This window comes from Peromyscus maniculatus, chromosome 1, assembly GCF_049852395.1.
Source record: "Peromyscus maniculatus bairdii isolate BWxNUB_F1_BW_parent chromosome 1, HU_Pman_BW_mat_3.1, whole genome shotgun sequence".
In the NCBI taxonomy this organism is placed as follows: domain Eukaryota; kingdom Metazoa; phylum Chordata; class Mammalia; order Rodentia; family Cricetidae; genus Peromyscus; species Peromyscus maniculatus.
Genome location: NC_134852.1, coordinates 200,783,958 through 201,937,390, shown reverse-complemented (window position 1 = coordinate 201,937,390; position 1,153,433 = coordinate 200,783,958). Strand labels below are relative to the sequence as shown.

The 1,153,433-nt window shown below is 40.1% G+C and overlaps 1 protein-coding gene, 3 long non-coding RNA genes, 1 other non-coding gene and 2 pseudogenes across 8 annotated transcripts; 2 read left to right on the top strand and 5 right to left on the bottom strand.

The window, feature by feature from the left end:
• Positions 1-45,968: 45,968 nt before the first annotated feature.
• LOC143272508 (uncharacterized) lies at positions 45,969-48,181 on the bottom strand. Its single transcript, XR_013050146.1, has 2 exons — positions 47,977-48,181; positions 45,969-46,099 (listed from the first exon to the last, which is right to left on the bottom strand). It is a non-coding gene; the product is annotated as an uncharacterized LOC143272508 (long non-coding RNA).
• A 64,302-nt stretch (positions 48,182-112,483) lies between these two features.
• Positions 112,484-112,865, bottom strand: LOC102919405 (large ribosomal subunit protein eL22 pseudogene; annotated as a pseudogene).
• Positions 112,866-131,218: 18,353 nt separating this feature from the next.
• LOC121826975 (U7 small nuclear RNA) lies at positions 131,219-131,281 on the bottom strand. The gene has a single exon (XR_006069126.1). It is a non-coding gene; the product is annotated as a U7 small nuclear RNA (small nuclear RNA).
• A 52,462-nt stretch (positions 131,282-183,743) lies between these two features.
• On the top strand, positions 183,744-185,633 carry LOC102919709 (asparagine--tRNA ligase, cytoplasmic-like; annotated as a pseudogene).
• Positions 185,634-326,874: 141,241 nt separating this feature from the next.
• LOC143272503 (uncharacterized) lies at positions 326,875-327,672 on the bottom strand. Of its 2 annotated transcripts, XR_013050139.1 has the most exons (3): positions 327,610-327,672; positions 327,397-327,458; positions 326,875-327,123 (listed from the first exon to the last, which is right to left on the bottom strand). It is a non-coding gene; the product is annotated as an uncharacterized LOC143272503 (long non-coding RNA). The 2 variants fall into 2 exon arrangements; XR_013050138.1 differs by lacking the exon at positions 327,610-327,672 and having other exon boundaries at positions 327,397-327,603.
• A 137,404-nt stretch (positions 327,673-465,076) lies between these two features.
• Sorcs3 (sortilin related VPS10 domain containing receptor 3) lies at positions 465,077-1,092,400 on the bottom strand. Its single transcript, XM_006983301.4, has 27 exons — positions 1,091,676-1,092,400; positions 907,339-907,406; positions 815,104-815,203; positions 751,835-751,993; positions 680,896-680,969; positions 639,545-639,609; positions 629,654-629,772; positions 591,644-591,733; positions 579,630-579,809; positions 567,647-567,793; positions 565,998-566,100; positions 560,742-560,818; positions 557,975-558,066; positions 547,524-547,631; positions 519,803-519,920; positions 518,766-518,899; positions 508,067-508,180; positions 504,107-504,278; positions 500,954-501,140; positions 494,429-494,562; positions 483,222-483,345; positions 481,070-481,182; positions 476,947-477,078; positions 475,229-475,328; positions 473,861-473,966; positions 467,782-467,942; positions 465,077-467,011 (listed from the first exon to the last, which is right to left on the bottom strand). The coding sequence occupies exons 1-27, from the start codon at positions 1,092,294-1,092,296 to the stop codon at positions 466,947-466,949; spliced, it is 3,663 nt and encodes a 1,220-aa protein (XP_006983363.1). The 5' UTR covers positions 1,092,297-1,092,400; the 3' UTR covers positions 465,077-466,946.
• Positions 1,045,082-1,058,445, top strand: LOC121824394 (uncharacterized). Of its 3 annotated transcripts, XR_013048387.1 has the most exons (5): positions 1,045,082-1,045,221; positions 1,045,747-1,045,825; positions 1,046,951-1,047,031; positions 1,047,700-1,047,848; positions 1,057,482-1,058,445. It is a non-coding gene; the product is annotated as an uncharacterized LOC121824394 (long non-coding RNA). The 3 variants fall into 3 exon arrangements; XR_006066282.1 differs by lacking the exons at positions 1,047,700-1,047,848; positions 1,057,482-1,058,445 and having other exon boundaries at positions 1,046,951-1,047,118; XR_006066281.1 differs by lacking the exons at positions 1,047,700-1,047,848; positions 1,057,482-1,058,445 and having other exon boundaries at positions 1,045,747-1,045,833; positions 1,046,951-1,047,118.
• Positions 1,092,401-1,153,433: the final 61,033 nt, after the last annotated feature.

Here is a 1,153,433-nt window from a genome sequence, read left to right as displayed (position 1 = left end):
TCAGAAGCTTCTCCAAAAATTCTTTCCACAGCCAAAGTTCTTACCACAGCCCACAGGATCGTACACAGTCATTCCTGCCTACTCACCCACCTTTCCCATGATTCATTTTTTTCCCTCCCACTGACTATGCTTCAGCACGTATGGTCATACTTTTGGGGGGGGTTGTTTTTGTTTTTGTTGTTGTTTTAACTTTGCCAATGTTTCCTTCCTATGAATTAATACACTGTCTTTGTGCATGAAGGTTTCTTCATCAGTTTTGCTAAGTGTTATCTCTTCAGAGATTCTTCTCATCCTGATCTTATCCAATATTGATCTGCCAATTTGAACATAGATTTCACATCTTCCAATGGTACCAACCTTGTGGAAAATATGACTAATCTTTCAGAATAAATTTCGAAGTCCTATATAAATGATTAATACAATCTAGTATGTATTTCTCTTGCCTTACATTTCATGTAAAGTTTCTGCCCCAACCACACAGTTCACTCTCTTTCCCTGACCATTCCACGTGCCTGTGTTTTCAGACATCCTTTGCTCTTACATTATCTCCAGTTTAGTTTTTCAGTTGCCCATTTGCTGGTTTCTTCTCATACCCAGAGTTCTAGCTCCTGCCTGAAATTCTGAGACATCTTGCTGCCTTTCTCTCTTCCATTTCACCCCAAGCTTCTCTAGGTGTTTTACTAAGAGGTTGAGAAAGTCTGGGGCCAGACATTCTTGATTTCCGTCCCACCTCTGCCACTCAAAAGTCCCACCTCTGCCACTCAAAAGTCCCACCTCTGCCCTGTTTGGCTTCCTGTGGTTTTTGTTTCCAGCTATCGTACCATGGATGAGAGGATGATACTTCAGTGCTGGGAAGAACAAATAAACCATTACGAGTTCCTGAATCAAGGCAAAACATGCACAATTGTTTTTGTTTTCTTTCTCATACTTAGCACTCAGAACAAGCTACCATGTGTCCTGAGTAGGAAATAGAAGTTGATCTGTGTTGACAAGGACATACTCTCAGTGGTCATCAAGCCCTAGAGTGGCAATTCACTTTGATCCCTTCAGGCAATTCCAGAAATGCAGTTACCATCTTCTTAAGTGATCTTGAGAAGATAATGGTTTAGATTCAGTTCCAAGAGACTACCACAGGAATTTGAACCTGGATTTTCTCTAACTGTGGTGATCACCAAGACACAGATACCTTTCTGTCTTTGCTACTATGATGTCTTATATTTCAGTCTCAAATGTTGAAATTTAAGAAAACAAATATTTTTATTCCAATTGTTTACTCTTTAAGACAAATATCTTGAAAATAATGGAAATGATATCTTTAGCCATTCACATTAATATGGAAATAACAACTTCAACTCAAGAATATTTCACTTTCCATGTCTAAAAACTTATTTTGAACATATTTTCCATGAAATAAATTGCAACATGTTTTGAGTCACAGAAAGAAAAGATTCTCAATGAAAGGGAAGAGCAGATTATTGTTTCATGTCTAGAAGTATCCATATTCTGCAAATGAAAAAGAGCATTGAGTTTTAATTTTGAAGGTGGAGAAAACCAGTGTGGAGTAGCTATAAGATTCTTAGATGTGCAATAACTAGAAAATGTCACCCTACAGTTAAATTGGCATGAAGTATCCATTTCTCACCATTGTCTTAGGTAATCACCAAGTGAAATCTGGTATGATAATTTGTAGCTCTACCTTAGTGCATCCTTTCATCTCATTGAATGTCTCTGGAACCCAAGTGTCTTTTCCTTCCAATCTCCCTAATGGTCCCTGCCTGGATGATATACAAGATAGAGAGCCTCCTCTATGCAAATCAGATTCTTCCTGATGCCAATTTTAAGATGGATGGGCTGGCCCCTACAACAGTGTTTTTCTTCTCATTTCCCTTCCTTCCAAGTCTCTTCTTGGGCTGGAAAGAAGCAGAATTGGAATTATGCCTTAAGTTCTATTTGGAGGGAGCCATAGCTCTGAATTGCGCCAGATTAGGAAACCGGAAAGAAAAAACTCAGTTTTCCAAGGGGATTTGGATATAATCAGTTTGTTTCTGCAGAGAAATGTCTGAGTGGAGAGAAAAAGGGACAGCTTGCTCAGCTGGGCTGGGGCACTCCAGGGGCCTCTCGTAGAGTTTAATTTATTTGTACTTATTTTATATTTGTGCTCAGCAGGAGAACTTCTTAAGGAAAATACACTTTACATACAAACTAAGTATCAGTTACATCTAGTTTCCATGTTCACACTCTTCATAAAACATGATAGGAGCACAATAAATATGGAAATAAGAATTGCACTAAATTAAAATGTTGTTAGTTAAAGCAGTTGCAGGGATTTCTTATAAATAATCATAAAGCCCTATCTCCCACAGGAGTAGCAAGCAGGGTGTTCTAGGCAATTTCGTCTTTGCAAACCCAGGAGGCAGTAGCATTATAAAAATCCCTATTCATTTAAAATAGATTCATCTCAGCCAAGTGAAAAGATCTAAATTATCATCACCTCATATGTCATATGTGATAGGCTTTGTTAGGGGTGAAAAAGCAACAAAAGCCAGCAGAGAGCTCAAGCCCTCATTTGAGATTGGAATTCACCAGCACAACTGCTGCCCAAATGCTAGAAAGACTGATTTTTCTGGGTTTTGCTAACTATATGCAACTTAAAAGGATGATTAATTTAATATACTTTAAAAATTATCTCTTCAATGGGAAGTTTGCAATGTGACCTTGGGATTCTAACGATCTAATCCACAACCAGGGTGGAGTTGGTAAGGAGGAACACATGATGAAGTGAGGTGGACCCATGTTACTGTACTCTGCACCAGCTGTAGGTCAGCCTACTTAAGGCCATGTACCTTGCATCTCTGAACCTTTCCTATAAGGCAAGTATGTGGATAACTAGGGAGGCTCTGCTGTGGCTTGCTATTAGCTCTGACCCCCAGGCAACTTTATTTACTAACATACAAATAAAATCACATTTCAGTACAAATAAAATATCACCATATTTCCCCTTTTCTATTTTAATAAAAAGGAAAAAGGAAAAAGGTTATAACTAACATAAAAAACTATATACAAAAGTACAGTAACTATATATAATATATACAAGTAATAAATAATTAAACAATGTCTAGTCCATTTGTATTTGACAAATTCAGAGAAAATAATTCCATTATCTATCCTATTTTGGTAAGTCCAAAATGTACCTAATTTACTTTCTATCCTAACCTTCAACTATAACTAACTAATCTTCAACTCCCTCAGAGACCCAAGAAGGAAATAATATTACCTAATAAAAAATAAAAACAGGAAGGGCATACAAGCAGCTTCCAAAAAAAATGTGAGTTGACAGAAACAGCCAGCTGCCTGGACAGTCACCTGAGGTTTCTCCACAGCATTGGGACATCATCTTCAGCCTATAGGCTTAGCATATCTGACAGACTCATTTGTGAAATAGGATGTACACAAGGTCAATAGTTCGACCTCATATTGGGTGAGAGCAGCCCATGTACCAGACACACCCAAATTCCACTAGTGTCATGTCATGATTCAGGATTTTAAATTCTGGAAATTGTTGATGTTTTTTTAATTCAGCTGTCCATTCTTCTTGGCTATGTGTGTGTGTGGCTTAACCTCAGCATCCCGTTCTTCTCCAGATACTGCCAGCCTTTCATCTAAAACATCCAGTAAATAACACACTCTTACCCTAAGCAGGAGCCATAACTTCACAGACAACATGAAGAGAGAGAAGAAGAGAAATCAAATGTGAGCAAGGATTCCCTATAAAGCATTTCAGACAGAATGAAGAACACAGACTAAAATAATACAGCAAGATCCATAGAACGGTACACATGGGGTTCGAGGAATATGTCAGTGTGGTGGCGTGAATTAGAATGACTCCCACAGGCTCATATGTGTAGATGCTTGGTCTCCAGTTGGTGGAACTGTTTGGGAAGGATTAGAAAGTAGGGTGTGGTTGGAGGAGGTGCACTGAGGTTTCAAAAGTCTCCTGCCATTCCCAGCTACCCCCTCTACCTCATGGTTGGTATGTGAAGGGTTCACAACACACCCCCACGGTTGGGCGTGTTTGCATATGCCCCACGGACACTTCCACCTAGCCAGTTCAAGGTCAGGATAGCCATTTCCGAGGCAAGGCATCTCGTGTGACCAGGATCCATGACATTTCATGGGACGTAAGCGCACAATGTGGCCATGTGATCTATGCACATGCGTGGAGTAGTGACGTGACCTGGACAACCTGGACACGCCCAGCCTTTAAAAAACAAGCACCATGTTCCCGGTTCCTTCTTCTTATCCACACACGTGTCTCTCCCACAGGCCTGTGCATTCTCTGTCCCTTTATCTTTAATAAAACTCTTATTAGCAGATTCTGTCGTGTTTCGTGACATTTCCTTGCAGGGTAAGAACACAATGCGGCCAAATAACTAACAGTATGTCTCAAGATTTGAGCACTAGGCCACTGCTCCAGCCATGCCTGCCTGCCTGTCTCTTGCCTTGGTCACAGTGTCTTAGCACACCAATAGAAAATTCAGATGGTCAGCTAGGGTATTAAAGTCTTTATCTCAGTATGAGCAGGAAGAGAGTCAGGCAGCTGGAATTGAGCTTGCAGCCCCGTATGTTTGGGGCTCCAGAGGTCACTCTACCAGGGTAGTTAGGAAAGTATTATCTAGAGTAATCACAAAGTGGAGTTATAAAATTCTACTTTCAAAAAAGAGACAAAAAAAAATTCATAGGCTTAGAGAAAAGGTCTAGAAGCATACAGGGGGAAGTGAGATGGGTAGGATGCCAGGATCCAGGCCTGCATCTCACTTCTCTTATTATTCTGTTTCTCTTCCAAAGGGGAGCATTCCCAAAACACTCACTGGCAAGTTATATGTCACAACACTTCATTGGTTCAATGATGAGTTTAAATTGTTTAAGAGGCTAAGTAGATCTCTCTTTCTGTTCCTAACATGAAACTTTGTTCCTGACTTCTTTAGTTTTCTATCTACAATGATTTAGCCTGCCTTTTGTCCAGTGTCATTAAACTTACCCTCTTCCCAGAGAACTTGAGGAAATCTGCTTCACCAAAGCCTGAAAGGGCAGCTTGGTGAAATTGCCCTGAGACTGAATGTGTTACGCAACTAATAAGCCCTGATACTCCTCATCCCCTCAGGCAGGAAGGTCGGAGCATAGAGCCTCCCACAGGAGTCCAAACTGAGGGGTCTGAATAAGCTGTGTGAAGCACCAGAGTTTAAAAAAAAAAAAAAAAAAAGCAAGTAAGAAAAAGGAAAACAAAGAAAGAAAGAGCTTTGGGATTGCATCATGCTGAGTCTTTGTTTGCAGAGGTCTGACAGTTTACTGTGAGCACTGATGCTTAACTGGAGCCTACTGAACAACTAAGAGAGTCTTGGGTCACTCCAGAGACCTGAAGTTCCATTAGAAGAGTGGTAGAAAAAAGTGCTACCCACTAAGGACTTCTGCAGTGAACGAGCCATGAGAGAGAGCCCAGCTGCGCATGGGCAGTGCAAAATAGCAGATCCAGTAGGCAACGAAACTGTAGACAGAAGTCCCCAGTTGGCCTTTGGCTCTGAGGCAGAGATTCTCATCTCAGTACTCTTATTAGCATCACCTAGGAACTCATTAGAAATGCAAATTTTCACCTTCCCTTCAGACTGAATCAGGAACTCTGGGGGTGGAGCCCAGCAATCAACTTTAACAACTCCTCCAAGGGGTTCCAAAGTGCCCTGAAGATAGATCTGCTGCCCCAGGGATCCTCTACTAGGCAGCTTGGCCTCACAGTACTAGGAACCCAGACAGCAGAATCCAGACCCTCAGAATAGTCAATTAGGCACAAAACTAAAACCAGAATTTCAGGTTCTAATCCCAGATTAATTGTGACAATGATTCAATGTGACTAATCCAGAACTAACACAAATCAGTATGGAAATGATGCTCTTCACCCTAAAACTTCCCCATTGGGGTATGGAATTGCTCCTGAAATCCAATAGTATTTTGAAGTACAATTAGATTACATTTCATTTTAGGCATACTCTTTTATAAAGATAGGCACTTAAGAACTTAGACTTTTATGTAAATTTAGAGACATGATTTCTCATCTAATTGATTGTTTGCATCTCAGCAAAGCAAAGGATATAGGTTTTTAGAATGGATAATTAGCTGTTTAGAATAAACCTGATCACATATATTAACTAGCCCACTATCAAATGACGATTTCCCTGATCATATATTTTGGCCTACTGTCAATTGATCATTTCCAGCATGACCCTGTTGTAGATTAGAAATTATCCAATAAGTATTCATTTACTAATAGTGTCCTGTCTGCTAGGGAATGTTCCTAGACTTCCCAGCACAATTCTTACCTACATAGAATTTTTTTTTTTTTTTGCTTACTTTGGGGAAAAAATGTCTAGAGGTACAGCAAACTATATTCCAGAGTAACTAATGTGGAACATAATGGAAATACAACAAGTCAGTCTCAAGATTCCTTTTCCATTTGATTCTAATTGGAGGGCTAACAATCTTAATTTTCCTTCGTTTTCTCCTCCATGATGTAAATGCTGTTTTTAGAAACTATTTTTTTCTGGTGACGTTTTATTGTGTTATCCATCCTTCCTCTTATGTCTTTATATCAAAATCCTTGATTCTAGTATACCATTTATTGAAATTACATTTGAGAAACCCAGAGAGCAGCTATGGAGAGAAAAAATGCTGAAGGTGGAGGTCTGGGTATGGTGCTGACAGGTGGTGTTTGCAGGTAATTCCACAAAAATCAATTGATGATTCTCCTCAGAAATAAATGGAACTAGACGAGCTCTCACCCAGTTCTCTAGGGAAATCATTCAAATATACACTCTTATCAAACTCTAATAATGTTCTTGCTTCTGCCTGTTTGTTTTGATGAAGCTGATAATAACAGAAATCTACATTTATTTGCATTTATTCTACTAGAAGTCACCGGAGCATCCCAGAACATCATTTTAAACTGTGTATGCCTGTAGTTGGCAAAAACTAGAAATGTCTGTATAAATGCAGGCAAGGGAGTTCAGAAATGGAATATGTTTCAAGAATGAGTTATGAGTTTGCATCTATCTTCTTTGTGTCCTTGAACAAGGAAGAGGTTAGGAAGCATCTTTCCTGCATGTACTTCTTGAGGCCGAGAACACCAAGACACTTCTTTCTAACAGTGCAACTAATACTTCATCTAGTTCTTTTCGGTGGCCAACAGCATCACATACCTTGGTTTTGAGCAAGTGCTCTACCACAAAGCCATATCTCCAGTCTTTTTACTTTTTATCTAATTATTTCTATTTTGAGGCTGGCTCTTACTAAGTTGCCCAGGCTGGTCTTGAACTTTCAATTATCTTCATGCCTTGGCTTCCCAAGTGGCTAGGAAGATAGGTAAGTCTTTATTCCTACCTGAAAACCATCTATTCAGGCTCTATTTCCATCCCCATCCCCAATACAAAATGACACCAGTGACACTAATTCATGCAGGAATATTTATAAAAAAACATGAACAGGATCAGTAGGGAAAAACAACCTCAGAAAAGGGCTTATAAAGCACCTTTTCTTCCAATTTTAATTTTACAGACTTGGAAGTGTAACTTGGAGAATGTAAATGACTTTTCCAAGGCCATAAAGGCAGAGAAGTAAGGAGTGCCACTGCTTTAGTGGCATCTCCATCCACTCTGCAATAGCATCTCCATCCACTCTGCAATAACATCTCCACCCACTCTGCAATGGCATCTCCATTCACTCTGCAATGGCATCTCCATCCACTCTGCAATAACATCTCCATCCACTCTGCAATGGCATCTCCATCCGCTCTGCAATAGCATCTCCATCCGCTCTGCAATAGCATCTCCATCCACTCTGCAATAACATCTCCACCCACTCTGCAATGGCATCTCCGTCCACTCTGCAATGGCATCTCCGTCCACTCTGCAATAGCATCTCCGTCCACTCTGCAATAGCATCTCCATCCACTCTGCAATGGCATCTCCATCCACTCTACAATGGCATCTCCATTCACTCTGCAATAGCATCTCCATCCACTCTACAATGGCATCTCTGTCCACTCTGGTATTCCATTGTCGCCACAGCACTGCCTTCAGCCTGAAACTTATGTTAGAGAATCTTACTTGCTGAAACAAAAACCTCAAAGTTCACATTTAATATTATGCTCTTCTCTATGCCAATCTCCCATTTTTTCACTTTGATTGAATAGTTGTGAAAGCACCCTGGTCTCTTCCAGACCCGAAATGCTGCTATTCTGTGCATCAGGTTAATTTCTTACGTGAGTTAATTCCGAAGCCATCTGCTGGAGCTGAAGCAGAACAAAAATAGATGTTGGCAGCTTCTGAGTCAGTTACTCTCATCTTATACATTTGTAACTTTGTGATTTATTCTCTGTAGATTGTATGGTGCACCAGTGGTGATGGGCAGAAGTAATTTTAAAGAGTAGAAACTTGAGAAAACTTGCAAAGAATAAAAAGGCAACACTTGAGTGAACAATTTCAAAAACAGAACAAAGAAAGCTTTCTGCTTTGACAAAGGACAGAAAATCCACATTAGTTCCCAGCAAGTCCGTGACTGTTTCTGAAGCTTCATTAGAGGTGAGCTCCTGCCGACAGATAGGAGGCACAGCAGACTATGGTGCACATCCAGCACCACCATTAATAGTGGACGACTTGAGCTACTTCCTTAACCTGCCTGGTTCTCAGCATCTTCTTCTGGAAATTGGAGTACAAGAGAGTACACATTTGGATTTTGTAGTTGTGAGTCCTGGGTCATACTCCCTGGCCCCTAAGGGCGGGGAGAGTCAGTGTTCAGAGATAGCAGCAAGTTTTCAGTTTCTGTCATTGTCAATCTTAACATATGTCATGCAGGAAAAGTCAGTTTCTGAAAGGTGATGAAACACTATTTGATTCTTCTCAGTACACAAAGCCCTTTCCTCTACTTGATCTTATTTCTTCATCACAGAAAACTGTGAGGTCAGAGGAATGACCGTCGTTATCCCCACTTCATCGATTACTTAACCAAAGTTTAAATATGCCCAGCTTTTACACAGAAGAGCAGAAGTAGAATCCCTGACCCAAAGTCTATGCTATTTGTTCTCACTGTGTTGGTTTCTTAAACACCTAAAGTCCTACTGTAAAATTTGCAGATTTGACTTATGGTGAATATTATAATAAGATATGGATTGCTGATAAATTAGATTAATGCAGCATATTGGTTGTAAGCTGTTATTGTTTTAAACTTACAAATTTTACATTACATAAATTGAACACAGTATAAACATTCAGAATATTGAAAATCAAATCTAATACTTCCACCCCAAGATTCTGGGCTCAGAGTTTGTGTTGAAAAACAATCACCATGAAGCCTTCAGAACAGGATCGTGTGGGGATGGATGCATTGTACATTCATTCTCTGATTTTTTTCTGTTCTTTCTAAATTTTTTAGCTTAGCCACATATGTTGGCGTTCATTCCAGAAACACCCTTATATCTCTTTTATTATTTCCAATGCTATAGATTATAGCACTGGGTGGTTACATAGTATTTTAACTAGTCATTTCCCTTCAGTCTTTTATTATAGCACAAAATGTCACAAACATAATCCTAAAGGGATTGTGGAAACAAGAATATCTTTCTGTTTAAAGTTTGCCTATCAGACTTAATGTGCTCAATTTCACATTGCAGCAACTTCCGTTTAATGGGCTGAACCTTCCAGAGAAAATTATTTGACTATTGTTCATGTTTCAGAAGCCTGCATTTTAGTCCCTTAAGAACAAAACAGCCATTAACCAAGAGGACAATGAAATGGTAGAAAATGAAGAAAAGTGCATTATTTCTTGGTTCCACTCTCATCATGTTGATGAGGGTCAACTGTGGGAAGAACAGAACATTGGAGTCACACATTTGAGCATTTTCATTAATATAGATGCCATATAACATAGGACCATTTGAACCTAATCCAGCAGACCAATATGATAACAGCAAGACAGAAGATACATGTCTAAAAAAAAAAAAAAAAAAAAAAAAAAAAAAAAAAAAAAAAAAAACTAATGAACTAGTAAATCTTATTCTGCAATCAACTTTTTCCTTGTTAGCATTATAAGAATTCTGGTTAATGAAACAAAACTATTCCTAGCATTGAACTTCTTTAATGTGGTTTAATGTGGGTTTTTAATCTTAAAATGATATTTATCATGCAAAGCATGGAGATGCATACCTTTAATTCCAGCACTTGGGATACATGGGTAGATCTCTGAGTTCAAGGTCATTGTAGTCTGTAGAGTGAATGCCTGAACAGGCAGGAATACACAGTCAGACTATCTCAAAATGAAGAAAGAAACAAAAAATTCATTTATCTATCTAGAGTAAAAAACTACCACCTTTGACTGTTTATTCTGCTACATTATTTCATGTTCATAAATAATATCTACTGTGTTCATAAATAATATCTATGTGATCATTTTCATATTTTAGTTTTCTGCGTTTGTTTACTTCTGGCTAAGTTTCACAAATAACTCAGTGACTCAGTTTTTATGAGTTGTCAACCACATGACAGTAGGTCTATTGGTGATGCAACTGCCTTTTGTCACCAATGTTCCTCTAAGTCCCAAAAAACTCATTAGGTCACCAAGCTGGGACCAATGGAATTGTTTCTTTGTTGTGTCCTGGCCCTTCCTCTCTGGAGTGAATAAAAGTAGGCTCTCTAGGAAAAGACCTAAAACAGTGGAGCAAAGAGGTCAAGTCTGTAAGTCAAGGGAAACGCAATGCCACCATTGTTCCTGCTACCACTGATGTGGATTGCTGGTTTCCTTAATGATCTCTTTCAGTATTGAGGATGCATATCCTGCTGTCCTGAGAAATGTTCATGACAATTGATTTGATGATTCACTATGGTCCATTTATGTCTGCTCTTTCTTTCTCGGATATTCCTCTGATTTTATCTTAGTACACCATCATTATTTCTTCTTTTTTGTATTATGTTTTTTAATTTTTAATGGTTCACTTTTACTTTTATTTTTTTCCATTTAACCACTCCTTCCCCTGAACTGTACAGCATTCTATTTTTATTTCCTGGTGAGAACATTTTATCTTAATTCTCTGAATTAGCAGTAGCTTCTCCTTTTGAAATTACATTCTTCTCCCTGTGTTGAATCAGTACCTCTGAACTTTCTTTTTGATCTCCTGCTAAAGCTTAGACTCTCTGAAAGCATGACTATAGTGAATAAGGGTAAGGTAACAGAAAGTTTGTTGAATCACTACATTTTCTCCCTGTCTGAGGTCCTCGGAATATATTAAGTGGATGCCAGCTCTTATTGTCATGATAGGCACTTCAAATGCGTATATATATTTTCCTTGGGATTATTCTATTTCTATCTTAAAATTACTTTGTCACATGGGCATATCTTGTGACCTGGGTACAGGGAAGAAAAGGATCTCTCAGGCCATATTCTGAAAACCAGGCAGGATATGAAGGGCAGGTGACTTAGAGTTTACTCTTCATTCTTTTCCCAGTGGTTTCATTTTTCTCTGACACTGCCAAACCACTCACCATCCACAAACACTAAGAAAGCTACAAAGTTTACAGGTGCACAGCTGAAATCTGGAGCTCCTCTTTAAAGTTGTTGAGAACTGTGACAACAGAGCACTAAACATAAATACATACAGGCCCTTCTGACTATGGAGTAACACAGATTCTATATCCACTTCATACTCCTGAGGCTCTGCTCTCCACTCTTTTTAATTCTTCCTAAAAAGAATGAACATCTTACATTCTAGCTGAAAGACAAAACAAAAATGAAGGTCTGGGAAATACAATTTAAGACAACATGTGTTTCATATTCTCTTTTCTAAGTTTTAGGTCCTCTATGACCCCTCTTATCCTGCCTGGTTTCCAGAATATAGTTCCTGAGAGCTTTTTCTTCCCTTTACCCAAGTCACAAGACATGCCCATGTGACAAAGTAGAGTAATTTTATAATATAAATAGAATAACCTCAAAGAAAATGTATATAAGCATTTGAAGGGCCTATAATGATAGTAAGAAGCTGACATTCACTTAATATACTCTGATGACCTCTAGTCTTTCAGAATACTCAGAGACAACTCAATTCAGTCTTATGAGTTCATAATTATCACCCTCTGTGGCCCTTTTCTATTCTTTGAATAACTTGATTCTTCTCATTTCATTTTTTAAAACTCCATCCATACTATTTGGTATTGTCTCCTTTCATATATATTTGCATTTTCATATTGTTATTTCATTTTTAAGTGTGTGTGTGTGTGTGTGTGTGTATGTGTGTGTGTGTGTGTGTGTGTGTGTGTGTGTGTGTGTGTGATTGTGTGTGTGTATGAATGAGTACATATTCCCATGGAGTACAGAAGTGGGTATCAAAGCCTGGATAATGTTACAGTGGGTTGTGGTCAGCTTGATGTGGGTTCTGGGAACCAAAGTCCTCCTCTGCAAATGAAGAAGTGGTCTTACCCACTGAGCCATCTCCCCAATGACCTCTTTTGAAACTATAATTTTGGAAGCACATAAAATTTGTTTTCCCAAAACCACCATACTTAACCAGAAATATAGCATAGCATTTATACATTTTATTTTATTTTACAATTATACAATTATTTTATTTTAATTATGTGAGAAATTGCATTTTACCCTCAAACTATTTGGCATCTTCACTTGAGGCCTATATGATACCTAGTAAAGCATTGAGTAATGTGTATTTTAAGGTCTAACATTTTATTTTCAACTATCACCTATTTCCAAATCCCCTTATCAATTGTTTTTCTAAAAAATTATTTTTCTTAAAAATAAAGAAGACTATATGATAGTTATCTTTACTCAAATGTTTTGGGCAATGACCATCTTGCTCTAGCAAGTTCTGGTTGAAGAAGATTAAGAATATTGAATTTTTCATTTCAAGGCATTATGAAACTAGCTATTTTGTATTAACTAAAATATAATCAGTAGCTAACTATTCTCCATTGGTTTCAAGACCCAAATCTCAATTTAATTAGAACTCTGAGGCACAGCCAAAAACTTACTGACTGACAATTGTTCTGACAGAGGTAATACTTGGGAAGGCTGGATAGCAATAGGAATTGTGAGTTTTAATGAAGGGATGGGTTACATTGACCTTAGATGTGTATGTACTTGCAGTTTATATGTATGCCAATTCAATTACCTTCTAAACAGAAGTCTTGGTTCAGGCAACAAACTGCTTGGTTCAGGCTGCAAACTGCCTCTGCTCTTTCAACTCTGCCTTGACTCATTTAAAATTAATATCATTTGCTTTGTCTAATACAACTGAAGAGATAGTAACTAGCAAGAGAATTAATTGGACCACGTTCAACTTCCCAATGATTTTGGACATCTCAGATGCCAAGTATAACCCAGATCTCCCAATTGGTAGTGTATTGACTGTCTAATTAAGAAGCAAAACTGTCTGAGGCGATTTAAGATCTAGCCTCATCCTACAGCAAGACGGATACCTTGTCAAAAATCTGATAAAATATTCACTACCACAACCTCTTCAACCTACATGCCACTCTGTCAAATTGTGAAAAGGAGAGTAAAGAAAGAACTATGTGTGTGTAGTTTTTCTTGAGGACATTTTTGATGTTTTTGTTATCAGTACTGTGGCCTATTTTACTCCCCAAGAATGTATGGATGTGACCAGTGCGTTTCTCAGAGCTGCGAAAGTGAATTAGTATCTTTGGGTAAATATAAGTCATTTTGTCAGATAACTACTTTGCAGGAAGGTGATTAAGATTTTTACTTCAAGGCTGACCTGCCCTTCTCTGGTCTTTGTCTCTCTCTCTCCCTCGAGAGAGATGGAAGCTGAAGTTGGAGCCCAGGGCTAAGTGTCTTATTAGTGCTGATGACAGAAAACTGCCAACTCCAAGAGCCTTTTTTCTCATCTCCCTGCCTAAGGATCTTCCAAAGGTTACTGTGTTAACATGATTCTCATAGCTGTGATAAGTACATGAGTGAAAACATTTAAAGGAGGGAAGATTTGTTGTGGTTCTTGGTTTCTTCGATTTAAGTCCATAGCCAGCTGGTTTCTCTGTTTGGGCACTGTAGCAATTCAGGCAGCCATGACTGAAAGCAGAGTAGACCATATGCTCTTAGCTAGTGGCAGCCAAGAGGGAAGAAGCGAGAGAGCTGAGCAGGAAGAGGGAGAAGGGAAGAGGAGAAAGGGAAGGAATATGGGAAGAGAGAAGAGAAAGAGAGAATACACAACAAAGTTCAAGAACAGGGCCCAGAGCCTATTCCTTTCAATTGGGTCTCACTTCATAAATGCCTACTCATGACATCAGTGACCCAAGGGTTCCAATCCCCTTTCTTAGTTTAACCAGTTAGAGGGCAAGCCTTGAGCATCTGGGCCTTTGGGGGAAGATATTTGAAACTACAGCAGTAACTATCCCTGAAATCACAGCTGCTACCTTTCTAGCTGTGTGATGGCAAAGTATCTACCTTCTATTTCACTAATAACTCAAAATAATTCTAAAAAATGTTGATTCCCGAAACAAAGCTGAATATAATTAAGAAGAGTAATTTCTCTCTATTTAATATTTTTATAAAGTAAGATTTCCACTGACAACACGGGTCTCAATATTCCATCAACTAGTGTATACTGTGGTCTTGTAAAAAGAACCCAAGACATCTGGGAACTTCAGTGGTTAGTTTTGTCATCTTCTGTGTGTCTTTGAATAAATCTTTTTATCTGCTGTGGATCTCAGTTCATTGTTCTGCAAGCTGAAATTCATTAAATGTTTCCTCTGTCTCAAACCTTCTGCTATATTTCACTCACCCAAAATTAGAGCTAGAATTTTATTTCTCACAATGTTCCTATTAGTAGAATCAATATCAATGCAAGGCTCAGAGATAGTTCTTTGAGGAAGGGCCACACAGTTTATAAGCTTGAGAATCAGGATTCACAGTTAAATCAACATGTTATCTCAGTTTACTGTCTAGTTAAAATATAGTGCTCTGCATAACTACAAAAATGCTACCCTGTCTCTTTTTAACAGGATTTCTAACTCATGAAGTGAGGCACATATTGATACCACTTTACAGAGAAAAGATGGAATAAGGTAATATAAGTGCAATGGTGAGATCTGTGCATACATAGAATGGTGCTATAATTGATGATGACGGTGATGATGATGATGATGATAAAAATACACTTGGTATCTCTCCATATTTATCATTTATGCTCCACTTTTGCAAAGAATTGGCAGGGAAGTTTCTGAATTGGGATATGGAGTACCCTGAAACTGGAGACTACCATTCTCATTGAAGGGACCTGAAGATTCACCATGCCCAATTGTCCTAGGTAATTTTGTCCACAATTGCTGGATGAAGACTTTGTGGTGTATATTTTTACAATTTGTATCTGAAATAATAACCCTTCTCTGTTAACCAAAATTTCCATGCTTACATGAGAAAATTACAGGCCTCAGTAACTGATAGTTTTCATGACCAGCTTCATACAAATCTTATAAGGCTCCTGTGACAACTCCTCCCTCTCCCAAAAAGAAGAAATGGTCTAGACAGGAAGCTATTAAAGAGAGTTCTTAAACACTGGGATAAAGATGCTGAAATGTAGCTCTTCATAGCTGTTGGCTTCAGATGAAGGGGTGAGAAAGAACTTGGTTATCATTAAGTAGCTGGTCAATAGAGTTTGACCATGCTCCAATGGGTATATGGATAACATAAATTGGACTTGGTGTGTATTGTAGTGGGTAGCCATTCCAACTTGGATCTGGAAGTTCCAACCCCCATTGAGACTCTGGCAACTGTCACGCCTACGAGGAAGGGCCAGGGGAGGCACCTGGAGATCCTAGAGCTGGATGGGCGAGCGCGCTATCTGTGCCGGGACCCTGAATAGTGGAGGAGGACTGAGCAGAGCTCCAGAGAACACCACTGGACTGAGATACACCTTCCCCAGACCCTGCCACCTACCTGTCCCTTAATTTGTGAGTTACACCATTAAATAAATATCCTTTTAACTACATGGAATGGCCTTAATAATTTCACCAATGGTGTATTTTTTTTTCTCTTTTTGTGGAAGGCCACAAGGGTGGGAGGGTGTACCTGGGAGGAATGAGAATTGAATGTGATTGGGGTACATTGTATGAAATTCCCAAATAATCAATAATAATATTATGTTGGGGGAAAAAATAGAAAAATCTTATAAGACCAGAAAAGAGTATACAGACTGAGGTCTTAGATGGAAGTGAGATTTAAGATGCTTTAAAACCTGAGCTAGTGAGATGATCATGTGGTTTTTTTTCTTTGAGTTTGTTTATATGGTATACCAATGGCTGAAGGGCCTCCACCTGGATCAGGCCCTCTGAATAGTTGAGACAGTTGATTGGCTTGATCTGTTTGATGGGCATCCAGGTAGTGGGACCGGGTCCTGTGCTCAGTGCATGAGTTGGCTGTTTGAAACTTGGGGCTTATGCAGGGAAGCTTGGCTCAGCCTGGGAGGAGGGGACTGGACCTGCCTGGACTGAGTCTACCAGGTTGATCTCAATCCTCAAGGGAGTCTTTGCCCTGAAGGAAATGGGAATAGGGGGTGGGCTGAGGGGAGGGGGAGGGGGGAGAACAAGGGAATCCTTGGCTGATATGTAGAATTAAATTATATTGTAAAATAAAATAAAATAAATAAAAAAGAGATATACATATTGTTGTTTTTTTTAAAAAAAAAAAACATGAGCTAGTAGTTATTTTCTTCATGGGAGTACTACTTGTCCCACTTGGGTGCCTGGAGGAAAGACCCCCTGTGTTGCCTCTCAGAAAACCAAGTACTCTGAGTCAATTGCAGGTAGTACTGTGGGAACCAGAGTCCCTTCTAACATTCTGCAAGCCTGCTGGCTGATTCCTGTGAGTGATGATGATCTTATAAGCTGTGTCTGGGCTGTTTCAGGTTAAGATTTGTGCATTCTCTAAAACTGGAACTCTCAGAGCATCCTGAAATCACTTTAGGGTTTAGGTTGTTTTCAGCCTCCCTGCTGTCATCCTGCCTCCCTCTCACACACTCCTCATCATTATCTGAAACTCCAATCTCATCTCACTTAGGCAGCAGCCACACAGGCCCCTGGCAAAACAGCAGAAATGTTGACATTTGGTTTCTTCAGCACAGCCCTCCAGGCATCTGCACAGCTGTCAAGAGTGATGTGCTTTCATGGTTTTCTTGGGGAAGCTGTCTTATGTGAAACAGTTGCCTCTTGAACTGGACAAACACTTGGTCCTGGTCTCCTCTTCTGTGTGAAGTGGCATGACCTCCAACAGGTACATACCAGCCTGAGTTAAAAGACAACTTCCTAAAATAAAGGCAAATCATTTTACCTTCCTATGTTAAAAAAAAAAAAATGTGCTGTGCAAGGGGGCTCTTGACTCACCGTGATTCTTTGCTGTGTTCCCCGTAATGAGGTCTGCATGCATTATGAGGATATGTATAGACAGATAGAGCAGGAAGGCCTTGCCCTATTCTGGACAGCAGAGTGACAGACAGGCATGCTTGTTTATTACTGAAAGGCATAGAAAATGCAACGGGGGCATAGAAGCCATGGAAGAATTATTGGTAAAACATTTCAAGTCCCCAGAATGAATCACTTTTACAGAAGATGTTGATGGATGTTCAGAGTGTTCCTTAGAAGATACAATCATCTGAGCAGGCTTGCCCTTACTGTAATAGCTCGTGTGTGTGTGTGTGTGTGTGTGTGTGTGTGTGTGTGTGTGTGTGTGTGTGTTTACATCTGTGTTTCTCACCAAAATCAGTGTTTTTGTGATTGTTTCTCAATGGATTCTATAATAGAACTTCAGCAAGTCCTGAAGAGGGAAACATTATGAAGTGGAGGGGGGTGAGGACACAGGTGATAATATGATAAAGCAATGGCATTTGGAAGAACAGACATGAAGAGAGTTAGGAGTTGCACAAGGATAGACAATGTGGGTCCAGGTTTGTTTCTGGGCATCTCTACACACAGGTGAAGTTTTGCTTTAAAGAAGTTTCCCCATGTAGTGCCCTGGCTGGGCATGTGCACAATTTAGCAATTTTACTTTCTGAATCTTTTGGAAGAGAAGACACATTTGGTCTGGAGATTGAAAAAAAGTAAAGAATAGGAGAAAATGGTCAATTAAAATAGGCAAGCTAAGAACCAGCAACAGCAAAAGGCTCCAAACCTGACTTTGAGTAGTAAATACCTTTCAAATAACACTATAAATGACATGGCAGACAAGACTGACAGTGGTCTAAGCAACAGCCATGGAAAGAGGTCGAGGTCATTTGTCCCTTAATTAGCAGAATATTTCACACCTTTTTAAAATGCAACGGTAGAATTTTGTGAGATTCTTGAAATGTTGAGGGGAATATCTTTAACTGGAGTGGGTTCTTCTGGGCAGCAGTGAAGTGTGTTAGAAACTTAAGATGAATTTTCAATTTGATATCCAGGGAGAAAATGGTTTCTTTCCACACCCTCTTCTCTTCAGCAGGTTGTAATATACTGGAAGCCAATTTTTAATATTGTAGATGTAAATCAGTTTACCTTTTTAAAGTGTAACTTTCCATTGTGTGGAGGAGATTATTTGGAGAGGAGAAACTTGTCTGCAGGTTACAGCACTTGGACTCAGCAGATTTTACAAACTAAAATAAATTGAGTTCATTTCATCAAATAGCTATTTAGTTCTTATTAGCTGTCTTTATTTATTTGGAAATGATAGCATCTTCTAATCTATAACGCATAAGGGCTCTTGATAATCAAAACAGCAAAACACTTCTAGAAGTATTGCTAAAAGATGACTTTTAAATGAGTTTAAGATTTAGAACTCACTTTCACTTCCTGTTGTCTAGTTTAGACCTGATGAAGGGCTTTCTATTTAGAAATATCATGTCTAGGGGCCATCTCCAAGGGCTTTATACCATGAGAGTCTAACAATAAAATATGCACACCCAAGGATTCAATTTTCCCATCTATGGACAAAAGTCTGGGGCCATTTGAGTTATATTGCCTTACAGAGTAAGGTTAAAGACTTTTGAATGGGATCAGATGTAAGCTGATGAATCTGGGATTGCAGATATTTTCATTACAAGAAGCTCTACCATTCTGCAGCTGGGAAAATTGTTTTTAATTAATCTGAATAAACAGCAGGGCTTTGACAAACAAATAATAACCATGAAATTAAACAGCTCTTTGGGTGGGTGGGTGGGGGGTGATAAAAACCTTCCAAAGAGGCAGTATTGCCTTTGAGCTTTAGAGGGATTATATTTAATAAGTAGTTCACTGCATTCATGAGAGAAGAATAGGGAATAGGGTTCATGCTCTGAGATATGAAGAAACATTTGACTTAGTTGGAATTGCAGGAAAGTGAGACTCATAGAATTTGGGAGCTGAATGGGCTTCAGTAATCATATACATCATCTATTCTTCATTATTTCCAGAAAAGGCAAAAAAGATTGAACAGCACAGAGGAAGAATGAAACTTGTCAGTCTCTTTCATTTCATATTCATAAGAATAATCATGGTTACAGACATGGGGGAAACACTGCTTATTCTCTTCAGTGAGAAAAGCTTGCAGGTAAGATTTTATTAATCTCAATAACGGATTTGAATTTTCTGATAACTGGCAATTTCATTAATGTATAGCAACCCTATTTCCAGAGATTTGCTACAATGAGGAACCACTGGATTTGTGCCCTGCACTGAATAAGTTTCTTATCATGGACATTATTCTAAGACACTGATGGTTCTGGAGTGAACAGAGATTGTCATATTTCAGAACCTACTGGTCTAAACAGGAGAATGTCATATATATATATAAAACTGTGCTCATCTTCAGAGTCTAAAGAGTTTGATTATACTGGACTTCTAAGAACAATATATGTAGCTCATCTATCATGATCCCATCTGCCATTGCTGTTCTTTCCAAATGTCCCACCTACTCTGCCCAACACAAGGTACAGCACTGAAAGGCCTCAGTGCTGCTTTTTCTCAGGTGGGGCCTTCAGTCCTGTGAGCACCATGAGATGGCACCAATTAAAGTTTGAATTAGCCATGCCTCACCTTCTGTAACCTCCTTAAACTCCATGTATACTTTACTCTTTTGAGTGACATTCATTGGCAATTTTGTCGAGCTACGAAGAAGTGGAAGGATAATAACAAAGTTTCTGAAAAGCCAGACAATGCTAAAAAGGTGCCAAAATCTCTACTTATATCTAACTTTAGATTTCTTTCTGCCTTTTAGTTGTGCTGTCATTTCAAGTATTTATTTCTTGAAGATACTAGAGTCTTAGTATATCCTGAGCCTGTAAGTTGGTTTTAGTGGAAGATGTACTTTATACAAGGACACAGAGGCACTGTGGGGTGGAGAGCAAATACCTTGACAGAGAAGCAAAGACAATAATGTCTCCCCCTTATAAATTAATCATTCAGAGGCTTACTATTATTTACAAACTGTATGGCCTATGGTAGGCTTCTTGCTAGCTAGCTCTTACAGTTTAACTCAACCCACAACTATTGATCTATGTATCACCAAGTGTTCCATGGCTTTATCTGCATCCCATTACATGTTGTTCCTAGAATGGTAGTCTGGCAACTCCCTCACTCTGCCTTTCTCTTTCCTGTCTCTTTTCTTGGATTTACTGCCTGCCTCTAAGCTGTCTTACCATAGGCCAAAGCAGCTTATTTATTAACTAATGGAAGCAACATATATTCACAGCGTACAGAAAGACATCCCCCAGCAGGTTGTCATGTGACCAGTCTTAATTTCAGCTTTTAAGATACACATATACTCTCCCTCCAGTTCCTCCATCTCTCTGTTTCTCCACTTGTATAGCCTCATTGTCCTTCTCCTCCTCCCATCGCAGGAAGACAGACACAAGCATTTCTTAAGGAAGAGGAATGAGATGGATAATTGCTGCAATTTTGTTAAGATGCTAGTGTTTTATCAGGTAAAGAGGCAAATCATCGTTGGTTGCCTCTCTCTGTAGCAGGCTTTCTTTTGGGTCACCAACCAGTTCCTAGATCATAACACGGAGACTTATTTTTAGTTTTGAATGCTCAGCCTTAGCTTAGTTCTTATTTTGAGCTGTTTTAATTATGTTTTGACTCAGGGCTTTTTGCCTGCCTGCATGCCTGCCCACCCTCTCTCCCTCCCTCCCTCTCTTCTTTTTCTTTCTTTCTTTCTTTCTTTCTTTCTTTCTTTCTTTCTTTCTTTCTTTCTTTCTTTCTTTCTTTCTTTCTTTCTTTCTTTCTTTCCTTCCTTCCTCCTTCCTTCCTTCCTTCCTTCCTTCCTTCCTTCCTTCCTTCCTTCCTTCCTTCCTTCCTTCCTTTCCTCCCTCCCTCCCTCCCTCCCTCCCTCCCTCTTTCTTTCTTTCTTCTCTCTCTCTCTCTCTCTCTCTCTCTCTCTTTCTTTCTTTCTTTCTTTCTTTCTTTCTTTCTTTCTTTCTTTCTTTCTTTCTTGCTTTCTTTCTTTCTTTCTTTGTGTCTGTCTTACTTTCCTGCTTCTCTTGTCTAGCTGGCAGCTGCCTGGCTTCCGGTCCCAGGTGTGTCCCTCTCTTTCTCTCTTGTTTTCTCCTCCTCCTCCTCCTTCTGTCTTGAGCCCAGATTTTTCCTCATACTTATTCTGTCTGCCTGCCAGCCCTGTCTATCCCTCTTCTGCCTAGCTATTGGTCTTTCAGCTTTTTATTAGATCAATCAAGTGCCTTAGACAAGTAAGGTGAAACAAATGCAACACATCTTTACACAATTAAACAAATGCAGCACAAACAAATGTAACAAGTCTTTATATCATTAACAAAGACATCAGAAACAAATGTAACACACCTTCGCATAGTAAAAGTCATATTCCACAGCATTAACAAATGTAGCACCTCTTTGCCTAGTTAAAGAAGTATTCCACAATATTTACACATTTTTGTCTAAATAAAAAGGAAATTTTTAACTTAACACAGTAAAACTATATACAATAAGAATAGTTATCAAGTAAGAATTACATTTATAATATTCAGTCCCTTTGCATTTGGCAAATTTGAAGAAATCACTCTACTATCTATTCTGCCTTGATGAGTCCAAATCTCTGTACCTAATTTACCTTCTATGATAACTAAGGAAAAATATAACTATCTAGTCTTCAACTTCATCAAAGACCCTGGAAGGATATAATATTACCTGAATAAACAGAAAGGGTAGTACAAGCCACTTCCAAAATGACAAGGGCATCTGGCTGTCTGGACAGTCACTCAAGGTTCCTCTGCAACCTTGGAGAATGCACCATCAACCTAAAGGCCTAGACTGTCTGGAAGACTTTTCTGTGAAGCAGGAATTCTGAAGGACTGTCCCACCTTGTCTTGCCAAAGGTCAGTGGTCTTTTTTCCTTTGGGTCTGGTTTGTCCAGTTTGTCCAGCATAATATCAGCAATCAAACAAGGAACAGTTTCTTGCCCAAATGGCTAGCTTGGCGAAATGAAAGCAAACTCCATATGGAGGTTCTTTGATGTCCACCATCCTTTTTTGAAGCAAATTGGTGCTGCCAGGATTAGACATGTATTACTGTCGTGAAAAGTCTTATTAAATATCTTAAATACCATACTCTGTGGGTCTTTGAAGTGTTTGAAGATCATTTATCTATCTAAAATATATCTGTTTAACCTTTAAAACATACTTAATATGACGACAAGTTTATTATAGATGACCTAACTATGAAATTGCATTTCTTAATTATACATTACATTTTTAAACAAGCTGCATGGGTTTAATACCCAGGATAAGAGCACAAACATACGTACAGTATAACAAAAATAACTTTAAATTTGTGTCAATATACCAAAATCCATACCAATGTGAAATATTTGAGGTTAATAGTTGTCTTTTTATTCTATATTCCTATATTCTCCCTAAATGATGACAAACAACCATAACTCATTGAATAACCAAAAATCACCCACCCCACGTCTTGGAATATGACCATTATGATCTCTAGACTGCTTCCTGCTGTCTGAAAATGAAGGCATCCTTAGGGCACCTGAGAAAATTGAGATAATGATCAAATCCTGGAAAAACCTAGCCATAACATGTGTTGTCCAGTCTCTGTGAAATGGGAAAGTGCAAGGTTTATCTCTATCTCTAGCTAGAATAGTCTGTGAGGCTAGACCATCTCAGGCAGCAGCCTTGAAGTTGTTCTGGATGAAGAACTCTGAGAAAACTGCAACAGAGGCACTCTGAGAGGCTGGATCATCTGGTACATTTTCATTGGTGTCTGATCCCCTTGCTCTGAAAACACAAACTTTCAAAGGTAACGTACATATTTGCATTAACACAAGTATGGACTGTGCATTGTATACAAGCCAACAAAAGATAATTTTTTGTTTGATGTTTGAGCAGATAAAATATACATTACCTGTTTTGTAGTTTTTCTAGTTTGTTTCTTTTTATCTATAGATTTTCAGGAAGTCTCCCCCAATTAAACCTGATCTCTATTAACCTTGAATGAATCCACAGCCTTTGCAATTCAATGATTTTTCTGACTTCCATTTTTAAAGTCAAGGCATGCCTAAAGTATCTAGGCTTGTTTAAGTCAGCAGTCCCTTTTCCAACTCAATGACTCTCAGCAGCTGTCATTCACTCATGAGCATTCAAAATATTCAAAGGCAACATAATATCATACAAGATATGGACTCCCTGAGTATTTTTTCACCTTTATGTGGATTTTTTATATTATTTTCCTCTTTCTTTAAACACTTTACTATTTTTCTATGACTATATTGATTTTCTTCTCTTTCTTAAGCCTATGTACATTTTTTTAACACACTGTAACCTGTTTAGAGGTTTTGTTTTTTTGTTTTTTTCCTCTCAGAACCTGCTTTCCTGCATGCCTGCTCCTGCATTCTCTGATGCATGAATCAAACTTTAAACTGGTAAGCAGCTATTGCACTGGTTCCAACCCACAGGAGTCTGTGAAAGCTGAGCTTTATGCCCCGAGCCTGGTAAGAGCTGCATTCAACTGAGAACTGTGTCTAACTGCCCTAGCTCTAGGAAGCTAGTGCCCTGCACTGTCAGGTGTTTTTACTTAGCATATGGGCCTCCCCGCCACCCCCAGTTTTCTCAGGCCCCATGTGGAAAGTCAGGCCCCACATTGGAACTCCAAATGTAACAGTTTTTTTGCGGGGCCACCAACCATCTCCCAAATTATGACAGGTGGACTTACTATTAGTTTTGAATGCTTGGTCTTAGCTTAGCTCTTGGTTTAATCTGTTTCTCTTTATCTACATTTTGCCCTAGGGCTTTTTACCTTTCTTTCTGTATGTTTGTTATACTTTCCTGCTTCTTGGACCTAGCTGGTGGCTACCTGGCTTCTGTCCCCTGACATGTTCCTCTCTTTCTTCTTTTCCTCCTCCTCCCCACCCTCCTCCTCCTCCTCCTCCTCCACTTCTTCCTCTTTCTCCTCCCACTTTTTCTTCTTTTCTCTGGAGTCTAGATTTCTTTTCCTACTTATTCTTTCTACCTGTCAGCCCACCTATCCCTCTTCTGCCTAGCTATTGGATTTTCACCTTTTTATTAGATCAATCAGGAGCCTTAGGCAGGCAAGGTGAAACAAATTTAAAACATCTTTACATAATTAAACAAATGCATCACAAACAAATGTAACACATTTTTACATCATTAACAAAGGCATCAGCAAAAAAGTAGCACACCTTCAAATAATTAAAGTAATATTCCAGGGCATAAACAAAGGTAACACATCTTTGCCTAGTTGAGGAAATATTCCATAGCATCTCTCTTTTCATTAATATCCTCATCTCGATCTCCCTTTCAACCAAGATGTCATTGTTGGTAGTTTATGCTATTCTGCATGTATTATTTTTTCCTGCTTATACCACATATATACATACAAATACATGTATACGTGTGCCCACATCATACCTTTACCAAAAGTCCTGTGTATCTTCCATAGTCACATTTGTTCTTTTTCTCAAAGTCAATACTTATGTTCCCCAACTCCTGTTCTTTTGTGACAAATACAATAAATACATATAAGTACTATTTTGTAGGTACTGATGACTTATCTAATATTGCCACAATTATCCAAATTATGTACTTTTGCACTTCCTGTGACATTTTCATGAATCATTTTATGTTTACTAAGAAAAAAGGGGCACGTAGAAAGGAAATATTTGGTTAAAATCTGTATTCAGAAACCAGTCCTCCCATTTTAAAGTTCTCAATCATTCCTGATTCACTCCTCCCTCCCCCATAAATCAAAATCTTGAGAAAGATCTTAAGTTATTTGCTGAAAGCATTAAAAATAAACTTTTGACATTCAGGCCCGGTGGCAGCTGGCAGAGACATTCAGGCCCAGCGGCGGCCCACAGAGGTAGACAGGCCCGGCGTCATAGACAAGCAGACGCAGGTAGGCCTGTGACAGCGGCCCGCGGAGGTAGACCGGCCCAGCGGCGGCCGACAGGGACATTCAGGCCTGGCGGCAACCAGCAGAGACATACAGGGCCAGCAGCCGCCCACAGAGGTAGACAGGCCACGCAGTGGAGACAAGCAGACGCAGGTAGGTCCGCAGCGGCAGCCCACAGAGGTAGACGGGCCTGGCAGCAGTGACAAGCAGAGGTAGGTAGGCCCGGGCGGCAGCCGGCAGAGACATACAGGCCCAGTGGCGGCCCGCAGAGGCAGACAGACCCAGCGGCAGCTGACAGGGACATACAGGCCCGGCGGCGGACCGCAGAGGTAGACAGGCCCAGGGACAGAGACAAGCAGACGTAGCTAGGAACAGGGATGCCTCTAACCCCAACACCTGGGGAAGAAGCTATCTCCGTGGGACGGAACCAGAACAAATCTGAACACTCTGAGGACAACCCAGGGCCCAGCTGCTGATCCTGTGAAACCCAACAACTTGGAGGTGTTGGTGAGACTACCCTGCTCAGCTGAAACCCATCTGGGAGAGGATTCAGATGCCTACAGTCTGAAGAAACAAGATCAGCTGAGGAGTTGACAAATGAACAAAACGTGACCTGGGAACACAGAAGAAGGTGCTACCCAGCCACCAAACCAGATCACCAGAATCATAAGTATATACTTCACCGACTGAAATCAGCTGCCCCTGAAGAAATAGCCCAATAGCACCAATTTAAACAAGAACCCCTACTAAACCAAGACTAAAAATTAGAACAAGAGAGGCACTCTCAGACACAGACACCGCCTGCACCGAGCAGAGGAAGAGATGAGTAGACGCCAGTGCAAAAATACAGGCAACAACATAAAGACCTATATGGCAACATCAGAACCTAGTGATTCTACACCTGCAAGACCTGAACATACCAAGACAGAAGAAACAGAAGAAATCAACCCTAAAAATGACTTTAAGAAGATGATAGAGGCCCTTAAAGAGGAAATAAAACATTCCCTCAAAGAGGAAATAAAAACTTTCCTTAAAGAGGAAATGAAAAACTCCCTCAAAGAGGAAATAAAAACTTCCCTTAAAGAGGAAATGAAAAACTCCATTAAAGAGGAAATAAAAAACTCCCTTAAAGAAATGGAAGAAAAAATGAACAGAAAATGGGAAGAAATCAAATCAAGCCAAGAAAAAGCAATTAAACAGATGAAAGAAACATTCCAAGATCTGAAAAATGAATTTGAGACAATAAAGAAAACACATGCTGAGGGAATGCTGGAAATAGAATCCTGACTAAATGAACAGGAACTACAGAAACAAGCATAACCAACCGATTGCAAGAGATGGAACAGAGAATCTCTGACACTGAAGACACGATAGAGAAAATAGATTTGTCAGTCAAAGAAAACACTAAAGACAAAAAAGTCATAACACAAAACGTCCAGGAAATTTGGGACACCATGAAAAGACCAAACCTAAGAATAATAGGGATAGAAGAAAGAGAAGAATACCAACTCAAAGGCTCAGAAAATATATTCAACAAAATCATAGAAGAAAACTTTCCTAACCTAAAGAAAGAAATACCTATGAAGATACAAGAAGCTTACAGAACACCAAATAGGCTAGATCCAAGAAAAAAGGTCCCCTCGCCACATAATAATCAAACCACTAAACATACAGAACAAAGAAAAAATATTAAGAGCCACAAAGGAAAAAGACCAAGTAACATATAAAGGCAAACCCATCAGAATAACACCAGACTACTCAATAGACACTATGAAAGCTAGAAGATCATGGACAAATCTCATGCAGACACTAAGAGACCACGGATGCCAACCCAGACTATTATACCCAGCAAAACTCTCAATCACCATAGGCGGTATAAACAAAATATTCCAGGATAAAACCAGATTTAATCAATACCTGTCCACAAACTCAGCCCTACAGAAAGCACTAGAAGGGAAAATCCAACCAAAAGAAGCTAAACACACCCATGAAAAATCAAGCAATAGATAATCCCACACCAACATACACCACAGAAGGACAACACAACACAACCATAAAAAAAATAACAGGAATTAACAATCACTGGTCATTAATATCCATCAATATCAATGGTCTCAACTCACCTATAAAAAGACACAGGCTAACAGAATGGATAAGAAAATAGGACCCATCCATCTGCTGCATACAAGAAACACACCTTAACTTCAAAGACAGACACTACCTCCGAGTAAAGGGCTGGGAAAAGGCTTTCCAAGCAAATGGACCTAAGAAACAAGCTGGTGTAGCTATCCTAATATCTAATAAAATAGACTTCAAACTAAAATCAATCAAAAGAGATCAGGATGGACATTACATATTTATCACGGGAAAAATCCACCAAGATGAAGTCTCGATTCTAAACATTTATGCTCCAAATACAAAAGCACCCACATTCATAAAAGAAACACTACTAAAGTTTCAAACGCACATCAAACCCCACACATTAGTAGTGGGAGATTTTAACACACCACTCTCACCAAAAGACAGATCTACCAGACTGAAACTTAACAAAGAAATAAAGGACCTAACAGATGTTATGACTCAAATGGACCTAATAGATATCTACAGAACATTCCATCCTAACACAAAAGAATATACCTTCTTCTCAGCACCCCATGGAACCTTCTCAAAAATTGACCACATGCTTGGACACAAAACAAATCTCAACAGATACAAAAAAATTGGAATAACCTCCTGTATCTTTATCAGACCACCATGCCTTAAAGTTAGACCTCAACAACAACCAAAATTATAGAAAACCCACAAACTCATGGAAACTGAATAATGCCCACCTGAAACATCAATGGGTCAAGGAAGAAATAAAGAAAGAAATTAAAGAGTTCCTAGAATTCAATGAAAATGAAAGTACAACATACCCAAACTTATGGGACACTATGAAAGCAGTGCTAAGAGGAAAATTCATAGCTCTAAATGCACACATAAAGAAGATGGAGCAATCCCATACCAATAAATTAACAGCACAACTGAAAGCTCTAAAACAAAAAGAAACAAACTCACCCAGGAGAAATAGATGCCAGGAAATAATCAAATTGAGGGCTGAAATCAACAAAATAGAGAACAATACAAAAAATCAATGAAACAAAGAGTTGGTTCTTTGAAAAAAATCAACAAGATAGACAAACCCCTAGCCAAATTAACCAAAAGGCAAAGAGAGAGCACCCAAATTAACAAAATCAGAAATGAAAAGGGAGACATAACAACAGACAACAAGGAAATCCAGAGAATCATCAGATCATACTTCAAAAACCTGTATTCCACAAAAATGGAAAACCAGGAAGAAATGGACAATTTTCTGGATAAATACCACATACCAAAATTAAATCAAGACCAGATAAAACATTTAAATAGACCAATAACCCCTAAAAAAATAGAAACAGTCATCAAAAGTCTCCCAACCAAAAAAAGCTCAGGACCAGATGATTTCAGTGCAGAATTCTACCAGACTTTCAAAGAAGAACTAATACCAATACTTTTCAAAGTGTTCCACACAAATGAAACAGAAGGAACACTACCAAACTCTTTTTATGAGGCTACAATTACCCTGATACCCAAACCACACAAAGATGCAACAAAGAAAGAGAACTACAGACCAATCTCCCTCATGAACATTGATGCAAAAATACTCAACAAAATATTGGCAAACCGAATCCAAGAATACATCAAAACAATCATCCATCACGACCAAGTAGGATTCATCCCAGGGATGCAAGGATGGTTCAACATACAAAAATCAGTCAATGTAATACACCATATAAACAAACTGAAAGAAAAAAAACCCACATGATCATCTCCTTAGATGCTGAAAAAGCCTTTGACACAATCCAACACCCCTTCATGATAAAGGTCTTAGAAAGATCAGGAACACAAGGAACATTTCTAAACATAATAAAAGCAATTTATAGCAAGCCAACAGCAAACATCAAATTAAATGGAGAGAAACTCAAAGCGATACCACTAAATTCAGGAACAAGACAAGGCTGTCCACTCTCCCCATATTTATTCAATATAGTACTAGAAGTTCTAGCTAGAGCAATAAGACAACAAACAGAGATCAAAGGGATACAAATTGGCAAGGAAGAAGTCAAACTTTCACTATTTGCAGATGATATGATAGTATACATAAGTGACCCCAAAAACTCTACCAGGGAACTCCTACAGCTGATAAACTCCTTCAGTAAAGTGGCAGGATACAAGATCAACTCAAAAAAATCAGTAGCCCTCCTATACACAAATGATAAAAGGGCTGAGAAAGAAGTCAGAGAAACATCACCCTTTACAATAGCCACAAATAATATAAAATACCTTGGGATAACACTAACTAAACAAGTGAAGGACCTTTTTGATAAGAACTTTAAATCTCTAAAGAAAGAAATTGAAGAAGATATCAGAAAATGGAAGGATCTCCCATGCTCATGGATAGGTAGGATTAACATAGTAAAAATGGCAATCTTACCAAAAGCAATCTACAGATTCAATGCAATGCCCATCAAAATCCCAACACAATTCTTCACAGACTTGGAAAGAAAAATACTCAACTTTATATGGAAAAACAAAAGACCCAGGATAGCTAAAAGAATCCTATACGATAAAGCAACCCTTGGAGGCATCACCATCCCTGACCTCAAACTCTACTATAGAGCTATAGTAATAAAAACAGCTTGGTACTGGTAAAAAAACCGACATACGGACCAATGGAATCGAATTGAAGACCCTGACATTAATCCATGCACATATGAACACCTGATTTTTGACAAAGGAGCCAAAACTATACAATGGAAAAAAGAAAGTATCTTCAACAAATGGTGCTGGCATAACTGGATGTCAATATGTAAAAGATTACAAATAGATCCATATCTGTCACCATGCACAAAACTCAAGTCCAAGTGGATCAAAGACCTGAACATAAATCCAGTTACACTAAACTTAATAGAAAAGAAAATAGGAAGCACTTTTGAACGCATTGGCACCGGAGACCATTTCCTAAATAAAACACCAACAGCACAGACCCTGAGCACAACAATTAATAAATGGGACGTCTCGAAACTGAGAAGCTTTTGCAGGGCAAAAGACACAGTCAATAAGACAAAAAGATAGCCACCAGAATGGGAAAAGATCTTCACCAACCCCACATCTGACAGAGAATTGATCTCCACAATATATAAAGAACTCAAGAAACTAGACATCAAAGTACTGAACAGTCCAATTAAAAAATGGGCTAAAGAGCTAAACAGAGAATTCACAAAACAAGAACTACAAATGGCTGAAAGACATTTAAAGAAATGCTCAACATCCTTAATCATCAGAGAAATGCAAATCAAAACGACTCTGAGATACCACCTTACACCTGTTAGAATGGCTACGATCAAAAACACCAATGACAACCAATGTTGGAGAGGATGTGGAGCAAAGCCAACACTCCTCCAGTGTTGGTGGGAATGTAAACTTGTACAACTACTGTGGAAATCAGTATGGCAGTTTCTCAGAAAATTAGGAATCAAACTACCTCAAGACCTAGCCATCCCACTCTTGGGCATATACCCAAAGAATGCTGATTCATACCATAAAGATACATGCTCAGCTATGTTCATTGCAGCACTATTTGTAATAGCCAGAACCTGGAAACAACCTAGATGCCCATCAACAGAAAAATGGTTGAAAAAAATGTGGTACATATACACAATGGAGTACTACTCAGCAGAGAAAAACAATGAAAGCATGAAATTTGCAGGCAAATGGATGGAACTAGAGAAAATCATCCTGAGTGAGGTAACCCAAACCCAGAAAGACAGTCACGGTATGTACTCACTCATAGGAGGATTCTAGATATAAAATAAAGAACAATCAGAACACAACCCATAGAACCATAGAGGCTATATATATATAGCATGGAGGTCCCTAGGACGACTGTGGCTTATAATAAATTTCAGTTTTACTCAATTATTGAAAAAAAATAGCCAAATGAATGGAAACACATGAACTATGAACCAAAGGCTGAGGGGCTCCCAGCTGGATCAGGTCCTCTGAATGGGTGAGACATTTGATTGGCTTGATCAGTTTGGGAGGCAACTAGGCAGTGGGACCAAGTCCTGTGCTCATTGCATGAGCTGGCTGTTTGAAACCTGGAGCTTATGCAGGGACACTTGGCTCAGTCTGGGAGGAAGGGACTGGACCTGCCTGGACTGAGTCTACCAGGTTGATCGCAGTCCTTGGGGGAGGACTTGTCCTGGAGGAGGTGGAAATGGGGGGTAGGCTTGGGGTAAGGGGAGGGGGTGGGAGGGGGGAGAATAGGGGAACCCATGGCTGAGATGTAGAACTGAATGGTATTGTAAAATAAAATATATATATAAACTTTCATTGAATCTCAGACCCATGTAGGTAACATTTATTATTGTATGTGTTGGTTGTGTAACTACATGTGGTATCAAACTTTTCTCCACTGTAGAAAAGCAGAGTTTTCTACCTGGTAAGTCTCCATCCAGGCTTAAGTAAGGGAAGTGTGATGAATAGTATTTTTCCCCTCTCAAAGACAGTTAGATGATAGCTCTCTACTGCACAGAACTTCTAATTTATTTCAAAAATGAGATGAGAAAATGCATGCTATAGTTTTTCCTCCCCCAAAATAAAAAAAAATGTAGGACAGTGACTAAATAGTTTGACTCAAAAAGTAGGATGATGGAGAGAAGACTATAAATAACTCTAGTTTGCATTTTTAATATCTGCTATGTGTTAGGTGCTCTGCTAAGTGTTCTATAAACTTCATATCCACTTGCCACATTAACTCTGAAAAATGGGTCAAGGTTACACCAAGCCAAGTCAGCGGGTTCTGTGCCCATGCTATTCCTATTTTACCTTTAAGTGCTTTTCTGGAAATTCCCCGGGAAAACACCCCACAAAGTCATGTTAGAGAAATTGAAGATTTTAATATAACAGCATTCATACCTGCTGAATAGAACTGTATTTTCTTTACAGCAAGATGTGATGGGATAAATACGAGGATTTATAGGATAAATAAATAAATAAATAAATAAATAAATAAATAAATAAATAAATAAATAAATAAAAGATCAAGAATGAACTTTCCAAACTTTGAGTTGTTCAGCTATGGAATGGAATGAGCCTCAGAAAAAGATGACTCTCTGATCAGGTTTCTATAGAAGGGGATTTGGCATCTGTATCTGAAGAAGTCAATGATGTTAGCAAACTTCTAAACTGTAAAGCTGCATGATTCTGCTAAATGGAAATTACAATTTCCAACCCCTCTTCATTATATCTACTTGTACTACATCTGCCAAGGCTGCTGTTACATTTACCCTGACTTTATTATATAATTCTTGTCTTGGAAATTCCATGCTTGCTGCCGGAAACAGCTATGAGCCTACCGTTCCATTTGTGAGTGCTTTTGTAAGATCACTGAAGAAGCCTTTAGGAAAAGTCTGGCATGTGTTTTGTTAGTCACAGTGATTGCATTAGCAGTTTCTTCATAATCAGGACTTTGGTAAATAAAATAGGTATTTAGGTATTGTTGAGAAGTCTTAAACAAAATATGCATAAAATATCAGAATCTTCAACTATTTGGCATATTATTTTCCATATGGTCTCTAACAAATTGTTAAAAGTAGTAAGAAGAATATGCAGTATATTGGAAGTGGAATCTTGAGTTCAGTACTTTAGTTTACATGTCACAAAACCAATGAGAAATTTGAACAAAACCATGTCTTTAATTTAGGAATCATGAATTAATCTTGAAAGATGATTTGGGATTCTCTTTTCTCTTCTTTTCTTTTCTTTTTTTTTTTTGCTTTTTCTTTATTCTTCTCTCATACAATACATCTCAACTAGAGCCTCTCCTCTCTTTCCCTCCTTTCCATTTCCCTCCCTCCTCCTTTCCTCCATTTTCCTTCAGAAAAGAACAGGTGTCCCAGTGATATCAACTGAACATGTGATAACAAGATGCAATCAGACTAGGCCAAACCTTATATCAAGGCTTGAGGAGGCAAGCCAATTGGAGGAAAAGGGTCTCACAGTCAGGAAGTAGAGTCAGGAACAACCATACTCCTACTGTTAGGAGTCCAACAAAAACCCCAAGCTAAACAACCACAGCATGTATGCAGGGAACCTAGTGCAGACCCATGTAGGCTCCATGATTACTGCTTCAGTCTCTGTGAGCTCCCATAAGGACCATAGCACTAATTACTTCTTATTGTCCTTTTATAGCATTTATGTATACAGATGAGAGCAGGTTATTTATTGCATCTAATATTATACTGATCTCTATTTTTCACTATTATGTTTCCACAAAATTATATTATGTGAACTGCTGTCCTGCCTTTCCACTTAAATACCATTACACTTATTTTCATTTTAATGAGAAATAAACAGAAACAAAAACTGATACAGTTTAAGAATAAATGAGAGTACAATGGACCCAAGGTGGGCCCTCAAGAATGAGGTTGAAGCAGGAACCTCACAGTTGACAAGGATCTCCTTTGCCAATGGTTTGTTTCTCTGTTGTGGCTGTCTGGATACTTTGTGTTTGGCACTGTTGCGATGTTAACGTCATTTTTCTCACACTCCAGATTACTTTCACATCTCCCTCAACATACTTGGAAACAAGAGACAGTTCAGTTAAAAAAAATACTCAAATAGACCTCAAATATTCCCATACAATCTCATATACTCATAAAGTCTAACCATTCTCAATCTGAATGGCAAATTCTATAGAAAGAAAATATGATGGTTCCAATCATTTCATGCGACCTCTTGAGGATCTGGTGTCCTCGATGAGGACGATTCATATTTAGTAGAGGTATCTTCTAGGAGCCACCATGAGAATGTGTGGATTAGACAAAGAGAAAACTCAACAAAACCCAGGGATCTCTGCCAAGACAGTTCAGTGAACTCCAATCATGACTGACCAGTAGCATAGTGTGTTAGACACAAGCGTTGTTCTGCCAGAAGACTTGAGTTCGTGCCCTAGAGCTGCTGCTGAGTAGCTGTACTGTCTTAAGAAAATTAGAAACCTCCCTTTCATGAGCTTTTGCAACCCTCCAGATACAAGTGTAATAATACCTATCTCATGAAGTTACTATAAAGGTTAAGTCAGGGGAATTTTAGCTATTTATCCATCAAGAGAACTCATTGGTAGAAAAAAAGTTAAAGCATGGTAATAAGCAGTACACACATGCACACATGTACACATGTATACACCTGTACACACACACACACACACACACACACACACACACACACACACACACATGCACACACCAGGAAAGAATAAATGAAAAAGAAAAAGTAATTCTTTCTTAAAACTTGTACTAAAATGCATACACCTCAATTATTCTTCACCCTCCTCTTTGTGTTTTATTTGGATAAAAAAAGAGGCAAATCAGCAAAAGAATACTTCATAAGTCAAGTCTCAAATTTTCCAGATATGATCATTTTCAGCATTCCTGCAGAGATCTTAGAAGCAGATAGACATAGTTTATGTGGATTTAATTATTGATAGGTATAATCCAGCTTCTTTTCCACTTATGTCAAGCATCCTTTCATGCTAAAACTTAGTTCTAACCTTCATTCCAATGATTTAATAATATTCCAAAATTTGAGCTTATAATAGTTTTATTCTATTCTCCATTCCCTTATTAAAACACAGCTGGATTTGTTTCATTTCATTTTGCTTTCTACAAATAATGATGTAGTGGTAAATTTTCTTAGGAGACACAGTAGGAACTGTAATTATAAATACTGTTCCCCATAAATCAATCAGTTTGGGGTAATTAAAATGTGTCTTTCACAAGCAGATTAAAGAATTGATGATGAGGGCTGAGGGGACAGTTCAGTCAATAAAGTACTTGACTTGCAAGCATGAGGATCAGACTTAATCCCCAGAACCCATCTAAGAAACCTGGGCATGATGGTGCACATTTCCAATCTGAATACTGGAGAGAAAGGTAAATACTTACCCTACTTGGCAGGTTTCAGGGCAGTAAGAGATCTGATCTTTAACAAATTTCCTCAGGTAGACAGCTCCTACAAACAACACCTGAAGTTGTTCTCTGATCACGACCCACACCATACCACACCACACACACACACACACACACACACACACACACACACACACACACACGCTATGGATATTGCTCTGTATGAATGAAATGCTGATTGGCCAGTAGCTAGGCAGGAAGTATAGGTGGGACCAGCAGAGAAGAGAATTCTGGGAAATAGGAAAGCTGAGTCAGGAGACGCTGCAGCCAGCTGCCATGAGTACTAACATGTAAGATACTGGTAAGCCACTAGCCATGTGGCAAGGTATTTATAGAAATGGGCTAATTTAAGATGTAAGAACTAGATAGCTAGAAGCCTGAGCCATTAGGCCAAACAGTTTAAATAATATGAGTCTATGTGTTTATTTTATAAGTGGGCTGTGGGACTGCCAGGGCTTGGTGGGAGCTGGAGAGAAGCTCTCCAGCTATACACACACACACACACACACACACACACACACACACATATTCATACAGACACAAAAAGAATTAGTAATGACCATAAAACTTGAGAAATAACACAAATAATAACAATAATAATAATAATAAAATCATTTTAGAGAATTCATATCTGTTTTGATATAAATAAGAAATTTCATTAGATGTTATGAATGTTTGCTCAGGTTCAAAAATGAATCACTAATGAACCTATTACACTAGTTTCACTGATAGAGCTCTTTGTGAGCCTGAATAATGTCTGACAGATATTACTTATTTATTTTCCTTCTTACATGAGTTCATATGGATCCTTTGTTGTAGTCGATTGGACAGTCATCAAAGATAATGCATCCTGTAATGCTTGACATCAGAGAAAAGCCAAACTTGCATTATTGAATTCTAAAGCATCAGCTCCTCTTCCTTTCTCCATCACATGATCTCTGAGAAAAGACACAGTAAAATCTCAATGTGTTTATACTGTGGAGTAGACTTGTAAGCAGATTTGAGAAGACAGAAAGGCAAAATAATGAGAAGTGTCATCTGCTTACACTTCTCATTATTTTGCCTTTCTGTCTTCTCAAAATTTCTTAAATTTACATGTTTTACCTTTTAATATTTGTTTTACTTTGAGCTTATAATACCATTACATAATTTCTCCCTTCCATTTGCTCTCTCCAAACTCTGTCATATACTTCTCTTTGCTCCCTTTATAAGTCATAGCTTCTTTTTTCATTAATTGTTTTATATGACTATATGCATGCATATATACATACGTGTTCCTCAATATGATCCTCTCAGTCTGATAATGTTACTTACATGTATGTTTTTTCAAGGCTATTTTAGTATTGGATAATCAATTGTGGAGACTATTTCTCCTTAGTTGTCTGTAGCTCTTTGGGTAGGGTTGAGAACTCATGGTCTTTTCCTCGTTGACTTTAGCATATCTTTTGTTGTTGTCTTTGTTCAGTTGCATTTAAGCAGCTATGTTAGTGAGACTTTGTGGGTTTGTTTTCTGATGTTTGTAGGAGACACAGTCTTAGAGCAAATGCCATGATACTGATTCTTACAAATCCCATGCCTTTCTTCTGAACTGTTTCCTGAATCTTAAGTGCAGGGCTGTTTTGTAAATGGATCCATTGTGACTTGGGCCCACAACTCTGCATTTTGATTGGCTGTGGTTTTCTACAATAATCTCTCAGTTGTAAAAAGAAACTTCCTTCATGAGCCAAAGGTGGCGGGGGTGGGGGGGGGGATATTGCACTTCTCTGTGGGTATAAGGACAAATATTTAGAATGCTGTTAGTTGGTGGAGTGGTGGTTGTAGGTTCTTCTTCAAGACCCATGAGTTTACCAGCCCTGGGGAGTTTACTAGTTTTCCAGTACCATGAATGATTTCCTGCTTGTTGAGCAGATCTTAACCATCTTTACTTTTATTCATGTGTATGTATGTATGCTTGATTATCTCTGCATGTGTACCACATATATGTGGTGGTATTCTAATTGTACTGAAATGTGATTTTGATTGTATGTTAATAAATAAAGTTGCCTGGGGGTCAGAGTTATTAGAGCCATAGACAGAGTGTGGCGGTGGTGGCACACGCCTTTAATCCCATAGATCTCTGTGTGTTCAGGGATACAGGCAGCGTTGGAGACATATGCCTTTAAGACCTAGGGTGCTGTACATTCAGACAGTGATGAGGCAGTCACGTGTTTGGGTTTACAACCAATGAGAAGGCAGAATTACTAGAAAAAATGACTTACAGACAGGAAATAGCTCTCTTTCAGGAAGCTGGGACACCGCAGGCGGAAGGGTGAGATTTTAGCTCTGAGCTCTGACCTCTTGGCTTTCTCTTTTACATTGTTTCTGTGTTTCTTATTTAATAAGACTGTTGGATACATCTACACATATATGAAGGTATCCCTAGAGGCTAGAAGAGGGCATCAGTTCTCCTAGCATGGGTGCTACAGGTATTTGTGAGATACTTGATGAGTATTTAGAAATGAAGCCAGATATTTATTTACTTTTTGTACTGTGCACATGTATACACTTGTTATGGTACATGGAGAGAGGTCAGAGGACAACTTTGTGAGGTCAATTCTCAACTCCTACATTTTTATAAATTCAGGGAATTTAACACAGGCTATCAGGCTTTCACAGAAAGTACCTTTACTCACTAACCTATCTTACTTGGCCCTGAAAAGGAAGTTTTAACTTAATTTCTTAACTTTGAAAACATATATCAACTCACTATAAGCAAGGGATTCATAGCAAACCAGAGTGGGCCATGATTACTTGGTAGTTAATTTTAAATTCCAGACTTCTGCATGCAACCAACTTATTAATGAGCCTGAGTTCTTAAAATAGAGATCTTTTTAAATAGATGACCCATATTTCAAAACAATATCATTCATAATAGCCTATCCAAATTTTTTTCTTCCTATAGAGTGTCCAAGGTAAGTATGAGGTCAAGATAAGTCATAATAACTCCCCTAAAGAGTTGAATATGAATTAATGCAATTTTTTTGATGGGAAGTGAGAGAGGGGTTGTGAGCAGTAGCTTAAGTGACTTCTTAGGAGTATTTAAGAAGTATAGGGTCTTCAGCATATACTGTCCTTCCTCATCATCTGGGTGAGCCCTTGGGTTTGATGTTGACTCATAATTTCACCATCTAAAAGTTAGACTCATTATGTTCTTTTTATATAATTGTCAACCTACAAATAATGTGAATATTTACTGCTATAAACCAATACAAGGTGAAGATTATTGGGGAAAACATAGCAGAAAATACAGAGCTTACAAGATCTTTTAATAAACCTACAGATCATCTTTATTTCTTTGTTAACATTAAACAGTGACAAAGTAGTTTTTTGGTTTTTGGTTTTTTTTTTTTTTTTTTTTTTTTTTTTTTTTTTTTTTTTTTTTTTTTTTTTTGGGTGTTTTGAGATAGGGTTTCTTTGTGTAGCTTTGCACCTTTCCTGGAATTTACTCTTTAGACCAGGCTGGCCTTGAACTCACAGAGATTCACCTGCCTCTGCCTCCCAGGTGCTGGGATTAAAGGCATGTGACAAAGTAATTCTTATATGAGCTTACTAAACATTTTCAGCATGATCTTCTTGGGCAGTGAGAGTAACATGCTGAGAAATTTTGCTTGTTTTTACCACAGGTATTTAATATTAATCCTGGTAAAAATAAAGCCAGTAATGAAATTCTCCTAAAAAATATCTTGCATATATTTACTTTTAAAGAAGGTACTTTTGCCAAAACTGCTGCTGATTCTGCATGAGATGACACTAATGATGATGGCAATGATCATGATAGTGATGATGATGATGGTGACGATGATGATGACAGTGACCACATCTGTCCTCATGCCACTCACTGGAATGCCTTGTATGCTCTTCATTCTTTAATCCTCACAAATACATGAAATTAATGTTATTTTATTGTTTCTTTTAGGAATGAGGCAACAAACTTAGCCACATAACTAAACAAATATTGTGTGGTGGAGTTTATATTGTTTTCCAGGTTACCTGATTCTGGAATCTGTTATACTCTTCTACTTTGTGTGTAAATTAAGTATAAAACTATTAATATTTAATACTTAAAAAGCCATTTCCCTTGAAAACTATTAAGCACTTATAATTTCAAGCATTATGTATTTTTAGAAGTATTATTGAAGGACAAATCAAACCATGTCACTTAGTTTTGTTTAGGAAACTATATCATTCTATTCAAGAGGCCATAACAAAGTAACAGACTGTTGTCTTAAACACTGAGAAAAATATTTCACAGTTGTGGAGGCTGTAAAGTTCAAGTTTAGGGTGCTGCCATTGAAGTTTTAGTGAGGACTCTTCTTTTGCCTTGAAAATAGTTAAGCTACCTCTTTGTGTCAATTCTGCTATTCCTTATTGCAGAAGTGTATGGTATCTCTTACTATAGAACACTAATCAGAAAGAAGGCCCAACACTCATGAAATCATCTAAATCAGGTTATTTCCCAAAGTTATCAGCTCCATATTTATTCATGTACTTATTTACTTGTAATGCTAAAAATAAGAGCCAGGATCTTATGAACAAAATCCCCACCACTGGAATTTATCCCTGTTCCAAGGGTCATACTATTAGAATTTAAGACTTCAACATATAATGGGAGAAGAAATAATCTAGTCCATAGAATATATGTGTTGTACATTCATGTGTACATATGCTTGTGCTTATGCATGTGTGTATCTTGGCAGATGACAACTTGTAGGAGTGTGTTTTATCCTTCAATCACATGGATTCTGTGGGTTGGATTCAGGTCATTAAACTTTGCAGAAAATATCCTTATGAGCCATCTCACCAGCCCCAAACTATTTTAAAATATATACCTCTACTTAGCTCATTCTCCTCCTTCAAGTTAACTATTTTATGGAAAAAAAAATGTTAAGGAAGAGTCCTAATTTGGAAAGATTTGGCTATGCATTCTTCAAGGTCTCTTTTAATTCTATGTTATGATCTCATCAAGTCGCTCTAATTTCAGCATATATAGAAGTTTAGCCTTTTTTGTGGCACGTGAATAATATTCTAAACTCTTTTCTTCATGAGCCTGAAGTAATATAATGTATCTTTGAAACCTCTTGCAATCTCTGAGATCAGAACTATACGTAATTATATGCCTTGCTCTGTGCAATATCACTGGCTGATTGATCAAGAATACTTAAATTTTAGTTCTGTGTGGTGATTCCCATCTGTAATCTCAGCAATTGGAAGCTGAGATAAAAGAGTTGCCACATACTCAAGGTCAGTGTAGGCTACATAGAGAGCTTGACTTACAGCATGGCATTCTCATCTCAAACAAACAAATCACTCAATTTGTAAGTCAATAAATCTAATAGTAGATAGAAATGGAAGACTTGGGATATTGATATGATCCTTGGATTCTCACTTTATTAGTCAAATTTCAAAGGGCTTGTAGAAAGTCTTTCATGGCTTAGTTGAAATTAGGGTTGAGAGGTATCCATTCTTTATGAGAGTGATTTAATACAGACCATAGAAATGCAGCAGATGTTAAGGTATCTTTTGAGAACATTGTATGAAGATATAATTATCAATATGCTAATGCAAGTCAGAGACAAAAATCATGTATGGTTTACTTAAATTATATATATATATATATATATATATATATATATATATATATATATATATATATATATCCAGGAACATAGCTACCGCTAATAGTGAAATATGCCAATACCAATAAGGTAAACATTCTAGAAGAATTTAGTAATGTCAAAGCCTGTTGCACTCATCAAAATCTTCATGATGGTTACATACTAATTTCTCAATGGAAAGCTGACTAAGGACTCAGACTCAAGAGAAAGATGGTCATGATCTTGGGCACATGACCTTAGGCCAACTTTTTCTAAATTTATGCATGTTGAGTAAAATATACAAATATCCAGCTATTTCTGTTGTATCATTTACATTCCTTAGGTCACTCTTGTTAGATAAAGCTTGAGATAGGAACAAATTAAGATTTCAGCCCTCTAATACAGTACCTTTGTGTAAATTAGAGGAAAGCAACCCCCCCCCCCTCAGTAGACACAATAGACATGGGTACTGTGATGGTTAATCTTCATTGTCAACTTGACTGGGTTTAGATTCACCATGGAAACCCAGCTCTGGATTTGTCTATTAGACCATTTTCAGAAAAGATTCAACTTAATGCCCTCCATGTGGCAGCAGCATTCTGTTGTCTAGGGTTTCAGACTGAATAAAAAGCAGACATGAAGCTGAGACCTGCCTTCATGTCTTTCAGCTTCCTGACTACTGAGGTATTGTGACCAGCTTCCTTGGGTTCCTGTTATGCTTTCCCTGCTGTGGTAGGCTTTGATCCCTGAACAGTAAGTTAAAGTGAACTCTTCTTACTTAGTTGTTTCTGGACAGGTATTTGATCACAGTAATGAGAAATGGAACTAATTCAGGAAGTTCCTTGGAGTTTCTAGAAGCCCTGACTGGCCCAAAACTTTTAGGGAAAGAGGCTGTATTCAGGCTCCATATTCTCCATTGTTCCAAAGTCCTTAAATAATATGAAAACTATATGAGCAAAATCAGACACATATACAGATTAACAACCTCACTGCTGAGTCATAAAGCCAGTTCAGAGGAAATTCTTCAGTACATAGTGGCACGGACTAAATATTCCATAGAAAGCACTTATCTGGGGCCAGAGACAGAACAGCCACAATATTAAACATAGAGGATAGGCAGTGGTAGCACACGCCTTTAATTCTAGCATTCCAGAGGCAGAAATCCATGTGTTCAAGGATACAGCCAAGCATGGTGACTCACGCCTTTAATCCCAGAAAGCAAGCCTTTAATCCCAGGGAGTGGTGGTAGAAAGCAGAAAGGTATATAAGGCGTGAGGACCAGAAACTCGAAGCATCTGGCCTGGTTAAGCATTCAGGCTTTTGAGCAGCAATTCAGCTGAGACCCATTCTAGATGAGGACTCAGAAGCCTCTAGTCTAAGGAAACAAGACCAGCTGAGGATCTGGCAAGGTGAGGTGGCTGTGGCTTGTTCTGGCTCTCTGATCTTCCAGTGTTCACCCCAATAACTGGCCTCAGTTTGATTTTATTAATAAGAACTTTTAAGATTCATGCTACAACCTAAGAATGGTCATTCTTTCCTTATGATTAACATTCAACCAGACAGTAAGATAGCCACCTCACCAGACAGACAGCCACCTCACTAGACAGTTAGATAGCGACCTCACCAGACAGACAGCCACCTCACAGACAGACAACAACCTCACCAGACAATTAATTAGATAGCCACCTCACCAGACAGCAACACAGAAGGGACCTCCTATGTTCTGCTCAGTAAGAGAAGGGAGAATGTCTATACTATATTTATTGAGATTTTGTGTTATTAATAAGATCCCACTCCTAACATTTGTTGTTCTTTTTAATGAGCTTATAATCCCATCAATAAAGGCTATTTCTGAAATTGCTAATTAGAGAAGCATGTATTCTCTATTATATGGTAAATAATAAAAATGCTTAGAGTCATTACCTGTAGAGTTGAAAGATTCCTGATTAAATTATAAGTTCTCTCCTTTGAAAACATAAGAATTCCTGTTTAAACCACCTGGATCTGAACAAACAACAATACATGTAACATTGAAAGCACGCATAAACATATGATGCATTGTCACATTCAAGGACAAACTATACATAAACTAAATATTACCACTTACACTGTTCTGAGGGAAATGTGATGATATAATGTACATGCAGTGTTGGCACAGTAGCTTGTGGAAATAATCATTTGTGCTCAACAGGTTTTAGATTTCACTAAGGAGTTGATGACTATGGTAACTGCACCACTGTTCTACATATTTCAAGTAGAAAACAAAAGCTGACCAATATGGGAAAGTTATACTTAAATCTATGATATTTAAGCTACTTTGAAAAAAAAAAGAGCTCAAGAAAACATGTACATCAAGCAGAGAGAAGGGTAACAAAAATCTCACCTAACTAATTGCACGTGCGCGCGCGCGCGCGCACACACACACACACACACACACACACATCCATCAGGTAGTCTATCAGTGAAATTAAACTTAAAGTGATCTCAGGTGGGTAATACCCCCAAATGACTAACAGCAACAATTTCCATCCTCTCTAGGAAAAAAATCAATCAATCAAAGCATACAGCAATTTTAAGACACTACTAATTTTTATTAGTGTCTTGATTCCAGAAAAACTAACATATAAAATTATGTGCCCTTTACAGTCAATGAACATATAGTTTTTTTTTTCCTTTTTTCCTAGAATTAAAGTCCGAAAGCATGGATTTTTTTACAATAAGCACTGAACTCTTCCTATGCAGTAGAGTACATTCGGAATATGGTTAATAGTGACTGATTGTATCTATCTATGGTGCCAAAGAAACTGTGATGAGTATAGTGGAAGGAGTAATCTCAAAGCTGTATCTGAATCTCCCTGGCATTGAACTTACCTGGCTCCAAGAGAAAGGCTTTCTTTTTGCTCATTTGTCATCAGTCTTCCCTAATAGAAAAGAAACTCTTTGGAGAGAAGGCCTCTAGGAAGCCTCTTTTATAATATCAAGCTCTTTCAGGTTCATCCTTTGATTCTCAGTAGATCCCCAGCAGATGTTTTTATGCCTCTGAACTACAGTTGTTGGAGTTTTAACTTGATTAAGCTGTCACTCAAAATCATTGTTTATATCATCGATCCAACATCAAAAAGCAACCATGCCATGGATCTGATGTCAAAAAGTTTCAGAGTGACAGCAGGAGCAGATGGAGTATTACATCTTGGATGCTCATTTCTAGAGAATGCTGAGGTTTCCACCTCTGGAAATGAATCAGAGCTAGCCGTGGGAAACTCAAATCCTTGGATTAAGCCCAGAATAGGCACAGAGAAAACAATCATTTGTTTGGGTTGGGAGATAGAATGGGTAAGTTTCTTTGCACTTAAGAAAATGGTGGCTATTAAAACAAATTTTGTGAAAGTCTTCCTATTTTCTAATAGTTTTAGACTCAGAGAAATAAAATGCAAAAATAGTATACTTACAACCTGTCACCCAATTTCCCCCTATTTTAATGTGCTCCCTTATCATAGTACATTTGTCAAAGCTAGAAAAACAACATCAAACATTCAAAATCTTTTGAAGTTATAAGTATACACCTTGAAGCCTCAGCCACCATCCAATAACTGCAAGCAAGATCACATAGAAAATACTCAATCTTCATAAGAAAGCTAAGCTGTACTTATTTCTCAGTTTGTTTATGCTAGGCTCTACTCCACCCTCTGCCTCCTACCTAATTGTAGATAAAAAGCTTTCATAATCCTGTCACAGTCTTAGTTAACATATAGTTTTTCTGTCTTTTGCTATCACTATAATGGAATTGCTATTCCACAAGCTCCTATTCCATGTACTAGATGCTGTGTGAAACCATTTTCCATTAATATTTACATTCAAATGAATATGCTTTCCTTTATAAATATAAAGTTAGACTTTGGAATATAAGTGACTTAGTTTCCTGGTTCTTTCATTTTCCATAGTATGTAATCTTGATCAAGTAAGAGTGGCAATACTAGTCTAATCTAAAAAAGAAAATGAATATTGAACTCTGTTAAGCACTATAGCACTTAGTACTTAGAAAACAGTCAAGGGCCAATAAATATTCATTATACCTACCAATACTACTATTACTATATTGAGCAGGTCTCAACAAACTGCAGTTCATGGATTAAAGCTGTCTCAATAAATGTTGGGTATATAGTTCATGAGCTAAGATGATTTTTTGCATTTTAAATTGATGAAAAGAAAACAAAGAATATTTTGTGACATGAGAAATTTGTATTAAATTCAAAACTGTTGTCCACAAGTAACGTTATGCCAATATAGGTGCATTCATTGATTTTAAAATTATTTGTAGCAACTTATGAACAACAAGAGTTAAGATCTGAAAAAGATAACAGGACCAAATCTTTTCAGAAAATACTTGCTGTTCTTTTTTCATATGATACATCTCTTACATTGATTTCTATAGATATTAAATATAAATATAAAATTAAAAATGTCATACTGGCTAATTTATAGGCTAAGGGTATGTTCTTCTTATTCTATCAGGGTTTCTTCTATAACATCTATCATAACTAGGTAGAGTATAGTCAACAAAAGTACATTTCTCACTGTTCTGGAGGCAGGAAAGTCTAAAAAGATGAAGTTCAGATATGGCATCTCATGAGAATGCTTTTTTGTTGTTGTTTGTAGATGACCCATTCTGGGTACTCATGTGGTAGACAGTACAAAAAAAACTCCATGAGAAATTAAGTGCTTTGTGAGTACACTTTATTAAGGAAGGAATTCCATTTCTGGGGATAGTTGACTAGGGAATCTGTCCTCATGAAGTAGTCCCTTCCCCAAGTCCCCTGTTCATACACAGATTACCACTTTCACAGTGGTGATAAAATTTTTTCTCTTTTTTATTTAACATTTTTCTGTGCATTATATTTTGATTATGTTTTCCCTCCTCTCCAAGGTCCTCCCCACATTTCTACTTTCATATCTTCATGTTATTTCTTTCTCTCTCTCTCTAAAAAAAATGAAAATGAAAATGAAAAAAAAAATCAGTAAGACAAAAAAAAAAAAAACAACAACAACCAAAAATAAACCCAAAACAAAACAAAAAGCATGCACTCACACAGAAAACAAACGTGGAGATAGTTTTATGTTAGCCACCTACTCCTGGGTGTAGGGCCTGCCTTAGAATGTGCGTGATATACCCAGTGACTCTTCCAATAGGCATCAATTGTAAATAGCTTCTTTATTAGGGGTGGAACTTTGTCTCCACTTCCCTTTCTCTGTGCTGGGATTGTGTTTGATTTGAACCTATCTGAGTCTTGTGCATGCTGTCAGTCTCTGTCAGTTCATGTGTTATCAGTCCTGCTGTGTCTGAAAACACGGTTTCCATTGAGTCAGAGACCACCACTGCCTCCTCTTCCACTTAGATCTGTGAGCCTTATTGGGAGGAGTTTGATGAAACCATACATCCCTTTTAGGACTGACTGCTCCAAAGTCTCCCATTCTCTGCACATTGTAAAACTGTGCACCTCTGTGTTATCCCCATCCACTGTAAGAAGATTATCTGATGAGAGTTGTGGGTTTAACAGTATGCCATTAGAAGTCAACTTATTGCTATAGTATTTAGCAGAATAATAGTAGTAAGTTTTCCTTTAGTTCCATTACCTATCTAATCTCAGGTTCTTAGTCATTTTAGCAGAGTCATGTATGTATTCTATCTCATGGAGTGGAACTTAAATCTAATCAAAAATGGCTAACTACTCCCATAACATTAATGCCACCACTGTACCAGTATATCTTGTAGGCAGGTCACTGTTGTAGGTCAGGGGATCAACTTTCAATATAAAACTTTGGGAAGGGAACCCAATTAGTCAGACCAAGACACTACCTAAAGAGACATCCTCTTGAAACACAAAGAATAACTAGGCCACAATGCATCTCTAAACCAAAGCTTCTTCAAAATTATAGTGGAGAGAAACATAATATTATCTTTCTAACAGAATTAATTATGATTAAATAATAAGGCATGCTTGAGCCTTAGATAATATGTCTCATCTTGAATATCTCCAGAGGTCAGGAAATTATTAAGGGACCACAAGGATTGAAACTTTCAATGGAGGAAAACTAGAACACAGTTATATAAAGGAGTATGGGGAGTGATAGAGCAGGAAGGTTTAAATGGGATATGATTAAGTGGTTAATATGCTAGAAAAGGCAATATGGGGATAAACAACTAACACTATGATCTTCTGAAAAATCATATTGAAAACAACTATCACAGATGCTTCCTAAAATATCAATATAGATACAAATAAAAATAGATTAAATAAAGATACTCTGTAATGGAGTCCTTACTAGATACCACAGGCTAACAAATAAAAAGCCCAGTGTCAAGAATGGGTTATCTCTATTAGTGTTGTTGGTCAATGAAGTCCAATAGATCCAAAAAATATTACAGGGTATTTAATTGCTCTTGATTATCCTCCAGAACCTTGCTGAAAACATCATATACTTGACTACTCAGAAAATAGAAAAATCAAGCTGGTATTGCCATGGAAGCTTCATCCCTACTGGAGAGCTTTCATAGTTCTTTTAGATACTTTTCATGTTACCAGAGAAGAAAGGTAATCATCAATATTATCCAGCTATGAACTCGAATGGCAAGATATGCCACCAGTACATTAGTGGTGTGTCATGAGACCGACCAACCAACCACTTCATGATTGGATTTGAAGCAAACGCCACAAGATTTAGTGCATGCTTGGCATAGTTATTTGGGTCAATAATCTGTGGCTAGATAGGACATAGCCCCTATGGGAGAACTTACTACTTTTTGCACTGTTAATGAGATACAGTGTTAAACCAACCCTTAACAACTTTTTGTTATACTATAAATTAGTGCATCTCTCAAGCCTCATCAGAGCTTCTTCTTCTTCTTCTTCTTCTTCTTCTTCTTCTTCTTCTTCTTCTTCTTCTTCTTCTTCTTCTTCTTCTTCTTCTTCTTCTTCTCCTTCTCCTTCTCCTTCTCCTTCTCCTTCTCCTTCTCCTTCTCCTCCTTCTCCTTCTCCTTCTCCTTCTCCTTCTCCTTCTCCTTCTCCTTCTCCTTCTCCTCCTCCTCCTCCTCCTCCTCCTTCTCCTTCTTCTCCTTTTTCTTCTTCTTCTTCTTTTCTTCTTCTTCTTCTTCTTCTTCTTCTTCTTCTTCTTCCTCTTCCTCTTCCTCTTCCTCTTCTTTTTCCTTGGTAAATGACAATTAGCAGAGATTCATTAACTAGTCAAGGTACATAGAATAAGGGACTGCATTATCACAGCATGAAATCATTTTGCTCCCAAGGTTCAGGGACCATTGCTGAACAAGGGATATAAAGATGGTAAGAACCAGAGGCAGTGGATTGCTACAAGTAAACAGTGCCATTGATAAAATAGGGCAGTTTTACATAAGAATTCACAGTAGCTAACTCAAGGAACAGATGCAAGAGCATCTTTTGAGAGTTTGAGGCTAGCCTGGTCTATAGAGTAAGTTCAGGTAAGCCATTGCTATACAGTCTAACACTGTTCAACAAACAAGTGTATTTTGCTCTAACCTTCCACATGTAACTTTTCTAGGAAAACACATCCCTCTTTCCAGAAAAGTTAATCTTAAAGAGGCCTTTCTTTCATTGAATTGCTCACTAGAGCAACTGCCAAGTGATCAGATTGCATTTTAAAGTCTAGAGCTACTAAAATGCTGATTAAATATAAGTCCTATAATGCTGGGCACAGGGTAATTTCTCAATTACTACTCATTGATTAATGCATTCTCATTTCCAAGTGGCTCATCAGGGACTAATTGGTAGAAAAGAACTGCTTTTTGGTTTAGCTGAAATTAGTATGGTTCCTGTTTTTTTCCCATTAGCACACCTGCAACATTTACATCCACTGAATCCTGGAAGTTTTCAGAAATACATGTTTTTGCTACTCAGATATTTTTACTGACTACAGTATTAAGCACAGTGCTGTTTATAAAAGATAAGATATTGAGCCAAACAGACTGGATGGAGAATACTGTCTGGCAGAAAAACAGACATTATTGTTGTAATAAATGAGCCTCCCTATGTTTACTGTAATGAGAAATATTACAATATGGAATCCTGTAATCATTCAGGAATACAAGTGAAAGATGAGTTTCAGTTGACTAGGATATAGTAGAAGTTTGAAAGAATATTATTTACAAAGACCTGGCTACAGAAGCAAGTGAGCTGGCAAAATAAGTGTCCTAAAAGCCACATAAGAAAGTTGTTGGTCTCACTCAGGATGACTTTTTCTAGATCAATCCATTTGCCTGCAAACCTCATGATGTCATTGTTTTTCTCTGCTGAGTAGTATTCCATTGTGTATATGTACCACATTTTGTTTATCCATTCTTCAGTTGAAGGGCATCTAGGTTGTTTCCACGTTCTGGCTATTACAAACAATGCTGATATGAACATAGCTGAGCAAGTGCCCTTGTGGTATGATTGAGCATTCCTTGGGTATATGCCCAAGAGTGGTATAGCTGGATCTTGGGGAAGACTGATTCCCAGTTTTCTAAGAAAGTGCTATGAATTGGCTCTTTGAAACCTGGTGCTTATGCAGGGATGCTTGGCTCAGCCTGGGAGGAGGGGACTGGAACTGCCTGGACTGAGTCTACCAGGTTGATCTCAATCCTCAGGGGACTCTTTGCTCTGGGGGAGATGGGAATGGGGGTGGGCTGGGGGGAAGGGGAGGAGGGCAGGAGGGGGGAGAACAAGGGAATCCTTGGCTGATATGTAGAATTAAATTATATTGTAAAATAAAATAAAATAATAATAAAATCAAATAAATAAATATTACATTAAAAAAAGTTGTTGGTATGAAATGAGTCTGGAGATGAACATAAGAACCAGATCACAGAGGACTTTGACAAAGTGTGAGAGTGATCAGTTTCTTGGATCTTACAAATAATGGCTAGGATCCAGCATGACCATCACCCAGGTTGTTTTAATTGCAAAGGAAAAGGGTTTTCTTAATTAATAAGTAACCAATAAGATCCCCCTATTTTGGTTCTATACATAGAAAACATACCAGTGATGGAAAACAAAAACAGAAAAAAATACTTATGCTTAAGGAATTTAAAATTATAGTGGACACTTCCATAAGACTCAGGAGAATATGACATACGAATATACTTGCTAACATTTTACTCTAATTCCTTCAAATATACCCACACCAGAAGCCCTTTATATAATATTTGTATGCAAATTTCTAAACCGTCTTATTAATAGAAAACACAGAGCCAGATATAGGGGTGAAAACCTGAGAGAGATCAGAGTAATAGGAACAGCCACATGCTAACCTCACCTAACCAACTCTGCAGCTTCCAAAAAGTGAGATACTTCCTGTCTACCCATGCCTATATGCCTTCCTGTTCTGCCATCTGATTTGGTCTCTCTGTTCAGCTACATCATTTCCTCTTCCTGCCCAGCTGTCACTTCCTGTTTGTCTGTACAGACCTCCAGACAGCCATGGTTAACTAGTGTTGGAATTTAATGCATGTGCTACCATGCCTGGCTCTGTTCCCAGTGTGGCCTTGAACTCACAGAGATCCAGACAGATCCCTGCCTCCCAAGTGATAGGATTAAAGGCATGTGGTACCATTGTCTGACCTCCATATCTAATATACTGGCTGACTTTTTCCTGTGATCTCCAGGCAAACTTTATTTATTAGAGCACAAATAAAATATCACCACAAATATTTTATACAATAAACCCACCCATGAAATTCTAATGTCTCAGATCTACTGTGTACCTGCTTAGGGTATATATAGTTACTATATGGTGTATCTATGTTTATATTAAGACAAGTAAGACAAACATGTGCCCTAAGAATCAATTTTCACTCCACTAAGAGCAATATTATCTGCATTATAAGAACATGGTATAAAAGTATGATTAGTTGACTAGTATTCATCTATAAAGTAACTTGGTGAATATTAATTCTCCACATTCATCTATATTCATCTTTGTCTTATTTAACATTGATAAACTAATGGTGTTTATGTTAGCTCCCTAACTTTGCCCAGTTTTGTTTTTTTAACCTAATCTGATTCCCTGTTATACACATACTTCTCAGCCTCAGCTTCTACTTATATCTGCAGAACACTCTTGCTTCAAACTCTTTCATTTTAGCTCTATCTACTCAGAGATCCACTTTCAAATTATTCTTCATTAGAATAAATTTATAAAGATTAGTGATTCCACCTGCAATTTGTATTATTAGCCAACTCTATGACTAAAAATGTTCATTCATTTAATTTTGTTTACCAGTTCACAAAAAGAATTATATTATTGCTAAAGAAAATGACATGTGCACACCATGAACATGGTAGAGTAAGTGATAAAGAAAAGTTCCTGAATTGTGGATAATTCATTTGTATGCAAATATGCTACTCACTGTGCATATTTCAATGGAGAATTAGTAAACGACTCCATTAAATGCAAGATAATTGGGAAACACCAAAATGGATGAATTCTAAATTGTTTTGCAAACTCTATCTAGACAAGTTGAACAAATCATATTTTAGGCTGCCAGTTTTTAGTGCTGTAAAATGCATTACAAACTACTGGTCATATATCTTCGATTTTGCTTTCTCTGTGTAGAATTAAATTCCAGATTTGCTTTGATCTCACTCTTGTATTTACATCTTGTTCCTTTGTTTAAACTGTCTTTTTTTATTTACAGTATGCAGAGAGGAAAGCGGGTTTAAGTCCAATTACCATAATTTCTGCTTGACTTATGTGCACTTAAGCAGTTTAAATCTCATTTTGGTGACAGGACATTTTTCCTTCAGGATTCCTCAATAAATCCTTCCAAACCTGATGAATAATTTGATTCACAATCAGTCCCTTCAGTACACAAAATTCTTGGATTCCCAGGCATTACTAAGTTTGAGAAGTAAGGCTTGCGTCTGGAGCACAAGTCAACTGCAGAAACACCTCGACGGAGCCAAGACTGTGGCGTGTTGAACTTCTGTCAGCAGTTCTTTACAAAGAAATACCATAAATTCTCAATTCCCGAATTAAATGAAAATTCTTTAGCTTGAAATTACTTAATGTTCTTCATGAGGAGGCCCTCTCCGTTCATTGACTTCTGTCCTATTGCCCTCAAATCAAATGTTCAGCCTCAAGGGACACTTCCTCTGATCCGTTTCTCCATGCCTTGGTTTGTGCTGTACACTCTACTTGATTTAACACTTTGCATCTCCATATCAAATCCTCCTAAATTTTTTTAATCCTTGCTCCAATTTAAGTCTCCATTGCTCACTCTAGTTGGCATACATTTAATCTTCTAAACACGAAAATTTTTGATAATTATTTTTAAAAATTGTCATTTTAAAAAATATTCTTAGAATATTGAAATCTATACATGCTGGCAATGTCACTATGTACAGTTGTATGTTAACAACAGTTGCAGTACTTGAAAATGCATGCAAAGTTGTTTTTTTTTTATTTTTTTTATAGTTTTCCTCTTCAAAACCTAACTCCCAATCTCTTGGGTATGAGCCAGACTTTGTGAATCATTTTCAACATGTGGAACATAGCAAAAGCAACAACATGGTTTCTGCATCACTTTATTGAAGGCACCATGACATCTACATTTCTCTTTCCCTTGGGTCAGTTGTTCCAGGAAAAGCCAGTTATGATGTGGCCAGAATGCTAATGCCTCTATGAAGCAGTCTGGGTATAGAGAACAGATGCTTCCTAGAGTAGCCATGTGAGTATATCATCTTAAATATAGCAATCTAGCTAAACCCTTACCCAAATTTTTAATCCATAAAATCTGAGAGGCAATACATGTTTATCATTATACATAATAGTATGTATCAATAATAAATAGTATTAATTTTGGATGGTATTTTCTAAATAGTCATTGAAAAAAAATGGTATCCTTTACTCTTCATCATGAGGATTCTACCCATTGCCAAGGTCTACCTATTTTTTTCTTCTACAACATATCCAGAAACTACTATATTTTTTTGCCTCAATTGAAACGATTAGCTTTTTCTATGTTAGTATTGTTTCAACTAGAGTTCCTACTTTCAACACTTACTTCTCCATCAGTCCCCACTAAGTCCTTCATGCTGCTTCCAGAGCGATATTCAAACAACATAAAGTTATGGTTCCATGAAAGAGTAAAATTATCCCTAATAGGCAGAATTCTAACGCAGAGAAAAGACTTTGTCCTTTAGTATGCTTGCTTTGTATATCTGCCCTATGTAGTTGAGTAGGACAGTACATATTATGGCTCTCAATTCTGTGATTAAGTTAGAGTACAGCTGGTCTTAATGCACATACCTGCAATATCATCAGTGAAAAGGCTGAGGTGGAGAACCATGAATTCAAAGACAGCCTTGGCAGTTGTGGACGATTCCTTTACACTGTGTGAAGATGTGTCACTGTGATTTGCTGTGGATATTGCTCTATATAAATAAAACACTGATGGCCAGTGACCAGGCAGGAAGTAGGTTGCCAGGCAGGAAGTAGGTGGGCCAAGGAGAGAGAAGAATTCTGGGAAGCAGAAGTCTGAGGAGAGAGACACTGCAGCCACCACCAGGACAAGCAACATGTAAAGACTCTGGTAAGCCACCAGCCACGTGGCAAGGTATAGATTTATAGAAATGGGTTAATTTAAGATAAAAGAACAGTTAGCAAGAAGCCTGCCACGGCCATACAGTTTATAAGTGATATAAGCATCTGAGTGATTATTTTATATGTGGATTGTGGGACTGCAGGGCTTGGGGAACCTGGAGAGAAGCCCTCCAGCAACAGTGATTGGTTTAACAAAAAGTTAAACAGTCAATAGCTAGGCAGGACATATTGCAGGTACTTCTGGATAGAGAGAGAGCTGAGGGAAGAAGAAAGGCAGACACTAACCAGATGGAGAGAAAGCAGGATAGGGAGTACAGAGTGAAGGTAGCTGAGTCACATAAAATAATGTAGATTAAAAAATATGGGCTGATTTAAGCTATAAAATCTCATTAGGAGGAAGCCTAAGCTAAGGCTAAACTTTTATAATTTATATAAGTCTCTATGTCTTTTTTTATGAGCTAGTGGCCCAAAGAAAATTCCATTAAATATGGTCTCACATTGGGCACCATATGTAGATGGAGTTTTTCAACTATTTAGGATAATAAAGAAATACAGGTTAGTAGTTAGTCATCTATAACAATCAAACTTCTAGTCATGTTATGTATATTTTCAAGGTCAAATGGATATATTTTAAATAGGCAGGTGGTCTTCAAACACTTCAAAAACTTAAAGAATATAGCATTTAAAATGTTTTAATAACATAAGGCTTTTTTCATGATAGACATGTCTGCTCCAAACAGCACCAATTTACTTCAAAAAAGGATGATGGGACTCAAAGAACCTCCATATGAATTTTGCTTTCTTTGTAGCAAAAGGTAGTCATATAGGCAAGACATCATCCTTGCCTCAGCTGCTGACAGTGTGCTGTCCAAACTGAACAAGCAAGATATAAAAGAAAGTGACTGCTAAACTTTACTTAGACAAGGCAGGACAGTCCTTCAAAATTCTTGCTTTACAGAAAAAATCTTTTAGATATTCTATGCCTGGAGACCAAAGATGGATGTCCCAACATTGCAGAGGAAACTTGGGGTGACTATCCAGGCAGCCAGATGTCTCTGTCTTTTTTATAGTTTTGGAAGATGTGTAGCCAGGAGTTTCTCTAGGCCTGCCTGGCCCCACAGTCAGGATGAACTCTCCCACCTATGTCCCACAGCTGCTTGGTCTGAAGTAAACACATGGAGGCTTACACTGTTTACAAACTGTGTGGCCAGTGGCTTAAGTTTCTTGCTAACTAGCTCTATTACCTTAAATTACCCCATTTCTATTAGTCTGTATTTTGCCACATGGCTGTAGCATTATCAGTCTGCTGGCATGTGGCTCCTTAGGTGGTGGCCTGGAATCTTTTCAGACTTTGCCTTTCTCTTTCCTGTTTCTCTCCTCAGGTTTCCAGCCTGCATGTAGACAAATTTCTAAATGGTCTTATTAAATAAAAAGCATGGAGCCAAATATAGGGGTGAAAGCCTTAGACAGATCAGGGAAATAGGAAAAGCCACCAGCCAACCTTACCTCACCAACTGTGCAGCTTCTAAATGCTAGCTACTTCCTATCTTACCCACACCCTTATTGCCTTGCTGTCCTGCCCTCTCATTGGTTATCTTAGCCTAGCTACCTCACTTCCTTGTCACTGCCTGTCTGTACAGAGATCTGGGTCTCTATAGTTGTTAATGGGATTGAAGGTGTGTGTCACCACACTTGGCTCTGTTCCCTAGTATGGCCTTGAACACACAGGTCATGTGCTGCTCGACTTCTTGTTTACTTAAAATGGCTGGCCTTTCCCCCCTGATCTCCAGGCAAGCTTTATTAAAGCATAAATAAAATATCTCCACATTTCAGCACAAATAAAATATCACCACACCTGCCTCTGAGCTGCCTTGACATAGGCCAAAGCAGCTTATTTATTTAACAATGGAAACAACCTAAATTCACAGCACACAGGAAGATATCCCCAGGACTTTCCCTTTACTATCTAATATAAAAAGAAGGTTTTTAGCTTCAATACAGTAAAATTATATATAGCAAACAGTTATCAAGCAAGAAATATAGTTACAATACCTAGTCTATTTTATCATGTATCCTATATCTGTGAGTCTAAAGTTTCATATCTAATTTATCTTTTATCATAACTAAGGAAATTTATTACTATCTAGTCTTCAACTACATTAAAGACCCCAGAAGGAATAATATTACCTAAGTAAACAGGAAGTACTTTGTAAGCAACTTACAAGATTCTGGAAATGACAGAGATGGCTGGCTGCCTGGACAGTCACCTAATGTTCCTCTGTAACATTGGGGCATCCATCTTCAGCCTTTAGGCCCAAAGTCTCTCAATTGCTTCTCCCTGTGTCCTGCAGAATGTCTGGCAGTTTCTTCTTTCAAGCAGGAAACTGAAGGACCATCTTGCCTTGTTTTGGCAAAGTTTAGTGGTCATTTTTCCATGGGTCCTGCACGTTCAGTCATTACAACATTTTGTGAAGAAGTCCAAGCAAGAACAGTTTCTTGCCCAAATGTCTAGCTTTTGCCATCAGGAAAGCAAACTCCACATGCAGTTTCTTCAATGCCCATTATCTTCTTTGAAGTAAATTGGTACTGCCAGGAGCAGACATGTCTCGTTGTCCAGAAAGTCTAAGTTTTTAAAACATTTTAAATGCCATATTCTGTAGGTCTTTGAAGTTTTTGAAGATTACCTACTTAATTGAAATATATATATATATATATATATATATATATATATATATATATAAAACTTAACTAACATGACTATAAGTGTGATCATCATAGATGACCAATCATTAATCTGTATTTCTTAATTATGCATTAAAATTTTAAATGATCTGCATAAACATAATACCTTAAACAAGAGTAGTAATATATATAGTATAACAAAATTAACTTTAAATTTATATCAAAAACTAAAATCCATAGCAATGTAAAACATTTTAAACAAGTTATTGCTCTTTAAAAATAGATTAAATAATCTACCCTTTATCCTATCATATCTATACCATATCTCCTTTTTGTTTTAGAAGGAGAGTGACTATGACCAATAACAATTTGTAACTAACCCTAAACAAAGACAAACATCTGTAATCCATTTTTGGGGGAATGTGGGCTTAGTTTTCTGGGCTACTTCCTGCTGATTGGGAGCACTGGTAGTCTTATGGAGATATAAAGAAAATTTTAGGATTATGGTCAAGTCCTAACTGGAGCAGTCTGTGAGGCTGTATTCTTTGAGCCAGTTTTCTTGAAGCTGTTCTGGATGTTGGAACCCTCTCAGGGGGTCTTCCTTGATGGAGCCATATTAATCTGGAAGGATTCCACAGGATCTTATCCTCTGTGGAAACAAAAGCAAAACCTCTTTTCCAAAGCAACATATACTTAGACATGAATTTTGAAGTCAAGATACCTTTAAAATACATAAATTGGTTCAATTCCCCGGCCTTTACAATCAATTGTCTTTCTGCAGTTAAAAATCCTAAAGACAATATGATCCAGACTCTCTGTGTGGTGTCCATCTTTATGTGGCTTATTTTTTTATATTACTTTTACTCTCTCTTTACAGACTTTATTTTCTAAAATCATCTATTTCTTCATATAACTGTCCATCTTCCTTTTCTTCTCTTTTCCAAGCCTACATACATTTTTACGTACAATGTAAACCATTTAGAAACTTATTCCATCTGAATCTGTCTTTTGTGTATCTATAATCCTTTTCTGATCATTGCAAACTGTAGCATGACTAAGATTGAAGTGGCAGCCCTGGCTGCTAACTCCACACACTTCAGCTACCCGACATAGCGGAAATACCCAAGAGAGTCATGCTTACCCCATCAACTCTGGGGTCCATGCTGCCATCAGGTAGTGTGCAGCTGGCCCATAAACCCTTTTTGTCTGTATGAATAAAAGCTAAATCCATCGTGCATCATGCGGTGTAGCTTGGAGACACCTTTGTGTACATGATGCTGTAGGTCAGGCGCACATGCAGCAAACCCACCATACTGTAGATCAAGCCGCTACATTGTGGCATCTCTGTGTCATGACTTGCCTGAGGTACACAACTAGGAAGATTCTCTTGGCTCTGTTTTAGAACCCCTTTTTTAAAGCTTTCTCAGGATTTGGGTAGAAATTCTTGCTACCATGTTGAGTGCCAAATGTAGTCAGAAGTTTCTCCAGTCCTGTTTGGCTCTGCTTTCTCTGCACTTCCTATTTACTGAAGTAATATTTTATCATTCTTGGGTCGCTGATGGGGATTGAAAACTATATAGTTGTAATTTTACAGTTTTCCTTGTTACCAAATTAAAAAAAAACTTACATAAGAGATATAAAGTTTATAAGGTTGAAAAACATAAAAGCTTAAGTTGTTTATCTTAAAAGATGTTTTAAGGTCTAAAAAGATATTTTTAGGATGGTAATACAAGTAATGACAAAAATCGTTTAGGTATAAAACCTTGGTATAGGGTAAATAATGGAGTATTTTCTCTAATGGAGTATTTTTTTCTAAATTTGCCAAATAGAAGTGGACTGAACATTGTGAGTGTAACTCTTTCCTATTATTTATTCTTATTGTGTATAGTTTTACTGCAATTAAAACATTTTTTTAAAAATTTAGATGAAATGGGGGAAATGTTATGGAATATTCTTTTACATTGTGTGAAGATGTGTCACTCTGACTGGTTTGATAAAGAAACTAAACTACCAATTGCTAGGCAGGATGTATAGGTGGGACTTCTAGACAGAGAGAGCCCTGGGAAGAGGAAAGTTGGAGATGCCAGCCAGATGTGGAATAACCAGGATGGGCATAATGAAGATGAGGTAAAGAGCATATGGAAGAACATAGATTTAAAAATGGGTTAATTTAAGTTATAAGAGCTAGTTAGAAACAAGCCTAAGCTAAGGCCAACCTTTCATAATTAATAATAATTTTCTGTGTCATTTTTTTGTAAGCTTGCAGCCCCAAAAGAAAAATCAGCCTACACTTGTCTATATAGCAGACCCTGTCTCACAACCCCAAGAGGAAAAAAATATATATATTGCATGATAAAAGTACAGATGCTTGACAGATGTCACTGTGGTCCCAAGCTAGCTGATGGCTAGTTGATTAGAAGTGACTACACTGAGTGGGCCTGATGTATTCAGATGAGTCCTTAAATGAAGTGTATTTTATAAATTAAAAGGCCTGAAACATGAGAGAAATTTTCCTTTTCTGTTTAAAGAAGTAAAGTAATATTGTATTTTCAGAAGGTTGTGTGGCAGGGAATCATGGGTGGTTTCTAGTTGCTGATGTCCTCTGTTCCTAAAACTGCAAGAATCTTAGCTCTCCCAACAAGTAGTGGCTGGACCAGGGACCTGTGCTTCAGATGAGGTCACAGCTCTGTGTGATCCTCTAATTTCAGCCTCTGAGACTGAAGTAGACAATCTCATTTTGTGTACTTACTCTGACTCCTGGAACCTGAGGCAACTAATTTGTCTTCTTAAGTGTATTCATTTGTTAGGAAAAAATAGCAAACTGTGTCTCCTAAGTTGTTCTGATTCATATGATTGACCCAGTCATTTCTTTTTTGCTGTGTCATGCTTGAACCCAAGGTGTTTGTCCTATAATGTTCACATTATTCAAAATAAACTCTATTTGAGAAACAACTGTATAGCTTGTGTTACACTCTAAACACAACCCCATGTTTAATACTGCTATATTATAGGTGAGAACTCTGTAGTATAGTTATGCCCCTACCCACAAAGTACTCAGCTGAAAAGACATTCTTGCTCATCAGGATCCATCAGTTAAAATTCATTTAAGAAAAAAGACATTGCATTCAAGTATTAAAAATATACTTCAAAAAGTAAAATGGGAAAACGTGAATATAATCATGTTCTCACTTGAAATCTCCATTTTTGTTTGTTTCGTTGGTTTTTTTTCCATTTCTCAATATTTTTAGTATATAAACTAAAACTTTTACTTCTGCCTCAGAGCCAATACATAGTCTGGTCTTTTCCTCTTTTTCTACTTCCATTCCATGGTACACAACTGATAGATTTTAGCTTCCTAATTATATAGGCAACACATGCATAGTAATGTCCATCATGTGTAAACATACTGACAAACTTCTGTACATAGAGTGGGTGTAAAGGAACCAACTACTAAGACAAGACATTCAAGAGCTATGACAAGACCCCTCTCTGAAACTTTCACACTTGAGATGAATGTATAAACACTCAAAATCTAGAAAGATAAGCACAAATCAGAGGAACACTAATCCTGCAAACCCAATTCTATCATTTTACATGCTTATTTTCCCTTTAAAAAAAGCAAAAAACCTGTGACAACTTTTTAATGAGTCTTTTCAACCATTTTTCAAAAAAAATTTTGATTGTAGTAAGAAATAGAATGAGTCTGTTTTGTAATGAAAGGGAATGAAGAAGTATTACCCAGGAAGTAGATCCTTTTAGACCAAATCAGCACAGTCTTGGAAAAAGTGGCAAATGTTTTTCTCACATCCTGGTGCTCACACATAGGACTCAAATAACAAATCCTCTGAATGTTTACTAAATGTGTATGATTAAAATAAATTCCACAAACCATCATTGTTTTATGAGGGTATTAAATTTCAACATTTTCTTTTTCTAAAAACACGTTTATATACATTGCCACTTATTAAAAATTACTTTTATTAGATGCATGTTGAGGGATTTATATATGCACATAAATATGGGAGGTCTGAGGATGTTGGGAGCTCTGAATTCTCTGGAGCAGAGTTGCAGGTGGTTGTAAGTGATCTGATGTAGGTGCCAGGAACTGACCACAAGTCCTTTTCAAGAGTGCACTCTTAAGGAGAGTCCCATTATCTCTCTCTCTCTCTCTCTCTCTCTCTCTCTCTCTCTCTCTCTCTCTCTGTCTTAAATAAAATTATTTTCACATTCTCTTACTTATTTTCAAATGCTTCAGGTGATTTGCAATTTGATTTTAGAAGTAATTCAAAATTTCTTATTTATTCATTAATTTATGAGTTGCATAGAACAGATCAATCATTTCTTTCTCTCCCCCTCCCTCTTTTTTGGATGAGGGAAGATCAAAGGTAAGGTCAGCTTTACTGAGATAGTTTATATAGAACAAATCCCTCCTTTTTAGTTAGGGTATAAGCTTCAACAGATGGATAGTCATATAACAACCCACATAATCAATATATAGACTAACTTGAGAACACTTTTATAGCCAATTCTATTTATATTTTATCTTTCAAATGTCACTTTATTTTGTTTTTATTAACTGTTTTTTAAAGTGTATATACACACACATAAGTTAACTTTAGTCTTTGTTACTCAGTCCTTATTATTAATTTTATTACTAATTAAACTTTGCTCTTATATTTGACAAAAGAAAGGGACTAGTGGACAGAATAATTCATAGCAATCATACACATGCTCTTGGAAGTATATAGACATTAGCTGTATAAACTCAGTTTTCAGCAGACTAGGAGGCAAGAGTCCTGAAATTTCTGCCAGATCTTTACTGCTTTGGTCCTGTAGGGCATTTGTCTTCTCGAAGCATTGGTAAGTGACACTTACAGAGAATAGGATCTTTGCTAAGAAAAGACTTGAGTTTACTGAAAGTAGAATCAACTCCCAAGTATTTCCTGAGGGTTACTATGGACCAGAACTCTTGCTAGGTTCTCAAGAGGCACAATAAAACCACATTATAAATGGTACATTGTCCTCAAGGAGTTTAGAGGGAGGCTCAGAATACAAAAGCAGAAAAGAGCAGACATGTTATTTAGGGTTGATTGTGTTCTGAAAGAGAAGTGCAGAGAGTGAACAGGAAGAACTGCTGGCATAGTGTCTGAGGTTGAAATTTACTCTGCACCAGACAGGATGCTCTGTGCTCGACAATATCCCCGTTAATCTTGGTCTCAGTCAAGGGTCCTTCAACAGTACACAGCAGAAGGCTTTCAGCTATTTATACCAAAATGCTTTTTTATGTCTCTGTGTAGGCAGATATAGGAACTGCAAGGTGTTATGAAGATCTCACCATTATGCTTCTTGCTCTATTTAACATTTTTCGTGTTGTTGTAGTAGTTTGTTGTTGTTTGTTTGTTTGTTGTTATTCACAAATTCTCAAGATATATGCAGCTTCTACTGCTAGATCTACTGAAGAGCAGGGAAAATGTATAAGCATATTAATGTCCACAACAACATATTTCTTATAGCCCCAAGAGAGAAACAAACCAACTATATATTACATAATTAATGGATAAATAAAATGTGGTTAGTCTACCCAGTGAAATATTATTCAGTCATAAAATGGAATTAAGTCCCTATATCCACTATAACATAGATGAACTTAGAAGTATGCTGAAGGAAAGAAGCTATATGTAAAAAGTTACAAGTTGTTTGATTTCATTTTCCTGAAATGACCAGAATAGGCAAATTTGTACAGGAAGAGAATGTATCATTGATTGTCTAGGACAGCAGTGGTGGGAGAGCTAGGGGAACAAGAAGTGACTGCTAATGGCTACAGGATTATCCCGGGCAATAAAGATATTCTAAATTTAATTGTTTGGGTGGTTATACAGCTCTGGACATACTAATAACAACTGAATTTTATAGTTTTAAAAGACCAGCAGTGAATCAGAGAACTGTGACTGCTCTTGGAGAATATCAAAGCTTAATTACAAATACCAATGTCAGAGAGTTCACAATCCCTGGGATTTCAACTCTGGGATTCAATATCCTTTTCTGAATTGCATGGACACCTGCACTGAAATGTTTATACCCAAACACAGGCACACATATACATAATTTAAAATAACAAAATATTAATTTTTATAAAAAAGTTCAGTAATGTGATATGTGAATCATTGCTCAATAAAGTTGTAACCAAAATATGCTAATATAAACAAATGTTTATGTCTATATGAATTACAAACACAGTAGAGCTTATAATTAAAAAAATGTTTAATGCATCTCAGCATTGTTTTCTTTCCCAGAGCTCAGATCATATATTCTAAAAAATCAAAAAAGACACAATCCTGCCATGTTTTATTTTTTAAAGACTTTTGCACCACACTGTCACACTGCCAGAGCTTTGTGTTTGTATTACATTGGCCACTAAGAAACCATATGAACACTCCTAGCTACAAGGTTTTCTAGCAACTGAGAAGGTTGGTTGAGCAAATTGTCACTGTGTTCCTCTTAAAAGGGAGAAGCGAAGGGAGACTGGGGCAGTAACTGAAACTATCACAAACATCAAAACAGAAATAAACCTCGGAAATGCCATGCCAAGAAGAGCCAAGGAGACACCAGATGAATTTACTGTTGTGCTCTGTATGACACTTTGTAATTAAAATAAAATAGTATTATCCAAAGATTGAGAAATTTTTTTTAAACTTTAGTTTTGAGACTATAATATAATAACATTTCTTCCTTCTACTTTATCCCTCTAAATTCTCCCATATACAGCTCCTCACTCTCCTTCAAATTCTGGTCTTTTTTCCACTAATTGTATGTATATACATATATAAGTTATGCTCCTAAGTATCACCTGCTTAGTCCAGATAGTATTACTTGTATATGTTTGTTGGGCTGATCATTTGGCACCGGAAAGCCAGTTGGAAATATTTTAAAATGTATAGACTTTAGATAATGATGTAGTTAGCTATATGGACATATGTTTAGATAATCTGTAACTGTGTATAATGCAGCTTAATAAGAATCAATATTATGAATTTATTGTCAAATTTCATCACAATCATGATAGGGAAACACTATAGCATGCAAGCATGTCACTAGAGCTGGAAGCTGAGAGTGACTGCTTGCATCTTGAACCATGAACAGAAAGGAGGGAGAGAGAGAGAGAACTGGAAATGGCACAAGTTTTTTAAACTCCAAAATCCAGGCTCCAGTAACATAGCAACTCCAACAAGGCCACACCTCCTAAGCCTCTCCAAACAGTACCACTAACTGGAGACCAATCATTCAGATGCCAGAGCCTATGGAGAACATTCTCATACAAACCTCTGAAAATTTGATTCTGACTTATACGCTTGATAATACTCATGATACTTATTATACATTGATGGCACTTAAATGTGTTCATTGATTGGCTGCATCCATCCTAAGCACTCTGATTAGCCAATCAAATCCTGGTAAATAAGGTGGGAGAAAACAAAAGTTCGGAGATTCATGTGTTTTCACATATCTCATGTTTAGAAATCTTTGGCTTTCTCTTTTAGACTAATTGTTATCACAATGTAAGTCAACTTTTCAGAATACAGTGCTTTAATAGTCTTTTTTCCCCCCTTTGGTCAATTTCATTTTACACCCTCACAGCATTGACAGGTCCTTTCCAGGTATTCTTTGTCTGAAGAAGCAGTCCTCTTGAGGTCTCTTTGATCCTTCCTGCAAAATAAGTAACTATTCCACATAGTCTGTCAACAATCATGCTCTGACTGCCTCATGTTCAAGACACAGTGACTGGAAAGATACTGCAGCATCTGCTATGCAGATAAGGAAGGTACCTCACCAGTACAACTCACAAGGTGAGATTAAGCATCATTAGAAGAAATGGGATGGTGGCAAGGGTCTATGCAAACCTTTGGGAGTTCAAACCATGAAAGACTAACTCAACTAAAGTGGTATGAATTTAGAGACAGGGAAGATGCAAAATGAGAATTGTTCTCTTCTGTACTTAAAATGAAATGTGCTGTGGATATTGCTCTGTATAAATAAAATGCTGATTGGCCAGTAGCCATGCAGGAAGTATAGGCGGGACAAGCAGAAAAGAGAATTCTGGGAACAGAAAGGCTGTCAGGAGATGCTGCCAGCCACTGTGATGACAAACAACATGTAAAAATACCGGTAAGCCACAAGCCATGTGGCAACTTATAGATTTATAGAAATGGGTTAATTTAAGATAGAACAGTTAGCAAGAAGCCTGCCACAGCCATACAGTTTGTAAGCAATATAAGTTTCTATGTGTTTATTTGATTGGTTCTGAGCAGCTGTGGGACTGGTGAGTGAGAGAGATGTGTCCTGACCGTGGGCCAGGCAGTACTGGAGAAAAATTCAGCTACAGAAATGTAACTAGGAAAAGAGGCCAAAAGGTGAAGATGGTTTCAAAATAATATTTACCATTGCTACTACTATAATTAATAATATTATTAACAATATTAATATTATGTTAGGTTGAGGAAGCCTTTTGGCTAGAAGGCTTTCTCAGGCAAAAGAGTTCTAGTTCCTGTTTCTTCATGCCTTATATATCTTTCTCCACCCTGTCATATTGCTTTCTAGGATTAAAGACATGTATGCTTCCCAAGCAAAGGCATGAGATCTCAAGTGCTGGGATTAAAGGTGTGTGCCACCACTGCCTGGCTCTGTTTGTTTTCTAGACTGAGTCAATCTCATGTAGTCCAGGGTGGCTTTGAACTCACAGAGATCCAGACAGATATCTGCCTCCTGAGTGCTAGGATTAAAGGTGTGTGCCACGACTATGTGGCCTCTGTGTTTAATATAGGGGCTTGTTCTATTCTCTGAACTTCAAGTAAATTTTATTAGAGTCACAATATATCACCACAATAACAATAATAATGATGATAAAATTAGCTAAGAGTTTCAGTGGAGTAGCAGAGTAGTTGGGTAACTTTCAAGAGTGGCAAAACCCAGAAAGACAGCAGGAAAAATATTGGTTGAACTATACTGGCTATCTGTACTAATTAATTTCTAGTTGTTGTGATAAAATATTCTGGCCACACCAACTTAGGAAGGAAGGAAGGAAGGGAGGGAGGGAGGGAGGAAGGAAGAGATTCCTTTGGCTCATAGTTCTAGGGTACAGTTTATCATACTGGGGCACAGGAGCTTAAGGCAACTGGTTATGCTGTATCTACAGTCAGGAAGAAGAGAGCCATGAATGCAGATGCTCATCTGGGTTTTTCTTCTTTTACTTAAGTTCAGCACCCTTGGCTATTTGAATGGTTCAGCTCTCAGTTAAGGTGTGTCTTCCTACCTCCATTTACCTATTCTAGTAACTCTGACTTAATGTAGATAATCCCCCACATGCATGAATAGAGGCTTGTTTCCTGGGTATTTATGGATCCTGTCAAGTTGGCAGTCAACTATCACATTGCCTCTCCAAAGTGCACCAATCATAGAAGTAAATCCCCATGTCCTCAGACAGTGTGAGTGTTAAGATCAACCAACATGAGTCTATTTAATGGGTAATAGGGATTTACTAAGATATAAATTGAGGAAATACACAGAACTGAGTAAACAGCTGAAGTCATCCTCTCTTCTGTTCTTCTGTCCAGGAGTGAATGCACCTGGCCATTCAATCATGCCAGGAAGAACAAAAAAGGAAATATGTAACTCCTCTCTCTTTCCCTTGAAGAGGTCACATACAAAGGCAAAAAGCACTGCCACCTTCAGGGCTGTATAGCTTAAGGTCATGGGCAGAGCAGATACCACTTCACATGAGTGAGGCTACAGAGAGGGTAGAATCAGCACTTGAGAATGAAAGATGAGGGCATGGAAGTAGAGAAGAGTTCCATCTGAGAAAGTCAATTATGCTATGTTATGAAGAATAAACCAAATTTGAAATGTCAGTGAGGAACAAGACATGACCATGAATGACTTATAAGTTCTATTAGAATTTGTTCACCTTGTAGCCTATATTAAACAAAATTGATTGTTGGATAACAGGTGAACATACTTTAGATTCACACTTTAGATGTAGTACATGGGCATATGAATAGAAAAGCCTTTCTTTTCCTACTGCACAGTAAAAAAATGGTGCTGGTTTATACCAGGGCTGTGACTATAAAGATTCAGAAGAGATAATTTAGAATGAGAATATATTTTACTAGATAAGATTTGAAATGAGATCAAGAAAAGCACCAATCACATGTGAGATTCTAGTGAGAGAAAGGTTCCATTTACCAACATGAAGACCTGCAGATAAGGACAGGGAGAAAATGTTAGAGTCTTTGTAATCAATTATTTGCTTTTATTTACCTTATGTGTGAAGAGAAGGTGGGGGTGGGTAATGACTTAAGCCCACAAGGATGTTGAGCAAATGATAGCTGATTCCTGTTATTAGAAATTTCTGTGTTGCCTTGATTGCCTCTATATGGCTCCTTTATTCTTTTAATCACCTGTGTAACCCAATAAATGTTTAAGGTTTCATTTGTTCAAAGTATTTATTGTGGTTTCTGCTCTTATGGCTGAACTCTGGCTAAAGTTGAGCTGTGAGCAGAACTGTGCATACAAAGCATTACATAGACTAGGAAAAGCCAGCGAGACACAAAATAAAGGCAAAGGAGAAAGAAAACCACAAGTTTTTGAGTTCAATGTTATAATTTTTGATGGACGAAATACCTTGGCAATGATTTTGAATCATGTCTGGGGGGAAGGAGGATTAGTCGTGTGATAAAATGCCCTGACCAAAATAACTTAGGGAGAAAAGGTTTATATGTTGCTGGAGGGCTTCTCTCTAGGTTCCCCAAGCCCCGCAGTCCCGCAATCCACTTATAAAATAATCACTCAGACGCTTATATCACTTATAAACTGTATGGCCATGGCAGGCTTCTTGCTAACTGTTCTTTTATCTTAAATTAACCTATTTTTATAAATCTATAACTTGCCACGTGGCTGGTGGCTTACCAGTGTCTTTACATGCTGCTTGTCCTGGCGGTGGCTGCAGTGTCGCTTCCCAGAATTCTCTTCTCTCCTTGTCCCACCTACTTCCTGCCTGGCAACCTACTTCCTGCCTGGTCACTGGCCATCAGTGTTTTATTTATATAGAGAGATATCCACAGCACTTCCCCTTTTTTTCTTTTTTCAAAAAGGAAGGTTTTAACTTTAACATGGTAAAATTACATATAAGAAAACAATCACCGAGCAAGAATTATAGTTACAATATTAAAGAAGATGTCCTATCTATCTTATATTTGTAAGTTTAAGGTTTTATATCTAACTTATCTTTTATCATAACTGAGGAAATTACAACTATCTAGTTTTCAACCACATCAAAGACCTGAGAAGGAACATAATGGTACCTGAGAAATGGTAGATGGATGCAAGCAACTTTCGGGAATCTTGCAAAAGTAGACCAACACAGCTGGCAGCCTGGACAGTCACCTAATGTTTCTCAGCATTGTTGGTGCATTTAAATTGGCTACAGGCCTAGAGTATCTGACAGACCATTTTTAGAAGCAGGAATTCTGAGAGACCATCTTACCCTGTCTTGGCAGAGTACAGTGGTCACTTTCCTTGTGTCCCGCTTGTCCAGAAAGGACAGCATTGCATTTGTACTGTCAGCCGTCAAGGCAAGGGCAGTTCTTTGCCCAGTAGGCCATTTTGTGGCAAAAAGACAAACTTCCAAATGGAAATGTCTTAGAAGCCCAACATTCTCTCGGGATCAATTGGTGCAGCCAGGAGCAATTGTGTCTCATGTCAACAGAATTTTAAGTTATTTAAATGCCATATTCTCTAGGTCTATGAAGTGTTTGAAGATTACCTATCTATCTGAAATATATCTATGTATAACTAGAAGACTTAACTAACATGGCTACAGATATGATTATCATAGATGACTAATTATTAATCTATTTTTTAATTATCCATTACAATTTTAAATGAGTTACATAAACATAATACCTCAAACAAGAATAGAAATATATATATACAGTATAACAAAATTAACTTCAAGTTTGTATCAATAAACTAAAATTTATACCAATGTAAAATATTTTAAACATAAACTAAAATCTATACCAATGTAAAACATTTTAAACAAGTTGTTCTCTAAAAGTAGGTTCATTAATCTACCCTTTTTTTTTTTTTTCCGAGACAGGGTTTCTCTGTGTAGCTTTGCGCCTTTCCTGGAGCTCACTTGGTAGCCCAGGCTGGCCTCGAACTCACAAAGATCCGCCTGGCTCTGCCTCCCGAGTGCTGGGATTAAAGGCGTGCGCCATATCCTCCTATATATCTATATCATATCCCCTTTTCTTTTTTAGAAAGAGATCACATTTATAATCAACCTGTTTTAAATAAAAATATTGGTTTTTCTCTGTCCCACACCAGAGGGCTCTTCTAATTTGGGACACAAGAATCTCTTAACCATTTTTTTTAAAGCAATATGTCTGGGTTTAGAGGGGGAGTGAGCCAATTCCACCTCTAAAGCCAGCTTGGTATATTTGGGAATTTGGGCGTAGCATCTCTTACTACTTCCTGCTGGAGGGGGGTGCTGTATCTTATGGGGATGCAAAGAAAATTTTAGGCCTATGGGGTAATCTGTGAGGCTGTATTGTGTGAACCAGTTGCCTTGAAACCGCTCTGGATGTTGGATCATCTGGGCCATGGTGTCATCGGAGACCTTTCAGGGGGTCTTGGCTGGTGAAAACTGATGTATCTTAATCTGGAACAAATCCACAGCCTCTGGCTTTCTGTGGAAACAAAAGCAGAACCTCTTTTCCAAAGCAACATATCCTTAAATCCAAATTTTGAAGTCAAGGTACCTTTAAAATATACATTTTGGCATAACTCAACAGCTTTTGCAATCAAATGTTTTTCTTCAGTTACGAATATCAAAGAGAACATAATCCAGATTTTCTGTGTGGTAGCCATCTTTATGTGGCTTATTTTTTATATTACCTCGAGCCTATTGCTTTAAACTGCACCATTCTAAGACTGAAACGGCGCTGTAGCTGCTGGCTCCACCCACTTCAGCTTCCCAACATGGCAGTGGTATGTTTTCCGCCAGCTCTGGGACTCATCAAGTCTCAGAAATAGTGGGTCTAAGCTTTTATCAAAGCAGCGTGTGGCCCAGAAACCTTTATTTTATTTTATTTTTAAATAATAGTAAAGACTAAATCTACCACACAGCGTAATGTGCCACTGGGAGACGCCTCATTTCTGCCATACTGCTGGTCAAACGCACACGCCAGGAACCCGCCAGTGTTCAAACCTGCATTTTGTGGCGTCTAGCTGCCCGTATGAGACAAGAAGCAGGAACCTGTTTTTGGCTCTGTTTAGAATTGGTTATTAAATATTTTCAGGTTTAAGGTGGAAACTCGAGCCATTGGGCGCCATTTGTTGCTGGAGGGCTTCTCTCCAGGTTCCCCAAGCCCCGCAGTCCCACAATCCACTTATAAAATAATCACTCAGATGCTTATATCACTTATAAACTGTATGGCCTTGGCAGGCTTCTTGCTAACTGTTCTTTTATCTTAAATTAACCTATTTTTATAAATCTATACCTTGCCACGTGGCTGGTGGCTTACCGGTGTCTTTACATGCTGCTTGTCCTGCAGTGTCTTGCCCCCCAGCCTTGTGCTTCCCAGAATTCTCTTCTCTCCTTGTCCCACCTACTTCCTGCCTGGCAACCTACTTCCTGCCTGGTCACTGGCCATCAGTGTTTTATTTATATAGAGAGATATCCACAGCAGGTTTACTTGGGCTGACAGTTCCAGAGAGCTAGAGTCCATCACGCTGATGAAGACATGACCACAAGCAGGGAAGAAGCTGCCATGTTAGCAAGAAGCTGGATGATCACATTGCATCTACATTAAGGAAACAGAAATATCAGAAAACGAGCTATAAAACCCCAGAGCCTGTCTTCCAGTGTGATTCCATCTCCAAAAGGTTCAATAAATTTTTCTAAAAGTGCCACCAGCTGGGACCAAGTATTCAAACACAAGGGCCTATAGTGACAACTTATATTCAAACCACAAGAGAGAGAAAGATTGAGGAAGAGGGAGGGGAACACTGATCATTGATGAGGCTACATGAAGAGCAAGCAGTAGAATTGTGATGAACAGGGATTTTTATTTTATTTTATTTTATTTTTACTGTGTTTTTGACTCGTTTCAATTAAATTTGTCCTTATCTTCGTTTGATGGTTGCTTAGCTTTCGGCTTTCTGTCATGATAAATTGCCACAAATTTAAACTAATAAATTACTGCAAGTGTAAGCATCTCAATTTTATTATGCTACAGTTCTGTAGGTCACACATTAGACACAGATCTCTCAGGGAAAATTGAGGTGTCCTCAGGGAGGCATCGTTTCTCCGAAGATTTGTATGATTTGTTTCTCTGTCTTTCTCACTTGCTATGTCCCTGAGCTCATGGCTCCCTTCCTCCATCTCCAAAGCCAGTGAATATGAGTTGAATCCTTATAACATATCACCTTCTGTCTGTCTTTCACTTTGTATGTGTGTGTGTGTGTGTGTGTGTGTGTGTGTGTGTGTGTGTGTGTGTGTATTCATAATAGGATGCATATGTGTGCAGATATATTTGTACATGTGTAGAATCCAAAGATTTCTGTACAAAGATTTCTTCCTCAATTGCTCTCCACCTATTTTTTGAGAAAGGATCTCTTGATGAACTTAGCACTTGCTGATTTGTCTGGATCAATGGCTCTCAATCTGTGGTTTATGACTCTTTTGGGGTTGGACAACCATTGCACAGGGTTTATGTATCAGATATCCTGCATATTAGATATTTACATTACAATTCATAACAGTAGCAAAATTACAATTATGAAGCAGCAATGAAAATATTTTTGTTTGCGGGGGGGGGGGGGGGTCACCACAACATGAGGAACTGTATTAAAGGGTCACAGCATTAGGAAGGTTGAGAACCACTGGTTTAGACTAATAGACTAGAAAGCCTCAGGGTACTCCTATTTCTGCTTCCCTTGTGTTGAGATGATAAGCTTGTACACTATGCCCAGCTTTTTATATGGGCAGTGGGGCTCAAACTCAATTCCTCATGCTTGCGCACAAAGCACTTTATAGACTGTGCGGTTTATCCAGTTTCTCTTAGCCCATGTTAGCATTGTCTTAGCTGAATAACTCAGAATAATCTCCCTACTTTAGGGTGAGGTGATTTGCATTGCAATTCCATTATTAACTTCAAATCCCTTTTGCTATACATCCTACTGTATTTGGTTTCCAGAGATCAGGAGGTGGCCATTTGGCAGGGCAGTAAATGAAATTAAAATATCTACCACCAAAAAAAAAATCATCAGTATGTTCTAGATATAAGAATAGGAAAGCTTATCAAGTGATACAAAGTAATTGGTGAACATTTAAAGAAAGGGGATGCTTCAGATAATTGAAGCTCCTTTTTTCAAAATGTGATCAGGAGATTCCAGAACATAACAAAAGGAGAGAAAGCTCTCACCTGATGCTTTCTCTTCTTCATGAAGAAGGAGGTCAAAAATAGATGGAGTGTGGGAGGGCTTTGTTGCTCAAAGTGAGTGAGGTCATGAGATCAACACTGATGAGGAGGAGGAGAGAAAGAGAGAAGGAAGGGGGAAGATTTTGCAATGATTTGACTCTTCAAATCATTTGTTACAACTAAAAATCACAACTGAAATAATTTGATGAATTCCCATTTCAAATCTGTCTTATATATACTTTTAGCACATACCAAGCTCATACTTATACAAAGTTTATTTTAATTATATGATCTGTTTGTAAAACTACTAATTGTAGATTCCCAGAAATACACACTTAAAAAAAATAGGGAGGGAAGAAGGACAAAGGAACAGAGAGTGATATAGGAAAGAGAGGGTGTAGATGTAACCAATCGTATTATTAAAATAAGAAACACAGAGCCAAGGTAAAAGAGAAAAGCCGAGAGGTCAGAGCTCAGAGATAAAATCTTACCTCCTGCAGTGCTCCTAGCTTCCCCGAGAGAGGGAGGTACTTCCTGTGTCCCTGTTTAAATAATCTTTCTGTTCTGCCTTCTCATTGGTTGTAAACCCAACCATGTGACTGCCTCATCACTGCCTGTAAGTACCGCCCTCCAGGTCTTAAAGGCGTATGTCTCCAATACTGGCTGTATCCCTGAACACACAGAAATCTACCTAGCTCTTCTAACCACCACGCTCTCACTATGGCTCTAATAGCTCTGACCCCAGGGCAACTTTATTTATTAACATAAAATTAAAATAACATTTCAGTACAAATAAAATATCACCACATTTCCCCTTTTCTATTTTAATAAAAAGAAAAAAGGCAAAAGGTTATAACTAACAAAAGAAAAACTATATACAAAAGTACAATAACTATATACAATATATACAAGTAACAAATACCTAAACGATGTCTAGTCCATTTGTATTTGACAAATCAGAGAAAATAATTCCCTTATCTATCCTATTTTAGTAAGTCCAAAATGTATCTAATTCACTTTCTATCCTAATTAATCTTCAACTATAACTAACTAATCTTCAACTCCCTCAGAGACCCAAGAAGGAAATAATATTAGCTAACAAAAATAAAAACAGGAAGTGCACAAAAGCAAATTCCAAAAATTTTGTGAGTTGACAGAAACAGCCAGCTGCCTGGACAGTCACCTGAGGTTTCTCCACAGTGTTGGGGCATCATCTTCAGCCTATAGGCTTAGCGTATCTGACAGACTCATTTGTGAAGTAGGTTGTACACAAGGTCAACAGTTCAACCTCACACTGGGTGAGAGCAGTCCATGTACCAGAAACACCTGAATTCCACTAGTGTCATGTCATGATTCAGGATTTTAAATTCTGGAAATTGTTGATGGTTTTTGAATTCAGCTGTCCATTCTTCTTGGCTGTGTATATATGGCTTCATCCAAGCATGCCCTTCTCCACATCCCTCTATTAAATGCCAGTCTACTATTGAGAGGCGTGAGCTTTCAGTTGCTGTTCCATTGCACAACAGAAGCCATCGGCCCACTGCCTGTTCAGCTGCCTTCAAAGAAAAGGGCACTGTACCTTTTCCAGATTGTGAAGGCCACTTCAGGGATGGTGCCATATTGTCCTGGCCTCAGAAGATGCCATCTGATAAAGCCATAACCACACTTGTTTTGGCAAGAATCAGTAGTCCTTTGTTTCGTGTTCTGTCTGTCCATTTTTTCTGTTGATTTGAGGATACTTTGTTGTCCAGTGGCTAACTTTTGCCACAATGAAAGTTAACTCCATATGCAGTTTCTTCAATGCCCATATTTTCTCTGAAGTAGATTAGTACTGCCAGGAGCCGACATGTCTCAAAAAAGAAAAATTTCTAAGTTATTAAAACATTTTAAATGCCATATTCTGTAGATCTCTGAAGGGTTTGAAGATGACCTGTCTAAAATACATCTGCTCAATTTTTAAAACATATCTAATATGACTACAATTTCTATTGTAATATCTAACTACTAACTTTCATTTCTTTATATCCTAATAGTTGGTAATAATGTAAAGTATTTAAAACTAGTAATTGTCTTTTTCTTTTCTCTTTTTTTTTTTTTAAACAAAAACCTTAAATCTAATCTCCTTTGCTTAGCCTTTTTCCTAACCCTTGACAACAACTTGTAACCTACCCCCCTAAATAATGAAAATTATCCCAGACCCAAAACCCGTTAAAAAGAACCAAAAAAACTACCCGCCCCACACCACCTCTTTGGGAATGTGGGCGTCGTATTCTTAAAATTGCTTGCTGCTGGGTATGGGCGAAGTTATCTTTATCCTGAAAGAAAAATTTTAGGTTAATTGTCAAATTCTAGGAAAGGTAACTATATCCTTCATTATTATCCAGTCTGTGTATAAAGCCAAAGTTCAGGGTTTATCTCAAGTCCTTATTCAAGTAGTCTTTGAGACTGGATCATCTCAGCTAGTCATCTCAAAATTGTTCTGAGCACCTTGTAGTTCAAAGCTGATCTGTAGATGATGTTTGTCAGCTTAGTGATATTATTATTGTCCACGTGGAATTGTTGTTGTTGTTGTTGTTGTGGGGCCCCATCTTCTTTCCGGAGACTTCAGTTGATGTTAGGCCTGGCCGTGATTTCCTGCAGAAAACTGATAAGAGACTCGAACACAAAGACATATATATGCAGCTAACTGAAGCCTTTTTTCTAGAATTAGTTAGTACTCTATATGACCATTCCTATCTTAACAAAGTTTAAAATGTATATATATATTAATCTTGTAAATTTTGATATAAAATTTATACTTTAAGAAAAGTTTAAAGAATCAGAATAGAATCAAAGAGTTGAGATTAGTAATAGAATAGTCCCTTAATTAATTTGGCTTTTGTCCTGTCCCATAGCAGAAAATGGCTCTTTTATTCTGTCATGATACAGGGAGTTTGTATTTTCATTTTAACAACATGCTTGAGTTTAAAGAAGGAGAGAGCCATTCTCCAACTCCAAAGTCAGCTTTAAATTTTAATTGAACTGGGACTATTAGAAAACCAATAGTGTTAAATCTTTAGAGAAAAGCAGAAACAAACATTTAAGAAGACATAAAATTTTTTAGATAATATATACCCATATGCCATATACTCCAATATACTCTGTTTCCTGGGATAGATGATTTGTCCCTTTTCTTCAGTTGTCTCATTTGTCTTGTGTCCTTCAGATTCCTTAACCTTCATTCTCCTAAAAGACAAAAACAAAAACCTTCCCCCAAGACTAATTTTGGGGATGTTCCTTTTTGGCAAGTTATTATCTGATTAAATGAAAAGACATGTGTTACAGGTACAAGTTAGTTTAAATTGGATGTTCATGCTGGTTGATGAACTATCATCTCCTCTAATTAAGAGGTTTCTCTTGTTCAAATCGAACCTTTATCAATTTTGATGGTACCCACAGCTTATCTTCTCCTGTAGAAACAAAAGCAAAACCTCGTCCCCAACGTAATACATACCCTGGCTTCCATTCTGAGGTCAGCACATCCTTAAAGTATATAGGCTGATTTAATTCTGTAGTTTTTTCTATTACCCAATGTCTCTCTGCAGCTGTTGTTCCTTTCTCATTGGCATTCAGAAAATTCAAAGTTAATAGAGCATTATGCAGTCTATTTCTGGGGGTTTTTGTTACTCCTTTCTGTTTATTTAGCATATCCTTTAGAGTTCTGTTTGACCTTTCTATAACTGCTTGACCTGTAGGATTATGTGGTATGCCTGTAATATGCTTTATATTGTAATAAGCAAAAAACTGTTTCATTTTAACAGAGACATATGATGGAGCATTGTCAGTTTTAATTTGTGCAGGTATACCCATGATGGCCATAACTTCTAGCAAATGAGTGATTACAGAATCAGCTTTTTCAGAACTCAAAGCAGTTGCCCATTGAAATCCTGAATAAGTATCGATAGTGTGGTGTACATATTTCAGTTTTCCAAATTCTGCAAAGTGAAACACGTCCATCTGCCAGATTTCATTCCTCTGAGTACCCTTTGGGTTACATCCTGCTGGTAATGGTGTTTGATTATAGAAGGAACAAGTAGGACATTTCTTTACTATTTCTTTGGCTTGTTGCCAGGTTATGGGAAAATCCTTTTTTAAACCTTTACTATTGACATGATGTTTTTTATGAAATTCTGAGGCCTCCAGCACATTTCCTATCAATAATTTATCAATCTCATCATTGCCTTGTGCTAGAGGGCCTGGCAGACCAGTATGAGATCGGATGTGAGTTATATATAAAGGATGACTCCTTTTCCTGATTGTATCTTGTAATTGAATAAATAGTGAAGTTAATTCTGAAGCATCAGGGATAAATTCTGCAGTCTCAATATGTAATACCACTCTTTCAGCATACTGAGAGTCAGTTACTATGTTGAGAGGTTCTGAAAAATCCATTAATACCAACAGAATAGCATACAATTCTGATTTTTGCACTGAATTATAAGGACTTTGTACCACTTTACTTAAATTTTCTGATTTGTAACCTGCCTTTCCTTGTTTGTTGGCATCTGTATAAAATGTACGAACTCCAGATATGGGTTTTTGCCGTACAATTCGAGGCAAGATCCAATCAGCTCTCTTTATAAAATCAATTCTGTTGCTTTTGGGATATTTGCTGTTAATTTCTCCCAAAAAATTACTGCAAGCTCTTTGCCAAGGTTCACTTTCTGTCCATAATTTTTCAATGTCCTCCTTAGTTAAAGGTACGACAATTTCTGCTGGGTCTATTCCTGCTAATTGACGAAGTCTCAATTTTCCTTTCCAAATCAAGTCAGAGATTTTTTCCCCATAAGTTTTTAATTTTTTATTTGGTTTATTTGGTAAAAATATCCATTCCAATATAATATCTTCCCTCTGCATTAATATTCCAGTAGGGGAATGCCTAGAAGGTAAAATAACCAAAATGCAATCCAGCTTTGGATCAATACGATCCACGTGCCCTTCATGTACTTTCTTTTCTACCAAGGCCAATTCTTTCTCAGCTTCAGGTGATAATTCTCTTGGACTATTTAAGTCCTTGTCACCTTCTAAGGTTTTGAACAAATTAGTCAGTTCATCATTTTTTACCCCAACAATAGTTCGTAGATGAGAAATATCTCCAAATAATCTTTGAAAGTCATTAAGAGTCTGTAGTCTATCTCTCCTAATTTGCACCTTTTGGGGTCTAATTTTTTGTAGCTCTATTTTATATCCTAAATAATTAATAGAATCTCCTCTTTGTATTTTTTCAGGAGCAATTTGTAATCCCCAGCAAGGCAAAATTTTCTTTACTTCTTCAAACATTCTTTCTAAAGTATCTGCATTTGAGTCAGCTAGTAAAATATCATCCATATAATGATAAATTATAGATTTAGGAAATTTTTTACGTATCACTTCCAATGGCTGTTGTACAAAATATTGGCACAGAGTTGGGCTATTTAACATTCCCTGTGGGAGGACCCTCCATTGAAATCTTTTAACCGGTTGAGAATTATTATAAGTAGGCACTGTGAAAGCAAATCTTTCTTTGTCTTTTTCTTGTAAGGGTATTGAAAAGAAACAGTCTTTTAAATCAATAACTATGAGAGGCCATCCTTTTGGTAACAGAGTAGGCAAAGGAATTCCAGATTGTAGAGAGCCCATTGGCTGAATTACTTTGTTAATTGCTCTAAGGTCTGTTACCATTCTCCATTTACCAGATTTCTTTTTAATAACAAATACAGGAGAATTCCAAGGGCTGGTTGACTGTTCAATATGCTGAGCATTTAACTGTTCTTCTACCAGCTCTTCTAAAGCCTGGAGTTTTTCTGTTGTTAAAGGCCATTGCTGAACCCATACAGGCTTGTCTGTTAACCATTTTAAAGGTAGAGCTGTTGGTATTTTTGGAGGATTATCAGTTGTTGTGCCCTGTTCCTGTATAATATGGATGGCTGGTGACCACTCAAAATAATGCCTTCTAATATTTCTCTCAGAAACATGTGCTAGTTTATGATTTGTTTCTGAGATTGGAGGGATTTTAATCTGAGTATTCCATTGTTGCAACAAGTCTCGACCCCACAGGTTCATAGCTATGTTAGCGACATATGGTTTTAATTTTCCTCTCTGTCCTTCTGGACCTATACATTCCAGCCATCTTGCACTCTGTTTCACTCCAGATAATGTCCCAATTCCTAACAGTTGAACGTTTACCTCCTGAAGAGGCCAAGCTGGATACCAAAATTCTGGTGCAATTATGGTAATGTCCGCACCTGTGTCTACCAGACCAGACAACAAAACACCATTTATTTTTATGGTTAATTTTGGTCTCTGTTCATTAATAGAAGTTTGCCAAAAAATTTTCTTTATGTTTTCTCCTGAATTTTCTATTCTCTCTTTTTCATCATCCTGACCAGCCTGATTTATTCCAATAGTCATTTGGTTATTTAATCGCTCAGAGCAGGGATTTCCTCTACAGCTGCAGGAAAGGTTTGAACTGGTTTTGCTATGGGGGCCTGCGCGAGGCCCCTCCGGGAGTTTCCCGAAAACTGAGGCAAAGGATTACCCTGTCTGTCCTTTGTTGATCTACATTCGTTGGTCCAGTGTTTTCCCTTACCACACCTTCTGCATACTCCAGAAGGAAGGGGCATTCTGTTGCCATTGTTCCTTGAAGAAACATTGCTTCTAGGATTGACCTGTTTACAGTCCCTTTTAAAATGTCCTTGCTTTCCACACCCAAAACATCTAACACTCCTCAAACCTTTTGAAATTACTTCTCCTACCCACGTATCATGCTCATCAACCTCAACATTAATTGTTTCTCTAATCCAATCTTCCAAAGGTGCAGATCTTGCCCTTAACGGCCTGATTATTCTTTTGCATGCTGCATTCGCATTCTCAAATGCCAAAGCTTCAATTATTGCCTTACTAGCTTCTGATCCTGAGACCATTCTGTTTACTGCTGAAGCCAGTCTTTCTAAAAAATCTGTGAAAGATTCTTTAGGGCCTTGCATAACCTTTGTGAATGACTCATGTTTTTTTCCTGGTTCATCAACTCTGTCCCATGCATTCAAGGCTGCCATTCGACATAAAATTACGGTTTGAACATCATATAAACATTGTGTTTGTATTGAAGCATATTGGCCTTCTCCAATAAGCTGATCCTGACAAACTTGTATTCCTTTATCCCTCCATTGTGTTTCTACGTTTCTAGCTTCCTCCTTAAACCAAGTCAGAAATTGAATTCTCTGGCTGGGTTCCAGAACAGCTTGTGCAAGGTCCCGCCAGTCCTGTGGTATAATCCTATTATATGTTGACCAAGAGTTTAACATTTGCTTTACATATGGGGAATGCATGCCATAAGATACTATTGCCTCCTTAAACCTTTTAAAATCCATCAGTTCAATTGGAGCCCAGATATTTTGTGTAGCCATTTGATCAGGCATCTGCTGTACGGTTACAGGATAAATTAAGGATGACTGTGTGAAAACAGGCTTTCTTTCTGTAACCTTATGATCCAAACTTGAACCAACTTCACTGTTAAAATTAACAGGTTTTTCTAAAGCTGTTATCCTGGCACTTAAATCGACTATCTTTTTAAATAGTAAAATGAGAATAAGCATGGTGATTAACTGCATAATTCCCATAATACTAATCTTTTCATATAGTTGTTCCATTGTCAGACTGCCTAAAATTTCAAACAAAACCCAATTTTCTTCCAATGTACACAGGAAACCCATTTTTTTAAATGTGGAAAAAATTTGTCTTTTAAATAGTTTCCTTTATGACTTACCAAATCTGCGTAGAACAGTAGAAATCTGAGCGAATTTCAAAACAGCCACCTAGAGTCCTAGGTGTAAATCCAGAGAGAGAGAGAGAGAGAGAGAGAGAGAGAGAGAGAGAGAGAGAGAGAGAACAGAGAGACAGAGAGAAAGCAAGAGAGAAAGCAAAAGCGAAAGTGAAAGTGAAAGTGAAAGTGAAAGCGAAGGGGTAGCCGGCTAAAGCTTAAAGCCAGCCACTTGTTCCCTCTGAGCCGAGTCAAGGCTTGGCTTTACAGCCAGGGGCCCTGTTTAGCAGGGCAGGCCTGAGCTGTTTGTAGCACTGGCTTTAAGCAAGCAGCTCACAGTCCGGCCTGAGCCCAAGCAGACCTGGGCTGGGGCTAGGGAGCCGGCTGCTCCGGCTAGGGAGCCGGCCCCAAGCAGTTTTTAATGGATTCTCCCCACGTTGGGCGCCAGATGTAGATGTAACCAATCGTATTATTAAAATAAGAAACACAGAGCCAAGGTAAAAGAGAAAAGCCGAGAGGTCAGAGCTCAGAGATAAAATCTTACCTCCTGCAGTGCTCCTAGCTTCCCCGAGAGAGGGAGGTACTTCCTGTGTCCCTGTTTAAATAATCTTTCTGTTCTGCCTTCTCATTGGTTGTAAACCCAACCATGTGACTGCCTCATCACTGCCTGTAAGTACCGCCCTCCAGGTCTTAAAGGCGTATGTCTCCAATACTGGCTGTATCCCTGAACACACAGAAATCTACCTAGCTCTTCTAACCACCACGCTCTCACTATGGCTCTAATAGCTCTGACCCCAGGGCAACTTTATTTATTAACATAAAATTAAAATAACATTTCAGTACAAATAAAATATCACCACCACAAGAGGGAGGGAGATAGAGACAGAAAGAGAGAGAGAGAGAGAGAGAGAGAGAGAGAGAGAGCACATTAATTGAAAAAAGAATATTAACAAATAACCTACATCATTACTATTCTAGAGAAAGAGAATAAAGAGAAATTTCATTCATATTTGAGGGACCAAAATGATGTTATATAAGTATAAAAATAAAAGAAATAAAAGATACATATAGGCAAGATAAGAAGGGGTAAAAGGGGGATTTTGGCATCAATTTCAGGTCTTTATTCTGAGTGGTTTATGGTTTAGAGATTTGAATACCCTGAAATAATACAGAAACTCCTTCTGCAGGAGCCTAATGACAGGTCTCAGAATGGAAGCTGCCTGATGATTCTACTTAACTGCTCTCTCGAGCTTCCTCTGGCTTCTGCTACTAAAATTCCCCACTCTGCTCTTTCCACTTTCTGTGGTGACTGTGACCAATCAGCTGTGTTCCCTTTAGAGGCATGGCTGAAGGTTTGGCTCACTGAAATAGGCATGACCCCAAGCTTCATGTCTGGAAAACAAGCTCAGATTCTCATAAACAGCAGTTAGCAGCATGTGCTTCAAACCTCTGGGTCTTTTATCCTAGGGAATGAATTATTTTAATATCAGGAACTCAAAAAAGGGAGAGGAGCCACAGGTCTTGAACAGAAGGCTAACAAAGCTTCTTTTGATGCCATACCTACTGACACTCTGGGCAAGATGTTCATTATGTGAGTGAAATCACAAGACACATTATGATATTATGTTGTACATGCCAATCAGCATCACCGGTATCCCTTTGCTAGCTCACTGTCCAAAAATTTAATTTTATTGCTTCCAAAACTTTGAACAAACTCATATAACCCTTCAAGCAGATGTATGAGGCATTAAAAACCACAGTTACATTACTTCAAAGCCATAATTAAAAAGTTTGGTCGCAGTTCCAAGTTCACCATTGATTTCTAAGGGAAACACATTTCAGATCTTATGTAAGTCCTAATAAATTACCAGCTTTGAGCAAAATAATTTTAGCTTCCCATAAAGAATAAAACAGGGTTTTATTGTGAGAAAAAGGGAAGACTAAATGATTGTAAATTTGTATTGCATTTTTATAACCACTTGGGTTTGAAGTCAAATATAATTTGACATTTTATTGATATTTCCAGTGTTTAAAGCTGACAAGAAGTACATTAAATTTTACCATGTAAATCTGATATGGCGATAAAAAGCTTCTTATACTTCTCACTGGAATGTTTCCGTAAAATGAAATAAGGAGTACCATCAAGGAAATGACTTTTTTCTTCCTATTCTGATCATTTCCTTAAGAAGTTCTGAGGGGTTGAAAGTTAGGGTGTTCCTTAGGATTGGGTTCTCTCTCAAGAAGTGATGTTCTTTCCAACTATTGTAAGTAGACCCAAAGAAAACTATATATCAGTTTATCTAAAAATTGAAATGTAAACAGCACCTTTCCTTCACTTTCTTGGTAAGCCCAACATCCCTGATGCAGTGATTGCCTATGAAACCGTGGTGGCTCTACTGTCGTCTCTATGAGAGTGAAAGTAAGTGAGGAGAGCAATCCCTATTAATTTCCTAGGGAGGCCTGCAACTATGAAGAACTACAACTTGCAAAGCTTGACATAACTGAAACTAATTGTTTTCTGCTTCTAAAAGTTAGACATCACCCCCAAAATATGTCAGCATGTAGTCTCTGAAGGAAAATTGAGCCTTCCTGTGTCCTTTCTTCTTAAGTAGTCTTTGGCATTTTTTTTTCTTTTGATCATGACTACCTAAGTTGCAGTCATTTCTTCTGCTCCTGTGTGGCTTCTTCTTATATCTGTCTTCACATTACTGTCTTCTTAACACAGATACCAGTTACTTTAGATTAGGGATCCACTCCATTTTAGTATGACCTCATTTCAGAATAACTCAATCACATCTATAAAGATCTGTTTCAAAACCAGACTACACTCTGAGGTAGCAAGGTCTAGCATTTTATATACATATATAAACATGTGTGTATGTATATATGTATATATATGCTTATATACATTCAACACATGTATATATGCATATATATGTGTGTATGTATATATAATACCATTCAGTTATACCACAATCAATACTAAAGCTTAACAACGGAAGGATATCAGCTGCCATTGCCCACATAGCTACAGCATGAGGTCACATCACTGAGCATATGCAGTGGCTATGAGTTTCCATAAAGTGGTTCTTATTAAAAGCAGAGCATATGTCTTGTCTCACAGGGTGTTCATATCCTGTCATACAGCCATCTATCTGAAGCCATTCCAAAACATCACTTTACATGAGTAAAAATAAACATGAAATGAGAATGTAATACTTTGTAATCAGCGACAGACTAAACTGGAATCAGACAGGGCATAGAACAGGAGTTTTATGTAAGACAAAAATCATGCTTACCAAAAGCTAATGTAAAAAAACAAACAAACAAACAAATAAAGAAAAAAAACCCATGATTAGGCTTGCCATTTGTAGGACTCTATTATATATGAATATCAGATAAATAATCTGTTAGTATTATCCTCTGAAATTATTATTTTTATTTAAAATTAAGATTTAAATGTGATCTTTTTCTTTTCCTTGCTGTATCAAGAATCTCTGTCTATAATAACTTTGCCTATGAAGAGCTTTTGAATTATTTTCTAGTGTGATTGTGGAGTGGAGGTGGGGTAGACAAAAGGAACAAAAGGAAGAATATGTGTTCCCAGATTCCTTCACTTTTTGTAGCATTTCATTTAAAGGTCACACAATTACTGAGGGTTGAACATGGAAATAAAAACACACACGTAGGTACATTTGCATGTATGAACTGAATGGCACCCAAAAACTTTAAGTGTTGAGAATCTAACTCCCAATGTGACTCTATTTAGAGATAGAGCCTTTACTGATTTCATGGGGGCAAAATGAGTTCATATGGATGAGGCCCTATCAAAGGCAGTAGTGTCTTTTAAAGAATGGAAACAAATGCCAGAAATTGTTCTTCTCACTGTACAAAGAAAAGTCCATGTGAGGAGGCAGGAAACCAGCTGCCTGCCACATATTTCCACAGGAAAAAACAACCAGCCAACCTATAATACTTTCATCTTAGAATTATGGTCTTCAGAATTATGACAAGATATGTTTTCACTACATGGACAATTTGTAGTACTCCTGTTAAGGTAATCAGCTCAGACTACACACATGTACACACACATATGCACACACACATGCACACACGTGTACATACATACACAGGGGGGTAGTTGGAGAGAAGGAGGGAGGGAGGGGGAAGAGAGAGAGAGGAGAGAGAAAATTCATGCTTTGCATAATGACATAGTGGTCATTGTTGTACTGTAGATATGACAATGTTTCCATAAGATGCATAATAAATTTGAAAAATCTTATTTCTTGTAACATTCTAACTGTTATAATGTCATAGCTAACTGTTATAATGTCATAGCAACATAATACTTGTGTGCATAGTATTAATAGTGTAAAATATAAGTCTTTAAAATGATGTGATGTGTTAACGTTTCAATAGCCATTCACAACTGATTTTTATGTCAGCTGATTACACTATTTCTTTCATGCTTGACTTACTCTTTGTTTACTTCATCATGCCCCAGAAACAGTAAAGTATTTACACACATTCACATGTAAATGCACAAGCATGCACATACACACACAGAAACACAGACATAAACACATTCACAGAAACATAGACACTGACCCCCTATAAACAAAGAAACACAGACACACGCATAAATGCACACACATGTATATACATATATTCTACAAACACACACTATATATAATATTATATACATTTATGTTATACATACAAATGCTACATATAATATTAAAGCTAATTCATATAATACATATCAGGTCTTATATTTCTTCCATTAGTGATCTGTTCTGTGGTCTGTTCTTTTATGTAACCCCAAGTATATAAATACATCTTTAAGAAATGGCAAAATTTTGCCGGGCGGTGGTGGCGCACGCCTTTAATCCCAGCACTCGGGAGGCAGAGGCAGGCGGATCTCTGTGAGTTCGAGGCCAGCCTGGGCTACCAAGTGAGTTCCAGGAAAGGCACAAAGCTATACAGAGAAACCCTGTCTCGAAAAACCAAAAAAAAAAAAAAAAAAAAAAAAAAAAAGAAATGGCAAAATTTTGTATAATATATATGTACATATATATGAATGGCACATATATATGAATACATATATATTATACAAAATTTTGCCATTTCTTAAAGATGTAATACATTTTCATACTAGTGACTTTGATGTGATTAAATACTTAAAATACTTTAGGTTCTTTAGAATTGATCTGTTGATTTTTTTCAGCATCCAGGCTGAGAATACTTCTCTGTATAACTATGCAGTACAAAATGGCAGAAGTATGTTTGGGGCTGTTTCAGAAGTTGTTAGAAATCCTTGATTTGCTTATTATTGACTTTTTTAAAACTCAAGTAATCAACTAAAACAGCAATTTTTAAAATAAGACATTCTAACATAACACAATCCAAAGACATATTAATTTGTTACTTACATGCTGAGGAATGACAGTAAGAACACATTAAAATGATCATTTTCTGTAAGAGAACAAGAGCATGGGAACACACGGCAGACATTCATCTACAGTCAGAAATGAGGCAGGGTGGACGGGCATTGTGTAGCAGGACAGCATGCATTTACACATGTGAATTCTGTGTTCAGAATCAGGGCTGGAGGGAAGCTATGCCATGCAACATGGTTGAGTGCTGCCGTAATCACCTGTTTCATGACACATTTGATTTAGAATTGTTAGGCACTGGCCATGCAGAAGACTTCTGCTGGGGCCAAATATTTTGCAAACCCCACATCCAGTTATAAAACCCATTGTAAGATTGTGATCAACAGGTTAAAAAGCTGTTACATGGGGTCAGTAAGATAATGACACTCTCAATGCATGCCTGGCAACCTGAGTTCATTCAATCTCTGGAACTTATGTAAAGGCAAAAGGGAGAATCAACATGACAGTCTTGGCTGCCAATCTCCAGACATGCTGTAGCATCTCAAAGCCTGCCCTGACACAACTAAACATTTTTTTATGAAACAATAACAAATTGTTTTATGCATGGAAGGCCAAATCACAGGATTTTAGATTCATGTGAATATATTCCCATCAGGTTCTCACAATGATAAAATTGCCTAACCACTAATTAATTAATAGTAAGATCATATTTTACATACAAGTATATGCATGTAAATATGTGAACATGGAAATGTGGTCTTTTAAGCCAGGAGGAGGTTCTGTAGTCTACTGAAATAGTCATTACCAATTTTGATTTCAGTATTATTGTTGGCTGTTGCTGTGGGATGGTCTGTATGTCAAATTGCTCTGATTGGTCAATAAATAAAATACTGATTGGCCAGTGGCCAGGCAGGAAGTAGGTGGGACAAGGAGAGAGGAGAATTCTGGGAAGCGGAAGGCTGAGGAGAGAGACACTGCCAGCCGCTGCCATGACCAGCAGCATGTGAAGACGCCGGTAAGCCACCAGCCACGTGGCAAGGCATAGATTTATGGAAATGGATTAATTTAAGCTATAAGAACAGTTAGCAAGAAGCCTGCCACGGCCATACAGTTTGTAAGCAATATAAGTCTCTGTGTTTACTTGGTTGGGTCTGAGCGGCTGTGGGACTGGCAGGTGACAAAGATTTGTCCTGACTGTGGGCAAGGCAGGAAAACTCTAGCTACAGGCTGTGTAAAGGATAGTTCTAGATAATTTTTCAATTGGACTTCACACAGTGCTTCAAGTTTAAAAAGTGCTTTTTGGACAATCAACAGCAGTCTCTTTTTCTTTTTTTTTTTCTTCATTTCTGTGTGTGTGTATGCGTATGCGTGTGCGTGTGCGTGTGCGTGTGTGTGTGTGTGTGTGTGTGTGTGTGTGTATGCATACATATTTTACATTCCAGGGTGCATATGTGGAAGCCAGAAGACAACTTGCAGGAATGGGTTCTTATACCACGTGGGTTCCAGGGATTGAACACAGATCATTGAATTTCATGGCAAATACCTTGCTCCACTATTCCAGCTTGACACCCTAACATTATTAATTTCTTATAATTACTGATTGTTCAGTTTCTGTGGGGCTATTTATTAAAATTGAGGTTTTGCTGCTCTTTTAACTAGTTTAGAATACAAATGCAGTGATGTGTTTTTTTGTAAATTCCCAATATCATTATTCATTATCTATTTTCTCTGAACATTATACTATATTCCATATATTCAATGAAATGCACACTTAAATTACTGAGGAAATTATTTGTTTAATAGGAAAGTTATGGTGTGGTGAAAACTTGATTCAGCAATTCTATATTGTTGGCTATAACAATGTCCTGACAAGTTCCAACTTTGAATTGTAAAATTGAACTAAAAAAAACTAGAGAGAGGTCTGATGTTTGAAGAAGAAACTCATTCAAAATAATGGAATGATTTCTTCTCCAGAAGTTGTCAATGATTTTACCCCTATCTTATCAGTCTATTTTTATTTAGGCCAAAAATTAAGGACAAAGATTGACTTCTGTGATTGGCTTAGACCTGAGTCAAGAGCCTTAACTTACTGCCCCATAAATGCAAGAGCTGCATGGTTAAACTACTTGTCCTGCTGCTTCATAGTCTTCCTGAGAAGAAGAATGAAAAGTTCATCACCAAACTACACGTTTTCACTGAAAGGTAAGAATTTTAAACTTCTAGGGTAGAGAAAAAGATTTTATAACCATGTGGATGCACTGATGGTGATGTTTACATAATTTTCCTAAAAAGAAAAATGTTCTTTATAGGAAAACATGCCAGACCTCGCCAGTAACAGTGAAAAAATGTTATAAACAAAATAAAACATATTTTATAAAAGTAACTGTCTAAACCTGTTAAAACTTTGGATTTTTCAAATTTCTATTTCAATACTTGGTGATCTTTGGTGATTCCAATGGTCTTCATATATTTATTCTTTGAAATTCCAATTCAGTTATTACCTCTAGCAGACTGTCCCCAGACTCACATAGTTAGCCTTAGGCTAATCTGCCAGCCTGGTACTATGTTACTGTAGATATTTTTATGACAACATTTATCATGTCATAATTACAGTTATTTGTTTATGAGCCTATGTCCTTGTCTAGAGTAATTTTATTATCCAGATCAGACATTATGGTTTCTAGCATGTGATAGGCAACCTATAAAGGTTTGTAGAAGTCAATTTAAATCAACAAAGCAATGCTAGGTGGGGCAGTCTTCAACACTTTGGGCTAAGGAAAACATTCATTAAAAATCTCCATTAGATGCTTCAGAAATTCAAACCAGTTTGGAACATGAAAATACTTGGTTTTAAGTAGGGCTCTCAGGATAAGAGCAGTCAGCATGCGGGAGCAAAGGCCATGGTACAAGAGGTAGATTCTAAGCTCTTCCCTCACTAACTGCAAAGCTTCATGGATTACCTAATCATTCTCTTCCCTCATCTGTAAAATCAGAGTCCCAGGAGTGGCTGCTTCAGGGCTGGTAGGCAGCTTCAGTAAGTGAGCATAGGTGAAGTTTATAGTACGTGATGCATGGGAAGCTCCCACTGTTTTTGTTTTTCAAAGACATGTGGTAGACATTTCTAGCTGTTTACACGATTAAAATCTTCCATTTCTATCCCACCACACTTTTTTCCTAATCAAGTCCATACTTACTCTGTTGGCACAGTGCTGTGGGATGTTCTGTATGTCCTGTGGGAGCCCGTTCTCGGGTTCCTCGTGGCTTTACCCAGCAGGTCTGCATAGAGAATGATTAGGACCACAGGTCTGAGTGCAGGTGTCTGAGATGGTCTGCACTTGGCTGTGCTGGAGGATGGTCTGTATGTCAAATTGCTCTGATTGGTCAATAAATAAAACCTGACTGGCCCGTGGCTAGGCAGGAAGTATAGGTGGGACTAACAGAGAGGAGAAATAAAAGAACAGGAAGGCAAAAGGAGTCACTGCCTGCAGCAGCTGTCAGGACAAGAAGCATGTAAAGTATCGGTAAGCCACGAGCTACGTGGCAAGGTATAGATTTATAGAAATGCACTAATTTAAGATATAAGAACAGTTAGCAAGAAGCCTGCCACGGCCATACAGTTTGTAAACAAAATAAGTCTCTTTGTTTACTTGGTTGGGTCTGAGCGGCTGTGAGACTGGTGGGTGAGAGAGATTTGTCCTGACTGTGGGCAAGGCAGGAAAACTCTAGCTACAGCACAGTTTTCTGACTCAGGTGATAGGATTCCTACATAGCCTAAGGCAATAAACATCAATGTCCCTTTATGTTAGTCCCCTAGCACTTGGACTAGTGGCTGAGGAGTGGTCAGTACAAGTTAATAGGAAACCCAAAGCCCGTGACTCTGAATGCAGATAATGTTTGTCTTTGTTATTCAAAAAAAAAAAAAAGAATATATGATTGGCTCAAGTGTTTTCTTTTTCCCTCTCCCTCGTTCATGTAGGTGGAGTTTTCCTGTCTTCACCACTTGCTCCCAAATAACTGATACAGAAGGTCAATATTATTTATAAATGCTCTGTAGCAGGAATCTTAAAAGTTCTTATTAATAAAATCAAACCTGGAGCCAGGTATTGAGGTGAATGCTGGAAGATCAGAGAAGCAGAACAAGCCACAGCTTCCTCACCTTGCCAATTCCTCAGGTGATCCTGTTTCCTCAGACTGGATGCCTCTGAGTCCTCATCCAGAATGAATCTCAGCTGAACCGTTGCTCAAAGCCTAAAAGCTTAACCAGCTAAAAGCTTCTAGTTTCTGGTTTTCACACCTTATATATCTTTCTGCTTTCTGCCATCACTCCTTGGGAATTAAAGGCTCACTTCTTGGGATTAATGGCATGTGTCACCATATCTGGCTGTTTCCAATGTGGCCTTGAACTCACAGAGATCCAGAGGGATTTCTGCCTCTGGAATGCTATGATTAAAGGTGTGAGTGCCACCATTTTCTAGCCTCTGTATCTAGTGGCTGTTCTGTTCTTTGATCTCAGATAAGTTTATTAGAGTACACAATATTTTGGGGAACACAGTACCACCACAATGCTCAGCTGATAGCTCAGGCCTGTTACTAGCTAACTCTTACACTTAAATTAACCACATTTCTTATCTATGCTTCACCACATGGCTCATGGCTTGTCACTTCATTTTCTACACATCCTGCTTCCTTGGTGGCTGGCTGGCATCATCCCTGACTCTACCCTTCTTCCTCCCAACATTCTCTTATTCTGTTTTTTCTCCAGACTCTGTCCTTCCTCATCTCATCATTCTCAGTTTGGCTTTCCCACCTAACTTTATCATGGTAGATGATAGATAAATAGATAGATAGGGATTCATTCCATAAGTTATGTGATTCTAGAGAATCCTGACTTATACATACTGACAAGATCTCCACCCTCCACTAAAAATATAAATGAAGCAATTAGCCTCTTGTTTGCATAAATAACAGATAATTTGAACACCACAAAAATTATGTTTCTGAAGTCATAAAACAAACAAGATAACATCTATGTTTGAAATTCATTCATTTATTCAACAAATATTTGTTGGGTATGTATATCATATATAAAGCACACAAAAAATAGATCCTGCCATTTTGCTCATTTGATTTGTTATAAAAGAGAATGTTTTTAATGGTTGTGAATGCAAATGAGAGGCAGATTTAAGCTGGACCCTAAGTTATAGGAGAAGCCAAAATGGGGACTGGAATCTTGCTTCTTTCTACATGAATGGAAGATGGGACCAGAAGGCAGTCTGTTAACATAGATGCCAACAGCAGAGAAGAAGTTAGACTTTATTGTAAGAATCAACTTCTGAATCTGGTTTCATTTATAGAAACAAAAGGCCTTCATGGTGATATTTTATTTGTACTGAAATGTGATTTTATTTGTATGTTAATAAAGAAAGTTGCCTGGGGGTCAGAGCTAATTGTAGTGGGTAGCCATTCCAGCTTGGATCTGGAAGTTCCAACCCCCATTGAGACTCTGGCAACTGTCATGCCTACAAGGCGGGCGAGGGGAGGCGCCTGGGAACCCGAGAGCTGGATGGGCCAGCGCTCTCTCTGTGCGCTCTCTCGGTGCCGGGATGCTGAACGGTGAAGGTGGACTGTGCAGAGCTCCGGAGAACACCGCTGGACTGCGTTACACCTTCCCCAGACCCTGCGACCTACCCATTACTTAATTTGTGAGTTACGCCATTAAATAAATATCCTTTTAACTACGTGGGGTGGCCAAAATAATTTCTCCAATAGCTAATAACAAGTCATAGCAGAAGCTGGCCAGTGGTGGTGCACGCCTTTAATCCCAGCACTCGGGAGGCAGAGCTAGGCGGATCTCTGTGTGTTCAAGGGTACAGCCAGCATGGAGACACATGCCTTTAATCTCAATACCCACCATAGAAGACCTGGAAGTCTGTATAGATGGGCAGTGATGAGCAGGTCATGTGGTTGGGTTTACAACCAATGAGAAGGCAGAATAGAAAGTCTATAGAAAGTACAAACGCACAGGAAGTAAGTCTCTTGGCTGAAGAGGATAGCAGCAGCAGTGAAGGGTAAGGTTTCTAGCTCTTAGCTCTGACCTCTTGGGCTTTCATCTTTGCATTGGCTCTGTGTTTCTTATTTAACAAGATGGTTAAATCTACAGGCCTTCACAGCAGTGGCTTCCATTTTCCCCCAACCATCCACATTTCCCATTGTTCTGTTAGTTCATTTTCTTTTAAGGTCAGAAGGCTCAATTCCAGACAGATTCCTGGATAAAACTATAGGGAATTCTCTCCCCGAAGCTATAGGAGTTGTTAAATATTGAATTGCTATTGCCCTGAGGGGGGGGAGACCCACTCCAATAACAGCATAAACTGCACCTGCATAATTCATAGACTCTCTGTTTCTTCAAATGCACTCAAACTAAAAGAAACATTTTAAAAGATTTTCCAAAAGAAAAAAAAATTATACCAGACCACATCAAAAGGCAATGAAAACATTACTCAGAACTAAGGTAATAAAGGGCAGAATCTGACCTCAACACCAACAAAACAAAAGACTAGTGACAAAGTACTGAGAGACATTATGGGGAAGGCAGCCCCTGTCATTAGGCCTTACGTGTTGACTGGTTAATACTAATCAGTGCCAGGCTTATACCAGCCCAGAGAGTCTAGAGGGTGTATCTTTGCTTTTCTTGACTATTGCAGTTTACATGAATGACTCCTAGTTGCCCTTATAGTATGAATTTTTGCATACACAAATGGTAGAGAGCTTTCAAACAAAAAGGTTTCTAAGGTAAATACTAAGATAAGAAGGAGTTGGGGATTATAGTCAGAAAGAAATTTGCTCAAAGTTTAGTCAACATTAAGGGGTCAGTATACCTAGAGAACCATTGAGGCTATCTGGTCAGTTTCTCACTCATCAGCAGGGCTGTCAGGATTCAGCATTACCTAGGGTAGGAATGTTTATTGGCTATTGACCCGAAATTAATTTTTATATAAATGTTTAAACATCAACAGTGAAAAGCCCTCTGTTTCTTTTAATCCTTTCAATACAAGTTTAAAGTTAGGTTAAGAGATAATGGAAGAAGAGACATTGCCACCTAAATATTTTTAAAATTTTATGTGTATGAGTGTTCTGCCTGTGGCTGGCAGAAGCCAGAGGAGGGCACTGAATCCCCCAGAACTGGAGTTGCAGATGGTTATGAGCCACTATGTGGCTACTGACTTTGAACTTGCATCAAGTGCTCTTAACTGAGCCATCTTTCCAGTTCCAATATTGCTACTTATTTAAATATCTCAAAGTAAATAAAGCTAAGTGGAAAAATCTAACAACTCTTCATTAGAAGCCATCCTGTGAAGCCAGGATTTTCTCTCTATCCATTTCATTTCCCCCATGCCTCATCAAGAGAGTTGATTTCTGTCTTCTATCTCAATCCCCAGCATATAAAACAAACAAATTTAATGCTCAACACTGTCACTCATTAGCATATGATGGGATCCAAGGCATATTGCACACAGCTTTCCTCCTATCAGTTTTGTGCAAGATTAAATACTAAGTACTATACAGATTTTCTCAATGGTTATCCATTGTATTCAAGCTTAGTTTTCTTCCTTGCTAAAGAGAAAAGATTATCATAGATTAATCATAACCCTTTCTTTGCTATTATCACACATCAAACTGTTGATTCCAAGTAAACTTCTGTCATCTGTTGCTTTGTCTCACTTTTCTTCCTTCCTTCTTTTAGATACTTATTTGTTCTTTTTGTACTCTGTCCTGAAAAGAATATGGAAATTTATACTAAACTAGACTGTAGCATGAATGAAGGCTATGTATGTAGCCATGCTGAATCACCCCCAAAACTCAAGTGATTGAAGAATGTGAAAAGAGTGCCTTTACTAGTCCAAGGAGATTTTCTGTCACCTATCCCTCAGAAAAGAGAATATCACAACCATGACCTCTGGCAGAGTGTCATGTTGCATACCACAGGTTCTTTTTTTTTTTTTTTTTTCTTATGACATCTGCCTTCTGGTAATACAATTCTCATTTGCATTTCTAAAGCAGCTCCATTGGCTTTGACTATATTTCTAAAAATACATAAGCCCTGACTCCATTTACATATGAACTCAGATGATCGCTTACTCTGTCTAGGGCTTCTTTTACAAAGATAATGAAAGGCACATGCTTTTGAAAGATGGTCATCAAAACCTGTATTCCATTTCTCTATACGCAGAAAAGCGTATATAAGTCTATAAGCAATGCACCTCCAAAGCGATCAGTATCTCAAGAAATGTTTGATATGCTTATGGAAGGTATGTGCGTGGGGATGGCATTTACACAAAGGGTGTCTAAGAACTAAACTTATTAGAAGAAATAAATGCATTTTCTTTTGGTTTCATTGAAGTGGATTTCACTAAATCTAGCCATAGTTGCCCAGAACTATGCGACTGTTAAAAGAAATATAAAAATAACACAGAAGCAAAAAACTTACAAAAGAGAACATATGATAATGAAGATGTAACATTGGCATGTCCTAGCCATTTCTTCAGAGTGTTCACATCACATTACAGACCCAGGCACTGAAATCATCTATAACTTCCAACACAATTGCTTAGAAGTACAATTAAAGGATGCAACACTCACTTTCTGTAAAGTCACAAATATATTCTGAAGGAATATAAAATCAATGTTCCTATTAGGTCTTAAATGGCTTGTGCTTATACTATTGCAATAGATCCTGTGTTACAAGAGCACATACTTATAGCATAACAGTAAATCATAAGTATATAACTCAATGGAATTTCACAAAGAACGACCATCACTCTGATGGAAATATAGAGCCTTCCATACATTGAAACATGGTACCTGATATCTCTGGTCAGTCACCATACACACCATTTTCTCCTAAGTTAACTTAAGTCCAGTGCCATAAGATTCTGACTTTACACAAATGGAGCCATATAAATTGAAGTTTTGTTTTGCTTTGTGCATGTATGCGTGTGTGCCTGCATGCGTGCATGCCTACATGTGTGTGTATGCGCACGCATTTGTGTGTACATGAATTTGGGTTCCCAGAAACAAAAACATGAAGTTAGATACCCTGGCTCTCTTAACTACTGAGCCATCTCTCCAGCACTCTCAAGTCTTTTTTGATATTTCTCTTCCACTGTGATACTTCTGCATTTCATCCATGCATCTTCATTCTTTCTTGTTTCTGTTCTGTTATGACATCATTGATGTGTGCTTTTGAATTTGTAGTTATTATACCTAAGAGTGCTCTGAATATCATTGCATGTGTCCTTAATACCCATTTCTTGCTTCTTTGTTATTTTTACACTTATAAATAAGTTCATTGGGTTAGAGTAAGCACAAGTTTTTAGGACTTCATCCATGACCATACACTAGTCAGTGTTTCTGTTCTTGCATAAAGCCTTGACTGACCATGGAGCAGAAGGCTCAATAACTCATTCTCTAAACACTCATACAAAGAGACATCTAGTCTCTCTCTATATATATAAACAAGATGAAAACTAGAGAATTAACACATTTTTGGCAATGTTTATACAATGCGTGGCTTCCATCCCAGCATTTCTTCTTTATTCTCTCAGTAGTTACCTAGCAAACTCCAATAGCTGCTTGAGTCATTTTCTTCATAAATTCACATTCTTTTGGATTTCCTTCCCATCCCTATTTCACTTCTCAAAGTAAGCTTCTTGCAATATAATTTCCTTACAGCATCTTTGGAGGAGATTCTAACCTCAAAGAAAAAGTATGGCTGTTTGTTTGGGGCTGGTAGTATTGGATTTTCCAATTGTGAGTGCATCAATCCCTAGCTGTAATTTTCTGCCTCTCATCAGAACAGTCTGCCTATAGAAATATATCCTTGAAAATCTGGGGACTCTTGGAATCAATGAAAACACATAATCTTAACTATTTCCCCAGTGCTGTTAACACTCCTTAGCTTAACTAACTAGTCCTTTTATCTAATTTGTCTCTTAGATGCTGATATTTCCTCTGGTTTATTGCTGGTCTGCTCAGCTTCTCACATCATATTCAATCTTTGAAACTATTCATCAAACACCAGGGCATTCTTTTTTTTTTTTTTTTTAAAGATTTATTTATTTATTATTTATATGGAAGAGGGTGCTATATCTCATTTTAGATGGTTGTCAGCCACCATGTGGGTGCTGGGAATTGAACTCAGGACCTCTGGAAGAGCAGCCAGTGCTCTTAACCTCTGAGCCATCTCTCCAGCCCACCAGGGCATTCTTTTATTTCTTATTATGAATAACAGATAGTTATTAGAGAAAATGAGAAATTAATACAAGTTAAATGAACCAACTTAATCTTGTGCCCCACCATCAATAAATAATTGTAATTATTATTTCATTACCAATGTTTCCATTATTTGTATGTTCTTTAGGTGTTTGAGGCAGAGGGAAAGTTGAGCTGCTGTACAATCTTAGGAGCTACCCCAAGGACACCGATAATGACTCGTAAAATTGACCTTTTGAGGTCATTCTGGGTAGAACAAGAGGAACAGGCTTGTATTCTCCAATTTATTTGGTCACTGGATATGGGCCAACCACAGAGCATGATCTTTAGAGGGGCCACTTTATTTAGTAGACATTTGGTAAGTATCTAAACATGGAGGCTCCTTGGTCTACAAAGTAAAAGCTAGGTGGTATACTACAATACCATCCATAAAAGAATATTGAAATCACATTTTTTTCTTGCAAGCCACTACCACCATGGTTTGAAATTTCCAAGTTTCAAAGGTAAATATTTTGAGGACATACATCAAAGATAATAAAGTATCCATTATTAGTTTTAGAAAGTTGTGGATGTTTCCATAGCAATTGACTTGTACTTTAACAATTAAGCTATTTCTATTTTAATAGATAATTTGCATTACTCAGCATGTTCAACTCATTTGAAAAATAATTCAATTGTCTTATTTATGAATAGAAAACCACTCTATTTTCATCTATGAGATGGTATCTATTTATACTGAGTGAAAATGAACAGCTCTCCTTGTAAAATCTTTTAATAACATTTTTCAATAGTTCCAATGAGATTTCTGTATGTTGTTTGCCTACCTTTATGGATGTTTTAGAAACTGTGGTAAAAATATATTTCTTTATCTGGAGGAACATAGGATTTTGTTTTGATTTTTTATTATGTTCAAATATTGCAAAATCTTGATTTGACAACTGCTTTGCCTAATGAAGTTACTTACATGTAATCCCTATGGTATGCACACATTCATTTATGTTTTTGCTGGAGTAAAAAAAAAAATGGAAGAAGAAAAAGCCAAGTGAATATGGGAATGTAATTAGTGTTGGCACAGCCTGAGGGGCCACAGTCCTTGCTCACTATGCACGCACTGGGAGATGTATAAATAAATCTGATGTCTTTACACCAATGATCTTGCTATAAAAACAAACCTTCACATAAACTTGTCAAGACTGCTTCACATGAAAGCTATAAGCCTTGGCTTTCGGCCAACTAAGTCACAGAAAAATGTTTATTTTGGTCACTAATTGTTATATGGAAAGGTCAGATTCATGTAACATAAGGAAAACATTAGTTTCTCACTCCCCTGACCCAAGATTGCAAACATCAAACATAGCACCGATAATTTACATGCCTGTTTTCTCTGCACTTGCATTCAACAAAGCAAGGAGGGTCCCACTGAGGCATGCAAAAATCTCCCTCTAACAAATGCAGACCAGTGCACTAATAAATCATGCCAATTATTAGAATTCTTAAACAATATTTGCAACCAGATAAGTTTCTTATTATCAGTTCTACAGTCAGATGGAAATATTACATACATAGAACATTAATTAATGAAATCTTTATTGTCGAGTAGTTGCCAAAGATTACTAGCAACACAATCATGGTTTGAAAACAGATGAGAAATTTGACTTGCAAAATGTCCATGGAGATGTGTGGCTGCTAATACATTTGTGCTGTGCATGACCATGCATGCCACCCTTAGGCAAAACCAGGGAGGCTTTAATTGTTTTTGTGTTTGTGCATATGTTCTCTGTGCACCCAAGCCTTCTTCCACTGTGTCATGAATTCATATGCTTACATTTGTAGACTGTGTACAACAAAGCCACTTATGTATAAACTGGTATGTAAGAAACAACCTGATAATGTAAGCTTTGCAGTTTATAGCAGGTGCTAGAAACTAAATTTGTTCCCAAATATTGTCAGAAAATTAGTAATAGCCATAAATGTAGCATCAATTATGGCAGCAAGATCTATAATTCTAATCACGAGTTTTGCGCATGAGGTAGTAAAGGGCTGTCATTAAATTAACATTTAAAACCATTTAAATTCTTTACTTCACCAATTCCTCTTTAATTTTAATTGAATTGGACCTTTTTTTTCTTTTCTTTTTGGTCATTTAGCTTCATAGGAGACCATATACTTGACAAAATATTGAACGGAGATTTTTATTAGGAAATTTAATATTTAAAATAAAACAACTTAAAAAATGAGTTATAAGCCAATGACCTCCTCCCACCCATTCTACAAACACTCAAATCAAATTCAAACTTTATTCAACTTAAACATTTTTCTTGTCTTAATGCATTTTCTGTGCCTTAAAATATTTATGGTAAGCACTTACAATATGAAAGGTTATTTGTCTGGATGCTTTTGTCCTTGGAAGGATATTATCTTCAGGGGCTTTTTACAATGCTTTGTTTTCCTACCCCTTGATGCCATCTCATTGTTTGTGAAGTGAATGCTTAGTTAAAGCATGGTAAAGTGGGCATTATTTACTCAGTAAACCTTAACAGCTTCACGGAAAAGCTCTAGAGTTAGCCGTTATGAGAAAAGAGGTGCTTACAGAACAAATGCTTAGAGAAATTTGCCTCTGATGGACTTTATTCTAACGGAATTTGAGTATCTGCTGTAGCAAAGGACCATTTCTGGGACAATTTGGCCATAAGCATAAATTGTCATTCATTTTCACACTGCTTAGGGAAGTAAGGAAGAGATTGGAATTTCTGGTCTAATTTCAAAGCAAATTCTTTGTCATAACATACTGAATTTTGGCACTTCTTTGAGTGAGACATTCTGGCTGTTTTAGTCCATCCCTTTCATATGAAAAGTGTTCCATTATTCTGGGAACAAATAGAATAATGAGAACATTAGTGCACAATGAAGTGGAACTTCTTTTATCTTCAGCTAGCAGATGCTCAATACAGAAATGATCTTCTCAATCTTAGTAAATACAGACAATAGTGGCACAGCCAACTGCAACTTTGCCTTAGCTGTAGTAAGACTAGTACATATCATTCAGCTACTCAAGATAGAGTTAGCTTTGAAGATTGGAATCCAAAATGATTTTTACCTGTCCTGGCTCTTAAAACATATTTTAGCCTCTATCTCAGGAGTGTTAAATCTAGAATCACCGGCTACATCTCTATCCTGGGTCACTTTGCCCTTGCTCTGTAATCTTTGTCTAATTCTTATTCTATTCATTGTATAAAGAAAGGGGTCCAGTCATCAAGTAAAAGTGTTGAGGTGTCCTAGCCTTGCCAACAAATTCTATCTTCTTCCTCTAATTAGCATCACCTTAAAAAGAATCCGGGGCAAAAGTCAGTTGTAAGTCCCCGGTGAGTGTCAATAGAGAAAACTGCACTGAAATCTGAAGAAAGGGGCACAGGTATGAAAAACTGAGTAATCTCTCACATAAAGCCAAGCGAAATGGAGACAATAACATTCTATGCTTTGATGTTGAGAAACAATCCAAAAGATACATTTCTGAAGATAAATACAACATTAATCATCTACTAGAAATATCTTGACTCCAATGATTAATGCTATAGTTAGATAGCTAATAGAAGAACCTCTAGTGTTATTAGTGATGCAGAAAATCTAGTTTAATCTCCAGCTAAATGAGATTTTCTTATTGTTCTTCTTTTGTGATTCATTCATTATTCATCCATTCAAATACATGTAATATAATATTTATTATTATTAATTCTTTGAAAAAATCTCACATAAAGTATTTTGATCATATTTGCTCCCTATACCACTCTTCCCAATAATTCCTCACAGATATACCCCTGATCTTCCCACCCCTCATTTCTTTCTTTTAAATTATTTTGTTATATGGATTCATATATAATTATATAAATATAACAGAGTGAAAACATTTAGTATTGCTCACATCTTTCTATATATGCATGACCACTTGATTTGGACAATTGATTAGGGTGCTCATCCCTGGGAGGGACTGATCTTCCCTCTTTCAGGAGTCATTAATTTCCTATGGCTTTTCTTTTAGGAAGGAGCCTTGTAAGATCTCTTTCATCCACATTGACTGTCAACTTAGGTGTCATGTGTGTTATTGAGATTTCTTAAGTGTAGTTTCTATTTCTATAAAAAAGAAAATGACACAATCACATAGCAGATGTCCTGGGCCTCTGGTTCCTACAACCTTTCTGCCCCTCTTCTTGGATTCCCTGAGCCTTAGGTGTAGAGGTTGTAGTTTAGCTATATTAATTCAGGCTGAGTACTCTACTATCAGTTATATTCTCTGCATTTCTCAAGCATTAACCTTGCAGCAAGCATTATCCAGGAGCATGGAGGTGATAATAGGGAATAAGAAATTCTATTCTCCTAATGAGTTATTTTGTAGAATATTTTGTAAAAGAGAGCAGGAGAAGATTGTGTACAGATAAATAATTATGATTTTCTGATATTGCAGATGCTGTAAAGAATATCAAGTAGGATTTTACTTTCTAGTGTAGTGGAAGTGAAGCAAAGAACATAGGATTGAGGATGGGAAGTGATGTTAACAGCAGTAGGACTAACACAATAACAACCTCATCATTTTCACATGTTAGGAAATGTGTAGTTTGCCAAAACAGGGAAATGCTGTGGCTAATACAGAGAGGTGGGTAGAAACCAATAATGTAGATTTTATTCAAATGGTGTTTGGGATTCACTGAAGAGTTTCATTCATTATTTTAAAACAATGCATTAGCTGCTATATAGACAAAGTATGGAGGAAATAAGATTGAAGCAAGAAGACCATTTATCACATCATTTTTGAATCCAGGAAGGAAATGACCATGGTTTGGAAAAGGGTGACGCAGGTGGAGATGGGAAGTAGGCACAGTAATGACACATCTTGGAATTGCTTTTGATAGGATATCCAAGGATAAATGTGAGAAATCTCCATATAATGCATAGACATTAGATTTGTGTGGTGATATTTGGTTGTACTCTAATAAAATTTGTTTGAATATCAAAGGACAGAACCAGCCACTAGATTAAACATAGAGGTCAGGCAGTGGTGGCACACAGCTCGATTCCTAGCACTAGGGAGGCAAAGATCCATCTGGATCTCTGTGAGTTCAAGGCCACACTGGGCTACATGAGATTGATCCAGTCTAGGAGAGAAACAGAGCCAGGCAATAGTGGCACACACCTTTAATCCCAGTATTTGGGAAGCACATCCACCATTAATCGCAACACTAGGAAGGCTGAGATAAGAAGTGAAATGACTGGGCAGAAAAAGGCATATAAGGCAAGAGGAGCGGGAACTAGAGAGCCCTTTTGTCTGAGGACTCAGAGGCATTCAGTCTGAGGATTCTTGGAGACAGGACCTGCTGAGGAGTTGAGGAGGTGAGAAGTGGCTATGGCTTGCTCCTTTGTCTCTATGATCTTTCAGCATTTACCTTGATATCTGGCTCCATGTTTTTATTATAAGACCATTTAGGATTCATGCAACAGATCTGTACAAAATTCTGGAGTGCAAAGCAATTGGAAGTTGAGAGCTACTTACTAAAGATATTTACTAATAATCTCACAGAGTTAATGTTAGAGCTGTGACTACCAGAACCTAAGAGAACCTACTTCAATTTATTCATCTTATTTAAGGCAGTTGTACTGTGTCTCTTTCTTGTACAGTTTCTATTATATTCTTTTTGTCTAACTGAAAGAAGAAAATAAATCCAGTAATTGGAAAACATTGCCTATACTCAGTCATTATTGTTTTTGCTCCCATCTCTCTTACAGTATTCATATTCTGTTCAATTTTCTCTATTAATATTAACCATTTTACCAAATTGAAAGTATTGATGGAAAAAGATACATTTATTTTATTAAACTGATACTACGCATGGGCTTGGAGAAAATGAGTCATGTGACTGCTAGTTCAGAAACATTCATTACATGCCTTTTTTATGAAATGCATTTTTCTTTCTGTTTTGTGACTTTTGAACTTTATCTGTCCTACTTTTTCATTTTATCAAATTATTAGAAATTTGAATATAATCAACAAAAATGGAAAATATGTTGTAACATTTCCTGGATCTTGTTTTATCCCAAGATCTGAGGAGAATATAAGTGGACAAATGAGTACAATTTACTACTAGGGAAGACAACAATCCACCAAAAATTCATCCTTGCTTAAAACGAAGGCAAATATGCATTTCTGTTTAAGAAACATAGATGCTAATGCAGAAAGAGGACTAGATGTGCATCTGTTTAGTACTTTTGGCCTGTGTTTCCGATAAATCAGAACATAGAAACGGGGTATTTAACACGTGTTTTGAGTCCTCCTTTAATGATTTTAAGTATTTAAATCAAGACATTGATACAATTTAAGAACTCAGGATACATATTTCTTTGATTTATTAATTTTATTTTTACACAATGTATTTTGATTATGTTTTCCCCTCCCCTACTCCATGAAGACCCTCCCTATCTACCCAGCTTCATGTTCTTTCTTCTCTCTCTATCAAAAATAAAACTAAAAACAATAAACCAAAATAAAGCTAAAATCAAACCTCAGAAAAAACACAAAAATGCTAATCAAAATTAACAGGCAAAAGACCAATAAGACAAAAAAAAAGTGATGCTAAAATAAAGCAAAATGAAACAAAAAGCCTAAAAAATACCACTGAGTTCATTTTCATTGGCTAACTATTCCTGGGCATGGGGCCTGTCCTGGAGTGTAGTTGATACACCTTTGAAATACTTCCTCACCCTCTACTAAGCCTAGAAGTGGAACAGTGATATGAAAGGGCCGGCTCTCATGCTATTTGTACTTTAGTGCATGGAGAGGCAACTACAAACATATTTTAAAAAGACGTTTAGGGAGGGAGAAAATTCTCAGTAAAACACAAAACAGTGTCTAAGGGGGAGCTGCTTTCCTTCAGAATAGGGAAGGACTATCACATGAGACAGTGCTGCTGAAAAAGGAATTGGGAAATGTAGCTAGAGTTTTTTTTTTTTTTTTTCCTGGCCCAGAGTCAGGAAAAATCTCTGTCACCTGCCAGTCCCACAGCTGCTCAGACCCAACCAAGTAAACATAGAGACTTATATTGCTTACAAACTGTATGGCTGTGGCAGGCTTCTTGCTAACTGTTCTTATATCTTAAATTAATCCATTTCTATAAATCTATATCTTGCCACATGGCTGGTGGCTTACTGGTATCTTCACATGCTGCTTGTCCTGGCAGCAGCTGGCAGTGACTCCTTCTGCCTTCCTGTTCTTTCTTTTCTCTTCTCTGTTAGTCCCGCCTATACTTCCTGCCTGGCCACTAGCCAATCAGTGTTTTATTTATTGACCAATCAGAGCACATACAGACCATCCCACAGCAGGGAAATGTAAGCAGAGTCTTTAATGAGGCAGGAGGCAGCATAATGAAGTTCATCGCTGACTCTCTCCTAGTTTTTCTTTGGTACTCCTCTCTCCTTATCACTACTCATTATTCAAGCTGAGTCCACTCATAGTTCATTTAAAACAGGTGCTTTATTCTCACTGTCTCCTCATCCTCACCAAATTGCCTGTTGCCTACAGAGACAATCTCCAAATTCAGGAAAAGGCATTTATGCATTGCTTATCATGAAGTTCTAAAGTAGTGAAAATGGAAGTTTTTTTTATTTATTTCTCCATCATATTTTTAAATGTCTGTTGAATTTTAGGAGAGAATATCCATTGGTAGGATATAACAGTATTTTGGAGAAGAGACAGTGGACAGAAAATAAGAGATGATGAATTTTACATGTATGCTTTATATTCTAGTCTGTATGCTAGCAGCCCCTCTATCATGTCTGGCTGCACTGGTGTCTGCTTTCCTGAAGCATCCTCTTTAAAATTCTTTCAGATATCACCCAGCTTTTATCAATAACAATGATAATTGCAATACAATCAATAATAGAGGTAAACAGAAGGTCTGAAAAGCTCAAGCAGATGCTGAAAGGGTTGTTTTTAACAGGTTGCTATATGTGCTTTGTGTATAGAGTTATTTTGTTTTCCTATATGGAGTAAAGGAGCCTCTTTTTTTTTTAAGTATGACTATTTTAATTCAGAGTATATTTAAAAGTGGAAGGAGTTTGGTTTCAAAAATGTGTTCCATTTGCTTCTGATTCCTGGGAGACATTGAAAACCCTGCAATTATCTTAGTCTCCATGGATGCATTGTTAATCAATAAGGTATTTAGTTGCTTTATACTTAATTTTGTTTTGATTTAATGAATTATGTTAATATCACTATGTCTAGTAAGTGTATGAGGGGTGAGAATGCTGAAGGAATTCATAAGTAAAGTCTAAAATTGCATGAAATTCAAATGTTAAGATGGTGCAAGATACAAGCTCCTAAGATAAAGCATTGTTACGAGTACTGAGACTGATCCAGGTCTCAGTGAGCTCAGGGAAACTTTCATGAGAAGTTCCCCGGTGTCTAGCCATGTGGTTGACACTCTGCCTCTGTGTACATGTGTGAGCTTCTCAGTTCATCTGCCAAGGACTATGACTATAAGCAATTTGAGAATTTCTCCTTCCAAGTCTGAATATAAAAGTGTACCACCACATATTATAAAAAGGCGTCATAATGAGAATAAAACTATATTGTTAAGCTTCTATTGTTATTGATGGATTAGAAAAGGTGTTTTCAGATGCAGAAGTCATCCTTGATCATTCTGTGCTTATTTTAGAATCTCTACCAATTTTTTTACCTATGTGACCTGTAAGATTATGTGGCATGGTCAGCAAGATGGTTGAGTGAACAAAGACATGTGTCCTTAAACAAGGCATCCTTAGTCTGATTCCTGTGACCAACATGGTAAAAGGAGAGAATTTACTCTTGAGCACTGTCCTCTGATCTCCGCATGCACTCCATCACATACATGCTTGCATTTGAAAACACACACACACACACACACACACACACACGTATAAATGCAATAAAAAATTAAAGGATACAGAGTACCTAGCAGACTCTTATGAGTGACTAACACTAAATAGTTTTTAAAGCATCATGTTCAGTTGTCAGTTGATCTTGTTCAGATACTCTCTGAGCCTGTTCTCCTTATTTACATGAACAATTTGTTTCAAATGAGCAAAAATTTAACCTTTTGTAATGTATTTATATGACCACCTCTCTCTATTAACAAGATTATTAAACAGCTCAAGTGCCTTATCGATTTAGTTATTTTTAAAAATTAATTAAAATCTGTAAATAGTTTAAACAAGAACCAAATGAATGGAAGACATCACCTCATAGGACTGAGCCACATGATTATGTAATCTGGTCATTTTCACAGTACATCAATCAACTTAGTGCTGATGAGCATGTTTGGAAGCTTTGTGCACAACACATCTTTTTTTAAAACATGCTTTTCTCTTCTGTTTCAACAACATCATTTGGCCTTTGGCTGGATGGCTGAATTCCCTCAGAATAAGAAATGTCAAAAATTTTTAAGCAAAGTCTCAAATATTGGGACATGTAACACCTACTGCTACACAAAAGCAAACACTATTAACTTTTGTAACATTTATGTAGTCCTATGCCTTAGAAATATATATTTTTATTTTAATCATTTCAACAAAAAGCAAAACATTAAAATTTGTTTGAATCTTGTTCTGTGTACACTGCTGATCATCTTTCTCACAATTGTGAAATGATTTTTGAGTATCAACAAAAGCTGGATCCATCACTTAAGCTTTTGCCTTTCAGAACACCAAGTGCTATTCCACAGACGAGTTTCTGGCCTTTATATTCCAGATCATCTTTCTTCTCCATTATGCATGTGATAGTGGGATGTGGAATAAAAAATATCACCACTGTAACACCACTGTATAACTTCTGGGTCCTTCATTGTACTGTCACAACACCAGAGACAGTGATATATTGGATGATATAGCACTATGGCCAGAAGTCTTCTCTCTATCAAGATAAGTAACAAGTGAGTAGTTAAACTTGGATACCTGTGAGCCTCATAAATACAATCCTTGAAACAGAAATGTAAATGTAATGGCATTTCAACTTTTCTTGCTTAATTTGCAAAACACCCAGAACACTCGAAATTAACCAATAAATGGGAAAATTAAAAAAAGGAGGAAATCATAATGGGAAAGATTGTGGTCTTAATACGCTGTAATTTGAATCTCTTCTTTTTCTGTCTTTATAAGGAGTAGAGGATCAGGTTAACATATAACAAGGTGCCCTCTCAAGGTCTCAGAAGGAACCCAAACTTAAACTGCATCAGTTTCATAAAGAATTTGCCTTACCTTGCCTGTCTCATATCAGCATATGATGCCATATCCGCAGCAAAGACCCAATGTTATCAGTTCTGCAAGCATACTTCCCTGACAGTGCCCTGCCACAAACCTTGCCAGATTTGGCTCCAATACAATATCCCCCTTGGCCTAAATTTACCCTGAGTTTCATTTCCAACCCTGAGACACAATATCCAAAGTCCTCAATTTGGCATTGTCCCAAAAAAGCTACCTGGGATGGCATTTTCCACTTAGCTTCTATTTTCATCCTCCATGTCTCTAAGAATACCAGGCACTGAGGAGTTTCCTATGACACTTGAAAATAATGTCACCAAAGATATGAACTCATTGGACTCACTTTTAGGACATCTTTTACTTGTTATTTTGAAAAAAGTCCTGTTCAAATATTTTTTTTTAGTAGCTAAGTGTTCCTGGTTTTAAATTGCAGATATACCCCTCTTTTCTTACAAACCCATCTTTACTAAAAGACATTTTGAAAAGAATTAAAAGACAAGCTATAAAGTGGTCATACACATTCCAAATGCATATATCTTCTAAAAATATTTTTCAAAATATATAAAAAAGAGAACTATAATTTGATAAGCAGATAGCCACAGGTTTCAAAGTTGAAAATAAAATTAAACATCCATTTAACAGAAGCTCATCTGTATGGCCAGTAGCAAAGAACAGTACACACATAAAATATACTCAACTTCCATAGTCATCAGGAAAACTCAAATAAAAATCTCCATGAGTGATAACTGCTGTGTACCATAGTAGCCAAGATGAAAATGACTAGCAGTGACTGAAGTAGGAAGGGAGATGGATGGGGCAACTAGAACTCTCAGATATTGTTCATGAAATGTATAAAATACCTAGTTTAAAAGCAGCAATCTCATACAAAGAAATGTGTTTATTACTCAGCCCTTTTACCCCTAGGTATTTATCCAAGAACAATAAAATATATCTGTAAAAGGGTTATCCCAACACTTCATTAAAACAGCCAAATGCTGTTAAAATGCCCACCAACCAAAGAAGATATAAACAAATTGTAATATATTCACATAATTGGCTACAGCTCAGCAATAAACATGAATAAACTAATGATCACTACAACAACATGCATAATTCTACAAAACAGTTTGTTGAGAAGATTAAACCAGTCACAAAAGATCAAACATTCCAAGATCCATCTAAATGAAGTTTGTAAACAAAACAAAACCTTCAATCACAAGAAATATGCCAATGGTAAGCAGTTTCTATGAGAGTGGTTATGTAGGGATACCCAAAACCTCTATCCTTTTTTTAGCTCTGTGCTTTCTGTTTTAATCTTTGTGCAAATGCATGCAAGTGTGTTTGAGGGGGCACTCCATTATGACCTCATACATGTGAAGGTCAGAGGACAACCTCAGATTTCTTCCTTTACCTTCCATCTCATTTGAGACAGGGTCTGATCTCTTATTTACTGCTGTGTACATTAGACTGGCTGGCCCACAAGCTTCAAGGGGAGTCTCATGTTACTGTGTCTTATCTACTAATAGATGTGCAACTGGATTACAGCTGTGCTACTAAGTCTAGCCTTACTTTGGTTCTGAGAATCTGACTTAAGTCCTCACACTCATGCAACAAATACTTTACCCACTGAACCATCCTCCCACCCAAGCCCTGTGATTCGCATTGTTACCATCTTATCCATCAATAATGAAGAAAAAAACACACTAGTTAATGGTGATCTTAAACAGTTCTGTGTCTCCTTGAGCTGCCTAACAAGGGCTTTGATCCTTTTGATTGCTTACAAAAGAGAACTAAAACCTCAATATGCAATTTCAGAGTCATGAAAGTCAAAATAGAAGTATCATTTTTGCTTAGTTTCATTTATGATTTTCTGTGTAAACTATGACACCTAAAGTGGCATCTAATAGTGACATGACAGTTTTATTTTTCTACTAGGTTTCTTCCCATGGGGGCAGAAGGGACACAGACAAAAAGCACTAGAAAACAACTCTGTAAGCCAGTATGTTGTCTTCTATATGAGACTGTGATAAAGAACCAATAGGGAAAGAGAGAGAGAAAAAGTGGTAAAGATGTAATCACAACTCTAAAAATGTCATCAAACACTGAAACGCTCACAGGGTTCAAGATAATGTGTTGTTTCAGTAGTCTGAGGAGATAATTTTGTCAAATAAGTCTTGGTTACCATTCTGAAGACTGTATTAGTAGATAATTTACTGTATTCCTGATGACATTCCCATTTATGGTGAGATTTTTAGGCCATTTAAATTTGGACGGGTCTGAAACTTATAATGTATTTTAAAATTCTGCTTTGAATAGAAAAATATCATTGATATTATATATTTAACCCTGGTCTTAGAAGTTACTAATGAAGTTGTGAAACAATAGGAGATTGGTGTCACAAATACTTAACCCTGAACTGCTATCATCATTTTTCTTAAGAGATAAATGAAAAAAAGAAAGCTAAATATTTCTATATTTGTTCACAGAATTTCAGACAATTTTGTATTACACACACACACACATACACACACATGTGTATGTGTGTATATATACATATATGTGTATATATATACACAAAATGAGCATGTTATAATTTTCTCTGATGAATAAAATTCCAGAGATATTTGGAAAATATATGGACATTCAAACTTACATGTATTGACAATATGAAGCAGGGTCCTAAAATGTTTGTATATCTCATGTCACACTGAACCCTTTTCATCTACCTTCAGGCATCTGTGTGTCTTTTGAGGATATTATTTAGGTTAATTGTCCATTTTTAAATTGGGCTTTAATTGGATTATCTTTCTTTTACTATTAACTTTTTTGAGTTCCTTATATATTCTTTATATCAACCCTTTAGAAAATGTATCCTTTGAAAGCATTTTCTCTCACTCTGTACATTGCCCCTTCATTCTAAGGAATGTTTCATTTTCTTCTATAGAAAATTTTAAGGTTGCTGGAATTTTATCTATTTTTTATTTCATTTCTTATGCTTGCAATGTGATAACCTCAAAACCCAAATCTTTGCCCTTTTTTAATATCTTAATGTATTTTCCTCTATTTTCTTCCAGTATTTGTGTTAGATTTAAATATTTGAATCCATGTTAGTTCATTTAGTGATTAGGAAAAGATAGGGGTCAGGTTTCATTTTTCTACACGAGGATTCATATTTTCCCCAGCACTATGTGTTGAAAACATTTCTCCTTTCTCAATGTTACTCCAGTGTTTTTAGCACCTTTGCCCCAAATCAGTGGGTTACACTGCTAGAGATACAGCTCAGTGGTAGAATTTAATTAATTTGCTCAAGACCATTGGGTAGTTTGACAATAATATGGACGATATGTCTCTATAATCCAGAGCAAAAGACTTCTGAATGTCATGTATAAGAACATTTGGTAGGTAGAAATATTTAACCTGACTTGAAGACTATATAGTATATACATTATATCAAAATGTGACATGGTACCCGTTGACATGTACAAGTTTTATACTTTGGTGTAACAGCTTTTGATGTCATGAAAGAAAGCATTCATTAAGTTAATCTAAGCACTTGATAGTCACTTGACTTTCCTGAACAAAAATATAGTAGTACTTAAATTTCCACATCGTTAACTACCAGTTGTTAAATGCATATGAAAAAGACTACCTGATGTTTGTAAACTGGCAATATAGCCATAAGCATTTTCCTCTTCTGTAAGTGTAGAACAGCTTGGGTACAGAATTTCCTATTTGTTCTTGAGACATTTTAGTTCAGATATAGGAGCCACTCAGGGTGAGATTTGCTTACCTGGTTTCCAAACAAAGGTAATATTCACCCATTCAGATGCACACTCAAAAAATGGCAAACTATACTTTGCCTTTCCAGCCAGACAAACCTCTACAATCAGCACCATTGTTATCACAGAAAAGATGAATATTTAGTCAGGGAGAGTGATTATACTTCATGTTTCCATCAGGACAACATGGAGGGGGTGGATCTCTGAGGCCTTCTCTATATCTTGCTCAACATCCAAGTCTTGTCTCTTTGACAGAAGGAGTCATTGAGAAGGACAAAAACAAGAATTTAATGTTTCCTAGATGACATGGTTCTCATTTAATAGAACTTGGCAGAATAATGAAGAAAAGGAACAAATGTTTCCTTACAATTTTTCTAACTTTGCTTGCTTCAGAAATACCTCTTCCAATTATAATATAGACAGTCATGCAAAATAGATTTACCAGACATGTGTATTTGTATTTATTCACATTTATTTTGAAATTTAATTTTTATTAAGCTTATTCATTTTTGTTTTCTTCAGAAAATTGAAAGTGGTTAGTAAATAAAAATTTCTAAGGCTATGCTAATTGATATAAACATTTTGTGAGTCATACACTTACAAACAAAAAAGATATAGATAATAAAGGTGGAAATCCATTATTTTAAAATTTTGCAGTATGTCTTCCTATGTTCTCTCAACTTCTTACAGACCAGCTTGCATCAAATTGTGGGACTCTAGGAAAAGATCACTCATTGCTCAAACAAATACAATTTCCTCCATGGTGCTTAAGTAACTGAGTACAAAATCTCTACATACTTGTCACCAATCAGCTAGCCAATGATTCCTTTGCTTTCTCCCAATATATAAATCATGGGCAAGTCTCTAAGAACTTTAACATCCCTTTGTGTTTGGAAGCAGTGAACAGTCACAATCAGTAGGTACAAGCAGCAGCAAGTGGCACCATGTAGGCAAATCATTGACCTGGGGAAAAGTTAGTTCTTCCTCTTCACCTCTGTCTCATAATGAAGCAGCAAAATTATTAAAATGGTAACCTATGATGGCATGTAGTGAAGTAACAGTGAAATCCAAAACAAATAGTTTGTATAGTAATTTATAAAAGCCAGTAGTGAGAGTTTAGCAATAATTATAAGGATTTTGGAAAGTATTGACTTTATTCCAAAGCAATTTCTTTCAAAATCACCTTTTTAAAATGCCAGAAAAGAAAAAAAAAGAAATACACTGTGATGCTTAAAAGCATTTTATTTCCTACAGCAAGAAAGTGAATAAATAAAACTGAAATTCATCCCCACGATTTAGTTGTAAAGTTAGCAGGGTTGTGAAGGAAACTGAATATCTATCCTGAATAAAGATCTTGCATCAAAACTCTTAAGGAAGGGCATGGTAACTGTGGTCTAAACTGAAGCATTTGACTGAGGAGCATGAGTTAGCTTTAATCCCTAAATTACCCTAAACAAAATGGCTGGCAGAAACATTCCTCATCTCTTTGCCATAGCAAACCTTTCTTCCTTTGCCTGGAGGACTAACATAAGACCACACCTGATATTTGCTTTTTATGCTTATTCAATCTGGTCTTTGCTTAGGGCCTTCTGATCAATAATTGAGGATGGATTTCAACATTACCAGGAAAAGAAAATATTTCATATTGCTTATAGAAAGAATACTTGGCTCACCAAAATAATCAAAGGGCCTGTCTAATGTACTCAGGAAAGCTCCAAAAGGATAGGTGTGGGAGTGCATCATGAGAGTAATGAGGGAAGAGCATCACATGGAAACATACTTTCATGATGTGGGATTTCATGGGACAGACATACAGTAGAAGCTGTCAGGGTAATGGCTTTCCCTGTAGACAAGGTTAGACACTGGAGTATCCTAGAGCACCTTAAGCAATATGAAAGAACTCAGAAGATTCATGGTGGTATGAATGCTTTGATGAATTGTTCAGGAGCAATGAAAGCAGCACCTCCCTAACTAAATCCCTAAGAACACCCCTCTCTATCCAGGTTTAAAGAAGACCTCAATGGGGGTATGAATAGCATTCACTATGACAGACTATGCTCTATAGACCTAGAATGGGCATAATTTCAGTAAATAGTGACGGATGTAGGCCAATCTAGTTGTTCTATCTTGCTTAGAGACACAGTGGAATAAATCACATACATAATATCAACACAGCTGCCATAGGCTATGCAGTTGATTCATTCTTGAACTGGAAACTTAAATTATGACCAGATTAGGTGTGATGATAGTGGTGAGGACTTAGAGATTTATTCCCAAGCTGAAAGAAGCCTCTCAAAGATTTTGAACCATGGAATAATATTACCAGGATGTTTGGGAAAGATCAGTTGGCAATGAAATGTACTCAATGAGTAGGCCTTATGAAAAGGAAATGTGTTGTTTTAACTTGGGTACAATGGCAGTGCCTTAATCTACTGCTATTTCAGTCAGCAATTGCAATTCCACAGTTACAGGCCTGCTTCTCTAGCAGTGGCTGGCTGCTCAGATGGCAGCCTGGTGGGAATCCTGTTCTGGCTCTGTTGCTGCTGCTAAAGGTAGCTTTAACTAAATCTCTATCATTTTATTTATATATAAGACCCAAGAATCAAAGGCTGGGGTAAAAACCTGCTAGTTTAGAGAAGTTGGTTTGCAAATAGCTAACCTTCTCTACTTGCTGGAGTCTCCGAAAGACTTTTGCTTCTGCTTCAGGCAAACCAGAAAAAGCTGTTCAATCCAAACCCCACCCTACTACTTCCTGTGTCTCTCTATCTCTCCCAGATGCCCCATGATGCTCTATGATTATCTTCTGTCAACTAGTTGCTAATGCAGCCTCCTAAGCCAAGGTTAACTTTATTTAATTAATGCAAATACAAACTCAAGGTTCACAGTGTGATCAAATATCCCCCAACAAAAACATATTATGTTGATTTTTGAATAACTCAACCTTGAGCCATTCAGATTCTTTTTTTTTGTTCCTAAATTTTATTTATGAATTAATACAAAACATTCCAGACCAATGTGTCTTAATCCTCCTCCTCCTCCTCCTCCTCCTCCTCCTCCTCCTCCTCCTCCTCCTCCTCCTCCTCGTCCTCCTCCTCCTCGTCCTCGTCCTAGTTGATCTGGAAGTAACGCAGCTCGTAGCTCTCTTTGCTGTTGGCGACCACATGCAGCCAATCTCGGAGATTGTTCTTCTTCAAATATTTTTTGGTGAGATATTTCAAATACCTTTTGGAGAAAGGCACCTCGGAAGTGACAGTGATCTTGCTCTTGCTCCGTTCGATGGTCACAACCCCTCCGCCAAGATTCCCAGCTTTCCCATTCACCTTGATTCTCTCCTGGAGGAACTGCTCGAAATTGGCAGCATCCATGATTCCATCTTCTACAGGATGGGTGCAATCAAGGGTGAACTTCAGAACCTGCTTCTTTTTTTTGCCCCGCTTCGCCACAAGCTTTTTCACGGGCGCCATGGCAGCAGAGGAGGGCCATTCAGATTCTTAAACAGATTTGGACGTACAAATTTTTTCTTTTAAAAAGTTCATGCATTCATTTTAAATAAGTCACTTTTCAAGGAATTATAACTAGGGGCAAGACACGATTCAAGGGCTTTGGGAGATAGGTCAGTTGGTAAAGGATTTCCCTTGCAAGCATGAAAACTTAGTGGAATTCCAAAAGCCATGTTAAAAAAAAAAAAAAAAAAAAACTAGGCATGGTAGTACACACTGGTAATCACAGATCTATAGCAGAGCTAGACAGGTTTCTGAGCTGGCAGGCTTAGCCTACTTGCTGAATAACAAATCATCGAGTGACCCTTTTTCAGATAAAGGTGGTTAATGTCTGAGAAATGACAATTAAGATTGTCCTCTGGCCTCCACACTCACTTACACACACATGAACACACACAAACCATGGTGCAAGCTATTGAAGCTCTACAAGTTGACCTCTTGGTTCCAGTCAGATAAATGCATTTATTGAATGTATTGAAGGCCAATTATCTTAACAAGATTTGTAAACCTTTATTATGTCAGCATGCAGAGCTAATATTCTAATCATACTTGGAAGTTAATGCATTACTATCTTATTCATCAACCCACTGGCATTCCAGTCTTGAAATAAATCCAATGTTGTATTTCAATACTGGGATCTGGAGACTTATGATACATTTAAAAACTGAAAATTTAGGAAACATTTGTGTGCCTGTGTTTATGGTAGTAGTTTATCAAGAATTTTAAAAGGTTACCTTTCACAGAAAGTATATTTGTTCTAACAAAAAAAAAAGCTATAAAATAAGTGAACAAATATTAGGGCTGGATTTCCGAAGTTCCTAAATTTTTCTCATTTGGAGTTCAATTAATATCAAGGTTCAGGCTACACGTAAGTGATGATGCAAAGTGGGTGAAGTAACTGATAAAGGGAAAGTAAAGAACACCAAGTTTTATAGAAATGGATGATACATGTTTATCTTTACCTTAAAGCAAGTGGAATGATTTGTTCTCTTATATACTGTTCAGTAACTTATTTCCCATAGTGTGGTATATAGAGCAATGGACAGCAGTTTCAGTTACAACTGAGGGGCCCTCTAATCCCCAAATCTCAATAGCTTAATTTTTATCAACCCTTACAGAGAAAAGAATTGACATAGGAACTTAGAGAATGTAAGCCCTAGAAAGAGCTGCTTGGAAGGTTGAACTGAGAAGGAAGAATCACCATGCTGGACTGTTTGTGCAGACAGTATTGTTTATGTTGAACACCCACTTTATTTATTGGAGTAAAAAATATTGGTCTATTGAGAGAGCACCTTTGAGGCTAATCCCCAATAGAACCTGGAGGTACTGACTTTCTAATAGACGTTCCTGGATAGAAGCACTATATGTGTGTTCCTTCCTTCTCATTGCTGCACTAAAAACATGCTCTGTGAAGCCCTCCCAGGGAGGAAGAATGCATAAGGAATCCTGCTCCAGGAATCTACCTACAGATTCTCTCTGTGGTATCCCCCTTCAAATACAGCAGCGTATCATTAGTGTTATGCTGTGTATCGTAAGTCTTAGCAGCAAATACATTAATCTGCTTTGTCCCAAGAGCTCTTTGCATCCAATCTTGAAACATGAGAGTGACCTGCTTGTGGAGACCACCTCATTCTTTTCATACATTTAATGGTTCTTGGTAAGAGTGGCTCCATCAATAGTTGAATGTAAGCAGGGCTTTATGTATTTAGTTGAAGACTGGATTTTTTTTTCAAGTAGGAAGACAGATACCTGTTAAAGAAAAAGAAGCCAACCTTGACCAAAATTGTCGAATTTATTCTTCTACTTACTTGGATTGTAATATGCTATCATTATGTGCTCACAAATGTTTAATTGCTTCAGTAATCTCCCTTGACAATCTGTAGCCAGGGTCTTTAGTTCATTACAGGCTGTGAAGTTTCCTATCATTTGTTTTGAATGTGCTGCTGTTCGATTCCCCCAATTGAGTGAGTGCCCTCGTGTTGTTCTGTTATGGGAAAGGGTAAATAAAAATGCCAACTGGCCTTCCCCAAGCCATCTATCATGCTTTACTACCTGGGTCATAATTCTTTCTTATTTTCAGTACCACAGAATGGTACTCAAATTCTTGCCCAAGAAATAAAACAGTCTACATACATTTCTCTTCTTCCCTGAATAGTATGACTATAGATGTCACAAGCTTTGCCCAGGTCACCCTTTGGGCAGGCTCAGAGGAAGAATTTAGAATATATATATATATATATATATATATATATATATATATATATATATATATATATTACAAGGAGGCAGTTAGTAAAGCATCATATCAAGATAGTCTACTAAAGTTACAACAGATTCTGTCTTCATTTCTTCACTCCCCCAATACATTGCAATCAATCAATTTACCAAGAAATTAAAAACACAGAATTTATTTGAAATCTCTAAGCATCTGTAACAAAGCAAAGAAATATTTATTTCATTTACAGTCTATATACTGCTATTACTGATGACCCAAAATCCATTCATAGAAGTGTGGAACATTTTCTAAATGAGGGACAACTTTACAATGAGCAGTTGTCACATATCTATGTGCATCAGTTCTTCTATATCTTAAAATATGCCTCTCCAGGCTATACTTGTCTAGGAATCTGCTATTTCAAGGTCTAAAGGAGTATCCAGAAGTTTTTATTTTAATATACTCTCTGTAAAATGTAATGGAAATGTAAAAAATAAATCTAAACTATAATTTTGGCATGTCGGAACATTTCAGCATATTTTTTCAGTGTTGCATATGTATCTTAAAGAAAGTAAAGGGAGAATAAGCGAGCAAGCTAACTAGCCACTGGTTTGAAGTCCAGAACTTGTTCACAGTACATACACAACAGGGAGCAGAAAAATGAAATGTCCTCTTTGAGGATCGTCTATTCAATATAGTAAGCTTTCTTGTCAGACTTTCTTGGACTGCCAGCCCACAAATAATGACATGGAGGCTTAGCTTACACTTTTTCTCAGTTAGCTCTTATAACACAAATTAACCCACTTCTATTCATCTATGTTCTGTCACATGGCTTGTGTACCTCTCTGTACTGTATGCCTGGCTGGTTTCCTGCCTTACCAGTGTCTCCTACTTCTCTTCTTCTCAGGGTTTCTCTCTCTCCCTAGAAATTCGACCTTTTTTTTCCTGCATACATATTGACCATTCAACTTTTTATTAAACCAATCAGAAGGCACTTTTGGCAGAGACACATCTTTACAGTGTTCAAAGAGATTATCCCACAATTTTCCTCCCTTTTTGTCTAAATAAAAAGGAAAAGATATAACTCTAACCACGGTAAAACTATACACAATTAAAACAGTTATCAGGCATTGTCTAAATAAGAAGGAAAGATTTTTGACTCTAACATAGTATAAACAATATGGATAATTACCAGGTAAGAATTACATTCACAATGTCTAGTACATTTGAATTTGGCAAATTTTGAGAAATTATTCAATTATCTATCCTGTCTTGAGGAGTCCAAAGTTTTATACCTAAACTAATTTCTATCATAACTTGTATTATAAGTCCAAAAACGTCTTTTTAGACCTTAGAACATTTTCTTAGATAAACAAGTCAACCTTATAAACTTTACATTTTTATGTAAGTTTTTTTTAAATTTGGTAATAAGGAAAACTGTAAAATTATAACTATATATTCTTTAACCCCATCAGAGACACAATAAGGATATAATATTACCTTAGTAATCAGAAAGTGCAGAGCAAGCAAAACCAAAGCTATAGAAATGACAGAAACAGCTGGCTGCCTGCAACATTGGGGTATCCATCTTTGGCCTACAGGCCTAGAATATCTGACAGACTTTTCTGTGAAGCAGGGATTTCCTACTGTCCTACTTTGTCTTTGCAAAGTTTAGTAGCTGCCTTCTTTTATGTCCTGCTTGTCTTATTTGGACAGCATACTGTCAGCAGTCAAAGCAAGGGCAGTTTCTTGCCCAGTGGCTAACTTTGCCACAATAAAAGCAATCTCTATATGGATGGTCTTTGATGCTCATCATCTTCTCTGAAGTAGATTAATGCTGCCATAAGAAGACATGTCATGTCATTATGATATATCAAACTAACATAAAAATTTAGAACAAATTACAATATCTTAAATGCCATATTCTGTAGGTCTCTGAAGTGTTTGAAGAGCATGTACCTATCTAAACTATCTCTGTTTACCTTTGAATACGTACTTAATATGACTACAAGTTCGATTGTTATAGATGATTAACTACTAACCTGCATTTTTTAATTATCCTAAATAGTTTCCAATAATAGCTTTCAAGGACTAGAATTTTACATTACATTTTTAAGTGAACTCCATAGGTACAATACCTTAAATAAGAGCAGAAACATATATATAGTCTAAAACTAGATTCAGTAATCTAGACTTTTATCCTATCCTTCTCATATCCCACCACTTTTTTTTAGAATGAGATCTCTGTATCTAACCTCCTTTGCTTACTTTTTCCCTTGACCATGATCCACAACAACTTATATCAAGTCTCTCTAAATGATGACAAACATCCAAAATCCACTAAATGACCAAAAACCACATAACCCCCCTCTAGGGAATGTGGGCAGCATGTACTCTAGACTGCTTCCTGTTGTCTAGGGGTGATAGTATCTTTAGGGGACCCTGAGAAAATTTAGGTAATGGTTAAGTCCTGGCAGAGCTAGTTGTATCATTTATTGTCCAGTCTCTGTGTAATGGGAAAGTGTAGGGCTTATGTGAAGTCTTGGCTAGAGTAGTCTGTGAGGCTGGATTCTCTTAACTCATGGCTTTGAAGTTGTTATGAACACAGATTATTGAGGAAACTGCAACAGAGGTATTCTGAGAGGCTGGATCACCTGGACTACTTATTTTCATTGATGTCTGGTCCTTTTTTTTACTGAAAACACACAAACATTTAAAGGTAATTTATATAAAATATTCATTAACAAGTATGGAATGTGTAGTATGTACAAGTCAGCTATAGTGAATCTCTGCTTTGTGTTTGAATAGTAAAAGGTATCTATCAACTTTATGTCTATTTGGACTGTATAACCAAACTGTCATGAGGACTCGGTAGGCAACAAGATTTATCATGTCTCATCCAATCTCATAGCTGTCCCCAAGTCAATGGCTTCTATGCCATCTGTCTTATAGTTTGTTTTTTCCCTCTCATCTGTAGTTAAGATTTTCAGGGTTCTTCCTTGATCAAACCTGGTCTATATTTTTTAAGAAATTCATGCCTATTTTTGTTTCCCATGGAAACAAAAGCATAACCTCTCCCTCAACGCAACACATTTTCTGACTTCCATTCTGAAATTAAGACATCCTTAAAACATATATTATGATTTAATTTAGCAGTTTTCATAATCCAATGTCTCTCAGAAGCCATTGCTTGTAGTTCTTTATTATTTAAAAAATTTGAAATTAATAAAGCCCAATATAGAATCCAGACATGCTGTGTCATAATATTTCCCATCCTTATGTGGCTTTTATATTACTTTACTCTTTCTTTAAAGATTTTATTATTTTTAAACTATATTTTCTGTAACTATCTTTACCCATTTTCTTTTCTTCAGCATCTAAGCACATTTTCATACATATTGTAAACTGTTCAGAGGTTTCCTTGGTCCAGACCTGACTTTATGAACATCTGCAGCCTTCTCTTACAATATGAGCCAAACCTTAAATGTCCAGATTATCTGCCGCATGGGTCAGCTTAGTACATGAGGTGCTGGCAGCTGGCTCCACCCCCTTTTGGTTGGGTTAAAGCCTAGCTTTATGCTTTACTGGTACCAGCCCTGGAGCCACATTTACCTGCCCCAGCTCTGGGAATTTGTTGTGTCTGCCTGTGGCAGGCAGTTTGTATGCAGTACCAGCTGCTCAAGTGCTCAGCTGCACAGTAGGGGTTCACTGCAGCTTCCAGGAAGCTTTCTCAGGCCTTATGTGGATTTTGGCATCAAATGTAGTAAACTTTTTTTGTCAGACCTTCTCAGACTGACAGCCTTCAAATAATGACATGAAGACTGTATTAATGAAAGCTTGGCCTTAGCTTAGGCTTTTTCCAACTAACCTGTACAGTACAAATTAGCCTGCTTCTTTTTTTTTTTAATTTAAGAAATTTTCTTCTTCATTTTACATACCAACCATAGATTCCCCTCTCATCCCTCCTCCCACTCCCCTCCCAGCCTTCCCCACCCCGGACCAACCCACATCCCCTCCTCCAAAAGGGTAAGACCTCCCATGAGGAGTTAGCAAAGCCTGGTACATACAGCTGAAGCAGGACCAAGCCCTTCCACCCTGCATCAAGGCTGAGCAAGGCTTCCCACCATAAATAATGGGATCCAAAAAGCTGGTTCATACACCAGGGACAGATCCTGATCCCACTGCTAGGGGCCCCTCAAATAGACCAAGATACACAACTGTCTCCCATATGCTATATTGGAATAATCTCACAACCTCTAAACAGAGCTGTTGCTTTCTTTCCTTTTTCTAAGTATAAGATATGAATAATATTTGGTGAGGATTGAAAGTAAGGCTCTAGAACAGAAGAAATCTCAACTGACTAAATCTAAGGAGTAAAGACGGGACCACAGTAAAATTGAATCTATTTGCCTGAATGTTTGGTTGCTTTTATGATTAAAGAGACTACACAATCCACAAAACAGTTCGATAACTATAATGATTAAGAACAGATCAGCCTTAGCCTATTCTGGGTCACAAAAGATTTGACAATCATGTTTTATAAATAACCACCACTAGATAGATTTGAGACCCTTGAGATGTCACCCTTTCAGGAGCTGATATTGGTGCATTACATGGAAAGGAACTGTACTTTCATTTTTCCAGGTGGCCATCTAATGTATCAAGACAGCTGCCCAGGTTACACCTCATTTAATTGCAATTGTTACAGATAAGTTTATGACTGTCTCAGAAATGGAGAGCTATCATTTAGAGTCTCATTTGCTCCCACTGTCTCCTGGACACTCCTAGCAATTCTAACTTACTATGTTTACCTTTCTTTTTCTGTCCTGATGGCTTATAAAGACTCTTGGCAAACTCTTCTCTCAAGAATTGTTTAAACAATTTTCTCTCTACTACCTGTCTTCCTAATGTTGAGTATTAGGAGTGAATATAAAAAGGGGCTGTCACCGAGCAGTGGTGGCTCATGACTTTAATCCCAGTACTCGGGAGGCAGAGACAGGTGGATCTCTGTGAATTCGAGGCCAGTCTGGTCTACAGAGTGAGATCCAGGAAAGGCACAAAGCTACACAGAAAAACCCTGTCTCAAAAAAATCAAAAAAGGGGGGGCTGTCTTGAGCATTTGGACAAACTACTAACCCAGCCCATGAAACCATTGTACATGTGTGAATGTCTCTCAGATGTTCCTTAGTATTTTCAGTGTAAGAGAACTTGCTTATTCTTAAAGCATCTAAATCTCCTGTTGAGAAAATCTTTTTTTTCCTGTATGTTAAACAGAACTATGGCTCACTAAATGGTATGTTTCACCTTGGTTCGGCTATATAGATAATAGATGTTAGGAAGATAATTAACTATATAAACGATTTGGTTAGGTATTAGGGAAATGCAAAGATCTTGTTCTAAGATAATTACAGTGATCCCAGGCTTTAACTACTGCCCTTTGTCATAAACATGTTACCTTATTTGACCCAACAGTTGCAAACATTTGTAAAGGCAAGTCATGGACTCCAGCTTCTATCTCCATACTAAATTTCTGTCTGTGTATTCAGGTTATGCACATGTTATCTCATTTCCATAAACTTTTATATTAATTACTTTTTTTTGCTATTATCAAACACCATAGCCAAAAGCGATTTAAAGAAGAAGAACTTGTTTTGACTTAAGATGCCAGAGAGGAGAGTCAATATTGGTGGAGAAGGCACGTGGCCAGAGCAGGGAGCTGACAAATTTCATAAGAAAGTAGAGAGAGCAAACAAGAATGATGTGAGGCTATATACTGTTGAAATCTAACTCTAGCAACATACTGCTTTCATCAAGATTCTACAACCTCTCCAAACAGCTCTGTGAGCCATGGACCAAGTGTTCGAATATTTGAGCTATGGGGGGACATTGCGCATTCATTCTACCACATATTTATTTTCACCATGTTTTGCTTTAGTCCTTCCTGTTAGCCAAAGCATCTCAAAATAATGTAGGAAAGGCTGTGTACTACTGACGGATCTGGCTTATGATGTACTAATGGGAAACATTTGACCTTCATCTTGAGAGATGTATGTTTCTCCTAATAAGAAAATTAAAGGTTCTGTGGTTTTTGTTTGTTTAATCTTTGATTTGTTTTGTTTGGTTTGAGACAGGGTCCAACTGTGTAGCATTGGCTGGTTTGGAATTCTCTATATAGACAAGGTAGGGTTCAAACTCACAAAGATTCTCTTGTTTCTGCTGTCCAAGTACTACATTAAAAGCATAACCACCCAGGAACATTTGTATCTTAATAAGTGTAAAGAACAAATTCAGGAACAAAAATCCCTTAGAGTCCATGGCGTTGAAGATAAGCAGAAACTTTTCATATTCAAAGTATTTTAAATGTACTTGTCTTTATATACCATAAAATGTGAGGGTTTAAGATGCAACTCCACAAGAACAATACGTGCTCTTAACCACTGAACAAGGGGCATCAAGATCATGATGGGGAAACCTACAGAGACAACCAAACCAAACTAGTAGGAACTCATGAGCTTTAGACCAACAACTGTAGAGCCTCCATGGGACTGGATTAGGCCCTCTACATAAGTAAGACAGCTGTGTAGTTTGAGCTGCTTAAAGGGCCCCCTGGCAGTAGAATCAGGATCCATACCTGGTGCATTAGCTGGCTTTTTTGAGCCCATTACCTATGGCAGAACACCTTGCACAGCCTTGATGCAGGGCGAGGGGCTTGGACCTGCCTCAACTGAAGTACCAAACTCTGCTGGCTTGCCATAAGAGTCCTTACCTTTTCAGAGGAGGAAATTGGGATTAGTTGGGAGGGAGAAGGCTGGGGGAGAGGCCGGAGGAGGGAAGAGGGAGGACCTATGGTTGGTATGTAAAATGAATAAAAAATTTCTCAATTAAAAAAAAGAAAAAAAAGATGTAACCCCATAGGAGACCTTCCTTCATGCATGTATTCTCAAGTTATCCATTCAACTGATAACTGAAAACTCATTTTGTGCCTGATACCATTCTATGAGGTCGGGAGACTCCCTATTCTCTTGTTGTTTAATCATTAGTATAGAAACAACACACACACACACACACACACACACACAGGAATACATGCACATTCACATGTATACATGTGCTTAAACTCAATATAAAACTTTATGGTTTTCACCTTTACAGTTTTACAGTGTTTGTGAATATAATATCTAATTTCAGCCCATTTAATTGATATATAATTTGTTTCTTTCTGTCACTATTCGTATTTAGTCATATGCTATCCACAAGTTGCATAACATATTGTATGTCTTTATTCAAGAGACTGGTGAAAGTTGACTATACTATGGATAATGATAGAGTCCAGAGGCATGATATTAATGATTGACTTACTTGGTATTATGAAACTATTTGGCTCTTTCAGAATTAGCAGTGAAGCTGCTTAAACCTGACCTGACTTCTATAACTCCTCTTTGAGCTACCATGCTGAAATCAGATTATTCATTATTTTCCTATTATTCTGACCACAAATCTGCATCTTAAAAAATTCAACAGCTTTCATGATCTATCTTTCTTCTATATGTGGTCCTATGGAGTCCCATTTCACCATGGAAAGGCTCCCAAATACTAATTTCTAGACTCTTTATTTTGGGGTCACATGTTTTTTATTACTACTTCAAGTAAAAAATATGGTGCTTTAAAGTTGTTTCAATGGGATATTTTTGATAAGGAAGTTTCCAGAAACTTCTTCATATTAGCCTCTCTTTTCCAGGAACATATCAAGCACCTTGCTTGCAACACATTTGTACTTGATCTTTCCTTTGACTTCCATGGGTTGCTTTTTAGCCTGCCCTTAGTTCAAGTGTTACCTCTTCAAAATACTGTTCCTACCAACCCATCTCAACCTCTTATAAACTGTAGGACCTCAGAAAGCTACCTACCCTCTCTGGATTTCTGTTTCCTCTTCTATAAAAGACAGTTTTAAGTGCAACCTCACTCAATGAGCTTTTGTGATAAGAAGGTTTAATATGTAATTATCTTAGAACAGCATCTTCACATAATAAACCATTATTTCTATTGCTGATACTATTATCTGAACATCTCATTCTCTCCTCACAATCTTTCTCACGTGTTTTAAATTATTCTTTATAACATCATTACTATCTCAAATCACAGCTCACTGTTTTATTTGCTGATTTTTGGTAACCCTTTAATTAATAGTAAATGCCAGGAGGACATGTTTGTCTTTATGGCTGCATATCTCTGGGCAAGACTATCACTTGACACTAGGTAGACTCTCCACAGCATCGAGCAAAGGAAAGAGTAATGAAAGTGCATATACAAATGCCAGTTAATCTCTTGAAGAGTTGCAGCCTATATCTAATATTTCTGTGCCTGTGGACACCAAAGTGTGGTTTCAAGCTTTGAATTTTGAAAGCTAGCTGGTTTGAACTTCATAGATGAAAAAACTCTTCATGCTCCTAAATCTGAACCAAAATATTATATTCATGACAGATTAGAAATAGAGTCAACTCTGTGTTCACACCTAGGACCATCATCACATGAATAATGAAAAACTGAGCATAAAGATTAGCAAACATATTGCAAAGTAACTCCACAGTTGCTTAAGAAGGTAGAGATACCATCATACAACATTGAACACTGGGCTACTTGAGGATTTTGTGTGAAGAAAATCGTCTAATTGCCAGTTCATTTTCAAAGAGAAGAAATGTGCTTCAAGGTATTCCAGCTACACAAATGGTGTTATTTTATGCAATGGACTATCCTGCATATCTCAGCAAAAGAACTTTGATCTTTATGATCACCTCAAATATGTGTGTTTTTAAAGAATGGAATAGTTCAATATATGTAAGTTATATTTTGTGAATATATTTTGAATATTAGCATTTATCTCCTCTGCTACTCAGTATGCATGTGTTAATAAACAGAAAAAAATAAGGAAAAAAAATCACTGCATTGGTTATTTTTAAGGAAGAACAGAGAAGAACGGAACTAGTCCAGGTAAAGGGAAGTCTGGACTTATTGAAATGTTAATTATTTATAAAAGTGTTTTTATTGATATTTTATTTTTTGTTAAAAATAAAAGCCAAGCATATTCTCCACATGTGTGAATATTGCCCTGCTGTGGGATATCACTATGTATGCTGTGAATATGTGTTGCTCTGAGTGGTTGATAAATAAAATGCTGATTGGCCAGTAACCAGGCCTGAAGTATAGGCAGGGTAAGCAGACAAGGGGAATTATGGAAGAGTCAGGAGTCACCAACTAGACACAGAGGAAGCAAGATGATAAGGCAGAACTGAGAAAAGGTACCAAGCCACGTGGCTAAATATAAATAAGAATTATGGGTTAATTTAAGTGTAAGAGCTAGTCAGTAATAAACCTGAGCAAATGACCATACAGTTTGTAATTAATATAAGCCTTTGTGTGTTTACTTGGGGAATGCAAATGGGAGAGATTTGTCCTGACCACTGGCAGGCTGGGACACAAGAAAACTTCCAACTCTTCCAACAACATTTGGTGTACCAACATGGGGCTCTCGAATTTCCATAAGGCCTAAAAGAGTTTAAAAGGGGCTTCTCAACACACAACAACAAAGCCAAAAACAGCCAGTAAATGTAGTTCTACCATGTTAGAAAGCTAAAGTGGGTGGAGTCAGCAGCCAAGACTTCTGCTTCAGTACAAGCCACTGCAATTTAAAGCAATAGATTCACAATAAGGCAGATGGAATAAACCCTAAACAGTTTACAATGTGTGTAAAAATGTACATAGGCTTGGAAGAGAGAGGAAAAGGAATATAGACAGTTATATAAAGAAATAGAAAGTTTTAAAAAATAAAGTCTTTAAAGAGAAAGTAAAAGTAATATAAAAAATAAGTCACGTAAAGATGGAAACCACACAGAGAATCTGGATTATATTGTCTTTGGGACTTTTTACTGAAGAAAGAAACTATAAAGGTTGTTCAAATAAGCCAATATGTATATTTTGAAGGTATCTTGACTTCAAAATTTGGATCTAAGGATATATTGCTTTGGAAAGGGGACTCTGCTTTTGTTTCCACAGGAAGCAAGAGGCTATGAATTTGTTCCAGGTTAAGATGGATCAGATTTGATCAAGCCAGACCTCCTGAACCTTAACAGATGGTACCTATCAACAAAGGTTATTTATAGACAGTATTTCCAGGACTTGACCATTATCTCGAATTTTCTCAGGATCCCCATAAGACTACCAGTGCCCCTGACCAGCAGGAAGTAGCTTAGAAAACTATGCCCACATTCCCCAAAAATGATTTATGGATATTTGTGTTTGTTTATAAATTGATTACAAATTGTTATTGGTCATAGTCAATATCTTTCTAAAGAAAAAAGAGGGATTGGATATAGATATGACACAATGAAAAGGCAGATTATTGAATCTCCTTTTAAAGAGCAACAACTTGTTTGAAGCATTTTACATTGCTATGGATTTTAGTTTATTGATACAAATTTAATGATAATTTTGGTATACTGTATGTATATTTCTACTCTTGTTCAAGTTATTATGTTTGTGTAGCTCATTTAAAATTGTAATATATAATTAAGAAATGCAGATTATTAGTAATCTATTATAATCAAACTTATAGTCATGTTACTTAAGTCTTCTAGGTATACATAGATATATTTCAATTAGGTAGGTAATCTTCAAACACTTCAAAGACCTACAGAATATGGAATTTATAATATTTTAAAAACTTAGACTTTTCTGGATAATTAGACATGTCCACTCCCAGCAGCACCAATTACTTCAAGGAGAATGATGGACATTGAACAAACTCATTATAGTGTTTGCTTTCCTTGTGGCAAAAGTTAGCCACTGGGCAAAAAGTGCCCTTGAGTTGGCTGATTGACAGTATGCTGTATAAACTGGACTTGCAGCACTCATAGGAAGGTGACCACTGAACTTTGCAAGGAGAGATGGTCCTTCAGATTCCTGCTTCACATAAAAACCGCCAGACAGTCTACAGGACACAGAGAGAAGCAACTGAGAGACTCTAGGCTTGTGGGCTGAAGAAGGATGCCCCAGTGTTGCACAGGAACTTTAGACGACTGTCCAGGCAGCCAGCTGTCTCTGTCATCCTAGATTTTTGGAAGTTGCTTACAATACTCTTCTTATTTACTTAGGTAATATTATTTCTTCTGGGGTCTTTGATGTAGTTGAAGACTAGATAGTTATAATTTTTCTTGGTTATGATAAAAGAAAAATTAGATTTGAAACTTTAGACTCATAAATACACATAAATGATATAATATTTTCTTTAATTTTGCAAAATAAAAATAGACTAGATATTTGTAACTGTAATTCTTGCTTGATAACTGTTCTATTATATGTAATTTTACTATGTTAAAGTTAAAACCTTCCTTTTTGATTAGACAGAAAAGGGGAGGTGCTGTGGGATATCATTCTATATGCTGTGAATATGTGTTGCTCTGGTTGGTTGATAAATAAAATGCTGATTGGTAAGTAACCAGGCAGGAAGTATAGGTGAGGTAAGTAGACAAAGAGAACTCTGGGAAGAGGAAGGCTGGGTCACAAGCTGCCAGCCAGACACAGAGGAAGCAAGATGATAAGGTAGAACTGAGAAAAGTTACCATGCCACATGGCTAAATATAAATAAGAATTATGGGTTAATTAAAGTGTAAGAGCTAGTCAGTAATAAACCTAAGCAAATGGTCATACAGTTTGTAATTAATATAAGCCTCTGTGTGTTTACTTGGGGGACACAAGTGGGAGACATTTGTCCCGACCACCAGCAGGCCAGGACACAGGAAAACTTCCAACTACATTGCCCCTTCTACACTATTGTTTTTCAACTGTAATAATTATGAATAGGATCTGGACTACAATGGAGATAGTTTGGCTCATACTATCCTTCATAGACTTCTGCTGCATTGAAATGACTACAGCAAACTTCTCCAAATGAACACAGACATCTGTTTCTACATTCTGAAATTTGGCAGTAGACTGTTAGCAAACTGACTGATGAATATTTCTTCTCAACCATGTTTTTTTCCCTTTAGAAATGAACACCTTAAGTTGCAGAATGGCTCTTAAAGACTTATTAGGCAAGCATGACCACGTGCATTGAGTCCTCCAGAACCCACCTAAAGCTGAGTAGCAAGTACCTGTAATCTCAATGGGCCCACAGTGAGAAAGGAGGAGGAGGAGGAGGAGGAGGAGGAGGAGGAGGAGGAGGAGGAGGAGGAGGAGGAGGAGAAGGAGAAAGACACTGGAGAAACTTGTATGCCAGCTAGCTTGCATGTGCAACAGTCAACAAGAAAAATAAAATAAAGATCCTAGCTCAAACACAGCAGGAAGCAAGAATAAACACCCGTTTGTTCCCTCACTGCCACATGTATAACTATGGAACTTACACGCCTGTGCATAAACATATACATACAAATCACACACACACACACACACACACACACACACACACACACACACACACACACACCATGAGAAAGACAGAGAGAGACATGCCATGCCACTCCATGACATGCAATACAAGAAAAGAAAATCTGAATATTTCCAGTTTGGGGATGTTTCTTCTAACTACAAATTCCCTCAAAGAACATTTGATAGGATCAGCATTTGAAATTTCTACGATCTTTTTTTCTGGGGCCTTGATTTCATAACATCTGTCTTTGTAGAACTAAGTTCATAAACTATGGTTGAAATTTAAATGCATTCCCCCTTCTACATCTGCATTGTTTCTTTCTGAAAATGCTTGGTCTAGATTTTCCAATTTGGAATAGAGATATCTGTAGAGCACTAATAAATGGGTCTTTGTAGGCTTCTCTGTTCTTCCCTACATGTAAAAGTATTACTATCCAACCAACTCTCTCTCTCTCTCTCTCTCTCTCTCTCTCTCTCTCTCTCTCTCTCTCTCTCTCTGTCTCTCTCTTGCTCTCTCTCTCTTGCTCTCTGTCTGCTGTAAACAACTGGTTGTCTTATCTTTGGCAAAGGTACCAGGTAATGCAGCTTTTTCCATAGCAGTTCTCTGTCAGATCCATGTCTCTCTTAAGTTCAGTACATTCTGCAGTGTTATGTAACATACTTCCTTTTTATTGGAACTTGTTGCTTGTCTAGGAAGACCCAAGATGTGGCATGTGTTTCCATTTCTGAATTTCTCAGACTGCCCCACCTGGAATCCCTGTGATAGATTCTGTGGTCAGATTTTTGGAATTTTAAAATTTGTTAATAGTATTGGTTGGGAGAAGGCAGGATACATAGATCAGAGGACATCTTTGTGAAGTCAGTTTTTTTTCTTCTACCTTACATATATTCTAGGATCTAATTAAGTCTCTACACTTCCAGACAAGTGGCTATACCCACTGAGCAATCTTTCAGGACCTAGATTTAAAATGTTGAATCCTCTATCCCATAGAAGTTGTATCCAATTATAGTTATTATTTACAAAATCCTTCTTTCCCACAACTTTTTAAAAATCTGATCTTCATTTCCCATTGCCTATTTGCTCATTGTAGAATATTTACTGCCACCACTGTATTCTCCCAGTGCTAAGTTCCAAGCACATTCAGATTTGTTAGCCATAATCATACATAGTGGAGCAGTTACACTGCTACATTCTCCACCACTGATGGTTTCAGATGCCTGGCTTATGCTCAGACAAAATCTCCAGCCTGTGTCTGAGTCTGAGTAACTTCTGTCAAGAGTCCACAGCTTTAGGTAATACTCACATCTTTCTGGACAGAAAGTGCCTTAATAATCATCATTTGTGGCTTTGTACTTTACTTCTCTCTGCCTCTAATTTCCTCAAACCCCATGTCATCTGTGTGGCTTCAGAATCTAACAACTACTGTGAAAATTTCCCCTCAAAGAAGAGGGCAGATAGGATTAAAGCCTTTTTTGTTGTTTCTTGGTTGTCTCTAATAAGATATTTTATATTACACCTGTCAGAATGGCTAAGATCAACAAAACAAGTGACAGCTTATTCTGGCAAGGATATGGAGTATGGGGAGCACTCATCCATTGGGGGTGGGAGTGCAAACTAGTACAGCCACTATGGAAATCAGTGTGGCAGTTCCTCTGGAAGATGGGAATTGACCGAGATCCAGCTACACCACTCTTGGGAATATACCAAACAGATGTTTCGTCCTATCACAGACACACTCACTCAGCCATTCATTTCTCTCTATTCATAATAAACAGAAATTGGAAACCTAGAAGTCCCCTAACAGAAGAATGGATGAAGAAAATGTGGTACTTTAATACAACGGATTACTACTCAGCCATTAAAAAAAAAAAAAAAAAAAAAAAAAAAAAAAAAAAAAAACTAAAATCATGAAGTTTGCAGACAAATGAACTGGACTAGAAAAAAAATCATGCCAAGTGAGGTATCACAGACCCAGAAAGACAAATGTGGTCTATATTTGCTTATATGTGATTATTAACATTTAAGCCAAGGATAACCAAGCTACAATCAAGACAATCACAGAGATTAGGTCTAGAATAAGGGACTAGAGGGAACAGATCTCATTAAAAAAGGAAAATAGAATAGATATGGATGGATGGATGGATGGATGGATGGATGGATGGATGGGAGGCTGGAATGGGGGCATTAAGTATAGAAGGGTAGAGAAGAGAGAAGAAGTAGGGAATATGGTTGAAAGTAGCTAAAAATCACAACTATTTGAGAGGTGGCATGGAAACCTAATACAGTAAACATTGCATAAAATATATACATATATGAAGTCAATCTAAATGAAATTGCCAAATAATGGGGGAGACAGAGGCCCAGTTGGATATCTCTTGTCACCAAATGAAGCTTCCAGGTTCATGACTGGATTGCATACCTAATTGATTTGTGGCCAAAGGAGTCCAGTGGGAATCTCTAAACAACTCAGGCTGTTGATGAGACTATAGATTTCTCTCCACAAACTGATAGCAAAGTCTCATTGCTGAAGACAACAGCTATACAACTCATTGAACATGGGAAAGTCAAGCTGGTGCCTTCAACCCTACATGCTAGCAGTTTGGGTAAAGGAAGTTACTCTACACCCTACCAAAAGGGACACATAACCACCAACCGAGTCATGAGCCCTCCAAAATAAACAAAACAATGTGGCAATAAAATGAATCCTAATGACATTCTGCTATACTTATAGACCAGTGCCTTGCTCAGCCATCATCAGAGAAACTTCCTCCTGAAGCAGACAGGAGCAAATACAGAGACCCATAGCCACACAATGTGCAGAATTAAGAGACATTAGAACACTCAGCCCTAAATAGAATGCCTCCATCAGATCCCTCCCCTCAGGGAACAACAAACCCTGCAGAAGAGGAGCGAGAAAGAGTGTAAGGAGATGGAGGATACCACGGAAACAATGCCCTCGAAATCAACATTATCAAAGCTCATATGAACTTACAGAAACTGTGACAGCATGCATAGGGCCTGCATAAATCTTCATCAGGTTCTGGGTGTATATATTATAGTTTCCAGTTTAGTATTTTTATGGGACTTCTGAGTGTGTGAACAAGTGGGTCTCTGATTCTTGTGCCTACTCTTGGCCTCTTTTCCTTTCTCTTTGTTTTGTCCAATTCTTATGGAAGAGCTTTTGTTCTGTCTTATTATATTTAATTGATTAGTTGTCTCTTATAAGCCTGTTTATTTTCTAATGAGAGATAGAAAGAGACTAAATCTGGATGGAAGGAGAGGTGAAGAAGAACTGGGATGAGTAGAGCAAGGGGGAGATGTAATTAGAGTGTATCATGTGAAAAAAATCTATTTCCAATATAAGAAATGGGGAGTTTATAAATAGAATTACATGAAGAAAAAAGAAAGAGAGAGGAAGAAAGAGAAAGAAAGAAGGAAAGAAAGAAAGAAGGAAAGAAAGAAAGAAAGAAAGAAAGAAAGGAAGGAAGGAAGGAAGGAAGGAAGGAAGGAAGGAAGGAAGGAAGGAAGGAAGGAAGGAAGGAAGAAAGAAAGAGAGATTTGTGCGTCCTTTCTAATAGATAAACTACAAATAGGAAATCAGAGCACGCAAGAGCTGAAAAATCCTGCTAAATGTCTCCTTTACTTCAAAATCATTCACTATGTTTTCTTTTTTTTTTTTTTTTTTTTTGGGTTTTCCGACGGAAGTCAGAAAACCTGCTAGACAAATTCTAAAAGAGCTGTAACCATTCACTATGTTTTCTAATTCCAGAAGATAGAGAAACATCCACGGAGAATCCTGCTTTGTGTTCAGGGTTTCTGTGTCTATTCTCCCTGTGGTATTCAACCAGGTGACAAAGGAACCCATGAAACTGGGATCTGGCTGGTAGAATATCCATGGTGAGATGTGTATGATTTCAGTTTCCCTCCTGAGAAAGCTCCTGGCCAGTCCTCCACACACTGGCTTTTCCCACAGACAGTGAAGAATTCACAGCACTATAGCACTAGACAGCAAAGATAGTGACAGAACCATAAGGTGAAGCAACTTTATGTCCTTGCGTGACTGGGGAGCTGAGACATTCTGCTGGTTAACCCACCTCACTCTGCTGTTTGCCTTCACAGCCCACCAAAGCACAATTACTGATCTTAAGCTATCAAACCAGATGGTATATTTTTTTTAAAAAAAACTCAATACTGCTCATTCATTCTTTCTGTTGCATTTGTTCTCCTCGACCACACCTTGCTCCCTCAAGTTCCTTCCATCCTTGAGCCTTGCAGCTTAGCTTTGCCTTTCGTAGCCACATCCTTCCTAGAGATCCTAATTCTACTCCCACCAGCCATTCCTCCTGTATGGACATTCACTAAGCTGTCAGCATAGAGTCTCTAGCTCCCAATTCTATTTTGATAAATTTTTAGCAAACATTACTTTAATGTTTTAATTACCTTAAATTTAGCATTGCTTAAATGTGAAACCACATTAATCTCTGGCCCTGGATTCTTCCATCATGTTTTATATAGTGTACCATTTACCTCCATCAATATGCTATGTGACTGCCTTGCGTTTGCTGTCATACTCTTCCCTTGTTGCACTTTTTTGTCCCCTGAATAATTTTACATCTACTTTCATGTCACGTGTACGTACATGATTTAACGTATCTATAAAACATAGGAACACCAAATGGTAGAAAACACACGATTGTGTTTCTTAGCTTAGGTGTTTACCAAAAGAGCGCCCAGTCAATATAGCAAAGAGATAGTGGAATGTTTATTGCATCATTCTTCATAGCAGCTGGCTTGTGGATAGAACCCAGGTGTCCAGCAACAATAAGCTGGCTAAAGAAACTAGGAAATACATACAATGCAATTCCTTTCAGTTATGAAAAAGAACATGGCATTCATATACACATGTACACATGCATACAGGCACATACATGCAAAATTATGTAATTAACAGGAAAATGGATGCAACTGAAGATAAATCACATCAAGCCAAATTTAACTAGTCTAATGACTTTTCTGTATTTTGTTAAGAAGGGCATCTTCCGTGCAACATGCACCTAGTACAGATGATTTTGTAAATTATGAGATGAGACTATAGTTTACTAAAGCTCCCTTTTGGTATATACTGACATTTATAGAGACTTACTTTCCTGGTGAGAGCCAATTGATCTATAGACAATCAACTCTGCTTTTAGCCAAATATATCAATCAAGAATTTGTTATACACATGTATTGCAGCCCAGTAGTTGTGGCACATTCAATATAAATAGCTTCTGGTCTCTATGTTAGACTTTGTAGCTAGAGTTGGGTGAAAAACAAGAATATATGTAGAAGAATATATTTAATCAATTTGTTTTCTTTCCTAGGGACAGAAATTATTGTTGAATCATAGCTATATTTTATTCTCTTAATTCTCTTTTATCACTTGAGACTCTGAGGCTGGAATATCACTTGCATAAAGCAAACCACAGAAAACAAAACAAAAACTACCACCCCAACAGTGCTTCATTCAACAGAAGAAAATACATTTGTCCTTTCCCCAGTAAAGAAGGAACAAGTCTAAAGATTGCTCTATTTATAGCCCTAAGGACAGAAAAGTTGAGAGAGACAGCTGCAATTGAATGAAGAAATGTAAAGGCAAAGAAATTTTATTTTATTCCCTCCACTAAAAGCCTCATTGGTTTTAAGATAGGTATAACTTCAGCCTTTCTGCCAAGGCATTCTTTGTAAACAGAAGGGACATGGCAAGAATGCACAGTTGAGACAAAATTCAATGCAAAATAAGAAAGTAAAAGTATCCACATCACAAAGGAAAGGTGAGCTGAGGACAGAATGAGGTACCACAGGTTATGAAGTAAAAATAATGGTATTGGCTATACACCATGAGAGGAGTACCAGTTATAGATTACCTTTTCTGTGAAGCTCCTCATCATTACTCCCAATTCAAGGCAAACTTTCAGACTTCTGACCCAAATTCATTTTAATTCTATTTCTCAAATGGTATCACCACAAATATCATCCCAGTGATTCTTCTATGCCACTCCATAACATCTTTGAGTTCAGTAAATATTTAATCCTACATCTTGATATTATCAATAATATTTAGATGGGTGTCTAGTATATTTTGGTGGTCAATAGCCATTTATTGAATTCACATTAATAATCAGTTTTTTTATAGGACAGAAGGAATCATATCGAGAAAATTATTCTCATTTTTTCCTCTACATACAAATTTCCTACTAACAACAATTTAGAATATGCATTATGGGCACCTTTTGTGGGGAATAAAACATCTAGCAAACATCTGTTGGAATTCAATCAACATATAGCAGATGCATAATGAAAATGAAGAATTCAGACACTGATGTTCAAAGTCAGGCTTATGAGGTTTCAGAGTTGCCTCAGAGAAAAATAACATTCCTCTAGGAAGTAACTTGAATCACTCAACAATGATAAGAATTTTGGTGGTCAAGTGTGTCTATTTGGGTACCAGGGAAATTCAGAGAGAAACCGTTGTTTCTCAGAGGATCAGATGCATTGGTCAAAATTCAATGGCTACAATTCCCTGTAGAGACAACTGCTGTGTTTTGCCTTCTTATACTCTTCTAGTAATTCAAACAAATGTTGAGTAGAAACAAAAAGCTGGTTTGTTATCACTGAACATGGGTGATAATGACTTTGAGATCAATACTGGCAGAATCTCTCTCCTTCTTCTCCCTAAACATACAGATGCTGCTCAATCAAGAGCGACTGTTACAAAGGATTGATTTTCCATTTTCCAACATGTGTGGCTTAACTTGCAGCCAATTGTTCACTCTACTATTTCAAAGGGGTAGAAGGTTGTAAATAAATAAATAAGGAGCTATATTTTCTTGCCTTCATGGGAATGAATTCCCCCCCCCGCCCCCCGCTTTGTTCTGTAAAATAGATGCAGTGTGCTGTGTTTCTAGCCCCACATTGTAAATAATGTTTTGACTTTGGGCATCTTGCTGAAATACACTTTAAAATAAATCAGATGAGGCTCTAGGCAAAGATAAATTTGGAACTGGTACCTGCAATGGTTTTGCACTGTTGCCATAGGGCTGTGCAGCCCAAGCTGAATTCCTCTTTTGACCATAAAAGCACATAGAAATGTGTGTTTGCAAATTAGTGTGGAGATTTCTCCCCCCTTGCTACCTTATGCATGGCTTTCTTGGGGAAGTCAGTGTAGTAGTTTAGCAAAATAAAGACAGATGGCCAGGAAATAATTCTGAAGCTTTCTTATTATTATTGCAATGCACTCTTGTAGATATCCAGCTAGACTCATCCTTAATGAGAAATGTCACCATTAATATTTTATTCTTTATATTGTCGGTTACAATCCTTTGACTTGGCTGGGACAACTAGGTAAGCACTTTGCTATTATTTCTTTCAAATTTTGAAAGAAATGAACACAGGCAAGCACTCAGATCACAGGGGGCAAACAAAGGTGTCAAATGGCTGGTATGGAAAACTGATTGCAAAGACATTCTCTCACACACACACTTGTCCCAGACTTACAGCTCTGTACTTGCAATTTGACTTCATTGTTTCAGTTATGGATTTTTTTACTCTTGGAAGGTATGTCCTGCTTTGGTCAAAAGAATTTAGAGGACAGTTATGTACAGAGAACCCATCAGGCATCATGGGCTTCACTAGTCTTTCAGGTTTATCAAGTCATTGTGTGAGCATATCAGGTCTACACTTAGGGCCGAATGAGAAGTGATGCTGTCAGTAGCCCAGTTCTTTCAGTTAATACCATCACAAATAGCCAACTGAGTAACAAAAGAGAAAGCCCAGCTAAAACCTGTACCCTCTCCCACCACATAGCTGACAGTAGATGCCACAGTGAATGTAGTGCAGTCTGGAATCATCCAACTCAACAGCAATGTCAAATGCCATTGAATACAGGAGTCAGTTTTGTTGTTTTTATTTTGTTTTTCTGTTTTCTTTAATGTGTGTATGGGGGGAGGTGTGTGCCCCAGCATGCCTGTGGAAGTCAGGGGACAATCAGAAGAAATGGGTTCTCTCCTTATACCATGAGAGTCCCAGGGATTACAAGTGCCTTTATTTGCTTAATCATCTTGACAGCATAGATGATTTACAATTTTTGCACTACATAAATAGCTAATTAAAAATCTATGATGTCTTGTCAGTTTATCCAGGTTCCAGTTTAGGTGTGCTAATGTTCAAGTTCTGTCTGTAGCATGTGAATGGCCAGCCTTAAGAAAGGTTTGATCTAATTTTTCATTTGAAAATTGGTAATAACTTTAACACTTATATTTAGTTCTATTTAGTGTAGAAATTCTATACATAAAATATTAAATTCTAATAAGGTGTTATGCATTACCTTTAAACTGAAATGGTCAGGTGTGAGGAAGTAAAGAGAAAAAAGAGAAACAAAAGAGAAAGGACAGACTAGGCTAGATTGAAGGATGTTACAGAAAGAGGAGGAGGAAACACAGAGTCGAGTGCTGAAGTGTGAAATTAAAGGCACACAACCAAGGTTGGGGGCTTTCATCCAGCTGTCTTAAAGAAGCCTATGATTGTTATTTGAATCCATACACTCCTCTATTAATAATGGCAAAAACACAGCTAGTATTTATGGAGCTCTCAATACGTCTCAGTAACTCTGCTAAGGACTTTAGAATCAATGTTCCACCTAATTGTGACAGAATGCCAATTAGGTAGTTATTATTGTTATCCACATATTACAAATGAAAAAAAACAAGGCTTACAGGGCTTAAGGGATTCCTGAGACACACAGCTGGTAAAGGAAAAAACAAAGACATGTTGTGCTGGGCCCTTGAGCTCTAGGCAGTAACCTTTTTAACTAGAAAGGCTGCCTTTAGTGCGTAATCTGAGTTTTACAAACCAATCATAATAGACCAAGAAAAAACTCCCCTCTAATCAAGAAAGCTTTGTAAATCAGATATGTCTTAAGTGCACATTAAGCTCCATAAATCAGACACATTCTCGAGTATGCATTAAGCAGAATGTTAGGTTCATCTTTTAAACATCAGGGAACCTGGGGGCTTAGATAGTTCTCAGTGACAATCCCTTTGTCTTCATCCTCCTGGAGTCAAACAAAAAAAAAAAACCTCTGCGTTAGAGCCTGACCTAGAGGGTGTGTATTTTGCAGCCATTAATGCAAGAACCAGAATTTTACATGAACTTGGCATAGTTACTTGAATGAGAATGGTCCCTATAGGCTCATATATTTGAGTACTTGGTCCCCAGATAGTGGAACTCTTTTGGAAAGGAAGTATGGCCTTGTTGGAGTAGGTATGTTGCTGATGGCCAGCACTGAGACCTCAAAAGCTCATGTGTTCCCATTTAGCTCTGTCTGCCTAGTGTTTATAGGTCAGATGTGTAAGCTACCACTCCAGTGCCACGCTTGCCTCCCTGTTGTCACGCTCCCTGTCAGGACTGTTATGCACTCACCCTACGAATGATAAGGCCCAAATTAAACACTATTTTATAAGATGTCTTGGTCATGGTGTTTTGTCTCAGCAACTGAAGAGTAACTAAGGCACCCGGTTAGTGCTATCACCTTTGAATCAGAACTCAAACCACCTGCATGATGTACTGGTTCATTTTCACTGAAATGTTGGATCAGAGAGTCCTGAAAGTGTGTTTGTGAGAGAGCTTCCAAAGATTAAATAAAGGAAAAGACTCATCTTGATAGGGGGTTGGGGCCTGGACTGAATACAGAGAAAAGACAGAAAGTCAAGAGTAGCAGAATCACCTTGCTTTACTCCCTGGCTTCTCATGCCGTAAGCTGTACCACTCCACAAAGCCCACCCTATCAGGATGTGGCGAGCCCCCCCCCCCAAGCTCTGAGCCCAAATAATCTTTCCTTCACATCTGTCTCACTATTGTGTCATTGTAATGAGGAAAATAACCAATAGACACAATATTTTAACTAACCACCTCATTTTTATAAAAATCTTTCCAATATAGAAAGATAAACAACCCCAAAGCAGTCCCAGGAAGCATGGGGCTTCCTTGTGTTACATCTTGTATGTCGAGGTAAAGTTTGATTATATTTTATTTAGTTTGCATTTTTTGTTGCTTTTTTTCAGACTTGATTGAGACTTACAGTCCTAATCTATCATTTTTCTTTATTCCATTCAACATATGATTCTCCTTATCATTAAATCCTTTAGTGAAGAGACTTCTGATCATAAACATGTATTTCAAAAAAGATTACATTATACCTTATTAGAACAGTAGAATGTGAGTTTTGAAAGTAGCTTGAAGAGTATATGTTTTTATATACACACACACAACCACACGTCTGTAGATAATATAAAGGTACTTATTACATAGGTGATTTACATTTGGAAACTTTACCCTCATTACCTTCACACAACCAATAATTTAAGATTTCCATGAAGCAGCTAATTTTCAGCAGCTAAGAAAATCTGGTGCTGGCTACAGTTTCAAGTGGCCCAGGCAAAATCAAATGTGATTACACAACTATCCGTTCAAGTTTTACACATATTCTAGAGTGTTGTCCTCTCCTAGAAAAAGTCCTTCTCGGGGCAGTAGGCTCTGAACCGACAGTGCGGCTATTGTGCTATCAGTTGTCGCTGAACAAAAAAAGAAAAGTAAGCGTGACAAAGGGTACCCTCCATGTTCCTCAGAACTCAGAAATTCACATGTAAAAGTTAGGACTTTTTCAGTCTCTTTTCTTATTTTTCTCTGAGGATAGTCTCCCTGTGACTTTACTCAAATATAATAATAAAAAAAAAAGTCTATATTCAAAGTACTACAACTATACAAATTTGCCTCCCAGAAAGATGTGTCTAAAAGCTTCCTTCTTATGAATTATTTATTTTTTAAACTGAACTTTTCAATTTATAAAAAAATAAAATAAAGTAAAAAGTAAAAACCCTATTTAAGTGGAGAATGGCTTGAAAAGCCTCTAGTAGATTTCTACTTCTTTTGTGGACATAATGATGGTAATGGTTTATAAAACCAAGAATGCTTTGAAATGAGCTAGCTGGGCTCAAATTTCTTGTCATTTAGAACCGGGGCTTCTTGGGTCACTGGAGTTGCCCATGTTCTTTCATTTCACATTTATCCAATGCTCAATTATAATCGAAGTCCACAGTAACGGTTATCCTCACTTGTGTAAGGGAAACAGAGAAATGGCTGAGTCAGGGTGAGTGTGCTAAATGAAGTGGCAGCATGCTGGTGCGGTGGGGGGTAAGGGGAGTGGGGGATGCATCTTCCAGCATGAGTGCCCTAATTGCCTCTTCCATCCCCAGGGTCTTGTTGCCCCTCTGAGTATAGTCATTATGCCTTCTCTGGGGTTTTGCTTTCCATGATTTTACTTACCCACATGCCATTTGTGGTTTGAAAATATTAATTGGGTAATTCCAGAAGTAAACAGTTTATATTTTAAAATATATTCCACTCTGAATATCATGATGGAAACTCCCTGTCTCGATCTTCCTAGCAGGAAACGTGCATGTGCATCATCTTAGTCCTGCGTGCCCCCCACCGTTTATACTACTGGCCCATTGGCTGTGGGAGCCCGTTCTGGGGTTCCTCGTGGCTTTACCCAGCAGGTCCGAATAGAGGATGATCAGGACCACGGGCCTGAGTGCAGGTGTCTGAGATGGCCTGCACTTGGCTGTGCTGGGGGAGGAGGTCTTTTGCTCCACCCCTTGGCATCTCTATAAAAACCCTGGACCAGAGACAGTCCGGGCCCGTTGGAATAGGTTCCAGGCCCTCTCGAGGCTATCCTTTATTTTCTATCTGTTTATCTCCGCAAGATTCTCCGCTATAAATCCTTCTATCTAATATTTCCTGCTGCTCGCACTCAAGAAAACTCTGGGAAGCTGTGGGGGTGGTGGGTAAACGCCCCACAATTGGCCACCTATTGTCTCAGCTATCAGACCTGACTGTGGAGGTGTTATAACGCTGTGCTTAGGTGTCCCATACAGTCTTTTAAAATAGCCCCACACTACAAGGGTAATAACAGAAACTGGGATAGTGTCAATGAGAAGATATGAAGTATTTCCTTTGAGTGAAAAGGTAAAACCATTCATTGTAAAACTGACATTTTAAAGACATATGAGTCTCTTGCCATGCTTAATTGACAAATTAATCTTTATCCTAAGGACAAATACAATATAGTGTACTATAATGTGGAGTACTAGCCAAGATTCCAGTCATCCCTGATGGGCTTCAAACACATCCTATATGCAGCAGGGAGGCTGCTGGGTATGCGTTACTAAATATGCAGCTGGCACTATCAGAATTTAAGAGGCTTCAATGAAATAATCTCACACTTGTTTGTTTCTCACAGTTGTACCTGAGGGGAAAAAGCAAATGTTTTTGCTTCTCTATCTCCTACTTTTTTATCCTTTTGTCCTTGTTGCTTCTTAACGTTGTTTTTATACTGGCTAGATAGCTGTTTTCCAAAAACAATCCCTTCTACGCAAGCCATTTCCCCACTGCTCCCAGAAGCTCCGGATTTGTGCCTGTCACTTCAGAAGGCAGATAATAATCCAGCACATATGTAAATAGCATGGTAAACAAAACAGGCCCAGGAAGCGCTGAACCGTGAGTAAAACAAGCACAACAATGGGACTCAAAAGATACACAGTTATTAATTCACACAGCGAGGATTACTGCTTTGTGTAAAGATATTTTTAATGAGGGGAGATAAACGCTTTTAAAAATATATGTCACTGTAACTCTGGGTCATTGCGTTTTAATGATTTCCCTGGGGTGTGTGTTTACTTACAGCACTCTTGTTTGGGTTGAGGCAGGATGTTTGCGTTGCATAAGCTGGTGGAGCCAGATAGCTCTTCTGCTTTTAATAAACAAAAGACATTAATAATGTTACACATTTTTATTTACACCAGGAGCATGCATGTATGTATATATCATTTAACCATTCTAATTTCCCAAAAATGCAAATAAGACAATCCTAAAATCTATAATCGAAGGCTGAGAATCTTGATATCTGCCTCTGAGTGTCATCCCCATGTCCTGTGTTCGTGTGTGTGTCCGAGTGTGTGTGTGTGGGGGGAGGTGAGTGTGTGAGTGTATATGTATGTGTGTGTGTATGGGTGTGTGTGTGTGTGTGTGAATGAATGTGTGAGTGTGTGTGGGGGGGGTGGCTGTTTAAAGGCTTCAGTTTTGATTTGTACAACATATAATGTGCTTGTAAGACTCAGAGTGTTCTTTCTAACAGTTCATAAAAACAGATACTTCAGGGACATTTGTCTTTAATCATTATTGCAAAATGTTTCCTTGTAGCATTTGTTTTAACTTAATAATGAACATGGTTCCTTGGATTTTACAAATGCTATCACAAAAATATGTGCATCTTTAAGCTTAGATACCCTACCCCAACTCCTGTAATGTCTAAGAATTCTGATAAAATCTGACCATGAGCTCCGCTATACTGAAACCCATGCAAAGACAACTGTGCAATTAATGGAGAAAGCAGCACTCATATATTTGGTCAGGATTTCTTTCCTTGGTATGCAAAAGTTCTAGATCCAGTCTATAAACTAAGGCAGAATTGGAGCCATATCTTATTTATTCTAAATAAAAATCCACCAGTATTTAGGAAAATGGCATATGTCGATTGTTTTAAAAGTTAGTTTTATTATTATTCATATATGGCAAAGCAAATAAAATCGAGAGACAATTGTCATTGAAAATATGATGTTAGTCGCAGTTTTCAAAAAAAGGACACATTATAACACACACACACACACACACACACACACACACACACAAGTATCAGAGTGGGAGAGTTGGGTAGAAGGTGGAAATGGGAACCTGGGAAAATACAAGGAAATATATTTGTTGTTCATAGACTTCATAGACAGACAGACAGATAGATAGACAAATGGAAAGATAGATTTGTTATGTAGAGAGGAAAGGAAGGAGGAAAAAATGAGCAGTCTCAGCTTTGCATAGCTTGAATGATTGTAGGAAGCTCTAGGGTTCAGTGACTTCCCTGAGGTCTCTGCAAATGCTAGGTCTGCACTGACTGAGGCAGGGGAATATTGGCCTTGTAGGTGAATGTTTAAGAAGGGAGGTACCTGAAGCACATTGGGGGGAGCAATTTGTTCCATCTATAAATATAAATACACCAAATTAATACTTGACTAGATACACAGCTGGTTGTTACAATTTTAAGTTGCAATATTGGTTCATATCTGACCTCTCTGGAAGGTCAAATGCTTTTACTCATAGCTGAATAAATATAAGCTTCAAACCTCACCAAATGTTTCCTGACTCCTTCAAGGAAAAGATTCCATCTGTGTGAGAGCACACATACATTGCAGAGGTTTATCTGCATCCAAACAACAGACTCTCTAGACTCTGTTAATGTGTAGTTGCCGTGACATGGACAATTCATATTCCTTCTTCAGTTCCCAGCTTTCCATCTATTGAAAAACTGGGCCCTTACACAAGTAGCTGTTGATGATGCTGGGACAGAGCCATGCATGGAAGCCCACATTGTCTGTAATAAGAGAACTAATTTGAAGCAAATATTTTATGAAATGAATGAAAGGCAAAGTACTTTAAGTCCTGGTGGCTTTTAATAACTGTCTGATGTGCACTATAACAACCCAATACTACCACTATTAGGGAAATTTTACTTACATAAATACATTTGCAAGGGCAGTTTAATAACATTTGCAATTAAAATTATTCCCTGGCACTGGAAGGATGGCTTTCAATTACATGTAGATCATTGGATTCATTTAATTCATATGACTTGTAAATTTGAGAGTTTGTGCTTCTAAAAATAAAGTCATGATATCCTTCCTGAATACACAACTCTATTAACAACTTCCTTAATCAAAATTATCAACAGTAAGTACATTTGATTACAGTTGCAATATATCATGCCTTTTTAACACAGCACCTATTTTATATACTACCATTTGAAACTTCTAACTACTACCCTTGCCTTCTCATATTCAGCTGTAATGCAACTTAGAGTTTCACTTCCTTTCTTAACCCATGGATTACCTTTCACTGACAAGGCTCCATGGTGAGCCCAACAAAGAAGATAATACCAGCAATTATTCACAAAACAAAATTAGCCATTTTGTTTGTCCACCTGATTATAACCAAGTCTGGAAAGATTTAGAAAGCCAGATGCCCAGAGAGGCAGGTTCAGATTTTGAGAGAAGGATTCAGAAAAGCAAGTGATGGAATTGAATATGAGGGCTCAGCAGAATGGAATGACTTGGATTTTCTGTAAGCAGAAAAATAAGGATCTATGGTAGGCATTGTTTCTGACAGAGGGGGGAAAACGTTTAATCCCACAGAGAAACTTACTGCCAGTTTTCAATATTGCCAAATATGCAAACTCCCATGCATCCAAGTTAAAACAGCAAGTTTTGAACAAACAGTAAGTGTTTGTTCATTATGATTCACTTGTATTCCATTAGTCTGTGTTTGGTAAGTGCTCATGACTCACTGGTAGAAACAGGACACATGACAGACTGGCAAACATGATCTGCATCTCAAGGTGATTGAAGTTCATGAAGTTATTCTCTAATAAAAGAAAAAAAACAGTTATTAGGAATTCCCTATATTTCTTTCACTTAAATAAAGTAATTAATAAGAATTCTTAGCCGGACGGTGGTGGCGCACGCCTTTAATCCCAGCACTCGGGAGGCAGAGCCAGGCGGATCTCTGTGAGTTTGAGGCCAGCCTGGGCTACCAAGTGAGTTCCAGGAAAGGCGCAAAGCTACACAGAGAAGCCCTGTCTCGAAAAATCAAAAAAAAAAAAAAAAAAAAAAAAAAAAAAAAAAAAAAAAAAAAAAAAGAATTCTTCTTGAGGGACTGGAGAAATGGCTCAGTGGATAAGAGCATCGTTTGCTCATTCAGAGGAGCCAGGTTTGATTCCTAGCACCCACATGAGGTCTCAAAACTATCTGTAACTCCAGTCCTAGAGCATCCAACATCCTTTTGTGGACTCTTCAGGCATTGAATGTATGTGGTACAAAGACACATATAAAAAACTATGCATACACATAAAATAAAAATGTAGGTTAAAACATTTTAAAATCATTTTTGAGATTAATAAAGTCCTTTTAGGATTCCTGCATACCAGATATTTGTGAAGCATGGTATACATACAGGAGGGTGAATAAGCTTTTTGAAGGGACACTTCCTAAGATAATGACCTATAGTCACTATGTGGTACCAAGGATGCAGATGACTCTGGGTTTAATGAGTTGCTTTTCATATAGATGGTGTAATTGATCTGCCACTAGTGACATTTTCCCAAGGTAAAGTGGAAGGAAGAAGAAAAGGAAGGGAAGAAAAGGGAGGGGAGGGAACAGAAGGGAAGGATAGGAAGAGAAGGGGGGAGGGCAGGGACAGGGAAGGGAAGAAAGAAGGTACAAAGGAAGGTGCTTAAAGTATTTGTCTACGATACCTATGGATCTTTTAGCTTGGTCAATAATTGACAATATTATCACTGTAACCTTGGTCACAGATGAAAGATCTGTATTGGATCAGAATATTTTGCACGTTAATATTAGGAAGAATGTATAATCACTAGAGGAAGAGGCTGAGGAGCAGGGCATTATGGAAGCCAATTGAAAGCTGTTTTTTCAAGGAAGAGCAGGGTTGTTGTTGTTTTTTACTACATTAATTATGTTGGGCTGGAGAGATGGCTCAGATGTTAAGAGCATTGACTGCTCTTCCAGAGGTCCTGAGTTCAATTCCCAGCAACCACATGGTGGCTCACAACCATCTGTAATGGGATCTGGTGCCCTCTTCTGGCCTGCAGGCAGAGCACTCTATACGTAATAAATAAATCTTTAAAAAAAAAATTATGTTATACATTCATATTTAATTTATTAATTCACACATACTTATGAGAGGTCAAATGAGTATGCATTATTAGCAAGTTAGGGAAGGACACTTCTTCTGCCACAACAGAAAGGAAAGGTACTGATTTATCCAGTGCCTGGAAATGTGCATGTGCGGTGGAAACATTCAGGTTTAATCAAATGTCAGATTATATAATGCAGCTTTGAGACTATAGAGATCCTTAATTTAGAGAAGGTTATTTTGAACTGGATATAATATTTACTTTAGTGAAAGAAGATAAAAAAATAAATGTGCTTTATTAGGGAAATTTGTATCTTTCCCATGATCCTGTTTTCAGAGAAGCCTATATCTGATACTAATGACCTCATGCACAAAACACAGGCAACATTACCCATTTCATCATGTCTTGTCATGAATGATTTAATTCTGAAAGATCATTTAAGGGCTTTCCAGCCCCTGCTACTAAAGAAAATCAAGTTGTATTAAGTCTATGATTTAGGAACAAATACAACACCTCTTCTGAATCTTGAATTTGTTAAAAGAGAATTTCCTATGTGCTAAAGAAGGCTCAACCTGACTATTTGTAAAACAAAGAGCTTTTGGCCCAATTATCCAAAATGATATAAAATATACCTTCCTTTTGAAATATATTAATATGAAGATTATTAAGAGCAGACAATGTAAGATCATGTGCAAATTACTCTTTATATTTTATTATTGAATTTTGTATGTAGCTGCCAAAACCCATTTCTCAAAGATTTTGTTCATAGGACATAGAATTAAAAGTTAGTCATTCCGAGTAGTAAATTCACATAAAGCCCCTTCCAAAAGACTTATTTACATAAATGAGATAAGCTAATTAGTTAGATAGATGCATGGATGGATAGATATTTAAAAATAGAAAGTGACATTATCAGTTTTATGGTCTTTGAGAATTAGTACCTCGGGAATTAGGAAGTTACATTTGTCAGGGTTTGTTAGAGAACAAACAGGAAAAAGATGGAGGTAAAAAGAGAGACATGAAATTTTATTGTGAGAAATTGGTTCACACCTTTACAGAAACGGAGACACTTCTATCTGCTTTAAGGGAGGTGAGAAAGAGGAGAGCCAATGGCATAATTCCTGTAGGAGCTCAGTTCCAGATCATGTGACTTCTGCCATGCACAGTCTTTTGTTCATGCCAGACTTCAGGTGGGATGAGACCCACCCACTTTGTGAAAAGGAATTTGCTTTGCTGAGTCTACTAACTCAAACATTAATCTCATCTAGACACACCTTCTCCGGTGCACCCAAAATAATGTTTAGTAAAACACCCGGAGAACCTGTCATCCAGTTGACACATAAAAAGAACTATGTCAGTGGTAGACAGTCATTGAGAAATCAGATGATCAAGGAAGGCTTTCCTGAAAGGTGATGGTGAACTCTAACAACATTCTAGATCTGGTAACATTCACAGGGCACAGCAATAAAGTTCTGTGATTGTTTACAATTCTACTCCAATGACACAAAATTCACAGAGACTTCTCAGGTTAAGTTCTCTCTAAGACCTTTATCATCTCAAGCCACCCACACTTCTGACCAATCCAGTACAGATTTGAGGATTCTAATTACTTTCTCAACTTGACCACTTCTCTGGCTAGCTTTTAGAATCAGGAAAATGTCATGATTTTAGCTAACTCTAAACCCCAACGTGACTGTATTTGAAGACAGAAATACTAAAGGGATATTTAACATTAATGATGTCATAAAGAGGGTGCTTTACCTAATCAGGACCAGTGGTCCTTAAAATAAGAGGAAGAAATAGCAAGTCTGTCCTGCACCAACCCTTCATATGAACAAACAACAAAGGATAGATCATTTAAGGACACAGTGAGCAAGGGACTACTTACAGGCCAGGTAAAAGGAACTTACCAGAAAGCAATCTGGACAGCAATTGCTTTTATAAATCTGACCTCCAAAGTTCTGAGGAAACAAATTTCTGTTGTTTGAGCTACCCAGTCTATGGTATTGTGTTACTGGAATTCACATTTCAACATATTTAATGCAATTAAATTTATTTATTTAATGCATTAATAATATTTAATGCAACATATTTAATATTACAAACCCAACAGCATACTCATTTAATTATTATTTCACCATTTTTTTTTTTGTCATTTCCTTAGCCTAACACAGGTTTACTTCACCTACTTTTTCTGGGTTGTCATTGGTACAGTGCTTTTCTCTGGGCACATTAAATGTGCTGTCTTGTTGCCTTCTGGCTCCATGGTTTATGCTGAGAAGGAAGGTTTTTAGTACTGTTAGGGATCTCTGGTAAGTGATGCGTCATATTTCACTTGCTTCTTTCAAGATTTTCTTCTTATCACTGACTCCAAGCTTTTCCTCTGTGTCTGTGGGCAATATCTTTGTATTTGTCCGTTCGGAGTTCATTGAATTCCTTATATGTGTTGTTGAGGTTGTTTTTTCTGTCCTTTTTTTTTTTTTTTTTTTTTTTTTTTAGTAAATTTTGGAAGTTTCTTACAACCACAAACTCAATATCTAGCAAAGTTATCATTCAAAAACAAAGGCAAAAGGCAATATATAGACTTTTTTAAATAAGCTGAGAATTTGGTGCTAAATTGTGGTGGTCAATATGGTGTTTCAGCTCGGTCCTGTAGTATAAAGACATGATACGTGTATATGTATCAGCTAGGTCCTATAGTATAGAGGTGTAATGTGTGCATGTGCACCTCTCATTATAACTTTTGCTTTGGAGAGGACTTCCTGGATTGAACTTCCCCACAATACAGAACTTAGTTTTTGGGGGGGAAGATTTAAGAACTATCTTTTCAAGCAGCTGCTTCTCGTTGATGAAAAATATCTGAAGTGTACTCTGGAACTGAAGTTGGCTACACTGGTGCTAATTCTGAGAGGCATGGCAGGACCAAGAACTGAGAAGACAGGAAGAGGTAGAAGCCTGAGGTTCTCTTGGTTTGTCTCTCCAAGGATGGGACAGTCATCTCACAAGCAGAGACATGGACAACACAGCCCCTGGACTTTCAATATGGTAAACACCAGAGAGAATCTCCATGAGCCAGGAAGGGAACTCAGCATGTTAGCAGCACTCACCCATAATTTGGTTTTGGCAATAGGGCGTTTGCATCAGAATTAGAAATGCTGAAGTCCTGCTATTCTTAATAAGTTAGCCATACTTCTGGAGCCAGGGGAGCAGGGAGACTGGGGGTAGAGGGACATGCATTGAGAAATCTCTAGATTTCAGCAGTGTGGGAGGGGGAAAGGGAGAGGCCATTCAGATTCAAACACCACATACTTGCAGATATTCTTGAATCTGTACTTCTTCCCTCTTTTGACAGTTCCCTTAGAAACATTTCCAGAACTCTGCCCCTGTGGGTGTGCGTGTGGGAGGTGTATGTATATTGATGAATCACTGTCCTGCCAAAAGTGCAGCTTCTGACTTAATTCTCTTTTTTAAAAAGATTTATTATTTATTTATTTATTTATTTATTTATTTATTTATTTATTTATTTGTATATGAGTGTTTTGCCTGTATGTATGTGTGTCCACCATGTGTATGACTAGTAATCCTCAGAGGTCAGAAGACGGCGTTAGATCCCCTGGAACTGGATTTACAGGTAGTTATGAGCTGTGATATGGGTGCTGGGAATTGCACCTGCGTCCTCTGGAAAAACAGATAGTGCTGTTAGCTATGGAACCATCTCTCCCACCGAAGTCTCTTAAATAAAATAAAAATGTTACATTATTAGGACATTTCCTTGATATAATAAATATTCAGTAAATAATGGGGTATTATTATCACACTCTTCCTGCTAGTTTTCTGTTGACATTTTGTTTTGTTCTTCAGTTGTGAACTTTTAGCCTTTTAACAATGAATCTTGTTATCAACCTCAGTGTTTCTGTTTGAACTGTAGTAAAGCCTCTTGCAATTTTGCCTTTATATAAATAGCATCAGAGGTCAGCTCTTCTGTCAGATTTTTGTTGTTGTTGTTTTTGTTTTTCGAGACAGGGTTTCTCTGTGTAGCTTTGGAGCCTGTCCTGGAACTCATTCTGCACACCAGGCTGGCCTCGAACTCACAGAGATCCCCCTGCCTCTGCCTCCTGAGTGCTGGGATAAAGGCGTGCACACCACCACCCGGCTCTGTCAGATTTTTATCCTCATATCCATAAAGAAACAGAAAGGAGGGAGGGGTAGGTACCCTCCCATCCTGACAGCTAGAGCTATGAGGAAATAGGGAAATATGTGGCATCATCATGGGATCTGAGTACCTTTTTATAGTTGTGTATTATTGTAGAGTATGACAGAGGTAAGGGAAGATGTTGAGGGCCTCAAATGGTAATGTGAAGGGCTGGAACAATATTTGGGAAGAAACAAAGGTGTCATAGCCCAAGAGAATAATTATAAAGGAATTTCCCCTCTATTTTCAAAATTCTGCCAGGAGAACATTAGGGCCTGGTGCATAACTTCAAACTTTCTATCTCACTCCTTTAGTAATTAGCACAGAAATAGTAAGAAACCAAAAGGAAGTTCATCTTTCCCCAAGAGCTTTCGTGCATGGGCCAAATAGCCATGTTGTATGTTCCCATATGATAATATATCTCTCGTTTATTCCAAAGATTGCAACTATAAGTCCACATTTCTTGCATGTTTTTTTTATTTATGCCATTTCAGCACACGTCTGGGCTCCATAAATTAAGAACTATTTCTTCTTGTTCAACATTTATATCTTTAAAGTTAAAATGAATGGGACAGAGCACATTCTCCATGTACACTACATGAATAAAACAGCAAATAGATGGAGAAAATGGATGAGTGGATTTAGTAAATTTTGTTGTTGTCAATTATTTTTGTTTGTGCATATTAAATACAAGATGCGTTGGGCTTTGTTTTTTCTGTTGTAAAAATATTGGTTGTGGGTGGAATCTCCGTCCTTTAGGTCATGAATTACTACAAACCTTCTGTGTCTCCATTGGTAGTTGATGGTAAAGCACATCTGGTTAGAAATCTCACGGGAGACAGGTTAAATTATCAACTGAACAAATGATTCCAGTGAGGGCCCAGCAAAATAATTGTAAGAATTTTCACTTGTAAATAACCACTTCATTTTCAATAAAATACAGATAAGTTTTCCTGTGTAAAACTCCTGAACTCTGATTTTCCAATTCATCAGATGTTAAGCCTATCTATACACAAATCAATTCAAGGTGTTAGCAGAGGGGAAGAAGTGGAGAATTCCAAGAGAGAGCATGTCCATTGAAAATGCAGAGGGCAGCAATGATCATGAGCTGTGCAAACTCAGCCTTCAGAAATGGCAGCAGCCAAATTCCTCAGTAAGCCTCCCTGGAGCAGGCCTAGGCAGGAAGGATTCATCAAGGTGAATGAACAATGATGTGCTCTGATCAATTGCCCTCACTATGCTTCAGACCCCCAAGTGTCAACACGGCTTTACCTGATTGGCTGAGTAGAAGGCTATCTTGGCAGAAATTCGATTCACATCCTGGCAAAACCAAACAAGCTTATGCTTCTCAAGGGCAAGACTTGCTTGGAACCAGAAAGCAGATGCCATTGAGATTTCAAACCATGCATCTGAGATATATCCTCTAATAGTACGTTTCAAGCCCTTCCTCTATAATTTAATACAGTTATTGACAGTTTCATCTTATTTAACATTGACATTCAAGGTTTCTTTTCAGACATTTTACCTGATTTTTAAATTTACTATATGAGTTAATGTGTTTTCATCATAGCATCTTCACACATATGTGTCATTATACATGATTCGAATTTGTATCTCTCCCCTACTGTCTTCCATGATGCTTCCTCCCCCACTCCCGCTGGTTTGTTTCTTCTCCTACTTATCCTCTCTTCTATCCTATTATATACATTTCATTACTACGGTAGTTTGAATGAGAAATCACCTCCATAGACTCAGACGTTTGAACATGCCATTCCCAGCTGCTGGCACTGTTTGGAGAGGTTGTGAGAAGATGCTCCCTGCTGGAAAAGTACATCACTTAGGGAGGACTCTGATAGTATATAGCCTCACACCACTTCAGGGTCATTCTATCTGCTTCATGTTTGTGTTTAATATATTGCAGTTCAAGGAGTCCAGTCGAAGACAGAGAAGAGGGATTCTGTGAGCAAGGGGCATCAAGATCATGATGGAGAAACATACAGACACAACCAAACCAAACTAGCGGGAACTCATGAACTGTGGACCAATAGCTGTAGAGCCTCCATGGACCTGGACTAGACCTTCTGCATAGGCTCAACAGTTGTTTAGCTTGACCTGCTTAAAGGGCCCATGGCAGTGGGTTCAGGATCTGTCCATGCTGCATGAGGAGGCTTTTTGGAGCCCAGTGCCTATGGTGGGACACCTTACACAGCCTTGGTTCAGGGGGAGGGGCTTGGACTGCCACAACTGAATGTACCAGGCTCTGCTGACTCCCCATGGGAGACATTGCCTTGGAGGAGGTGGGAATGGGGGTGGGTTGTGGGGGAAGGATCAGGGGTGGGAGGAGGGAGGAGAGGGAAAACTGTGGTTGGTATATAAAATGAACAGAAAATTTCTTAATCATTAAAAAAAAAAAAACTCTCAGATTCTTGTCCCAGCTGCCACGTTTGCCTGCTGCTATGCCTCCTTGCCATGATACATTCTTATCCTCTGGGACCATAAGCCCAAATACAGTCCCAGTTCTTCCTTTTATAAGTTGTTTTTAGTTATGATGTTTTATCACAGCAAAAGAAAAATATGATCCTACAAGGCCGGTGGCACATGCCTTTAATCCCAGCACTCGGGAGGCAGAGGCAGGCAGAGTTCTGTGAGTTCGAGGCCAGCCTGGGCTACAGAGTGAGTTCCAGGAAAGGCTCCCAAGCTACACAGAGAAACCATGTCTCAAAAAAACAAAAACAAAAAAAAAAAAAGAAAAGAAAGAAAGACAGAAAAGTAAGATCCCTTCCTTTACTCCCATTTCTAGTTTTATAAACAACAAAGGCATGTATACAAATATACAGATGTGTGTCTATAATTTAAAATATAAGTTCCATATATGTATTGCATGTCTCTTATTTGATAATTCTAAGAAGCAGATATTTACAGGGCTCTGAGCACAAAAGCAAGTGGTACTGAAGAAATCTGATGGATATAGTGAAGACTCATTTTCCTAAGGAAGATGCCTGTGAACTGAGATTTACAGAGTCACCAAGGAAATGGAAAAGAAATTCTTAAAAAAAAAAAAAAAAAACACAAAAACCCTGATGTCTCAGACAGGAGATGGTTATATGTCAGAGGAATGGGAAGGCTAAGGCAGATGGATCACAGAAAGTGTGAGGGAAATTGACAAAGAAGCCAAAGAGGAAGTAGAAGCTAGATTGTACAAGGTGTGGTGAATCACAGTAAAGATGTGGGTCTTTACACTGAAATCAGTAGAAAGATATTGGATGTTTAAAAATGAAATGATGACAAAATTGGGTCTGATTTTAAATGATTACTTCGACTGAAATCAGGAGAAAGGTCAGAGGAGGATGGAGGAGGGATGGGAACAAAACGGAAAGACTACTTGCAAAGCTGTTTCTGTTTGCATTATGGGTGAGAAATGATGCTAGCTGGGATTAGTGTGCTATAATAAGACATGACAGAAAGACATGAGTCAAGAGCGGGAATGGACTGACCGAGTTGTGTGAGTGCTTGGTAGGGACAGGAGTGAGGGAGCAACTGCCTCTGCTTCTCATTGAAGAACTCCTTGAGTAATGGTTCAATTAACTAAAATAAGCCCTGGAAGAATAGTTTGGAATTGGATAGAAGGTGGGCTTCAGTTCAGTTTGACAGTTTGTATCTGAGCTCCTTTGAGATAACTGAGCAGAGATCCAGAAAAAAATAGTTGTGTGCATACAGCTGCAGCTCAGACGAGATATCTGGGCTCCTTACATAAATCTGGAGTTCACTTGCATGTAGGTGACATTGCATGGTGCACACATTTGGGATGTCAGCTACTTAGGGAGAGAAATAGCATAGGGTAAAGTGTTTAGAGGTTAGGAAAAAGAAGCTAGGAGCCACAGTGGTAGCTATGAAAAATGAGCTTTTTAGTGCGTGTGCTTGTGTGCGCGTGCACATGCTCACAGTGAGCATAACCATGTCCATAATCAACAATACTGAGTGCTTGTGAGAAATCAAGTACGGTTGGTATTGAAAATGTTCATTTAATAGTGACAAAGAGGTCATAGGTAACCACATACAGCTTTTCTACCAGAATTTTTATGTTTGTTAATATTGTTTTATCGTTAGATCAATAAATCTCTATCTCTCACAATCTATCAACCTAGTGCATTGATGACTAACATAATAAACTTTTTTTTTTTTTTTTTTTTTAGCATGAAGCAAGTTTTAAAGGGAAAAAGTCAGAAGCAGGGGAAGGTTAGTCAGTTAGGCAGAAGCTAACTAGCTAGTGATGCTAGGAAATGTTAAATGTGGAGATAACCTATATCCAGGTTCTGAATATTTTCACACAATAAGCCTAGAGGTAGTAAAAGAGTCTGATTCGGTGGGTGGTAGATGGTCCTCAGGAATCACATCTCCCCATATCTGTGCCCTTGTTAAAGTTCCCTCAGGCTGACTTCTAGGCTTATCTACTGGATTGGCTTAGAATAATTGGGCATTGATGTGAAAAGAAGTCTTTAGACATAATGAACTATCATGACTTGTCATCTAAAAATGTTCCTGATTGGAAGGCAGCACTCAATTATGAGGAGACCCTAGTAGCTATTGTAGAGGTGCCTATGGGGAGAACAGCAGTTGGAGCTGATAGCCACAGCAACAAATTTCCATTTGAGAGACCACTGGGGATGTTCTTAAACTCCGGGTACCTTTAACAACATCTCTTGAGTCAGAACCACCCCGTCAGATCTTAGATATTTGAAAAATAACAGCCTGTTTCCATTTTAGGAATTAAGTTTTGAATTGGCATGCTATAAACCATAGAGACTGACACAGGACATGCTACAGCAAAGTCCCTGGAATTCTGAAGACATCTCAGGGAACAAAGCTTAGTAGCTCATTCTACGCCCTCCATTCCTTACCATCTTCCTCCAGTTCTTTCCTTCTCACGTGCAGCTCTTTTCACGTCCATATTTGGATGCAGCAGATAGGAAAGGATTGAGCAGGAATCTGAAGACTTCCCTCAATGAATGCGTTAAATCTATGAGCCTTGAGTCCTTCATCTGGAAGACAGTGGGCAGCTCTACTACTGGGAGAGGTGAAGTGATGTGTATGCACATGGGATCGCTCATTTGGGGACATTAGCTCTCTTTTTCATTGTCTACATTGTCTTTTCTCCTTTAAAATACTCCTTAGTGTGTGTGCACACTTGTGTGCATGTGTGCACATACACACATGTTATTTCACTCATTGTTGGTAAGTTTCACCTTTATTGTCTTCATAGTAGTCAATATTTATAAACAATACGGTTTCTTACTGATTTATATATAAAGTAGTAATAGAATTTCAAGAGAAGTTAGGTTTCTCCTTGGAAAATCATCTATTCTGAACACTGGTTTGTAGCGAAAGTTATTCCAGGTGAAGCAAGGTACAGTAGTGGATGCTATAAGACTGAGTCCTCCTTCTCCCCTCTACTGCCTAATGCAGGTTTCAAGCTCTGTAGATTTTACATAATAGGAACACTGAGGGGAATCTCAAGTCCTCATTGTATTTCTAAGTACTTCTTTTCTGTCTGAACAAACAACAGCTTCCCTTACCTATACATGCATTCAGTAGAAAATTTTGATACTCGGTCCCTTGGGACACACCTAAAATAAACTGTCAGGGACCTGTGATGGCACCAGGCTCTCAAAGAAGTGGATTCCCCGGCCATGATGGATGGGTAAGGAATGTGTGAGACTCCTTGCATTCCCTACTCTGAGTGCTCAGTGACTTGCTATTGGCCCTGCTTGCTCCACTTGAGAGTTGCTCATGCAGGTGATTGGAGGGAGAGCAGAGGCTGTGACATAACAGGCAAGGCATCCAGCTGGGAATTCATATGTGTGGCTGGGCTTTGTAATACGAGCCATGTGTACACTGAATGGCTTGGGAACTTTGGGGACAGAATTTAGATTATTGGGGAAGTAGGGAAAGTTTTAGTTTTCTAAAAATCACTAAAAAGACCTTTGTCAATTCTACTACCAGCTTACTTGTTCAGCATTTGACATCTTTTTTTGGATACCCAATACTTTCACAGCAGGAAGTCAACATGGCAGGTACCAGTCTTAGAGAAATAGAGTAGAAAAGAACTCTGCAATTTGAAGCACTTTGTAAAGATTTTTTTTTTTTCCTGAAAATCATTCCAGAATTCAGGCAATTTTTTAATCACCACCTGTTTCCAAATAGACCAAGAAGTATATTGACAGTAGAACTGCTAGAAAATGCAGGCTCTCCATCCTTCTATCCACAATTTTAGTTCAAATGACCATGATGGGATACAAGGATCCCTGTCTTACAGCTTGTTTATGGTAGTTCTTTCAAGATACCATGTCTTACTCATCTTTCTCTAGGCTACAGAAGGAAGGTACTATGGGCATATGATCATTATCTTCAATGTTCTAATCTCCTAACCCTTCAGTGGCCAGTAACTGAATGAGTCATTTGTTCATTCATTCATGCAAGATACATTATGTGTAGACTCATTAGATATTGGGGATACAAAAATTAATCTGACATGGTCCTTATAAAATAAACCTACTAGGGGCTAAGAGAAGCACATCAAGGGAACTGTCCATAGAAAAGTGACAGCCCCAGGAAAGGAATAATTGTAAAATGTGACAAGTGTCTTTAAGCTCTCCAGAGAAGCTATGGGACTGATCTGTGTTCCATGAAAGGTGTGGGAGTTCTTTGGAAGCTGGAGCTGGGATTGACCCCTGGGAAAACATACTTTATTTTCACAAAAATTCATACACATGGTGTTGCATGCTGGGAGGATCTGCTAAGGTCTACCCTAGGCTGCTGGTAAAGAGCCATGGACTGTGAGTCTCTGTGTGGATCAGCATGGTTGAAGACTAGGGACTCACGTTTTTGTGGCAGGCATGTCATGCCCGTGTTCGGGGGAATATGAGGGCCAGCACTTTCACTTTTTAGTGTAGTACAGCTCCAAAGGGCCATCCCTGTTCATCCCTGTGAGTGGCTGTGGAGTCCAGTCAGCATTCTTCACTGATCACCTTTCTCTATCCTTTCTCTTTCTTTTTGGGTGACCCTCACAGGTCCTTCCTTAACATACCTCTCCTTAATCCATCTTGTTCCTGTTTGCTACAACTGGCTCCTTTCCATAGAACTCTGAGGGTAGTAGGTTTAAGGGGGTAGGCAAATCCTGATGCTTCTATTTGCAAAGCCATTAACAGGTCATTTCAAAATGAGATCTTAAGACCTCTTGGAACAGAAATTCCTTAATTGGGCCTTTTCACTTAAGAACCCTAGCATGCTTTGCAGGCCTTTTCAATTTCAATCACAATATGAGGATTGGGAATATGCTTTTTAGCAAGTTTCTCCCAGTCTTTACATTATAAAATATTGTCTTAAAACACTGTAATGAACCTCAGGCTCTCATGAATGCGTTTATTCTTCCAAAGGGCAAGCAGATAAGGGATCCTGACCTTTCATGATGACTGTAGATGATCTTCTGTCTGCACCACATGCAGCTGTGGGTAGCATGATTTGAAAGAGAGAGTGTGTTTACCCACTCATGCTTCATATCTGGACTCTGTTCCCTGACCTCTACCTATGTAGCCAAATGGAACAATAAGATTTTCAAGAAGATTCTTTGGCATTTGAATATTTTTGTTTAGTGTCTTCAGTGGACACCAGGTCTCTAATTTTCATCTTTATGCCCTTTCTTCTGGCAAGCCATCAATGGCAGAGATGGAGAGACATCTCAGTGTATCCTAGCCCCTAGCAATGGACCATTCCAGAAATAATCAGATATGACTCTTGGCAGCTCCTACAGCCCTTTCCATGTCTTTCCTTTAATGTGCTTGGATAATCTGTTTTAAAATTATTTCCAGCAATGTTGCCTTAGTAACCTTTTCTTGGTAGGCATTCCATCGTCTAAATGGGCTTCTGAAGTATTTTTCTTCCTCATGTCTCTGCTTGTTCTTTCCTCTCTTTAAAATAACAAAAAAAATTAAGAAGCGGCCCCTGACTTCCCTTCTGGTCCAGAGGTGAGTACCCGGGTCCAACCCGGACCCCATCCCTGGGCACCAGCCACTCCGGGAAGACCTGCCCAACTTGGCACCAGGTTCTGGCCACCGGGCAGCTCCCCTTCTAGCCCCACCTGGGAGGGATCCCCTTTTCCAAGCCCCCCGGCAGCCCCTGCAATCTCTGCGCCCTGCCCCCACGCCCATCTGTCTGAGACCACAGCCACTTCCTGAGACTTAGAGACCGGCCCCCAGCTCCCAGCCTGTCCCCGACTGCCATTCTGGACCAGAGCCTGCCCCGGACTTCCCTTCTGGACCAGAGAGTTGGACAAGAGAACTCCCTTTTGGACAAGAGAGAGAGTCTTCCTGAATCTGTCAGTTCTTTGTGAAACAAGTACACTGATAAGTCCAAGAAGGAACCACAAGGAGATGGGCAGACGTCAAGGCAGAAGTACATACAACAAAATGAAGAACAATACAGCATCAACAGAATCTAGCCCGCCTCCAACATCTAGACCTGAACACCAAAAATTGGAAGAAGCAGAAGAAAGTAGCCTTATGAGTAACTTCATGAAGAAGGTAGAGGCTTGTGTAGAGGAAAAGACAAGAAAATTGGAAGAACGCTGCAAACAACTAGAGGAAAGGGCAAACAAATTAGAAGAAAACAATAAAGCCCTCCAAGAAAATAATAAATTCCTGGAAGAAAAAAATAAAGTCCTGCAAGAAAACAATAAAGCACTGAAAGAAAATCATGAAAAAGTAATGAAACAAACAAAGGAAACAGTCCAAGAACTGAAAAGGGAAATTGAAAAAATAAAGAAGACACAAACAGAGGGAATGCTGGAAATAGAAAACCTGAGTAAAAGATCGGGAACTTCAGATGCAAGTATAACCAACAGAATGCAAGAGATGGAAGAGAGGATTTCTGGCATTGAAGACACAGTAGAAGAAATAGTTTCATCAGTCGAAGGAAACACTAAAGCCAACAAAGTCATGAACCAAAATGTCCAAGAAATTTGGGATACCATGAAAAGACCAAACCTACAAATTATAGGGATAGAAGAAGGTGAAGAATACCAACTCAAAGGCACAGAAAATATATTCAACAAAATTATAGAAGAAAACTTTCCCAACTTAAAGAAGGAAATGCCTATGAAGATACAAGAAGCCTATAGAACACCAAACAGACTAGACCCCCCAAAAAAGTCCCCTCGACACATAATAATTAAACAACTAAATGTACAGAATAAAGAAAGAATATTAAGAGCAGCCAAGGAAAAATGCCAAGTGACCTATAAAGGTAAACCCATCAGAATAACACCCGACTTCTCAATGGAGACTTTGAAAGCCAGAAGGACCTGGACAGATGTAATGCAGACACTAAGAGACCATGGATGTCAGCCCAGACTAATATACCCAGCAAAATTTTCAATCATCATAGACGGAAGGAACAAGACATTCGAAGACAAAGCCAGATTTAAACAATACCTATCCACAAACCCAGCCCTACAGAAAGCACTAGAAGGAAAATTCCAACTGAGGGAAGTCAGATACACACTTGAAAACACAGGCAATAGATAAAGCCACAACAGTAAACCCCAAAGAAGAGAAGTACACACACACTACCACCAAAAATAACAGGGATGAAGAATCACTGGTCATTAATATCCCTTAATATCAACGGACTTAATTCACCTATAAAAAGACAGACTTACAGAATGGATACGAAAGCAGGATCCATCTTTCTGCTGCATACAAGAAACACATCTCAAATTCAAAGACAGACACTACCTAAGAATAAAAGGCTGGGAAAAGACTTTTCAATCAAATGGTCTTAAGAAACAAGCAGGGGTAGCCATCCTGATATCCAACAAAATAGACTTCAAACTAAAATCAATCAAAAGAGATCAAGAAGGACATTACATCCTCGTCACAGGAAAGATCGACCAAGATGAAGTTTCAATTCTGAACATATATGCCCCAAACACAAGGGCACCCACATATGTAAAAGAAACATTACTAAAGCTTAAACCACATATAAAACCCCACACATTAATAGTGGGAGATCTCAACACCCCACTTTCACCACTGGACAGATCTCCCAAATCGAAACTTAACAGAGAAATAAAGGACTTAACTGATGTCATGACCCAATTGGACCTAATAGATATCTACAGAACATTCCATCCTAACAAGAAAGAATATACTTTCTTCTCAGCACCCCATGGAACTTTCTCTAAAATCGACCACATACTTGGCCACAAAGCAAATCTCAACAGATACAAAACAATCAGAATAACCTCCTGTGTTCTATCAGACCACCATGGTTTAAAGCTAGATTTCAACAACAACAAAAACTACAGAAAACCTACAATCTCATGGAAACTGAATAATGCTCAACTGAATCACCAATGGGTTAAGGAAGAAATAAAGAAAGAAATTAAAGACTTCCTAGAGATCAATGAAAATGAAGACACCACATACCCAAACTTATGGGACACTATGAAAGCAGTGTTAAGAGGGAAATTCATAGCACTAAATGCCCACATAAAGAAGTTGGAGAAATCCCACACTAGTGAATTAACAGCACATCTGAAAGCTCTAGAACAAGAAGAAGCAAAGTCTCCCAGGAAGAATAGACGCCAGGAAATTATCAAAGTGAGAGGTGAAATTAATAAATTAGAAACTAAGAGAATAATACAAAAAAATTAATGAAACAAAGAGTTGGTTCTTTGAGAAAATCAACAAGATAGACAAGCCCTTATCCAAACTAACCAAAAGACAGAGAGAGAGAATCCAAATCAACAAAATCAGAAATGAAAAGGGGGACATAACAACAGACATTGAGGAAATCCAGAGAATTATAAGGTCATATTTCAAAAACCTCTACTCCACAAAACTGGAAAACCTAAAAGAAATGGACATTTTTCTGGATAGATACCACATACCTAAGTTTAATCAAGACCAGATAAACTATTTAAATAGTCCAATAACCCCTAAGGAAATAGAAACAGTCATTAAACCAAACCAAAAAAAGCCCAGGACCAGATGGTTTCAGTGCAGAATTCTACCAGATCTTCAAAGAAGAGTTAATACCAATACTCTCTAAATTGTTCCACATAATAGAAACAGAAGGAACATTACCAAACTCCTTCTATGAGGCTACAATTACCCTGATTCCTAAACCAAACAAGGATGCAACAAAAAAAGAGAACTACAGACCAATCTCCCTCATGAACATTGATGCAAAAATACTCAATAAAATACTGGCAAACAGACTCCAAGAACACATCAGAACAATTATCCACCATGATCAAGTAGGCTTCATCCCAGGGATGCAAGGGTGGTTCAACATACGAAAGTCCATCAATGTAATACACCATATAAACAAACTCAAAGAAAAAAACCACATGATCATCTCACTAGATGCAGAAAAGGCATTTGACAAAATCCAACACCCCTTCATGATAAAAGTCTTGGAGCGATCAGGAATACAGGGAACATACCTAAACATAATAAAGGCAATATATAGCAAACCAACAGCCAACATCAAATTAAATGGAGAGAAACTCAAAGCAATTCCACTAAAATCAGGAACGAGACAAGGCTGTCCACTCTCCCAATACTTATTCAATATAGTACTTGAAGTTCTAGCCAGAGCAATAAGACAACATAAGGAGATTAAGGGGATTCAAATTGGAAAGGAAGTCAAGCTTTCCCTATTTGCAGACGACATGATAGTATACTTGAGTGACCCTAAAGATTCCACCCAGGAATTGATAAAGCTTATAAACACCTTCAGCAACATAGCAGGATACAAGATCAACTCAAAAAAATCAGTAGCCCTCCTATATACAATGGACAAAGAAGCTGAGAAGGCAATTAGAGATACATCACCCTTTACAATAGCCAAAAATGACATAAAATACCTTGGGGTAACACTAACCAAGCAAGTGAAGGACCTATATGACAAGAACTTTAAGTCCCTGAAAAAAGAAATTGAAGAAGATCTCAGAAAATGGAAAGATCTCCCATGCTCATGGATAGGCAGGGTTAACATAGTAAAAATGGCAATCTTACCAAAAGCAATTTACAGATTCAATGCAATCCCCATCAAAATACCAACACAATTCTTCACAGACCTGGAAAGAACAATACTCAACTTCATATGGAAAAACAAAAAACCCAGGATAGCTAAAAGAAACCTGTACAATAAAACAACTTCTGGAGGCATCACAATCCCTGACTTCAAGCTCTACTATAGAGCTACAGTAATAAAAACAGCCTGGTATTGGCATAAAAACCGACATGTGGACCAATGGAATCGAATTGAAGACCCTGACATTAACCCACACACCTATGGACATATAATTTTTGACAAAGAAGCCAAAAGTGTACAATGGAAAAAAGAAAGCATCTTCAACAAATGGTGCTGGCATAACTGGATATCAGCGTGTAGAAGGCTGCAAATAGATCCGTATCTGTCACCGTGCACAAAACTTAAGTCCAAGTGGATCAAAGACCTCAACATAAATCCAGCTACTCTGAACCTGCTAGAAGAGAAAGTAGGAAATAGTCTTGAACGCCTTGGCATAGGAGATCACTTCCTAAATATAACACCAGTAGCGCAGACACTGAGACAAACAATCAATCAATGGGACCTCTTGAAACTGAGAAGCTTTTGTAGAGCAAAGGATACAGTCAACAAGGCAAAGCGACAGCCTACAGAATGGGAAAAGATCTTCACCAACCCCACATCTGACAGAGGACTGATATCCAGAATATATAAGGAACTCAAGAAATTAGACATCAAAAGGACCAACAGTCCAATTGAGAAATGGGCTTTAGAACTAAACAGAGAATTCTCAACAGAGGAATCCCAAATGGCTGAAAGACATTTAAGGAATTGCTCAACTTCCCTAATCATCAGGGAAATGCAAATCAAGACAACTCTGAGATACCACCTTATGCCTGTCAGAGTGACTAAGATCAAAAACACTGAAGACACTTTATGCTGGAGAGGATGTGGAACTAGGGGAACTCTCCTCCACTGCTGGTAGGAATGCAAGCTTATACAACCACTTTGGAAATCAATATGGCGCTTTCTTAGAAAATTGGGAATCAATCTCCCCCAAGATCCAGCTATACCACTCCTGGGCATATACCCAAGAAATGCTCAATCATACCACAAGAGCACTTGCTCAGCTATGTTCATATCAGCATTGTTTGTAATAGCCAAAACCTGGAAACAACCTAGATGCCCTTCAACTGAAGAATGGATAAATAAATTGTGGCACATATACACAATGGAATACTACTCAGCAGAGAAAAACAATGACATCATACGATTTGCAGGCAAATGGATGGATCTAGAAAAAATCATCCTGAGTGAGGTAACCCAGACTCAGAAAGACAAATATGGTATGTACTCACTCATAGGAAGATGATAGATGTGGAACAAGGATGACTGGACTGCAACTCACATCACCAGTGAGGCTACCTGGAAAACGGGACCCCAAAAAAAGACACGGAGAAATGGACGAGATCTACATGAACAGCCTGGTCATGAGTGGGAACAATGAAGGGCGACAGTTGAGGGAAAGAGAGTGGGAGATCCTAGCTGGATCAAGAAAAGAGAGGGAGAACAAGGAATGGGAGACCATGGTAAATGAAGACCACATGAGAAGGTGAGAAGGGGAGGAAGCAGAGAGCTAGGGAGGCCCACGGAGATCCACAAAGATACCCCCGCAAAAGACTGCTGGCAATGGTCGTGAGACGGCAGGAACTGACCTACTCTGGTGATGGGATGGCCAGACACCCAGATAGTGGTGCCATTAACCCCATCCAAGGACTGAGGAATCTGAAGGCAGACATCCATGGCTGGGCCCCTGGTTGAGCACTGGGAGTCTAATTAGTGAGAAAGAAGAGGGTTTATATGAGCGAGAATTGTTGAAGCCAAGGTTGGATAAAGCACCGGGACAAATAACCAAATGAATGGAAGCACAGGATCTATGAACCAAAGGCTGAGGGGCCCCCAACTGGATCAGGCCCCCTGAACGGGTGAGACAGTCATTTGGCTTGATCTGTTTGGGAGGCAGCTGTGCATTGGTGCCAGGTCCTGGGCTCGTTGCATGAGTTGGCTGTTTGAATCCTGGGACTTATGCAGGGACACTTGGCTCCGTCTGGGAGGGGGGAATGGACCTGCCTGGACTGAGTCTACCAGGTCAACCCCGGTCCTCGGGGGAGACCTTGATCTGGAGGAGGTGGGAATGGGGCGTGGGCTGGGGGGAGGGGTGGGCGAGAGGGGGAGAACAGGGGAATCTGTGGCTATTATGTTGAACTGAATGGTGTTGTAAAATAATAATAATAAAAAAATTAAGAAACAATAGGGATACACAAAAGAGGGAGCTATTAATTCTTTAAGTTCCTTCCTCCTGATATTATATGAAGAGAATGTAGAAACTGGGCCAGTGTGGTGCAGCTCTTGGACAATCCCCCAGACTCAAACTCTCCGGGCTCATGCTTCCCTTGTTTGTCAGCAGAATTCTCTTCATCTGAGAAGTCACTTCATCTCCCTGCTCATTTTTTATTAAATCTTTAACTATGAGATAATGATACCTAACTCCTATAGCGGTCATGAGGATTCAATGAATACTTTTTTTAAAAGTAAATGTATTTGTTTTACATCCCAGCAGCAGTTTCCCCTCCCTCCTCTCCTTCCAGTCCCTCCAGTCCACCCACACCACTATTCCCACCTACCAATCCACTCCTCCTCCATTTCTCTTTAAGAAAGCATAGGTCTCCCATGAGTATCAACAAAACATGGCATATCAAGTTACAGTAAGAATAAGCACCTCTCCATGTATTAAGGCTGGACAAGGTAACCCAGTATGAAGATTAGGGTCTCAAAAGCCAGTAAAAGAGTTAGAGACAATGGCTGCCCAACAGTTAGGAGTCCCATAAGTGGACCAAGCTACACAACAGTGACATATATGCAGAATGCCTAGGTCAGTCCCATGCAGGCTCCCTGGTTGTCTGTTCAGTGTCTGTGAGTCCATATGAGCCCTGGTTAGTTGATTCTGTGAGTTTTCTTGTGTATCACCATCCCTGATTTCAAGCTCTGCTACAGAGCTATAATAATAAAAAACAGCATGGTATTGGCATAAAAACAGACAGCTGGATCAATGAAATCAAATCAAAGACCCAGACATAAATCCACATACCTCTGGATATGTGATGTTATACAAAGAAGCCAATATTATACAATAGGGGGAAAAAGCATCTTCAACAAATAGTGCAAGCCAAACTGGACATTGTTATATGGAAGAATGCAAATATATCCATATATATCACCTTGCACAAATGCAAGTCCAAGTGGATTAAAGACTTCAACATAAATCCTGATACACTGAGTCTGGTAGAAGAGAAAGTGGGAAATACTCTCAAACACATTGGCACAGGAGATAACTTCCTGAACAAAACACCAATAGCATAGGGACTAAGATCGACAAATAGTAAATAGGACCTTATGAAATTAAAAAGTTTCTGTAAGGCATAGGATACTGTCAATAGGACAAAACAGCAGCCTACAGATAGGGAAAAGATCTTCACCAACCCCACATCTGACCGAGGTCTAATTTCCAAAGTATATAAAGAATTCAAAAAACTAAATATCAATAAACCAAATAATCCAATTTAAAAAATGAGGTACAGATCTAAACAGAGAATTCTCAACAGAAGAACCTCAAATATCTGAGAAACACTTGAGGAGATGTTAACATCCTTCACTATCAGGAAAATGCAAATCAAAACACCTCTGAGATTCCATCTTACACCTGTCAGAATGGCTAAGATCAAAAACATAAGCAACAGCTCATTGAATTCTTATACATAAAGAAATCTTAGTGGTATCAAGTAGGGAAGAGGTGATGAAAAATCACCTCATATCATTATCCAATAGATGGGCAAAGAGGAACCACATTATTTTTCTCCTTTGTCACCTCATAGAATCTTTCAAAGTTAAGTCAAAATAAAAGTCATCAAATTAATGAAAAGTAGACAGAAAAGATTTGATCATGGAAGTATTTTGCAGAGACCAATAGACTGCTAAGAGTGGATATCATTAACATCAAGATGGGGTGCTAAACACAGTAAGAGTCAGAGCTCTTAAACCATAGCATTCTCTCCAAAGTACTATATGTCAGCGTGGGCTTAAATCCTGGTTTGCAAAGTTGTAGGTGATTGCACAAGTTATTCAACTTCTGAGAACCCGAGTATTATCTTTAAATTCAAATTATTCATATATTCCTCATTAAATAATTTTATGGCCAAATGACAGAGCATGTACCAGCACTGGCTACAGAGTAGTCATTTAAACATTAGATAACTGTAGTGGATATTAGGGCAGAGTCTGTGGAGGATGGAGCCTGGATTACAGGATATCACCTGAGCTGTCCAGGGAGGAGAGGATTCCCACTGTGCCTGTGTGAGCCAGCCATGGAGCTAAGAAGCTAGCATGGTCTGTTTAACTCCTCTCTGTTTTGATACTCCTAACATTAAGTCCCTCTGGAGTAAATACTGATGGCTAAGCAATGTATTCAACAAGAAATTCAGTGACATCCACTCTCCCCTACAGAAGGAAGTCCTGAAACAAGGAATGTATTCCCAAGGCCAAGGTCCCTAGGGGGAAAATCAGAGCATACTTTATTTTTTAAAAAGTTTGATTTATGGAGGTTAAACCTTACTTTAGATTCTACATGCCATTGAGTATTAATGAACAAAGATGCAAGTTTCAAGTTTCCCTGTGTAGAACTCACTAAATGGTCTCAGAGGCCAAAGGGTGCTTTTGTGTACCCAAACATTTGCCCTAGTGGGTTATAGAAATACTCAAGGTGTTAGTTTATACTCATTCCCTCATGATCAACTTTCACCTTTAACTTCAGAGATCCAGGGGAAAGGGAAATAGTATATAGAAAAGTAAAATCACCAAATAGAAACATCATTTCGATGTCAATGACTTTGTTTCATCTTTAATTTTTACTATTGCAATAATAATATAGCTTGACCATTTTACAGAGTTGGATAGTGTAAACAGATTCAGAGACATGCAGTCATTTATCTGTGCTACACAGTTAGGAAGTAGTAGGTTGGGATTCAAATTTTTTTTTCAAGTCTGTGTTCTTTCCATCAGAGCTGCCCTTTCCTGAAAATCATCCAGGCTGATGAGAACAATAGAAAGGAAAGGAGAGGAGCTGAGCCTCCTGCACTTGCAAGTGGCCCAAAGTCTTTCTGCATATTAGAAATCTAGGTTGACTGTTTTCTAGTGTAGACTCCCTAAAAATAAAACAGTAAATAAAAGCAATGCTCAAGGACCACACTTGTGATGGGCTTGCGGTACTTTTGTGCTTATGTAGTGATTCTAAGAAGCCCAGTAATGAAGAACTTGTCTTAGTTGTACTACTGGACAAAAAGGGATTATAAGCACTGTATTTCCTGATAGTTGATGGCTATCTGGAGTCACATATTTTCATCTTTGTAATCAGGACAAAAGTGACATATACATACAAATTTTGAGAATTTATCTATTGTATTCTTATTGTCACATTAGCACTTGAAATAGGCCACTAAGTAAAATAGATGTCTACCTTAAATAATATTTTGTCAAATGTTCGTGACTCCTAAGAAACTAGGAGTCATTCAGGAAACTCTAAAGCAACAAGTACTCCATAGTGAGTTCCAGTTTCCAACATAAAGGAACAGCAAATCTGTCCTGTGCTTCCAAATTGACGGATTCCTACAACAGAGTCAACACCTTAAAGAGCTTTGTGAATGACAGTTACCATGTCAAAAGAAATGTTTTTGACTATTGCAATATATATTCAGCAAAAGGCATAAAGTGTGTTCAGAAGAAACTCCTAATGACAAAGAAAACCTCACTGGTGTTCAATGATTTCGTCTCTGAGATTGATTGAAGCAGGAGCATCTGCCTATGGAAAACTATGTTTTAAAGTGGAGCTGATGCAAGTTCAACTTTGCTACTTCATGCTAAAGCACTGCATAAGTCAATTTCTCTCTGGGAGCTTTCCTCAGAGTCCAAACAGCCAATGAATTGGGTCTGCATCATTTTATTTTATTCTGGTTGCTGTAACTGTATGTTTTGTTCTTTAAAACAAAATATAAGTATGTGGATAGTGTCATATATTTGCATAATGTTTTCTAGTTCACAAAGCAATTTTTATCACTTATGTTATGAAGGTAAGGTTCCTGCCATCCTGTCATCTCCTTTTCTCACAACAATAAATCATTTCTTTTATATTCAGCTTCACAAGATCTCTTTTTGTTCCTGTTACAATAGCTAAGGGCTCCTGCTGCCTTACCCCCAGTATTACTGTATGTGTTGCAGACTTTCTTGCTTTGCCCCTGACTCTTCCAATCCCGCAAGGTTTGACATATAAAATAAATGAAACTAGCTAATTCATTAGAACCCTATTTTTATATCATGACAGAGAGTTCTTTATTATACATAAAATAAAATCCAAAATTCATATTGAGTCCAAGATTTGTTTCTATGGACTAATGTACCTTTATGTATCAAGCAATTATATGCTTATTCCTGATTATGTCTCACATTTTATTATATTAGGATAACTGTTCAGATGATAACCATTGAACAGTGTTCTACCTTCTCTTGTCAGTGTGAGTTATTCTTGACTATATTTTCCTGACAGCTCTGATACCTAAAAGAATGGCCATTCGAGCTTCTCATTGGTGCTAACATCTAGTATTAATAGGAACTCACTGGATGTCAAACTGAAGAGAAAATAAAATACTTATACTTAGTTGGTTGATTAACTAATTGGTTCCTCTTCTCGGTGTAATTTCTTTCTATTCTATGAATTTCTGAATTTGGGGAATTTACAATTCATTCTTTGACAACACAAAAACCTACGTTTCTGTGACATTATGAATATCTGACAAATTCTTCAATGCCAATGCAGTGGCCACCAAGATGAATTCAATCTTATGATTTGTGGGTCTATGAGTCATTACACTTTTCCATCATTGAGTTCCTAATGTTTTGAGAACCATTCTAAGGGAACTAGAGAACTGGTTCAGCAATTAATAATGACTGCTTCTCTCACAGTGGGTGTTAAGTTCATTTTCTAAAACCCACATCAAATGATTCGCTACCACTTGTAACTTTAGCTCCAAGGCACCTGATGTCTTCTAGCTTCCATGAGCATCTGCACTCATGTGCACATACACACAAAATTTAAGTAAAATAGTTATCGTTAAAAAAACCAGCCTTAATACTCACTGTTTCATGACCATCTTGTCCATAATTAACAATGTAGAATAAATACTTTTTAATGTACTTTATCTTATTTTTCCTCTCATTCAAATACTGGAAAGGAAGTACTATTTTAGTTTTATTTTTAAAGCAAGATAACGAGAACAGTGAGTATAAAACCTTGTTGTTTGAACATACAGTCTGTCGGAAGCAGAGTGTATCTTGAACCCAAGTTGCGTAGAGCAGTCTCTATAGTTACTCAATAAACAAAAGTGAAAGAATCCACTTCCATGAGTGATATCCAAGCAGTATATTACACATATTTTCCTGAAATCAACACTGCAAAGTTGTTCAGTAAAAATTTTCCAATATTCAGTGGTTTCTCTCTGTCAAAAAGCCATAGGATGTCCCCATGGCCTATTAGACGACAATGGTCCAGCTCCTTAGAACAACCCATACAGCATTTTCTTGATTTAAAGCATGCCTGTCCATACACTCAGATGCCTGTACAGCTTCGTGCTATTAAATATGCCTCATAAGATTCTATTTTCTCTACATTCTCCTGCCTTGGGGGCTTGCCCCAGGCTCTGTGGCTGGACAGTTAGTTCAGCATCATGGTTCAGAAGAATGTCCCCTTTGACTCTTCTGTCTAGTGTATCGGCCTTGGGGAGACTACAGTGGCAGTGATGTTCATTTGGAGTGTGGAGTCCAGTTACTATTATTTGAAAAACCATCACCGTTGAACAGAACCCACCCTGACAATTCCTTCCTGCATGTATAAACATTTTAGCCCCTGGGGGGAAAAGTCTTGAGTTGCTTGACAGACATGCAGCACCTATCATGAAAGAGAAACAGAAGTTTGACAGGCTGTGAAATGGAAGGCAATGCTGCCTCATTAGAGTTAATTTTAAGTTACTTTTAAATGATGCTTTGTCATGCATCTAAATAACTTAAGTGGGTACCAGGAATGTGTTTATCATACTGCTTCAAATATTTTTTTTTCTCACTCCCCTAAATATAACCCTCTCAGAATTGCAAAAGGAGAAAAAAAAATAGTCTCCTTCCCTCCAGGAGGTTGTGAGTGTAATCAGGGATTTAATGACCTTTTCCCCTTCGGAGCCTGCCTGCCCTTGTCTGTTACCAGGAGCAACTCTGAGCAGAGAGAGTGAAGAAAGTCACCAGTGTGACTGTTTTTCTCTTCTGTGGAGCTTGCTCTGCCTCAGTGTTCTTATGCAGATTTAGAGAAGATACATTATATAGAGTAGCCAAGGGCATGAACTAGAGAGTCAGGGTGCTTTAGTTCCAGTTCTGGCTCTGGAACTAAATTAATAGCCATGTGACCTAGGACAAGGTACATGTTCTATCTGAGGCACATGTGAAAACAAAACCAAAAACACTTATTGATACATAAATCACATACCCCACAGTTTGCATGTTTGAAGTGTACACTTGTACAGCCTTCAGTGTAACTAACCAGTTTAGAATACTTTTTGTTACCTCCCCAAAGACTGTACCCGTTAACATCCACTCTCCAGTTCTATTTCTCCTCTCCCACAATAGACAACAATTATTTGATTTTCTTTCTTATGGAGTTGCTTCTTCTGGACATTTCATACGAATGCAATCATACACTAATACCTGGCCGCTGTGACTGTGTTCTCACAACCCTTCTAATTAGAGCATTAAGTACACTTGTTGACAATGATAAATACTACACTACTTAATGAGTATATTGTATCATTTTAACCATTAATAGATTGATGGACATTTGGGTTGTTTCCACTATTTTGGCTATTATAAATAATTCTTCAATACATTTGTGAGATTTTGTATAAATATATTTACATTTTTCTTGGACACAGAAGAAGGAAGGGAAAGGTTACATCATATGATATATTTAGGTTCAGATTCCAGATTGTTTTCCAAAGCGAATGCATCATCATCTTACATTCACACCAGTACTATATTAAACTTCCAGTGTCTCTACATTCTCAGTTACACTCATGATCACTTTTTACTTTTTTATTATAAATATATTTGCTAATAATGTGGTATTTTACAGTCCCCTTTCCTTTGTTTGTTTGCTTTGGTTTTACTTGCTGAACTTCATATTTTAGACAAGTCAGACTGACAGAAGAAATAGTATATAGTATAGAAAGCAGCCATCTGCCACCTTTCACCAGTGCACACTTGCTGCTTCCACCGCTATTAACATCTTACATTACTACAGTGCATACTCTTTCCTAGGGTGGCCATAAAACTACTACAAATTAGGTGGGTTTGCATAACAGAAATTCACCCTCCTGCAGTTCTGAGGGCTTTGTAAACAATGTACTCTCACAGTCAGGAGCCTTCAGATGGATGACTCTGGAGAGATCTTCCTTTGCCCATCTCTAGCTCCTGGTAGCTGGTTCTTAGCGTCTCTTAGGCTGTGACAGTATCACTCCAGTTTCTGCTTTTGTACATACCTTGCCATCTTCCTACTGTGTGATTGTTTCTCTAGAGCTTTCTCATAATGATGTCAGTTCTTGTATTCAGGCACACCCTCATCCAACATAACTTTATCTTAATTCCATCTGCTAAGACTTTTTTTTTCCACTACGGAAGTCACATTTATTATCTCTTAAATTAGAATTTCATCATATCTTCCTGAAAGAAAATTCAACCCACACTTTCAATTAATCAATGAATATTGCTGCATTAATAATAATAGTAATGATTATTGACTTAGGTCCAACGTTTAGTCAGATGTCATTATATTTTCCTTGATGTGCTTGTTCTTCTCCAGGATCCTATTCAGATACTACCTCACATTTCCTCTTGTTAACTTAAGCTGCTTTTGACTTAGCAGTGTACTTGTAACATTCTTTACTTTTAACGACCTTGACAGTTTTGATCAACACTGATCAGTTATACTGCAGAATGATCGTCTTTCTTGGAATTTATCTGATTTTGTTTTTTCATGCTTTGTGATGCTGTGGATTTGGGGGATGGCAGCTACAGAATAGGTGAGGAAGACAACACTGTCATTATTATGCATTAGTTAAGGGCACACACTCACATTAGTCATCTTTCCATTACTGTGGCAAAATACCTGAGAAAAGTCACATATGAGAAGGAGTGGCTTCCCCTGGGGAATGTTTCCAAGGTCCCACCCATTGTTGTTTCCCTGTTTCCCTACAGAGGGTGGTCCCATAGTTGCAAGAAATCGGTAAAAGAATTTGGCTCACTGCATAGGTCCCATGGAAGCAAAAAGAAAAAGACAGAAGGCCAAGACTGGAATATGTTCTTCAAGCTCAGGCCCTGAAAAACCTAAATTCCTTCTATTGTTCCCTCTCTAAAGTTTCTGCCATGTCCCAGTGGCTCCACAGGCCAGCGACCAAAGTTTAGATATATGAACCTTGGGGACAATTTATATTCCAACACACACAATGCTATTAGCATAACTTATCACCTGGCCTAGGGATCATTTGTCGGATTTACCACTGAGAAGCTACCCGTTCTCTCCCTCTCAAACTTAATTCTTTGTAGAAAAGTACTAACTTACAGATTACAAGTCAATCAACATTTTCCTCACCTGTCCTGTCACTATGTTTTACTCATCAATCAGGCCTAGTGACACTACCTACCAATTGAGGTAGAAGTGTTTCAATGTAACAAGTTCATTTATATAAAGTTCTAAGCATGATATCTGTACAGAGCCATAATTTAATAATTATTAACAGTTATTAGCCCTAAGAAAATCACTGTGAAAGTCATTAACACTCTTTGCTTTCTATAATAATAGGTTGACATATGTCTGTCCTTGATTTGGCCTAGCAATTTCCTTGAGAATATATATAATTTTAATAACAATTTCCTTGAGAGTATATATATATATAAATATTATATATATAATTTTAATAGGTATATAATATCAAACCATTGCATTATCTTCAGGATAAAGTGACTTCTCAGTTTTTTTTTTTAAATACACACACACAAATACATAAATAATATGTAAATTTACTATAACTATACAGGCACAATTACATACAATTCCTTTTCTTGATACTGTTCTTTTTAATTTCATGTGACTTTGCTAAATAGAAAAAATTATATAGCTAACCTTGCATAGGTTACCAGAAAAATCAAGGTAACTCTCATTGAGGACCACAACTCCAAAATATATTTTAAATGCTCATGTGTCTGCATTATAATTTATGTTTTTAGCAACCTAAGTCCCATCTTCAACTTCCAAGTTCACTTTAAAGGCATTTATGGCTTAAGTAATCAGTCATAGGCACTCTGGGACCATGAAGATGCATAAGAAATGGTCCTTGGTCTCTACCTTCATTAACCTTATGATCTAATTTTTGAGAGTGAAATAAATAATCATAATACTAGCTAAAACCAAAACATAATTGAGCTTTTTGATAATGAAAAGGGAACAATTAATTCTGACCATGATTATCACAGAAGACTGTACTGATTTGTAGCATTTTATCTGACCTTTGAAAGATGAGAAAAATCTCAATATATATAGAGAGAAATCAAATTGCACATTCTAGGAAATATGTAAGCAAAGACATGTATATAAATGATGAGAGCAGCAATTATGGGAAAATACAAATTAAGAAGTCCTTTCCAAGTGTTCCCAAAATTGTCAAGGCCCATTCATACATGTTTAAATTGTTTAATTAATCATTGCAAAAATTTAGAAATTAATGTCTCTCATATGACTAAGAAAGTGATAAAATTGACTAATCCTAACTAATAGCTACAGGATTAGGGAAAGCAGAAGACTGAAAGGCAAAAAGGACATAAGAGTATTTCCAGTTACCTTTTTTTCCCCCTTCTTTTTGGAATGTTTTGTCATTTTGTCTTTTTTTCTTTTCTTTTTTTTTTTCCAGAGCTGAGGACCAAACACAGGGCCTTGCACTTGCTAGGCAAGCTCTCTACCACTGAGCTAAATCCTCAACCCTGATATTTCCTACTACATCCAGCTGAGAACTAATTTGGAACAAGGTTGCAAAGGATTTTAACTACTAAAGTCTGAGGGTACTGGGAGATTATTGATCAATGATGGACAACTTTGTACATCCAAACTGGACTATCATAAGAACAGAAACCCATGGTTGTAGATGTAACCAACAGTCTTATTAAATAAGAAACACAGAACCAATGTAAAAGAGAAAGCCAAGAGGTCAGAGCTCAGAGCTAAAATCTCACCCTTCCTCCTGCGGTGTCCCAGCTTCCCGAAAGAGAGCTATATCCTGTCTGTCCGTCTTTTTATAGTATTTTGTTCTGCCTTCTCATTGGTTGTAAACCCAAACACATGACTGCCTCGTCACTGTCTGTATGTACATATATATACAGGTCTTAAAGGCATATGCCCCCAGGTCTTAAAGGCATATGTCTCCAATGCTGGCTGTATCCCTGAACACACAGAGATCTATGGGATTAAATACGTGTGCCACCACCGCCACACTCTTGCTATGGCTCTAATAGCTCTGACCCCCGGGTAACTTTATTTATTAACATACAATCAAAATCACATTTCAGTACAATTAGAATACCACCACACATGGTGCTGTTGGGAAGAAAAGTATTAGACTTGGGTACTATAAATAAGTTAAGAGGAATATCAATAGAGAAAGTCCTTGTTGAAATGAAGATGAGACAAGGAAATGGAAACTTCAAAATTCTTATGACATCATCATATGAGTCAAACACACAAAATTCGCACATATGGAAAAAGTGCATCAGTATGCCTAACCATTTCAGTCTTTATGTGCTTGCACAGTCCAGTGGACTTTACCTTAGGGAATTAGTGAAATGTGGAAGGAGTTGGTGCACCAGAAGTGAGTAATAGATATTCTTTAAATTTGATCAACAGTAAAAAATAATGGGCATAGGGGATGAGAACATAAGGGAATGGGATGGTTAAGCTGGAACAGGGATGGAATGGGAAAGCAATGAGAAAGATACCATGATGGAGGGAAATATCATGGAAATAGAGAGAAACCCAGTACTAGGGAAGTTGCCAAGAATCCCCAACGATGACCCCAGCTTGGACTACTAGAAATATTGGAGAGGGTGCCTGAACTGAACTGGCTTGCCCCAGTGATCAGATCGGTGAATACCCTAACTGTCATCACAGAGTTTTTCTCCTGTGACTTATGGAGGCAGATGCAAAGATCCACAGCCAAACACCAGGCAGAGATCCAGGAGTCCAGTTGGAGAGAAGAGGAATTCTATGAGCAAGTGCATCAGAATCATGATGGGAAAACCTGCAGAGATTACCAAAGGAAACTAGTGGGAACTCACTAAAGTTGGATCCCCTGAGAGGCCCTGCCTTCTTGTGGGGGATAATGGGGGATTGGTTTGGGGGGAAGGCTGGGGGCTGGGAAGAAGGAAGAGAGGGATCTCTAATTGGTGTGTAAAATGAAAATAATAATAATAATAAAGAAAAAATAGTACATTGAAATTATCAACAAATTCATAGATAGCGTCATAAACAAGTCATACTTACAATTGTCTTGGTCACTCACAGTGAGTATATAAGCTGTAATACTGGGCTCTGTGTTGTTTCACTTGGCTTTACATTATCCTGAGTTAAGTAGATGGTTACCATGGGAGAACCTGTGTAGGAAGCAGGGTAGGGGAGTCAGTAGACTATGTAGAATAAAATGATGAAGAGGGCTACTAATGTAAGGAAAATCTGAAGTGTTTCACTCAATTACAGGATATAAGGATGTAACACAGAGGAATTGTGAAGTCTTTTCATTATACTTGTGGATGGCCCTGGCAAGAGCATTAACTTAGGAAAATTTCTAATTACATATTGTAGCAGTAGAGACACAAATTTAGATTCTGGAAATATCCATACTCTCTTTAAGCTGTCTAGTTCATCCCTATACATTAAAAAGTGACAAAAAAGGTTGCGAGAAAAAGATGTAATATTCATTTCTTTATCACAGTTAACAGAAATGAGCCCCAAACCGAAGTCTCATGACTTCCTGGCCAGCGTGCTATCAAACAAATGTACCAGTTCACCAGTTATAAATCTCTGTGAGTGCCAGCCAACTGAAGGAGAGAGGGAGGCAGGACAGTGACCACATGCAACAGGAACGTGCAGTCAGAACAGGAGAGAAAAGCAAAAGAAGATATAAGAAGGTAAGATAGACTTTTACCTTTACAAGTCTTTTAACCACAGGGAGTTCCCTGAGCTTGCCTCAATGCCAAGTCCAGCTCTGTGGGAAGAATAAATTCATATAGAATCATCTTTTTAGTAAAAAGCTTTTTTTTTTTTAGTTTGTCTATCCCCTTCTAACCACTAAACATTATCAAACAATTTTTCTCTTCACTGAACACCATTCACTTACAACCAATATCTTGAGGAAGAACAAAATTGTCAGTTAATATGGTCTTCTCAATATACCACACTTTATATTCATTATGGAGCAAAGAAGTTCTGGAAAGTATGACACTACTGGTGAGAATAAGCATGACTGAGAGAGATATATAAAATATCTGTATCCAAGGTGATGACTCCTTCCTGCATGAAGTTGAGGCAGTCACAATGACCCACTCCCTTATCTATAAAAATGCAAACGATGGTATAAGCCTACTTTACTAGGCATTTATGAAGGCTTATGGCAACATACTTTTAAAATTGAAAGCTCAATGTAAATAACATTTCACTGTAAGTTGTTAATGTGCCCCCAAGTTCTTTCAGTCAGACATTAAAAAAATCCTTAATTTAGACTGAACAAATTCAAACTTTATAAGAATTCTAGCAGAAGCTGGTTTGAATATTGGAGTACATGCATTCCTTTGCATATAAATTATACGAACATATGAGAAAAACTGTAAAAATGAATGGAAGCCTATGAGAACCAGTAAAGCATAGAGGTCAAGTGACACCAGGGATTCACAGTAGTAAATGGATTAGCCATGTGGTTGGGAGGACATATCTGAGAATGGGCTGGCTTTTGATCTTTAAACGGAGAAGGAACAATGCTTCCTCCCAGAGTTGTGATGAGAATGTAAGTCTTGCTGTCAGCTGTAGAAGTTCTAGAGATAATCTTGTCTCAAAAATATACATAATTTTATTTATTAGTGTAGAAAAAATGTTTAAAGGTAAACTTTCCTCCCTTTCCCTTTCTCTCCCTCCCTCCCTCCCTTTCCCTCTCCCTCCCTTCCTTCCTTCCATCTTTTGTTTCTCCTGTTGTTGTCCTTTCATGGGATTGACACTTTTCAGGATTTAGCAATCAAAGATGTAAAAGGGGGTGGGGATATAGTTCAGTGTCAGAGTGTTTACCCAGCATGTGCAAAACCCTAGGTTCAATCTATACTGTCAAAAATTAAAACAGAACCCAAAAAAGAAAATGCAAAGAGAATAAAAACAAGACTGGAAACAACATTGCAGACATAGTGATTGATCTTCCAATTAAAAGAAATATGTGGTGGTTTTAGGATAATTTTATCCCAAACTTAGAAAATCAGCTGATTACTGGGAAACAACAACAACAACAAAAACCATCTTATTAACTTAAACAAAGCTGGGTCAAAAGCAAACAAAATTAAGAACATCTCTCAGGTGGGTGTATAATTTACAATAGTTAGTTTTGCACTGTCTAGAAGGAGCCAATCGACCACAGCTTCCTTATTTATTAATTATGCATATTTTTATTTGGAATTTCTATTATCATTGCTACTTGTTTTCTTTCAGTACTTCCCCCCCCCCCTTACTCCTAGATTTGGTGCTTAGGCTTGTGATTTGCAAATTAACTTCCTTTTCTTAATAAAAACAAGTATTTCAGCCTACAGATTTTCTTTTAAACATTGCTTTCATTTCATGCTATAATATTTTGAGAATAAATCATTTTTACTATTAATTAGTTCTAAATTTTCCAATTTGTATTTTTTTTTTTTTTTTTTTTTTTTTCTTTTTTTTTTCTTTTTGGTTTTTTTATTATTATTATTATTATTATTATTATTTTATAACACCATTCAGTTCAACATAATAGCCACAGAATCCCCTGTTCTCCCCCTCTCGCCCACCCCTCCCCCCGGCCCACCCCCCATTCCCACCTCCTCCAGATCAAGGTCTCCCCCGAGGACCGGGGTTGACCTGGTAGACTCAGTCCAGGCAGGTCCATTCCCCCCTCCCAGACCGAGCCAAGTGTCCCTGCATAAGTCCCAGGATTCAAACAGCCAACTCATGCAACGAGCCCAGGACCTGGCACCAATGCACAGCTGCCTCCCAAACAGATCAAGCCAAATGACTGTCTCACCCGTTCAAGAATGGATAAATAAATTGTGGCACATATACACAATGGAATACTACTCAGCAGAGAAAAACAACGACATCACACGGTTTGCAGGCAAATGGATGGATCTAGAAAAAATCATCCTGAGTGAGGTAACCCAGACTCAGAAAGACAAATATGGTATGTACTCACTCATAGGAAGATGCTAGATGTGGAACAAGGATGACTAAACTGCTACTCACATCACCAGTGAGGCTACCTGGAAAACGGGACCCCAAAAAAAGACACGGAGAAATGGACAAGATCTACATGAATAGCCTGGTCATGAGTGGGAACAATGAAGGGTGACAGTCGAGCGAAAGAGTGGGAGATCCTAGCTGGATCAAGAAAAGAGAGGGAGAACAAGGAATAGGAGACCATTGTATTTTTTTTATTTACTGACATGAACTATTTAGAAAACATTATTTTAAATTTCAAATTTGATAGTATTTACTATTTTTATTACTTCTTCCCCACTGATGAATTACTGTAATTACCTTTACAAAATACATTTTCATGAGTAAGCAATTGGCAAGTGACTCAGGGTTCAGTTTGTGTACTAAAGGCTTCTGCTGGCATTATGTGATGGCTGGGCTAGAGTGGAGTGTGGTGATATTTTATTTGTGCTCTAACAAATAAAACTTATCTGGTGATCAGAGGACAGAGCCAGCCACTAGATTAGACATAGAGGCCAGACAGTGGTGGCACACACTCTTAATCCTATTACTCGGGAGGCAAAGATCCATCTGGATCTCTGTGAGTTCAAGGCCACACTGGCCCACACCTTTAATCCCAGAACTTGAGATCTATGTCTTTGCTCAGGAAGGACACACGCCTTTAATTCAAGGAAGTAATGGCAGGAAGCAGAAAGGTATATAAGGCGTGAGAACCAGGAACTAGAAATTTTTTAGCAGCAATTCAGCAGAGATCCCGTCTGGATGTGGACTCAGAGGCTTTCAGTATGTGGAAACAGGATCAGCTGAGGAGTTGGCAAGGTGAGGTTGGCTATGACTTGTTCTCTCTCAATGATCTTTCAGCTTTAACCTCAATATCTGGCTCCAGGTGTTTTTTATCTAAAAGACCATATAGCAATTTGTGTTATGGTGGAGGATATAAGAAACCTTGTATCCTGTGGCATATCTAGAAGTCTGTGTTTGACAGGATGCTCCTCTGTTTCCTTATAGTCACAGACTCCATGACATTCCCCTGGGAGGCTGTGGCTTCTATAAGTATGGTAGTTTTAAAGTGGTTAGAATTGTTATACATCTACCACCTCTATGGTTTGAGTGTTCTAACAAACATCAGAAGAGGATCTAAGCTTCAAAGAGTGTGACTTCAGAGGTTCAAATATAATACTCCCTACCATGTTCTACTAGTCAAGAATGGCTTTCAGGTCAGTTCAAAGTCAGGAGCAGGACACTTAATTCTACCTTTCAATAAGAGGGAAAAACAAAGACAAAGATGCTATGAAGATTCTAACTATTCAGCTCTAACTTTTCCTATTGCTGCATTCACCCAGTTCATATCCTGCCAGAGATGTACTCTCCTTCCCATCATGTTCAATCACTACTTTCCATTTCCTGTAGATTAATATACTGGAAATACACATAGGTTGCCTCTTCTACACTCGACGTGTAGTGTGGAACAGAGTCAATATGTTTGATGGTACATAGTCAATATGTGCAAAATGCACTTTGGATGGTATAGGGTGGTATATGCTGAAAATATAGGTTGGTGCAGAGTCAAAATATAAGATGTTACAGTGTCAATATGTGTGATAATGCAGAGTTAATATCTAGGGTAGTGCAGCATAGGTATATAGAGTAGTGTAGATTCAAAAGATTGGGTGACACAGAGTCAATTTGTAGGGTGGTGCAAAGTCCAAGTAAACCACAAATCCTTCTCTTTGGAAAGCAAAGTATATGAAGGAGTTGTGTACTAAGACTTAAAGCCTACCTAAAAGGAGGGAAATCATGCTTGGTACTAGAATGTAGTCAGTGCCCTGGGCCTAGAGAAGCCATAGACAGTTAGAAACAATTGATACTTTGTTAGACAAGGATAATTCCTTACTACCTTCTTAATCTTATCCTTACACCCACAGAGAAGTGTAGCTGATGCCACTCATGAAAGAAGCTTCTTTATAGTAAATGGACATCACAAATAACCACAACTGGACACAAGCAGAGATTAATGGACTGTAAGAATTAAAAAAACATCAGTGGCTATATCTACATCACAGTTCCTGAATGTATGGCTCAGAGACAATTATGAAAAAGAAGGCAGTTAATGGATTTATAAGATATTTTCAAAATTACCCAAGTATTGAGTTATTTTTCTATATTCTTTTATTAATTACTACCTTTATATCATTATGAAAAAAGGAAATGGCCTATACCATTAAGGTTATTTGGAACTCAATGAGGCCCACATTTGGACTAATATGTAGTCATTAAAAATAAACGTTACATGAACAATTGAAAATAAGATGAGAAAATGGGAAAACCAAAACCTTCCAATTATCCCCATTTAACTTAAATAAAAGCCACTCTCTCGTGAAGCTCTGAATGACCTGTTTCTGCTTGCTTACTGCACTTAGCTCGCTGTCTCTCCATTTATCTGTAAAGCACTAGCAACCTCAGCCTCAGATCCTTGCACCTGCTGCCCTGCTGCAGAGCCAGCCCTTGCTTGTATATGCAGCTTCAACTGCAGCTCTCAGAGAACATTTCCCATGCTGCCCCAGTCACATGACTGCATTCTTCTTTTCGTAGCAATTATTGTCATCTGAAATAAAGTCAGCTTATTTCTACACAATCTGTCTTCATCATTTAAAATACAATTCCATAAATAAGGGATCATTGCCTTTCTCACTGTTTTACTCTAGTGTTTATTAGACTTCTAGGGACATAATAAAGAGTATATAAATACACTGAGTGGATGATTATATATGATTATATGTTATATATATATAATATGTATAGTGTTATATTATACATGTGTATGTATGTATATCTTACCTCATTTTCTTATCCACATCAAACTCCAAGGTTAGGATCCAGAATAACTGAAAGTTTTCTGCTGTTGATTTTCTCTCCTATCTTCCCCTCTTCTCTCATCGTTTTTCTTTCCCTTTTCCCTTTCCTTCCTCCTGTATTTGGGGTTTTCTTGCTAACTTGATACATACATTCAAAATATGTCAACACAAAACTTCTTGCTGTAATTCAGTAAATAACTTTTATGACTTGTGTGTGTATCTACATGATTATATACCACATGTGTAGAAGTTCCAAGAGAAAACATTGGACCCCCTGCATCTGGAGTTACAGGCAATTGTGAGCTGTCCATCATGAGTGATGGAAACAGAACTCAGGTCATCTGGAAGAACAACAAACACTCTTAACTGTTGAGTCATATCCCTAGCACCAATACCTTTAGTCTTTATTGCTGGTGCTATGTCCATTATTCTATCTCCTCATAGATTTATCTTTGATTAATGTTAGTAAAAAATACTAATGAGTGAGTGACTTGTTTATGTAGACTTATTTGCCATATTTCCCACAATTTTATCCGATTCTATTCTTTAAAATGTTTTATAAACATAGCACTCTATGAAGATTCCAGTGGCAAAGCTTTTTATTTCATTGTACTTTTCCAGGGTTTTACCACCATTGATGTACATAGTTTACACACAGGACAAATTAGGCTTCGTTGCATAATGGATGTTTAAAGTTCAGGACTCCTCCTGCTTGGTGACATCATCTTACATTTATCTGTGGTTAAAAAAAAAAATTCAATTCATCCTGAATTTCACTGTAGAGTTTCAACTTCTGAGTCCTTTGTGATCTAGTTAAGTTTACACTAGCAACATTTCATTTTTTAATTTATGTTTGAGATCATAGTATATTGTCATCATGTCTCCATTCCTTTTCCTCCCTCCAAATCTTCCCATAAACCTCTCCTTCTCTTGTTCAAACTCATGACATTTTAAAAAATTGTTATTACATGCATATACGCATATGTACATACATATATTCCTAAATATAACCACTTTAATCTGTATAATGTTAATCATATGTATGTTTTCAATGATGACCATTAAGTACTAGACAACCAATTGGTGTGTTCTTCCCTAAGGAAGGCTATTTCTCCTACTCTCAGCATTTCTTAGTTGTCTGTTGTTAGGTCCAACTTACTTTGCAGAATTTATCTTAGAGAACAGGGCCAGCTATGGCATGTGTCTGTCTGTCACACAAGAAAGGATGAGTGCAGAGGAGGAGTTTTCAAGTGAAGAAAATGAAAACTGATCCAAACTGTAAGCATGTTTCATGAACATGTTTATAGTGAGGGCTGGTCCAGAGAATTGTCTGTTATTCAAGTCTCTTGGGAAAGCATGGTTATTTTCAGGGCAGTCTGTGTGAGAAGGAGCAGGTAGTATCTTCAGACTGATGTTTATTTGGAATGAAATGTGCCAAAGCAGTTTAGATACAACCTATGTTCTGCTTGGTCCTGATTGTTGTGTCTAAGGTGGGGTATCTTAGATTCTGAACTTTGTTCAGAAAGTAAGCCTAAAAGTTCTCAAAAAAACACATTCTAGCCGAAGGAAGAGTTGGCAAGTTACAGATACATACAGGAACCATAGAGAGCTGCTCATTTCCATAGAGATAAAAATTATTAATAATGAGATTGCTTCCTCTGGTATCTATAGTATCTATAGTAGTTAATGAAGGAAGCATATCAGCAGAATATTGGACACAGTTTTGAATTTCAATGTTAACAGGTACATAATTATATTGAAATAACCATTATATCTAACGCTAAATGAATGACTAATACATTTCAAACACAATATTAAGCATTTAAAATTCTTTACCTTCCTAAGTCACCATAGTAACTCTACAGGGGTAAATAAATATCATTAGTACTATTGTATACTTTAGAAAGTGCTGACTTAGGTAGAATTAACAATTTTCCAAAGGTTATATGTTTACTACACTAAGTTACACTATTCAGATATAAGAAAGGTGTGGTAGTTTGAATGTAATTGGTCCCATAACCTCATAGAGAGCGACACTATTAGAAGTTGTTGGAGGAAGTGTGTTACTGTGGGGGTGGGCTTCGGGGTCTCCTATGCTCAAGCTACCCCCAGTGACATAGACCACTTCCTGTTGCCTGCCTATCAAGATGTAGGACTCTCAGCTCCTTCTCTAGCACCATGTCTGCCTGTACACCACCATGTTACACCATGATGTTAATGGACGAAATCTCCGAAAATGTAAGCCACCCAAATTATATGTTTTTTTTTTTCTTTTTAAGTGTTGCAATGGTCATGGAGTCTCTTCACAGCAATGGAAACTATAACTAAGACAAATAAATGGTCATGCTAAAAATATCCATGTCAATGGATGGATGGATGGATAAGTAGTTTTATAAGAAAGACCAATAGTCTGGGTTGATAAATATATAAATTAATTCTTCAATTGTATCAGACTAACACAATCAACTAGTAAAAAACTTGGTTATATGTTTATTTTAATGGCAGTATTTTTAAAGTTGCCAAATTTCCTCAAAAAGTCATTTGCAAACATGACTTCTACGAGTGTCTGAATTTCATGGGCACTGTTGTACAGCCTAATCTCTCATCAGAATGGAAGGACAGCTTGCTACACATGGTGTCACCTGTCCCACAGAGAAGAGCTGGCAGTTGGTTCCGCTCATTCATTAACACAATCCGCATACCAAATTGATGTTTTCCATTATTTACTTGCCTCTCATTAAAAACAAGGACAGAGCACCATTCAATTTTCGGAGCAAAACACCCGAGAGCTTCATACAATTATACATCACATAAAGCTAAGCTTTGTTAAAATACCACATGTTTGCAAAATTTATCAATAATTGGTACAAAGTTTCACCAGAGGGGGGACATGTTTATTCATTTGCTTAATTCCTAATAATGTTTTCACTATGGTAATATTGTATTCCTTTCTCTTACATTTAGCTTGGCATCTGACCAACTGAATTCATGCTTTTTAGCAAACTGTACAGGATTTAAATGTTTAGTATGTCATTCAAGTTATTTGTTCTTAGATTTAGTATCCTTGCTGCCTTGTGGCCATGCTGCTTTCTAATGAGAATTTTATAAGATGCCTCAGAGGCTCATTACAATTTGAGCCTTTCCAGTCACATGGGTCCCATTTTAAAATATAGCAATTTTGCGACTGAATTAGTGTTGGCTCTGGAGAACACAGGCTTTTCTCCATAGAACCTCAAATTGCTTTTGTATCCAAGAATACCTGCCATGTGCATCATGGTAAAGCTCACTTTTTGAAATTAAGAAGTCCTTCTCTTCTTCTTTATATATACTCATACCTCTCAAACTAATATGTTTACTACTCCTGGAGAGTCATAAGCAACCATTTATCAAAATTTGTAATTCTTACTTTAACCCTGAGAGTATCAACACTATTCTATTGAAGAGATCAAAAAATCAGGATATTTGAAGGAAGTGTTCTTTGCATGTTGAGATGACCAGGTGACAGTGGTGCAAATCAGTGTCCTCAGAGGTGATCAGGGCAACTGCAGAGATGAGACTAACAGAGATGTATGTCTCTGATTGAAAAGGAAATGATACAACAGGAGGTGGAACCAAGGAGAAACCATTTAAAACAGGCTTAAAGGCTTTGATGACAGTTGGAAAAGAGCTGTTTCCCACCATTTATGTGGATTCACAAAAGGAAGATGAGAGGTGGGCTGTCATTTCCAAGTCACAAATGAAGAACATTAAAAAGATAAGGCACAGAGAACAGTTGAACAATTATTCTTGGGAGAAGAAAGAGGCAGAATATTCCTTACAAAGAGAAAAGAACCAGGAAGAAGCAAAGAAAATTATCATAAAAAATGACCTGAGCCTGCCAGACCCAGCATCTTTAAATATTTGTGCATTAGGAGGATATAGAGGCCAAAGAGTGAAGGTGTCTGGCTGGGTCCACAGATTTTGTAGGCAAAGACAGAATTTGATGTTTCTGGTATTGCATGATGGTGTAGGCTATCTTCAGTGTGTCTTGTCAGCCGACTTGTGTCAGTGTTACAATGGAGTAGTCTTTGTCTACTGAGAGTAGTGAGGCAGTATGTGAAATATATACTAACTACATAACCTGATAAATGAATCTGAGGTAGATGTCCAGCTCAGCAACTGGCACATGATTATCCAAGGAGTGAACATGTCCAAAATCTTGAAAGCACAGTCCATGATCACCAGGTGCCTTAGGAATCACTTCTTCGACAGGGGTACAGTGAAGTTACTACTCTAACACTGGTGCAGACATAGGTAGAAGGTGGGGCCATACTCTTCAAGCTTGACTATTTTGGAGAAGAAGCGTTTTTGACCCAGTCCACACAGTTATACCTGGAGACCTACCTTCTAGCCCTGGGGTATATTTTCGTGTTTCCAAGTCATACAGGGTAAAACAGTCCAGAACATGAAGGCACGTGGTTGAATTCACTCATGTGGAAGTCAAGTGTCCCTTGTTGACCACTGAGGACTTCCTGAACCATTTAGAGGACCTAGTGTGTGAAATGGTGGACAGAGTCTGGAAGTCACCAATGGCAAGCATAGTGCCTCAGCTTGAACTTTAAAACCCTAAACAGTTTTTCAGATAGATGAACTATTCAGATGCCATCAGGTGGCTGAGGGAGCATGATGTAAAGAAAGAAGATGGGATGCTCTATGAATCTGGAGAGGATATTCCTGAAGCTCCTGAGAGATTGATGATAGACACCATTAATGAACCAATCCTGCTATGTCAATTTCCTGTGGAAATCAAGTTCTATACCCAGGGATGTCCTGAGGATCCTCAAATTAACTCAGTCTGTTGACATGTTGTTGCCCAATGTTGGTGGGATTGTGGGCAGCTTTATAAGCTCTTGGGACAGTGAAGAAATTCTAGAAGGCTATAAAAGGGAAGGAATTGACCCCGCTCCTTATTACTTGTATACAGATGAGAGAAAATATGATACATGTCCTCATGAGGCTATGGCTTGTGCTTGTGCGAGGTGTTAACCCACGAACCCCTCAGTTCCCCAGAGTTTTCTTGAGTGCCAACAGCAGGAAATATTAGACAGAAGGATTTAGATTGTGGAGGTAAGCAGATAGAAAATAAAGGACAGCCCCAAGAGGGCCTGGAACCTATCCCTTTGGGCCCTGACTGTCTCTGCCCTAAGGCATTTATAGAAATGCCAAGGGGTTGGAGCAAAAGACCTCCCCCCAGCACAGCCAAGTGCAGACCATCTCAGACACCTGCACTCAGGCCCATGGTCCTAATCATCCTCTCTATGAGGACCTGCTGGGTAAAGGCACAAGGAACCTGAAAACAGGCTCCCACAGGCTTGGAAAGATTCCTGAGTTGGATTCTAACAGGTAGCACATCCAAGATGTATGCTCATACCTTCAATTAGTCCAGCACTGCAGGCCATAACCAAGTACCGCTGACGAATGAAGGAAGGGAAAATGTTCATGAAAAGATAAGATTGCCTCAACAAAATAACAAAAATCTAAAACCATCCCTTGATTTCCCATTGGGTATAGTAGCTTTTTTCTGTCGTTATGTTTTTTCTTCCCATATTACCATGAAAAGAAGTAAGTTTGACTTGAAAGTCAAGTGACATTGATGAATATTACATTTCCATTGTTCTACAAATAAAATTTTACTAATTCCTTTATCTATGACTGTGCTTTGATTACAAAGGCTACCTTTAAAAACATTCTTTGCTCTATTGGTAACATGACTAGCACAGGGTAGACAAGCACATAGTATCCACATCTTCACTGGTTTAAGTTGATTGTTCTTGTCAGTACTACTTGATATAAGCCTGTTTCCTTATGTGCTGTTTTGTCTGGCAGCCACATGACATAGTTAGCTCTTATAACTTTTCCTGCTGACTAAGTCCTCTAAGTCCTACTCACATGTGTAGCTAATGAAGCACTTTCCCACTTCCCACTTCCCACTTCTGTCCTGGATATGTAGGGGAAAGTGCCTGATCTCCCCAGAGACCACTTCAGATATTTCTTCAAGTCATAGCTGTAGAAGCCACCTCTGAGTGGTTTTGTCCACCAAAAACCAAGTTTTCAAATAACTTGAATTTCCTACTTTGTTTTATATCACTTAAGAATCCACCCATACATTAATATATCCACTCAACTGCCATTGATATAGAAGAACACATACTCTCTAGCCTCTCTTCTGTTGACATCTATTTCTTGTTTTCTCCTACAGGCTCTACTGACTGGGGCAATGAAAGATTCCCCAACCTCTATTTGCAAACCAAGAATATGGGAGTTAACTCAGGTCAATAGCAGGTTAGTACTGATGAGTAAGCCTCCAAACTACAAAGACTGCTTGAAATGCAGAGATCACAGCTCCCTAAGAAGGTTTTCAACATTAAACATCCACTCAGTACAACAAATACCCCTGCATCAGCATTCCATTACATGCTGCATCTTTCTCTTCTTGTTTGTCCCACTTATCTCTTAGTTTCTATATTGACAAAATGGTAATGTGCAAACATGGGGTCAGGCATTGGTTTCTTGGGCTCCAAGCTACAACCAATTATTGTGAATATCTATCTATATGTTTATTTAAGATGTGAAGTATCCAAATAGTGAAAGATTCTAATTTTTCATTGTTTGACAATTCCATACATATAAACAGTGAATTTTAGTCATTTTTACCCATATTCCCTCCTCTCATCTCCTGTTCATCCCCCTGCAGCCCTTCTGTCCATCAAGCCTCCTACTTTCAGGCCTTATTCTTATCTCTGACCTGTTGAATTTTAAATTAGCCTTTCTTGCTAGAGCATTGGTGGGAATATATTAGGAGGAGCAAGGGCAACTTATCAGTGGCTACGCCCCTGAAGAGAACGATACCTCAGGGAGGATGAAACATCATGAGCACCTCTCCATCCTTTATGAAATGTAGGCTGCCCCACATTCAGATGACCACAGCCTTAGTGTGTTCGTGAGTATAAAGTATATGCCATGTCCAAAATATGTCTTCTTTCGCCTACAGTATTTGAATTCTTCATCTCTGTATTGTTAATTGCATATGATTTTTCAGTGAAAAAACATTGATCATAATGATACTATTCAGTAACTGTATCATTTGACAGTTACATCTAGTGTCAAAAGGTGTTTCTAACCAAATAATTAATTCTTTTGAGGAAAGATGAGCATGCAGAAAACCGGTTTAATAATTGTAGTCACATACTCACAAACTGGGTAAAGAGGTCATTGAAATATTTCCCCTATGAAGATTCCATACTTACTAGACACCACCCAAGGAGAGTCAAGGATAGGTATTCTTGCCTTCCATCTGAAATTGTAGCTACCTAACTATATCAGCTTCTATAATTATCTGTGTGAAAATAATTGTTTGGTGATCATTTTAAACAGAAAGCATAGGTGATGATAGACTACCTACTTACATTTAAATCAAATTTTACAGCATATCAAACATAACCACTCACTTATAGAATATAGCTGCAAGGAGGGTTAGATACTCCCTAGTTCTTGCTTTCCACTCACACTTTTCAAAGAGGAGACTGAGGTTCAAAGAGGCTAAACAGCCTGTTGTAGGTAACAAGAAAAGGGAGCCACCATAATCCAAGACCTAAGCACTTTCCTTTGGGTTTGTTTGTTTGTTTTGTTTGTTTTATTGTTTTACAGCATTCATATAAGAGTTTTAAAGGAATAAGAGCCTTGTGTTCTCTCGACTTAGAAATTCCCACAGAACTTAGTCTTTTAAATCACGAAAACAGAGTAATGAAAGACAGTCTTTAAAGTCTGGTTTACTCTCCCAGTCCTTCAATATAAGATTTGTCTTATCCTCATGTATGAAAATATTTTCAGTCTTCTACTGTACTGTGGAAGCTATAAATCATAGTTATAACTGAACCCGATCTCTCATCTTCTCCATCCTTAAACTCTTTCCCTAAACTTGTCATGTCCTTAGACAGGTATTCATCAAATTCCCTCCCTGCAGGCTGGCATACCAGTAGAGTGATTCCTTCACTGCAGGCAGTGTGCTCTCTGAGACAGCTCTGACCAGGACACTTCTGTGCTCCAAGATCTCCCTACAACTCCACAGGTTCTCTAAGATTCCATGGGGCTTGGTTCCCAACTCTCCCATGTTTTTGTCTGAGGATCTCATCTTTAGATCCCAATATGACTTACTCATTAAAACTGATCTCTTTCCTACTTTGGTGTATTTTGCTTAATAGTGCCTCTACTTAGAGTATCTTGTCTCAGATATTTATTAGATGTACCTTGACATTCTGGTTTTCACTTACATTATCTAAATAGAGACCTCCATTAATCATTCACCACTTCCTTCTTCCATTCTGTATACTTTTTATTCACCCTTTTTAATAGAAATTAACACTATCTGAAATGACTGTATCAAAATTAAACACAAAGATGTTGTGTCTTGCTTACAAGAATGTAAGGTCCACAAGACTAGAAAACTTCTGCTTCTCATCTCAGTCTCCATAGCAGCAAAAATGTGTCTAGTACTCAGATAATGGTGAATCAGTATTTGTTTAATAAATGAATGTGCTCAATTATAAATCTTCATGATTAAAAAAGTCATTTTCTGCAAACATGTGCCATTATGATTTTTACTTCCCTTTCCCCAGCAGTTATCCTGTTAACTAACTAAGCAATTCACCATTAATAGAGTCAATCAAGAAAGTAAGTCTACAGTTCAGGCTATTACAGTACATTGAATTACCCCATATATTAAAATGCCTGGAACTTGAATGTCATAGCTATTTGGCTGCAAGTTATTTACTGCTTTTGGACCAAGAGATGGCTATGCTCAAATGATCTCATAATAGCAGAAAAGCTCATGGATAGTCTATTGTTAATTATATTATTACTTTATACATTGCAGGCAATGCCTAATTAGTCCCCATAGCATTTGTGCTTAGGAATAAAGGCACCAAATTGCCTTAGAGACAGACATCATCATGAGTGCCTTTGGTACATGAATGAATCTCTGTATGTTTAAAGAGAAAGTTTACACTTTTTTTGAGATATGTACTGTCCAGCATATTGTACTCACTAGCCAAACACTAAAACACCACCTGAGTGTATGTTTATTCAATTCAAGGTATTAGGATTATCCACAAAGTACCATGTAATGAAAAAAATGCTTTTTAAAAAATAAACATAACTGGTATCAGCCAGAGTGTGATTTAAGTTCATGTCCCATCTCCTACGATGGACTTAAAAAAATTAGTGAGCTTATTTAATATTTAAAATTTTATTTGTAAAAATCTCAAAAATAATAGTATCCACATTATGAACTATTTAGAACAAGTAAAAGAAGACAATTGATTAAAGTTAATAGTGTAATGACTATTACATTAAACTCACTGTTTATATATTATTTATACTATTGAATATATGAAGGATCAATAAATAAGTCTTCATGAAACTACAATGTTATAACATAATTGAGACAATGGAAGATAAAACAATGTCTGCACTATATGACATTATGATTATTTACATGAAATGGGGTATAAAAACTGCAAGTATTAAATAAAAATAAGGTAACATATTTGAGGTTTAAAAGAATGTTGCTAGGCTAGAACTATCTAAATTGTTAATAAAGGCGTATGAAAGTAAGTGGCATAGCTATAAAGTTAAAGTTTAGAAAGTTAGAATTAAAAGTGAAAGGAGTCTTAGATGTGAAACATTATATTAACTCCGAGTTCCTGTTATCTAGGTCCACTGATGTTTATCTTGCATTTCTTCTACTGAATACAGCTTCTTTAGAGACTCACTCTTCAGAAAGATTTTATTATTCTCACTCTGGTGTCACCTGTGTCTGAGGATAAAAGAATTGCATTTTTTCAAGTATTTTACCATTGTCTTATACTTCACTTCTACGTATTTGCAAAGGCTTAAGTGTCTCTTAGATTTAGCTTTTGTTTCCTTTGCTATAACAGTTAACTGAAAGGATATAGGATATAATGAATCAAAAGTAAGAAGTAGAGATATGAACAAATACAACGATTTTTAAAGGAGGAAAATACATCTACTTCTAGAGCACACAGAAGTGAAAAGATGTGTGGGTTATTTGTTTCCCTCACATATTTTTTTGGTATGTAGTTTGGTTTTCTTTCTTTCTCTCTTTCTTTTTTCTTTTTTGGAAGTTAATACAAATTATATTCCATTATACTTGTTAAATATTTCAATAAAAGATAGACACTAGTGCAAAATAACTGCTTTGTATAGAGAACGGAACATTTTGCAGAGCTTTCATGGGGTGTGACCTCATTCCATTATTAATAATGCACTTTGTGAGTTCTTTCAGCCATAGATATTGCAGGATCCCGGTGAACATTAACTAATTAATCCTCCTGTCATCTCCACGAGAAAGGTAAGGCATTTATTTGATGGCACACTCTGCCGTGATGAAGCTTGGGTGAAAACTACTTGACAGTGTTTGATGACTGTATGGTGACCGGGTGACAGTGAAGGTAGACTTTTAAAAGAAAGAGCAGTGTCAACACTCCCGGAACAGACGCCTCTCCATCTTAGAGGCAATCTATTCACTTTCTCCATATATCCGTACTGACTCAAATCTACGCCCATCTGCTCAGAAGGCACAGTGCCCAGCAAGCTTTGGTCAGATCCTTGGCACAAATCTTGGCAGATGAGCACTCTCTGGGCAGTCTGTACCCCACTGCCATGTGGCATCTGTTTTGCCAGATGCTGCACCTCTGGGTCTTTTGGTGTGTCATCCCTATTATTGCATATCTATTTACAGAACACCTGCACATCTGCTGCTGTATAAATACCAAGCAACAAAGTAAATGATAAAGGATAGAGCCCTCTCTGTCTTTCTGTCTTTGTCTCTCTGTCTGTCTCTGTGTCTCTGTCTGTCTGTCTCTCTCTTTCTCTCTAATCTGTGTAGTTGACGAAAACAAAGATACAAAGATGACAAGAATCGCAATGCATTTACTGTTGTCCTCAAGGGCTTTCTTATGGTGATGATTTCTATGGGCTATAGCTGGGGAACATTAAGGCACCTATAGTTCATGTTCAAAATGAATACCTCAAAAGATATTGCTTCCAGAATCAAATAATGTAAGAGTCTTCAGGCTCAGAATTCTGAATTACAAAGTCAGAAAGGATGCAATATCTCTCCCACATAGAAGCAGTACCAGGAATATTGAAGCTGCCCTTAATGGTTCCTTTAGGTCATTGTATATTTATTTATTCAGCAGATATTTATTGAGTACCTCCAATGTATGAGAGCCTGTGGTGGATGAACTCAGGCTAGAGAGAGACAACACTTGGCATCTAACAGGGAATATGAGATATAAACCTATGAAAGAATGGGGTGACTCCTAAAGTATGTCAGTAGTCGGTGTCTACCACATACATGTGGTTTGGGAGCAAAAGAAAGGATAGTCTAGTGGTAAAATATGCCAATTTCCTTTCCATTTCTTCTATCGGGAAACAGAAAGAAATTTGTACACAGAGGAACAGATATAGAAATGGCATGAAGGAAGACACAGGTCAAAGCTATAGGCTTCATGGTAACTTACCTTAAAATAAGTATATAAAAATAATAAAATGTATGCTTTTGCATTGCTAAATCTGATCCACATCCTTGGGTCAGTTTTATTTTTAAATGTGAACTATTTTTATTAGAAATATATGTTTGAAGGTATCTCAAGAGCATTTACCTGGCACACAAACTACTCAAAACAGAAATATGTGTTGACATGTGCCAATACAGTCAAACGTGTTTATGTAGCCATTTATACATCTTTATCAAAATTCATAGAGGAAAATAATTAATTATCCAGGTGATATTGGAAATCAACATGTGGTTATAATAATTGCTTGCATCCCATAAGCCTTTAAGAAGTTTAATAAAAGAGAAAACTAATTACAGTAAGATCAGACCAACAACCGAGTTCCAGAGTTTTGTTGGTTTCATAAGTCACTATAACCGGACTATTTAGCTGAATTTCAATGTAAATTGAGGCTCAAAACAGACTTTCTGATATCCATCTTGGAAGCACTCATTATGCAAACTATTTATCAGAATACCTGAAAACTAAGAGTAATTGTAAATGGCCTGATAATTCATAATTTTGTGCCAGTTTACCAGAACTCTACTATCTCCCTCAGAATTTGTTCTATATCTTATTTTCATTGTAGTGTGCAAACTGATGTGAGACAGTTAGCCCTTACAACCCCATCCCTAACACTAGAGTTTAGCCATAATTGCTAAGAGAACTTGGTATTGGTTTTATTGCAAACTGGCTTAAGTAGGTTTTCTAGTGTGAAGTATGGTTAATGGTTAATTTGACACCCAACAGGCAGAGAATAGGTTCATGAAGCATAGGATTTAAAACTCCACAAAGCACTAAGGGTCATGGTACGTAACTGCTGAAACTCACTCAGGATAATTACACAGCTGTGGCTAACTTGACAAGGCTTGCATCTAATCTTTTACCGCCTCTGCTGTATCTTGTATAACTACCTAGCATTACCCTTTAGAAAATTCAGGGTCCTAAATCTCCTTTTTCCCCCTGATGACAGGTTATATGTTAGTTATTGTGGATTATATCCTGACATTTAGGAAAAGAACTGACATATTTTTGAAATAGTAATGATGCCCTCTTTCTTTTGAACTGCAGTTTACCATGCAGTCTTTGCATTTAAGTTGTAACAACATTTGATTCTTTGGAGACAGGATCATTCTGTTGTAGGTTTCCGTGTGTCCATCAGGCCATCTGGCTTATGAGCATAAGATTTTCCTGTCTCAACCTCTCATCTTATCAGAGCACTGGGGATTATATGGGTTTTGAGGTTTTGAACTCAGAACCTCATACTTGCACGGAGGCATTTTTACCTGGTAAGACAGCTCCACAGTAAATCTTTTATTCCATAAGACTTACAATGAGGTTAAAATCTATGGTATTGGTTCACAGCTGGATAGGACTATTATTTTTGTCCCTTGGTGACTTACATGGCTTTTTCTGGTACTGTGGAAACTGGAACACAATAAGGAGCCTTTCAGGTCAGATCCAGCTCAAATGATCCAGGTTCTGTGTCTCGTGTTTGCAGTGTCTTCAGCAATAGGGTATCACCTTCAGCCTCAGAGAGGCATCCAAGGGCAACAGCAGTGATCTATGAACCACAACAATGGGCATCATAGTAAGATATCCTTGACGGTACAATAGCAGCACTTGCTGACGATAACCAACAGTTGTCTGAGTGGACTTAAGCTCCACTCAATATGATGGAAATCATGCATAGTACTAAAGAAATACAGCCAATTTCCTGGGGCTAATAGGGTCTTGGATTTTAGTAGAAAGTCCTCCACTTTGCTAGACCACTTTGCTTAACTACATCCTAAATCTTATCCTTATGACCACAGATAAGTTTATCTCTACAACTTCATCAAAGAAACTTCTCTTTACAGAAAATGGGGACAATCACAGGAGGTCACAACTGGACACAATGCAGATATCAACAGATCACGGGGAACCCAGCCCAATCAATACATCTACATCACAGCTCCCACATCTATGGCTTAGGGATCATCCTAGAAGAAGGAGTGTAAAGACTGAAAGAGCCAGAATGTCAGGAAGTCTGTGATAAGACCACCTCCCTTAGAAATAAATGGCTGCAGGTAGCCTCACTGGTGATGTGAGTAGCAGTCCAGTCATCCTTGTTCCACATCTAGTATCCTCCTATGAGCGAGTACATACCATATTTGTCTTTCTGAGTCTGGGTTACCTCACCCAGGATGATTTTTTCTAGATCCATCCATTTGCCTGCAAACCTCATGATGTCATTGTTTTTCTCTGCTAAGTAGTATTCCATTGTGTATATATGCCACAAATTATTTATCCATTCTTCAGTTGAAGGGCATCTAGGCTGTTTCCAGGTTTTGGCTATTACAAACAATGCTGATATGAACATAGCTGAGCAAGTACTCTTGTGGTATGATTGAGCATTTCTTGGGTATATGCCCAAGAGTGGTATAGCTGGATCTTGGGGGAGATTGATTCCCAATTTTCTATGTAGAACTGAATGGTATTGTAAAATAAAATAAAAGTGAAAAAAGTTTAAAACAAAAAAAGAAAGAAATGGCTGCATAAAAAAGACCTAAATCATGACAGTATCAGTAGACATATTAACATGGAAGGGGAAAAATCTCACAGGGTCCTTCCAACAGACAAAGAACAACAGGCAAATTAAGACTGCTGAGAGAGAGTTATCCTCTCTCAGGGATGAAGTCCCTGATTGGTTATTTAATACAGCATGGTTAGCTTTAAAACTGTACACAGAAAAACAGCAAAAAAAGGACTTAGCAAGTTTATTCAAATTTGTCTATCTGTCTCTCACCTCTGTCTGTCTCTCTGTCCTTGTCTCTCTGTCTGTTTCTCCCTGTCTCTCTCTTTCTCTCTCGAGTGTGTGTATAATAATAATGAAGGAAAGAGAGGCAATCAATTTGAGAACAGGTGGACATGGAATAGGCTGCAGAGAGGAAAATGAAGGGAGGTAGTTATATCATTATATTAAACAAATAACAACAACAAAAAGTCCTCTTATTTTGGCCATATTGATCCCAGCTCATCAATCTGAGAACTTTTGTTTATGTGGTGTTTGTTTTACCATTTTCTTTCCCATATTCCATGGGAAAATTTCAACTGCAATGTGATGGATGCAAGATCTAAAACCGGCTGAAGTATTTCTGTATATCAGTTTGTCCACAGGGGGTCAGATACCCTGAAACTGGAGTTACAGTTATAAGTTGCTATGTGGCTACTAGGAATTGAACCTGGTTCCTGTGGAACAGCAACCAGTTCTTTTAACTACTGAGCCATCTTCAGTCTCTTCAGTTTTTGTTTTTGTTTTGCATCATGTGAGTGATTTCATAGGTGTCCAGGATATTTAAATTAGTATAAGCATGAAAATCTAGTTTTTATTGATGGCAATAACCTGTTTTCTGTTTTTGCTTTTTTATTTTCTATGCCTTCCACTTTTAAAGAACGTGACTTTATTTCCTACACCACACATAGTACGCCTTTATAAGACATTTTAAAAATGTACTTATTTAGCTGGGAGGTGGTGGTGCATGCATTTAATCCCAGCACTCGGGAGGCAGAGGCAGGCAGATCTCTGTGAGTTCAAGGCCAGCCTGGGCTACCAAGTGAGTTCCAGGAAAGGCACAAAGCTACACAGAGAAACCCTGTCTCGAAAAACAAAAAAAAAAAAAGTACTTATTTTAATTTTTTTGAGATTATACTTTCATATCCTCCCATATATTTCTCCTTACTCTCTTTCAAGTGCATGGCCGCTTTTTATTCTAAAGAAGGACAATTGATGTGCTAATGTGGACAAGGGAAAGCCCAAGAGTCTTCCACCTTCTATGACATTCTAAGGAAACTAACTCTATGCTCACGATCATTGCATTCTTGAATTTCTAACTATTTTAACAGTTTTGACAGTAGACCTATTGGTGCAGTCAGTGGATAGCCAGTATGAATTGTGTGTGTGTGTGTGTGTGTGTGTGTGTGTGTGTGTGTGTGTGTGTGTGTGTTGCTCAGATCTCAAAACATGTGACTTAAGAAAATTCCCCAAATCACAGAACAGAAAGGCGTCCAAGCCAGCTGCTGGTTCCATTCTTGAAGTGTTACTCTCTGAACAGTTACTAATGTAGGTGATGTCTTTTAAATGTAACAAATTTGACAGCTGTTCTGTTCTGCATCAAAATAACAGAAGGGGTGAAATATTAATGAAGTTTAACCTTAATGTCCAGAAATGATAGAAAAAAAGTTGCAGTTAAGAGTCGAAAGAAGCATGAAATGTGGATCAGGAGTCTAATCAATGCCAGAGCCCAGTTGTCTCATCTTTAGAATGAGAAGCATTATACTACCCTAGAAAGCTGAGATGCAACAATTCAGATGAAATATGCAGGGGACAATGTAGATCAGAGTACCAACTCATATTACAGATTATTTATTGCTAGTGTTCCTGGGCACATGACGGCAACATGCAAAAGCTTTATTTCAAAGACATTGCAAATAAGCCTCTGGCTTCCCTCTGTATTCTGCTATAAGGTATCAGGACACTTCTGTGGGTATAAGATGAAGGCAGACATCAGGATGGCTCCATCCATTTCACATAAGGTCTCCTATCGCTAAAGTGATGGGAATTGGCATTTGGTTCTAATGTTACTTGTGGAGAAAGTCTGATCATATGGCCCAGAGCATTCCAGCCTGCAGCCCAAGTCATCAGCTTTTCCCCCACACCCCCTATTTTTCCTGCTTGTTCGCTTCATCAGTGTATCATTCATGAATAATCCCCTAATCCTCCTGGAAATTGCTATAAGCTACTTAATACCTTCTAACAAATCCTTTCCTGTTTCAATTTATGGGAATTAATTATGAAGACTGCAAATGCTATCTCCAATCAAGACTTTATCTGAAAAGCATGTTGGAAGCAATAATGCTATGCCAGTTATTATCAAAGGAAGAATTATATTCATTTACTTCAAAACACAATAAAATAACTTAGGACACGAACCTCAAGGATCAGATTGCTTGGCATGTATGTAACACACATTGGTATCCACAGTTTATTTTCTAGATAAAGTTCAGACTAAAATTCTCACCAGAAAAGTGAATATAAAATGCATGATACCATTTTATACAAACTTTCTGGTCAAGAATCCTCATACTCACTTACTTCCCATCACCAGTGAAGACTGATGTTTAAAGTCAAACTAAATATTCTTGTGCATGGTATTGAGGAGCATCAATATAAAAGGACATTATCAGTATATAATATAGAAATAAAACACACATATCAGAAGTTAATTATTTAGTATTTGTGGTTGTAAGATAATTCAGAAGATAAAACTGAATTCATAGCTGTTTTGAAGCTGAGAAATAGAATAAGCTCTATTTCCTGGCATAACTGAATGTGGGAAACTACATCTGGCTTTCATTCTCCTCACTGTGTCTTTGTTTCATTCCTCTATAGGCAAGTAACTTCTACAAGCCAGATATGTATACACGCCCAGTGGCATAACCTCACACCCATGCACCTTCTTGTAAGTTCAAGTTGTAAAGTATTGCTCATTAACTTGAACCCCATGATCACTTCTGTGCCAGCTGTCATGGTCTGGATAGAGCCTGTGCTAGGCCTGAGCTGGTTCTCATGAGCAGCAGGGTGTTTGGAACTAGGCTTGGTACAGTGGCATCAGAAGAGGAGAGAGGAGAAGACATTACCCCCAATCTACCTGAAGGTCTAGACATCAGATAAACAAAGTTCCATTGTGAGACTTCCCTTGATTTAATAGAATAAAAGGCATTTTTAGAGCTCATTTCTATGAACTGTAAACCACATCTCTATATGTTCCTTTATGATGTACTTTCCACCTGTCCTTTCTATTCATCTCAGCATGTAAATTCTTTCCTCTCTATGAGATAGTGTACACATAAAAGAATATGCTAATATAAACATTTCACAAGGTCCAAGTAAACAAATACCTACAGACACAAGTCTAGCACCTTCCAAAAGAAAACAATATAGAAACAATTTTAGTACCTGATAGTATAGTCTATTACATCTGACAACGGAAACCAGTGATTAAATTATCTCATTGAGTGTTTTTAGTCACTTACATAAATAATGACTACAGATATTATAGTAAATTTCATTCATTTCATTATGGATATTTCTGTTGTATAGAAGAAAAAAAAATTCTGCAAAATACAAATTTTAACTCATAGAGTCATTAAGATGCAAGAAAAAGTAGATGTTTAGCTAGTTAATGGGATACTTAGTTTGCTTGCTTCATTCTTGTGGAAGTCACTCTTGGGAGATAAGCTGATGAGGTCATTTTGATGAATTGTGAAATGTCATAAGTTGTTTGGATCTGTGGTATGACTAAGTCACTCAAGCTAAAGATAACACATTAAGCAGAAAACCATAGGGAGTGCATCCATCTGTTCTAAGACATAAGACTGAAGTGTTCAGATTCCTAACAGCCAATCAACTTTTTTTTTTTGTTTTGTTTTTGTTTTTCGAGACAGGGTTTCTCTATGTAGCTTTGTGCCTTTCCTGGAACTCACTTGGTAGCCCAGGCTGGCCTCGAACTCACAGAGATCTGCCTGCCTCTGCCTCCCAAGTGCTGGGATTAAAAGCTTGCGCCACCACCGCCCAGCCCAATCAACTTTTAATAGTATAATCAGTTGGCATGAAGCTTGCAAAACATGGGCCTGTGGTGACATTTTATATACAAACCATAACAGAGGACCAAGGGTCCATGCTACAGTGATATCTCCCATGTCTTTTTGAAAGGCCTATCAAAGAATATCATCTGAGAATCACAGAACTAGCATGGGTACTACCTCATCTTCCCCTCACCCAAGAGTGCAGAGCACTGCAAAACAGTGTGCTAAAATGTTGATCCCTTCTGCCTCAGGAGTACCCAGGAAATCTCTTATTTCTGCAGTCAGTCTCCTCTACCCAGTAATAGCCTTTTGTTTTTATTTAAATGTGTGAGACAACTATAAATTGAATACAAATAGTTTTCACTTCAGAAAGTTAGAAAGAACTCAAAACACAAAATTACTGTTTCCTCCACAGATTCAAATTAACCTCATTTATATTTCTATAGTTAACTCTCTGACCTGGATATTAAGACCATTCTGTATTTATTCATTACTGGTTATACAAATTTTTAGTTTCTCCAAAACTGCTATCCCAGACAAAGAGTGGATTTCCAAAGTCTTCCTATTTCCTATTTGGACTTCCATCTGGTGTCTGCTTAACATCTTAGATGATATTTATTGAGGATGACTTTAGTTGCCACTTCCTTTTCCAGTGCAATACTTAATAAAATCTTCCCCTGACTTTGTTGGTATGCTGGTATTCAATTTGTTTCTTTAGTTTCAGTTTTAGCTGTCATCTTCACACCAAGGAACCATCAGTTCACTATTTCTTTTTACCCCAGCTCCTTTGCACACAATACTGCTTACACCTGGTATCTTAGTTTGCTTTCTATTATTGTGAGAAAACAGTGACCCAAAGCAACTCTGAGAAGAAAGGGTTTATTTGCCTTTCACACCCTAATTGCTCACAATCCATCATTGAAGGGGACTATGGCAGAAACTCAAGGAAGTCAGGGAACTAAGTCCAGCAACTGAAGCAGAGGCATTAGAAGTACATTTCTTACTAGCTTGCTTCTCATGGCTCACTCAGCCTGCTTTCTAATATAAGCCAGAATTGACCACCAGGCTTTGGACCACCTATAGCAACCTGGTCCCTTCCATATTAATCATCCAATAAGAAAAAATAAAAGCCCCAGAAAACTTGCATATAGAAAAATCTAATAGGAGAATTTCCTCAATTAAGATTTCTTCTTCCAAGATGTCACTCAGATGTGTTAAGTTGACAAAATAATAATAATAATAATAATAATAATAATCAGCGCATCTGGGTTCCAAGAACTTCCTCTCTCCTCACTTAACTTCATTATTCAGCCTTTCTCCCAGATTCCTTATGGAGCCACTCTTGGTGCCACAATGAGACTGGCCTTTCCAACTTTGTATCATGTGCCTTTGCCTCATGACATGTGTTACTCTTGTAATTCACATGTATTTGTATGTTAATTATTGCTGGTCACTCCAATCAAATTTTCAGGCATATTATAGGAAAAATCATGTCATGATTTCCCTCCACTAATTCTTATTCATGGCACATAGTAGACCATTAAAAACTTGATAAATACATGAATAAAACATTGAAGATGATGATGATGATGATGATGATGATGATGATGATGATTATGATGCTATCTTAAGCTTGGAAGAGATTAAGCAAATTCTGGGCATCTTCTTTTGCACCCAGGAAGGCCATACTGAAAATAGGTAACAGCTCTCCCGCTTCCCATCACCCTGTCCTCTGTTCTACCTTTGACTCTGATATCTCTTTGAATGTCTCTGTTGTCTTTCCTGAAGTACATGAACAAAAACAAACCAGCTGGATCAAGAACAGAGAGGGAGAACAAGGAATAGGAGACCATGGTAAATGAAGACCACATGAGAAAAGGAAGAAACAAAGTGCTAGAGAGGCCCACAGAAATCCACAAAGATACCCCCACAATGGACTGCTGGTAATGGTCGAGAAACAGCCAGGACTAACCTACTCTGGTGATGGGATGGCCAAACACCCTAATAATCATGCTAGAAACCCCATCCAACGACTGAGGGATTTGGATGCAGAGATCCATGGCTAGGCCAAGGGTGGAGCTCCGGGAGTCTAATTAGCGAGAAAGAGGAGGGTTTACATGAGCGAGAATTGTTAAAACCAAGGTTGGATAAAGCACAGGAACAAATAGCCAAACGAGTGGAAACACAGGAACTATGAACCAAAGGCTGAGGGGCCCCCAACTGGATCAGGCCCTCTGAATAGGTGAGACAGTTGTTTGGCTTGATCTGTTTGGGAGGCATCTAGGCAGTGGTACCAGGTCCTGTGCTCATTGCATGAGTTGGCTGTTTGAAACCTGGAGCTTATGCAGGGACTCTTGGCTCAGTCTGGGAGGAGGGGACTGGACCTTCCTGGACTGAGTCTACCAGATTGATTTCAGTCCTCGGGGGAGGCTGTGCCCTTGAGGAGGTGGGAATGAGGGGTGGGCTGAGGGGAAGGGGAGGGGGCCAGGATGGGGAAGAACAAGGGAATCTGTGGCTGATATGTAGAACTGAATAGTACTGTAAAATAAAATAAAAGGAAAAAAAACAAAAAAACAAAAAACCAACAAACAAAAAACAAAATAAAGAATAAGACACAATAAAACAAATAAATACCCACAGCAATGATTATGATCATGATTAAAAAAACCCTTCAAATCATTGATTCAACTTATTATTACCCACTTTCCCCAAGCATGTCTATGTTATTTAATTTATAAATGTCTCATTTTGAAGAGAACTCTTTTTCATTCAAAGTGAGAAAGTATATTTTTAATTATTGTGCATCTGTCAGTGTTTTTGTTTAAAAGCCCCTTTGTCTCTTTGCAATTTATCTATCTATCTATCTATCTATCTATCTATCTATCTATCTATCTATCTATACATACTTTCCAAAAGAGAAAACAAGTATGCCTTGGACCAACCCAAGATTTGCAGTTCTGGGGTAGTTCTGTTCTTGTGCTGAACAGAGTTCAAGAACAAAGTTCTAAAGCAGAGACAGGTTTTAAATTGACCCATTCACTGTATAGAACATCCTTGAGAAGCAAATCACCAAGCTTTCCAGATTAAGGTCATGGGGGAGTGGTGAGGGGGGGAATTTCTAAAAGTGTGAGAGCCCCCAATACCAAAGTAATAAAGTAAACACAGAGCAGGAGATACAATGGTCTGCTTCTGAGTTATTGTTGTTCTTTGTTTGTATTTTGTTTTTGTTTTGTTCTTTAATACATCTCATTCAGTTTATAGAGCTGATATCCAGAAGTTAGTTTATTTGGAAGTCAGAGGGAAACTCCATAAAGGTAATGCTGAGCTACTAACATCTACAGATGGTCAGACCTAACATTATGAAAAGGAGAAGGCCAAGACATTGTTTTTGTAGATATAATGCTCCAGGTCTGGAGCAACTTGGTCTATAGCACACTCTCACAAATAAATAAATCAGAGCTTAATCAAGGCACTATGACAATTTCACAACTTAGAAAATATATGAGCTCTCTGGTAACACTATAGGAGTGGAATCAGCAAGGTCTAGATGATAGGAAATTCAATAAGACATTTTGGAGAAAATTATTTAGAACTTGCGATCTCCCTCAACAGTTTGTAAAATAAGGAATAAAGTACACAATATGGAAAAGAAAAGAGTATGATTGTCAACTATAATACATGAAAATTAACCAAATATAATGTTTAAACTCTTATTCAAACTAGCCAAACATAAGAATAATTATAGGATAATTAGTGAAATCTGAACATAGTTTGGGAAATAGTTAAAATTATTCTGGCCAAATCAGTAATAAATAATACTAAGCCAATATTAGTTTTAATTGACTTGATGAAATAGTTGATTTCATTATCACTAAGGTATTAGGTTAATCAGAGTCACTATCTCTTAAAAATACAAATAGAATTATCTAATGCATGAGGAATACAACTGTATAATCTAAGAATCAAAACAGGATTAGCCACATGCTATTAAAACTGGATGCCAGACATACAGAGATTTATGGTATCAGTCTCTCTACCTTTGTGTGGTTTTGAACACTTTCATGATAAAACATTAAACAATGACAAATAAGCATGACTGCCAGGCTTTAAAAAAAGGCCCAAATGATCCAAACAGCAATAAATCAATGAATTCATGAAAAATGTGCAAAAAAAATTGCACATAGCAAGGAGAACTAGGCTTGAGCTCAGCAAGATGAAAGCAAAAGCCAAAATATCAAACCAAGTTATAAATTACCTCTGTAGCCTAAGCCAGAAGTTGTAATGGCTGGGAAGTAAAGAGTTCTATAATGAAAGTCAATCAGAAGAAAAAAAAATGCTTTGAAAAATTAAAACTTCACATAACCATAAGTACAATCTTAGAGAATTAACAATGCAAAGTCAAATTAGAATTTAAACATAAGTTTTTATATTCTTTTTAAAAAGCAATTTATCTTTCATGCCTCATTAAAATTATATTCTTCATAGTTTTTTGTCCTATTCTTTTCAGTGATGACTTTGTTAGACAAGGCTTGAATTTTGCCCATTGTACTAAGAAATGAGAGCCAGGATGGGGAACTGAAACTGGCATGTGTAGCAGGATTCTTAAAAGTTCTTATTAATAAAATCAAACCCGAGGCGAGTTATTGGGGTCCATGCTGGTAGATCAGAGAGACAGAACAAGCCACAGCTATCTCACCTCGCCGGATCCTCAGCTGGTCTTGTCTCCTCAGACTGGAAGCCTCTGAGTCCTCATCCAGAATGAATCTCAGCTGAACTGTGTTGCTCCAAAGCCTGAAAGCTTACCCAGCCAAAATCTTCTAGTTTCTGGTTCTCACGCCTTATATATCTTTCTACTTTCTACCACCACTCCCTGGGATTAAAGGCTGGCTTTCTGGGATTAAAGGCGTGTCACCATGCTTGGCTATTTCCAATGTGGCCTTGAACTCACAGAGATCCAGAGGGATTTCTATCTCTGGAATGCTAGGATTAAAGGTGTGAGTGCCACCATTTTCTAGCCTTTGTATATAGTGGCTGTCTGTTCTCTGACCACAGATAAATTTATTAAGGTACACAATATTTTGGGGAACACAATACCACCACAGGCATGGGCAGTGTGAGTCCAGGTGTAAAGAAAGCTTAGTGCTTGGACAAAAATTTACCACTCTGCTCATGCCACTCTATGCATTTCAGCTCAGAGCCAGGAAGAAATCTATCAAAGAAAAGTAATAAGATATGTATAAATAGCAGGCAACAGTTTTAAAAGCCTTTAGGAACCAGAGTATATCTTGAAACTTTAGGCTTCATCTCTGAAAATTGGACTTCTAGGTACAATTAATTACATGTTAACATTTGGCATCTTGTGTAAATAGGAAAAATGAGATTGAGATAATATGGCTCTAAGCAAGCTAAGAAAGTCTGTAAGGTTCCTGCATGCAAATATGTGAAAGGTAAATAGATGCCATCACTGGAATTAAATGGGCGTTGTCTCAATGAGGAACCAATGTGAATCAGTGATGGAGACTGGGACAAATCTGAGTCTTGTGGCCTTCAAACAGGGTGTTGCCATGGCTTCATTCCAGCCAATAGTTCCAAAACTTAAGCACAAGCTTTTTTTTTTTTTTCCCATAGTTTTAGAGACAGCCAGAAATCTAGACATGATAAGAATGTCAAATATTACAGGTTCATATCATTGGCAAGACTTCCTCTCAGTAGTCTTTGTGGGCCAACATCATGTCTGTAAAGTCCAACTGTTATCCATATTCTGCCTGGGAATCACATATTTCTAAATCATTGTTTCATATCACCTTCCTCCCATGAATTTGATACTTAATTTGAAATAGTTTACTTTACTCAATTTATTATTTTATGACCCTGCTATCATCATGTTTTAATCTTTCACTGGTAATCTTTTAAAATATGTACTATTTTCAAATGTTCCATTTCTGTCAAATATTTTGCCAAGGAGAATATAAAAGTGAAAATTAACCTCTGAGAATGTAGCTGGAGAGGAAAGCTTGTGGACTGAAGCATGAACTGTGAATAAAATGTTTCCTTTTCTTGGACCAGTTAGAATACCATAATAGTGAAATCCAAGCTAAAACTTTCATTCTACATGAACTTCCAAAGAGTAAATGGCAAACAAGATACTTCTCTCACTGGAACAGAAGATACTGTAGATCACTATGCTTAACTTATACTCAAGGGATAAAAAAAAAATCTAATATTATCCCTACTAGTTGGTGAGTAATGCTATAATCATGTAAGATGCTAAGACCAATGTCTCTAATACCGAGCCTTGACCTCAGGAGGCACATAAGTGAATGAAACACCTGAGAGTAAATCTGGCACTGCATTGGTGGTTATTCATTGAGTCTTCAATGCCACCATGATAAAAAGTAGAAGACCCACAAGTTCATGGGGGAGACAGGTTATTATATACAGAGAGGATTGGGACAGAAATTGGAAATTGGCTTCCAGTCTCAGCGGCTCTGCTGCCAACAAGCTATAAAAATTCTTTCTTCCCTAGTTCATTATTTATTTACTGTTTATACCTTGCCTATTTCCAAAACAGATTGGAAGTGGCTTTCAATAAAAACCACTAATGTATCAGAACTCTTTTACAAGGTAATAACACAGATAAAAAAGCAAGGAAGACAAAGAAAGTTACAGCAGCAAATCTAAGCTGTGGGAATACACTGAAATAGGGAAAGTGCTGATGTGAGCTTCACAGCCAGATGGAGCCGGAAGTGAGACACATGGCTGTCACAATCCAAGGCTGTCAATTCCTCACTCACACAAAAGGGGCAGTGGGATTGAGACTGCCCTGCAAACACAAGGTCATTCCTAAATTCAGGTGTTTCTGTTACAAATAAAGTGATTTGTATGTTTCTGAAAACGTGCCCTTACTTTCTGTACAGTAAAGCACTTTCACAGAAATTAAAGGAAAATGTAATATTGGTCCTTTGACTAATAGCAATGCAATTCTGAAGCCAGAGAAGTATAAGAATAAGGAGAAATGCTAATGAAAATCCTTATAAATAATTTAATTTAAATTGCAAATAATTAAAATTTCAAAAAAGAAGAATGGTATTTTGAAGACTACTCAAAAAGGGCAGGGAACTTCTATGTAAACCTATGAAAACAAGTACACAGAAAGTTTGAAATTTGCAAATTAATAATAAAATGCACACAGATCAGGCAAAATGAGTAATTAGAACCTGAGGCCAGAGCATGAAATCAAATTGAAACAAGACAAAGAACATGGACTGCAGAACTGTGTTCCTCAACAGACTGCAGTCCTCAGCTGCATTCATATACTTTCAGTTGCTGTTGCTTAATGAGGCCAGCTACGAAAGTGCTCAGGGGAAAAATATGAACCAACATGACATTCATCTTGTGTTGACATGATACCCCTATTTTCCAGGCGATATGAACTATTTCATATCAGAGAAAATCACTGTAGCACAACGAGCTGTATATTCTTATGAACTCCTGTTAGAAATGTACAGGTAAGGTTCACAGTGGGAGTAGACTGTGATGCCTTGTGAACTACCAGAACAACCTCTCAGGTAAAATGTATCTTTTGCACAATTGTGGCACAGCTTTTATGGGTAAAACCAGGTTTTTTTTTTTTGTTTGTTTGTTTGTTTTTGTATTTATTTTTTCTGATTGGATTTTAGGTCCTAGCTAAAATCAAAACAAAACAAACAGACAAACAAATGATAGGAGAGGTCATAAACTTTAGGAGACAACAGTGCTGCAGTTTCGCTAACCTCAAACAGCACTAAACAGCCTTCCAAACATATGTTTATATCTGCAGATAATTCACTCTCAGCTTCAGTCAGGGAAGCTTCTCTTTCCAGTGAACGTTAGTGAACACAGAGATTGGTGACTGCACAGGGTGCTGGCGAGAAGCGACAGTTGAGCGCTCAGCCCTAAACAAGACATTTATACAATCACCTTTAAGATTCAGGTAACATTGCCAAAACGATAGAAATCATGTAAGAGCTGTAAAACAGAAAGAAGAAATGCCAAGTGCCATGTTCTGGGCTGTGCACAGCTGTGGCAATCACTAACTTTCAATAACTACGAATGTTTGCCACTTGTCTGCCCAAGAATGGGCTCATAAACAGGCAATCACACTCCTTGTGACAGGAAAGAAAAAAAGAAAGGAAGGAAGGAAGGAAGGAAGGGAGGGAGGGAGGGAGGGAGGGAGGGAGGGAGGGAGGGAGGGAGGGAGGGAGGGAGGGAGGGAGGAAGGAAGGAAGGAAGGAAGGAAGGAAGGAAGGAAGGGAAGACAAAGGTGAATACAAAGCAGCCATCTGTGACTAGGACACAATGGGTCTCAGTTGACCTGATGACTCATGTCTCTGTCATGATATCTTTGCAGCTTTGAAACTGGACAGGACAAAGCAGAAATGTTAAATCATACATGATACTGTTGTAGAGAGCTGCGTGTAGCCGCGCCTCAAAGATTGCTCTGGCTTCCGCCTTCCACCCTCCCCATGGTGAGTGCTCTCTGTGATAAACAACTCCTTATTTGGCTAAGACTAAGGATTTGGCTTGCTTCCGCGTACCTGGACCTATCCGCAGTACCTACGTGGCAGATTGGGGTTGGCTGCCCAGAAGCTATTTAGGTTGTGGGTTGGCTTTCCCCAGGGTCAGAAGAGCTTGGAGAAGAGCCTAGTGTTGCGTCTTCCTTGCTGGTCGAGGCAGACGCGGCATACTGTTATTGCTTTTACTATATAGAGAAGTACTAAAAGGCTAGGGAAATATAACAAAACAAGTGGTCTGGGACAGTCGTGGACTCAAGAAGTTATTCATCGAAAATGAACAGGAAAATGAAGGTGTCAAAATTGAGAAAAAAACAAACAACACAGCAAAAATTCCCATGATATACCCAGGAAACAGGCAGGAAAGCCACTGAAAAGTTCCCAGAGGTTTCAGAAGAAAATCAAAGAACACTTGTTTAGCTGAAAGAGGATACATGGTATTGTATATATGTGCAGCTTTTTAAAAATTGAAGGGGTGGATATGCATAGTCATCCTCCCATTTAAAGATGGACTTATTTTATTAATTTTTAAGTTTATTTTGTATACCAACCACAGTTCTCCTTCTTCCTCTCCTCCTGTTCCCTCTCCCTACCTCCTTTCTATCCACCCCACCCCTCATCCACTCCTCAGAAAGGGTAAGGCCTCCCATGGGAGTCAACAAAGCATGGCATACCAAGTTGAGGCAGGACTAAGTTCCTCCCCGCTACATCAAGGCTGAGCAAGGCATCCTAGCATAGGAAATAGGTTCCAGAAAGCATGTGTCAGGGACAGATCTTGGTCCTCCTGCTCCTGTTAGGAGTTCCACAAACAGACCAAGATCCACAATTATCACCAACATGCAAAGGGTATGTTGACCCCCACTCCTTGCTCATTTAATCCCCCTCCCTCTCTTCAACTAGATTCCCAGAGTTCAGTCCAGTGCTTGGCTGTGGATCTCTGAATCTGCTTCCATCAGTTACTTTATGAAGGTTCTATGATGACAATTAGGGTAGTCACCAATCTGATTTCAGGAGGCCAGTTCAGGCACACTATCCATTATTCCTAGAAGTCTTAGCTGGGGTCATCCTTGTAGATTCCTAGGAATTTCCCTGGCACCAGGTTTCTCCCTAACCCCATAACGGCCTCCTGTATCAAGTGATCTTTTTCATTACCCTCCCTCTCCATCTCTCCCCAAACTCAGCCATCCCCATCCCTCATGTCCCTATCTCTCATCCCGTTCCCTCTAGCCCCCTCACCCCTAGTTTACCCAGGAAATCTCATCTCTTTCCCCTTCCTAGGGGGATCCATGTGTCCCTCTTAGGGTCCTCCTTGTTACCTAGCTTCTCTGGGACTGTGGAATGTAGCCTGCTTATACTTTGTTTTATATCTAATATCAACATATGAGTGAGTACATACCATGTTTGTTTTTCTGGATCTGGTTACCTCATTCAGGATAAATTTTTTTCTGGTTCCATCTATTTGCCTGCAAATTTCATGATGTCTTTGTTTTTTGGGTTTGTGTGTGTGTGTGTGTGTGTGTGTGTGTGTGTGTGTGTGTGTGTGTTTTTAACCACTGAGGAATGTTCCATTGCATAAATGTACCACGTATTCTTTATCCATTCTTTGGTTGAGAGACATCTAGGTTGTTTCCAGGTTCTGGCTGTTATGAATAATATGCTGATATGAACATATTTGAGCAAATGTCCTTGCAAATAGATCCATATCTATCATCCTGCACAAAACTCAAGTCCAAGTTAATCAAAGACCTCAACATATGCCGAGGACAATTTCAAGAGCCATGCCATATTGCCTGCCTGAGTTAAGTTTCTATTGTCCAGTATTGAGCCACTAACCAGAAACTTTTGACATGCCTGGACAAGTCCTTAGTTATTAGGAAATAACTTAACATTTCCTTATCTTTCTGCTACAGTGACCGTTAGTAACAATGTTTTGTGGTTAGGTTGCTTGGTTGGGTTGCTTGGCAACTCAACGGTCCCCTGATCTTTTCCCAAAGAAAGTTTCCTGGTCTGCTTACTATAAAACCCACCTGAGAAAAATAAAATTTTGCAGCTTGATCAGAATACTGTCTTGCTGTCAATTCTTTGTGTCTCTTGTCCCTTCATTCGCAATTCCCCCTTCTAGGGTCTCTGCTGAAGATCCCACTGGCCAGGACAAACATAAATCCAATTATACTGAACCTGATAGAAGAGAAAGTGAGAAGTAGCCTTGAAATCACTGGCACAGGAGACTACTTCCTGAATATAACACCGGTAGCACAGACACTGAGATCGACAATTAATAAATTGGACCTCCTGAAACTGAAAAGCTTCTGTAAGGCAAAGGACATAGTCAATAAGACAAAATTGCATCCTACAGAATGGGAAAAGATCTTCACCAACCCATGTGACAGAGGGCTGATCTCCAAAATATATAAAGAACTCAAGAAATTAGACATCAAAGTATTAAGTAATCCAATTAAAAAATGGGGTCAGATCTAAACAGAGAATTCTCAAATGAAGAATTTCAAACAGCCAAAAGATATTTAAGGAATTACTCAGTGTCCATAGTCATCATGGAAAAGCAAATCAAAATGAGTCTGAGATACCATCTTATACCTGTCAAAATAGTTAAGATAACAATACTGTTGACAGCTTATGTTGAAGAGGATGTGAAGTAAGGAAATCTGCTGTGGAACAATCTTTTTGTACACTATGAATATGTATTGATCTCATTGGTTAATACAAAGTTGACTGACTGAGCTGGATGGTGGTGGCACATGCCTTTAATCCCAGCCTTTGGGAGGCAGAGCCAGGAGGATCTCTCTGAGTTCAAAGCCAGCCTGGTCTACAGAGAGAGATCTAGGATAGGCACCAAAACTACACAGAGAAACCATGTCTTGAACCCCCCCCCCCAAAAAAAAAAAGTTGACTGGCTGATAGCTGGGCACGAAGAAATTGAGAATGAAAGCCAAACTAGGAGACTTCTGGGAAGAGGAAGGGCAGAGTCAGAGAATCATCAGCCAGAAGCAGAATGTACCATACTAATAAAGGTAGCACCACATGGTAGAATGTAAATAAGGAATATGGATTAATTTAAGTGTAAGAGTTAGCTAGTAATAAGCCTGAGCTCTCAGCTGAGCATTTACATTTCATGTTCATCCTCTGAGGTAGTTATTTGGGAAAAGGCAGTTGGGATAGGAAATATCGGTTTATAGGGAACAGTCCTCCACTGCTGGTGGGAGTGTAAACTTGTACAGCCATTTTGGAAATCAGTATGGAGGTTTCTCAGAAAATTGGTAATCAATGTATCTCAAGACCCAGTGATACCACTCTTGGGCATATACCCAAAGGATAATCAATTGTACCACAAGATGGACTTTTTAAAAATATGTATTTCTGCACAAGAGGATATTTGTCTCCAGAGGAAATTTATCCCTGTCAGTAGATGTCTTTGTAGTTATCAATATGGTGGTGTTTATAGCTTATAATGGATACTAGCTAGGAATGATGCTAAGTATACTGTGTAGGGATCAGTCTCTATAACAAATGATTGTCAGCTCAAAATGTTGTGCTGCCATGGTTTAGTATCCCAAGTATATAGAGGACCAGTTTTTCATCTTGGGATAAATACTTTAAAAGTCTTTCATTGAAGAAATTTTCCACAACCACCTTTGGTCCTCAATGTGTTAGTGAAAGATGGACAGATCTTCATGTAAAATCATCTGTGATGTTCTTGAAATCTGTTTCCTTCCACATGATCTTTAAAAGCTTTAGATGATGTTCAGATGACCTTCAGTTTCCACCTGTTATCTTATTCATCCTTTCATTATGATGTTATTTTGTCCATTATATTCTTTGCTCTGGGTTTCCTTGATTTCTTTCATAGATACCTATTTTGGCTTAGGTTGTTAGATGACTTTCTGAATTGGGCCATAACTATGTCTGTTCCTGTAACTTTAGCCCTTTTTGATATCTTAAAGTTTATTGCTCTGAAATGGCATCCAGGAAAGATAAATAAATGTGAGATCACTAATATGAGCTTTTTTGAGTGTGAAGTCTTTCAATATTTGATGCCACCTTTTTGCTTTTCAAGGTCCTATCTTTATGCTAAACATATACCTAGCTAGGTTGAAATTGCAGAAATTGTCCCTAGATTTAATAATGCTCTGGCTTGAAGGAGATAAAGGACATTAGAGGGAAACTAAATAATTAGAGTCAAAACAATTGTCTTTAAGAAAGAAGTATGCTTTCATAATTTAATGGAGGAACGTACTAGCACAAACAACATACTTAAGCATCTCATTTCTTTGAGATGTAGATCAAATTGCTGTATGCTTAAGATATTCTTAAACCAGAATCTTTAGTTTGCAAACCTTTAGAAAACTCAGTTAAACCTTTCGAGAGTCCCCATGTGCCCATAGTAAATCTGATTCGAATGGGATGTTATTGTAGAAAATTTGCCCTTTGCTAGCTGTTTCAAATGCCATTTCTATCTGAGGCTTCTTCTGCATGGAGACATTAATATATTTTTCTGACATTTTTCCTCATGATTGACATTCTCCAGAAACTACTCCCAAGCCATTACTTTCATTAACATTATTATTACTTTTGGCTGTCATAAAGATCAAAAGACATTTGTTCCAAAGGCAAAATTCTCTTCAAACTCACACACACACACACACACACACACACACACACACACACACACACACACACACAAGAAGTCCATAGAATCAAATGTGTGCCCAAAGAGTGAATATCAAGGACTTGTGTCCTCTCAGACTCTAGGCAGAAGATGATGTTTTCAGTGATAGCTTGCATTTCATACTTAGATTATAGAACAGGGGAGGAGATATCCTTTCCCTCCAAACAATGAAAGTCCCTCATTTTCAGGACAATGTAGAGGCATTTCATGTATTATATTTACATTTTCTCTGAAGTTAATGGAAAGCCACATTACACAGTTACCTGAAGATGTGCTGAGAAGTGTTCTTTTAACCCATGTTGAAAGAAATTTCAGTAATTTCTTAGCTGGATTTTTGAGATATGCATCCTTATGCTCAACTGCATACAAGTCTATGTACATGCAAAACTGAATGCAACCCACTTTTTCCTTCTTGCAGAGTATACTGTACTTTGGGATATATGCAATGTCAGAGTTTCAATAATTGAAAATGTCACCCTCTTTTTAGTGATATATTTGATTAAATCATGTGGAAAAGCAGTAGAAATTCTTCAGTATTTTATTAAGACCAGTCAGTACATAAAATGCTTTCTCTACCAGTACCACGTATTTATTGAATACCTCCTATGTGTCAGGCACTCTGCCAGGGGTTCTACACATGTTATTTTATTTGGCTCTCCTGTGTCTTAGAATTATGTGCATACCAAATCATTCCTTTCAAGAGATATAAATATACTTTTAGCCCATTTCAAGTCATTTTGGACCATGTGAGCAAGTTGTAGTTAACAGAATGTTGCCGAAGTATACTGTATTTTATTTCATTTTCAGACTTTTCATGTTCTCTAGGCCTCTGTCTTGTCTCTGTCTCTCTCTCTCTCTCTGTCTCTCTGTCTCTCTGTCTGTCTGTCTGTCTGTCTCTCTCTCTCTCTCTCTCTCTCTCTCTCTCTCTCTCTCTCTCACACACACACACACACACACACACACACACACACACACTGATCATTGATTAGCAAGATCTGGCTGAGGGATTAGGTGATTTTTCAGGCTCCAGGACCTGGATTCCATAGAGGAGCCACTCAAGAAAGCAAATGATGGTTATGTCAACCAATGACATTTCATGAGCAATAAATAAAGCTGAACAATGTTGAGCCACTAAGATTTTATTGTCACTTTGCAATGGACGTATTATTTAATCCATTCAATACAGCAACTGGTAACTAGAAAAGGAGGCACTGTTATAATACAGAACTGAAAATGGACATATGCTTCAGAGAGTCAGAAAGAGTCAAAAAGGAAATTTAAATTGACAGCTGAAAAATAGGACTCATGTTATTCAGAGCAAATATTTGGTATAACTATCACCTATAATAGTGTTAACAGCAGTCCATATCTCCTCTAAGGCAGCAGTCGCAGAAGAAACAGCTAGAAGCATCAAAACACTACTGTGTGGTAGATACTATCAGCTGTTTTGACAAGGCATTGCAAGGAAGAGACAACTTGAGAACAACTGGCTTGTTTACAAGTAGAAATGAAAAGGAATGGGGAGTCAGAAAGCTGGGTGTATATTTCTAGAAAAGCCAGCTGCATCTAGACAAAAAACAATGGCAGATATAAGTTTTTAAAATGTTGATTGCTACTAATTTAGGAAAACTCAAGTAAATAAAATATCTGGAAACAAATATCAAATTAAGAAGACAGCATTTAATTGCAGTCTGAAAGCCATGATTACCTTCAGAGAGAAAGGCAAAGGGTTAAAAAAAATTAAAGAAGGTTTGAAATTAAGTTTTGGAAAGAAATACGGGTGTGTATTTTGGCATATGAGAGTAACTGTAAGAAAACTTCACATGTAACAGTGAAGGTCGAACTTCCCTTCCCCATAAATCTGCATCTCAGCACTGTAGAATATGCCCTACTTTGAGATAGTTTAAGTTAGGGATATTTGGTCATCCTAATCCCATATGCCAAGTTGGTAGTCCCCAAAAGAGAAGGATGTTTGTACAAAGTCAGGTACAGAGGAAAGGCTGTATCAAGGCACAGGAGAAGCACACAGAGCAATCCAGCACATCTGTGCTCTTGTCCTCAGTTTCCCAGGGCTAGCACCACTGAATTATCCTGCTGCTGTTCTACCAAGGCATGTTGTTTGGGGAGGGGAAACCCGCCGTTTATCTTGTTAAGTCACAGGCAAACATACTTAGCAAAGGAGATTGAGAAAGGCCATTTCCACTCAGAAATCCTACTGGATTCAGGGCCTAGATAAGATGTGAAGCTGTCTCCCTTTGCACGTTGTTGGAAGGATGTCATTTATGCAGAAAGAGCGCAGCCAGGATACATTTTCTGCTCTTTCCCCTTTTCTTTGTCTGTTGGAAACATGACCAAACTATCTTTGCAAGTGGCTGAAAAGGTGGTGTGCTACTGTAGATTGGGTGTGGGCTAAGGAATGTTAGGGTAAGTGACATGTCTCTTCCAACAACGGCCTCTGAAAGACCTCGTGTAAACCTCTGTCTTTCAAATAAAGTATTTCTTTTCCTCTCTCTTTTTGCTTTCCTTCTTTCCACTTAAGTCAGACAGTAAAGAACTCCAAGGACTTAAGAGAGCCCAGAATTTTCAAAGCAAATGAAAGGAACCCAAAACTCAGAGTCACAGCTTCCAAGGATAGTTTACAGGGAGAATACCATAATCCAGGGTACTTCTACAGAAGTGAAAATAATAAGCATTTATTTGGCTAAACCATCAAATTTCAGGGTTAATTTGTTCTTGAAGTTACCAGCAATACTTACACTAACTCAAATACTCCCCAATAACTCAAGCAACCCAGCACAATATGACAGACAGGCTTTTAGGGCCATCTCTTCAAAAGAACTGAACTGACAAAGGTTTCCCAATAAACTCAACAGTATGTAAGCTACTAAGAATTTCATAGTGGTTTAGTTTTACATCACAGTATAAACAAATAGACAGGGGGTCTTTTGGAAGCTAGAACAGAAATATATATTCTATCTACCAATAAAATACCTACATCAAAACTTTGCATTCATTTTTATCAACTATGTGTGTAGTAAAGCACAGTGAATGCGTTTTAAAAGGGCTGGCAAGATGATTCAACAGGTATAGTCACTTGAAGAATAAACCTGATAACCAGAGTTTGATTGATTCTGTAGATCCTACATTGGAAGAAAAGAATTGACTTCTGAAAGTTGTCCCCTGACCCCACCCCCCCCACACACATACAGCATATACACACAGAGACACAAACTAATAATACATAAATTTTAAGAAGAGTAAATATAAGAGGACATTATCAAAGTCAGAGAAACATCAGTTGACCCTTCTTCCTTCTAACATGTAGGAAGTATAATGGATTATGAACATATCCAAAGCAAAAGAGTCATTGAAATGCTAAATGGCAGTTGCTACAGAATATGTTTGAATAGAAAAATTGCTAACGAGTCGGTCTAGGTCTCATACCAGCCATTCAAATGCCAAGTGTAACTGAAATAGTGCTCAGATCAGGGAGCTGGCAAATTCTCAGATGCCTGTGAGCAGTCTTGCAAGACTATAAAGGGAGCTGAAGAAGCTGAGTGGGTTACCTGGAGATGGAGGCATTAGGCTACCATAGTGCACTAATGTCTAATGAGAAATCTAACCCCAAGCTACTTGCCAAATGATTATTTCTCAGGATGACTAATCATAGATGGAATTAAGAAATGAAATATATTAGAATTAGTGTCATTATAGAAATCAAATTGTACTTATTTAACAGGAAAAATAACCACCATAAGGTATTTTTTTAACCAGGAGTTTGCACAGATTTATTGACTTCTTTGAATGTTGGAGTTATATTCAATTTTACTGACAATATATTATGATCCAACAGAATTGAATTTTTCCTTTCTGCTCAGACATGATTAGGTGCTGACTGTAGACATGAACAATAGGCAATTGGTAACAAATGGTCTATTGTCACAGGAGAGAAGAAGCAGAGATCAACAATCCTCCTCCCTATGGGTGTTTCACAAAGACTGATTTAGTCATTGTAGAAGGACTAGTGAGTGAGTCTATGTCTGGTCTGAATGGGTTTGCACAAGATATTTTATACTATTCTGACATAGAAAATATTTTGAGGACTGTATTTGTGACTTGTCTTATTGCCTTGATAAAATACTTGACACAAGCAGCTTATTGTGTCTCCCAGTTGCAAGAGATACAGTGTATTGTTGCAGGAAAGGTGAGAAGTATGGGGGTAGCTAGTCATTCTGAGTCTACAGCCAGAAAGTGATGATCCATGAAAACTCATGTTCAGCCCACTTTTTCTGGTTTATTCAGTCCAAAACACCAGGGCAGGAAGTGGTGCTACCAAAGTCAAAGGGGAGGGACTTCTCATCTCAACTAACCTAATTTATGTAACACGAATCTTAAAGGGACTTATTAATAAAAACAATGGGAGCCAGATATTGGAGTGAATGCTGAAAGATCAGAAAAACAGAACAAGTCATAGCCAACCTCACCTCACCAATTCCTTAGCTAATCTTGTTTCCTCAAACTGGAAACCTTTGAGTACTCATTTGAATGGATCTCAGCTGAACCAGTGCTAAATGTCTAAAATCTTAACAAACATAGTACCTGGTCCTTGTGCCTTGTATATTTTTCTGCTTCCTGCCATCACTTCCTGGGATTAAAGGTGTGAGTCACCATGCCTGGCTGTTTCCAGTGTGGCCTTGAACTCACAGAGATCAGATGGATCTCTACCTCCCAAATAATAGGATTAAAGGTGTGTGTGCCACCATTTTCTGGCCTCTATGTCTGTCTAGAGGCTGTTCTGTTCTCTAACCCCAGATAAGTTTATTAGGGTATACAATATATTGGGGGACATAATATCAACCACAAATTAGGCAATACTTCACAGTTGAGCCTAAAGGCTTGTCTTCTTTGCAACTTTTAGATCCCGCCAGTTGACCAATCAATATTAACCACAAGTCCACTGCTTTTCAAGTTGACACTCAAACATACCACTTTTGAGCCATAACCTTCGATTTTTTGTCCTTTTATTCGTTAGCAACTCCAATCTGGCTTAAAAGTTCAAGTCTCATCTTAATTTTGAAACTCTGTAACATCAGAAAACAAAGTATAGAATTCTAATGCACAGTAGCATAAAGTAAATGTTCCAATTCCAAAAGTGAAATAGCAAGGAAAATTGGACCAAAACAAGATCAAATTCCAGCAGCACAAACACCAAAATCCTGCAGAACCATGTTACTCATGACAGAACCATCTAAGCTTCTAGGGGCTTAGACAGCAATATCCCTCAAGATCTGCTGCCTGCAGCACACACAGCCTCTCTCTTTAGCTGGCTCCATTCAATGCATCTGGTTTTCCTTAGCAACTATCTCATGGCTCTGGCCTCTCCAACATCCTGAGATTTCCACTGTAACTTAAGTTTCACCTTCACACTTTACATAGTGTTTTCCCAGCCTTCATTGTAGAGATTGCAAAGCTGCCACCACATATTGCCTGGTCTCAACAACTCTATGAACTGTGACACTATACTCCATGACTTCCACAGTATTGCATCTGTAATGTTTTCAAAACCAGTACCATGTGGATGATGCTGTCAGGTTTTGCTACTGACACTAGGTGAGGCTTACCAATAGGGCACCTTTTTTATTGTACCAGTGCAGAACACAAGGCTTCTCCTTAATAACTACAACCACTGAATGCCCTGTGCATGCTGCCACTGTTTCCATGAGTTCATATGTGCTTCAGTCCTGTTGTGTCTGGAAGGCAGTTTCCTTGAAGTCATCTACTGCCTCTGGCTCTTACAATCTGTCTACAATCTGGATTGGATTTTTGTATATCATATACAATTTTGTGTATTGATACAAATTTGAGATTGATTTTGTTGGAAAATAATGTACATATATTTTTAATCTTGTTCAAAGTTCCTATACAGTTCATTTAACAATGTAGCACAGTTTTCTAGTCCTTGAAAGTTATTACCAACTATTTAAGATAATAGAGAAATTCAGGGCATGGTGGCACATGCCTTTAATCCCAGCACTCGGGAGGCAGAGGCAGGAGGATCTCTGCATTCAAGACCAGCCTGGTCTATAGTGTGAGTTCCAGGATAGGCTCCAAAGCCACACAGAGAAACCCTGTCTCAAAAAAAAAAAAAAAAAGAAGAAGAAGAAGAAGAAGAAGAAAGAAAGACAGAAAAAGAAAAAAGAAAAGAAATGTAAGTTACTAATTAGTCATTACAGTCGAACTTGTAGTCATATTAGGTATGTTTTCAAGGTCAAACAGATATATTTTAAATAGATCATCTTCAAACATTTCAGAGATCTGCAGAATATTGCATTTAAGATGTTTTAATAACATAACTTTTTTCTTTTTAATGATGATGAGTCATGTTAGCTCTTGGCAGCACCAATTTACTTCAGAGAAGATGATGGGCCTTGAAGAAACTCCATATAGAATTTACTTTCATTGTGGCAATAGTAAGCCACTGGGCAAAAAAATGTCTTTGCATCGACTACTGGCAGTATGCTGCCCAAAATGGACAAACAGGTTACACAAGAAAGGACTCCCAATCCTTGCCAAGGCAAGGATATAGTGATATTTTATTTGTATTAAAATGTTATTTGTATGTTAATAAATAAAGTTGTCCGGGGGTCAGAGCTATTAGCAAGCCATAGGAAAGCAGGGCAGTGGTGGCATACGCTTGTAATCCCAGCACTTGATAGACAGAGCTAGGTAAGTCTCTGTGTGTTCAGGGATACAGCTAGTATTGGATACACATGCCTTTAATCTCAATATCAATCATAGAAAACCTGGAGATCTATACAGACAGGCCGTGACAAGGCAGTCATGTGGTTGGGTTTATAACCAATGAGAAGGCAGAACAGAAACACTATAAAAAGACAGACACACGGGAAGTAGCTCTGGTTTGGAGAGGTAGGACCACCACAGGAGGAAGGGTAAGGTTTTAGCTCTTAGCTCTGACCTCTTGGCTTTCTTCTTTGCATTGGCTCTGTGTTTCTTATTTAAAAAGACGGTTGGTTACATCTACACAAGGAAAGAAGGCTCTTTAGAAAATCCTGCTTCATAGATGAGTCTGTCAGATATGCTAAGCCTGTAGGCTAAAGAATGGATGCCCCAGTGTTGCAGAGAAACCTCAGGTGACTGTCCAGGCAGTTAGTTGTTTCTGTAATAACTCACAATTTTTGGAAGTCCCTTGTTTACACTTCCTGTTTTACCAGGTAATATTATTTTCTTCTCCAGTCTCTGAGGGAGTTGAAGATTAGATTGTTATAATTATAGTTTTCCTTGTTAACAAATTTAGATAAGAAACTCACCAAGAGGTGTAAAGTGTGTAAATTTGAAAGACATCAAAAGGTAGTTTTCAATTGGTAATCTAAGTTAGGATAGAAAATGAATTAGGTACATTTTGGACTCACCAAAATTAGATAGATAATAGAGTATTTTTGCTGAATTTGTCAAATGCAAATGGACTAGACATTGTTGATATATTTATTGCCTCTATATATTATATATAGCTATTGTACTTATTGTATATAGTCTTTCTTATATTAGTTATAATTGTTTTATATTAGACAAAAAGGGGGAAATGTGGTGATATTTTATTTGTGCACACCAATAAAACTTATTTGAGGATCAGAGGAAAAAGCCAGCCTCTATATTAAACATAGAAGTCAGGCAATGGTAGCACATACCTTTAATCCTAGCATTCAGGAGGCAGATTCATCTGGATCTCTGTGAGTTCAAAGCCACACTGGGAACAGAGCCAGGTGTGGTGGCACAGGCCTTTAATTCCCAGCACTATTTAACCATAGAGGTGTGGAGGTCTGTACAGACAGATAGGAAGTGATGTAGCTGGGCAGAGAGAGGAAGTGAGTTGGCAGGGCACAGAAAGGCATATAGGCATGGGTATATAGGGTAAATATTCTCATCTTATACAATACATCCCAACCACAATTTTCCCTCCCTCAGCTTCTTCCAGCTTTTTAATACCTCCCCTCTCCCCAGATCTATCTCTCCATTCCATTTCCCTTCAGAAAAGGAAGTAGGTTTCTCTGGAGGCTGAGGTAAGGTGAGGTTGGCTGTGACTTGTGTATTCCTCTGATCTTTCAGTTTTCACCCCAATATCTGGCTCCAGGTTTTTTATTAGTAAGACTGTTTAGCAACTCATCTTACACTTAATGGGTTTTGTTTGTTGGTTGGTTGGGTTTTTGTTTGTTTGTTTTGTTTTTAAGGAAGATGGTCGTGGATTGGGTGGAGAGGGAGGTTGGAAAGAACCATGGGGAGTTGGGAGATGGAAAGCATGATAATACATTGTATGAAAACTTTTAAATAAAATATATTAAAAATTATAATTACAGCGTATTTTTCAGTCTATCTTGACTGTAAATTAAAAAAATGCTCATTCATTTTTAATTAACTATACATATTTTTATGTCTTTCTGTCCAGTGTTTTGTTCTTTTGGCACTGTGGACATGGATAAGTGCAATAGGTAGCAGCCACACCACAGCCTGAATGTTTCATATCTTGAAATTTATTCTGTTGAACAAATTAGTCTGTTACCATCAAAGTCAACTTCATTTAGGTTCTTGGGACTCTAAATTGTTTACCAGAATATCACACAAATAGTCCTTACCTCTTGCTCGTGATAGAATTTCTGTTTCTTATTTAAACCTCATGGGTCTGGTCTCTGACATCCATGTTTTTCTTAGCATTTTTGTGTTCCTAGTTTCTACCAGAGTAGTCCATTAAACTCTGCTTATAGCAGTCTAGAGGTTTTTCTAGCCCAAAGTTGTAAGCTCTTCCACATTCCTCTTGACAAACAGTTCCAACAGCCTAAGAGTCACATGGATCATTTATCACAGCAAAGAATCAACATTTAGGTACTAATTTTCTATTGTTAATTACTTTCCTTGTTACTGTGTTAAAGAAAACTTTTTAAACTGAAAACATTCTCCTCTCATATAATACATCCTAAACACAATTTCCCCTCCCTCAGCTTCTTCCAGCTTTTCAATACCTCCCCTCTCCCCCAGATCCACCTCTCCATTCCATTTCCCTTCAGAAAAGAACCGACTTACAAGATATGATGACCAAAGACCAAACACTACAAAACAATATACAGTAAGATAAGGCAAAAGCCCTCATATAAAGGCTGGACAAAGTAACTCACTAGGAAGAAAAATGTCCCAAGAGGAGGCAAAAGTCAGAGACGTACATGCTCCCACTGATAGGAGTCCCAAACAAAACCACCAAACTAACAACCATAATATACATGCAGAGGATCTTTGCAGGCCATATGAGCTCTGCTTAATTGATTTAGTTGGCCATGTTATTCTCATTGACATAAATACTGAAGGAAGGAAGGAAGGAAGGAAGGAAGGAAGGAAGGAAGGAAGGAAGAAAGGAAGGAAGGAAGGAAGGAAGGAAGGAAGGAAGGAGGGAGGGAGGGAGGGAGGGAGGGAGGGAAGGAAGAAGGGAGGGAGGGAGGGAGGGAGGGAGGGAAGGAAGGGAGGGAGGGAGGGAGGGAGGGAGGGAGGGAGGGAAGGAAGGAAGGAAGGAAGGAAGGAAGGAAGGAAGGAAGGAAGGAAGGAAGGAAGGTTGGTTTAGTTTGGATTGCAGTTCCAGGAGATTCAATCAAATATAACAGGAAAGGCATGAATGTAAGAGTAGGTGACTGGACAAAGTATGTGCATGTGCAGGAGGCAGTGGTCCATGAAAGCAGGTGCCCAGCTCACACTCTGCTTTTTGAGCAGTTCAGGCCCCTGGGCAAGAACTGCTGCTGCTGCTGCTGCAGTTAGTATATGTCTCAAGGATTATCTCTTAGGTGATTCAAGATACTGCCAAGTTGACAACATTGAAACTATCACTGATGAGATTTTTCTTTCTCTTCTTTTTTCCTTCTCCACTCCCATTCTCCCATTTTAATCTCATTCTTTTCTCCCTTTTTCCCATTCTTTCTTGTCCCTCCATCCCTTAACTCTCATCTTCCCTCATTTCTTTCTTCCCTTCCTTCTCTCCTTCTAAATATATGTGGCCCACATCATAGTTGATGTTATAGGTATTTTAATTGCTTAGGAGTCTTAAAAAGGTGAAAATCACCAACATCACTTTAAAACAAGACTTAGCAATATGGGCCACACAGAAGCACTGGAGTGGGACTAGAGGAGTCTTTTCTTCTTGTCCCCATGCATGACTTCTTTTCTCAGTCTCCATGCCATTCTCCCTCTCTATCACCATGTATTCTCTCCTGATATGTTGTTTCTAGCCTTAGTCCATGCTCTTGTCTTGCTCCCCAGCACTGCATGTTGGCAGTTTCCACATCTCCACCTAAACTTCCAGTGAGTAAAGAATCAGTGCCTCCTGCTGTGGGATGGTCTGTATGTCAAATTGCTCTGATTGGTCAATAAATAAAACACTGGTTGGCCAGTGGCCAGGCAGGAAGTAGGTGGGACAAGGAGAGAGGAGAATTCTGAGAAGCGGAAGGCTGAGGCGGAGAGACACTGCAGCCGCCGCCATGACCAGCAGCATGTGAAGATGCCGGTAAGCCACCAGCCACGTGGTAAGGTATAGATTTATGGAAATGGATTAATTTAAGATAAAAGAACAGTTAGCAAGAAGCCTGCCATGGCCATACAGTTTGTAAGCAATATAAGTCTCTGTGTTTACTTGGTTGTGTCTGAGCGGCTGTGGGACTGGCGGGTGACAAAGATTTGTCCTGACTGTGGGCAAGGCGGAAAACTCTAGCTACAGCCTCCCTTTTGGTTTATAGTTTTCCTTTTATAAAACTTTCTAATAGCCGGGCGGTGGTGGCGCACGCCTTTAATCCCAGCACTTGGGAGGCAGAGCCAGGTGGATCTCTGTGAGTTTGAGGCCAGCCTGGGCTACCAAGTGAGTTCCAGGAGAGGCGCAAAGCTACACAGACAAACCCTGTGTCGAAAAACCAAAAAAAAAAAAAACTTTCTAATAGTCCCAGACATAGCTTTATGGCCTCCCATAGACCCGATACTGCACCTATATATAGGCACAGAGATGCTTTCATTTACTAATGCCCAATGTTATTCTTTCTACCTGCTGATGCTTCAAGTAGAGCTGGGTCAATGAGACAAGTTGTCTTTTATTCCATTCCAAAGTTGCAGCTGCCACACATAGTCATTGTAGTTAAGCAAAGTCTTAGTCTGCCAGCCTGTATCCTAATATACAAAATAGGCATACTAACACCCACCCCTCAGATCTGTATTACAGAATACACCATGTAAGGGTTATCTATTTCAGAGCCTGGCATATTGCAGACACTTTCAATGAGTTCTCTGGCACTTTATAGCTTTCTTTTCCAACTTTTCAATGGCCAGCATGCATATTTAAAATTATTACTTTTCCTTTCCGTAACACCCTAGGTAAGCTAGTGCAGACTCCTCTCTCTGTATTACCTTAGACTTAAATAAAGGTTGCTAAGGCCCAGGATAGTGCTAAGAACAACTTCCCTCTATTTGCCTGCCTAACAAGGATAAATGGCTCTATCTCTGTGGTTTATGTTGAATGCCTGATAATGCATCTTCAAGAAAAGCACTTAGCAAGAATACACATAAATATGGCTATAATGTGTATTCAAACTACTCTATTCGCAAGGCCAAGTATACAAATGAAGGATGAAAACAGGCAAAATAGGTCACTAAAATTAGCCTGCACTGTTTGTGAGGCAGATAATAATAATATTGTGTGTTGTCTCTTAGCGCCTGGCTTTCAAGGAGCTCTGGTTACATAAGAAAGATTTATTGCATGAATAAGACACTCATTTTCTTCTATCTTAATGTGATGTCTGCTAGTCTGGAAATGTAAGTCATAGAGATGTATTGCCCAAAGTGCACTTTCTGGAATGTCCTTTGCCTTCCGAACCTTGATATTTGAATATTATATAAAGTCAATTTATATTTCTTAATCCTACACAAACACTGAATCTCTGGCCCCGATCTCCCTGCAATCAAGTCTTGCAGGAACAGAGCAGAGCCCAGAGGTTATTTATCCTTAAAGAGATACACAAGAAAAGAAAAGATCTGATCATGGAAGAGGAAGTAACTGAATCTATATCAATCCCCAAGCCACGTGGAAGATAAATTCTGTGTACAAAGGCCTATTTTTCTTCAATGGAATGAAGGAAATGAAAAGAAAAAAATATTAAGTCCTTGTTATAAGGGAATATTCTTACATAAAAGTTTCAAATTGTGTACCATTCATTAGTCATTTTAAAAGTGTCATTTTGTATTTGAAAGTAGACATAGTTAGACCCAAGACATTTCTTACTCATTATGGTCACTCATCTAGCAAATGGCACCAATGATTTCCACCCCAGTTGATGAGTGGATTTAAAACTTCCCCCACTTCCCCACCTCCCATTGTTTATCTCTGTAACTTAGAGAATATCTTGATACCAAAATCAATGGAAAATTTTAAGGTGTGGTTGAATGGGTAATAATCTTTCTGTGCTTAGAAACAGTAGCTTGAGGCCTGCAGGAGCAAAGTAGTACAGAGAAAGCCCTGTGTAGAGAGGGTGTGATTCCATTATAGATCTCATTATCATGTGGGCATCCCTTCCTTAGCAGTAGTCAGATCTAATCCTCTTTAATTGTGGAATACTGCAGCAGTCAAGAAGTCAAGTTGGTCCTGAAGGATGTTAAGCTAATCTGAGATTTCTGTAAGATGTTGGTCAGTTGGTGGGACAGAGAGGTCAATTGATGTAAAGAATGTTGTCTGCCTTGGCTACCACTATTTGTAGTCAGGTTGTTGGAAACTGCATATGAATAGAATAGTATTTGTTGAAAAGAGGAACATGTTGAGGCTTGAACCCAAGTTCTCATATGTACTAGGGAGTACCCTACCACTGAGACATAGCCAATCCTCCAACAATATTTTGAACTGAAGCAGCTGTGCCTGTGTCCCAAATGATAGGTCCATAGATGAGCCCTTTATAAAGATTACCAATTTAGACAATAGCATTTACCTGAAAGGTGATTTTACTGTCCTATGTTTGAAGCAAGAGAAACTAATTTCAAAGAGGAAATAAAACATGTAGGATATTTTAAAACTGGCATTCCAATCTATCCAACTCAAAGGTAAGTCCATATTTTCATCTGTATGCAATGAATTTGAAGGCTGCTGAGAAAAATATTCACAATATCCCATTTAAGCCAAAGGAAAAATCAACCCTACACATGAGGAAATGTGTCACCTGGAAAACATCTTGAGGGAGGTAGAGTATTATTGAGGCATCTAGAAGACCTTGCTGCTTTTCCTATGCAATTAGCCTTAGACATTTTCCTGTAGCTTAGCTCTCTGTAGTGGTTCTCCTCTATCATTCTTAGGCTCCTCATGGTTTCTCTTGCTCCTGGAAGATATGACATGGGGCTATCATCTTACAGGTGTCCACCAAGCTAAACAAGTTAGTTGGTCAGAACTGTTGTAGGAAAGCAAGGGACATGTCACTCTCTACAAGTGTCTGTTACCTTCAGGGAACACAAAATAAAAGTGAGATCAAATCTATGAAAGCTATGTAACTGCAACTTCTTGATGACATCACCCAGGTGATTTTCATACCTTATTTGTCTTTAACTTAACAGTAAGTGAACTAGCACCTTAAATAAAACAATGAAATATGGAAAACTAACTGCATCTTCGAGGTTATTCTTACTCTTTCATATGTCTGTCTTACCTCAGTCTGTGTCTTGGTCAATAACCCAGAAAGGATGTGATGATATTCTCAAACTACAATAATTCAAGAAAAAATTAGCAAAGAAATTAAATATGTGGGCAGCATTTGGAGAAATCAGAGATGATTGTAACACACTGTCAGAGTCATCTGGCCATCTCTACTTGAGACCAGCAGAGAAACTGCAGTAGGAGAGAGGAAAGCAGTCAAGGCAAGACATATGTGTAGCTAGAGAGTTTCTCTCCAGCTCCTGCCAAGCCTCGCCAGTTCCAGAGCCCACTTATAAAATAAACACACTGACTCTTATATTATTTAAACTGATTGGCCAGTAGCCAGGCAAGAAGTATTGGTGAAATTATTAAGGCCACTCCACGTAGTTAAAAGGGAGGTTCATTTTGTGGGGTAACTTACAAGTGAATGGATAGTTTAGAGTCTGGGAAAGGTGTGGCACAGTCCAGCGGTGTTCTCTGGAGAACTGTGCTCAGTCTACTTCCAGCATTCAGGGTCCAGGAACTAAGAGAGCCTGTGCATCTGGAACCAGGGTCTTCAGCATCCTCTCTCAGCCCTGCCTTGTAGGTGTGGCCATTACTGAAGCCTCAATGGGGGTTAGAGCTTCCAGGTCAAAGTGGAATGACTACCCACTACACATATAAAGAAAGGAAGTCAGGAATCCCCTACACATGCTGTTTTCTCCTATTTCCTCCTAAGCTCTTCAATGGACAAAAGACTACAAAAGTTTAGAAAGCAACAAAGCCCACCAGCATCATCCAAGCAGGTCATCTTCCTGGGGAAGAGAGGCAAGAGGGGAAGGGCAGACAGCGAGTATGGAAGAGCAACTTATCATACCATGCCTTCAAATTATACCCCATAATTCCACATGAAACACTTGCTGCCATACTAGTCCCTCCTTTTCTCAATTTCCATGACGATTAAAAAAAAATCTGTATCTAATGCAGAATGATAGCACAGTCTCATCCTTTGCTCTTACTTCATATGTGATTTTCAATTTGTAAATTTGTATTATATATGCTGGAAGATCGAGATCAATTCTTATTTCTCAAAAAGTGCATTGCTTTGGAGAATTGAGAACCAAACTGTAGAAGCCAGCCTAATGCTATGTGAGATAATTAAACTATGTGTACTTCTTTACCGTGATATGAAATTTGGTGGATTTAAGCACATTGCCCAATGTTTCACATCAAACAAAGTTGAAGAAACACTCAGACTTATCCCAAACTTTACACATTTATATTTTGTGGCTTCGTTCTGCAATAAAGACTAATCGACTTATTAACTTCCTGCTTCTTTTATCTGTCTATCATCTATCATCTATCTATCTATATCTATCTATCTATCTATCTATCTATCTATCTATCTATCTATCTATCTATCTATCTATGTATTTCTGTCTCTCAGGATAAAAAATATTTTTAGAAATACGGTCCTCAATGTCTACAAGAATTCACATAGGAGAAAGTTGCTTTCTCCATGAATGAAGCAGGAAATAATAATATTCTGCCTGTTATTTTGAGTTTCCCTACCATCTAATTCCCTCTAAATCACTAGTAATCAATCTGAAGAAGCAACATTCAACAGCATTAAAATTAGGGGTGTTTGAAGAGGGAATTAGTACACTCACTCATTATTCTTGATTAATAGAAAATTATCCTGCTAACATTTACTGTGCTATTCATTTGTTATTTGGAAGTGATTAGCTACAAATATCATTCAGAACAAGCCAGTTGTGTAGTTACAGTCAGAGTTATAATTACAACCACAGTGCCTTTCGTTCAGATGCGCCTTCTTCACTTGAGAGCAGTTCTCACCCTTTCTTTTTCTTTTTTTTTTCTTTTGTTTTTCAAGACAGGGTTTCTCTGTGTAGCTTTGCGCCTTTCTGGAGCTCACTTGGTAGCCCAGGCTGGCCTCAAACTCACAGAGATCCTCCTGGCTCTGCCTCCCGAGTGCTGGGATTAAAGGCGTGCGCCACCAACGCCCGGCCTCACCCTTTCTTGAACACCACCTCTTCTCATATAACATCAGCTGTTCTCTCCCAACCAGAGGGAAATCAGGGCCCTGTTTAGGTTTGCCTGGTACACAAAGATCTAAGAAGCATGAGATCGGGAACTTAGTTTTCTACCCAAAGCTGATAAATATCAAGGCACAAATAATTATATTTCTCAAATTCTCCATTAGTTTGTTTCCATCTTCAATTGACAACCTATCCATCACCCATTCAATTTCTTCTAAGGACTCTAAGGGCTTCAGGCAAAATACTGATGGAACTTCATTGTCTGCCTGTGAAACCCCAAGTCTTTCCTTTTCTGTTTAAATATTCCATCCTGGAAATATTTTGTACCCCTGGGGTAGTCCCAGAATGCAAATATTTTCAAGACAGTGTCTGAGTTCACCTTGATTTTCCTCACCTGAATCCATTTTTTTCTTATAGGCAATTAATACAATTGACTATCTTAAGAAATAGCTACTAACATAATTTACCTTTAGGTATTAACACAGATTGAACATTGGCTCACTAAGGTATAGATCGTTCAGACATGTTTGGATTTTGTCAATTTGAAGACCCCACACCGTGATTTTCAGCTAAAAGTCTCACTATCATCATCTTGCATACTTTATTCTTCCCAGCCCATGACAAAATTACTGGCTTAGGGCTTATGTAAAAGACAAACTCAAGCTATTTATGAAATAGCTTCTTTGGGGGATTTTGGAATCTGTCACAAAATAATCAGACTTTTTTGTTTGTTCAGATGGCCAGTATTAGTACAATTGAATTAATCAATGCTTTAGTGCTGCTTCCTGTTCCGATAATGTCCCAAAGTCCTACCTTCTTCCACCAGGAAGGCTTGACTTTTTTTACCTTGTCCTAGTATCATACAAAACAAGCATCCCTAGTCCTGCATTCCAGAGCCCTGCATGGAATCTACAGAATTTGTACTTCAATACGTTGAAGCAAAATGTATGCTTGAGTTTGAGACACACACACACACACACACACACACACACACACACACACACACACACCGCCCTTGGAATACTTAAGAGCAGATCCACTGGGATTACTAACTAATTTGAACCAGATTTTCTTTTGGTTGATCATGGATGCCAGCTATAAAAGTCTGTATTTTTTTTAACTTATCTTGGAGTACACCTTAAAAAATGTCAGAGGATACAATGAGTGACTTGTTTTATATAATTTGTTTAAGCCTATCTGGTATCTGTTACTGCAGGGCAATGCATGCAAATAGCTATACTTCCCTTTGGAAGCTTAGACTCAAGTCAGGCAGAATGATGTGAATTCAGTGCACACTGACAAAAGGAAGGGCTAACATCAAGATCTGGAACAAGACTAAGCACATGTCTATCCTAAAAGACCCATTCTAAAGGAGGTAGCAGATGAATTCAGCATTAAAGTTAGCAAGCAAGGCCCAGAGTCAGAGAGAATACTGGATATAGATGGATCTTGATTCAGGCCATTCCCCCTCTGTGATATCCATTTATACACAGGCTTTCTGATAAATTCATAGCTATCCCTGCAGGACTTGTTCTGGCCTCCTCTATAGAGTGCCATGTACCTCTCATTACCTTCCCTTCTTTTTGTTATTGGTATGTTTTTGAGGAAGGGAGGGAGAGAGGGAGAGAGGGAGAGAGGGAGAGAGGGAGAGAGGGAGAGAGGGAGAGAGGGAGAGAGGGAGAGAGGGAGAGAGGGAGAGGGAGAGAGAGAGAGAGAGAGAGAGAGAGAGAGAGAGAGAGAGAGAGAGAGAGGCTCCTGTGTTGAATAATTGGTCCATAGCTTGTACACACAATCACAGAGAGGAGATGGGATCATGAGGGCTATTTCATTAATGGATCACTCCATCTATCTGTTCATAACCTGATAGCCTTTTGAGAAAGTGATAGAGGGGGTTGAGCTTTGTTGAAGGAAGCAAGTCACAGGACACCATGATTTAAAAACTATGCAGGTCCCAATCCCCAATTCCCTTTCTCCTCTTGCTTCCTGGTTGTAGTAAAGTCAGTATCTCCTTCTTTCACCATGATTTTCTTTGTTGTCACAGGCCTGAGAGTAAAGGAACTAGCCAGCCATGGATGGAAACCTTTGAAATCATGAGCCAAGTTACACCTTTCCTCTCTTAGATTGTTTTCTCAGATATTCCCTACAGCATCACAGCATCTGACCAAAACAAGGACTTCACTTTCAACTACTGCTGTGTCATGCTACTCTCAGTTACATAGAATGGCTTTCACACAATTAGCTCCACAATAGATTCCAGTCATTCTGGTAGAAAAAAAACCCATACATTCTTCATCTTTGATTGACCAACACTTACCTGATCTCCTAATATATATTACAATGCTTAGGAACCACAGATCAGTGTGTACACCTCAAGTTGACAACCCAATAGCTACATTAAATTGGTAAGCCCATTTAATCTATGTCTGAACTTCCTCATCAGTGAGAAAGTGAAAATAGCAATCTTGAAATCTTAATTGAAAATAGAAAATGCAACGCCTGTTGAAATAGTCATGAAATGACTCAGTATATGCAAAGAACAAAGCAGTGTTGCTGTACTATTACTATTAAGACAAAGTTGCCTAGATCTTTCTTCTTAGTACAAATGAACAGATGTTTCCTTCTTCAATCTCCATAGAATGCATTTCACTCTGATGCTGACAGGTTCAAGTGCTAAGCCAAGTAGCTAACCATGAATGCATTTGTGACATCTTATTTTGATATAGGACTCTCATTCCAAGGACTCAAAGCCTTTTATGAATATCATTTTGAATCACTGCATAGCATCAGGCATCGTATAGCCATTGACACAAAAAATTCCCAGGAATTATTGCAAGTCACCCAATGAACCAGTGAAACAGAGCATAGCCTTTTCAAGTGTGTGCTACCTACCCTTCTAATGAGGACTGCAGGCTATGCACAACAGCTCTTACCTGCCAAACTGCATGTTTCTCAAGTAAGAACAATCATAATTTCATTTCAGTGTTCAAGAAAAGTGAATAATGTTGTTCCCTGGTTATGTTATTGTTCAATTTTTGTGATTTTTTTCCATTCCACATTAAAAGGAAATGTCTGAAGCAATGACTACCATGAACTATCTTACAAAGGGCACTAGTCAGTTCACCAGTTTCAACTACTAATGCAGTGTTCTTAACTTGGGGTAATATTTTCCTGCAAGGGAGGACTTGGCAATGTCAGGAGGCAACTTTGATTGTCAGAGCTAGATACCCTACTGGCACCTGGTGGATGGAAGCTTGGGACACTGCACAATGTCATACAGATACAGAACCACCCTTGACAACAAACACTTATGCTGCCGCAAATTTCAGTAGTGCCAAGTTGAAGAAACTGTATGCTAGAGTCAAATTTCCGGCCGAGCATGGGTTTAATGGGACAGTACATATTTAAGCCACCCTTCGTTCTGGCTCAGCTTGTGTAGTAAAACTTGGGGGAGGGAAAGATCATAAAAAGTTGAAGAAGATGGTAAAGGCTGAGAGGCTTGTATTTAACCATAGTACCAAACCTATTTGCATATGTACAGCTCCTTGCATTCCAGCAACACAATTTACAGCATTTCTTTGGCAACAGATCCACTGCACAGTCATTTAACTGATGTTCTTGATGATAATGATACTGGGCAAAACACTAAGCCTTGAGAGCATCCTTGTGGATTCTGTGGTCTGACCAGCTGCCCTTTAATAAGACTAAGTTCCCTCAGTGACTCTCACTTGGCAAGGATTGGAGTACCGGGAACAAAAGCCTAGTCTGATTCATTTTACCCTCTGGTTTTCTTCAAAATTGCACACGTCATTGTAGAGGGCCCCAGGTGAGAGGAAAAGAAGCAGGCATCAAATTGGATAAAATAATAAAGCAACTGGAGTCACAACCTCTTTTTCCCCCAGCTGCCTTCCTGCAATATTCACTTAGTTTTCTGTTTATAAAGCAAAATCATCTGACAGTCCCCAAGCCATTCCAGCTTACCACACATGCCACATTTTGGGAATCATGAGTCATAAGTGGATACAAAATATCATATATTTTGGTGCTTTCCAAGGTCTGAAAGTGATGTCAGAGGTGATTTTAGATGTCTGACCCCAACATCAATGACATATCATCATTATTATACAATTTGTGGCCATGCATTGGCAGGTGCTTTGAGAAGGTTGGTTAGAAAGTTGTATGGTTTGCTTCATACCTGAGCCCTTCAGAGTCCCTAATTTGTAATATTTGACACTTACCCAGTTTAACAATTTATCCTGCCTCCATTAAATTACTGCATCTCAGAGGAATTCAGAATTGCTTTGAAATTATTTGTTTAATTTTTAAATTTAATGTGTATGAGTGTTTTATCTGCATGTATGCATTCAGCTGATAGTGGTCAGAAGAGGACCTCGGATCTCCTGGAATTGGAATGGCATTCAGTTGCCATGTGATTGCTGGGAACTGAATCCAGATGTTCTGTATGAGAGCAGCAAGTGATCTTAAACACTATCCCACCTCCTCAGTCCCTGCCCCGGGAATTTAATCAATAAGTAAAAGTACACATTTCTATAAATTTCTGGGCTTGGTGTACCAAGATATGTATTTTTCATTGTGATTCATCTACACTTCTGTAATGCAACTCCACAGCTATATGTTTCAAAAATTGGATCTACAGAAAAGTTTGCTGATGTTTAAGTGCATTTGTTTCCTACATTATCTTTCTGCTTCCAAATTAGAGGGAACCTTCAGTGGAGAGGAATATGAGGTCAAGGAACTCTAGAGGTCATTGTAAGTACAGTGTCTCTCACTGTTAATAAATGTATGGAAGTTAGCTCTTCGGTCTTTTAAGGTGACCAATGAGAGGTCTGTACTGAGGTACATTTCAGAGACACAAGACAACTCAATGCACTGTGCAAAGTGGAAAGAAGGAAAACGTTTTATGATGTGAAGATAAGACTTCTTTACCCACAATCTTTCTTTAGTTCCAAAGTCTGGTAGGGCCTGGAGCCATGGCTCAGCAGCCAATAGCACTTGCTGCTCTTCCAGAGGACCTGGGTTGGGTGTGAGCCACATCAGGTGGCTCACGAACACCTCTAGCTTCAGTTCCAGGTGAGCCGACACACAGGTACTACATGCATGTGGTGTACTTACAAATAATCGGGCACAAACATATTCATTAAAAATAATTCAATAATATATAGAGAAATAACTACTTAAAAAGAAAATGTTTGATGTGTTTTAAATACAAAAGACCAACTCTTGTTGCCCTCAGTTTTTAAAAAGTGACTGTAAAATTTTAAATAGAACATTTTTATGACATTCCTTTATCTTTCTCAATAATTAAGTAGCTCCCTAATGCTTTCACGCTGGAAACACTGGAGAGTTCTTTGTGTTTGCATAACCATAATCCATTTGGGCAGCCATCTCTTTCTGACTCTTACCAACTGTTACCATCACCACTTCGTTGCTTAGCCCTACCTGGATTCTCAGACGAATCTCTCTTTATGACTGTTGTTTTCTCTATGTGGAAATCCCTTTTCCACCACCTGAGAGTCATCTCTCATTGTCTCAAAAGCCATCATTTCATACTCAAATATCTTCTCCCTGAGGCCTTAACTGCTTGTCTTGTCAAAACCGAATCTCTATCCACATACTTCTCAGTGCTTAATCCTATGTATGATCTGTACATTTTAATGATTTATCTCATTTAGCATATATTTTCAACACTTTAATATAAGATTCATGAAGAAAAGAATCTTGTTAAATTTATGTTTTCTTTGATGATCATATAATAGATGTTCTGTCAATAATTACTGAGTTAAAAATTGAGGTGAAAACATGTCTTATACAGTGTGAGGTATATAACTTTTGGACTTACAAAGGATGAGTGAACTGATAAGAACCTTTCAGGCTTCCCTTCATTGGAACTCATTCATGATGAGTTTTTGTTTCTGTCATTTATCTGTAACCTCTTCCCATTAAATCAGCTTTTGACAAGGAAGTTCTTTCTACCATATTTCTAGGCAATTGCTGAACTCCCTAGTACTGGCCCTCCCTGTGACAAATCAACAATAGTAAAGTGAAACAGGTCATATGTTGCTGGAGAGCTTCTCTCCAGGTCCCACCAAGCCCCGCAGTCCCACAACCCACATATAAAATAATCACTCAGATGCTTATATTACTTATAAACTGTATGGCCGTGGCAGGCTTCTTGTTAACTGTTCTTTCATCTTAAATTAACCCATTTCTATAAATCTATACCTTGCCACATGGCTCGTGGCTTACAGGCATCTTTACATGTAGCTTGTCCTGGTGGTGGCTGGCAGTGTCTCTCCCCCTCCTTCTTCCTGTTCCCCCAATTCTCCTCTCTCGTTGTCCCGCCTATACTTCCTGCCTGGTCCCTGGCCAATCAGTGTTTTATTTATATAGAGCGATATCCACAGCAGTCATACAAAGCCTATAAGCTCCAAGAGGGCACCCACGGTTCCAGGAGCACAGTTATTTCTTAGAATGTGAAAGTTTTCAAACTCTTGTCTATGCCTTTCATTAGTATGCATCGTTATCTTTAGCAAATAATGTGTTGATTGATACTATTCCTAGAGAGATGGAAACAAGTGTCTATTCACCTCAGATAAGAAACTGATAACAGGCAAAAGTAACAGTGCTATCAAAACTAGCAATGTCCTACTTGGTAAACCAACAAGTTTATTGGGGCAAATTTCATGAATATAGGTGAAGGATCACCTACTAAAACATGATCAACACAAAAGCAGCTAAATCAATGAAAGCCCACCCTATAATAGATGACAACCCATGAATGTTGGGAACCTGGAATTCTCTGCAGGATTTTCAGGCAGCTTAATAAGTCAGAAAATAATTCTCTCCTCAGAAGTCTGTTCTGCTTATATAACTGGGGATGGAAAGTCTGGGCCTATCTGTTAGGTGTCAGGTACTTTCTGAAACTTTTAAGTTGTCTATACCATAAGTCTTAATGAGCTTAATTTCCCTTTAGACCTTTATGAATCCTAATGAGCCTTCTTCCAAAATGGACTGTTTCAACTTAGAGAAAATTGCTATACAGTGTACATTCAAAAGGAATTAAAGTTGGAGTTATACAATTTTTGCCTATTTAAATGGGCATAACTTCTGATCTTCATTACAAAAAGAGTGGATTCTTTGTAGTCACAGCTGAAGCAGTTATAGTCTAAAGGAACTATTTACTATTTGTGGCAGCCAATATTCAATAACTCAGATAATATCTTACAAATATATATATATATATATATATATATATATATATATATATACTTTTTTTCATAATGTCCAAAGACTTCATAGGTAACATCAACACATTAACAATTGCATTAACTATTAATAGGGAAACAAATGACAGGGAGCCACTAAAATTTAAGCAATACTTTTAAACGATTTTGTATTTCAGAAATAACAAGTATACGTGCATTGCAAAATAATAACTATATATTTGTGTGTGAGAATGGAGAAAGAGAGAGAGAGAGAAGTGTTTTCTTTAATACATATTGTTTTACAAATACTTTATGCCATCATGACCCATGGCCAGTGAATTTGCACTGCCACAGACAAACGCACTACATGAACACTTTGAATTTTGTCTGTGTTCCTTCACTAATGATTTATGTGATCTTCAGCAATGGCAATTTTCAACCTCTGAACTTTGCACTACTTTATCAGGAAAATGGAAATAGCACATGCTTGTTTTCACATTTTGCTTTCTTTGACAACTACTTACTTGATTAATTATAACCATTAAATATATACCAGGCCTGAGACTCACAGAGCGATATGTCTGGAAAGTATGTTGCAAAGTATATACTCAGTAATTATTCTTTCTTCCCTCCTTTTGTCAAGGTTAGAACGGTAGAAAAGATTTGCCATCTCTATCAGGAGCGTTCATTGCACAGTTGTGTTTTCAGAATGAAGAGTAGTTCTGACTCATCTCTGTGCCATGGCTGACTTTAGTTCGCTGATCTGGAGTAGTCATAAATATCTCTTTGGCCTGGTGCCCTAGCATCATAAGAAGTGAAGGGGTAATTTTAGGTCTTGACTGCTCTGTTGGCAACAAAAGTCTTAATCGGCAATCAGTATGCATAAGGCTATTTAAGAAAGGATGAATGGGCCGAACACTCACAGGTGTGTCATACAGCAGGAGCATAAAGAATTGCTCTAAGACTCTAGTATTGATTCATTTTTGACAGTTTCTTTTTACCCTGATGAGAGGAGAGCTTCATTTTTGCTTAACAAGTAGCTATGGCAGTTCTAGAATCCTGAATTACAGAGTTTCTTATTATAGAAATTATGAGAGTCAGTTGCTGAGCCCTGGCATGTACTAGAAGAGGTCTGACTTCTTAGCTCAGTCTGTATAATGGATGGTTTAACTACCATCTCTTAACTTTACTGCCTTCCTTCCCAAACAGAAGTAGTGAGTATTGGAGGATATTTGGTCTATATTAGTTAAAAGATCTTAGGTTCTATGGTAAGAGTGAACCAGGATAATCACATATACGAAACTTCCTACATGTAGAAGAAAGGCAGAATCTTGGTATATATTTACACTTGAATTTTTTTGGTAATTAATTTCTACCTTTTCCTTATTTTGTGGGAGAAATCATTTTAGAAAAGATGAAGAGAAATGTTTTTTTTTTTTAAAGATTTATTTGTTTATTATGTATACAGTGTTCTGTCTGCACATATCCCTGCAGGCCAGAAGAGGGCACCAGATCTCATTACAGATGGTTGTGAGCCACTATGTAGTTGCTGGGAATCGAACTCAAGACCTTTGGAAGAGCAACAAGTGTTCTTAACCTCTGAGCCATCTCCCCAGCCCGAGAAATGTTTATAAATAAAAGCAAAGCGGTCTAGATGGTATGAAAACCTTTAAAGTTTCAGAAAAATAATTAGAAGAAAACTGGGGAATTTGGTGATTGTGCTGCTCTCTCGCTCTCTCTCTCTCTCTCTCTCTCTCTCTCTCTCTCTCTCTGTGTGTGTGTGTGTGTGTGTGTGTGTGTGTGTGTGTGTGTGTGTGGTGTATGTGCACATACATACAGATGCAAAGGTCAAAGGATAATGCTAATTGTCTTTCCCTATCATATCCACCTTATACTTTTGAGACAAGTTCTCTCATTGAACTTGCACCTTCATTTTGACCAGGATCATTGGCCAGCAAGCTCCCAGGATCTGTCTGTCTCCATCCACCAACACTGGGTTTATAGGCATATGTAGTCACAATCTGCTTTTATGTAGATGCTGGGGATTTGAACTCAGATCCTCTTGCTTTCAGTGCAAGCCCTCTTATTACCTAAGCCACCCTCCATCCACATTTTTATGCCAGATGTAATAATTTAGTTGTAAAATCTTCAAGGGTAGCTTCAAGGGTCTGGCCTAGGTGCTGTAAATGGAAAAACAAAACAAAAAAATATGATCTCAAAGGACATATAGTCAAGTTTAAGGAATGAAAAGAAGGGACAGAACTGCCAAAGTAAATAAAATATTGCTTTCTCCACCAGATGTCATGCTCTTAAACCTGAGAAGTGGCATGAACATTGAGTTCAGAGGTAAGAAATACAAAGTGACAAACAAGGAAATGTGCCTGAGTAAAGTGGGACCACGGAGGAAAATAAATGTAATTCTGCTTGTGAATAAGAGAGTAGAAATACATATCCAAGTAAAAAGAAACCTGAGCCAAGGGTAGAGTCACTGGACAACATCTACAAGGCTTATATTAGGAATTACAAGAAAATTACATGAAAAGTAGCATGAATCAACTTGGAAATCTTGTTCAGCATGGAATGGAAATGGAGGGTTACTTAGGGTGGCCATTGTGAGAGGCTCCTAACACTTCTATCTTCTTGGGCCCCCACTGATAAAGCCAATAAAGATAACTAAAACTCACTCAAGAGGATTTGGAAGCAGGTTGTCTTCATTACTTTGTTGTTGATCATGTTGTTGCTATGCAAAATTTCCTTACCAAAGCATCTTAAGGGAGAGTGGGTTAATTTTGGCCCCCAGGTTCACAGAAAGGTTCCTTACAAAGGACATAATGGCAGCAGGAGCTTGAGTCAGCTGGTTGCATTAAAGCTACAGCCAGGAAGCAGAAAGCAATGAATGTTAACACTCAGCTGGCTACCTTTTCCACTGCCTAGGACCCTAGCCCAGGAAATGGTGCTGCCCAGAATTGAGGTGGATCTTTTTACCTCAGTTAGCCTAGTCAAAGAAGTTTCTCTCAAAAAACTCCAGTGAGTAATGTTAGGGTCCTGGAGAAGTCCCACAAAAAACCATCATCCATGTATGCAATCAACAGAAGCATTTATTATCTCAAGAAAGTTTTCAGCATGCTGGGGCCAGCCATTCCAGACAAAGGCAAAATGGTAATGACCCTGAAAGGAGCTCACGGGCTACTTTTAAATATAGCCAAGGAGAGGTCCTAAGGCAGTTAGGTCATTTTATCTACAATTGGCTTAAGAAAGTGGCAATCTCATTACTATGTTCTAATTGTCGAGAGCTAGTCTGGATCTGGTCAGGGCTATAGTTTTCCATTTGGGGGCAGGCCTGGACAAGTCCCAGGCTTTGTCCTTATTTGGTTATTACCTTGTGCTTGCTGACTGTAGTTCAGGCCTGGCCTGGCCTTATATTGCACGTACCAGGCCTCCTTGTTTTTGTTGTCAGGTGTGTTAGAGATTAATTGTCCTTTATTTGTGGCTCCCTCAGAAACAGATTGTTCAATCTCAGAAAACTGCAATTGAGACCTGATCTTTGGGAGAAGACTGAGTAGCTTGTTATGGTGTCTGCTTGGTCCTCTCAAGTAAGCTAGTCTAGATAACCTCTCACCAGCCATGTCTATAGGTTCCTTTCCTGGGATACTCTGGGTTCTATCAAGTTAACAATCAGCTTTCCCTTCTGGCATTCCTACCAGTTTGTATGGGCATTACACTGACTGGACACCCAATCCTCAGTGGACACTGACTCACATTCCCATTCCTTCTCAACTGATGAACTCTAGCTACACTTGTCTGCCACAGAGTATAGTGGTTTTGATGAGAAATGTCCTTTTGAACCTCAGACATTTGCCACAAGTAGTCTCTGGTTGTTGGCACTGTTGTGCACATTTATGAGATGCTACTTTCCTGGAGGAAGTCTATCACTGGGAGCAGGATCTGAGAGTTTAAAGCCAACCTCACACAACTTCTGGTTCACTCTTTCTGCTTGTATTTAAAGACACAGGTTCTCAGCTTCCTACACTGGCAGCCATGACTGCTTTCTGCTATGCATGCCTGCCTTGATGGACTCTTATCTCTATAAACCAAAATAAACTCTTCAATGAGCTGTTTTTTGTGGTTTACCACAACAACAGAAAGGCAATTAATGTGTAGAATTTTTACTTCCACCCTGTTCTGTTTCCAATAGCTCTTTTGGGAACATGAACAAACTGATCAAGTTAATGACTGATAAATAATTCAAAATGAAGAATTACACTCTTTTTAGACATTAGATGTCATTTTACTGTGGTCATTAGAAGTTGTCATTTGACACAGAATTGGAGGAGTGATCCTAATCCTAGCAGAGCCTGGGCTAGAGAGAGCACGCTGCCTTTCAGCTTCCTACACAGTAGCTGGGCATATAGAATGAAATGCTAGTGCTGTACATTCCCCTTGGGAATCTTGTTCGCACCTGTGTCCAGATCAAAAACATTAGTTTTTTTTTTTTCTTTTACCTTTCTTCAAAGGTCAAACAAACAAACTTTCTGAGTTTGTACTCCAAGAAAAGCTTCTCAAATATCCTAATATTAATTAGCATTATGTTTTTATGTTATCATCAGTGAAATGGTTTGTTTTATTGTCTTCATTTACAAGTTAGAAAATTAAAAATTAAAGCAGTTAAGAAGTTGTTCAAGGTTAAAGAACTAGCAAATGGGAAGAAGCATAGGGTCAAAACTCTTAACAACCTACTAATCCATTAAAATTTTATCACGTCATCCTCTGAGCTACCTACATATTTTACTTGTGCCTTTATTAGAATAACAACTGGCATACTCTGCTCTGGGTTGTGAAAAGTATACACTCTACCTCGATAAATTATAAACTCCTTGAGTTTAAGGACCATATCTTATTCATTGTTTTATCACCCATAACATCTACTGAGTGGATGATCAGAATAATGTGCTCCATAAATTTCATTTGAATTACAGAAAACAAATCAAGAGAAAGTGTGGCAAAAATGCCTCAGTGTTGTTCTTGATGCCTTTATTTTCCTATTTTCAGGAGTGTGTGTGTGTGTGTGTGTGTGTGTGTGTGTGTGTGTGTGTACACATTGCACAGGCCTTTATATAAAGTTCAAGAAGAGTTTAGCAAAGATTCTTAATGGATGCCCATTATTTTGACTCTTGTGCACAGTATAGGAGAGGAGAATAGCAAAATGGGCATACAAAGTCATTGTTATTATTTTGTAGAGAAAAATATACCATGAGTAATCTTTGAACTGTTTCCACAGAACTCCCCAGCACCCAAGTCAACGGTATTTCTAATAAGCATCCTTGACAGAATCCCCTCCACATTTATTATTTAGTATAAATTGTATGATAATGATTTTTAAGGCTTTTTTCTTCCAGCTTCAGCCTTTAGATAAGAAGCATCACAACCCTTGCATAGCTGCTCACAGTAAGTGGTAGAAAGTCAGAAGAATTTTAGCTTCATTTTCTCTTTCCTTAGCAGTAAGGACTATGCAGATTAGTTCTTTATGATCAAAACACTCGTAAAGGAGAATCAACAGTTACACAATTTTTAGTCAATTCAGTGACAAAAAAAAATCTTTAAAAGGTTGGCCCAAACCATTCTTTCACCCAAATTACCCATCAAGATGATCATTTTCTAGACTCAAAGGTAGAACTGAACATTATTTAGCAGTCTACTATGTAAATTACAAGCTTACCCCAAAAGTACTTTCAACTAGAAAAGTGATTCTGAATCTATTGCTAGGAATAGGATTTCCTCACCTTCCCTGGAGGCTTTATGACTCTGTCCCTTAAAGTCTAACACTGGCCACAGCATACAGTTAGTGCTCAGATCCCAAAGCACATAGTTGGTGCTCAGATCCCACATGAACACATTTCATTTCCCTTATGCACATAAAGAAAGACCAGAGCTCCAGGTCAACTTTAAGAGACAGCAAAACCTTTTGAAGGCCCCCACAAAATGTTTCATTCCAACTGTGACACAGCACCTGCCTCTGCAATTCAGGACCCATGAATTCTTCACTCAAAGGCAGCAAAGGCTAACAGGCAATAAGCAGAGAAGTGATGAGATCTAGAGTTAGAAAATCTAGATAAAATATCAACTGTACAGTGCATGATCTACCACATTATACAGTTATCAAAGCTTACTGTGCTTAACTTTATACCACAGTGTTTGCCTCATGTGACCATTATCACTAAATAGAATGGTGACTATAAGCCATTTAGAACAATTCCTGCTCTATCAATTTGAGTTGGCTCACTGTATTTTTATTAGAATAATCAAGGTCTGCCCATCGCATGTCACAATGGAGTACAAGAGTGCATGTGTCACAAATTGCAGAACAGAATGTAGTAATAGGAATGAAAAATTGTTTGGGGGCCTTCATTGGCTGTCCCTTAGAGTTAACCCAGAGTTTATATCTTTTTTTTATGTGCTTCTGGATTAAGCTAGATTATTCTTTCATTCTAGCATGAGCCAGTTCTGCAGGCTCAGGCAAGTTTTCTAGTATCTTAGAACCTCAATCTTATCTTCTGATCTGTAAAATTAGGCTAATGATAGTAATTACACCTTTGGGAAATTTTGAACATTGGGTACACATGCGTATAAAATCTTTTCCATGGTAGAACTATAGTAATGCATGTAATAAATATGATTAAAATTGATTAGTAGGGCTATGAGTATCATTATCATCATTACCATTACCATCAGCCAATTGCAAACTTTTTGGGAAAATAGCAGATTTCTCTAGAGCATTTATCTCCAGGTTTCCTTAACTATCCCAAGTGTTTCAGCCAACCAAGATGCTGAACTCCTAAAGTAGCAGGCCAAGCGGTATAATTTTTTCCTGGAAATGTAATGCCAGTGACTGAACATTTGACTATTAGTATTTACATCAAATTCACAATTCTGCCTCTTAGTACAGATTAATGCCCACTCTGCTTTATTCTTTCTTGCTCCCCTCCTCCCTTCCCACCTTCCTCCCTCTCTCTCTCTCTCTCTCTCTCTCTCTCTCTCTCTCTCTCTCTCTCTCTTCTCTCTCTCTCTCTCATCATATATCCAAGTATTTATTAGTGTGAATAATAGAAATTTTGATCCTAGTTTTGAACACTCTCCACTCATTCCTCTCCAAGGAGTTTTGCTTTCCTAATTTGGCCCCTCATTGAGTTTCTCTGGGAAGACACACACTTCCTTCTGACTCAATGCTATGGTAGGCATCTCATCTCACACCATGCCACAATAGAGGAAAAGGTCAACCTGTAACATGAATCTTAAAAGGTCTTATTAATAATAAAAAAAACCAGAGCCAGATATTAGGGTGAAATCTGAAAGATCAGAAAAACAGAACAAGCCAGACATTTTCTTACCTCTATGAAATCCTCAGCCTCACAAAAGAGACTTCCTGTTTACTCATGCCTTATACACCTTTCTGTGCCCTGCCATCTTCCTGCCTTCCTAGTGCTGGGATTAAAGGCATGTGCCACCAAGCCTGGCTCTGTTACCAGTGTGGCCTTGAACTCACAGAGGTCTGGATGGATCTCTGTCTCCCAAATGTTAGGATTAAAGGTGTGTGCTATCACTGCCTGACCTCTATGTTTAGTATAGTGACTGGCTTTGTCCTCTGATCCTCAGGTAAGCTTTATTGTGGTACACATATATCACCACATTTCCACTTTTTTGTCTAAAATAATAAGTTATAACTAATGTAAGAAAAAACTATATGTAGTAAGAACAATAACTATATACAATATGTACAGGCAATAAATACATCAACAATGTCTAATCCATTTGCATTTGACATATTCAGTAAAAATACTCCATTATCTATCCTATTTTGGTGAGTCCAAAATGTACCTAATTCACTTTCTATCCTAACTTGTATTACCAACAAAAAACTATCTTTTGATGTCTTTCAAACATATACTTTATACCTCTTTAGGGAGTTTCTGTTCTGAATTTGTTAACAAGGAAAACTATAACTATAACTATCTTATCTTCAACTCCCACAGAGACCCAAGAAGGAAATAATATTAACCGAGTAGGGAGGAAGTGCAAATAAGGGACTTCTAAAAAATGTGAGAAACAACAGAAACAACTGGTTGCCTGGAGAGTCACCCAAGGTTTCTCTGTAATATTAGGGTATCCATCTTTGGCCTACAGGCCTAGCATATCTGACAGAATTATCTGTGAACCAGGATTTTCTAAAGAGCCTTCCTACCTTGTCTTGGCAATGATTGGCATTCCTTTCTTGTGTGTCATGCTTGTGCATTTTGACAGCATACTGTCAGCAGTTGAGGCAAGAGCACTTTCTTGCCCAGTGGCTAACTTTTGCCACAATGAAAGTAAATTCATTTCTTTGATGCCCATCATCTTCTCTGAAGTAGATTGGTGCTGCCAGAAACAGACATGCCTCATTGTCACAAAAAAAGAAAACATTCTACATTATTAAAATATCTTAAATTCCATATTCTGTAGCTCTCTGAAGTGTTTGAAGATGACCTGTATATCTAAGATATATCTCTGTTTGATCTTGAAAATATACCTAACATAACTACAAGTTTGATTGTAATGACTAACTACTAACTTTCATTTCTTTATATCCTAATTAGTTGATAATAATAAATTTCAAGGACTAGTGATTTGCATTACATTGTTAAATATACTGTATAGGTACAATACCTTGAACAAGATTAGAAATATATGTACAGTATTTTCTAACAAAATCAATCTCAAATTTGTATCAATATACATAATTTGCACACAATATATAAAAATCAAATCCAATGTAAAAATATTTAAAACTAGTAGTTGCCTTTTAAAAGTATATTAAATAATCTACCTTTTACTTTTATCATATCTATATCCTCCCCTATTTACTTTTCAGAGTAGATTCAATAATCTACCTCTTATCTGTATCAGCTTTTTTGCTTTTATTTTTTTCAAAATAAGAACCCTGAATATAATCTCCTTTATAATCAAACTCCCTAAACAATGACAATTATCCATAACCCATTGAAAGACCAAAAATTGACCCACTCCACCTCTTGTGAATGTCAGTATTATGTTCTTAAAATTACTTCCTGCTGATTGTGGGTGAAAGCCTCTTTAGGTTATTCTGAAAAGAAAAATTTTGGGTTAGTTGTCAAGTCCTGGAAGAGGTAGCTGGAACATTTGTTTTCCAGTCTCTGCATAATGGGTAAGTGCAGGGCTTGTCTCAAGTCCTTGTTTAAGTAGTCTGTGAGGCTGGATCATCTCAGCTAGCCATCTCCAAATTGTCCTGATCAGTTTGTAGTCCAAAGCCAGTCTTTGGGTGGTATTTGTCAGCTTAGTGGTATTATCATTGTCCTGATAGGATCATCATTGTGGGGCCCCATCATCTTTCTGGAGATTTCAAAGTCACTATTAGGCATAGTCATGGTTCGCTGCAGAAAACTGATAAAGACTCAAACACAAAATCGTGTACAGGAAGCTAGATGAAGCCTTTTTGTAGAATTAATTAGTATTATATATGACCATTAACATCATGACAAAGGTTTAAAATTTATTCATATATTAATCTTATAAATATTGATATAAAATTCATACTTTAAGAAAAGTTTTAAGGAGTCAATTACAAGATTAGTGTCAATAGAATAGTCCCTTAATTTGGGGCTTTTTTTCTCTCCTATATCAGGTGCCTCTTCTGAAATGAAACCGAGATTTTGCATTTTCTATTAACAAGCATGTTTGGGTTTAGAGAAGGAGAGAGCCACGCTCCAACTCCAAAGGCAGCTTTAATTTTTATTTGTACTGGGACAACATAAAGACCATTTGTTGTATGTCTGTAGAGAAGAGTAGAAACAAACATTTATGAAGACTTATGAAATTTTATCCTATTAGATATGTGAATATACCAATAGGCCAATTTACTTTTTAAGGGGATATTTTTTTCTGGATGATTTGTCCTTTTTCATCAAAAGTCTCATTTGTCCAGTGTTCTTCAGATTCCTTAGCCTTCATTTTCCTGAAAGACAAAAACAAAAACCCTTTCCCAACCCTAACTCTTCTAATTAAGAGGTCTCTCTTGTTCAAATTGAACATTTACCAATTTTGATGCTATCCATAGCATTTCTTAGCCTATAAAAACAGAAGCAAAACTTCATCCCCAATGTAATGCATATCCTGGTTTCCATTCTGAGGTCAGTGCATCTTTAAAGTATACAGGCTAATATAATTCTGTAGCTTTTTCTACTATCCAATATCTCTCAGCAGCTGTTGTTCCTTTCTTATTAGCACTGAGAAAATTCAAAGTTAATAGAGCATTATGTAATCTATTTCTGGGATGGGGTTGTTATTCCTTTCTGTTTATATAGCATATCCTTTAGAGTTCAATTTGATCTTTCTATGAATGTTTTGCTTGCAGGATTGCATGGTATACTTGTAATATGCTTTATATTGTGACAAGCAAGAAAAAAATGTTTCCTTTTACTAGAGACATGCTAGATCATTGTCAGTTTTAATTTGTGCAGGTATACCCATGATGACTATAACTTCTAGCAAATGCATGATTACAGAATCAGCCTTTTCAGAACTCAGAGTAGTTGCCCATTGAAATCCTGAATAGGTATCAATGGTGTAGTGTACATATTTCAATTTTCCAAATTCTACAAAATAATTCTACAAAATGAAACCCATACATCTGCCAGATTTCATTCCTCTGAGTACCCTGTGGGTCAAATTCTGTTAGTAGTGGAGTTTGATTGTAAAAAAAAAAAAAAAAAAAAAAAAAACAAGTAAGATATTTCCTTATAATTTCCCTGGCTTGTTGCCAGGTTATGGAAAAATCTTTTTTAAAACCCTTACTACTGACATGATGTTTTATATGAAACTCTGAGGCCTCCAGCACATTTCTTGTCAATAGTTGATTGATTTTATCATCTCCTTGTGATAGAGGTCCTGACAGATCCATGTGGGCAAATCTTTCTCTGTCTTTTTTTTTTGTAAGGGCATCGAAAAGAAACAGTTTTTTAGCTGGGTGGTGGTGGCGCATGCCTTTAATCCCAGCACTTGGGAGGCAGAGGCAGGCGGATCCCTGTGAGTTTGAGACCAGCCTGGGCTACCAAGTGAGTTCCAGGAAAGGCACAAAGCTACACAGAGAAACCCTGTCTCGAAAAACCAAAAAAAAAAAAAAAAAGTTTTTTAAAGCGATAACTATAAGAGGCCATCCTTTAGGTAACAGAGTAGGCAAAGGAATTCCAGATTGTAGAGAGCCCATTGGCTGAATTATGTTGTTAATTGTTCTTAGGCCATTGCTGAACCCATACAGGTTTGTCTGTTAATCATTTTAAAGGTAGGGCTATTGATGTCTTTGAAAGATCAGCAGCTATTGTGCCCTGTTCTTGTACAATCTGGATGGTCAGTGACCATTCTTTATAATACTTTCCAATAATTTTCTCAGACACATATGCTAGTTTATAGGTTGTTTCTGAGATTGGATGAATGTTAATTTGATTATTCCATTGTGGCAAATCATGGCCCCCTAAGATTCATAGCTATATTAGCCATATATGGCTTTAATTCCTCCCCCCTGTCCTTCTGGCCCTATACATTCAACTTATCTGCTCTGTTTTACTTGAAATGTTCCAGTCCCTAACAGCTGAATATTTACCTCCTCAAGAGGCCAATTTGGATGCCAAGATTCTGATACGATTATTGTTATGTCTGCATCTCTGTCTACAAGACCTTCAATGAAAACATCACTTATTCATATTTTAAATTGGTCTTTGTTCATTTATAGTAGTTTGACAAAAAATTCACTTTATGGTTTCTCTCAGATTTTTTGTTCTTCTATATCTGTTCTATCACTCCAAGCAGTATGGTTTTTTTTATAACAGTTATTATATTATTTAATTGCTCTGGGAAGGGGTTCCTTTTATGATGGCATGAAAGGACTGAACTGAATTTGTCATGGGGGCCTCTAAGAGGCCCCTCAGGGAGTTTCCCAATGGCAATGACAAAGTATTATCTTGTCTGTCCTTTGTTGATCTATGTTCCTTAGTCCAATATTTGCCTTTACCACACCTTCTGCATATTCTAGAATGGAGGAGCATTTTGTTGGGATTATTCCTTGAAAAAACATTGTTTCTAGGAATGCCCTGTTTACAGTCCATTTTTAGGTGACCTTGTTTACCACAATTGAAACATCAGACATTATAATTTTTGCTTCAAACCTCTGGAAATCACCTCTCCCATCTCAGTATCATCATGGTCATGAGATTCAATATTCTTTGTATCTCAGATCTATTCCTCCAAGGGTGTTGATCTTGCCTTTAATGCCCTAATTATCCTTTTGCATTGTGTATTAGCATTTTTTGAACTCAGATATTCAATTATTATCTGTCTAGCTTCTGAATTTGATATCATTCTATTTATTGCTGAAGAGAGTCTTTGTAAGAAATTCATAAAGGTTTTTTGGGGGCCCTGTATAACTTTTGTAAATGACTCAATTTTCTTTCCTACTTCTTCAATTCTGTCTCAAACATTCAAGGCTGCCATTCAGCATAAAATTAGGGTGTGGTCATCATATAAATATTGTCTTTGTATATTGGCATAATTGCCTTATCCAAGAAGTTGATCTTGGGAAATTTCCATACCTCTAACTCAACATCCTCATTCAGTTGTCTTTGTCTCATCTTTCCACCAGGTGTAATTATGGACCATTTTCTAGGGCACCTGTAACCAAATGTTTCCAGTCTTGAGGGATAATTCTATTACAAGTTGACCACGAGTTTAACATCTGCTTTACAAACAGAGAATGCATACCATATGAGACTATAGGTTCATTGAATCTCCTCAAATCTAGCATTTACACAGGAGTCCAATTAGCACGTACACAGCCTTGAGCATTTGGCAGTTCCTGTAAGGTTACTGGATTGATCAAGGTTGGCTGTTTGAAAGCCTTAGGCTGTTTCTCTGTAACTATATAATGCAATTCTGAAATAAGTTCACCTTTAAATTTTGCTGCCTGGCTCTGAAATTTCTCTATGATCTGTTTTAACAAGTTTTTCTAAAACTTTTATCTTGGCACTCATATTATTCAACTCTTTAATGATAAAACAAAAATGATCAAACAAATAATATTTATAATTGATGTTATATAAATCCCATCAATGTCAATTAACCCCTCATTTAATTGTTCCATTTTCAAACTTCTAATATGTTATGAAACAGAAACCAAATTCTCCTCATTGTAAAAATGTTTTCCATTTTTTTAATGTGGGAAAAATTTTCTCTTTTAACTAATTCCACCCTTTAAGAAATCTTAATTGACTCACCAAATTTGCCAACAATGATGATCCAGATATGAGGCTGACTGCTACAGCGTAGAGCAGTAGAAGCCTGATTGAGTTTCATGGCAGCTACCTAGGATGGTAGTAGTCCCAGATGGGATTCCAGAGAGAGCACACCACCCACCAGGAGAGAAGAAGCCAAAGATACTCTGGACCACATTGGGTGGATACTCTGGCTGCGTGGAGCTTGGACCTGAGAGGCTTTTTAGTGAATTTGTGCCACAAACATTGGGTCACCAGATGTAACATGAATCTTTAAAGGTCTTATTAATAAAAGAAACCCAGAGCCAGATATTGGGGTGAAGGCTGAAAGATCAGAGAAACAAAACAAGCCAGCCATGTTCTTACCTCTATGAAATCCTCAAGAGAGAGACTTCTTGTTTGCTCACACCTTATATACCTTTCCATGCCCTGACATCTTATTGCCTTCTTAGTTCTGGGATTAAAGGCATGTGCCACCAAGCCTGACTCTGTTCTGGGGGTGGCCTTGAACTCACAGAGGTTTGGATGGATATCTGCCTCCTGAATGCTGGAATTAAAGGTGTGTGTTACCATTGGCTGACCTCTATGTTTAATATAGTGGCTAGCTTTGTCCTCTGATCCCCAGGCAAGTTTTATTGGGGTATACTGTAGCAGGAATCTTAAAGAGTCTTATTAATAAAATCAAACCTGTGGCCAGTTATTGGGGTGAACACTGGAAGATCAGAGAGACAGAACAAGCCACAGCTAACCTCACCTGGCCAACTTCTCAGCTGATCCGATTTCCTCAGACTGGAAGCTTCTGAGTCCTCATCCAAATGGATCTCAGCTGAACTGTGCTGCTCAAAAGCCTGAAAGCTTAACCAGCCAAATGCTTAACCAGCCAAATGCTTCTAGTTTCTGGTCCTCACACCTTATATGCCTTTCTGCTTTCTACCACCACTCCCTGGGATTAAAGGCTCACTTTCTGGGATTAAAGGCGAGAGTCACCATGCTTGGCTGCATCCTTGAACAGATGGATTTCTGCCTCTGGAATGCTAGGATTAAAGGTGTGTGCAACCACTGCCTATCCTAAGTATCTAGTGGCTTTTCTGTTCCCTGACCCCAGATAAGTTTATTAGGGTACACAATATTTTGGGGAACACACTACCACCACAGTATACAATATATCATCACTCATTGGTAGCTACTCTTTCTGCTTCCACTTATTATTCTGACCCTTCAACAGGTGCTTACACTATGATATTTACTCCTGCATAATCTACTGACATAGAATTAGTTCCCATCTGAAAGTCCTCTTCACCAGATGCTGTAGCAGTATGGTCTTCTGTTTCATCTCCTGCCGTGAATGTTTATTCTGAGTCACATAGCAAGTGTCCAACCTCATACTTTTGTGAAATGTCCTCTTTGTTATATGTTCTTCACAAATGCATCCTTTTGTGTGACCCTAGTCTTCGCAAGGAGACCTGTCTATTTTCTTTTTTCTTTCCTTTTATTTTATTTTATAATACCATTCAGTTCTACATATCAGCCACGGATTCCCTTGTTCTCCCCCCTCCTGTCCCCCTCCCCTTTGCCCCAGCCAACGCCCCATTCCCACCTCCTCCAGGGCGCAGCCTCCCCCGAGGACTAAGATCAACCTGGTAGACTCAGTCCAGGCAGGTCCAGTCCCCTCCTCCCAGACTGAGCCAAGTGTCCCTGCATAAGTCCCAGATTTCAAACAGCCAACTCATGCAATGAGCACAGGACCTGGTACCACTGCCTAGATGTCTCCCAAACAGATCAAGCCAATCAACTGTCTCACCTATTCAGAGAGCCTGATCCAGTTGGGGCCCCTTAGCCTTTGGTTCATAGTTCATGTGTTTCCATTCGTTTGGCTATTTGTCCCTGTGCTTTATCCAACCTTGGTTTCAACAATTCTCGCTCATATAAACCCTCCTCTTTCTCGCTAATTAGACTCCTGGAGCTCCACCGGGGGCCTAGCCATGGATCTCTGCATCCAGATTCCCCAGTCCTTAGATGGGGTTTCTGGCACGACTATTAGGGTGTTTGGCCATCCTATCACCAGAGTAGGTCAAATAATCAGGAGAGTCCTTGAATTCTTATTAGTCAAACACTAACTTCTGTAAATTTTACTGTATTATTTCTTATAGTCATGTTTCTCTACTTTGTTTCCCCTCATTTAGGCCACCATATTTATTAATTGAATTCCTATACAGTTTCTTCCTTTGTTCTTCTGTTATTAGTCTTGTTTCATCTCCTTCAAATTCATTTTCCATATTATAGCTAAAATTATCTTTCTAGAATGTGCAACCTTAAGAAAGGTATGACCTTTCAAAATTCCACTTACCTCTCTAGTGGTCATCTATTATTACCTCCAAACCCCAACTCCAACTGTAAGGGTGTGGCATGATCTCTCTTTTCCATCTGTGATGGATATTTTCTTTTTTATATATTCTCCTTTTGTCAAATGACATTTTACACACAATACAACTTTCTTAATAAATTGATTTCAATGAAATTTCCAAAAAAAAAAATTCTTCATGCACCCAGGTCATAAATATGCTTACTAGCATACCCCATGGCAACACTCATCTGCACTACAATTGTCTGTTTACTCTGACACTGTTCAATGTGTAATTGTTTAACAAACAACAGGAAAACACAATTTTCTAGCACTGTGATGATCCCTGCTCTTGAAAGGAGAGAAAGAAGGGAGGAAGAGAAAGATAAAGATATGATTGAAGAACTTGAATCTCAACTCCCTAATAGGAAAAAGAGCTAGACACTATAATATCACAGCAAAGAATACCTCCAAGGAAATAATTTATGAATTGCTGAGTATGATTTATTCTTGGGGTTTTACTGTTGCTTAGTTCACAGTATCACTGATATGTCTTGATTTTTTTCTTTTTAGTTTAATTGCCTAGCTTCTCATTCTTAGCAAATAAGTAAGCTTGTGTTTGAATAAAGCTAAAAATTTCAAGCTATCTATAAACAATATTAAATGCCATTTTGTTTATGGCAAATGCCATGAGGTGGTTTCCCCTCATTATTTATGTTCTTTGATGCTTTACCCCAAAACATAACAGCACTGTCCAAAATCTGAACTAAATGTTCTAATTATCCTGTGCTTATGCCTCAAAAGGCTTGAGCTCTTACCTGCTAAATTGAAATTATGGTCTATTAGCATAAGTGTCTAACTTTGAATCACTGTTTTTTTCCTATCTTAATTACAAAATTAGAGGAGAGGAAACCTAACAAAAAGTTGATGACAAAATAATTAGAATTCAGCCATACTACAGAAATTAAACCATATCTTCAGATATTGGCCCCAGTTAGTCAGTGGCTTCAATGAAAAATGCTTACAATCAACTATGACAATTTTGATAATGATAGTGCTAATGATAATGGTGATGATAAGCAGCACTGTGTACATCCTTATAATATGCTAGGCAGTCTGGTAAGCCATTCCATTGACCATCTTATTTAATAATCATGATATACCTACAGGATAAACACAATTATCATTACCATTGTTTCCATTTATAGGTAAGAGAAACCCAACATTCAAAATGTTAATAAATTTGCCAAATGTCCTGCAGCTGGTAGAATAGTTATGCAAGAATTCATGATGCTATGGAATAATCTTCTTGTACACTGTAAAGATTTGTCATCTGAATTAGTTTAATAAAATACTGATTGGCCAGTAGCCAGGCAGAAAGTATAGACAAGGGCAACCAAACTAAGAATGCTGGGAAGAGGAAGAGTTGAGTCAGAAGTTGTCAGCCAGATGCAGAGGAAGCAAGATGAGAATGCCATACTGAGAAAAAGGACCAAGCCATGTGGCTAAGCATAGGTAAGAATTATGGGTTAATTTAAGTGTAAGAGCTAGTTAGTAAGAAGCCTGAGCTATCAGCCAACCATTTATATTTCTATAAGTCTTTGTGTGGCAATTTGGGAAGCAACTGTTGGTTATTTGGGAGTTGCTGGTGAGAAAGAAATTTATATTTATATATGTTGTTCCAATTTGTGGCCAAAATCTAAACATCAAACCTGACAAAGCTTAAAAAAGGATTCTACACACACAAGAACATAGCCAAGCACAGCATCTTGGTAATAGCATTTTCTTCAGTGGACTCTGTTTACTGGTGGTGAGCAGAGGCACAGATCCTTTAAGAGACAGATTTCTGACCCAGTGCTAACAGCAAAAATGGACAGTTCTTTTGAGAAGCCCTGATACAGAACACTTGGATGGGGTTTGTGAGCAGCAGGGCTCCAGAAGGTCCCCAGAGTTGGGACAGTGAACATGGCTCTCACCAATGCCTTCACCATGAAGCTCGGCAGATAGGGAACCAGGCAGGGTAGAGCTAGTCACCAGGGCAGGTGCAGAGGTCCTAGCTATGCCACTTAGCAGTTTAAAGACTCATGTGATCAGCAAAAGATGGAGATAGGCAGTAAAGACAGTTTCAGATAAAACAAAACAACACATTCTAAATGGGCTACAGTGTTTTTTTTAAATATACATAGGCTAGGGAGAAAAAAGAAAGAGGGTAGAGAAAGTTGTTAAGCAAGAAATAGAGTAATAAAAATATAACAAGCCACATAAAGATGGAAAAAAACACAGAAAGTCTAGATACTATATGTTATTGTGTTGTTTTTAAATTTTTAATGCCTAATGAACAAACAATAACTACTGAGAGGCATTTGATTATGAAGGCTGCTAGATTAAACCAACCTATATATTGAAAAAATATCCTGGCTTTAAAATTTAAGTTGAAAGATATGTTACTTTGGGAAAGAGGTTCTGTTTTCATTTCCAAAGGAAATGGGATGCTCTGGATTCATTCTGTGTTAAGAAAAATCAGGTTTGATCAAGGAAGACGCCCTGAAAAGTCTCTGATGAGAGCAGATGACCCAGGTGATCCAACATCTCAGAGCAAGCACCTCTGTTGTAGTTTATTCTCAGTTCTGCATCCACAACAGCTTCAAGGTGACTGACTGAGATGATCCAACCTTAGAGACTACTCCAGTCAGGACTTGGCCATAATCCTAAATTTTCTCATTGTTCCCCAAAGATTGCCAGTGTCTCCAATCAGCATGAAGTAGTCTACATAATTATACTCACATTCCCCCTAAAATAGATTATAGATGTTTGTCTTTGTTTAGGGGGTTTGTTGTAAATTGTTATTGGTCATATTCAATCTCTTTCTAAGGAAGAAAGGGGGATATGATATAGAAATGATGGGGAAAAGGGTAGATTATTATAAAAAGAGTAGGTTTTGAATCTACTTTAACAAAAAACTACTATTAATTTTACATATTTTATATTGGTATAGATTTTGGCTTATTGATAAAAATTTAAAGTTAACTTTGTTAAACTATATGTATATTTCTACTCTTGTTTAAGTTATTATGTTTATGCAGTTCATTTAATAATGTAGTATATAATTGATGAATACATACTTATAGTCATGTTAGGTATGTTATAGTCATATTAGGTATGTTTTCAAGGTCATATAGAGACACATTTCAGATAGATAGGCAATCTTCAAATACTTCAAAGACATACAGAATATGGCATTTAAAATGTTTTAAGAACTTGGGCTTTTCTTGACAGTGAGACATGTCTGCTCCTGGCAGCACCAATTAGTTCAAAGAGGATGATGACCATTGAAGAAACTCCATATGGATTTTGTTTTCCTTATGGCAAAAGCTAGGCATGTGGGCAAAACAAACTGCCCTTGCCTCAATTGCTGACAGTTACTATCAAAACTGGACCAGCAGGACACAAGAAAGGAGACTGCTAAACTTTGCCAAGACAAGGTAGAACAATCCTTCATAATTCCCTGCCTCACAGGAAAGTCTGGCAGACATTCTAGACCTGTAGGCCAGAGTTGGATGCCCCAACATTTCAGAAGAACTTTGGGTGAGACTGCCCAGGCAGCTTGAGGTCCCTGTCATTAGGTAACATTTCACCTATCTGGGGTCTTTGATGGGGCTGAAGACTAAGTAGTTATAATTACAGATTTTCTTAGCAATAATAGAAAGTAAATTAGATACAAAACTTTAGACTCAACAAGAAAAGATAGATAATGACCAGCATTGTTTTACCAGCAATATAGACAAAAGACATGTCCTGATCTTGTAGCTCTTTAGCAGAATGTTTAATCACAATGGACCCATTATCATCACTTGGAGAATTGTCTAGAATCAACATAGAAAAATCAATAGTCTTGCTATATGCCAACAATAAATCATCTGAAATAAGAATCAAGAAACAAATCCCATTTCCAATATCAAAATAAACAGAAACAAACCTAGGAACTTAATTTAATGAATTCCAGGTTTCTCTACAATGAAAACCAAAAAGACATTGGTGATAGAAATTGAGAAGGAAAGAAAAGTTGGATATATATTTTGGGTTCATAGATTAGAAAAATCAATATTATCAACATATCTATACTAGCCAAAGTAATATATAAGTTCAATGCAATTTGCATACAAGTACCAATGACATTCTTCATAATATCAGAAAAACATATCTAAAACACAGTCACACACACACACACACACACACACACACACACACACACACACACACCAAAGAAATCTTGATCAAAGAGAACAAATCAAGAGGCATTACACTAACTGAATTCTAAATACTCTGCAAAGCTTTAAGGAAGACAAGGCAGTCTTTTCACTGAGAAACTAGAACATTGGAACAGAATAGAGAGAGGTGAATTCACACTTTCACAGTCAACCAACTTTGATGAGACTACTCACTGGAGAAACGATACTCATTTTAATAAGTAGTGCTGGAAAAAAATGAATATCAAAATACAGAATGAAATCCAGTCATCAGCTGGTCAGTTACAAAATTCTCAACTCAATGTTGAATAAAGGCATAAATATAAAACATGAAACTACCGGAAGAAAAACAAACAGGAAATGTATCAGGATACTCAAATTGGCAACAATTTCTCTTAAGACCCAAAGAGCATAGAAAGAAAGTAGTTAGCAGTTTAGCAAGATTTTATGCTATACTAAAAATATATAAATCAAAGGCAATACAATTTAAAGAGGTCATTTGAGCTAAGTTAGTATTGCTCAAAATCAGATATACTAGTGACCAGTGAACATATGAAAAATATTCGATATTACAGTTCAAAATAAAATGACATATCATTTCCATCTACTGAGATACTGCCACAAATAATAAAGAATGTGGATGTTGGCAAGAATGTCAAGAGTGGTGAACATTTATACATTTTGGAGGGGGTGTAAATTAGTACAATCAGTATGGAAACAATGTTGAGGATTCTTCAAACATTAATACAGCTAGCATAAGACCCAGCAAACCCACCACTGAGCCAAGACCCAAAATAAAGGAAATCAACATGCAGAGGAGACACTTATACTCCCATGTTTATTGCAGTGCTATTCACAGTTGCCCAGAATTAGAAACAACTTACTATCCATCAACTCAAGATGGCTAAAGAAAATAGGAACATATGAACATAGAATACAATCCCATGCTAAAAATCTTTTTTTTTTATTTATACATGCTTGGAGCAGCATTACTTTAAATAAAGCAATCTAGGCAAAGAAAAACAGGAGCTCTCTGTTCTTATTCATACGTAATCGAGCATATGGAAACTGAGAATAGAAGGGTTGCTACCAATGGCTGGTCAGAAAACTGTAGAGTGAAAGATACAGACAGCTTGATCAATAGCTACTATTAGTTATAGTTAGGTAGGAGTAAAACACTCTCATGTGCTCTTCAACAGTAGAGAAAAAATGATAATAAGCTATATATTTAAAAATGTTATGCAATTTCCTGTACCCTGTTAATATATATGATTTCATGCATTATTTACAAATAAAATAAATTTGAATTAAAAAAGAAATGGCTGCCATATGTGAATCTAATGACTTGAAGTTCTGTTATGACAATATAATCTATTTTAACAACTAAAATGAAAAATATCAGCTCAGTACTTCACAAATCCTCAGTTTTACAATGCTTTTTTAAAATAGATTCAGCTGCATCTTAGATAGAGTGCTTATAGACTTGTTTAAGTACTCTGATAATTCTTGAACAGCTACAGTTGAGTAATCTGTCTGTCTAGTTCTGTCAATATTCATATCCTAGAAGGTTATAAAAGAAAAGCCTGGCCCAAGAGTCACAATGGACTGTGAGGGAGAGTATTGCAGTGAGAGAAATAGTTATCCAGAGAGCACACTGTGTTTATTCAGTGAGCACTGAGGGTTTGTGGAATGTACCATTTTCTTATATAGAATGATATTGCTTTTTAAAAAGTTTGGTAATTTTTATTTTCATTTTTAATTAGCACACAGGGAATTAGGCATTGGGGTAGCACATTTTTGAGCATTGTCTCCCCACTCGTCTGCTTTGCTCCCTTACTTCTGTGCTTCCCCTTACAACCTTTTCAGCAGTTTCCTTTCTGCTTTCCTGTCATGTGATCTTTTGCTTAGCTCTGCCCACTCACTTAACACCTACCCTTAACGTTTTAGTCTTTTTTCTAATCTTTATAGGCTTTATTCACATTTTATACTCTTTTGTATATATACACATGTACAAATAACCTTTTTAACAATATCATTGAAAGGAGTGATACATTTGTTCTTCCTAAAGTGTTTACTTGCCAGGCTACTTGGCTTTTTAACATTTGTTGTTGTCAACTACATGACTGAAAAAGAACCTACATATGGTGTTATGAAAATTATCAAATTTTAAGAGCTATAGACCTTGTCTTCTATATCATTCTTCCAGCTATACATAATCCTTATCTTCTATTCAATGAGTACAAATAGAAAGCTGAAAGGGAAAGAAAGTAGCCACTGGGATGAGTATTAAGTTCTTGAGGAGACTAATAGACTCAGAGAATGAGGGGCAGGGCATTCCAATCTCAATGAACAACATAAGAAAAGAAGTGTGTTTATTTGTGTTGAGTGATAAGTAACCAGGACCAGAGTGCTAAGTGTGAGTCTTAGCAGGAGACAAATTATAGACTGGAAGAGTGAAGATGAGAGTTTACAGGTATCTGAAAGGATCCTGAAGACCCTGGGTCCTGAAGAGGTTTGAGGAGGGCATGTCCCATGACTAGCAATACCGGACATGAAGATGTAAGCAGCAGAAAGTATCATCAAACCCAGTGAGATAGGCCATCTGATGGAAGTTTGGATACTGAAAGAAACATGAGTCCTTGACAATGCATTGACCAACAAGGAGAATGCTGGGGAACCTTCACTCCAGCATCTGGTCTCTTTGCTCTCTGACATGTTTTCTTCCATCTTTCACTAGCTAAACTGAGGTAGCTGGCTGGTGTCCATGGAGATCAGCCATTAAGATAAATAAGATGAAGATGTGCAAAGACAGAAGACATGCACTAAACTATACCACAGATGTGTGGGAGGAGGTAGTAGATAGGAAGTCTTTGGCAAGAATAGGAAAAGCCTGTCATGTAAAAAAAGGGGCTTGTTGAGTGCTTTCAGCAAAGGGCATCTTGAAAAAGAATGTGTGATATTCCTACACCGTTCCCCAAAGGTGAACTATGATCAAATGCTGCACAATCAGAGGACCACATAGGTAATCTAGAGAGCCATGCTTGTCTTTCAATGGAGTAAACTGGTGTTTTCAAGACAGATTTTTCTCACATCTTTTCTATACCTCTCCCAAAACCAAGTAAAGGAATTCTGCATGTTTAAAGTGCAGTTTGTCATAAAACTTTTTAAATCAGAGGTTCTCAACATGTGGGCCAAGACTCCCTTACCAAACCTCTACCTCGAAAAATGTTACATTATGATTCATAACAGTAGCAAAATTACAGTTATGAAGTAGGAACAAAAATAATTTTATGATAGGCTGTCATCACAACATGAGGAACTTTATTAAAGGGTTGTGGCATTAGGAAGGTTGAGAACCACTGCCTTAAATGGAGTGTCTCTTGTTAGCGTTCATAGTACTGAGCTGCTTACTCAGGCTATTAGTGCAAACTCATTGGTTCTGCTGGGTTTTATTTTGTACCTTATTATATTCTAACTACATTCTAAGATGCTGTAGGCATATCAGCGCCTTATGTACACTGTCCCATCTGCAGTACCTGAACTACCACTAGAGTTCTGGAGATGGTAATGAACCAGCTAAGACTCCTAGCAATAGTGAATGAGTAGCCTAAATGAGGTTGGACTTCCAGTGGAGGGATTGGTAAGCCAGCCCAGTCACACAACCTCTGACCTATGCATTCCCCCTTGTATTTAGGCTTGGCAAGGCAATATTGTTGTAGAATATTAGTTGAGGATGTGTTACATTTGTTAATGCTGTTGAACATTTGTTTAATGATGTAAAAGTGCGTTGCATTCTTTTATGTTGCATTTTATTTAACTCTGTGAAGCTGTGTTACTTTGCCTGTCTAAAACACCTGATTGGACTAATAAAGAGCTAAATTTCCAACAGCTAGGCAAGAGAAAGGATAGACAGGGCTGGTAGGCAGAGAGAATAAATAGGAGGAGAAATTTGGGAAGAGAAAATCAAGGAGCAAGAAAAAGAGAAGGAGAGGAGGACACCAGGGGCCAGTTACCCAGCTACACAGCAAGCCACAGAGTAAGAAGTAAAGATATACAGAAATAGATAAAGGTAAAATCCCAGAGGCAAAAGGTAGACAGGTCAATTTTAGCTAAGAAAAGCTGGTTATAAACAAGCTAACCTAAGGCCAGGAATTCATAAGAAGGAATAAGTTTCTGTGTATTTATTTGGGATCTAGGTGGTGGGTCCCCAAAGACCAAAGAATAATAATAGTTAAAAAAAAAAAAACAACCAACAACACAATCCAGTGTAGGTAATAGGTTCTTAAGAACCAACCAAACATTGGGGACAGCTCTTCTCCTATTGTTAGGAGTCCTACAAACAGACCAAGCTACATAACTGTCACATATGTTTCAGAAGGCTAGGTTGGCCCCATGCAAGTTCCCTGGTTGTTGGTTCAAACTCTGTGATTTCCTATGAGTCAGGTTAGTTGTTTCTGTGAGTTTTCTTGTAATGTCTTTGACCCCTCTGGCTCCTACAATCCTTCTTAAATATCTTCAGCAGAATTCCTTGAGCTCATCCTAATGTTTGGCTGTGGATCTCTGCATTTGTTTCCATCAGCTACTAGATGAAGGCTCTCTGATGACAAATCATTTGTGAATGGCTGGAGTATAGTAGAATAGATCATCAGGACATCACTTAGTGATACATTAAGTAAAATATTTACAGAATACTTGTTATTCACACAAGATGTTCTCAGCACCTCCCTTTTTCCAGGTTTTATAAATTAAGATATATTCCTGAGAATATAAGGAAAGTGTTTGCATTAATAAGGAGGAAGGCAGAGAGGGGAGGTACATTTTAATAATGTATATGCTTAGACTAAACACATATCTTGTCTGACCAATGCCCAGGGCACAGTGCTCTGTCCTCTGAATATTTCCAGTCGTTGCTCTGGGAACACACTGGGGAAAAATTAACCATTTACCAAAAGTAGCCAAAGAATCCAAAAGCTTTCTTGTCAATTACAAATAGACATTGCATTTGCATTATACCAGAGTCAAATCTAAGGTTTGTAAAGGCTTCATGTATTACTTTATAGGAACTTCGAACTGTGGAGTAGGTTACTACCTAATAAGCCTGCCAGCAAAAATAATCATGTCAGTTTTACTGGTCTTGCAACCTGGTGAGTTCCAAAAAAAAAAGAACAGTGCTTTAAACTGCACTGTTTATAATACTGGGTGCTTCCTTGGAAACCACACTGACCCTGAGATGACGGAAAATTTGGAGTAAAAGCTTGGATGTAGCTCATAAATTGGATTTAAATGAGATGTCTAATGCGGAGCCACTTGAATATAACACAAAGAGCTTTTCCCTGAATTCAAAAGCAAAAGCAGGGAAACATGTTAGGCTCTACGAGAGCCAACTGTATGTGAGAAAGTGAAAAGGAAATGTTTTGTTTTTACTGAGAGTGCTTTTACATTACTAAAGAATAGAAGGTGATGACCTGATGCCCGAGATGCTTCATCAATAAGAAAGTCATCAGTTGTTTACAAGAAACTTCAAAAATCATGAGGAAAAGTTATATATATATATTTTTTCAAGACAGGGTTTTTCCATGTAGTTTTGGTGCCTATCCTGGATCTTGCTCTGTAGACCAGGCTGGCCTTGAACTCATGAGTTCCAGAGATATCTCAGAAAGTCATGGTTGCCTTTGCCTGTGTTATCAGGCAATAGTTGGGTCTGGGCTAGGTATTTTCAATTCCTTGGCCTCTTATTCAAAAAACTGAAATAGAGGCTCACAAAGATTAAGAAAATTCCAAAGAAATTTATCCAAAACAAAGTGAATGCATGGAATAAAAAACCATGCTCAAGTGTATAAGTGGGCAACTGAGTAAGGAGCTCTCAAGAACCCTCAAAAATGTTCGTGGTTCCTTTTAGGAGAGTTTAGGGGTAGGAGTTGTTTCTGCAGAACATATCACAGAAGGTTCTATGTTTTGATTAAAAAGCTTGGATTACATAAACCTTTGTTCATTACACATGTTCTTTGCTACTAGACACCTGGTTTTAGTCACTGATAGACTTTCTATAAAAGTTCCACATTAAGAGATCAGTCTATGTCACACTCTAAGTCATGTCATATTGCATAGAACAGTGTTTTTTGATGATGTGCATTACCATAGGAGACGTCATTTTACAGCAGCTTTTGATTGTGTTAGTTAATGCTGAACGGTGGCTGCAGTCCCTGCATGGACACACAAACTGCATCATGTCAGGCACTGCTCATCCAGAACAGACCTAAGTAATTTATTCCAGGGAGTAGGAAGTGAACCACTCTATAAATTTATTGGGGTGAATTGAGACATCAGGAGATCATGAGTGTATTAAAATCATGTTAGGGAAATCAGGCCTAAGAATCTACCAGACACAGAAAACCTAGGAAAGGATAGAAACCCTTTATTTAGACCACATAGAGTGATGGGCAACTAATGTTGGTATGGCCTGGCCCCATACCAGCCTACCATATGGCACCTGGTGTGTGTGTGTCAAGGACTGACAAGTAGAGTATTCCTCAACTATCCCTGGAGCTGTAGGTGGGTTCAGTCCATACTTATCATGGCCTTCTCAATTGCCTGTAAATCCACTTGTTTGTCCACCTGAACCTGAACCTCTTGTTTCCTGTGTGTGGAGACTAGCCTTTCACCTTGCAGCAAAAACAACAGCTTCATTCTGAAACCTTGACTTCAGCAGCTCCAGCAGTGCTTCCTTTCAGTACTGGCCTCGTTCATAATCAGTACAAATTTCCTCTATGTGTATTTATGAAACCTTTTGAACTCTGCTGCAGCCTCTTTAACTTGTATTTATTCCACAAATCTAATACATCCATGCAGATATCTAGACATAGCTACTGTATTCAGTATGACATCAGAGTTAATATTAAGAACCTGCCTTATGTTGGCCAGTATGCTAAGGTAGGAAAATGATATGACAAGTTTCTGTTATTGGAGCCACTGAACCTTGTAAATTTATTGTTATTTACTAAATTCTGGTGTTATAGAAAGACAAAAATATGCTGTCTATATTTCTGATATTTCATACATAGAACATTCCCTAAACCAGTCTAGTCCAGATGGACCCATCATTCTTGGTTTCAGGGTGAGTTTTGTGGCATGTTTAAATAGATATGGGTCATTATTAAGAGTGCAGAGAAGGGTATCTGCCTATAGTACATGAAGGTGTGTGGACTAGGCTGCTAAGGTGTCCTCTTGGAAGAAGAGTGTTGTATAATCCAAACAAATGAAGTCACAGGATGTGAAGCTATTCCCTATACTTTCTGTCTTGCCTAGGCATGCACAAACTTGTTTGCAATGCCTGGTGTCATGACTGGAAAAATTATACTTTAGTCTATAGACCTTATACTTGAGTCTATGGAACACTTAATATGACTTGAAGGAGAAACATTGTTGCTGATTTTCTTCTAATAGTTCAGACTATTGTCGTTTTCTGGTCATGGCCCAGAATCATGTATTTCTGGGCTGAATTAGTGGTATATAAGAAATCAGGGCAATGGCAGCAGAGCCTTGATAACAATGAACATCATTACTGGATACGGTCACATGAATCTGTAATCCCAGCACTCTGACAGCTGATTCAGGAAGATTATAAGCTCAGGGCCACCTGGTTGGATAGGCCTATCTAAAAAAAAATCAAACAAATAAATAAATAGAAGAGGAAATAAATAACAGAGTTGAAAGAAGAGGAGGAAGAGGAAAAAGAAAAGAAATGTGAACTCTTTTTATCCACCACCAACAATACTGACATGTTGATGCATCCTAACGGCTCCCTCCAGGGAAGAGGTGAGAAGGCACAGTGTCAAAAACATGAATATTAGGAGTCAGTTGATAGAAAACAGCAGATTTGTTTATTCAATTACAGGGAAGGCCTTATACACCCTCCTCCCAGCACCCAAGCTGTGTCCCAATCTGGTGGCATTGTGTGGTCAGCCCTAATTGGCTGGGCATGATCAGGAATTCTGATAGCACCTGTTGCTAGGCTCTCAGGCAGACTCCAGGTTGGCTCATAAGGAAGTATGTTATGTGCATGCCCTGGCAACTCGTTTGAGTCAATTTCATCAACCTTGTGGGCCTGTCCTACTATACTGACACAATATCACACAACATTGATAATAGAACAAAATATGGACAAAAATGATACATGATATAAATCGATATCTAAAGAATGTATAAATATTTGGAAAGATTTGTTTATAACTGTAAATCAACTAGATGAGAATAATAGATTGTTTCAAAGTTCCATTGCCATCATTTCTTCTCAGTTGAATATATTCTTTAATGACTTACATGGTAATTATTTCATACTCTGTAGAAAGCCACAAAAAGTAGATTCCTTTCTCCTCAGTTCTTTTTTTTTTTTTTTCAGACAAGGAAACTGTGTTTAGAGTAGAAGCCACACAGTCTATCCTCCTATGCAAAGATCCTATCAGGACATTTTGTCCTTGAGCTGTGAACATTTTGGCCTCAGAAAGGTCAGCACCGCCTCCATCACCATTGCAGATGATCTCTTATTCAGCTTTCAGTGATGCTAATCACAAAGGATAGCCACAGGTACAACTAGCAGCTTCACTGATCATTTTGAAATTGGCAGTTGCAAGCAGGTGACACATATTCCTTCTTTTATCCTGCTAAAGATCAAGTGTTCTTACTTACATATCATTCTCATAGGATGTCACTAAATTGTTTTTCTGGCAGAAGAATAATGTGAACAACATCTATACCTTCTACCCAAAGTCCCAATAATAAATAGGGTATGATTCCACCAAGGTTCTCTCTGGGGAACCAATGGGTTTATTGGGCTTACTACTTACTGAGCATAGATAAGCAGTTACTGACAGGACCATGGATGACTCCAAAGCAGGATCAGTACAAATTCATTCCCCACATTCATGATGACTCCACATAGCTATGTAGATGGAGGTCCCTCACTTTAATACAAATAGTTATAATCTGCACACAAATTGCTAGAAGTGGTTGGAAACTTAAATGAGGATGCAATAGCCTCTCCCTACTGAAATAGTATTTTCTCATTGTGATTTCCAGCCTGCAAATAGCAACATGGAGACAGTATTAATTTAAAAACTTGGCCTTAGTTTAGGCTTTTTTTTTCTAACTAGCTCTTATAACTTAATTAACCTGTTTCAATTAATCTGTGTTCTATAATGTGGCTTGGTTACCTTTCCACTGTCCTGTATGTCTGACTTGTTCTATGTTCCATTGTGGTCTCCTGGGCACCTAGATTCATCCCTCTGACTTCCTCTCTGCCCAGAAGTCCCACCTATCCTCTCCTGCCCAGCTATTGGCCATTAAGCTTTTTATTATACCAATCAGAAGATGCCTTAGGCAGAGACACATCTTTGCACTGTAAACAAAATTCTGCAGCCACATTCTACCATAGCCTATGAGGTAATGTCAACAGGCTACAGTATCAAAGATTATGAACTCATAAAGTAGGTAGAGCTGACATCATTGATGATGGTGGCTGATTGGATCCCTTACAACATAGAGTGATCACAGTATTCAATAGGAAGCAACCTACTAAATGAACCACACCTCTCTACTCCAACTGCTAATAAACAATAGGAGTCAAATTGCACAAGATTATAAAACAACAATAACACAACCACACACAGAAGGGAGAGAGAGAGCACTCACTTTCTATTCTCCTACATTTTATCTTAGGTGTTATAGACTTCTATCACTGCATTTTCTCTTTCCTTTCTGATTAAAAGAGTAGCAATACTATTGCTTAAAAAACAAAGCTAGATTGGCCTCTAAAGAGTATGTTTTTCCTCTTTGCATTGTTTCTTCTGCCTTTTCAGCAAATTAAGTGTTGACCTTCAACTTCTGCCATGGTCATCCCTTGCCTGCTATCTCACCTGGTTTCATTGATTGTTCCTGCCATCTTGGTGAGGAAAGATGACCTCAGAGTAAGAATTATTAGGCAGAACAGAAACCTTCTGTAAGGATCCCACACATCATATTGTAAAGCCCTTTCTAAGGGAGATACTCAGCGAATTATTCCAGTCTCACTCTCACATTTAACACTCTCTAGAGACTGAGGCAAAGCTGAAAAGAATGCAGAGAATTGCACGATGAGCTAATTCTACCATTGTTATCTGAAGGGTATCAGGGCACAGGTAGATATTTAAAGAGAAAGAAAAGTGCCTGTAGTTTGTTGTATTTCAGAAGTTTTGCCAAAATGAGAAACTCGGCTTTTCAAGCTCTTAGATGAGCTGTAGACCCATTATGATAAAGAAAACAAATGCACACACACACCCACACACATGGATATTCACTTATTTTCGCTTTAATAAGGCCAGAAAAGTAATAGTCATCCCTTATATCTTAAGATAGTAGGAATAATTTAAATTTTGTATAATAAATAATAAAAGTATTTAAATCTATATCTTATCAGTGGAAGAAAAAAATGTAAGATATATCATTATGTTCTTGCCTTAGTGAAAATGTAAATGAATCATAATTTGAATTTTTTTGAGAATACCATTATTATGAACATGATTTTTTTTATATCTTTTGGGGAAGTGCTATTTTTCTCTGATTCCCCATCTCATTTATGAGATAATGATAAGGTTAACTGAAACAAGTTCAAGGTCATGCTATGCTTTTAATATTTTTGCTTAATTATGTTGAAAATGCTAAAAATGTTAGGCTGGGGTATAGCCCTTGGGCTCTTGCATGTAAAAAACTCCAATCTAGAATGCATTTATAGGTTAATGGAAGTAACAGGATAGCTAGGTCTGCTCTAAGTGACCTTAGACAGTATCCTATTCTGGGCCACCATTTCTATAGCTATCAGAAAAGCAACCACACAGAGAGTCAATGAAATTCAGTAATGATCATTTTATTAAGAATTTGTTTGGATTACTTAGCATATAATAATTGTGCTCTTTTGGAGGTACAGTGTGATATTTTGATACATTGTTTAACAATCCAATGAGGATAAGCTCATCATCATTGCATGTATAGTTTCTTCTGGTGACAGCATTCACTTAGAAGGACAGAAGTGCAAGCACACAGACAGAGAGGAAACCTGGACTCAGAGTCGCATGATTTTGGCTGACTCTGGGAAACAATTCTAAAATATCTCCAAAGTGCTTTTATAGGCAAACTTCCTCTCCATCACCCAAAACAAGAGTAACACTTCTGTCGTTTTTCTCTTGCTCTCTCCATAGCAGCCCTACTAATAGGACTCACATCTCCCTCACTGTCTGAGCCAATAAACCAGACTGCTTGTAAATGCACATCAAGTGCCCCTTTTATGCAAGGCACACTTTTAGGAGTTGACTTTTCAAGCATAGAGGGACAAAAGTATAGTTATTCCAACTGAACTTACAGGCCCCTAAGAATGTTTGCAGGTTACTCTCCATAGACAAACAATTAGAAACACAGATGACCCTCCTAGCCATATTGAACCCTGCTCCCTCTGTGATTAACAGCCCAATTAACAAGGCTGGTTTAGCACTTGTACTAGAATTACTTACAGGTGCAAATATTCTGAAGATAATTATAAGCTGGCTCCAATTTTGCTTTGTCAGGAACAATCATAAAAATGTATTTTAAAGTTCCACTTATGGGACCATCTGGGGCACAATGTTGTTACCTCAGCTCCCGTGGTATTCAGAACTAAAAACAAAGGTTTTAAAAACATACAACCCAAACATTTTTCTTGTTTTTTATTTAAAGCATATTCAGAAATTTCCTACCAATTATAGTATTTGATAGTTTGAGGTTTCTGTTCCAACTCTGCCTGCAAAAAGATGTATTTCAAATTGTATAACACCTCAGATACAGACTTCGTTTCCTAATCAAACTTTTGAGTTTTATTATTTAGTATTCACTTGGCACATAGGACTTGTAAATCACTTTACAATAATTAGTTAAGGAAAAACACAGATGGTTATTTTGGTATTCAGATTATGTCATACACTGATATTTACTTCAAATATGTATAAATATATGTGTGTTGCCAAACTTGTTTCATAAGTATGAAACTGATTTTTTTCAAACATATTCTTTGTGTACAGTTCTATCATTACTCTTCTAATTGCATCCAATAGTGATCAATAACTTCTACTTATCAATTTCCTGGTTAGTAGACATAGACCTAAATTAGTTTATGACCCTCCATTAAGAGATTTACGTTTAGCAACACTTAATAATATTTAAGTCAACTAAATACATGAAAGATTCATTGATTTTTCTCATGCAAGTTTGTAGGCTCTTCTTTCACACCTGTGAAACAGCATTCTTGATCAGTAATAATGTTCCATATCTACATGTTTCTACCTCCTTCCTTTCTCTTGGAAACACACATAAACTTTAATTCAATTGCACTGCAGACCTAAGTAATAAGGTAACAGCTTAGGGCAGGAGAAAATAACTGCTAGTTATGTTAGTTGGGTACTAATATATTGTGCATATGAATAATTGAATATATATATTCACATGTTTGTCAAGAGACATGTTTCAAAAATTAAAGTACATAACACTGGTATTCACAATATCTTTAAAATAAAAACAAACAATTGGTCAACTCCCCCTAAAAGAGAAGAAAAGACTATTGAGAATCATCTATTCTCTTTAGCACTAGAGAAAGGAAGAGAAACCTGGACACCAACCCAGCCACAAAACCCTGGACCTACCATCTGTCTTGCCTGCAAGGTGTACTGAGGCAAGATGATGCAAAACTTGTGGGAGTGGCCAACCAATGTTTGGTTTAACTTGGGACCCATGCCAAGAGTGGGAGCCCATGTCCTACACTTCCTGGATGGCCAGGAACCAGAGACTGGATAGCCCAGAGACCTAGGATAGAACTAAACATGACTGGGAAAGCAAATCAATGAAATGATTCCTGATGATATTCTGCAAAACTCATATCAGTGCCTTGTCCAGTCATCATCAGAGAGGCTTCCTCCAGCAGCAGCTGGGAGCATGAACAGAGACCCACAGACAAACACTATGCAGAGAAGGTCTATATTGGAAGACTTCATCGGATCTCTCCCCTGGGAGACTGGAGAACCCTGAGGAAGAGTCAGAGAAAAGGCTGTAGGTGTCAGAGGGGATGGAGGACACCAGGAGAACACCGGCCCACTAAATCAACTAAGGAGCTAATAGGGCCTGGAACAGATTGAAGCGGCAAGCATGGGTCTTACATATGTCAGCACCAAGGTCCTCTGTTTACTGATTATGATTGCTAGTTTGGTGGTTTTGTGGGGACTCCTAAAAGTGGGAGTGGGTGTGTCTCTCACGCTTTTGCTTGTTCTTGGGACTCTTTTTCTCCCATTGGGTTGCCTGTCCAACCCTGAATGCTTTGACCCTGACTTCTTACATCATGTTTTGTCTTGTTTGGTTGTTTTCTCCTGGAAGTCTGCTATTCTGGAGCGGAAACTAAGCAAGAGTAGATCTGGGGGAGAGGGGAGGTGGGGGTAGCTAGGAGGAGTGGAGGGGGGGAGAAAAATGTGGTTGGGATCAATTTTATGAGAGAAGAATCTATTTTCAATAATTAAAAAATATGTAATAACATCAGAAATAAAAAATCAAATATGCATAAACTATCTAGAAAATTCTAAAAACTGAATGGTACTTTTAAACAATCAAATGGAACATTTAGAGAAGATATCCAAAGTACATGAGAATCCTGGGTGAATGAATTAAAGGGCAGCATTGAGATATTTGATCTCTAAGCTTTGTGTGCTTTCTTCTACCTAAGGGCCAGGTTGCTTTAGGACAGACTTGAAACATGTCACCAAGGATGAGATCATTTTTGTCTCACTTAATTTATAAGAACTAAATAAAATTCAGAAAGTGTATTAGTTACTTTTCTGTTGCTGTAACAAAACATCATGACCAAGACAGTTTATACAAGAAACAGTTTACTTTGGCGTCCTGTTCCAGAGGGTTAGAGTCACAATGATAGAACAGCATGGCAGCAGGCACAGGAAGCTAAGAGCTCACATTTTGACCCATAAGCACAAAGCAGAGCAAGGGTATGAACTGGGAATGGGGCAAGGCTTTTAATCTCAAAGCTCACTTTCAGTAATTTATCTTATCAGCAAGAAAGTTACACTTGAATCTCCCCAAACAATGACACCAATTGGAAACTAAGTGTTCAAATGCCTGAGGCTTTGAGGGACATTTTTTATTCAAAGCATTACAAAAAGAATTTAAGTTTAAAATAAGCCTACAATCCATAGGTACCAAAAATGTATAGAAAAAAGTACTGAGATTTTAGTAATATATGAATTCTCTTTTAGAAAAATGAGCCCTTAATTAATTTACACACTTAATATATTATCAACATTGTGAAACCAAAAGTAAATTAAAAATCATATTTAGAAGCAGCAAAATTAAACACATTTACTACTGACAACCTGAGTTCTGTTCGTGAGACTCATGTCTGGAAGAAGGGAACAGATGCCCAAAAACTGTCCTCAGACTTTTATATGCACTCTATGGAATTCAGGCAAGCACACACAATAAACAAATAAATTAATTAATGGAAATTTAAAACAAAATTTAAAAATACTTATTAGGAAAAAATTCACACAATTCAACAATGAACTTTTAATAATATAAAAGTAATGTATGGTATTTTTATAACACATTTTCTACTATAACATTAATTTAGGCATGCACTGTAGTATTTCATAGAAAAGGGCCTACTTTTTTTCTGTTTTAAAGTTTAAAATATCTGATAAATATACCCATTCAGATGAATTCATTTGAAAAGTATTATTAATATTTTAAAATTCGGTTTACTAATTACTCCTCATCAGAATTCATAGTTTTATAAAACCTTTGCTAATGAAGAATTGCACACTCTTCAAACACCAATTTTAATCAAGTGCCACATAATTATGTAAATATACCCAGTTCACTTAAAAATAAATTAGCATTGTGACAGGATGAAAGCATATTATTAAATGGCTACTCTGCCTTTTATTGCTGGAATAGGTACACACAGAATCTCCAATGCTTATTCATAATTATATTCACATATGAAAATTACTCTATACTGTTAAGTCTATTTTTCATCTACCCAGTCTTTGATATCATTACAATTTTTGTAAAGATTTTCATATTTTAATACTGATCTTCAAGCATCAGTCCTAGGATTCTGGTTCATTAAATCAAATGTGAGGCCAAGATGTGCAAGAAGGGACAAGAACTTCTGATCCAGAAGTGACTTTTCTACATTAACTACCATTTAACCCTGACAAATGTCACAGTTAATAATAAAATATTAGAATAAATTGGAATTGAAATCATAGACAATTTTAATAACTACTCTTATTTAACATAATAAAGAAATAAAGGGGAAATTAGATATGAGATGAGACTTTTGCAAATTAGTAACAGTGTGTGTTCTGCAGGTGTTATTAACTAACACCCTAGGGGATCCCAGAGCATCACCTAAGAAGTCTGTGTAATAATAGGAGAACTTAATTTCCTTAGCACATGCTTGGTTGGCTTGCATTTATGTGCTCCTTTTATTTATTTTTTTGTAATTATAATAAAATTACATCACTTTATCTTCCCCATCCTCCCTCCAAATTCATCAATTTACCATTCTTTGCTCTCTTTTAAATTCATAGCCTTTTTTGTTAATTGTTATTACATGCATATATGAATATGTATATACGTATATACTCCTAAATATAACCTGCTCTGTCTACATAATGTTTCTTGTATGTGTGTTTTCAGGGCCAATCACTTGTTACCGGATAACCAATTGGTGTGCTCAGAAGATTGTTTCTCCTGTTCTCAGCATTCCTTAGTTGCCTGTAGTGCTTTGTATAAGGTTGAGGCCTCTTAGGCTTTTTCTCATCAACTTTGGCACATCCATTGTTGTTGTACTTGTTCAGCTCACGGTTAAGCAGTCATGATGGTGAGACTTTATGGGTGTAGTTTCTGATATTACTAAGAGACCAAATCCCATGAGCTCTCTGATCCTCTGGGTCTTATGATCTTTCTGCCCCTCTTCTGCAATCTTTCCCAATGTGGGAGTATTTTGTAGATACATCCATTGAGACTGGGCTCCAAGACTCTGCATTTTGATAGGTTGTCATTTCTGTAATAGTTGCCATCTTCTTCAAAGAGAAGGTTCTTGATGAGCAATGAAGACTACATTTTTCTGTGGGTATAAGGAAAACTGTTTAGATGGTTGTTAGGGATGATGAGGCTAGAATCCTGTACTGTCTTCCAAAGAAGCAGTTGTTAGTTTCCAGCATCCATATGATGAGTCTCACAATCACCTGTAACTCTAGTTCCAGGGGACCCTGTGCCTTCTTTTGGCCACTAGAGACATTTCATTCACATTTCACCCCAAAGAGACCATACATATATAAATAATTTAAATATAATAAATAAATAAATCTTTAAACAAAATGGTGACTTGATTTTTCCCTCTTTGAATACCCCATCCTCTGTGTACATTGTCATTTTTGTTGTTGTTGTTTGTACTTGGTAGGTATTCCATCTTTTTTTTTTTTGTGGCTGGTTTACTTCTTAAAGTTTATTTAATTAAGGTATTTTTTTCATTTATTTTACATACCAACTACAGTTTCTCTTTCCTCTGCTGTGGGATATTCTATATGTCCTGTAGGAGCCCTTTCTTGGGTTCCTCATGGCTTTACCCAGCAGGTCCGCATAGAGGATGATTAGGACCACGGGCCTGAGTGCAGGTGTCTGAGATGGTCTGCACTTGGCTGTGCTGGGGGATGGTCTGTATGGCAAATGCGTTGCTCTGATTGGTCAATAAATAAAACCTAATTGGCCTTGGCTAGGCAGGAAGTATAAGCAGGACTAACAGAGAAGAGAAATAAAAGAACAGGAAGGCAGAAGGACTCACTGCCTGCCAGCCGCCTGCCAGGACAAGCAGCATGTGAAAATGCCGGTAAGCCATGAGCCGTGTGGCAGGGTATAGATGTGTGGAAATGGACTAATTTAAGCTATAAAAACAGTTAGCAAGAACCCTGCCACAGCCATACAGTTTGAAGCAATATAAATCTCTGTGTTTACTTGGTTGGGTCTGAGTGGCTATGGAACTGGCGGGTGACAAGGATTTTTCCTGACTGTGGACAAGGCAGGGAAACTCCAGCTACATTCCTCTATTCCCGTTCCCTCCCCTCATTGGGCAGGCTGGGAATTCCACCTTAACCACAAAGAAAAATAGAATGATGGACTCAGAAGCAAGTTTTCCGTTCTATTGTAGGTACCCAGAGCTACAAGATTATACTTAAATGTACATAATTGTAGATTATCATCAAAATACAACACCAAATGAAAGTGTTTTGCTTTGAAAGAAAAATCCACAAATTATCTGGGTACACAGAGTGTGAGACATACAGTTAGAGACCAATATAACAAATGTTGATTATTATGAAAATATTCCAATATAAAATTGAATCCAACAACACTTTTTAGTAATTATTTATTATAAGAAGGATTTTATCAGGAATATGGTTCACCCTATGCAAACTACTATTATGATTCCAACACAATGATTAGAGAAAAGCAAATGACAACCCAAATAGTTACAAGTATCCTGGTGAAATTCACCCATTCTTAGTAAAGATGGAGTAGAAAACCTACATTTTTTTAAAAAGGAGTTTCTTCATTAACCCAAAGAAAATATTATGTTTGATCATATAAAATAGGAGTTTAGGAAATAAGTAAGATATTCAGGATCTGTAAATGATACATTTACCTTAGGTAGTCTACAAACTTTAATATTCAGTGTAACAATACAAAGTTTAGTTTAATAAGTAGGCCACTTACAAAGATAACACATGAGCACTAATAGTCTTCCTTATGCTCCTGACAAGAACGCAAAGGAAATAGTGAGGGGAAAAAAGTCCTTGTTGATACTAAAACAAGAGCTTTGAAACAACTAGACAACAGGACATTTCAGAACAAATTCAAGGACTTGGGGCCGAAGTAGTTACTCAGTGGTTATAGCAGAGGTCCCAAATTAAGTTCCCAGCACCCAAGTCCACTGGCTCATAATCTACTTACTGTAACTCCACCTCCAGGGATATCTGACACCTCTGGCTTCTGGAATCAACATGCACATGTAAACACAAAGACACAGGCGTGCACAAGCGCGCGCGCACACACACACACACACACAATAATTATAATAAATCTTAAAAGTTCAAGGATATAAATATTCAATAAAATATAATCATTAATCATGTCCTCCAACAAATAGAAAATCATTGGGTTTAGTTTTAGTCAATTGCCCTAGCTAAATATAAAACCTGGAAAATTCATTAAAAAATTATTTTCAAAAATTGGAGAGCATAGAACAGAGCAGAAATGTCCAAAGAAAAAACATTCAATAAAGTAAAATTAATAATTGCCTCCAGCTTAAGCCAGGAAGGGGAAACAGGTGAAAGCAATTGATCCGGAGTTCAGTATAGATAGTGGATTTCCTAGGACATCAGTAGATATATATTCATAAGGAAGAATTCCAGGCAAGTGATGATGAACATCTGCCTCCAATAGTGTAGCCAGTCATCTCTGCACTTCTTCCCATCATGATCTCAACATCCTTCGCCTGCAGAATCCCTCCTCTTTTTCATCAATTGGATTCCCAGAGCTCAACTTGTCGCCTGGCCATAGATCTCTGCATCTGCCTCCATCAGTCACTGGACAAAGGCTCTATGATGATAGTTAGGGTATTTGCTAGACCAGTCACCAGAATAGACCAGTCCAGGCACCCTCTGGACCACTGCCGGCAGCCCAAGGTGGTGTTAACCTTGTTGGTTCCTGAAAGCCTCCCCAGCACCCTGCCTCTTTCTTTTCCCATGATGTGCTCATCTATCATGGTATCTCCCCTGCTGCTCTCCCACTCTACCCTGTTCCAGGTTGACCCTCCCATTTCCCTATGTTCTCATTCCCCACTCCTAGCCCTCTGCCACCACCCCCCACACACCCAGTCTACTCATGTAGATCTCGTCCACTTCTCCTTTGCTGGGTCATCCATGTGTCCCTCCTAGGGTCTTTCCCTGTTAGCTAGCCTCTCTGGAGCTGTGGGTTGCAGTCTGGCCATCCCTTCCCTCATATCTGGTATCACTTATGAATGAGTACATACTATATTTGTCCTTCTGAGTCTAGGTTACCTCACTCAGGATATTTTCTATTTCCATCCATTTGACTGCAAATTTCATGATATCATTGTCTTTTTACTGCCGAGTAGTAGTATTCCATTGTGTATATGTGCCACATTTTCATTATCCATTCTTCAGTTGAGGGGCATCTAGGTTATTTCCAGGTTCTTGCTATTACAAATAGTGCTGATATGAACATAGTTGAACATGTGTCCTTGTGGTAAGATTGAGCATTCCTTGAGTATATGCCTAAGAGTGGTATAGCTGGGTCTTGAGGAAGACTTATTCCCAATTTTCTGAAAAATTGCCATACTGATTTCCAGAATGGCTGTACAAGTTTGCATTCCCACCAACAGTGGAGAAGTGTTCCCCTTGCTCCACATCCTCTCCAACATACGTTGTCTTCAGTGTTTTTGATCTTAGCCATTCTGACAGGTATAAGATGGTATCTCAGAGTTGTTTTGATTTGCATTTCCCTGATGACTAAGGATGTTGAACAATTCTTTAAATGTCTTTCAGCCATTTGAGCTTCTGTTGAGAGTTCTCTGTTAAGCTCTGTAGCCCATTTTTTAATTGGATTGTTCAGTATTTTGAAGTCTAGCTTTTTGAGTTCTTTATATATTTTGAATATCAGCCCTCTGTCAGATGTGGGGTTGGTGAAGATCTTTGTGGCAATGAAGCCCCCAGGGAGCTGTACTAGGCCCTCTGGATACAGAAGACGGTTGTTTGTCTCAAACTGTTTGGGGAACACCCAGGCAGGGGGATCAGGATCCATCCCTGGTGTATGGGCAGGCTTTCGGGAATCCTGTAGTGTGGCACCTTGTGCATGCAGCCTTGGTACAGTGGGGAAGGGGCTTGGACCTGCCTAGGCTCACTGTACCAGGCCCTGCTGATGCCCCACGGGAGACCTTGATTTGGGGGATGTGGGGATGTGGGGTGCCTTGGGAGGGAGGGCTGGGAGATGGGAGGAGGGAAGAGGTGGGATCTGTGGGTGGTATGTAGAGTAAGTAGAAAGTTTCTTAATAAAGAAAAAAATAAAAATTAAAAAAAGATGATGAATGGAAGACAGTGTCCAAAGTTTCAGCACTTCAGAACATACCTATAAGGCAACCACTCAATGCTGAATAACAATCACCAAAGAGAAGTCAGAGAAGTCCCTCAGTTCATAGAGGACAAGAGATAATTGACATCAGAGACATGCAGAGCAGGAGACCTCTAATAGTGTATGAAGGATGAAGTTTGAGAATACTTAGAACAGTAGCCACATGAAGGATTAAAACAGCTCTTGATTAGTCTCTTCATCCTGAGTAAAACAGCTAACCCAAAAGCAGCAAACATTCTATAAATTACTCAGCTGTTTTCTCATTCTCACTGGAAACATTGTAAGACATGGAAGAGTAAAGACAACATATTAATTCATAGGACAGAAAACAAAAAGCACAAAGAAATGACCCTCAACCTGGAATTCTATGCACAGTGAAAATAAGTTGCAAAAGTAAAGCTAGATATATATTTATTATATTCAAAAACTTTGAGAATTCCTTAGTAGATCTATACCTCAGAAATACAAGACTCTTAAGGCAAAAGGGAATGCTCTAAATAGAAACTGGGTCTACATCAAAGGAAAAGCTCAACCAAATCAGATTTTAAAAACTATTAACCATTTTAAGCAAAACATATCTTACTGGTTCTTTGTCTAGCAACACCAAGTGGCCCATTGTATCCATATTATGAGATCTGGAACATGCTAGAATGGGAATTTGATTGCTCATTTGATAAACAAAGTCCCCTACACTAGTAGTGGATGCATGCTCAGTCAATTGATGTCTCTAGCTCTATACTCAGCAATAGATGAGCAAGGTTTTCTGACATGCCCTTCCATCTCAACCAAGCAGCCAAAGGAACATTGGAAGACCTGTTATTGTGTAGATTATGGCAATAGTCACCGAATGTAAGCTAAAGAAGGCAACCTGATGGAATGTCTCCAGGAAGAGACCTCTTTGCTATAAGTCAAACATCTCCCAACGTCCCTCTGGTGTTTATGGGCCCACAGAAATATGTTTCACCAATATAGCACCATGAGCAGGAACTGGGAAGAAGCCTAGTGGAATTAGGTAAATAAGACAAAAAATGCAATATTCTGTAAACATATTGCTATTTAAACTATAAATCATACAGGTAGGCCATGAAGTACCTGCTATAAAGCCAATTTAATAGAGTTTCTACAAAATTAAAAGAATCCAATATGATCCCAAATCTTCTAAAACAAAATCCAAATTGTCCAACATATATTTGAAAGTCACTCATCATAACTGCAATGTGACTAAGAAAAGCATGATTTATATCCACAGTAGAAATATTTTAAATGTCTGTATAGAATACTTTGAAATTTCTCAAATATGAAGCATAACTATATCATTATATATTTAGTGAATCAAAAGTAAATAAGTAACTATGTTTTAAACAGAATAAAACTGAAAATACTACACACCCAAGATGATGGCATGCCTTTAAACAGTATTCACAACAGCATTTTTAGCCCTCAGTGCCTACAGCATACAAGAAGAGCCAAGCACAGAAACAAGCTGAGGAATATCCACTTTGTAGAGGTAGTAAAGAAGGGAAAATAAATCCCAGTGCAAGAGAAGAAAGATTTCTGGAGATCAAAGTAATAATAAGTGAAATAGAATACATAAAAATAGAAAAATTATAAACACTAAAAGCTAGTTTTTAGAGAAAAATTCAATACAATTGATAAATATTTAATCCAGAAGGGTGTGAAGGACAGTCCAGAATTATGAGTATTAGACACATGGACTTATGGATGTATAGTCTGAATTATAAGTAATATGTTTTGTTGTATCATATTTCAAAACATGGTCTACAGCAACAGAGCTTTATCACCAAATGTTGAGTTATACTTGCCTCTACAGCTCATTTATCTCAGAAACTATATAATATCCCAGTGTATACATATTTAAAATGTGAACATCCACTCTCTTGTGGTTATTTTCAATTAAAAAAATAATTACAAGTAGCAATGCTCCAAGTATTTCTATATAAGTTTTCGTTAGCCTAAGTGTTAGATTTCTCACTGGAGAATACAGCCCAGATTGGAACTGATAGCTCCTTGGTTAAGCATATCTTTAACTTTATGAAAGATTCCCTTAAATGCTTTAAAATCACTTCACTATGAGATACCATCATGAGCTGTGTGTACGAGGCTACACTGGCCTCATCGATATTTACATATTATATTATCAGATTTAAAACTTTGGTAGTTTGACAGGTGAGAAAATCTTTGTCTCTAAGGATTTAATTTGTATTTATTTTGATAAGGAGAGAAGATATTTTCATATATTTATTGGTTGTGCTAACACTTCTGTGAAATACATATTAATATTTGTTATTAATATGTTAATATAAACACCTTTGCCTAATCAGTGAAATCTTAAAAACTAATTTGTAATTTTTGTCACAAATACGATTTTAATGTGCAAACAACATCAATCCTTTCCTTGTGGTTCATTTTGTGTGTGTGTTATCAAAACAATTTCTCATATATAATGTAAATATGCAAATGCACAATATTGATAATAACTCACATCAGCTAAAATAATACTAGGGAAAAATAACAAAAGCTACAAGAATCATAGTTCAAGCCTGAAACCCCAACACTGTAGGATGAAATAATGTTGTAAATTAGAGGGCAGTCTAGGCAACATAGTGAGTGTGAAGCTATCTTGAGTTATATATCCTGATCTTGTCTTTAATATGCAAATATAAATAAATAAGTACAATATAATTCAAAGAAGACCTATTATATAAAAGTAAGAATAAAAGAACATGGAATTTTTGGAAAATTAAAACACATTTATTATTGGTCAAAATAGAGAACTAAAAAATATTGCCACAAAGTATGATTCTCTAATATCTGACATGGATATGACATAATTCAATAGTGATTAAGCTTTATGAAAATGTTTTCAGAATAATTTATATCCATAGGCTAAGATAGTAATAACCATAATGGTTACTTATCCTAAACTTCATGCTTTATAGAAAACTTAACTCAAATGCATTATAGAAATAAATGCAAATTTGTTGTTTTCAACAGAAAATAGGAGAAAATCTTCAAGACGCAGATTTTATTGAGGGAACCTTAGATATGACACTAAAATTCAATCCATAAAATGAAAACTAGATAACTTGAACTAAAAGCAAATAGTAAAACTATTACTTTGTAAAAAGTCACATTAATAAGATCAAAGTGGGTCTAAGGAGATGGCTCAGTGGATAAATCAGTTAATTAACAAGTGTGAGGACTAAGTTAAGATCTCTATATTCATGGAAATACATGTGGCCATGATGGCCTTGCTTGTAATACCAGCATGTGGTAGGTAGTCATGTGATCCATGGAACAAGCTAGCCCAGTTGAAGGCTCTAGGCTCAAGTAAAAAAGGTTGTCTTAATATGTAAAGTAAACAGTGATCAAGGAAGACATTCAGTGTCAACCATTGGTCTCCACATACATAAGTTCACATAAATAAACTACAGTCCATTTAACCTGCAATAATGTATGATTAAGCGTTAACATCTAGCACTACTCATCAATAAAAAGAAATGGACATTTCAAACACATTTGTGCATATTTTAATGTATTTGGTAAAAAATGGTATTTTCAAGAGAACACATACTGCTTAATTCCATTTAAATACAATCTGAAAACTGAAAAAAATAAATACAGTCATTGGAAAAAAAGGATGCTGATTGCCAGGGCATAAAATACGATTATGAAGAAGTACATGAGAAGGATCTTTATGATCATAAAATATATCTTGATTGCACAGTGATTATACAAATAACCACATGTGACAAAATAGCATGCACATTTCCAATGTCAAATTCACCGTTTTGATGTCATACTATAATTATGGAAGGGATAATCATTAGGGGAAATTGGGTGAAATATAACTGGTCTTCTCTAAACTATCTTTCAACTTCTTGTGAGTCCATAATTATTTCAAGGCAAGCCTTAAAAACTCAAACAATGCTACTCTTTCCACACAGTATTAAGTTAGGAACTTTAGAATAAGTCCAGTTATTAGTTATTTTTAAGCCAGTAAGTCCATTTATCTTTAAGTGGTGGTATAATAAATAGTGAAGAAAGATATTCATAGTGTCAAAAGCCTCGGGGAAGGGACACTGGGCCATCCACTCCTGTTGAATCAAAGCTAGAATTTGTTGTGCAAAGTAAATAAAACAAGAGGTTTCACTGCACACTCTGGATTATCTCTTAGCACTTGCTGCTTCCGTCTCAGACAGAAACATACACAGTTGAATCTATATATGCCTCATGCATACTGTTTATGACCGCATATTACAACATTAGTCAATCATTGCCTCTTGTCTAAATACCGATCCCTTACCATTTCCTATGTGACTTTAGAGAACAGTGTGTAGCAACTCTGATGTTCATCCCGAGAGCCATTACTCTTGATTTTGATAGTGGAGTTATAGAAAGTGTCCAAATTATGACAAAATAATAAAATCAATACTTATGTCTAGTCTTTGTAATTAGGAAAAGTAACTGATACTTAAGGCATCTTTATACTGAACTATTTTGCATTCTTGCCTCCAGTAGAAAAGGGTTTAAGTTTCTCTATGTCCTAACATCCTGGGGAATGTCTTTAATATACAGTATCTGCTCTAGCAGAAATAAGTTAATGTCATATTGTAGTTTTAATTTTATTTCTCCATTGATTAATAATATTTGTAGAAATGCTTATAATGAAAATACCTCTTACATTCTAAGAGACTGGGACATTTTCTGGGCCTCACAGCCAATATTAATAATACACATTGAGCTCACCTTAAACTTAAGATTGCTAGCCTGCTATGTATTCAGCCTATTCATTTGAACTACCTTTAAGAGACTAATGTAACAACCAACATTTCTTGCCTTGGGTCTTCCATGTAGTTAACTTTTACAACCTTAGCTAATGCATAGCTTTAATCTTAAATTATCAACTTTTTTCATATCTTTGACAAATGAGTAATGCATGTGTTTTCATATGTGTGTTATGGTTTTCTAAAAACCACTAAATATAGGTTGAAAATGTGCAATAAAATTATATATAATTTATATATAATACAAAAATTGTAGTATATAATATATAAATAATAATAAATATTTTATATATAATAAAAGCATACAAATGTTGAATACAACATATGGCTATTTCTTGTAAACAATGATGTTTATAATATTGTTTATTATCTGGACCAGTGTAGGGAGCCGCTATTCAAAGATGGCGCTGGCTTTCTGGTAGCCTAGCTATAAACAATTCCATATTTGGCTATGATGCACGAGTATGGTAATTGACCTTATGTCCTCAGCCTATCCCGTGGCTCCCCGTGCTAGCATTCTGACGGGACCCAATCACAGTACGGCACGTTTGCCTGATTCCCTTTATAAGCAGCTGCAGTTTAGTCCTCGGGGCCCCCTCACCTCCCGCTCTCCCTTAACCAAGAGGCGCTCCAATAAAGTGTGATCTGAGAAGAATCCTCGCGTGGTGGTCGTTCTTCCTCGCTGGTCGAGGAGCGTGCTGCAACTGGTGCCGAAACCCGGGAAGGTAACTTCGGACAGCAACTGGTGCCGAAACCCGGGAAGGAAACTTCGGACACCAGGTGAGGGGTCGAAGAGGATTCAGAACTCAACACATGGAGCGGTGATGTCGGTAAGTTCTTCAGGAACAGTGATGTCGGTAGTAAGTTCTCCAGGTATGCTGATTACTGGGATTAATCCGCAGCCCTTCGCTCAGACATGGTAAACGGGTATCGGTAATGCGGGCGTTACCGCGACAGACCAGTTGGACTCAGTCACAGAATTCCTTGAAAAACTGTTAAAAGGTTTCTTTAAGTTATCCCTTCCCCTTGTGATGTTCTCTATGATGCTCAATAAAAGAAAGAGCAAAGCCCTCTGTCAAAGACACCAACACACAGAAACTCACACATATGGCAAATTCACAGGACAGCATTCTTGCAGGCACAGATTTAGACTCGTACAACAGATAGACAGGAACAATGAAGAAAACAGTGAGAAAGAGAGAATTCAAATCAGGGCTTACTCTTAGTTAAATGACAACAAGGGGAAGTGCTTTGATTTCTGTCTTTAGTGAGACACCAACACATTATTGGTGACTCCAAGCTTATTTTCAATTTATTCAAACTGACCACAGGTGTTCACCATATTTTTATATATCTGGTGGTCATTTACAAGTATGTTTTTTGGAGAAAGTTCATTCAATTCCTGTATTATTTTAAATAGGATCATATGGATTTGTTACTATTGAGGTGTGGAATTTCCTAATATACTTTGGAAGTTAACTTCATATCAGATATATGATTTCAATTGTTTCCCTCATTCCACAGTCTATTCCTTTTTCTGAATATTGCCTTGTCTTGAAGAAGCTTCTTAGTTTGACGTCACTTTCCTGTATTTGCTCTTGTTTCTCGTGCTTTGGGTGACATAAAGAAAACTCATCGCCAAGACCAATGTCAATAAATTTTTCATAAAAGTTTCCCTTTGGAGATTTTACCATTTCAGGCCTTATGTTTAAATCTTTATTCAACTCTAAAGTTATCTTTGTACAATATAAGAGAAGGGTCCAGTATTTCCCTATTTTTTAACCTTGACATACAATTTTCCAATTCCATACATTGTATATTCCTAGGACTTTTGTAGTTTATGTGTGTGAGAATTTAACTTGTGTTCTCCATTACTTTGAACATTTTAAAATGTTGCGGAATCTCTTTTGTTAATTCATTATATATATTATATATGTGTAGTTCATACACATATATTTCATCAAATGATCTATTTTTGTTTACCAAGATATTTACCATTTAAATTTTTCCATACAACATATTTCATTGTATCCTCTGAACTCCTTCCAGAACCTGACTGACCCCTTCCTAACCATCCAACTTCATATTCTTTAAAAAAAAAAAAAACTCACCAAAACAAATATAAAAGTGTATAAGAAATATGAAGTCTTTTTTCTATTAGCCAACTACTCTAAGCATGAGGCCTACCTTTACCTATGGTTGATATATCCAGTGTATCTTATTGGAGAAAACTGATTTTTTCCTCTCCTGTATCACAAATCTTAATTAATCCTAATAAAAACCCAGAGTCGGGGTAAAAGCTGAAAGATCAGAGAAGCAGAACAGCAAGCCCTTAGAAAGACTTCTTACCTCTAGCAATCCTCAGACTGAAAGGGCCAAGCTCCTGTTTCTACCCTGCCTTATCACTTCTTCTCTCTGCCCACCCATATCACTTCCTGTTTCCTTCTTCCAAGTGCTGGGATCAAAGGCATAAGATCCCAAGTGCTGGGATTAAAGGTGTGCCACCACTGCCTGGCCTCTAGTGGCTAGCTCTGACTCTGATCTCCAGGCAAGCTTTATTTGTTAGAGTACACACAAAGTATTTCCTCTTTTTTGTCTATAACAAAAAAGAATATTATGACTAATATAAGGAAAAATATATACAATAGGTACAATAATTGTATATAGTATATACAGGCAATAAATACATCAACAATATCTAGACCATTAACAATTGACAAATTCAGAGAAAATACTCCATATCTATCCTATCTTGGCAATTCCAAAAGCTTGTACCTAATTCACTTTCTATACTAACTTGCATTACCAAAACTATCTTTTAATGTCTTTCAACCTTATACATTTTACATCTCTTTAGTGCATTTCTTTTCTGAATCTGGTAGCAAGGAGAACTACAACTACAAACTCTTCAACTCTATCAGAGACCAGAGAAGGAAATAATATTACCTGAGTAAGTAGGAAGTGTAAGCAAGCAACTTCCAAAATATGTGAGAAATGACAGAAACAGCTGGCTCCCTGGACAGTCACCCGAGGTTCCTCTGTAGTGTTGGGGCATCTATCTTCAGCCTACAGGCCTAGCATATCTGCCAGACTTATCTGTGAAGCAGGATTTTCTGAAGGGATGTCCTACCTTGTCTTAGCAAAGTTTGGCAGTCCTTTCTTTGGTGTCTGGTTGTCCCATTTGGACAGCATAGTGTTAGTGGTCAAGGCAAGTTGCCCAATGGCTAATGTTTGCCAAAAAGAAAGTAAACTACATAAGGAGATTCTTTGAAGCCCATCATCTTCTCTGAAGTAGATTGGTACTGCCAGAAGCACACATGTCTCATTGTCATATAAAAAGAACTTGTATTACTAAAACATCTTAAATGCCATATTCTATAGACCTCTGATGTGTCTGAAGACAACCTGTCTATCTAAAATATATCTCTGTTTGACCTTGAAAACATAACTAATATGACTACAAGTTCAATTGTAATAGGTGATTAACTACTAACATGCATTTCTTTATTATGCTAAATAGTTGGTAATAATGACTTTCAAGGACTAGAAATTTGCATTACATTGTTAAATGAGCTGTATAGGTACAGTACCTTGAAAAAGTTAAAAATGTATGCATAGTATGTTCTAACAAAAATATCTTAATTTTGTATCAATATGCAAAAATATTTAAAATAAATAGATGCTTTTTTGGTTTAAAAGATTTAATAATCTATCTCTTTATCCTATTTCTATATCCCCTTGTTTCTTTTCAGAGTAGATTCAATAATCTACCTTTATATCCTATCATATGTATATCCCTTTTTTTCTTTTCAGAGTAGATTTAATAATCTACTCTTTTATCCTATCATTTCTATATCCTCCTTTTTTCTTTCTTTTTTTCAAAGCAAGAACCCTGAATATAATCTCTTTTGTTCAGCTTTTTTTAACCATTACCAATAACAACTTGTAACCAACCACCCTAAACAATGACAAATATCCATATCCTATTGAATAATCAAAAGCTATCCACTCTACCTTTTGGAAATGTAAGTGTCATATTCTTAAATTTACTTCCTGCTGTCTGGGGGCAATGGCATCTTTAGTGGATCCTGAAAAGAAAAATTTGGGTTACTTGTCAAGTCCTGGGGGATGTAGTTGTATCATTTATTGTCCAGTCTCTGCATAATGGAAAAGTGTAGTATCTCAAGTCCTGGCTAGAGTAGTCTGTGAGGCAGAATCATCTCAGCTAGCCACCTTGAATTTGTCCTTAGCAGTTTGTAGTCCAAAGCTGATCTTTAGTGGTGTTTTACAGCTTAGTAGTGTTATCATACTCCAGGTTGAATGGTCATTGTGGGGCCCCATCATCCTTTTGGAGATTTCAGAGTTAGCTGTTAGGCTGCTTGGCATGTTCATGGTTCATTGCAGAAAACTTAAACATATGCAGCAGATCTCAAAGAAGTTAAAGGATCAATATTTGTTATGTGCATCCAGAGTATAAAAACTTAGTTCCTAGTTACCTGATAGAGACTCAAACCTGAAATCATTTACAGGAAGCTATATAAAGCCTTTTTCTGGAATTAGTTAGTATTCTGTATCACCACTAATATGACAAAAAGTTTAAATATATGTATATACATATATATATATTGATATATATATAAATTTTGAGATAATATTTATACCTTATGAAAAAATTTTAAAGAGTCAAAATAAAGCCAAAAGGTTATGAAATTAGTGGCAATACACACTACTCTCCAAAAAGGTATCAAATTCAAAGAACAAATTTTGTTTCTGATTTTTTTTAAGGATAGCCATATAGAGCTGTTCTGTGAAGACAGCAAGCCAGTGTGTTAAAAGCAAAAATGGGTGAGTGAAGGGCACTTTGAATCTGCACTGACCACTTGCCCAAGGGGTTGTGTTTCACTTCTGGGAAATGAAGTTTGTGGTGTCTCCTCTTCCTAATACCCACCGATGTAATAAATCTTAGATAAGATCATGTAAGTATTGTATGGTGCTGGAGAACACCAGCCTGGGAGAGGTACTGAGAGAGAGGAAATTTATCTCCAAACACTTCTGTAGCTGTCTCTATTCAGTCATTGGCCAAAATAAAAGGACATCTCAGTAGCTGCTTCAAGGTACCATGCCCACTTTCTGGATACTGTTCATGGATACTTCTTTGTTCACTTACACAAAACAAGTAGTTACTTCCTTGCGTAACAAACATTTAGGTATACTTTGGCTAGGTGAGTTATATGGTTCTTGGGTCCTTGAAAGAAGATCTTGAATCCAACTCCATCTTCTATTTCTGGACATAGTTTTTGTTGTTGTTGTTTTTATTTACATAATTTAAAACTTTAAATCAAGTTTCACAAAATCCATTTTTTTTACATGTGGCCCTTTCTATAAAAACAGGAATCCTTTCATGACCAGTTTTTGCTTCCTATGTCTTCCTTGAGGAAACTTATCAAGTTCCTCATTGTTCACCTACTTTATCTTTTGAAAAGTCAGAGAATCTTGGGGCAAGGCTAACAAATTACCTTACATTGGATTATGCACACATGAGCTTGTGGGTGAAGAATAGAAATAGGATCTGTTTATCCATAAACTATTACACACCAGCTACTTCTGTACATGTCAACTAACTAGTTTCATTTCAATAAAAGTATTTTGAAGAAGTTGAGGGTGAAGGCCAATGAAGTTCAAGAATGCTTATGATCATTCTTTGCCCTAAATCAGGCTGACTAGAGGGCCATGTTTAAATAAACATGGTAGTTGAAGAATGTGGCATTGTGTTGAGGCTAAGAGAGGCTTTATCATTCTTCCTCATAGTCAAAAACAACCAGACCTGCAGTACAATGCCAACCCTGCTTAACCTCTCACTCTCAGAGTGGCTGAAAGGAAACAGCTATAACTCTCTAGCCTTAACCTTCCCTGGGATTTAAGCATACACTTAGAGACCTCAGTGAGATAATGTAGAGCCTTCCTAATATGAAGCATTCACTGACAGCATGGTTCCATTAAGCAAACACTCATGTTCTCCAATGGAGAAAAAGGTGAAGAGTGCCTGGAAGTGACAGCTTCAATTCTTTCCCTACCTTGGTGAGGAAAAAGGGCTGAGAGACACTACTCCCTCCATCTGTGAACATATGAGGACTGAAGGGATATGAAAGGAAGAACAGTGTGTTGTTTATTGAAAATGTGACCAATTTCTGCAAGGCAGGGGGTGGAGAAAGTGCCCAATTGCGTTCCCATCATTTAATCTTTCAAATAACCTCCAAAAAGGATAGTTGAGCTACCATTGAAGAAATTGTTCTTTACAGACATGAAGTATTGCTACCTGTTGGATGTTTAATTTTGTTCAGGATCAGAATGAGTCCAAACCACAGGCTCCATTTACCACATAGCATGAACTCTAAGAATTCATGCATCCTACCCAAGCATACTCAGCTCTGATGTATAGCGTCATGCATGTGTTTCTTATTCACGGGACTTAGGTATGGTTGTCATGGGCTGATCACAAGGCTCTGAGCCTACATTAAGAGGATTGCCACCACAGAAGTCAAAGAAAAATGAATGTCTTTAAAATAGAATGCACTGACTCATTTATTTGTATTATTTAGAGTGGTGTGTATGTGTGTACATGTGTGCACATGCAAAGGTGAGAGCATACCTGAATGTGGCTGTGGAAGAAGCCAGATTATAACTTCTCAGTACTGGTATTGTTCTGCAGGATGATGCTTACCTTGTTTTTGAGACAGGGTCTCTCACTAGCATGGAGCTCACTTATTAGGCTAGACAGACATCTGTCTGCATTTTCCTCCACAGTGCCAGGACGCTAAGTGCATATCGCCATGCCTGACTTCTGAAGCTCAAACTCAGGTCCTTGTCCTTGTAAGGCAAGCACTTTACCCACTGAATTACACCCTCTCAGGACCCTCTTTAGGGATTTCCTAAGAGACATTTTGCATGTAGCATGTGCACATACAGTGTTCAAATCTTGGCTTTTATAATTATCTAAAAGAAGGAAGATCCCAGACTAATTTGTATGTATTGTTCTGTTCCATTTGTGCAACATTTGTTCATGTCCTCGGACTTGGATTTTGGGGTTGGTAGGTATTCAGCTTTCTAGCAGATTGACTGTTTTTGATGCACATACCATTAAATGCAAGGTTCTGCCTAAAAGGAAATAAAGAGAAGAGAGGGGGAATTGCTGTCTCATTAAGCATATGATAATTGCAATTATTCACCAAGAATTATGAATCACAAATGAGTATTGCAGAGTCAATTGGGAAACAATTTGGCTATAAATACTCATATTAAGCAGCCTAATGAAATCCTCTTTGCTTTAGAAACTTCCACTCTTGTTTTCATCGAGTGTTTTGTAGAAGTGCAAATCTTGATGAATTATTCCTGTCACTTGCAATGCATGGAAAAAGAATGTATTATAATAAATATGCTGATGGCTTCAAGATCTTCTGATAGTAGTAATATTACCTCTAATTTAAGTGCAGAGTTTTCAAAGGTTTTTGTCTTAACTCAAAATTATTATTTTATGTGATGCTCACAACATTGTGTAATATAAAGCAAAACAGACATCCTATCATTAAATTTAAAGCTGAGAATAATGTAGTATAGAATAGTATAATGACAACCCTAAGGTGTAGTCAGTTGCCAAGTTGAATCTATGTCTGCTTTTTCACAATGATGGAACTTTTTTCCCTTGAAATCACATCCCTTCTACTAGCCATTCAAATGCTTTTATTTTCACATACTAAACCTTGAACTCAAATTGACTCAGGCAATAACAGAATTTTGGTTTATGTAAGTGGGCTTTATGTAAAGACCAAAGTGGGTAAGTACTATTATTTTGTTTCATTTAGCAGCTCAGAAATAGTAACAAATGCTTTGTTTCTGTCTCTACTTTCTATAGTGCCTTCCCTGGGGAAAAGAGGAGGTGAGAGGGAACTGGGAGGAGTAGAGAGAGGGCAATCTGTGGTTGGGATGTATTGTGCAATAGAAGAGTAAAAAAAAAAAAAATGATTCACTCTGTGCCACAAAATGTCAACCAACAGCTCAAGAACAGAATGAGAATGACAGTCTACAATGACAGAATCAAAGCTACATTCAGTTCCCTCGGCATGAGCTACTGAGGTTTGCCTGACCTGAACGCCCTTCCCTGCAATCTAGCCTCCATGCTACTGGAAAATGCTGTGCAAGCTGCCAAGATAAAGAAGAAGCTAGCACCCCTACTGAGCTACAACACATATGAAACACAACAATGACTACCATGTCAAGGTATCTATAAAGGTATGACAAGTGGCACTCATGTGCCAGTGGTAACAACAGAGTTCTTGTATTGACTTCACTCAGTGATGGGTTGTCACATCAAAGTGGAAGCTAAAATGACCCTTTTCTTCTCCCATGTTACTTTTGGTCATGGGCGTTTATCACAGCAATGAAAAGCAGAGGACAAGAGTGGAAATGGGTGTTGAAGGGTCTCAAATAAATGTGCATTCTAGACCCTACTCTGCCACTTGTTACAAACAGGAACAGTTTCTAGAGGCATATATGCATATCTATGCAAGATAGAAGATATATCTATGATTGTGAGTGGACAGGGTTGTAAGTATACCTGGGTTGTCAAATAAGCTAGAGACCGGAAAGAGCATAGAGACTGGGGGCCAGATAAGCCACGTGAATTAAATCCCCAAGGTCAGTGGGCATCTCCAATGATTTTTGACACTATACTTACACTCACTCCTGTTATTTTTCCTTCTATTTTTGTAGCTTGTAGTTTCTCCTAATATTAGGCCACACTATAGCAACCATGCTTACTGATTCTTGATATTATTTGTATCCATCTAGCCTCAGCCATAACTACAAGCTCTTTTAAAACTAGTATTTCACTTTCTTGTTCAGGATTCAGTTTTTACAGTAGCAATCCACCCAAACAGTGGATATTATTTTATTTGAACATTGCTTCAAAAATGATGCCCACTGCTCATTTTCAAAACTTCTGGAATAATGAACTTAATCATCATTTTCAAGTTCCCAACCAAACATTTGCTATTACTAATAATCCTGGGAGTAATACTATTCATGTTTTCCCACATAACTTCAAAGTAGATTCCAAGAAATGGAGTCACCACAAGAAAAGGGGAAACAGGTATGTGCTTTTGTATTGGTGAAATTATTAAGGCCACTCTATGTAGTTAAAAGGATATTTATTTAATGGTGTAACTCACAAATTAAGGGATAGGTAGGTCGCAGGGTCTGGGGAAGGTGTATCTCAGTCCAGCTGTGTTCTCTGGAGCTCTGCTCTGTCCTCCTCCACCGTTCAGGGTCCCAGAACAGAGAGAGCACTGGCCCCTCCAGATCTCGGTTCTCCAGGCGCCTCCCCTGGCCCAGCCTAGTAGGGAAGACAGTTGCCAGAGTCTCAATGGGGGTTGGAACTTCCAGATCCAAGTTGGAATGGCTACCCACTACACTTTTGCTTAGATATCATCTAAATCCTGACCATAAGCAATGTACTGTTTTACAACCCTGCCAACAAAGTGTGAGAGTCCTATCTCCTCACAGTCTCAAAACTAGAGGAAGCTATAGAAGCTTAGGATGCAGGCCAATTGGTAAGAACTGAGCTGTATTGAATTATAAATTTGCGTTTCTCTTATGTAAATGTGGATAAGCGTGCTTTCATGTGATTAAGAATCATTTGCAGTTTGTTTCCTATGATCCCTATTCCTGTAGCTCATCATTTCTATGAGGTAATCAGTGATACTCTTCTGTCTTTATAGGTCCTCAATTATTACATTTTGGCTGTGACAGAACATGCAGATGTTTGACTCGATATCACTCATCTTTTTCTTTATCATGGCATATTTTTCATGGATATTATTTTCATAATAATATAGTTCAATGTGTATCCCTTTATTCAGAGCCTGATTTAAGTAAGATTCTGAAAGAATGTCTCTCCCAGGATTTGGCATTCAATCTGAGACCCTTGACAGACTCCTCACCCAGGTTTGCCAGTCATAATGGATGGATGGCTCATGAGTAAGGTTTCCAATGATAAACTCAGGGAAGTCTCAGGCAAACTAGAATGACTTAGTCACTCTCTGTGAGGGTTGGGATTGATGTGCTCTCTTAGGAGACCAGATAGTACTGATAGGGAACAGGATGAACCTCTGCACAAGCTCTAACATAGTGTATACACTGCAGTAAAGCAGTTCTTCAGCACATACTGTAGAAGTGTAGCAGAGAGGAAAGCATCCTACTGAACTAACCATATCACAGAGCCAGACTGTGGGAGCTCACCACTCCTGGGTGGGCTTGGGGTTGGGTGCATCCTTCTGAAAGCCCTCAGATGCTATTGACAGACTTTGCTACAATAGCAGTGTAATCCATTCACATCTTCTGGAACGTGTTTATCTGGCATCAGTTGAAGGTTGGCTTCTGGTTCAATATCTTTACGAAAGAAACTTTATCTTTTCCACCAAATCTATGCAACAAACAAGATGTCTCTTTCCAGGTCCTGCAAAAATTGTGATGAAAAATTCTGATTGGATAAAGAAATGTCAGGAGGTTTGAAAAGTGGTCTTTCTCCTCTCACGTCAATTCTCCTCTCCAGAGAAATACATGATCAGACACTTTGAAAAGCAGGAAAAAGACCTCTAACATAAAACACTGGCTACAACACTAACTTATTTTTCCAAGCATTTCTTATTGCTCCTGAGGAAGTATTTACAGGCTTATATGAAAAAACAAACAAACAAACAAAACAAACAAACAAAAAACAGTGAAACAGTGCTCCTATTCCTGGACTTTAAGAGTGAAAATAAAATGGTTTAATTTTTTTTCTTTTTTTTCCTTTTATTTTATTTTATAATACCATTCAGTTCTACATATCAGCCACAGATTCCCTTGTTCTCCCCCCTCCTGCCCCCTCCCCTTCCCCTCAGCCCACCCCCATTCCCACCTCCTCCAGGGCAAAGCCTCCCCCGAGGGACTGCAGGTCCAGTTCCCTCCTCCCAGACTGAGCCAAGTGTCCCTGCATAAGGCCCAAGTTTCAAACAGCCAACTCATGCAATGAGCACAGGACCAGGTACCACTGCCTAGATGCCTCCCAAACAGATCAAGCCAATCTCGCCTATTCAGAGGGCCTGATCCAGTTGGGGGCCCCTCAGTCCTTGGTTCATAGTTCATGTGTTTCCATTCATTTGTCTATTTGTCCCTGTGCTTTATCCAACCTTGGTTTCAACAATTCTTGCTCATATAAACCCTTCTCTTTCTCACTAATTAGACTCCTGAAGCTCCACCTGGGGCCTAGCCATGGATCTCTGCATCCAGATTCCTTGGATGGGGTTTCTGGCATGACTATTAGGGTGTTTGGCCATCCTATTACCAGAGTAGGTCAGTTCCGGTTGTCTCTCGACCATTGCCAGCAGTCTATTTTGGGGGTATCTTTGTGGATTTCTGTGGGCCTCTCTAGCACTTTGTTTCTTCCTTTTCTCATGTGGTCTTCATTTACCATGGACTCCTATTCCTTGTTCTCCCTCTCTGTTCTTGATCCAGCTGGGATCTCCCGCTCCCACAGGCTCTCTTGACCCTCGCCCTTCCTTACTCCCACTCATGTCCAGGTTGTTCATGTAGATCTCAGCCATTTCTCCATCATTGGGCGATCCTCGTGTCTTTCTTGGGGTCCTGTTTTCCAGGTAGCCTCCCTGGTGATGTGAGTAGCAGTCCAGTCATCCTTGTTCCACCTCTAGTATCCTCCTATGAGTGAGTAAATACCATATTTGTCTTTCTGAGTCACAAGGCAAAGCGACAGCTTATAGAATGGGAAAAGGTCTTCAACAACCCCACATCTGACAGAGGACTGATATCCAGAATATATAAGGAACATTAAATGATATCAGAATATATAAGACATCAAAACGACCAACAGCCCAATTAAGAAATGGAATATAGAACTAAACAGAGAATTCTCAACAGAGGAAACTCAAATGACTGAAAGACATTTAAGGAATTGCTCAACATCCCTAATCATCAGGGAAATGCAAATCAAAACAACTCTGAGATACCACCTTAGCTCGTCAGAATGGCTAAGATCAAAAACACTGAAGACACTTTATGCTGGAGAGGATGTGGAACTAGGGGAACTCTCCTCCACTGCTGGTGGGAATGCAAGCTTGTACAACCATTTTGGAAATCAATATGGTGCTTTCTTAGAAAATTGGGAATCAATCTCCCCCAAGATCCAGCTATACCACTCTTGGGCATATACCCAAGGAATGCTCAATCATACCACAAGAGCACTTACTCAACTATGTTCATATCAGCATTGTTTGTAATAGCCAAAACCTGGAAACAACCTAGATGCCCTTCAACTGAAGAATGGATAAATAAATTGTGGCACATATACACAATGGAATACTACTCAGCAGAGAAAAACAATGACATCATGAGGTTTGCAGGCAAATGGATGGATCTAGAAAAAATCATCCTGAGTAAGGTAAATTTTATTTTCTAATACCTGTATCTGACCATATTCTGTCAAACTTCCTCTTGTAGACCAGGCTCGCCTTGAACTCACAAAGATCCGCCTGCCTCTGCCTCCCGAGTGCTGGGATTAAAGGCGTGCGCCACCACCGCCCAGCTTGTGCCACCACCGCCCGGCTGAACTTCCTCTTTGATTCCTTGACTGTCTTTTGTAGAATGAACTTGCAATCACCTTAGGTTGTTAGAGTGTTCACTCAGCTCAGAGGATTTAAAGCTCCAGTCTCAAGTGCAATACAGAGATCCTACCCTACCCAGTGGGCCTCATGCAAGGGGACTTGGTAGGAAAAGGAGGAATAAGCTCACACTACAGCTTGCAGAAGTGGAATTTCCCTGGCTGGGTTCTCAAGTACCTCCCCTCCTTTTCACTTTCATGTCTCAGTCTTCTGCATAGCTTTGGGCCACAAGACAGCAGGAAAGAAGGAAGGGTATGAGAGACAGGCCTGGCATCCATGTCTTTATCTGACTGAAGCTAATTCCATATCCTGATGCCTCTCATCCCTTAAATGTGCAGGAAATGTATGACTAGTTTTGTAGAAGTAGAATTAAGTGTCTTAGTTTTCCTCATCATTAAATCGAGGTAGATTTGCATAACTGCAGTAACCCATTTAGGAACTAAGATGTCCATGTACTTGTTTCTTTCTAACTGAGATTTCTGTCTTCTCTAAACATCAAGTGAACCATCTCATGTGACTGTCCCTCCTTTCTTCTAAATTTTTCATTTCACTTAAAAGCACTGGGGGACTCCTGGGATGCTATTCTACACTTATGAAGTACAGCTACCTCACTTTCTCACAGATACTCATTCCTACTCTTGTCCATTTGTGAACATCATCCACACTACTGTCTAGTCCCTAAGTGACTTGGGTATGCTTGATTTTACTGTTTCTTGCCTCTTGATCCTTACTGTCCACATCACTGCTCCCTGATCTAACTCTTTTATCATGAAAATTAGGTTTTGTGTGAGCTTCTGTCCTTCCTTTCTTGGCATAGGACCTAATAATTCCAAAGTGCTATTGATCTTTGAAGTTCTGCCTTCAAACATATCCAGGTGAGAAGCAATCTTTAGTTTCCCTGGAAACTCTGAATTCCAGTGCACAATTATTCTCTGCCAAGAGCTCCAGATTCCACAGATGAATAGCACAGCAGAAACGATGGGAGATGGCAGTGTGTCCATCATTCAGACACCAAAGATCCACTTATAATTAGTGGGCTGCACTCACCAGGCTTTGGATGAAGAGAAGTTAGGAACATACTTTAGACTCCCCCTGTGTGGTGTGGGGTCAGGTGTGGAAAAAGAAGAGATGAGAAGGAACAGAGAGATGTGGTAATTTGAGGCATTTTTAGAGATACTGCTAGCTCACACTCAAACAGGCCTCTTTGAAAAACAACAACATGGTATTTCCAGCCTGGTAAGATGAAGCCCATACATATGTGGACAACAGAACATAGGCTACATTTAGTCTTCATTCCTATTCACTGTGCACATTTGTGCAATAGGCAGCCTGAGAGAAACAATCACAGTTGTGTTCCAGACACCGCAATGGTAATCAGGGGCATTGGGACTGGTTTGGCTGTGCTTGATAAATACTTAGGAATAGGGTCTAGCCTCAGTTGGCAGTTCTCATATGCCAGCTGTGTCATAAAAGCAAGAAGCCAAAGGAAAATGTCCACCCAAATTCCTTCTGAATAAATATATTGGACATTGTGCTCATTGACTTGTATGGTTTGAGGGAAAATTGTTTGAAAATAATATCCAAGGGCAGTGTGAAAGAGAAGTTATTGCTTACAATAACTGAAGGGAACTAAGCATTTCAAGACCAATCTATACTTTAAGCTAAAGTCCTATTATCTTTATCTAACAAATTCAAAATAGCAAGAGCATATTTTAATTAAGAGAACCAAACTCTGGAACCAATATGAAATGCACAGAGAAATCATGGGAAATAACTTCCTCCACTTGTTAAAATTATGGTACAGTCAAATCTTAATTATTTAATTTGTTCTTTCCTTTTCCTTTGTTTGTCCATTTAAATTCTTTTAGAATTTAATACATGTACACAACATATTTTTATTATTACTTCTTTTATTTTTGAGATTATAATATAGTTACATTGTTTCTCCCTTCCCTTTCCCCCTTTCAAATTGTCTCACATATCCCACCTTTTGGATTCATGGCCTCTTTTTAACATTAATTTTTGTCATGTACATTTTATGCATATATATGCATACACACACATATATATGATATATATATATATCCCTTAATAAATAAAGACAAACTGCTCAGTCTATATAATGTTACCTGTATATGTATGTTTTCAGAACTGACTTTTTAGTATTAGATAAACATTTGATGTGCTCTCCCTAGGGAAGACTATTTGTCCCATTCTCACCATTCTGTAGCTACCTATAGTTCTTCGTGTATTTTGATCACATCTACTTCCACTCCTCCCTTCAACTCTTCCTGGCCACTCCCTTCGTTCCTCTTCCCTACTGCAACCTACAAGGAGCCACACCCTTGGCAAAAACTCAAAAACCATCTACTAGCAGCCAACAATTGCCAACAGCTCTTCAGTTAAAGGTCAAGCCTCCTGAGCCCCTCTCCAACTGGTTTGTCTACAAGACAATTTCATTTCTTTATTTTCTTTTTAAGCAGCCACTCATATTTCTTGTTTCAGAATAAAATCATTATTTGTTTTGTAATTAGTTCACTCATTTGTTTTTTATATCCAACCACAAGACCTCATTGTAATTGAGAGATCTAAAATACATTTGTGAATTTCTAAATATCCATATGTCTAAGTCTTTTGTTTTAAGGGCCAATAAAACATTTAAATAGATAATGTCTCTTGTTCCAAACCCCAGTGGCCTGAATATGAACAGCATGGTAGGAGAGAACTCACCATCACAAGTTGTCTTCTGACCTCCACAAGTATGTCATGGCATGCACACATACATTCCCCTTTTTCCCACAATAAATACATTTGAAGATATAAAATTAATTTAAAAATTCAGTTGTCTTTAGCTTAAAAATAATTTATTTCTGTTACAGATATAATCATTAATTTTAATATTTGCATATTTGGGGGCAGTAATGAGGACATATTCTAGAGCCTCATAAATGCTGGCAAATGTTCTACCACTGAACTGTATCCTTAGCATAATGTTGAATTACTTTTAAAATATTTTTTAAAAAAATTATATATGATACAGAATTTCCTATTTGTCAGTCTTTTGTTCTCAGTCCTGGTTTTAAGATACGAAATATATATTGTTGAGCAATTCCTTAAATGTCTTTCAGCTGTTTGAGTTTCCTCTGTTGATAATTCTTTCTTTAGTTCTATAGCCCATTTCTTTTTTTTTTTTTTTTTTTTTTTTTTTTTTTGGTTTTTTCGAGACAGGGTTTCTCTGTGTAGCTTTGCGCCTTTCCTGGAACTAGCTTTGGAGACCAGGCTGGCCTCGAACTCACAGAGATCCTCCTGCCTCTGCCTCCCGAGTGCTGGGATTAAAGGCATGGCCACCACCGGCGGCTATAGCCCATTTCTTAATTGGACTGTTGGGCATTTTGATGTCTAATTTCTTGAGTTCCTTATATATTCTGGATATCAGTCCTCTGTCAGATGTGGGGTTGGTGAAGATCTTTTCCCATTCTGTAGGCTGTCGCTTTGCCTTGTTGACCGTATCCTTTGCTCTACAAAAGCTTCTCAGTTTCAAGAGGTCCCATTGATTGATTGTTTCTCTCAGTGTCTGTGCTACTGGGAAACACATGAACTGTGAACCAATAGCTGAGGAGCCCCAACTGGATCAGGCCCTCTGGATAAATAAGACAGTTGATTAGCTTGATCTGCTTGGGAGGCATCCAGACAACGGGACCGGGTCCTGTCCTCAGTGCATGAACTGGCAGTTTGGAACCTGGGGCTTATACAGGGACACTTGGCTCAGCCTGGGAGGAGGGGACTGGACCTGCCTGGACTGAATCTACCAGGTTGAACTCAATCCTCGGGGGAGTCTTTGGCCTGGAGGAGATGGGATTGGGGGGAAGGCTGGGGGGAAGGCGGGGGCAGGGGAGAAGGGGGAGAACAAGGGAATCCGTGGCTGATATGTAAAATTAAATTTAATAAATAAATTTAAAAAATGAAAAAAAAGAAATACATATTGTGTGTACATGACTTACATACATTTATGTTAGGTGGTTTTGCTTCTAGCAACATCTTACAATTCTATATTTTACATATGCCACCTATGATTACCCTTTCTCCTAATCACTGCTCTGTCCAACTCTAAGATACTGACCCACATCTCCAAATGAACCTAGCTGAAGCATAGGCTACTGTGCTGGTGGGCAGATGCACTTCATCTGACTGAGAATTGCCTTGCTACTCTCCAGAATAGCCATAATTTTCTGCATTCAGCACCCAAATGAATTAAGCACCTACTACTTTTGCCAGCAAACATCACCTTTATAATTAGTGTTCTGTGACTGTCTCTTGGGGACACTTAGAAAACTGAATATAATTAACACAAATAGACAAATATATTCTCAGAGATGAGTAAAAAAAGCTGAAAGGAACATAGCTATATGATATATTTATGGTAAAAAGGGGTATTAGCATTGCTAATAATGCTAACTAGATGGTACGTTAATGTCATGAAGGGTACTGAGCACCTACATCTTTTTAATTAAAGTAGTATTTGATTGTATATGTTTAAAGTATATAGCATAATGTATAAGTGCATAAGGATCTCTTAGACTTCTTCAAGACTACTTAGTTTATTACATTATATGAATACTCTCATTTCTTAATCTCAATTTCATTTTTGCTTTTATCATTTGAAGATGGGGTAATGACAAATCCCTGCACAATTGTAATTTATCATTACAAGTGTTTTTTAAATCCATGTTAGGTATCATCTTCAACCCAGGAGCAGAGAATTGGGATACAAATCTTTCTGTGTTCTTAGTAGCTCATCTTGAAGGGTATGTGATGCTAGGTCGAAGTTTTCATTCACTTTTCTAAAGGAAATGTGAGTAGAAATGAAAGACCTCAAAAAACATGAAATTATGATCAACTTTGGAAATTGGTCCATACATTTCTCCCTAGAGACTGATTAATAGAAATGTGTGGGGGCTCTGAAAGCCATCAGGATGGATGACATTTCTCTCTGACATAGAAATGATGTGACAGACACCAGCTTATTTTGACCTAACTTTATTACTGAGAAAAAGTGAAAGACTTCAACAAAAACATTTTGAACATCTTTGGAAGTCATTAAAACTACTTAGTGAGAATTTTGAGGGACAAATCCTAGAAAGAAGGAATTCAAAATGATAATGCCAACATTTGGTGTTACCTTTCTTTCCAAGATATTCCTGATATTAAAATAGCGACTGATGGGCTCTCCACCTGAGTATATATACAGGTAAAATTTTTAAAATTTTCTCTCCTTTTACATACCAACCCCTGTTACCCCTGTTACCCCTTCGTCCCCTTCTCCTGCTTCTTCATGCTACTCCCATCCCACCCCCATCACCTCCTCATAGAGGGTAAGGCCTCCCTTGGATAGTCAACACAGGCTGGCATACCAGACCTAGGCCCTCTCCCATGCATCAAGGCTAAGTAAGGCATTGCACCAAAGGGAATGGGCTCTAAAAAGCCAGTTTACGTACCTGGAATAAGTCCTGGTCCCATTGCCAGGGGACCCATAAACAAATCAAGCCATGCAACTTTCACTCACATTCAGGGGGCCTAGTGTGGTCCCATGCAGGCTCCCCACTTGTCAGTATAGAGTCCATGAGCTCCCACTAGCCTGGGCCAGCTATCTCTGTGGCTTTTCCCATCATGATCCTGATCCCCCTTGCTGTTATAATCCTTCCTCCCTCTTTTCCACTGAACTCCAGGACATTGGCCAAGGGCTGTAGGTCTCTGCATCTGCTTCCATCAGACACTGGATATAGGTTCTATGATGACAATTAGGGTAGACATCAATCTGTACAGGGGAAGGCTAGTTCAAGCATCTTCTCCACCATTGCTATGAGTATTAGCTGGGGACAATCTTGTGAGTTCCTGGCGTTTGCCCTAGCTGCAGATTTCTTCCCATACCTTGGTACACTCTGTCAAGATATCTCTTTCATTGCTCTCCCCTGCCCCCCATCTCTCCCTCAATTTGGCCATTTGGAACCCTCATGTTCCCACCTCCCATCCCTTCCTGTCACCTTCCCCTCTATTCTCCCCCCCCCCCAGTTTACTCAGGATATCTTAACCCTTTCCCCTTCCTGGGGTGATCCATGTGTGTCCCCCTTAGTGTCCTCCTCTTTACCTAGCTTCTCTGGGGTTATGGATTTTAGCCTGGTTATCCTTTGCTTTGCATCTAACATTCACTTATGAGTAAGTACATACCGGTTTTGTGTTTCTGGGTTACTTCACTCAGGATGATTCCTTTTCTAGTTCTATCCATTTGCCTACAGATTTCATGATGACATTTTTTTACCACTTCATAATACTCCACTGTATAATGTACCACATGTTCTTTATCCATTCTTTGGTTGAGAGGCATCTAAGTTGTTTCCAGGTTTGGGCTATTATGAATGATGCTGCTATGAACATAGTTGAGCAAATGTCCTTATGGTGTGGTTGAGTATCTTTTGTGTATATGCCCAGTAGTGGTATTGCTGGGTCTTGAGGTAGATTGATTCCCAATTTTCTGAGATACTACCATACTAATTTCCAGAGTGGCTGTATAAGATTACATTCCCACCAGCAGTGAAGGAGTGTTCCCCTTTCTCCACATCCTCTCCAAAATAAACTGTCATCAATGTTTTTGATCTTAGCCATTCTGACAGGCATAAGATGATATCTCAGAATCATTTTGATTTGAATTTCCCTGATGGCTAAGGATGTTGAACATTTCCTTAAATGTATTCAGCCATTTGAGATTCTTCTGCTGAGAATTCTGTGTTTAGTTCTGTGTTGCTGGATTCTAATGGCTCCCTCAGTTGAGGGAGTGAGAAGGCACAGAGTCAACGGCACAGAAACAGGGAGTCAGTTGAAGGCAAAGAACAAAATTGTTTATTGAATAGCAAGGAAGGCCTTATATGCCCTCCTTCCACACCCAATCTGTGTCTCAATCTGGGGGCATTGTGTGGTTGTTCCTCATTGGCTGGGCATGATCAGGAACTCTGACTGTAGTCAGAAGATTTCTCCAGTCCCACCAGGCCCCCACAGTCCTGTGGCCTGCTTATAAAATAATCACTTAGAAGCTGATATTAGTTATAACTGCTTGGCCATTGGCTCAGGCTTATTACTGACTAGCTCTTACACTTAAATTAACCCATAATTCTTATCTATGTTTAGTCACGTAGCTTTTCTCAGTTCTGCCTTGACATCTTGCTTCCTCTGTGTCTGGCTGGTGATTCCTCACTCTGCTCTTCCTCTTCTTGTCTCTCTGCTGGATTTCCTGCCTGGCTATAATATGACTTGCCATAGGTCAGAGCAGCTTCTTTATTAACCAATCATAGTAAAACATATTTACAGCACACAGAAAGACATCCCAAAGCACTGACAGTGACTAGGAACTCTGACAGCACTTGTTGCTAGGCCTTCAGACAGATTCCAGGTTGGCTCATAAAGAAGCACGTTATGTGCATGCATTGGCAACTGGTTTGAGCCAATTTCCTCAGCCCTATGGGCCTGTCCTACTACATATACACACTTTTATTTTATTACATGAGCACTCAGCATGAGCTGGAGTTCTTTCCTCCGGCCTTGTTGACCCCACACAGAGGAGATCAGCAACTGGATTGTGCCTGTTTTAGATTGGCTTGCCAAACAAGCTCTTACCCATCATTGACTATCAATCAGCCCTTGAAGAGCATAAATCCCTAAGGAGTCAACCTGGGTATGGAGGGTCAGGCAGCAGCCTTTTGAATTCCAGAAAGCCAGGCATGCATGACCTCCTGTGAAGGACTATGAATTGGATGTCTAAGAGCCATTAACACCTGTAGAGTCCCCTTAGTGGCTGCCTGTCATTGCCATATGTGTTGTAGAAGACACTTAAAGAGGAGAAAGATTAAAAACACTGCCCCAACACTCAAAATGTAAGTGAAAATTCAGGAGAGATCAAAAAGCCTCTTTATATCATGCCAAATCTTTTCAAAAATAAAAAGTCCAAGGCCATTAACTCTGCCCTTGTCTGATTTAATTGGAACATTTCATTGTTAGCTGTAATGGTTAATATAAAAACTTAGCTGACCATGGGCCTTTAATATATTTAGCTAGCTCTCGGCCTGCTAAACTAATATTCCTCTGTTGTGGATATCGCTCTATATAAATAAAGCACTGATGGCCAGTGATCAGACAGGAAGTATAGGCAGGACAAGGAGAGAGGAGAATTGGGGAAACAGGAGGAAGGAGGGGGAGACACTGCAGCCATGGCCAGGACAAGCAGCATGTAAAGACGCCAGTAAGCCACCAGCCACGTGGCAAGTTATAGATTTATAGAAATGGGTTAATTTAAGATAAAAAAAAAAAAAAAAAAAAAAAAAAAAAAAAAAAAACAGTTAACAAGAAGCCTGCCACGGCCATACAGTTTACAAGTAATATAAACATCTGAGTGATTATGTTATATGAAGATTGTGGGACTGTGGGGCTTGGTGGAACCTGGAGAGAAGCCCTCCAGCAACAAATGGCGCCCAATGGCTCGAGTTTCCACCTTAAACCTGACAATATTTAATAACCAATTCTAAACAGAGCCAAATCCAGATTCCTGCTTCAAGTCTCATAAGGGCAGCTAGACACCACAAAACGCGGGTTTTAACTACTGGTGGGTTCCTGGCATGTGCGTTTGACGGACAGTATAGCGAAAATGAGGCATCTGCCAGCGACACATTACGCTGTGTGGTAGATTTAGTCTTTACTAGTATAAAAAAAGGGGGGGGGGACTGGAGAGATGGCTCATAGGTTAAGAACATTGGCTGTTCTTCCAGAGGTCCTGAGTTCAATTCCCAGCACCCATATGGTGGCTCACAACCACCTGTAATGAGATCTGGTGCCTTCTTCTGGCCTTCAGGGATACATGCAAACAGAACACTGTATACATAATAAATAAATAAATTTTTAAAAAAAAAGAGGTTTCTGGGCTACACACTGCTTTAATAAAGGCATAGACCTACTATTTCTGAGACTTGATGACTCCCAGAGCTGGAGAAAACGGACCACCGCCGTGTTAAAAAGCTGAAGGGGGCAGAGCCAGCAGCCACAGCACCATTTCAGGCTTAGAAGGCTACAATTTAAAGCAATAGGTTCACAATAAGACTGATTCAGATGAAATAGTTTATAATACATGTAAAAATGTACGTAGGCTTAAAAGATAAAAAAAATATATACCGTTATATAAATAAATAGTATCTAAAAATAAACTGTTTTAAAAAAAAACAGTAAAGGTAATAAGCCACGTAAAGATGGCTATCACACAAAAAAATCTGAATTATGTTGTCTTTGATATTCATAACTAAAGCAAAACATTTGATTATAAAAGCTGTTCAGTTATGCCAAAATGTAAATTTTAAAGGTACCTTGACTTCAAAATTTGGAAATAAGGATATGTTACTTTGGAGAAGAGGTTCTGCTTTTGTTTCCACAGAAAGCCAGAGGCTATGGGTTTGTTCCAGATTAAGATACATCAGGTTTGACCAGCCAAGACCCCCTGAAAGATCTCCCATGACACCATGGCCCAGATGATCCAACATCCAGAACGGTTTCAAGGCAACTGGCTCCCACAATACAGCCTCAAGGACTACCCCATAGGCCTAAAATTTTCTTTGCATCCCCATAAGATACAGCGCCCCCCTCCAGCAGGAAGTAGTAAGAGATGCTACGCCCAAATTCCCAAATATACCAAGCTGGCTTTAGAGGTGGAATTGGCTCACTCCTCTTCCAAAGTCAGACATATTTTAAAAAAATGTTTAAGAGATTCTTGTGTCCCAAATCAGAAGAGGCCTCTGGTGTGGGACAGAGAAAAACCAATATTTTTATTTAAAACAGGTTGATTATAAATATAATCTCTTTCTAAAGAAAAAAAGGGGATAGTTTAGATATGATAGGATAAAAATTTAGATTAATGAACCTACTTTTAAAGAGTAACAACTTGTTTAAAATGTTTTACATTGCTATAGATTTTAGTTTATTGATACAAATTTAAACTTAATTTTGTTATAATGTATATATATTTCTATTCTTGTTTGAGGTATTATGTTTATGTAACTCATTTAAAATTGTAATGGATAATTAAGAAATAGATTAATAATTAGTCATCTATGATAATCATATTTGTAGCCATGTTTGTTAAGTCTTCTAGGTATACATAGATATATTTCAGATAGATAGGTAATAATCTTCAAACACTTCATAGACCTAGAGAATATGACATTTAAATAACTTAGAATTCTGTTGACGTGAGACACAATTGCTCCTGGCTGCACCAATTTGATCCAGAGAGAATGTTGGGCTTCTAAGACATTTCCATTTGGAAGTTTGTCTTCTTGGCACAAAATGGACTACTGGGCAAAGAACTGCCCTTGTCTTGACGGTATGAATACAATGCTGTCCTTTCTGGACAAGCGGGACACAAAGAAAGCAACCACTGTACTCTGCCAAGACAGGGTAAGATGGTCTTTCAGAATTCCTACTTATAAAAATGGTCTGTCATATACTCTAGGCCTGTAGCCAATTTAAATGCACCAACAATACTGAGAAACATTAGGTGACTGTCTAGGCTGCCAGCTGTCTTGGTCTACTCTTACAAGATTCCCGAAAGTTGCTTACATCCATCTACCATTTCTCAGGTACCATTATGTTCCTTCTCAGGTCTTTGATGTGGTTAAAGACAAAATAGTTGTAATTTCCTCAGTTATGATCAAAGATAAGTTAGATATAAAACTTTAAACTCACAAATATAAAATAGATAGGACATTTTCTTTAATATTGTAACTGTAATTCTTGCTCGATAATTGTTTTGTTATATATAATTTTACCATGTTAAAATAAAGAAAAGGGGAAGTGCTGTGGATATCACTCTATATAAATAAAACACTGATGGTCAGTGACCAGACAGAAAGTATAGGCGGGACAAGGAGAGAGGAGAATTGGGGAAATAGGAAGAGAGAGAGGGAGACACTGCAGCCATGGCCATGACAAGCAGCATTTAAAGACGCCGGTAAGCCACCAGCCACGTGGCAAGGTATATATTTATAAAAATGGGTTAATTTAAGATAAAAGAACAGTTAGCAAGAAGCCTGCCATGGCCATACAGTTTATAAGTTATATAAGCGTCTGAGTGATTATTTTATACGTGGATTGTGAGACTGTGGGGCTTGGTGGAACCTGGAGAGAAGCCCTCCAGCAACATTCCTCATCTCAAAAGGTGTCATACAAAATGAGGAAGAGTGAGGATCCACAAGTCCTCAGTCTTTAGAGGGGCAATGAGAGCAAGAAATGGGAGTTTATGCATTACCCATCCTGGGTTATTTCCTCCTTGGTGGAAGCAAGATGATCTGTGGCCAAGTTCACATCTCTTGCTGGGACCCATATTGACTTAGTGGCACTCTGAGGAAAAACACAAGAATATCCTCTCCCACGGGTTACCAGGGGTGCTGGTAGCTGCCATTGGAGGGAGATAGGATCTCTCCATTTCACCAGGGGCAGGGGTGTGTCCTTTGGAAGAGATGCCCAATGCTTGTAGACTGGGCTGAGCCCCTTGTAGGTCCTTGATGGCCAAATCCAAGACCTGTTGAAAGTAGACATTCAAGCCAATCTGTGCCTGGTGCACAGAATGGACATATTCTCCATATTTCACTGGGATGTTAAGTAAGACATTCATCCAGACCGGGGATTCTGCCTGATCATCATAGACTGTAGGCTCTAACACAGCTTTAAGCAAATGGTATCAAACAAAATAAGTTGGTAACTGCATGGACCACTGAGCAAGGACCTGTTCATAGTAGGGGGAATCTGGGCCTGACTCATTGACTGCCTTCTGGATGTGGGAAAGATCAGCTATGGGGGTGGGAAAAAAAGGCTGGGCATCAGCATTTGGGTTCATATTAACTGGGAAGACTTCGATGGGCCTATGAACTGACAGTGGCACAGGATGTGAAGGTTGTAAGACATCTGGTGCTGCGGGAGAGTAGACACCTCCTGAGGTAGGCTGGTACTGGGGTAGATTGCCCCAAGCATACCACAGAGGAGGTGCAGCCACCCCAGTGGTGGTGGAGTAGAGGGGGGAGCAGTAGATGACTTAATGACAGCCGCATTCTACTTTACACATATCTCAGGGTCCAAACTGTCTGTCACCTTATCATCAGATATCATAGAGATATCTGATATGGGAGTTATAGGGGTGATGAAAAGATTACCTGTCTTTTAGAGGAAAATAGTCAGAGAAAAATTGACAGTCAACAGGGGTTGAAATTTGTATCTGACCCTTATGTCTTGTGCTTATGGGGGACTTCCATGATTTTTTTTAGGCCACGGCTATGTGCCCACATGGTATCTGTGGACAAGAGATTGTGTTTGGGATCTGAACCTTGGTTCCACCTCCTGGGTGGTCAATCCTTATGTGGAGGTACCAGGCAAACCAAAAGAGAAAAAAAAAATGTGCCTTCCTAATGGGACAGGCAGACAAACATGACAGACAACATGAAAGAAGGAAAGAAATGGGAGTACCAATGCTTACCTGCCAAAGAGATCAAAAGGACACAACACTGAGGGGCCTTCTTACCAAAACACACCATCTTGGGGGCACTGTCAAGCACCATGAGTAAAAGGAGGGAGATGATCAGAACCTGCGCTAGGAGAGAGAAAGTAATGGAAGCCCCACATTGGGCACCAGATGTTGATAGATTCTAACTGCTCTCTGGGGGAGGGGGTGAGAAGGTGTGGCACTAATGGCACAGACACTAGGAGTCAGTTGAAGGCAAACAAAAAACTCATTTATTTAATAACAAGAAAGGCCTTCTATACCCTTCTCCAAGCACCCAATCTGTATCACAATCTAGGGGCATTGTGTGGTCATCCCTCATTGGCTGCACATGATCAAGAACTGTGGCACTGACCAGGAACTCTCACAGGACCTGTTGCTAGGCCCTCAAGCAGACTTCAGGTTGACTCATAAGGAAGTAAGTACGTTATATGTATGCCTTGGCAACTGGTTTGAGTCAATTTTCTCGACCCTATGTGCCTGTCCTACTACAGCTCTGTAGCCCTTTTTTTTTTTTTTTTTTTTGGTTTTTCGAGACAGGGTTTCTCTGTGTAGCTTTGTGCCTTCTCCTGGAACTCACTTGGTAGTCCAGGCTGGCCTTAAACTCACAGAGATCCGCCTGGCTCTGCCTCCCAAGTGCTGGGATTAAAGGCGTGCGCCACCACCGCCTGGCTTATAGCCCATTTTTAACTGGATTATTTGATATATATTTTGCTGTCTAGTTTCTTGAGTTCTTTATATATTCTGGAAATCATCCCTCTATCAGATGTGGGGTTGGTAAAGATCTTTTCCCATTCTGTAGGCTGCCTTTTTGTCTTATTGTCCTTCACCTTACAGAAGCTTCTCAGTTTCAGGTGGTCCCAATTATTAATAGTTGCTCTCAGTATCTGTGCTATTGGTGTTGTATTTAGGTTGGTCTCCTGTGCCAATACATTCAAGGCTACTTTCCACTTTCTCTTCTATGAGGTTCAGTGTAACTGGATTTGTGTTGAGGTTTTTGATCTATTTGGACTTGAGTTTTATGCATGGAAATAGATATGGATCCATTTGCATTCTTCTACATGTAGAAATCCAGTTATGCCAGCACCATTTGTTGAATGCTTTCTCTTTCCATTTTATAATTTTGGCTTCTTTTTTTTAAAAAAAAAAAATATCAGGTTTTCATAGGTGTGTTGATTAATGTCAGGGTCTTTGATTTGATTCCATTGATCAATGAGTCTGTTTTTATGCCAATACCAAGCTGTTTTCATTATTATAGCTCTGTAGTAGAGCTTGAAGTTGGGGATGGTGATATCTCCAGAAGTTCCTTTATTTTATAGGATTGTTTTGGCTATGCTGAGTTTTTTGTTTTTCATATGAAACTGAGTAGTGTTCTTTCAAAGTCTATGAAGAATTGCATTGGGATTTTGATGGGGATTGCATTGAATCTGCAGATTGCTTTTGGTAAGATGGCCAGTTTTACTATGTTGATCCTACCTATCTAAGAATATGGAAGATCTTTCCATTTTCTGATAGCTTCTTCAATGTCTTTCTTCAAAACTTAAAGTTCTTGTCATACAAGTCTTTCACTTACTTGGTTAGAGTTACTCCAAGGTATTTTATATTATTTGTGGCTATTGTAAAGGGTGATGTTTCTCTAATTTTTTTCTCAGCCTGTTTATCACTTGTATATAGGGGTGTTACTGACTTTTTTGAATTAATCTATTAATTAATCTATTAATAATCTAAAATGTAAAATTAATTTGTATTCTGCTACATTACTGAAGGTGTTCATCAGCTGTAGGCATTCCTTGGTAGAATTTTTTGAGTCATTTATGTATATTATCATATCATCTTTAAATAGTGAAAATTTGACTTCTTCCTTTCCAATTTCTATCCTTTTGATGTCCTTTTGTTGTTTTATTGCTCTAGCTAGAACTTCAAATTCTATTTTGAATAGATATGGAGAGAGTGGATATCCTTGTCTTGTTCCTGATTTTAGTGAAATCACTTTGAGTTTCTTGCCATTTAGTTTGATGCTGGCTGTTAGCTTGCTGTATATTGCCTTTATTATGTTTAGGTACATATCCTTGTATCCCTGATCTCTCCAAGACCTTTATCATGAAGGGATGTTGGATTTTGTCAAAGGCTTTTTCAGCAGCTAATGAGATGATCATGTAGGTTTTTTTCTTCTTTCAGTTTGTTTATATGGATGATTACATTGACAGATTTTTGTAAGTTAAACCATCCCTGCATCTCTAGGATGAAGCCTACTTGATCATGATAGATGATTTTTTTGATGTGTTCTTGGATTCAATTTGCTAGTATTTAATTGAGAATTTTTGTGCCACTATTGATGAGGGAGATTGGTCTGTAATTCTCTTCCCTAGTTGCATCGTTATGTGGTTTGGGTATCAGGGTAACTGTAGCCTCGTAAAAAGAGTTTGGCAATGTTCCTTCTGTTTCTATTGTTCAAAACAATTTCAGGAGTATTGGTATTAGCTCTTCTTTGAAATTCTGGTAGAATCCTGTATTTAGTACCTATCCAAAAAATTTGTCCATTTCTTTTACATTTTCCAATTTTGTGGAGTACAAGTTTTCAAATTATTACCTAATAATTCTCTGGATTTCCTCAATGTCTGTTATTATGTCCTTTTAATTTCTTATTTTGTTAATTTGGATATTCTCTCTCTGCTTTTTGGTTAGTTTGGATAAGGGTTTGTCTATCTTGTTGATTTTCTCAAAGAACCAACTCTTTGTTTTATTGATTCTTTGAATTATTCTCTTTATTTCTACTTTATTGACTTCAGCCCTCAGTTTGATTATTTCCTATCATGTACTCCTCCTGGATGAGTTTGCTTCTTTTTGTTCCAGAGCTTTTGGGTATGCTATTAAGTCACTAGTGTGAAATTTCTCCAACTTCTTTATGTAGACACTTAGTGCCATGAACTTTCCTCTTAGCACTGTTTTCATAGTATCCCATAAACTTGGGTATGTTGTTCATTCATTTTTGTTGAATTCTAAGAAGTCTTTAATTTTTTTCTTTATTTCTTCCTTGACACAGTGCTGATCCAGTTGAGTGTTGTTCAGTTTCCATGAGTTTGTGGGCTTTATGCATTTTGTGTTGTTGTTGAATTCTAGCTTTAAGCCATGGTGGTCTGATAAGATATAAAAGGTTATTCCAATTTTTTGTATCTGTTGAGACTTGTTTTGTTACTGAGTATGTGGTCAACTTTGGAGAAGGTTCCATGGTGTGCTGAGAAGAATATATATTCTTTTGTGTTTGGGTGAAATGTTCTATAGATATCTGTTAGGTCCATTTGAGTCATAATATCTGTTAGTTCCTTTATTTCTCTGTTAAGTTTCTGTCTGGCAGACCTGTCCAGTGGTGAGAGAGAGGTGTTGAAGTATTCCACTATTAGAGTGTGGGGTTTAGTGTGTGATTTGAGCTTTAGTAATGTTTCTTTTACAAATGCAGGTGCTCATGTAATTGGGGGCATAAATGTTCAGAAATGAGACTTCATCTTGATGTTTCCTTCCTGTGATTAAATATGAAATGCTCTTCTTCATCTCTTTTGATTGATTTTAGTTTGAAATCTATTTCTTAGATATTGGTATAGCTACAACAGCCTGGTTCTTAGGTCCATTGGATTGGAAAGTTTTCCCTCAACCCTTTTACTCTGAGGTAATGTCTGTTTTTGAGGTTGAGGTGTGTTTCTTGAATGCAGCAGAAGGATGGATTCTATTTTCATATCCATTCCAACAGCTAAATTTTATGTAGTTTAGAAGCCAGCCAAAAGGAGCTGCTCTTGCTCACAAATTCAATTCAACTACCACACTGAAAAATAATTTTGTTAATGTAGATATTAAACAGATGTACACCAGTACCTACCAGAACTTAAGTTCAGCTTTGAAGCAGCTCAAATTTTTATTCCCCATGCTGGATTATTTACCCCAGACTTGTTGCAGGGTGAGGAGCTTGGTCCTACCTCAACTTACTGTGTCATGTTTTGTTCAAGCCCATGGGAGGCCTACCCCTTTCTGAATGGAGACAGAAGAGGAGTGGATAGAGAAGGGAGTAGATTGGAGTCTGGGGGAGGGAACAGGAGGAAAGCAGGGAGGGGAAACTGTGGTTGGTATTTAAAATAAATGAAAAAAATGTTAAGTAAAATAAAATAAAAAAATCAAATCATGATCAGATAGAAGAACTTCACCCAAGCAAAAGTCCTCTAGGAACCATTTTGCCTCATTGTGCCACTGTGTTTCAAAATTAAAGAATGCAAAATGTCAAACAATCAATCATATCATCACAAAATGTAAGTAAGAATAAAGTTACAAAAAACAAAGCATGCAATGTCCATCATTATCAATAATTGAATGTGAAGAACTTTTCAATGGAAGTCAAACTAAAGAGGGGCAGACAGAGCCACAAGCACTAAGATAAGACAAAAGTAGCAAACGAAGAGCTTGCACTCACCGCTGGAGGAGAAAGGCAACGGCGGGAAACCCTTGGACAGTGATGGGAAGAGAACACACCAGAAACCACGAAGGGCTTGCTGCTTGCTTGGTGGCGCCTCTGTTCTCGGGAGACAACTGCAGGGCAGATGAAATCCAGGCTTCTCAGAAAACGGTGCTGCCTGCTTCGTGCTGGGTGTTCTGGGCAGGCCCATTAAATCATTTCTGTGTCTGTCTGAAATGCTAAAAATGGAACCAGTTGCTGCTACTTCAGCAAGGGCTCCTCAAGAGTGAAGAATCACTGCTAAGTTGATAGTGATGAAGCAAGTAGATGACAGTAAGGTACGGGCTTCTCCTCCAACGCTCTAGTCTCCTTTTACTGCTTTTTATTGGTAGAGCTGAAAATTAACAGAAAGCCAGCAAGAAGGTGAAATGACTTTGCAGGTTCCCACTACCAGGGCAGGGTGCAGAATCATATTTTTACAGATGAGGAGTTATACCCCACTAAGTGTCCTTTTTGACCAAGACCAAGTAAAAATCCAGATGACAGAGGAGAATCAGAGGGTACCTATAAATCAGAGTTGTCAAACAGTTAATTTTAAATAAGTCTGATTAATATTTTCAAAAATTAAATCACAAGATGGAAAGAATTTTGGCAAAGAACTAGCAACTATGAATTCCTACACCTAACCGAAGAGCTGAGGACAGTTGATGGCTTCTGGGGGAGGGATAATCAGTTTTCTTTAAGGGTGTTGCCCCTGGTAGGTCAACCATAATAAAGAGGACTACCCCAACCCAGGAGTATATAGATAGCAAAACTGGAATTGATTACTGGTTATTAAATACTTTTTAAAAATAAGGATATGAGGTTGGGGGTAGTGAGGTAAGACATGATTAGGGAGGGGTGAGAGGGAGGACTCAGGACTGAATATGATCAAAATACATTGTATAAAACTCAAAAATTAATAAAAATATTTAAATAAATAAAAAATTAAAACACAGTCAAAAGTATTCTGAAAATATAATTGAAATCAAGAATTCAATCACTGTACAGCTTTTGAGTTGCAAAAGATTGGCATTCCCTTGTACTTTCGATCAACTATCAGTTTAAAAAATTATGATCTTCTTTGAAACCATCAAAAATCTGACAAAGGACTAGGTACAGAGGCTCGGTGAGAGCAAGGAGAGTCGAGCTTAAGGCCTACTCACCGTCCAGTGAGCTCGTGGATTAACCCACAGAGTCTGAACTTGAGGGATTCCCAGATGTACAAATAATTCTCACGGCCAAGAACCTTTTCTACAGGGAAATGATGCTAGTTAAGGAGGCAATATTTTCCAATTTGTTTAATAAAGCAATTGTGCTGCCCACAAAGAAATGTTCAACAAAATTCTGTAATAAAGGAAAAATACAAGAAGTCATTAAGAGGTAGTTCTTACCCTAGGATTGCAAATTTCTTTTACCCTTGAAGAATCAACTAGTATAGTTCACCACAACAAAATAGTAAAATACAAAAAAAAAAAAAAAAAAAAAAAAAAAAAAAAAAAAGCATGATGGTTCTAAGACAGGCAAATGAAGTCTTTGAAAAATTCAAACCCCACTCATATTAAAACATCCCAGTAAATTAGGGAATTTCCTCAAGCTAATAAAGTACAACTTAAAAAGTTATAAGTAAGGAGTCAGAGATCTAGATAACACTGTATATAAGGATATAAAAACTATATTATGACCACTTTGATTTAAACTTAAACTTACAATCAAACTCTTACATTATAATTATGGCAATTAAAAATAAATTGTTTATAAGCTATAAGAAAGATTTTTTTTCAGGATTCATAAATAAGACTATGTATGTTAAAATCTCAATAAATTCTTAGATGAACTATGAGAATTAAGAAAACTTTATTGTAGGACATTGTTGAGCCCAGTGCCAATGGATGTATCTACAAAACACACCCATACCTGAAGATCAGTAAACACTGTGTAAGAGGGAGCAGAGAGATTATAAGAGCCAGAGGATCAAGGAATTTGCTGTGAAATTGAGTCTCCTAGTAACATCAGAAGCTACAACTTAAAGTCTCTCCAACATGAGTGCCCAAATGTGAGCTGAGCAACGACACCAGCTAATGTGCCAAAGTGGAAGGGGAAAGGCCACAAAGTCTCGATCTGACACAAAGAACTAAAGGCAAATGAGTAAAGCTGGGAGTGGGAGAGGTGATCCTCCCCCAGGAAGAGCACAACAGTCAGCTATCCAGTGCCAAATGGTCAACTCCGAAAACATATATACAAGTAAATATTATATGGCCTCAACAGGTTATATTTATGAGTATATGTATAAACAAATAAAAATGTATGTACATGCAAATATATAATATATACAAATACATATGCATATGCAAATATACATACATACAAATATATATGTCTGCAATAACAATTGATGTAAAAAGAGTCTGTGATTTTGAAGAAGAGTAGGTATGATATAAGTGAAGGTTTGGAAGGAAGAAAGAAAAGGAAAAATGTAATTAAAATACATTCTCACCAATAAAATAGAAATCATTAAAAATTTTGCTTGAATTCTTAGTAACCCTGCTTGCTACCTTAGCCTTCAAAGTTCTAAGATTACAGGTATAAACCGCCACACTTATCTTAGGAAATCTTTTTTTTCTTTATGGTAATGGTATGAAAACATGTCATAGCTATGAAAGAATGTAATAGAGCAAGAGAATCATGCAAAAAAGTCTCTGAATTATTATTGAGAGCAAATAGAGACCTAAAATGTTGATTACACTGTTCATGATGTAGAAGAGTCGCTATTAGCAAATAGGTTTTATTTCAAATTGATTTCCAGTCTAACTACAACAACACCCAGGATTCAATGGTAAAAATTCAGAAGTCAATTCTAAGTTTCATATGCAAACACCAAGGTTGCAAGGCAGAGTGCTACACAGCTGGAATTCTGGCACTCAGAAAGTAGAGGAAGGAGGATCAGAAATTCAAGGCCAACCAGGGAAGTCAGTGTTCCTCCTCCTTTGTTTGTACATCTCACTAATAAAAGAACTTAGAAAGGACTTGAGGACAGGTTTATTTGTGTTTGAAAGAAAAACAGGAGAGCAGACAACCTCAAAAATCTCAATAGCAGCCAAGAAAAGAGAGGTGGAAAGGGGGAAGAGAAAGGCGAAAGGCACACCTTTTGCAGTGGAGTTTAAGAAATTAGGAAGGTTCAGCACTGAAGGTCAGCAAACAGCCGCATTACAGAGAAGCAGGTATGTGGATGAAGATGGGGTGCAGAGGTCTTTAGAGAGTAAGTAAGTAAACCTAGAAGATCAGGGAAAGCACGTCCATGATTTACTTACCTGTAAGGAAAAAAGATAGAAAAAGAAGAAAATGAAAGTTATGCTTTTAAGGGTTACTCAGAAACATGGGCATTCCACATGTGCTACATGAGGAAGCTCTGCAATCAATTGCACAGGGCCAGGGTTTCTGGGGTAGAGAGCTGTGTAATCTCATTAATGGGATAATTATTTCCTTTAACATGGCTTTAGGAGAACAGTTTTCCTGAGAAGTGATTTCCTTGAAGTGATTGATAGTCCCAGGTGGATTAAATCTTAAAGGAGGAGAAATAATATACAGTATTCTTATTTCAATAAAAAATAAATTATAATCTTTGAAGCATATCAGAATGCCATATCTCTACCCAGGGACAAAGACAATCCATTCTTTTGACTAGGATGCCTGAGGAATGGCAAAGTGTTACTAGGGAAATAGAGGAGAAGGTTCACTCTCAATGACCTTTAAAGCTACTACAATATCAGCATATAGTAAGTTTAAGGACAATATGGTCACATGGGACTCTATCTCAAAAGAATCAAATTTACTCCATCCCCAGAAAAAGCTAGCTACAATATTAGTGGAGAAACTTGAGGTTCCCTTTGGGGGTTATTAATTCTTGTTAATAAAATAATTTTAAATGGTCTCAAAAGGAAGCACAGGACATTATTAGTCTGAAATAAAATTAACAGGGCAATAAGAAAATTAAGTTATAAATCTTGGCAGTAGCCTGGTGGAGGGGGTTAGAGAGTGAAGAGCAAAAAGTCTTGTCTTCAAGAAAGCAGGCCAGTTCAACAAGGGAGGTCAGCAAGTGCTGCATAGTGGGAGAGGAGCAGAATGCAAAGAGCAAGTCCAGAGTGCCAGAGAAAGCATGCTTGGCATTTCACCAGTATCAGAGAGAAATAGAGATAGGAAGAAGCACATGAAATATATGCTTCTGAGTTAGATCTCAACAAAGTGAGCAAGCTCATCAGTGGTCCATGTTGGAAGTCCTTCAAGTAGCTGATCAAAGGAGCAGATTCTGGGAAAGGTAAGTACATTATTTCATTAAGGGAATAAGTAGTCCTCTCTTCTCCACCTTGTCTTCAAATGAAGCAGATTTCTTGTGAGGACAGATTTCTGACCAAGTGATTGACAGCTCCAGCTGAAAAGGAAGAGATAATAGTATGTAGTGTTTAGGGAGCTTAGAGTGTCAACTCTACCAGTGTCTGAGAAATAATTTAGTTTCTATTCTTTTGACCAAGAGAGAGTAGCTTTGTCTTAATGGACCACAACAAACCCTAGATCTCTCCAACTTTTCACATGATAATTTAAATCCTAAGTGAGGGCTTCCCTTTCTAGTCTTACCAAAAAATAGTACAAGGTCAACCACAAGAAAGAGGCCCATCCCCCATGGATCCCAAGACTGTTAATCCCAGTAACCCTTTGACATATTTATGGCTCATTTAGAACTAAAATGTATAGGTTCCTATATCCAGTTATGCAAAATATATACAGACAACATCATTAAACTTCATCTGAATATTTTGGGCTTCTCTTTTGCAGGTTCATATATACAATTATCTTTCAAATTTGTCATTGCAGGCTCAATATAGTAATTGTTTAAAGAAGATACAGATAGAAGAACAGTTGTCAATACCTATATATGTACATGACAATCATCTCTTGATAGACACACACAACATCTTATTATGAAATGATGACATTTAATTTCACATTTATTTTTCAGCCCAGTCTCATTAAAGAATTGATACAGCTTTTTCCAATATACATTGTACACAATCTTATTTCTGAATTCAATAATTTCAATTGGCTTTCAAAGTAGCTTTGACATATGTAAAGCTGATTATATTTGTAATGAGCTACTCAGAACCAATGATGTTCACAAATACTTTAAATCCCATCTTGCTGGGACTTCAAACTTTATCAGAATGCAAGTAGTACTAACCAGATAATATTAATTTCACCCTAATAAAAATAATTTTAAAATTTAAGAATTTGAGTAGTAGATTGCCTGTGACCTATATTCCAATTAAAAATGAAGCTCAATGATTTGAAACAGCAGCAGTGAGAGTGATTAGTTTTAGTAAAGGAAAGCACACTGGCACAAGCTTTAGAAACAAATATTCTGCATGCAATTCCTGGATTCAATATTCATTAATTCTATTCCACCCTGAACTTAACTTCCTTACTATTCAATTTTTACATATGTGAAATGGAAATTAGTTTAATTTGATTCCCATCTTAGAATGGGTGTACCAGGTCAATACAAGTCATCATAGCTTCTAAACCATAGCAAATTCCGATTACATACTTGATTGTCCATTATTAAAACACCAACCACTGTAATTTGAAATAATTTGAATAGTCTGTCAGGTACAATTAGAAGAACCAAGTATAAAAGGAAATACTTGAAGTAGAAGCCATGCACATGCTGAAAGGCTTCATTTCCACTATTCTAATATGGAGTCTTACTTTTGTGCTCAGGTAGTTCACCATTTAAAATATTTCCTAAACTTATCTCCAAACTTTTTTAAAAGTATGTTATTTACTTGCTTGCTTACTTATTTATTTATGGTATGTGTGTATACACAATAAATAATTATTCACATAAATGCACACATATATAGTTGCTCACCAAAGCCAGAAGAAAACTTTAGGTGCCTGGAGCTGGAATCACAGGTGGTTGTGAGTCGCTGATGTGGGTGCTGGGGAAAAGCACTTTAGTCATTTGGAAGAGCTGCAAGAGTTCTTAATGCTGAGTCATCTCTCCAGCTGCCAAAACTTTTGTTCTGTGAAATCATCCTTACTTGTCCTTATTCCCACTATTCCCAAAGTTCCTGAACATGGCTTCTCATTCCCATTAACTTTGTACAAGCATCAATAGCTAAAACATTCTAACATTCACTTACAGATCTGTTTCACAGGCAGAGAATGACTCACATAAAAGAATATTAGTCTTATCTGAAACGATCCTAGTTGCATTCCTAGTTTTATTTTGTTTGTTCTTTACATGGGGTGAACAAGATATCGATTAGTTAATAAAGTTATACTTTTATGCCTAACACTTATTTTACCTCCAGTAAACCACTGTAGATTTTGTCAGGGACATGGGAAAGAGAACAAAGACAGAGAGTTTAACATTTAAATTTTATACTTGAGATTACAAATGCCCCTCAATTACATCAATGCTAGAAAATCAAATGTTTAGGGGACTATAAAAAAGGAATGATTGTTAGTTATTTGGTGGCGCTCTTACCCTGTGAGGAAATGTCACGAAACATGACAGAATCCACTAACAAGAGTTTTATTAAGATAAGAGAGAGAGAGAGACAGATGTGACAGGCCTGCGGGAAAGACATATGCATAAGGAGAAAAGCTGGGAATATGGCGCCAGCTTATAAAGGCTGGGTCGCACATGTGTACACAGGCTCATGTGGCTACTCCATGCATGCGCGTAGATCACATGGTTGCGCTGTGCGCTTTACACAACCATGCAAAGCCACGGGGTCCTGGTCAGAGGAGATGTTTTGACCCTGAAATGGCTATTTTGACCCAGAAATGGCTAGGCGAAAGTGTCTAGGTCTGCTGGGCATGCCCAACCTTGGGGGCATTTTGTGAATCTATCAATGATAAAACATGTAACTCTAGTTTAAGTATCATTGTGTTTGTTTATCTCTTATTTAGATTATTTTTATATTCAGCTGAGACTTAGACACATCATACAAAAACTTTATTGTGGGCGCCATGGGCCCTGACCCCCGACTGTGAGTGGCTGCAGCCTTGCTTGCCTGACCAGGTGTCCTTCCTATTCAGATTCCCTGCCGGTGTCCTTCTCGGCTTAGGATCATCGGAGAGCTTACCGGAGGTTCTTTGTTCCTACATCCTGCTTGTGATGTAAACAACTTAGGTGCATCCTGTATTTGGTGTAAACAACTTAGATGCAAGAATGCAGAACTTTGGGTCTAGAATGTAGACCATTGGTAGCGAACTTCTGCCCTCAGGGGATCCTCCATTTGTGTTGTAAGCCTGTATTTAAGGTTTCCTCCCTCTTTCAATAAACGGCATTCGACATCCAAAAGTACGAATGACTCGCTGTCTCTTGTCTCTATTTTTTAATCCGCAGCCCTTCGCTCAGACATGGTGAACGGTTAGTGGTAACGCAGGCGCTACTGCTACAAATGGAGGTTCCTACCGAGATCTGAGAAAGAAAGGACCAGCTGACGGACACTCTTGGAAGGCCGGCCGGCATTTTACGGTAAGAGTGGATTGGAATGGGTGCTGCCAGCTCACAGTCGCTCCTCGAGGAACAATTAATTGGACTGTTGAGGCGGCAAGGCACTATCATTAAGAGCAAGACGGCTAAAGATTTTGTTCAAATCCTCCAGAATGCTAGTCCTTGGTTTCTGGTCTCCGGAGGATTTAATATACCAGATTGGGAACAGGTCAAGGTTGACTTACAGAAATATTTGCATAAAGAAGGACCTGATTCCGTATCCTTAGCTACTTTTTCTTTGTGGCGCTTGGTTAAGGATGCATTGCTTAGTGATGATATTGAAGTCCAAGAACATTTAAATGAAGCTAAAACTGTGTTGGAGGAGTCTCAGATAGAGGAGGCTCTCAGAACCCTTCAAACTTCTGATGTTTCTGATTCGGCAGAGTCGTCTTCCGATTCTGCAGAGTCATCTTTAGAGGGTGATGATGTAGAAGTCAGATCAGAAAAGGATGCTAGATGCCTAAGAGGGAAATCACAGATTTCTCGCAAGGATAGACCTCCAACCTATAATCCTGACTTTTGCAACACGGAGGTCCTTCCTTCCGCACCCATGGAGGGATTGACGGGGGGAGTTGCTTACCCGGTTATAGAGACTCAAAATGCTCAAGGGCAGAGACAAAGGGAGCACAATCCTCTAGATTTTAAAAGCATCAAACAGCTCAAGGAAGCTGTGATGTCATATGGGCCCCATGCTCCTTTTACCATCGCTATACTTGAATCTTTTTCTGCCTCAAATTGCACCCCTAGCGATTGGATGCAGCTGTGTCGCGCCGCTCTCTCTGGGGGGGATTATTTAATTTGGAGGAGTGAGTTTCAAGAACATTGTCAAACTACAGCTAATAGAAATGCTGCTGCAGGCTTCCCGGCTCGTAATCTTGAGATGCTCACGGGTTCAGGGCAGTATGCCACTTTACAAGCACAGATTTTGTATGATCCTGCAGTTTATGCACAGATTAGTGTGGCCGCTACCAGAGCGTGGAAAGGGCTACCTAATAAAGCTGCTGGTGAACAACTATCTAAAGTCATTCAAGGGCCGTCAGAACCATTTGCAGAATTTGTAGATCGCCTGCTTCAACTAGCAGGGAGAGTGTTTGGGGATGTTGATCAAGCCATGCCCATAGTAAAGCAACTGGCCTTTGAAAATGCCAATAAATATTGCAAGGAGGCCATTAGGCCTCATAAAAATAAGAGCTTAAATGATTATCTTAAACTATGTAGAGATATAGATGGGCATCACATCATGGGACAGGTAATGGCCTCAGCCATGAGGGGGATTAATTCTGGAGGAAACCGCCCAAAAACCTGTTTTGGATGCGGCCAGCAAGGTCATGTTAAGAAAAATTGTCCTGGAGCCCAAGCAACGGCAAAGACACCGGGACTTTGCCCGCGATGTAAAAAGGGGCATCACTGGAGTAATGAGTGCCGATCTAAGGCTGATGCTCAGGGAAATAGGTTACCGCCGTCGGGAAACGGGCAGCGGGGTCCGCTCCGGACCCCCCAAAGCCAGGTGTACGGAGCCCTGGATACACCTGTCCCATCCCCAGTTTCCCACCATCCCATCCAGTTTGTTCCTCGAAGGAACCCCTTTTTGTCCAAGACCTTATCAGAGGCACCCCTGGAAGCGCAGGATTGGACCTCTGCTCCTCCACCAGAACAGTATTAACACCGCAGATGGGTCCCCAGGCTCTCGGTACTGGAGTTATGGGTCCACTACCTGCAGGGTCTTTAGGACTGATTCTGGGCAGGAGTAGCGCTCTTATGCAAGGTATTAGAGTAATTCCAGGAGTGATAGATGAAGACTCTGAAGGGGAAATTAGAATCATGGTTGAGGCTGGTAAAGGGGTGACTATTATTCCCCAGGGTGCTCGCATAGCACAACTGCTTTTGATGCCCCGCTTTCATACTAATAATCCTTTTCTTAAACCACACAGAGGTGAGGGTGGATTTGGCTCTACGGGCCCTCTAGCGTGCTGGGTTTCCACCTTAGAACAAAGACCCATGCTAAATTTAAAAGTTAATGATCACAATTTTCAGGGTCTTTTAGATACTGGCGCTGACACTTCAGTTATTTCTTTAAAACATTGGCCCGAAGCTTGGCCCCTTAAAGATTCTACCTCTCACTTACAAGGTATCGGCACAGCTCAGTCGCCATTACAGAGCAAGCTACTTTTAAATTGGAAGGATGAGGAAGGTCATGCAGGAACTTTTCAACCCTTTGTGCTACCTGACATTCCAGTGAACTTGTGGGGACGGGATGTGTTGGATGGCATGGGAGCGGTGCTTACTACACAGCCTGTACAACAGATGCTGAAGAGTCAGGGCTACTGCCCGGGCAAAGGCTTAGGGAAAATGTTGCAAGGAGACCCGCTCCCTGCGGCAGACAAAAACTGTGTCACCAGGGGTCCTGGCGATACTAGAGGATTAGGATCTTTTCCGTAGGGGTCACTGCACAGCAGCCTTCAATAATACAACCGATAAAAATCACTTGGAAGAGTGATGACCCTGTATGGGTGGAGCAGTGGCCCCTTGCTAAGGAAAAATTGGAGGCTGCGTATGCATTGGTTAAGGAGCAGTTAGATGCTGGACATATCATTCCTTCCACTTCACCTTGGAACTCACCTATATTTGTTATTAAAAAGAAATCAGGAAAATGGAGGCTATTACAGGACCTTAGAGCTGTAAATAAAACCATGCTTCTCATGGGAGCAACACAGCCTGGCCTGCCTGCCCCTGTGGCAATTCCTAAGCATTGGCAGTTAATTGTGGTTGACTTGAGGGATTGTTTCTTCACCATTCCTTTGCATCCCGAGGACAGTCCTCGCTTTGCTTTCAGTGTTCCTTCAGAGAATCTTAAGGAACCTTATCAGAGATATCAGTGGGTGGTATTGCCTCAAGGAATGGCCAATAGTCCTACTATATGTCAAATTTATGTGTCTTTGGCCCTAGCTCCAGTTCGAAAAGCTTTTCCAGGTGTTTATATAATTCACTATATGGATGATATATTAATGGCTGCTAAAGATAAAAAACTTGTTTTTGATGCCTTTTCTTATTTACAAGAGGTTCTTAGCTTGGCTAATTTACAGATAGCCCCAGAAAAGGTACAGGTATCTTTTCCCTATCATTATTTAGGTCATGAATTGTTACGCACGGGCATACGCCCACAAAAGATTACTCTGCGTATGGATCAGCTACGCACACTTAATGATTTCCAAACCTTTCTGGGAGATATTCAATGGCTTCGGCCCACTTTAAAAATTCCAACAGGTCAGCTTCGCCCCTTGTATGATGTCTTAAAGGGCGACCCTGACCCTTCATCTCCCCGTAAATTAACAGCTGAAGGACGTGTAGCCCTACAACGTGTGCAAGAGGCCCTGGAACAGGCTCACGTACAGTATATAGATCTTAATTATCCCTTATTGTATTTGATATTTTGTTTTACTCATTCACCTACTGGAGTGTTTTGGCAAACAGGTCCTATTTTATGGGTACATTCCCCAGCTTCTCCAGCAAAAATCATCACTCCTTATCCACAAGCTGTCGCTCAGATTATATTTAAGGGAATCAAGATCAGTGTTCAAACTTTTGGTAAGGAGCCAGATATTGTGGTGACCCCATACACCCAGTCTCAAGTAGCATGGTTGCAAGCTAATGATAATGATTGGGCCATATTGACATGCTCCATGCAGGGTCAGTTTGATACTCACTACCCCTCCAATGATGTGTGTCAATTTTTTAAATTGCATCCTGTTATATTTCCCAAGATAGTACAAATGACTCCTATTCCTCAGGCCCGTGTGGTATTTACTGATGGCACTTCACGTGGTTTTGCTGTGGTGGTTTCTGGTAACATAGTAAAGAGAATAAAAGTCCAGGGCACTTCTGCCCAGGTGGCAGAGGTACAGGCGCTGTTACTTGCTTTACAGATGTTTTCTGATGAGAGTGTAAATATTTATACCGATAGCCAATATGTGGCACATGCCATTATGCCTTTGGAAACAACAGCCTACATACCATCCATTTCTTCCATTCATGAATACTTATTGCAAGTGCAAGGACTTATATGGTCTCGCTCTCATAACCTTTATGTGGGCCACATCAGAGCTCATACTCAATTGCCTGGACCTCTAAGTGAAGGTAATCAGAGGGCTGACGCCATTACTCGTATGGCTGTCACATTAGTCTGTTCTGCCTTTGATAAGGCTACTCAGTTGCATCAGCGTTATCATCTTAATGCTGGATCTCTCCGTTATCATACAGGCATAACCCGGGAACAAGCCATCCAGATAGTTAAATCATGCCCTACTTGTGTGGAATTTTTACCTGTTCCTCATTTGGGAGTTAATCCTCGAGGACTTTTACCTAATCATGTGTGGCAGATGGACGTCACACACGTGCCTTCCTTTGGAAAATTACAACATGTCCATGTGTCTATTGATACATATTCTTCTCTAATTTTTGCTTCTGTCCATTCAGGGGAAAAGGTTAAGGATGTAAAGAATCATTGTCTTCATGCTTTTGCTTACATGGGAGTGCCAAAATGCATAAAGACTGATAATGGTCCTGCCTACAGTAGTACGGGATTTTCAAAATTCTGCCAAGATTTTTCTATTGTTAATAAGACTGGTATTCCTTATAATCCTCAAGGGCAGGCTATAGTAGAACGCTGCCATCGTACCTTAAAAACTTATATTGCTAAAGTAAAAAGGGGGGAGTTAGGGGCTCATCTCTCCTCTCCACATTCTATTCTTTCCCTTGTTTTATATATTTTAAATTTTTTATCGGTGGATTCTGCTGGAGTATCTGCTGCAGATAAGCACTGGAGGGCTCCTGTTGCAAATCATCCTCTGGTGCGATGGAAAGATTTTTCTACTGGCACTTGGAGGGGACCCGATCCAGTGTTGGTGTGGGCCCGGGGATCTGTTTGTGTCTTTCCGCAGGACAATGAAATTCCTCTGTGGGTTCCTGAACGCTGTGTACGCTCTGTGGCTGCTGCTGAATCCCAACATGGCAGAGACCTATTGGGCCTTCGTAAAAAACTCTCCCCTTCTGATGCCGATGGGGATTGAGAGCCCAATATGGCCAGCCTTGGCAAACATTATTGTAAGCCTAGGAACTGTAGCCATGTGGTTGGATTCTTCAGAAGGTAATGTATGGTAACTTTTTTCAAAAAACATTGAGAATGTATCACACCTTGGAGATCAAGGATAACTCTGAAGGTCAATGAACTTCATTTGCTAACAGTAGCATGCCAGCTAAGCTTTTCGCATTTTGCAACCCCCCTCAAGCTGGTGTAGTACCTACTTTTCAGGAATGGCTCTGTGCAACATTTATTTGCCTCCTGAAATTCATCTAGCCTTTTTGAAGATACCTCAAAATTTGTGAGCCTGAATGTAGCCATTACTGAGGCCATTAGTTCTGCTCCTTGTTTGCTGTTTTTGTTTTCTGTTTTCTTTATGTTTCTCAGTTGTTCTCTTGCAGACCTGCCAGCCTAAGTAGTGCTGGGATCAAGAAAAATGGGCCTTGGTGGTTCGTGTTCCTGGAGCCGTGTCCATGCCAGTGGACCGTGGCAGCTAGACACAGATGATGCTCACACGCTCCAGAAGAGACACTGACATCGCTGTTGCCACTGCTGCTATTGTTTCTGGGATTGCTATTTCATAATTGGTTACTACAGCTAGCACAATGGAGACCCTGGCAGCAAAAGTAGCTACCACAGTTAGTTAATCTTTCTTCTTATTGGGCATGATAAATTTAATTCCACTTTTATACATTATAATTGGCTTTGTAAGTTGTAAATTATTTAAAACTCAAGTTCCATTTGCTCAGGATACCACCTTACAGGACTCCTATTTGCGGTAAGGCTCGTTTAAATAGGGAATGATTCAATTGCCTGTAGCCCTCTGGCTATGGGTGGGTTAGGACTTCTGCTGGTCTTTTCTGTGTCGCACAGATTGCAAGCCCAGTGCCACTTTGAGATCTTTGGCGGCAGTCACTCTACAGCTCACATGGTTGAGTCTGTATGATAATGAGTATTCAGAGACGGGTAATGCTTGGGCCGCTGCCTCCAACCTAAGACAGAGCACTTGTGTGGCCTGGGCAAGTGTCTCTATGACGGGTAAGGTGGTCTGCTGGTCCCACGCAACCTAAGTCAGAAGCTCATTTAATAAAAAGGGGGGACCTGTGGGCGCCATGGGCCCTGACCCCCGACTGTGAGTGGCTGCAGCCTTGCTTGCCTGACCAGGTGTCCTTCCTATTCAGATTCCCTGCCGGTGTCCTTCTCGGCTTAGGATCATCGGAGAGCTTACCGGAGGTTCTTTGTTCCTACATCCTGCTTGTGATGTAAACAACTTAGGTGCATCCTGTATTTGGTGTAAACAACTTAGATGCAAGAATGCAGAACTTTGGGTCTAGAATGTAGACCATTGGTAGCGAACTTCTGCCCTCAGGGGATCCTCCATTTGTGTTGTAAGCCTGTATTTAAGGTTTCCTCCCTCTTTCAATAAACGGCATTCGACATCCAAAAGTACGAATGACTCGCTGTCTCTTGTCTCTATTTTTTAATCCGCAGCCCTTCGCTCAGACATGGTGAACGGTTAGTGGTAACGCAGGCGCTACTGCTACACTTTATTTCCTACCTATCACAAAATAAATGACTTGTTTTTATTGTTGACCTTGGTACATGTTTATACATACATACATATACACATACATATATATATAGAGAGAGAGAGATTTATACATATGTGTATGTATATGTATGTAACACTACATATAGCATATATATGAAATTTTCAAAGAATAATTTTAATTAATAAAAAATAAAAATAGAGAAATCTCTTGAAATGACTTGTAAGCAATTATATTACATTTTAAAATATTGAACATCAAACATGTTCCCTTGGGATGAGAACCATATATTCTTTTTAAAAATATGTATGAGTTTTTGCCTGCATGTGTTTATTTGCATGTGGTTGAGTGTGTCCATAGAGGCCAAATGGGAACTGATCCCCTGAAACTAGAATTGCAGGACTTTGTGAGCTCCTTAGTGTGGATGCTGGGAACTGAACTCAAGTCTTGTACATGAGCTGTAAGCCATTCTTAACCATTGAGCCATGTTTCCAGCCCAGGAACATATATTCTTAATATTATAATTTATATAATATAGATGGCTGATAAATATATCCTGCACAAAGACTTTAGAAAACTAAAATCATATATATTCATTTTAATGTGTCAAAATAGGATAAAAAGAGTTTAGAATTGAGTACATATCTTAGCTTCCAGTAAAGAAAATGCCTGCATTATTCCAATAATATAAATGGGCCTTTGATCAGCAAAAAACAAAACATCATAACTGAGAATTTCATTGACCAACAAGATCTTGTGGGAAAAAAAGTTAAGTCCAAAAGATGTACCAAGAAAAGGAAGGCCAAAAAAATATCAAGTATCCAGAAGGTCAGAGAATCCATAAACCAATTAGAGTTCACCCTGAACTATGGGTCACAAAGTATGGCATTACTTCCAACCTTTGATCATAGCCTGCTGATTCAGATGAGCGTGGGTCAACTAACATCCATCCACTCACTCATTTTCTGAATGAAGTTTTGCTGTTATTTACCAGGGGTTATGGAATAGGCACTTAAGGACCCATGAGTAAAGCTGGAGATAACTAAATGGTTTTAAGAACTTCAATAGGAAAAATAGGCAAATAATCAATAACAGTAAAATGTGGCAAGTGCTATGCTGGGGCTTTAATGCCTCTGTAGAAGATTACAGCTGAGCTGAGAACTTAAAGGAGGAATTGGCTAGTCTGAGAAAAGTGAAGAACTATTTCAGAAAGACAGCGTCAGATGATGGCAGGAAGATGACTGAGAACAGTTTAAGGTGAAGACTTTGTCTTATTTGATGCAGTTAAACAATTCCTGACATCATATCACACCCTCACTGAACACAAGCATGGATGTAGCAGGTAGAAGGAACCCTTTCTCTCTCTCTCTCTCTCTCTCTCTCTCTCTCTCTCTCTCTCTCTCTCTCTCTCTCTCTCTCTCTCTCACACACACACACACACACACACACACACCAAGTCTTTATGAATATTGGAAATCAGACAATTCATTTGAAACATAAACACTGAAAGCAACCAGATGAAAAGTCTTGCCAAGGTTCATGACTACTTTACAAGTTGGAAGTCAAGAAAATTCCAAATGTGTTTTTGAACAGGTGCATAGGTTCTTTTATGCAGAAGAGGATTGTGGGTAAAATTCAAGCTCATGGATAGGAAGATGCTTTCATAGATGATTCTATGCCATCATTCTTCTTCTTCCTTCGATGTTTCTAAGCCAAAGGAATTTGTAGATGCATCACTAGTGGAGGAATACATATAAATATACAAACTGCCAGCCATGGTGCATTCTGGGTGTCTACACAAAGCACAAGAATCAGGAAATGAGCGTTATTCCAACATACTTTCTCAAAATGTGAACTTCAGATGATGGTAGAAGTTTATGAAACTTCACATCTTACCCTCAAATTCCCATAGGAACTCTTAGCTGTCTTTGATTAAATGAATCAGCAACCTCAAACTCCTGCCTGCCTCAGGCTCTTTTGTTATATCTGAAGGCATTTGTTGTAGACACAAAATGTACTGTATGATGTCAGGAATTATTTTCCCAAACTGGTTCAAAGTATGTTTACACAATTATGCTGAGTTCTATCCTTTGCTGGTATCACTGCTGCACTACAATAAAGATTTTTCTCTGAAAGAGATTTTATGCCACCTACATTCTCGTGATATTTATTTCCAGGTTGAACACTAATATATTGGTTTAAGATTTTTTTTTTCAAAAAAAGTATCTTACCCAGAGATATCTCTTGAAGAAATAATAGGTGAACATGGAGATTAGGGAGAGACCCTGCCTCAAAAAAACAAGGTGGACAACTATAGAGGAGTAACACCTGAGGTTAATCTGTTGACCCCAATGCTACAGAAACACATGCACTCACATACACATGTACCTCCAACACACGTGTACACATGTTTGTATGCACATAAAATGTGAATGAAATAAAATGGCATAAATTTGTTTGGGACCATTTTATAAATTATTATAAAAATTTACATATTGATTTTACTAGGAAATCCAATTATGTGACTCAAACAGCAATTTTTAAGTCAAACATTCTAACACAATCCAATCCAGGGATGTACTAATTTGATAAATATTGATAAATGACAGTTGGAAATAAATACTAAGTGTCTTTGTTTTTGTAATTAAAACATTATGCTTTCATAAGGGCAGAAAACTTTATAAACAGAAAAAAGCATAAATTCATAACACACAACAGTTTTGAATCTGAGCCAAGGTACTTTATGCAGCATACATTGGTGTCCCATGGTGTAACAGCATATGCACTTCCAAGTATCCATGTTGTGTTCAGAACTAAGGCTACAGTGAGGTCATAATATGTAACAAGAAAAATGCTGCCAGGAACACTTTAAACTCATCATTCAGCTGACTTTAAATTAGTTTTTGGTTATTGTATATTTGGAAAACTTTTACTGTTGCCAGATTTGGTGGTGAAAGTGGTAAGTTAGAATCAAGAACTAAACCACAACCTACTCTAGGGTGTAGCTTCAATGGTGTCCTTCTCTAGAGTATGGCATGCTTACTCATGGGATGTTTAAATGCAATGCCCTTTGTCTTAATTAAAACTATGTATGAAACATTCTACACTATCTATGTCCACCGTTTGCTTTTAAAACATTAGTTGACAATGGTAAAGTTTTCTTTACCTCTATTTTCTGTGGTTTCCTCCTCAAACAAGAAGTTAGCATAAAGGAACTCATGAATAAGTGTAATATTCAGTAATTAAAGGGTTGGTTTTGAAGATGAATCAATACAGATATACTTGCTTAGTTTCACCTTATATTTTAGTTGGGCTATTTTTTTCCCTTGAAAAGGAGCCTGAATATAGAGCTATCATACCCTGCAACAGTGGTGGGGAAATGTATCCGGTTCTTCATAGATCAGTGCCTTGTCCAGTTGTAATCAATGAGACTTCATTTAGAAGCAGGTGGGAGCAGGTAAAAAGACCCAATCCAGACATTATAGAGAAAGTCTAAATTGGAGGTGTCTGTCAGGACCCTTCCCTCCCAAGAACCCTGCAGAAGAGTCAGAGGGGATGAAAGACACCAGGAGAACATGGTCCACCAAATCAACTAAACAGGATCACATGGACTCACAGACTGAAGCAGCATGTGGGGACCTCCAGAGGTCTATATCGGTCCTCTGTATATATTTTTATGACTGTTAGTTTGGTGTTTTGGTTTAACTCCTAAGAGCAAGATTGGATGTGTCTGACTCTATTACCTGCTCTTGGGACTCTTTTTCTCCTATTGGGTTGCCTTGTCCAGCCTTGATATGAGGGCTTTTACCTTGTCTTATTGTGTCTTGTTTTGTCCTGTTTGGCTGGTGTCTCTTGGAGACATGCTCTTATCTGAAGAGGAAATGGAGGTGAAATGGATCTGGGAGAGAGGGGAGGTTTGGAGGGGAGCTAGGAGGAACAGAGGGAAGGGAAACTGTGGTTGAGTTATATTGTATGAGAGAAAAATTCTATTTTCAATAAAAAAAAAGTTTAAGAAATGTACCAGGTTCTCCTTGCCACTTTGGAATCTAGTTGTGTTTATTCTCTTTATTGTTAGGAGTTCAAGGTTATCAAGTGAAAGGTAAATTTAAGGACAGTTAACCACAGGGCTTTGTGACACAGAAAGGTCACATTCTAAAAATGTTCAAAGAGGCTTACAAAAAGTGACGCATGCCAAAACTACTAATAGTAAATTGAAGAGAGAGGAAACCAGAGAGCATGGCTACTTTGAAGGAGTTAATTCAGTCCTGTTCATTTCAAGTGTATTTTAGCCACCAGTTACAGTGTTTGATGACAGTGAGTCCTATTCTTTTCATAGAAAAATGAAAATATGAAAAATATGTCCCCTATTTATTAGGAGACTGGTAGGCATTATCCAGATCTATTGACTATAGGCAAACTGAGCGCTTCATGTGTCACCATCCGAAACAGTCATGAGATATCTATTTTTGATTAAGTTTTAAATTAACATGAAATAATTGATTAGGTCTCATACTCCAAACTATTTTTGAGACATTTATTTTTCTGTTAATGTTTTCAATGTTTTTAAAATGATCTGGAGTGTTTGCCCCTTTTTATGGTGTGTAATGTTTACCTGTATTAATATTTTAACATATGTGAAGGATGCATGATGGTCATATCAGAGTGACTGGTACATCCATTACCACAAGCATTTATCATTGAACAGAACTATTTTTGCTTCAGGAGAATCTATGTAAATATGCTAACTTACAGATTAAAAAGAAGAAGATATTCTGCATTTTAACTTTCCGATTAAAGATCCACTTTTGAAATCTCTTTCCCCCTTAGAGTCTATACACCTGTCTTTTCTAAGTACCCTTTTTTATTAGTTAGTCCAGCTAGTGCCTCAATGTTATTCTCTTCTTTGGAATCACTACACACTAATAATGGGCTAAAGTTATAACCTATTGATTTTCCTAGCACAGACGATCTCACTAATATAATTATTTACATGCAGTGATAATATTCAGCTACTCCCATGGTAGAGATACCAGCAAATACATGATTAGAAGATTCACATACATAACCAGGTAAAGAAAAAATACTGTTTTGTCCATACAATTCATACAGACATAAAACACAGGTAAAGACAACTAGATTAGAGATGTTGCTCAGTATGTGCTAAGAAGGCTGGTGAGATGGCTCAGTGGGTAATATAGTGTTTGCCACAAAAGCCTGCCAACCTGAGTTCAATCCTTGGAACCCAAGGAAGAAAAAGAAAGACAATTTCTAAAAGATCTCCACAACCCACCTGTGGCACGTGCACATACACAAAATCACACACTAAATAAAATAATTTATTTTTTTAAAAAAGATGTGGAGCTGGAGAGATGGCTCAGCAGTTAAGAACATTGGCTGCCCTTCCAGAGGACCCAGGTTCAATTCCTATCACCCACATCGCAACTTACAACTCCATAACTCCAGTTACAGGGGATCTCATGTAATCACAGACATAGATGCTCTAATTAGTGTTCATAACAATAAATTTTATTTTTTAAAAAAGATGTGCTGACAATCTTGCCAGATAATAAGTAACTTGCTTACTTAATCAGCCTTCAAGTATTTGTTAGATTCTTGTTGTTGGTACTGTACCATACACTATGAAAATCATAGAATTTGCAATAAATCACTAGATCTTGACTTAGAGTCACAAGAAATTAAAGGAAAAACATAAAAATATTCTAAAAGTTAAAATCAACAAGGCTAAAAATAGAAATCACAAGGTTACATTGATCACTTAAAGTAGAGAATTGGAAAAAATAGCATGGATGTTTGGATTCTTTTCTCTATAGTTAAGGATAAGGGATATAAAAAATGTATATTCCTAAGCTTTCGATGTCTGTGGCATTACATTTCTGTGGGTAGCCTTTTCTAATTATACAAAATTACTGCATAATTAAACGTAAATGGAGTATCTAAAATAACTGAACTCAGAGAAGCAAAGAACAAAATGATGGTTTCCAGAGGCAGGGAGGAGGGGGAAATCAGGACTGCTAATCAAATGTGTATGATGTTTGGGTAATGCAAGAAGAATGAGTTCCAGAGATCTGTTATGCAACCCTGTAAATGCAGTTAACAACATTTCATTGGACACTTAAAAATCTATTAAAGGTGCAGTTCACATTAAGTGTTCTTCCCACAAAAAAATTTAAAAAATATATTCAATTACCACCTATGTGATAATAATGAATATATTTACATCCTAGGCAAACTTCAGCCTCAATACCTACATTCACATACTACACCCACCAAGTGCTAGGACATGGTGCATTGTTTGGTGGATGAGTAATTTAATAAAATAAATCAGATTCTACTTAATTATTCTACCAAGATAGAGCCTTCTGGTGATATAGAGGTAAGAGTAATACCCTGGAGTAAATACCCTGCAAGAGCAGAAAATAAACAAAAGGAGTCAGACTTGTTTTCTAAATTTTGGGGAAGCTTACCTCAACACTTACAGATCATGTTAGAAGGGTCCCTGCTGATTCATATCATTAAGAAAGGTGCCTTATGAGTCATTCCACAGTTTTCTTCATGATCCTTTGAGCTTGTTCAGTTTCACATGAACAAGGAAAGTCCCTAAGAATTAATTCATAACAATAAAATTGATGATGAGAAGCTGATCCCTGATGCCCTTCCAATCTAAGGTTAACTGAGTCTCTGGATTTTCCAGTGATAGCAGGTTTCCACCCCCAATAAGGAAAGCCTGGTAAAACTACTGGGTTAGAACCATCACAATCCATCCTCTATTAAAGTCTTAACCCTTGTGAAATGATTCAAACAGAACATTAGTGTTGGGTAAGATCAGTACTATGGGATTTTCATTTTAAATAAAGTATTCTATTCTTGTGAGATTGTACAGTTATTTCTGTTTTTTCTGCATACAACTTTAATGGGGGAACAAATACTTGTTCTGTATCTTTAAATTTCACATTTGATTAAAAATATTACCAAGTGAAATTTAGAAACTACAAAAATGTGTTAAACACACAGAAGTAAAGAAAGTACAAAAATAAACACTAGAATGTAAAGGACAATTTTACTATACCACTGCAAAAGTTTTGTGTATTTTAGCCATAGAAAACATACTTGTGATATGCTGTATATGTTTTCTTTATTTTTAAGTAATGCTATTATTTTTAAACACTAGATTATAAATTTTAGAGATGTAAATAAACTCTAAGTATTTTTCTGGCAGCAGAAATATTTCTGTTATGTCAATATTTATTGACTCAATACCCTTCTGTTAGTTGTCTAAAAATTATCATAATTGAAAAGAGAGCTTGCTAAACATCATATGTGAATGATGGACATATCCTTAGTTCTTCATAATTACTTCTTATATTTGAGGCTAAAAGGCTAAAGCATATAAGGTTTTAGGCATGTTGACAAACTACCCCTAAAAAGAATATACTCCTCCATCACCCCCAAATTTTGTAGTGCTGCTTGTATCCTTATCTTTTAAGTATGAATCTCATCAAAGTATGGATGAAAATTTTGTTGTATTACTTGTTTTTATGATGTTACCTGTAAGCCTGACTAGATTTACATGTAACCATTGACATTTCATGCAGGCTTTTTTATGTCCTCTGTTTATGAGTTATACACAGTGTTCTATGCTCATTTTTGTAGATTCTAAAATTCTGTTGCTCATAGGAGATGCCAGGAGTTGATCATATTAATCCTTCACTGATCAGGCAGGTTGTGGTTTTAGGTAGCAAGCATTTGGTTTTGAATTATTCTTACTTAGCAATTTACCATCTGATGGCATGAGATAAAGATAGTAACAAGATTTATTTGTATTTATAGCATGTGGTACAAAGTGCCAAAGATTTTAAATATTTTATCTCTTCTAACGTTAAAAACAACTGTATTAAGTAAATACTATTCTTGTGTAATTTTATTTATTAAAAAGAGCTTTAGGGGAACAACAGTCAATTTAAAGGGCTATACAGACAGTAAAAGACAGATTGACTTTCCTAATAAGACCTTCTAGGCCAGAGACCACCTCTCCTGGATTTCTTTCTGTGTCCTTTTCCCATTATTGCACTACTGAAAAACCTTACCTATGCAGAACAATGGTCTATATGTTCTCATTTTGTTATGACTTTATTTTTATGTCCCACTTCTCAAACTACTCTGGAATATGTTACAAAACTTCTTTCAATTATATGTGAATTTCTTATTGGATAATTATCTTAACAGTATTACTGAAATATAAATCTTTTTGCTGATGGGATCATGCTGATCTGAGTGGTCTATGCTGCCACTTGGGGCCATGATACATCCAGGCCTGAGCTGCTGCCAAGGGCCACTCCTGGGTCTGTGGCCCTACCTCAGCCAATGAGTGTTGGTGGCTATGGCTCCTGTTACCACCAAAGGCCATGCAAATACCCAGAGTCTGGAGCTCCACCCGAGTCCATGTTGGTGTCTGAGGTTCGTGCTGCAGTTGGGGCCAAACAGATCTGAGTAGCTTGGGCTGCCACAAGGTGCCCTGGTGATGTCAAGCCCCAGGCTGTGGTTAAGGACCATGTCTGAGTCAGTGGTCCTGCAGTAGCCAGGGTCCAAGTTGATGTGCATGGATCCTGTTACCACCGAGGGCTGTGAGGTTGCCTGGGGGTCTGGTCAGCCACCTGTGACCATGTTGATGTCCAAGGACCATGCTGCCACTGGAGCCGTGGTGACATCTGAGGCTGCCAAGGGCCATGTCTGGGTTAGTAGTCCTACTGCTGATGGGGTCTGTGTTGATTCCATGGCCCATCTTACCACAGGAAGCCATTAGGAACTATGGAGATTGAAATCCCAGGGTCTTGCTGCGCCAGCTTCATACTTCACTGGCCCTGCCCTTTGCTGGACACTGTAGCAAGAGAACTGGCCTCACCCCTCATGGGAATGCTGGCCCTCACACTCGAGAGAGAAGCCCCCACCTCTTACCACAGACTTGGGAGAGCTGTCCCTGAAGTCATGACCATAGGAAAGCTGGACTGCCCCTCACCTGAGGAGGAAGGGGGTCCCGGAGGCTTATCCTGACCTGCTCAGCTATCACCCAGGCCTACATCCTGGGCCTTGAGTTGGCCAACCCTAACATTTACCCCATCTATCATCTACTGGAGCTTTTGAAGGGACTGATCCTGCTGAACCTTACCCTGAGGATCTCTATGACTCAGGCCAACAGCAGGATATCCAAGAGAAGTTTCAGTGAGGGTCCTGTGATGATGGTGTGCCAGATGCCAGAGGCCTTGAACTGGACCAGTGACTTACTGTAATGAACATTTCTGGGTAGGACTGAATGGACAAAAGGGTGCACTGGATGACACACAGCAGCTCCCGATGACACTAGGACAAATGAGGTGTTGGAGAGGAGGGAAAGATGGAGGATGGAGATGGTGTTTTGCTTTGTTTTGTTCTTAATTTTGGGGGTCCACTGAAGAGGTGAGGGTCAGATATGGAGGGACAGAGAGGTGAGTGGAATTGTGGTGCATGATGTGAAATTCTCAAAGAATTAATAAAGAATTACATTATAAAAATAAATAAATCTCTTCTTATTAATAGGAAGTATATTTCCAATATTTATCTATTCTTATGAGAGTCAGAGGGCTATCCATGGCTTTATGCTTTGGGGAAGCAAATTTTATAAGGATTGTGAAAAACTAGCAATAGTAGCAGAGAAATAATTAATAATATATCACAGTCAAAACCAAAAGATGAATCACTTGAATGTTTAGCTAATGGGGCCAGGGAATATTGATTGTGCTGTGATGGTTAAGTGAAAATACTGAACAAATACATACTCTAAGATGGTTGGTTGATTACAACAGAGATGTTCTGTAGAAAGGAGCATTGTTATGTTTGCCAAAGCTATTCAGTGTCTGCCTTGACTACTAAAATCATGGTATCATCCTTTTGTGAACTCAAGCAACTACACTAGCCTCGATATCCAAACTTCAACATTTGTTCACCATGTTTATTTTTATTAAAACTCTCTATTGATTTTCACTGTGTTGAACTATTAGATTCCATGACTGGTCCATGGACATTTGAATGGATATTGCAGTACTTGTCTATCACTGGCATCTGTGGAGCTTAACACTAGATGCTGAAGACATTCCCTGGAAAGCAACAACTGGAAACTAGTGATTTTTCCTCCTAGAAACTGACATGACTAGGTGATGATGCAACTCAGAAAAAATAGCCAAATGTTTTCTCCCAAAATAAGGAAAGATCTGTATGGTGTGGTATGTGTTCTATAGCATCTCTGCCCTGGGTATTTTCTTTTGTCTGCTTGATACAAACTGGGTCATCTGGAAAAAGAAGCCCAATTGAGAAAAATGCCTCTATCAGATGGATCTGTAGTTAAATGTGGGAGCATTTTCTTGATTAATCATTGATGTGAAAATTCCCAGTCAACTGTAGGTCACACTCCTTGGATTAGTGGTCCTGGAAGGTACAAGAAAGATTGCTGAGTATGAACCAACAGGGTAAGCCTATCAGGAGTCATCATTGCTCCATGGTATCAGTTTCCATTCTTGACTCCAGGTTCCTGGCCTGCTTGAGTTCTTTCCTGCCTTGGATTCCCTCAATAATGGACTATGATCAGGACAGAAAACTCAAATACATTTTTTTATACAACATTGTTTTTGGTCAGTGTTTTAGCAGAAAAATCGATATCAAACTAGGACATAGGCCCAAAAGAGATATTTCTTATAGGAAAGTATGGATATAAAAAACTTCTGTCACTAGCTAATTGGGAATCTGTCTCATTAGATATTATAGAGTAATTGTTGCCTTTGAAAATTCTATGTGAGAATTTGAGAAAACATATTGTATACTTGGTGTGTGTGTGTATGTGTGTATGTGTGTGTGTGTGTGTGTGTGTATGTGTGTATGTGTGTGTGTGTGTGTGTGTGTGTGTGTGTGTGTGTGTGTGTGTTGGGAGGAAGATAAGTACCTAAAGAGGGAAAGTGAAGAGAGAGGAAGAAAAAGAATGATATAAATAATCATATATTCAGCCTTCCATCTATACTTGTTTGTGTATCTATTATGGAACATACACAAAGATTTTTCATGACATCTTCCAAACAACACATTATACATCTATTTAATATATATCAACTAGAGTAAGCAAGGTAGAGATCATTTACAGACATGTGAAGATGGTCACTGAGATTAAAGTAGGGATGAGAGATTAAGGATCTATACTACTATCCTACTCTTGGAGAGGACTAGAATTGGGTTCCCCTCACCCATTTCAGGTGGCTCACAAAAGAAAAAAAAAGCCACAGATCTTTTTTATCTTTTGTCTACATTTTTCAAGGCTTGAAATGTTGACCCTGAATTATAATTGAGACAACTACTGAAACTTATTAATGTAGCTCTTCTTTAACCAAGTAAAATTGGGGGAAAAGGTCATAAAAGAAACATGAAATTTTAAAAATTAAGCCCAACCCCAGAAAATTCAGCCATCATAATTTCCAAAAGGGTGATTAATTTTGTAGACACTCAAAAGAAATGGAAAAATTCTTCTTTCCATAGATAACTGTTGTATTTTGTAATACTGTAAATTACCTTGGCAAGGTAAGTTTAACCGTGCTTATAATACAGACATTTCTCCAATGCCATTCTTTCAGTGTCGCTTATGAGGAGAAACTGCTGGTTATAAATTCATAACCAGAAATTTGCTTTCAAAAATAAATCTCCTGCCACTTAGCAACAAGTATTTCCCCTTTTGTGTATATAATCATCATTATTACTGGCATCATATTCAGGATTTTTTTCCCTTTGGAAAATGATGAGAAATCTCAAAGAGACTAACTGTGCAAAGCTGACATGCCCTTTACAAAGTCTCCATTAGGTGTCTCATTTGGAAAATATGAACCAAATGAACAAAGTACAGGTTTAATTTTGTTTCATTAGATTGTGAAGAAACCAACAAGAATTAATTAGTGTTAACTACAACACGCTTCACTAATATCCTGCCAACACAAGGATTTCCTACAGAGCCAAGATGAGAGACATGTTCAAGATGATAAGGAAGAAATGTATGTGGGTTGGTGCAATTATTCCTACAATTACTGCTGCAAGGAATTTTAATTGAAAGGGGATTTTGCATTTGGGGGGTAATAAGCTCCATTAAGATCCTGGGCTAGACATTTAATTTTGTGTTAATGGCATAATTTTATGTTAAATGGATACAGATTCGTTACTGAAGTTTATTTACTGCAGTGATCCATAAGGCTACAACATATTAAAAAGCCAAGTAGAGAGTTATGAAGGGTACCCCAGCTTTGCAGCCCTGCATTGGGTTGAAATAATTGTAACCTAAGAAGTAGCCTTGGGCAGAAACTCAGCCACTGACACCATGGAAGAGCCTGTATCTCTGAGATGCGAATTGCTGAGACATTGCCAGGAGCTTTGCTGTGTCCCCAGGATTTGAAAGGAAGCACCTTTTCTGATGAGAACACGTAGCATGTGTGAAGCACCTCACCCGGGTGAAGGTTGCTGTAATGCCACACTGAAACATAAACAACAGTAATATGTGCAAATCAATGGTGAATTTTGTCCTCCAGGTTTCCTAAGGAGGAAAATACACATATATAAACAACAGAGACAAAGGGCAAACTACCAGCAAGGCTAAACAACATATTCTTGTCTGTTTGGCATATTAAAAAATTACTCACTGCAATGATTGCTGGCAATAACCCCATGCCACCTAACGATGCTGAAAAAGGTACTGAAATTCAGCCCTTACCGCTTCAAGTGCTCTTTGTGATACTTCTTGTTTGTCACTCAATAGTTGCAATCACTTAAATGGCAGACCTTACGTTCGCCTACTCACCCGCCACACAGAGTTTTAAGTGTATCCTGATGGTTTGGCATTCACCTGTCACATGCCTAACTCTTCAGAAAGTGCAGAAGAAGTAGGTGACGTGGCCCTTCCTCTTCATTTTCTAAAGATAAATTTGGGCACTAGGAATCTCAATTCTGTCAGGAAACATTTATGTGCTAATCGTTTCCATGATGTGGAATGACATTGTGAGAAAGGTTGGGAAGTCACCAATAAAGAGTTAGAGAATATATATAGGCATTGGGTAGACAGAGAATGAAGAATATTCCAGAATGAGAACTGGTAGGAGGGATGAAATTCACTTTGACATCTTCAGAAGGTAGGGTATAGAAACACACACTTGCATGGGAAACCCACAAACAACATCATCAGGTAGGAGTAGATAAGACTTCAGGAAACTTTGGTGGCAGATAGAACAGGACCAAAGTATCAAGAATATGGACATAATACGCTGCCCTTAAAAGTTGCCATCTATTTCAGAGACATAGCTAAAACTTTTCTATCAAATTTATTTCTAAATAACACACAAAATCATGTGAATTATTTACATTTTAGAGGTACCAAGTGATATTTCAATATTTGTATACATTGTATACTGTTTAAGTCAGACTAAACATATGTATAAACCCAAATGTGTATCACTTCTATAGTAAAGATAATCAGTACTGTACCTTACAATTTTTAAAAACATGCTCTACATGTCATTTTCAATTGCCAATAGCTCATCAATTAGGGTTGGTCCCATGAGTACCTACACTTTCCATGCTGGAATATTGACTGGCTTGATATTATACAGATCCTGTGTAGGCAATCACATCAGCCATTTAAATGTGACATAGATGTCCCATTTGTGGCTTAGGGTCAAATTTCACTTATTTTGACCAGTTGCATTTCTATATTATCCACCATCAACTAACTACACACACACACACACACACACACACACACACACACACACACACACACACAGAGAGAGAGAGAGAGAGAGAGAGAGAGAGAGAGAGAGAGAGAGAGAGAGAGAGAGAGAGTTTCTCTAATGCACTCTGAGAGTGCCATTAATTTATGATTATAGTGATATGAAGTTAGAAAACAGTTTTATACAATGTCTAAAAATAATTGTAATAAGTTCACTTTTAGGTGTTTAAGCTAGCCAACCACTAACTGTTGGCCAGGTCTACAGTACTAGGCATAGATAGATAGGTTCCTGCTATGTATTGGGCCTTGAATCCCCAAATAAAAATCTCTGTGACATTCATTCACCTATAGGTATATCTTCCCATGCTTGCATTATTGTAGCTCACAGTGTTCACAGCTGTGTAAAACTGTTTACTACTTTTTCCCAGAGACATTCATAATACTTTCAGTATTTGTTAAAACTAACTAATGGGGGAAAACTTGGTTTATCTACATCCTGAGACTAAAAGTATAGTATCCTCAACAATAGGATATTACTGTCAAGTTCTAGTAGATAACAAAAGCAATGGCAATAGACTATATTATTTGGGAGTTTCTGGAATATTCTTGATCAGTAACTCAAGTATGTATTTAGCATCTGGCACTGAGCTTTTATTTGACACTCTGTGGCTCCTGGGAAACCCATTTGTAAGGTGACATCAGTTAGATTGTCTTATAAGAATTTTCTCTGTGTCTTTCTGTCTCAGTGTCTTTGTCTGTCTGTCTGTCTGTCTGTCTGTCTGTCTGTCTGTCTGTCTGTCTCTCTCTCTCTCTCATGTATGTGTCTGTGTGTAGCTTTTACATTTTCATATGGCTTTTTCAAGCATCTTTAGTGTTAATGATCCCTTCTCACCCTCCCCTCTGCCATACCTTCCCACCAACTCTCTTCTTAAAACGGTTTCCCCATTACTCCTTCCCTCTTTTCCCTTCAGATTGCATGTATTCTTCCCCATTTAAGATCTTTCTTCACCCTCTTCACCAACAGTGCCTTTCCAGTTTCCTGGACTCTACAGGTATGCTGTGGATATCACTCTATATAAATAAAACACTGATGGCCAGTGACAGACAGGAAGTATAAGCAGGACAAAGAGAGAGGAGAATTGGGGAAACAGGAAGAAGGAGAGGGAGACACTGCAGCCACCGCCAGGACAAGCAGCATGTAAAGACGCCGGTAAGCCACCAGCCACGTGGCAAGGTATAGATTTATAGAAATTGGTTAATTTAAGATAAAAGAACAGTTAGCAAGAAGCCTGCCACGGCCATACAGTTTATAAGTATTATAAGCGTCTGAGTGATTATTTTATACGTGGATTGTGGGACTGCGGTGCTTGGTGGAACCTGGAGAGAAGCCCTCCAGCAACACAGGTACTCTGAATTAACCAGGCAATTCTAAAGATTACATCCTAGGATCCATATATTAGTGAGAACATCTGACATTTGTCTTCTTTTGAGTTTTTTTTTCACTTTGTACAATATTTTTATGTTCATTCATTTTTACATACAAATTTCATAACTTATTTATCTTTACAGTTTGCATAGTTCAGAAAAGAGCTACAAACATCATTGTGCACATTTTTGTGTGAACAATATTTTGAACTTACAGGGTAACCATTGAAGAATGGATTTGCTCTCTCCTGTATTATGAATATGTTTGGCATGTAAGAAGCTATCATGCTATGTTCTAAAACAGCATTAGCATCTAATAGTCTCAGCTCTGAGACACAAGAGTTGTTGCTGTTCTACATCCCAACATTTTATAGGTTTTATTTTAATTTTTATTAAGTAAAATTGGTATTAATTTCTCTTGAGATTGCTTCTCTGATTAATGTGTTATTTAGACTGATGATTAATTTCCAGATTTTTTTCAATTATGTAGTTATCTTTGTTGTTTATTTTTTGCTTAATTCCACCATAGCCAAAAAGAATACTTTACATGGTTTATACTCTTTAAAATTTTTAACGTGTAGTCTATGGTCTGGAATGTAATCTATCTAAGCGAAAGTTCCAGGCATGTGGAGAAGAATGCATTTTGTGTTGTGGGTTGAAATAACCTACATGTCAGTTACATTTACTAGATTGGTTGTTTTATTCAGTTTAACTCTGTCCCTTTGGCTCTGTCCATTTATGATCAAGCAATGTCAAAGTTTCCATATTATAATATGGAAAGCATCTTTTAATTTCTGTCTTACAAACTTTGATGCTTTGTTGTAAGGGGCATATAGGACAATGGTTACAATGTATCATTAATGAATATATGTGGTGGTATTCTAATTGTACTGAAATGTGAAAACAAAACAAAGGACTACTGATTGAAACGAAACAAAGGACTACTGATTGTTGCCAAAACAAGTGTGGTTATGGCTTTATCAAAGGGCATCTTCTGAGGCCAGGACAATGTGGCCCCATCCCTGAAGTGGCCTTCGCAATCCAGAAAAGGTACAGTGCCCTTTTCCTCGAAGGCACCTGAACAGATAGTGGGCCGATGGCTTCTGTTGTGCAATGGAACAGCAGCTGAACGCTCACTCCTCTCAATAGCAGACTGGCATTTAATAGAGGGATGTGGAGAAGAAGGGGATGCTGAGATGAAGCCATATATACACAGCCAAGAAGAATGGACAGCTGAATTAAAAAACCTTCAAAAATTTCCAGAATTTAAAATCCTGAATCATGACAGGACACTAGCAGAATCAGGTGTTTCTGGTACATGGACTGCTCTCACCCAATGTGAGGTTGAACTGTTGACCTTGTGTACATCCTACTTCACAAATGAGTCTGTCAGATATGCTAAGCCTATAGGCTGAAGATGATGCCCCAACACGGCGGAGAAACCTCAGGTGACTGTCCAGGCAGCTGACTGTTTCTGTCAACTCACAAATTTTTTGGAAGTTGCTTGCACACACTTACTGTTTTTATTTTTGTTAGCTAATATTATTTCTTTCTTGGATCTCTGAGGGAGTTGAAGATTAGTTAGTTATGGTTGAAGATTAGTTAGTTATAGCTGAAGATTAGTTAGTTATAGTTGAAGATTAATTAGGATAGAAAGTGAATTAGATACATTTTGGATTTACCAAAATAGGATAGATAATGGAATTATTTTCTCTGATTTGTCAAATACAAATGGACTAGACATTGTTTAGGTATTTATTACTTGTGTATATTGTATATACTTATTGTACTTTTGTATATAGTTTTTCTTATGTTAGTTATAACCTTTTGCTTTTTTCTTTTTATTAAAATAGAAAAGGGGAGGCAGACATCCATGGCTAGGCCCCGGTTGGAGCGCTGGGAGTCTAATTAGTGAGAAAGAGGAGGGTTTATATGAGCGAGAATTGTTGAAACCAAGGTTGGATAAAGCACAGGGACAAATAGACAAATGAATGGAAACACATGAACTATGAACCAAAGGCTGAGGGGCCCCCAACTGGATCAGGCCCTCTGAATAGGTGAGACAGTCGATTGGCTTGATCTGTTTGGGAGGCATCTAGGCAGTGGTACCAGGTCCTGGGCTCGTTGCATGAGTTAGCTGTTTGAAACCTGGGACTTATGCTGGGACGCTTGGCTCAATCTGGGAGGAGGGGACTGGACCTGCCTGGACTGAGTCTATCAGGTCGATCCCGGTCCTCGGGGGAGACCTTGATCTGGAGGAGGTGGGAATGGAGGGTGGGCTGGGGGAAAGGGGAGGGGGCAGGAAGGGAGAGAACAAGGGAATCTGTGGCTATTATGTAGAACTGAATAGTATTATAAAATAAAAATAATAAAATATAAAAAAAGTCTGAGGATTAAAAAAAAAACTAATGTTGCCAACATGCAAATATATATGATAAGAAAACCAAAAAAAGAAAAAATAGAAAAGGGGAAATGTGGTGGTATTTTAATTGTACTGAAATGTGATTTTGATTATATGTTAATAAGTAAAGTTGCCTGGGGTCAGAGCTATTAGAGACAAACAAGAGTGTGGCGGTGGAGGCACACACCTTTAATTCCAGCACTTGGTAGAAGAGCTAGGTAGATCTCTGTGTATTCAGGGATACAACCAGCATTGGAGACATATGCCTTTAAGACCTGGGGGGCTGTACATACAGGCAGTGATGAGGCAGTCACGTGTTTGGGTTTATAACCAATGAGAAGGCAGAACAAAAAGACTATGAAAAGACATACACACAGGAAGTAGCTCTCTTTCAGAGAGCTAGAACCACTGCTGGAGGAAGGGTGAGATTTTAGCTCTGAGCTCTGACCTCTTGGCTTTCTCTTTTACATTGATTCTGTGTTTCTTATTTAATAAGACTTTTGGTTACATCTACAAATATATGCATTTAACATGATGTGAAGTCCTCCTTTATCTTTTCAAATTCCCTTGCCTTAAGGTCTTTTATGTTTGATATAGATATTGGTACATCTATTTTTAAATCTAGGTTGTCAATGTATATTTCACTATACCCATTTACATTTTTAATTACTACTTTGGTTTTTAGGTTTTATTACATCATTTTCTCTTCCCATTCCTTCCTTCATACTCTTCCATACACCTGTCCTTGCCCTCTTTCAAATTCATTGCCTCTTTGTTCATGAATTTTGACTATATGTATATATGTATATGCATATACATATATATTTCTAAATACAACCTGCTCAGTCAATATAATATCATTCATATGTATGTTTGGGTGGATGACCATTTGGTATTGGATAATCAGTTGGTACACTCTTCCCTTAAAAAGAAAACTATTTCTCATACTCAGAATTCCTATATAAGGTGTTATAGGTAAGAACCTATAGTTGTCTTAACATCTGAAGCAGTTTTTTTCTGTACAAAATGCATAGGTGAGACTTACTATTCTAGCCACTTTGACCATCTCTCTGTTTTAATGAGTACATTTAGGCCACTGGCTTTCAAAGTTAATACTAAAATAGTGAGGTCAATATCTACTGTGTTGGCTACCCTTTATAATATATTGGTCAATTTGTTCCTGTTTTTCTTTCACTCTTTACATACTTGTACTTTTAATTGAACATTTTATATGATTTCATTTTCTTACTTTGTTTGATAACTCAGTTATAGTTCTATATCTTTTCAAATAGTAGTTACTATATAATTATTAATATACATTTACAGCCCATTCAACTACAACTTGAAGCAATACAATACTATGTCATGGACTGTTTATGTATGTTCTAATATCAAAACAATCATAATTCTTGTTTTTTATCCTTTACTTATTGCTGACAATTCATTTCCCTAATGTAGAAGCACACACACACACACACACACACACACACACACACACACACACATATATATGTATATATATATATATACAAATATACATGTACATATACAAATATAGACATGTTTGTAGTTAAATGCCTTTGCCTACCATAGTTTTGCAGATTTTTAGCTGTTACATGAATGAAGACTAGGAAAAGATAAGAGTTCTAATTTTACTCTTACTTGTATCTGATTGCAATACTCTCCATTTCCTTATGTGGATCTTTTCCTCCTCAGAGAACGTTGAAGCATTCACTTTGGAGGCATAGTGGGCAATTCCCTCTACTGTTGTGCAAACCTCACTGAGGACCTCCTGATGACACTCAATGGCTCTCTCTCCCTTACAGATGTGTACACATTGTGCCTCTAGTCATTCACCAGTTACATTTTAGGTTTCCTTACTATATTCTCCTTTGTTTGGAAATCCCACAGATGAATTTCTGCACTTTATGGTCACCTATCTTTTTCTCTTGTGCTGAGGCGCAGTGGTTAGCCTTGTAACATTATTTCTCTAATGGGTGCGAGAATAGATGATGCTTTTTTAGTTGTCTAGGGTTTTTTTGTTTTTGTTTTTTTTTTTTGCGTCCTGTGGGGGTGGAGTGATGACTTCCAAGCTTCTCAAATATGAAATGAAAAAGTGAAAATTACACATCACTTATTTTTTCCAAAGCTGTGGTTGTAGGTGTTGTTCTCTGCTTGCCTTTGTCTCCCAGGAAACAAGAAATGTTAGACCAGGTTTATACATTGAATCTCAACTACTTTCAACATTTCAAAATGTTTCATGTTTATTTCCCTTTGGGCACCTTCTTCTTCCTCAATATATTTCCATTTTCTACCTTCATCCCTAAGAGATGAGATAGTAAAGGACATGCATTTATCATCTTTCTTTTCAAATAAGCAGGTGTTTATGTTCTTGGCTATTTTTTTAAATCTAATATTTTATGATCTAAAGAAGTAAATCCATTAACTGCTTAATTAGACCAGTTTTATATATTGGATCTCATCTACTTTAATCACCTTGAAAAAAATCTCAAGTTCATTTCAATTTGGAGACTGTCTTCTTCCACACTGTATTAATTAATCTATCCATTTGTTTCACATCCAACAGATACCCCTACTTTGTTCATTTGTAGTAAGTATTTACATCTATTTTTCTTTTAGTTATAACTTTAACAAAAAGAATCATGATTAAAACCATGAACCCTTGCATTATACCCACAAACCCCAAAATCCCCAAATAGAAATTCATTTTCACACAGAATAGGTAACTGTCCAGAGCCAACAAATTCTTTATCATCTATCATTATTCTTAAAAAATGGGCTAAAGGGCTCTCCTCTGCCCTGTGCATGATATTGTTGAACTGAGTCAGGAAAGGACTGGATTCTCAGAATTGCTATACGAAGGGCAGATAGAGAGGACTTGGCTAGTTCATGTGGCACCGTCCCCTTTCATCTTGTCTATGGTTTTGATTTGGCTGTTTGCCAGTAAAGAAGGTCAGAAAACTGAGGTCGGCTCCTGAGTACAGTGATTGGGTTTTCCTTACAGTTCACTTATTGTGACAAATGTGGCCTGGCCAGACTTCACTGTACCCCGAAGACCTTCCAGGTATGTTTCATCACATTTTTCTTCATCCAAATGTGCAATCCTGAACACATGACTGTCAGAAACCACACCTATAAAGACATTAAACCTTTAACCTTAAATTGAGTATGTGTTAGAAAGAGATAAATTTATAAAATGTATTTTGTGGTGGTGTTTCCTGGTTTCCCTTTCATGTGAATTACCATCAACCTGTAAGTGATACAAAATACTTTTTAGACTGCTCCGTGTCTTTTCAATACTTAAACGTTCAATCCAGACCTCATGAACACATGCATGTTTCCTTTTGAAAATGCATTGTCTTTCCTTCTGAATGAGACACCATCTTAACTGACTATCTGGTATTCCTGATCCTCTCAATGTTTCTCTTCATTCACCATTGAAATATGGTTTATTTATTTCTCCATTTAATAAATACTAATTTCTCACTCCTTCAGTTTTCTAAGTAACAATATTTAAAACTTTCTAAATGATTATTTTAAATAATTTGCTCACATGACTAAAAAGTACGAGAGTATGAAACATCTTATGTATAGATGCTCTTTAGCCTGAGAAAAATGGTTTCAATGATCCTTTCTCTTCTCTATCTAACTGTCACTCCCTCCTGTCTGTCCTTATGACTTTAGGCTATTTTCCATCTTGGAATGTTGATCTGAATGGTTTATTTAATGATTTTCTGTGTGAAGGGGTAAAATAGTCCTCAGATGGTCATCTACTCTTTTTTAAAATCTATGGATTATAAAAGATGATCTCCTTTCCCAAAGCTTCCTCCAAAAAATTCTAAGGAGGTTTTCTGAATAACATGTCTTCATCTGTGCCCATAATTAAATGTAAAGGATCCTTAATTAGACACACAAGAATCACATAAGAGCAGAAGATGTTTCTCAAAGGCAGGATGCTTGCATAGCACACACAAAGTATTGAGTCATTTCCAAGTTCCACAGAAACCAAATCCAAAACAAACACAGAATTTAGGGTTGGCTGGTAAGATTGCTTGGCAGGTAAAAACTCTAGCTACACAAGCTTAATGGCCTGAACTCAATCTCCAGAACCCATGGTGGAAGGAGACAGAGAGAACCAACTCCCTAAAGCTGTCCTCTGACTTCCACAGGTGTGCTGTTTTGTAGAAACACATGCACTCACCATACACACATAATAACAATGAATAACATTAATAATAATAATTAATTAATGTAGGGCAGGAGGAAGAGCAGCAAGAAAATGAAATGATTTAGAACAAAGCACAATGACATATATATGTGGAAAGCCATCATGAAACTCATCACTGTATAGACAAAAACAATGCATGGCAAATAGTAAAACAAAGAATTAAAATATTGTCAAATAAAACAAATCCTATGTGGTTCTGAAATGAATGATTCTTCTCAACATACTACAAGATGGTTCACTGGGAATATACAGGCAATGATGACATATCTACTAGAAAGCAAACAAAATAAAATTCTTATTGCAAGTTGCAATAAGAATTGCAACTACATGGTTGTAGTTAAATGCCTTTGCCTACCATAGTTTTGCAGATTTTTAGCTGTTACATGAATGAAGACTAGGAAAAGATAAGAGTTCTAATATCCTTATGCTTGGGTTTCTGGGAGCACAAATGCATGTAAACTAGGGGAGGGGCTTCACATAAGTCCCTGGGTGAGCTAGCTCTGTCAGAATGCTTAGGGGTTGGGCAATTGAGACTGTTCAAAGTAACAATGGGTGTCTGAGGAAAACACTGCTGATAAGAAATCCACACACACAGCAGGGTGGTGGTGGCACACACCTTTAATCCCAGCACTCCAGGGGCAGAGCCTAGCGGATCTCTGTGAGTTCGAGGCCAGCCTGGGCTACTAAGTTCCAGGAAAAGGCGCAATCAATCTAAAACTATAGCAGTCAGTGCCACCAAAACTTGTATGATCTATACTTGGATTTAGTAGTGGATATGATGTAAACACATCTGAGATTCCCACAAAGAAATAAGGCCTTTTTAGAATTTGAGGTCTGAAGAAGAGATGATGAACATTGAATCAGTTTATAGTCAAACATGCAGACTACTAAGTATGGCTTACAATATAAACTTAGAAAGTGTGAAGTAGCCCCACCCAACTTGTGGGCTTACCTATTAATTCATTTTCCCATTGTTCTTGCTCACTTCATTCTTCCTGATCTAAAATTCTTCTATTTAAAGCTCATTTGGAAGCTTCAAGTTTCTAAAGAAAAACCGAACACAAGGCATCTACATCTAATTCGTTTCTCTTTAAGGGATACAAAATGATGGAGGTAAATGAATCAAAGAGTTGACTGAGTTTTGTTCTCATTATATAATTGTTTTTTTTCTCTCCTCTTCAAATTTAGTTTCTATCTCATTTCTATCTTAGTTTTCTTAGTCCATTATGTTGTACTAAAACAAAAATATATAGTCTTGGTGCTTTATAAAAAGGGGAGGAGGTGTTTGGTTCATGATTTTGGTGGTTGGGAAGTAGAAACAGCATGTCCTAAGAATCTGAAAAAGGTCCACAGATCTGAGCTCCAACATGACAGAGAAAGCAACTGCTTGTAGAAGGGGCATGTGTGCCAGAAAATATTAAAAAGAGTGTGGAAGAGCTTCCGGATCTCCCAATTATAATAGCTGGTTTTGGTGGGAATACCTGGTTTTGTAAAGCATACAGTAAGCCCTGATATAAGTGAAGCCTCCATGATCTAAACTTGTCAAGGTCCAAACAGCTCAACATTGTCACACTGGAGACTAAGCGTCTAGACAATGAAATTGTGGAAATAGCTCACAGATAAAAGCCAGCATTCATCAAGATATTTGCTTTCTTTACAGTCTAAAGTGAGAGCTCTCATGGTTTAGCATCTGTTTTTGATATTCTATATGAGAGATGGGCTCTAAAATCATGAAATAGAGATAACTAAGATAGTTTTCAAAAGTAAAAGGCAAAGGAAATATTTATAGGATGACAGATCAATGCAATTTATCCCTGTATATGGGGGCAGAAGGCTACCACATTCACATGAGCTATCACTGGGAAGGTCACATGAATAAAATCAGCTTAACTTTCACTCCCAGTATTAAGGTTAAGAACAGTAGAACACCTCAGTCTTCTGTTTTGCTTGTCCATATTCTCCCCTAAGCATATGGGTTTATAATAAATACTCTTATATCCCTGTTTATTCATCCTAGACTCATTTTTGATCATTCATGTACAAGAGACCACTTAGCCTCTTTGGCTTTATCATCCAAGGTGAAACACAGCAGGCAGGCAATAATCCCCGATTAACAAAATCCTAAGTATGAGTATGAGTAAATATAAACAACAATAGACTTGATAACATGGGCTGGGGAAGTTCAGGATGCATCAAGCCCAAAGAACTGAGAAAAGCTGAAAGTGGGAGAAAAAGTCTTTTGCTGGGAAGAATATACCAATAGATTATCCAGTGTCACATGATTATCCAATAGATTATCCAATCCCACATGTGTATATGTGAAAACACATAATACAAGTAACATTATACAGACTGAGCAGGTATGTATGTAGTACATGCACATATATTTTGTATGTAGTAGTATGTACATATATTTATACATATACACATGCAATAACAATTAATGAAAAATATAGGCCTTGAGTTTAAAAGGGACCAAGGAGGGGGACATGGGTGGTTTTGGAAGAAGGAAAGGAAAAGAGGAATATCTAATTTTAATATAATCTTTAAAAAGTAAGAGAAATAATTAATATATTGAAAAAATATTCTTGATTACTTTGAGTTCTTTTATTTTTAGATTTTTTTTTAATTTTATGTGTTGACCTACATTTTTATATGTGCATCATGAGTATACTTGATACTGTTGCATGCCAGAAGAGGGCAACTGATCCCATAGAGTTGACATTACATATAATTGTGAGCCAGTTTGTGGTTACTGTATCTGAACCCAGGTTCTCTTCAAGAGCAGCAAGTACACTTAAATTCCAAGCAATCTTTTTAGCTATAACATGAGTTTTCGTGCATTACACTTCACTCTTCTGTATACAAAGATATGTTTACTATTCTATATTAATATTCAGATCATTATTTAATAACCATTAGATCAAGCACTGAACATACATGTAAGTCCTGGACATATCAATAGACATACAAATCTCAAGAAACTTGCAACCCAGTGAGAGAGATGCTGAGCAACTCAATGATGTCTTTCAAAATAAATTCTAGGTGGAGATATGTGAAAGAATATAAGGTAGCTGAGAAGAGATGTGTAGATTTCAGACTGAGCGGTCAAAAGAGGTGACCTGAGGGAACTGATGCCTTAGCCAAGTTCATAAGGGAGAGAAAATATTGTCTGGATGGAAGAAGTGAGCAGGACACGTTAGAAGGCTCTAGACAAATGGTTCTCAACATTCCTAATGCTGTAACCCACTAATATAGTACCTCATACTGTGGTGATCCCCAACCATAAAATTATTTCATTGCTACTTCATAACTGTAATTTTGCAACTGTTATGAATAGTAATGTAAGTATCTGTGTTCTGATGGTCTTAGGTGACCCCTGTGAAAAAGTCATTTGACCCCCAAAGGAGCTATGACCCACGGGTTGAGAACCACTGCTCTACACAGTCTAAGATATTAGGGGAACAATTTTAATCTGCTTGGCACAAGTGCAGCAGAGAGTACATGTGTTTACAGGCGAGAAATAGACCAGAGAAGATTATCAAATAAAACATCTGAAAATTTCAGTTTGTTAATGTTTGGAAGCATCAAAACACACTGGCCCAGGGTTCACTAGAGTTAGAGTCCTCATATGGTCTAGGAATTCTGATTCAGTAGGCCCCACAACTCTGCATTTGAAGCAGTTTCTTATTTTAAACCATGGTGCTGAGTCTTGAATCTTGAATATTCAGCAAAGATATTTGATAGGGATCCTGAAAGACTTAGGGCAGAATTGATGGGCTTTTCCTTGGAGGAAGGAAAGGATAGATTACTGTTAAGAACCAAGACAGAAATAACAAACAAACAAATAAAAAACATTAGAGACAATCTCAAAGAGAGTTTTGATGATGCACTCAATTACATTTTTGTACAATAGAATTTTTTTTTAATCATCCGAAACAATGTTATCAGATTGTGTCCTACTAGGACTGTTTGGGCTTGTTAGATACATGCAGATTTGAAAGGAGATGACTCTTTGCTGTCTTCTAGGTTTGTACTACGAAAAGGACTTGAAACAGCAAGACTCTGATGAGTGGTCAAAATAATGGAAACCTGAGCTTTGTTTATGGTCCTAGTTGGAGACACGATATTCTGAATGAACGGGAAGGTTATAACATTCTTATCTAGCTAGAGCCTCTTGATAAGGAACAAATACACTTTTGCTCCCCCATTTTAGGCTTCTTGTTGCATATGGCTTTGTTTAGGCTTTTGGGTCTTCTTGTTTTGTTTTCTTTTCTTTTGTTATGTTTTGTCTTTGTCTTACTAGCCTTTTGCCATAAAGGGTTTTGCTCTGTGTGTGTGTGTGTGTGTGTGTATGTCTGAGGCTTCCTTTTTTAAAATTCTGGGGGTTTTGTTCATTGTTTAATTTTTTGCCTGTTTGTTTTTAGAGAGAGAAAAAAAAGAATGTGGAGTTGGGTAGATGGGGAGGAGGAAATGATATGGGAGGAGCTGGGTGAAGGGAAACTATGATCAGAATGTGGTGTATGAAAAATTTTTGTATATATACACATATATAATACACACACACATCACTGTATTAGTATCTCCTACAGCCCCTTGAAAACTTCCTAAATTCATAGTAAATGAAAAGCAATCCCTAAAAGTCACATGGAAATAATCAGATACTGAGATGAGTCTTCAGGAGCAGGCATGAGGGAGACCCTGCCAGTTCTCCTGTGAAGCTGAAGAGCTTTTCTCTAAAAAGAAATTAGGTAATTCATTTTAAGTTAAAGTTAAGCGCTTGGCTTAGCTCTCTTTCATTTTTCTTCTTGTAAATCTCTGACTAAATTAATTAAGTGACTGTTTGAAACTGGCAGCCGTACTGACACAGGAGGCTACACGGTAAGCCAACAAAGTGAACGGTGAAATTAGAACAAAAGTTAGAATCTGCTGCTTTACCTAGGCTCTTCCTCCTCAGCTTAAAAATATGCCCACAACTTCAGAGCCCGTCATTCTAACTCTGGGCTCCTTCTCTTCTTTGCAATTAAGTGTGCCAAATGCCCAAGTTCTGAAAGGGAAGTTCTGCCACCTTCCAGTCACACTTATCACAGCAGGAACATTTTTGTAGCTGATCCTGCAACCAACCACTAGACGAAGGCAAAGAATTCCTTTGGATCAGTGACAGCAGAGAATCCCACCACAATGAAATTGGACTTGGTTCTGAAATTCTACAATTGCCACACACTAAGGAAAAGTTCATGAACCAAAGTTCACCATTTTTCCTTCTTCTTCCCTCCATTCTTTCCTCCCTCTTGTTCATCCTGTCACAAACATTAAATGATGACCTAGCATGTGCATGACCTGATAGGTCAATGATGACCAATATTAGCAAAATCTCTGTGCCCTCAAGGACCGTGTAGTTTGGTCAGAAAAATCATATCATGTAATCAAACAATTAATGCCCAGTAATCATATATTTATTTTATTTTACACCCTGACCACATTTCCCACTCCACATGAGGACCAAGGGTCTTTTAAATATATAAAATTGAATGAAGAAGCCTCAATGGGATCAGAGCTGTAACCTTATCATAATTAACTCCCATTCTAAGTTTCAAATATAGCAGAGATCTCTCAGAACTGACTGGCAGAAAGAAGGCAATTTGATATCTGTAGCAATTATATAGGTCCAGCTATTCGAGACCTTGAAATTTGTTTGACCTGATGATTAAGGCAATTTTAAGCACAATTTGTTTTGGTTTGGGTGGTACGGATTTGGGGGTCTGGGATGTTGAACTTTGATAATTTCAAAATGCCATGTAGACCCTGAAAGGGCAGAGACAGGTACAACCCTTTGCCACTCTGATTCATGCCTGTCACAGCAATCCCAGGTGATACGACTCGACACCAATTAGTTGGTGTGCTCAAAAGGCATCCCTTCCTCCAGTTTGCCGTAACCATAGTGTCATGCACCTCTTCAAACATGACAAGTGGCATATAAGCTACTGCCTTCATTAATGCACTTCAGTGCTGACATGTGGTGAGTTACAGGAAGATGTTGCAAAAGCAGAAAACACGATCAGCCACAAACACAGCATTGGGGAGGATTAAATTTCATGATACCTGGACAGGATGAAATAACCGTGAGATTTTAAAATGATTACTGTCCCAAAGCACAAACTCACAAGGTGCTTATAAACATCTTATACATCTCAGGAGACTTTTTGGACTAGAAAGAGCTAAGACACTTTCTAGAAGATTCCCCAGGATGAACTCTGTCTTGTACAGAGAAGACTGAGAGTAAACTGACCTATAGAAATTTGCAAGTTTGTAGCTTTAGGATATTATTAAAAATTGAGAACATTCTCAAAACAAACAACACAAAAACAATAACCTAAGACTGACTTTGACAGTCACTGTTTTATAATGATGATTTATTAAGTTTATTAAGTTCCATTTGCTAAATCATTGCTGTCAGTGCATAAGTATGTGACCTGGTAGTGTGAAACATACTGTTTCATCCTGAACCTCACCACCTGAGCTTATCTAAATCACAACCTCTCTGCGCTTTGTCTCAACATAAGAGCCTTTGGCTGGCTCCAATTTCTTATAAGTTTGCAAAATTTCTTGGCTTGAAAATCTTCAATTTATGCCTCCCTGTGCATACTTCTCACTATGAAATTATGTCTTGTCATTGCATTGGTTCCTTTTTTGTAGTACAACATCTACTCTGAAATCTCATGAAATTTTAAGCAGAAAATATGTATGTGTGTATGTATGTATATTTGTATGTATGTATGCATGCATGCATGTATTTGAAAAACAATGATTTATTCTACAGGATATATCTGAGGGGAAAAATTGAGGTATAGAAAAGCATGCATGACTGACTCTCTTCATTTAATAGTGTATGTTTACATATGATCTTGCTCATAGAACAGCCAAAGATACCAACACTCAAATAATAAAAACATTAACTGTTTCATTATTATATAATTATGAATTTTGGACTTATTACAAGTGGCATATGTAGGCATATATTGATGATCTGAATACCTTTAGGTGAGTAGAAAGCAGTAATGGTATTTCAGAGGTCCTCCGAAGAGCTTGCCATTTTGCATGGTCTGGTACCAGCTAAGAAGAGTTAAAACTGATGAGAAATAAATTGAGACAAAGCAGAGCTAAAAGTAAAAATGTAAAAATGGAGCCAATATAAATTTCCAAGGCCCCAACACATTCTGAAGATACCACTGAAATCTCAGAGACTAAACATAAAAGGGTAATCAAATGAAATACATTCTAGTCTAAAGCAGTGCTGATTAAAAAAGAAATAGACTAGTTAACGGTTAGCCCTCCTCAATCTGTCAATAAGTACAGAATGTCCATTGTTTATCCCATCCAGCCAAAGTGATGGCATTTACCTGAAGTTAGATGACAGTAATGCTCCAAATCTTTAATGCAAACTTAAAAAACACTTGCCTGAAGGAACAGCAACTCTACCATCTCATTCCATCAGTAATTCCTAATTGTGTCTTTTGGGACATCAATACAATAAGCTGTCCAATGAAGAAAGAATTGTTTGGCCCATCAAGCTTGGCAAATGTAACTAATTTTATTCCCTCTTACCCTCTACCCCAAGAGACTCAGAATATGTGACAGTAGAGAAAAAATCCTGAGAACTTATAAAGAAAGAGCCTTTACTAACTCAGAATTTATCAAGTCTGTTTAATTATCATTTTTTAAGAAATTCCTATGTCTCATAGGAAACACCACACTCTCTAGTATCAAATATTATCTTCATTTGCACACTGTCAATGCTTAATTCTGTTCCTACTGTACCTGCTACCTGGTAGATAACAGCTTTTAGACTTAGGGCTCCTTGATGTACTTCATCTCTTCATGCATTTTGAATCTTATTACATTCACAAACTGAGAAATATTTTATAAGCATTAACTATAGGCCCTAAATTTTATCTGGTTCAATGAGCAGACTATTCAATATCAAATTCTTTTCAGGAATTGACAAACTTAATCCTCAAAACAAAGGTAAGCATTGTTCCAATTTGTGAAGAAGGGTCCTGAAGGATGTGAAGTTGCTTTACCTAAAACAACAGTGAATAATTTGAAGAATTTAGATCAAGGAGCGCTGGCCTTACACTATAACCACTATCTAGGGTTCATCTCAGAGGCAACCAATGGAAGATAATTATTATAATTTCCCAGAAATAAGTTGAGTCCCAACACTGCTTTACTTTTCCAGTTTTAAACATGTTGTTAACTTGTGTTATTATGTATTCAATAGGTCTTTTCTTCTCTTCCCATCAGTATCCAACTATCTATAACCCAAAGGATGGCCCATGAAAATGTGCAGAACTCCAATGTCTGTGTGTGGAATGAACACCATCTGTATATGGGTTGCATCTGATATGTTCACTATAATTGTCCTGTTGCTTCATTTTGTGTCTCATCAGGTTTCATTCCACTTTTATTACTGTCTTGTGCATATGCTGCATGAATTTAGGGTGTCAAGATAGAAACATATTGCATGTTAGTACTTCCAATGCTTCTCAGTGTCACAGACCTTTTTTCTCTAGCTCCATCATCATAAAATATCATTATGGAAATGAGCTGCAATGGAGTTCCAGTAATAAACATGCTTTCTTTACCTGGGAGCTCTCACACTAGCTGGCCAATTAGCATACAGTGTGACATGCTGTGGGAAATTTGTCAAGAGCCCAGTTTGTCATCTATAGATAAGTAAAAGGTGGTTAATGTAAATTGCATTTCTGAAATTCATTTTGCTTAGCACAGTTCAGCAATGGCCTTGAGACTGAGCTAAAGATTGCTATGAGGGTAAGTAACATAGTAGAGCTTTCCATTTGTGTGAGCATTCTTCTCCAGAGAGCACTTTGATGTTGTCCTATTTACTCCTCCTCGTTACACTTCTTTGCTTGCCCTAATGTGTTACGTACAAGAGAATCAAAACCAGAGCAACCGTTAGTAGCAGTTCCCCAGAGCGAGTAGCTTAAACTGTGTTAAGAGAGAATTTAACCCCAGCTCACATAGACTGCTTTGCCTGTGTAAATAGAAAGGCCTCATTTCAATGGTAGCCAATCATATCAGAAGCTGACTTGGTTCACCTGAAAGGCGGGAGAGTTGGTGGTTACACAACTCATCTGTTTTAGTGATTGTGATGACCAAGCCAATGCCCAGATTTAAGGTTTATCTAGTAAGCATGACATTTTAAAAACAACATATATATTTCGTTAACAGTTAAAACAATGTGAAAATTTCATCATAAGAGTTATTTAAAGCACAGACATCCATAAAGAAAAATGCATCACAACAATATTGGTGTGCATTTTGTTTATTTTTATTGTTATACATCTTTATACAGAGTGGTAGGTTTCATACTGACTTTCCTGATCAATGTAGTTTGACTATATTTATTTCCTACCTTTTTCTCCTGTACCTCCTTCCCCTTGACATACCTCCCTCTTCTCCACAATTGTCCCTCTTCTTTTTCTATGTCATAAAAATCTTTGCTAGATATTAATATTTATACAGGAAGTATTTTTGTAAAGATTCATCTTCCTTACAATAGCTATTTACATCTCTCAATATACACTATATGTAATTCTGCTCAGTGGTAACCATTGTTTAAATTGTAACTGTATGACATTTGTAGGGGAGGCATTTTGAGTGGGTAGGAGCATGGGTATTTGAAGGTGTGTGAAAGCAAGAGGTCAGCTTTGTGGTCCTCAGGAGCCATCCCCCCGTTTTTTGAGACAGTTTTTCTCATTGGTTGACATGGGCTCAATAATTTGGTTAGGCTAGCAGGCCAGCAAACTCTATAGATACTTCAAGCATGTTCCATCACACCACACACCACGTGTATTGTGTGGGTGCTTAAAATCTAGCACAAGTTTTCGTGCATGTTGTAATTGGACATTTCCCTCCCTTCTGCCTATTCCAAAAAAAAATGGCAGCGGTTTCCCAAATAATTGACTCAGAGGCTTAATATTACTTATAAATGCTCAGCTGAGAGCTCAGATTTATTAATACCTAACTCTTACATTTAAATTAACCCATAATTTTTATCTATGTTTAGACATGTGGATTGGTACTTATTTTCAGTACAACAGTCTCCTCTCACTTCCTCTGTGTCTGGCTGGTGACTCTAGACTCCACCCTTCTCTGTCCCTTCATCTTTAGTTTGGTTGCCCCACCTATACTTCCTGCCTAACTACTGGCCAATCAGTGTTTTATAAACCAATTTGAGTGACAAATCTTTATAGTGTGCAAGAGGATTATTCCACAGCAGTATATTTGGCAGGTACTTTATTGACTGAGCTATCTCTCCAGACCTTGTATGGTATTTTCTTATGAACACTTTTTACAAGCATTATTTGTTCTCTGTAGCTTTAGTATCTATCAGTGTCATGGCTATATCTACTAAAAGGTAGATAGTTTATTTATTTATTTATTTATTTATTTATTTATTTATTTATTTATTTATTTATTTATTTAAAGCATAGTTTATTTCTTAGTTAAGATAAATATGAATGTGTATATTTGAAATGAGTACAGTATCTGTACAGCACTCCTCATTGAAGTGACCAAATTCTGGCAAAAACCAACTTAGAAAGGAAGAGTTTATTTTTGTTCACAGTTCAGAGGAATTCAGCCCATTGTGGAAAAGACACTGAAGCAGAACCAGCTTGACTAACATTGCCAATGAGGAATAATGCAATACTCAGCTGACTTTTTTCCTTTCCATCTTTTATTCAATTTTCTTTCCTAGCCTTAAGGGTGTTGGTACCCATATTAAAGGTGGGTTTTTCATCCAAAGTTAAACATTCTTGAGAACACCCTCACAAATACACTCACCAGTATGTCTCATTAATAGGCTAGGTGTGTATTTTTTATTTGTTTGTTTGTTCATTTGTTTGCTGGTTTTTTTTTAACACTCTCAAGTTGAAAAGCAAAATCAATTATGTCAATAACACATTTTTTAATGTGGCATTCAAATGTATCGTTTTAAACCATAATATTCTACCCCAACCACCAAATACTCATAGCCATCTCTTAATGCAAAATATAGTCACTAGAATTTCAGAAGTTCCCATAATCTTAACACTGTTCTAAAGTTCAAAGTCCAAAATCTCTTCTGAACTCAAGGCACTCTCCTAGCTGTTAACCCTCAGAAAATCAAAACATATGTTAAAGAATTCCAATACAATGACACAGAAGAAACATTTCCAGTGCAGAGAAAGCAGAATGGGAGTAGAGGATGAAATGGTAGTATCAGAGCAACATGGAAACCCAGTAGGACAAACAACAAATCCTGCAGATCCATGTCAGATATCTAGAGCTTGTGACAGCAGCATCTTCTAGGCTCCTAAGCTCATGAGTGGCCCTGCCTCCTGGTTTAACAATCTCAGCACATGTGACTTCTCTTTTGGGCCACCTCCAATCCATGCCTGCAGCCTTTCTCAGGAGACATCCCATAGTTCTGGCACATCAAACATTGGATGTCTGTTGCAACCTAGACTTCACCTCACAGCTCTGGCTTCTTTCAGGCACTACTCCCTTGTACACATTGCCTGGCTTCAGTGGCCTTTGAAGATCATAGTCCAAAGCTCCATGAGCACCATATGTATTTTGCTTCTAGCTGAAGATTTAGTATGGCTCCCCTCTATCACACAGATAGTGGATTCTGTTTATTTTGACATGGAAAACTTGAAAAATACCTCCCTGGGCAGCTGTTTTTATGAAGGCAACCTATTCAATTGCATTATCATTTCAGGTTCTCTCTTTTCTAATGAATTCTTATTTTGATGAGCTAAGTGTGTGGGACTTTATCCTCAAGGCAGCTGACTGGGTAGCTGAGAAAGGGGAATAGCATTGCTCAGTTTTCTTTTCCTTTTTTCCTTTCTTACTGGGTCTAGGACTCCAGCCCATGGGATGGTGTTACATTCAGGGTGGGTCTTCCTTCCATTAAATCCGCTGGAAATGTCCTCACACAGTTATGCTTCATTAATGTCCTGGATGTTTCTTAATTCAATCAACGTAACCATTGAAATAAACCATTTCATTGACCGTACTATTCATCTCTATCAAATCACTTATTACACCCTTATCAATATGTCTTATTGTTTTTCCATGTGTCTGCATCATTTTGGACTTCCTTAAATCAAAATAAAAACTAAAAGGAAATACTTCTGTCAATTCAAAACAGGTTTTATCTCCAATCTTGAAAAGAAAAACTTGTTACTGTATCTAACTTACTTCATTAGCTTTTGTGACTTGATGGCTAAGAAACCATTGGTGTCTTTGCTCCTCTCATTAATCTCAGCTTCCTTTGGTCTTATTTCTAATAGACTGAAGGCCCAGTTTGCTAATATGTGATTATATTTCCTCATGCTTGTATGGTTTAATCATTGCCTTTATAGTCTGAAGCTTGCTTATAATCTTTCCTTTTGAAAAGCATGCACAGACCACATTTCTTCCTATTTATCTTTTAGCATAAGTTTGCTTATACTAAAAGAAAATTTAGAAAATGTGGGATTTTTAAAAATGCCTAATTGCACCCAGTTTTACTTTGTTAGTACATTCATATGTGTCTCTATGCACAAATTTTACCAAGACATATTTGTACTGCCTTTGTTACCTTGTACCATGACCCTGCATAACCTGAGTTAATACATATTTTTGACTTTCCGATTAGTCTTTCTACATTAGTCTTCCCCACACTGGACATTTATAATCCACTGATTATTAGAATGAACTAGTTTAATTGTTATGAGCCTTACAAATTTGCATGGTGTCTTATTAAAATACAAAACACAGACATTGTTCCAGTTCCTTAGAAGATTGTCTCTGCTGTCTCCTGAGTTGATGCTATTTTCCCCTGTTTGCATCTTATTAGACTACATTTCCAACTTCACTCAGCAGTTCTTCTTTCATGCTGCTTCTGCCTTCCAACACAACTTGGAATTCCCTGTGACAAGCATTTGATTTGATTTTCCCCTTGTTACAAAGCACCTTCTAATCTGTCAGAAAAGCTAACACCTTACATTGCTTACTCCATGAGCTGAAGCCCAGAGAGGCATCAGTGATTGTCAAACACATCAGAAGCCATGTAAAGATAGGCCCAGAGGGCCTTAATTCAGGGAGAGGGAGAAGCAAAGAGGGAGAGAGAGAAGACAGGTGCACCTTCTCCGTGCAGGAGGGGAAGAGTGATGATAAAGGGAAGTGGAAGGGCAGCTTTGGTTTCTAGGAGAAACATTCTGCAGTGAGAAATGCCTAGGAATGAAATTGACTCCCATGATGGATTATTACACGTTGATAAGGGAGACCTGCAAATGGCATCGGTTAAACACCACTATCCATTCAGTGCATTAATGAGACAGCTTTCAGAATTCACTTGTATAAAAAGGGCTATCAATATAGGAGAAGTCCAGAGGTACTGTGGCAGATTAGAGCAGGATGAATGTCTGCCAGGGGGATGGATATTTTTCATGCTGTTCCTCATTTTCTTGCACGCCACCATCAAAAACCTCAATGCCCAGAAGTCTAAGAACTCCATCCTCAGGCTTATAATAGCTACATGATAATTTTATACTAAATCTGAAAATACCAGTGGATCATTCATTCTCGTTAGCTCTCGAAGCTAACTTGACATTCTGGTGACACAGAATCCACAAAGCCTTAAGAGCTAAACCATTTATTGTTCAACTAGATAGCCAAAAACTATTCTGTATTTGATTGGACACCTTCTTAAATTAATACATCACACTATTAGACAATAGGCTTCATATGTTGTTTGTTCTTTAATTTATACATTCCTAACTACATATTTTATAAAGGATTTAAGGCAGTTATCAGACTGTTACTAGAAAAACTTACTAGTATCCTAAATGGAATAAAAACAGAACAGCTCATCAGTGATAAAGTCATATGCACTGTGACTAAATGAGCTTTACTTCTAGTGACCCCATGTCACTACTACTAGCTTAAAATATATCTTGCTATGTAACATGTAAGTAAAATCTCCTGCAAGATCAAATATCTTGTTTCTGTCTATTTACTTATCAATTAACAATTTAAAAATAAAAGAATTTTGAAGACTTTCCATTGCACACTGGCAATTCATGTATGAATTAATCTTTGTGACATCAGGAAACACTGCAAGAATGTCAGGAAATAAATTACAAACTTCCAAAAGCATCAGACCAACTGAAAGAATTTCAAGGAGTTTTAGAATATTATATGTGGCTGAAATGATCACTTTTTTTTTTTCTGAGAAACCAGAATCACAAACACTTTCATTGAAGGCAACTGGTTACAGTCACATCAATTAAAACTTCAGGAGATGGGAAAATGGCTGAGTGGGTAAAATGCTTGACCAGATTTCAGGTCCCCAGAAAAAGCCAGATACAGTATCCTTGGTTCTTGGTCTGTAATCCCAGTGTGCTTTTACTGGATGATGGGGACAGAGACAGAAGAGCTGGAAGCTGACTGGTCAGCTACTGGTGTACCTAGAGATTAACAAGAGAGACCCTATCTCAAATAAAGAGAAAGACATGGAGTGTCTCAGGCAGCTGTCTCATGACCTTCACATGCAGGCCATAGCACGCACAACTCACAGCAACAGCACCTCCAAAACTCTGGGTCATGAGTAATCACAAAGTAATCACAAAGCTATCACACGAAGCTATTTGTAGAAAAGTCAATATTTTTATCTGCTCTCAATTTCACCTATTTATCCACTTCATTTTCTCTTCCTTGTTAAGAATCTACCTGTAGATAATTTAAGTCACAAGGTATCCATTGTGGGAGACACAAGCCACGTACACAGTGGGAGAGAAGACATGATCAACAAAAGAAGGCTAAGTTGCAGATATCTAGCAACTATCTACAAATCACATCCAAAGATTGTAGAGTGACATTCCTACAATCACTACCCACTCAATAACTTGATTGAAGATAAAGACTACTGTTTTATCTTTCCCACAAAAGGAGTGCATAATGGATCATGACTAATAGACACTGCTGTTTAGGATTCCAATATTCAGTCCCTGGGATTTTTACTAATCTCTCAATAGTCCCTATCTGTGTTCCATATGTTCCAATCATTTCCTATAATACAAACGATTATGAAAGACAAAAACACTAAATTTCTAAACAAGCTCATATATTTAAAAAAAGTAATTATGATGAGATCTAACTTTTTTTTAATAGTAATACTAAAAGCTGGCTGAAAATGAAGTAGTAGCTGTATTCTAAATGTTTATTCTTATACTGCCAGGTAAGAGTGATTCTTATCCATAAACAAATAAGCTTCTTTTTACAGCAGAGAGCTAGCCATTGAAATGCACAACTGGTCAAAATGCAGAAAATCACTGTCTATGGAGTGCCCAGCCCCAGTTGATACAGCTACAACATAAGACCTATGCCTAAGACTCAAGGAACATCATGAGGAATGAAATGGAAAGATTATAGGAGCCAGAAGAATAAGACAATCTGCTGTGAGAAATGTCTTTGATATATATTTTTGAAGCTGTACCCATGAAATCTCAAAAACATGCTTGCCTAAACGAGACCAGGAAAATGACAACACCAGATGACATGCAACACAGTGAACATCTCACAAGGTGCCAATGATGAAGAGCTGTAGGCAATTGTTGCTGTTGAAGGGGGAAGATTCAGTCTACTGCAAGAGGAGCTCCATCATATGTTATCCATTTCCAAGTGGTCAGTCCTAAATAATCATACATTCAAGATACACTAAATGAACTCAGAAAGTTGTCTACATATTTTTTAAAGAGGAGGTCATGAATTTGAGTAAGAGTGAGGAAGACAGGAGAAGTGGGAAGAATAGATGGAAGAGTAGAAATTACACAAATACATTATTTATATATGAAATTGTCCAAAGAATTAAATTTCAACAAATGAAGCAATGCTTTTAAGATTCTGAAGGTTGACTTATCTATGATCTAGACCATCATATTTGGTGATATCACCAATCAAGTATGACTGCAAATGAAGTTTTCAGGAGTGCAAAGCCTCATGATTCCCTGTCATATATAATTCTCAGGAAATCTCTTAAGAGTGTTCTTCTCTAAAATGAGGACATAAACTGAGAGAGGAAAATACGCTCCATTCAGAAGACATAGGCAAGACCAAAGATGTGAAGAAAAGTGCCAGTAGGTCACGTTCAAAGTTCAAAGTACACCAAGCCCAGAAGAGGTAAAGGATGAAGGGCAGCAGAGGGTCCTTTCAAAGGAAAGTACACGTTATCTCAACAACTGTAAAAACAATGGTGCTCTAAATGATTCCACATTTCTTTTTGTTGCTATTAGATGGGATGTGAAAACTAAGTAAACTTTTATACGAAGGCCATTAACTCAATAGTGATGCCTGTAAGAAGCATAATCATAATACTCTTCTCTGGAAGATGCCTAAGTAGTCATTGACTTTAACTATGTACACATATATATAAATTGGTGTATGCATGTGCAAAAAAATGCTTTGGTAAATAAAATCTAGCCAAAATTATATTACAACAAATATAATTACAATTCTGTAATTGTGGAAAGAACATAACTATACAGAAGAGCAGAGGTAGAATGCAAGAGTGATGAGTCTTTTTTATCACTCTGTGATTTAGTGCAATTACCATAAATCCACAGCCAATAATAGGAGCACTCACTTGGCCTTTCTTCCTTAATGGTCCCTGAGCTCTAAAGTTGGATATATACATTATATGTTATACACACACACACACACACACACACACACACACACACACACACACACACACACGAGAGAGAGAGATGATAGATAGACAGATGATAGATGATAGATAGATAAATAGATGATAGATAGATAGATGACAGATAAATAGATGATAGATAGATAGATAGATAGATAGATAGATAGATAGATAGATAGATAGATGATAGATAGACAGGCAGATAGATAGATAGAGAGACAGACAGATAGATAGATAGATAGACAGACAGATAGATAGATGGCAGTTAGCGAGATAGATAGACATACAAATGCGCAATTTATGCCTCAATGCACCAGGGACGGGTCCTGATTCCACTGCCTGGGGGCCCCCTAACAGTTCAAGCTAAACAACTGTCTCACCTATCTAGAGGGTCTAATCCAGTACCATGGGAGCTCCTCGGCTATTGGTCCACAGTTTGTGTTTCCACTAGTTTGTCTGGCCATCTCTGTACATTTTCCCATCATGATCTTGATGTCCCTTACTCATTGAATCCCTCCTCTCTCTCATTGATTGGATTCCTGGAGCTGGGCCTGGTGCCTGGCCATGGATCTCTGCATCTGCATTCATCAGTCACTGTATGAAGGCTCTATGATGACAGTTAGGGTGTTCACTGATCTGATTGCTGGGGTAAGCCAGTTCAGGCACCCTCTCAACTATTACCAGTAATCTAAGGTGGGGTCATCCTTGTGGATTCCCAGGAACTTCCCTAGCACTCAGTTTCTCCCTATTCCCCTGATGTCTTCATTTATCATGGTATCTCTTTCCCTGCTCTCCCACTCTGTCCCTGTTCCAACTCCAACCTCCCATTCCCCTATGTTCTCATCCTCCATCCCTTGCCCTCTATTACCCCCTTCACCCTCTTCACTTTCACTTGTTTTCCTCAATGATTAAAGCATTGAGATACCAGACAACAGATTTCCCTCACTTCCCCCCAAAATCTAAACTTTTGCTTCCAGAAACTGTTTACAAAATTACTCAACCAAAGCTGGAATCCTTTAGTGGATTATTTTTTCTATCGCCCTATAAAGAGAACACATGTTTCCTATGGGGGTCCCTAGATACAGGTAATAATTAAATATTGTGCAATTAAAATATTCTCCTATAGGCTTTGCTTGGGTGTGTTGGCATAATGTCTATCTGTGTACAGAGCATTCCTAGGCTCAGAAGACAGACAGACAGAATGAGTTATCGTGTTAATGAGCGTCACTTTTCAGTATGACATGTATGAGGAGTTCAGCCCAAACAACATACTTAACACTGTTTAAGAAGCACCTTGAGGCCAGTGAGATGGCTTGTTAGGAAAAGGTGCCTGGTGCCAAGCCTGAATTTAATCCCTGGTTCTATAATGTGGAAGGAAGGAGAGAACTGACTCCAACAATTTGTCCTCTGATATCCACGTGCATGCCTTGGCATATACACACATGTGCGCGCGCGCAAACACACACACGCACACACACAGGCATGCACGAGGGCATACACACAGAGAGAATAAAACAAAAAAGTACTTACTAGACATAAAAACATGGGATCTGGATTCAGATACTCAGGCTTCAATGCTGGCACTATTGCCAATGTGGATGTGGTAGGTATTGTATTCCCTAATCCAAGAACAGAATAGTGTTTTCATGAATTGCTCTTGTATTACTGTTCTGTAAGAAAACACTTAAACTGATCCAGACATATAACAGTTTATATCTATCACCTATATCTATCTACCTATGCCTATGTATTCTCTAGTTAATCACTAAATCTTTGTTACTTCATCCTAGAGCTCAAATTATTCTAATTGCACCCATAGAGTGTAGCAATGACTGCTGAGAGATAATACTCATACAGAACTGTGCACAGTGCCAGGAACATCTGTTCCCACTCTCAGCAAATGCATATTATTATTATTCACATCACCTTTTGTCCTCAGGGAAATTATCTTGTACGAATAAAGAATAATAATAAATGTGTACAAGAGACATTTATTGCCATTTTTATTTTTCAAAACCTACAGCACATAGTAGGCATAATAAATAAAATTTCAAACACATGAGTGTTTCTTTTGTCTTTGTCATACTTTTTAACTATCATGTTGAATGTTTGGCTAGTATTTTAAAAGTGAAAATATATGCAAATTCAGGGATGTGTTTTGTTTATTAATCATCATTGCAATTTTTTTGTAAGTTGACTCTTTTTAAAATGTGTTTTTTTTTTCTTAGCAGGGGATGTGTAGTTGTAATATTCTCAACCACTGGAATGTTTAGATTGATGACTTTTCAATTAATGTTTTTATTAAAAATATATTATCACTTAAAACAAAAAGAAATCACAATGAATGCATGCTAAATTTTTTTAGTGGTGATAAAATTCACAGAAAGATTTCTTTTCCTGGGTCTCACCAGTAGGTGGAATATTTTCACACACATCTAACCACTAAAGTGTCACTTGTTTCTAAATAAATTCTAAGTTTACGATTTGAAAAGAATATGCACATCTATCATTCTTTTGAGACTTGTGTAGGAAGATGCAAAAGTCAGCAAGATCCACCCCTGGCAGCCATGATTTAGAACATATTGCAACAATCAAATTTGACACTGTTAACAATCTATCTGGCCCAGCCCTGAATTCAGATCCACTGACAGGTGAAGACCCAATGGTGCATAAACACCGTGAGGCACTCTAGAGGCTCAGTGAAGCTCCTTTGCAGAGCGTTTCAGACTCAGTCTGCAACCCAGCTTCCTTTTAGGATAATCTCTTTCCCAGGCTTTCAACTTTGCTTCGTTTTACTGTGCAAGACCAAGTCGGGAGTTAAAAGGATTTAAATTGATCAATGTGTCTGTATAGTTGTACATATCGATGCTTAGACTTTTCTTCTGCCAAAACATCTCTAGTAAAAATCTCAATGATGTAGATCTTATTAAATTATGTTTCAGATGCTACTTTTGATTTATAGATAAATAATTACCAAATGAATCTTCCTTCTGCAGTGTCTAGTGAACTTCCCTGTGTATTAGAATAAACTATAGAGTGCAAAAGTTCTGAGAGTGGGGGTGAACTCCATTTCTACTACATCATGGAGTGGAAAGCAGTCATGTATTTTTAAGAAGGGCCCTTTCAAGCAGTTCCAATGGTCTACCAACTTTAAGACTGAAAAGACATGGACCAAAGACTGGCCCATGGGTGAACAGCTTCACCCAGGAGCTTGTGAGAGGTACTAATTCCTAGATTGTTTGCTAGACACACTGTTTCTGAATGTCATCCAAACTATTATTTTCTAAGCTTTAATACCTTCACATAAGTTATGTTTCTTATCAAAACACTCATTCTAATTCAGTTGTCTAGTTATGTGGCCTCAGACTCTGCACTTCTAACAAGCTGTCAAGGACATGTTGCTGGCCTGAAGAGTATTCTTTCAGTAACAATAATCTTTCTATGTGTTGGGAGTCATCCTTCTTGGAGAGGGGTACAGGAGGATTATATTAATTACTATGCTCTCACTCATCCATTCAGTGATGATAAAATGCTATTATGTCAGTTACTACATAACAGTCCAAGAGCTTTCTCTGAGATCTCAATGAGAAAATACTGATAACTCAGATTTAAAATAATACCTTGAGGCTGGGAGAAGTGAAGAGTTTGACTCAAAGACTAGTACCTGTATCTTATGTCAGAGGCAATATTCCCAGCTATATCTAGGCTTCTCAGGCTTCATGGTGATTGTGAATTAATTGTTGTTATCATTACATGCAAAATATATGAGTTATTCTGATTCAAAATGGAAACCAGGGGATTGAAGGGTATATAATACTCCCGAGAGGCAGTCAGTTCCTTCTTAAATTTCAAATGGCGACGTGAAAGCAACAGCGTAGTTCTGTACTAAGACCCTCAATGAATGTGCCACATCAAACCAAAGACTTCTACCTGGAGATACTTTATTAATTCTGCTGTTAAACTGTTAACTCTCTGTACTTACAGTAACAAAATATACTGCTAAAAGTAATTTATCAAAGTATGAGCTTCTTAAATATTTTGATAAATGAGAAGACATTTTTGCAGTGCTTCTACCCTAGGACACACAAAACAAATATAATATACAGCACATCCATTCAAGCTCCTTTTAGAAAGGACAAATATAAACTCATGAAGAAGATAAATAGTAACAGAAAGTGGCATATATTAGATATCAATGAACAATAAAGTCAACACTCATAACACTCATAGTAGCTACCAATTATTGAATGCCTATCATATGATAGGTGTTTTATATTAAGTAACCCATTTGATCACAGCAATCTCTAGATAGTCATAATTACTATTCCTACTTTGTAATCAATGAAAGAGAATATTAAGGATTTATGTCTCCTAAGGACTCACTAATATTAAATACTAAAATGGAATTCAAATCCAGGATTCATGACTCCAAATGTGACATAACCTCTTTAATGTCTCAATTGCCCTCCTATACCAGGCTACCTCTTATGTATTCTTGGAGGTCAGTGAAGGAAAACATCAGCAACTAAGAAAGCTTCATGGGGATATTTGATGTGAGCTGTTCTCAAAAGACTGCTGGGACTTAGGTACAGAGAGGAAAAACATGGAGAGAAATTAAACCAGGAAATGAAAATGAGAAGAGAGCAGAATCTGGAAGCATGGGGGTGTCTGAGGTTGATAGAACTAGCTTGTTTAGGGGATGAACTAAGGTTGATTATGAAAGACCTGAAAAAATAATCTCAGTGACATTGATCTAAGGACAGTAGCCTCAGAGGTTTCCTTGAGAGGTAAAGAAATAATGACTTCAGGATTTTCATAAAATGGATAAGACAAGGATGCAAAGTAGGAAAGATAGGAGTTTGTAAATTGTCTAAGACGCCAGATCTGAAGCTGTGAAGATCTAACCATTCAGAGTAGCATAAGGCATGACAGAAAGGAATGGGCACAATGGAGATTTCAAACAGAGACTGGAAGGAACTGTTTCTAATGCTGCTAATTGTAACAGAATAAATTGTTTATTTTGTTTGTTTGTTTTTCTTTTTTCTTTTTTTTATTAATTTTTCTATTCATTTTACATATCAACCACAGATTTCCCCCTCTCCTCCCTTCTCCTGCCCCCCCTAGCCTTTCTGCCCCAAACCTCCCCCCATTCCCACCTCCTCCAAGGCAAAGCCTTCTATGGGAAGTCAGCAGATCCTGGTACATTATGTTGAGGCGCATCCAAGCCCCTCCTCCCTCCACCAAGGCTGCTCAAGGTGCCCCACCATAGGCACTGGGCTCCAAAAAGCCCCCTCATTCACCAGAGATGGATCCTGATGTAAGCAGATGCAGAGATTCAAGGCCAGGCCCCAGGCCAAGCTCCTGGAATCCAATTAATGAGAAAGAGGAGGTATTCTATGATCAAGGGACATTGAGATCATGATGGGGAAACATACAGAGATGACCAGGCCAAACTAGTGGAAACTCAAGAACTATGGACCAATAGCCATGGAGCCCCCATGGGACTGGACTAGGCCCTCTGGATAGGTAAGACAGTTGTTTAGCTTGAATTGTTTAGGGGACCCCCTGGCAATGGGATCAGAATAAATTGTTAAGTAAGGATGGCCTCTAACAGAATTCTACCATCTAGAAGACTATCCCACACCACACCAAAGACAATAGCTAAATATGAAGCAACCGAGAAAGACTGAAGTTACATCTTGGTGGCTATGATATAATCAACTTTCTGCCATAAAAGAGCTAGAAGCTAAGCATGTAAATATGAGAATAAAGGGAACATAGTCCAATTACAGCCACTAATACCCATGCAAGGATGACAGTATTAAGACCAGCCAGGAATAACAACTAGCAGAGAGTCAAGGTCAGCAGCTAACAAGGCACAATTCAGAGACAGACAAACAGGGCACTTAACCATCCCGAACCTTATAGGCAGCATGTGACTATTACATGCCCATTTCCCTGGTTGAGGCTTCCATCAGCTCACCCCAGGAGAGCCCAGAGGACTAAACAATCTCACAGCAATCACATCAGCCTTGGTCAAGTTTTGCCATGGTCATATAAAAGCCCTAGACAAGAAGCTTCATGGATTTATTTCTCTCTGGGAAACCTCTCCCACTCGTGTGGGTTTCTCTCTTTTGTCCTTAATTTTTCACTTTTTCCTCAATGCTCACTTTCTGTAACACTTCTTAATAAAACCCACTTTTGCTTTGCATACTCACATGAGTGTCCACACGTTTAATTTACTGTTATGAGACAATACCTCCAGACCACTGTTGCAAGTCAATATTTGGTTACCTTGAGTGTACCCAGATCATTAGGTCAAACACAGCTGGGCCGTGGTTCTATGGCACTCAAAATTCCAGCATCCCTCATTCACCACATACACACTAGACAAAAACGCTCACCTCCTGGGAAGAGCAGAAAACTCATTCGTGTTGAGGATTGTTCAGTGAGACAGATAAGATTACTGCTGTTGAGAATGGCCAAGAATCTCCTTGTATCCACTCTTCCCTCTAATAATATAGCAGAGTCCAGCTGATGCCAATAAAAGCACAGGGAACCCTTCCTGTACTTTCTACCACATAAGTAGAAATCAGAGATTTTTAGCCAGTATGGAAGACATAGTTACAATGAGGTAGTCTCGCTCCTGATATTTGAAGCACATAAAGTTTACACAAGAGAGGCAGAAGAACTAAGTAATGATTACATGAAGTTTACCATTGGCATTAGGGCCAGAATTACCCTAAAAGTAAAATCAGATAAAAAAATATAAGGAAAACAAACCTATAAACTACTTTCCCTCATGAGCACAGATATAAAAAAAAATCTATGGCAAAATTTTAGCTGCTTCAGTCTGTCCATACCTATAAAAAAAAGAGTACATCACAACAAAATGTGGTTTATTAAAGAAATATAAACTTACTGCACATTTAAAACCACTGTATTTCTCCACACAAACAAGTTAAAACAGGAAAGTACTACATTTCAATAAATGCAGAAAAAGTATTAGAAAAATAAAATAATAACGGGTAATGTATCTTTATTTCATCAAATTAGGAACAGAAGGTAACACGTAAAAGAAGACAACTAAAAATAATAATAATAAAACCTCCTAAGTAATAACATAATATAAATAATGGTCACTGCTTTCCCCTTTAAACTACAAGGGCATTTAATTTCAGCATTCTATTTAGTTTTGTACTACACATGGAAACCAACGCAATGAGGTAAGCTAAAGAAACAAAAAAACAGATAGATGTAAAAGGAACCATTAAACCTGTTTATATAAAGCTACTTGTCTGCATTGAAATTCCCAAAAAAATCTATTAAAAAGAGACAAGAACCAAAGACTGTGTTAAGTAATGTCAAAGATACAAGCTATTATAAAAATCAACTACATTTTAGGGTTGAACAAAACAAAACATTGACTTTATTCACAAACAACGAAATATATGGGGAAAATTTTAACCAAGTAATGAACTACTTGTGTTAAGAAGCTGCAAAATATCTTTGAGAGAAATTACCAAATGACCTCCATGAATGGATCAAAAGAGTCAACATAATCAAATATCACTTATCAATAACTCACCCTGTGGCTTCTAACTCAGTCTCAATTATAATGTGGTAGAAATATAAACAAAGGAAAAACATTAGTCTTTTTTGTGAAGAAATGCAAAGGGACAGTATTTTGATTAAGAAATCAGGAACCTGTCCTTAGTGCATGAGCTGGCTGTTTGGAACCTGGGGCCTATGCAGGGACACTTTGCTCAGCCTGGGAGGAGGGGACTGGACCTGCCTCCAGGGAATCTACCAGGTTGAGCTGAATCCCCAGGGGAGTCCTTGCCCTGGAGGGGATGGGAATGGGGGGTGGGCTGGGGAGAGTGTGGGGGGGGGGGAGGAGGGAGGACAGGGGAATCCGTGGCTGATATGTAAATTTAAGTTAAATTATAAAAAAAAAAATACAATTAAAAAAACTTAAAAATTAAAAAAAAAAGAAAAAGAAAAAAGAAATCAGTAGAGATAGGCCAATTATAGCAAACATGATGGAATTTATAGAAGTTTCTCTTTCACAAAATGTCAGTAAGGAAAAAAATTATGGAAAGTACACTTCTTCAAGTCTAACTTGAACTCTGGTTCTAGTTTCTGTCTGTTGTTGGGATAAAACACTTATCAAAAGCATCTTTGGGAAATAAAAGGTTTATTCAGTTTACAATTCCAGATTATAATCTGTCACTAAAGGAAGCCCATTCATGTACTCAAAAGTAGAAACTTGAAGGAAGATTTGCATGCTGCTCCACACAGCAGCAGCTCTGAGCCTGGAACTCACTTCACAGCCAAGGGTACAGCAGGAGCCACAGGAACTTTGCTAGCTCAAAGTCTGCCTTATACTCAGCTACCTTTCTTTCCTGTGTTTTTTATTGTTTTAATTATTTTTTCTAATTTTTGAGATTATGATATAATTATACCCTTGACCTCCTTTCTTTCCTCCTTCCTAGCTTTCTTATTCAGTTCAAGATCAGCTGCTTAGGGATGGTCCCTCAAATGTGGGCTTGCTCTCCCACATCAACTAACAGTCCAGGCAACCCCTCACAAACATCCACAGTTCGATCTCACCCAGGAAATTCCTCGGTTGAGGCTTTTCTCAACCAAGTTGACAGTTACAGTGAAGCAGGACAGCTTTCCAAAAGTCAATGCTAAGAAAATGAAAACTATCCTAGCTCTGGAAGAAAACAGAAAAGAAATGAAAATGGAAATTGTCCCAGTTCTGGAAGAAAAAAAAAAACAGAAGAGAAATGAAAATGAAATTCTGTAAACCAGAAGTAATATGAGGTAAAAAAATTTTAATCATCAGAAAAAAAGCATGTGGACTATAAGAACTTTAAACACTCAAAGTTAAGACAGTCTATTTAAAATGGGGCCAATGGTGACAGCAGAGGCTTCAATAAGTTAGCTCTGCTGAGAAAACAAGTGACATAAACAAGATGAAATATCTCAATCATTAGGAAAATGGAAAGCAGCATTTCACTGAGAATGTACTTGTGCCATGCTGGAATGGCTCAACATTGAGAAAACTCAGTACTGCAAAGGTTTGTGGGACAGCTGAAACGTTCACACACTGCCAAAGGCCTGACAAAAAACAAATCACTCATTTTAAATCCACAGTGTAATTTTCATAAGTTAAACATGTCCTTATTATATGACTCAGCAAATACATTCCAAAGTATTTCTATAAGACTAGTGAACGCCATTACTACTCACAAAAATACTGTACATGGCTATTCATATTAGAAATATTAAGATAGGCAAGAAAAAATGTACCTCAACTGGTGCCATGCCCATACAAACATAATAGAATGCATGTTAGAAGAAAATAAGGGACCTCCAGGGAAGCTGACAGAGAGGAACATGGAAATGTTCTGTCTAGACTGTGGTGACTATGTTAAATTCTCCACTCTAACAAAACACCTGAGTGCAATGACTTAAGAAAGGAAGAATTTAGTCTGATCCACACTTTCAGAAATTTCAGTGCTTCACAGGAACAGAGGCATGGTGGAGCAGAGAAACTCACATCACATCAAGAGGCTAGAAAAACAAAGCCCAGACTGCTTTCTCCATTTTCACCTTTCCTTCTACCCAGGCCACCAGCCTTGGGAACAATGACATCTATATTTTGGGAATATTCCTCCTTTTGTTAATTCTCTTGGGAAACACCTTCACAGACAACCCAGAAGTGTGCTATACTAATCTCTCAGACAGTCAAGCTGACAATTAAAAGTAACCACCACAGTGATAGATACACAACCACAGACGTTTGTCAAAGCATTTCAAATTGCATTCCCATAAACACACTGAACCATATTCTTTAAAAGTGTAAATTGTGCATTATATCATAACATGAAATAAATAAATGGATTGTTTTTTATTTTTTAAAGCAAATTATTTTCTGTCTTTGTGTTCTGACAGGATGAGATGCTGCATCAGAGAAAGAAGGACGATATTTTCAGCAGCTATTAATTAAATGCCCACAACATGCCAGTCACCTTGCTGGTGTAGTGGACTCAATGATGTGTGAGAAACATGACCCATGATTTCCAAAACATATTAATAAAAACAATGTCATACTGTTAATAAAATTCAGTCAACAAGAAGTCACTCTGCCACTGATTGATGAACTAAGGTTCCAAGTGAAAGCAGAAAGATGTGTTTCTGTTTGTATCAGGTACAGGAGGGTAAACTCAGGGCCTTGTTCATGGTTAGTATGCCTTCTACTACTGAGCAATATTGCCAGCCCAGCAGCAAGAAGATTTTCACTTGATATTCAGGGCCTCCAACCGGACTAGTAGAGAATATAGATGAGAACAACAATAGTGAAGCCATGGGATATTGGGGGCAGAAGTTTTCTTTATGTAAACTGGAAGTTTAAAGTAGTTCCAAATTGCGTAGACCTCGGGAACTTGGAGTTTTGTCAAGGACATGGAAGGTCATTTCAAAGACAAGTGCAAAGGTGGAGAAACACAAGGACCTTTAAGAGGGAAAAAAGTCTAAATTTTGATATGGCATTGAAAACAGGAACTGAAATACAAGTTATAGGAACCATAAAACAGAAAAGATGTGATTGACTGATTGGGACTTTGGGATTCATAAAGAATCAGAATGACCAAATGCAGGTAATTTCTGGAAGTCTGTGAGCTGCTTTTCTGTTTCTGTTGTATTTAAAATAAAGACTTTGAATTTAAAGTGTAAAGAAAATTCAGCACCATGTATGATAATCTTGCTTTATAAAAAAATAATCCAACATCATAACAAGAGCTGTGTTTGTAAACTTTATAATTTTATGTCTCATTGTCTTAATCAAATGACTCTCACATAATTACCCCATTGAATATAAAGAAATCAGTAAAAAATAACACTCACTTTTCCATGCAAAGACATTAAGATGAGCATAGGTTTGATCATCTGCTCAGGGTCACTCCATTCGTAGGCAGTTAAGCCAGAGCTAATCCTAAGTACTGTACCTCAAAGTCCAAGACTGGGCTTCTGTAGCCAAGTTTGCAAATCTAAAGTGAGAGGAACCAAGGCGGACTGGGATGAGCACACCAATTTCTGTAGCAATGTGTCATTCCTTCAATTAGTCCATTAAACAGAAGACAGTTCAATAAAAGTAGGTAATGGCTTTGCGCTTTAATTGTCATTAGGCCTAAATTACAGAGGTATTTTTCATCAGTTTCCAGGAAAGCCAGAGAGCGGGAACAATGCAAGTTGGAGAAGGTACTGATTTCTTTTTCTTTTTGAAATGATGTTACCTGAGTCTAAATGTGGGCAACTTTTGCATAAATCAATGATCCCTTAATTGCTTAACTCCAATGCTATTCATCTCCCTCAAAAGGAATTTCTTGGAGATAGACTTTCCAAACACTAACCAAAATCCATTCATGGAAACTAGGCAGGGTGATCCTGTAGCAGGAATCTTAAAAGTTCGTATTAATAAAATCAAACCCGAGGCCAGTTATTGGGGCGAATACTGGAAGGTCAGAGAGACAGAACAAGCCACAGCTATCTCACCTTGCCGGATCCTCAGCTGGTCCTGTTTCCTTAGACTGGAAGCCTCTGTGTCCTCATCCAGAATGAATCTCAGCTGAACTGTGCTGCTTGAAAGCCTGAAGCTTAACCAGCCACATGCTTAACCAGCCAAATGCCCCTAGTTTCTGGTCCTCACGCCTTATATATCTTTCTGTTTTCTACCACCACTCCCTGGGATTAAAGGCTGGCTTTCTGGGATTAAAGGTGTGTGTCACCATGCTTGGCTATTTCCAATGTGGCCTTGAACTCACAGAGATCCAGAGGGATTTCTATCTCTGGAATGCCAGGATTAAAGGTGTGTGCTATCACCGCCTACCTGGTGGCTTTTCTGTTCTCTGACCCCAGATAAGTTTATTAAGGTACATAATATTTTGGGGAAAACAATACCACCACATGATCCATTTCTCCCAACACTGAGATTTTGTCTAAAATTTTTCAAACTTAATCTGGTGAAAGACAAAAGAATACTAAGACTGGATGAACCTTTGCTAACATCTAAATATCTTTTCTGGAAAATGTAAGGGTGAATTCTGGAAAACTAATACACCACTCCTGCCCAGTTGCCCACATGAAGATCATGTCTTATAGTCACACTGTGTCTTGGTTTCTTACCTGTGAACAGAAAAAAAAAAAAACATTAATTTCTAAATCTATTTTAGTGAGGATGTCTGGAATGAGAAACCTCTAAATACAAAACAATGCAAATTAAAGCAACTTAAAAAAGGTGGAAGAGAAATAAATTTTGCTCAGTACCTATCATATGTTTGGTAATATACCATAATCTTTATGTGCATTTTCTAATGTAATCCTTCCCTTAAACCCACCACACATTATCTGCTGTTGTATGCATATTCCCATAAAGAACAAAGGTCTAAACAAACTAATTATTTAAATCCATAATACTGTGATATTTAAAAACCTCAGACTATAGATCTAGACTCGCTGGGTTCAAGCTTCATATCTGTGTCTTATTTGTAAACATGAGAAATTATTTCACTTTCCCATATGTTAGTTTTCTCATCCATAAAATGAGAATAATTATGTATCTCTTCCCTTGGGGTTGCTGTGAAACTTACACGAATTCTTTGTTCCTGATAATTATAAAGAGTTATTAAATATTATTACATTCTTCTTTTTAATCAATTTTGTCCTTTGAAAATTTCATATATGTATAAAATACACTCTGATTACTCTCTCATCCACCTGCCTTTGTATCCCTTCCATCCCTACTAAACCTTCTAAAGCCTTATCAAACCTTACTGGTCCCTTTTCCAAATTCATGACTTCAGGTTTGTTTTGTAGTCCATAGCATTTAACCAAGATGGGCTGAATGAGAATTGGATCGGAACTATCCATTGTAGACTGATGGGGTCATCATTGAGTATACAAAATATTCTTAATAGTAGTTACTATGATAGTTAATTTTAATGTGTCATCTTGTCTAGGCCAGTGATCAAACACTAGACTAGCTATTACTATAAAGCAACAGTTTCTCTGGGATTAACATTTAAATAAATAGACTCTAAGTAAAACATACTGCCCTTCATATTGAAAGTGTGCCTCAATCAGATAAAGATTTTGAAAATAAAGACAGTTTTCTTGAAGAAAGAATTCAGGCCCCAGACTATATTAATTACCTGAGGAGAAATCTCAATAGGTGAGGAACTTACCATGAAAGCAGCATGAACTGAATTTAATGCCCAGAACCCACATAAAAATTCCTAGCATAATGATCTCAGTGTTAGGGAGGTGGAGACAGACAAATGCCTAGGTGCTGCCTGTCACCCTGGCTTACTTGATGAATTCCAGATCAGTGAGCTACTCTATCTCTAATAATGTTGGTTAGCAACTGAAGACCTACATCCAAGGTTTTCTTCCGGCTTCTGCATGTATGTGCACACATGTGCGCGCGTGTGCGCGCGCGCGCACGCGCACACACACACACACACACACACACACACACACAATCAATTCTTACATGGGCTACCACTTTCTTTGGTCTTCCCTATGGCTTTTGAACTTGACAACCTCAACAGAAAGACATACCCTATTGGTTCTGTTTCTCTGGAGACCCTGCTCCCACTGATGGCAAAGTCTGAATGTATCTGTAATGCTGATGGCAAAAGCTAATTCTTTTTTTTATGGGATCTTCAGAAGGTGAACTTCAAAGCTGCTCAATTTACACAGCCATATTTTGCCAATTGTTTAAAACATAGCAAAACAAACAAAACCAAGTTTTCACTGAGCAAGGCTGTGGCAGTGAAGGAGAAAGCAACCTGAATACCAGGCTTTCTTCTTCTTAGTCCAGAACATTCCTCCTCTGAGCACTCCGTCACTGTGAGCAGGAGCACAGCTGACAAGTTATGTTTCTTTCATAACAGAGAGAAAAGTTTAAAATGAGATCCAAGACTTTCATTAGTTTGGGAACTGCCCTAATTTCTTTTTCTCCTTTGCTTTCACACCAGCTGCAGACTTTAATTAAAGTGTGACGGATCTCCTAAACTAGGCAGGCTTTCCAGAGACAGCAAGGACACCTCCTTACAGAGAAGACTTTTCCAGCATCCTCCAACTTTGTTTGCTATTTTCCAATTGTCCATGTTAGTGGCCAGCAGCCTTAACATAGCCTTGTACCAGGCTCTTTCTTGTCCTTGTTCTCCTCCACTGAGGCTTTCACTAGAAGGTCCTGGTCCATGCATTACTGCCATGGGTAAGCCAATGTAATATTTCATTGATGTAATTATGGCAAATTACTAGACTGGTTTATCATCTTGATTCTTTATTTTAAAGCACTCTTCATGGCCATGGGATAAAACCATCTATCTGTATTTATGGGTTAATTAATACAACCCTTTATGATAGACAGCAATAAAATGAAAAGTGAAGAGAGAGCATAATCTTATTAGGCTGTAGACAACGACAAATAAATTAGGGATTGTTTCAGAATGCTCCAGAAACTCAATACCTCAGTGCACTGAGCTATTTTATGTACCTGTATTTTGAAGGCTAACCTGTGTAATACAAATATCTCACACTCACTGGTAACCTTAACACCATGCTTTCATTATTTAAACAAATCAGTACCTTTCTTTAAAAGACCATTTTCTTCTAAAGGGACCATATCAAACTACATCATTGGTGTTATTGATTTTGGGCTTCATTTTGTGTTCTTTGTTTGCTTTCTAAGACAGGAACTTGCTATATAGCCCCAACTAGCCTGAAACACACTGTGTAAACTAAAGTTGTCATGAACTTGTAGTTTACTCCCTGCCTCTTTTTTCTGAAGGGAATGCAGGTTCATGGATCATTGGCTGTCTTACTTTTAAATATGAGACAATGATAGGAAAATTATAGAAAATAGTGAAATCAAAATAACCTGAACACTGAAGAAAAAAGAAAGTTCAGTAACTGGGTAATGATGAACAAGACATGGGGATGCAAACACCAAGGACAAAAACATCTCATATTTTTAGTTCATGAATGATAAACAAGAGTTCAGGGACAGAAAGAATGCGGGCTGAAAAGACAGTCTCCATCACAAAAGAACTGAGATTAAAAGATGCTGAGAGGCAAGTGTACTTCTTACCATTTTCATCTTGGTGACAAAAATATCTATATAGGTAACAAGGAAGAAAGGACTCTTTGACTCACTCTTTCAGCAGTTTCTGCAGGATTTGTTAGATCCATTAATTCAGGGCTGCAGTAAGGCTGAACATCCTGGGAGCAGGTATCCATAACAAAATCTGCTTACTTCATGGTGGCCAGGAAGCAGGGGAAAAGACAGGAGTGGGGGACAAGGACAAGATACCTTTCAAAGGCCCTCCTGTCTGCGATATACTTGTTCCAGTGAGGCCCGAACAACATCAAAGTTTTAGTTCATCAAAAGATGATTTCATGTTTTATGTAAGAATCCTCAGGATCCTTGGTAGCTAGAGAGGGGACTTGGCAGTTAAAAGAGTACTTGTTGCTCGTCAAGATGGCATAGGTTTGGATCTGACACTCCTATTAAGTAGTTCACAATCAACTATAACTCCAGCTCCAGGAGCTCTGATACCCTCTCCTGGCCTCCATGGGAATGCATACACACACACACACACACACACACACACACAGAGGCACGTGCGCACACAGGCGCGCGCGCACACGCACACGCACACGCATGCATGCATGCACACACATGCACACTCTCACACACACAGCATGAATACACATACACACATAAATGAGTCTTTAAAAAAATAGGATTCATCTATATTAAATTCCATTGTGTCAGCCTGGGGCCTAATGCTGGGACACTTTGCTCAGCCTGGGTGAAGGGAAGAGGGGACTGGACCTGCCTCAGCTGAAACTATCAGGCTGAGCTGAATCCCCAGGGGAGTCCTTGCCCTGGAGGAGATGGGGATGGGGAGTGGATTGGGGGGAGAGGGGAGGCAGGAGAAGAGAGGACAGGGGAATCCATGGTTAATATGTAAAATTAAATTAAATTATAAAATTAAAAAATAATAAAAAGAAAAAAAAGTCCATTGTGTCATAAAACTCAGCCTCAAGAAGTCCCACAAATTTACTATAATGCATATTGGGCACTGAAGTTAATTATTTAGTAAGACTATTTCATGTGTCAAGGTCTTAACTAGGTATAGAGATACATCCATGAATAAGGAAGGTGTAAAACCCATCTGTGTTGTATTTATAGTCTGTTAGAGAGAAATGTACTACACAATCTTAAGATAGCTTATAATTTTAGAACTACAAAAAGTTCGAGAGAGAGAGAGAGAGAGAGAGAGAGAGAGAGAGAGAGAGAGAGAGAGAGAGAGAGAGAGACTGCCCTGAGAACATCCCACAGGATGGGGCAAGTGTGCTAGTCAGAAACTCTAAGGAAGAGCTCCAAGGTGAGGGGATATTTTCAAACCAAATAATGAGACCAGCTTTACTGAGGTTGTCCCTTCTCTCTGAATTCCCTCCCTTCCCTGCGTCTCACCAGGGATCTGTGGAAGCAAGAAGCCTGACATCGGAGCAAAGAGCAGATGCTTAGAGGATATGACTGAGAAGAAACATAAGCAGAGGAGTACAAGTGGACCAGGGGAAGATGGTGGCAGAAATCACAGAGCGCAATATTTATGGGACAAAGAGGACTGCATACTGGAGGAAGAGCAGGTTGGGGTGATTTGAAGATTATCCCAACAACCAGCTTGTTTAAAGAGACTATTACATGGCAGGAGATGCTCTTTATGAATATTAATTTACATACTTCTGGCCTCGCCTCTATGAGGCATCTTCAAAGCAAGATATATAGATTATTGATTGATAGATGGATTGATAAATGATAGATAAAAAGTAAGCCAGGTAGATACAATTATATGAGTTTATATATACTAATAAATATTTTTCTTATGATGAGACATAAATTGAGAATACAACATCTAAATCTCTCTACCCATATGTTAGAATTTTCAAAGACAGCATTACTTGAATCCAAAATTATGTCTCATTGAGAAAATCCTAGAAGCCAGCTCCCATTTAGGAAATGACCATCCATGTATTATTCTAACACATTTGCTGTCTTCCCACTAGATATCAACATCCATTGTTAGTTTTGGAGATTACAGTAGGGATTAAAATGCACAAAGTAGTAACTGATTTTTTTCATCTTGTGTCCCAGATAGGTGATATAATAAGTAGTGTGCCGTGTATTGGATAGTAATAAATACCATAGAGAAAAGCAAACAGGGGAGTGTGTAAAGGGATTCAATAATAGAAAGCATCTATCTACATTAGTTTCTAATTGCTATGACAAAACACTGGGCCAATAACTTTATGGAAAAAAGGGCTTATTTAGTCTCATACCTCAATGGTATACTTCATTATGGTGGAGGAGGCATGAAAACAGGAACACGAGACACAAAGACAGGTCACATTGTGTATAAACTCAGGAAGCAGAGAGACATGAATGCTAGTGCTCAACTCCTTTTCTCACTTCTCTTCAGCTTAGAACCTGGTCCATGGGGTGATTCCATCCATATTTTGAAGGAGTCTTCATATCTCAGCTAACCAGTTCTAAAACACCTAACAGATTTGTCCAGAGGCTGCATTCCAGGTGATTTTATATCTTGGCAAGTTGGAATCAATAGTAAGTATCGTAAATATATGCAAAACTACATCTTTCACACAGTGGCTAAGAGCCCCAACTCTGAGAACATAAATGACTGTGAGGACAGCCTGTAGCTACCCAAATTCATATCTACCAAAATGAAATAAAATATGATATGTAGGCAGGCTATAATTTATAGAATATAGTCAAAGAGAATGGCAAGACCATCTGCCTAAAAATCAAAGGGAAGGTGTCATTTGTGATAGACACAAATGTTTTTTAGTGTTATCTATTGTTGCTTATAATTCAGTCCAGAAATACTGCCAATGATACCCAGAAGTCCTACTATGTAGTAAAAAGTGTGAGTGAGCCACCTGTCCTCTAGACCAAGGTAACACATCCCAACACAATTAGCAAATTCAGTTTTCTTTCTGGGAACCTGCCATCCAGCAGACAATTAGCTGATGAATGATCACTAAGGGTTTTCACAGGCCATGGAAGGTACAAAAAAAAAAAAAAAACAGGTGAAATTATGACTCAGCTGAAAATGTTTTGATGGTTTTCCATCTCACTAAAGAACAGGGCAAGGGGCTATTGAGTTCAAGATTAGGCTGGTATGTGTGAGCATGAAGCTTTGGGGATAGTAGAAAGTGTATTGGAACAATATCCTAGAATTATTCCTACCATGACCTGGGAAGAAAATTTCAAGAAGCATTTAAACAAGAGCAAACGCCTTGAGGCAGAAGCTCACTTGCCTGGGAAAACAGCATCAAGGCCAGTGTATCTGGGCTAGAGCGAAGAGGAGGGAAGGGAGAAAGCATGTGGCTTGAAAGGTGAGGCAGGACGTCCTGCAGATCGTACAGCAGGAACTTTGCCCTGTTCTTGAGTGAGATGGAAAACCATCAAAACCTTTTCAGCTGAGTCATAATTTCACCTGTTCCCAGGCTCATTTTAGCCTCTGTGTCAGAACTAGATGTGACTAGGCTGAGGGACGGTAATAGTAGGCAGAGGAGAGTAGCTAGCTTAGAAACGAGAGCAGTAACCTCCTAAGAAATGATGTTGACATTGTCTAGAGTACTGGTGTTAGAGGTCTGGACATATTTGAAGATGGATTGCAGGCAGACTTGCATAAGAAGAAGAATAAAGAAGACAGCAGTATTTGGGGACCCTAGCCATCACTTGTGATGGATCCAGCTATAGGAGACTTATGGGCAATTATTGTACAAGATAAGTTTGAGATACATGGTAGACATTAGGAAGAAGTTCAGCAGTAGACAGATTTTGAGTTCAGAAGAAAGGTCATGGAAGGAGATAAAAATGTGTAGACTTTATTTTGTTGGTTGTATTTAAACACGCAGCCCTGGATGAATTGCCTAGGGAGAAGTATATAGTGAAAGTAAATGTAATTGAAATGTGAAAAGCAACACAAAGTATGTAATATACATTAGTTTAAGAATCCTCATACTACCTCCTCGAAGTAGATGGTTCTAGTCTCATTTCATGGTGAGGAAATACAGACTGGTAAAATGTTAAATTCATCCAAGTGGGTTATGACCAAGTACTTCACAATGCTAAAGTTTCTGCTTTCAAGTTATGCTCTTTTGCCTACTGCCATGGTCACTGATGTTGTGTCCCCTGATTTTTCCAAGGCAGATATCCTTTTATCCCCCTGACATAGAAGTATGTCTAGGCACCAGGCCTTTCCTACATAGCTCCTGGGACAAGTTGTAGAAGGATAATGACTATTGTGTTTACATCCTCAGCCTTCTTTATGTGAATTGACTTGACATGAAATCCCCCGCCTTGAAAAATATCCAAGAGGGACCCAGGAAAGGAGGCCACTCTAGTTGAGTGCTTTTACAACAGAACAAGAGACCCACAGAGATTTTCACATGTCCCAAACCTCAATGTTTCCAAAGTTTGTAGCTGATACTAAAAGCAAAGACTTGTCTAGGAGATTGCATCAAATGCAGTTTGGCTCCCTCTCCTCCTCACCTGGAGAGCCTCATGAGATTCTTGTGTTGGGCTAATTTTAACTATGTCTTTCTCTGTGCCCTCGATGCACCAGTTCTTACAGTGTTCACAGCTGTTAATTAATAAAGACCTCTTTTCCCGAACAGCCGTTGGCATCTTTAGTGAAGTTATGGATTTTCTTTCTCAATTGCTCTGGAGTCACCCTGAGGCTATTAATTTGGGCTATTAGCTGAGGGTGATTTCAAAATCCATATTGATAATGCTGAGACTGCTCTGACTGCCTGCTGCATGGCCATAAGTAAACAAGTGGGGACCTTCTTGGTGACTTCTGCAGAAGTCCACATTTTCCAGGGTGCTTCCTAAAAGGTAAGGCTGGTCAGGTAGGTCACTGCTGGAGAAATTCTACTTGACAACAATAGAAGCTTTCCTAATAATACCACCTATAATATGTGAATGTAATGATGGTTTATTATTAATATCAGCATTATCATTTCACATCAATTTTAACTAACAAAATAGCTTTGATAAATAAAGTCTGTGGTCATTTCAATACTAATTTAAATTAAGTACTTCTAGATACCACTCTTAGAATTTCTTTTGCATCCCAATGAGAGTTTCTGTTAATATAACCATTTCTTGGAGCTGGAAAGGTGGATCAAGGGTTATGAGTGCTTGCTGTTCTTCCAGGTGATCACAGTTTAGTCCCCAGTATCCATATCAGGTGGTTCATAACCACCCCCAGCTTCAGCCCAGAAGATCTGTCACACTCTCCTGACATCTGTGGGTACTTGAACTCATGTGCACATAAACAGGCACACATAGTTTAAAAAATAAATTTAAAATACATACAACCTGTTTGAAAATGTGGTATCTAGAGACTGAAAGTTGACTTGATGTCCCTACTACGCAATAAATTTCTGGGGATCAAATCTATATCCAATTCCTTAAGACAGCACTTTTTTTTGTTGTTGTTGTTTTTTTCGAGACAGGGTTTCTCTGTGTAGCTTTGCACCTTTCCTGGGACTCACTTGGTAGCCCAGGCTGGCCTCGAACTCACAGAAATCCGCCTGCCTCTGCCTCCTGAGTGCTGGGATTAAAGGCGTGCGCCGCCGCCGCCGCCGCCGCCGCCGCCGCCGCCGCCGCCGCCACCACCACCACCCGGCAAGACAGCACTTTTAACCAGAGGTCATAAATATATGAGTCCTACAGATTGTATATCTCCAAGCCAATTTAAGATGTCTATTATCATGGGCTTGGGCTACATCAGTTATGAATTTTCCAAATGCTTCTGACAATTGGAAGAACCTAGGAATTATGACTAGTTGCAAAGCTATGGCTTTCTGAAATGTGGGCTCTTGAACTGGATCGCTGGTATGTGGACTCAGATTTGAGTCACTTATTTGGTTACTTAGTGTCTTTAGCTTCAGTTTCCTTGATTTGAATGAAGGATAGAACCAAAAGTGGGCTGAGAGTATAGCTCAGTGGTAGAGTGCTCACATGTCCAAAGCTGTATTTGATCACAATCAGTGTAAAAATAGCCACAAAAGCTAACTTTAAAAGATTATTCAATACCACAAATTTGGAGTGTTTAATAAAGGTAAGGCTGAGTGTGGTTAGAGGACAGCTAATTAACAGATTCAGAGACTACCAGTTTCTGACAGTATTTTCATTACCAATCACAGTCTTTTGAGACCACTAGCCTGTAGACCCAAGCATTGTTAATCTTTGATGACTGCCATAGCCTCAAGTATGAGCAGTGCAAAAACATCTGATCCTGATGACTAATCAGACCTAGAGCTGAAAACCCCAAATTAGATTCTTACTCTGCTCCTACCTCTCTTGTAACTATAATGTTTTTGTTTTTTTTTTTTTTAAATTTTGGGGTCACAACCTATGTCCCAAGCCAGGTTCAGTCACTTGTTTTCAATAACCCAATTTAAAGAGTCAAATTAAAAATGGAAAAGAGAGCCGGGCAGTGGTGGCGCATGCCTTTAATCCCAGGACTTGGGAGGCAGAACCAGGCAGATCTCTGTGAGTTCGAGGCCAGCCTGGGCTACCAAGTGAGTGCCAGGAAAGGCGCAAAGCTACACAGAGAAAACTTGACTCAAAAAAAAAAAAAAAAAAAAAAAAAAAAAAAAGGGAAAAGGGTTTATTCAACACGACCAAATTGGGAAGAGGGGCAAAGAGATCCAGCACAACCCTCATGTCTATCGCTAGGGTCCTGAAGTAAGGAGAAAGTATAAATAAAGGGCCAAGGATGTGCACATCTAAGACTTCCTAGCCATGGTGCATCAGGCCCATCAGTGACCTATCATTACCTGGGTTTCAGTCTCGTCCTGTCAGGTGATTTGATAAATTATTAAAACTGAAATATCTTTCCAGGAAACAAGTTCCCCATCTGCCTGGTGCCCTTTCTTTCTCCCAGCATGATAATTCTGAGGGGAAAATTCCCCATTTTGTGGGGGAGGGCTATTCTTTCAATCATCTGATAGAGAGGCACAATGACTCTTTAGAGTATCTTTGTTTCTGTCAGCCTAGTTACAAAATTAACACTTTTTTCGTGTTATTTTCTTATTTATTTTCTATTTTGTGTGTGTTGTGTACATTCATGTAAGTGTATGGATATATATAGGTGTGTAGTTACACCTGCCTGCAAGTCTGCAGAAGCTGAAGAAGGACAACAAGTGTCCTGCTCCATCACCTTGCAATGTATTCCCTTGAGACGGAGCCTCCCAGGGAACCTGGAGCTAGACAGACAGACAGCAAGCCCCAGAGATCTTCCCGTCTGCCCCACACAACAATGGGGTTATGAGCCTATTTATATGTTTCACTAAGAGGCCTTTAGAAAAGTGTTGGAAAGCTTAGAACTAGAGTCCACATGTATCTAAGTTCACAGTCAGACACTGGTACAGGCAGCATACAGAGCAGAGTGGTCCACTGAAAATCACCCAACAAATAAATATGCAAATAAAAGCTTTAAAAGCAAGAAGTCAAATGTCCCATTTTCCTCATTTGCATATCAATTTCTCTTTCTGTATCTCTGTGTCTGTCTGTCTGTCTCTGTCTGTCTGTCTCTGTCTCTGTCTCTGTCTCTGTCTCTGTCTCTCTCTCTCTCTCTCTCTCTCTCTCTGTTCACTAGAGTTTCTATTTGATTTATTTGCCCTTTTCTCCACTTTGGTTTTTGTAGTTATGGCAGGACTTGTATGAAAGTTGAAAAATGAGATTATAGAAGATCAATAAAAGGAAGTCAAAACTATGTATAACACACTCTAAAAATAGATATAGACAAATTGATATATTTCCTCCCAAATATTTTCTATGATAGTTCTTAGTGATATATCATGTTGCTTCCTTCATATTTCACTGGGTATTTGTACCATAAAATCTCCTATCTTATTTAAAGACATCATTTTACTGACATTCATAGTGCTGTGCTATAATTTCCTCAAAACAGCCTCCTATTGTTTGACACTTCTCTGATTTTGAATTTTCACTCAATGTAAAATGGTCACATTGAATATAATAATAAGTAAATCTTTAATTTTGTATACATTTTGGATTATAATGTTTATGTAGAAAAGACTATTAGGTCCCACTTCTTTAACAGTACTGCTATTCCCATGGTATGTTCCAAGACAGTGGCACTAATCTAACTCTCAACAGCACTATATTGAAATTCATGAGTAACCACACTCCTTGTTGTCTTAATTTTTTTTTTTACAAATGTTGTATGTGTCCTTTTTAAATCATTGAGAAGGTTATTTAATCTTCATTGTCAATTTGGGTGGGTTCAGAACCTCAAGAAACAGAACACTGGGCATGTCTTAGAGGATATTTCTAGAAAAGCTTAACTAAAAAGTTAAGAACTGCCTTTGATAGTGGCAGCACCAGTCATGGGCTAGAGAATCAGACAGAAAAAAGGAGAACAAGAAGAAAGCTAAGTATACATTGCATTCCTCTTTCACTGCTTCCTGGTCCAAATAAGATGTACAGAGTCTGTGGGCTCTGCCAGTCATAGAATCTGCCATGCCATCTCTATCACGATGGATGTAATTATGAGCCAAAACAATTCCTCTCCTTTAAATTACTTCAGTCGGGTAGTTGGTCACAACAATTTATAAAAAGTAACTAATCATCAGGGTCATGACCACTTTTGAACTAGCCAGCTAGAGACTAATCTTGCATTGTTATGCTTTGCTAATTACTTATCATAGGCATTCACCAATCTGATACAGATCCCCTACACCAAAGTCAAAAGAGAAATAACAGACATTAAGTCTCAGACTAGAGCAGTTTTGTGTTTGTACATCTGAATGATATCAAACTGGTTGCATTACTTCCAGGACAATATTTTGGGATCCATTTGAGTATGGGACAGATACTTAAAGATGCACTGAATCACCAGATGGCTTAGGCCTCACAGAGACCTTACTATGAGACAACTAGACCCTCAGAGGCAAAGGCTACCCTTAACAATACTTTGGACCAAACTGAAAAGCAAGCATCAGATACACGAAGAGTTTGAAGAATTAATTTAATGATCACATTTGAGTTCTAAAAGACAATTTCAGCTTCTTAGAGAATAAGTTGAAAAAGAGACAGAATGGAAATCTTTAGGCTAGTTAGGTGACCATTGCAATTAAGACAAGAATGACAGTAGCCTGGAAAGAGTAATATCAGTAACTATAGTAGCAAAGCTTATGACCATGTTGACTTTTATAGTGATGAGTAAAGATGTTTCCTTCCTTTCTCTTGCTCAGTGAAAACAAATGATTAGCAGTGACTATGAGTTCTGTGAGATCCACCATATATGACCTACATTATAGTATCTCTCCTGAGTTCTGTCCAAATATTTCTATTTCTTTTTACTGTTTTTTTAAGGTATATGAGTTTGAATATCTTAAATTTTTGTTAAAATTCTTTTAGGTGGCGTTAGAAGGAATGTATCCCAGCTTTAGATGGTGGACATGTACTTGCCATTTCCTTGATAGATAGGGGGCACTAGTAAGACATTTTCCTGTTTGTTGTAGAAATGGTACACATATTTAATAAACCATTTCATGGAATGATACCATTTTATTGTTTGTTTATAAAGTGTACTGGATTTTTTTTTTAATTTTGTCAACTTGACATGAACTGAGATCATCTAGGAAAGTGGAACCTCAACTTGAGAAAGCATCTCTATCAGATTGGTCTGTGGGTGAGCAAATCTGTGTTGCCCACTGTCTGTAGTACCACCCTTGAGCAGGTGGCCTTGTCTAAGAAAGCAAGCAAACTGAGCAAGCTGTGGAGAGCAAGCCAGTAAGTAATATTTCTCCATGGTCTCAGCTTCAGTTCCAGCTTGATGCTCCTGCTTTGTATTCTGGGATGATGAACTGTAGCCTGTAAGCAAAATAAACCTTTTTCTCCCCAAGTTCCTTTTGATCATAGTGGTTATTACAACAATAAAAATCAAATTAGGACATAAAAATAATATTTGAAAACTCTGGGTTTTTTATATATATTTAACAAATATGGTTGGACAAAAGAACTTCCCAGAATACATCTCTTTTGAGACTTGAATTCTGTGTTTCCTGAAGACAGAGGTGGAAGGCACAGAGTGCTTGCACTCCTGGAAACCCATCCAGTTGACTTTGCCATGGTGCTGGGGACAAGCATTGTTCCCTGAACATTTTGGCTGGCTTGGTTTTCTATACTGTAGTCACTAGTAGTCGCCTCATCTCAGTAGTTCAGAGTGGGGATTAAAAATAAACCCTGGTTACTTGGCATGACTCTTCAAAATAAAAGAGCTATATAAATTCAGTGCATTATGAATCAGAGTGTATTTGTACTTCAGGACTTTGCAAATGTTGACTTAACCCAAAAAGCGTCTTCTTTTCTAATTCTGCATTAGGAGATGAAGCTAGTAGTAAACACTCAGGCAAGGTGTTTTCGTTCGATCCAGAGAAGGGAGGCAGGCAGCTTCATTCATGGTTTGTCCTCAGAATATCCAATTCCCTTCTTATTCACCGAATTGCCAATCACTGTTATCTTGCATTCTCAAGCACATGTCCCTGCAAATGGCTTCACAAAATGACTGTGTACCTCCTTACAGTTTTTCCTTTTTTTTATTCCTCAAATTCCCAGTCAACAGCCAGTTTGGGTGATGATTATATTGTGGTTTTGTGAAGTAAGAAAGACAGATCCTGTAAAAATCATAGGGAGTGATTTAATTTCACTCATTTGCCTCATGAATGCCCATGTGTACGCTGATCCCTTATCATGAGCTCCTGTATTATATATGATTAGTCCACTATCTTGCTTTTGACAAAAAGGATAGGCAAATGTTAACATTCAGCTTAACCATGTCAGGCAGGCAAAGGGAGCAGTACTGTGCTTCCCATAATTTCATGAAGACACCTTCGCCCTAACCTTTAGTTGATTCTCCAGCACAAACCCACCTGCCATGATTTATGACAACTATTAGTTGTGCCCAAGATCGAGGATTCTGTCAGGCACAGGGAGTACCCAAACAAGTCCCATGTTCTCATTTCTGCTGTTTGCAATATTTCAATGCCGAAATACAGGAACACAGAAAAGTCAGGGGGCGTGAGGAAGGACAAAATTGAGCTAATCCAGTAGCCTTTCCTTGAGCAGTATTTCCACCTGTAATGATGAGGGTGGGTCAGAGCCCTGCAAACCTGCGGCCACTCACATCACCTCCTGTGACCTGCACTGAAGCGGGAACTCTGCTTGCTCAGCTTCCTTGAGTGAAACTCTTCTGTTTATTTATTTGCGATTTATAAAATTGTACCTTTGGCAAACTACTGGCTTTGGAGAACAAGCACACACACGGCTAAATCAGCCAATAAGTCTCATAAAGACCAGAATAGCAATCAACAGCCACTGTCAGCGGGAACTGACTTAATGATCCCACTTCCTTCACAACAATCAGGGTAGGGCTGCTTGCAAAGATGAGGCTCCCTCTAAACCCCAAGAGGAGGGAGGTCAGATTTTCTTCCCTTAAGACTCCCAAATCCTCTTACAGCAATTCTGTGTTCTTTGTCCTCTTGAGACTTAATTCTTGACAGCCAAGAGAGAAATGCTATTCCTAAAATGTCCAGGGAAAAATCTCCTAAACTCAGCAAAACCTTGTTAATATGCAGACTCCCTTGCCCATCCCAGACTGGCTCATGGGGCAGGCACACATTATTTAACCCATTATTGAATCAATGTCTTCTGAGTAAAGGATGAAAATGACATCTCCTTCCAATCCTGTCTCAAGGACTTTAAAAGGGCAGTTCCCATGGCCTCTTTAGCTAAAAAGGATGTGGGAACAAGGGAGGCAACCCCAATCAGGCAATCTGTTTTGTGAAGGAAGGAAAATAGCAAGGCTCTTACCAGAAGAAGGGTGTTTGGGGAATCTGTGACATTTTGAAAATGTGATTTTGCTGTGGCCTTTGTTTAAAGAACACAGCACAAAAGCTGCCTGATAAGCACTCTGCATGTATTCTACTTCATGATTTGTCATTGGGAGTCAAGAGTGGTCATCAACACACTCTTCGTGGCTCCTCCTTCCAGCACATCAGACACATACACCTGTTTTCTCTCCATCCTCATAAAGGAGAATATGAAGGGATCTACTGTATGCTTTGATTCAGGTTCAAATTTGGACCATATACACTAGTGACTCTCTGATTGAATCATTTCAGTGGGACATATAGGGACTTTGTTGATAAAAGAATGGTGATTGACTGCTCTTATTATAATATTTATGGATGCCATCTTCTCTCTAGCTTGCTTTCTTTATTTATAAAAAAAAAATGTGTTCTATCTTTACCGTGTAGGACTACTGTGAAAAATAAATCAAATAAAATAACAAACATCTCCTTGAGTATTCCATAGCTGCAGGGCAAGGAATCCAAGCCATGTATTCTTATGAGTCCATCTATCCTATTGATAATGATTTCCAATTGTTTAAAATTATTTGTTTTATTTTTTGAGATTATAATGTAATTCTACAATTTCCCCCCTTTTCTCTCCTGCTTCTAAACTCTCCCATATACCTTTTCCTTGCTCTCTTTCAAATGCATGACTTCTTCTTTCACTAATTTTTGTTAAGTATATATTTATATTTTTATATAATATGTATATTGTATATACATCTATATTTCTAAATACATAAATACAACCTGCTTAGTATAATATTACTTGCATGTATGTTTTCAGGGCCAACCACTTGGCATTCCAACTTTTTTTTTTTTTTTTTTTTTTTTTGGTTTTTCGAGACAGGGTTTCTCTGTGTAGCTTTGCGCCTTTCCTGGAACTCGCTTTGGAGACCAGGCTGGCCTCGAACTCACAGAGATCCGCCTGCCTCTGCCTCCTGAGTGCTGGGATTAAAGGCGTGCGCCACCACCGCCCGGCAGCATTCCAACTTTTATCATTATTTTCTGCATAACTGACCCTAACCAGTAAACAATTCCCTTCTGCACAGGAAAATTGGTTTTTCTCAGACAGGATCTCAGGAATCAACATAACAGGTATATTGGATGGATGGATGGATGGATGGATGAATGGATGCATGGATGGATGGATGGATGGATGGACAGATTATCAGCACAGTGACTAACATTTAAAATAACCTGAGCTAAAAACATCAAGTAGTGGCTTTCCTTTCAGTATTACACCAGGGCACTCCATCAATATGCCTGTGGCAATTCTCCCACGATTCTCCATTTCTACTCTGTTCTCTTTCCTTTTTTCATAGTCCTGATAGGCACTGTATTTCTAATAAAACTAAGGGCATGTTACTTTCTAGGGGGAGAAGCAAAAGTAATCTTGTGGCCAGAATAGCATTAAATACTAATGATCAGTACACTTTACACTATTTCTGCATTGGGAGATATTTGCATTTTAGTCAGAGACAGAGACTTAACTGAAAGAAAGGTGAATAAGTGTGGCTTTTCAGAACTTGAGGAGCAGTTAGAAGTCAGGTTTTTCTGTAGTATCCCGCAGTCACAAGCATTTTCCACCCACCTATTTCTAAGACATTTAAGCACAAAGTCAGTTATGAATAAGAACACCCATAAAAGTCTCCTTTATTCCTCCCTCGATCAAGAAGAAACCTGTCACCAAGCTGTAACACATTTCTGCCAACTTGAAACATGCAATCATGAGATGGGTTAGGATTTGCCCATATAAGGGGAGGGCTTGGGAAAGAGATTTTCTTTCTTTTTTCATTTTCTTTTTTTCTTTTTTTTTTATTACTGTGAACAAACCCTAGGTCCTCCACTGATGGGGGGGGCAGTCAGTCCACAAGCAATGAACCCACTACAAACATGTTACTGAGTACAGGTTAGAACACATGACCTGGTAACTAGAAGCAGACTTAGGAGATGGGGCCATTGAAATCCAGATTTCTCCACCAAACATTCAATGTAGGATTCTTGCACAGCTGTATGTAGGCAGAGGTAGCCTTCTGCCTACCAGATTCATTCTGGAAGACACAGCCTGGTGGGTGTGACATGACCAACCACAGAGAGACTTGGTGTGTTCAGAGACACCATCTCACCAGCAAATGTCAGCAGATATCTTGACAAAGATCATTAAACAAAGCCATATCACTCTCACTCTCCCAATGATGTTAAATGAGAAAAAGAGAGTTTTAAAATCACTTAGTATCATTTTGTTTCCGCAGTCAGCAAAATGATTAGTTCAAGGACACTTACCTTACCTATTGATATCTGTTAATGCCTTTAAAAGTTGTATTCAGCATTTCCTTTTTAAATTTTCTTTTTTTGTTACATGAGATTTAGAAAATAGTGTGTGTGGCAGGGCAAAGTCATCATTTTCACTATATAGATAAGGAAAATGAAGATCAGAGTGAATTTGTTACACAGAAATTGCTGATGGCCTGCTATATGAACTGTTATCCTTGCTCAAGACCTGTGAACTGTGTCTTTTAAGGTTTGTTTGGCTGACTATTAGTTTGTGCCCAGGTATGATTCTCCCAAGAACAGATCATATCCTGTTTTTGAAGGAAGTCTAGTATATCAACACGGCATGAACATGTACATCAGACCCTGTTTGTCTCTGCCAAAGTGCAGCTGGGACAGCGGGCATTATAGCTGATGTCTCTGCTCACACAGTCTATCTCAAACAAGAGGATCAAAGAGGCTGGGACCAGGATTACATGGACTCTAAGAAACTTCCCAGTATCTTCTAAGAAATTGTCACAAGTCTTTGTTTATGCTTCTTGCTAGGCAAGACCCCACAGTGAAATTCAAGATGATTCTTTCCACCATCTCCTCACAAGTTTCAGTGTAAGCATTGCAGCTCAGAGGAAAAGGTATCCTGGCAATGGGGAGCCAAGGAATGCCACAAAGCATAGCAGTTTACAGATTTGCTCCAGGGAAAGGTTTCCCCAATGCAAGTGTAACAACTCTGCTCTGGCAGGGGAGGGTTTCCACAGTGAAGTTATTATAGCTCTGCTCCCTCTGCTCAGGTCCAGAGAAGTGTTACAGCTCTGTTCCACAAGGGGAAAGTTTCCCCAGCAAAAGTGTTGGAGGTCTGCTCCTCTCTGCTCTAGTGAAAGTTGTTACAGCTGGGGTCTGCTCTAGTGAAAATGTCACAACTCACATCAACCCTCACTCAAGAGATTTATTGGGAAGGAAGAATCCAGGAGGATAGTTTCCTTGGCTAAGAAACAGCAGCAAACTGAACAGACTACAGACCTTATATAGGATTTCTTGGAGGGAGGGGGCAGAATTTTCCAGGGTGGCTTGGGACTGGTAGATTTTTGTGGTCTGTTTATGGGGCAAACTCAAGGGTTGTGGCATTTCATGCTCAGGGACATCAGAGATTGGTGAAATTCTGTGCTCAGGGATTGGTGGGATTCTATAGCCCGACTTTGGCACAAGCTCAGAGATTGTTCCAATTTCAAGTCCTGGCCCTGGGGTCAAGTCAGGGTCAGGGTGTTTTTCCTTGTCAGAAGGTGTTTTTCCTTAGCGCTTTTCACCCTACACTCAGGGTCTATGCCTTCCTCACTGGTCTCAGAAGGCAGAAGAAAAGCTGACCATTAAAATCAGGACCTCCCCAAACTGCCCCCTGTGTCTTCAGTATCTGATGATGCTCATGGGCATCCTCTCCACCAGATAGCCCAAACTGCCCACACTTGTGTGTTAGTACAATAATTAGGAATATGTGATTCTGAGCGACACAGACAGGACTGAGTCCAAGGCTTACCGGAGTCTGAGTGAGTGGTCTCAGGTGTTAGTTTGAAGGTGTGATGAGCAGTAGCAAGCAGAAGCAGACATCTGGAAAGGCAACTCCTCTCACAGCTAACATATGGCTAAAGATCTGCTGTTAATGCAAAAGGACCCCAAAAGAGTGAGCTTAAATATAAGGGTGATGGGAAAAGCGATAAGAGGGAACACTGATGGAATCACAACTATATTATGTTTTACTTTAACTCTTGGTGAATTGTCTGTCAAATGTACCCTGTGTCCGAGAATATATGCAGCTCAGGGTAGGTTTCTCAGAGGCCCATATAAGGTTTCAAAATCAAGAATCCCAAAGGTAGCTTTACCTCTGCAAGGGCTACACACAAGGTATTTATCCTGTCTGGGCCTAAGTTCCTGACCTGGGGAGTGGAATTGTAAATTTGAGCCTTGCAGAACACAGCAAGCGTGGGAGGATGGTACCAGAAGTGAACTGCAAGGCAGTGGCAGGCCCTGCTTACCTCGCCCTCTGCCAGGGACTGCCTGTTCACCCTACACTCTGCTCAGCACCTCCCACTGCCACTTTGCGCATCCCTGCCTGGTATACTCTCCTTACCTCTCATGGGAGGTGCCCCTGCTGGCTATGTCTAATTGCTGCCTGTCTTCAGTCCTCTCCAAATATAGATACCACGTTTGCTTGACTCTGGGCCTTGTCCATGTCCTCATAACCAGAGCATCTTCCAGGCCAGGCTAAGACTGGCACCCCTCAACTCAGAAATGTTTGACCTTTTCCTGGTGTCTCTTTGTTGGTTGCCTCTGTCCTTTCTAAAAGCCTGATATTGATGTTTGGCCCTAATAGGGAAATGTAAACATGCAATAGATAAAGGTTAACAATACCCAATCAATGCTGCCGAGGGACTCAGCACAGGCAGGGATATATTCAAAGGCCAAATGTAAGCTGAGCTCTATTGGCAGTTTAATTGCATTTATCCTTATATGCTGAATGAATAAAAAGCACTGCCTGATAGTCTTTCATTTCAGCTATGGTGGGTTCTTTGTTTGTGTGTTTTGTTTTGTCTTCCTCCCAGATGAGAAGAAAGACTTACTGTAAATGGAAGCAGTTTTGTGTTCTTAATTATTTAAGTCCCTGGAAATGTATCTCTGCCTCTCATCTCCTCCTTCTCCTCCTCCTGCTAAAGTTGCTGCAACCTGGGTAAGGCCAACACACCTCCTGACTTCTTCACGAAGCATGCCTCGGACCCTTGAGGTACAAGTGACAACCCTTCTTCTTATCACAGCTGTCCTGTTACAGCTTCCTTGGCATCTTCCTCTCAGGCCAAAATTCTCACCCAAACTTATGAAATATACAGTTGGAAGGGAAAGAAAGTGAGATCCAAAACAATGGTCCACCTTTTCTGTGGCCATATGGAATGTCACAAAATTAAATGCTGGAGCAAAGTGTGATGGGTGATGGTGCACACACCAATGATCCCAACGCTCTAGAGAATGGATGCTGGAAGGTAGAGAGTTGAAGACCATTCATGACTTCATGGTTAGATCTTCTCTCAAAATGTAGAGAGAAAATATAAATATATAAATTAGTCTTAAGACCTAATCTCACCGGGTGGTGGTGATGCATGCCTTTAATCCCAGCACTTGGGAGGCAGAGACAGGAGGACCTCTGTAGGTAAAGTTTTCCTGTGTCCTGGCCTGTTGGCAGTCAGGACAAATCTCTCCCACTTGTGTCCCCCAAGTTAACACATAGAGACTTATATTACTTATAAACTGTATGGCAGTGGCAGGCTTCTTGCTATCTGTTCTTATATCTTAAATTAACCCATTTCTATAAATCTATACCTTGCCACATGGCTTGTGGCTTACCGGTATCTTACATCATGCTTCTCCTCGTGGAGGCTGGCAGCGTCTTCTGACTCAGCCTTTTCCTCCCCAGCATTATCCTCTCTCTTGTCCCACCTACACTATACTTCCTGCCTGGCTACTGGCCAATCAGCGTTTTATTTATCAGTCAATCATAGCAACATATATTCACAGCATACAGGACATCCCACAGCAGATCTCTGTGAGTTCGAGACCAGTCTGGGCTACAGAGTGAGTTCCAGGAAAGGCACCAAAGCTACACAGAGAAATCTTGTCTTGAAAAGATTTAAAAAAAACAAAAAAAACAAAAAACTAATCTCTAGCTTGAATTTAATGTATTAATTTACTATACAAATGGTATATAAAGAATTTCTCAATAATCCAGAACAACAAGAAAAGAAGGCAAGCAGAAAGGAAAGAAAATAGCGAAGGAGGGGGAAGAAGGAAGAAAGGAAGGACAGAAGCCAGGCAGGCTCACAATGAGGTGAGAACGAAACCCTTTCTAATTGATTCCAATATCATTTTCTCCATCCCAGTTTCTTTCAAACTATCTTTAGTTTCCAGTCCTCCCATCTGTTACCCAGTATATATCATTCCAAGAACAAAAACTAATACCATCTTCATTTAATGTACCTAATGGGTGAAAAGATGCAGATAGAATTTGCTTATCAGCAACACTCATGTCTAAGTAACTTTTTAGTATTTTTACATTATTGAATGATGTAGAATAATCCTTCTGTACATTGTGAATATGTATTACTGTCATTGGTTAATAAGAAGCTGACAGGCCAGTAGCCATGCAGGTAGTTAGGTGGAAAAGCCAAACTGAGAATAATGGGAAGGAAGGTAGATTCAGAGAGTCACCAGCAAATGATGCAAAAGGAGCAGGAGATGAACATGCCATGCTAACAAAGGTACAGCCACATGGCAGAGGGTAAATAAGAAATATGTATTAACTAAAAATTTAAGAGTTAGCTAGTAGCAAGCCTGAGCTATTGGCTGATCATTTATAAGTAATATTAAACCTCTGTGTTGGTTATTTGGGACTGGAATAGAATAGACTGGGATTGGAAAAGAAACATCTGCTTACATTTGGATCCTCATATGACTTGTTACCTTCAATAATAAAAACACAGAAACTGCAAAGCATTAAAGTTATCTAGCAAAATGAATAATCAGTCCTCTGTTCTTCCCACAGCATAGCAAATGTACTAACCTCAGAACCAATGACATGTATATGAGTACAGGCAGCATTTGAGCACACATTCTGCAAATCAGAAGCTCCATGCTTCTCCCAAAACTTGTAATTTAAAAAGTCAAGTTTTTAAAGGATGATTTGGTAGAAAAATATATTATATGGGGCAGAATTTGATAATATATGGCATGTGGTATTTCTTTTCTCATTTTAATTAGTTATTTGAGAATTTCATACAACTTGTATTGATCATATTCACTGCCCTCTCTCCAACTCTCCAAGACCAATTCTCTCTTCCATATTCACACAACTTTGTGTCCCTTTCAAAAACATAAAGTACAATTCATGCATCCCATATACTCTCAACTGTACAGCTTTAGACTGAAGCATAGTAGACCTATCAGTGGCTACACACATAAAGTGAGTTTCCATTTCCCAGCAACTATCAATAGCCAACAGTTCCTTAGGTAGGTGTGGGGCTTCGTGTCCACATCTCCTCTGAATATGGAGGTTTTGTCTGGCTTGAGCTTCTCCAGGACCTCTGTATGGTATCACAACTGCTATGAGTTTTATATATGCAATGGCCTTGATGTGTCAGGAAAGTACTATTTCCTTGCAGTAATCCCCCTTCTCTGGCTCTTTCAATCTTTTATCTCCATCTTCTAAAATGATTCCTGGACCTTGGAAGGATGTGATGTGATACACATGTCTCATTTAGGACCAAACATTCCACAATTTTTTGTTCTCTACAACTTAACCAGTCATGAATTCTGTGTTAATCACCATCTACTAGGAAAAACAAACAAGCAAAAAACTTCTCTGGTGTTGGTTGAGAGATGAACTAATCTATAGGTATAACTGCAAGTCATTGAGAGGCAATTTAATTCTATGCACATTTAGTAGATTAATAGTAGTATATAATTCATTAGTGTCTATGCCCTCTCAGGCCACAGTAATGTCTGTATTAATCTGTTTCAAAGAAAGTAAGGAAAGAAGGACAGAAGGAGGAGAAGGAAGGAAAGAAGGAAGGAAGGAAGGAAGGAAGGAAGGAAGGAAGGAAGGAAGGAAGGAAGGAAGGAAGAAAGGAGGGAGGGAGGGAAGGAAGGAAGGAAGGAAGAAGGGAGAAATGAAGGAAGAAGGGAAGGAAGGAGAGAAGCCAAGGTCTTTGTTCTCTCCAGAGTAGACCAGAGGAGAGGAGACAGTGAGCAAGAACTGGAGACCCAGCCCACTTTCCGTACATAGTGTATGATCTCCATTTACTCACTACAGAAAGAAACAGAATACTGTTATGTTAAAGAAAATTGAATCATTAATTATGCACTTCATCATTGTCTTCCAGAAGGGCAGGCTGTCTTTTGTGACATTTTTACATATTCAAAGGCTGCACTATGTGAAGACAGAGCAGGTTGTTTAGTTTATTAGATGTCACAGACAATTCCCACTGACAGTGATGGGTTAATCTAATGGGCATGAGTTTTACAGAGAGGACCAGAACCAGACCCCCCAAAAAATAGTGATAACCAGTCTCAGATGGTTTTGCCTTTCATTCACTCACTCAGTTACCTTGCTAGGAATTTTTCTGCAAGGTATAATATTCCAAGTATTAGAAAGGTATAGGTGAAGGCTACTGCTCCACATTCTGAATGAGCTCTGAATGTAATCATTAAAGCAAGCACTTCAACACATAATTTAATATATATTAAGGTGAGAGCAATATATGAACAAAAGTCCAGGGTAGGTTGAGAATGTCTTAACTTAGAGCAAGAAGCCACAAAAGGTTCTGGTTTTCTGTGAGATTCTGAATATTCTAAGCAGAGGTTTGAAGGGTAAATAGGAATTTGAGATACAGGTGATTTAATAGTGTATATGGATATGCCAATCCACATGCCTGGAAGTACACTTTATAAAATTTAATATTAATACTGATATAATTTGTGCTGTATATTTTTATGGGGATGCTCAATAGTAATATAGGACAGAAACAGTTATTTCAACATAGAATATTTGTACAATGTTACTGATTGTACTCAAAACCAAACCAGAAGTCTTGTGGTACACTCTGAATCAACTATTGACATGACTTAATGCTTTCTTATCCCTTAACTCCCCCTATGTGATTGTTATTAGAGTAGTTTTTACTATGGTAAATACATCTAATAAATACATGGGACAATGGATTATATTTCAGTGGATGTCTCAGTACAGTCTCCCTACTGTTCTACCATCACCACCATCACATAACTTTTCTTCACCTTATATATTAGTTACTTTTCTCACTATTGTGACAAAACACATGGCAGCTGCAACTTAAGAAAGGGACAGACTATTTCGGTGTGTCACGCCTGCTCAAGTAAGTCTCTCTGACTGTAGATACCTTTTCTGATAAAAGAGCAAGTTTCAAGATGTATCTTCTGTTCTCATCCCCCATCCCCTGCCCTCTATTGTCCACCCCTCATCATGGAGATATCATCTATTTCCCCTTCTCAAGGTGATCCACACATCCCTCTTAGGGTTTTCCTTGTTAGCTAGCTTCTCTGGAGCTGTGAGTTGTAGTCTGGTTATCCTTTTCTTTACATCTAGTATCCACTTATGAGTGAGTATATACCATGTTTGTCCTTTTGAATCTGGGTTACCTCACTCAGGATGATATTTTCTTGTTCCATCCATTTGCCTGAAACTTTCATGATGTCATTGTTTTTACTGCTGAGTAGTTCTTTGTTGTGTATATGTATCACATTTTCTTAATCCATTCTTTGTTAAGGGACATCTGTTTCCAAGTTCTGGCTATTACAAATAATGCTGCTATGAATATAGTTGAGCATGTGTCTTTGTGGTATGATTGAGCATTCCTTGGGTATATGCCCAAGAGTAGTATAGATGGGTCTTGAGGAAGATTGATTTCCACTTTTCTGAGAAACTTCCATATTGTTTTCCAAAGTGGCTGTGCAAGTTTATACTCCCACCAACATGTAGGAGTGTTTCCCATGCTCCACATCCTCTCTAACATAAGCTGTTATCAGTGGTTTTGATATTAACCATAAGGGAATGGGATGGTCGAGCTGGAACAGGGATGGAGTGGGAGAGCAATGAAAGATATCAGGATAGAGGGAGACATCATGGAGATAGGTAGAAACCAGGTGCTAGGGAAGTTCCCAGGAATCCACAAGGATGACCCCAGCTTAGACTACTAGTAATAATGGAGAGGATGCCTGAACTGGTTTACCCTAGTAATCAGATTGATGAATACCCTAAATTGTCATCATAAAGCCTTTCTCCAGTAACTGATGGAAGCAGATGCAGAGATCCACAGCCAAACTCCAGGCTGAGTTCTAGGAGTGCAGTGGAAGAGAGAGAAGAGGAATTCTATGAGCAAGGGGCATCAAAATCGTGATGGGGAAACCTATAGAGACAACCAAACCAAACTAGTGGGGACTCAAGAAATTTATACCAAAACCTGTGGAGCCTCCACAGAACTGGACTAGGCCCTCTGCGTAAGTGAGACAGTCATTTAGCTTGATCTGCTTAAGGGGCCCCCTGGCAGTAGGATCCGATCCAACCCTGGTGTATGAGCTAGCAATTTTGGAGTCCGCTACCTATGGTGGAACATGTTGCACAGCCTTGAGGAAGGGGGAGGGGCTTAGACCTGACTCTATTGAATGTACCAGGCTCTGCTGACTCTGCATGAGAAGCCTTACCTTCTTGTAGGAGGGAATAGAGGGTGGGTTAGGGGTAGGGGAGGTTGGAGGGGTGGGAGGATGGAAGAGAGCAGGATCTGTGGTTGGTGTGTAAAATGAATAAAAAATTTCTTAATAAAAACAAGAAAGAAATATCTTCTGAACCCATCTTGGCCTGAGCACTGCACAAATTTATGAATGTAGAAGCTGTTTCTCCACTTGGGCTTCTAATGAAACTCAACTTAATTAATCAGCCTTGTAACCTTGCACATCCACCTTCTATTCTGTCCTAGAATGGGTAGACTGTCATACAACCTGATGGCTCATGAGGGCAGCCATGGTGAGCAATCTAGGTAGACACGTAAAATCATATGTGCATTAAAATTTAAACCACAGTTTGTTATGCTCTCTAGTTATGGGTTATGAGCTACATATATCTTTAAGTGGCAGAGCTGACGTCAAGTTAAGCTTCTGGAATCAGACTACCTGGACTTGCATCCTTGACATATGCTGAAAAACTGACCTTGGGCAACCTCTTCAACCACATTGCACCTGAGTTTCAAGGTGGTTAGGAACTCACACGTTTCATAGTGCCATGCTAAATAAAGTACACAGAACTCTGCCTTTTGTCTATGGCATGCTTTTTGGCCTAGTTTTCTATCTCTGTAAATTCTGATTCTCTCATAAATAGTAAGTGTTAGAAACCTGGAGTTGAGATCTCTTAATCTTCTCTGTAACTTAGTGTATGTTCCCCTCATACCCCGCCCCCATTCTTGTCATATTGGCTAACATTTAGTTTTTAAATTTGATTTTCATCGCCTTGCTTCTCCACCTCTGCTTCTTCCCCCTTCTGGTTTCCCTCCTGTTTTCCTTATCTCTCTCCTAGCTCCCACACTGAGATAAGCTACTCACAGGTAAAGCACTTGAGATTCTCCAATAAAATGTTGTTACAGATAAGATGCTCCTAGAAAGGTCCAGAGAACTCCTCAGTGGGATTTCTATGGGGTCACAAGGAAGGGACAGAAGGAGATTAACTCCAGAATAGCCTCAATTGCTTCTCAAATCTGGCACCGATTTTGCTTTCGGCAATTTAGTTATCTTGAGAAAAAAAATAATTAAAACAAAAATCAAAGCAAAACACATAATTTATTTGAGGTTTCCCCTTTTCAGAAAAAGAAAAATTATATATCACTACTATGCTATTTGTGAACCTAAACACATTAACAGTCCTTTTCGATATAATGCAACACTTAAGGACTCTCCAAATTGCTCCAAAATGTTTTCTACAAGTGTTATGTGAAAGGGGCCGTCAGTGCATATGAACTTCCTAACTATGTTTCAGCTAGTTGTAATTTCAAACATTCCATCTTTTATTTGTTCATTTTCTAAACTTTCCTGGATACACTAGGTTGATTATCTTGAGGAAAGTTTCACTCTTCATTTGGCTAAATGTTTCCTTCAAGTGTCATTCATGTGCCCACCCATCCCCTGTGTTTACTGTGTGGGCCAGAGGCTGTAAAGTATTGCTAAAAGCTTCGTTAGTCTCAGAGAAAACAATTTTGGCAAGAATGCTTCACAGGTGGTGCTGTGTCGCTCAGATTGCACCACACCAGGTGGTACATAATGTCTCAGGTTTAGTGTTGCTAAGACAGATCAGTGGCTTGGGTGCTGGCAGCCAGGGTTCAGCATTGTTCTGTGACATTCCTGCAGAGTCCAGATTAGATCGTGTACTAAGATATCATAGACAGTGTTTTTCTAGTCTTCATGGAGACTTTCAGCAAATACTAAAATCCTGAGTTTGTGGATAAACAAACACTCTCCCGGAGCTGGCTCTCCCGTTAAACATTAACAAAGATGTCATCCATTACTGAAAGTGGATGGGTGCCAGGGACTGTTCTAGATGTTTTATGAATCTGAGCCCAACAGTCATCTACATTTCACAGTTGAGACATCTGAGCTACAAAAAAAGTTGAAAGTTAATTAACTTGCCAAGGTCACATGGCTGAAAAGCGGCAGTGATGGAGCTGGAATTTGAGCTGTCTGGCCTCAAAACTCCATACTCTTCCACTTGCCTCCTTCTATCCCTGGACAAGTCATTTCGAACCTTTGTTTTTGCAGGAAGTTGTCCTTGACTGTCCCAGTACTTCCTGTGTCCTCTATTACACAATGTAGCTCCTAAACAATAGAATGTTCCACTTCTGTATTTCCTTATAGAAGAAAGCACATCATACCTATAGTCACAAGATGCAAGGGAGGGAAAGATAGTAAGTACATCCCAGTGTGTCACTTTCTAGATGACTTGGGGCAACTTCACTTTCCTGGGCCTATTGTTTATTCTAGCAATATTGTTCTATTGAAATTCTAATGAAGGTTCAATGAAAAAATATAAAAGATTTTTAAAACTTTAAGTGACTTTCAGTTAGTAATATACTCTTTTGCTCCTCACCCCCTAACACCATGCATAATTTGAGTGTATTATTCTCAAAGTCAAGGGGCCATCCTGAATCTCCTCTTTTTCTCCTACTGCCTTCACACTTTCCCTTACTTAGGACCTTATTGATGGAGCATCAGTTACTTAGCACCCTTGCTACATGCTGCAACAACTAGATGCCCTTTCTTCATTAACCATTAGAGTTTCATTTCCCAATAGACATCAAGCCCAATGATGGCTTAGCAATCCAATAGGTCTTCTTGTTCTGGAAAGCTGCCCAGTCTTGTACTGTGACAGTATTTTATGGGAGACAAAGAACATCATCTACATTAAAGTCACGTAGGTTTGGATTCTATTTACATCCTTCACATATAGTAAATGTGCTTCTAATCTAGAAATAGTCCTGGACAACACGATGTGGCTGCCTAACCCCTAGATGTTTAACACTTTTACTCCTACAACTCCAATATGTATGTAGATAACCATTAATCTTCTTTAGTATATATGTCTTCTGATGTGAGTGTGAGCTACTATATAATCCAGGTTGATGTTTATTTATCCCCCAGCACAGTTGGGTAATTCAACCAAGGTCTTTGAATGACTTGATTTTATGCAAGAAACTAGTAGCCCTTGTACATTCTATGCATGCCATTGGTGTAATAGCCCTGAGAAAAAGCACAAACTTAGGGGCATGCAGAGATTTTAGAACTCATCTAGTGACTACAAAATAGACAATTCCCATCTTATTTACAGAACTAGTAAGTCTATTACTTAAAAACTTTACTCAGTCTTTGAGAATTTAATGCATAGAGTATAATCTATTCTTGATAAAAAGGATTGACTGCAATATAATTATTTCCTCTGTGAACTTTCAGACACTCTCCCAAAATGGTTTGATCACAGTCCAAAGCTCAATGTTGCATTTCATTTTTAATAAAACTTATAAAGCTTATCTGTATTCTAACCTTGAAAATGGTACAACTAAATGGTATGTGTTTAGTGCAGTTAAGTGCTAAGACTCTGTTTTGCATCCAGTCAATTCAGTAGGTCTTTGCAACTGAGAAAAACACTAGTTATTTCTCTCTGGATGTTCATATAAACATATGATCACACAAAGAAATAGGCACAAAGCTCAAATCAAGACACCAAGAGTTACCAGTTAAGAACTAAATGAATAGGATATATGTTTCAGTGGTTGAGGGTATATTATTCCTCTTCCAGGAGACCCAAGTTCAATTCCCAGCATCCATATAAGGTAGCTCACAGCCACTGATAAAACTCCAGCTCCCAGGAATCCAATGTCTCTTCCAGCCTCTGCTGGTACCTGTACACACGGTACATATTCCCACACAGACGTAAACACAAGCACATTATTTTAAAAAATAAATTAACATCTTGTAGCTCTATATTAGGTACTGCTCGTTTCTATGACTAAATGTGAGACAAAAGCAGATTAAGAAAGGAAGGCTTTTCATGGTCTGTTTTTATTGTGATTTAAGAATAAATACACCTCCAGTGTTGTTCGAATCTTAGATGGTCTTTTAATAAAAAACCCGGAACATGATATTAAGGTGAAAACTGAAAGATCAGAGAAACAGAGCAAGCCACAGCAAACCTCATCTCACCACTGATCCTGTTTCTTCAGACTGAAAGCCTTTGAGTCCTCACCCAAAAGGGTCTCAGCTGAGCTGCTTTAGTTCCTGTTTCCTCATGACTTATATACCTTTCTCCATCCAGCCATGTCACTTTCTGGTATTAAAGCCGTGTGTGCTTCCCAAGCAAAGGCATGAGATCTCAAGTGCTGGGATTAAAGGCATGTGTGCTTCCCAGCACTGGGATTAAAGGTGTTTGCCACCACTGCCTGGCTCTGTTTTCAATGTGGCCTTGAACTCATTGGATCTGGATCTCTGTCTCATGAGTGATAGGATTAAGGGTATGTGCCACTATTGTCTGGCCTCTGTATCTAATCTAGTGGCTGGCTCTCTCCTCCAAATTTCGGGCAAGTTTATTAGGGTATACAATATATCACTATAGTCTAGAGAGATTGCTCAGTGGTTAAGAGCTCTTGTTTTTTCAAAGGACCCAAGATATACTTGCAGCATCTACACGGGAGCTTACAATTACCTGGAATTCCAATTTCGGTGTGATCCAATACCCTCTTCTGACCTCCACAGGTACCAGGCATACATACATGTACACAAACATAAAACATATACACAGACAAAACTCCCATACACATAAAATTAAAATAAATAAATAAATCTATTCTAAAAGTAATAATTAAGAGTGGATACAGTCAATTACAGGAGAGAGCTGGGTAACAGCAATATAAAGTAAGGTATTTGTGTCTTAAAACAAACAAAGACCCTCAAATCTGGTACTGAGCACTGAACCAAGCATATTACACCTTCTAAGGAAGTGACTAGCCACTGAGCAACAGCTCTGTCTATTTTTGAGACAGGGTCTCACTCGGTGGCCAAGCTGAAATTGAATTTGCCCTATTTCACAGTATTCCTTGACTCTGTGATCAAGTCTGTGCCTGAAGGTAGTGTCTTAAGAAGGACAATATAAGAAACCAAATGGCATGTCATGGTATGGCTTCTCAACAAACATGATTTCTCTTTCTGTCTGTAATATACTGCAGATCTTGATAAATTCCACAAAGTAAGTGCAAAGCATTGCAAACCTATGGGAATAGATTAATTCTGACAGATAGCTTATAGTTATGCTATATTTTATATCCCCTAAGACCATTATATTATGCTTTTGAAAACTCTCACTTAATTTTACTTTCTCATATATATTAAGGTATTAGTTTTAAATATATAGATAATTTGATTTTAGAGAAACATCTTAAATGGAAGGTATTTCCCATTAAAGATCTGCTGAGTGAGAGATTCTCTATGTTTGCAAATAGATGTCCTCTTATGCTACCTAAAACAATCCTGCCTCTTTCCACTTTGTAGCCATAGGTAGCCAGCATGATGGGCCGTTTGGGAGTATTCTTCAGTACTATCATTATACTTCTTACAATTAAAGCCCCTACAACTTTGTGGGCTAGTCTGATTGCAGAGAAAAGAGAACAAACACATACAGTGTTAGTAAGCTCTGTATCATTGTGGAAAAGCCTATGATAAACATCATGAACAGAGGAAAGACTGATTTTTGCCTAACAGTTTCAGAGGTTACATTCAAAGTCCCAATCATTTATGGACCTTTGGTAGACAGAATATCATAAAGGAGAGTGTGTAGTGGGGGTAAAATTGTTTACTTGTGAAGGCTGAGGAGTAGAGACAGACAAGATGGTATCAGGATCCCAATTGCCTGTCCAAGAGTGCATACCCAACAAAGCAACTTTATTCTACTAGACCAGAGTTCCTAATGTTTCCATTATCCCCTAACAATGCCATGGCCTGTCAAGCAACCTTTTAACACCTGATACATTGGGAGACCTTCCAGATAAAAATTACAATACACATACAAACACTGTATAGCATTTTGAAAATGGTTTTGTTGTTATTTGTTTTATTTTGGGAGCAATAATACCCAATTCTGTCTCTCACTACATGTTTGCCACTTGGAATATAGCCTAAATCTTATAATATTCCCTAGCTCATTCTCTCATTCTTTCATGATGTGTGTGTGTGTGTGTGTGTGTGTGTGTGTGTGTGTGTGTGTGTGTGTGTGTGTTTTCCCTCTTGTCTTTTCTCCTCACTTATCTTTTGCCCTTTATTTTGGCATTAACATTTTTCTTTTGAATACTTAAAGAGCCACTGTATGCTCTGCTTTATCTGACATGTCAGGTCTTTTCTACATTCTCCTCTTATGCTTCAGATAAATAAGCAGGATGGCTGGTTGGATCACAAGGGGACCAGACATCAAAAAAGAGGCTTCCACAAAGCTCACATGGATGCTCAGAGCCAAAACAACATTGCCAAAAAAGCCCTAGCTGCACTCTGTCGTGCACACAGATGTTCATTCATTCCTTATGAAAAGCAAGGTAAGTGAGTGAACATTTGGGTTCACAGCACGAGTGCAAACACATCCTGGCCAACTCTGAATTACAGATGGGCGTAAGGAGAGATCTAAGCATGTGCAGTGAACAGGCTTATGCCATTTTAGAAAGTTTTACTGGGTTATCAGAATTTATGCTTATTATTGTGTGCCTGGAAAACACATCTGCTTGAAGTAGGATAATTTCGTTTGCTTCTAGACTGTTTGCTTATTTAACACTCAATGTGGCCTTACATATTTTGTTAATTTTTTGTGCTTATAAGGTCTTATATCATATACCTGAAAACACACATTTCTCTATTTTTTTATTGTGTTGCTATTTACTACTTGAACATTGGCTTACAAATAGGTATTTATTACAAAATTCTTTCTAAAAGTTTTCCTGGCATTATGGTATATCAGTTCACCAACCACTAAGGGACCAACTATTAAGCCCTTTAAGCTCAACATCCGCAAAGAAGCAAAGGGACCCATCACTATACATAGATTAGATAAATGTTCTGTATTTACTTACTGTGTACTGAATTTCTCTATTTCAGGCCTTGAACAGTGGCAGCTATTCTACTATAAGATCCACTTAACATCCTTAAGCCATAGGATTTTCCTCTATATTGAAAATAATTACCTTGAACCCCTAGGGTTAGAATAAAGATTTTAGGCATTTTCTTATAAGCCACAAAATAATACAAATGGATTAATGTTGACATTATCTTTCCTAGATTTTCTACTACTTTTCTAACAAACGTATATATCTTCTAATGACCCAGTTCCTTAATGCTTTCCATACACAGTCTTTACTTACAAATACCAAACCACATTCTACAGTCATCATGGTCAGGAAAGTAAAGTCAAATTTAACTCCCACCTAACTTATTTTTGGTTGCAAGTAGCAAACTTGTTTCAAAGAAGTTTAAGCAAATAATGAGGTGTGTGTTTTTGCACTTCCGTGTGAGGATGAAGTGATTGTCTCACAAAGCCCAAAGGCAAGTATCTGAGCAAAGCACTGAAGCTAGGAATGGAAACATACTCAAGAAGCCTGGGGTTTCTCTCATTTCTGCTTCTCTGGAATGTCTTCTTCATTATTTTCTTCTCTTATTCAAGATCAAGCTGTAAGATAATGTTTCATAATCCTCAAGAATATTATTACCATAGTTGAAACAAATACATGCCTGAATTTCAGAAAAGAAAGTCTGATTGACTTGGCTTGGACCACAGACCCATGTGTTATTTTTTTTAAAACAAATTCTTTATTGTTCTATTTTATCAGTAAAGACTCAGGAACCAGATGCTGGGCTGAAAAACCTGCTAGCTCCAAGAGGCAGAGATAACACTCAGCCACTTCCTCATCAGCTGTAGTCCCAGAAAGAGAGAGTTTTCTCTTAAATTGTCTGAAACAAGCAAACAAAAACCTCTTACAAATGACAACATAAGTTAAGGATAAGGCTTGGCAGATAAAATGCAATTGATGTGTTATGAATAGGATCATCTGAACAAAGTTTCAGGTCCTTCCTGTTCTCAATTTCTATATTTCTGCCTTTTTTTTTCATGTAGTGTTCAGGTATTTAGTTGGAAAGCATGGTAACCTTAGTAACAAAACCTCAGTAAGGTAAACCTATAGAATTAATAAAATCTATAATTAAAAAAAAACCTCCTACAACTGATGCCCCTCCTTCTTACTTGCTGTACATCTCTCTCTGTGTCTTCTTGACTTCCTCTCACTCTTTATGGCTTTTTTATGTCAACTGGTTGCTTGCTCTGCCTCTTGACTTATGGTTGATTTTATTTAATCCTGCTTACAATATTCAAGCAGAAAACTCTTGGATTAAAGGTGTGTTCTAGGGCTGAGCCACACTACAGCTAGAAGCAGGTTTTTCCAGTAAATAATTAAATCTCAGGATTCACAGTGTGATCAAGTATCCTGAAACACTCATGAGCCATCGGGTTACTTCCTTCACCATATTTTTTTTTTTTTTGTGAAATGAGGTGGATATGGAGTTCCTTGGTGTTTACAACTAAGTGTTGGTTTACACAAGCCACACAAACATTTTGGAAGATGTATTGCACAATTATATTCTCTCCTTTCATAGTCTATTCTTTTAATTTCAAAGAGATTAATTTGCACACTATACTGTGCATGACTGGTCAATAAGCCAATATGGAATGTGCCTTACTGATATGCACCCACAGCCACCATAATACAAAATGATAGCTGAGAAATATTCACTTAATCAATTATGATGCAGCATGTTAAAAAAAAAAAAAAAAAACTAATCTTGCTTGTCAGTGGTGGTGCATGCCTTAGTTCACCAACTTAGTCCCAGTACTCAAATGGCAGAGGCAGGCACATTTCTGTGAACCTGAGGCCAGCCTGAGCTACAGAGTGAGTTCAAGGAAAGGTGCCAAAGCTACACAGAGAAACCCTGAATCAAAAAACAAAACAAAAAACAAAAAAAAAAAACTTAATCTATACATTGGAAACCAAATATATATTCATTACAAACAATACGTATAATGTTATATTTATTTGTGAATGTGTGTGTGTGTGTATAACATGTATATTCATGTGTTTGTTTTCAACTAAGACATGAATAAAGGTAAACCATGAGTAATTTACAGATTAGAAAGAGGCATTTATGTTGCTGTGATGTCCTATGAGCCTGATGAAAAGGGTGAAGGAAAACACAATTGATAACTAGCATCTATGGACTGCAGATGAAACCCCACCCCTCACCTAGTATGTTTCATCACAAAAAGTTCTTAGACTGGGCTGAATTTAGATGAACAGAAGTCCTTTTTTAAATGTGCAAAACAACTTTGACCTAGAAAAGTGGGGAAACTTGAAATTGGGCAAAGAGAAGAACAGGGGAAACAATGGTTTTTCTTAGGTCATCCTGCCAAAGGGTGATCGTGGATGTTGTAAGCTTGCTATCCATTTTCACTGAATTAGGGATCTTGGTCATGATAGATTTATGATGCTTGAAATATTTATCACCACAATCCATGTCTTAAAATGCATTATTAATTTTTTAACCAACATTAAAGGTTAAAGACAATGTAAAAGCTTTGCTCTACTATCAATTGGATGATCTCTCAGAACAAAAAAAAAAAAAATGGAAGAGTTAATGTTTCCAGATTACAAAATGATGGGGATTGCACTTTATAGGTCTCCTTTCAAGATGGCATTTGTGCTTGGTTGTTCCTTAGAAGGGATAAGTTCCATTCTAGGTGTATAGTAAACTAGCTTTGGGATAATTAAGTTTCAGAAACAGGAAGTTTTATATGTGATTAATCATATTGCCATCTACTTTCATATACAACCAAGTTTGCATAGAATTATCTTATAAAATCCAATATTGTAATATTTAGTAAGAAATCTGCTAAACATAATTTCATCTTACGTGATTAAAATGATGCTGACAATTTTCATTTGTTGGTTTTCCAAATTACTTTAGTTAGCATCATGAAATTAATATTTCATGTTGAGAAAAACTTTAATTTTTTAAAATTGCTATTGTCAATAACTTAAACGTGCAGAGCTGTGTTATTTTTTGTTTCTAGGTTTAAACTAAATATACATTAGATTTATAATTCTATGCAACAATTTTCTTTGAGTTGAGAATAATTTTTTCTCTTTAGTTTTCCTAAGTCCCGCATTTATCAGTTTTCCAAAATCCTATATCTCTATTTTCTTGGGGAGACCAAACCAGCATGGCCATGATCATTCATTTAGTATTTATTTTGTTTGTCTTATGGCATTTGCAGTACTTTGAGTGAGAATTGTTTCCCATAGGCTCAATTTGAGAACTGGACTCCAGTTGGTAAAGCTATTTGAGGAATTGCTGTAGCCTTGCTGGAGGAAGTAGGTCACTAGGAGTGAGATCTGAGGATTCACAACCTTACCCCTCTCCTGTCTCCCCCATCTCCTTCTGTCATATTCACAGGTGAAGATGCAATCTCTCAGTTTCCTATTACAGCCACCTCCTACCATGCTGCCATGGTTTCCCACCATTATGGATTATCTGTCCATAGCTGTAAGCCCAAATAAACTCTGCAGGTTGCTTTCAGTCATGGTGTTTTATTACAGCAACAAAAAATAATGAATACAGTATTATTAATGGGAAAGTGCTTTGTCTCTTGTTCTAGCAATTAATTAAAAGAAAATAAACAGAGCAAAAGCTTGGTAATCATAAGTTTCAACAAAAGTAGATATTTAAAGTGTGTTGTTCCACATGCACATGTAGTCAAGTAAGTAATAAATTTAAGTCTTCACTATAAAGTGAACCCATCCTGTTCCATTCCCTTTTTATTAAACACAACCATGGATAAGATTTTTGACTCTTGCTTTTACAAGTCCTCTTCTGATTCCTCTCTGCTATTATTTCCTGGAATATTTCAAGTGTTTGAGATGCCATTTTGACTGACACAGTAAAATTATTTCCACATGTGTTTATGATTGTGAACATGGGAGAAAAAGACAACAGAACAGTGCTATACAAAAAGCAAACAAAAAATAAAATAGAGCTGAACTAGGAACACAGATCTCTGGGCTGTAGTACACGACTGTGTCTACCTAACACCTCCTAATCATGAGATGAGGGGAGGTAATTATAAAGCTTTTTTATTTTGTTCAAATTTCTTTTCATTTGAAAAAATACAAGTCTCCTTAACCTCATAGAAACTTTATCAACAACAACACTTTCTAATGAGTGTACTTTTACCTCATTTCTCCAGTTCCATTGGAAAAAGCTTTTCCCAATTAAACTGTTAATGAAAGGATTTTCTGCTACAACAGAAGCTGAGTGGACATTTTCTTAATTTACTACTAGGGTCTACAATGCACATGGTAATTGTACTTGCTGCAAATTGCATACTGCATTTGGTATGATAGTGCTTCATCATCTTCTCTATTTTTCATAAAAATATGGAAGTTTTTATATCCAAAGGAAATTCTGAAGTTTTCAATTTTTTTATTCTGGAGCTGTTACTTGGGTAGATCCACAAGGACTCATAGTTCATCTGTCACTTACAAAGAGAGAAGACTATGACCTTAGCAACCATCGTATTTCAAGAGATTCAGGAATAATTTCCAGACCACACTGTCTCTCTCTCACACACATACACACAAAGAGAAAAAAAATTCCTAACGATAATCCTCAAAATAAGAAAGCACTAAAAATGTGTGCCAGAAGAGCCAGCCCTCATGTTTGTGATGCATTATATAAAGTAGTGTTAAAAGAATTTCACCAGAGTTCAAATTCAGATAGTGAAACTCCAAAAGCAAAATCTTAACAGTCAAGGCTACCTAATAAAGGAAAGGGAATACTCAGACTTGGATTATAATAAATTTCATTTCTTTTCCCCCATCACATACATAATTAGGAGTCTCAGTGAGCTTGTTTTGAGTATTCAAATCTGACAGTGCATGCCAGATGTGTTGTAAATGAATCAGCACCTTGGACAAGGCTTGGGATGGGCACTGCATGAGAGCAAGCTGGCCAGGAAAGCTTATTTAAATTCAAGTTCACAAACATCCAGAAATAATGACATTGAAAGTCCTTAAAGTCATGCCACTTTTGAGGTGTCTTTCCCTTCCTATTCTGCACCTGTAATTCAACAGGAATACAATTTGTGCTACAGTTCTTTGCACAATAGTACTGAGGAAGGGCATCTTGACAACAGTGCCTAGCCCTTGGTGTCACTGGCTTTTGTTGGAGTCTGAGGTCCTCCGTTCCCCAATCAGTCTTCCAATATATGTATATTACTGATCACTACATACATTGATGCCACAAGTGTTTGCAGAAACCCAGTGCCTTATGAATTATAAGCTATTATAACATCTTCCTGTTTTGTTTTTAGGCTGCCTCTCAATTTCTGTTTCTATCCTGTTACCACTTTTTGATTAATTAGCATATGCTTATCAGTATTCTCAGAGGCAAATACTGATTATTGCTTGGAATTGCAACCATTTAAATTCCAAAATAGCCCAGTTAAGCACACAGGCAGACATAGTGTAAGAAAGGAGCCAAGAGAGCTAAATCTGAATCTACAGGTAGCAGGAAGAGAAAGCCACTGGGCCTGACTTGGGCTTCTAAAATCTTAAAGCCCACCCCAAGAGATAAATTTCCTCCAACAAGACCACACCTCCCAACAATGCCGTTCCTTGGTCACCAAGCATTCAAGTCTATGAGCCTATGGGGTCATTCTTATTCAAACCACCACAATAAGAAAGAATCTCTTCTCAAAACATTTTGGCGTTATAGTCAGAAGTCCTTTTCATTTCTATTAGTAGTACTAGAGATACACAAGATACTCATTTACACAGAACTCATGAGGAAAATGATAGCTAGAGTAACAACTAAATCATAAAGGAATGGTCCATGGGACAGAATACAGATTGTGGCAGAGCATGTTCTAGAAGTGTCAGAGCCTTGCTAGACTCAAAGGTCATGGAAGCCATTGCATTTGCCATTTTAGAGTAATATTGACTCTTCCCATATACTATTTTCATCATTTCTTTTAGATAGGATTTTTTTTCAGATTTGGATATATAACTATTTCTTCAGATGTGGACATATAGCTACTAAGTAAAATGACTGAGTTTTAGTCTTAACTTGCTCTTCCTTTGTATAATTTTTAACAAATATATTTTTTCCAGAACCTGGGTCTTTATTTAGCAAATATAAATATCATGAAAGGTCATTCTCAATGTCCCACAACTCTGAATTTGTGAAATGTTTATGACCAATCCAAGCATTTTTCATTTTTTGAGTTATATATTCCTCATCACAACTCTATGAAGTAGATATTAGCTTCATCCGCATTTATGGATGTGTTTGTGGTTCACTTCCTATTGTTTCTCATCCTGTTATAATACTTAGGGGGACAAAATAGGTGAAAGACATTCTCTCTACCTAGTCTGTCTTTCAGTTCTGCCAAGGGGATACAGGTAATTGCAAGTAACAGTTGAGAATGTGTTTGAGGTGCTTATCAATTACTACTTTGTGGGGTGAGATCTGAATGGTGCATCTCTGAATGAAGGTCAGAGACTTCTGACTGGAAGTCCTCCCACATAGATCTCTCTCCTTTTATGAGGCACAACATCTAACTACCCTGCCCTCTTCAGCCTTACAGAAGTTACAGTTACTAGTTCTTTTACTGCTGGGAATACTGAGTTCCTCCCTTATTTAAGGAGTGTGTTCTTAGCTTTATAAAATAAAAATATATTTATTGAACATTCCACAAATTGTCCAAATTTTCCTAATGGGGTTGGACAATAAAATGCATAAACTGAGTCTCGGAAGTCAGAGAAACTTAGTTTTACAGTTGGCAGCTGTCCATGTAAAGTTGCTTAAATGGTCAAAGTGCTCAGGCTAAGGGACTGATCACTACCCTGAAATGGGACTTCATCGACTTTCTACCATAATCAAGGTTCAAGGAACATCTTGGAAGAGGAGGGAGAAACAATGTGAGATCTCAAAGATAGGGAAAAATGCTGTTTTGAAATATTCTTTCTGGGCATACCACAGTCATTACACTCATGAGCTCACAGCACCTGTAAACCTGCAAAAGACTTGTGCGAGATCTGGCCTGCCAAAATTAAGGCATAGATGAGTGATGTGCTCTTTGGGCCTCACCTCTTACTGAAGATGCTGGGAGAGAAATAATCACTATTTTTGAGGCTGTGGTTATTTGCATGTCTCCCATGAGCAAAAATAACTGGACTTAGTGGTTATCAAAAAACCAAAGAAGAGAAGAAAGGAAGGAGGAGGAAGCTGAGGAGAATGCAGAGGACAATGATGATATACTTGGGAAGACTTTTTCCCATGCTGAGGGGAATATTGAATACTGGGGAGTGGATGGAACAGGAGGTAAATGACTATATATATAACTACTATAAATATATATTTATATAACTATGAATAGGCATACTATTATATATTATATAATTAAATTATTATAAATGTATATAATTTAAATAATAAAAAGAAATATAAAATAACAAGTTTGCCAGCATGCAATCAGCATTTAGCTGCAATAGTATTCAAAATCACAAAGATGGATTTCAAAGCCCACATTGGTAATCACTATGATATGCTGCCCTATAATACAATAAGAACTTGCTTTAGAATTAAGCTTAACTCAGATATTTTAGATTATTTAGATTAGATAGACTTCATAAAATTGATTTTTAAATATCAGGGGAATTAATAATATTTTAAGCACACAGTGAATATCATACAGTTTTATACACATGCATATGTGTGTTGGTTCATGTGTCCAAAAGTTCATGTTGCATGCCTTCCTCTATCACTCTCTATCCAGTTTTTGATACTCTCTTACTGAAGCTGGGGTTCACTGCTTGAACTAGTCTGGTTTGCCAGTAATCACTGCTCTAGGGATTCTTCTTTTTCCACTATCCTCCTCCTCTGCACTAGGTAATAGGTGCATACCTCTGTGTCCAGATCTTTATGTGGGTGCTGTGAATCCAAACTCAAGTTCTTATGCTTGCACAACAAGTAATTTACCCATGGACCCATCTTCAAAGCCCAGATGACATTTTATCTAGTATAAATCATTCAACATTGTACATTCAGGGAAACTAATAGAAAATGCTAGGCTTTGGGTTCAGATGAACCTGGGTTTTCTAATCTCAAACCCATTTATGAGCAGTAAGACTTTGTGGTAGTTTCCTAATATGAGTATGCTTGTCTATATCAAAAGTCATGTAGTTTAAGTAAGCTTCATACATGAAAACAGGCTGTCAATGAAGCACCTAGCACAGCTCCTGGGGCACATACAAAGCTCATTCAACATTAATTTCTCTTCTAAATTTATTCTGGAATCCTCCTAGGTCACTATGGCTTGATTGTGTACCATTTGCCTTCCATCTGCCTTTCTTAAATTTGGGTCTCCATAGTTGAAAAATAAGATCTAGATACATACTGTTTACCTAGTAATTCCCTGTGGGATGACTCAGCCCTAACAGGCTTGAGGGCCAGCCAGCCCAAACCAGTAATAAAATACTTTCTGAGAGCCAACCAGGGTCTGCTTAAGGGCCTTAGCAACAGCAGCTGAGACATGATCTGGACCAATGAGAGGCAGCCATGTCACACCAGCAGATGCATATCCATCAGACCTTCCCCCAGGGCAGGGTGGAGGGTATATACGGCTTGCCTCTTTCTGAATAAACTGAGCTTGTTGTTTCAATATTCTCCCAGAGTCTGTGTCACTGACTCTGTGCCTACTTGGCCCCCTCCCGCAAAGGGAACAACAGCACAGGACCCTGCCACAATTCTCAAACACAATTTTCTCAACAAATACAATGCAACTTTTGGCCATAAAATCAGAATCTAGATTTCAAGTATCTCCAGGTCTTCTGCTAGATCCCAACAAGAAACATCACACACACACACACACACACACACACACACACACACACACACACACACACTCCTCAATTTGTTTTCACTCTTGATCATTCATACTACTAGCATAATGAGGAGAAATATAAAACATCATATGATTTTCTTTATAAAATACTGACATGAAACCTTCTCCTACTTTATAGGTACTTCTACTATTTTATAAATAATATGAGACTAGACATTGATGACAATGATTGAGACAGACAGAGAAACTTTGAGTCATATCAGCTTTGGTCGCTTCCAGTTTTCTTTGAATCTGCTGACTGGGAAAAGTACATCGGTTACAATTTGTGAGTGCCCCTTTTTATCATGTATCCCTTGCAGTTGTCACTCATGAGTCCTTCAAAAGCTGTTGTCTTTTTCCAACTGTCATCCATCTGACTATATACCATTGTGTTTTCTTATCAATCAGATAAAATTAATCTGAGAAACAAGAGATACACATTTTGTTTACTATTCATGTAGATTCACCAAAGCTGGGGAGTTACCTAAGTCAAACAAAATTGAAAATAATAAGTCTGAAAAGAAGAAATCAAAATGAAGAAGTGAATCAGCACCCTGCATTTCTATGACAAATGTGTGTGTGTGTGTGTGTGTGTGTGTGTGTGTGTGTGTGTGTGTGTGTGTGTGTAGGGGGAGGTGTGAGTATGAATGTGTGTATCCAATGTGAGAAATATGTAGGGATTTACTTTTAGTGTGAGCACATCTCTAGGCCTCCACTTCCCCCTTTGCAAAAGATGGAAATTATACTTGAGGGTCTTCCCAGACTCTGATTTCGGCATATATGATTTTCCTAGATGCTGTTCCAAGTGAACTGCTAGAATATTTTAAAACAAGCACAGTGTGGGCCTCTACTAACCAGCCCTGAGGATTAAAAGCACCTCAGCAGTTACTCCATATGAAAACACTGGGATTTACAGCCAACACTCTGGCAAGGAGAGTTTTGTAACTATGTGATTAGAGGTTGAAGGAAAGAAACTTGCCCCCCTGCAAACACAAAACTGCTCTCTGCCAGAGAAAAATAGTGACTTTTAGACTGCTACCACTCCCAGGAATCCCTCTTTTAAAGCAAGTCTTGAGTGTTGGGACCAGGTCAGGACATTTAAAGGACTCATTCCTTGTTTAGCTTCCTTTTCTCCTCTATATCTCACATCTCACACTGGAGTTTCCAATGAGAGTTAATACTGTTGCAAGCTGGTGGCATCCAGAGACTCTACTGAGAATAAATTTCCAAATCTTTTACAACCTTAGGGAATGGTGTGTAATTGTTGTTATAAAATGAGGCACAGCAATAACCTTGGGGATTTGAAATCACTACAGGAAATTGAAGAGTAAATTCCTCTTAATAAAACACTGTACAGCAAGATGCCGAGGAACAAGAAATTAACCCACGAAGTAGTTGTTGTTTAGTGGGGAAGAGTGATCTCCAGCTGTAAGAACTCAACGGGGTAGGCTTTAGATACTTTATCCAATAGGTCCCTGGGCTTTTCCAACAGGGGTAACAGTGTATTCTGAAAGAAGAATTTGGAGAACCATATATTACTCCTCTTGCTTAAGGAGAAAATTAAGCATGTTGAGGTGTGGGTTTTGGGGTGGTGACTCTGAGAAGCAGAATTGAGCCCCAAGTTATCCTTTCTAGCTTGATCTTTGATGTTGAAGGATCAGATTATATCCTGAAGCCTGGGATTCCTCAGTCTAACTCAGAAGCTTGGTGATCTTTACTCCTCTTGGCATGCAGGGAAGTATCATGCTTATGTAAGGAGTCTCCAAGACAGAAATTATGTGAAACTTCAGCAGAGAGGCATTTCATTAATACAAATTATATCTATATAATAGCCCTGCTATTTCAAGTACTTTGTGTATGTCTCCTTTGTCCTTAATTTCTTTCATTAAAAGTTGAGACTAGATAATGTGTCTAAAGAAAAGTAAGTGAAAATAGCATGTAAGCAGCATACCCTTTCTTGGAAAGAACACCACTGCAAAGGTCTCTAAGATGCATTTGCCATAAATGTTCATATATCATTTCTAAAAACCTCCCAGAATGAGCAGCCTAACCCGGCTCTCCAGGGACTGACACACTACACTCCTCTCTACATTCTAGTAGCTCCATCCAGACCATCCACAACACTTAGGTCTCCAGCACAAGGCATTGCTAGATACTCTAGTTGCTTCACCTTGTGCAAATGCCATTCTTTTCTGAGCCCCAGTTTTCCTTCCCTCCCATTTTAACTCCCAGGTTTTCCCCTGCCCTGTACTATCAGAGCCAACAACGGTTCTTGAGTCTGTTCCACATGGCTGAGTTCCAGTTCTGCTGTGTACCAGCAAATCATTGAACGAACCCCCTTTAACTTTTACACTGAAATTATATATTGCTAGAGATATTAAAACACGTGTGATAGAGGCTTTGGTATGTGGTAAGATCAATTCATTTGTGACATTCTTTGTGTTGCTGGATTCCTATTTGGACTTTGATCTGGTTTTTGAAGCATTCCCTAAAACTTCTCCATTTCCCTATACTTCCTTTTTCTTAATTTTTTAAAGATCTGCTAACTCAGACTAAAGTTTCTTCAGCTTTCTAGAACACAGTGTCACAAGTCACACTACTCTCACCCACATTCAGAGGGCCTAGTTCAGTCCCGTACAGGTTCCCCAGCTGTCAGTCCAGAGTCAGAGAGGTCCCACTAGCTAGGGTCAGCTATCTCTGTGGATTTCCCCATCATGATCTTGACCCCTTTGCTCATATAATCCCTCCTCTCTCTCTTTGACTGACTCCCAGAGTTCTGCCCAGTGCTTAGCTGTTTTCATCTGTAAAATGGATACAATGGTTTTGAGGTGACTTTTCTCTCCTGAATTCCTGTTGTACTCAGTGGCTTCATTCAACATCCCAAAAGCCCATCCTAATATCTTGCCATCCCTTCTGTACACATCCAACAAGCTCATCACCCACCCTGTGGTGTATGTTGTTTAAACTAAATAGATTAGTTTTATTTTTCATCTCATATATCAGTGTTCATCATATGAAAGTCTCCCTAAGCTTCCTCCTTCCATGGCTTTCTGTAGATGTAACCACCATCTTATTAAATAAGAAACACAGAACCAATGTAAAAGAGAAAGCCAAGAGGTCAGAGCTCAGTGCTAAAATCTCACCCTTCCTCCTGCAGTGGTCCTAGCTCTCCAAAAGAGAACTACTTCCTGTGTGTGTCTTTTCATAGTCTTTTTGTTCTGCCTTCTCATTGGTTGTAAACCCAAACACGTGACTGCCTCGTCACTGTCTGTATGTACAGCCCCCCAGGTCTTAAAGGCATATGTCTCCAATGCTGACTGTATCCCTGAACACACAGAGATCTACCTAGCTTTTCTACCAAGTGCTGGGATTAAAGGTGTGTGCCACCACCGCCACACTCTTGCTATGGCTCTAATAGCTCTGACCCCCGGGCAACTTTATTTATTAACATACAATCAAAATCACATTTCAGTACAATTAGAATACCACCACAGTTTTCCTTTTCTAAACAATTTTAATCCCAGCACTTGGGAGGAGGAATCAGGGAGATGAGGAGTTCAAAGCAACCCCGGCTACAGGAGATTCAACCAGTCTAAAAGACAAGCAGAGCTGGGTGGTGGTGGTGCATGCCTTTAATCCCAGTACTAGGGAGGTAGAGACAGAAATGTAAGGTGGGTAGAGACAGGATCTGTGGCCCCCTATTCGGTCTGAGGATTCATAGAGGTAAGAAGTTTCTAGTGTCTGCTGCTCTGCTTCTCTGATCTTTCAGCTTTCACCTTAATATCTCACTCCAGGTTTTTATTGTTAAGACTAATTAGGATCATGCTTCACAATATTCGTTAGCCTGCTTAGTGGGGCTATAGCAAAATGCCTTGCACCAAGTAAATTTGTAAAATAAGACCAACCATATAAACAAAGAAACAAATATGCAATGCTGAAAGTTCCTGAAAATGGGCAAACCCAAAATCAAGGCAGGAGACCCAGTATCTAGAAAGGAGATGTTATTTGTAACAGTGCCACTGATGAATCTTTCTTACCTGACAGAAGAAACTAAGAGGTTCCCCTCTAGCCTTTTTCATAAGGGAGATGGTTCCTTGGCCTACAAACCTTGACCCACCTCTTAATGCTACCAGGTTGAAGAAAGGCTTCATGACATGATGTGGGGAAGGAGTGCGAGTATTGAGACCATGCAACATTTTCCCATGGTCAGGCAGCTCATCGAAGGAGACACTATGTGTTACCACCTTTGTTTCTATTGTTTTTAATTCAAAAGTTTTTTTTTTTTTTTCCATTTTACATACCAACCACAGTTTACCCTCTCTTTACTCCTCCTGGTAACACCCCCCTCCCCCCGCATCTAACCCCTGTCCACTCCTTAGAGAGGGTAAGGCCTCCCATGGGGAGTCAACAAAGTCTGGCATATCAAGTTGAGGCAGGACCAAGCCCCTCTCCTCTGTATCAAGGCTGAGCAAGGTATCCCTCCACAGAGAATGGGCTCCAAAAAGACAGCTCATGCACTAGGAATAAATCCTGGTCCCACTGTCAGTGACCCCACAAACTGTCCAAGTCACACTACTGTCACCCACATTCAGAGGGCCTAGTTCAGTCCCGTATAGGTTCCCCAGCTGTCAGTCCAGAGTCAGAGAGGTCCCACTAGCTAGGGTCAGCTATCTCTGTGGATTTCCCCATCATGATCTTGACCCCTTTGCTCATATAATCCCTCCTCTCTCTCTTTGACTGACTCCCAGAGTTCTGCCCAGTGCTTAGCTGTGGATCTCTGCATCTGCTTCCATCAGTTACTGGATGAAGGTTCTATGATGACAATTAGGGTAGTCACCAATCTGATTACAGGAGAAGGCCAGTTCAGGCATCCTCTCCACTATGGTCAAGTTGAGGGAGGGACAAAGAGGGAGAGCAAGGAAAGAGATATCTTGATGGAGAAAACCATTATGGGGAGAAACCTGGTGCTAGGAAAATTCCCAGGAATCCATAAGGATGACCCCAGCTAAGACTCCAAGCAATAGTGGAAAGGATGCCTGAATTGTTTTCATTTTTTTTATCTGAATTCTACATATGTCACAGTGAAGCACTGATCTCAATAAGGTTTTGACACTGTCACCTTATACATGCTACCTCATTTTCAGATTCCTACAGACAAAAATCCTGAGATAAAAAAGTTGAATTTTATCTTCCCATTTCTATATTTGTGTAGTTCATGTCCTGTTGCTGGAGGGCTTCTCTCCAGGTTCCACCAAGCCCCACTACCCACATATAAAATAATCACTCAGACACTTATATTACTTATAAACTGTATGGCTGTGGCAGGCTTCTTGCTAACTGTTCTTATATCTTAAATTAACCCATTTCTATAAATCTATACCTTGACACGTGGCTGGTGGCTTACCGGCGTCTTTACATGTTGCTTATCCTGGCGGTGGCTGCAGTGTCTCTTTCCCCTTCTTCCTGTTTCCTCAATTCTCCTCTCTCCTTGTCCCACCTATACTTCCTGTCTGGTCACTGGCCATCAGTGTTTTATTTATATAGAGCGATATCCACAGCAATGTCCCGAATTCAACAAGAAAGATTTCAATTTCATTTACATTGAATTTCATTTTATTCCATTCAGATCTTCTTTTTATTTACTGAATGTTTTGTAAAAACTGTTTCTTCCATGTGTTAGCTGTCCCATCTACATCATTTATCCACAACATGAAGGAGTTACCCCTTTCACATTCACCCAAGGCTTCTGAAAAAATATTTTTCACAAAATGCGAACAGAGGCATGGGTCATACATCAGACACTTTCTCTATGTTTCTCTGTTGAGCAATCCTCTATCTGTTTTCACACATTGCCATAATTTCTCTAATGCAGACCTGACTATGACAAGAGGAAACTTTCTATGGACCCCATCCACCACATCTACATGTTCTCCTGGGGGCAGTGAACCACAATTCTTATAAACTTTAGAACTTGAGTCAGATAGACTTGCATTATTATTATGATTATTATTATTGTGATTATTATTATTATTATTCAACATATACTGTTCACTGATTGAATGACTCTAGGCAGTGTAGTTGGGATCACTGTGACATCTTTGACATCACTATGACAGGATACATGGCAGAAATAACTTAAGGGACTAAAGATTTCTTTTGGTTCATGGTTTCCTAGGATTTAGTCCATCATGGTGGGGAGGCACTGTGGAGCTCATGGCTGTGGAAATGTGTCACAAAGTACGCTTGCATCACAGCAGCTCAAGAAACAGGCAGAACATGAACAGAACCTGTGGTGGGTAGCCGGTCCAGCTTTGACCAGGAAGTACCACCCCCAATGAGGCTTCGGTAACTGTCTCGTCATGCCTATAAGGCAGAGCCCAGAAAGGAGCCCTGAAAACCTGAGATCTGGATGGGTCAGCTCTCTTGGTTCCTGGATCCTGGACGCTGTAGGTAGACTGAGCAGATTTCTCCAGAGAACACCGCTAGACTGCGCTTCACCTTTCCCAGACCCTGTTACCTATCCCTTCACTTGTAAATTACCCCACAAAATAAACCTCCCTTTTAACTATGTGTAGTTGCCTTAATATTAAACCAATAAGAACCAAGGTCCAGGTGTAACCTGCAGAGACCTGCCTGGGTGAGCTACTTCTGCCAGCAAAGGCCACATCCTGAAGACTCCACATTGCCCCCAGAGAGCACTACCAACTAGGGAATAATCATTCAAAACAGAATCTTCTAGGAATGATTCAAAGTTAAATCATGGCAGATAGGAAATAAAACGGATGCTGTTCATAATTCACAAATGAAGAAACTAACGTGTCATGATTTCTTTCACAGAACTGATGTGACTTCTGTGCTGATGTAGTAGGGTGAGGCATACAGAAAGCTGCTTGCATATACCAAGTGCTAAATAATATCGGCTGCTTTTAAGTTTCTATATGGCTCCACCAAAGAAGAAATGAGTTTACCTAGCCAGGCCATTGATCATGCTACTAATCTGTTACTTCTTCCATGTTTCTGTTCTTCATGGCTCTGATCACTAATTACAATCATATATTCATAGCTATTATTATTATTTAATTAAAATCATCTCTTTCATTAAATCATATGCTCCACAGGGACAACAACATCTGTGTCAACTTTTGCTCAGCTTTGCATCTCCAGGACTCTGCGTAGTGCCAATATACTCTATGTATATTTGGTAAATAAACCAGCAGTCCCTATGGAATTATACCACACACACACACACACACACACACACACACACACACACACACGCCACTAAAATCCATGACTAAAACACCAAGGAAGGCTTATTTTCTGCCTCATCCTCTCTCCCACAGGATCTTATGAAAAAGATATAAAATCTGGCTTTAATTGGAACAATTAAGAGAATGCATTGTACCCCTTTGCTAAAGGGTATACAATCAGATGTCTCAGTGCATCAATCCTTTTGGATTTTTCTCCAGGCAGAGGAATGTGGATATTTATGAAGACCACAGATACTGGGCTATGTAATTCTGAACCTGCTGCTGTATATTTTCAGCGGCAGAGCTGGTTTTCAGTGTTAGAAGGCCTAAAAGAGAATGGTACAAGACTGAGAGCATCAGGTCCTGGTGGGAGATAGAGACCTGCCACAAGCAGAGGCATTAAAGAGAGGAAAGAGCAGAAGCACAGTGGCGGCATGCTTTCCAAACACAAAGAAACTGGTATAACCAGGAAGTTGGCATCCAGGTCTAAGACCAGATTCTAGACTTAGATGGAGTCTAATTTCAACTCTGTGATTTCTACTTGTGTAAACCCCAGCAGGTCATTAGTCCTCTGTTACCTCAAATTCTCAGTTCTCACAATGAGGATGGATGTGTGTCTCTTAAGGTTGTGCCAGTGAATTCCTTAGGTCACCACATCACTTATTAACCAAGTGATGAAGTGGATTCGTGTTCTAGGGGTAATATTCTTGGTTTTAAAAAATAGAAGTAAGAAATTTAATATAACAAAAATCTTACTCTCTGTGGAAGACAAAGAGGGGAGGAAAGAGATGGATAAGGAAAACAAAAAGTAAAAACTCACCACAAATCATTTCAGTTAATATTAATATGTAACTCCATGGGGAACTCATAGAAATGCCATGAAGGCTATTTAGTTAGCATTTCCCAGACTTACCACATAATAGCATTTTTTAAGATGATAATTTTTAGGTTCTAAACAAGATCAACAAAACCACAGTTCCCAGGGAAGATACATACAATGTTGTATGAAAATAAACCAAGTGATTCTCATGACCCAACAAAATCCAGAAACCCCAATTACCCAAGAGTCCTCAAGTGTGATATACATATTGGCAGTATCAACAGCAGGGAACACTCAAGGACTTACAGAAGTTCAGACTGCCAGCCCAGTCCTGTGGGTGTGCAGTGTACTTTAAAATTTGTCTCATTGATCTATCCTCAGAATGAACTTTCTCTCCCTCTGCCTCAACCCTTTCTTCCTTTTCCTTTCAAGTGGTAAAATATTTGGCTTCCCGTGGTGCTCTGGCATTCTTTCCTTTCTTTACTGCCCAGTTTTTCTGTAGTAAGGTTTCTGGAAGGCCCAGATCATTGTCATCACATACACCTTCCTATCAATGACACTCTTTAGCAGTGGTGTGGCTGACAACACTTGCAACTGCTCTAAAGTTTTACCTATAGTAAGGTGTAAGCTAGAGTGAAAGCTCTCACAGTCAGTTGTGATACTTTATTTGTGCAGAAATGCGATATTTTATTTATATGTTAATAAATAAAGTTGCCTGGAGATCAGAGGTCAAATAGACATAAACAGAAGTCAGGCAGTGGTAGCCCACACCCTTAATCTGATCACTTGGCAGGCAGAGTCTCTGTGTGGTCAAGGACACAGCCAAGAATGGTGACCCAAGCCTTAAATCCCAGTACCTGGAGGTCTATATAGATAGGCAGTGACAAGGAAGTCATTTGGCTGGGCTTAGAACCAATGAGAAGGCAGAATGAGAAGGCAATAAAAACTCAGGTTACACAGGAAGAAGCTCTCTCTGTGGAAGCTACTGCTGGTGGTAAGCTAAGGCTAGTCATGGCTATTGCTCTGATCTCTTCAGCTATTACCTCTGTATTTGGCTCTGTGTTCCTTATTTAATAAGACTGCTTAGAAATTTGTCCACAATGGTCACCAAACATGAAAGCCATATCTGTAAACAGACTTTGTGATATTTTATTATTCCTCTGCATACAATAGGACACTTCCATGAAAACAGAAGTTGCAGCCAGAAGTTTTCTTGTGTCCCACCCAGTCCACAGCTGCTCATACCCGAGTAAATACACAGAGGCTTATATTAATTAAAACAGCTCGGCCATTAGCTCAGGCTTACTATTGGTTAGCTCTTACACTTAAACTCAGCCCATTTCTGTTAATCTATATGTTGCCACATTTTCCATGGCTTTACCTGTATGCTATTACATGCTGTTCCCTGGACAATGGGCTGGCATCTCCTCACTCAGCCTTCCTTTTCCCAGAATTCTCCTTGTCTGCTTATCCTGCCTATAGTTCCTGTCTGGCTACTGGCCAATGAGTGTTTTATTAAACCAGTGTACAAAAGCATTATCCCACAGCAGGAAGTCACACTATACATTGAGAAAATTACTAACAAAGTTTGAGGAGGAGTAGTTGTGAGAAGAGATAATTTAATTGATAAAGGTGCTTGCTGTTCAAGCATGAGAGCAGAGTTTGATTTCTAGCACTCCTGTAAAGAACTGGACACAGTATGCTTGCTTATAATCTCATAGCTTGAGGCATAGAAACAATGAGCACTGGGATTCACTGGCCTGGCAGAGTAAGCTAATAGGTAAGCCACAGGTTACAGTGAGAGATCCTACCTCAAAGAAATAAGGTGGATAGCTACTGAAGAATGACACTTTAGCTATCCTTTGACCCCAACACGCGCGCGCGCGCGCACACACACACACACACACACACACACACACACACACACACACACACACATTTTGATGATGGACCTTATGGATAGAAATAGAAAATTCAATGGAATAGTGACCTACCAGGATTTTAGCCATACCAGAGACATTAGCAGTCCTAGAGATGAGGGGAGGGGGGTAGCCATGTTGTTCTATCCCTGAACTGGGATTAGTCAGACAAAAGTGGAAAGTGCAGCATTGCTTCAAAACACTAGTTACAATAGCTGAAGAAATTCACCCCTACCTGAAACATCAACCAAGGCATAGAACTAAGAAGAAACATCCCGGCTTCCTCCCGTGACTACTACCCTCCTGTGATGCCATCTACTGGCTGCACCCAGCAGGCAGACAGAGGACCCAGACGTCTGGGTAATGCAACTACAAAGAAATGTATGATCAAATATAATAATAGCAATGAAAGGATCTTGTAGCAAACAAGACATGAGCAGGGGAGAAAGCAGACGAGTGGAGTGAGAAGCAAGTGGGGATGAGTGTAAAGGATCAATGAAAAGAGGACCCCATTGGGTGGAACAATTTGAGAAGTATTGGCTTTAACTCTTCTTTGAAAGGCTGGTAGAATTGTGCACTAAAACTATCTGCCTCTGAGCTGTTTTTGGTTGAGAGACTTTTAATGACTGCTTCTATTTCTTTAGGGGTTATAGGTCTATTTAAGTTGTTTATCTGACCTTGATTTAACTTTGGTAAGTGGTATCTATTAAGAAAATTATTCACTTCTTGTAGATTTTCCAATTTTGTGGATTATGGGTTTTTAAAAAATATGACCTGATGATTCTTTGGATTTCTTTCATGTCTGTTATTAGGTCTCCCTTTTCATTTCCTATTTTGTTAATTTGGATATTGTCTCTCTGTCTGTTAGTTTGGATAAGCGTTTGTCTATCTTGTTGATTTTCTCAAAGAACCAACTCTTTATTTCATTGATTCTTTGTGTTGTTGTCTTTGTTTCTATTTTATTGATTTCAGCCCTCAGTTTATTTCCAGCCATCTACTCCTCTTGCATGTGCTTGCTTCTTTTTGTTCTAGAGCTTCCAGGTTTCAGGTGTGCTGTTAAGTTGCCAGTATGAGTGCTCTTCAATTTTTTTTTTCATGTAGGCACTTAGTACGATTAACTTTCCTCTTAGCACTGCTTTCATTGTGTCTCATAAGTTTGGGTATGTCGTGCATTCATTTTCATTGAATTCCAGAAAGTCTTTAATTTCTTTCTTATTTCTGTCTTGACCAAGTAGTCATTCAGTAGAGAGTTGTTCAGGTTTTTGTTGTTGTTGTTGTTTGGGGTTTTTTTGAGGGAGGGTATTATTTGTTTATTTGTTCATTTTTGTATGCTCTTGGAACCCTTTTGGTTGTGCCCTGGTTGCCTTGTCCAGCCTAGATACAAAGGTTTGTGCCCAATTTTATTACATCTTTTCATGCTGTGTTCCTTGAGATCCCTGGGAGGCCTGTGCTTTTCTGAAGGGAAGTGGAGGAGCAATGAATCTGATCGGGGAGGGCACTGGGAGGAGTGGAAGGAAGAGGAACTGATATCAAGAAACATTAAATGAGAGAAGAATAAAAGAAAAAGAGAGAGAGAGAGTAAGGATGGAGGGAAGGCAGGAAAAGAAAGAGAGAGGGGGAGGAGGGAGGGAGGGAGGGAGAGAAGGAGGGAGGGAGGGAGGGAGGGAGGGAGAAAGGGAGGAAGGAAAGAAGGAAGGAAGGAAGGAAGGAAGGAAGGAAGGAAGGAAGGAAGGAAGGAAGGAAGGAAGGAAGGAAGGGGAAAGAGGATTCCAAAGTAGATACAATTCTAAACCTAAACCCCATGCTGGTGACTCCTAAAATTGCTCAGAAGATTGAAGAGGCACACTCCACACACCTCTGGACAATTTGATCTCTAAACGAACTCCACATCTCATATTCAGTGTTGATAGTATACACACCCTTCTGGCTAATGTCTGTAGTCATGACATATGTGGGAAAGCCTCACTAATTTTGAATAATGACGCTAATATGATTCAGTAGCAAAGCACAATTGCAGTCATTTTGTTAACAAAATGCAATTTTATTACTCACAAGTAGAGAATACATTATAAACTGAGATATAAATGGATATTATTAACCTAACCAGAATAAGTTTATGTAAAATTACAGCTCACTCTAGGCCTATATAACATAATCATTTATCACAAACACGTAAATCTTTAAGCGTAAGGGAAATAATTGTTATGGTTGAGAAATTGAAAGCAGAAATTAAGGGATCTTTAATTTATTGAGTCTGTGGTTCTCAAAGCATCTATGTACAGTTTAATGTAGCCCTTAAATATGAACCTGAAGGATCAGAAAAAAATTAAATAAGAAAATAAACTTAATATCAATATTTGCTTGGAAAACATACAATATTCAAAGTTACTGGAAATCTGAAGTACTAAGGCTGAACATCATGGAAAGACAAGTGTGTGTTAAGTTTTGTTTGCTTTATGATATTTTAAATGTTCTAAAGCAAAGCTGACAGGTGCTGTATTAATGAAAACAGAAGATTTATATGGGTGTAGGTCTCCTTAAAAATTTAATTATCAAAATAGAGCACATCAAACTTCAAAAGTTTGTAAGAATGCTGATTCTGATGCTACAGGTCAGTCTTAGTGTGATTCTGAACTCTTCTGTGTCTAGGTAAATTTATTCTTGTCACTAATGTCTGCTAGTGGTGTCAACTAAACACGCTTTCACAAAGCTAGTGTTTCACTGTACTAAAGGCAAGCAATACAGCACCTTTCAACTTCTGTGACAACACATCCCATTTTGATAAACATAAAATCCACAGCTATTAGAAATTCTAATAAATACCATGATATTTAGAAGCAAAACAAAAAAGATAAAAGCAGCAATTGCTCTTTGGAGTTTCGTAGAAGTTTAATCGGAGCAAGTTGTAACAGCGGGTAATAGCCAAGGCTTTTGCTCCTTTTCTGTTGCTGTGGTAAAATACCATGACCAAGGCAATTTGTGGAAGGCAAGCTTTATGTGGGCTTATGGTTCCAGGGGAGAATAGTCTACCACAGCAGGGAGGCATAGCAGCAAGTATGCATGCAAGCCAGAGTGAGAAACTGAGAGAGCAAATATCCCATCCTCAACAGCAAGCAAGAAGCAGAGAAAGCAAATTGGATATAGGGCAAGACTACAGATTCATAAAGCTCATCCTAGGAACATACTCCCCTCAGTAAGGCTGCACTGCCACTACCTCTCCAGTGCCACCAATTAGAAAACAAGTCTCCAAACACTGGAACCTGTGGGGACATTTCTTTTCTAAACCACTAAGCCATACAAAAAGATGGAGATTATTACCAATGTTGTGATTCCATTATCCCACAAGAAGGTTCTCTGAGAGAACCTTCAAATTAGGACCACTATCTTCAATCTTTCCTTGCACCTTCAAATAAAAATGTGAGCCTTAACACCCAGAACTTGAATCCAGATATTGCACATCTTGTGGACTTCTGGCTTATTAAAATATCATGATACATTTACAATGTGTTATAAGTGAAGAATGCACAAGTGCCATAACCCTCTTTGTGATATTTCTCTGTTTTCCAGACCCTTGAACTGTTTCAGGAGAAGCAATTTCCAAATTCAGCACTGAGTCCTTTCACCCTGTCTGTCTTGGTTCATGTTTTAGGTCCACGTGAGCCTTCCATTCCAAGTAACCTTAAGACAATCTCTGCATCATCTTAGAACATTCAGAGGAGGTGTAACATAGGTTCAGGATCAAAGACTTACATGGGGTCTTATTGTCCACATAAGGCACTGAGTGTCTCCAGTAATCTGTGAAATGTGCAGGAAGCAAGCTCTCCAGCTTGAGCTGCTTGCTACTTAACCCTGGTGAGCTGGCTGCCTTCCAATTCAGGTAATTGCATCCTGTCTCCTCAAATTTCTTTTGCAATTTCAATCAGATATGTTATACTCCTTAGCATAGCTGCCAGGAATGAGAGTTCAAGATTCCCTTACAGCTGTTCAACAGCTGTTATGTCCTAATCGAAGAAGTAGCTACACCTCAACAGTGGATGAAATGATTCCTTGCTATTTTTTTTTTATTTTTTGCCATGAGAGGCATTTTGAGGTTTAATGAACTAACATGATTCATACAGCTTCTGTGGGGCAAGTTGTGGTGTAGATGGGAGATAATCACCATTGAATATTTCCAAATAGCTATGAAGCTGTCTTCATCTTGGAGTGGATCTTAAGCATGAAATTATGCTGAAGCATGAGACAGCATTTAAGCTATCGTATAATCTACTTAAATGTGATAGGAAGTTATTAGAAGCCAACATAGGTTGAATTAGGAATTATATGCCTTTACCTCTTTGTATCATTCTAAATCAGTGGTTCTCAACCTTCCTAATGTTGTGACTCTTTAATACAGCTCCTCATGTTGTGGTGACCCCAACCATAAAATTATTTTCATTGCTACTTTATACTGTAATTTTGCTACTATTGTGAATTATAATGTAAATATCTAACAGGCAGGATATCTTATATGCAACTCCCAAAGGGGTTACAACCCACAGGTTGAGGACCACCACTCTAAATTACAGACCTTAGGATTCAACCCACTTAGTAGAGGATAACTAAGCTTTTCATCCATATTTCCCATGGTGTTATTTACAGACTCTACAAGATATTGACCTAACTGTGTCCATCAGTTTCCCAAATCTGTATGAATGCCTGTGCCTGACTCTTAATCATAAAAGCATGCTGCATAAAATAACTGCAAATCTAAGCAAATCCTAGGTGTGTTTTGTCATATCTCATGCTTTCTGTAAGTCAGGAACTGACTGGTAATTGGTGGAAAACATTTCTTTTCCACCTGATATAGGCAGGGTCCCTTGACTGTGCTCAGCTGCTCAGTACATTGCTCCAGAGAGTCTACAACAGTTTTATTCACATGCTTGATGTTTTGGCTGAGTTAGACAAAGTCAGAGTGATTCTTCATTTTAGGGTCCAGGCTTTTTTTTTTAATAAAATTTACAGCAAGGTAAATGATTGCATAGAGATTAAGGCCATGGAGAGCCTGAGGCAGGAACTGCAAGTTTTCTAAAATGCTGCATCTGGGAAAATTATCTGTATCACTTTACTTGTTTGGTTTAGACAGTCACAGATTCAGTGGGAGAGACAATAGTTCTACGTGTTGATGAAAAAACATGTTAAAGAATTATGAGTCTCTTTAATGCACAATAATAGGATATTAACAATGCTCTTACCCGTGATAGTTTCAAAGAGATCTAAACTTGGCACAAGAGACACTCCCACAATTAAATATCCAAGCTTAGAGACAGATTCAGTATCAACCTTTTCCTTCTTATTATTGGCCTTAAGAACCATTGAGAAATACCAGTGAATGGTGCTATCCAAATAAACCTTATTTCTATTTTCTGAAGCACAGAGAGTACAATCAGCTGCAAACTACCATTTTAAATAAAAATACAAGTAGTTTTAACTACTCCAAGTGCATTTCACTTGAACATTGCATAATACTCTTGTGCAGAGGTAGGTAAGACAAGTATTGTTTTATATAGTCTGCTGAGGAGGAACATGGGAACAGAGAGAGGCTGGTAATTCCTAAAAGTTTCTAGTATTGAGTGATGGTACCTTCTTTGAAGGCCATCCAGTACCAGACTTCATTTACTTGGATTTGTTGAGATCTCACAATCCTAGCATTCCTGGTAAAGGTCAATGATCTTAACCTCACTACAATGGAAATGCTTTGCTCCATTAGAGAGCCAAACTGTTGCCTAGCTAGTTTCACATTTTCACTGCAAACCATGTAGACTAGGAGCACTGGTGTTGCACCTGGCTTAATTATTCCACTGGGCATAGAATAGTAGAGTCCTTGTGTGGTTAAATAATATGTTGCTGGCTCTATTTAGCTACATCACAGCCAAAGATGTAAAGTTACTCCAGGCCTTTTAATCTCTTTCTAAAACAAAGTGTGTTGCCTGCACTGTCCTTGCCCCCTTTCTCTAATCCTTCATGCTCTGCCCACTTTTGAAAATTCAACTTCATTCTCCCAACATCTCTTAAAAACACCCCTCACTTGTTCTGTCCACATTTCACTGTTCATGAACTCACAGAATTCTGCAGGGGGGGGGTCATGCATTATTAAAAATCAATCTTATTTTTTCTTTCACTCATTGAAATGATTTAAACAGCAATCTTGTATATATTTGTAGGCTATAAATAAACCTGTTGGTATAAAACACATAATGTGGAGATGATGGTTCAAAGAACCAGAAGTAATTGAAAAAAGAATTCACAGGGAAATCACTACAGGAATGAACCACTGTGGGCTTCATGGTAGGGTTTCACATATATTATTTCCACATACATCACAATAAATTCAGAGGAATTTAGAGCTGAAAAAGATCTACCGGATTCTGTAATATTAAATCCTTTGTCAAGGTTACATTACTAGTAATCCCCAGAGACAGAACTTAAACTGAGAATTGCCTACCACAAAGACAAAGCGTTGGTTATTAGGACATAATTGCCTCTGGGTAGTTTTTTTATATGTGTGTTCCCACATGTTTGTATGTGTTTGTGTGCAGGCATTCAGGATAATTCACGGTTACCTTTATATTTCAATGCCATATGTCCCATACAAAAGACACAAACATGCTATGGGAATTTAGGTGTGATGAAAATTACTTCATCTGAGAAAAGCTTGGATATGGTGCTTATTGTGAGACTGGGTAGATTGATTTAACCCAAAAAGCGGTATTTGAGCACAACTCTTAAGAATATATAGAGAAAGGTGGGTGGTGGTGGTGTACACACCTTTACTCCCAGCATTTGGGAGGCAGATGCAGGCAGATCTCTGTGAATTGGAGGCCAGCCTGGGCTACAAAATGTGTTCCAGGACAGTCAGAGCTGTTACACAGAGAAACCTTGTCTCGAAAAACAAAACAAAAAGAACCAAAAAGCAAACAACAAACAGCAACAACAACAAAAAGAATATATATAGAGAGACATGTGAGAATAGTGAGATGTTTGGGTTTTGTCTTGCGGGCATTGCCAAATTTTAAATGTATATGATGCCAATGGATGAGATCAGGGCTGAACTTTCAGAAACAAGAGCAGGCCAGAGAAGGACTGTGATAATTGTATGAGTTGAGCATTGATCTTTCAACTGATTCCATGAACAACTGAGTCTCCTCCTAAATTCCAATTATATGCATAATCTTGACCTTTTTGATGATTTTTAGACTCTAATTATTGAGCTGTCAATGATCAGTTACGAAGACAATTGAAACTCTTTGGATTCATCCATTAAGGTTCATGTACATTGTAGTGGGTAGCCATTCCAGCTTGGATCTGGAAGTTCCAAGCCCCATTGAGACTCTGGCAACTGTCACGCCTACAAGGCGGGGCGAGGGGAGGTGCCTGGAGACCGGAGCGCTGAATGGGCGAGCATTCTGTGCCGGGACCCCGAACGATGGAGGTGAACCGAGCAGAACTCCAGAGAACACCGCTGGACTGCAATACACCTTCGCCAGGCCCTGCGACCTACCTTTCCCTTTTTGTAAGTTGCCCACTAAATAAATCTTCCTTTTAACTAAGTGGAGTGGCCTTAATAATTTCACCAATATACATCATCTACTGAGTTGTAAATAGTTCAGAGAGCCTCAAAACCAAGAATCTTAGGTTAACAAGTACTGAGAACATAATTGGTATTCATAATATTTGGTTACTTTATGTCTGAATCTACTATCATCAATAATTCTCCCTCTGTTCTTGAAGCAATTTCTTGAGGTACCTTCATTTAGTTAACAAAATATAAATAACAATTACAAAATAATAGTAGTTTCTAATATATATTTTACTACTCAACATGAATGAATTAAATAGTTTAAGTAAAAATATAAGCATATATTGTAGTTCCTAGTTGATACATAAAATTGGACAAAGAAAATTAGATGATTATTCCAGCTCATATATTCATGAGGCATACATGTGGGATTTAAATGTCAGAATGATGACTCTTGAGTTTCTGTGTATCTATCTGCCAACTTCCCAAATCTAGACTCTATCATCCTGGTTCCCATGTTTCTATGAAGACATCTTTCATTAAGAAGCCTGAGAAAGAAAATATAGAGTTTTTGAAGATAGATTTTAATCTTTTGCATGGTCTTCTATAAATAAAGACATTTGTAAATTATATTTAGAGTTTACCAAAAGGACTTCCTACATTGCAAATCAGGAATTTAAACCTGACTGAGTCTTCTCGAGTCTAGCATGCCTAGTAACAAAGAGGAAACTTGAAAACTACTAGGTGGAAAGGATCCAAATTCACTAATCCAAAATGAGATTCAATTTCTAAATCCCCACAGGTTTTCTTCCTTTTAGCAGTTGGCTGCCAGGAATAGAACACGTTCACCCCAGTCCTGCACAAGATTTAATGGGGTAATTAAGAAGTATGCTGAGAATTTGGCCATAACTTGGTTTTGTTTTGCTCTACAGATTTTGTGTTGGTGGAAGCAGTACAGGCATCCATCATCTGTGTTTGGCAATGCCAGTGACAGTCAGTTCTTGGAATGCATTAAGGGACGATGATACCACTGAGTATGTAGCCAAAGTTTGGCAGCAATGTATGGAGGCTTTAGGGACTTTGGCAAGGCTTAGTGTTTTGCCTCAGATATCTGTTAGAAGCAAGTGACAGGAGAAAATGGTACAGTGATTTTCCCCAATCTGCCCAGAGTTGAACTAAATTTCTTTTTTCTTCTTTTGGCTTAATTTTTCTGCATCTACAAACAGGCTTGCATTTAAAAGAAAACTTTACACACCATTACTAATCTTATGGCAAAGACATGCAGTACATTTAGCGTATATGAATATTATAAGCAAAACAGATCACTTTATAAATGTTGGCAGAATATTTCTAGTCCCATTTCTATAAAACTCTGTTCATTCCACTAACTGAAGATCTATATACTCCTATGGAGAGCCATGGCAAGTGTCCATTCACAGAATTATAAGTGTACCATCATTCATCAGGAATTAGTAAATTTGTGTGTATGTGTCGTGTGTGTGTGTGTGTGTGTGTGTGCATGTGTGCGTATGCGTGTGCGTTTGTGTGTTTGTGTGTGTGTGTGTGCATGTGTGCGTATGCGTGTGCGTTTGTGTGTTTGTGTGTGTGTGTGTGTGTATTCTTGTATATGTGCAGGTGTACGCATCCATACGGAAACCAAAACAGGATGTGGGGTCCTCCCTCATCCTTTATTGTACTGCTACTATGTTTCAATACATGTCTGTTGAAATAAATTACAGGAGATATGTCTATTTCTAGCTTCATGGAGTACCTGGAATGAATTATTTCTCCACCTATTAAAACCCAAAAGACTTGGAAAAATATATGAGATAACATTTCAGTACTGGAAAATATAACACAAAACTGTGGTCTCTAAGAGAAAGGAAATTAAGTGGTAAGGTCCACAATTGCCCAGCCTTCTACTTGGAGACCTGGGTTTTAACAGGACATGATAGTATGGCAGACATGAGGAGACAGATGAGGTCAGACAGCCTACACAGCCAGTATCTAAGGATAGAGCATTATCAGTGAAGGGACAGCTATAAGATCCAAAGACGTCAAATAATGGATAGGAAAACTACATATATATCCATACTCATAGTGAATAACTGAAATAAAATAAAGATATCGCCGGGCGGTGGTGGCGCACGCCTTTAATCCCAGCACTTGGGAGGCAGAGGCAGGCGGATCTCTGTGAGTTCGAGGCCAGCCTGGGCTACCAAGTGAGTTCCAGGAAAGGCGCAAAGCTACATAGAGAAACCCTGTCTCAAAAAACCAAAAAAAAAAAAAAAAAAAAAAAAAAAAAAAAAAAAAAAAAAAAATAAAGATATCACTTGTTAAAATAGAAAAGTCAGAAAATGTTTAGATGACATATATGTAATCTTTTATGAGTTAAGATATAAAATGTCATTGAGACAATATAAGAATATTTTTAAAAATTAAAAGATGTATTAATAAATTTGACTACTAATATTATTAAGATGTTCACTCTAACAGATGCTAAATAGAAAAATGCTATCAAATCATGTTGACGTAAGCACAGTAAACTTTATATGGAAAAAGAAAGACACTTTAAAAGCCCAAATGATTTGAGAACAGAGAACAAAGTTGATAATCTTACACTTCCAACTAAACCATATTGTAATTTATTTATATTCTTAATTTTATTATACTTCTCATACTTCCAATTAAACCATACTTAAAATTTTCAAGATAAAGTCAAGTTACAGTCATCAGGGCACAAATTAAAGGGAGAATGTGTGCATTGAAGACTGGGGTACATAGTCAAAACAGTTGAGAAAGTGGCTAACATAATCAAATTAAGAAATGACACTTTTCACAAAATGGTACTAGAGTAATTTGGTATTCATACATAAAAAGAGATGTTTTTTAAAAAACTAAGCCTGTATTTAATATTAATATAAAATTTAACTCAAAGATAATTATAGGTCTTAATATAAAGCTATAAATCTTTTCATAATTATTTAGGCAATTTTTCTTTTCTAAAGTTAGGTTAAGATTCCTTAGATAAGAGACCAAAAGCATAAAAGATAAGAGAAAATAAATATTTTATATTTCATCAAGACTCTTTAAAAACTGCTGTGAAAATAGTGAAAACGCAAATCATAAGCAAGCAGAATTTACACAAAGCATGCCTAGTAAATAGCAGAATAAGTGAAGTAAACTTTGCAATGCAATTCTAAATAGGAGGACTTGAATTTTCTTCAATTAATACTGCTGAATCAACTATATATTGGAAAAGAAGAAGGAAAAATGACTTTTATTTAAAAGCATACTCAAAATTTAAAGTAAGTCACGGACGTAACACTATCAGACTTCTAGAACAAAATAAGGGCAAGTGTCTTTGCTACTCAAGGTGTATGAAGATTGCTGAGATGACAAAGGAATGAAGAAAGTTGCTAGACTGGACCCTATAAAGTTCAACATCCCTTTCTCTTTGAAAAGTGCTATGGTACACAGATATGTAACCATTCTCTTGCCCTGTCCAAATGCTCAGGGTAACTGAGTAGGTTACCTTACAGACAAAAAGAGACTTTGCAGATATGTTGTCTGCCTATAGGCTCAATCCCAAGAAGGCATTACCTGGAATGACATGGGTAGGTCCAATATAATCGTATGAACTCTGAAAAGATTAACAAAAATATAGGAGGGAAAATTGGGGAGATTTGAAGTACGAGAAGGATTTAATATTGCTGACTATAAGACAAAGAGACATGTGTATCTAGGAAACACCTTAATAAACTTGGAAGCATGACTCCTGAAGGGAATCCAGCCCTTTAGAGATCATCTTTTCCTTGTGAGATTCTGAACAGACCAACTATGTTTGAGAAGCCAACCTTAAGACCCAGTGAACTGATAGAAACTATATAATGTGTAATGCAGCAATAGAAAACTAATGATGGCAAGATTGAGAAAACAAATCTAGCCACAGTCCAGAAGAAAACTTGATTGATAAAGAATTTATATTAAAAATTCATAAAGAAGAACTGGAAAGATGGCTCGGTAGTTAAGAGTGCTTGATGCTCTTACAGAGGACTAGAGTTTTGTTTCCAGAACCCACACCAGGCGGCTTGTTACTGCCTGTAATTCCAATTCTAGAAGATCTTGCACCCTCTTCTGGCACCCATTGCCATCTACACACACACGGTACAAATTCATACAGCTAGGTACACAAACACACAAATAAAGCAAAAATAAGTACATCTTTTAAAAGTACATAAAGAAGCCCTAGAGTTACATAAGAAAATAGTCCAGGTTTAAACTCTTTAAACTTTGTCTAAAGATTACTAAACAAAAGGAGCTATACAAATGCCTGATAAAACCATGAAAAGATGAATAATCAATATTAATCTTTAGGATTCAAGTTTAAAGCATATTGAGGTGCTTTTGAACATCTAGAAAGATAATTCCAAGACTAGCCACCATAAGGTTAGAAACCATGGCCCACGTAGAGCGATTCCCATTACTGATAGGGTAGCAAAAAATCTGCTTTGGGAAATGATTTCTTGGTTTGTTGCAGAGATGAACATGCTGGTACTATCTTTTGTAGCATCCCTAGATATTTATCCAAGACAATTGAAAACATCTAAAGACTATTCCACAGATACTTATGACAAATATTTGTGAGAGTCAACCAGTAAAAAGAATGCCCATTGACACTTTAAAATTATATACATACATACTCTATGATATCCAATTAATCTCTGTGTGTGTGGTTGGTATCTAATCCACATACATATGGATTAGTTATACACTAATATATTAGTGTATAACTAATATATAGTGTATAACTAATATATATATATATATATATATATATATATATATATATATATATATATATATATACAGCAGTCTATCAGTACAATAGAAAACTACTCAAAAAATAGAAAAAAATACCTCCTAAAACATATGATAAAAACAGTTATATTTCAGGAGTATAAGAAATAATACATAAAACAGCACATACTATAGGTACATGAAAATACATTAATATAAGATGTGTTTAAATCTATAATGACAGGAGTGTGTTAGTGGTTGTCTAGGATGGGGCCAGTGATAAATTCTAAATTGGCCCAAGTAATCTCATAGGAATATTTATTATCTTAATTGTGACATTGTTCCCATAAGTTTAGACATAGGTCAAAACTTATCAAACTGTATACTTTAAATAGATATGTAATTTATTTTACCTCAATTATGCCTCCATAACATAGTTTAAATAATTATATGCCCCACAAAGTATTTCTTCCTATCCCAGAGGCCTGGCTGGGGGCCAACTGCTGAGCTTCTCAGATGCTGTGATAGTCCTAAGAAGCAAGAGAACTCTGAGATTAATAAGATTCTATCTCTGGAAGGTTTGAATTGTGTGCCTTTAAAAGATAGGCAAAGGAAAGAAGTTTCCTGCTCTACTCCCCCTGAGTGGGGGAGAATTTTGGCCTCTGGAGAAGGGCTTCCCTTCCCTTTGGCTGAGGGTAGCAGTTCACCCCATAGTGAGTCATCTAATTGCAATACCTCCACTCCCATTCCTCATCCCCCAACTCGCTCTCCCATCCAATAGTCTCTCCAACACACCCTCCATCCTCCACTCACCCTCAACCAACCTCACCCCCTCCCAGTGCACATTGGGCTTTCCAAAGCCAAAGGGGATTCTCTGTTCCTGGGGCTTTGAGAAGACTTCTTGTGGGGAATCATTTTTCCTGGCCACTGTAGCCAAGACCGCTATTGGAGGCCTATAGTACTGTTGTTGGATTTTTCTTTGGGCTGCAAGCTCCCAAATAATGACACAGAGACTTATTCTTAATTATAAAAGCTCTGCCTTAGCTTAGGCTTGCCCCACTAGCTCTTATAACTTAAAGTAAACTGCTTTTATTAGTCTACATTTTACCATATGGCTTTTTACCTTTCTTTCATTCTGTACATCTGACTCCCTCCATGCCTCCCTGATGTCTCCTCTGCCCCTTGATTATCTCCTACTACTTCCTCTCTCTGCCCAGAAGTCCCATGTATACCTACTGCTGAGCTATTGGCCATTCAGCTCTTTATTCAACCAATCACAGCAATATATCTTCACACAATGTACAAATATTTCACAATGTTTCCCCCTTTTAGTCTAAATAAAAAAGAATGGTTTTAACTCTAACATATTAAAACTATACACAATAAGAACAATTATAAGTAAGAATTATATTTATAATATCTAGCCCACAGGCGGTGGTGGCGCACACCTTTAATCCCAGCACTCAGGAGGCAGAGGCAGAGAGGCAGGCAGAGCTCTGTGAGTTCAAGGCCAGCCTGGTCTACAAAGTGAGATCCAGGACAGGCACCAAAACTACACAGGGAAACCCTGTCTCAAAAACAAAAACAAAAAAAACAAAAAAAAAAAAACAAACAAACAAACAAAAAAAGAGTTCATGAGAATAATATCTAGTCCATTTGTATTTGGCAAATTTGGAGAAAGCATTGTTTTATCTATTCTATCTTAGTGAGTACAAAGTTTTATACCTACAACACTTTCAATAATAACTTGTATTATCATGCTAAAGTATTTTTTAGCCCTTAAAATAATTTCTTAGACAAACAGCTTGAGCTTTTATATTACTTAATCTTATAAACTTATCTCTTATGTTACTTAATCTTATAAACTTATCTCTTATGTAAGATTCTTTTCTAAATTTGGTAACAAGGAAACTGTAAAACTATAACTATCTCATTTTCAACCCCATCAGAAACCTGATAAGGATACAACATTACCTAGTTAACAGAAAATGCAAAGCAAGAAACTTCCAAAACTAAGATACAACAGAGATATCTGGCTGCCAGGACAGTCACTCCAACTTTCCTCTGCAATGTTGGGACATCCATGCTGTGGATATCGCTCTATATAAATAAAACACTGATGGCTAGTGACCAGACAGGAAGTATAGGCAGGACAAGGAGAGAGGAGAATTGGGAAAACAGGAAGAAGGAGGGAGAGACACTGCAGCCACCACCAGGACTAGCAACATGTAAAGACGCCGGTAAGCCAACAGCCATGTGGCAAGGTATAGATTTATAGAAATGGTTTAATTTAAGATGTAAGAACAGTTAGCAAGAAGCCTGCCACTGCCATACAGTTTATAAGTAATATAAGCCTCTGAGTGATTATTTTATACATGGATTGTGGGACTGCAGGGCTTGGTGGAACCTGGAGAGAAGCCCTCCAGCAACAAATGGTGCCCAACGGCTCGAGTTTCCACCTTAAACATGAAAATATTTAATAACCAATTCAAAACAGAGCCAAAACCAGGTTCCTGCTTCATGTCTCACAAGGGCAGCTAGACACCACAAAACATGGGTTTGAACTACTGGCAGGTTCCAGGCGCTTGCGTTTGACCAGCAGTATGGCAGTAATGAGGTGTCTGCCAGTGGCACATTACGCTGTGTGGTAGATTTAGTCTTTACTAGTATTAAAAAAAAAGTTTCTGGGCTACACGCTGCTTTGACAAAAGATTAGACCCACTATTTCTGAGTCTTGATGACTCACAAAACTGGCAGAAAACGCCATGTTGGTAAGCTGAAATGGTAAGCTCCATTGGTAAGCGGAGCCAGCAGCCACAGCGCAGTTTCAGTCTTAGAATACTGAAAAATTAAATACTGTTAATTTTGTTATACAATAGATTCACAATACGTAGGCTTGAAAGAGACAAAAAAAAGTAAATTAATATAAAAAAGCCACATAAAGATGAATATTACACAGACAATCTGGATTGTGTTGTCTTTGGGATTTTTAACTGCAAAAAAACATTTGATGGAAAAAGATGTTGAATTAAACCAATATGTATATTTTAAAGGTACCTTGACTTCAAAATTTGGATTTAAGGATATGTTGCTTTGGAAAAAAGGTTCTGCTTGTGTTTCCACAGAAAGCCAGAGGCTGTGGATTTGTTCCAGATTAAGATACATCAGGTTTCACCAGCCAAGACCCCCTGAAAGGTCTCCAATGACACCATGGCCCAGATGATCCAACATCCAGAGTGGTTTCAAGGCAACTTGTTCACACAATACAGCCTCATGGACTACCCCATAGGCCTAAACACTTCATAGACCTAGAGAATATGGCATTTAAATAACTTAGAATTCTATTGACTTGAGACACAATTGCTCCTGGCTGCACCAATTTGATCCTGAGAGAATGTTGGGCTTCTAAGACATTTCCATTTGGAAGTTTGTCTTTTTGCCACAAAATGGCCTCTGGGCAAAGAACTGCCCTTGCCTTGACGGCTGACAGTACGAATACAATTCTGTCCTTTCTGGACAAGCAGGACACAAGGAAAGTGACCACTGTACTCTGCCAAGACAGGGTAAGATGGTCTTTCAGAATTCCTGCTTCTGAAAATGGTCTGTCAGATACTCTAGGCCTGTAGCCAATTTGAATGCACCAACAATGCTGAGAAACATTAGGTGACTGTCCAGGCTGCCAGCTGTCTTGGTCTGCTCTTGCAAGATTCCCGAAAGTTGCTTGCATCCATCTACTATTTCTCAGGTACCATTATGTTCCTTCTCAGGTCTTTGATGTGGTTAAAGACTAGATAGTTGTAATTTCCTCAGTTATGATAAAAGATAAGTTAGATATAAAACCTTAAACTTACAAATATAAGATAGATAGGACATCTTCTTTAATATTGTAACTGTAATTCTTGCTCGATAATTGTTTTGTTATATGTAATTTTACCATGTTAAAGTTAAAACATTCCTTTTTAAGAAAAAGAAGAATAGAGGAAGTGCTGTGGATATTGCTCTATATAAATAAAACACTGATGGCCAGTGACCAGACAGGAAGTATAGGCGGGACAAGGAGAGAGGAGAATTGGGAAAACAGGAAGAAGGAGAGAGAGAGAGACACTGCAGCCACTGCCAGGACTAGCAACATGTAAAGACGCCAGTAAGCCACCAGCCATGTGGTAAGGTATAGATTTATAGAAATGGATTAATTTAAGATATAAGAACAGTAAGCAAGAAGCCTGCCACGGCCATACAGTTTATAAGCGTCTGAGTGATTATTTTATACATGGATTGTGGGACGGCGGGGCTTTGTGGAACCTGGAGAGAAGCCCTCCAGCAACACATCCATCTATAGTCTATGGGCCTAGAATATCTGACAGAATTTTCTGTGAAGTTACAATTTTGCAGGACTGTCCTACCTTGTCTTTGAAAAGCTTGTCAATTGCCTTTTTTATGCCCTGATTGTCCAGTTTGAACAGCATACTGTCAGTAACTGAGGCAAGGGCAGTTTCTTGCCCAAATGGCTAGCTTGGCCACAATGAAATCAAACTCCATATGGAGGTTCTCTGATGCCCATCATCCTTTTTGAAGTAAATTGGTGCTGCCAGGAGCAGACATGTCTCAGTGTCACAAACATCTTTATTTTATTAAAACATTTTAAATGTCATGATCTGTAGGTCTTTGAAGTGTTTGAAGACCATTTATTTAAAATATGTCTCTGATTGATCTTTAAAACATACCCAAAATGACTGTAAGTTTGATTGTTATAGATGACTAACTAATAACCTGCCTTTCCTTATTATCCTAAATAGTTTTCAAGGACTAAAACTTTACATTTTTTTTAATGAGCTACATACCTTATACAAGAGTAGAAACATATATGCAGTATAACAAAAATAACCTTCAATTTGTATCAATATACAAAAATCCATATGAATATAAAACATTTGAGACTATTGATTGTTCAAAAGTGACTCAACAACCTAACAATTTATCCCATCATTTCTGTACTATATCCTCTCCTTTTTTCCCTTCAGGAAGAGATCTCTGAATCTAATCTCCTTTGTTCAGGTTTTTTCCTGACCGTGACCAATAACAACTTGTAACCAAACCCTCTAAATGATGACAAATATCCACAACACACCAAATGACAAAAAAAAAAACACCCACCCCACCTCTTAGGAATGTGGGAGTTATAGTTATGTTCTCTAGACTGCTTCCTGTTGTCTGTGTGTAATTGCACCTTGAGGGAACCCTGAGACATTTGAGACAATGATCGTGTCCTGGGAGAGCTAGCTGTATTACTTGTTGTCCAGTCCCTGTGTAATGGGAAAGTTCAGGGCTTTTCTGGAAATCCTCGCTGGAGTAGTACATGAGGGTGGACCATCTCAACTAGCAGCTTTGAAATTATTCTAGATGCAGAATTTGAATGAAACTGCAGCAAAGGCATTTTGAGGCAGGATCACCTGAGCTGCTTGACATTATTGGTGTCTGGTCCTTTTTTTTTTTTTTCTAAAAAGAACATAAACTTTTAAAGACAACATTAATGCAAGTATGGAATGTAAGTTGTACACAAGTCAGCTGAAGTTTAATTTTTTTGTTCTATATTTGAGCAGGTAAAGGTATTTGTCAACTTTTTAAGTCTGTTTGGACGTATAACCAAATGGTAAAATAAATATATATCCATCCACATGAAAGGATGGCATATAATAATAAGCCATGAGTATTCTTTAGCCAATAAGTTTTGTCATGTCTCATCCAGTCTCAGAGCTGTTCCAATATTAGAGGGATCATCATATACATCACCTGTCCTGTAGTCTTTCTTGGTCTCTTTTTTTCATTTCTGTAGCCAAGATTTTCATGAGGTCTCCCCTGATCAAATATGATCTTTATTAATTTTGGAGAGAACCATAACTTTTTGTGTCTTGTGGAAACAAAGGTATAACTTCTCCCTCAACACAAAATTTTTCTGACTTTCATTTTAAAGTTAAGACATTCTTAAAATATATAGGTTAGTTTAATCTATCAATTTGCATAATCCAGTGTTCTAAGCAACTATTGTTTTTTGTACATTAGCATTTAAAAAATTCAAAGTCAATAAAACACCATACAGGATCCAGACACCCTGTGTATTTCCCATATATACACCTGGCTTACTTTTTTTAATATTACTTTACACTCTTTTTTAAAGACTTTATCATTTTTAAACTATTTTTTCTGTGACTGTCTATACCCATTTTCTTTGCTTTCTCCAGCATCCAAGCACACTTTTAAACATACTTTATCATTTTAGAGGTTTGCTGTGTCTGGATTTGGCTTTACTAAGGGCCTGCAGCATTCTCTGCATGTATGAGACAAGTCTTAAACTGTCATATCAAACTCTGCACAACTCATCTTAGCTCATGGTACTGGCACATAACACTGGCTGGATAAATCCCACAGGCAGTGGCTAGGAGCAGAATTTCTGTACACCAAGAACTGGTCTGCCTAAGAGACTGCAGGACTAGGAATCCACATCCAGCTCCTTGTCCGGAACTTTTCTTAGCTTTCTCAGGCCCCATGTTTGGATATTCAAGTCTCCACACTGAACACCATATGTAATTGGGTTTTCCTTTGGGCTACCAGATCACCAATAATGACACAGAGACTTATTAGTTATGAAAGTTTGGCCTTAGCTTAGGCTTGTCGCACTAGTTCTTATAACTTAAATTAACCTGCTTTTCTTAATCTACATTTTACCATGTGGCTTTTTGCCTTTCTTTTATTCTATATGTTTGACTCCTTCCATGTCTCCTTGGTGTCCCTTCTGCACCTTGATTAACTCCTACTACTTCCTCTCTTTGCCTGGAAGTCCCAACTACACTTCTTGCCTAGCTATTGGTCATTCAGCTCTTTATTCAATCAGTCACAGCAATATATCTTCACACAGTGTACAAATGTCCCCCAACATCATACACTATGGCATTAACTCTAAAAAACTTCAGAGGATTACTTTGGTTTAAAAGTAAATCCCCAGAGGAAGATGTTTTCCAGATAGAATCACATGATGACTTTATCACATTTCAAGATCTGTGTTTCCTTAAGACTTGTCAATTAACCTCCTATTACATAATTTTCTAGTTACACATTCATTCCTTGACTCAGTAAGTGGTCAGTTGATATTTACAAAATACAAGTCACCCAAACATGATTGGTTGAAATCATGACTAAGTATAAATCTACTAGAAACTAGGACAATTCTCATTTCTCTGTGCCATTAATAACATGTACTGTCTTTCCTAAATGACTAATCTATATCTCTGTCATACACATCATGACCTTTCCTCACCTTGCAAGCAAGACATTATTGTAAGGACTAAGATAGAATAAAAAAACAAAGGTGACCCAATTCACCCATGGCCACCAGATATAACTACCCTAAATGGAACCTGAACATGGACAGAAATTCCTCCAGACTCTAATTTTTCCTCTCTAACAGGCAGCAGCCTAACTCAGTGATTTTTATATGCTGATGCAGATCTGTATTTTAGCACTTTAGCAAACATGTTGACATTTGTTGCCTCCAGCTAATTTTATAGAGAATTACAATAGTGGTGATGGGCCATTGCCCAGATTGTTGGTGCATTCCCACAGTCTACTTTTGGGCAGTCAGCCTTTAGGTTCAGAAATCAATTTGTTTATCATCAGAAACTAATTTGCTAAATGCTCGGGAACCTAATCTATAAGAATTCTAATTTATTATCTGTTTAAAAAAAGAAAGAAAGTAGAAAGTACCTTTTTCCTCCACAGCCTCCTGAGCACAGTGTTTATAGTTGTGTACATCTGGCTCCTAATTTTTTTTTTTTTTTTTTTTTTTTGGTTTTTCGAGACAGGGTTTCTCTGTGTAGCTTTGTGCCTTTCCTGGAACTAACTTGGTAGCCCAGACTGGCCTCAAACTCACAGAGATCCACCTGGCTCTGCCTCCCACCCACCCTAATTTATTCTAAAGGACCAAGTAGCCCTCCATAAAAGGGCTGAATATTGGTCCTACTGTTTCATGCTTTCCATGTACTGTTTCTAGCAGGAGCCCAGGCTGTGGAGATAAGATAGTAAATATGATTAGTAAGGCACCAGTAAATATGGTTATTACACTGTCAGTGCTATATAGGATATTTTGGATGTCTTGGATCTTTCTAACTATAAAAAGCCAACTCTGAAAAGTTCAGAAATACTGAATACAGACCAATGCCAAATTGATAGTTTAGAATCATTCAGGTCCAGTTCATTTACATCTGGGTAAATGGCAAAGTCTAAGCTATAGAAAGCATCTCCACGAGAGCAAGCCAGTTGGATGTTTGCCAGCATACCACTGGGTAGAGAAGGAGATGACTGTCTGTGGGAAGAAGAAAAAAGCCCAAGATCCTGAAGCTGGTACTCCTCTTTGGAGTTACTGAACAAAAATGGGAGTCTTGACATGAATGTGGTAACTTTGGAAAAGGTAATAAAAGCAGAGAATCATGAAAACATTTTTAAAAAGGGAAATGGTAAGTGGTAACAGGAAAACCAAGCCCCAGAGGGATCTGAATAAATATGGCTTTTAGTATCAGGAAGAAATCTCACAAAGGAAGTGTAATAGGGAAGTTGTATGTTCTTTGTGCATCTTTGTAAGGCATCAACTGAGATTTGAAAAGTGTTCTACAAATTGTGTGGCTGAATTGGAACAAATCACTAGTGAACTTGGGCAAAGCATTTTCCAAGAGTGTTGGAGAATGCAATCTGATGCTGGACAGTGAAGGGTGGGTGGGGCTCAGGTATAGGAACCATAGCTACTGAGTCAGAGTTCATGTCTGAGGAATCTTCCTTTCTAGGAGGAGGGAGCAGGATATTCCTTTCTCAAGACTCCTCCATGGTGGATATCAGTTTGATCTTCATGCAGGATATCTGCTTCTGTCAACTTGTTTCTTTTTCACATGGGAGGCAAAGAAGGCAACAGCTTTAGCTCTTCTGAGCATCCGCATTCTCCTGAGATTAATGGCACCCAAGTCATTGAACCCGGAAGTTACACGGCTTATTGGATAGGATAGGTTTTCTACAGATGGCTAATTTTCATTTCCCGCATGTTGAGTCTTTCCTAGGCTTCTTCTCAGAGAGCAATCTAAATTTCATGCTTAGGGATTGTCTTGCTCTTACCCCATGAACATATGGTCCATGAGGGAATATTTTCTCTGCTTGTTTTTAATTCATAAGAGATATAGCAGCTTGTGGGAGAAGGAGGGGTGAGCACAGAGCAAACATTCACATACCATCACAAAGAAGCTGCTTCACTTGAAGGCACACTGGATGGAAATGGCACAGCTTTCAGGCATGCTATTCCACTCTTTAGGGGTTAGCCTAGCCTGGGGATAGACAAACACTGTATAGAGGGTCATTTCCACTACTGAGCAGAAACAGTGACCTATTGGTTCAAAAAGAAAGGGAGAAGAGTAATAGCCATGTCTCTTAAAGGCTCTTCTCTGATCACTCCAGTTGCAAGTATGTGGACTAGGAAGTAAGGAAAAATGGAGTGCATGGCAAACAGAGAACATCTGAGAAGACAGACGACCATGGAGTCCCCTGATAACATGTGAGGCTACAAATGTGCTCCATGGAAACCGTAGCTTTATAACTGTGATATTCAAGGTCTCAAAACCAGAGTTCATTGAAAGAGAAGTACATATTCATTACTCATTAATATGTACATGGACCAAAACAACTGTCTCTTTATGATTAACTTTAAGGCATTAACAGATATTTAAGAAACACCTACTTTGTATAAGCTGCAGGAGAATTGGGACCCTGTCTTCTCTTTCCTTAAATAGTTCTGAATTAAGAACAGAAAAAAAGTCTTAGTAGTAAGTGAGGATTCACTGGAAAGGGTGCCATCGTGGATTTGAAGCATTCACTAAAGTCACACTTCAAGGTTGGAGCATTTCTGAAGCAATTTGAATTTGTCAGCAAACTGAAGGCAGGTAAGGCATAAATATCTGCTGAGAGGGCACTCATAGCTTACCCACGTTTGTAGTCACTGGTTCATTGTTTCAGATGGTAGATGCCTCTCAGCCTATTTGACAATCTTGTGTCAGAAATTTTATGGGACTACGATTTCTTTATTTTGCCAAGAGGATGGTCTTAAGTTGGCTTGGCTAAGCCATAGGCAAAGAAAACATATTCTTTCATAAAATCACCAAATAAGGTAGCACCATGATAATTTTACTAATAGAAATCAACCTTATTTGCATCTGAAAAATAAGAGCTCAGTGTGATGCAGTAATTATTTCACATAGCCCTCAAACACTACCACAATGAACTTACTATTATTGTTTATATATTGAGATGAAAGGAAAGTAAGAGTTGGTGAAGTTGAATCACTTGCCAAAGTCACCAGCTGGAAGGTCCAGATATTACCAGTTTTAACCCCAAGCTCTTTACTAGCATACCATGCAGAAGGAGCAAACAGAAGACTTACTATCCAAAGTATGGTGATGCCAAAATAGTTGACACACTAGGGCACTTTTTCTAATTATTCCAAAGTACCAACAGTTATTGGAAAGTGTATGAATGAATGAATGGATAGTCTCATCTATCTAAAATAAAGGCACCAGATACACAGCTACACAATCTGCATATATACTGAAAAATGTGGATGTACATGTGCATGTGAAAAAGAACATGTATCTGTATAAGCATGCACATAGACATTAAAACAAGAAAGAGAAGGAAAGGCAAAGCAAGGAAGGAAGGAAAGAAGGAAACCTATTGGACTGAAAGTCACAGATGAGAGTGGTAATCCAACTCTGTATCATTAGCAATGACTGAATAGTGTTTTATGTCATTGTTTTCTGTAGCAGAGATTTTCGAAAGTTTTAGTTATCAAGAAAGACCCATACCCCTCCTACTAGGCAAGGGCTCCAACAAGCCATTTGTGCAGTGATGGAAATACAAAGTTAAATAATGAAGACGTACTCCAGCTGTGGAGAAGAAAGCAGGGCAGCCTTTTAAAGTATTCACTTAGTATTGGCTGCAGAGAGGAAGGAGCAAAGAATATGTGCCTTCCATTCACACGGCAGATGTTCCCATGAACAATCACTTTCAAGAAAGCTCTGTTTGTCTGGAAGATAATTATTGTTGAGTTTAGAGTCTTAATAGCCATGGAAGCAAAGTCCTGCAGGAGGGAAAGCTGTCTATTGCTATGACAAGGCGTGACACTTAGTCTTGAGGGACCCCACTGTATTGGACAGCTTATGAGCCACAATAACCCACCTGCTCCAGTCATCCCATCTCCCAGGGGTCCCTTACTGTGTGGCTCATAACACAAGGACTATGACCCTCAGCTGTTCTTATTAAGGAACCGTATTCTCTGCTCCTTCAGACATCCTATTTAAAATGAGTTGGGGCTTAAATGTCTTGTACCAATAGGCATTTTGAAACACCATGACTTGGTTCTAATCTTTGTTTTGTGATCTGACCACAGAGGAATAGTGTCTTAGGTCAAGTTTCCTAGGAGCAGAAACCAAGACAAGAATGTGCAGCACTTGGTGCACTTATAAAGAGACCAATCTAAGTGTCAGAATGACGGCAGAGGAACATGAAAAAGGAGTTGAGTCAAGATGTCATCTTAAGTCCTTTTTGACCTGTGCGACCCTCTAGAGCCTAAATCACTCCATGTTCTTGCCCCACGAGGGGTTGAAATGTTGCTTATGAAGGGACGTAACTCTCACAGTCAATGCTGTGAGACATTAGCAGCCAGCACTCATGAATGCTGGTGTGGAGCATATAGCTGCAGACAGAAGTGCAAGCATAGTGATGGGAGAGGCAGGAAATGGCCTTCCCACTCAGCTCTTTGTGATAGCTCTCAGCCAGTATACTAAATACTGCAGACTATAGTATTTCATTTGATACATATAATGACTTGGTAAGATAGACCAGGTAGATATGAACTCTCTTCAGAACAGGCTCCTATTCTGTAGAGATGGGAAGGTTCCCAGAAAGACCGAATCACTAGATAGATACAGCCAGCTTATGTAAGAGGAGTAGGAACCAGAGCCTAGGGCACCATGACTTTGAGTTTTACATGTTTCCTGCTCTCTCTCTCTCTCTCTCTCTCTCTCTCTCTCTCTCTCTCTCACCTAGTAAATGTATACAGGTGATAGAAAGACTACAGGCAGGACAGAAGACATACACCGTGAGGCAGGGTGGAAGAAAGCAAGGTGGGGTCACTGAAATGGATTACTGGGGGAATCACATGTGCGATGGGTTAGCATGTGAATTTGTGACAGTTTTTGTGCTAGTGCAATAGTGGCACAAAGCTAGTGTGACTGTGTAGCCAATATCTGATTGGATTTAAGGTCTACTCCTCAAGACAGAATCCACTCCTGACATTGTTTAGGTGGTCAATAACCTGGCAGTAGATAATCCCGGGATCTGGGAGAAAACCAAAATACTATGGCTCTGTTAAAGGAACATAGCAATAAAATGACTCCTAACAGCATTCAGCCATATTCAGAGATCAATGCCTTGCTTAGCCATCATCAGAGAAGTTTCTTCCTGCAGGACATGGGAACAAATATAGAGACTCGGAGCTAGACTGCTGTGGATATGCTCTGTATAAATAAACACTGATTGGCCAGTGGCCAGGCAAGGAAGTATAGGCGGGACTAACAGAGAGGAGAAAAAAGGAAACAGGAAGGGAGAGGAGGGCTGCCTGGAGCCGCCACCAGGACAAGCAAGATGTAAGGTACCGGTAAGCCACGAGCCACGTGGTAACTTATAGATTAATAGAAATGGGTTAATTTAAGATAGAAGAACAGTTATCAAGAAGCCTGCCATGGCCATACAGTTTATAAGTAATATAAGCTTCTGAGCGATTATTTTATACATGGGTTGTGAGACTGCAAGGGCTTGGTGGGACCTGGAGAAAAGCTCTCCAGCTACACTAGACAATATGCAGAGTGAGAGACATTGGACCATTCAATCCTAAAATAAGATGTCTCTATCAATTCCTTCCTCTCAGGGCTAAGAGACCACTGCAGAAAAGGAGACAGAAAGGTTGTAAGAGCCAGAGGAGATGGAGGGCACTAAGGAAATGATACCTTAGTTTTTCTAAACACAAGCATGACCCATGCACAAATGAATTAACCGAGACTGTGGCACAGGATCTGTACCATCTGAGGTCCTAGCACTGAGAGTGGAAGTGTACAAAGCCCACTTAGTTTTCTTGAACAGAGACTCACTGAGTGTACAAACCACTCATAAAGCCAGGCCCCATTCCTGACAGTAGGTGCCTAAAATGAATTTAATGGCAATTTTGTAGGTTCTTTGTCTCATAATGATTTGTCAGGGCTTTTTGCTGTTGTTGTTTTTTGCAAGTTCTTTGCATATATATTATGGTTTTTAGTTTTGTTTTGTTGTTGTTGTTGTTGTTGTTGTTTGTGTGTAGGGGCTATCTGTGTGTGAGAATGTGTGTCTCTGTTTCTGTGTTTCTTGGGCTTTTTCTTCAACTCTTTTTCTTCTGCTTACTTGTTTATTTTGTCCTATTCTGGTTTGTTGGTTTTATTTTATTAAACTTTATTTTACTATTGTTCTGTTTTCATAGATGTCTGTTTGTAACCTAATGAGAGAGAGAAAGAAAGGGTATAGATTTGGGTGGGAGGAGAATGGGGGTGGTCTGGGAGGAGCTGGTGGAAAGGAAACCATAATCAGAACTTTTTTCAATTAAAAAATAATAAAGAAATTAACAACTGAAAAAAATTAAGATTGCTGGGTGGTGGTGGCATATGCCTTTAATCCCAGCACTGGGGAGGCAGAGGCATGCAGATCTCTGTGAGTTCAAAGCCAGCCTGGGCTACAGAATGAGATCCAGGAAAGGCACAAAGCTACACAGAGAAACCCTGTCTCGAAAAAATTTTTTAAAAAGTAAGATGTGACAGTTTTCGAGGCTAAGATAGTGCAGTCAATAAGGGTCTATGTTACATCTAGGATGTAATGTGTGGGTCATTTAGGCAGGGCTAAACTTCTATCAGCAAAAGCAAGCTGTATCTGTACTGGGTCAAGACTCTCACCCCCTTCATTGTGTCTCCTCTTATTCATCTCTATGTTCTTTCCTATTACTGGCTCGACATCCTCCTTTAGTTTCCAAATCAATTTTAAGTTGTATGAAAGCCCCTTTCCAACTTAGATAATAAGTAAAGCCCTTTAATCTCAATATGTGTTTTCAATGAAACAACAGAATGATTTTAGAGGATTAAATTGATCTACAAGAAACCAGGTTATTAAAAGATACTCCCATTTTATTTCAGACATTACACCAACCATCAACAGGGTTCCCAGTAGTTCAAAGTGAAAGAAAATGAAAACAAATGACCACGAATTTGTTTATAAGATGTAGACCACAAGCCTTTATGCAGGATGACTTGAGAAATCAGAATGATGGCATTCGATTCAGTTTAGACATATGTGAAGCCTCATTTTCAAAATTGCATCCTATAAACCACAAGGAAAGATCTCATGATGATAATTTATAAAAACACAGAATACTGTATCTGAAGGAAAACTCTACCTGTTCTAATAGATGACCGTATCACTGATGTACAATGACCACTATAAACAGAAAACAAAACAACACTAATAAACAACAACAAAAACATTGCCTTCTGTGTCTTAGAACCTGAGAAGTCAGACTACCCTTTGCTCTTTCATTTGGAAATGATGATAGGAATTAGATGAGAATTTTTCTTATCATAAAGAAATAATAATAATAGGAGTTCTTATTAGCTTTAATTGTCACCTTGACACAGTCTAGAGTCACCTGAGGAGCCTCAACTAAAGAATTGTGTAGATCAGATTGGTATGTGGGCATGTCTGTGGGGGACTGTCTTCATTTAATTGATACAGGAGTGCTCAGACCACTGTGGGCAACATTTTCTGAGCAGTTGGCTCTACATTGCACAGAAAAGCTTTCTCTAATGTGAACCTAGGAGCAAGCCAGCCCAAAACACTCTGTCATAGTTCTGCATTCAGACTCCTGCCTTGAGCCCCTGTCCCAACTGCCCACTGTAATGGACTATGATCTGGTGATTTAAATTCTGACTAAAGGTGCAGCAGCCATCCAGGACTGGTGAATGCAACTAATTCTTATCTGGTAAAAGAAGCTTTGCAGATACTGCAACCAAGAGCTTGAGATAGGTACATCCTGGATTACTACATAGACCCTAAGCCAAATGAGGGATGTCATGAGAGAGGAAAGAACTCACAGGGGAGGCAAATGAAGGATGTAAAGACAAGGCAGATACCGTGAGGGTGGAATGCCGAGAACAGCCAGAAGTAGCCAGTGTGTAAGAGATGGAATGCTGAGAAATGCCAGAAGCAGAAGTAGCCAGTAAGAGATGGAATGCTGAGAAATGCCAGAAGCAGAAGTAGCCAGTAAGAGATGGAATGCTGAGAATTGTCAGAAGCAGGCAGTATGCAAGAGAGAAAAACGGAATGAATTCTCCCTCAGTCCAGTAGGAAACAATGCAACCAACACTTTGAGTTTGTACTTCCAGTGTCTTGGACCATGACACAATAAATTTATATCATTATTAAACCTCTCGGGTTAGGTAATTTGTTATAGCTACCTTGAAAAATGGATATGCATGTTGTTCCTTGGGAAACACTCTTCAGTAGCAACAGCATTGTAAAAGGATGAAGTGATGTGTTCTCCCCACTGCCTGGGTATCTGAGCTAAGCACAAGGCCATTCAGCAACATTCTAATCTGGAGTACATACTGGTAGCTCCCATTGTCCCTGGGGCCAGTGACCCCGCACAGAAGTTTCTCCTCTGGGCCTATCAGTCAGTATCCATCTGTGTCAAAAGCATCCAGTAGTGACAAGAGTGGGCTCAGATGACAAAATTGCTCTTCATTCTATAAAGATCTTTTTAGTAAACAATACAGCATATATTTTCAGTCTTCCCCCATCAGAATGAAGAGACAAACTTGTTAGTATGTGTTCACAGAGAAAGAATTAAAAAAAAAAGAAGAAGAAGAAGAAGAAGAAGAAGAAGAAGAAGAAGAAGAAGAAGAAGAAGAAGAAGAAGAAGAAGAAGAAGAAGAAGGAGAAAAGAAAGACACCAAATGTAAAATGCTATTGCTTCACATACCCAGGGACAAGCTAGGGCTTTGAGACTTCATGAATCTTAGCAGTTAGCCTACAAAATGCAATTCAATGTTTTTAACTTCATGATATATACTCATGTCAGTGGATTTAAGATAAGGAAAATATTTTAGTAAAAAACGAAACTTCTGGTGGATAACTTGGGGAATGTAGAGTGATATATAAATATTTCTTTCCCCTCTGTCAGAGATATTCTGAGCCCTGTTGAGTGTTAACCCCTGTCACTGCCATTGACTCATACAGAAAACAATTTGAGAGGAGCAAAGAAAAGAAGCAGGGATACTGGAGGAGAGGGGGGAAAGCAAGGGGCAGGGAAAGGGACCATTAAGCAAAGAAGGGTGTGGGAATAGTTGCATTTGTAATGATCAAAGGATCCTAAGAGACAAGGAACTTGATGCATTGTTGATAATAACAATGCTAATTGATTGATGGGGAAGGGAGAACTTGTTTATTCCCTGCATTTCTTAGAGAGAGAGGGAGACATTCAGCTGGCAAGTTTGACTGCCTTGAGCTATTCAGCATTCACCTGCAACAGCCCTTTACCATGTCCTGTGACAGCCTCACACTGCCCAGCTCTAATTTTGCCTCCACAAAAGCATTGGAACTGTGGCTCTTCTTTGAAGCTTGACAAAGAACAGGTATAAACATTAGTGGGGTATGATTTGGCATAGGGACTGTCTTTTCTAAATTTACTTGTTTCCTGATGAAAGTAAGAAAGGCTCCACTGAGTTGTTGTTGACTCAAGTACGGTCCCTGTAGCAGAGGGGCCAAAGGGGAAGCCTTGGAGAATGGAGCCTTCCTATATGTGAGCCCTAGTGAGGACAAGCTGTGTTCTACCATATGGATGCCTACGAAAACAGAAGGATGGTGGGATGCAGAGAGTGTCTAGTTATACTGGGTCTACACTATTCTAGAGCTATTAGTTTTCACAAGAACAAGAGAAAAAGTTGGACTCTGAGGAGATTAGAAACCTAAGTTACATAGTTAATGAATACTATAGTTAGAATCAATCCAGAGCTACAGAGATACAAACGTTAAAATATTTTTGCAACAATATTTTTCTATTTTACGACGGATCTAAATGATGTGGGGTGGCAAATGTTTGCATTAAGTCTGACAGGTCAAAGGAGCAGACTGCAATGGAAGGTAGTTGCATGACATGTCAGTAAACGCTTATTAAAAGGATAGCCTGAAAATGGAAAATCGTTCATGGATCAGATCTTTTTCTAAAGGTAGTGAGGCTTGTTTGAGTCTCCCTGATACAACAGCGTCCTGGGAAAGAGTTCTGTATTTCTACCTGCAGCCACCACCTAATATCAGAGTCAGATAGGTGTTAAAAATGTTAGGGAAGGAACTCAGTGGGAAGTTTCCTGTCTGTTTAGCATGTTTCCCAGCACTTGCTGTGCTTCCCTCAAGCTACTGTCTTCACCTCAGAGTTCATGCAGAATCTCTTGCCATGTTTGATAACCACTTAAAACCTTAATTGGTGGTGTTCTGTTCCAACATTCGTTAACAATAGCAAATTACTTACGGATGAGATGCTGCCAACGAAAGTGCTAAACAAAAAGTTTCTCCACTTTTGTGAAAGGAATAAGATAAAAGAAAGGCAGAGAGCACCGGAAGAGCCATTTCCTTTGCCAAGAATCTTGCATAGTGATTTCCTGTATCTTTAATACTCATTGTGAAGGACCTAAGTAATTATAGTTTCTTTTTTCCATTTGTATGGTTCAATAAACTATTTTGTAGCAGATTTTATGCTACCACCAGCCTTATTTTAAACCACAGTCCAATTTTGACCTATGCATATGTCTTTTTAAAAAAAAATCTGTGCTTCATAATTGTATTGCGGAATAATTTCATTTTGTGTTCTTTTGAAAGTTTATTTAAAGAGAATTCTAGGGTAATAACCAGAAACCCATTAGGCCCGAGAACCATTATATACACTTAATGTGACTTCAACTTCGTCTTTCTTCAATTATGAAACAATATATGCTCATTTTGAAAACCTGAGACAACATAATAAATACAGATACCATGACTGCAAAAGAGGTCAACTTTTTGAAAAGTCTAGACTATAATTTATAATTTTATTTCATATGTTATCTTTCCTACCATTTCTCAGTATTCCCCCAATGGGATCCCCACTCAATTTTCAGTTCTGACACATTCCCAATTTCTGTCAGGGATTCCCAAGTCCATCATCTTATCAGGGAGGTAAGGGGAAGGGAATTATAGATGGGGAAGTGAGAAAATGTCAACATGCTATAATGTCCTGTGCAAAGGTAATTGTCTTTGAGAATTCTTCCTTAGCTTTTACTACTACCTGTCATCAAAGGAAAAGAATAGTGTTGTCTCTCCTCTCCTTTCTGTTGCCTTTCTCTAAATTATCAAAGCATGTTGCTCCCTGGAGAGTTGATGATATGCAGTTGAAGGTTGGTTATTTATTAGAACACTTTGGAAAAATTTAAGTTCTATGAACCAGGAATGTGCTTTGCTATATTTGTATCTAAAATTCTTGCCCTAGCCCAATGACAGATATTTAATTCTTTTAGTCTCCATAAATGTTCAATAGTAATTCAAAAAGTCTCTTGAGGGGCTTTTGTAGCAGACAACAGGCTTCCAATTTCCATTTTGCATTCATAACCTTATTCATGTGTTTTCTTTGGTGATACTGAGAGGAAGAGGATAAATCTTCCTCTGTTCAGATCATCTGAAAGTATAGTCAATCTGACTGTTCTTTTATCTCTACTCCTAAAGCCAGTACCCAATCATTCCCCTCAGTGTTGCGTTTGAGGGCACAATGGTGTAACAAAGCATTGGTGTAGCATGAATCTTAAAGAGTCTTATTAATAAAACAAACTCAGGGCCAGGTATTAGGGTGAATGCTGGAAAATCAGAGAAGCAGAACAAGCCACAGCTACCTTGCCTCACCAATTCCTCAGCTAATCCTGTTTCCTCAGACTGGATGCCCCTCAGCTGAACTGTGCTGTTCAAAAGCCTAAAAGCTTAACCAGTCTCTAGTTCCTTGTCCTCACGCCTTAAATACCTTTCTGCTTCCTGCCATCACTTCCTGGGATTAAAGGCTCTTGTTACCATTGTGGCCTTGAACTCACAGAAATCCAGGTGGATCTCTGCTCTGGAATGCTAGGATTAAAGGTGTGAGTGCCACCCATTTCTGACCTCTGTATCTAATGGTTGTTCTTTTCTCTGACCCCAGAGAAGTTTATTAGGGTGCACAATATTTTGGGGAACACAATATCACTAAACATTGGTTGCTCAAGCAATAGGTATTTATTCTAGTAATTTTCTGTAAGTTAAAATTCTGAGTTCAAAGCACCAGATGGCTGTATTCACCCATGTGTGGTAGTATTGTGTTCCCCAAAATATTGTGCACCCTAATAAACTTATCTGGGGTCAGAGACAAAACAGCCACTACATACAAAGACTAGAAAATGATGGCACTCACACCTTTAATCCTAGCATTTCAGAGGTAGACATCCCTCTGGATCTCTGTGAGTTCAAGGCCACATTGGAAACAGCCAGGCATGGTGACACACACCTTTAACCCCAGAAAGCGAACCTTTAATCCCAGGGAGTGGTGGTAGAAAGCAGAAAGGTATATATGGCATGAGGACCAGAAACTAGAAGCATTTGGCTGGTTAAGCTTTTAGCTGGTTAAGCTTCAGGCTTTCGAGCAGCAGTTCAGCTGAGAGCCATTGGGATGAGGACACAGAAGCATCCAGTCTGAGGAAACAAGACCAGCTGAGAAGATGGCCAGGTGAGGGTAGCTGTGGCTTGTTCTGTCTCTCTGATCTTCCAGCTTCACTCCAATACTTGGCTCTCAGTTTGTTTTATTAATAAGACTCTCTTAAGATTCCTGCTACACCCATGTCTTTACATGGCTATCACTTTGTACTTACATTCTAATGTCCTCTTTTTTGAAAACTCTTATGACATCTTTATTAACTTATTTGTGTGTGTGTGTGTGTGTGTGTGTGTGTGTGTGTGTGTGTGTGTGTGTGTACAGTGTGGTATGTCTGTATGTACATGAGTCCCATGGCACACATGCAATTGTTAGAGCACAACTTACAGGAGTTGGTTTACGAGGGCCTTTGGAATTGAACTCAGGTTGTCAGGCTTGGTGGCATGCACCTTTACCCACTGGGCTGCCTCAGTAGCTTCCCCCTTCTTATAAATATACCATCAATATCATTATCAACTCATTTTAACTTAGTCACTACTTTAAAAACACAATCCTCAAACACAGTCTTACTCGGACATACCAGGGATTAAGAGCTTCAACACATGAACTTTAAGATACACATTCAGCTCCTAATACTGAAGGGCTGCTGTAAAGACTTGGCACCTAAACATCAGCAGTTGAGGAACTTGTCTGGAAGTTCATATCATTAGCCACATAAAATTAGAAGAAATTGTTGGAATCCTGCATCCTAGAGGCAGCTTCTGAGAAGATGCTGTGAGGAAAATAGTTCTGGTCTTCTCAATTCCCTTCCCTTCATGTCTCTTTAACACATACCTATTTCCAAGCTTCATTCTACAAATATGATTTATTGCCATGACCCCCTAATATCTCTCTAATAACTTCTTTCATACTTGGATTAGTCAAGGTAGGTGTCTATTTTCCATAACCAAGAACAGGAACAGATATGATGTTTTAAACATCTTTTTAAAACTCTCTGGTGTTCTGCTCACTGACCTGTATAGTCACTCATATCCTAGTAAGAGCCCTCAGAAGACATCAAATCAGAACGGATATTTCCACAATTTGGGGGATAAGAGAATTAGATGATCATTCATTGACCATGATCTAAAAGTATAGCCAGAATTTTTTTGATGTCCCACCTGGTCTGCAGCTGCTCAGACTCAAGTAAACACTCAGAGGTTTATATTAATTAAAACTGCTTAGCCATTATTAGCTCAGGCCTACCACTGACTAGCTCTTACACTTAAACTCAGTCCATTTCTGTTAATCTCTATGTTGCCACATTTTCTCTGGCTTTACCTGTGTGCCGTTACATACTGCTCCCTGGATGGCAGGCTGGCATCTCCTGACTCAGCCTTTCTCTTCCCAGAATTCTTTGCTTGTCCCGCCTGTACTTCCTGCCTGACTACTGGCCAATCAGTGTTTTCTTAAACCAGAGTACAAAAGCATTATTCCATATCATAAAAGGGTAAAAATAATTCAAGGATACGTGAAAGGAACACAAGTACAATCCCTGGCTGGACAAACACTTTCTATGAATTCTACATTAAGCTGGTTGTACATCATGTTTGCTTGCATACCCTGATTTCTATGGTTATTTTTCTCAAAGAATCTATTGCTAGTTCTCCATTCATCCTCAACTGTGTCCCAGTTTAGATAATACATAGTACTTTTAAAAAATGTGTCTTGATCATCAGTGTTGACCCCCAGGTCCACAGAAAGAGCTAACATAAGTAGTTAAACATGTATATATAATTATCCCCCTTTCTTCTGGGAGATGCTGGAGATTTTGAAAGGATGATATTTCCCTGTGGATAGCTCCTATATGGAAAGGAGATGCGAGTCTGGAACCCTTCCATGTTTCTGTTATCACTGATGGGAATAACGGCTGCTTATTTAAGAAAGATACATTTCCTTGCAAGGTGTGAAGCCCACCTGTTGTCAGAAACTCTGCCAATATTCAGGCTCCTCTGGGCTCAGTTCTTTGTCTTCCTATACCCTCCCTATGCTTTGCCTAGATGAGTCTCCCAACTTGATCAGTAGGCAACCAACATACCACTAATTAGGACGCACAAGGCATAGCAGAGGATGATTAGCTCATGATGAGCACACACTGCCTCCAGTTGCCTTGTTACCATTATAAATAGATTAGAAATCTGGGGAGCATCTGTAATTTTCCCTCACAGAGGAGAATCTGAAATTGACATGTTGAAATGAGAATGTGTCAAGTAGCACTTTCTAATTGACAAAGATTAACTTTATTTCTCAGTACCCCTCCTTTGAAAAGTTCCAGCTGCTGATAGAAGAAACCAGCAATCTTCTAATTGAAACATAAGATTTTGGAAGGATGGGATGAGAAAATCATTTTGGCACTCCAAGAAACAGGTGCATTGTTGACAGAGACAATCATGTGGTTCCCAGGTGATTCTACCCAGAAACCAGAAGAGACAAATTGGGGACAAAAGAATCAATTCTGCTTTCTCTTTGTTGCTGCAGCTGCTTCCTTTCTCTTCTTGTCCACCATGGTTGAGCAGGATGTTCATGTCAGCCAGCTCCTGGTCACTGGCAGCAGTAATCATTTGCAAGTAAGATATGGAACAAGACACCACATCTTAAGAATCTTCCAGAAGTCCCAAAGAGGAGGAATCAGGCCTTCTTCATGGGAAAACATCTCTAGAGCCCAGTGGCCTTCTTCACATGGGACACTTTGGACCAGAGGTGCTTCAGCTCCAGAAGTCTCCTCTTATGAAACCAGACCCCAAGCTTCTTGAGTAGCAAATCATTGAGGGTCCCAACTTATGTGGTTAATTTCTAATAGCTACAAATGTCATCACTAACCAAAGAATAAGCATAATGACAGATGCATGTGTGGCTGTCATTATCCATCTTCATGTTGTTGATGACATTTTGAAAATAATTTTCATTTTCTATGCACAGCCAGGATCAACCCCTCCCATGCTATGACTAAATGAAAGGCACTCTACAATCATGTGGTCTGCATTCTGGAAGCTAAAACTGGTGTATTCCCACAAATTATTGTTTTATTGGATTGTTTCTCAAAGTTTGTGAAGAAGGAACATACAGCAGTGACTGTTAGAGAGGCTTGGAGAGATCCAAGGACTTGCTTGCACATAATGTCACAAGAGCATTGAATGAGAAGTGAATTACAAGAAGCAAGTTATTTACAAATGCCTGAGCTCAGACATATGAACAAGCAATGTCAAGCTGCTTTTGCCCCATTGGTATGGCTATCTATGAGTATACCCACAAGGTAAGAATTAGCATATTTCAGAATCTGGGAGCCTTTGAGATTCCTTCTGTCATGTGTTCCTGGCATCCTGGAGGAGAGGAGCCCGTCTCCGGCCCCTTCCATATAGTATAAGAAGAGTAAGATCAGTTATATTAGGAAAGAAAAGAATAAAAGAAAGTGACTCTGGGGACCAATGTGAGAAAACAGATCTTAAAATTCTGTTCATTTTTTGAGAGAGCCCAGAATGTTTCCCTAGATAATTCCAATTGTCCCACCCTTGTCATATAATCCAACTGAGAAGATGGTTAGATCATTTTTAAACTGTTATGGATGAGGAGCCAGGGCAATAGGAGCAGTTTTTTTGAATCAATTCATTATTTATGTGTTCTTATCCACATTATACCATTTAATATAAGTCCCAACTTTGTAAAACAAATGACTTTATCCTCAATTTAAAAATAAGAATATTGGACCATATTTGTCAGTTTTTCCCTAAGGGATTCAGATAATTGCAAGGGGATAGCTCTAATTCCAGGAACTGTATTGTCCATGGGAATTTGACCTCAACTGAGATTCTCCTCCACATTCTTTGTATCCAGTATTCCATTGCCCTTGTAAAATGAACATATATATATCTACTCATGAAACATGGATCGAAAATACAGGGAGTTTTCAAGAGCACTCTGCTTTTCTAAGAATTAAGTAAGGTGAGGTAAGTTAAGGGACATAAAGATAGAGTAGATCCTTGGACAGTCATGGATGGGCTGCCTTGGTCCCTTTCAGCTGTGAAAACAGACCAGAATACTTGGCAGGATCTGGTGTGTGTCAGGATGTGACATTCCTATTGTATGTATTTTTTCTCTGGCCTTCTTCCTTATGAACAGGGCCAACCTCTTTAAAAGGTGAGTAGAAATCATATGAGCCTTGCGTCAGACAGTGTGTTGAGCAGCCTTATTTCAGGTTAATGATGGGGGGAAGCAAAAGCATCTGGCCACAGGCTGCCAAACAATTGGGTTGGCAAGGCAACAGAATGAAGGGTGCTAGCAGCAATTAAATGATGAACACACATAGGATGTTATGTTCTAATCCCTCTGAATATTGTAATATGGAAGCCATACTAGCATATAACCAGGCTGTCTGGTGATACCCAGTGGTCTGCAGTAGTGAAAATACAGTTTCACATTTTCAAGGAGGTATGGGGTGGCTCTAACTTTGCATTATTATAAGAGACATGGACTTAGGTCTGTTGTGATTATATGTGTAATAATATGAGTCATATTCCCCTTTCAGTCTGAGTTTATCCCTTAAAGGGCTAGACGTTCTTCTAACATGCCCATACCTACAATCTTACACCACTTGGGAAATTGAAAATGTGCTTTTCACATTCCTGTGAATCTACACATTAGTTACCAAGGCATGAAATGGTGTGTGTGTGTGTGTGTGTGTGTGTGTGTGTGTGTGTGTGTGTGTGTAATTTAGAGTTTATAATAAGCTGCTGAGGGTCAGTGATCTAACATGTGGCTCAAAGCTTTTTGTAAGGAATAATTCAGATACACTAACTTATAATAGTGTTACCCAAGGTAACACAATTAGGTGACTCTCAATATTTCTGTTTTTGCCCAAGAGGAAAGGGGCAAATCTGGAAGCTGTTCTTACATCTGTAGTTTAAAGAGCTTGTATCAGAAGCAAGAAGGTGTGACTCCTACCCATCCCCTGTCTCTGAGTTATTTTGGTGGCAGAGAAAGCTGTGATTCACAAATTTCAACAAGAATCTTGAGAATCTGCTGATGGAGTTGACAGCTGGGCTCCAGCACCTCAGTGCCTCTGTAGGCTTAACTGCCAGGTCTAGAACAGCCTTGGAGAATGCAATTCTAATACAAAGAGATTCTTCACCATTGAGAGCCCTGCACAGAAACAGATAAAGCTAACCATAACTCTCTGCCTTCTCCATTTCCTTCAGTCTACTACTGGGAAATCTGACAGACTCATGCTGGTGGTGATGACAGAGTCTCTATTCTTAGCCAGGGCTTGGACCACATGACTGGACTGACTCAAACTATTCCACTGTTTTTATTTCAATTTGGTTCATTGTTAATCTGATGGACCAACCTCATTAATGCATACATAAAATAAACAGAAGAACTCAGTCCAGTGGGAAGCAGCACTTTTTCATTGATGGGGATTTCAGATAATTTATATCATTGGAGAAGTTCTAAATTTAAAATATATTAAAGAAATATAACCACTGTGAGTTATAAACTGATAGACTGAAAAGCCCACTACTTCTTGTGGAGATTCCTAAGGAACACTCTTGATATTTGAGGAAGGAAACTATATAAACTCACAACTTGTGAGGATGAGCATGTAGTTTGGTGAGAAAATACTGGTGTAGGTGTGTCAGGCTCTAGGTTCAATTCCCCAGACTGCACAAAAGAAATGCAAAGATGAGTATGACTCAAGAATAATGATATTAAGAATTATACAACTTTCTAAATAAATTCAAATATAAAGAAAGCCACATTTTCCTAATCCCTTATATTCAAATGCAATTCCAGAATGGTTGATTAGTTTTCAAAACATCAAATAAATTATTGGTCAAATATTTCTGGTTTCTTAGGTTTCTGAGGTACTCAGAAATCTATCAGATATTTTATTCAATAAAGAGATATAAACATCTCACTTACATTCCTTGATGCATGCCATAGTTCATATTGTCTTAATAACCTAGTGTGAAGAACAGAGTCATCTACTCATCCAAGGACCAAAGAAGAAAATGTGAAATTGGCGTTATAAACCAAACAGCTAACAGGAGGAAGGAATAGATCTAAGGGTAGTACTATTGCTCCCCAATTGTAACTGTAGTGGTTTGAATAATGAACTCCATAGGCTCATATATTTGAATGCTTGGTCTGCAGTTGATGGAACTATTTGGGAAGGATAAAGAGGTGGGACTTGGTTGGAGAAAATGTGTCACTGGTGTATGTTTTAAGATTTCATAAGCCAACTCCATTCCCAGTTATCTCTCTCTTCTCCATGCCTATACACCAGAATATAATCTCTCTCTGCCTGCCTTATGCTTGTAGATCAGAATTCAGCTCTTAGTTACTGCTATAGTACCATGCCTGCCTAGTGCCATGCTCCCTTGCCATGAGGGTCATAGTCTGCAACCCTCAGAAACCGTGAGCCTCCAAATTAAATTATTTTTTTGTAAGTTGCCTTGGTCATGTTGTCTCTTCACAGCAACAAAAAGATAACTAAATAATATCTTCAAGAACTAAGTGGCAGTTCCAGATCAACCACTCATTGGAAATTGACATGGGATTCAAAGTCTTTGCAGTTACCAAGTTCTGTGCTCAAAGACCTAGCCATTTACACTTGAATAACAAACATGGATATTGATTTAAACAGACCATTTAAGAGAAGTTCTACTAAGGATATAGAAACTAAACCTGTCTAGCAAATTACTATTGTTCTAAGCTGTTCATTCCCTCTCTGTACTGGCAATATTTATCCACGCCTTGCTCTGTGTAATCTAGTAGTGACTACCAAGACAGGAGGAAGAGTCTATTTCCTTAGGCCTTGATGTTGGACGTGGCAATGTGAGCAAAGGTAAATAGATTGACAAAAAGGGTAAATAGGCACACCATGTTTTAATGTGTCTCCTGTGGACTTCTGCAATTCTCTTGCAGAGCAGACTCAAAGTGCCCGAAGCCCACATCCAGAGAAGTCTAACAGAGCCAGTAGGCCCTTTGAGATCACCAAACCACAGTCTACCCAAAGACACATAAACAAATGATACATATGTATCACAATAAGCCTTTCCATATCTGCAGGGGAGGTGGCCACACAACAGTATTGCAGCAATGTCTGATGGATTTAGTAGGTAAAAAAGAAAATCACTAAAAGAGAGACTTCTCAGCCAAGTATGTAGCTTTGATGTACAAAAATACATTTATTTTCAACAATTTCAAAACCACTGTCTTTTTTTACAGTAGAAATATTCAAATGGAACAATAAAACCAAGAACAGTATATGTACATATACTGTATATATATAGATATGACTCATGCACTGTATTCCAGTGTTTAGTACACATATTGCAATTGTATGCCCCATTTAACCCTTGAAATGAAAAGGATCTTTAGAAACATTTCTAACTCTGACCTATGCTGTATCCAGCTAGATTTCTCTATCACATTCTCCCTGTGTCTCACAAAGAGGAACATGAACAGCATCCTGTGAAGGTTAATAGGTACAAAATGTGGCCTTTACTTTCATATATATATATACAGTATATCATTCTTTAAAATGAGTGTGCTCAGACAGAGCCTGGAGACAAAAACAACGCTTACAGCATGGTGTGAAGTGGTCCTACTGAAAAGAATTGGCATGTTAAACATGTGGAGGGGCTGAGGTGCTAGGAAAGTGAATAAGGGCTTTGAAAGCCATTCACCCCAGAGGCAAGAACTACCTTAAGGGAACTGGAGGCAGACGTCCAACTTTAAGGAAGTTGTGTAACATCTGACAAGCAAATAGCACAGCTTTGCTAAAATCATTTATGACTAATATCATTAAAGGCTAGGCCTCTAATTGGCCTGCAGGGTTTGTTTGCACAGACTTGGGATTCCACAAACGGCACCTCCAGTCTCCCCTCTGACTTTTCTCAGCCAATTGATGCTCACTGGACCTAACATCATGCCCAGGGACTGTTTTGAGCTCTGAACAGCTTGGAACTCACCATGAGCAATGCACATATTCATGGAATCCAATTAGAAACAGAAACGTCAGGACCCTTAGATATGTTTTGGCTTCTTTAGAGAGTACTGCTCTCTCAAGCTGATAAATAGCATCCTTTTTGTTCTCTTTTTGACAAAAAGTCTTATCTCCCCAACTGGCTTTCAGTTTGAAGTCTCTACTAGGCCTTGTGACTTCTTCCATGTTATCTTAGGAAGAAAAACAACCCCCATGTTCTCAGATGCCAATGAAGTCTTTCCTTTGTCAATTGCCCCAAGAAGCCCACCCCACCCCATTTATATACATAAGCAGAAACCATCTATGGTGTGGACAGAGACACAAGAGTTGAGTGTGACAGACAGCTGGAGAGCATCCAGAATCCAACACATCAAGCAGGCTGGGGGTGGTCAGCTCTGAAGGTGAGTGCATAAGCCAACGCACACATCTTTCTTTTTTTTCTGTTTTCTTTTTTACTAAACATTAAATTATTTCTTAGGAAATAAAAAGCTATTTACATTGTAATTATATACAATATTCCATCTGTAGCCTCAGTATTGACATGCACGAGGCAGGGCCTCTTTCGGAAAGGTGTGTGTGCCTTTGGCAGCTACGTCCACTTCCCCCTCAACCTACATCCTGCAATTGAACCAGGGGATGGGATGTGTTTTGTGTGTGTGTGTGTGTGTGTGTGTGTGTGTGTGTGTGTGTGTGTGTATGTGGTATGGAGGGTGGCAGGGGTAGGAGAGATAGAAATTAACAGAAACCCAACTCAAAAAATGACAGAAGGACACAAGAAGGTCTTTGCTCTACCAACAGAAGAGTAAAGCAAGGAGCCTATGGGAAGATGCATCCCTAACACAGATATAACCATGTATTCCTTCATCCCATTGTGATCAACTAGGATGCCTTTGTGTCCTCCCAAAGCTCAGCATCTGTCTGCTATTTATGAAGGGACCCTTGGTAAACAAAAGGTAAAAAAGACATTTTCATTTTTCCATAATAATAGTAATAATAGTCATCAAAAATAAAAAGTCAGGAAGGTAGTTGACCACACGACTTCTTGGTTAAACACTAGTACAGTTGGGGATCTCCTTTGTGCTCTCGCTGTTTGCAATGGTAGCAATGCCTCCTGCATGAGAGAAAAAACACAGAGAGGAAACAGAGTAAGTTCCACAAGCTGTTGTGCCTTTGCCAAATACCAAACTGCCTGGAACAGATTGTAATACATTTTAACTAGGTACAGCATCTGGATATTCCTACCAGGTCACAAGCTTCTCATCCTCCTCCCATAATAGAATATAGGTAGGACCAATAGGTTGACAGTCATATTACACTATAGTGTTCATTACAGCAATAGCTAGCATATAGCAAACACTATGGAGCAGACACTACACTAAGTCATAGCATCATTTAACAAGGGGGAAAATTTCAGAACAGATTTCCAGACAATATATGACAAATAGACAGAATCTTGGTACTATTATTCCCATTTTACAGTTGAGGAATGTGTAATACTGAGCACTCACAAGGTTTGCAGATTGCCGAACTAAAAGGTAGTCCACACCTCATTCTGCATTCATGTAAGTATTGTTAGGGATTTCTATGCCTTTGGATTTATAGGTTTAAAAGGAAAAAAAATGTCCAATAGTAATGGACTTCATCCTCCATTGGGACACCCATATTTCCAATCTTTATTAATTCTAATGGGAAAATATATATAGTCTGTCAATTTCATGTGGCTGGAGATGGCAAATGAATTATCAACCAAGATTATGTCACTGTAACCAGTGCTTCCCCAATCCTTGCAGTCCAGGACTGTCTGGTGGCACATACAATGCCAGCTAATGACAATATCTGGAGGACACAGGACTTTGAGCGTGGTAGCACAGGCACACATACCTATGACCCGTGTGTCCAGCTCTTTGTCCAGCAGCTCCTCGGGCTCGGTGAAATCACTGAGTGTGATTTTCGGGGCGTTTTCACTTTGGCTCACTGACCCGATCATCTCCTGTTCCTTGTCATGTTGGACTTGGGCATAGATGTTGATCCAGGGGATTTTCCTACATGAGGTAGAAACAAAATCAAAGTGAGATAAAAGGGCATGCCTGAAGTAAGCAATAATAAGTGCTGAAGGGCAGGTAGAGGAAATGTCATTAGCAGGAACAGCCAGTGTCAGAGAAAATGCCTGGCCACACAGAGACACTGAATCCAAGGATGCAAGACTAGCCAAAAACCAAGATGCCGAGGTGAGATGGAACCCACAGAGGAACCCACTTCCTCTAAAGGGGCAATGGTGTTGATCAGTTACTCAGTAAAGCCTGAAAATATTTATCTGTTATTATATTTGCAAAGTAGCTGGACTTTGAGGCTTATGAGACTCAAATAGCATCTTTCACTAAGTTGACATGTATGTAATTGATTCCTATTGCCTTTAATGAACAGTTCAAAATATCAGACTCATAGTCATTGTTATACTTTTTAGAGTAACACACTTGGGTCAAACATATAAAATATTTTGATAGTTTCCTTCTCTGTTTAATGGGAATAACAGTAGCTTCTTTTTAGGATTGAGAGTATGTTAAGGAAAGGATTAAGAGAAGCTAAATAACTTCCCTGAAAGACATAAAAGGAGTAGGTTTGTAGGCATGAGGCTTAGAAGTTAGGTTTGGAAGAAAGTTCAGACTGAAATTTTACTGAGACTGACTTCTTCCCTGCCCTTGCCGGCATGATATCCTGCCTGACTCTCTTCCAGTTTCAGCAGGCTCCTCCCCATGCCTAAAATCTAGAGCTCCCCATACGGTTATGTGGACAGCTTTCAACCATGGTCTTCAGTACAATGTGACTTGTGACTCATAGATCCAAACTGGATGGATTTGGGATCTTCATTTTGCCAAGTTCTCAGGAGTGGCTGATATCAGTGCCACTGGGTGCCTATCAATCTGAACATTGAATTGTAAGAATCTATACAAAATACTATTCCCCATGGGGACTTGACATTGAACCAACTGTTCCCTCTATCTGTATAAGACATCTATGGTTCTCATGATGGTGATGTTTCATCCCTATCTTTCTGAATTTGGCTCATATGCCACTTCTGAAGGCTCCTTTGATCCCTAATCTCTCCTGGTTTAATGTATAATTGTAAAACAGGGTCTACAAAAATTAGTAAGGTATGGGCTTTGGTTGATATAGTAGCTGATGTTTATTGACTTGTTCTGTCATTCTCCTTAGACTAAAAGGTTATATGGGCAAGGTCTAGGTGGCCTATGTTCATAGCTATACAGTTAACACATAGTTGCATTTATTAGATGTTTGTTGAATGACTCAACATAATATTCAAAACTCGTGCTCTATGCATTTTGCTAGACTGGTTTTCAATAAAAAGGCTGCACTTTTATGTTGGCACATCATATCCAGAGGGTATTTTTCTTACCTCATTGAATGGTGGGGATGTTGAACTAAATTCTAAAATGACAGAAGGCCAATAAATGTCTTCTAATGCCTACTTTACACCAGTGATCCATGCATTCCTACAGGTTCATCTCTCTCTTGTCCTAGTTTCAATCAGTAAAAATTTTATGCTTGTGTCTTCTGCATTCCATTCCAACCCCAAATGAGGATGAAAGTGGTAATATTTAATGAAGTTTTCCAGGATACCTCTCAAAGAAAATTCTGAAAATAGGTTTTAAACACACACTTGTCTCTATCTTTCCTCTATGCTCAATCTTCATGTCTTTGTTTTCTTTCCAAAAGGCTGTGTCCTCATGTTTCCTTTCCTACTGGTCCACACCAATGTAACCCAATTTCTGATACCTTAAATATGCATGATCTGGGAGGCAAAAACCTACATACTCCATGAATGTACAGAATTGAAAATTTGGGGGTTGTAGTATCAATTCAGTTGAAAGAAGTGCTTGTATAACATTCATTGAGCTATGGATTCAATCCCCAGCATCCCTCAAACTGGCCATGGGGTACATGCACTTAGGAGATAGGTGCATAAGGATCAATTCAAGGTCATCCTCAGCTATATAATGTGTTTGAGGCAAATCTGGAATAAAGGCAAAAAAGACAATCTAGAGAAAAATGTAGATAGGCAGACAGACAGACAGATAGACAGACAGACTGATTGGCACTTACTTTGACTTTTAGGCAAAAACAGATATAGTCTAATGAATTAAATTATTTCTAATTAGAAAACTACAATTGCTTATGACTGTTAAGTTCAACTGTAATATTAATATTTGCCGGGCGGTGGTGGCGCACGCCTTTAATCCCAACACTCGGGAGGCAGAGCCAGGCGGATCTCTGGGAGTTCGAGGCCAGCCTGGGCTACAGAGTGAGTTCCAGGAAAGGCGCAAAGCAACACAGAGAAACCCTGTCTCGAAAAACCAAGCCGGGCGGTGGTGGCTCACGCCTTTAATCCCAGCACTCGGGAGGCAGAGCCAGGTGGATCTCTGTGAGTTCGAGGCCAGCCTGGGCTACCAAGTGAGTTCCAGGAAAGGCGCAAAGCTACACAGAGAAACCCTGTCTCGAAAAACCAAAAAAAAAAAAAAAAAAAAAAATATTAATATTCACTAGGTCTGGGGGCAGTAAAGCCATTCCTGATCATACAATTTGTCGTCTACCTTTCCTGCTTAGCTAAAGACACCTGTGAGTGTTTGTACTCATTAGGCCTTACAATGACTGCTCACTTTATTTCAATCCCTATAAGTAAACATGTTTTCATCTTCAATAGATGGCTGGAAGGGACTGACTTTGACATCACAATTTGTAACATTATAAAAAGCTGTCAAGTAGCTTTTCATTGCTTAGCACATCCACTTGTAGAATTTTAGAAGATGTCTGTCAAGTCTGAGCTCTGTGTTTCCATAAAGAGATCAAGGGATGTTTCTTGATCCATATATCCATACAGGTTTAAATAAAAGGAATAAGATGGAGGAGCACAAGAATCCTAAAAAGCAAGCAACCAAACAAAATTAGGTACAGTGTATATTCATTTGCTCCAGCTATGGAGAAAGCAGACTTTGAACTATAATGAAAGTCCTATTGAGAAAAAAAAAAGGTAGGAAGAAATATAAGGGCTCTAACATTTTCTTGAATAACCAGAAAAACACAGTGACAGAAAGCAGGTATTGTTGAGGATTTTTCGGAAAGTAAAATCACTTCACAAGGATTTTTAATTATATTGTAAGGTGGAGGTCTAGAAACAACTATGAAGCAGATGCAATGTGAGGGGTGAGGTGATATCTGCTTGAAGGATGTTTGGGGATTTTACTTCCCTCTCCTTTTCTTAACTAACCTTGTTGGGTGATTCTAAGTGCAGAGAACATAGTAGGAACTCAATATGTATTTGTTGGATGAACGAACATTTAAATTAGTTTGTGCTGGTAGTTACATCAAGAGAAAATTTTGCTTGTAGATATGGTATAGCAAATAGCCTAGAAATAAAAGTACAACTGTCCCCATTACCTTGTCTAAGCCATTCACCAATGTTAGGTAGCCAGGTGTAACTACATGTATTTTGATTAAAGTCAACATTAAAAGCCAAGTTACCATATCAGTGCAGATTATGATGCATTCTCATTATTATAGAAATGCTATTGGATGGTAATGAACAAGGCAAAGGGGAGTGCAAGATCCAGGAGGCTGTCTGACCTTTACTTGTTTGCTAGCTGGCATGCCCTGCACAGCCACCACTGGGATTCTACAAGACAGGAAGAAAAGAAAAGGCCAGGGAAATAAAATAAAATTCAGCCAAGTATCAACCAAAGGCCTGGAGCATTGGGAGGAAAACACAGAACAGGAATGTGAGCTAGGAAAGTAAAGGTTAACTTTTGGCTTAATGCTGTTTATCCAGTTTGACTGGCACTAATCCACTGTCAGACAAAGAAAGTTCTGGCTGATAATTGAGAACTACAAAGTAGAGTGATTCTGAGATATCATTATGTAAGTGGATTCAGGTATGAAAGTCTACAAAGTTAGAGTTGTCAACGTAAAGAAGTTGACTTTCTAGGGAGTTTAGTCTCCTTTCAACACGAAGAGAAAAGTTTTAAGTTATAATATCTTGCATTAGTTTGAAGATATGTGATGAACAAAATTGCTTCTTGCAGGATATCTATTGACTCCCATCCTCATCTACCATGGAATGGAATGCTAGAACAAGACAGGATAGATTTTACTCAGTTGATATTCACCCCCACACTCCAGTCTTTACATTTCTTACAACCCAGAAATTCTCACAAATATTTGGATGACTGATATTCTGTTTGTGTATAATTTAAGCACATCCATGAAATGGTGTTATCTTTTCTTACTAAGACATTTTCCCTTTAATTATACCCAAAGGGCTTTTCCTCTCCAGCATAAGGTGTCTTCAGTGTTTTTGATCTTAGCTATTCTGACAGGCTTATACAGGGATACTTGGCTCAGCCTGGGAGGAAGGGACTGGACCTGCCTGGACTGAATCTACCAGGTTGAACTCCATCCTCAGGGGGAGTATTTGCCCTGGAGGAGATGGGAATGGGGGGTGGGCTCAGGGGAAGGTGGGGGGTGGGGGGAGGGGGGAGTACAAGGGAATCCGTGGCTGATATGTAAAATTAAATTAAATTATAAAATAAAACAAAAAACAAATAAGAAAACAAAGGCTTGGAGATGTCAATACAGTTGCCCAAGAGTATAAATGCCAGAAGTGAACCCGAGTCCACATGACTTCAGAGTTTATATCCCAAGCCAGTACATCTCTTGGGAGGTTTACATAATTAATACTAGTGGGTAGTGGGTAGCTTCCAACTTTGACCTGGAAGTACGACTCCCATTGAGGCTTCTAGTAATTGCCATGCCTATGAGGCAGGGCCAAGAGGAGAGCCCTTAAGACCCGAGATCCAGATGTGCCAGCTCTCTTGGTTCCTAGTTGCTGGATCCTGGATGCTGGAGGTAGACCTAGCAGAGTTCTCCAGAGAACACTGCTGGAATATACTACACCTTTCCCGGACCCTGTAACCTATCACTTTACTTGTAAGTTACCCCACAATATAAACCTACCTTTTAACTACATAGAGTTGCCTTAATATTTCCACCAATACTAGTGCATAATTGTTGACTTCAACTTCACTCTTTTTGTTAATATCCTATTCTGTCACTCTTCCTAGGGCCTTCAAAAATAATTTCTCAATACATGTGGGGTTTTCTTTGCCTAAACAGTTTTTTTTTTTAGAAAGAGAAAAAGAATGAAATGGGAGCAATATATAATATATAATATTTTATTCTTTATTTTTTTTTAAATTTAATCATAGTCTCATATAGCCAAGGTGGCCTCAAACTTACTGTGTAGCTCAAGATGATCTTGAACTTCTGATCCTTCTGGCTCCATCTTTCAAGTTCTGGGATTACAATCATGTACCATTATATATGGTTTAAATGGAAGTCGGAAATCAAACCCAGGGCCTTGAGCATTCTAGGTAAATACTTTACATATTGGGCTATATGTTCATCACCTAGCATGCAGGTTAAAACAGAGATACTGGATAGTGACAATATGAAATAAAGAAACATACATAAACATATAGATGAGTGTATGTGTGTGTTCATTGAAAATGAAGGTTTTTTTTTTTAACTACCCTGCCTTACTGTTGGTCTGTATAAAAACACTTCTGAAATATCTGAGAACTTACTTCAGAAATATTGGTGAGGTTTTAAAATCCTCTCACACATATATTAAGGAGAATAAAGAGATTTCAAAACTAATCCTTATTTTCTTAATCCATCAAACCTACAAACTGAATATAGGTCTGATTCTCATACACATTCATTCCCTGATTCTCAGTCACTCCTGATTCTTCTCCAGCACTAAATAGAGCAGCAAGAAAACTGAAGATCACATTATAGATATGAGTTGAGGACCATCGGTCATAAGAAGAGTCAACTGCAATGAACCTTGCCTGCAGACACGATCTGACTGACAGACAACAGCACTTACCTTTTAAACTTGTAGATGAGAAATACAGCCAAGCCGACAAACACCACCGACAGGAGCATAAGCATGGCAGAGCTGCTGTGCCCAGCGCTGGAGTCCACCAGTGGAGCTAGGAGGGAAAAGAGATACTCTCACCATGATACTGGTGCTGAGGGTGGAGACAGTGGAGAGCGGAGGCTGTCTCTACCCTGATTCCCAGGCTTCAGATACCTTTAGGCTACCTGTTTGCCTCCATAACAAGAAGAGTTGTTCTAAACTTTCACAGAAACTTAAACTCCTTTATTGTGTCTGGAAACACTGGCTAGTTAGGGTATATATGGAGTACATGTGACTAACTGAGGGAGTAAAGATTATTTTGAATTCTCTGTCTCCTTAGTCTTCTTAACAATATGGCAGCACACTGGCAACTTTGGGTTAACCACAAATATAATCTTAAACCCTCTACCAGACTCTGCTAGTACAAGTCCCCTAGGAGGTGAGCTTTAGAAGCTCTTTACGAGAAATTCTGACTTCAGAAAGACCCACCCAGCAAAAAGACTTTTGCTGTGGATATTGCTCTATATAAATAAAACACTGATGGCCAGTGACCAGGCAGGAAGTAGGTTGCCAGGCAGGAAGTAGGTGGGACAAGGAGAGAGGAGAATTCTGGGAAGCGGAAGGCTGAGGGGAGAGACACTGCAGCCACCGCCAGGATAAGCAACATGTAAAGACACCGGTAAGCCACCAGCCATGTGGCTAGGTATAGATTTATAGAAATGGGTTAATTTAAGATATAAGAACAGTTAGCAAGAACCCTGCCACGGCCATACAGTTTATAAGTAATATAAGTGTCTGAGTGATTATTTTATATGTGGATTGTGGGACTGAGGGGCTTAATGGAACCTGGAGAGAAGCTCTCCAGCAACAGACTTTCAGTATCTACACACCAATGCCCAATGGGACATGCCATTTCTATTCCTTTTGTAAGGCACCTAAAGACAGCTAATGGGTCTCTCTTCCCACATGGACTCACGTACTGTAAGTGGAATGGAACCTTAAAGTTTCCTGAGCTGACCTCTAACAAAGACTTAGAGAATCAAAGACTTTTGAAGAGCCCAAGTACCATCCATATAACCCAACCCCCTCACATATAAAATCAAAGTAAAAGAAATAGGACATTTTCTCCAAATATTATGCAGGATTCAATGATAAAGCCACTTGTAAGAAAGTCTTCCTGCAGTAGCTCCCAAGACACCATCAGCCTTTATCACGCATATAGGCGTAGGTATTGCATTATCTATATAAAAGGTTTTAGAGATTATTCCTTCCCTTTTCTGCTCAAAATAACAGCTCAGCCATTTTCATACCCCCTGACTCCCAGAAAGCACTCACCTAATGTCAGCTGTGTGACATATACAATGACCTGGACCCCTGGCTTCAGCTCAAACTGTACCAAGTTTTGGTTTAATGCATTAAATAGTGTCTCTACAATCTGTAAAACAAGAGAGAGGGTTCATGGACAGACATGGAAAGTGACAGCGCTCCCTTATGAGTCAACTGACAAAAAAAAAAAAAAACATGTTCATTCATAAGATGTGGACATCTTTATCGACTTGATGCTCACATCCTGCAGAGTTTCATGAAACCCAGAAGTGGAAAGACAGAAAGAGGTATGTCAAAAAAGAAAGAGCAGCTTTCCAGAGATCCCCATGAATGAGAGCTCTAACAAACATAGTATTTCATTCAACCTCTAGCTTAGAGCTCTTTTATCCCTGTCTTTATAACCAGAGGCCTGTTGTGGGTTCAATGAAAGAATGTCAACTCATCATTAGTTCTTTAATCTGATCAGGTAACACACTGGGTATAGAGGCACCTGCAAGGATTAAAGCACATGCAGACTCTCATCCAAATCCTCTGCATATTCTGTTCAACAGACAATGGGAGGCAAACATCAAAGAAGAGGCTGCCTCCTTTTATGGGATAATTTTTCCTCTTTACTTTTTCTACAGCAAGTCTCCAAACACATAACATTGATTTAATCACTCTCTAATTCCCACATGAAAGCTGAGACTCACTTAGGCTGTTGTCCCCAAGTCTTATCTGGCTGTACACACCTCAATATCACAGCTGCTATCCATCACTGTAATTACCTGTTTATCTAAATGGATGGATAGTGTAGCTTCCAAATATAGTTCATGCTTGCTACTTGCTATTTCAGAATAATGAAGGCTTAGAAAAGTGATATGCGCACCAAGAAGATGGATTTATTTTCAAATGACTTCAACATGCACCCCTGTGATGCCAAGAATTCCTTCAGTCCAGAGAAAAGAACAACAGCCATTTATCTGTCTGAGCACTGTGGATGGGTGTCATCCAGGCCAGGTGAGAACTGGAAGGGTGCAGAAGGAGTCTGTGCAACGGTTACTTCACATGGGAGCAAATGTGTTTAAACACAGACTTTCTGCAGCTTTGTGCCTTCTTATTTCCACTTCTCCTAACTTAGCATCATGAGACGATTGGACAGGGTGACGCAGCATGCAGCCGGCAATATCCCAGTGGAAGCAGAAGTGATGGGGAGAACCTGCACACTAGTGCCCATTTGCTTCCAGATCTGTGTGCCGATCACATGAACCACGTGTTCAACAATGACCGTCGATCATAACCCACTTTGGAAATACTGCTCCTTTCATCAAAGCAAAACGAGGCAATCCATCTCTCTCCAAAGAAAAGTGTCTACAAGCAATTTGTTTCTTCTCCAGAAATATTAAAGTGACCAGCATCTCTAGGGCCCAGGCAGTTTAAAGTCAAGACCTCATTCCCATAAACAGATAGGAAAACACTGCATACTCTGTCCCTGCCTCTGTCTCTGTATTTTATCTGTCACTTCACTCTTCCTCTCTCCTTCTAGTAGAAGCCAATGTAGGGTGGGGAGCATGCACAAGGTCCTTGTTTATTCTACATGGAGTTGATAATTGTTCAAGGTCCTGGATGTTGGGGCAAGAGCCCCTGGCTGATGGTAAGCTGCTCTCGCTCTTTGAGGAGAGACAAATGTATATTAACTCAGAATCTGGTGTGGTGACAGGTGTCCCAGTGCAGACTCTTTCACTTACTTGTTCTAGATCCTCTTCATTACCTTTCCTCCTTTCTGTCAAGTTCTTAGGTGGAAGGATGAAAAGCTCTGCTGAAGTGGGGAGACCTGGGAACACAGCCACAAGAATCTGGTCTTCTGGGACACTGGTCACCTGCAAAATGTTTAGAGCAAAGAGTTAGGGTTCAAGTGCCAGTCTTCCACAGGTATTTCATGGCAGAGTATTCATGGCCATAAGGCCTGTATGAGGTTTAAAAACATAGTATTTCAGACCCAGGTAGTCATACACACCCAGACTGCTCTTCTGCCTTCCCTTCAAGCTGCCGGGGAACAACCACTGCCTTCTCTGCTCTCATTCTCACTTTTACTGAAACCCAGAGAGTATTCCAAATGATTTCTGACATGGTATTTGCTGGGAGCATTTAAAAAAGTTCTTCTTGTATTGTCTACTTTTTGTTTGTTTTTGTTTGTTTGTTTTCATTGAGACCTAACTCAGTGGCTCAAAATGCGGAGCGATCAGTTATAAAGAAACACGGGGAAGTGGTAAATTCAAAATAACAGCAGAAGAGCCCTGGTTTTCTCCAGTTAAAGTAGGAATGTTTGGCGTTAAAATAGTATTATTGGTGTGGCTGCAGTGGAAGGAGAGCCACTCACGGTGGCTGGCAACGTGAAAAGAATTGACACCCATAATCAGTTTGCTTTCCGAAAGAATCTATTTCAGGCTATAAAATATTCATATTCTTAAGCCCACAGCTGTAACATGTTTAGTCCTAAAGAAATGATTCAAAATGTCTGAAAAACTATACATAGGAAGAAACATAATATTAACTAGAATAAGAAATAAATGGAAAGCTTAAACATTCAAAAATTAAGAAAATACTGGTATAATCACATGAAAGAATATTATTCTAGGTTGAAGGTGATGTTGAGCAATATGAAGTCACATGGATGCTTAGGATGGTTGAATACTCATCTTATTTCCATACAATTCTTTGATTAAAAGTTTATAAAATAGAAATGTATGTAAGATTAAGGTGCTAAATGTTAAGATGGGGTTACGAGTGAATTTTTCAGTGTGTGATTTTATTGAATTCTGTGACTAAAAACTTCAAAGAGGCAAACTTCTGACTGAAAAAAAATGAGTGAGAGTGAACAGAATTTTCCTGTAGATTATTATTTCCTGTGTGTATTGATGATCTTTGATTCAGAAAATGCCTGTTCTCAATATGAAAATGACAGAGGATATGTGGTTCAGCTGAAATACCACCTCACTCAACGGACGCTCATGTGACCATCTACCTACAGTGATCTCCTCCAGGCCATTCAAATCACTATAGCAGCACAGGTCTGGGAAACTGATTGTGTCCACCACTGCATACAATTGTATCTGTCAGCTGCAATCTTTTTCTGACAGGTTCTAACTGTGTACTTGCCCAGGCATTCCTGGAAAACTTTGAGGATACTTCACTATTCCAAACTTTCTTGGCATGATAGAAAGTCAATGAACCAATGAATGCTTGCTGAATTGAATAGAGGCAGAAGGGTAGATTGTTTCCTATTTTCTCAGCTCTGATTCCTATGTAGAACTAGGCTTAATGATTGGAGCTAACTCTCAGGGTTGCTATTAGCAAAAGAGATCCAGGAAGAAAGGCAGAAACAGCCATCAAGTCTAAAAAAAAAAATCTACCAACCACAAAGGCATTGTCTCAAAGTCCCAATGTGGTTTGCCAGATGTATCAGTATCTTGTCAGGAGGGATGACCACCAAATATCTGGAAGTTGCAGAATTCTACTACACAGAACAGGAAGACCTTCACCTCATCAGCCAGAGGTAGCAAGTATCAGAGCCCAAGAAAGAGTGAAAAGTGCTGAAGATTACCCAAGAGAGCAAAGAGGTGACCCTGTCAGTGCATTGGCTGGTGTGACCCTTCTTGTTTGATCTCAGAAATGGTTAGTCAGGGGTCATAGAGTGACCTTGAAGCTGTGCATCTACATACACTTAATCCTGTCTAAAGGGATGGACATGTGAGTAAGTAACTGACTTCTTGAAGATTTAAGGCCTAGGTACCAATGGACACGCAGTCTCCAAATGGTTTCTTCAAAATATTTTAAGTGTTTAGTAACTACAAGTATGTAAAACACAACCCCATCCTGGATGATATGGTAAGCATGTACACTATGGTCTGAGCACTTGTGCCCCCCTACAGTTTATGCTTGAAGCCTCATTACCTACATGATGTCCTGGAAGGAAGGGCTTGGGGAAGGTGATTAGGTCATGAAGGTAGGGCACTTGTGAATGAGATCAGTACTCTTATTAAACTAGTTGAAGATAACCACTTTGCCCTTTTGCTACCATGTGAACACAAAATGAGAAAATGCCATTTATGGATCATGCTCTTATCAATGCCTTGGTCTTCAACTTTCTAGCACATAGAATTTCAAGAGATAAATTTTTGTCATTTATAAGTCACTCATTCTACAGTAGCCCAGACAGAATAAAGAAGCTGTCTTATTCTTATCTCCTTCTATGAATAATTCCTTTATAGAAAGTCTGAAGTTCCCTTGAAATACTACCTACAGGAATTCCCCTCTGCCCTCCCCACTTACTTTTTCTACTTCCTTTCAAACAGCTCCTTTTCTATATCTTTTCCTGTGGTTTTTTCCCTCTGCTTTGAAACATATTAGCAATCTTGATTCCCTGCCCCCATTTTCTTCTCAAATAACACTAATTATCTCCATAGCATTGGCTCTGACATTGCTGCTCTATCCTGAACTTCTGCTTGACCTTCAGATCCACACTATCAACTAGTCATGTTTGTACAGTCATTTCTCATGTCTTCCAAACTCACACCCAAAGATCAAAACCCATTACTGTTTCCCAAGTACATTTTCCCCTACATAGTCCTCAAGTAGTTAATGGCAAGGACACCTCCTATCTATCGTTTGGATTACAAAGGTTCTCCTTCTCTCTCACCAATAAGTTCCTAGTATTTTTATTCTTCATTATCTTAATGAATCCTTGGCTTATTTCTCTTTATGATTTAATTATTCCTGGTCTACACAATCTCTGTATTTGTTTGAAATCATCCCCACACTTCCTACAAACAGCCTTTCTTTTGTATTGCCACCATAATAGGTGCCTGGCATATATATCTATTGACAGAATTTTCTTACTTAAAGAAAACACCACACTCTTCACAGTCTCTGATGCCTACACCTTAGCTCTTTTGGTTCACTATGACTTAATCACTCCAGGCCATTGCTGCCCACTTTGTTCTCCTCTCAGGTAGAGGTTGACTACACCAAACTCTTTGTCATTTCTGCAAAATACTGAGCACTTCTAGCAGGAATTGGCTTTGCTTGTACTGTTCATTATGTCTGAAAGGCACAATCTCTTCCCTGTTAACTGACACATATCCTCTAAAATACAGTTCAAATATCCCCTCCAGAACCATTACAAAGTTCTGGAAGTATCTATTGAATTGCATGTCTGGGCCAACCTTGCAGTCTCCAGGATAGGGGAGTCACACTTCTCCATGCTTTTTGGAGATGCTGGCTATGCCTCTATAGCACAGAACTACACCACTGCACATAGACTTACTTCTCTACTTAAATTGACTCCTTTACTCATCATTACATTCCAGTATGTATCTTTGAGACTTGTTAACACACTCTTATTTTCACCAAAGCAAATACAACTGTGTCTTAAATCTATAGCTGTATTTCCCTGGTGGGGAGCTCTGCTTCTGAGCTGTGTGGCCAATGGTAGCCTAGTGAAGTTAAATGTCTGTTTAAGAAGGGCCTAATTATAGGCAAATGGTATATAAATGCATACACTTAGTGGAGATTCATCAAATGGTTATCCATTTTCCATTGTGGATGTCAAGACCCTGTCTCAGAAATACTTGGGTCAAACACTGAACCAATTTTCATCTTCAAACACTAAACTAGCTTTTATTCCATTCCCAGCTTTCCTCTCTCATGTCTCATCTTTTTTCTCCTCCTTACCCAGTTCTGACTCGTCTTTATTTCTTTCTCTATATGGAGAAATAATCCTTATCTGTCTGTAGAATAGAATTTCAATTCTTGTCCTGCCATCTGTCTTTTTTTCTTTGCCCCAAAGAATCAAAGATATAGCCAACTTACCTTAACCAGAGCTCGCTTTATAACATTGCCAATGTCTTGCCTCCACTCAGGAATATCAGGATTGTGGTAATCGAGATTTGGAGAGAATGATAAGAGCTGTGACTGGAAATATTCTGCAAGAAGTCAGAATGTGCAAGTGAGGCTGGTAGAGTGAGATGAGAGGGTTTGACAGGCAAAGGGCCCATCACTATGTACATTAGGAACCAATTCTCTTTCACAAGGACTCAACTACCTTTCTATGGCGGTATTTTATTTGTACTGAAATGTGATTTTCATTGTATGTTAATAAATAAAGTTGCCCAGGGGTCAGAGCTATTAGAGCCATAGCAAGCGCGTGGTGGTGGTGGTGGCGGTGGCGGCAGCGGCGCATGCCTTTAATCCCAGCACTTGGTAGAATAGCTAGGTAGATCTCTGTGTGTTCAGGGATACAGCCAACATTGGAGACATACGCCTTTAAGACCTGGAGGGCGGTATTGACAGGCAGTGATGAGGCAGTCATGTGTTTGGGTTTACAACCAATGAGAAGGCAGAACAGAAAGACTATTTAAAGACAGACACACAGGAAGTAGCTCTCTTTCAGGAAGCTAGGAGCACTGCAGGAGGTAAGATTTTAGCTCTGAGCTCTGACCTCTCGGCTTTCTCTTTTACATTGGTTCTGTGTTTCTTATTTTAATAAGACGGTTGGTTACATCTACACCTTTCCTTATTTTCAGTTGCTCTTTGGCTTTTGAAAAGAAGTGAATTTGCCCACCAAGAGTAGATTTGTGATCTTCCTCATGTTGCTAACTCCTGCAAAGAATATTGGCTGAAATGAAAGACACAAACAGGGAAGCCCAGAAGGAGATCTAAACTCCCTTCTGTGTATCTAAGAACCAAACCGAAGAAAAACAATCAGGGATGGCTAGAATGGAAGCTTTTCACTTAGCTGTCTTTCAGTTCCATTGTTGATTATTCTGTAAAAAGCCTCACAAGTGAGGAAAGTAGGTTAAAATTTGTCTCTAGGAGTATACAGTAATGCTTGATTTCTTGACCTGGTTGGTGAGTACACATGTTTATCCACTTAGTGCTAATTCATGAAAATCAGTATTTTTGATATGTACCATTTTTCAATATAACATTTACACTCCAATAAAAATATTTACTTCCAATCCTAATAAGGGCCTCTGGTGGCCAGTGGGCATAGAAGTAGGAAAATAACTCACTGGGGCAAGCCTGAAGAAATATGCCGTGGTCAGAGGCTCGCATGCATTTCTTTAACTTTCTAGACAACTACAATGATAGTGGCTGTCTGGGAACTTATGGGAGGTCTGGAGGGACAGAAGCATAGGCTCACTAATTTCACTTAAAATGAATGTAGTAATTAAGAACTATATTCCATGGTTTAGAACACGGAAGCAGCCCTGAGTACCATCTTCGCTGCCTTCATCTAAGCTTATATTCACTTTTATTGCTGTACTTTTACAGTGCATGGGATTAAGCTTCATAAGGACATTTTCATAGATGTGCACATCCCTCTATAGGACCCCCGTTCTAACTCCTCCTTTTACTCCATAGGCAGTTTTGTGTCAACTCTCATGACATATATAATGTACATATAGCTATATAAGCTAACGATTTTAGCCTCATTATGAAGCCTTCACAGATGATGATGATGATGGAATTTCAACAATCAAAAACTGAAAACCACATTTACTCTGTATAGGTCATCTCATTATCCAAGATATCAGTTCTACAGGGTGGGGATCACTACTCCTTCAGTTTGTAGATCACTTCTCCGATTTGACACAGTAAGTGCTGCATACACATTGCAGACACCTTAACAGATCATCATATCTAGCTCCTTCTATGGTCTTTCTACTTTACCTTTCCTTCAACTATAATAAATGCCTATGTCAAATAAGTATTCCAAACATATTATGATCTAGATGTACCACAAGATGCCTATCTCCACAAGGAGCAACAGATGCTTACCTATGATCTGCTTTTTTTTTTTTTAATTTTACACCTCCATCCAAAGAAGTCTATGTTGGTGGACTTCACTGATCTCCCTATAAGCTGGCAAATTCTAAATCAGTTTATGTTTGGCACTAGCATAGGAAGAGAGAACTGCCTGAGCAGAAGAGACTATCACACAACCATGTTCGGAGCTTACCATGTACTGCAATCTCCTTTGTGTCTTGGATGAGAGCATTCCCAGAAGCTACCTGCACAGTGATGGTGTTGGTTCCTTCTGCAAGGAATGTGAAAGAGATGCTGCTGTCCAAGGTGATGAGGGGCTGCAAGAAACAGAACAGCATTACCCCTTCAGACTTCCATAGGGTACCAGATTTCCTTTCCTTCTTGTAGATTTCAGAATGTAGTGCACATTCATAGAAGGACAGCTCTCAGGGGTTCTTTACTTAAAAAACAATAAGGAAAACAACAACAACAATTTTATTTGGTTTCCCCAAACTGTGGTTATATCTCCAGGAACTAGGAAGGGTATTAATCAATTTAAGATTCATAAAATTTAAACCTGAACACTAAGTGACATTCGAGTTGTCATAGCACCTTGTTCTTTCTCCTGAGTGAAATAAAATCAGCTTTTAAGGCCTGTATCTGATGGCTTTTGGAACAAGGAATCACTTCCTGTAGTTATCCAGTGTCCCTTGGGTTCTGCACCATACTTCACTGGGCTGCAGGGACTTTCAAAGAAGTAACCTATTACTTACTTCAGTATCACCTGACTTCTGAAGCACTGGCTTCTGAAGCACAGTGTCATTCTTACAACAGAAAACACACTAAAAATATGCAATGGCCCTACAATTGATTTTTTTTTGGTTGTTGTTGTTAAATTATATGTTTTCCCTTGCAAAGTATTTTTCTCACTTTTATTAGTTTGGGAATATACAAACATGAATATATAATAGGTTGTGATTTAGTTTTCTTTTTGCTTCATCCTGACTTAGAAAAAGATATGGACTTATCAAGGACAAAAAGAGAGATAGAATGTAAGCAGCTTCTTGTAGAAGAGAAGGCAGATGTTGAAATAGAAGAGTCAGTGGTTTTCTTATCCATGTCTTCTCATGATCCCTGTGCTGTGGAAAGTGAGGGATAACAGCTGTAGGCTGAGCTAAGGCACATAACGAAGACATGCCTCAAGCACAAATGAGCAGTCTCCCTCTCATCTCCACACATAGGGACAACAAGATACAGAATGATAATGTGGCTTGTTGAAATATGCACAGATCTGCTGCTCTCTAAGGGGGTAAGTATATGCCAACCCTCACAGTGTACTCATAATTGGCTGGATATGTGCACACAGAGAAATGCAGAGGCTTGAGGATGCAGTTTTTAGACAGTGCTCTTTCTGTAAGACTGAAATCCTTTTATGTTCACCATATTTGACAGGGCTTCTGAAGAACTAATTTGATTTCTCCTATTTCAAATTCTATAGCACTCCTTTATGATCAGGCTGGTGGTAGTTGGACAGAATCAGAGATCCTACCCTAAGCTTCTGATATATTTTCTTCTCTCTTTATTGAATAAAAAAGGAAGGGAATATATAAAGAAATACCATTTCCCCTCAATGAAAGAAAGCTTCTAAGCTGTAGGCATTATTTATCATACATACGGCTTTATAATACCACTCACGTGCCTTTGGAGTTGAACAAAGGATAAGGTAGAAATGAATCTGTCATACACACCATGATACCATGTATGTTCAGAGTTCTGTTTCTTTAATATTTTGCTTATTTTTATTCTATATGTATGTATGTATATTTTGCCTGCATGTACTCTGTGTAACACATGTATAGCACCTGCAGAGGCAAAAAGAGGGTATCAAATCCCCCAGAACTGGAGTTACAAATCATTGAATGCCACCATGTGGGTGCTGAGAATTAAATCCCAGTCTTCTGAAAGAGCAGCAAATAATCTTAACTGCTGAGCCATTTTTTTCCAGACCTAATGTCCTGTTTTGAGAAGTGTGCTGAAGTCAACTGGGGCTCTGCATAGCAGTGTCATTCATGCTGTGGAAAGACGGAAGGTCATGGCCATGAAATGAGAGAATATGTACACCATACTGTTGCTGCCTCTTGAATGACAGGAACAGTGACTTGAAACTCTGACTCCATCACTATTTGAATGAATGACCCTAGGCAATTCTACGTCTGTTCTGGGCCTCCTCTTTATCTGTGTAGAGAAAAGGTTAACACTATGGCTCTTGGCATCTCAAAGTAGCCAACTGCACAGTGTTTATGAACTTCTAGAGAAATTTCTTCCGGGGTCTACAAAACAATGGCATGTGTTTATTATTTGGTACAGAAACAACTATACTTATTTTCTGCAGTTAATTATGTGACAGTTAAAAATAAAATATAGGATTTATGGCTAAAACATGAAAGTTTGGAGTTAGATTATCTCTAAGAAGTCACTCAGAGATTAACCTAAGAGATTAACAAATGGCTGGAGGTAACAGTTTTATGTACCATTTACTGTATTAAATCTTAGGAGTCATTGGCCTTCCCAGATCTTTGGAAACAAAATGAGACATCAAAATGTAATAGTATAATGGTTAAAAGTTGTTTTTAGATAATAATGCCAAACAATGTTGAAAATACAAAGCAAATTGGAACTCTCATGCTATTTTAGTAGAAATATAAAAGCATTGTAACCATTTTGGGGAAAGTTTAGTTTGTTAGAAATTATGAGGACTTTTTCCAAAGTGATTTGCCATATCACATTTTATAATCTGCAACTGTGGCCTCCATAATTTAGTTATAAGGAAATATATGTGTACACTTAAAGACATTCATAGCAGCTCTTCACAACAGTTTAAAATGCAGACAGTCTAGAAATTCACCAATGAGCAAATAAAAATTAGTCGCAGGATATTCATACAACAGATAAAAAGGAATATTAATGCATGCATATACAGAGGTACCTATAAAAATATAGATGTGTGACTGTCAAAACTACAAGAGGTGAAACTGACCAATTTGTATTATGTGATTATATTCCTGTGATATTTTGTAGCAGGCAAATCTAAGCTGTGATGAGGAGGACTCTGGGATGGGGATTGGCTGAGAACATAAAGGAAACTTGGAGAAGGATAATGATAAGTCATCATCACAGGTAGGCTACCCAGTGAATGCATTTTCAAACTGTAAATGCACACTGCAGATTCATACATTCCATTGTTGATATGCTTTATATTCCCCAAGGAGGAAAACTTTCAAGCAACTGTGAACCACAGACAATGAATTGCAAGCTTAATGATTTAGAACAAAGCATATAATCTCAAATTTACTTTAAAATAAATTTTTAAAAATCAAGATTAATGGATGTATGGACAGTAATGCAGAGATAGACTCGTGATATTTCCATAATAAACATAATTTGCACAGTACACACAGTAGATATAAGTTTAGGAAGGAATTATATCCAATTCCTTGTAAAAGTCTGACCATTTTATTGTATATCTGAAATTTTTTTACACAAAATACTAGGTGAAAGATTTTTAAAAGGGATAATAAAAATATGTTTATTTTTCTCTACTCTGAACTATTCCCTCGGGTGGTGAATATCTTAAATTGTCCTTCTGTCCAGTTTCCTGCCCCTTAGCAGTCTTTCCATTGCTCACTACCAAGGCTTTTCTCCTCTGTTCCTAGTTTCTTCTTCAGGAAACCTTCACCATTCCCTTGTCATCTTTGTCAGCTCGAAGTGGGACCTGTGGTCCTCTGCCTTCTCCAGAAGATTCTTCCAAGAATTAGCTGGTTATGGGATTTTGATCAACAGCATCTCCTCTGAGAGAACCTCATTCCCTCCCATCCTAGCAAATTTTATCTTGTCTTCCTCTGGCTGCTTCCCAATGTCCCAGAGCCAAGGGAGGGCTTAGGGCTGAAGGGCAAAGGGAACACATCATCAGAGGTGGGTGAATGTGAGCCATCACAGCAGCCAGTCAGGGCACAGAGCCACCGCAAACAAATGCTGATGGATGGGGATGCTTGGTCTCTGGGTGGCCGGCCACAGACAGGCATCAATGCTAGGTAAATACAGAAGCTAATTCTGTTTTCCAAATTGCTTTTGTTTTTCATCAGCAGTTATGGCAACATGGCTGATTTCACCTTCCCCACAAAGCTGGAACAGTCAACAGAATCCTTAAGTTCTTCATTGGCCACTGATATAGAATGCCCAATGCTAAATTAAATAAAGTATTTTAAGGTTCATTTACTCAAATCTATTAGGCATGCAGACACATTTATTAAGCCAGACCTCTGTTAATCCCAGCAAATTGGCCATTCAGAGACCCACAAACCCAGCAGGCAGGCGCTTGACTTTTCTGCCTCTGCTTTGTCCTAGCTGCAGGGCCAGCTGGCAGTGGGGCCCTTAGAATAATACCTCATGCCCTGCCTAGGCTTCGGGTTACATTCCTCATAGTGAAGAGTCCTTCACATGTGACAGGTCACAAATTATCCAACCGAGCCTGGCAACAAATAATAAAAGCTCTGAGAAACTATTTAGTTATAAGATTTTCACTTGACTAATGGACTAGTGAGCTGCAGGGAAATCTCTGGATACAGGCTACACCACACCAGCAGTCTACACAGTGAGTCATGAGAATGTCGCACATCATAAAAATCTCCACAGTTTAAAATGTGCACCTTGATCAAATCTTCCACTGCCAAATTGAACAAACAATGAAATCATTACTCTTGCCTCACTTAAAACCTTCAGTAGATTATGCAGCAATGTATGAAAAGTGCTTATCATATGAAATAAAAAGGCAGAATATATAATTGTGGGCATGCCATGCTGAGAACTATGTAAAAATAACTTAAATACGCCAAAAGCAAGAAAGAAATAAAGAAAAACACTATTTATAGTTGTGTTATAACTATGGATTGATGTGAAAATTCATAGTTGAAAATGATTTAAAACGTATGCACAAACACCACACACACACACACACACACACACACACACACACTCACACACATACACATACACACAGAGGGAGAGGGGGAGAGACAAAGGGGGGATATTTCTGTTGAAGCATCATGTGTTTATGATAGCTCTGTCTAATCTAATTTCTTATCATCTTACCTTAAATATGGATTTTTATGACAAAAGGAAAAAATATATTTTAAGAAGTCTGATCCTTCTGCTTTAAAAAATTTTTCTTCCAATGTCTACCCAAAATGAATTCTCTGACTTGGCTGACTCGATTCACACAGGACACAGCCACTTGTAAGGATTAACTTTTACACCTTGATCTTTTCTTTTCTCTGCCTCAGATATGCTGTTCCTTCAAAGCCAGCTCAGGACCATTTCCATAAGTGACACTCTTTGTGGCTCACAAGGCTTGCATCCATCACTACCTAGGATGCCCATCTTGGCTTATATGTGTATGTTCTGACTGCCTTCCCTTCCTATTCATTTTCCTGGATGTTAAATTCATATTATCAAATAGAATATATTTCTTGAAGGTGACAAATGGAATTTACCCTGCTTTGTATTCCTCACATCTAGTAGGAAAAAAAAGCTTCTGAAAACGATCTATGGAGGGCCTGATACAATTTCATGTCCCCTGCTGATAGTATTGTAGGTATGTAAGTCAACAGCTGAGTCTCAGGAATGCTTATTATTTTCTATTTATCTGTACATCACACATCCACACCAATTATTTTATGTGTTTTCATCTTGTCTTTTCAGATGGAACACAATTTCTTTGAAGGTAGGGATAATGTTGTACATGCCTTTTGCCCCTGATATTAATAGCATCAAAATGAGGACTGGCTACAAAGTTAGAGGGTCAGTTTATTTGTATCAATATTTTTATTTAATTTAGCTACCTGAGTGAACTTTCCTACTTCATGTAGTAGGTATACACACACCTTAAACTAACTTCCAAGGTTATCAGCCTAAGTGTCTCCTATAAAATGGGTTTTCTGATGATTAAATAAATAAAGCTGTTCTGATGATTAAAAAATAATGAATATTCAGAAAATAATGCAAATGCTAGAAATAAATAAAATTAGAATTAGTTCATTTTAAAGAGCAGTTTGCTAGTCATAGGGAGTCAAACAGCTCTAAAGTTGACCACACTCACCAAAACACACAAAAACACTCATTCCTTTTCCAGTCAAATGTGGTGATTGCTAAATCATGGTGTAATGTGGCCCCTTTCTTCATTAATGTGTTTCTCGCATGGTGATATCAGAAAGCACTGAAAATGTGTCTCTTTCAAATGTAGGAAGTAATTTTTTTTCAGACAGTTATATGACCTATAGAACCCTATCAGATTTTATCTATAGGTAAATGTCATCGATGTTCCCAAATGCTTAGCCATGTTCTAAGTGATTCATAAGTATTCTTTACCTAAAGCTCATGGCAATAATCAATTGTAGCTATTACTGTTAGTACTAGGACTTGACAGTTAATAAAACTGAAACTCAATGAAAGTAAATGTTTTGACCAAGGGACTAGAACAAAGAAAAATCTGTCTGGATTTCAACCCAAGTTTGTCATTTTCTGAAATTATTTTATACTTTCGCCTTTCAGGTGTTGCTAGCTTTGTTCTTTGGAAACAAATATCAACTGGTAATAACCTTTGTGACCTGGGTGCTTGTATATTGTACTCCATTCTTAAGCTTATGGATGGGAATTTCTCAAGCAAGGGAATACCTCTAGTGATCAATTAAAAAATTAAAACTATATTGTCAATACGCACTTAAAAATCTCATAATATGTCATAACATCTGTATGTGTGAGAGAGATTTCAGTGCAGAATCCATGATGTTCCCTAACTTGAAACAAAAAGACCCAATAACTCAAGCTAACATGAAATTATCAGGGAAATCAAAACCAGAATTTTCAGTCGTTTTTTTTTTTTTTTTTCATTCATTAGTTACTTTAAATCAAATACATAGAGACCATTATTAGGCACTTAATATTTTAGGATCAGCACTCTGGAAAAAATAGTTATTGCAAAGACATTTTGCATTTGCATCTTTAGTTTCCTGTTGGCTGCCAAGTAAATCTCTATGTTGAGACCAATCCAAGAATTTGCCTCATTACATACAGTGGTTTCTCAGCAAAGATGATAAAGCAAATGCACATTAACAGAAAATAATTCCCCAAATAGAAGCCAAACTCTCACATTCTCAAGGGAAAAATAAACTTTACCCCAGTGATTTTCTCATTCCTCTTTTCTTTTTATATCTCATGATTTTTAAAGAAAAATGACTACTCAGTAATGCTTGGGGGATAAACATTCAAAGTAATGCAGCATTCTTGTGCTGAGCGATGACATGTGTTGCATGGACCTAGGGGTCCTGAGTCTGAAATCTGTTTCTTCAACTAATCAAGTGTTTCAACTTGGGATGCTGGTTGTACACTGTGAGAGACTTTCTATTGTACCAAGTTTAGACCTGACTATCTGTTGCCCTTCTTTAAAAAAAAAAATCCAGAAATGCCAAAAGCATTAGTCACCCATATATACAAAGTTAAATTAAAGTTGCTAGGCAGAAATACTACAAACTGAAAGTCTCCTGGGTCCATGAATCTTTTTCTATCTTTCACCATTATTTCTAATAGATCTAATTCAGTGATATATTACAATGCATACAGCTGGTGACCATATAGTATGTGACATTGAAATATGTATTATCTTAGTTGTTTTTTGATTTTTTTACAATAGGCAATATGAGAGAGTGAGTGAATGACATCTTAGGACAAACAACTTGATCAAGTTCAAATATTCATGATAGCCTAAGACAGCCATTCTGGCAACCTAACACATGACTCTAAGTCCCAGACCCATGTACTCTCTACTGTATCGTGCTTGTTATCTCATACAAGATTAGGAATGAGGCACATCCCAGCATTACCTCTCAGGAGTGAGGATAGAGGTAGAATTCACATCATCATTCCTAACTAAAAACTGAATAGTTGTTTTACGTCTTAGTATTCAACTCTTCCAAATTTGGTACATTGCTTGTATTATTTTTTTAATTGTTGTCTTGACTTTGCCAAAATAAGCATGCCAAGGACATAATAGATCTTCAAAGTAAACAAGAGTAAGATGGTTAAAACTGCAAGGAGGATGCAGTGAGTCATAAGGAGCCTTCATGGCTTTGTAAATTTTACAGACAGCAGCTGGCCAGGGTTTCCCATAAATACTGGAGAAATGTGTCTTTGTGCTTCTTTCAGAAAGAGGGGATAAGGGATAATTTCTAGTACATCAATATACTGTAGCTTTAAAAAAAAATCTGTCCCTAGAAGAAACTAATAAATTAAAGCCTAACTTGCAAAGGTTTTATCTTAGTCCAATCATCATGGGAAAAGAGATACTATCTCAACTCCAACCCAACCTGGCCACCGTGTGTGCACAAGTGTGTGTGCGTGTGTGTGTGTGTGTGTGTGCTGGGAAGCATACAATTTAAGGTCATAGGATCCCTAAAAGAATGAGGGAGGTTGCAAGGGCAGAAGAAGGATATGAAGGGATAGGGAGATAAACAGGATCAGGACGCATGATGTGTAATCCCCAAAGAATCAATAAAAAGTTTTTTTAAAAAAAATTCAAAACAGCATTAACAACAAACAAACTCTTGAGATCTCTTAGTTCAATACAGCCAGGTTTCAAGATTCAGAGTGAATATACATAAGTCAATCATTCTATTAGATACTAGTAATGCACAGGTGAAATCTTAATTAAAATCAATGCCATCTGCATCAGGACTACTAAAAATGAAATGTCAGACTTAGCCATAAATCTAATAAGATATCTGAAAGATCTGCATATGACTATGAAATTCTGTTGAAATAAATCAAGGGCTAAGTAAATGAACAGAGAAACATTTCATGTCTATGGATAGGAAGACTTACTATGTCAAAGTTTTAGATCTTACCATGTTGACATATCAATGATACATCCCCAATAAAATATTTTGAAAAGTAATTTTTTAGATCTCAACAAACTTATTGTAAGTTTGTATGGAAAAGAAAAAGACCTGTGCAAGTCAATACAATATTAATGTGAAACTGTCCTCAGCTTCAGACTTACTACAAGCTTAACAACAATCAAGCCAGTATGGTGACAGTGAAAGAAGAGAAAAGATCAATGAGAAGGAATAGACAGAGTTACATGTGATCTTTGCCAAAGAAGCAAGGGTACCAAAACATAGCAAAGACAAAGCTTTAAGCAAGCAAACTGGAATACTAGGAGAGCTGCACACCCAAGCAAATTAACCCTGCCACAGGCCTTACTGCTCTCAGAGATGAACTAAAATGGATTATAAACCTAAATGTAAAACACAAAGTTTTAGAAACCCTAGCATATCATGTAAGATAAAACTTGGATGGTCTCATATACAGTAGTGACACTGTAGATAAACATCAAAGTCACAAAGCACTCCATGATTGATGAGATAGACTTCATTAAACTTCAATGTCTACGCTTTGAAAGAGACATTGTCAAGAGAATGAAAAGAGAAATAGGCAGTGATGATATATCTGCAAAAGTTGTAAGAATTGTTATGTGAAATATGTGAGTAAATCTTAGAAACAATAAACAGTTTGAAGCAAGCATCTTGGTTTTAGAACAATAGCCATGCCGTTAAACACAACATAAGCTGGCCAGGAAGCATAGAGCATATTCTCCACATAATATGTCATCTAGGAAATGCACATTCAAATGAGATACCACCACATTCCTAATAGAATGACAAAGTTCAGAACATAATGCCATCAAATGCTGGGGAGGATAAGAAGTAGGAAAGCTATTCTCCATTGCTGGTGGGAACACAAAGATGCAATGGCTAGAGAGATAGCTTAGTGGCTAAGGAAACATACTGATCTTTCAAAGGACCCAGTTTAAATTCCTAGTACCCACACATCAGCTCACAACCATCTGTAACCCCAGCTTCAGGGAATTCTGATTCCCTCTTCTGGTTTCTATGGTTACTAGGCACTCACATAGTACACATAGATAAATACATAGTACACATAGTACACATCCAAGCAAACACTTAAATACATAAGTTTTAAAAAAATCTTTAGAAAAATAAATTGGCTATCAAGACATGAAACAACATAGAGAACATTTAAATACATATTACTAACTGAAAAACATTCCAACTTGTAAACAGAACATACTAATGAGTCTAACTATATGATGTTATCAAATGAAAAACTAGAGATCTAATAGCAGATATTGAGGAGGAGAGAGAGATGAATAAGTAAATCACAGATGATTGTGGGGAAATGCAACTATTTTTTGTTTCTTACATTTGTTCAAACCCAAAGAATGACCCCTATATATAAACTTTATATTCTAGGTGATAACAATCTGCTTATAAAGTTCACCAACTATATCAAATGCACCATGTTTATAAAGAGGAAAGCTGTCCATTGGTGGGAGCAGGAAACAGACGAGAAATTTCTGCACACCCCTCTCAAATTTTCCACGAACCTGAAATGCTTTAAAAGTTGCATTTCAGATCCATGGGATGGCTCAGCAGGTGTACGTGCCTGCTGCCTGACAATTGAGTTCAACTGCTGGAATCCACATGGCAGGTGGAAGGAGGGAAGTGGCTCTTGCGAGTTGTCCTCTGACCTCTACACATGCACTGCAGCATGCACCCAAATAAATAAATAAATAAATAAATAAATAAATAAATAAATAAATAATAAACATGCTATTTTTTTAATTTTAATGTTGCTTTTTAAAAACCAATAAAGTACATTAATGCAATCGATCATTCAGCCTAATTTGCAGAGTCTACTCAACACCAGCATCATCATCAACAATTTCCGGGAGTAAACCCATTTTAAAAGTTCCAATAATTGATCTTTGTACTTGCTTACTCTAAGGCACAGCCACCTCATCACTGTCCTTAAAGCGAATTGTATTTGCAGAACACCTGGCAGGTGTTGATGAGGATTCTTTACATGTCATCCAATTTTATTTCCTGCCCTCAAAAATAGATATCTGGCTCGTGTTTGACCCATGTGAACTCTCAATCTCAGAGATGCCAAGCAACGCCCTTGCTATTACTCAGCACATCAGTAGAAAGGCCAGAAATTAAAGCAAAATTGAGTCAATGACACTTTAAAGATTTCAAACAGAAGAAAAAGAGCCTACAAATTTGTACCATTTCTCAAAGGGCTATTTCTTTCTATCAATTACTTAAAGTTTTTCTACTAAGGTAAGGACCTGACCCCAGGAAGCATATTTTGTTCAATTCTGTGTGTTCTTATGTTCTTAGCTTCACTGTGTACAAGTTATTGCTGCAATCCAGTTCCTGCAAAATAACTTAGAAACTGGAGCACATGAGTCTAGATCAACTTTGAACTGAGGAGGAGAAAGGGCCAAACCTTTGTGCTATTGCCAAACCACCAGAAGTAGGTAAGGGTCCCCATCTGACTGGGCCACACAACTGCACTGATGTTCACATCCTTGTTTCTTATGGCGACAAATGGAACTCGAAGGTGAACGTGTTCCACTGGACCTAAAGGAAAAAGGGAGAAAGGCAGTGTTTATGTTCCCAGAACAATCCATCAACTTTTCCACAGCCTTGACTTTTAATCTCTATCTTTATGCCCATACCTGTCAACAAAAAAGCAATGATCACAAATCCTAAAATGCTGGTGTGTGTGTGTGTGTGTGTGTGTGTGTGTGTGTGTGTGTGTGTGTGTGTGTTCTTTAATTGTAGCAGAAGGTATAACAGGAAATTCAAATTAAGTTTCTGATTTCTTGAGTAATAGATGAAAGGAATTTACATCTGGTGAGCCCATCTACCTTGAATACTTATGAACCTCCAGTCCAAGGACAAAGCTAGTTTACTAGACACTTAGCCATTAAATAGGATGATAAACAGCAGTCTGCTTTATTTTTGAAAATTAGCCCATTTTGTGACTTGAAGTCAGTGAATTATATGGAAGACTCCTCCATTATCCTCTGTTGCTAATTGGTTTCTGTCCAGTTTAACAATTGGCCATTGTGCCTCATCATCTGGAGGACAAACTGAGTGCCACTCAGAGGCATGCAAGGCCACTTTATAGAGAGGGAAGAACATAGCTGCCTATGAAGGAGAAGCAAATGTCAGGTTCCCAAATAATAATAATGCAGCTTCTCCCCTTTTCTCAGAAGCCATAGAAAGCACTGTGCTCTATGCTACCCCATCCAGCAGAGGAATATTCATGAATATAACCCAGGTGGAAATGAGACTATTCACTTAATCTAAAATAAAGAGAGGAGAGAGAAATATTGACCAAGAATCATTTGTATATTAATTTTACATCTGCAAGGTTCTGTTTTTTAAGACTTGTCAGATATTCTCTTCCTGTCATTGTGACATCTATGGACCCAGATGATACTATTTTAGGAGAGGTAAACTAAGCACAGAGTGATGGGTATCATACAATCTCATACACATGTGGGATCTATGAGCTTACAAAAGTAAGCAACAGAAAACACTGGTTGTCAGAGGATGACAGGTGGGTGGGGAGATGTTGGTCAAAGATATGAAATACATTTCAGAAGTCTATTGCACTCTGATGTAAACCACGGTTAGTTACATGTATTACATTTGGAAAATCTTTAAAAACAAATTTTAAGAGTTCTTACCATTAAAAAAGTAACTTGGGGATGTAATGTTTGTAATAATTAACCTGATGGAGCCACCACACAATTTATGTATGTGTTCGAGAAACATCATGCTGTACATGATTAACATATGATTTCTGTCAGTTTAAAGATAAAATGAAGAAAAAAATCAAAAGCATCCATTCATATATAGCTTGAAAACACAGTGCCTACAGCTCACTGCCCTGACTCCAGACATACAGCACCTCAAGATTCTTTACCAGCACGTAATTTCAACCTTGGCACTTCATGTACACACTTGGCTGACACTTTAATTATTTAAATGAGCAAATTTGAATTATTTTTACATGGTCTGCCTGAGGTCAGCCACAAAAACCAAGGTGTGAGAAAACATTGGCAACTTCTCTTCAACGTTTTATTTACTCATATTCAGTGGTTAAGGTAAAGAAAATCTCTCAGTGTTTTGTGTTCCTCTGGTCAATGATAGACAGCACACGAGAAAGGTGCTAGCCCAGGAGGGAGAGGAGAATTGTGATGGTATATATCAACACTGCAGAGCCTTATGCCTGGGTCCAGTTCTTCCATTCTTCCCTTGTTGGCAAGATGGCTCTCCCATCCTAGAAGCTATTGTTCCTATTTTCACTCCATTCCCCAAGTGGTATGAAGACTCTTCCCAAGCTGCCTCATGAGAACCTTAGGATTTAACAGTTTACCCAAACTGTACATGACTGTAATCCTGGAAATCCCTTCCCATCTCTGGCACTTGTAAGTCTTGGAGGGCTGTCTGACACCCAAGAAAACAAAGTAACTTCCCTCTTCCTAAGATTACATCAGACATGAATGGATGGAGTTTCTGTGAATTGACTAACATGGTCCCGTCTATTTCTATTCCACTTTCAGGTCAATTATGTTTGGCCAAAATTAATTACTACAAACAATACCTTAGAGCATATTTTATTACAAAGATCCTGAGCCAGATCTTCACTTGAACATGGGGACAGATTATGGAACAGTAAGAAGAGAGCTGAATGGATTGGGAAAGAAAACCTTCTGACACACAGTTTTTCCCCTTTTGATAAAAGTCCAATAATCTGTGTGAAATTGGTTATTATGGGTGGCTAACAACTTCTTTTGTTAGTTAATGGCCCAAGGTGAGGCCAAGAGCAGTTTCCACTGTACTAACTGTCTGGTAAATGCAGCCATGATTGATTTGGAGGGAATTACGAGCACAATAAAAGTCTCAAGGAACATTTCCTCTTTCGTGCACATAACCCACAGTATAAGCCCGTTCCTGGCATATTCTCTTTTCTCTTCTCTCTTCTCTCTCTCTCTCTCTCTCTCTCTCTCTCTCTCTCTCTCTCTCTCTCTCTCTCTCTCCCTCTCCTCTCTCTCTCTCTTTCTCTCTCTCTCATTGTGTGTGTGTGTGTGTGTGTGTGTGTGTGTGTGTGTGTGTGTATACTAGGAAATATTGTTATTTCCAACTGTAGACAAAGCCCCACTCTTGGCTGCATCAGTAACAAAGGTGGCATAAGTCCTTGGACAGAGGAATGTAAAGTTATTTTTCTTTCTTTGCCTTTATCTTCTTTTTAATTGCAGCAGAAGTATCAGGCAGAAAGGTAAGAGGAAGTGCTAATGATTATTGTAACAACCAGTAATGTTTATCATGCGGCAAGTCAGGTGTGAAACAGCATGCTCCATACTGTGCAGATAAATGTTAACATGCTTCTGAAATTTCCCTCCTTCAAAAAGATCTCTATGCAAGGTTGGCCCTGGACTGTATCTAGGAACTTGGCTTTGAGAGTAACCCTTACCAATAGTTACCTGGGAAGAGTGATTCCCTTGAAAACAATATGGTTTATTCATAATATCTGCTTTCTACTAAGGGTTGGAGGTATGGCATATATAAGACAGACAGGGACTCTGTGACTATCATGAATTTTGGACTCCAAGTCTCTATTAATTTTCTGTGGTAGAAAGCCCCTATATATCATCACTTCTTGTTAAAGTAATCAGTGTGCCATATGTGACTTTTTGTGTGTGTGCATGTGTATGTGCATGTGCATGTGTGTGTGTGTGTGTGTGTGGTTTATGTATGTGTGTGCATATGTACATGCTTTTAGGTGTGCATATGTGCATGAAACCTAGAGTTTGACATCAGAGATGTTCTTCTCCCCCGCCCTTTAAGCCAGAATTGCTCCCTAAACTTGTCACTCATTGATTTGGTTAAGCAAGTTTGTCAGTCTCATACATGCACCAGTCTTCACATGACCCCACCACCCAGTGCTAAGATTACAGATGTGAAGCCGGGCGGTGGTGGCGCACGCCTTTAATCCCAGCACTCGGGAGGCAGAGGCAGGCGGATCTCTGTGAGTTCGAGGCCAGCCTGGGCTACACAGAGAAACCCTGTCTCGAAAAACCAAAAAAAAAAAAAAAAAAAAAAAAAAAAGATTACAGATGTGTATGTACCACAACCATAGGCAGTATAAGGGTTCTGGGAATCCACACTCAGATCCTAATGTTTGCCTGGCAGGCAAACTTTACTGACTGACCCCTCTCTAGATCACGCCTTTTCCTTTGCTGAGTTTGCTTTGAATATCTTCTCTGGAACAATCAATGACCAAGGATAAAATCATGTGCTAACTTCTCTGTTTCCTCCTAGTGACTTACCATGCCTAGGAGTGGTCTTGGGTGCCCCTAGCATATACACCATCCGCTGTGGTTCCCAGAGCTTCCTTATAATCTAAGATTTAAGATGAGGAATTCACGTTTTGTAAGGGCCAAGCAGGTTGGACTATATTAGGCATTCAAAAGGGTTATAATCAGGATTCAAACAGTTCGAACTTGAGCCCAGGAATACAGTGCACACGACTCATACGGGCTCCTAATCCAATGTTGCTGGAAGAGAGATACTGCACTGGATATGTAAGGATCTTCATCACTGTGTTTATTTATGATTCATTTTTTAAAATAGCTCTTCTTCAATAGGATGAGAATAACACAAGGGTAGGATCATACTTGCATTGATGACTTTCTAAGTGCCTGGTAGAGTGTCTCACATACATTAAGAACTCAATAAATATTTCCTGAATGACTTAGTGAATGGTTAAGCATTTCCTGTGTAGTTCATTTCTATTGGTACCCTGTGAGGCCAAACAGTGCTTTGACTTAAGCCATTTTAAAGTTGGAATTAATCTAGAGGTTATGTAGTACAGATTGGCACTGTAGAGACATAATTGATTTATAGTTCGGGTTACTTCCTATACATTGTTATTATATACCACTGTTGTTCTTTTCACTAGAAGATAAAATAGCTTGCTGTCTGCCAGGAGTTCTTTAGGAGTGTGCTATTTACATACAAGAATTTACACAATCACTGAGTTATGAATAGGAATGGAGTTTTTCATATCCACTTAAACTCTTTTAAATATGTAATTTTCATTCTATGTGACATATTACTAGAAAGACATTATGGGGTACATGGTGGTCCCTGCTTATCCATTTTCACTTGGCACAATTTCAGTTACCCACAGCCAATTATAGTCTGAAATTATTAAATGGAAAATCCAGAAATGGACAAAAAAAATCCTAAATCTTCAACTGCATATTGTTCTGAGTATCACGATTAAATGTTGTACTGTGGCTATGGCTGACTTTGCTAAACATAACATGTCATACTTTTATTCAGTGTATGTGTGAGATATATATGTATATATACAGTGTCTGTACATAAGCATTAGAAAACAAATGGTATAATCAGTCTTTGGTACAACTTGTGGTTTTAAGAATCCTTTGGATGTTGGAATACTTTCTTCATGGATAAGGAAAAGGCTTCTGCTAAAACAAAGGCCAGAGAAGTCTTTAAACCCCTACATATTACTGACAAGGCATGATGAACCAGTGCCGCCCACATCAACATTCCCTTAGCCCACAATCTAGAAACAATATTATTTATGTTTCAGTTAACATGATTCAAGTTTCAGGACAGATAACACACAAAAAGCATCCAGTGCTAACAAAACATCCCAGAACCTTGGTGGCTGTTTCCACCCAGCAGCAGCCAGTGTCATTGAAGCTGACTATAGCACAACACAAAATTGTGTTTACAATATAATGAACATGAAATAACCTTGGATGTATGAAAACAGTCTTTTAAAACATTCAATTCTTGAAGGCAATTGAAACATGTGCTTTTTCAATCCTGCTTGGGCTCTTATAACAGAGCGAAACACTTAGTTTGATTTATGTATTTTTCACCCATAGTGTGAAAAATGAACCTAGGACCATCAACTAGATGGGCTTCCATTTTTATTTACTTTCCAGGAATCTCTAAAGCAAAGGGGAAAAGATGTTTTATCTACATGTGAGTATACACATACACATTTATGTGCACCAACCTATCAGAATGGTGTTACAAAGTAAAGAACCTTGGTAATGTTACCTTGTAGCATGAATCTTAAAGGATCTCATTAATAAAAACAAACCTGGGGCCAGGTATTGGGGTGAATGCTGAAAGATTAGAGAAACAGAACAAGCCACAGCCACCTCACTTCGCCAATTACTCAGATGATCTTGTTTCCTCAAACTGGAAGCCTCTGAGTCCTCATCCAAATGGATCTCAGCTGAACTGATGCTCAAAAGCCTAAAATCTTAACCAGGCTCTAGGTCCTGGTCTTCACGCCTTATATGCCTTTCTGCTTTGTGCCATCACTTCCTGGGATTAAAGGCATGTGTCACCATGCCTGGCTATTTCCAGTGTGGCTTTGAACTCACAGGATGGATCTCTGCCTCCAGAATGCTAGGATTAAAGGTGTGTGTGCCACTATTTTCTGGCCTCCATGTCTATCTAGTGGCTGTTCTGTCTTCTGACCCCAGATAAGTTTACTAGAATGCACAATATATTGGGAGACATAATATATCGCCCCATTACCTATACATTTAAAATATGCAATCTATTTTAGCATCATGAACTTAAATTATAATTCAATGTGCACTCCAGTACTTTGACTTGGATGATTTTAGGAGCCACAATGAACCTGGCTTTAGCTCTACACTCTAGAAAGTGAAAATGCACACCTTTAATCCTAGCACTTGGGAGGCAGAGCCAGGAGGATGCCTGTGAGTTTGAGGTCAGCCTGGTCTACAGAGCAAGAACAAGGACAGGCACCAAAACTACATAGAGAAACCCTGTCTTGAGAAAACAAAAACATACAAACAAACAAACAAAAGTGAAATCTTGACAGATGGAGTTGCCCAATGGGAAAAGGGGGAGTCGAGAGCTACTCATAGCTACTTACAAACCACATGCAGGAAGAGGACAGCTGTATCAGAGCCAAGACTGTTCTCTGCATAGGCTGTCACCTGGAAGATCCCCGCACTCTTGTACACGTGCTTGATGCCATCCTCAATGGGGCTGAAATTGGCGTAGGACACAGCAATCCCATCCCCAAAGTCAAGCTGGATGTTTGTCCTTTGGAGGTCACCCTGCAAGGGAACAGGAATTGGTCTGGTTCCCTTCACAAGATTCTGGTTGACTTCTATCTGATACTAATTCTCAAAGCTTCAACACTTCAACCCTGAGGACCTACAGTGCTCTCTCCTGAGTACAAGCTAATATTCATGAAGAGCTGTGGCCAAGGGCTGAGAACCTGTATGTCCAATCTAGGGGCTGCATGATTTGGTAGGATTCTGGCAATAGTGGTAAGGAAGAGGGTATCCATTGTTCTGAAATGGAAAGACCAAGTACTCCAGACCCCTCATAAACATGGCTTAATTATTCTTCTGTGTTATGATAATAATAGTAATAAAGGAATAGCTAGCACTGTTATATAGTTTCATATCAAGCCAAGCACTTAGTCCCCTCAACTTTATGTTGTGAAAAGTTTTTATTTGAACTTTGTGCCCATTTCTCTGTGGGATCATATGTGTGTATGAACATTCAGAGGAAAGTAAGTAATGTCTTAGTAATAAAGTATTAGCAGAAGAAAGTATTACTGTCCTCACTTTAAAGTGTGGGTAAAATATCATCTACATTAAAGCCACATGGCTAACAGCAGGAAGAACCAAATTTTGAATCCAGATATCCTACTTTCTATACGAATTCCTTTAATTACCATAATTTAATGCCATAATTTTCATTATTCTTATTTTTGGATGTCTGTTATTTAATTTAAGAGCTATGCTAGTCACTTAACATGTATTAAATACCATCTTTAAAATAACAATAGGGAGTAGATCATTATTTCCATTCTAGAGATGAATAATGCATGCTATCTAAATTACTTTTGTTTTCTTACTTAGGGTTTCCTGAAACCTGCCTAAGCCACTCTCTCTCCCAAGGCCTCTGCTAAGTGTCCAGCCCACAGATGACTCGGCCTCTTGGAAGTCCAGGCACTCCTTGGATATTGCCTCTGACATGATACCAGTGTCTCAGGTGAGTGCATTATCACCTCAAAGCTGACTGTTAGCCTCTCAAGGGCAATGTTGAACCCCATCCTTATTAAACACCTCATACTGAATCAACACTTGGGGTAAATGTATAATGTAGACCATAAAATATAGATCTAGAATGAAGATGGTTACAAAAAAATCTGTTTATATACTGAGATGGAAGATGAAATAAAGAGAGAACTGTACTCTGGAATTATTAACTGACATGGTTTGGATATGAAGTGTCCCCCCAAAAATTTTATATGTTAGAGGTTAGTCTCCTGCTAGAGATGCTATTGGGCAATGTTTTAAAAAACTTTAGGAAGTTCGACTTAAATCTCTTTCTGTCTTACTCTCTCTGTGTCTCTCTCTGTCTCTGTCCCTGTCTTTGTCTGTCTCTGTCTGTCTCTCTCTTGCACTCATGCTTGCTTACTCACTCTCGCTCTCTCTTTCACTCCTTTCTTTTTTTCATCATAAGTGTGGGAGCTCTTCCACTATATGCACCAACTATGAACACAGGGCAACCGGAGACCATGAACTGAATGTTCTGAATCTGTGAGGCAAAAATCCTTCTTCTTAGAAACAAACCTCTGACTAACACACAAGCCAAAACCTCTGCCCAAAGACTGTGCACTGGTCATACTTTCACTTTACATCTCTCCCACTATGGCAACGTAGATGTGAATGAAATACTGATGGGTGCTCTCTTAACCCTCATACAATGTCAACTACCCTTGAGTTTATAAATGTAAATTAAAGTGGAAATGAACTGGAGGCAATTGAAACGGATAAGATCGTGGCTCTTCACATCCATTTGAGAAAGTTTTTATAGCTCTGGTCCTGAAAACTCTCTAGTGGAACTGTGATAATGACCTCCTCTGAATCTCCAAGTCCTCTAATTCAAGTATCAATGTGAGTGAAGGATGAGGCATCTGCCAGGCCAGGATAAGAAGCCTGCACCTTCCTTCAAAGTGTGGTTTGGACTTTAAAGGCTCTGAAGTGCTCAGACTAGTGAGGAAAAAAAGAAAAGAAACCCCTGGCTTGCTTTGCTCCCTCTCGAAGATCTCAAGAGCCCCCAAGCAATTTGCATATAAATTTAGAGGGCATTGTCAATCAGGCAAGCCTTCCAGCTCTATCAGTCCAGCAAAGAGTGCTAGGAAACTCCCTGGTTTGGGCAGAAGGAACATCTCACACTGGGAGCAAGAACCAGATAAGTGGACTGGAGTGATAGCATACACTCAGATTTTACTGCCTGGATTGCAAAAGACATTAAAGCAATGAGCTAATGAAGCCAGCAGCTGATGTAGAAGCAGCCAACGCTATGCTGTATACAACCATTTCAATCATCTTCCCCATCCTCTCATTCACGTGTTTCAGGCTCTTTAAAGGATTGCGGGTTCTTCTAATTAGTGAGTCTAAAGATTAGAATAAAGCAAGAGAGGCTCTGAAAGTCCACAGCTATAATATGAATTTCCATTTCGCCCTCACAGTTTACAGGTTATATCCTAAAGGTGATAAGAACATATCCAGATAGGTCATAATGGCACAAGCTACAATCCCAGTATTCAGAAGGTAGAAGCATGTAGAAGACAAGTTTGAATGAGCATGGGCTGCACTGTGAGTTTAAGTCTGGCCTGAGCTACATAGTGAGTCACTATGTCAAAAGAATCAAGATGAGACTGTCTCAAAAAACCTAAGGGCTGTGGCTATTGCTCAGAGCCAAAGTCCTGAGTTCAATTCTGTGCATAGAGGATGAAGGAGGGAGGGAGGAAGAAAGAGAGAGCAAGAAGGAGAGTGAATGAGTGAGCAAGCAAGCAATCTATCCCTGAGGCACTGTAAACTGGGTCTTTATTACAGATGAACGGAGAGGGTTTCTGAATAGATATTATTTCCTGCCTCTTCTTCTTCTCTCACTCTTGACATAAAAGCTGGTGAGAATAACATCTCTGTTTCCCTTTTTCTGAGATCAAGGAATTGTCAGCCTGTGGGTTCTGACTGCAGACGCCCAAGTGGTCACCTACCTCTTCCATTAGAATGATGAAGGTTGCATTCTGACCCTGCTCTGCCACCAGGCGCCCATCAGTGGTGACCACATGGAGGCCCCGAGGAGCTTTTCCAGGACACAGCTGAGTCTTAGCAGAGTACTTCTCCCTTAACCCATCTGTGCAGTTGTTGGACACAATCCTCCGGTACCTAGAAAGATTTGACAAAAGACACTTTTGACAATGCTGCAGCTTGTAGTGCGCACACGCGCGCGCGCGCGTGCGTGCGTGTGTGTGTGTGTGTGTGTGTGTGTGTGTGTGCGCGCGCGCGCATGTGCATGTGTTAGGAAGGGAGGATAAGAGAAAAGAAGCAAGCAAAAATAACTTCTCATAGTTGCTCTTAAAAGCCAAGCCTCCAAAACTACAACTATTCACAAAGACAAACAGTACTCAGGAGCGGCTATCCCTCCATCTCAAGAAGGCTAGCTCCTTAAACATTATTATTGATCCCACCTAGTGCACCAGGGATTGGATCAGTGTCTAAACCAGCCAAGAAAAATCAATGCTGGCTCCCACACAGAACAAGAGGAGGCGTGCACCGGGCTAGTGAAGCAGGAAAAGCACCTCTGTCAGCTAGAGGCCCATTCTATTTCCCCATGGCCACCTCCAACTTTCTTTGTACCAGGAAGCAGTTAGAATACGAAACTTTTAAGTCCCCATAATCAGACAGTTTTTCCCTATCGCTGCTCCATCCCAGGATGTCATTAGTGGGACATTGTAAGACAATTGCTAAACGGTCTTATTAAAAAAAAAAAAAAAAAAAAAAAAAAAAAAAAAAAAAAAAAAAAAAAAAAAACTGGACACAGATATTGGGGTTAAAGCTGAGAAAGAACAAGCCACAGCCACCCTCACCTTGTCAACTACTCAGCTGATCCTGTTTCCTCAGACTGAAAGCCTCTGAGTCCTCACCCTGAAGGGATCTCAGCTGAACTGCTTAAAAGCCTTCTAGGAAATCCTCAGCCCAAAAGCCTCCGAGTCCTCACCCAAAAGGGTTTTAGTTGAAAAGCTTATAAGCCTCTAGTTCCTGGTCCTCATGCCTTATATAACTTTCTCCACCCTGCCATCACTACTTGGGATTAAAGGTATGTGTGCTTCCCAGTACTGGGATTAAAGGTGTGTGCCACCACTGCCTGGCTCTGTTTCCAGTGTGACCTTGAACTCACAGAGGTCTGGATGGATCTCTGCTTCTGGAATGCTAGGATTAAAGGTGTGTGTTACCACTGCCTGACCTCTGTATTTAATATAGTGGCTGGCTTTGTCCTCTGATCCCCAGATAAGTTTATTAGGGTGCACAATATATTGGGGAACACAATATATCACCACATGACATCTAATAAAAATTTTTAAAAAATGAAAATGGTAACTTTACTCTGGAGCCACTGGGCTATTTAATAATACATTTCCCCATTTGCTAAATCCTTATTTCCTCCTCAACACAAATGTCACATTAGAAGCACAGGTCTGAAACCCCTATTCAACTTTGCTACAGTAAGTTTAATTTACAAAAGGGGCTCGCCTGGGAAAAAGCTGCCAGCTTCTATGGTAACACCATCATATGTACAGTGGTGTCACATCAATTGCCTTGACCCCTGACCCAAGAGCTTGCCTGCAACCTGATCAGCCACAGAGATATTACTTCCAGGAAGTCCACGATCTAGTCACCATCTCTAAAACTGATGTTCTAAGAAAACCACAAAAGAAATGTCACACTACTACCACTCTCTCCATCATCACCACCACCACCAGAACCACTGCCAACACCACTGTCGTCATCAAGTCTTGTCTTCTTTCATCCTCTGTATCAAGAATCATCAATCCATCCCCAGTGTCTTATTCTAAAAGACCCAAAGCCACAACACTCTAATGATACAGGTCCTGTGTCATATTTGACTTTTACTCCTTAACACCCCCACGTCTGAATCGCGCCACCTGTAGATGGAAGTTTCCCTGTGTTCTGCCTGGACCCTCCGGCTAAACCCACCCTATCCACACCTTCTTCTGGAGGTACCACATGATGCAAACCAAATGCTGTAGATAGCTCTCGTCTCAAATGAAATTATAATACATCATTATCAACTGTCAACTGAGCTATATCTGAATCTTTATGATCCAGCATGGCAGCTGCTATCAAAGGGTAGAGATGTAGTTAGTATAGCACACTGAAATGATATATCACATCCAACAGTATTAGAATCATTTTCACCTCCAATTGTTTTAAACATGATGAGAAATTTACAATTATACACACGACTTATACTGGAGTCCTTTTGATCATTGCTGATTTAGTTAAATCAAACTATTATAAGTTAATATATTTCTGGGTTATCTTTACTTACAAGATACTTAGCTTTTAACTCAAGATCAGCATCTTAGAGCTACTTGTTTCCTAGGCAAACTTTATGTCAACCACTTCCTTTGTTAGCTGTTGGTAATGTGAAATACAGTGTGATGATGTGTAAAACTTAGGAAAACTGGAGGTGTCTATATCATCCTATAGGAAGTCCTTTGAGGGAGGAAGTAAATAGATTTTTCATCTCCCTGACTTATTTAGTTAATATCTGCTATTTTGGCATACATATGTTGCTTAAAATTAGATCTAGCTCTATATGCTCCATGATTGTGGTGATATTTTAATTATACTGAAATGTGATTTTATTTATATGTTAATAAATAAAGTTTGCCCGGAGATCAGAGGTCATTAGCAAGCCAGGAATAGAAGTCAGGTGGTGGTAGCCCACACTCTTAATCTGATCACATGGCAGGCAGAGTCTCTACGGTTGGTACTGGGATTAAAGACTCAAAGGTCACCATGCTTGGCTCTGTCCTTGACCACACAGAGATTCCTGGCTCACTAATGACCTCTGATCTCCAGGCAAACTTTATTTATTTATAACATACAAATAAAATCACATTTGAGTATAATTAAAATATCACCATATATGTCATATGAAATGTCCTAAGAGAAATCATTTCTAATAATTTCTAAAAGATGCCAAGGCTATAAGCTGGCTTTTGCAGATGATTCCATGTGACCATTATGTTCTCCTCCTTGTTCTCTGACAGTACATATCCTTAAGTTGAAATTGTTCAGTTTGCATTGAAAGACTTAAATCTTTAAAACATATTCCATGAAAAGCACTACATTGAGGGACTGAAATGCCCAGAAAGGCATCTAGGAATGAGTCCCCTAAAATCGAATATTTGTCCCAAATATCATGGTTTTAGAGTATTTCAGTCTACTCAACACTGCCATCCCATGATGTTTATGCTTCCTTAGTAGATTATACCTACTTCTCTTTGCAACCACACAGAATCAAAGTAAAAGAAGTTAAATAACTTGGTTAAGATGGCAGATAAAACACTTGCAGAGGTGAACATGGAGTCCAGAGAGCTCAGTGTCTTTGCTTCTTTGAGAGTGGGGTCGAACACTCATATCCTCTCTACCCTTTGGGAGATTATTACAAAGGAAGAAATCAGCCTTACTCTAGATCTCTCAAGTCAGAAGCTGACTCACAGAACCTCAGATAACAACAAGATGTATCAAAACATGAGAAGTGTGTCACAGTCCCATCTGCCCATTCTGCAGATCTTTCATGGGTCATAGAAGCAGTAAAGGAAAGGGCAAAACAACACATCTCCTGGAAATGCTTTGCCAAGTGTTTCAGGATAACTCCTAAGTGAACAGTCAGAGCACAATTAGACCATTTCCCCAAATCTAACACAGCATAAAGGAGTACTGACTGATGGATGTGATCATGTGCACTACTATCCACATAGTAACCCCAGACTACCTGAGCTATCTTTTAGCCCACTTTATTTATTTTTTGGACACAAACATACCCTAACTACACTCATCATTTTCAACAAGATACATTTCATTTCATTTCATCTTTGAGAACAGACAATAATGCGTTGAGTTTCTTCAGTTATTTGACTCACCCAGTGCTATTAAGGTAGCTTTGGCCAAGGCTGCAGTCCTTTGAGGGGGAAGTTGGGTTATACCAGAAAGCTGGGATACACTGGCTTTCCCCATGTCTTTCATAGCCATAGTCACTGTCAAGAAAATAAGCATGGTACAATGATATGTGTGTACAAATGTTAAAATATCCAAAGGCTTACATAAATATATACATGTCCCACTGCCTCCCCAAAGTCATAATTCATTGTTTTAATTAGCCCCAGTGGGGCAAATACCACACATTAAAATATATATATATATATATATATATATATATATATATATATATATGTTTTTAAAAATGGTCTCATCATTTAGAATTATAGTCTAAAGAGAAAAATGGATTATTAAAAAAAAACATCTAAACTAGAAAGTATATGAATTCAAATGTGTGACAGGTACAATGGCTTGGAGGTGAGAGTGGGGGGCACTATACATTTAAAATTATACTTTGAATCACAGAATTAATTAAATAAGTAAATGGCAACCAGGGAGATGACTTTAAAGGTCAAGGTACATCTCTATGTAATGATTCGATGTATACTGTCTGAAAATGATTGCACAGAATTTATATTCATTTTAACTTTAAATCCAACTGCTTTCAAGCTTTTGTGGTGTGTGTGTGTGTGTGTGTGTGTGTGTGTGTGTGTGTATTCACATGTATGCCAACAGAATTTCAAACTTCTCTTGATTAGATAGGAGAGCTATACTTTCTTAAAAATAAAATAAAAACTAGAGTTCTGTTGCATGCTTCAACAGAATCACAGCCACAGCATCTGAGTAGTAACATGCCCCTACTTCTGGAGTTGTATAAGGTGCTTAGATGTGTAAATGTCAAAATATATGAGTAATAATGTGGGTGGAGGGGATTATGCTCTCACAGCCAGCTGGAGCTCACTGAGAGCACCCTCTCTCCATCCATGTTTCCACATTCAACATCAGAAGAGACTCCCTGGAGCCCAGACAGCACAACCTCATCATCAGAATATCACTCCACTGAGTGTGAAGGAAGCATGAGACAGATTGGCAAGACGTTCTCTGTGCTGTGGTACATTATATCTGCTCCCATAGTCTTTGAAAGTAAGTTATCTGAGTGAATGGAAGGAATATGGGTATTCAAATGCAATGATACCTCATTTATCCTTCATTGTATGTCATGACCTATCAAACAAATGTGACAAGATCTGTCCTCAATTGTTTCTTCAGTCCTTAAAGGAGATGTCTCACGCCCCAGACCTAACACAGCAGAAAGAAGTACTGACTGATGGATGAGATCATGTACATTACTATCCATGTAGTAACCCCAGACTACCCCGAGCTATACATTTTAGCCCACTGTATTTATTTTTGTATGATATACCTGGGGTATGGATCATTGCACCTTCTGTGTTTTGCAGTTTCTTCTTTATTCTTCTCTCATATTTAGGTTATATAAGCCTATATCCCTAGTTCACTGCACACAGTTTTCAGGGCTACAATATGTTGGAAACTATATTGTCATTTATTTTCACCAATTAAATTGTCTATAATAAATGTTATAGAGTGAATTAATGTCATAATTGCATTAAAACACAGTCTCTCCAATTACCCCACTGCATTGTGTCTATTTCTGTAAGAAGAGTGTGAGGCTTCATTGACACTGTAGGGTTAGCTTCAGAAAGTATCTCCAATGCCCAAAAGGGGACTAGAGTGCATTTGAGCAGAGTTGCCAATCAATGGAAAGTTAGATTGCAAGAGCAGCTTTGATACAACCATGCTCAATGAAGCTGGAAGAAAGGAAAGCAAAAGAGACACTTCTGCCAGGTGACTCCTTTGACAAGTGTCTGGTCCACTAGTAGTAGAGGCTCCTGGCCCGTAGTTCATCCTGTCTTAGTGTAGCTTGAAATAGCCCATGAAATCTGGTCTTAAAATTTGGGGAATTTTGTAAGGTAATTAATGATTGTTAAAGCAATTATTAAAAATTAACTTATATGACATTTCATTCACATAAATTATATTTGAAAGTCAATAAAAATACACAAAACACATAAGAGCCTACTGCTTTACTGCATTTTTTAGCTTTATATATCTATAACATACTGTATATATGTTACTACATACACACATGCTAAGTTACATATGAATATTGTTATAGTATTTATGTCTCAAAGTCTTTTCTATCCATATATTTGCCTGGTAGGAATACTGCATAAAGCGAGGCTACTGCCTGGCTCTTCTCCATTCCTTGGTCATTAGTATAATGTTGAAACTGGCCATTGTGGGAATCCATACAGCATTCAGTGATTGCTCCCTAGTAGATAAACATTTGTCAGTACACCACTGAACACTGACTTCCCAAGCATTCTTTATGCACAAAAGCACTGGGCTGTGGTAAACACATACTCCTCCTAGAAAACTCCCCTATGGCTTTATGAGATGAACCTGTTGACCGATCCTGCTGACCCTAGAAAATATTGGGAATTTGGGAAGGAAGGATGCTTCTCTTAAGCAGCCTTGGGGAAGATAGAAATGTTTTCAAGGCTCTTTGCAAAATGTAACCATCCTCAGCAGTTCTGTTCAGCTCTGCTACCTGTTGGCACTGCAGTAATTAAAAAAGGTGCATCAAGCGTGCTGTTCTGCCCCAAAGAGCAAAAGCACCTCATTAATATTTAACAACACTAACCGAAACTGGCTGCCTCCAAGCTGTGGACTTCTTCATTAATTTCTGCTAAGTGCATATTAAACTCTTTCACACTGTCCAGCCTCCCTCCCAGCTCATGAGTCTGCAGGATTTAAACAAACAAACATTGGCTGCTTCAGCTTCCTGGGGAAAGGTGTAAGCCCATGAATTGTGAGATTTGAACAGAATACAGCAGAAAGTCTGATTTGCCTCAGGGAGGTATGCTTCCAGATCCCACACACAGAGACAGCCAGTTTACCTCAAGACATAATTTACCCCTGTGTATTGCTTGATTAGAAAAGCGGTAAAATATCTACCTGTTTAGGGGAAAATCTGTCCATTTCTAAGGATATGTATATGATCCAACCCCCACCTAAGGAAAAGCCTCAGGTTCAGAAGGAGGAATGAGCAAGAATAGTTCAGAAATTAAAAAGTGTGTGCCATCATAGAAAATGGTAGTTTTGCAACATAGATCTAACCCAGTCTGCTTGTGGACTATGAAGGAACAGGTGAAAGAGAATGAAGGACTTGCTGGACATTGCATGAAGCCCCTCCCGGCATGCAGCGGTGATCAAGACTGCTGAGGTGTGTTTAATGTTAGTATAGTCCCAAGGGCTACTACTTAGTCAGAATGTGGTCCCTGCTCCCTAAGAAGAACATTCTGGAATTAAAAAAAAAAGATTTATTTTTAAGTGTGTGTGTGTGTGTGTGTGTGTGTGTGAGAGAGAGAGAGAGAGAGAGAGAGAGAGAGAGAGAGAGAGAGAGAGAGAGAGAGAGAGAGAGAGAGAGAGAGAGAGAGAGAATGTACACACGGGTGCAAGAAGTGCATGCCTGTGGAGGCACTGGATCCCCTCGAGCTGGATGGAGTTACAGGTGGTTGTGAGCCATTCATTGTGGGTGCTGGGAACTGAACTCGGCTCCTCTGCAAGAACAGGGCATGTTTCTAACTGTTAGATCTGTCTAGCCCATTCTCAAACTCTTGACCAGTCAGAAAGCCAAGGTCTCTTCCCAACAAGCTTCAGGGTCTCTGTGAGTGTCAGTCCAGGCAGAGGGCAGCACGGAGCCTCTTTCTCTCTCCTTCTACTTTCCCACCTAGCAGCTGAGATTGCAGGATGTAGGCCTAATTCGTACTTGGATGCCATTTTATGAGTGTGTCAGGATGGGCTTAGGACCAGGTGGATCTTTTCAGGCACAGTGTGAACACTCATGAAACAGAAGCAGCTACCACAAGAATAATAATTATCATCCTCACTGGGTAAGGCATGAACTCAAATGCAACCATAGAGAAAGAAACCATAATATCTTAGCCAAAAATTACTGAGACTGACAATCACCCCTTAAGCATTTCTTTTTATCTAATCCCATTAGAGCCACCTGACTTATCCTGCTGACAGCTTGCTAATATATCTGCTCTGTTTAAATCAGAGTGTCACCCACTTCCCTAAATATACGCTTATTTTATTTAATAAATGGTATAGCTCCATTACCACTCCCTGAAAGAAGCCATCCATGATTACATGTCATCTCTTTGTTCAATGATGGCTTTGCTCTGACCACCTCTCCACCTGCGATAAAAGACAGCTCTGTCCAACAGAACTTTCTACAGTGGAAATATTTCAAATAGATATGTTCCACTGTGGTAACCACCAACCAATGCAACTAAGGAACTGCATTTTAATTTAATTGAATTTTAATGTAAACAATCACATGTGACCAATGGCTACTAATGGACTCAGATCATAAAACTCAATACTTTATTATATTCTTTTTGTTTTCTGTTATGTCATATTCTGGTGCAATAACTCTCATTTATACACTGTTTACTGTCTTGTTTATACTTTAGCTAGTCCACTACAGAAAAAAAAAGCTAACTTATGTTCAATATGTATAAAACCAAAGGCTGAATGGACCATAGATACACCTGAAATCATGTGTGTGGCATCCCCAAATCCCTTTCCCCTTGTCATCTGAATCATCGCTGGATAATCTCACTCTGTGGATATGGCTCCATACTCAACAAGGAAGAAACCACCATGGCATTCTAAGTCTCAGAGCTCAGAAATTAGATTATTATTATCTTGAGTGAATGGAGCTATGTAGAAGATGCCCAACTCTTCTAAGAGCTAGATGAGAAATTAAGATTATTCATGTAAACGGCTACTAGAACCCAGTACATAATAGGTACTCAACAAAAGTTAGCAATAAATGAGCAAAAAGCATGCATGAAAATAAGGGGGGATTACTTCCTGTGTTATCACCAGCAAATATCTTCCTCTTCCAGAGGGCTAGCCTTACTGGGGTCTGCACAGGGCTTTGGAGCAAGTCCCTCTCTAGCACCTGAGACTCTATTGGCAACTTTATTTCTCTCTTGTGTGGGCATTTGTTCCTGTGCCTCACCCGGGCCCTGGTGAAGGCTGCTTTGGAGTAGCTCTTCATAGCAAATTTAAGCCTGGGAATCTTTTAGGCTCCTAAGTAGAAACTCCAATCTTTATGTGATGTTTGCACTTTTTACCTAAACCTTGCATTCTACAGAAAGATTCTTCTGAGACTCAATAAGCTTCTCCCTTTAAGCCAAATTATCTCCCCTTTGTGAACCCAGGTTGTGTGTTCTTTAGCTCCCACCAATATGGAGAACATATTAAACACACCATTCTCACCCTACAACTTCCCTAAACTTACTAATGTAGGCTATATCTCCTTTACTGCTCTAAGAGCCTTATACATTGCCCAAGGCACCCATAGGAGCAGGCCTGCTCTGGCCCAGGGATGTGTGTGTTAATGGCTAGAACTAACTGAATTGGGAACTCCCAGAAGGATAACCATAGGACTCAGGCTATGACACTGTGCTCAGATAATGGCTTCCAGGATTAACACTAAAGACCAAAACACAAATTGTATTTGATGAAAAATCATATTTAATTTTTCTTTTTAAAAATCTATTTATTTCATTCTATGTGTGAGTATTTTACCTACATTTATGCATATACACTGTGTATGTACCTAGTGCTCATGGAGGTCAGAAGAGGCCATCAGTTTCCCTGGAACTGGAGCTACAGATGCTTTTAAACCACCATGAGGGTGCTGGGAACTGAACCCTAGTCCTCCACAGAAGAATCCGATGCTCTAACTGCTGAGCCATTTCTCTCAGTCATGAAAAATTATTTCAAAGCCAATGCTGATACTTAGTGACTTAAAATCAAAGAGAATAATTTCTAACATTTACCATAAAACCATTGTTAATAAGCCAGAAATTGCCATCAAAAGCTGCTTTATCCATATGCAGAAGTAGTAAAAGCACACATTTAGGTCACATGATTTTTGTTGATGTTGTTATTCTCTGATTGTGACCAGGGACAAGACTAAGTCTCTCCTTTTTAGTGACCCTGCATCAATTTCAAGTGTTTTGTTTTGGTTTTTTTTTTGTTTTTGTTTTTTTTTTTTGCCTTCTTTATAATACAAGGTATGATTTACAATAGAAATGCAAATATTTAGTACCTTGTGTAGAGAAATCTGTAATGTCTACTTGGAGACCATATACCTATTATAATTCCACTAGCAATAGTAAAAATTTCTTTATTTGAAATTGTCTTTAGAGTTAATGAAATAGTCTATATTAAATTTCACTTAGAGCAGTCACCCTGGGTCATTTGGAGATGAGTTTTAATTTTAGAGGAATTAAATGTGGAGGCCCTATTCCTTCTGAAACATAAAATCTCGAATAATAAGACCCGTTTGGCTTCCTGAGCAATAGATGTCATAAAAGGTTTAGCCATCGTTGCATTTGAACCCCAATTCTGCTCTACCATTTCTGTATCTGCAGTCAGGTAACTACTGAAGAAACTGCTCATTTTCCTCTCATTAAAATGGCAATAGTAAAGATACCAATATCACAGTGTCTTGAATATAGGTAAGACCTCTATCAGCACAAATGTAAGACCACAAAATGTCTTGTGAGGGGTCCCCTCCTCTCCCCAATAAGCGGCTTTACTTCGATTCTGACAATAGTCCCCAAAGAAGGGCTCAAAACCACTTTAACTCCTGTCACTAGCATCACAATAATTGTATAACACCCAAAGGTGCAACTTTGAAAACAGTGCTTACTTAAATGTTTAAGCTCTGATTTATCTGGTATAAATCCTATGAGGATCACTTAACTCTGGAGGACAAATTCACAACTCATGCAGCAGCAACAGCTACCATATGTTGTAGGCTTATGTTGTATGCAGCTCAGGTAAGCATCTTATCTATATTAATGAACCACCCTCATTCATTTACTAATTCATTTATTTCTCCCTAGAACCTGGTGAGAAATGTGTTATGTATTTTTATTTTGCAGCCAAGGAGGGAAAGACACAGACATTAAGAAAATTTCTCAGAAGAAAAACCTGTAAATGTAAGTGTTGGGATTTTTATATAGACCAGCAAATGCTAATAGACTAGATTAAGGAAAGAAATATTATTTTGTTGTCTATTTTATTTGTAAGTCCTCATATCAATGGGTGAGGGTTGGCTTTGGATCAAGGAGACAGAATCTGTAAGTGTGGCATACTCAAAGGCAGTAGACCTCAATGGAGTAAGTCTAGAGAAGGACACAAGGTGCACTGGTTTGCATGTGAAATGTCCCTCCTAGGCTCATAGTTTTGAACATCTAGTTCCAAGCTGGTAGGGGTATTTGGCAAGCAATGGAAACTTTAGGAAGTATATCTTCTATGGAAGAGGTGAGTCACAAGGAGTAGGCTTTAAGAATTTTGTATCCTGGCTTGACTTAGTGTCTGCTTTCTGCTTCCTGTTCTCCCCATATTTACAGAGTCCCAATGCATAGTCCAGCTACCATGATGAACTGGAGCCTTATACCATTAGCCTTAGCAACTGTTACATACTTTAAGTTGCTTTTTGTAGATACTCTGTCACATCAGTGAGAAAAGTAGGAAATGCAATAGCCATGCTATACTTCTAAGAAGAATACTACATCTACCTGATATGATCATACACTGAGCTGTTGTTCATAATTAAAAATATTTTCCCAGCTGTGAAAATATTCTTGGTTTCAAAGCATCTTCTGACACAGAAAGGACTCTACCATTGAAATTTAAATTCCATGTGGTACATCTCACTTTAATGAATCTCATGGAAGCCAAGTTATCTAAGAATAAAGGGCAGATCAGGAGCAGGCATGATCACTCTACACAAGTGACTTTCAGTTATCTGTTTAAGTTCTAGTAAATTCAGGCAATAATCCCATGACTTCTAGACAATATCTAGATGAAATGAGATGAGAGAAGGGAGGCTGCTGTGTAAGGGTAAATGCTCTATGCTGTGGTGATATATTGTGTCCTGCTGCAGAATGTCATTCTGTATGCTGCGAATGTATGCTGCTCTAATTGGTTGATAAATAAAATGCTGATTGGCCAGTAGCCAGGCAGGAAGTATAGGCATGGCAAGCAGACTAGAGAATTCTGGGAAGAGGAAGGCTGAGTCAGGAGTCACCAGCCAGACACAGAGGAAGCAAGATGTCAAGGCAGAACTGAGAAAAGGCACCAAACCACATGGCTAAACATAAATAAGAATTATGGGTTGATTAAAGTGTAAGAGCTAGTCAGTAATAAGCCCAAGCTAATGGCCAAGCAGTTATAATTAATATAAACCTCTGAGTAATTATTTTATAAGCAGCTGAGGGACCACATGGCTGGGCAGGACACAGGAAAACTCCCAGCTACAGTGCCCCCCCAATATATTGTACACCCTTCTAAAGCTTATCTGAGGATCAGAGGGAAAACCAGCCACTATAGTAAACATAGAAGGCAGGCAATGGTAGCACACGCCTTTAATCCTAGTATTTGGAAGACAGAGATGATCAGGATCTCTGTGAGTTCAAGGCCACACTGGGGAACAGAGCAGGCAAGGTGACACATGCCTTTAATCCCAGCACTAACCATAGAGGTCTGGAGGTCTGTACAGACAGAGAGGAAATAATGTAGCTAGGCGGATAGGAGAAGTGAGATGAAGAACAGAAAGGCATATAGGCATGGGTATACAGGAAGTAGGTCTCTTTGGCTGAGGATTTCCAAGTGGTAAGAGCATGGCTAGCTTCTTTTTGCTTTTCTGATCTCTCAGTTTTACCCCAATATCTGGCTCCAGGTTTTTTTATTGATAAGACTATTTAGCAATTCATCTTACACTATGCATTTCAGCATATGTTGCTACTCTGAGCCACAGAACTCCAAATACGATTCTGCTATTGCCCCATCTCCTTTCTTGACTATAGGATGATGCTTGAGCCATTAGTTGTTTCTTCTAACCCATGATAATCACTATCAATTATCAAATGAAACTTCAGCTTCTGACTGAACACATAGGAAGCATTCATCTAGCTGAGACCAGAGGGATATTCACATATTCTCAGAACTGGGACGGTCTTTTACTCTAAGAACAACATTCAAAAACATATTACAACTCTTTATTGAATGTTTACTGTAGAGTTGGCACTGGGATTTTAAAAGTAAGGGAAATTTAAAGCTCCTACATTCACAGCACTTACATTCTACTGGGGAAAGACCAATGGTAACAAAACATTCAAAAGCACATTCACTTAATACAGTGAATACTAACAAGACAAAAGCATGGTGGTGTATTAGAGAGCACCAGGGTATATAGATGAGACAAGGTGTCTTCGGCATTTCTAAAAAGCTAACAATTTTGAAGAAACAAGAGAGATTAAAAGGTGTTAGCATTGCTGAAACATGGAAAACCATTGTATTCTCCAGTCCTTCTCCTAGGAATTAGCCTGAATTAATTAATAGAGTTGGTAGTGTGGCTGTAATACAGCTAATAAATGAAGAACAATTACAAAAAAAAAATAGATAGAAAAGGATGCCCAGGCCAAAGGGTCTTCAACAAGGCAGTTCCTTAAAGGAGAGAGAATCTATTAAGGTATCTTAAGTACAAGAGTAATAAGATCTGATCTGGAATTAAAAAAAAAAAACTGTACCTGGTCCAATAACTAGGACTACAGACACCCACCCAGGACTTCAGAGTGACAGTGTGGTGAGTGAAGGTGGTGTTTGTAGACTTGGCAGGATAATAACTGCTCTAAGGATGCACACAAGTGCTTTCAGGGACAGGTTGTTTTGGAGGGAGAACCTGAAAGGGCTCCTTGATGGCCTACATCTGAGCATAGAGAAAAGAGATGTTAATCTCACTTTCATTTGAGCTATAGTCTGGATGGCTCTATGCTTGGTTCAAATTAGAGAAATACTTTCCAATAAGAAGGATTCTTCAGTCACACTAATCATGCCACCTCTCTTAGAAAACCAGATGTATATTGTATAGATTAGATAGACATATTGCTCAGAGGAGAATGAAGCTGGGCTGGAGGCAAATTTTCATATTTGGGAGTCATCAGTTGTAAGGGAGATTAGATATCAGAATTCTAGATACCATTATACTTTTTCATTGATATCAGAGGAAGAATTACAGTCTAAAATGGAAAGATTGCCAACACAAAGAACTGACCAACGTTTGTTCAAATGGGAATGTTAATTGCCTTGATTTGACCATTCCACAATGTTATATGCACACAAATTATTATACTGTGTCTCACAAAAATACATAAATACTATACATGAGTTAAAATGAAAATAAGAGGAAATGATGACCGAGTACCCATACATAGAAGTACAATTTGAGAAAATATATATAAAAGTGATTCCTAGGCAAGTAGCTCTTTAAGGCTCATCAGTATCCAGCACCTCTCCTCCAGAACTATCAAATATAGCTACTCACTCACTGGAGATGAGGAGATAAGGGAAAGGCCCATAGGAAATTCTGATCATACAGCACTGGTACTTCCTATCATCGTGCCCCATTCTCATTTTCAAGTGATATAGAATTCCTGTCTGGTCCAGAAACTAAGACCATAGATGTACCTCCTGCATCTGGGTCAAAGTAACTCCATCTTCATCCTCACCCACAAGCAGATAAATATCTGGTTTGAACTGCAGAGGAAATTTCAAAGGACTCACCATTCAAAGTCCCAGTCAGCACAGACACAGGGTTCTGATACCACCGACCCAGAGTAGTCTCTGCCAAGGGCACACTGAGCACCTGGCTTGCGTTTCTTGAATATTTTCCTTTCCCCCATGACACAAGGCTCTCCCTTAAAGAGGAAGTTCATAGTGAGACAGGCAATAAAATACACAGGAGGTGAAATAAGACAGTTGGTCAACAAAAGCACTGGCCCTTAGTATTCAATGTAGCAATCTCATTTCTCATGCAGAATTTTCAAGGGCAAACATGTTAATCTTTTACCACCACATGGAAGGACCACTATATATGCCTGGCCTGGGTTCACCTCTCTAACCATCCTATCCACGATGTCTATATAATACAGTTTCTTCTCCATCTCTGTACACAAGGACTTCAGATTATAGATCAGCATACAAGTGGCTTTAGCAGCTAAAGTAATGAGAAAACAACTTCTGTCATACTGTTTTTATTGTTTATTTTATTTTCACAGTAAAATTGAGGTTGACTCCCATAAGTGCAATCTCTACCCCTCTTCTCCCCTCCTTCTCTCTCTCTCTCTCTCTCTCTCTCTCTCTCTCTCTCTCTCTCTCTCTCTCTCTCATTCTCTCTCTCTGTCACTCTCTGTGTGTCTCTTTCTCTCTGTCTCTGTGTCTGTCTATCTGTCTGTCTGTCTGTCTGTCTCTCTCTCTCTCTCTCTCTCTCTGTGTGTGTGTGTGTGTGTGTGTGTGTGTGTGTGTGTGTGTCCTTGGTTCCCTTCTCTCTTATAAATGGCCAACTGAGCTGATATCCTAAGTTATTCTCATATATTCTCCTCTAGGAAGTTCAGGGATATAATGAGTACATAGAATCATGAAATGTGTGTCATTTACCCTGTTGGCCCTGTGTATGTCCAATTTTTTCCCTTATAGTCACACACTCACATGCTCAAATGACACTGCCTTCCTTTCCCCTAAAAAGTAAGATCAGTGAAGACCAAACCCAGCTGGCAGTAGTTCCTGTTTCTAGAGGCCAGGACATCCCAATGTTGTGGTACCTGATTGAGCAGGTGCCAAGTCTCAAAGTCCTCCTTGGTGCAGCGCCGGCTGAAGATAGACTTGTAGTCCACTTTCACCAACTGCCATTCGGAGCGTAGGCTGAAGTGGCCAAAAACTCTAAGTGTAAAACACAAGAAGTCCAGCATCAGTCAGTAATGCACCAGAATAGAGAGGGGGAGATCAAGACAGCCTGGACTTCTTTGATCCCTCCAAAATGATTTCCTTAAAAGAGTAGTCTCCCTCTTCAGTGGCCAGCATCTTTGCATCTTCAGCCAACTGGTTGTCATTCACATTAAGTTTAATATCACTCATTTTTATTGCAAAATTACTAAATATGATTATAGGAAGCATTCAAATAATTTACAATCCAAATGAAACCAAATTTACATTTTGACACATATCTTTTTCATTTCTTCTTAATGTCAGGAATAGTAGGTTATCTACCTATATCCAGTGCTAGAAATAATTTCCTCATTTATAAAACAAATTGTATATGAGTGTATGTGTTTGTGTGTGTGTGTATACTTACACACATTGGGAGTAATGAAATGTATTACCTAATCTAAAGTATGACCCTACTGATGCCAAAATCCTGTGACCATCTCTGTGCCTTTTCATTGAAATTCCCACTGCATGACTCATATTAATGCTTATTCTCTTGCTGCCTTCCTTGAAAAACAGCATTCCAATAAAAGAAAGTCATATTTATGTACAGTAATGAAGAATGCCATCTGCATGGTCCAGATAATCAATACTGACCTTTGTAAAGCCCAGTTGTTGATAGGCCTATAAATATGAATGATCAATCATTCTAGAAAAAAATGAAAGAAAAAAATGCTGACCATCAATTCTTCACTGGGGTGGCATGTCATGCGATTACAGTGCAAGACATCTATCACTGTGATGGAGAGGTGAACCCAGTCATGCTGGGAGCTCTTTCGAAGAACTAGACTGTCCATTTCAGCAAGCCTCAATCACACTAGCATTCTCCACTGCCCTGGTTTAAATATTCTTACGCTGATAACCAAAGGCCTTCTCATTGAGATCTTTTGTTCAACTCTCTGGAAGATGATAATGCTTACAAGAGGAAGTGAGGACTAAAATAAATTGTAAAATGTGGAAAAAATAAGATTGGTTTTGTAGCTCATTTAACTTAAATCTTGGGAAACAGCTTTGAATGTATTATCAGAAAAAATTAAAAAAAGGTTTACAGACTTAAATCTAAAAGAAGATTTAAACAGATGTTGAGGGAGAAACTGAGGGCTACACTTTATCAAGACTGCATAGTCTTTTTAAAACCTCACTTTGGCATAGACTAGAAGCGTTGAGCATAGAATATTCCAATATATAGCTGATACTTTTTCCTGAATTTTCTATGTCTTTTTCTTTTTTATTCTTGCTAAATACATTCATTTCCAAACCCAATACAGAGATGTCATGTCATCTATCAAGGTCTTTCCACTATTTAGTTTTAAATTTATTCAGAAGGTGCAAGGTGGCTCACTTATATTTTGTTTTTTTGTTTCTTGGGCAGAGTCTCATGTACCCCAGATTTACCTCAATCTATGTAGCCAGGGATGACCTTGAACTCCCAATCCTTCTTGGGATTACAAGAATGTGCCACCATGTCAGCTCCCTTAAAAATTTAACAAAACAGCTAGCTATTATGATAAGGTTCTACTTGCTTGGCAATAAGAGAGTTAAATTAATAGCTGGATCAGTAAAAATAAGACATTGAAGATGACCTTGGCAAACATCTCTTTCCTTCTCTACTCAGATATCAAAATCTTCCCACATTCAAACACTATTTTTTGTATCAAGTCTTCCTAGGTTATATCAAGCTGAGTATCACAATGCCAGTGATATTAAAGCAAATATTTCTCCCTACTCTAAACAGTTATTTCATGGCTCACAACATGCATCATGTCAGATTAATCCTACTCATTTCTATAAGAAGATTACTAGGCAGAGAGAAGAAAATACAAGGTACATGATATACTTGGATGTCAACAAGGCAGGTGACAAGAGTCTGCACAGCAGTTTTGAAGAAAAAAATTAAAATGTGAGCCAGCTGCTAGTAAAATGATGTGTTTGAACGGCACCTAATTAAAGTATTGAAATCAGCCAGAAGGGAGGTAGAGGTAGTCAGTTTGCAACATTCTGTTGTCTGCTTCTCCTTGTTTACCATTCTTACTAAATGGCTTAAAGACATGAAAATAATGCTTATCAACAGAAATCTAACTTTCCAATGACGCACAGCTAGAAACAACAGTCAATACACTTCATGGTAGAATCAGGACCCAGTAGGTTCTGACAGTCTCAGACAGGTAGAGTTTAATAAGATAAGATGTAATAGGAAGAAACATCAACTTCTCTTTCTGGTACTGGCTTAAGGATAGGATAATGGAAATGAGCTTTGTATACCTAAGGATAGACAATAATAGCAGTAGTTGAAGTGTTTCTCTAGGTAATGTGGCCAATGTAATTGAATAATTTAACATGATCAATGATAATTTAAATGATTGTGAAATAAATTAATAAGATTCTATGTATTACCTAGAACAGAAGAGGTGATAGCCCATGTTAGTCTACATTATCACAGATCACAAAGAAATAACAGATCACAAAGAAAAATCATGGTCACTGTTAGTTGTCATTTAAAAAGGACCTAGATTATGTGGTATGAATCAACTTCAGCCCATATATAATCTGCTGTATTAGAAGATACTGAATAATCTAAATTTTAATAAAAAAAATGTATTTATTAGAACATGTAAGTTTATCTCTGTACAAATGATGTATTTTATCAGACCATCCAAAGATGTATCTAGTTGCCAAAGTTTAAGCACTATTGAAAAAGACTGAGTTGAGGCTGGAGAGATGGCTCAGTGGTTAAGAACACTGACTGCTCTCCAAGAGGACCTGGGTTCAATCCCCAGCACCCACATGGCAGCTCACAACTGTCTGCAATTCTAGTTCCACGGTACCCAACACCCTCACATAGATATACATGGAGGCAAAACACTAATGCACATAAAATAAAAGTATATAAATTATTGAAAAAAAAAGGACTTTGGGGCTGGAGATATGGCTCAGAGGTTAAGAGCACTGACTGTTCTTCCAGAGGTCCTGAGTTCAATTCCCAGCAACCACATGGTGTCTCACAACCATCTGTAATGAGATCTGGTGCCCTCTTCTGGCTTGCAGGAATACATGCAAGCAGAACACTGAAAACATAATAAATAAACAACATAATAGAAAGAAAGAAAGAAAGAAAGAAAGAAAGAAAGAAAGAAAGAAAGAAAGAAAGAAAGAAAGAAAGAAAGAAAGAAAGAAAGAAAGAGACAGAGAGAGAGAAAGGAAGGAAGAAAGGAAAGAAAGAAAGACTGAACTTTAAAAAAAAAGACTGAGTTGAGTGGTTGATGGTCTTTAATAAGGTATGAATGAATATGTCCTCATCCTTGAAGCTATAATGTAACCTCATTTAGAAAAAGAAGCATGAAGATTTAAGCAAAAGATAATAAAAATGAAAGCATCTTGAATTACTGAGATGTCTCTAAAAGTGGTAAGAAGTATTCTGTAACAGATAATGAAGATGAACAAGTAGTGAAAAGGCCATTTGAAGACAGAAGTATAAATTGGAGATATACAGCCATAAGCTAAGAAATGGCTAGAGCCATCATAAAGGGGAGCTGGAATGAATACTGTCAATGTACATGATATATTTGTATGAAAATCCTTTTATGAATCTTACACTATTCATAAACACACACCAGAAGATTTTGTGTTTTTAAAAAATGAAGAAGACATAGCAAGTTCTCCTGATAATCGTTTGATTTTGGAAATTGGCTTCCAGAATTATAAGATAATGAATGCCATTTTAAACCATCTAGTTTATGGTTTTGTTAAAGCAGTGCTAGGACACTAATGTTGATGACAACAGGATTCATTTCATCTTTGTGCTGAAAATGGTGTAAACCCAGGTATGTCTTGGGAAAAGGGGAAAGAAATAGGTTGGCAGTCTTTGCAGCTCACAAGTAGGGACGTTTGTAAAGGGTGAGATAACTTTCTAACAAATAGCGATGATCAGGGGGCAACAGGTGCAGTAGTTAGTGAGCATGCAACTGCAAGCCTAGGCTTTATCGTTTAGCAGGGTTGATACCGAACAGAATGTGCTATTGATCCATGCGTACAACCTAAGTGAAGCTGAGCCTTGAAGTGCTTATTTTTTTGACTGAACACAGGCATCAAATCAGTTCAATCTTACAGACTGGTTCAGATGGTTTTCATGAAACCTCAACAGGTATATTCTTTTCATCTATGTTTGTTCAACTTCTTGCTTCATGCTGTATTGCTCATGTCTTTCTCCAAACTGATCAGCCATATTCTTGAATACATGCTATTATCCTTTTCCATAAGATTACCTCCAAGTGCCAAAGACAAAATTATAGTTATTTTATACTGTTAGGATGATGAGTTTTGTTCATCTTGGTGGGTCTCAGCTAAGACCAGAAAGGTGAGTCCCTTAGTAATATTTGGATATTACCATATTCCTTATCTTTCAATCTGTTCTAGAAGACAATAGTTCATTGTTTTGCCTTAACTCTACACAATGATGCACTAGTGACTGTTCTGGTTACCTTTTTGTTACTGTGATAAAACAATCTAACCAAAAATAACCCAGGGAGGAATGGGTATATTGGCTTACTAATCCAGGTTGCAATCCATCATTGGAGGAAGTCAGGGAAGGAAGTCAAGGCAGGAACCTGAAGCAGAAATCATGGAAGATCATTGCTTGCTGGCTCTTACTGGTTCGCTCTCTGGATAATGATTAGGAACGTTTCTTGCATATCTCAGGACTACCTACCTAAGGATGGTACCACCCACAATAAGATGGGCCTACTTGTATGAATGAGTAAGACAATCCCTCCTGTGCATGCCCACAGACTAACTTGATATAGATACTTAATTGATTAACACTAATTTTTGGTGTGATTCCAGGCAGTGCTACATTATGAGTTATGGCAGTCAGTGACTACGCAGACACATAGTCTTTCTTCTGCGTGGACCTTGATTCTCTAGTTCTGTTCAATATCACACTAATTACCTGATGATTTGATAACTGTTAAGGAAGTTGAAGAAATGACAGATGGCACACATAGAAAAATAAGCAGGATATGAAATACAGATTAATAAATATCCAAGTGCTTAATAACCTCTTTTCTTAAACATTAGTGAAACAGGTGTCACAGTAAGATCAGTGAAAATGTGAACCTAACAAAGACAACGGCAAGACCCTCAAAAGAAATCACACTCGTCATTTTTGTATTAATATCACTGAACTGAAAAATTTTAAAAAGCATTCTAAGCCTCCTTCTAATGATTAACAACAAACATCAAGTTCCCAGATATGAGCTCCTCATCATCTAAAATTATTCCTCTAAAGTTAAGGAATCATTGCCAGCATAATAGGGGAAGCTCTTTCCTCATACTTATTTGGGGAGAACAAAGTGGTTCATGTATCAACCCAAGTGCATGGTTATAGCAGAGGAAAGCAAAACATGGAGAATCTACCAAAGGATGATAGAATTTCCAAGTCAGGTGTCAGGGGCTTCAGGAGATCTGAAAATTGTCTGGCAACTGTAGTGGGTAGCCATTCCAGCTTGGATCTGGAAGTTAGGCAACAATGAGCTCTTCTTCTTCAGATGTTCAAATTTTTTGTTATCAAGAAGTCCTTTCAGAAGGCCTTTGACATATGGGTTTCCCCACCTAGAGAGGTTCTCATTAGTATATTCTGTGTGTCTGAATATTTGCATTTCTCTGAAGTCCCTGATCGTGATGATGTCCTCAAACCAAACTTTGAACAATAAAGGTGACAGCTTCTCAAAAAGGCCATGAATTACAAAGAGAACAAGGGGATGCATGGGAGGAACTGGAGGGAGGTGAGGGAAGGAGATAAATGTTGTGGTTGCATTATAATTTCAAAAATAATAAATTATTAAAAATAAAACAGTAGTTTACTACTCCATTTGGGGTCACAACCCTAAAGGTGAGACTCATGAATGATTTGGCAACAGCAAAAGACTTCTGAATCTGTAATAACCAAAAGTTAATCCAGAATCAAATGTTTAGTGAGTCCAAGTTGTTTCTGGAAGCATTTTCCATTCTTCCTTGGTTTTGAACTCACAGCATGTACTCTTTGAGCTGAACATGTCATCACATTTAACATCTAGTTAAGACTTGAGAAAATTATCTCAAATATTTTTTACTGCACAAATAGAGTTTTATGCTCTTACAAAAGCATGAGTTAATTACAAAAACAAAGACTTTCAGTATTTTTCCTACAATCATTTCTCAGCATGTAAGTATCAAATTAGTTTAACTTTGGATTATACTTTGGGAGGATATTTGATTTAAGATATCACCATTTGATTTGAGTTGCTAAAGAGTTTTATAATAAATTTTAAAAATGAATTTTGGCTTGAGTTTATAACAAAATTTTCAACAATTTCAGAAATAGCCCCAAATGTACTTCTGACATTTTGTACTATGTATTTATGTGAAATAACATTCTTAGCCTTGAGGTTTATAAAATCAGAATACCAAACAAAGCTGGAAAATGCTGAAGATGCTTTCTCCATCCTGCAGTACCAAATTTTCAGTTAAGATTTAATTCTTCATGTAAAATAAACAGCATATCCATCTTATTAGTATGCAAATTTGTTTTCATCTTTATAAGTGGCAAAATTATATGTATATCAAAGAATTGTATTAAAATAAATTTCTTCTTGATTTATTATCAGCAAATGCCTAATCTGTATGCCTATTTTATATGCCTATAAACCAGGGTTGCATGAAAATTTCTCTGATGAAAAAGGGTCATCCAAGGGTTCTTAATTTTCTAGCATCTTTACCTAAGACTATTTTTTTTTTTAACTAAATAGAAACTTCTTAAGGTCATGGATACCTTCTAGATGTATTTGTATTCTATAGAAAAGAGCAGTTTCTAGCAATAGTCATTGTAGGATAAAGAATTGGAAATGAAGTGTGGAGGGCTATTAAAGGAACATGAGGAACTTGCAAAGTGAATTTAATTTTCAAGACTTTTGCAAAAAGAGTGAGTTCCTGTCATTTTATGAAGCTCCTCCATTTTTGTTGAATTGTGATAATTCCCAAAACCAGATTATTGTGGTTTACAGAACTAAAATAGTTTATTTAGATCCCTGCCCTTACTGTTCTTATAGCTCGTTCAAAGACAAACTGAGAGCATATTCTGTGATCTACACACCAGTCATGTAGCATATGGCCTCCCATTCCTCTAAAACATGTAAGAAGGGACTTGCATCCTGCCATGTGGACCTTATCTCTCCTTAGTGCCCCATCATGATGTTGTCTGTCTGTCTAAGCACTGATTTTTTAAGAGGAAGGAAGAAAGAAAGAATATAAAGGTGGAGTAGGGAAGCGTGAGGAATTAGGGGAGAAGAAAAACATAATCAAATATATTGTATTTAAATTTTTTTTTCAATTTAAGAAATCTTAAAAAAAAAAAGCTTCTTTCCCACAAAAAATAATCTGCTTCACTGTCTCCCTTGAGCTCTAAACCTGGAACTTTTCAGTTTCCAGCTTGACCAAATTCACTGCTACCAGCATCACTTCTCATCTTTATAATTGCCACAATGTAGTATTTTGGGACCCCTTCTTCAGAATTGTATTCTTTGTTTCTTTTTAAAAGTTACCTGTTAAATTATTATTATTATTGTTGTTGTTACTATTGTTATTGGTGTTATTAATCTGTGTGTGTGTGTGCATGCGTGCGTGCGTGCGTGTGTGTTTGTGCATGCAAGCAACTTGAAAGAGCTGGTTCTCCCCTTCCACCATTTAGATTCCCAGGAATCAATCTCAGGTTGCCGCACTTGGTGCAAGAGCCTTTACCTCCTGAGCCTTCTCACCAGCTCCTTGTTGTCATATTCCTTTTCTTCACTCAAAGAAACATAGTGACCAATGCAATCGTAACTCATATTAAGTTAAATAATGCATGTGAAATCTTTAAAATCTCACAGACAACAAAGGTCCATTACCATCACCACTCTTCTTATTGACAGAATTTCTACAGACTTCCCCAATAATTAAATCAAGGTATTTTGGTGGGCTTGACTCTCAATCTTTTTTCAAGGCACACACTTAGCCCAAATGTGGGCAATCTTTTTTCTTCTTCGTACTGAGCCTTGAAATAAGTAGACACCTCATACATAAATATAGATGACTGCCTGGAAAGAGGTGCCATGCCCTTTGGTTCCTGGAGGAAGTTCTCCTAACCACAGGAACAAAATAAATGAATTTTCTGAGCCATTTCTCATTATATGGATTTTTGGTGATGGTGGGGATCAATTAAAATGTATTACTTCTATTTTTCTTTTTACCTAGCCACATGCATTTTTTTATGTGTTTGTCTCTCTACTTCAGATTCATCTTGGACTCTCTGAACCTAAGAAGCCATTTCAATCTTTGTTAAAAAAAACTTCCATGCCTGATGGCTACACTGCTAACAAGACACTGGTCATAGACAGTTCTGTGTTCTTGCTTTACTGTTGGTCTGGGAACCATAGCAAAATGAGAAAGCAGAGAAATTAGAAGATCTGATTGTTCCTAGTCCCCCTTGGCCTTGAAATTAACTAGGTAAACTTGAACAAAAACCTTCCTGAAATCTTCAACTTTCTTTTAAAAGATGACTCTTGTTCAGTGAAATGAACACAAAAAGATGGGAGGCAGAATGTGGCTTTTTTCAAGATAACTTCTGAGAATGTATTTTCTTGTGTCTACCTCTAGATACACAAGTTGTCCATATCCTGTTAACCTTCCAATCAGTAGATTTATCTATCTATTACAGTCATCCATCTTTGCATTCATGGGCACTTCTTTCGTATAACAGGTACTAAATTAATATAGTTCTTGGTTGATTAATGAATAGAATTAATCAAACAAAATCAATCACAGTTTTCAATACTGCTACCATAGCTTTATCTGCTTCATTTCTGGGTCAGAGACTGTGATTGAGTCAAATGTCCCTTGATGTTTACAAGAACTAAAGCAATCTTGGAGAAGATGGAATAGAAGTTACTCTGTCTCTGGTCATCCTAAACTGTGCTAGGGTTTCTATAACAAATGTAGTTTCCTGGGACATTAAATAACAAACCTGCTTCAATCCACCATCCAGACTAAGTAAACCTTCCTGAAAAGAAAGGGGTGATTAATTTGAGGAGGGATGTGACTCACAAAAAGAAAAGACTTCATTAGAATTCCAAACACACAGAGAGGTAGCTACTCATTAATTAAATGATTTCAAATGGGATCAGGGTATATAATTGCTATAATTTCGATGGAAACAATGCCACAGTAAATGTAATTAGAGAAGTAAGCTCTATAAAGATGTTTACCTCTTTCCAGGGGAAAGGCTCTGGGTCACCTGCCTCTTCTCTGCATATTCATCTGATTCATTTGGACCTCTGGTTACAAGGGCTTTTATACATAGTTATGAAATCTGAGAGAAGTTTTAAGAAGACAATGACTGGCCACAAACCTTCATGAGGAGAACAAGGAGTTATTACAATGAATGCACTAGAAATGTACAAAGAATTCCTTTGGAGATTATATTTGTGACCTTGACTGAAGAGTGACTTCCAAGGGAACTCTGAATTAAACTCACTTATATCCAACTTATAATCAGGATATCTCTTTTCCCTTCTTCAGAAACTTCATCTTCATTAGAAATTCTTATACCCACTAAGTCTTACTTTTATTTGCCTGAATAACATCTTCAGCAAAAGATCAAGGGCAATTCTGACTCTGTAATTTCTTTCTAGACTTTCTCTGCTACTTCCTCAGTTGAGTTTTCTATCAGGCTAGAAATCTCTGTATTAGTAGAGACCCAGTCCTCAACTCACTTCTCTCTGTTACCACCTGCTGTGGATATCATTCTATATAAATAAAACACTGATGGCCAGTGACCAGACAGGAAGTATAAGTGGGACAAGGAGAGAGGAGAATTAGAGAAACAGGAAGAAGGAGGGAGAGACACTGCAGCCACTGCCAGGACAAGCAGCATGTAAAGACGAAGGTAAACCACCAGCCAAGTGGCAAGGTATAGATTTATAGAAATGGGTTAATTTAAGATATAAGGACAGTTAACAAGAGCCTGCCAAGGCCATACAGTTTATAAGTAATATAACTGTATGAGTGATTATTTTATACATGGATTGTGGGACTGTGGGGATTGGTGGAACCTGGAGAGAAGCACTCCAGCAACAAATGGCGCCCAACGGCTCAAATTTCCACCTTAAACCTGAGAATATTTAATAACCAATTCTAAAAAAAGCCAAAACCAGGTTCCTGCTTCTTGTCTCATATGGGCAGCTAGATACCACAAAACTCAGGTTTGAACACCTGAGGGTTCCTGGTGTGTGCTTTTGACCAGGAGTATGGTGGGAATGAGGCGTCTGCCAGCAGCACATTACACTGTGTGGTAGATTTCGTCTTTACTAGTATTAAAAAAAAAAAAAAAAAAAGCTTTCTGGGCTACACCCTGCTTTGATAAGAAGCATAGACCCACTATTTCTGAGAATTGATGGCTCCCAGAGTTGGCAGAAAATGTACCACCGCCATGTTGGGAAGCTAAAGTGGGCGGAGCCAGCAACCACAGCGCTGTTTCAGGCTTAAAAGGCTACAGTTTAAAGCAATAAATTCACAATAAGACTGATTCAGATGAAATAGTTTATAATGCATGTAAAAATGTACGTAGGCTTAAAATAAAAAAATATATACCGTTATATAAACAAATAGTATCTAAAAATAAAGTGTTTAAAAAAACAGTAAAGGTAATAAGCCACGTAAAGATGGCTATCACACATAAAATCTGGATTATGTTGTCTTTTACATTCGTAACTAAAGAAAAACATTTGATTGTAAAAGCTGTTGAGTTATGCCAAAATGTATATTTTAAAGGTACCTTGACTTCAAACTTTGGATTTAAGGATATGTTACTTTGGAAAAGAGGTTCTGCTTTTGTTTCCACAGAAAGCTAGAGGCTGTGGATTTGTTCCAGATTAAAATACATCAGGTTTCACCAGCAAAGACCCCCGAAAGGTCTCCGATGACACCATGGCCCAGATGATCCAACATCCAGAGCGGTTTTAAGGCAACTGGTTCACACAACACAGCCTCATGGACTACCCCACAGACCTAAAATTTTCTTAGTGTCCCCATAAGATACAGTGCCCCCCTCTAGCAGGAAATAGTAAGAGATGCTACGCCCAAATTCCCAAATATTCCAAGCTGGCTTTAGAGGTGGAATTGGCTCACTCCCCCTCTAAACCCAGACATATTGCTTTAAAAAAAAAAATGGCTAAGAGATTCTTGTGTCCCAAATCAGAAGAGCCTTCTGGTGTGGGACAGAGAAAAACCAATATTTTTATTTAAAACAGGTTGATTATAAATGTGATCTCTTTCTAAAAAAGAAAAGGGGATATGATATAGATATATAGGAGGATATAGAGATGATAAGATAAAAGGGTAGATTAATGAACCTACTTTTAAAGAACAACTTGTTTAAAATGTTTTACATTGGTATAGATTTTAGTTTATGTTTAAAATGTTTTACATTGGTATAAATTTTAGTTTATTGATACAAACTTGAAGTTAATTTTGTTATACTGTATATATATATATATATATATATATATATATATATATATATATATATTTCTATTCTTGTTTGAGGTATTATGTTTAACTCATTTAAAATTGTAATGGATAATTAAAAAATAGATTAATAATTAGTCATCTATGATAATCATATTTGTAGCCATGTTAGTTAAGTCTTCTAGATATACATAGATATATTTCAGATAGATAGGTAATCTTCAAACACTTCATAGACCTAGAGAATATGGCATTTAAATAACTTAAAATTCTGTTGACGTGAGACACAATTGCTCCTGGCTGCACCAATTGATCCCAAGAGAATGTTGGGCTTCTAAGACATTTCTATTTGGAAGTTTGTCTTTTTGGCACAAAATGGCCTACTGGGCAAAAAACTGCCCTTGCCTTGACGGCTGACAGTACAAATGCAATGCTGTCCTTTCTGGACAAGCGGGACACAAGGAAAGTGACCACTGTACTCTGCCAAGACAGGGTAAGATGGTCTTTCAGAATTCCTGCTTCTGAAAATGGTCTGTCAGATACTCTAGGCCTGTAGCCAATTTGAATGCACCAACAATGCTGAGCAACATTAGGTGACTGTCCAGGCTGCCAGCTGTCTTAGTCTACTCTTGCAAGATTCCCGAAAGTTGCTTGTATCCATCTACCATTTCTCAGGTACCATTATGTTCCTTCTCAGGTCTTTGATGTGGTTGAAGTTGTAATTTCCTCAGTTATGATAAAAGATAAGTTAGATATAAAACCTTAAACTCACAAATATAAGATAGATAGGACATCTTCTTTAATATTGTAACTGTAATTCTTGCTTGATAATTGTTTTGTTATGTGTAATTTCACCATGTTAAAGTTAAAACCTTCCTTTTTTTAAAAAAAAAAAAGAAGAAAAGGGGAAGTGCTGTGGATATCGTTCTATATAAATAAAACACTGATGGCCAGTGACCAGACAGGAAGTATAAGTGGGACAAGGAGAGAGGAGAATTGGGGAAACAGGAAGAAGGAGGGAGAGACACTGCAGCCACTGCCAGAACAAGCAGCATATAAAGACACCAGTAAGCCACCAGCCATGTGGCAAGGTATAGATTTATAGAAATGGGTTAATTTAAGATATAAGAACAGTTAGCAAGAGCCTGCCATGGCCATACAGTTTATAAGTAATATAAGCGTCTGAGTGATTATTTTATACATGGATTGTGGGACTGTGGGGATTGGTGGAACCTGGAGAGAAGCCCTCCAACAACAACACCAGATGGATTCCCAGTCTTCTGATGGAACTTCTACAAATCTCTCATATTCACCAGATACATGTAAATTCCCTTTGATTTCTTGCTACCAGTCCCACTTCTGTCTACAAATTCAATCTCTGTGTAGTCACCTCCCAAGATACTGCCACATGATCTAATAGCAAACCTCATGCAAAGAATCATTACCCTGAGCTTCTAAACTTTAGCCTCCTTCTATCTTTGTATGTTGTGGTACCTTTCACTGCCTTGTACACAGCTGTAATTTTATTGCCTTCCATGAAGGGGAGCATGATTTTCTTTAGCTTGCTTTTCCTCTATCCAGGATAGCTAATCTAACTTCTATACAGATTCATCTAAGTCTCTATAAAGGTGGAAGAACCAGCCTCATTGGTAAAGTGCTTGACATGCAAGTATGAAGACCTGATTTAGACACCCAGCATTCACATAAAAACATCTGGGTATGGTAATGTGTGCCTATAATCCTAGATACATGGATACAGAATGATCCTGGGCTTGCTGGTCAACCAGCATAGCCTTCTTGTCATGTTTTTGGCTAAAGAGTTTGTCTCAAAATAGTATGTGAACAGTACTTGAGGAATTGACACCTAAGGCTGTCTTCTGGCCTCCACATGTATTTTTATACATGTGAGTCTACACAAACAGACCCACACAGACATACACAAATCCCCACAATTATAGTATGATCATTGGGATTACTTACATTATCTATTTGGTTGGATGACTGAGAATTTAGGGGGCAGATAGTATACCCATATATATGCAAAAGCTCTAATGTGAGAGTTTGCAAACAGTGAATTATAACCAAAATTCAGTCAAATAATAACAATTATGCCAACAAGAAGGAATATTTATCAAACTTTTAAAATATGCTAACCACTTTGTGTGGATTACCTCATGTATTCCACCTTAACAGATGAGGAAACTGAGATTCAAAGAAATTGGAGGAGTCGTCCAGCAGTGCAGCACAGCCAGCAGATGATAATCGGGATTGAAGTGCACACACTGGCGGCCATTGTTCATACACAGTCCCCAGCACTGGGCTTTGAAGTGCTTTGTGACTCATTAGCAGCCATTTGACTGCACAGTTTGGCACTGAGGCTTGAACATGGGTGGGGGGCTCTTACCTCAAGCTCTAAATAGCCTGTTTGCACAAAAGGCAGGAACACCATGAAATTTATAAACTTGAAAGCACAGTTGGAGGAAGGAAGAAAGGAAAAAATCTGTAGGGAGTTTATAACTAGAAAGCCCCAATTATGATCCTATTTGTCTCAAACCTGTACTGTGTGGAGAATTACAGACTTGACCCTGAACTATGACAGTCTTTATTGCCCTGGTCTCCAGTTGGGAATCCCTGAGGCATGAAAGAGAACAAACAGGATTATAAAGCATTAGGGCTGAAACAGTCTTAGGGGATGAACCTTTGGCCCAATTCCTTCATAAACCATCAAGAAAGTAAGGCCTGGACAAAACTTTGGCCTGTTCAAGAAGAGAACAAACTAGAAACCTGGTCTCCTGGTGTCTAATTCTTGCTATGCTGAAGGTTTTTCATAGGAAACATTCCTATCCTTCAAGTTGAGTCACAGACACACAAGACAGTAGCACCATGAGTATCTGCATGGGAGGGGGCAGAGAGGACAGTGATCACATCCAGGTCTTCCAGTAACCCCAGAAGCCTTCAGCTAAGACCTACATTTCCAGTTTTAATGCTTTTTCTCCCAGGTTCTGGCACATTCAAGAGTGCCCTGGGATGTCCCAACTCCAGCTTTCCTTACAACAGCAGCTGTAAACTCCAATCTTTTCTTAGGCAAAGGACCTTCTTGAGTGTGCACAGATGTGGCATTCCTCTGAGATGCCTTCCTCTTGACTCTGTTAGATCAAGTAAATAGACACAGGCACATACAGAAGTATGTTCTGGGCTTAGGGGAAATGAGAATGTTCTCTTGAGACAGACAATGTGGTTGTTCTTACTGAGCCACCAAACAGGGTGAAGGTCACAGATTGATGAAGTCTATATTGGGCCTCACAGGTGAACACAAACTGGAAGATAAGCAAGATCTCTCATTTACAAACAAAAATAAATAAATAAACTATGTATATCAGGGAAGAATAGGAGGTATCCAATTGGTCCAGGTGTTTCTCAGCACTCACATAAAGATGTGTGCCCCAAATCTTTAGTGGCACAGTTTGGATACATGCCATTTCTCCCTTATTGACACACTGGATTTCTTTTTCATTCCACTAGGTAAATAGTTAAACCTGCTGCTGTGGATTCTGGTGAGTCACACACACACACACCATCTCCTCCTTCAACTCCACCCAGGATTCAGAATTGGCCATTGCTAGGAAACCACAAATCTCAACTCATTTTTTTCCCAGCCTCAACTTCTTTCACTGACTAGATGTCATTAATTTGAGAACAAATTATTAGAAACCTGAAAAACAGTTCTGAAATGCCTGCAGATTTATGATGAAGTCATTCCACAAAAGGTCACAGGCAACCCTGCCATAATTAAATCTTTCATTAATTTTTAAAATATACAATAACTTACAAATGCAGCATAAATTAACCAGATGACCTTGAAGAAATTATTTAGAGCACAACTTCATCAGAAAGTGCTATGTGCCAATTTCCTGAATTTGTGTTTTATGTGTAGGATTGGTCCATTTTGCATTCTTATCTTTTATTGGCTGCCAGTGGAATGTTTATCCAAAATGATGTAGTGCCAAGTGACTCCAGGCAGTGCTTAGCACAGGGAGGTGGTGGTGGATAGGTGAGATACTCCCTTCCTTTCAGTTACAGGCTTAAAGGTGGAGTGAGCATAAACCACAGCATTCTTAGCATTGGTGCAAAAGCAGTTCTTCCCTTTTATTATCTAGAAGATGTTAAGTGTAGAGTTTGATAAATTATTTCCCTTTTGTTCATTATAAAGAATGTATTCTCATTATATAAACACTTAAAGAATATAAAAATCTATAGATGAGATTATAAATCCCCACTGAAAGCACTATTTGTAATAGTATTGGATATTTTCTTCCATTCACTGACAGTATTGTTGTCGTTCATATTCTAAGACATAAGTGATTATCAGAAACCACAGCTAGGGCTAGAATCTTCAGAGGGCAGACATATACTGAGGCCAAGTGCAGTAACTAAATACCCTTCCATCTAACTTTCTGTCTGTCTCTTATTCTTTTTCTGTCTCTGACTTCTCCTCACCCTCCAACATTACCACCACCATTGACACGTCCAACGCTGCTCTGACAATGACTTAGACAATAAATATATGTATGTATACTGAAGTTGTTGACCTTTCTTCACAGAAGATAGAAGAGGTGTGAGACTATAAGATTTCACTCAACAGAGGATTGACTACTTATGTCCTAACTTGCTCTAGAACTCTTAAACCATTGATTTATTAATAGTTGGCTATCAGTATACCTAGTCAAATAAAGTAATAACAAGTACTCTTGCAAGAACAGCAATATATGCATTCTGCTCAATGTCTTCTAAGAGCTCAATTCTCCCTAAAAGACCTGGCTCCCCATATGTATTCTTGTCTCTTGCCTGGAGAAACCTGACTCCCCTATTTCTGTGAAGAAAACAGAAAAGAATGGATTTCAAATCAAAGAACAGTGTTCTTCAAAGGCCAGCCATCAGTGGGCAGCAGCTGCTGGCTTCCAAATATTCAGGCAGGATGCTTGGCTGTTGGTGTGCATCCAGGCCACCTGATTGTTTTCCCATTAGGGTGTAGATGGGATTAGTGGTAAAAGAGGTCAGCGGCTACGAGGAAAATTGTATTGAGCAAAAGTGAGACATGAACTAGATCTTAATAGAAACAGGCAGGAGGATCAACAGCAAAAACCTGCAGGCAGAGTCTGTGTGGGCTGCTGAACAGTATTGGTGAGGCCGTAGAAAGAAAGGGATTAAACGCACTGAAAATAATGGAGAGAGGATGGAGTGAAAGGGAAACTGAGAAAGGAAGCTAAAACTACTGGAACTAACACTCAAAGTAATAAAGCTAAAGAAAATGTCATGAATTGGAGGGGGAGTGAGAGAATGCTGGAGGAAACTGAGGGGTAGTAATGATGTACATACTGTACTAATGTATGCAATTCCAAAAAAAAAGTTTAAATTAAAAACAATAAAGCCAAATTTTGAAACATGAGTTAAAGGAAATCATTGTCTAAACAACTTTGATTCTTTTCTCAGAACTAAGACCTTTTGTGAGTTTGAATTAGAGCTCATAATAGTGACTCAGAAAGTGTGGTCTTCAAACCTATTGAAACCTAAGTCAGGAGCCAAGGGATACACTGTAAGGAAGGACAAAAGTAGATGAGCAAGGAAAGATTTTAACAAGAGGAGAAAGACACAGAATTTAGAAGAGTCCTGAGAGGGATGCAAAAGGGACAGCTTTTTTTCTTTGTGTCATTATAATGACATTACAGTTCACTGTTTGTGTTAAAACCTGAACCAAATAAAACAATAGGAGAATCAAAAATGTGTAGAAACCCAGCACCTGCTCTTAAATAGTCTCAAGTCCAGTCTAACTGCATCACTCACTGTACATCTGCTGAGGACCAATTATGCACAGGCACGATCATGCTCAGGGCTATGGAGGATGATGCTAAGACCATTACAAACCTGCACTTCTCAGGCTGAAAAGGCTTCTCATCTAACCTTGTAGACAATGGGTATAAAAACAGATTAGAAAGTTGTGCAAAAAATTAAGTCGCATTATCAGTGCATATTAACATATTACTGATCACCATGACTCAGCAATTCTCAGTTTGTGTGTAGATCAGAAAATGTGTTCCATTAATTTAACTGGAGGCGTGTGCAAAGGTAAGGTACTGTTTGTAAAAAGACAACACTAGAAGCAGTGTAAATGTCTGCTGATAGCAGAATGCATAAATTGTGCATATTCATTCCATGACAAAATGCCATGAGCATAAAAAATGCATGAACCACATGGACAGACTGTGAGTTAGACAATAATGATAGAAATAAGCATATAAGTCACTGCTATTGCCTATTTGAATTATATACACTTTGAAAATATATAAAACAATGTGGGTATACACTCACTGAAATTACCAAAAAGTATAAAAACACACAAATCAATTCCATGTATATAGTTAAGTATAAAAAGCTTCAATATTTATTCTAGAAGTATCTGTAGGAGAGAAAGCAGAATGGATCTGAGAAGGGCAATAATAAGGTCAGCTCTAAATACCAGTGACAACAAAATAATTTTCATCAATTTCAAATGATAAGTGAACAGGTACTTAGGATCTAATCTCCACATTTTTCTGTATTTGTAAAATGATATTGAAAAAATTTAAAGTGGTTATAAAATTCTAGATGCAAAATCCAAATTTCAAATTTTGCCACAGCCAGGAGAACAACTGCAGAGCCCTGTGTTGAAATATATCCACTAGAGTGAGGGGTGCAACAGGCAATAGTATGTACCTGCTGAAGCATTTGCCATGTTATTCTAGCATATGCTTAGACTCTAGATATGTGGGCTCAATGCTGCAAAGTCTTTTAGATGTCAGGCACTTGAATAAGTATGGTAACCCCTCCTTGTAATCCCAGAATTCAAGATATTAAAGCTTGAGTTTAAAGTCAATGTTGACTCCATGGTAACTTCTAGGTCAAGACACCCTGGTCTACAGAGTAAAACTGTCTCAAAAACAGGCATATAAAGGCAAAGGAAGAAGAGAAGAGACCTCTATATTAATGACAAATGGGCTTTTTATGACAACACTCTAAGAACCTAGAAGACAGTGTGTTAAGTGAAAAGTCCATCACAGAGAACTGGTTCCTCATAATGCCATTCACAGCAGGTATCAAAAATAATCAAGCTCATAAACAGAGAGCAGAACGGTGGCTACCAGGGCTTGGGAGGAGGAGAATGGAAGATTGTTCAATGGCTATAAATAACAAGTTTCATTTATACAGAATGACTGAGTTCTAGAAGTTCTACAACATGTTCTTCACAGAGCGCCTAGGTCAGTAAATGGTTTTGTGTACTTTAAACTATGTTAAGAGGGTAGATCTCATCTTAAATGTTCTTACCCCAAAACCCACAGAGCATTCTTTGTAGGTTATTGATAAGGTACACATCAAAATGTATATATTAAGCAAGTGCAAATTTTGGTATATAATTTATATTTCAGTAAGCTTGGAAAAAGAAATGAGGCAGATTTTCGGTCATTTCATAAAAAGTATATTTTTAGTATGGTATAGGAGACACATTTGAAGAAGTGACTTCCAGACAGAAGCAGTGTCCAATGAATTATACTTTTTGACACTGTGACAAGTCAACTGAGTGAAATGAAGTTGTGGAGTAAAGAGCTATTTTGGCTCACGGTTGCAGAGGCTTCATTCTACAGTAGGATAGCTCAATTATTTTGAGACCTGTATTGAGGCAAAAAGTACAGCAGGACAGAGGTTGTGGTGAATGAGTAAGTCATTCATTTCCTAGTGGACCACAAGGAGGATAAGCAAGAGGCTAGGGGCAGGGTATATAAGTTAGGGTATGTGCCCAGGTCTGAATGCATCCAGTGAGGCCCCTCTTCTAATATCCCTTCACCTTCTAACGAACCATCAATTTATAAATCTATGAATGGATAAATGTGTTGATGAAGAAAGTGTCCCCATGATCCAATCACTTCTCAAAAACACCACAAGCTAGAGGCCATGCCTTTATGATAGCACATGGGCCACTCAGAAGCCTCATGCAATCACAACACTGTCAAAAGCTGAGATGGTGTTTTTAAGAGAATCAGCCTGGACGAAGTTCCCAGTGTACCCTTGTTCAAGGGTCACTCCACAACCTGAGGGATACATCTGTTTTAATTTGCCTACAATGTTTTAAATGTTAAAAAGAGTGAAAACAAATGAAAAAATATATTTTATGGCACATGAAAACTGTTTGAAATTTGATTTTTTTTTTATAGTGAGTTTTGATTGGCACCCATTGATTCCTATTGGTCTCTGTTGTCTGTAGCTATCTTCATGAAATGAATTGGGGCAATAGAGAGACCAGAGCCAACAAAGCCTGACTTTTTTACTGTCTGGAGAAAAGTTTTTTGACTTCTACTCTAGTATGCTAAAGTTTTCCCTCAAGGTGGCTCATTATTGGAGCATTAAACTTTGGAAACTGAAACCATCTGTGTGTGTGTGTGTGTGTGTGTGTGTGTGTGTGTGTGTGTGTGTGTGTGTGTGTACATGTGTGTACATGTGTGTACATGTATGCTGAAGCTGTAGAAAAACCTCAAATGCCATTCTTCATGCTTGACCAATACTTTTTGTTTGTTTGTATTTTAAGACAGGCTCTCTCTCCCATTTGCATATATATATATTTTTTAATTTTTTTCATTTATCATATCAACCACAATTCCCCCTCCTTCCCCTCCTCCCTCCACCCTCTGCTTTTCCCCCACCCCACCCCCCATTCACTCAGAGGATAAGGCCTCCCATGAAGAGTCAACAAAGCCTGGCATATCAAGTTGAGGCAGATGCAGGCCCCTCCCCCCTGCATCAAGGCTAAGCAAACTGGCTTTCTTCCACTTACTTTTAAACACCCAAGTAGTCTAGGACACCTAGCCAGTGATCCCCAAGAATTCTCCCTTATCAACCTCTCTTCCAGTGGGCTTACATGTGCACAGTGCCCTGTCAGCTGTTTAGTGGGTTCTGGACATCAAACCCAGGTTTTTGTTCTTGCAGTGCAAGCCCTTTGCCAAGTGAACCATCTCTGGAACCCTACAGATATCTCTAATGCCCCTTGATGGGGGTTGTTTCTCTTCATCCTCACATCCAGGTGAGGAAACTGGACTTCAAAGGGATGTTGAGCAAGGGGTAATGTGAGTGGTGGATGCTGTCTCTTGAGATGGAGTTTTACTAAGCACAGGTGGAAATCTATTGGTTAAAAGAACCCTTTTCCTTTCAGGCTGTTGCCAGCCCCCACGGTGTGATGTGGAAGGCCCAGTATCCCAGCATTCAACTCTTGAGTCCCTTACCCAAACAGAAGCTTGGTCTCTGAGTGGTGAGAAGCCTAGTAATAATCTGAAGACTGGGAATCAAGCCACAGCGTGAAAAGCTATGACTGAGGGGTTTCACTGGATTTGGTGATTACTCGAATGACTTACTTTGGGCAAAGTAAAATCAGGCTCTTCCAGCGAACAACAGAAAATTGAAAAACAGATCAATGGGAACAGCTCTGGTTCATTTCCAGAGACTTTATCGGATACAGTTACTAGACACTAAACAATGCACTTGCAGCTTAGAGCTGGGCCTCCACGTCCTGCTCTAGCTATACATACTTTAGAGTATGTTCCTGGCTGAGCATGTGGCTACTGGCTCTGCAGTAGAAATGAGGTCTCTGCTTCTATTCAAACATCTGCAGCTTTGGGGTTTGCATAATTTCCTAGGCAAAATGTTATCGCTCCCCTTCACTTTGGCTATTAGTTCTGCTAGTAGAACAATGGATCAGAGATTTATGCCAATTAGAGTGGGATTTACAAAGGGAGTCAGCAAGACAGTGGAGTCTAGCCAATTTGCTGAAGGCATCTGTAGCCTTTCCTACTCTGCAGCCTCTTTTTGACAGGCCAGGCACATTCTTACCTCTCCCTGTTTGCTCAGACTGTGCCATCCACCTGTAATGACTTAGCCCCTTGTCTCTGCATAGCCAAGAAGCCCTTTGTAACTATTCTGCCTTTCATCACTTTTTTGATATCCAATGGCAAGTACAATTTGCCTTACATCTTCCCTTTTAATTAGTCCCTAATTCTTTCAAGCTTTCATCATATTCTTTTTCAAACATACTGTGAATTAAAATTCAGGGATGGGTCTTCTTTAGCTTAAGAGGAGATGAGCACAGAGGGGCACTCGTTAATACATACTAAGTCATTAGCATCCCAACCCTTTCTTATAAACCATAGTGGTTCCTTACTGGAAAAAACTTACAGATTTGTAGTATCTTCCTCTATTTGATCTCACAGTCTTTGCTCTTATGTTGTCTGTCTTGAACATTTCTCTGAGCTTCAGCATCCTCATTTGCTCAGGGATGATAATCCTATCTACACTGCCAGATGCTGGAGGTTTCTGATGAAATCACATTTGAGAAAGCACCTCAAGGCAATATCTGGCCCAGAGAAGAGGAGGGGTATATGCAAATTGGCTATAAATCTTGTCTAGATTCTTGAAGATTAGGCTGAAATCTCCCAGGTGTCTGCTCCCAGAAGTAACTGAGATTTTCAAGAGAAATTCTACAATTCTTGCCTTAAATGTCTTTTTTTTTTTAAATCTGAGGGGCTACGGAGCCCTCTGTAGTCCCTGTAAAAGATCAGCTAAATAACAGCCAATTGGTTCCAAATTTTCCTATTAGTAAGAAAAATAAAATACAGTATTGAGAATGTGGCAAAGAAGCTTTTCCATCTGACTCTTTGTCTGAGCCAAAAGAAAAAGAGCTCCCCTTAAGGTGTTATTTTGGAGGGCAAACAATCTTTCATAAAAGTGGTGGACCAAAGAGGCCAAGTGCTCTAGCATCCACAGGCATCCCATCACCTCAAGAGCCTCTGCCTGAGACCACAATAGGCACTCTGGCATGTCAATCAACCAGTGTATCCTCAGCCTTAAGTAATACGAATGGTCACATTTCATTGTGAATTAGGCTAGACTAGATGGCTGCTGTCAAAATTACCAGGGAGATGTTGAAATAATAACATTTGAAATGACAATAGAAAAAAGAACAATAAAGGCAAGCAAATCACAGACCTCCATGCTGGGCATTGTCTTGTCTCCCCCATGCATATTCCCCAGCAGATATACAATGTAGAACTGGACAGATTCTCACAGGAGGGATCAGAAACCATTCCCCATGGAGTTCTCACTCACCAGCTGCCCTGTTGTACCCTTATGTCATTCTATTGGCATTTTGTTGTATTCATACACACAGCTCTGCTCAGAGAGCAGATACAACTAGTTTGATTCCAACCCAACCACCAGACACATAATTACCAACTGCTACACCCTAATCTTTAAATGACAGAAATCCTGGGGGTATATAATTGATTTTATAAAAATCCCAAGGCTATGGGCCAGACCAGTCATAAAGATCACAACACAGTTCTGATTCTTGTGACTCACAGGCTTATTCATCCATTCAATAATTTATTTACCCAATAAGTATACATAGCTAAATTCTGTGTTAGTACAAAACTGATAAATACAATTAACACTCAAGAGATATAATGTAGGAACATCTTTCCTAATAGGAACTTAACTTAATCTCCCATTTTGTATGTATGTGCATGCGTGTGTGCGTGCGTACATGAGTACGTGCATGCGTGTGCATGTGTGTGTGTGTTGTGAAGTCCTCACATCCATATGCTTACCTCCTGGCTTAGGAGCCAGAGTTCCCTGATAACTAGTGTATCTACACTTACTCCCATCACTCTGCCCTGAGATCTCCTTAAAGGGAAAGCATTGCTTTAACATTTTTATCTTCTAAGTTCCTATAGACTGTGACATATATTGCACCCATGGAGTGTTTTAAATGAAAAAAAAACTATTAAACATATAAAATTTTGCAAATCAAGATGAAAATCAACAGCACCATGATGTAGACTCTTTTTCCATGGTTATCATTAAGCTACAATGAGGTTAACAGTGAGTTCACAGAATTCAAGCATCCTGTTTCATTAGTAAAGTTCAATGGCAAGGGGAAGAACCCTTGTCCCCAAATCTACTCCTTATTCTCACAATTCCAAAAGAATATATAACTTTTGAATTCTATTTGCATTCTGTGAAATTAAAACACTGATTGGCCTTGGTAAACCAATTAGGTTAAAAGTCTTTTCAAACCTGAAATGGAAACAGATGGAGCATCTTGGTAACGATACCAGGCCTTCTCCCTGTTCTAAACATCCCAAAATTCTATATTATTCCCCACATAAGAGAAACTCTTATTTAATTAAAATTTAAAAACAGTAGTAGGTTATTTCCCTCAAGTTCTGGTAGGAAACAAGAGTACTGGCAATAGACTGTATTGTTTTTGGGGTCTCTTGGATTCACTGACCAACAATTTAGAGAGGTGGCCTGTGCATGTCTGGCACTAGGCTTTTTCTCCTCCTCCTCCTGCTCCTCCTCCTCTTCCTCCTCCTCCTCCTCCTCTTCCTCCTTCTTTTCTTTTTTGATAAATTATGGCTTCTAAGAGGAACATCATCATTATCTAAAACCAAGATCTAAATATGCAGTTAGGTTTTAGAAAGCTTATAAAACAGTAGGATTCCAAGTGGCCCTTTCAATTAAACTTAGTGTTGTTTATCCCACTGTGGGAGCCCGTTCTGGGGTTCCTCGTGGCTTTACCCAGCAGGTCCGAATAGAGGATGATCAGGACCACGGGCCTGAGTGCAGGTGTCTGAGATGGCCTGCACTTGGCTGTGCTGGGGAAGGAGGTCTTTTGCTCCACCCCTTGGCGTCTCTATAAAAACCCTGGACCAGAGACAGTCGGGGCCCGTTGGAATAGGTTCCAGGCCCTCTCGAGGCTATCCTTTATTTTCTATCTGTTTATCTCCACAAGATTCTCCGCTATAAATCCTTCTATCTAATATTTCCTGCTGCTCGCACTCAAGAAAACTCTGGGAAGCTGTGGGGGTGGTGGGTAAACGCCCCACATCCCACACCACCTGATTTACTCTCCAATATCTCTTTCCCACTTAAATCTTACCCCTTAAGTTATTCCTCTTCTGTACTTTATACTAGTATTTTCTATCTCCTTCCTAATTTAGCTCTTCCTCCTCCTCCCCTCCTCCAATGATCTCTTTCTAATTTTCTAACTTCTATCGGTACTCCAAGTTGTACATCCAAATCTAAACCTCCAAAGTTAAACCCGTATGTAACAGATAACATGTGTTGCTTGCTTGTAGGGTCTAGATTACCTCATTGAGCATATTTTTCCATGTTTCACATTTGCTTGCTTCATTTGAGTGACAGGTCTTAGAGAAATCAAGCCAGTACTGATCTAGGAGCCTCTTTCCTGATGGTAAGAATTCAAAAGTGGCCAGGTGGTGATGGCACATGCCTTTAATCCCAGCACTGGGGAGGCAGAGTCAGGTAGATCTCTATGATTTCAAGGCCAGCCTGGGCTACAGAGGAGATCTAGGATAGGCACCAAAACTACCCTGTCTCAAAACAAACAAACAAAAGAAATTCAAAAGTGCCAGAAACTGTTATGCAGCTTCCAAAGTAGAAAAGTTCTAACCAGCTATGAGCCCTGTACAGTACAATAATTAATGGTCTGTCAAGATATTCTCATTTGTTCAATGGTGGCACAAATGTCTTAGCTGCAACCAACGTCTCTCTGATTAGATTTAAGGACTACAAACTAGAAAGGGAACTCATGCCTAGTTCTTTAAACTTAGCCCAAAACTCTTGGCTGGAGAGGTCACAGGCAAACCGCAAAGGAGAACTTACTACTTTGAGTTTGCTAAGTTGATATAGTACTCAACTGCCTTATAAATATTTAATTTTATACCTGTAGATTATGCTTCTTTTTGTAGTGAATGGAGATAAATACAGAGAATACAACTGATCAAAGTGAAGAGAATTGGGGACTATGGAATGCTCATCCCAAAATGGGACATTAATATTACACACACACACACACACACACTTCAATTCTCAGGAAACATCTGTGAAGAGGAGAGTAGAAATGGACTTAGAAGACTATTGAGATTTAGTGTCTTCTAAACATGGCAGGGCTATTAAACTCATGAACTCTCAACAGCTATGGTAGCCTACACAAAGACCTGCACAAAATCAAGCTGGTTGACAATCCAGCATGACTAGAGGAAGGACTCACAGCCCCACCACTAGATAAGGAAATACAAGACAGTAAGTAGACAAGCTGCTAGCAGAGGGAGAGTCAGTTTTCTTCAGTGATACAGCCCCTGATAGGTTGCCTATTCATTGGTGGACAGCCTTATACCCATAGACACACAAGCAGCATCAAGTGGACCCATTGAATTATGTTTTAAAAAATTAAAAGGAAAAAGTAGAATGCATGAAGTTGGGAGAGATATGTGTAGGGGGATCTCAGAAAATTAGAGGCAAGGAGCAAGGGATGGCTATGACCAAAACACACTGTATTCAAGTATGTGGTTCTCAAATAATAAGTAAAAATCTAAAAAAAGTTTATAGCAAGAACTAAAAATTGGTTGTTTGTTTAGATGAATGATTCTAAGACCCATCTTAATTTCATTAGACAAGTATGTTTTTCACTCCCCACCTCTTCTATGAAATAACCATGCTGCATGTTTGAAGTATCTTCATAAGCAAGACAGATGAGGTACCAAAGCTCTGTTGTATCCTCATGGAAAGGAAGGATGACAGAATACTATCTCATCTTTTCAGTAAGTGCTTTTGTTCTGAGTTCGGTCTCCCTTCATACCTATGTTATAAGCTCAACTCCACATAAAGGGCAAAATTACTAACATTTAAGATTATGAGGACACAACATTTAAATTGCATCCTAAGTCCAGAGAATACCAGGCCATTGATGGATTAGTGTGTATATGGTATTGTTCAAAGCCATGCTCAACAGAATCATGCAATAAGTTCAAATTGGTCTCACAAAAGAGCGTGCAGGATACCTTAGGCTATGAGCTAAAGATAAGCAAAATAGGCAAGTTTCTTAACAAATGAAAAAAAAAAAGGAATGGTCAAATTTGGGGCCACTGGCCAAGATTCTAGGGCCATGTCAGACTTGAACTGGGAAATCAATGAACTCTGGCTTGAATGCTGTCAGGAGGCAACTTATACAGCCTCTTGAATGCAGGTGCTTATGCTCTGTAGAACTTATAACCAGAACCCAACCTTTGTACTGAGTCACATTAGAGAAAGTCCTACAAAGACAAAAGCTCTCCATTTTATGCCTAATGAGTAAGTAAAAGATGGGGAATAATTTGAGAAAGTCAGCTCATGTACCAAAATCTTCAAACAAGTGTTGAAGTAAAAGATAGAAGTGTTCCTAGTATTGTATTCACTTCCTGGAATTCCTGACAAAAATATAAATCCTTGACACAGTATTCTGTGTTCCAAAGCAGAGTCATTGGTCCATCCTATTTATTTAAGTAATAGGATAAAGTTGGGATATTTTTCTGAATTGTTCATTTGAATAATAACTGGTACATACTAGGTGCTGTCATTTTTTTTTCCTGAGCAGCAAGCTCTGGAGGAAATCTTTATCTACACCATACAACAGATGTCTCCAGAAAAGTTGTATTATAGCACAAGTCCAAAGTAAAAATTAGTCATGGATGTATTCTATTCCCTATTTTGGTTGACCTGTGGCAGTTCTATATAAGGATTGGTATCAGAGTGGTAGGCTGGGTCCAAGTTGGACACTGAGCAGATACTTACATGTGAATGCCAAATCTCTCAAATACATCATAGACTTAATTTTCTATGCTGTTCAGTTTGAGGTAAAGGGAATGGATGCTTCCTTGTCTTTAAATCAGAAATTTCACTGGTCAATTAGGAGATTAGTCTCTGTGATCCTGTCAGTAGCTATATGGGTTGGTGAGTGTAAATATAAACATTTCCAATTCATAGATGAGGAAAGTCTGGACCTGAGAAGAAATGATTTCTTATTGTATTCCCCAGGAAAATACTGAGTCTACAGGTGAAGAAGAACTGAGGTCTTCAGTCTCTTCTCTGCCACAGTAAAGAAGTACTCACGTCATGATGTGGGTCTCTACTCCTGCCTCCACCAACGCCCCATCCACGAAGAGAGGCAGCAATGTGAAACCATATTTGTTCCAGGAGTGGCCCTCATCAAAACTCACCCTGAGGCAGAAACAAATACATGGAAGACACAGCTGAAAATAAAGTCACAATCTTTGACCACCATATTTTAGGTTATTAAAGTTTCTCCTATCTGGCAATTTGGATTAGCAATCCTTAATCAACAGCATCTACCTACATTATAAGATTTGATCAAAATTGCTTTCCCCAGAACAAAAAGAATGGCACCAGACCTGTAGAAATATTTCAGCACATTAGAATTGAGGAAACACACACATACACACACGCACGCACGCACGCACGCACACACGCACGCACGTACACAGAGGCAGGCAGGCATGTGTGTCCAGGAGGGCTCAGAGGATGGAGTGTCACATTTCAAATACTAAGAATGAAACCAAAGGTTCAATTTACAGCACAATCAATTCAGCCCTTGGAATTTCTGACACAGATAAACTGAGTAGTGTGGATGTGCCCTTTAGGGAGGGTGTGTGTGTGTGTGTGTGTGTGTGTGTGTGTGTGTGTGTGTGTGTCTTTTAGATCAAACTTTAAAAAAAGCAATTTCCTATTTGCTCAGAATGGGTGTTGGGACTACTCCACCTTCCGATGTCACCTTAAAAGGCTTGTAGGAATGGCTAGTAAGTGTCTGAACTACTATGAGCTGTCATGTTCCATCTTTTGTCCAGGGATAAGACAGGCCTGGTCCTTTGTGGATGCAGACCATGCACCTCTTTAAAGAATACTTCTACTGATTCCATGTACTTGCTTCCTTCTCTTTCTTGATAATATCAAGTACCTCTCTATAACTTGATTTAAGCAGAGGACACAGCCCAAAGATGTGTGCTTGGCTTCTTCATCCTCTAAGATCCTTCTTGTCCTTTCAGGTTGCTAAATCTTCTCTAGATACAAAATTTAATTCTTTGAACCTCCTCCTATATATGGGTCTTCTCCTATATTCAGGTATTCAGGACTTTAAGCTCTCAGAGGTTAGGAAACACAATCTTTTTATTCTCTGAATGACCTCTTGACACCTCACATATGAATCTTTGTTGCATGCTTCTTCCTTTATATTATATATTATTTCAGAAAATGTGTTTGACTCTTACTAAACTGTGAACTTTTTGAGGTCAAGGACTCTTCCATTCATCTTCATAGCCCCAATACTTATCAGGGCTATAGAAGTGTTAAATGGATAGATGCATGAAAAAGGAAAGGAATATGAAAGGCCCTCTTTAGTCCATCCACTCAGTTTTTCCAGTATGATTTTAATTGACATCTATACACTGGTTCTAGGAATCACCTTTTCCATTAACAACAGAAACCTGCTCCATCCCTTCTTTGTTTACTTTTTAATCTCCCTATTCTACTATTAACTCCCCTCTGTGTTCCTATTTTATCTTTTTTTCCAAACACACAGATTAATAATAGTAGTGGGCTCCTGGAGTTCTACCTGGGGCTCAGCTGTGGATCTCTGCATCTGCCTCCATCAGACACTGGATGAGAGTTCTATCATGACAGCCAGGGTGTTCGGCCATTTGATCACCAGAGCAGGTCAGGTCAGGCATTGCCAGTAGTCTACAGTGGAAATATCTTTGTGGATTTCTGGGGACCTCTCTAGCACTCTGCTTCTTCCTATTCCCCTGGGATCTTCATTCATCACGGTATCTCCCTCTCCATCTCCCACTCTGCTCCTGATCCAGGTGGGACCTCCCTCTCCCCTAAGCTCTCTTTCTTCCCAACCCTTGCCCTCCATTACCCCTCCCACCCCCAGTTTGCTCATGTAGATCTCATCTATTTTTCTGTCATTGGGCAACTCCTGTGTCTTTCTTAGGGTCCTCTTTACTAGGTAGCCTCCCTAGAGCTGTGAGTTGTAGTCATCCTGGTTATCTTTTGCTTTACATGCCAGGACCTGTCCTTGGTGCATGGGCTGGCTTTTTGAGGCCTGGGGCCTATGCTGAGACACTTTGCTCAGCCTTGGTATAAGGAGGAGGGGACTGGACCTTCTTTGGCTGAGTCTACCAGGCTGGGCTGACTCCCCAGGGGAGAACTTGCCTTGGAGGAGGTGGGAATGGGAGGTGGGTTGGGGGGAGGGCTGGGGGTGGTAGGAGGGAGAACACAGGAATCCGTGGCTAATATGTAAAATTAAGTTAATTATAAAATAAAAATACTATTAAAAAATAGTACTGGGGACAATATCTTAACCCATCTAGGGCAGTCAGTCTGATAACAAGGCTTAGGTTGATGGTACATTGATCCACAGTCATAAAAGAAAAGTGATCATGTTGTTAAGAAGTTTTTATGAATTCCTAAATTATCATCTTCTATCTTGAATTTTAAGGGCTCAGTTAATTCAGCCATTTTTTTTAAAAAATTAAGTTGAAGGCTAAGCTGGTGCAGAAGAAGGCAAGGAGACCTGAACTGCTGTGAAAATAGCATGATTCCAGCTTCCTTGCTTTTGTATTTCAGAATTTCATACAATAATAAGGGTAGTTTTAGGATTTCCCATGACCACTAACTAGTTATCTCTGTCTGGTAGTCCCAGGGGTTAAGGTTTTATGACTTCTCTTTGTCAAGCCTGTTTGTTGATATGACTTTAAACAGATTGGTTGTTGTTTTCACAGAATAATGCCAAGCTGAGTTCAAGGCTTCACCAAGAATTTCCTCACTGATAAAGATGAGCTAGAAACATGTGCAGAGGCAGCTTCAATGAGTGCCACCTGCATCTCAAGATGAGAGGTGCCCTCTTCTCATACATTCACCAACAGGGCATAGGGCAGCTATTTTTACTTTATACAGAGAAGAAGACACTGTGAGGCAGATGATGAGGTCACATCATACTCTCAGAATCAAGACAGAAGCTTCAAGACAAAGTTAAGTGCAAATAGAGGGAGGAACTGGAGAAGACTGAAGCCCTGCTATGTGGAATAATCTTGAATGAAGAATCTGTTGCACAGGCCAGAGCAAAGAATGGCATCAGCACATACCCAAAGACAAGCCCAGAAAGGACAGGCAGCCTATGCAAGTGGAGTTCAAGGATGTCATAATGGAAGCAAGTGCAGAGTCTCCAGGGGCAATGTGAGGACTCCAATGACACTCATTTTATGATCCAGGGGATTCTTGGAAGGCCACAATTGTGCCATGTGGGTGTTTCCCAAGAAGAGTGATTTCTAACACTTGGCAGTTTCAGGCTGAAGCAGTTATAAGGAATAAAAGTCCTGAAAGAAACTCCAGAAAACACAATAAAAAAATCTTAATATCCTTGCTACAAGAATGTTGGGCCTAGACTGTGAATCAGTGATGGTTGGGACTTTGTAAATACTCTGAGATAATTGCATTGAATGTCATCCCCAAAGGATTCTCATTTGCTTCCTCATATCAATATCTCAGTAATGTCCATGCCAAAGAAAATGGGAATCCCATATTAAGTCTATAGGTGAAATTGAAACCAGTGAGATTGCCAATAGTTAAGAAGAAAGTAAAATTCTGAATGACTTCCAAATAATGGCAACACAGGAAATCAGATAGAAAATGAAATAAATTCCCCTGACCAAATAGTTCATGTTTATTGTGTGCCTGGGCTAGCTGTGTCCTCAGTCACAACTCTACAGCAGTATTTCCAGAGAGGAGAGTGAAGGAAAGGCCCTATCATCAGTGGAATTTATAGTTAATTTGAGGAGACAAACAATATACCAATAAACTGATATAAAAACAAGAGGTAGAAATGAGTCATGAGAATGTAAAGTGATTTGCTAATGACTAAAAGTACTACCCCTAGGAAGTAGTATAAATGGAGATCTGAAATGACAATAAAGAAGAAGATATGCAGATATGGAAAGGAGGGATATGGCAGAAGAAACATTTCATGTGAAGTGGACTTGCTCTCCAGACAGAAAGATGGTCAATGGTTATAGCAGAATGGAAAGCAGAAGTAAAATCTGCAGACAGGACAGAATTCAGTCAGAGAGGACTTTGTCTCCAGATGAAATACGAAAGATATGACATGATCTAAACTTTAAAAAACAAATTTTACATCTGTGTGGTGAATAGGTTTTTCAGAACTCAAAGTGGATGCAAGTAGATGAATGGCAAGACCACATAAGAAATGGACTTGGTTAAGAGTTACCATGGAGAACAGCCCCAGAAATAAAAAGATTTTAGATATTTTTAGAGGTAAAGTCAATAGGACTTGGTAATGAGATATATACAGTCCGAATAAAGATAAATAAATTATGGAAGATATTGCTGGTGATATTTCAACAATCAAAAGAGAAAAATGGGGAGTTCAGAAGACACAGCAATTTGGTTTACTGTTTTCAGTTTTGGTCCATGCTTAGATTCTTTATAGTTTCCATGTTGTGTCATCATCAAAAAGAACTTTGGATAGACAGATCTGGCTTTCTGAGCAGGGATGTGATTTATAAGGTAGGGTCAACTTAAAAGTGGAATAGAGACTGGAGAGATATCTCATTACTTAAGACCACTGGCTGTTCTTCCATAAGACACCATTTCAATTCCCAGCATCCAAAGACACCAGGCACACACATGGAACATAGACATATATGCAGGCAAAATACCCATATACATAAAATGAAATAATATAATATAATAAAAATAGGTAGGATGTGAAATAGAAGAGAAAAAAGCTGAAGAAAGGGTAAGACTAACTAGTGAAATGATGAGTTCAGGCAAAAGGATCTGCATTCCTTGTCAATCACAAGTTAAGTATTATCCAACAATGATAATACTACAAAAGCTGAGCAAGCCACAAAGTCTAATAAGTGCCTCTAGACTGCATGCACAAGGAAGGAAACAATGCTTCTGCAGTATCTTAAATACTATGTTCAATTTCAATCATAGTTCCCCTTTTTTAAAGACCTGTCAATTAGTGTGATTTAAGGTGAAAGACAAACTGGCCTGGAGACAGATTATATGAATTTTATACTGCATGGTTAGTAAAAGAAAAAAAAAAGATGGAGACTGAATTAATTACCATTTCATTTTAACTTATTCTTTAGTAAGGAGATTTCCACGTATTAAAAAGAGTTCCCTGGTTATTCACTACAAAAACAAGATAATGTCCATGAATAAATTTAGAAAGAATATAGTTAGATACATAGACCTATCAGTTTTTAAAACTATTGAAAGAATAAGGGAACATAATTTTCCATCCCAGTAATACTACTAAAAAGAATAGTCTAATGTTTGCATACAGAATGTAAGTTCTCATGCACATTGCTTTGTTAAACAGTGTATCCCAGCTCCTGTAGTAGTGCTGGATGTATATAATAAGCAATCAATGAATACATGTGGGGCAAATGAACAAACGGGTAATATTTTCTTGTGTTGCATATTTATATATTTATGGAAACTTAGAATGGCTGGAAAAAGAAATATCTGGATGTCCTTCCAATTACACAATTCTAAAATTGTATGTACCTGGATTCAATGTGAAAAAAATACTAAGTCAATTCATTGTTGCTCAGCATTAAGAACATTTTCCTGTAACAACTAAAGCCATGTTAGAAGATGAGAACTCTCTAGCTTGAGTATTTACTAAGCAGTTTTCACTGTTCTATTACCCTGGCATGTTGTAGCCCTTAAGGTGTCACAAAATTGTCTGCTCTACAAAATAGTATGCTAGACTATATGACCTCTTGGATCCTTTCCTAGTCTGTGTATCTCTGACTACAGTATTGACATAAGAGGAAGAATAGAATATTCCAAAAATAACCAAAGGTTTTCCTACAAGACCAGCACAGCATTAGAAGCAGACTAGTTCATGATTATTAGCTTTCCTTCCTTGTTATTTGACTGTAAATGCAGGAGGTGTGGTGTGCTGGACACCAAGAGGTTCTTCAGAGCAACACATGCAATGTTCCTTTTCAGAAGTGTGCACTGGTTAGAACTATTGTTCTCATAGGAATGTTTGTCTGAACAAAACAAAGTTCTAGTGTCCACAACCATGTACAGGTGAACAGCAGAACACAGAAGGCCAGGTGATGTTTCCCTTTCTTGTTCCAAGAACATTGAAGGGAAATAGGACAGTCTGTCAGGGTTCATCAAATCATCACACCCTCACCCACCTGTGAGTTAGACACCCTGTCCATTGTGAGTTTTCACTTGAAAACTAAATTCAGTAGGACTCTATTGCTCATTTCCCTCTAATATTGCTAAGACACAGTGGCAATACTGGAGGAAGGGCTTACCTGAAATAGCACTTAGACTCTAGTCTCTGTTCCTCCAAAGTTACATGGTCACAGATAGATGGCTCAGTCTGTACACTGTCTTGTCTTCATGCCTATCCAGCTACCTATCCTTTCAATTTGTAGGAAACAGCATGCCTTGTTAGCCTTGCTAAAGCTTCTCCAGCTTTTCAATTATGACTCCTATTTTCTCTGCAAAGCAATGTAGCTATTATTTAAGTCTGAGAACCTTTGTACCTTTGGGTAAGGCTGGGTAAGCTAATGCTTTTCATTTATGCATATATGCATACATACATCTATATGCACAATAATGTCAGTCTGAGGTCCATAAGAGAAAATGATAATGAACTGACTACTTAATCTTTCTTCCTCTTAAAATAAGCTATGTCTTTTAGCCTTAGAGTTTGTAGTTTAATTAGAATCTACTAGAAAAGAAGGAACTGTATTTGAGTTTTAAAAGCTTGAAAGAGGCAAAAATTAGTCAACCATTTTATAAGAAAACATTGATGATAATGACATGGTCAAGTCCTTACAAAACACTCCCACAGCCTTCAAGAAAACACACAAAGGACAATTTCTGAATGAATTTGTATTTGTTATAGTAATTTCTCATACACATTCAATAGCTGACATTTATCCACTCACAAGTGCAAATTATTCCTTTTCTCCCAAGAAGTGGATTGATGGACAGGAGTAAATAGAAATCTTCATCCCTGTCTAAGTTCAGGAAACATCACTATCAACATCCTTTAAATGCAGATAATATTATCTTAGAAGCCTAGTTTAAAAATAATATTTAATTTTTTAAGTTAGAAAAGGTTAACAAATAGTATCATTTTACAAGAGGAAATTCAGTAAGAATATAATTATTTTGCAGGCTCTATAAATCATGTATTTTATTTTTAAAAAAAGAAAAATTTGACATGTGGTATTTATACAATATATGTGATGGTTGATTCATTTATATACTAGATAATGACGAACTCAGTGTTATTAGCATATCCACCACAGTAGACTTCTACCATTTACTTGTGGTGAATACATTCAGTTTTCTCCATTTAGTGTATAATGTTACAATTAATGCTACATTCAACAGGATAATCTCAAATTTTCATTGAAGATTTTAAGTAATAATGGTTGTTCCTGACTACAGATCCTTAAGTAGATTCTCAATAATCTTTTCTAACTTAGGCCATTTTTCTCCAAGATCTCTAAGACAAGTTGTTCCTTTGAGAGTAAGTATGTCTCCGGATAGAAACATCTACAGCTCAATCTGAATGGTCAAATGCAAGGAAGGCTAAGTTTTTGTTTTTGTTTTTGTTATATTGAAAAAAGATTATTTTCTCATACAGTGTATCCTGATTATAGCTTCCCCTCCCTCTACTCCTCCTGGTTTCTCTCCACTGCCCTCTTGGGATCCATTCCCTTTCTGTCTCTCATTAGAAAAGAATATGCTTCTAAGAGAAAACAACCAAACAAGTTTTGTGAGAGTTGAAATCCTCTCTAATTTCTTGGTACCATACTCTTCTTGCATACCATATAGGCTTACTTTCTTTTCCTCCATCATAAAGAAAACAACAAATCCTTCCTTTCTTCCTCTCCTCAGAACGAGGAAAGTTCTCTGCAGGAAGCTATCAAAAGCAGTAAGAAGCATACAGACCTAATTCCACAGTCAAAGACAAAGAGGGGCGTGAGACGGTCAAGTATAGGATACAGTTGCTGCTTCCTTCTCCCACCACTTGAAGGGAAGGGATTAGCTAATCTGTTTGTGTATGGGGAATTTACCAACTCTTATTGAGATGGTTCCTAAAACATAATGATAGAGCCAAGAAACAGTGTCTCATTGGGTTAAAAATAAATGAGTTTAAGACTTAACTTTCTTCTTTGTTGGTACAAGTCCTACTCACTTCTGAAAAGGCAACTCTTGCTTCCACAGATTGAAAAATGGGCCTTAAAATGAGAGGGATTACCTATCAGCACCATCTTAACACCTTGAAGTGACTTTCAGGTTCTTTTCAATCCTGCACCCTTTTACATGTCCCCATCCTTGGGTCCAATACAGTTTTATGAGTACTCTGGACATTTCTGAATTTTAGCCTTGGGTCAGAGTTTTCACTTTCACCAGCTTGCCTCACACCACTTCTTCCTGTAACTCCTAGCATCCTTCCTCCAAATATCATCTCCATGCCACTTTCTGCAGTTAGACCACTGCCCACTATCACAGTCAGCATCTTGTAACAGACATTGCTTTGGGTTAATCTAAAATCTTTGTACTGACTATCATCTCCCAGAGGGCTGGAACCATGTTATAATCCTCTGTGCATTCCTCACAGTACCTAAAACATTAGCAGTTAACACACAGGAGCTCCGTTGGTACCTCCAATTAACACCTGTGCACTAACACTTTGAGTAAGGTATTTGATATAGTTGTATTTTAAAATGGTATTTATATTGGTAATTTTTTTGGGTTTTTTTTTTTTTTTTTTTTTTTTTGGTTTTTCAAGACAGGGTTTCTCTGTGTAGCTTTGTGCCTTTCCTGGAACTCACTTGGTAGCCCAGGCTGGCCTTGAACTCACAGAGATCCGCCTGGCTCTGCCTCCCAAGTGCTGGGATTAAAGGCGTGCGCCACCATCGCCCGGCTTATATTGGTAATTTTTAAAAGAACTATATATTTAAGGTTGAGCTGAATAATTCATTAGAACAATTTAGAACAGTGCCTGAAATGTAACATTCCTTCAACAAATCCAGACTATTATTTAGTAGGAAATGGATAATAAATAATTACATCAGGAATTTTCACAAGTTCATCCTTAGGCTAGTACAGCAATTTTCTTGAAAGAAACTCCTCTTATCCTTAAAAATTATTTATATAATTTCCTTGTAAAGTAATATGGTAGGAGATGAAACTATTCTACCTTAGGCTAATGAGGTTCTAACATTTTAAGCATGTTTCAACCTAAAACTGACAATTCTATATTGTTTGAAACAGACAAACTGAGAAAAGTCTTCATCAAGGTGGCTGAAGATTGGACTTAGCACCAGGGTATCAACTCTCTCTCAGATGACAACTAAATGCTTTGCACTAAAATTCTCGTTCAAAGTGTTGGTCTTACTGGTAATTAAGGGCCTGGTAAAAGCTAGGATCCAGCTTTTTGACCATTGTGAATGCTACTATCTGCACTTTAGCTAGCCTCACCTACAAAGAACTATTTAGCTGAACATGAAGCTGGAAATTCTTTCTCTTTGAGATATTTGCATAAAAGAAATTCATCTACCCTTTGTCAAAAACCTAAATCATGATATAAACCTCTCAAGGTATATTCTTACTCTGCTCTTTTTCCTCATTAATGAATAAGCACATATGCTTTGAGATCCATTACATATTTGCTTTGCTGAGGTAAACAATCTAAACTGTGTTGATTTTATTTCTTTGTTTATCATTCATTTGTTCTTTTGTTCGCTCATAGCTGTTACAAACTATTCTAATTCCACTTGTATTTAAAATATCCTCTGACAATGGCCCCCTAAGACACTTAGTCCTTTAGCATTTTTGCTCCATAACAGATCTGATATGACTAAGGAATTTGATTCTATTATCATCTCTCCCTTCAGCATTCATGAAGACATATTCTCAAGGGTTTCTTCCTTCTTGGCTATTTCTCTTTCATCAACTCTAATGGAGTCCCTGGTTGTCCTCATTGTCCAGACTCTCTTACAGTATTAAGCCTACAACCACAGCTTTAACTATTCCAAGTCTACTTTAACTAGTACAAATTTAGACTATCAGCCCAGATTACTCTCTTGACCTTTGGATTAATGAATATACATGACACCTAAAGGTTATCTACAATGGGACAGTTATAGAACCATAAACTGAAACTTATTTAGAACTCAGCTCAGGATCTGTTAACCTGAACCTTACCACTCCTTTAGAGCAATTTCCACCTCTCATATTTGGATTCCAAATCAAGACTGCCTGAGCTTTTGATCCTTCTATTCTTTTCAGCCCTTATCTGACAACACATATTGCTACCTATAAAGTAGATGATATAAGGATATTTAAGTAAGCTGGTTTTAGTGGATGAGGAAATGGAGAAGAGAATTCAATGCCACTCAGAATAACCTGCCCCAACATTTTCTACTGAAGATCTGCTCATTAATAAGATAGGGAGCTGTCCTTACCACAAGTGCCTGACTGGCAGAGGTGTGTGTTTCATGGCCACGAGGGCGCCACCCCAGTCTAGGAACCAGACATTGTACTCTTCATCAAAGATCTGGAACAACAACAACAACAATCACAGCAGTGCCTTACATTTGCAGTGCTTAATAGTTTGAAGTCTTTTATACACATTGCTTCATTTAGATTCTGGGCTTTCCAGGGACTCTATCAAACAGTTTGACATGTGTTATCTGCATTTAATAGATAGGAAACTGGACTCACAGAGAACAAATATCACTCCTTGACCCACTCAAATGCCATACCAAGGACCTTTCCCACTAGTCATGTGAACCAATATACTACATGAAGGTGAGGCAATATGTACATGCTCAACTAGGTAACCCTTTTCCCCAAAAAAAAAGAGTATGATTTCAAAGAAATTTCTCTGTCTTTGCTTCCTTATGAATTACTTTTATGATCTTTGTTTCTCTACCTCTATGCCTTTTTTAGTGTTTATTTGTCTAGGACTCAAAGAGAATTTCTCCAGACCTTAGAACAATGGAACATTTAGACATAGTCACTACTTTCTAGATTCCTCTACAGGTTGGAAGAAGACCCAAATTTGGTGGCCATGGACCACTTTTTACAAATATTCATTATAATATAGTCTTCCTGGGCTTTAAGACAAGCCAGTACCTGAGCTATATATTTGTCCAAATCTTATTGAACTATCCATTCACTGGCCCATTGATTGAATGACCTATATCTCCATCTTTTCATAGATATTTATTAAGCACCAGAAAAATACGAAAGTCTCCACAAAGATGTTTTCAGATCTAATTCCACATATATCAAGGTGTACGGTTTGTACAATTCTAACTTGAAGCAGGGATAGTATTTATTTAACAAAGATCCCCAATTTTAACGTTCATAGAGGAAAACAGACATTGGTAATTCTTCAAGTGCTTAACTCTGGTGTTGTCTCATATGACCAAGATGCAGCTGTCAGGATGGTGACTCAGAGAAAAAGACTAGAAGAGGGTAAGCAGGGGTTCGTAGATGGAAAGGGGGAATGAGTAGGAATAATGGGATCTCCTGCACATATGCTCAAATGAACACAGTGAAGAAGTAAGCTTCTCAGTCTTAAAACTCTTATTTTTCATTCTTTACATTTATATTTTCAGTAAAAAAAAAAAAATGTCCTACTAATGGCCCCTATTAACATGCAAAGGACGTAAGGTTGTAATTCACATATATTTCAAATATGATGGAGAAACAGTCTATAGTTCTAGTCAGAGGGTGGCTCTGAAGTCAGGGAGAAGGAGAAAGTGGTCATCCACTGCCAAATCTTCTTCTGACAGGCATCAGGGTGAAAAGTAGAAGCTTGGGCCGTTAGAGAAAAGGGGAAGAAAAGCAAGATGGTAATGGAGCATGGAAGAAATGCAGCATTGGCTACCTGGCCATTGACATATTTCTTTAGGTTCTTGAACAAGGATTGTTCTCTATACTGGATGAGTTTGTTTTCCAGCCCCTGAATTCTTTTGGCCCTTGCAATAGATTATTTTATACTTTGAAGGATGACACCTATTCATATGTCTGTTCCCTAGTCACTTGATTGCAGCCTTTGGAGCAAGATTTGTTGTATTCTTCATTGCACTCTGTGTAGTACTCAAAATAGTTGTTGCATGTGTTAAGTACCTGGTAACAGGTTTAGTCATGGTAATAGTGACGGTGATGGCATGGAGGGTGATGACAATACTGGTGGTGGTGATCCCAGGCTTTATTTGGCCATCGAAATTGGGCCGTGACCAGTGAGGCAGCCAATAGTGAATTCACCTGCATCAAGACATTGCATGCCTTTCCCCTCCCTCCCCCAGCTGGAAATCTTATTTTTTTTTAAGACTTGGTACTAGATCACCTCTAATTATTAACTCTTCCCCAGTTTCCCCAGAAGAACCAACTCTTCACTATTCTTTCCATGATAATAAGGCCACTAAAATAACACAATCACCCTAAACTGTATTTCATTTTATGTGAAATTATTTCCTTCATTTAATTTGTAAACTTCTTTAAAGAAGGAATGCCAAATCCTGAGGCTCTTGCCTGATACCCTGTTGACATAAACTGTGTCTGTGTTGACTAAGATAGTAGTCACATGTGACTGCTTACATTAAACTTACTAAGTTAGAAGTTCAGCTCACGCTCAGCATACATCAAATACACAACAGTTATGTGGGACATTGAAATCACCACTCCAAGTTCTATTGTTTGCAACACTGAATTGATTTTTCTTGTAGACACGTATGTATTAAGCTGTCTCATATTTACTGATGGTTGGGTCTATATAATTCTCAAATTATCATTGACTTCCATGACTTTTCTAGTTTCAACATTCTGATCCTTTCCCTTTGTAGATAAAGAAGCAGATCGAGAAAGCTGATGAGGGAGAACTACTTGCCAAGATTCCTTGGCACACTGATGACAGAAACAGCTTCATCAATGCATCCCCAGGAACCAGAACAACATTTAGCATCTAGAGGCTGTTACAAAAATACTGCTGAAGGTATGGCATAGACATCCAGGGCAAGCTTAGGTTTTCCTCTTGCAGGCCCGGGTGTCTTCTCACACACGATTACCCCTCTAGACTGCCTATTAGATCCAGTAAACCAGAGAGCTAGTGAAATAGTTTTCTACTACGAAGTCATAAGGAGTCTAAGAGTCTGCAGGAAGGGGAGATGCCAGCAGAGTTTACTCTAAATGTCTCGCTTCTCCCTGAATCATTGCACTTACCTGTCTCCATGTGTTGCCCCCATCAGAAGAGATGAACACACCGATATCTGTATAGGAGAGTTCCGAGCCAATGTTGCCTGAAACATAAGCATATCATTTGAAATTGTCAGACAGTTTACATTTTAAGTGTGCTCATTGTTAGAGGAGGAGTGTCAGAGTAAAGGTTCCCCAAAGGATGCTTACAGTTTATTTGTGTACATTCTTTCTTGAGGTCGCCTAAAAATAAAAACCCAGCCAGGGAAAAAGAAAAAACTCATTATGAGAAAAGCAAGTGAACAGTGTGTCACAAATGCATCTTTAGCTGGTAGGTCTCAGGGACTGAATATTGATAAACTCACTTACTCTGCCTACCCAGACAGTTTCAGATAGCTCCTGACTTGCATGCAATGAAGATGGCCAGGAGAAGAGTATATATAAACACAGAGGATGGGAACAGAGGTTTCCTATTCAAGTATAACTTTAGCCTAAGAAAAGCAAGTGTGTATGTGTGTGTGTGTGTGTGTGTGTGTGTGTGTGTGTGTGTGTACACGTGTGTGTGTTAGCATGGATGTGTGTGTGTATTTGTAGATGTTTCCAACTTAATTTGCTGACTTATCTCTTGACTGACTGGAATCTACTGAAATGCAGTGGGTTAAAAAAAAACAAAGAGTACATGAAGTAGGGAGAGGAAAGTGGTAGGGAGATAGGGTGGAATGGAAAGGGGAAAGTATAGATTTGATTAAAATATATATTTATGAAATTTTCAAACAATAAAAAAGATGTTAAAATATGAGGGGGCTCATTGGGAAGAAGGGTTTCATGAAGAGGGGGATAGTGAATAGAGAAGGTAATGGGAAGGGAAAGTGACCAAAATATGACATATACATGTTTAAAATTGGCATAATAAAATTCAAAGACATGAAAAAGAAATAAAATTATACAAGAAAAAGAAAATAGTTGGACAGAAGAGATGGTCCAAATGGTTAATTAAATAACTCATTCAAGCTTTATGAACTTAACTTGATCCCCAAGACCTACTGATGGAAGGAGAGAAACAATTTCCTTGAATTGTTCTCTAACCTCCATACACACACTTGTGGCTTGAGCACACACACATACAAACACAGATACACAAAACAAACAGATGTAAAATATAGTAAGATACTTTTACTCTGCTTATATTGCCCTAGCATTACTAGTGGACAGTCTAATCACAGATTCTATACCAATGCTCCACACACAATACTCTATGTAATTGTGGAATGATTGCCTGTGTAAATAAAGACCTGGATGTTGTTCTTAGGTTGATGTGTCCTTGTAGACAGGTTAAAAATGAATAACGTACCCTAAACATGTAAGAGTTTATCATAGTGGTTGATTTTTTTATTAAACATAGCAGGGAGGGAATGTTAGCTCCTACACATCTGTAACCTAAATAAGAGCACAATAAAAATGCAATAATGAAAATGTTAATTGAGCTCCTGACATTTAATACTTCAAAATGAGAAATTAAAACTGGCTACAGCTTGTCAAGCTCCCATCAGCATCAAGTAGCACACAGCTAGCCAACTTGTTTTGACACACAGGCTTCCAAAAATAACCCCAGTGCTTAGGGCTCGGGAAGTAGGTGTAAAAGGAAAGGAGAGGATCTTTTGAGAGTAACTGTAGGTATCTCTCTGGAAATTCATCTCTTCATGCACAGGTCTAAGGGGAAACAGCCAAAAAAAATTACAAAGAAGTAAGGTGGAGAAGATCATGGCCCCATGGTTGCTACCCAGAGCACAGTGGTAAAAGGATATGGAAGCCATATATGCTGTCAAGAAAATAAACTGTGATATCCAATTACATATTTTAGTCATGTCTACTAAGAAAAACAGGAAGGAGGGGAAAGAAGAGAGAGCTACAGATTTGCCATCCCTCACATGGTCCCTCAGAATCTGCTCTACTGGCTCTTAAGTTTCTTAGACGTTGGTTCTGATATTGTCAGCCTCTCTTTCAAAGTGTCACCATGCTGATTCAGCAGGTTTGTGGTAGTCAGAAGTCCACTTAACAGAGTCTGTTTTCGGAAGGCTCTTCCAACATCTGAATAGCACCCTGAGAAACACACAGCTAATTACAGGGACCAGAAACTAGGTTCCCATACTGAGAAACACAGTAGACATTATCCAGTCTTATTTTATGTTTGGCCATGTTCAGTCTTTAAGCATCTCAGTAGGCAACCGTAACCAAAAGAATGCGGGCAATGCCGTCAGAGAAGGAAGACCTTAAAGGCTTCACTGGCAAGGTAGAAGTAGGGTCAGGCAGAGTGGTTACTGAGCATCCTGGAAGGTAGTAGCGCTGTGGTTGCCTGAGGGGCATCTAGGAAGCAGGAAAGGGGCAGGAGGCAGGAAAGTGGGGAGCTTTCTTACCAATGGCTTAGTTTGTAAACAAACAAGGTTCTACTGTAGGAGCTTTATTCAACTTTTTTTCCTGATATTGCAACCATCCTCTGTTCTTTCAATACTCGTGAAGTAAAGAGAACGAATCCTGGAGCATTCTGGGTTAGAAATGCTTCTCCAAACTACAGAAAAAGGACCTATACTGGCAGGGATGCCAAGGGTTCAGTAGGAAAAAGAAGGTAAAACACACACACACACACACACACACACACACACACACACACACACATACACACACACACACACACACACACACACACACACACACACAGCCAACTGAATGGAGAACTGGAGCAATATGGGGTGTGGACAATCAGAATTTATAGGAAGCAGGGCATGGGTGGGTTAGCCATGGAGGTGGTACAGTTAGGGGGTGTGGACTGGTGTTTGATGATTACAGGATTAACCACTATCCTGCAGTAAGAAGTTGAGTGAGCTTGGTCATGATGCTGCCTCCATCTTGCCCTCTATTTCAGACTGTATAAATTGAAGGGGATTGTCATTGTCTCATCTATCCCATTGCTATATCATCAAGGCAAGACAAGGAAAACCTTCATATTGTAAGGTGCTCTGAGCTGAGGTTGCAAGTTCTTCACTAGTAGTGGGAGCCAGTTCTCAAGATATAGGGAACCCTAATGCTTCTGCTCACTAAATAAACCACCAAATACTCCAGAGACATCCTCAAAAAGAGGGTGAAAGGAATTTCAGGGCATGCATTCATCCACAGCTTCCTTGAGATCAGTTTTCAGGACAATATGGAAAGAGGAAGTGAACATAGAGAGAGTGGGAGTCAGGGCCCTGAGTTCTTCAGACAGAGAGAGGGCTCAAGGCATATATATAAGGAAGATATCTTATATCTTGCATAACACCTTGCATAACAGTGTGATTTCCTAATTATTTTCTAATTATTCCCTAAAACTGGTATGACTTCTTAATTATGCTCCTGAAGGAAAATTTTCTCCCAAAGAAACCAGGCCAACAAAATAAAGGAAGCTGGGTGCAAGGAAGTAGAAGCCAGCACATTAGCTCAAGATTCTGTGTCTTAGCTCTCAAGATACTCCATGGCTGGTAAGAAGCCTCAGGAGCTTGTGGGCAATGGAAGGTAATTAGTAAATTACGATAACATGACTAAACACTCGAATATAAATATTAATTCCTGAATGCCCGGTAAATCATTAAAGACATAACATTAGACTACTTTAAAAGTGTTTGTGGTCAATACTGTCTCACCTACTCTATTTTGTTCAGTCTTACCAACGTGGTCTTCTCTCCCTATTCTTGCAATATCTTCCTAAGAAAAAAAACAACTTCTGTTTTACAGATGAAGGCATGAAGCTCAGAAGTTAAAAAACCAAACCAAATGCACCAGCCTAGTCAGTGTCAGAGCTCAGCTTAGAGAGCTGGATGACAGGGTTCCTGAATTTCACTGCATGCATAATGCATGCATATAATTATGGGTCTTACTGAAGGAGAAAAACAAATTTAATTCTTCTGATGCAAGAACAGCTTTAACATCAAAGATACAAGGTGATAATAGGTGTCTTATGCAGAGTAGCCAGTATGTCCAGAGCATTTGGAATCCATTCCTTCATGTATCCCTGCAATTCATCTCTGTTAGTTTTATCATCCCTACGTTGCCAATGAGCAATGCCTGGCTAGCATCAGAAGTATTCAAATGATGTCCACATTTATGACTGACCACTATTTCCCACTATAGACTCTGCTCCAGCCTGGGGTTTCCTGTAGACTTTGATGAGAAAATAGATAGGCTAATGGTCCCTGAGCTTGAAGAACTAACTCATGTGGACTGTGGGTGTGGGTATTACTCTCCAATCTAGGACCAGAGCAAAAGAGCCTGTGCTCGGCACAGTAGTGTTAGTTAGTCATGCTGGGTCCTGTCCACACATGTTGAAGACAAGCTACCTGTGATAGCAGCAAACTATAGCAGCCACCAAGCTGATTAAAGTTCTTGATGGCTGCTAGTGATTGAAAATTCACTGGATTGGAGCTTTGGAGGTGGAATACATGTCTAGAAGAACAGGGGATCCAGATACAGGAGTGTTGGATTGGTGGAGGAAAACTATATCCTCAGAAAGTCACTGTGAATTCATCTGCTTTCATTAGAGAAGGAGGGAAAAAGCTACCTGACACCAGAGCTGTAGGTTCTAAGATTAGAAGCTGGTTTTGCTTTATGCCAACAATGTATTCCTGGAAAGGTGTATGCAAATGAAATGCATGCTAATCAAGGCACATCCCCCAGAGACTTTCATTTTCATCTGAGAGTTGCTTTATTGTCACTTCTGATTGATGTTCAGTGGTCAGTGGCTGCAACAATGCAACCTGAAGTTTTTCTGCCCTTTCCCCCAGGCTCTCTGCCAAGTGCTTAATCACGTGTAAACAAACCTTTACATGCGCCAGAGACCTCCTGATTAAAAACAGCTCTGGGGTGAAACCCTTTGTAAAGTATCTTCTTTGGAAAGAGAAAGCTGCCCTGCCTGATATTTGGAGATCTAGGAAGTTCATACTGCATGTTTTCTCAAACTGAGAATTCCCTGTTAACAATCTGATTAGTCAGTTGACTTTGACAGGAAGGCTGGCCTTTCACTAGACTCTGAGGACTGCTCTGGGACTTGGGGCAGGATGAATTAACCTAGGAAACTAAGATTGTCCAAGGCTCTTTGCAACCTTGTTTCTGATCTTGCTTTGAAGATGAAAGAATCTTGCTCATTTTCTGGGGAGTTTCCATCTAATGCTCAAATGATTCCATGACCCACACATAAGCCAGAAACCTTCCCCTAGAAGTCCTTAGTGAGGAAAAAGCCAAAGGAATGTTCCTTACCTGTGGCCACCACAAGTCCAGGGGCTGTGTCCTTGCTAGAGATTCTCCCTGAGGAATATGGGTTTTCAGAGAGCTGCAGATGAAGGTGTAAGGAACAGAAGGGCTAAAACAAAGAAGAAAATCACTTCATTTCAAGAAACTCTGGACATACCCTTATCTGCACAAGGGGAAGGGCTTGCATCACCTAGGAACATCAACTGTTTGGATGCTCATCTCCAGACCCATCTGCCTGATGTACCCAGTGCTTCACATCAGAAGCTGCCCCAAGTGATGCTCACAGTTTCTTCCTCTCCTGCTCACATTCAATATCAAATGCCTTCTCTTCTCTTCTGCAGTCAATCTAGCCTTCAAGGTCTAGTTCGTGGTTAGATTCAGGAGGCCCCCTAGTCCTTTCTTTAACAAAGGATGACAAATGTCCTTCCAGAGCTGATGGTAACCATCAAATCCTGCTTATTAGAGTTCTAAGGGACCACCAAGGAGAATGAAGAGAGGTAACTACATGACATAGTCGAGGTCCTCAACTAGTTTCTTAAGCTATAGTCTATTTCTGTGTGTTTGTGTATTTTGATCCTGTTTATCATTTTACTTGAAATAACTTGGGCCATTATCTGAAATTCACTGAACACTGAACTATTTTCCATTTAGTTTCCTATGACCATTATAAAAGGGTTTGGGGACATATAGAGATAAGCCTATAAAATAAAAATAAATACAATAAAGACAAGCTGAGATAAAGAGAAAAATAGATGGAGAGAGTAAGATGAAGCCATCACCGAGGATTGGCAGCAAAAAGAATAAATCAACCAATTATTCTGTGAGCTGTTTCAGTGAGTAGGCAGCCATTTGTGTGACATTCCTCATATCCAAACCAAAGCCACAGCAATTACTAAACACACCAAAGTATGGAATTGGACTGAAAATTACAACATAGTAGTGGCCCTGCCTGACCTAGACTCGACTATGTCTCTAGATTTTAACATAGTGTCTAGAAGTCACCTGGTGATGCATCTCTTTGTGTACATGGCAGAAGACAACTTATGGCGGAGGATGAACACAGTCTCATATCTGAGATCTTAGAACAGGCCTCTGGTATAAGCATTTACTAACAGGGAACTAACTGATGGTTACTTTCCTCGCCACTTTAAGTTGAGGCACCTTGGGGCAGAGATGTCATCTTACACATCGTGTCCTCCACACTGTCTGCCTCAATATTCTCCATAGCAAGGACCTTCAAAAGCTAAATGGTTAAATGACCATCCTGTGCAGACAGTCTGACCCTCCTGGGTTCCCAAGGCAATCTTTGCTTACAATGACATCTATTCAGCACTGAGCAAACTAGCAGCTAACAGATGGGTTAGCCGTACTGAGTCCTGTCTGGGACTTTTACTAAGAAGTGCAGGGTCATTCTCCACTTCTTTATTTTACCATCTGTTGTAACACATTGCCTATTCCAAAGGAAAACCCATGCAATCTACTAAGTGTTCCATACAGTTGATGTAGTGGGCTGTGCCTGTGGACTTATGCTCGCTTTATGCTTGCTTAGCACCAAGATCAAGTTCCTAAGATCTAATTCTGGAAGGAGACCACAAAGCAGTATCCCTAGGGAAGCAACATGCCCTGTGAACTCCATATGGGAGTTGATAACTGACCAGTAAGCAGTGCACTGGGCTTCCTCTCAGGTCCACATCTGGAGCTTGTAGTAGTCGCCAATCCCTGCCTTTGTTGTAAGTGATGTATGTCTTCACCTGGTCATCCACCTTCTTGTTTGCCAGGAATATCCCCTTGATACCTGCTACCTAGGAAAAAGGTGAGAGATGGAGAACCATGTTGGGCAAAAATGATGGCAGCCTTGGAGGAACCCTGAAAGAATCACCAGCATCTTCCACAGGGAATGAGGGGGTACAAAATAGAAGAAAAAGAACTCAATAGGGTATGGTGGTATTGTGTTCCCCAAAATATTGTGCACCCTAATAAACTTATCTGGGGTCAGAGACAGGACAGCCACTAGATACAAAGGCTAGAAAATGGTGGCACTCATACCTTTAATCCTAGAACTCCAGAGGTAGAAATCCCTCTGGATCTTTGTGAGTTCAAGGCCACATTGGAAACAGCCAGGCATGGTGACACACACCTTTAATCCCAGAAAACGAGCCTTTAATCTCAGGGAGTGGTGGTAGAAAGCAAAAAGGTATAAAAGGTGTGAGGAGCAAAAACTAGAAGCATTTGGCTGGTTAAGCTTTCAGGCTTTCCAGCAGCAGTTCAGCTGAGAGCCATTGGGATGAGGACACAGAGGCTTCCAGTCTGAGGAAACAAGATCAGCTGAGAAGTTGGCTAGGTGAGGTTAGCTGTGGCTTGTTTTGCTTCTCTGACCTTCCAGATTTCACCCCAATAACTGGCCACAGTTTTGATTTTATTAATAAGACTCTAAGATTCCTGCTACAGTAGGGAATGCCATATTCCCCAAGGTCCCTGTTTACCTTTGCACCTTGCACCAAATCCCTACACACACACACATACACACACCCTTTACCCTTCAGACTTTCCTCACTTTGCTGTCTTTGTTCTTTGTTCTATAGTATTATCTTTAATTGATTATTAGCAGTTACTCTAATAATGACCAAAGGATTTACCCCTTTCAGAGACAGCTGTTTTAGCTCAAGTGATTCTACTAGACAGATTTTGGCATCACCAAGGGAACACTCTTTGTGGTGGCAGCCACTAAGAACTCTTAGAAATAGGGCAGACAATGTGTGACAGATGCTCCAGCATGGAGAGCTGGTATCAGTGCACACCTCTAATTCACTGTAGGACTTTGGGTGGTTCACATAGTATCTTTAGATGACTTTAAAATTGGTGGTTTCTCTTCTCTTCGCTAGTTGGCTGACAAAGGTCCTGTGAGATAATGCAGTGTCCTTGCCAGATTTCTTAATGTATTGAGAGTCTCATGTCCTTGATATTTTGAAGGAAAAAAGAGCACCACCATAAAACAAGTAGCTGGAGTTGATTTATCAATTACATGCACCCTAGGCTAAGTACAAATTCCACTTAACTGATATTCTATGTACCAGAAAGGAGAAGAGATTCTTAAAATGACAATGGCCTGTAACAGAAAAAAGATTCTTATAATTATCAGCATATTCCAAAGACAAAACATAAGCAAGATTGTGTGTGTATGTGTGTGTGTGTGATAAATAAGAGAAAGAGAGAGAAAGAGGATGTGTGTGTGTGTGTGTGTGTGTGTGTGTGTGTGTGTGTGTGTGTGTGAGAGAGAGAGAGAGAGAGAGAGAGAGAGAGAGAGAATTAAAACAAGATTATTCCTGGGAAGTGGAAGGCTGAGGCAGAGAGACGCTGCCAGCAGCCTCCATGACATGCGAGATGTAAGGTACCAGTAAGCCACAAGCCACGTGGCAACTTATAGACTAATAGAAATGGGTTAATTTAAGGTATAAGAACTAGATAACAAGAATCCTGCTGTGGCCACATAGTTTGTAAGCAATATAAGTCTCTGTGTGTTTATTCGGTTGGGTCTAAGCAGCTGTGGGACTGGGGGGTAAAAGAGATTTGTCCTGACTGTGGGCCAGCCAGAAAAACTCTAGCTACAAATGGCGCTCAATGTGTTGGCAAGAGTTTCCACCTAAAACCTGACTAAAAAGATTCTAAAACGGAGCTAAAAACAGTTCCTAGTTGTCTCTTTCAAGCTAGCAGCAGCCTGCATGTTTGAGCTACTAGCTACTATGGCGGGTTCCTGGAGTGTGCACTCGATCTGCAGTATGGAGGGAATGAGGCCTCTGCAAGTGGCACATTAAGTTGTGTGGTAGATTTAGACTTTGCTAGTACAAAACAAAAAGAGGTTTCTGGGCTACATGCTGCTTTGATAGAAGCATAGACCCACTATTTCTGAGAGTTGATGGCTCCCAGAGCTGGTGGTAAAAGTACCACTGCCATGTTGGGAAGCTGAAGTGGGTGGAGCCAGTAGCCACAGTGCTGTTTCAGTCTTAGAATGCTGCCGTTTAAAGTAGTAGGTTCAAGGTAATATAAAAAATAAGCCACGTAAAGGCTACCACACAGAGAATCTAGATTATGTTCTCTTTGATATTCATAACTGAAGAAAAACATTTGATTGCAAAAGTTATTGAGTTATGCCAAAATGTATATTTTAAAGGTACCTTGCCTTCAAAATTTGGATGTAAGGATATGTTTCTTCAGAAAGGAGGCTCTGCTTTTGTTTCCACTGAAAGCCAGAGGCTATGGATTTGTTCCAGATTAAGATACATCAGGTTTGACCAGCCAAGACCCCCTGAAAGGTCTCCAATGACACCAAGGCACAGATGATCCAACATCCAGAACCATTTCAAGGCAACTGGCTCAGAAGATACACCTTCACAGATTACTCCATAATCATAAAATTTTCTTTATGTCCCCCTAACGTACAGTGCCCCCATCCAGCAGGAAGTAGTAAGAGAAGCTACGCCCAAATTCCCAAATATACCAAGCTGGCTTTGGAGATGTGTAAAAGTTAAAACCTTTCTTTTCTAAAAAACAAGAAAGAAAGAAAGAAAGAAAGAAAGAAAGAAAGAAAGAAAGAAAGAAAGAAAGAAAGAAAGAAAGAAAGAAAGAAAGAAAGAAAGAAAGAAAGAAAGAGAGAAAGAAAGAGAGAAAGAAAGAAAGAAAAAGAAAAGGGGAAGTACTATGGGATGGTCTATATGTCAAATGTGTTGCTCTGATTGGTCAATAATTAAAACACTGATTGGCCAGTGGCCAGGCAGGAAGTATAGGCGGAACTAACAGAGAGGAGAATGGAGAGAACAAGAAGGCAGAGGGAGACACTGCCAGCCACCACCATGACAAGCAGCATGTGAAGACGCCGGTAAGCCACAAGCCACGTGACAAGGTATAGATTTATTGAAATGGATTAATTCAAGATGTAAGAACTAGATAGCTAGAAGCCTGAGCCATTAGGCCAAACAGGTTAAGTAATATAAGCGTCTGTGTATTTATTTTATAAGTGGGCTGTCGCACTGCTGGGATTTAGCAGGACTGGAGAGAAAACTCTCCAGCTACAATCATTTTTCTGTGTGTGTGTGGGGGGGGTGTGCTTGTGTATTTAATGTGTATACCCAACTAGGAACTGTACATACACACACACACACACACACACACACACACACACACTGTTGAATGGCAGATTTGTTGGATGTATTTTGATTGTCAACTGGACTGTATTTAGAGTTCCTATGGAAAGACACCCCTGAGCATACATTTGAGGGTGTTTCCAAAAAGATGTAACTGAAAAAGGAAGCTCTATCCTGAATGGCGGACTGTGCTATTCCATGGACTGGGGATCCAAACTGAATGAAAAGAAAGAAGCCAGCTTGTCATTATTCATCTACCTCTGCTTCCAGATTATAGACAAAAGACTGTAGACCAGCCACTTTACCCTTGCGCTGCTATGGCTCTCTCATCATGAAATGCTATCCCTCAAACTGTGTGCCAAGATAAGCCATTCCTTTCTCAAACTGCGTTTGCCAGGCATGTGTTACAGCAACAAGAAAAGCAACCCACTGGACCATACTGAAGTTTTAAGGTTCTAATTTTAAGTATCTGCCATTCTTCAAGGATCATGGTTAATTGAAATTCACCACAGCTCTGGCGGAACACCAGTGGGAGGAAAGGAGAAGTTTCACAAGTGGGTTTTTTTTTCTTTACTTTTCTTCTTTTCTCCTAAACGATATACTTTAGTTGATGAACTAAGGGCTTTTTTTAGTATGTTTTTGTAGTAACCTGCCTGGCCTTGGAGACTGTCAACCCAAATAAGACAAACAAAAAAGCAAAAAAGCCTCAAACAAATGGACAGAGAATGTCAGGAGGAGAATAGGATTATCAGGAAAGGACTGCACTGGAGGAATTTGACAATGAGTCAGTGATGGATGAAACCAATGACTAGACGATACCTTGAGGTGAATGAGGTGGAGGCAGAGAAACTGTGTCAGGATGATGGGGCTTGCTGCACAAGTGGCATGGTCCCCAGTGATGCCCTTCCTGTCTCAACAGCTTCCAGTCAGTGTACTTTAGAAAGACTTGAATCTCACACATTCCCAGGCAGCCTGGGTATTTTTTAAGGTTTGTTTCATTTATTTCCTTCTATGTGTGTGATAGATTATGAGTGGGAGTGTGTGCTTAAGCCCAAAAAGGGTACCAGATCCCTTGAAGCCCAAAGTGTAGGCACTTTCTTGGTGCCTGTCTTGTTATTTAGTACTAGGATTTGAAGTGTTGTCTTCAGGACTGCACAACATCTCTCCAGCCCCAAACTTCTTCTTTAAAGTCCACTGCAAATGGTACCTGATTAAATCTGGCTGCCTTGCATGTCCCCTAGAGACTGGATTTTGCTTCACTTTCTGCAAATCCTCCTACTAAAGGGAAGCCCTTTCTGGTGCTCTCTTTGGTCACAAAGCTGGTACCATCATTGCTAGTCTGTGAGAAAACTCTCTCCTAAATCAGTTGCCCTCCTGCAACTCACACTCAGGACCTTGCTGTTTACTTCCTAGAAGAAAATCAGCAGGTCTAACTCTGGGTCCAGGACCACCTAATCGCTGGAAAATTCCTGCGACATCCTTGCGTGAGAACAGGCATGTGCAAACACACGGGATGAGCATGTTAAGCAAACAGAATGTGCTTGTTCCATTTCCCCCATGAGAGCACCACCTGCCACTAAGATTGGCAATTTCAAAACCAAGAGATGGAGACCAATAGTTGTAGGAAAAGAGATATTTCTACAGAAATCTCTTGAAGTAGCCCGAATTTGTTTCCCCTGCAGCTGGACACAAAACCATAGTACATGCCATTTGTGTAGGGATGGCTCATAGTCTGCATATCATTTCTGGGATGATTCTTGGCTTTATGTCTTGTATGAATAAATGGACATCAGTTTGAAGACCACTTAGATGCTGTGTCTTTCAGGCCAAGAACTTTCGATGTTTGGTTGCAACCCAACTTAGAAATATATTCATTCCACATTCTAATAGTCATGTCCACATCTATGTGTCTGGAGACATATGTTTGGACACTTCTCTGATATGAGGAAACCTTCAGTACTTCTTAGCTTCACTGCATGGAGTGTCACAGAATTAAGAAGTGAGATACATGTTTTTGTTCTTCATCTGAGGAGGCACTTAGCATTCCATTTACTGTAAATATTCTTTCTCCCATTGTAGGAAGAAATCACTGGTGTGACTGCTGGCGGTGTTCTTGGAAGCCTAGTGAGAAGCATGTGATGGTGCCCACAACAGGGTACAAGTGTCTGTTGTAGTATGGCTTTATTCTTTGTGCATAACATGATCACCATCTTAAAGATTACCTTGGCTAGGTAGCCATGGCAACTAATTGAGAACAACACAAAAATAACTAGGTGCATTGTAATGTTAACAGACTACTGACAGACTCTGGAAGGAAGAGGAGAAAGTTGTCACAAGCCTCTTATCTGGGATAGTAGCCATTATTCCCTCCTATCCTCCCATATATGCAAGTGATCCTGGAAGATGCTGTAGGGAATAGGAAGTGGAAGGTTAAGTGAAAGGTTGACTCCAGGATGCTGTTTGCATGCAGCCATGATGGAGTGGAGCTTTGCAGTGGTGCCACTGTTTCAGAGGATCACTCATGCTCCTGGAAGTAACCTTTCCCCAGTCCTACAAACACACAGGCTCTCCAAGCTGGACTTTGGTAGACTCTTACTTTTGATGCCCTATCTGGGGTGAACAAACATTTAGTTTCACCACCCCAGGAAAAGTTAATCCAATAGTATCAGGTTGGCAATGCTCAATTTCCCTCTGGGAATCAGATTGAGGTGCAGAGGGACAGTGACTGCAGGTCCCTTGGCAGATCATGGGAGCCAGGTGGTATGGTCATCTGTTGGTCATGTCCCTAGGACTTCAGGACAAGAAAACCAGGGATCTGCTGAGAAAAAGCAATTAGCATGATCTGCCGTGGGCTGTCCCTCATATCAGAACTACAGTAAGGGTCTGACCAAGGTCAGCGCAGAAAAACACTCTGTGGGGTTCAAAAGCAGCTGTCCATCTGGACCAGGAATGGCCCCTGAAGGTTATAACAGCAGATAGAATGGAGGGAGGCATTAGACACAGGTAAGGCAAAGAAATATCAATTAATAGGCAAACAAAAAAAAATGGGACACATGTGCTCACTCAAAGTGTTACAGTTTATCTGTCCATGCATAGAAAGTTCAGCAGTTACTAGAGAAGTGAAAAATGAGCCTCCAATGATAAAACACCCAGGCTGTAATCAGAATGGTTAAATGCATATGAGCACACACACACACACCACACACACACACACACACACACACACACACACACACACACACGATAATACCAAGTGCTGAAGAACAAGTAAAACAATGACAAACTCATACCCTCAAAATGAACCTTCACTTTAAAAACACTTGGATGGCTTTTCATGAACATATATTTATATTTAATTTGGCAATCCTTCCTTTAAGTGTTTACTCATGAAAACTAAAAGGTAATGTTCATTTGGGTAATTATATATGTTTTAATCACAATCACACAAAATGGAAGCAACCTAAATGCTCTTCAACTAATGAACATTAACTATAACAGAATGGAATGCTACTCAGCAATAAACATGAACATTTGCTGATACACTTCCTACCATAAAGGGAAACAAACAACAGTGTATCTGAGATTTTGGTCTGCGAGACCCACCATAGGAGCCACTGGCCACACATGGTACTTAGTGTAGCTAGTCAGTGAGAGTAAGAGACTTTTTCCATTTTATTTAGTTTAATCAATGTTAATTTGAGTTGATATTCAATTTGGCTACTGGCCCAGTATATTCATAAGTATGGGACTCCCCTTTACCGATAATACAATTTATGAAATATAACTACAGATCAACTACTTCTGATAAAAAAATAATATATGATTTTAGATGAGCTGGAAATATGAAATATAACCTGGAGCTTTCAGACTTTGTATAAAAAATACAAAATATCTCATGAGTGTTTTTTTTTCTTGAGTGTATATGAAACAAATAGTTTGGAAACCTTTTTACTGAAATTGAATGTATTTCTATAATTAACTTCATCTGTTCATTTTTTTTACTATAAAATTTTGTTGTAATAATTTTGAAATCTATTTGTAGCTTGTGGGTTTTGTTTTTGGAAAACAGGTCTGACTATATAGCTCTGGCTGGCCTAGAGTTCTCTATGTAAATCAGGATTGCCTGATAGGCAGGATAGGCCTGCCTCCCAAGGGCTGGGATTGAAGGTGTCACCACTATGCCAAGTTTTCAAATTATGTGTTTACTGTAGTTTATAGTGCTGGTTTCAGGCATGGCTGCTAACCCTATGTTACTGTAAGGAGTTATAAGTTGAATACTTAATATCTAGGGAAGCATCAAAAATACTCATCAGACTAAGAACTCTAAGCTTAATTGTGGGTGCTAGAATGAATGTTTGTGTGATTTTTTTTTATTATTTACTAGTGGAGAATAACAAAATGGAATATAGTTTATTGTTAGGAATATGAAAAACACCTACAATACTACACTGTATGAAAAAATCGCCCAAATATAAGTAAAATCACTCATAAAGTATTGCATTCAACTGGTTCACAGTCAACAGCAGCCTTGTTTAAAGGAGTGGGCTGTTGGCACCTTGCAGAAGAAACCAATGATTATTTTACCATCAAACACTACTTTCTCCTCTATACAATTATAGCAATGGAAATACTTTTCCTTTGAAGTTGGAATTGAGAATAAAGTAGCAAGAGAACTTCTATAGCAGTAGATTACTGCACCAGATTAGCCCCCAAAATTGTGTCAGCCTTTTCTGGTTAGTGGGAATTCAGTGGAGCTGGTCTACTACCTTCTCCAAGGAAACTTGGTGCCAAGGTTTGCAAGGGAAATCCCTCCCTTTCATTCTTTCATTCTGTCATGCAGCATGAGAGACTCAGGGAAGACAGAATACTGCACCAGCAGCTGGTGGTCAGCATGGACCCAAGCCACCCACTATCTGATAGTTCCCTAAAAGTATTTCTCCTTCAGAGAAGGGAAATAGCTATGCTAACTTATTACATTATAAGGTCACAAATTAAGCTGGATCAGCACATGTGTAAATATTTGCTGGTGATGTAAATGTGAAAGAAAAGTAGGAAACACAAACCCAGAGAAAATGTCCACCTCTGTATCAAATGTGTGTCAAGTCTGTACCATATCTTTATGATCTTTATCCCCTCTACTCAACAACACCATTCAACATTCTATGAAAACAAATATCCATTACCTGACTCTAGCTCCCTAAACTCTTTCTCCAGCCATTCATCACTGAAGCCAAGTCACCTCTAAGTCACTACAAATTCCTCAAGTTAGAATTCAACCTCCTCCTGTATAACCTCACAACATAGCAGAAGTGTGCCTCCAATACAAGGTAGACTATGGTCTTTACCATGGTAGGATCACCTATACTTGTCCAGTACATTGTCATTACACATCAGTCCTCATATCACCAGACAAAATATATTTGGTATATGTGTATGTGTTTAGCTGAATTATACATGAAACTTTACTGCTTTTCCCAGTGGCATTACTCAAGGGCACTTGAAATCCAAAAGAAATATATTCTCTTTGCTAACTGGCCATATGGTTCCCCATTCTCACTCTCTATCTTTGTATAAGAATCTCCAGTGAAGAAGGTTAAATCCTAATGACCCCTAGAGACCAATTAAATTGAGCTTTATCTCCAAACCAGAGAATGTATCTCTGGGTACAAAACAGCATCATCTATTAAAAAATCGTCAATATGCTCATGGTCTAGATAATGTCAGGCTCCAATTTATTCATTTATTATTAAATGCCTTCTAGAATCTGAAATCTAATCAATTATCCAGTTCTCACCCATGTCCCTGACAAGCATTATTCTGTACAATTAGAGTAACTAGCACACTTCATCAAAAATTTAACCTGTCTGTCTAGCCCTTGGTTCCTACCATTCTTAACACTTGGGATGAGTCACACTTCTCCACTACTTTCTCCAGAGGGTATTGGTGGGACTGAGAAGAAAATGGGTCATTCTGAGAAAAAAACTGGGCATATAGAGCTCATCATGATGTCCCTTGTTTTCAGATCCAACTGAACAATTTATATATGCTTGCTGTACCTCACTGCTGTTCAGAATCACACTGCCAGAGAAGAATGTTTGATTGACTATTTATGCCTAGAATTAAATGGATGAGTGCAATTTTGGGGTACATTTTCTTATATAACAAAGTGATAAGCTGAAAAAACAATCTCAGAAATAAACAGACGAAAAGCTATGTCTGCCTCCATTTGTTTCATTCCTCTCTGCTTCAGTTTGGGTCTATCGTTGGACAGGGGAAGCAGGTAATTTGCTTACTGACCTGTTCAAAACCCAGCAGACTAGAATGCAAGCTCCCAGAGGATTTTATCAGGAGTTTGAACACAGAGTCCAAGCACAATCAACGGTGATCAAATTGAGCGGAGAGCAGCCTCACGGAGCTTGCTTTAAAGATGTTGCCTTGCCTACTGTTACTTTCCTCTCTATAAAAGCAATAGCACCAGGCATTTTCCCCTGTGACACTGAAATACAAGACCAACTTCAGTAGTGAGAAAAAATTACATGGACCTGGGCATATCCTTCATACTGATTCATGCCCAACAGCATCTCAGGTTCTAAATCACCATGGAGACCCAGGCTCCCTGTCTTAAAGAATGAACAGCACAGTGGCAGACTCACCCATTTCATCAAGAACAACAACAGAAATACAGTTATTTCTTCCTTTTTCCTTCTTATTTGTCTATCTGTCATCTATGTTAATCTGCTTAGGATCTTTCTATGCAGCCTAGCCTGGACTTGAACTCATGATCCTCTTGCCTCAGCTATCTGAGTGTTGAGATTAGAAATGGACACCATGGATTCTAGATGGGACTTACATTTTTTTTGGCTATAACTTCATCTGTAGTAATGTCTGTAATTTTCTATTTGGGTCAGACCACAAAGGCATGAATAATTGTCCTCACAGTCGTCCTTGTACAAACAGGAAACTGGAATGGCCTGAATCTTGGGAATATTCCTCAAAAGCATACCCCAAGACATAATTTACTGCTAATAACAAAGGCATATTTCTGTCTCCTGATTAGGTTAAAGGCAAAGGAATGTAAGTTTACTAAAGTTATCTATACCCTTAGACGTTTCTCCCAGTCTTCTACCTGGACACTCCTTAAATAAGACTTTGTTGTTAAAGCGAATCATTTTAGACTTGCACAAGATAAAGGCAGTGGACATCCCAGCAGAGATGAGGGAGAGTCACAGAAGTTCTCAACCCTGGCTAGGTTGCTGCTTCCAGATAATGGCTGCTAGGGGAGGGAGTTCAGTTTACTTTAAAGAATGTGGTAGTCATAAGTTGAGTGAGCTTCAGTGGATGGCCGCACACTTGTGCAGATATGGGCAGTAAGAACCTGATTCAGTGAAATATGAAACAAAGTAAAAAACAATTCACAGAGTTGGGAATGGGATGTGAGGGTAGGGGCCTGGAAGTAAGTAGGTGGTGAATGAATAGACAACTCAGATACCAACGACAGATGCCAGAACTCGGACAAAAACGAATCAGGCAAGGCCACAGGACCACGTGCCAAACCTTCTGTTCCTCCACTGTTCCAAAAGGCCACCTGTACTCTGCAGACAGGGAACTCAACAGAGCAAAGCTCACCCAGGTTATCTGAGGGCCCAGCCAGAGCTGACTGAACTCACTCACCACAACCTATGTGGGTTTAGCCACCAGTCACTGCTTGTTTTTGGCACACAAGACACACTCTTTGCAAGACTGAACCCATCGCATCCCTAGGATAATTCAGGTCACTTCATTTTTCTTCCTGGTGCTGTCAAAGGTCATATATTGGCTTTAAAGACATAAAGAAGCATCACATTTCTAGAGATCCATAACTAATTTTTTCTGCAATTTCTGTGTGTACTCATGTGGATTCCTAGGGAAAGTGTCCTTTAACTGGCACACATATTATATGTTTTACATTACATACTATATATATTAAAGACACACACACACACATATAAATATATATATGATGCACTCATATCAAGGCAAATTCTTCACCATACCATATTGTGGCATTTACTCTCTTACCAGTTATTTTTCCTTCTTTTCCTCTAAGCTGTGTTCATAAGCATCATTAAAAACTTATTTCTGCATGTACATATTGTTTCTTTTTCTAGAAAGGTATATAATAAGAAGTGTAGAGTTCTGAAAGGCTACTTAGGGCATCATCTATGCTGTGTGCCTTCAGTTCTGGCATGCCGTGTTCACACATATGAGAACACTGACTTTACTGGGACAGTTGATCCCTTGTACACACCAAGCTACTCACCTCACAATAAGGTCACCAGATAAACACTTTACCTTTATTTATATGGAACTGGGGTACAAAGAAGTTACATCCTTTGCCTCAAAATGCAATTGCCAATGAAAGAGCTGGAGTCAAACACAGGATTATAATACTTGTACTTATAAATTTAAAACACTTGGAAAAGAAAGGTCAATCCAGAGAGGGATAATTTTGGCTACATACCTCATATAATTCAATAATGATGTTTCCCATTAGACCTCGGCTGCTCTTAATGTTCTCCATAGCCAGAGTAAAGTAGATCCCACGTGTGTCTGAGATGTAGAGGTTGTACGTGTCATTCTGGTTCCATTCTTGGACGGCTGCAAACACTTGGTTCTCATTTGTACTGATGATGTGCATGTCCTATAATGAGACAGAAGGCCTGTGAGAAGGGAGATCTCCATACCTTTCTTCCCACTGGGACCTTGAGTAATTACCATGACTAGTGAAATGGTTGAGAAAAATCTTGAGTTATAGGCAATGTTAAGCAGTTCTGTGTTGAACTAAGGCTATAAATCATGAGCATCATGATTTCTGTTCCTTGCTAAGTGACAGAAAGATGGCTGTAAGGGGCTTTAGTGGGTATCATTTCCCATGGTTTCAAGGGATTTGTCCATGCTCATTTTTTATTTTTATATCTGAAAGTTTGTGTTAGTGCTAACAGAGGCACCCAGCCTTCCAGGACACTCTGACATGTGGAGCACCAGGCCCCACCCTAGCTTTGGATCATCACTTAGGTTTTAAGTCTTTCAGTGCAGAGCTTTACTTTTGAATCTTCAGTATCAAATGGGTGCCATGGAGGCAAGTGGTTCTGGCTCTAGACCTCCAACCTCACATAACCACAGGAAACGATTGTGTATCTGGGAGTTCTTGGTGATGTTTAAGTGAAGCTGAGGGAGGCTCTGCTGCAAACAACACAAAGTTATGCTTGAACAGTAAGCACACTCAACCTGGAATTTGGTGCCTGGGTCTTACTGTAATCACTGCACCGTAAGATGAATGGCTGACAAATGTACCAGTCTCCACGAATTTCAAGTTTCTCCCTAAGGAGTGAAAATGAAAGTACCTAGTATTTGGGCACTATTCTGTCATCCATTTTTTTAATTAAAAATCAAATAATCCTATGATAGAGATAGTATGATTATTACCATTTTTTCTGGAGTAAACGAAGGCACACAGAAGTTCTTCAAATTGTTCCAGATTGTAAAAATTGTAAATGATGAAACTAGACTTTGAATATCTGAGAATCTGACTCAACAGAATGGTGAGCTTCATTTGAATGCATAGTTTTTAGATCAGTGAGTTTAAACTAGTGACCAGTAGAGAATGAGTGCAAATGTCAGTTTGGCCTCTATGGAAAACTACATCTCTTGGTTTTCAGGTGAACATGGTATCTTCAGGGTCTCAGTCCTGGGTAAATCTGTTCTTATGATGTACTCTTTACATGCTACATTAAGTTCACAGGCCTTGCATTCATTTAGTTTCTAATCCTGGTCTGTATTATTCCTAAAATCTAATTTGATAGTTCACAATTTAAAAATAATTCTAAAAAAACCATACCATATACATGGCTAGGCACTGTATAATGATGACACATTCAAGTCTATACCAAGGAATATGCATTTATCAGGAGGACATATTGGCATGTTTAAACATCTGTTTAAAGTGATGACATTAAAATGCATAAATACAGTGTATACACCATGTAACAGGTCACAGATGGAGAACCACACTTATATCTGTGGAGAAATGCACTGATAACAGCACCATCAGTAACCAGGGCCAACAGCAAATTAGTAATCTGGCAGAGACTAACCTCTGCTTTATTAGATCTACCTTTTTTCAAGTGAAAAAAGGCAACAGTGTCTTCAATGTCAGCACTGGTGTGTGTGTGTGTGTGTGTGTGTGTGTGTGTGTGTGTGTGTGTGTGTGTGTGATCACCCCCGCCTCTGTCATTTTATTAAGGAATAAGCCATTTGATCTGGACAACTGGGAGGTAGCAAAACAAATTCTAGACCTTTTATTACAGGTCATTTGTCAGGAGCCCCTAAGCTTGAACTTTCTAGGTCACCTTGACACAGACTTAACTTGCTCATTTGTGCCTCGTAGAATTACAGGTTCCTGCTGAACTGATTTAAATTAGAAAGAAGTTTTCCTCCTAATATCCATGTGATGAAATCGTGTTGCATAGGTATGGAATGAATGCCCAAGAACCCAGTAGGAGGGGAAAGAGCAGCTGCAGGAAATACGAATTAAATTCACTTACCCTGTTAAAAATGCAATAGAAATGCCTGGGTTTTCCCAGATGTTTTGGTCATAAAAATGAATGAGCTAAGTTATTTTAAACTAAACTAATGTAAAGTAAGTGGGAAGAACACAACTTAGAACACCACGGAATGGTCAGGGTTAGAAGCAGCCAGCTTTGCTGTGAGTGTGTATTAGGTAAATGCTATCCTGGGGCTGTGCCAGCTTGTGAGCAGGTACTCAGCCTCAGGCATAAAAAGCTAGAACATCTCTCCTGTCTGAGATTCTATATTGCCCTCCTGAGAAGTACTTCGTTTGTCAGTCATTCAGCTGACAAATGATATTACTAACATTCCATCAAGAAACTAACTCTTTAAGCAGCATATTGCCAAGGTTATAACTTGAGTGTTATCAAAAGGAGGACCTACACATCTTCATCAATTTCTTTATCATTTTCTCCTTGAAGACACAGGCCTCAGAGTATGATGATTAATCTTGATAGTTAACTCTAGAACTATAATTACCCAGGGGGATAGACCTCTGCACCTGCCAGTGATAGATTATGTGGACAAGGTTAATTTATGTTAGAAGACTCATTCACTGTGGGTGGCACCATTCCCTGGGCTACAATCCTGGATTGTATAGGAAGTGCTTCCATCTCTGTGAATTCCCATCACAAGGGACTGTAATCTTGAATGAACCAGAACAAGCCTTTTTTCCCCACTAAGATACTTCTACCAGAGCATTTTTATCATAGCAATTGAGACGATGACTAAAATGTTCAAGCTAGTTTTGAGTTCCTGAACTAAAGGAACCTTCCTACTTCTGCCTCTCAAATAGCTAGGATAAAAAGATAGTATGCCCAGTCTGACCTTGAGATCTCAACAGCATGGAGACATGGATCTCTCTGTCTGAGATCATAGCTAAGAATGACTAGAGGGGAGCCTTATATTTTATAACCTGAACAAGTCTTCCAGATGGTCCTAGGGAAACGCTTTGAAAAGTTCTACCAAGCATGTACAACTTTTTAATATCACAACATGACATTTTCGTCTACAAAGTTCTCATTAAAGAGCCACACAATTGTAATAACTATGTTGAATGAGTGCCAAATACTGCCTGGTGCTATATGAAAAGGAGAAAATATGCAACCCTTACCAAGATCTAATGTTAAACAATTGTTTCTTCCATTGAAGGGTGCAGAATTGAGTCATGGAGAGGCTAGATGTCCCTTCCAGGGCTACAGAGCTCAATCACAGCTGGTAGACAGGGGTGTGAAGTCACACTTGATAGACTACAATTCCGACACATTTTACTTGTTAGTCTGTGATTTCTCAAGCAATTTGGACTTTTCTTAATGATGAAAGCAGTCAAAAGTGTTAACAGTTTGATTCTAGCCTATTGGGTAGAAATGGTTAGTTTCTTTTATCACCCCTCACTGTCCTGAGATCCAAATGCCATATTTTCACATAGGCGATTTCTTTGTTTAAATAAAGGACAACCAAGAATATTCAAGTTGTACTTTTCCAGTAACTTTTTAATGACAAAAATGTTTTGTTGTTTTGTTTTGTTCCTATGTGAAGTCTAAAGCAGGTGATGCTTTTGAAGGTTAGAAATTTGCCTGAAATCTGGGGTCCTTCAGCTCAAGCTTATATGTAACCTAAAAAGCCACTGCAGAAGTATTGTGAATGGTTAGTTTTGCTTTTTTGTTTTGCTTTGTTTTTTGTTTATTTGTTTGTTTATTTGTTCGAGAACACAGATACTTCTCTGTGGTCTTTGTGGCTGTGTTTCCCATTAAATGTACATTTTTTTCAAAAAAAAATGTAATAATGTTTTAAGTAAGTTCACAGTATAGTTTTAGGCCACATCATAGCTGTCTTAGGGTGCATGTAGCCATGGGCCACAGGTTATTCATGCTTCCATATGAACTCTTTCTCTCTCTCTAAATGGTTCATGGCTAAATAGAAATCAACAGGTAATAACCAGAATATTAAGTCTTTAAGGGGAAAAAAAGGCCCATCAACTACCTCAGTTGGATCCCATGTATTACTTTCCAGTTTGCTGGTCCTGAAAACATGTGAAAAGTCTTTTGGTGATGACACCAGAGAAAACAGAGGAAGGAAAACACAGTAAGAATACATTGAAATGGAACCTTGGTAATGTCGCCACAATTTGAAAAACCTCAGAAGTAAGCACAAATGTTATTAGGAAAACAATGATCAATAATACCCCCTGCCATTTCAACAATGATTTGGAAAAAATCCTAGTTACTTTTTGAAAACAAACCAAAACAAAACAAAAGCTGGCTCTTTAGATGTAAGTGCTAATGAAAATACTTCCCTGTTCTTGATTTTTTTTTTTTAATATCCTGGGTCTCCTAAAACTTACATAAACATCTAAATGATTAAGCATTTTCTACCCTCTGGGCACCACACTGAAGGCAGGAAGATAGAAAGAAGAATAAAAGATAAATGAAGCCTACACCAAAGATGTCCCTAAGCAGATGCCCGGATGGTGAAGACCTGACGCTCCTTGGATTTTCTCAACTCTAACTGAGTGCTACACTAAAGCAATGAATGTGATAATAAGAATGAAAGGCCTAAAGGTAAGAGAGCGAGGAACATTCAAGGACACAAGTTTAGGGCTCCACACATCTCCCCAAGTAGGAGGTAAGAATAGAGGCCTACATCACAAGACCTTTATGAAGCACATCTACCCTTTATTTGGAAGTATAAAGTGTGTGAAGACCTGGACTCTGGAAGTAGGTTCTTAATGCTGTCTCTGTATATATTTGGAAATATCTGCAGGGCATAGAGAGGACATGCCTACAGTGTCTGATTTGCAAAACTGGCCTCTTAGTTTTTAGATATCATGCATTACATTTGTGATTAGTGATAAGTAATCATATGTAACTATTTGTTTAATGTCTTTCTTCTCGTTGAACACTAAGCTTCCAGAGAGTAAAACTCTCTTGTGTATTACTTTATCTCTAGTCCTTTGCAAAGAATCTGCTGTAGAGTGCACACAGAACAAAAGTTTACGAGGTAAACACTGGGACATGCAAGGAAACAGAAGAGAAAGATGAGGCCCAAGGAATGTAAAGCAGACACAACTGAGAGGATGCTCTTTGAATAGGCTGTTCAGTAAAGTGCTTGGTGGTGGTAAGATGTGGGCTGGGCTGTTCATGCAGCAGTCATCAATATAAAAGAATGGATGAAATCACTCAGAGAACATACAGATTTTAAGACATATTTAAAAATAGTTACTACTAAGAGATAGTTAGAGGGAGGGCATACAGAAAGGGGAAGATCATCAATATGGACTGGAGAAAGGGACATTATACCAAATACTCCAGAGTGGCGGATAAAGTATGGAGATGTAAAACTAGGTTTGACACATAGGGGTCCCTAGCCCTTACAGGGCGCAAGGATATATCATAGAGATTCAGCTGTGTATTAAAGCTGAACTTTGATGGGCCAAGGGTCTGTCAGAAGGCAAAGCCATTTATTATGAATATTTGGTGTTACCCAGCCTTTAACATTCCAGCTGTCTTCTGCTATGAAATCCTTGTGTGCCCAGACCTGTTGGTAAACAGTTCAGCTCCCCAGACCTGCCATACCTATTAAGTGACTAACTGCCCTGCTGAGCTTAGGAGATAAGCTGGCGGGAGATGCAGAGTTTTGTTTCCTGTGCTAATGAAGCTCAGACCATCCCCTAACCTTGAGGAGGCCTAGTGGTTCCCCAGAGCACTTTGAGAACAAAAGAGGTTTTTGCATATCAAGGTGAGAGGTAAAACAACATTCCTGAGGAGGCAGGGAAGAGGGGTCCAGGGAAAGAAAAGGCAGGCACTTTCTGTAGACAGAGAGAGAACAGCATGGGGAGAGAGAAGAGGAAGATGGAGGTTCCATAGAGGGTGAGCAGATCTCGAGTAGAATTTTCTGAGTGCCAGAAGTAGAGAGCAGCAGAGATGGAGACAGAGGGTACAGAGGATGAAGATGAGGCTGGAAGTGTAGATGTTAGTTGTTAGCAGGACTATGAGCTAGGGAGCTGGACAGAACTGCAGTTATGGAGACAGGATTTCATCCCAGAGAAATAAAGCAGATGGATATAGAGCTTGGTATGTCTAGAGTTATTCCTGCCTTGAATGCCTGGTGGAACTATAGCTGAATTGATAGAATTTTGTCTTAGAGGAATAAAGTTAACAGACATTAAGAACATAGTGTACATAGATTTTTTTTTTCACTAATATTCCATGCTGGACATAGCAAAGCCCCCTTGGACCCTGGGGTATCGATACCCAGCAAAGATAGCTGCAGGATTTTCAAGGACATACTAAATAAGTTAATGGGAGGACCGAGAGCTGATAGCAGTGAATGGAATAAGAGTGAAGAGGAATGAGCAAACAGATTAAGACTACATATAAACCCTTACAAATGGTGGCTATGACCTACCAGATCTGTGAAAGTTAAGGAGGCAAAAGTTAACATCCTTGTCACTATCTTTATAATAATGTTAAAGAAGCTCTTCCCTCCTGTCTTATTACTCACAATGGGACTAACTTCTATCTATTGTCACATTACTACAAACTCAGACTTAGATAAGGAAAAACTATTGCAGACTCTGGTCATAATATCTGCAAGCACTTCAAAAAGAACTGCCTTTGTTTTGTTTAGTTTAACAAAAGAATTTAATGTATCCTAGGCTGGCTACAACCCCACTATGTGGCCAAGGCTGACTGTGATCTGCATATCCTCCTGGCTCTACATCCCAAATGCTGGCATAATAGGCATGAACCATCACACCTAGCTGAGAATTGCTTTTAAATTTCTTTTTACTTGTTTTTTTTTTTAATTTCTGTATATTGCATTTAGTCTTTGTTGCATGTGTGTGCATCATGTGTGGTGTGCATGCTTATGTGTATGTGTCCAGATGTGTGTAGATGTTGGTGTGTAGAGACAAGAATCTGACTTGCGGTGTCTTCTTCCTCCATCACTCTCTACTTTGTTACTGAGACAGGATTTCCTGCTAAACCCTGAACACATTAGAGTTAGACCAGATTGCTTAAGGGAATCCCCTGACTCTGCCTCTCTAAAGGAGGAATTATATGTGAGCACATACGATGGTGCTGAGGATCTGAACTCTCACACTTCCATGGCAAGCACTTTATCTACAAAACCTTTTCCCCAACCCCAACAGCTGCTTTTGAAAAGAAATCTAAAATAAAAAGAACTGGGTGTGTAGCAGAGTATGCAGATGGCATGATGGGACAACTGACAGAGGCATTTTCTTTGAGACCAAGGGATGCTCAGAAATGCAGCAAGGTCAGGAGGATGGCTTCTCCTCATTGCACTGTTTGCCCAAGCTCTCCAGTGCCTGTATAAACTTGAGAATGGGCAAAGTTCAAGGACAGAAGATGATAGAAAATCCAGAGCTAATTTTGATAAAGTCAAATTATCAGGCATTTTGTTCACATTGGTTAGTAGGACAACAGTTCAGCTAATCACTTATGAGATCAAGAATGAGAATCCGGTGCTGTGAGATGATCCTTCTGTGAATTGTGAATATGTATTACTTTCATTGGTTAAAGATAAAGCTGTTTGGCCTATAGCAAGACAGGATAAAGTTAGGTGGGACAATCAAACTGAGGACTGGGATGAAAAAGGGCAGAGTTGAAAGAGACTCCAACCACCTGCCCAAGAAGCAAGCTGCCAGAGGACTGGTAAAGCCACAGGCCATGTGGCAATACATAGATTAATAGAAATGGGTTAATTTCAAAGTAAAAGCTACTTAATAATAAGCATGAGCTATTGGCCAAGCATTTTATAATTATATAAGCTTTTGTGTGTTTATTTGGGACCAGGCAGTCAGAACAGAAAACCTCTGCCTTCACTTATAGTCTGGCCTTGTTAGAGACAGACATCTGAGTCTTATCAAGTCTTACAGAGAATAGTTCTTTAGGAATAAATCCTTCCCTAGTCACTTAAAACAGAGTAAAATTTCTTAACTTAAATTTCTGGCAGTTTTCCAGAATCATGGGGCTCAGCAAAGTTCGGGGGTATCACTAGAACCCAAATACCTTTGAAGAAAAACAAACAAAACTTTTCACTTGTTGAAACGACTTTTAGAGTTGCAACTTAAGAAAAAATTAGAACCTACGGGATCAAAAAGGCTATGTCAGGTTCAAAGTGGCAGAGTGACAGCTTCAAGCAATATGGAGGCCAATGCTGTCTGAGATACAATTCTATCATTCTATCGTGACCTTCATCTGCATATCAGGCGGAGTAAGGCCACTGGTATTATTTCCCCCAGGAACAGCTGTTCCTTAGATTTACTGAGCACTTTACATTGGACCAGCAGTGAGTCATTCATTGACTCCTCCCAACACAGCAGTATCATCATCTCATTTTGCTGATGAGCAGACCCACACTCCTGGGTAAGTGGTGGAGCCTGAAGAGGGTTTTAGGCTTCTGCTCAAAAGCTCAACTATCTCTTCCCAGCTACCATTGCTCTTACTCTCTCGCACCATGCTTTCTAATTGGTGCATCAGTGTCATGTGTATGGGTAAGAGTCCCAGCAATGAACTATGGAAGATTTGATGCACTGTTCCTCATTCTGATCATGCCATTCATCATTAATGTTACTCATCTTACCCTCTGCAAAATACTCTAAAGTCAAGGTGTGCATGTTCTGAACAGGTAGGCTGGGAACAGAAGTGTGAGGTGCAGTGATTACAGGGAACTTTTCTGTCGTTTTGCTTTTCCCCAAGCATGTAAGCACAGCTATAGTGCTGCACTGCATGGGACAGCAACAATGTGCTTGAAGTCACTTCAGTTCTTCAAACAATGCAAAGAACTAATCTCCCATCGCCCCCTCTGTCCCTAGCTTCCTAGCCCTGATTATGAAATCTGGGCCAACACCAGCTAATAAATTGATCGATCACCAGCCAGCTACTTTCGCAGCAGTCTCATATTAATGAGAAGCCTATCTGGATGCGCTGCTATGAAGGGGCTGCCTGAGTGGTTTGATACGCCCCCACAATAAGTCACCATGGGGTTGCTAATCATTAATGGAGTACTCTTGGTGGAAATCAATTCAGGGCCTCATTTGTACCCCACCTACAGCCACATGCCTAAGGGACTGAACTGTTGCCTTCCTAAGAAGGTTAAAATTTCATAAAATCTATACTCACACTGAGGTAAACACATCCTGATGGTAGAGAAATGGTTTGGAAGGGTTCCTGAAACACATACTTTAGGTCAAGGTAGAAAGACTTGGGCCTGGGGCGGGGAACCACTGATTTCTCCCTTAGGAAGTTTATAGCTGGATTTTCGTTTTCTCACCCTCTCATACAAGTTTCCTGGCTGGCTTTAGACAACTTGATGCATACATCCTGCAGCCACCATACTGAACGATTTCCCCACAAAATCCAGCCATAGACAGGCTAGCGTGAAACCAGAAGCCAGCCTCCATGTTCCCCAAGGCTGTTTAATATGGGACCTGCCCTCTTCAGCAGCCCTTCTGCCGAACTCTGTAACCAAACTTCACAAGGTATTTTAACTCTGTTAAAGGAGCCATGCTTGCTCTCAAACAAGGCCTTTGCACGTGCAGTTGATCTTCCCTATTCCTGGCCTCCAAAGACCAAAGTGCACTTAGTTCTGTACCTTTGCCAAAGAAATATAGCATGCTGTTTCTTCTTGTGATTCCTAAAAGACATGGCATGAGATTTAAAGGTAATTTTAAGTATTCAGAAAGGATGTGCACAGGTTATCTGAAAATGCTGTGCCAGGCTAGTTATGAAAGAGGCATAGTCATGTATGGATTTTGACATCTGTAAGTGTCATGGTACCAATTTCTCTGTGATAATAAGATATGACTGTATTACCTAGTAGCCTTGTACTTCCAACATACCCTTGTTTACAGGCTGAATTTCATATTTTTTTTTCTTATCTTCTCTGAAACACAACTTTTTCTAGGAAGTTGCCCTCACTATCCACATTCAGTTATCTCTACTTTTTATCCAAAAATGGTCCTTAGACTGCTTGAATACTCCCTATATTCACATTGGCTTGCTTATTGCTGCTTGTCTACCACACTACAAGCTCTAGCAGGCAGAACACATTTGCGTTGTTTTCGCTAATTCATAGTTCAATTTTTAAAAAATGTTTTAAAATATTTTATTACATTTATATTTATTTGATTTTAGCAGGTAAGGAATGTTTGTTATCATATTTACTATTCTAGACCTAATTCCATGATTTTTAAAAATGTTTCAAAATATTTTATCAAATTTATACTTATTTGATTTTTATTGCTTATAAGTATTTTGATATTTATAAAATGTGCAGGGTTCAGGAAATTGAGGTAATGCACGTAGAAACATCTACTGAGGCTACAACACAATTTTAACCCATTAATGTCATATCCAGTTTTGCCTACTGCTGAAGCAAGCAGCACAGTTTTGTCATAGTACTGCTTCTGAACATGAGCAAGTCATTTGTGGTTTTGACAAGCCTTTCTTCTTCCTATCTATGACTCAACTTGATGCCTCAAAATGTAGCACATTTCTGTACTTTGAACTGGACCATGGAGAGTCTTCTAATCAAAGTACTTCTGACCAACTCCTGTCCTTCTGTTACCAACTTACTTTGGAGCCAGATTCAAATCATAGAAGCCAGACTGTATGTACCTCTTTTGACTGCTGAGAGAAAGTGAATTAGCCTCTCCCAGGGAGGTCCCCTTAGTGGTTTTCCAATTCAGAGTTACCAGCCTTACAAACCATATACACACAAACATAATAATGGGCACAGCAGGTTGCACTTATATATATTTGAACTCACACACACATATACACTCATATAACAAATATAACCAAAGAAAAGAGAGCATGGATTTAAGAGTGGGGGTTTGAGAAGAGTTCAAGGGGTGGGGGTTATCTGGTAGGAGCAAGGGGAGGGAGGAAATAGAGGGAGTATGATGAAATTCTACTTCAACTAAAAACACGAGAAGTTAATTTTGACAAATAGTAAAAAGAAGAGAGAGATTGAGTTTTGTAATTTAAATTCTCCATTAATAAAATAACTTTTAAAGAATTCAATGTTTAGCATAGATTGCCCACTTTAATGGAAGAAAAGTTGAATATGTGACAAAAAGAAATAATGAAGACAGGGTGGAATGAACACACCCATACAAGAATAACTGAAAATGAAATACCAGGGGATATAAAGTGATTTTCCTTCTTAACCCACAATCCTCCTATCTCTGTGCCCACATAGTCTTTTACAGTGTTTCTTAGCCTTGTCTCGGAACCATGTCTTTTTGTCATATGACACATGGTAAGTGACACCTTGAGACAGCTTCCCTGCAGCCCCATTAAATTATATAATCACATTCTGGTTTTGTTCACGGTGAATTTACAGGATCCATCTTCACCTAGAAGCTGGTGTTCACAAGAAATGGGATCCACAGAATAAGCTTTCTACTCAACGGAAGAGGCCAGAGTGGAGTGGAAACAGGTGGAGTGTTCATATTTATCCTTAGAATGGAAAGAGAAGTAAGAACACCAGCAAACTGCTCTGTGTCCTTTTCACATCCACATGTAGCAGCTGTGCTCCTGCCTGGCAAGCTTACCTTCTGGTTGTCAATAACACTGCTACAGAAAGGAGAACCCTCTGAAGAGACTCATTTCAAAGCCAGCATTCCTTTCTCTCCCACTCTTGGCAAAGAGCCCAAGATCATACCACATGCTTGAGTTACAGGAAATCAAACCCATGCTTGGCATGCTGCTGAGAAAGGAATACAGCACTCAGGTTCAGCCCCATCAACAATGACCAAAATCCTTCAGGAGTTCTCCAGACTAAATAAATGTCAGTGGCTTCCTGCATCCCATGGATGCAGCCTCTCCATCCCTGGCATTATCTGGCAAGTCTCAGGATAACAGGTCCTGTGTGCAATACCTTTGGCAAGGAGTACTTGGGCAGCTTTATCTGGGCAAAGGCTTCTCTTCGATAGGACACGTAGTAGCTGGCTCTTCCACCTATTGTTACCTAGATCATGGGGGAAACAAAAAGAGATCAGATGGTGCCACAAGTTGGAAAATACTGTCCTGTCCATAAGCAACCACACTATGCTCAAAATTACCTTTTCAAGTATGTCTGGTACTAGTTTTGAGTCTCTGATGCCTTAAGTATTTCTACATCATGGTGCTGAGACAATAAATGCACAATTATACCAATCATTCCCATTTTCCTAAATTTCTAAGTGAGAACATAGGTTGATTCTTGGTCACTGTGCTTTGCAGATAAAACACAGCTAATCTTTATTTTCAACTGAAAACAGAGAAACTATCAGCACTGGTTTAATTCATGATCTATTTGTCCAGTATTAGCTATTTTTAACAATTTATTAACACATTACAACCATAGCACCATGATCATAAGCATTCTTTGGCATCTAAATGATTAGTATGGCTCAAAGCATCACTACTATGGAATTTAATTTCATATCTGACTTGGTCACACTTTTCCATTCATATTCATAAATCCATGCATTGAACAGATGCTTACTGATCCTTCCCATGGGCAAACCGATTAAAGGCATTAAAGGTAAGAGGAAAAGTCCAAACATGGAATTCATAAATCTCTGCTAGTTCAGAGGTAGGATGACAGGAATGAGCTTTGTGACCTCACTTGGCAAAGGATAGATCCTTCATTAGATGACACAGAACCACTCCAAGAAATGATCCCCAGGCCCAGGTTTGTGGAAAAGTCCTGCCAAAAAGGCACAGCTCTGTGGAGGGCTGCTCTTGGTCCAATTATCCTAACTCTGGGGAAATTAATATTCACAGAAGAAGATAACATGGCCTGTTCAGAGAAAATAGCAGGAGGACAATAGCAACCAGGCTGCTGCAGAGGCAATTACTCCTGGCACATGCTTCCTTCCTACCAAAGCCCAAGCACATGCTGGAGACCAGCCAGTCCCCTCACTCCTGTCCAAAGCTGGCAGCTCTCCCCAGCAACTGCTGGGAGCAGTGGGGTGGAACGTCTCTCTTGAAAGCCACCCATCACTCCTCACTCTAAGAGATGACCTCTCCCATGGCTCTCTTCCTCTTCTTCATAGATTGGAAGACCCCAAAGCAGGTTCTCCAAGCTGTCAGTAGATATTAGAGTCAGCATAAGGCAGGGCCTGGGAAAAAGCCTGAATCAAAGTTCAGGCTGTAAATTAAAAATGAGAGATCTGTTTATTCCTTGATGTTTAGGACTATCCTAGAACTCTATTCTCTAATGAGATTTTTTTTATTCTAGAAATTTTATTTTTATGTTGTTAAAATACTTGTTATAAATCTACATTGTTTTGTATTGGCACAGAAGTGGGTGTTGACATAATGAGATTGATGGTTTGTGGAAAATTCCTTCTTTTTAAAATAATTGTTAAGTTAATAGAATCAGATTAAAATGTAACTCTTGGGCCGGGACCTGTAGACACCCTTAGACCTTGCATGACCCTGTGCATTTGTTTGTTTGATTTGGTTCTATTTAAGTTATAAAATCAACACATATAAGCATACCTGCTAATCAGAAAGCAAGAAAAAACTCTAGATCAATATTTTTTAGTTTTAGCATGCTTTAGAATCACCTGGATAGCTTATTAAAACTCAGACTGCTGGGCCCCATATCTGATTCAACTGAGTTTGGTTGTAGTCAACAAATTGTCTTTTCTAATAAGTTTCCTGGTGCTGTTGCTATCTGGGGACCACACTTTGAGCATCAGAGAACTAGATCTTTAACAGAAATTTGCATACACCTCTATGCTCCTCACTTGAACTCCTGACTGCTATTATTCATAGTGGTGATAATTTTTAATTGATATGAAATTCTTATAATTAAATCTTTTTAAAATGCATAGTTTAATGGCACTTAATTCATTCACAGTGTTATCCAGTTTTCACCTCTATTTGGTCCTAAAGCATTTTATCACCCCCCAAAGGAGATCCCGTATATGCACCACATTTAAGCACCCCAAATATATGCTATGCTTAAAATATAGTTGCTGTGGATATCGCTCTGTATAAATAAAATGCTGATTGGCCACTAGCCAGGCAAGAAGTATAGGCAGGACAAGCAGAGAAGAGAATTCTGGGAACAGGAAAGCTGAGTCAGGAGATGCTGCCAGCCGCTGCCATGAGTTCCAACATGTAAGATACTGGTAAGCCACAAGCCATGTAGCAAGCTATAGATTTATAGAAATGGGTTAATTTAAGATAGAAGAACTAGATAACAAGATTACATTTATCTAGATATAACATAATATCTAGATATCTAGATAACAACCCTGAGCCATTAGACAAAACAGTTTAAATAATGTAAGTGTCTGTGTGTTTATTTTATAAGTGGGCTGGGGGACTGCTGAGGTTTGGTGGGAGCTGGAGAGAAACTTTCCAGCTACATACCGTTTCCTACAGAACTTCACAAAATCCTCCTTTGGCACAGATTGCCTTACATAGAAGCTCACATACAAGCTCACACACAACCTGGAATATTCATGCTTCAATAATAAATACTAATTATGGTTCATATGGACCATGGAATGTTCCAACATATTAGAGGGCACAGGAAGACCGCTAGCCCAAGGGGTTCCCCAAGTACTTACACTATCATAGAATTCCCCCCAGATATTAAGGTGCCTTCCGACATTTTACCTGACTGTGTACCACTTTGCATTTGCTAAAACTCAATAATTCCTAAAACCTAAGTTCAGGCCTCAAGCATTCATGGAAAAGTCTTGGATGACACCAGTTTACTGTGGTCCTGTCTATCACCTTCTGAACTTTACCTCTTCCTTTCCTGTGGGGCTTTTGGCATTTACTCTTGGGACATACATATTCCTATAAGTGTTCCTTTATGTCTAAGAGCATGGTTGTGGCCTCCTTCCTTCCTAGACATCATAAATGTTACCATTTTAATGTTTGCATTTCTTCTAAAATGTATGTTTAAGTTTAATGCCTCAATGCAATAATAGTAAGAGGTAGGATCTTTCAGAAGGCGATGAAGCTGTGAACACTTGGCCTAATGAAGTAGACATCAGAGCCTTATAAAATGATTACAGGTAACTACCTTTAGCCTCTCTCACACATCTGTCCCTTCTGCCGTATGAGAGCACGGTAGACAAGACACAAAATCACAGGCAGAGAAAGGGTCCTTACAGACAATGAACCTACCTCTGCCTTGATCTTAGTTTGCCAGGCTCTTGGGAACAATGAGAATTATGCTTTTGATGTTTATAAGTCACTCAGTTTAAGATATTTTATCATAACAGCAGAAATAGTCTGATAAATAAATTGGTGTGGGGAATGAGTTGTTGCTAAAACACATGGAAGGGGCTTTAGAAGTAGAGTGATGGCGAGAGGCTGGAATGGTGCTGAAATGGATGCTAGAGAAGCACACATTGCAAGAACAGAGCTTTCAGGTGAAGGATCAGAAGACAGCTTCAGAGAAATCTTTAGTCCTAGAGATCAGGACCCTGGTGGAGATACGATGAGAATGAGAAATATAGAGAATACGATGCCAATGAGATTTCAGGTGAAAACTTAAAGTAGTGTGTTAGATGCTGAAGGACAGGCTACCTTCAAAGAACTTACCTGAAGTGGGTCTATGTTCTAAAATTTGTGGGCAGCAGAATTTCAGTGTATGGAATTAGAATGTTTGGTGGAAGAAACATCTAAGCAAAGTTAAGTTTGTCACAACTTACAGTAAATTGTGAGATGAGAGAATTAATTCTGGATAAAGTTTATATTCCAAAGGGAAGTGGTACTGTAAAGATATGGAAAATTCTCATCTTGGCCATGTAAACAAACAGTTAAAAGATGGGTTTGGATGAGAAAGCAAAAGGTGTGATCAAGGAAACATTTTATAAGGAGATTAGTATGAACAGAAGGAAGCCAGATGGCATTCATTAAGGGAATGGAAAAGTGGTCCCTGGGGCGTTTGGGAGACTTCCAAAGCTACTAGTCCCATTATAGGCCTAGAATATCAGGCTTTGAGGACAGAATAGTTTGAAAGCCTTGGGACTCACTACCTAGCACCATGTGAACCTCTGTTTTCCAGATTCTACTGCAGAACTTTCTAATATTCCTGTTGGACCTCATGTGTGGCTCAGGTCACATGTCTGGAAAGCATAAGGAATAAACCCTGAGGGCATTACCATGGGTGCTAACTCTGCAAGCACACAGAGTTCAAGTGCTACAGAGGTATGACTGCTTCCACTAAGTTTCAAAGGATGCCATGAAAAGCTCTAAGTACCAGGAAAAGGATGCTGAAGGCATAGGGCTTCATCTGAAACCCCACTAGGACAGGAATTGTAAGACTGTGGCCAGTATACAGAGATTTCCACTTGAGAAAGTCCCAGCCAAGCCATGGGGATGAGAGTCTACCCAAGAAATGCACCACCGATGTGGAACTGCATCCTAGGAAAGCTACAGGCAGTCCAATTCAATGAGTGTTGCAGTGTGGGCTATACCCAGAAAAGCTATATGGACTCAACCCCTACCTCAATCTGCCTAGAAAACAGGACAAACAATGATCATTTTCAGTCAGCAGAATTAAAGTTGTGGTGATATTTCACTTGTGCTTTAATAAAGCTTGCCTGGAGATCAGGGGGGAAAGGCCAGGCATTTTAAGTAAACAAGCAATCAGGCAGCACACGCTCTTAATACAATCACTTATCAGGCAGGGTATGTTTGTTCAAGGCCATACTAGGGAACAGAGCCAAGTGTGGTGACAAATACCTTTAATCCCAATACCAACCATAGAGACCTGAAGGTCTGTACAGACAGACAGACAGTGACAGAGCTGAGTAGGAAGAGGAAGTGAGGTAGCTGGGTTAAGATTGCCAATGAGAGGGCAGAACAGCAAGGAAATAAAGGCATGGGTAAGACAGAAAGTAGCTCGCATTTGGAAGCTGCAGAGTTGGTGAGGTAAGGTTGGCTGGTGGCTCTCCCCATTTCCCTGATCTCTCTAAGGCTTTCACCCCTATATTTGGCTCCGTGTTTTTTATTTAATAAAACCGTTTAGAAATTCATCTACATAAAGTAGTTGGATTTGCGGGATTTTGCACTTATTATAGAATCTGATAACCTTTTTTATTAATTGCTTTTGTGATTTTGCATGGAAATACCTAACGTATATGTAACCTACCACTGCATTACAATCATACAAGAACCCAGAGCTGTAGAGAAATTTGTCTGAGGATGAGTCAATACTTTAAGTCTCACCCATGTCTGTTTTAGATGATATTTATATGAGATTTGGGCATTGGACTTTGGGGTTATTTGGCACAAGCTCAGACTTTGATGTCACTGATGTAGCATGAGGAAGTTTTGGACATGACAATAAACAAGAATTGGGCAGGAAATACAGGAATGGACTAGTATTAACTAAATATTTAAATTCTCTCCAAGCTTTCATAATGAAATTTGATCTGCAAATGTAACAGAATTAAGAAGTAGAGGCTTTCAGGGCATGACTAAGCAACAAGGGCTCTTCCCTCCTGGATGTGTGAAACAGCCCAATATCTCCTTCCTTCGCTGTTCTCTTCTGCCTGATGAGGACAACGTTCAAGGCACCATTTTGAAAGCGAGAGATGAGGCTCCCTCCAACAATGAATCAGCCAGTCAGTGCCTCACACTTGAACTCTACAGCCCCCAGACCAGGGAAAAATAAAGTTAGTATTTTATTGTAAAGCAGAAATGATTGGCATGGACACAACAATCTCCAGGCAGACAATGATATGTAATAATAGTAATGATGATTCAACTAAAATTTGTTCAGCACCTCAACCATACTCCCGAAGTCCCTTAGCTCTTTTATAAATTATTTAGTTATTTTTCTACAAAAGGTATAAAATGCTGAGTGATTTGTCCAAGACAAGACAAATCTGAACCTCAGAAAGCTTAGCTCAAAAACTATACCCACTCTTTTCTAAGTGGCTGCAAGAATCTCCCCTCTGTCTTAATCATCTCACTATAATAACAGAACACATTTCTTTGACTTTTACATCTTTTTAAAATTATACTTGTAAAGCTCTGCAATTGACATGTGTGTGTGTGAGTTTCCCTGCATTCCTAGACAGCCTGTTATGATGTTGATGGGACATTTTAAAATCCATGTCTTCTTAGAGGAGGAGGGGTAACATAAACAAGAATAATAGCAGCCACTCTTCAATCCATGTCAGGAAATGGAAGGTGCTGTAGTGCACAATTTACCTCATTTGATTTTCTATATCCTTCCTTTCCAGGTCAGGAGACTGAATCAGAGAAAGCTCAGCCAAGGTACTCAATACCACATAGTTTTCATTGTTGCAGCCAGAACGTGATCACTGGCTTTCTTACTCTTGCCTCTGCCCAAACCTTGGCTTACTCACAACTGAATAATGGATTTCTGGGATTAATCTGCTTATCCACAGCGACTGTGGGTCTGGTATTCTCTACTGTTTCATGCCTACAGGCGAGCACACAAAATTTCTGTCCATTCCTGTCCAGTCGTGGAAGGCCAATGGCTTATTTCCAGACCAAATCTTAAGTAGCACACCCTCAGGAGCTCTCCAAAGTGCTGGGGAGATACACAGCTGATGCGTTTGCTGCCTCTCCATTACTATTTGTGTGACTCTCTGGCAACCACACAGGAAGGAAGAAAGTTTAGTGACTATTAATCTATTTTGATGAACTTTTCTCTTCCTTACAAGCAAATTTGCCAGCACTGTAAATCCCAGAGATTATTACTACTCTCCCTCTCAGTGACACCTTTTATTTTACATTTGATGAATGTCATCCAATTATTTGCTCTGGGCCCATCCGTCATGCTAAACACAGAATTAGCTGGGTCTTTTCCTTACTAATGACTGGCTCGTTAATCTGATTTTCTGGATTTCCATTATACAGGTTTAATTGGGCTCCTAGCCAGTGAAAATGATTCCTTTGGATAAATGCATTGGTCATTAAATACATCTATCCCTTCTGACACTCCCCATTCTTGCTTTGGCCAAGCTTAACCTGACATAGTCTTTATTATTTATTTTCATTCACCCTGTCTCTGAATGATAGCTTTTCCTGAGAACAGAGGGAAATCTGCATACCAAACATGAAACAAAACGTGTGAGTTACTTCCTGTCCCTCTTCAGGAACTGAGCAGTTGAGTCTCTTTCTGCCATAGACAGGAGTCAACCTGTACATTCTGGGTTTATAAGCAGACATAGGAAACATGAGAAGGACAGGAACAAATAATTTTGGGTATATATTTTATTATGAGTGCATAACACAAATTGCTAAATGGTCTTATTAATAAAAAAAAAAAAAAACAACCTAGAGCTAGATATTGGGGTAAAAGCTGAAAGATCAGAGAAACAGAACAAGCCACAGTCAACCCCACATCACCAACTCCTCAGCCGATCCTGTTTTCTCCACTGAAAGCCTCTGAGTCCTCACCTGAAAGAATCTCAGCTGAACTGTGTGGTGGTATTTTCTTTGTGCACCCCAATAAAGCTTATCTGAGGATCAGAGGAAAAAGCCAGCCACTATATTAAACATAGAAGTCAGGCAATGGTAACACACACCTTTAATCCTAGCATTCAGAAGGCAGAGATTCATCCGGATCTCTGTGAGTTCAAGGCCACACTGGGAACAGAGCCAGGTGTGGTGGTACACACCTTTAAATCCCAGCAGTAGTTAACCATAGAGGTCTAGAGGTCTGTACAGACAGACAGGAAGTGACAGAGCTGGGCAGAAAGAGGAAGTGATGTAGCTGGGCAGAGAGAGGAAGTAAGAGGGCAGAGACAGGCATATAGGCATGGGTATACAGGAAGTAGGTCTCTTTGGAGGCTGAGTAGTTGGTGAGGTGAGGTTGGCTATGGCTTGTCCTATTCCTTGATCTCTCAGTTTTTACCCCAATAATTGGCTCCAGGTTTTTTATTAATAAGACCGTTTAGCAATTCATTTTACAGAACTGCTGCTTAGTTCCTGTCTCCTCACACCTTATATCCTGTCTCCTCATACCTTATATACTGTTCTCCACCCAGGCATGTCACTTCCTGGGATTAAAGGCATGTGTGCTTTCCAAGCAAAGACATGAGATCTCAAGTGCTGGAATTAAAGGTGTGTGCCACTATGCCTGCCTCTGTTACCAGTGTGGCCTTGAACTCACAGAGATACACAGATCTGTTTCCTGAATGATAGGATTAAGGGTGTGTGCCACCACTCTCTGACCTCTATGTCTAATCTAGTGGCTGGCTCTGCCCTCTGATCCCTTGATAAGTTTTATTGGGGTGCACAATATATCACCACATGAGTGATTAACTTTCATACTATTATTACCCATAATAATAAATACTAATGAGATGACCAGCCACACTAGTGGGAACCCATGAACTGTGGACTAACAGCTGTGGAGCTTCCATAGGACTAGACTAAGCCCTCTAGATATAGGAGACAGTTGTTTAGCTTGAACTGTTGGGAGGGGGGGGGCAGGCAGGGGGATCGGGATCCGTACCTGGTGCATGGGCAGACTTTTTTGGAGCCCAGTGCTTAGGATGTGACACCTTACACAGCCTTGGCACAGGGGGTAGGGGCCTGGACCTGCCTCAGCTGAGTGTGCCAGGTTCTGCTGACTCCCCATGGGAGACCTTGACTTGAGAATTGGGGGGGTGGGGGGTGAGTTGGGGGGAAGGCTGGAGGGTAGGAAGAGGGAAGAGGCAGGGGAAATCTGTGGTTGGTATGTAAAGTGAATAGAAAATTTCTTAATAATAAAAAAAGAAAACATGATAATATTAACTGCTGTTATTATTTTTAATAATACCACTATACTAGATATTAGTGGAGAGATTAATAGCAGATAACATTATTGAGCACGTGTCAAGTACTGTTCATCTGTACATACTAGCCTTCTATTTTTTTGTTTTCAGGAAGAAAACTGACATGTAATGAAGTTACACAAAATACTCAAAAATACACAGCAAGTGAATGGTGGCCCTGGAACTGGAACCTCATATTTACTATTTTTAAAGCTAAGGCCAATCCTTGCATTGAGTGAGGTTTCCAAACCTCTCTGTGGAGAGGGATAGATCCTGTGTCATTCAACTTGCAATTTTTTAGACAGGAAATCCACCAACAAGGCAGATCTTTCTCTGTGGAGTTCTTGTCAATTTCTCAGTCCCTGGAAATCAATGTTCCATTGTTGCCCAGGAGTGAATGGGGCTGCTATCAAAATTTGTGGATAAGAAGGACCACAATGAAAATAAATTTGGCTTATACAAGGACTGTTGCCTTCATAGCAAATGACATTTAAAAGCTTTTCCAGTTAGGAGATTGAGTTGGGTCCAAACAATTTGAATAATATAGACCAAGAAAAATGGTTTCACGTATAGGAATATATCAGCTGCCTATTATGTGGCTCTAGCATTCTTTCTTCCTCCTTGAAGAAGATGAAGGGATACTTAAGGCCTTATAATGCACAATTACCTTTGAAAATTCTTTTGCTCATTAATTTCATTCAGATTATTTGAAATATGTCTCTGTGTTTTTAGGCTTTCCCCCCTTTTCCACCTGCATGATTCTCCCAAAGAACACATTTTCTTTTGCTTTTAAGAACAAAGAAACAGTTTTCTGAATACTGAATCTTAAGAGTCAACTTTCTGCCTGTAGCCCCAACTGCTTAGGAATCCGAGACATGGCAATCACTACTTGGTCTTCAAGTTCAAATCAACTGTCATGGCAACTTCTTCATGGAATATGGGAATGCCTCAGCCTACCTGAGTTCATTCCCCAAAGCCACTTTGCTAAGATCCCTCTCTATCTGTCTACCACAATCATATAGCACTTGGAACAACACAGCATCCTATCAGCAAGTCATCCCCTATGCTAGACTGTCTGACTCAGAATTTAGTGTTGGTCTAACTGCTGTTTGCTCACTTTATAGCCTAGAGGCTCTGTAGTATTAATGTAATACCCAGTTTTATATCTCTGTGTCCAGAAAGAGTGGGCCTATTACCTAACACTGTATCTTATGCTAAGGCTGGACCTCCTTCAAAACAGAATTGTACATAAAATCTTTTATTGGTATCAAACATAATAGTTCCAAAATAGCTTCACCAAGAATAGATTTGGGATGAAAGCTGACACTGAAGCCAATATTTCTTTCTGTTTCATGATTCATGTCTGTAGGGATGGAAGGGGATAGAGAGGAGGTGAGTAATGAACTTGCCAGTAAACTCACTTTTCAAAAACTACTAATGGAGCAACTACTACCATCACCAGCTAGATAACCAACTTCATTGCTTACTAGAACCATCAGCAAACCACCAATCTACTTCACTGCTTACTAGAAATGACAGTAGGGCAGAGAACAATGATGAGCTAGAAAATCACAGGACAATGAGCTTGTGTCTAAGACATAAAGGCTGGAATAATTGATATGCTTAACTTTGACCACCAAAATTTTGTCAGATATAACAAAAGTACTTGGTTTCCAATTCCATTTTCCTTCAAAGGGGATCCTTTCCTCATTTTTTATAGAATGGAGCACTTTAGCTGTTACCCTAAAAATGTGTCTGAATCTGGCTTCTGCCCTTTGCTGATTTAATGACTTTGAGAAAGTAATTTAGATTTCTTCTACTGAAAAATAAAGATATAACTAGTACTTCTGATGATACAGCATGGGAATAAATTCATCTTCAGAGCACACACAGAAGGAGTTTCTTGTTGTATGTTACTTGTTCAGGAAGAATTCCAGATAACGATGCCAGTGGCCATAAAACATCTGGGAGGCCTTCTGGAGACTGACTGGGTAGTAGTTTTATATATAGCCATCTGATAATACTGTCTAAGGGTGGAGCTCTGAAATTCCTCTTCTTGCCCTCAACCAGAATGACTTTCCAGGGGGTCCACAAATAGAGACCACAAAGCTTAAATGAGCTAAGGATTACCATTAATGAAAACAAGTTTGATATTTATGTTTTGACTTTCATGGTTTAGAGGGAAAAGAAGCCCTTGGGATGCTCATCTGACTCTCCTGATGAATACAAAAGTGTGGTGTATCCCCCAACACAGAAGTGTGTGTGTGTGTGTGTGTGTGTGTGTGTGTATGTGTGTGTGTGTGTGTGTGGTAGGTTAGTGAAAAGGAAGGAATAAGTGCACAAGTAATGACAGAATATGGATTTGAACCAAGGAGTCTAACATCTGTGAATACTTCTGAGTAATGTAACAGTACCTGAAAAGTAGTCATTTTCAGAATTGTTGATAAGGATGACAAAGTCTCTCTCTCTCTCTCTCTCTCTCTCTCTCTCTCTCTCTCTCTCTCTCTCTCTCCCCCCCCCCCACATAGAAATGGAATCTGGATTGAAGGACAGACTTGTTTGTGAAAACTTGCTATCAAAACACTTCCTTCCACTTGTCAAAAAAGTCACTTTTCTTTGTACCATGGACTCAACATGGTTTTGAAATACATGGAACTAAGTGTGTGCTAGATATTCCATTTAAAGAGTCTGGCTTATGCAGTCTTCACATATTTTAAAAGCTTTCTAGTTAGCTTGTTCAACCATGTTCATGTAGTCTATTTCCTTTTTATATAATGGATATTATGAAGTCAATTATTTGGGTAAAATCTTCCCAAAATAGACAGTAGCCTCTGTTGCTTCAACAGTACTCCTGAACTACAGAAAATGAAAGTGAAATAGTGAGACAGAAGTGTAACATGAAGACACCGACACCTGTGATATCTTTTGCTTCATTTTCAACTCAGCCACTTATTTATTGAGTAACTTCATACATAGCCTCTCACCTCTTGCAATTTGGGGGTTACTTTTCTATAAGAAAGAAACTAACAATATTTACCCATTTTAGATTCTTGTGAATAAATGAGATAAGATAATGAACTGATTATTATTCCTGAAAAGTACCCTGGAAAGTAAGATTGGGTTGTACCAATTGTAGTTGTGAGAAAGAACAGGAAACCTGGAGGTTTAGAATGTCTTCACTGATAAATCCAGCTGAAGATGTAGATATGTCCATGCTGACACTGTGAGGTACTGGGTCTGTCAGTTCTACACATAGAACAAAGGCCCAAGGGCAACATGGATATGAGGAAGAAAAACAGGAAAGAGATACGCAACACCATAAAATACAAGTATCTGCAGCCACATGGGATGAATTGCAGGTGTACATGGATGCCTGGAAAATAATTAATTCTATTGATATTTTCACGGTATTTTATACATCTTGAAAGGACAAGGAAAACAAGACCATCAATTTTCTAGAGATAAGGTTCACTGGGACCTGGGATTTCCAGGTGGTTTAGAGATACATGTGAACTGGTAGGTATAACAATGAAACTTTGCCAATGTGGGACTTTCATGCCTCATGAGTGAATTTCAGGACAGCAGGGATGGATTGAAACCATCTGTCAAGTGGTTTCTTAGACAACACTGTCATTTCCACTAGGGAGCCACGTATAACAAAGAAATGCCAACTGCTACTTCTTGGACCTTCCCCCTTGTAGTTAGCTTTCTCTCATGTCCATCAGCTTTCTTTCACGTCCATCAGCATGAGCATCGTTGTTTCATCAACATCAGACAAGTTGAATGAACTACAGAAAGTGGGCTGTCCCAAAGTGGCAGAGTTCAGATTTAAATGTAGGTTACTAAATCCTGACAAGGTCAATTATACTATATAGTCTGCAATAAGGCTAAATTGTCTGCTCTGAAGCCTCGCCAAAGAACGTATAGTTTAGGACAAATAATCTGGATCCATGCCTGGAATCAACCAATTTCATGGTGACTTGTCCTTCTCCTCCTCCAATTTCCTGACCCATTCATCATTTTTTTTTCTTCTGAATTCCAGGCTGTTTGTTAATAGTCTTCTTGTAGTTACTAGTTGTTGCCATGAACAGTAGGAAGTTGGCCCATTTGCTGAACTATATTGATTTTGAGGGCAGATAACATCTCTTATTCTTATCTTGGTCTTGATAAACTGCACCCATGCCATGGCATCTGGAATCTTTACAGTGCTCTATGCTCTTAATTTTTAGTTTTTTAGTATTTTTCATTATTCTTTGATAATTTCATACACTGTAATATGATTATAGTCTTTCCTCTTCACTGATTCTTCCAAGACCTTCTCTTAAATCCCTCCAATCCATGTTATTTCTCTCTCATAAAACACACACACACACACCATCTTCATAATCTTTATCATCATTACCACCACCACCATGTAGTCTGATTTTATTATACTGATTCTCATTTGATCTGAATACAACCTAGGAGGATTAATTACATTATCATCTTATAATTAAAGGACCCCAGGTCCAAACATGCTACTTTGTTGCTTAAAGTTGGGGCTCAAAGAAAATATCTGGCTTTTTTCACTTTTTTATACTTCTAAAATCTGTGTTTCCTAAATCATAATTTAAAAAAAAACACAGAGGAGAGATAATTGCATGGATTGTTATATAACTGCATAGCAATTTTACATCAAATATTCCTTTGCCTTTGAGTATTTGATAGCAACTCAACATGAAAAATCAGGGGCTGTAAGAAAGTTCAGGGGCTGTAAGAAAGTTCATCTTCCTGTGGGAAACACAATAGCAGATGACAAAATGTTCTTAACCACCCAGTGCTGGATCCACAGAGTAATTAATGCTGTGACCAAATTATACTCTATCTTGTGAACTTTCATCATGTTAGGGGACTCCATGATGGATAGTGACCCTGCCTTCACTATATGTTACATGTAACATTTATCAACAGGAAAATGCACATTCAGCATTTCTGTGCCCAGACGGGGCCAAGTACTGTCTTGGGGAAATAACATCACAGAGTACATCATCACTTTGGGAAGGCCATAAAAACATATAGAGTGTACCAATAGCAAAGCAAGAGCACTGACAATGCCATGTCTGCCACCCCTGGGTAGGATGAAAGCTAGTCCTGTAATATTCCCGCCACAGAACATCCGTGGTAGAGTGAACTTAGTCTAATACCACTTTCTACAATGAAAATGGATGACTGTTGAATGTTGTAGGCACCACATCCATCCAACTGCTGTTTGCAGATGGGACAAAAAAAATAAGACAGCAAAGTCACATAGCTAGCAGAGGGCTAACCTGAATTTAAATACACATTTGCTTGACTCTAGAGACCCTATAGGTATAGCTACTCTTTCAAATCATCCTTCACAGTGTGACACACATAAATGTGCTCTCTCTCTCTCTCTCTCTCTCTCTCTCTCTCTCTCTCTCTCTCTCTCTCTAAAACACACACACACACACACACACACACACACATACACACACACCATACATACACAGTGTCATATGTAATATATAAACTGCTATGATTTATAATCCTACAGGCTTGGAAGAGTTGACCCTTAATAATAAAGGGCATTTTGCTTGCTGAATGAGAAGATGAATATAAGGCATAGAGATTAGAGAGGTCAGACAGGAAGAACTGTTCTCAGTGACAAATGGAGAGAAGGGTAAAAGAAAAAGATGGGAGAAGATATGATAGAACTTGAAGAGAGAAAAGAAGGAGGAGAAGGAGGTCACTAGAAAATCTGGAGAGATGTGAGAAGGGAGATTCAGGAAGATAGTGAATCACCTGATTTGAAATGATGTGCTTTGGGGTGACAGAAAAAAATAGCAGGTATGAGCAGATTGTATTTGGTGTGCTATGTATATTCATGCTATTGTGTTGGAAAGATTCATAGTTTCAGAACATTTAGTTCTTTATCACTTGGCTCTGTATCTGGGCCTATAGTTGGGGAGGAATATCATGTCAGAAAAAGTATGACATAGATTATTTACCTCATGGTAGCCAAAATGAGGAAGGGAGGAAGAGATGAAGGAGGAGGAAGGGAAGAAGGTAAAGGCAGGAAAGAAGAGGAGGGCATGTCCAAAACAAGCAAAGGACCCACCTCTTATGACCCCCTTCCTTCAACTAGGTCTCAACCTAAAGTTTTCAGTGTCTCACAAACAGCACCACCAGCTAGGGACTAAGTCTTCAATACATGAGTCACCCAAGTGACACTTGATGTCAATAATGTAACACTGTATGATACGTGGTATAAATACCACTTCATTTCTAATCCACAACTGTATTAGAGTTTCTATCACTGTGATGAAACACTGTGACCAAAAGACATGTTGTGGAGGGAAGAGTTTATTTGGCTTACACTTCCATATCACATACATATCCATATCATCAAAGGAAGTCAGGATAGGAATTCAAGTAGGACAGGAACCTGGAGTCAGAAGCTCATGCAGAGGTCATGGAGGAGTAATGCTTACTGGCTTGGTCCTCATAGCTTGTTCAGTCGGGCTTCTTATAGAACCCAGGAGGACCACCAGCCCCAGAATAGCTCCACCTACAATGGCTCTACCCCATCAGTCACTAATTAAGAAAATTCCCTCCAGACCTGCCTACACCCTAATCTTACAGAGGTATTTTCTTGATTGAGATTCCCTTCTATCAAATAACTTTAGCTGTGTCAAGTTAACATAAAACTATCCAGTACAGCATCTCTAAGAAATTGCATATCATATCCAATAATTTTATAAAACTTACTGTTTTTACCTTTGTAGAGGTGTTTCCTGTTGTAAATGGAGTCCTGACCATCCAAAAATGATAGTTGGCAAACCAGGAATTCTATATCTGTGCACTTTTGACAGTCTAACTTGTTTTGATTCTTGTGAGAATTAACAACAGAGAGACAGGCTCAGGTGAATGCAAAATAATGACTCAAGATTATTTTTCCCATGCTGTTCAGCACATTGCTTTCTGGTCTCCAGCCTCTTCAGTGTGGAGATCTTCAATGTTGTACCTTCAGGTTTTACATTGCCAGTTTCTAATTTGTTCATTCAACAACTCCAGCACAAATTTTTAAACATTTTCTTTTGTCTTTGAGATTATAAATGTATCATTTCCCTTTCCCCATTCACTCCTCAAAATCATTCATGTACACCTCCTTGTTCTCTTTCAGATTTATGACCTCTTCTTTCATTAACTGTTGCTACAAGCATAGATGTATATGTATGTACATATATATTCCATAATATAAATTGCTTAGTATAATGTTACAATGTTTTAAAACACTGATGCTATGGTGAATTTGTACATGTTTATTTACATCCTTACATAGTTTCTGGTTCAATTTGCATTAGACAAAATCATCTACAGGTTGTGTTGATTTGTCATTTAGATGGCAGAACTATGCAGTAGTTGAGAAAGAAGGCTGTGGAGCTAAATGGCCTGAATCAATGCTCTATGCCACTGCTTACAAGCAGTTTATTTGATCTTGGCAAACAGTGTAACCTCTCTGTATCTATTCTACAATAAAATAGAAATTAACCCACAGGGTGTCATAATAATTACAGTCATTCACAAAAAGCATAGCTCATATTCTCCATTTACTTGGGACTCTCCAAAATTTCAGAATATTCTGTGGTGAAGAAAATTAGCCAGAATATAAAACCAATAGAAGAAAGCTTAGGGGAAAAATGAATTCCAAGAATTGTGGAGTTTCTAGTGGGAGAAAATCATCTACCATTCACTTCATAAATGTGTCTCTAAGAGTTCAAGGGAAGAAGGGACATATCCCTTGTACTTTCTGTGTCTTGCACAGAGAACACCTAAGAAGCTATTACATGGTATCATGAAGTAATAAACACAATCACACATCTGGAAGCAAGAGCCAGCCAAGCAGGCAGGAAACCTGTAAGTTTATCCCAGAGAACTGGACCTTGGGAGGGCAGACTCTGCTATAATTGCTAATTGCTTTCTGTGGAATTACCCCACCACGTCATTCCAAAGTATGTGTGTATTCCAAAAGTGTTCCTCACAGATGAGAGTACAAGCAATCTTGTCTGATCATGAGAGGAAGAAGGCTTAGAAAGACACATGGATGTGGCTAAGCCTATGTCCCTGAGAAACATGCCCTGAGCTGGAAGAAAACAAGAAGTAGGAGACACAGATTAAAAGATTCAGACAATTCTGAAATCCAAAAAGCCTAGAGGAAAAACCAAACCAAAACTTCTTGTTGTTGTTGTTAACAAAGGCTTATGTTGTAGCATCATATGGAGTAGCATGGGGTGGAATAAAGATGAAACATTCCGGAGTGTGAAGAGGAAGAAAGCCAACCAAGAGGGTTGGGGGAGTGGCTGACAAACAAATTTATCTTCAAGGCCTCCCTGTTCCCCATGCCACTGGGACAGGTGGTGTGTCACAGAGCTCCCCGACCACACAGGGCACTCTTGAGCTCTGGCTCTTGCATCCAGCCAACCTCTGTCTGCAGGCACTCCTCCTCCCCAGGATGGCAGGACTAATCAGACCCATCCTTTAAACATCTTCATCCTATTGCTTTCATAATCAGCTTCTAATGCTCTGTTCAATGGATGTGGGGCCAGCTAGACCCAGCGCTTCAAGAGCTGCTTGGGACGTGGAACTATTCTCTGCACCATTGATCACAAAGACAAAAATCAATCCTAGCTAAGAAGAGAGAAGTTAAAAATAAATTGCAGGAATTGATTTCTGTTCAGACCTTTTGACTCCCAATTTAGGAAGTGGGGAAGAAAGACTGCACGTGTGTGGATCCTCCTGTCATGAAACTACTTCCTACATCCCAGGCCCAAGTGCAAACTGAGGATATTTTATATATACACACAATTCTCTCTTAATGCATGCTCCATAGTATTTATTTTTACTTCTTAATAACTATCAGCGGTGAGAATTCAGTAAAATGATGAACTCCCATTAGAAGAGAAGTAAAAGAGGGTCAGAGAGATGGCTCACTCAGGAAAGTCATTGCTCTGCCAGCCTGAGGACTAAGAAAGGATTAAAGATGAATAAAATCTCCAGCATCCAAATGAATTAAAAAACAACTGGGCGTGGCAGTGCACACCTGAAACCTCACTACCAAGAGGACAGAGTCTACAGCTTCCTGCCTCTTGTTCTCTGACTGGTCCAGCTCCATCCATGAGTCCTGGGTTCAATGAGAGACCTTCTCTCCACAAATAGGATGGAGACTAATGGACAAAGATGCTTGACAGCAATATCTATCCTACACACACACACACACACACACACACACACACACACACACACACACACACGGCGGTGGGGGGTGGGCATGGAAGGTTATGCATGCCTGTATTCCCAGTACTTAGGAAGCTAAAGATAGAGAGCTCTGAATTTGAGGCCTGCTTGAGCTATGTAGTGAAATTAAAAAAAAAAAAAAATCCCTAAGCAGCAACCAAAAGAAGAAAAGCAAGCTTTGTCTATCCTACTACAACATCTCCCAGGAGTGGCTTCTGTGCTTGGTGGGTGGTAGCAACTTCGGAAATATCTGTTGAGAGTCTTAATGAAAAAATGAATAAATTCCTATTTCTGTCTCTCACCATTGTGCAGATTTGTTCATAAGTTTATCCGAGTTTGCAATTATTGTCCTTATTCGTTGTTTCGCTTGTGTGCTATAACACCCCCTCCCCCATATTTCCCCTCTCTCCCCGTATTTATTATAAACCCACCTATGGCAGGCACTACATTTCCCTTATTTGCATATTTACTTCTAGATGTGTGATCTCCAGGGATCATAACCTTATTTACTTTTGGACTTTTTTATTTCATGTTTTCTCTATTTATTTCTCTCTTGTGTTCCCCCAAGAAGCTGTGTTCTGGAATGAAAAAAAAAAAAAGGAAAAATCAGCAATTCTGTGGGAGATTTGCTACAATAGAAATACCCTTTTCTCAACATAATTCTTATATTGAAGAAATGAGATATGGAAATCCCTCAGAGTATCATTCTCTTTCTAAGTGTCTGAAAGGGACAACCTATATATTGAGCAAATCTTTGGAATTTTAAGATGAGAAATTCTGAGGAAGTCCCTCCTGGAACAATATGGTCCACTGTTCCTTTCCAGTTTGGGCTCTCTGAAATATTGAGGTTCTTGCAAGTGCCACAAGAGTGTCTCTAAGGTGTCAAAGAATATCCTGGAGGTGTGTTGAAGCTATATAGTCCCTTGTCCTTTGAAAATAGTTTAAATCCACATGCATCTGCCTTTTATTCGGAGATCCCACTGATACTTTTGTCTCTAAAGTAGTTCTCACTTAGCAAGAGCATCATAAAGTTTCAAAGTTCTTCTTAATGCAACCGTTGTCTCGTGAAACAGTAACTGAGCTTCAGAGAGGGGGCATGATGGCCCAAGATCACACGAGTTAACAATGAAGATGGAACTATGCCAGAAAACACTGCTCCTCGCTTGCCTATCTAGCCACAGCATGCCAGTTCCTATTATTAAAGCTTCTTTGCCTTGGACATTGTGCTTAAGTTGGACACTTCAAGCAATTCCCCTGCCTTGAGAACCAGGTAGAGCTCTGCTTTGCCTGGTAAACCATCCCTCACTGTGTGGTACCTTGTGGGTTTTCCTCAGTGCCAGATGTCCCAGAAACAGTACTCTCTTATGTGATTTTCAGGGTTTCTCATGGAGAGTACTATTACTCAGACCTAACCCAAAGTGGCATGCACTGCTTCCTCTGTTGTTTGCCATCAAACAAAGAGAAGCGTGTTAAGCTTTCAAGAGATGTTTGTAAAATGAATGGATGAATGAAAGAGTGAAGGAATCTTTCAGTTTTTTTTCTCTTTGAGCCTATTTCAACTCTGGGTGGATGGAATCAAATCAAGCTGATTAATCAATGTTCCTGCCATAGTGAAACTTCAGAAGCCTTTGTTCTGTGACCATGAGGGGATACAGAAACACAGTCTTAAATGCTGCTTGCAGAAATCCAAAAGTTTTGCTTACTCTATTAGTTAGGTTTGGAGTTAAAAGGAAAGTGATTTAAAAAATTATAAGCTGAAACTCTGAAATTAATAGACATATATATATAAATCTTAGTTAGAAGCGTAATAGAAAGAGAACAGACTTAATAGTCTAGTTCTCAGTCAATAACCCAGATACCTTCATTATCACCATGGTTGTTTTTACAACAGTATAATTATCTTTAACAGGAAATGGAGTTCTCCTGGGAGCTGGGGCTAGAAGAGTAGGTGTCCAGAACTTGCAAGGACTTAGTAGGGGAGTGAAATGGGGACACTTAGCCAAGTCACAACTGCACAGCTCCTCTGAGTCTTAGAAGGAGATCCAAAGGAAGCTACCTTCCCAACCACAAAATGTACCAGGAAAATTATCCAGTGAGCAACAAGAGCAAGTGCAGAATATGGATGAGAAGAATGATTGCTGTGTGATGATCCTTCTGTACACTGTGAATGTGTGTTGCTCTCATTGGTTGGTAATAAAGCTGTTTTGGCTTATGGCAGGGCAGGACAAGGTTAGGTGGAAACAATCAATCTAAGGAATTGGAGGAAGGCGGGCAGAGTCAGGGGTTTGTGAGCTAGCCACCCAAGAAGCAAGATGCCAGAGGATTGGTAAAGCCATGGCCACGTGGCAAAATATAGTTAATAGAAATGGGTTAATTTATATGTAAGAGCTAGTTAGTAATAAGTCTGAGATGTTGGCAAAACATTCTGTAACTAATATAAGCTTTTGTGTGTTTATTTAGGACCAGGTGATCGGGACAAAAGGCTCTGTCTTTGTTTTCAGATGAGTTGCCACTGTGACTGGGTCCTCATGTTGCATCCCTAGGATGATGTGGGAGTAAAACCCAGACATATATGTGAGGATCACCTCTCAGAGACACAGGAATGACTGCATTGTACTAAATGTCATTAAGCCTTTCTTTGGTCAATGATGCCCAGTTTCTAACATACAAGACTTTCAGTTCTTAACACAGAGTCCACTTGTCAGGGAGTGGACAAGACTTCCTGTCCTAGTATCTACAGAAATTGGACAACAACCACCTATTGTGTAGGTAAAGCTGTCTAAGAGAAGCTCCTGAGAAGATAAACTCAGTGCTAATGTGAAGAAAAGCCCAACATGAAATAGGCTGTTGTCTTCTTTGGTTATGTTTTAGGAGCTCAAGTATCTCGGAGGTCCTATGCTTATCCTGCCATTTCCTTATCTCCACGACAAAGTAAGGTAATCTATACTACTGAAGCTTGGCTACCCCCACTGAAAAAGTAAAGACAATATAATATCTATCATATAAAAGCTTGTGGACGTTGAAAAATAACATAAAGTGCACATATCAGACACAAATTTGGCATTAAGTAATCATGTGGTCCTTTTCGATGGTTGACTTTTTTTTTTTTTTAGTTTGATGCTGGCTGGAAAAGATTCATGAGGTCAGGGAAAAAGAACACTCTGAAAGTCATTGCTTCCAAAATTGAAAACAGCAAGTATCCCAAGTATGTGAGAGATTGTAAACTGTGTGGCTACTTTGAGTTGATGATGGAGAAACCCCTGTGCTGTCTTAGACCACACACTTATCTTCTGGCCAGAACTCAGAGGCTGTCTCTAATGATGAGAGGCTGTATAATTAGCCACCATGAGTGGCCATCTTACCTGTAAAATGCTTTGTCCAACTATCATATCCTGCCTTCTCTTGGGTATGGAGAAGCTACCAGCAGTCTTCCTAACTAACCACAGTAACCCAGCCTTCTATATAGCTATTCACAATTAATCAAGGTTCAATCAATAGGTGGGAATTCTTGCCTGACACTGTAAACCTAACCAACTACCTGTGGCTAGAATGGTTGTAAACCCAACAGGAAAACATACTATCACCATTTTCTTAAAGCAGTTATTTCTGATTGGATTCTAAAATCCCTCAGAAAAGTGTGGCTCACCCTCACCAAAGAAGCTTCTGTTTGGCAACAGAAAAAGGCTACTAAAAAGATGAACAACTGGTAAAATGAAGAAACTAAATGTGTGTGGGGAGCTTCTCTCCAACTGGTACATCTACAGTGCAACCTCGAATGTACCTAAGGCTCAGAACATTGAGGAAAAGTGAACAGAAGGATTGTAAGAGACAAGGATCAGGTTACCAGCTCTATGATCATATCTTCTAGACCTGACAAGGGCACTACACCTGGGAAGTCTCCAATATGGTTACCTAGACAAGACATGCATAATGACTGCTCTGTTGGAGCCTCTGAAATGCCCCTGCACAGTCTGGGAAGCCCCATTCCTGTCCCCCCCTCTCTAAACCCTGCCCACTCAGAGGGCCTCCAAACAAAGGAAAAAAGCCCAAAAGCCCAGTTCCACATTCCTGGCAGCTGCTGCAGCTTCCTCACCTTGAAGTTGCCACCCAAGTCCCCACCTATGTGTTCAGCTTGTGACCATACCTGGGCACAACCTCAGCTTGTGGAGAACACGTCAACATCATCACCCCTTGTCTACAACCTACAAAGTCTCCCTGTCTTAGTTGGGGGGGGGCTCTTCTCTGGGAGCTGCTTTGCTCAAATAAACCTGATGTTATACTTTTTCAATTTGGTTTAATCTGGCGTTCTGTGTCAGGAGAGAAATTTAATATCAGGGGGCAGAAAACCTATCAATGACCATACCAGTTGACATGCCAATGTGAGAGGGGGAAATTTCACAAGGCCCCATCCCTAGATGAAGAGCTATAGGCAATCAAAGGCTGCCGAGGGGGAGAAAACCAGTTTTCTCTGGGGAACAATTACAACATAGTAATAAAGAAGATGTCCTGAGTTCTAGAGGTGAGGCAAGGGAGGAGGTGGAGGTTAAACATTACGTAAATGCAGTTCTCATGTGTGAAACTCTAAATTAAAAAAAGTAAGTAGCAATAAAAAATAGTTGTGTATAGCTGGGTGGTAGTAGCCTTTAATCCCAGCACTGGAGAGGCAGTGTAGGCAGCTCTCTGGGATTTCTGAGTTTGAAGCCAGTCTGGTTTACAGAGGGAGTTCCAGGATAGCCAGGCCTACACAGAGAAACCTTGTCTAGAAAAAACCAAAACAAAAACAAACAAACAAATACTTGCTCAGAGGTGAAACAATCTGACTCCCATAAAATAAATGAAAATAATTTAACACCCTTAGTTTGACATACTCCACCCATGTATGCTAGAAAAGCATAGAGTTACTGTAGAACATGCAGTGAATTGTGGAATCATTCTCCGAGAGGGATGAAAAGCATCCCTTGATATGTGAGCCTGGGATACAACAGGTGTAATTTCCATAGACCTTCATTAGATTTCTTGGGAACAAACAGTTTTTTTTTTTTTTTTAAATTAGGTATTTATACAGTAAAGCGGCAAATGGAGAGAGAAGATTGCCATGCCTAAAGGACTGATGGTTATCAAATGAACGAGCCCAACCCTGGAATCTCCAGGCCTCTATTCTATGACGAGAGTACCAGGAGTCCTTTGTATTTGTCTATAATTCATAGTGAGAGAATGGGCCAGGTGGGGTTCCTCATGGTAGGAGGTAAACAGGGAAAGAGAACCAAGAAGAACACTGGAAGAGCCAAAGCAGAAAGAAGGTGGGTGGAGGAGAAGCCACCAGTATAGGAAGTAAAGCAATATCAGAGAGGAATGGGAAGAATATTCATCCACACTGTTTAGGATGGAGGAAGTGTTGGGAGAACAGTGTTCCAGAATAGGCAGGGCAGTCAGGAGTTCTGCAGATCGGCTGGGGAAGGGGAAGTTAATCACTGAGAAACATTGTAAGTATATAATTCACAGGCATAAACTCTTTGATAAGCTCGGCCAAAGCAATTTCAGTGGAGTGGCAGAGGCAATCCCAGGTGGGTTACAGAGAGGGAAATGGGAAAACAGGAAGATGAATACAGATGGTGCTCAATAAATTGGGTGGCAAATGAAATATGAGACTTGTATAAAGAGGTGTGTGGGGTTCAAAGAAAGTTCAGTTGCTTTGTTATTTAAAAATGGTAGATATCTGAAAATGTGTGACTATTGATGGAAGTTCCAAAATAGGCATTAGTAATTTAAAGATACAAAGGAAAAAGAGATGGATTGATAATCTAGGAGTCTAAGAAGGAGAGGAAGGGAGGGGTTCAGTATTTGCATTGAAAGCCTTTGTTTCTGGCATAGTTCACTCTACCTATAGTTACCTACTGGCAACATACTAAGGACTGTAAATATTTGAGTCTTCCAAGGATAAGTAAAGTCTGAGCAAGACCAATCGTGTAAGTGGTTTTTAATTTCATTTGGAGAGAAATGATCCCAGAGTAGGAACCATGCAATTAGGAATCAGGAAACAGAGGGGAGAGAAAGCCATTCCAGGAAAATCACTAACTGGCTGTCATAGCGGCTCAATCCTGCTGGGATCCTACTGAAGAAAACTTCTAGCACATGAAGCTTATAATGTGCACCTGGCATGGGAAGGGAAGAAGATGCTAAGACCTTAGCAACTGACTCTTAGAAGATGCATTGGCTCAGAGGTTCTTGACTGCCTCAAGGCTTGTGCCTGCCCCAGAATGGTCAAGAGGTCTCTTGTGAGGATCTAATAAGGATAGATCAGTACCAGAACAAAAAGCAAGCCCCCTGCAGTGTAGCTACGGCAAGGCAACAGCAGGCCTCCCTTACACACAGCTAGTGACAGAGACAAGCTAGGGCCAGAAGGATGAAGGGTGGAGCCTATAAGATGTCCTACCCAAAGGTTACTTGAGCACATCCCTTCATAAACACAGCAGCACTCTGCATTTACTCCTGAGAGCATCTCAAATACTAGCAGCAACCATTACACAAAGCCACTGAATTTAATACATGCCATGTCCCAGCTATATGCCAACTGAGGAAAAGTCTTTAGCACTGGGTGTTAAAAGCACATGTATTTTAAGATTCTGGAAGTGTTTCAAGTGTGTACACCTAAAGATGTCTTTATTGGATTTCCTTTGAAGATCGTCTCTATCTCTTTCATTTCCCTTAAAACTCCTGTGTTGTAATTGTGTTCCTAAAGATAAAATTGCTATTTATTTAACATTCAAAAAGCTCTCCCATTAAAGCTGAATTAACATCATTTAAAATATCACCAAATAGTTTTCTTTGAATAATTACACTCTATTAATTACTGCCACAGGGCTTTTTTTTCCTATCAAAAAGAGAACAATTAGAGGAATAGTAGCTACATCACAGAGACAGCTCTCTATCCCATGATGATGTATAAAGTAGGCTTTTCAATAAAGTATCAAAACCTCAATGAACCAAGACAAAGATGTTCCACTTCTTAAAAGATAATTAAAACCCAGAATACATCTTGTCTCATGAGATCATGAGAGACTGATTTCTTCAATGACAACACTATGGAAGTTACATAGGAAGGTTTTATCATGCACATATGTTTAACCATGATTTGATCCCATGAATAATTTAAAAAGGAATCTGGCAAAGAGACTGAGTAATCTTTTCTATGGCAGGCTTATAAAAAGCTTTAAAAGAGGGTGTATATACACAAAAGAATGAGGTTGAGGATTAGCGTCAAGTCTTGCCTTTTGTGGGGCTTTGTAGTTCTCAAAGCATTTCAAAGACATTATTATCTCCCTTGATCCTCACAACAACCTTCCAATTTGCACAGGGCAAGTAGCATGGTCCCATTCTTCAGAGAAGAGCAAATGAGTGCTCTGAGAGTCTAGGTAACCTATGGGTGCTCCCTTGCTGAAGGGTGGCAGATCCCTGATTACAGCACAGGTCTTTAAAACCAGGGAGGGCTCTGTCCCCCAAATCAGACTCCTAGCTCCTTGAGTCATAAATTGCTTGAGAGCAGGGACAATGTCTTTTGCCTCTGTCATATGCTGTTGCACTCAGCATGTTTTATGGGGCTCAACAAAAATTGGCTTTGACCACTCATTAATGGCCAGCATTTCGGAAACATCTCACCATACCTGACAAACAGAATTACTTTTTTATGTTTATACACAGAATCCTTAAAATCTAACAGCAACTGGTTGACTTGATTTTGGTGCCATAAACATTCAAGGAGCACTTTTTACATTGCTCCATCCTCATTACAGAGGAGGCTTCCCTCTTGACTACTGATGGGTGATATCGTTCTGTATGCTGTGAATATGTGTTGCTCTGATTGTTTGATAAATAAAGCTGTTTGGCCAATGGTGAGGCATAATAAAGTTAGGTGGGGCATTCCAATTAGAGAGAGAAAGGCAGAGCAAGCAGACACTGCTAGCTCCCACCAGGAGAAGCAAGATGTAAAGGTATCGGTAAGCCACAAGCCACATGACAGAGTATAGATTTATAGAAATGGGTTAATTTAAAATGTAAGAGCTAGCTAGCAAAAAACCTGCCATGGCCATAGTTTAAAAATAATATAAATCTTTGTGTGTTTACTTGGGTATGACTGGTTGCAGGACCAGGCAGGACACAGGAATTGTATAAGTGGCTGTGGGATCTTGGTGCTGGGCAAGCACAGGAAAACTTTCAGCTACAGACTACATCCACAGAATAGTACTAGGAGTTGAAAGTAGTATTTGGTACTAAATGAATCTATATCATACTGTCTGTAACTATGGCATTTCCATAGTGGCTCACAGAGAATCCAGGAGACTACCATCCATGAAGTGGGGTGCATTGGACAACCTGGTTACTCTCACTATGCTGATTTTCTCATTTCTATAGGACAGAATCATGCCACTTGGTCTGCACAAATTGTTGTAAGACACATGGGAGATTAAGAGAGTGTATATAAGCCCTTCTAGATATGTTTTTAGGGCTACTCTCATCTATTCACAATATTCACAAAACTAAAAGAACTTCTTCCGCTTGAGTGTTTAATTTGTTGTGTGTGACCTCCTAGGACAGTGTCAAGCTCACATGAGAGGGTGAGGAAAATACTTTGTCCTGGGCTAAAAGCCAGAGAGATCAGAGAGTGTGTGGGCAGTACTTCAGTAGTCAGGAAGATTTTTTTCCCTCCTTCAAGTTTCCATTCTCTCTTTCATTTGAGCATGTAATTTGTATCTAATTCCCCTTGCATTTTAGATACTTGAATGAATACAGTGAATGTGAGTACCAATTTGTTCAGAGTGAATGAATCCTCACATGAAAGGTGACCTCTCATGCCATTGTGGGGAGCTAGGACAGAACATTGTGTAATCTACTGTGGAGACAAGAAACCTTACAAAGCTGTGTTCTTGCTTGTCACCATCCCTAGTAAGCCAGGGTATGAATCATTTTGCCAGAGGAATATTGGGATGATTGTGGCTGAACTAACCACTCTCTAGAATAATCACTAGAAGAGCTTTCCTACAGTGATAAGTGTCAAGTTTTTCAACCAGCTTGGCCCGGCATACAGAAGTTAACTTGAAGACAGTCTGTTTCGTTTACCCATGTGGAGCACAGGCCTTTCAGGTAGATTCTCTCCCATTAAAGCATGGCTTTTTCAGAATGATTAATGCCTTTTGATTTCATTAAGAAACCCAAGGCAGGGAAGGCACAAACAGGTTAACAGATGCCACAGCTTCATGTACATCTTCAGTTCAAGGGAGGCAGCAGATCAAGCATGAGGTCTCCTCCAGCGAGTCTGCTTAGATGGCTACCTGCATGGCTTTGCCAGGCCTGAAATAAAAGGTGAAGTAGAAACTGTGTGTCATCCTAAATTTCAGGAGCCGTGTGGGTAGTTTATAGACGCCCCCCCCCCCCCATACAGGAGAGAGGACTAAGAGTACTAAGAGTAGCAGATCCGGGAAAGGGAATTGCTACTGGTGATAGGAAGTGTTTTTCTTTGGATGAGTGACTGAGAAGAGGTGAATTTTCATGTGAAATTGATATCATGGGGAAAAGCCTAATGGATTAATCAAATGATTCTCATTATTTAGAGGTTGCCTAGGATTTTGTTTATTTAACTGTACTCTCAAATATATGTGTAAATATTACTTATTCATATGCAAAGAAGATACAGGCTTGATCTCACCTGCTTTTCTAGTGGCTGGCTGTCCACATATGAAAAGCCTGGCCTCTGACCCACACTGTGTTATAGTCGGTGGCTTTTAAACACTATTAGTACCAAAACCCATTGTTTAAATGAATGGCACTTAAGCAAAGCAATAAAAAGAGAGAACAAAAAAACAGAGTGACTCTCTCCAAGGAAGTGCTAAGAAGCCAACAAACCTACTTTTCCACAATCCTTTTCTACTTTTTTTATGTTTGAAATGATACATAATCCCAGAAATTTGAATATATTTGTGTGTCATAATGTGGTGTTTTGCTACATGTGTATATTGTATAATGTCCAAATCAGGGTAGGGTACACACACACACACACACACACACACACACACACACACACACACACCCTGGAAGACTCATCGAACATCCAAATCCTCTCTTCTGCAAATGACATGACCAGAGAAGTCATCAGAGGCACTCTAATGTGCAGTATTACACAAGAATTTCTTACTGTTGCCTAACTAGAACTTACTTCCCTTTGAGAAATCACCCTTCTTCCCTCCCTTTCCTCTATTCTCCCCAGCCTCTGTCTATCAATGTTCCATGCTCAGCTTTAATGAGATCAACTATTAGAAATGTCACATGTGACTGAAAACATGTAGTTCTTGTCATTCTGTGCCTGGTTGACTTGAATTGGCATAATGATTTCCAGATAGATCTGTCTCACACCAAAGAGTACAATGGCATTCTTTTTTTTGGCTGAATAGTATTCCACTGGGGTTGTATATCACACAGTTTGGGAATACTGTACCCATAGCTTCAGTAAAACATGGTGGTGTTTTTGACATACTGATTTCCTTTCATTTGGATATGTGCCTGTTATATGTTGTTCACTCAAGCTTTCCTGAGATCTAGTATAAAGCTGTCAGAAGTTCCATTTGTCCCCAGCATGTTGGAAAGGTGAAGAGATAGACTGGGCCTTTTGATAGTACTTTCCTTTGTTGTTTTCTGTTGTTCTTCCTGTTGGAGTTCTGTTTCTGCTAGCATTACAGCTAAACTTAAAATAGTAATACTAGAAAAATTAAGTGGAAAATTTTCCTAAACTCATGAACCACTGAAGCACCTTATGCTAAACTTGCTGTTATCCACTTGCTAAAATTGTATAACAAATGGTCTAATTCTACAAAACTCTACCTTCAACAGGAAACTCCAGAGGGAGAGCAAAGGCCCTTCAGTAGAACACACGGTCCTTAAGGCCAAGCTTGCCATGGAGACACTAGACTCAGGCTGTGCTGCTCTCTACAGCTTTATCAATGGTTGCTCCCTGAGAGGAGGCTGCTGGGCTAGCATACTGCTCTTCTTCAGCCTGGTATCCCGGGATGCTGTCAGGCATCATCTATGAGTTTAAACCCTGGAGAAGTGACTTTGTCAGTTGGCTAGTTTTCTTCTACTGAGGCATCTATATTCATAGAACAAAAAGGAATCTTCATTGCCCTTGTAAACGTTTAGAAACAGGTCTTGGTCACCAAAACAATCTCACCCTCTCCATAAATAAAATTTGTCCTGATCCTTATTTCAGTTTTCAAATTTATACTCTCACAAATGACCAGAAACCAGAAACAAAGTTTTAGAAATTACTTGAGGTAGTTTTTCATTATTTTAAAATGCACACTCAAAAAATAATTAAAAATAGCTGAAAAATAAAATAAAGAAAATGAAGCTATCAAAATGTCCTATGGTAGAGTCAGATGTGGCAGCAAACATCTGTAATTCCAACACTCAGAAGGCTGAGGTGGGAGAGAATAGTGAGTTCAAGGCCAACCTAGGCTATATAGCAAGATTCTGTCTTACAACAAACAACAATAAAGAAGAAAGAGATGGAAAAGCATGAGGGATGTTGGGAGCTGCTAGGGTTGAAATCAGATTACTTCTGAGATTTTTAGGAACTAGAAAGAATGGTAAGCCACATTATCTGTATTTGATGAAAGAAAGTAGAAGGTTCTTATCTCCAACAAGTACAAAGAGCCTTGGGTAGAGAGGTCCTGGCACACAGGTCCTGAGTCTCTACCGAAGCACCTGTTGTCCTCCCTGTGTGGTGCTTTTTCTCCTCCACCTTCACCTGTACTCCCAGCCTCCCCCACCCCCAGGAATCTCCACTGGCACTCATCCAGGACAGGGTGAAGAGTTCTTCACTTAGCCAAGAGCAACATGTGTTTCCTACTAATGCAGCTTTCATCACATTGCATTATAATTGTTAAGCTGTCCATGCTCTCCACTGGGCCGAATGTATTTTAATATATTTAAATGAATGAATAGAAAGGAGCACTGAATAACACATTGGGCAATTCCTGGACAGTGGTTTTATAAAAAATGCAAAGGCGCTCTACACACAGACATCTCTTATGCAGTGAGCAATTGCCAATTACCTTAAGTTGTCTTATATTGTTAGCTGCAGAAACAAGATCTCCTTGCTTGGAAAAGATAACTAACTACACGCCCTGAAAATAAGAACCTGGCTTATCTCCTCAGTTCAGTTCAGTCCAGTAAACACTTATTGAGTACCAGTCACTATTCGAAGTGCAGGAGAAACAAGGATGAATAAGATGTAGTCAGATCCTCATAGTTTACAGACCTGACTGGAAGATACAATAGAAACAGGTAACAAGGCAGCTGTGGAGCTTGATCCAATCCAGACTGAGAATACCAGGGAAGCTCAAGAAAGTGCTGCCTACTGCTAAATCTTAATGGCTGAGTTTGTCTCCCAGAGAGGCATCCCAAGCATAAAGAAAATACAGGAAACACATGGGTGGTGAGAAGCGTCATGATGTGTGCATAGAGACTAAAAAGCTCCATGTTTATTGGAGGGTTAATTAAAGCAAGGGAGGTAGTATTTGGGAAGTAAAAGTGAGGAGTTATTCTGAGGCTGATTCATCGGAGGGCCCTGACTGTGGAGGTTCTTTGCAGACAATGCTAAGGAATTGGATTTTACCCTGCAGGTGATTAACAGCCACTGAGTCTGGGGACATTGATTTTTATTTTAAATAAAGGACTTTGGAAGGAGTTTGTGAAGGCACTAGGGGTTTGGTGTGCTGATCTGAGAGCAAAGAAACCAGTTAGTAAACTATAGAAACACTTCAGAAACACATGATAAGGATTTATAAATGGTTTTAAATAGCCAAGTAATTATAATGCTCCCCTTTCTCCTCATAAATCATCTTACAGCAGCAAGCCAAACAAGAAAGAGCAATGCAAACTCCACACTTAATGAAAATTTAACCATGAAATACAATATATGTGGGAAGGAAGCCATATGAATTGTGTTCCAGAAGGTTCTGCCTTATAAGAAAAACTGCTTAGAGAAAAAATTAGTTGAATCGCACAGAACCGAGAATGAAGTAAGACTCCTGATAAACAGAAATGGGACCCTGATCTTTCATAAGATAAAACTCCTAGATTTTTGGTATTTTGTGGCCTAAGGGACTCAGGTAATTAAAAATAGGCAATAGTTAAAAATATAAAGACACAGGGCTGAAGAGATGGATCCGTTGTTAAGATTACTGGCTGCTCTTCCAGAGAACCAGGATTTGATTCCCAGCAACCCCTATAGCCATGGGGTTTACAATCATCCTTAATTCTAGTTCTAGGGCATCCTAAACATTTTTCTGGCCTCCATGGACACTAGGCACACAAGTGGTACACAGATATACATGCAGGCAAAAATGCCCATACATATAAAATATTAAAAATAAAAAAGAATATGATGTTGCACAAATCCTAAGTGGTCTTATAATAAAAACCCAGAGCCAGATATTAGGGTAAATGCTGAAAGATCAAGGAAACAAGCCCCAGCCACTTCTCACCTCACCAACACCTCAGCCGAAAAGAGGAGATCCTGTCTCCACAAATACTCAGAATGAATATCTCTGAGTCCTCATCCAAAAGGGCCTAATTCCTGTCTCCTCCCGCCTTATATTCCTTTCTCTGCCCAGCATATTACTTTCTGTCTCAACCTTCCTAGTGCTGGGATTAAAGGTATGTGACTCCCAAGTACTGAGATTAAAAGTGTGTGATCCTAGTGCTGGAATTAAAGGTGTGTGCCACCACTGCCTGACCTCTATGGCTAACTCTGTAGCTGGCTCTGTCCTCTGATCTTCAGGTAAGTTTTATTAGAGTACAACAAAATATCACCACATTATGAAAATAAAAATAAATGGTATAAGAATGATGAACTGGTTCAATAACACAAAAGAGAGAAAGAGACGGGAAAAAGAAATATTATGAATATTAAAAAAATGATTATTCCATGAAGCAAACAAATTGTAGCCACATTTCTATAATTATGAACCACCTGTATGACAGCTAAAAAATTGGTTCAGCAGTTAAGAGCACTGGCTGCCCTTACCTGGCAGCTCCATTTGATCCTGAGAACATACATGGTAGATCACAGCCACCTGTAACTCCAGTTACAAGGGAGTCAATATCCTCTGCAGGTGTGTGTGTGTGTGTGTGTGTGTGTGTGTGTGTGTGTGTGTGTGTGTGTGTGTATTTAACCATCTGCATGGGATTGCATGAGTTAGTTCACTCAGTAAAATGCTTTCCTTTTGAACAGAAGACATGAATTTGATCCCTCAGAACACAAGTAAAGAAAAAAATCTGGGCATGGGTATGAAATGTAATTCTAGAACAGGGGAGGTGGAGACAGGTGGATCATTGGCTTAAAATTAAGATAGATGGAACCTGAACCTGAGGAATGATATCTGAAGTTGTTCTCTGATCTCCAAACACATATGCACACATCTATATTTTCATAAACATGTATACCTGCACACATATGTACATAAGTACACACACACACACACACACAAACATACACCACTAACCTTTATAATTATTAGGTCACTTCAGTGAGAGAAGGGTTTTAAAGAGAAGTACAAGAGGCAAGGGAAAACACAACGAGGGGGAGGAGGGCAATTGTTACTGTTAGCATTGGTGGAAGGAGGAAAAGTTAAAATATAATCTGGCTAAATTCAAAAAAGAAGCTCAACCACTGGTTGAGGACAAGTAGACAGAACGATCCTGTAAACTACTAAATACTGATTCAAGCACAGCGTGAAGCCGTTTTATCTCATTTTGCTCAAATTGGGGGCAGGATGAAAGGCTGTCTTCATTCTGGAAGTTCTGTCTCACACATCTGGGTCCTCTAGAAACAGAGTCCAAACCATGAAACTTAAGTAAAAATGTGTCTTTCAAGATATCTTAAAGCGGCTTTTAAGATAATAAAAATGAAGGAGAAATTGAATCATTTGAATGAAAGAGACACATTCCCAGGGATAAAACAGGATGATGACCACAAGGCATACACGAGCATGTAACTGGTTCACAAATACGATGAAAAATTCCAGGGGGTGGAGATAACAAAATAAACAAAGCAACTCCCCTCTCCCTAAATGAGAGCCAGGAAAACCAAAACAAGATATCTCAAAGAAGAGAATCTCAGATTGCTCTGACCCAGCCATAGTCAGGCATTCATTCAATAAAAGCCAAGTTTGCAGAGAAAGAGATCAACACATGCATTGTAGACCCTGAGAAAGCAACACTCAAACACACAAGGGAATATTGGTGAAATTATTAAGGCCACTCCATGTAGTTAAAAGGGAGGTTTATTTAGTGGCATAACTTACAAATGAAGGGATAGGTAGGTTACAGGGTCAGGGGACGACGTAGCACAGTCCGGCAGTATTCTCTGGAGAACTCTGCTCGGTCTACCTCTAGCGTCCAGGGTCCGGGAACCAAGAGAGGGTGGCGTTTCTGGATCTTGGGTCTTTACAGCCCTCTTTTGGTCCCGCCTTGTAGGCGTGACAGTTACCAAAGCCTCAATGGGGGTTGAAACTTCCAGATCAAAGCTGGAATGGCTGGCTACCCACTACAAGGGAAGGTAAGAGTAGTCCCACATCCAAGAATTACTTGTCCTCAAGAGTCCATCAAAGAACAAACCAGACAAGTGAGAGCTAAATAGGGAGCTTCCCCTAAAACCTGATTGGGACACCTACACAACCAAGATCAAGCAGGAACAGTGGGACACGCAGAACATGCATGTGCTAAATGACTCACTTGGCCACTGTTGATTGGAAAGTGAACAAGGTGAGAAGCCACTACACACCCCATTTCACACTTCATCCACAGTGCATCACAAAATATACAAGTCTACCAAAGTCACATACTAAGACAGCAAGACAAACACTAGAAACTCCTGTATCCATCTTAAAGTGAGTGGTGGAATAATTAATGAGAAGAGGGAAAAGAGAAATGCACACCACCGCTCACTGGGTTTATCATCATTCACAAGAAGAAATCAATAGCCATTGTCCCAAAATAGAAGGTTGGGTATTCTGTAAATAGCTATATTCCTAAAGTATGCAGTTAAAATTAAAATTAAAATATTCAGTTCTATGAAAGGAACAGATGGGAAATTAAGGAAGGCAGACCATAATAATGAGAGTTTTAAGTTGCCATAACTACACCCTGAGCACACAGTGGCACGTAAGGCTTATGTGGCATTTCTAAAGAGACGAGTGGCAGAACTCCTATGGCAGGGGAAGAGCTGATTAAGTTCCAGTGGAAAACCACTTGACACATGGACTACTCTGTGTGGAGCCTGACTGTAGACTATTGGTATTGTTATATAATTTCAATTTTGAATAGTTGATAACTTCAAGTAATAGTACTTAACCTGTGGTTATTTAGTGATTAAAGAAATTCACTTTTTTTTTCACGTTCATGGCCATTTGCCTTATAAGCAAAAATGAATCAGTCAATAAAGCACCCTACCACCTTTGTGACATTGTCTTTCAACTCTTAGTTGTGGTCTTATTGTCTGGTTCCTTCTCATCTTCCTGAATGTAAATGGTGTGCTCTAGGGACCAATGATTGGATATTTTCTCTTTTCTTAATCATTCAATATTTTGTGATTTCCAAGTATTATCACATATAGTATACAACCTTCCAATTTGTCTATTCAGCCATGATAACCCCACTGCTCCTCTTAAAGAATCTGAGCCCTGCTGCATGCATGGTTCAAGGAAGCCAGGCCCTACACACTTAGCTGTATGTTTCCTATCACTCTGTCCCTGGTCAAGTCATCAAGTCTTAGGTAAAACAGCAATAGCAAAATACCCCAACATCCAGTTCCTGGTTTATTTTTAGCCATAGCATCCACCATCTTGTGACACATTTTATAAAGAAATAAGCTTATAATAGTAGAAGATAAAAGGCATAGTAAATGTTCATAGAACACAACTGTTCTAGTATCATTGTGACGCTTTACAGAGGTTGTTATATAACACAGTGCTAATGCAACCCAAGAAATAGGCGCTACAATTAACTTTTTTTTTTAATAGAAAAGGTAAATGAAGCTCATTTCAAAGTCACACAGATAAGTGGGGCAAACCAGAGCCTGAGAAACTGTGGTGCCCTAAACCAACGCCCATGTTACTCACCATATCCCATGACAGCTTATCTCATCTCATCTTTCCATCTCCCTCCCTCCTCCCCCACCCCTCTCTGTGTGTATGTGTTTCTTACAAAAATTAATTCTACTAATTCAAGAAATTTCTGTATTCCTTGTCCTAGCCCCAGCAGCTAGAGGAGAGACCACACATGTACCTAACAATTAATTAAACCTGTGAAAACCTGCAGCTCACCTATTTTAAGCAAAGTTAAAAGATTCATGCTAATTAATTAAAAAGTCTTTGCTTATAGAATAATAAAAAATAGTTTTAGGATTTTTTTTTTATTTTTTGTAAAACTGTGTATCTAACTGAAGAGTTAAGAATACATTATGAAACACATTGGGCAGAAGAATATCTAAACACTCTAAATTTGAAGGCATGTTTCCAAAAATAGTTCAGCCACATTCATCATTAAGAAAAGGACAGTCAGTTTGGTAAATTCATAAATCACCTCATGCTCCCATGTTTAAAATTTTTCAGCAAAGATAAAGAAAAAAACAATCACCTTATATGGGGACCATGGCAACTAGAGTGGGATGAAAGTAAACATTCAAACCATGGATGCAGCTAACAGATGTTGAATCCTTCAGTTTAGCAAGAGTGAGCACGATACTAGTTTATGCCCCAAATGGGTTGGTACTGAGTGTGTCATCAGCTGTGTCAGGCACAAGCTGATCTTGTGTTTCTGACACACAGCACCCACCCTGGTGTGTGGAGAAAGCCATTTACCCCAGGCATCTACAGCACATGACGGAGGTCGTGGCTCCATGACCTAAAGGCATCAGGATGTGGAGACAGTACTGAAACCCACAGGAGTGCTCAGGCAGTAAGTCCTGGGAGCAAAAGGCATCAGGTCAAGGGCAAGAATCTGAGGAATATCAAGAGTAGTGACTGTTTCCAGGTTAGGACCTGCCTCCACTGAATCTACCAGGCTGAGCTGAATCCCCAGGAGAGTCCTTGCCCTGGAGGATATGTGAATGGGGGGTGGGCTGGGGGGAGGGAAGGGGTGGGAGGCAGAAGGAGGAAGGACATGGGAATCTGTGGCTGATATGTAAATTAAATTAAATTATAAAATTAAAAAATAATAAAAAAGAAAAACCAAAAAAGAAAAAAAAAAAAGACAGAGAGACTCCTCCAGCAAGGACTGGCCCGCTGAGCCTCATTGCCTCCTCTCCAAATCCTGACGCACAAACCACAGCCCAAATAAAATTGGTGGTGTCAATTCCAAAGGTGGCAGGTACAGCAAAAAAGAACACACACACACACACACACACACACACACACACACACACACACAAGAGTAGTGGCTAGCACTGCATATTTTGCAGGGTTTGTGTTCAGTAAACACCAATGAATGAGACAATGAGAAGCTGTTGATATCCTGTGACTTTGAGAATCAATCCTGAGATGCTGACTTCCACTCTCTCTTCCAGGTTGATTTGGCGTGGCAGCTACTTCTCCTGGGTTTCCATCAACACAGCAAATATTCACTTGCATTGAAACTTTGCAGGGCCAACGGTGAGAGACATAAGAATTTAAAATACCATTCTTCCTTCCAGAGTGTAAAATTTGATTTGGAAAGGAGAGGAATTTGTCCACATTTGGCAAGGCATAACTCTAATAAGCCCTGGGCTAGAGAAACATAATCTGGAGCTCTAAGGTGCACTGAAGCCAGGGTACACACTCACAGAGGAGATGCCATTGATCTGGACTGAAAGGCTAAGGAACAGGCAGAGAAGCTCTTTCAGGAGCAAATGTAGGGCTGTGTCAAAGTTCAAGATTCCTTTGGGAAGCCATCTGCCAAACAACTGAGACTAAACAATGGAAAAGTAGGTTGGAAAACTGAAGGTTGTCATCAAATGTCGTTTGATAAATCAATCAATCTATCTATCTATCTATCTATCTATCTATCTATCTATCTGTCTATCATCTATCTATTGAATGATCTATCTATCTGTCATCTACCACTTACCTTCATCTACCATTTACCTTCCTATATCTGTCTCTCTCTTCCTTTAGAGTGTTGCCTTTTACTTTTCCACATTTTCCCTCCATTTTGTATCTCCTTGAACTACAAAGTAGACACTGCAAAACTCAACATAAAAATTTTAGTTTCCTCTACTAGTCGATTTCTTGTTGGAAAAGACTTGAGAGTTGGACATTCTGAAAAGCATTAAGCTCTGGAAGGGGAAGGGACAATTTAGTAAGTTTTAGACTTTTCCAGAAAGCAAAATCTGGTGATGTCTAATTCACTGCAGGATTTCACTTCCACGTTAGACAAGCCACTTTAGACAGAAATAGAACATGGCTTTGATAAATTACTTAAAGTCAAAGTCCATTAGACATTTGACTTTTAATAACCTCAAACCCCAGCCTAACCATCTCAAGACAGCTCTGTTATCGTGAAGTGGCAATCCAACTGAAGAATTCCCTGGGTAAGTAAAATCCCCAGGACAGAACACTGACCCAGAAAACCTTCACAGTGCAGCAGAAGTCTGGAGTCTCCCTAGTGTCTGGAACCAAGGAGTGAGTGAAGGACAGTGTCTTTGTTCCACACCTTCGCATTCTCGGGAAAGACACCCTTGTTTCCTAGCAGGCAGCCAACCTCACTTTGTCTCCCTTCCTACCATCAGCTGCACTGGCAACACTCACCTGAATGAAGATATACTCATCCTGGACAACCAGAGAGCTGATGTCAATGGAGCGGGCAAAGGGGCCACTCCGAGTTGTCTCAGCACATTCCTGGATCCTGCAGGTGAGGTAGTGGGCATCTGAAAAGAAAGGCAGGGTGGCATTTAGCAGCAGGGTAAGTGACCATCCAAGGCCCCAGCAGCACACAAAGATGGACATTATTGGGAATCACAGACTAATATTTTTTTTTTAAATAATAATGAGATTTTACTTTCTTGTACAAAGAATTTGATGTCACTACCCCCAAAATGGGGGTAATACCTAAGTTAGTCAAGAGAGTGGGGAAGGGGTTAATCCCATCTACTACTAATAAAAGAATAAACTCACTTAACTTTTGGAAGAACACATTTGAAGAAGCTATCAGAAATTTACGTGCACATGTTTTATACCACCAATTTTAATTCAAGGAACATTTCTACAAAAAGACACATATATTTTCACAAAGAGGTAAGGCGGGAATATTCATTGTGACATTATTCACAGCAATGAAAAACTGAAAATAGGCTAAACGTTCATGAATTAAGGAACATTTGAATGAGCTAAGATATAATACATGACAGTCTCATGCTGTTATTGAAAGATTTGTGCTGTGGGATGTTAATGTATGTCCTGTGGGAGCCCTTCTTGGGTTCCTTGTGGTGTTACCCAGCAGGTTTGCATAGAGGATGATTAGGACCATGGGCCTGAGTGCAGGTGTCTGAGATGGTCTGCACTTGGCTGTACTGGGGAATGGTCTGTATGTCAAGTTGCTCTGATTGGTCAATAAATAAAACCTGATTGGTCGTGGCTAGGCAGGAGGTATGGGCAGGACTAACAGAGAGGAGAGATAAAAGAGCAAGAAGGCAGAAGGAGACGCTGCCAGCCACCCGCCAGGACAAACAGCATGTGAAGATGCTGGTGAGCCACGAGCCGCGTGGCAAGGTATAGATTTGTAGAAATGCGTTACTTTAAGATATAGGAACAGTTAACAGGAGGCCTGCCACGGCCATACAGTTTGTAAGCAATATAAGTCTCTGTGTTTGCTTGGTTGGGTCTGAGCGGCTGTGGGACTGGCGGGTGACAGAGATTTGTCCTGACTGTGGGCAAGGCAGGAAAACTCTAGCTACAGATTTGCTAGCTACATATGTGTCAACAGACTTCATCCATATGCATTGTTTTACCATGTTTTAAATGTGTGTTTCCCATCATGTACAAGTATGGCCTAGTTTATGACTTAAAATATGTCTTTAGGTACATAGGCTTGTGCCATAATTATACAGAGTAATGATCTCAAGGCCTCTTATAAAGATTAGATATGATTACTTTGGAATTGGGATGGAGTTAAGATATTATATAATATTGTAGTGTTGTCTGTGATTTTTGCATAATATACATCTTTATTATGTTTGCAACAAGAATACTTTCACTTACTATTAACATGAAGCTTGTATAACTATTTGCAAAAAAAAATCTACATTTATAGTAACAATTATAGCTGAACAATCAAACAATCTCTGACTCTTAAGTGCATCAACCCCTGATGACAGTTATCCAACAAAACAGTGTTTTCAATTTCTTTCTCCCTCAAAAAAGCTACAAGTGTGTCTCTGTGAAGAAATCAACCTGTAAATTGCCTTAAATATAGTTACTGTTCATTTTATGGGATTCTAAAATAAATGGTCAAAATGAAAAGTAGTTTGCTTTAAAACTATACATGGAGAATCATTTTTTCTTCATACTTAATTTCCCTTTAAAGTTAAAATAACAAAGAAAGTTTGTGGGTTGTTGTTGATGATGATGATGATTATCAACAATCCATAAGCATAGCTCTGGCCTGGCAGTTCAGGCCTATAATCTCAAATAGTCAGGAGGCTGAGGCAGGCAGATCACAAGTTCAAGGCTGCCCCAGGCTTTAATGAGACCCTTTCTCAAAATAATTGGCTCTAGTTCATTATAGGCAAGCTGGCATGAGAACTTCTGGATTTCTAAGTAATGCTGTCTGTTTATTTTTAAGGTGAAATATTCTGATTTTAATTTTTTATGCGCAATTTAAATTTCAAATGTAGTACAGGACAACTGTGTGGCTAAACAAACAAGACCACAGTCTACATGAGACCCAAGAGTGACTTTCTTCCCACCTGTGCCCTCTCAGTTATTCCTGTCCACCTCATGAGGGAGACAGACGTTTCGAAGCCCCTGACCCTGACCATGCAGTAAGATCGGTTTTCCAGTACTTTTGGGTGGGCATTGAGTGTCTCCCCTCCTTTGCGATCATTAGTAGATGAAGCCAAGGGCGGCCTGGCTTCCCTCTTCCTGCTGAGAGGAAAGGAGAAGACAGGGATCCCAGGCTGTGCTTTGAGCACAGGGGCAGCTCACCAGGGACATTCGTGGATATGTACCAGCTTACTAATTTGCTCCTTGAATAAAGCACCAAAATACAGCAAAAGGCCGCAGTAAACGTGTGTAAAGAAATCACAAATGCCGACATGACAACCTGTGTCCTTGACAGCCAGTGTCTCAGGAAGCTCTTCACACTGGTAATCAAAGGTGCATGTGGGAGGGACACTGGCTTATAGTCATGCAAAGGCTCATTCTTTCTTGGCTATTGACTATGCTTTTTGCATTTGAACACTCTGAAAGAAGAATCAAGTCTTTTCAAGGCCACCCCAAACAAAATCAACACCTACCCAAACCTTGGCCCGTGACAAGGGGGAGACAGTGCCAAATGCATCCTACTTCTTGGCTCTGGCTCTGCTTGCCACTGTGCGGCATGGGATGACAGGTTCAATTTAACAGGACACAAGCACTAAAATGAGTTGCTGAAATCCACTTAACATTCAGGGACCTTGTAGTCTTTAGCCAGACTCATGTACTGGAAGTCTCAATGCTTTGATTTTCCAAAACTCAAAGATACAATAATGAGCACCATTGTACCCACTGCCTAATGAGAACTCAGTCGTGGGAGAATGGTGAATTATCAGGCAGTCTTGACTACCAATCAGAAATAACTGAGGGTCACATGAAGACCTTTGGGGGTCAAGGATGAGCAGGAAATACCACTTGTCTTAGACTCCACATTCCTAACGGATCTCAAGTTGGAAGTATAGTGATAGTCTTCCCAAATGAGGGTAAATATGACTATATGTAAAAGTTCTATAATGAAACCCAGAAGGGTATTTATCATATACAATGAAATCCCCACACAAGCTTTTAATAACCTGACCTTGTTTGATTGTTTGTTTTTAGTAACACCAGGTACCAGACACAGGAAGAGACTCAGATTGATGGATCACCATGTGACACTTGAGGGCAAGGCAGTTCAAATCCTGGGCTTGCTTTGTATTAATTACCCTTGACTGAGTAAGAGCATATCTCATCTGGGAGTGGTCAACAATGTAAGATTGTTACCAGGATTCACTATATCATGTATTAAAATGCTGAGCATATTGTAGAATACTTTTTTTTAAATTAAAATTTTTAAAAGTATAATGCCAGTTATACTTTTACTGGAAAGAAAAATGAAAGGAGTTTAGTTATGCACATCCCTCGTACACTCCACTAGTAACAAAGAACAGTCTGCTTCACTGTCAGGGAAGAAATGTGTGTGTTAATACTAAAGTCATATCCTGAGTTTATATTACTATGGACACCCTTTAAGTGCCAGGTATATGCAAAAAAGAAAAATGGATGCCTTAGATGGAAAAAATAAAGGAGAAAAAAAGAGGGACATGGCTTTTGAGGTTAGACTGTGGATGGGAAAGTATGCCATATAAAGAGGGAATCCTAGGAAACTCAATAACTTCACCTGGACTTGAATGTAGGCAATGCCTCTGACCCACACTGCCAAACTGCATGCTGGGTAACTGACTGAATGTCACCATTATTATTAAGATTGAATTTTCTGTTCTTTATTTGAAACATCCCCAAGTGGAAAAACAAAACAAAACAACAGCAATCTCATTTAGATACCCCTATGAGAAAACCAGGTAGTGATTTTCCAAATGGTGAATGCCGATGACTAATATGTTTCTAAATGGAAAACATCTTTGTCGTGCATTTCTAAGAGCTGATGTGGTGACTGCATTTACAAAACTAAAAGTCACAGTCAAATAATGTGTCTTCTGTACCATGAACAGAAGGATCTGCTTGGTACCTCCAGAATATCTGGTCCAATTTCCAAGGAGGTATGTATTGTAGCAGGATGTCTAGGGAAGGCCCCTCCTATGCCAGGTTGGACCAGTCTCCAAGCATCCTCACCTACAGCACAGGAGTTTCTCATGGTGTGAAGGGCTGCCTTAGATGGGTTCACTCATTTCTTTTGTATCCGACCAAGGTACACAGGGAAGCTGCAGGCGTCAGACACTCATTGCTATTCTGGGACACAGAAAACACTAGTTCCTTTTCTCAAGTGATTCCCAGGCCAATGACAGAGGCAGCATATTCACAAATGAATGCAACCCGGATTTGCACACAAGCATCCCGGAATTTGGTCAGAGAGAAAGTCTAACACCCTCCAGAGCCTCATTTCTTTCCAAGGGGGCTGCATTCCTGCCAGAAGCTCTGCAGGGCTCAGGGAGACAGCTTTTAACTTTCTGAATTCAGCAAGGTGAGCTTCCCATCTGTACCGACAAATGCCACAGTAAAGTCTAGGTCGGGCTTTCCAGGCTTTCTCAAAAGAGTTACCTCCTTATACCAGCAGAACCATGGCTGTAAGCATCTTTTTCTCTTTGGCTGGCTTTATAAAAACCCGCAGTAAGTGGTACTTAAACAGAATTGAATTCTATTAAAAGCCTATACATTTTTGTTATGTTGAATTATATAGTGGCTTGTGATTACACTTTGCCTTTGAGATTACTAAATATTCAAACTTCCTAGACATCAGGCCTCTTGCCACCTCAGAGAAAAGAACTTTCCATGATTCGCTCAACTTCTATCCCTCTGGGTAATATACATATTGTCAGAAGTTGAAAAAGTGAATTAAAATTTTGAACAAAAAGCAAATTCAGCTCTTCAGGTCTGTTCTTGAGAAATACCCAAGAGCTGTTTATTTTAAATAACAACATTACTCTCAAATGCAAACACATAAAAAGAAGCAGATTCAAGGGGACTCTGGAAACTTCTTTAGCTTCTCTAATCCTATTTGTTGTGGACTGGAAAGTGGAGCTAACCTACTTACAGGAAGTGCAAATCAAAGGACGTGACATTGATGGAAAGGCCTAATTTAACATGGGAGGCACAGTGGATACTAAAACCAAACAAAAACAGGTAGTTCCCACCGCTTGTGTTGGTCTTAAGACTTTCAAGCTTTAGTGAAACTTCTAATACAGGAAAATTCCAGCAATCTCTGCCTCTGTATGGCACAGGGAACAAGCTAGCAAAGTTACAGGCATTCAAACATCATGGCAGTCTTGACTGACTTAATTGAAAGCTGTTTCTAATTCTAATTGAGTAATCTATCTCTGGATATGATGTTGCATGATGGTGGAGGTAGTGCTGATTGATGATGGTGGTGCTGATGATGGTTGTGGTGATGAGGATTGAGGAGGTGATGGTGGTAGTGATCATGGTGATAACAATGACAAGAACAGCATTTTGAGGTGCTCATTCTCAGTTGGCCAATATTTTAGGATCATGTGCTTTAATTTATTTAAATCTTGCAATAATATGCAATAATACATTAAGGAGCAGTAATCCTGAATACATCATTATCACCACCTCCAAGTTATTAAATGTCTTTACTAAGTTGCCAGTTAATTGACAGATTTCCCTGTGTTCCACATCTGAGACCTTAGGCAAATAGCAGAACTGGGGTCTGAACCCAGGTAACTTTGATAAGAATCTGTGATCCTAAATACTAGGTATTTGGAACACAGAAGGAAAATGAGAACCTAAATTCCAGTTTAGACCCAGACATGTTATCATATGTTGACAACTTAGAAAATGATGCTGAGAAGTGATTCTTTTTTTCTTTATTAAGAAATTTTTTATTCATTTTACATACCAATCATAGATCTCCCTCTCATCCCTCCTCCCACTTCCCCCAAGCCTTTCTTCCCCACCCACATCCCCTCCCATGGGGGTCAGCAAAGCCTGGAACATTCAGTTGAAGCAGGGCCAAGCCCCTCCCCCTGCATCAAGGCTGTGAAAGGTTTCCCACCATAGGTAATGGGCTCCAAAAAGCCAGTTCATGCACCAGGGATAGATCCTGATCCCTCTGCCAGGGGCCCCTCAAACAGACCAAGCTACACAACAATGACATCATGAAATTTGTAGGCTAGATGGAACTAGAAAATATTATCCTGAGTGAGGTAACCCAGACTCAGAAAAACAAACATGAGCCTTTATCCAAGTAACTGATAGAAGCAGATGCAGAGGCCCACAGCCAAGCACCAGGCCAAGCTCCAGGAGTCCAGTCGAAGAGAGGGAAGAGGGATTCTATGTGCAAGGGGCATCAAGATCATGATGGAGAAATCTACAGAGACAACCAACCCAAGCTAGTAAAAATTTATGAACTTTAGACCAAAAGCTGTGGAGCCTGCATGGAACTGGACTAAGCACTCTGTATAAGCAAAAAACAATTCTTAAAAACATCTTAAAGATAATTCTGAAGTATTTTTAAACAAAGAAAACCCTGTGCCCCCAATATAAAGTGAAGTTTCACTGTACCCACTCTAATTAAAGCAAAGGCCCTTGATCTGCATCTCCAGTAACTAAGCTCCCTCTGCCCTTCATTTTAGCTTCTGAATTTCTAGAGAGTGATGCAGCTCTAAGCACAGGTATTTTAAGAGTCAGTGATCTATGATCCAAGGGTTTAAAGTTTAGTCTGATGGACTAATAATCTGACATTGAGCTCAGCCCATTTCATTGCTTATGTTTGCATGGGATGCTGTTAAGAAGTACTGGGATAAAAATTCCTACCTCTACTTCTCCCCCATGTCTCCTTCCAGGCACAAGTCAAAGACTTCCTTTCCTCCCTCTTCCTGGCTGCTATACAAATGGAAGTCTTTTAGATAGGCACATTGGAACGGTAGCCCAACTGCCTCACTCAGTGTCCCCACTGAGCTGGAAGAAGCCAGATAGGTCATCACCCAATTCCATAATATCAGCTAGGATTACTTCTTCAGATGGGTGAATGTAAGAGTATCATAAAGGCCCATTAAGAAAAACTTCCTTCTGCTCAAGAGAATAGAATCTCTGGCCTGGGTGAGACCTAACAGTCCAGTTGGTCCAGGTCAATCAGGCCAAGGAACCACACTTAGGAAAGCAGGATCACCTTAAGCCACACTAAATGTATGGGCAGAATCATTTTGTGTTTAATGGGAGTCTGTACTTTTGCCTGCCAGAATCCCAGCCCCCAGTGTAGTCCGTATGAGCCACTGTGAGGTCTAGCTGGGCCTGCCCACCTTGCTGAGGCCTGTAGCAGAAAGGCACAACATTCCCTTCTTTCTGTCTCTTTTCTATTTAGATGCTGGCCAGAATCTGAGTATGTTTTTTCTGATATTTTGGGTGTCCTTACTTTTGCTCTAAAGCCTCCCTTCCTCCCCAACATGTGGCTGCCTAAAGTCCACGCTGGCTTAAACAGCATAGCATTTTTCCTCTCTACTTCCTTTCTCCACCTCCAGGCAGCTGCCGAGATTTATAGCTTGCCTGCCCCAGGAATTTTACTTTTAAATACTAAAATTGCCCTTGTGCTTAAAAATAAAATAGCATTGGGCTTTACAATGACTTATGAGATATTGGATAATGAGGCTTAATAATGGCATGGGAACAAGAGATGGTGGTATGTGTGGTTAAAGTGTGGATTCTAGAAATTTCAGGAACGGGAAGACAGTTAAAAATATTTGACAGTGTCCTGACAAAACCCCTTCCTGGCTTTACCTGGAAATTATCAGTGAGGAAGAGTTCAGTATGACATGAAGCCACCTGTGTCATTGATGAGCTTGTTGTTTGCAGAACTAAATTCTGCCTAGCAGTCAATTTTGCTCAACAATAAAATCTTTCTTAACAAATTGATTAAAAACATATAAAGCAATAGATGAGGTATTACAAAAAGGCCAAAATCTCTGTCCAAGGTCAACTAATTTCTAAATGGGGCAGAAAGCACATCCAGCTTTTCTTAATGTGATATACTCTGGATGATATAGCAGGTCAAAGCAGGACATGCTCACAAGCTTTGTTCATTTCATGGGTTCTACAATGCTCCTCTGCTATTTACTCAACCCAGAACCTTCTGGGGTGAACAGGAAATAGATAATACTCTGTTTCAGAGGACAATGCAGAGAAATTAGGATTCTTTTCCCACTGTTCTCACAGCATAAAGGTGGTAGAACCCTGGATCCAACTCACAGGCAGGTGCTTGTCCTGTTGTGTTTCAATTAGATTGTTTGCATCTGTTTCCAACCTACAAGGTTTTATGTATTAGAATAAAATATATTTTCATCTAAGTTGACTTTATTTTTCCTTTGAAAATATAGCATTATAATATGATAAATTCTGGAAAGTTAGTATTATAGTTTTTAGAAAGGCTTTTTCAGATTTATTGTTTTTATTTTGTGTGTGTGTGTGTTTGTGTTGAATACCCATGGAAGCCAGAAGAGGGCATTTGATCCCTTGGAACGGCATTACATAGTTATGAGCTGTCATATGGGTGTTGGGAATCCAAATCTGGCCCTCTGGAAGAGCAGCCAGTGTTCATAACCACTCAACCATCTCTCTAGCCTCAAATGTTACAATTGTTAAAACAATTAGCTTGACACAAATTCTACATGAGATGTATACAGCCAGACATGTTACAAAGAAGTTGTAGTTTGTCTATCTCGATCTTTTTCAAGTCCTGTGAATATAACTATATGTCCTGTGATTTCATGAGTATAGTCGCCATGTACTGAATACAATATTTCAAAACACTCTTTCCTATCCTTCAGTTCCTACATTCCTTTTGCTTCCCCTTCCATGGTATGGCTGGGGAGTACACAAAGCTCCACTCCTTATTGAGGAGTCACTAGCAGTTTATAGATGCTTGGCCAAGGGAATCATTCTGTTTGGGGGTATGGTCACTTGTAGATCTCCCATGTTCCAGTGGACAGTTCCATGCATATATATACATACATATATATATACACATATATGTACATATATACCTATATATGCAGCATTAAATTGACTTAGTTACAAAAAATGAGAAAAGAAGAAAGCATGAAGTTGGAAGGGAAATATGTTGGGTGGGACCTAGGAGGAGCTCAAGAGGGAACTGGGAGATAGATATGATATTACATTGTATACTTGTATAAAATTCTCGACAAATAAATTAAGAAAAATGCCAAAGGTATATACTTGAACTCTTGGGGTTCCATTGTTAGAACAGAACCTCTTGTTCACACAGATAATATAATACTTTAACCACTGTATCTTCATGGTCAAGAACAAAGCCTGGCATATAATAGGTCATCTTTAAATTTCTGTCCAATAGATGAACAACATTTTTGCAAATCTCAGTTACTTTTATGGAAAACCTGTTCTTATTAACGGTTCATATGTCAAAACAGGTGGCCCCTGAGAGTCACCATTTGAGTATAAAATGCCCTGATGAGCTTTGGAGGCCAGTGTTCGAAGATGCTAAGAAAATTACTAACAGGGGCAGCAAAATACATCACATTAACTCACATCCCCAGAAAATTCATTTCTGGGGGTTCATTTCAATGAAAGTCTCTCTTGGGACCAGAAGTCAATTCCTCTGCTCTGGGAAATAGGAATGGATATGGCAGTAATGGAGCTTGAGGCTTTTCATCTTCCCAAGCCATTAAAATGCAAATCAGGGTTGGACAGAGACCTCAGACAGATCTCTGGCATAGTCTGACCAATAGCAGCACTCACATCCATCTGCTGTCCTCACTTCCATGTGCACCAGGTCTGCCTCCTTATCCAATCCAGACACCGACCTGGGGAAGAAAGGGAGAAACAGGTTGAGTACAGCCATTGGAAGTCCTAGAAATGTGACTTGTTTTAGAGACTGCCACCTGAAATGGTCACAATACACCTAGAGAGGTGTCAGTGAGTCAATGCTTCTTGAAAGAGTCCATGACATAACACTTTGAGTCTGAATCTCTGTCCTCAACCTATCTCTACTACTTTGTATTTTCTATGAAATTTTTCCTGATTCTCCCTTCTCCATCATCTTCTATCTGTCTTCTCAATTGTGACATTTTCCCCCTTGTCCTGGGAATTGAAATTAGAGCCCTGTGCATGCTCATGATAGGTAAGCACTCCACAACTAGCTGCACCTTCAACCCATGACACTCTTAAATAGCCTCATTCTTGCTAGATCTATGTCTTACACATAGAACTCCATTTTCCTGTCTGTTCTGTTGGCCTTCCTCCTGCCCCCAACACACACACACACACACACACACACACACACACACACACACACACACACACACACACACCATCTGATCCTGTCTGTCTTTCTTTCTTCCTATTTTACAAACAACTTTTTTGGCTATAAGCACTCAATATGGTGACCAGGACAAAATTCTCCTGGTTAATAGGTTGAGAGAAACCTGAAGACTCAGGTCAGCTAAGAGTCTGTATTGTGGGATATTTGGGATATTTGATCACACTGTGAAGCCCAAGACTGTGTTAATAAATTCAACCTTAGATCATGGGGCAGAGCCATCAACCACTTGACAGGAATTAGGTATAGATAGTACAGAGGAGGCAGGAAAAAGGATAGTGATATCCACAGGAAGGAGTAGGGAGAGACTTTGAGATTCACAGTCTTTTGGTTTGGGACAAGTGGAGAGATGTTCTGTTGCTGGGTCTCCAGCCCAAAAGGAAGGCCAGCTGGTCACTTCTCGGCCCCTCTGAGCTAGCAGATTTCCATACCAGCGTCTGACTCTTGAGTCTTTAGTAGTCAACACAATGATAGAGACTTAGTTAAAAACTACATTTGGTGGCTGTGGCAGGGCTAGTGCCGGAGGGAATGGAAGTCTCCCCAGACCACAGCCTGAATGGTGTGGTGCTGAGTGCAGGGCAAGGGGACTGAAGATGGTAGTTAAAATCTCAGTAGGTTGAGGTGCAGCCACTGTGCTGGAGAGAAAAGACGTCTGTGTGGACACTCTTTACAGACCCTTCTCAAGGAACACCTGGGCTACTGTCTCCTGCCTTAGACATCCAGGCCAGTATTAGACACAGAAACCCAGCTGCAAGGGCCAAGACACACACTGAAACATGCATGCACCAAAGAAGACAGAATCACAGTCTCCAGTACACCCTAACTCACAGGACCTGTAGGACTTGATCATCACAGGCGTCATTTCTGGGACCTACTGTAGGTGTGGTCAATGGCTCTATTCTGTCATAGCTTGGCAACTCCCAGTTTAAACCATCTCAATACCAGTTTTCTAATTTTTTTCGGGCTTCGGCATGTCAGAAAAGCAAGTAAGGAAGCAACTGTTGATTAATAGACAGATTTACTGGCTGATAGTGAGAGAGTAAGAGACGTAGAAAAATGACAAACAGAGCTAAAATTCAAAACTCAGTCTCCACATCACTAATCCACATGCTTCCCAATAGCCCTGGGGCGTTACTATATTACAGCTGCATTAGATGTCTGACATCTACACCAAGGGCTGAAGACACAGTGAAAAATGAAGCAGGGGCCTTTATGTCCCACATTCTTAGTTTATGACACCAGGGCTGCAAATGATATAAATTAGAGAAACTCAAATTATTTTTTGTTGATTAAAATAAAACAATCATGTCTTTGGAGACAAAACTTCAGTTATCTAAAACATTTACTTCCTTGAAACACTGCTTTTCCCCCAAAGCTAAACAACTGAGACCTTACTTTAATGGGCTGTTTCCCCCAGTGATTATTGATGTATTTTGTTTTGTTTTATTTATTTCATTTGATCCTAACAGTAAATCTTGAACATGAGTATAGCAGGCATCATTTCTCATTATTTAACTGGAGAAGAAACTGAGGCATAGAGAACTTACTCATCTCAGATCATGTAAGGAGCAAGTAGAAGTTGAAAGATGCCCTGACTTCTGTATGGGGCAGTTCCAATGGACTGCTTACCTCCTACCTATTTCTACGCCCCTTTCCCTGACAAGCCCCTACTCCTTCCCAATCCACCTGGCCCAAACCCACAGTAGCCCTTCCTTCTCTGTTTAAGGAACAGGCCCCTCTCTGTTCTAGCAGTGTCCTGGCCCCAGTGGTTCAACAAACTGGCTACTCATGAGTACCTCAGTAGAGGGAGAAACCAAGAGATGTCTGAGGCTTCCTGCCTAGATCTGTGAAGCCTAAAACAATGAGGGTGGATCTACAGCATCAGTGTTTATTTGTTTTGTTTTGAAGCCCCCAAAGGATTTCCATCCTGGAAAACCCAACAGCCCTAAATAAGGTTTCTTGGCACAACCTTAGCTGTGACCCCCAGGTCCAAATCCAACACAAAATGCCAGGGTAAGTCTGGTTGTAAGTCTGCATTAGTTTCAGGGTTCTCAGCTTAGCACAGTCAAAATCTATTACTAAGTAGTTCTCTATTATGGGGTTTCTGCTGTGCACGGCAGACTGTTTACAGAATTTCTAGTCTCTACTAGATACAGCAGCATCTTTGCAGTTGTGACAAGCAAGAAATGATTCTAGATTTTGTGAACCATCTCCTGGTGGGAGATAAAATCACTCCCATAGAAAGCCACTGCCTTTGCTAGACACTTAATTGCTGCCTGGACTTTGTACCATCATTGCTCACAATGCAGCAAAAATAAGTCCTTGGATCTGCATTTCCTCACCTAGTGCAAACAATAATGCTTCCATGCAGCCTGTGAACTACTGCTATTTTGGAGCATGCCATCTCACCAGGAAATTAGATTACACTGAACAGACACAATCAGGTCCCTTTCCTTAAAGTCCCAAGCCCCACTCTGGAAACACAATGTAAACAATATGCCAACAGAGCAAGCCCAAAACAAAACAACAAAGTGAACATATCTGATGGGGTCTGTTGGGGTAGGGGAGCGTGGCCGCACAAGGGATGCTTGTGTGGAAATGTGTGGGGAAGTGCACACAATAACAATGACAAATGCTAATGAGTACAAAGAACATCTAGTATCAGACATTGTGTTTGGTATTCATAAGCATTATCTTAATTAATCGTTGAAATGAGTTTTTAAAGAAAGTACCATTCATCTAATTCTCCTCTGTGGTAAAGAGGATAATAAGAGAGATTAAGTGATGTGCCTGAAGCCACATGATGATAACAATTCACAGATACTGAGAGCACACATGTGGTGGGCACTATCTTATGCAGAAATCCTGGTCTCATTTAATTCTCATGCCATCTCTAGGAGTTGGGAATCAATCTCTTCCTCTTTTTAAAGAAGGCACAATCAGGCATTGAGAGCTTAAGCAACTTGCCTCCAGTCATCCAGCTAAGAAGCAGCAAGAGTGGGCTTAGGCCAGGTAGGTGGCTTTGAGCCAGAGCTTCACTTCTGCCATAAGCTTCTGCACCTATCCTGAGGGAGAATAGGATTTGAGCCCAGCCACTTCTAGAACAACTGGTCTCAACTTGTGGGTTTTGGAATGACCCTTTCACGGGGGTCGCCAAAGACTGCCAGATATTTGCATTATAATTCATAACAGTAGCAAAATTACAGTTATGAAGTAGCAACAAAAACAATTTTTATGGTTGGGGGTCACCACAATATGAAGAACTGCATTAAAAGGTTGCAGCATTAGGAAGGTTGAGAACCATTGCCCTAGAGTTAAAATTCTATCCAACATGTCCCTGTCCCAAAATATAAATTGTACATAAAGTAGCATTGTGGGCATAATCTGTATATGTCTCTCATCTTACCAAATATTTTCTTTCTAACTACTCAGACTAGGAGTCACTTATATTGGTGATATTCCATAAGAAAGGAATGTCAGAAATGAATAAAAAGAGCGAATAGGTGAATGCAAATGGTAGAGGAATAGTGAGTAGTGAGTAGAGATTTTTGAAGTGAAAGATAAAAGAGTTGACGGAAAGCCTGTCTGTAGATTGGCCTTACTCTTGTTGTCTGTGAGGATGGAGAGGTCTTCAGTACCTGAGAGGAGCTGCAATGATGCCAGGGGCAACTGGAGATGGATGAGAGGCATGCTCACTCAGATGTCAACCAAGTGAATAAATGATCCTGGGATTTCTTCTACCTCCAGCATCCAAATTCCTTCATCTTCTGGGACTAACACTGCAACAGAGGATGCTACCAGGCCAAGGCCAATATCCACAACAGAACAGACCACAAGAGAAATAATGCTCTGTCTTTGTCAGGTTTTTGTCACATGACAAGAAAAAGAGCCTAAAGGAAGATTTTGACTTATAGTTTCAATCTGTTGTTAGCTGCTCCATTGCTAGAAGCCTATGGTGACAGAGCATCATGATGGAGAAGTTCTTTCTCACAGAGGGAAGTTCTTCTTTGCTCACAGAGACTAAGAAACAGAGAAAAGGTCTGAAGATAAGATATACCAGCCCAAGGCACATGCCAAGTGAAGTTCTTTCTCCAACTAGGCTCCATATCTTAATAGTCCATCCAGCTCTAAATTCATTAGTCACCTATTAGAAGCCTATCTGCTCCAACCAAGCCTTCAGCTCAGAAGCCTGAAGAGGTCCTTTTCAGACTGACCCAAATCAAATCATATTCAATGTTATTAGTGTCTGCAACAGGGCAAAGATATAAGCATCTCACTGAAACTGCATGGAAGAAAATTCTTGGGACTTTTCTACAGAGCATCAGGTGGTAGAAGACAATTGTACCAGGACACGTTATTACTCCCATACTATAAACAAGTCATCAATAGCAGCTGTATTTAAATATGTTGTATTTCTGGTTTTAATTAAGCTACTTTAAAACAAAATTCCATGGAGCAAGATAGAATTAGGATATTATAATCATATACAATCTATTAAAGTCTTTATGAAGTTTTAAATTCCTCAACCATGAATTCTTCTGCTGTGCAGCTCTCCTGAAACATAACAACCACAATTGGGAAAAATTAATTTTTGGAGTAGGCCTCATCAATCTTCATCAAGAAGAATTTTTCCTCTCTTTGCTATCAGCTCCCCAGAACATTCTGCATGTGTGTGCCAACACTGATCTTCAGTTTCCATTGTCATAAAATAAGAGGATCACACTAGCTTCAGAGAGTCCTGGAGACCCGACTGGCTGAGCAGTGAATATTTAAAACCCAGCTGATGTATGGAAAGGACTCTATTTTAGCTATCATTATGTTCTGTGAAGAACAAGATACACTAACCTGCCCGATAGCCCACTGTCCTTTCTCCCTTTTCTCAATCCTACATTTGCTGACTGCCTAATAATGACACTCTTCTGGGCAGCAGACAGGAAAAGCCCCTCTATCACATGGTTCAGCTGAGGCACCCTCGGCCTGTGTGGACTGGTCATCTGATCATAGTCTCTGGAAAATGACTCTTCACGAGGGCTCTTTAATAAGATATCAGCGTTCTCCTTGGGTTAAAAGATCATGCAGTAGGTTTAACTAACCTTTGCATCCCTATGAGGATCATTGACCTCAGATTTCATTGTTAAATAATCTATCAATGTATTCAATAACATGGTTTGTCACAGGGAAAATCATCAGTAAATTTTTGTCCAATGAGTAATGAAAACAAATCCAGTAAAACAACCTTCATAAGACCCTGCCTGAAGCATTCTTTAACTTCGAAACAAACTTATCTTATATCCAAGAACAGACCCCACTCTCCTGTGCTTGAGAGATCTATCTGCCTGTGTATCACTCACTTTCTTCTAAGAAAGGGGAGATTTAAAAATAAATAAATAAAAACAAAAACCTAGTCAGAGCAGCCTAACGTGTGAAGCAGTTTCCTTTTAGACGTATTTGTCATTAATCTGATAACAATTGATGAGCCCAGTGATGGCATCGAAGATTGAGGGAGACGCTGAAGGGAAGGACAGTGATTGTTCTCCTAAATTGGAAGCCTTTTCAAGCTCTGAGAAAAGACCAAGGACACAGGAACAAAGAGAACTACGAAGCCACAGTCAAAGCTCCAGGGAAGACACTGAACTCGGCCCCTAGAACCCACACTCAGACATGACTGATAGGAGACTGGCAAGGAGGCCACGTGATGGCTAGCTTATTTTTAGCAGCAGCACTCTGTGAGAGCAGTCTTCATGTCTGTTCACATAAAGTGGGTCAGACAGGAACATCTCAGGATCCATGACAGCTCACCTCAACAGGACAGTCCCCAGGAGAGCTGGACACAGCAACCTTTGAAACATCTCAGTCTAATCCAGCTCCTCATTTCACAGGTCAGAAAGCAGCCTGTGGTTGGTGTCAAGTGGCACTAGATCCAATTTGGAACTCCTCTCTCAGCCTCTTCACAGCACACTTGGCCATCAGGAAAGAGTGGTGGGCCAAGAGCCTAGGCTTTTTTTTTTCCCTCCTCTGTCTGTGTGGCTATGAATCCCAGGGCACAGATGTTCTAGAAACAGCAGAACCAGACACTGGGAGAGAAAACCAAAGCCACAATCCTGATGGATAAGGTCAGAATACCCATGCTTTACCGACTGATCATCTAGACATTTAAATTACAAAATAATTCCATGAATAGTATCTTAACTGATAAATTATAATTGCAGACATGAATACAGGTCACTATGATGTTTTGATATATGTGCACAATATGCAATTATTTAAATTAAGTTAATTAGCATATGTATAAACTCATCTTTTCGTTTTCTTTGTGGTCAGACATTTGAAACTGTTTCCTATTTTGTAATGAGTATTATTAGAGAGTTATCACCTATCAGGCCTGAACTTATCTCTCAAATACGTACCACAGCTTCCTGCCCCAAGCTCTCTACTGGGAATACAAATTCTACTACACACTCCATAGATGCTCTTATGGCTTAGCTCAATGTCTACTTCCCATGTAAGCTCCTTGCACTGACTTTACATTACAGTTTCTTGGGGAACTGGGTCAAAATTGTTAAACACCAAAGCATGGTCCTACCCAGGTGATTCTGGTTCAGTTAAACTGGTGCAATAGCCTTTCCTTTCCGATTCTTGCAGTAGTTGTAGCAATACTGGTGTTCTGGGCATTAAAACGGGGATGATCAGATATATCTTTAGCGTTTCTGACCCAGGAGGTCGAGATAGGAACCTAGAATTTTCATCCTTAAGAAGTACATAAATGATGCGATGATGGTGATAATGAGGCTTAGACTTTCAAGAGCACTAGGCTAGGGTAACTCAGGGGCCAGGAGCTTGCAACAGACAGAGCTGAGAACCACACATTAGAGCCCCATACTCAGCTTTGGGTGGTGAAGGCCATTTCCTTCCATGTATTAGTGATGTAGTTAAGAACATACATTCTGCTGTCAATCCAGGCTGAGGTCTTGGTCACACAATCTGCTAACTGTAGGATCACAAACACTGTATCTTATCTTCTCCATGCCTCAATTGTTTCATTGAACAATGGAGAAATTAATAATTATTATTATATTATAAATTACTACATATGATAATTATTATCTCTGTTGTTATATATTATGTGATATACTGATATATAATAATTATTACTATAATTATTAATATAATAATTATTATTATTAGGATGGAGAGAAAATTAAGTTGGTAAAGTACCCACCATCTATTTAAGCATAAGATTGATCCTCAGAATCCATGTAAAAAACTGGGTGTGGAGACACATGCTTGTAATCCCAGTGCTGGGAAGGGAGGGCCAGGTGGATCCCTGGAGCTCACTGGCCGGCTAGCCTATTCTAATCCTATCTCCAAACCCAAACAAACAAGAAAAGACAGATAAGGTAGAGTATTCACAAGGAATGACTCAAGGTTGATCTCTGGCCTCCAGGCTACACACATGTGCACACACTTGCACATGCACTGGTACACACTGGTGTGCTCACAGTCACACATAAATACAAAATAATGCCTTTATGAAAAATAAGCATGTAAAATACTTAGAGAAGCGTGGCATGTGTTAACAGTTTTCACTGCACAGTACTCATACTAAAGTACTCCTGTCATAGCCATTGCAATTAATAGATTAATGTGCCAGGACATCTACATTTTTAAATATATTATCTCCATCTTTAATCAAACCTAGAAATCAACAAAGAACTTCTCCCTTTCTTTCCAGATGGGCAATGGAGATTTTTGAAGTTCAACTACTCATCCATTGATAAGTTATGAAGAGCAGAAAGAGCCCGGCTTCAAACACAATCTTATTCTACTGTCAGCCTGATGTGCTTCACGTTGTCCTTCTTCATTATACTCTCCTTAAAGACAGCCTCTCCATCTGATTAAATCATGTTTTTCACTAGTGCACAGCACCATATCTTGTACTGCATTTATTAAACATCTATTGAGTAGATAAATACACATGAATAATAACAGCCTAGCAATATGTTTACGATGAGTGTTGAGGACAATTCTGTAACACAATTAAACAGATTTCATTCATTTAACTAATCTTTAAACAACAAAGTGAATGAAAACTTCATTTTAAATCAATGTGCTGCGATTTCTCCCATTCATCCTCAAAGCAGCATCAGGTCTATAAAACCTAGTCATCTGTGATTGGCTTGACAAATGTGATCATGCTGTGAAAATGCCACGGCGACGCCACCTCAGGGGTTTCCTGCAGCTGAAGTGACCATGGCTCCTCTAGTGGGCGCTCTGAGGTCACAGTTAGCCCTCTGCCTTGATCAGTCTCTTGCTTGCTTGTTCTAGATTACCAGAGCTCTGCATGCTGACCCCCACATCTACGTGTGCATGATATGCATCTGCTCTCTCTGTTCTAAAGAAATCAAGGCTAGAACTCCTTCCTACCTGGAACAAACAGGTTCTTTCTCTACACTTCAGTATTGGATTGACAGACAACAACAGTGTGACATGGCACAGAGCAATTCATCTTGAAAGTTTTAAGTTGAGAAATGAAAGAAACAGGCGAAGAGAAGAGCACTCTGTATTTTTCTATATTTCAGGAACAGGGTTTTCCTGGGTTCTAACTGCATTTCTTATCTTGGATACTAATTCTCCCTCTAAGTAAAATTATCTGTGATAATAAAGGAGACTGAAAAGAGAAAGAAAAAGGAAGGTAAGGAGACACTGAGGAAGGGGTCTATATTCAACATGTAATATATGCTTCTAAGGACAAATTTTAAATGACTAAGGTTTTCATAAAATAAAAGAAATTGAAATAAAAAAATCCTCAGTTTATATCTCATATAAATCTCATGTAATAGGCTAAGTACTTTTTATAAAGCCTTTGTATAAGTTTTATATAAAAACAAAGGTTTATACTGGGCTAAAAATATAATGAAAATCCTACCAAGAAAGCAGTTAGAAAAAATAATCATGACCTAATCTAATTTAATCTCACCTCTTTTCAAGTTCTGGATAGTTAGAAACAAATCCTTCAGCTGAGGGAAGTACACCCAGGTCATATCATATACGTCAAGAGGCCATTTCCAAAGACGAGCAAGCTCAACTCAGCTGAACCTCAGTGAACCAGAACCAGTGCCATGATAGAAGCTGACTATGGTTATAAACTGAGCTTTGGTCAGTGGGATCTCAGGACTGGGCTATGCAGTAACAGATCAATAAGAACTTACCTGTGGACTACTAAAGCACCTTGCTACTATGAACATAGCCAGCAATCCTTTCACTGGATATCTACTATGAGTGAGCACTCAGTGTGATGCCAGGTGATGTATCTGTTTACATATAAGGCTGTTACAATCTAAGTAACTCCTGTGAGTCGTTCCATATTTCCCAGAAAAAAATGAAACCACCTACAACAGCCTGTGACTCACAGAGGATGTGCTCATTCATTAAAAAGACCACTTTCAATTGCAGAGACCAAGTTCATTACAACATTTCCCTGAACAGAGAACAGTCAGAATCATTGTTTCTAGCTATATGACTTTGGAATGTCCTATCTCCAACCAAGTGATCTACCTCCTAAGCATGACCTATTCCTTTAAAAGGTGTTTATGGAGTGAGACATTAGGAGCATACTGGGAGGGCAAAGTCGATCAGGAAAGGTTTCAGGAGAGAGATTTGGTGTTAGAATGTGTGGGACTAGATAGAACACAGGCAGGATAGGATCCAAGGCTTATGCTGGGAAATGGTTTGCTAAGGAAGGGTATCTGGGAAGAAAGCACAAGAAGTCACTGCAAAAAGAGTAAGAAAGATGTTGGAGATATTGCAGTCACTGAGACAGAAATTTGTGAAAATACATTTTTAAAGCTTTTACTACAGATATGTATGGGTGCATAGATAGCAATTTTTAAGTACATATCCATATGTAGACAAGTATGCATACCCATGCATACTTAGTTTATGGGCTATATACATAAAATTTATAAAACACTGCAACCTGGAGCATGTATGACTCTTAACCAAAAATAACTTGGGAGGTTCTGTCACTGCATCATTCACCAAGCAGCCCTTTATGCCCAGTACTTAGTCAATGCCCACAAACACTTACATGGGATGAACCAAAGAGCAAGAACCCAAACTCAGGATGAAGGCAGTGTCTACTTCATACCTGAACTCTTCCATGAAAGACCAAGGGAGACATTTATATTGGCAATAATGTCTGAATTTCAGTGGAGAAGAGGACCACTCTGTGACCCTCATCACCACAGTCCTGCATCTCTTCGGATTGTATCCCTCTCATATTCAGCTATCAGGTACCTACATTTTTGCAATGCCAAAAAAAAAAAAAAAAAACCATGGACAGAAAATGTCAAGATGAGTCCAAGTGGGTTCTGAATGCCCAGAAGCTCATATTGGTATAGAAAGTGGCTCTAAGCAGGCACCTCAACATCTGGCACACAATGCCAACCGTTTGCCACACGGGGGGAGTCTTCAGAAGTGAGTTACATTCAAAAAGCCACACAGCACAAGTTGAGGAAGACCAGGGTTTCTTTCCACATCTGGTCTCTGATGTCTATGACTTCACAGCTTAGGAGCTTCCCAGTCTTTGCACTGCCCGTCTTTATGCCTGACTGTCATGAATTGTCCCACTACGCCTCCCCTTGGCCTTAATGAAACAGGAACTTCCTGTTGGTGAGGTCCAGATGTCTCACTCACCATCTGAAGAGTGCATACCCATCAGTTCATCAAGAACCAGAAGACATAGAGCAGGACCTCGGCAGATGAAGGAGCTGTTGACAGGAGACACCAGTACTTGGTAGTTTGTGGATCACAGCCACACCACTATCTAATTTCAACATTGTCACTCCCATTACAAAAGAAGCCGAGTCCCTAGAGATCCTTTGGCAACTTAACACAGAGCTGGAGCTTGCACTGGGCTCTGTGGACTGACTCCACTACTCTCAGGGCTGAGCTTTTGAGGCTGTCTCTCAGATAAACCTCAAGGCCACATAATTAGATGCAAGATTATGTGGTACCGGCTGGAAGTGTTGGAAGTACTCAGAGAGTTAATTAAAAAGGCAAAGGGCATTAAGGAGACAGCTTGGGAGGGTGGGTGAGGAGGACAGTTTGTGGAAGTTCTACAGAAGAAAGAGCAAAGAACCAGGTGTATTTATAGACTAATAATGTGCAAAAGGGTGAAAATGTGTCGCCTTGGGCAATTCTCATCAAGTTAATAGATGTTGCCAATTACTGTGGTAACATTTTTAATTGTATCTCAGCTCTAAAGAGAATAAAACCAGAATTTCACAGTCTTTGCCTCAGGACTTTTAGGGGCATGCATTCTGGTGCATTATAACAGTGTAGACATACTAGTGTGGAGTAGTCTATACTGACAGACCCTTTACAGCTATGTCGGGGTAAGACTATGGCTGGGATCCATGGTTAGAAAAAGGATGTCTGCCATAAGTCCATTCACATAAATGTGTCTGGAAGACAGCAGCTAACTCTATGATGGAACAGAGGTGGCAACCATGGGGAACTCCATAAAAAAGACAGTAACCATTGCTCCACATCCTGTGATAATGTAAAGGTATTTGTTCACTACTTATGAGTCATCTAATGATCGGTCAAATGATGCCCATGTCGATCATCTTATTTGCTACACATTACAACTGACTTGATTATTATTAAATAATGCTTCTTCTACTCTACATCAGAGGAAGGAGTTTGTTTGATATGCTCACCTAGATAACACCACTTTTTGGTAACAACCCTGATATTCAGTTATATTTTGGGACAAACATTCAAAATTGCAACAAGGGATGTATAGTTTTGTGTGCATTTTACCATCAAGGGGCTAAAGGCTGAAACAGGAAAAATGTCTTGTCTAAGTCATCATCACTAATAAACGACAGCTCCAGACTCAAACCCAGAGAAGACAGACTTAGCTTCCTAGCTCATCAGAAGGTGAATTTGTAGCCTGTCAGTCTCCATGAGACAAAGGGTTATGGAGGAAGGTCGACTGGCAACACGTATCAATCAGCCACCCAGTGCAAGTATCTTACTCCCTTCTATATCATCTAATGCTAAGAAGGATCCTATGCAGGATGCACCATTGGCCCACAAACTAAACACAGAAACAGAAGCATGTTTTACAGAAGAAATTAAGTGACTGGCTCAGCATTCTTCAGGTCACAAGGAAAAGAGGAATGATTCAAACATTGACAGTTCAACTTCAACAACTTCTCTTGACTTCACAGTTGCTCAGAGGCACAGCCCTAGTTTATTGTTTCAAATGGTGGCAAAATTTGCTGTTCTATGATGCTTCTCCCCAACCAAACTCCATGGCTCCTCACTCAGTGGTCATCTCTCTGATCTCTGTATCTAGTTGTCTCGTGCTCATGCCTCACCACTTACCCAGGACCCATATGGGTTTGCCTTTGTTATCTAACATCCTAGGCTGCACAAACAACCATGAAGATACTGAGTACTGAGCCCATTAGCCAATGGAACCCAAAGACCATTAACTGAAAAAATAAAGGGCTCTTCAGTAACAAGCTAAAACAACTTGGGAGGAACGGCACAACAAGCCACTGCTAAGCAGCTATACCCACTAAGCATGTTCTTCTCGCTGCATGCCTTTCCCACAGCATTCTCTAAGCACGGAATACATGAATAAAGTATTTGCTTAAGCCTGGAAGCAATCATTACTTATGTGCCCAGTTATGAAATCTGCAGATAGCTCGTACCACAAGTCTAAGCTTCTCAGTTTAGAAAGTCAACTGTGCTTTTGAGGTCAGCACTGAATCCCTTCTGCCTCATCCTTAATTGCACCTTTTCCAGTACATATGAATAGGAGGTGGTGTCAGACAATGGTGGAATAAACATGATTATTACACTTAGAAAGACCTGGGTTCAAATCCCAGCCATACTATCTATGGCTAAATAAGCTTTATTTATATACCCTGACCTCTCAAAGATTTAAGATACTTACTTCTGAAGAGAGAACAATAGAAGTGGTTATTGAACAGGGTTGCTGTAGGAATTAAACTAGGTAATTTTAATAGTATGGTACTCCTATCATAGGCTAAGGAATACCAAACATATTTTAACCATGAGTCTTTCTGTTCTTTCCCAAAGATTTCTGATTCTTGACCCTAACTAAATCATGTAGACTTCATTCCATTTTATGTACTTTTTGTTTTGTTTCATTGAGATGGGGTCTCTTTATGTAGCCCTACCAGGCCTGGAACTCACCATGTAGAGCAGGCTAGCCTCAAATTCACAGGGATCTACCTGCTTCTGCCTCTGGAGTGTTAGAATTAAAAGCATGCACTACCATACCTTCAGACCATTTTATGAGCATAGACACTGCTGTATATACATCATTGGCTAAGGGAATAAAAGGTCAAATCAAAACCTAATATCCATAGGTAGAGCTCAGTAACCTGCCCTTCACAAAAGTTTTCCACTCAAACCCTAGCATACTATAGACGCAAGCTGAAACAATTCTCAGACCTTGGAAATCAGAGTACAAGGTGAGCATGCATAGCCTAGGCACAGAGCAGTCGCCTCCTGAGAAATGATGCTCACACCTGCAGCCATCGGCTTGGGAAGGCTGCCTAGGGGAAGAGCAAGAAGTCAGACCCTCCGGGAAAATTAAAATTAAAGTGAACCAGACGCTCCAGAACCCTCCCATGGGAGTCATTCGGCTTAGTCCTGGGCTGGGGCAAGATCACTTAATAGGCTCTTTTTCATCTTTAATTTCTCTGATTCAGAAAGTTTACAAGATCAATTGCTAAGAGAGCTAATGTGAGGAGATGAGGCAGCAAGATGCAGAGGGCCCAGAGTCAGCTAATTCCTTAGCTTCTAACTAGAGTCCACAGGGACCCACTTATATAAAGCCTGAGCGCTCCTTGCCCTGCTTAATCACCCCTCCCATCCCAAACCCCTCTAAATAAAGAATTGGAATTGCAACCCAGCAAGAATAGCATATCAACCTCAAGTTGCCCAGCACTTGCCAGGAATCCCAGTAAATTACCATTCTGCCCCAGGTAGGACTTAGTTAAGAGTCTTGTCCCATTAGTCTTTATACCAACAGACCCAGGGACCTTCTGTCTTCAAAATTATCAAAAACAATGTAGTGCCATGATCAAATCAACAGGCTCCCCATCCTCATGGGTTTAAGTAACATTTCTACTTCCTTCTTAAACCTTCATCCTGGTTTCCTCATCAACAGTTGAACATAAAAACAAAGATTTTTACCTGCTATACCCATCATTCACTGCTCATTAAGCTTATGTACCTGGATTAAGTATTATGAGAACTCATGGATTCAGGATCAAGGACTAAGAGAAGTTGAACAGACAGTATGAATCTTTCGTGTGGCAAGGAGAAGTGGGCCTGTGCCAGGCTTAATTTTTGCTAATGTCTTCTGATTATTGTATCCCTTAAGAGAGGTGATGAGCTTTTTACTTTTTACTCATGTTTTAAGATCAATCCCTTCCTCCATGCCTGTTTTACAGAACTCCACAGGAAGAATACCAACTGATTTCTGAAACAGCATGGAAGAGGAAAATCTGCCTCTCATGCAGGAGACTTCCATTCTCCAAATGGAAACACAGCCCAGAAGGAGAACAGCTCCCATCAATTGCTCTGGACTATGCATCCCCCAGGATGCCTCAATTTCCATAACAGGACACTTGCTTTTCTTCACCATCATTGTCTGCATATTTTCCTTAATGATAGAAGAATTAAATGGAACTTTTTCTGCACAGCTGGCTCTGGGGGATTCTGCAAAGCCTGGGAAGGAAGTTTTCAATTTGTTCACTTGCTGAGAATAAATTCTGCCTCATATAACTCTTGACAAATTGCCATTTTTAAAGGGTTTGTTAATTTCCAATGAGCAAATGGCACATCGGATATCTTGTTTATTCAACAGATGCTCCTGAGCCAAACCAATGGTTCTTGTTTAACAAACATGGAAACATCTTGTCAGCTTTGCTGAGGCCATCCTATTTGATTATCAAGGGAGGATCCTGAGGATTGCAGGGAAAATAGACGGTGTCTCTTTCCATGCAGAGTTCTCAAAGGGAATATTAGTTCCATTGAAAGAGTTGATGTGATGCTTTGTTCCTAGGCTGGGAAGCAACTCTCAGGCAAAGGACCTGTGTTTAGAGAAGCCACCCAGCTCTGACTCAGATGTACTTTGTGCAGTAAATCTCCTAGACACTGAATTTGAAATACACTTTAAAGGAGACACCATCTGAGACACAGGAGTGGTACACAGTCATGAATGAATCTCAGCTTTGAAGTCAGCTTAGGTTGGACCCTGACTCTGCCACTTACTGTATACACTTGAATCAGTTATTTAATCACTATCAACCTTAGCCTCCTCGATGAAAATACAGGTTTCCTAAAAGCATAACAGTCAACAATGCTGATGATAGTGATGTGTGTTCATCCTCCTAATCCTGACTATTTCAGAGGATTTTCAATGGCACTAAACTCATGAATGAGCCCCAGGAACAGAGAGACAGGGCCTAGGGAGGAACCCAGTTCTGTGTCCTCCATGATCTGTAAGGCATAAATGTGATGTGTTTGATAAATGGGACGGCTGAAGTGACTCCAGTTGGAGATGAAATCCAACCAGACAGCGGAGCCCTTCTAAGCCTCCAAAAGTCAGCCTAGCATCAGTGGCTTCTAGGCACTGAGCTCAAGATCTAACTGGACTGAAGGATGTTCTGGGACATGAGGGCTCAGAAAGAGGGAAAGAGGCCAGCTTGCCCAAGAGCACATGAGGACACACACAGAGAGACAATGGCTGACCTCTGTCAAGTCTGAATGCATGATGATAAATCCATCTGCTGAAGGATACAGCATAAAACTGTGTATTAATTATAGGCGAAACAGCATTCCAAGGCCTCCCTGCTGGAATAACTCACAGAGAACTACCTTGGAACAACATGTAACTCACCAGAGAATTAATTTGCTCCACACTTGGGAAAGCTGCAAAGTGAAATCGACCCCAGCTGAGCACTACAGGGTGGGTCATGTATTGCCTGAAGGAGCTGCAGACTTATCTCAGCTCATGGAAAGGCTACAGAAGGTCCCCCAGGCATGGTTAGTTTTATGATGGAATCCTCACAGCTGCCCTTTGAGGCAGACATCCCTGTTATCAGTATTAGGCAATCCAGCTCAGAAAATCTGCTCACAATACTGAAGATTTAATAGGTATTGGGGATTGGGGAGGGGGGTGTCTCCTTGAATTTGCTCTGAAATGTGTGAGAGGGGATCCTGGGAATTTGAAAGATAAAGTTTTTTTTTTTCTTTCTTTCTTTTTTTTTTTTTTTAGCACAACTTAAAAGATAATAAACTGATTTTCTGGAATTATCCAGAATTGCATGATGCCCTGCCACCCTGCCCTGTCAAGGAGAAGCCTGACTGAGGTCCTGGTGATGGACAGTCTCAGTGCCTGTGGCAAGTGTAGAGCATCAGTGAAGACAAGGGGCTCAGCAGATGACTGCGAATTTGAAATGCTGCTTCAGGAATCTGGCAGAAGAAGGATGCCCATGCCACCATAAAGGGGTTGTACATTTATTTGGAGGGCAGTAGCATTTTCAGCTGTTATTCCCTGAAAAATCCATGCAAGACACTTCCCATTTAAGATGACCCTGGGCTGTGAAGATAGTGGTCTCTTGGCTGAAATATACAAAGCGGAGTTCAAATCCCCAGAACCCCTGATTTTGTTTGTTTTTAATAGTAGTAAATAGTAGTAAAAAGCCCTATGGTGGTAATGTGATCCTGTAACCCCAGAGCTGAGGGCAGCAGAGGAAGATAAATCCTTGAAGTTTATTGAGCAACAAGCCTAGTTAAGTGATGAGGTTCTGGTTTAGTAAGAGGTCTTATGTTAAAAAGCAAAAGTTTGATGGGATTAGGGAAGGAAAACCAAGATATACCTTGGGGCTCCACAGGACTATGCACCCATATGCATGCGCACCTGCACACATGAACAGACACATTCTCACTATCAAGTACGCATACTACACCTACAACATGCACACACACTCAAAAAAAAAAAACCCACAGAAGGTTGAGTTTGAGCAAAATCTCAAAGAATGTTTAACAAAAGGGCAGAGCAATGGTTCATATTCACCAAATCACTTCCTGTTCTTTTAAAAAGTATCTCACTGTGGTCATTAAGACAGACAGAAGTTGGAGACCCATCCGTGGTCATTCCATTGATTTCTTCTCATTTAGAAATGCAGACATGTAAGAATGACATAATTTTGACAACCTTGAATTGTCTCAAATCTGCAAAAAGCATTTTAAAGGTGATAACATCAACATAAGTTCATGATTATTGGCACACAGTTTTCATGACACACTTCACAAGTAATCATGACTCACTGGTGTGTCATTAGACTATCTATTAAAATTTTTGATGGTTTTCTCTTGCTGTAAGCAGTGGAAAATTTTAACCAAAGGTTGACCTCTTTCAAACTGAGTTTTAGAAATGAATAAGGAAACAAAAAGAGCTGCTTTGGGTGGTAGGAAAACTGAGAGTGGAAAGGTGTGAGCAGCTGACCCAGATAAAAGGTCAGGACTAGGCTTAAGGAGGTGCAATCAAGGATGGAGAAGCTAAGTCTGGAATAAGGCTTTTGCATGAATAATAAATTCAGCATGGGAATCAAGGGTACAGGAAGGCTGAGACTGTTGGAGTACATGAGTGCTGTCCAGGGTGACCTGAGATTTCTAAATCACATAAGGAGATTTGTGGTAAATTGACAGAAAAGACAACCTGAGAAATCTCTGGAAACCATTTAACCAAATAAAGGAAACGAGATAATGTTGGGAAATGATCTAAGAGACATCACAGAGCAGCTAGCTAGTAATTCTTGAGTAATAACAGGGTAAAGAGGTTGAATTGGGCTTTGGAGGTGTGTGGGTGTGGGTGTGGGTGTGTGATTCTGGAGAGTTTGAGGCAGAGGACATGGCTCAGAAATCTGTACAGGAACTCTATTCAGTGGTGAGAATGCATGTGGCTTATTGGGTAAGTGTCCTTTTGCAAATGAAGACATGATAAAAAAAATCCTAGAAAACACACACATTTGGAGTCTCTCCTAATCAAAGGGAACCAATGAAGGTTTCAGCAAACAAATTACAGAGAAGATAAAAAAAATAACAGAAGAAAATCACAATGGTCCAGAGAGGACCCAGAATTTGGAAAGAGGTAGAAACAGTATTAACAACTGCTGAAATCATGTGGGTGAGGAATGAGAAGTGAGCACAAGATCTGGGGATCAGATGGGATCATAGTCAAGGGTATATGTCATGGACAACAGCCATACCATTGTGAGTTCAATGGTGGTTGTGGTACAAAGGTATGGAAGTATAGCCGTTATAGGTAATTTTATATAATTCAGCAATGAAGAAGTGATAACAAATAGGAGTGACACTTAGAAAAACAGTTTTCTTTCTTAAAATTTTAATAGGCAGAAAAAATTGTGTCTGCCATGGACACCTTGATGTTTTTAAATTGAGATGATAAATAGGTTATAGGTAGAGACATACAGAGAGATAATGATAGATAGATAGATAGATAGATAGATAGATAGATAGATAGATAGATAGATAGATAGATGGATAGAGAGATAGAGAGATAAAGAGAGATAGGTAGGCAGGTGGGAAGAGACAGGATGAATTGAAATTAAAGCTCACAAGAGTGTAAAGGTGTACTTCCAACACAACAGAGCAATGCAGAGAAGGTGAGTGAGCTAGGGGATGAAAGCAAAGCCAAGTACATGTACACATTGTAGTCTTGTTTCCTTTGTGAGATGAGAGGTTCCATTACTGCTGAAAGGAAGAGGCAGGGGAAAGCATGGTTGGAGGGAAGAAGTAAAGCATGGCAAAGCCTGGAAGCAGACCATATAAGGCAAAAGATGGGGAGCCAGCTTGGGGGTGGGGTCACATTAGACAGCTGGGACAAAGGCTATTTGGTTAATCAAGTAAAGTGGATGGGAGCAGGTGTTGGTCTATTATAGTTCTTTCTTCTAGGGTGTCATGGCATGCATCAATTGTCTAACAAAGGCATGGCAGACAGTAAGCAACTGCTAGCACATCTCCAGACCCCAGAGTGTTTGCTTCCCTTTCATTCCTTTCTAACCCCTCCAGTCTACTAAGTTATAGCAAGAATGTCTACAGCAAACCTTCCTACCGGGAATACCCAAGAAAGACTCAACATATAGGTAGGTATTCAAGAGCAAAAGTTTCAGTAGAGCTGGCACCAGGAGGGTCACTTGTTACTGTTCACACATGTCCTTCATGCAATGTGGTCACAAAATGTCAGCTGTGGATTGTTCCACTGAGTGAGTCTGTGAATGAATATTATTTTTACAAAACCCTTTCTGAGTATTGGCTTTTTATAAAGCATAAAGTTTACCCAGGGGGCCATCCATAACAGCAGTTAAACAGAGCACTCCAATCCATTGCGTTTCTAGAGTCTTAGGAAATGGAAATCCTTTAAGTACCTTTACTCTGCTTCCCGGGAGCTATCTTTCAAAGTTTAAATTGTTTATTTTTCAGTTTCCTAACTTCCTAAATTCCATTTATAAATCAAAGTAGCTTTTGAGCAATTTGATGGGAATGAAATGGATTAAGAAAGAACAAACATCAAATAATATGTATTTGGTCATTTGAAGTTATTGGATTTCTCTTTCTTTCTTTTTTTATAAGGATGTTCTGTCTGAGCCACATCTGATCATTTCACTTTGTCCTATGACAAGAACAGCAAAAATAATAGCTTTGGTTCTTTTAGAATTAGCAACTTATAATTCTTTTATTATTGCAACAACTTCTACCTTCTAGATCAAGGCTAACAAACATCTAGAGTTCTTTCTAGAAAAAAACATCTTGGTAAACACTCAACTCCAAGCTATAGAATACACACTGAGTATTTCACAGCTTGCATCTTAGAAGAATGTACATTCTCCCAGTAGGACTAAGAGCACGTTGCACTGAAAGGCTAGCAGAAATCATTTCATACAGCTGTCTTTATTGTTGACTTTGCTCTTCCTTTTTTATTCTTCTGTGCTGGGTACTCAGCTCAAGGTCTCACACATGCCAGCAAAGAACTCTAGCCAGCCTGGTTTTACCCTATGTCCCTAAAATTGGTTTTCAAACCACATGTGATGAATTAATTTTCTAATATCCCCACTTTTAACAGATGCAATAAAATATAGCAGTCTTCCAAACTGATATGCAAGTTTCTAAACACAATGGATATGCTTATCTGTGTTCTTATCAGAGATCAGAGACAGGGTATTGGCCAGTAGGTTCCCTGGTTCCCTATTGACTTTGTAAATGGGGCCAGTGCTTGTTCATATTTCCCATTCTTCAGGTAAGACAGCTATGTGCACAGGAAGAAAGCATGAAGCACAGTTAGTCTCATAGTAGGACAGTTAACTTAGAACCCAAAGCTACAAATGCCACCTTCAATTACTGCAGCACCTCACTTTCACTCACACAGACTCTGAAGTGAACTGCCTTTGAGGAGGACTCCTGTGTGCCAGGTTAGGTTCCCTGTACGGTTACCCATGAAAGCAGGCATTTCAGCATACTGGATCTCTTCAATTTTAACATGCAATATGGCAAACATTATTGATCTTATGTTGCTGCAACCACATTGGTAATTACATTGCTACATGCCTCACAATGACACTCATTGATTTCACTGCTACACTATAAGTGTTAAAAGCAGGTAAAGGCCATGTTTGCTTTCTCTACCATTGTGTGCTACTGTCTACTACAGTGCCTGGCTTCTAGTAGATTGGCAGTGTAAATGTTCTTTGAAAGACCTAATGAGTGGAGAAGTAGCAGTCTGGGGCCACCTTCAGGCATCTTGGAAAGTTGGCCATATGTCTAGAGGTCTGGTCCTGAGGAAAACAAGAGAAATGCTGTAGAGCTAAGGTTAGACCCATGTGCCACTGGGAAGCTTTTGGAATTTTCTATAGAGCATCTCAGCAAATCAAGTCTTGCAACTTCTCCAGGCTCCTGGCATGCAGTCCTTAGTTAATACAGCAGGGAAAAAGGTCTTCCCGCCTCCCTTTCTTCCTTCTGTCCTTGCTGTATTTACCTAACACTGTGTGAGGGAATGTACACAGATATAATCTGGCAGGATTTCTTCCTAGAAAAAGCTCATAATCTAGTTAGAGATAAGAATACTGAGCAGTAAGTGAGAGAAATGAGCAGTACTAAGCAGGAAGGCAACATAAGCTATAGGACACTCAAAACCTTAATTTTTTGTGGGGGGTGTTTGGAGACAGGGTTTCTCAGTGTAGCCTTGGCTGTCCTGAAACTCGCTCTGTAGACCAGGCTGGCCTTGAACTCACAGAGATCCATCTACCTCTGCCTCCCAAGTGCTAGAATTAAAGGCGTGTGCCACCACCCACAGACTCGACTTTAATTTTAAGCCCCTCACAATCAGATAGTCCCTCACTTGCCTGGGCTTCCTCAGCATGCAGTAGAAAATCTCCTGCTCATCACCAACTCCCAATGATAATGCTCAGTTCTGACTCTGAGCCTTCAGTCTGCTACTGCTCTGAGCATCCTCTCCTGTTGGTTTAGCAAGGCCTCACTGTGCCAGCCCATAGGGTAGACACTAACACAAAAGGCTTCTGACTATCTATTGCTCTGATTATCTGTGTCACACAGGTATACACTGGGTACTGAAGATCAGGTCTCCTAGACTGACTTTAAGTTCTTTAAAGGAAGACACTATGGCTGGTACATGTTTGATGTCTCCACAGTGCTCTAGTCTAAGGATGGGAAAGCTGGTGGAAATACATTGTAAAGTCAAAATATATTGGTCAAGTTACTGGGTCTACCTCCATCTGGCACATGAGGAAGCAAAGTCTGGACCAAACTCAACCAGGTGAAAAGCACCATACCTCATCTCAGAGGTGGTTGTGTTTGAAGCTGTAAGCCAAAAAGTTTTCCAAGGCTTAATTTGCCTTTTGTGAAACCAGGACAGAAAAGATGACTGGAGATGGTAGAAAACATATAATTACTTAGGACAGCAATAAGACAGGACAGGTATAGTAATGCTGGGTGAGTCAGTTTGTATCTCTGGGCCTCAGTTTCCTTATCTGTAAAACAAGGTGGAGGGCCCATTTCCCCAAGACTCCCAACTCTAAACACCCAGGTGCCTCTTAGAAACCATGACACCTCTTAGGTGCCTAAGGTCTCTTTTTGAGAAATGGCCGCTGGTTTCCTATGAGCATCGGGAAGGAAAGGGCCTTACTCCTCCTGCAGGCTCATCAATCATCTCCGTCCATGGGATGTTTAATACGGAGTCACTTAATTTAATAGTCATTTTGACATAAGGAATTGTTTTCTTAAAGCTAGAACTGGTTGTAAAACCTCAAGTGATCTTTTATGGCTTCCATATAATAAAAATCATTTAGCAATTAGTGATTAATGGCATACAACAGCACATTTCTCCATGACTACCTCTCAGGCTGCTGCTTCTCTCTGGTTTCACTCACTTCCCAGTTCAAAAATCTTGTCCTCAGGTGACAAGCCTCTTTACATAAGCAAGGTGGGTTTCTGAACGTAAAAGATTGTCACTTCCATCAAAAAGTGACTCAAGGGGGCCTGGCATGGTGGTGGGGATGAATGAAAGAACTTAAATAAGTACAATCTGTGGCCTGAAAGGAAGGAAAAGCAAAAACATGGGGCTTCCTTGGATGCCTACAGTGACGGCTCCAGTACGAAAAGAATGAAGTTTTGACTGGCTAAGCTTTTGTTCTTTCTAGAAGAACATTAGCCCGTGCTGGGGAGGGCATATAGACCCTGTCAGCTTGTCAGCCTCTGTCCCCTCCTGCCATTATCTTCCTGTCCATCACTCCTTTCTGCCTCTGATCTCTCATGGAGGACGTTACACACCGGTCTAGCCAACTCATCCACAAACATGAGATGATTAAAATTGACAACAAAACCTTTGAAGTAAAAAAGATCAGCCTACTATTTTCCACTTCACAAGCCAGTCCTTCTAGTTTCTAGTTTGTATAACACCACAACCCTGCAAGATAAATTACTATTGCCATCTCCATTTTATAAATGAAGAAAGAGAGGCCGTGGGTGCCCAAGCTCACCCAGCAGTACAACAATGATTCAAACCTGGACAATCAGCGGCCAACCCCATTCATTGGGCCACTACATCATTCTGCATGTCTGTGGGGGTGGGGATGGTGACAGTAATGTATTTAATGGAATTAGCAAATTGTTTAATACAATATAAGCCTTTGGTAAGTACCACAATGTGGTATATATCACCCTGTGTTCCAGGCATTCACTGCTCAGGGTTGATATGAGGGTGCATGATCAGGCTCTGAGACTTTTCTGCAGTGGATGGATGCCATTCACTCAGTAAAGTCACATTCTTCCCCTGGTGGTTTCTCACATTGTGTTGCCAGGTTGTATGGAAATACAAAGACCTAAGCCCTTAGTTCAAGGCTGGGTGTCTCTGGAGGACTACTCTAGGAATAAGCTTCCTTGGGGTCGACTGTTATACCTTCAAAAAAGCCCAGTTTTTCCTTCGATTCAGTGCTGCTCCCCTTGGCCCTCAAATATACAGTCATTCCCATGAGGCCCTCAGTAAATCCCTTGTACGTACTATTTTCTATTCCAAAGTCTATTTGCCAAAAGAACAGCACTACAGTATTCCCTCCATCCCCCAAAATACACAGAGAAAAATCCACTCAGGGAACTTTCTTCAGTGCATTCTTACACTGGAGAAAATTACACCTCAGTCCAGAGCACACTTTCCAAGAACTGTGTAAACAGCCTGCTGAGCTTGAGTCTTTGTTTAAAAATTTTATCTGTAAAGTCTATATAAATTTGTGGTCACCTTGACTTGCTACTTAATTCTCAGTAGAACACAAGTGTCTAAATTTTACCCATTGTAGGAAACAACATTCTGGGATCAGAGAAGAAACTGAACTTATTTTCTGTAAGAAGATATCCTTGGACATTTTTGATTGCAGAGCACATTTTCTAGAATTTCTTGGAGTGTTAGTTTCTCTTTCTGGAATCCATTACCCTAGGCTATAGGCCTCTGAGCTGGCCACCTGCTATTCCCAACTCCTCCTTCTGAGATTTTTTTTCCTCTTGCTATAAGAATGAATTTCTGAAAAAGGTCAGTCCTGAGCATGGTCCATGCTCACGCAGAAAACCCGTCAGTGGTCCACACCTTAATGGGAACATCTTCAGTCTGGCATTGAAAACTCCAGGGTTATTTTAATCTTTCCCCACCTTATCAGCTTACTCCATGACTTTCTCTTTCCATAGTAATTCACTGTGAACTTCCTAATAGATTGACAAGCTAATAGTTTCCTGAATGAATTACATGCAATCCCTTTCTGGGTCTCGTCTTCTTCCTTTGCCTGAAATGCCTATCACTCCCTATCACATCAGAGAACCCCAAGCACACATGGATTCTGTTCCTTGAAACTCAATCCATCTTTCAAGTCTCCTCTCAAATGCCACCTCTGCCTAACTACCATTTTAACGCTAACTTCTCTGGCTCCAATTTCTCAAGTTGTACCTTGCTCCCAAAACTGATCATCCTTTCCTCCCAAGATCTGTTCACTTGTCTCAACTTCTCTGTCCTTCCGTATCATCTCTATAGTTTTTGCTGCATAATAAATCACTCACTTATGCAGTGGTTTAAGGCAACCATTAGTGATTTTGCTGTCTATCCTATCAAAGAGCCAGCTAAGGAGTTGGCTTCTTTAGACTGAGCATGATGGGGTGCTCTGCTTCATTCCCTGAGTGAAGAAGAGCTTGACCTTTACAATGGTAAAAGCTTAATTATGCTCCATGGGTTTACTACAGAGCCTCCAACAAGGCAGCCACAGCTACAATGGTCTAGACAAAAGAAACATGCTCGACTCTCACATTTACTGAACTTATCCAAAGAAAGTCACATGGATGAATCTTAATCAAATGAATCCTGAGGGATAAAGGAAGTTATTGTTCAATTTTCTTAATTCTTACTCTTTGAGGGGCCTGCCACCCAGCTCCCAAATAAATACACTTTTTATCTACTCTTTACTCTTTGGGGGACCTGCTACCCAGCTCCCAAATAACCACAGAAAGACTTATTCTTTCTTATGAATGCTCAGCCTTAGTTTGGCTTATTTCTAGCCAGCTTTTCTTAAATTATCCCATCTATCTTTTGCCTCTGGGCTTTTACCTTTCTCTATTCTATATTACTTTCTTTCCTTTCTACTCTGTGACTGGCTGCGTGGCTGGGTAGCTGGCACCTGGTGTCCTCTTTCCTTCTCCTCTTGATCCTCATGTTCTTCTCCTCTATTTATTATCTCTGCCTGCCAGCCCCACCTATTTCTCTCTCCTGCCTGGCTACTGGCCACTCAGCTCTTTATTAGACCAATCACATGTTTTAGACAGGCAAAGTAACACAGCTTTATAAGAGTTAAACAAATGCAACATGAAAGAATGCAACACATCTTTCCAAAATTAAACAAATATTCCACACCATAAATGAATGTAACACATCTTTTACTAATATTCCACAACAGGAAGTGACTATTGTACACAAGGGGAAGACATCATAAAGTTACATGGCAATGGATTGGATAACTTCAAAATGAGTTGGAGACTGGAGCATCAAACCATCTACAAGATCTTTTTTCTTATATTTCTTTATATGTATGCACTTTTCAGGGTGGGAGCTCAAAACTGCTTCTTAAATTGAATACCTTGGTAACTACATCTAAACATCAGGATGAAATCAATAACCTTATTCATGCCATGGGGTTCAAAACAACTACAGATTTTCTTTTAATAATGACTTACATTTTTATTGATGCAAGACATTTTAATAATCCTCTGAAACTTTCAGTGCACACTTATATATGTTATCTCATTTGGCAGGAGTATATGCAATTTTTTTAAATTGCCTGGAGGTGAGAATGTCTTTATTGGCTTGGGGAAAAAATCTTTCACTATAGATTTCAGGAGCTTCCAGAAAGACAGGGATAGTCATGGTGAACTGGTCTGACTAGGTAAGCAGGAATACCTGACAGATCTGTCTTCCTGGCTTTCAAAATGACCTTCTAGCCAACTTCTCTGGCTGTCCAAATTAAATCTGCTAAGGAATGGGACCTGAATTCCTGAAGCCCATTGTCTAATCATCGAGAATTGGAATTTCTGTGTAGGACTCAATAATCTGCACTTCCATAGGCAGTTCTGGTCAATATGCTGCAGGTTCTCCTTTGAATACACCATTGATAAACAAGGTAGTTTGTGGTGATATTTTATTTGTGCTGAAATGTGATTTTTATTTGCATGTTAATAAATAAAGTTTGCCTGGAGATCAGAGGTCATAGCAAGCCATAAAACAGAAGTCAGGTGGTGGTAGCACATGCCCTTAATCCAATCACATGGCAGGCAGAGTCTGTGTGGTCAAGGACACAGCCAAGTGTGGTGACACATGCCTTTAATCCCAGTACCAACCATAGAGACCTGGAGGTCTGTATAGACAGGCAGTGATGAAGAAGTGATGTGGCTGGGCTTAGAGCCAATGAGAAGGTAGAACAGGAAGGCAATGAAAGCACAGGTTAGACAGGAAGAAGCTCTCTCTTGAGAAGCTATGGTGTGCTGGTAAGTTAAGGCTAGTCAGTGGCTCTTCACTATTTCTCTGATCTCTTCAGTTATTACCCCTGTATTTGGCTATTTGTTTCTTATTTAATATGACTGTTTAGAATTTCGTCTACAGTAGTTGGTGACTGTTGAAGGGATAGAAGAGATTTCTACCACCACGACCTGACACAAGATCAACAACCAGAATGCAAAGGATAAGAGACTCTCAGGGTGAGAGCAGAGGACTGGGCATCTGAGAGATTCTAACCTGGCCTGGGAAGCTTACAAACAGGGCTTCAGAAAGCCAGAGGAATCTTTGAGTTTCCAAGGGACATAAATGGAATGAGAAGAAACAGAAACTTTGGCTCTTAATCAACTGTTCTTTTTGCTAACACTTGGGGGCCATGGATTTGAGTTGCTAATTTGAGTTCCTCTAAGTTGTGGGAAAATCCTAATAAGTACAATATGTTGAAATCAAAATAAAAGAATCCAAAAAGAAAGAAGAAAATGTTTCTTCCCATTGATAAAATGCATATTTTCAGTCTCTTCTAGAGGAGGACAGTAGAGAGGCATAACTCCAATCTTTTGCTCAATAGTTATCCATCCATTTCTACCAGGTCTGCATTCAGAGACTCAATCAACTACAGACTGATAATATGCAGGGGAAAACTGCCTCTATATTGATTAAATATTAGTTTTATTATCATTATTCTCTAAAGCCATATAGTGCAATGATTTACATAGTATTTATATTATCCTAGATATTAGAATTAATGTAGAAATTATTTAAAATATTAGGAAAGATGTTATAGGTAAGCACCATGATATTTTACATATAAGATCATTAGATCCGTGGGTTCTGAGGAACAATTGTATTTCATTGTTACTTCTTTAAATGACACTTATCAAAAGATGATAGCAATATTAAGAGATGTATGAATTAGCATCTCTCATTTCCCAGCACTACTTGAAAAAGTTCATGGTCATCCCACTTAAAACCCAGCATCTTAGGTCTACTCTTTAGCAATTACTGCATATGTTAGTGCCTTTTTATAGATCACACTGGTTACAGGCCTGACCTTTTCAATGTTTCTATTTCTATGTGTCTATCTAAACTGCTGAGTGGGCAGAGCAAGGACCCCTGGGGGATTATGCTCTCTCCCTTCTCTCTGCCTCCATTGTAACAGCGCTGCACAAATTACTTGACAGCTCTCTGCAATCCTGTTAAGTTAAAGGTTGGAGAATGCTTGGCTATGACAGGACTCATCAGCAGGGAGATGGAAGAGACAGGAAAGGTCCTTAATCTATCATTCATGTTGTTTTCTAAATATGAAAGATGAGGATGAGATGCCCAGAGGTAAAGAGTATTTCCTAGTTTGGGGAGCAATAATGTGGGCTTCTTCTTCACAAAGATAAACAACATGGCAAAAATTTTAGGTTACTAGATTCACAAATACACAAATACTTATAGAGGGAGAAAAGCATTGTGATTGAAAAGCAGTATGCTGATGGAAGAAAATGTGTAACTGTCTGAGGGAACCTCCTGATTCAAGAGTCCATTTCTGAACAAGACAAACTAGGACTGCTGAACAATCATCGTGCTATGTACCACCATTCCCACCTCCACAGCCTCTCATCTTCTCCTGCCTTAGCCTTACTGATTAAAGCTCAATATTCCCAAATCATGTCCATGTTAGTATGGACAGGTGGTCTTGCCAGATCACAGTAGTCCGTTGATAGAGCTATGAGTCTCAGGTGCTGGCCTTACATCATCCTCATAGTGAACTGGGTCTGGCAAAAACTTATACCCTCCAAGTGGAACTAGACATTTGAGAGTGGTGTAAGGAGCATGGAGGAGAGAATGTGAAGAGTGTCCCACCCATATGTACCTTCCACAGAATGAAAAACCCCCAATGAAAATGCATATATTTTCGAAACTTTTTATATGCTTCTTCTTATATACCTCTTTTATTAGTTCTTTGTGAATTTCATACAGTATATTTTGATATTCCTCACCCCTCCTCTTCAACTCCTCCCAGACACCCCCACTTCACCTGCTTCTTTAATGAATAGTCTTCTGACTTTAAAAGAAATTTTATGCTGGAGTGTGGTGTATAAAACAAATTAAGAATTTGAGTAGTTCTGGCTGGAGAAAAAAATGGGGCTAAGGACATATTCACTGCGTACCCCACAGGCTTCTCTGAACCTCATGTTGTCTCAGGAACAATTTATCAGACCCTGGAGAGAGCTTCCAAGAGCACTGGTGGAGAAATCATTAGAGCAGATAATCTCCCAGGGTCCTCTCCACCCCAAATTCTACATAATCCTTCCATAAAAATAGGAATGTATCATCAATTCAGTGAACTATTTTGCCACCACCCAAATCATGTTCATGAATACCATGCATGCATAAAACTGTTTAGGTTTAAGTGCAACTTTTAAAAAAGACATAATAATGATGCACTCTAACTATAATTTTCAGAGAATTTATTTTCAGGTGTACAAAACTAGAAGACAAAATAATTAAAGTGCTGTGTTAAAATGATTGTCTTTAATAAAATTCTTTAATGTTAGTGTATCAGTATGGACAAAAATGTATCCTTTTTAGTAAATATGCATGAGCTGTATTTTTTAAATTTATCATTTATTTCTTTTAACAATGTGTGTGAGAGAGATACAGAGAGAGACACAGAGACAGATACAGAGATGGAGAGACAGAGATAGACAAGGACAGGGAAAGGGGATTGCAGAATTCCCACTTCCCATCTTGCCTTAAGAGTTCTGTGATGACAGGGATGTATCCAGTTTTATGTGAGTTCTAGAGATCAGAAATTACACCCTCATGCTTGTATTCTAAGTGTTTTACCCACTGAATCACCTGCCCAACCTGAACTGAATACCTATAAGATTACAATTGTATAACACATTTATGGAGAATGAAACTTGGGGTCAGAATGTCTTAGAATATTAACATCTATCATAAGGGGAAAAAAATCCAGCAACTTCCACTGACAGAGTTTCACACAGAAAACACATGTGTTCATCCCCAGCAAGAGCCAAATACTAATATATCTTCATAAAACATGAATAGCATGCCACTCCTCTGCACCAGAGATGAATGTTCTCCATTAACCAGGGAAACAAGTCCATAGCATTCTCTAGCATTTGAGACACAGCACAATCTATATTTGGTCTACTTCCTCGGCTTTATTTTTCAACATCCCTCAACATTAACTCTTTGTTCCCTAACAAATTGATTCTCTAAGTTGGAGTTGGGAGAGAACAAAATCCCTTTCCTTTTGGAGAATATCTGGCAATGTCTTCAGGCATGATAAGGTTGTCATAATGATAAGGTTGTCATAAGTAGGGGATCTGGCTAAGTATATTTAATGCATAAGACAATTATCATTTCAAACTCTTCTAAGCACAGAAGGTAAGAAGTCCTGTGTTGGTGAGTCTACAAACTGTTCTCTCCAGTAGCCACTTTCCTGGTCTCAGCAACAAATAATCTGAAAGAAATAACTTTAGGGATTTATGAAATTAATTTGGCTCATGGTGTCAGGGAATATCAGTCCATGAAGTCAGGGTATGTATGACATTAGTCAGCTGCATCCCTGGTGGTTAGAGCTGGGAATGTGAAACATGGCTTATTTGTGTCTCAAAACAGATCACAAATCAGAAAGCTCAAGCTAGAACCAGAGAAGGTTATTATCAATATCTATTCCCCAAAACCCAGTTCTACTAGTTAGATCATAGTCCCCAAAGTTCCACAGCCCCCCAAAATAGCATTATCAGCTACAGACCAGTTGTTCAAACACAAAAGTCTATGGGGAACACTTCACATTCAAATAACATTCTACAAACATACCTCACCTTTGTTTCAATGTACTCATGTTCTTACTGAAGAATCTAACACATTGTTCAGGGCTTTTCAGTTCTATCTCCCCCAAGCTGCCCTTGCTTGCCATACCAGGCTAACCCGAATCTCTCATCCCCTGAGTAATCTTAATGGTTTCGTTTATACTCTTTTGTGTTCCATAGGTCGGAAACCACCCCTTGTCAATCTTTAAGGTTCTTTCCATTTGCTAAAGCACGGATGATCTGACACACAACCCTCAGCTTGCAGCCTTTTGAATTTTATTACAAGCCAAAAGTGTTTCCCTCAGAAAATAGTAGTTATACAAGTAAAATTATAAGTTGTGTGCTGATTACTGGAAAAACCAGATCCAAAATATTGGACCATATGATCTGAAAGTGAAATAAAATGCCTATGTGGATGAACCTAATTTACATAGTTTCAAAGATATTCTTAAAGTCACTAACTAAACAGTTAATGAGAACAATAATTATTTCTTTGACTTATCCTCTTATAATTTGTTATTTTGTCATTAATTTTATTATTAATTCTTGTTAGACACATATATTCACATACATGTGTGAACATGCCTACAGCAATTAATGAAAAAAGAGACCATGAATTTGAAAGATAACAAGAAGGGGGCACATGAGAAAGTTTTGGGGGAAAATGGAGAGAGAAGTAATCTAATTATATTATAATCTTAAAAAACAAAATAAATATTTAAAAATCTTTTGATTACAAGAATATAACCTTTCTTTTTGAATTTTCCAATTAACAACCAAATTATAATCAGATTTTTACTTCAAAATGGAAATATTTTATCCCTTCACACAAGAAAAAGAATTAGGGTTCTATTCTTATATTGTTAGGATTTGTGGGAAAGACCTGCCAAACAGAAACTGTGTTCATCATAAACAGGAACCAAATGCAGCATAGTTTGGTCTCAGAGCACAAGTGAAAAAGTGTTGCCATCTTCAAAAGTCTGATCTCTGGCAATAGTTTCCCCTGCAAAAAACTATCAGAGGAAAATGGCCTAATGTATGAGCACATAATTAATTGGGAAAATGTTGCTTAGACTTTATTTTACTTAACAAAATTAAAAGGCTATAATTTGTTAAAATATACATTAATATGACCATTTATTAAAATATTGCATGATCATAGGATGAAATACTTTATGGTAAGTAGAAGCTTTCCAAACCACAATACAGAAGATGGCTCAGCCCATTTATGTCATGTATTATCTATCATATATTACTATATTTATACTATTTAACAACCCAGTATTACATTTAAAAATAACACCAATTAATATTTTTAAGGTCACAGGCCAAAGCACAATCTAAAAGTAAAGAAATGGGAGACATTTTGATGGGAGAAATGAAAAGATTTGAGAACATGACCTTTTCAAGTAAAAAAATATGTTTAAAATCATAAAATAATTAATAACTGAAGGATAAATTCAGGAAAAAAGTGAAAAAGCAGGAGAGACCATACATTGAAAGAACCCATGTTAAAGAAAGAGCTATAACAGATGGTCACATCGAAAAATACAACAGATAATAAATACATGAAAATATGCATAAACTCACCAGTCTGAGAGGAAATGCAAAGTAAAACAAAGAGAATCCATTTTTTGCATATTAAATTTAATTACTTTAAAATTAATTTATATGAGAAGTAATTGTAAGGTAAAGGGGCCAGCAGAAGAAACCTACCCTGACCCTGAACCCCCAGAGCCAGTAAAATAAACACACTTTAGCCCTGAAACCAGAACTAAAGAAACACATCCTGACCCTGAAACCAGAGCCAATCTGCCCTTGACCAACTATTCACAAAACCAACCAATCCCTGAGCAGGAAAACCAACCAATCCCTGAAATCTAGCCAATTTGAGTCTGCCCAAGATCAAGGAGATCCCACCCTTAAAATCTTCTCCCTGGCAAAACTCCACCCCTAAGAAACCCTATATAAGTGCTGTGCCTGTTCAATTGGCTGCTGCCTATTTCCACCATGGAGAGGCAGCCACCCTTCTGATTCCTCCCTCCCAATGAATCTATTGAGTGAGGTTTGGGTGATGACCTTCTTTTGCCGGAATGGAATGGAGCAGAGCAGAGAAGAGCAGAGTGGAACTTGAACACTTCACTGGGGAAACCTTCCCCTAGAGGAGCTGAGTTGTGACATTGGGGAACCTTTCCTTGAAGCAGGACTGTGTGTTGCTAAGCTTAAGGTGACTTTGTGGTACTCATTGGCTCCCGACTGCCAGGATCCCTTCCTATCCAAGCTGCAATGCTTACAGTAATAAAATGGTGTTTTCGTTAGAGTAAAAACTGGCCCAAATTTCCTGTAGAAGCATTTGGCATACTAATATTTGTCTATATTGTTTTAATAATCCATCATGAAAAATTATAATAAATGCTAAGATAATTACTTTGAGGTTTTCAAAACATTATAATGATTTCTTTAAGGGTAAAACTGCAGAAGCAAGATCAATATAATGACAAAGAATTCTTAAATTATTATATAGCCATCAATTAAATACAATGCAAGTTTTGAGTTATGTTTAGGAAGAGCAGAGGACTGTACAGAAAAAATATTCAATTTTACTCTAACAAGATATAAAATTCTATAAACAGCATTATCACAACTCTGGAAAAATTAAATATACATTAAAATTTATATTACAGTGTAGGAGGAGAGGATTGGGAGAAATACATGATTTTTTTCCTAAGTATTTGTGGGACAGTGAAATTAAAGGTAGTCTTTTCTTTCCTACTGTTCCCTGAATGTCTACAAAAGCTTTTTTATGTCTACAACCAGAAAAAATAGATTTCACTAGAATGGTTTATTTGTGTCTTTTAAAAATGTATGTACCTAGTTCTGGCACTTCCTCTTCATCTTCTACATGCCATAGCCATTCCTGCTGCAGGAATTTTCTTGATGGATCTTCCCATAGAATTCCCTCATTCCTTTCTGAGTTCTTTCCTGCTCTATACCTCATTGTGGACTGAATTGTGTCACCAAAATCCATATGTTGAAGCCCTGTCCCCTGAGGTGATTGGATTTGTAGATGGGGCTTGAAGGGGTAATCATATCTGGAGGATGATCCCCTTAAGGTGCAATGAGTTCGCTTAGAAAAAGAGCTACCGCTTCACACTCTCCCCATTATCTGAAGAAACTTAGAGAAGATGGTTCTCTATAAGCTAGGGGAGTGTCCATATTGATACTCTGTAACAGACTTCAGCTTCTAGAATTATAAAAGAAAAATAAAGTATGTTTGCTGTTTAAGACTCACAGTCTATACTATGTTGTTAGGATTGCCTTACTAATGCATGACCCCAGACCAAGTGGGATTAAACACTCAGATTTCCTTAATGAGGAGAGGGTAGTTTCCCCTATCTACAACCTGGTAAAGAGTCTGCAGAGTAAACAGTCCCCATACCTTTGGTTTGTTATAGTGTGATTGAGATGCTCAGTTCCACATCTTCCTCTCCTTCCTATAAGTTCCTCCTGGACCTGCTCCCTGCTCATGAAACTGCTGAACAATTCATCCCCATCATTGTTTTCAGCTTCTCCATGTAGGCTGCAAGCACTGCACAAGCATATGACTCCAGGAAAATTACAGTCTTCGAAGTCGTTGCTCTATGTGGGGCTTTTCTGTTCTATTCCTCGGCGTACTAGCTGACTACAATGCATATCTTTCGAGCACTGCATTTTGCTCAGTTCTTCTACAGCCAAGATTCAAGCAGCCACACAGCATGGGTGGCCTCCATCAGCAAAGCAAGAACTGGCTTCTGCTTGCAAGCTGAGCTTTCATATCTCCCTTTCTGACCTTGCATGTATTATTTTGAATATAACGTATTTTTAAATTGTGGCACCATTTTAAATATGTAAGGGAGAGCTGAATTAAATATTATTTGTGGCATACCCTGCTTTGCAAAGGGCCTCTAAATCTGATCCCTTATATCAGGTCGATGCCTAAATCCCATTACTTGAGATTGCAAATGACTGTGCTTGCAAAATCGTGGATGCACATTTGGAGACAGCATCAAAAATTCAGCCTATAATGTTAACTTTGTTTGAAAAGATCTTGATTTTCCAGGAAACAATCTCAAGGCATTCTGCCCATTCCTTAACTCTGTCTCTATTGGGGATAATGCATTAATAGCTTAAGAATGACTCGACAGCTGGTTCTTCAGAAATCATAATCTACACTCAAAATGAGTCCTTAGCTGAATAGAGGCTGTTTCTGAAGCAAGATATAGGCTATATTCTAGAGCAGTAGCTCTCAACCTTTCTAATGTTGTGACACTTTAATACAGTTACTCATGTTGGGGTGACCATATAATTATTACACTGCTACTTCATAACTGTAATTTTGCTACTGTTATGAATCATAATGTAAATATCTGATATTTGACCCACTGCTCTAGAACAATGAGGTCAGCAGACTTTACATGCAGTTGATAGGTCTAAGCATTCATTCCAGCCACATTACTTTAAGGCATTTATTTCCTATTTTCACTTCCTAATTCTCTTACATTTTTCACACCACAGCTGTCATGTGACTAAGATAGGTATCTGGAACATGGATAAATGAGATTCTTGTGCCTTAACCGAAAATAGTACTTTTCTGAATGAGTATATTTGCATATGGCTCCATATATGTGTGTGTGTGTGTGTGTGTGTGTGTGTGTGTGTGTTATATACAATCAAAAATATCAGTGAAATTCAATTATGCTGTCAAATGCAAAATAATAGAAGATAGATGACAGGCTTATAGTTAAGTGAGTCCTATTCAGATTGAGGACATAGTTCTCAAGTCTGAACTAAACTTCAAACTTCACAGAGTCTGAGATTCGGGTAATCAGAACACCCACACATAGTGATGTTTCTATATGGGAAGACCAGAGCCAAAGGGTTGGCCAAGTGCAACATCTGAGTTTAATATCAAAGAGGATATAATGCTAGACACAAGTAGTATATGGGCATAGGACAGTATATGTGAACAGAAGTCTAAGTTTATACCCTAAAATATACACTCAAAAAGTTATTGTTTAGCTATTTGTGTGCAGCAAATCACCACCAAAGTTAGGGTCTAAAACCAAAATAAATATTAAGCTGACTGTTCTGTGGGTCGGGTTTGGGGAACCATGCACAAAGTGCCTCTCATGAGTGTCTCTCAAAGTATTAGCCAGGATTTCTGTCTCATATGAAGGCTTGGCTGGTGAGGTATCTACTTCCAAGCTCATTCTCAGTTCTGAGAGTAGCATTCAGTTTCTAGCTAGCACTAAAATATTCAGCTGACAGCCTGGTTCCTTACTAACTGGGGAACATCCCTCAGTTCCTTGGCATACAGCCCTCCTCAGAGTACAAAATAAGATCATGACTTGCTCTGAGCAAGTAGACATGAGGATCCACTCAAGATGAAACTCACTTCTTCTTATAATCTAATCTCCATGGAGAAGCCTCATCACCTTTGCCACACTGTTCACTAGAGAGTCATTAAATCTAGCATGTACTATGAACATGGGTGGGGGAAGGACAGAGTACCAGAAGGCAGAAATCACTGCATGGAGGCATACTGAAGGCTATGTGCCACGAGGAGGAAGGAATCAGCTGTACATGAGCTCATGTTGTCATATGACATAGGTTGGAATGGAAAGAAAACAAAAACAAATACACAGAAATAAAACCTATGTGATGTCAGTAAGATTAGAATGGCAAGAGCTTTACAATACTAGAAAAATATATATTTTTTCCATATCACTGCTTCCTCCATTAAAGAATACTTCGCTAGGGCCTGTTTTGATTTCCTCTTCTTCCCACTGTCCCTGGTGGTCTTTCAGAAAGAGGTGAGTAGTAGAGGACAATATAGAACACACTATAGACGTGGATTCCAGCACAACTCTCCTTACACACCAACCACCCTTGAGCCCGCATTCAGGCACCAGAACAGACCTAACGGCAATCTTTGAGATGCCCTATCTTTGCATCCCATGACATGCATTATCTAAAATGTCTACATCAGCTGACATCTTAAAGGACTTAATTCTCAAGACCAGTCCATGTTATAATCCAAATACTCTTAGAAAAATATAGCAGAGTTGAAGTCCCTGTCATCTCAGGGTATAATTATTTGTTGGAATTTTTTCTTATACTGACAACAAAGAATGTCTTGTCATTTCTGGAGACAGAATAATAAAAGGAGTTGTATAGAGGGCACACTGGAGACATTCTTTTTAATCATTTTACAAGATGATACACAGAGATCCTATTGGAAAGCAGAGGCACTTTAAGGGCAGTCTAGATACACAGAGAACATAAGAAAGCTAGTAGCACTTGTGTGATCTCATTGAAAAAGATGCCCACAGAGGGTGAACACCCAGGGAAAGTGCAGGACCAGAGAGACGAAGCTGCAAACCACAAGGGTTCCCACTGGATGCAGAGAAAACAAAACAAAAGAAAAACAATCCTCCTACTGCAGAATGTGCCTACTTGTTCAGTATCTTCCCTAGGAATCACTCAAAGGTCCAGTGGAATTATACAACAGAAAAGGAAAACCTAACAGGCAAGCTTTCCATTGACTGTAACTGCCCACAGAGGCTAAGAAGAGCAGAAAGGTAACATTAAGATACTTCTTCTCATGTGCTCTTGCAAATTCCCATTTCTGGAGCACCTGAGTTGATGAAGAGTACCCGATGACCCGGTATTAAGTGAAGGAAATGATTACCAGTAAACAAGGAGCTTTTGAGTCAGTTGCCTCTCTTCCTGAAGCATGACAGATGGCTAGGTCATCCTACCTCAAAAGATTCCTAGATGACCTCTTTTGATAAGGCTAGATAATCTGTTTTTATTAAGGAGGCCTTTATTATGGGTGCTAACAAATATTATACCTCATGCCGTGCCCTATTCTGCCACCATTGAGGGCTCAGCTAATGAGAGAACTCACAAAGCACTTCCTCAGCCATTCCAATGATCACCACTGTAGCACTTTTGGTAGAAATCACCTCTGGAACCAATGTGCATCCCATTGCCCCCAAATTTCTAAGTTTCATCAGTAGAAGGTGGCATGAGTAAAGCTGACATTTATGAATCTCTACCCCTCAGATATTTGCAAATGTCCAAACTATAAAAAGCAACCTTTGGGGAATATTTCTTATTAATCATACAATCACCCTGTGTCTAAAAGCTACAAATTAAAAGTCTCCTTGACTTTTATTTTGATAACTGCCTTTAACATGTTTCTTCCCACCAATGTGCCCTACCACCCTCAATACTGCACATAAAGTCTCTCTCCTAAAGCAGCTTTAGAACATTTCCTTGTTTGGTTTTATATTCATCACTTCATAAGAATGTTAATGAAGAGTGGTGAAAATAATATCAGACTTGTCGTAGGGATCCTGGGCTGTAAATAGATCCATTGAGCTGTGGTCAAATGCCCATGGCCACACAGCCCCATCATACATGGAATTCACATTTATGCACCAGCAAAACAGTAAATGACTTATGGGTTGAAAGACTGATAATAAATACAGTACTTAAAGGACTGACTAGTCTTAAGGGTGGAGTACTTAGAGACTCTAGTGCACATATTAAATATCTGAAGGACAAATCTGAAACTGTCAAGTGTCCCCATTTAAGATGAATTGATAAGTGGTCTTATTAATAAAAAACCTGGAGCTAGATATTGAGGTTAAACCTGAGAGATCAGAGGAATAGGACAAGTTACAACCAACCTCAGGCCTTACCAACCCTCAGCCTCCAAAAAGACCTATTCCTGTATGCCCACGCCTATATGCCTTTCTGTCCCTGCCATCTCATTTCCTCTCTCCACCCAGCTACATCACTTCCTCTTTCTGCACAGCTCTGTCACTTCCTGTCCGTCTGTACAGACCTCCAGACCTTTATGGTTAACTAGTGTTGGAATTAAAGGCATGTGCTATCACACCTGGCTCTGTTTCCAGTGTGGCCTTGAACTCACAGAGATCTGGATGGATCTCCACCTGCTGAATGCTAAGATTAAAGGTATGTGCTACCATTACCTGACTTCTATGTTTAATATAGTGGCTGGCTTTTTCCTGATCCTCAGATAAGCTTTATCAGGGTACACAGATAAAATATCACCACATCCTCATGTTAAAATCTTGCCCTTCCAGTGACCTTATGCAACAGCAAAACAAACACTCAATTACATGTGTGTAGAAAACATGAGTTAAATTAAGTAATGAAGGCCAAAGTTTTCTTTTCATCCAGAGAAATACACACTGAATTTTCACAGAGAGGTAGGAGATATGCTTACTATGTACATCAACCATGTGCCTTCAACACAAGTGGTTAAAAGCCTTAGATAACCTTGGATTCTGTCTTTGGTGAAAAAAAACAGACAGAAAGCTATGAGCTCTTCCTCCATGACTCCTATGATACCTAAAAGAATAATCACAGCAATTACACATCAGAAAGAAGAGAAGTGATAATTATAAAAATGAAACGCTCAGCTATCACTTGGCTAGCCGGCACGGGCACTAACTTTTATATTTCCCCATGGGGGCATATATGAAAGAAGCACAGAGTGGAGGAGAGAGGAATGCAATTATCAGGACCTCGGGATTTATTCTGTCTGCTCCACAAAAGACAGGAGTGGAGGGGCAGCAGCTGGAACAGTCCCCTCTGGCTCTTTGCAAAAGAAAGGAAAACATTGTTCTCTGTCCACTCGCTTCCATTCTGCAAGGATGCCATGGATCATGCTTTCTGCTCTGCTTCCTCTCTCCTTGGCCAACTGCCTCACAATCTCAAGTTTATTCTAAAAACAGCAGAGGGATTTTATTTTTCCCATTTCTTGAATAATGGCATTCTGAGAAATTGGTCCATTTCAGCTGAGCAAAGGTACACTATACTGCTAGAGTATCAGAGGAACAAATATTTCCTTTTTCTGTCTTAGTCTACTGCAAAAGATTAATAGTTCCAAAGACAGACCAAATAATAGTATAATAAGAGTTACAGATGAAATAACACTCGGTCTGCAAGAGGCAAAAATAGTAAGGATAGGTTAGGTGTTGAGTAAAGAGCAATTCAATTTTCTCTTCAGCTCCACTGAACCAGGCACAGTAGGACTTGGTGAGTTGCTATCGTATGCATGGGCAATTATTATTTTTAATTCTAGACATAGCTTTGTGGATAAAAGGAGGAGCTATTTGTTTGCAGGGGTGCTGGTGACTCTTCATGTGTCCAAGGCAGTTGTCAGCACCATCATCACCATCTCCAACTTATACAGATATTGTAGGGCATAAATGATAACCATGTATCTTTTTAAGGGAAATTAGAATAAGATTTTTGAAATAAGTTGTGAATAGGTAGTACTTTCAAGTGATTTAACTTTGTTTTTTATTTTTTAATTAAGCATATGATTTAATGTATTATATATATATATGTTGCTCTAGGCTTTCTCATTCCTATTTCTTTATCTATTATTTCCGCTGAAGTAAGCAAGATCGAAGAACTTCACAATTATAGGAAAGTGTATAAGACAAATGAATACTGAATTTGCTTTAATATGGTAAAATAGTATCCATGATTAAAAGAACATTAGTTAATAAAAACACTTTCTGATTAGAAGGAAGGGCTAATTTTCTGTTCAAAACATGAATTCACTTACAGAGACATTTTACAATGTATGCTCTATGGAGAGAGTTCTAAAGTACTTAACAGCAGTGGCATAAGAAACAGACTATACTGACTTTAGGTCATCATGCTGCTTCAGTCAGAGTTTCTTCAGTCTTCCCTATCCTAACATGGGTCACAAGTCTGGAAATATAGCATTGGATAGTTGTGACCTAAACTTACTTGACCATAGAAATGCCTATGAAGAGAGGTGAATTTGATAGAAATATTGTTTTTTTACCAGACATCTTTGGGAAACAGTGTTTTGCAGCACAGGTCCATAAAACATGAAAATTTCCAAAATGAGGAGAGCTTGGTGTCCAACCAAGAGCACCTGGTCATGAGCTTTCTCTAGCTCAGTGCTTTGCAAAGTCAATGAACAAAAGAACAGCCAAGGAATTGTGTTCCAATTCCATAAATACTGACAGGGCCTCAGATTCTGTGCTTCTAACAAGTTAATGCTGCTGGTCCATAAACTTCTCTGTGACCAGAAAAGAGCTCAGAGGCATTTGTCCTCTAGAGTGGGAGGTGCCCAGAATTTCTTGGGCCACTCTTGTTTATCATTCTTTTTCTTTATTCAAAGAGTGCTGAGTATACAAAAGATGCTTACCAATAAAATCTGTTGGGTGTGATGCGCTCGTGAACGAGTTGCCATCGTCTTCCAAAGTCCATGGAGCTATAAAGCTGAAAAACAGAGAAGCAAGGAATAAATTGAGTAAGTCAGGGGCCAAAAGTGCACATGAGCACAGGTGTCCCCCCCCCGTTCCATCACAGGTGCCCCCCATCCAATTCCAACAGCAGAGTATCAGCACATCCAAGTAGACATGCAGTTAAACTCAGATAAAAATGAAAGAATATTATTGTGGCTTGTTTATCATGATGTGTTCTTGCTCTATTTGTTGTTAATTGACTGATGCTTTTGATCTGAGTATGAATATTTTTCTTATGTCCATCACAGTCACTTTGTAGCTAAAACATTCAAGGCAATTCATAATTTTTTGCTTTAAATCTATTGATTGACCGTTATATGAGGATTCACCCTGAAGAATGTAGTGACAAGGAACAGGCAGATTCTGCTCTCTTAGGGGAAAGGCTCATGTATGTAAAAATGTTCATCAGCTGATATCTAAGCAAATAGTATGTTGAACATGTTGTAATCTTTGACTTCTTTATGATTTTGACATAACATAGGTAAGATGAAATGGAACTCTTTAATTGCCAGCAGAAATGCCAAGATGATGAAAACCGCATGCTTTGGCAGGATAGCAAGAATAAACCTATCTTAGAAAATTGCCCTCATCCAAGCAAGGCCTCTTCCAGAAAATAGATAGATAGATAGATAGATAGATAGATAGATAGATAGATAGATAGATAGATAGATAAGTCAATAAAACTCTGTGACAATTTCAGCCTATACATTTCTTCTTTATCATCTCTTATTTTTACTTGGCACTTATTATAAGGTAAACAGATGATATCTTTCAGATTTGCCTATTTTAGTTATATTTGTATGCCTTGATTACATACAAAATGTCTGTGTAATATCCATTGCATTAACAATAACTTAAAAACAGAAATAGGCCACAGTATATAGCAACTTATGGAAGAAAACAAAAATGTAGATGCTCTCCAGGGCTTTGAAAAAATTCATAAAGAATCTCATGCTTGACTACTGTAGTCAGATTCCATATCCATTTGTTTTATCGGTGTAAACTCACTCTGTATAACATACCAAGGATGAGCAATAGTCTATAAGATCTCACCATGAGTTACTTTCGATCAAATAAGGGAATTAAATACAGAAATGAATTTAAATGACAATGAATAATGACAGTGGTAGTATGAATAATTCTACCATGTTGTGAGTTCAAATACACCTGACCCATACAGCTTAAATGACAGGTAGTGATTAGCAACTCCAACCCCTGCTCACCACCATCCTCTGATCAATCAAAACAGACATGATCATCCCATGCATGATTCCACTAGTACACTTACTATCTGCCTCATGCTAGTAATGGTTGGTGTGCTTCTCCTTCTGAAAAGCAGTGTGTCATAAGGGCAGAGCTTATATGCTTCAGTCACTTGTGTGTGAGAGAGAGTGGTTTTAGGCTGCCTGACACTTAAGACCTGAGCCCTATTTTCTGAAAATCAACCTTGGAGAGGTTGAGTTTGGGTTGAAAGATCCAGAACTTAAATTTTCCAATGACCAGCACAACTCCTCTTCTAAGAATTTGGTATCTAGTCTGTCATAATAGTTGTATTTGGAGAAGGGTACACACAAAATTTTATTGATGGAGAAATCAGAAGAAACCAGCAGTGAAGAGGGTGGCCCTTAATGTACAGGAATAGGAGCACATGCAGTCAGATCCCCAAATAGCATCCCCACTAGCTCTCATCTGAAGGGTTATGCTCCCCAGAACCTCACTATCAGGTCATATGGCCATGCTTCAATTATGATAATCTAAAAATCTTTATGGTATTTAAAACGATTTTGGCCAATTTATGTTTTATTAGCCTGATATTGATTCAACAGTGGCACCATGAAAAAATATAATTTTCTACTGATGGAATTAGTTATTTCCATAAAGCTATACAGACATATAGACATAGAGTTGATACTACTGATATGTACTTTCATTGTGAAAACACCATATAAGATAGTCATGGTATATTCTATCAGTTTCATCCTGTATCTGAAGGTATCAAATTTTGATGCCAAAGGTTACTGAAGCAATCATACACAAAATCAGGATGTCTCTCCTAATTCAACTGATCTCGTCTCTGCCATCCCACACCAACTCTACAGTAGTTCTCACAGTATTTATGCAAACTGTGCTCTCCCTCCATGACTAAGTACTAATTCCTGTATGGTGGGTAACTGTTCTGTCTATGACCTTGAAGTACCACCTCTGGAGATGAAGCAGGTAACTGCTCCGCCTGCCTATGACCTTGAAGTACATGCCCCTGGGTACCCTTAAGACCTGAGATGCACTTACCCACTGCTCTCTCTCCCTCCTGGGTTTAGATGCTGAGACAGACCAGATGGAAGAACAGTGTGGACCATAGCTCTGCTTTCCAGGACCCTATGATAAATCTCCTGTGGCCATAGTGAGTTTTTATCTCCTAATAAATTTCTTGCCCTTTAAGCAGACTCCATGGATTTCTTACATTATTCTTGTGTCTCCAATTCTCTATATAGGGAAAACAAGCAAAACTAGTTCCTGTTGCTCCTATTACCCCTTGTGTATGAGCTTAGTGAATAAAGCAATACTGACTTTAAACTAGTGAGTCACATGACTTATAACAGCAAATCTTAGTATTTCTTTGAAAAATAATTATTATATGCATTATATGTTTATGAGGTGAAATGGGATATTTTTAAGTACGTATAGGTTGTGAGGTGATCAAATTATGCTCAATAAATCCATCATATCACATAGTTACTATTTGTAGAGTTAAAAATACTTAAACTACTTTTCTAGAAATGATAAAACACAGAATGCATTTATTATGTCACAGATATCTAGAACTTACTTTTCCTGTACAGATAAATGTTTCCCTTTGGTTAGACCCCCCCCTCCACCTCCTGGTGGCCATCTACTCTCAACTATTGTTTGAGGCCACTTTAAGATTCCCTAAATCAGTGACATCGTTTGGACTTTGATTTCCTGTTCTTCCCATCTAATTCTTTAGGAAGCAAAAATGTAACTCTTCTGAGAATATATGCAGGTATGCCATGTGATAGGGGAAATTAGTACTAAACACACACATACACACACACACACACACACACACACACACAAATGTGTGGAAAAATAGAGAAACCTGAAGTATTGAGAGAAGTAGAAATGTAACAATGAAATTTCATGAAGAAATAAATCTTCAGCTGGTCCTTTAGCAACAAATAGCATGAGTAGGTAGAAGTTGGACAGAGATTTATGAAGTAGAAGGGACAATAAGAGCAAAGGCACCAAAATGACCAATATTCTGAACTTGGCTTATTGAAATACTCTTAGATTGAAGAAGGGACATGATGGCTGTTGCTGGCTAAAAGGAGGTAGACATTTTCCACTCACCTATCTTCTGATCTATCTTTTCATCAATTTGCCTATATCTATTTTCTGTCTCTATGCAGTATTTTTATATTGGAGATGAGATAGGTCTTGTGAGGTCCAGACCTGTAATTGGGAAGAAGATATCAACATACTTTATGGCAAGAATTGACTTTTCCAAATAGGGCTTCAAAAACTAACTTACTTTCCTTCCCATGGCAGCTATCTGTGGGCCAGGTGCTCAGACTAAAGATGCGTGTGCTGTGGGATGGTCTGTATGTCAAATTGCTCTGATTGGTCAATAAATAAAACACTGATTGGCCAGTGGCTAGGCAGGAAGTATAGGTGGGACTAACAGAGAGGAGAAAAGAAAGAACAGGAAGGCAGAAGGAGTCACTGCCAGCTGCCGCCATGACAAGCAGCATGTGAAGATGCCTGTAAGCCACTAGCCACATGGCAAGGTATAAATTTATGGAAATGGATTAATTTAAGCTATAAGAACAGTTAGCAAGAAGCCTTCCATGGCCATACAGTTTGTAAGCAATATAAATCTCTGTGTTTACTTGGTTGGGTCTGAGCGGCTGTGGGACTGGCAGGTGACAAAGATTTGTCCTGACTGTGGGCAAGGCAGGAAAACTCTAGCCACATGTGTGTTTCCCAATTAAATGTAGGAGGCTCCAGAATCAGTGTCATAACTGTACTAATAGGAATTAGTACAAACTCATCCATTGTCAGGCTTGAATCTAGCTGTAGCAAAGAGATAATTGGTCTTGTCTTCCTCTGCTGACAAGCCAATCAAAACTCAAGAGGCTAACTCTGACATGCTAGAATCTCTACCCTTCAGGGAGGTTATCAGTCCCTCTGCCATGGAGAATCCTGTTGGGAGGAGAGTGCTTCCTGGGGCCCATTCTTCATGGAAGCATGCCTCCTCTCATCACATGGCCTTCCTACAACAGAAAGAATGAGTACCACTGGCCCCCTCCCTTGTCTCTGTTTTTGCTTTCTCAGCTCTTCATCTTGACTGATGGGGAAAAAATTAAATTGAATTTTTTGCCTATGGGCAGATTCAGATGAACAGAAAGAACAGGCTCCTGTTCATTAAGGGCCTGGGCTTAGCTACCTCCTCTCTCAATGTAAAGTGAATTGCTGACTCTGAAATGTATTTTTATTCTACCATGAGCTAGGTCCTTGCAGGCTCTTCATTCATAGACTTGTTCATCTTCTCCATTTAATTATTCACGCACTCATTCATTTATTCACAGAAAGACTGTGAAACAACTATGATACTGTAGGCACTGAACTAAGAGCTAGAGTTACAAAGATGAAAAACATTATGGCCAGTAGAAGAAAGAATTACATATAATTATATTGTTCTGAATTGAATGTCATGCCAATCTCTGAGAAACTATGGAAAATTAGGATTTATTTCTTTGCATCATCTACACTTTAAAAATTATTATGAAGCTATATGACTTATAATTAAAACTGTAACATTCAAAACAGTGATGAAATGGTGATTTTGCAAAAGGAAGTTTAAGAACATTAATGTTATGAAAACATTCATGATATACTATTCAAATACAAAAGACATAAGAGATGCTCACTTAACTATTACAAGCTTGAAACATATTAGAGGAAATAAGCAAAAGATATTATCAATGGTCATCTCTAAATTACATGTTAATGAATAGTGTGTGTGTGTGTGTGTGTTTTAAATATTTACATCATTTTCAGTTATTTGTTTATGGTTGATGTATATTATACTTCAGCAATCATGCAAGTACATTTTATTTTATATATATTTTATACAGAAAGATTTTCATTATAATGGACATACTACTGTATTTTTATTCTGAAAAGGATAAGAATTAAAACCAGTTTTTTTTTTCTTGAGGTAGCTAAAACTAGACAAAATAATAGGACATGTCCCACAGAATGGCATTTCCCATAAACTGCCATGTGTGGTGGTGCACTCCTCCTTAGCAGCATCAGCTCAGAGGTTTTATACAACCTATATGGTTTCAACTAGAAATCCCTCAAGCAACATTAAAATGTAAGGTGTTTTGTAAATAGTAAATACTCTTAAGTCAGACCTTTTTGGCAATATGCTATATATAAAGGCATATTCTGTTCTATATATCACTTCATGCCACCTCCTACATCTAACAATGACATGATCCCTAGACATCACAAGAGATCAAAAGAAATTTTCTCCTTTTCCTATCTTAGCACCACACACATACATATATATGTATGTATGTGTGTATGTATATTGATAAATATATGTGATATATATGATAAAATGGCCTCAGGTTTCCTAACAAGCATATAGTAACAATCACAACAAAAAAAACAAAACACACACACTGGCTCCAGAATGAGTCATCAGAACAGCTGGAAATATGGAAGAACAAGCTCTTTTCCTTATTGATTTGGTTATTAGTTCCCTAATTGCATTCTCCTGCCAGGGAAAAACATCTGAGAGCTGATGGACTAAAGAGACAATTTAATCAATAGAATATTCTTTAGGGAGAGCAACAGGTTATACCTGGAATTTAAATTCAATAAAATAATGCGAGATCACTAGAAGCATTAGGCATTATTATAAGCTGACAGAGAGACATGATAAAGTCCTCTATTTCCAGTGTTTAAAAGGTTATTTTATGTACAAATAGGGTCTTTGCAGCTTCAATGAGGTAAAATTGAGATCATTAGGGTGGCCCCTAATCCATGGGACTTGTGTCCACCTATTGGGAAAGACAGCAGCAGATGGAGGACAATGGAAAGAGAGAGAGAGGAATTGTCACATAAAGAGAGAGGGTCAGAGGGAAGTAACCATAAGCCAAGTGTTGCCTCTGATGGCTGACAAATCACCAGACACTAGGAGAGGGAAAGGCAGGGGAGGAATTCTCCATAAGTTTGGAAGTCTACCAATGTTTTGATTTTAGAATTCTACCCTCCAGAGATGGGAGACAATAAGTTTCTGCTGTTCTGATCTAGGGGTTTGTGGTATTTTGTTGCATCAGGCCTAGGAAAATACTGAAGGCATCACATTCAAGGGAGCAGGTAGCTGGAAGGAGAGCATGATGGAATATCTTGATGCATGTCTCTGCTGCTGCCTTGTTTTTACTGAGGCATTAGTTATATGTCAGATGTCTGCTTTAGAGTGAGATTGTTGTCTCTGTGGCTGAAAGACATTACTCATCTGCCTACATTTATCTGTCCCATGGATTTTCAGAAAACCTGAATCCCAAAGATATTTTCTAAGAATGGTGGATTCATAACAATCACATGGAAATAACAAGCATAGTCACCAGAGGCAACAGAATATGTGTTTTAGAGTAGTATTTGCTGTCAGGTAAGCTTCCCTTAGAAGGAAAGGGTAAATTAGAACACATTTATATAGATGTTCTCACTTACAGGAAGTCTACACTCAATGTTGAAATACCCACAAAAATCTACAGAATTTAGATGACTTATACTTACAGAAAATATTGTCTCTGAAATAAAATAAACAAGCTAGGTGTGTAGCTCAGTGGCAGGGGGATTTCCTAGAGTGCACAAGACCATGGGTTCCATCCCCATCAACACACACACACACACACACACACACACACACACACACACACACACACACACACACTTTTCCTTTCATGGTATAGTGGTGAGTGTGAGCGGACTTGGCTAGCCAACATGGGGTTTCATGGAGAACTACTGGATTGCAGCAATGTTTGCAAGAAAACAAAGAGAATTCAGGACCACACAGTTCAAGAGGGTTCCAACATGTACCTCTAGTTGCAGCACCCAACAGTCCCTCAAGAATCTCTGGTTTCATTATCAGTGAGGACAAATCCCATCCAACCCTCTCTCAAGTCCTAGAGAACAGACTACAGCTTTGCTCCCAGGCCTTGGGAGATAGACATTGCCCCATGAAGACATCTATCCAAGAGAGACATATGCTATTCCATTAGCCCTGTCACTCTACGGCAGGCAACATTTTTCTTTCCTTCTTGAAGACAGCCACTGGGATTATTATTTTTTTCTTTTACCTTTCACTCTGATGGCTTCCTTGATTCACTCCTTAACAAATATAAATCATACATCAATTAAGAGCCAACCATTATGTTTTGATTGGGGGGATACATCTGTAAGTAAAATGAACAAAACTTGTCTGCCTTGAAGGATCTTACAATCAAGTGAAGATGAAGAACTGTGAGACCCTGTATCCCATAGTGCAGACCTTGAGGACTGTGAGAGAACAGTATTGTTATTTGTTCTTGTTAGACATGGGCTCATCTTGTTGGCACTTAACACAGAGAAAAAGATTCTTTGCTTACTCCAAAGGAAGATTTTCTCATTTATACTGAAACACTTGGCCCTCTGGGCTGTCTTCTATTTTCCTGCTTTTGATAGAGACGAACGTTCAGAAAGGGTTTCTCTTTACTCTTAACTTTAAGCAAAGCTCAGGGTGAATACCATGACAACTGGCAGACAGCATTTTATCTGCAACACTGGTAAGACACAGGAACCCACAGGGGGAGAGCCCCATCCAAAACTGAGCTTAGCCGCACTTCATCTTAAAGAGAGTTGATCCAGTATCATTAGGTTGTATCATGTTTCAAAGGAGCCTAAAAACTCAGATTTTTTCTTTGAAGTCTTCATTTAATAATAGTTCTGAAAAAAAATCAAACATCTAAAATAATTCAACAGAAACAAGATATGTTTGACTCAGATGGCAAGATGCTGCCTCAGGGCCACTAGTCTCATTGTCCCTGAAACTTGCCTCAAGAAGTATGGTTGTTAGATTTTAGAAAATAAAATATGCAATTATCAATTAATTTGAATTTTAGAAAAAATAATATTAATAACACTTTGTCTTATGAAATATTGGATATACACTTTGGTATTTAAAATTCAAATTTAATTGTCTCTTATTTTGTCTGAGCATCTCCCCCACACAGTTTCTTTTATCCCATTTCTAAATCTCTAGATTATAAAATGCATTCTCTTTAATTATGTATATTGTTCTTTAACACTGGAACTGCTTTTGATTGAGTTAATTGGGAATCTTAGAACTGAATTAAAATATCACTTGTAGTCAGTGAATTGAGAGTATTTTATTCACCAATCTATTTAGTATTAGCTGAATACCTAATATGTGCTAGGCTCAAAGCCATGCAATTCCACAGGTGGTGAAAGTTATGAGTAACATAACATTCTGATACTCTTAGAAAGTCAAAAACTAGGCAGGAAGAGAGATGTGCCAGCAGGTAGGTGCTGCACAAAAGACTTAAGAAGCAGGGAAGAGTCATGCTCAGCGTTGCCCTCTGGGATGGCTCAAAGCTGAGTCATCATGGGTGAGTAGGTTTTGGCATGAAGTGTAAGTCCCACTTCAATCTTGTAGATAACCAGGATGAAACAGTCTTATCATTAGGAGAGATGCTAGAAATAAAACAGAAAGATGATGTCATCCCCTCCAAGAGTACAATTTACTTGGCCCAGATCATCATGCATTGATCCAAAGGCCAGAACTCAATGATGATAAAGCAGAGATGGAAAGAGATCCAAAGAAAGTGGTTTAAAGGATTCAAGAGGAAGGGGAAGAGACACCACTACCAAAATATGCTGTAAGGGCATAAAAGATTTACATATTGGCTTTTAGCTAAGTGAAAGAAACTAAAATGGGAGGGGGGGTATAGGCAGATGGATACTTATTTATCAAAAATCTAAAAAGGCAAATTACAATTCTAAAGTCAAGGAGATGCTTTTAGAGGAAACTTCATAAAATTTACCTCTGAAAGAAGCTGAGGGTGGGAGTGGTAGGGTACCCTATAAATAAAACAAACAATTTCACACTCAACACTTCTCAAAGCTTTCTATCAAAGCATACCTAAAGGCCAAAGGGAATAAAGTGTTCTACTGGGAATCTGGGGTTTGACCTTGAAATGTTTAAAAGGGCAAATATGCCCACATCTCTAATATTCAACTTAAAAATTCTGAGCATATTTTGCAGTCTTTTCTAAAATATGTATGTGCTTAGAATCAATGATAAAATTCTTTACAAATCTTTAAGTGACCTGGATCATCTAGAAAATTGTTCTACACCAATGATACACTTATTTCAGTTCTTTCTCCACAGAGAAATATTTTTCATGTACTACTTTGCAATGTCAGATACATAACTAGGGATTGGGTATCACATCTAGAAGGAATACACATGCTTCAGACTATCTCTCTAAGTATAACATAAGATACTAGAAGAGAAAAATCCCATCTATGATTTTGAGTTCTCCAAATTCTCCCAGAAGCTACATGCAGCTGGCCAGCCTTGTAGGATCAGAGAACCATCATTTTTAACAGCTGAAAGAGGCTTCGGAGATGGTCCAGACAGTTGCTTTGACACATGGGTGATATATCAGAAAACCTGGCTGACCTGCATAATGACACAGCTAGTTAGTTGTGAAGTGAAATTCAAAACCCAGGGCCCCAACTCTAGCTCAGTGTTCATTTTACTAAACTATGGTGACTTTTTTTTGTTAGTCGCTTGATGTTTAAAGAAAAACAAGTTCATATAACCTCACAGGAATAATGGCTCATTTGGGTACACTATGAATGGCAGACACTGTATCTTGAGTTTAGCTAGTGCCTTTATTTACAAATCATTTTCACAATTCATTTCATCCTCTTTTATGCTGAAGAGTATTTTCTAGGCTAATAGTCATGTAAAACAATCTTGCAAACAATTTATGTAGTATTTACTAAAATTCACTCTTTTGTCTCCACAGTGCTATTCCCTTGACCATTTCCCTCTGCAATCAGAGTCTATTCATTTTTATATATTACAATTCAGAAATGTCTCATATTAAGCCATACCTTTTGAGCAAAAAGGCTTGTTTCTCAGCGAGGTGAGATTACTGTACTGGTGTGATCCACATTCTCCTCCCTGCCTTTCCACCCATGTTTTCTCTTTCCTTAATGGCTTTGGCTCCATATTGCACACTCTTGTTAACATATGACTTCCTGCCTACTTTTCCAGGCCTTGACACCATGCATTTTGCCGTAGACTCTATTCCAAGTTCAGATTTGTTTTTTTCTTCTCAGAGAATTAGACTGCCTAATTCTAAGCTGAGAAGAACTTAAATTTTAGATTGTTTAATATAAATCAATATCTCTATCAAAGAAATAACAGCCACCATCAATTCAGAAGAAATGATGCCACTGTTCTCGCTAAAGGAAACACAAGTCTCTGTGAAAATACAGGCATCTAAAGTTGCTTAGGATTTTTGGAGTAAGAATGTGTCAGAAAATACAAGTTCATTCAAATGCAAAATTCTTTGATTTTTAAAATATTTTTGAAATTAAAATATAATTACATCACTCCCTCTTTCCCTTTCCTCTCTCCAACTGCTACCCCCACACATTGTTCTCTCTAAAATTCATGTGCTCTTGCCTATTTTTAATTGTTGTGACATATAATTTTTTTCATTCCTAAATACAAGGAAAATAGTGTGTATTTCCAAGTTATTTTTTCCATAGTGTTTTTTCATAATGATTATTTGGGAATTTCACATATGAACCCTGAGCACACTCATTTCCCAGTCCTCCCAAGTCTGTCCCCCACTCTTAGGACCTCCTCCTTCAAAAAAGAAGAAAACAAAGAAAAAGGTCTAATTTATGTGGTCCATATAACCACTGGAGCATGGTCAAAATCCCTGTGGCCAGTCGCTTAAAGAAAACTAAGTCCTTCTCCACCTGCACTTCCACTAGAAGCCCTCAACTGTGGAGAGCTACATTTTGGCATCCTTATCACAATTTTTAAAAATTTCTCTTTAATGGTTTTCTGTCTAGGCTGTTACATTTTTCGGCGGTGGCGGTAGGGTGGGAGTAGATTGTCACAGAAACTTTCTATGCCCTTCCTTTTCAACTGTGAGTCTGAAGTCATCAATACCATGACAATAGTTTCCTTGCCCTTTACAGTAAGCAGAAGCATTGATCATGGACCTACACATGGTTTCTGGCAGCATCAGCACATGCCATGGATCTCAACATGGTCTCCAGTGGCAGTACAGACCATGGATATCAACATGACTCTGGTGCTGTAGATGTCACGGACTCTATCATAGCCCTTGGAGGGAACAAAGGCAAAAAACATCAACAGGAGTTCAGGCTACAGCACAGACCATGGCATCTACATAGCCTTTGGTGATAACATAGACCATGGATATCAACATAGACCCCGGCAGCAGTAGGACCACGGACCCAGATATGGCCTTTGGCAGCAGCATGGACCCAGACAAAGTCATTTTTTTCAGAGGTAAAAGAAAGGACAGAAAGAACCCGGCACCCCTGCACTCCTATACCTCTGCACCAAGCATTTGCCCTGACCCACCTTTCAGCATATGTCACCTAGAATATCTGGCACAGTATTATCTGTGTGATGCTGTTTTCTGTCCACATTTCCTGAAGGAGAACGTGTGTGTGTGTGTGTGTGTGTGTGTGTGTGTGTGTGTGTGTGTGTGTGTGTGTGTGTTCTAAATTTGGTCAAGATTCCCCAAGACAATTCCAGAATATCTGGCTCCAAATTTGACATGCATAGCACTCTGAGCTGCCGTTAGGAATGAGCAAAGGGTTTTAAGAAAGCAAACCCGAAATAGCTCAGAAGTTCCCCCAAAGAGGAAAGACACATGGGACAGAAAACTGACAAACTAGTAAGGAGATTGACCATGGTTTTTGAATGTGTAAAAGTGTTGATCTGGGTGGGCAGTAGCCAAGCTTTCTTCCTCATAGTATCAAGCAGCAGAAGTAAGACTAAAACTGACATTCAGATTGAAGCAAATGTTGACTTTATGTAAGAAATAATATTCTATGATAAGAACTCTTCCCGGCCAGGAGGAGCTGCTTCCCATCACAGCAGATTCTCCTGGGAGTTAGGTGATGTGTTTCAGCAGAAGACGGATGAGCGCTTTGATTAAGGCGATATTATCAGGAAATTAAAGTGTCAGATGAGGTTTAAACTTGATGAGTTCGCTGGTCCCTTCAGGTAGGCATGTGGGTGTTTGATTCTTCATCCAAGAGCAATAATCCTAGGCATGGAACCCAGGAGGCATGCACTACCAATGTTTCCCTAAGTTTTGTGGAAGATGTTTCAGAAAGGAATCTGCATGCCATGGAGAGGCCCAAGACTGTGAGGCAGCTGTGGGTAGATTTATCCTCCCTGTAACCAAGACCTTTCTTTGTCAAGGGGTTTTGAACATTTCCCTGGGGGAGCTAGAATTACTTCCTCAGGTGGCCTTTGTTCCTTGTTTTGACTTCAGATTGCACTGTCCCAGCTCTATGCAGTCTCTCAGAATAGTGGACAAGTACAATGTTTGGGATGTTAGCACTGCCGGGTAAGCACACCTATGCTATTCTGTTGGAGGGAAACAACAGGTAGAAGAGATCTCAGACCTGTGAGCAAATCCAAGTGAGACCAGAAAAGTCATCCAGCCAACCTTAGAGTTGTGAGCATTGAAGGTGTGAAAATTTTAGTTAGCTGATACACAGACCTACGCTGAAGTTCTAGCTACATCAGTAAACTCATCATGCTGCTTTGAGGTAGTGTGTGTGTGTGTGTGTGTGTGTGTGTGTGTGTGTGTGTGTGTGTGACATGTGCATGTGTGTCTCTGTTTCTGTGTGTAAGACTCTATACTTGTGTGTCTACACTTGTGTGTCTATTCATGTGCATGTGCTAGGGCACATTTTTGTGTGGGTGCACATGTGTGCATGTACTTATAAAGGCCAAAGGTCAACCTTGCATGTTATTTGTCAGGTACTGCCCACCTTGATTTTCTTTTATGAGATAGGGTCCCTCACTGGCCTGGATCCATGGGGACCTTAGATCTCAGATTACAAGCATATGCCATCACACCTGTCTGACTTTTTACATGTTCTGAGTCAAATGCAGGTTTATACACTTGGAAGGCATGTATCTCACTAACTAAGCTCTCTCCACAGCCCTGGAAGAAGATTGCAATACCCTCTGTTTTCTTATGTAGGTAAGATGAAGGGCTTGCTTCACAACTGCAACTCCTGAACTTTAGAGGACCCAAGGTTCTTCATGAACAATGTGTAACTCAGTCGCATCCTAGAAATTCAAACTCAGTGGGTCAGACCTGGAGCCTAGATGTCTGCAATTTCACCAACTCTCGGGGCTGATGGATTACATAAGGAGAACTTGTTCTAGATAATTCTTGAGGAAGTTTTGAGATTTCTGAACAAGCTTAAGTCATCCTAGATGGACAAGGCCAACAGAGTAGCTGGAGTTCTTAGAGATGAGAATATCACACACTTTCCTTTAGGGACCACTAGAACAGTGGTTCTCAGCCTTCCTAATGCTGTGACCCTTTAACACACTTCCTCATGTTTGATACTACTTCAGAACTGTAGTTTTGCTACTGTTATGAATTGTAATGTAAGTATCTACGTTTTCTGATGCTCTTAGGTGACCCCTGTGAAAGGGCCATTTGACACCACAAAAGGGGCCGTGACCCATGGGTTGAAAACCACTGCACTAGACTCAAAAATTTGACTGTGAATTGAAGATCTCTGACTCCTAGGAACCTGCTTCTACCTCTATTAGAGGCCTTTGAGCACAGAGCCAGAATGTCTGCTCCATTTGAGCCGATTCTGTTCTGCTACCACCACCGGAATGTGAAGAGATAGCAAAAATATAGCCTCAGCTAAAATCAAAAGCAACAGCTGGGCTTTATGTCTTGAATGTACAATTTATTTATTACACAGATAATTAGGCTTCCCTCTAAAAGCAACAGTGATTGGCTCTGTGCATAAAGCACCGAAGTCTGGCAAGATCTGTGTGCTGCCTTCTAAGTGTGCTGATCCCTGGATGCTAAAATAAGGTGGGGCAGAAGACTGCATCTGCTATGTGGTTCTCCTGTTTGAGACTTCAATTATTCATCAGTGGCTCTCAACTCTGAGTCTACTGAAATTTCCAGCAACATTGACGCCTCAGTCCCATAAAATAAACAAATTAATTGATTAAAAGTGAAGTCCAGACTTATTGGGAATAGACTACTTGGGCACAAGTGTTCTTCTAGTCCCTCGGTTGTAGAAATATAGAGGAAAAGTTTAGTATCATTGATATAAAGAAAAGGTGGCCAAACTGTGACCCATGAATTGATTTTGTAAAGGAAAGTTGATTAAAAACACCTCCAGACATTTTCATCTGTAGATGAGTTGTGACAGAGATCACCTGGCCACTCAAATGTCTAATATTTGCAATTCAGTCTTTGGCCAGCCACTGCTGTCCAGTGCTGATCTTTAATAGTAGTTAAGGGTGTGCTTCCTGGCTTGGTTTCATATCCCCTTGACCTTATTTGCAAGACCAGGCTCCCAGAGCACACAGTAATATGAAGAACGTATGTATGGAAATGTTCACATGGTGCCAGGTACTATGTCCAGTGCAGCCCTGCTTAGAAGACCTCCAGTCATCTTTATTTTGTGGAACAAATAATGAATCTTGGGAGAAGACCAAGCCACTTGTTCTACTATACAAAGATAGTATGGAGATCAGGTTCAAATTTATCTTTGTATTCATGGCCTATGTGCTCAAAGACTATATCCACCAGGTATATATATATATATATATATATATATATATATATATATATATATATATATATATATAGAGAGAGAGAGAGAGAGAGAGAGAGAGAGAGAGATTCACAGCACAGACACATGGAGTTTCTGAGTCAGAGCACTGTGTGAGCTTTGTTGAGCCATCTCAAGGGGATTGAGAACTATAATCCCTCCTGCAAAGGGCCCTGGCCAGCTGGGGTCATTAGCATAATGAAATGAAAATCCCTGAAAAGGGGAGTTGTTATTTTGTAGCTTTTCCATAATAATTTCTTGGCTATATTTGACCCTTCTGGGAAACAGACCTGATCCCTAGTTTCATGAAGTTTACATGGTAGCAGAAAAATGGGCAATAAGCAAATGTATATTTCTATAGCCCTAACACATCTGCACACAGTTGATTTTTGCTAGCTTCAGTAGTCACACTCTGCAAAGTCGGTGTGAGTGCTGGTATAATATAATAAATGCTAAAGCATTGCTTCTAAAAGAAATGCAGGATTAAGCCTCTATAAATCTCTATATAAGACATTTTCAACAAACAATAAGTGCACGACCTTGTTTCAGGTGTGTTTCCACTTAAAGACACCTTACTTAACATTCTTCGTTGATTCACAAGCATTGAACTTGCAGCAAACAGTACTATAGGCTTCAGGGAAGCTTATGCAGCACGCCCATTTACTCCACAAAGCACATCACAGCCTTCCTGTGCTTAGGAACATCACACAGCCACTCTGCACTCTGCCTGAGGATTACTTTGAGTAGGAAAACATTTCCAATAGCAGAAACATGAAAAATGTGGTACAAAATAGACTGCAGTGAGGATACTGTTTGCAGCAGGAGAGCTGAGCTGAGGAAGCAGTGTGCCCTTGTTGAGCCTCTATGGGAAATCTGAACATCAGGTGACTCATACTTTCTTCACTATCTGTTGATGCCACTGACTTCTGGGACTTACAAGTATGTTTCAACAAGTCAGCAAATTGACAAATGCAGGATCCATGAATAATGAGGATCAGCTACGGAATGCCACACAGGAAGAGCCAAGACTATTAAAGCAGGATAAGGGCACAGTGCTTACATGAAACTTGTTGAGGTGTCCAGGGCAGACCTCTCTGAGGAGCTCACCGAACAGAAACTGGGCAAAATAAAAGGGTGGTATGTGAGCATCTGAGGAAAAGAGCCACCCAGAAGGAAAGTGTGACAAGGAGGACAGCCCTGAATGGGCATTGTTGTGGTGCATATGAGGAACACTGCAGACCAGCATGGTTCAAGCAGGAAACATCCAGGTAAATAAATTAAGAGAAAAAGCTGGGAGTGAGCCTCAGGATCCTATAGGGCCGAATCTCCTGAGATCTATTTGGGGACAAGGCTGTATGCTGTTGGTGGAAGTACAAGGATCACTGATGGCTCTCTAAGAGCAGAAAGTAATGGAACTGTGGGGCTCACAGGGACAGGAGCAGCAATGCCTGCATGCATTCAGGAAGAGGGGATGCAACATGTACTGGAATGCCTAAGATAGGCTCAGCGATAGACTGTAAAGCACTGTAGGAAACATCAATAAGGCCAGATAACAGAATAGCTGTGAGGTGTGAGGGAAACAAAGGAATCATGGGCGTTAGGAGGTCTGGATCTCATTAGCACAGTAGTGGGGGAAGAAAAGAGAACTGACCACATTTCAGCTATGTCTTAAAAAGAGAAGCAGGGAGGGCTGTTGCACTGAGGATAGATTTGGTAGAAACTGACAACTCAAGGATGACTTCAAGGTTTGAAGCCTGCAGAAGGAGCATTGCTTGCTGTAATTCAGTTCTGAGTTGGAAGGAGTCTGCATGTGCATGAAGAGTTGCAAGTACTGGGCTGAGCATCTAGCTCGGTGGGTAAACACATGCTGCACAAGAATGGAGACCCAAGTTTAGATCCCCAGAATCTACAGAAAGATATATATGGAAGTGTGAGTCTGTAATTCCAAGGCTCCCATGAGATTCAAGGCAAAGACAGAAGAATCCCCAGAAGCTAACAGGCCAGTTATCCTGGCATATGCTACAGCCAACAACAAAGAAACCCTGTCTCAAACAAGATGTAGGCAAGTAGTGACACCTCTGACCTTCAAATGAACACTGTGGCACACTTAGGCCCATACTCACACACATTAACACACACACACACACACACACACACACACACACACACACAAACCATGCACATACAAAAATAAAAAAAATAAAAACAAAGAGCTGCACACACACACACAAGCCATGCACATACAAAACTTAAAAAAATAAAAACAAAGAGCTGCATAAATTAACTTATTCTTCAGACTGTGTGTATACTCTACACACAAAGAAATGTCAGGTCTCAACCAGTTTTTATGAATTACCTACCATGTGTACTCTGGCCAGTCCTGAAGATATGACTTCCACACAAAACAACCTCCCAGAAGGAGTTCAAACTATTTTGTTTGGGAGTGGGGCAAAGACACAGGTGGCTTATTAAAAGAAGAAGTGTTGATGTTGATACAAGTTCTGAAGCCCCAAACTGTCAAAGAATGTTAAAGACTTCAGGTAAGTAATTCTGGGGTGAATTTCAAAAACTTTCCACTTCTTCAACAAGTCTGCAATTTCTAAACCTGAGAAGCAAGGTTGTCCTGGCTTTGGAAACACAAATGCTTTCAGCTTAGGTACCTCAGGGGCTCCTAGAACCACCTCAGGAAAACAGGCTTAGAAGACACCTAACCAGGTAGGTCAGTACCCACCAATACACTAAGTGTAGCCTAGAGAAGCTGGTATTGTGAGGTCCCACACACACTGATTCTCCTTCTACCCACAGAGCTGGACTTGGAGTATACATACTGTTTTTCATTTTTGTTTTTGTTTTGTTTTTTTCAAAGTGAAACCAAGAGAGATGCCAGAGAAGCTAAAAGCCATTGCACAAGGGAATTACCTCCACAAACAAAGCACACATACCTCCAAGGTTTGAGCAAGGAAAACAAATAGCCCTCCTGAGGAATATCTCTGTTGAAGATAGGACACTTTTCCCCTATGAGTTTGTTGCTACCTTTGTCTCTGGTCCCAGCCCTGACAGAGAGGAAAGTGGAGAATGAGACATACTCCTTTCCCTCAGTCTCTTCAGTACAGCCGTTAGAGGCAAACATTTTCAAAAAGAATTTCCTCTAGAAATCCAAGAGGGAAATAAACAAAGAAAACATTGGAAAAAAAACTATAAAGGTATTGTGCTCACAAAGCAAGGGTCCTTGACCCCACAATAGCTGAGAGTATTATTCACCACACTCACAGGCCCCATTTCATTGCATGTTTTGTTTGAAAGCATCCCTTGCAAGAATCCCTAACTAGATGCTGTTGCACAGGCATTCACACACATGGCTTCCCTGCTACCTCTCTGGACAGTGTCCAGAGAGAAGATTCCTATCCAATGGCTCTTTAGGAGAAAAATGAGTAGAGACTTGGGTTTTTAAGCAGACTCCACACACCAGCAAACAAGGTAGAACTCACAAAATAGAGGTGCATCAAAGATTCAAGTTACTCCATTTCCCTGCCCTCGCTCCCATCCCCATTTCATGTCATCAATGTACTTCATGGTTGTGAAGGCCCGTAAGATCAATTCTGGAGTCCCCTCTAGCTGGTGACTTACAGGTTTTATGCCAATGATGTTTGCCACTCAAAGAACAGCAAAGCCTACTTGGAGTCCCAGCTTGCTACTCCTGCAGATACAAGACCAGAAAAGTATATACAACCCTTTCAGGAAGAGCAGTGGTTACCCACCCACTGAGTCACAAATATTACCTGCCCCAGAGTTTCATTCAATTTGACTATATTTAGCATATGCAGTGTGCATAACATGGAGAGGATGAGTCCTTCCACGATATTGCTGTTTTGTTTTGTTTTTTGACTTGTAACATTATTGCACCGAGTATACTAAACTACAGTGTTCTTATAGAGACAAATTATCAGGATAAAAGTAATGAGGCTGGGTCAGAGATAGGAACTCCTCTGCTTGTTAGCGCACCCTTCCCTTTCCAACTGGATCACATGGTTTGATAACTTCTTGCTATGCGTCTCCCTACCATCTGATTCCCATCTAGAGTTCATAATTTGGCTGGGAAACTTAGAATCCCTTCTCGACTTCCTCCCTGCTGCATTGCTCAGTAGCCACAGAGATGCCTTTGACTATTTCCTAACAACCTCCCTCCCCACCCCCAGGCGAGGAACAAAAGTTTCTATTGGACCCAATGCTTGGACGTGCTCACTCTATGTGGCATGATTTATAGACAAGCAGCCTCAATTACAATTTCTCTTACTCCTTGCATTGACTAAAACGCTGAAAACACAGAATTGCCAAGATGGCATGGTACATAGCATCTGACTCAAACAGCTTTCTGCCCACAGCCCTAGGCAGAAAATGCTGTACTGCCAAAAACAATGACTTAATCCATCAGTGCCAAAGCTGGGAAGACCAGGGCTACCATGCCAACTCAGAAAGTTGGGCCCCAGCACAGTGTCGCCCTCTCTAACCAGCAGTTGCTCTCTCTGCTCTTCTGGCTGGGAGCTCAGAGGCAGTTGGTGCTGTAGGCCAAACAATTTCAGGAATAGCAGCCAGCAGACAGGAATTGGGGGATTAAAAACAAATCTGCATATGCACTTTTATTTCCAATCCTTGTTTATGCACAGTAATAAAAAAATGAAACTCGTAACTGAAATGAAAATAAATAGACTTATTTATCTGCTGGCTCTGAATTCACTCTCATACTGCTGATTCGAGACTGGTGAGAGCATTTCACCAGACAGGAGAATTTGGGAGAGAAGTGTACCCTAGGCATAGCTAAGCTCCCCCATCAGAAGTGTGCACACGAAGTGGGAGGACAGGGAGAAAGGAAGTCATCTCATTGGTTGGTAGAGGAAGGAACCTACTAGTATCCAGGCTGTTAGGGGTTGCAGATTGTCAGAAAAGTGCTGGACTATCAAGCACTGCTACCTGAGTTTGATATACAGCACCCACATAAAAAGCCAGGGCATGTGGTACACGCTATAATCCTAGGGCTGAGGAGACAGAGACATAGGCATTTCTAGGGTTCACTAGCCAGCTTACCTAGCCCAACAAGTGACTCCTAGATCCCAGAGAAAGACTGTGTCTCGAAAAGGTGGACAATGCCCAAAGAAGGACACCATAGGACCTCTAAACTCCATACAAATAAAAAAGTATATGGTGCATGTATACACACACACACACACACACACACACACACACACACACACACACACACACAAAGCTGCTCTTGATCTTTATCAAGAACATAGTGATTTTATTTTTCAGCTTTTTCTTTTAAAGTCCTCTTTGTCCCAGACTTAATGATTCTCATAGATTCTTAAAAGCATAGATCCAAAAGTCCCACATTTGAAGCAGGTGTTGAGAGAGAGAGAGAGATGTTGACATTTCAGACTTACTCTACTTCGGATCAACTTAACCACACTCTTATAGCATCCTTTTCTGACCTTTCAGTTTACTCCAAAATTACATGCTGGTAAATTTTCCAAGAACTCATCAATGACAACAGAAATAGTATATGCTTACATTATTTCGATTTTTAAAATTAAAGATAACTGCAAAAGCTAATAGATGTATATCAGAGAAATTTCACCCTTGAGAAAGTTTACCACATACCCTCTTATCATTCCCAATATTATTAAATCTTGCATAAATGTGATACATCTGTTATAACTGATGAGTCAATGCTGATAATTATTATTAGGTAAAGCCAATGCTTTGTATGAGCTTCACTGCTTTCTTATACAATCTTCATGTTTCAACAAGTGTATAGACACAAGTGGCGAGTGCTATACTATGACAGAGAACACTGTCACCATTGTGAAAATCTGTGTTCCATATATATCTCCTCTTCCCACAAACCTCTGGTGACCATTGATCTTTTAACCATATTTGAAGTCACAGGTTCCCAAGATGTCACAGAATTGGAATCATACATTAGGCAGCCTTTCTGATTGCCTTCAATGAGAATAATCCCTTTAAGCTACTTCTAGGTCTGTTCTGGGGAGAAGTATGTCTTTGTTTGCTTGGTTTCTGGCCCAGAAGCTTGTAACTATGAGGCTAACTATCAGCTTACATTATGTCTCTCTCTGATGGCCCTCCCTCTTAACTGCAGTCTCTAAAACAGGGCTTGGATAACGTAAAAAAAAAAATAAAAATAAAAAAAAATTAAAAAAAAAATAAAAAAAACAGACAAGTGCATGAGCTTCCTAATACCTAGAGAGGTAAAGCCACAAAGATGGATTTCATTTCATCCAATGAGTGTTTATTGATGGGTCAAGTGAGCCAACCAAAGTACCTATACTAGGGAACATTATCATAATTAAAAATTATCACAGTCATTCATTATTGAAATTAGAATGTGTCACAGTTCAAGTGGGAACAAAGAAAGTGTTTGAATTCTAAAGCAGTCCAGAAGCAATAGCTGAGCAATCGGTGAGCTAATTCTCCCCCTCTCCTCCCCTCCCCTTGCCTCTCCTCTGTTACACCCCTCTCTCCATCCACCATAGGATGAAGCACCAAGAAGGCCCTTGTAAAATTCTACTTTCCTCCATCTTGCTCTCAAAAGCCACTAGAATTATATGCCAGTAAACTGCTGTTCATAATAAATTATCCAGACTGAGTCATCAAGATGGCTTAGCAGGTAAAGGTGTATGCTGCTAGATCTGACTATCTTAGGAACTAAGATAGAAGAAAATAACCAACTCCCACAAATTGTCTTCTGACCAACCTCTAAGTACACACCATGACATACATGGACACACACAGACACAAATAAATTTAATAAAAATTGAAATAAGTAAACTATCCAAGACCAGGTATTATTACAACATTGTAAAACTGACTTTGGATACAAACTTTTGGGTGACCGAAGGAAGCTTCATGGAAGAGTGGCAACTAGTCAGGGAACGATGTCAGTGTGAAGTTGTCAGGGTGAGAGAAGAGATGGGAAGAGGAAGAACAGCAGATGCTGACCAGAAGAAATATAACTCCAGCATGTCTGTAACATGTACAGGAGCAGAAATAGTAGTTGGGGTCTATACTGAGAGGACCACGAACTAACTTACTGCCCTAACTAAAAAGAGCATCTCATTCTGAATTGGAACAGCATACCTCATCACAAGGCAGTGTACACACTTAATGATGAAGCAATGATCTTGGTCTCCCTTGTGTTTCATCATCTGTGAGATGTGTAAGACTAGAAATGACTTCTGAGGAAGGATCTGATCATCAGCACTGCAGGGAGGTTAAGAAGAAGAGGGAGGGTGGACCATTTGAGGAGTAGGGAAGATATTACAGGTGTCAAGTAGAGACAAAACCAAGATAGTAGCAATGGGATGGAAGGAAGGTAGAGATTGGAACAGAGCAGCAGGATAGAACGTTCTCAACACAGGGAACAGGAAAGAGCAAGAAAACTCAAGATGGAAATAAGAAGAATGAACAAATGATTGGCAGACCCAGAGAAGAGATGAAAAAAAAAAACCAAGTTAAAGTTTGGAAAATGACATCGAGTATGGTATTATTTTAATATTAGCTCTAAGTTCTATACAAACATAAATTGGAGAAATAGAGGGTGATGTCAATGTTTGTAATTATGTGTTAAAGAGAATATGAAGAGGCAGTTATGACATCTTCCAGGCTCTCCAGAAGAAGTCAATTAATTTCTATCTTGTTAAGTCAGTATTGATTTGTTCTTGAATTACTGTTTCTAGAGTTAAGAGAAACAATGTGAATGTGTGTATATTTGTGTAGAACCTTACATGGTATAAAATTTAGTGGGAGAAATGCTGAATGTTTCTATATCTGATAGAATTATGTGCTCATTATTTCCCTGCCTATGCCCATTCTTACAGTTTTATGAAATCCCTATTGCTCCTGGGCCAGTACAGCTGGCTTCCACATTTGAGTTCAATTCTCTCCCTGTTATTGGATCCTTGTGTGATCTAGACCTACTTTAGGTTCAGTGATCCACTGGTTAACTGAAAATGGGCACATGGCATGATAAATAATCAAAGCCAAGTATGAGACATACTGTAAGAGGAAGGAAAGGGCCCTTCTTCTACTGGGATGACTAAGAGAGCTGGAGAAAGGCCTGGACTTGAGGACTTGCAGCTTGCCTGGGATTAAAAATAATAACTACAAAAAAGAAGCAAGATACTGCAGGACATAAAGATGACCCTCAGTGGCACTGACTCAGATCTTAGACCAAATTTGAACTACTAAGTCACATCTTTTCTTGGTTGTGACAGCTACCTTAGACTATAAATTAACCTTTTGTTTCTGCCAAACTAACTTGAGGTTTTTTTTTTTTTTTAATCACTTTCAACAAATGAATTAGTTACATGGCCCATCAGATAAAAATTCACAACACAGGAGCTAAGTAAGAGAGAACAGGCCACATTAGCTAGTGAACAACTCCTGAAAGAGACCACATCTTGGAAGTAGGTCTATTATGCTTATTAGCCTTCTGCTAATGAATGGGGCATGGGTGAGAAGGTACTGCTGGGAATATAAAAATGACATCAGAGAAGGTGCTTATAATCAGAGGTGCATGCCTAGACAAACAAATAAAACAATGACAAATTTCAAGTAGATAAAAAAGGAATTCTAGTAGAGAAGGATCCAACTTCATAAGGCAAATGAAACATATGGTAAATGGTAGCACTTTAAAATACAACATTTATTGAGCAGCCTTGTATGAACTAGAGTGTTTCACATTTACTATGTCTATACTTTATTCCTAATAATAATGATGATGATAATAATTCTAACCACAGAGTACATAACTGCTTTTCCCATTCTCCCAGACTGCACTGTGTAATCTGAAAGTCTATGCTGTAAATATATGTTTACACTGCTAGAAAAGCTTGCAGATTGGCTGGTCTCCCCAGGCTTTGCCATTAACTATGCTTCTTTCATATGCCTGAATCTGGAGGGGAGTCATTCTTTGTTTTCATTTTGATTAGTTCTTATAGAAATTTGTACAATATATCTTGATCATAGTCACCACTCCCCAACTACTCCTAGATCAACACCCCTTTCCATAACCACTCAGCTTTGTGTCCTTAAAAAACAAAACAAGACAAGACCAAACAAACAAACAAAACCATCAAGTGCAACTATCCATATACTCTGGATATTTGGCCTTCCACTGGAGCCTGGTAGACCTAACAGGGACCACACCCTTAAAGGGTACTACTCTTCTTCCCAGAATCTGCAAAAAGCTGAGTGGTAGCTGGGATTTTCTTTAGCCTGAGCCTGGACAGGTTTGGTACATACTGCCTCAACTGCTATGAGTTCATGTATGCACCTGAACTTCTGTGTCCAGAAAAGAGTTTCCTTATAGTCATCTACCACCTCTGTCCCTGTGAATTTTTCTGCTATAATGCCGCAATGATCCCTGACCCTTGGAAGGGGGAGGTTTGATATGAATGCCCCATTTAGGGCTTAGCATTTTACAGACTCATATTCCCTTCCCTTGATTAGTTGGGGGTCTCTGTTAATCACCATCTACTGACAAAATGAAACTAAGAGAAGGGTCCTTATTTGTCTGACACAAACTGGGAGTGAGAAACCAGCTTTCCATCCTTGGCTGCCTCTTGAGCTCATTTGAACCAGTTCATTTAGAATCAAACCCTCTAAGGCAGAGATGTTCAACCATGGTCATTGCAACTGTGTTGGACCACACCCAGCCTCACATGTGGTTACTGTATAGCCATTGCATGTAGAGACTTGTAGAAGTAGATGGCTCCATCCAAGGAATGGGGGAAAACACCTTCATTAGAACAAAAACAATAATCCTGATAATTACCCAAAGTGGCAGCAGAAAACATTACTAACATGAGAGGACAAGGGAAAGCTAATCTTTACATGAGACACAATGGAGTTTCTTACAATGCATCTAAACCATAGTTAAAAATATTGTTCCTCCACTGAGAACATTGCTCTCCTGACTCTAAAAATGAAGGAGGTTTAAACACAGAGTTCCTTTTCCCTTGAGGCAGTTTTCAAGTTAATAATACAATATATGTTGTTTTAGGGAACTGCTCTTAACCACTTTTTTCCCTACAGCGCAAAACACCATGTATTTTGTGAGTTTGGAGCAGGCCAGATATCCATTCCCTAGGGAAACAATAAATATAAAGAGAAAGCAAACTTTCCTAGGGGTGACAAAAGTTTGGGGCGACACACTGGAGTATTGCTATCTGCAATCAGGTTCCACCTTCCAGCCCACAGGACATGCCCCTCAGTAGCCTTCATCTTCTGTAAGAATTGCTCATGTGAAAGGGAACACCAAATAGCCATTTACAGTTGAAAAAGCAGTTGTGATTACAGAAGTAACAACTGCATTTTGTTCAACTATTAAAGGCTACAGCTGGACCCTTTAAGCTCTACAGTAAACCTCAGTACTATAGTTCAGCACTTTAAAAAACCCTGAAATACTTTATGTTGACAAAATATGTACATAAAAGCCATTATATTCAATAGATAAAATAACTAAGTTACAAAGCACACAATAAAAACCAACAGAAAATAAATATCACTGTAATCTTGATCAGAAGCTTGTGGCAGGGGAGATCATAGTTCTAGGGTAGAATGTATTATTGTTGCTTTGCCAAATGTGCATGCTGTCAAATTGCCTCCTTAATATTTATACTTAAATTTGCAGAGTTGGACTGCTCTTGACTTTAATCAAAGAAGCTTCATTGTACAGTGGACAACCATCAGTGAAGAGATGCATACCTGGTCACCGTGCTGAGAGTAAGAGATCTGACTCTTCATCCCTAAGTGGGGCATCTAAGTTAACACCCCACCACCAGCAGCAAGGTTCAGGGAACATCATGGAAGAAGAGTATGAAATAATGTAAGAGCTGGAAGATGGGGAGGAATGTTATGAGATGCTGTCTTCTATCATGGAACCTAAGAACTACACAAAAATGATGGCATATGCAGAGTAGATGCTCTCTAGGCCCAACCCCTTACTGAGGAGCTATTGGCTAATAGAGGGAGAATCATTCCTTTTTGAGAATGTTGATACCTGAGTTTCCAGTGCTTCAGTGGTTGGCCCCACATACATGAAATTAAAAGAAAAATAAATTAAGAAATAGAAGGGGCCCCAGTATTCAGTATAATAATTACACAGCCTGGATGAACTCTTGTCTCAACCTTAACTTCATATTCTATGGATAAGACCTTCACATATCTGAGAGTCTTCTAGAATAGTTCAAATCCACTAGATTTAAGATGGCTGCCTAGAGAACTTCTAACAGACCCTAAAACAAAATTAATCCCATCCTCATGCTAATTGACACCTATACATCTATCTCCCATGCCCCCATCATCTCACAATACTATGCCAATTAACAAATAACATGATGACTGCCATTAAGAACCATAAAGTGCATGAAGATAGGTAATATCCAAATTCCCAGAAAAATCTCTGCACATGAATATGTGATTGATATAGCTGTTCTTCCCTTTTATCTGTTTCTCACCTCATTTCTTTTACTCTCTCTCTCTCTCTCTCTCTCTCTCTCTCTCTCTCTCTCTCTCTCTCTCACACACACACACACACACACACACACACACACACACACACACACACACACACACACTCATGGTTTAGGGGTTGACTTGCAAGCCTTCGAATTCTATTGATTGGCAGCTAAATGAACTCAAGCTGTTGGCATTCAGCCTAGGTGTACTCTGTGGCTTTTCCACACTAAATAAAAAAAAAAAATATGTCTCTTTTTAGGTCTCTTTCAGAAGAGGGACACACATTGTGAGTAACAGCTTCATTGTTGAGTAGATCCTTGCTTTTTTTTCCATTGTAGCTATTTCTGATTCCCTTTTGATCCAAAAAGCTAAGGATTTATCAGAATTGGTGGTTTTTTTTTTTTGTCCCATTGGTTTAACTAACAATCCAACCACACATGTTTAAATCCTAACTACATATGTTTACATCTCTAAACATAATGTTGTCTGATACTGCCTGTTTCTCTAGTTCATTAAAATGGCATTGTATTGTATAAACCTATTTTAATGTGAATTTTTCCCACACAGGATTATTTTTCTAAGCTCTATCTATGTTTTCAGTGCAGTTTTAGTTCATTAATTTTCATGGCTGAATAGCATCCCGTTATGTCAACATGACATAACTCATCCATTCTCCTATCAGTGGATATTTGAATTATCTCCAGCATTTAGCTCTAACAAATAATTATGTGTGAGCATCCGTGTATATGGTTTCTGGCAAGTGTTCCCCAGAGTCTATATCCAAGAAATTTTCGGTCCTAGGACTGGCTTTTATTTGGCATCAAAGGCAGTACCAGCTTGTTTCTAAAATGGCTGTTGAATTTTATGCTGCTTCCCAGGCATTTTTTTAGGGTTTCCATTTTATAGGGTTTCCACTGAATTCCAACCTTACCACATTACAATGTCCCCAATTCTGTCTGCCAGACAAAGAATAAAAGGAATCATATTACTGTGAAATATAAGGACACAGACCAAAGATTTTCAATTAGCATTTCCTCTGAAATTGTATGAATTTTCATTCTTTTTTTTTCACTATCTTTTGCCTATCCTATTCTTCCTATGTATTACATATGTCCCTCTCCTTACATAGGGTAAGCATTCCAAGTATTCTGTAGCCAAATTTCTAAATGGTTTTATTAAATAAAAAAAAAACACAGAGCCAGAAATTTGGGTTAAAGTCTTAGAGAGATCAAGGAAATATGGAAAGCCACCAGCTAACCTCACCTCACCAACTCTGCAGCTTCCAAGGAGCATGACTTCCTGTCTACCCAATTTTATATGCCTTGCTTTTCTGCCCTCTCATTGGCTCTTAGCCCAGCTACCTCACTTCCTCTTCCTATACAGTTTTGTCACTGTCTGTCTGTCTGTACAGACTTCCAGGTCTCTATGGTTGGTACTAGAATTAAAGGTGTGTGTCACCAAGCTTGTGTGGCCTTGAACACACAGAGATCCTACCTGCTAAGGGATTAAGGGCATGTGCTGCCTGACTTCTTTATTTACTTAAAATGGCTGGCCTTCTCCCCTTGATCTCCAGGCAAGCTTTATTTATTATCGTACAAATAAAATATTACCAAAATTCAGCACAAATAAAATATCACCACAGTATTCACTATAAGTGAGTGGCTTATCCTTTCATATATCATATGTGTCTTCTTTTAATGAGCAACTAATCTTAGTTATTATGAATATTATATATATTCACTTATAGTTAGTATTTTTTTTGCATCTTAATTGAGAAACTTTCCTGCCACAAGATATGAAAGGAAGCTTGCAAAATTTACTTCTTAAAAGTAAATGTTTGTCTTACGAAGTTAAATCTGAAAGGCACTGGAATTTCATTTTTGTAAATGTGAAAAAAGCTCAGATCCGGTTTTGTTTCTTCTGTATGTATAGCTAATTGTCCCAGCACAGTAAGTGCTGCCCATAGTCAGGCTGTGCTGACATGATTCTCATGATTCTATCAAGTTCAAGTCTGCATTTTTAATGTGTCTGTTCTAATCTATATTATGCACCATTGCCAATTTGCCCATGTCTTTGTTTATGATATTTATCTGTTTATAAATAAACAAACAATGGAGCATAGAATAAAACTATAACTTTTGATATAAGTTATCCAGCACAACCCCTGAATACATACTCTAGTCTCCTTGAGGTGAGTCTGTCTTTGCATGCATTCAAAAGTCAGCTTGATAAGTCTCCAATTGCCACTGGAAAGAATTGTACTGAAATACAGCTACCTACAGAGAATTGATGTTTCTGTACTATTAAAGATCCCAATAAATGCACATGGTGAATTTCTCCTTTCAATTTGGTATTCTTAAGTGCTTTTAATAAAATATTAAGCTTGTCTCCATAAATGTCTTGAATAACTTTTGTTTCATCTGTTCATGTCAGGTATTGGAGTAAGATATGCCACATAAGTTTTGTTTTAATTGTGTTTTCTGACACATTATTGCTGGGAAATAAAAATCCATGTGAATTTGCCTTAAAAGTACTTAACATCAAGTCCCCATTCCCCAGTTTGTTACAAGTTTTCTTGCTTATTCATTTGTGTTGTTTTTCTTGGTTTTGTTCTGTAACCCATTAATGAGTGTTGAATCTCATTCACTAGTTTTTATGAGCCGTGGGATCAGATTATAGTATTTATCCTTCAACCTTTACTATAGTAAACTCCACTTTCCAATGATTTGAACACTTAAAATGTCTCACGAAATTTCTGGAAATAAATCAGCTTCCACCGTAATGCATTCCCCTTTGTAGGCACCACTGGATTTTCTTTCTCTTATTTGGTCCACACTATAAAGTAGGTGTTGGACTATCTCTGTGAACATAGTGTTCTAGTCCTGGTATGGCTGAACTTGACCTTAGGCAATTGACTCTAAAACCCAATGATGCAGCCATTAGCCATGCTTCTCTAACTAAATGCTCAGAAGTTAACCATTCTTGAAGATACTACAGTTGAGGGCATTTTATAGTATCCAGTAGATATGTTATTCCTGGCTTGATAAGATCAATTTAATTCTGTTTGGCTGGTGGACCTTGGAAGCCAAAGTTGTTGATGGTACATGCATAGGGAAGGAAGGGGGAGTGGGATTTCTGTCGTTGAGTGTTTAAGGAGGAGGAGGAGTGTTAGTGAAAAGGGAAATACCTGAGGGGAAAATGACTACCGGGCTACAGTTTAGCAGGACATGACCTCATAATCTTCTCTCCACAGAAGCCGACAGCAACTGCAAGTCCAATGTGTTTGTCCAAGTGCGTTACCATATCTCTTCACTCTTACTTGCCAAAGCCCTCATTGTCAACTATTCTATACTACATTTCAGGACAAGAGAAGATTCACCAGGAAAAGAAGGAGAGAGGCCTCACCAAACCATCTGTGGTGGTTTAAATGAGAATGGGTCCTGTAGGGTCCATAGCTAAATACTTGGTCCGCAGTTGGTGGGACAGTTTGGAAAGAATTAGGAGGTGTGGCTTGCTGGAAGTGCTGTGTCACTGAGGGCAGCTGTGAGGTTTCCAGTGACTGACATGAGTCCTAATGTATTCTCTGCTTGCTTCTTGCTGGACGAGACATTAGCTCGGCTGTGCTGCCACCATCTAACCCTTGGAAATCATAAGCTCCAAACTGCTTTCTTTTATAAGTTGTCTTTGTCACAGTGTCTTATCACAGCAATAGAAAAGTAACTAAGACACCATCCAATGTCAAAAGATTTATTTACATTTCTTCCTCATCATGATTTTCCTGCACTTTGAACATGTTATGTTTGTGTGACCTAGTCTAGTTTCTCCACACTCTTCCCTAAGTGCAGTCACCAGAAGAAAACACCATAGAGAATTCAAATGAACCAAGGCAAACAACCAGACCTAGGAAAGCATAGGCCTTAGGAGCTCAGAAACAGGTGCCATGAGGCTCATTCCTTCTGTACCGTGGAAGTGTGCACATTCAACAGATAATGCCCCACATATTAACTCTGCTGGAGAATCAGTGAACTGGCTGAGTCCTTATATTAGAATTTTGCTTCTCTTGGGTTTCACTGCCTTGAGATAGAACTCTCCCTAAATATCCTATCTAACAAATGGCCATGTAATCCTGGCTTTCCTATTTATTTTTCTTTATTTCATCTCTTTTCATCATAATCAACAATACATTACATTAGACCAACTGTAATGGCACACAGATGCTTATGAACATACAATATTCTTTCAATTGGACTGGCATTGCAAGCCTCTCCATTGGAAGAATTTCTACTTTTTTTTAGTCTCTTGTTGTATACAGATGCACATAGGTATACCTTCCTGAGATACGATCAGTGTGTGATAAATAGTGAAGAAAACTGGAAAAGAGTACTAGGGAGATGGTGCAGTGGATAAAATGTTTCTTACATAAGCATGAGGAGCTGAGTTTGAGGCCTGAGCACCCATGTGAAAATCCAGGTATGATAGCATGTGGCTGTAATCACAGCACTAAGGGTAGGGGATGGAGACAGGCTTGCTGACCAGTCTAGTTGAAATGGTGAGCTTCACATTTAATGAGTAACCTGTGTCTCATAAAATAGGATGGAGAGCAATAGAGGAAGATACACTACATCATCCTCTGTCTTCCACACATGCACACACCACAGACGAAATAATAGGGGAGGGAGGATGGAAGGGAGACAGGGAGAAAGACGAAGGGGGCAGGGGAAGGAGGATTAGCCTGAATCTCTCACTGTGCAACATAGATCGGGAAATACTGATTATGACCATTGTCACTAGAGTAGATCCAGTACCGCTAAAGTTTGGCATCAAATCACTGCAGCTCAATTATTTAAAGGTTTCTCAGGTCCCAAACCAATGTTCAGCGTCACATCATGAAACATGTTCACCTAAGGTACCCCAGTCTGCTCAACGATAAAAAGGGTTAAAGTGTTGATGTGCAGAGAATCATGCAGCGGCCTGGATATCACCGTGTTTAGTGAAAGAAGCCAGACATGCCAATGACTCACATACCCCCTGATTCTGCATGCATGAGGTACAGACTATGATGCAGTGACAAAAATGATGCTGCTTTCAATCTGTGCTGAGGTAACAGAGGAATGGACACAAAGGAGACCTGAAATGTTTGGCAAAAGTGATGGAAACATCCTAGCTTGGTGTTGGTTTTACAAGTGCATGAGGTGGTCAAGATCTGCTGAGCGGTCCATTTTAAATGAATATGGTTTATTGTGCAGAAAATATTTTTCAACAATGCTGTAAAACATATATCCTAGCAGGCATATCGGGAGGGTCTGTAACCTGCTTCCTTCCCCCAAGAACATCTGCAGTCAGGCTTTACAATTACCAGGTGGGACGCTGGCAAAGGGCAAGGTCAATCCAGAAGTATGTAGATTTTCACTGCCTTCCTTCCCTCAGCCACCCCTTCTCCCCCTGATTAAAAAGTCCTCTCACAGCACCTCATGTTCCTTCTGTGTACACCAGCCTCACTCTGGCCTCATTAGATGTTCTTTGCATCATTCACCACTATGAGGTTTGGCTAGCACTCCATACAAGCTGAAGCAGTCATAACCTTCAGCATCTCTCTGAAAAGTCTTATCCCTAGACTCCAACCTGCCCTTTCTTTCTATTAGAAGTGTTTAAACATTAGGAAAGTACCACAGAAAGAAAAAACAGAGAGAAGAAGCTGTACTTCCAATGGAAAGATTTTTCATTTAAATGCACTTTATTGTGTGATGTATTCTTTTAATTAAAGTGTGTGTCTGGGTGCATTGGTTGCTATTACGGTGCAATTCCTCATGTTTATTGAATGCAAGAGTAGCTGGGGCAATGCAGTAGAAACTCACATAACAGCCAGGGTGCAGCTGAAAACTGAAGCTTTCCAATCTCTTGAACTTCTAAGGGGTAGATAATCTTCAGGGTGATTTTGGTCAATGGCCAAATATTACCACAGGCCTTCTGTCAATTTGAATAAGTCTAGTCTGGAAAAAAATCTGAATTTCCAACTAGCTTGCATGGATCCCTGTTGCTGTCTAACTCATGATTCATCTTTCACTTCCAGCAGATGTACAGAATCAGAGAGAGGAAGGCCGCGGACTAGAAATGATTCGGTTGCTTTCAAAGGTTGGGAATGGGAAAGAGGAATTATTCACAGCCTGTGACACTTGTGTTCTCTCACAGTTTACAAAGCACTTTGCTGTTTTTTCACAGGCTCCTCTTAAGGGGCTTGTAATGAAGTGTTAGCTCCCACGCTGATTTGGAAACTAAGACTCAGGGGGTAAGTGAGGTGCTATGGTAACAGGAAGTAGCAAAGGTACCAAGATGACAGCCCCAAGTCCACAGCCTGTGGAGTTTCTGACACCCCAGACCTGGTAGGTCAGGTATCTTCTTTGACTGTGCCACAAAATATGACTCATTTGGGACAAATCTTGGAACCATATTTGTGGTTTTGTCTCATTAGTAAAAACAAAAAGTGACATTTCAACAACTCTTCAATTACTAAATGCTAATACCCATCTAGCCCCCCCCCCCCATAGAGTAAGATGGGAAAAGAAATAGTTTTCTTGATGAGGGACGGGTGGTAGTCAATTTCACTCATAACTAGATCGTTGATATATCAGAAAGAAACACTGACTCTCTTTTGGTTATAACCCCTGTTTGTTGCACAAATCCTAAATGGTCTTATAATAAAAACCTGGAGCCAGATATCAGGGTGAAAGCTGAAAGATCAGAGAAGCAGAGCAAGCCACAGCCACCGCCTCTTACCTCACCAACTCTTTAGCTGGAAAAAAGGAGTCTGAGTTCCTATCTCCTCCAGCCTTATATTCCTTTCTCTGTCCAGCCATATTACTTCCTTTCTCAACTTCCCTAGTACTGAGATTAAAGGTGTGTGATCCCAAGTGCTGGAATTAAAGGTGTGTGCCACCACTATCTGGCTCTGTTTCTCTTTCAGACTGGATTAATCTCATGTAGCCTAGTGTGGCCTTGAACTCACAGAAATCCAGATGGATCTCTGCATCTCTGCCTCAGCCTCCCCAGTGCTAGGATTAAAGATGTGGGCCAGCACTGCCTGACTCTGTTTCTCTTTCAGGCTGAGAAGTTGGTGAGGTAAGAGGTGGTGGCTGTATCTTGCTCTGCTTCTCTGATCTTTCAGCTTTCACCCCGATATCTGGCTCTGGGTTTTTATTTTTAGGATTCGTGCAACACCTGTTTGTTTGTTTGTTTGTTTTTCCAAAAAAAATTATTGAGATAAAAAAAAATCATGAAAAGAAATGTCAGACAGAAAACACAGTCAACCACTAGTTGATAACTAAATAAACCATTTTATTTCCCCATGATCTCTGCCAGGCCATCTCAACATACAGCCATACAGTTTGCATACAATGGTCTATCTCACTATGATATCTCATAAGAAACAAAAGTCTATCCTTCTACTCTCCTCAAATAAATGCCCCCACATTTCTGGGATCACTTTTCACTCCAACTAAGTTATAATCTCCTTGAGGGCCAGAGCCAAGGGTAAAACTCTATTCTATATAGCTTAGCAGTTATCATATACTATTTCAACACAGTAACACTGAAAGTAGATCCACTGCAAAATAGCATTAAAAGTACACTTCTCTCATTCTTGAATTCTTCCACCCAAAAGTTAAAGCTTCTCTCTAGACAACATTCTTAGTTGTTTAGTTTAGAAAAACAAAGACAAAAAAACAGAACCAAATTCACTAGACTGTGGTGATATCAAAAGAAAGGTATACATGAAAGCCTTTTGTACAATGTCTGGCATATAGTAACTGCTCAGTAAACATGCTAGAGCCAAAGCTCTGGAATTGTATGAGTATGGTCCATAGTTTCCCCTAAGAGAAGAGCAGAAAATCCATAGACAAGACAACTCAGTGCTCAGTTCTCAAAACTACCTTCCTGTTCTTGGGGAAGCAATTAGCACAGGGATGGTACAAAATAGCATGCCTAGGCTATCCCTCCAATGGACATTTTCTAATGGTAGCCCCAGCACCAAGTGATAACTTAAATCCATACCAGAAAAACATGCATCCAGAATGGTGTGACAATTTTTAAATGCAGCCAGGTTTAACCACATTTCCTCAGTGAGATGCCATTCAAAGAAAGGAAGAGATCGCACTGTGTAGAATTTCTAGACACATTAGTGAAATACACACCTTCTCCAAGAACCCACTACAAAATATGAATTATAGTATGCTCTGGGACCCACGAGTTCCCAGAGGAGGCTAAAACATCTTTCCACTGTTGATTAGTTTTATGTAAAATGGACTGCTAGAAGATCCTGAAGCCTCCTGGAAGATACACTGCTGATTGACAATTTGGTAAGGAGGAAAAATTGTGCAGTCAGAATTAGAATTTGCCAAGGGATTTCTCTGCCCTTTCCTTCTAGATCCTCTCCATCTGCAAAAAGATTTTCCAACCTTTGAAGTCAACCATCAATCCTTCCTTCTTCGCGATAAATCATTCCAGCCCCAAGTGGTTTCTTCCTGGGAAAGAGCTCCACATGCTCCTGGGTCTCCAGACCATGTCTTGGATTCATCTTTCTATCTTTCTATCTTCTCAGCTCCTTCAAGTCAGGCTCCCCCTGCAGCCCTGCACTGTTTTCTGCACAGCACACAGCCTGACACCTAGTAGCAATCGTCCTATAAATAAACACACAACCAGGGCGTCTCAACAATCCTCTCAACAGCTTTTGATGCACAGACAATACCACGGGCCTCGCAGCCTGCCTTGTTTGGAAAACTTGAAACCATGCTCTGTGGTTATAGCTCTGAGAGTTAGCTGGGCGCCTCTGCCGCCACTGCTTCTCACATTGTCCCATCTTCACACTCACCTCGGATAACTGCCTTGTGCTCTCTAGACTTCTCTTTACCAACTGTTACATGTTTCTCTAGAGGGAGAGGGAGGCAGAGACAAGGCCACTTTTCTCAGGGTGTTATTTATTTTTTTTCATTGAAAATAGACTCTTTTCTCATATAGTACATCCCAACCACACTTTCCCCTCCCTCTACTATTCCCAGCCCCCTTCCCCACCCATGCTGCCCAGATCCACTCCCCTCTATTTTCCTTTTGCCTCCCAATGAATTCAACATGACTCGGCATGATAAGATTCAGTAATAGTAGGCATATAACCTCATATCAAGGCTGGACAAGACAACCCAGTAGGAGGAATGGGGTCCCAAGAGCAGACAAAAGACACAGAGACAACCTCTACTCCCACTGTTAGGAGTCCCACAAAAAAATGCCAAGACAACAGTCACAACATCTATGCAGAGGACCTGGTGTAGATCCTTGCAGGCCCCATGTTGATGCATCATTCTCTCTAAGCCCATGTGAGCCCTGCTTAGTTGACTCAGTGGGCCATATTCTCATGGTGTCCTCCATGCCCTCTGATACCCACAATCTTTCCTCTCCCTCTTCTGTGTGGTTCCCAAAACTCTGAGGGGAGGTACCTGATGGAGACCTCCAATATAGACTCTCTCCTCACAATGCCTTGCTGTGGGGTCTCTGCACCTGCTCCCATCTGCTGCTGGAGGAAGCCTCTCTGATAATGACTGGACAAGGCATTGATCATGTGTACAACTGAACATCTTATGAATTATTTCATTGATTCTATTTTTTGTCCAGTCTCAGAGTGTTATAAAGGACTCCAAGAGATTCTGAATCAAGAATATAGTGCCACTATTTTTTTTTGTTTTGTTTTGTTTTTTCGAGACAGGGTTTCTCTGTGTAGCTTTGTGCCTTTCCTGGGACTCACTTGGTAGCCCAAGTTGGCCTCGAACTCACAGAGATCCACCTGGCTCTGCTTCCCAAGTGCTGTGATTAAAGGCGTGCACCACCACCACCGCCCAGCAAATCTATTTTTTTTTTTTAAGACAGGGTTTCTCTGTGTAGCTTTGTGCCTTTCTTGGAACTTTCTTTGTAGCCTAGGTTGGCCTCGAACTCACAGAGGTCTGTCTGCCTCTGCCTCCCAAATGCTGGGATTAAAGGCGTGCACCACCACTGCCCAGCTAAATTCTTTTTGTTGTTGTTGTTTTTTCAAGACAGGGTTTCTCTGTGTAGCTTTAGAGCCTGTCCTGGAACTCACTCTGTAGCCCAAGCTGGCCTGGAACTCACAGAGATCCGCCTGCCTCTGCCTCCCGAGTGCTGGGATAAAAGGCGTGCACCACCACTGCCCGGCACAATCACCTATAATGAGATCTGCCACTATTAATATTCAAACCACTGCCTTATTTTGTTAATTATTTCTGCTATGGGGTCTCTCTCCTTCTCTCTCTCTCTCTCTCTCTCTCTCTCTCTCTCTCTCTCTCTCTCTCCCTCCCTCCCTCCCTCCCTCTGTATGTGTATGTGTGTAACTAGTCCATAAAGATCCTTCAGATGTCAGGCTATTTTTCTCTTATAACCCAACACAAGGAGAAAGCAGACTCCTAGCAATTGTTAATTGAACATCAGCTCAAAATGTTCAATCATTAGTAAAGATATCCAGAGGAAAGAAAATCATGAGCCTTTCCTTTTGAGTATTCCCTTGGAGGAAACATCTTGTGCTATGGCTTTCTCCAATGACTTCATTCTCTCAATAGGTAAGGCAGAAACATAAGCCCTGTGCACCCTTAGACAACAGAGACCAAACCTCTGCTTCTATGTACCTTTAATACTACTGAGAAATAAAGATAATAAACCTAAGAATTAACTTTCCAGATAGTGGCAAATCTGTGATGAAAAAGTGCAATAAAACAGGATAATGGGTCCCAGGAATGGAGGTGACAATAATTTTTATACAGAGTGGCTAAAGAAGGCATTCCAACAAACAACTAGATGCTGGCAGACACGTGAAGTCAGTGAGAACTCTAACCAAGTGGATAATTTACCGCTCAAACTTGGTGTAACAGAAGGGAACTAAGTCAGGAAAATATCTGAAAACTAACGGCAACACAGTAGGAGTGGGCACCAAGGGTATTGGAAGTGGGTACTTCCGACCTGCAGCAGTATAAATGATATAAAACCATGAGAGCAGGAATACCCAAGAAAAGTTTTAACAGGGATATAGGCTTCAACTCAATCTGTCTTCTGCTTAACCTAAATAGTCAATAAATATTCAGAAAGACAATGTTCTTTCAGAATAAAGAAAGAGGCAAGCTTATGTAGAGATTGTAAGGGTGGCATGAAACCTGGCAGTTGTCCATTGGTGATGGGTATGGGTTTAGGGTGTTTTCTTTCTTATGCATACATTCTGACTCTGATGAACTTTGAGCAATCAGGTTGACCCACGAACTGGAGTATTTCTTCTCTCAGTATGATCCCTACAAAAATATCCATGCTTTCAACATGTTTCAAGGGAAGGCATCCAGAGCTGCTCTTCATTTGCTCCTCCTGTGGTGTTTACTCAACAGTCCCATTCTTTTATCTAGTTTATCATTCAGATGCCACACCAAAGACAATTGGCTTTCATGATATATCTTGTTCCTGCAGCCAATGAGACTGAGATTGAAGGAGTAAGGAAGATCACCTACCACATTCTTTTATTGGTCACAGGTCATAAGTTAAGGCTCTGGGAGACAGCGAATTATCCTTTGTCCCTATGACGGAACCTCTCCCTCACTGTAACTGAGTGGGAGGGTAATAGTAAATGAGGTCAAGAGAGTGGCAGGGGGAGAGTTGGAAAGAAATTATGCATACCCTTGTGAGCCACAGAAGGCTTTTAGTTTTGTTCTGAGGGAGATGTGACCTATAGAAGGTTATTGAGCATACATACAAGTTGCATTTTAGTGGACAAGACTGGCTGTTTCATGGAGAGATAATGAAGAGGAGATACAATGGTGCATGGCCAATACATGAATAGTTAGACAAAGGAAGGGAGTGGGACTTTAAGATGTAGTTTAAGAGAACAACAAAGACAACTAGCTTAGAGAAAAGCCAAGACTCTATTTTCCATCAAAACTTAGAAAAATTTATTGAGAGGAGCACATTTATAAAGGCTAATAAATTAAAAATGTGTTTTTAATTTGAAATGGAGGATTTGGCATATGTATAAGATATTCACACTGAGATAAGCAGTTCAGTGAACAAAACTGTTATACATGCAGGTTGATAATTGGGACAAATAAATGCCATTGATAACCACGAGTGTTTTGGAGTGTTACATTCATTTATGCTGTAGAATATTTATTTAATGAGGCAAAGATGTATTGCATTCTTTTATGTTGCATTTGTTTAACTCTGTAAAGCTGTGTTACTTTGCCTGTCTAAAGCACCTGATTTATCTAATAAAGAGGTGAAGAGCCAATAGCTAGGCAGGAGAGAACAATAGGCTGGGTTGCCAGACAGAGAGAATAAATAAGAGGAGAAATCTAGGGAAAGAAAGAGGAGGAAGAGCAGGAAAAGGAGAAGGAGAGGAGGATGCCAGGGACAGCCACCCAGCCAGCCATGGAATAAGAAGGAAAGCAAGATATATAGAATAAAGAGAGGTAACAAGGCCAGAGGCAAAACATAGTTAAGAGAAATGGGATAATTTAAGTTAGAAAAGCTGTCTAGAAACAAGCCAAGCTAAGGCCAGGCATTTATAAGTAAGAATAAATTTCCATGTGTTTATTTGGGAGCTGGGTGGCAGGCCCCCAAAGTAGTAGTAGTAATAATAGGAGTAGTAATAGTAATAATAATAATAATAATAATAATAATAATAATAATAATAATAATAATAAAAACAACCACACATGAGGGTGGCTGAGGTCATGGAGATGGTCTTCCCTATCTGCAGGGATCAGATGTGTGACACAGAACCAGGAAAGACTCCTGAGAAGGCCAGGGCTGACTCACACTGTCTGAGCCATCCACTATGGCCCCAGTCTTCCTGGCTTCTGGTACAGTCCACTCCATCAGAAAGACAGCTGCAGTGTGCCTGCTCTGATTTTTATAGCCATTCACAGCCCTATAAAAATCAGTGGAACAAAAAACCAAGAGAATCTTTATCACACCTGAGAAATTCCCTATAACTTCCCTGAAATAGTCCTAAATCTCCTGTGGCAAAACTTCAAGAAAAGAAGGAGGAGGGTACGTTGACATCTATGTGTAAACTTCTGGTAATTCCCATCTTTTTCCCCTGACTGGATGAAAAATGAAGTACCCACAAGGAACTCAGCCTGCCTGTGAACAAAGCAGTGTTTCATGTGCCTCTGATTCGGAGGCATTGTTTGAGCAAACATTTTCTAAATCCCAGTTCCCAAGTGCATGGAAGGGGGCCCATAACATAAACAGTATCTCAGTCAAAATGTGGTTGAGCAGATCAGTTTTCACATTAAGTTCTCTGCCTCAGCATGCTCATACCAGGGTGCTGGATAAGCACAATTAATGATAAAATGGTCGGCACACTTTATGTAAACATATTAAACACCTCTCTCTGCTTAGTTATCTGACATGAAGTAATTAGCCAGTTACAAAAGCTAATATTTATACATGACTTATAAATGTGCAACACAAATCAGATCCCATTTATCTCCGAATCAGAGACCATGGGAAAGGAAACAGAGCCCAGGGGCTTTCTAGATCAACCCCCACCCTCCCACACACATACCTTATAGATAAGAAAACGAAGGCAGACAAAGTAAGTGTCATATCCAAGTTAGGGAAGAGCAAGAGTTAAAAGGCATGTCTGACACCACAATTTTTATTTCTGTAATATTTCATTTGCCTCCAACAAAGAGTGAGTCCATCTGTCTTAGATTCATGCTGATAATAAAAATGGGGATTTCTATAGTTTTCTTAATCCTAAGATAATACGTGCTAACATTTGTTGAGTTCTATGCACACTGGGGACTTTGGTCATAATTTGGTACATGATTTCATTCTCTCAGTGTCATTTTGAGAACAATGTCATTATTAGAAGTCATGATAAAGATGGAGAGTCCTGATACAAGGTTCCAGCCTCCTGCATTTGGCAACCAGTGCCATTATTAACCAGCTGTGTGTGCTTTTCTGTGCCTCTATCTACTTCTATAAAATGAGGATGCTAATCATATTTACCTGTGAGGGTAGTTGTAAATATAACATTAATTAATAGAAATGAAACACTGGTAATGGTGGCCTGTTCACAGTGAATCTCCTGTAAGATGTCCCCCATTTTGTGGTTCCCCCAAGCTCCCTATTTTGTGGAGAAGGGAAAAATTGCAAAGAGGTATTAAGTATTAAAAGACCTGCCTGAGTATGCACAAATATACAGCTGGCCAGGGACACAGCCAAATTCCAGTCCGACCCTTCTGGCTTGAGAGATAACACCCACAGTCACTGTCGGGTGGAATTTCTGTCAATGATGAATATGCTCTATATCTCTGCTACCTAGAAGGGAAGGCAGCAGACACTTGACTATTGACTGAGCACGTGAAACGTAGCTACTGCTGCTGAGGAAGGCAAGTTTCAAATTTACTCATTTGTAATTAATTAAATTCAATTTAGAAATATATGTGGGCAGCAGTCACTGTACTGGCCGTACATCCCCTGTTTTATACTTTTCTGGTCTTTCTAGTCCAAGTTCAGTGCATGATTTCTATCACTCTCCATAATATAAACCACTTCTCTTCCTCTGTCTAATGTTACTACCTTTATGAGTCTGATCCCAATAAAGGCTTGTTCTGCTTAAAAGGACCCATATATGTTTATAAGAAGAATTACTAACTAAAGAAATGAGTCCATCCACTCCGGCTAGACTGAGAAATGGCTTCACGTGCAGCATGGATGATCCACAAGGTGGCCCTTCCTCAACCTGCTGCTCTTCATATAAACATAAGGAATGACCAGCAGGCCAGGACCATTAATCACATTGCCTGGCTGGCCCACATCACACATCTTAGTATATAGAGAAACATTCAGAGCAAACAGACGTCTCATTCTGTTTTTGGCAGCCACACGCCTCCATGTGTCCAGGGAAATTTCCAGACCCTCTTAAAACATCTGATTCTCAGATTTGAAGAATTAAGATGTCTGCTATGGAGTCAGACAATTTGAGAATCTTAATTCAGTCATTTTTAGCTCTGTTAACTTTGGCCACTTAGATACTTTAAAATCATAGTTTCTTTGTCCAGACAATCAGGATGATGATGCTTGATCCCATTGCTGTGCCTGGAGGGCTCATGCAATATAAAGATCAAGGTGTTGTATGTGCTCACAAAAGAGTTCCACAGCTGCCTTCGAATCTATCCTGACAGCAACAGCCTCCTAACCGGCCTGTCTAGCTTCAGTCTTCTTTCCTAAGGCTCTTGTCTCAGTTAAGGTTCCTATCACTGTGATAAAAACACCATGACCAGAAGCAAATTGGGGAAGGAAAGGGTTTATTCCATCTTACGCTCCATCACTGAAAGAAATCAGGACAGGAACACAAGGCAGGAGCTAAGCTAAAGACCACAAACGAATGCTGCTTACTCTCTTATTCCTCCTGGCTTTCTCAGTTTGTTCTCTTATACAGTCCCTGACCACCTGCCCAAGGACAGAACCACCCAAATTTGCTAGGCAATTCCACATCAACTGTCAATTAGAAAATGCCCCACAGGCTTACCTATAGGCCATTCTGAAGGGGGCACTTTCTCAATTGAGTTTCTCTATTCCCAGATGACTTAAGCCTGTGTCAAGTTGACAAAAAAACAAACAAACAAACAAACAAAAAAAAACCCCTAAGCAACAGAAGGTTCTATAAACATGCTGGTGGAAAACTGGAAAAGTCAAAGGGTGAGTACAGAGCTAGATATGATCCCTATTTTTCCCATAAATTTTGCAACTAGATAGTCTTATTGAAAGGGATATTTTTTATAATCACCAACACCATCAAAATAAGAGTAAATGAGAACTTTCAGGCAGAACTGAAGGAAAAGCCAGGGTGAAGCAAGCCCTGCCTTCTGGGGACACTTCAAAGAATCACACACAGCTTGTTATTCTTAGAAATTTTCCAAGGTAAAGAAATTTCTCAGCCCTGTGCCTCTGTTGGCTACTTCTTGTCCACATTTTGCCATTTTCCTCCCTGGATTCCAGAGCATTGTTCTTTCCTGCTTTGCCCTGCTTTGCCAAGGGAATCTTACTCTTAGACTCTCCTGGTTTCCTGTCTCTGCTCTAAATATCTCCTGACTGTAGGGTCTCAAACACACACTGAACTATCCTGAATTGTGGTAGCACTATCTCTATATTCAGAATAAGGAAAATGTGCCTCATGTGGTTAGTTTTGAGTTTATAGAAGAAAAATATTAAGGAAATATTGCTGTCTGGATGAGGCTATAATTCTCAACATTTTAAAGTGAGAGATAAGATACAATGCAAAACTTTAAGTAGTTTCAGACCATGGAATTAAATTTCTGTGTGTCATAGTCAAACTGAGAACTCAAAAACTAGGTTGTTTACATTATCTGAGTCAAGGACTCCTGGTGTTTTGGAAACCAAATAAAGGATTTTGGAATTTGAAGAGGGGTGAGTTCTAAATTATAAGGATAATCTCCTTGTCGTTATGCAGAATATAGCTACAAATAAATTTCATACACAGAATTTAGAATGTTATGAGATCTATGAAATGGTGTCTTGAAATATGTGGACCACTGTGTGGGCAAAGTATAATAAATTGTCTTCTGATCAAAGCCTTGATTACATTTGGGGTTAGGATAGGCAGAGTGACCCAAAGGAAAACTGCAAGCTAGTCACCATTGTAGATACGCAATCTGAATTCACACAACTCTCAGGATGAATGCAGAAATCCCTAGGAGATAAATATAAAAAGTGTTCATTTCCTCATACTACTCATTATTCATGAAGAAGTGAAACAAAACCACCTGTGAAGAATATTTTACAGTCCACACTACTCTGAGATAAAGCAGAGAAGGCAGGATTGTGTGAAGATGAGCTAATACTTAATAATATCCACGTAATCTCTCTCTCTACGAGAGAGAGAGAGAGAGAGAGAGAGAGAGAGAGAGAGAGAGAGAGAGAGAGAGAGAGAGAGAGAGAGAGAGAGAGAGAGAGAGAGAGAGAGAGAGAGAGAAGTTCATAATCAGTGAACAGAGACTAAGTTAGCAAAGCATTTAAAGCAACCTTCCCATCTCTTAGGCATTCAATAGCCTCCATACTTACTTTTTTTTTCTTATATATCTTAAATATTGCTCACAAAACTCTGTCTCTGGTTCTCCGTTGGTTGAGGGCAATTACTTTTTATTTTGTGTTCCTTCATGTCTTCATTCAGCAGGGGAGCACATGAACAAATCTGAAGCCAGGGGGTAATAGTGTATACTACCCCCATCCTGAGTTGCTTAACACTGGAAACAACCACAAAGGACTAAAGAAGTAAAGGTGGCCACCGGGGGCCAAGCAAGAGTCCATTCATTACACAGAAAACTTGTTCATCTTCCTAGCAGATGGTGCCATGTAGAAACCTCTTATGAGACATGGGCACTTTGCAGTTCACAGTCTAGTAGCAAGTGGGGGGAGTTTGGCTTGAACTCAGAGTTAAAGAACATACAGCAAACTTCCAGACTATGTGCCTGGATAGACAGCAGTGTGGTGCTGTGGTGTGCGCCTTCTGCCCACCTTACACCACAGGGCTGCAGAGCAGGGTCTTCTAAGGGGTTCTGTGGAGTCCTAGCTGCTCATCTCGAGAAGAACACACACCATTGTGAAGCACTTTCACTAAAAGGATTTAGGAGAAGAGAGTCATATATTTCTTTTATTATTTTAAGACAGGGTTTCCTATGACCCAGTCTGGTCTGAAACTCCACGTGTAACCAAAGATGACCTTGAACTTCTAAACCCACACCAACCTCACTCCAATGTGCTGAGATTACAGATATGGGCCACCAAACCCTATTTATATGATGCTGGTGACTGAGCTCAAGCCTCTGTGCATGCACACTATAAACTGAGCTGCTTCACCAGCCCAGGACAGTATTTAGATGAGGTAGTAAATTAAAAGAAACTATTTCCAATATGAAGAAGATTAAAGGAGACAGATTGTATTTGAATGTGATAAGGCCTTTAGCTAACTAGAATTCTCCAAAATCACAACTGTCGGCTTCCTGAGAAAACCAGCTCCCTTAAACATAAATCAAAGCTGGGGGCAGCTGATCAGAGCTGATATATAAAGACTTTGGAGTTGTATTACAGATATGCCCTGTTCATTGTGTAAGAGTTAATTAAGAGGAGAGAATGTAGGGAGCAAATTAAACCCAGGAGCAACAACACTACAGAAAATATCTTCCAACAAGAATATATAAAATCAGCTTCATACCTAGAAACATTAATAAAAACAGGAAATTCTTGAATAAATAATAATTTACATTTTTCTCTTCTCCTTGCTAGTTTTATAGCAGCACAAATGTAGCTATAACAAGAAGCAATCCAAAAGAACTCCACCGAGGGTCACTTGAAGTATTGGAATACTAACAATCTCATAGCTCACATGTCATATATCACGACACCCCCCACTGATCCGCTTATCTTCCTAACAGTAAGGAGAAGGAATTTGATAATCTGAGTGTTGCTGTCTTCAGCTCTGTAATTAGAGAACACAGGCAGGCCCTGATGAATTGCAAATGGAGTCAGAACCCCAGCTTGTGACTTAATGAGCACGATGGGCCAGTCGCAAACGTCCACACTCCGTATTAATCAAAGACTGATGATGCTCCACTGGGAAGCTGTCCTCTGTGATGTATGGTCCTATTAACCAACTATTACCCAGTCTGCCTCCTCCACCTGAGACCCCCAGCATCTCTAGTTCTCACACTCCACAATTGGTCATTAAGAAGAGCAAGAATTCACAACAACTTCACAGATGACTTTACTCAAGAGGAAACACATCCCACTTTTAGAAAGTTAAAAGTCCAATCAGCAGAACAGGAAGGGATGCAAAGTAAGTGCCCTGAAGGAGAAGACCATCTGAGCTGTGCAGCCAGTAAAGATGGCAAACATAGCCGGGCGTTGGTGGCGCACGCCTTTAATCCCAGCACTCGGGAGGCAGAGCCAGGCGGATCTCTGTGAGTTCGAGGCCAGCCTGGGCTACCAAGTGAGCTCCAGGAAAGGCGCAAAGCTACACAGAGAAACCCTGTCTTGAAAAACAAAAAAAAACAAAAAAAAAAAAAAAAAGATGGCAAACATGGAAATTGTTGTCTGCTCATCTGTGAGGTCTTACTTCAAAATTCTGAGGACTGGGTTACACTAAGAGAAATATCCAAACAAAATGGATCTTATACATGGATCTTACACTCTTACACACACACACACACACACACACACACACACACACACACACACACGTATGTATCCCCTCCCATCTGGTCACACGGTATACCTGTAGGCTTTCTGTAGTTTATTTTCTTGTACAGAAAGAAAATGATGCAGGTTCAAACCAGGTATGGTGGTACACATCTATAATCCCTGTACTCTGGAGGTGGATAGAGGCAGGAGGTTCAGAAATTCAAAATCAATCGTCCTTGGCTACATAGTGAATTTGAGGCCAGCCTGTCCTACATGAAAGCATGTCTCATAAGAGAGAGAAGAGTGAAGGGGAATGAAATAGTTTCAGAGATTAAACCACCTACCCAAATGTAACAGATCTGAGAAAAACAGATCAAGGAATTAGGTCCTTTCTTTTTAGAAAGGTTCTCTTTGCATAGCCCAGGCTGACCTTGAATTTGTGATCCTCCTACTCCAGCCTCCTGAGTGCTGAGAACACCACCCAGCACTACTTCATTTGGATAATCTGGACTTCCTGAAACCATGCGCAGTTCTATTTCAAGAGCCTAATACTGCCTCTTTGTAATCTACTCTCACCTCAGTATTATCTATAAATGATTCTCTAAATTACATGCTAGTATTAACTGAGGCCTGACCTGTCAAATAGATATTTATTGGGCAACTAAGGAATACAGGTTTCTTTCTTTGGTGAAATTGTATTGGTCTTTTACAGTGACCCAAGTCCTATTCCCATTATGAATAATCTGCCAAGTGACCTCCCTGTTGGTGACTTCAGAGAATGACTGGGTCTCTAATATCCCTAAGACAATATACGTGCTTGGCAGGTCATTATTTTTTCTCATGATTGGGATACTTCATCAATTTATCTTTACAGTTACACAACCATGTGTACAATTGCCTCTACTCATTGACTCCTTAGTAGACTTTTGCTGAGTGAGAACTCTAAGTCTGTGACAGATCTAAGACATACACAGGAAACAGACATTGAAGAACAGGAGATTAATAAGTGTGAAACCATGTGTCTCAGCTTTTAAACAAGTGGAGGTAATCCCAAAGAACACATCTCAAGAAAACAAAATCACAACATCCATCCTCATGCCCTGAAGGAAGAAACTTTTCTCTTTTCCCAAGGACTGGAAACATCAAGAAGGGGAATTCTCTATGCCTACAACAACAGAGTTTTAGAACTCTGTTATTGCCAGAAAGGGGTTTGATTTCCCAGTTGGGATGAAATTATTGATGGAAAGGTCAAGTCTCAGACCAAGAGGAACAAGGAGAAGCATTCACACCAGATTCTGAAACAAATCAGGAGTTCACATGAAACCGATGAGAGGCAAAAGCAAAGGCCTCCTTCAGATGACCAATGATTAGTTCATGGGAAAGAAATTACAATCTCAGATAGCCTTTGGTGCTCTAGCACAGACTATTCCTCACCTTCATCTGGACCATGATAACCGAAATGTTTAAGGGTATGTAATACCAACTATCCTGTTTTATCAATATGCATTGAACTGTATCAAATTATTATTATGTAGTGCCACTGTAAATTTATGCAGTTAAAATAACAGTTCATTTTCAAAGTAAAGCAGAAATTTTCTGTGTCTGTATAATAAAGCACAATTTCCCCAAAGTAGTGCCCAAACATCCCATTACAGACTATCAGAACAACATTCTGTTACTCCATGGTGTACTTTGTATCAAACTAAGGTCCCCACTCAGCTTAGCTATCTCATCATTTTACTACTTTCTCAATCTTATTTTATTTATTTGAAGTGCTGAGAACATCTTTACTGTTTGATTACTTACTTTTTCCAAGGATCATCTCAAAAGGAGTGGGGAGCATGCTGGGGAGATGCTCAATGGGTAAGAACACCTACTATGCAAGGACAAAGATCTGAATTCCCAGAACCTGCTGGGCATGGCTCTGCTAGCCCAGTGTTAGAGGAGGGGTAGAGGCAGGCAGACCTCAGGGGCTTCCAGGTCTGCTAGTTTACAATAAAATGGAAAGCTTCTCCACAGCCAGAGAACTGATATTAATGCAGTAAGTCAGGGAATGATAGAGGAGGACACCCAATGTCTTCCTGTCATCTCTGCAATGTGTACAGATTAGTGTAAACAACTGGGAACTTACATACATGCAATACACACACACACACACACACACACACACACACACACACACACACACAACCAGTCTTCTCAATTTCTACATATCCTACCTGGAATACCCTCCACCTAATTCTTGAAGTATTTACTTTTATGTCTTCGATTAGATGTGAGTACAGTAGTTTGTACTTTCTTAATAGCTAAAGTCATATTTTGATAATAAAGGTATTTGTCCATGGTTAATTCTTGTCTCTCAAAACATCCCTTATATCTTCAAATAGTCTTTCATGGATGAGGTCATTTTCAAACTTTTATGAAAACTAGTAAAAACAGTTTTATTTCACAGGTTAAGAGGTAGAATATTATATTCAGTCATAAATGATAACAGTGTAGTCTACTTTGATAAATGACATCTTTACTGATGACTAATGAATACTATACATTGTTTGGTGAAGTGTTCTGGAGACAACAGTTAGGGCAAAGTACTTGATTATGCTTTCTAAATCTTTTGTATCATCATTGAATTTTCCATCTATGTGTTCCATGTACTAACAACAAAACAATCAGAAAATTTGATAATGTGAAAATGAGTATCTTACCAAAAGCAATCTATATACTCAATGCAATCCCAATAAAAATTCCAGTGTCATTCTGCATAAACATTGAAAAAACAATTCACAGATTTACATGAAGGCACAAAAGATCAAGGTTAGCAAAAGCGACACTATTGGAAGTATAACAATAACTGATTGGAAATTATACTGCAGAGCCACGGTAATAAGAACAACATAATACTGGCACAAAACAGACACACATGTTAATAAAGTTGAAGACCTTTAGCTATCTAACTTAATTTACGTGATTTTTAACAAAGATGACAAAAGTATGCACTGGAAATAAAAGACATCATTTTCAACAAATAATGCTAAGATAATTGTTTTCAACATGTAGAAAACAAAAGTCACACCCTTATCTCTCACCATGTAGAAAACTCTACATCAAATGGACCCAGGACCTCAACATAAGAGCTGATGCCCTAGAACTTCTAGAGTAAAAAGCAAGGTGCACACATCAACTTATAGGCAAAGTTGAAGACTTCCAAAATAGCATCCCATTTCTGTGTCTGTATAATAAAGCACAATTTCCCCAAAGTAGTGCCCAAACATCCCATTACAGACTATCAGAACAACATTCTGTTACTCCATGGTGTACTTTGTATCAAACTAAGGTCCCCACTCAGCTTAGCTATCTCATCATTTTACTACTTTCTCAATCTTATTTTATTTATTTGAAGTGCTGAGAACATCTTTACTGTTTGATTACTTACTTTTTCCAAGGATCATCTCAAAAGGAGTGGGGAGCATGCTGGGGAGATGCTCAATGGGTAAGAACACCTACTATGCAAGGACAAAGATCTGAATTCCCAGAACCTGCTGGGCATGGCTCTGCTAGCCCAGTGTTAGAGGAGGGGTAGAGGCAGGCAGACCTCAGGGGCTTTGTAGTTCTGTTTCTAGTTCTTTGATAAACCTATAACACAAAAGACCAACAATCAACAAATGAAGTCTGAAAAAAACTGAAAAGCTTCTGAACAAGTACAAAAAAGCTTACTGTGGAGTTTGGGAATAGACTGTCCAAAGAATATATACTTACAGAAGTTTGAAATCTAGAAAATACAAAAAACTCACAAAACTAAACATTAAGAAAATAAACAGCCCAGTTGAGAAATGGGTTACAGAAATGAACAGAAAACATTCAAAGAAGAAATGCAAATTTCTAGGAAGCATCCTTAGCCACAATGGAAGTGTAAACTAAAACTACTAAGATTCTATGTTACCCCAGGTCATAAGACCAGGAATACAAATGGCAATACATTCTGGCATGGATGTGGTAAACAGGTATAAATTCTTATACACTGTTGGTGGAAGTGCAAACTAGTACATTCACTAAAAATCAAGCCATAGGTTTATCAAAGAACTAGAAACAGAACTACCATGTGACCCAGCTATACCAATCCTGGGAAAAGACCCAAAGAACTTTATATCATGTTATAAAGATATGTTCACTGCTGCTCTATCCACAATAGCTAGAAAGTGGAATCAGCCTAAATGGCTCTCAACAGATGAATAGATAAGAAAAATGTGCTACATATCCACAATGGAATATTACTCAGCTGTAAAGAAAAAGGAAATCATGGAATTTGCAAGTGAATGGATGGAACTGGAAAAAAAATATGATGAATGAGGTAACCCAAGCCCAGAAAAAAATGTCATATGTTCTCTCTCATGTGTAGAACCTAGCTTCTTCTCCTAGATTTTTTTGTGCATTTTACTTGGTATACATGTGGAAACCAGGAAACTAAAAGATGTCTTTGGGGAAGTTGTTATGTAATTTGAGGGGAATGAATTACATAGGTACCACTAAAGTAGTGAAGTAGAATACTGGGGACAGAAAGAAGTGGGAGTATGGAAGAAACTGGTTAGGGTAGGTGAGGCATGGACTAACCAAAAGAAAGGAGACACAATAAGGAGCACACTAGTTCACAACCCAACTTAGAAAATGGAAGGACGGTAGAACACATGTGAACTGAATGAAGAGGGAGAGACACAGACGGTTAAAGAATAGAATGGGGTGGGGTAGCAGAACCGAAGAGAGGGGGAGTAGATGGGTTAACTAAAACTAAGGCTCCATTGGAAATCCTTTGGAAAACTGCTAGTTAGTACGCTGACTTCAAAATACAACACTAAAAGTAAAATAGAACTATAAACCGTAGTCATTAGGGATGATGCTTCCAGTTGGACACCAGCTCAATTTCTCCATGGTCAATGTCATGAGTAAACAGTGCCTTCAAAAGAAGGGCCTTACTGTCAGGTCCTGGAGTAAGCAGTCCCATTGGCCATAGCCTTCAATGTGTGGGGGTGTCTGTGGGACCACTTTGGCGTATGACCAAGATGTTTACACGTTTCTTGTACTGGGGGGTTTACGGTGGCATATGATGTCTAGTTGGGCAATGTCTCCCTCAGTATATCCCTCAGTGATGAGAGATCTATGTAGAAGAAGTAGGAAAGTCATAAGAGGCAGGGGTGGTAGATGATGCCAAGGAAATAGCATCTTACAGACACAACAGGGATGATGCACATGGGAACTCACAGGGACGGGATAGCATGCCCAAGATCTGCACAAATTCCCAGCACAGACAAAGGAAACTGCGCACAAAGATCCACCGAACCAAGACGCTATAGGAAAAATAAGAATTCTCCAGTGGTTGGTGTGACATTGACTATATAAACCACACACCACGGCAAACCTCATGCTCAGGAAAGGCTTTCCAAACAAAACAGAATTGTGTGTGTGTGTGTGTGTGTGTGTGTGTGTGTGTGTGTGTGTGCGCGCGCGCGTGCGCGCGCGGACACGCACACTCTGTTGTTGTTATCATTTGGTGTTTTTATTTTTTGTCTTTTTGGGTTTTTATCTCCTTAGGTTTTTGTTTATTTTTTGTTGGAGGGGTTGAGAGAAAGAACATTAAGTTGGGTGAATAGGGAGGTAGGGTGAGGGAGAAGAATGAATATGATCAAAATAAACTGTATAAATTTTTTAAATAATAAGAAATGTAAAAGAAATAAAAATAAAACAAAAGTGTTCAGACAGAATTACCCTGCATAACTGACAATGTTCCTCCCAGAAGACATGAGATATTAAATGAAAATTGCAGTACATGGCACAGGACTCCTCTCTATGAGTTATTGGTCAGGGAGGTCCCAGAAGTCTCCAAAACAACACAGTCTATTGACATTGCCTTTTATAAGACAACATTTCTTTAGATAATACACACTTAAGCTATAGGACATAAAGAAACCAATCTCCCCTCACTTGATCCCTCCTGTTCCTGTTGCCACCTGCCCCCAGAGGATGGTGGGAAAGAAAAAACTGGGAGAGACAACTAGAACTGGGGGCCATTTCAAGGGCAAGGTAGAAACCTAGTGCAATGGAAACTCCCTTCCTCAAGAGACCCCAGTTAAGACTTCTCCTAATGGGGGATATAGAGCCTGAATCAGTCATCTCCTGTAACCAAGAAAGACTTCCAGTAGAGGGATTGGGACAGCAATGTAGCCACAAAACCTTCAACCTACAGTTTTTCCTGCCTGCAAGATGTGCTGGATAAAGGTGTCACAGAGATTGTGGGAGTGACCAACCAATGAATGGCCCAGCTTGAGACCCATGCCACAAGAGGGAGTCCACCCCTGACAATGCCTGGAGGGCCAGGAACCAGAGGCTAGATAGCTCAGAGACCTAGGATAAAACAAAACACAACTTTAGCTAGAGTTTTTCCTGCCTTGCTCACAGTCAGGACAAATCTTTGTCACCTGCCAGTCCCACAGCTGCTCAGACCCAACCAAGTAAACACAGAGACATATTGCTTACAAGCTGTATGGACGTGGCAGGCTTCTTGCTAACTGTTCTTATAACTTAAATTAATCCATTTCCATAAATCTATACCTTGCCATGTGGCTTGTGGCTTACCGGCATCTTCACATGCAGCCTGTCATGGCAGTGGCTGGCAGTGACTCCCTCCGCCTTCCTGTTCTTTCTTTTCTCCTTTGTTAGTCCTGCCTATACTTCCTGCCTAGCCACTGGCTAATCAGTGTTTTATTTATTGACCAATCAGAGTAATTTGACATCCCACAGCACACAACTTTTTTTTTTTTTTAATGTCAATGAAATGATTCCTAATGATACTCTGCTATACTTGTAGACAGGAGCCTAACATAATCATTACCAGAGAGGCTTCATCCAACAATTGATGGAAACAGATGCAGAAATCCATAGCCAAACAATAGGTGGAGCTCGGGAATCATGCAGAAGAGGAGGAGGAGCGATTGTAGGATCCTGAGGCGTCAAAGACACCACAAGAAAACTCACAGAATCTGTTGTTTTTCCATAGGCTTGGAGGCTTCACCTGAATCTACTGATGTTTTAACTACTTTTTGTGGATCTGTAGCCCCACAGTCAGTGCCCTGCCTCTCAGGCCACAGCCTCGTGTGGGACTTCAGGTCCTGCTGGCTCTGCTGCTGCTGCCAAATGTTTTTAACTAAGTCCCTATCATTCTATTTACCAATAAAGTCTTGGGAGTCAGATGTTGGGGTGAAAACCTGCCAGTTCAGAGAGGCTAGGAAGCAATCAGCTGACCTTCCCTTTTAGCCAGAGACCTGGCAAGAGAGGGTCTCTCCACTTGCCCCCAAACTAAAAAGACCTCAAAACTCCAAGTCCCTTCTTACTCCTTCCTGTGCATCTCTATATCCCTATTCCTGGACTCTCTGTACTCTCTACAGCTAATTCCTGACAACTAGTTGCTGGCTCTGCCCCCTGATCCAATGTTGATTTTATTAATACAGTCTCTGTGCAATCAAATATCCTGCAAGAAGAATCTACTAACCTGGGCTTATAAGGGTTCACAGAGACTGAACCCTGAACTAATAATCAGAGACCCTGCATGGTATGACCTAGGCACTCTGCATATATGATGTGGTTGTGTAGCTTGGATTTGGGTGGGGGGGACTCCTAACAGTGGAGTGAGAGATGTCTCTGACTCTTTTGCCTGCTTTGGGACCCTTTTCCTCCTACTGTGTTGCCTAGCCCAGCCTTAATATTTAGGGAGGTACCTAGTGTTACAGCAATTTGATATGCCATGTTTGGTTGATATCCCTGGGAGGCCTACCCTTTTCTGAAGGCTTGGAAATAAAGGAGAAGTGGATGGGGTTGGGGAGAGGGACTGGAAAAAGAGGAGGGAGGGGGAAATGAGAAAGGAATAAATACAAAAATAAACTAAAAAGAAAGGAAAGAAGGAAGGAAGGAAAGGAGTCTCAAGCTAACCAGGAAATTTCCTCCTTTCTAATTAGTATTCATGCTGCCAAAAGGTGCTGTGCAGGCTAATGGGACATTAAGACATTCATGGTCTTACTCATTGCTTGATCCTGGAATGTTATGTTACCAACTTGCCCACTAATGTAATAATGGCACAATAGATGAGAGGTAACCAACTGCTTTCCGGTTAGATTAAAGGCCTGCTCTATAGAAGGGAATTTCACTTTATACACTGTAATCTTGCTGAAAATGTCATGATTGGAAAGGTCATTGACCCTAGGGTAAAACATGCTGCAGTTACTCTGCTGAAGAGTCAAGCTGTCAAACTATCTCCTACATGTTTATGCTTAGACCTATATAGACCTGGGTTCCTCTCAGTATTGGCCAAAGAAGCTTCATTTTACAGTGGACAGCAATCCATGGAGAGAGGCATAATTGGTTGAAGTGCTAAAGAAGAAAAGCGTCAGTATTCAACCCTAAATGGGACACCTATATTAACACCACCACCACCAAGACTCAGAGAACCCTACTGAATGTCAGAGCTGAAGGATGTGGCCAGTGCTATGAAATGCTACCTTCTGGACAGGGCATGGCTAATGGAATAATGAGCTCACATCAGCTATGTTTGCCTGCACAAGGTCTAACCATCTCAAATCCTGGCATAGATGGATTAGGTGATCTCAGGCCTCACCTCTTACTCTTTTCTGAGGACATGGCCTAAGTAGGTTTCCAGTGCTCTGGTGGCTGACCCCACATACTGCATTTACAGGATAACACAAACTGGACTTAGCAGGCTGTGAAAACAAAAGAACATGAAATTGGAAGGAATGTGTGTTGGGAAAGGACATGGAAAAACAAACATAGAAGGAGGAAGTAGGTGGTAGGTATGACTATAGATGCAGTTTCATTAGCAGGAATATATACATATATGTATATAGTAAAACTATATATATATATATATATATATATATATGTAAAATTATCAAAATTAAAGAAAAATGAAAAGTATATAATTTATCAAAAGTAGTAAGTATCTAGAAATAAATATGACAGAAAATTTCTAAGAGCTGTAAGCTGAAAAGTATAAAATACTACTGAGTTAAAGTGAAAGAAGCCCAAACAAATAGGAAGATAAACTGTGTTCATGGATCAGAAGACTCAACATGTTTTAAATAGCAGTTCTTCACCCATGGGTCTATATATCCAAGCCCAATAAAAATTCCGGAAGGAATCAGGGCAGGAAAAGAAAACAACAAATTGATTCTCAAATTTAAATGAAAATGCAAAGTGCGGCAATGGCCAAGAAATCAAGATAATGTGGCACTGGTGTCAAGACAAGCAGGCAGACTGATGGAGTAGAAGGGAGTACAGAAATAGGTCTGGAATATATGGTCAATTGATTTTTGACCAAAATGTAGAATCAATTCAATGGAGAAAGAGTAGCCTTTCCAATAAATGGTACTGGGAACAATTTAAGTCCATATGCAGTAATAATAGTTACAATAATAATAAGCAACTTTGATTGAGACTTCATATAAACTTTGACCCAAATACCATTCATCTAAACATAAAATAAAGCTATAATATATGATAAAAAGCATAGAACTTGTGTTTACATCAATAATTATGCTTAGTTATAACACCAAATATAGGATCCAAATATGAAATAATTTACAAATCTCATTTCATCAAAATTATGAATTCCTTTTCACTGACAGGTACTCTTAATAGAATAACATGTGGAACTATCATATTAGAGAAAATGCTTCAAATTATATGTTTCATAAAGGATATTTATCCAGCTATAGGAAGACTCCCAATATATATTGAGAAAATAAACAACCCAATTTTTAAGAAAGAAAATTTTCAACAAACACAGTATATAAATAGAAAATAAGCATAAAAGTTTCTACTCTCTGGATTCACGAGGAGAATGAAAATGAAATCTATAGTGAGACAGCTGTGTTCATCTATTAGGAAGATGAAGATGATAAAGGCCCATGTGCCAATATTGGAATCTACAGTAGATGCCATGTATATGTCCTGCTAGAAGAGGTGAAACATAGTACAACTTTATCATTTATCACTGTCTTTAATATTCATACTCCATCTCCCATATGTATATGGTCCAGTCATTCCACTCCTAGATCTTTGCCTAAGAAAAATAAAAGCATATATCCATTAAAGTGTCTATATTAGTACAGTAGTCATTTTATTCTTACCAACTAAACTTGAATGCAGCCCAAATACCCACATGCAAAACAGATGAACCAGCTATAGTATAGCTATAGAATATGATACTGTAAGAAATTAGGCTATCAATATATACAATACTTGCCTCAAAAACAATTATAAGGAAAAGAAGCATTGCAAACAAGACCCCACTTTAACAAAATCTAGGTATGGAGTAAATTAATCTCTAGTAACAAGAAGCAAATCCTTTACCATGAATGTGGTTGGAGATAGAAGGAAAGAGCTTCCAAGGAGCACAAGGGTATTTCCATGATGAAAGTTTTGATCACAGCTTTGACTATTATGAAACTACATGAAGCTATGTATGTTGACTTTATCAAATTTGTGCAGCTTGAATTGATACAGTCATCAAATGGCAATGATACCTCATTAAATTTATTTACAGAAATCTGAAGGTGACAAACAAAATAATCCTAGTTTTAAGTGATGTTTATGAGTATCAAGTATTGTTTAACTCTAAGACATTAACTCTTCAATGCAATAATTGGATCAAATATTTTTTTCTTTTAACTATTTATTTTGGGAGAGAAGCAACCTTAGAGGGTAGGGTCTTACCAGTCATCTTGTTGAAGCAGGGTCTTTCTTGCTATCTCTGTCATTCTTCTCTAGTTAGGGACCTTCTAGCTGACTCTTCTGTCTCTGCCTCCCATGCCACCACAGCAGTGATGTGATTACAGATGAACACAACCACATCTGGCTTTGGATATCATACCAGATTCACACAGCAAGTGCCTTTACCTACAGAGCCAACGTCCCAGCCCTTGATTAAATGTTCTGGGAGATAAATCAGCCCTTGCCCTCAATATATACTTTCCTCCAATCTAGTTTCTCTTTATAGCATTTCTTACCATTGACATCAGCTATTTACTTGATCAATGTTTCTCCATCCATGAGAACAGAGATGGTATCAGTGCCCATTAATGGATCTCCTGGAATATGATAAGTGCCAAATAAGCATCTGTTCAATGTCATGTGCTTGACTTGGTTGATGCATAACATAAAGGTTTTATTTTTCTTTCTTGTTTTAGCTTTTGTTTCCATTGCTGTTATTCCTGCAAGAGACAGAACTCAGGGCCTCTCACAGGCTCAGCATGTATTTGGTCACTGAACCACACCCTCAAGCAAGAATAAATTTTTTCTGTTCTCAATGATGTGCAACAACATGTTAGACACAGCTTGTGGTCTCTATGCTTCTTTCCTTCTTCCTATTCATTTTTCTAATATTAATCTAGAGGAAGAAGTCCTTTTGAGACTCTAAAAAATTCTTAGGTTCTGACATCAAGAAATAAGTGATCTGGAAAGAAAAAAGACCAGAGTTGTGGCATAATTTTCAGTTACTTCTAATGATTTGCCTGTGTTATTTATAATAGAGATAAATAATCTCTGGTATTTTTACCTAAATTATCATTTTCAGCATCCAAAAAGAAAAAGGAATTGCCTATAACCAAAAGCAAGCAGAGACAATCAGGAGTAATGCCTAGCTGCTGATTCTGAGTGCTCCCTGAAGGGATTCAAACCTCTGATCAGATTTCCAGAGACCATCCATGCTGAGGGAAACTCTCGAGACAGGACTCTCTGCCACCTCTCAGCATCTTAATTATGAGAACTTTCAAGTCCAATATTAGTCCACCAGTGTTCGAAGATAGAAAAGTTAATATATCTCCTTCTCACCATTCATTCCCTAGCTGCCTATTACAAAGCTTCTGGATTATAACCCTGGTATCTCCACGAGGCACTTCAAATTAAAAAGTCTCCATTTGAAAAAGCCTGCTTCAATAACTTACTCAGACAGCTACTGCTGGCAGCTGCCTCCGGCGCTCAGAGCAGCCAAGGGAGGCATGGGGCAAAATGTCAGAGAAGCAACTAAAGGAGAACTAGAAACAAAAGCAGGATTATACCCTGTATTGTACCCCTGGGCAACCGTGTTCCTCCAGGGGCCTCCTCTCCACTACTCAGTGCTTTGGGGAAACAAGATTCTCCTTTGTCGGGAAGGGAATGTACCAGGGGTGCAGCTCTCAGCCTAAGGCAGTCAGAATATATGATCAATTGCATCCTTTTAGGTCTTGTGTTGATCAGGGGTAGCCTTCACCCCCTCTCCTGTGACTTACAGGCAATCACTAAGTCAGGTTCTATTTTGGAATCACTCTGAAATGTGTCTCCTTGCTTTTCAATTATTACCTTTATCTTTTGCCCAGAGGCAATTTAAGATCTTTGGGTAGTCTAAATATTAAGAAAATGTTAGGTTCCTCTAACAGTTTTTCTCAATGTGCAGTATGAAACTTTATTCAGATTGTTTATTGATTTGACAAACACGTGAAAGAAACCGCATAAAGAGGATGATTCCCTTTGACCCACATTTTCAGGCCAGGGTCCCTGGCTCCATTAATTCTGGACCAGCTAAACTTGAATTCAGCGTAAATACCCATGTATGGATAAGAAGAACAAATGTGGCAAAAGGCTGTGGTGGGACACAGCTGCTGGCTTTGTGACAGGCAGCTAGCAGGAACCAGGAGAGATTAGGGACAATTTCTGTCTCTCTGAAACTTGTCCTTGTTTGAGGGGTCTTTTCCTTTTTAGTTTGCTTGCTGTGTGTGTGTGTGTGTGTGTGTGTGTGTGTGTGTGTGTGTGTGTGTGTTGCACATGTTTATATGGGCATGCGCGTGAGCACATTCAGGTGACTGTGTATATAAGCATGTAGTCACAAGAGGTAGATGTCAAGAATCCTCTAGTTACTCTCCACTTATGTTTTGAGATGAAATATCCCACTGAACCCTGAGTTACCTCATTGGCTAGTCTGGCTGGCCAGTGAGATCCAGGGATCCACCTATATCTCCTCACCCTTCCAGGGCCTTGGGTACCGATTAGTGTGTCTGTGCCCAGCTTTCACACAGGTGCTGGGAATCTGAACTCAGGTTCTCATGCTTACACCACAAGCACTTTACCAACTGAGCCATCTCTCCTGCCCTGCTCTGAATTTTGGAAAATTAAACAAAGCTATCTAGATGAAGAATGGGGAAAGACTCTTAGAGAAAACCACACACACAATATTTTGCTGTAAAGCTAGAGAAAGTATTCCCTGGTGCCTGAGTAGTTGGGTGAAAGAGATAGAAAATTAAAACTCCAATTACAACAGTCTCCATGGTGAACTGAAGAATTCTGCTCTATTCTGCAAGCTAATGGAAAGTTAATGATGTATTTTAAGATGACCTGGAACACATTCAGGTCAGCCAAACATTTTTCTGTAACTCCTGAAACATATGAGGATATGCCATCATTTTCAGACACAAAAGAAGAACAAAAACAAAATGCCAAGAGCAAAACAAGTAGTTTTTACAAGCAAATACCCATAATACATAAAAGTGTCTATCTCAGTCATCTTTGAATTCTTTTCCTTTTCTGGTGGCCTTCAAGGTCTGGGTATCACTTTTTTTTTCTTGTGCTCTTCATGACTTCAGAGTTATCACACACAAAAGCATGGGAGCCTGGGTATTATTCGCCAAGATCTGTCAGTCACTGGCTAAGGGCTATTCCCTGGTATTAATACCCTAGCACTGCCATAGCAGGCTGTACACACAGGCTGCTTGGAAGCCAAAGGCTTTGGGGTAAGCCCTCAGAAAAAAATAAATGAAATATTGGCTGTCAAAATTGGTGGGAGCACACAGAATGAAAATGCTCAAAGTCTATAAGCAGAACATCAATATTGTTAGCTAAAACTGGATTTCCCATGGAAGTCAGTTACAAAGATAAGTGCTTTATAATTTTTTATTTAATAAGCTTTTTTTCATTGGTTTTACATACTGACCACAGTTTCCCCTTCCTCCTCTCCCCCTGTTCCCTCCCCCTGACTCCCATCTACCCTCATCTCCATCCACTTCTCCTCCATCTACATTGAAAAGGGGCAGGCCTCCCATGGGCTTGAACAGAGTAATCAAGTTGAAGTAGGACCGAACTCTTCCCCCTGCATAAAGTGTTTCATTCGTATTAATGAGGGGTTGATATGTGGATTATATCACGAATTAAAATCAAAGGAAGACTATTTCGTGTCTTATGCCCACAGAACTGTCACTATTGTTATACACTCCACAGCCTCTTCTGTTGAAAACCTGGCCTGGACTGCCTTCCTCTCTCATCCCAGTTCAGCACTTCGGCGGAGTCCCCATTTATAGCATCTTCCTGGCCTGGAGCCAGTTCCTCCTCTTCTCCCACTCCCACCACATTTTGTTCAGACAGAATATCAATCTGCTCCATCACACATCTCTTATTGCTCTTTTGAGTAGATGAAAATGTATTGGATGAAATTTCTCTCCACCTACTACTTCCTGCCTTGATTAAAACAGAAATACAGACAGAGAAACATTCAGCTGTTTTCTCTTTCCACTCTGTTCCTACTCCTCTGCAGAGACCAAGTCCTCTGTTCTTTGCCATGAATGAAATAGTTCTGGACTTTACTCATCAATTCTCATGAGGACAATATGCGTGCTTATATTTGAAGTAAAAAGCCAATGCTCTATAATTTAATTTTCTTCTCTCACATTAAACCTGCCATTTGTTACATAATTAGTGTGATAAATGCAGAGTAAAACTTCATCTTCATGACATTAATACATGTCAGTACTTCAAATGCAAACAATTGTGACTTTCGACTTTACAAAAATCACCAAGAGCAAAAACTCCTCTTAATTAAGACATTTAAAAGTTGCTTTTGTTATATTTAATGAATGATATATTATACTGCAGTGAAACATGCAGCAATACAAATACTTCACAATGCTTCCAATTAAGACTCACTTCACTTATGCCAATTGACAACACTAGTGTTCCACACTTCATTCAGTTTGTGAATCTTAAATGAGCTGGTTAGTGAAAAGGGTGCTTCTTTTCTAATGAGTTTGGTAATCAAGGCATCTATTTTAATTTCAAATTGGATAGATTGGGGGAAATTGCTAGACTAAATGACTGGTACTAATTAGAATTATAAAAATATTCATCATGCCAGGGAATTAACATGGGGGTCTGATTTTCCTACATTTGCATATTGCTTGAATTTTGGGGGGAAAATCTTGACAAATTGTCTTCTCTTTAGCAAATTGAACAAACACTATATCTGTTTTAGTCCTTCTTTTCATTTAGAGCATAATACATATTCATGATTTGTAAATGAAGTTAAATGATTTCAACTTCCATCTTCATTACCATATTAAAGATGTTGTCTCCATAAGCTTCCTTTAAAACCTTCAGATCATAGTATTATCTCTTTAAATGGCAAATAATTTACCTTAATTTATATATTAACCTGAAGATTTGAACAAATCAATGAAAGCATATCTAAGTGGACGCACCATTCCTGTCCCATCAACTAACAACTAACTACCTGATTTCTTCAACTACCAACTACCTTGTTGACTTTTCCACTCTAGGAAGAACTCAGCCCCATGTCTTGTAACTGGGAAGTGGTTTAACAGATGCTTTTCTGACGAGTGCCAACAACTGAGAAATAAGCCAGAAGAACCTTTGATTTCAATGAAGGCTTAGCTGTAGCAGATTCTGTTGCTTCTTGCGCCATGATTGTAGAATTCATTGTAACTGGGGTCTCGTGTAAATTGGTCCATGCTAGACATCTGTGCCAAGGCCACTGGAAGACTGTTGCCCTACCAGGGAGAATGAAGTGATGGTGGACACACCACAGTCAGACCCAGGGAGAAAGCAAAGAGCAGGCTTGGCTCTGTGCCCTTGAATAAGTAAGTGTGACCTTCAAGAGCCTTACATACATCTGTAATATAGAAATCATCACTTCCACCTTGCAGACTCCTAGGGGAACTTGGTGCAATCATGAACATAAAAAGCCAGTGCTCAATAAAGAGAAGGTAACTTGGGATATACATCTCCATTTCCAGGAAACACCCAGATGTCTGGCTGCTGGTAATATATATAACAGAGGACATGTAAGAGTTATGAGGAATGAGGCTCAGTACACTGGATGTGTCTCCACTCCTTGGCTGCAACAGTATTTGTTTCCATTATAGTTGTCAAATCAAATAAGCAAATACTAATTAAATTCAGGGATACAGCTGGAATATTCTTCCAAAACACTATCAGAATAAATCTCTTCCTTAGCATCTCTCTATAGTGGGTGCCTTCTAAATAATCAAGCCTACATTTGTGTCTGAGTTGTAAATAATATAGATTGAGCTTATATCCAACAAGAGCACAGTTTTTCTTGGGAGGAAAAAAACATTTCTATAGCTTCACAGTTCTGAAGGGACCACAGTGGAAAAACAAAGCTAGAGAGGAGGCAGACGTCAGGCCCTGTACGTTCTGAAGTCAGGAAACTTTTCTTCGACAACATAATGCCTCTGGTGAATGAAGTTAAAGAACTATTTCAACTGATTTCACCTAAATCAACCCTAATCACACCTGAAGCCCTTTCTAAGAGCTCTGCCTTATACTTGGCATGAATGAACTCTACCCGAAGATCACCTTGCAGACATTTTTAATTATAAAGGCAATCTAGTGGAATCAGAGAAAATTTGGAAAATAAATTCTATTTAAAACTACCACAAATACTACTCTATTACTAACAAACCCCATTTATATTTGGGAATTTTTTTTCCATTTTAATTCAATTTTTATCACTACTTTTTTCATTCTTTGAGATACAGATGTTTGCAATGAAATGTCACAATCTGACACACACACACACACACACACACACACACACACACACACACACACACCTCCAACCTCACAATATTTTTTAAGAACAGTCCACTAAGGTCCACTAGAGGTGTTCAGATGTGCATGAGCATGGGCTATTATAGGAAACTTACCAGTGGCCACACCCTTAAATCAAAATGAAGGATGATTCTCTCTTCCTCAGCAGCTGTCAACTGCCAAGTGCTCCTCAGCAAGGAGTGGGATGTGGGGAGCATCCTATCCGTCTATGCTGCAGTTGTGACTTCTTCATGGGTGAAGTCACTAGCCACCACGCCTGACAACTAGAATTCAATTTCAAGAGATGACTTTGAATTAATCTTCATAGAAGAAGAGAATTGGAACCAAGTCCTATCCTTACAGTTTTAAAACCTGAAGTCCTCCTTCCTTCCTTTTCTTCTGCCATTCCTCTCCCATCCCTTTCTGGTTTTGTCTTCCTTTGTTCTGTCTTCCTTCCTCCCTTCTCTTTCCTTCCTTTTCATTCTGTCATATTTGTTGCATACTCATAATCAAAAAGTACTTTTTTACCATGTACTATTTCATACTTGTATATTTGATATACTAACATACATACATATATATGCATATACATTAGGCATAAGTGTATATCCACAATACCACATGGCTATTATCATTCAATTAGTGGTTGCATATTAGGCCATCAAGCGCATTTACTGCAATTTAAAATTTCTTCGTGTGGCACATTCACTGTGTTTCTACCCATTTAGTCCATTATAAATGGTTTTGATAAGTATTATTAACCCAATAACTTCATGGTATTGTTTCATTGTATCAAATTATGATAATGTGTATGCCTCAGGGTAGGTTTTCCAAGATATTTTCCAGGAAGCAAAGTAATTTGCATGCCAACAGATATTATTTCAGGGTAAGAGTCTCACCACAACTGTGCCAGCACTGGTACAGAAAGCAATGTATCCATAAAAATGAAGCTTGTTCATTTCAAATGGTCATTGTTGGACATTTCCTCAAGAATTCTCTAGATTTGCTGGACCAGCTCAATATCAATAAATGTAGTCTGATTCTCAATATTTGTTGGTATTAAATATTTCTCCTTAAAGCATTTCTTCTTCTCTTTCATTTCCCTTACTTGCATCCTTCTAAACTTTCTTTTGAGGAATGTGTCTTTCGTCTGTTCCATCATAAATGTAACCAGATGAAAGCCATCTGTGCAATGCATTAGAAACTGACCTGATAGTGGCCCCTGCAGAGGGCATAAGACAGTGAGCAAAAAGGCGCACAATGGTGTTTCTTGAACAGCGATCTGGATTCACGAGTATACTGCTTATTCAGTAGGCTCAACATACATTTCTCTGCCTGTAAATGATTATTCACTTGAAAACCTTCCATTCATGATCCTCCTTTTAAAAACCAGTTACTATCATACCAGAGTGAGTGGTTCAAGTGCAGGCAGAAAGCAGAGGATGAATAAGAGATATTGCTTGGCAGGAGGGCAAAGTTAAGGACAGAGAAGGATGAGCAGAATCCCTGTTTCCAACTAGAAAGCTAGAAATCTAGGGTGAGGGTGTAGGTAACAAGGTTGAGTTAGGGTAACAACATGAGCACACATACATACAGACAGGGTCAGTCTATGAGGAAGCAGGCAGAAGAATACAGAGAAGGCCAAAAAGTTGTGCTTCCTGGTGTCCCTGTAGTTATAGACACCTCTCAAGATTATAAATCCAGTATAATTAAATTTCTACCATGGGAGAAAGGCATTATTACCTATCTGAGTACTTCATAGCAATCTCCTCTGAGTAGAAACATTACTTTCTGGAGGGAAGCTTGAGAAAAATCATGAAGTAAACAACTACTAAATCTCAGGAAGCTCCTGAAACTGACTAGATGAATAGGGCACCTTAATCCCCAAAGTTATATAAGCAGTAAAGACTGCTGAGGAGACTCAGACCAGACCAGCTGCCTGGAAGAGACTCTGACCTATTGAACTGCATGCAAGTCATGCAGCAAATGAAGGGTTGAAGATTCTGTGAGTCATCACCTATGTTAGGGTGGGCTTTTCAGTGATACAGCTGCCTCCAGGTTGTCCATGTTGTAACAAATCCCTCACCCATACTTATGCAAGTAACCACAGTGAGTTCATTGATTCGCCAAGCAGACTGGCAGTATTGTGACTTTGATCTGTCATTGGTTCCTTAACTACAGTAAGTAGCCACTTGTTCATATTTCCACAGGAATAGTGGCACACAATGCTGGATTTTTTGTTGTCTTTCATTATTTTACCGAACACTCTTTTTCCTTAAGAAATAGGACAGGTTTACATCTAGTACCCATTTATGAGTGAGTACATACCATGTTTGTCCTTCTGAGTCTGGGTTACCTCACTCAGGATGATATTTTCTAGTTCCATCCACTTGTCTGAAAATTTCATGGACTAGGCCCTCTGCATAAGCGAGACAGTTGTGTAGCTTGATCTGCTTAAGGAACCTCCTGGCAGTGGGATCAGGATCCATCCCTGTTGCAAGAGCTGGCTTTTTGGAGCCCACTGCCTATGTTAGGACACCTTGTACAGCCTTAATACAAGGGGAGAGGCTTGTACCTGCCTCTACTGAATGTACCAGGCTCTGCTGACTCCATATGGAAGGCCATTATTGTTGGAGGGGGGAATGGGGGGGGGCTGGAGGGGCAGGAGGAGGGAAGAGAGGGGGATCTGTGGTTGGTGTGTAAAATGAATAAAAAATTCCTTAATTAAAAAATTGTGCTGGTTAAGTTATATTGTCAATTTGATTTAGCCTAGACACACCTGGGAAGAGGAAACCTCATTTTTCTTCCATTGGGTTGGTCTATTGAATATCAGTAAGATATTGTCTTAATTGCTAATTGATGTTCGAATGACAAGCCCACTGTGGGCAGGGACATTTCCAGGCAGGTGGTCCTGAGCTCTATAAGGAAGGTAACTGAGCAAGCCAGAGGCAACAAGCCAGAGCGCAGCGTTCTGCTGTTTATGTCTAAAGTTCCTGTCTTGGGTTCCCTCTATGATTCACTGCACTAGTAAGATGAAATTAGCCTTCTGCTCCTCAAGTTCCTTCAGCCATGGTGTTCCTCAGAGCAACAGAAAAGCAAGTGAGAAGACATGCATGCCTATAGGCAGAGATGACTAGTAAATCTGGGATTTGCCATAAAATGACAGGCTGGGAAGGCCACAGGCCACTAGGTCTGTAATTGTAGTGAAGGTTGTTCTGAGTTAATTACATTCTCATGAACATTAACAACCAAAGGTTGTTACTAAATGAAGGTCCTTCCTGTACCACCATGACAGAATAAATTACATTAAACCAGTTTAGCCAGTCAGAATTCAGCTCAGATAGATTGATGAAATTGACTAGATTTGATAGATTTGACTAAATTGATAGATTTGACTCCCACAGGGTATCATGAACTGTATCCCTCACTCACTAGGTGACTGTCCCATGACACACCCCCACTGCACTGATGAAAATGCTGTACAAACAGTGGCACCTGTTACAGGTGACTAGGGTAATGGGTTTTTCCTTTCTCTTAAATAATGCACAAATGATTCGATGAGAATAGGAGAAGACATAATGAAAATGCCAAGTTTTTCCTTTAAATAAAAAAATGTCTTCTGGTCTATTTCTATTCCATGGATGTCAAGCTTCAAAACCACGGCCATCCCCAGTTAATCCTCAACAGCTTTATCCCCACCAGATGCAAAGACACAAAAAGCCTGTTCCTGCCAATGGCTACGGAGGAAGTTATCATCACCTGCTAATCCCGAAGGATCTGAATACAATTACATTTTAATCTGAGGGTTTAGAGCGAGAATATAAATGAAAGGCACAGCTTCATTTGTATCCAGCATTCCATAAGCACAACTTTCCATTTCATTTTCAATTTTTAGGCCCTGCACAGCACAGCTATCATCGAATTTGCCAGGACCTGCTCCTGATCCGGCATAGCAACCACAGGTATTAGCCAATCGGCACAGCCTGCACAGGACATGCAACTGCTCTGTACCTGAACTTACATTTCATAGCGTCATCATGCCTAAAGCTGCATCAGCCTTTCAAACAGTGCCTCAATCCATCAGCTTCTATTCGGCTGATAAGAGGAGATCCAGAAAACCTGTCATTCACTACAAAGAAATACTAGCTCTGAAAGTGATAGATATGCTAATTGCCTTGATTTAATCAATAGACTAGATGTATACATATTGAGATTCACACTGTACCGTAGTTATTAACGGATTATTGATCAATTAAAATTAAAATCAGGGTGTTTGTATATAACTCAGTTGGTAGATGCTTGCCATGCATACTTGAAAGCCTTGTATTGACCCCAGTAACATTAATTAATTAATATGATTTATACTAAGAAAGTATCATATTAGCAGGGACTAGGGGTGTGCCTCAGTGGGTAAAGTGCTTGTTGTGTCAGGATGATGACCTGAGTGCAGTTCTCAGCTTCAAGTAAAAGCTCAGTGTGGCTAACATGAAAGCTGGCTGTGGCCATAGGTCATTTGTAAACTTAGCTGTGGGTGGGTGGGGGCGTGGAAACAGGAAGATCCTCGGAGTTCATTGACCAATGAGTCTAGCAGAAATGGTGTACTGCAGGTTCAGGAAAGAGATCTCGTCTTAAAAATAAAAATAAAGTGGAGAGCAACTGACAACGCAATCTCTCTGGTCTTGGTGTACACACACATACACACACACACACACACACACACACACACGAGAGAGAGAGAGAGAGAGAGAGAGAGAGAGAGAGAGAGAGAGAGAGAGAGAACTCCTTAGCTTCAAGCCAGCTCCTAAATACTATAACAGTTAATTTTCACTACCTTGGTTAATGTTTAAGAAAGTGCTTTTCACATTGAAATGGTCAGCAATTCTCGACGTGTATAGTCCCAAAGTGCCTGAAAACAACAGAATCTGAAATCTCTTTGGATTCTTTATATCTGAAATCCAAAGCAAGCTGCATTTGTTAATTTCATCTTGCCACAAAGATAAGTAGCCATAGAGGCTTTGCAAATCTGATCCTCATGTAGAAAAATGACTATTTTTAACTCTCCCCCACAATGAGTGAGCCCCCATGCTAGGGGGTTATGCATCTGCAAATACAAAACATGTGCCCACTTTTTAAGGAACCACACTGAGCCCCTTGTCAACCTAAGGTATGTTTAGACACTCAGTTTTCTATGAAATGAGGACAGCAGCGACTTCTACAAGCCCCTGTCATCAAAACCCATCATAAACTCTTTCAAAAATTCTATTTTAGTAAGATTATTGGGCCTTCCAGCTAATCTCAAAATGACACAATATAAACTGTTTTCGCTATAAATGGGGAAACAGGCTGGTAGAAAGGGGAAGCCTATCCTTACAGGACAACACAACAACCCACAAAAAGGAAGCCTGCTTGCAAGAGGAGAGAAGGGGAGTAGCTTTCCTCCTATCATTTCCCTTTGGACAACTATGAATTGCTACTTCCTTTGATTCTTTCAGCCTCAAAGCTTGTTATCAAATGCCTACAAAGATTCCGATTGCCAAGAATGAATCCTGAGTGTTTCCTAAGTACTGAGGCCTTTTATTTCAAATTGCAAGATGGTAGGAGAGTCTGTAGGGAGGCCACAGCAGGAGCTGGCAAAAGAATTAGGAAGAAGTGGAAAGCCCAGCATGCAAGAAGGGAAGGAATTGGTCAAAAGCCCCAGCCATGCTTCTCTGGAAGCAGAAAGGATTTTGAGGGAAGAGGCAAAGCCCTCATGATTTTTCCATCAGTGCCTTTTTCCCAAATTAGATCCACTAGCAGGTCTTCTGCAGCTTTGGAGTACCAGTTTGAAAAGTAAAGCAATTGAATATCATCCCTTTAAAATATCATTCAATTAGATCTTTTGTAATACATATAACGTAAGGAGATAGCCTTACTGATTCTAAAGAAATTGCTAGTGCATTTCATCAAAGGCACAATAATGGAAACATCGATTCACTCCTCACCACAAACATCTCCTTTTGATGCTGCAGTTACCTTAATGCCAGCACTTTTCATTCTCTCTAGAAGAAAACAGCTGCCTCCATGCATGCACATCAGAGAGAGCTCTAGTCTGAAATAACACATTTGTATATCAATCCCAGCTACACTGGTATCTTCATTTGCTACTGCATAGCATCACTCTTCTAGACTCTATACCACTAAATTACTGCCCAAAATAAAGAAAAAATTGCCCTGCATTCTGGATAGCCAAGCAGAGGTGTTGTATGCCACCCCTGCAAATATTGCCAGGGGCTTCATGCCATTTATTCAAAGGAAGAATGGCCACGTACTTGTTAGAAGCCGTAGGTCTGAGGAATAGTCAGCCACTTTTAGCAGAACATGTCAACAAGAAAAAGTACTTAAGGAATAATATATCTGGAAATGTGCAATGTGATTAGGAAAATCCATCAACACCCAGTGCCATGTTACAAATATTTATTCTAAGTGAAAAAAATAGTCATCAAGTCTGAGACAATGTTGAAAGCATTACATCCACAAGCATATTCCACAAGCAATGCCCCTGAAATTCCTGGTGCTGTGGAAATGGAGGAAAAGGACACTCGGGACAACACAAGACATATTGTATTTGCTTTATCGACCTCTTGGTGTGAGGGGTCTGTTGCCTCTAGCCTAGCTTGCCTCTGTTAAAATATATTTTTAAGTGCTTTGGGCTTCATCTGAATAAATTACCATCCAACCATTTAACAACATTCAAGTAATTTATTTTTCTTTCAATATAGCTTCAAATTTTCTGGCTACACTAAGCATCTAAACTCACAGACTGTCTGACATTTGGCTAAGTCTTTCATACAATATCCACTTGATGCCATGAAAGAAACATATTTGCAATGGCTTTTGCTCTGCAAATGTCATGTGGCCGTCCTTAGGGGATTGCATTAAGCACCTGGTGCCCACCATGAGGTACTGCTAAGGAGAGATATAAAGGTTATGTTGAAATTATTGTTTAAAGGTGCTGACATCACACATACATTCACAATCACATATTTAAAGTAGATACTGAAGAGCAACTGTTTTAGGTCCTTAGAGAGCAGAGAGAATAAACTATTTCAGCAGGGCTATTCTGTGACTATCTCTATGCAAGATAGTTCTTGCAATTATCTTTTCCCTTTGACTGACTGATCCCATAATATTATTGTATAATAGCTGGCTTATGTACTAAGGTTCCGGGGGATGACAGGAAGTATAATGAAGAATAATCTAGTCTTGATTATGAAATACACACTGAACAAACATAATAGGTTCCTTTCTGCAGCATTTAAACATCCATTCAACTATGGATTCACCTAGCAGATATTCAGCAATAAGGCAAAATGGTAGATCCAACATGATGTATTAGGAAAAGGAAATTACTAATGTTTATGTTGCAGCTAAATTAAAGAATACCAGATGAGAGTAGCAATACTGGGTAAAGATCAGGAATTCTTTTTAAGATATGATGAATTCTCTGAAGTATATAGGAGAAACTGTCAAGTATGCAGCAGAATACATGGATTTTAGAACTTAAAGAGAAGGTCTCTGGGGGTCACAAACACTTTTAATTTTATTTTCAGAAAATAACAGAAACTTTTCTGAAGCTTCCCTTACATTCTTAGAAAGCAAAGGTATACTAAAACTTCAAATCAAGACAGCAGAGTATGATGGAATGCACCCTAGATGCAGAACCTGACAATGGCCATTCAAACTCCAGCTCCTCCAGCTGCAAGATGGAAGAGTATGGACAAGAATATTAGCTTTCTGCACCTTTGTTTACAGTTGTCACCATCAAACCATAAGAATGACTTTCCTCTTACCAACCTCACAGGGGTTTAGAAAAGAAAGTAAAATGATTAAATATTAGAGAAAGTCATTATAAGACTATGAAATAAAAAATAAACATTGCCAATACAGTATATACACATATGTATGAACACAGACACACACCTGCTCCTGTATATATTTTGATACTAAAGGGTAAGAAAGTAAAGTTCATTACTGAAGATAAAAACCAACATGATTGAAATAATGAAATGTTACCAATTCTCTCCAAAATCTGAGCTGAGCAAACAAGTGCTTTTCACAGAGAAGGACCCAGGCGACAACTTATAAACATAAGCAGTGCTGGTTCACCTTTTGATCCAAGCTGTAGGCCAGCACCCAGTCCTCCTGCTTGGGATGGAAGAGCAGGCTCTGGATGTAGAATGTGAGCCGATACTTCTGGTAAGTTGCCCCTTCGTCTGAGCTGATCAATATACTGCTCTCCATTTCAGGATCACTAAGAAGCATGATCTAATGAAAACAGAGGAGAAAATAAAGATAGAATTAGTAGGGTGGAATGAACATAAATAATACACACTGTTCTATTTTCCCCAGATTTACTGAGCTGAAAAGGGGGTGTAAGTCTAGTTCTACATACAAAAGGAGCTTTCATTTCATACTACTATTATCTTTGAAGTGATACATACATAAGATGGTCCTCCCTCCTCAGTTTTTAACTCACTTTCAATGTGTTTCTTTAGACATGGGAAAGACACTCCCCTCCTAAGATCTTACATTTTGTTCTGCTCATTCTGAACTATGATTTAAAAAGTGTGTCAATGATACCATTGTTAGAGAAATTTCCCAAAGCACAAAGCCACAGAGGTCCTTTAGAAAATACTACTGTGCTCGAGTTGACACCCAAACCAAGTAGACAGAAACAGGATGATCCAAAGGCTTTGGCATAATCAGAAAGGGCAAGTTGGCATGTTAACAGTTTTATATGAATTGTGGCATGTGAAAGCACTTAAAACTGTGGACATCTTGGGTTTTTCAATATTAACTTGAGTCGATGCTACCCAAAGTGCCTTTAAACTCATGGTATAAGTTATGCTCCTTTTTGGTTTGTTTGTGTTTTTTGTTTTCTATTTCAACTTTTTATTAATTCTTATGGATTTCACACCATGCATCTTGATCCTACTCAGCTCCCTGCCCCTTCACATCCACCCTCTGCCCTTGTAAACCCTCCCTCCTCCATGTTAAAATAACATTTAAAAGAAAAGGAAAAAAGGAAAGAAAAATATCATCATGAAAGGTATAGTGTGACAAAGTGAGTCACACAATATATACCCTACAGGTCATACATGTTACTTGCAAGTGATTATTTCAATAAGTCATTGATCTGGTTCAAGGCCTCTGGTTTTTGCTACACTATCCATACTAGGCCCTCACTTGGACTCGTCTTGGATATCCTGTTGTCCTGTGTCCTGGAGATCCTGCAACTTTGGGTTTGCTGGACCAGCCCCTTCATGTGCTCCAACAGCCCATAGATATGCTGGATGTTGGGAAGGGCAAACTTGTAGCCCTGGGTCTGGGTCTGGGTGGTTGCTGAGTTGGTGAGTGTACCAGCTCTCCCTCATCCTCAATACCAGGGTAACCTCTCTAGCACTGTTCCAACTAGCTCAACTTATACAGAGATGGCTCAGCCTTTAAAGGCTAGGCTCACAACCAGAAATATAAGTTATGCTCTTGACAAGGCATTGTTAGGACTACTATTTAGTATTCTGTTCAGTGTAGCTCAGCTCCTACCCATAGTGCTTTAATGGCACTTACTCCACTAAGAAATGATTGCCTTTCTAATGCTTAAACCTACTAGACAGACAGTGACACTCTGTAGTACTGGTAACTTTCTCTATCCTTCCTCAAGCAATCTCTTTTTGGAACACCACACTCATATGCTTTTCCTTCTTATCTTTTGGATATTGGACTTTGCTTGATTTTTCCTTTGACTGTGATCATGAGGTGATTCATCAGCCTTTCATTTTGACTCTCTCTTACTCACTGACTACTTTCACTTTCTATTTCTTTCCTTTTGTTTTCAGCAGTCATCTTCTTAGGACACTCATACATTAAGTCTCCAAATGAGCATCACTCATCCCAGACTTGATCTTAGTTTCAGGACTGTAAACTCTGCTATCCACAGTTTTCTGTTGTGATATTCCAGAAATACCTAGAATACAAAATACCCCAAAGTGGTACCTGAGGCCCCACCACTCTCAGCTCAGTCAGTATTTCCACAGCCATCCATAAGAAGCAGCGTGCCAACACTGATCCTTAGCTCTATTTTCTCATTCACCTCCTAAATTCAGTCTTGTCTTTTGCTGTGGTTCATATGTGCATGCATATGTGCATGCATGTGTGTGTGTGTGTGTGTGTGTGTGTGTGTGCGCGCGCGCGCGCGCGCGCGCGCGTTATGTATACCTGGAGGGTATGCCTAGTCACTTTTATACAGAGGACAGACATTTAGTACCCCTTGTATTGTTTTCCATATCTTGAAACAGGGCTGCTCATTAAACAGAAATCTCACTATTTTGGATAGGCTGACTGGCCAGTGAACTTCCAGAATCCTCCTGTGTCCCCTTTCCCAACACTGCAGTTACCAGGCATGTGCAGCCAGGCCGGGCTTTTACATGGTCTTCTAACTAGTGAGACATACCTCTAACCCTGCCTTGTGAATTGACTTCTGTTGAATCCCAACATCGAATCTATTTTCTCTCTGATTGTTGTGATGATTATTAGTAAGAAAAATGACTCAGCCAAAAACTTCTAAGAGTTGTTATTGCTTGCAAAGAGACTGAATGAGCAAGTGTATCTATTCCCTACTAAAATTCTAACAATTTGAGGGGTACTGCCAAACATTTTTCAGGCTAATGTTACCACATGGTATAAACCATGTGGACTGAAATACAAAATTAAGAAAAAACAAACAAACAAAAATAACCCTTGTCTGTACTTTGTAAAATAAAACTATTAACTAGCATGATTTTTAAAAGCAAGTTTTTAAAGGGACCTTTTAACTTCTGAGATTCACAATTCTTTTTCTCTTTTGTCCCTTCCCAGCTTCCAAAATAAGCTTGTGCTTTTTCTCAAATATTTGTTTTGACACAATTGCGATAAGTCATCATTAGTTATCACAACTTTGTTTTTTTTTTTTAATGGATACAGTTCAATAACTTTTTCATTGGTGTGTGAAAATCCAGGGCGAAGCTTTTGTATGGACTAGTAGTCACACAACAGTCTCTTCCTCTTGGGAATTCTAAAGGGAGAAGGGACCCTGGTGAAGGCACTGAGCTGCCTTAAGAAGACATTAGAGGAGATATCTGCAGTGCTTGTAGAGTTGGAGAAAATAGGTAACTGAGTAAGAATGATGACTTCATAACTAGTCTCATCATATCACACTATATCTAACCAATGGGTTGTTTATGAAGTGTGCAAGGAAACTATTTTCCTTGGTTCAGAAAAATTAAACTGCTTATTTTAGGTAGGAATCAAAAACTCCATGCTATGATTTTAATTAGAAGATAAGGTCACCATCCTGAATGGACTTTATTTTATACCCCATGAGTTACAATATTCTGTATAAAGTTTGCCATCAGATACCTTGTACAATGAATTCTCTTCCTCTCTTTGTCTCTTTCTGTGTATGCTCATGTTTGCATACATACTCATACTATATACATACACAGAAGTGTACACACCAACACTAACACATGCACAGATCCTGCATACACATATGTGTATACATACAGAAATGAATTTAGGAGGTATAGCTCAGTGGTAGAGTGTCTAGCTATAGAAATCAATGTACATATAAAAGGCATATTGACAATGTATGGTGGTTTTATGGAGCTTCTGTTTGCAAGAGCACATTTTTATTGCAACCTTCCTCTGACATTCTCTTCGGAAAACCATTTATATACTTGGATATCAGTAGCTATGTCTCTTTCATAGCTCAGATGTCTCGAGCCTGTTTTCTGAGAATGAAAGAAAGGGGAAATACAAACCTACATTTTTAACTGGTGCTAGGAATTTCACCTGATATTTTATCCAAAGCCCATATAAATCCCATGATGTCAGTATGGTTATTTGCCTTTTACACATAAGGAAACTAAGGTTCAGAAGGAAAGAAATTTCTTCATTACTCCCTGAACTATTGTAATCCTGCCAGCTACACAGAACAAACACATAGAATCATCATGTTTTCTTAAAACATGTCTAAGAAATTCACTGATGAAATAAACACAGCTTTAAGAAACCCCTTACTTCTAGAACTCACTTTCTATCTCTGACCTGGAGGGCAAGAACTCAATTAAAAAGAATCAAGAAAAAAGTGCAATGTTATATGTTGGTACTGAAAAAAAAATGAGAACATAATATTAACATAAGACGAAAAATGCTGTGTCCCAAATTAAGCCTTATGTTAAACTATGTCTTATACATTATTATGCCAAATATATAGAGAAAATAATTTCATGTCACACAAATTTTATTGTTAAGTGAGAATTTCCATCCAATGTTCTATGGGGTCAAAGCATTAAGTGATGCAATGAAAAGGGTACAAGAAGTGGAAATGGTCCTGGCAAATTGCAAGTATGCATCATTCCTCAGAGGAATTTGTAACAGCATCCAAATTAAATAATCTGTTGCTAGGCATTTATGGACTAGCCATGAGACTCTTAGTAAAGGTAAGAGAGATTGTCTCTGCAGAAGCAAAAGAGCTTAGGCTCTTTGCCTTTTTGGTTTGTAGTTGTTAGTGTGCAGGTGTACAAGCTGCAGTGAGGGCTGTTGAGATGTTTGTGCATTCTGTGTTTGCATGATTTTGACAACGTGAAAGGGACAGGGGTCTTGATGGAGGGTGGTGTTGTGTCTTGCTTTGCTTTTGCTTCCTTCTGCTTTAAGTTGTTATCCATCTTGTTCTTACATAAAATCTGCACTGGGGAGCTGGGCATGGTGGTTCATTCCTATAATCCACCACTTAGAATACAGAGGCTGGAGGATCAGGAGTTCAAGGTCATTCTCAATTACAGAGTGATTGAGGTCAGCCTGGGCCACATGAAACCCTGTCTAAAAACAAAAACAAATGCACAGTGGATGTTGGAGAATGGGCAGAGGTAGGTTAGTGAATTATTAATGGGATTGATTGATGTCTTGAATGCAACCGCACATGAACACATGAGGAAGTTACTCAATTTTTCCACCTTTGTCATCTCCAGGAGGAGGAAATATTAATAATCAGAGTGTTAATTACAGGATTAAATGAGATAAGCATAAAGGAGCCTAGCATACTGCAAGGCACATAGCCACCAAATACACAGCATCTTTATATTTAAATAACCTGTGATAACTGTACAACTAAGACCAGAAGGGAGCAAGAGGAGACTAGATGTGACTGAAGTGATCCGAGGCAACAGCTCTGTACAGATACAAATAAAGGGGGAAGAGGGGGAGGAACAAGGTTGTTGCCTTCCAATGTGTAAAAGTTCTATAAGGTGGAAAATTCTAGAGATCTGCGGAGCAGTAGTGTGTATATATTAACAATATTGCACTATACAATGCTGTATGGGTGACAGTCTTAGACTTTTGTTAAGAAGGTAAAGCTTTCTCTTTATCTCTGTGGGGTGTGTGTGTGTCTGTGTGTGTGTGTGTGTCATAACTAAAAAATATAGAAGAATCGGGGAGAAAAACAGCACATATTGGATTTGACATTAAGTTATGCACATTTTACATGCTTGCTAAAAACTGTACATGCACTATTAGCAAAAGCAAATGGCAACATTGCTTCTGCTATGAATGGAAACCAGCCAGCTGTCAATTTACTCAATAAAATTGTTGCTTTGAAGGGCCAATCTCATCTCACCTCTGTGGGGGGTACAGCCCATGGTGGCTTGAAACCTACCAATGTCTAATGGGTGGCAGTCTTAGGCTTCTCTAGGGATTGGACCATCCATTGTAAATGAATTGCCTGGGCTTCAGATTAGTGATAGTCAAGCTTTGGCACTCACCAACTCACAAATGCTACAATATCTTTCCCGTCTTGTTTATAATGCCTTTTACAGGAAAACATGGAAAAAGTTGAATAGCAATGGCTATAAGTGTGCTGTGAGACAGTCTTTCTGTATGCTGTGAATATATGTTGCTCCCACTGGCGAATAAATAAAGCTGCTTTGGCCTATGACAAGGCAGAATAAGAGTCAGCCTGGAAATCCAAGGAGAGAAACAGGGAGAAGGGCCAAGTCAGGGCAGACACCCTCCAGCTGCCTAACAATAAGATGCCAGCAGACCAGTAATGCCACAGTCACGTGGCAAAATATAGATTAGTAGAAATGGGTTAATTTAAGATGTCAGAGCTAGCTAGCAATAAGCCTGAGCCATAGGCCAAACAGTTTGTAATTAATAATAAGCCTCTGTTGTTTATTTGGGACCACATGGCTCCAGGACACAGGAAAACTTCTGGCTATACTAAGTGTGCATTCCAAATTGTAAATGATGCAGGTGGAAGACAGGAATCAAGCTGCTGGCTGAGTCTAACAATAGCATTGATGAATGCTGCCATTCAATTACCTAGTCATTTCCCTTTTATACAACTGATGGGAAAAAGTGGAAGCTAAACATTTCTGTCTCCCATTCTGCCCTGATGTTCCCCAAATCCAGGAAACAAACTCTGCTCAGTGTTCTAAGAAGAGTCTCAGAACAGAAGTAAGCAGACTACTCTCTGAATAGAAAAAGAAGGACGCTACAATTTACTATGCAACTGACTCCTAATGGTAGACATCGAGTGCATTGGTGATCAATAAGGAAAAGCAATAATATCAATGTAGACTTGCAAAGAGTGTAAGTGAGATGGTAGCATAACTGACCCCAAGCACACTAATGTAACTGATATGTTGCTGAGAATAGACATCCACACAAGCAGATTCTATGCAGATACTCTCCTTCTCTGACTCTTCTTGTCCAGCCTTCAATGGTAATTCTCCATACAGAGATAAGGAGAGCAGTGTGTGCAGGTATTTCAATTGCCACAGCTGGGCTTAGAGAAGTTTCTGACATCTGGCTAGTGGAGATCAGGGATACTACTAACCATGTGACAATGCACAGAACACTTATAATAAAGATTATCTGACACAAAACATCAATCATTGAATGTTAGTAGTGCCACTGTTGAGGAATTGTGTTGAGAGTTGTTGATATATGTGTTTATGTTGAATTATGACTAAACTATACAAACTAGAAATAAATTTTAAAGACAAGACATCAGCATATACTTACGCTTACACATATGCTCTTTTATCTGTTACCACTGTACAAGTTTTATTTGCCAAGATTGCAACTCTCCAATTTCTACCCCAACATAGTGTAAGTGTATTAAGCCTAATTTTCACTCTCTACTTGTCCTATAGGATTTAACATAAGCATCACTTAACAGCACACCAATCACTAAATCAAGTCAAGGAAAAAAAATGAAGAGATAACTCAGTAGCTCAAAGTACTTGCTACATGATCCTAAGGACTTGAGTTCAGTCCTCAGAACCCAAAGTCAAATGAGAGAGCTGAGAGCTGAAAGTTACCACTAGCCTCTACCTGCACACCATGGCAAGTGTCCCCTTAGCACACAAGCACACATAAAATAAATAAATATAATACATATTTAAAAAATAAAGCCTGTGTGTTTTAATCCCTTCACTCTGGGCGCCATGTTGATCAGAGAGCTGCTGGTGGGGGGCAATACCAGGGGAAGAGTAAAGAAGCCAGAGTGAATGGAAAGGGGCTCTGGACCATGATGGAGTGCAAAATGATGAAATGTGGGTACATGATGAATGAAAAATCCCAAGTAGTCTGCTTGCAGCCAATATGTGTGGTGTCCAAGAAAGGAACACGACACACCAAAAGGTTCTGAACCTCTACACACATCTTGGTTTTACTTATAATAACTAAGTATTGGAAATAGTCCAGATTGGTGAATTTTTGAACCTGAAGAAAAATGAAAGAGAAAAATAGAGATGGAATTAACACTTTTGAGATAGAAAAGCATGGGAGGACTAGATTTAAGACTTTGATAAGATGGAGTTGGTTTGATATGTCTAATTCACATTCAGATGGGGTATTAGAGGATGCACAAGGATCATCTTCAGGAGAGTAGGCTGGCCTGCAGAAATGACCTCAGGGTATCTGCATCTGAACAGAACCGAGCAGTGTGCATCTGCAGTCACCATGGCAGCTGCATCTGAACAGGACCAGACAGTGATATCTGCAGTCACCATGGCAGCAAGCAGAGATGAGTCTAAATAGAAAAGGGAGTTATGGACCACTGCTTATAGAGCAAAGAAATTGTGAGACACAAAAAGTAGTTAAGGAGGGGGTTTCTAAGGAGAAAACTCAAAGAATGGGGCATTCTTGCACCTAAAGAAAAATAAAGCACATGGCAAGATGGTGTTCAATTGCATCAAATGCAGCTAAAAGTCTTAAAAATGTGAGTCTATCAATCCTCAGTCTCCCTTTTTCCTCAGTTGTACTTCCCATGGCTTCAGTTGTCTGTGGTCAGTGGCAATCCAAAAACTTTAGATGGAAAATTCCAGAAATAAAAGCACACCATTCTGAACAGTCTGGTAAAATCTCATGTTGTCTGACTCCATTCTAGCCAACATGTGAGCCATCTTTGTCCAGAGTATCCACACTGTGGATGTGTGAGTGTGTGTGTGTGTGTGTGTGTGTGTGTGTGTGTGTTGTGTATGTATATATGTATATCTATATATCTAAACATACATATGTGTATTTCTATATATGCATATCTCCACACACTCATTATTCATATGGTAATCACAGCTAGCAGATCAACTGCCTAGACATTTTGATACTTTTGTTTATCTCATCACTATTTTACTTAATCACAGCCCGAAAGCAGACACTATGTAGTTGCAATACTGAATCATTGGTTATTAACAGTCTCTTACTGTGCTTAATTTATAAACTGAACTTTATCCTAAGACTAAGAATATGTGGTTATATAAGTATAAAAATAATAAGTTATGTATATGAACATGCCATGACCCACTAGTTTGTATGTAAACATTAAAATTGATTTAAAATATACTCGCAAAAATAAAACAAATAGTATATAGGCTTTGTTACCATCAGGCTTCCACTGTGTGTGGGGGCGGGGGTGGTGGTGGATTGCAACACTATCCCCTCAGATGAGGGGAAATAACTACAGAGAGGCAACCATTAAAATTAGCATCGAAGAGTATATTAGTGACCACAACAAGTGTTGAGAGTGAACTGTGCAGATGGGCAGTGGTGATTCTAGTGTAAGTTGGCCTGATCACCCTGTATGGAACTCATCTCATAAATATTCTTTTCTTTGACCTTGAAAATTCTGTTCTAGGATTCTGTCCAAGGAAACCATCAGAGACCCAAAAAAGGTTTATGCACCTGTATGTCCATCTCATGTTATTTATAATGATATAGAATTAGAAATGACCCAAATATTTGATAGGAGTATGATTAAATAAAGTATACTAAATCCACTTAATGGAATATTACATGGCTATTAAACATGAATTCAGTTTTATGGCACATGGAAAATAACCATGTTCAAAATGTGCATGAAAAACAGACTGGTCATATGTGAAACAGAATCTCAGTTTTAAAATTACACTTCATGTCAGTGTATCTGTATAAATCACTTAATGAAAAACATGCCCAGGTTAAGTGCAGTTATCCCTGTGCAGTAAGATCATGACTATTTTATTTTATTTTCTGAAATTGTACACACACACACACACACACATACACACACACACATACATACACACACACACACACACACACACACACACACACCCTAACTCTGTCTCCCCTGTAAACAATATTGTGCTATGCTTTCTTGCTTGCTATCAGCCAATGTCATGAACACATACTGCTCACAGTGCAGGGTAGTTGTGACATGAGGAGGATGTGGAAAGAGAGCCCCCATGTATACAGTGCCAGTCACCTCACTATTCAGAGAGTGATGCTTCTGGTCTCTCTCCTGGACCCAGGTACTTCCACTTTGACCTCTAGCTTTCCAAACTTCCCTGCCTACCCCATGCAAGTCCAGCTCTAACTGTGCCATTCGCTCTCTCCAAAAGGCTCCAATACCATCTACCTGTTATGAAAACCCCAGTGACATGCCAGACCTTTCCCAAGTCAGTTGGCTATTTTCCATCTTGCCCACTAGTTGTAGATGAGCAGGCTCCTGTGAGTTTTTACAAACCACCATGCTTATTCTGATGTTCTTTGCTCATACCACTCACCTATCAAAAAGCCCAAAGCTGGGTATTTCTGATGTATCCTTGTTCTGGGCATGGAAACCAGTTCCAGCTCCATTAATCCTCAGAAAGCTTTAGCGAGAGCTGTTGTCTCTACTAGTCCAGGTAGGATTAGGCCCACTTGCATTAAATGGCATGTAATGGTCCCATCTACTCCTCTCCTGTACAAGGCTGACATGGAGGAGTGGATAGATTCCTAGTCACATTATCTCTAAGCAAGATGTTTATTTCCAATATTTATTAAAAGCAAGTCTAACCTCAGGGGAGAAGAAAATTTCCTACAATTTGAAAGAAAAAAAATGAAAAGGAGACAGAATTGGTTCAGAAGTAACTTTGTTTATGTTTGATATTTTACTGTAGTTTGTTATAGGGTTTTTTGTTGGTCAGTTGCATAAAAGGAAGCTACAAGCCATGGTGCAAGTTCCTGGATTCAGGCTGAGAGTCCGAGGAATGAGTCCGTCTGGACAGAATGCATGCACTCAGCACAACTCTGTTGCAGACATGGATGGGGGTTTGGGTGCATTTGGCTTTGAGAAAAGGCGGATCAGTTAAATTAACAAGTCCAAGGTGTCTGCTGTTTCAGGCATCCATCTTGCTACCACATATGTCTAGGGTCACAATGAGAACTCAGAATTACAAGCGCTATCTCAAAGCCTCAAATCAGAAAGGCAATGGAGATACAAAAACGATACAGGAAAAATGCCAGCCAGCATGTCTATTGTCCACCACAAAACAAACCTCATTTATAAGCATCTTGTTGAAGCTGTGTGGGAAGAAGATGCTGAAAAGATCTGGGCACACAGGGGATGGTAAACGGAAATTAATTGCACAGTATCTATTATGACTAATTTAAGAATTGCAGATAGCCACTGATACGGTATTTATTTAGTGCACTGTCTTTAGTGGCTCATCTAATAAACAGCTGGGAAAAAAAGAAAGAAAGGAGGCAGGAAGGCTTTCATAAAGTCACCTGCTACCCTGTTTTCCCAATGGATCTTTAATTCTTTATATGAGAATCCTCTAGCTTGGGCTATTGGGGGGGTGTAACTAGATATTAGAAAGGTTATTGGACTTAGGAGAGATAGAATGAGCTCTTGGTTATCACAGACAGCAATCAGGGAGGTGAGTACTTATGCTTGGAACATCATCTGTCCTGGTAATGCTCAGAGAGCCTATGTAACCGAAAGCTTTATTAGAGTTGGTCATGAGGTCAGAGGTTGTTCAGGCGCAGTCTCTCCAAGTTCAACTATGCATTCCTTGACTGCTTACAAGTCCTCACACAGCCGAATACAAAGAACCCAAAGCCATGGCCACCTTATGCTGCACCCACCCTTTGTTCCACCATTCCCTACCAGAAGCCAGGCTGTAATGAACCAGGGTTTCCTACTGTCCTTCCACTCTGGTGGGGATCAGCTTGAGATAAGACACCCCAGGAAATGCTGATCCCTTCTCACAGAAGAAAGACATTTCACTCCCCCAAAAACATGTAAAAGAAAAGAACGTTTACAGCTCTTGCTCGGTCTGTGCTCTCTGATCACAGCTCAGGACCCCTGTGACACACACCCTCCTGCTTGGATCTGGCTATCTAGAACCAGAGCCTTTGAAGTTCTTTGAGTCATTTTGTGGCTCTTCTCTCCTTTAATCCTCCTCTCCTCTGTGAGGAAGGCAAGCAGGCATTCTCACCCCTCTCTGTCTGCTTGGAATCCTGTAGCAGAACAACATAGACTTGTAGACTTTTACTCCTTCCTCAGAGTTACCAAGGCTGAAAAATCCAAGATCAGATTCTTTGTGGTCCCTTCCAAGAGGGTGCCAAGCCCTTTTGTAGGGGTGTCTCCTTTAAGACTTATCACTTCAAGGTCCTCGGTATCTAATCTTATCACACTGGTGGGATTTCAAACAGGAATTACGGTAGGCAGTGTTTCGTTTATGGTGGCCCTGTATTGGTTTCTTACTATTGTTATAACTAGTAACCATAAATTATTAAATTTAAATATCTTATGTATCTGAAGCACAGAGGTTTAACAAGGTTTGGAAGAAATCAAGGTGCCCACAACCATGTCTACACCTTTTTTATAGGGTCTTGGGTAGAGTCTGTTCTCCTAGCTTTAGAGACTGCTGTGTTTCTTGGTTCCTAACCTGCATCTGTCTTCAAATTCAGGCACAGCCTGTCCAGTGTTCGGCATACTTCTCATGGACACTGCTCTTCTACCCATGCACTTTCCCACATCCAAAGACATTCATGATTATTTGATAATCTAGACTAATGTCTGGCGAAGGCTCACTGATTGACAATAAATATTACACCCAGAACTTGCATTTCCCCTTGTCTCAAGTCTTACTTGTCTTACAAGTCTTGGAGATTAAAATATCTGTAAGAAACCTTAGCTTTGCCCAGCACAACCCCTTCTGCAAAGGAAACACAGGCTTAGCAGTTTACTAGAAGTTACAACTTGTCACCAAGGTCAAAAGGCAAGCTCAGACTCCACTTTTCCTCCTGAGTTAAGAGCTTTAGCCTTCTTGCTGTGCTCAGTTTCAGTGGCATGGTGAAGGAGAAAGAGGACACAGCTAGGCAAAGATGAGAAGTTAGTGCAAACAAAGGCAGGAAAGAGCAGCAGGAGGAGGAAGGAGAATGCCCTGCCACACAGCTCACTCTCCATGGGTGCCCCTGTCCTGCCCTACCCACTCATATCCTATTTCTAAAGGATCATCCTTTCAGCATTGTGGACTAGTGTGTACATGTGCCTTTTTTCATGTTGGGTTTTAGAATGATTTCATTGTATGGGTTTGCTTCCTCTCTTTCTCAATGTGAAACAGAAGGGTAGGGGGAATGAGGAGGTAGCAATTTTGCCAGGCAGGTACTCTCTGTAATGATCCATCATCCCATGCCAGGTGGTCCCCAGACTAGCAGGAAAGAGAAAACCACAATAACAGTAATAAATGGGAAAAGGACCCTCCAGGTAAAGACATAACAAGGAGCTGCCGCTGTCTCTGCCAGGGAGGTGGGAAGAGGCCGTAGAGGGAATACAGAAGTTACCAGATGGACAAGCATCCAAAGGCTGCAGATTTCTATTTTACCCCAGTGACTGCTCTCAGTCTCTCTCTCTCCTCTCTCTCTCTCTCTCTCTCTCTCTCTCTCTCTCTCTCTCTCTCTCTCTCTCTCTCTCTGTGTGTGTGTGTGTGTGTGTGTGTGTGTGTGTGTGTGTGAGTGCCTGTGTCTTTTCCTCTCTACACAAGAAAAGGAAACACCACCACACATACCTTCGCTAACTTTTGTTGTTGTTAGGGACACAGAAGCACATTTGTCAAAAGGTCCACCTGCTACTTGTGATTCCAGAGCTCTGCAAAGGATCCACCCCTACAGTGATTTAGATTAATCACTTCTCATTAAGAGCCAATAAACAGCCTGCATTCAGAGTGTTCCTAGCTGCCACAACCCACTGTCGCCATGTATAATTGCCAAAAGGGAAGGCAGAGGCACACCAGAGAGTTGTCAAATGTAATTTATAGGTTTTTAAGATCTAATCATTTTCCATAATATTAGATTAAATGACAGTCTATATTAAAGAGGAAATTACATTTCACCTTGCTTTCTTCCTCCCCTCCCCCTTCCTAACAAGGGTTTTAAAAGGGTCTAATCCCATAGCCAAGGGCCAGAAAATGTCCTTGACAATGCACTTGAAAAGAATTACACACAGGACTTTCCTACACCCACCAGGCTATCAGGAGAAGCAGGGGAAGAGATAGATGGAAAGCTCTCTGAGCTGATCCAACTGAACAGGAACTTCTCCTAGCCTGCACTCCCTACCTCCACCCGAGTTGGGTTATCTCACTCTAATCATGTTCACACAGCTCCAGGGTATTTGCTTGGATGTTTGCCATGTTAAGGATCAACCTGAAGTAAACCGAAACCATACAGAATCTCATCACTATGGAACTGGAATCAAACAGACCTTGCATTTGCAGCTGGCCGTTTAACCCTGCACTGGACCAAATGACTTACATCCATTTATTATGGCTTTGTCTATGAAGAATACTAGACACCAAGAATACAAAGATGAGTGAGAACGTTGTAAACCCCCTCTGCCACTCACTTAGTCTCCTGACTGCTGAGTTTCCGCTCTTCTCAACTGTAAGATTGAAACATAATACTTTCTACTACCATTACTGTGGCTTGGGGAAAAGGAGAAAGAATAATAATATTTAGAAACATTCACAAGTGAGTATAGATAGGGGCTCTGCTGTACATCGGCCTCATTGTGTTTCTGCACAGCTGTGCTGAATGAGGCTGTGGACAAAACAGAATCAGCTAGAGTCAGGAGAGGTGTCACACAAAGGCACAGCCAAGATGGAAGGTAGAGTGAAGGCTCACAGGATGTGGATGATGCATATGAAAGGACCAATGGTGAATAACCTGCTGCTGTGATGTACTTGACATTTATAATGCCAGACCAGAGACCAAATTCTGTGGTATGTTACTGATGTACCTTCTTTCACTGGTTCCAACAGAACTTTCCCTCCCCTTGTCCCAGGACCATTAGTGGAAAGAACCACCCCATTCGGTTTCCCAAATCTCCTGCTTTCCCACCTAGACAAATCACTACTTAGGTCATCCCTATCCCTAGAAAGCTCCTATTTCTAGTGTATACCGTGAAGCCCCATCATGGCCATACCCAAATGCCCCCACCTCTGAGAAAGCTGCATCCATTGTCCATCAGTACTTTTGGTGCTTTGTTGAATTCACAGCAACCTGCTTATGTTACACTGAAAATGTAAGTTGCAGGAGGCTGGAAAATTTCCCTCTTCCTGTTCTGTACAGTCTAAGTGAGTGTCTTTCAAGGGGGTTTCACAAGCCCTATGGCTCTGCTCCTAGTATCTGCACTCATGATCCTAGTGTTTGTGCTCTCTGCAGAGCCACTGGATAAGAGGAAGACCACCAGATGTGGAGAAAGCTTTTACTGCTTCTATTTACCAGCGACACAAGTCATCCTGAATTCAATGGCCAAGTTCTGTGGTGGTAATCTAATTGTATTGAAATATTATTTTGATTTGTACTGAAATATTAATTTGATTGTATGTTAATAAATAAAGTTGTCTGGGGGTCAGAGCTATTAGAGCCATAGCAAGAGTGTGGCGGTGGTGGCACACGCCTTTAATCCCATAGATATCTGTGTGTTCAGGGTCAGAGCTATTAGAGCCATAGCAAGAGTGTGGCGGTGGTGGCACACGCCTTTAATCCCATAAGATCTCTGTGTGTTCAGGGATACAGCCAGCATTGGAGACATATGCCTTTAAGACCAAGGGGGCTGTACATTCAGACAGTGACGAGGCAGTCATGTGTTTGGGTTTACAACCAATGAGAAGGCAGAACAACATACTTTAAAAATACGAACCGACAGGAGGTAGGTCTCTTTTCGCGAAGCTGGGACAGCAGGAGGAAGGGTGAGATTTTAGCTCTGAGCTCTGACCTCTCGGCTTTCTCTTTTACATTGTTTCTGTGTTTCTTATTTAATAAGACGGTTGGTTACATCTACATCTGGCGCCCAACGTGACAAGAATCCATTAAAAACTGCTTGGCTTGGCGGCAGGTCCGCTTTCCCGCAAGGGCGGCAGGCAGCCCGCGGCGGCGGCGGCGGCGGCGGCGGCGGCAGCGGCGGCACACGGTGGCCGGCGGCGATCGGCTTCTTAGTCCGAGCTGCTAGCGTCCTAGTCCGGGTAGCAACTTCTAGCCCGGGCCTAGGTCTGTGAGCAGCTTGCCTAAAGCCGGTGCTACAAACAACTCAGACCTGCCCTGCCGAACAGGGCCCTGCCTGTAAAGCCAACGCACGTGGTCGGAGCTTAAGGAAGCCAGACCCAAGCCTTGACTCGGCACAAGAGGGAACACGTGGCTGCATTTAAGCTTTAGCCGGCTACGCTTTCTTGTGCGTTCTCTCTTTCCCCTCTCTCTCTCTCTCTCTCTCTCTCTCTCTCTCTCTCTCTCTCTCTCTCTGGATTTACACCTGGGACACTAGGTGGCTGCTTTGAAAATCCCCTCGGATTTCTACTGTTCTACGCAGATTTGGTAAGTCATAATATATCAGATATTTTAAAGGAAACTATCTAAAAGAGAATTTTTTTCCACATTAAAAAACAAATGGGTTTTATGTGTACATTGGAAGAAAATTGGTTTTTGTTCGAAATTTTAGGCAGTCTGGCAATGGAACAACTATATAATATTAGTATTGGTGGAATTATGCACCTCATCACTATAATAATCCACATTTTAATATTTAAAAAGATAGTCAATTTAAGTGCCAGGATAACAGCGTTAGAAGAACTTGTTAAACCTGTAAAAATTCAGACAGAAGAAATTAACAGTGAAGTTGTTTCAAGTCGGGATCATAAGGTTGCAGAAAGAAAGCCTGTTTTCACACAGTCACCCTTAATTTATCCTGTAACAGTACAGCAGATGCCTGATCAAATGGCTACACAAAATACTTGGGCTCCAATTGAAATGTTGGATTTAAAAAGGTTTAAGGAGGCAATAGTATCTTATGGCATGCATTCCCCATATGTAAAGCAAATGTTAAACACTTGGTCAACATATAATAGGATAGTACCACAGGACTGGCGGGACCTCGCACAAGGTGTTCTGGAACCCAGCCAGAGACTTCAATTTCTGACTTGGTTTAAGGAGGAGGCTAAAAACATAGAAAAACAATGGAGGGATAAAGGAGTACAAGTTTGCCAGGATCAGCTTATGGGCGAAGGCCAATATGCTTCAGCACAAGCACAATGTTTATATGATGTCCAAACCCTAATTTTATGTCGAACGGCAGCCTTGAATGCATGGGACAAAGTTGAGGAACCAGGAAAAAAATCTGAGTCATTTACAAAGGTGAAGCAAGGCCCAAAAGAGTCTTTTACAGATTTTTTACAAAGACTGGCTTCAGCAGTAAAGAGAACGGTCTCGGATTCAGAAGCTGGTAAGGCAATAATTGAATCTTTGGCCTTTGAGAATTCGAATACAGCATGCAAAAGAATAATCAGGCCATTAAGGGCAAGATCTGCACCTATGGAAGATTGGATTAGAGAAACAATTAATGTTGAAGCTGATGAGCATGATGATACATGGGTAGGAGAAGTAATTTCAAAAGGTTTGAGGAGTGTTAGATGTTTTGGATGTGGAAAGCAAGGACATTTGAAAAGGGACTGTAGACAGGTCATTTCCAGAAACAATGTTTCTTCAAGGAACAATGGCAACAGAATGCCCCTTCCTTCTGGAGTATGCAGAAGGTGTGGTAAGGGAAAACACTGGACCAACGAATGTAGATCAACAAAGGACAGACAGGGTAATCCTTTGCCTCAGTCTTCGGGAAACTCCCAGAGGGGCCTCAGGCAGGCCCCCAGTGCAAATCCAGTTCAAACCTTTCCGGCAGCCATAGAGGAAATGCCTGCTCTGGAGAGCGATTAAATAACCAAATGCCTATTGGAATAAATCATGCTGGTCAGAATGATGAAACAGAGAGAATAGAAAATTCAGGAGAAAACATAAAGAAAATTTTTTGGCAAACTTCTATTAATGAACAAAGACCAAAATTAACGATAAAAATAAATGGTGTTTTGTTGTCTGGTCTGGTAGACACAGGTGCGGACGTTACCATAATTGCACCAGAATTTTGGCATCCAACTTGGCCTCTTCAGGAGGTAAACGTTCAACTATTAGGAATTGGGACATTATCTCAGGTGAAACAGAGTGCAAGATGGCTCGAATGTATAGGTCCAGAAGGACAGAGAGGAAAATTAAAACCATATGTGGCTAACATAACTATGAACCTGTGGGGTCGAGACTTGTTGCAACAATGGAATACTCAGATTAACATCCCTCCAATCTCAGAAACAAATCATAAACTAGCACATGTTACTGAGAGAAATATTAGAAGATATTGTTCTAATGAGTGGTCACCAGCCATCCATATTATACAAGAACAGGGCACAATAACTGACGATCTTCCAAAGACACCAACAGCTCTACCTTTAAAATGGTTAACAGACAAGCCTGTATGGGTCCAGCAATGGCCTTTAACAACAGAGAAACTCCAGGCTTTAGAAGAGCTGGTAGAAGAACAGTTAAATGCTCAGCATATTGAAGAATCAACCAGCCCTTGGAATTCTCCTGTATTTGTTATTAAAAAGAAATCTGGTAAATGGAGAATGGTAACAGACCTTAGGGCAATTAACAAAGTAATTCAGCCAATGGGTTCTCTACAATCTGGGATGCCTTTGCCTACTCTGTTACCAAAAGGATGGCCTCTCATAGTTATTGATTTAAAAGACTGTTTCTTTTCAATACCCTTACAAGAAAAAGACAGAGAAAGATTTGCTTTTACAGTGCCTACTTATAATAATTCTCAACCGGTTAAAAGATTTCAATGGAGGGTCCTCCCACAGGGAATGTTGAATAGCCCAACTCTGTGCCAATATTTTGTACAACAGCCATTGGAAGTGATACGTAAAAAATTTCCTAAATCTATAATTTATCATTATATGGACGATATTTTACTAGCTGACTCAAATGCAGATACTTTAGAAATAATGTTTGAAGAAGTAAAGAAAATTTTGCCTCGCTGGGGATTACAAATTGCTCCTGAAAAGATACAAAGAGGAGATTCTATTAATTATTTAGGATATAAAATAGAGCTACAAAAAATTAGACCCCAAAAGGTGCAAATTCGGAGAGATAGACTACAGACTCTTAATGACTTTCAAAGATTATTTGGAGATATTTCTCATCTACGAACTATTGTTGGGGTAAAAAATGATGAACTGACTAATTTGTTCAAAACCTTAGAAGGTGACAAGGACTTAAATAGTCCAAGAGAATTATCACCTGAAGCTGAGAAAGAATTAGCCTTGGTAGAAAAGAAAGTGCATGAAGGACACGTGAATCGTATTGATCCAAAGCTGGATTGCATTTTGGTTATCTTACCTTCTAGGCGTTCTCCTACTGGAATATTAATGCAGAGGGAAGATATTATATTGGAATGGATATTTTTACCAAATAAACCAAATAAAAAATTAAAAACTTATGTGGAAAAAATCTCTGACTTGATTTACAAAGGAAAATTGAGACTTCGTCAATTAGCAGGCATAGACCCAGCAGAAATTGTCGTACCATTAACTAAGGAGGACATTGAAAAATTATGGACAGAAAGTGAACCTTGGCAAAGAGCTTGCAGTAATTTTTTGGGAGAAATTAACAGCAAATATCCCAAAAGCAATAGAATTGATCTTATAAAGAGAGCTGAATGGATCTTGCCTCGAATTGTACGGCAAAAACCCATATCTGGAGTTCATACATTTTATACAGATGCCAACAAAGAAGGAAAGGCAGGTTACAAATCAGAAAATTTAAGTAAAGTGGTTCAAAGTCCGTATAATTCAGTGCAAAAATCAGAATTGTATGCTATTCTGTTGGTATTAATGGATTTTTCAGAACCTCTCAACATAGTAACTGACTCTCAGTATGCTGAAAGAGTGGTGTTACATATTGAGACTGCAGAATTTATCCCTGATGCTTCAGAATTAACTTCACTATTTATTCAATTACAAGATACAATCAGGAAAAGGAATCATCCTTTATATATAACTCACATTCGATCCCATACTGGTCTGCCAGGCCCTCTAGCACAAGGCAATGAAGAGATTGATAAATTATTGATAGGAAATGTGCTGGAGGCCTCAGAATGTCATAAAAAACATCACGTTAATAGTAAAGGTTTAAAAAAGGATTTTTCCATAACCTGGCAACAAGCCAAAGAAATAATAAAGAAATGTCCTACTTGTTCCTTCTACAATCAGACGCCATTACCAGCAGGATGTAACCCAAAGGGTACTCAGAGAAATGAAATCTGGCAGATGGACGTGTTTCACTTTGCAGAATTTGGAAAATTGAAATATGTACACCACACTATCGATACTTATTCAGGATTTCAATGGGCAACTGCTTTGAGTTCTGAAAAAGCTGATTCTGTAATCACTCATTTGCTAGAAGTTATGGCCATCATGGGTATACCTGCACAAATCAAAACTGACAATGCTCCATCATATGTCTCTGTTAAAATGAAACAGTTTTTTGCTTATTACAATATAAAGCATATTACAGGCATACCACATAATCCTACAGGTCAAGCAGTTATAGAAAGATTAAACAGAACTCTAAAGGACATGGTAAATAAACAGAAATGGGTAACAAAAACCCCCAGAAATAGACTGCATAATGCTCTTCTAACTTTGAATTTTCTGAATGCCAATGAGAAAGGAACAACAGCTGCAGAGAGACATTGGATAATAGAAAAAACTACAGAATTAAATCAGCCTATGTACTTTAAGGATGTGCTGACCTCAGAATGGAAACCAGGGTATGTATTACATTGGGGACGTGGTTTTGCTTTTGTTTCTACAGGAGAAGACGACGCCCACATTCCCAAAGAGGTGGTGTGGGGTGGGTGGTTTTTTGGTCTTTTTAATGGGTTCTGGGTCTGGGATAATTTTCAGTATTTAGGGGGGTTGGTTACAAGTTATTGTCAAGGGTTAGGAAAAAGGCTAAGCAAAGGAGATTAGATTTAAAGTTCTTGTTAAAAAAAAAAAAAGAAAAAGAAAGAAAAGAGAAAGACAATTACTAGTTTTAAATACTTTACATTGGATTGAATTGTTTTATATTGTACACAAATTTGAAACTGATATTGTTAGAAAATGCTATATGTATATTTCTAATTGTATTTATTCCATCCATTTAACAATGTAATGCAAATTTCTGATTCTTGAATGTTATTATTATCAACTATTAGGATATAAAGAAATGAAAGCTAGTAGTTAGACATTATCATAGAACTTGTAGTCATATTGGATATGTTTTAAAAATTGAGCAGAGATGTTTTAGACAGGTCATCTTCAAACCCTTCAGAGATCTACAGAATATGGCATTTAAAATGTTTTAATAACTTAGAAAATTTTTCTTTTTTGAGACATGTCAGCTCCTGGCAGTACCAATCTACTTTAGAGAAAATATGGGCATTGAAGAAACTGCATATGGAGTCAACTTTCATTCTGGCAAAAGTTAGCCACTGGACAACAAAGTATCCTCGAATCAACAGGACAAAATGGACAGACAGATCACGAAACAAGGGACTACTGATTCTTGCCAAAACAAGTGTGGTTATGGCTTTATCAAAAGGCATCTTCTGAGGCCAGGACAATATGGCCCCATCCCTGAAGTGGCCTTCGCATCCGGAAAAGGTACGGTGCCCTTTTCTTCGAAGGCAGCTTAACAGGCAGAGGGCCGATGGATTCTGTTGTACAATGGAACAGCAGCTGAAAGCTCATGCCTCTCAAAAGTAGACTGGCATTTAATAGAGGGATGTAGAGAAGAAGGGGATGCTGAGATGAAGCCATATATACACAGCCAAGAAGAATGGACAGCTGAATTAAAAAACTGTCAACAATTTCCAGAATTTAAAATCCTGAATCATGACAGGACACTAGTGGAATTCAGGTGTTTCTGGTACGTGGACTGCTCTCACCCAATGTGAGGTTGAACTGTTGACCTTGTGTACATCCTACTTCACAAATGAGTCTGTCAGATACACTAAGCCTATAGGCTGAAGATGATGCCCCAACACTGCGGAGAAACCTCAGGTGACTGCCCAGGCAGCTGGCTGTTTCTGTCAACTCACAAAATTTTTTGGAAGTTGCTTGCATGCACTTCCTGTTTTTATTTTTGTTAGCTAATATTATTCCCTTCTTGGGTCTCTGAGGGAGTTGAAGATTAGTTAGTTATGGTTGAAGATTAGTTAGTTATAGTTGAAAATTAATTAGGATAGAAAGTACATTAGATACATCTTGGATTTACCAAAATAGGATAGATAATGGAATTATTTTCTCTGATTTGTCAAATACCTGTTTAGGTATTTATTACTTGTATATATTGTATATAGTTATTGTACTTTTGTATATAGTTTTTCTTTTGTTAGTCATAACCTTTTGCTTTTTTTCTTTTTATTAAAATAGAAAAGGGGAAATGTGGTGGTAATCTAATTGTATTGAAATATTATTTTGATTTGTACTGAAATATTAATTTGATTGTATGTTAATAAATAAAGTTGTCTGGGGGTCAGAGCTATTAGAGCCATAGCAAGAGTGTGGCGGTGGTGGCACACGCCTTTAATCCCATAGATATCTGTGTGTTCAGGGTCAGAGCTATTAGAGCCATAGCAAGAGTGTGGCGGTGGTGGCACACGCCTTTAATCCCATAAGATCTCTGTGTGTTCAGGGATACAGCCAGCATTGGAGACATATGCCTTTAAGACCAAGGGGGCTGTACATTCAGACAGTGACGAGGCAGTCATGTGTTTGGGTTTACAACCAATGAGAAGGCAGAACAACATACTTTAAAAATACGAACCGACAGGAGGTAGGTCTCTTTTCGCGAAGCTGGGACAGCAGGAGGAAGGGTGAGATTTTAGCTCTGAGCTCTGACCTCTCGGCTTTCTCTTTTACATTGTTTCTGTGTTTCTTATTTAATAAGACGGTTGGTTACATCTACAAAGTTCATTATTCAGCCAACCCTATTCCCAATGAAGGGAAAGGTTACAATCCTACTCAATGGTCTGGGCAAATACCACACAAGAATTCCATTCCCAGGCTAGAGAAAGACATCATTTGGCAAAGTAGGGCCTGTATTTGATTCCCAATACTCAGGTAAAAAAGGCTGCCCCCTGGAAGGGCAGAGACAAGAAGACACATGGAGCTTGCTGGCCAGCCAGCCTAGCCAAATCAATGGGTTCAGGTTCCAGCAAGAGACTAATTCAAAAATGAAGATGGTTGGCTCCTGAAGAACATTTTTATGGATTAACCCTTAGCCACCAAATATATACAAAGACATATATACATATGTACTTGAACAACACATGCACACTCACACATGGAAATCTGCACACACACACACACACACACACACACACACACACAACTGCAAAATAGCAAAACAAGAAAAATAAAAGTTTCACTCCTGTATATGTAACTAAATGAGTAAAAGGGAGATAAACACATATTCGCATTGTTCATAGAAGCACTACTCACAAAATATGATCAATGTATATGGAAACAGCCCAAGTGTTCATCAATGGATGAATGGCTAAACAAACTGTGGTACACCATAGAACATTATTTCACCATAAAAGGAAATGGGGTCTTGATACATGCTATAATATGGATGAACCTTAAAATGTTATGAGCAGTGGAAACAGACCAGGCACAGTAGGTCACATATTATTTGACTCCATTTATGTGAAATATCCAGAATAGATAAATGCACAGAGTCAGAATACAGACCACTTAGCACCAGAAATTGGTGGGATAGAGAATGGGAAGCAACTCCTTACTGGTTACAGAATATGCGGGGGGGGGTGGGGGGGGCTGGTAAAGAACTTTGAAAGTAGAAAGAGGTGATATCTGAACAATGGTGTACATGGACCAGGTGGTCTTGTTCACATTGAAAATGCTTCAGCCATTGTCTTGTGTTTAATAAATAAGTAAGCCTAGGATGCTCACTAAGTTAAAGATGGTAAGTAAACACACAATTTCCTTGTGACTCGTCTGGTAACAAACCCATCAGCTTAAAGAGGAAAACAACAATTTTAATATGCTTGATGTAAGGAGATGTAGCAGGCTCTGGCCCCCACTGAAGGGAAGCCTGCAAAGCTGTAGGGGCCCCACAGTCCCTTGACAGTGAACCATACAGCCTGCCCGCTTTCTTCTCGCTGTTCCCAAATCCCAGTGCAGGCTGATGGAGCTGCTTGTGCAAGCCATAGTTCTATGAGCCCCTTTCTTTATTCTGAAAAGTTAGCATCACTAAGATGCTTAATTAACAAGCAGAGGCCCCTCTTGCCTCTATGCTGAACTCAAATGCTCTCATTTGAAAGAATGGTGTAATGCCACTTGCTTTATACAGCTTTATGAAGCATGTGTTATAAAAGTATCTCACCCATATGGCTCTTTAATACCATGGCAGTCTGCTCCATTCAAACCCATAAAATCCCAGCAATATTTAAGTGTTAAAGGTGACTTTCACTGTGATATTTATTATTGGATAATGAAAAATGGCATAGATAGCCTTCAAAACCCCAGGCAATGGAATGAGCCATGTCTTCTAGGCTTTTAATAACAGGACCACCATATTTCCTGGAAATGGTAAAAGTGCCTTCTGAGATTCCTTCTTGAAAGTACAAGGTTTCTTTACAATTTTTCTTCTTATTGGCTCTGCCCCATATCAGATAAAGGAAGTTAATTGGCTAAATATGTGGAGCTTCCTTCTATATCAAACTGAAGAAATTAGATTGCTTTGACTTTTAGATCTGAGCAAAAGTTTGTAAGATTCTTGGTCTGTCCTTCCTCTGCTGGGGATCCCCAAAGAATCTAACATAGAAAACTATCAGAACCTGTAACACGAATTTCTAAAGGTCTTATAATTAAAAACTCACAGCCTGATATTGGGGTAAATGCTGAAAGATCAGAGAGACAAAGGAACAATCTACCTCTTACCTCTAGGACTCCTCAGCCTGAAAAGCCTCTAGTTCCTGTCTCCTCACACCTTATATACCTTTCTCTGCCCAGCCATCACTTCCTGGGATTAAAGGCGTGTGTTTCCCCCTACTGGGATTAAAGGTGTATGCCACCACTGCCTGCCTCTGTTTTCCCTCTTAAACTGAGTCAATCTCATGTAGTATAGGGTGGCTTTGAACTCACAGAGATCCAGACGAATCTCAGCCTCCCAAGTGTTGGGATTAAAGGTGTGTGCCACCACTGCCTGGCCTCTATGTTTAATCTAGTGGCTTTTTCTGTCCTCTGATCTTCAGACAAATTTTGTTAGGGTACACACTATGTCACCACAAGAACCCAGTGCAGATGCACTCTGTACCACTCTGTCTAGCTCCAGGTCCCATTGGCTCCGGGTTCCCATTGCTCTGTTACCAGCTGCTGAGACCTATGATTATTTCTCTCAATATTTGTGTCCTCCAGACCGTGGCTATCTTTGGAAACAGTGACAATGTCTTGTTTACTCTTCTTCTCCCTAGTATCCAGTACAACATCTGGCATATTGCAGATGCTAATAGTTACGTCTCAGTCAAAAATAGTTAACTCTGAGAAAACTACTACAGAGCAGGAAGTAAACATCAAGATGATCTGCATCAACTATTTAAATAGTTAAAATATTTAATATTTAAATACTGACATGGTATTAAAGAGCCATATGGGTGAGAAACTTTTATAACACATGCTTCATAAAGCTGTATAAAGTGAGTGCCCCTGCATCATTCTTTAAAGTGAGAGCATTTGAGTTCAGCATAGAGGCTTGTAACACCTTAGTGAAGCCTGGAACTGTCTAAAGTGCTTATGAAACATCATGTGTTCCTGGATCCTTGTATATCTTAACACAGGATGCAGTCCTTGGACCTGCCTTTAGCAACGACTCTGGATATTCTCTTCGCTTGTATGCAACAAGAAATCCATTCTGGCTTCCAACTCCTTGAAGAACTGAAGTGCATTGCCAGTGTCCCACAACTCTTTATCAGTGATGTGGCCACACAACGTTTAGGGGACTTCATCTAGTTAAAAGAGTGGGCAATGCAGGGTAACCCCCATTATGATGGGCCTGTTTCTTCGGGACACTATGAGGTCCATAACTGTAGCAGACGATGATGCTGAGCCTGGGGCAGCACTAATTATATAGGAAGTAGGACACCATTTGGCTAAAGGTCCTTCTCAGAACAGCTTTGACTCCATGCTACTCTGTCAAAGACAGTGTCCCCAATTATTCCTTTTCGTAAGATCATTATACAATAGCTTGGCCTACCCCAAAAAGATGTATGTCTTACTCCCCAAAGAACCTACATTTTCGGCTTTCTGAACGTGACCAAACTATTCATAGCATGGCCCTGCAGTAATTGTCTTCAGCTGTGGAACAATGGACTGCTTTCTTGCAGGCTCTACAGTCAGTTTGAACAATAGAAATGAACCCAAATTAGCCATTCTCCTTCATTCATATGCAACGGTTACCATCCATGCCGGCTTAGAGGTTAAGGCCGATTTGGCTACTTCTCTTGATGTCCTCTCTAGTTTAAGATAACATCGAAGGGAAATGAAGGATAATATTTGGTGCTGGTGTTTGCTTGTGCCTGGGCTGTGGGGGGAGTAGGCATATCAAGAGGAGAAACTTGAGTTCAATTAGAATATACATATACATATGCATATACATATAACAACAGTTAATGAAAAAAGAGGCCATGAATTCAGAAGAAGGGATATAAGGGAGGATTGGAAGGAGAGGATGGAAGAAGGAAATGACATAATTATATTATAATCTCAAAAAACTAAGAGAAATACATGTTTCTTAAGAGCAAACACAATTCTTAATCTAGGCACAAGAAAAAAAAATGAAAGTAACATCAAAATCTATTCCTGCATCACAATTGAATGAAAACCACAAGATCTTCCTATTCCCATGGGGTCTTGAAGCAAAGTACTAGAGCGGTCCCCAGAAATCCACAAAGATACCTCCACAATAGACTACTGGCAATGGTCGAGAGAAAGCCCTGACCTGCTCTGGTGATTGGATGGCCAAACACCCTAACTGTCATGATAGAACTCTCATCCAATGACTGATAGAAGCAGATGCAGAGATCCATGGCCAGGCCCTAGGTGGAGCTCCAGGAGTCCAATTGGCAAGAGAGAGGAGGGATTATATGAGCAAGAGATATTGAGACCATGATTGGAAAGAGCACAGGGACAAATAGCCAAACTAGTGGAAACACATGAACTATGAACCAATAGCTGAGGAGCCCCCAAGGAACTCAATCAGGCCCTCTGGATAAGTGAGGCAGTCAATTAGCTTGAACTATTTAGGAGGCCCCAGGCAATAGGACTGGGACCTGTCCTTAGTGCATGAGCTGGCTTTTTGGAACCTAGTGTCTATGCTGGGACACGTTGCTCAGACTAGGTGAAGGGAGGAGGGGACTGGACTTGCCTCAACTTAATCTACCAGGCTGAGCTGAATCCCCAGGGGAGTCCTTGCCTTGGAGGAGGTGGGAATGAGGGCAGGGGGTGGGAGAAGGGAGGACAGGGGAATCCGTGGCTGATATGTAAAATTAAATTAATTATAAAATTTAAAAAAAGAAAACCACAAGATCACAGACATAAAAGCTAAAGAAATTTAAGGGGCCAACTTGGGATTAAAGAGAGAAAAAGACACAATGCAGAGCAAAACTTTACAAATATGCTTGCAAGTCCCTCAAGACCTTGTCTTATAAGAATGCAGCTCTACTCAGCCAGTACATTACTTGCTTTTTCTGTTGCCCTGACACAACACTTGACCAAAGCAACTTAAATGAGGGAGGAATTGTTCTGTTCACTTATGCAGGTATCATAGTGAAAGGGGCATAGTGACAGGGACTTAAGTTAGCTGACCACCTTTAATCCATGGACAGGAGCAGCAAGAGATGAATACCATTGCACTCTCTCCTTTTTATTTAGTCTGAGCCCCCAACCCACAGAACGGCTCCAACCATGTTCAAGGAAGGTCTACTTCAGCTAAAACTTCCTGGAAAAACAGGAGCACACCCAGAGATTTGTTTCCATGCTGACATTAACCAATCAAATTGACGACAAAAAAAAAAAAAATCACAGTGCCAATGCTGCTGTCTAAGAACCATATGTTAGGGCCACTGTGTAGCAGAATACTAAAGTTAGAGTCAGGTGGCTAAATATTATGGTTAGCTAGCTTAATAACTTGTGTAGGTTCTGTCTCTCTGAACCTAAGTGGGAATAATTATGTATGAAGGTATATATATATATATATATATATATATATGTGTGTGTGTATAAATGTGTGTACATATATATACATATATATAGAGAGAGAAGTTGCTTCACTTGTTTTAGTAAAGAATGAAGAAGCTAATATATATATAAGGTTACATATACATACACACATGCACACAAGCACACATACAAACAAAAATAGAATATAAAGTAAAATATTGTTTTAAAATAAGTCTTCTATCCAGTAAGGAATGAAAAAAATGAGTCTAAAATAACATTCATTTAATGTTCCATGCTAGAAACTGCACAGGGGATGTGGGAAGTAGACTATATACACAATAACATATTAGTGAAAACTAAGATGGTCATTAACTGCACATAGTTAAGATAAACTAAAATCTAAATATATTGCCTGAGCTCACCTGAAATGTCTGAATGGGTGTAGGAACAATTATTCCTCTATAGACAAGTATGTCAGGAAAGCGGCCTTGCACCAAGATCATATCCAACATCACATGACCCTAACAGCAAAACTACTTTTCTGAAACAATATTTAGGACTGAGACTTTTAGAGACCACCAAGGAAACAGTCAGTTACTGCTGTGGGGTGTCTTTCTGTATGATGTGAATATGTGTTGCTGTGATTGATTAATAAAGAAGCTGCTCTGGCTATGGCAAGTCAGGATATAGCCAGGCAGGAAATCCAAGAGAGAGAGACAGGAAGAAGAAAAGCAAAGGCAGAAGAGATGCCATCCCACTGTCCAGGGAGCAGCATGTAATGGCACACAGGTAAAGCCACACAACACGTGGTGACATATAGATTAATAGAAATGGGCTGAGTTTAGTTGTAAGACCTAGCTCACAAAAAGCTTGAGCCACAGGCCATGGCCATACAGTTTGTAATTAATATAAGCCTCTGTGTGATTACTTTATAAGTGGCTGCATGATTGGGCGGGACTGTGGGGCTGGGCAGGACCAGAGAAACCATCCAACTACAAGTCACCTATCAGCTTCTTGATTTCAACATTACTTGGTATCACCTGAAACCAGGCCAACTATTCAAAATTACGGCCACACTCTCCAGAGATGGCAAGGAGTCCCGGATGAGAGCAGAAACCTGATGTTGCCATTCAAGTCTGAGGCTGTTCTCCAAGCCTCCTGTGCTAACCTTCCTATTCTATTCAGACAGAAATCTCCAGAAGGTCTCCCTCTAACACCAGAATATAAAACCAGATTCATCATCTGTAATTGAAGAATACCAACATGGATCCCCTTTAAAATAATCAAAATCAGCCAGGCAGTGGTGTTGCAAGCCTTTAATCCCAGCACTCAGGAGGCAGAGGCAGGCGGATCTCTGTGAGTTCAAGGCCAGTCTGGTCTACAGAGTGAGTTCCAGGAAAGGAACAAAGCTACACAGAGAAACGCTGTCTCAAAAAACAAAACAAAACAAAAAAACAAAAACAAAAAAAGGAAAAATAATCAAAATCATGTTATTCCCTGTGATTGCTCCCCCAGATACACTCTGAGAACTTCTTTTCCAGGCATGGCTTCATTTCACCCTCACATAGATGCTGTAATTTAAGACTCTGTCAACTGCAGCTTCAGAGCGACGGTCAGAGGGGTTGAGGAACAGAGACAAAACTACACAAGATAGTGACAATGCCACCAAAACTAACACCAGATGTTTCTAACCCAAGACATGACTATACCCACCCTAAAACTATAACACTTCACCAAAGGAATCCAAGCAGCATCTCACTGGCTGTGGTACTAACCACACCTGACTCCTTTCAAATGGTGGCATTTTCAACAGGACTTGACTGGGACAGAAAGTTAGCAGGGAATTCAGCAGAAGGTCACTGCAAAGACGAGGGGTGGTGGCAAAGGAGGAAATCAAGAAAGCTTTTGTCTCTGCTCAGTTTCTGCACAATGTTCCCTGGACTCCAATCATATTTGTTTCAACCTCTAAATTTTGAATTAATACTGCCTGTGAGAGCCTTACCATTTGAAATAGACTTACCCAGCTTTAGGGGGAAAAAAAACACAAATGGAACTTTTGTAGATTGAATTGTATTCCTCAATTAGTTCATAACAGCTGTGCTATAAACTGATATTCAAGGTGCAAATGAAAGTTTCTTTGCTCTCAGTTTTCTGTCAAGTGGGTAATGATCTGCAACCAATCAGTGAAATACGCCAAGAAATGGAATATTCAGGTTTCCTTACTCCTGCCTCTACCCACACAGAAACTCAATCCCTACAATAGCTACAGATAAAAATCTTTATGCATTGAATCCTACCTTAAGCATGATCTTCCTTCTGCTCAGCAAACCACAATGAGCAAAAATACAGAGCCTAGTCTACATCAGACTTCTGTTCTCTAGTTCTCTATTCTGTACCTTGACTTCAGGAAAATAAAAGTATTGGCCTCAAGAGTTCCAGAAGATTGTATCAAAGTCCTTCAGAAGTAGAGAGTGGAAGTTACACTGAACTCCTTTGTTTAATATTACAGATGCTCTGCCTTCTCAGTTAAAGTGATACACTTATACAAGGAAATAGAATTCAGTTCATCTGCCATCCTCTTGAACTGCCAACTCAAAGAAAAAGCCTAACTGCCCAGTCTCAAACCACTTATAAACCTCATTTTCTTTCCTTATGGTATAAAAGCAAAGACTTCTTTGCCAGCCATGTCTCTCTACTGATTCTCAGATGCAAGCACATTACCTGTGGGAAACACTACGATTTAAAAGTGAAACAAATATAACATTTCATCCTCTTATTGAAAACAGATTCTTTTCTCACATAATATATACTGATTAGGGTTTCCCCTCTCTCACTTCCTCCTAGTTCCTCCCCATCCCTCTATCCATCTGGATCCACTAATTTTCTATCATTCATTAGGAAACAAACAGGCTTCTAGATGATAGTAATAGGATAAAATAAAATATACAATAAAACAAAAATTAGCACATCAGAATGTAACTGAATGTTTTCCTGTGCCCACTCAGTTCCTGCGTCCTTGTGGTCCTGCAGCCACTCAGACCCAAATGAACACACAGAGGCTTATATTAATTACAAACTGTATGGTCTATTGGCTCAGACATCTCACTAGCTAGATCTTACATCATAAATCAACCCATTTCTATAAATCTATACTTTGCCACGTGGCTCGTGGCTTACCTATATCTTTACATCTTGCTTCTCATGGCGGCTGGCAGCATCCTCCTGTTCTGCCTTTCAACTTCCTCCTCTCTAGTTAGGATGTCCCGCCTAACCCTATTCTGCCTTACCATTGGCCAAACAGCTTTATTTATCAACCAATCAGAGCAAGGTATTTTCACAGCATACAAAAAGACATTCCACAGCATCAGAATCATGCAAAACAAGCAAACAGACAGAACAGATCCAAGAGAGGGCATAAGAAATAAGAGACCCACGTGTTCGCACACTTAAGAATCCCATAAAAACATTAAGCTAGAAGCCATAATATATACATAGAGGACCTGATGCAGACCTGTGCAGGCTCTATGCATGCTGCCTCAGTCTCTGGGAGTTCATATGAGCTTGGCTCATGTTGATTTAGAGGGCCTTGTTTTCTTGGAGTCCTCTATCACCACTGGCTCTTACATTCTTTCTGATTCCTCTTCTGAGGGGTTCCCTGAGCTTTGAGGGGAGGGACTTGATGGCAATATCCCATTTATGGCAGAGTGTTCCAAGGTCTCTTACTCTCTACATAATATCTGGCTGTGGGTGTCTATATTTGTTCCCATCTGCTGCAAGAGGAAACTTCTCTGATGACAGCTGGAAATGGCACTGATCTATGAGTATGTATCAGCAGAATATAGTTTTTTTTTTCTTTTTTAGATCAACAATATTTGGTTTTATCCTAGGCCCCTGGGCTACCTCGTCTCAGGTTCTTGGTTACTCAAGCAGTGTTGGCTATTGGTTCCATCTCATGGAGTAGGACATAAGTCAAATCAGTTATTGGTTGGTTACCCCCACAAGCTTTGTTCCACCATTGCTCTAGCCTACCTTACAGGCAGCACACTGCTATAGACACAGGTTTTATGGCTGGCTTAGTGTTTATACTTCTCTTTTGACAGCATTCAGAGTACCTTCCTACACAAAAGACACTGGAATGTACGGGTGGAGGCTCTATGTAGGCACCAGCTCGACTTTTCCATGTTCAATGAGTTGTTTAGGTGTTGTTCTTAGCAACGAGGCCTTGCTGCCAGTCTGTGGAGAACAATCTACAGATGTTATAATTTTTACATAAATGTGCAGCAATTTTAAATAAAGCTAGCTTTCAATTTTCTGCACCTGGAGCAGAGTAGGAATTATGCATACTAAGGAGACCTATGGATTTTTTTTAAATACTTTTTTTTTAAACAAATTTGGTTGTTACTGTCAGAACTTGGGTAGTCATCCTATGGCTGTCTTGAAGAGTATATGACTGCAATCTATGACTAAACAAAGCATTTGTTATTGTTTATATTCTAGAGGGCAACACAGTCTTTTCCTGTCTCTTCTCACTTTTTTTCTCACTTTTTCTACCAATTAGCTTGATTTAGCTTGGGTTACTATTAGCATGAACTTGCATTCTTTGACAATGTAATATTTAGTGGAGAGTTTGAAGGAGAAGAGAGTGGAAACAGGGGCTGGAAGGTCAGCAGCCTGTGACTAAATACCTCCTCTGGCCATTCCACTGTGTATAATCAATACTAGGATAATGGAGGGCATGCTGGGCTTGAAATTCTCTAACCTGTTTGATAACCTCTAAGAAAAGGCAAATCTGATGTTAATTCATCCACTTTCTCAATGATGTTTCCCTGGAAGAGGTTCCTTCTCTTAAATTCTCTTCTCAGACCCACAAGGCATGCCTGGGCCAAAGAAAAGGAAGATGCTATGTAATCTAACTTCACTCCAACTCTGTGGGGCAGGCCTCCATTCGTGTCCTTGGGGCCTGGCTCCCTGACAACGCTGTGAAGTAAATAATCCATTTGATGACTCGGTTCTCGACAGAATCAAGTCTTCTTGGTAAATACTCCCACACCAACAGACTTGGTCACTTTCTAAAAACATCTATATTGCCACTTTCTCTTTGTAGTTTTCATACAGAGTTGAGTGGCCATGTGATACCTGCAATTGGTTTCCTAGGCCCCTGGGTTGGCCTCCTCCATCTTGCTTCATTCATCTACACTGCACCAGAAATTACTGGCAGTGATCCAATAACATGGTAAAATTCTCACTTTCTTGCTTTGATTTTACCCTTTGCAGTTACCTTTAGATGCCATATAACTACATATAAACACAAAATTTAGATTGGGACACAGTTAATGCTTTCTTGGAATGAAGCCAGATGTAAGATATTCTAGATAAGAGTCAGGGAGGCCTCAGTGTCCACAGAACCTGGCCAAACAGACAGGTGGACAATATGTAGCTGGGAAAAGCATGAAGGTTATATATGTGCTAGCTGCCTCTCAACTTCAGGCTCTTAAACATCTCTGTTTTTGCCTCAACAAAGGTTGTTCTGATATCCAGATTGGCAGTCGTGTACCTTGAACACATATTCCCAAGGTCTTTGAGCTGTGGGATGGTCTGTATGTCAAATTACTCTGGTTGGTAAATAAATAAAACACTGATTGGCCAGTGACTAGGCAGGAAGTAGAGGTGGGACCAACAGTGAGGAGAAAAGAAAGAACAGGTAGGCGGAAGGAGTCACTGCCAGCCGCCGCCATGACAAGCCTCGTGTAAAGATGTCAGTAAGTAAGCCGGGCGGTGGTGGCGCACGCCTTTAATCCCAGCACTTGGGAGGCAGAGCCAGGTGGATCTCTGTGAGTTCGAGGCCAGCCTGGACTACCAAGTGAGTCCCAGGAAAGGCGCAAAGCTACACAGAGAAACCCTGTCTCGAAAAACCAAAAAAAAAAAAAAAAAAGATGTCAGTAAGCCACGAGCCACGTGGCAAGGTATAGATTTATGGAAATGGATTAATTTAAGCTATAAGAACAGTTAGCAAGAAGCCTGTCACGGCCATACAGTTTGTAAGCAATATAAGTCTCTGTGTTTACTTGGTTGGGTCTGAGCGGCTGTGGGACTGGTGGGTGACAAAGATTTGTCCTGACTGTGTGCAAGGCAGGAAAACTCTAGCTACATCTTTGTCTTAATTACTTTTCTATTGTCATGGCAAAGCACCATGACCAAGGTAACTTATAAAAGAATGCATTCAACTGGGGGCTCATGATTCCAGAGGGTTTGTATCCATGACTACCATGGTGGGAGCATGGCAGTAGGTAGGTAGTCATAGCACTGGAGCAGTAGCTGAGAGCTTATATTTGATCTGAAAGCAGAAGGCAGAAAGACTAACTGGGAATGGTGTGGGCTTTTGAAACCTCAAAGCCCACTCCCAGTGACACACCTCCTTCAACAAAGCCATGCTTTCTAATCCTTCTCAAATAGGTTCACCAACTTTGGACCAAGCATTCAAATATATGAGCTTACCGAGGCCATTGTCACTCAAGCCACCACAGTTTTTAAGACCTTCATCCTAGCTCTAAGTCATAAAGTCTGTCCTTAGAAACACAGTTGAGTTAATGACATATCCCGACAACTTAAGACAGGATACCCATCCATGTAAGAACCACACAACTGCACTCAGCCTCTTTTCTATTAGATTCATTGTGTCTCCTATGAAAGGAAAGAGATGAAGCTTTTCTCTCCTAATTCCTATATTTCCTGAAACTTTCTTTTATGTAGGAGAAAATTTTTTTCTTTCTGTTTCCTAGAGAGCGGGGAACTGTCCCCTCCAATATATAAACTATAGCATAAATGAGCCCTTCTATTTTTCCTGAATAGAGAACTTTACTTCTCCAGTGTGAACCTATCTCCAACAGAGCCTTCCTTTGGCTAATTATATCCCTTCTCCTTCTCCCTTTTCTCATATTAGAACAAGAGCAGGGTCTAGCTTAGATCAGACATCACTGCTAACTTTCACAGACTACACCTCTTTTTTTTATTTCTAGAACAAGAGCTCAAGGTCTTACAGCATGGAAGGCAGTACCTGAATGATCACCCCCAAAGTTAAGTTTAAGCTCAGCACCAAGTCATTACCCCAGTTACCTGCATTCCTGCTGTTTTTGCTCTTTCATATCGGCAAAGAAAATGAACAGTCTGGAAACTGAGACATAGCAAAGATCACCTGTTTCTCCAGAACTTAACACCCCTCCAAGGAAACATGAACCTATTAATTCCACATAAAGAGGAGTATTCTCTGATGTCCCTGCTCCCTTGGGCAACATGTGATAGATTCTGACATAGGCCAACAGGAGGAAGATGGTGTCAGTTAACGTCACACCCAAGTAAGCTTGGGAGCAAGGCAGAAATCAGCCCTGGGATATATGAACAGTCTCAGAGTTTCTGGTTTCACTTGAAATCATGCACTCAGCAAGGTGCCCAACATGCAGGCAAGTTCGTGTCACAGCAAGAACAGGCTTCAAGTGTTCATGAAGAGGTCTGAATGCCCTGTCACCTTGTCAAATCCTCTGTGACAGGCTGACTATGACAAGGCTGCAGCAAACAATTTCACTTTTACTAGTAACAGAAACAGTCATGCTCCCACATAGCCATACTCAGTATGTAGAGATATAGAGAATGTGAACCAGGTGGGACAACCTGCAGGAAGCTACTGAGCGATAAGTGAAGATGAACATGGCTATCTCAAGAAGAATGAAGTGTCAAACAGACTGTCTATCCTTCACAGTCCCAAGCTCCCCAATAAGACCAATAGTTGCTCTCACCACCATCAAACCTGACTTTTATTGTTCTTACTTATGTGGCTAAGTATTAAGTACTGTGCTAAATTTAAGTACTTTTGAGAACTAACTTATTTAATAACCAGCACAGTCAGAATTATAATACTCTACCACTACCCCATTTTGTAGGCAAGAAGTTAATCAATGAACCCAAGGTAGATGTTCAAAATAAGTGGCAAAGTCAGGACTAGAATTCGTTCTTCATGAAACTAGAGTAGGAGTTCATAACATCATGCTAAATGGCTGCAAAATGCAACCCACTGCATCAAAACTTTTCCATTCATACAGCATTCTGGAGTGCTCAGTAAGCCACTTCAATGTCACCAATATGTGAAGTATGTATGGAGCAAACACTTAAAAAGCAATTTTGCTATGTGCCTACATGAGCAACTTTATGAAAAAGTGTATGTTTAACAGAAAACTATGTGCCCACTTTTTAAATAAATGTGACACATGCTGTGAATATTGCTCTATAAATAAAATGCTGGTTGGCCAGTAGCCAGGTAGGAAGTATAGGTGCGACAAGCAGAGAAGAGAATTCTGGGAAGTGGAAGGCTGTGGCAGAGAGATGCTGCCAGCCGCCGCCATGAGAAGATGTTAAGATACTGGTAAGCCACGAACCATGTGGCAACTTATAGATTAATACAAATGGGTTGACTTAAGATATAAGGACAGTTAGCAAGAAGCCTGCCACAGTCATACAGTTTATAAGTAATATAAGTCTCTGTGTGTTTACTTGGTTGGGTTTGAGCAGCCACGGGACTGACGGGTGAGAGAGATTTGTCCTGACCCTGGGCCAGGCAGGACCAGGAAAACGCTAGCAACAGATGCCACATTAAAGAACAGAATAAAAAACTGCTATAGGAGTCAACATACATAAAGTACACAATAAAATATACACATCTTAGCAAGTTCTCTAGGTGTATTTGCCCGTGTATTCATGTCTGCAATGAAGACAAAATATATAAGCAACAGAAATACCCTGTCTCCCCTATCCCTAAAGTAGCCACTCTGTCTCCTTCCATTAACATTGATTCCTTTCAACTCTTTTAAATTGTTGTCAAACAGGGTCAAAGAGTACACTTTCTTTATTGTCTTAACTTGACTAACATTTAACAGCTCAATATTCTGTGAGAATAATGCACTGTGCCACTTACTTACCAGAGGTCACCCACTCACTTTCACTAATGGGTAGAATTCCATATAAAAATTCCATGACTCCTTTGTATATTATTGCTGATTGGCATTTAAGGTGGTTCTTGATTGTTAATTATATTGCCACCACCATTTTCTACATAGTTTTTAGTGTACCAAGTATTTCTGTATAATGGCTGCCTCTGAGTAGACCTATTGAATCTTCATGTGCATGTATATTTAGATTTGGTAAAACTGTTGCTTTTTAAAGCGTTCCAAGAAATTTACATTGTCCTCAGAATCATTTCAAGATAGCTGTCATTTCATAACCTTGCCAATGCTTGGTACAACACAAAAATTGACCATGAACTATTATGGTCACTAAAGATTTTAAAAAGTATGTATACTTTATCTCATTTTAGTCTTTCAATTTTAGCTTATATATCTCGGAATAGTTTTCTTTTGTAGTTCTGAGAACCAATAAAATTCAACTAGTTTTCACACTTACTCTCAATTTATGTATCTCCTTTTGGGAAAAGAAGTGTTAGAATTTCTGTCCCACAACGCTTACCCCTACCCCACTCTACCCAAAAAACTAAACAAAGTAACAGCTTAGACAGAAACCTATGGAGGAGAACCCTTAAGAACTGTGATAAGGATGCTGGAGTGTAGCTCTCCACAACTGATGGCTTCTAGTTGTGGTGCATGCAGGGAAGGTCTGTTTTATGAAGCTGGCCAACAGGAGCTGCTCTGACCATGTTCTTGTGAGTATATATGGGCAACACAAATTGGACTTGTTTTTCTTCTTCCTCCTACTCCCCCTCTTCCTCCTTCTCCTCCTCTTCTTTCTTCCTTCTCCTCCTCTTCTCTTCTTCTCCTCCCCCTCCCCCCTCCTCCTTCCCCTTCTCCTCCTCCTTCTCATTCTCCTCCTCCTCCCCCTTCTTCTTCTCCTCCCCCTCCTCTTCTTTCTTCTTCTTCTTTGGGAGGAGGGTCGCAAGGGTAGGGGGTGGACCTGGATGGACTGGGAAGTGAGCGTGATTGGGGTTCATGATGTGAAATTCCCAAATAATCAATAAAGATATTATGTAAGAGAATTCCTGTTCTAGTTTGCTTTCTGTTGCTGTGATAAACACAAAAATTAAAAGCAACTTGAGGGAGGAAAGGGTTTATTTGGCTTACATGTCCTGATCACAGTCCATCATTGAGATAGAAACTCAAGCATGACTGGAGCCCAGAGGTAGGAATTGAAGCGGAGACAGTGGAGGGGTACTGCTTACAGGCTTGCTTGGCCTGCTTTCTTATACAACCCAGGCCCCCCATCCAAGGGTGGCACTATCCACAGTATGCTGCCCCCCGACATCAATCCTTAATGAAGATGTCCCACAGATCTGCCTAAAGACAGTCAGATGGAGACAATGCCTCAACTAGAGTTCTCTATTCCCAAATGCCTCTAGTCTGTGTCAAGTTGACAAAAAAATAACCAGCACAATCCCCTTGGCTCCTTTTAGTCTCAACTTCATAGACTTTCTGAGTGAAGTCCCTTACACAGTCTAGTTATGAGTCTTTGCTAGATGTGCATACTGCAACTTCTTTCTCTTCCTAAATGCCTCCCCTCTTCTACAAGCTCTTGTTGAACAGCTTCCTGTCAATGGAGCCCAGAGTACCAATCTTTCCTTCACAATCAAACTCTTCTTGGCTCATACAAGGAATCTGCCCATGTCAGAGTCAAGATGAAAATACCTTATGCTTTTGCTGAGGAGCTTTATGGACCTGGTGCTTATAGTTATATCTGCAATCTATCAGAAATGTTTTTTTTGTGAGAGTAAGAAAAGCCAAGATTCCCTTTTTAAAAAAATTAGTATATTCAATAGGTGAAGCTGTATGTTTAACAGAGCATACTTATTTTTGCATTTCTATGTTTCCCCTTGTTATAAATCCCCTTCAGAGCTTTACTATTTTTCCTGATCTATTTTTCTATACTAATACTATAGTATATTAATTACTGAAACTACATATAAGATATTATATCCAGTGTATAATTCTAAGTTTCCTTTAAACATGGTCCCATCTCTGGCTGGAGTTGTAGTTCCATGGCAGAGTGTGTGGCTAGCATTCTACAGTGTCTGTGCTTAATGTCCAGGTTCAAAATGTAGACAAAAATAGTGGCTTAACTATTCTTGGGGTTTTTTTTCTTTTGTCTTCTCTTTCTTTTTGTAGGAGAGATATTTTGTTTTCTTTCTAGACTATAACACTCAAGCTAGCCTCTAAGTCATGATATTTCTACTTCAGCCATCATAGTCCTGGGATTACAAGTATTGCCACAATGCTCAGCTGTAATTATATTTCTTTATAAACTATACTTACATTTCTTTATAAATTTTATAATTAACTTCTAAATTTCATGGACAAAGCTAAAATGGTAGCACAACCCTATAATTTCAGCACTTGAGGAGCAGAAGGATGTGGATCTCTGAATTTAAGGCCAGCCTATTCTAAATATCAAGCTCCAGGTTAGCTGGACCTATAGACTGAGACCTTATCTCTCTCTCTCTCTCTATATATATATATATATATATATATTTCATAGGCAAATCCACTGAACTAGATTGGGTTTGTTTTTAATCAACAGATGTGACTCTGGGAAAATTAATTCCCAGTATTAAGTCTTTAAACATGGTTCTGTCTTGTCCTTATTCAGCACTTCTTTAGTCTCAAAAACATTATGTAGCTTTTTAGAGAGGCCTCACTCATCATTTACTGTTTATTAGACGTGTGTGTGTGTGTCTGTGTGTGTGTGTGTGTGTGTGTGTGTGTGTGTGTGTGTGTGTGTAAATGTGTTCTGCCCTTTAGGATTATATCCTGTAACCTGGCCATGTGTGCACATTAACTCCAGAGATCCCCTTGAAGCTCCTCTTTTGACTTTACACACACACACACACACACACACACACACACACACACACACACACACGTCAGCATCTCTTACTTGCTCATCCTTGCACTTTTCGATTCTTTCTTGCTCTTGTACTAACAAAATTCCTACAATAATGCTAAATGAAGAGGTGACAGTGGTTACCCTTACCCACTCCTATTGTTAAAAAAGGAAACTTTTCAACTTTCATAATTAAGTGTGATATGTGCTGTGGGTGCTCTGTAGGGGAAATTATCCCATTAAGGAAATTATTTTCCAATTGGCTGAAAGTGTGTTTTTGCTTTTGCTTTTGTTTTTGTTTTTATCATGACTGGGTACTGTTATCAAATAAACATTCATGGATATCATTATAATTTTCTCTTTCATTTACATTATTAGAATAGCTTATATTTTATATTCTTTTTTTTTTCCGCTTATAAGAGTTTATTAGAAATACAGGGATAGAGAGTGCACAGGCCTGTGGGAGAGACACGTGCGTGGAGAAGAGGAAGAGGAGAGAAGAGAGAAGAGCATATTTTATATTCTTAATGGTAAAATAATCTTGTATTCCTCAAATGAAGGCAACTTTAGTAAAAATATGTATTTTAATCTGTTGTTGGATCTACCTAGGTATGGGGGCACATGCCTGTAGCCCTAACATATGAGAGGTAGAGGAAGAAGGAACAAGGAGTTCAAAGGCCAGCCTCAGCTCCATAGTGAATTTGAAGCTAGCCTGGGTTACAAAAAACTTGGTCTCAAAAAATATATAGAATATTAAAATTATAAATGTAAGATTATCTTAAAAATAAACTTTTGTTGTGTTTAATTAGCCGAGGTTCTGTTAAAGATTGTTGGTGTGAGTCAAGAGGGGTTAATCTAATTCTCCATTCCTGTACCTCATCGTCAGGTTTGCTGTCAAGTTTGTGCTGTCCTCACAAAACCGTGACAACTTTGCTGCTTCTCCATTCTCTGCAAGAATTCCTTCGGTGCCCATGTCACTTCATCTTTCACATTAAGAAGATGAAAACATCTGGGTCTTGCTGGGGATGCTGTGAATGTGTTGCTCTGATTGATTGATAAATAAAATGCTGATTGGCCAGTAGCCAGGCAGTAAGTATAGTATAGGTGGGATAAGCAGAGAGGAGAATTCTGGGAAGTGGAAGGCTGAGTCAGGAGACGCTGCCAGCCGCTGCCACCATGAGAAGTAAAATGTAAAGTACCTGGAAGCCACAAGCCATGTGGCAGCTTATAGATTAATAGAAATGGGCTAATTAAGATGTAAGATCTAGCTAGCAGGAAGCCTGCCAAGGCCATAGAGTTTATAAGTAATATAAGTCTCTGTGTGTTTACTTGGTTCTGAGCAGGACTGGAGAAATCTCCAACTACAGAATCTTGTGATTTCTTGGTAGGAAGACTTCCAATCACAAATTTATTTAATAAATACTGGACTCTAAATTTCAATATTTCAAAAATATTTCAGCAGCTCCTCTAGGGAGCGGTAGTATCTGGTTTTTAAAGTTTATGAAAGGTGTTGAGCAGTTTCACTGGTCAGCCACTATTAATTCATTACCCACCACAGTTTCTATCCTTCCCAGTCAGTTCTTCTTGACACTCACCCTATCTGCTAGACTGTCTTTCCTGTGAACATGAGAAGCCTGGGGAGGGAGAAGTAAAGGAAGGAAAGGAACAGTATCTATTCTTGTAATTCGTCATCACAATTTGTTTAAACAAGCAATTAAGACTTTGTTTGCCCAATAGAGACTTAGAAACTTTTTGGTAATTTTGCATCAGGACCAAAGCAAGAAGAGAAAGGCTTGGACTTGGGATTACATATTACAAGCATTTTTACCTCTCTACACTCTAGACCCACACAGAGATTGAAAGAACTGAAGCCAGATTGTTGGACTTTGAGTCCTCTGTTTGAAAAGAGTCAAAAGCATGAAGCACATATTTGATTGTAGCCTGTACAGCTGCAGATCTATCTGAACAGGAGAAGCAGCACCCAAAGGACAGATCCACAAACAGGTGCCTGTGCATGCATCTGAAGATAGTGATTGAAGTGGATGGATGCGAGAGACCTTGATAATGTGTGCATGAGCAGTTCAAACAGTAGTAAAGGCATTTTCAGAGCCAGCCACCTCTGAATGGACCAGATACTCAGCAAAGGCCAAACATGGAAGAAAAACAAAAAAGTCAGAGACTCCCATTTTTGCCTAACCCAAAATAATAGGAGTGGCACAAGGACTAACTAAAATGAAAAATAAATCAGTAATTCTAAGGAATAATGGTTCAAGCTCCCAATGTCTTCTTTTAATTTTCAATATATCCATAAATAATATGTACAGTATCTGTGTGCATTTGAATGCATATTAAATATATCAAGCATGACTTGTCATTCATTCCCTAAGAATTGTGGAGCAAGACAAATTCTTGCCCAAATATCTTATTGTCTTCTGCTTTGGAACGGATCAGTGTAGAAACACACTAAGAAATGAACTTTCTGAACAAGCTTTTGGTGAGAGCATTGACGTGACAAAGCATCAGAGACAGCTTGTCTTGCCTTGACACCCCTTTTTCTCTAGTAATTCTACCCAATGGGTGAGACTCAATAAGATGCTCTCAGGGCTTTTTAGGAACTGCTGCATAATATAAAGGAACACAACATGGAGTTCAGATGGCTTTCCGGCATCAACTGGGCACTGTATGCATGGACTCTTGCTTTGTAATTGCTTATTGATTTCTGCTTAGTTGAAATGAGTATCAACCTAGTGCCAAGCACTGTGTTAGGTACCAGGGAGCCTGGACAGATAATACATGGCTCTTGCCCTGGGGCACTCACTGTTTAGCAGGGGAGACAGGGAAATAAATGGCCAAACTGCAGGGAGATGCATACTAGGAGAGAAGATAAACGGAGCTCTGTGAAAGCACCAAGGAGGGAACAATCAATCCCAGCGTAAATGTCTCCTTACTCCCAAACCCCAACAAAAGGAACAGAGCTCTGGATGCTAGCACACTGTGCTAGAGGTAGACTATATGCTGGCACGGCTGGAAGCCATTAGTCCTGCTGCAGTGACAGGAGAAGCCAGGAGAATGCTAAACATAGAAGTTGAGTCCAGGATGAGGCATCCAAGCCCAGGTGCCATCTGGACCAGGAAAGCAGATCTGGGAATCTGGAATAAAGCCTGAAGCAAAAGCCCTCTTCATCAGTTAGCCCTTCACAGGCCTTGCCCAGGGAAATCTTGAGAACCATTGGCATGTGGCTGAGATCCAGCTTCTTGGACCTGCCTGGACACCTGTATCACAGCTGACCCCTGATGCAGAAGGAAGAATTCTGGGCTCTAGAGCAATGTAAGACCTTATGCCAGCACCATGCCAGGTACAAGAATGGGGGAGCTCAGTGCCAGCTACAGAAGAGCTAACCATACTTATATAAATAGAAATGTTCCAAGATAATGTGTAAGTAAAGTACTGGTGAATGGGAGGAAGGCTGGATCCACATGATCAGAGGGGCTCTGGGAAGAGGCAGACAGGGCACAGGGTTTCAAAAATGGTGAAAATACAAGTTAGAGAAGAAAAAACAGAGAGGCACATTCTAGAAGACACCGGGGGCATCAGCTCTGGAGCTGCCAGGGGATCGAAATAAAACAGTGTCCAGGTTCAAAGAAGGCAGAAGAACCTGGAAGACGCAAGACAGGAGGAAAGAGCTGATGCAGGCTACGTGGGGAATCATATACTGAATCCTGCAGGCGGTAGGGAGTCACTGGCATAATTCTGAGCAGGTTTTGGACTGACCAAAAGCAAATATTCTCACGTAACATCCCCTCACCCGCCCCTAAAAAGCATCCCTTCCCGGCCAGTGAAGTCTGTTCAACTGGAAGATGTCAAAGCAACCTAGTTCCAGGTTATAAATTTATCTGCCAGCTACTGAGGGCCATATCAGCTGGAGAAGCTCTGGTCTCTCCACTCTATTTATTTCCCAGTCAAAAAATTGAAGGCACTCACAACAGTAGAAAAAAGAGACAAGCTGGGGGTAAATGGGCTCCTGATACACAGGGAGTTATGAAAGCACAGAAAACACAGTAAACTGCAGCAAAAACTAAAGGCAACACCAGGGTCTAAACACTGCTGATCACTTATCCCATACCACCAGGTCAAGTGTCTACTGCTTGGCTGGCTTCCAAGCTCACTGGCACCTGAAGGCAAACCACCACACACTGCTGTGCCCTGTAATTAAATGTAGAAGCACACTCTAACACTGCCAAAAGCAAGAGGCCTAACATGAGGAGAGGCATCATTCTGAACTGGCCATTACTGTGGCAAGGGGAAGGGAGCAATATGAATTGGCCACTTTGTGAGTGACCTTCAATAAGCTCTCTCATGATAAGCAAGAACTGACTATGCATTTCTGTTGCCTAATCAGCCATGAGGGTGGGCCATCTGCAAGGGATTTGGGGGCACTGTCCTTTGAAGGCACAAGCATAACCTGGCCATTCTAGACTAAAGGGAAACATCATATCCTTCTTGACTCTAATATCTAATGATGCTTTGCCTAATAGTGAATTTAGGTGTCCTAAGTGTTCAGCCAGGCTGAAAAAGATCTTATAAAACACTCAACATCAGTTATCCCATGGGTAAGACATCTTGGATTGGGTAGTGTACTCTCCTAATGAAATGTTAAGTTTCATGGCCTCCAAATTAACACCCACATTTTCCGGAATGTGCCTAATTTCAAAAGTGAAGTCCAATTACAAGGACAATACATAAAAAACACACTGGACAAATTAGAATTCATTTCTTTTGTTTAACATGTTTATTGTGTTTGTGGAGGTCAGAGGACAACTTGCAGAAATCATTCTCTTCCCTTTACCATGTAGGTTCCAGGGATCAAATTCCAGGTCAGTGGGATGGATGGCAGGCAGCTCTCCCCCACTGAGTCATTTCTCTTGCCCATTGTCTTCTGAGGCTTAGTGCAGTGTGACCTGTGCTGGCTTCCTCTAGCCATTCATGGTAGACTTAATCTCTCTCTCCTCTGTGTCACCAAAAACACTTGGTTCATTATGTGTCCTTAGGCATAGGCTACATCTTGTTCATTTTTGCGATTCTAAGTGTCTAGTATCAACTGACCACAGGGTGAATTTTCAATAAATGTTTGAAGGATTGACAGTAAGCTGGACTTATTTGCACTTGATCCTATGTTCAACAGAAAGAACCCTAAAGAGATTTCATTGTTAAAGTTGTCTGTTTGCCAAGGAGACTCATGTGTGCTCTTTAGTTCAAGCCCATCCCATCCTAAGATCCAGACCCATTAATCAAAGTGGCTAACAGTCTTCTCACCCAAATATTCTATGGCATCAAAATGGCCCAACCAAATCAACAATTTTCCCATAAACCTCTTCTTCTCTGTAGCCCATCTATGCCTTATTGTTATACCCAGATCCCCAACTCCCACCTCTTCACTCCATCGCTCAGGTTGAAAGGCTGAGAACAAACTTAACAGGCTCTTTTCATACCCCAATATCAAAGCAAGCGTGAAGGTAGGTGATTTGCCTTTATAATAATGTGATATCTGGCTCCTTCTCCTTCCTCATTGTGGCAAGTCTATGTTAACATCATCTCATGCCTATAGCAACATGTTAGTTCCCCCTACTATAGCACAGACATTGCTCACATCACTCTATGACCATTAAAAAGAAAAAAACACTCAAAATGAATGAATAGCATTCCACAGCATATCGCACTGCAGAAACACCACAGAGTATCATCTTATGAATGCATTTAAATCACAAATAAATTTCTAATAGTTTCACACCCAGGTGTCTCATAATCGTGTTTTGTTTTTACAAAATTACATTCCATCCTTTCCATAAAATCAGGCCTCTACCTGGTTCCCCAAGGAATTTTTCCAGGACACAGATCTGAACCAAGACTTCCTACTCTACCAAGAGAAACCCAGCCTGGGAGATACCATGTGGCCTCTTACACTTGTCTTCCTCTTCTGCTACCATCTCATAGTAGCTTCCACTCCAGCTCCACTCAACTTGCTGGGTGTTTCTGAGTGCAATTTGCTGTCACGACTCCATTGTGACCAGTTCAGTTTTCTCTCGTTAGAAATCCTTCCTTCCATACCCCACCATTAGTCCTTGGCAACCTCTGACTCACATGTTGATATAATTGAATGGTAGCTTCACCATGAGCTTCTTCAACTTGCCAGGCAGAACTAGTGTGCTATCACTTGGATTTGAAATGTCCCCTAAAGGCCCATGTGTTGAGACTTGAGCCTCAGAACTGACTGGAAGTAGCAGAATGTCTAGAAGATTAGGTCCACAAGAAGGAATTTAGATCAATAGTAACATGCCCTTGAAGGGCTTATTGGGGTCCTTTACCCTTGAGTTCCTCTCTCTGTGTCTCTTTCTCCCTCCAACCACCCCCGCCCCATCTCTGCTTACATGCCATGAAGGAAGATGTACTGCCATGCACTCCCCGCAAAGATGTACTGCCCAATGAGGCCAAGTAAGAATGGAATGAAAGCTCTAAACTCGTTAGCTGAAACAGAGCTTTTCTCCACATACATTGACTATATGAGGCATTTTTGACACAGTGACAGAGAGATAGCTAATATACATTGTGTCTTTCTCCTATGAGTCACAGTTCTCACCACTGTCTTGCACATGCCTCCATAATTGTAAAGATCTAAGGTACAAAAGAATATATATATATATATATATATATATATATATATATATATATATATATATACATACACATACACACACACACACACACACACACACACACACACATATATATGGCATATATGAAACACAAATGGATTTTGTGTTTAGAATTAAAGTCTTATTCTCCAAGATAGATATTTTATTATGTCTTATGTAATCAAATATTCCAAAATCAAGGGAATCTGAAATCCATGTTCATTTGGATAACAGGTGTTCCAGGTATACAAATTCAAGGCCCCTCCCTACTTAGGCGATAGCTAACATAGCTGTTCGCAAACCTTCTTCCCAGTGATCCTGAAGTGCAGCCAAAGTTGAGAAACTGTAAAGTCTATTCCAGATCATTTGAAAAGAGGGATACACATTTTATAGAACCCACTGGACTAGAGTAGGTCAGAGGAGAGAATCTTAAGTCAACCAAAACTCACTTGAAAGACTTGGTTTCCAACTTTCTTGAGGTTTTTTAAAATTATTTTTGTTTTTAACTATGTGTGTGTATATCTGCAGGAGGGTGAGTACACATGAGTATAGTGCCTATGGAAGACAGAAGAGGGTGTCACATACCCTGAAGCTGCTGTGAACCACTTTATGTAGGTGCTGGGAACCATATTCTGGTCACCAGCAAAAGCAGCCGGTGCTCATAACAACGAAGCCATCCCTCAGTCCCCTCTTCTAGAGTGTTTAATTTTTCTCAGACTCTATTTCCACAGCTATAAAATGGGATTAAACATAATGTCACAAGAATCAAAGAATTATTTTGAAAATTAATCATAGGATGATTGTTCCAGCTGCTAGCACATTTTCACCTATTACTTACTATTACTTAATGATGCCCTTCACACCTGCAGGCACTTAGAGAACACTCATCAACCAACTGAAGGATCTGCCATTCAGAATCCCCATAGGCTCCCTGTAATTCTATCACACTGTGATGTCATTCCTGATTAAAAAAAAAAAAAAGAGGCAATACAAAGGGGGCCTTTTCCAAGACTCTGCTGCTTTGGGGGAGGGTAATATGAAGTCATCTTTGTCTTTATCTGCTTCTGCTCTCTGAAATGGACCACAAACAGATTTCTAAATCAGTGATAATTCTCAGTGAAGGCTGGAAATGACAGGGAGCTGGGAACTGAGCAGGTAGCAATGTCCCCACATCTCTGCAAGAGGTAGCAGAAGAATAAACCAGCAATTTGACCTGTAAGTCTCTGAAAACCAGAGGCAGAGAATGAGTGCCCTTGCTTGTGTAACCAGAAAAGTATTTTAAAACGTTTTTAAAATCATCATACCCAAAAGATTCAATAAGAACACAATCCTTTTAAAATTTACTGATACTTTATATAATATGCCTAGTCTGTGTGTAAAGAGAATTAAAAAACATACAAAATACAGCCCTTGCTCTATATCCATATTTAAGTCATCCACCGTCATTGCCAAAGGTAATAAAACCTGATATTAAGATGTTAAGTTCATAACCCAGACTCAGAAGGACAAACATAGTATGTACTCATTCCTAAGTGGATACTAGATGTGAGGGAAGGGATGGCCAGACTGCAACCCACAGCCCCAGAGAGGCTAGCTAACAGGAAAAGACTCTAGGAAGGACACATGGATGGCCCCTTGAAGGAAAAGTGTAGATCTACATGAGTGGACTGGGAGTGGGGCGGGGGGTTGGCGAAGGGCAAGGAGTGGGGAATGAGAACATAGGGAAATGGGAGGGCCGAGCTGGAACAGGGGCACAGTGGAAGGGCAGGTAGGGGAATACCATGATAGATGAGGACATCATGGGAATAGGAAGAGGCAGGGTACTGGGGAAGTTCTCAGGAATCCACAAGGATGACGCCACCTTGGATTGCTGGCAGTGGTCCAGAGGGTGCCTAGACTGGTCTACTCTGGTGACCAGTCTAGTGAATACCTTAACCGTCATCACAGAGCCTTTGTCCAGTGACTGATGGAGGCAGATGCAGAGATCCATGGCCGGGCACCTGGCTGAGCTCTGGGAATCCAATCAATGAGAGAGAGGAGGGATTCTGTAGGCAAGGGATGTTGAGATCATGATGGAAAGATGTGCAGAGATGACTGGCCACACTAGTGGGAGCCCATTAACTGTAGACTAGTGGCCATGGAGCCCCCATAGAACTGGACTAGGCCCTCTGGATATGGAAGATGGTTGTTTGGCTCAAACTGTTTGGGGGGCACCCAGGCAGGGGGATCAGGATCCATCCCTGGTGCACGGGCAGGCTATTGGGAGCCCGGTGCCTGTGGTGTGACACCTTGCACAGCCTTGGTGTAGTGGGGAGGGACTTGGACCTGCCTAGACTCAGTGTGCCAAACTCTGCTGACTCCTCATGGGAGACCTTCATTTGGGGGATGTGGAGATGTGGGGTGGCTTGGGAGGGAGGGCTGGAAGGTGGGAGGAGGGAGGGGGGCTGTGGGTGGTATGTAGAGTGAGTAGAAAATTTCTTAATAAAGAAAAATGAAAAAAAGACGTTAAGTTCTAGACACTATTACAAAACATACCTGCTTTCCCTCGAGAATGTCTCTATCTCTTCATTTGTGTGTGTGTGTGTGTGTGTGTGTGTGTGTGTGTGTGTGTGTATGTGTGTGTGTGTGTGTGTGTGTGTGTGTGTGTGTGCTGTGAATGTATAGATGGATGTAGGTGTGTGTGTACCACAGGATGCATATGGAGGTCAGAGAATAACCTTAGGTCCTCAACTTCCAGCTTGTTTGGGACAGGGCCTCTTGTTGTTCACTGCTACATACACCAGGCTAGCTGGTCCAAGAACATCCAGGAATTCTCCTCTCTGCCTCCCAGCTCCCTGTAGGACGCTGGATTACAGATACACACTGCACATCTGGCACACCACGCTGCTGGGGACTCAAACTCAAGTCTTCATGTTTGCATTCAAGCTCTTTACTCACTGAGCCTTCTCCCCAGCACCAAACCAGGACATAGTCAAATCTTCCAGTTGTGATTCCTTCACACCTGATAAATTTTTATGAGACCTCACATATACATGTATATAAAACAGATGTACACTCAAACATTCACAGTAACAAATAATAAAAATTTAATCTTAAAACAATATAGTATATATACATTTTATCATTTATTGAAGATAATCAAATTTGCATACTAGTGAAATGTGCTTGTGTGACTTGTTTATTTTTACATAGGTAATTAAATCTTGGCTGAATATTTGATACTGCAGGCTAGCTGGCACCTTCAACATTTTAAAGTGTTGATTAATATGATTTTATAGACATTAATGTTGAAAGAGTAACTTTGTGTAAACAGGTAATACAAATGACAGAGGTATTTTTAGGGCCATTTCAAGAATTATTTTCAAATTCTCTTCTAATCCCAATCCAAAGTTCATTTAACAATTTTTATGAAACCCATAAGCAACTCAAATAGCAATTTTAAAAATCAAACATGCTAGCACAATCCTGTAATACAAAGATATACTAACTTGATAGTGTGAGGAGCGACAGCAAGAAAGGATTGAGCCCTGGTTTTCATCATTAAACCATTATATTTCAATAAACGTAGACAACACATGAAGAGTAAAAACACTGAAATTTCTGACATTCAAAGTCTTAAATCTGACCGAGTGTTTCCAGTCCTGTTTGTTGGTGTCATGTAGTGATATATTGTGTACCCCAATAAAGTTTACCTGGGGATCAGAGGACAGAGCCAACCACTAGCTTACCACTACGAAATCCTCAGCCTCAAGAGAGTGAGTTCTTGTCTTTGTTCTCTGATCCCCAGGTAAACTTTATTGAGGTACACAATATATCATCACCACAGTGTCCCATGATGTGACAGCATACACAGTACAAAGTATGCTACGGGGAAGTTACGTAGGAAATACATTGCATACTTGATTTTTGAATTAATTTTGTGTCCTATATGAAGAAATCTCTACTTAGGACAAATTTCCCAACCCTCAGACTCATTATGTGGCCCTCTTTGGAGAAGCAGCCCACAGAAGCTAGCCTAAACTATATCTCTAGCCTTCTCCGGAATGCAGAGTCACAATGTGGAGGGGAAGAAAAGGGGTATGGGATAGTCAGGATCTGGGATTCAGTATTTTTTAATCCCTTTAGATGATCTGAAACAATCAACCCATTTACAGATATATGATTTCAAGAGTTGTGGCTAGAATTCTACCTAGGATTTCAGATGAGATTAGATACTGAAGTGTCGGGAAGACTTCATAGAAGGTTATGTTAAATATTGAAAGAGGAGTACACTTTGGTTAGGTGAAATAAACACTCATCAGTGAGAGCTAAGGCAGAAAGACAGGAAAGATAGAAAATAGGAAAAATGCTAAACTTAAGTAGTTTATCTCACTTGATGTTCAAAAGATCCCATGAGGTAGTATGGCAGGTTTTGTTAATTATATGACTATGTTTGCTATGCCTCTCCTTGTTAATGGAACACCTGTTTTATTTTGGTATTGCCTTTCACGTATGATGAATCTTGACACCACACAGCCTCACTGACCTAAATGTGAGTTTGGGCACACTAGGCCAGCTGATCTGAATGTTAGCATACTAATCTCAAAGCAATGCTGGAGGCTGGGGCTTCTGGGAGACATCCCCTTACCCAAAATATGTTGTGTCATGCTCCTAGATGTTTTCCTACCTGGGTATGATATTAGAACCCCTGCAAACAAATCCTGTCATGCATGATGGGAAAATATTCCTGAGACCATCAACAGAGGATAGTTCTAGATGGTAGAGAAGAAAGATAGAAAGCACTGTGTCCTGGATGATGTCACTGCATCAGAGAATTCAACCTGGAGCTTTAGACTTGATATTTATCACAAGAAGCAGTCAATTTCCCACCTTTCAGGAACGGAGGTAAATTTTCTATATGTCTTAGAGCCAAAGCGTGTTGGGTGACCTAGGGAGGCAGGAAGGATATCCATTTTATACAAAATGGCCTGAAATTCTGAACAACTAAAACTTGTCCCAGATGATAGAGCAGGTATGGTTGAACAGGGCAAGTTAAAACCTAAGCCCCTCTGGCTCTACAGCAAAAGCACGGACATCTTCTCCCCTTTGGGATTCTGCGGAAGGCTCCTAAGCAAGGATTTGCATAATCAAAGAGGTGATTACTGAAGATGAACTACAAGTCCTGTCGGTACTATCATTGGAAAAGATCAGGTATACACATTCCTTTACACTTCCCGTGCCCTTGTTGTCTGGGGTTGACAGTTCAAGCCTCAAGTTCCTGCCTTAATACTCTAGGGCAGAATCAACATGGATAGGCTCACATGCAACCAGCTGTGAGACTACAGAGAAATGATCTTTATAACCACTCAAGAAGAGAAGTGACACGGAGTGCTCTACACCATTTGCAATTGGCTTAGAGTCCAGCTGAAGCAGGACAGGTTTCCAGACAGCCACGTCAAGAAGCTATTAATGCCGAGAAAAATCTTCACAGGGAAATAACTTTTTACAACCTTCTGTCTGCAAGGCTGTTCTCCCTTGAGGTCTCGAATGCTAATGCTCTGTGACTTGGGATCGAGGTGGGGCAGCTGAGACCAGGAAGCCAGAAGTTCATTTTTCTCAACGCAGTTTGCACCCAGCCAGTGCTAAGCTGGGCTCTGACATCAGTTCGCTCTTCCCTGCAGGTTCAGGGTGCAGTCCGAGAAATCTTTCCTGCATATATTTGCTGCCACCACCTCTTCTAGGATGATTGAAGACCTGAGGTTCCAGGCCAAAGACCACTTTGGATAATTGCATCCTATCTCTCTGTGACTCTTCGTATGTGGCTGTCCTTGTCTAGCCCAGCCTGGCTGTTTTATTAATCAGTCAAGTGCCCCTCTGATACCATCCTATGAGCAAAGGTACCAAAAAAAAAAAAAAGAAGAAGAAGAAGAAAGAAAAGAAAAGAAAACTAAGCTGCCAATGATTTCCAGGCTCATCACTGGCTCATCAGCCTGCTTTACATTTTATGTCCAGATTAGGTTCTAGTATTTCTAGTTTCCTCCTTGAGGCTGGTCTTTCTGCTTAGTGCCTTCTCTCACCTTTTGCATGTAAGCAAATGTCCCTCAGTTTAGAGCGTTTCTCTCATTAAACCTTGGCTCACATTCTCTTCTGATCTTGCTGCATGTGGCTACTCTGAGTCCAACTTGGTCTTGTGAAGCTGATATAGTAACTATGTGCTCATGGACAAGTTCTTCACTAGAGTTACCCTGACCTGAAGGCTTGACCTGAACACTCCTAACACCAATGCCCTGGAAAGCTCTAGGATTCCTAAGTCAACAGCACTGCCAACCTTCAGCTGTTGGTTTTTTCCTTAGCTCTGTGCCTGTGCAGGTCAGCCTGTGCCATGCAGTGTCTTCCAGGGTAATTTCGCAGGAAGTACCCTGAGAGTCACCAAAGCCATAGTTCTTCTTTCAAGTGGCTATGAAGACTTGATTAGTTTCTCCTCTTACTGAGACTCAGTTTCTTCATCAATTTCATTAGACACATGAGCAAGAAAAACTTCTGATGGTTTTATATGACTGAAGTTCTCAGTAAACATTAGTCATCCTTCTCCTTTCTAATGCCCAGTTAGGAAAATCATAGCTCCAGATGCTTGGCCAATAATAACTTGTATAACTGAAAATCTCAGATTTGGGGCCACTAGCTCTTACTTCCAAGTGAATATTTCCCTTAAATATATCTGCCAGTGTGAGGTCTAGGCCATCAATGCACAGAATTCTCCAGCCCTACAAGAAGATCTATAGACAGGTAGTGGCAGAGGAGCTAACCTGTAGTCAAGTAGGTATCTGATATGTGTCTGCACAGTTGGAGGTAGAGTTTGGCTGGGGGCTGGGGGCACAGTAATGGAGAAGCAGGTAGAGTTCAGTGGGAAGAGGCACAGTGATAGAGCAGCAGGTAGAGTTGGGGGTGCACTGTGAGGGAGGAGCAAGTGGAATTTGGTAGAAGTAGGGAATGGTGATGGAGGAGCAGGTAGCTTGGTGGAGGGGGCACAGTGCTGCAGGAGCTGCCTGAAGCTCTGAAGTGGGCAGACCAGGATATGAATCATGCTCTGGTTAGCTCTACTTGTCAACAGGGGATTGGGAAATGATGGGTAGAAATGCTTTGTATATGCTTGTCAAGCTATGAAAACATTAATTTAAACTTCTGCTTCATCACATGACATATGACCCACCAGTTGATTTATGAAAGGGTGGGTAGAGTATGAAAGAGAAGGAGCACAGAAAAGATAACTTTTTGTTACCGAAGTTGAAAGAATTTTGCCTAAAGCTAGATTGAGAAAAGCATAAATTTCTTCTCCCAGGATAGAAGTATATGCTACACAGGTAGGGAGCACCAGGAGCTGGAGTATATCACTGAGCAAAGGAAAAGGCCAAAAAGAAGGTCATTTAACTGGAGGAAAGAAAGCCATACTGTGGAACTCCTGCCTCACACCAGGCCCTCTGCATGTACTGCCACTCAATTCTTAAAGCTATTCTGAAAAATTAATATCACTACTACAAGCACCACTTATAGAGGTGATAACAGAGGCTTCAGGAAGTGAAATAAAAACATTTAAGGTCACACAGAAAGAAGGGCACGGGCCATACTTGAAGCTCTCTCCTCCACACCACCCACTGGTCTTGCTGGGTCTGGGGAGAGAGCACACAAGGCAGAGAAGTTCTAGGGGAGCCACTGCCTTCTCTATCTCTAGTAGCCCAGACAGGAGACAGTCATGTACATTTCTCAGACCTCAGTCCTCTCTGAATCGTTTCTTCCCTCTGGTTCTGGTTGGTCACCATAAGTCAGCCCATGCCATTTCTCAGAGTTAGACTTGTGCTGTGGGATGGCAGGGCTAGCTGTCTGCATCTGTACTCAGGAGACCCTCCACGTAGGGCTGCTAGTATGAGCACAGACCTCTGTTTGTCCAGGAGGCCAGTGTCTCTGTCTGCATTGCCAGCTCAGACTCCAACTTAGGGAATACAGATTCACTGACTCCAAAATTGTGCCTGAGAAGCTTGGCTGATCCAAGGCTCCCAGGACTCCCACCCTCATTACCTAGACACATTCACCAGCAGAATAGGTTCTAAATAAAAAACTTCTGTTATTATGACCTTGGAAATGGGAGTGCAGGCCAGGGGCAAGGGAAGCATGCAGGCCAGCAACAATCACTTTGCTTGGTTTAGCTCACCCAGGGAGATATATAAAGATCATTTCCTTCCCTTGTGGTAGTGGTGGTTGTTTTCATCACTATCTGTAGCTCAGGGGCAGTGGGATGCACTTTCTGTATTACTGTATACCAGAACTTCAGGAAGAACACAACATTCTGCTCCTGAGAGCCCTGCTAATACTGTTCTTACTTGTGATATTTTAAAAAATGCAACCTGGGGGTTGACTGAGGGCTTGGCAGCAGAGAAAATACTGTAGACTGGGTATTCACTCAGATACCTCACTGGTCCAAGAGTCGTGGCACTAGCCTTCTTTACACAGCTCTCATGATGTGGAACCTCTTCCCAAAGCTGCTACGGCTCCCACATCCTTCAACACTGAGTGCTAAAGCCACCCCTGAGGTATGGGGGCATGGACCAGAATATCTGCTCCTACCCGTCTCTCTGTCTCTCAGCCTGCCGCTCTGAAACCCAACACACCTGTTGGCACTCCCCTGTCTTCACTTCCAAGTTTAATTGTCCTTTCTAGGTCTGTGTGAACATATGCCACATGTGTGCAAGTGCCAGAAGAGGGCACTGGATCTCCTGGCACTGCCGTTAAAGGAGGTTGTGAGCTGCCAGATACGGGTACAGGGAATGCAGCTCTGGTCCTCTAAGAACAGTGAGTGCTCTGAACACTGAGCCATCTCTCCAGCACTCCACATTTCATTTGTTCAGACTGAGAGACACTAACTTCTTTTTAAACACCTTCAAACTACAAAATTCTTAGCTGCCACTTGCCATTCAGGATGTCAGTCTTATTATTTTCTCCCTCAAGTGGTAGTACAAAGTTTGCCCTTCATCTTCCTGCTCCCAGTTCCAACTTTGCCCTGTGCCCTTAGCTGACAACCAGCCTGAAGGGAAATCTATTCTCCTGGTTTGGTTGAGCATCTGTGATGCTCAGATGATCCAGGCAGGTAAACAGGACTGGCTTCTCATGCTCCATCCAGAAACACAAGCTTCCTTTCAATCCTCATTGCAGTCTAACTAGCATTGCACAGAAGAAAAAACCAACCCCTCTTTCCTTAGATTTGAACCCTGACATCTTCATGATACTTTATTGAAATCCCCAATACACACATGAAAACTTTAAACTTCAATAAAAATCAAATTTAAAACTATGGTGGACGAAAATAAATCCCTCAAAAACATAGTAAGTAGCTAATTTATGTTATCCCTCTTAAACGGTTAGATAATCTCATAGAAATTATATTTTTATTTTTTAAAAAGATAATATATTTGTTAAGAAACCCTAAAGGACACTTTGGAGAAAAGCCAGGCTATGGGTTTATATTCTTCCCATTTTCAAATAAAATGCAAAAGAAAAAATAGCAATCATTTTAATGAGCCTTTAAATAAATTCTTGGCTACAGCATACAGCAGTAATTTATATAGGTTCACATACATGTATTTGCTGAGAGAGGGACTTTGTGACTAAAGAGTGAATTTCCAAGAATTACTCTGGGTTCTTTTTCCTTTAATTGATTAGTTGAATCAAAACATGCTCCAAGGCCTCTGCTTGGCTGGGTCACACTTGCAAAGAACGACAGGAACTTAAAACCATCCCTCTTTGCAGTGGTTGCCTTCCTTCTGATTTCTTAGTCCACAGTGAGGCCTAATTCTTTCTCTTTGGGGAAAAAGGGAATGGTGTTTTCTGATTCTCTTTCTGAACACACCAAGAAAAAGAAGGGTTGGACTTCCACTCAGTGAGCAAATTCTCATTCTTGTATTTCTCTACTCTTTCCTTCATGTTTCCCCCAAACACTTCTCCTGATACATTGTTCTATCCCTCTAGTAACTGTGTAAATTTATGAGGCAAGAACACCAAGGTGGTTGTGAATGAACAGGAGGGGAACCTTTCATTTCTCTCCATCAGCACAGCGATCAATTTCACTCAGACAGTCAGCATGTTGGGTTTTAAGAGACAGGGAAGACATGGGGAAAGAGAAGGTGGCAGTGTGTCTGGTGAATGAGGCACAACTGGGGCTTTATAAACAGCTAGGCTTCTAGGAGTTACGTCCAGTCCAGGAAGGTCTGGAGGTAGCGCAAGAGCAGTATCAACTGTGATCCCCATTAGAAGCATGGTCAGGCAGTGGGCTCTCTGGAGGCCTGGTTTCTAGTCTGGAATTCTGATGCTGGTGGCAGTCAGTTCCATTCTCACAGGGCAGTCTAAGTGCCATTCTCTCTCCCAAAGGCCATTTGGCCAGTATCAACTTTTCTCATGTGGCCTTTCTCATCATCTTGAATAATGATACAAACTGAACACAGAGGTCAAAGCAACTTTGGTACATCCTGCCACCTCAAGCCTTGAGCTCTGTATCATTTACTAAAATTAGCCCTAAAAAGATTTCCTGTGAAACTCTATTAAGAAAATCTGGCTTTTGTTTGTTTGTTTGTTTGTTTTTCCAACAGTGTTTTAACCATCTCTGGCTACTCTGGGCACCTATTGTCCCATGATGACAATCATCTGGAAGACTGTAGGAACCAAACACCACCACCTCACTAGTGTTCTCCTGACTTCTGCATGCACTGGAATTTGCATCTCTAAGTCCGTGTGTACGGCTGACATGTGTGCATCTTATTTACCCAGAAAAATTATACTTTTCTAAAATCATAACTCTTCCTCTTCAAATGCTTTGCCTAGAACTAAACACTTAACAGATTGCTTCACAAGGACAAACACCTTTGACACATCCATTGTTCTCTGTACTACTCTAACTTAAGAGATATAAATATCTGTGAGCTAGAGGTGTGACAGCCTACTGCTTAGCTTTCTCATTCCTCCAAGACAATCAAGAGATGTGGGTCAGGGGAAGTAGGAGTGGGATAGCTCTGAATTCCATTTTCTGTTTTGTCTAGAGGTTTCTCCCGTTTATCTGGAGAAGGGCATTGGCCCATGTGGCCTGTTGGGCATACATACAATGCCTCTTCAGCAACTTGATGGAGAAAGCATGCTCACTGGGAAAATCTGACTGGTAATTCCCACTGCATTTCTGCAGTGCAGCCTGGGAAGTAATTATCCTTCTCACTGGTAAATCAATTAAGAATGGAGTATCTAACACACCCCTCCACCTCCCAGAAACTGCTAATCCTCCAATACTAATGAGCCGAAAACCTCAGGTAACCTCAGGTTATTGCTGATATCATGACAACTCTATACCTGTGGCAATGCCAGCCAATCTCCAGGGTCAGAGAAAACAGAACCGAGTCACAGACACCTCTTAGTGGTTTGTTTTTTTTTTTTTTTTTTTTTTTTTTTTTTTTTTACAAAAATAAGTGGGGACCTGCTTGAGCTTTAGTTTCTTCATCTGTACAATAAAGATAAAGATGTCAAACTCAAGTAAGAGTGGCCTTAAATACTATGGTACTGAGCTTAGCCTAGTGCATGGAAATTGTTAGAAGCACCATAAAATGAAATCATGGTTCTATTCTGATATCAGATCCACGACAGACACACACACACACACACACACACACACACACACACACACACACACACACACACACACACACCACTGCAGTGACTCAGCCACATCCTTAGCAGTTAGACCTGTGTATCCTTTCCATTTCCAACATTATCCCTAAAGCTGCAGGTGGCGGCAGCTTTTGAGCCAGAGCAATTAGACTACAACATGCCTACAATTCCCTGTCCATTCAAAGAGTCCTTCTCTAAGAGATTCACTCACGGGAATGGAGCATCTCTGGCTGGGAAATACACAGCCATCAGCCAGACTGTACAAAACACAGATCTGGTAAACAGACTTGACCCTGGCCCTTGCCATACTGCATTGGCCTGCAGACAAGACTCAAGTGACAATAATGAATTCTGAGGACCCAGGATGTTCATTTCCTGAAAGGGGAAGAGGAAGCTGCAAGCTGTCACTCACCAGGCTCCGCTATAACAGAGCCCCTACATCAGTGGGGCAAGCCTTCCTCACTCCTGTTTCCAGATACAATCCACTGTTTTTCATCTTCCAAGTGCCAGGCTCAGAGACATCCTCCAATACTAGACTACCAGAACATAGTCAAACTCAAACCCAGGTGATGAACTAATTATAGTCAGTGACCAGAGAGACAGAATTCACATCAAATGTAGGAGGATTAGATCAAGTCATTAAAATAATACTGATGGCACCATATCATTGGCCTGGGATAATGAAAGATACTCTAGGCATCTCATCAATTTTCTCACTTAGAATTATGACATCTGCTATATGAAAAGATTAGCAGCCTATTCATGGCCTGTGAGAAAGACGACACTATAAGCCTCAAATGACTTCCGTAAACCTTATCCCTCAGATGTTCCCATTAGGAAGTTTATTGCCGATCCATCATTCATGGTAGTGAAGCCTTGAGACAACTGACTAGAGTCTGCTTTGCTATCTCACCTGTTTCTAAGGGCTGCAAAGATTTGAGAAGACTGGAGAGAAAGACTCCCCAGAGGATAGCACCATAGGTGCTCAGTCTTCGCTGCCTGAGTGTGTTACTGAGAAGGAAACTACACACACACACACACACACACACACACACACACACTTCTGTCTTTAACCTAATGGCTTATGAACTACCAAGATTTGGAGAATTTCTTCTTCTCAAAGAAAAAATTAAAAGCCAACGGTTATTTTTATGAGGAACTATATAAATAAAAGCACAATTTACAGTTTCGCCAGGGGCAACAGATCTCATCTGATGGATTCACAGCCTCTGAGGAAAGCAGCAGCCATCTGTTAAATAAATAACTCATTAGGTGAAAAGCAAATGCGTCCACAAGATTATCTGAAAAACTTGCTGGAGCCCACTGCCAAAGAGCGTGGAGAGCTGAAGATAATTTGGGAACTGAGAGAATCAAAAGAATCTTGCTTACTGCAAGCTGGGAAGAGAATCCAGGTAATGAAAGGTTTGATTTCAAGGCATATTTTTTTTTTTTTTTTTTTTTTTTTTTTTTTTTTTTTTGGTTTTTCGAGACAGGGTTTCTCTGTGTAGCTTTGTGCCTTTCCTGGAGCTCACTTGGTAGCCCAGGCTGGCCTCGAACTCACAGAGATCCGCCTGGCTCTGCCTCCCGAGTGCTGGGATTAAAGGCGTGCGCCACCAACGCCCGGCTTCAAGGCATATTTTTTTATCTCTGTATCCAGACCCCTCAGTCATTGGATGGAGTTTCTAGTACAACAATTAGGGTGTTTGGCCATCCTATCACCAGAGTAGGTCAGTTCAGGCTGTCTCTCAACCATTGCCAGCAGTCTATTGTGGGGGTATCTTTGTGGATTTCTGTGGGCCTCTCTAGCACTTTGCTTCTTCCTATTCTCATGTGGTCTTCATTTACCATGGTCTCCTATTCCTTGTTCTCCCTCTCTGTTCTTCATCCAGCTGGGATCCCCCCCCCACAAGCTCTCTTTCCCTCAACCCTCGCCCTTCATTACCCCCACTCATGTCCAGGATGTTCATGTAGATCTCATCCATTTCTCTGTCATTGGGTGATCCCCATGTCTTTCTTGGGGTCCTGTTTTCCAGGTAGCCTCCCTGGTGATGTGAGTAGCAGTCCAGTCATCCTTGTCCCACATCTAGTATCCTCCTATGAGTGAGTACATACCATGTTTGTCTTTCTGAGTCTGGGTTACCTCACTTAGAATTCAAGGCATATTTTAAACCTGAAAAGTTGAAAACTAAAGTCGCATGCCATGATCATAATAATGGTACAGAGTTCAAGACAAACACAGAAGCAGAAAAAAAAGTATTTGTTTTTTTCTTTCCTTTTTTTTTTTGTTTTTGGTTTTTTTGTTTGTCCTAAACAGGGTCTCTGTGTAGCTTTGGTGCTTGTCCTGGATCTTGCTCTGTAGATCAGGATGGCCTCAAACTCACAGAGATCCACTTGGCTCTGGCTCTGCCTCCCAAGTGCTGGGGTTAAAGGCATGCGCCACTACCGCCTGGCTAAAAAAAAAAAAAGATATATTTCTTTATGTTGACTTGTCCTTTTGTCTCAGTGAATAAAGATGAGAAATATTCTGGGTAATACAAGTCCCCATGTGCAATGTATTTGTGTCACTGACAATCAGGGGCTCCAAATATAATCAAAGTCAAATGCTAACAGCAAAACAGAGCCCATTCTCATCTTTCCTTGGGTGAAAAAAGTCTCAAGAATCAGAAAAGATTCCTGTAAACATTAAGTTCTCTGCTCATTTTGAAAACAAACAAACTCATGAAACTGCCCTTTTGTTTGTTTTTTTCCTGACCGGAGTAAAAAAGAAAAAATATATATATATCTACACTTTGTTTGCCTAGCAACGCCTCCAAGTAGACAGCTGACATGTTTTAGTAATGTTTCTTAGTCCATGAAATAGGACTAACCCCTGTTTTCTGACATAAAATATGAGATGGCTCTCCAGGCAGTCCACGACCTGGATGTCATCTCCAGGAAGGACAAATGGAAGTGACATTTCTATGTTCCTGACCCTCAAACTTCAGATATATGTTCCTCCCAAACTGAAGCAGCTACCTGGACCTTCCCTTCACCCGCTTGCTTCTAAGAACTTGGAAGCTATGTTATGGAGGAGCAGAGAAAACTTGGTAAAGATGAAATGTGACAAATGTGTGACAGTTTCCCACCAGGAGCACACATGTCAGAAGGGGAACAAAACAGGTGTGGAGAGGTGTGACCTTTTGTATACCACTAACGAAAGTCCTTGCAAAATGTATAAACCTCCTTCAAAGTTGTAGGGTAGAGAAGGCCAGAGATCTGTGGTGAAGGGAATCCTAGACATCCTGACTCCTCCCTGCTATGGAGGGCCCCACCATGCTGGAGTCTTGAACTACCTTGATCATGTGCTTTTGTATTTTCTCAGTGACGAGGAAAGCAACTAGTGCATTTGTCTGCACGGGCCTCAGAGGGTTTCAGTTTTCCAATCGGTAAATCATTCTATATGAATGGTTCTTATCCAATATTCTGTTGACATCTTGAGTCTTGGGTTCATGGAATTCGGGGTGCTCACAAACCCCTCACAATGTATGAATATTCAATGGCAAAGGCATGCTTCTAGAGCAGAAGTCTAGGCCTTCAATCCCATTTGCAAAGGGGTTGCAGTTTAAAAAAAAAAACACTCATAATCACTGGAAGAAGTGAAATCTATGGTCCCTTTCAGCTCTAACATTCAGTAATTGAAATGACAAAGCTGGAAAATGTGAACACAGCAATGCTTTGGGACAGAAACTTCTCAGCTTAACCCAATAACAGCACTTAAGCAGCCCTTCCAATAATGGAGGCTGCAAGCAGAAAGTACTAAGCTAAAACCAATAGCAGCCCCTCCACAACCCTTCCAATAATAGAGAGTTTGGGACTCAGACATCCTCTGGAGGTCTGAGAACTCTTGCAGTTCCTGAACTTTAGGATTTTGCATCACAACAGCTGAGGCGGGAGCCAGAAATTGAGTTTCCTCTTCTTCCAGAGACATCAGAGAAAATGTAATGAGAAGAAATGAGACTGTGTTGGGATATGTTAGGCAGTGTAAACAATCATTTAAGCCACAACCAAGACTGCTGTGTCAGAGATTGGAAAGTCTGCATGGAAATGGAAGTTCACTCCCGAGAGCTAAGTCTGCCATATCAGAATTAGAGAGCCTATGTCTAGACACATAGTGGAAGCTCACACCTGAACCTACCTGGGGAAAAAGAGGGCTTTGCAAAGCCACTGGAGAATGAAAACTGAATTTTTGAGAGAAAACTTATTAGAGTTTTAGAGATACTGAAATGACCTTATGATTATTTTGGTTCAGATCCACCTAAGCTCTCAACAGTAGAGCTTTGCTAGCTGGGGATAGACCACATCTCTCTAAATCCAATACACTGTACATACAGTATTTGGCTCCTAGAGCTATCTACTATTTCATGGAATTCAGGTCTCAGCCTCCCATATGTCTCCATGGTGAAAGCTTGACCTCCTATGATTTCATTCTGGCTGCCAGTCAAGCGGAAAACAGAAAATCAGGTAGCTGGCAGAGCCAGGACTGCCCTCTACCTCTGAAGCACTTGGAGTTCAAGTAGAAGAATCCAGGAACCACTACTCTTTCCCTTGGTGGAAGGGATTCTGTGAGTAAACTGCTGTCTAGTAGATAGGTAGGTAGGTAGATAGGTGATTAGATAGATAGATAGATAGATAGATAGATAGATAGATAGATAGATAGATAGATAGATAGTTAGATAGATAGATAGATAGGCAGGCAAGAAGGAAGCTAGAGAAGGGATGAGCTCCAGAGTCTAGCTGGAACCAGTTCAAGCTAGAGTATTAAATAATCTCTTTGAGTTTGTATCTTTTCCTCTATAATGGGGCAGTAATGGTTTCTACCCCACAGGTTTACTATAAGCCAAAGAAAGACATGGAAAGGGCTCAGTATCATACAGACAGAGAGGAATCCTGTGCACAGCTCCATAATCTCACAGGCATTGCTGTTCCCATTGTTTGTTACTACTACTACTACTACTACTACTACTACTACTACTACTACTATTACTATCACACCTCTTGTTAAAATCACAGCCTGCTTATGGGGTTCCCAGCACATAAAGTAGGCCCTCCACAACTGCTATGATAGCTGCTGTGTTTGTTCTCAGCTCGTGGCCAAAGCCACTCTGCTACCCAGAAGGAGAAGGCAGGAACTCCTGACTGCTCCTCTTACCTTCCTTTTGTTGGTGGGGTTGACATAGAGGTAACTGAGGACCGTCTTCAAACCCACTTTGTCATTTAGTTTTTCATAGGTGGTGCCATAATCTGTTGACCTGCAGAAAGAGAGGGGGACAAAACAAGAAGGGAGAGATTGTTTTATCAAATGAGGGATTGCATTGAAAGGGGAGCCAGGATCCCTCCACCCAAACCTGCATCTCCGTTCCCAAATCATGAGTGCTTGAAAGTGTCCTTCAGAGATAAAAAGCCCCATTAGTTTTAGAAGAACAATTAGACTAATGCATCGTCTTCCTCCCGAGCTTGCTCTCCTTTGCTCCCAACCTTTCTCCGAGACCTACTTTCTTGCCTTTTGTGAAGCTGTATGGAGAAAGGAGCTGCTGGAGACTGCCTGCCTCCCACGCAGCTTACTCAGTGGCTCTGAACGTGGTACTGGGCAGGACGCAGTTCTCACCATCCAACCCTCAGTTCTATGTGAGTATGAACTACAAAGGGAGAGAGATGCTAGCTAGGCTTTTCCACCAGAGGGGGATGATGGGATTTTCTGCCCACACAGCACTACAGCCAACTTCACACCCCCCTCCACTGAACCTGAAGCAAAGGAATTGTCAGAAGCAGGAATTGTGCAAGAGCATGCCAGGTCCACTGGCCAAAGGAGGCAATACCAGGAAGGGATTCTGATGTCTTACATGGTATATCACAGGTCAAAAACCAATGGCACTGAACTGGGGAAAGTGGTCCCTCATTCTGACTGTGGTACTATTTGCTACCTATTCCTCCCTTGAGCCGTATTTCTAAGAAAGTGACCAGATGTGGAAAAAACACAGAAAGGCTCAGAGAACAAAGGAGATCAATCCATTGGCTTATTTTCTATGCTGGCCTTCTTCCTCTTCCCCGCTGGAGAAGGAACAGAAAGTGCCAGACCATAGGATTCATGAGGGCAGACTCCCTGCCAACCCCTGGTGACTGCTGAAACCCTATCCACATCTACTTTCCTTTTCAGACAATCAGTATCCCCAGCCTTCCCTCCTGTGTTCCAGCACCTCATTGGTTAGTCTTGAGACACTTCTCTGGCTTAGGCTTTTGAGGGGCCTAGAGGCCAATATATTCTCTCTGTCATCAGTTGACCTTGTGAGTATGAGACATTGTGCCTCTTAATCTCAGTTCTCAATCTCTCTCCAACTCTTCTTGACTTTGGCATCCTGATAGCAGAGTAATCACCTGTCCTTGATTTCTCTTTAATCCTTTATTCATTCTCAAACTCTAATCTGGTTCTGCCTTGGCTCATAGCCTGAGAAGCCCAGGTGATGACTTTTAAGGGTTGTTGTCATAACGCAGAAGTTCTCAGCTTGAGGGTCATGACCCATTTGGGGGTCTAATGACCCTTTCACGGGGGTTACCTAAGACCATCGGAAATTACAGATATTTACATTAGGTCTTTTAACAGTAGAAAAACTACAGTTATGAAGTAGCAATAAAATAATTTTATGGTTGGGAGGCACCTCAGCATGAGGAACTGTATTAAAAGTTCACAGCATTAGGAAGGTTGAGAACCACTTATGGCATAAGGCTTCCCTATCCTTCTTCCCCAAACCATTCAAAATTCCTCTGTACTACAATGCATTTCCCTATCCTACACATGCCAAATCACACTCTGAATGTCTCTTTTCTAACTCTTTGAGGGTGTCATGGTTATTTCCTTTATGCTCTGACATGAACCCACAAGGTAAGCTCCACAGGGTCAAAGAACTTCACTGAATGCCATGATAAGATGAAAAAAGGAAACCATAAACTCTGGAGATATGGAAATCTGATTCTTCTTTTTTTAAGAAATAAATTTATTTATTCATTTATTTAACATTCCAAACATAGTTTCCCCTCTCTCTTCTCTTCCCAGTACCTTCTCCTCATGCCCCCTCTGTTCCTATCCCCAATCCACTCCTTCTCCGTTTCTGTATAGGAAAGGACAGGTCTCCCATGAATACCAACCAAATATGACATAGGAAGTTTCAGTAAGACTAAATACCTCCCCATGTATTTTTTTTTAAAGATTTATTTATTTATTATGTATACAGGAGGGAGTGCCAGATCTCATTACAGATGGTTGTGAGCCACCATGTGGTTGCTGGGAATTGAACTCAGGACCTCTGGAAGAGCAATTGGTGCTGTTAACCTCTGAGCCATCTCTCCAGCCCCCTCCCCATGTATTAAGGCTGGATAAGGCACCACAGTATGAGAAGTAGGGTCCCAAAAGCCAGTAAAAGAGTTGGAAATCTGATTCTTTTCCACATCTGTAGCTCTCTAATTACATGCCCTGGATGAGTTATTTAACTTCCAGGAGCCTCAGATTTCTTACCTGAGAAATGGGGATAATTCAACTTCATGAAGTAATTGTGAGGATACAAAAATAATATCAGGAGAAGACCAATAGGATCCAGGGGAGAGAAATAATAAAAACAAATTTCAATGAAGAGGTTTTTATTCATTTTCCTTTCTACAACAGGTAAAAAAAAACATGGTCTTACCCATTGTGTGTACTTCACATGCTCACAAAAGAAATGAATATGATATTTCAAGTCTCTCCCTAGGCCACCATCTCCACATTTATATCAGTTACAATAACATTAGTAAGTTCAGTCCCCCAAGAAGCTGGCTTCCTATGCTTAATCTCAAGTCTACCACAGGCACAGTGTGGGGAGTCACTCCCTGTCTTTCTCTTGCCTATATCTCTCAACATCAGCTCTACGCCCAAGTCCTTGTGATTCTGTCTCCCAAATAAATTATGTAGCAAGCATCTCATCCCTTTGCATGGCAATGTACAGCTCATACGTGCACTGGTAACAGTATTCTGCTTGGAGGACACTCTCATTCTCTTCCCTGACATTAGCCTCCATGCTGTTAGTAGACTACACTCCACCCACTCGAAGCAGTCTACCTCACACTTCATGGGAGATGACCCATGGCGTGCACACAGATAAGCTTCATTTCCAAACTTAGTCTTTGAAAAGGTGGTTTCCACCATCCTCACGGAGCCCATTACTAGTCATTTGCTCCTCACTGATTTCTTACTGGCTTCACTGTACTCTCCTAATCATATCCCACATTTTACTGCCCTCCCCAAACCAGCCACCACGTATTTCCTCTTAATAAGTTGGTCTCCAACTTTCAAACCTAACTCTAATATTGTCCATCTTATAAATTTCCTACAGGGAAATTAATCCCAATCCCTTTGTGGTTTTTTTTTTCACCTTTGTAAGTATTCCTTCCTATTTTCGTGCCTTCCCTGCTCTTTCATCTACTTTATTACAGGACCGCTTTTTTCACTTGACTTCCCTTCGGGCAAGCAACACATCATATAACAGCTCCAATGCCTCATATCATGCCTGGTATGATGCAAGTGCTCAAAATGAATTGGTTTGTATTATTTGCTTTGTATTTATTTGTGAGAGTAAACAAGAACTTCTCCAAACCAACTCACAAATTTTTAACCAACTGCTAAAGTTTAACAGTAACTCAATCACAGCCATCCTCCTAGAAATCATACCTGATGCTCTAGATGTTGGCACGACTGTCACAGATTGCTGAGATCCAGCAGCGCTTGGTACCAGGAAAGGACCAGTAATTCACTCATATTAGAATCAAGGTTAAATACCGCATCAGCCTATCACCCTGAGCAACACTGCTCTCACCGACAAATTACAACATCCAAAGGCTGTAAGATGCATGCTTTTATTAACTGAAATAAAACATTTTTAAATGACTTGATCTACACTCCTTTCAGCATAAAATCAGCACTGTGTAGGAAAAGAACACTGAATATGGAGGCTGGCAGTCCAGGCATTAGAACTGAATCTAAAATGCATACAAATGTATTACTCTAGATGAGATACTTCTCTAAGCCTGTGGAAGAAAAACAAAACAACAAACAAACAAACAAAAACACCTTCATTTGACAATTGTCAAAATGATGAGGCCAGTTTTACTGAGGGCCAATGCAGTGAGTAGGAGGCCTATTGCAATGGAGTTTTGCCGTAGGGAAGAGAGATTTGGCTAGATTCCAAAAGCAACAAGGAAAATTGGGATTGATAGCCAAGAAGCAGAGTGAGGATCAGTGGATGGAAATTACAGAGAGGGTAAGGCAGTTCCTGGCTAAACAGACTTAATCAGATTCTTGCTGAATGCTGGCCAAGGGGATCAGCTATAACACGGGGACCACAGAGTCCACAGAGGCTGAGGGAATTCCTGTAAACTAACCATCTGGGTTTCTTGCTCAAGTTGGGCTCTCAAGAACATGCTCAATCAAGGTCAAGGCCTTATTAAAACACATCTCAAAGGAGCTGCACACAAATGGATGAAGAGGGAATATTTTTTTTTACATAAAGTAATACATGTTTATTCATATATATACATAAATATAAACCCTGTATACACATAATCATAATTATATATAGGCATATTCTTTCTCTTTTAAATTTTATAATTTAATTTAATTTTACATATCAGCCACAGATTCCCCTGTTCTCCCTCCTCCCACCTTCCTCCCCCCACCCCCTGCCCTCAAAGAGGGAATATTTTCTAAGTCCCGTTCTATTATTAATATGAGACATTTAAATGTACTCAGATCATCATACAACCTCCTTTTGGACCTTAAATTTTATTATCACAACAACCTAGTTCTATGTTGTTTTCCAACCAGAGACTTTTGCCATCATATCTATAACAAGCATCTTGTAAGAGCTAAAATCTCAGGGCTCCCTGCATGACTGATGTCACAACAAACTCCCTTCCAGAATCCAAATAGCCCCCATCAAAGGCAGCATGCTCAGCACCATGCAGTCTCTCTTTCTACACACTGAAAACAGATTCACACTGACTTTGCTCTTTTCCAGAATTGGCTGCTGAGAAAAGGGACTTCCCAACAAAGGATGTTCTCTACAATTCAGCTTCCTCAAAGCCTCTGGCAGTTTCTGCTCATTCAAGTGGACAGAAGGAAGTACCCCTCATGGAAGGTACCTCAAGGAGCCAGCAAGCATGTAGAACCAAAGGTGCCCTTGACTCTGTCCTTTCCAGCATGGCTGTGGCATGTCGCCTTGACCATGGAGTTCTGTAGTCCCACATGGCCTGGGGGGAGTGCAGATGGCAGAGAGGACTTGGCCTTGTTGCCAAGACAGCTGTGCCTGCAGAACTTGCTCTGACAAGAAAGCAAACCATCCTGTATCTTGGGGCTCCAGACATCTGCCAATGGGAGATGGGGTGTCACTTAGAAACAGTCTCCTCTTACCCTTCTACAGTCAAATCCAGACACTAGCATCACAAAACTGAAGTGTTCCAAACACTAAAAACAGGTCATATGTGCATAAAATGGCTGTCTCTCCACAGCACAGTGCCAGTTTGCATGATGAATAGCTAACCTAGAAGGTGGCATGTGAGATGTGCACAGAGACAGGCCTTTTGTTTCTGTGCCTAAGCTCAGGTGAGTCCAGATGTGCCTCAACACTATAGGGGGTTGTATTTGGGGTGTGTGTAATATATCCCCATTGTCTCTCATTTGTTCTAATACATTTTCATTAATTGCTTCTAACACAGAGAAAAGTATAATGAGTCCATAATCGCATGGCAACTACTAAAATAATTAATTATATTTATACGCAATATTTAACTTTGAGTGCTATTGCATTTGTATGTGTGGCTGTGTATGTGGTGGGGGTGTACATGTGAGAGTATGTACAGAGGTGTGTGTCCATGTGTAAAAGTCAGAAGTCAATGTTGAGCACCTTCCTCTATCACTCAACCACTAGATTTTTAAAGACACAGTCTTTCATTGAACCTGGAGCTCACTCGTTTTGTTAGGCTGAGTGGACAGTGAGCTCCAGAAATCCGCTTTCTCCATTTCCCCAATGCTGGGATTACAGACACACACACACCTACACTAAACCATGGATGAGGGTGGAAAAGCTTTAAGCTTAGGTCCTCATGCTTGTGAACCTACTGAGCTCTCTCTCCATCCCCTACCCTTGCATTTTAACAAACGCAATCAGAGTAGATACACTTTCTTTCCCTTATTCAAGGTTAAGATATTGACACACGCTTGCTGACACACGCAGCCATAATACATTCATTTTCATCGCTGTGTAGCATTTCTGCTCACAAATACATCACCATCTACTTAATCATTCATCTATTTAGAAACATTTATTTCTTTTTTCTTTTTCTTTAAAAATCTGCTATTGCAGGATTGGGGACATATCTAAATTGGTGCAACACTCACCTAATATGCACAAATCCTTGGGTTTGATTCCCAGCACACATAAAACAGGTTTAGTGGCTTATGTTTGTAATACAACACTGTAGATGTGGAGGCAGAAGGATCAAAAGTTCCTCCTCATTATCCTCAGTGTTTGAGATCACCCTAGGATATATGAGACCCTGTCTAAAGAAAAACATACTATATATCATGAAAGACTGTAATTCCAACACTAAAGAGGCCAGGGAAGTAACATCTCAAGTTCAAGGCCAGTCAAAGCTACACAAAAAGACTCAATCTAAAAAAGCCAAAACATCAACAAGAAGTAAATAAAGTCTGCTATTACAAGCAATGCTGTAATAAACATTGCTAGGCACATTAACTTATGCACTTGTGTTGCAGTGTGTCTGGGTAGACCTCTTCATGGGGAATCACCAGTTTATACTCTAAGCCACTTCTACCTTGCTAATTATTGCCAAAATTTCCTCCAAGAAGGCTTTACCTCCAAAGAGACACTGCTTTTAGCTTCTCAATCTGCTCAAGGAATTGTTACATCCTCTAACTGATTAAAAACTTCCGTCTCATCCCACAGGTGCTCAGAAGGCCTTGGCCTAGAAATGGTACATTCTGAAGACTCGCCCCAGCCTGACCTACCACGTGTCCAGTGTTCTCACCCAGGCCTTGCCCACAGTAGCAACAACAGGAGTTGAAGGATGAAAATGGTATGGTCTCTATCCACTCAAAAAATTCCCATTCCTCTTGTAAACATCTGGAGATGTTAGTGGCAATCAACATATGAACAGTTATTGTAAAAGAAAAACACATCTAGAGTAGCTCCCTTGGCTTTCCAACAGAGCTGGTCTTTAGGCCCTCAGCAGCTCCCAGTGCCAGATTTCTACACAAGATGAACAGACTTCCAAAGGCCCTCAACCAGTTCTCAGTGGACACCATATAACTCTACATTGGAGAAGTATGTTCTTGTTACCCCAGCCTCCACTTCCCTTTGCTTACACCTCAGCCCTTCCCCACCCTGTCCCTCTCTTCCTATAACCCTTGAGCTCCACAAAACTGAGGGATCATTCTATATACCTGGAGTGTTACCCCTCTTCCACTCAATGATTCCTTTGGCATTTAAATCAGCACATGACCACAGATGAGATAGTTCTCTTTCTCTTAAAATGTTTTCTTTCTTTCTTTTCTTTGCATATCTGTCATTTATCTCAAATTCTTTGTGTCATTTCTCCATAGATTTAGGTCAAGGTCATGAAATTTTCCCTGTAAAAGGGCCAGGTAGCAAGTGTTTTAGATTCAGGAGCCTACCTCTGATACAATTACAATGGTCTCTGGCTTCCAATGGCTCAACTTTTAACTTTCTACTTTGTGATGGTGTAAAAGATATAGACATCACTTTGAATTTGTATCCTTTCCTGGCTTAGGGATGCAGGTAGTAACTATCTCCAGATGCTGGGCAGTAGCTGAAAACTGCAGCTTCCAGTTAGTGAGGGATCATTCCGGGATAGGACAAGGCAGTGTTTTCTGGATGTTGGGTTTTGGTGGCTTTTAACTTCTGATGGGTTTATTGGCACATAATCCTAAGTGAAGTCAAGTGGTTTGCATGGAACCCTGACCTTGTCTCTGACCAGAAGCCCACTACAGCTTTCATTAGAATGAGGTTGTATCTACAAAAGCAGGAGGTATGTGGTTGGTTCCCTATTTGGTTGTGTAGGTTCCCAGAACCTAAAATAGGTAGCTGCAATGCCAGCCAGTCTCTACCTTTATCCACACTACCAGACTCACATTCTGATTTTGTTTCCAAAATAACTTCCTAAGACTTCTGTCAGGGTGAATGTCCTTGGTTATCTTTTCACAGCTGGCTACCACATCTGGTCAAATACCTGTCCTACATGATGTTGTTTATCTTGGTACACTGCCATCCCTTGCTCTTTTCTCTCTCTCATGATGGTTATCATTCAGATCTTCTCTTTTCTGACTCACAACTCTAGTCCTGATTACACACTAATAAGTTCCTATAGTTCAAGCCCACATCTCCCTCTATATGTATAGCAATAGGACTCAGGAGTTCTCTACTTATTCCTTGAATATTCACATGTACTTTTGTTCTTTCTGGAAATCATTAAATGTTGCTTAAAAGGAAATAAAAATATGGGAACTTTTTAAAAAAATCTTTATAAATGCAGAGTTTGACTACACAGGGCAAAGACAAGTGGACTCAATCATAACCACCTGCAGAGGCTCCACCTATCTGGACCTCAGCTCAGAAGAAAAGGGCTGTGCAGATCCCACAGAGAGGAGTGAAAAAACTAGCCTCATCTCTAACAAAGGACCCAAACAGGAGTGCATTTAATTACAGTCATCTGATATTTAACAGAGGTGCCAGAAAGCACACACTGGAGAAAAGGCAGCATCTTCAACAAATGGTGCTGGGAAAACTGGTTATCCACATGTAGAAGAATGATATTAGACCCACATGGGTTATCCTGCAAAAAAAAATCAACTCCAGATGGATGGAAGACCCAGTGTGAAAGCTTAAATTCTGAAACTGCAGGATGATACCATAGGCAGTATTCTACGAGACACAGGTGTGGGAAAGGCTTCTCTTTACGGGATTCCATTTGTCCAAGAGTTGAGGCCAAGAAGTAACAAATGTGACCTCATAAAGTAAAAAGCTTCTGTGGAGCAACGGAAACAACCAAATGAAGAGAAAGCTCAGAGTGGGAGAGAATCACTGCCAGCTAGAGCTAATAGAGAGTTAACATCCAGGGCATATAAAGAACTAAGTGAACAGAGCTAAGAAAACAAGTGACCCAGTTAAAAACAATGGGCCATGGATCTGAATGGTGAGTTCACAAGAGAAGAAATAACAATGGTTAAGCAATGTCTCAAAAAGTGTTCATATCCTTACCAATCAGGGAAATGAAAATCAAAACTACTTGAAGATTTCGACTTAACACAGTCAGAGTGAGTAAGATCAAGAAAACAAGTGACAACAAATACTGGCTGGAGGTGTGGAAAGAAGAAGCCTCATTCCCTGTTGGTGAATTCCAAACTAGTGCAGCCATTGTGAACTCTTAAAAAGCAGACCTGCCATGTGACCCAGGCATACCACTCCTCATTCTGGGGCATATGCCCAATGGATGCGACACTCTATTCCACAGATACTTGTTCAGCCATGTTCATTGTCACTCTAGTCACAATAGCTAGAAAACGGAAACAATCTAAATGCCCTCCAACTGAGGAATAGAAAACAGAAATGTGGTACACACAGACAGAGAGAGAGAGAGAGAGAGAGAGAGAGAGAGAGAGAGAGAGAGAGAGAGAGAGAGAGAGAGAGAGAGAGAGACTGGAATACTGTTCAGCTATAAAGAAGAGTGAAATCATGAAATCCACAGGGAAAATGGATGGAACTAGAACATACTATACTGAGTGGGGTAACCCAAAAAGACAAATACCATATCTTTTCTCTTATTTGCATGCCCTAGCTCCTAAAACTTAGATATGAGTACATTAGTACATAACCTGTAGTAACACAGAGGAAACAGGCGTGGGAGGGGGAGGAAGGATAAGTAATGTCTGGTTAGGGTTTCTATTGCTGCAATGAAACACCATGACCAAAAAGCAAGTTGGGGAGAAAGGGGTTTATTCAGCTTACACTTCCATATTGCTGTTCATCACCAAAGGAAGTCAGGACAGGAACTCAAACAAGGCAGGAACTTGGAGGCAGGAGCTGATGCAGAGGCCACAGCAGGGTGCTGCTTACTGGCTTGCTTCCCCTAGCTTGCTCAGCTGCTTTCTTGTAGAACACAGGACTGCCAGCCCAGGGGTAGCACCACCCACCATGGGCTGGGCCCTCCCCTATCAACCACTACTTAAGAAAATGCCTTAAAGCTGATCTCATGGAGGCATTTCCTCATCTGATGACTCTAGCTTATGTCAAGCTGACACACAAAGCCAGCCAGTACAACTACTAAGGATATTTAAAAAGGTCATAGGAACTGTATTATTTTATGTTTACTTAATATATATCATATATACTATACAATATATTGCACATATATAATATATATTACATATATATTTAGCCAGGTGTGGTGATGCAGATACTTAATCCCAGCACGCAGAAGGTAGAAACAAGAGGATCTCTGTGTGTTAGAGGCCAGCTGTGTTGTCTGAACAGGAATGCCCCCCCCCCTGCACATAGACTCATGTGTTTGAATGCTTGGTCATATGGAGTGGTACTGTTAGAGGGGGTGGCCTTGTTGGAGTAGGTGTGGCCTTGGTGGAGGAAGTATGTCACTGTGGAAGAAGGCTTTGAGGTCTCACATGCTCGAGCTTTGCCCAGTGTGGCACACAGTTGTCTCCTTTTGTTGCCTGGGGATTAAGATGTAGAATTCAAGCCAGGTATGGAGGCGCATGCCTTTAATCCCCATACTGGGGAGGCAGAGGCAAGTGGATCTCTGTGAGTTCAATGCCAGCCTGGTCTACAAAGAGAACTCCAGGACAGCCAGGAGGATTGTTACACAGAGAAATCCTGTCTTGAAAAACAAACAAACAAAAAAAAGATGTAGACCTCTCAGCTCCTTCTGTAGCACCATGTCTGCCTGTAGGCTACCATGTTTCTTGCCATGATGACAATGGACTGAAAATCTGAAAGTGTAAGCCAGCCCCAGCTAAGTGTTTTCCTTTATAAGAGTTGCCGTGGTCATGATGTCTCTTCACAGCAATAAAGCCCAAACTAAGACAGAAGTTGGTACCAGGGACTGACTATTGTGATGATAGGCCTGACCATGTTTTTGTTTGGAGGAATTTGGACTTTGGGACTTTGGATTAGAAAAGCAGTTGAATGCTTTAAGTGGGGCTTAATGGGCCATCCTAGTAGAAGCATGGAAGACAGTAGTGCTAAGGGTGATTTGAACTGTGAGGGCCTGGGCCTGGGTCAAGAGGTTTCAGAGAAGAATTTGAGTGTGTTGCCTAGAGAACATTCTTGTGCAATTTTGGTAAGGAATGTGGACGCTTTTGCCCTTGCCTGAAGATCTGCTTGAGGCTAGCTAGAGTGAGGAGACTTAGATTAATTCCATCAGTAGAGGAAATCTCAAAACAGCCTAGTATTGACTGTCATGTGGTTATTAGTGTTTACTCTTAAGATGTATGATAAAAAAAAAAGCAAGCAGAGCAAGTAAAAATATTAAATGTACAGATTGAGGAGAAAAGGGGCACCAGGAAGTTGAATGGAGCTAAGTCCTATGTTCAAGGAGCTAAACAGATTAAGAAATAGAATGAAGGGAGTGGTGACCTCAAGGCAAGACCCCACCCAGCTAAACTTCCAACTTTATTTTATTCCAAAAGAATAAAATAACAGCTTAAGTACAGGCATGGTGGTACATGCCTTTAATACCAGCACTCAGAAGATAGAGACAAGCGAAGTGAATCTCTAAGTTTGCGGCCAACCTGGTCTACAAAGTGAGTACCAGGGCTATCAAGCTTAGGCAGTGAAGGCAACCATTGAAAGCAGAAAGCAGGTGAAGATGTAAATAAAAGAGGGAGCCATGTTGCAGTCCCAGAAAACAGCAGAATTCAGCAGCATTAGCCACAGGGTTCTGCCTTTAGAATTAAGGATAGAAGAAAGGGGTTATGGAATCTCCCTCTGGGACTGAGGAAAGCCATTGAGGCCAGCCAGATGTGTGGCAGGGTTGTCTCTGCTTGGAGGCCCAAAGAAGCTATTGTGTGAAACTCTAAAAGTGAAACCTGGATTGCCTTGGAGATCCCAAAATTTTGGAGATGCCAAAGTTATGGGATATCTGCAAAGGAGAGCTGCTAACAGGGAGGAGAAATACCACATGAGAAAGAAGTGTGTTGCAGTCAACGAAGATAAAAGGAGTTGGAGATCTGAAGAGCACTTTGACATGAGACATGGAGATGAAGAATCTGGAGTTTGCCCAGCTAATTTTCAGTCTTGCTTTAGTCTAGTATTTCCTCACTCTGCTCCTTTACCTATGTTTTGGAAAGGTAAATATATATCCTGTGCCATTGTATGTTGGAAGTATATGATCTGCTTTTTTATTTTGATTTTTGCAGGAGATTACACTGAAAAGATTGCATGAATCTCAGAAGAGACTTTGAATTTTGGACTGTTAAACAATTTTGAGACTGTTACAGACTATGGGGACTTTTGAAGTTGGACTGAATGCATTTCTGCATTATGTCATTGCTTCAAGCCTATGGGGGCCAGGAAGTGGAATGTGGTAGTTTCAATAGGGATGGCCCCCATAGACTCATATGTTTGAATGCTTGGTCATAGGGGATGTCACCATTAGGGGATGTGGCCTTGCTGGAGTAGTATGGCCTTGTTAGAGTATGTGTCACTTTGAGATCTCATATGCTCAAGCTATGCCAAGTGTGGCACACAATTGTATCCTTTGGCTGCCTGTGGATCAAGATGTAGAATTCTCAGCTCCTTCTCCAGCACCATGTCTGCCTGCATGCCACCATGCTTCTCACCATGACAATAATGGACTAAACCTCTGAAACTGTAAGCCAGCCCTAATTAAATGTTTTTATCTATAAGAGTTGCCATGATCATGGTGTCTCTTTATGGCAATAGAAGACTGAGATACTAGCCCTGTCTATAAAATGAATTCCAAGCCAGCTAGGGCTATATAGTGAGATCTTACCACCAAAGAAATTACAGAGAGAGAGAGAGAGAGAGAGAGAGAGAGAGAGAGAGAGAGAGAGAGAGAGAGAGAATTTTAACTCATATGCCTCATCAAAGAAACTTAATTTTGCAGCAGAGACCATAACAGAAAGCCATAGCTGATCAAAATGCAGAGAACAACTGTTTCTGACTGTGGGGTACCCAGCCCCAGTTGATACATCTTCAATAAAACCCCTACATAAAGGCTCAGGGAGCATGGTAGAAGGGGGATTGGAAAGTCAGTCAAAACCAGAGGACCAGGATCTATCTTCTATATGTGACAGAAAGCTATATACATGAAATCTCAACAATATACTTCATAAAAAAGAGCTGGAAAATGACAATACCATTCCAGTTGACATTCTGACATTCCAGTATGGTTGGGAAAACTATCACAAGGCCCCATCCCTAGATGAATAACTGTAGGCAAACAATGGCTGCTGAGAAAGAGAATAAGACTTCTCCAGGGATAAACCTCCTGATAGTTTATAGCATGCCAAGCAGTCAGTCATATATATATATATATGTAAATGCAATTGTAACCAGAGGATTTCTTGGGTCCCGACTGGCCCCTGCGGACCTGCAGCCACTTGTAAAATAATCATTCAGAGGCTTAATATTATTTATAACTGCTTGACCATTAGCTCAGGTTTGTTACTGACTAGCTCTTGCACTTAAATTAACCCATAATTTTTATCTATGTTTAGTCACATGGCTTGTTGCCTTTTCTCAGTTAAACATTCTCATCTTGCTTCCTCTGCATCTGGCTGGTGATTCCTGACTCAACCCTTCCTCTTCCCAGAATCCTCTTGTCTGCTCACCCTGCCTATACTTCCTGCCTGGCTACTGGCCAATCAGCTTTTTATTAAAACAGTGTACAAAAGCATTATCCCACAGCATTTCCCCTTTGCTGTCTATCAGAAAGGAAGGTTTTAACCAAAGAATAAGAGGCTATGAATGTGAGAAGGAGTGGGGTTAATGGATAGAGAAAAAGGGGGGAGAAAATGGTACAAATGACAAACTCACATATGAAATTCTCAAAAAAATAAAATTTTAAATATTGTACAGGATTATCTGATATCTTCTCCAATTTCTTTCTTCAAAGACTTGAAGTTCTTTTCATACAGGTCTTTTTCTTGCTTGGTTAGAGTTACCCCAAGACATTTTATATTGTTTGTGGCTATTGTGAAGGGTGTTGTTTCCCTGATTTCTTTCTCAGTCCTTTTATCTTTTGTATATAAGAGGGCTATACTTGGCCGGGCGGTGGTGGTGCACACCTTTAATCCCAGTACTCGGGAGGCAGAGCCAGGCGGATCTCTGTGAGTTCAAGGCCAGCCTGGGCTACCAAGTGAGTCCCAGGAAAGGCACAAAGCTACACAGAGAAACCCTGTCTCAAAAAAAAAAAAAGGGCTATACCACTCGAGCTATACCTAAAGGATGCTCAGTCATAACACAAGGGCATTTGCTCAACTATGTTCATAGCAGCTTTTTTTGTAATATCCAGAACCTAGAAACAACCTAGATATCCCTCAAACAAAGAATGTATAAGAAAATGTGGTACATTTACACAATGGAGTATTACTCAGCTGTTAAAAACAATGACATCAGGAAATTTGAAGGCATATGGATGGAACTAGAAAAATCAATCTGAGTGAGGTAACCAAGACCCAGAAAAACAAATATGGTATAGACTCTCTCATAACTGTATATTAGCTGTAAAGTAAAGGATAACCATTCTACAATCTACAGCCCCAGAGAGGATAGGTAACAAGGAGAATCCAAGCGGGATGCATGGATCTTCCTGGGAAGGGGAAACAGAAGAGAACTTCTGGGTGAACTGGGGGCAGGTAGGGAAGGCAACTTGAGGAATGGAAGGGGACAGTACTACAAGAGATGATTGGAAAAGGGGGGAAGGGCATTTCTGGGTCAGGTAGAAACCTGGTGCAAGAGCAACTCCCAGGAATCTATAAGGATAACCCCAACTAAGACTCCTAGCAATAGTGGATATGGTGCCTAAACAGGCCATCTTTTATGATCAGATTGGTGACTGCCCCAATAGTCATCAGAGAGCCTTCATCCAGTAATTGATGGAAATAGATACACAGCCAAACATTAGCCCAAGCTCAGGAAATCCTGCAAAAGAGGGAAAGAAAGGATTATAGGAGCCAGAGGGGTCAAAGGCATGGGACTAACTTAGGCCCTCTATATATATTTGACAGTTGGGTAGCTTAGTCTGCTTGTAGGACTCCTAACAATGAGAGCAGGGACTGTCCCTAATGTTTTGTCATACTGGATTGCCTTACCTAGCCTTAATACAAGGGGAGGTACTTAGTCTTATGGCAATTTGATATGCCATGCTTTGTTGATACCCATGGGAGGCCTACCCCTTTCTGAACAGAAACAGAGGAGGAAGGGATGGAGGGGAGATGGACAGAGGGATGGAAGGGGGAGGGAGAGGAAACTGTGGTTAATTGGGATGTAAAATAAATAAATAAATAAATTTTTAAAAATAAAAATTAAAAAATAAAAACCAAACTAATTATAATCCCATAAACAACAATAAACACATGGTTGTTTTAATCACTATTCAAAATTTAAAACATTAAATCTGTGACTTCAGTAGACATTTGCATTTTCTAATGTTCAGCTATGGATGTTCTCAAGCATAAATGAGAGAGAATGATGTAGCAAAAACTTGGGTCAAATCTCGTTCCATCATTTCCACGCACACTCAGGATGGGCTTATTCTTGAGGGCAACCAGTTTGTTTTTCCTTATTTTGCATTCCCAACATTTAATAGAGGGTTAGGCACTTGGATGTCCAATAAGCAATCGCAGGATGGCTGATCACTGTTTCCAGCTGTCTCCATGACAGGACAATAAAGTCCAACTCTGAGAATAAAGAGACATAACCGTGATTCAATGTGCCAGGCCTGAGAAACCATTTCCCTCAGTGTATTCCATTGAAATCCATTGAGGAGGAAAGCAAGGAGAGGCCAGAGTCAATTATGGGTTGTCTGTGTGGTAAACTGCACTCACTCCAAGGTCGGGGTCCAGTGTATCCAAAGTACAGCTCAAAATCAACAGTGGTTCAAAAAGTCTTTGTGATGGAAAATCATGGAACTTCCCTCTGGCCTGTTCCCTCTTTATCCAAGGAGCAGGCCCCATTGCTTTGAAAGACGCCCAGCCTGACCCCAAATAACCAGGTAACTAACTATGACCTCAAGCACCAAACCAGCAATTTAAAGAGCTGCATTCTCCAAGTGGTTATTGTTCCCACCCTTTGCTTCAGAAAGACCACACGCACATTGATGCCAAGACCAGAAGCTTGCACAGCTCCCAGGGACCCCTTGTTGCTCATGTTTCAGTTGCATCCAACCTCACAAAAAGCCGCATGCCGATTTAACAGTGTATCCACCTCTATTCCTTCCTGGTCCTGCTGCTGGGATGGAAGCTGTAGCAGGGTTCTAAATGCATACGATGGCAGCTCAGCTCACTCTGAACCTGAGAATCACACAGAATTCCTGAGATCAGATAAAGTGTAGACTTACAAGCAGGACCACAGTCCCAGTAATCTCATTGGAAACAGAAGGTAAGGGTACGAGGTGGACCAGCATGCAACTCCTTTGTGTGAACAAGTTCATGCTTACTGAGTAACCTCAGTTTAGGCAGTAGATTTGTAGGGATGTTTTATTTAGGGTTCAAAATACTGAGAATTCCCGACCTATATCAGCCAAGAGACCTACTTTCCATCCAGGTGGGGAAAAGGAAGAAGGCTTGTAAAGAAAGGGAAAGGGACACAGCTGGCTTCAAAGATAGCAACATCGGCGTGTTACTCGTCACTGCAGCCATGTGATTATTACAGAATGGAAGTCCTCAGTAGAAAAACTAACCAAAAGGTAGTATGTTATACACATGGACAGACAGGGAGAGGGAGACAGAGAAAATGGATGACACCTTTCATAAGGTAAATATCACAGCTTTGACCTAGCAAACCCTCTAAGACATAATTCTAAAATTGTTGAAGTCCTCCTGAGCAACAATAATTTATAATAATAATAATAATAAAGTTAAACACACAGTGTATATAGGCCCCAAAAAACATATACATTCACTAAAAAACATATACATTATACTAAAAAATGCATGTAAAAAATACAGAAAAAAAATAGAGGAATAACTGGTAAGCTACCATTAGGTAGGAAACTACAGAAGTATGGCTTGGTTTTAAGGTCTTGACTTTATTCATACCATTAAAATATTTTCAAACAAAAACATATTTAAATGTAGCCACATACCACTCATGTACTTAAGAGTCATAACAATTAAAAGATTTGTAATCAGCAGCCACAATACAAATCAGAAAATTAACACATCTGCAAGAGGACCCTCTCATAGATAAGCACTGGTATTCAAAAAAGGCAAACCAACATAATCATAAAAGGAATCATTTCAGTCAGGCAGATTTGGTTTCAAATGCAGCCTGTAGAACCCCAGGCTAATTACATGAAGCTCATGCTTCGTATCTGCTCAATGGGAATATAAATATTTCTTCACAGGATTTCTGTGAAGCTTAAATGGCCTTCATATCACTTCATTGCCAATGGCTGGGAGACCCCATAACAGACCAACCATCTCATCACTGGAGGAAAAGCTGCTCTGTACATTTTTGGGCAGACAGCAGCTGCCTTATAGATACACACCCAGCAGTGGACAGATCTCACCATCTCATTCTTCCCATATCAGTAATAAACAACCAAAAGGCACATGGTAAGACAGAGCAAATGATACACATAATCAAAGATAGCCTCCAGCAGGTGGCCAACATGTACAAATTGAAGCCTAGGGAAAATGGACTCAACGTTGTTTCACCAAGTTTTCCTGGGGACAAAAATAATGAGGCTCACACTAGAAGGTTCCAGACACTTTTAGAAAGGCACCTCTGTTTGGGGAACAGCTGTTTACCACTCTCCTTTAAAATTTCAATATACCAAACTGGGGCCATGTGATGTGCAATTACATCTGTGTGCAGATCCAGAGACCTCCCAGGTAAATATGGACTATTATAAAGAAAGAATGGGAACTAGTGCGAGTCTCAGACCATTTCCCCACCCTCAAGACCCAAAAGACTGCATCACACTCACTTTTAAATCGCCCTCCCCACACACATAGAAGCTCAGTGGTAAGAGAACCCTCACCCATTGAAAGCACCTAATGTTTTTATTAATTGTGTCATCAATTAATGAAGTCTCTCCCTCCCCAGAGAAGTCAGCTCTGAAGAGAGACGAGGCTTCCTTTGGTGTGTCTCTTCCATGAGGCCTTTCCCTAACTGCCTCCTACTTCAGAGCTCTCAGCCTGGGTCACTCCTGCTATAGCTGTCTAGGAGCATAATATTTTCTTTTGTGCTCTTGTTTTATGCTATTGTTTAATTTTTGTATGTGAGGCTTCTTTCTGCTGACAGGGGCTCCTGTGAGGTCAAGGGACTACCTTGGATGTCTCTTTTAGCCTCTCAAACACGCTGAAGGATACCATGCAGGGTTGTTATTGGAAAAGCAGAAGTATATTCTAGGACCTGAAGGACTCACTCAGCCAGATTCACTTCTGATTTTGAGATGCTGTGAGAGACAAATGCAAAGCAATCACTCCTCCTTTGCACAGGCTGTTCTTCCTGGATCCTCCTGCTCATCCATGGAGGACAATGGCCAAAGTCCTCCAATTCCTGCCATCTTCCCACCCAGGAGTGAAGAAGCAGAAGTGTTCCCCCAGCAAGGAGCAAATGGCAGCTCTCCTCATGGAGCCTCTGATACCTTTGTCATCCCATCGCCTCACAGGACTGAAGCCACAATTTTCAACTAGCACCCCCTGCTGCCTGCCCAGTGTCAGTCATGTGATATTATCTAAATACACAATTGCCCTTGTGGGCCTTATGGTCTATACTCAAAATGCTCTGGACATACAGACCACTGCTATAAAGTAATCTGTTAATGCTTTCGTTAGCAAGGCTAGGCAGGAAGAAAAAATTGGCTAGAAGCTAGACTTGTCCTCGAGTCCCACAGCATTCCTCAGACCATCCAGAGAAACATCCCCTCACAGATCAGAAGCTACACTCCTCTGAGCCGGCACCAGCTCAAAAGCATCTCCATAGCCTTGGATGAAAAGAATGCCACACTCTAGGGCCAGTGTCAAATATGAAAGTACTAAAATTTTACAGCAGAAATATCTTCAAATACAGGAAAAAAAAAAAAAAGGCAGCATAGGCATCCTAGCCACATCACCCAGAGGACAGCATAACCAAGGTTCTGGTATGTGTATACACATATACATATGCATATACATACGCATATACATACATATACGTACCCTCTAATCCGTATGCTTAAAAAGTTAAAATTCATCCTTTATATAATCTCTACTCCACTTTTTCCTAATATAATGTTGTAAACAGGCCCCCACACTGCTCAAAATCTACAAAATCAAACTCTTGAAGACTTTAGTATATGAATGCACCATAATTCACTTTAATTATCTTCTCTAGTGAGGTGGTCACTTTCTAGCCAAATATTCTTGCATAAAAATCTTGAGTACATCTTCGTTTGTTTCACCAGAATAGATTTATGCAAGTACAATCACTAGTTCAAAGGATTAAAGCTATTATTAAGTTTCTAGTTATCAACTCCCCTATAGAAATACCCTAGTCAGTCTCCAATTCCACTAGAAATGCATAAGTAACAGTTTTAACACATGCTGGCCAATTTTGGGTTTTGTCATGTTGAAGTTCTTGGGCATAGTTGCCAAAAGGTCGTATACACTCTGGTGGCAGAATGTTATAATATTCCATGTGCCCTCCGCAATGTCTGCACACAACAATACCTGCTTCATACCTTTTATGACTTGAGACTCTTTCATACAGTTAAAAGTTACTGAGGTTGGGCTCATATGTGTTAACATCTTGCAGTGTGTAGCATATTATAAATTGTATCTGAGAACAGGGTGAATTTTTGAATTTCTCTTAAAATAACAAAAATAACTATTCAAACTGCATGAGTATATAGACAAGCAGCAGCATCTGCTGCAGAAAGACAGTTTAGTGCAAAGGCTGCATTGTAGATCCTCCCATCTGCCTCTACAGTCTATCTAGCAGATAGGGTAATGTACATCATGTGACTTCTGGAAAACTCAACTGGAGTTGTAAGAACGTGGGAGATGGTTTTGCCTTCATTATCCTCCTGGAAAGGGTCGTGGAGGCGCACCCCAGGGGTTCCTGGACCAGACTTTGAGCACTGATGTTCTAAGTCAAGCAATCTCCAAGACCCAAGAGAATGACAACTTACAGAGATTTCTTTTTTCTCTTTTAATTAACTCTATAGAGTTTTCACAAATCTCCCCCAGTCCAAACTCCTTTCCTCTCCAGACCCTTTGAAGTTCACTCCAGCTTCCTACAGAAAGCTGCCTCATGCTCCCTGCACTCCGGCAACCTTTGCTTTCTCTGCTCTCCTCTGGGTTTTTTATCTCTGCTACACAATTGACCTACACCCTCTGATTCCCACAGTCATTTGTCCCCACCAAAGCTATAAGCTTCTTGAGGTCAGGGATGAGGACTTTGGCACACACTTTGGTCCATAATTGATTTCTCGGAAGGCTGCCACCCTAAGCCATGGTAGCAATCAAGTAACTAACATTTGCATAGGGCTTTCTCTGAGACACTTTCTCTTGGATTATTTGATTCTCATAGTGACACTCTAGTGTAGGTATTTCATCTCTTTCATAAAAATTCAGAAACAGAGACTCAGAAAAGTTAAGAGACAGCAAGTCACAATGCAGGGACTTAAACCTGGTCAGTCATCTAGGCTCTACTGAGGTGGCCACTAGTGTAAGCAACAGCAGTTGAGCACCTGCATCTCAAGTTACATGTGAGAGGGGTTTTGCCTGCTCAGGGTGGAAGAGGGCACTCTCTATCAGAAGGCAATCGAATATTTGGGGGGGGGGGGTGAGACAGGGTTTCTCTGTGTAGTTTTGCACCTTTCCTGGAACTCCCTTTGTAGACTAGGCTGGCCTTGAACTCACAGAGATCTGCCTGCCTCCGCCTCCCAGTGCTGGGATTAAAGGCATACGCCACCACCGCCCAGTGGCAATCGAGTATTTTTTTAAAGGAGTGTTTGAATTGATAATTGAGATAAAATTCCTGCTCCTCTACTTATTAGTAACATACTACCAAAATCACCGCCTAACCTTTTGGGGCCTCAGTTTTCTTATCTCTAATATGGGTATAACAATTAGCCACTGAGTAGAGAGTTGTCAGGAGAGTTCTTTGATGAAAATCTACACTAAGCACCTGGCAAGAGTCAGGTCAGTTCTTTGATCGAATCTCGGTCCCCCCTATGGCTATCAGCCCACCATTCTCTACTTCCCCTATTTCCCATTCAGAAAGGATGGTTTAATGAAATGAAAACAGGCACTTCCTATACCCTGAGCAACTTGAATACCAAACACAATGGTATTTTATCTCAGACAACTTGATCTGGAGTCCTTGGAACATAGATGATACAGAAGTCCAGACCAAAAGGTGCTCACTACCAACCTAGGCCAGAACCTGCAGGTCTATTAGCTGTGGATCCAGTCCCCCACATCCCACTCTGTTCCACACCCAAAGTCATTCCTCCAGCCCATGTCCTCTCAGAGTCACTGGACTTCAGCACCTGTTCTGAGATGGGCTGCTCCCTAGTGAAAAACAGTGTTCAATTAGACAAGTCAAGGAGTTGAGCAGAGCCAAGGCTCCCATCAGGAGAGCAGAATCACTCAGCCAGTTGACAAACATTGAAGCTGGCAGAAGCATGATCCAAATCAACTGTAGCAGTCCAAACTTAAGCATCCAGTAAGCTCTGCAAGTTCTGCTCTGACGGGTTTCTGGAGTCTTCTTGTTACAGACATTTCTTGTTTCCAATTAAAAATAACACTTCCCAGTTTTATGACTCTCTATCTGGAAGATGAGAGGGTTGGACTCAATGACCTCAAAAGACCCCTGCCATGCCAACATTTTGTGCATCTGATCTGATTCCAAATGGTTTCTGGCAGCTTCCAAAATGTAGATCCGTGTTCCAAGAATGCAGATCTGACACCACTGAGAACCCACTGATGTTCTAAAAAAAAAAAAAAAAAGAGGGGGCAGGAGGCAAAACAAATGTATTTGGAATCTACATGGTACTGCCCAGAAGTTAATAAGCCTATGACCACCCAATCACTGCACAAGTGAGATCCATCAGAAAAGATCATATGGATTTGGAGAGACATGCTCGGCTCCTACAAAACAATCAGAGAGCAAAACATAAGTGAGTCTCGGGGGCTAAAGGCTAACAGATAATATTAAAAATGCAAAAGGTGGGCCCTAGAAATGGTGTCATAGAACACATGGAGGATTATTTGAGATACTTCTTTTCTAGACTTCTAGAAAGAGTGGAGGTAAAGAAAGGGCTCGAGGAACCAGTTAGTAGTGATGAGAGGGAATAAAAGGTGTAATTAAACAAGACCTTACATTTATATGCCTCTCATTCCTTGGCATGCTATACTAACTCTTCTACTATTAGCAAATAAATAAGCAAATAAAAATGAGCAGAGAGAAATGAGTAGTTAGAACAACTGCAGAGAACAATAGCTGAGTGTGCAAGTTGCCAATTCAGAGACATGGCTTAAAATCCTGGCTCGACACCTCATCACTGTGTAGTGGGAGACAGGTTAGTAATGCCCTTCAGTTTTCTCATCTGTAAAATGGGTGGAACTGTCTTAACTAAGTACACCACAGAGCTTTTGAGAACCCAATGAAGGAAAGTACAGAGAGTGCCTGTCATATCAGGACAGGTATACAATAGGCTCTTAACAAATGGTGGTCATAATTAATATGATGATGGTGGTCTTGGCATTGATGACAATATGAATGTTATAACAAAATCAACTGGCAACAAGGGAGTTCTTGGAAAGGAAAATATGACTTCATGAAAAGAGATTAAGTGGAGATTGAGTACTAGGAGGCCAACAGAATGTCATGCATGTCCAGAGGCTTGAAGCTTAAAAAATGTAAACCTCTCAAATCGAGGAAATGGGCCAGGACTAAAAGAGGCCTTCTATACAGGTTTAAGAGGGAGGTGAGTTTAGATAAGCAATGCCTTCTAATGAGCTTGTACTTATCTTGTGATGAAGGAAGACACCAGGCCTTGCTGAATAGGGTAGAAACACCAGAGCCTGTTTGGAAAGACTGATCTGTTGGGGGCATATATGACAGTCTGGGGAAGTATGTCCTCCTCGAGCTGGAGAACCTTATCAGGTGTCCATTTCACTAGGCTGGGTGACAGTGGGCTGGAAGGAGCAAGAGGGAGCAAAGAACAATGCTATTGCTTACTTCACATAGAGAGAGGCCGGGAGGAGAAACAGGGAAGGAAAATTTAAAGATGTCCACGTGCCTACAAGAATAGAGTCACCATTAGCAGGAATGAGAGTGGAGCCGACTTCTCTGTAACAGACTACAAACTGCCTGTGAGTAAAAGGAGAATATTCTGGGCTGTATCCCCTAACATTTGGAGCCTGAAGACAGATGAAAAGAAAAAGAAGAATGTGATTTCCAGCAAAGTCAGATCCTGGGAGCCTCGGAGCACACATCTCACCATACTCAAGTCCACTGAAAACCAAAGGCCCTGGCTTCTGTTCCCAGATCAGCTAGTTATTGGTCGTCCTAGAAATAGGAAAATCAAAAAGGTCACAGTACTCCCAGCAGCTGACAAACGGATAAAGAGTATACTAGCCTAAAGCATGGCACATGGAATTCGACCCACATGTCTATCATTACATCAAATCTCAGCGTTGGAATGATGGCAAGATGTCCAAGATGTTTGATGGATGAAAGAAAACATTCTGTGCCACCACAGTTCTCTGCCCTGTGAAACCTCTGTCCCAGAGAGTATTTCCCTTTCCCTTCCCTTTCCTGACCTACTTTGTGGAAACAGTGGAGAGCTAAGTAGTTGTTATTTTCTGGGTTATCAACATTGGCCATGCAATTCATCAGAGGTGCAGGAGCATAAAAGAAAAGTTAGGCAAGACTTTCTAAAAACGGTAAAAGTTAGGCAGTTGCTATATTAAGCCCTTGAATACAGATGAGAAAACCTTGCATGGATGCTCCATTTCTTGAGGCTCAAGACACCCCACACTGTGTAGCTACTTCATCTGTCTCTGGCCCGAGACCCTCTCTCCTGAATGGGGCCTATCTGCAATCCTAGTCTACCACATCTGGATCTCTGAACAGCTGGATTTCACCACCACATGGCAGGATGATCACATAAAGGAAATGTGTAAATCTGTTGGTTTTAATGTGCCAGGTAAGTGGAACCTTCCATTTAAGAGCTCGTTACTATAACACATAGTACAGCATCATATCCAAATACATCTCTCTGGAACATCCAGTCTGTCGCATATAAAACACATTTGGGTTTTATAGGAAGCTGTTGTTTCATTCTTTGACCCAGAAATCAATCAACAACTGTTTAGTGAGTGTCTGTGTTATGACGGGGTGTGATGTTAGATGCTACAAAAGTATACAACACCTTGGGAATAGCAAGTAGACATTTTGGCTAGAGAACAAAGTGAACAGAGGAGTGGGATGGGCAAATATACATCTCAGAGACTTGAGGCAGTAGCAAACGCCACCAGAATTTTAACGATTCAGTACTCAATTGCCATATGTATTACTTATCCCCTACTCCAATGACGCCCAGTGGCGATGGGAGTGCAAGAGGGGTGCTACTACTGCGTTGTGTGCTTCAAAACCCAAATCCTCCATCTCAGCTCGCATTCCCTTTTATACCTGAGTTCTCAGTTGGCCTTGTAGATGAAAAATGGAGAACATGAGAGATGCTGTGGGGGTTTGGAGACCGGAGTGGAAATCACACCTATATCTTCTTGACCTCTTTAACAGAGATTAAGTCATAGGACGGGTTTGTGATGCTTCCTCTGCACTGCCAATTTGACTGGACCTAAAATCACCACAGAGACACACCTTTTAGGATGCCTCTAAGGATGTTTCTGGAAAGTCACTTCTAACTGAAGTGAGAAGAACACTCTGAATGTAGGTACTAAAGTCCCGTGGGCTGGAGTCCTAAGCTGAATCAAAGGGAGGAAAGCTTGCATGTTCATCTCTCTCTGCCTTCTAACAGTGAATGTAATGTGACCAGCTTCTTCCTTTTTCCACCTCCATCACTTCTCTGATACAAGGGGCTGCATCCCATCTGTGAGCCCAAATAATCCTTCCTGCTTAATATACTTTTGTCTGGCACTTTGTCACAGCAAATAAAAAAATAGTGCAGAGTAACTGATGCAGGTAATTACAAAGGTGGACAAGCACAGTTCAGATATTCACCCTGAATGCAGGTTCAGTGGACATCTAATCAAGGGTCCATCACAGGAATAGATTGTAGGGGTTCCAGAAATTTAAATTATGATTTCTGTCCTTCTCATAAAAACAGTAGCTAGCTATAGCTAGTAAACTTCTGGTCCACACGGAGACTAGATTAACATGAGACATCAAGGAATACATCACACCCACTAAAATAAAAGGAACTGTGATTTTTGAATATATAGTATTATTTATATATATATATATATATAATTTATTTACCGAATAAAGCTTCTAGCTTCCCTGACACCAGTCTTAATGCTCAGAATATAACCTTGAAAGAATATAAAGTATGTGTCACATACTTACTATCATGTTTACTTTCATCCCAGTATTTCAACAAAGAAACTTGGTTCACAGGGGCCAAATGCATTGCTAAAGTTCACTTCTCACGAAGTATCAAAATGAGTGTTTGAAACCAGGTTTCCTAGACAACAGAACTGAGATTCTTTTCCAAGTACCAGCCTGGCTCCTCAAAAGCACTTCACAGAGCCAGTGAGACATGATACCTAGAAGACAAGGTAGACCTCTGGTTATGCTAAGCAACAGGCAGCAACCCAGGGCTTGGATTGCTACCTCTGTGTTCCACCTGTGATAGAGTGAGCATGTGAAGTGATGGGCAAGAGATAGCTGAGCACGTCTTCACCAAGGCTGGCTGGCTGGCAAGAGCCATCCAATACCGACAAAAGTGAGATGAAATAAAATTTTCTCTCTACCGCTAATACTGACTTCAGAAATTACACAAACATCCCACAGTTTACCAAACTATAAAATAGATAAGAAAGGTGGTGGGTTAGATGGAAAAGAATGGTGCCAAAGAAGTAGAACATTGGATGGAAATAAATCTCCACAATGGGGAAATTACGTGTCCTTAAAGAAAAATACATTGAGGGACAGAGAGGTGACTGAGTGGGGAAAGGTGCTTGCTCCCATGCCTGACCACCTGACTGTATTCCTCAGAACTCAAACAGTGGAGGAAGAGACAAACCCCTACCGGGTTGTCATGGACCCTCCATATGCATGTCATTGCATGCATGGATATGCACACACACAGACATCTGGACACACACATACACACACAAATATAAAAACGAACAGTAAGAATGCCTTGATAACTTCAACTCTCTATGAACTGCTTTTTGAAATATCTTATATGTTTTGGTAGAACTCTTCTTAATAACTGGATATATTATGATATAAAAAGTCTTTCATCTAAAAAATAATCTCCAATGTCAATGCCAAGAGTTCCATGTTTACATATTCATTTCTTTGGATTAAACAATAAGCATTCCTTGGAATCACTGACCATTTTAGTGACCAACTACACTATATGTGTTAAATGTATGATGCTCTCATGTGGGTTATTTTAATAGATGATTGTTTTACAAGATATGAGGCCCTAGTAACTACCGACTGAAAATACGATGCGGTAGGACAGATTCTGGGCAGGATCCGAACATGTGAGCCTAGTGTTAAACCTACCACCTACCCTCGGCTTGCTCTCCACAGCTCCGGTCACATTACTGGTATGCTACACCAGGGAAAATTAAACTTTTGTTGCACCAAGCAATCTAGTAAATATTGTAGGCTTTTTGAGATGACCCAAATCTGCCACCCCAGCAAAGATGTAGGTAGAAATGATAAACTAATAAATGAGAATGATCAAGCTCTACTTTATTTATAGACAGCGCATTTTAAGATATTACAATTTGTGTTTTATATTTTTCCACTATTATTATTATTTAAAAGCCCGTCTGCTGACCCTGCCTTTAGCTCCTGCCAATGTGCCTAATCCCTACCACAAGCCCCCACCTCCTCTTAGACCACACAACCTTTCTTCCTACTTAGAAGCACCAAAACTCAACTGGCCTCTTAGAAAAAAATATTTCTGCACCTAACACTTGACTCAGAGCTCTGCCTTCTTTGAACCTCTACCTATCTTAACCATCCCAAACCCAGGGTCCATATCCTGCCTGGCATTTTGTCTTTGATGGCTGGCATGCTTCTCTGACTCACAGTGGCTGTTGTGGCAGTACATCAAACTAAAAGGGTTGCCAAACATCGTGATTCTGCATACCTTAAAAGACATGCAGTTTAAGGACTGGCAAGCTACACTTAGCAAAAAGGCTGAGCATTCTAGCTCCTATGTGCATGATGCTCAAGCTGGGCTTCTTCCAGAGGGGGACTAGAAGGACCTACCACTTTAGTGCTTTGTAACAAGATCAGTGAGAAGCACATGACCTACAAAGAAGAAAGTGAGATACCTACAAAGCAGTAGAAAGATGCACCAAACCCATGTGGACAATGCAATCTGGCCACGCGCATGTGGCTATAATAATGTTGCCTAAAGCAACAGTTTACCTCCAGGTTGGAAAATGGCAGTAATAAAAAATACATGAGAACTGGCCAGATAGATAAACCCCAGCCCAAAAAGAAAGAACTCTGACTAAGGGGAAAATGAAAGATAAATATTTGTATACATATATTAAAAAGGTATTATCTTCTTCTCCAACACATTTCTTTGAAGTTACAAATCTATGGTTTCTCTTTATTCCCGTTAGAGGGAAAAACAAAAACCCTGAGATTTATGAGCAGTGTTGTTTATTTATAATCCAAGAACTCTCCTCATACCATATGGTTGTGAAATTTACAGAGAGACAAAGTGAGAGGAAATTGCCTGCTTAATTCAATGGCTCTGGCAAAGCTAGCAGGCAGGGAGAGCATCCCAAAAGCTTCCTCCAACACATGCGTCAGCATGTAAGGCATGGAGCCATGCATGTGAGGGAGCAAAGGGAGCCCTTGTCCCTCCAGCAAAAACCACAGATCAACGGGGTAGAACAACTAAGAAGCTGCACTCACTTCCACCTCCATGCACACTATAGAGATGCAGGGGCCAAGAGGAAGAAAGGAGAAGAGACTGAGAGTGAGTGATGCTGGGGCAGGCAGCGATCTGGACCACTGGAAATGTGCACGGTATTGGTCTTTCTTTGAAAGGAAAAGTACACATGATCTTTGTAACATGAATCTTAAAAGGCCTTATAAATAAAATAAAATATAAATAAATAAATAAATAAATAAATAAATAAATAAATAAATAAATAAATAAATAAAATCAAACCTGAGCCAGGTATTGGGGTGAATGCTGGAAGATCAGAGAAGCAGAACAAGCCACAGCCACCTCACCTTGCCAATTCCTCAGCTGATCTTATTTCCTCAGACTGAAAGCCTCTGAGTCCTCATTCAGAATGGGTCTCAGATGAATTGCTGCTAAAAAGCCTAAAAGCTTAACCAGGCTCTAGTTCCTGGTCCTCATGCCTTATATACCTTTCTGTTTCCTACCATCACTTCTTGGGATTAAAGGTGTGTGTCACCATGCCTGGCTGTTTCCAGTGTGGCTTAGAACTCACAGAGATCCAGATGGATCTCTGCCTCCAGAATGCTAAGATTAAAGGTGTGTGTGCCACCATTTTCTGGCCTCTGTTTATCTAATGGCTGTTCTGTTCTCTGACCCCAGATAAGTTTATTAGGGTGCACAATATTTTGGGGGACACAATACCACCACAGGTCTTTACAGTGCTTTTGCGTCCCTTGTTTTCTCCTGGTGCCAATGAGAACAAGGAAAGAACTTCCGGATCAGTCTCAGTTGCTCAGTGTTCCTTACAAAGAGGAGTGGTAGCTGGCTGTCCTTAAGGAACAAGACAAAACTCTATGCTGATGGTCCCTTTCCACTGTTCTGCACATTACAATTTCAAATTTGTGACAATTGAGAAGAAAGGAAAATGTTGGCACTAAAAACTTGATATGCAAATGATAATAGCATCTGGGTAGGGAAAGGAATTGTAAAGGGAGACAAATAAGAAGGATATAATGGAGTTGGATAGGGAAGTAACTCAGTGGTAGAGCACTTATCTAGCATTTATGAGTCCCAAATTTTAACTCACAGAACAATTCTGAAGGAAAATGGCATGGTGAGCCATGGCAGAGGGAAATCTTTGGCCCACCATTTCCTGCAAGCTCTGCAGACAACATGCCATCACCCACTGAATGTCCACACCTGCTACATGCAATATCCATTGCCTTTTCATATCCACATGGCTGCTCATGTGGGTCACCTCACAAAATATTATATAACTCCCCAAAATTTATCTAGCTCCATCATTTTCTGTGAGCTACAGTGCCACATTTCTAAGTGTTATGCAATGAACTATTGCCCTTGGAGTCCCAGGACACTGGGATTGAGCTCATTGCTTCTCTGGCCACAGTTCTCTTAGACAGTCTTTCACTTTAGTGATGATGACAAACCCTACAGCTCTCCCATGTTTCCCTCTCCTTCATCTCTAATCTCTGCCAAGATCCATTAGCTATGCTGCAGAAATACCTCATTCACTGGCCCTTCTCTCTTCTTCTGCACAGCCCAAACTCAACGATGTAACCAGCCTGATAGGCTGCTTGGGATGCTCCAATACCCCCTTACCTTGTTGCCCACCTCTGACCACCCTGCTCCCGCTGCATATTTCTCAGTAGCATTGTGCATGCCTCCTAATACTCACTGAGGGGCACAGAGTCATTTTCCAGCTCGAGGACCTTCATGGTTCCACATTTCCTGTATAATACAATTGGAATTCAAAAGCATGCCTTCATTCACCATCATCATGACCACTGCTCATCCCTAGTCCAGAACATTATGTGCAGTTGAATCCCACAATATTCAATGATTAAAGGAATGGCAGATGAAAAATACTGAGAATAGAAATGTCTCCCCAGCACCTCTCGCTGAGAAACACTGTGGTGGTAGACAGGACTGATGGGCTTATAAAACCGAGTGGATTTGACAGTTATGAGTGTGTAAAACAGTGATAAGAAAGCACAAGGTAGAGAAAAGAAAGAAGTAGACACTGGAGTTCATAACAAGGAACAGAGATGAAGCCCAGTCAGTCAACAGCCAAAATAATTAAGGACTCCCTGCTCCTCCAAAAGAAATCTATGAATAAAACAGAAGGACCTCAGAAAGTCAGGCAACTGTAATTTATGGCCAGGGAGTGGACAAAGCTAAATAAGATGAACCCGTCAGTGAGGAGTATGGGAGAAGGGAAGAATTGAACAGGCACTGACGAGAGACATAAACCTGCTGCAAGAGAAACACTGAGGTCCTCATGAAGATGCACAAAGATGCACATCAGAAAAGCATGTGTCTGCCAAGACTATGGGCAGCCAACCTGTCAGGGCTGGAAACAACTGGCAAAGCAAGGTGCTGCCCATCCCACCATTGAGACCCCCTTTCCACACACAAAGGGAGTACAGCAAAGAGCCTTGGGAGCCTGGAAGGAAAGGAGCCCCTGCCACAGAAACAGACTCAGCAAGAACACACACCAAAAAAAAAAAACGTTTCATATCAGCAGATTGGATAACCAAGTCAGTCAGGGCACAAAGGAAAGTAGGGGTGACAAAGGCTTGTCACCTCTCAGAGCCATTGAAAACCATAGTGCATGCTACAGGCAGAGTCCCCAGACCAGAGAATCATTGCACAGGTGACATCAAACTGGAGTGAACTATACTCTAGGTAGAGATTTGATTGCCAGACTGACAAGGTAAACAGGATGGGAATTGTTCTAAATCCTTCTAGGCTCAAAATGAGGTTATGCCTCACACAGTGATGCTCTGGGGACTGTTTTATGGCTTTGTAGGCTCAGCTCTGCAAGTCCCTGCTGAGGATCCACATCAGTGTCACATTGTGACACTATTTCATAAACACTGAATACTTCTCCAATGTCTTTGGGACAAAAATCAACCAGTCCACAAGCTGTGAAAGAGCAGACAAAGCCTAGGATCCAGCGAGCTTAGCAGTAAAAAGTAGAAGGTAGATGGTGAACTAATAGATAGTGACAGCTAAAGTTAACAAATCAACTGGAATTATTAGTTGAAATGAAAGAGGTGAAAAGGGATTGAAGAGAGTGAAAGAGGGTAACAAGTACTAAGGAAAGCTACTATCCATGTTAGCCATGAAGGATGAAGTCACACAAAGAGGCCAGGAAGAATTCTGCAGTGAGAGTAGCTTGTAGAAGGGTCCTGAGGCAGGAAAGACACTTAAAAAATTTTGAAAATCTTTTAAGGCTCAAGTACAAGAGCAAGAAGAGACACAAGTGCTAAGACTACCCTGCATGCCACACCAGGAAGTCACTAATCCCTAGAGCCTGAAACTGACATGTATGAAATGCATTCTGTTGTCTCAAGGACATGCCTCGGGTAATATTCACCTTTCTTGACACTGGCTTAATTGGGTATTAAAGAAGACATATGCACTTCTAACTCTAGATAAGATAAAGGGACATGAAAAGAGTTCCAGAAAAATAAGATGCATAAAATAATGATTTTTTTTTTCACTGAACATCATACAATAAAGAGGTGAGGCCCCAAAGGACAGAAACGAAATAAAGTTCACAATTGCCCTAGACCACTATAGGAGTTTCTAGGACACATGCACAAAAAAAAAAAAAGCTGAGGTGAGGCCACTACCATTTGTGTAGCAGATGGAACAGGAGAGTCTAGCAGGCAAATGTATCTAAATTTTACAACAATATCTATATTCAGCTAGAGACAATCCTGGAGAAGTAAAAAATGCACGTGTAAGGTGAATTCCAGATGTGTGAGGAATACCCCTCAGGTCTTCAACTGAGTACTGGTCAGCATAGGGAGAAACCCTAAAAACAACTTAAGACAGTTACAGAAGTTCAAAGAGGGCCAATAATGGCATTGTTTCTATCAGTCACAGTGGCGACCCTCATAAACTGTGTGGTGTCTAATAGAAAACCACAGTGAAATTCTGCCTTGTTAGTGGAGCAAACGTTAAACCTTAGCACAAATACTATTTGGTTCATGACTAATAACTCTGGAAAGCAGCAGCTAAAGAATGCAGTTGTTCAAAGTAACGATGTTATCAAGAACAAAGCTTAACAATATTTATAAGAATTCAAAAATCTCCAGTAACCAGAAATGAAGCCACAATATGTGACATTTGATTTAAAAAAAATTGTTATCGAAAGATGCAGAAATGTATAGTCCAAAATAAGGAGAAAAATCAAACAGTCTAAACCATCTATTGTCAGTTTGGGGAATTTTCCTGCTATCTCCCACCTACGAAAATTATCATTGTCTGGAGAAAATTTTAATTATCATAACTAAAACGTTTTTGTATCTCCTGGAAGACAGAAATAATACTAAAATTTCTACAATGTACAGGAAATCCCCCCACAACAGAAACTAGCCAATACCAATATTATCACTCCTGAGAAAACTTGTTCTAAACTAGTGAAGAAATGACATATTAGTTATTAAGTCAACAAGTGTCCTTGTTGACACTGAGACAGTTAACATAACATTATTATTTATGTTAAAGAAATTAGAGAAAAGACATACATGTTCAGTAGAGACATGAAATATAGACCAATGACATAAACAAAACTCTAAGAGTCGAACACTACAATCCATGAGGTGAGAAGTCACTGTATGGGGTTAGTGGCAAACTAGGCCTTGCAGAGGAAGGTTATGAAATGAACATGTGGCTATACCAACCATACAGTTAAAGAGAAAATAAACAGGATAGCCAATGCAGGCTTCAGAAGTAGAAGAATTGGAGGCCGAAAAAAAGATTTTAAGAAAAATGATGGCTGGCTATTTTCAAATTTTTTTAAAAACTGTAAGTTCATATCTAAGAAACATGAACATTCCAAATGTAAGAATCATGGATTTTTTTTTTAAGGTTTATTTTATTTATTATGTATACAGTATTCTGCCTGCATGTGTCCCTGTAGGCCAGAAGAGGGCACCAGATCTCATTACAAGTGGTTGTGAGCCACCATGTGGTTGCTGGGAATTGAACTCAGGACCTCTGGAAGAGCAGTTGGTGCTCTTAACCACTGAGCCATCTCTCCAGCCAGAATCATAGATTTTTTTTAAAAAAAGCAAAGCAATTACAATCAAACTGATCATCACCAGCGTTAGTTATAAGGACAAAGAACAAAAAAAATGCACTGTGCAGCAGACAGTAGGTGTTTGGTTTGTGTCATTTCTATTTGTTTCTCTAGATTCACTGAATGAATCTCTAGATCATTGATTCTCAACCTCCCCAATGCTGCAACCCTTTAATATAGCTCCTCATGTTGTAGTGATCCCTAACCATAAAATTATTTTCATTGCTACTTTATAGCTGTAATTCTGCTACTGTTATGAATCATAATATAAATATCTGATATCCAGGATATCTGATATGTGCCTCCCAAAGGGGTCACAACTCACAGATTGAAAAGCACTGACTAGAAATAATGTAAATAAAATAAAGTCCATTTAAAAATGTATTATTATAGGTGGTGGTGGTTCACAGCTTTAATCCTTTAATCCCATCACTCAGGAGGCAGAGGCAAGTGGATTCCTGTGAATTTGAGGCCAGCCTAGTTTACAGAGCGAGTTCCAGGACAGGCTCCAAAGCTACACAGAAAAACACTGTCTTGAAAAATCAAAAAAAAAAAAAAAGTGTTATTATTAGAAAATGTCACACATTTATACAATGCACCTTGATTATATCTCTCTCCCTACTCCTTCCTTCCTCAAACTTCCCCAACCCAATTTCACATCCTCTTTATTGTTTTCGAACCCAGTGAGTCTAGGTAATGCTGCCCATATGTGCATGGGTGTGGGGTCATCAACTCGGGTACCAGCAACATACTAAAAGTACTAAAACTGCCAATCAAACTGTTACCTAGCAAAAACCTCTTTGGCAAGCAAACATTAAGTCTTTATGAAAAAAATCTCTGTGTGATTTTTTTTTTATTTACTTGAAAGTTTTTTATATAAAGTTTATAAAATAATGAATAAAAATAGCTAAAAGTCTACTGTTATCCCCACCATCCCTTGGAAACTTGTACTGCACCTTCTGGTACCATGAAAGCTATGCTGCCTATGGTCCACAACAAAGACCAGCACAGAATAACAACCTTAAGAGTTCAATAGAGATCACTAATATCTTGGGGGTAACTAACAGCATTGGACTGAAGGTCTGCTCAAAAAGAGGGAAATCATGCCTGGCTCTGAAAACCTAGCCAACTACCCAGAGCCAGTGCAGTCATAGATCTAGGACGAGAACCTATAACTGCCATTTCACTAAGACAGCATAACTCTACATTCTAAATAATTATCTTTATGCTCACAGATAAATATTGCTCTCACCCCTCATCAAATAATTCTCTCTGCAACTCAAAGACACTATAACAAAAAACACAGCTGCTAAGATTACAAAGAACAAGGAACTGTGTGGTGTGCAGGCCCAAATGATCCATCTACAACACAACTCCTGCACCTAAGACTCAGGAAACATCGAGGAAGAACAGGATGGAAAGAGGACACAAGCCAGTGGAATAGGATGTCTGTTGTGAATCGCACCTCTTAGAAATGTCAGTGAATCAAGAGAGCTGGGCACACTGAGCCTAGGCAGGTCCACCTTAACTTGAGGGATGTGGGGATGTGGGGTGGCTAAGGAGGGAGGGGTGGAGGGTGGGAGGAAGGAGGAAGGGGGATCTGTGGGTGGTATGTAGAGTGAGTAGAAAATTTCTTAATAAAGAAAAATGAAAAAAAAAGAAAAAGAAAGAAAGAAATGTCAGTGAAGCTATACCCATGAAGTTTCAACAACATGTCTTCCTAAACAAGACTTGAACAAGGATGACACCATCATACATGCTAACATGGAAGGGAGAAATCTTACGGGGCTTCACTTAACCCTAGACAAAGAACTACAGGCAACTAAGGAATGCTGAGAATGGGAGAAATAATATTCTCCAGGCAATAGGTTCCAAATTGGTTATCCAACACCAAGTCATATACATGTAGGTCACATTATATGGAGCAAATATCTGTAGTACAAAAAAATTTACTGAAGACAGTAGAATGAGACCCTGTTGAAATCTGAATCTACACAAAGGAATAGAGATCAGACATGGTAATTACATGGATGAATATATGTTTCTGATTGTTTACTCTTTTTAAGATGAATTTTATATAAAAATTCCACTATATTGAGACATTTACAACATACAGAAAAGGAAAATTCATAGCTACAATATTCCAGTGGCAACAAGAAGAAAAATAAAAATACACTTTTATAAGGTTCCTGTACCGTAGAAGAAATGATACTTGAATCTAACCTATTATGAGTTTAAAATGTATAACATAAACCTTAAATCAATCTCTAAACGAATACAATAAAGGGTTTTATCCAATAAGGTAAAAAAGAATTTAGGAGATTAAAATAATCAATCCAAATGAGGTATAAAATAAATAAATATCAAACAAAGAAAACTTGAGCAAACAGAAAATAAAGAATAATATAATGGACCTTAATCTACACACAACAATAATCACATTAAGTATAAATTATCTAAACACTCCAATTAAAAGGCAAATTTTATATAAAATGGCCAGACCCAACATTATGGTGTCTATAAGAGATGCACTTGAAATATCAAGACACAAATTGGATAAAAATAAATGTAAAGAAAAGTTTTGTAGCAATCCAAGAAGAGGAGAGAGCAAAGTGACTCTAACAATATCAGAAAAGTCTATTTTGAAATAACAAAACTAACCATGGATTCATACACACAAAAAAAACCATTTTGTGGTGGTATTGTGTTCCCCAAAATATTGTGCACCCTAATAAACTTATCTGGGGTGAGAGACAGAACGGCCACTAGATACAAGGGCTATAAAATGGTGGCACTCACACCTTTAATCCTAGAACTCCAGAGGTAGAAATCCCTCTGGATCTCTGTGAGTTCAAGGCCACATTGGAAATGGCCAGGCATGGTGACACGCGCCTTTAATCACAGAAAGCAAGCCTTTAATCCCAGGGAGTGGTGGTAGAAAGCACAAAAGTATACAAAGCGTGAGGACCAAAAACTAGAAGCATTTGTTTGGTTAAGCATTCAAGTTTTTAGGTTTTGAGCAGCACAGTTCAGCTGAGAGCCATTCGGATATGAAGACACAGAGGCTTCCAGGCTGAGGAAACAAGACTAACTGAGAAGTTGGCCAGGTGAGGTTAGCTGTGGCTTGTTCTGCTTCTCTGACCTTCCAGAATTCACCCCAATAACTGGCCTCAGGTTTGATTTTATTAATAAGAATGTTTAAGATTCATGCTACAACATTTTCTAATGATAAAGTAGTCAATCTGTGCAAAAGACATCATAGTCCTAATGTTTATGCATATTTCAACAAATCTTTAAAAGGTGTGAAGGAAAACAAGACAGGGTCAAAGCTAATTCCAACCATGATATTTTTTATTGATTTTGATAAGTGGCTATTTCCTAAGGCACCCACATGTCTCCCCGATAATCTCCAGTGCTGCATTAAAATCTTCCCTCCACCCCAAAACTCCATACAACACTGAGCCTCCTGGTCTAGTCTTACCCTTTTAGCTCACTTTGTTTAGACTGGTTGGTGCCCTGCCACACATATTTTAACTGTTTTAAATAGAACTTTTGGGCTTGGATAAATGAAAGTAATCTCCAAATTTCTACTTCCAAGGTTCCATCATGTTCATTCAATTTGGTTTAAGTAGAGGAAAAATTGTATATGAGGGCAGAGTGACTAAAAATAGAGAAACAAGAATGGGTAACATTTTGCCAGACTTGGTGGCACAGGATTTTAATTCCAACTATGTAGGAGGCCGAAGTTCAAGTTCAAAGCCAGCCAGGGTAACTCATTGAAACCTATCTTAAAATAAAATAATCCAAAAAGGAGTGGGAATATAGTTCAGTGTTGTAATGCTTGCTTATTATGTTCCAGGTTACAGATTCTATCTGCAGTACACACACACACACACACACACACACACACACACACACACACACACACACACGCACGCACTCACGCACGCACTCACGCACACACTCGCGCATGCACATGCACACACAAGCACACACACACAAATGGTTGATGTCTTCACATTATTAGAAACTAAGATTTCTAACACTGGGCCACTTTGAATTGCCACTCTCTGATATAAAGTCTGATGTATAATAGACAAGTACAATCAAGCTCAGTTCTTGAGATCAGACAGCATATAAGTCTTTTAGCCTAACTACTTGGCTGGTCAACTTTGCTCTAGTAGTAGCATGGGATTTATGGATTTGATTTCAAGGTTTAATTTTCAGTTTTATTCTCAGTAGCAGAGAAATAAAAGTCAAAGGAAAACCATTTAAAAGAGGTTAACTGTTATAATTGTATGCAACTCTAAAAAATGAATGTAAGAAGGGACAGTTTTTACAGTACTCACTAAAAGAAACCTGTGATATCTCAATGTCTCAGGCAAAAGGGAGAAAAGTTGTGAGGGAATTTACACTGTTCCACCTGTCCAAAACAACATATCTGCACAAAAAATATTAGAAAGACTCTGATTGACCTCCTGCTCTCTCCACTGGCTTACCCATCTCCATGTTCCTGGAAAAGAAATATCTGGCCTCAGCACTGGATGCTTATCATCATCTCTGCTTGGACAATGTGTACAGAGCTGGCCACTGTAATTCATGACAGCTGCAGTAGAACTTCATACAACCACAGAAACATCAACCAAAACCAGGTGACGGAGATGAGGCAGAAGGAATACAAGTTGATGAGAACCCAGTTCACAGGGCATTCATGAGTTAAAATCAGGGATGAGAACAAACATGAAAATCACTAGTTGAAGACTTTGAGGCGGAGAGTAAGCACATCAGAGTGAGCACCCAAAAATATGACAGAGAATGACAATTTCTCCTCTTCCCATCACTCTTCTTCTCTGCACTACATAAGCAGCCCAGAAAGAAAGCCTGAAGAGCCTTCCAGCATCTCCATCTTCCAGCCTCCAAGTCAGTAGCTTATCTATGCTTATTCCTCTCTACTCCCCAGTCATCCCTGCAGGACTGGATGATTTCAAGTTCCCCTCCAATCTGTATTTCTTTCTGACCTGAAGCCTTTACTCAGTCACTCCTCTTTCTAGAATATTCTCCTTCTGCTCGGCCTAGCTCTTTTGTACCCATTCATTCAGCTTTAGCACAAATGGCCTACACCCAAGGAACCTTCCCAAATGCTTAAGCATACAATTATCATTTATTCTGATATCTCTTAGCAATCACAAACTGTAAAATGCCCGTGACATTTTTTTTCTCACAGGTTTGAATTTTGATGCAATCGCTATTTATATGCCTCTTTTGTGTCCCCAGCAAAACAATACATTCATGTAAAAGAGAGACTCTAAAATTGAATTAATTTTGCTGCTATGCTTGGTGAGGTAGTCACTATGTGACTTGATAAATGGAGAAATCTGAATCACTGAGATTACCCAAATACTCCCACATAAATACTCCTCTTGGAAAACTTTCCTTGCCCAGCATTGCGGCTGAGCTCACACACAGGAAAGAGTGGAGCCAGCATATGTTGCTATCAGATTACACAGAATCAGACCAAGAAGGTGGCGGGTAAACTGTGAAGAAAGAAAACAAGCAAGCCTGAAAATGGCCACCATAGATACAGAAAAAATATTTTGTTCAGGTAGTCAATAGACAAACATATCTCCATCCTCTTATAAATTCTACATGTTAATTTAAATAAACAATAAAATGTCAACTAGATCCCACCTTACAAGCCATGTATGTTTCATGGCTAGTTCTTTGGGGCTCTAATCCAGAGCATATTGAGAATCTACATTAGAAATACATATATATTCATTTTATGTTATTATATTACTATTTACAATATTGTACAACAATCTATATAATATTGTATAGAATTTATATGTATAGAGTTTGTATTTTATACATAGCCATAAAAATGGAGTAATTCATTGTTATCCTGGTGATAAAGATACTCAAATATATTTTCCAGGATAGTGTAAGTAAAGAAACCTGACTTAATAATATTTTAGAATTTCTGCCAAGTATAAAAGGATCCAAATAACTTAGATGCCTTCAGATAGGGATACCCAGTTAGTAAGTATCATAAGTTCCCCAAATAAAAGTTTTAAAAATTCAAAAAAATTAAATCTGCACTTAAAACCAAAGGATACACATTCTCACCTTCTCATAGCTATGAACTGTGTATTTATAACCTGATATTTTCAGTCCCTTGATTTTCAAATTTATGAAGTAGGAGGCCTGACTAAGATGTGTTTCCTAGCTCTGAGGTCCCTGATGAGCCTTGCATATAACCAACCTACCAGTCACAGAGAATATATGTAACTGCCCCCTACTCTCCCCACCCCCTTCTATTAATCTATTTGACAGCGCTAACTTTATTAGCTAGCTACAGATCATGTGACCTAAGAAAGCACTTCATTGAGGAAGAAATGGAAATCCAAAATGTTCATGTAGTACGAAAGTGTACCCAAACCTTTTCCAGGAAAATGAGCTGTTCATCATATGTGTGTTCTGTTACTTGGATACAACCATCTGCTTTATTCTATGCACCTCACACAAGCTGCATGGTACATGAATAGGAGAGAAATAGAAATAGAAAAATATTTTATTGGTGATATAGTCTATATTTGAGATGTAACTCTTATGTCCTAAACCTTAACACCCTGTAAGCATTTTAAAAGATAATGTCTAAGAATGTACTCTAATCCTAACAAAGCTGAAGCACATAAAGATATGCTTTCAGAGTCCTGCTGAGTACTTAAGACCATGTTGATGCAAAAGACCCCTGCCAGCAGGGTGTCTGGGATATGCAGGAACACTCCAAACACATTTAAAATGCTTCCCAGACACTTGAGACATGAGTGCCTGAGCTCTGACAGTACAAACTGAACCCTACTGTCTTTGCAATCTCTGTTGACAGAAAACTGAGAGAAGCGAGCTTCACAGCTCCAGGATGCCCAGAAAAGAGAAAGTGTTGACACAAGAGGCAGTATTCCCCTAGGCTGGGACCAGGAGCATCTTCAAGGGACAATGAGACGATGCCCTCAGCATGGCAGACAACAGTGCAGCATCCTCTGTACCAGCTTGAATTCTGGGCAAGACCAGTCTATCTTCTCTGCCCACAGTTGCATTTCTATGGTACCTGACACTTGTTGAATTCTCAGGAACTCTGTCAAACTACTGCAGTGGGGATTTGCTGCTAGTCCATCTGACCCCTAGGAAATAATACAGAATCATGAAAGGCAAGAAAAGCTGTGTCAGAGTGACTAAGGCTGGTAGTCAGCACCTCTGGAGAGACACAGAGTGGAGTAAATTAAGGGAGCTATGTGGGACTAGACTATGAAGAACTACACTTTTACATCCAGTTACCCAGGGGAACTCAAAGTCTCATTTTGGAAATCCCCACCCCTCCCTTTATATTAAGTGCTCTGGTATGTGTAATAGATATCCATATTATCTCACAGGGAGATCATCTCATGTCTACACACAATAGGACTTCATCCCTCCTTCTCTAAGATCAAAATTCTTGCATACATCTTATGCACCAAAACCTGATTTCTTGGCCTGAATTTATTTTGGAATCCCCACACACTCATCTCAAAGCCTGTGGTGTGCTGGCTACCTTCTTTTCCTTTACTAGCAGCTAAACACAAAAAGTCTACACTCTCCTGGAATGTACTATGTTTAAAGGTCTAAGAGACACATTGATTTTTCTATCACAAATCCTAGATGCTCGATTGTGTCACATCACTGGCTAGATCTTAGTTTTCTTTTGTCTCCTCTAGAGTAACTCAAAAGAGATATTCCTTTGACACTGAGTGTGGAATGAGGAATGAATGGTATGCCAAAAGCATATGATAAGCACCATTCCCTCCCAAGGATCTAGAACACTTACAGGACCACAAATTGGGGAACTCCTGGGCTAAGTTCCCCTTTAAAAAAGTCTTATTCATCCTGTTAGGGGATACTGAAGATTCTGAATTTGAATGACTTCAAAAGAGACACATACACTTCTGTTAACACGTTAACACGGGCTCCATCTCCCTTGTTTCCTACTGTGCTTCACCCAGGTGTGAGTCTCTGGACGGTTGATTCCCCAAATCCTGTATTCAAGTATATGTACATTTGAATCTTAATAACTGGCTTTATTAATTGTTCTAGTTAATTTGTGTGTGCACTAGTCCATGTCACACTTGCACAGCTCAATAGTCAGGTTGGGTATTAGGCCTTCATTCATTCAGTTCAGAGGTCAGTAACTATCCCAACAGTGAGGCCATAAGAGTCACAAAACTCTTCAAGTAGAGAAGTTACCTCCTCCTATGGTTTGCAGTGAGTAAGGACTGAAGGTGTAGTTACTAGATGCCTACATTGGAACTCTGGAAAGGAATATTGAAATAGAACCCCTTTGACAAACCTACCTCTAGGCCCCTTGAAGAGACATAGTTGAGTTGTCTCAATCTGGTGGCTTTTTAATTTTTTTTTAAAGGACCTTCCATTCCTGTCAGTCTTTAAAAGCTTAGAGGGACACAAAATAGGCCTATCAGTGAGAGATAATCCATTCTTCAAGGACACCAGACTCAGTTGGCTGCTCTGTTTCAAATCCCTAAAGATTCTACCCAAAGGAACATTTTTCTTAGCTCAGACTCTCCACTAAGCCTTTTATGATGCTAATAAATGGGGTAAAGTCTAAGGTTTTCCCTTTAAAAAATCCATATTTCAGAGTTTTCTTTGTGTTTCTTCCATTCCCGGGGAATCACTCAGTCTTCTTAGTGCTTTCACACAGAGGCACTTAATCTTCCCATTTAATGACACCGTCTATGGAAAGAAGCCTTGGTGTCTCCATTCACCAATAGCCAGATCAATCATGTGTCTCTAAGAAAATGAAGTCATACCAGCTGGGTTTTAACATTGCTGAGGGGGGTTGTTAAGACCTCTGAGAGTCTTCCTGCTGAAGAGCTCTGATAGCCTGTGATTAATTAGGCAGCTCCTTCCCGGAGACTCTTTCTGCCTTTGCTGTCAAACCCACTCACCCCAATGCCAAGACTCCTGGGCTTCCCAGACCCTGTGGCATCACACATGAATGAGGTTCAGGAACCTCCCCCATACCCTGTTGCTCTTCTCTGGTATTTTAAAAGCAACACTCCAACCTTCTGTATGGAGGGCTGACTGAGCAATTGGTACAATTATCCACACACTTCAAATGTGTGTCCTTCCTCCCCATGATTCTGTGATGATGGGCTCCTGAGGACAGGGGCGCTTTCTTCTTCAGTTCATGGTAGGTCAGCAGCACTCTTCTTGATGTGGAAGAAGAGGTCAGGTGGGAAAACAGGACAAGTATTAGACAGTGAATTAGTGTTCCCTTTCTCTGCGTAAATGTTCACTAGCTTGACTGACATCTGTGGCTAGTCTCTCATCCCAAAGTCTGGCTGGGAGTGGACACTGAATGGAGAGATTAGGATAGGAAGGAGGGTTTGGGCAGCCCCAACTTGGAAGACTGTTCAAGAACAGGACAAACACAGTGCACACTTCCTTTGGAAGTGGAAGTGGTTACCTGGATTTAGTTTAAATCGGTGTTGAGTCAAATCTATGAACATATTCTCATATCATTCTCAGCCATTCTCGCCTCCCTCCCTTCTACCCCAGTTTCTTCATTTGTGAAGTGATGCTGTAGAATTCTCTAGTCCTAGTTGGCCTTGTCCCTTCCCCATCACAACAGTAAAATCATACTAATCATTGTTGCTCTCCAATTTACATTATTGAGGCAGAATTTCTCAATGAACCCAGAGCTAACCCTTCAAACCTTTACACATTCTAAAGACTCTTGCTTCCTAACCAAATGATCCGATAGCCATTTGGGTCTTGCCCATCTCACATACTAAGTTCAGCTCAATGAATGGCTTGTAAGAGTATTTCTTTTGACCAAGGAAGTAGTCACACTTCTAATCATGTATCAAAATCAAACTCTCCCAACCCCTAACCAAACAAGAGTGCCCTAGACATTCACTTTACAATAAACCCAGGCGTTTAAAAAGTTTCGTCTTTAAATGGGTTGAAAGAAATATCAGAATACAAGCTAAATCAGGCAGATTCTTACTCAAAATCTATAGTCCAAAGAAATTTAGATTCTTCCTCTATTCTAGGCAATATAGCAGATCTTAATGGCAGATCAGTCTATAAAAGAAATCAGCATTAATTCGAGTCACTTATGCCACGTCCTAACAAAAGTAGTCAGGAGGCTAAGATTGTAGACGACATAAGGAGAGAAACCCATACATATTCATCTTATCAGAAAAAATTACTAAAATCACAAAACTGATGCCATCATGCTATTGATACACACAACCAAGGATAATTGTTTCAAACCAACTCATGTAATCATCCCCATGCTAATATTAAACTTTTTGTCCTGTTTTGTCTTCCTGTAAATGTTCATAGTCCACCATGACTAACATAAATTCAACAACAGTCCTCTCACAAAGAAAATCTTTATTTAGGGGATATGTTCTGATAATCATTATGGTTAAGTCACAAGGCAAAATCCTTTAAGGAAAATTTACCTTCTTAAATTTCACTATGTACTCACTGAGTAGCTCATCATGACTTCAAATCCCACTTAAGAATATATGTCTTGTCTAGTGGAGATGCCAAGTCATTGCTAAAGATACAACAAGCTTTTGTATCATTTTTTAAAATTATGTATGTGTATGAGTGGGGGGGTATGTGCATGTGAGTATAGGTGCCCTTTGATTGCCAGAAGCTGTAACCTCTTCCTGGACCTGAAGTTACAGGTAGTTGCAAGCTGTCAAATGCAGGAACAGTGAGTCAAATGAAGATCCTCTGTAAAAGCAGTAAGACTCAACCTCTGAGCCATCTCTCCAGCCTTTCAGGTGAATTCTTAAAGGTAAGTATCATTGCCTTTATTTGGCTAGTGTGGAGCCAGAAAGTAAAGTGACTTTGGCTATGGTCACATGGCTAGTTGGGGATGGAACCAACTCAATCATCCACAGCTGATGTCACACCACATCCCATGGCCTTTCTGCTCTGCTGTTCTGCTTAGTGTTTGAAGCAAACTATTACACATTCCATCAATCAACAGTACCTAAAACCTCTGTCTTTATAGCTGCCAATATGCATATTGCACATATGGGAAAATGAACACTGCCCACCTTTCCATGCTTAACATGAAGTCTTTAAGTCTGTTACTTCTTCATCTATTAAAAGAATTCTCTCTAATGAAGGAAAGGGGCTCAGATTTCATGTGGATATAGCATCCCTCCCAAGCTTGGTTTTGACAATTGAATATTTCCATCTAAATGTTCCATCAATTCAATCAAAATGTTAATATTCTGATTACAAAGTACTTCTCTATGCGTTAATTTCCTTCTCACAGATTTTCCCTGAAGCAAAGCACTGAGCTGGTATTCACAAGTGGGCAGGTCATTTTGATTTAAAGAGGACATTTGTGTACCATGATGCTACAGTAATTGATCATAGCAATATTTCAGGAGATTAATCTACAATCTAAATGTACCCACTCATATTTGTCTTATTAGATTGTGCACAGAGCCCTTACACAGCTGCTAAAACCCTATGTGTTTACAATAAGCAGGGGAGCCAATAAACGAGCAGCTGTCTGTTTAAATCTGTATTAAATGTGGTTTTAGTGGTTTTGTTGAGGAGTGTCATTCTCTTTTCATCCTTTGCTGCTTAAATGATGCTGAAGTTGTGGCAAATAAATAATCATAGTTTCAACTTCAAGGTATTATCTCTCAGGCTTCAGAGATTATGTATTTTAACAAGGCAGATACACAGAGCCACCTCAGAAATTTTGAAATATTAATCTCTGTCTCCCCTGGATATGGAGTGACAAACAAGTGGTTTTGAAATCCAATTGTGACTCACATCATAACATTCCCACAGCAAATGGATAGCTTGTGAAGCAGGATCAGCTCAGTAATGACCCCATCAGCATGCTCTACCTCTATGCTTATCTGCATTCTAATATTACAGAGCAAAGTAGGCCAGACTGGAAGAAGCAGGTTTCTAATATGAGGCTGGAGAATGTGCTTGGAATGCTCTGATGATGCCTTTTCACTATGAGGAAGGGTACCAGAAGCACTACTGTAGTAGGCGGTGACTATGGAATAGGATGCCAGAGGTACCTGGGAAACCTCTGATGCAAAGATGCTTCTCACATCTCCTCTGACAACTGTTTTAAACTAAAGCAAAGACCTCCAATGCAATAATTAGAAATTAAAGGCATAGCACAGTGATAAGATAAACTCAATCACACACAACTGTCAATTCCAGACAGATTGATTGACAGAGTGACTGACTGTCTTACTGATTTTGCATGCTTGAAACAGAACCCAGTAAGTTCTCTACCACTGAACTTCAGTCCCAGCCCATGGATAGAAGAGTTTAATAAAGGAAAGGTTGTACAGGGCAACCACATGGAAAGGAGAGAGTTCCGTGTGCTCAAGAACAGAGAAATAAGAAGAAAGGTAAATTTTGCTGTCTCATACTGTTTCTGTGTTGCTGTACAAAAATACAATGAAGCATAGTTAAATCTTAAAGGTCTTTTATAAATCCCATCACATGTTCTTTTAGTCACTGGTTCATTTATACTTCACATATCATTCAGAATCAAAACTTAGGTTCACCTAGAGGTGGAAAATAAATCTCTATTGCTGAAGAGACCATGAACTTCAGACATAGGGCCCAGAGGCCCCTGAGCTGAAATTGACCCTGAAGACTAGCTTTCTTAGTACCAGAAGATACCCACCACATAAGCTTCCAAAATAGGAAAGCAACCAATAGTCCTATCCAAATATGACACCTGCCTTAAGGGTTCTGTTGCTATAAGGAGACATCATGACTACAGCAAATCTTATAAAGAAAACATTTAATTGTGGTGGCTCGCTTACAGTTTCAGAGATTCAGCTCATTATCATCATGACAGGAATCATGGCAGCATGCAGGCATACGTGGTACTGGAGTAGTAGCTGAGAGCCCTAAATTTTGCAGGCAAAAGGAAAGAGACTGTGACACTGAGCAAAGCTTAACCAAAAGACCTCAAAGACTGCCTCCACAGTGACACATATCCTCCAACAAGGCCATACCTTCCCCAACAAAGCCACACCTCCCAATATAGCCACACTCTTTTGTGGGATGACTCACCCCTAACAGGCTTGAGGGTCAGCCAGCCCAAACAAGTAAAAAAAGATACTTTCTGAGAGCCAACCTGGGTCTGCCTAAGGGCCTTAGCAACAGCAGCTGAAACATGAGCTGGAGATGACCTGGACCAATGAGAGGCAGCCATGTCACACCAGCAGATGCATATTCATTAGATCTTCCCCCAGGGTGGGGTGGATGGTAATATAAGGCTTGCCTCTTCCTGAGTAAACTAAGCTTGTTTTGACATTCTCCCAGAGTCTTTGTTGTTCATTCTATGCCTACTTGGCCCCCTCCCCCAAAGGGAACAATAGCACAGGACCCTGACACATCTGGTGCCGAAACCCAAGACATTTGGTACTTGAACAGGGTCTGTTCGTCTCCCTTTACTCATGCAAAGCACTGGTGGAGCATCCCCTTGAGCGGTATATTTCGTTGAGTAGGCCCCTCTACATTGTGTAAATTCGGTCCCTTCAGCAGGTAAATGCTGAGACCCCCACTTTCTTCTTTTTGTATGTCTTGTTTGTGAGTCTGTCTGTACGGTAGGGTGGCATATACTTTTGTTCAGGCTCCCCTAGCATTCCATATAAGGGATGGATCCTCAGGAAACAACAGCCATGGTCTGACTATTTTTAGTTGGGTATGTATATATGTGTATGTGTGTGTGTATGTATGTACGTATCTATGTATGTGTATGTTTGTGAATGCATGCATGTGCTTGTGGGTTGTGATGCCTGGAGAGATGGCTCAGCAGTTAAGAGTGCTTGCTCCATAGATCTTTTCAGAGAACATGTGGGAACCTGATATTTGGATGAGAGTTCTGTTCCTGGCCAGAAAAAGGTAAGTGCCCTCAGGAGTAACCCTCCAATTGTTTTTCATGCCCATTTTGTTGGCTATAATTGCTGGCCCAAAGTCCTCATCTACTGAGGAAGTCTTTAAGGTCCACAATAAGCACTGCCAGGAACAATGTAATATCAACTTATCTATCACCTTCATTCCATCCATGACTGGTATTTCCTCCGCCTCTGCTGACAAGGAGACAGATGAGAATAGGCGTAAAGTGAAGGGAAGGGATGGAAAGAGAGAAGAATGCTTGCGGCAGCACCCAGGCCTACACCAGCAGTCCCTTTCTCTGTTTCCCCCATACCTCGAGCGGCTACCCCACACTTCAGTATCCACAGAGTGATTTGACTGGATGTCTGCCTGCAGAGCCAGTTGCTCCGCATACCTCCCAGCCTATTCCACCTATGGTGCTGCACATGCCCACCATGGCATTTCCAGTTAATGTGGGCCCCAATGCAGCCAACCAGCTATGGATACCTACCTCTCTTGCAGACCTGTCTATGGTCCGTGAAGCTCCTAATGAATCAGGTCCTGTATTTTGAGCAAGTCCTACGGCAATGGGCAATGCATTTAAAGACTTATGACTGGCACCATTTGATGAAGGCTGTGTAGGAGCCTATGGTCTTCCTTAATTGGCGAGCTGCCTATGACGACTAGGCCAAGGCTCAGGCTTGTTTTAATATACAGTACAACATCACTGTTACTCTTGAGGTGCTCATGGGCCAAGAACCATACGTTAACCCTGTCACATAAGCCCAAGGTGGACAACTTGCTTATTTACTTGCCTTGGGAGACAACATTGCCCTTGGTGCATTGGAGGGATCATATCACCATTCAATGGCAACCTCCTGCTCCCCTATTAACCCAGGGACAAAGGTATGCTTGCAGTTTTCCCCAGAATACCACTGATATGGATATGGATATCCAATATGGATACCCTCCAGAGATATGTGTCCAGCAACAGACCAAGAAACTGGCCAAAGAAAAAGCTTCGGGGAGGTAATGTATGATTTGTTCCACCACTACAGGATTAGTAAAGGTCATATCATTACTGACATTTGACCCTAGATATGAAACAACTGCCTCACCCCCTACAAGGTCACTAATGCATCACCAGAAAGACTTCAATTGGCACAATAAATATAACTAGGGTCCCATCCATGTCCTTGAAATTAAATTTTTGACTAATCCTTCTCTTGTTCAAATATCTTCTGCAATAGGTTCACCAACAGAAGGCGGCCACAAAGGTGGCCCTACAGGTTTTATTGGCTCTCAGACACCTAGATCAAAGTCCTCCTAGAGAGAGAATACACACATGGCTCACTGAGATACAGAAGGCTACTGCCTAAAGCCCATCACCCAGACAGCTCTCCAGGATTGATGCTCTTCGAGGGCTGGTAGTCAATGACAGATACAAACTTGTTTGGCAAGCCAATCTAAGACAGGCACAGTCCATTATGCTGAGCTCTCCTGAGGTGGGGTCAACAGGGTTAGGGCGATGCACTCTAGCTCCCACTGAGCATGTCCTATGAAATAATAAAAAGGGGTGAATATGTGGGATGACTCATCCCTAATAGGCTTGACAGTCAGCCAGCCCAAACAAGTAAAAAAGATACTTTCTGAGAGCCAACCTGGGTCTGTCTAAGGGCCTTAGCAACAGCAGCTGAAACATGATCTAGAGATGACCTGGACCAATGAGAGGCAGCCATGTCATACCAGCAGATGCAAATTCATCAGACCTTCCCCCAGGGTGTGGAAGGTATATAAGGCTTGCCTCTTCCCAGGTAAACTGAGCTTGTTGTTTTGATGTTCTCCCAGAGTCTGTGTCATTGACTCTGTACCTACTTGGCCCCCTCCCCCAAAGGGAACAACAATACAGGACCCTGCTACACTCTTTGGGGGCCATTTTCTTTCAGACTACCACAGCACTTATGAATCACAACTACCAACATGGCATGATAACCCTAAGGGTGTAGTCGTGGCACACATACCTTGGCAGTAACCAATAGTTTACTAATCGGACAAAGATCTACTCAACAAGAGAGAAATCATGCTGATACTTGAAACCTAACCCAGGACTAGTTAAGTAATGGATCTTGAAGGAGAGCCTATAATCATCACTGTCTTAGGAATTCTATTGCTATGAAGAGACACCATGTCCACAGTAACTCTTAAAAAGGAAAAACCTTTAACTGGGATGGCTTATATTTTCAGACTTTTAGTCCATTATCATCATGGTGCAACATGCTGGCATGCAGGCAGACATGGTGCTGGAGTGTAGCCTAGTGTCTTGCATCTTGAATTGCAGGCAACAGGAAGTGGTTTGAGACACTGGGCAGTATCTTGAACATACATGAGAACTCAAAGCCTGCCTCCACAGTGGCATATTTCCTCCAACACCACCACATCTACTCCTACAAGGCCACACCTTTAAATGGTGCCACTTCCTTTGGGGGCCATATTATTTCAAACCACCACATTCCATTCCCTTAACTGTAATCTCTTAACTGTAATCACTTGTAAAATCAAAAATCAGAAAGCAGATCACATACTTGCAACATATAATGGCACAGGTTATACATTACCATTCAAAAACATAGGGAGGGGGCATAGTGAGGAAATACTGGACCAAAGCAAGATTAAAAACCAGCTGGGGCAAACTCCAAACTCTGCATCTCCATGTCTGATGTCAAAATGTTCTTCAGATCTCCAACTCCTTTCAGCTTTGTTGACTGCAACACACTTCTTTCTCTGGGGCTTGTTCCACTCCCTGTTAGCAGCTCTCCTTAGCAGTTATCCCTCAGCTCTGTCATCTCCAACATCTTGGAGTCTCCAAGGCAATCCAGGCTACTCCTTTGCAGCTTCACACAATGGCCTCTCTGGGCCTCCATTTAGGGACACCCTTGACACATGCCTGGCCTCATCAGCTTTCCTTAGTTTTGGAGGAATATTCCACAGCCCCTTTTTTCTGTCCTTGACACTAAAGCCAGAACCACATGGCCAAAACTGCCAAGTTCTGCTGCTTGCTGGGGCTGGACCATTCAGTTACATCTTTACCAACTTTCTGGGTTTTTTTTTTATTATTTCCTTCACTGCCTTAGCTTGGCTGTCCTAAAACTGGATCTGTAAATCAAGTTGGCCTTGAATTCAGAGATCTTTCGATTACATCTTCACCAACTTTCTCTTTTCAATTTTTATCTTCACTGCCTAAGCTTGGCCATTCTGGAACTTGCTCTGTAGACCAAGATGGCCTCAAACTCAGAGATCCACCAGCCTGTCTTCCAAGTGCTAGGATTAAAGGTATGCACCACCACACCTGACTCGAAGCTATTCGCAAGTTGGAAACTTAGCTGGGTGAAATCTTGCCCTGAGGTCACTGCTCACTTTATTCCATTTCTTAATCTATTTATCTCCTTGAATATAGGACTTGGCTCCTTTCTACTTCCTGGTGCTCCTTTTCTCCTCAAAATATACATTTTCTTGTTCCTTTTCATCATAAATCTGTGTAAGAGTGGCCAGTAATACTCATACAACAGAGCCAATACTAGGCTGTTTTGAGATTTTATCTGCCAACAGAATTAATCTAAATCTCTTCACTTAGCCGTAGGCAGATTCTTCAGACAAGGGCAAAAAGTAGCCAAAGTCTTCATCAAAATATCAGAAGAGCAGTCCTCTAGGCAACATATTAAAACTCTTCTCCTCTGAAACCTCTTGAGCGAGCCCCCCACAGTTCAAATCACTCTTAGCACCATCTCCCATTCTCCTACTGATAGGCCCCACTAAGCAGTCAGTGCTTAAAGCATCCTACTGCTTTCCTCACTGAAACTCCCAAAGTCCAAATTCCTCCAAACAAAAGCATGGTCAGGCCTATGACAGCAATACCCTAGTCCCTGGTACCAATTTCTATCTTAGTTAGGGTTTCTATTGCTGTGAAGAAACACCATTACCATGGCAAGTATTATAAAGAAAAAAACTATTCTTCCATTATCATTATGGTGAGACATGGGGGCATACTGTCAGACATCCATGGTGTTGGAGAAATAGCCAAGTGTCCTACATCTTGGATGGCAGGCAACAGGAAGTGGTCTGAGACACTGGGTGGTATCTTGAGCATATATGAGACCTCAAAGCCTGCCTCCACAGTGACACATTTCCTCCAACAATACCAAACCCACTCCAACAAGGCCACATCTTCAAATAGTGCTGCTCCCTTTGGAGGCCACAATCACTTTACTAAACCAGCATAATCCCTAACTATACTCTAAATATCTGCTATTTTGCCCATAGAGAAGTGTAATTCTCACCCTTCACCAACAAAACTGATCTTGCAACAGAGAGACACCATTAGAGAAAAACCACAAGTAATCAAAATACAGAGCTGTGGAGCCCAATTCCAGTAGATACATGTATAAAACAACTCCTCGCCTAAAGCTTGGGGACCATTGAGGAAGAGGGGGCAGAAGGACTGCTAAGAGTCAGAGGATCAGGGAGTTTACTGTGACAGTGTGTCTCCTAGTAAATTCAGAAGTTACACCCATAAAATCTCACCAACATGACTGCCTAAACATCAGCTGAGCAAGGACAACAACAGTAGACATGCCAAAGTGGATGAGAGAAAGACCATGAGGTCTTAACCCTTTATAAAGAACTACAGGTTACTAAGGAAGGGTGAGAGTGGGAGAAATAGTTTTTTTTTTTGTTTTTAGGGAAGAGCACACCAATTGGTTATTCAATACAGAATTGTCAGTCCTGAAAACATATGCATACAAGTAACATTATACAGATTGGGCAGGTTATATTTAGGAGGGAATATATATATGTTTTCATGTGACAATTAATTTAAAAAGAGGCCATGAGAGCAAGAAGGGGTATATGGGAAAGGGCAGCTAACAGAAGCTATTGTGCTCCAGGAGCTTACACCATAGCCAGTATGCATAATTGTACCAGGCTTTTTCTTTCAGGCCACCACCCAGCTGCCAAATACAACACAGAGATTTCTTATTAGTTATAAATGCTTGGCCTAGCTTAGGCTTGTTTCTGGTTAGCTCTTTTAACTTAAATTAACCTGTTTCTCTTTATCTACCTTTTGCCTCAGGGCTTTTCACTTTTCTTTCCTTGTGTATATCTTACTTTCATTGCTTCTGGTATCTGGCTGGCCGGTGGCCACTTGGCCTCTTGCCTCGGGAGTGTGCCTCTCTTTTGCCCTCATTCTTAATTCTTCTCTCCTTGTTCTTCTAGAGCCTAGATTTCTCCTATTTATTCTTTCTGCCTGCCAGCCCTGCCTATCCTTTCTCCTGCCTATCTATTGACCATTTAGCTTTTTATTAGACCAATCAGGTGCTTTATGTAGGAAAGGTGCAACAAATGCAACCCATCTTTACATAATTAAACAAATGCAACAAAAACAAAAGTAACACACCTTTGTACAGTTAAAGTAATATTCCACAGCATAAACAAATGTAACGTATCTTTACACAGAGTAATTTCCACAACACATAATTATCCAGAAGTACAGAGAAAGGTATGGTGAAGGGAATTCAGGCAGCTTCATCCTGAGAAGAGGGAATTGAATCACCATCTAGTCCAAGACATCACTCAGATTTATCACCATCCTACAGAGGGGTAAAACTTACTAGACTGCAATACCTCTCTTCCAGATATTTCCTCCCCTTGAGCCTGCTCAGGGCCAGGCAGTCTGGTACAGGTTAACATATAACACCAATATAGATGGGGGTCTGAAACCCAGCATGGTTTCCCTCGGGCAACCTGGCCTAGTACTGTTTCTCTACAGAGGAAGGGATGGCTTTTCAGAATGTAACACAGGCTCCATGAGCTCTCTAAAAGGCTGTGTCCAGCCACACAGTAGGTGACTGTACTGATACAAATGGTACTGGGCCAATGATGCCCAAGCCTTCCGATTTCAGTTGACTTCTGGTACTCAGAGTTATAATCACCAATCTCTGGGACCTGTGAATAAGTTACCTGCAAAAGAATATTAGATGATATGGTTCAGGGTATGGATTGGGACATGTCCTAGGTCATCTATATTGGTCCAGTCTCTCATCTAATTATATTTAATCTATCTAATCCTGAAATTCTTGAAAACAGAATCCTTAACTCTGATGTGAGAAGTTATCTTGCATGAGAAGAATAAGATTTTCTACTCCTGCACTTGAAGTTGGAGGAAGGGTCCAAGAGATAGCAACAAGCCCAGAAGCTAGAAAAAAATTGTCTCCTAGAGCTTCATGATTTTATCCCAGTTAAACCTGTGTCAGACTTTAAACCTACAGTACTGAACTGTAATAAACCTGTAATATGTTAAGTCACTAAATTTGTGGTAATTTTTCAGGGCATTAATAGAAGACTGTAATATATATGATGTGCCGTAGCCTGTGTCTCCAAACGTGTTACAAAAATGCACCCTAACTTATAGGAAGGCTCAGAAAAGCCTAGAACTAACCCATGCTTTAAAAGCGCAAGCTTGGATGATACAGGTGGTTAGTAGTATGTGGAGTCTGCATCTCACACGGTTCCCAGACAGCCATCACAGCGCAAGGTAAGTTCTTCTGAGAAACGCACTATGATGCTGCCCATGGTGGGAACATGTGGGACCTCTGTTCCTCAGCACTTCCACAGCTTCACCAGTCCTCTGACTCACTTCAGTAAAACATTCCATATTTAGCAACACAGAGTACATTCCCCAGAGCCTACAACATTGACGGTAATGCTGTAAGCTTATGTATTAACATTCAACTACATAATTCTATTCATTGTTTTCATGCAAGTATCAGATTGTGTCCTGTTTGTTATATAAATTATTGCAAAGCCATGTAACTGGTCACATATCATTTCATTATACAAAATAAATTACTTAACCCTACTTGGAAATGTCCTCCTTACAAGCATCTTTTAATGAATAATACATATATCTTCTCACATGTGTGCTTGCACATGCAGTTAAAGGCAAGCAGAAAAGAGGTAAACACTCAAATTACTTGCAGTTTTAGGTAAATCTTGACCACTATTTATAACAAAACAAGTCCTTTCCCCAATGCAGAATTCCCCACACTCCTCTCCCTACCCAGCCCTTTTCTGCTTTCATCATAGCATTTATTGCAAGTCTAATTAGGCTGTTGATAAATTTAGGTGATTATTTGTTATTCACTTTGCCACTAGCATGCCAGCATGGGCAAGGAGAGGCCTGTGAGTACCTGGCTCACACTCATGATCCCAAGTATAAGCTCAGCAAATATTTGTAGCCTGAGTAAATTAACACAGTTCTCTGTGAAAACTTCCACGGCTATATCTTCATGCCTGAGATAATACTTAGTGCAAAGGAACTGTTAATGCTCTAACTCTGGACCCAGCATATGCAGGGAGGCAGTAAGTTAAAATGCTCAGAACAGCTTTCTCAAAATCTCTCTGGAAAATAGTAAGATGGTATAGATGCATAAATAAGTTCTTTTAAAATCTCAAAAATAAATGTTTCATGGTATTACTAAATTGAAATCACAATAAAACTAATTTTATAATGCAGATAATGGAGGGAAATATCTAAGCCACAATTTTCTATGATTTGAGAGTAGGAGTAATTGCAGATGATATCAGAGAAGGCATCCCTGTATGGAAGCTGACTCCTTCTCAGGGGGCCTTTCACTTTTTCCTGCGCAATCACTTCTCTTCTCCTCTCTGAGACTTTCTTTCATAGAGCATTCCCTCATGATCACGCATTAAAATGATTTGTGTACACCTTCCTTTATTTTGACTCTAGGCTTCTGGAGGATGTGGCCAGTGCTGAGATTCATGGGGCTTGAAGGAAGAGACAATGAACTACATTAACAGTGATGGGAAATTATATCCATTGAGTGGCTTTTGTGAGTTAAACACAGTTGCACTGATTTAAATCTTAGGTTCTCAAGTGATACTGTCTTTGGATTGGTAATATAGACAGAAAAAAACAATCTGGATTTAAGGGCCAAATAAGATTTCTCAAGATAACATGAATTAGAGTGAGTTGGAAGGAATAAGGACTGGATACTTAAAAAAAAAAATGTCTAGAAAGTCAAAGATCAGGAATGGATTAAAAACTGGGGTGTCTGAGAGAAAACTGTAAAATGGGTAACTACTGGGCATACTGGACAGTAGAGAGTGAACAAGCCGAAACAAGCCTTAGTAATAATGAGAAGTGCTGTGATAGGACAGTATCGAGCCACTGTGTGCAGCTGTGGAGATGTGCAAATAAGCATTCTAGTCAGCAGGGCAGAGACATGTGAAACCTTAGCCAAGATCCCTAGCTTCCAACCCAGACTCCTTCATTTATAATATACTGAGATACTAATGTATTCTAGAAGGGTCTCCGGCATTGTGTGGAACTAGATCCGTGCAACCCAGGTGTGCAATCTCTAAGGGTCTCATAATTAAATTAAACGTTGCGTAGATATTAAATGTTTTAGAAGCTGCCTTGTTTTGTTAGTAGTTAAAAGGCAGAAGAAACCAAAAGAGCAGGATGTTAACATTAAAATAAACAGCACTTTCCAACAGCTTGAAATATGAAGGCAAGTAATTAGCTTCTGATGACATGTTTATCCAACACAGACGCCTAGAACAATAAGATGTGATTATGATCCTTTGAATACAATCACTTTCAGGCACATTTATTGCCCAACTGTTGTGACAACAGTTAGAGCCTGGTCCCCATTTGTCAGCAGGCTTTTCTATTTTTCCTTAAAAAAAAAAAAAAAAAAAGGTCAGCTCTAACAAACATGCCAAGGTGAGAAATAGCATTTTCTATTCACTGGCATTTGACCTTAACCTATGGGGTAATAGTAACTAGAGAGAAAAGACGTGGTTCAGAAACTCCGGAGTAAACGTTAAGAGCCAGTGGGTTTGTGTTTGGCAGTGTTGTGTGAAAAACAGTTGTTTCCCACTTGTTTTGTAAGTCTATTTAATCACTCTAAGGATTCCCCTTTGGTGTTAGTGTCTAGAGATTCAAAAACACAAATGATTATATCCCCTGTAAGTCTCTGCATTGACCCATCAGCCTAGCACTTAATTACTCAGATAAGCATGCTAGTTTTTCAATATACACCATTGAGCCTGGGAGGCCATCTTTTTTTTTTTTTTTCCATAGACACGGGCAAGCAAATGGCAAAACCTAACTAGGAATTTCACTAGAGTGACTGGGTCTTACCCATGATGCTTTTTAAAGTCAAACTTAAATTTTCAAAGGTTCATCTTTGGAAAACACTAGCGAGAAACTTTAACAGGTCAATGACTCCAAGTTTTAATTGCCAACTATGGGACTGGAGAGATGGCTCAGTGGTTTAAGAGCACTTATTTCTCTTGTAGAAAAACTAGGATTTAATTGCCAGCACCCACATGGATGCTCATAATTATCTACAACTCCAGTTCCAAGGAATCCAGTGCCTCCTACTGACCTCCATAGGCATTGGGTATGTACTCTGCAGATAGACTTATATTACAGGCAAATAAATCATTTATATAAAATGAAAAAATTAATAACAATAATAGCCAACCATTTTAAGAGTCCATTAAGTGCCAAATACTCTTCTGATCATTTTATAAATGTAAACTGATTGAATTAGTATCAATATTTAATATGGTAGACGCAATCATTATGCCTCATGTTGAAGATAAGAAAATTCAAGCTAAGAGAAGTTGTTTCAAATTACATAGCTATTAGGGGCACATCCTGGAGTTGTAACCCACTGCTGTAAAAAGCCGAGTGCAAACAACAATGCATCCTCTAGAACAGCAACCTGGATCCAATGCATATTACGAGAAAGAAGGCAGGGTGGAACTTTCCCCTTGATTGTCCAAATGTTCTTGACTTGGTGACCTGTACCAGCTGACTCACATTCAGACTTACTCAGCACCTATTACAGGCCAAGCAGGGTTTGATTCTGGCCTTTGAAGAACATATAGTTGGGTGTTTGTTTGTTTGTTTGTTTGGAGCAGAGATGTCTGACTTAACTTGAGAGCAAGGTTAGATTGAGAAAATGGAAGAAACTATGTACTCAAAAACAAAAATTCAGTAAACTAAAAATATGAGAAAATTGGAAGCATGTGAGAATGAGATTTTACAGGGGAATTTCCAAGTTCAAGTTATCACAGGCCAGGTGGTCCTAAATGAAGATGAGTCCAAGACCACTAGTAATGCTGGTAAATGATCACAAAAGGGAGTTGAAGACTAGGAAACCAAGAGTTGAGGATGTCATCTAATACTGATGGAGAGGTCATCAAGTAGTATATCAGAGAACATGATCAGGAGAGAGCTGTAAGCGTGAGACATAGGAGGGAACTTAGCAAAATGCACTTGAAGGGAGATCCTCAAGGAACAGCAACAGGCAAGATGGTTGTCCTCTCTTGTGTCACCTTCATGGAGCCAGGATTCGGATATCATTTCTAACTTCTCCCATCTTAATTACATTCATAGTTTCTTTCCATTCATTTAATAAGTAAAACGCTGCTTAGGAGTTTTCAGAGTCCCACAGTTTTGATATTCTGACATTTTGGCATACTATTCATCCTACCAAAATAAGGACATGTAGATGCCAACACCAGAAAGGCCTTGCTATATATAGTTGGGCAATAATACCTATAAGATGTTTGTTTCAAAATAACAATAGTCCAGGCAGCAGATATTCAAACTGTTGATAAGAATGGCAACATAGACTCCCTGTGAGCACATAGGCCACTCCAGCAAGGGAAGCAGGTTGGCTAACTGCAAACTTTCACCTTTCCTTCTGCTCCTCCAAATAAAACACCTAGTCTCATCTCCAGCTCAGACTGAACAGAACACCTGCTGCAGACTCCTCTGACTTCATCTTTAGTGGATCCCAAAGACCTACCCTTCCTAACCTCCTTCCTCTGATACATAGCATTATCTGATCTCCCAGCTCCAGCAGGCATTCCATGGAAAACCATAGGCCACACTAGGCAATTACAGAAATTCCCCTCTCCTTCTGCTTCTCCAACTCCAACCCCCCAGTCTCATCCCCAGCTCTGTAGCAGACTTTCTGCTGTGGCCGCTCCGGACTCTCTGCCCCCATTCCCAGGGGACTAACTAAGGAGATCTTGGTGGAACACCCTGCTTTCTCCCTGCTGTAAAGCCCTTCAACTGACCTGCAGGCCGTCTCCATTCCTAAGTATCAGGACCTAACACCCAGAACCGTATTTTACTTGGAACTCCCAGTACCCACACCTATCAGTATCACAGAAGATACTGATAATGCCCACACCCTAATAAGAACCAGAGAGGAAACAGAAACCAAGGAACAAAACGGACACCCAACACAGACAAGACCAGATATCAACAACACTTAGAATTACAATCTTTCTGGTGGTAGCACACACCTTTGATCCTAGTACTTGGGAGGTAGAAGCAGGCAGATCTCTGTGACTTCAAGGCCAGTCTGGTTGATAGAACAAGTTTCAGGACAGCCACAGCTACACAGATAAACCCTCTCTTGAAAAACCAAAAAAGAAAAAGAATTACAATCTTCCCAATCCCAGATGCCTAGACACCAGCACAAAAACACAATAATGTTCAGGACAATATGTCTCCACTAGAACCAGCAACCACAGCAATCCCAGCATATTCCAACATAGCTGAAGCACAAGAAAAAGACCTTAAAACAGGCTTTATGAATGTAATAGAGATCCTTACAGGAAATGAATGAATCCCTTAAAGAAATCTATGAAAATACAAACAGCAGTGTAAAGAAATGAATAAAACCATTCAAGACTTGAAAGTGGAAAGAGAAGCAATAAAGAAGGTCCAAACTGAGGGAAATCTGGAAATGAAAAATTAAGGAACTTGAACCAGAACCACAAAGGCAAGCTTCACCAACAAAATACAAGAGATGGAAGAAAGAATTTCAGGTGCTAAAGATTGGATTTTTAAAAATGGATACATTAGTCAAAGAAAATGTTAAATCTAAAAAAAGAAAAAAAATCCTGCAACAAAACATCTGGAAAATCTGGGTCACTATGAAAAGATGAAATATAAGAATAGTAGAAATAGAGAGGTCCACAGAAATCCACAAAGACACCTCCACAATAGACTACTGGCAACAGTCGAGAGAAAGCCCAAACTGACCTACTCTGGTGATAGGATAGCCAAACACCCTAACTGTAGTGCTAGAAACCTCATCCAATGACTGAGGGAACTGGATGCAGAGATCCATGGCCTGGCCCAGGTGGAGCTCCAGGAGTCCAATTGGAGAGAAAGAGGAAGGTTTGTATAAGCGAGAATTGTTGAGACCAAGATAGGAAAAAGCACAGGGACAATTAGTCAAACAAATGGAAACACATGAACTATGAACCAATAGCTGAGGAGCCCCCAACTGGATCAGGCCCTCTGGATAAGTGAGACAGTGGATTAGCTTGATCTGTTTGGGAGGCATCCAGGCACTGGGACCTGTCCTCAGTGCATGAGTTGGCTGTTTGGAACCAGGGGCTTATACAGGGACACTTGGCTTAGCCTGGGAGGAGGGGACTGGACCTGCCTGGACTGAGTCTACCAGGTTGAACTCAATCCCCAGGGGAGTCTTTGCCCAGGAGGAGATGGGAATGGAGGAGGGCTGGGGGGGAGGTAGGGGGACGGGAGGGGGGAGAACAAGGGAATCCATGGCTGATATGTAAAATTAAATTAAATTATAAAAATAAAATTTTTTAAAAAAGATAAATTTAATTTGAAGTTGTGTGTGTGAGAAAAATAGAAGGAATAAAAATAATTTCTCCTTATTTAAAAAAAGAATAGTAGAAATAGAGGAAAGAAAAGAAACACAGGTCAAAGGCACATAAAATATTTTGGACAAAATCACAGAAGAAAAATTGCCTAATGTAAAGAAAGGAATGACTATCACAGTACAAGAAGCATAGAAAACACCTCCACAGGACTAGACTAGGACCCCTGCATAAGCAAGACAGTTGTGTAGCTTGATCTGCTTAAGGGGCTCCCTGGCAGTGGAATCAGGGTCCATCCCTGGTGCATGATCAGGCTTTTTGGAGTCCACTACCTATGGTGGGACACCTCACATAGCCTTAAGGCAGAGGGAGGGGCCTGGACCTGCCTCTACTGAATGTATCAGATTCTGCTGACTCCCCATGGGAGGCCTTACCTTTTTGTAGGAAGAATAGGGTAGGAGGGAGTTGGAGCAGGGAGGCTGGAGGGGTGGGAAGAGGGAATAGGGGGATCTGCAACTGATACGTAAAATGAATTAAAAATTTTCTTAATTAAAAAAATAAACTATTGAAATGGAAGGAGAAGAAGAAGAAGAAGAAGAAGAAGAAGAAGAAGAAGAAGAAGAAGGAGAAGGAGAAGGAGAAGGAGAAGGAGAAGGAGAAGGAGAAGGAGAAGGAGAAGGAGAAGGAGAAGGAGAAGGAGAAGGAGAAGGAGAAGGAGAAGGAGAAGGAGAAGGAGAAGGAGAAGGAGAAGGAGAAGGAGAAGGAGAAGGAGAAGGAGAAGGAGAAGGAGAAGAAGAAGAAGAAGAAACAAATATAGAGACTAACAGCCAGACATTACACAAAGAGTGAGAAACCTTGGAACACACAGCCCTAAAAGGAATGTCTCTATCAAATCCCTTCCCTTCAGAACTCAAGAAACCCCTCAAAAGTGGAGACAGAAAAAGTAAAAGAGCCAGAGGGGATGGAGTACACCAAGAAACAAGGCTGTGTAAATCTACATGAGCAAAGTTCATATGAACTCACAGCGAATGAATCAGCATGCACAGGAATTGTACAGGTCTGCACCAGGTCCTCTGCATACATCCTGTAGCTTCTGATTTAGTGTTTTTACAGGGTTACTGAGTGTGTGAACAAATGGGTCTAATTCTCGTGCCTTCTCTTGGGCTCTTTTCCTTCTGTTGACTTATCTTGTCCAACTTCAATGTGATGGTTTTTGTTTTATTATATTATATTTTGGTTTGCTATATTTAAAAACAAATGGATGGATGGGTGGGTGGATGGGTGGAATGAAAACATAGTCACTAGGGTAAAGGTTAACAACTGAAATGTCATTTATACTTGCTGGGAGAGGGGAAAAATCAGTTTTCACCAAAGGAGTGACACTTGGTATATCACCCACTCTAGAGCAGGCAGGCCTCATGTTCATGTGTAGTTGATCAGTGTATAATGGACTCCCCAGGTTTCTTATGCTTTTATTTGGTTACAATTTGGTGTTTTGTTTTGTTATTTTAGTGTTGGGGTTTTGTTTTATTTTTGTTTTCTTGGTTTAGGTGTTTTTGTTCTTGTACTGGGTTTTTGCTTGTTTTTTATAAAGAACTTAAAGTTGGGTGTGTAGGGAGGGGAAAGGATCTAGAAGGACTTGTAAAAGGGAAAGAATGTGATCAAAATACGTTTAAATTTAAAAATCAGGGCTGGAGAGGTGGCTCAGTGGTTAAGAGCACTGGCTGCTCTTCCAGAGGACCTGAGTTCAATTCCCAATAACCACATAGTGGCTCACAACTATCTATAATGGGATCTGATGTCCTATGCTGGTAAGCAGAGCACTCATAGATAAAAAAAATATATAAAAATAAATTTTCAAATCACTTTAAATAATAAAAAACATTATAAAGAAGAAGGGCAATTTGTGCTAAAGATGAGATAGCAAATGAAAAACTAGAGATAAACTCTGTGAATGGACACAACCTTCATCGGCATACCTGAAGGGTTAACATCAAATACCAACAAGGACTATTTAGAAGGGCAGCTTATTGTATCACTCACCAAAATTTGTCAGAAGGGCAAAAATCTCCCCTCTGTCAAACAAAGAAGTGGGAGACTATGGATGAAGCAGAGACAAGCATCCTGGATTTTTACCCAGATTAATGGGATTTCTTTGCTTGGCCATATTCAGGATAAGCTCCCTTAACTGTGAATTTCACCTGGGCAGTGCATTCACTTTTTAATGGAAATCAACTGTCTAACTGCATTTACACTACGATAATAACCCGACGAACTTGTTTAATATCAGAAGACTTACTGGAACAGACGAATAGTTTCAGCATGATATCCAGGGGACAGAAATTCAATTAAAACCTGCAAGTAGTGTGGAGAGAGGTAGTTATTGCTCAACACATACCACAGGGCCCTTTGCTGAAGCACAGCTATTAGCCGAACTGGTTGAGAAATTCTGTTTTCCTTTATGGCAATCTGTTAGCTTGTATAAAGTTAAATTAATAAAAGCACCAAGTGGCCTCTGTGGTAGGAGAGCAGAATGAGGCCAAAGGCTAGTTGCATATTTTATAATTATGGATTAAGTACATTATGCCAAGCAAATTAAAGATATGCCACAATTATAATAAAAATGAGAGACTGCTCATCTCCAAACAGTGATTGTGTGACTATCGCATTTGAAGGAGCTAGGGCTCTACGCACCAAAGGCAATTGTTTCCACCATAAAAAAGAGGGAAGAAATTGCCTGCCATACATACATTCCTTCAGCAGGTAGAACAGCCCTTCAGAAGACAGCCATCTGAAAGCTAAATCGGGCTCTTGAATGCCTGAGCTGTGCTCAGAATGGACTCCAGAGCTCAAGAGCCGTTCCCTATCCCTAAGGGGAGTGCTTCAGTGCAAGGAGGCTGTCAAGCCCATTCAGGAATAAAAGGGTTCCAACCAGGAGGAATCTCATCAGCCCACCAAGGAACAGTGGAAAACCAAGGGTTTTTTTTCCACCCACTGATGCAAAGGGAAGTAAATCCTCAATGAGAAAATCTGCAGTTCATGTCTCCTACTGCCTTCTGCATCAGGAGCCTTTGCTGTGTTTTGCTGCTAGCTTTTACAGACAGGAAACAAAAGTCCTTTGTGTAAAAATGGCTGGCACATTGGCATGCCATGCTCTCTGCTGCAGAACAGGGCAGACCTTCTTTTTATCTCTCTTTGTCCTTCCTTAACACATTTGTTATAAGTGAGTATACTCTGTGTGTGTGCGCACACATACACACATGCACATGATTATAAATCATGTTCTGCAAATGGAATATCAGTCCTTCCAGCCATAAGCTTTCACGCATAGCAAATGATGATGCTTTCAGCACATAACACAATTTCCCTTCTGCCAAGATTTCAGCATATTGTACTTTTCAGAAAACAAACTTTTCAACCCATATTGTTTGTAATGGTGCGTAGGAGTGGGCATGTGCACGCACATTTGGGCAGGCGCAGGAGACATACATGAGGAAATGAAGCCAGAGAGGAGAATCTCATCAGAACCCAGATACCTTATGTCTCACTTTCTTTTCCTGTTGCTGTGATAAAACACTCCAACAAAAGCAACCTAAAGGCAAAACGGTTTATTCTGGCTCATCGCTCAAGAGTTCAGCCCATCATGGTAGGGAAGTTACAGGGCTGGGACTCTGAAGCAGCTGCTCACGTCAAGAGGCAGAGAATAATGAACACACACTGCTTCTCAGCCCCCTCTCTCCATCCTTGTGGTCCAGGGTCCCAGCCAGATAATGGTGCCACACACAGGGGGCAGGTCTGCTCACCTATATTAATGTAATGAAGAGGCCTCATCTCCTAAGGGATTCTAGATTCTGTTGAAGACTAACACCAACCATCATAACCTAAAGGAGGATGTCATTGCAAGTAGCTCCTCCCTTATTCCTTTTTGCTTTTTATCCTCTGTTTCGAGGTTTCCTACATTATGATCATTATGACTTGCGGAGAAATCTTATCAAAATTTCTTAAGATACTTGAAAGAAGAGGAGAAGGAGGAAAAGAAAGAGGTGGGGGGGCACCTCATGAAGTCCTGTTTTCAACTTCCTGAACCACGTCCCTGGAGATTTGGAGGGTAGGAGGGACTCAGAAAGGAATTTTAGAAGGACAGTCATCCATTAAAGACAGTAATCCTGGTGCACATTCAAATTAACCCTGAACCTTCTCATGTCCTTCCCTTCCCCAAAGATCCCAGCAGACAGCGTCTCCGACGCATCTAACTGGAGTATCCTCACACTAATTCCCTCCAGTTCCTGACAAAGGCCAAAGCCAGGAAGGAAGAACAGCCAAAGGCCACAGGAGAGATGCTGATAGTACTTTTGCTGATAAATTTTGGTACCTTTAGGGGGTACTGGGTCTGGTCTCTCATAGATACCAAGAGAGAACTGTATTACAAGCTGTGGTCAACAATTATTGTTACACTAATGTTCTGTCTTGGGCACAGGTTTGAAAACAGGCTTTGGTTGACAGGCTGTAAAGTTTGTGTGCTTCACTCAGCCAAGTTGGGGGGTATTGGGCTACATTTGGCCTCCATGTGCATAGTAAGAAAAGGAAACAGAGAAGTCACTGTGCCACTTAAAGAGTAACTATTCCACTCAGGACTCTCTCTATCAGAGAACAAAATGTGCATGGGGGTAAAACTCATGACCTTTCAGTGAGGCTGGAGTGGGATAAACAAGTGCAGCCCACATTCAAAGCCTGTCTATCATGTTGGGACCTCACTGCTCTAACCTCAGTGGGTTTCCAGGAAGGGCAGAATCAATAGCTCTTTGAAAGGCATCTCTCTGACAGGTATCCCTCAGGCTCAAGTCACAGACATGAGAAGGAATGTACCTCAGATAAAAGTGGATCTGGGATTCAGAACCAATTACCAAAGCAGAACCTCACTCAGATGGGCATGCTAAGAATAATTACTCCCCATAAGAAAAATGTCTGTTGTAGACACATTGCAGAAGGCTACATAATTAAATACAGCTGCAAATTCTCATTTATCTCCTGGCAATTTGCATCTGAGGGTACACCTGGATTGCCAAAGGCCCCAGAGCTGGTACCCACAGTGAGGCTGGGAGCCAGGGATTCACGATTTCTGAAGGAGCAGAATTCTAAGATGCTCCACTCCTGCAGAATCCTGACAATTCAACTTGGGCCACATAACTTTCTTTGTCTTCTTGTAGAACTCTTTCTCCTGACAAACCAAATCCTACATAACCTTGAAGGTTTAATTCACAATGAACTCCCAGGGCAGCCTTGTCTGTGCCTTGATTTGCTCATCAGCAAAGCAGACAGCATCAGGATAGTCACCTACTTGGGCTGTTTTGTGTGTTACCAAGTTAATTCATGTTCAGTTTCCAGTGAATGGGACAGAGTAACCTCTCCAGGGATATGAATTATTATTCTATCCTCTGACTGTCTGGCCTCTGGCTGGCTTGCTTTCCCTCCAATGGGTCATATATTCGGGCATACTGGGGTACCTCCTACTCTCTGAGAACATGGAAAACTGCTCTGCCCACTATGCTTCCTGTTCCTGCTTCTGTCTTTTGTTGCCCTGGTCTCTTGGCTCCTCCAGGGCTAATGACCTTAAATTTTTTGTTTGTTTGTTTTTTGTTTTTTGTTTTTCTGTGTAGCTTTGCACCTTTTCCTGGAACTCACTTGGTAGCCCAGGCTGGCCTCGAACTCACAGAGATCAGCCTGGCTCTGCCTCCCAAGTGCTGGGATTAAAGGCGTGAGCCACCACTGCCCAGCCTTACATCTTTTGACGACTGCTAAACAATGGAGGAAGAATTCCTCAGAGATAATCATTGCATGATTCCTTCCTCTTAGAGCACTGGGGTGAAGAGCACAGTGAGAGGACAGGGAAGTATGGGATAGGCTCAGCTCATCTGAATTTATGTGGGCACAGGGCCACAGGGTCACCCTCAATGCAGAAAAAAAAATGTATTCACCATGGCAAGCCTCCCCTTTGCTGGGATGGGATGTGCACACTCTTCTTCATCTGTGTTTCTCTGGTCATGTTGAGGCCAACTCTCCCATCAGTTGTCCTTTGTGCCTTTGCTCTTGGCAGTCTACAAGCCCAAGGCAGCTTGAACCTTCCTCTTCCCAGACTGCTCTCAAAATTATTTCTCATAACTTCTCATATCAAGATACCAAGAAATGCTAATAGTTTGGGGTGTTGCTGTTTGAGGTAGACAACAGGTATGCCTTTGGGGTTTGCTGTGTTGGGGAGGAGGAGGAGGAGGAGAGAGAGAGAGAGAGAGAGAGAGAGAGAGAGAGAGAGAGAGAGAGAGAGAGAGAGAGAGAGAGAGAGAGAGAGAGAGAACATGTATGGAAGTCAGAGAATAACTTTAAGGAAGCTGTTTTCTTGTACCTTTACACGGGATGTGAGATCAGTTTAGGTCTCTGGCTTGTACTGTCAGGGAACAAGTGTCTGAGTCATCTCTACAGTCCCAAACAATAGATTTTAACAAGAACAAAAACACTGATATCACCAGGTGGTAGTGGCACTTACCTTTAATCTCAGCCCTTAGGAGGCAGAGGCAGATCTCTGTGAGTTCAAACATAGCCTGGTCTACAGGGTGAATTCTAGGACAGCCAGGGCTACACAAAAAACCTGTCTCAAAAAACGAAAACCAAGTAAACAAACAAAGGAACAAAACAACAACCCACTGATGATCATAAAGCCATGTGGAATTCATAATGGCCTGGCAAATATTTTGGCACAAGGCAGAACTCAATAAATCAGTGGCATAAATTCAAGTATGAGTGACTCCACATCCATTGCCATATAATGAAGGCAGCTCATTTCTCTCTTTTCTAGTAGACCTGGATTTGTCAGGAAGTGCAATACCAATGTATATGAGCAAGAATGGAAATATAAATACTAAGTAAAATGTATGCTTTTGCTAACATAATATTTTATCTGCATGATAACACAGCAAAATGTGCGTCATCACACCTGACTGTTCACACCATGTATTAATTTTTTGAGAAAACGGGGATGATAATATCATAGAAATAGAGATCATTCCTAGAACTCTTTTCATTAGGAAGGGAATAACAAGAACTTACTACACATGAGCTTCTTTGTTCCTTTCGGCAACTCTGTGGCTGATATTACCATTATGCTCATTCTGAAGATGAGAAAAGCAGGGTGCAGTGGTGGTAAATTATTTAACACAGCTAACAGAAGAAGCCAGGAAGAAAATCCAGGCAGCACTAGGCAGTCTATACCGCAATATGCATCTCTTGTTCCTAATTTCAAACATTTAACCTAGCACACTTTCAGCATGGTTCATAGTCTGGTCTGCCTCTGATTTGAGAAGAAATGGTTATTGGCAGAGACTAGAAGGGTCTCTCTGAGAGATGCACGGTGGCTGACTTTATGTCTCAGCCTATGAGATGAGACAGGTGCCATCAGCAATCCTGATTCTTAAGTATACAGATTTGAACTAGAATTCACATGTGGAATTTCTTAGCTTCCCTAGTCACATATGCCAATTGCTTATGAGATATTGCTATAGTTTAGATATTAAATATCCCCCAAAGCAAATGTGGTAAATATGATACACTACAGGGATATGGTAGGCCAAGTGGGATATCCTTAGGTCACTGTGTGGCATATCCTTGAGGAGGATTATGGAGTCCTTGTCACTCTCACTCTCAACATGATGCCTCTCCACAGGTCCAAATGGGATGGGACCAACTGACCATGGGGTAGTAGCTCCAAACCTCTCAGCCCATATAACCCTCTTCTGTTTATATGCTGGTAATCTTAGGTATTTCATTGATGTTACAGAGAGCTGACTAACATATATGCATGTATGTGTGTATATGTATCTATATGGACATTGTGTGCATATGTATGTCTGAATTATAAGAATGAGTTTATAAATCTTCTAGACAAGTTTTCTAAATTACATCTGGAGTTTCTGGAATTAGCACTCTAATTAATCACATTTAAAGATGTTAATGACTATTTCCAGTAGTGAAGAGAACAATGTTAGTCTATGACAAGAATTGATGATAGTGACACATGCACCAAAAAAAAAAAATCAGTTCATTTTATATGCCCAATAATAAACAAGGACCTTTGAGATGCTTATAAATACCTCTGGAAAACAATGAACACGATAAGCTTGGTTGGTTGCCCCAGATGTCCTTGGACAAGGCAGTGAAAGTATGAGTTTAGGAATTGGAATTCCCAACTCACGTGAAACTTGACCTGAAAGGATCTATGTGTGGGATGAAGGAAAAGTTTGTCTTCTCAAGCCAGAGGACTGAGCTTGCTAAAAATTCTACTCAGAATTCCATCCTGCAATGATCTGGGTTTCCATCATGAAAACAAACCCAGAAAGAAATATTGGACTGGTTGGGCTAAGTCCAAATTGGAAGATATGGTTATAGAGTAACAGTATTTACAGGAGCTCTGCCCTGAGTTGGAGATGTGAGTATCCATAGACTAAATAAATTATAGGAGATGGATAGGCCCATGAGAAGACCACTTTGTAATGATGCAAGACTCTATCAGGGAGGCTCTCTTGAAGAGCATATTTAAAAGAGCAACACATTGTGTTGCTCAGGAGTTTTACTTGAAGTTTGAGTAGTTTGCAATGTGTTTTTTTTTTTTTTGCATGAATATGCTGAAGTCATTGCTATCAATTCAGTAGTAACCTGTATGATTCATGTTGTTTACAGACATCTCCCCTACCCCTGCCACCTCCCAGCCTAGGCCACCAAGGACATCTCCTTCTGTCAGAGAACAGACCTCTGCAGTGTTCCACAGTCAAAGAAAAGGAAAAAGAAGAGCCACCTGGACTGAGCCACAAGGCTCCTTGGTAATTAAATAAACAACTCTGTGTGAAAGTATGAAGCAAGGATGGGATCTCCTCTTTCTCAGAACCACAAAGAGTCAAATTCCTGTGTAATAATGAATACAGAAAAGCTCGGGGTTGTAAAACAAGATGAATACCACCCCTCATTAGTGCTGCATTTGATGGCTGTGTAAAAGGAAGAAAATGATCCACTTAAAAGGGGTCTTTAACATTGATGGGTCAATTTTGGCAATTAGAGGATTTACGCAGATTTCTTTGTACCACATTGAAATGAGCCACAGCAAACACAATCTTCGCTTGTTTAGTTGATGACTAAGCAGCTCTTTGAAGGAATTCCTCCTCATTATTGTTGAGGTCTTGGCTTAAATGTCACCTTCTGGTCGGGGCTAGGACTAGCAAGAGGAAGCAAGCAGGCCATCTAGGATGCAAATTTTAAAGAGATGCTTGCAGAACCCTGAGAGTGAAAGCATTCTTAAATAATATAAACTGCATCTCACTTGCCTCAGTGTGGTCTCAAATCTGCCTCCAAGTGAGATGTCCCCAGACTGCTTTAATAAAAGCACCCTCCTCTCACCTTCTGGCTTTTTTCTCCTATATACACATAACTCCCATCACACCACCATGTGCCACTCAACACATTTAGTTATTACTGGATCTTTTGTGCATTTATCTCTTGACTTCTGTCCTTGCTGGTTGGTCATTTACATAAGAGTATATAGATGGGGGCTGAAGGGGTGGCTCAGCAACTGAGAGCAGTGGCTGCTCTTCCAGAGATCCTGAGTACAATTCCCAGCAACCACATGGTGGCTCATAACCATCTATAATGAGGTCTGGTGCCCTCTTCTGGCCTGCAGACAGAACACTATATACATAATAAATAAATAAATCTTTAAAAAAAAAAAAGAGAGAGAGAGAGTATATAGACACAGTCTATCTTGTGTCCATACTTAGAGTCTATAAAGGCTCGGACAGTACCCAGCAGAGTAAACTTGTAGGAATGTGTCTGTTGAGTGGAACTAGAACAAGGATAGGGAAGCCTGCTGTGAAAGGGGAATTCAATGGCTCTAGACTACCCCCAGAAACACCCTAAGACACTCACCTTTCTGTTCATAATAAAGTATAAAATAAATGTTAAAAAAAAATAGCTGTCTTTAACAAGACTTGTGGCAAAGCAAAGCATCAAAGTTAGTAAGGATTAAATCAAAACTCATGAACTCCACAAATATTAGGGTCACCTTTTAAAAAATAAACCAGAGAAGAAATGGAAAAGAATAAAGCACAAACATATTTAACAATGCCTCCAGATAATTCAATGAAAGTTAATTCCCTTGTTATCCCTCTAAGCAGCATTTGTCCCTACTTTCCACGAGGACATTAATGTGAGACTTAAAGTGGTTACATAATTTGTCCATTAATTTACAACTGATAACTGAGGCAACTAGTGTTCAAACTCAGGGTTCTTCAAGTACCAAAATTATTCCTTTACATGACCTAACAGATGTAGTAGCTTATCTCACAGTGTAAGCAATTAGTGACGAGCTTGACTAATCCTCCTAACTCTGGAAATATAAAGAATTCATGGATCAACAAATTTGGTGAGCGTCTTCTTTAAGAAACTAATTACATAATTCATCCTTTCAGCAATACCCACCTTTCACATAGCCACCCCCTACTTTTCACCATAATAACATAACTTCTGTTGCATAACCCCTTTCCTTCCTTGCATTGATCTGTGTCCATTTCTTTTTGCTTAGAGGAAATAACTGAATAAGAATTGAGTCAAACCTGAGTTACTTTCATCTACAGAATCTGCTCTACTCACATCCTCATTCTCTCTTTGACCTCTTCCTATCTCTTCAGCTCACTTTTCCAGGCTCTATCCTGAGTGTGTTCTCCCCTCTCACCCCCTTGTCAAATATCAGTCATAATACAGATGAAGTGTCATCCAGAAAGTGATGCACATGGGAAATGAGCAGAGAGCAGTTCTAACCTTTCTTATCTCTGTCCCGTGAAACCTGGCAACCAATCACAAGAACACAGCACAGCCTAGTAACCAATCACAACCACAGCAGCACAGCACAGCCTGGTAACCAATCACAGGAGCACAGCCTGGTAACCAATCACAGGAGCACAGCACAGCCTGGTAACCAATCACAACCACAGCAGCACAGCACAGCCTGGTAACCAATCACAACCACAGCAGCACAGCCTGGTAACCATCCATAGGAGCACAGCACAGCCTGGCAAGCAATCACAGCAGCACAGCCTGGTAACCAATCACAGGAGCACAGCACAGCCTCGGGGGTGAAGCTCACCCACAAAACTGCCTAAGAAACCTGAGTACCGCTCCTCGCCTCCATGCGTTTGGAGCTGCAGCTTGATTGATTTTCACTGTCAGATTCACCTTACTTAGCTTGGAATTTCATTTAAAGTACAAGAAGGAAGCTATTTCCCTTCAAGGTCTCACTTGAGTACTGCTTTTCAGAATTTTCCCAAAGCCCAGCATTTGTCTTCTTATCTTGTTTTCCCATTTTGACTCTATTATCTTTCTAAACAGCAAAGGGTTCAATTGCAAATCCCTTAAAGATCGCAGGATCTTTCAGGAGTGTCTGCCTTCCTGTCCAAAACCTGGACTCCTTTCAGTTTTGGTCCAATCCCTTTCCCTAGCCGAAGTATATTAAGCAAATCTCTGACTCTCCCTTTCACTGTCCCTTAAGCATGAGGAGAAAGCTTGATGGTTTATGTGAGGCATCAACAATACAGCTGAGAGAGTCTTAAAAGAAAGATTCGCAGGAGTCAGGTCAAGACTGTCTTCCTATCGACCTTGGCTCCCGTCTACGGAGCCATGCTTGCCTTCCCAACTTCCTTGCCTTCTTCCCTTCCAGAACATGAATCTTGCCATGGGTCAGCATCATGCTTCACACTGAAGAGTCATGCTATATGACATGAAGGGGGCCCATGCTCTCAATGAATCAATTTTTAGTGGGGGAGGGTGAAAGGCTAGTGAAACAAATATCCTGTACATAAGCCATAAAGGGATTGCAAGCTATATAATAATAATTGCCCAGCAAGGGACTGAAGGACTGGCCAGCCAGGACATCTCTCTGGATGTTCAAATGGTACTTCACTAGGAAAGAGACCCTTGGGTTGAAAAGGAAGAAAATAAAAGGGAATTGGGTACATGAAAAAAATATGGTGGGAAGCTGTGGGGAAAGCAAGGATGGGAGAAAATTAAGAATATTCTGGACTGGTGTGGGGCCTTCAATCAGAAAACAGAGGTTTGTTCTAAATTAGCTGAAAGAACCACAGTTTGGAGCTCCTATTATCATACATCATCACCTCTCTATTTGCTCTTCTGAGTCTACATAAACTGAGTGTTATTACCTTAACTCTGTTGCTTTAATAATGGACAATGGGGAGCAGACAAGCTGTCTCTGATAGAGATTCAAGACATCCCAGTTCAGTCTTCATTAGTGGATGCTGCCAACAACAGCATACCAAGGAGCCAAGGAAGAAAGGTAGTATCATGAGTCCTTTGTGGACAAGCATTTGGAACCTTCAGACCAGGCTACTTTCCCAAGTGTGGTACTGGCAATGGGAGTGGCTAAACCCTAAAGGAACTTAGGTGTGGATTTGGTCCAACTGTATGACAAAGGTCACTGAGATTTTCCTAAAATGCCTAAAACTGGATGGATCTTCTTGTGACTGTGTTTATCCAGCAACACCAGGAAGGCCATATGGAGACCTGGGACTGTAACTGTAGTACCACTAAGCTTTCTCTCAAGCATTCTGGGAAGAGAAGAATCTATTCAGTTTTTTTTTTTAACTGAAGTTTTGTATAAGCATGTAACAATTCTTTATATCTCTAGACAAAATAGCAAAACTAGAAATCTACACAACAGTCCACTATCCTCCCAGTATTGTGCTCCTAGGAAACTGGTGCTTTAGTAAACATCTTGCCATTAGAATGCTTAGATTAGAGACAATATTGGAAAGTACCTATTCCTGGCATGCTGTTGCCATTCAATGTACACTAGCAATTATGATAAATGCCCCCAACATATTGCCTCCACTTATACTCCAATCTCTTGAAAATGTCCCTTTTGTCAACTCTGATAAGCAGTCTGGCAACTGCCACTCGACATCCAGTGAATTTTGAAAACTGTGGCATTCTGGATGTGCCACTGTCAGTTTTCAGCTGGCTGGCTTCCAACATATGCCGTCACTCCAAAATATCCACTTATCCCATTCTACACCATCTAGCTGTGACAGATGACTTGCTATAGCAAAGGAAACATTGCCACTACAAGGCTGGTAGTAAGAACAGATAGGTCACCAAGAAACAAGCGTCCACAGGAGGCAGCGTGCAATGGCTGCTGGGCCCAGACAGGCTTTCAGCAGACTCTTAACCTCAAGGCCAAGGAGATTCAAATACATCCTCCTCTTCTGACTCTCCCAAGAGATATTTCCACACATTGATGACACGTGAAGTGCACATTTAGGTGATAAGGTGGCCTTAAGAGACTGCACAGGTCAGGCCAAGTAATAGGTGAATGGGAAGAAAGCCACACAGAAGGGAGAGGGTTGGACTGAAGTGTTCAAGGAAGTGTATGGGAAAGGGGAATAAACACTGGGTGCTAAAATGGCTCAAAGAAGAAATGAAGTTCCCACATAGGTCACGGCATCAATAGAGGTGGGGATGATAGACAGCAATTCTGAGGAAGGATTTGCTCTCCTTGGAACTTCTTAGTTCCCATCTGAGAGTTGGTACCTATATCTGAAGTGACAAGAATGGACTAGAGACCACTTGAAGAAATCAACCAAAGTTACCAATTAAGGATTTCTCTGGTTGTGAGTAGGCCATGGTTCTGCCATCTTGGTTAATATCCCAAGTCCACCTTTATGACCTACAGATGGCTAGAACAGTCCCTGCACTGAAATCTCAGCTTCTCCATCCAGTAAATAGAAAGGCACAAGAATACCTGCTTCAGAAGGTTTGGGGAGCAATGGATGAGATAACAGCACAAAACAAGCAGGTGTTTCCCCAAATAAATATCACAGATTATTCAACAATTCTAGCATGCATTTCCCATCTACTGCATGGATGCGCTGTGACATAAGAACAGGTTTAAAAGGTGAGAACTCTCAAATCACAGAAATTTAAAACTGAGAATGCAGTAAGTAAAGATTTAGTCGACTTGGTTATTTACAAACTGTAAAACAACTACTTTATGGAAAAGAAAACTATAATAACAGATATATGAACAGAGTAAGGGAAATAATGGCATCCAATTCAGCCAGACTTTCAGTTTATATATTGTATTTAAAGCATGCACATTATGATAAGAGGGAAAGTCATAAATAGGTAGCTATGGAGATCATGAAAACAAATACATTCAAGTAGACAAAACAGAAGAAAGTATACTCCAAACAAAACAGAAGAAAGTATACTCCAGTCTCAAAAATAAATAAAAATTTAATGAAGTAAAATTTCGTATAAAGTCCTTTAACTGTTTATCATCTCAACCAAATATAACCAACTTGTTGAATATGACTTACAAGATACAAAAGGGCTTGTTTTATGCCTTTCCTCATCTCCATGGACCTCTCTCCTCATTGACTGGCTCAGGTCTGGCTCCCAGGAAAGTCTATTTCCCATGTGCCACAGGGGCTTTTCATAACCTTGCTTAGAATCTTTTCCACAATTCTGCAGCTTCTGGTTAACTTCCTCATCAGCAACAATTTTGAGCATTTCTTCAAAGTTATGGCTTGAACTGTTTCTCAAAAAAAAAAAAAATTGCTATGGTGACATCTTCTTCCCAGAAGTTCATAATTTACCTTACTTGGAAACAAACTTTATGCCAGGATATTAATACCAGAGTGTACTGGAGTAGAACAGGCCACTGAACAAATAGTACAAGGAGAGACCCTGAGATAGAGCCAGGGGGAGGGGAATGAAGACAGCAAGAAGGTGATGCTTCTACAGGCTGAGGAATCCCACAGACTGTCACAGAGATGAATGTGACAGTCTTAGAGGGGGGCACTTTGACACCTGGAATTTGAACTTCCATCTTCCAGAACTGTGAAGCAGACATTTTTGCCGCTGAAGCCACCCACCATATGCTAACATGCTGCATGACCTCCACACGCTAGTTACCCTGGAGAAGTCTCCCCTGAGCCACCTGCTGGGTTTAGTGCAGCCACTTCACTGGCTTGCAGAGTCTGTGGCTACCATCCATTCATTCATTTCAGGAAATACATAGTCTGTGCCACCTCCATAAAAGGGAGCCACCAAAAGAGCGGGTCTGAGGAGGTATTCCATGAGTTTTTACTACTTACCCCAAGGAAATATGAATTAAGCCCTGGTAGACATGAGACTCCAACATAGGGATTAGGACAGGCTGAGAAATTCTGGCAGAAACTGAAGCAAACACTCGTAAAGCACTACTCCAAACCCTTTACCCCTTGCCTTCAGAGCACCCTCTCAGCTGCCTAGCCAGGTGCTACCATCAAGAACACTCCAGTGATAAACTGAAGGGAAGAGGAGCTTTCCTGCCCAAATCTGACATCTAAGGAGTGGTAGAGCTGGGATTGGGACTCAGGTAATAAGCACCAGAGTGCACACGTTTATGTAGCAGCAACTCTCAAAGAGTGTACAAATCACACACAAAATGGGTGCAAAACACATAAGCTCCTTTTCCATGGGTATCTCGGCGGCTGCTAAGAGAGTTAAGGGGTTGAGACCTTTTCAAACTCTAAGAAAACAAAGAGGCTAGAGCATCTGCACTAACAGTGCAGCACTATAACAGTGCTTGGAAGTGAAGACATCGCAGGTGCAACTCAAGAAAACTGCCTTTGATACCTTGACCCTTCACATGAGCCAGCCCATTAGGCTCTTACACTAAGAAAATCATGTATCTCAGACTTCTGGGAATACCAACAGCAACCTTCAACCAAGCAGGACTATCTAGAGTAGGGTCAAATGCATAGGCCCTAGAGTGAATGAATGAAGATCAAATTCTAACTCTACACCCTCCTAAGCAGGAAAATTAGTTCAACTCTACAGCCTTGAGACTGCTCCACTGCAGAATAAGGATGGTAATAGTACGCATATCTCTTGAATCTGGAAATACATCCTTTCAAATATAATGATAATATTAGGACTTTTGCCAATAATGCCACAAAACCTTTACGTACACAAATTACCCTGAATCATGCAATAAATAGACACCTCCCTTAGGTCTGCACACACTGCAGACTGGTGCAGTGCTTATCTCTGATCTCAGAGTTTGGCTTTTCTAGCCAAAAAATTTCCGAAATGTGCCTTTCTCAAAACCAGTTTGACAGCATGTGCTGAGTCTTGAAGTTTCTCTTCCAAAAGGCTATCCTAGAGAAAAAATTCAAAATGCAGAAGAACAAAGATTTATGCACCTGGGTATGCATTGCAACACTTTTTAAATAGAGAAAAATGAAAGCAACCTAAATCTCCAAAAATAGAAGAATAAACAGTTAAGTAAATTATGGAAGAGCAATATAATACCCTATTCCACAAACATTAAGCGTGTGTTTGGAAAACACTTTGAATAACGGAGAAAAATGCTTAGTCAAACTTTATATAAAATAGGAGAAAAATTGGTTATACAAGATGATCTCAATTATGTGAAAGTATACGGGTAAAGGTATATACAGTTATGCATATGCCAAAACTTGACTACAGTTTGAACAGGATTTACACAGCAAGGATTCTTAAGGGCACTCTTCATTTATCAAGCTCTGGGAAATTATTTTTATCAGTAGAATTATATAAAAATTTAAATACCTACAAAAGAAGAAAGAGGAACTTAAGAAATTCATTGCTTCTTCCTAGTTAACAAAAACAAATCTTTTACAGCATTCTCAGTCCTCAGGACTGTGGGAATTTGGGCAGACATTATTTCAGGAAGATAAAAAGACAAAAGCATCAGAACAAATCAGAATCAGGGTTTCCATCATCATTGCCCCCCTACTCCACCATCACTGTCCATGTCCCCCCAGGAAGCACACTTAAGGGAGGAAATGGACTAAGTTGAAGGATTCAGGCTACTTCTGTACCCTCTGTATCCTGTACTAAAAGAGGCCCAGTATCCCCCAGAAAACCCACACTTAATGCTTTCAGTCTTGATGTCTGACCTTTATCTAAGAACAGAAAGCCAATGAAGCCTGGTCTCCAGTGGCTGCTCACCAGTTAAGACTCACTGAGGCCAGTCAGCTCACCTAGGCTCAAGCATTTAGAATCTGCACTTGGACTGCAATGTATATGGACAGCAACAATGGACAGCAACAACTTCTAGTAAAAAAAATGAGGTTTCTAGTTGCCCTCAAGAAGGGAGCCTCAGACTTCATCTTCTGGCCTTCTCATTCCTTGTGCATTATGTCAGATCACTGCACACAATGCAGGGCTTCACAAATAAATAAGCAAAGGCATGAAATGAATGATTCACTCAATGAATGATGTAAGGATCGCATAGGTCTCTGAACTGGTCCCTCTAGTGGACAACTCCTCCCTACACCAAATCACTTGCCACAGGCATCTTCTTAAGGGAGTTATTCTTCTGCTGTCCTATCTTAGTCCACAGAGTTTTTCTTCTTCCACGCTATCCACAGAAAAATATCTAAACTCCTCCACCAGGCACCGAAGTTTCCACAACATGATTTTTACTTCCTGTCAATCTTCTGTCATGGTCACCTTTCCCAAAACTGCATCCATACGTCAACTATACTGGCCTCCTGACCATTTGTTGAATGCTCTTTGGTCTTTCTCTCCTCCTGAATTGAACCTTACATTTATCTAGCATGTTCATCCTTCATATCACCCACCAGAGTCTGACTTCCCTTCAATGCTCCCTCCACACATGGTTCCTCGACTTATTGCCCTCTGATCTTCCCAAGTTAGAACAAATCTATAGCATAATTATTTGGCTGAAGAGATAGCTTGGCCAGGAAAGGGCTGGCTGTGCAAGCCAGATGACCTGAGTTCGATCTCCAGAGCCTACTTTAAAAGACAAGACATGGGGGCTGGAAAGATGGCTCAGCAGTTAAGAGCACTGACTGCTCTTCCAAAGGACTCAGGTTCAATTCCCAGCACCCACATGGCAGCTCACAACTGTCTGTAACTCCAGTTCTAACCCTCGCACAAACATACACACAGGCAAAACACTAATGCACATAAAGTGAAAATAAATAAATTTAAAAGAAGACAAGACATGGTAGAATGCATTTACAGCCCCAATGCTATGGAAATGGAGACAGGAGGAGTCATGGGCTTACTAGCTAGCCAGCCTAGACTATTCAGTGAGCTCCAAACCAAAGAGAGAACAATTCTTTCTCAAACAAGATGGGCCGTCCCTGAGTAACAACACTCCATGTTGAGCTCTGTCCTTCATGCTCATGTGTACACACACACATACACCCATACACATATACATATACACACAAACATATACTTATTATTTCTTGAAAATGGAATGTGTGAGTTTTGTTTACTCTCTTTCCTTTTCTCACATTCTTTTTCTCATCCTTTCAAACTCTGATGTTAAAACTCTGCTTTCAGACTCTCTATCTCTATATTCATCTATGTTTTAATTAAAGGATATTAGACAATTTTTTCTTTATTTGTATAGTATGTTGTTCTGGAATATTAGCTTAAGATGTGTTGCATTCATTCATGCTATGGAATATTTGTTTAATGATGCAAAGATGTGTTGCATTCTTTTATGTTGCATTTGTTTAACTCTTTAAAGCTGTATTACTTTGCCTGCCTAAAACACCTGATCGGTCTAATAAAGAGCTGAATGTCCTTAGTTAGACAGGAGAAAGGATAGGTTGGGCTGGCAGGCAGAGAGAATAAATAGGAGGAGAAATCTAGGCTCAAGAGAGGAGTGGGAGCAAGAAAAGGAAAAGGAGAGGAGAGGAGAACACCAGGGGACAAGCACCCAGCCACACAGTTAGCTGTTCTCCGGAGTAAGAAGAAAAGAAATATATATAGAATAACAAAAAGTAAAAAGCCCACAGATAAAGCATAGTTAAAGAGAAATGGGATAATTTAAGTTAGAAAAGCTGGCTAAAACCAAGCCAAGGTAAGGCCAGACATTCATAAGTAAGAATAAGTCTCTGTGTATTTATTCAGAAGCTGGATGATAGACCCCTAAAGAGTTTAAAAAAAAAACATACCAACTATGGTATGTCTAAGTAAATGAACTTAACAAATGCATGGTGAAGCACCACATATTATCCCAGGCTCAGCCCTCACTCTGGAACATCACTCTGTCCCATGGTGAAGTCAGAAAGCCCTTACCGAGTGCTGAATGTACAGCAAGCGTTTAAAAGCAAACACCAAATAAACTGGAGAACATCACCAGATACAAAATCAACATGCAAAAACAATCACATTTGTATTTCTAGTGACTAGAAAATCACTAATAATAAATGTGTGGAAAAGGAAAAACTGTTAACATGCACACCCTGCATGGGTCTCCAGGGATCCATGCTAAGTGAAAAAAGTCCAATCCCAAAGTGTTACATTCTACCTTGTTCCACATTCTACTTTTATGAAGCAATAGTGTGGAGATTCAGACCAGAATAATGGTTTCCAGGGCTCAGTAACAAAAAACTGACTCCTCCAATCTGTCCTCAGACCTCTCTATATGCACATGCACACACATACACAGGCATATGCACACACACACACACACACACACACACACACACACACATACACACACACACACACACACACACACACACACATTTTTTTAAATATACACTACAAGATAGAAACTTACACTGATGGAACACTTCCATATCTTGGCTATAGAGGTAGAGAAACAAAGCTATTCTTCCATACTTATGCTCACAGACATGTATACACACACACACACACACACACACACACATGCAATTAGAGAGAACAAGTGTGTGTGTGTGTGTGTGAGAGAGAGAGAGAGAGAGAGAGAGAGAGAGAGAGAGAAGATATATGCAAAATGGAAAACTAGATCTAAATAATATGCAATCATCTACCCTCAACCATCATAAGAGGCATGGTGGATCTGTGAACGATTAAGAGCATTCTTACATCTCTGGATGAGCGCAAGGTAGAAGGAGACTATTACAAGGGGGGGAGCGAAAATTTGAGTGATAAATGTGGCCCATTTTATCACCTTCATCTGTGGTGGATTGCCGAGGTTTAGTTAGAACAGTGGTTCTCAATCTGTGGGCCATGAGCCCTCTGGAGATTGAATAACCCCCTCATCAGATATTTACATTATGATTTGTAACTAGCAAAATTGCAGTTATGAAGTAGCAATGAAATAATTTTGGAATTGGGGTCACCACAGCATGAGAGAGTGTATTAAAGGGTTGCAGCACTAGGAAGGTTGAGAACCACTGCTTTAGAAGGACAGATGTGAAAATTCAGCACCAAGACTGGGAAAATGCTCACTGGCCACCCTTAGTCAGTTTTCCATTGCTATAGTGGAAGACCTGAGATGATTAACTTACAAAGATAGGGACTTAATTTAATTCATGGTTTTTAAGGTTTCACTACAGGACTCACTAGAGATGTTGTTTTCAGACTTGTGGCAAGAGCATGTGGTGAAATAAAACCCTCACCTGCAGAGCAAAGGCAGGATGGGGGTGGGGGGAGATGGTGGCTGTGGCACTGTGCCCTTAGGCATACAACCAGTGACCTAAAGATCTGCCACTTGAATCTACAGACCCTACTTCTTAAAAGTCCCACCATCTCCTCAAAAAGCCCCAGGCTGAAGACCAAGGCTTTAACTCCTTGACCTTTTGGAGAAACCTACCAAAACCAAAGCATTAGCTAAAGCCAGCCAATGGTCACGGGTCATGACAGAGAACAGGTAGTACAAATACAGTTGCCTGGAGCCAAGAGCACGGTTCATCTTGGTCACCTCCAGCCATCAGAACCTCGGGATCAAACCCTCGCAAGGCTGTTTGGGTGGGAAGCCTCCAGCATACTCCCTAATAGGAAATAACTGACAGCCTTTTATATCAGTGGTATCATTGAAGAGATAGTCTTTCAAATTTTGTATGTTTCAAGCCACTTCCATACAGAAATCCAGGAGAAAATATGTGACATCTCTTGAGGCCTGTGTTCTGATAATCTCAGAACTCTCATTGCGGTGTTTCCCATTTTGCTATGCAGAGATGGACAAGAGAGCTAAGACAGGACTGGAAATTCTCACCCCTTAGACTGTCTCTGCTTTGACTACCTAGCCCAACTCGTCCCTTCAGATATCCTGTGCAAGAACTTCAACCACAGAGAAGGCAGGTGTCACCTGATGGCAGTTCAAGAGAGTAGAGCCAGGCACTCAGCAGCTGTGGCACCTAGAGAAACAGAAACTTTGCCATTTATGAGACTTTATTTACCTCTTCTTCAAAATGTTGAGCTGTCTTAGTCTCCTTCCAACAAACACAGCATCTAACTTAAGTTGGGGTTGATTTTTTTCTGCTTGTAACCAAAACTCTTTTATGAAAAGAAAGCCATTTTAACGTCACCTGATTCCCCATGGAGACTAGACTCCCAGTTGCCAACTTACCCTCATAAGGTTTACCTCAAAGTGGAAGTCAGAGCCTGTGACCAGCCTCTATGTCAGAGCTCTCCAAGATCAATGTTAATTGCCCAATCAGACAGGCCTGATGCTGACAGAATGGGAGCTAATTAGTAAGTGCCAGAGCCCATTGCAGTTATTAATGGCTGTCATTTATAATGACGAAGGTTCAACTGTGGGCTGCTGTAAGTCTCTGCTTGTCACTCTGAGCCAGCCATAGGGAAAATGGGCACAGGGAAGCTGATGAGCCACGGGAACGGTTCTCCAGAACAAGTTCTCATGAATCTTCTAGATGCTAAGATGGCCACGAAGGCTCGTAGGTCAGTGACTAATTAAGAAGAGAGATCTTTGAAACTGTGGGTTCCTAGACCTTAGCCCCAGAAATTGATTCAGTGAGTTTGGAAAGAGGCCCAGGAAACTGACTTTTCTTAAATTTCCCAGGTGATTCTCATGATTCACCTAAAGAGAACATCATTCATACAAATATCCAAGGAAACCAGTTTCTAGTCCTCAAAGAATCCCTTATCCAGAAATCTCTTACAAAACACAGCATCGGGCAGGAAAGGCCAGGCATGATTGCTAACACAACAGCAAGAATAAGCAGCCACTGAGAACTGCAAGACTTGGATTTGGGTCTCAGATCTGAAATTACTGACTGTCAGTCCCCTCATGGCCTTAGTTTATACATCTACGAAATGGAGTATTCAATTACATGGATCTCACATTCCTCACATAAATGTGAGAAGAGTCATGTATCCATGTGTGCAGCAATCACAGATTTTCAAATCTGAGAAATTCGTTGAAATAGAAAACATTTAAAAATATAATTGTATTACATTTTAAGACAACGTTAGCTTGAACTTGGACATTATGATTGGAAGAAGCAGAAAGATATGAAATGCTTCCCCTCTGAAAGCTTGTGATTCCTAAAAAAAAAAAACTCACTGACAGAGTGGAGACTTTCTTATCAATTTATTGTGTCTAGGGCAGTGATCTTTGTGGTGAAACTGCCAGAAGCCTCCTAATGGCATGAACTGTCTATGTCCAATAAAGTAATTGTCCACCAAACGATGGACAGGTAACAATGAAAGCTTGACTAATCTTTATAGGCATTATATATAAAAGCGGGAATGGTGTGTATAAGATCTACTATCCTATAAATGTGAAAATAGATAGACTCTCTGTGAATTCAACTTTTTCTCCCATTTTTGGCTTTAAACCACTTTCCAAGCACCTACCTATCATAGTTTTACACATGTGGACATCTGGCAGGGAAATAAATTAAAGTCTACCTTAGAGAGTAGGCAAATGCATCCATTTATAAATGTTATTTTAGAAGGGACTGTCTGGTCTGCTCACTTATTAACTTCATTAGAAGGCTAATGAATCTACTGCTGAGAAAATGAGAGGGAGCTCAGGCTGGGGAAAGTGATGAGGAGAATTCCATATCCCTTCTCCAAATGCTGGGGTTATTTGTGGTTGTGATAAACTGGCATTGTACGTGCACGGATGGGGAGATAGCATAAAATAACAATCAACAGACGCAGGCCATATGCTCTTTCAGCCACTGGACAAAAATCAAGATTTATGCATGCCAGGGTCCTGCCTAGTGAAAGAAAATAGACCAGGCCATAAAAAGGTGCTTTTTCTCATAATAAATGGAATAACATTAAACCCATAATCGAGATTTGTCTCCTTGGTGTTCTTGGGTCTTGATTCCTCAGTAAAGTAAAATGTCGGATGACCTAAGACACAGAATGAACTCCTCTCTTCTGCATTTTAGAACAAAGGCTTCCATGAACTGAATGGGGGCCTCTTTGTTTAATGACTCCAAGCTAAGTGGGCAGGTGTTCTGGCTAATACTTGCCAACTGGCTAGTATCCATGAGTGAGCAGCAAGTTAATAGGGTGTGTTAGGCTATTGACACACAGATTAAAACTTAACCACCAGGAGTCTTAAGAAGGATGAGGATGGCTGCATGCAGGTCTAACATTGTTAGCTCAAGAAAGGATCCAATGAGTATCATAAATTGTGCCTGTGCCTCTTGTTTGATAGCCCAAGATGCAGTGCCTGTAGACTCAGAGTTGAAAGAGACCATCCTTACTTAGGCAGAAATAGAGGATGGCGTGAGTATTTCTTAGAGGCAGAGACAGGCCTTGAACCCACGCTTTCTTAGAGCTCAGCAGTTTCCAACCTTACCTGGAGATCACAATGAATGAGGGGGACTTTAAAACATCAAATGTCAGAGTATAACTCATACTCACTAAACTGGAATCCCGTAAACGAGACAGAAGTCTACCTTAATTTTTTAAACACGTTCTACAACACATTAGAGAATGGTACATGGTCCCTCTCTGCCTTCCATGTTACTTACATGAAGAATAGCAAATCACTTCAATGAATGTAGCTTCCCCAAAAGTTGCATCAAATAAATAAATAAAAGGTTTTCTAAAAGACACTTTTTTGAGGGAACAGGAAATCATTCCTTGAATCTTGTACACAAGATGATCACAATCGTTGTCACCACCATCATCACAAATGCCACCATCTATCACATCCAAATCAAGAAATAAAGTAGCCTTCACTGCTTGTCCAAAACAGTCAAGTACCTAAAGAGGACTTGGATAATCCTCCATCAAGTGATCCTCTATCAGTGCATCATTGCCAGGTATTGTATCTCTGGGAGTCTGGAGGTTTTCTCTTAAAAATGGCAGCACCATTGTCATCTGGACCTTTGAGTAAGCTTGTGGGCTGAGATAATGATCATTTCATCAAGTATTGACTGGATTGCCAGAGTTTTACATTAAATCCATCTTTGCATTAAGTCCAGTTTTGCATTAACTTTCAAGTAGTTCCAGAAAGAGCTGTGGGAAATAAAGCCCTTCCTCTGCAGGTCTCCATCCAAGTTTTAACCCAACCACAGAACAAAAACATTTAACAAAATCTATGTGTGAGTGTCAACCCTTTTATTGCCATTATTTCCTAGATTATATAGTGTAACCACTGCCATAGCATTTCTATCAATGTGAGGTATCATAAACTACATAAAGATGTTTTAAAATATATAAGACGATTGCATAAGTTACAGGCAAATATTTACTTGCCTGCTGCTGTTTTCTATGTATATTTTACAAAAGTAACCTGAGAATCCCCAAATTTGGTATCCATTGAAAATCCTGGGTCTGCCCCTCTGCTGACAATAAAGGAATGGATGCATTTTTCTCTAAAGATGTTAAATCCTACTGGAGCTATAAGTTTTACTTTTATTCAACAGGAAAACAGTGCTGGTGAATATGGGAACCTTATAGTGGGGAATGTGGAACCTTTATATACCACTGATGAGAATGTAAACTGGTGCAGCCACTATAAGAGTCAGTTTGGAAGTTTCTCAAACACACTAAAAATAGAACCACAATGAGACTCAACTATACCACTTCTGGGTATATATCTGAAGGACTGTAAGTCAACATACTACAGAGATACCTACACATTCATGTTTACTGCTGTTCACAACAACTAAGAAATGGAACCAGTCTAGATGTTCTAAACGATAATACGAATGGATTTTAAATGTGGTTTATGTTCATAATGGAATTATAGTCAGCTATAAAGAAATCTGAAATCATTACATTTGCAGGAAAGTTGATGAAGATCATTAGGACAAGTGAAATAAGTCAAACACATAAAGACAAATATTGCCTCTTTTCTTCCATATGTGAATCCAGATTTAACTGTATTTATGTGTGGGTGTAAGTATATACATACACACACAAACAATTATGTATATGTATGTGCATGTGTGGGGGTGTGGAGGAGGGGATGTCCATGTTGTCAATAATGTAGAAAGGGGAATATGGCAAGGAAGGAAGACATCTCTGTGGGAGGAGAAGGTAAAAGAATTCAATGGCCATGAAAGAATAGGACCATTTGCAGGAAGGAAGGGGAACAGGGAGGACTAGGAAAGGGGGTATGACTAGAACAAAGTATAATGACATATATGCAAATGCCATAATGAAACGCATCTCTGTGTATACTAACTTCAAATGTTAAGAGTCTGGGAAGATGGCTCTGTGAGTAAAACACACCTGTACCCAGATCCCCAGAACACATATGTAAAAGTCTAACATGGTGGCATGGCCTCTAACTCTAGCACTGCAGGACAGAAGTAATCACATCTCAGCCACTCACTGCCCAGCCAATCTTGCCCAAATAGCAAGTTCCAGATTCAGGAAGAGATTTTTGTCTCACAAACTAAGGTGGAGAAACAATTAAAAAAGACAACATAACATCAACTTCTAGTCTCCATATGAGTCTGCAGGGGTGAGCACACACACCCTCACATACACACATGCACATATGAGTATATGCACACATCACACAAACACATAGACATACTTTTTGATTAAATTTAGCAAAATAACATATCTGTGTCATAACAATCTTTTCTTCAGTTCATCCTACAACTGTTCTACGTTATTTATGGAAAGAACTGGGTAAAACTTGAGTGTTTCTAGAGCAGATTCACTCACTGAAAAAGGCACTATATTTCATGTATGCACATACATTCTTGCACATACCTGCTTCAGTTTCCTATGTACAAACATCGAATCTTTCAACCAAGCTAAACATTCCTTGAGGATAGCAATCATAACATCTGATTCTGCATCTCCCAGCAATGGTTTTGGGGCTGCTGACACAATGCATGCTCTATTAGTACCTGTTCAATTGAATGGTCTATGACCCATTCAGGACTTTTCTTCAAATTCATTACCACTGAAAGCAAATAGGAGAAGGTCCCAGCTCTATAGAGAAGATTTCACATCCTTCCTACATCAGCCTAGCCTTTGGAACCTCACATGTGAAGAGCCTAACGAATGGGACAGAAAGCTTTTAATTAAAAGCCTAGTGAAAAAAAATATGTCATTCCAATCTTCCATTTTGTTCCCATTAATTCACCGAGATTCAGCAGGAATTCCACTAAGGAATTGGGGTGTGCAGCTGTAGAAGGAGGGAAGCATATAAATAAATCATGAGTGTCATTAAAATTTGTAAACTAATAACTTCTGGGAAGTCTTAGCAATTATCGTCAGGGTTTTCTTGGCAAACAGAAAATTAATAAATCCAAAAGGTCTCCATTTTATATTTAAAAAGCAGCATCCCTGAGAAAGGTCACTGACAGAACAATTAGGGAGGAAATAAATGGTTCAGACAACTGCTTGTGAAGCAGATGAAAAGCCACAGATTCCCAAGAGGCAAGAGAATAAGACAACTCTATACAAAGAAAGGGATGCCGAGGAAGAGTTGGGGTGAGGTTTGGCTAGAGGCTCCTGGAAGCACTAGATGGATAGCTATGCCTTTATAAGATGCAATTTAAATATTTATGCAAGGCAAATCAATAAACACCTAAGACACATGGTCCTGACCAGAGAAGCTCATAGTCTGAGGACAAATCATCAGTGAAATATAAGGATGCAAAGCTGACCATGAGCAGAGAAGGAACATCCAACCCAGGGATGTAAAGGATTCCAGCAAAACGTACTTAACAATCAATCTTCCTCCATAAGCATCCTAACAAGGAACCCTCATTGTTCTAGGTACCCAGAGGTCAGACAGCCAGGAGACACAACTGTAGTCTAGTAGCTTTTCTATGAAGATAGTATCTCCCATTCTTCAAAGTGGTAGTTGAAATAAAGCAAGAGAAGAGAAAGATGAAGATCAAATGTCCACCAAATGTGTAAGGGGTATTTACTCATTTATTCTTGGCTCTTTTATGCCTAGATAATTACAAATTCACATAAACTTTCTGAGGACTCCTAACTCAATACCCAGAAGAAAGCTTCTACAGGAAACCACAGTTGTGGAGACCCCAGGCTTGTGGAGATCCCATGCACATGTGTGAAGATTTTATTCATGCAATGTATTTTTATCTCAGGTTAAGCCTTCACAGACCACTGTCAGAGACTACACTTGGGATGGGCAAGTCCAGCAAGCCGTTTGTCAATCAAAACATAACTCTTGGCCATGGCATATATATTTAGAACCAAAGACTCCAAACTCCCATAGTAGGTTAACTTGCCTTATGAGAGTTTAACTTTTTTAAATGAGGACTTTAAATGCCTCCAAATGAGGCAAGGGTACCCATGTGTGCAGAGGTACATAGAGATGTCACAGAAGTATTGCCACATGTGGATTTCACAGAAAGTCCCTTTTTATCAGTCTACAGTACCTACACACCAAATGATTCAGGAATGGAGAAGACAGAATTAGTATAGTTGCCTCTAGTGAAGTTTCAACTTAGGACAAAAATACTGAAGAGGGAATGTCATACCATAGACCAGGGAAGTTCCTAATCTCAGTGTCATAACCCAGATTTTTCAGGGGAAGCACTGTGTCCTCAAAAAAGTCAATCCTGATTCATCAATTCTTTGCACTTGAACTCCAATATGCACTGTGTCCTTTGACTGAGATCATCATACACTTGCACTAAATGGTGACTTTACACAGCCATCTTAGTGTTAGTGAAGAAAAACTATGGCCACCTCCAGCTTACCAAGACCAAAGAACCACAGAAGGAATACCACAAGGACACAGAAACAGATGTACAATTTGATGCCTTCAATCATTCTGTATATTTAGAAGTAGAGGTTCTCTGAATTATTAACCCAGTGGGGGCAAATAATCCTATCACACTGAAATCTGGCAGGGGATGTCACCTTGTCAAGACATCAGCTACTCCGGGGCTTCCCTGTCGCACAGAAGATCACCAAATTCATTTTCAACGTGCTTAAGCATATTAAGCCAAAGCAAGAGGCTGAAAGGGTGCATGGTTAATTTAGTTTCTTTTTATCTTTCCACTGTGTTAGGGAGGAAAATCAGAGTGCTCTAGGCTCTAACTGTAAAGTCTTTCGTCATTATCAATACAGGAAAAGGAAATCAGAGATAAGCTCAGGGACAAAGGTAGCAGACAGTGAAGGGTTAGAAGTCTCCTAGCGGCCCCAGCAAACCAGCCTGCAAAGGTCTGCAAAATTTAGGAGTGGTGTCTTTTTCATTCATTTTCTAACACTGAATTTCTAAGGTTTTATCAACATGTGAAAGTCCTGAAATCTAACACAAAAATACATCCTTGTCTGACATTTATCCACTAGCAAAGCTCCATAAATCTCTATAAGTCCTCAAAATGTCACACCATATGGAATATGTTTTCTGTTAACTGTACTGGAGGAACCAACCAACCTGGGACTGTGCCCCTTCAGTCAACTCAATGGGTCCCCATGCTCCCCCCCCATCTGGCTCTTTGCCTCATATTTGGCTCCCTCATCACCTATAGACAAGCCCAGAGAAGCTAGTCCATAACAAAAATTATCTTCAACAAGGTAGACATCAATATTCTGATCATCCCCCCCAGAGAGCCCAAGGGACAACAATCTGGGACACTCTCCTCCCTCCTTAACTCCTGTCTTTATCCTTAAAGTCACTACTAACTAGAGGACCCAGAACACACCCCTTGATGGCCTACGAGTTCCCTCACACAAGCTCCTATAGCAATGGATTCCTAAATGAAAAGTCAATAATGAAATGAAAACCCTGTACAAACACCCAGAGCTCTACTAATCATTAATAATTACAACAAAGTGAGTGTTTCCTACATCAGTTACTGTCCTAAGTGGTTTTGCATTTATTATTTAATCCTTACATGTCACTCACTAATTCATTCATTGAGCAAACATGTATTAAGCACCTCTTGAGTGCCAAATTCTCCTCTAGGTGCTGGGGACATAGCACTAACTGAAAATAAAAAATAAAATAAGCCAGCCTTCCTCTCTCCAAAGTTTAGACATTAGTGGTTGTCTGTGGGTAATAAATAAAACAATAAGTAAATATTTAACATGTCAAATAGTGATTAAATATGGGATAGGAGAAGGTGGCTAGGCAATGAAATGTGAAATTCTAGGGAAAGGGCTCACAGACAAGGCACATGTAAGCAGAGAGGGAGGGGAAGAAGCAGGGGCTCCCTGAACCCTGGGGTTCTAAACCAGAAAGGAGTTGATCATAGACACTCTAGGGAACTGTGTGGTGCTTGTGTTTGGGGAACCACAAGGAAAACATACCAAGTGCACATGTGTGTTCTGTATTGTCACCAGCTTCTATGAAGGAAAATGGGACTTAGAGGCTGGTGTGGTACTAAGTGGTGGAGTGTGATAAAGCACGTACTCAATTCTGATCCTTACACTGTACTACAGGACTATATTTTCCAAAGAATATCTTTGCTAATGCCACTATGGATTTTATTGAAATAAAATCACCCTGGATTATCCAAGTGGGGCCTTGATCTAACCACAAACCCATGGTCAGGGATGCAGGGAGGGGGCACTGACCTAGGAGAATATCGGGGAAGATGAAGACAAGATTGGAGGGATGCAATTAGCAGGTCTGTGAGTGGCCTCCAAACATGGAAAGAGGTAAAACTTTCCTGCATAAAGCTTCCAGGGAAGCGTGATGCCCTAGTACTACCCTGAACTCAGGCTTCCAGGCTACAAAACTAAGAGAGACATGCTAGCTCCTTTAAGCCACTCATGAGGGGTCATTTGCTGTGGCAGCCCCAGGAACTAATACACAGGGGCTAAGTAAAGCATCTAAAGGTGAGTTACAGGGTTTGCTCAGTGAGCCAACCCACACTTAAACTCTAGCAATTGGGTATCAGCGTGCTGGAGTGACTTGGTTGTATATTGCATCCACTGTAGAACACAGCAACTCTCACCTCAGGGAAAACTTCACTACTTCAGAGACTGTGTCATCAAGCAGCTGGGCCACGTTCTTGGAACTAGCCAAACCTTTTCTAAAACAGGAAGTGTCAGTCATAGGTGTTCCTAAACATAAGGCCAGGATTTGCTGGCTGCTCTCGTGATTGGACCAAACCGACTGCGCAGGAGTGAGGCTTAGAGTGTCATGCAGCATCTCTGTTTGGGGGCTTTAGGAAAGCCTTCTGAGCTCTAGTTCCCAGGCAATACTGCGTGAGTGGAATCTGCCCAGCTCTCATCTGCTAGAGGTGGTGATAGCTTATACCTCCACTGACTTTTACTGAGCAGCAAAATTTGGTAGAGACCACCTATACCAAGGGAGGCAAGCCTCTACCATCTGATAAGTTAGCCCCAAAACCTTAACTTAGCTAACACCCTATTCAATGAGATCTGCTCTAACTAACCCTCAACAAGCATGTGGGCCAGATAATGAGACATCTCATACTCCAGGTTCCCTGCAACAAGGCCCAGGAAACCCCAGGACATGGCACTGGGCAGCGATGCAGCCAGGTAAGTGACCTCTAGGGCAAGTATCCTCCCCAAGGCTGACAGCAGAGAAAATGAAAGGAAATGCACAAGTTCTCCAGGCATTCAGCAGTAAGCACACAGCACAAGATACCAAGTCACAGCACCTGGGGACATCTGCTATTGCCCAATGTGTGAGTGCATGCCAGTGTGCTTGTGAGTGTGCAAGGTGTGAAAGGGGGCCTAAGGGTTTGTGTATTGAGTTTTCTTGTCAGGCTATCTTTGGACCACCAGCACACAAATAATGACCCAGCAACACTGTTAATTATGAAAGCTGTGCCTTAGCTTAGAATTTTTTTCCAAGTAGCTCTTATAACTTAAGTCAACCTGTCTCTTAATCCACATTCGGCCACATGGCTCAGTGACCTCTGTTCTGTACCATATCTCTGACTTCTTCAGAGTCTCTGGTGAAATCCACACACCTAGAGTCATCCTCCTCTTCCTCTTGCTCCCCAGAAATCCCCCCTATCCTCTCCTGCCTAGCGATTAGCCATTCAACTCTTTATTAAACCAATCAGAAGGTGCCTGAGGCAGAGACATATCTTTACAGTGTACACCAATATTCCACGACAGGTTTGCACACAGGTGTTCCCTGTCCAGAGGAACTCCTAGCACCATAGCTAAATCTGAGCCCTCTTATCCATGCCAACCAACCCTTCTCCACCATGCCCCTTGAACCCCAAGACTGTCATCAGGATGTCTTCTTACCCTCTTAGGCACAAGGCGTACAGTGCATTCAATTCACAGAACTTTCAAGAGCCTTATGATTTAACTTCATTTAAAATAAAAATAAGCAAATCAACTTTGAAGCTGAAAAAAATATGCTTTAAAATGGGTTATTAAGATATTGGTCTTTTTGCCCATTATAATATTTTGTTATATAATACAAAATAAAATTAGTATCATTCTATAGGAAGAAGGGTTCACAAAGGCAAAACCTAACAGGCACCATGAAAGCCGCCATGCAGATATGAATCTATTCTGTCTACATCGCCACTGGCTTCTTGAAAACTGTGGCACCTTCCAAGTGCAGTGATGCCCGGGGCCAGATCCACACCCAGAGCAAGAACCCCTCGATCCAGCAGTAGTCCCCCAAGCCAAGGATCTCTGCTTGTTAAGGAATCTTCCCCCTCCATTTCTGATCAGCCCCTGTTTCAACAAGTAGAATTAGACCCTGGAGGCCTGCAGAAGCAGCAAAGCACCAAGGCAGATAGACAACAGGCAAGTCCTAAGGAGCATCAGGCCCATTTCCCATCCCCAGCTTGCTCCCACCTAGGGCACCAGAGGTACGAGTCCTATATTCCTTCTGAAACAGACTTCTCCTCGGTTGTTCGGCTTACGTTTCTCCCCAGCCAAACCATCCACGGCAGCTTTAAGACAGTCTAATCCACTTACCTCCACAGAGAACTCTCAGTCACACTCCCCAGGTTGAAGTCATACAGCTTGGTCAGGATCAGGATCACCTGCAAGGGGCAGGGGCGAGGGCAGAGGAGAGGGACAAAGGGGGAAAAGGAAGCTTACTTTAGTTTGTGTAGCAGTACACATCACATCTAGTATCACCCAGAGGAGGGCTTAGTATTTATCTGCTGAGTTTGAGGAGGATAAATAGGATCATGCAAGGGGGAAGAAATTATTAACGTAGTGCACCCCAGTAACTGGTAGCATCTATATTAATCCCGACAGTGCTTTGCATTTGAAATAAAACATGCCAACAGGAATTAATTGGGCATTAACAGTGGTCTCTACACATCTGTCCTTCTGCAAGGTCAGGCCCAGGCCAGCTGGCTTTGTTCACTGCCAAGGCCACCCAGAGATCAGAGACACCCCACCTCCTTGCATTTGATCTCAAGATGACTCTGATGTACAGAATAGGATCTAAAAGACTAAGAGGGAACTGGGTCGACTCGTTCTGTCTACAGAAGGAGTTCAAAGAGATTTTGTGTTTTCATCAGACACAAATACCTGAATGGCAGCAGGCTCAGTCCCCGATGTTCTGATACTGCCTGCCACTGATCCTGTGGCAACTGCCCCCACCTCTCAGTAAGCAGGTCAGGGGACTTCGCCAGACTCTGGGACTATCTTCCTGCCCCCAGCTGAAGTTAGGAAACCCAGAGAGCTAGCGATATGATTAGTGAATGACCAAAACTGGTCCTGGGTTGCCTAATCTGTCCCTGTGCCCTTTCCACTGCTCTAGCTGAGAATCTGAGTAGCAGGTAGTTCCATGCCTGCCCCCAGCATGTATCTGGAGAGTAGTTTAAACACAGCCTTCTGTCCACAAGGATGTCAAGTGTACCAACATTATCGCATGCAGCAGCATGCAGGTGGGTCATACACATACACATACCCAGTTGCGTATAATTGTGTTTATCTAAATGTAATACACATCTCATTTCACTTTTCTCCACTCTTTCCCATTCCGAAGTTTAACTCCCTCCAACTCATTTGCAGAGCAGCCATTAAACTCTCTCTGAGATAATTAATTTCTTCTTCCAGGATGGGACTTCCCCATTCTAGATATCCATTTAAGATTAAAGAAAAATAATCAGCCATTATATTGAACATTTTATGGCATTTAACTCACAACAAAGTGCTCACTTGGAGATTTATTCTCATTCAGCACTCCATGGGGTCAATCAGCCCTATCTCCATTTCTTCTATGTAAAGTAAGAAAGAAATTAAAGGAGAGAGATCATGGTCTATTATAGGCCAAAAGGAGTCCATGCAAGGTTGGCTTGGGACATTGAATTTCTCTGTGAAGCTATGGCTGGAGGCCTCAGGTTTCTCATGGGTGGAAGTAGCATAAATATGTGTAAAACTGGAGACTCTTCCAAGCCACCTGATGCATTAATGCAGCATCAGAGCAAGGAGCCTGCAACTACACAGTACCTTGTACTTCAAGGGTCACTCAGTGGCCCTGCTCTCTCTCTTTCATAGCTAGTTTCCTCTTTGCTAAATCCAGAGATTAAGGAAGTCCCAGGATTTATCCCTCTTCTCACCAATCAGATGCACAGCAATGAACCAGAGAATTTGCTTTCTGTTGAACATGAACACACACACACACACACACACACACACACACACACACACACACACACACACACCAGCAGTTTCCAATCTTTCTTTTAACCTCCTTTTATCTATGCAGCCATTCTCAAAGCCACCATGTAAAAGCATGAGCAACTGTGGGCACCCATGACAAAATCTGGAGAAAGAATTCACCAATGTAACCAGAAATAAGGCAGAGTGGCCATCTTGGGGTCTACAGGAGCAAAGCAGATCAGTTAATTTTCCCCCAGTGTTATGGCCAGACATGCTGCCACTCCTCCACAGGGGAGCTCTGTTGACTGAAAACGCCACCTTCGGTGATGCAAAGGCCACTGCTCCCTGCTTGCCCAGTCTGTATCTCCATAGGGCTACTTCCGGTCAACAATGAAATGCACTATGGACACCAGGCATACTCCTTTCTCAATGACACAGGACTCCTCTGATGAGTGACACTGACTTTGCAGTTCCCTAAAAGACACTGGACTATTCTCAGAACTGCATGGCAACCAGCCCCAGCTAGCCTTCCTTGTCCAGACTTGTCTATTTCATGTGAGTCAACACTGCTACACAATCCAGGAGTCACCATGTCTCTCCCAGGTCTGGTCTGCTTTCTCTCACAGGCATTTTTCCTAAGTTCCTCTTATCAGATCTTAGCTTTGGGCCTGCTAACTGGAGGGTCCCAACTAACACATCCTTTCGCACTTTTATGTGTGCTTTCCGTGTAGGTGGTTTCTACTTGTCCTCTTAACTTATATATCTCCTTGACTAGAATCCTTTACTGACTCTTATCTACAAAAGCATGAAACCCAGACCCCTGACACCAGCATTGTAAGGTGCTCCACGGTGCACCCTAAACATGTTCTCAATTATCTGGTTTTCCAAACTCTGTGCTCTATATTCATCTGTCTAGGTGTCCTAAGCTAGGTCAGCCATACTCACACCTCAGCTTTCTCAGACCACTTTCTCACATTGCTAACTATTCCTTCATTGCTCTTTCTGTACCTTCCCACCTGTTGCTCCAGAAACAGACCAGAGTCCACCTTTCTCAACTAGCCTCTCAGGGCTAGTCTATTAGTTTTCTCTCCTCTGAAGTTTTGTTTCCAAGTGAGCCACCTTATTTCCCAGTTAACATGATCTTGCCAGCTCCTGGGTGTTACATGAGTTGCCCTCTCAACTAGACCGTGAACAAGTTGAAGGTGGATGTGTTATCCCTCTGTCCTCTTCACAACCAGCCTCAGCATTTGAAGATTCTTACGCAATAAGAGCTGTTGAGCCAATTGCAAATATTGATGTTCTGGTGTAAGTTCACAGACTGCAGCCAGAGATGGCATTCAGCCTACCCAGAAGGATATGAGAAGTGGGGGGTATAACTGGACTTGACTGAGTACTCTGAGGTGGTGCTCTTTGCATTCCACGAGTAATGCTGAAGCCAAAGGTCATGTAGGGAGCAAGAGGAGCTTGGTAAATGTATATTTGTTGGATCCCTCCCCCCAAGAAAGTTTAACTCAGTAGAACCTAGGTGATGGGTGATATCATTCTATATGCTGTGAGTATGTGTTGCTCTGATTGATTGATAAATACAGCCGTTCAGCCAATGGTGAGGCAGAATAAGGTTAGGTGGGTCATTCTAAAGAAAGAGAGAGGAAGAAACAGAGAGCAGAGGAGACGCTGGCAGCCGCTGCCAGGAGAAGCAAGATGTAAAAGTACCGGTAAGCCACAAGCCATGTGGCAAAGTATAGATTTATAGAAATGGGTTATAGAAATGTAAGAGCTAGCTAGCAAAAAGCCTGCTATGGCCATAGTTCAAAAATAATATAAGCCTCTGTGTGTTTACTTGGGTCTGAGCAGTTACGGGACCAGGTGGGACATAGGAATTTTATAAGTGGCTGTGGGACCTTGGGGCTGGGCCAGCACAGGAAAACTTCTAGCTACATCTAGGCAGTGTCCGGAGTGATCCCTAGGGCATCCAGAGGCTCAAACTTTGAGAAAGACTCCATTGCACACAAGTCTTCCCCCAGCTCTGTGCCATAATGCTGCCATCCATTCCAGCACAGCGAGACCCTGATCTGGACATGCAATCTTTCTTTTAACTTGGATGGATTCAATGTAATAAACCAAGCAGGGAATAGTCATACCAGTGTCCTCCAATGAAAAGTCAAAACATGATATCAAGGGCAAGAAGTTTCCTTTCCCCTGGAGCCCAGAACAGACGGACATCAATAGAGCCATGAAGAGATGATGATGTAACCTTTAGGCTTATTACATCTGCAATGAGCAAACAAAATCAAGAGCAAAAGAAACAGGCCTTCACATCCTTGACATCTCTTACCACTTGGGGCTTTACAGCAGCCTCCGGGAAAGAGGAAATTGCTAGAGAAGACTGAACAGCAGCACAGCAAACCACCGAATATGATCCAGACTGCTGAGCAAGTGCTCAGATCAGAGAGAAAGAAAGGAGCGTGCCTGGAAACATGCAGGATCCACACACTGGATGGACTATAGATCCATAGCAGTGCCTCAAGGGATTGCTCTAGAAGAGTGGGCCTGGCAGTTAAATACAAACAAGGAACAGCAGAGATCAAGTCAAGCATTAAATGAAGCCCTACTCTGTGACTCCTGTATTCCCAGGAAACCTTTGGGACAGCACAGACATTTAATCTCCATGTTACAGGTAAGGAAAAACCCAGAGTGAAACAAACCAACCCTGTCCCTCGGTCAGGCAGAGGCCTGGTCGCAGCAGGCCCGAGTCAGCCTTGTTAGTTCTGCTCTGATATTTTGTTCCTCCATGTGGTCAATGAAACAAGGCTCATGTACAAGGTTGGAGAGAGAGAGAGAGAGAGAGAGAGAGAGAGAGAGAGAGAGACAGACAGACAGACAGACAGACAGACAGACAGACAGACACAGACAAACAGACAGACAGACAGACAGACAGAAACATCCCCATACCTCAGGGAGTTTATCACCCATCCATGAACTCTGTAAATGTTTACTAAGCACCTTTTGAAAGAAATGGAAAGATACTAGCCACATTCTGGAAATCAAAGAGACCCTGAGTTCAAGGCCTGGGGGTAACAATAAATTTGGTTTTCTTTGTTCTTGGCATAAGAAACAGGAAACAAGTGTATGCAGACTAAACAACTAGGCAAACTTCTAGGACACAAGGTTCCTTGCATACTTTGTCAAGTATCTCTTTTACCTGAGTGGCTAAAGTCCATGTAGGATTTTTGATATCAGGATCAATTAAAATAAACTGGAATAATTCACACACCTCTCCCTTTTCATAAACTGTATGCATCCACACGCACACACAGACTATGAGGGAAACTCATGTGTATGTAAGCACGTCTAAATATAGCAGAGAAGCTCATATATATGAAGATATCAGCACATATGGCATTCTAAAGTGGCACTTGACATCCCTAGACTATCATTCTTTTCTCTGTGCCTCACAGCTCTGTTGGGGTCAGTGGGACTTTGGTATATGCCCATTTTCTCTGTAAGATTGTGGCCTTTCTGAAGTCAAAAATCTCAGGTCACTCCACCCTGCATCCCCCGTGTCGAGCACATGCCATGTACTATGCAGGGTCCTTTGGCTGGATTATAAGTGATGACCATAAAAAAGAGATGAGATGATAAACATAGGAGAGAAGTATGGGTAACCTGAGAAGAGGAAGCAATTACATCCATAGAATATAATTAGCAAAGCCTCGTGAAAGAAGGGCTGTAAAGGCTGGCCTTAATATACCGTGAGAATCGGGATATATCGTAATGGTGTCTACTTGCTTTCTTGCTCACATACTTCTCTTTTTAACTCATCAGGGGTACACAGAACAGAGAATGGTGCAGAGGGAACAGTCCCAGGAGTGACAGACAGCTGAGAGGTGGACGTCACAGGCTGTGGAGCAGAGGGCCAAGCATGTGTTGTGTGCTATGCACAGAAGTCCTTCTTAGAGATGGAAACAGAGTGTGGCCCCTGTGAGTGAAGGGAAGGTTTGATAAAGGGGAAAGGGTAGTACACTGCATATAAAGAACCATGAAGTCCACTGCAATGCAGAAGCACATATACACGCACAACTTACTGTATGACAAAAGAGTAATGAAGGGCGCATCTGGCCTTGGTGCTCTCTTGGTTGCCCACCACATCCTCTCTCCTCATTCTCAGACTTTTCGTGTCTTCTGATGTTCCCAGATGCTCAAGTAAGCTAGACACTCAACACCAGCAATTAATGTCCTCGTTTCTCATTCTCCCTTCTCTCCCTCTCATTCATCTATTCCTGCCCTCTGTCAGACACTGTGAGATAAAGTGATTAAAATAGAAATAGTTCCTGCCAGCATGAAATTTAGAGCTTCCTTTATCTGTTACCTTCCAGGATTCTCTGTACTGGAACTAAGGAGCCCAGACCCTATGCAAGGCTGCCAGAGGGTTTTGTAGTGAGAGGCTTTCTATCCTTTACATATATCACGTTCTGTTGAGAGGAAACACCCAGGCTCAGAAACTGTAGCCTCTTTGCGTCAGGAATCCTCTTGATTTTTTTTCATGTCTAAATTTACTATGTCCCTTTGTCCCAGGCTCTGTCAATGGAAGGGGCTTGCACGTCGGCCTGGAGTCGGAGGGCTACATTGAAGATGCGATTTGCTGGATAGAGCGGAGGATAATGATATGCCTTCTTTGGTGGGAGACAAGTCAGCTTGCAGAGTTGTTAAATGCCTTCTTTAAATAATGCCCATTGCTCCAGAGCCTGGTGGAAACAGAGGAGACTGCAGATCAGAGCCATGGCTCTCACCTGGCCAATCCAGTCAGCTCAGCTCAGGAAGGCAGGCAGGAAGCCCCAGGGGATTCCTGTCCTCTGAAAGGATAATGCATAATCTGCAAATTCATAAATCACTAAGACATCCCTGCCCGTGAACACAGTCGGTGGAGTGAGAGCATTTAATGCCTGTAAAATTTTACTCGGAAGGAAAATTACTTTAGTTCATTAAACCTTTCTGAAAGCTTGATTCCTTTAAATCCAAGAGACTCCTGTCCTCCTCTTCCCCTCTCTCCCCTCCTCCTCCTTCTTCCTTCCTTCCTTTATGTCTTTATATTTCTTCCTTTCCTTCTTGATCAAATGCAATAACTGCACATCTTTATCGAGCACAGCATGATTCCAAATGCTTTCACACCAGTACATGCTGATCAATCCAGGTAATGAACATTTTCATCTCTTTACATTTCTTTGTGTTTGGATCCTTTTAACTAAAGGAACTATTGGGTCAGAGCAAGAACAAGGTGCTCAGAAGTGAAGATACAGGACAGCCCGAGCAGTGGCATGAATCTATAAAGACAAGTACTTGGGAGGCTAAGGTGGAGAATCACAAGTTCAGGGTCAACTTGAGCTGCATTGTGAGTACAGGACAGCCTGGATGACTTAGTGAGGACCTGTCTTAAAGTAAAGAATTTTAAAGGGGTGATTGGGTCCATGGTTCATTGGGAGAACACTTCAAAAGCCTTTAGTTCAATTCCTGGAACTACCAGAGAACAGGGTGTAAAGTAAACTGTACCTCCCTGTCCTTGCTACAGCTAGAGCATTCTCTCCTTGCTAATTGGAGCAGAGCCCTGCTGGTTTTCTTTACCAAGAGCAGTTAACAATGGAATGCAAATGAGATGCTGGACATACGCTTTGGGGAATGCCACAAGCATGTACTTTAAGTCTCTGCACCACCAGGAATTTCTGCATCTCCTCCCACAAGGGGGAGCCTCAACCTCCAGGGAATGAAAACACATCTTTTTCCAGATCCCAGCTAACTTCACTGTACAGGCTGTCTGGGTACTCATGTCGTAAACAGAATAAAAGAAATGATGATGTTGCCTACCATGAGTTTAGAGTCCAGTTGGGAGGATAGAGAACTAATTACCACAAAGAGATTGCAATGCCATCACCACACGTATGATGTGTGACATTTTGAAAAACTGTGAGGCCCTCTCCCTAGTTCATTCAGGTGAAAGCAACGCCGAGGCTTAATAAAGAAACGCCATGTGATCTCTGGTTCATTCCTTGTCCTACACAAGGCAAGAGGAACACTGAGTTTTCTGAAATGTCCTACAGTCCACCAGCATGCCCCAATTCTAGTCTACATCACCTGCCACTCATTCATTAGACCACTACATCCTCAGCATTCAGCAAAAACAAAAAAACAACACAAAACAAAACAAAAAAAGGAAGAAAGCGAGGCAGCATCTTGGCCAACATGAAGTTTTTATTTTAACTGAGGAGATAAGTAAATAGCAAATGACAGCAGTCAGAGGGTGGAGAATACCAAGTAGGAGGAAAGAATACACAAGGAGGACATGAGAAACTGGTAACAGTCAGGATGGCCCTAGGGGCTCAAAGCAGAAGGAGCAAATAGGAGTCCAGGCAAGAGTTTGACAGCATGTTGTCATTTGCACAAACTTCTCAATGAGGTGGGAGATTAGGCTATTTGTGTGTCTCTCTGGTAGTAAACATTATAGACAGAAAAACAAGTCAGTGCAAAGGTTCTGGGGCAGGAGCATATCTGTAAAATTCAAGGAATGGTAAGAAGTTTACTGAAGTTAGAGAGATACAAGGTGATAGTCATGGAAGATGAGTTCAAGAAAAGACTGGGAGGTCAAGTTCTCACTAGACCTTGCGAACAGCTATAAAGACATTGATTCTTACTCTAAGTCAAACCAGAAGACACTGGTGATGTTGTTCATCCCACAGATATGAAGAGAAAGACCACCGACCCAAATCAGCATGGCCAAATAAGAGCGAGCAATTAATTAAAGCAAGCTTTCTTTTTTAATTTGTATACACAGGCTGTCTCTTCCTAGAGGTGGGATTCAAGAGATTGACATGAGACACAGGGTGAAATAGGGGTTTTATGGCTCATGAGTAGAGAGTTTCCATATGGGGGATTTAGCAGGCAAATAGGTAGGGTTACAGAAGCAGAACATAAGCATAACAAGTTGGTCATAATAACCTTCTGAAACAAAGGCATGGTTGCAAGGCGGTCATAATAACCTCCTGAAACAAAGGCAAGGTTGCAAGGCAGTCATAATAACCTCCTGAAACAAAGGCAAGGTTTCTGGTTTCCTGGAACAGGCAGGACAGAACCACCTGTAGTTAAAGGTGGGGAACAGCCCAATCCTTGAGAAACAGGTTTATCTATAAATATGAATGAATCTAGTTTGTCTTTCCTCAGATGGCTTACAAGCCTAAGATGGAGGCAGGCTGGTTCATCAATGTAAAGAGGAGATTTAAATTCTAACAGGATGCTCTAGATGCTGTGTACAAAAAGGCACTGAGGAAACAAAAGTGAATTTGGAGCCAAGTGTATCCACCCAGGTGAAACAAGGTGTGGGCTGAACCTAAGCAAAAGCAGGAAGGGTCGAGAATGAGGAGAGGTGGGAACAGAATATATTTGATGACAAAGCCAAAAGCCATTCACTGAACTGTAAAAGTTAAAACCTTCCTTTAAAAAAAAAGAAAGAAAGGAAGGAAGGAAGGAAGGAAGGAAGGAAGGAAGGAAGGAAGGAAGGAAGAAAGAAAGGAAGGAAGAAAGAAATGGGGAAGTGCTGTGGGATGGTCTGTATGTTGCTCTGATTGGTCAATAAATAAAACACTGATTGGCCAGTGGCCAGGCAGAAAGTATAGGCGGGACTAACAGAGAGAAAAATTGAGAAAACAGGAAGGCGAGGGAGACACTGCCAGCTGCCACCATGACAAGCAGCATGTGAAGATACCGGTAAGCCACAAGCCACATGGCAAGGTATAGATTTATGGAAATGGATTAATTTAAACTGTAAGAACAGTTAGCAAGAAGCCTGCCATGGCCATACAGTTTGTAAGCAATATAAGTCTCTGTGTTTACTTGGTTGGGTCTGAGTGGCTGTGGGACTGGCGGGTGACAGAGATTTGTTCTGACTGTGGGCAAGGCAGGAAAATTTTAGCTACGCTGAACTAGACAACAAGGCATAATTAAGAGAGCTTTGTCACCGGGCGGTGGTGGCAGTGGTGGCGCATGCCTTTAATCCCAGCACTTGGGAGGCAGAGCCAGGTGGATCTCTATGAGTTAGAGGCCAGCCTGGACTACAGAATGAGTTCCAGGAAAGGCGCAAAGCTACACAGAGAAACCCTGTCTCGAAAATAAATAAATAAATAAATAAATAAATAAATAAATAAATAAATAAATAAATAATAAAATAAAGAGAGCTTTGTCAAAGAAAACATCAGCATCTGGGTCTGGGACACTGGAAGCAGCAAACTGAGATATAAGACAGGACACTGGGAGAGTTTGGAGAAAAGATTGGGCTAGCATTGAGCAGTATGTTCAAGATGACACCCAAGAGATGATGAAATGCAGAAATCAAACACTGTGCCAAATATCTGACTTGGGAGCTCAGAGAGGAGAGTCTGGCCTGGAAATATCACTTGGAGACACCAGAGATCAGACAGCATTAAGACAGATAAGATCAGACTCATGCATATTGTGAACACAAGGTTCCAAAGATGAAGTATTTCAGCAAGAAAACCAGCCTGACTGGACTCTCAAATGGACACAGGGTGAACTTCCTGAGTGAGCACTATGGTGTTCACTATGAGCAGACTCTTAGGAGCCAGGTACACAGATAGCCTCTTTGCTGAGGCTACTTAATATGTATCTAGCTACTGACTGTCCTGTGGCACCTGTAAGCAGCAGCCATTGTGATGCAGATGGAGGCTTTGTCTCAGCTGATGGACTTTCTCACCATGGGGAACTGCTGCACCTGACTTGCCAACACAAGAAACCAACCAAATCCAGTCTCCATGTAGCACTTGAGGTCAAGCTTGCTACAGAAAACTCCTCCTAAATGGGAGAGGGAGCAACTTCTCCTGGGAACTGCTTTCTCTCAGGCATCAACTATGCCAGAACTACAATCTTTCATTCCCTAATGCTCTTTTCACTGTCACAATGCTTCGCATAGCATGCCTTCCAACAAAAAGCTCTTGTCACCACAGAAGGAGAGGAATGGTGCTTAGGTCTATGTAGTTTACTGGCACTACACAGACCTGACCACCTAGAAGCAGCTGGCTTGATACCAAGGTTTGAGGACCTTTGAGGATACAGTAGCCACATAGCCAGGAACCAAAACCTGTGTAAGATTATGGTGCTGTCTTCTAAGAGGTTTGAGAACCAAGAATCAAAACAGGGTTATTGATTTCATTGTTAGGCGCTATTAGCCATCACACAATATTCTCCTTGTGTCCCTCAGCTCTTGGCTTTGTTGATAGAGTAGTCTAGGTTTCCCAGGAGAAGGTCACCATGAGAAAAAACATCTGTTGCACTGTACTGAAAACTGAAGTCTATAACCATCTGTCCTGAGCATCTCATCTACTAACAGGCAAAGAAGGGGTTACCTACTAGCTGCGGTGATCTGTCCCTGTTATCAAGGGGAAATAGATGCTATTCTACAATGACCCCAAGGAGAATGATGTTTAAAGCCTTTAATTGTTATTATCCCCTAATTAATTTCAAGTCTTCTTATTATTTTCAAGTCCTGAAGTAAAAGTTAATGGAAGACTACAGTAATAAAGGAAAATTATTAAGAACTCAAACCCTTCAGGAATGAGGGTTTGGATTACAACCAGCTTGAAATGTTGAGTACCCAAGGTGCTGGCTAAGGGCAAAGGGGACATGAAATGGGCTGAAGAAAAAAGTTGAGCTGGCTCATCAACTGTGACTTCATGACCAGTGATAGAAATGAATACTACATCCACTATATATATTTTCCTTGTTTGTTTTATGAGAAAATGGGTGGATAGATGGGTAATAGAAGACAGGCAGATAGATAGATAGATAGATAGATAGATAGATAGATAGATAGATAGATAGATAGATAGATAGATAGATAGATAGATAGATAGACAGATATATGACAGAAAGATATGATCAGTAGATCTTCTTTTATTCAAAGAATGTGGTAGTTAGGATCATAACTATTTTAGTGCCTAGAAAAACCACAAATGATTATGACAGGACTGCAAAATTAATTAATATCATCCAGAGAAGCCACAGCAACTAACAGGACTTCGTGTATCATTTCCTCAGAAGACAGTGAAGCAACCTGATGGTCTAACAAGCACTTGTATTACATTAGGCACAACCACAATGCACATTAAGATAGTAGGTTGGAAAGGATGCTCCCTGTAGCCAAGGTTGCAAACTGTGCTCTCTCTGTGTGTCTCTCTGCCTCTCTGTCTCTCTCTGTCTCTGTCTCTCTGTCTGTCTCTGTCTCTGTCTCTCTCTCTCTCTCTCTCTCTCTCTCTCTCTCTCTCTCTCTCTCCCTCTGCCCCACCCTGGAAGACCCAGGAAAGTGCACATTCCAGAGGCCACGTAAGGAAAGTATTTTTAGAAGGAGGGGTCAATCAGTCATGTAAAATGCCACAGACAGTCACATGAAAGGGCCATCAGGTTAGGTAGGAGATGATTGTGAAGGCCTTGGATACGACTCCTTACTTAGTTTCTAGTCCTCATCCTCATCCACCCTTCTAGCAGAATGGCCTGTCCACAGTAGATCTCAAATCCAGTTCCCTACTGCCAAAAGTAAGTTCCAAGGTGTCTGTAAAGTCGAAGCTGACTTCCTCAGCATGGTAATAGAAAGGTCTTCCCAACCTGACCCATCATCATTTTTAAGCCTCTTCTGGGGTCAGTTTCCCAGAATGACTTCTAAACTCCACATTGGACCCATCCTGCCTCTATTTCATCCTCCTGCCTCCATTTCATATATTCTTCTCCCTGCTCTGAGGTTGCTCTCCCATTCTCTACCTGATTCTCTCCTCATCTTCAAGTTTCATTGCGAATATCCTCAGCTCCCTCAGGTCTCACTGGGCACTGTGGTGGTTTAAAAGAAAATGCCCCCAAAGGAGTGGCACTATTGAGAGGTGTGGCTTTGTTGGAGTGGGTGTGGCCTTGTTGGAGGGAATACGTATGTCACTGTGGAAGTGGGCTTTGAATTCTCTTATACTCAAGCTACTCTCAGTGTCACAGTTGACTTCTTGTTCTCTTCTGATCAAGACACAGCCAAAACCATGTCTGCCTGCATGCCACCATGCTCCCTGCCATGGTGACAATGGACTAAACCTCGGAACCTTTAAGCCTCCACTTCAATTAAATGTTTTCCTTTATAAGAGTTGCCATGGTCATGGTGCCTCTTCACAGCAATACAAAGCCTAACTAAGACAGTCCCAAAGTCATAACTGGTCTCCCCTCGATCTATATTCTCCTAATATACTACACGCATTGCAATCATGCTACTATAAATTTCTGCTTGCATGTAATCTCTACTATGACCTTCAGTGACCGTCCAGGACAGAAACCCTGTTTTCCTCACTGTAATACTACAAGCTTAGAATTCTCCACAGCATAGCACCCATCAAGAGAGATTCAGTGTATCTGCTGAAGTTAAGGTAGTACCACAGGTGTTCAAAAGAGAACATGGGCCTTAGCTCATGGAGGATAAGAGGCTTAATGATGATATGACATGAAAAATATAATTTCCCATGTCCCCCTTTTGAGAATACTATTTTCAAAAGTCTCCTTAGACACGCTAGTCTGCCTAGCCTTGCCAGAAGGGAATTTCAAAGTGACTTGCAAAAGAATATCAAGAACTGTCACACGAAGGCAAAAAGTACAGAGGTAGGAAGGGAAGACAACCAGTGTAACTTGAGTTTGAGAAATCTGTTGTTCTCCAGGGGTTCATAGAAGGGACCTGAACTTGATGGGCTATGGATAAAAGTAAACACCAGTGCTCTAGCAAAAGAGCATGACTTGAGAGATGAGAACAGTTCAGACACAAGCAGTATAAACACAGAAGGGGCACACCAACATTTACTGATTACTTACTAAGTCCCAACCGGCATGTGTGGTGCACTTCACACACTGAACAGAATATGCACAGAACTAGTGGGAGGTAGACAACACTTCTGCACAATCCAAATGTGAACACTGCCTTCATCATGGAGTTCAGAGGTTTACCTATGTCTCAAGTATTAAAGGAAGGGAATGATACAGACGTTAGTAAGCATTATTCATCTTTGAAAGTGGCCAGTTGTTTAGAAAGTGCTTTACCAAATTTGGTAGCTAGGGGAAAAAGCAAATGACAGATTAAGGAAATGGTGTTGTTGAAACAAGGAGCTTGTGAAAAATGGCTGCTGAATAGTAGGGGGTTGTTCCAGTTTTGTGTAACAAGCCATTAAAAGTGAATTAAAAATCCATTCACTGTCATTTCCCCAAGGGGCTTTGAAAATGAGAGAGATGGCCATGGCTTGGAAATGATGTAGGTAGCAGGCAACCCAGCAACAGGGATGGGGCCAAATAAGCCCAGATTTCCCTGCCAATTCTTATACTTACAGATGCTGGCAGTCCAGAACCAGGGTCAGCTAGCTCCAAAGGGACATCTTAACTGGCGATCTGAGGTCACAACCTTCCTAACCTTCTATTCCTCCATCCATGCAACCATTCTAGCCAAGGGCTCTGTGAGCAGAGGGAAGAGCTCGCTCAAGAAATAAGCTGCCATATATAACCACCAATGTAGCGAGAAATACAGGCAACCTGCTTATTTAGGGAGAGAGCAAATGCTTTAAACCAGATAATCTTGCTGTGAACTCCAGACTCTCCAACTTACTCTCTGGACCTTAGGCCAGGAACCTGCCTTCTGAGGCCCCAGCAGCCTCATCTTGCAAGTCAATAGATCCCTCCCTTAATTAGGCTGGCTGTGAAGAGTATGAGAAAGCTATCTCACCACCGGCCCCATGGCATATTGAATGAAAGAATGAGGGCATGATTTCTCCCAGCTATGGCTGAAGAGAAGGTTTACAGTAGCTATGAGGGAGAGCACAGCTAGAGGCTGGAAGAATCTAGACTGAACCAGGCCATGAAAGGAAAGGTGGGGGTGGAGAGAGCGAGAGAGGATGAGAGCAGACCCAGGAGCCAAGAGGCCAGGAGACCGAGAAAGAAGAAGAACCAAGGGGACATGGAGCCAAAATGGCTATGTTGCAAAGGAAGAGAAGCTGGGGGTTTTAGAAGGTCAGGGTAGGGGTGGCATATGCCAGCCAGGATGATTCTATAACAGGTACTTGAGATGCTGAGAACCCGGTAGCCAGCACCTGCTTTGATATGTTAAATAGGCACCTCAGTTAGCCATTTGTCCTGAGTTTGAGACCTAACACACACCTGTGTGTAATATATACCCTCCATGTTGCTCTAAGCAAAGAAGGCATCTGCCGTCTGGGTGGGAAAATGCCATGTCCCCAAGAAGGAGCAGTTCACTTCTTTAGTGATGACAACTTGGACCTCACAAAATGCTGGGCAGCCTTGCTAGTTTCTCCTTCATGCAGTGATGAAAGCTTAGGATTCCCCATGGGGACTTCTGATTTTGTGTGGCCACATGGTGATGAGGAGGAAGTTAACAGGTCCTTAGGAGGCCATGGCTACTGGTGTGTGATCTTTGATCCTGTCATTCAGCTCTTTCATTTCAGGGGCTATTTGCATGGATCCTGCCACTGCCCCCCAACACACACACACACACACAGTCCTGGCCATTTGCTCCCCTTCCTTCCCACACCTGAAAAAGCAAGTGTTTCCCTCCCAGGTCTCAGAAGTACTCAGCCAAATGCTTGTACTGTTGACCCGTGGCTTTTCTGGGGATCAGCTGTTCCCCAGATTACAGGTAGCCACTAGTATGGGATCTTTGTAAAGCAGCAAAGGCAGAAACATAACCAGATTATAAAATACCTCAGGGAAAACATCACATCTGTCTTATTTGCTATTAGATTGCGAGCATCTGAGGCTACCCAGCCTCTCATGGATCCCCTCCAAACAAAGGTGAAGCAAGCAACCCTCACCAATCTGTGATCCAGCATCAATCAAGGCAGCTTTTCATTCAATCCTGTAAATCACTGTAGACTCGGAAGGGCAATGACCATGGTGACCACTGAAGGGTGGGGCTCGTGATCTACAGCACTTTCTGTGCCAGAGGGGAGATACATATGGTTTCCTGCCATGACAGTCAGCATAGCAAGGCTTACATGAGGCTGGAGGCATTACACCCACCATCTCAGGGAGCCCCACAAGAAGTCTGAAAGCTTGCTCTAATGGAACTGGCTGTTTTCTAATTGGGATGGAGCCGAGGCTGCCCTTCCTGGAGATTTTTTTTTATGAGAAGCTACTTTGTCTGTTCATCTTAATAGAAGAATAAAAACAAGAACTTTGGAAGTAAGAAATCAAGAGGAGAATAAACAAGAAGGCTGAAAGCTGCCATTTCTGGTCTTTGCCTGTGGTGGTCTATGAGAGCTAGAGCTTTGAATGGGGTACAGTGTTTCCAGCCACATGTAAGCCATACTGTGGGGGTGGACTGAAACCAGATAATAGTGGTTTTAAAGACTGAGCATATAAGTTTCTAGAGCTGCTGTAACAAATGACCACACATTTAAAATCACTCAAATGTCCCATGTATAGTTATGGAGGTTGGAATTCCAGAATGTGTTGAAGTAGCTACAATCATGGCATTAGCAGGGCCACACCCCACATCCTTCTGGAAGTTCTAGAGCAGAATCCACTGTCCTTGCATTTGTCACTTTTAAAGGCTGCTCGCATTCCTTGAACATGGTCCATGTTCCATGCCCAAAGTCCATACTGATTGTTTAAGTCTTTCTCACATGATGTCACCCTGACTCTTGCCATTTGTCCTGAGTTTGACTCTTCTCCATTTAAGGTCACCTATGGTTGCACTGGGCCCTGCCTGATAGTGGAAGATGACCATTTCATATTAAGTTTGGGTGGGTGCAATCACAGGTTTCTGGAGTCAGGATGTGGACATTTTTGCCATGTCACTGTTCTGCCTCCCACAGAACACTAAAGGGCTTCGGCTCCATTTGGTAAATGGCAAAGAGAAGTCTAAGGAGAAGCTAAGGAGACTAAACAAGGAGTCCGGAACATGGGATAGGGGGAGGAAAATGCTACTACGATGGTCTTATATAACAGGTAAGAGGTTTTAACTGAGGCAATATCCATGGAAAATAAAAGAAGGGAAACCAGGAACTGGGGAGAGGGGATCCCTGTGAATGTAGTGGCCAAAAATCATACCGGGGGCATAACAGAACATGAGAGAAGCCTCTGAGCTCCAGAAGTCAGTGCTCCATCATAGTCAGGGGGGCTAGATTTGAAGATGAGTTCCAAAATGCAGAAGAGGACTACCAAGAGGCCCCGTGGCCCCCATTTCATTCTTCAAGTTAGCTTCATGAACTGTTGCTTCCCTGCGGCTGTGTAAGTTCCCTGGCATGGAAACTGCTCAGGCCCTGGATGTCCTACTACTCCGTCTTGCTGGTGATGGAGTCATCCATCAGTCATTCATCTCTACAGGCAGGCTCACTGTTGAGTAGCTCTCTTCTATGGATTTCTGGGAATCTTCTTTCCTGGAATACATTGTTTTTGCCTTATGTCCACCTAGTCAAAACTTCACAAACTTCTGGCCTCACCATGCCCAGAGTCCCTATTCTTTCCATGCTATCTTTGGTTTAGATCTCAAACCAGGACAGTAGAAATCTTGGTCATAAGGTCTGCATCCCAAGACTGGGAATATAAACGGCCATCTCACTCAAGTAGGGGTATGGAAAGGGGCATAGATGCCAAGGTGTCTAGACTCTTGGACTAGCATTTTGCCAAAATTCTCAGTGGTCTATACCCTGTGTCTCATGAGGAAGACCATCCATTCAACCACTGAAGAGTTTGAGAATCCCTACATTGGAAGACAAATATCTTAGTGTCGTCAGAGGCAGCGCCAGATCTTAAGACTGTCTTTTACAGTCTCCTATGGGAGCCAGCATTTTGCTAGCTGCCAGGCCAAGAAACTTATCTGGACGTCTAAAATAACATAGGCCTGACTTTTGTCTTCACATAACTCCTAAAACAGAAGAGGAACCTCAAGCCCTCCCTAGTGTAGCTAGGACATAACAACAAGAATACTAATTTATTTGTATTGATTCACCAGCATACACTTGATCATATCTCCTTGTCCTTCCCTTCCCTGAGAATCTATGGTTACAGTCCTGAGAAATGTATCTTCTGCAAAATATCTCTGTGGAAATCAGTTCTTCGTGTATCTTAGCTATAGCAAGAGCCCATACCAGAGAAACTTGAGAGGGAAAGGGAGAAAAGGGCACATCAGTCCTTGCGGTGTGTTGACACAGAGTTCAAACCAACCTCTATGATGCAAAGCTCACAAGGTATACTTGCAAATGACAGCATCAGATCTAAGAGCTGAACTGCCAGGTACAGAAGCAGACATCGAGGACAGGTCAGACTCCTGCTGCAGAGGAAGAGGCTCATAAGATGCCGAGACAAAGAAAAGGACTAAATACAAAGGGGAAGAAATGAATTTGGGCCTGGTGCTTGAATGATACAGTCTCCCAAGAAATTCAGCACAACTTTCACTTTGCCTTGGGAATAAGTGATCTTTGTTTAGGTTATTTCATTCAAATAACCTTGCCTACTATGTACCCAGCTCTGCTCCAAAAGTTATAATAGGTTAGATACAGTTTCTTTCTTCCAGAGACCACATAGAGGCTGAACAGGTCAGCATATATCCAAATCCTGCCATTTCTTTATCAACAAGGGCTCTTACTATATACACTAAATATCATAGTGGTTCTTGCAATGCTGAGGTTCAGTGGCACCTCCTACACCAAAACAGCATAGAGAAGAAAGGCACAAGTCAAGAGCCTTGGCGTTGCCTGCCAAAGCTTTATCATCCTGGGTAAACACAGGAGACCTCATGTCTGAAGTTGGCTGTGTTGGGAGGACACCAACCGTGAAGCCACTTGCTTTGGAATAGCTGACACCTTAGTGTTGCACAGAGGCATGGTGGAAGCAGGTTTGACCTTTACCTACTAAACTGACCTTGGCTTTACCAATATACACATAGAAGAGCCACCAAAGAATATTACCCCCACTTGACCCCAAAATGTGCTTCTGGGTTCATCCACATGCCACTCACTGCCTGCCAGTACCTAGCCATCCTCTTGCCCAGCATCACATCATCTTCATTTCCTCAACCCACACTCACCTGCCCATCTGTGGTCCACTGTATTTCCTGCTTTTTCCCACTTCCAAGTCCTTCTTCAACATATCTTGTACTGGGGTGGTAGTAATTATATCCTTCCCTTGGAAATCAGACACACCTTTGTGACTACCTCAGTAAAAAGCATAGGGAAACATTAAGATGCTGAATGAATGCAATGTAGGACCAGAGGATGCCAGCAAAGCTACACAAGCCACGGGAAAATACTAAGGCCATCTGTGCCTTGATGTTACTATTTGAGTCGCAGGATCAAACCTGACTTAAAGTCATTAACTTTGAATATTTTCTGTCAAGCTAGCTAATCAATTGTCCTTTCAATTTCAGCCTATTCATGTTTCTGTCACACTGGAAACACTCCTTCCAACCTTTTAAGCCTCAAATTAAACAAGACCATCCCACTTCTGGTAGAGTCACTTGCTCCTTTGTGTGGGAATCGATGTATCCTAACATTACAACTTCCTCTTGCATTGTGTAACATGAATGTGTATGTTCCCACAATAACATGAGATATTTGACAGTTTTCAGTCTCTTGATCTTGTCATCAGTTTATATATATATATATATATATATATATATATATATATATATATATACATATATATATGTATATATATATGTATGTATGTATATCACTTTGTCTGGTGATAATAGATAATAGATGTCTACAAACATCTGCTAATATGTGAACGTGTATAAGATTCCAGCTAATGATAACAATGGCAGTAAAGCTAGTAGTCACCAATTAGTCCCATCACCTCATTTAACCCTATAGCTGTCTGATGATATATGACATCATTATTTCCATTTCTTTCAGGGATGAAACCAAAACCTACATGGATTAAATAAGAAAAGTCTCATGAGATGTAAATGGCAGCTCATAATATATTCTTACTCTAGAAAATCTGACTGATTCCTCCCAGGGTTTCAAATTCCACCTCCTTCCTGATTAGAAGGTATCAATTAACTCAGCAATTTCAGCACCAATGATGTTACCATGGTAGCTGAGGTACCTGCAAGAATTTCAACTGGAATCTCAAGGCCAAATTCAAAGTAAACCCAACAAAATCTTCAAGGGTCACAGACTCAAACTCAAGCCAATGTCCTACTCTAAACACATCACTTAAGGAATACACAAGAAACCACATGCCTAGGCCACCTCAGCTCCCCACAAATGAGGGCACTTCCAGCATTCTACCTGCCTCTCCATGAATGTAAAACTTGAATCCCTTGGGTTTTGAATTATGGTTTCTTCTTCTTCCTGAATACCTATCTGGAATGCCCCAGGGGCAGTTTTTATCCTAAATTTAGAGCTTTGACTCAAAAGAGTAGGCACTATGTGGGCAGGGGATGGATATGGGACACACCTGCTTTCCAATACTCATTATACTGACTTGGACAGTATGGGGTGTAGTTCAATGCCAGGAAAGGATTAAGTCCAAAATTATAGTAGAAGGAATATTTAAGCAGCAAGCGTTTGCCAGGAATTTAAAATGTACCAACACTTATTAGGTACTGTGAACATAAAGAGGAGCTATGGGGAGCTTACTCAGAGAGGTGAAGAAACATGAAGATGTAGGCAGGAGAAGGAAAGTCAGAAAGAGAAACAGAAGGTAGATGCAGAGAGCTATATGAGAGGGAAATAAGTAGATATGTAGGTAGATTTACAGATAGATAGATAGATAGATAGATAGATAGATAGATAGATAGATAGATGATAGATTGGTAGATAGATAGATAGATAGATAGATAGATAGATAGATAGATAGATAGATAGATAAATAGATAGATAGATAGATAAAAGGCAGGCAGATGGCATAGAAGAAGGCTATGTTCTCCAGGTCAACATCTCTCAGTGTGGTTCATGAACCACTCCAGACAAATTCTTCTGATAAATTATGTTTATATGTAGATTCTGGTTGTCCCTGTTCATGAACTGAATGTGAGTACTGGGAGCCTGACGAGCTGGGCAATCTGCATTCTATAAGCTATCCACAAAAAGTATAGCATTTTGGAATTCTCAAATGAGAATCTTGCAGATCCAAAAGATCTTAAATATAACAAATGTGTTCCCCTGGCTGTCTCACCAATCACATCTCTATTAAGAATTATCTTAAAGCTACTAACCTTTCCAGTTTTCCACTAATTTTATCTCCAGCTTTGATGGATATTTCCACACAGACACTAAGCTTGTATTTAGTTTTGTTTCCTTTTGTTTTAAGCATATCACCAAAAGCAACTGTATGAACAACAGCCAGTGACAAGCCAGTCTTATGGGGTGAGAACACCTGACTGAGTAAGGCATACTGATACTATGCTTGTTCCTACATACCAACTAGGAAACAGTGGTCATGCAATGTGCAAACCTCAGTAAAATTCCAAATGAAGCATTGTCATTGATCAGATTGAGAAGCATCACAGCAGCCTACATCATACTGGTGGGTACCAAAGGCATCCTGGGTTAGGCTCTTTTCTGTAGATGGCAAGAGCCTCAGAGACCAACATAAGTCAGAGTGTAGGGAGGCAGAGGATAGAGTTCAGAGGTGAAGTGTCCTATAGGACTCAAGGACAAGCCTACAGTTGTGACTCTGGATGGGACAATCAAACTGCTAGCGCTGAAGGCCTCTCTCCATCTTCCAGCTTTCTGCAGTTTGAGAGAAGGCCCCACAATCCTCTCCTATACAAGTTGACAGGGAACTCCTCAGGTGCTGCCTACATGTAACAGTGGGCTAGTTCACCAGAGTATTGTGCTAACTCTGGTTCTTAATCCCTAGGTCCTGGGAAGGAATTCTTTTTTTTTTTTTTTTTTTGGTTTTTCGAGACAGGGTTTCTCTTGTGTAGCTTTGCGCCTCTCCTGGAACTCACTTGGTAGACCAGGCTGGCCTCGAACTCACAGAGATCCGCCTGCCTCTGCCTCCCGAGTGCTGGGATTAAAGGCGTGCGCCACCACCGCCCAGCTAAGGAATTCTTATTGACATCATTTAAGTCAGAAGCTCACTACTTGATAGATAAGCATTGTCTGAAAGAATGGGCCATATTTATACTTCAGTACAGGAACATAAAGACATAGTGGAGAAAAAAAGATCTAGGACATGTATGTGTGACCAATCAACACTGTAGACAACTTAACTGACCATGCACACACAGGGAAGAATGTATAAACATTGTGTATATACCCAGGTAGACAGTGCAACCTAAATGCCCAAATACACTGACTTATTCAAGATACCACAACAAATATGCTAAATCGATGAAATGGAAAATTTCAGAGGAAAGAGGAAGGGGAGGCACTGAGGGTGGTCTATGAAGGTCAAGGCAAGCTTCTAGGACAGTGGCTCTCAACATTCCTAATGACACCCCTTAATACAGTTTCTCTTGTTATAGTGACCCCCAATCATAACACTATTTTCGTTGCTACTTTATAGTTCTGCTGCTAATTTTGCTACTGTTATGAATATTAATATAAATATCTGATATGCAGATGGTCTTAGGCAACCCCCCAAAGGGTTCATGACTCACGGGTTGAGAACCACTGCTCTGGGATGTGGAAAGAGCCTAACACAGAACAGCATGGCTTAGCATGAAGAAAGCTGTGGGATTCAGGTTCAGGAAGACTTGGGTTCTACAGGCAAGATGCCCATTCTCTTCAACACCCTTTTGTCTATGCTTCTTCCTCCTTCAGAAGAAGGAAGAAAGGAAAGGAAGAGAAGAAGTAGGAGGAAGGAGATGACTTGAGTGCAAAATTAGGCATCTACGTAGACACAGAGTGAGGGTAGCCCCTTATCTAGGAGCCACACTTCACTTCCTGAAAAGGAAATTCATGGGCCAGATCAATTCTCCCCTGAATGTAGGGATGCTCCTCCCCCCTTGGTTAGGTATTGCATGGAGTATACTTGTAAATGCGGCCTCTCAAGGTTCAGCATACCCACAGCTTGAGATAGCTGAAGGTGCTAAGGCTGGATGAGATTCAGGAAAGAGCCAACTTCTTTTGTACGTGGTGAAACAGGACACATGCTACTCCACAAAAGACAGGAAGCTAGACAAACAGGTCCTTAAAGTCTGGGCAAGGCATCTGTATGCCCAGGCTGCAGCCTAAGCCTTGCCTCAAACTCTGGCAGTTGTGCTCTCTGTGATTGGGCCTGTGCCACACATAGATCTTCAATACTCTACTGAGACAGACAGTGGCAAGGACACTCTCCCTCTATAGGCCTGAGTTACCCTCCAGCAACTGGCATCCAGAGAAAGCCAGAGACCAAAATGGCATCAAGGGAAGTTGAATTTGTTTACAGAAGTCCAACAACTCAAATTAATCAGGAACTTTTCCAAAGACCCTCCAGAAGTTATTGTCCAGAGGCCAGGGCGGACAGCCTCCCACAAACACCACAGATAGAAACATGGGATGAGGGCTGAGGCAGTGGGAGGTACCACAACTCCTAATGACGCCAAACACTCACATCTAGAGCAAGAAGCCTAGCTTCACTATTAGACTTCTATACACCACACATCCATGATTCAGCAGGCACTAGACAGACTGTCTTGTTAGCATTAGGAAACTTCTCTAGTGGCCTCTAATTAACAGAATCCCAAGGAATGCAGACTACAGCATGAACAAAGTCCTATCCAATATGACATGACACAATAGTGCAGCAGGACAGACTCTGAGCTACCTCTGATGGTATCCTTGTGCTCCTGTGGAAGACACAAGTTTCACCACCAGGTGGCCCATGCTGGCATAGGACAGTGCCTTGATATGGTGGAAGATGACATTGGATGGGCCTCAAGCTCCTGGCTCTCCACTGTGAAGACAGAGCAAGAGAATGCCCTGGAACACTGCTACATTCTCAACGCTTACATCATCCCTAGTGCAAGGTGGGGCCCAGTGAGATCTGTGGGCTGAGTGAATGCAGGAACACGGCAACAACTGATCAGTGTGTTTTCATCATACATACTAATTAAAAAAGAAGGAACACTCCCCAGAAACTAAATACATAGTGATTGGTTTGAGAGAGAGAGAGAGAGAGAGAGAGAGAGAGAGAGAGAGACTGTTAGTGATGTCCAATAGCCTTTGAGATTCCAGCTCATATTTCTTTGACATCAGACAAGTAACTTAGCCCTCCTGCCTCCCTCCTGCTTCAGTAAACAAGTGCACCTACATACCTCATGGGCAGCAAGGAGAATAAGAAAGAAAATCACAGTAAACCAATACTCCTGGTACAGAGAGGGAAGCTGGGAGCTATTAGCTGGCACTGTAACAGACTCCAGTGGTCTCTATCTCTCTTGAAAGAAAAGGGAAAGGCTACAAGTGAGCCTGTGCTGCTGTCCAGCCTGCTGACCTCTTGCAGTGCACTCAGAACATTTCTCTTTCTTAAAAGATAGGAGAGAAGACCAGGGGCAAAAGTGGGAGTGAGAGGTAGGGTACCACCCCAGGCAGGAATGCTTTATATCGCCCATGATGTTCCAAGTCAGTGCCGTCCTCTCCAAGATCCACAGGCTCGGGGAAGCAAGTGAACTTCCCAACGACACAGCAGCAGATCTGGGACCTCACAGCCTTTGCTCATTCCCCAGTATAAGGCACTTTAAAGTCTCCAATGGATTAGAACAAGATTTCTTTACATTTTTACACTACAGATTCCTTTTGACCTAAGACATTTATAATCTATCCCTAGTAAAGAGGTATATAAGATGAATATAAAATCAAACATTTACTGATAATAGAACATAAAGAAATGTGCTTAAAAACAATTCCTTAATGTGCATCAAATTTCATCATTTATTAAAGATTAAATCAAATTTTCATACTGATTTAATGGATGTGACTGTTTGGTTTTTAGATAAGAATTAAATCTCAGGTGAATATTTGATGCAACAGAACACATGCATTTTCAATATTTTTCAGGAGCAACCAGTATTTTGACTCAGAACCACAGTGGTGATGACTTTATAATTGCATAATGCTGCTTCACATAAATGCACAGTACAGAGTTTCAGAAGTATGTTAAAGGCTTTTCAGAAATGGTTGGGTAGTCTGCCCTTATCCCAAGATAAAACACACTGTATGATCTTTCTGTGAAACTCAAATCAGCGACTCAAGCAGAATTTTTTATTTTATTTGTTTGTGTGTATGTGCACCAGCGCGTGTGTATCTTAATTAGGGTTTCTACTGCTGGGAAGAGACACCATGACCACAGCAACTCTTATAAAGGAAAACATTTCATTGAGGTGGCGGCTTAGTTTCAGAGGTTTGGTCCATTATCATCACGGTAGGGAGCATGGCAGCTAGGAGTATGGTGGTATGCAGGCAGACATGGCGCTGCAGAATTCTATATCTCTAACCAAAGGCAACAGAAGTGACCTGTCTCACTGGGCATGGCTTGAACATATATGAGACTTCAAAGCCCACCTCCACAGTGACACATTTCCTCCAACAAGACCACACCTACTCCAACAAGGCCACACCTCCTAGTAGTGGCACTCACTTTGGGGGCCATTTTCTCTCAAACCACTACAGCACATTTATGTGTAGGTGCACACACATGCATGTGGAGGCCAGAGGTTGACATCTACTATCTTCCTTGATCTTGTCCACTTTATTCACTATGGCAGAGTCTCTTGCTGAGCTGATCTTGCAACTCACCAATTCAGCTACTCTTACAAGGCAGCTGCCCTGGGGACCCCTGTCTTGGCCACCTGAGCACTGGTATTATAGGTGGGCAACCACACCTTCCTGGACTTACATGGGTGCTAGAGACCTAAATTCCAGTCCTGGTGCTTGTATGACAAGCACTTTATCCGTGGAGCCATCCCCTTAACCCAGTCAAACAGCAAACACTTAAAAGTCAAACATTCCAACACAAAACAGTGTTACAATACAATGGTCCACTAATTTGATCCATATATGCTGAGAAACGGTATTGGGAAACCATTAAAAGGCTTGGCTTATTTTCCATAATGAGACCATTATGTTTCCAGAAGAGCCAAAAAACTGCAAAAGCACCGCAAGTTGTCCATTACAACAACCTCAAAGCAGAGCCAAAGTCAGCGGGATGATAGAGCCTGTGCACGTGACTGTGACAAATCACATGTCAAAAGCAACTTAAAGGAGAGGAAGGACTGATTTTGGCTCACAATGTCAGAGGGTTCAGTTCATCACATCTGAGAGGGAAAGCCAAGTAAAACGCTCACGTCACAACAGACCCGAAACTGGACAGATAGAAACTCCAACAAGCCACCAGCCTTCTCCTCTTCTCCTTTTGTTCTGTCGCTCCCAGGCCCCCAGCAGATGGGATGGCGCCATCCACACTCAGGGAGGTTCTTTCTCTTAAGTTCACCCTTTCCAACCACACCTTCACAGACACACTGTGCCATGTACCATCTCCTACGTGATTCTAAGTCCAGCAAAGCTGACAATGAAGACAAAGCTGACAAAGAAGATTAGCCATCGCAGGAGTTTTCTCTGTGTTGAATCCAGATTTAAATGAGCACAGGCATGTGTGTGTGTGTGTGTGTGTGTGTGTGTGTGTGTGTGTGTGTGTGTGTGTATGCACACATTCGTGCATGCACACACACGCACACGCACACGCACACGCACACACACAGGCATGAAAACAGAAAGCAGAAGTAGGATCATTTGAGCAGGGGAATGAGACCAGCAAGGGAAGTGGAAGGAATGTAGGTGGCTGGTAGGGGTAATAAATGAGAAAAATACAAAGATTTATATATATGGGAAAAGTATAATGAGACCTATTATTTTTATATGCTAACCAAAGGTTCAATGCTAAATAAAACACTAAATTAAATTAAAATGGTATCAGTTTGATATTATCAAAAAGGAAGGTAAACTAAGTAGATCCCATCCCTGACTGGTCCTGTGGGACTCATCATCTACTAAGCCTCAAGTATTCTTACTTGGGTTCACCTGCGATGGATGTTGTTCACCAATGTCTGGTAAGGTAAAAGACAACTGGAAAGTGAAAGAGCTAGTCTAAGATCCTGGGCTGTGGTTTGGGGGCACCAGAGCAAGAAAGCACTCCCTGTAGGATCCCAGGCAGTGGACAGACACGGGAATCAGAGAGAGCCAACACTGGGGAGCAGTCTGGCTTCTCACTGTCAGCAGATTAACTCATTTCTGAAATGCAAGGATACCACTTAATTACCAAAAAAATGATTCTGCAGTTACAAAATGAAGACATAAAGCATGGAGCACCCACCTATTCTCCTGGGGACACAGCATGCCAGCTAGGCCTACCCAGGAGCCTTTGGCAGAATGACAGAACTATTTAATGCTTTACTCTTCTTATTCTACTTTGCCTAATATACTCTTACATTTCCATGGAAATCACTCAAAAAGAAAAAAAGAAATGATGCTATTTGCACAGAAATGTTTATAATAGGCACTACCCCTCTCAGGAATAAAACAGCAATTAAACAGCCTCCATATTCAGCAGTGGGAAAAACTCAAGCAATCAATGGCACATTCTCTGACAGATTCTACAGTGTCACTCCAAACTGAAAACTAGTCAGTAGGGTCTATATGAACATAGCAGAAAAGAACAATCACCCATGAGTTATAAGTTAAAGCAAATGTATGTTCATTCTTATAACTGTATAAATATACATGGATACTTCCATTAATAAACTAGCATTAGATAATGAGATTATGACCTAGAAATGCACAATGAAAAATTGTTTCTGTTTTATGTAATGAATTAGACTCAGGCCTATCTAAAAGAAACATGTCTATTAATGCATAGTTATGGCAATGCTAATATAGATCACAATCAGAACAGAAAAATATTCTAAACAAAGGAATCAGAGCAATGGTGAATATGCTCTGCATTGCAACGTGAGGTCTTTACTTATTTAGATTAAATGTGTCAAGAATACTGTATTCCAGGATGTACTGTGGCTGACTTTCTTGGTTTGTTATTGTTGTTTGTTTGTTTATAGTCGTAGTGAGTGACAGGGCAGCATGGGGCAGAGCTGGTCAGCAATTGTCACAGCCATGCTTCTCTTCTGCCAGATCGTTTGCCATCTCCCTCCTCCAGTAAGTTCCTGAAAACAGGGATTATGCGCCCCTCTTCCTCTCACACCAAGGCTCCACTGGGATCTGATGATCTGGAAGAGAAGGGGACTGTGGTCTTCAGCACCATATTCAGGATGTAACCGTGCTGAGAACCTTCATCAAAGGAGCCACAGAACAAATAAGAACTGGCTGCACTTCATTTTGTTCCATCACACAGCAAACCCAGATCTCTCTATCCAGTTCATTAAGAGAGCTAGTGCACCCCACAGGTGCAAGGAAAAATTAGGCCCAGTCCGGACTCAGCCCCAGCAGAGTTCCCATTGGCCAGATAATGAGTGTCATGACAGAGTTGAGCGTGAGGTAACCACAGTAAATAGAAGGTAGCAATCAAAGCAGGCTTCCTGGAGAAGGAAGTGACAAAGAGGATGAGAGAACCTGCCACTCGGAGGCCCAGATTGACAAGGGTTTGAAGGGAGCAGAATTCAGACAACAGGAACAGTGTCACCAGGTCAGAGGACACGATGGTCTGTGAAAGCAACAGCGTTACAAAATCACAGGACACCATAGTCTGCGAAGGCCATCGGGTGAACCTGTGGGGCTCAGTCTCAGGTCACTGAGGTTAGGTCGGTGCCCAAGGCTGGATCTTGTAAAGAGGGTCAGTGTTTCAGGATAGTGTGCGATACTGGAGCAGCAAAGCAAGGGTGGAAAGATAGGGGGGAAATTCAAAGAAGTGGAGGAGTAGGCGACAGGCAGCAGGCCTCTGAATGTGTCTCTAAGGTCAAAGTTGGATTCATTCACATTCTGAGCCTGAGGCACAGACCCCCATCCTACCCACTGTGGTATGGCACTAGCTCCTTGCAAGCTATTGAGAAGAGAGAGGTTTTCATAGAGTCCAGACATGCTCAACAGAAGCCCTTTCTCCTTGGAAAGCAGAGTGACTATAATAGGGAGAAAAACTGAAGAGCTTCCCTAAACTACTCAACACCAAGTTAATGACTCTCCCAAGTACACTTTCTCAACAAGGCTTTTTTCCCCTCCCCCCCCCCCCCCCGAACCCAACAAAAGCTTTTAGAATGATCATGTGATGGAGAAAAAGGATTTTTTTCCCCCAACCAATTCATGGAGACATTTTTGTCCTGGTTACTGTTTCTGCTTCATGGCCCAAAAGGATGTTGCCTCTCTTTGGAAGTCTGCACAAGTCCCAGATTGATTTTTACTAAATCTTACTGGGCCATGAAAGGAGACCAACCCCGAAGGGGGCATCCCTGCTCCAAAGGTACACTACCAGGAAATGAATGGCTCAGGTATAATTACTGAATCTCCTTCTCCACTTCCAACAAACCAGATGCTTACATTAGCATATACTACTATACATTAGCACGCTTGATCAGTTACTTTTGAGTGAGTCACTAGGACCAAAATAGCTAATGTAGACAACTGAAGGGAGACCCTGCTTATTTTCATTCATGGCTTCAGAGTTCAATCCATGACTGCTTGGCCCCACGGGCTTGGGTAGAACATGATGGCAGGAATGTGTGACAGCAGTCGTGCCCATCACAGCAGATGGGAAACAAAGTGAGGCTGGAACCAGAAGCCAGGCTATGACCTTTATGGCTGCCTCTAGTAACCTATTTTAACATGCCAAGTTCTACCTCCTAAAAGTTCCAGAACCTCCCCAAATAGTGTCACCTGCTGGGAAACAAGCATGAAAAGAATGAGGCTGGGAGGCGTTTCAGATTCAAACTTTAACACACCTAGGAGAGAAGCTATGGTCGTCATTTCCAGTATAAAATCTAACATGAAGGACGGTTATAAACCAAACAAAGAAATAAGTAGTATTCCGCAGTGTGGTGAAATTCCCAGAACTGGAGAAAAATAAAGCGATGCTGGGATATCTTTCCCACCAGAGTATCAAAAATGCCGCTAGTGATGATGAGTCCCGAGAGACAACTGACGACGTAGCAAAGGGGAAGCCTTGTGTTTGGGGGAAGCAGTAATGGTGAAGGCTGGGGAGGCTGAAAAGAATTGGACACCTTTGAGGCGGCAGAGTAGTCAGAAAGGCTGAAGTATGCTCAACAAATGTGGGACAAAGTGGAGGAGACAGGAAAGCAAACAGCACTTTGCAGGCCAGGGGAAGTCAATAGTGCTAATACGATCAGGGCTCACAGAGTTAATACGATGGAGAGGTTATGGAGGTAGAGGTTTGGCCAAACCTTGGTGCTGCAGAATAGAAAGAGGCAACTTGAACATCTGGTGCCAAAAAAAGACTTCACACCTACACATTCGCAATCCCCCCAGAGTACGCACCCACCCACCAGCCAAGACTTTGAAATGAAAGAGGCTCCTATTGCCTTTGGCTATCACCTGGGAGGCGCTTTCAAGGTCTTTGGCTTTCAAACTGAGATTCTCAGTAACCCCTGTGCTGTCCGGCCACCTCATGTCCAGGCTGAGCCCTGCCGGATCCCTCTTAAAAGCAAGTCTGGTTCAGAAACAAAGGCCTCTGTAGCAAGCTGCTCTCTGGGTCAAAGTCCTTCCCGAGGCTGTGCACCAAGACCTCTGCCTGACTCTCAGCACTGTCTCAATGCTGTGCCTTGTTATTGTTTAAGAAAACAAAGCTTTTTATTTTTGGAATTGCAAGCTGGGAGTAGAAATAGGAAATGAAAAGTAAATAACATTCGAGTGGAAGAGGTTCTGTTGATTTGCTTTGTTTTAACTGAAATAATACAACAAAATCTGGGTCAGAGTTTTTCCAACTGTTTTATGAATTCTTGAAAGAATTCCTGCAGATAGAAAACCCTTGTGAAAGCTCAGAGTGGGCCAAGCTTGTTGAGAATTGACCATGGGGCTAAGACACGTGGGCTTCCTTACCCTGGACAGAGTGTGCACCACTGGACCCAGGACAACTCTGACAGAAAAGGAAGTCACTATCTACCTCTCATCTAACTCCTTCAGGGTGCTGCTACCAGATTAATTTCTCCTGCTGCAGACCTTTGGGCAGTTCACTCTATGGTTCTCAAAAAAAAAAGCAATCACTTCCCTCCCTACTAAGTTGACACTCTGGGTTCAGAATGCACAGCTTGAACAGTTAGCTTCCACCTCATCTCTTGTATGCCATTTCCCCCAAATGTAAAACCCCTGGTCCTCCACCTGCTTTTTTCTCTAAGCTTCTTCCTGGAGATGACACTCCACCCCCCACACTCCTCACCCCCCCCACCCCCCCCACCCCCCCACCCCCCCGCAACTGCCAGCCCCATCAACCCATGTTTTTCCTTAGCCTCAGTCTGAGGGACCCAGTGACTAGGACAGACAGCATACTTCTAGGGGTCATTCATTTGAGACTCTGCCACTCTCAAGCTGTGTGACCTTGGCCAAATCACTTAATCTCTCTAAGCTTCCATTTCCTCCTCTTAACGTAAGTGTGAAGTCCTTTCCTGGCCAGGCAACTGTGGAGAGTAAATGGAACATCTCATGTCAAATGCCCTTTCTTCCCAGAGGCCTGCTGGCCTCACATCTCCCAGACAGTCTTCCTTCTCCCTCTTGTGTAATTTGCAATAATTATCACGTGCGTGGTTTCTGTTTGTACTTCTGACCCCCCTGATGCTGCCTTTCTTTGAGGGCAGGTACTCTTATGTCCTTTCATCTTTGTATCATCAGGAAATGAACAAATTTGAATATGCAAACCCTGACTGGCTCCACTTCCAGCCACATCTGCTCCAATAAATACTTCCACTTCCTATATATCATCTTAATGGGCTGCCCTGTGTTGTAACTACGGCCTGCATACATTATCTCTTTTCCTGGATTTTAAATTCCTTAGTTTGTCGGAGCCCGTCTTAAGTCTTATTTCTTTAATTTACATACAGCAAAGTTCATTCTTTCTAATGTATGGCTTCATGAGTTTTGACAAATGCACAAGGTTGTATAACCACTTGCCTTAGACATTTTTATTCCTCCCAAGGTACCACCATTACCACCATAAATATTTACTGAATAAATAAATGAGTAAGTGAATGAACAAACAAATACTTGCTGGGAACTGTTCCCACACCAGCCACCTGGAAATTTCTAAGTTAAAGACAATACAAAAGTCAGGGTATGAGTGCTACGGCTCCTTTCTGCAAAGCAATTTCTCAATATCAGAAATCTCTAAGAAATGTTTTTACCCTCTGGCACAAAGCTTCTACTTCTAAGGTGACATCCAGAGAAAATAATCAGATGATCATAATGATGTTTCGGGGCCCAGGAAGGTCACAGATCATCGCCTACAGCAGCAAACTCGAAGGAATAACACAAATCCCCACAATAGCAGAATGGTTGGTTACACTGAGGCGCTTCAGTATGAAGACATTAAAATCAGGCTCTTGTATGTATACTTGATATTGAATATAATGCATAATTATGTAATATGAAGTTAACTGTAAAGACACCCTATCAAACAATATGCTAACAAGTGTTTAGAATATATATTTTTGCACATTTGTATATTTTGAAATGCAAAGTAAAAAATACGTTAAGTATTAACCTAACTTTACAAAATAAATGTACATGCACTTTGGCATCCTGATCAGTGGATGCTAGGTCATTTCTATTTCCTTCATTGAATTTCCAGATTTTCAAATTTCTTCCACTAGATATCCCTACTTCTATAATGACAAAAATGTTACAAAAATAGAGCTGAAAGCCCTTTATTTCTGCTTTTAAAAAAATCTCCTAACCTTTATTTCGTCTCTAGATGATTCAGTGGTGGCTAAATTTTCACGCTGGAGATGTGGCATATGGCTCCGCTTAAAGGAGAACGTGCTTGCTGTCGGAAGCATGTTCAGAAATACTCCATCCCACTGGAGGATGACACATGCCAGGCAGAGCTCCAGGAAGCAGCCCCTGCCCTGGGGGCTGAGGCTTCCTCCTGTTACATCAGGAGGACACCAACATCAAATGAAAGATGAGGAACAGGGTCCCTGGCTCAAAGAGTGATCAGTCTTCACTGCTAAGAGCCTACATGATTTTCCCTAACCTCAAACAAGGGGAACAACGTGCCATTCATTTCTGTGTCCCCAGCCACTCACACCGCTCTGTGAATGGTATGATCATCCTTCTCATTGCATAAGAGAAAAATCCAGAAACTATCCTCAATCTTTCTTTGTTTTAATCTTAAGCCTTCTGTTTATCAAATACCTTATTGGTTCCTCTGATGTCATCACCACGTTGGTTTTCACGTTCATTTGTTTCTCTTTACCCCCAATGCATCTTCAAATCACCATTAAGTCATTTTACTGTGTGACCTTTGGACATGCTTCTTGACTTCTCTGAGTCTTGGTGATAATGCTGGTATGTGTCTAAAAGGGCCATGGTACACCACATGAGAGAGAGCAGCTTATCAGAAGACCTGCTGTGATGGAGGAATCAGTGAACACAAGATCTCCTTAATAAAGGCAGACACCAAAGATGATGGACCCAGTGGTTTTCCATCTACTGACAGTCCCCACCTGACTCACAGGGACAGGACAAGATGGTTCCACCCAGTGGGTCATTCCCTCCATGTGAAACATTCTTTCTACCAATTTATTACAATTGGTTTCCTACATACCCTTCAAATTACACATCATTTTTACCTCTATGATTCTATCTTTATTGTTCCTTGTAGCTCCTATATAGTACTAATTACTGTCTCTTTCATGTTATGTCTGTACTCTGTGTGTATATAATGTATATCCCATTGCCACACTTTTCTTATTATACCTACTCATCTCTATTTTACTGTGAGCATGTTCAATTGAAAACCATACCTTCACATCTCCACCCCCTACAACAGTGCCCAGTATACGGTACATGTCAAATAAACATTTGGTGAATGGATAAATAGAGAGCCACCGTTAGGTCTTCTACCCGCTCACAGAAGCAGGAATATATCCCAAATAAGTAAAAAGAACTTCTCTGCTTCCAAAGCTGTGGCTCTCTTGGTGCTAAATCAACATGCACTAACTGGGAAAATATTTGCCATCACTCCCCCTTCCAGATTCCATCCCAGTCCAAAGCCAAGTGCCTGTCTCCCCGCCAGGACAGCCCACAGCTTAGCTGAAAATGTTTCACTCAGTTCTCCCAGTCCATAACCTTAGCTATACTGTTTACTACTGTGAACGCTGTAAGATATATTTAAATATGTTGTAAAGGTCAGACAATTGAGCCATTCTCTTTTCAAGAATCCATTTCACACGACGGCAGAGCTGAGCCTCCCCGCACTCGCTCAAGCCCAGATTTGAAGGGAAATTATGGAGCTTTTTTCTCTGGTGTAAGGACAACTCCATCATGCATCATATTCTATGGGATAATGGCTACAAATCCATCTGTCAGAGGCAGGAGCAGCAAGTGTTGAAAGCTGCAGTGGAATCTTAACTTCTGAGCCATCATCCTCATTTCAGGAAGTTCAGCTGTTAGAAGCAGCCTCACATTTCAAAAAGTTAGGAGAAAATAGGGAAGGTATCTAGCCAACAAATGCCAATTCCTAGATTCCAAACTGAGAATATCTGAAGGTGTAACACGCAGCTTTTAAAGCCCCTGAGACTCTTCCCTGGTTAGGAACATTTCCCCCCTGCCCTGATGGCCTCTGCTCGATGGCTCTCTTGGATGCAATAGTTCATAAAGTTCTTGGAGACAAGGCTGAGATGAAGGAACCCCCTCCCAAAAGTAAACAGCACAATCTTCACATAAATCTTCCATTTAATATTGGGTGGTTTGCAAACCAACAACACCTCTCCAAGAACAAAGACCCCCTCAAAAGAACTTGCTCTATACTGTCCTTTGACTGAGAGTCCTGGTCCTAGTAATTTGGAACTGTGTGGTCTTGGGACATATGCTTGACCTTTCTGTGCTCCTGTTTCCTCCAGTAGAAACTGAAGTTTTCATTAGAAAAGTTCAAAAGTGCCAACAACATATTTATCTAAAAATACTCACAGCTTCCTTCTCAACACCCTCACGGTTCTGTGGGTCCTGTAACATAGGCTGGAGTGATCTATAGGAATCAAAGTAGGATCCCATAGATGGAGTTAAAAAGCAAGTAAGACTGAGATTTACCCAGGAAAGAAGAAAAGTGGGAAAAATTAGAATAAAAGAACAGGGATCATGGAAACAAGAGGCAGAGAAAGCTCTGTGTGAGTGAGGTGGGAGTACCAGGAATGAAGAAGTGAGTGGGCACAGTGGCTATTAATCATGCTATCCCCTTTCTTCTGTCTGATCTCAAACTCCACCTTCCAGAAGGAAGTGGTAGTGACTAGCATCAAGCTGAAAGCTTTCACAGACCCTGTTGCCCATGCTCAGATGCCTCATTCTTTACTATGACCTTTCAAGGGAGCCTTGACTCCTTAGGGTGATGCTTAGCCTCATCTCCAATTCTAACCCCACAAATCAGACTCCATCAGTGTCTATTCACAATGTCCTCCGCATCCTCCTTTTAAGCAGCATGGGAAATTGAAATTTCCTGACTATTCCTAGCATTTTCTCCATCTGAGCCCTTGTTTAGGTTCTTTTGTGATCCCTGGATGCCTAATGGTCTCCCTTTCCAAATCAGCCAGCCACGAAATATGCCCCTCCTTCACAACACTATCCCTGATCCTTCAGCTAGAATCGTTCTCCTCTAGGTTCTTGGGGTAGGCTGTTTCTACCTCTCTACAACATCGTATTGGTGCTTTGTGCACAGGTCACCTTCCCCTACTCAAGGCAGGCAGCAGGAGCACAGGGCCACAGCTCACATGTATGAGTCACACAGTGCTGTTGCTCTTTAGAGGTGGCACAGGCTACTGGATGCTCAATCTGTCCTAAACAGGACCTCAGAGATAGTTTACAGCTACGTTTGACTTCTTCTGTTTATCTCCTTACCTAAACTCCACTGTTATGAATGAATGAATGAATGAATGAATGAATGAATGAGAGAGACCTCCCCTTAGGGTATCTAAAGATGATCCTTTCTTCGGGTTGTCAGGTACCTCACACACACAAACAAATCCATCTCTAGTCTTCCCAGGAGAAATCAAATAATCACTTTGCCCGATTTATATCATTTTTATCCATTCTGGTTTTCTGAACAGACTCCACTCTCCAAACTTCATCCCACCTGTGCTGGTTCTGCTGACTTCTGAAGATGGAGTTGGAGTGCCATCTTTCACAGAACATCTGGTAAAGATTCCTCTTCGAGGACACCACTCAGCAGACAGAAATGACAAAACATGCTTCAGCTGAGGGTTCAATGTTAACTAGGTGACGGTGGATAAGTCATTTCATCAGGCTTAGCCTTGCATCCTGGTATAGCACAAACCCCCACCCTGACTATCCACAGTCCAACTTTGAAGAGTACATGAAGTTAGGGAGTGAGGGCACATATCAAAGTATCAGATGAAGCAACGCAGAAAGGAAGGTGTCGCTTACTTCACATCGAGGCCCCCCTACAAATCAGAAAACATAGAAGAAACTTCTAATAACCTTCTTCCTCCTCTCCATGATCCACATGACCAAGAACTTACATACACGGGAAGTGAAGGATAGAAGAAGTGAGTCCAAAGCCAGATTCTGTGGCTTGGTGGTTGAGTGACCTTGAGTCAGGCTCCATCTTTAATGAGCACCTGATGCTCCACCTTTAAAATTCATATTTAAAGATGCTCATAACCTAGGTGCTTGTCAAAATCAAATAAGACGCTCCATGTGAAAAAGCTGTGACGGACTAGGGATGTGGCTCAGCAATGAAGCAATGCCCAAGTATGTACCAACAAAAGGTGCTATGGAAACTGTAAAGCCTATGGCAATGTCAAGGCATTATTACAAAAATAAAAGAAATTATTGTATAAACAATGTACCTAGATAACTAGGCACAAACAGGTAATGTATATCTACCAACCAGGGGCTGAAAGCCCAAAGCCATTCCCTCCCTGGGTTGATTTCAACCCCAGCATCAGACAGTAAGCAAGTACATGGCTACTCCTTGTTCAGTTGGAAACAGCTCTGGGTGGGAAGCTGCACATCTCTGCAATAGCAGTCAACACAAGAAACCAGGGACACCTTGCACCTGGAGGAGGCAAAGGACCTCAAGCCTGGGCTGAAGGAGAAAACGATCAAGAAAAAGACGCTGCATTTCCTGAGAACACAGGAGCAAAAATGGGGTCACTCACCTGCAGTAAGAGCTTGAGTGAATAAAGGAGCTTGGAGTCTCATACAGAAACATGAAATATATTCCCTACAACCAGCTAGATGCCCAGAAAGAAGAGTGAGAGCAAGTTAAAGCAAGAAAGCCATGGATAGGTAACAGAAGGGAACATTAGAAAAATGATGACTGGGCAGCGGTGGTGCACACCTTTAATCCAGCACTTGGGAGGCAAAGCCAGGCAGATCTCTGTGAGTTCAAGGCCAGCCTGGTCTACAGAGCAAGATCCAGGACAGGCACCAAAACTACACAGAGAAACACTGTCTCAAAAAAAAAAAAAAGAAAGAAAGAAAGAAAGAAAAGAAAAAATGCTTTTAGAAATGGTTTTCTGAAATACTTTAGCCAAGGAAACATTTCTTTAAAAGTTCTGTGGAAAGCCAACAGAAAGAAGAAGGTAAAATCAAAAGGAGGTGGTTGGGGAGAGGTCCCGGTGCTTCTGAGAGGAATGTGAGGGCCCCACAGGAGAAGCACACTATCTTAGGAAGGCGGGGGTCTGTGACAAATCCCCCCAGCTCCCCTTCATGACCCATCTGTCTTCCCCTCTCAGGAGGGAGCCTTCCCACTGTTTCCCTCTCCTCCCATCTCGCAGTGCATCCCTGCTGCCATACACACAGAGGTGACCAGGAGATACAGTTTCCTTTCTCCTCAGTACAGTGAGTGGAAGTGATGTGTGCAATTTCTTAGTGGTTTCCTGATGTGTTTTGAATCAAAAATGCCTTCCATAGGCTCATGTGTTTGAAGACTTGGTTCCCATTGGGTGGCACTATTTGGGGGAAGTTATGGAAACTTCGGGAGGTTCCACACTAAAGAAAGTGTGTCACTAGGAAGAGACTTTATTTGCTTGGTAAGTTTTACTTTTATTTTTGAGATTATATTTAATGACATTTCCACCTTCCCTTTCTTCCCTCCAAACCCTCCCATGTACCCCTCCCTATTCTCCTTCAAACTCATGGACTCTTTTTTGTTTTGTTCTTTTTTTAATCAATTGTTACTGCATTAATCAATTGTATAAACATATATATTGCTGTCCAGTCCATATAATGCTACCTGTTTGTGTGTTTTCAGAGATGACCATCTGGCATTTAACAACCAGTTGGTGTGTTCTTCCCTGGGGAAGGTCAGCTCTCCCGTTCTCAGATTTGCTCAGTTTTCCATAGTTCTTTGTGTAGGCCTGAGGCCTCATGGGCTTTTCTCTGTTCTGTTTGACATGTTGGGTGGTGCCATCCTTGTTCAGCTTATGTTTAGGCAGTCGTGTTGGTGAGACTTTATGGGAGTACCTTCTGATATTACTAGGAGACACAATCTCAGAGCAAACTCCCTGATCATCTGCCTCTTACAATCCTCCTGGCCCCTCTTCTACAACATTCCCTGAGCCTTAGGTGTAGGAGTGTCTTGTAGATGTATCCACTGGGATTGGGCTCCACAGCTCTGCATCTGGACAGGTCGTGGTTTTCTGTAATGGTCTCCCCAGGCCCCATGTCTCACTCTCTCTCTGCTTCCAGACTACAGATACAATGCCATGGGCTGGCCCCTTCCTCCTGCTGCCAGGGCAAGTCCATCCCACCATGATGAACTGCATCCCATCTTGTTCTGATTTCATTCCTGTTGCTATGGTAACATACCCTGACAGGAAGCAACTTAGAGGAGAAAAGGTCGATTTCAGCTTACAGCTCCAGGCTGTGGTCCAGTCATAGTGACAGGAGCTTGTGACAGCTGGTCACATGCCATCCAATCCCCACTATGTCCTTCCCACTATACATGTTCCCAGTACTAATGTTTCCTGGATACTCCCCAAATAAGTGATGCCTACCTGTCACACCCAGAGTAGGATATTAAACATTAGAGCCTCCCATCACTTGGAAGTCAGTCTGCCACTTCAGTTTCTGTTTATGCATCCAGAATCTTGGTAAAACCATGGTTAAGTACTAGGTCATTACTGAAAATGAAGATGTTGAGGCGTGTAAAAGGAACTTAATGTCTCAGAATATAAAAAGCCAAAGCCGTTCTAATCACTTCATCTAATTACCTAGAAGAATGACTCACCAAAATATTTTAAATGGCTTAAAATAAAATAAAGGAAAAAAGAGAAAAATGGACCAATTGATGAGTGAGCTGGCAACGGGAAGTAGGGCTCAGAGAACACAATTCCCATTTTAACATCAAAGAAGCCAGGATCTGTCAAAATCATTGTAAGTTCTATTCTTATCAGTGTTTCAACTTAAGACCTTAAAAGTGGTAGAACTTTCCTTTTTTCTTCTTGGGATCTGAAGCTTGCCCTTACTGTGTATTACAATGACATCATAAGCTTTTACATACCTGTCAACTCGAGTAAGATTTCAGAGTTAGAACTAAAGTAATCCCTCAGTGATTAGCTCTTCCTTGCGGGCCCTGTTCCAAACACACATCTCTGAATACAGTGCCTTAAGATGATCCTTAATCAGACACAGATCTTACTCTCTGTGCTGCCACTTGCACCAAACAGAAGTAGGCAATCCATTCATCCTCATACCTCCTCGAGTCTGGAGCACAGGAGCTGTGAGTGAACGGAAAAGAGCGTTTGCTCCAAACGAGCATTCCTGTGCCTGGCAGAGAGACGATCCTCAGAGAGGAGTAACAGTCTCAACTTCTAAATTACACCGAGAGCTGAGCTTTCTCACTCCCACTTTACAAACGAAATTATAGTTTGAAAAAGTTGAATAACGTTCCAAGGTGGGAAGAAAAGACCTGTTCAGGTGTGTGGGCACTGTCCACTCTTCCACAGCCTCTCCCTAAACGAGAAGAGGAAGCCGAAAACTGTTAAAAGCCACTGTGTCCTGATGTGGCACTCCAGATTTCCACATGAGATAGACCCACACACACAACCAGTGAGGAATCCTAGAGCCTGAGAGATAAAGAGAAATTCCTAAGGTTACAAAGAATTGAAGAAATAGGACCTCAACCAGGTCATGGCTGGCTTCTCACTGCCGTCCTTCTCCTCCTAACAAAAAGAAAGGGAGTGCAGACATGGAAAAGCTTCATCAGAATAGCTATTAGTTCCTGCAGTCTGCTGAGGAGGACTCCGCTTCAGCTCACTGAGCAATGGAATGTTTCATAGAAGGGGCAGCTTTGGAAATTGATTATGTAAAAGGAAGAATAGCTAATGATCATGATGGAAGGAATGAGGAACAGGGAAGGTGAGAGTCATTTGCTCAGCATGCTACCAGTGACTGGCTGGTCTAATCTACCAGTTTTAACCACCAGTGTGCTTAAGAATCATTTGGAAAACTGGCTGAAAATGGAGGTTCATGTTTCTCTCTTTTTCCACCTAGGACTAGAGCCAAATCATGGAAGCCAGGGTTTTATATTTTTATTATTTCAATCAATTTCCTTAAAAATAGCTTTAGGTTCACAGTAAAACTAATTCTTAGAAACAGTGTCTATAAAACCTCTCCCCCCACATATCTCATGGCCTCCCTTGCCATCAATCTCCTATGTGGAAGCATAATTACACCCGAAGTCTACTGATTACATAACGGCCCACTCCTAGAATCATGTATTTTTTGAGTCTTAGCAAACATATGGCATGCAAGCACCACTCTAGTATCCTACTGAAAAGTTTCACTACCTAAAAATCCTCTGTGTTCCACTTAGTCCCCTCCCCCTCTCTTTTACCACTGTCTCGAAAGTCTTGGCTTTTCCAGAAGTGTGTGTGTGTGTGTGTGTGTGTGTGTGTGTATCTATATTGCATGGCCTTTTCATGTTGCCTACTCTTCTCAGTTAGCAGTGTGTATTTAAGGTTCCTTTTTATATTTTCATGGCATGATAGCTCATTTCTTAACACTGAATGTTGCTCCCTTTATAAGGAGGTACTACACTCATTCACCTTGTGGAGGGAATCTTTGTTCTCCAAGCTTTATCAACCATAAAGAAGTTGGTATGAGCATCCTTGTGTAGAGCTTTGAGTGGACATATGCTTTCAGCTCATTTGGGAAAATACCAAGAAGTGTGACTGCTGCATTGTATGGTGAGAGTGTGTTTAGTTTTATAATAAACCACCAAACTGTCTTCCAACTTGTCTATATCACTTCTGATTCTCACTAGCAACAAATGCCAGTTTGTGACTCATTATCCTTGACAGGATGCTGATGGTCAGTAGTTTGGATTCTCGTCATCCCAAGTTTGTGTTTTCTTTAGAAAGAGCTTCCCTGTAATTTTCATACAGATGAATCAAAACTTCCAGAATTTTTGGCTTTATAGAAAACCTTACCATCAGTTTTCAGGATCTTTTATGAAAATTACAAGATTGATATTTAACTCATTGGTGTAGCCACATAAGTAAAGGATTGACATATGTTAGAAACAGACCTTTGCTGAGTCCCCAGGTCCCTCACTACCACTCAAGAAGCTCAAAACCTGTTCTTTGGATCTCTCAACTTTTCTAGCATCCTGTCCCTGCAAATGGAAGGTACAACACTTCAAGTATATCAGGAGGCTGGCTAGAGCTAGAGTTACAGCTCGTTGGTGCCCATAATCCTATTCGTTATTAAATATTTGCAACGTCACCCTTGAATTATAGAAATATGCCACACTTCTTAGACATCCCTAATAACTACAAACACAAGCTAGGCTTAAGAAACATATGGTGAAGCCTCACATTCAGACATGCTGATCCTGGATGCCTTGTTTGGCACCTAGGAATCTATGTCTCTGTCTTTCTACTGTTGACTTTCCCTTTCCATTCCCAGGACCTAGGATATTGCATTAGTTACTTTTCTCACGACTCTGACAAAATACCGGGCAAAGCAGCTTCAGAAAGGAATGGTTCAGTTCGGCTCACAGACTGAAGGGACAGCTCACCATGGCATGGAAGTTATGGCAGCCAGCACTTGAGACAGCTGGTAACGTTGCAGCACCAGCCAAAGGCAGAGGGACAAATGTTAGTTCTCCACTCACTTTGTGATGTTGTTGTTGTTCAGTTGGATGACCTTAGCCCATGTCATGGTACCGCCCACATTTATAGAATGCCTTCTCACCTACACTAACTTAATGTAGACATGCTCAGAGGTTTATTTCCTAGAGCACTCTAGATGCTTTCGAGTTGAAGATCAACATTAGCCATCAGACACGCCATTGTTTTCTTTCAATCGCCCCAATTTGTTCTTACAATTAAAAGGAAGAACATTTCAATAGGAGCTAGAAACACTTTTCTAAGAAAAATGCAGTTATGTCAAAAAACCATGGCTATAAATATGGACATGTCATTCAGAGGGGAAAATTCAAATCCAGTCCCACTGAACAGCTGTGTGACTTTAGGCCACTGACACAGCCATTCTACTCTGAAGCTACTTTGCAAGACTGGGGTAAATAAATGTCAGTCAAACGAACACAAGCAATATTGTAAATATCAAGGATACACATTGACTAGCTCTCATTTAAAAAAGAATTCAACCTTGATTCAGACTCAAGGTGGTTTGAACTCTTTCCGGGCCAACTGGGTTAGCAAACAGCTGGGCCCCATCCAACCAATGACAAATGTGGCCAACTTGATCTTGCTTATTTGGTGAGCATCCGAGTGTATTGTCTACTATAAAAGCAAAAACAAAAAGAAAGTGAGAGGAAAACTTCTAATCTATTTTGACTTATTCACTAAACATACCTCTTACCTAGGGTCTTTATTCATGTTTTTCTATTTTTATAACAGCAAATGTTCTCAGCACAGCTTCTTGCTTTATCCTATACTGGAGGGTGCTTCTCACAAAGAATTTCACCCCTGATAAACACGGAACGTTTCTTGGGAATCTGGCTCATTCCCCGTCACCGAATACCATCTTGTCATAAGTGCTAGACTGCAAAGAGTAGAGAAATGGGTAGATAATGAAATTACTGAACACTCAAAGTGTCAGAGACTGACAGGCTAAGGCCATCCATCACCGATTATATGAGGCATTAACATGCTGCCTTCCTATCCAGGGACAGAGAGGCAACAGAAATTGTAAATACTCTGGAGTGCCTTGTGCAAGAAACCAATAATTTAATGAACTGACAACCAGCCAATACCCTGACAGTGTGGCCTGCCTCTGCCCCAGAAATTGTTTTACATGCATGTACCTGCCCCTTGAAAGACAGAAAATATCAGTGTCACTCAAAGTCAATACCTCTTGTACCACCTTCCTCACAAGCCATAGTAGTGGTTCTTCCTTTTTAAATTCAAATTACCTGATCAGGCACAGGGAACTAGGTATTCCTACCAAAATGAAAAATTGGCATCACCTACCACAAATGCAGAGTAACCATAAAAATAAATGCAAAGCAAAGAAAATACAGTTATTGAAGTGTAGTTGATATAGCTCCCTGCCATGGGCTCTGAGCCTGAAGCCTGTTCTTTCTTTCTGAAAATAGAATATTATCAAGTATGGAAAGGTGTTAAAAACATATTGGCCCCAGACTTTTTTTCTCTTTCGTGTCCTAGAAGGATTAAAAACAAACTGAAAAAGCATGAATTAATTCAATCACCAAATGAGCCAATGTTATTTTATTACCACATTTATGTGCTAGATAAACTCCTGAAATTCTTACACTTTGAAAATATCACTTAGATCTGTGTCTACCCCCAGCACATATGCATCATTGACAGGCATTTCACAGAAATAGATAAGAATTCACAGACGACTAAATCCAAATGAGAGAAAAACTAAGTTCTACCAAACTAAAACATATACATACAGTCTGTGACATCCTTGATTGGATGGCTTCTATGAAGCCATTTAGGGGTAGTAAGCCTCTCAGACATTTGATCCAAACAGGTAGATGCCTCTAGAGGGAAAGACTATGCAGGAAGATTCTTAGTCCAAAGTAGGACAAAGTGGCCTTGCATAATGGTCTAGACACAGGCCATATAACTCAAGGTTTAGATAAAACTAAAACTGGTAACTACAGAATCACAGATCAGAGCAGGGAATAAAGATGATTCATGCTGGTCAGTGGGACTTGGAATCAATCAAGTCACTAGAAATCACATTAGGCCAATCAGAAGTCTATTCAGCACCAGGGACAGCAACCTATTGGGTACTGTATACACACAGTAGCTGGATCTCTTGCCTTCTGATCTATCCCAGCCACCATCAACTCTTAATTAGTGGGTCTGCCTATAAGGGACACTTTGTATATCCAGTGGGATGCATCAACACTGGATAGAGTGGACTAAGACAAAAATATGGGCAGTTCTATTGTGTATTATACTGTCTTAGAGTTCTATTGCTGTGAAAAGACACCATGACCATGAAACTCTTATAAAGAAAATATTTCATTAGAGTGGATCACTTATAGTTTCATAGCTTCGGTCCATTATCATGACCAGGAGCATGGCAGCACACAGGCAGATAGTGTTTGAGAGTCCTACATCCATCTTGCAGGCAATAGGAAGTCAATAGAGCAAAGCTTAAGCAAAAGGCCTCAAAGCCCACCTCCACAGTGGTATACTTCCTCCAACAAAGCCAAACCTACTCCAACAAAGCTACATCTCCTAATAGTGCCACTTCTTATCAGATTATGGGGCCCAACTACATTCAAACTACCCAGATATTGTGAAATTTTGCCTCATACCCAAGTTTGAAAATATCCCATGAGACATGGAGGAGACAAAAACACCATTTGTCATGAACCATACCTAGAACCTGCATTCATTTGACAGAACAAAGAGTATTTTTATATGGTGTAAAAAGGCTGGATTTTTTAAAGCTAGAAGACTCAGGGAAGGTTTTCTTTTGTTTTATAAAGAACTTTACAAAAAGTTATTCACCATTTTAAGGAGTCACATAATAAATGGCAATGTTGTTTATAGCACTTGAATTGCCAATACAGCACACCTGATAGTCTGCCCTTACAGCTGTCTTATTCATGGTAATTTCTATGTATAAGAAGCAAGCATCTGATGACTTCATTATATCTTCAACGGTAGTCATACCTTCCCATTACTAAAATGCATACTATTTTGTTATAAATTATACTCTTTTTGTTTCTGTTCTATATTACAGTTAGGGCATTATGTTGATTTAATTATGTGTGTAGGCAGGTTACATTATCTCTGAATGTCATTTCAGTATTGTAAAGTGAACATTTCAAAATATTTGTTTAAAAGATGGGAAATGGAGTCTAACACTCAGGAAAACACTCCACAAAACCTGGATCATGGTGTTAAGACTTGACACCACATAAAGCTCTTCATATCCTCTAGAGTCCATCTAGAGTCTCATTTGGTGGAGAAAGTCAGTTGGTTGGCCTCTAGAACCCTCAGTATGTGGCATCCTCAGACACAGTAAGTTTGCACACAGAGCTCGAGGCTGGTGTGCCCATCCTCAATCTCTTTATCACCAGACATCTCTTCATCCTGCTGAAAAACCTGCAAGCAGTTATATAGGCACATGCAGTGAACTACACTAAAGAGTTGAGAGTTTCCATTCATTCTTCACATTCCTATCATTATTCAAGCTTCTGAGGTTTGTTCTGTTATTAAATGTGAATGTTTAACATATTAAGGTTCTTCTGGTATACTATTAAGGAGTCCCCAGAATCTGTATGATCTCCACAGGACTACCCTTGAAGCTAGTGATTCCCAGATTCAGATAACACTGGAACAAAATGCTGCCATGTACCTGAGTACAAACCCTCACCAGAAGGAAAACTGTTGTTCCCCTCACTCTTCAATGCTTCCAGTTAACCCGAAATCTGAGCCAAAATCTTTCAAATTTCTCTCTGCTTTACATTCCTACCTCCAGACACCTGATCTGAGCCTCAATAGACAGTTTGTCATGGTTCCCATCCACAGCAGCCACTGGGTTCTTTGAATCTTTAACTCTGTAATAGAAAATGTCCCTTGAAGGAAAAGAGGCTCACTGCACAATGCCTCATGCTTTGATTCAGAGAGTTGTAGCTCAACACACATGCCCCATTTCCCAGGTCTAAGAGTCTGGCAAAAATATGGGCATAAAAACCTGACCACCATACAAGGTATTTGGAATCATGGTGGTTATTGAAATTCATGGGTGAGTGATGCTATTAGGATAATCTCGGAGTACAACAAAATCCATACATTTCTACTCTGTCCTAGACACTGAGGCAGAAGAAAAGTCTGGACCTGTACCATTCACAACTGCTGGTATCTTCTCTGGCTTCCTTCCACTAACTGGCTCGCTCTGTTCCCAAAAGTTTGGTCATTCCCAAAGTTATGCACTCACCCTCCCCTCTGTTCAGTCTCTTCTTGGAAAATTCAGTACACTCCATCAACTTCACTACCTAAATGTCAGCTCCAAAACTTCTACCTCCATCTAGACTTCCCTTCACATCTTCAGTCTTATGAATTCAACTGTTCCACTTCAATGACATATTAAAGCCACACTAAGCCTCCTCCCTTCCTCCTTCTGAGTAAAAACACCTACTCCTCTACCTGTATTCCTCTGGGTCCCTGTCTGGGTTCCTGATGTCATTGCCCCTCCTCACCATCTATTTAAAAACAAATCTCCTTTTTCTACAAATTCAAGAAATCATTGACAGACAGGCAGTGGTGCCACATGCCTTTAATCCCAGCACTCAGGAGGCAAAGGCAGGTAGATCTCTGTGAGTTCGAGGCCAGCCTGATTTACAGAGAGTTCCAGGACAGCCAAAGCTGTTATACAGAGAAACTCTGTCTCTAAAAACCAAAAAAAAAATAGTTGTTAATTTATAGAAACTTTATATCTGTAGTTAGGATCTCTATAGCCCATCTTCTGCATTCTTACTTCTCTCCATTTCCCACCATCTGCTCTCTGGTATACAGTAATACAGTGAGCTTGAATTGGCACCTCTTCCTCCTCACACACTCTAGCTGCCACCCCCAACTTCCAAACAAAAGTACTTTGTAAAAATGCATAGTGTCCAGTCTCACAGCTGTTCCCCCAGCAAGCTTACAATGTTCACCGGTACTGCCGAATCCAGATTCCATTATCCAACCTTTCACTTCTATCCAGTTTCAAACAAGAAGACTCGAACACATTTGAATCAAGCAGATCTGGGACTGAATGATAGGTTCGCGGATGACTAGCTGTGTGACCTTGGGCAAAAACTGGAGTGCAGTCTCATTATTTTAATCACCCTAATTTTAGAGTCTACATTTAGTGTACACAGAGTTCAACTTCCCATTCAGCCATTCTACATTTAAAAAGATTCACTCGTGGGAAAAGGGGTCATGTCATCTGACGTTCAAGGTAACTCATTTCTAAAGTGGTAACTATGTCTTTTCCTTAAAATTTAAGATAGTAGTAATGTCTGTCTCCAGTTTGATGTGATGACTAAAATTAGGAGGAATTTTTTTTTTTACTTTGTCTGATTCATGTTCCAAGAATCTCCTCTTTTGCCCAAGCATGAAGCTGATACAAGGGTTAAACTGGGGGTGTCAGTGACTCAGAAGTTACCCAGTTCTGAAGTTCTGCAGCCATTATGAAGGATCCAAGGAGCTCACATAACCACCTGGGGTAGGTAGAAGAAGGCAATAAATACAAGGAAGCCTGTATAACCTAAGGAAATGTAGAAATTCAGAGAACATGAGACTATGTAGATCAAAGTCACAAGATGCCTCATGGAGGAGATTGCTTTTCAAGAAAATAATAATTTTAAGGAGGAATTTCATAGCCAGAATACTTAAAATTTCACTTTCCAAAGCAGGAATTCTTCCAAGGTCCATCAGGATAAATGGCCACCGTGTTTCCTCTAACACCAGGAACAGTGCAGGTACTATGAGCAAGGGGAATAAAATGCTCATTGCCTTCAAGGACCAAATTGCTTTTTAAAATCATTAACATGCTTAACTAGTGAAGCAGGACAGAATGGGATGTACTCTAAAGGAGGAACTAACTTACCTGTCACAGGAGGACCAGACTCCAAATGGCTTACACCATTTGCCAGCAGCAGTGAACGGGGCTTGGGTGGGAGCCCTACCTTCTGTCTTCTCCCTGGCTTGACCGATGGCCCAGAAGCCTCCAGTGGGAGAGATGGATGGTGTGTGTGTTTGGGGGGGGGGGGGGGGCTTTGCAGGTAACTCTGCCTTTCCAGAACTGTGAGTTCTGAATCCACACCAGACCCACCCTCCAACTTCATAGGACTTTTTCTTGCAAGGAAGGCCACCATGGATCTAACTCTCCATCCTGATGTGCAATCCAATCCTCTACTTTCTCTCTGATTTCACTCCTCAGCAGAAATACAGTAAGTCTGATATTAACAAAATACTTGAATCCCTGACTTGGTCTTGGAGGATGGCGGGGAAATATTCAGTAGCTGTTCTAACTCATGGCTGTCTGATGACTCCCAAATTAGAATATCTTTGTCCCTAAGAGAACTACAGAGTCACTTATGTGTCAGGATGAATGAAGGTAGGCTGTTCCCCTGGTCAAGGGGAGCCTGGAGCCTCAGGACTCGGGGTGCTTATGGTTGTTCTGTCTCCATATTGTCTCAGAGCAGCATAGCACCCTCCCTTCCTTCTGTCTTCTGTGTCATCTCCACCTGAGGAAGTGTAGAAAGGCTCAGACACAGGGCTGCCATTGACAACCCGCATCAGCCCCGGAGGAACCTGGGATTCGTCTGACATGGGCTTAATTCTTCCAACGTCTTAAGAAGAATCTTCAAAACATGACCAGTCCACCTTCCACTACTCACCAGTGTGTGAAACTTTCCTTTTTGGCTTTAGACCTTTCATGCTCACGGGGCCTCTTTGAAACCCATTAGTAAGTAGAGGTGACTACTTTCTTGTATGAAGGCAAGTAGGATGGCTTCTTAAGTTGCCCTCTGGCCCTGACCCTTCCCATAGTAACAGAGGAAAACAAAATCTGGACAAGGGGCTGATTGAAACTAAGCCTGTACAGATATATATTTGGCTACAGGAGTCTGAGTTCGCATTGGTATCTGCAAGGTGACCATCTGTACAAATATGGATTTGGCTACAAGAATCTGAGTCCATATTGGTATCGGCAAAGTGATCAGTTAAAAAAGAAGCCGTCCATGGCAGTGGCTTCACCTGTCATCTGTCCCCAGGCCCAGCCCTACCACTCCACCCTGAGCTGCCGCCTCCGCTTGTGAAGTCCTCTTCTAGGCTTCCTCAGACGTTGCTCTTCCAGTGGCCTTGTTTTAAGTGTCCTCTGTGTGTTCTTTTTTTTTTAAGCTCTCCATGTACCCTGGAAGTTGTATTCTTAACTATAGAGTAGGACATCTCTGAGTTCTTCCAGCTCTACTTATCTGTCAGTTCAGACAATGGCCCAAAGAACAGTGCTATTTTGTATACTGTAAAATAGAGCAAAGAATGGTTTGTATTCTAGTCCTTGTGCAAACAGGAGTGTCATCTTATGTAGGTCAAGTAGCCACTGGACCTCAATCTCCTTATCCTTAAAACAGGAAGAGAGAGCTGGGTTCATTAAATAGAGATTTCTCATTCTCTGCACAAAAGACCATACTTGATTCTGCTGAGGGAAAATGCCATCAGTACCACAACCATGCCTTGCTCCTCTTGGCCTAACCCAGTAGCACCAAGCTTAGAATACACTAAACAGAGCTGTCAGTCACAAGGCATAAACCCTGCCTTTCGGGAGCTCATAAATATGCAGGGGGGAGTAAGGGTAGACTCAAGTAATCATTAGGGTAAAAAGCACCAAGAGAGAGAGAGAAGCCATGCAGCGGAATACATCTTACCCTAAGCTTGATTTTCACCTGGGCACCACCAGGGAAGACCTCAGGAAGATGGAGATATCTGAGCCACTAGATGAGAACGGTCAGACAGGACCCTCCAATGGCCATGTTCACAAGGGAATTCCAACTCACAAATTTTCAGAATTTTTTCCCTCTTCTGTCACCTGGATGTCCTCCTTTTTTTTTTTCTTTTATATCACCATCTTCCCAATGGAGCTTCACCCTACGCCTTCTCCTTTTTTAACATCCCCACCACTGAAAACTCCAACTAAGAAATGGTTTGTTGACACTTTTCCTTTTTTTCTGTCTGCCTCAGGCTAATGGGAGGCTGGCTAAATTCGTGTATTTATGTGCCTGGCACTGTCTTCTTAGACTGCTGTCAGTAATTTATAGGACCGCTGCCTGCTGCACTGAGTTATTTAGTACCATAGTGGCTTGGAAGCTCTAGCCTGTACCCCCAGGGCTTGGAATCGGAAGGGAAGCAGTGTTATATGGAAACTTAAACAGCTGCTGGTCTCCCATTCTTGAGAAGAAACCCCTGCATGGTGAGCTACTTAGGACAATTATAAAGGCACTGATGTAGAACCCCTCTGATACCCCCATTCCATTAAGAAGAGACAAGATGAAGAAGTTCCCGAATTATCCACCAGAGTTAAACCCTGGGACAGCCAACATCCCAGCTATCAAAAGAAAGCCAAGCAGGACCAAGTGTCTCAAGAATCACACAGTCAAATAACCTTTATGTGGAGTGGGACAAAAGCTGAAGTGGACAGGCAGGGTGCAGACAGCTCTCACTTTCAAAGGAAGAGCAACTTCCTCCAAATGGATGTAACATGCTTACTGGGGGCAGGGGCTAGGAGCCAGCTAAGCGGCCATGATTCCATTCAGTGGTTTCCTTTGTTTCTTTTTCTCAGCAAAATTTCAGTGTTGACATTTCCTATGGGGAGAGGGGAGAGAAAAGGAGAGAGGATGAGAGGGGGAGGAAAGGAGGGAGGGAGAAAAAGAGAGAGGAAAAGAGAGGGAGAGAGAGAAAGGAGAGAGAGAGGGAGAGAGAGAAAGGAGAGAGAGAGAGGGGGGGGAGAGAGAGAGAGGGGGGGGGGAGAGAGAGAGAGAGAGAGAGAGAGAGAGAGAGAGAGAGAGAGAGAGAGCCCATGAAGAGCACCCCCTGCTGGCACAATTCAGTGGCAGCCTTTTCTGACTTTTTCAAGGAAAAGCAGAGAGCAGAATGCATTGCCTCAGCATCTGCCCTGGGAGAGGAGACTAAGAGGCCCCCCGCTGTCCTGGAGCCCAGAAAGGGAGAGAAGATGATTTTTAATGCCTTATACAGAATAAGGTGAGGTGCAAAGAGCTGGACGGCCCTCTGCTTGTCTGGCCTGTTCTCCTCAGGGCCTTCCAGAACCCTGGAGGAAGGCTGGGTATGAGGCAGAGGGGCACAGGGGAAGACCAAGGAAGGCAGTGAGGAAATCTGGACCATGAACAAGTCATGAGCCACAGGTTCATACCCGCCACATTGAACTTGAACCTCACTGTTCCTGCTGTTTAGGACACACAAACAGAACACTGGTGTGCTGCATGATCACCTCGAGACCCTAAAGTCTAGGAATGAAGCTGAGAGTCCCAAGAAACGGACTGCCTGCACTAACAGCTGGAAGGGGGGGGCGGGTTGCTGGCTGAAGAGGCCCCATGATCATAGTGGTGGGAGACAAGGATGTCACCAGAAGAGGGGTCTGAGCTTCTAACATAGCAGGTAATGAATTGGTGTATTGTAAATGCAATCTATGTGGTTCATAACATCATCGATTCATCTCCACAAAGGGAGGCTAAGGCACACCTCCGCTGACAGGTTCTGGTCCTTGCTTAACATTAGCAGTGATAAATCCCACAGGGAAATGGGAGCTGCTGGAGTTAGCTTTCGTTTCTGGGGAACTTCACTTCACATTCAAAGTACAATGGGCTCCTTTGTCCAAAAGCAATCCTTGCCAGATTCTGTTCCACTTGAAATTCATTTTTTAACCTTAACTGATGTTTTTGAAGAGTAAAACAAGAGCATAGAAAGAGAAAGAAAGAGAGAAGAGAGAGAGAGAGAGAGAGAGAGAGAGAGAGAGAGAGAGAGAGGAGGGAGGGAGGGAGGGAGGGAGGGAGAGAGAGAGAGAGAGAGAGAGAGAGAGAGAGAGAGAGAAATCTAGAAACACAAAAAAATTTTTTCACAAAAAAGACACCCTGCCTCACTGCCCATTAGTTGAGACTTCTCTCAGAAACAAATCCAACACATTTCTTGTGTGCTCCTGCAGATACAAGACACATATTATATGTCAACCTTACTTTAAAACAAATGTAAGCATGCTACAAAATATACTGTTTTATTTTTTCCTTATTTACATTAGACTATGGCAATCGTGCTTTATCATTAGAATTTCATTTTCTTTTTCCTTTTAACAGCTGCATACTATTCCATTTTATTGCTAAGGTGTAACTGATTTCTCAAATTACAGATATTACAACCTCCTGTTCTTGTGATAAGACAACAAAGGACCTTTAGTGTCTATTTCAGTTCTTTCAACTGAGCCATTTCCTAAATCAATTTCTCCACCTTCATCACCTAGATTCAGAGACCTATCCTGGGAGGAAGAACAAATGTCCATGCTGAGCCATGAGTCTCAACAAAATGAAATAAAATAAAGTTGTCCCTAGCCAGGCCAATCTGGAAGGACCTCCGTGAGCAAAGGCTATAAGAATAATAAATCTCCCCTGACACAGAGCTGGGAGGAGATGACCCGGCTACAGCCAAGGGCTGCTCAGTTTCAGATGTAGAGAGGCTGTACTGAAATCAGAAAATGGAGCCATATAATTCTCTGATTGCATGCCCCGTTTTCATAGGCAGAGCGCTGCGTGCTCAGGGCTGGTTCTGATTACCTGCTAATGACTGTCATCTCCATGCCATCACTTTCCTTGTGCTCAGGGGATTCAGAGCTAGGGTGGTGGGCATTTTTTAAAGGGAAATGAAAATATGCCCATTGTGGAAAGGTGATTTCTTCTTTTGAATCCAGCTACTGTGGACTTAATCATTCCTCTTCAGGATCGACTATCACAGCCCTGTGCAGACATAAATTGTTTCAAGAAAAAGAACTGTCACCTGCTGTCCAGATCTACTAAGAGCATTGGATGCCTGAGGCTGAACTCACAGCCAAGTTCAAAGTTCTCATCACTGCAAACTCATGCACCAGTTAGTCCTCATCCCGGGCTCCTGAGGTTGTCTGCGGACTGGAAAGAAGGAAGCAAAGCATTTTATTTGATCACCAGGACTCATTATAGATTCACAGCAAACCAAAGACCAAAGATAAGTAAGGGTGAGTTACCACCACCTGCTGCAGACATGTTTATCAATCCAAAAAAAAAAAAAAAAAAAACTACTTCCACCCTCAACAGAGACCCCAGTTTTAGTGAGCCCCATCAGTTAGGGCACTGAGGTAAGAAATATTGGCAGTAAGAGTACCACCTGGCAATGAACCATGGTTCTCCTCTCCTGCCCCAATGCAGCCACTCCCTTCAGTAATAATGTCTAAAGTAATGTTGTCAACTCTGTGCTAAAACCCAGTGTGGGAAGCTATGTCCTCCTGCTACTGGCCTGGAATAAACAAGTGACTCATGCAGCCACCACTGTTAGGAACCATTAGGGGCTGAGCCACTCGGATAGCTTGTGTGTTGATGAACATTTGACACCTAATGATGAGTCCAGCAGAAGCAGCCAATACCCTCAGTGAAGCAGGATGGGCAGGTGGGTGTTCTGTAGTGCACTCTTGGACAGCCAGGCAGTAATGATTGAAGACAGCAAAAGGTTCAAAATCGTTTCTTAAAATGCTTCTCAAACGAATCTTAAGGCCAGGATCGAGCACTGGACACCAAGGCAGAGCCTACGTGATCCTCTACTGTTCTATATTCACAGAGGACTGGAGAACAGGAAAGCTGCTGTCACTGGAAGACAGCCCTGGTCATAAATGCTCACCTTTGCAGGTCCTGATCTGCCCCTGAACCTGAAGCATGCCTCCAGCCTCTCTTCAATTCAACTTCTTCCTTTCATTTATTTAGTTAGTATCTTAACTCCTATACCAATGCGATAAAGGAAGATTTTTATCCCATTTTTTTTTTGCCTCCCCATTCATTAGAATAGAACTTGATAGACAGGAACTGTATAAACATATGCTAAATGAATGAATAAATGAGCTAAAACACAAGAGGTACTAATTCATTACTAATTATGATTCCCCGAAGAACAACAGTGATTTTTAAATCAGCGACAGAGATGGCTCCTTCCCTCACACACTCCAATGTGAGTGCTAACACACCACCAAACACACCTCACTAAAGAGGGCCTCTTTAAATCAGTCACACTGAATCCCAAGTTCACACACACTGCAGATTCACACTCTGTAGGCTCTGCAGCTCTGTGTACACATGCTCCATCAGCATGCACCTTGTACAGAAAGTTGCATTGGTTTCATGGGTAGCATCTCAGTAAGAACCATGGCCCCAGTGACATTCATGGTCACTAACTTAGGGAATTAGGCAGTGTGAGTGTTTAACAGGCCCTGCTGTCCCCCCTGAAGTGGAGGGAGCAGGGGAGGCTGAAAGTGTGGGTTCTGCTGACTAACAGGCCTCACTGCTCAGCTTCACAATGCAGATAAATCACAGACCTGAGGAATCTGCATCCCAGGAAGCTGCCTGCACTCAACAGCAAGCACATTTAGTTTCTACCCAGTCCACATCAGCTCCAAAATGAGCAGTTAAGCCTTGTTAGTCCAAGAAAAAGAAAAAAAGCTTGGGACAAGATCAAAGAAATAAATGGAGCTCAATCTTCTGGCTGGGAAAGCGGGCCTCTCTTGATAAGGTGCTAAATATCTTGGTCCCCAGAAGGGAGTGCAAACACAAGGTAAAACACTCCCCTCCCACTGCTCCCCACCAGCCCTGGTCCTAGCTGCTCACAGGAGGGGGCCTTACATCCCTCTATGTGGTGGGAACCTGAAAACTACTCAGCCTCTGAGCTTGAAGGAGAGCCAATGATTTGTTACAGCAGCATTAAGGATATATCCCATAGTTGTGTCTCCTTCAACAAAGTCCAGAAACAATTTTGTCACAAAAACCCTGTCTTGAGTGTTCCAGTTTATAGGGCCTTGGTTGTATTCAGCAGACTCTGTCACTGGTGGCAAGAGCAGCCTCCACAGCAACCAAAACTGTTGAAGTTTGCCAAACACCCTTTAGGAACGAAAGCAACCCTTGTTGAGAACCACTTCTTGGAATCTCCCAATGAACTCTGAGGACACCAGTTCTTCGTGATGTGAACAATTGTTGGCTGGAGGAAAGTGGAAGACTGGTCAAATGGTGTGGGAGTGATGGGTGATGTCGTTCTGTATGCTGTGAATATGTGTTGCTCTGATTGGTTCATAAATAAAGCTGTTTGGCCAATGGTGAGGCAGCATAGGGTTAGGTGGGACATTCTAACTAGAGAGGAGGAAGGAGAAAAACAGAGCAGAGGAGATGCTGACAGCCGCCATGAGATACAAGATGTAAAGATACCAGTAAGCCATGGACCACATGGCAAAGTATAGATTTATAGAAATGGGTTAATTTAAGATGAAAGAGCTAGCTAGCCAGAAGCCTGACGCATTAGGCCATACAGTCTGTAATTAATATAAGCCTCTATGTGTTTATTTGGGACCTCAGGGCCGAGGGAGCTGGGCGGGAACACAGGAAAACTTTCAGCTACATGAGAGAGCCTGGGTTAAACAAAAATCTCAGCCATGATGGACTTGTCAGAGCCTGACATGGATCAGGGTACACTGGGAGCCTCCGGGTGGATAGCATCATACCCAGCATTTTCCCAAAGGCTCTAGTCACACAATCCCTTTACTGCAGAGCACTTGAGCATTTAGGATTAGCATTGGAAGCATTTGCGTGTGAAACAGCTTTGCAAAGCAGAACAGCAGCTGCATTGCCAAAGCCAGTAGACCCTGAGGACTAGCCAAAGCTGAAGGACTGTTGCCCCTACCTACACAACACCCTTCCACGCATTGACACTTCAAGTTCAAGAGCCCCGAACTTCACTACTAGAGATTCATTTTATTGAGAACGTATCTAGACTTTGGGGTCTTAAACATCTCAAATATTTTGGAAGATATTAAAACTCTAAATCTCACCAACAGCTAACTCTTCACCCAGGGTGAGGCTATGAGATCATTTCTCTGTTCAGACTACTGCGAATAGGAAATGGAAGAGACACATGGGACCATGGGAGGGAAGATGATGGAATATCAGAAGCCATCGGAAGACCTCTCTTACATCAGCCCTCCTCCAGGACAGCTCTGACTTCGGGATCCCACCCCCAACCTGTGAAAGCTTCAGGAACGTTGAGAACATTGGGAAGGCTAACCCAGTCCCTAGAGGGATAAAGTCACTCTACAGAGAGTGGATTAAAAATGTGACATCAATCTACTAAGTCAACTGTCATCATTTCCAAAGATTGCAAAAGTCATAAAAATTAGAGCTGGAAAGAACTATAAATGACCCAGTCCACTTTTTAAAAAAAAAAAAAAAAAAAAATATCTTTTCCCATAAAATTCACCATAGCAAAGCCCAACCTGTAAAAAGTACAGTCATAACTACTTTTATTTATTATGGCTAGGTTCCTAGCCAGACTTAGACCTCAATCACAACCTTCCTTACAATACCCTAGAAACATTCTAGAAACCCCAAGCAGGTCATCCTTCCATTTCCCAGTGACAGACACTGAGTCCCTGAGAAATTATATGACTTCTCAGAAACCCCAGCACTTAGCAAAGAGACGGAGGACCATAATCTTACACCCTAGCTCATAGCATATGCTTGCTAAGTAAAGAAGAGGTGTTCCAGGCCTAAGAGATGGCTCAGTGATTAAAAGTTCTTGTTGCTCTTGCAGAAGACCCAGGTTTGAGTCCCAGCAGTGATGATGGGTGATTCACAAATACCTATAACTCCAGCAGTAGGAATCCTATACCTCTGGCCTCCTCTGGCACCTAAACTCACATATACACACATACACATATACACATAATTAAAAATAAACTATATCTTTTTAAACTGTGTGTTATAACAGGAAAATGGAGTGGCTTGGAATGGAGTAACCTCATTCTGCAAGGATCCAATCAATCCCAGGTTAGTGGCCACGGGAAGGTGTAGTTATTATGCTGATAAAAACAATGAGCTAGACACCTCTGTGGCCTCCTCTCATTTAAAACCAACACAGTTATATGTTCTCAGTTTTCAGCGGCAGGATGGCCAAAGACAACTCTAGAGAAATGACAAATCCCTGAAGCATGGGTCCCATCCATACCACCTACTTCTTAAACTCCCACCTTCCCCTAAGGGGAGGCAGCACAGATAAAATAAGACATGCTCAGAGTAGGTAAGGAATACTGAGGATGAGACAACACATTCTGAAGCAAAGTCAACAGCCCAGGACACACCACATAAGAGTATGACAGTGACGGTCAGTCACCAGCAACATCATAAGAGGTGTCAAAAGGATGACTTGGAACTGGCAAGAGACCCATGTAAGATTCCAGCTTGAAGTCTGTGATGTTGAATGTGCTGAGAAAGTACAGCCTAAGCACGTGTGTGGATAGAAATACACACTAGCACATATGGCCTTCTCTGTGTCCCAGAACCCATGTCTGCTCCCTACCTTCAGGGGGTTCCAAGGCTAAATGATGGCAGTAGAATGGGGAAGACCAAGAGGTACCTGGAGCAGATAAATAGGAAGATGTGCTGTAACACCAAAGAGCAGGACCACTGCCAGGGCCCAGGGTAGCCGGGCAGCATCAATAAGAAATGGGGACACCGGAGTGACATTGTAATTTGTTGCCACTCCTGCAATAAGGAAAGGACACCTGGTCTTTGGCATTTAGTAAGGAAGAGCCACACAGCTAAACTTCTGTTTTTCATTTGCAACTTTCCATTCAGATTTTGTTGGTCCTGTGGCTTCATTCTTTACTTCTTAGTGTATATCCCAGCTGTGTGTTCTCTCAGGGAGGACTGGAGTGCCCGCCTCCCGCATCAGCTGGAGGATAACTGGGGCCATGTCCTCCCATTAAGCCACTGTATCTGAAGTGCCCTGAAGAAATCTGATCTATCTTTTTTCTATACTCCATCCCTGTGCCGATCAAAGAAGACAGCATGGAGACACACACAAATACAAGGCATTCTGTGCAGAGGCAGCTGTGGGTGGCGAGGACATGTCCTGGCCCTGATTAACATCACAAAGGGTTCCAAGTTCAGATCATTCACAGACCAGCTGTGTGACACATGCAAGCTACTTAGCTTCTCTGGGCTTCAGATGAGTCACAGTGGGCTCTTGGATCTCTAGTGAGATCCAAAGGTAAGATCTGAACTACAGAATATGCTGCAGATGTTAGGCACCAACACCTCTCCTGTGCCTGCCTGCAAGGTTTGCCACCATCTGTCATCTCCAGTGACATTCACTTTCTGTGCAATACACATTTCTAGTAGAGCAGTGCTTCCCACCCACCGCCTTTAGTAGCCAATAAAGTGCTATAATGCATGCATAACAATATCACTCTTCGCTATTAGAGAGTATTGTTCCTAGCAGGGTCGATTATATTAGCATTCTATCACTAACGTCTATGTGTTATTAGCCTTTCCCTGAGACAAGAAGGCTCCTGAAGAGACATCTTAGATGACACTTCTGTCCCTTCCACCCCCTCTAAGATGAAGAACATCTATCAGGCACTAAACAACGGTTTGACGATTGACCGAGGACAGGTAACTCTCCAGTGACGCACAGCTCTAGTCTGATTCCATCCAAATCCAGTTTGTTTCAGAGCCCTGGGTCAGTATATCTCAGCAAACACAGCCGTGTTTTTCATCCCTCCCAGAGATCTTGTTGCCAACCTTGGAACCACACAAAAAGGAAACTGTATTTTGGGATCAGAGGTCCTGCTGGATCCAAACAAGGACAGGAATCAGAACTGGCCTTCCTTCTAACAAACAGGCCATTTGAAAATCAGAGCAGCCACCCAGGGTTACTGATACCAAACCAGATGGCTCCTAGGTCATCAAAGCCAGGCCCATGGGGCCGGAATGAATGGCTCAGTGTTGAGAAAGGAAGAGAAGTTGGAGGGCTGTGTGTGAGGTTTATTAATAGCTTCCTTTCCACCTCCCTTCCTCTTCACTTTCTCATCTCAGGGTGACCTCCACAAGTCACACCATGAGAGAACATTTATTATTATTATAATTATAGTGATCATATTGGGATGTGTGCTCACAGATGCCTCAGAATGTGTGACATGCTACTTCTCCTGCGTTCCCAATTCACAGTCTCTTGGAGCCAAAAATATTCTGCTATCAAATTACTCTCGGTTATTTTCTTAATTTGCCTCCTTTCTCCTCTTTCTGGGTAACTCTTTCCAAGCCTCCACAATGCAGCCGGTTCTCCTTTGTCCCACCCTCACCCCTGCTTCCACCTCCTGTGCCTGCCCCACTCTCAACTCCCCTCCACTTTGCCGTAAGCAAACTCGTGAAGTACACAAGTTAAGATGTATGTCAAGCCTGTCTGGGACGAATGACGCATTAATGGCAGGCGTACCTCCTTAAATAATTCAGATAGCTAATAAGCTCACTGCTCAGCACTTCCGATGCCTTCCCAGATGGACAGTGGTGGGGCACTGTGGGGTGGAGCCGGCAGAGACTGGGAACGAAGAGGGACCTTGCCTGCCATCTTCTCTCATCAGTGTCACAGGGAGGCAAAAGCTGCTCCTGGAATGTGTCAGCAGTGGCAGGAGCTTCCCATGTGGGGAAGGAGAGGGCAGAAGAGCAGACAGAAGGATCAACATCCAAGGGGCCAGTGGATCACGGACTAAGAAAGGAGCCTTTGTTTGCAGGATAACAAGATGTCTTCACGGGACAGCCCCTGAGACTTCAGGGACTGGCAGCCTTCCCACTTCCTCCTCAGAGCTGTTCTGCATAAATAGTACCAGGTGGGGAAGGTTTTTTGTTTTTTGTTGTTATTTTGTCAGTATCAGAGACCAAACCCAGGGCCTTAACGCATGCTAAGAAAGTAGCACTCTACCACTGAGCTACATCTTTTGAGCAATTTGTTCATTTAATCTTAACACAAGGGCTCAGTGAGTTGCCCAAGCAGGCCTTGAACTCACTCTGTAGCCCAGGATAGACCTGAACTTGCCATCCTCCTGACTCAACTTCTGATCTAGTTTTACTTTCAACTTGCTGTTTCCAGATGTGTGCGTGCTTCCGATAAGAGCTTGGATAGCAGCTGCAGGACCTTGGTTTCATTGTTTGTTTTGTGCCTGGCATCATTGAGAATCTGGCAGCAGACGATCAGACTCTGGTCATGTGACAATAACAGTAAGCACACTGGCTTTCTACAACTCTGATGACAAATCGCTGCAACTTAGAGCTTGAAAACAACAGGTTTATTTCCTTCCAACTCCAGATATCACAAGCCAGAAGGGACGTACGGAGAAAGCTGGGCTGGGGGTAGGCAGGCAGCGGAACACCAGAGGAGACACCGTTCTTCCCTTGCCCTCCCTTCTGGAGGCTGGAAGGACCCTTTGGCTAGTAACCCCTTTGCTGAGTTTCTCTGGTCACCGGCTTCCTATTTCTGATCTCCCATCCTCCTCTTTCCATGACCAAAATGATTATGCCACAACCACCCAGGTAGCCCAGAACAACCAATATCTCAATGTTCGTAATTTAATCATATCTGGAAAGTCTTCTTGGCCACATAGGGGGCATTCACAGACTCCGGGCACTAGGATACAGACATCTCAGGATAGTTACTTCATTCTGCCCACACAACAGGATGCACAACAGTCCGAACTCTGAGAGAGAGGTCACTGGGGAGCTAAAGAAAAGACACTGCAAAGACATTGCCACAATGCCCGGCATCTTAGTGGCTGGTGAGTTAGGACAGTTACACCACACCCAGAAGCACATCTGACACAGACACTTACTGCACACCAGGATCTGGGCCAGGGGCATCAACAGATGCAATCTCATCACATGCTCACTGCAAACCTCGAGGTGGATGGGACTGTCCCACTTTTCAGGACAAGACAATACAGACTAGACTCACCCAAGGTCACACGGATGACAAATGGCAGAGCTGAGATTAAAATCCAGATTTATTTGAACAGGTAAATAACTGTTCAGGCACCGTTGCTACTGAATCCACTGTTTACTAAAACAGGTTTGTGTCAGAATCATCTTTAGAGACAAGAAGCCAAGCAGATTTGCAAGCCAGCCTTGAAAGAGCTTATTCAACACAGAGACTGTTTCAAGGGATACTGGTGTGGTTTGTGGTTTGTTTTTCTTTTTTTTTCATGTGTGGGGGGAGGGGTGCATGAGTATATTTATGTTTGTGTGTGTGTAGGTGCAGATGTGTATGCAGATATACATGCCTTCGTGTGTGTGTGTGTGTGTGTGTGTGTGTGTGTGTGTGTGTGTGAACACACATACACGTGAAGGCCAGAAACCAACACAGATGTCTTCCTAGCTCATTCTGTACCTTATGTATTATCTCATTTGACCCCAAAGTTTACACTTTGGCTAGTCTAACTGGCCAGTTCACCCTAGGGACGTCCAGTTCCCACCTCCTGGGCTTAAAAATAAACTGTCATAGCTGCAGCACATTGACATAGGTCCTAGAAGCCGAATTCCAGTTCCTGAGCTCATGTGGCAAGCACCTTACCCATTGACCCATGCATGTGGAAAGCCCAGGGAAGCCCTTTCTTTTGCCCAGTCCCCTTCCCTCACCCTAGGAGCCTCTCTCCCTCCCCCCACCCCCACCCTTCTCTGTTGTCATTTAAGGAAGAAACTTCAGGGCTCTGCAGGGCTTCCTGAGGTTTCACTCATCTTCTCCCAGATGAGAACCGAGTCAGGAGTCAGGTGTTTGTGTTTTTATTAAGGAGAAGATGGCACAGGAAGGTCCCTCCCAGTCCTGAAACAAAAGATTACTATAGTCTTCTCCTGACCTAGGTTCTTAGGGTATTCCCACTTCAGTGGCCTTTGGTGACCAAGAAAAGGTCATGGGTGGCTCTCAGAAGACATATGGATTCAGGATTGTCCTTCCAAAGAGGCACAGAGACAGCCTTCATCGCAAACTGTATTTGATGTGATTACTTGGCAAAGGTGTCCTACACAGACTCTACTTCATAGATTAGTTAATGACAGCAAAGAAACAAGGAAGAGTAGAGGGAAAGTGTTGTGGAATATTAGTTTAAGATGTGTTACATTCGTTTATGCTGTGAAATACTTGTTTGATGATGCAGAGACGTGTTGCATTCTTTTATGCTGCATTTGTTTAACTCTGTGAAGCTATGTTACTTTGCCTGTCTAAGACACCTGATGGGTCTAATAAAGAGCTAAGTGGCCATTAGCTAGGCAGGAGAGGCATAGGCAGGTCTTCCAGGCAGGTAAAATAAATAGGAGGAGAAACCTAGGCTCACAGAAGAAGAGAGAGAAGAGTGAGGAGCTCGAGAAAAGGAGGAGAGGAGGACACCAGGGGCCAGCCACCCAGCCAGCCACGGAGTAAGAAGGAAAGAAAGATATATAGAATAAAGAAAGATTTTTAAATAACCAGAGGCAAACCCTAGTTAGAGAGAAATGTGATCATTTAAGTTAAGTTAGAAAAGCTGACTATAAACAAGCCAAGCTAAGGCTGGACATTCATAAGTGAGAATAAGTCTCAGTGTATTTTGGGGGGAGCTGGGTGGTGGGCCCCCAAAAAAGTTAAAACAAACAAACAAACAAACAACTACAGGAAAGGGTCTATCCCCTCCTTTTCAGGGCTAACCTCTGTGTGTACATGCCTACTGTCTAAATGAGTCCTCTGTGTCCCGGCAAATCAATCCCTCACTTCGGGGCCTGTTTCTTCTAATGTATTAACTCGAAGCCCCACAGTGCTAGTCCAGCACCAAAATCAAGAATGTCCGTGATGTCCTGCAGGAAGATCTCAGGGATGGTGCTGCCAATAGGGAGAAGGTTTAAACACCACTCCAAATCCACACAGCCAATGCAGTCTGTCTTTTCTCAACAGAAGCAGCCCCAGATGAGTGCATTTTCTCTTCCTGATTGCTGCCAGGATGCTACTGGCTGTTGGCTTTCTAGTTCAAAGAACTGAGATCTGAGCCCTTCTTCCACATTCCTCAGTATCAGTCACCACCTTCTGCAGGACTGACTGATACTTTCAACACAGACTGGGAGTTTGGGAGCCTCATCAGCAGGGATCCTGCAGACAGTAGTCTCTAGACAACCCTACATTTTTGTACTTACAACAATTAAACCAAGCCTGGCCCTTGCAATAAGAAAAGAACGGGCATGTCTAAACCATGACCTGCATGCTATACGTATCCCAAAACAAAATCAAAAGTGTGTTTGAAATTGTTTTTGAGATTTTTGTTTTGTAACTCAATTGTGCAGCACTTGAGCTTGAGCTCTGTAGACTTTGTAAATGACAGTGTCCATTTTCAATGTGAAAAAAGTTTGTGTGACATGTCTGGTACCAACATGCGTTGAGCATTTGCATGCCTGAGGAACTGCGGTAGGTGCTGTATTCACATTCTCCCTATTGCTCCTCAGTCAGGAAGGGACTCTGTGAATCCCATTCTGTAGGTGAGACCTTGGGAAGTAGGCTGGCTATGTTCCCAAGGTCACAGCTAACAAGCAGCAAACCTGAAATGAGGTGGGGCTTCATTTCCAAACCTCAAGTAGCTTCCAGGATACCATGCTTCATTCAGCCCAAGAGTGGACACCTCCAAAGTGCTGGTTGGATTAAACTGAATTCCCCAAGGACTCTAAGACAGAACACACATACCCAACAGCCAGGCTCTGCATAGCTTACTTACTGCTTGCTAAAATTATTCTCGGCTAACAAGAAATAATTAGAGTCTCTGGAGTACAGTCCACTAGAAATATGTCCTTGGGAATTAGAACATAAACAACCCAAGTAGGAATGTCTCTGCTTGCCGGGGAAGTTCATAAAATCACAGAATCTCAGTGCTGAGAGGGATTCTGGAGATCAGCTGGTCAAATCCCATCTTTGTATGGAAAGGTAAACTAAGGTAGAGACTGAAAATGACCCATTCAAGGTGACACACCAGTTTCTATCAATGGCATCCCAGGATCCATGTTGGCCACCCCTTTTTACAACTTTTTTATTTCAGACCGCAGTTCTAAGTGCTACGTCTCACTTCCACCAGCCCTCAGAACCAAGGCTCAAAGAAAATCTCTTGGTCACATTTTTTTTTCTTGTCAGGTACTTGCAACTCATGGCCACAGACAGAAGCTGCCACATCTTCTCAGCATTTAATCACCCGCAAAAGCCATTTCCCGCCTCGTTTGCTCCCACTGCCAGAAATATTATCCTTAAATAATCAACACACCACAGATGCCCTGCGAGGGATAACAAAGGCTTTCCTTCTCCTGGGGAAATGGCAGTCCCAGCCCAGGTTGTGCAGGACTGAGGGGCTGCTGCCAGACTGCACGACCTCCAAGGCATGCTGCTTAATAACACAGGCTGGCAAATTGGACTCATCTAGACCAGGGAGGCTCCTGGAAGCAGGAGAGCTGCCTTCCACCGCCCTGGGGGAGAAGGGCTGAGAGTTTGTTCAGCAAGAAGTAAAAGCTGATCAGCTAGATCTGGGAGAACGGGGTGCAGGGGGGGGGCAGAGATAGGAACAAATGCAAGTAAAATACACAATCATACCATGGAGGATGGAAGATGGTTTGTAAAGTTAAACAGAGACAACATCATAGTCTATATGGCAATATCAAACTATAGTCAAAAACCTTTTAAAAGGAAGACAGGATAGAAAATGCCAGTCCTTACAGTTTATTGGAGGATGGAGTAACCAGTCTACACTGGTCTGTCTGACCCAGAGGTTCTCAATCTTCCTAATGCTGTGACCCTTTGATACAGTTCCTCATGTTGTGGTGACCCCTAATAAAATTATTTTCATTGCTACTTCATAACTATAAGTTTCTGCTGTTACGAATCCTAATGTAAATATCTGATAGGCAGGATGTCTGATATGCAACCCCTGTGAAAAGGTTGTTTGACCTACAAAGGGGTCACGACCCAAAGGTTGAGAAATGGTGGTCTAGCCCAAGCTGGAGCTTCTAGTTCAAACACATTTTGTCACTCATTTTCTATATCATTCTTTCAGATCTGTCTAGATCTCCCTTTTGATACATTAAAAAAAAAAAAAAAAAAAAAAAAACGCTCAGACAAGCTAAAAACATTTGAGCAGTAGCACACAGTAGCATCCTTCTCCCCACTCCCAGGCACCTTCCTCCCTAGCCTGTCGCCTCTTGCTCTGAATCCACAGCACCCTGGCAGCTGCCGTCTGTGCTGCTAAATGTTTAAACACCTGTTCCCTGACAAAGGAAGTAAGTGTCCAAATTTGCCAATTTCCGTACTGTAAATATTCTCATCATAGCTGATTTCCATCAACCAATATATGGCAACCTGCTCAAAAACATTCCTGAAACCCACTCTCCAAGCTGAAAAGCACCAACACTGCCGCTGCTGTGGAAGTGCGTTTGCGTGCCTGCAAGGAACACAAGCCTCCTAAGTAAGAGGACAGCGGCAGATGAATTAATGTTAACCAAGGAAGCAGCACATGTCCAAGAAGTCTCGTGGGATTTGATGCCTGTCACTTCTCAGCCTCACTGGCCTCCTCATTCTGCAAGACCACACAGGTAGTGTTTGTTTACCCATCCTGCAGAGTTCAGGCTGAGAACTGCTGTTCCAAGCAGCCTTCCCTGAGGGCAGAGCTCCGTGGGAGACACTCCCCCAGAACCCAGAGCTATTTCCAGCACATTCACATTTCCAGTTAATTTAGTAAGTATTGCTAATGGTTTCCTGGAAATACATCTTTTTCCCCAGAATTTATGGCAGAGGTCATGCCCATCTGGTTCACCTGTGTCCTTGGTGTCTCCAGTGACTCAGGATATATGTCGATAGATGGGCTTTGACTTATCAACTGATTACATGGTACCACAGAAATCTAGTATAGATTTGACAGACCAGTAATGTCAGTAAAGGCTTCCAGGAAGAGGAGAAAATAGACCTGAGCCCTCAGCTCCTAGGACAATTTGAAGAAATGGCAGAGGAGGGCTTTCTCGCCAAAGGGCAAAGGCATGGAGAAGGTATTGAGAGAAACAGAGGGTGAGTCCCTGGGAAAGGAGAGTAGCATTACTTGCAGCAAGAAGAGAGTCAGAGATGGGGATAAAAGACAATGCTTCGTGAGAGCTGATGAGACTCTGTGTCCCCAAAGTGTAAGGAATAACACAGTAATAGCCAGGTTTCAGCTCCAGGCAATCTGGTAACATTGTTCAGGCTCCTTCCCAGAGCTTAATCACAGAGACACCAGATAGGCAGGAAAGACTCTGGATCCTATGGCTTGTGTCACTCACAATGTGACACCAAAGGGCCTCTGTGTAGGAGAGCGATCAGCCGAGCTTGAAGGAAGGTCTATAGGTGAGGTGGAACAAGAGCCTTCCGGTTTAGTCATTATCCACGTATCTCCATCATATGACAGGTATGGCATCAACCTCGTCCCCACTACTCCCAGGGACAGAGGTATTAAAAGCAACAAATTGGCATAAGGTTCTAGAGCAGTGTTCTCAGCCTGTGGGTTGCAACCGCTTTGGGGATTGAAGGACCCTTTCCCAGGGGTCGTCTAAGACCATTGGAAAACACAGATATTTACATTGTGATTCATGACAGTTCTGATGCAGCAATGAAAATCATTTTACGGTTGGGGTCACCACAACATGAGGAACTGTATTAAATGGTCGAAGCGTTAGGAAGGTTGAGAACCACTGCTCTAGAGAATAGATATGACAAGCATGGAACGTGGTGTCCAGACCTCAGAGCAAAGATGACTACCCTGTCAGCATCCCTGTGTAGAAACATCACCTGGCATACAGGCCCCAGCCTGGGGTTGGTCCCTTCCCCAACCCAGACAAGTACGCCTAGCCTAGAGAAGGAATCTGAGATGTTCTAGAAAGGATTTGAGAAGACAACCAAAGGTAATACTTAGGACATGTGGCCCAGGGAAAACTGCTGAGTGGGCCTCTCTACAGAGAAAAAGAATTGCCTCCAGAGTCAGGGGACAGCCTCCACCAGTCAGCTACTTCCCTTCCCACATAGCCTTCCTCACCCCACCCCAGTGACCAAGGTTGCTTCAGATGGGGTCAGCTCGAATGTGTGTGTGTGTGTGTGTGTGTGTGTGTGTGTGTGTGTGTGTGTGTGTAGTCTCTGTGGGGTCCTGGGTCAGTCCCTGTATTCTTTATAACTTGGCTCATGCATTGTAGTGGGTAGCCATTCCAGCCCCCATTGAGGCTTCCGTAGCTGCCATGCCTACAAGGCGGGCCAAGAGAGAACCCTGAAGACCCGAAATCTGGATACGCCACCTCTCTTGGCTCCAGGACCCTGGACGCTGGAGGTAGACTGAGCAGAGTTCTCCAGAGAACAGCGCTGGACTGCGCTATGTCTTTCCCAGACCCTGCAACCTACCTATCCCTTCATTTGTAAGTTATGCCACTAAATAAACCTCCCTTTTAACTATGTAGAGTGGCCTTAATAATTTTGGCAATAATGCATCTGCCCTCTGACCCCTCCATCTGTGAGGAATCATGGGATTGTACCTTCAGAGAGCAGGAAAAATAGAGAAGAAAGCCATTTGAGTACCAACAGAGAGCATCTCTTACTCAGCTGGGCCTAGCTCTGTCTCGGCAGCAGCCACGTAATCCTCAGCACATTTAAGACCAGGGATCAACCCTGGCCAAGATTCAAATTACAACATTCATTAGAGAATGATGTGTCCATCCTCTGCCCAGGGGTTCCACAGTCCCTTTACAGAGTCAGAGGCCAATCATCCATTCCATGAGCCAAATTCTTTTTATTATACTTTCCTACGCAGAGTCCCTCACAGTTAACTGCATCCATAGAGAACTCAAGGGATGGAAAACTTTACAGTGGGAAGATGGGGCAATCTGATCCAACACTGCTACATTTTAACATGTGCAGGTCCCCTGGGATGGTGTTAAATGCAAATTCTGATGCATTTAGCAAATTAGCAAATTCAGATGTTGAAGGTGGGGTTTGCCAGTGCTTCTGAGCTCCCCAGTGCTGGCACAGATGGGTTTTGGACAGTACATTAAGTAACCAATACCTCACAGCTATCCACTATCCAACATGGTACCCCCCATCCACAGATACTGAGTACTTAGACAGGACTGAGCAAGCCAGCTGAAGAGTTCTACCAACGTAAAATTATGTACCAGAGTGGGGAGACAAAGAAAAAAAGAAAGCCAAATATTATATTAACTTTATATTGGTTACATGTTGAAATAATATTTGGGTATACTCTGTTAAGTAAAAGAAATGATTTAAAAGTTATTTCAAGCTGCTTTCTCTTTACTCTTTTTTTAAACATAGTGTCTAAAAGATTCCAAGTTCTGACATGGATTGCATCATACTCAGATTGGACAGAGCTGCCACTCATGCTCCTGCAAGATAGAGCCAACCCCAGAGGAGCGCTGTCCCTACAGAGTTCCCCAGAACTGCTACTGTGGCCTTTAACAGAAGCCTCTCCCTGTGTGCACAATGAGACCCCACACTCAACTCCAGGAACACTGAGTCTGTCAAGGTCAAGTAGACCCTTTCTCCAGACAGGTTAACAGCCCCTTGCTCTGGTTCTTGTGCTTTGTGACCTTTCAACAAGAGTGATGGCATTCAGAATACCACCTGACAAGCCTCCCTGATCTCTCTGTAGCATCAGATGAACCCAGATTGATTCAGGCAAATGAGCATCTTCCTATCCACGCCTAACAAATTAGTCTCTGCAGCTCAGCTGAGGTCTGGGAACTTAATCTTTAAATCACCTAATGATTCTGGTGAAATCATCCAGGACCCACTCATATGAGTTTTTGTCTCCCGTGGATATTTGCTTCTCCCTAATGAAAGAGCTCATGACTTCATGACATAATGTCTGACTATTAGTCAGGTTATACTGTCAATATTCCATATGGCATCCCCCCCCCAAAAAAAAAACAGCCACCAGATCCTTCATTTTACAGATGAGGAGCTGAAACACAAGGAAAGTCCTCTGCAAAGTCATTCCTGCAGACAGAGGAGACCTAAGACAAGCCAGTGTTCAGCCCTGCCACCCCGACTCCCAGTTGCAATCACCCCTTGTTCTGACTGGAGGCCCAGACTTCCCAGATCCTAGACATCAATGTGCCTCATCCAGCTACATCAGGTTGCATTGAAGACCCCTTCCTCTAAGGTGTTAGAATAGGTGGTCATTGTGACTGCTTCCAATTAAGGCTTGCACTTGGACTCCCAGCACCTCAGCAGGCACCAGCCCACACCTCGACACACTTCCTAGCAGTAGGACCACACAAGCATTGCTCCGAGAGGAAGAAAGAGCCACCAAGGTGCTCTAAACAGCACCCTGGATACCTAGTTTTGAAACTACTGCCAAAAATAAAAACAGCTGGCAGCACCCTTGTGGACAAAACACCTGGGAATGGGTGGTTCCAGAACCTTTCCCAAGCATTGACTTCCTGCTGGCTTTCTCCCAGCCTTTGGCTTGCAGAAACCCAATACTCACCCCACATGGTTCAAATTTCAATTGCCATTGCTTGTTCCTGTGTAGCTTTGTAGACTTTTTAAAATTCCTACATTCAGGGGACTCTGTCATCCCTGGAAAAGCCATGGGATGCCCCCCACACTGTCTTCGATGTACTTTCTTAAGTGCAAATAATTTAAATTTTCTCTGCCTCTCTGTGCTGTTGCTCCTTGGAATCAGCGTATTCTGAGCTCTGGAAAATAGAACAGTGGGAGAGGGGAGATGCAAAAGTAAGGCAAGATAAGTGGACTATGCTGATTTCATGTTCTGCACACAGGGTACCAGGAGCCAAGCAGCTTTGTAAGGCCATTTAGATTCTGTTTGCATAGCCTGCGCCACATGCTGCCTTGGCCCCTGCACCTCCCTCCATGCCTGGGCCTTTGCACACTTGTCTGCTCTCTGTACACTCTCACTGTGCCTCCGTGTCAGGTCAGCCTGGCATTGGACAGGAGGAAGAACACCTCCAATTAGCAGAGCAAGCAGATGCTTCTGGCATAGGAAATTGCCTCGGCAGGAGCAAGGGGCAACCCTGATTGTGACGCTCCTGAATAGCAAATGGTCCATCAGCAGAAGCTGGGCAAACAGGGATTGAAAAGAAGTGCTGAATGGACATGAAACTTTGCCACCCCCTTCCAGTGGGTAACTAGAGGGACTGTGCCTAGGATCCATGAGTACCACATGTGGGGGAAGATGAAATATTACAGATGCAAAAGAAATTGTGTTTTTCTCTCTCCCCTCTCTATAAAGAGTTCCCTCTCTTCCTCCTGTTCTCTACTCTCACCTCAAGTGCAACTTTTTAAAAATACATTTTGCATTATATAGTGAAATGCGCAAGTAGAAAAATAGGATAGAATTTGTGTGTGTATAACAAACTTTTGGATTTCTTATAAACTGCCCATTCTCCATCGCCAACCAACTAAAACTTCAGACTAACATGCCTTCTGACACCAGAACACCAGCTACCCTAAAAGAAGATGTACTACGGTCACAGTCTCTATATGAATCTGTAAAGTGGGTATGATTCACCAGGTCACTGGAGTAGGAGCCAAAGATGCAGTGCAGATCCAGAGGGCCCTTCCAAAAACAGGCAACACCCCGCTCTCACAGTCCCAACACAGGTTAAGGAGAATACATTTAGATGCTGTCGTCGTCATTGTTGTTTTCAGAGAACATCTGGCTCAAGTGCTAATTCCCTTTATCCATTTAAACCTGTCCCAAATCCCCAAATAGCATGTGACGAGTTACACCTGAAATGAAATGATTCAGACAGCGACACCTACTGGCCATCTTTGGTGGCTGCAGGAAAGCTCTACTAGACTTGAGTTTTATTTTTATTTTAAAGAAAGAGCGGCAGGAGGTAAAGGCAGTAAAAGCACAGCACCCTGCTGACAAATTTTAATATTGCCACATCCAGTTCCTCTGCAGTGGGCATCACAAAGAGACACCGCTCCTGCCAGCTAAGAAGTAGAATTTCACCACTGCATTAAGTTGAGGCTCTGCTGAGCAGGTAGTGGAGAGCTCAAGGCTCCTGGGAGCTTTTCATTGACTGGTGATTCAGAAAGCAAACCTTGCCACCTTCTTGGGAAGGTCACTTTCTCAATCACTCTGGATTAAATGTTCAAACATTACACACTGACTCAATAGAGATTCACAGACCAACTTCTCAATGTAAATCCTGCAAGCAGTCTCAACATTTAGACTCCAGAAAGCCCGAATAATCAGTTGACTGGTAGATAAAACCTACCTGCTATCCACCCTCCTGACCACACCAAGAGAGTTTAGAAAGCCCCCATCTTCAGAGTGTGGGAAATCTACTTGGAGGTCAATCCATATCATAGGACACAGGAAACAGGTGAAGAGGGGATTCCCAGAACCACCCACATCAATCTTAATTCGGCATTCTGAAAAGAACACTTACTCTTTTGCAAGTGACTAGGACATGAAGAACAAGTCACTATGCTTTGAGAAGTTAATATCTCATTACTTTCCTAGCTTAACCACCTAGAATACTTCACGTCGTCCAGAATTTGAGAGTCTTGCTGCTAAGTGGTCAATAAAACAGAAGCATTGGTTTTACCTAGAAATGCAGAATCTCAGACCCCACCTCTAGCCTTTTCATCAAAATTGTTATTAGCATATGATCCATACCTACATGATATAGCCATACATATGATATATATGTATATATATGTGTGTGTGTGTATATATATATATATATACACACACACACACACACACACACACACACACACACACACACACGTCAAGGAAGAGGCAGTCCACTCTCCAGGGTTGAGACCCCAAAAGGTGACCCCATGACAAGCAACCCTAAACACAAGTACACATGAGCAACACTGAATGAACTCAGCAGGCTGTATTTATATATTCATATGTATGTATGTACACATATGTATAACAATTGTATAAGAAGTCATGACTTGGAGAAGGGAACACAGAAAGAATTCAAGAGAGAAAAGGGAGGGGGAAGTTATGTAAATACAGTATTCATATATGAAATTTTCAAAAAAAGAAAAGAAAGAAAGAAATAGCAGACTGGAAAGATGGCTCAGAGGTTAAGAGCACTTGCAACTTTTGCAGAGGCCAGTTTGGTTGCCAGCACCCACATGGTGTTTCACAGTTGTCTGTAACTCCATTTCCGGGGAGCAAACAACCTCTTCAGACCTCCTGCCGGCACCGGGAATGCACGTGGTGCACATACATACATCAGACAAAATACTCATATAAAATAAAAATAAGCTTTAAGGAAATGCTGCATTTTTTAAAAAGTGGTAAAAGATATCAAGGTTTTATTTGTACTTTTAACACTTTTGGTGTTTTTAAACACACTTCATTCTCATCATTATGAGAGTACCTGTTTGGTACCTGTTCTGTAAGGTTAGAACAACAAACTCTACGTAAATACTAACAACTCTGAAAGATTTAAGATCTTCGGAAGCTAAATGCTACAAAGGCATTCAGACAAGTCATAGATGGAGAAGAAAATCTCACCCTGTGCTGCCTGGACCCAAATGGCCGTGAGAAAGGGAGACAGGATAGTAACACTATCGCCGTCAATACTTATGGGCTCAATGAATGAATGAACTCCATTGTAACTTGCTTAAAGTAAAAGGTATGTTTCTGCATAGTTGAATGAGCATAAATCTTTGAATATTTGTAAACCACATGATTCAATATGCAAAAAGAAATCTCTATTTTAAGGTCCTCTGTACTAAATTCTCTCACAAAGAGGAAAAAATAGCTTGCTTCATGAAAATGTAGAGACTCTAATCAACAAGTGTGGATTAGGCACAGCTGTGTGCCTCTCACCATTTTTAGTTCTAATACGTATTCAGGAGATATAAGATAGTTGTTCTCAAATTCAGTGTGCATAAGAATCACCTAGAGGGTTTATTAAACAACAAACTGCTGATCTAACCTGCTCCTTTGAGTTTCTCATTCACTAGATTTAGATTCTGGCCAAAATTAGGTTTCTACCCAGCCCCAGCATGATGCTAATATTCTGGGTCCATAGACCACACTTCCAAACACAATGGTATGAAGTATCATCTCTCACCCTCACCGCCCTCTCCAGCCTGGACATTACACTCACCAAGGAAGTGTCTTAAAAACACTTTACACACTCATGGAGTCAAAACTCTCTGAAGGAAAGTCACATGCACTGCTCGCCATCATGGGTTCCCCACTCCCTGGATTTCTAATGTGAAGCCAGAATTGAGCTCATTGCGGCCTAGCTTTTAGCTGGGGAGGTAAGACAGTGTGCAGGAATTCCATGATAATACTCACAGTGATGTGCTGCAGGCAACAGATTCCAGCTGGAGAGAACCAAGTGTGCATGTTGATTCCTAAATCTGCACTCAATGACATCATACTGTTAGTGAGAAGTCTACCACAGCAAGAATATCTACAATTCAGAAATAGGCAAAGGCTAGGAATCGGGACTCTCTCTCCTCACTCAACCCAGAGAACTGGTCATCCAGCACTGACAGCACTCTGCTGAACAGAAAACCTTCATGGCAAGTGTAAAACAAATAGCCAAGCAGCAAGTGCCATGGAAAATGAGAAGAAAAGAAAGAAAGAAAGAAGAAAGAAAGGAAGGAAGGAAGGAAGGAAGGAAGGAAGGAAGGAAGGAAGGAAGGAAGAAAGAAAGAAAGAAAGAAAGAAAGAAAGAAAGAAAGAAAGAAAGAAAGAAAGAAAGAAAGAAAGAAAGAAAGAAAGAAAGAAAAGAAAGAAATCCCTCCAGACTGGAGTGGACAGGGAGTACCTCACATAGAGGATGCAACCAGGGACAAATGGAAGCAATGGAGAGGATCTATACAGAAAGACCATCTCTCTGGGAGAAAATATGGATGATTCTGAAGAGAAACAGGGCAAGCTGTATTGGGCACAAGGAAGAGAGTGAGCTCCCTGGAGGGGAACTGACTGGAGGACTAAGTTTCATAGAGTACCACAAAATGGGCCTCCAAAGGGAAGCCAAGGAACACAGGTCCACATATTGGCCAAATTTATCTGTAAAGATCATTAACGGACAAAAGCAGGTGGGACATTGGGCTTTGATGGTAAGATACGGTCCAGCCCTGTTGGGGTTTCTGGAGAATCTCCTGACGCTTCAGAGTTCAAACAAGCAAACAAACAAAAAAGCATCTAAGAGGTGTGCTGGGCCAGCCCATTTCACTCCCATTTCCTCACCTTGGTTATGTTAATCTGTTTGGGCCCACCAACCTTCTCCAAAGCCTTCAGAGGGGAAATCCACATCTCTGAAAGCTTATCCTAATTCCTAAGGGGAGAGAAGAGGTTGTGGACCACTATTCGGATCCCTGACCCCCTGAAAGAAACAGGTCGAATCCCAGCTTTCTGAAGAAAAAAATTTAACAGGTACTAAGAAAAAAAAAATCAAACAGAGATTGGGGTGGGAGAGGACAGAAGAGCATTGCCCATCTCTCCCCAATAAGTCAAAGACAGGCCCTTCCTATATACTTTCCAAGTCAGAACTTTTGGCCTGGACACATTTTCCCTTCTGTTATCTGGAGTGAAAAGAGGCACAAGAAGAAAGAAAGAAAAATACCCATGAATATTTCATGCTGTGCCTCTGCTGACTTCTTAGTTCCCTGAACACCCATTAAAATGCCACTGTAATAATGTCATTGTTTGCCCGTCATTTCCTACCTGGCTCTTAGGGAGGAGAAAAAACAGAAATAATCATGCCTCGTTCTGATTGGGAGGTCACAGGAAATCATCTACCACTTGTACTGAGGCTTTTGAAGAGCAAAGGGCTAAACAATCACATTCTCATTTATTTGGCAGCACTCAGGGAGGCAGGAGAACCTTCCAGACGCATGGGGCTTATCCTAAAGCACAGGCTTTGTTTTTGAATTTTGAACCATTTCAAATGGAAATGATTCTAGAATAGTATCTACTTCCCCTTGTTCTTAGACAAAACAAATGGAACACGATGTAAGCTCCCTCACAGCATTGTAGGATCACCATTGTAAGGAGCCTGTAGTTTTATCATGGATATCTTACAGGCTGTCTCAGGCTTATTGTGATATTTGAGACTGCTTGTCTCTGAGTTAACAGCCTCACATGAATGAGATTGCTGAATTCTGGCCTGTCTTGTTAATTTTTCTTCTGCCGCTATCTACTTTTTTTTTTTTATCAGTCTCTCTGCCAAGAAGTCAGATTGTAATGTTAATTCTCTTCCCCCACTTACTTCACAACACAAACTTCTTGCTTTAATTTTGCTAAGATATGAGAAATCTGCAACCAACCTGATTGCAAATAGTATGCAAAGAAAATTTACAGGTCTTGAACCGGGGGCCAAAAGCAGTATTCTCCTAAGGGAAAAATAAAATACAGCTCGTTTTACCATTTCTGAACAATGTTTATTTATTTATTGCTTCTTGATATACCTTGGATAGCAGAGTTTGCCCAAGGAGCAATTCTTAGACACATGAGTATCTTTGTTCAGTGACGCCCAGTTCCTATGTGCATGCTCTCCATATGTGTTTAAGTACCATGTGCTAGATTACAAAAATCTTTCCACAGCAACACCACTGTCTAGCAAGTAGACAGGACCTATATGACTCCACCGCTGCCAGTCTCCTCACCTTGCCCTTTGTTTAGGCACCATTTCCAAGCAGCCTGACCTGGAGGGTGGGCTCATATTCTTCAGGCCTCAGAGCCAACCACAGCTCCTCTGAGATTCTTTCTCACCTCTAAGTGACCCAAGCTTCCTTTTTCCTACATGACTTAGGTTTTCTCTACAGAACTTCTCATGTTCTGAAATCACTGACTCCACTAACAATGCATCACACACTTACCCCACATATGTACAAGCTCCCCAAGCGCAGGAGAGGACACTGAGGTGGCCTTCTCTCTATAAGCCAAGTCCCCAAAGCACCCGGAAAAGTGCTAGGCTGCAACAGAACATCTAGTGAACCAACACTCCGCATAAATATGCTAACCCATGGCGAATAATAGAAGAGCAAGGTAAAACATAGCTACCCAAGTCTAGGTGTGGAAAAAAAGTACAAAGGAAGGTTAGGCCTGAGCTCGATCTAACCACTTTAGCGCTGGGACAAGAAAGAGTGGCACAGATAAAATACAATATCTAATAAATATACTGAAGAATTATTAATGTAGCATCACACCCAAATGCTTTAAATATGGTCTACTTCCCCTTAGTGGGAGAAATTTTTATTATGCTTGATTATTGGAAAGAGAGCATGCCGTAGCACATGTGTGGACATCAGGGGACTTGCTAGAGTCAGTTCTCTCCTACCTTGTGGTCCAGGGATAAAATTCAAGTTGTCAGGCTTGGTACCAAGAATCTTTATCTGCTGAGCCATCTCACCTGCCCATGTCTTTGTTAAGAGGGTTTTGTGCAGAAGATCTTAAAATAGACATTTCCTCTTACATGTTGAATCATATGGCTTATGAATATCCAAAGATCTAAGATGTAATGTTCATTCAGCTGTGAAGAAACACGCCTTTTACATTAAAGCAAGACCACATTTAGTCAGTCCATGAGTCTGTGCTGTGGGACTAGCAGAAAGAAAGAGAGGGAAGGGGCAGATAGGCAGACAAAGAGACAACAGAGAGAAAGAGACAGACAGACAGACAGGCGGCGGGGGAGGGGGGGCGGGGGGGGGGTGCTCTCTCTACTCCCAAGGGAATTATTTTGTGCTCTGCAATCTCTAGAAAGTAACTTCAAATATTGTGTGTTTGGAACCTTCTTTTGTTTGCTCAAACTGCTGTATCAGGTTGACTACACATAACCTAAGTGGCTTAAACCCCAGTCATGGCAGCACATCTTTGGAGACTAGGAGTCCAGGATCCCAGGGTATACAGAGCTGCCTATCTGAGGGCTGTTGTGCTGCAGAATCTATGCCATGCCTCCCGCCTGTTTGTGGTGGCTTATGGGCTGTCTTTGATGAATTTTGGTTTGTAGGTGTACCACCTTGATTGTTGCTCAGATGGCCTCCTTCATGTGGCTATGTCTCTGTCCCAATTTAAGACTCTAGGGGTCTTAGGGGGTGCAATCAGACATAATTCAGAGTTTCATATTAGAAATTCATTTTCCCAGCCGAATATGCTTCTGCAGGATGAAGACATATGGGATCTACTTGTAAGGATCATGGAAGCAGACCTTCAGGCCACTCAAGGAAGACAGGTACAAGGGTAGAGGCTGGATTTAAAACAGCCTGGGAGGAGCATTAGAAGGAAGACTGGAGACTGGTGCTCCTCAAAGAGGATCCACAGGATCCCGAACCACCATCAAGATCACATCATCAGCCAGGCAGCCCCACAAGGTCCAGCTGTCATTTCAAAAGTGGTAAGAGCTCAGAGTGTCTAGGAAACAAGATATCTCAGTTAGGAAGCTCCAGAGCAGGGCCTTATTTAGACAATACTCAAATGAGGAAAGAGACTCAAGGAAAGCGTCCCTCAAGAAGTCAGAGGGTGGCCCCTACAGAGCCTTCCTTTTAAGCTGAGTCATACTTCAGCCCTAGCAGTCATGTAATCAACATGGATGAGCTAGTTGAAATAAGTAAACCTACTCTCGATACTGCTACCCCCTCCTCTAGTGGGGAAAAAAAAAAAAAAGTATGCTGCTGGGGGGAACCAGGAACAAATCCAAGTTCCAATTGCCCTCTGAAAGTAGTTCAAGTGGGGGGCGGGGGCGAAACAGCTTGACCACACAACTGCCATGACAGGCTTAGAGGCCCAGATACAGCTTCCGTAACAGGCTTACTGGCAGGTAACACTCACATCCAGAAAAAGCCATGAGCTGACCCCACCCAGGGAGGGCCTACATCTAAAGGGAAAGACCTGACATTCCAAACATTCCCTTTACAAATGTCAGCCAATCAGGGTCCTGAACCTTGGAAATCCCCTTACCCCAACCTCTGTGGTGATGAAAACCCCACCCTGTCTGGGCTCCAGGCTCTCTGCTTTCTCACTGTTGCATTGGACAGAGAGCCCAAGCTCCAAGCTTGAAAATAAAGGCCTCTTTGCTCTTACATATGGGATTCAGTCTCTGTGGTGGTCTTTTGGGGGTCCCTGCAACCTGAGCATAACACAAGTAGAATACAATCATAGCCACTGCAACAGAGCAGTGCAAACATGTTAGAAGCCCAATTAAACTTCAGCACACACAATTGCTGCCAGGGTGTTTCTTGCTCCACAACACAGATTTCAGACTCCCCTCCCCCCCCCAACCAAGTCCTAGCTATTGGTCGAAAAGACCTCCTCAGTATTGAGGCTCCCAAACAATCTACTGCAAGAAGTAATTATTTCTAGAGCTGAGAATTCTGTCTTTGAGTCCCAACCTGATGTAAGTTCCTCCTGCAAAAGGCTGCGAATCTACAGCCAAGAATGCAATCAAAGAGAAGGCCAATGTGTAATCTCAACCCTCCCTTTGTACTTCAGACAGCCGCCATCAGCATCAAGGGAGCAAGGAAGGCTGCCCCTGGAGAATCAAGCTCACACCTAAGCATGAGACTCGCGCCTCCTTTGAATGCCCAGGTTTAAGAAGAGAAATTGCTCAGAAATGAGAACTCGAAAGAGAGACAAGAAAAGAGAAAGGGACCAAGAGAGAAAGTTCACGGCCCTCAAAAGTGAATTTCAAACCACTATCACAAGCAATATCCAACTAAGAAAAAGCAAGGGAAAAACCTATTCCCCTGACAAAAAAGCCACAGACCTCCAAGCAAACGGAAATGCAGACTGAGAGCAGCGCTCTGTGACTGCAGTGTGACAGTGCAAAATCCACAGGATGTAGCACCTTCAAAGTGCAGAGGCACCCTGTGGTGTGGCCCTCCTGAGTCACTGTGTTCTTCAACCTGCCTGGTGTCCAAAGGACAGACATCCATGGCTCCGCACTGAACGACTAGCAAATGAGATGAAAATAAGCCCATGGTGAGACTCGAGATGCTCTGAGGACAAGAGCTAATGGCAATTATTTAGTTTTAATAACTGGGTAATTGCTGACCAGACCATCAGAAGCCAAAAGGCCAATGACTTTGCTTTGCCAAGAAAACCAAGGGTTAGGTGTTAACTGCATAATATTAAGTGGGCTGCTGCCTGGGTCACTCCTAATTGGGCTGTGTGGCCACATGACATGGGAACACTCCATTTGGGTCAGGGGGGTCTCTGGCAGGCTCACCTGGACAGATGAAGCACAAACTTTTGTGAAATGTAACTGGCTAAAAACATTCCAAAAATCTTTAACTTGGACAGCAGCAGCTGTTTGATGCTGGAGTGGGTCAGAAGTCCAAGGGTAACAGATGATCTTGTATACAGAAACAGACCTTCCTGCTTCAGGAGAAGCCAAGAGAATATCTCAGGGGGTCTTAGAAGCAGGTGGAACCGTTAGTAGGCCAAGTCCTTAGTATTTAGCCCTAGAAATGGCTGGTCTAGAAGCTGAATGGGTTTCCTTGTGTGCCAGCCCAGTGTTCACCACTGCATATACCCTGCTACCAGCAGCTTGGAAGGATGGTGCTAAGCTCACAGAAAATCTGAGTACAGTGTCTAAGGGTCAATGTATTCAGAAGGACCACTCCAATTTCATCAACAAGCTCGATTCTGAATGCCCTCTCCACCCTGCATTGCTCTGTCCCTGGCTCTTTTCACTCACACCATGTCTTTTCTTCTATTCAAATCTTGCTAGTGTTTTCAAAGTTTCACCTTACCCTGCAGTTTTAGTTTGCTGTCTGTTGCTGGAAGAAAATATTGACTAAAACCGACTCAGAGAGGAGAGGTTTATTTGGCTTTTACTCCCACGCCACAGTCCATCGTTGAAGAAAGCCAAGGTAGGAATTCAAGGCAAGAACTCAAACAGAGGAGTACTGCTTACTGACTTGCTTTCCCTGGCTTGCTCAGTTACCGTTCTTACACAGACCAAGCCTACCTGCCCAGGGATGGCACTGCGCACAGTGGACTGAGTCCACCCACATTAATCAACTATCAAGACTATATCCCTAGGCCAATCTGATGGAGGCAATTCCTCAATTTAGATTCCTTCTTCCCAAGGGGGAGAAGTTTGCATGTCTAGCTTTGCATTCTCATTGACAAAACTTGTATTATCTACCTTGCTCTCTCCTAAGAAGCCCTGTTCATTAAAAAAAAAAAAAAAAAAAAAGTATTATTTAAGTGTGACCTGCCCCTCACCATTATTGACCCCTGATGAACTATTTGAGTTCTTGATCAATTTAAAGGTCAAAGGATGCTTAGAGATCATCCAGTCCAACTTCACTTTCCAAAAGAAGCAAGGCCCAGGTAGATTACATGGACTGTTCAGACATCCTTTTGTTTATTCTAACTGTAAGAATGAGACCCTCCTCTCTCTAATCTGTTATATGCTTCATATCTGAAATATGAAGCTCCAATATGACCCTATCTGCTAGTCCCTCATACATCCACCTGCATATTTAACACTGAATCAGACAGAATTACCAACAATGTGACCATTAGCTCCTTCCTTAGGGGACCACTGATGTCCTAACTCTGTATAATAGCACTGTGGGCTTAGAGTGACCTCAACTCTTCCAGCCACACTGATGGGCCACATAACCTGGAATTTTATGGAAGAAGAAAAAAACACATTGTCTTATGTCAGACATGCATCAGGTAGCAAAGAAGAAAAGCGGGGCTGGGTGTTCCCAGACCAGACACATCACTTTCATTTGGTTCCTGCACATTAACTGAGTGCAATTATTTACCAGATTTACATAAGTGAGACTTTTCAAAAGTCAAAAAATGAGGATAATGGATAACGATACAGAACACTCTGATTCTGACTGACAATACGATGATGGTGAACAGGCAAAGGGATGTCATTCCAGATCATAAAATAAAACTCTTTGTCTCTCTGGCTCACTCGCAGTGTTCTCCATGGACACAAATACACTCTTGGCTATTTGTGGAAGCCCCCAGCGTATCTCAGCGTCTAGGTTTTATTCACATTGTTCTCCCCAGCTGGAGTGTCTTCACTCCCATCTGACATCGATTCCTAGGTTATTTAGGCGTATTCTCTCCCTCTAGACTTTTGTAGCTACTTCACTACTTCCTGAAATAGTTTTTTGTCTCCTGTGTTTCTTGGGCTAATCATAGGCAGTCTCCGCTCTCCTGTAACCTAACTGTTGGTCTGAAGTTTGAGTTCCTTTATGATGAGTCCAGCTTCTCTTCTCTAGAAATTTCCAATATGGGCCTGTCTCAGACACACAGTCAATGGTCAATATATGGATCAGCAGAAAGGGCAGGAAAGAGGGAGAGGGAGAAAGATAAGTTAGTCAGGTTTCAAGTTGTTGTTAATAACTCTAGGTGAATTAATATTCTACCTACCTCTCATGCTTCCTATTACACAGTAACACACATACACACACCAAGGCACATGCAAGTCACTATTTTTAGTCAACCAGAATAAATTTACCTGGAATGCATTAGCCACACAACCCTGCTGAGATTAGCTAGGTTATTCCAATAGCACCTCTTTAAATTTAATTTAATTTTTCCTCTCACATCCTGCTCTAATCCATCCTAACTCCATCTGGATTGCATTAGCGATTGGAGAAAAGGCGAAAATGAGTAAATGTGCTGGCAGGAATGGGATGTGATCCTACAATTCAAATTATGACCTTTTAATGTGTGAAATAAATCTTTATCAATGCTAATAAACAAGATGCCAATCAAAGGGGACAGAGGTCTGAACCTAGTTTGGTTCAGCCCCAGCAGAGACTAGTTTCTGTAATCACCTTTAATTTCTCTCTGAATATCCCAAGATCCAAGAAGGCTGGATGGGAATTGCTTCCTGAGAATTTCTCATGTCCTGGAAACCAAGCAGAGAGGCTCTGAACCCAAGCTTGTTTCCAGCTACAGAGCCTGAAGAAATTCCTCTACCTTCCTAGATCTCTCTTGACTTCCACCTTTATAACACCTGCACTAGAAATGCTGAAGGAAAAAGGTTAACCCCACCCGCCCACCCCTCACACCCCCTTCACCTCCCTACACACATCCACCCCCCACCCCCAACCCCCACCTCTCCACACATGCTCCACCCCTTCACCCCACCCCACATACACTCCCACAAACACTATCTTTAACTTTGCCTCTAACATTTGCTGACACCTGTTAGTGTACAGCCAACAACCTGCTCTCTACAGGATGACACCTTAAGGCCCACAAGGAGACATAACAGCCTGTGGTTCCCAAACCTCTGCACAATCAACCTGGTAAGTTGGCTAGCAGCAGGAGATATCTGATCCAGTCCTGGAGGGTGGGGGAGGCTGACGGTCTAACCTTCAACCCGGGTCTAAGGAGATTCCAAAGAAGCAGACCTATAGGACCCATAGGACTCACTCATAGGACCCACCGGACCCACAAGATTCACCCACGGGGCCCACAAGAATACTGATGAACACTGAGGTAGAAGCAGCTTGTGTTTTGGAGCAGAAGACCTGGCTCCTCAATCCTTGGGTATGAATGACTTCTTCAGAGGGCTATTATGAGGATTTAAGCACCTAACACAAACCCAGTAGTTCAGTACCTGGTACACCACCAGAGTTTGGCAAACAGGAGCGGCCAGCAACTAGAACCCTGAATTCTTACCTCCTGGCTTACTCACTAAATAATACTAAATATGCTTTGTTTGTGATTGTGTGTTCAAGTATGTGCACGTGTGTGTGTGTGTGTGTGTAGGCCAGAGGAATATTTCCCACAATCACTCTCTACTTCATTCTTTCCAACAGGATCTCTCAAACTTTTAACTTTCTGACTGGCTGGAAAGCTTCATAGATAGTCCTGACGCCACCTATCCAGTGCTGGGATTACAAGCATGTGTCGCAAGACCTAGCTTGTTACAGTGGTTGCTGGAGATCCAAGCTCAGGTCCTCATGCTGTGCAGTGAGCACTTTACTAGGACAGTCATCTCCTCAGCCCCCATGGACTTTTGATCAGGATGTAAATAGAACCTAATGTCCTAGGATATATACATTCTCATTTTTAAACATAAAGTACATGTGAGTTTTCTGAAAATATGGCCACTAGAATGGCGGCACAAAATTCCATATATGTAGGTCAGCCTTGAAGAGTGTGGCCATTGATCTCAAGAGCATCTAATAACACTGCCCCATTCATAACATGGTACCACAATACCATCCTCAAGGACAATGTCACACTAAAAAATAAGAATGTGGATGAAAAAACCCTTTGAAAAGTCCCTTGAAAATTAATGCAAGTTACTGGGCTCTCTTTGAAAAATGGATTTGAAGGGAATTGGGCGGGGGAAACCATCAAGAAATTTGTATTGGACTAATCCAGGCTGATCATTCACAGCTGAGTGTGCTGACCATAAACATCTGTGGTCTTTCGGCTCTCTCTGTTGTCACACTTTACATTCAGTGCATCTTTCAGAAACTAACCTCAATGGAAGCTTCCATTTGGAGCCTCAGTGTGTAGCTTCTCCTCTTGACATTACCTGGCCTGATCATTCTACACGAATGCAGATCGCTTTTCTCTTTATATCTCTTGGCAAGAAAAATTGCTGGTAAATATCATTTAACCTTTCTCAAACAGCAAAGGTGGCCTTGGTTCCATCCGTCAAACGGATTCTTCACTCTTAATTAAAAAAATTAAAAGGTGCCCTGAAACTTTTTTTCCTATGGAAAAAACCCAAGCAAATCTTATTTGGATAGATTCCCATGGTTGTCCAAAGTCAATGCCAGATACTTAGAAGATACCTCGCCAGGTGCAGCATTTAATTAAAAGTTCAGTCGATAGAGTGGACATACTGCTACTTCACTGGTCAATAGCTAGAAGGAATTTTATAAATTATTTCTGAAGCTCCAGTCTCAGTCTCCATAAAGCGTTTTTTGCTATCATGCTTCGTTTTTCAAAGTCCTCACTGAGTTTTACTGGCACACCCTTCCCAAGGTTGCTGAATTACCCAAGACAAATGGCTCTCTCCAAGCACTCAGCATACAGAGAAAATACGTTAACTCTGACTTTCAGTCCACCACAACTAATAGAACCCAAACAGTGACTTCAGTTTTCATGTAATGACTCAGACAGCTCCTGGATCTTTTAACAGGAAATATTCAAATAAGAGGAATTAAGTCCATGGAAAATGATTGTGCAAGATGGTTAAATATCCATCGTTGTATCCAGACAACACTCACGGGGAGACATACCTAAAATCCCTGGGCTTTTCTTCAAGACCGTAAGAGGGAGGTCAAATGTACAGTTACCCAACAGCAAAATGTGAACTGCACACTTGAAGTCACTCTGCAAGTTTTAAAAGGTTTTCCCTCAAATGGTAATCACCCCACACCACGTTTGTCAAAAGCACCAACCATCCTTAGCTTTGCAACCCAGTCTTTCCTGCACTCGAGAAATGTGTTTTGTTTTCTTTTCTTTTTGCTTTTGTTTTTATTGGCTGAGGAGATTGCTCAGTAAGTAAAATGTTTGTTCCTCAGACACTAGAACCTGAGTGAGAGACCAGAACATGTGATTTGGTTTTGTTTTGCTTTGCTTTGTTTTGTTTTATTTTTTTTTTAAAGGGGAATAAAATCCTGTGAGGTTGCACTTGAAATCCTGGTCCTGGGGAAACAGAGATGGAAAGATGGCTGGGGCTGGTAGTTCAGTCAACATAGCTAATTGGTGAGTTCCAAGCCAGGGAGAGACCCTGTCTCAAAAAACAAGGTGTAAGCCTGTGAAATGACTCAGTGGGTAGAGGCATATGCTGATGACCTGAGTTCAATCCCAGGGACCCACAAAGGAAAAACTAACTCCCTAAGTTGTACTCTGACTGCCACATATTCACTGTGGCACTTGAGTCCATGGCATACATGCGTGCACACGTGTATACATGCACACAGTCTTTCCTCAGCAGCAAAAGATTTGTAACAACCTGGACTCAACTAGAACTTTTAGAGGTGACTAAGCAAGAAACCTAATTCCTTCCAGTTAAGCCTTGGTTTTCCACAAGTCTCTCCCATTAGCACCTGAACCTTAAGTGAGAAGATGAGGGCTTAACTAAATAGAATAAAGCCAGACTGATAAGATTCTAGTCCCCACTAAAATTGTAGAATATCTCTGGGTAGGTGCCACCTCTGTTTCCTTCCTCATGTCACGCTACTTAGGTGAGCAGACACACAGCTAAAAATGTGCCTTCCTTCCGGGGGCATGCATAGCTTATTATAGCCTGTTTCAGCCCAGAATGTCATAGATGAAAGGGCTCTGAGTCTAGCCTCTCACTTCAGTTGAGAAAGCTAAAAAACACAGCCAAATGTCCTAACACATCACCAGAAAGGAGGTTATCACTCACTCATTGCTACCATTTGCAAGGGCTTTGGAGCAACAGCTATCCTAGACTCTTACATGTTGATTTTTCCCTCTTTTGTAGTGAGTAGGGACATGCCGAGGATTAAACCTAGGGCCTTTACACATGCTAGGCAAGCACTCTAACACAGATGTATCCCCATCCTTTCTTCACTTTGTGTTTTGAGGCAGGGTTTTAACAAAGTTGTCTGGGCTCTCCATGAACTTGCTCTGCACCCCAAGAAGACCTTGAAATAATGATCTTCATCTCCCAACCTTTCAGGTAGCTAGCATTACAGGCTTGTTCTTTACTCAACCTATATCTTGGAAGCAAATACATTTTGTTACACAATAGCAACTACATTGTAAGTATTTCCTTGATTCTAGTCTAGCAGATCTCTTAAAGGAGGGTAAGAACCCTTGTCATTCCTCTGCTCACAACACTGAGTCCTTCCTCTAAAGGATACAACAGTGATCAATAGAAATGTTTTCCAGCCTACGTAGTCTTTCAACCTAGAAAGGTCTGAATCTTGCAGGAAAACCCATCGCATGACCAGGAATACCTTTCAAGAACATATTCTCTATGGAGACCCTAAATGTGTCTCTCTGTGACTGCTCTGTTAGTACCAACTCTGAATCTTGGTTTGATGATAAGCAATTAGAATTCCTCTTGTATGGGACACACATTCCTATATCTTAGAGGCTGCTATCATTGACCCTTCCTTAATTTCTCTCGCTTGCCATATAATTCTCTTCTTGTATGTCTTCCAAGTTGCCATGCCTCACTATGTATCCACAAAAGCTGAAAGAATTTTACAAATCCAAGTATTACAATAGACTATTTTCAACTGAAAGTGCATAATAACTCTCACTCTAGAATATGCATCTATTAGCATAGATTAAAGTTGCAGGAGCGTTCTCGTTTGTCACAGCTGACTCATAGCGAACTTTAAGCTTACTATTTCCCAAGCCTCTTAATAATATTTTCCTCATGCTACTAATTCTATGAAACATCTCCTTCATCCTATTTCATGCAGTTTAATTTTGGGATTTGTAGAACTTTACATTTATCCCTGCTACATTTGTTCTGTTAGACTTGGCCCAGATCTCGAGTCTATAAATATCATTTTATATCCTGTTTCTATCTCAGTATTCAGTGTCCCTCCTGTCTTTGTATTATTTGCACATCGGATGAATATGCCATCAATATCTTTCCCAAGATGAGGGAGGCAATGCCTACATCTCTTCACTACACTGGCAGGCAAGACCAAGGACAGTGCTTTAAATAGGTCGCTGAGAAACATCTCCAGGTTAACTTTGAGCTAGTAACTTTTTTTTTTTTTTGAGGTTATGATTTAATTACAACATTTCTCCTTTTCCTTTCCTCCCTCCAAAACCTTCCATACACTCCTCCCCACCCTCATTCAAATTTATGGCTTCCGTTTTATTAGTTGCTATTGCATGCTTATATGTATACATATTATCAAATATAATCTGTTCCGTCCATATCTGTGGTTAGTATCTTTTAAGTGTGATTGAACAGTTACTAACTCATCCAGTTTCCCTTAAATGTGCTTTTACTGACTATGGAGCTATCACCAAGAAGATATTCAGATACATTGTTAATGTTCTCTCGGCTTAGGCTTGATTGTTTCAGTTTGGGTTTGAGTTTGGTTTTTCACACTTAACAGGTTAATGTTCCTTGCAGAAGAAGCAAGACTGATGCTAGCAAGAGTTACTTGCACTATCCCTCACTGCATCCAGTGATCATCATGTCTTCTTCATTATCTCAACATCCTATAGCTCACCCTGCTCTTTCCCAGGACAGTGTTTCAGGGTTATGGCATCTATCACCTGGCACCTCTTTATTTCATTCTGGAAGCTCCTCGGAGTCCTTTAGTCATCTTCTAAGGAACAACTTTTAGGGCTCTGACACACCTGGATTAATTTAGATGAATATGATACTCCTCCAAAGTCACTTCACACACTGGTGTGGCTTCTGTTTTCTATCCATGCTCATTTAAACATTATTTCCACCCTGTTAACCTGACAGCAGTTCCCTTAGCACAACATGCAAAATGAGAGTGGAGGCTGAGGTTCTCAGAATCCCTGTCTCCCAGGCCTCTGAGGAAATTCTCTTGGTGTCAGCATTCCAAACATTTCTAAAAGTCCAAGTTTTGTCCTTAAGATTACTTTAAAAACTCATCTAAGATCCTCCCTTCCCGCCTGCCTCTGCCTCCCAAGTGCTGGGATTAAAGGCATGCACCACCACCACCACCACCACCACCACCACCACCACCACCACCACCCGGCCATTTTAATGTGCTTTTGCAAGAGATGTATAATGGACATAGGCTCACGAACTACAATGAGATACGGCTTTGAAAAAATAAAAATATTTCAAGAAAAGGGAATCAAAGAACTATTATTTTTAAACATTAACTATATGAAATATAATGAAAATAATTTACTAAAATATATAAAAACTGAAAGCTATAATATATAGTAGGAGGAAGTACAGATTTTAGAATTAGCAAACGAGTTTAAATTCATTTAAATATGCTCAGTTCATACTAGATGTGCTAATCTTAAAATAGTTACCTCTTTCTCCCCAACCCCCTTCCTCATATGGGAGTGACAGATATCCTAAAGTGGACTGTGGACAAATGGGAAAGCAATGAATTTGTATAGTTATTGGCATATAATAAATACTCATTAAATTTGACAATATTTTGTACACTTATATTTAAAATACACATTTAATTCAGCATGAGCCAAAGATGCCCCAATTTTTAGGCAGCATGAAATATGAAGAAGATATAAATATTTTAGAAGAAAAGAAAGTAGGAAACAGCTGATGTACAGATGTCACAATCATGTTCAAATTGATAGAATCATCTCTCAATCAGGTTCTGGCTTTGTGCTACAACCTTCCAGGACAAGTTCCCTAAACTGTACATCTTTATAAACACAACACACACCAATACAAACACTCATATCTATCTCACTATCTCTTCCAGTACACAGTGAGCAGTAGACAGCAATGTTTCTTCAGAGATGAAGAACAGAGTCCAAATCACAACTTTCCAGTCTACACAGAAAGTCGCTGCCAGGCTGGGGAAATGCTTCAGTTAGCAAGCATGAGAGCCTGAGTTCAGATCCCCAGCACCCACATAAGAGTTGGGTGTGGCTGGGCAGTGGTGGTTCACGCCTTTAATCACAGCACTGGGGAGGCAGAGGCAAGTGGATCTCTGTGAGTTCAAGGTCAGCCTGCTCTAGAGTGAGTTCCAGGACAGCCAGGGTTGTTACACAGAAAAATCCTGTCTCAAAAAAAAAAAAAAAAAAAAAAAAAAAGAGTTGGGTGTGACCCTAGAGCTTGGAAGGGTAGACACAGGTTGATCCCCTGGACCTGGACCTCACTTGCTAAACTGTAAGCTCCGTGAGAAACCCTTTCTCAAAAGAATAAGATTGAGACTGACTAGGGAAGACACCATGTCAACCATGGTCTCCACACATTTGCACACACGTGTGCACATACAAAATATACACCACACATGCACACACAGAAATATTAATTTTTAATTTAATATAATTATATTATTAATTAATTTTTAAAGTAGTTACAATAAATAGCATCAGTTGACGTCCATGTCCCCAGATTCTCACACATGTAAGTCTGCTCCGTGATCCTGCCCTTTTGAACAATGTAAAATGAATTAATGATGGTCACCTGGCCACATCTGGAAAAACTGGATTCTATTTCGAGAAAAGTGTTAGGAATCTGGTGACATTTTGGTGATCCTGGAGGAACATCTAGACTCTTGTCCTGGATTTTTGCTGGCCTTTACCATGCTGATTCTTGATTACTCCCTCCCACCCCACCCCCAGGCCCCAGCCCCCACACCCACAGTATCTTTCCAACACATTTATTTTCTTGCTCAAGTGAATTCCAGCTGGTTCTCATGGCTTTTTTAATTGAAAAAAGGAAAAAGAAAAAGGAATCAATACATTGGAAAAAATGAAGAGAAAAATGCTTATGGTTAGACCAGCTCAGTCCATGGCTATCTATGCTGCCAACATAAGATCTAATAGTTAGAATAAAGTGGATGGGACTCAGGAAAGTCTGTTAATGAAAGATACAAAATTGCTTCATCAAAACATATCATCAAATTTATAAGAGAAAGAAGGCTTTAGAATAAGTCAACCTGAAATTGGAGGAAAGCCTGAACTGGCTAAAAGAAATCCTTCTCAGAGTTTAAGACTTCATGCAAATAAAGCACCTATGCTGGCGAAACGATTACCGCATGCTGGCTTCTGCTCAGGCTTTTGTGGGCGTGAGCTCTCTTAATCTTCACCATGTAATGCTGTGCTATGATCGATACCGTTGAACATCGTGAAACTCAGAGACTGGGAGATGAGCTTTCACAGTCAGCAAGCAGCAGATCTGGGCTTCAAACCTAAGCTCTTCACAGTGCACAGCTGGGGTTCTTGCAAACTTACTGTGCTCCCCAATTGCTGGTGAAATCAGCGTGGAAGTACTGAAGCAGAGAGAGGAACTCGTCTTGCTGGAGTCGGTTTGTATATTCCACATGTCCTTGTTAACTTCTCCACATTTACAGAAGCTTCTTGCCTGCCAGGAACTGTAAGGGTGTGGATCATCTCCCCTTATAGTTCTAACTGGAGAGCATCTCTTCTAGACCCTGAGTCCCCAGAGCTATACGCCAAACAGGCATTCAATAATTATTAATATTCAACCTACACCACACCCCTTCCAATATGCATGTTATTATCCTTCACTGGTTCCCTGGGAGTCCCAGGTATAATTTACTAAAGATTTCTCAAAGCGTGATGGATGTTTCTGAGTGTCTCCTCTATAAACATAAACTATTTGTCCTTGTGACTGTGCTGTTCATTTACCTCACTAGCTCTTAGATGTATTACTGACACAGGTACTCAACAAATGTCTACTGAATGCACTCTTGAATATGCCTTGCCATCTCTTCAGAAACAAGGCCTTTGAAGACAAAAGTCATAGCAGCATGAGCACTCTGGTCAACTGATCCACAGAAGAGTTGGAGTTTTCCTAAACTAACTCCTCTTTTTGCTTCTGCCCTTTATGAGCCCCTCTAACCATCTGGTAAGGAGCCAGCCAACCCATTCCAGACAGCTACAGGACAACGGAGCAAAGTGCCCTCGAGTCACAGCAAAGGTATGAGCTAGCTCCATGAGTTTAAACCTTCACCTCCTTCAGGGGCGGCCCAGCATCCTTACTGAACAGCATGGATTTGAGATCACAGACTAAGATCTGAATATCTACTGTGCATCCAGGAGTTGTATAATTTTGAACACACATTGTTTTCTGAATCAGGCTCTTTCTTGTTTTCTTACTTGCTTCAGGGTCATTATGAAGCTTATATTAGAATAATCAAACGAAGATGTGAGTTCACAGTAATTGTCAATAAAGATGAATGTCCTGCACGTTGACTAATGCCTATTAGAAGTGTCTACTGATCCTTTAGGCATCCATCAATATATAACCCAGGAAAGAAAATAAATTATGGACATATAGGGAGTAACATTCAGCTTTTAAATAAATAAATATCTGCCATTTGCAATATTGTACATGAATCTGAAGGACATTGTGTTGAGTGACTCAAACCAGACACAGGGAGCACACACTACATGGCCTCTCAGAATGAATATGAAACAGTCAGCTCACAGGAGCAGAGAGTGAAATGTTAGTTATCACAGGCTGTGATGGAAGGGCAACATGGAGGTGCCAGGAGAAGGATAGAAATTTCTATTAGGCATGATGGGTAAGTCCTACTATTTAGCAGGTGCTATGTTTGACAATACTGCATTGTATACTGAAGTGTTGTTAAGAGGGTAGGTTTTAATGTTGAGGGTTTTTTTAACAACAACAACAACAGTAACAGTAACTGAAGATGGCAGGAAGAAATATTTTGGGTGATAAATAGGACTGTGGTATAGAGTGCGGCAATAATTTCATGGGTATATAGCTATCTCTAAACTTGTCATTAATTATGTAATATATGTTAAATATATGCAATGGACACATCCAAATGTTCAGTTATACATCAATTAAGTGGGTCTTACTGATCCTTGTGAATTCTTTAAGTCTGCTTTTCTACCTCCTCCATTTTCATCTTTTGAGCTGATCACATTTTAATGAAGGTGTGATAGCAGAGAACAGCTGTGAGATGCAAACAATTAAGAAAGGAAAGCCACATCATTAATTGAGGATGATAGTCTCATTAACTCAGTTTTCTATCAAACCTCGGGTGGGGAGAAATCCCCTCAAAAGCTCCCAACTCAGACTCCAGGCTCTCAAGCCACATTCACCACACAAATGGAACATCGCTCCTCAAACCTCCACTAATTTTATGTTTAACTTTTTTAAACAAACCGTAACAAATACTAAGTGTAGCTAATCATCCCCTCATTCCTTTGGTATTCATTGTAATAGCACTAATTACGATAAACACATTCGGAATTAATGTGCATGTCTTATGCATATATCAATTCCGTTCTAATTTGCCATTGATTAATGCCGAGGATGTGAATAAGGAGTCTTTGGCTTTGATACACTGCTCACGTCTTGGGTAGCACAGCCTGCAGGCTCCAGGCATGCAGTACCCAATCAGCAACCTGCAGAGGCAAAGGGCCAGAGTGAGCTAGAGGAGAAGGCTCAGTCTTTCCCCTCTCAGTTCGTTCTGAATGGGAACGAAGAGCCCCCATTTGGCAAACCTTCATCCATTGTACAAGAAAATGAGGTTTAGGTGTTTAAAGCTTGGACCCTCACATGCTGGAGACCTGCTTTCAGGTCCTAGCTCCACCGCTTACTCCAGGTTACTCCAGGACACTTCTATCTACATTACTTCCGGTCTTACATCTGTAACAGTGAAGATGATCACATCTTCCCATAGCACAGCTATGAGGTTTGTAAAAGGAAAAGCAATCACGCCACTATTCTCGACATATGCCTTACACTTTAGTAAAAAGAACAGCACTACTAGAATTAATAATAATCACTGTCATCACATTGAGAAAATTACTATCACCAACCAGAAATACCATTCAACAGAGTGCACTGGTGTAGGTATCACCCATGCAGGTCTAAGGTGACAAAAGGCTCAGAGTTGGGGAGGGGAGCAAGGCCCTACAAGGGGAACTTCTGACAGCCTGTCCACTTGAGATCTTCATTTTGCTCGAGACTGTGTTTGTTGTTTAAGAAGCTGTTGTAAAAGGCTGAGTTTACAGAGCAGAATGATGAGGGAGAATGGAGAGCGAGGCGCCTGGGATGAGAAAGCAGTCCTGCCACAGTGGGTACGAAGCAGGGCACACAACAACAACATGCCATCTCAGCTACTTAGAAGGCCGGTGCCGAGGAATACAAACGTGAATTCATGGCAAACCTGGGCTAATTTGCAAGACCCTGTCCAAAACATAAATCATTTAAAAAGTAGGACTGATTCATTTATCTGCAGTATGGATGAGACAGCGCAGCTGTGATGATGGACTGGGTCAAAGGGAAGGCATCACCACAAGAGTTCATTATTATTGTTATTATTATTATCAGAACCACTGTGGTAAGTATTAATGAACGGCTTGGGGAGCCCTGCCTGAGTCTTCTCAGTGATGCCTGAATGAAGTGTGTTTTCACTTTTCCTGTTTGGAATGTCTCTTCCAAGTCTTGGGTTTCCTTTGTACAGGGCAGGCAGGTTCCTGTGTTTCCAGAGCCAGCCTGAAATCATGAAGGGACATACTCACTTTTATGAGGGCTAAGAGGAACATGTAGGAAGAGTTGAGTGCATAGGCTATCCTTAGGGGTGGGACAGTTACTCCCACCAAGGAAAGAAAACTTCTTAGGCACACTTTAAAGGGATACATCAAATTGTTCCCTCTTCCCCATGAAAGTGGATTTCTATCTATATACAGAAAGTAAAAGATTCTCATGCTACTTCTCCCACCTTCCATTCTCCCACACCATGCCAAACTTCAATTTGGCCTCTGGATCCTGAGGCTCTGGATTATAAAATCCATTTGAGACAGAAGATGTTCACATTTCCTTCAGTTGTCTATATATCCTGTAGTGAATGCTCCACACATGTTTCCTGAGTGATCAGCAATGACTTGCAAGAACATCACTGTGTTCTATGATACATTCAAAACTAGGTTTAGCTCCAGCCCCTACGACAAGAATGTGCAGGTAGCCTGTGGTTTATAGATGCAGAGACTGAGAAATGAATCACCGAGTACTTAGGGGAGCTGCTAAGGCTCTGCCTCCTAGCGCACACAGGGAGGTACTTGACTTTAGAGTCTAAAGACCTTGTTTTAATCCTCACACCATGAAGTATATCATTTAATCTCTCTGAGGTGCAACTTTATCCTCAATAAATAGAATGGCCGCACAAGCTCTAACTACCACACGGCATTATTGTGAAATCTTAAGAAGGTGGCATATGAACAAATTCTTTCCATTCTGTACAGATACCGCTGAGAGGACTCAAAGAACTGCAAAGATCCACGTTTACTGAAACTTCTTGCACACAGGACATTCCTAGAACATGAAATTTTAAAATAATGAGAAGAGTCCCTCAGCCTACTTTCTGGCTAGTCTTCCCAAGTCTCAGCCCTGAACCAACTCTGATAGGGGTGGGATCACATCTGTCACTAAAATTATTATCCCAGGGGACACATAAGCAGTGTTTATCCCTTCTCCCAAGGACAAACCAAAGCACAATTCCACCAAAGTTCATTCTAAGGAAACAATGAATTTATTGGCCATACTTAGAGAGCAGAGGTGAGGTGTTACATACAGAGAGGTGTATGTGTGTGCACATGTGTGCTGCTCCTCCAAAAGGCAGCACCAGAAAGTCTTTACCCAGCAGGAATGATGGCTTTCCCACAGCTGCATAGATGGAGCCCCCTCCTCTAGCCTTCCCAAGTCTGAGAGGCCATGTGCAATTAAGGCAGTTGCATAGGACGGGTAGTAGGGAGTGGCTGGACACACAGGTGAGGGACTCGTGGCCCTCCATGAGGAAATATGAATAGTCAACAAGCCCAGCTGGGGTAGTCATTTTGCAAAGGACCCATCCTATTTCTTCAAGGTGGCAGTTATTTGGTTCTGGCAATAGTCACACACAACACCATCCAATAGATTTGGTACGACAACCCTGAAGTATGGATGTCTCCATACTTACTGTACTACTCCTTCTATATCTGCCTAGTTCAGCAGTCAGTAAACGTCTCCCTAATTTGCAGAGTCTAGATGGCTGCTATATAGGGCCCAGGCAAGGTCAAAATGCCAATATCTGAGGCCTGAGGCTCAGGAGTTCTGGGTTGGACTAAGCTGAACTGACTTGATCCACGGCTCATTGCATCCTGTAACTCTGGGGACCTGGTCACCTCTATGTGACCTTCTGTAGGCACATCAGGCTTCTACTCAGCACATCACTGAAGCAATCGCTTGTCACCCAGAACCACATGGATTATATGTACAAAAGGATACAACGACTAAAGTGATAGAAAACATTTTCTGGCTGAATTTGAGAGATGGTAGTTTCAGCATCATGTGCACAACAGCATCCAACAGTAATAAGAAAGCCCCTCCCCTTTCAGAGGGTCAACCTGGCCTTCTACCTCATCTGCAAATAGCAATAGGCCCTCCTCTGACAGCCCCCCATCAGTATGACATCAGAGAATACCTGCCAATACAGACAATGATGTTAGATTAAAAGATGAATAATATAGTATGCAAAATATCCGAATTCAACTCTTTTAAAAACAAAGTTCACATCAAGAGGAAAGCAATTATCACCTTGAGTGAGAAACAACCACACATGCCAACACTGGGGTGACATAGACATTGGAATCACCTGACGAGGCGTTTAAAAACACTTAGGTGAATAAATACGGATACAATGGAAAGAGTAGAAAGCCTCAGCAAAGGAATGGGAGACATAAAACAGAAGGCACATGGCGATTTTTGAATTGACACAATAACCCAAATTGAAAATTCAAAAGCTGGGGCACACAACAGATCAGAGAGGAAAGGCAAGGCAAGCTGAGCTTTAAGGTAGAAAAGCAGGAATTACCTTTTGCACAACAGAAAGAAAGCATACTGGGGAAACACTGAACAGAACGAGGCCCATGGGACTGTGCACGCAAAAGTCAGGCAGTCAAACTAGGGCCAGAAAGGGGTGGAGCTAAGAAATATGACAGAATTGGCCGCAAATTTAGGAAAAGGCAAAAGTATATAGATTTAAAATAACTGGCTAATCATATACAGCAAACTCCAAGTCTAAGCCAGGATAAATCTCAATCAAAAACTGAAGATACACACAAAAATTCTGAAAGCTGTAGAATGCCATCATATATATATATATATATATATATATATATATATATATATATATATATATATATGAAATACATTTTGACAATGAATAAAAGTCAGGAAGGCTCTAAAAACCTAGAGCTGGCAGGGTGGTGAGCAGTAGCCTGGAGCTCGTAGAGGCCCTGCCTGGAATCCATCGCCCAGCCCCTAGATCATCCTGGCTCTGAGCAATGGCAGGATGTCTGAGATGAAGAATGGTTCAGTTTTTGGACTGGGCCTCCTGGAAAAACCTCCATGGTCCGTGCTGCCGCCAGAGACCATGTTGCTGTACTGGAGCCATGCTGGTCTGTAATCCAAGCTGCTGCGGTAAACTGTGCTGATGCCTGTGGACTGTATTGCTACTGGAGATCATATGGATGGCCATGGTCAGTGCTGCCACTAAAGGCCATTGGCATTGGTGATCTGTGCTGCTGACAGAGGCCATGTTGATGTCTGTGATCATGGCTACCATAGGGGACTATGTCAATGTCCTTGGTCCACCCTGCCACAGGGGCCATGTTGATGTCTGTCGCCCATGTTGCAGCCAGAGACCACATAAATGTGCATAATTAGGGCTGCCACATGTTGATGTCTGTGGTCTCTGTTGTCACTAGGATCATAGTTGAGAATGAGAGATATTAAAAGTTTCTGCCACAACCTCTCCCCCTCTCCCACCACACAAAAAAAGAAGAAACAGTCTAGACAGTAAACCACCAAAGCAAGTTCTTAAAAATTGTGGTAAAGATGTTGAAGTGTAGCTCTACATAGTTGATGGCTTCTGGGGTTGCAGGGGTATAGGAAAGGACTCAGTTATCTTTAAGGGGCTGTGTGGTGATATTTTATTTGTACTGAAATGTGATGTTTTATTTGTATGTAAATAAAAGTTTGTCTGGAGACAAAGTCATAGTCAGCCATAACAGAAGTCATGCCCTTAATCCGATCACATGGCAGGCAGAGTTTCTATGTGTTTAAGGACACAGCCAAGTGTGGTGACACAAGCCTTTAATCCCAGTACCAAACATAAGGGCCTGGAGGTCTGTATAGACAGGCAGTGTCTAGGAAGTGATGTGGCTGGGCTTAGAGCCAATGAGAAGGCAGAACAGGAAGGCAATAAAGACACAGGTTAGACAGGAAGAGGTACTCTTGGGAAGCTACGTGACGTGGTGAGCTAAGGTTAGTTGGCAGCTATTGCTCTGATCTCTATGGCTTGCACCCCTGTATTTGGTTCTGTGTTTCTAATTTAATAAGACTGTTTAGAAATTCATCTACAGGGCTGGCCATTGGGAGTTTGACCATGCTCCAATTAGTACATAAGCAATACAAATTGTACTTGGTGTATGGGGAGAGGGAGGTGGGGCGGGTGGCAAAAGGGTGGGAGGGTGAACCTGGAAGGAATGGGAAGTGGATGTGATCAGGGAACAGTGTATGAAATTCACAAATAATCAATAAAAATATTATGTTGGAAAAAAATCAGGAAGGTAAAGAAAGGCACATTTCCATTTTAAATACAGAAAGAGAAAGAACTCTCAATACTAAATTTTATATCCAGCAAAAGTATCCTTCAGGAAGGAAAGGGTAAATCAAAACATTCTCAAATAACAAAATATTAACAGAATGTATCTGTTTCCTTGTCTCTTCTAATGATTTGAAAAGCAATATTGTATGAATGTACCCAAAGAAGCCACAGGGAACCTTGAGACATTCCTCTCTGCAGCTTCTGGCCTGAGTTCTGGATTCACTGATGTTTGAGAGAGAGAAGTAAGAGTTAGCTAAATGGTCTTTGTGTGTTTGCAGAGAATTTTTTTTTTATCACCAAGGAACTTTTGTTGAGTCTTAAGACACTGGATTTCGTATGTCTCAGAGGAAATTATGAAATTATGAACAAGTCAGTTCTGAACCATGCGCTCAAATCTGCAGAAAGTGGGCATTTTCCTGCATAGTACCCTGGAAGACACTTTATCTGCCCAAACCCCTGATGGTCACAACTGTGTCTGCCTCAGAGCCTTCCACCTACCCTTTGTACATGGATCTCAGGAGAGAAAGACAGGATGGATGCCAGGGAGAGCTGACATCACCAAGAAGTTACAGGTATTGCAGTTCAGCCACTTGTCACCACAAGAAGACATGGAAACTTGGTCCAGAAAGAACAGTGAGAACAAACTGCTGCCTTGTCCTCTGCTGAGTTCTGAGTTCTGATATTACCAGGTGTTTTAAAGGACCACCTCGAAATGCTTCGAGATGAATCAAGACCCCATATCTGGAGAGGGCTTGGGTGGAGTTAGTGTAAAATGTCACAGATGTGTGGGTGAGTCGAACAAAGGAAAAGCTATCACTTTCAAAATGTGAGCCATCCAGCGAGAAAGACGATGAATGACCCAATCAAGTTTTCAACTGAAAAAAGTCAAAGGAAGTCTCTCGGAACTGAAACATTTTAAAGAAAAAGAAAAAGTTCACTGGCCAATAGTATCAAGAAGGGAGCTTCCCAAAGGACGCACTCCCTAGAGAAGAAACATACCACTATCTAATTGAATAAACTGTAAAACCGTCAAGGTGGTAAGAAGTAGCGCAAGGCCATAGATCTTTGGGGATACTGACAGTAATACCCAAAATCATGAGCGGTAAATGCATGGATGCCAATACAACAGCTCTCAGTCTCTCCAAAAGACTGACAGGACACAACAGCGAAGTGTCCAGGCGGTGTCTGCGCACCATGGGGCATGAGGCCTCCCCACTTGTGAGTTTACTTTTCAGGAAGACATTGGATTACCAAGGACAAAACTTCCCTTCCACTTGAGACAGAATCCACCCTGATTCCTGGATGCTCCCTCTCCAGCAGCCTGCCCAGGGTGCTCTGCTGCTTCCGAAGAAGGTCTGATCGAGGAGGCACAAATGGCCAGAGTCACAGATGATACTCACAGGCCTGGGGCCCAGGAACTCATGCACTCAAGAATTAAGGCAACAAATTTAGTCTGGTCACAAGAGGACAATTAAGAATGCTGGCTGGTTTGTTTCGTAAGTGGATTCCTGGGCAGCCCAAGTATGACAGCTGTTTAACATCAGCCCAAGGGGACGAACTGAGACGAAAGAGAAAATGAGTTCACCCAAGCCTCATCCCACAATGAAAAGGACGGGGAAGAAAGCAGTGAGAATCAGACATTTGGCTTCACCCTGGGCGACTAACTATATTGTGTTTGGATGGCTGGATTTTTTTTCCTGGTGGTCAGAGGAGGGAAGATCGAGGTCATATTTTGAAAGAAAAGCAGAAGGGTTATTAGTGAGCAAATCAGAATCAGCTCCGAGGAAGCCGAGGCCCGCCTGGCCCCCGTGGCATGTGTAATAACTGTATCCTAAACAAAAATCCTTATCGAAATGCTCATCCCCAAAGCCTACTTCAATTGCTGCCTTTTCATCTCGGCGGCCACCAGCAGGCCAGCCGCTCAGCAGCAGCTTTCATTAAGTTCGCTATCACCGCTGATCTTGAAGCTTCAGCCAGGAAGGGAGCCCAGGGCTTTGTCTTTTTCATAGGTAATTTACAATTACAAGGGCCAGTTTCCTTGAACCCCATGGTGGGGCAGAGGGGATTGGGGAGCAAGTGTCTTTCTTTCCCAGCGAAACAAAGGGATCAGTGGGGAGGAAAAAAAAAAAAAGCAGACAGTGAGAGCTCATGAATACCCGAGCCATGGCTCCTGCCAGAAATAAACATGAGAAACAATAAAAGTCCTGAAAGTGAACAGCTGAGGACGCATCCCTGGCTGCATTTGGGGGCAGCTCTTAAAAGCCACCTGGAGTTTCCTGAATCCCAAGTAATAACTTTCAAACTATTTCCTAAGCCAATTTTTGGAGAGCCCTGAATGGCTGGCATAAGTGCCAAGCACAATGCAATGGTGCAGACTTCCTCAGAGCAGTGGCCCCCTGCCGGAGACATTCACCACAAGGCAAACCACTGAAAGGGAATCTGCAGGGGACAGCCCTCCAAGAGCCCTTCTCTTTCTTAATGTTCTTCAAGACTCTTGAGTCTGTACTCCACCCACTCAGGGGAAAGGATCTCAAACCTAAATACCTTAAGGCAGTGGTTCTCAACCTTCCTAATGCTGTGACCCTTTAGTACAGTTCCTCATGTTGTAGTGACCCCCAAGCATAAAACTATTATTTTTGTTGCTACATCATAACTGTAATTTTGCTACTGTTATATCTGATATGTGTCCCTGGGGGTCACGACCTCCAAGTTGAGAACCACTGCCTTAAAGAGTACTTTTTTCTTTTTTTTTCAAATTAGCTGCAAAACAAAAACATTTAAAGGAAAAGAAAAGTTTGCCCAGTTTGTTCACATAAGAGATGTACCTACATGAGATCATTTTGTGCCTATGTGCATGTAAATGTTCGTGTTCACATAGTGGGTGGTGCCTGTGCACATGTGTGCTAAGGCCAGAAATACACATGGGGACTTTATTGACTTGATTTGTGTTGGCTTTATTACTTTGCTATTGCTGTGTAGACACCATGACAAAGGCAACTTATAGAAGAAAGTGTAGAAGGAAGAGTTTGTTGGTCTGACCATTTTGGTTGTGAGTCCATGATCAGCGTAGCCAAGAGCATGACAGCAGACAGGCAGGCATGGCGCTGGAGCAGTAGCTGAGAGCTCACATCCAGATCCACAATCATGAAGCAAGAAGTTAGCTGAGAATGCCCTGGGCTTTTCAGACCCCCACTGTGACACACCTCCTCCAACAAAGCCACACCTCCTAACCCAAAGACTTCCAACTGGGGACCAGTCATTAAAACCCATGAGCCTACGGGACCATTATTGTTCAAACCGTGGATGTCTTCCTCCATGACTCTCCACCTCATTTTTTGAATCAGAGCTTCCACTCAATCTGAAGCTCACTGATTATCTAGATTGGCTGGCCAAGTGAACTCTGGGATCTGCCTGTTTCTGACCCTCCTCATTCTTCCTGCCCCACTACCCCATGCCATGGAGTTACCCATAGGCATGCATCTTAGTACTCAGCTTTTATGTGAGTACTGGGGATCCAAACTCAGGTCCTCACACTTGTACAGCAAGCACTTTACCCTCCTGAGCCATCTCACCGACACCAATGCCACCTCATTTAATGTTCCCATCACACCCAATATGTCAGCGCTATTCTTGTCTCTGTTGACTAGAGAGATCATTTGGTCAAGGACATAAAGCAATCAAGTGCCTAAGCTGGCCAGCTCTACTGAAACCTACCTACACGCCTTTCAATGCAAAACGTTGTCTCTTCTACCAAGGGAGGCTGGACCAGTGCAAATCACTGAAGGGATTTGAAAGATGAAAGTCCTCATGACTAGTTCTCACTATTACAGGGACTAAGGCTGCCATGCCCATGTGAGGTTGCGACCCACAGCCTGAGCAGGACAGCATGGGAAACCATCCCTGAAGCCATAATTATCAATAACAGTTTCTGAGGAGTAAATTGTTAGTATACTCCATCCCTGGAGCTCTTCAATTTACTTAGGAAAACACAACCAACATCCTGTCTCAGACAGTTGCAAAAGAAACGGCATCTTTGCTTTAGAGCCTGAGTTTGTTCCTCCAGTGGCCCTCCCCTTCCTCTCTCAAGCCTTCTCTTCACCTCTAGAGGTACCAGACATTGCTCTTTCATTACTGAAATTTCTGCCAGAGCTAAAAGAAGAGAACACTAGCTAAATCATACTAAAGTATGTATAACTCAAGATGTCCATACTTACAGAAAAAATGCACATTGCTGATTACAACACATAGAGCATCAGCCTGGAAAATGAGACATACTTCAAGAGAAGAGATCTTTCTTGCATTCCTGAAAATAACTCATAAAATAGACAACTTTTGTGCACATTTTAGGGTAAGCCAACTGGACATGGATGGATGGATGGATGGATGGATGGATGGATGATGGATAAATGGATGGATGGATTGTGGTGATATTATGTTCCCTAAAATATTGTTCACCCTAATAAACTTATCTGGGGTCAGAGAACAGAACAGCCACTAGATATAGAGGCCAGAAAATGGTGGCACACACGCCTTTAATCCTAGTATTCCAGAGGCAGAGATCCGCCTGGATCTCTGTGAATTCAAGGCCACAAGGGAAACAGCCAGGGTAACAAGAGCCTTTAATTCCAGGAAGTGATGGCAGAAAGTAAAGTATATAAGGCCTGAAAACCAGGAACTAGGGCTGGTTAAGCTTTCAGGCTTTCAAGAAGCAGTTCAGCTGAGATCCATTTGGATAAGGACACAGAGGCTTCCAGTCTAAGGAAACAGGATCAGCTGAGGAATTGAGAGATGAGGAAGCCATGGCTTGTTCTGTTTCTCTGATCTTCCAGCTTTGACCCCAGTACCTGGCTTCAGGTTTGATTTTTTTTGGGGGGGGGGGCTGGAGAGACAGCCGTGGGTGCTGGGAACCGAACTCTTATATTTTTGGTTGTGAGCCTAGCCTTTAATGGCTGAGCCATCTCTCCAGCCCCAGGTTTGATTTTATTAATAAAACCTTTTAAGATTCATACTACAATGGATGGATACACACACACACACACACACACACACAGAGAGAGAGAGAGAGAGAGAGAGAGAGAGAGAGACAGAGACAGAGACAGAAACAGAGAGGGGGAGAGAGAGAAAGAGAATCTTAAAACTTTAAACTCAAACTACTCAGTCTAACGACTGTGTTCTGAGTATCTACCTATCCCTGTGTGGGGGTAGATTGCCAAGACACAATGCTACTGGGATGATTAAGGGACTTAAGGTGTGCCTGGGCACAGTCACACAGATAGAGGCATCCCTTGTAGAATATCTCAGTCTTGGTTTTTTTTGGTTCTAAGAGATTGTGACAAAAGGCCCAGATAAACCAGAAACTTTGAGGGTATAATCAATAAGGGGGCTCCCCTACTTTCCCACCGCAAAACAAGGATTAAGGTAAGGGAAGAGCGAATCTTTGGGCCTCATAGCTAAGCACCATGCCTGCTGTGTGCTAGAAAGAAATAGAGAAAGAAACATTTCAACACTCTAGGGATTAGTTTTAAAATTGAATCTTTATTCTCTGTATTTCTTAAATCCGGTTCAGGGCTTGGCACAAAAACAAAACAATTTGTGCTCCCCAAACATTTGAGGAATAAATGAACAAATGAAGGTGTTCTGGATGGCTGTTAGGTCAGGCTCTTTGGGTACTAGCTTGGTGGCCTTTTGTCTCACTGCTGAGGAGTAAAATGGCTGCCATCCCCACGGCTCTGGTTCCAGGGAGCATCAGAGGAGCTCAAAGCAATCTACATGTTCAAAGGTTTTTATTATCCCTCTCTGGGTGCCCATGAGTGACTTGCACAGTAGTTCTGTACAGACAGAATGCACTCCTGACTACCAAGCTCATATGGCTATGGGCTACCTGCAGCCTGACTTGTCCCCACTCTGGTTTTTGAACTTCAGATACCAAAGCACAGGAATGGGGTGGCCAAAAGAGGGGGCCTCCTCCCCTGCTAAAGACTGGGTCTAAGTGTGTCATCCCTACCTCTGGCCACATCCTCCATCCAAGGTACGTCAAGCTATACCTAGAAACTAACAGCTTCTCTAGGTTTCAAAGCACTGCTGAGAAACAGTGCCTTCCCTAGCCTGCATGTTAGCTTGGATATTTTTTCCAGGGAACTGAAGGGTTGCCCTCTCGGTACCATAATATGCACATTTTAGCTCAGCAGCCATCTCATGCACACACGCTAAAGGGGAATCTGACCTAAGTGGAGGAAATTGAGATGGGAGTTCATCTTTCTAGTAATTCAGTGCTACCCACCCCCACCACAGCCCTCGGAGGGGACAGCAAAGCACTTGGCATTTGGCCTTTGTACTTCCTGCAGCCCTGCCTGATTCTGAGTGCTCCTCTTCCACCATCATCTATTATGATCTTTAATAGCAGAGCTGTCCTAGAGTGACTCGCCTTTCCAACACAAGCACCACCGTTTAGGAACATTGTGTCCAGAGACAACACAGAACGCTGATGTAACAGTGGTCCTGACCTCGTGTTTGTTTCTCTTTGTTCCCAAAATGTCTGTGATTAAGCCTGTGAGTTCCCACAGTCTGGTTTCACTGAATGTGTCAGACCCCCTTGGCTGAGCCCTGGCTTGCCTTCCTTTTATGTGTTAGGATTCTTATCCACTCAAGACAGACTTATTGAGGGCAATTAAACACCAGAACAGCCAGGAAATAAGACATTCTCCTGCCCTCCTGATTTCTACAGTCGAGACACTGCTATTTTCTGGATGCTTGTTGTGGTTGGTTAGAGTATTTTGCCTGGTGATATAAACAGAAAAGGGGGAATAATGAGAAAGGTTTAAGGGGAGAGAGAAGAGGGATGGTAGGACAAAGAAAGGAGTGGGGAGAGCTACCTAACACTAAGGATGTGTGAGAGGGCCACATAGCAACCTACTGTTTCATAATCTTCTTGGATATATATTCTATATTTGCTCTCTCTATATCTATGTGTTTAATATATATTATATACTCATATAAAAGGGTTGAACTGCAGTTATCCTGCACAGGGTATAATGCTCTTCCCCGAAGCCATATGTTACCAAATACAAAGCCCAGTACCAAGTGTAGACTATCTCCACTGGCATTTTGGGTTTTGGTGTTCTATGTAATATGTACTATCACCATTGCTCTTGGTTGCCTACCAGAACTTGGTGGTGAGACCCTATTGCTGAAGATACCACACATTTCAGTCACAAGACATGTAAAAATCTGGTGCTAACCGGGAAGCTGCTCCCTGCTGGCTAGTTTTCATATTACTAGAAGATGCTATGTAGACTACTAGGACAAAAAGGTCATTACAGTCTCACTCAGCTTTGAACTTTAATAATGACAAGTGAGGCAAGATATGCCCATGGGTGCAATAGTGGCATACAATCACACAATTCACCAACCACTCTCTGCTTGGAAAGTATCAAATGGCCTTCGAAATTGGTATTTCTATACCTATAGATTGATGCAGTTCAAACTTCATCAGAGACCTCTCTTTGTTAAGTCCATGGTGGTCAATGCCAAGACTGGTCAAAGTGCAGAGTAAGTGTCAATGGAGTTATCAGCCACTTTCATAGATATGACATCTATATTACCCATCCCTCAAGACTCAGGGACCATCACAAAAAAGGAGACAGAAACACTATAAAAGCTGGTATCATGGAGGACCAGAACAATACAGGGTCTTCTAGATTCCTGGACTGACAGCAGCTGTAGTTACCTGCAGAAGACCCAAACAAGGTCAAACTATATCACATTCCAGCAAGATGTAAGAAAGGGTTCACACACTCCCAGCCCTAACTAAGAATTTATGGACAGCTGATGGTTTCTGGAGGTAAAAGAGTCAATTTTCTTCAAGAGTGTGGCCTCTGATAAATGGACCACTCTCCAGTGGATGGCTAACACAGCCATGGGCATATGGGCAGCACAAATTGACTTCTTCGTTTATTTGGGGGGAGGAGGACATGAACTTAGAGGATGGAAGCTGGAGACAAAAGAGTTGAATCTGGGAGGAGTTATAGAAAGTGGGGGTGTAAATATCATCAAAGTATGTTGTATTGAATTTTCAAGGTATTAATAAAAATATTATGTTACAAAAGAGTACTGTGGTGGTTTGAATGAGAATGTCCCCATAGGTTCATATATTTGCATGCTTGGTCCCTGTTGATGAACTCTTTGGAAGGATTCGGAGGTGTGGCCTTGTTGGAGTACATGTGTCCTTGTTGGAAAACGTGTGTCACTGGGAGTAGGCTTTGCAGTTTTAAAGGCCCAGTCCCTCCCCCACCCACTCTCTCTCTGCCTATGGCCAGTATGTAAAGCTCTCAATCACTCCTTCAATGTCATGCCTCTCTGCTTCCTACCATGATGATAATGGACTAACACTCTGAAATGGTAAGCAAGCCCCTAGTCAAATGTTTTCTCTTATAAGAGTCACTTTGGTCCTGGTGTCTCTTCATAGAAACAGAGCAGTGATGAAAAGAAGTCCTGTGTCCATAATCTCATTCATTGCTCCCAAAAACCTATTAAGATGATTTATAATGCTGAAGGAACTTAGGTTTAGAGAATTTAATGTCCCCAAGTGAGTGGAGGGAAAATATTTGAATCCAAGGCTGGAGTAGGCCAGATAGCTCAGTGATTGGCAACATGCTTACAGCAGAAGCATGAGCCCCAACTTCAACCCATAGCACCCCCACAAAAAGCCAGGCGTGGCAGTGCATGGTTGTCATCCCACACTGGGGAAGTTATGACACACAAATCCCTTGCAAGCCAGCCAGGATAACCAAATCTGTGATCCCCAAGTGTAGCATGACTCTCTAAAAGGTCTTATTAATGAAAATAAACCTGGTGCCAGGTATTGGGGTGAATGCTGGAAGATCAGAGAAGCAGAACAAGCCACAGCCACCTCACCTCGCCAGTTCCTCAGCTGGTCCTGTTTCCTTAGACTGGAAGCTTCTGAGTCCTCATCCAGAATGAATCTCAGCTGAACTGCTGCTCAAAAGCCTAAAAGCTTAACCAGCCCAAAAGCTTCTAGTTTCTGGTCCTCACACCTTATATATCTTTCTGCTTTCTGCATTCACTCCCTGGGATTAAAGGCGTGTGTCACCATGCCTGGCTATTTCCAGTGTAGCCTTGAACTCACAGAGATCCATGCCTACAGAAGGCTAGGATTAAAGGTTATGAGTGCCACCATTTTCTAGGCTCTGTATCTAGTGGCTGTTCTGTTCTCTGACCCCAGATGAGTTTATTAGGGTGCACAATATTTTGGGGAACACAATACCACCACACCCAAGTCCCAGAGAGAGATGCTGGATAAAAAACACATGGACAATTGAGAAATAATAAGAGTTTCTAACTGAAGTTGGCCTGTAGCCTCCACATACATACACACATATGTCTACACATGTGTGTGTCCACACATGAATACATACATCTGAATATGTACCCACACTAACATGTATATGAACATGTACACACAAAGAAAGAAAGATAAGGGATTATAGATACATAAATACATACAGATATACAGATAAATATATAGATACATACATAGATTTGAACCCAAATCTCTAACTAAAAGAAACATTTATTTGCACCTCTGCCCCTGGCTGAGACCCAAGAAAATCATTTGAAAAGGTTGCCATGATATTCTGAGGACCATTTCTTGTGCTCCATCCCAAAGAAACAGCTGTCTGGCACTGTTGTGAATGTAAGAAGCGTGATGGAATTTCTCAACACTCCTCACCAGGTAAGAATGTGAACAGGAACCATGGCCTTGGAATTGAGGGAGGGAAATGACATCAGAGAGTCAGACCACTCTCCTGTCACTGGCAATGCATTTACCCATGCAGCTAAGCTCCATCACTCCCTGCCTTTCTGACCAGGGCAAAGAGACTTTGTGTACAACTAAATCTTGGCCTTAAGCCATCCAAATGATGGAATAGAAAAACTGTGGTTACATCTTTCAATTATAGAAGAATAATAACAATCCTCTAGCAAGTGTCTGAAGAAATCAGTAGAGAAACACAAGACAGGAAAAAAAAAAGGGGGGGGGCAGGAAGACAGATAGAGAGAAAAAGGTAAAAGTGACCCAAATGGTCAATGGCTGGTACTGAACTCAAAATGGCATCCCCTGGAGCCCAGCACAAATGGACTTCCCATTTGCCTCCAACCATCTTCACTAAACATCCTATCAATTATCTAGATCCTTCCAGATTGCGCAATAGACAACCCAACAATACAGAGATGAAAGGTCAGATGATCACTCTAGCTACAACCATAATTAACGGCAGAGCCTGAGTCTAAATGCATCTCCACTGAGCCTCCACTTCCTCGCCTACAAAATGCCAAACCATAGTACTGATTTCACAGGACAATTGAGAGGGTACGTATGATGGTCAACTTCAGTCAACTTGACCAAATTTGGAAGCACTGGGGAGACACGCCTGTAGGCATGTCTGTGATGTTGCTTACAGAAAGGTTTAACTGAGGACCAAAGACCCACCTTGAAAGTGGGCGGTAACATGCCAAACATCCAAGACTGAATAAAAGGGGAAAAGGGAAGGCTGGCATCCTCAGCCACTGCTTCTTGGCCTTCCCAGACATGAAGAGTTCCAGCTGTATGCTGCTGCTGCCATATAAGCCATGATGGACTGCGCCCTCTTAAGCCTTGGGCCAAATGAGTCCTTCTTCCTTTTCGTTGGCTTTGTGAGGCATTTTGTCATGGAAAAGGGAAGAGTAGCCAATGCAGAGGATGGCTCAGATAACTCACATGAATTGCTGGAGACAGTTTCTGACAGGTAGCATGCATATCCCACATGCTAGCAAATACACTCTTCTGCAGACATCAAGTCTTTAATTGACATGACTATCATGTCTTCTCAGAATCATGTTCACTCCAGTTAACAAGAACAACAAACAGAAATCCAAAACTGGCTGAACTCCCAGTCAGTAAAGACAGACCCTGTTGCTCTAAGCAGTGTCCATAAATTTCACAATGCTCCTAAAATTTCCTCCAGAGCTTATTATTGCCCATTTCACTGATGATGAAATTGAGGCACAGAAAACCTGAATACATTTTCCCAATAGCACACTGTGTGCCTTTTGTTTTACTACAAAGTGCAGTGCCCAGAAAGAGCTACCTCATACTACATGTTGTGGAGACGGCTGTCCCTCCTTGCAAGTCCCGTAGATCCCTTTTAAAATGACATCCATTCTTCACTTGACACTTCATTTCTTCTGAAATGCAAGTATGCCAAACCACCGGATCATGCACTTGAGCACTTGTTTTACTATTTTAATGCAAGGATAAAACCTAGCATATGACCCTATTAGCCATCATTTTGATAGATTAAATTCATTTTTTCAAGACTGAACTAATCAATTTGGATCTGAATTCTTTCATCCAACATATCCATTATCTCTCCCATCTTCTTGTCATCCCCATATTTCTCTCTTTGTCATTGATTAAAGCAAACGTTAACATCATAGAATCAAGAATAGAACCTTGTTGCTCTACAAACTTGCTGCTGGTTTAAGAATGCTTCATTAAAGAGTGCTCTGGGAATATTACTCCCTAAATAACTCATCCAGTCCAAAGCCTTCCGTCTTGATCCCAGTGTTATCTGGGGAACTTTTTCAATGCCTTGCTGAGCTTAAGTTATATACATATACTATATGAAAGAGAATGGATTTAGTGGAACAAGATTTGCTCCTTAGCACGTGATGATTCTGTGTGATGACTGTTTCTTCCATCAGGGTTACATAAACCATCTTTTCATTTGTCTATTTTAGAATCTTGCCCAGGATTTTAAGACAGCCCAGAAGTAAGTGTTTCAGAAAATTGTTTTGAAAATAGGAATAAGCATCTATCTCCCACCTCCCAGAATGCTCTCTGTCTAGAATGATGTCCCTAACTATTAACACCAATATATTATGCCAGCATGTGTCACCTGATTTGAGATATAACATTGAGTAAAAAGAATTGAGGAAAGTAGAGACATAGGTCAGTGGTAGATCACTTGCCTAGCATGCACAAGGCCCTAATTTTACAGCCCAGGAACCCAGGGAGAGGAGAGGGAGAGAGAGAGGGAATGAGAAAAGGAAGGAGGGAAGAAGGGAGGGAGGATGGATGCATAGATTTGAGCTGAGAGAAGGCAGACAGGGTGCTCTTACAAACAGGTCTGCTAGCAGCTCTAACAAAGCTAGCCAGCCATACCCACTAGCCCTACTATACCTCAGGTGGTGACCTGCAGAACAAAGCATGCAATGAACTTAAACAACTACCATCAATTTTGGAGTTCAGAGATGTGAGAGGTGTGAAAGATCAACCAGATATCAGGGTCTTCCTAAGGGTTATTTAGAGATGTCTTTTTTGCATCTGCAGGTCCCAGAAAGCCCTTGATCAGTCCTTGATTTCTGGAAGGACAACTGTAAGGACAACTCATGCCTGGGCAAGGTTCATCTCAGTTGCATGGTTCTCATGTTTTTGCAGTTATGTCTGGAAGCATCTGTGTCCTCATATTACCTTCCCTGCCCTTTCACCTGCACTTACCTTGGACCCAACCACCTGCCTAGCTCAGCCATCATCTTCTTATCTTCTCAGTGACACCCAGGATCCAGGTCAAGCATAAGCCAGCTGTGACTCAGCCTTGCTTTTCTCAGCCCTGTAACAGAGCTCTGTCTCCTCAAACCTACAGTCAAGAACTGACTGCAAGGTCGGAGCTGAAGATGAAGTTCTGAGAAAAAGTTCAGCCCTTCCTTGAGCAGGTGCAACCAGAAACCTACAAGCAGCATCATAGCTCTTGAAAGTACTCAACCCTGAGTCAACTCAGGACACCTACTTCAAACAATCTATCGATCTTAAGGAAACAAGACAGAAGAAAGGTACGTATGCCCATCACTTAAAACTTATATAAACCATATGTACTAGGAACCTAAGGATTTTTAGAAACACAAAGACAGACTGTGGTTGTATAGCTAGAAAAGAGCATGAAAATACACTAGAAAAACAGCTGCAAAGATAATAAAAGTGATACTTTATGAAATGTGGACTCATGACAGATGTATGTGTGCCTTTCTATTTTTTTCTAAATTCTGTGCAGTAGTAGTACAAATAAGGATTAATTAAAATCCATCAATGTCATAATGTTATTCTTCTTGCTTAAAGCATATGACTCCATCACCACCCTTGCACTCATCTAATAAGAGCGTTTCTAAAACTGGTTTATATGTATGGGTGTTTTGCCTGCATGCATGTTATGTTTGTGTATGACTTGCATATCTGGTTCCTGGTGATGTCAGTAGAAGGCACTGGATCCCTTGGAATTGGAGTTATAGAGGGTTGGGAGCCATGATATGGATCCTAGAAATCAAACTGAGTCCTCTGGATCTACAGCCAGTGCTCTTAACCATTGAGCTGTCTTTTCATCCCCATCTATTAAGATCTCATCACTCACCATATGAGAAGCTCTGTGCCAGGTGTTCCAAAAGATCCAGACACACTTTAGGTATGGAGAAAATAAGCAAACAAACACACGTGATAAAGGACAATGGGAGCAGCCTGTGTCTTATGGATGCACATATGTGAGAGCTAGAGTTCAGAGGACCAACAGGAATTCACCGTGACCCTAAAATTTGGTACAACAGTGTTTTAGTTAGGGTTTTTATTGCTATAAAAGACAACATGACCACGGTAACACTTAAAAGGAAAACATTTAATTGGAGTGGCTCATTTACAGTTCCAGAGATTTAGTCTGTTATCATCATGGCAGGGAGCATAGTGGTGCTGGAGGAATAGCTGAGAGTCCTAGATCTTGCAGGCAACCGGAAGTTGACTGAGACACTGGGAGGTATCCTGAGCATAGGAAACCTCAGATCCCGCCCCCACAGTTGACACACTTCCTCTCACAGAAAATTGTTTTGAAAATAGGAATAAGCATCCTTATAGGAATAAGGAATACCTACTACAACAAAGTTACACCTCCTAATAATTCCAATCCCTATGAGATTATGGGGGCCAATTATATTCAAACTGCCACAAATGGCAATGCATAGAGACAATGTGGAGGGGTAAATGACTCATCATGGTTTACCCAGGACTTAGCCAGGCTAGTCAGTAACATTGTACCAGATTATAGTCCCAGGCCAACTGTGATTGCTGATTTCCCTTTATTAGAGAAGCTCTGGATAAGAAAGGGGAAGGACATGTATGGGGCAAGGATCAAGAAAGACTAGATCAGTGTAGGAAAGGTAGTCATCCTAAAGGACAGAGAGGCAAGAACCAGAATTCAGAGGTCCAGACAAAAGGAGTGGATTTAGCCTGGTCACAAAGAGCTAGTAAATATTTCAGAGGAGGAGCCATTGGAACATCAATCAGACAGTGGTCCACCTGGAAAACCAAAGTGGAAAGAGAAACTAGAGGTGGGAGCTCAAAGAGCACCAGGACAGCAGTGAGGAAGGATGGTGCTTTATATGCAAAGCCTGTGGGAAGAGTGGTATTCCTGAGGCTCATGTCAGACATGACCATGCCTACTGCACACATGGGCTCTCACTGTCACCACCTGTACCTCTTCGCCATGACTTCCTAAATCACCAGGCCACATAAAGAACAACGGGTTTAACCACAAGCAAACACCAATTGTCTAACAAAATGAAGCACCTCTGTAATCAAATGCAAAGAAGAAAGAAACCAACCCGAGGAGTGGGTATATTCTCCATGAGAGCAAGACCAGATGGTTCTTGAAGTCTCCTGAAGAGAACAGTACTCTGAGTATGGGGATGGGGGGTTGCAACCACTGGATGTTGTGGGATGGTCTGTATGTCAAATTACTCTGATTGGTCAATAAATAAAACACTGATTGGCCAGTGGCTAGGCAGGAAGTATAGGCGGGACTAACAGAGAGGAGAAAAGAAAGAACAGGAAGGCAGAAGGAGTCACTGCCAGCCGCCACCCTAACAAGCAGCATGTGAAGATGCTGGTAAGCCACAAGCCACGTGGCAAGGTATAGATTTATGGAAATGGATTAATTTAAGCTATAAGAACAGTTAGCAAGAAGCCTGCCACGGCCATACAGTTTGTAAGCAATATAAGTCTCTGTGTTTACTTGGTTGGGTCTGAGCAGCTGTGGGACTGGCGGGTGACAAAGATTTGTCCTGAGTGTGGGCGAGGCAGGAAAACTCTAGCTACAACTGGACACTTGGATGAGGGGAATTTCCTTTGGTGGCTTCATTGTCAGTCTTTCTCATATCACAGCCCTCTATGAGCCCAAACTCTTCTAGCTAATTGGCTTTCTGAGGTGGCCTTATACACAAAGGGGATATTTCTTCAGAAAGACTTAAGGTCCAATTCCATTTGTTTCCTTAACCCTGACAAACATTAACCACCCCTCCAAGCTCGAAGTGAGTATGATTCACATGAGTATAATCCCCATGGCTTCCTGCAGCACACAAGGTTACCCTCTTTTAAAGATGAGAAATGGAACCAGCTGGGTTCAATGATTTAAATAACAAAGGCACCCTGGCTTTATATGCATAGCATTTTCGCTTTTTCAAATTTCCTTTCTATCCTGTGTCCCTTCATTCTCACGCTAACCCTCAAGGCAGGGATTAAACGAGCCCACTGTCCCCATTTAATGGAGAAGAAAAGAGAGGAAGGGAAAGGTGAAGCCATTTAGCCTATGATCCGACAGTGACACATCATGATGCTTTTCTCTGTGTTACAGCCATCATCCATTCTCCACAGATTCCTGCTCCCTCAGGGTCTAAGTCCCAGAGCACAGAGGTAAAGCTAAGCAGCTCCATCCTCAAATTACTTACATTCCTCCATACCAGCAAGCCTACATCCTGAGATCGTTAACCCAGTCCTCCATATACTCAAGCGCAATACGCACGCACACACACACACATACACACACACACACACACACACACACACACACCCCACAAGTGCAAATGGCAAGCAGGACCACAGAGTGCTTCTAATGAGGAAGGAATGAAAGAATTGAAACTTCATTGGAGGAAGAATAATCTCCCAGACCTGTGCTATCCAATTGGTCACCACTGACTACACGTAATTGTCCAGACTTGAGAGGAACTGATACACATAAGACTTCAAATGTAGTATGAGAAAAATACATAAGAAATTGTGGCTATTTGAATATTGATGAAGTGATAGTATTTAGGTTTCTATACTGGATACATTAAAATTAATTCTATGTGTGATTTTTTTTTTAATTTTTAGTCTGGATATGAGATCATAAATTACATATGTGGCTTCCTGGTATTTCTGTTGGATTGTGCTATTCTAGATGGTTTCATTTGTTTTCATGGGATGAAGGCAGAATTTTCTGTTTCAAATTCATAATGAGAATTATGTAAATAGGATTTTCCACAATGGCATATTCCTAATATTTCCTCACCTTTCTGGAGATGCTCTGGCTCCTTTGTTCATCATGTTGATGCCCTTCTCAGAAGCAATCTCATTTTTCCTTGTCATAGTCTTTACTGGAACTCCCACACCCAGCACCCAGTTCCTTAAAGTGAGAGTCCATTACAGTCTATTCCTGCCTCGGTGGGCTTCCAGTTTCTTCCCTAAAACAGAAGACAGTGGGCAGGGTTTGGGCAGAACCCAGAATGAGAATCTCTAATTACACTGCACATACAATGCCCAGAGTCCTTCTGTATGGAGAGGTAATTCAGTGCCTTAAGATTTCTGTGTCTTAATTTCCACTAGACTGCCCAGGCTTGACTTACTTCACTGCTGAAGTGGCTTTCAATGGACAGTGTGGCCATTGCACAAGCCCAGTGAGAAAGTGTCACTCTTAGGCCTCCTGATTGTCACTGAACTATTTATGACCATGAGGTAGAAGATGCTCACAAACAAAGGTAGCAATTTTAAAGAAGAAAGGGAGTCTTGGAGGCACCCAGCAAGGGCCAGGGAAAATGCTAGATTACCTGGACAGCAGAGTAGCAAAGGACTAGAAAGAAAGAAACCACTTCCTGCATAAGAAAACCAGCCTGGAAGACAGGAGGAAGCAAGGGCCTTGGAGACGGAATTCTTTTTACCCTTATTCTCTAATGGAGGAGGGGATAAGAAAGACTAGTCCTCTCTCAAGGGCACAAAACACCTTCCAGAACTTTTGTCTTTTCATTTGCCAGTCAGAACCACGGTGTCAGCTGGCATCCCGTGAGTGAAACCCTCCAAATAAAGGTGACACCAGTCCACAGTACAAGTCTAGCCAGGGGATCTGTTTCTGCTGCCTGAAACACAACTTTAGAGAAACTAGGTAAGGAAAGTCACCCCAATCCCATCATCAAATAGTCCATGAACTAGACACTCAAGGCCCTAGGGAATGACAGTGATTTCTCATCCAGAAAGGACTACCTGGTGACTGGATGTGGTTACTGTTGGCTTTCCTTGGTCCTGACCATTTTTCATTTAAGTCCAATTCTCATACTCATCCTTAATCTCACGGTCCCTCTTTTCCTCTCTCCCTGTTCCCCTTGCTCCTGTGAAACTGCTCGGCTTTATTATGGGCTTTGTCATCTGAAGTGCTAGATTTGAAGCCCATCTCCACCTCTGTCAAGTGGCGTGAAGTCAGCTTCACCTCTTGAGGGCTCTGCAATGTTAATATGCCACCATTCGTCTACAAAACACAATAGCCCCAATGTTATTTATGCCATCAGTTATTTCAAAAATATCCATAAAGAAACTTTTACATATGTATCAGACATTAGAGGTAAGCAATAGCAAAGCAAAAACCTCATCTCCATCTAATATTCCAGTTGGGAGAATACAGTCCAAAAACTAAAATGCATAAGTAAATTATATATCTGGCATAGAAAATGTTATGAGTAAAAAAAAAGTGGAAAAAAGGAAATATAGTTTTTTTTTTTTTAAAGTAAGACTTAAGGAATTGAGGAAACAAATTGAACAGACATGGGACAAGAGTTTTTGAGGAAGGGGACCTCACTACAAAAGCTGGAGACTCATATAAATGGTGAATGTTTAGGAGGGAGGCAAGAGTAGCATCAGAGCCTTGACTTGCTTAGCATGACACAGGAAGGCAGGGCAGGAATGACAAGGCCTGATGAAGTTCAACAGGGGTACTCTGTTAAAGAAAGCAGACAGAATGGATGTGAAGCTATTTTAAAAACCCCGGAGAGGTCAGAATGGCTAGACTGACCTCTTGGTCTTACTACAGGCATAGTAAGAACTAAGCATCTTTATTGACTCACCCAGAAGTAATGGTTTACCACCTATCTGGGCATTCCTCAGTCTAGTCAAATTGATTCAATCCATAAAGTTAACCACGATAACCTACTTTGAAGACTTTTGGTTTCCAAAATAATAGATACAAACAGCCACACACAATCATGAGAGCCACGGATAAGAGTTATGGTATAAGCTTAATTATTAAGGTTTCTCTAACCTGCAGCCCCATGTGACTTGGTCTATGATCTAGTACCCAACTCTTCCCCATCCTCCTGATGCTGGTCTTCTTGACGTTCCTTATGACTTGGCTAATAATCTGACCATAATTTGCCTTAATGTGATGCTTAGCCATCCCCAGGGCTTCTCTGTTGGGAAGGCACCAACACACACCAGGATTCTGTAGTTTAAAGGTGACATCACACTCCACTCAATAACAGCTTCACATACATTCCTCCCACACTGGCATGGAATGATCACCAAAATGTACCTTAACAAACACCACACACTTTGGCAAAATACACCCCAGCACATCTCAAAGCAGTAGAAATCATACTGAGTCTGTTCTCAGGCTTTAGTACAATTAAACTATAAACCAATCACAAAAAGAAGGTTGAGAAAATCCCCACATATTCAAAAATTAAGTAATATACTTTTGAGTAACAATGAACAAAAATGAAAACTTGAGATTTTTTTCAAACATTTGAAATAAAAATACATCTCAGCAAAACTTGTCCTATGCACTAAAAGTAAAACTTAGAGGGAAATTTATAGTAATAAATGAACATGTTAGAACTACAAAAAAGGCCTAAAGCTAGTGGCCCAGACCTGTGTAGTGGAAGAAGAGAACTAAAGTCTTGTCCTCCAGCCGCCTTCTGCATGCCATGGAACACATGTGCAATGGGTAGCCATGCCACGGCACACATGTGCAATGGGTAGTGCATGCACCTTCCACAAACCATAAATTAAAATGTGCTAATTCTTTTAAAGCATGAAAACACCAAACTCCTGTGAAGATTACCAAGCAAAGGGAAAGAAAAAAGCACAAATTGCCAACGTCAGAAATAAATGATGATCATTGTTCATTTATCTGATGGTAAATGATGACAACCCATGGCTACAGTCACTCTTCACTTACAGGTGTGATATTTTATATAAATGATCCAATTCCAACAATGGCACAAACTAGCAAATTCATACAAGAAGGAAGAACTTAAAAATCCCTATTTATATGAAGAAAGTTGAACCAATAATTAACATTTCCTTGGTCCAGTGGGTTGTTGTGGAATAATCCTTATGTACATGGTGAAGATGTGTTGCTCTCATTGTTAATAAAAAGCTAAATGGTCCATGGCCAGGCAGGATTTTGGAGGCAGAGAGCATGCTGGGGAGAAGAAGGGCAGAGTGAAGAGAAGACAATATGAGATGCAGAGCAAGCAGGATGGGAAGTACATAGATGAGGTAAATGAGCCTTGGGGCAGCACATAGATTAATAGAAATGGGTTAATTTAAGTTATAAGAGTGACCAAAAAAACAAGTCTAAGCTGTCGGCCAAGCATTTATAATTAATATTAAGTCTCTGTATGGTTATTTGGTGAGTGGCTAGTGGGACAGAAAAGTCCAGCTACATTGGGCATATATGTGGATTCTACCAGGCAGATAAGGATGACTCACACCATTTCTCTTCAGCCTCTTCCAGAAAATAGAGGAAATCCATGGGGCCTGAAATACCCTAATACTCCAAACCAGAGAAAGACTTTACAAAAACAAGAACTACAGATCATATGTTTCATGGATATGGATGCAGAAGTCCCTGACCCATAACAAATCAAATCCAACAACAAGTAAAAAGAATTATACTATGCAACTCATGGGATCTCTCCTATATACATGAAGTTTAGTCTGCATTAGAGCATTGATCATTGTGAACCTTCACATCAACAAGAAAAAAAAACAGCATGGTTATATCAATTAATGAAGAAAAGGTTTCTGACAAAATCTAAAATCTATTCCAAACTTTTTAAAGAAGCCACTAATCCAGTGCGAGGAGAAATCTTTCTTTTTTATTCTGTTTATTTTAATTAAAAAATTTTCCATATAAAATATTTTAATCATATTTTCTCCATCCCCAACTCCCCCAAGATCTTCCCCACCTCCTACACACTCAACTTTATGTTTATATCCTCCCTCTCCCCTTCCCTTCTTTCATCCCTCACTCCTCTCCTTCTCTCACAAAAATGAAAACAAATACAAAAATCAGTAAGACCCCAACTTAGACTACTAGCAGTAGTGGAGAGGGTACCTGAACTGGCTTACCCCAGTAATCTGATTGGTGAATACCCTAACTGTCATCATAGAGCCTTCATCCAGTAACTGATGGAAGCAGATGTAGAGATCCACAGCCAAGCACCAGGCTGAGCTCCAGGAGTCCAGTCAAAGAGAGAAAAGAGGCATTCTATGAGCAAGGGACATCAGGATCATGATGGGGAAACCTACAGAGACAACCAAACCAAACTAGTGGGAACTCATGAGCTGTGGACCAATAGCTGTGGAGCCTCCATGATACTGGACTAGGCCCTCTGCATAGGCGAGACAGTTGTTTAGTTTAACCTGCTTAAGGGGTCCCTGGCAGTGGGGTCAGGATGCATCCCTGCTACTTGAGCTGGCTTTTTGGAGCCCAGTGCCTATGATGCGACACCTCACACAGCCTTGGTTTTGGGGGAGGGGCTTGAACCTACCTCAACTGAATGTATCAGACTCTGCTGACTCCCCATGGGAGACCTTACCTTCTTGTAGAAGGGAATGAGGGGTGGGTTGGGGAAGGAGGCTGGAGGGGGTGGGAGGAGATAAGAGGGGGATCTATAATTGGTATGTAATATGAATAAAAATTCTTAATAATAAAAAAATCAATAAGACAAAAAATGCCAAAACAAAGCAGAAAAATCCATCGAGTTTGTTTTGTATTACCAGCTACGCCATGGGCGTGCTATGGGCCCTGCCCTGGAGTGTGGTTGATGTACCCAGTGACACTCCATGGAAGAGACTTGATTGTTCCCTTTGACAGAAGGTATCAACTGCAAATGGTTTCTTGGTTGGGGGTCTAAACCTGTTTCTACTTTCCCTTCTCAGTGCTGAGACCTGGTCTGGTTTGAACCCAGACTAAACTTCTCTCTCCCCCTCTTCTTTCCCATTCTCTCCTCCCGCTTCTTCCTTCCCCTCTCCTCTTCAAGTCTTTGTTCTTCCCTTTCCCCACCTTCCCTTGGCCTCTCCTCTTCTTTCTTGCTACTCTCCCCTACCCTCACTTCACTCTCTTGGAAAAGAAAAAGCCAAACCAGCCTCGTTCTCGGGCCCTAGATGAGCTTCTCACCCCTGGCTCTTTCTGTTTTAGTCTCCTCCTGAGCACTTTCTAGCACGATGCATAATGCATGTTGTTAAATGACCATCACCCAATGCTAAGTAAACGCCTCATAAACCAAGGGCTCACTACCTGTGTGTACTTGATAACTCACCTTGACTAAACGGTCCTGTTTGTATCTAGAATGCTGAGGAAAAGTCACTAGGCAGGAGGGTGCCTTTGCTGGCTTTGTAAATTATGCCTTAGCTCTGTGTGTGTTCCCCTAGCAGGATACACCATAGAGATAGTCTTTGCCTCTTTCCCAGGACCCACTCCCACCCTGTAAGGGAGCTTCTGCCAGCCTCTGAGACTGCTAACTGGTTCACCTGTGGCAGGAAGGAATCTATCTCTTCTCCGCCTCCACAGCCATCCCCAAACCTGGAGTGGCTTGCTGAGCCAAGAGGCCCATATGTGAGCATGGCTTAGAAAATAGCATCCTGCAAATGTTTTCATTCAACAGCAAAATCATTTGGTTTCACTCAAGCTTGTCTTTGCAAGGGCAAATGAAGCCAGCTTGACAGAGAGTCGTTAAACAGACTAATTAGGCAATGATTTGGAGAGGCAAGGAGTAGGGAAGAGTCAAGCAACCAGGATTGGGTTCTGTCATTGCTTAGTAGCTGTGGGACTTCAGGCAAAGCTAGCATCCTCTCTGAGCCTCTACTGACTCTTAATAGAGTACCCATAATAACATTTCACAGAGTTATGTGGTCTCAAGAAAAACATACACACAAAACTGCTTTGGGTGCTGGAGAGATGGCTCAGAAGTTAGGAGCACTGGCTGCTCTTTAAGAGGATCTGGGTTCCCGATTCCCAGCATTTACGCGGCTGTTCACAAACCATCTTTTAACTCCAGTTTCAGAAGATTTGATGCCCTCTTCTGGCCTCCACTAGTACCAGGCACCCATGCGGTGCACAGGCACTTGTAGGCAAGCCAACCATACACATAAAATAATACAATTTTAAAATAAAACCGTTTTATAAAGTAGAGTAATTACTCCAAACTATGTCAATATTATTTTGTTATTATTATTTGGAAGACTCTCTAGAAGATCAAAGGGGAGAGACTTACAAATCCAAGGCACAGTACAGTGGGAATCAACAGTAACAGTTATGGCCACTTAGCTGTTTGAAATTGTAAGCTCAGCCCTGACTACCTGGATGGAAGTCCTGGACCAGAGGTCGATACGCAGCCCTGGACTAATGACTACCCCTTCTCTGTGCTTCTCCTTTCTGAGTCATAAAATAGAGGTAATGAAAGGATTCATTTCTCAGGCTCGTTGGGAGGATTGCAAGTGTTTAGAACAGTGTCTGGCATATATAAATGATCAGTAATAATGAATGCTAATATTTGTTTAACAACAATAAATAATAATGCTAAACTACTGCAGAATACCAACACAATCCCAAACACCCTCCAGCACATAACAGAGCTAGATAAATACCTCTAGCAAGCAATGTAAAACAAACAAACAAAAAACTGCCATGTCAGCTCGCAACACTGACATCCTCCATTTACTCACAAATCCTGCTTCTTGACCAACACAGGTGGAAAGTACAAACCTGTGTTCCCAGGTTCTCTTCAACATAGTCTGCTCCATGGGCTACAAGGCTCTTCTTTGTTTGAATCAGGCCAGTACAACCTCCCAGAAACAGTCTCTCAAAAACCCCAATTTCCTGTGTCTGTTATCAGACTTGACTCCTCTGCTCAGCATTTTACATTACATTTTTTGATTGACTTGCCCTCGACTTCCCCAACAGTAAAGAACAGAGGCCTGCTGGCTCCCCACAGAGACAGGACAGTGCCTGGGACACAGGTAGCAGACACTAAGATACATGTCATAAATGAATGAAGCAATTAAAACTATCCCTCTGGCAGAGTTGCCTCTGAAGTTCATCTGGGTGGCACACTTGCAACCCCTTTGCCAGGTTACCTTTCTGAAGCCAAGGAGGATGCACTAAGCGCAAACAGAAACTGCACACCCAGGCCTGGGCTCCTGTTCTTGCTGATGGATGGTAAGACTTCAACTGTCTTTTATCTGTAAAACACACTCCACGACACTCCATCATTCAATTAGGATGTTAAAGGCTTACAACAAAATTAATTTGCTTATCACCAGGGAAATTAAAATGTCTGCAAATAAATTCTCCCCCTGTAGCCCAGTTTCAGGTGGGTGGGTGATACAGCCAATATGTTGGCAGCACCAAGGACCAAGGGGAGAGGATTGGAAAAACACATTTCCAGCTGCAAGAAAAAATCCAGCAAAGGTGAGAAGAGGGAGAAGGGAAACTCACATATTTGAGGCTGTTTTTAATGCCTTCTCCAAAATGGAGAAATGATTTAAGGGATTAAAAATCAGGCTATCCAGATAGAGGCTCACCTATAGCAAGGAGCAATTCAGATATTAATTCTAACCCAATAATTTGGGCCCCATGGTTTAGCACAGCATTTGAGAGCATTTACTTTGCAAATAAGTAAACATAGGTTTGGATTCTATCCCTGACACTTGCCTGCTGTGTGACCTTGGAATAGTTACTGACTTCTCTGAACCTAAGTTTCCATCTGAGAAACAGGAGTCATGGGTTAATCTCATGGGTGTCGTTGTACACAAAGCAAAGTAGGTACTTAACACAGAAGTATGGTCTTACTATATTACTGATAAGTACTAGCCATGGTAAAACAATGCTAATAATAATTATAACAATAAACAGCCCTGCATTAAAGGGATGGCACTTAGCACAAAGCAGAAAGATAGATACAAAATCCCACCAGAAATTCTAATTCTCCTGGAAATTTCCTTGGAGCCCTATGCTTAGGATCCAAGATGACACTCCTGTTCTACACGGTCTGCAGCAAGGTGTCCTGAAATGATTACCAAGAGACATATACATCCATCCCATGTGACCCATTCACAAACCCAAACATTGCCCAAATCTCTCCTCAACCTGGCTATTCCCTCACCCTCCCCATCTGCCTCCTCTCAAGCACAAAGTGTGGAGTAAGAAAGAAGTGACATAGAGGACTCCCAGGGCATGTGAACTGAGGGAATGAGCATGAGAGAGGAGAGGCCAAAGGAAGTGCTCTTGAAAATCAAAGGCAAAGGTGGGGAGAGTGGCCGAGAACAGAGGAGGAGGAGGCTCGATCTCTGTGGAGCTGCTCTAAGGCCCTTGTATCCCAGGGTCAGGCTGGGATGCTCCAGCCCTCTGACATTGTCCCTCTCTGGCACCGTCTCCATCTGTTTTCCTAAAATTATAAGCCACTAGACAAACAACTTCCACACCTGAAAATGGATGTGTAATTTTTCTGACGGAGAAGAGTAAAAAATGAATAAAGCCAGAGCCAGGGAGAGACACAATCACAAGCTAAAGATCTGAATGCGACTGCTGATGGGAAATCCAACTGAGTGCCCTGAGCCAAGATAAACCTAGGACAGAGTTTAAGAAGAAAAAATAGTGGAGCTGTGGATATGACTTAGTGATAGATGCTTGGCACATGAGACCCCAAACCAATCTCCAACACTGTAACAAACACATGCATACCTTTGGCTTTCCCAGGATCAGCAAATTCGGGGGATTTACAGGAGGGGGAAAAAAACAAAAGAAGATGCAGCTCCCTTTCTCTCCAATCCAGAATCCAAACACGGATCTTTGTTAGTTATTTGTGGTAATCAGGATACCCTAAGCAATTGAGCAGTTGGATAAGCGAAGGTAAGTGCACTTGCTCTCATTTCTTGAGCAAACTCTTGGGCCTGACAATTCCCCCGACAGTGGCTCAGCCCAGGCAACAGAGAGTCTCCCTTCCTTTGCTACTTTGAGTTCCTTGGGAAGAAGGAGGGCCAGAAGAGGGGCTGGTAAACTTCTGTGCTTAATTGCAAGGCTGTGGCAGCACACAGCACCCTGCCATCAGGGAGGCTGCACCAGGTGACATTTGTGCAGTCCATATTCATTCACAGCTGCGGGCGGGTTGATCCAGGGCACCAATTATCTAATTGCTGCTAATGTTCCATATATTTACTCAGCTGCAAATTTGCAAGATGGGGCCTGACTCACAAGAAGGGGATAATAATGGGAGATATATTTCCATTTGAAATTTCATGAATAAACAGCAAGCACCCTGTTTATTAAAATTCAGATGCAGATAAACAATGAGTATAGTTCCAGGAATAATTGCAGGGTTTCCACAGTTACAGAAAACCAGTCCCTTTGTCAACACTCCATTGTTCTATTTATACCTTAGGAGGTATCACACAAGGTTTCTATAAATACAATGGAAACTCATTCATCTCAAACCCTCTCATGTGTCAAGTTCCAACCTTCTCCACAATAAAAGAGCTGCATCCCGAGTGTCCCTGACAGTAGGTCTCAAGACTGTCCTGGATGAATCCTTCCTAATATAATGGATAAAGAGCAGGCCTGGATTGGCTGGGCAGGGGAGGGGCAGCAGTGTGGATTCTATTCTGGTTTCAGAAACGGGTGTGGAGCAGCAGCATTTCAGCGGCTTCAGCCCCTCATAGCCCCTGAGTTTTAAGACTATCAGCCATTAAAAGCAGATGAAACCAACCATTCAGGGAGTCTCTCTATCCCTGTGTGAGTGGGTGGATCTCATCAATGATGTTCATTTACATATTTTCTTTGACTAGGACTGTGTCCTTCTCTACAGACGAGGCTCTTCTATCCTACTGCAAACACCTCATAGAGGTCAAGAAATCTGGCCTTTTCATCTTTTACTCTTAAGGCACCCAGAATATGTCTACACACTTTGTACTTATTGCACAGTGCTGTTCAGAAACTGGTTCAATGAGCTGTTCTGATTCTAACCTGTTCCCAGAGCACTCCCCATAGAAGTCCCTTGTGCTGACCCCAGATACAACTAATATTTACAAGGATACCATACTTAAGGTGACACTTTAAGTTAATTTCATCACATATAAAACCTAATATACACACTAACTTTGTAAATTAACTCGTTTTTTTTCTTTTTACTAAAGTAAAATATGAAGGGAAAAGTGGCGTAGAGACACAGTAAATACCAGAGACAGATTTTGAACACATACCTCTCTAAAATTAAAGTATGTGCTCTTTGCTATTACATCACCAAACTCATTAATTTAACACCCATTAGTGCCCTGTCTCTCTCCATAGTCCTCTCCCATGTGCCCACACTGATCTGTCTTATGCCTAGAGGAAAAAGTCATCACAGATGTATGGAATTTACACACACTTGTCTACGTGTGTGCATATAAATAAAATAAATATTTGTAGATACATGTACGCATGCGGGTAAATAAATATATGACTTCTTGTCAGTGCTTCCTTACAGGTAAAGTAAAATTATCCACAGGGAAGTGAGGCAGTGTCTGAAATGGGGCCCCGGATGTATATGTAACACCTCTTGCCAGCTGACATTCCATATGCTGCAGTGGAGCCAGATTCATTAAAGGGCTTTCCATGCACAGATTTTAATACTAGTGGCCTCCTTCGGTGCTAAGTCTCTCCAGACTCTCTAGTCCCTGAACATTCTCAGAGCCAAGACGGAGGGGGCTGAAAGGGAAGCAGTGGCAGGGAAGGGTATCCAAGCAGCTAAGGGAGACATTTTATACTCTGCTCATCAGCAACAGCTGGCAGGCTCTTCCAGAAATCTGTGCCCTGTTCATTAGAGAGAGATTTCTCTTCACGGTCTCAGTTGGCAGATGGTAGTATAAGGTCTAGTCTTCAGATCTGGGCCCAACATCCCTACAGATAGAAGGGATGCCAATTATGAGTCCAAAAACTGGTGGTCCTGAAAGTTTATCACGACACGTTCTTGCCTTTAAGTTCTAGATGGTACTGAGCTCCTCCATCAAACTATGGAACATCTATTTGAAACAGGTGGTAGCTCAATCTAGAATGGACTCCTTTGCTCTTTCTTGATTCTGGCCCATCTCATGCTGATCCTGCCGGAGGAGTCACCTGTTTTTCTACTCTCATCTACCCACCTCCTGCTTTTCCCATCAACTGAGTGGTGTGTTTACAAAACCCAGTTATCTTTGTTCCGAAACTACTTAGAGTCATCATATTTATTATTATAACCACAATGTTCAATTAAATAGTATGTAACTCAACAGATGATTAATACAAAAAGTCCAGTTTTCTATAAATGTTTATTTAAATGTTTTGCAAAATATTCAGAAAGATGAGTCACTTTAAAAAAATGTAGTTTCAAGTGCTGGAGAGATGGCTCAGTGGTTAAGAGTACTTATTGCTCTTGCAGAGGGTCAAGATTCTATTCCCAGCACCTACATGATGGCTCACAACTGTCTGTAACTCCAATCCCAGAAGATCTGGCCCCCATGAATACCATGCATGGAGGTGGTACATATATACATATGCAGGCAAAACACTCATACACATAAATAATAAAATAAAAATTTAAAAATGTATTTTCATGGGCATGATGGTGCATGCCTGTAATCCCAGTATTCTTCAGGGTGATGCAGGAGGATTGAAAACTCAAAGGTAAGCCTGGGATACCCGGTAATATCCTGTCAGAAGGAAAGCATAAAGGCAGCAAAGGGGTAAGAGGGAAGGAATTGGAATTAGATATGAACAGGGAAAGAAAACTATCCTGAGAGTGGGGAGGAGAAATCCAGAGTGTTTGCCAGTCCCCCAACCAAAAAAATCAAGAGTGGCTAGTTATAAATGTGATTTGAATAACCCAGAACCCTGATCAGTAGATCAATATGCAGAATATGACCTGCCTATGGTAAAAGAATAAGCAGGTATCTCTACGTCTGTGCCTGAAGCCAAAACAGTATGTTCACAGCATAGTGACTTTCCAACATCCCAGACAAATTTTTCAAAAACCAACAACAAGCCTCCTTTACGAGACACAAACGGCCACAGTTAAGTGAGTGCTGAAATAATGGACCCATTTGAGGAAATTCAGGGAGATGTGGAATATCTGAACTGGACTGTGGAGAGTGGGAGGAGGAGGAGAAAACCCTTCAGAAGGGCCTATCTCTGCTCAGAGCTGTGGCCAGGGCTGCCTCTGTTTTTAGTGCTGGTGCCCTCAGGCCTGAAGCACTCGGTAAATATCACACGTGTGAACTGGGATGGGCCATCTGTCCTGACTGACAACAAACCCCGCAACAGGCCTAAGGGGCTCAGTTTAAAATATCTGAATTATTTTCCTCCTGTTTGGTGATGTTTCTCTATAAAATGGAATGTTTCCCCAACCAGCCCAATACCACTGAAGTGTATGATAGATTAGATTACCTGATACACTTCTTCACCTTCCAAGAAACCTCCTCCTAATCACAGTAACTGCTATTTTTTTCCAGATGGTTGCTGACAACATTTCAAAATGAATCCTCCCACACTCTTATTTTCACCCTTGACTAGCTGACTTTAATGGTAATCTCCTTAGTCTGGAGTCCAGATGGAGTGGAAAATCTCTTTGATTTCTTTTAGAAGGGAACTTCACTAGAAAACAGACCCACCAGGCCACTCATAAACTGTGTTTTCCTTTGCTCCCTGCTCCTCACCCCCACCCTTCCATTTGGTCTCTACCATCCCTCTGGCATTCTTGAAAACATAACCCTTAATAAAGACGCTGCAGTCCCCCCTTGGACTTTCATATGATCTTTGTGGAAGGGAAATCTAAGCTCTTATCTGATCAATGGATTTGAAGACTTAACTCCCTTGGGTTAATTAGTTTGGTCATTTGAAGTGAGTCCATAGCAAAAATTATAGTGGGAGATAATTGCTCAATAAAAACAAACAGGATGGATGGATGGGTGGATGGATATGGGTAAGTAGATGGATGGATAGACAGATGGACAGAGTGACAGATGGATGGAAGATAAATCAATGAACTGCAGTCAGCCCTTTGGAATGAGGAAGGCCAGCATTTTAAAAGATGTGGACAGTTACTTTTGCTCAGTCATGTGTTCTAGAACTCTGCGGTTGTTTGCCTAACATTCCATTAGACCCCATTCACCTGAACTCTAGCACTGGCATGGGAAGATTTTTTTTTTTCTGGTTTTACTTCTGTGGAACTAAGATTAGGCCCCTGAGTCCAATCCAAGGTCCATATAGTCCCTAAGACAGAAATGCAGTTGTTGGAAATGGACCTTTAGCAATTTCACTTAAATACTGAATCTTGTAACAGAGCTCTGCAGGGAAAACAGAGCAGATACACTGGGGATGTGGGAACATGTGTTTCAGTTGGGGGCAGAGAAAGCCATGGTGACAGACTTCAGCAGGGTGTGCACCTCTGGTCTATGAACTGACACCACAGGCCAAATCTGGCCCTCTACCTATTTCATAAAAGACGTTTTATTGAAATATGGGTTCTGTCAATCATGTGTGTACTGTGTGAGGCTGTTCTTGCACAATAACTGAGTCAAGTAACCCACCCTGTGGCTGACAAAACCTAAAAGATTTACTATCTGCCCCTTCACACACCAAGGTTTTCAGATTCTGTTGTAGGCTCTTGAAACATACACACACACACACACACACACACACACACACACACACACACACACACATCAACAACAGCAGCAAAAATGAAGAAAAATGGTACTAATGTTATCAGGGTTAGGAAGAATCTCTTTTTTTTTTTTTTTTTTTTTTTTTTTTTTTGCCTGATATTAAAAAAAAAAAAATCACAAAACCAATTACCTCAGTACTTGATACCTGCTTAGAGGCCTCTTGTCAATAATATCTACTCTTGCCTGAACTCTTGAACCAGCCAGCTACTTCCTTCATTACCACTGCATTGAGGATTAGCAATCAGTGGAAAAGCTACAGAAAACAAACTTTTTTTCCACTCCATTTTAAAAGAAAAATCAGAGAGGTACACACTGAATGCAGCAGCGCTACAATAAATGGGAACTCTGCATGCCTTGTAAAATGGTCTAGATCTCATTAAATGATTTCTGGGCTATTATCCTTGGGGCTCAGCAATGGATTTGAATGGACTCTCCAGTGAAAGCGAATGTTTAAGGTAGCACTCTTTTGAAAGGAAATAGCATATTGGAATCAGAAAAGATGGAGACTGATTGTTAAGAGAACTGATTTGAAATTAAGAGTGCCATTTTCTGTCTTTAGGCTTTGCCATGGATAGTCCCTCACAAATCCTTTAACCCTCCTTACATCTTACTTCTTAAACCCACTAAATGGAGAAAATCACACCCATCTCCTAATCCTTTCCTCTTTGCTCCAAACCAGTGATTTGGAAAGGATGCACACAGAGCACTGCTGGGAGCTTCTAAGGAGCCCCTCACAGGTAAATGTCTGCTGTTTTCTCCAGCTCAGGCCGCTCTCCAGGGAAGTAGAACCCACAGGGAATATGAACACGGCACAGTGCAACAAACTTCAAAGGTTCAAGGGTAAACGGCGAATCAACTCCTTCAGAAACTGTTCCGAGTGTAGTCAATCAAGAATGGAACACTGTCCTCAGATTAAACTCTTTTAAGAGATGAACTTCAGTATCTTCCTCATGAGGCTAAGCAAATGCACTCTTCTATCTGCCTGAACAGCTTTATCTCGAATTTAGGTCGGATATTCAAAGATGTGGGTCACTTTCTCCAGCTTTGATGAGCAATGTAGCTGTGGGGTCCAATAGATTCTTATTTCTTATCATCACTTTCTTTGTTGCAGCCAATGCTAGGGCAAAGTCCTTGGCTTTTATTTTAAGTGTGGAGCTTTCTCTGTGAAGCAGAAATCTACAACCTTAGAACCATAGGGCATCACCCTGTGACAGCTGGATATCAGTGTGATCTGTGCCTGGCCCTCCTCCTGTTCCTCCCCACCCCATCTCATTCTTGTTTTGTTTTATATTTTGAGACAATTTCTCTGTGTAACAGCTCTGGCTGGAACCCCCTTTACAGACCAGGCTGGTCTCAAACTCACAGAGATCCACCTGCCTCTGCCTCCTCCCAAGTGCTGGGATTAAAGGTGCGCACTATCACTACCTGGCTCCGTTTCATTCTTACGTGACTATAAATCAAAAGCTCCACCTCCACATACTGACCAGTTAAACAAGGGGTAGATGACCAATCAGAGATAACAATTTCCAGGATGAAAGTAACAAAGATGAAGAAGAGGGAGAGGAGAGGGAAAAAGTGACCGACTTTCCATTGGTCCACATAGGCTCCAAATGAGCAGTGGTCACCTTTCTCAAGCTAGAGGCTGCTGGGAAACAAAGCTAATACTGGGGAAAGTGAAGTTGGAAGTAAAGAGAGAAGACGCTGACTTGTGACCCCACTGTGCCTCTAAATCCAAACCTGACTGAAGCTGCCGCAAACTGCACTTTTTAAGCTAAGTTTCCAGCTGACACTGGTTCGTTGTTTGTTTCGCTCTCCACCTACATCTTCTTGATCACTACAGCAGACACACAACTGAAGTCATCTCATTTACCTTCACAAAGTGATGAAGGGAAGGCAGTGGTTGGCTCAGGGCATATCACCCCGTCCCAATGTCACAGCTCACCACATACAATGAGTCAGGAATGTGAAAGGCAACCTTGGGCATCACTTACAGTGAACACTAATTTGTGATATGGAAGGGTTGCCCTTTGTCAACAGCCCCATTGAATGGGCAATTACTACATTTGTTTTTGGAGCTGGGTGAGGAAATAGTTTAGAATAATTCAGAATGCATTGATTATAATTGCATCCAACTACAATTTTTGTAGTAGGAGAACTTCCCATCTTTTAAAACTTTTGGTATTTTTCATCTATTTACTTCTATTTTCTGAAAATCAAGAATTTCTGTCTATTTTTATGGCACTTTAACATTTTCTGTCCAAATTCTCTCTCTTTTTTAATTGAAGATATTTTTCATACAATATTTTCTGATTACAGTTTTCCCCTCCCCCAAGTCTTTCCAGATACCCTGCACTTCCCCACACACTCAAAATTTCTCTTACATAAAATAATAATAAAAAATCAAAATCAAGCAAACGATACTAGAACAAAACAAACAGAATAAAAGAGCTGATGAAAAAGCACAGAAAAAGTACATACAGTTGCAAAGACATACATGTTCACACACATAGAAATCCCATGAAAATACAAAACTGGAAACCATAATTGTTTGCAAAGGAAAAACAAACAAACAAAGTCCAGAGACAGCACTGTGAGACAAAGGACCTCCCAAAATGGTTTGGGGTTCATTTTGTGTTGGCCATCTCCTGCTGGGCATGGAGCCTTTCCTAAAGTGTGATTTGTATATCCAGTGAAAGTCCATTCAAGAAAATAATTTCTTCATGAGCAATTATCAGCTAGAAATAGCTTCTGACTTATGGAAGGGGTCTTGTGTCCACTTTCCCTCTCAGTGCTGGGATTCCATCTGTCCCAGAGCTGTGCAGGTCCTGTGCATGCTGCCACAGTCTCTGTGAGTTCATGTCAGTCCTGCTGTTTAGAAGGTCTTGGTTCCTTGGCATCCTCCATAACCTCTGGCTTTTACAATCCTTCCATTGTCTCTTCCACAAGGTTCCTTGAGCCCTGAAGGAAGGGATTTTATGGAAACACCGCGTGTATAGCTGAGAGTTCCAAGGTCTCTCACTCTCTGGGCACTGTCAAGTTGTGGGTCTCTGTATTTGTTCCCATCTATTGCAGAAGGAAGTTTTTCTGATGATGGTTGAGCAAGCCACTGATCTATGAATACAGCAGAATGTCATTAGGAGTAATTTTACTGCTACATTTCCAGTAGAGTAACACTCGGTTTTCCCCTAGGTCTCTGGTCTATCTAGTTCAGGTTTGTGGCCACCTAAGCAACATTGTGTATGAATTCCATCTAAAGGGCCTTAAGTCAGATCAGATATTATTGGTTACTCCCACAAGCTTTATGCCATGGTTGCACTAGCACATCTTGCAGGTAGGTCACCATTGTAGACCGAACGGTTTGTAGCTGGGTTGGTATTTACCTTTTTTTCTTTGGTAGCATGCAGAATACCTTCAAGTACCTTGGATACTAGTCTGTAGGGATGAAAGCTCTAGGTAAGCACCAGCTTGACTTCTTCATGTTCAATAGGTTGTATAGTTGTTATCTTCCGCAATAAGACCTTATCATCAGTTTGTGGAGAGCAACCAAAGTCTTAGCAATAATTTGGGTTTTGGGGGGGTTCCCATGAGGCCAACAACTCAATTAGATGTAACCCATTCCTGGTACTGGAAGTTTCCTTTGGTAATGAGAAGTGTCCAGTTAGGATCCAATCTCCCCAGTTATTTGGCAATTTCATTTAGATCATCTTCATATATGTATATATTTTAGGAATTTTCCACTATATTAGTATAGCATTAATATGTATCCATACAATCTCTCAAATGTTTTGGTTTTACTGTCCTTTCCTGTATTCCCTCCCTAGCCTCCCTCTTCCCTCTCCTTCACCATTTAACCCTCCTGCTTCAGTCTGCCATCTTTTCAATCCATAGCTATCTACACTATTCCGCTTCCTAGGGAGATCCAACCACCCCCTTAGTCCCTTACTCTACACCCAACCTCTGTGGTTAAATGGATTGTAGCTTGCTTATCAAAGACCTTATCAGCTAACCTCCATATATAAGCAAATTGTATCCAAATTCTTAGAAGCTTTCAGCTCACACTGAAGACCTCCATATTGAAGTTCCTTTCTCCTCCTTTGCCTAATACCCCAAGAGCTCACTCCTATGGAAAGCGGCTCTGTTCTTCCAGCTACGCCAGTGCACTCCTAGTTCCACACATTTCCACAGGGTCTTCCCATTCACCCTCCCTCCCTCACCCTGCAGCCCTATACACAGGTACTCTTAAGTGCTTCCTATGTCATCATTGAAGCTGTTATTAATGTCTTAGCCCAAAGCTAATTCAGATCTCTTTCTGAATCTCAGAGCTCAGATCTGCTTTCTGCTTGGCGTGAACTTAGTAGAATAATGATCCATATTAAAGGTATGGATATATCAGTCCTGTGTTCTTCAGAAGGCTCACTAAAGAAAAATCCCCCTAGTGTTATAGCAGTCTACAATACAAGAGCTCTGCACACACATTCAGTAGTAATAATGACACCAATGATGACTAAGTAATCAGGGGCACTTTCAGCTAGAGCCCAAAGTAGTAAGCCTTCAAGATATATTGGTGTCCCAGGTTTGCATCCTCTTCTAACCATACCCTTTGGCCTTTTTAATACAAGGTGAATCTGGAAACAGTGGTCTGGCTACTCTATATTTCCCCCGAAGCGCTGAGATACGATCAGAAGCAGTATAGTGGTTCACTTCTCCTGAGAGCTGTCTCACCCCTACCCTCCCACTGAAGCCTGAACTTGTAGAGCTCACAGTGTACCAGAAAGCCTTGTTTTCCCTCACTCCCTGCATCCACATCTGACCTGGCCCCTAACGTCTTGCATCTGTAAGAACTCGGAACTTGTGCTCTCTCTTGACTCCTCTATCTCACAATGTTCCTCTTCTCTCCAAAATCCTCAGGAAGGAAGGCTCCATGGCTCATTGTGGACACCTGGTGCCACACTTCTTTGTGCTGGTTAAATGTGGCTTCCCATCTCTCCAACCAGACTGCAAGATTCTCAGGGCAGGGACAATTGTTTGTATAGGTTTATCCTTTGAGTCCAGTCCCAGGCTATACAGAATAAGCATTCTACAGTCATTTGTTAAATTATCTGTGTAAATATGCTTCTTTTTTAAATGTGTATTTCTTTATTTTGGGTGTTTGTATGTACATGTGCATGTGTGTGTAAGTGCATGTGCTTGTGTGTGAGTGTGTATATGAGACTAGAAGTCAGCACCATGTATATCCTCAACCACTTTCCACCTTTTTTTTTGTCTGTTTGTTTTTGAGTCTGGGGTCTATCACTGAATCTGAAGCTTACCAATTTGACAAGGTAAGCTGGCTAGCAAGCTCCAGAGATCAACTGTGTTGGTCTTCCAATGCTAGGATTATAGGTGAGTATTACCATGCCCAGCTTTAATAGGTTCTAAGGCTCAAATGCAATTCCTCATGCTTATGTGGCAAGCATTTTATTAACTGAATCTTCTCACCAGTGCCTGATTACATTTCTTTTTTAACATTTTTGGAAGAATTTCATACATATGTACTGTTTCTATATCATTCCCAACTACCCTCTACGCCCTCCATCTCCTCCCATGCTCCACTCCCTTTCGAAATCATGATTTCTGCTTTATTACCATTACATACACATGAATTTAGATAGATGATTGATAGATGGATGGATAGATAGATAGATAGATAGATATACATAGATAGATAGATAGATAGATAGATATACATAGATAGATAGCTAGAAATACAGCCCACTGAGCTGTTTAGTGTGGCCATATTTATTTGTATTTAGGGATGACCACTTGGGATTGGGTAGCCTGCCAGGGGGCTAACCTCTGGAAAAGACTGGCTCTCCTTCTTTCAGTAGTCATTAACTGCCTGTAGCTCTTCATCTAGGGATGAGGCTTTGTGAGATTTCCCCATCCATGTTGTGATATCAACTGGTATTGTTTTTCAAGTCCTATTTGGGGATTTCTTTTTAAATGAAGCAATCCCCTCCTCCTCCTAAACATCATGTAATTTAATTCATGAGAGCTGTTACACAAGGCCGTGTTTGTGTGTCTGTTGCTGCTAACCTGTCAAATCCATACTCCCCAAATACATCAAAGTGTGTGTGACCCTTGACCGGCATCTCCCCATTTTCCTGCCCCTGTCCTGGCAGCTGGCCTCCAGCTCTCTGCTCTTATGAGTTCAACATTTTAAGATTCATGGAGTATTTATTATTCTGTTTGGCTTATTTCATTTAGCACAAAGTCCTCCAGTTTCATCCATTTTACCACAAATGGGGATTTCTTTTACCTTACAGCTGAGAAATAGTCCATTCAAAGGATGAACCACAATTTCTATATCTACTCATCCACCAGTGGGAACTTCCACTGCTTTGGTACCTCAACTACTGTGAACAATGCAATGCAGGTCACCATAAATAAACTTTAGTGCAGCTGTTCAAGGGAATACTTCACACAAATCTTAAAAAGAAAGAAGTATAATTTTATATTGACAGGCCTAAAGTAATGTCCTATGAGAAAAAAGCAGGAGGAAATGCAAACTACAACGTAGAAATCATAAAAAGATTCATTTATTTCATGCCTACATGTATACACACACAGAGACAGACATATGTAACTATGAATCTATACACATATAATCTTCTGTAGATAGAGGACATCCAAGATCATTACATACTAACTTGTGACAATGATTGCCCCTGATTGACAGGACTCTGCCTGGGAGCTGAGGTGGAAAGAGGCCTTTCACAGTTGCATCATGTATGCAGAAATGCATAGTCCCACCTATTCCTTTGTTGCTCCAATTACAAACACCTACAAAGACATTCCTTTGAAAAGTTACTAGACCCTCTTCCCTTGTCAGACCTTCCAATATCCTAACCACTCTCACTGGTAAATATTAACCAAACACTTCAACACTTCACAAACATATGATTGGGACACACACACACACACAGTGCCTTATTATTTTCCTCATTGATGCCTCACTTAGAAGACTTGAGCTTGTTGAATCTCTTTCTACATGTGAACATGTCTTTGGGAAGATCCTCTCCTAAAGTGCATGCATGATCTCATTAACAGAAAAGAAAGAAAACCATCACGATTAAATTCAGTTACACTCGCCTGTCTGTCTTCTATTAAAGAAGTCTGGTGTGAATCAATAGAGGGTCTGCCTTCAAATCTCCCAAGAATTTCTGTGGTCTCTGAAATGTATCAAGCCCTGATCATAACTGCATACTCAATATTGTCCTAACAATTTAGAAAATCTGCCTTTTCTGGGAGTTCCTACAAAAATGTGAAAGCTGATAAAGTACAAGCCACATTTATAGAGGACAACATCCCGTTTTACAAGTGCTAGACCAAGCATGGACAAAAAAGATTGCATTTAATTATCACAATATCCTGGGTTGAGAACCCAGAACTCAGAGTCGGGGGTTTTCACTTAGAGGCTTAAGTAGTGAGGAGAGTTCTAAGGACCAGCATGGAGCAGGGAGAAGGCTTCAGGAATGCAGCCATGCAGGGGCCTCTGCTTATGCCTGAGCAGCTTTTAGCTAGCCTTGAGGTGAGATGGGCCTTACCCAGGGATGCAAGATTACCTCGGGAAGCAGGCATGATCTGGGCTAGGAAATCTTCATGGGCTGAGGGCATATTCCTTTGCCCAACTCCCAGAAACTGAAGGCAAGAAAGCCCACCTTAAAAGGCCGATATTGTGATGTACCACAGTGTCCCTACCTTCACAATTCTAACATCCAAATCCTAAAACAAGGACATGGCCACTGGGAGAAACTGAATTACTAAATCAAGGTAACCCAGAGGTACAGAACTTGATTCCCAAGGATCCTCACACCTCCTGGCCATGTCAACTTCCCAAACTGAATGTCCACTTGGGGAGTCAAATTCAAGTACCATATATCACTTTTAACACCTGAATTTCACTTACCCATGGAAAAGGAGAGGAGAAAGGCACTCTTGAATCTAACCTTAAAAAGAAACTATCAACAGAAAACATCTGCTGTAAACACTGAAGAAAAATGTCCCTGATAATCAAGGTTCCATTGCTTTGTAATTACCAGCTACCTGTGCCCTGCACAGACACCTCTACTCTTTTTGATGAGTTTGATTCCAAATGCATGCTCTAAAAAACAAGCCAAAGCTATTCTACTCCGTTTCCACTCTCCATGTCCGATAATAAACTACCAAAAATAGAAGCATCACAGCATAAACTGGATGAGAGAAGGCACATTCTGGCTTATAGAGGAAGAAAATAAAACAGGATGGGGGGAAACGAAAGAATCTGCTTAGCGTACAATGCTTCCAATCAAGGGATGATGGGCATCCAATCTTGGATCCATCAGTTACCCTGTAACCTGGAAACCCTGGCCATGTTCTTGAAGCCTGTGTGCTAAGTGTGTATAGATTCCCCATAGAATCATGAAAATGAGAAAGGTCATGATGTAAACACTCAGTGTTTAGCATTGTCCACATACAAAGTGAGACAATCAGTAGATCACTGGTTGTCTCAGGGTTACTGTCTGGGATGCTGTTACAATCAGCAGCATACCCAATCCCACTAATATGGTACAAAGAGTTGGCAGGATGTGGGCAGAGTTTTCCTGAACTTTCTGCAAAGCAGGTTGGCTTATAAATGCCTCTGCTTTCTTATTTTTAAAAACATGCTTTAAAATGGAAAGTCCTCCCCCAAATTATCTTCTCTTGTATGTCATGACCTCCATGGTGGCCCCCAAGAAGACCCAAGCTCTTGCTCATTACCAGTGTATAAACCTCAAACACACTTTAAGAGTATCCTCACTTTCCACTCCACATTCTGAAGCTCAGTAAAGCTGCATGGCCTGCTATCTTCAGGAGTTAAGAATGGGGAGGGACTGCATTGATGCTTCCTGATCTGCTGGGGAAGGTAAGGTTCCTGGATCTGCTGGCCCACAGAGTTCACCTTAGCAACGTTAAATTGACGCACGAGCCTTCGAAGCATTGCAAGCCCTGGGGTTTCTGTGTGTGGAGAAGTCGTGACAGCATTAGCAATGGCCCTGGGGAGAACAGTGCTGCTGTGTGGGCCTCAAGCAATCCATCCCATACTCCTCATCCAGGGAACTTTGTCAAGAATGCTGATTCTGCTAACTCAGATTCTTTGGAATGACAGAAGCTTCATGCTTACTCAGGTTTCAAATCATTATGTTTCAACCAAACTCTGAGGTCTTTCTCTGGGATGCTCCAATGGCCTTGCTCAAAGTAAAGAGACATGCTTTCCTATATAGTGCTGGCAATCACTACTTCATTACTATACCCATCTAACTCCTGACATTTGCCCCTACATTCCTCAAATTTTCACTTAATAGTTAATGAATACTTTGATTAATGTTGGAAATTTATATCCTATGAACGTCCCTGGAGATAATTATTTTCATTCAACAAACTACGATCTGCCCATTCTGTGTAGATATGTGAGGGACTAAGAAACAGAAGCTAAAGCCAATCTTGCAAGACCTCACTGTAGGCCCTCCATCTGTCTTGGCTGAAAAGCTCCAGAAAAAATCTGTATTTCCTACTGCCTGCATCTCTAAGACATCTGTAGTCCAGACATGTCTCAAAGGATGACATCCCATCTCTGTCCTCTGCAACAGTATTCTTATGTCCAACACCAACCCCACCTCTGGTATCACATCCTCTCTATCCAGTATGACATTCCTCAGCTGATTAGGAAGGATTAATTCCTTTCCTGGATCCATAGAGATAATTCTATAGCCTAATGTTTACAAAGTTTGGGGCATTTTGAGGGGGGGACCTCTATCCTCAATGACTTGTAACCAATTCCCTGACCTCAATAAATCCTGGGGGATTTATGAACATCTTGCCAGTGTCTGTACACAAGGGGGAAAAACACCTTTTTGGGGAAAGGGGTAAACTCCAATGTAGAAAGCAAATGCACACCACAGTCCACTGGATTACTCAAAATTAACATGCATCAGAATGATTGAAACCACATAATGACAAGGTGGAGAGTTACAGAGCAGCACCTGTTCTCTGTTTTCAGTTAGCACAAGAGATGGGAATAAGCAAAGGTCCACATCAGGCCTGTGTTGTCTTCAAGGCCAAGGCCAGAAGCTCTAGAACAAACCAAGAATAGGCGCATCAACTGTTTTAGCTATCCGGGATGAATCAGGAAGGTGAGGCCTGACTGGATTTGTATATCTCTTTTACTGTCATTTATAAGAAATACTTGTCTCTTTCTGTTTCTGTTTCTTTCTGTTTCTTTTCATTTATAAAAATTTCCCACCGCCTCCCATAAACAACATCCTACCCCAGCTTTTTCCTTCTCCCTCCATCAGTACCCCATCACAGGGGCACAACCCAGTTGCTCATGCAGTAGGCCAGCTTGAGTATGATAGGTCCGGGGATTCCCTGTCTCCATGTGAATGGAATTCCTCCATTTGGTTGCCATGACACCATGGATTAAGGGATCTCTGGCCTTCTTACCACATAGAATCCTTCCTTCTACATCCTTCACTGCAAGTCAGGAAAGCAACGTTTCTGCAAGACAAGCTGATCACAGTGCTGGCCAAACCTTCTATCCTGAACACTGTCCTAAAAGACCCGATGGTCTCAACAGGTGAGATCACAAACATGGACTTTTAAACTATGTCAGAAGGTGTGTGGGCTAGATAGTTCAGCAGAATGGAAATGTGCTGGCCACCAAGCCTGATAACAAGTTCGACTGAGTTTGATCCCTGGAACCCACATAGTAGAAGATAATCACTCCCACACGTTGTCCTCTGACCGCTACAGGTGTGTGATGGTATGCACATGCACACACCACCCCTCACACACAGAGAGAAGAATGAATGAATGAATGAATGAATGATAAATAGATGTAAAAATTTGTGTCTGAAGAACACATCCAGTGCTCTTTTTCATAAAAGAATTATTAAGTGTGGCCAACAAAAGGGAACCACCAGCATAGCCCTTCTGGTGCTCAAGGTGCAGTCATGGGTCAACAGTGCCCATCTGGACCATGGTTCGGAGAGAAAGGATCTACTGACCACTCCTCCCCTGGCTGAACTCAATATTCCCATGATGCTGAATAAAGCAGAGGAGATGTGAGCTGTAGGAATGACTTGTCTTTGTATACTAACAGGAGGCTCCTGACACCCCTAAAGTCATCTCTCTGGATTAATAACCAATGAAGGTCTGGCTTTGACAGATGAGGCACCCAGGTGAGATGGTAAGAGATTTGAGTCTTGAGTGTAATGCTAGTCCTGCCTCCAGTCTATGCCCTGGACAGAACACTTCTCATGAAGTGACTTCTGCATCTGAACAGTGTGGTACTCTGAACAAAAACAGTCCTCAGGCCTTTTTAAAAGTGACATTATTCACCACTTACAGGGACCTCTCTGAGTGGTGCAGGGTAAATTACAGCTACTGAAAATTGAATTCTCAAAACATGCCTCCCACTCTTGCCCGGAGAAGTCCCAGACAAGTGCTTTACCCCAAAACAGACAGCTCACCCCCATCCACCCTAAGTGAGGGATGTGTGTAAGGGCACAGGTGTATATGTAAGGGCACACTGATAGGGGAGAAATGAGATTCCACATCCACCCTAAGTCAGTTGTGCGTAAGGGCACCCTGGCACATGGAGGACTGAGAGTCCACATTCAGAATCAGAGCTAACCTCTCACCACAGCTGCCCTTCCTCCAATGCCTCGCTTTCAGAAGATGAGGCCTTCCTTTGTCCACACCAGGCCAAGGCACCACACGTCAGCATACCCTAAAACTGCAGCATGCAAGACTGGGGCTGGCTTGTCCCGTCAAGCACTTGACATGGAAGCAAGAAAACCTGAACTGGATCTCCAGCACCCACATAAAAAGTGAGGCTCAGGCGCATGTGCCTGAAATCCCAGTGCTACAGAAGCAAAGACCAGCAGATCCCCGGAGCTCGCTGAACAGTCGGGCTAGCTGGGTCGGAAGGCCCCAGGATCAGTAAGGGACTGAAAATTAAGGCAGAGAATTGAAGAAGAAACCTGATATCAACTACGAGCCTCCAAATGTGTGTACACACATGTGCACATGTACCTTCACACACATGAACACACACACACACACACACACACACACACACACACACACACACACACACACACTGCTCAAAGGAAAAGACTGATGATGCCACTGAGGCTCTTCTCCCTGACTGGCTGATGTCATGACTGTGTGTGTGGTGTGTGCTGGAAACTGCAGACTTCAAATCAGTCCACACACCCTTGCTTCCTGTCAGCCTCATCCTGGAGGTCCGGGCCTGGAAATCTTTTCCCCAGGCCTCATGTTTATGTTCTCTGTTTGTTCAGTGTCCAGATCATCAGCACATGATGCTTAGCTCAAATGGGAAGGATGCAAGGGTGATCAGTTGGAAGGATCCTGACTCACAGGTGTGAATGTCCTGTGGTGAAGATTGACTAATCATAACAGGCTCCTCGGATAAAACAGGGTGCTGCAATAAATAACCACTATGGTAATGGAAGTCTGAAGGGTGATTTCTAAACTAAGACATCCTGAACACTGAGAGGATAAGGTGCTCCAAGAACAAAGAATGTGTGCAAAGGCCCTGAGGCAGGAATGACTGACAGACATAATTCAAGGCAGATCTGGTCTGCATGAAGAGCCAGATACATAGCAAATGGTTATTTCCATAGAAGTTAGAAGGGGTAGAGACGTCAACACGGGCAGAGAAAGAGCCCTGAAGACCACATCAGCAGAGCTGTCAGCAAGACTTCCAGGAGAAGGGGTATTTGAGCTAAACTGTAAAACTTAGGTAGATTCCACAGAGGCCGGAGAAAGGAGCCTGGTGTGTAGGGACCACATGGCTTTCTTAGAAATGTGCCTGTTCACCTGCCTGGAGCTTCAGGTAGGAGGAGCGGCTAATGGAAAGTGAATAAGGGCTGGACTATGAAGGCACTCTTACTAAAGAAGGAAAATCAGGGAGCCAGTTTCCCCCAAGTAGGAAGAACAAGGAAGCACTAAGTGGACCAGGAGCCATTTTTCTGTATTTTGTTTTATGTACATAGGTGTTTTGCTTACATATATGCCTGTGCACCAGGTGCATGCCCGGTGCCTATGGAAGCCATAAGATCACACAAGCTGCCCTGGTGATTCCTGTCACTGCATATCAAGGCCATGCTACTGAGGGCTGGCTACCTCACTGTAACTCTCAGGAATGGGCTGGAAGCCCGGACTGTGGACCAGCAGGTAACCAAGGATGTGTCAGAATCCCACCTACATTCAATAGCTGGGAAAGGCAGTCATGGAGGGGATTTGAGAGAGGAGAGGAGAGAGAGGGAGCAGGGGAAATCTGGGAATGAAGCACACGCCATTGGCATGGGCAAGCTCTGGGCTGCACTGGCATTTTCCTCCAAGAATCAAATAGAATCCCTGCTTCTGTGCTCCTGCCACAGTGAACAGTGACGTGGAGCACATCACATGCTGCTGTGAGCTGCCCACAGCCGGCTGGCAGAAGCTACAGTTGGCAAGTGCTGATTCATAAGGCCCTCAGCTATACACGCACATGCTTCTGTGCCAAGGCTGGGTACACACGAACATGCAGGCACACACAGCCCACTCCTGGGCAGCTCCTCCCTGTTTAGCTTCCAGTCTGTGGGCTGCTGGACCATGCTCTGCACTCCATAAAGATCTATCTCCCTCACCCACCTCTGCAACTCTCTTAGTCAGGACTAAGATGAAGGAGGCAGCCCTGGACCCTGTTTTGAGGGTACTGACGGAGGATCAAGAGGTAAAACGCAAGACACCCAGTCAAATCTGAATTTCTGATAAACAACACATTTATTTTCATTTTCATTTGCTAAAGCCAGAGATGTTGTTACTGATGGTGCAAGTGTACAGCTCTCTCTTGCCTTTCCTCCCCTGAAGCTGCAGGTGAGGGTGGGAATGGCATGGCAACACTCTGACATCAGTAGGATTGCTAGTACTCCCGTTGATAGATGAAGCAGCTGAGGCCTAGGGCTTGCCTGAGGACACACAGCTAAAAAGTTCTGTCTCAGACCAAGGCTTGGACGCCAAAGTCAGTATCCTCTGGAGATAGGCAATAGAGTCCAGGGGTGACAATGAGCTAGTGAGCACTCATATCCAAGTTCCTGTTTTCAGTCCAAAACCTGGTACTCTTTCTCTCCTGGCCTGGTTTTGTGTGGTAGCCACCTCACACCCGAGGCTGTCTTGGCCCCAGTGCCCACATTCAGGTGAGAACTGCACACAGACCCTTCCTCCTTAGTATGTGTTCATATTTCCAGTGGCCTTTCCCAGACATTTCAGTGTGGGTTGTCACATACAGAGAAGAAACAGGTTGTCCATCACTAAAGAAAACACAGCCACTAGAGTCTTAGCACCTAGTTTTTGGAAAGGGCTGCCTGGAGATGGTAAGATGAGGTAAAAGACCAAAACAGTTCCTAAAGTACACCAACAATATCTCCTTACCCAGACCAATCAGGCTGATGAATATTGAATTCCGAGTCATGGGCACTGACCTTAGACTAGCTGAGAAGAATGTCTTGGTAATGGGAAGATTTGAGACTGGGATAGATGAAGGCATAAAATGGGGGCATGGGTGAGGGAGGATGAGCAAATGCGTGAACAATTAGATGGACGGATGGATGGGGAGATTGGTGGCTAGATGGGTAGGTGGGCTGATGCATGGGGAAGGAGTGAGCTTGCAAACTTTAATGAGACCACTAAGTATCTGAAATTCCTCCAGGGAGTGTGGGTCTTTTCTATTGTGTTCAGTGAAAGGTTTTAAAGACAGACAGGCGGTGGTGGCACACGCCTTTAATCTCAGCACTTGGGAGGCAGAACCAGGTGGATCACTGTGAGTTCGAGGTAGCCTGGTCTACAAAGCAAGTTCCAGGAAAGGCGCAAAGCTACACAGAGAAACCCTGTCTCAAAAAACTAAAAAAAAAAAAAAAAAAAAAAAAAAAAAAAAAAAAAAAAATTAAAAAAAATTAAAAAAAAAAAAAAGGTTTTAAAGACAGAGAGGGCTGTAGGAACCAGATAGATAGAGAAACGTAAACAGACAGAAAGACAGACAAATGTGTAGAAATGCCGCAGCGTGGCCTTCTTAACTCAGTGGCTCTGTCCAAGGTTCCTGAGCATCCCTGGCTGTTACAGTAGCACAGAGAAGGCCATGGGGACACTAGATTTTCATCTGTATGATTTACTGGCTGTGGGTGGTATGGAGCTCACGACAATCAGTTATTTGTCATGTTCTGCATCCAGGAGGCTGGGACAAGGGTGAGTCAGGAGGGTGAAGTCACTATAGTCTGAGTCTGCAGCAGCTGGTGGGTCCCCTCCAACACCTTCTGTACCCCCGCCCCCAGCCCCAGGATGGTCACCACGGCTCCACACCCAAAACACCACATCCTCAAACTGAGACACAGAGAGTACTCCCACAATGCCCACACATGCCTGCAGGAAAGCTAGACTTCTGCTTGGAGCCTCATTTTCTACTCTCTAAGCCTGATCTTCACCATAATGGTGACACCGATGGGATAGGGGAGGCTGTGCGAGGATCACGGCCATGTCCTTTAAAAGATACTTGGGCCACCTCTGCCTGCTCCTCCCTACCTTCACCCCATTACAGTATGCAAGAACTCACAGCCATGGGCAATAAGGTGGTGACCATAAATGGGTCTGGAAAGAGGAGACACTAATCCCCAAAGAGGAAGGTGAATCATCAAAGGAAGCCAAGAGAGCAGATACAAAATCTATCCCACCTCACTAGAGACTGCCTCACCCCTTAGGGGACAGACCCTTTACTGAAAACTACTACACACAAACAGGTCTTTGTATATATGAGAACATGCTTTGAGGTTAGAAGTAAGAAAATGGTCAGGGTTTGAGGCAATATACTAAGGAAATTACTAAGGGAGACATTGATGAGCTGAGGAGCTTGTGATTTGTGACTCCAACACAGACAAGAGACGTGATGTGATGTGATGTGATGTCACCACATACAGGTGACCCTTGCAGCTGCTGCCTCTCCATCCAGACTGGGCATCCAGAGTCAAGCCCACACTCATTGGTACCATAATCTCTCTAAAAAATAAAGCACTTGTAGATGGTGTCAGATACTTCTATATAATAAAAGGATTTGTGGGCCAAAGGGACCCCAGAGGGATTGATAAGCCAATCTTTGGACACAGATAATTGTCCCTACTTTGTGTCTTGCAGACAAAGTCCGTTTCTCCCCTGAACTCCCACAGTGCTTGCTTCTGGCCTCTTTGAGGGCTTAATGAGCTGCATGCCCACTTGATTGCTTCTCCATAACTCCAGCTATTTATCAATACTAATGCTTATTGATGATTTTCTAAACACCCAGCACCACGTTCTTTACAAGTACTAGCTCATGCAATGCCCTGACAATCATTTAATATTTGTATTATAATCACTATCATTTTTCAGATGAGATATATGAGTAATAAGAGAAGGGTAGACAGGGTAGAGCAGGCTCCCATCTGAGTGCTGCAAAAATTAGGGATGAACTTCATTGTCTCTTACTCCAATATTAGCTCCTGTGAGTGCCACCCAGTGAATACTTGATAAATGATAAGCAAATGGAAGAAAAAGGAGAGAGGGAACAAACTTTTCTGACTTTGTGGCACTATTACAAAGGATGCAGCCATGTCACAAACTAAAGACAAACAATACATGAAGCCGATGAAAATAACCATTAACGGTTGACAAGGGCTCCATTTACTGCACATGGCAAGTCTACTCTATGAATGCCATCACCTTTAATTGTGGATTAAAGGTGGCTTCCATGATTCCCGAGGCACAGCTGAGGAATGGAAGCTCACACTCCTTGATTTGTACAGGGTTTTCCCTGGAGAGAGACAAGAATAAAGGGCCTGGCCCCACAGCTGACCTAAACCACTGGGAAGTCACTACCTTGGAACCTGGAGCCTTCAATACCCAGCTCCCTGTCACCTCACCCATGGATTATCCTAGTGGATTCTCTGTCTCTCTAGAACTTTCTACAAAACCCCAGCATGGAATTCTGCAGGCTTTCCAAGGCTCTTTCTACAGTGAGAAAGTCCAGAGCTTGCTCTCATGTATTTCACACTGAACTCTGAGCCTAGCATGGGGAAGGTACTTAGAAGGCACATGCTGATGGATCAAGCTGGTTGCCCATCAGTTGTCCAGTGAGATTGATAAGGATTGTGGAGGAACCCTTTCCAGAGCTTGATGGCTATCAGGTTTGATCAGCTTGTCTTCTCTGAATTCTAAGGGTAGGCACCCCATAATTACCATATCTAGCTTCTCCATCTCCCTCCAAGCAGCCATTGACAAGACAAGTAACAAACACCAGCTGACACCAGCAAAACACCCAAGAGGCATCAGCAGCAGAATGTCAAGGCAAACAAGAGGAAGCACCCTTCACCCCTGCTTACCTCCCTAGTCAGGTCTCATGCAAAGGACAGACTCTGCTCAGAAGCTGCATGGACCCACCAGGTAGTTCTCAGCTGGCTCTTCTTCCCACAAAGTGTGAAGACCTGTCAGGCATCTGGGGCTCACTCTAGGCACAGCTTTTCTGAATCCAAATCATGGAGAGGCATCTACATTCTGGCCCTAACAAGGCTAGTGGTTCCTAAGGACTGAGGCAAACACAGGTTTACTCTGTCTTAGTCAGTGTTCTATTGCTGTGAAGAGATGCCGTGACCATGGCAACTCTTATACAAGAAAGCATTTAACTGGAGCTTGTGGTGGTATGCAAGTAGGCATGAAGCTAGTGGAGCTGAGAGCTCTACTTCCAGATCTGCAGGCATCAGAGACAGACAGACAGACAGACAGAAAGACATTGGGCCTGGCCTGGGCTTCTGAAACCGCAAAGCCCGACCCCAGTGACACACTACCTCCAACAGGATCACACTTACTCCCAAAAAGGCCACACCTCCTAATAGTATCACTCCCTGGTGATTAAGCATTCACATCCATAAGCCTATGGAGGCCATTCTTATTCAAGCTACCACACTCTCTTAGTTACCGTTTGGGTACTGGGCCCCACATCATCAAAGCTTTCTCCTCCTGAGCCCTCTTCAGTTTTTGGAGCCTTCAGTATGCAGGCCCTTTGTTTCCTTGACCTGGTTGGTTCTTTACAGAAGGTGCTGAGAGAGATGCAGAATAAAGGCAACTGTCCCTAGTCCTAGAACATTTAGACCTTCCTCTGAGCTCATAGGAGACCTGGCCCAAAGCTTGATCAGATGCCCTGAGCAGGAAAATCCCCAGAACCCTGGCTAAGAGCCAGTGGCCTGTAAGTTGCTCCTGACATCACAGGAGATAAGATGTAGTCTTGGCTATTCTTGGGAGCAGAAGGCAGAAGACTTCAGACGCTGCCTCAGGAACATCTGCTCCCAATGTCACTGGCTTGTGTCAGGAACCCAGGTCCCTCCATCTCAACCTCACTACTGATACCAAATCTAGAGGATCTGAGATTCCTAACCCAGGCATCATTTTGGATGAATATTCTTCTGCAAGGATTCCCATTCTCCAAAGGCTTAGCAGCATACAAATTGTAAACAAAGGTTTATCTCATGCAATTTGTCCAACAACCTCTATCCAGCTCCAGAACACATTGCAGGGCAGGGTGCACTAACCAAATCACTACCTCTATGAGTTTGACTTGAGGGCTTAGCCTGAGTCCCATAGTAGGGATCCTCCTGTCTGGAGTCACATTAGACCTAAAAGAACATTTTAAAATAACAGCTAACCTCCCAAATACTTAAGACCTCAGCTTTCTTCAGACTTCCAAAGATGCCGACAGCAGACAACCTTGCAAAGTACTTCTATCATTGTCTCCTTCCTTCAGGAAAGGAGTCAAGGCTAGAGAAGTAGAGGAACCAGCCTTGTATTTGTTCATTCACAAAAGAACTATCAAAGACCTACTTAGGGGCCAGGCATGCAAGGTGACCCCCCTTCCCCCCACCAAGTCACCCTGAAGATTTCTTCCAAGCAAACACACTGCTCTCTGAAGAGGCCATTTCTTCTCGCATCTCTGTAGACATGAAGAAGATCCAGAAGCTTGCTCCAGTGTTTCCCCTGCTGTAACTCCCTGCTTCTGCCATGCGATCACTACACACTGAGAGAACTGAAGACAAACCAAGCATTGTCTACATGGAGTTTTCGTTCTGATGATGCAACGGAACACAAAAGACAAACTGGTAACATGAGCAATCTGAGACATACCAATAAGGAAGGGAAGCAGAGCTGAGGGCTAAGTTCAGTGTGCAGAAATTACACAGTTTAGCCGGTGCCACTGCAGCAGGCCTCACTGGGAAGGTAATTTAATACTAGAAAGAGGTGGGAGAATGAACCACACATCTCCATGGGTACAGAACATTTCATGGAGCAGGAGCCGTCAGTACAAAGCCCTGAGACTCTGGTGGTATGCCATGGAAAGACAAACTGGGTGAGGAAACATCATGAGGACAATAACTCTGCCCATCACCAGGTCACCAGTCACAACAAGGAGTCAGGCTTGACTCTGATGAGCTCCCTCATGACTGATGAGGAACACAGGGTCAGGAAGAGCTGATGATTTGGTAAAGTATATATAGGGCAAGACTTTAAATCAGAGCCCAGAAAAAAAATTAACTTTAAGTATTCAACCCACCAATCAGGGCTCCATGGCCTTTTCCTCCCATCCAGTGTCCCTGGTAAGTCATCCTTTCTCACTAAAATAGGTACAATGGCAACTGATTTTATATATATACACGCACACATACATGAAGGCAAGCTTGGCTGTGTTCCATGGGAGACACAGGGAACTGAGTCTCAGAGATCCTCCATATTGCAGTCAGGGTTGGGGGAGGATGATGAAGACGTCTCTGGAGCCAGGAACCTGGGAGTGATGGTGGGTCCTCCTCTCTCCTCAGCTCTGCAGCTGTAAAAAGCAGCCACCTCTCCAGAAAGTGGGTTTGTTTACTTGAAGAGAGTCCCCAGGCTGATTCCTAAGCATTTTTAGGCACACACTACAACACTACAAATAAAACTCACATTTCCCATCTTAAAGTGAGAAACACAGATCACAGAGTGGAGCATGAGTTACACACACACACACACACACACACACACACACACACACACACACACACCCCAGAGCACATCTTCCCCAGAGAAAGAAATGTGGGAAACGCTCATGGCCGGGGACTTGGAGAGCATGCCATTGCTCCCTGCCTACCCTTCCCACTGTGAAGAGGCCTATTTTCAATCTGGAGGCTGGCCTTCTAGAAGGTATTTACTGTGGTCCTACCTTTGCCCACAGCTTGCTGTTCCTTCTCTTTATTTTTAGTGGAGTCCTGGCTGGCCCAGAACTCACTATGTAGACGTGACTAGCCTTGAACTTGAAACATTCTTCTTGCCCCTGCTGCTCAAGTGCTAGGATTACAGGCATGCATCATCAGCTCATCTCAAATGTTTTTGATAACAGCTTTCAAGGGGTCTATTAACCTCACCAAGGGCTGACCTGTAGTTTGCCTGCCTCTTCAGGGAGCAAAACCCAGACACAGCCCTCCAGGAAACTGGAGTCTACAGTAGTAAAGATGTCCCAAAGCCAGGGACCAAGGTCTCAGTGCAAACAACAGTAATAACTATAAAAGTCTACATTTCATCACTTTCTGTGGACCAGGCACTACCTGTACCACTCAGGAGCAATAGCTACCTTAGGCCTGACACAGTCCTGTGAGGAAGCATCAATGATCATCTGTTTATACAGATAAGATATTATGGTTTCCATCTGAATGTCAGCAAAGACTCCTGTTCAAAAGGCTGCCGCTGGGGCCCTCCCTTGGAATGACCCTTCCCCTTGAAAGTGACGTCAGCTGCTGGATCCAATCTTTGAGAGGTTATTGGCTCATAAAGGCTCTGACTTAATCAACTAATTAATCCACAGGCAGACTCATAACTTGACGGCCACATTAGAAAGTGGCAAAAACATTAAAACTTTCAAAGATGAGTACTCACTGGAGTAAGGTGTCAAGTGACCTTGGGGTTTTACTGTACCCCAGGCCCCTTCCAATTCTATCTATCTGGCTACTTCTCAGCTGCAATAAGATGTCTCTGCCATCATCACTCCTATCATCATAACAGTCCACTCTGCTTCCAGCCTGAAGTAAAGGGGTGTTAAAGTTAAAACCTCCCTTTTTGAAAAAAGAAAACAGAAAAAGGTGCTGTGCTGTAGATGATTGATTGATAAATAAAACACTGATTGGCCAGTGGCCAGGCAAGAAGTATAGGCGGGACTAACAGGAGAATTGAGAGAACAGGAAGGCGGAGAGGGACACTGCCAGCCGCCACCAAGACAAGGAAGATGTGAGGTACTGGTAAGCCACGAGCCACATGGCAAAGTATAGATTAATAGAAATGGGTTAATTTAAGATAGAAGAAGTAGATAACAAGAAGCCTGCCACGGCCATACAGTTTTAAGCAATATAAGTCTCTGTGTGTTTACTTGGTTGGGTCTGAGCCACTGCGGGACTGGCAGGTTAGAGAGATTTGTCCTGACTGTGGGCCAGGCAGGACCAGAAAAACTCTAGCTACAAAGGGGTCAGCTGATTATTGAGTAAAACTTTAAAAACCACGAGCCAAAAATAATCATTTTTTAAACATCACTTATCTCAGGTATTTGCCACAGCAATAAAAAGCTAACACAAGAAACTGAGGCATGAGGAGGTGAGGTGACTCCACCCACATTCACACAACTGCTAAAGTAGCAGAGATGGGTTTGACCCCAATCATCTGAGTCTGTCTAGCAGACACTCTCTCTAAGACAAGCTCAATGGTGCCCCCACATCTAGGGCACTGATATGAATGAGAGGCACACTAAGCTGCATTGAAGTTAGGACTCAAACTGTGTCGTGATGAATACTACCGTCCATAAAACAGAATAGCTATTATTCAGGTTATTACTCACCAGCCTGCTCAATGGGATCAACATTTGCCTGTGTTTTCCATGCAGTTCTGACATGGCTGACTCATGCATTTGTCTCATCCATGACCAGATCATATGCCCTTTGGGATCTTTGGTCTGTACAGTGACCCTCTGAGAGGTACTACAAGGGCTTACAGAAGTCATTTGCAAATGTATGTTGGGAGAATTAATGAATACTTATGTGAATGAATGAATAAACTTGGCCCATGCAGATGGTTTAAGTGTCTTCTTTACAAAGTACAGAACATGACAACACCCAGGTCAAGGATTCCTAGCTGCCTCCCAACATAGCCTCACAGTAGGACTGAAATAGAGATGGATACATATTCTTTTTATCCTTTTACAGCACTTAACTCTATGTTTCACTTTAATTAAAAAAGCACAATAGCTTCAAGTGCTGGATCTTGATGCACTGTGCTCTTCATGAATATTTATCACTCTAGGCTATATAAAATTGAATAATTATTAGCAATTAAAAGAAGGTCAACAGAAGGCTTTCCAGAACCCTCCACCAAGAGAAAGAAGGAGAAATGGGATGCTGTGATGAAGAGCCTTCGGCAAGGACTCTACCAGAAAGGGGAGAAAAGTGTTGGCTGATGAGGCAAAAACCTACACTTAAAGGCATAGGCTGGTTTGAAGCAGGATGCTCTACTCAAAAGCCATTTATTTCAGTGAGGACAATGTACTAGGTGTGAAGAAGATGTATTTGATAACGTGGGTTTTAGGAGAGTATTAAGAGAGGGAAAAGTGAAGTTAGACAAGTTCCTCCACCTCCTTGAGTCCGCTTTCTGCTACTCATCTCTAGTGCTAGACCAGTTATGGGAATAACCTTGTGATATTCCTGAAACACGGCTCATGATGAATTGATGGGCCTTTCATCCCTCTTTCAGGATGGACAAGTGTCTCAGCAGCTCCAATAGACCCGTGTGGACTACTCAACATCCTTTAATTCTCTCCTCACTAGAAAGAAACCCCACTTCTCATGTAATCCTGCACCTACGCTGACTCATGAAAAGCCACCAGATCAGGTGTCCATCACTGCTTACAGTGATGACAAAAGCCATCCTACAGCCTGACAGAAATCAGCCCCCCTGCTATTGCCTGCCACCTAACTGGTACCCTCTCAGGCCAGAGAGAATCCTTATACTCTTTCTACACAGAGGCACTCCCAATTCTGAGAGCTCCTGAGCTCATTATCTTCCCTACATGAACCTACATTGTCTGAGAATGGCTTGTGTCAGAGCACAGTTCTGGGGTCCTCCCTAAGCTGTGGCTCCATCCTTGAACAAACTTGAATGGCTCATTTGTCTTGAGCTTTGAGAGCTGATCATTGTAGCCCCGGAAGAGCAATAAAAGAGCAGGGTCATGAGCAGACACACTCTGTGGCTCTTGCCTTGGGAGGCTGATGGTGGTAGAAACAACTTTAAGTGTGTTCCCATGAAATCATACCCAGCAATATCATAAGAAACTGTAAAATACTCAAAAACAAACATCATGCCAGCCTCCCTTGCTGTCTCACACTGGACATTTTCATATTAAATGTTACTCTGGCTTCTAAACCCTGACCCTAGGGGTTAGGTTGCTAGTCACAGATGATCTTCAGTTTTACATCTTTTCTACCAATAGACATATCTACTAATATTGATAGGATAATTGCTATGTGCCCCTGGCATACAGACCCTCGCATGTATAAACTCATTTAATAGCTGCCTTCTCAGATCTGAACTCTAGAAGTCAGTCACATTGCAGGAAGTCTCTTCTATCCAACCAGCTAACCACAAAGACATGGAACCCCTATGTCAGCAGGGTTTCCCTTTACTAAGTCTCATGTCACTGTACATGTCATCATCTTGAACCCAGTCAGCCAAAGGTATCAGGGCAGAGTATAGGGAAACAGGTAACACTGATAACACTGAGATCCCTCCCTTCATTGCAGTGGCATCCCCCCCCCCCCCCCCCCCCCCGCTCGGGAATAACCTGAGGCCTCTCAAAAGCTAAGGAAGTGCTATGTCACTGATATACCCTCTGACCTTTCTCTACATTTTGATGTAATCTTGCTAAGTTCCCAGGTCTTGCAAAGAACTCACCATACCCCAAGAATGCCTTGAATTTGTGGTCCTTCTATCTCATCCTTATTAGCAGCTAGAATTACAGACCTACCATCAAGCCCAGCTCCTGGCTTCTTTTTTTAAAGTGTATAGTGTTGTTGTCTAAATGGATTGACACCCAGTTAAAAAATAAAATGTTAGGGACCTCACAAGTGTTTATTTGTTAGAAGACCATGTGCAGGTGTACCTGACATTGACCTTGGTTCTATCACTAATGTAAACCAAGCTCCAAGAAACTGGGTTGTCCACTGTGTAAACAAACTTCTACTCCAATACCATCCTTTATATGTTAAAAGTTACATAAGAGAGGGGAAACTTTAAAATCTCAGAGATGGGACAGTGTTGGTGGACCTCTCTGCTAAGCACGTATATGCAAGGTCCCACTTCGATGTATACCTCTCTCTCTCTCTCTCTCTCTCTCTCTCTCTCTCTCTCTCTCTCTCTAGTGTGTGTGTGTGTGTGTGTGTGTGTGTGTGTGTGTGTGTGTGTGTGTGTGTGTTCCTCTTCTCTCTCATTTTTTTCTCCCCTCTCTCTCTGAATGTTTTGTTTTCAGGAACAGGACAGATGTCCCTGGATCATGCACACTTCCACAGAAGGTCAGCCTCAAGAGAAAACTGGTTACTTTAGGGACACTGACTATATATCCAGAGTGGAATAACAACTGTTATAGCAGGATGCAAAGCAGGATGGTGGCAGTATCACCATCACGCTTTACCCTCCGACACAACCACTTTCATGGCTGGACCAGTTGGCCTGGGGTGTTCAGTATTTCCTTGGTGAAGAAACTCTGAAGCCAAATTTCTCTTCACAACCCTCTGCCTCTTCCTCAAAAGACTTTTATGCTATAGAACAAGTGCCCAGGTTCACAGGCAACTGTGCCAGATGAAAGGTAGCAGTGGAAGCAGCATCCTAAATATTTAAAAAACCTTATAAAATGCATTTGCATCCATATTTTAAGGAATACAAAACCGGGGCCAGTGAGATTGATCAGCACAGAAAGACACTTGTCTTGCAAGCCTGGGACCAGAGTTTAATCCCTAGGACTCCTGTAAGTGTTAAAGGAGAGAACTAACCCCACAAAGCTGAACTATGACCTCAACACACACACATAGAAGTAAAAATTTCAAAATATTTTAAGAGAATGTAAACTAAGTCTTCTGTGGTGATGTATGCCTTCAATCCCAGCACTTAGGAGGCTGAAGCAGGTGCATCTCTGTGAATTTAAGGTAAGCTTGGTCTACATGCTTAGTTCCAGGACAAACAAGGCCACATAGCAGGTCCTTGTCTCAAAAAAAAAAAAAAAAAAAAAAGTAAACTGTTTTTTATCTCATGTTTTCAATCTTTTTTTTATGATGGCTTTTGATTTTCTTCACCTTCTATGAGACTATCCTAATTCAACAAAAACTAACAAACCAAATAATAACTTCGGGTTAGATTTTGCAAGGAGGGAAACAAGCCAGCAGGGAGAGGTGACATATTGCAGCGAACTCAGCTGCTTGGAGCCTCACCTTTCCAAACATCCAATCTAGGCACAGAACAGAGTCCTGGCCACAGGGCATAAACCTGCCTTGCCACCATGAACAGCTGAGTTCTTGGGGTGAGGGCTGGTTCAACCCTCACTCCTGTCTGAAGCTTATTCACCTCTCTTTATCCCATAATCACTAGTGACTGCTCATCAGCCATAATTTGCAGAGATATGATGCCACCAAGAAACCAAGAAAGACCCAGACATGGTCATCAATTTCAAGCCTAAGTCACTGTGATTTGAGTGGCCAGGGTCAACTGGCATTATGTAATGGGTGTCTCAGATGCCGAATTAAAAATAGAGGCATCTCAGAGCAGAGGAGCCTCAAAAGATTGTAACAGAAGGAAAAAGAAGCCACATAGCACCATTTTATCTGAGATGGAGATAGAATCCAAGATCAAGGTCAAGACTTAGATGGAGATGGAAGTTAGGAAAGAGTCAGAAAGAGAGAGAGATGCAGTGATGGGAAAGGGATGCAACACCACACACATACACCAGGATTCAGAAGAAGCCCTTCTCTTCCTTACACAATCCATTTCATTTGCTCATCTCCTCTCAGTGCAGTAGAAAGAATGAGGTCCTGGTATGGGAAGACAGACTCCCATCTCACCTACAGACCTTACTAGCCACAATCCTATCACAATTTATCTCAGCTCTCAGAATGCAAAGAACACAGGGGGAGCCAATAAATCCTCTTCTTAAGCTGCTTTGTAGTGCAGTCCTTTGCTTCCTTCTCTGTCTCGCTGCTCTTGTTCTTACTTGGGTACCATTATTATTCTTTCTACACATTAGCTTTTATACTTTCTATACAGAGACAATCATCAAATGTTGGACCTGAAAGAGTCTTTTATCTGTGGCCAAATAAAAGGTATCTATAACTACCTACAGAGAGCATGATGGTTCACAGTGGAGTTCTGAATGTATTCCCCTGAACTCAGAAACAAGAGAAAGAGGTCCAGGATCATCACTTCCATTCAGCACTGCAGGGAGGTCATAACCTGTGCAATAAGAGAAGAAAATAAAATGAGCAGTATAAAGCAAAGCTCAAAATGCTCATTATTCAAGATACCATGATGGTATGCAAAGAAAATCTAAAAGAATCTGAAGATAACACTAGCAATGAAAAAACCAGAAATTGAATTATTTTAAATCCCCTCTTTAAAAATCACATCAAACGGCATCAGATTCCTAGGAATAAGTCTTTTGATAGATCTATAAGATCTTTATACTAAAAAGAAATTAAGGAAAACTAGTCAGCAATTTCCTCAACAGATTGATTTATATAATGTACTTCCAACCTACGATCCTCGGAGGCATTAGGGGAGAAACCAAGAGGTTGTTTCTAAAATGCATCTGGAGACATTAACAGGTCTAGAACAGCCAAGACAATCAAGAAGAAAAAATATGAAAAGAGATAAAAAGACTAGACTGACAAATTGAAATTATCAAAGAATTGCATTCATTATAAAACTAATATAGGAACAGCATGGAATTAGTGTCAAGTAACAATGTATCAATGGACCAAGCATAGAACTCACTAATAGGCACATAAAAAATATCTGTTGGCAACATAAGCTGTCTTTTAATATAAAGGGTTTGGAGTTCTAGTAAGTAAAGAAATTTGATCCATTTTTTTCACCCATGTAAACTCAACACATTAAAGAAAAAGAACAAAATTCCAGATAGATGTCAAAGTTAAAACAATAAATCTTTTAGAAGGCCTTATAAAAGGCAAAGGTTTTACAACAAAAGGAAAAAAATGATAGCCTATATTTCCTTTAAATGAAAGCCATCTTCTTACGAAAATATAAACTGCAGTTTAAGAAGGTATCTATAAGTCAATACATCTGGCCAAGAACTCTCACTCAAACTATAAAGAACTATTACATATCTGGTTTGAAAATAGAAAATGTAATACAAAATGAACAAACTACTTGGATAGGATTTTGCTAAAGAAGCTCTCTTAATGGCCATTAAGCATACGAACATTGCTCAACATCCATCATTAATCAAATCAAACGCTACAATGGGACACATTATTATACCTGCAAAGGTGACTAAAATGAAAAAAAATATATAGATTCTGGCAATAACATGGCATAATTGTGAATCCCATGTATTTCTTGAAGAAGTTTAACTCATACAACCACTTTGGAAACTTATTGTCATTTTCTCAACTTTACTCTGTGGCCTAGCCACCCCACTCTCAGATGCGGACTCAAGAGATGTAAGTGCGAATGTCAAAAAAAAAAAAAAAAAGGTACAAGGATGATGATAATACAGCCCAATTTGGACTAGGTGTCCTTTAATTATAGATATCCTTAATTATAATACAATTAAAAGCTTGAGTATGTCTATACTATAATATTATACAAAGCAAAGCTATCCACAGGAATAAATTATACAGATAAAATGGTAAGTAGTATAAAATAGACTCTGAAGACAGTACACTATGTACAGCATTTATCTTTGCCTTTGTGTGTACTTACAAATTTGTATCATAAATTGCTCTGAAATGGAGTGTCTTGAGACAATAAATATTTCATGTTTCTTAATTTCTGCCTTCAGGAATTCAGATGAGGCTCAGTTGGATCTTCCAGCTGAGAATTTCTCACAAACTTCCAATCAAGATGTCACCCAGGCTACAATCATCTCCCTGTCCAACTTGGAAGTCTGCTTCCAAGCCCACACAAATAGCCACTGGGCCCCAATTCTTCACTATAGAACCTCATCAGTGTGGCAGAGATCTTTATCGCAATAATCAAGGACAGTCAGAGAGAAAGGCTGCAAAATAAAGCTGAAGCCTTATGACTAACTGGGGGATGGATAGCCCATCATTGTGCATTTGCATATTTATAATCAGGTTACTGAGCTCAGTCTACACCAAAGGGTAGAGATTTAGAAAGACTTAAGTATCAGGTGGCAAAGACCACTGGAGCCATGTCAGAGCCCTGAATAAGCAGGTTCCTGCCACACTGCATTATTCTGCTTATATGACTCTCAAGAACAGGTAAAACTTGGCACAAATCAAAATATTGATCATTTCTCAGTAGAGGTAAGTGTGCAAGGGTCACAGAAAGCTTCCTGTGATGCTATGTCTTAATCTTGTTTGAGTAGTGAGGTATGAGTGTAAAAACTTCACTGAAATGCACAGTAAAAATCTGCAGCCTCTGGCTACATTTTGAAGAATTATTAATTTACTTTTGGGCACACATATATAATAACAGTTTTGGGTATGCTATTTAAGATAAGCTGGTATAAATTCAAGTTAGATTATTATGACTTTAGGATATTAAAGTCCCCATGGTAATCGAAAATAGCTACATAATGCACACTGAGCGTCCCTTATCTAAAATGTTTGAGATCAGAAGTAGTTAGGATTTCGGGGCTGGAGAGATGGCTCAGAGGTTAAGAGCACCAACTGTTCTTCCAGAGGTCCTGAGTTCAATTTCCAGCACCCACATGGTGCCTCACAACCATCTGTAATGAGATCTGGCACCCTCTTCTGTATACATAATAAATAAATAAATCTTTAAAAAAAAGTAGTAGTTAGGATTTCATAGTGGTTTTTTTATTTGTTTGTTTTGAACATTTGCATATACAAAATGAATTTATGTCAGGGATGTAACCCAAGCATGAACATACAGTTCATTCATGTTTTATATGTGTGTTTTATGTACAGCATAAAAGTAATTTTATAGAATATTTCTCAAGAATTTTGTGCATGAAACAAAGTTGCATGGTGTTGAATTCACACTACGGGTATCATGTCTGCACTCACATGTTTTAGATTTGGAGAATTTGGGATTTCAGGTGGATGGTGATAATGATCATACACCATTTAGGAATGTATTTAATACCACTACACTGTATAATTTAAAATTACTAAAATATAGTTCAGCGGCGGACAGCTTGTCTAGCATGTGCAAGGTTCTGGATTCCAATCACAGCACCAAGCAGGGACTAAAATGATAAATTTATGTTGTATATTTCAGCATAATAAAAATAGTTTAAATATGTGTTTTCATATATGTGTTTGTATATACATATACATCAGTAAAACACAACTGGGGGAAGGATCTAGTAGCCACCATCCTTTTTTTCTTCTATATCTGAGAATTTGGGGACCAAAAAGATGAATTGAGCACGGGAAAGTCATAGAGCTAAATGTCAATAGCAGGACTGTCTCATGATGCCTTTCCCTGCAGGCATGTCAACTCACACAACCAGGTTGAATTTCCCTCTCCAGTAGCTGTACCAGCTCCTGATAACTGCCATCAGAGGAAGGGAATCACATCAGTTTAATGTGTCAGGGCCACATGAGAAAACGTCTCTGCCATCTTAGCAAGCCCTCAGAACTGGTTTCTGGCTGGAGTTAGGCTCCTTCACCCAGAGTGCTTGTAAATGATGAGGAATTAGGATGGCAAGTGCTGTGAGTCTTTGACTACAAACTCAGGAAAGTCTAGACGTCTGTGTTATAATTCAAGTGTTTTGCTGAGATAGAAAGGGGTTTTATTCCTATGGAAAAAGTGCAAATGGTACATGTGGCCACTTAATTATATTTTATACAACAGACATGAGGATGTAACCTCTCAGGTGCCTCCTGATTCTGAGCATCAACATTCCCACAGTAGGTACAAAGATTTATACTCATTTTATCAATGAAGACATTTAATTTAAATGCAGAGAATATAACAAGTGGTATAAGAGCTTAAAACTATAGGAGACTGAACTAACATTTAAACTCTTGTTTATTTTATACAAAGCTTATTGCCTTAACTAACTCCTATATGACTCCCACATGGATCACTTTAAATAGAAAAAGTTTTAAAGTCATTTAATAGTTCTCTTTAGGCCAGTCATAAGTGGTTCTGATAGAATCAATATAACAGGTCCAGTAGCGCCCCTCAATAATCAGCAAATGCATTTACTATGACTACTAATTAAACTATGTACACAAGTGTGCACACACACACATGCACGCGCACACATACCACAACAGAACAGAATAGCAGAGCTGCATTCAACCAGCAAGGTGTGCAACTGAGTTAGGCAGGCCCATTTTGCAAACCAAATAGGGATCTGGCCAATCCAAAGTCCTCAGTGTGCAATGAAGAAGCCTTGAACTCAAGCAGCAAACGCTATAGAGAAGAGCCAGGGAAGAGCTCATTAAGGTGACAGAAAAACCATGTTCCCATAGACCTCATGTGGCTACCTCACACAAGTGTACATAGAGGATGTAGGGCAGGATGGGGGAGGGAGCTGGAAGAAAAACTGCAGGAACAGAATGGGAGAAGCTGGGATCCAGACAGAGGGGAGCAGGGCAGAGGTGCTAGCCGTGGAGCCTCAGGCAGAGATGCATGAATAAGCACAGACCTCATGCACAAGTGTGCCTGTCCCCGGTCAGAGCTGGGTCTAAATTACTATCATAACGAGTTCCCACTCACTGTCTGATACCTCCTCACTATGCACATGCTTGGTTTCACTATGAGATCTACCACAATTTAACTACATACATATATCCGTATACATATTTAAATATGTATATTAATTTATACACACACACTCACATACATTCCTACACACACACTCTCACACAGACACACACACTCATACACTCACTCTCCAACAGACACACACACACACACACACACACACACGTTTACATTCATATAAACACACTCACTCATACACATATATACATACTCACAGAACTCACACACTCATATATACACATATACACACACATACACACCTTAACACTCACACAAACATGTACTTACACATCACTCATACACAGACACACATGCTCACACACACCAACACACGTTCACACAAACACACATTCACTCAACTCGCACACTCCAACGCATACACATACACATGCACATATACACACACCTTAACACACACTCACATGCACCCACACAGTCACATACAGACACACATTCACACCTTCACACACACACACACACACACACACACACACACACACACACACACAGAGCTAGAAGCTGCTTAAGAGCACAGTTCACATCTTCCAGCTCGGCCAATTTTCTGTGCAACCCCAAGAAGGTCACAGATTTAACCTCCATCATCCAACAGTCCATGGAGATTTTCAGAGTGTCAAATGAGAACTATAAAGCGCAGGCAAGGTCTCATAAAAATTATTCATTTTCATTTGACCCATACTGAGCAGGATCGGAGTCCAGGGTCCAAGATCCAAAGACATTGCTCCTCCTCCTGCATGAGGCCTGCTCCAGCATCCCCTAGTTGAGCTCTACATTCGAGACTCCTGACAGGAAAATCCCATATTCTGGCTATTTTCTGGGCCTTTCATCCACCCCAGTTTCAATCCTCTCCTATCTTCCTTTCTCGCCTCCTCCCATGATGCCTGATGCTATGATGCCACAATCCAGTCTCTGTGACTTGGGGAAATGTTTCCATGGTGATGAGCAGTGATGTCATAAAGGAGGGATTGTTGCAGGGTTGAATGAAATCTGGCACCAGATGGACCTGCCTCCTTACACAAGAGGAGAGGGAAATGATGCATGTGGGCACATCCAGAAAATGGGGAACCAAATCACTCAGTGGATGGCAACTAAGGATGAAAAGGACAGAAAGGCCCAGTCCTCGCCATGGGACACTGACAGTCCGATTTGGAAAAGAACAGATTTAATGGACCTCACCAAGACAAAAATCACTTTTCATCCAAAGAGACCGAAGCCAAAACCAAGAAGGCGCAGCATGAAGAAACGACACCTCTTGGTTTAGAAAGACCCAAGATGATGGTAGCTTCACCCACCAAAGTGCCAAGTATCAAATATTTACTGAATAAAAAAGCTGTGGACTCTTCCCTTCCAGAAGCTTAGACTTCTGTGTGTCTGTTGGCTAAAAAGAGATGAATATCATTGTGATCTGAAGGCCAGCATGCAGTTTAGAATAACAGGTCTCACCAGGAAAACAATAGCAACTGTTTATGGCCATACTACCCGGAAGATATCAACCTCAACTGATCTCAGAAGCTAAGCAGTGTTAGGCATGGTTTAGTACATGGACGGGAGAAAAAAATAGCAACCACCTCAGCTTTGTTCCTGGAGGAAATAAAACTATCCGACCACCTCAGCTTTGTTCCTGGAGGAAATAAAACTATCTTTCAAAGAAAATTTTCAAAGGACATCTTTCTGTAAGTCATGCCCCATATTGCTATGTGCCATGTCTAAGCTCTTGAAAAGCAAAAAGCAAAGCTGGCCTTAAGAAAGGAATGTCCAGAGCCAGGGGAATGTGGCTTGGGACCTCGAGAAAGAATTTGACCTGGAAAGGCAATGCTTGTGAGTAAAGCCAGACATGTTATCTTGGCAGGACCTGGCCAAGGTAATCATTGTCTCTGGCTGTTTCTTTCTGTGACCCTTTACAGTTCAGCATGGTTGAGTGATGGTCATGTGCGAGTACCAAGGACAGACCCCTTCCACTAAGAGTTTTTCTTGACCTCACAGGAGGGTCTGGGATATAGAGCTGCAGACAGGGCCACGGTGCTTTTTCCGTGGCTGAGCAGCTGGTTTTCCAGAAAAGTTTCTCTTCTAGAACATACCAGTCCACAGCAACTGCCAAGTCCATGCACGGTGAATGTGTAGCCTTCATCATTATTTATAAACTAACTTCAAAAGGAAGTCATTTTCATCCAGGAAACCTGACGCATGCTCTTCTGTGCCCACACATGCCTAGAGATGGGATAACTGCTCTCTTGTTATCCGAGAGTGCCGGAGGCGGTATTTTCAGATGTCAGTGTGGTCTTTCCCAAACCACTTAGCATGTTTCACAAAAAAGCCAGATGGCTTGAGGGCTATATTCCCAAACCACTCTCCAGTCCCCAAGAACACCATAATCTCTGTTGCCCTGTTGGCCAGGGATGAGTCTACCAGTATGTCCCCTCCATAGCTCCTTCCCCACAACATTAAGGGACCCAGCAGACTGGGTGCTTCTTTACTCCTCCATCTTCACAATGGTGGGATCTCTGGGAACGAGGAACTGTTCCTTATTCACATTTGAGTCCTAGGCCCAAGCACATGCCCCTAGCAAAACACACAAGCAACGTGAAAGGAAAGCTACACACCAAGAGCCCTGAACTCAGCAAATCATCTCTGCCAACTTCAATTATTCAAAAACAGAGCCAGTAATGCATTCGTGTGTACAATTTTGTGTGTATACACTTGCCTGTCCAGGCTAGAGGCCAACTCCCAGTATCATTCCTTAGGAGCAGTCCACCAAGCTCTTCCAGACAGAGTCTCATTAGCATCTGAGACTTGCTGATTAGGTCTAGCTGGCCAGTAAGCCCCAAAGATCTTCCTGTCTCTGCCTCCCCAGAGCTTGGATTACAAGCGTGTATCACCCACCAGGCCTGGCTCTCAGGTTGTCTGACTTGCACATCATTTTACAGGTTCAGCCATTTCCCCACCCCAAAGAATGCTGAAATGTTTCTTAAAAAGTAAATTTGAGTGAGTTGAGTGACCGAGTTAATAGATAAGGATCTTGCCACGAGCCGTAAAAGGTACAATATGCTGAACTGAGACCCTGGGACTTTGCAGTTTGACTTCCTCATCTGAGGAGAGATGTGGGAAGCTTGGGCTTTGTCTGGGTTACAGATTCCCTGGAACAGCCAGCAGCATTTCCCTCGCTTGCACTGGAGTGCACTGGGTTTCAGGAATGACTCCTCAAGGCACCGGGCTGCCCTTCCTGGCTGATCCTGCCCCTTCCAGTCTCACCTTAAAATCACCCCTCAGGTCGGCTGCTCACAGTGCACTCCAGGCTAGGCTCTGGTCGAAAGATAAATGGAATCACTGCCTGTTCGAGCTGCACTTGCTAACAAGCCCTCAGCCAAACACAGGCTGCCACTTTTCTCCATGCATCTCTGAGCCCACCCTTGACCTCGACCCTGCAAAGGTCTTCTCAGAGCTGCCTCAGCAGAGCTCAGTTTATTGTTTGGCAAATGCATCTTTGGGTGCCAGCAAACTGTCAGTCTCCTTATCTGTGACCAATGCCTGGCATAGAATTACCTTCCAAAGTGTGTTCGGACATACAGCAAACACATTCAAAGAGGCCTGGGGTAGGTGCGAAGGTTAGGGGATGGTGGAGATGTTCCTAGCTGCTGAACATCAGGAAAAAACCAAAGGAGAAAGTGGGGAGGTGGCCAGGGCAAAGGAAAAAGCTATTGGCTCATTCAGTAGCGGCATGTGTGTGCTGAAAGTCTATCCTGGTTGCTCAGCAACCAAGGAAAAGCATTTCAGAGAGCAAGGGGCTAATTGGACAAATGAATTAATTAGACATTTCTAGAGTCGATGTAAATGACAAGAGGCTTGGGTGACTGCTGTTTGCTAGACATTGCTGTGCCCCATCCCTACCTGAGCGTTGGTCTGGCAAATATGGGGTAGCGAGAAGAGCCATGTGAGCATGTGTCAAGAGACACCTCGGGGGGGGCAGGCGATGGGGAAACCCTGTGGCCTGGAGAAGTTGAACTAAATGACCTTCGAGTTCTCTTTCAGCTCTTAATAGTTGATCAGTCTTTGCACTGCAGGGTAGGGAGGACAAGAAAGGAGTAAGGCCAATTCCTGGAGCCTGAAGGTGACTTAGTAACCTGCCTCCCCCACTGTCCTGTGGGGTTTCCCTTCATTGTACTAAATGCCAGCAGCTTCCCAGGAAAGCAGATAGACAGTAGTTGTTAGGGAGTTTGTGTGGGAAATAAGATGTTTTGTTGGCTGCTTTCCCCCTTGCTCTGCTTTGCTTCCCCCTGCTAGCTTCCTTTAATTACAGCAGACCCCCACTGCTTGCTCTAATGATGGAGAGGACCTCTACTGTGCAGGAGAGGAGGGAGCCAGCAAGAGGCACTCCTGCTAAAGATGGAACAGGCCGATGGAGAGGAAGGTGGCCCGCAGTTCCCAGAACAGGAAGAAGAAAGGCAACAAAGGTTTTTTTTCTACTTCTGGTAGCAATTTCTGCTGTGTCCCACCATGGGAACGGCTGCACCTCTCTGGGCCTGTTTTCCCTCCTGCAAAGCAGGGAGATGAGGTTTGCTGATGCACTGAGACAGATCAATACCACCGCTATTTAGTTACATCCCTCCCTTACTCAGCATGACGAAGGACTGTCTGTGATTACAGAAAATAAAAGCAAATATGTCATTAGACTATGCTGTGCCTCTGTGATCCTCCCCTGGTTCCCACACAAGCTGGCCTCCCTCACCTCCAGCCTTTCCTCATCCTGCCCCTCCCCTAGAAGCACCCACACCTGAGTGTTTAAAGAGAACAGGCCAGGCGCACAGGTGAGCCCAAGCGGGAAGGAGGAGAAAGGCAAGTGGCCCTGCACCCAGTACCCAAGTGCATTCGGGTCAGGTGACTCTACACGACACGTGGTCCGGCACCACACCTTTTGTTGCTGGGCCAGGTTACTGAAGGCACCAGGCCTTGCGTGCCTCTCTTTACAGCAAGGCTTTCCTCACAAGAAACTTCATTAAGTCTCCATGAGAATTGAGTGAGAAGCCGAAGGAGGTGATACTCAGTGTCAGGCATACACTAGGGGCTCAATAAATGCTATCCAGTAATTTTATTAAATCACAACACGCTAGATTGCAATGGAGTCGATTTCCTCACCTCCCACCTCCTGGCCTTTCCAACCCCTACTCCAAAGCTCAGCATTCATATGATTAATGTAGAACCAACACTCACCCTTACATCCTTCAAAAGTCTTTCACTTTGTTTTCTCTCTGTTCCGAAGCTGCACAAGGCATGAACCTCACAATCTAACTCTCTTCCTCACAGTTGCCTCATTCATAAAGTAGGGAGGGTGACACCTCCCAGCTCTTACAGTTACTAAGACAGGAAAATGAGAAGACAGGAGGCAAAGGCCCATGACCGGTATGTAGAGGGCTCTCAGTAAGTAGAGTCCTGACTCCAAAGACTTCACTTTTGGATCTACTGTTAGTTAGATTTCAAGTTCTCAGAAGACCAAGATCAAAGCAGAGTTGCTCTTTGTCAGCACAGAACAAAGTGTGGAAGCACAATTGGTAATCAGCTCACAATATTTTAGAAACTATTCATGGTAGGACTGTGTGGTGGTTTGAATAAGAATGGCCTCCATGGGCTCATATATTGGAATGCTTAGTCACCATGGAGTGGAATTGAGAAAGATAGAAGGATTAGGAGGTGTGGCCTTGTTGGAGTAAACATGGTCTTGTTGAAGGAAGTGTGTCACTGGGGGTGGGCCTTGAGGTTTCAAAATCCCACTCCAGGTCCCATCTCTCACTCTCTGCTGCCATCCGGATCAGGATGTAAAGCTCTCAGGTACTGCCCCAGTGTCTGTCTGCTTCCTGCCATGATACTACTGAACTAACCCTCTAAAACCATGAGCAAGTCAGTAAGCAACATCCCTCACGGCCTCCGCATCAGCTCCTGCCTCCAGGTTCCTGACCTGCTTGAGATCCTATCCTGACTTCCTTCAATGATGGATTATGATGTGAAAGTGTAAGCCAAATAACCCCTTTCCTCCCCAAACCATCTTTGGTCACATTGTTTCATCACAGCAATAGAAACCCTAACCAGGACAGACTGCATAGCCAAGGCATAATTGCCCAGCCCATCATTATGATGTCTAACGGCAATGATAACCACAAGTCTTGGAAACATGACCTCACTGGTAGAATACCTGTCTTAACCCCAACTCTCTATAAGCCTTCCCTATACACCAACCCCATGATCCTCTTCCAGGAAGGAGAGAGAGAGAAAAAAAGCTAGCAAGGGGGTGAGAGAAGGCAGACCACAGGGAAGAGCTGGAAGTCCCAATGCTTGCTCAAAGAGTGAGAAGAGAATTCAGCTACCTTAAGAGGAACAGAATGGTGGAAGTCATCTTCTAATGGGTTCAGGGTTTTGTTTGCATGAGGGAGTCAGACTCAGATAGTAGTGGTGGTTCCAGAACAATGCATCACTAATGCTACTGAATTATACCCTTAAAATGGTTCAGATGATGATTTTCCTATTAGGCATGTTTAAGAAATAGAAATAAATAAAATCAGTGTAGGGGGGAGAACAAAGCAATGATTTCCCCAAGGCCCATTTACCAAACCAAAGGAAATCCGGTTAGCATCTGAGTGACAGAGATCAGAGTCAGCCCTGTAGAGGGTCCTTTGCTCTCATCTCCCAGGAGCTTGTCAAGTTCACATTGGAACAAGCTAAGAAACAGCTACCTCTGACCCTCAGTGCCAGCCCTTCTCTACCTGACAGTAGAAAAATTAGGCAAACAGCACAAGTTCCAATTTTATATGTCCCGATCTCTGCAGCTCCTCTCAAAGCAGTCCCAGTGTGTGCACAAGACCTTCACTGACCACTAGACAACCTAACTTAAAATGTGAAGGCTTTATAAAATTCATTGAGGAAATAAGAATGGAGATAGGACTATTTTCCCTGGAGTAGAGACAGTAAGGCAGAAGGAGGATGAGAGCCAGGCGGGCCTGAACGTAACTCCTTGCATTTCTTGCTTTTCTTGCTGTAAATGGTTGGTACAGACCCCCATGTTGAGAAGGAACCCAAGCCCCGAGGTAGTTCAGATTTCCTCTAAACTCCATCCCTCACTAAATGTTAACCCCTGGTGGCCATGATCTACTGGCTGTAAATGCACAGGGAGTGGTGACCTGAACGATGGAAGAATTCCAGAGTTCTACATCAGAAAAAGAATGTGATTAGATTATTCTTGTTCTTTCTAGTTCTGAAACATTGTCTATGAATAACTTATATTTCAAAGGGACCTCAGAGAAGACCATCTTTACCCAAAGGAATTACTGTAATGATGCCTTTCTTGAAGAAAAAAAAAAAACAAACTCCAAATCCTTCCTATTCTCCCTCAAAATCTCATCACAAATATTAGCAATTCTGTAACTCACTGACAGTGGAATTCCTCTAAAAGTGCCTGTGCATTTATAGTTTGTGAAACCATTTCCAATGTATGATTTCATGTTGACCCTTAACACAAACACCGAAAGCCTGCATGTCAAATGTTGGTTAATTTGTAGCATCTTTAGGTCTCTAGCTGTAGGCAATAATAGGGCTGACCTTCAGTTTAGCTGCAATCAGAAAGGTTGCCCCTCCGGGTCCCTTTGAACTCAGATCCAGGTGGAGCTCAAATTCATTCAGATGACAATTGTAAACTATCAGAATCATCACCATCATCATTTACAATGATACCACTTGAACATAGGTCAGATACCACTTAACAATTACTGATACAAATAATAAAGGATATTAGTATTGTTTCAACATGGTCACAAAACAACTGCATCTATAGAAGACAAGCTATACCTAAAGGTATACACACACACACACACACACACACACACACACACACACACACACACACACCTGGGCACACACAGCTTCCCACTATTCCCTGTCCTCAGTTCCTAAAAAAAGACACACAGATGAGCCCTTTCTTGCCAAGCATGCTTTCTTCAGCATCCCTCAATCCTACACTGCACTCAGGCTTCGAGGCTGAAAGGAATCATCCAGGACAGGAACTTTCCTATGCTGCTTCCTGAATTCAGGTTCCAACAACAGCATTCTGTACAATATCACCAACTCTGCCCCAAACTCCATTTACGAAAAATCCATACGTGTACAAGAAAAGAAAGGAAACACCAAGCAAAACCAGAAAAGGTAAAAGGCACTCCTGAAATGAATTCAACTGCAGAAGCTCATGTTCCTGCAGGCATGGTAGATATTAATAATTCAGCAAGATATTACAGTAATTACTATACTCTGTAAAATCACAACAGTGCACTTGAGCACAACTCCAACCCATCTCCCTGAAACCGCCATTAATAAATAAAACACCATTCCCCATATTAAATTTGTTGTTAAAAAAGCTAAATATTTTATCAGAACTAATATGTTTTAAATATAGTCCAAACCAAGGAAATCCCCTGACCCTCTATTTCTCCCCACTTTTAAGTGAAATTCCATCTACCCAGTTAGGGCAAAAATTAACTTGAACTCTTGAAGAAAACACTGAGTGGTGGGCCTTGAAGGCCCCTGTTGAGAGGCCTGAGCACCACTCAGCTGGAATGCACTGTTGGAATCCGATTAGGCCGCTAGGAAACCCTGAGAAGGGGGAAAGAGGTCAAAATTAATTCTTTTAGACTGTGGATCTGAACTTCCTCATTTGGCTCCAGAATGAGAAGTCATGAATCATAAAGAAAAGTGAGTGGCAAGCAGCCACCAAAAAGATCTATCTAAGGCTAGCTGTAAGTGTGTATACAAGAAGCTAAGAACTGAAATGCAAGTGAACCACACATCACATTGGAGTTAGGTTTCTACAAACATGCTACAGCCTATTGTTAAAGTTCTGGTCATTTTACCTGCTGTGTCAGTGAGTGTTTGCCAAAAGAGAAAGCTACAAACAAACAGCCAGGCTCTCAATCATTTATTCTCACCAAGATGCAAGGCACGTGGGAACGAACTGATTGCATCTAGGCTCAGCTCTGGGATTGTGTTGCCCGCTGTTGTCCAAAGCCAGGCTGAGCTCAGCTGAGCTCACTAGGCTGGCAATGTCTACCTCCTGCTTGTATCTCATCCTCTTCAAGACCAGGATAATCCTGACATGTTTTTCTTGTGCCAATGCAGTGGTATATGATATAGAATACAAATGCAAATGCCTCTTGACAACTAAACTTTGAACGGACATGTTATTGGTGTCACCCCTACCTCTTCTACTGGCCACCCAAATCACAGGGCCGGGGGACAAAGCAAGCAGAATTCACTGGGATACAGAAGAGTGTATATATTCAAAGTATATTCTATACTTGTATGAAAATATTCTTATGAAATCCAGTGCTGGGTACAAAGGATATATACTAATAAATTCTGACTAATAATAATAAAGTTAGCTGGGAAAGAAACCTCTACTAGACAGTGCAGGCAGTACTCCAAAGGCCTAGGACAAGGAGAGCTACAGAAAGGAGTGAAGAATTGCAATCACATGACCAACTACACGTGCTAAGTTTTTCTTAAGTAGGCTTCTTCCTGCCCACCCTACTGCCACCACTCCACAGTACGTTTCCCACCCGCCATCCTTCTGTTCCTGTAACTCATAGGGCTGTGTGATTTTTTTTTCCTTATGGTTTTTCCCAGACAGGGTTGCTCTGTGTAACAGTCCTGGCTGTCCTGGAATTCAATCTATAAATCAGGCTGGCCTTGAACTCACAGAGATCTACCTGTCTCTGCCTTCCAAGTTCTTGGATTAAAGGCATGTGCCACCACCACCCAGGTCAGTGTGATTTTTTTAAGGTAAATTAAAAATGCCATTCTCCTGAACATTACCCAAGTCTACTGTGAGGACAAAAATTGGCCTGACCTCTCCACCCCTTCCAGATTCTCTGCTCCCTGTTACAGAGTCCATGTGCTCAGAATATTGCACTATCTCCCCTTCAACTCAGTGGTGTTGTGCATCTTTGATTTCTCAGCTCATCTACTGCTTCCCTCCAGTGTTCCCTACGTTCAGTGTCCCCTGTACAGTCTTTGACATGTCACATACACACTCCTCAATCAAGATACTGTGAAGAGCCCAGCAGTACCAGTTCTGGTACCACACAAACATGTGCTGAGCAGTGAGCAATGCTGTAGTTTTAAATGGCTAAAGGAAAATCTAGGCCTACTTTTTTGGGTGTTTTACATTAACTGTATTTGAAGAGTAAGCACCAATGGCAAAGTGTTCAGTCCCTCCACACCACAGTGCAGACTTTGTCTGAATCTACTGTTAATACATCAGGTTTTATTATAGAAGTGCACACCATTCATCTGAACAGCACCACAGGGTTTCCATACCAGATGCCTCTTTCTCTCATCCTGATTGGTCCCCGGGTGGGAAGGGGAATACATATCCAAAATTAGTAGATGACACAAAAAACAAGTAACCAAGGAAATTCACAGATACAACACACATATATATATATATATATATATATATATATATATATATATATATGTTGTATTCCTACCCAAGTTCTATGTCCAGATGAACCATCAAGCCAAAGAGAGAGAAAAAAAAATTTCAGACTATCTAAATGTTTTAAATGCATCTCCTAATACTGAGTGACTTGGATATGACTTGTCTGTCAAGCCAAGATCTTCCAAGAGCTAAAAGAAAACCATTAATATTATGTCAGTACAAATATGAACAAGGACATCCCCACACACACTGAGACTGCTGAGGGTGCATCACAGGGAAATGAAAGACAGCCAACAAAGAAGAATGTAATCTCAGAAGTGAAACACAGATCCAGGAGTAAAACAAATAGAAACTCAAGATAGGAAGAAACGGGGCCCAATAAGGTAGGAAACAGTACAATTACACCTGCCAACTAAAATGTTTTGAGCAGGACATTTCTTCTGTCCATATGGGAAGGAGAACAAATAGAAACACAAGACAAAACAAAACGCCCTAGAAGAAAGTTAGAGCAATGTTGCCCGCGGGTACAAATTTACAATCCCAGGTATCCAAGATATGGAGGGAGCAGGATCTCAAATAAGATCAGAACATGACCTGTCCAAAGACACTGGTTTAGTAATAGAGACATTGTTTTCAATCATATTACTAGATTTTGTTGAAGTAATAAAAATCATTAATGCTATTTTTAATATCACACTTCACTTTTAATTCACTATAATCCTGATTATATTCACTGTTATTTCCTCAATAATATAAAACTAGTATATATGCCTCTCATTGTTTCATGTAATATCTGTCCCATGCATGCTTCCCACACATGAAACCATAAGTCATAAGTTCATGGTTGTCAGGGTCTACTATGTGAAGTTTCTGTATATGCTGTATTACCGAGCACAAACTAAGTGCTCCACAATGATGCTTTATCTGAAAGGAGAAAGGCAGAGCAATCAATACAGGTCAAGTTCTAGAACAAACTTTTTTTTTATAAACATCAAATTATAGTCTATCTAGAAATTTTATTGTATCAGATGTGACTAGAAATAAAATGTACATCATGCTTGGCATAAGAATCTCTGGGTCTTAACTGCGGACTATGTGAGTTGTGTGTTTCATTTTCACTAAGAAAGTAGAAGAAAGGAGGGGCTATGAAAGCCCTCAAATCTGTTGGTTAGGGACTTCCAGCTCCTTCAGGTAAATCAGCCTCTTGCATTCAGATCACCCAAGCTCCATTCAAAATGCCTCCATGTGCAACATTTCCTCATTTGAGACATAAAGGGAACACACAGTATTGCCCCTATTTCATTAATACACAAATGATTGACATTTACTTTGTCATGGCATGGGACCACACCAGTTTATACAACTTTTTTTTTTCATTTTACAGATTGGAGTCGGGGGTGGGGGAGTGGGGGGTGGGGGGGTGAGGATTCAAGACAAGTTAAATATCTTGAATATCAAGAAAAGTTAAATATCTTTATTGCAAATTAAATATCTTGCCCAAAAGCAAACAAATTATTGAATGAATTAGTGAAAGAATAAATGGAAATACATCAACTTAAGTAAGGTTAAGATCACTCTTTTCATGCTTGAAAGAAGAATTTTCTAATTTTAAAATCATAGCTCCTTCTCCTTACTGATAATGTAGCTAATTTTAAAAAGGACCACTCATGACTCTTATTCATAAACTAAGTTCCCACCTCTAACAGAGTCCCCAGGTCCATGGACCTGAAAGGCACATGACTCGCTGACAAAAATCCATGTGGATAAGGAACTCAAACCAGAGAGGCCCAATCCCAAAGCAAAGTTCTCACCAGCATATCATGACATCCTTCAGTGGTGTTAGCTTAGGCAGAAAGAGCTAACTGTGAGCCCAGTGGCTCCTTCCAATCATAAGGAAGCTTAAGGGAAAGAAGAATCTTTCGTTTTAGGCTTTGTGCATTGTGAAAACCAAGCACGTGCCCTGAGTAGGAGAAGCCCCTTACCTCTGAGTACTGCACTAAGAAATAATTTGGATATGTGGTTCCCCTCCTAGAAGCCGCTAACTCCTTTCTTCTGGCAGGTGCCAAACAAAAGAAGGGCCATCTAACTACCTTGATCTCCCCCTCCCCCTAAAGCAGGGCCCCAAACAGGATTTTTAAAACAATTTTTATGGATTCTTTGAGGATTTCATACAATAGATTTTTGAACATACTCACTACCCTCATGTCCTGCCCTTATCCCCCTCTCTACCCTCCCACCCCTTCCCACCCAACTTTGAGACAACTTGTTTTTCTTCTTTCCCCACTGAGTTAGTGTGTGTTGCCCAGATAGTCTTGGGAGAGGGGAATGCTCTGGTGTGTGGTCTGCCTGCTAAAGATCACCTCATTAGAAAAGTAAACAAAAGGAAGAAAGGGAGGGAGGGAGGGAGGGAGGGAGGGAGGGAGGGAGGGAGGGAAGGAGGGAGAGAGGGAGAGGGGGGGGAGGGAGGGAGAGAGAGACCTGACTCCCTCTTCCAACAGCCATCCAGTTAATAGCTATTCAACCTGTGGTAGGATTACATCCCACCTTCTCTCCCATTATGCTGGATTTTATATTGCTGGAGCTTGTGAAAGTTTGTACATGCTGTCACAATCACTGTGAGTTCATCTATGGTTGTGTTTTGTTAGGTCTGGAAAACCATTTTCTTAATGGTACTCACCACCTGTGGCTCTTACCATCTTTCCACAACCACCACCACCCTTCCACAAAGATCTTCAAGCCTTGGGGTAAAAAAATAAATGCCCAGCTTGGTGCTGAGCACTCTATAGCCTTTTGTTTTCTGTATGTTGGCCAGTTGTCATTCTCAGTGTTAACTGCCATCTATTTCAAAGAGAAGTTTCTCTGATGAGAGTTGAGGAATGCTCTTATCTATATGAATACCAGTAAGTCACTGGAAATCATTTTAATATTATTTAGCAGTGTAGATGTATTGGATTCCCTTCTGGGACCTAGGCTCTAGCTAGCCAGAAGTTGTTAGCCTTTGTAATAATGCCATGTATCTGAGTTCTATCTTACAGAGCAGGCCTTGGAATCAATCATAAAGTTGTTGGTTGCTCACATAACATCTATGCCACAATTGCACCGATGGACCTACCTCGTCAGGCCAGTCATTGCTGTAGCTTACGGTGTTCACAGGTGGGTAAGACTGAGGCTTTCTTTTCTCCTCGGGCAGAATGCTTAGCACCTTCTAGCACCATGAACATAGCCACAGGGATAAAGTTTGCAGTTGAGTACCAACTTTATGTCTCTGTGTTCTATGATTTAAGTATATAGTATCTTCAGCAATAGGGTCTTAACGTCAAGTTTTAGAGCAGTACTGGCAACAGCCTGTAATTCTCGGTTCTATATGACCCTATTGGGCAATAATACAAAGATAAGTAACCTATTCCTGATTCTGTGGTTTATATTTTGCTAGCATGAGGTGTCTAAACACCCCAAAACAGTATTCTTAAAGTATGAGAAAAGATCTTGACTTGATATGATAGATAACTTTATATACCAACTTAATCGGACCACAAGGTACTCAAATATTTGGTTGATCATTATTTTGTCAGTGTCTGTGAGGGTGTTTCTGGGAAATGTCAACATTTTAATCAATCAATAGATGGAGTAATGCAGATGGTCTTTCCTCACAGAGACACCACAACTCATCCAATCCACAGAAGGCCAAAATACAATAAAAGGCAGAGAAGAAAGAATTTTTTTCTCTCTGCCTCACTGGTAATCTGGGGCATCAGTCTTCCTCTGCCTCCATGCTTGGTCTTTGTCAAGAATTTACACCATCGTCTCTCCTGCTGCTCAGTCTTTGGATTCAGAATAGGACTAGACCATCTGTTGCCCTGAGTCTTCAGCTTCCCAACCACACAGCTTTCTTCTTGGCCACCAAAATTGCCTAAGTCAAATCCTTGTAGTGAGTCTATCCCTATATACCATTATTTCTGATTCTGTAGAAAAGCCATATTAATGACTTGAAAGTAACTTAAGATTTCTCCAGAAACAAGGTGCTAGAAGGTGCTTAAATTTCTTAATTTAAGAAGTTCATTTGGGAGATAATCTCTAGGGAGTCTGATAGGGAAGTCATGGAATAAAATAGGGGTGGAAGGTAGAAAAAAATGCAAGCAAGTTGCCAGAGAGAGCAACTGGGGCTTAATATGCTGGGAGATTGTTTAATATATAGCCACCAGGGACCAATGTTGTCCTAGCCCAAAGGACTTTTCCACCCATGTCCACCAGGGACCAATGAATGGCTTCTCCCCGCCCTTTGACAGACATAAATTCCCTGACCCAGGTGGTGCTCAATATGACAAAAGCAAAACTGGACATAGAAAATTGTTGGGCAAACAGTCCCTGCTACTCATATTTGGAAGTCAGGCTAGCATGTCAATAAATGAAGTTTTCAAAAAATAAGTAGGATACCAAGAGATCTAACACAAAAGCAGACACTCAACCGATCCCATTTTGCATCTTTGAGGATATGAACTAACATTCTTGACTTATAATGTAGCCTACTGCACTAGACACTTGCATCATCTCTAAGATTCCCAACAACCTTGCAAATCAAGTATGATCCTAATTTTGAGACCAGTGAAACTAAGGCATGGAGACTTGGTCAAGGTCACTGCTGCTTGAAGGCCTTCCATTTAAAAATTATGTAGCTACTTAAATGTGCCATAAGGTGCTCAGATATTTGATCGAACATTATTTGGATTGGTATTTGGGAATTTCGAGAAAGTAAAAATTCACCTTTAAACATGAATAGACCTGAAAACACAGCACATGAAATGAGGAAGACCTCTCTTGTGGATCACCTGTTCTTCCATTACCCTGAAAAGATGCTTGTCTGTAGCCCTAGTTTCATTGTTTCAACACTCTAACAATAAACAAGCCTCCCCTTGCCCCACATAATCACATCCTAACATGGCAGTTTAAGCTTCTCTTCTAGCCCAGTCTAGAGGGAAGAAGGAAGTTCCACTCACTCGTCATTCTCCATGTCCCACTGAGAGCAACATCTCAAAAAGAAAGGGTTCCAACTGGATCAGACCCTCTGGATAAGTGAGACAGTTGATTAGCTTGATCTGTTTGGGAGGCATCCAGGCAGTGGGACTGGGTCCTGTCCTCAGTGCATGAGCTGGCTGTTTGGAACCTGGGGCTTATGCAGGGACGCTTGGCTCAGCCTGGGAGGAGGAGACTGGACCTGCCTGGACTGAATCTACCAGGTTGAACTCAATCCCCAGGGGAGTCTTTGCCCTGGAGGAGATGGGAATGGGGGGTGGGTTGGGAGGAAGGTGGGAGGGGTGGGGGATGGGGGTGGGGGGACAGGAGGGGGGAGGACAAGGGAATCCGTGGCTGATACGTAAAATCAAATTAAATTATAAAAAAAATTTAAAAATTTAAAAAAAGAAACGGTTCATTTCCTAGCATCTGTGTAATATTTAACCTGGTTCTCACCATCTAGATGAGAACACATCTACTTAGCCATAAAACCAACATAAGGGCTCTTGTGAGGACCATGTCAGGCAAATAGGGACTGAGAACCAAAAGGAAACAACTGAGATATTCCAGGGATACAGACTTGAAACCTAGAGGTAGCTAGAGCAGGCCAGACATCTTCAGGACATTACTTTTTCAACTAGGCAATATTAAGTATTTGCATCTACTAAATTCAAAAAGCTTCTATTGACTGACCACCGGACACAAGAGAATGAGGAAGAAAATGCAGTAGAGACGGAAGAAACCAGCTGAGCACCATCTCCAGGGAATCCACTGGTACAATCTTAGCTCAGCCTCTGACAGTGGTGCTAACCTTTTCTCATGCTGCAATCCTTGAGTACAGCTCCTCATGCTGTGGTGACCCCCGACCATAAAATTATTTGGTTGCTACTTTGTAACTATAATTTTGCTACTGTTATGAACCATAATGTAAATATCTGATACACAGGATATCTGATATGCAATCCACAGGTTGAGAACCATGTGAAACAGTTTGAACATCTGTCTTCTACTTTTCTTCAGGAAGCATAAATACAATCAACCCACAGAATTAAACTGCCCTGTTGTCAATCAATTATTCATTCTGGATCTGCCAACAACCTCTCATGCAATGCACTTACAGGCTACTTCTTATCTTCTCTTGGAAACAATGTTCTCTTTGGAACAATTCACGGTACTACATTTTTTTCATTATTTTATCTTATTTATTTTCATGTCTTTCCCAGGGTAACACTCCCTCTAGTGTCTGTATAGGGCTCTCAGGTTCCATCCTGGGTGCGCAAAATGAAAGCAAAAAGAGAATGCAAGCCATTCACTGAATGGGTAAGATTAGTACAAATTAATTGGTAGATTCTGTCAATATGATCATCCTGAAGAAAGAGGCTAGCTGCAGATACCTGCAGATATTCCCTTTTAACACCAAACATAGCTACGAGATAGAAGAACAATGAAGCACTAAGGTCCATTCCCAGACATGGATGTGGGAATGTCTTTGATACTAAGGCCTCTGCTTACCAAGCAGCCCCAGCATCCTGTGTTCTCCTATTTTCTTAAAGCTACACACTTGACTTTCTTCCAGAAATGTCTTATGATTCCTGGTGAGGTGTAAACACTAATAATACCCAAGCCAAGAAAAGTTCCTCCCATTTCCCTGGATCCCTTAGCCCTCCACACAATAAAAAGCCCTGGGAAAAACATTCATCTTACTTCCCTTATTTGCCATCAGGCTTATAGCTGATTCTAGCCAAAATGATTCTAACCATTTCCATTGCAAATTCTAGGTAGAAGTTTCAGGACACCAGAACCCTCTCAGCCGCCCTGTTGTGGGTCTCTTTCACTGTTCCTGTCAGCACTACATAAAAATCAGATGTCATGGAGACCTGGTTGGAAAACAGAGGCTGTGGGAGGTGGTTGAAATGAGCATTCTGCTGATGCCTGTGTCTCCTGGATGCTTTACCATTCGCTCCTTGGCAAACTGTGGGCAAGTAGCTCCTTCCTCTGCTTCAACATTTCCATGTGAAAACCAAGTGAAGCCTTGTTTCCAGATATAAAAGCAGACCTAAGCCAATGGCAAAAATATATGGAACACGTACTACAGAATGGCTGGGTACTTCTTGTGAGAACTCTGCTGCATATAATCTCATTTAAAATCCTTTCAGCTGGCCCCTTTGTACGAGCTGAGAGAAGGTAACAATTTTCTAGTGCCAGCCACATAGCTATTCAGAAACAGAAAGAGGATTGAACCAGCCTGTCTCTGAAATCCACTTTTTACATTCCCCGTCTATCCATTTGCAATAAATCCTGAAAAGATTTGCATTCAGGATTTAATCCCTCCATGAGTATTAGTTCACACATATGATAAACCATATGTCATACCACTTACCCATGCAAAATAATCCACACTTTACATCAAGTGGAATCCCTAATTATCCTGTATAGCTTTATCTCAAGCTTTTCCCCTTAAGCTACATTTTCTTCAGCATTTGTGAAGACACAGAGCCCTACTTAGAAATGGACACAGTTTTATTGACCAATATTCCTGAAAAGCTGATCTATCTGTACTGCAAATCCTTCTCACCTCAGCAAAGAAGGAAGCATTTCCTCCACTGCCCAGGATGGACCCAATAACAAAAATCTACTGTGCAACCTTAAAGTTCTGAGACTCCATTATTTTGTCTACATTTACTATGGAACATTTCTTGGTGTTCTATAAAAAAAAACAGCATTTCCATAAATAATTAAACTCAAACACATACAAAAAAAGCCAAAACAAGCAACTATATTTGATTGACTCACTAATTCAAATAGTCAGGTGATTTACCAAGACTCCCATCAGCAATTGTTAGTAAGATACAGCTCATCCAATATTAAGGAGCCCATTATTTATTGCCTCCATCCACTGTAGTGGGTGGACAGAGTGACTATGGGGATGCTGCAATGTGGATGTGAAGTGTCCACCACAGGCTCATGCACTTGAATACTTATACTGCACAAATGACACTGTCATGGAAGGTTGTGGAACCTTTAGGATGGGAAATGGCTTTCAGAGAAGGTTCACTGGGGATGGATCTTTGAGGGTAATAACCTAGTCCCACTTTGAGCCAAGCTTTGTGCTTCTTTCTTTGACTCCCATGATGTGACTAGCCACTTCACACTCCTGTGATATGGACTTAGCCACCCCTGACACCATGCCTTCTCTACCATGATGGAACGTGTCCTCTGAACCTTGAATCCAAATGAGTTTTTCCTCCCTTGAGCTGCTTCTGCAGATATTTGGTTATAGTGACATGAAAAACAATCCAAGATGGAGGAATCTATTTTACTCTTACATACAGCCATTCTAGGCCTCAGTCTACTCTACCTATAAAATGGGTAGTACTATACTTTACTCAAATAAAAGTACAAGTATGTGAACACTTCTGGAAAGAAAATGCTTTGTTAACTTGAAGGAATAATGAGAAAATCAAGAAGAAATAGGAGAGTCTATTCTTAGACAAAAGAACAGTTGGGATACAGCTGTAGGATGTGATGTTGCTGTCTAAGCCTTGTGCCTCATCCCCATGTTGAGTAATTTGATGAAGACAGTTCCTAGGAGCACCTCCAGCCTTGGCATTGTGTAGGTGTAAGATGCCTGTAGTATCTCCCACAGTGATGCTTTCTCCTCTAAGCTCATAGCCTCAAACAATAGCTCAACAATTAGCCACACATTACCCCATGGCTTTTGTCTTGTTGTCATGTGTTATTTAACTTTACAGAAGAGCAGGCTTACATCCAAAGCATACAAGAGGGACCTTGAGGCAAATGCTGTCGAATATTTGTTTCTCACCCCTCCATCACATCCCTATCAATCCCTAGTAGCCAGAACAACAGCACATAGACATCAAATGCTCAGCAAATGGCTGAACAGCCTGTGTGAGTAGATATCTAATCTCTGAAATACATGAGAAGTCAGGATCATTGACTTGTCCTTATTTCTATCCCCTTTCAAGTGGAGTAAGGACCTCATGGAATCTAAATTGTGCTAAAATGCACATATAAGTGGTCAGGGAGACAGCCTCGTCAGTAAAGGGTTTAGCGTACAACACCACTTTTGAAGATGCTGGTCAATGAAGTACCAAAGATCTCTCTCCTCTTAAAAATTGCAGGCTATTGTCAATGCCATTGATTTCCCTGCAGAACATGATGGTAAACCCCTATTGCTAAAAACAACGTATGCTTAAGTCATAGAGCATGGACCAATTAAGCTGGCACTGACCTGGAAGCCTCACCCCTATTGGCTAGCTTTCATAGTGCTATGCACACTACTAGAGGACAAAAGTAATCATCAGTCTTACTCAGCTATTAACTCTGAGAGTTGATATAAGGAAAGACATGCCCACTGGTACAATAGTGGTGCAAATGTCACAGGAGTGACCAACCACTTTCTGATTGGATTTTAGCACCACTGCACAAGATGAAACCCATACCTGACACAATTATCATAGCTAAGAACCTGTGGCTAGGTAGCTCATGAGGCCTACATTATTCTGTTGAAATGACGTAGTGAAAACCTGAGTTCAATACCTAACACGTACATAAAAAGCCAGGCATAGAAGCACATGCCTATAACCTCACCAGCACTGAGGAGACAGAGACAAAAAAAAAAAAAAAAAAAAAAAAAAAAAAAAAAAAAAAGATGGGAGGTTGCTAGCCAGCCAGTCTAACCAATCAAAGAGCTCCAGGTTCAGTAAAAGACCACAGGTCAAAAACTAAGGTAGAGAGTGATTGAGGAAAGCACTCAACATTGACCTCTGGCATCCCTATACACATGCACACACATGTACATGCACCTACACACACACAAACACACATGAACATGAGCACACATCTAAAGAAATTCCCATATGAAATAACAAACTGAACACTTACATTCAATATTATTAAGAGAAGTTATTAACCCATTTGTCATCTGAGACTAAAAATGATTTCCCTCTTTCCCATAGTTTAGACACCATCTATCTCCCCAGAGCAAAATGCTACTGAGTCATGGGGCACATATAAGAACAGAATACACAATTGATTATAGAGTATTTATTAAACTATTAATATTTCATCACTCACCCACAAATACTGAAAAATATAAGATTAGAGTAAAAAAATCTACTAAAAATGATCAAATGTGTGGTGCAGTATATAAATCCTCTAAGTCACTCGGAAAAGGGAAATAAATGTTTCTTAGGAAGGTTGTGTAGAGGCCTGTGTTTGTGTCTTAAACTGAGGCATGAATGGGTGCACTGTAACAGAAGGAGCATGTCTCAAGTGGAGGAGGTCTTGGAGCAGAGCCAGTCAGAAGCCTGGAACAGGGGACAAGCCCTGCAGAGGAGCTGACCATGGGGCAAATCACAAGTTGCAAGAGTGGACCTAGGACACTCAAGACATGCAAGTTAAAGGCCTTTAATGCCATAACATAGGACTTTAGATTTGAATTCAAGAAGCTCACACTGGAATGGAGATGTGCAAAAACAAGTGATTGCTGGGTATAGTGTCTGTTGAGTTAGGAAATCATATCTCTGACAGTGCTTTCAAATTTGCTTGTAGATTGTGCTCCATGAAAGTGGGAACTACCATTCATTCATCCACTTACCCAACCATCACTTAGTACCTAAGTGAGGCAAAGTACCCTTGATCCACTGCTTACCAAGAAGATGAGGTTCTGTCCAATCCTTTTGCCAGCCTCCAACACACAGAATAATAATCATGGTTAGCTAAATTCCCTTCATGCCTCAGAGCTAGTCCAGCTCTCTGTGTGTGTGGACGTGTGTGTGTGTGTGTGTGTGTGTGTGTGTGTGTGTGTGTGTGTGTGTGAGAGAGAGAGAGAGAGAGAGAGAGAGAGAGAGAGAGAGAAGAATATATTCTACATTTTCTACTTCTTTTTCTAATGGGTCTCTTGTCTCCCAAATTGTCTATTGAAACATGCTTTGCATTTTCTCCCTGTAAGAGAAATGTCTCTCAGCACCCAAAAGGCCAAAGGAAGGTAGAAAGGAGGAAATCTACAGTTGGGCAGGTAGATGTAGCCACAGGCCTCAGATGACTTGCCCATCTGTACCTAGTCCTTAATAAACTGCTAGCCTCCAGGTATGGACCGTGTGTCTGTGTGTCTGGCTCTGTCATACTTCTCTGTTCCTTGTGAGACGACTCTGGTCCACAGATCTCTGCTCCCAGATTTCCCCTAGTAACAACAGAGTATACAGCTAGAGAAAAAAAAAAATAAAATAAAAGAGCTTCCAGAGCTTTCTTACCACTGGATCCACCAAACCCCTACTCTTAAGCCCAACACAATTGGGGAATCCCCTACTCAACAGCTTCCCTTCCCTGCCAATCAAAACGCAAGTTCCAAATACTGCATTTCAGCCATCACTAAATAAGGCCCCCAGGTGAAGGCATTTGCTTCTCTGCTCACCTTGGAAACCACCACAGGACCTGAGAAGCAAATCAGAGCCAGTAACCCAGCCATCTGAGAGCTCTTGGAGCAGACAAACAGTTCACCCCTCCTCCCCACACCCCAACTCCTGGCGGACAGTGACCGAGAGCAATTAGTGCTGTTGTGTCCCCGTGTGTTTCCCAGCTCTGTCTCAACTGAGATGCCTTTCCTTGTAATATTAATTAAAAACAGATTTTTTTGGCAAACCCCTGAAGAATGGTTTCTGCAGCAGGCTTCTTTATTAAGCCTCAGAGAAGGCAAAATGCATTAAGATATTGTGTCACTGAGACGCTGAAGACCAAGCAATCCAGCCAAAAGCCGTTTGAAAAATCTGTTTAGGAGCACAGTGAACTGCTCTAGTGAGTGAAATACAATGAATCTGATTACATATGTCACTATTTTGCACATTAGGAGTAAATATTTTAGAGCACAGGCTAACTGCATTAGCTAAGGGTAAAAAAAAAATCCCACCTCTTTGTATATCTTCTAACTTGCTCCATGTCTGGCAGGGACCTAGAATGACCCTGCATCTCCTCATTTCTCTTCACTAAGGTTTCAGGTTGGGCACATTAATTGAAAACTACCTGCCAAGTCATCCCAAGCAGACATACTAAGGGGCACCAGGCTGTGAAGTCTCTGTGTGTGAGCTGCCAAGAAGAAATGGTGCCTGATCTAAGAGAGTATACAGAATCAAGGGTTAATCCATGAAGGAAGAGGTAGAAATAAGTGGGCTATGCCTTCACAACTCTACACTCTCCAGGGCCATTTGCCAACTCACTGAGCAAGCAAGGAAGCCTCTGCCTCCATTTGAAGGAAAAGGACAGAATAATGTGTTTTTCTGTTTCCCTGTAAGCCATGGGGACTGGGTTCCCCCGGGTGTTTGTGAAACACTTTCTAACCCATTAATCACCAGGATCCCAGCTGCAGACAAGCAGCAGCAAGCAAGAACAACTGCAAATCTCCTCCAGGGCAGAGGCTCCAAGGCCATGGCTCCTCACCTCACTAGCCAAGTCAGTGTGATCAGAGCCAGGCCCCACAACATCTCTCTCTCCTGCTTCTCTCTGTGTTCGTCTGCTAGCACCTCCTCCATCGCCTCCCAAGCAAACCCACCCCAGTTATTGTACCAAAGTAAGCATTTGCCCCCAAGCAATCAAAATGGGGCCAAAGGTCCTGGGTAGCAGACCAACTGGGCATGGAGGTTTGTGCCATCTATTAACCAGCTCCTGGGACCGTTGGCTGTGCTCTTGGCCAGCTTCACTGCTCCAGCAAGAACAAGGCAGCATTGTCCTTATATACAAGGATCTCTTCTTGGCCCTATGCTCCTGAAGTACATGCTGAACCAAGAGGGTAAGGCTAAGGATGCCAAATTATGTATTTCTGACTGTAAACTCTACCAGAGTAGAGCTCAGAGTTCAGTGACTAACGCCCACCACCACCAAAGAAATTTGTGTCAAGAGTTGCAGCTCACCAAAGGCACCTGGGAGAAAAGCAGAAAAACCCAAACTGCTAATGCTGAAGCTGCTGGTCAAAGGGCCTGTTTAACACTTAGAAGCCATAATTAAAGGTGGAATTGTCTTCCCTGGCCAGAAGATCCTGCTCCTGGGCCCCATATTTTTTGCTAATGGCATCTCCCTCCACTTCAAAGCAGCAGTAAAAAGACTTCCAGGTGTTTCTCCACTGTCCTCATGGCTCCTCACCTTCTCTTCTTGCTGCTGGCAAGGGAGGGGAAAAAACATCCTGCTGAGGCTGCTCCCCAAAAGTTCTCCCCTTTACAGAGCACCCCAGTCTGACAATGACACTTTTCTTCCTGGTGCTGCAGACAATATGTACTCAAAAGGCAGGTGCCATCGAGCGACAAAGTAAGCGGTCCCTCTCTGTCTGGGGATGAGCTGCCTTGTACTTGCTGGAGCAGTGAAGTCGGCCAACAGCACAGCCAATAGTCCCAGGAGCTGGTTAATAGATGGTCCAAATCCCCATGCCCAGCTGGTCTGCTACCCAGGACCTTAGGCCCTATCTGGATTGAGGAGGCATTTCCCCAGTGGGCACAAGCCAGACTATCCTTCACATACCTTCTGCTCAACCACCCTGAAGATGGGCAGAGAAGGCCATCCACATTTCCCTATTATTTTCGAGAAATGTTTTCTACCAAAAGTCCCATTTCCAGGGACTTTGTCAATGTTTTTAAATGTCTCTTAAAATTAAAGCAGAGATGAAGCACTCCTGGCTGAGTGAATTTAGTAATAAAGCCACACATATGCAAGGATACCACCTTCTCAAGGAGGAGAAAAACCAAGAGCACTCCCCACAATTCCTAACTATCTAAATTAAATGAAGTCGGAATTCACAAGCTCTGCTTCCAGGGAATCCCGTCCCCCTTTCTCCCCTCCCCCACCCCAAACATCCCCTGGGAACTTGGAGGTAAGTCTTCAGTCACACAGCCCTGCAAAGGTGCACCATTGCCCAGCCTCCGCCCCATGCTCAAAGCCATCCAAGCCAAGGCTTGGGGGGTGGCGGTGTGGGGGGGGGTACGGGGGGGGCTGTCTTGATGGAGGCAGATGAAGCCATTAGTCACCAAGCTGCCCTGTGTATCTGGACTCTTCTCCTCCTTTGAACCCAGCACCTGGGACTCAGGCTTTGCTGCCCCAGCGCCACCCCCACTGTGCATCACTGGCAACCAGGAAATCTGTACTTGGTTACTGCTTGTGTGCCCAGCTCTGCAGACTCCTGCCTTCCCTGTTCTTCAATACTCAACCCTATAGCCCCCACACTCTGGTAAAACAAGGCAAACATTTCCCCCAGGAAGTCTTTTCAAAAGCCGGTCGTGAAGCGACATACAAAAGAGGCAGTACTTTCCATCAAATGAGCTCTCAGAGCTGCTTGTGAATCCCTAGTCCTCCTAATGGAACCCCTGCTCTGCCCTAAGTCTGGTTCTCAACTGAACTGGAAAGCCACACCAGAAAAACGATTTGGCAAGGCCAGGTGAAATAGCGACCACAAGAGGAAAGAGAGTAGGGAAGCTTTAGGCAGCCAGTTCTTGCTGAGTGGTAGTGAGGTGGAGAGAAAACAGTCAAGCAGGTGCCGCCCGCAGCTGCAGCTGCCTGGGGAGGACCCTCCTCAGCTGGACGCCCCATTCCCGAGCCCCAAAGACTCCGGAGCAGGCTTAAGGAAGGTGCCACCTCTTGGTGCAACAACAACCTGGGGGCCCAGATGGCAAAGAAAGGGGAGCAGAGATGTGCTCTGAAAGAGCAGGGGCTCAACTCTGACCCCAGAGACGTTTGTGTTTGCAGGACACAGAGGCGAAAGTGAGTTTTCTGCTCCCCCACTGTGCGTGTGCAATACAAGCATGAGTATAAGCAGTAGGGGAAGGGTGTGGAAATTCGCTTCACTTCTTAAACTTTTTTTTTCCTGCCTGCCCCCACTCGGATTGCCTTCCAGCTTGGGTGAGGCAGCCCAGCTCCCTGCCTGGCTAGCATATGATGTGCCAGGCAGCTACCCCAAAATGAACAAGTGGGTCGGTTTCTCCGTGGCCTCAGTCTCCCTATTTCCCTGGTTCCCTTAGCGTGACCGGGGTGGGGGTGGGGGCAAGGGGGAGCTCCACCAGTCTCAGGAATCCGTCTAAAGATTCCTCCACATCAGTCCCTGTTTGCACCCACGAATTCAAGCATCCCCTCCTTAGAAAAGAAAAAGTGACTCTCCCAAGCCGAATGCAGGAGAGAGCGACCACAGATCCCTCGCCCAGGCAGCTTTAAGGCACACTTTTCTCTTAGCCCTCCAGACAGCCTCAGTGCCAGGGTCTTCAGTAAACAGATGCACACACCATCTTACAACAAAACTCTGGAACCTGTTGGGGGCGTGAAGGGGCAGGACAAACCCCTCTCTAAAAGTCTAGCCAGCCTGGTTCTCCATCTGGACCCAAAGCAACTATCTGCCCCTCGCTCCCGACCCCCATGACCCATGGCTGTCAGGAAACTAGAGATCTGTGCTAGATGGGGGTACTCACGCTGCTGTTGTGTCCCGACCAGTGCACCATAGCTTGATTGTGGGCCGAGTCCCCAGTCAGCGCAAAAGACGTGCTGGGCAGCCTGAGCTCCTCAGCCGCCGGTCCTCCAGTCCGCGTCGCCTTCACCTCTTCCCGGGAACCCTTGGTTTGAGGGCGGCTTCCTTTGGCACCATCTCCGGGAGCAGTAGCCCAAGCGTCCCCGCGCTCCAGGGTACTGGGGGGCTGTGCCCGGCGAGTCCTCCTCGAGCTGCCCGCCGTGCTAGGAGCCGGGATGCCCCGAACCCACCTCACGTCTTCAGGCGAGGTTCCCTCAGCTTCAGCCGGTATCTCCCCGCCGCCGTTCGCCTGGGGCAGTAGCTCCAGCCGAGACCTGCGCCTCAGCGTAGTGGCTCTCCGTGCAGTCGCCAGCTCCTCGGGCCACCGGTTCATCGCTGCCCGTGACAAGAGAGGAGGCATCGCTGGTGGCCGTGAAGCCGGAGACACCAGGCGCCCGGGACCTCCCGTCGTGCCCCAAGTGATCTCGGCGCCGGCCAGGACCCACGTAGACAAGAGTAGCAGCCCCGTCCGGGCGAGGGGCGCCCCGGGCCAGCCTGCGGGGCGCTCGGTGCCTGCCGCCTCCATCCCGCTGCGGCTACCGCGGCTCGGGCTGCCGAGTGTGTGGCGCCCGCCGAGGTGCGGGTCCGGCGGGGAGGGGGGGCGCGCTGGCGAGCGAGCGAGAGAGCGAGTGTATCAAGGGAGTGAGGAGGGGGCGGCCGGGAAGGAGGTGGCTCCCGCTGGAGCGCCTCGCCTGTCCTGCGCTCTTCCCCCTCTGGATCGCTGGCTCCCAGGTCCAGAGGGTGATCCCACAACCCAAGAGCAATTACTAAATGCTCCCTTGATGCTCTGGCGGGTTTGGTGCTGCTGTTTAAATGTCTCCCTCCCAAATCTTGCCCACCGAGCTCTTTCAAAAAATTTGTGAAAAGGAGGTGTTCAGAGGTAATGAGAAAATCCTCTTTTAAAACGGGCAACGCTAGCGGGATCCAGGAGGAGGGACTGACAGCAGACCCTAATCCGGAGTCCCTCGGAAATCCAGCCTCCAAGCCTCCAGCCTGCTGCGGGCGCGGAGTTGGGAAGCCGCTCCTGGCCGCAACTGGGGGTTCACTCTTCGGGTCTGTTCTTGGGAGCGGGAGATGGCGCGCGGGGAAGTATAAGGGTCTCCGGGAGGAGGAAGAGGCGTAAATTGTTTCCAGCGCCAACTGTTCTGGATCTGGAGACGAGGGCCAGCCCGGAGCTTCCGCGCGGAAGCCAAGCGCGGGATGGACCCACGACTCTGCTCTTGGCTCCCCGCCTCCGGAGACCTGCGCCCCCTCCCGTTGCGGGGGCGCGGGGAGTGCGTGCGTGCGCGTGCGTGCGCGCAGGCGAGCAAGAGGGAGACCAGGGGTGTTCCGGGGCTGGCTGGAGGGCGCCTCGGGGTGTGTGTGGGGGTTACCTGGTTGAGCTGGTGTGTGTGTGTAGGGAGGGTGTTGCTGGGTGTGCGGGGGCGCGCGGCCCCGTGCTTGAGCGTTTACACGAGCTTGTGTCGAGTGAGAGCGGCGGGGCGGGGCGGGAGGTGCGCTCCACCGTGGGTGCTCCCGGATCGTACACAGGCTGTGTTTGCATCTCCCAGAGCCTGTGTGTGAGTGGTTGGTCAGAGGCAATGTGGAGAACAAGGACAGCACCCCTCTTCCTGACGCACCCATGGTCCCCCAGCACCTGTGGACGTAATCTGATTAAACCGCCTAGAGGTCTGGAAAGTATGCCGGAAAGCTGCCGGGCAAAGGCTGTCCTCGGGACCCCGGGCTAGATGTGGGAGGAGAGTAGTAAAGACTCTACTCCCACCGAGAAGATCCAGGTCCCATTTTCCTGCCCTAGACTATTAGATCTTGTCCTTCTGACCTCCAGGCGCGATTCTGAGCAGGGCCAGTTGTTTCAAAGTGCCCGCCACCATTTGGAAGGTCCCCTGTCCCCCACGGCAGGAGGACTGTAGTTTGCTCACCTGATGCGACTGGGACCCTTCCTGACCGCAAGAAGACGGAGACTTTGATGAGCAGGAAAGCTTGAGGACCGGCTAGAGACGCGGTTCCAGGAAAGCATCTGGAAATTGAAAGTGCGGCATGGTGGGTGGGGGGCTGGAAGGACTAATAGAACAGGAACAGGGTGGTGGCTGGGCGAAGGACACAGATTTCAAGCTGCTCTTTCCTCTTAGGGATTAGAAGAGATTATTTGTAAAAGGTGAAAGCCCGCGATGGAGGGGAATTGTGGTTGGAGATGTGAGAACAAAACGGGGCAATCCAGAAAAGGAGAATAGAGGAGTGGATGGTGCGAAAGAAAAGGAGGAAATCTGAGAAAGCCCTGGAAAAGGTGGGGATGTTTGCAGCCTGCAGCCAGGGCGCCTGGGTTCTGGGCCTGTGCTAGAGGGTTGGAAAGCCAGGGATTCCCCAGAGCCCTCACCTTCTGAACTTGCTTTCCCACCAAAGCTAACATGAAAATTGGGAGCAGAAGACATGGCTAGGCCGGAGAAAGATGGCAGAGACAATGCCTACCCAGAATGAAGTGGACCTGACGTTTGTGAATTTTCCCAGACCCAGGGCAGCACACTGCTGCGGGAAAAGTTGCAAAGCTACTGACCCAGGTGGGCGCCTGAGTCGGTGCTGGGAGGGAACCGGCTATCCGCTGGTGCCCAGCGCCCCTACCGGAGAAGGCGGGAGCTGCAGCCGAAATGTACTGAGAAAGGTTTAGCTCCTCTGATCCGGTTCTAGGCAGAGCTGCCCTGACTTAAGGGGTCTGGTCTGTTAGTTCCGCTCTAGATACAAGTCTGCCCACGGAAGAGGTGCAGGCCAGTTTCCACGCTGTGCCCCCGACCCCCCCCCCACACACACACACACATACACACTGGGAAAGCAATCCCAGAACCTCTAAGAGAGGTTCCCTCTCCCATCAGGAGCATCTACCCCTGTGATTTCCCCATCGCTTATTACCTACTTTTACATTCATTCTTCCCTTTCTCCATTCGCCTAAAAATTCCTTTGCTCAATCCCCAGCGTCCCCTCCGAATTCATCCAACTTTCTCCAGTGCCCAGATATCTCCGAAACCATTCTCCCTCACACCTGCGGTGGCTCCCTGCTGGGATTTTGCACCTGATGTTGATCTCAGGTGACTTGGGACCCCTACACATACAGACACCACCTAGTGTGTGCCATCTCCCAGTACCGCACATCTCTTGTTTGCAAACATGTTAGGATCTCCTAGGTGCTCCCAGGCTGGCTTCAGTAACACTCGATTAACTTCTCCTCTCTACTCTTGAATTCTGAGTTCCATCTTCTCTCATACCCTTAATTCTCTGTGCCTGGTTCTCATCAACTCCCCCTCCTGAATGTACAGGTCTGCCCTTCAGTCACTACCTCTCCCTGTTAACTCCTAACTCCTCAGCCCCACCCAATCCTCTCCCAAGCTTCACTCCTGAACAGTGTATGCACGTGTGTCATAGTTACTTTCTGTTGCTATAACAAAATACTCAAGGATGAGTACATTATAGAGAAAAAATGCTGATTTTGGCTCACAGCCCTAGAAACAGCGGAGATTGGACAACCACATGTGGTAAAGTTCTCATGTGTGTCAGAGCGTGAACGATGCTGTCACAGGTGAGAGTGCATTTGAGTGACACAGAAGAGGAGGTTACAGGCCTTACAACAGCCCATGCTCTCAAATATTAACCTAGTTCTTGCAGGAGATAGAAGTCTCTCAAGGCTGCATTAGGCATAATCTAACAGCGCCACTATCCCAAGATCACTCTACTAAGGAACTACGTCTTTCCCTGAGTTTTGGCAGGAAGAGCCACATTCAAAACAGAGACCATGCCTTATGTTAAAACTGCGTTCATCAAGACCTACCAACACCTGGCAACATCTCATGCAACCTTAACACCTACCCTTTCTTATTTCCCACATTAGGAAAGACCTTGCCATGACCGACTAAAAATGGCTTCACCTGATCTCCCTTGTTCATCCTCAGAATCAAACACTGTAGTGGTTCTGACTCATACCATCACTTGTTTGAGAGTTGCAGAACCTTCCTATCATTTCCTGATTTTCAATTCTTCCCTTCCCAGAGCCAGCCTCCCCACCAGCACCATCAGCACCAGCAACCAGATGCAAGCCTCATGAGTAATTGTGGTGAAATTAATTTTACATTTTACTGCATTGAATTTGTCACACACCTGCATTTCCACTTATGACCAACGTCAAAATTGTTGAGATATTTTTACATATTTTGCACCAAGTCTTCAAAATCAAATGCATATTTTATTCTTATAGCAGATTTGAATTTAGGCTACCTACATTTCAAATGTTTAATTAGCATATGCAACTAGTGGCTACTGTTTTTAAAACCCATAGCTGCAGATTCGACTTGTTAATGCATAAAGAAGATGGTGTTATGAATTGACCTCAAAATTCTTCAGTGATCAACCACTATACATTTCTTAGAATGGAATCCAAAATTCTGTGCACTGCTCTGCCTTCATGAACCTTCTTACTGCGTCCCTTAGGTCTGAAATGTAACCTCCACTACAGTTTCACTGTAGTCTGGTTTAAAAGCCAGCTCCTCTGTGAAGCCTGCCCCCAGCGCCATGGTCCCCCAGCACCATGGTCCCCAACACTGCATGCATTATCACCATAATCATATCAGCATCTTCATCAAATGCCTTGTTTTTCTGCCTTATCAGTTCAGAATTCAAAGAAGAGGACTGTGATCCACCAAAGGATCCCCTGTCTCTTTTGCTGGCATGGTGCCTGGTTCAGCTAGAAAGAAGAAGTTGATGGATAAGACCAGCCTTCACTCTGTCTTAATTCGAGAAATCCACGGAGTCTATTTAACAAGCAAAGGAATTTATTTGGGGGTTAACTCACTACCATGGGAGATTTATCATGGGGAAAGCTGAGCCATGTTCCACTCTGATTTGCCTGGTCCAAGATCTTAGCATCCAATACCATGAGGAGGCAAAGAGAGAGCTGCATACGTGCATCCCAGGTCTTAAGGGTCCCTAGTTGCCATCCCCCAGGGACGTGTACTTCAAGGTCAGGGGCAGGTGTAACAGTTACCTGCTACCTCACAAGGGGCAGTGCTTCAAGCTCATAGCTAGAACAGCTACCCACTACACTGTCCACGGGAAAAGCAAAGGAAGTCACACTGAGAAAGCATTTTGTCACCAGACCTTCTGTTCCTATTAAAGAAAACTTGAGAAAGCAAATTATACCTTTAAGTTATCCATGGGATTAAGCTAAATGTCTCCCAAAAAGTCTCAGGTACTTTGTTGTTGTTGTTGTTGTTGTTAGTTTATTTAATAACCATTACAGTAACCCATACTCTGGGGAAATAGTCTGCTCCCCTCTGAACACCCACTGTGGGTACATATAAAGAAGCATTCCAGTTTATGTTCTCATCATCAAATAGCACCCCTTTTATGGGGACTGTAATAGCTTCAGTGAGAAATGTCTCCCATAGGCACAGGTATCTGAACACTTGGTCTGTAGTTGGTGATGCTGTTTGGGGAGGTTTAGGATGTAAAGCCCTTCTGTGAGAAGAATACTGGTGGGGACAGACCAAGAGAGTTCATAGCCTTGACCTACTTCCAGCTAACTCTCTGCTTTCCACCGGTGGTTGAAGACACAGCCTCTCAGTTTCCTGCTTCTGCTGCCATGCTTGCCACCAACTGGTCTGCTTCCTGGCCATGAGGACTCTTACCCTTATGAAACCATAAACCAAGATAAACTCGTCCCCCCATTATGTGCTTTTGGACACAGTACATTATCACAACCTCAGAAAAGGAACCAATCCGAAGATTAAAAGGCGAGTTTCCATAAGACTTAGGGCCAGGAAATGTAGCTTTCTCCCCCAACACTGCCATCCTTTCTGAGACACTTTCTTGAACTGGCTTTGCTGTCTCACTTTGTCACCTTCCTGACCCAGTGGACAAGCTGAGTGCTAGGGTCTCCTGCTCTGACAGACTTCTGGACAGAATTTGCATCCTGTGTTTTCCCTTTTACTAAATGCTGCTTGATTTTTATTGTTTAATAATCTTTGAAACTTCTATCTGTTCATTTTTAATAAGCCATTTCATGACCTTTGTACAACTAAAAAATTAATTAAGTAACATTAAAATAACCACCAGCATTGTAACTGAATTTCTGTGGAGAAAACAGATCAAAAATAAAACCTGCACTGCATTCAGAAGCAGCCAGGTGACCACTCAAGTCAGAACTTCCTGTCACTGTGTGCCTATGAAGCCAATAAGCATCTAGTTTGCTCAATATTGTATCCTCAGCAGTAGTATAGTCTCCATACTATGTCTGGCCTGGTGCCTGGCTCAGACTGACCTGCAATAAATGTGCAATACATGACAGAACAAATTACTGTAAAATAATAATGCTTCTGCCATAACTACTAGCCAACTCTTCTTTTGATCTGATCATGCACATACTTTCTAAATACTTTCTTAAAATGCAAACATTTTAGGACTTAACAGATACTAATGTCTGTGATATCAGTTAGTATTGTAAGCAATAGAACAAAATTCTGCTCTAAACAGAAAATTCCTCTCCTTGAATAGATACTGCAAATGCCTAGAATGTGTTGGAGGGCTAGAAAACTAGATTCAGGGTTCTGCAGGCAACATTAAACCTGAAATTATACCACAGAACTGAGCCTATAAGGATCCTGTTTCAAGTATCATCAAATCTAGGATGTTACAACTTGGACCAACACCTCTAGATGGTGAGTGTTACAGCCAGCATTAGCTGTCTCTTTTCCCTCCAGAATCCAGGTCTGACTGTCACCTCCATCGTTACCAACTCAACTCCTACTTGCTTCTTTGTATCTACTAGCTTTTAATGGTCAAGCCTGAATCACCAGCCCTAGACATGCAGTAAATGCTCTAATTTAGGATCCAGGGATGCAGCTCAATGGCAGACTGCTCCCTAGTATGTATGAAGCCTTGGGCTTGCTCCACAGCACTGCATGTGCATGTACACCTGGAAGCCCAGCATTCTGGGAGGTAGGAGACATAAGATTAGAAGTACAAGGACATCCTTTACTTTAAAGGGAATTTGAGTCTAGCCTGGGCTAAATACACTGTCTTGGGCAATTAAAGAAGCTATGATCTTCCAAAAATGAAAAATATAGGTTAATTTTCTAGTGCACAGAAAAGAGAACATAAATTTGGCAGCCACCAAAATAAATAAACATCCATTTATACTTAGTACCAAAAAAAAAAACAAAACAGCATTACTTCTTAGAGAAATAAAAGGACTCAATTCACTTCATCATAAACCTCTTCTAAAAGGCCAAACAGAAACAAAATTCTTATTTGATAGCATTTCAGATGATACCTGTGTGGGGTTGGATATCTAACCAAGAAAACCCTTTTCTGCTGCAGAAGCCACAGGCATTCGTGTGTATGGTTATAAGCAGGAACATTACAAATTCTGGCTATTGTACTAGTTCCCGACGAGCATGGCCATAAACATTCTAGCACACAAAGTAAGAGTCCATGCTTTAGAGCAAACATATCTGTGTTTCAATTCTAATGCCACAATTTACCAGCCCAGCTGCCTTAAACAAATCACTTAACTTCTTGCTGCCAGACTCATCTGCAAACACAGATGGTGATAAAACCTAACTGCATGGGGACACCGTGAAGATCAAGTAAATTAATGTTCATAAGCTTTCAGAACATGGTCTGGCACAGATGAGGCATGAGGTAAGCATGAATATGATGGAGATGGTTAACTCTCACCTTGAGTTGAAACACCCAGGAGATTGGGGGGAGGCACACATGTAGATGTGCTTGTGATAGAGTGTTTAGAAACAGGGTATTTCCAAAGATCCTGAAGGCTCTGATTTTGTTTCCACAGAAAGCCAGAGGCTATGGATTTGTTCCAGATTAAGATACATCAGGTTTGACCAGCCAAGACCCCCTGAAAGGTCTCTGATGACACCAAGGCCCAGATGATCCAACATCCAGAACCGTTTCAAGGCAACTGGCTCAGGCGATATACCCTCACAGACTACTCCATAATCCTAAAATTTTCTTAGTGTCCCCATAAGATACAGTGGCCCCCTCCAGTGGGAAGTAGTAAGAGAAGCTACGCCCAAATTCCCAAATATACCAAGCTGGCTTTGAAGATGTGTAAAAGTTAAAACCTTCCTCTTAAAAAAGAAAGAAAGAAAGAAAGAAAGAAAGAAAGAAAGAAAGAAAGAAAGAAAGAAAGAAAGAAAGAAAGAAAGAAAGAAAGAAAGAAAGAAAAGGGTAAGTGCTGTGGGATGATCTGTATGTCAAATTGCTCTGATTGGTCAATAAATAAAACACTGATTGGCCAGTGGCTGGGCAGGAAGTATAGGCGGGACTAACAGAGAGGAGAAAAGAAAGAACAGGAAGGCGGAAGGAGTCACTGCCAGCTGCTGCTACCATGACAAGCAGCATGTGAAGATGCCAGTAAGCCACAAGCCAAGTGGTAAAGATTAATAGAAATGGGCTAAATATAAGAGTAAGAGCTAGACAATGATAGGCCTGAGCTAATGGCCAAGCAGTTCAAATAATGTAAGTCTGTGTGTTTATTTTGTAAGTGGGCTCTGGGACTGGCCGGACTTGGCAGAGGGAGCTGGAGAGAAATTCTCCAGCAACACTCTGACCTAAGAGTGGACTAATTCCTTGATGGATTCATGAATCTCATTAGTAGCGGTGATGATAAAGACATGGGGCTGTAGTTGTAAGTTTTCACCAGTCCTGCCTGGCCCTGCAGTCTCACAGCCACTTATAATCACTCAGAGGCTTAATATTATTACTAACTGTATGGTCTATGGTAGGCCTCTTGCTAGCTAGCTCTTATATCTTAAATTAACTCATTTCTATTAATGTATGTTTTGCCACATGTTCTGTGGCTTTACCAGCTGGCATGTTGTTCCTTGGGCAGCAGGCTGGCATCTCTCCAGATTCCACCTTTCTCCTTCCTCTCTCTCTCCTTGGATTTCCTGCCTGCCTCTAAGCTGCCTTGCCATAAGCCAAAGCAGCTTATTTATTATTAACTAATGGGAACAACATATATTCACAGCATACAGAAAGACATCCTCCAGCACTCACCCTTTTCTATTAAATCAAAAAAGAAGGTTTTAGATTTAATATAGTAAAGTTATATATTACAAACAGTTATCAAGCAAGAATTACAGTTACAATATCTAGTCTACTTGTATTTGGCAAAATTAAAGAAAACGTTTTATCATCTATCCTATATTTGTGAGTCTAAAGTTTCATATCTAATTTATCTTTTATCATAACCAAGGAAAATTATAACTATCTAGTCTTCAACTATATCAAAGATCCCAGAAGGAGATAATATTACCTAAATAAACAGGAAATGTTTCTTAAGTAATTTCCAAAATTCTAGAAATGACAGAGACAGCTAGCTGCCTGGACTGTCACCCAAATTTTCTCTACAATGTTGGGGCATCCATCTTCAGCCTATAGGCCTCGAGTCTCTCAGTCACTTCTCCCTGTGTCCTGCAGAATGTCTGACAGTCTCCTCTTTGAAGCAAGAACCTGAAGGGCCATCTCACCTTGTTTTGGCAAAATTTAGTGGTTATTTTTCCATGGGTCCTGCATGTCCAATAGATACAACATTTTGTCAAGTAATCCAGGCAAGAACAGTTTCTTGCCCAAAAGGCTAACTTTTGCCATAAGAAAAGTAAACTCCATATGGGGTTTCTTCAATGCCCATCATCTTCTTTGAAGTAAAGGTGCTGCCAGGAGCAGACAGATCTCACTGTCTAAAATGTCTAAGTTTTTAAAACATTTTAAATGCCATATTCTGTAGGTCTTTGAAGTATTTGAAGATTACCTACCTAATTGAAATATATCTATGTATACCTAGAAAACTTAATTAACATGACTATAAGTTTGATTATTATAGATGACTAATTAGTAATCTGTATTTCTTAATTATATATTACAATTTTAAATGAGTTGCATAAACATAATACCTTAAACAAGAGTAGAAATATATATAGTATAACAAAATTAACTTTAAATTTGTATCAATAAACTAAAACCCATAGCAATGTAAAACATTTTAAACAAGTTGTTGCTCTTTAAAAGTAGACTCAAAGGCCAAGCAGTGGTGGCGCACACCACCACTGGGGAGTCGGAGGCAGGTGGATCTCTATGAGTTCAAAGCCAGCTTGAGCTACAGAGTGAGTTCCAGGAAAGGTGCCAAAGCTACACAGAGAAACCTTGTCTCAAAAAAAAAAATAACAACAACAACAAAAGTAGATTCAATAATCTACCCTTTTATCCTATCATATCTGTATCATATCCCCCTTTTTTTTTCTTTTAGAACTAGATTGACTATGAGCAATGACAATTTGTAGCCAACCCCTAAAAACACACAAACAACCATAATCCATTTTTTGGGAATGTAGGCAAAGTTTTCTAGGCTGTTTCCTGCTGATTGGGGGCACTCGTAGTCTTATGGAGACACAAAGAAAATTTTGGATTATGGTCAAGTCCTGACTGGAGTAGTCTGTGAGGCTGTATCCTCTGAGCCAGTTGCCTTCAAGCTGTTCTGGATGTTGAATCATCTGGAGACCTCTCAAGGGGTCTTCCTTGATTGAACCATATTAAACTGGAAGGAATCCACAGGTTCTCATCTTCTGTAGAAACAAAAGCAGAACCTCTTTCCAAAGCAGAGTGTCCTTAGACATGAATTTTGAAGTCAAGATACCTTTAAAACATGCATATTGGTTTAACCGAGTAGCCTTTATAATCAAATGTCTTTCTGCAGTTGAAAGTCCCAAAGACAATATAATCCAGACTCTCTGTGTGATTTTCATCTTTAAGTGGCTTATTTTTATATTACTTTTACTGTCTCTTTAAAAATTTTATTTTTTAAAATTATCTATTTCTTTATATAACTGTCTATTCTCCTTTTCCTCTCTCTTCCAAGCCTACATACATTTTTTACACATAATGTAAACCATTTAGAGATTTATTCCATCTGAATCTGTCTTTTGTGTATCTATAATCCTTTTCTGATCATTGCAAACTGCAGCATGACTAAAAATAACTAAGATTGAAATGGTAGCCCTGGCTGCTGACTCTACCCACTTCAGCTTTTCAACATGGTAGAGGTACCCAGGACAGTCACACTTACCCCACCAACTCTGGGGTCCATGCTGTCATTGGTGGTGTGCAGCTGGCCCCTAAACCCTTTTTGTCTGCATGAGTAAAGGCTAAATACACCATGCAGTGTGCTGCACAGCTTTGAGACATCTCTGTGTACCAAAGCAGGAATCTACCATGCTGCACTCAAGCCCAAATTCTGCGGCATCTCATGGCCTGCATGAGACATGAAGTAGGAAGCTGTTTGGGGGTCCGTTTTAGAATCTCTTACTAAGTTCTCTCAGGTTTTAGGTGGAAACTCGAGCCAACACATTGGGCAGCCAAATGTAGCCATAAGTTTTCTCCAGTCTTGCCCAGCCCCACAGCCCTACAGCCTCTTATAAAACAATCACTCAGAGGCTTAATATTACTTACAAACTGTATGAATGGTCTATGGCAGGCTTCTTGCTAGCTAGCTCTTATATCTTAAATTAACCCATTTCTATTCATCTGGGTTTTGCCACATGTTCCATGGCTTTACCAATCTGTCATCATGTTGTTCCTTGGGCAGCAAGCTGGCATCTCTCCAGATGGGACTTTTGGAAGAAGTGAGTCACTGGAAGGCTTGTCCTTTGGCCTGTATCTTGCCACAGTCCTGAGTTGCCCTTGCTTTGTTCCTATCTGCCCAGGAGTGACTGACAAGCCTCCTCCACCACTTGCTTCCCCTTCATAATGTTCTGCCCAAGTGCAAAGTGCTGAACAATCATGGACTGAGCCTCTGAAACATGAGCCAAAATAAATCCTTCCTCCATTAAGATGGTTGCATCATGTATCTGGGCCATAGCCATGCAATGGTGAGTAACACAACCATGCTTGTTTTACTCTTTATAACTGTTCTAAGAACAGCAAGACTGTCCCCACCTCCCCAGATGAGGAAATTTGACTCAGAGATTGGGATGCAAATCCTAAGGGACAAAACTGAAGGTTTGAATATGGATCTCTCAGATGTTAGAACCAAGCTCTTCTGTGTTCCCTATATTGTATTTCTGTACACATCACATATCGTGTACATAGTCAGCATTTTAATTTTGGTATATCTGAGTTGAAAGCCAGAGCTCTTCACTCTGTACAATCCTGGTACACATGACAAAGACTGACACCAGTGGCTGGTTCCCATTGTGTACATGGTTCTCATATCTTTCCCTACAATCTGAGAAGAGGATAGTGATTTTGTGATGTTCTTATCCTTACATAGGAGGAGAAAATCAGTCTGTGGATCCCACTTGTGTTCAGGTAACAAGATCAGGCTGAAGAAGTCAAGCCAAAAATGGAGACTTCATCTCCAGGAAAGAACACACTCATTAAACTGCTGAAAGTCATTAGCAACCTTGTCAACATTTTCCCTTTAGTCATGACTCTGAAGAAAAAGGATGGCATCAATCTAATGAGCTGGATGAAGTTAGAAAAGACGTCTTGCAGGAAAGTAGGTTTCTTCTGTTTTCCTCCTCTTGATGACTCACAGTGCAGAGCAGCATTTCTGTGAGCAAATGTTATCTTTTTACAGCTTGGGACATTGAAGCATCCAATAGAGATCTTTGAGGCTGGTGAGGGGACAGGACAGGGGGACAGACAGATGAGACAGAGGAAGGACAGGCTGAGAGGCAGAAGGGCAGCCAGAAAATGTAAGATCCCACAAGGAAGGAAAGCATGGTTTTATAAAGAAGCAGGAAGTTGTTGCCTTGTGCCCTAAGACAGGAAGAAAATGAGGAAGGACAGAAGAGGGTGTGCTGGCTGGTCTTACATCAAATTGACTCAAGCATCTAAGAGGAGGGAACCTCATTTGAGAAAATGCCTCCATGAGATCAGGCTGCAGGACATTTTCTTAATTGTGACATATAGGGAGTGCCCAGTCCATTGCGGGTGGTGGAAGTGCAGGGCTGATAGTTCTGAGTTCTATAAGAAAGCAGGCTGAGTGAGCCATGAGGAGCAAGTCAGTAAGCAGCATCCCTCCATGGCCTCTGCATCAGCTCCTGCCTCCAGGATCCTGCCCTGTTTGAGTTTCAGTCCTGTGATGTGTAAGTCAATTAAACCCTTTCCTCCCTAAGTTGCTTTGGTCATGGTGTTTCATCACAGCAAAGGAAGCCCTGACTAAGGGGGGATGAAAATAGAGAGGAGGGGAGGATTGAACGAAAGAAGAAAAGAGGAGAGAAGCAGGAAGGGGAGATGAGTAGAAGAAAGGAAAAAGAGAAAGATGGGAAGAAAGGAGTAGCTAGAGAAAGTAAAGGAAAGAAGACAGGAAAGGAGGGAAGGAAGGATGTCCTACTGTACAGAGTGATGGAGAAACACCCAAGGCTGTTGTGGCCAGTGCCAGATGGAGAAAATGGCATGTGGTTGTGTCTGAGATTATTCTCTCCTGAACTCAGGGTCCTCAGCCCTTTTGCCCATTCATGAGAGAGTCAGGGACATCACTGGGGACTAATCAGACAGGTTTTCCTGGGGAAGTGTTCAAGTGTTGCAGAGAGAGCAAATCAGGAAACTAAATGCAACCTGGAAACAAACATGCAGCCCACAACTGCAGGAGGAAGGGAATGTGGGCTGTGGCCAAAGCCCAGGAACCCTGTCTGCCACTAACACAACAGGTGTCTGGGGGTCTTGTGATATGTGAGACCACATAGAATCTACACAAACCTCTACAATTAGCCTTCTGAAGCACAGGTTCCCTTCCACCACAGGGCCTTTGTGTCCTCTTGCTATTCTGGTAGGCACATCTCTTCAGCCAGCCTCCTTGACCCCACTGGCCAGGTCCAGATATACCTCCCTTCTTTATTAGAGCTACCCTGTACTCCTATAGAACCATTTCCACAGTGTAATGAATGACTAATAGCAATATCCTTTAATTCTCAAAGGTGTTGCAATTTGAGTAGCAAATTATGTGGCCCACTCATCTACCATATAGTCTCCTAAAAATATGCCTCTCTTCTTTGAAGCACTACTACAACTGAGATTTCTTTTTTATGTGCTGGGCATCAACCTTAGGGACTTACACACATCAGGCAAACTACCTCTGAGCTATATCATCAAGCCTTTCTAGACCTTATTTATATATGCTTATGTAGACAATGAAATCTTCCACACTGGATCATAATTCCATCAGTAAAAGGCCTATGCTATTTTGATTAAAGTTTTATTTTGAAGTCATTGTAGATTCACAGGGAGTTGGTAAGAAATAGCTTTTAAAAGAAGTCACTGTCACCAGATCTCACACTGACCTTCCCTGGGTTTTTCAGCCCTTATGATCTCCATTAAAGAATTTAGAGGAAGCACACAAGAGTGTAGTATAGAAGGTAGAATAAGTTTATTACAAAGTAACTTGGACACTCTCAAAAGGTGAGAGTGGACAATAGTCAAAAATACCATGGCACAGGCCACATTCTCAGTGAGTGAGAGTGGACAATGGCAAAAGAAACCATTGTGGCGATTTTCATTTTATACAGGTTTTATGCTATGTCTAAAGACCCTGGAAGAGGCAACTTTCCTGAAGGGGATTTTCCTGTCAAGTTAATTTACAAGTGTATTTGGCTTGGCTTTTACAGGAGAGGGACAATGATATGTTCTTATTCTTTATTAGAAAGCCTCCTGCTGGAGAGTAATCCTCTAAGTTTAAGGTTCCTAGAGACAAGTTTAGTTACCAATTAGAGATGTTCCAGGGAGGTCATAATATCATGTGTCCTTTCCAGGGCAGAGATATGATGCAGGTCCCATTCTTTTCTGATCAATAACCATAATCCTAGAGTTGAGATCTTTGGTTTTAAAAGCTTATGATGGAGAAGCCCAGTCCTAATGTCCTCTAATTCTTCTATTATCTAAGTAGCTACTTCATGCCACTATGTATCTTTTATCCAGTTTCTTCCAGTGGTGTTGTCTTGCAGAACTGCAGTGAAGTAAATCTTATAGTCTGCAGATTAACACTGCTACAGTCAAGTTATGGAGTGTTTTTCCCATCTCTACCAGAACCTCTCACCTCTCCCTTTACAGCCTTATCCAATTCTCACCTATCCATCATCTCCATCTTTATAGCTGGCTATGGCCAGAACCACTCATTCTCCATCCATGCGATTCTGTCATTCAGTAGCCTGCATAAATAGAATCATATGCTGTGTAACTGTTGTGACTGGCTTTCCCCCTTCACTTGGCACAATTCCCTGAAGATTCATCCAGGTTGTCATGTGCATCTGTGGTCTGCTGTGATTTATTTCAAAATCGTATCCTAAGCTTTTCATCAGTCATAGTTTGTTGACCCTGTTGAAAGACCAGTGGGATGTTTGGATGTATCATGAGCAAAGCTTCCATGTGCATGTACATACAAGTTTTCTGCAAATATGAACTTTTCATTTCTCTTGAAGAAACACCCCAAAGTGTGATTACTGGGTCATGTGATACAGGAATTGCACTTTCTTGTTTTGACAAACACAGTGGATATGCCATTTTACATTCCCACCAGGAGTGTGGGAGCAGTAGATTTTCTCAGGGGTCCTCAGTATTTAGTCTTATCAAAAGTTTTGCTGTTAGCTCTTCTGGTAGGTGAGTAGAGAAATCTCCTTGTGGTTTTAATCTACACTTCCCAAGGCCTACCAGACATGCCTTTCTGTGTTCAATTCTCCACCTTTGTTTCTTCTGCAGGGAGATGCCTCCGCTCACTTCTCAGACAACCACTTTTCATATGATTGTCTCATATGTTGTGGTTTTACTGAACACTTCTCCCAGGATTGTTTTTGTTGAAAAATTAGGGTTTTCCAAGTAAAAAAATTCACAGCTTGTGCAAAAAGAACAACTTGATTGCTTCCTTTCCAATCTGCTTGCCTTGACAATGGTAGTGCAGTGATAGACATAAAAGCTGTCTTCCAGTCTATATAGTTGGTTTGGTTTTTGAGACAAAGTCTCACTATGTAACATACATTGACCTTAAACTCACCATCTTCTTTCTTCCATCCCCTAAGGGCTGGGATAACAGGTGGGCTCACAGTGGCTAATCTTACTACCTTTTATTTCATTTCTTAACTTTTTGAAATGAATGTAACTTCTACCTATTGACAATAGGTGTTGAGTGGACATGCTAGTCCTGCTTCTGACCATAGGGGTAAAGCATTCAGTATTATCACCACTAACTGCAGTGTTATATGATGATTTTCTAGGTGTTCTATGCCAAATAAAGAGAATCCTACATATTTCAAAGTTTTAAATTTTCATCATAAATAGGTGTAAGCTTTTGTCAAACTGTGTTTCTGCATCCATCGACACAGTCTGTTGATTTTTCTTCTTTAACCTATTAGCATGAATTGATTTTCTTCTATTGAACCAGCCTTTCCTCCAATATATCTCATTTGGTCACAGCATATAGTTGTTTTCACATATTGCTAAATTCTTTTTGCTAATATTTTGGTAAATTTTTTGTATCTATATTTAAAGTGAGAAATCCATGGGAGTCTGCTTATGGAGTATTAGGGAATTTATTAGGATATAAATTGAAGAAATACACTCATGAATACAGAACTGAGCAGACAGCTGATCTGACCAGGAGTGAATCCACCTGGCAGATCGATCCCACCAGGAAGCAGGAAGCAAGGAAAAGAGGCCTAATGACCCCTATCCCTTTCCTTTTAAGAGTACAATGGCAAAAAACACCACCTCCTTCAGGCCTTATACCCCAAGGTCATGGGCAGAGCAAATATCACTACATATATTCATTAATAATACTGTTCTGTAGTTTCTTATTGTTTTTCTTATAGTATTATGTTTAATATCAAGACGATAATAATTCACACAATAAATTGAGATTTATTTCTCCTTTGTCTCCTTTTTGGAAGAGATTAATTTTCCCTTTAAATGTTTGTAGAGTTCTCCAGTTAAATAATCTGATCTTGAAATTTTCTGTTGGGGGAATTTTATTAAGCTATGAATTTGGTTTCCTTAATAATTCTAAAATTATTCAAACTATATAAGTCACACAGCGATCATCAGTATATTTGCATGTGTGTATACATGTGATATACGTTCATACACATGTTTGCATGTGTGTGGGCACAGGTGCATGTGCCCATATGTAAGCATGCATGTGGAGACCAGAAGTTGATATTAGATGTCTTCCTCACTTGCTCTCCATCTTACATATTGAGATAGGGTCTCTCACTTGAACACAGAGCTCACTAATTCTGCTCCATGGACTCCTTACTCTGTTTCCTGAGTGCTGGAATTATAGGCAGGCCACCAACCCTGCTCAACATTTACATAGGTGCTGGAGATTCAAACCCTAGTCCTCCCATTTGTATGGCAAACACTTTACTCACCACGTCTCTCCAGCCTCAATAATCATTATTTAAATTAAAAAAAAAAAACTTTGAAAAATTACTTTGTCTTAATTGTCAAATTGTGTGTGGAATCACAAATCTCATATTGTTTATTTATTATCCATTGGATGCCTACGGCTCCTGTAGTAATACTCCCATTTGTGGTACTGCTAGCTACTCCCTCCTCCTCCTCCTGCTGCTGCTATATAATAATTCTTCTGTACTCTCAAGCTGACAGACCAGTAGCCGGGCAGGAAGTTAGGTGGGAAAGTCAAACTGAGAATGATGGGAAGAAGGAGGGAGGAGTCAGGGGAGTTATCAGGGGCCGAGGAGGAAGCAGGACATGCTGGAGGACAGATAAAGCCATGAGCCATGTGACAGAATGTAGATTAATAGAAATGGGTAAATTTAAGTCATAAGAGCTAGTTAGTAGTAAGCCTCAGTGTGGTCATTTGGAAGTGGCTTCTGGGATGGGAAAACTCTGCCTATATCATCCTCCTCCTCCTCCTCATCCTCATCCTCCTCCTCCTCTGTCAACTTCACTGCCCTTTTCAAATAGCCAGCTTTCTTTCATTGATTTGCCCCATTTTTCTATTTACTTTCTTCTATTTTCTTTATTATTTTCTTTTTTCTTCTTGTTTTAGTTTGAGATCTTAGGGTGGAAGTGTAAATTATTGACCTGAGATGTCTCATCTTTTCTGATATCCTCATGTAGTGCTATAAATTGCTCTCAGCATTATTTTAGCTCTTTCACAAATTTTGATATATTGTGTTTTATTTTCATTCAGTTCAATTTTTTTTTTTAAATTTCCCTTGAGACTTCCACTTTGACCCAAGCATTATTTAGTATTATATTCTTTTGGTCCAAAGTGTTTAGAGATTTTCCTCCATTTTTCTGTTGTTTTTGTTAGTCTACACTAGCAGCACATATACTGTGTGGGTGTTTTGTTTGTTTGTTTTTTGTCTTTTAATGAGTTAAGGTTTGTCTTGAGACTCAAGATATGGTCTGCTGTTGGAAGGTCTTGCTGGCTTGTCAGAGATTGCAGTCTATCATGGCCTGGCTGCTTTTTCCAAAAGCTCAGCAACATGGAGACTCCCTCCTTCCCTCTCTCCCCAGTAAAACTTCCTGCCTCTACCTGCCATTATCTCGAGAATGTCCCTAGGCCTGAGGACTGACATTATCTGAAAGCTGTCTCTAAGCCAGATGCCTGATTTATCTTTAGCTAGAACCTTGGCACAGATTCCTGCTAGAAGCGTTCTATGCTGCACATACTAGGAACCTTGTGATAGAAGTGTGCCACTTGATGCAAATTAGGGTTTGTCCCCAGGTTCTCCAGTCCTATATATTCCTTATACTCTGGAATAAAGTTGAGCTGCTCCACTGAATTCTGTCTCCTGGAGGGCTGTCTCCATCATACCCACAGCTGTCAGAATCCTGTTCCCCATATCTGTTCCCTTCACCCTCATGGACCAACGCAGCCAATGATCCTGAGGAAGAAGCAGAGCCAGTCTGTGTCTAAGTCAGTGTTCTGTTGCTGTCCAGAGATACCATAGCCATGGCAACTCCTATAAAAGAAAGCACTTAATTGGGGTTTGCTTACAGTTTCAGAGGTTTAGTCATTATCCTCATGGCAGGGAGCATGGCGGGACACAGACAGACATGGTAGCTGAGAGTTCTACATCTGGATCTGAAGGCAGCAGGAAGAGAGGGTCACTGGGCTTGGCTCGAGCATTTGAAACCTAAAAGCCCACCTCAAGTGACACAATTTCTCCAACAAAGTCACACCTCCTAATCCCTGTCAAATATTGCCACTCCCTAATGTCCAAGCACTCAAATATATGAACCTGTTGAGGCCATTCTTATTCAAACCACCACATTCCACTCACTGGCCCCCATGGCTTATAGCCATATCATAATGCAAAAATGCATTCAGTCCAACTGCAAAAGTCCTTGTAGTGTATAACAGTCTCAACACTGTTGAAAAGTTCAAAGTTCAAAGTCTGTGATACTCAAGGCAGTCTCTTAACTGTAAATGAAAACTAAAAGGCATATCACATAATTCCAACATACAGTGACACAGAATACATATTGCCATTCTAAAAAGGAGGAAAGGGAGCATAGTGAATAAACACTGGACCAAAGCAAGACCGAAAACCAGTTAGGCAAACTCCAAACTCCAAATGTCTGATGTCAAAGTGCTTTTCAGATTTCCAACTCTTCTTTCAGCTTTGTTGACTACAACACTTCTCTCTTTTGGGCTGGTTCCATTCCCTGTTAGCAGCTTTCCTCAGGAGGTATTCCACAGCTCTGGCATCTCCAACATTTTGGAGTCTCCAAGGCAATTTAGGCTTCTCCTTTATAGCTTCAAGCAATGGCCTCTCTAAGACTCTGTGTAGGGACACCCCTGACATATGCCTGGCTTCAACCGTTTTCCTTAGTCACAGAGGAAGATTCCATAACCCTTCTCTTGTATCCTTAACTCTAAAGCCAGAGCTACACAGCTGAAGCTGCCAAGCTCTGCTGCTTGCTAGGACAGGAACATGACCCACTTGTTCAAATACATTGTCACCGGCTTTCTGTTTTTAATACTTAACTTCACTCCCTAAGCTTGACTGTCTTGGAACTTGCTTTGTATACCAGGTTGGCCTCATCCTCAAAGATCACTATCCTCTGATCCCTAGTGATGGGATTAAAGGTGTTGGCCACTAAGCTTTTTAAAAATTCCTTTAATTCACAAGTTGGAAGCTTAGCTGTGTGTGGACTTGCCCTGAGGTCGCCATTCCATTTATTCCATTTAGCATCAGGCTTTTATTGAAACCTTTTCTCTCCTAGAGCACTGGACTTAGCTCCATTACACTTCCTGGTGCCCCTTTTCTCTTCTAACTGTACATTGTGCATTTTTCCTTGTTTAGTTTGCTCCTTTTCATTATAGGCCTTCATAAATATGGCCACTAATAACCAAGCAACACAGTCTTTCTTGAAATTTCATAATCTCCACTGCCAAGGCTGCTAATATAAAACTATTTGATTTAGCCTCAGGCAGATTTTTTGGACAAGGGCAGAAAGCAGCCACATTCTTCACTAAAATATCATAAGAATGGTCTCTAGGCCACCTATTAATATTCTTCTTCTCTGAAACCTCTTGAGCTGGGCTGTCATAATCTATATTGCTCTCAGCACCACTGTCTTTTGCTCCTACTAGTATGGCCCATTAAGCCCCATATAAAGCATTCAACTGCTTTCCTATTACAAAATCTCAAAGTCCACATTCTACCAACAAGCAGCATGGTCACTTCTGTCACAGCAATACCCGACTCCTGGTAGCAACTTCACTCTCAGTGTTCTATTGCCGTGCAGAGACATCATGAGCATGGCAACTCTTGTAAAAGAAAGCATTTAATTGGGGTTTGCTTACAGTTTCAGAGGTATAGTCTATTATCCTCATGGCAGAAAGTATGGTAGCACATTGGCAGACATGGTAGCTGAGAGTTCTACATCTGGATCTGAAGGCAGCAGGAAGAGAGAGACGCTGGGCCTGGTTTGAGCATTTGAGACCCCAAAGTCCATTCCTAGTGACACAATTCCTCCAACAAGGCCACACCTCCTAAGCCCTGTCAAGTATCAGCACTCCCTAATGACCAAACATTCATCTATGAGTCTATGGGGGCCATTCCTGTTCAAACCACAACCAGTCTGTCTTGGGTATGTTCTGTGAACACTTGAAAACAAAGTGTATCATACTATTGCTGGGTGGAAGTGTTCTATAAATATCAACCTGGCATGATGGGCAGTGTTGGTATTGGTGGTGTATTGTATTCTATGGCCTTTTTGACATTCTGTCAGTTCTTCTGTCTATTTTCAAGAAAGGAATGATGAAACCTCTGACTATAGTTGTGAATTTGCCAACTTCTCCTTTCAGGTTTATTGGGTTATGCTTCATAAATGTTTCAGCTCTATTAATGACTATACATTTAAGATTGCTATGTTTTCTTGGCAGATTGATCTTTTATCATTATATATATATATATGTATATATATATATGTATATATATATATGTATATATATATATGTGTGTGTGTGTGTGTGTGTTTCTGTAATTTTCTTTTTCTAATGTTTACTTTTTCTTCTGTTTTGTTTTTGTTGTTTTTGTTTGTTTGTTGGGGAGGGGATAGTGGAGATCATTAGCTGGGCAGTGGTGGTGCACATCTTTAATTCCAGCACTCAGGAGGCAGAGGCAAGTGGATCTGTATGAGTTCGAGGCCAGCTTAGTCTACAGAGTGAGTTCCAGGACAGTCAGGGCTGTTACACAGAGAAACCCTGTTTCAAAAAGAGAGAAAGGGAGAAAGGAAGGAAAAAGGAAAGGGAAGGAAGGAAAGAAAGAAAGAAGGTAAGAAAAAAAGAAAGAAAGAAAGAAAGAAAGAAAGAAAGAAAGAAAGAAAGAAAGAAAGAAAGAAAGAAAGAAAGAAAGAAAGAAACCGAATAGCATCATGTGTATACTAGGCAAGCCTCCATCACTGAGCTTAGTCCCCAGCCTTCCTGTTTTTCTGATGAATATTTGCCTGAATCACATTCCCCACCATCTTATTATTGTATTTAAAGTTCTTTTGGATAATATAGAACTAGGTCATGTTTTTTAATTCACTCTGCCAGTCTCTATCTTTTGTATGTTTAAACCAATTACAGTTAATATAATTAATGACATGTTATAGTGTAAATCTATTTATTTGTCATTTTCTTTCCTATTTGTTTCTGTTTATAAATTGTTTGAGTTATCCTACTCTTCTGTGGATTTTATTCCCATTTATATATCTATATACCTTTGCTTTTCCCTTACTTAAAATATGAATATCTTAAACATTTTGTGTACCTAATTTTAGAACTGTTTCTGACAATAGAATGATTTTGCTTCAGTAATCAAACACATTCAGAAAACTGAGGGAAGAATGGCCATTTATTTTACCTTTGTATGTAGCAGATTCTGGCTTCCTTCCTGGTGCTCCAACATTCCCTTTCTTTTCACAGCACTTCATGTAGCTATTCATTGACTTGGATCTGTTGGTAACAAATCTTGTTAGTTTCTCTTCATCTTTGAGTGGTTTGCCTCACTCTTGATTCTTGAAGGATATTTTCGCTGGCTGTAGAATTGTGGGTTGGCATTGCTTTGCTTTCAGCACTTGGGAAGCATTACATCGCCTCTTCATGACCTCCGTGGCTTCTGATGAGAAAGCTATTGTTATTTGAATTGTTTTTCTCCTATACATAACGTGTCATTTCTCTGTTGCTGCTTTCAAGAGTTGTTTATCTTTGATTTCCAGAAATTTGATTGTGATGAGTCCTGTTGTGGATTTCTTTGAGTTTATTTTGCCTGAGGTTTGCACTACTTCTTGGATACGTAACTGTAACCAGAGTCTTGGGCCAGAGCCCTGACTCCAAGGCCTCACAATATGTCAGGTCTGGCCATGCCGGAAAAAGAAAATCCCAAAGAAAGCAAACAGGGCGATGATGTAAAGGGGACAGGATTTTAATCAAGATGGCAAGATATCAGCAGGTGCTATGAGTTTAAGTATATGCAGAATTGGAGAGAGGAGATGAAAGTATTGTATAATCAAGCAATCCTGTCAAAACTGGGATTGATTTGGTTGATCATACTCTCAGTTCAAGCTTACAAGGTGACCCTGAAGAAGTCTGTATCACTTGAAGGGATGATCAGCTCCCAGGAGACAATGGCTCCTGCTTGGAGGGTGATCTCAGCATGGGGTGATCTGTCTGTCAGGCTCTACTGTTCCTGGAATCCAAGGCGACTGCAGGCTTAGCCCAATGACTGGAGACTTCCAGGCACCTTTGGGCGGTTCTGGAACAGACATTTTAAAAGCTGACAGTAAGATGCCCCAGTTCCCCTTACTGTACCTTTAGCCTTGAAAGAGGATGAGAGATTAGGCACCCCAGATGTTAGACAGACATTCCTTAAATGATTGGTGTGCTTCTGTGTAGAGTTAAGGAGATTCCGACCCACAGTAAAGGAGATAGATACAAATGGAGGCAGACCAAATGAAGAGTGTGTGCCTTTCAGCAAGAGCAGTTTCAAGAACCTATGAACTGTATTTTCTTCTTCACCTCCTCCTCCTTCTCCTCCTCTTCTTTCTCAATGATCTTTGAGGTCTATTTGACAGTGTCTTATTTGAATTGCACAAATTGTTTGATGTAAACACACATTGGGAAATAATCACCTCAGCTGATTAAGTATCCAGCACCTTAGATAGTCATAGTTTTATATATGTTCGGGGATTTAGGGACCTTTTAGTACTCTCCCTCACCTGTTCCCTTTCTCCTTTATGTCTGGGGTTCTGAGAACATGAATGCTGGATGGCTGCAAACCTCAGAGACTGTTCATATCATTTTGTTTCTATTTTCTCACTATTGTTCATAATGGGAGATTTCTACTTGTCTGCCTTTAAGTTCTGATTTCCTATATCTCCTCTATTCTGTTATTAAATCTACCCTTTGAAATTTTATTTTTAGCCATTCTCCTCTACAATTTCCATTTGATTCTTCTTCCCATCTATTTCCTGCTGGAACTTTCTGCATTTCCACATGTTTCAAACATGTCTTGAATTGATCATTGCGGTATTTTTATGACTGCTTTAAAATCTTGCTCAGAGAGAATTCTCACATATCTCACAGTGCCTGGTGTTGCCATCTGATATCTTTCCTGCTGGGCCTCCATCAACACTAGGGTGGTAGGGTTGGGCAGAGAGCAGAATTCTGCTAAACAAAGCTGGGAGTTCTCTGTCTCCACTGAGCCTCAACAGATACTTTCTTGGCTGGGCAGGTGGGAATGTGGCCTCCACTGACAACAACAAAGGAGAAAGGAAGAAAGGAAGAAAGAAAGAAAGAAAGAAAGAAAGAAAGAAAGAAAGAAAGAAAGAAAGGAAGGAAGGAAGGAAGGAAGGAAGGAAGGAAGGAAGGAAGGAAGGAAGGAAGGAAGGAAGGAAGAGGAAAGAAAGACATGGAAGAAAGGAAAGAAAGAAGATGGCTGCCTTACGACCAAGTCATGGTAGAAGCCTTGAGTGTCTACAATGTTCTGGTACCAGCCCAGCAGGAGGAAAAGATATCTCAGCACTGGAAGAGGGATGGCCTTACTCACACGCTCAAGAAAGAATTTCCTACCCAGCCCACTGGGAGTGTTCTAGTTTGGTTTCTGTTGCTGTGATAAACACCATAGTCAAAAATAGGTTGGGGAGAAGAGTTGATTTCAGCTTACAGGTTACAGTCCATTATAGAGGGAGTCCAAGGTGGATATTCAAGGCAGGGACCTAGAACAGAAATCATGGAGGAACACTGATTACAGCAGTAGTTCTCAAACTTCCTAATGCTGCGACCCTTTAATACAGTTCCTCACATTGTGGTGACCCCCAACAATAAAATTTTGTTGCTACTTCATAACCATAATTTAGCTACTCTTATGAATTGTAATGTAAATATCTGATATGTGGAATATCTGATAAGGGGTCGCAACCCATAGGTTGAGAACAACCAGTTTACTGGCCTGCTCAACTAGCTTTCTCATGCAACCCAAGCCTGCCTGCCTAAGGATGATACCACGTGCAGTAGGCTGAGCTCTCCTATATCGATTGGCAATTAAGACAATGCTTCCAGGCTAAAGAGATGGCTCAGCAGTTAAGAGCACTTGTTGCTCTTGCAAAGGATCAGGGTTTGGTTCCCAGCACCCACATAATGGCTCACAAATGTCTATAACTCCAGTTCCAGAGATCCAGTGCCCTCTTTAGACCTCCTTAGATACCAGGCACATATGTTACACACATCCATGCATGTAGGCAAAACATTCATACATGTAAAGTAAAATAACTTCTAAAAATTGTCTCACAGATTTAACCACAGTCTAATCTTGCTGAAGCAAGTCTTTAGTTGAGGTTCCCTCTTCCTAGGTGACTGTACGTTTGTGGCAAGGTGGCAGCGGAAGCTAACTGTAACAGGGAGAAATAAGGGGTTGCCGTCTACTACCACTCTCTGAGATCTTGTTATAGCCTTAAGAGGAAGACTTTAGACCCCCTTATGCAATCTTTGCTGGTACGGGAAAGGGGAGGCCACAGATTTTCTTCTGCGGCTGGCTAGAGAAGAAAAGAAACGTTGTTATCTGAAAGACCTCCCTCTGCCTTGCCAGGCTGCCCCCTCCTGGTCCTTTGTCTCCAAACAACATACTTTTATGATCTGTGGCCATTGACATTTCTCTTTTGTTGGTTTCTTCATTTCCAAGGCCAAGCTGTTTGAGACAACAAGGAAACCCAAGGAATTCACCACCATGTTATTCTGTAGTTCCCAAAACCTTTAAGCCCATCTGCCTTCTTCCTTCATTTCACCCACAGCGACTGTGTGGGAACATTGCAAGAATGAGCAAACCCACTTCTGCTCTAACTTCCTGGAAGCTGTTGTATCTATTTTTATTCACTATTATGTCTTCAACGCCACATCCTTACACCAGGTAGAAGATGCTATAGGAATAGCTGTTTAGTGAATAAATGAAAGCAGGTAACCCTTAGTCTCAGGGAAGCCCCTCCACCTGAAAGCTTTTCAGTGGACCTAGGCTCCCCCAAGTGGTAAATCATCTGCTTTGGGAAGTGATAACCTTTCACTATCCATAGCAGGTAAATCCCTGAAGTCGTCTACCTGTAAAGCTCAGGTAGTCAGGCCCACCCTGCAAGTCGTGATAAAGGTTAAACCAGGACCCAACGTAGAGTGCTTGGCAATGCATTGGTCAAGTTGGAAGTTCTCAATAAACACTATTATTGTGCAACACATTGCATTCTTATCAACTAGATTGGGTCTCTTACTGACTTATCATTTCAGAGGTGATGTTGCTTCATTTCTGGTTCATTGACAGCCTGACAATGGCTCCAGGGTTTTGTTTATCAGACTCCCATCCAGCCTCTGTGAAAAGCCACAGGTAATCCACAGATGAGCAGTGCAGCTGAAGGGCTTGAGATTCATTGAAAAATCCTCCTGTTTCTTCTTCTGTCCTGTGCTTACATCACCCTCTAATTGCTCCATCTCACAAAATTGCATATAGCTTTCTTAACTTCTGCGTGCTTGGTACCTGGCATAATTGGCTTTTATATCTACTCTGTTCTTTAGAGAGATTGTCCACTGGATCATCATGGGTGTGTGTGTGTGTGTGTGTGTGTGTGTGTGTGTGTGTGTGTGTGACTTTTTCCCATTGATATCCATAACAACAACAAAAGTTCCTATTCTTAGAGCATCCAGCCCCCCTTACAGAGATTTTACAGCATTTCCTCAATGAATGCTAGGATACAGGCTCTCTTGTTACCCCAAGTTTCCCAATACAAAAACTCGGGTTGAACTTGTTCAGTAACTTGCCTGAGGTTACAACACTTCCAGGTGGGGAATGCAGCATTCTAAGAAGCCATCTGAACCTAAGACCTAGGGCTCCTTCCCAGAAAGCATGGACCACATTCTCCAGCAGCAGATAGCACCATCGTCACCAGTGCTGTGTCCCCACATCTTCCTCCTTTCCATTTGTAAAGCAGCTTAAATCCTGAGCAAACCTGCCTTACAGAAATGAAGATTTCAAGCAGACTAACGGGGAGGTCTGAGTTGTGCTTAATTGACCTTGCATCATTATTTCCATTGCATTGCCCTCCATCAGGGATGGGTATTTACTAACCACCAGGGATGGGTATTTACTAAGCAGACTGGCCCAGTGGTTCCCTTTTGCACCTACTTCAACTGAAGGAAGTTAACTGCATGGAAAACACTCACCTCCATCACTGAGTTTCTAACACTCACCAATGCCAGAAATGTATGCACATACAAACACATGCATACATATACAATCATATACACATGTACACACACACACACACACACACACACACACACACACACACACACACACACACACACGGGTCTTATGCCAAAAGGATTTTGCTAAAAGGGCATGCCCTTTACTTGGAGGCTGCCTCTGAATGCAAAAACTTAACCTGTTTGTAGTATCTCAGGAACACAGTTATATCTGGGGCAGGACCAGGTGTACCGCAGACACCAGAAAACAGTGAACAGTGTGAGCAGGACCGCCTAGACCAAAGACTAACCCACCCAACTCCCACTCTTGGGGGAGACAAGCCAGGGATAGAAAAAAGGTAAATATGTAATCGATACAAGTTCTTTTTCTCCTTTGTAAATTGGAGAAGATAAACTACAGCTTCTGTTGGCAGCATAATTATTTTAATTAAAATTTAAGGGGGTCAAAAAAGTCAGTTTTGAATGTCAGATTCCCAGTGATATGTGCTAAGCCTGGGGAGCTAGAAATGCAGCCCTGTAAATAAGTGGCATAGTATAATGGGAGCAGTGCATGGTATTGGATTCACTGAGAGTTAGAATGGCAATTAAATGATAACCAGGGTTCCATTCTCTACTCTCCCTTGTCTCTGCCCTCACTTCACATGCAAATAACAATTAAATGCAAGGACTGACGGTGTCTCCCATTCCTTGCCCCAGCAACAATTCCCTTTGGGTCTCTCCTCAGGGGGCTTCCTTGAGCTCTTTCCGAAAACTGACCCACAGACATGCTCTTTCCTAAGCCACCGTGCTTGCCCTCTGCACAATGTGTTTCCCCTCTTGTTAGGGAGGCACGACACAATTAGATGCTATGTGCCGTGTCTGTCATACACAGGCATCTAATTGTATCGTGTCTCCCTAACAAGTTGATAAATTCTCAGGAGGGAGAACTGTGCTGTGTGAACACACAGACACCAAGGGCTGGAAGGATCTCAGAAGTTCTGATGCGGTGAAAGAACTTGTCACAAATGGTAAGGCTACAAAAGACTATTGATTTCAACTTCTGGCTTACACACACACACATACACACGTATACACACCATACACACACACACACATATACACGTACACACACCGTACACACACACACACACAAATACACAAGTGAAAAGCAACTGAGAAAGACACAATGACCTCTTAGGCCTATACATATACAGGCTTGCATGCTCACATAGAAATACGCACATACACACACAGACATGTGCATATACATATACCACACATACATACACAAATGTATACACAAAGAAAATAGAATTGAGACTATGAATTATTTCATAGATTTTCTTTGTGTATGATGTCTATGTGTGTATACATTCCTGTGTGTGCATATGTATGTGAGCATGTGTGTGTGTGTGTGTGTGTGTGTGTGTGTGTGTGTGTGTATGCACATGTGGAGGCCTTTAGTCAGCAGAAGGTCTCTTCCTCCATCACGCTCCACCTTAGTATTTGAGGCAGGGTCTCTCACTAAGCCTGGTGTTCACCAATTTGTCTAGACTGACTGGCCAGGAAGCATCAGGGATCTTCCTGTCTCTGCCTCCCTGGGATGATCGGCATGTGCCACCACACCTGTTTTTTTAATGTGGGTGCTGGGTATCTGAGCTCAGGTTATGAACTGGTTCCTCACTGTGGCATGTTTATAGAGTTTGTGGATCCTCTTCAACCTTCATCCTTAGCCCTTCCCTGACCCCTCATGTGGATTCCCAGGGGCCTTCCTCCAGTGCTCTTCTGTGTTCCCTCTCCATCCCTTATGATCTCTTTTACCCTCTCATGGTCTACCTTCTAGTTTTTACACACACACACACACACACACACACACACACACACACACACACACACATAATCTAGGACCCACTTATGAGAGAAAACATGCATATTTACCTTTCTGAATCTGAGTTATCACCCTTAATATGATAATTTCTGGTTCCATTCATGACATGCTTTCATTTTTCTATAAGGCAGAATGAAATTTCATTGAGTGGATATATCACCTTTGCTTTGTCCATTCATCTGTTGATGGACATCTAGGTTCATTCCATTTCCCAGCTATTGTGAATAGTGAAACAGTAAACACAGATAAGCAAGGATTCTGTGGCAGGTCTTGATAATCTTCTGGATCTACACACCAAGAGGGATCTTTGGATCCTAGGCCTTTTCTCACTAAGACCTCCATTTCAATCTGGTTAGCCTGTGACTCATTACACACAAATTCGAGGCAGTGGGAATCATGCCATCTCTGAAGTTAAACTAGAAAATATGCAGTTTTCACTGCTTGCCTGGAATCCTTGGTTTGGGGGTCCTGAGGTCACTACCTCATAAAGAGATGCCGTCCAGCTTCATTGGAGAGAGCAAATAAAACTGCCAAGTGGATGTGAGGGAGAGCGAGAGAGGGAGAGAAAGAAGAACCAGGCATCCTTTGGCCTTTGTGGTCATTAACCACACTCCAAACCCGAGTCATTCAGTCAAGTCTTCCCCACATCCCTGATCCGTAGAAATGGCGGTAAAGGATTGCTTTCCATTCAAGTCCTCAAGTGGTAATTTGCTACACAGCAAACAGGTAACTGAAACAATGCTTCGTAGATGCTTGTTGTGTTCTGTTGTTGTGGTGGTGTTGTTGCTCGGTGTAGATGTCACCCAGAGTCTTTCAGGTTCCACAATATGAAATGATTTTGTTTTATTCCATCAAGAATGAATCAGTGTGTCAGAGACAGAGTCTCTCTAATCGAAATCACAGAACACCAATGCAGATCTCAGAAAGCTAACTTACCAGCACAACAAAATCGAAAGGGGTTCAACACTCCACCCTAGAGCAGATTGTCTCCCTCAAGTAAGACCATTTACTTAAGAAAGTCAAGTCCTGTGTGCCAGAGCCAGGGCTGAAGAAAGCACAGCAGTTAAGAGCACTGGCCTGCCCTTACAGTAGACCAGAGTTCCATTCTGAGCACTCAAGTCAGATGACTCACACGCTGTAACTCCAGCTCAGAAGAATCCAGTGCCTCTGGCTTCTTTGGGCTCCTGTACTTACATGCATATACCCACAGGCAGACACACACAACCACACATAATTAAAATAGTAAAAATAAATTGTGAAAAGAAAGTAAAGCATGTCAGGTAGTTGTGCCAGAACCACACACACGAGAAGATAGTTGTGTGAGTCTGGTGATTGTGACTGCATGTCTCACTCAGTGTTCTATTGCTGTGAAGAGACACCATGACCACAACAACCCTTACAAGGAAACATTTAGTTTGGGCTGGCTTACAGTTCAGTGGTTTAGTCCATCGTCATCATCATAGTGGAAAGCATGTGTCAGACATGGGGTTGGAGAAACGTAGCTGAGAGTTCTACATCTGGTTCTGCAAGCAACAGGAAGAGATTGTTACACTGGGCATGGCTTGAATATCTGAGACTTCAAAACCCATTCCTAGTGACACACTTCCTCCAACAAAGCCACACCTGCTCCCATGAGGCCACGCCTCCCAATAGTGCCAGTCCCTATGAACATAAGGGGCCATTTTCATTCAAACTACCACACTGTATCAGGTCAAAGGAGCATGTTGTGTTTCTCTCCCTAGACTAGAAAGCCTGAGATGAATCTATCACCTACCTCAAATGCTGCTTTGGTGAACAGCAGCACTGGCTATTCTGAGTTTTTTTCCAGCTCCAATATAAATTAACAGTCCTCCTGATCAGTACAGTTCAGCAGATACTGATAAGGTATTATGGAGAAGTAGATTGTGGTGGCCAGGCTATTCAAGAAACACTAGGTCCAGCAAAGTAGGGTAGGGGAGAATTTATCGCTGGGCATATAGACAGAGTGAAACAGATGGCCCTTCCTAGAGGGAGTGACTTTGTCCCATGAGCAGGAAAGAAGTTGTTGTATCTGCCTAATGGTCTTCAATTAGTGACAGATCTCAATGTCTCAGTGTTGTGGAATATTATTTTAACTGGGCAAAGATGTGTTACATTTGTTTATGCGTTGGAATATTACTTTAACTATGTGAAGGTGTGTTACATTTGCTTCTGCTGCCTTTGTTAACAATATAAAGATGTGTTATATTTGTTTATGCTGTATTTGTTTAATTATGTAAAGATGTGTTGCATTTGTTTCACCTTGACTGCCTAAGGCACCTGATTGGCCTAATAAAAAGCTAAATGGCCAATAGCTAAGCATGAGAGGCATAGGTGGGGCTGACAAGCAGAGAGAATAAGTGGGAAGAGAAATCTAGGCTCAAGAGAGAAGAAGAGAATGGAGAAAGAGAGGGACATGCCCGGGGCCAGAAGCCAGGCAGCCACCAGCCAGACATGAGAAGCGGGAAAGTAGGACAGAAAGAGAGAGGGGAGGAGAAGGAAAGGAGGGAGGAAGAAAGGAAGAGAGAAAGGAAGGCTAAAAAAAAAGCCCTGATAAAAACATAGGTAAAGAGAAACAGATCAAAATAAGAGCTAAGATAAGGCTGAGCATTCATAACTAATAATAAGTCTCTGTGTCATGATTTGAGAGCTGGCTGGTGGCCCAAAAGAAAGCCTGGTATGTCTCAGATTGAAGAGATACCACTGGTTTTCTTGGTTCTCGTGGCTTTTCCACTGCTGATTATAGAATTCTCAGCCTCCACAGTTACATAAGATAATTTTGACATGTATACATAACCGTGCATATGTATAGTAAGATTCTAATCCCCTACCAACCTACCTGTACCCCTGGAAGAATTGTGTGTGTGTGTGTGTGTGTGTGTGTGTGTGTGTGTGTGTGTGTGTGTGTGGTGTCTCCTCAGTCTCCTGCTCTGAACTTTCCCTATGTTTCTGGATTTCTGGAAGAGTTGTGTAATTCTGTAAGGTTTCTTTTTATTGTTGTGCAAAAGGAGCTGGGTTCTTGCATATCCTAAACTTCAGAGAGGAAACCCCCTTGCTTTCTGCCCTCACTGGATACAGCTGGATGGTCCAGATCTAAGGTAGTCTGGTCATTTGAAAGGCATTTCCAAGACTGAGAAATGGAGTATCTTCTCACAGTAACTAAGACCACAGTGTCCAGTCTTCCACCACATAGAAGTCCCAAGTTGAAGAATTGGCTCTCTCTCTCTCCTTCCTCACAGAACTCAAAATGCCAGCCTTCTCATGCTTGGAGATCTCAGCCCTATTTGCCCTCTAAGAGCTACTCTGAAAGCACTGATCTAGTAGTCTCTTAGAAACTTAAATACTCAAGAATACCAGTAGGTGGAGCAAATGAGTGGTGCCTGCCAGCAGGAGATGCAGAAATGTAGAGAGTCGGGCAACTGACTCTCCAGTGTGGGTCAGGAAGACCAGAACTATGACAGGGGCTATGACTAACCTGAAATGCATGCCTTCTAAGGAGACAGCACATTGATACCATTGTGAATATGAAGTCAATATTGAGTGAACATTCAATATTCCAGCAAAAGCCTGGAATCTAGGTTTATATATTGACTGTCTCTATTTTAAAAGGTTAATGACAATCAGACATAAAATTCTATGCAGATTAATACTCTCAAACAATTCTCCTTATTGGCTGCAACCTGGGAATTTGTATGAGATGCCTCTGAATAAGCCCCATTCAGAGAGCCTGGACTCTCAAAAACAGAAGACAATCTAGAGGCAAATATGCTCAAAGGTTTGGCTGTGTTCTTGGGGTAGGTCTGTAAATGCTGTATTGTGGGTTCTAACAACAATGTAACACTGCTTAGAGTCCCTCCATGGCTGCACCACAGAACAATGGAGTCTGGTACAATGGATCCCCATGCTATCTCAAGGCTTCCTAGAAGAGGGATGATCACAGGTAAGGCTGCTATTCAATACAAAATACTGGTTCAGCTATGCTAGCTGTCAAATAGTTAATTTCAGGACTCCATCACTGTCCAAACTCTTTCCACCCAACACTCAGAAATCCAGAAGATTCAAATAACTCAGTTTCCTTTCATTATCTGAACCCACCCTGTGACTCACCCTATTTGAACTTAGGAGCCAAACACCTATATGTAAAGTCAGATGGCACAGAAAAACATTTCAGCAATATGGTGTTGTGTAGTTGAAAGTTGTCCTGTGTCCCTGCTGGCCGGCGGTCAGGACAAATCTCTCCCACTCGCATCCCCCAAGTAAACACACAGAGACTTTTATTAATTATAACTGCTTGGCCATTAGCTCAGGCTTATTACTGATTAGCTCTTATACTTAAATTAACCCGTAATTCTTATCTATGTTTAGCCACGTGACTTGGTCCCTTTTCTCAGTTGTGCCTTGTCATCTTGCTTCCTCCTTCTTTGCTCACTCCACCTATACTTTCTGCCTGGCCACTCAACTATCAACATTTTATTAAACCAGTATACAAGAGCATTATCCCATAGCAGTGATGTCAATGAGATTATAATGAATTTAGAAACCCCCATGGCTCTTGTATTCATTTCTATTGCATTGGTATGACAGGATACTTAACATAAACAACCTATCATAAGGAAAGACATATTTTGGCTCACAGTTCAGTCCATGGATGTTTGGCTAAATGAATCTGAGTCAGATATCATGGCACCCCAAGTGTGTAACAGAAGGGGGGTTCCACCTTGTGACATACAGGAAGCAGAGAAAGGGGGACTAGAGTCCTGATACAATCTTCAAAGGTAATCCCCAGTGGCCCACTCTCAGGCTAGGACCCCCTTCCCAAAATTTCCAACATTTCCCCAAATAGCTCCACCAGCTGGAGACCAAACACTCAACATATGAACTCGTTGGGAACATTTCATATTCAAACTGTGACACACAGTGACAGCATGGATGTTCTTACTTCATGAACAATACATCATGTGTGTTTGCGGTAAAGCTGGTATAAACAAGCCCACTGTGATGTCAGTCATGTAAAGGAAGAAAACATATTATTATGTTCAGAATATACTACTTGGTAATAAATAACAGTGTCACTCATTTATGTATTTATTATATTTTTAATTATTAGAGTATACTGCTTATAAAACAATTGATGGCAGTCTGGCAGTTTTGCTGGCAACAGCTCCACACACTTTTACTAGTCTCCTCTTCTAATTGCATCAAGAGGCCACCCTGAATGACCTATGCCATTTAGATCTGTGCAATTACACTATAGGATTATTGGCATACAAGGACATCACCTTACAAAGCATTTCTAGCAATGTAGCCCCCTCATTAAGGGTTACAAGACTCTACTTATTTTAGAAAGTTAGCAGGTCTTGTTTTTAGCACCTAAGTAGCTCTCTATTGCTTTAGCTGTGCTAGCCTGTCTTCCTGGACCCCATCTCTTGATCCAAGATTCAAACTGACAGCCTCTGGCCTAGCAGTCACATAGAAAACCCACGGTCCACTAATACAGTTCAAAACCTGTGGCTAGAAGCAAGAAAAATTAGATTTGACTCTTCCTATAGAAAAGAAAAGGATTAAGACATAGCTATTAATTTCCTACATAAATGTAGCTTCGATTATCACATTTTGTTACAAGTAGCATATCATTAATTCTCCTCTCAGATGTACATTTCCCAGAGTTTCTTTCTGCATTCTGGGTTCTCTAATGGGAGACTGGATGTAAAATCAAGATGGAAAAGTCAGGTTATCTCTCACCCCTTCTGCACCGGTTAACAGCTCCTCCACTGTCCTAATTCACAGGAGAGAGGCTCTGTTAGAAGCCCAGTTTCTTCTGAGAACCCATTCTCTCACTGTTCTCTATGTAGAGTTGATTCCAATCCAAGCATCATAGGTAGCTTCACAAGCCAGGCCAGGTCAACCAGAGCTCATACTCAGGTCCATTCACCCTAGAATGACCACATAACCTAATCCAAGCCAATCAGATTGACGGAATTAAGCCTGTGGATTCTGTAAGGAAGGGGAATTCCATTTTGCTCAAATTTTGGGAAAGTGAAGATGGCATTATGGAGTTCCTTCAAGAAGAGTCAGAAAGATAGGTTCTGCAGAGAGAGAGAGAGAGAGAGAGAGAGAGAGAGAGAGAGAATCTTGATGGTAGAATTTTAATCTCTATGGCTAGTTGTGTTTACAATATTAACATGATATATTTCTTTAAGTTTGAGTTGTCTTGATGTGGTAGTTTGAATGTAGTAGGTCCCCATAAGCTTATGGGAGATGGCACTACCGGGAGATGTGACCTGGTTGAAGTAGGTGTGGAATGTTGAAGGAAGTGTGTCACTGTGGGGGTGGGCTTTGAGGCCTCCTATGCTCAAGATACTGCCCAGTGTCTCAAATCACTTTCTGTTGCCTGCTGGTCAAGATGTAGAACTCTAAGCTAGTTCTTCAGCACTATATCTGCCTGCATGCCACCATGATAGTGGACTAAATCTCTGAAAATGTAAGCCACCCAATTAAATATTTTTCCTTTATAAGAGTTGCCATGGTCATGATGTTTCTTCACAGGAATAGAAACCCTAAGACACTTGCTATCCATGCAACCAAAGGAGCTGTGACTAACTGAGCTATATCAAGTAAGGCATTGCAGTAGCCAGGGAGCATCTCAAGGTGAGCAACCTCCCGGGTAGTTTAGAGAGGAGAGAGAGAGCTGCTACATGAAGAGGGTGGGGAGAGGGAACAGAAGACAATGAAAAACACCACAATGAAACTTCCTCTATTTCACCTCTGCCCTAACAGGAAAGAAACAACCTTCGTAATGAGATGGTAGAACAAATATTTTCTCATGGTTCACTAATCTGTGATAAATAAGAAGATGGAAGAAAGATCATCGCCGCTTTAAATGAATACAAATTGTTAGTTTCATCTGAGCCATGATAAGGTATATTTAAAGGATTTCTTTTTGGCAATACTAAAGATTGAACCCAGAGTCTCAGGCACAAGCGGCAAGCTCTCTACCACTGAGCTACAGCCCCAAGTACTTAAAGGTACTTAAAGGATTTGGAGAAAAGAATGAAGGATTGAGGGAAACTGGAATTTTATAAGTGGGTTTTATTATTTATTGTCCAATGAACTGTGTGTAATCCTTGAAAATTAAAGTTAGTTTTTTTTTCACAATAAAACAAGACAACACATGAGTTTAAAAGGAACAACTTCCCTATCTCATTTCTCAAATAAAAGGAAAAGATGGACATAAAAGGGATGTGGCAGACATAATGTCGATGTTTGGTAGACTTTTTGTTTTCTTGCTTTTTCAAGTTCCATGGAAAAATAGGCCTCATGATGATACAGGTCAGTTAATCAGCTGATCAGAACCAATGAGTGTTTGATTAATGGTGTAATAAAATGTATAGGGTGATTTCTAGGGGAAAGCTATGATGCTATATACTATTTTAAATTATGTATCTGTGAATATAATATGTATTGATTTTAGAATTACATAAATCTCAAAGAGATTTGCTGACAAAATTAGTGTTTAAACTATTATAAAAGGCAATAGTAATTTATCTTAAAAGCAATGGGATCATTTTTAATTAAAAAAAACAAAGTTCTTCATTTAGGTTTAAGAAAAACTACAGGAGTATAGGATGAAGAAGATCTGGGTTAACTGCATTTTATTTTAAAAATTAGGTGTTTCACTCTGCTACAAAATGAAATATGACATCAGCATATGGAGGCTAATGTGGGAAATTTACTGATGTGAATAAAATGCCCAGAGTGTTGAAGTAAATGGATATAAAGCAGTTTACAGACCCCACCTGTGGACCTTTATTAACAGAAGAAAGACTAGAAAGGTAGCAGTGGGTAGCACCCAGTGATGAGAATGCATTCTGTAAATGACACATTTTCTGCAATTGCTTTCCATAATTAAAATGTCATATTAGCTCAATAGAGATCTGCAGCATAACATGGCTGGTTTTTTAAAAAATGAGAGACTCCAGACTTATACTATGTGCATAGGTTTATATTTTTCATAAAAGGGATCTTGATTGGCCAACTGTGCTACTCTGTACTGAGGCAATCTTGTCTGGAATAATGAAATCAGTTCTGATACCATTTTTAAAGCTGAACTTTGACAATTTAGATTGTATATGGGAGTGGAGGATGGGGATATCTTAAAGGCTAAAACACAGGTGAGTGCAGCATAAAGACAAGACATAAAGATGAAGATTTGTATCCTTTATATACATGAAGGGTTCTCATACTAAAAGATCAAAAGATTTGTAGCAGATTTTAGATGACCACAAGTTTTTCAATGCTTACTCTGTGGAGACAATGTACGGTTGGTCCATGATCGACAGAATGTAGGGCACTGTACTAATGACAGGTCCAAGCCTAAAAGACTGGCACTTCTGCCTCCACTAACTCTGAAGAAGCCAAGGGCTATGTGGGAAAATGCCTTATGATGACCACCAGGCTGTGAATCCCAGGAGCCACATGGCAAAGCCATGTACAGAGATGTCTGATTTGATGATCCAGCCAATCCGGTGATAGGTGACATCTTCTAGGGATGCAAGCAAGAGTCACCCAGATGAGCCCTTCAATCTCAGAATAATGAGAGATAATAATAAATTATTATTTTGAGTTACTAAGTTTGGGCAATAGAAAATTGGGACACTTCTTACAGCCGGCTTGATCCTAATATAAGAAGTAGTGGTGGGCACCAAGAGATTTTGAGTGAGAGGTTGACATTATTGCTTTGTATAAGGACTCCTACAATACAGTGTAGGATGGAAAGGAGGTGTGTTATGCCTGAGACAAGCTCAGGGATGACATTTCAAAGCTTTGTACCCAGCTGCTGGAAACTGTTAGCTATTAAGTCAAAACCAAACCGCAAAGATGAGCTGGCTCCATCAGTAGACAGGTATGATGAGCAGAAATAGGAACCATTACTAATAGACTGAGGTGACATTCCTCGGGCTAGTGCATGAGCTATGCTAAGCAAAGCCACTAATTGCATATGCCTTCTTCAGCAGCAGCTTTCTGCCCTCTGTTTATTCTTCTTCTCTTGGTACCACTTTCCTTTCTATCTTCTCTATTTCTCCCCTTTCTCCCTTAGGCCCTGCTTTCTCCTCTGATTCCTCTTGCTGTAATTCATAGTTTAGGGGGCCTCTCTAGTCAACACATAGATGTGAACTTCACTGTTAAGAGTTCCAAATTAATAAATATGAATAGAAGAACTTCATGTTTTCACAGCATCCTGGACTTAGCTATCCAAAACAGGAAAATAGCATTCTTCCCAGCATTTTTCCCAAGTACATTAACTATATTTACCCACACCCCCTTATAACAAAGCTCCAGAATACACTCCACATGAGTTTCATCTAGTGCACTGCTCTCTGTAACATAATATTACCTGTGAAGCAGCACCTACGTCAGCTGTGGGTTGGCCAGAAACTTTTAATGTAAGCTTGGGGGAGTGACTCATGCCTAACTTTCTCATCTGAAAAATGAGGCCTTTGGGTGGTGTAATGATGCAGTGTTCTGTGATTGTTTCTTGTGTTAGTCACTTTGCATGGAGACCAAAATATCTAGAAGAGACAACCTAAGGAAAGAAAGATTTATTTTGGCATATGATTTTGGAGAGTTCAGTCTGTGATTTCTTGGTCCTGTGTGTTTCAGCAGATCATTGTAATAGGGGGAGCATGCAGCAGTTGACAACTGTTCACATCATGGTAGACCTGGAAGCAGAAGGACAAAACAGGAGCCAGGAGCTGCGTATAAGCTTCCAGGTCTAGCTGTCTCTAGTGAAACTACTTCTGCCAGCTCCAGATTTTGCAGCCTCCAAAATAGCATGACAGGCTGTAGAGCAAGCACTTAACACCCAGGCCATGGGGGACACGGCAGACTCAAACCAAAACAGTCTATAATTTTCTCTCACAACGTCCCTGTTCTTTCCAGCCTGCAGATCTACCACACCCGGGGCAATGTGCACATGCCTTTCCTTGTTCTCTCACTAGCCAAGAAATGAGTTGGGGCAGAAGCTCTGCCCTTGTTTGCCATTGTGTTTTCAGCACCTCAGACAGTGCCTGACACAATCAAGACACCCAATAAATATTTGTTTGTTTGTTTGTTTGTTTGAAAAAATGTTTTCTTTTAATATGCCTGTCTGAATCTAAGACTCACGGGATTCATACTTCAGCAAACTCAGAGTAAGGAAAGCAGAGATGGCTCCATGGGTAAAGTACTTACCATGAAAGGATGAAGATCTGAGTTTGAATGCCAAGAACCTGTATAAAAGCCAGGCAAAATGGGACACTGTAACCTGTAATCTGGGTGCTCCTACAGAAATACAGGAGACAGAGACAGGTATTCATTCTCTTGCACTCACAGACCCACATGAATACATGTACCCATATCACACACACACACACACACACACACACACACACACACACACACACACACATATCCTCGATTAATCAATCAATAAATAAACTAACCGAGAAGAGAGACATAATGGAACCACAAACACAAAGTCATGAAATATTCAAAATCTGGATTTGATACATATTCACAAATATCTAAGGAGCAGCACAACATGGTAGATGAACTCACCAATTGGCTGTCCAGTGCCCGATGGCCAGCCCTGAAAACATGTATGTAACATCATATGGAATGAGCATATTATTTAGGAATCTACACACACATGCGTGCACATGCACATAGGTACACAAACACAATAACAATTAATAAAAAACAGATAATGAATTTGAAGAAGATCAGGGAGGTGTATATGGGAGAGTTTGAAGGGAGGAAAGAGAAGAGAGAAATGTTATAATTATATTAATAATCTCAAAAACAAAAAAATAAGCCGCTTTCACATGGCTAATATTATCTTCCCAAATACTGTCACTAAATCTCTTTTGGCAGGACATCATCAAGCTGAGAATGATCTGACAGTGTTTGTGGCTGAGCAGAACATGACTAAGTTATGACACTGAAAGCATTCCCTTGAGTGCTGGGTGTTTGTGTTCTATGGATTCATATTTAAATCATACTCTGAGTAGAGGAAAGAACTCTGCCACATCTCCTTGAGGAAAAAGACAGGCATTTTTGCCCCCTAGAAAAATAACTGAGTCTACAGCAGATGCTTGCATTCTGGGAGAGGGGGGTCAGAATTGAGGGGGAAGGAGCTGTCAGGCTGTGCCTCTCACACCACCGCTAAGTGTGATTCTGTTGGCTATTACAGCCTCGAGGAGCCATGTAGCTCAAGATGAAGATTTCCATATGGTGATGCAAATTAGGACCCCTCTGCAGAGGTGTCTTGAAAAAGAGCCAGTAACCTGGGGAAATGTTTGCAAGCAGCTCAAAGAAAGGAAAGTTTGGTGGGAGGATGAAGGCAGTGTGTCATTGACTAAAGGAAAAGTTGCTGTTGAAGATGACATTGTTTCATAAGCATTGTCTTTTTCTGACTGCTGCTGATGTTACCTGAATGTTGGGTCACTGGGAATATGGGACTGGGGCTGCTGCTTTTAGCATTGAGCACTAGCACTAAAAGAGAAATGTTCTCTCTCTCTCTCTCTCTCTCTCTCTCTCTCTCTCTCTCTCTCTCTCTCTCTCTCTGTTCATATATGTGCATTGTCTGTGAAGGCCAGAGCTTGACCTCAGACATCTTCTATCACTCTCAGCCATATAATATATATTATATAATATTATATAATACACATATAATATATGTATTATATGTATTATAGATAGATAGATAGATAGATAGATAGATAGATAGATAGATAGATAGATAGATAGATAGATAGATAGATAGATTAGATATAGTTTCTCATTGGTCTAGAGCTCACCATTTGGCAAGACAGGCAGCCAGCAAGTCCCAGGGAGCCCCTGTCTCTGTTTTCCATGCTAAGACTGCAAACATGTATCACTACACTGCCTTTTCATACAGGTGCTGGAAATCTAAGCTCAGGTCCACATGTTTCCGTGGGAAACACTGTGCCAGCCGAGCTCTCTCCACGCCCTTCATTGGCTTTTAGACTCATCTGCTTCCCTTGCACCTCCACCCTCACACCTCTGCCTTGCAGCCTCTTCGGGGCATTCTTCCACACCTCTGAATACAAGGTGTCTCCCTGCTTCTCATCTCACTCCTAGCTCTAGTTTACAAATCACAGCTTAAAAGGTGTGTCCAACCTGCCACTCATGAATTGCGTGTGCCCCAGGATAAGTGTGAGCACAGCCCAACATAAAACTGTAAAATTATTTAAAATACTATGAAAACTTTGACAAGTTTTTGGGGTAACTTAACTGTGTGGTTCTTGTATGTGAACCTTGTAGGTAACAGCATCATGTTGCAATACTCTAGGTCAGACACATTTGACTAGGAGCCAGACAGGTAAAGTTGCTAGAGCTAGATAGGGCCAAGGCTGAGTCCTCACTCTTAGCTCTGTGGCTGTAGTTACTTTGTCTTTCTGTATTTCAAACTCCATACCCAAGGCTGATGTTTAGTTCAAGATACTTGTGGAGTTTAGTTAAGAGATGAAACACTAGAGCTTGACTTCATGGGCAGACTGACTCCATGACTGACCGGCATATAAGCTTGGACAAGTTAGTTACATTTCATGCCTCATTGTTCACATCTGGAAACAGGAAGTAATGATATTATCTACAACTCAGAGAGAGAGAGAGATGAGGATTTGAGAATTGGGGTGGGACACAAGGCACATACAAAGTCTTGCATGCCAAAGTCACCATGGAAGCTTTACTTCAGTTCAGCTTATTGTTTTAACTACATAGCCTTATTTGTTTACCTGTAATTTGTAACATTAATACATCAATACTACAGAAATTCTGGACACTCTCTGGTGCTTTGTCTACTTAGATATTTTCCAGGTGCTACCAAAATACCCTCAGTCAATTCCTGCTTGTAGTGGTACCATCTTCTCTCCCAGGAGGCTGGTAAGATGCAGGAGGCGAGAACACGGTGCTTGTGGCAGTCTCACACTTCCCCAGCAATCGGTTCTCCTTACTTTCCCCAAGAGCAAACCACCACCTAGGGCAGGATGGAAATGAAAGCAGAAGCTGTTTCCTGAGGGCTGGCTGCTTGTTTGTTTGATGAGTTTGGTTGTTGTCATTTTCATTTGGCTTTTTGGTGCTGCTTTCCCTCTGGCAAAGAGCCATTCCCTTTCAGGATCTAGGGAGAAGACAAAATCCCCATAATGTCTGCTGGCCTGGAAAAAGAGAAGGAAAAAGTAAACACCGGTACTTTTTCCAAGAGAGGGAAGGACGTGTTTATTCCTTTCACAGTCTCTCCTGGAGTCTCCCTGGCAACTCCAGAAGCCCTTTCACCTTCTCTATCTGACATCCTACTGGAACCCCTGGCTGAGGCCACCTTGGGCAAGAGTACTTCCAGCCACAATCCTTTAAGGCAGAGTGATGGCACCTGATGTCCAGCTCTTGCCTCCACAAACACAGTCTTTGGTATATGCACTCTTATACTCATGTGTATGCACTATTACACACCAGGCACAATTCTAAGCAACACATGTATATACCTATGTATATGCATAAATATATACACTTATTATCACTAAGACATCCGTGTTATTATGTCCATCTTACAGATAAAGATTTGTAACACAGGGAAAGTAAGTGACATGTCCAAAGTCACACGACTCTCAAAGTACCTGAGGCACAAACTCAGGCAGTTTAATCTTGGAGGCCACAATCTCTATCACCCTCTGCTTTCTGTTGCTATTCTACTTGTGATGACCAAAGACAACATTCTTTAATGATTTTTATTTTTGAGATTATAATATAATTACATCATTCCATTCTTCCATTTTCTCCCTTTAAACATTTCCATACACCCCACTTTGCTCTCTTTCAAACTCACTGCCTCTTTTCTCATTAATTATTGTTACATACATACATGTACACCACAAGACAGACAGACAGACAGACAGATAGATGATAGATAGATAGATAGATAGATAGATAGATAGATAGATAGATAGTAAGATAGATAGATAGATAGATAGATAGATAATAGATAGATACATAGGTAGATAGATACATAGATTCCCAAATACGTAAACACAATCTGCTCACTCTGTACTATGGTTATTTGTATGTATGTTTTCAGGGCTGACCATTTGGTATTGGTCTTCCCTAGGGAAGACTATTTATCCTGCTCCTAGCTTTCCTTAGGTGCCTGTAGTTCTTTGTATAGGGTTGAAGCCTCAGAAACTTTGCCCATCCACATTAGCATGTCTACTGCTGTTGTCCTTATTCAGCTCGTGTTCAGGCAGTCATGTTCATGAAACTTCTGATATTCCTAGGAGATAAATCTCAGAGAAAACTCTTTCTCTGGCTCTTACCATCTTTCTGCTTCCTCTTCAACAATGATCCATGAGTTTTAGGTGCAGGAGTTGTGTTGTAGATGTATCAGTTGAGACTGAGCATCTCAACTCTGCATTTTGATTGGCTGTTTTTTGTTTTTTTTTTTTTTTTTTTTTTCCTCTAATGGTCTCCATCTACAAGACAGCATTCTTTAGATGGGAAGTTTTCTCTGGGAAGATCTGACAAAATTAAGACCCAGGCTGGCTTTCATCCAACACAATTAATTCTTATGATATTATTATTTGTTTGATAGACAGCTTTCTGGGAATATCCAATGACCAAGCAAGAAATGTACATCTTCTCCAAGGAGAATTAGGAACACCAGGTATCTAAGTAGAAAAGGCTGTACACAAGCACCACCGTGGCTTCTACCGTGCTTGGCTCTCTTGTTCTATGTGATCATCCTGGGCATTGTTTCCCCATTTTACTGCTAAAGAAGTGGCAAGTTTCCAGGCAGAAAGAGTTCCGCTGAGTACTACCGCTGGTCTTACATAATCAGGAATTCTCCAGGAATGCATCTTTGGATCACATAGTTTCACACATCATAACAGCATTCACACTTCTTTTCTTAATATTCAATGCACACACACACACACACACACACACACACACACACACACACAGGCTAGCTTTTTGAAGGACTAAATATAGAACTAATTACTGGGTTCAATGTTTATTCTAATTCGTGCAGGTTCATAAAGTCCACTTTAGACAAAAATAAGGCTGACTCACATAAGTAAAAAATGAATTCATATTTACCATCTCTATAAACCTGCTGCAAATATTCAAGTGGAAAGATACAGTAACTTTATCTCAGTGTCTCACAGGTTGTGGGCTACACTGGTGAGGTTCAGAGAGAGCTGAGAAGTGAGGGCTGGAGAAATCTCTTGGGTTAAAATATTCTAATTACTAAATGAACAGGGCATTCTGAGGATATTAGATTCAAATGGATTTTCCCGTGCTTGCAAAATCATTGGAGAATACACCATAAATGGAGCTTATTACAAATTTACAGGACCAGATTAATGAATACACACCCATAACAAAAGCACACACACACACACACACACACACAGAGAGAGAGAGAGAGAGAGAGAGAGAGAGAGAGAGAGAGAGAGAGAGAGAGAGAGAGAGAGGAGGGGAATAAGTTATACCTTCCTGCTTAAAATGTTCCTGCAGTTGTTGACATTGACATTTCTAGGGCCAAAGGCACTGCACTCCCTGTGCCCCACCTAACAGGCTAACAATCTGCTAAACTGCCAGTGTCCCTCCTTCTCCTGTCCAGCATCTCTTCCTTGTCCTGTCCAGCATCTCTTCCTTGTCCTGCCTCAGCTGAGCACCCAGAGGAAGATAAGAACAGGCATGAGTCCCATCCTGAAAAACCAGCAACTATAGGACCCCAGAGGACTGGAAGAAGTCAGTTGAGGGTCGGGTGAATGAGATTTTATGGTCAGGGAGCACATCCAGACTTACTTCCATGTCTTTCCTCTCTATGGTGGTCTCCTGCTCTTATCTCCATCCTTGGGGCTTCCCTCACCTCTTCTTTCTCTCTCTACCACCCCCCTCTACTTCCACTTAGAAAGCTGGATATGGAGAGGCAATTTGCAACCTGCTATGGAGGAAACATGAGACTGCTAGATGGTAAACAATATGGAGACACGCTTAAAATTGGGGCACACAAGACTGCCTTGCGGACCCCTTGCGCCATTGGCCAGCTCATTCTGCATGGGCTCTGGAAGCTGATCCCCCCTGCTTTTGGAAGATGGTAACTTTTCCAACTTCTTTAAATGTGTAACTTATAGAATTGACCCAACTTATGTGGAGGTCAGATCTCCAGAAACCAAACCTCTCTGGCTACAAAAGAAGGAAGAAAGCACCAGGGGCCTGAGACCCCAAGCATACAGAAACTTCAAGTTAATTCCACAGCAGCCTCAGAAAAGGCTTACCCTAGCATTCAGGTGCTAATAATGCAGAGCCCACAGCAAGCCTCTGCCCCACACTCAAGGAATGAAGGATTAAGAAACAAAATCACCACTGCAAGAGCAGCAACTTGCATGCAGCCAACTACAGAAACAAGAGGGAGAGAGAGCTTGCCTCTCTCTACACCAAGCAAGGACGCTAGAGTTCACCAAAAGATAACTGTGCCGACACTGAAGCAGATGTTAATGCAGACTTGAGAGGGGCTAAGGAGCTTGTGCACAGTCCCATGGTTAGCCCAAATTGTGGCCCCTGCTTCTCCCATGATGCCACATAACTTACTCCTGGAGCAGTACATTGTCCTAAAGAGATCAGGAGCAAGACCAGAAGTCTTCAGTCTCTAGTTCTGTTCAGGATGAGAGTTAGATAATAGTATTACATGTCCAGTCTTTGGAGCCTCCCCCGCCCACCCCAATGTTTAAAAACAAATATCCTTGAGGGAAGTAAGGCCTTAATCCAGGGTTGATGAATGGATTTTATCTAAGGTACTAACTTCAGTCAATTGATAATGGCTGCCTAGAGCATTCTACTGAGAAGATTTTTAAGCTGCTCCCCTGGTGATATTCAAAATGTTTAAAAATCCACCAATCAACACAAATACCAACTGTACTGCTGGAGCAACCACTTCAGTCAGCCTCCCTAACCCTCACCCTTCTGGGTTGTTGAGCTCCCTATTGATTTGGGGTTTCAAATCTCTAGACATCTGGGGAGGTTTGGGGAAGCCCTTAAGACCCCAGCTCTTTACTAATTGATATCAGAAGTGGTTCCGTGTCTAAACCACCTTATTGCATACTGAGTGTAAGCTCAGCTGTCCCTTGGATTCACAAGAAGAGGTCAACAATGCATCTTCAATGTCTGCCTTAAGCAGAGGACACATGATATGGCAATCCCATGCTAAGTATTTGCCTGCAGGATCTACCTTCTTAAGAATTTAACAACCTGAGAGTGCTCCAACATCATGACCACCATGTACTTGGAGCTGAAGAAGGCCTTTACAGAACTTCAAGCCAAAGTTATGGATAATCACAAGAAAGCGAAGCTTGCAGACATACAGATTGAACAGCTAAACAGAACAAAAAGGCATGCACACCTTACAGACACAGAGATTATGATGCTGATAGATGAGACTAACATGTATGAAGGCCTAGGAAGACTGTTTACTCCATGGAACTAATTCACAACCAGCTGTTAGAAAAGGAGAAAGTAGCAGAAGAAAAAAGGAGCCGGAGCAGAAGAAGCCCTACCTGGAGCAGAGTGTTAAGGAAGCCGAGGACAACATCTGAGGGATGCTGGTGGCAGGGGGCACAGTAGGCGCTGCTGGCGAAGTTCTCCCTCCTGCCCCCTCTCATCCTGTCGAGCAGGGGCTGTACTGCCCCTCGGCCCCACAGTCTCTCCATCATTCTGAGCCCCTTTCAGGCCCCACCTGAATGTCTGCCACTCCTGCCCAGGACACTCTTCCCTTGGAGCAAGCCAGGAGCTCTCAATAGTGAGAAGAAGACTGGAGGGCGGAAGGAGAAGGCTGTCCAAGCCTGTCACTAGACATGTGGGTTAGACCAATAACCCAGGCTATGTCTTGCTCTGGGGAGGGGGGAGAATCTAACAACTAATGAATTAAACAAGAACCAATATTAACCCTTCTCCAATGCTTCCAAAATATCAAAAAAGAGCTTCCTAACTCATTGCATGAGGCTAGTGTAACTCTGATACCAGGCACAGACAAGGATGCTAACAACAACAAAAACAGACAGATGTATTTCAATAGCCTTAATGAACAAAGATGTAAAAATTATCCAAAAATATTATTAAATTGAATTAGAAGGCATAGCAAAAAGATCACTTGCCCTGATCAAATAGGATCTATCCCAGGAATATAAGGTTGGTTTCATACATGCAAGTCTATAAATGTGATGCATCATATGAACAGAATGAAAGGCAAAATAAATATGCAATATCTAATAGAGGCAGGGAAAAATATGACAGAATTCATTACCCTTTCATGATGAAAACTCTTTGTAAGCTAAGTACAAGAGTGTGTGTCTGAATATAATAAAGACCACATATAACCTATAGCTAGTATGAGCAATGCTAAAAGTTGAAAGTCTTTCCTCCAAGATCAGTAACAGGATGATGCCCAATCTTTCCATTTTATTAAACACAAGAAGTACTAGAAATCCTAGCCAAAGTAACTAGGCATGAGAAAGGAGTAAAAGGCATCTAAATTAGAAAGGGAGAAATTAAACCATCCATATATGCAGACTGCATGATCTTATAAATGGAAACCCCTAAAATTTATATTCTCTCTGTCTCTGTCTTTCTCTCTGTCTCTGTCTCTCATGATAGAAAACAAAATTAATTGATATCAGCAGCATTTGAAGGATGCACTACTCAAAAAAGTCAAACTCAAAGTAGATTGGTAGACATCAGAGACTAGGGAAAGGGGCCATATTAGGAACATAGTGATGAAAAGAATTTTAGTTAGATAGAAATAATATGCTGAAGAGATCTATTGTAAGTTATCCTATCATTAGTATCTATATATTGCATTCTTTAAAACATTGATCTAGGCCTAGGGTTTACATGCCAGGGCACATCTGTGGAAGTCAGAGGACAACTTGTGGCGTCAGTTCTCATTACCCATGTGGGTTCTGACAACCTGAACTCAGGTCTGCAGACTTGGAGGCAAGCCCACTAAGCCATCTTTCCAGCTGCTGTGTATTGTATTTTTATTAATTAATTAATTAATTTTCCCAGCCCAATCACATTTTCCCTTCCCTCTCTCCTCTCCTTCCAATCCCTCCCCCCAAACCTCCTCTCTTCAGCTCCCCATCCACACCTCCTCCTTTCTCTTCAGAAAATGGCAGACCTCCCACGTACATTAGCCAGCCACAGCATATCAAGTTGTGGTAAGATGAGGCACCTCCTCTCCTATGAAGGCTGAGCAAGGCAACCTAGTAGGAAAAATGGGTCTCAAAAGCAAGTAACAGAGTCAGAGATAGTCCCTGATCCCACTGTTACAAGCCCTACAAGAAAACCAAGCTACACAATTGTAACATATGTGCAGAGGGACTAGGTCAGTCCCATGCAAGCTCTCTGGTTGATGGTTCAGTCTCTGTGAGACTTCTTGTGGGGGGATTGGGACACCAACCCAGCCATATAGCCTTTGACCTACTATTTGTCTTGCCTACAAGATATGCTGGGGTAAAGGTGACGCAGAAATTATGGGAGGGGCCAACCAATGACTGGTTTAGCTTGAAACTTATACCATGAAAGGGAGCCCACCCTGACACTGCCTAGAAGGTCAGGACCCAGAGGCTGGACAGCCCAGAGACCAAGAATAGAATCAAACATGCCTGGGCAAAAAAAAAAAAAAGTCAGTGAAATGACTCCTAATGATTTTCTGCTGTACTCACAGACAGCCCTATTGTAATCAGAGAGGCTCCACCTAGCAACTGATGAAAACAGATGTAGAGGTCCACAGGCAAACTTTAGGCAGACCTCAAGGAATCCTGTGGAAAGGGGAGAGGATTATGGGAGCCAGAGGGGCCAAGAACACACAAGAAAACCTACAAAATCAGCTGACTTGGGCTCATGGGGGCTCACAGAGACTGAACCATATATTGTACTCTTAAAAATCCCTAAGAGAGTAGACTTAGTACTTTCTTCACCAAAAAATGATGAGTATGTGAAGTAACATGTACATTAGTCAGCCACCCCAATTTAGAATTTTAAAACATATATGATAAATAAATACAATTTTATTTTTCAGGTATAAATATATTTTTTAAACTTTGAAATCCTGGATGATGAATTAAATACTTTTTCCAATATATATGTGAAATAGAATTTCTCAGAATAAGAATGAAACAAAATGACATTTTTAGATTCATCAGATAAAAGATGGGTAAAGATATTAAATTTTCTTAATAAAGTGCCACATAAAATAATTTTGACATCAGCAGACAGGAGGTGAGTACACAAGGTGTCTTTTCCAATTTAATGGATCCAAAAACTGAGAAAAGCATATGTTTTTCCAGGCCGCAAAGCCACAAACAGAAGAAAGAACAAGATGACCAGGAAAGATGGAAAATCTAGACTAATCCAGGGCATGAAGTCCTCCTCCTCCTCGGGTGAGAGTGGGGCCCTGGCCAGCTGCCAGCTCCCGTGGCTTCCCTTCAGGGTGGGCACTGCCATCCTGTGATATCTGAACAGTCCCCACATGGTCTGTGTGTGGCTGTGCCACAGCAGGGGCAGATGCTGCTTCCTCCTCTTGCCTGATAATGACATCATTTAGCTTGTGGGTTCCTTTGGCTGCCTTTTGTTTTATATGCTACAGGAGTTCTCAATTAGCCGGATTCGTCCACCATCTGCTGGGGAGAATGATGGCACTTAGGCAGCCACATGGAATCCTTTCTTTTTAGAACCAAGAGAAGAGGATGGCCTGGCCTGTGGACTGTACTCACTGCTTTTCAGCTGAGGGAGCAAGAGGATAGTGGTGAGTAGAACTTGACATTCACTAATTAAAGAAGAGAAGATCTCAAGCTGGGAAGACAGCTCACCGGAAAAGTGCTCACTATGCAAGCTGGAGGACCGGAGGCTGATCCCCCAGAACCCAGATAAAAAGGCTGGTGTGTTCCTGTAATCCCAGTGCTGGGAAGCCAAACACAGGCAGCACTCTGGCACTCACTGGCTAGCCAGCTGTATTAGTTCCTTTCATGCTTTGGTGATAAAATACCATGGCAAAAAGCAACTTATAGGAGAGTTTATTTGAGCTTATGATTTTGGAGGGCTAAGAGTCCATTGAGGATGGGAGACATGGAAGCAGAACAGGAAGCTAAGAGCTCGCACTCTCAATCTCAAGCATGATGCAGAGAGAGCAGACCGGGAGTAGCATGAGGCTTTGAACTCTCAAAGCCCTGGATGGCTTTCTTTCTTTCTTTCTTTCTTTCTTTCTTTCTTTCTTTCTTTCTTTCTTTCTTTCTTTCTTTCTTTCTTTCTTTCTTTCTTTTTGCTTTGTTTTTTGTTTTGTTGTTGTTGTTGTTTGGTTTGGTTTTTTGGGTTTTTGAGACAGGGTTTCTCTGTGTAGCTTTAGAGTCTGTCCTAGAACTCACTCTGTAAAACAGGCTGGCCTTGAACTCACAGAGATCTTCCTGCCTTTGCCTCCAAAGTGCTGGGATTAAAGGTGTGCGCCACGACCACCCAGCAATGTTCTTCAATCTTATTTTGTTACAGTTATCTAACAGTTTTCTCCTATTCACAGTGGTCCACAGCATAATAAGCCTTCCTGTGCCTCAACTTCATATACCAAAACTTTCCCACTAATGAGAACAGAGAGTAGAAACTAGCCAGGGTAGAGACCTCAAAGTAGCAGTCCCAAAAATGTCCTTACTTGAACTCAAAAATGCCAGAAGAGAGTTTTGCTTCCTGTTTCTCTATTATCTCTTAAGTGGGTCCCTTCTCCTAAATACTGTACATGTCTACAAGACTAAAAGTGAGAGTAGGCATCTGGACACATGGTTGGGCCAACCGGACTGAGCAGTCCATCCCCCTACCCCCTACCCATATCTCACCCTATGTATGCCATAAGTCCGGTAAAAAGTTCCCAGGCTAACTGGTCCATGTTCCCTATTTCCTGCGACCTCTTGTGCTTTACAGCAGATATTTCTTTCTCCCTCCTCTCCCCTCCCCTTCTCTTCCCTCTCTCCCTCCCCCCTTCTTAAGTTACCATCTATGAATTTCTAATAAACTTCCTTGAAACTCAAATTTTATATATATATATCTCAAAGCTCACTTCCAGAGATGTACTTTCTCCAGTACCCTGAACCTTCCCATACTTCAAGTAGTGCCACCATCAGGGGACAAATTTTCAAATGCCAGAGACTATGGGGGTTATTTCTCATTCATACCAACACAGCAGGCTAGCCCACTCTGTGACTCCAAAGCCTGTGAGACTGAGAAAAACAAGGTGGAGAATACCTGAGGAATGACATCTAATGTTGACCTCTGGCTTCTGCACACACAAGCATGTGATGTGTACCTATATACACAGGTGTGCACATGCACATTCACACACACACAGAGAGAGAGAGAGAGAGAGAGAGAGAGAGAGAGAGAGAGAGAGAGAGAGAGAGAGAGAAGAGACCCTTCACCTCTAGCTCCCCAGGATCTCTCTTGCTGATCTCTGCCAAGTATACCCAAAGGCATCACTTACCCCTGCCCCCCACCCTATTAACATCAGTCCTACCAGAGCCTGGACCAAGACACCTCAGCTGTTCTCACAGGAGGCACAGTAGAGGTGGCAGCCCTGTTGGTGTGCTCAGGCCCAATAAGTGATGTAAGCTCCCAGACTCTGTTTTCCAAATTCATTAACAAATGTTCCATGAAAGAACCCCTCCTTAATGAAATAAAACTGAGTAATTCCACTACTGAGTACAAGAGAAGAACCAACAGACATACAAGCACTTGTGAACAAACATTCATAGTCATTTGTTCTGAGCCACTGATAACTGGAAACAACTTAACATCCCATCATGTGGTGATCAGATCAACAGTGGTACATCCATACAATGGAATAGTACTCAGTAGTTAAAAGGGATCAACTCATTGCATTTGAGAATTACCAGTCTGGATACAGCACTGTCTTCTTCATCAGCAACTTGGAACTGAAACACACATCAGAAAGGAAACAGGTCGAACCTCCGATCTTCCTGGGGAATTTCCTACAGATAAAGGCCCAGGTTTGAGCATGAGTGTGTGGTGGGGGTGAAGAGTTGTTGAAAAGAGAAGCAGGCATTGGAAATGCAGCCAGTGCGCTCTGGTCATTTATCTGTCCATCCAACTGTGATTCATCGTGCTGGGCACTTCACCAAGGGCCAGGGGCACGGCTCTTGTGTGGCCCTGTGCCCATGAACTCATAGCCTTCTCACTCCAGTCAAGAGCCATCCTTACAGTTATAATTTTCTTTTTGTTACCTCTGCCTGGCAGGAGAGTGGGCTGGCTCTCTGATGCCTACATGTTGCACATTTGTGTGTTTGTTTGCTCAGAGTGGTCACCAAGTCCAGCCGTCAGTTCTTCCAGGCTTGCTCACTGATCAGCACTGGATAGAGGGCAGAGGGAATCCAGCACTGGGTAGAAGAATGAGGGCAAGAGAGATAAGGAAGGAGGAGGGAGGGAGAGAGAGAGAGAGAGAGAGAGAGAGAGAGAGAGAGAGAGAGAGAGAGAGAGAGAGAGAGATTCTCATCTCAAGCTACATCACATCCTCCCTAACCCTCCAGGGGCTTGTCCTGTCACTCCAATGCAAGGAAAACCCGAACAAGACAAGAGCATCACCCAGACAGCTGCACATAACATGAAAGCTTTGTTAAGTGGATGAAGTCCTGGTCCGACAGCCCGGCTGGCCATTTTGCTGACATGGCCACCCGGCATATGTCCAGAAACTACCATCTCCAAAGAAGCAGAGTTCAGACCCAAGATAAAGACTTGTGTGCCTGATTCCAGAAACTCTGCTCTTAATTGCTGTAGGCAACTGCTGTGTTTTTTCCTCCCCTCACTAGGGATGGGGGTCAACCCAGGAGCACAGCAGACTCTAATCGCCTCTCTCTGTATTCCATGCACCTCACCTGTCATGAAGCCACTAAGGTTCCCTAAGCCTCCAAGGCTTAGAGACATCAAAATACAGGTGATTGACCAGAATTTATAACATATGCCTGCCTTCTGTTGCTAGCTTCCTTGATTTCCCAAAGGATGGGTTCAGAGAGGGCAACCAGAGCCCTAGAAAATTCTTGGGAACATGCCATGTTGCATAGAACTTTGCCAGGTATCCTCTGCTCACTACTTTCTATACCAGGGCTTGGTGTGAGATGGAGTTTCCTTCCCTCTACAGGAACCCAAGCAATCATGTCAGCTTTCTAAGGCTCTGTGGCTGCCAGTCGTGGATGCATTGCTGAGGTGCACAGAACTGAGAGGTGATCACCCAAGTCCTCAGAAGCTGAGGGAGGTAGCAGAGGCCTCCACTTTGCAGGGGTGTCAGTGCCTCCTGCAGGGGTGAGGTGAATACAGTAGTATTCTGAGGTTAGTGAGGAAAGGGGGCCTCTCCTCAGGCCAGCTCTGTGCCTCTGGCAGCAACTAGCCTCCTAGTGTTCCTTGATTCTGTTACTTCTGAAGCTAACTTAGGGTCATCTTCCAATTCTTCCCCTAACATCCTCTGACAAACTCTCATTGCTGCGGGGGTGCTGACCACCACACTGCACGTGCCTTCCTATTGCCTGTGAACCATCAGCTGTCAAATATCTTGTCCCAAGATCCCTTAGCACTTTTTAAAATTTAAGAGCTCCAAGTAGCTCCTGTTTATGTGTTACATCTCTTAAAACGTATCATGTTAGAAATTAAAGTCAAGGCAAACACATAGATAGATAGATAGATAGATAGATAGATAGATAGATAGATAGATAGATAGATGATAGATAGATAGATAGATAGATAGATGACAGATAGATAGATAGATAGATTGATGATTGACAGATGATTTATAGAAGATAGATGATTGATAGATTGATTGGTGATTGATGATTGATAGATGATTTATAGAGATAGATAGATGATAGATGATAAGTAGAGATAGATTGATTAATGATTTATAGATGACTTATAGATGATAGATAAATAGATGATTTAGAGATAGATAAATAGATAGATAGATAGATAGATAGATAGATAGATAGATAGATAGATAGATAGATATGAATTCATTTAAAATGAGAGACTGCTCATGGGTAAGGCACTTGACATGAGAACAAGAAGACCTGAGTTCAGATACCCAGAACACATGTAAAGCTTGGTATGGCAGCAAGTGTTTAGAATCCCAGCATTCATGTGACAGAGAATGGAGAATTCCCAGGCGTCCATGGACCAGTTAAGCTGATGTACACAGTTGCAAACAAGGAGACCCTGCCTCAAAAAATTATAAGGTGAAGACCTTCACCAGAGATTGTCCTCTGACTCCTACATGCGTGCTGAGTCATGCACGTGCCAACACTCCCATACACATACACACACAAAGATAAAATGACAATTAGTAATAATGAATGCATTCTACTGCTCACAGCGTGTTATTATAAATTAAGCTTTTTATGAACAATAATTATCACAATTTTTAAAGTTAGTGCAATAAATAACATTGTTTGGCTTGTTTGCAAATCCCTTTAATGACTAACTTACTAGCAGAGAATGGGATTTGCATATCTGCCTCGACCACCAATCTGTTTGGGTAGCACACATCATGTGGTTTTTGGTGCACTCTACCACACTGCCCTCACAGAGATTTCAAAGGATGATCATATTGGTGTTGCTGTTATAGAAGAGACCTTTGACCTCATCTACCCCTGAGATGAGTTGGAAAGCCCACGGGAGCTTCTGGGAAACACTTCGAGAGTCAGGACTGGAAGCCATCCAGACAGGATCATGGGGTTGACTAGCCCACTAAAGACCATGATAGGAGCTCACTGAGGGGCAATGGACATGGCACCCCAGTGTAGTGGCGGTGCGGAGACCACCAGCAAACTGATTGGCCACAGCCATCACCCTCATCCCCACAGGATGGTAAGTTCCATGAGAAGAGGTACTGATAATGCAATGTGACTGCCCTAGCCCATAGCACAGACTCCCAGAAAGTGCTCAACAGCTGTGTGTTGAATGAATAAGTGAAATGATATGTGTGTATATGTTTAAAGACTCATTAGAATTATTTTCAGAAAATAAATAAATAAGACCACAAAGACATTAGATGATAAACCTTTTCTTAGGACCACTCAGTCACCTGGACAACTAGGCAAGGAGCACCTTGATAAGAGTCATATCAGTTTGTGTGACCCCAGTGTCTCAAAGAGAGGTCATCATTACAGAGGTGCCCTGCACTGTTGCACAAATGCCTACAGAATGGCTTGTTCTTGGAGGATTATATGTGTCTTTACCAATGTTCTATCCTTATAAAGTTCTTTCTGGGGATCTTCTAGAGGCTAATTCCTTACCACTGTAACATCTGCAAGGAAGCCAAAGATTTATCCAGATATTTCAAATTGATTTATTCACAATAGGATCATTACTTCTGGCGGACCCTTACTCTGTGGTGTGCAGCAGAGTGGAATTGCTCCAGACAATGCAAAAGAAGGAGTTAGTGTTGGAAGGGGAAGGAAGAATGCACATGGCAGACGGTGAAGAGGAGGGCTCTAAAATGCTGTTATCTGGTAAAGCATGACAGCTGTATACATGGACTCACTGTAGTTATGGTTGCCTATACAAGATCAGCCAGTCTTCCAGCACGCAGCACTAACTAGACTCAGTGGATTACCAAAACAATAGACAAATAAAAATAAATATAAATAAAAAGGGATGGAGGAGAGGAAAATGTGTTGGGAGTAGTGTCCATGAGGGATAGGAGGGGAAAGTTGGGGTGGACATGATCAATGCATTGTCAAAGAATAAATAAAAGGTTTTTAAAGCATTTTAAATGAAGGCAATGCTAGAAGCTCCAATGTCACTGTCCTCCCTCTACCCACACCCATTCACTCCAGCTCAGTCCTGTCACCCTGGGCACACCCAGAACACAGTCTAAGAACCTGTCACACCGAGTCCTGGTGTCCAGGTGTGCTGTGTGGATCTCATTTTCATCCCTGATCTGTGTGAGACGCTCCTTGCATCCATTGGCTATGCCACTTTGAGGAAGGCTTTTGTCATTTGCAAGTGAAGTGGCTCCATCAGTCCCTAGTCCCCCATGGCAGCTGCTCCCTCAGGTGCCCCATGCTTTTACCTCTTCCCAGCATTTGGCTAGACAAACCCTGCTGGGGGCCTTAGGACTCAGACAGAAAAGCAGCCAGTTGTAACGACCATGACCTTCTAGCTGACCAGCCCTTTCCCAGCCTGCAGAATGAGGCCCTTCACACTAGATAGAATCAAAGTGAACCCTGTTACCTCTCTTCCAGAAAATGAAAGCAGTAGGGGGAAGAAAAAAACCTTTCATTCCTGACATGATCTAAATGCAATTATAGCTCAGTAGATCCATGAGAAAATTGACAAGAGCCAATCCTTTGCACAAGGCATGCTCTGATTTCATGCCATCAAATTATTTTTAAAGGGCATTAATATCACAAGCTGATGACTTTTAGCCCCAAGCAAATGATGCATTTTAATGTCTCTTTACACACAGCCCTCGGCCCAAGTGAAGCTGTCTTCTGCAAAGCTTTAGCAAACATTTACATTTCAAAACTCAACAGAAGGGTTGTTGTTGAGGTTTCTTTTGCTCCTTCTATTTTTTTATACATGCCCAGGAAGATAAATCATATTTCACATGTTAAGTGGTGTGTAGCATTTTGCTTCTAACCCCTGGCATACCTTCAGAAGGTAGCTGCACCTGGGCTTCAAGCCTGAAATCTGAAGATTGATTTTGAAAGAGAGAGAGACATGCAGTGCCATCTCTAAACAACAGCCTGTTTGCAACTCATCATGAACTGGGGATGTGTGAGTCCTTTCTTCCTAGGCAGACACGTGGTGCCTTGTGCTGTGTGTGGACTGGAGCGGGGTCCTCGGAGAGGAATGGCCAATGGTTATCACTTACATTTCAAGTCACAGATGATATGGGTGAAAATTAGCATCAATCAGGGATAAGGACCCCTTCTCCATTGTATTAAATTCAAACTGATGGAGATTCAGTGAAAATTGGAGGGCTTAGCCATGCTGTTGAGATGTGATGTGATTTGTTCATCTTAGAGTCAAATCTAGGCTTGACCAGTCCTCAAATCTCTGTCAGCTGTAGCAATTTCAGCACACAAACTCTGATGTCAGAAAAGTATGGATTCATACCCTAGCTTAGCCACTTCGTACCAGGAAAATCACATCTGTCAGCTTCCCTTTCTCCCACCTTATTCCCATCTGTAAAATGGGAACAAGGTTGCCTGATGCACAGGTTACTATTCAAAGTGAAACGGATAACCCTTGTTGTGTTGTTGGAATTGTCCCTGGTTCACTGGATCTACATGTTAAAGATTTCTGGCTCTTGACACCCTTCCTAGACAGAGCATCCCAACTAGGCTGCACCACCATCCACACTTCTCAGGCTTGCTCCCCTCTCAAGACCAAGTGTCTCACAAAGCACATCCAAAGAAGCATTTGAGTCAAACACATGGGGGATCAGGATGATCATGTAATGAATATTCTAGAGGAGGGCTGTCGTCATGACTCCACAGCTCTACTTAGTCATGCCCCCTTGGTGTCCATGAGGGACTAATTCCAGGCACCCACCCCATCCAACCCCACAGAAGATGCCGAAGTTTGCAATGCTCATGTCTGTCATATGAACTAGTATGTGATTTACACACATTTTATATATTATCCTCTTGCATCCTTCAAATTATCTCTAGATGACTCAGAATACACAATAAGTTGTAGACACTACAAAAATAGTTATGCTACATTATTTAGAAAATAATGACAGATTCAGTATTTTTTCTGGATATTTTCAATCTATGGTTGGCTGAATCCATGAGTACAATGATCAGATCTGCATAATTGGTGAGTATTGTGGAATTTGAATTACATCTCTCCAAAAAAAAGTGTAGCGTTAAGAACAGGAAAGCCACAAAGTTTCCCAAAAGTGGGTTGAAGAAAACTTTAGAAATGGGTCAAAATCTCCCATATTTCTGAATGACACACTCTGGGATGAATGTGACTCTTCTTTGTCCCCTTTAAGTAAAGGCAATTTGACATGTCTACTGACTCCTCCCACTCTGGCATCACCATTGAGACTGCTGTTCAAGATGCTTAAAGGCAGGAATCCCACCTGTCTCCTCCCACAGAGGAAATCTGCTTTCAGTTCTGTGCCCATCTCTCCCTCCCAGTTGACATGGATGGGAAGGAACTCGGTGGCTATGGCTTGGCAGACACTCACATTGAAACCCAGAGCAGCCTTGTTACTGAGCTAGGTGTGAGCTACCAGGCCAACACAATCTGTTTCCCCTAATGTTCACTGGCCCTGACAGTTCATCTCTCCCACACATGTATTCTCCCAAATATTTATCTATCTTGTGTCTTCTCTGGGTACACCAGGGGCCATGGCAAGATGTAATAGATATGCCATTCCCCTGAAAAGAAGTGCCTTTTGCCAGCTGTCTATACTGTCAGTATTTGGGCAATGATAGACATTGGGCTGCAGGGTGGCACTGGAGAGTCCACGGAGCATCTTTCAGGGGGCAAAATGCCTCTCTGTTCCCTCTTCCTTCTCCATCACGGACCCAGTGGGATGGACCACAGTGCAGCCTGTACCAAGGTGACCATAAAAGGAGGGACAGACAGACCACTCAGCTATGTACAAAACAAACCCTACCTTCCTTACCTCTTTAGAAGCTGCCCCAGGCTCTGCTTTCTTCTCTGGCACTCCTCCCATTCCTTTTCTTCCCTCAAGTCAACATAGGACCCACTTTTTGCTTAGGTTCTCCCGATTGCTCTCAGGATAATCAAAGCACAATTTCTAGCTGTGGTTTTTCTAACAGTCCCTCAGCAAAGAAATAGCACAAATGAGAACCCGCAGCAGCCCCAGGAGAGGAGGCGAGAAGGGTAGACTGTAATTTCCCATGCTGGAGTCAGGCCAGGGCCACCAACCTAGGTGATTAAACTAGCTTATTGCTCTGGGGGTATACAGAACCCATGTCCACTGGGTGCTTTGATTATATCTCTTACCCTGAACTTGAGCCCTGGACCAGCAGAACCAAGGACATCCACCAAGGACAGAATCAGACTCAGGAGATGAGCTCCAGGAAACCCAAAGTCTACCTGCTCATCAGGTAGGTTTTGGGAGAGGCTCGTTTAATGACCCCTGTAATCTGCCTAGCCCCAGAATACCTGCCACCTGATTTTCTTTACAGCATTTTTCTGTGTGAAATGGAGCAGTTTTGCTGCCGTGGAGTTCTAAAGGCACCCTGCAAACCTCAAGGCACAGAAATAACTCCTGACTTCCTGTTCTCAGTTCTCAGATGTTTTGAGTCCTGTCATTCAGAAGCACATTCAGGGTCAATGCTCTTTGCATCTACCTGGGTTCCAAGACCAGCTACATCCTCAGAGTTCAACTTTGCCAGAGACAAGTAACCCTCTTGTTCTAGAATTGCCTCATTGGCTATCCAAAACAAATCAGGTGCAGACCTCGACTATTTTTTTTTTTTTCATTTTAGAAGCAGGCAGAGAAGGGTCATGGCTAACACTGAGTAGAAAGGACCAAGGAAGCATCTCCCAGATTCTTGTCCAAGACCCTTATGTAGGCAGCTTGTCCACAAACCAGTACCCACCTGTAACCTCGGTCTGGCAGCCTTGCTCCCCGTAACCGGGCCTTTCTTCTTAGTGGGATCCCTGAGCTTACCATTGTTAGTCCACATCATATACAATGAGTGTCTGACCCTGTGGCCCTAGCAGGTTGGTACTGCATTTGAAGATTCCTACCCACTCATCCCCAGAGACTTTGGGTCATGAGGCATGGCATATACTCTAAGAAAGGAGATAGCCAGGCCTACACCTCTGCTCCCTCTAACTGGTGAAAATCCTTTGTTTTTCTCATTTCTATGAATGTCAATTACTCCATCACTGAAATCCTCTAAGAACACCAGTCAGGTCTGCAGTCACACAAGTGCAGGTATTCAAGTCCAGATTACAGGAAGCAAGCTGCAAGCAGCCCTCCCTTGTGTCCTTCATCCCTTTAGCTCCCTTCCAGGACAGCTGAGAGTCAACACCCGGGTGCCCTGTGCATGCCCACCACTCACCACCTCCACCGCCGGCCCATTCACACTCCGCATTTTGGCTCCCCTGACCACTGCTTTTGGAGAACAGAGGGTACCAGTGCTTAAATCTCTCAAGAAAGGTGCCCTGAGGGCCTGTCCTCCCAGAAGGACAAGCTGAAGCTGCAGTGCATAGAGGCAGAGGCTGGTTGAACCCTAAGTCCCATACACAAAGCCTCCATCTTTGGTGCTCCCAGAGACCATTGTGAATCCACTGGTATGGATGCTTGCTGCCCTCCCCTGGGCCGAGGTCCCCACATGTTGTGTGGAATCCACAGGTACTGATAGAAATGCACGATTTTTTTCACTCCCAGAGAATCTACTATTTGGCTGGAAAAATGAGATCTACTTGGTTAAAGCAATTTCTAGCAGGGGCACAGGGAAGGCAATCCATGAGAGGTTATGAAAGGCAGGAAGGGCTAGACACTTGAACTGACCCGTACAGAACAGATGCCTAAGGGGCCCGAGTAGGCCCAGCTTTCTTTTTCTGCAATGGCTCCAAGTCAGGGAAGAAACAGAGGGATGGCTTAGAGACAGGCATCTGGGCCACACAGACCCAAGGTAGATCCCAGCTCCACTGCTTTGAAACTTTGTCACCTGCTCCTTGCTTAGTCTTACTTTTTCAGTCTGTGAGATGGGAGCAAAAATACCTGAAATAGATGGCTGATGTGAGTGTTCAGTGGAAAAAAACCACACTCATTAATGACTCTTGCCGCTATGACAGAATACCTGACGAACAATTTAAGAAAAGGGGGTTGCTTATTGGGGCTCACAGGGCAGGGTTGCAGTCCATCATGGCAAGGACATCCTGCAGCGGAGAGCCTGAAGCAGCCTGGCACACAGCATCTGCAACGGGGCACCAAAGGAGGTGAACACTGCTGTTTGGCTTGGGTTTTCTATTTCACTTGGTCTGGGGCCCCTGAGCCTATGGTAGGGTATGGGCCCACATTTTAGCATGTGGATCTACCCACCATGACTTAATCTAGAAAACCCCTCACAGATATGACCAGATATTTGTTTCCAACGTGATTATAAACTTGCAAAGCTGCCAATCAAGATAACCCCTCACAATATGGAAGGGCCAGATTTATCCCTCTGGCCCTGGTTGCTCACTTGCGCTCTAGTTTATAAAGCAGGTGGTCACTGAGCTTCTCCGGATGGAGTGCATATTACTTAATTCTCACTAGAGCCAAAATAGCGGGAACCCTCTCCATCCCCATACAGTGACCCCCCCCCCCAACACTTCTCAATAACCTCAACACTCTTTACCCAACCCCTGGGTCAGTTTTCTGTCTCACGCTACTGGTATAAACCCACTGGTAGTCAACCAGCTTGTCTCCAGCCCATACC

Bases quoted from the DNA above. Each gene is read 5' to 3' on its own strand.
- Sorcs3 (XM_006983301.4), bottom strand. From the start codon at position 1,092,296: ATGGAGGCGGCAGGCACCGAGCGCCCCGCAGGCTGGCCCGGGGCGCCC. The intron at 473,967-475,228 runs GTGAGTGCTTTC...TTTCCCTCCTAG, and splicing joins TGTCACACAGCTGACATTAG to CTCCACTGGTGGACTCCAGC. The intron at 467,943-473,860 runs GTAAGTGCTGTT...TACCTCATGTAG, and splicing joins CTCATCTACAAGTTTAAAAG to GAAAATCCCCTGGATCAACA.